Source organism: Lepidochelys kempii, chromosome 6 (assembly GCF_965140285.1).
Source record: "Lepidochelys kempii isolate rLepKem1 chromosome 6, rLepKem1.hap1, whole genome shotgun sequence".
Taxonomy (NCBI): domain Eukaryota; kingdom Metazoa; phylum Chordata; order Testudines; family Cheloniidae; genus Lepidochelys; species Lepidochelys kempii.
This window is the reverse complement of record NC_136385.1, coordinates 38,122,361-39,205,913: the sequence shown is the minus strand read 5'-3', so window position 1 is coordinate 39,205,913 and position 1,083,553 is coordinate 38,122,361. Positions and strand designations below refer to the sequence as shown.

General features: G+C 41.0%; 9 protein-coding genes, 2 long non-coding RNA genes and 1 pseudogene across 46 annotated transcripts; 3 read left to right on the top strand and 9 right to left on the bottom strand.

Annotated features, from left to right (window-relative positions):
- The first annotated feature begins 34,121 nt into the window (after positions 1-34,121).
- Positions 34,122-154,040, top strand: LOC140913835 (uncharacterized). 2 transcript variants are annotated; one of them, XR_012159669.2, is made up of 5 exons: positions 34,122-34,263; positions 35,523-35,566; positions 151,036-151,171; positions 152,867-152,989; positions 153,963-154,040. It is a non-coding gene; the product is annotated as an uncharacterized LOC140913835 (long non-coding RNA). The 2 variants fall into 2 exon arrangements; XR_012159670.2 differs by having other exon boundaries at positions 152,864-152,989.
- Positions 154,041-209,417: 55,377 nt separating this feature from the next.
- Positions 209,418-213,229, bottom strand: RASSF10 (Ras association domain family member 10). Its single transcript, XM_073350641.2, has one exon. The coding sequence runs from the start codon at positions 212,833-212,835 to the stop codon at positions 211,447-211,449; it is 1,389 nt and encodes a 462-aa protein (XP_073206742.2). The 5' UTR covers positions 212,836-213,229; the 3' UTR covers positions 209,418-211,446.
- A 23,228-nt stretch (positions 213,230-236,457) lies between these two features.
- LOC140913597 (alpha-1,3-mannosyl-glycoprotein 4-beta-N-acetylglucosaminyltransferase C) lies at positions 236,458-243,918 on the bottom strand. Its single transcript, XM_073350325.2, has 3 exons — positions 243,751-243,918; positions 240,099-240,246; positions 236,458-237,644 (listed from the first exon to the last, which is right to left on the bottom strand). Exons 1-3 carry the CDS (start codon positions 243,916-243,918, stop codon positions 236,500-236,502), a joined length of 1,461 nt encoding a protein of 486 aa, XP_073206426.1. The 3' UTR covers positions 236,458-236,499.
- A 40,447-nt stretch (positions 243,919-284,365) lies between these two features.
- TEAD1 (TEA domain transcription factor 1) lies at positions 284,366-489,787 on the bottom strand. 4 transcript variants are annotated; one of them, XM_078853225.1, is made up of 14 exons: positions 489,487-489,787; positions 488,673-488,804; positions 415,512-415,765; positions 346,442-346,506; positions 342,383-342,445; positions 342,231-342,293; positions 330,519-330,653; positions 330,266-330,312; positions 329,081-329,142; positions 326,819-326,943; positions 307,812-307,985; positions 289,079-289,219; positions 287,344-287,496; positions 284,366-286,542 (listed from the first exon to the last, which is right to left on the bottom strand). In XM_078853225.1, exons 3-14 carry the CDS (start codon positions 415,657-415,659, stop codon positions 286,429-286,431), a joined length of 1,290 nt encoding a protein of 429 aa, XP_078709351.1. In that variant the 5' UTR covers positions 415,660-415,765; positions 488,673-488,804; positions 489,487-489,787; the 3' UTR covers positions 284,366-286,428. The 4 variants fall into 4 exon arrangements, with proteins under 4 accessions (XP_078709351.1, XP_073203736.1, XP_073203737.1 ...); XM_073347635.2 differs by lacking the exon at positions 342,231-342,293; XM_073347636.2 differs by lacking the exon at positions 342,383-342,445.
- Positions 489,788-528,314: 38,527 nt separating this feature from the next.
- PARVA (parvin alpha) lies at positions 528,315-612,087 on the bottom strand. 4 transcript variants are annotated; one of them, XM_073347627.2, is made up of 14 exons: positions 611,605-611,750; positions 581,343-581,412; positions 555,278-555,367; positions 555,106-555,176; positions 553,838-553,940; positions 551,060-551,200; positions 548,927-549,042; positions 544,639-544,697; positions 543,539-543,558; positions 541,222-541,283; positions 540,232-540,300; positions 537,593-537,694; positions 536,658-536,730; positions 528,315-529,612 (listed from the first exon to the last, which is right to left on the bottom strand). In XM_073347627.2, the coding sequence occupies exons 1-14, from the start codon at positions 611,662-611,664 to the stop codon at positions 529,536-529,538; spliced, it is 1,113 nt and encodes a 370-aa protein (XP_073203728.1). In that variant the 5' UTR covers positions 611,665-611,750; the 3' UTR covers positions 528,315-529,535. The 4 variants fall into 4 exon arrangements, with proteins under 4 accessions (XP_073203728.1, XP_073203726.1, XP_073203729.1 ...); XM_073347625.2 differs by lacking the exon at positions 581,343-581,412 and having other exon boundaries at positions 611,605-612,084; XM_073347628.2 differs by lacking the exons at positions 581,343-581,412; positions 611,605-611,750 and adding an exon at positions 567,762-567,891.
- Positions 612,088-625,818: 13,731 nt separating this feature from the next.
- Positions 625,819-814,309, bottom strand: MICAL2 (microtubule associated monooxygenase, calponin and LIM domain containing 2). 22 transcript variants are annotated; one of them, XM_078853224.1, is made up of 35 exons: positions 814,165-814,309; positions 783,220-783,577; positions 753,946-754,153; positions 751,791-751,907; positions 749,748-749,849; positions 747,278-747,433; positions 746,132-746,232; positions 742,542-742,799; positions 740,692-740,807; positions 739,360-739,486; positions 739,058-739,148; positions 738,817-738,964; positions 735,906-736,105; positions 735,258-735,370; positions 728,704-728,769; positions 727,853-727,999; positions 726,922-727,026; positions 724,935-725,144; positions 724,610-724,711; positions 722,560-722,691; positions 715,612-715,719; positions 713,460-713,646; positions 711,640-711,728; positions 710,320-710,419; positions 678,653-678,845; positions 673,296-673,468; positions 668,722-668,796; positions 661,220-661,317; positions 657,998-659,363; positions 648,476-648,570; positions 643,057-643,149; positions 640,519-640,612; positions 632,263-632,362; positions 629,437-629,510; positions 625,819-629,342 (listed from the first exon to the last, which is right to left on the bottom strand). In XM_078853224.1, the coding sequence occupies exons 2-35, from the start codon at positions 783,481-783,483 to the stop codon at positions 629,158-629,160; spliced, it is 5,793 nt and encodes a 1,930-aa protein (XP_078709350.1). In that variant the 5' UTR covers positions 783,484-783,577; positions 814,165-814,309; the 3' UTR covers positions 625,819-629,157. The 22 variants fall into 22 exon arrangements, 19 of the variants coding, with proteins under 19 accessions (XP_078709350.1, XP_078709333.1, XP_078709336.1 ...); XM_078853207.1 differs by lacking the exon at positions 724,935-725,144 and having other exon boundaries at positions 713,460-713,649; XM_078853210.1 differs by lacking the exon at positions 724,935-725,144.
- On the bottom strand, positions 805,429-805,527 carry LOC140913965 (U6atac minor spliceosomal RNA; annotated as a pseudogene).
- Positions 814,310-836,294: 21,985 nt separating the features above from the next.
- On the bottom strand, positions 836,295-873,956 carry LOC140913833 (uncharacterized). The gene is made up of 3 exons (XR_012159668.1): positions 873,886-873,956; positions 837,336-837,444; positions 836,295-836,761 (listed from the first exon to the last, which is right to left on the bottom strand). It is a non-coding gene; the product is annotated as an uncharacterized LOC140913833 (long non-coding RNA).
- Positions 873,957-875,960: 2,004 nt separating this feature from the next.
- DKK3 (dickkopf Wnt signaling pathway inhibitor 3) lies at positions 875,961-920,363 on the top strand. The gene is made up of 8 exons (XM_073347609.1): positions 875,961-876,374; positions 876,549-876,793; positions 883,762-883,899; positions 884,410-884,493; positions 912,315-912,407; positions 913,492-913,636; positions 918,757-918,913; positions 919,571-920,363. Exons 1-8 carry the CDS (start codon positions 875,996-875,998, stop codon positions 919,821-919,823), a joined length of 1,494 nt encoding a protein of 497 aa, XP_073203710.1. The 5' UTR covers positions 875,961-875,995; the 3' UTR covers positions 919,824-920,363.
- A 4,438-nt stretch (positions 920,364-924,801) lies between these two features.
- On the bottom strand, positions 924,802-1,019,497 carry USP47 (ubiquitin specific peptidase 47). Of its 6 annotated transcripts, XM_073347600.2 has the most exons (29): positions 1,018,743-1,018,929; positions 997,673-997,732; positions 993,346-993,549; positions 992,519-992,632; positions 990,433-990,568; positions 988,168-988,264; positions 984,902-985,047; positions 983,690-983,769; positions 982,652-982,801; positions 975,865-975,960; positions 975,618-975,770; positions 973,618-973,785; positions 968,291-968,422; positions 964,014-964,090; positions 963,650-963,705; positions 954,309-954,421; positions 952,911-953,015; positions 951,028-951,238; positions 950,427-950,542; positions 949,031-949,150; positions 946,879-947,656; positions 941,921-942,096; positions 941,627-941,707; positions 940,370-940,485; positions 938,046-938,164; positions 931,907-932,037; positions 929,948-929,995; positions 929,717-929,847; positions 924,802-927,300 (listed from the first exon to the last, which is right to left on the bottom strand). In XM_073347600.2, the coding sequence occupies exons 1-29, from the start codon at positions 1,018,779-1,018,781 to the stop codon at positions 927,126-927,128; spliced, it is 4,128 nt and encodes a 1,375-aa protein (XP_073203701.1). In that variant the 5' UTR covers positions 1,018,782-1,018,929; the 3' UTR covers positions 924,802-927,125. The 6 variants fall into 6 exon arrangements, with proteins under 6 accessions (XP_073203701.1, XP_073203703.1, XP_073203705.1 ...); XM_073347602.2 differs by lacking the exons at positions 997,673-997,732; positions 1,018,743-1,018,929 and adding an exon at positions 1,019,476-1,019,497; XM_073347604.2 differs by lacking the exon at positions 949,031-949,150.
- LOC140912706 (uncharacterized) lies at positions 1,019,059-1,039,652 on the top strand. Of its 3 annotated transcripts, XR_012159354.2 has the most exons (4): positions 1,019,059-1,020,005; positions 1,033,588-1,033,703; positions 1,036,378-1,038,633; positions 1,038,666-1,039,652. XR_012159354.2 is itself a non-coding variant. In XM_073347607.2 (3 exons), exons 2-3 carry the CDS (start codon positions 1,033,611-1,033,613, stop codon positions 1,037,956-1,037,958), a joined length of 1,674 nt encoding a protein of 557 aa, XP_073203708.1. In that variant the 5' UTR covers positions 1,019,059-1,020,005; positions 1,033,588-1,033,610; the 3' UTR covers positions 1,037,959-1,039,651. The 3 variants fall into 3 exon arrangements, 2 of the variants coding, with proteins under 2 accessions (XP_073203708.1, XP_073203709.1); XM_073347607.2 differs by having other exon boundaries at positions 1,036,378-1,039,651; XM_073347608.2 differs by lacking the exon at positions 1,033,588-1,033,703 and having other exon boundaries at positions 1,036,378-1,039,651.
- A 35,282-nt stretch (positions 1,039,653-1,074,934) lies between these two features.
- Positions 1,074,935-1,076,283, bottom strand: LOC144930684 (uncharacterized). The gene is made up of 2 exons (XM_078853443.1): positions 1,075,855-1,076,283; positions 1,074,935-1,075,266 (listed from the first exon to the last, which is right to left on the bottom strand). Exons 1-2 carry the CDS (start codon positions 1,076,258-1,076,260, stop codon positions 1,074,935-1,074,937), a joined length of 738 nt encoding a protein of 245 aa, XP_078709569.1. The 5' UTR covers positions 1,076,261-1,076,283.
- Positions 1,076,284-1,083,553: the final 7,270 nt, after the last annotated feature.

The window sequence follows — 1,083,553 nt, the reverse complement described above, 5'->3', positions numbered from 1 at the left end:
GAATGTGCAGGGCTCGGGCTATCAGCTCCACGCAGCAGTGCTTCAGCTTCAGCCCTGGGCAGCGGCACTTGGGCTGTCAGCTTAAAAATTGTAACTATATCAATAAAACATTGTGTTCAACTGATACCTATATATCAAGGTATGGGAAATGAAAGTTCAGTGTTTCATTTAAATCAAGGGAAAATGCAAATTTTTATGGGTTTTTTTCATCAGATAATTTTGGGGGTTTTATCATGGAAAACTAGGATCCCTGGTCGTCATCTTGCACCACCAGAACGTGCTCAGGGTTACTTCCTTGGGCTTCTACATTATCCCCTTACGCTACAGCATCACTTCAGTACTACTGCCTCACACTTATCCTTATCCCATAGTGCCTTGCACAACATTGTCCTTGCAAGATTCCCACACAGGGTTCATAGAGTGTCACAGCAGTATACCCACAGCATCACCACCTCACTGCACCCCAGCTTTGCTACCAAATACTATACCATTTCACAATATGCTCATGTAGTGCCCAAAAAGTTGCTGCGTCTTAATGCAATATTGTTATACAGCTCTTAAAATGTGTTAGTCACTTTACAGAACATAGTAAAGCCACTCACTGGCCCAGTTTACAGTCTAAATTTAGACATGCTAAGAAGTGAGTAGGAAGAAACATGGACATCTCAGTACTTGTACACAGTAGGGATGTGTTGCGCCACTGCATAATCACAATGTTACATTCATATGCTGTACCACACCCAAACATTGCATTGTATTATCATTATACCAACTTCTAACACATTATCCCATTGCCTCAAAATCTCCTATGCTATCCTATCACGTCATCACATCAAAATTTCATCTCATGTTTATTAGCATCGCATTGCCTCAGAAGTTCACACTGCAATATTATTTTGTCATAACATTATCATTGTTACTTCAGCCCATCATCATAGAACATGATCTCATCTCATGGCAGCATCAAGGTCTGCTTGCTCTTAAATTGATTTGGGACTTGTGAAGATTGACCACAAGTGGCCCTTGCAGGATACAGAATCTCCCTATTCAAATCAGGAAGATCTTAAGTAGCAACCCTCCAGCGAGTCATGGTAAATAGCATATTATGTATTCAGCAAATGAAAATACACACCATATGGGAAAAAAGAGAAGGAGAAAATACATTGCTTAGTTGGGAAGTTTTAAAATATTTTTGAACACATACAGGTCATGCAGCTGGAGGAATTTCTCTGGCTTTTTCTTATCCATGAATTTTTGCAGTTTTCATCACTGTTTCCTTCCACCTTAAAGAAAGATTCTCCATACATGCATGTCCTATCATCTGGGTTAATGCACAGTAATTATTGGCCAGGGAATTATGCCAATTGCCAAGCATACTGATCTGCATCTATTCCTGTGGGGAAGTAGGCATACAGTAGGTCATATGTTGTGATTTCCCACCTATAGTCACTTTACATTGGATAGTTTTTGTTACTGTACTTTCTATTAATGAGGTATTAAAGAAAGTGACAACATCAGGTTAATCAAATCCTGGCTTTTGGTATCTGATGGCACATACCAACCATACATTATTCTTTATTTATATTTTTTAATTGTTAGATTAAGCTTAGATTGCAAGTTGCAGGAAACATCTTGCTTGCTGCAAGTTTATAAATAACTTTATAAGTAACTATTATATATTAAAACTGTTAAGGTTGCAAAGACAAGCAATAAAGAATTAGGAAGTGACAGATTTAAGATTGATGTGAGTTGGGTCTGCCATGTTTGAGACCTGGATTCTACTCCCATCTCTGCCAGAATTGACATTGTTTCACCTCTCAAGTACCATATTTGTAAAATGGGAGGTGGGGGGAAAGATATGAGAAGGTATTATACTTGTCTGCCTCTTAGGGTAGCAGCATCAGACTGTGGTCAATAATAAATATTTTGAAGTGTACAGAAATATTAACAGCAGTAGATAGAAGAGGAGACTTGAACTTATGGGCAGTGCACTTTCCCTTAGGCTAAAGGGTATTCTGATGGGGAGGTATCTCTCAAAATTCAGAACATACTGGGAAGTACAGCACTTCAGAGCACTTTGGGCAGAAGTCTTTACAGTACTGGTAATCTGTTAGTGGATCACAACACTATCAGTCATTGACATAATCATGCCACTCTACAGTTCCAAAACAAGGTCTAATAATGTTTTATTTTTAAAATTTCACACGTTGTTCTTCATATCATGCACTAGATCTCATTTCAGAGAAATAAGTTTTGTATATCTTAACCCTCATTTATTCTCTATCTGTGCACTAAAAAAAGCATTAAAAGACTTTTGAAACTTTGAGAGCAGCTGATATTTGGGAGTGCTATATTTCAGGAACCCCCTGTTCAAGTGGCCTAAATTTTTACCCAGTTACTCTATCCAGACCCCGCACCCGACTCAACAATTTTCAAGGCTGGTGTGGGTTTTAGAGAGGAAGCAAATTTTGGCTTTAAACAGAAATTTAGTTGCAACCTTAAGTGGTTGTTCCATAATAAATCAACTGAAGCCACTGCAGTGATTTTCTTTAATTAACATGAGAAATATAAGCGGATTAGTAGTTTTTAAAAGTTAATATTTGAAAAAAGGAGAGAAAAAGCTTTTACATGATGTTTATCTAGAAAGTTGATGATGAAGGGGACATTTATCATGAGAATGTTTAATCTATCTTTATTCTAGAGTATTCATTTTGACATTCATTTTGGGTTCAAAAAATTAAATAAATGTATGGAAGATAAGTCCTTCAATGGCTATTAGCTAAGATGGTCAGGGATGCGACCCCATGTTTAATTGTGTTTTTTCTGAAACATCATTCCTGGCCTCAGTTAAAGATACAGAGAGAGAGAGAGAGAGAGAGACAACTGTCACTTAAGGTCCTGTGGTACATTCAAAAGTCTGGAAGCATTACCCTACAGATTTTTTTAAATGTATTAATTCCAAGTTTATTAGCACCTAACTGTAGACTCACAATGTTTATTATTGCATCCAAACAATGTTTTTTGTATTAGTACTTTTTTGAAGAATATTTTTTCCAACTCTTTTTTCTTGCATTTTGAATTTAAGATATCTACATGGATGAAATCTATAACTCCTAGAACTGACAGAAAATTAGCAAGGGTGAATAAAATGCATTCATGGCTTGCTACTGTGCTTGTGTGTTTAAAAAACAACTCACAAATGTACCGAGACACATTTTACTCTCTGTTGCACTGCTGTAGCACCATATACTTCAAATGAGTTGTAGTGGCATAAGTAAGAGGAGAATTTGGCCCATTGACTACATTGGTTTCAAATAGTATCTGTAAGTTACTGTTTGAAATAAACCTGATCCTAAACAGGTTGCAGCTGATGTCATATTTACTATAACAGATTAATCATATACCATAGCTCCTGTCTTTCTTTAACAGAATCTAAAAAATGAACTCTATTACAGTCCTGTGTGTACTTTATAGTACCAATTTATCTCACTGAACTATTGCTTTCCCATTCTTCTCAGGTTCTTCATATCCTTGAGGCATTACAACATTTAAGATGGGTGAATACAAACTTTTCTACTTTTATTTACATAAATACCTATCATCTTGCTCCTGCTATGGTATTGCCAATCCCAAGCATGAAGTCAAAATCACGAGTCAAGCCCCAAAATATCATGAAATTGGCTTAAAAATTATAACTATTTGGTTCTTTTTGTTTGTCTTCTGTTTTCTGAGCTTTTTGGTATGTACTTTCTTCATGTTTACAAGGTTTTGTCTGCAGTCATGAGGGCCGGAAACTTACTTTTCTAATGAAAGATTAGATTCTTATACAATCTTTTGAGTCCCAGCAGCCTTAAGAAAAAAAAACGCTAAATATTGTGAGATTCGTGATAAAATCACAAGAGTTGGCAATCCTGCTGTCCTGTAGTGTGAAGAGAAAACAGGAAAATGAGGTTACAGTACATAGATCTAAGAAACTATAATCTTCCCTTCTCTCTAATATATGTTTATTTATCAGACAGAGACCCAAGACACAACATTTAAATCTGGATATGGATTCAAAACTTCTCAAAGTTTGGGGGTTTTGAGATTTGGTCCAGCCTATTATAGATTCGGAAAGTAACTGCAATGGTCGGATCTGGGTCTGAGCTGTCTCAGAGTTTGGGAGTGTCCAAGTTCAGGATAGCGCTGATTGAAATTTTCAAATGCAACATTTTTTAAATAGAAGAATGGCCCTTTTTAAAAAAAAAGTGAAAATTTCACAAAAAACGTGACTTTTAAAAACTATTTGCTTTTTACTAAACTTATCACAATTTATTGAAACACTCATCAAAACTTTTTATTTACTGAAAACTCTGGTTTCTGATAAATGAAAAATGTTAATAACCACTTTAATAATGCTTTTGATACCTCCCACTCTCATGTTCTTTTACTCTTAAACTTGATGCCGGAACCAGGATTGGTTAACTTTCTTTGCTACAAAACAACAACAAAAATCCAACAACATTTCTATAAGTAATTTTGCTATAACAGAAGATGGTCTATCTTGCAAAAAATCCCTCTTCTTTACCCTGGGATCTGGCAATGTCTCTTCACACCTGGAAGGGGGCACTACAGCTGGTTGGAATCTTAAGGAACCACTGCTTTCACTCTGGGATTAGCTACTCTTTGTGACACATGGGCAATTAGGAGCATCTTTTAGTAAGAGCTTGTCTACACAAACACTTAGTTTGCAGCAAGTCACAGCAAATCTACCCCTCACTAGCCTGCTGCTCAACGTGTGTCCACATAGATCTTGCTGCCATGCACTAAAAGATTCCTAATGCGCTTTAATCTATTACTGTTTCAAAGTGGGGTAGGTCAGAGCTCAATATGGAACTTTTAGTGCACGGCAGCAAGATCCACCTGAACACAGTGTATGGCAGGCCAATGCGGAGTAGACTTACACCCCAGTTTGCTGTGAACAGATGTTAATGTAGACAAGCTCTAAAACTAATCTGACTCCTCTTCAGCAAGTCTGAGGCCAACGTGTTTCTCTCTACTCTTTCTCCCCTGCAGACAAGTGGCAACTTCACAGGATATGAGAAAGGAAAATTCCCTTGGAAATGCAGCAAATATCTATCTGGTACGTGGTAATTACTGCATTCCTAGACAATTAGAACAGATGGCATATGATTACAATAGAGTAAAACTCCATTTATAACTGGAGTAAAGCTTCACTATAAGAGAAGCAAAATCCATTGAAGCAATAAGAGACTCTCACTCCACATGATTTCAAGCCATGTTTCACACTATAGGCAAGGGAAAGGAGATATATGTTCATCTATGATTTAAAATGAAGGCAAGGATCAATAGGATGGAGAATAGCATTAAGGCTTTTCCTGGGGTCAGGAGCTGAAGCAGAGAAGACTTTAACACCAATTGTGAATAGATTGTTTTAAGGGCTAAAGAGGAAGCCTGTGCTAGATAAAGAGAGTGAGCTAGAATCATAATATGTAACTAGCATTTTACATTTTCAAAGTACTATGTTAACTAATTAATTTTCACAACATCCTGTGAGTTAAGTATTATCCCCATTTCACAGACTGGGGGAACAGGCACAGAGTGTTATGGACCAAGATGTGGTCTGGCCTAGTAGTCAGAGCAAGAGTCAGGTCTAATAGGCAGAGCAGGCATCCTGGGTGGTGAATGAAGTCAAGGGTCAGCACCAGAGTCAACTGCCATTTACCAGAGCGAAGGGTCAAGCCATCTATCACTCCACCACAGTTCAGGAGACCCTGGCTGCAAATCCACCCGTTATGTCCTGCACATCACTGAGAATCACAGTCCTGCATAGAGGAGATGCTTAAAGGCCCCATATGCTTGCATGACAACAGCCCCTACAGTGGATCTTCCAACTCCAAAGTGATATCCCATTGATTGGTAGTAATCTGGCATTGCAAGTTTCCACAGTGCGATCGCCAGTCGCTTCTTCACTGTCAACACAGTTCTCTTTCTGTTGTCCCTATACTGGAGAGTGGGGGTGAGCTTGGCACATAGATCTGAAAGTTCTGCAGCCACTATTTGTCATCGCAAGTGCTATCCCACCAGTCAGTACTCATTTCTTGGGCCGAGAAGAGGTGCTCCACCATTTGCACTGCTCCATGAACTCCACTAACAATCTTGAATTGGTTCTCACTGTGTCCCACAGCAATCTGCCCTCCAGGAAATCAGCATGTTCCCTGCCACTCTTCTTTCGGCTCTGCACATACGGGAGGATTGTTCACCTTGTGCTTGCAACACTCCTGACAATAGTGCAGAGCTATGCAGGCTCCAGGCTTCTGTCAAAGAGGTGGACAGTGAAAAATCCTTATGGGTTCTTGGGGTTTTCAAAATAGGAGTGAAAATGATGGAATAAAGATGGCATTATGGGGTGAAGAAAGTGGCATGATGGGAATTTGACCCCAAAGTCCCAGTCACCCCTGCGCGCGACTCATTTTTTGCCCCACCATGCATTGCCAAAATTTCCCAAAAGACAGTGCTCTGGATAGTAGCGAGTTGCACGCTGGGATACCTACCCATGGTGCACTGCACTGTGCATCAAAATAAGCACTTCTGGTGAGTATAAGCAGCGCCAATGCAAGGAGCCAAGTATGCACATGCACAAGTGATATGCTAACTGCAGCAGCAAAAGTTTGTAATGTAGACATGTGCTTAGTCACTCACAGAGCCAAAATTAGAACTAGAGGTTTCCTTGCTGTCAGATGAGTGTACAGTCCACTGGGCTAGGAAACATCTGTGGCTATTATTTATTTATATGCAGCAGGGTCCAAATATGCTAGCCATTTTCCAAACACAGAAAGACATGATTCCTGGTCCTTGCATATTGGAACATGCCAGGAATTGCTTAAAAACTAGGGGTCAGATTCTGATCTCATATATAGAGATATAACTCTGTTGAAGGCAGTGGTGGTATTCTGGATTTACATTTGTGTAACTGAGATAAGGATTTGGCCTAAGGAAAAGGATTTTGTTTGTATTATATATTTTTAAAAAATGTAACAATTCAGTATTTACATATTTACTACTTTATTGGCAAGTCATAATCATAATACAGAACAGTTATTTGTGTATATTACAGTAATATCTAGAGGCCAGAGCTGAGATCAGGACTCCATGGTGCTAGGCACTGTATATACACATAATAATTTAGTCCTTGCCGCAAAGAGTTTACAACTTAATTAGACAAGAAAGGCAAAGGGTGAGAGAAAGGAAATATTATTCCCATTTTACAGATGGGGAACTGAGGCACAGAGAGATTGTGATTTGCCAGGGACAGGGTCACACAGGAAATATTTGTATTTGAACCCAGATTGCCTAAGTCCTAGCCTACTGCCTTAGCTACAATAACAGAGGAATTGTTTTTGCTGCCCACATGATCGCTAGCCATGGAGCGGCATTCCATGGTACACACACTTCAGAATTTGTTGTTCTTCCATTCTAATGATATGTCCATACCAAGAAAGCCACCGAAAACAATCCAGTGCTGATCTTGTCATGCCACATGATATGGAACAGCTGTCAGCAGCTGATGACAAGAATCAAAAATGTCAATCCAGCATTCTTCAGCCTTTCTCAGCACCCATGTTTCATTTCCATACAATACAGTTGGTATACTTGTGGTTTTGTAGATCTGCAATTTTGTAACAAACTTGATGTTACAATGTCCACACAAAGGACACTGAAGGGCTCAAAACATGGCAGCAGTTATTGCTATACAAGTGTTCACATCTTTCAAGCATCCTCTAGCACTGTGTGTGATGCTGCCCAGATATTGGAAAGTTGTCACCTGCTAAATGTCCTGTCCAGACAGGTTAATGCTGAGCTGGCCGTAATCTGGAGCTGGAGGCTGCTTATTTGTAATGGCCAGGGACTAAGTTTTAGCTGGATTAATAATCAGACTAATGTGCGCTGCTTCTTGCCCTATCTGACTGGCCAGCATGTGCCGTGACTCACTAAACTGAGCCAACAAGACAAGAACCTGAAGTTAGTTCAACGCCACCAACAGCTGCCTCCATATGCTTATCCATCAGTCAATCAATGCCAATATTGAGGCACAATGGTGATAGAACACAGCCCTTGCTGAACTCCTGTGGAGATAGGAAACCATGCAGTGTATCTGCCATTGACTGAAATTTGGCTTTCCATTCCATTACAGAGCTCTTCTTCTGTTAATGACACCATCTTCCCAGGGACACCGAGTTGTCACATCATATCCCTCAAATTTGCTTGATGCACTGAATAAGATGCACTGACAGAAGTCTATAATAAGTGCCACGGATAGCTTATTAAATTCAGCCATAGTTTATGTGGCAATAGTTATCACTTAAAAAATCAAACAAAAAAATCTACATGCTTCATGCTTTCATACAATGAAAGATGTTTTCCTTGCAATCTACAGACTAAAGAAGAACATTGTCTAATTGATTCATTTATTAATATTATTTGGATACTTGTTAATATTAAGCAAATGTATTTTATCTTTTACTAGAGTATATGTACAGTATTTGTAAGCAGAACAACATTAAGGATAAGCAACTTGAGATATTCTAAAATACACACTCAGGGATACAGATAATTCCATCCAATGGGTGTGCCTGGAAGCCGAAGAATGGGGAAAGTAGGTGTAAGTATACTATGGCCATCGTCACTTTATGTGAAAAGACAGGAAGTACTTAAGAAAGGGTTCCCTCTTGTTCCAAGAGAGTTCCAGGAAGGTTACTCAGCTGTACTAATGAATCAGATAGGAGACTAGAATGGAGTTTCCAAAAAGTTGATAATATAAACAAAGCAATTGAACTTGGCATCACAAGCAGCAGACACTTCTTGGAAAACTGGGAAGTTTGATGTGTTTGGTACATTTGTTCTGCTAGAAACAAGTTGAAATAGATTTGCCTGAAAAAACAAAATAATTGGATAATTCAGAGTCTTTATTATGAAAAAAAATGGACATTGAGAGACACTATCTTCCACGTCAATTGTTGCATTTTAAGATTTCTGCTCAGGGCAGGAACTGCCATTTACTATATATTTGGATAGTGGTTAACACAAAGGAGGCCTGATCTATCTGAGGTCTCTAGAAAATACCACAATATAAAGGATAAATAATAGTAATAAAATGTTGTGAAGTCTATTCTAATGTAACTGTATTCTGTTAGTTTTTATGTGCATCTTCTGTCCCTTTAATTTTTTTTTTAAATTTAGTCTTGTCTTTCAGTAACATCAGTTATAGTCCATGATAATTTTTTTATGATGTGAACAAATTACACATCTTAAGATATCCTTAATGCACACAGCACATACAATAAGATGCAGGAAAGAATGTGGCAAAATATAGAGTACACTGTCTAAAAGAGCAACAAAAGAAGACTCAATAATAATAAAAAAGATGGGAGAAATCTAATGAACAACACATATAACAGGAGAGCCATTGTGCATTTATCAATTATGTGAAAAGCCAGGCAGCATACGTGATTTAGCTCCATTTCGGAGATATTAATTTACATAAGTAGAAAATGGTTGCTAGGTTTCAACAAAGTTTAGATACTGCAATCTATTTGTATATACAAATAGCTTGTCCATTGCCATGATGTTCCAGGACTTTTCCCATCCAACCATTCATTTAAAAAGTCAGTAAAGTCCTTTTTCATCTGAAGCTACTAAATTCTTAGCCACCCCTAAAAGCTGTCTAAAAGCTGACCACAGAGGATAATGGTTCCTGAGGAGTGTAGAGGGAAGGGACAGGATATCTGAAGAAAGTGGAGGAATGTCATGTGGTTACTGAGATATCACATTGATGGACACAGTGCAAGAACCCAGATGGATTATTTGGCCATATTCTCAACAGAAAAATCTTAGGTAGGAAAGGCAATGAAATATAGGTATTTTAAATTATATATTGGAAAACTGGTTAATTTCATGCATGTTTTATTATTGTATACAGTAGAGATTGGCTGCATGCTGGTGGTTGTTTGTTTCATACTTCTAGCTGACCTCTGCTGGAAGAGGCAGGCCACTCCCTCCAATAACTTGAGTACCAGTGCCATACTGGTTGACAACACAAACAGCAATCCCTACTAGCAGGTTTCTCACCAGGAGTGCAGCCACTGCCAATTACCATGTCAGTGGCAGCACGAAGCTGACCAACTCCCAATTGGAGCAAAAAGCCAAACTTGGCAGTGTTCACTGTGTGTTTTTGTGAATCTGCCAATAGACTGATATTAAATTGGCAGTCAGTATTTCCAGTTCTACAGCAGGATCTTATCATGTTCAGTAATTTTGTATTTGAAGTCAGGGCTACCACATATGATAATAGGTCTCTCCCTCTCCACACCCATTTCACTGTGCTGCAGAGACTTGATTATTAGAGGTATGGATTTTACTGGGAGTGGCATATATCCTAAACATTATTGTATATTATACTTCTTTGAACTCCACCTGACATTTAGCTTTATATTTCCACACCTGATTGCAAACTTTAAGACAAATGTCTTTCTAGCGCTCTTAGTGCCATTGGAACTATTTCCCATGATTTTCAAGAGCAAATATTTTCCCTAGGCTCCTGAATACCTAGACAGAGTCCGTAGGCAGAGTGGCAACAAAAAGACTGAGTTCTGCCATACTGGAGGATCAGATTATGCACAGAGGGGACCTATCACACTATTTACCTCACCCAGACCCCACACTGGCCTCTCCACAGATCTGTGAATATGTGTTTGGGGACAAGCAGAGAGGAGTGGGGAGGGCCAGTAGCAGATCTGTGGAGGATGCATGTTCTTCCTCCAGCCCCTGGAGAGTCCCTGGAAAAGATGGGCTGTGGGTTCAGACACAGTCAGGGGGAGGCTCTGGTAGTGTGGCTTCAATGGAGTGTATATGTAGAGCTAACACTCTGTCAGTCACAGACAAAACTCCCTCACCTTGGAGGCAGGGGGTACCAGGATGTCTCAGAGTCCTGGGTACCCTGAGAATCATCACAGTCTCCTCTCTAATGTCTTTAGAAAATCAGTCATCTTCTCAGTGTGCACTTTCTTATGGCCATATATATATTTCATTATTTGATATTTTCATTAATGTACCTTCAAACTATTCAAACTACAAGTGAATCATAACTGGCAGCTTCAGGTAGACTATCATTTTGGATTTCTGCAGGCTTGCTATATCATCATTGTGCTGTATCACACATAATTACATTAATGGCATATAATGTGGGTTAGATACAGTGCAAACTTTTCTACAGAGTTCTTCTAGTTCTGTCCTACAAAATAGTATGCCCCTCAGGAGCAGGTCCTGCAAATGATGGCAAACAGGGCTAAGCGGTATAGTGTCATGATATGTGGGGTTCACATCTGCCATTATCTGAATAAACAAATACCATAAAACATTATTTAATCACAAGCATGATTTTACTTAAACACAGTTTAATTACTGTAAGTATAGATAGCTTCATCACAGTGGTTTTAGGAAGTATGCTGAAAACAAGGCTGCAAATGCTAGAAAACAATATTAGACTGCCAAATACATTTGACATATGACATGAATCAAATATGATATCTGACATTCAAGTGGAATGATCATGTGCTTTCTAGCCCACTTGACTAAGTATTAGAGTTGGTTAGAATTTTTGTCTTGTGGGCAAATTTGACATTTTTAAAATTAGTTTCCATTATGAATTGGAATGAAAAGTTGAAGTGTTGACATGTTTGTGGAACAAAAAATTCTGGAAAGTTTTGAACTGGAAATGTCAAAATGATTTTTATTTTACATTTTCAATTGAAATGAAACAATTTGGACATTTTTAAATAAAATCAACATTTCAAAACAAAAAAAATGTAATTTTGTTTAAAAATGTAGACTCAAAACAATGTTTTTTGGTTTAATTCTCCCAATTAAAAATTTGGAAAATTTTGTCTAAGTAGTTATTTTCTAGCAGAAAATTTAAATTTAAATGAAACCACATTTTCTAATAGAAAATTGTTCATGCTAAATGTTTGACCAGTTCCTGTAAATATGAACTAGTTACACCAAACTTATACCTGATGTCATTAATTTCAGTGGAGTTACATTTGGGATGGATAGCCTTGTTTGCTTTTATTATGCCTATTTTTCTATTCATCAAGAGAGAGAAGTAGAGGAAAACCCCACAGTGACTTCTGAAGAGATAGGCCTCAACTATTAAGTTCAAAACAGGATCTAAAATTTAGGAAAGCTCAGAGTATTTTAGATCTGGAGTTTTAATTCATCCTGTTATAGATATATGGACTAACTGCTAATTTCAACTCCAAATCTGAACTTTCCCACAGTTCAGAGATGCACAGTATCAGAGCTTTTGTTAGGATCCCATCTCTAATTCTACAATCAAGCTAAGAAGGTATGTAGTCAGTCATCTTTCCCTAATTGAATGTTAGTAAGCACCTCATGGAACTGTCTAATGGTACATACTCTTCCTTTTTTGGTTAATATTTAAGTCACCAAAGCAATATTTGTAGTTTTGTCTGATGATTGAAATACTTCTTTTCCATCCTTTACATAAATGAAAACTACAGCCCAAATGAATACAAATATAATCGCTGGGCCAAATTTTGAAGCTCTATACTCCTTTGTGCATCCATCTCTCTCAAACCATTCCAAATCATATAAACATAGCAAATCCTATGGATGCATAATGGAACCACTGCCTGTGTTCGTCTGGGGAACTGGATGCAAGCGCCTTTTAAATCAGTATTTGGTGTGAGACAGGGTTGTGTTTTGGCCCCTGCACTCTTTTGTCGGGCAATGGATTTCGTAATGCAGCATTCCATCAGGTCCGTAGTCATTGAGATTGGTGATCTCTCGCTCACAGACCTTGACTATGCTGATGGCATTGTTCTTTTAGTACAGAGCCCCGACAGGTTTCATGAGCACTCCAGCATATAGACATGAGAAACAGCAGAACTAAAATTCATTTGCAAATTTAAAACCATTAATTTGGGCTTGAATAGGGACTGGGAGTGGCTGGCTCATTACAAAAGCAGTTTTGCCTCTCCTGGAATTGACACCTCCTCATCTATTATTGGGAGTGGACTACATCCACCATAATCGAATTGGCCCTGTCAGCGCTGGTTCTCCACTTGTGAGGTAACTCCCTTCTCTTCATGTGTCAGTATATTTATGTCTGCATCTGTAATTTTCACTCCATGCATCTGAAGAAGTGGGGTATTTACCCACAAAAGCTTATGCTCAAATAAATCTGTTAGTCTTTAAAGTGCCACCGGACTCCTTGTTGTCCAGCATATAGAGGAGCAGTCAGCTAAGACTGGTCTCCATATTTCATTGTCAAAAACAAAACTACAAAATCTAGGATCAGGTCCACCTGCAACTCCAATCTCTTGAACAACGAAACCATCAAATCAGTTTCCAGCTTTTGCTATCTGGGTTCTATACTTATCAGCTCCTCCAGTTCTCACATGGACGTTCTCCATTGGGTTGACATTGCAGCATCTGCCACGGTCTGTTTACAACGGATATGGAATCAACATCATCTTAGCATGACAACTAAATTCAGGATTTATTTGAGCTGTATCCTTCCCATTCTGCGAAACATGGCCACTATGCCACTCAGACTGGACAAAGCTGGAGGCTTTCCACACAAAATGTCAACTTCGTATTTTGGGCATAAAGTGGAATGACTTCATCTGTAATGCAGATGTTTATGGTTGCTCGGGTCTACAGACTACTGGGGCCATTGTCCGCAGGCAGCGTCTTAACGCTTTTCGGACATGTGGCAAGGATGTCACAATACTTTCCAGTGAATGCCATTCTCTGGGTGGCTTGTAACATCCAGGGTGAAATTCCACCAACGGAGGGGTGGAGGTGGCCCAGAGGCAGACCCCCTATTACATGGGTTCATCAAGTCTGTTCTGATGTTGGACTCTCAGGCCATCAAGCCTTTGGGGTTGTGCAGGAATGGACTAAATGGCAAATGATCGTTATGGCCGACTGTCTGGCTAACACTGAAGAAGAAGAGAAGAAATCCTATGGCACTTCAAGAACCAGAGAAAAGGAAAAGAAAATATTTCATCCTCTCCTCATTTCTATGCACAACCTGAAGAAAGCTCTTGCAGGGAACAGCTCTTGACTAGATGATCTAAAGTACCCTTCTGGCCTTAAAATTCCTCTCCTTCCTGCTCTCAGTCCTTGTCACCTTGCTCAGCCTATCCCAGTCTTCCCCAATCCCAGATCAGAGTCTCAGTTTCCCTCTCCCTCCTGCCAGTATTCACTTCAAATTGTGTGTATCCCCTCCCTTCAGCATCCTTGACCCAATCTACTCCCCCTACTCCCACACAGGTCCAGTTCAGTGCATTTGAATCAGGCAGCTTCTTTCTCCACACTACCTGGGGGTCACTGAGAGCACAGGAGAAACAGACTCCCTTCTTTCAGTTCCAGTGCCCAGCCCTAAAATGGCCCAGAGCTGCAATTGCAGGTAAAGCCCCAGGCTAGAACATGCTCAGTGCTGACAGAAGTTTTGGAATTTTTAGTTGCAAACTGGTACCAAGTCCCTTCTGAACATGTGCAAACTGACATTTTTCAAAGGTTTATAGCTTGGCCAAATTTAGGCAGATTTTCATGGGGAAGGCAAAAGGCACATCCCTGACACAAAGGCCAATCCACTCCCATATTTTAAATCCCTACTCCAAAAGGGGGTGCTAGAGTTCTCGGTGAGAAAGTCACCAGAATTTTTTAAGATGGGCAAAAACAATGTTTTTTTCACAAGCTACATTCTCAAAATGACTGAACTGTTTTGGCTGAAATTTTTGTAATCAAATTCTGCCTGAGGCAGAAACCCAGTGTGGAAAATTTCAGCCCAAATAATTAAGGTTGGCAATGTTGTAAGGAACTGAAAATGGTCTTATAATGGAAAGTAGCAGGCAACCTTAATAATAGGTTAGCCCCGACATCAGCCCCGACAGTAATGAGGGCAGTATGCTCAGTAGTGTCACTGTACAAAGTGAACCACGGTTATCTTAACTTGAAAGACCAATAAACAGCTGTTTTATTCCAAGTCCTCTAAATGGCTTCTTTTCTGATTCTGAAAACATTCTTTGAGTTATTTTAAACAAAGGCCAGATCCTCATCTCTAACTCTGTAGACTTTGAGCCCCTTCTGTGGTGCAAAGGGGAAGGCAAGCTACCCAAATAGGCAGCTGTATGTCACGTGCTCCTGAGCCACTTGGCATAGAAAATGTATTGGAGGTTGTGACACTCTGTACCTCAGGGGAGCACCCAGCACCCCCATGTTCATCTTTGTAAAATGATTGTGTGGTATCCAATGCAAAGATTGTCATGTCGGGTGTCTTTGAAAGGCTCATGATGAACTGAGCATTGTTGTTACGGTAATGTTATAGTAATGTTATAGGTTATAATTTCATGTATGTAGTTATGAGGCTGAAAGTGTATCCTCATGGCTTAAAGCAAGCCCAGTCAAAAACTCTCAAAGAACAGAGAGGCAGTTCACACCTCATCAGGGCATGTATGGGACAAACCCAGCCCAGCCTCATAGGAACAAAGGATGCTGGCCCAGGCAGCAACGAAAGAATCTGTTAGACTCTCAAGGGAGTCACCCCTCTTCCTTTGGTCAGTTTGGAACTGCGATGAGGTAATGCTCACCTGACTCTGAAGGGGGGGGGCAAAGCCAAGAGTGAAGAAAGGACATGATAAAAGGGAGAGACATTTGCCATGCTCTCTCTCTCTCTCCCACCTACATCTACAGACACCACACCAAGCGACTGAAGTGCTGATCAAAGGGGAGAGCCTGGCTGAAGAGCAACCAGCCAGCCTGTGGTGAGAAGCATCTAAGTTTGTAAGGACATTGAAAGTGTTAAGATCAGCTTAGAATGCATTTTGCTTTTATTTCATTTGATCAAATCTGACTTTTTATGCTTTGACTTATAATCACTTAAAATCTATCTTTCATAGTTAATAAATTTGTTTGTTTATTCTACCAGAAGCAGTGCGTTTGGGATAACAAGCCTGGTACATATCAATTTCTTTGTTAAACTGATGAACTCATAAGCTTGCAGCATCCAGCAGGCATAACTGGACACTGCAAGACGGAGGTTCCTAGGGTTGTGTCTGGACTGGAGATGTTGGCTAGAGTCATTCGGTTGCACAATCCAAGGAGCAGCTTACATGCCATAGGCTGTGCGTGAACAGCCCCGGAGTGGGGGTTCTCACAGCAGAGCAGGGTAAGGCTGGCTCCCAGAGTCAAGGATTGGAGTGACCTAGCAGCTCACCAGTCCAGATAACACCAGAGAGGAACATCACAGAGGCATGTCAGAGATGAAAAGGGGCGTAAACAGGAGCACAGCCAGTGATCCTGGGCAAATGAAATGGATCCTAGAGGGCAATTCCAGCTAGCACAAGTTAATGCAGCCTTGAAGCAGCTCTAACTTGTGCCTGGTGCCAAACCAGTCCCAGGCAAATTTTAATATTGGGGAAAGAGGCCGAAGAGTTTTGGAAAGCCATGGATGCACCCCAACCAGGTCAGATGCAGCAGAGGACATACACCAAGATTTTTAGCTTAAAGGTCCTCTCAGTCTTTTTACAGGAAACGTGACATAAATTGTGTAGTTTTCAATGAAATTGGAAGTGAATTTCTTTGCAGCACAATTGGGCACTGACCTGTATTATGAATATATGTTTGTTGGCTGAAGGTTTTCAAATTTTGATGGGAAGCAGCAGAACAAAAGCCAAAAGTTGTTTCCTTGTGTGTCTGTGTAATGTTATCTGACTTACTGGATGCAGTGTACAGCATAGTTAGTAGTGTACTGCAGACACAGTATTTGCTTATAGCCATGGGTACCAGTAAATACTTGTTACCTTCAGGCTGTTCTCTCTAAGTTTACCTGAAAAAAAGATTCAGGTTACAAGCATTCAACCTGAAGTAGTTCAAGCACAGAAGGCTCCTACTTAGAAATAACATTAAAAACTTTGAAATTGTCTACTGTTACATTTTTAACTGTGCTTTTAGTAATGTAAATGTCAGAAAATGACATTTTATTTGAAATTATATTGCTGAAGCATCATGGCTATTATCTTAATTGCTTGAGGTGACTGAAGTTTTACATCTGAATTCAGCACTTGAAATGAACCCCTTTTTATCTACATTGTGAACTCTTCCTTTTATGTATGTTTACAATACTAGACATAATAGATATCTAACACTACACCAATAGGTTGCAGTTCTGTATTGATATGTATCAGCATAAACTATCAAATAAGGCCCCAATCCTGCAAACATCCACACATGGATTTATGGTGTAGTCCAACAAAAATGTAATATTGGGCGTATTGCTTTACTACTGTGAGTATTCCTGCTGTTTATGGGACTACTCATGGTAGTAAGCTCTATGCCTGATGGTAAGTATTTGCAGGAGCAGGGCCTTACATGGTTAGTACAGATATGCTTTTTGTTATAAAACATGTAGAAATCAAAGTAAAAAGGCTTCAGATTTCCTAGTTCTTTATTCCCTTTAGTGCTGCTGTCTCCACATCATTCTGATTACGGTATAGTGTACCTTAAGTATTATTTCAATACCATACTGTACACTAACCAAAATAATGCATTCTGTCTTCTAAGTGTTCAAAGTGATGCACAGGAACACACAGTTGTGTGACCACCCTTAACACCATAGAACTCTTTTATTTATTTATGTACAGCTTTATAGCTTCAAAATGCTTCACAAACTAACTAAATAGCTGTCCAAGGCATGCTTTATGCTGGCCATGTGGACCTGAGGTCAGAAGATCATCTAAAAAATCTATTTTGTTTTTCACTAACCATGTTTTTTTACTTTTCCCAGGGTTAGTTCAGAGTTACATATTTTGTTGAAAGGAGATAAGAGACACTGATAGTGATAATAAAAATGCTTAGTGGCTTTCCATTTACACATTCAGTTCACACATGGACACAGAGCTGGTCAAAGTGAAAAAAACTTGGCCATATTCTGCTCTTTGTTACACTTGTGCAACCCCATTAAAATCTACAGGATTACGGGATTATGTGTGTAAACGAGGGGAAAATCTGGTTCACTGTGTTCATTTCATATGCAAACAAATGTAATGTTAAAATGCATTTCTTATGATGGTGAGGGTTTTTTTGTGTGTGTGCTCTTCTCAGACTCTTTAGATGAATAATATAGCATTTAAATTGTGGATATGATGGTTCCCCAATTCAGAATTAATGCAAATCTAGTGATATTCATACAATATGATTCCATAAATTAGTTTGGATACTGGAAATTTGAAATGATTGGGCACGATCTCCCACTGCTCAACCTGCCTCCTTCCCTGATTTCAGTTAGATTTAGTCACTCTTTGGTTTTTTAGTTAATGGGGACACATATCACTGCTTGCCCATCTGCTACCTCTTGGTGAGGCTTCATGCAAACTCTAAAGACCATCTTCCCGCTGTCTTCCCCTTCTTGATTCACTGCTGCCTCTATTCTCAGTTCATAGCATATATTGAATTAACTGGTACCCAAGCAATAACAGTAAATTTATCACACCCAAAATGAAAACCGAAGGAGAAGCTAGATTCTCATGGGACACAATGGTCCACATTCTGTCTTAATTAACACCCCACGCAACTCCACTGAAGCCAATCCCAATTAGGACTGGGGTCCCGTGTGCTAGGTGCTGTAAAAGGACAAATGAAGATGGGGTTAGCATTTTTACAAGTGCCTAAATCCCCAAGAAACCTAAGTCCCATTTTCCAAAAGTGATTTGGGCACTGAGGGGCCTAAGTTTCATAGAAAGTCTATGTCAGTGGGAGCCAAATTTAAGTGAAGACACTTCTACAGCTAGGTCAACTCAAGGCAGCTTACGTTGACCCAGTGTAGTGTAGACCCAGCCTATGGGACTTAGCCTTCTGTATTCCTAAATCTCTTTTGAAAATTGGACGTAGGTGTTTCTGAAAAATTACCCAGGTTTGTTATCAAAAGAATTTACAATCTAAGAATCAAATTCAACTCAGCAACCCAGTTCCTCACACAGCTATGGAATGCTTGACAGAGCTCCTTGGGGTTGCAAAGATGGCAATAAGCCATCTAAGTACTCCCCTGGTGTGCACTGATTTCAATTTAAGAGCATCTGAAAGGCTCTTCTAAGTCTTACCAACTGCCAGCTGTAGCTGGGAATCATCAGCTGGCTGTACACCACTCACTCCTGCTTTCCTTGGTATATTGGTGGCATGCTTGAAGCGTAAAGGGGCACGGCTGCACTCCAGTAATCCCTGGCTGGCATACTAGCTCTCTGGGACCAGAGTCAGGTGGTATATGCACTATCCTGGGGATAGAGATGGGTTTATTTGTGACTTCCTACCTCAGCTGCACCTAACACTTAATGCATGCAGACGACCATTCAAACCTTCAACGTAATGTGAAGTTATCTTTGCTTTTATATAGTATAAAACTCCTTTTCAATTTCAAGCTGGGAGGAAGGCCAGGAAGACTTTTTTTATGTTCTTGAAATGAATATTTTAAAATACACAATATTTTTATTTATAAAAATACTGTATGTATATGTATTTAAAATAATTAAAAATAATTAGTATTTATTAAGTTCTTTTGATCTTAAAAGTATTTTATTAATATTATTATTTAAATAACCCGGATCACACACTGTGTGTTAAATAGGTATTAGTATACCCATTTTTCAGAGATAGAAAGTGAAAAGGAACGTGTAAATGACTTGTCTAGGGTGATAGAGAGGTCACAATCAGACTGGGATTAGAACTCAGGTGTAGAGCTGGTCAGGAATTTTTGATGAAATGTGTTTTGCTGGACAATAGTGATTTGTCAAACCTAAACCTTTTCCCAGAAACATGTATGTTTCAGCAAAGGTTTTGTCAGGAAGGGTTCTCAGGTCCAGAATGGAATTGGGGAGGAGGGGGAATGACCAACGTAAGTCATTAGGGCACTCACCTGTGATGGGGGAGTTCAAGACCTTGCTCTGCCTAATTCGGAGCAGGGTCTTAAACCCAAGACTATCCAGGGTGAGTACCCTGCACTAGAGAACCAGTCTCTTCCTCTCTGACCCAGTGAATATACAATTATTTAAACAAGATGTAACAGCTCCACCACAAGAAATTGACTGTTTAGCCTGGTTAGGGCATTCACCTAACTCACTAAGCACCTGGGAGACCCAAGTTTAAATCCCTGCTCCAAATCAGGCAGAGCAAGGACTTGAACCTTGCTCTCCCATCTCCCCCGGGGTGTGCCCTAACTATTCTGTTTTCATGAAAATGTTTGGAAGGTCTGAGTTTCATTTCAATACACAATGAAAACAAATATTGAAACCTTGAAATATTCTGCAAAATGGAATTCTTGTTTTCTGGCCAAACCTAAACAGGAGATCCTAATTTCCAATCCTGTGCTCAGACTATACCTCTATGTCACATATCGGGAATACAAATATATGCTTTTAATTTGCACAAATGATTCATCCTAAAACATTATACTCAAACTGTCATATTTACTTTCTACTGAAAATAATAATGATGGAATAAAGAGCTTATTTTTCCTTTTTGAATAATTATTTTAATGTTGCTGGGGTTCTGTTGTAATATTAATTATGCATCAGGGCACCTAGAGCTTTTTATAGGCATGAAATAGAAATAAAAATATCTTTCTCTATACTATATATATGTGTTATGTTCTGTGCATTCATTTACATTAACTGGAATCTTCTGTTTAAGATTCCCAGATATGCAGGAATGAAGTTTTAGATAATGAATATAACTTACCAGACTGATGTGCTCTAGTAAATAGGTTATGCTTGGAAGCACATGCTGAGCAGTTCTACAGCTGAAAAACATAATTTGCCTGGCATTTGCTAAAAGGATGTTGTCTAGACAGAGTCTTCTTTACTGATGGATCTAACTGGAATATAATTTACCAATTCAGATAAAACTTTAGAAGAAATTGTGGTAAATGAGGAAAAACATGAAACAGACATAAATTTAAGAAACAGGAAATACATGTTTAACCCAATTAGTGTAGGCACAAAAAGTCTTAGTAATTGTTTTTTGGAATACAATTAGTCCTTATTTTAATGTTTTGTGTTACAATGTTGTGCCTGAAATTCCTGACTTCTTATCTAAGGCTCCAGTGCTCTCCTTCCTTGAAAAAAAACTTGCAGGAAAGGAAAACTACTTTTAAAGCTCCATTAGGTTAACCTCCCATTACTTTCTTGGCCTTAGAAGTGGACAGGTGATGCACCCTGCAAGCTGTTTGGATCTGAAGGATCTATGCACGCAGAAAAGCTCTGTGACTCTGGCCATCCCTGAGGATGATCTTCACCTGGGATTCCCTCTCCACCTAGCTGTAAGGCTCTAAAGAACTTGATTCTGCTAGCTGTTACATCTGTGTGATACACTCTTCTCTAAAGTGGGGGAGAAGCTTAACTGTGGAGTTAATACTTTTTCTAGGAGTATTAACTTCCCTGTAGATTTCCATTTGGGAATCTACTGAGTGCATTGGGAGCATGCTGCAGAAACCAGCTGCTCCCTTATTCCCTGCTCTCCTTTCTGACACATGCTAGGTCTGCGGAGATGTTCCCTACAAGGAAATAGCATGTTGTGGTGCCCCTCTCCTTGTTCTCTATCCTAGCTGCAAAAACAACAATTTTTTCACTTTCATCCCTGCACAAAAAATGAGATTAATTGGTGCTCTGAAAACTTTCTTGCCAACAGAAAGATTCTGTGCCACCCAGAAGGCAATTTCCTCTTTGAGATCCTAGCGTTGGACAAATGTGCAGCTTTTCTTACTGCTGTTAGGCCTTATAATGGCTTAATGCATTCACATGACACAATTTATTAAATTATGTCCCAGGCTTCTGCGAGCTGGTAATGAGAGGTGTATCATCTCTATCTTGATAGCATAGACATCTGTGTCACAATGCCTTAGGATATTCAGGACTCCCTGCTGTGGGAGATGAAGGAGGAACATGTCTGGCAGGGAGTTCCCTTCTTGCCTCCCTTATTTTCTCCAGTAAGTCACAGATGCCTTGAAGCTGGCTGAAGTACTCATCTGTATTTCTCCGTCTTCCATGTTTCTGGAATCCGCAAGAAACAGGGCTCCACATGAATGTGCTGGAACTGGGAACTATTTCATAGAATATCATAAAATCATAGAATATCAGGGTTGGAAGGGACCTCAGGAGGTCATCTAGTCCAACCCCGTGCTCAAAAGCAGGACCAATCCCCAATTAAATCATCCCAGCCAGGGCTTTGTCATATTTGTGTGGCTTGCAATGATTTCATCAATTCCAAATCTATCCAAGTTTTGACAGACTACAATATGGTAATATTACACCAATTCCCAAGGAGGAATTTGATCTATCAGCTATGACATGTAATTATTTTGCTGTGGAAGTGCAGCATTCAGCATCAGATAACTCAAATGGGATCTTCATCTGCCAGGAAAGGACAATGTTTTGGCAGAGTCTTTGTAGTAAACTCAACAGCACAAAAGATCCCTTAGGCACTCAGTCCTCGTTATCTGTTCCATAAGTGGGGAAAGCCCCAAGAAGATCTCCTTGCCACCTTAGAGAGTGCCCATTACCTTCAGGAGCAGGTAGCACCAAGTGTTACCAAAAGACGTTTTTCTCCTGAAGTGAAATCAGGAGTTCCTCTATGCATTGCCTCCGATGCCACTGATCCAGAAGGCAGTTTGGGAAGTCACACAGGACAGTGCCAATATGCATGTTGACATAACCCTGGCCCATATTCACCAGCTTTGGTTCTCTAATCTTCTGCTCCTATTATCAAATATACAAGTCCTTCTTCCTAGTTTATTGGATCTCTTGTCTCAGGGCATGGACAAGATTCTCCATAGGGATCCAAAGTCTTTCCAGCCAGCAGCATGGCTGCTGGACTGCTGGGATAACTAGACTGAGATTGTTCAGCTGCAGTCTTGATTCTAGTAGAAAGCAGGAAGACTTCATCTAGATAAACCTACTCAGAAGACAAGAGATTCTCTGTCTATACTGCTTGAAAGGAAGTAGATCCATTTTATTGCTACATTTGATTTTATTCCATGGAACAATATCACAAACATCACTTATATTGTCCCCTGAATATCCACAATAATATGCTATATTTTTATAACAAAAATGTATATTTAATCAAACAATAATATATAATACTTTGTACACTTTTTATTTGATGATTTATTTATATGATGATCTCAAAGTGTTTTACAAACATTAATAAATTTAGACTCATGACACGCGAGAGGGGTAAATATTACTAATACCATTTTACTGCTGGAGAATTTGAAGCATGGCTTTCCCAAGATCATATAGCAAGGTGGTGGCAGAAACAGGAACAGGATCCAAGAGTCCTGAGTTTTGCAGGATCCTTTGCAAAGTAAAATGTGGAGGACACCCAGCTGCCGGGTTCTTGCCACCTCTGAATATCCACTCAGCTATATTATGCTAGTTTGTTACCTTCACCTCTAGCTGCTGTGGCTTCCCCTTCACCTGTTTGTGAAAAATGGTATCCTCTGCTGGCCTCCTTAAATTGAAATCACCACTAGCAGTTGATTAAGAAAGAGCATGAGAAAATGAAACAAATTCAAGAAGTTGAACATGAGGCAAGAATAGAAATGGTAGAGGGAATTAAGATGGGACTGGGATTAGTGGAGTTAGACAATAAATTCAATTTCTCACATGTGTGGAGAGGAGAGATGGGGCAGGGAGGTTAACAATGAATGCATCCGATGAAGTGAGCTGCAGCTCACGAAAGCTTATGCTCAAATAAATGTGTTAGTCTCTAAGGTGCCACAAGTATTCCTTTTCTTTTAACAATATCAGGGCAACAACTGGCAAGAAACTAGTCAGGACTGTCTGAACTCTGATGCAGGTAGTCCAGGCCCCACTAGGACATAATTCTTCATTCTGCTGATGCAGATGCCTCTGTGCCATTGATAAACCTGGCATACCAGCTGCCTAGTACGCTCCAACACCAGCAATCTTTATGCTTATGTCAGTCATGTACAAAGTCTGTTAGGGTATTCCAGCTGCTCAGCCTCCTAAGTAGGAAAGCTGGATAGGAATTCCCACTCTGGTACTGTCTCTGAACTGCAAACAGAGAAGAAAGACAAGGATCACTATAAGTTTGTCTAGTGATGCTAAGTTTGGTGCTGGTGGGGCAGGGTTCTATGCAACCATGTAGGGTAGGGCTAGTACTGATCAGGCTGATATATTTGCCTTTTTGAATCACTGTGCACTATAGGCCAGTGGGAGTGCAGAGCCGGTTTTCAGGGCAGGGGCAGCACGTGGAGCCCCATGACCCCCCGGCCTAGAAGCTGGACCCGCTGCTGGACACTTCTGGGGCACAGCGCGGTGTTGAAACAGGCACTAGCCTGCCTTAGCTGGGCAGCACCGCCAATGGGACTTTTAACGTCCCAGTCGGTGGTGCGGGCCAGAGTGACCCAGTGCCTGACATGCTGCGACCCAGTACTGTGTCACAACCCAAAGTTTGAAAAATGCTGTTCTAGTGCCCTTTCAAAGCAGATGTCATTTATGGGTATGCACTGCTGGAAAGGTTTTCCCTGTCAACAATCACAAGTTGCATACTAGAGCAGGGAATGCCTCTTTTTGCCAGTTCCCTACTCTTTGAGGATGTATGTCTTTGAGGACCATAATTGTGGTTGGGTAAGCAATGTCTGGGTTTGGACCATCACAAATACAGCAATCAAATACCCAGCATAATTATATGGCTCATAAGATGCTTAGTTAATGACATCATCAGCTGAGTGGTGGCTCTTCCTGATCTTTTCTGTGTCTATTAAATTGAGGACTCTTCAGCTGGTGAGCAATCAGTGGGATATCATTTGATATAGACTAACTAAGACGTTACTCATCATTAGCTATGTAAGCTCCATAACTCCAGTTCTATCCTTTGAGGGAAAACACTCCATCAGCTATGCCTTTTTATTCTTTTCTTGCACATTGAAAAGAATTAGTAACAAAGACAGTAGCCATTTTTATTTCATTTCTTTAAACCAGCTCAGATGTATTGTGTGCCTAATCCCAAGCCTTCGAAGGCATTTCCTGTGTTTTCAATGGGAAGCAATGACATATGCTGTATACCTAATACACTCCAAAGGCTTCCTGGACTTTTTTCTTTTTTTGTCCTTAATGTAATTGACAAAGAAGCAGTCAGCTTTTATGTGTGGAAAATTAGTCATATGTCTGTTTTATGCTTTTAAGCACTCCAGTGAGTTTGGTGTTGGTCTCTGATTAGCTATCTTTTCATTTCCATGGTTACTAGTAGTCACCAGAGTTTTGCTAACCCCAAAAGACATACTGATGATTCTTTTTTCCCCAAGAGTAGCACAAAAGTAAAAGATTACTTTTAAATGACAATTAGGCTTTCCAAATTGTCATATCGGTCATAGATTATTTCTATGTTGATTTTTCTCTAGAACAACAGCGGTAGTCAATAAGGTATTTTTTTCCACCTATCATACTCAGAATTATACTCTGAGTCAACTTCTTTGTAAAGTTGAATTTCTGTTCCATTACCCTTGAAGGTTATAACGGTTATTCCTGACTCTTATTTTTTAATGTGGAGTGAATTTTTAATGTGGAGCTATATTAGACGCCAGATGTAAAACAAACAATGTAGGTTCAGATCCATTCTATAACACATCTCTGTATTAAGCATTATTAAAAAATAGTAATAATAGTAAAACTGGCAAAAACCCTAACTTGCCAAAGACAATAGACAAGTAAATGAGAAAGTCAGGCTTAGAATTTAGGAGCTCCTGATTCCCTGTCCTGTGCTCAAAGCATTAGATCACTTTCTCATAAGAGACTGTCACAGGATGAGCAGGCCCTTAAGAGTTTCAAGTTTCATCTCTGACCAGTGCCTGCATTCCCCCCACACATATGACTGAGAGCCAGGCCTGCTAAGAGATTTAACTCGATAGGTGAAGGGAGTTGGTATGAGTAGACTGGTGCTGGGAAGTTTTCTGGAGACAAGGATTGAGGCAGGAGCTGGTATGGGACTCTACTAAAGGAGTAAGGGAATGAGTTATGTGGCAGCAGGCTCTTGGGATCACCCCCAGGTATAGGGTTGCCAAATTTCTACTTGCACAAAACCAGATACCCTTGACCTGCCTCTCCTCCGAGCCCCCACCTCCATTCCTAGGCCCCACCCCTCTCTCACTCCATCCTCCCTGCCCTGCATCGCTCACTCTCCCCTCCTTCATTCACTCCCTCATTTTCACCGGGCTGGCTCAGGGGGTTGGGGTGTGGGAGGGGCTGAGGGCTCTGTCTGGGGCTGCAGGCTCCGGGGTGGGTCTGGGGATGAGGTGTTTGGGGTGCAAGAGGGTGCTCTGGGCTGGCATCAAGGGGTTCGGAGGACAGGAGGGAGATCAGGGCTGGGGCAAGGGGTTGGGAGGGGGTTCCAGAGTGCAGGCCCTAGGTGGTGCTTACCACAGTCAGCTCCCGGAAACAGTGGCATGTCCCCTCTCCGGCTCCTATGTGGAGGTGCGGCCAGGAGGCTCTATGCGCCGCCCCATCTGCAGACACCAGCTAATGGTTTCCAGCCAATGGGAGCTGCAGCGCTGCGGCTTGGGACGGGGGCAGCACACAGAGACCCCTGGCTGACCCCATGCCTAGGAGCTGGAAGGGGGACATGCTGCTGGTTCCAGGAGCCGCGCGGAGCCATGGCAAGCAGGGAGTCTGCCTTAGTCCCCCTGAGCCACCAACCAGACTTTTAAAGGCCAGGTCAGTGGTGCTGACCAGAGCCGTCAGGGTCCCTTTTCGAGTGGGCGTTCCAGTTGAAAACCGGACACCTGGCAACCTACCCAGGTAAGGCGCTCGGGGGGGCCTTTGAGACAAGAGGAAGAAGCTAGGCCTCTGGCAGGACTTTCCAGTGCAGAAGAAGCTATGGCCTGAATAGAACCAGCAGGGAGTAGCCTGGGAAGGGCTGTATAGACAAAGAGGCCTTGAGACAGGCTATAGAAGGACTCTGGGGAGGGTTTCATGCATTCAGGAGCCAAAGGAGAAGGCATGACTGGTGATAGGCACTTTAGGAAGTGGCCATGGAAACCAGTGGAGCAAGGCCATCTTGGGTAGAGGGTAGATTACTGTTGCATAATTCAGTTGCTGGGGAGGGAGTTACCTATAAAATTGGTGAAACAAAACCTGCAGCGAAAGGGCGAAGATTGTTCTCCACAGGGAGAAAAAAAGAAAAGGAGTACTTGTGGCACCTTAGAGACTAACCAATCTATTTGAGCATAAGCTTTCGTGAGCTACAGCTCACTTCATCGGATGCATACTGTGGAAAGTGTAGAAGATCTTTTTATACACACAAAGCATGAAAAAATACCTCCTCCCACCCCACTCTCCTGCTGGTAATAGCTTATCTAAAGTGATCACTCTCCTTACAATGTGTATGATAATCAAGTTGGGCCATTTCCAGCACAAATCCAGGTTTTCTCACCCTTCCCCACATTCCTTGAGTTTCCGGTCTAGAATCCTATTTTCGATGTCTCCGACTCAAGGAATATTTCCAACATACCTCTGAACAACATACCAATCCACAGAGACCTCTTACCAACACTACAAAAAGAAGGATTCTAGGTGGACTCCTCCTGAAGGTTGAAACAGCAGACTGGACTTCTACATAGAGTGCTTCCGCCGACGTGCACGGGCTGAAATTGTGGAAAAGCAGCATCACTTGCCCCATAACCTCAGCCGTGCGGAACACAATGCCATCCACAGCCTCAGAAACAACTCTGACATCATAATCAAAAAGGCTGACAAAGGAGGTGCTGTTGTCATCATGAATAGGTCGGAATATGAACAAGAGGCTGCTCGGCAGCTCTCCAACACCACTTTCTACAAGCCATTACCCTCTGATCCCACTGAGAGTTACCAAAAGAAACTACAGTATTTGCTCAAGAAACTCCCTGAAAAAGCACAAGATCAAATCCGCACAGACACACCCCTGGAACTCCGACCTGGGATATTCTATCTACTACCCAAGATCCATAAACCTGGAAATCCTGGGCGCCCCATCATCTCAGGCATTGGCACCCTGACAGCAGGATTGTCTGGCTATGTAGACTCCCTCCTCAGGCCCTACGCTACCAGCACTCCCAGCTACCTTCGAGACACCACTGACTTCCTGAGGAAACTACAATCCATCGGTGATCTTCCTGATAAAACCATCCTGGCCACTATGGATGTAGAAGCCCTTTACACCAACATACCACACAAAGATGGACTACAAGCCGTCAAGAACACTATCCCCGATAATGTCACGGCTAACTTGGTGGCTGAACTTTGTGACTTTGTCCTTACCCATAACTATTTTACATTTGGGGACAATGTATACCTTCAGATCAGCGGCACTGCTATGGGTACCCGCATGGCCCCACAGTATGCCAACATTTTTATGGCTGACTTAGAACACCGCTTCCTCAGCTCTCGTCCCCTAACGCCCCTACTCTACTTGCACTATATTGATGACATCATCATCTGGACCCATGGAAAAGAAGCTCTTGAGGAATTCCAACATGATTTCAACAATTTCCATCCCACCATCAACCTCAGCCTGGTCCAGTCCACATAAGAGATCCACTTCCTGGACACTACAGTGCTAATAAACGATGGTCACATAAACACCACCCTATACCGGAAACCTACTGACCGCTATTCCTACCTACATGCCTCCAGCTTTCACCCTGACCACACCCCACAATCCATTGTCTACAGCCAAGCTCTGCGATACAACCGCATTTGCTCCAACCCCTCAGACAGAAACAAACACCTACAAGATCTCTATCAAGCATTCTTACAACTACAATACCCATCTGCGGAAGTGAAGAAATAGATTGATAGAGCCAGAAGAGTTCCCAGAAGTCACCTACTACAGGACAAGCCCAACAAAGAAAATAACAGAACGCCACTAGCCTTCACCTTCAGCCCCCAACTAAAACCCCTCCAACACATTATTAAGGATCTACAACCTATCCTGAAGGATGACCCAACACTCTCACAAATCTTGGGAGACAGGCCAGTCCTTGCCTACAGACAGCCCCCCAACCTGAAGCAAATACTCACCAGCAACCACATACGACACAACAGAACCACTAACCCAGGAACCTATCCTTGCAACAAAGCCCGTTGTCAACTGTGCCCACATATCTATTCAGGGGACACCATCACAGGGCCTAATAACATAAGCCACGCTATCAGAGGCTCGTTCAGGTGCACATCCACCAATGTGATATATGCCATCATGTGCCAGCAATGCCCCTCTGCCATGTACATTGGTCAAACTGGACAGTCTCTACGTAAAAGAATAAATGGACACAAATCAGATGTCAAGAATTATAACATTCATAAACCAGTCGGAGAACACTTCAATCTCTCTGGTCACGCGATTACAGACATGAAAGTTGCGATATTACAAAAAAAAAACTTCAAATCCAGACTCCAGGGAGAAACTGTTGAATTGGAATTCATTTGCAAATTGGATACAATTAACTTAGGCTTGAATAGAGACTGGGGGTGGCTAAGTCATTATGCAAGGTAACCTATTTCCCCTTGTTTTTTCCTACCCCCCCCAGACATTCTTGTTAAACCCTGGATTTGTGCTGGAAATGGCCTACCTTGATTATCATACACATTGTAAGGAGAGTGGTCACTTTAGATAAGCTATTACCAGCAGGAGAGTGGGGTGGGAGGAGGTATTTTTTCATGCTTTGTGTGTATAAAAAGATCTTCTGCACTTTCCACAGTATGCATCTGATGAAGTGAGCTGTAGCTCACAAAAGCTTATGCTCAAATAAATTGGTTAGTCTCTAAGGTGCCACAAGTACTCCTTTTCTTTTTGCGAATACACACTAACACGGCTATTACTCTGAAACAGGGAGAAAAAGACTTTCTCTTGTCCTTCCCTTCTGGGGGCTTTGCTCTTCCTGGAGGCACCAAAGCACTAAAATCACCCAATCACCAATAGCGTAAGAGCAAGTGGAGGCAGTGGATACATCGCTGCTGCTAAACAGACCATGTCAAAATACAAAAAGACAGCTTGTTGCAATAATTACCTATTAAAGGGGAAAAAATCCTCCAAAGAATGTGTTTTCTATCTAATTCCAAATGCAGGAATTCCTAATTACACTTCATGCTCAAAGTGTATTACAGATGTTAATGAATAAATCCTTACAATACATGTGTGAGGTACACAAGCACTTTGTTAACATGCTGACGTGCCTGTATGAAAACTGATAACTGTATAATATATGTAAGCCCTTCTAAATGTATATTTGAAAAAGGCATAGAACATAAGAATGGCCTTACTGGGTCGAACCAAAGGTCCACCCAGCCCAATATCCTCTCTACTGACAGTGGCCAATGCCAGGTGCCCCAGAGGGAGTGAACAGGTAATGATCAAGTGATCTCTCTCCTGCCATCCATCTCCATCTTCTGATAAACAGAGGCTAGGGATACCATTCCTTCCCATCCTAGCTAATAGCCATTGATGGACTTAACCTCCATGAATTTATCCAGTTCTCTTTTAAACCCTGTTATAGTCCTAGCCTTCACAACCTCCTCAGGCAAGGAGTTCCACAGGTTGACTGTGCACTGAGTGAAGAAGAACTTCCTTTTATTTGTTTTAAACCTGCTACCCAATAATTTCATTTGGTGGCCCCTAGTTCTTATATTATGAGAACAAGTAAATAACTTTTCTTTATTCACTTTCTCCACACCGCTCATGATTATATATACCTCTATCAGATCCCCCCGTAATCTCCTCTTTTACATGGTTGTTAAGCCACGGTGGCTCTTTTTTAGTTCTTTTACTGTGTTTTTTTATTTGGGGTATATATTTAAGCTGAGCCTCTATTATGGTGTCTTTGCAAAGTGTCCATGCAGCTTGCAGGGATTTCACTCTAGTCACTGTACCTTTTAATTTTTAACTAACCTCCTCATTTTTGCATAGTTCCCCTTTCTGAAATTAAATGCCACAGTATTGGGCTGTTGATGTATTCTTCCCACCACAGGAATGTTAAATGTTATTATAGTATGGTCACTATTTCCAAGCGGTCCTGTTATAGTTACCTCTTGGACCAGATCCTGGACTCCACTCTGGACTAGATCGAGAGTTGCCTCTCCCTTGTGGGTTCCTGTACCAGCTGCTCTAAGAAGCAGTCATTTAAAGTATTGAGGAATTTTGTCTCTGCATTTCGTCCCGAGGTGACATGTACCCAGTCAATATGGGGATAATTGAACTCCCCCACTGTTACTGAGTTTTTTATTTTGATAGCCTCTCTAATCTCCCTTAGCATTTCATCGTCACTATCACTGTCCTGGTCAGGTGGTCGATAATAGATCCCTACTGTTATATTCTTATTAGAGCATGGAATTACTATCCATAGAGAGTCTATGGAACATGTGGATTCATTTAAGATTTTTATTTCATTTGGTTCTACATTTTCTTTCACTTATAGTGCCACTCCCCCCCCCCACGACCTGTTCTGTCCCTCTGATACATTTTGTACCCCAGAATGATTGTGTCCCATTGATTGTCCTCACTCCACCAGGTTTCTGTGATGCCTATTATATCAATATCCTCCTTTAACACAAGGCACTCTAGTTCACCCATCTTATTATTTAGACTTCTAGCATTTGTGTACAAGCACTTAAAAACTTGTCACTCTTTATTTGTCTGCCCTTTTCTGATGTGTCAGATTTTTTATGTGAATGTTTCTCATCTGATCTGGCCCATACTTTATCCTTTTCCATCCTCTTCTCCTGACTAAAACCTAGAGAATCTCTATCAAAAGACTCTTCTCTAAGAGAAGTCTCTGTCCAATCCACGTACGCCTCTGTAACAATCGGCTTTCCCCCATGTCTTAGTTTAAAGACTGCTCTGCATCTTTTTTAATGTTAAGTGCCAGCAGTCTGGATCCACTTTGGTTTAGGTGGAGCTCATCCTTCCTGTATAGGCTCTCCCTATCCCAAAAGTTTCCCCAGTTCCTAATAAATCTAGAGCTAGTAAAAGACTATACTCCTTAATTATCAAAAGGTAAAACATTAGAACTTTAACCTATGACTTTTCTAGAATACAGTTAGATAATGTTTTTGCTATAGTATTGTACATTGGCTAAGAAAATTTGAGCTGCTGTACAATTTGGGTCAAATCCTGCTTTCTGTTCACAAGGAATTAGTAAATCAGGCTCTACACCTGAGCAAAGTAAGCAAGACTGGCCCTTTTACATTGGAATGGTGCTCTACGGAGCAGTCCCACCTTACTTAGGCAGTTGCTAGTGAGGTTAGACAAGTGAGAGTGAGAGTGAGAGAAGAATCTGGCTTTTTGTTTAATAGACAGTTCATTTTCAATAACAGGTAGCAGCTGTAGTCAAGAGGGCACCTTTCCATCTCTGCTTAGTTAGACAAATATAACCATTTATTTTTGAATGAAGACCTTGATGCAGTCAAACTGTCTACTGGTATTTTATTGTTTAACATTGCAATTAATTGCGATTAATTTTTTGAGTTAATCGCATGAGTTAACTGCGATTAATCGACAGCCCTAGTAATTAGCTAATTAGGGCCAAAGCAAATGGAAGTACAATTCACACTAGTTCATTTAAAACAACAAGTGGAATCCAATACATTAAAAACTCAGAAGACATTGAGTGCTTCTCACACCACCCTATCCATTAACCACAAACCATAAAAATTCCCTAACTACACCTTAAACCCTACAACCTTCCCCCCTCTCAAACTGCCTTAGAAAATAAATGGTCTTTGCATCATGCCCACAACAGGTTTTGGCCCTCATGGGTCAGGAGTGCCCTGAAAGCAGCTATCTCCTGAAGGAGTCCAGCTGAAGCACCTTTGTTAATCCCAACTATAACTGTAACTATGAGGAGCGAGACAGTCTGTCAGGTAGCCAGGTCCAAAATTACTTCTTACTTATTCCTGCCTTGAGTGCAGGGGACTGGACTAGATGACCTACTGAGGTCCCTTTCAATCCTACACTTCTATAATTCATGCGCTGTAGCAAGGGTGGGCAAACTATGGCCTGCGGGCCACATCTGGCCTGCCAACCGATTTAATCTGGCCCTTGAGTGCCAGCCGTAGAGCAGGATCTAGCGCTTGCCCCACTCCTGCGCTCCACCTGGGGAGCAGGCTTGGGGGCCACTCCATGCATGCATGCTGCAGCTCCGGCTCCTATGCACCCTGCTCCCGCCCCAAGTGCCACCCATGCAGCTCCCATTGGCTGGGAATCACGGTCAATGGGAGCTGTGGGGGCAGCACTTGCGGACGGGGCAGTGCACAGAGCTGCGCCTCTGTGTAGGAGTCAGAGGGGAGACATGCCGCTGCTCCCGGGAACTGCTTGAGATTAGCGCCGCCCAGAGCCTGCACCCCGACCCCCCCTTCCCCAACCCTGATCCCCCTCCAAACCCCTTGATCCGAGCCTGGAACACCCTCCTGCACCCCAAACGCCTCATCCCCAGCCCCACCCCAGAGCCCACTCCCCCAGCTGGAGCCCTCACCCCTTCCCTCCCGCCCCGGCCCCTCAACCCCACCTGCACCTCAACCCCCTGGCCCCAGCCCGGAACCCCCTTCCGCACCCTGAACTCCTCATTTCTGGCCCCACCCCAGAGCCTGCACCCCCAGCCCTCACCCCCTCCTGCACCTCAGTCCCAATTTTGTGAGCATTCATGGCCCGTCAAACCATTTCCATACCCAGATGTGGCCCTCTGGCCAAAAAGTTTGCCCACCCCGGCTCTGTAGGCAACAACCAAACCCTTGAAGCTCCCCCAGAAGCCAAAAACCAAATCAGTCGCAGGCGCCAGATCTCGGTGTGCAGCGTACCAAGGAACGAGCTGCCCCCCAACACACACGCCGGCTCTAACCAAGACCCCACCGGGCCCTGGCGGGGGGGGGGGCAGCAGGCACCGCAGGGTGCCCCGGCCCGGGGGCTCTGTGCGGGGCGAGCCGCCCCCTTGCCCGGGCAGTTCGGCGGGCTCCCCCTGGTGCTCAGAGCCTAGAACGCGCCCACTCGCCGGTGCCCGTCACATGGGCTCAGCGCCTGTCGTCGGGGGCGGCAGCGGGCTCGAATGGGGCTCGCGCCAGGTAACGGCCGCCCCGCCCCCGGGGGAGTTCGACGGATTCGGGGACGGCGGGGCGGCAGCCGCGCGCCCCCTCACTGCAGGTACCGCCCCGGCTGCCGGGCTCGCCCCGGCCGCCCTCGAGCCCCACTGGCGAGGGAGCCGCGGCCGGGGGGTCAGGGCGGAGCCGGCTCCCGGCGGCGGTGGGCGCCTCTGGCTCCTGCTCGGGCCGCTGTGAGGGGTGGGGCGCGGGCGGAGTGTGCGCCCGCCTCAGCATCGCCAGTCCCCGGCCCTCAGGAGACCCCAGCCGGGCTCTCGACAGGTCGCGACCGAGCGACTGCAGCGCGGCTGGGGGCCCGCTTCCTGTGTCTCGGGCAGCCTTTGGGGTGGCGCCGCCTCCTGGCGCCGCGGGTTTCGGCTCAGCTGCGGGAGGCTCCCCTGGAACCGCAGGCGCTGGAGGAAACCCCCAAAGAGCCCTGGAGCGGCGATGAGCTCACCCCCGGGTTAGGCAGGCCGCAGGCTGCTCCCTGCCAGTCGTGCAAAGCTTTTCCCCCATCTGGTTAGCGCACCGACCCAGCCCTTTAGCGACATACGTAATGTAGGGAGGAAATTTGTAATAAAGCTGCTTCATACAAATATCACGGTGTCCTCCAGGGAGGGAGGATAAATGGATAATGCCTTTGAGGCTGGCGCACTGATTCTCATGTCTACACTACAAACTTAAGTTGAGTTACAGCCACCACCGTAATTACTTTATAAAAAGTAACCTATTTCCTCTTGTTTATTCCCCCCCCCCCCTGTTCCTCAGACGTTCTTGTTAAACCCTGGATTTGTGCTGGAAATGGCCCACCCTGATTATCATACACATTGTAAGGAGAGTGATCACTTTAGATAAGCTATTACCAGCAGGAGAGTGGGGTGGGGGGAGAGAAAACATTTTGTAGTGATAAATACCCATTTTTTCATGGTCTCTGTGTATAAAAACATCTGTATTTTCCACAGTGTGCATCCGATGAAGTGAGCTGTAGCTCACGAAAGTTTATGCTCAAATAAATTGGTTAGTCTCTAAGGTGCCACAAGTACTCCTTTTCTTTTTGTGAATACAGACTAACACAGCTGTTACTCTGACACTGTAATTACTGCAGTTTTTCAGGTCCACACTGGCCTCCTGTCGGTGGAGCATGTCTCCACCAGGAGTATTTGTACCAACTTAACAGGGGCAGTGTGGCTTCTCACCTCCTGGTGGAGCTTCCCACTGGGAGCCTGGCTGCTGCCCAGGTTCCCTGCTGCCATCTTGCTCCTGGCTCTCAGGGTTGGGGGAGTTCAGAGCAGGGAGCCTATTAACCTTTCTTGTCATTTTCAGGGCTCCAGTGCAGAGCTGTGAAATTGACAAGAATGACAACCAATGTAAGTAACAAAGTGTCTATATGGAGGTTGCCTCCTCCTAACTACACATACCAGGGCTGGGCTTAGGGAAAATGGCACCCTGGGTGAACTTGTATTTTGCCCCCTCTCCTTCCCCCCCCACTCCTGGCTCCTACAGGCTCTCTGGCTCCTTCAGACACAACAGCAGCCGCCAACAACTCCGTCCCACTTTTGGTGAGCCCTGTCTACACATACACTCACACCCTGCTCTGCAGAGATGGGGTACATGGGCGGTGGGGGCAGGGGACACCCTGACATCAGTGGTGCCCCTACCCCAGCAGACTGGAAGCTCCTAGGAGCAAATGGCCAGGGGTGGCTCCAAGGCAGTGGGCAGGATTCTCAGGGCTGTAGATGGCAGCAGGGGGAGGGGCACCCCTGTTCCGGAGGCGTCCCATTTATAATGGCGCCCCCAGCCTCCACCCAGTTCGCCCCTGCTTAAGGCCAGCCCTGACACCTGCATAAGCCCTACACATCTTGTGCAGGTGGAGTTATTATGTCGGTGTAGTAAGGCACTTACATCAATGGGAGCAAGGCTATAGTATAGACACTGACATAATTAGATTGACATAAGCTGCCTTCCATCAACCTAACACTGTAGTGTAGACCAGGCCTCAGGCAGACTGAATTGGGGGTGAACATTCAAATTGAAAGGAAATATAAAGGGAAAGTTAATGTGTCACCCTCAGATTTGCAAATAAATGCTTTAACACCAGAGGCTAATTATGCTGAAAGGTGAATGAAAGGTAATGTGGCCAGGGAAAATTTTGTAATGAGTAAGAGGACTTTAAGGAGAGAGCAGGATGAAGAAAAGAAATCTCAGTGCTTGGAAAAGAGAGAAGGCGTTCCAGATAGGATGCCAAAATGGGAAAAGTGGCAGCTCAGAGGGATGCATTAGATAGCACAAATTACTTTGCCCCTTTTCTTTCAAAGTGTTGTTCTCCCCTATTGTGGAATAGTAGTAGTAGAACTCAGGAGACGTAGAGGAGTGAAGAAATAAGAAGGTGTGAGGTCATAAGTAGCGTGGCAATAGTCCACAAAAGGTTTTTGAAAACTAGGACGTGTCTACACTGCAACAGACACCCACAGCTGGCCCATGCTAGCTGACTCAGGCTAAGGAGCTCAGGCTAAGAGAGCTGTTTAATTGCAACGTAGATGTTCAGGATCGGGACCCTTGCACCACCACTACAACTATTCCATAAAAGGGCCATTTGGATTTGAATAAGAGATAATAAGTAGGGAGTCAGTGAAGGTGAGTGGGATGAGTATGGTCCTGCTTTTCGGAGAGAGAGTGAGTAATCTGGCTCTTGTATTTTCATCTGAAATTTAGAAAGTAACAGGCTTAAAATATCCACTCTTGCAATTATTTTTATTATTATTATGAAGTGATCAGTGCACGTGTAAAGATTTCAATAGAGGAAATGCTGAGATAAGGAAAACTTCAGACAGCAAGGCTGGAAATTTTGAGGCAGTGTTGGCTCCCTACTTGGAGTGCCTATCAATAGCTTGACCGTAGTATTCAGTGACACACAGATGAGGCACGTTAGCTTAAATAGGCATTTTGCACCGCTTTTGCTTTTATTGTTTATCTTTCCTTTCAAAGCCACTGCTTAGTAGTTGTTTAGATTAATTGAATCATCACATTCTAGACCTCTTAAACTACTTACTTCATATTTTTATATACCATATCACCTTCTTGTGCAGTGTAGAAAAACAAATATTAATTGTTTATTTCCACGTAACATGCTATACACAGGACCACATTTTGCTTTAAATCATCCTTGTAATTTTCAGCAGGGCCTCACTGTCTTTAAGGTATGATGTGTAGAGAGATGTGTTATCAAGTGGAAAATCACTTGTGAATGGGAAAGTAGTAAATAGGGTACTATAAAACAAAATGTAAAAAATGGATTTCCAGCCATTACCCAGTACTTTTATGTATCCCTTGTAATCAAATTATTTTTCCCAGTTATCCAAAAATCACTTTTTACAAACTGAAAATATAGTGCAAATTACTTGACAATTGGAATGAAGCTAATCCACATTTTATGAACAAGGTACCATCGTAACACTTGCTAAACTTGAAGTACAGTGAATTTATCAATCTTACTAGTACAAAGCAATTTATTATTGAAAAAAACCAAACCATTTGCCTTACTTGTTCCTTTCATTTATCGCAGCTATCTCTTGTCAAATAGATGTTTCCTGTCCTGAAGTGCTTACAATCTAATATTAAGAAAAGACACAAGTGGGTTTAACAAATAATAAGAAGCAGAAGGGGTGATGATAGTGATATGGTCATTCATGAACATGGGCTTGATTGGGCACAGCTTGTTGCTTCTGATTCAGTTAACAGTGTGTGTGTATAATGTGTGTATACACACACACACACACAGGGATTTGAAGCTACTTATGCCTTTAGTAAAAATGGCCACTACCTCACTGGGGAGGAAGAATGTCTTTAATAAAGATGACTGATTTTTCCTATTTCCAATGAGACTGAAACTTCCCTGTCTTCAGGGAAATCAGGGCCATCTTTTCTAAAGCCTTTACAACGCTTCTTAATCTTCAAATTTTCCAACATATGGCATGTTCCATATGCATGGGAGGAAAAATGACTGAAATGTAGAACATACGTATGTTGTGCGTTATACTATTATTTATAGATAATGTCTTTTCACTGTAAATATTCTTTTTAAGGATATTTTCTCATTGTCTGAAATTAAATCCATTTTTTTTAAAAGATAACCCCAAGAATTCATCTTTTTTCTACCATGTATAATAATAAATTCCTATATGGGTTATTTGAATGTTGGATCTTCTGTTCTCTAGTCCAGGTTGCTCTTAATTGAGCTGCATTAAGAACTCTTTGCAGCTATGTGGAGAAGCCACTTTGCCAGTTACAACTCCTTGCTGGACAGCAGTAGAATGCTGTGAATTGAGACTTTAGGGTTCTATTCTCAGCTTTGGGATGGTGAGTGTTGTCTAGTGATTAGATCAGTAGTAAGTGACACACCGATTTGACAGTTCTTTCTGACAAGAAGTATGGAGAACACTGGGATTTATTCTTGGTTTTGTTAGCCATGGCTTTCTGTGACCATTCAGTTACTTTCTTTGTAAAATGAGGTGGTTGATACTTGACTAGTTAAGATAGGGGCATGAAGAATTGCTCAATAATAAGATCTTAAGTGCTGTTTATATTTGTGCAGTGAATGGAATAGGTGAGATAGTACTGAACACTTGAATAGCAGTAGTTTCTCCTTGTTCCCCAATAGTTTACTTAAGTTTAAATAGGTTTTTTTCTATTACTACTGTTCAATTAGGCAAACTTTCTTTAATACGCTTAAAGTAGCTGGCCTATCTGTATTGCCAGTTGGCCTAGGCAATGCTCGTCACAGAACTCCAACAAAGAAATCTCTTCCTACCTCAGTTTGCTAGAGCCCAGTTCTGTTGACCTGCAGAGCATGAGACAAGACTTGCTGTTTTGCACAAGTTATTTTATGGGATGAGTAAGTGGGGAGAGGTTATGATGGAGGCCAGGAGGAAGACTTTGGCTGTGGAGGGGAAGTCTTTAATTTTTTTGGTAAGGTTTCTTACTTAGTGCTTCCCATATTACATTAAAATTTGTGCTTTTAGTGTATGTAATGCATCTAGAGTTTAATAAGGGGGTCTATGAAATCTAAATTAACACACCTTAAAGGAGAAGACCTGGGAAATGATCAATATAGTGCTGGGGTAAGCAAATGTTTCCATTGCACCAAGTGTAATGAGAATCCTGATCTTTTTCTTACCAAACAGTAGGAAAAAAATTGTTTAAGGGTCTAGAGCTTTGTTTGTGTTTTGTCTTATTACCTAAATAATCCTTGTGGTAACATAAAGAAAGTTAGACAATTAACAGTAAATAAGGCAGCATGTCTGTCACGGAAGTCACGGATTCTGTGACTTTCCATGACTTCTGTAGTGGCTGGTGCTGGCTTAGGGGCTGCCCGAGCCGGGTAGCCCCTAGGCCAGCAGCAGCGGTTTGGGTGTGTGGGGAGGGAGCTCAGGTGTGGGGCAGGAGTGCGTGGCGGCGCTTACCTGGGGGGGCTCTCTGGCTCTGACTGGCATGTCCCTGCAACTCCTAGGCGGAGTGCCTGAGGGCTCTGTGCACTGCCCACACCTGCTTGTGCTGCCCCTGCAGCTCCAATTGGCTGCAGTTCCTGGCCATTCAGGTCTGCGGTTCCTGGCCAATCAGAGCTGCGGAGCGGCACTTGTGGCGGGAGCAGCAAACGGAGCCTCCTGGCTGCCACTCCCCCTAGGAACTACAGGGACATGCCGGTCAGAGCCGGGTAGCGAGCCTGCCAGCTCCACCAACTGCAGCCCCCCAGCACCAGTGAAGGTCCTGGGCCACCGCCCCCAAGCACCCACGGTCCCCGGCCCAAGTTTTAGATAGGGGTATGTAGTAAAAGCCATGGATAGGTCATGGGCTGTGACTTTTTGTTTATTGCCCATGACCTGTCCAGGACTTTTACTAAAAATACCCATGACTAAAACGTAGCCTTAATAGTAAATAAGTAATTTCACAACTGTAAAATAAAACATCATTGAGGGGGTTTCTGTTAAAGGTGTGCTGCTAACAAAATAGAAAATAATAAATTTTTAGTGAGTTATAGTTTGCTTCTCATGCTTAAAGATATAATTCTATATTTCTCTTGCATTTAGAAAGACCCTTTCCTACCCTTCTTGGGTAAAAGGCCAGAGAAAGTCAGGCAAAGCTTTTGAGGGTCCTATCAGCATATGCAAAATACAATTCTCAAATAGATTACAGTCAACGTGAGTTGATTGTGGCTGCCTCACTATAACTACTTCGTCATTTATAATAATACTTGTAAATATGAGGCTTAGAAGGTATGAAAAAAGAAGTAGGATGGGCCTTAAACTCCTATGGAGGGATGCAGAGAACTTGGAGGTGAGTTGCGGAAGAAATCTTTATGACCTTTAACAGCAAGTCTATATGATATGTAAGCTAAGCTTACTACTTGCTCACCTTTCTTATAATAGGTTTCAGAGTAGCAGCCGTGTTAGTCTATATTCGCAAAAAGAAAAGGAGGACTTGTGGCACCTTAGAGACTAACCAATTTATTTGAGCATAAGCTTTCGTGAGCTACAGCTCACTTCATCGGTACTAAGTAGAACAGAAGGGGGCAGAGTTGTATAAGTATAATCACTCATGTGTGATTGTGTTTTAAACAGTAGGAACCTATATTAGGAAAGTAAGTGAAAAATTATTTGTGTAAAAGATTTGATAGTGAAAATGCAAGTTAATGTTCATTTAACTTTTTGGTTTTGCCACTTCTATTATTTGGCAACTGCTTATCTGTTCTTTTTATGTATATCCTACATTGTTGCGATGCTACTGATGAACATGTGTGAAGAAGATGCTTTCTGGGCCCTAGTAGCACCGCTAGAGAAAACTAAGTACTTAGATGGACTATTTAGTTATTCTCGTGATAAGATTGTCATTTTCACTAGTGAGTCTAATCTGTTGATTCAGTATGTTTGCATTTAAAATTTGACTTCTAGTTGCAATCCCTACATTCATTATACAACACTTCTATTTGGCACTTAATTTATTTTATTTATGTACTTAGATTTAATATAATAGACTCCTATTGAAGGCTCTAGGCACTCTAATACTAATACATCAGTAATTATGCAATAAAATACCAGCAATATTAAAGTAACTGTAAAACATGCATCAGAAGTCATATCCTTCATGAAAGATTTGCTGAAGTGAAGGTAACAGTTACTTATTACTTATGTAGGTCCTGATCCAAAGCCAACTGAAGTCAACGTGAGTCTTTGTTGACTTCAGTGATATTTGGATCTGCAGGGCTATAGATTTGCATAGCGCTTTCCAAAACAAAGACATAGTCTCTTCCCCAAACAGTTTAAAGTAACAGCAAGAAGGGATGACAGCGAATGACTGCTGGGTGAAAGACAAAGATGTAGACAATAAGTCTTGTGGTTGCTTGGAAGAATGTGCATGTCTTGACAACTGTAGCTTCCTGAAAAGGCAACAACACACACATTTGTAGTAGTTTTGGTATTTTTATTGAATGGAGAATAAATCCTGTGAGACCAATCTTCATGTCATTAGACATAAATTTTAGTAATTTATGAATGGTATTTGTAATTCAAGAGTAGTTATCAATTTATATTGACTAGCAATCCTTAGTCTCCCTAACACATAGTTTCTCAAACTGTGTGGTCCATGGACTTTATATTTGTCTGCAGAGAGCAAGTGAGTTACATGGTACTTCTCTTCCTTGTTTTCAGCTGCTTTTACAGGTTACATTCTTTATAATGAAGAGCCTGGACACTAGTAAGAGAACCCATTCTATTTGCCTCCACTAAGGGTGGAAGCTACAAGAGGAAGAGAAAATGAAGCAGGAGCTGCCTTCAGGAACAGGAGCCACAAGGCAGACAGCAGCTGCCTGAAGAGAAAAGGGGACCAGTCAGGAGACTAGAGGGAAAGAGAGTCTGGGTTCCATGTGTTGTGGTGAAGGGCACAGAGACAGGAAAAGGTATGAACAGATCAGATGGAAAGGGTGGGATATGAAATGAATATTTCCTTTCCCCTGAAAGGACACAACACTACATTAGAGATAGTTAATAATAGCTGGAAACATTACAAAAAACTTTCAGTATAGATAAGGTTCTAATACTTAATTATATACAGTTAAATACTATATTTCAACCCTCTGAGAAATGGGAGACTTCAAAAGACCACTTGCTTATTTAATTATTACTGAAAAGCTAATGAGTAATTCTAAAGGGTCCAAAGTTAACACTTTGAAACTATATTCTGAAACTCAAACTTGGTATAGAAGACAAATGTGAATAAAAGAGGAAAGGATTTAGATAAATTATTTTAGAGCACTGACCATTTATTTGGCATAAGATAATTTTCTCCTCCATATGTGTTTACAGTAAAAGAAATGTTTATTCGGTGGGTAGTGATACTCTCATTTAAGGAAAATCTACAAAGATGCATTGGTTGACAGCTGAATTGAATGTGGAATGAAAGATACTTTTATCCATATTTGGTTGAAATACTCCAGAGTACAGATATGTTGGTCAAGAATTTGAACTCTTATAATAGATAAAACAAAAATGAAATTACCAGTGGATCCTTTGATTGTGTTTTTGGGGCATTCAGAGAAAGAGAGATCCATTGGATAATACAAAATTCTGATAGCATCAAGGTGTATTCTTGCAGAATTTTAGAAAAAGAGGAAGCCCCTGATAACCTATTGTTTCAAAAGAGATTGATATATTCTTTTATGGAAAAAGTTTATAGGTGATCTGCAACAAGGGGCTAGTAGCCTTTCTCAGATTAAGCCGCCATTTCTGGAATATAAAAAAAGACAATACAAAATAAATAGACCTGGGAAATACAGACATTTTGTTTTACTGTAAAACACTTAATCTTTTTCTTCTGGTCTAGTATATAGACAGAATTATAATATGTAGAACTCATGTATGTTAAACTTCAGCTCTTACTACAAGATTTTTCAATATGGTAATGTAATTTGAAATGGAACAATGATTTTTCTTATATCTACTACATCTGAAAAACTATGAATAAGACCGTTAAAATATCTAAATATTTTGATATTACTCTTCCATGTAAGCAATTACTATATTAAAATTCAACACCCATCAAGTTATTTGTCTTCACACATGCATGTTCACAGGCTGTCTCATGCACTATGTAAGTGTAGGTTGCTATTTGTCATGCATACTCAGGTCACAATTCATGCGGCTTACGATTTTTTAATGCACATTCATGGATATCCCTGCACACAGCTGCACTCATGCAACCAGTTAAAATGCATGCATGAATCATGTGATATGCTCATCTTTACAAGACATCAAATCTTGAAATGGTACTAGCTGCTGTTTGTCTCTTACTGGCCACCTTTATAGTTTCTTATTAAAAATACAAAATGTAAGACACTATTTTTTTTTCCTGTTAAGGATTTGTCTGTTTAAGGTCAAGTACACTCAGAAGTACTGTTAAAATGCCTCTAATTTATACTTTTTTTTTCTTACTAGCATTCAGTTACATACTAAAATCTTTCAGCAACTAATTAAACATAGCATACCTAAATTATGGCAGCATCTTATAAGTATGACTTCAGTTAGTACTACGTACATATTTAATTATAAATGTTAAAACTTTTATGATTTAGACTAAAAATGTCTATGTGGGAGCTGATGTGTTCCTTTTGAATCCCTTGACCCCTCTCCAAACTATTCAACAGTGGGTATCTCCAATTTACTGATTTAGTATTTGGAAAAACCCACAAAGGTCTGATCTTTGAGGCTGGGCTGAATGGTAATAGATATATGAAGATGCATCCTAAATGTTTGTTAGCAGTAATGTTACTTCTAGAAAGCTGCTAGACCACCTGGAAGCACTGTTGATCAGTACCATTTTAAAAACAAATTAAACAGTTACTTGTTAAATATGCAAGAATGCTGATGTCTTTATTATTTGTTTTCATAACATACGGATAATCTAATAATTAATGCGTTAAAATACATGACAATTACAAAACCAGAACAGTAATGTCTGATTCTGCAACCTCGACTTACACATAAGTAGACTCACTGAATTCAGGGGGATTGCTGGCACAAGTACAACTTGTGAATAAAGGGTGTAGAACTGGGCTCTGCACTTACATCAAACATGACCATATTTTAAAAACATATACTGATTCTGATTTAAAAGGAATGATACTCTCTGTGTTTGTTAGTTTACTCAGGCTTGTGTACCATTTATATTGTTTAATAACTTATGTGCGTTCTATTGTTAATCAGCAAAACTTATCCTTGTTTATGAATAAATGTCTGCTTTGGGTTTCCTACTAGAAATGTTACAGGAGCCAAAGGAATGCTGCCATTCTATATCACATTAATATCTTTAAATAACTGTATTTGAAGGATTCTGTTGAATGATTATAGATAGTACAATTATTTGGTTTCTTTGTAAGGTTATAACTGAATCTATACTACTCTGCTGCCAGTCACTTCAATCCCAGAAAGAAAGAGAGGAGTTTCTAAGGGAAGCTTGTATAGAGCCGGTTTTGGGAAAGAACCCATGATTGATTGTTAATAAACATTATAGGTGTGGCAAATCAGGTGTGCCATTATTTGTAAGAGCTACAAGAGTAAAATTAAGCATTCATGTAAGTGTTTGCAGCATCAAGACCTATTTGTGGAACATTCAACTGTACTTACCTACTGTAATTCCATTTGTCTAAAGTGTGTATAGTTATGCTTAACTTGTGAAAGAATTTCTCATACTCAAATATCTGCTAGAAACCTGTTTGGAACCACCAGCTCTTAACTGGAGACTTAGTTCTCATGAGGTTTAAAACCGTCACCCAACTCCATTGTCACATTGCATTGGCTTTTAAAAAAAACAATACTACCTTTGTTGGATTTATAATGTAGACTTGCAGACAGATTGGTTTTCAAATATTGTGGAAAAAAGTGAGTCCTTTTAATGCTTGGTGACAGATATACCTTCAAAATACATTGATGTAATCATTCATTTCTAAAATATGTCTCAGATCTCTCTTCATCGCCAGCTGAACCTCACCTGTTGTCTGGGTTCCACTACGCTCTCTGCACTGAAGGCATGTCCACTTCTTAGGAACTCCCTTCTCCCTGACCATTAGAATGACACACCTCATCCTGGTCCCAAAATCTACTGGCCGGTATAAATTATGGTAGTGCTGCAGTTGCACTAAATATTTAGCATGTTCCACATGCTAGTTGCTTGGAGCTGTGGTAAGAATTTAAGACTATCTAGTGATTCGTATAGTGTGGTAAATCATACTTTTAACAGAAAGCTATAAACCTAACATGAAGTATTTTGAGCCTGTGCGACAATTTATATTTCCTCATTTGTGTGCAGGATTCCTGTATAGACTAGTGATTAATGTTCTTGAACTCCGTAGAGAAGGGTGGACTGCTTAGTAAGATTACCAAGTTGAAATGCCTTTAGGTTGAGCCACTTTTACCTCCAGCTTGAGTAGGAAGAGCTAGGCATTTTCTAAAGAGGTTCACTGACATTAAAACTCCATATGATGCCATACTATAGAAATATTACATCAGGAATTCAAAATAGTCAACAAAGGATCCCCTCTGTGGTTTAGTTTTTTTTAATTATTATTAAAATTGTGAACCAGAGAGATGAAATAACATCCTGGGACAGTAAGGGATGTGGACTTTAAGGGATCTGTATGAACCTTCAGCAAATGAGACACAAATTCTAACTAACAGAAACTCAGATATAAAACTGCTGTCAGTTCAGACACTTATATCTGTGGATAGTTGGCTGGTATTATGCACTTTTTGCAAGCAATTTCAACTACATCATCTCACCAAGCAATGCTACCTATATTACTAAGTCTGATTTCATACTGGTTTTACATTGTATAACTCCTCTGATTCTGTAGTTACTCTTCCTAAAATATTGCCCACTACTGTGTCTTACATCCTCTTAAAGGCAAAACTGGGTGGCTTCAGCTTTTTTCGAAATGGCTATTCAAATGGCAGGAGTTAATTGCATGTAAATTCAACAGGTGCAGAGTGGAAGAAAATATGACAGTCCTCACATACTAGAACAGAAACAAAACTAGTTTAGTTCAAATTGTTGTATAGAATGTAAAACAAAATGGAGACCTGTCACAAATGCTACGATAAGTACGCTATGTGTTCTGTTGTCACAGAATTCATTCTGCTGCAAAATTGAGCTTCAGAATCTATTTTTGTTGTTGTTCTTAACCTACCATTCATTTATGTGTTAATGCTGAACTATAAAGGTGACAATTTGCATGCCCACATTCTCACTTGAAATCATTTTTAGCAAAAACACCCCGCTATTATTTCAAATTGTCTCATCCCTCTGTTCTTTACCCACTTCCAAAATCTCCTGTCTCCCCTTTGACCATTTCTACAATTAACTTATATTGTCAATGCAAAAATTGCAGCATATTGAAAGCTGAACGTTGGTCATCATAAAATAAAATGGGGACTACTGTGCTGATTTTAGTGGTTTTAATAGGGAAATGAATGCAAACTTCAATTGTGAAGGTAAATAAAACTCCCACAGAATTACTAGTCTACTGTACCAGATTTTAGGGTCAGCACACCATGGAGTACATGAGGCCCTTGACCTTAATCCTGTGAAAGGTAGATATTCTGAGAGGTATTATCAGATAAATTAATTTTTACCAATTTTGTTGCTATTCTATAATTATACTTTGTTCAATGCTCTACTGCCTCTACTTCAGAGTCTGAGACTCCTTGAAAAGATTTGTGAGATGCAAAGGCTCCCTTGTTGACCATATACTGGCACCCGGTCTTATATCTTCTCAGTAGATGTGATCAATGTCATCATAGTCTCTGCAAGAGGTCAGTATCTGGATGAAGAACAGCTATCTCAAACTGAATCTAAACTAAAGTAGTACTGATGGGAAGGGAGACACACTTAGGAGCTTACATCAAAGTAACATAAAGTTTTTTGTCTTATTAGGATTTTCACTAGTCCTAGATAACCAGGTAGCAATAGTGATGGTAAATACCTTCTTCCACTTCCAGTTTACCAAGAAACTTGTGTTTTCATCTCAAATAAGGTTCTAGCTACAATAATGCACATGTTCATCACTTCCTGATTGGACTTTGGTAACTTTTCCACCTTCAACTCCATACATAACACAATCCTCCAACTTGTAGAGAATGCAGCACCCTTTTTCCTTAGGGGGGATGGCGCTCTTTGTCCTGTCCTGAGTCCCAGTTCACTTCTCATGCCAATTCAAGAACCTGGTCAAGGGATGGGGCCTGACTACATTAGAGACTGTCTCTCTATTCAGAATGCAGTGAGATAACTATGTTTATCTTGGGCACGGTATGTTTAACAGGTCCTGAGGTGAAGCCCTGAGCAGTTGGAGCTAAAGTGTGCTTAGTCAAGAGTTTCAGACTGTGAAAAGATTTATTGGAGGAGATTAGAAGGAGCCCATCCTTATAATTTTCAGACTGCTGCAAGGCTCATCTTTTTCTTACAGCCCTCATCTAAAGTGCCAAACACTGTTAAAACCCTGCAAATTTAAGTCTCTAAGGTGCCACAAGTACTCCTTTTTAAAAAAAGTTAACTAACCCAGGAGAGAGCCAGAGTGGAGTCCACTATGGACATCTCCATGCAACTCCTTAAATCTTGCAAATCCAAATTACTATATATGACACTAGGTGCTATATGATGTACTAGATGTTCCAAACAATCTTGTCCTGCACACACTTTTCCTCAGGTATTGGAGGAGGACTTGCAAGCAGTTGGTGCCTCTCCTTGCCATTGGTTTTGCTTAGGGTGACCATACATCCCGTTTTGGCAGGAACAGTCCCCTTTTCCAGCTCTGTCCTGGCCATCCCTACTTTTTTTGCCCAAACTGGGCATTTGCCCCGGCTGCAAGGCAGAGCGGAGAGCAGCAGCTGCTGCCCAGGATCAGTTGAAGGCAGTGCAGGGGAGCCGAGAAATTTTCTGCTGGCAGGCAGCACTGCCTTCAGAGCTGACTCCCTGGACAGCGTGGAGCTCGAGTGGTCAGCCCCAGCCCCTGCTGCAGGTGGCACGGGGCTCAGCAGGTCAGCCGCAGGCAGTATGGCAAGGGAAGCTCTGGTGAGCCCTGTGCATGGGGTTGGGGATAGGAGTGGGTGGGGAGGCTCGGGTGTGCCCTGGGCGATTCCATTTTTACTTTAAGAAATATGGTCACTCTCGTCTTATTTTATCTCTTGGCCACTGACTTCTGGAACTGCAATAACATAATGGATAATTAGAGCAATTCAGATGTAACTCCTTCAGCTTTGTCTAAAGTTCTAGAGTAGAGAACATGATCACAGATTATACAAATATGAATGTTATATAACAAATACATAGTAAAAGTTTTAACCTGTGCAGTTGAGTCTTGTCTATTCAGCTTCTTGTAGAAAAGTTCTGGTTCAAAGCGTTTGATGAGTCAATACAAATTCCTAAGGAATAGGAAGAGAAAATAATGTAATATATCTTTGTGTATCTTATAAAGCAATAAAAATCTACTCCTTGACCATTAAGTGACCTAGTAAATCTTTTCATGTGTAAAAGAAACCTAATTTTATGCATCCATGTTTCCTGAGAACAAGATTGTTGAATGCAAGATGATAGTTATATCTATCCTTCAGTGATAGTTGTTTGTATAGAGAGGATAACTGTGGCTCTCTACCTATCAGGGTACCATGTTAATAACTGTTCAGTGTACAGTAATGGTAAGGAGACTATGCTACCTATCAAATTTAGCCAGGTTGAGCCAGAATTTCACAGGTCTTTAGGTGCCTATTTTCATCTTTAGGTGCCTAAATACCTTTGAAAATCTGGCCTTTAGTTCTCTGCTTGCACAGGAATAAAATTGTGTGTATTTGCTTTCTAGCTAGCTAGAGAGAGAGAGAGAGATTGACATTTCACACATCATTATAGGAGATTATTTACAAATAACTAGAATTTTATAATACACAAAAACTTATAAATTTGTGATATTTAAAAATATTTTTCACATGTGGTTTTAAAATCTACTCCTGAACATCAAATTTAACTGCAACTTCTTCCAGCAATGTTTGTCCCAGAGTGCATTAAACCTCTTCCAGAGAGGGCATGAAAATTATAGGTATGCAACTGCATTTTCCATCAAAATTTTGAGTTAATATTTTATTATGAGAATCTTGTTTTCTGCACACATTATTGTTATATGGGGTTATTTATAAATCTAGAATTTCTACTATCTACTTTCCAGTTATCTGAGAGAGAGATATTGAAAGGTCTTGTAAGCACTTTAAGATGCTTCAGATTGCATTCTTGAAGTCACAGATAAAGATGGAAGAATCAGCAGCTTGTGCCTTGATTGAGCTAAAATTATACATTTCCCAACAGGAAATAACGGGGAATAGTAAAGAATCATGGATTTAATGGATATTTTTAGAGTTTTACTGTTTAAAATGGGAAGACTGAATTTCCTAAAAAAGGTAGATAGCATCTTACCTCTCCCAAGGTTGTCTAAGCGCATGAAGAATGCCTTATATTAAGTATAGGTAACTTGTTGAGAACAACCCTTATTTTGGTCTATACAGTAAAGCAAATATAATTGGTGGATTGTACAACTGCACCTTAACAGGATTGGGGGAATCTCTGTGTTTCTGTCCTGTACATTGTGAAGAAGTAAATTGGTATACTATTCAACTTATGTTCATGCTAGAGTACTTTATAGCCCATTTCTTGTTCTGAAAATTAACAAATTTAGTTATAAAACTGTCTGAAGCATTTGCTCACGTGTGAAATTGCTTGCATGCTCCTATGACTGGGCATTTCTTGGCGCTTATGAGTGTGCAGTCTCTCTTGTGTGAGTTTGCTCTTGCATCTACCTATGAGCATGCTGGGGCTCTGTATAGGAGTGTTCATTTGGATCAATAAAATGCCTAGTTAGCTAAATGAAAAGGCATAGTTTGCTGCACCATTAAGCCTTCTATTATACTAGTGATTTGTAGGTTAACGTGAATCTGTTATTTAGTTCATCAGCTTCTCCATTAGAGCAGTAACAACATTTATTAAGAGCCATGAGAGTGCTGAGCATTTTACAGTGTCTTCTCCAAGGAGTTGGAGAAGAGTTCTCTTCTAAACTGAAGTTGCATAACATGAAGTTACATATTTAATCTCTCTAGCATTCACTATTTCTACTGCTTAATCTGTCCTAGACTGCAGCAATTTTGCTCTGCAGGACATCAAGCTCAGTGTTAGTTATAGTTACACTAGATTTTACTTTTAGAATTTCCATTGATGCGTCTCAAGAAATTATTTCAGGAAATGAACAATAGACTGCTTTATAGTCCGGGCTTGGTCCTCTGTCATATGAAAGGTTTCAGAGTAGCAGCCATGTTAGTCTGTATTCGCAAAAAGAAAAGGAGTGCTTGTGGCACCTTAAAGACTAACCAGTTTATTTGAGCTTTCGTGAGCTACAGCTCGCTTCATCGGATGCATTCAGTGGAAAATACAGTGGGGAGATTTATATACACAGAGAATATGAAACAATGGGTGTTACCATACACACTGTAATGAGAGTGATCATTTAAGGTGAGCTATTACCAGCAGGGGATGGGGGGGGAGCCTTTTGTAGTGATAATCAAGGTGGGCCATTTCCAGCAGTTGACAAGAACATCTGAGGAAGGGGGGGGGGAATAAACATGGGGAAATAGTTTCATTTTGTGTAATGACCCATCCACTCCCAGTCTCTATTCAAGCCTAAGTTAATTGTATCCAGTTTGCAAATTAATTCCAATTCAGCAGACTCTCATTGGAGTCTGTTTTTGAAGTTTTTTTGTTGAAGAATTGCAACTTTTAGGTCTGTAATCGAGAGACCAAAGAGATTGAAGTGTTCTCCGACTGGTTTTTGAATGTTATAATTCTTGACATCTGATTTGTGTCCATTTATTCTTTTACGTAGAGACTGTCCAGTTTGACCAATGTACATGGCAGAGGGGCATTGCTGGCACATGATGCCATATATCACATTGGTAGATGTGCTGGTGAACGAGCCTCTGATCGTGTGGCTGATGTAATTAGGCCCTATGATGGTGTCCCCTGAATAGATATGTGGGCACAGCTGGCAATGGACTTGTCCCCCCCCGCTCTCCTGCTGGTATTAGCTCATCTTAAGTGATCACTCTCCTTACAGTGTGTATGGTAACACCCATTATCTAAACTTATGCTCAAATAAATTTGTTAGTCTCTAAGGTGCCACAAGTACTCTGTTTCTTTTTGTCATATGAAAGTTTCAATAATTTTCTGCTTTTAGATGCTGGTGTTTATATAATAAGCCATCATTCTTGTTCTTCCCCGGGCTTTTAATTTCTACACTCCTTTATTCTAGTGAGGATGATGATAAACAAAATCATTCCTATTGAGATAGCAAAAGAACTCCAGTTAATTGCTTCAGTGGGAAGAGTAAAATGCATGTAGGCAAAGCGCTTTAATATAATTTCCCATAATTTTTACCCTTTGAATTTCAGAGTTAAGTTAACTAGCTTTGCTTATACGCAAAGGCATAGTTTGACTTCCATATTTGGGGGGGCAACTCCAGTCAGGCCAAGGGGGCTGCGCATGGGGGCGGGCAAATTCCGTGCCTGCCTAAGGCAGTTTTTTTGCGGGGGGAATGCATCTCTACATCGCCCCGCCCCCCCATAAACCCCAGAAAACTTCATGATCTTATCTGCTTATATTTGAGAGATTACTGGTTTCTGGCCTCAAAGGAGTAGAGTTGTTTTTTCTCACTGGGCTAAGGACCTGAGTTTTAAATATGTGGTATTTAAATGTTTATTGAATTACTATACAACTCAGTTGCAAAATAAAAAAATAATTTGTTTTCAGGGTCTGGTCCAATGATGTCTCTATACTGCTGGGAGGAAAATAACAAGTTTATATGATTGCTGTAGTTATTTTATTTACTTTGCCTACTTTTTCTTTAAGTTATCTATACAGATATATATCACAGCCCCAATAAGAGTAACAAATACTACCATGGTATTAAAAGCATCTTGTCAGTTGTATATATAAAAGTGTTAAAGATTAAAAAGGGATTTCAAACACATATGTCCACTGCTTGTTTGACTGGATTAGTCTGAACCATGTTAGCATTCTATAGTTCTTCTCCAGAAGCTTAAGACGATGCTTTGCACATAAACCTGTGGAAACTCCTACAGAAAAACTTCCTGCAGGAAAAGTACTAAATGAGGTAGTGAGATTATAGAACAGCAACAAAATTGGTAAGAATTAATTTATCTGATAATACCTCTCAGAATATCTACCTTTCACAGGATTAAGGCCAAGGGCCTCATGTACTCCATGGTGTGCTGACCCTAAAATCTGATGTAGCAGATTAGAAATTCTGTGGCCGTTTTATTTACCTGAACTATTGAAGTCTGCATACTTTGAGACTAGATTTGCCTCATTGATTTTTTTTATCATCTTTCTTGAAAAAAGGGAGAGGTGGAAGAGCTTTCATATGGGATTTTGTTTGCAATACCTAACATTTTTAAAAGTGAGATGCCTCTTGAGGATTTTATTCTCAGATTTGGGAGGATACAATTTTTCAAAAGTGATTAAATGAATTAGCATCCTAAAGTCCAGTTAGGTGCTTTGGAAATTTTTGCCTGCAATCCTGTGTGCATGCTAATAAAGAAGGGAAAACTACCCTTTCTGTACTTTTGTGTCTTTGAAGTATCATATTGCAGGATTCCCAGTCACCACAGAGTCTTTTAGTTTGGGCTCAAGGGTGGTGTGTTGCATCCAACGTTGACTTTGCTTGCATCATTGGGATGGTCATGATGTGGTATGTTTATGAATATAAAATTTTGCAGAGTTTGCATTTTTTAGGGCAGCTCTTGTTTCCTGTACATTCAGGAGCTAAAAGAAGGTTATGAAGGGAGCTAAGGCTGTGGTATTTGGAATGAAATATAATGTCCAACTGTCAATGCCTTACTGGATGAAATAACTAAGGGCTATGGGAGTTCCCAACCTCTTTTGTACGAGGGACATGAAATCCAGAAATTGGACTCTCGTGTAATGATTAGGGCTGTCAATTAACCACAGTTAACTCACGCGATTAACTCAAAAAAATTAATCACGATTAATCGCAGTTTTAATCACACTGTTAAACAATAGAATACCAATTGAAATTTATTAAATATTTTTGGATGTTTTTCTACATTTTCAAATATATTGATTTACATTACAACACAGTGTACAGTGCTCACTTTATAGTATAATTTTTATTACAAATATTTGCACTATAAAAATGATAAACAAAAGAAATCATATTTTTCAATTGACCTCATACAAGTACCAGAATGCAAATCTCTTTTGTCGTGAAAGTGCAACTTACAAATGTAGATTTTTTTTGTTACATAACTGCACTCAAAAACAAAACAATGTAAAACTTTGGCGCCTATAAGTCCACTCAGTCCTACTTCTTATTCAGCCAATCCCTAACACAAACAAGTTTGTTTACATTTGCAGGAGATAATGCTGTCTGCTTCTTATTTACAATGTCACCTGAAAGTGAGAACAGGTGTTCGCATAGCACTTTTGTAGCCGGCATTGCAAGGTATTTACATGCCAGATTTGCTAAACGTTCATATGCCTTTGGCCACCATTCCAGAGGACATGCTTCCATGCTGGTGATGCTCGTTAAAAAAATAATGCGTTAATTAAATTTTGACTGAACTGCCTGCCAATTTGACTGAATTGCATGTCTCCTGCTCAGTTTAACCTTCATTTCTGCCATGTATTTCATATTTTAGCAGTCTCGGATGATGACATGTTGGTTTTAAGAACACTTTCACTGCAGATTTGACAAAATCCAAAGAAGGTACCATTATGAGATTTCTAAAGATAGCTACTGAACTCGACCCAAGGTTTAAGAATCTGAAGTGCCTTCCAAAATCTGAGAGGGATGAGGTGTGCAGCACGCTTTCAGAAATCTTAAAAGAGCAACACTCTGCTGTGGAAACTAAGGAACCTGAACCCCCCAAAAAGAAAATCAACCTTCTGCTGTTGGCATCTGACTCTGATGATGAGAGTGAATGTGTGTCGGTCTGCACTGCTTTGGATTGTTATCGAGCAGAACTTGTCATCAGCATGGACTCCTGTCCTCTGGAATGGCGGTTGAAGATGAAGGGACATGTGAATCTTTAGCACATCTGGCACATAAATATCTTGCGAAGCTGGCTACAACAGTGCCATGGAAACGTCCATTCTTGCTTTCAGGTGACATAGTAAACAAGAAGTGGGCAGCATTATCTCTTACAAATGTAAACAAACGTGTTCATCTGAGTGACTGGTTGAACAAAAAGTAGGACTGAATGGATTTGTAGGCGCTAAAGTTTTACATTGTTTTATTTTTTAATGCAGTTATATTTTTGTACATAATTCTACATTTGTAAGTTCAACTTTCATGTTAAAAAGATTGCACTACAGTACTTGTATTAGGTGAATTGAAAAATACTATTTCTTTTGTTTTTTACAGCACAAATATTTGTAAACAAAAATATAATGTGAGCACTGTACACTTTGTGTTCGTGTTGTAATTGAAATCAATATATTTTAAAATGTAGAAAACATCCAAAAATATTTAAATAAATGGTATTCTATTATTAACAATATGATTAATCACATGATTAATTGTGATTTAATTTTTTTATTGCGTGATTAATTGTGATTAATTTTTAATCACTTGATAGCCCTAGTAATAATATCTTCAAAGTAATAGAAATACAGGTAATATTCCTTTCCCCCTGTCTTAATCTTTGGTATAGAATTTTCCCCTTCCTGAGTTGTTAGCTATTTCCCTCACTCTGCACCCTCACACTTCGATTTCCTTCTGTCTTTTTCCTCTCTTTATTGCTCTCTCTCCTTCCATCCTCCCATCTTGTACTATTTTTCCACTCCTGGGGCAGCTCAAACAGAGTCTTCATTGTGTTGGGACTACAGCAAATGATGGTATGTTGAAGTAAAACTGGCCAACTCTGGTGAGTTTTATTTCCTAAAATTTCTGGTGAAACAAAGTGAAACTTACAAAAAGCAGATCAATTTTACTTTTACATCCTTTCCTCTGATGTCCATTCAGCACAATAGGGACATTGCTGGAAATGGAGGAATAGAATGGGTATTGGGAAGTGGAACTTTTTGTGAGATAAATGAAGGCTTATGGAGAAAGGCCTCGATGTGAGGGAAGGGGGGATTGGAGGACATGACTAAACTTGCTCTCTGTACCTTGAAAAAGATACTCCTTTTAAGCTCAGCGGTCTGGTTAATACACTTAATTTACAATAATTTCTAAACTACTGAAAATAAAAAATCAGTTGTAGTTTTATTTTGAAAAATTCCAACAAACTTTGAGTCATTCTGGTCTTTATAAGAAGCAGGTAGATGAGGGTTTTTGTGTGTGTGTGGTTAATCTAGCCTCATACAAAGAATGTTTATGCCACAGTTGTTTCACTGTCAGTACATTTATAACTTCTGGTCCTTTTCCACTTGAAAATGGATGATTATTATCAGCTTAAAACCCATAGTGCAGCAAAATTGAAAGCCATCTTTATAACTGGGAAGAGAACATCTTACTGCATGTTGCTGACTTTTGGTAGGGCTGTCAATTTCCCTAGGGCAGACTGAATTTATTTTTTCAGTATTTCTTACTAGTCATCTTTCATATTTATACAGTCAAATCCAATGGCTAACTTTCCGGTTTTTGCTTGTAAATGCAAGCTAGAACTTGGATTATCTTGGATTCTTTTTAACTTGCTTTCAATAGTCAGAAAATTTGCTGGAAACTGAATTTTTGTCCCACAGCTGTGTCTTAATGGCACATTACCCTTCCACTGTTTCAGATTCATAAAGGAAGCTGTAGCAAAAAGTAACCTTCTCCCTCAGCATTTCAGTTTGATACAGGAAACTGAGATTTTGTATCTTGGATACAAGAACCACAGCTACCCACAGCAACAGTAATGAGAATTTGAGAGATGGAGTCTTGCATATCTCCTCTCTTTAGGGTCAGCAGTCCAAGAGTGATGTTTCTGTATGTAAGCAGAGTCTGAATGAGATCTCCCCTGACATCTAGTGGTGAGCTGTGGAAAAAGACTTCAGAAGCTGATCTCGTTTTCATGGACACACCCACCGTGCCTAGGTGCACAGCACAATGGGATTGCTTGCCCAAATGATCATTTTGGCTGGTGTTGGATCCCCAGTCTCCTTGTTATTGGGGCAGGAGTAAAAAAGTGTTGCTATCCTTGTTTTGTGAACCGAGGGCAGCAGAACTGTACCTGGCATACCCCAATGGAGGGACTCGCCCTCAACAGAATGGCACTCGCTAGGTAGGGGACATGGATTCCAAACCCCAATGAGTTGAGAGATGGTGGGGAACAGGTACTTGTACCTGGTGATGTGGGCCTGGTTTAAGGGTCCTTGAAACCATTTGACCCTTTCTCTCTCCATGGTATAATAAAAGAGCTAATTTAGATTCGACTGAGAGTCTTGTTTCATGCAGCAGAGCTGAAATCACTGATACCTAGGGTCTAAGTAGTAAACCTACTTTGGGACAGTGTCTCTATTGCAAGAGACTGTCCAGTGTGCACCAGCAGTGAGGCTCCCCCACTAACAGCCGAAATCACTGAGAACTGTGTTAAGTGGGGGGGCCCTGAAGACATCGTGGTGCGTAGGCAGCTGGTGGAGAGGCGCATCAAACAGCCAGCAGGGTGACTGGAGGAGAGGTGTGGCAAGTGTCCAGCAGGGAGGTTGGCAGAGAGGCATGGCAAGCAGCTAGCAGGGTAGCTGGTGGAGAGGTGCAGCAAGTGGCTAGCAGGGCAGCTGGCGGAGAGGCGCGGCCAGCAGGGAGGCTGGTGGAGAGGTGCGGCAATTGGCCATTGGGGCAACGAGCGAGTGCCCTAGCCATGGAGCATGTAAGGTGCCTCCTTACCACCCCTCTCCACACAGGGTGGAAGGTGAACTATGTGGATGAATCTCTGAACTCTGGAGCTGCACTGGCCAAGGACAGCAACTTTGAGTGGGGTACAGAGAAGGGATGGGCACGTTAAAGGGTCTTTTGGGTTGCTGGACTTAAGACCCTGAGGAGAAAAGGACACTGTCCAACTTACTTGGGGGTGGGTCTTTTGCTCATGATTTGTGTTTATGAACGCTAGTTGTGGTGTTTTCCCAAATTAATGCTGAGTTACTTCCCTCGTTTTATTAAAAGCTTTTGCTACACTCAGACTCTGTGCTTGCGAGAGGGGAAGTATTGCCTCTTAGAGGCACCCAGGGGGTACTGTGTAATTGTCCCAGGTCACTGGGTAGGGGTTCGAGCCAGTTTTGTGTTGTATTGTTGAAAAGGAACCCCCAGATACTGAACCCGGCCCTTGTTGCTGCTGGCTCCGCCTGACAGAAGGGTTACATGTATGCTAAATGTATGCTCTTCTAGTGGTTTCTCATGTTGAAGCCCCACTCAGTTTTCCTTTTGTATATTTGTACATGACTAGTTTGAGATTTTTGTAAATATATTTTATTTATTCTTTCCTGCCTTGTTTCATTTTAAACAGTTTTGTTTTGAAAATCCCTCTCAGAAGCTGAAGGATGAATTAACTTTATCATAATTGCCTTCAAAGCACTCTAATCAACATTTTAAAAGGGAATAGTTGAGACAGCCCTTAGCCTTGGAAAATGTAGACTCTTAAAATGAGTAATCTGATAGTAGTGAAAATCTAATTTAATACTCCCTGTGTTGTTAAAATGAATCAAACTGCATTGTGTTGTTTGTTAGGTATTAAAGCTTGTCATAGCACTATTATCGCTGATGATGATAGAATCTTTTTTGGATGATGTAGATGCAAAGTCTGAAGGTACTGTTTAAGTCCCAGGAAACGTAAGTGAAACTTTAGTCTTGCTGAATTGTAGGATTCTGAATGCATGAGTACCTACCCTCTTGTTCCAATGTGAGTTCTAGATAAACTTCCTAAAAGTTCTCATAACTATGTGGGGGTTTTTCTGCATCCATCATAACTTATGTTGAGATAACATGTTAATCATGTTATCCTCTGATTAATAGTACGTCTAAAATAATTTAATTAATGAGCAGTAAGTGTTTATTAACTCTACAAATAGGAAATTGATTTTCTGAACGTACGTTTTTGAGAACATAAATCAGCCTCTGTATATCTTTATAGTTGTAGTGACTAGCTCTTTAAAATAAAAGTTTTCGAAGTATTTTAAACATTTGAATTGACACCTCTTTTGTAATACAGGTATAATGGTAATTTTTAGTACTGGTCTGTGTATCCCTGCAGCTTTTGGAATCCAAACTGCTGGGAATGTCTGATGTATTTCAGATTTTACCCATTCTACTACGGGCACCTGTTGAAATGTAAGATTGCAGCAGAACTATCTGCTATATTTCCATAGTTCTCACTACTTTTTGTTTTGGTTGTATTCTGGATTATTTATTAAGCATTAATTGAATGCCTTAGTGTCTGGATTGCATAACCTAGGCATTGTTTCTGCTGTGACTATTCAAACTACATTGTGTCAACTACAAAGACTAAGGTTTGTGATATTTACAACTTTGTGTGTTGTTATTTTTTAAAATTTTATGTTAAGGACCAATCATCTTTCTAGTCTGATTTTTAGAAGGAAGTTTTCAAGCAGTATTACAGTTCCTGAATTTATTGGAAATTGTATTTTCAGCTCGTTACTGATTTTTTTTTCAGTGCTTTATGATGTCGTGAGAATACTGAGGGGCTTATGTTTGCATGTAAAGCCTTTTTTATACTTCATTTGATCTGATGACATTTATGAACAACAGTTCATTGTTTGGGTGTGTGGAGTCAGAGAATTTAGAGTTGGCTTACACATTTGATATTATTGTTCATTTGGGTACTGTAATTCTGTTTATGAAAATAGTGTAAAACGTTTCTGGTTTGCTCTTAACCATCTAAAAGTGTGTATGTCATGCCTGTTGTGCTGCAGCTGTGAAATGCAGTGTATAGAATCAACAAGGGGAAATTGGCTAGAACATTTGAAAACTGGGACAGATAATAGTGATAAATATTTTTCAATAAAAATTTTGGAACTGTTTATCTGAGAGTTTTGAAAATTGCTTGAATAGATATTTATCAGTCAAAATAATTTTCACTGAAAACCAAAATCAGTAGTCATGATAAAACCAGCTATGTTGTTGGATAATACGTATTTATAGATCTTAGTATTCTACTTCTGAATAATTATGTTTTTAGCTATTATCAAACACTTTCCCTCTGAATTGGATAGAGAGGATCAATTACTAATATGATTGTTGAATTTTAGCTGTTTGCAGAGGCCAGAGCAGAATATCACACCTCTATAAATTAACATTGCAACTGGATTTTTTGTTTGTTTTAGCAAAAGCAAAAAGCATGAGAGACTTTTTGGTTTCATATTAGCTTACATATATGATGACTATGTATATGGGTATAAAGGGCAAGTCTTGCTTCTGAAGCTGGTGCAGTTCCCTGGTGTGGTTCTGCTGCACAAAAGAAGACAAGATTCCAGGAGGATCCTGTTAGAAGGTCAGCTCAGCCTGGGGCCCTTGTTGACCAGCACAGATGGTGAGGCAGACTTATCCCAAGGAGACTGAGGGCTGGAGAAGCCACTGCTACATGGATCAACCAATCTGTCTGTGTGGATGTGGCATACAATGATGCATGAGCCACTGTGTCGCAAGAGGGAGTCCTCATCCTACAATCAAGCTGCCCAGGATTTTTGCCTACAAGTACATTTTACTGTGAATGTCTTTGAGTATGGAATTGTTGAAAAACACTTTTCATATTATCAAGATATATACATATATAAGACAAAAAATGAAAAGCAATGCATGACTCTCACTTCTCCTTAAATTATGTCTTGTTACAATTGTTTTCCTCCATTGGGTTCTACTAGCCTGGAGCCCTGGGCCTCTGTGAAGTCCTGTAGAGTATAATGGATCGCCATATGAGCTTGAGCATCTGTGCTAGCAGATCCTGGGGCAAGTTTGGGTCTAGAACTGAATAAATATAAATATAGTATCAGTATGCTCTATACATGGAGGTACTTAGCAGTTCCACTCCTTGTTTTTGTCTTTAAGAACTGTATATTGTAACCATCTCAAACAATTTACAGAACATGTATGTAGCATAATGTTGCAAATGACATGTATCAAACTGGTTTATAACAAAGTAAAAGAACAAACAATTCTTTCAATTGAAGAGTTTTTATTTTAATAGCATCTAAAAATAAAAATATTTTAGAACATAATGTTTACCTGTTTTGGAAAAAACATAAAATATAAGATGTTGAAGTGTTATAAATTTAGTGATGCCAAGCATTTCTCTTACAAACAAAATGGTAATATCCACAGATGAAGTCAGACAGAAAATCTGCTCAGAGCCACAAGTCAAAGGGTTGTCTATTGTTGTGTCAAGTTGCTTTATAAGCTTGTGATTTTAGTTAGTAGGGTGGGAATGTCATTCTGGAAGCAGTGTTTATTCCCCAAAATACAGGCCTCTACCTTAGCCAAGCTTATAAAGCTATTTGTGAAATGGCCTCTTTGCTTTCGCTTACTAGGACCCTGTTCACCTTTCTGCTCTACTGAGCACAACTTCATGACTTCACAGCCCAAGAATTAAGCCCAGCACACAAAGCAGCTTTACTAGTAATTGTCTGCAGATTAAATTACACAACTTTCTTGTGCAATGTTTCCAAATTGTATTGGAACCCACTTCTCTGTTCACCATTTTTGTCTCTGTCAATAAGATGTGGCAACTGTGAAAGGTTCCAAATAAATGCAACATATCTTCACTTAAAATTGCTGCAAAATCTGGGACTTCTCTGTGTAAAACACTACTCAATGCTGCTTATGCTTTTATAGCTAGAAAATTAGTTTAGTCGTATAAAATAGCTTAATAGAGTTTTATTGATTTGACCTACTGCCTTCATTGTAGCATATTGTGGTAGCTTCAATTTAAGGTTGCAGCTTATGCTATAAATTCCTACTTTCATAAGTTCAGAACTTTCTCAAAAATATTCTTTTAGTCTACAACTTTACAAGCTTGGTGTTTTTTTAAAGTTGTGATATATAAGTAAAATCCAGCCACCAATTTTTAATTAGATGAACAAGGAAGAAAACATTTTCCTTGTCTGAATAACTCAAACAGATGTATTTAATACTTCACATTTTGTATGTGGCTAGTCCTCAGAAAAGAATATAAAACTGCTAATTTTGTCAGAAAATATTACTAAACTATCATTTAGGTAGCTAATTTGTTTTCAACCAGGTGCATTAACAAATTTCTGTTAGATTTTGAGTGTCATGATAGTTTTCTGTACTATGGAGTTGTGAAACTATTGCAAAACTCCTTAAGATGCTGCAGTAGCTTGTCTTCTACCTATCAGTTTTGCTTGTTGCAATATTTTTTAAAAACTAGAGGAGATTTTCAAAGACACACATGGGAGTTATATATCTAATTTCCCTTTGTGTTTTTAAAAATCTCCCTCTAATTCTTTTCATTTCTGTGCAATAATTAAAAAATTATGATATCTTGTTGTATGATATGCTGTAACTTGCACCTATGCTGACATCATATATAATCACAGTATCTCATTAATGAACTTTTTGTAAAAAAGTCTGGAGAACTGGAAAACATACCGTCATTGTCACAGGTGTCTTACTGGTTGTTGATTAATCAGGTTTCTTTAGTTTTATCCTATGACTTGTGGTTGAAGTAGAATGGTTTGTTTATTTGTATAAAATGTCAAAGATCACTACTTTCAGAGAAATGGTGTAATCTCTGATGATCAGGCAAGCCATTAATATGAGTTGTTTTTTGACATTGGGGTTATAATTCCTTTGAGGTTTAACAAATTCTTGTGAGGCATTTTAAATTGATGGGATTACCCGGAGCCATTTTGAGGGGTGAATCAAGAAAAAAGGTACTTTCGAATTGCCTACTGCTTTCTAGTTAAAAAAGAAGACAGTGCAGACATTTGAAAGCTAATTTTGTGTTAATTATAGCCTTTCTATCAGTCATTTAAGTTTTTAAAGCATTATAACTTTATAGTAATATTGGTAAAGTATGAAATTACGAAAAATATTTTAGTCTCTTAAAAATTGTTTAAAGTGACTTGTATGTATTCTGCAAGGAATCCTTTGTGATAATATTAGAGGGAAGTTTTGCAGAAAATAGGGGTATCCTAACTACCTCAGCACACAGATGTCCCTCCCTTTGTTTTGGTCAGCCCTTCTGGATATAGCTGCTGAAAAGGAAGGAAGGTGGGGTTGCCTTTCTAAAGGCTTCTACTCTAAATGTCTTGTTCATTCAGCTCAGTTTCTCTTCATTCCTGAGACATGGAGAGCCTTTACTAAGAATTTCTGAGGTAATAGGGTGTGCATATGTATTCTTTCCTGGACAACCTTCCTAGGGGATTTACTGGGTGAGCCACAGATACCAACATGACAATGTCAGCCTTTTAAAGCCATTATCAAAAATTGGAAGGACAAGATCACGTCACACAAACTCTGAGCCTGCAGTAACTTAGGTATAATAATAAATAGATTTGATCATCAAGGGAAGACATTTCTATCTCAAGAAAGAACTGAAGACATAGGAAACTATATGGGGTGGCTCAGCTGCTGTTGCCCACAATTCTGTCATACACCCTCAGACTCCATCTGAGGCTATGCTTGTGCAGGTTCAAGCTAGGGCACATACTAGCCACCATGGTACCAATGTCGACCTCAGTCATTGCTCCAGTACTGCAGGAGTTCCACTACTCAAGGCACCTATTTGTACTCTACTGTCTGGTTCTGCACATCTCTTGATGTCAAAGTCCTCTGGGTTACCAATGGCACCTCTTTCATCAAGACCCCCAGATTCACCAACTTCTACCATCCAGGGGTTACATTGATGGAGATTCTGACTCGCTGTTTGGGGATCTCCTGTTTATTCAATGAGAGGTTACTCTCCTCCACATATGGAGAGAAGAGGCAACCTGGACCTCTGACTTGGAGTGACTAACAGTGGCTACCTCCTTCCATGCCTTATGGTCCACTGTTGTGGCCTCATTGGGATCCATGGGCCTGATACAGTCAACAGTTCCCGAAGATTCTGAGTTCCCCCTGCAGGGAGTATAGGCATTTTCGCTCTCCCATACCTTCTCCTCCTCCTCCTCACCAGCCAGAACAGAGGGGAAAACAAGAGGCAAGGGCTGGTAAGGAAGTAAGACCTCATATAAATATTTTATTGTCATTGTTGGATGAGGCTATAATGCCTCGACCACCACCCATGGCAGATGATTTCAGGCAGTTCCAGGAATTGATTAAGCAAATCAGTGATTATGCTTCAGATTCCTCCTGAGGAAATTCAGGATTCCCATTAAAAACTTGGGCACATTTTATACATCTCAGCTTTCACGTGTGTTGCATTCCTGATTAATGAGACTCTTTTAGAGCCAGCCAGCACCATCTGGCTATGGCAACCCCGACCTGCAAATGTGCCAACAAGAAATACCATGTCCTAGCCAAGGATTTGGAATTTTTATTTTCATATCCATCTCCAAATTTCTTGCTTGTGTATGCAGTTAATGAGCATGGATGTCAACAAAACATAGAAGCTACTCCCTATAGTAAGAACTAGAAGCGCCTTGATCTTTCTATCACAAAAGCTATTTCTCTGCAACACTACAGTTCAGAATAGCAAATCATCAAGCACTCATGGCAAAGTATGACTACCTAAACTATATAAATTTAATGTCTTTATTGAACATTTGCCAGAAGACCATTGGGAACAATTCAAGGCTGTCATAAGTGAGGATCAGCTCTTGATGAAGACATCTCTGCATCTCTTCCCTGGATGCAGCTCATACTGCAGTCTGGTCCATATCCACTGAGATCATGATGCAATGTGCATCTTGGCTCCAGTTATCCAGTTTTCTGAGGGAAGTACAAACTACTGTAGAGGACATTCTCTTCAATTGTTTTCTGACTGACTTCACACGCTGAAGGATTCGAGAGCCACTCAGATTCCTAAGGATCTATATTCCTGCAAATAAGAAAAAATATAGCATGTCTCAAACAATGCAGAGTTCATGCCAGACCATTTTTCTGGTTTCTGTAGATCACCTGAGCCACTGGCTAAGAAACTGAGGTATTCAAAGAAGAAAACACCTAAATCTGCAACAACTTCATCATAGTCACCTGCATCGTTCAAACATTAGCTTTGATGGCTTGCCCAAGAGTCTAAACTACCTGCTTCACATGAATCTTCTGCTGCACTATTCAATACTCTTCCTTGCCCCTCCCCAAACCCCTTTGGATTCTGCCTCTCCCATTTTTCATCTGCTTGAGAGAGAATAAAATCAGACATGGGTTTTGGAGGTTGTAAAATCTGGTTATTCCATCCATTTCACCTCTGTCTATCTCACCCTTCCCTTTCCCTTTTCAGGGAGCCATCTCATGATTAGTTACTGAGTCAGGCCATTACCTCCCTACTACACTTAAGGGCCAGAGAACCAGTTCCACTTCAGCACAAGTGGAAAAGGTTCTATTCTAAGTACTGTATGTTCCCCAAAAAGATTAGATCTGAGACATCTGAACTACTACATGAAACAACAGAAATTCAGGATGGTGTTCCTGGAAGCTATAAGTCCCTCTCTAGATTCTGGGGATTTGTTTGCATCTCTTGATCTCCAAGACACACATTTCTGTGTTGCAATGGACTCTTCTCACAAAAGGTTTCTTTTGTATACAGTGAACCATAACCACTTTCAATACTGAGTGTTTCGTTTTGGCCTCTCCTCTGCCTGAAGGGTATTTTCAAAGGTCATGGCAGTTGTAGCTGCTCATCTAATTCATCTAGTCATAATTGTCTTCCCTTATCTTGATGACTGGCTACTCAGGAACTGATCTATCAGGAGGTCCTATCGGCAGTACAAATAAAGAGGGCCTTGTTTCACATCTTAGGCCTCCAGATCAATCTTGAAAAGTCTGTTTTGATCTCACTTCAACAGATAGATTTTGATGGGAGCCTCTCTAGATGATGTGATAGCCAGGCCTTACCCACCTGTAGACAGGTTTACTAATCTGCAGAATCTTATTGCAAAGATTCAGTTAAGCTTGAAAACTTCGGCAAAGAACTGTCTTTACCTGTTGGGCTACATGGCCAAGTGCATCCTTGTGGCCCAGCATGCCAGATTTCATCTCCAGTGTTTCCAGGGATGGCTCAAGACTGTCTACATACCAAACAAGCACAGTCTCAATGAACAGGTTTCTATTCCCCATCAGGTTCTGGACTTGCTCAGTTGGTGGAAGAATCCCTCCATAGTCTCTGCAGGAGTCCCCTTCTTTTAAGCCTCTTTTACTGCCATTGTCACCTCAGATGCATCCCTCTTGAAATGGGGAGCGCATCTTGGTCCTCACGCCATCCAGGGCAAATGGTCATCCCAAGAGAATCTACTACATGTCAACTTTCTAGTCTTGAGGGCAGTTTGCTCCCAATTCCTCCCAGTGATCAGAGCCAAGTCAAGATTACTACAGACAATGTGGCTTGCATGTTCTACATCTGTCATCAGAGCAGAGCATGCTCCCCCTCACTTTGTGCCAAAGCAATAAAAATCTGGAATTGCTGCAGTCATATCAGCTTCTTATTGACTGGGTATACAGAACACCACAGCCAATGACCTCAGCAGACACTTTTCCCAGAGTTATGACTAGTTTTCAATAGCATATTTCTAACTTGGGGAATTCCAGATGTGGACCTTTTTGCCAATGCAACCAATATGTGGAGCAAGAAGTTTTCCACAAGAGGGAAACTCAGTCCTCAATCACTTGAAGCTGCTACCTCATTGCATGGACAAAGGGCCCTCTTTACACTTATCCCCCAGTGCTGTTGCTCTTGAACATTCTCAACAAGATCAAACAGCACAAAGACAAGGTCATTTTGATTGCATCAACTTGGCAGAGACAAGTTTGGTATCCTTACCTCATTCACTTGCTTCATGCTCTCCATTGCAACTTCCACTTAGCTCCCATCTATTTTCTCAGGAGACAGGTCAGACGCTTCGCTGTAACCTGGAGATTCTGCAACTTCAGAATTTCCCCCCTTCCTGGGGTTTTGATCTATTGACAAAGAAACTTACAATTAGAGCTGGTCAGAAACTTTTGGTTGGAATGTTTTTCTGTTGGAAAATGCCAATTTGTCAAAAGCAAAATATTTAGCAGACATGGGTTTGATTTTGACAAAATCTAATTTTGAGAAAAAAATAAAAGCATTTTGAAAAGGTCAAAACATTTCCTTTAGACATTTTTGGAATGTTCCTCTTTTTTTATTTCACAATGACTTTGTTTGAAATATTATATTATAAAAAATTTAAACATTTTTTAAAAGTTAAAATGGAAACAAAACATGAAATACAACCTAGAATACCCAAGGAGCTGACTGAGGAGATATCTGAGCCATTAGCGATTATCTTTGAAAAGTCATGGAAGATGGGAGAGATTCCAGAGGACTGGAAAAGGGAAAATATAGTGCCAATCTATAAAAAGGCAAATAAGGACAACTCAGGGAATTACAGAGCAGTCAGCTTAACTTCAGTACCCAGAAAAATAATGGATCAAATAATTAAGCAATCAATTTGCAAACACTTAAAAGATAATAAGGTGATAAGTAACAGTCAGCATGGATTTGTCAAGAGGGGACGTGATAGATGTGGTATATCTTGATTTTAGTAACGCTTTTGATATTGCATCGCATGACCTTCTCATAAACAAACTAGGGAAATACAGTCTAGATGGAGCTACTGTGGGGTGTGTGCATAACTAGTTGGAAAACCATTCCCAGAGAGTAGTTATCAGTGGTTCACAGTCAAGCTGGAAGGACATATCAAGTGGGATCCGTAGGGATTAGTTCTGGTTCTATTCAATATCTTCATCAATGATTTAGATAATGGCATAGAGAGTACACTTATAAAGTTTGCGGCAACTCCAAGCTGAGAGGGGTTGAAATGTTTTGGAGGATAAGACTAAAATTCAAAATGATCTGCACAAACTGGAGAAATGGTCTGAAGTAAATAGGATGAATTCAATAAGGACAAATGCAAAGTACTCCACTTAAGAAGGAACGATCAGTTGCACACACACAAAATGGGAAATGGCTGCCTGGAGAGGAGTACTTCAGAAAGGGATCTTGGGGGTCACAGTGGGTCACAAGCTAAATATGAGTCAACAGTGTAACACTGTTGCAACCCCCCCCAGAGTATTAACAGGAGCGTTGTAAGCAAGACACGAGAAGTAATTCTTCCACTCCACTCCATGTTGATTAGACCTTAAGTGGAGTATTGTGTCCAGTTATGGGTGCCGCATTTCAGGAAAGATGTGGACAAATTGGAGAAAGTTCAGAGAAGAGCAACAAAAATGATTAAAGGTCTAGAAAACATGAGTGACTGAAAAAATTGGATTTGTTTAGTCTGGAGAAGAGAAGATCGGGAGGGGACATGATAACAGTTTTCAAGTACATAAAAGGTTGTTAAAAGGAGGAGGGACAAAAAATGTTCTCCTTAACCTCTGAGGATAGGACAAGAAGCAATGGGCTTAAATTGCAGCAAGGGAGGCTTAGGTTGCATATTAGGAAAAACATCCTAACTGTCAGGGTGGTTAAGCACTGGAATAAATTGCCTAGGAAGGTTGTGGCATCTCGGTCATTGGAGATTTTTAAGAGCAGGTTAGACAAACACCTGTCAGGGATGGTCAAGATAATTCTTAGTCCTGCCATGAGTGCAGGGGACTGGACTAGATGACCTCTCAAGGTCCCTTCTAGTCCTATGATTTTATGATTTCAGTTTGATTGAAACAAAACATTTTGATTGATCCAAAATATATTTTATTTATTTTCATTTTACTGGAAACTTTGATTGTTTTGGTCTCTTATTCTGTTTAAGAACAGACAAAGTTTCAAAATTGTGGAATTTACCACAAAAGAGAAAATCCAATTCCCATCCAGCTCTTATTACAATCAATTAAACTTTCTGCATGGATTTGATTTTTCCTGGAGTTCCTCCCTGTTTACACCAGACTCAAGACCATCACAGCTGCAGACCCATGATCCTTCCGTGAGGTCATCCCACATCTGATGCCTGATTCCTTCCTTGTTATTCCTTCCAGACTTGATGTTGCTGGCAGATTTGTTTTGTGTGTGTTTTGTTTTTGTTTTGGCAAGGGGATGGGACAAGACAAAGGAGTTTCAAACCAATTAAGCTCTTGACTTGGTACAATTTTGGGTTTGTCCCTTCCATCACAAGTATAAACTAGCTAGAGCTGAGATCCATCAGACTAGTCCTAACAAATTACAAACATCCTAAAAGACAAATGTGTTAGCCAGCACAGTTGCTATAATTAATATGACATATAAACTAACAGGGTATCATGAAATCATCAAGTCTTCTCATTGAAGCAATATAAATTTTAACATAGATGAAGGGGAACCTACTATCAGTAAGGACAACCAAACCATCTGGCCAACCAGAAAACAAATAGACTGGGAGAAATTAGTCTATATCCAAAGATGTTTATCCACATATCCAGGCTGAGTATAAATCTTTTTGCTGCTTCCTTCACTATATATTTAAGATCCAGCCTTTCCTATCCATTCACATAGCTAAAGCTGTCAAGGCCCTTATAGTCTTGTGTGTTGACTCTGCAACCTCCTCTTTTCTGGCTTTAACAAATGACATCTTGATGAATTTATAGCTATTTAAAATGTTGCTGTAAAGTCTGTTTTCTTGGCTTGTTGCCTTGACTTTCCTCTTTGCATTTGTCCCCTGGTTCCTCCTTTTGTAAATATAAACTACTTGTTTTAACTTTCAAGGCCTTTTGTGACCTATACTCACCATATCTATCGCCTCTCGTATGCTGTTGAGCTGTTGACTCCTGCCTCTGCGCCACCAATGATACCAACCTTTATTGCCAATATGTCAACCTTTCTAACAAGCATATTTTCATTTTCTCATATGCTATCTAAGGTATGACACTCCCTGTAAAAATCTGCAAAGTTATCATATTGTCGTCTTTCCAGTCCCTCCTTACAACTCACTTTTTCTGTGACGTCTACAAAATACTCTTTGATAGCTAAGATGCTGGTGTGCTGTGACAGCTGCTTATCATAGAGTGATAATAATCATCTCAATAAACAGATAACAGAGCCCCAATCCCTGATTGGGTCTCTAGATGCTACTGGGTACTAATATTTAATAATAATAATTTATGAAGATTATGGGAATACTGGGCTAGTACAAAGTGGAGCTATTTATTTTGGCAAAGAATCATAAGGCATAAACCAAACAGAAAGATCCTGCAGCAGTGGGAATTGATGTTCTTTTTCAGGCTTGGAGGTCAGAATTGCTCTATCCCTTTCCTTCCGATCCATAGTTCTTGTATCCAGAGTCCAAATTAAGAATGAAGAAAGACAAAGTAATCCTTACAGTTCTTCATCGGATCAGTATACCACGGTAGTCCATCTTGTTCTACATTTCCATCTGCATTCACAGATAGATTTCTTCCTCCAGGGGCCATAGCTACATCTGTATTCAGGGTATCTGAAATTGACAGCTGGGTGTTAAGTGACAGTATTTAAGAGGGGGGGAAACCCTGAGGAGTTGACGAGAAACCTTAATGGCCTTACACAGAAAATCAATTTAGTTACTGACTCAGAAATTTGGAAGAGATTAGCCAATTGGTGAAGGAAAGGAAAGATCAAAGCTCTTGTTAGCTGAAATAGCCTATTCTAGGGTCTGTGATAACTCAGCCTTTAAATTACACTAAAGGTTAACCTTACAAAAGGCCATATTAGTAGCAATAGACAGCAGTGGCTGGAGCCCCAGGCCCTTTAAATTGCCTCCAGAGCCCCACGGCTGGAGCCCAGGGGTAGCGGCGGCTGGGCTCTGGTGGCTATTTAAAGGGCCCGGCCCTTTAAATAGCTGCTGGAGCCCTGCCGCTGCTACTCCAGGGCTCTGGGGGCTATTTAAAGGGCCGTGGCAGTAGAAGCAGGGGAGCTGCAGGCCATTTAAATAGTCCCCAGAGCCCTGGGGTACCGGGGCTCCAGGGGCTATTTAAAGGGCTGGGGCTCCAGCTGCCTCTGCCACCCCGGTCACTTAAATAGCCACTGGAGCCCCGCTGATTCCCCAGGGCTCCGGCAGCTAATTAAAGGACCGGGGCAGTAGAAGCAAGGGAGCCCAGGGCCCTTTAAATGGCCCCTGGAGCCCCGGGCTGCTGCTGCTACCCGGCGGGAGGTGGGGGGGCAATTACCTTACAGGGTGGGTTGGGGCTGGCTCTGGCTCTGATAATATTATATAATGTCTTCTGCAGTTTCCACAGTATGCATCCGATGAAGCTGTAGCTGTAGCTCACGAAAGCTCATGCTCAAATAAATTGGTTAGTCTCTAAGGTGCCACAAGTACTCCTTTTCTTTTTGCGAATATAAGGGAAGAGTAACCACAGAATGAAGACTGTTAGATGGAACCATAATGAGAAAAGAAATTTAAAGATAAGAACAAATTTTCTATTAGCAATAAATGTATTAATCACCACAAAATAACAAAACATCAGATTATCAGGGATAAAGAACTTCAAGAAAAGAAATAAAACTGTGACCTCAATGTTGTCAAGGTTTGTTGAAGTTTTATTAGCTTCATTGCTGCACCTGGATTTGTAAATATTTGGATATGGGCCAGGAATGATTTTTTCATGTGTGGCTGTGCAAGAAATTGTTGCTCTGTTTTTTATTTACGGTCCTTAATATGTTATCCATGCCCTTGCCATCTCAAGATCTAGACTATTATCGTGCACTCTATCGGTATACAGCCGCCTCTCTTTTAGAGCACATTATACAGTAGTCTGCACTGGCTGCTAACTTGATTCTGGGTGCAATTCAAGGTAGTGTCTATTTTCTGCAAAATCCTATGGTGATCTAGGACCCAGTTGTCTTGAACTTCTCTCCTTATGTTCTGTCAGAGTAAATGTGATCTGCATGGCCATTTCTGCTGTCCCTTTCAAGGGTGAGATGCCTGTGGGCTGTTATCAGGTCATTCTTGGTCTAGGGGGTCATTAGCTTTGGCATTTACTCCCACTGGTAGTCTGTCAGACCAAAGTCACTCCCCTCACTATGGCATAATGACAGGGATAGAGCACATGTACCCTTTTGAGTAGCGGAATTATTTTAAATTTTAATTATGTGAATAGTGCTCTAATACAAATGATGATGGGCCTCTTTATAAATCCGTGTATTAAATATCTGCATTCTGGGGCCTGCAGAAGTTGTCACTGTCCCCATAGGCGCCGACTTCCGCTGTTCCCGATGGGTGCTCAACCCCCTTGGCCCCGTCCCTGCACCACCCTCACCCCACCCCCATTCCACCTCTTCCCCCAAATCCCCAGCCCTGCTCTGCCTCTTCTCCACCTCCCCTTAACACGTGCATCCCTGCTCCTCCCCCATCCCTCCTGGAAAGTCCTAAGCGCCACCAAACAGCTGTTTGGGGAGCTTGACTGCTGGTGGGTGCAGAGCACCCACTAATTTTTCCCCGTGGGTGCTCCAACCCAGGAGCACTCATGGAGTCAGCACCTATGACTGTCCCTGCAAATATTGTTAAATGATGTATAAAAATGTCCTAATGTATTTCTAGTTAAATACATAAAGTTTATATATTTAAACACAAATGCTTGAAAAACTTTTATTCATTTTTTATTGCACTGTTACAATTTTAAAAAGAGGAACAATTTTCCATCAGTGATGCATCCAAAATTGTTGAGACTTTAACTAATTTCAGAGGCTCTTCAAGGCAGGGAACACATCTCATTTCCTTTGAAGTTTGTGCTTTGATATAAATGATAATTACTACTAATAATCAGTCCTAAATGTTGTTAAAGATGCCATTGTTTCAATACAATAAATCTTAGCTTTCAGCTCAGAGTTAATTTTGAAGAATGAATTGTATTCAATCTCTCTTAAGTGATTTTGTGAAAATTTCAATATGGTCTGGGTAAGGTTGTCTTTTGAAGAAACATAAAATTATCTTAAAGATAGAATTTTATGGTTAGTTAATATAGTGAGATAATGAAACCAAAGTAGAATCTTTAAATTCACCAAAATATTTGACAGAAGACCATTTTAATGTGTTTAATGGATTTACAAATATGTACAACAGGATTACAGATAAATAGTCCCTGACAATATCTACTATTAGGAGAAGGAATGCAATTTTTTTTTGGCAAGGCACTATAACACCTCTTGTAATTTTATTGTAAAATGATCGAGATAGTCCCCATCAGTCATTGGGGGTATACAGCTTCATTATAGATCATATGACTAGTGCCTCTATGTACTTAAAATATGTATGGGAGAGAGACTTCAAATTTTAAAATGCAGATAGGTAAGAATTGGGATGGGATTATAAGAAAATTGGAAGTTTAATGAGTCCACAATAATATTAATTAAAAATACGTGAAATTCAAAATTGTCCATAAACAACACTAGTTCACAGTACTTATAGGTGTCAGACTACCATAAATCTTGATATGTGAATAGTCTCCAATCTTTTGAATGTGTTTTGAAATGCTTGGGTGACATTTAACATATCTATAGATACTTACATTAAGGAATATATTTCCCCCAAATCTGCTTTTGCTATACTAGATAACGTTTCAAAACTCAGAGCTCCCTCATGAAATAGTAAAATGGATCCCTATTAAGCTTGATGGTAGCAAAATACAAATCCAATTAAGGCACTGAAAAGATAAAGAAAGACCATCTGCGAAGGAGTTTGTCATAGATCTAATTGTGAAATTCCTCAAGGGCGTCTTTTCCATGGGTCCAGATGATGAAGATGTCATCAATGTAGCGCAAGTAGAGTAGTGTGTACCTGCATGGCCCCACAGTATGCCAACATTTTTATGGCTGACTTAGAACAGTGCTTTCTCAGCTCTCGTCCCCTAATGCCCCAACTCTACTTGCACTGCGTTGATGACATCTTCATCATCTGGACCCATGGAAAAGAAGCTCTTGAGGAATTCCACCATGATTTCAACAATTTCCATCCCACCATCAACCTCAGCCTGGACCAGTCCACATAAGAGATCCACGTCCTGGACACTACGGTGCTAATAAGCGATTGTCACATAAACACCACCCTATACCGGAAACCTACTGACCGCTATTCCTACCTACATGCCTCCAGCTTTCATCCAGACCACACCACACGATCCATTGTCTACAGCCAAGCTCTACGATACAACTGCATTTGCTCCAACCCCTCAGACAGAGACAAGATCTCTATCAAGCATTCTTACAACTACAATACCCACCTGCTGAAGTAAAGAAACAGATTGACAGAGCCAGAAGAGTACTCAGAAGTCACCTACTGCAGGACAGGCCCAACAAAGAAAATAACAGAACGCCACTAGCCATCACCTTCAGCCACCAACTAAAACCTCTCCAACGCATCATCAAGGATCTACAACCTATCCTGAAGGACGACCCATCACTCTCACAGATCTTGGGAGACAGGCCAGTCCTTGCCTACAGACAGCCCCCCCAACCTGAAGCAAATACTCACCAGCAACCACACACCACACAACAGAACCACTAATCCAGGAATCTATCCTTGTAACAAAGCCCATTGCCAACTGTGTCCACATATCTATTCAGGGGACACCATCATAGGGCCTAATCACATCAGCCACCCTATCAGAGGCTCGTTCACTTGCACATCTACCAATGTGATATATGCCATCATGTGCCAGCAACGCCCCTCTGCCATGTACATTGGTCAAACTGGACAGTCTCTATGTAAAAGAATAAACGGACACAAATCAGATGTCAAGAATTATAACATTCAAAAACCAGTCAGAGAACACTTCAATCTCTTTGGTCACTCGATTACAGACCTAAAAGTTGCAATTCTTCAACAAAAAAATTTCAAAAACAGACTCCAATGAGAGTCTGCTGAATTGGAATTAATTTGCAAACTGGATACAATTAACTTAGGCTTGAATAGAGACTGGGAGTGGATGGGTCATTACACAAAGTGAAATTATTTCCCCATGTTTATTCCGCCCCCGTCTTCCCCCCACTGTTTCTCAGACGTTCTTGTCAACTGCTGGAAATGGCCCACCTTGATTATCACTACAAAAGACTTTCCCCCCCACCCCCACCCCCGCTCTCCTGCTGGTAATAGCTCATCTTAAATGATCACTCTCGTTACAGTGTGTATGGTAACACCCATTGTTTCATGTTCTCTATGTATATAAATCTCCCCACTGTATTTTCCACTGAATGCATCTGATGAAGTGAGCTGGAGCTCACGAAAGCTCATGCTCAAATAAATTTGTTAGTCTCTAAGGTGCCACAAGTAGTACCCCTTTTCATAACCATAAGTAACAAAACAAAAGGGAATGGGTCTGGTTCTTCTAAGGTAAATAAAGAGGAGGGTATGAATGCACTTCTCTTTTATTTGATTGTAGCTGTATATTCCACCATATATATATGGTGGGAGTGCTTCGGCCAATGATGTGGGTGACATGTCTGTTGTGGTTTGTGAAAGCCAGCAGTGAGCGTATATGTGAAAGTTTGACTTTTCTCTAGTTTGTCAGAGAGATGATATTAGTGTGTGTAGCAGTGTGTTCTTCGAATAGTGTCCCTTGGGGTGCTCCACTTCAGGTAAGCCTGTGCATGTTGAGCTGTGGATTGGAGATTTTCAGTTAGCAGTGTGCATTCAGCCTGCATATGTGTCTTATGCTATCTTGTGCTGGATACTGAGGCAATATAGGGGTGGTGCGCAAACCGTCCTCAGTTCCTTCTCAAGTGCATGAAACAGAGGCCTTTTCTAATATTTCTAGAGTGGTTAAGATAGTTTGCATAGTTAGTTGGTAGTATAGTTTTAATGAGTTAGATAAGTAGTGAGAGGATTGTTGTTTACTCCTCTCTTTCCCCTTGGAGAGACTTTTTTTTTTTCCTGGCAGGGCATGCGTAGCTTGCCAGGTTTCAAACATTAACTCTCTTGCTGAGAGGCTATACCTGTGAGCTATGGCCACTCTAAGTGTGTCTGTTGCTTGTGGGAGTCTCACATCTCCCAAACATGCAACTTCTGCCTGGCCCTAAAGTCCAGAGCAAGGAAAAAATAGGGATATTAAGCTCAGACTGCTAATGATTTAATGCTCCCTTTGGCCAGCTTGGGTCAGGTCAGGTGAGGAGATCAACCCCCATATTTCTGTCTCCAAACAGATCCAGTGCCCCTTCTACCATGGCACAGGCTATCCCTAATAATGGGAAGACTTCGGAGCCTTCAGAAAAGGCTTCTGAGAAGAACAGCATGGACTCTCACCTTAAGGAACCAGAACTGAAAAAACCCAGGTCCCTAGAGAGATCTAATGTCTCCGAAGCTTTGACCTCTTGACTAGGGGCCATTAAGTCGAAGGACTCTTTCTTGGGTACTGGCAGGCAGTGCTTAATTTGTGCCAGGACTTGCCAGGGTTGAGCCCTGGCACCTCTAGGCTTGGCAATTCATAGCCCCAGCACCTCTGAGGTTGCTGCATCAGTTATGAATGTAAAAAAAATGGCTTGAGCCCTGGCATCTAATTGCTTGAGCCCCAGCACTTCTTTCATTACAAATTAAGCATTGTCAACAGAGCTATAAAGTCGTGGACCACAAAGGAGAGACACAGCTCTGATAGGCCTCGGTACCTTCTAACAGCAAGAAAGGCAAGCATAGACACTTGGGATTTGCACCATCGAGTTCAGCCAAGCCATCCGTACCAGTGCATACGGCACCCTTGGTACCGAGCAAGCAATAGTGCCAGAGACCATCGGCATCTACTTTGATATGCCCACCATTGGCAATACTGTTGGCTTTAGTGGTCATGGCCCCAGCTACTGTGTCGGTACTGAGCCGCTACTCTGTACCACAGGAGTTCAGTTATACAAAGGATCTCTCAATAGTGGATGAACCAGAGTATCTGCTTGGGTACCAAGGGTCTCTTGGTACCGAGACCCCAATTTTTCACCATTTTCTGTGTGTGTTCCTCCATTGGATGAGATGGAGAAGGATGAAGGAGATTTCCAGTCGGCCTGCTCTATTTCTTTTCAAGATTCTCCAACATACCCCTTCAGGAACCCAGTCTCTGAAAGTCATAGGGAGGATCAGGCTCATTATCAAGGATGGTGGGAACCAACCCTACATATCACCTCCACTTCCTTTTGGGGCCCCCCAATAGCCATACTGGGACCACAGGCTGCATATCAACAACAATTTGCCAGACCTTCTTATAGGGAGGTTAGAGATGTACATTTCTCTTTTTCTCAACCAGCCTACAAACAGGAGGACATGTTTGAGGAGCAGGAAGCTAGAGCAGATAAGAAGGCCACCCCTCAAACACCTATTTCATCCTTGTCTCTGTATGAGCGGGTTATGCCTCAGCTACCATCCAGAGTTGCTGGTTTTCAGTGATTTCAAGACCTCATAAAGAGGGTAGTTGACACTCTTCAAATTCCTCTCAAAGAGGTCAAAGATTCAGAACACTGTGTGTTGGATATCTTGCAGTCAACAACACCCTCCAGGGTGGTACAACCCATCAACCTGCACTACCTACCTGAAGAAATGGAAGAGATTCTTCCATTAGGGGTTGTGTCACTGCCTTCTGCCTGATTCAGTCACACTTTCAGTCATCCTCGGTTATCTGTCAAATCTAAAGAATTCAGGGTTACCAATTAGTTTGATTAAGGTCCATTTGGCCACAATATTAGCCTTTCATCCTGTGGTGGAAGGATTCTCCATATTTGCTCATCTGCTATTGTCTAGGTTTAGGGCAATTTCTATCCTCAGATTAGAAACCCTACCCTGATCTGGGATCTCAGACTGGTACTCAATTACCTTATGAAACCTCCATTCAAACCAACAGCAAGCTATTCTCTGTTGCGTTCATCTATGAAGGTGGACTTTCTAATAGCCATCACATTGGCCTGTAGGGTCAGAGAGATTGGAGCCTTGATGGCAGAGCCCCCCTCTTATGGTGTTCTTTAAGGACAAAGTTTCTTTACATCCACACCCTAAATTCTTAGCTAAGGTTCTGTTGGGGTTCCACCTTTAATCAATCCATTCATCTACCAGTGTTTTTTCAGACGCTACATTGTTCTCTACAGGAATCCTGTTTATATACCCTGGATGTCAAAAGGACATTGGATTTCTACGTAGATAGGACTAAGCAATTTAGAAAGTCACCTTGGCTCTTCATTTCCTTCATGGGTAGATCCATGGGGGTCCTTGATCTCCACTCAGAGACTATTGAGATGGATACCTGGATGTATCATCACTGGTTATGAAGCTATCCCGAGAATGAGATTGAACATTCAACCAGATTGCAGGCAACATCTACAGCATTACTGAAGAATGTATCAGTGTCTGAAATATGTAGGGCCACTACGTGGACTTCAATACATACATTTTCAAAACATTATGGTCCTGATCTATGCTGTCAGATCCAATTCAGCACTTAGTTCTGCAGTACTATCATCTGTTCTGGACTCTATTTCGAAGCTCCCTTCTCCATCTGCTTGGAAGTCACCTGAAGTGGAGCGCCCACAAGGACACTACTTGAAGAAGAGATTACTTGCTCTTTGCTTCTTCAAGATATGTCACCCAATGTGTGCTCCACTACCCACCCTCTTTCCCCTCTGTTTTGGACCATTCCTTAGGGGACATTTAGTTGGAGAAGGGACTGAGGGTGGATCGCCTGCTTGCCCCTAGAGAGCCTGAGTATCTGGCACGAGGAGGCATAGGGCACATGCCCGGGCCGAACAGATATTGCTAACTGAAAAGCTCCGATCAAGGGCACATGCACCTGAATTGGAGCACTCATGGGGACACATCTCAAAGAACTGCTGGTAAGTTTCCATGTGTGGTCCTTTTCTTTAGTATGTATGTGTAACTACTTGAATAACTGATTTAGGAGGCATGAGGTCCAATTAGTATGCTGATGATACCAGATCAGTATTAACATCTCAGTAGATCATGATGACCCTATTTTGATGCTGTTGTCACTGGTAACTTTCCTGAAGTACTATTTAGAGAGACCATTGCTAAAACCTATTTAGAGAAGATAGGTGCGTGGGAGGGCCATTTCCAGTGAGGGCTTATGACTCTGGAATTCTATGCTCCCTTTCCTCTCATTCTCCTGAGAGAGAGAGAGAGAGAGAGAGAGAGAGAGAGAGAGAGAGAGAGAACAGTATGTGCATGTTGGTCCTGAGGAATGCCCAAGACTTTAAAAAAATCTCAATTGTTTATGTAGGATTTCTATTTCTTGTGTGTAGTTTTGGTAGGTAGGAGCTGGAATGGGAGAATAAAGTTTATTGAGGATGTCTGCTTCTGATCTGGTAAAATGGCATATCCTCACTTATAATATTTTGGAAGTAAGACTCTGACTCAGGTTTCAGAGTAACAGCCGTGTTAGTCTGTATTCGCAAAAAGAAAAGGAGTACTTGTGGCACCTTAGAGACTAACCAATTTATTTGAGCATAAGCTTTCGTGAGCTTTTATGCATCTGATGAAGTGAGCTGTAGCTCACGAAAGCTTATGCTCAAATAAATTGGTTAGTCTCTAAGGTGCCACAAGTACTCCTTTTCTTTTTACTCTGACTTCATTGTGCATTTTATAAGAACCTTAGCTGCTCAACTTATATTAATATTATTGGTGTTTCATGGCCAAGACGTCACATAATGAAAATATATTTCCTAGATAGGGTAATATCACTTAAACAGCAAAGTAAAAGGACTATGTCTTGGGAAAAGAAATAGAAAATAGATTAGGTGATTTGTATGGGGAATATAAAGTCCTTAGGTAGTAAACACTGAAATGTATAGTATTGTTTTAGCTATATATATATATATATATACACATACACACTCACATTGCTGTATTCTTTGTATAATTTGGAATTTGTACATATAACAGTTCTTTCTGTTAGATTGCCATATAATGTAACGTATATCTTATCATTTCTGGTTAGCTAAAAAAGTCTCTACATATGTATGTAATTGAATAACCTTGGCTTGCATTTTCAACCTAAGTTTTTCATTTGCTCAAGTGTAAGTTTGCCATGATAGTTTGAATTATGCGTGCCATCTGGCATGACAAGATTCATAAATAATCCGATATTTGTTGGGCAGGTGAAAAAAATCTGCATTATTGTAAAGTAAGCTGATTAAGTACTTTGTCTCATCCATCTGCTCGTTTTTAAAAACAGGCACATCCAGGCGTATGGCTACTTTTGAACATGTCAGGTTTAGTGATTGTTGTTGTTTGACAATAGGGAAAATAGCAGACAAGTTGCATGAATAACTTCCATAGCTTGATTCAATTGGTCAGAGAAGCGTTAGAGGGGGTGAGGAGGTGAGGGAGCTTTTGTGCTGTTGCGTTTCTCTTACATTTTTGATCTCATAGCAGTAACACTAGCACCTGATCCTGCAACATTTATGTGAGGAGTCCCTACTTATGCAAGTACACCCACTGAATAGTTAATGGGTCTCTTTGAGAAAGAAGTATTCACACAAGTAAAGGCTGTAGGACTAGGCCCTAAGTTCAGTTGATTGGTTTTCTATATTTTTTTACTTCAAGCTACTTTAAGGTCTAAGGGTCTGATTCTGACCTTTGGAAACAAAAATGACCAAATTGAGAAATTAGGGGCCAAATTCCAGCCTCAGTTATATTTTTGCTGCCCTGCTGAGGAAACTGATTATAACACTTGTGTAATTAAGAGAAAAATTTGGCCTCTGATATTGCGGTATATTGAAATTGCAGCACAGTTTATACCATATACTGTTTTCTGTAGTTTGGCCTGTCTATCGGCCAGAGTAATAAAACTCACTTCAAATGAGTTATTCTGGGTATAAATCAGTGTAACTAAGATCAGAGTCTGGACCTGAAGTCCAAATCTGCACTGTGATCTGGGCTTCCCTGTCAGTGATGTTCATTATCTCATATACATGTCCATGTCTTTCTTAGTAATTTTTGCCTATCGTGTGCCTCTTTGGCTGTCCAGTCCAAAATGGGTTTCCTAGTAATTTCTTTACTATCCATAACATGGACTAGAATAGTAATTGTTACTAGCATTATGAAGAATAAACACTATTTGAATTAAACTATGCATGCACCAAACGGCGTAGATAATGTATGTGCAACCAAGAAATATATATAGTATGTACAATACTTGCTCCATTATTAATACCTTGTTTTTATTTCTGAAACAAATACAAAAGCCTCAGTCCAGCAAAGCACTTAAGGACATGGTTAACTTTAAGGAGGGCCGGCTCGAGACACCAGCTTTTTTTTTGCGGCTACAGACTAACACGGCTGCTACTCTGAAACAGGTGCTTGGGGCGGCATTCAGAATGGGGCAGCAGTCCGTGTCCTGCGGCGGCAATTCGGCAACTGTTGCAGTGAAGACAAACTCTCTATAGACCTTTAGTTTGGTCTGGCATGGTGATTCTCAAGTTTCTATTAATAACTAAGAAAACTGAACAGAAGATTGATTTCAGACTAACAAAGTTGCTACTCAGCAATGTGTCATTTATAAAGTAACAGTACAGAAAAGGAGGTACTTCTGTCAGAATTCCACCACTTCCTATATTTTTCACAGATACCAGCTAATATAAAGTATGTATATTCATAGAATATATTTTCATTGTTTTATGTTATCATGGACATACCAAATTATATTTTTGTTTGTGGTGATGTTATTGCCAATCAAGAGTCTAAGTGGTAACTATTAATTATCTGAGGCTGCATGTGATGTACCATATGTAATTTTGAGCAGAGGAGATCCCACTTTTGAATCTGGAGAAGGCAGAAAAAACTATTCACTTGAAAAGGGTCAATTTTCTTACTTCTAGAATACGTAACATTGTGCATAGCTATTAGATGGAGACATGCTTTTGAATTGCATAATCTTTATAATTAAGCAAGCTTACTTTTTAAGCATTTCCTGGGGACATTTTTAAGGATGGAAATTTCAAATATATACCATGTTTTATAAATTCATTTTCTTCATCTCAGACATTAACTTAGATTAATTACTGAACAAAATAAACATATTTTAAACAGAAAATAGCAGTGAGGTTTCAACCATTAGGATAGACCTTCTTAAGGAACTGTTTATAAAGAAAAAGGTAAAATCTCTTAGGAGGAATAGAAAGTCAGGACGCACTCTCCTTTATCTTTATTTACATACACCATGTGAGAAAGAACCTAGATAAAATCTGTGGCTATTTTTTATTTGCCTCTTGTAAATGTTGGTAAGCTTTCCTTTTTATGCATTCAAAACTAGTTTATTACTACTGAAAACAAGCTTCAGTAATAAAAGTATTTCATACAATGGTAGTACTAACAATATTCCATTACATGTTAGCATTTGAAATTGTTCAGGGTTAATGCAGTGTTGCAGTAGCTGTGTTGGTCCCAGGATATTAGAGACATATGGTGGGTGAGGTAATATCTTTTATTGGACCAACTTCTCATCAACAGAAGTTGGTCTAATAAAAGATATTGTCTCACCCACCTTGTCTCTCTGTTCAGGGTTAAGAACGTCTAGGAATAATAAAACTGTTCAGACCAATGCTTTTTAATGGAGTAATGGAGTTTGGCTATCCAGAGTTGGAAACGTTATGTTATCTCAGTGAGGATATCTTATTCAATTACTGCCAAGTGTATGATCATATTACAGTACCATAAAAGTGCTTTGAATTGAACCTTATTTAGAATAAAGTACCTTATTTAGAACTTTGCAATATAAGATGCCTAGTCACTAAATGAATGTATTCTTTCTTCATTTTTTGTAGTTTTAAAGTTTGTCTTGTTTTACAGTTCTTTATTTCTACCAGAGCTTTCATAGCAATGTTGAAGTCGTCAAACTAAAGCTAATTTGAAAATTGAAAGGGATCTTAGATAATCCAAAAAGAAAAAGAGTACTTGTGGCACCTTAGAGACTAACCAATTTATTTGAGCATAAGCTTTCGTGAGCTACAGCTCACTTCATCGGATGCATACTGTGGAAAGTTTAGAAGATCTTATATACACACAAAGCATGAAAAAATACCTCCTCCCACCCCACTCTCCTGCTGGTAATAGCTTATCTAAAGTGATCACTCTCCTTACAATGTGTATGATAATCAAGGTGGGCCATTTCCAACACAAATCCATGTTTTCTCACCCCCCCTCCCCCCGACACACACAAACTCACTCTCCTGCTGGTAATAGCTTATCCAAAGTGACCACTCTCCTTACATTGTGTATGATAATCAAGGTGGGCCATTTCCAGCACAAATCCAGGGTTTAACAAGAACGTCTGGGGGCGGGGGGGGAGGTAGGAAAAAACAAGGGGAAATAGGCTACCTTGCATAATGACTAAGCCATGACTAATGACTAATGCTGTAGTTGCTTTTGGTAACTCTCAGTGGGATCAGAGGGTAATGGCTTGTAGAAAATGGTGTTGGAGAGCTGCCGAGCAGCCTCTTGTTCATATTCCGACCTATTCATGATGACAACAGCACCTCCTTTGTCAGCCTTTTTGATTATGATGTCAGAGTTGTTTCTGAGGCTGTGGATGGCATTGTGTTCCGCACGGCTGAGGTTATGGGGCAAGTGATGCTGCTTTTCCACAATTTCAGCCCATGCACGTCGGCGGAAGCACTCTATGTAGAAGTCCAGTCTGCTGTTTCGACCTTCAGGAGGAGTCCACCTAGAATCCTTCTTTTTGTAGTGTTGGTAGGGAGGTCTCTGTGGATTAGTATGTTGTTCAGAGGTATGTTGGAAATATTCCTTGAGTCGGAGATGTCAAAAATAGGATTCCAGGTCACCACAGAACTGTATCATGTTCGTGGGGGTGGAGGGGCAGAAGGAGAGGCCCCGAGATAGGACAGCTGCTTCTGCTGGGCTGAGAGTATAGTTGGATAGGTTAACAATATTGCTGGGTGGGTTGAGGGAACCATTGCTGTAGCCCCTTGTGGCATGTAGTAGTTTAGAAAGTTTAGTGTCCTTTTTCTTTTGTAGAGAAGCAAAGTGTGTGTTGTAAATGGCTTGTCTAGTTTTAGTAAAGTCCAGCCATGAGGAAGTTTGTGTGGAAGGTTGGTTTTTTATGAGAGTATCCATTTTTGAGAGCTCATTCTTAATCTTTCCCTGTTTGCTGTAGAGGATGTTGATCAGGTGATTCCGCAGTTTCTTAGAGAGCGTGTGGCATGAGCTGTCAGCATAGTCTGTGTGGTATGTAGTTTGTAATGGATTTTTTACCTTCAGTCCTTTTGATACGATGTCCATCTGTTTGCATTTGGAAAGGAAGATGATGTCTGTCTGTATCTGTACAAGTTTTTTCATGCAGTTGATAGATTTCCACTCCATACGGCTAAATGCAGTGCCTTGCATAATGACAGGTTTCAGAGTAACAGCCGTGTTAGTCTGTATTCGCAAAAAGAAAAGGAGTACTTGTGGCACCTTAGAGACTAACCAATTTATTTGAGTTGGGCCATTTCCAGCACAAATCCAGGTTTTCTCACCCCCACTCCCCCATACACACAAACTCACTCTCCTGCTGGTAATAGCTTATCCAAAGTGACCACTCTCCTTACATTGTGTATGATAATCAAGGTGGGCCAGCAGGAGAGTGAGTTTTTGTGGGGGGGGGGTGAGAAAACCTGGATTTGTGCTGGAAATGGCCCAACTTGATTATCATACACATTGTAAGGAGAGTGATCACTTTAGATAAGCTATTACCAGCAGGAGAGTGGGGTGGGAGGAAGTATTTTTTCATGCTTTGTGTGTATATAAGATCTTCTAAACTTTCCACAGTATGCATCCGATGAAGTGAGCTGTAGCTCACGAAAGCTTATGCTCAAATAAATTGGTTAGTCTCTAAGGTGCCACAAGTACTCCTTTTCTTTTTGTGAATACAGACTAACAGGGCTGTTACTCTGAAACCTTAGATAATCCAGCTTTTCTTTAAATGTGAGATGTTTATTGGTAAAAAGCACTATCTTTTATAAGGAAAAGCCACTGATATTTTGTAGCTCAATTACTTTTCTTAATTTCTGCCTAATTTTGCTTCTGTACTGTAGAAAAATGTCACAAATGTTTGTAGCCTCACATTGCTTGATAGCTTATTCTTACTGCGATATCATCTATGTTACAAAAAGAGGGTGCTAGATAGTCTTTTTAAACGTGGGAATACTCCTCTCCTGCTGCCTTACCTCTGTTTTTGCATAAAAGTATATCCAAATTTATATGATTCACTAGACTCTCTCTGCCATTTCCTCTCTTCGTAAGACTGTTTATGTGGCTTTAAAATAATTTCAAATGATAGCCTAAAGAGAACAGCATTTCAATAGGTCTCATCTAGATGGCAAGGTTTACTACTTATACTGGTATAATGAAACCGACCTAGTTATATTGGTATAACCCTGTGACACAAAGCACCCCTGTATTCATGCCCTATACACTACTGTAATAATCTTTTTGTACAAAATATGCCTTGTGAGGTATCATTTGAAAACTATTAACTCACTGATCATTACCAATCTTGTGTGATATATGTAAGTGATAGGTATTAAGAGTTATGGACACCTGCTGGAATGATAACTAAAATGTGTCAGTGGAAGTTGGTAAACGGGCCTGCTTAGACAAAGGAATGTGTAATTGATTCTCTGACCAGCTCAATCTTCAGAAGCTGGATATGAGTCAACAGTGTGCCCTTGTTGCCAAGAAGGCCAATGGTATTTTGGGATGTATACGTAGGGGCACTGCCAGCAGATCGAGGGATGTGATCGTTCCCCTCTATTCGACATTGGTGAGGCCTCATCTGGAGTACTGTGTCCAGTTTTGGGCCCCATGCTACAAGAACGATGTGGAAAAATTGGAAAGAGTCCAGCGGAGGGCAACAAAAATGATTAGGGGACTGGAACACATGACTTATGAGGAGAGGCTGAGGGAACTGGGATTGTTTAGTCTGCAGAAGAGAAGAATGAGGGGGGATTTGATAGCTGCTTTCAACTACCTGAAAGGGGGTTCCAAAGAGGATGGATCTAGACTGTTCTCAGTGGTAGCTGATGACAGAACAAGGAGTAATGGTCTCAAGTTGCAGTGTGGGAGGTTTAGGTTGGATATTAGGAAAAACTTTTTCACTAGGAGGGTGGTGAAACACTGGAATGCGTTACCTAGGGAGGTGGTGGAATCTCCTTCCTTAGATATTTTTAAGGTCAGGCTTGACAAAGCCCTGGCTGGGATGATTTAATTGGGGATTGGTCCTGCTTTGAGCAGGGGGTTGGACTAGATGACCTCCTGAGGTCCCTTCCAACCCTGATATTCTATGATTCTATGATTCAGGCAAAGACAATGAAGGTCCATTTTTATATATTAGGTAAACGAATCTATTAAGCTAACAAGTGGGGGAAGAAAGAGCATGGAGCCTTCTTCACCACCAGCCTCCATGTTGTTTTGCTCACAGGTTGAATAAACTTTATTTTGAGGGGCTCCCCTCACAAAAATTCATTTCAAAGGTTTACTGGTCTACAAAGACAGGAGAGTGAACCTCAGGTGATAAGCAAATTAATCAACTGATTGTACACAATATACTATATTATAAAAGTGTGTAGAGTGAGGTCTTTTCTGAAAGCTAATGACACAGTGGTGATTACTATCATTGTGCAATGTATATATTAATACTAGGTAAGGAATTATGGATATTCATTGATATTACAGTCTGACCAGACCTGAGGGAATGTCTCAACTATATAACTGTCTCCTATGTAAATTAAGCATGATGGAATCAGAAACAATGGAAGCCTCATTTACATAGAAATCATACAGGGGAATGGGATGCCCACAGGAAGGGAAGAACAGCATGAGGTTATCCTGCCTCTTGAAACAAGTTCATTGAACTTTGGAAGATATAAGAAAAGACTGAAGCCATCTTTGGCATCCATCACTAGATAGATGCAAGAGGCCAGAGCTCTTGCAAGCTAAGAAAGGTAAGTCTTTTAACCAAGGGATGTCGCAGTCTCTGGAACAGAATATAGGTGAGAAACCTGCTTAGGTATCATTCACCTGAGAAGACAAGGGAAGCCAGCACCCTATATTTTTGTAGAAGGTCCTGACTGAGAGAAAGTCAGACATGGCTGGGAAGGAAAATGACTGAGAGAAAATATCTTGACCAAAGCCTGTATCTTGCAAGATTAAGTTTTAGACTTTTGGATGTGTGTTTTCACTTTTATTTGCTTGTAACCCTTTCTAACTTTATTCCTTTCACTTAGCAACACTTAACCTATGTCGTATTGTTAATACATTTGTTTTATTTTACTATAAACCAACTTAGTGCAGTGTTTAAAGGGAAGGGCCTATTCACTCCAGTTAAGTTAATAAATTGTGATGTATTTTTGTGTCTCTAGAAGAATAAATGAACAATATTGTTTCTCTGAACTATCCAGGAGAGGGCTGGACATTGCAGAGCACATGGTTTTGGGAAAATTTGGGAGTGGGAGTTTGTTGGAGTCACCTTGCAACTAGTAACCAAGGCTGGTGGAAGCCAGAGTGGGGCTGTAGACAGGCTGCTGGGGCCAGTTCTGCTGACCCAGGTCTGTCTAGCACACAGACACTCAGGGTGTGACCTGCATGCTCTAAGGCTCATTGTGAGAGGCCCAGGTTGGGAGCTACAACAGCAAAGCATTGTGAGCTTTCTCTCTTGATATCACCACTTTCAGCAATATTGGACTAGTTGCTAACCCTGAAACAATCTGGGCTTTCCATCAGCTTCATAAAAATCCATCTAATGACAATATCTGCATATCACCCTTGTATTCGGGGCCATGCTGTCTCTTCCTACCTACCCTACAGTGGAAGATTCCTTGAGGGCCTTACTCATGTTTTTCCCCTGGTTCAAGACCCCCTTTGGTCTTGGGACCTCCTTATAGTATTAGTCGGGTTGATGGGTCCTTTGAGCTCTTAGCAGCCTGTTGCCTATACCACCTATCAATTAAGTCTACGTTTTTAGGATTATCAGCTTGAAGGGAAGAGGAGATTCAGGCCTTCATGGCAGTCCCCCTTTATACAGTGTTGCATAAGGACTGGGTTACTCTCAGGCTTCATCCCAAGTTTCTGCCCAAAGTTGTGTCAGAATTCCATATAAACCAATCCATTCACCTCCTGGTCTTCTTTCCCAAGCCTTACCCAACCCTTGGGAAAGTTACACATCAAACACTTGATATAGTAATGGCTGTTGTTCTCCCCACACCTCAGGCACCTTACCACCGCCTGCCCTCATAGAGTGAAGCAGTCTGCTGTGGATCAACTCCCTGAAACCACCAGCCCCTGGTGGCACAAGCATTATGTTCCAGACCTCCACAGGGATTGTTCTCTCCGTGTGTACAGTTAGCAATAGGCACACAACAACCCCCAAGTCCGTGGAGTGTTCTCTATAGTGTCCAGCCCTCATCTACTGACCACTGACAGAATTACCAGTCCTATTGTTTCCAAAGGAATAGTGCACATCAGCTTGTAAAATTCAATTTAGGACCAGCACTTTGATATATTTATAGTGAAAACAAGAATAAGTTTATTATCAAATAATATTCAAGTAATAGGGAATAAGAATATGGTAAACAAATGGTTACATATAAACAATCTTAGCACGCTTTCTAGAGACTAACCTTAACTAACAAGTTATTTTCTTGTCTAAAAAAGCTTCTTGTGAGTGTTTTCAACCAGACTTAGTTGAGACCCCTTTTTCTTCTGTTTTCTTACTTCCTCGGTGAAGGATGCCTAGGTGTCTCCTTTGTCCCTCCAAATTTACTCAAGCAAATCTTTGATATGTGTCTCAGGATAAAGTTCTCTTCCCCCACTGTTTTATTCTTCCTGATAGCTTCTTATAGAATCATAGAATATCAGGGTTGGAAGGGACCTCAGGAGGTCATCTAGTCCAACCCCCTGCTCAAAGCAGGACCAATCCCCAACTAAATCATTCCAGCCAGGGCTTTGTCAAGCCTGACCTTAAAAATATCTAAGGAAGGAGATTCCACCACCTCCCTAGGTAACGCATTCCAGTGTTTCACCACCCTCCTAGTGAAAAAGTTTTTCCTAATATCCAACCTAAACCTCCCCCACTGCAACTTGAGACCATTACTCCTTGTTCTGTCATCAGCTACCACTGAGAACAGTCTAGATCCATCCTCTTTGGAACCCTCTTTCAGGTAGTTGAAAGCAGCTATCAAATCCCCCCTCATTCTTCTCTTCTGCAGACTAAATAATCCCAGTTCCCTCAGCCTCTCCTCATAAGTCATGTGTTCCAGTCCCCTAATAATTTTTGTTGCCCTCCGCTGGACTCTTTCCAATTTTTCCACATCATTCTTGTAGCGTGGGGCCCAAAACTGGACACAGTACTCCAGATGAGGCCTCACCAGTGTCGAATAGAGGGGAATGATCACGTCACTCAATCTGCTGGCAGTGCCCCTACGTATACATCCCAAAATACCATTGGCCTTCTTGGCAACAAGGGCACACTGTTGACTCCTATCCAGCTTCTCGTCCACTGTAACCCCAAGGTCCTTTTCTGCAGAACAGCTGCTGAGCCATTCGGTCCCTAGTCTGTAGCGGTGCATGGGGTTCTTCCGTCCTAAGTGCAGGACTCTGCACTTGTCCTTGTTGAACCTCATCAGATTTCTTTTGACCCAATCCTCTAATTTGTCTAGGTCCCTCTGTATCCTATCCCTACCCTCCAGTGTATCTACCTCTCCTCCCTGTTTAGTGTCATCTGCATACTTGCTGAGGGTGCAATCCACACCATCCTCCAGATCATTTATGAAGATATTGAACAAAACCGGCCTGAGGACCGACCCTTGGGGCACTCCACTTGATACCGGCTGCCAACTAGACATGGAGCCATTGATCACTACCCGTTGAGCCTGACAATCTAGCCAACTTTCTATCCATCTTATAGTCCATTCATCCAGCCCATACTTCTTTAACTTTCTGGCAAGAATACTGTGGGAGACCGTGTCAAAAGCTTTGCTAAAGTCAAGGAACAACACATCCACTGCTTTCCCCTCATCCACAGAGCCAGTTATCTCATCATAGAAGGCAATTAGATTAGTAAGGCATGACTTGCCCTTGGTGAATCCATGCTAACTGTTCGTGATCACTTTCCTCTCCTCTCCTCCATGTGCTTCAGAATTGATTCCTTGAGGACCTGCTCCATGTTTTTTCCAGGGACTGAGGTGAGGCTGACTGACCTGTAGTTCCCAGGATCCTCCTTCCATTTTTTAAAGATGGGCACTACATTAGCCTTTTTCCAGTCATCCGGGACTTCCCCGGATCGCCATGAGTTTTCAAAGATAATGGGCAATGGCTCTGCAATCACATCCGCCAACTCCTTTAGCACTCTCGGATGCAGCGCATCCGGCCCCATGGACTTGTGCTCGTCCAGCTTTTCTAAATAGTCCCGAACCACTTCTTTCTCCACAGAGGGCTGGTCACCTCCTCCCCATGCTGTGCTGCCCAGTGCAGTAGTCTGGGAGCTGACCTTGTTCGTGAAGACAGAGGCAAAAAAAAGCATTGAGTACATTAGCTTTTTCCACATCCTCTGTCACTAGGTTGCCTCCCTCATTCAGTAAGGGGCCCACACTTTCCTTGACTTTCTTCTTGTTGCTAACATACCTGAAGAAACCCTTCTTGTTACTCTTAACATCTCTTGCTAACCTCAATAAAGATTCTTTAAAATACAGCCAGCTCTCCTGGACTCCTTTCCCTCTCATGTTATTCTCCCAGGGGATCCTGCCCATCAGTTCCCTGAGGGAGTCAAAGTCTGCTTTTCTGAAGTCGAGGGTCCGTATTCTGCTGCTCTCCTTTCTTCCCTGTGTCAGGATCCTGAACTCAACCATCTCAACCATTTCTTTCTAAAGTCCTTACAATCCTTCATTTGCATGCAGTTCGGTCTAGTGAATGGGGACGCATTGTAAATGAGACAACACACAATTTACATGTAAACAGATAGATGGATAGACCTGCCTGTCAGAAAACAATTTTTCATCTGTGCAGACTACTAATACTTTGATACAGACTTTAAGAAAATATTTTCTATATATATATATATATATATACACACCTAACTTCTTATATAATAACTGTACATATATTTCACAATGCTATTGATCACCAGTATGACAATGGCTTTCATTTGAGACCTCACATGACATTCTTTGGTGAACTAGAATGTACATATCAGACTCAGGAGATTCCTGTAACCCCTCTTCACCCACTTGCCAGTTGACATTAAGAGGTTCTTGGATAACAAGGGCACTGTGCTTTTATATTGACAGAAAAATATCATTCAAGAACATGCCCAGACTATTCATAGTCTTTGATTAGAAATATAAGGGCTAATCCGTATGCTCACAGAGGTTATCTAAGTGGGTCTCCAACTGCAAAAGGACATGTTATGAATTAGCTAGATTAGCTAGAACTAGTCATATTAGAGCTCATTCCACAAGAGCTCAAGTAGTCTCTATTGCCTGTTTGAGGAATGTCCCGGTACTTGAAATTTTTAGGATAGTTACATGAAGCTTGAGCCACAGGAAAGATGTGGAAAAATTGGAGAAAGTCCAGAGAAGAGCAACAAAAATGACTGAAGGTCTAGAAAACGTGACCAGTGAGGGAAGACTGAAAAAAATGGGTTTGTTTAGTCTGGAGAAGAGAAGACTGAGAGGGGACATGATAACAGTTTTCAAGAACATAAAAGGTTGTTACAAAGAAAGAGGAGAAAATGGTTCTCCTTAACTTCTGAGGATAGGACAAGAAGCCATGGGCGTAAATTGCAGCAAGGGCGGTTTAGGTGGTTGGACATTAGGAAAAACTTCTTAATTGTCAGGATGGTTAAGCACTGGAATAATTATCTAAGGAGGTTGTAGCATCTCAGTCATTGGAGATTTTTAAGAGTAGGTTAGACAAACTTCTGTCAGAGATGGTCTAGATAATACTTAGTCCTGCCATGAGTGCAGGGAACTGGACTAGGCGACCTCTCACGGTCCCTTCTAGTCCAATGATTCTATGATTTTACAAGATGCTTGCAGATCAGATGTTCATTTGGTAGGGCAGTTCTGCAGTCATTATTTAAGTAGGACTCTGAATACCCACCTCCAAGCAAAGAGGCAGCTGCTTATTAGTCACCAAGAATGAAATCCAGGTGGACAATTACTCAAAGAATGGTTACTTACCATACAGTAATTGTGAATCTTTGAGACATGTTGCCTCCATGGATCCCCTGACCCACCCTCCTTTCCACTACTATGAAATCCTACTCCTCTGGGATTCTGTACTGATATGTGTGCACCAAGAGTGGGATCCATGTGGACATCACATCTTGAAGAACCATAGTTACTGCAGGGGTAAGTAATCATTCTTTCCAGGCTGACTACAGACTTGCAGAGACTTCTCTGCATTGATACATGTAGTTCACATTTCGGAGGTTTTCTTCACAAACATAACAGCTAGCAATTTAATGAAAGCTGAGATTCTGGAATACACTTCAGAGAATAACTTCAGAGATGCGCCAGGAGGCCTTGGAGGCTTTTTCCAAGACCAGGGAGACAGAAACTCTGTACCTTCATACCTAGAGCAGAATTACATGAGATTTCTTGGTGATTTATTTAGCTCAGGGCTTGTCTACCTGCACAAAATTGCACCACAGTTGTTTTGGTATAGCTATTCCCATCTGGGAAAGAGAATAATCTATACCGATATAACTGCATCTACCCAAGGAGGTTGAACCAATATAACCGTTTTGGTTAAAAAAAAATCACCCTTGTAATCAAATGAGTTATAATGGTACAAAACCTCTACAGGGTTACATCATAGAATTCCTTCCCCGCCCCAGTCCCAATTACATCTCCTCTTCTACCTTCTCCCACCTGACCCTGAGAAAAGCACCATAAAAAGTTGAAAAGTATAATTTTAAATCAATGTTTCTATTGTAAGGTATTTATGTATAAACCCAGGGAAGGAGTCTTTTTTTAAAAAATTAATAACTTGACAGTGACTCTTCTTAAAATGTTTATTTTCCTGAGCCATAGACCTAGGCAGCTATGTGTGAACACCCACTCTTTGTGTATTAAGCAAGATTAATTCATACAGAAAGCCTGTTCATGCACACACTGGCTTCACCAATCTGAAGAAATAAAAATTCAAATGTATTTTTTGGCAATTATAAAAGCTGTCATATCAATTAAAATGAGAGCCAGCAGTTCTACTACCAAACACCTCCTGGAATCTATGTCAAAAATTGGTCAAGTCAGTAGTGTAGCTTTTAAAATGCAAAATCTATTCTCTTAAGACAGAAAGTGAATGTATCATTTTAAATGGGGGGAAAAAGATATTTTTATGTCTTGAAGTTTTAAGGAATAATTAAAACAGTCTTTTAATAAGAAGCAATCAATAGATAGTATTTAAGCCCTTCCACTTTTAGGTTAATCCCTAGCTAATGTGTAACAAACATTGAACAAATACTGAGAATAAATAAAATCTTTTTTCATGTGCAATAGCAAACATTGTTGTAAATATTAATGTTCCTAACTCATCACTGATATCTCTCAAATATCAGATGACATAAGTACAAGAGGTGTCAGATTCTGACATATGGACCTATTGAAAATACTTTTTAAAAATGGGTTAACACTGGCAGTTAAACAGAATGCAAGCTTTGTACTGAAAACAAACCTTTATTTGAAACAACTGACTGCAGATTGGTTAGATAGGAACTACAATGGAGGTATGTCTAATTGAAAAGTATTTTTAAAGAATTCTGAGAATGACCATTTTTCAAAGCTGTGTGCCATCTTTGTTAGACTACAGTTCAGTTTTTGATATTCTAAAAATGGAGATTTTAGAAAGAATACCTAAATTTCTATTTGAATTCAGATCCTACTGAATAATGAAGGATGTTATTTCTTAAAAAAAAATAAAAAAAAAACAAACCCAAAAACTTGTGGCTGTATAATTCCTTAGTATTCTGAACTGTTCTGTTCTGCCCTTCCCCCTTGCCCTATTAAAAAGAGTTTGATTTAGTGATTAGAGTTCAGGCCTAGAATTAGGAGGCCTGGGTTTTAATTACAACTATGACTTTATGACTGTAAGCACTTTTGATGTGCTGCTCACCTTACTTTGGCATCTTCTGGCCTTCCCATCAGTTATTGGTCTGCTTACTTTTTTGTGCTTTTTTGGTACTCCCCAACAGCCATCTTTGGCTCGTGCTCTTATATCTTTCATCTTTGTCTCCTCCCTCCCACTAAAGACACTTAAGGTTTTGTCACTTTCTCACTTCCTTCCCGGAAGCCTCCCTTGCTCCCTTCCCCATCAAAGTCTTCCGTCTCACAGCCTTCACCCAATCTCTTCTTCTCTCCTTAAAATCCCCCATTTGCCCTGCTAAAATCCTTCAGTCTAGCTCTTCTTTCCTATTTCATCCTCCATTTTCTGTGCCTTACAAAATGTCCTTTCCCACCATGGACAAACAAGTTCTGCTGTTTCCTGTCATCTACCACCTAGCTTTCAGACTCTTGAAGGTGAGGAACTGTTGTTACCAGACTGCAGGCCTGTAGTTAAGGGAAGGTATAAGGAGGAACTGCCCTCCACAAAACTTCTTTGTCTGCCCTGTAGAAATATGATGTTTGTTCCAGATTTTTTTTGCCCTCCAGTTTCTCAGTCTGAGATTATCAGCTGTAATTCTGGTGACTCTACCTCACTAGACGGAGGTCAAGCTCCAAGTATGTAGCCTTGTACAATCTAGGAAAAGACAATGGTGGACCATTAAAATTAATGAGGATACGATAAAACAACTTGAAACTGAAAAGAAAACCCTAGTAATGGAAAATTAAGAAAGGAGGAAATTTCCCCACCCTGATTACTATGAATCACCATGTCAAGAGAAGGGAGAGGAAAAAATAAAACCTTTATAAACAGTATCTTCCACACATATAAACTTTAAATCCCTTATCTTCAAGAAAGCTCTAAAACTTGATATGGTAGATCCAGCATACAGAAAATTTACTAATTTTAGTATTTCAATTTATTCATTTGCTCAATAACATTACTGAATTATTAATTTGATTATGATATTTTATCATAACTTTCTTTTTTAGGCACTACAACTAGTGCTTTGGTATCATCCTCTCACATTGAATGAAATGGGTACTCTTTAAAAACCTTGGCATAAATTATCCAGTTTGCTGTGAGAAATCAAGATATCATAAATTTCAAAGACTTAGATCTTACTCTGAACAATTCATCAGGAATTTTCATGTATCGACTTAAGTATAGTGCAGGACAAGATCCAAAATTCAAGGATGCTTTGAAAAACATTCCGAAAAATGCAAAGTACACTTCTGCTGAAATTCAGAATGAAATCGTTGATATTATGAAGAAGATGGTTTTGAAAGATACTGTTGAAGATACTCAGAAAAATGGTGACATCAAACGCCTCTGCTAGAAATGTGACACTACAAGGGATGCTGCAAATGTTGAAAATTTGTCCACTGTTTTCACTTCTCTGTTGATGGCAAAGCCAAGAAGAGACTTATTGGAGTTCCCCAATTACATGGCCTCACTACCGAAGATATTACACAACAAATTTGAAAGACTTCCATGAACTGGGTTTTGACCCTCAAAATACTTTATGTTCTTGCTCTGAAGCTTCCCAAGTTTTATGTCAGGGTGCTAAGGAGACGTACAAATGCTTTTACAGGAGATGTTAAATAAGTAGACACCTTACATGCACTGCTTCACTCATCAGTTATGTCTGGTACTTACTCGTATGTGAGAAGAACTCAACAATGGCAAATATGCTCTCAAATTGTAACTCTCTATTCAGATTTTTTTGCAAGCATGAAGTAAGTGTGCTGTACAAAGGCCAGCACCTGCAAAGACTTACAGAAACAAGATAGACTGGTCACCTGAAAACCTTGGAAATACTCCTCAATAATTTTGAAGAGATTTTACGTTGGACGGTGCTTACATGTTAAGAGCTATTCTTTTATATTTCTGCATCTTTGAAGGTTTTGAATGCTTGAATTTTTCATATTGAACAGTCACAAAATTTGCATCTTATTCTCATTTAACAAAAATAAAGTTTAAAAAAGCGTTCTCACTGAGTCTGCTTTTTTCACTAATTACATGAGCTTCTGAAGGCAAGCACAACTGCCCTTCTTCTCATGCAGTCTGCCCCCCTTTGCGTCGATGACCTACCTACAGGCTACCTTACTATACTGAGTCACGCTCCTTTCCAAGCTCCTTAACTGCAACCTAACATACAGAATGCAAATCTGGAAGAGGATTTCAGGCGGGGAAAACAACAAATCTGCCTGATAGTATGAGTGCTGGAATCAAGTCGCTCTGTGGTCAGTGAGCTATGTGTCTGTAGAAAAATGTTTTTCTTTACCAAGGGTCTCAAGGAGGAGTTGTTCTTTTAAAATTCATCCTTCTCCTCACCTCATCATTCATAGTTTTGGTTATCCAGCTAACTTGTAACGTTCTTCTATAACACCAAAACATAAATTCTCTGAGTTGTCTCTGTTTCCTTTTTAAGTGTCCAGCTCTCATATCTATACAGAGGTGTTGACCATATGTAGAACTTCGGCATTTTAGTGCAGTTATGCAGTTTTAACTTTGGACAACACAGAGGTCTTTGGAAGTTTTTGAATACTTTTTTTTGCAAGTTCTATCAGTCTCTGGATTTCTTCATCACGTCTTCCAACTGTTGTTAGACTCCCTAGATAGGGGAAACTATTCACTTGTTCCACTACTTGTAACCTACTTTTTGTGTTAAAGTGTTTATTGTGTTTTATACTTTTTGTCTTCCTAACATAGATTTTCATTCCGTATTTCTTGCAAGCATTGTTTACAGCAATAATCATGTCCTGAAGTTCTTCCCTATTCAAAGCAATGAAAACTAGGTTGTTGGCATATCTTATGTTGTTGATGTATATGCCATTGATCTGTATGACCTGATTGGTATCTTCTAAGCTTTCCCTCATTATACCTTTTATCTATATGTTATATAATTGGCAAGATCGTATGAAACCTTGGTGGGCATGTTTCTTGATGCTGCAGTAGTTAGATAGTTCATAGTTCATTTGGATTGATGATCTCTGTTCCCAATACAGGGTTTCTATTAATTGTAGATCGTGGGGGTCAATATTACATTCTTCAAGAATATGTATTATCTCGTTATGTTGGATTTTATCACATGCTTTCTCAAAAGCTACAAAAGCACATATAAATTTACCTTTGCACTTCTATTGCATGCTCATGCATGCTCACATAAAATCCTAAAGGTAAGGACTGCATCCTCGTACCTGCTCCTGGGAAGAAACCAAACTGACTTCTGCTAATTCTTGTCTCAAAAATAAGCTGCATTAAAACTAAAGATGGCAGACTGTGCTCTGGAACCAACAGCACCCTGGAAAGATTGATGGAATATGGAAGGAACTTTCTGATGATCCTGAAGACATGTACATTGAAAAAGGAGAAGAAAAGGCACTGCATATTACAATGTGGGAACTAGAAAGAGTGTGAAACATTATAAAAGCAATGAAAAATAGCTGGGGCAGATGGTGTTGTGGCTGAAATGTTACAATACCTGAATGAAGATGGAAAAGCTTATCTTGGTAAAACTTTTCAATCACAGAAAAAAAAATTCCAGAGGACATTAAACATCGGTGTTCGTTCCTCTACCAAAGGTTCATAATGCTAGAGAATGTGAACAAGATTGAACTGTAAGACTGATAAGCCCCAAACTTAAAAGTTTTGCTGAATAATATTGGCACATAGATATATCAACATCTTCAGACAAGTCTCTGGTAGCAATGACCAATTCATAAAGTGGCTTTAAAAGTGGTCTTGGAGAAAGAGCTTCACTTTTTGGTAGTCAGCTCCTTTAGGGCAATGAAGAGCAGAGAACAAAAGAATATTGACCACCGCATGGTGTGACTACTTGAAGGTGGCCTACTGGGAGCCAATTTTTTTCTCCTGGAAAAATAATTAAACAAACAAAATTTGAACTTACCTTGATTACAAAATAGGCAGTTTCAGTAGAACTTCTGAATTCAGGATGCCTTTCTGGAAACTTTCTTGTAAAGGAATTTGAAATTAAGAAGAAAGAATATGTAGCAGATAAGCTATCACTTCATCTGTATTAAAACACACGGTGTTAAATATTGGAAACAGAGTTCAGGGTATTCTCACAAATGTAACTGCCAATATCATTCTGACTGCTATTACATCACTAATAATTTTCCCTGTAAAACTGACTCTTTGTGCAAGCTATTCTGGATCTGGTAGCAACTGAACAGTATCAAAGTGTGAATACCAAGACATATAATCTTTGGCTGTTGGCCTTAGTGTAACAGTTTGATCACAATTGGCTGACACAATATGGAACAAAATTTGCTCTAGTCTACATTGTGATCAGCATCATGTCTGCTAACTTGATTCAGACACAGTAAAATTCTCTAGTAAAGACAAGCCTTAGGAGAACCTCCCTTGCAGCCTCTGTACTCAAGTTTGGTACAGGATATGGCCCATGGTGAAGTTTTAACCTCTGACTACTGTACTAATCCTCTTGGAATGCAGCAATTATCATCACCTATCAGATATCCTATCAGATTATCATCCTATCAATTATATCCTATCAATTATAATAATTATAATCCTATCAATTATCATCACCTATCAGATATCATCACCTATCCCTGCTGCATTCAGAAAGGATTATCAGCTCTCCCTCCTCCTCTGCTTTGGTTGAATAGGGGAGGAGCAAAGAAACTGCCATTAGCTATTGAGAGGGAAGAATAAAGAGAAATCCCTGTGCTCCCTCCAGTAGCTTGAAACAGGAAGTGAAGAGAAGACAGTCTGCTTTTACTGCAGTTGCTGCTTCCAGGGAAAATGAAGACTTAAATTTTGGACAGCACACATGCACATTGCATTTACATAGCCCTGCAGTACCCCCTGCAACTGTAGGTAAAGAGAGACTGCCTCCACTCCTTTTCCTGAGTTGAAAGGAGGGGACAATTTTGAAGAGCTTTTTGTTTTGTTTTGCTGAACGGGGAGTGAAAATATACAAGAAGGTTCTACTACTGTACTTTTTTTAAGTCATGAAATATAACACAAAACTCAGGGTTTGTTGTATCCTTTGATAGCCTGTCTGTGAGTGATTTATAAAAACTTTTATGAAGTCACCACCATCTTTGATGCTTTGTTAGGAAGCCAAATCCCTCAGGTGGTTTAACCAGATGTTAGCACCTTGACAACGCCCTAGTTTGTATACTGTTTTAATAGATACTAATTACCTATTCAATGTCATTACTGTGTTTCAGTTTCTGGCACCAGAATTACAGAGCAAGTTTCAACAGTCATGTAAATAGATCATTATATTTTCTTCCAACAGTAGAAAGTAAGTTAAGAATTGTTAGGGGTACTTGGGAGGTAATGTGTGTACTTAGCTCCTAAAACTTATATTTATTTTAGATTTTCTACATTCTTTAACATTTGCTTTTCAGATGGAAACTGTGATCTGACCATTACTGGCTTTTTTTAAGGTCAGAAAATAAATCTACTTTGAAGCAGCAATAATTTTTTTTCAGTTCAGCATAAGTCAGCAAAAATAAAAAAAGAGGAACTTACTGTTCTTCTTCAGAACTTAGCCAAGATTTCCAGAAACTTACAGTACTGAATATTATTAGCCTAAATAAGAGGAAAACTAACAGCCTTTCACCCCCTGCCGAGGCCTATGTCAGCTTGGAATGGCTCTGAGCATTGTTTGGTTGGGGCTACATGATGCAGTATTAAAAAATCCAATGAAATTCCCTCACCTGTATTCCTTTGCTGAAAAAATACTTTCTGGCACATATCTGTGAGGAAGAGATGCTGCAGGAAATCCAATCTCTCCTGGCAAAAAGCAGGCAAGCCTGTGTTACAAAGAAGACAAAAGAAGAGTTTTTATTCTGGGTTTTTATGTGGACTAACCCTTCTGGACCCACGCACTTAATCTCCCACAATGTGACTTCAACCCTGATGAAGCTTGGAAAGTTGAGTGCAATACACAAGAAGTCACAAACAAACACCTTGTGAAAGACCAGATGGAGAATTTCCCTGGCTTCGATCTTCCACGAAGCTTATGGGCAACCCTAAACCACATCTGCACAAATCATGGCAGATGCGGATACTTGATGCACAAAAGGAAAATTAAAAACTCTTCAGTGTGCGTTTTTGGTCACCCAGAACAGACCATGGAACATATAACGACTCAATGCCTGATTCACAAATATGAAGGAGGCATCAAAGCATTACACTTCACTACTCCTGACGCAATTATCAGGTTTAACCAACTAAATGTAAAATTATAGTTGTTCTACATCTACATCAGAGATACAAAGAAGACCCATTCTGGAACTCAGGGGTACCAGAGTCAATACCCCAAAAGACTAGAGGGCTGAGACCCATTCTGGACCTCTGGGACTAAAGTCAATATCTAGTGAAAGAGATATTCAAGATAGTTATTGCAGAATTATCCTACAAACCATCATGCCTCTTCTAGAGGAAGGTGACAAACTCTCTGCTCTGGACCTTGCTGATGCTCATGTACACATAGGGATATGTCCTAAGCACTGGAAGCATATCAGATTTGTAATAAGGGGAACAGAATTACCAATTATTATCTCACTTGCCTTTTGGGCTAGCCCCATGTATCCATAAAATGCTTTGAAATAATCACGAGAGACAAGCTGGATGAGGTAATATCTTTTATTGGAACAACTTCTGTTTGTGGAAGACAGAAGCTTTTGAGCTTCTTCAGGTCTCAGTAATCATGAATAATCATGGCCTACCTATGGCAAGCTATTGTCATCTCATTTGGAATCTCATGGAGGTGAGCAAACTGTGATTTGCAGTCTGTTATTACATTGCTATTCAGTGTGTTTTGGAACTCCAAATTAGAAAAATTAATAAATTTTAGTCTTATAAGAATCCTGGTTGTCTTTTCTCTTTAATTCAAATAGATTTGCATCAACCCTAGATCATGGATGATCAGGAATCTCATATGGTTCCAGTCATTCTTTTGCATTTCTGTTCCTGTATTTACTGGAGATTTCACACTTGGATATCTTTTGGCATGATCCTCAGTTACACTAAGGCCACTTTGTCTGACAATCTCGCTGCATAAAGGTGTCTTAAAGAGAATATCTCTTGTACTGTGAGCCTCCACAACTAGTGTCGGTGTGGTGTAAAGGTTTTTCACCAATATTGCTCTCAACCCCTAGTGTAGGGGCATGGCCAGAGGGCACTGACCTATATGGGTAGTCTCTATTTCTTGTGGCACTATGTAAAGCAGAGTACAAGTTAGAGCAGCCCATAAGTGGCTCTAAATTACACATGGGGCTATGATAGGTCCTTGCGTGGCTCAGAATAAAGGGAGCACAAAGTTTGTACCTGCCCACATCTCTGTGCCAAGAGCAGGAATAGAATGACAGAGAATCCGAACCCTTATTTTCAAGGACCGCATTCATGTCTGGTGAGAATGGGACATCCCAGCTTCTGTTTTAACTATTTTCAGGACCTACATGGGCATACTGTGTATTAACCATAGCATTTCCAACCTCATGCTCATGGTATTATGAAACAATGTCCTTGATATAGAATCTCATGATATGGCAGCAATTTCATCTCTCCAGTCTCACTAAGTGTTTTTTTTTATACTTAGCAGTGCATAGGGGCCTGGGATTTTTTTGTTGGCAATCCATCTAGTGTTTTTTAAACTGTTATATGTTTGGGTCATTTCAGGTTTATTTGAACTAGTCCAATTTTGTATTGGAAATTAGTATTTTAAACTCTTCTTCCTGCAGCTGCTTTTGCTATTAGAAGGTTATCCGCAGCTCAAGAACATTTGTTTGTTTCTTGAGAGACCAAAGTCCCTTCCATGGTGGCAGGATGATATGGGTTGAACAAAGTTGATGGAAAATATTTTCTATTATTCAGATCCTGTGAGCTCAGGTTTCTTACATGGAAGCTGATTTTGCCGGTGACGGTAACTTCAGCTTCATGTTCCAGTGACCGTTCCACCTTTTAACCAGATTTTACAAGTTTAAGGTGATGCCAGAGACTGATCCAAAATTCCTTCTTATGATGGTGATGGATTTCAATTTTAATGAGCTAAACATCCTTCCTATGCCCATTCTGGTAAGGTGGTTCTTATCTATCAATATGTTTTAAAATGCTTGAGTATTTAATTGGAATAGAATCATAGAATATCAGGGTTGGAAGGGACCTCAGGAGGTCATCTAGTCCCAACCCCCTGCTCAGAGCAGGACCAATCCCCAAGCCTGACCTTAAAAACTTCTAAGGAAGGAGATTCCTCCAGCTCCCTAGGTAACGCATTCCAGTGTTTCACCACCCTCCTAGTGAAAAAGTTTTTCCTAATATCCTATAGATATTAAATACCTTAAAGTCTATGCAATTTTGTTAAACACCAGTTCTACTTATCTATCTTAGATTTTTCCACTGGCACTGCTCTCTGGAAAATGACAAAGTCTACATTGCTGCTCTCGTTTCACATGGTTCTCACTCATTCATTGCTAGGGGGCAGATTGGAAAAAAAACTGATTCTCTCCCAAGTTCCAGTCACACCCCAACCTACACCCATTTGTGACATCAAAAGGAGACATCTAAATGAGATTCCATTCACAATAAATTGCACAGAGCTTCATGATGCGACTGAGGGTAGGTCTACACTAGAAAATTTTGTTGGCATAACTAATGATTTTTTGTGGACATAGCTATGCCAGTAAACACCCTAGTGTACACGCAGTTATATTGATATAAAAATGATTATACTGGTATATCTTATGCCAGAATGTTTCCGTCAACCTATCTGTTCCTGTTGTTCCGGGAGGTGGTGGAAAAATCCCTTCCGTAGTTGTAGGCTGCATCTATACTATGGGGTTATACTGGCAGAGCATAGTTATGGCATTGGAGCTATAGTCCTCAGAATGCAGACATGGCCTAAGAGGGTGTTGCTAGTTAAATTACATCTGTATAATTAAATTGACAAAAATTTCTAGGGTAGACTATGGCATGATCCTCTCTTGTGTGATCATTATCAGCAGGGAAATAGTTAAGGTTGACAGTTAGGCTATGTCTACACTGCACTTTCATCCGTAAAACTTTTGTTGATTAGAGCTATGAAAAAAACACACCCCGACCGACAAAAGTTTTACCAATGAAAAGAGCCTGTGTGGATAGCGCTTTGTCGGTGGGAGACACTCTCCTGCCAACAAAGCTACCACCTTTCGTTGGGGATGGTTTTATTTTGTCTGCAGGAGAGCTCTCTCCTGCCAACCATGAGTGACTCCACTGCATACCTTTAGAGCAGCACTGCTGTTAGGTGCGCAGTGTAGACATAGCCTTAAACTGTAATGTAGTTTCCAGAGTTCACACTGAGATGAACAGGATAGTTCACACTTATCAGAGCTATTGTTTGGGCTGTCTGAAGGCAGACACAGGTTGCATCAGTCATCATCAATTTGCACTCAAGTCAGAATTCTGAACTTTCTCTTTGCACAATAAGGGCTAGAGATACAGGCTAGATCCTGACACGCTTGCTCTCATTACTTTACTCCTCATGTAATTTCTAAAGGAATAAGATATTGCTCAGTGTGAGTACAGATATCAGAAATTGGCCCATCATTTAAAAGTGAAAGCTTAGATTCTGGACCACAAGATGATAACTCAGTACTATTCCTTAGTGGCTGCCAACCCAGAACAACTTCGCTCAATTTAACCCCTCCCTTACTGACAGTTTACAAAGGGCTAAGGTAATGGCATGAGGTAAGAATTGAGGCATTTCATGCTAATTATCACTACCGATGTATCATGGTATATCTTCACTGCAGAGTTAATTTGGCTAAGTGGCATTCAGGTCTGAGTCAACCAGGTTAGCCTAGCCTGATTGTAGGGCTCACTGCTTCTGCACTCATCCATGTATGCTGTTAGGATTTCTGGGGGCATATTCCAGGGTCCTTTGTCCTGCAGTAAACTGAGCCACTCTGATTCTTTCCCAGTGAATTGTGGGAGAACTTGTCTGTCTTCTGGACATGCAAAGGGAATTGTGGGAAGGCATTGGAGGACTTTTAGCTCTCAAGTGATTTAGCCTGTGTTCTTACTGCCAAGTGGGCATTTTGCAGCCAGATTGAAAGCAGCACCCAGACTTTAACCTATACCCGCAGCTGGGCCAGCTAGCCAGGGTGTAAAGTACCACTAAACTTGGGTGAGATGCTTTAGGGTGTGGATGTGAGGGGGATTAGGGGCAAAACACAAGTAAGAGCCTGAGTTAACTGCAATGAAAGACATAACCTCAGAGGGGTCAAAAATCCAAGAACTAGGGATGTTCTGCCTAGTCTTTCTCTGAGAACATGAGACCCACCCACAGTGAGACTTCTGTAAGGTATCTGTTTTTAAATAAGAAGAATTATAGGTAGTGTTTCCTGTAGCAATAGGTGCACCTAAAATGTCTTGGGCACACCACAGAAGATTCATTTGAAATGTTATTCTGCTAAGGCTGCAAAATGTGTTCCTTCAAAACTACTTGCACGTCCCTTGAGATTACAAATGAACAGCATGCAAGTACAGAGTGCACCCATTTCACTCTGCTTTGAAAATGTGGCTCTAAAAGTCACCTGGGAGCCCTCAGAAAAAATTATGCCATTTTTTTAAAGGCTTAAGTTAAGGTAAACTGAGCAAGCATATTGTTTCCTCTTTGCAAGAATATCATCTTGTTTATGAATTAGCATTTATTGAAGACCAAAAATAAAACGGAAAACGTACATGAAACATGAATATACATAATATTTGTTGCAGGCCTGCTAAGGTGTTTACTAACTCTTTCTTGAGAAATGTGAAGAACCACTTTTGTTGGAATGAAGTAGCCTGCTTTTAATAAAGTTGTTTAATTTGCTCTTTGAAATTTAATAGTTGAACTTCAATAGTCATGTTTTTTATGACTCTCTTGCTCATGTAATGCCAAATTCTGTCCTTAGTTAAACCCAGGCAAACTTGCGAAGTCATTGCAATTGCATGGCTGTAACTGAGGGGGAAATATTTCATTTAAAATGTATTCTAGGCATATATCCTTGCAAATTATTCACCATCTTCTCTCCTGAGCAACCGTACAAACTTTCCGTTTCCTAAAACTGAAAAGTGGTATCTTCCAAAGGTGGCTTGATTTGGTCTGGGCTGCTGCTTTTTCCCATTTATAGTATTCTAAGCCACTCTTTCCACTGCGTTGATACTTTTATCTCTTCTTCCCCTTCCCACTTCCACATACTCGTAACAATGCCTACCTTCTACTGGCCTTTTGAGGGTGTGCCATTTGGTTCCTCTATCCTCATCTAGGGTGACCAGACAACATGTATGAAAAATTAAGATGGGTGTGGGAGGTAATAGGTTCTTATATAAGACAAATTCCTGAATAATGGGACTGTCCCTACAAAATCAGGACATCTGGTCACCCTACCCTCATCATTCTAGGGAAGAGGCAAGATGGTGCCTCTCCAGTTCCCCAATGCAAAGAGGAGCATGGGGCGGGGGTGGGGAATCTTCAATCATCTTGCAGAATGCAGAGTAGGTTACCTAGGTGGGTTTCATTCCTTCCTTCCTGGGCTCAGTACCTAGAGATAGGTTATTCTTTTCTCCCTTATCCTTAGACACGGGGGAAGGGAGCAGAAATGGATCGGTGGAAATAACTCTTTTTTTCTTCTTCTCCCCTGGTGGTGGGGGAGGTAGCAGAAAGAGATCTTGCTTGGATTGTGAGTGATAACCAGTAAGCCACAGCTCTGCAGGTGAAGCCTTGCATATGAGGGTGTTGTCGACAAAATACAGGTACCTTGGCAGCCAAGTGATATGTGGAAACCATTTGTCTGAAAGACATCTTGACTTACCTGCTTTATTTTGCTACATAACACAGACTTCATTTCACTGTGTCTTATGTTGAATTGGCATAAAAATAATTCAATATTTGATGTGATTAATAAATGTGTTGTTTTTCTGTTTCAACAATTAGGGATTGATCCTGTTAGTAAGTGTTGTTACTAGTTTTTGGATAAACTGCACATGTACAGAAGATGAAAGCATTATTTAGCTTATCAGAATGTTTAAATAGTGCTGCTAAGAGCATACTGCTCTGTTTTCCCATTCAATAGCAGGGAAAGTAAAGAAAGGCTCAAATACACTAAAGCAACAAAACTATAATACACAGATCCCTGAACTATGACACTTCCATGAGATCAAAAAGCTGATGTAAGATCTCACATCTTTCTTTTTTAATGAAATGACTCCTTTACAAAATAGCTAGAGGCAAAACTCTGTGTTGGCTATTGAAACTGTACCAAATCTAGCCAACAAAAATCCTTCTTTGGAACACACTTGACCTACAGTTAAGCACATAAGGGTTAACTTATGCTTTGAATATGTAGTTGAAATAATTGCCTTTAAAAAAAAAGCTTATAAAATAGACATATTAATCCTAACAACTAAAATTAATGTTTTATTTTAAAACATAAGCACCAATTAAATCACTAGAAAGCTATATTTCTAAGTATCTTGTCCAAAAATAGTTATGTCTAAAGCCACTTGTAATTATTATGTATGTTTATTACTGGACATATCTGCTATGCTTTACAGCTGCAATTCAACAAAGAATTTTTGGTTAAAAATACTTCCTTTCCTACAATTTCTTTACAAAGGATTACTCACAATTTCCCCCTACGTGTATACTTTTTGTTTTAAATTACATTAAAATGATTTAATTCATTTTATCTTGCTCTTTAATTTTTTTTAAATGTTGGCACATATCCCTCACATATGATCAGTTCTGATTTTAGCAGATAAAATACATTTTCTATACATTTAGTGAGAAATGTAACATCACTTGGATTTTTAGGAGTGTTTCTAGCGCTACAACCACATTTTTCTTGTAAAATGTAGGCACTACTAAAGAATATTGTGTAACTCTGATTATTATATAAGAAAGAAACAATTATGTTCTGCTTTTATTCAGGATTTTATTTACTCAAATTAATAGCACGTTTTAGGTTTTTCATTTTTAAAAAATCACACACATGGATAAAGGAAAAAAACCCAGCTGTATGGTATTGATACCTGTAAGTCACCCTCCACTGTTTTTGGATAAAGGTTGATTTTGAAATTACTTATGACTAGGGCGTGTAAGAATCGGTAGTGTTGGGATGGGTTTGGGGGATTTTTGTTTGGTATGTATACTAAAATCACTAATATAAAAACACTGAAGTCTCATTTTTGAAATTATATAATAGTTCTGGATTAAAAAAAAAATCCAAAAACTGGTGATAAAATATAGGCTGTTTTAGTAAAACAAGAATAGGTAAACCCATGAACATAAAAAAAATGCTAGGTTCACTAGCTGTTCATTACAATTTCAAACATACAAACTGTTCAATATCTTAATCATTATATCAAAGTAACAAAAATTTTGTGCAATGTGATAGAGACATTCCTTGGGTATGTCACAATATAGGGTGTTTTAGGTTGAAGAATGGGAGTTAGCTGCTATTATTTTATATTACTGTAGCATTTAGGAACCCCAGTCATGGCCAGCACTTCCCCGCCCCCCTGCATAATTCTGTTTGTACAGCACTTAGCACAAAAATGGAGGAAGAGTACAAAGAAACAATGATCCTCTCTCCGTAAAGAATACTTCCATTTGTCCAGGCAAAAATTTCATACCTGGCTATTTTATTTCTGCTTTATTGCTTATCAGTTCATGCTTCGCTAGGCTTTAACCGGTCAAATAAAAAAAAGTTTATTATATAATTTGTGCTCTCTTAAGGAATCTCATTCACAGATCCACACTTGCTCACCTGTCTCTTTTGTTCAGAGCTTGTTAAATAGGCATATTCCCAAGAAACTGAAAGCTTAACTTGCACCAGCATGCCTTCACCCTAATTAACTTTGAAACTTCAGTGGCTTCTGTGGTTGACAACTGGCACAAATAGATCATTTAAGAGTGTGGAGATATGGTGAAGATGCCTTCAGAGAATTCAAATTATAGGAAGGAAATCTGATTTTCATTAATAGTAATTGCTGTTGTATGAAGTAATCTACTGTAGCCACTGACTTCTCTTTCCTTATAATGTGAACTTCCAGTATTCCAAGAGAGAGACAAAGTTGATCTGTACAAAATTCTGGGTTGTCTTTTTTTTTTTTTGTATTTTGGTTAATTTGTATTTATTCTTTATGTATTAAATTAATTAAAACATTATGTTGTTAAACATTAACTAAAATAATATTTAAAATTAATGTTTGTGAGGTGCTCAGATACTGCAGTGCTGGATGCAATTGATTACTTAGATGGAAGATAAAATGCACTTTTCCAACAAAGTGTAAACAGCTTGTACCCACAGTGAAACTTTTACTTACCCTTGACCAAGTGGGGAAAAAATATGAGGTGTCAATCAGAAAAACTGTCTCTGAGGTTGTGTGGGGGAAAGGGATGAAACCTCAGTCCTATGATGGTGTTTATGCCACTCCCTACATCAGCTTTACCTGTTGTTTCAACTCTTCTCCCAATATGACGCTTCCCATAGGTACCCATGGTTTTGAGGCAACTCAATACCACCTGCCTGTAGCATGAGGAAGCTGTGCCTGATGGGTCAGTTCCCTGAAACAACCAGCCACAGGTAGAATAAGCACTCCCCTCTCAGCCCACAAAGATTCTGCTGTCCCTCTGCAAGTTAGCAATAGACACACTCCAAACCCTGAGTCCTGAGCATACCCCTGCACTATCCAGCCGTTATCCATGGGACACTCACAGAATTACCAGAAGAGTGGTTTCCAAAGGAACAGTACACGACAGCTTACCAGTTACACCTTGTACCACAGTTCTGCTTAACACACAACACTTAGGGTACATCTACAGTATGAAATTATTTCAAAATTATTCTATTCGAATTTTCGGAAGCTATTTTATACATTCGGTCTTCTGTGTCCCCATTAAAGCGTGTGAATTCGGCGGATTGCATCCACGGTACTGAGGCTAGCATCGAATGTCGGAGCGGTGCACTGTGAGTAGCTATCCCGCAGTCCCTGCCGCCCACTGGAATTCTGGGTTAAGCTCCCAGTGCATGATGGGGCAAAAACATTCTCACGGGTGTTTCTGGGTGTGTGTCATCAGAAAGCTACTGCAGACAATCGTTTCGCACCTTTTTGGCATGCAGATGCCATACTGCTTTCAGCAGACGGTGCACCGCTGCTCTCCTGCTACTATGAATCCACCTCTCATTTCCTCTCATCTTCCTATGTAATCTCTACTGTCTACTGTTTCTCTTCCTCATCGAATGCTTCCACTGCCAACTCTGCTCGGCCATCATGAACCGAACAGCACAGCTTCTGCCGCCAACTCTGCTCTCCTGCTATTGCCGTGCTTCTGAGCTTCTCCATGTTGTCTGTCCTGGGCTCCCACCTCCGTGAAAGCCACAGAAGACAGCCATTTTCCGCCTTTGTTCGGCTACTGTGAACCAAGCAGCACAGCTTCTGCTGCCACTCTGCTTTCCTACGTTTTGCGCCCTTTTTCCAGGATTACCCGTGCAGGTGCCATAGCCATGGAGCCTGATCAGATCTCCGCTGCAGTTTTGACCATTGTAAATACCTCACGCATTATCCAGCAGTATGTGCAGTACCTGCAAAACCGGGCGAGGAAGCGACGACAGCGCAATTACTATACTGATGAGGACATGGACACAGATGGCACGGCATGTGACGATAGGGAGATCATGGTGGTGTTGGGCTAGGTTCATGCCGTGGAACGCCGATTCTGGGCCCAGGAAACAAGCACAGACTGGTGGGACCGCATAGCATTGCAGGTATGGGATAATTCCCAGTGGCTGAGAAACTTTTGTATGCATAGGGCCACTTTCATGGAACTTTGTGACTTGCTGTCCCCTGCCCTGAAGTGCAAAGACACCAAAATAAGAGCAGCCCTCACAGTTGAGAAGCGAGTGGCCATAGCCCTGTGGAAGCTTGCAATGCCCGACAGCTACCGGTCAGTCGGGAATCAGTTTGGAGTGGGGAAATCTACTGTGGAGGCTGCTGTGCTGCAAGTAGCCAATGCAATCATTGACCAACTGCTATCAAGGGTAAGTGACTTCGGGAAATGTGCAGACCATTGTGGATGGCTTTAATGCACTGGGGTTCCCGAACTGCGGCGGGGTGATAGACGGAACGCATATCCCTATCTTGGCCCTGGAACACTGGGGCAGCCAGTACATAAACTGCAAGGGGTACTTTTCCATCGTGTTGCAAGCACTGGTGGATCACAAGGGACGTTTCACCGACATCAACGTGGAATGGCCGGGAAAGGTGCATGACACTTGCATCTTCAGGAACTCTGGTCTGTTTGAACAGCTGCAGGAAGGAACTTACTTCCCAGACCAGAAAATTACTGTTAGGGTTGTTGAAATGCCTATAGTTATCCTCAGGGACCCAGCCTACCCCTTAATGCCATGGCTTATGAAGCCGTACACAGGCACTCTGGACAGTAGTAAGGAGCAATTCAACTATAGGCTGAGCAAGTGCAGAATGGTGGTAGAATGTGCTTTTGGATGTTTGAAAGCGCGCTGGCACAGTTTACTGACTCAGTTAGATCTCAGCACAACCAATATTCCAATTGTAATTGCTGCTTGTTTTGTGCTCCACAGTATCTGTGAGAGTAAGGGGGAGACATTTATGGTGGGATGGGAGGTTGAGGCAATTCGCCTGGCTGCCAGTTTCGCACAGCCAGACAACAGGGCGATTAGAAGAGTGCAGCAGGGCACACTTCACATCAGAGAAGCTTTGAAAGCCAGTTTCATGACTGGCCAGGGTACGGTGTGAGAGTTTGTTTGTTTCTCTTAAAGTTATCCACCCCCTATATATATATATGAAAGGAAATAAAGTCACAATTGTTTAAAAACCATTCTTTATTATTTGTTGCACAAAACATTGAGAGAAATGAGAAGCTAGATGGGGAGGGGGTGTATTGGGTTAGGAGGGTGGAGGAGGAGGGAAGGACAAGTCCAGAAACCAAATCAAAATTTAGGATATGCCAGCTTTCTGCTACTTGTGTAATGCTCTGGGGTTGACTGTGTGGGTCCCCGTAGCCTCCTCCCCCCCCCCCGCCCCGTGTTCTTGGGCGTCTGGGTGAGGAGGCTATGGAACTTGGGGAGGAGGGAGGGTGGTTATTCAGGGGCTGCAGCGGCAGTCTGTGGTCTTGCTGCCTTTCCCGCATTAGATCCACCATACAGCAGAGCATGTCAGTTTGCTCCCCCATGAGCTTGACCATAGCATCCTGCCTGCTCTCATCGCACAAGTCCCTCCTCTCTTTGTATTCATGTAACGCTTTACGCAACTCTGCAATTGTTTGCCTCCAAGCATTCAACTGGACCCTATCAGTGTAGGAGGACTGCATGAGCTCGGCAAACATGTCATCCCGAGTTCATTTTTTCCGCCTTCTAATCTGGACCAGCCTCTGGGACGGAGTAGATAGGGGTCGCATTGAAACATTTGCACCTGCTGCGGGAGGAGAAAAAGGGAGGGTAGTATTTTAAAAGATACATTTTAGAGAACAAAGGGGACACTGTTTCTCAGTGAAACAGGCAATTCATAGTACACAGCACATGTTCTTTCTGTACAAGGTCTCATTTTGCCTCTTATACTGAAATGCCTGCCACTTTGGTGTGAGTAAGCCATCACATGCGTCCAGTCAACAGAATTCAGCTTGCAGGCAGCCTGCGGGCTCTCTGGGCTGATCGCTTCACACAACACCCTCCCCACACACACACCCCGCGGGACTCCAATGAGGCTCTGAGCAGGGATGAGCCCTTTAAACGCAAACACCCAGCGTGGCTCCGATGAGGCTCTGAGCAGGGACGAGCCCTTTAAACTAAACGCGAACAGCCCAGCGTTCCCCCCACACCTCGTGGCTCCGATCAAGCTCTCACTTACCAGAAGTGCCTTCTCCAGGGTCATGGTCCGGGAGCATGCTTTGGGAGTGGCGGGGAGGCTATTGGCTCCAGCGTTAAGAATAGTTCCTGCCTTGGGGGGGAAAACAGATTCCCCACTTGCCACCTGTGCACTGTCCTCCTCTTCGTCCTCCAAAAACTCATCCTCTTCGCTCCCCAATTTATTTATTTATTTATTATATAAATAAAATATTATTTATATAATATAAATATTATATATTTATTATTATAAATATATTTATTTATAATTATTATAATTATAATTTATAATTTATTACATTATATATTTATTATTATAAATATAATTATTTATTTATAATTTTTATAATTATAATAAATAATTTATTAAAATATGCCCCCAATTTATTGCAAAGCTTGATTTCCTTGACACTTTCACTAGTAATGCAATTTTCTTTGTAAAGCTTGACTCACAGTAGAGGAGCTTAGTCCCAAAACTTGGTCCCTCTACCCCTAATTAATAATTGTAATTAAAAACTGTTTGTTTCAGTTGTCACATTCCAGTTTTAAAGTTAAGGTCAAAGTTGATATTTAAATGACATTGTTTTGTTCAAGTCACATCACTGATTACTTGCTAAAAGTATGAAGTTAACATTGGTGTTTTGTTTTATTATCTAATGAAAAGAGAAGGGTTCTTTTTACCATTTTTGTGCAAAATATTTTATATACGTATGCAGCTAAAACTGTTCTTTGGGGTACTTTGTAAATCTCCAAATCTGTTTTTATAATTGTACACTGAGAGTGAATGAGAAATGTTTATTTGGATCTGCTGTTATTTAACTTGTTACTAAAGGAGAAGTTTGGTCTGGGCAGCCAGACCAGTTTCTTTTGTTTTATGTACAAGCCCAGAAAGAAGAAATAAGAATAAGCTCATTGACTTGTGAACAAAATAGTTAATGTTTGCAGGTATCTACATAGGTTTTAAAATGTGGCTTTGTTTTTATAATGAAATATATTTTTATTCCCAGACAAAAGTTATGTTAAAATGGAGTTCTTGTTGAGACTATATCAGTAATTTATGGTAAAATACATTATAAGAGGTTGTAATTATTCCTAAACCAAATGCTATAACTCCAAGAGTTAAGGTTAAACTTGAAAGAAATACAAACATGTTAGGGTAAGAAATATACAATTGGGGCACCTAAACAATCTTAACTCTTAATGACACTATGAGTAACCATTTGATTAAAGTGTTTAAATGTTTGTGGTCTCAGATTAGATTCAATTGGTTTTTAAAGACATGGTGATACCGAGAGGGGAAAAATAAAGTGTTCAGGGTGGTGATAGGTGCACGTCTTACTATTTCTGTGTTTGATCTTTTTTTACATTAAAAATACTGTCACCTACCTTCTATCGACAGTTAGTCCTCCTGTCTTTTTCCAGTAATTTTGTGAAGTTCAGAGGTCTTATCCTGACTCTGACACAGGTTATCTCTGTGGCCTTGGGCAAATTACTTGTCGCCCAATCCTTCTGCTAGTGAAGTCAGTGTCTAAACTGACCTCAGCAAAAGTATTGGGTCCATCACCTGTCTGCTTCAGTTTCCCTATCTTCTAGAACACGTAACACCTATTCTGGCTACGGGGTAATGAGTTTAGAGTGCTTTAAACTTAAAAAAACACTATTATTTGATAGGTTTCAGAGTAACAGCCATGTTAGTCTGTATTCGCAAAAAGAAAAGGAGTACTTGTGGCACCTTAGAAACTAACCAATTTATTTGAGCATGAGCTTTCGTGAGCTACAGCTCACTTCATCGGATGCATACCGTGGAAACTGCAGCAGACTTTATATATACACAGAGAATATGAAACAATACCTCCTCCCACCCCACTGTCCTGCTGGTAATAGCTTATCTAAAGTGATCATCAGGTGGGCCATTTCCAGCACAAATCCAGGTTTTCTCACCCTCCACCCCGCCACACAAATTCACTCTCCTGCTGGTGATAGCCCATCCAAAGTGACAACTCTTTACACAATGTGCATGATAATCAAGTCTGGCTATTTCCTGCACAAATCCAGGTTTTCTCACATCCCCCCCACCCCCATACACACACAAACTCACTCTCCTGCTGGTAATAGCTCATCCAAACTGACCACTCTCCAAGTTTAAATCCAAGTTAAACCAGAACATCTGGGGGGGGGTAGGAAAAAACAAGAGGAAACAGGCTACCTTGCATAATGACTTAGCCACTCCCAGTCTCTAGTTAAGCCTAAATTAATAGTATCCAATTTGCAAATGAATTCCAATTCAGCAGTTTCTCGCTGGAGTCTGGATTTGAAGTTTTTTTGTTTTAAGATGGCGACCTTCATGTCTGTGATTGCGTGACCAGAGAGATTGAAGTGTTCTCCGACTGGTTTATGAATGTTATAATTCTTGACATCTGATTTGTGTCCATTTATTCTTTTACGTAGAGACTGTCCAGTTTGACCAATGTACATGGCAGAGGGGCATTGCTGGCACATGATGGCATATATCACATTGGTGGATGTGCAGGTGAACGAGCCTCTGATAGTGTGGCTGATGTTTTAGGCCCTGTGATGGTGTCCCCTGAATAGATATGTGGGCACAATTGGCAACGGGCTTTGTTGCAAGGATAAGTTCCTGGGTTAGTGGTTCTGTTGTGTGGTATGTGGTTGTTGGTGAGTATTTGCTTCAGGTTGCGGGGCTGTCTGTAGGCAAGGACTGGCCTGTCTCCCAAGACTTGTGAGAGTGTTGGGTCATCCTTTAGGATAGGTTGTAGATCCTTAATAATGCGTTGGAGGGGTTTTAGTTGGGGGCTGAAGGTGACGGCTAGTGGCGTTCTGTTATTTTCTTTGTTAGGCCTGTCCTGTAGTAGGTAACTTCTGGGAACTCTTCTGGCTCTATCAATCTGTTTCTTTACTTCTGCAGGTGGGTATTGTAGTTGTAAGAAAGCTTGACAGAGATCTTGTAGGTGTTTGTCTCTGTCTGAGGGGTTGGAGCAAATGCGGTTGTATCGCAGAGCTTGGCCATAAAAATGTTGGCATACTGTGGGGCCATTCATGGAGGTGCTGTTGTCATCATGAATAGGTCGGAATATGAACAAGAGGCTGCTCGGCAGCTCTCCAACACAAGTTTCTACAAGCCATTACCCTATGATCCCACTGAGAGTTACCAAAAGCAACTACAGCATTTGCTCAAGAAACTTCCTGAAAAAGCACAAGATCAAATCCGCACAGACACACCTCTGGAACCCCGACCTGGGATATTCTATCTACTACCCAAGATCCATAAATCTGGAAATCCTGGGCGCCCCATCATCTCAGGCATTGGCACCCTGACAGCAGGATTTTCTGGCTATGTAGACTCCCTCCTCAGGCCCTACGCTACCAGCACTCCCAGCTACCTTCGAGACACCACTGACTTCCTGAGGAAACTTCAATCCATCGGTGATCTTCCTGATAACACCATCCTGGCCACTATGGATGTAGAAGCCCTCTACACCAACATTCCACACAAAGATGGACTACAAGCCGTCAAGAACACTATCCCCGATAATGTCACGGCTAACTTGGTGGCTGAACTTTGTGACTTTGTCCTTACCCATAACTATTTCACATTTGGGGACAATGTATACCTTCAGATCAGCGGCACTGCTATGGGTACCCGCATGGCCCCACAGTATGCCAACATTTTTATGGCTGATTTAGAACAACGCTTCCTCAGCTCTCGTCCCCTAAAGCCCCTACTCTACTCGCGCTATATTGATGACATCTTCATCATCTGGACCCATGGAAAAGAAGCCCTTGAGGAATTCCACCATGATTTCAACAATTTCCATCCCACCACCAACCTCAGCCTGGTCCAGTCCACACAAGAGATCCACTTCCTGGACACTACAGTGCTAATAAACAATAGTCACATAAACACCACCCTATACCAGAAACCTACTGACCGCTATTCCTACCTGCATGCCTCCATCTTTCACCCTGACCACACCACACGATCCATCGTCTACAGCCAAGCTCTGCGATACAACCGCATTTGCTCCAACCCCTCAGACAGAGACAAACACCTACAAGATCTCTGTCAAGCTTTCTTACAACTACAATACCCACCTGCAGAAGTAAAGAAACAGATTGATAGAGCCAGAAGAGTTCCCAGAAGTTACCTACTACAGGACAGGCCTAACAAAGAAAATAACAGAACGCCACTAGCCGTCACCTTCAGCCCCCAACTAAAACCCCTCCAACGCATTATTAAGGATCTACAACCTATCCTAAAGGATGACCCAACACTCTCACAAGTCTTGGGAGACAGGCCAGTCCTTGCCTACAGACAGCCCCGCAACCTGAAGCAAATACTCACCAACAACCACATACCACACAACAGAACCACTAACCCAGGAACTTATCCTTGCAACAAAGCCCGTTGCCAATTGTGCCCACATATCTATTCAGGGGACATCATCACAGGGCCTAATAACATCAGCCACACTATCAGAGGCTCGTTCACCTGCACATCCACCAATGTGATATATGCCATCATGTGCCAGCAATACCCCTCTGCCATGTACATTGGTCAAACTGGACAGTCTCTACGTAAAAGAATAAACGGACACAAATCAGATGTCAAGAATTATAACATTCATAAACCAGTCGGAGAACACTTCAATCTCTCTGGTCACGCAATCACAGTCATGAAGGTCGCTATCTTAAAACAAAAAAACTTCAAATCCAGACTCCAGCGAGAAACTGCTGAATTGGAATTCATTTGCAAATTGGATACTATTAATTTAGGCTTAACTAGAGACTGGGAGTGGCTAAGTCATTATGCAAGGTAGCCTGTTTCCTCTTGTTTTTTCCTACCCCCCCCCCAGATGTTCTGGTTTAACTTGGATTTAAACTTGGAGAGTGGTCAGTTTGGATGAGCTATTACCAGCAGGAGAGTGAGTTTGTGTGTGTATGGGGGTAGGGGGGATGTGAGAAAACCTGGATTTGTGCAGGAAATAGCCAGACTTGATTATCATGCACATTGTGTAAAGAGTTGTCACTTTGGATGGGCTATCACCAGCAGGAGAGTGAATTTGTGTGGGGGGGTGGAGGGTGAGAAAACCTGGATTTGTGCTGGAAATGGCCCACCTGATGATCACTTTAGATAAGCTATTACCAGCAGGACAGTGGGGTGGGAGGAGGTATTGTTTCATATTCTCTGTGTATATATAAAGTCTGCTGCAGTTTCCACGGTATGCATCCGATGAAGTGAGCTGTAGCTCATGAAAGCTCATGCTCAAATAAATTGGTTAGTCTCTAAGGTGCCACAAGTACTCCTTTACTATTATTTGAAAGGCAGATCTGACTCCCATTTGACATTACTGGAATTTCTATGAATTGAAAGGAGATGAGGAGTGATTGATCAGAGCTATAGTACCTGTTATACTCAGCAGATTTCAAGTTTAGGTTTTAATTTGTGTTTGTTAAGTTACTTGAACATTTCAAATTCTTTAATAGAAACATTTGGCATCCTTGATATTCACTTTAATCTAAAAAAAAATGTTCATTTTCATTGAGAAAATACCCATAAAATATTTTCCAGAATTTTAAATTTGAGCTTTTGATCTACATAAATTGCCATCTTGAATTGCATACTATATGTTGCCTGATGCTATATGAAATAATATCAAAAGAAGGAACATTGCGGATTTCTGTTGGAGTTAATCAGAATTAGGTTATTGTCATTTATGTAAAATGGGAAAAATCCCTCCTGGAGATAAAGTTTTTGCTTTTTTAAAGTTTACAAATCTAAAATGAGTTTAATCCATTGTTACTTATAAAATATTCCAGTTTGGCTTATCATTAAAAAAAAATACAGTTGTTTCTTTCCCTTCCAGCTATGGAATCCTATCCCAATTAAGAAAATTATTCAAAAATAAAATATTTTTCTCCTTTCCCTTTCCTCTCCTAGCTAAAGATCTGAACTCAATCTTTGCTTTTTCAGTGCGGGTAAGCACTATTTATTCATGTCTCAGGGACAACCAGAACCTTTAGATAATCAGTTTAATCAAAAATGAGTTTCAGTTACTATATACTTTTTGGATGGGGGTGGGGGGCAGATGACTGAAATTAATTCTGGATAACCAGGATTTAGATAGTGAGGATCTACTTATAATTCAAATAAAACCTCTGTTTTCATTACAGGAAGATTAAAAATAACTCAAATCAGGAGATTTCTATCTTTTGATTTAGCTGAAGAGAATTTTTAGATATTCAGTGTTTTACCTGTGCTTCCATTTAATCTGTTTCCTAACTATGCTCTGATAGCATAGATGTAAAAAAGTGCTCCTAAAAATGCTTTCCATCTAAAATTTTTAGCTCTGCAGACATCAGACACTCATGCTCTCTAACCACAGTACACAGTAAATTTGGGTTAGTATCTCCCCTCCCCTGTCACCACCTTCTGTGGATGCTTAATCCACATACCCCTCACTTCCACCCATATATAGCATATGGCCACTAGTAATAATATCAAGTGGACTCCTCTGAGCGTTTTGACCTTCTGGTGTGGGGAAGGGTGCTCTAAAAGGTAATACTCAACTAAAATAGCAACAGAGAGCTTTACAGTCAAACATTAATATATAGAAACCTAAAATTGGTGATCCATGTAAAGAAATAATCCATGACAGAAATCCATGTCTAAAAAAGAAAACAAAGGAAATTTGGGATTTTTTTCTAGATGGCTTCTGTAATTTTACTTAGCAAAGAATCAGAAGCTTCTGAAGCAATTAATTCAGATCAACACAGGATTAACTTTGAAGTTTAAAAATAGCCTCCATGCATGAGGAGAGACCAGTTTTAGGAACTCATGAATGAGGTAGATAGCTGATTTGTAGCAGAGGGACTAATTTATGTATTTGAAATCTGCTGCTGTTTGACTGTGCAGTCTGGATTGGTAAATCTTAATCTTTTTTTTCTTTAGATAGATAGGTAGACTGGTTGTGCAGTAAGGAATAATATTGATTGTTTTAGATTAGTAAAGACCCAAGTAATAGAAATGACTGAACTTGTTAATGCATTTATTTTCACCTGTATTACTGAGGGAACCATGAGTTTGAGAGAACTTGCTGGAAAGTGGAAGGAAAACACTATATATACAAGCAGCAAATCTGAAAAGCTGTTGGAAATCTCTAAAGCTCTTACATTTTTTTGCTTTACAGATTCATTTTTATTTTTTTTCTTGAAAAAATATTGAATTTTAAAAAATATATTTATATTATTGTGTAGTGAAGAGTAAACCCCCGTTTTAGAATAAACTTTGAAATCAAATTGTCAATTTCTAATAAGGATAGTGCTGTGTTGTTGTGTTCATGTGTTGGTTTTTGTAATAGTTTTAAAATTAATTTATCAAGCTTTCCTTTTTACTGGAAAATATTTAATTTCAATAGACTTTAAAAAATCAGCTCTTTAGAGAATTTGTTCATGTTATCACCTTAACCACACATTTTCAAATACATGGTTTATAATACACTATCATTTTTGTAACAATCTGTAAAAGAATCTAATAATTATTGAACACCTATTTCCCATAAGCAGTTTCTTTTGTTTAATGAATAAATTTCTCAGAGGTGGTTGATAATATGGCTTTAAAATATTTAGAGGTGTTGGTATTTTTAAAAATGTTGACTCAGGATTTTATACCCTTTTCTGGTAATTTGTTTTCTTTCTTTCTTTTTTTATTAAATTAACAAGAGAGTAGCATTTTATCTTGTGAAATTTATATTCATCAAACTAAGCCCTGATCTACACTAGGTGGGGGGATCGATCTAAGTTACGCAACTTCAGCTATGTGAATAACGTAGCTGAAGTCGACGTACTTAGATGGATTTACTGTGGTGTCTTCACCACTGTGAGTCAACTGCTGCTGCCCCCCCATCGGCTCTGCCTGCGCCTCTCGCGGCGCTGGACTACAGGAATTGACGGGAGAGCGCTCGGAGGGTCTATTTATCACGTCTAGACTACGCGCGATAAATTAATCCCCGCTGGATTGATTGCTGTCCTCCAATCCGGCGGGTAGTGAAGACATACCCTAAGTTACTCAAGGTGGAATAAGAGATACATTCAGCACATGCCAAAAAAGGTGGCGATTTCAAAAAACGGCATAGCCTTATAATCAGGGAAACAATGCCAATTCAGGAATGCAAATCTAAAAAAAAACAACTGAAAAACCTGGCACGTATCTCAGTCCATGGCTGGTTTAACGTATGCGGCAGATACCCAAAGCTGACACTATCTGATGGCATTACTGAAAAGTAACAGGATCTTGTTACTTTTTTACACTCTCTCTCTCTCTCTCTCTCTCTCTCTCTCTCTCACACACACACACACACACACACACACACACCACAGACATTTTTTTAAAACAATATTCTTCTACATTACATGATGATATACTGACTTGTAGGATTTAGCCACTCTCTGCACCACTTGGTTGGATCTGATATGAAATTAGATTTGCTCTTCTTGGCCACAGAGGATTTCAAAACTGTGTCTTAATCCATTGCCAGAACCTGCCAAAAAATAATAATAATAAAAAAAGCTAAAAAGCCATCACTAGCAGCAGACTGTGTTGGGGAAGATATTGTATCATGTCATAACGCTGTTAAGCCAAAACAAATCTTGGATGCTGTGTGCAGATAGAGGTGTATGTTGATGTGAAAAGTGTACCAAAGATTTGCACTACTGCCTTCTATAATGAAATATTAAATTTCCTTACACTCATGTTTGAAATGTATGTGTAAGTGCTATTTTCTGAAAACCCAGCCTTACTGTGAGCACCCACTCCAGCCTTGTTTTGTGTGAGTGTGAGTGTGTGCATGCTCAGAAATTGGCTACCCAGAATTTTACAGTAAAATACTAAGAGCCCAATGCTATAACCCTTAGTCATGCAGTACTCCTTTAACTTCTGTGTGAGTACTGATGAGTAGGGGTTGCATAATCAGGCCCTTGTATAAAGGGAGAGAAATGATAATGGATATTAATAACATACTGACATTCTCCTTTGAGAATGTGTCAGTGTAGATCCCACTGTAGGTGTGCATGTACCTCGTGTGTGAGAGAGAAGAAGGATTTTTTACTAGCAGTGTCCACTGGGGCACATGTACCCTGTGCCTTTTCAAACTCCCCTACAAGAGCATAAAGGGCGAGATGGTTGCAATCCTCCGTCCATTTCCCTTTTCCACCAGTGGCAGCCACAAAACTAGCAAGTGTCTGAATGGCTCGCTCTTAGCTTTGCCTAAGTCATCTACAAAACCTTGTACAGATTGTACAAACCCTCAGAAGCTTTCTGATTGTTCAGCATATGACTACTGTGCTCTGTATCAACCCATCTGAATTGAGTACTGATAGTTAGACCCCCTGTGCGTACACACATCTCCCTCCCCCACATAGACCCGTCCATATAGGATTATGCAACATTGTGGACTTGAAACCAGCAGGCTTCAAGCCCTGTCCATCCTGTGATGGGCTAATTCCCTGGATAGCTGGATACAGCAGGTGTCTCTTCCATTTAGGAGAGTGCACACATACTGGACAAGAGTGCCTATCAGTCTCTGCAAGAATGCATAAGTTGAAAGGTGCCTGGTTAAAGCTTCATCTCCTGGAGAGGGGGTATTGAGCAGCAGATCTATGTTTCTGTCTCCCCCATATCTTACGGATGCAAAAGTGGAACCTGGAAGAGGGACGTGAGTGGCTTCCATGGAGCAGGAAGGATTCCCTGACCCAGCCCAGTCCTGCCTTCCAGCCACTGCAGGTCCAAGCAGAAATACCTGGCCTGGGGGAGGGGCAGGTCTGTCTTCATCCTGAAACTGCACTCACTGCAGGGTTAAAAGATGCCGCATACTTTGTCCGTCTCCACAGCTTTTCTCCATTATCTTAACAGGACCAAATCTTTCAGGATTCCTCCCCAAATCTTTGTGGCTACATCTGACCCATCAAAAGGCCAAGCCATCTCATCGCAGATAACCACGAAATGGATCAGACAGTGCATTTCCTCCTACTGTCAGATGGCTGGAGAGCCTCTCCCTCCAGTTGTCATGGGTACAGGCAGCATCTTCTGTCTGCTTCAGAAACACTGCAGTCTCTGAGATCTTCAAAGCTTGCAACATGGAGCAAACCACTGACTTTTGTAAATTTTATACCTTTGGCAGCCAGGTCAAATGCCATGTCCGGGAGAGCAGCACTACAATCACCCTTTGACTAACACAGCTGAAATTACTCACTCCCATTGTCCAGGGAGAACACTGCTTGCTAGTCATCTACAGTGGGATTCACACTGACACATACCTGAAGAAGAAAGGTTACTTAAATTACAACAACTGTAGTTCTTTGAGATATAATCAATGTGGATGCCACTGTAGTTACATACAGCATGCACAGATGACCCCAACAGATACTGCTATTAAAAAAAATCTCTGGTCTTGTGTGCATGAGGTGCATATACATCTATAATGGAATCCATAATGGCTACAACATCTTGAATAACCACAATTACCATTATGATCGTCTAGTCTGACCTCCTGCACAATGCAGGCCACAGAATCTCACCCACCCACTCCTGTAACAAACCCCTAACGCATGTCTGAGTTATTGAAGTCCTCAAATCGTGGTTTAAAAACTTCCTTCCCGACCCCAAATATGGTGATCAGCTAAACCCTGAGCATGTGGGCAACTCACCAACCAGTAACTCTCCAGCCAGACACCCAGGAAAGAATTCTCTGTCATAACTCAGATCCCACCCCATCTAACATCCCATCACAGGCCATTGAGCATATCTACTGCTAACAGTTAAAGATCAGTTAATTGCCAAAATTAGGCTATCCCATCATATCATCCCTTCCATAAACTTATCAAGCTTAGTCTAGAAGCCAGATATGTCTTTTGCCCCCAGTGCTTCCCTTGGAAGGCTGTTCCAGAACTTCATTGCTCTGATGGTTAGAAACCTTCATCTAATTTCAAGACTAAACTTCCTGATGGCCAGTTTATATCCATTTGTTCTTGTGTTCATATTGGTACTGAGCTTAAATAATTCCTCTTCCTCCGTGGCATTTATCTCTCTGATATATTGACAGAGAGCAATCATATCTCCCCTCAGCCTTCTTTTGGTTAGGCTAAACAAGCCAAGCTCTTTGAGTCTCCTTTCATAAGACAGGTTTTCCATTCCTCAGATCATCCTAGTAGCCCTTCTCTGTACCTGTTCCAGTTTGAATTCATATTTCTTAAACATGGGAGACCAGAACTGCACACAATATTCCAGATGAGGTCTCACCAGTGCCTTGTATAATGGTACTAACACCTGCTTATATCTACTGGAAATACCTCGCCTGATGCATCCCAAGACCGCATTAGCTTTTTTCACGGCCATATCACATTGGCGGCTCATACTCATCCTGTGATCAACCAATATTCCGAGGTCCTTCTCCTCCTCTGTTACTTCCAAGTGATGTGTCCCCAGTTTATAACAAAAATTCTTGTTATTAATCCCTAAATTCATGATCTTGCACTTTTCACTATTAAATTTCATCCTATTACTATTACTCCAGTTTACAAGGTCATCCAGATCTTCCTGTATGATATCCCGGTCCTTCTCTGTATTGGCAATACCTCCCAGCTTTGTGTCATCCGCAAACTTTATTAGCACATTCCAGCTTTTTGTGCCAAGGTCAATAATAAAAAGATGAAATAAGATTGGTCCCAAAACCGATCCCTGAGGAACTCCACTAGTAACCTCCTTCCAGCCTGACAGTTCACCTTTCAGTGTGACCCGTTGTAGTCTCCCCTTTAACCAGTTCCTTATCCACCTTTCAATTTTCATATTGATCCCCATCTTTTCCAGTTTAGTTAATAAATTCCCCATGTGGAACCGTGTCAAATGCCTTACTGAAATCAAGGCAAATTAGATCCACTGCATTTCCTTTGTCTAAAAGATCTGTTACCTTCTCAAAGAAGGAAATCAGGTTGTTTTGACGAGATCTACCTTTTGTAAAACTGTGTTGTATTTTGTCTCAGTTACCATTGACCTCAATGTCCTTAACTATTTTCTCCTTCAAAAATTTTTCGAAGACCTTGCATACTACAGATGTCAAACTAACAGGCCTGCAGTTACCCGGATCACTTCTTTTTCCTTTCTTAAAAGTAGGAACTATGTTAGCAATTCTCCAGTCATACGGTACAACCCCTGAGTTTACAGATTCATTAAAAATTTTTGCTAATGGGCTTGCAAATTCATGTGCCAGTTCCTTTAATATTCTTGGATGAAGATTATCTGGGCCCCCGATTTAGTCCCATTAAGGTGTTCAAGTTTGGCTTCTACCTCGGCTGTGGTAATATCTACCTCCATATCCTCCTTCCCATTTGTCGTCCTACCATTATCCCTAAGCTCCTCATTAGCATCATTAAAGACTGAAGCAAAGTATTTGTTTAGATATTGGGCCATGCCTTGGTTATCCTTAACCTCCACTCCATCCTCAGTGTTTAGCAGTCCCACTTCTTCTTTCTTTGTTTTCTTCTTATGTATATGGTTATAGAACCTTCTACTGTTGGTTTTAATTCCCTTTGCAAGGTCCAACTCTACATGGCTTTTGGCCTTTCTCACTTTATCTTACATGTTATGATCCACTGTCAAGCACAATATGGAAGCTTTATACTTGGAAGCTGAGAACTCATCTTTAAAGGAAGGGAACACAAATAAATTAGTGGAAAAAACAGAGAATAAAGAGAATTCCTGGAATATTTAACCTTGAATCTGATACTGATAATACTCTGATTAGTCTGAGTTTCTTGAAACTTAGGTTATGATTGAGGTGTGTTTGTAATAGCACACCTAAACGTTAAACTAACTTAAAACTAGGCCTTGCTAATTGGTTTGCTACATTTTTATTCATTATGTATGCAGTTATTCACATATTAAATAAGAAAAAGGGTAAATTTTTCAAAAGTGCTTAGTTGACTCAGGAGCCTAAATCCCATTTTCAAAAATGACCTAGGCACTTACAACCCTTATTGAAAGTCAGTGTGACTTAGGGATCTAAGGGTACATCTACTCTGCATTTTAAAACCTTGCAGCAGCGAGTCTCAATGTCTGGGTGTGCATACTTGGGCTCATGCTACAGTACTAAAAACAGCAGTGTGGATGTTGCAGCTTGGCTGGAGCTTGGGCTCTGAAGCCCACCTCCCTCCCTAGACTTTAGATTCTGAGCCTGAACGTCTACACAGCTGTTTTAGTGCCATAGTGTGAGCTCAAGTCTGTAGACCCGCGCTGTGAGACTCGCTGTTGCTGCGGGTATATATACCCAAAGTGTTTAGGTTTTGAAAATATGATTTAGGTGCTTTCGAAAATGTCACCCATACTGTTCTATACTCAGGATACATAGAAAAGCCAAACAGTAGTAACTGTGCTCTTTCCCCTTCTTTCTCTCTTTCAGGATTGGCATACATATGCTGATATTAAAATATAGGCTACAGGATTACTAGTTAAACTGAAAAATATTGTGAAACATGTTAAGGCAATGCAGTGTTGCAAGGTTTACCAAAATCCTCGTGACTTGTTTCTGGCATGTTGCCTTTGCAGATCAAATAAAAAGATTGGGGGTGGAGAGGTGCGGCAAACATTTTGTAACATGAGATATGCCTCACACAAATTTACTTCGTTTCCCAAAAGTAAAGAAAGCTCTCAAAAGACAAACGATATGAATTTAAAATGTTTTTCTCCACAGAGCATTTCATAGTATTTTTTCACTCACATAGGGGCAGCTGGGCTTCAGGCAGATAAACTGCAAGAAAATGCTGTATTTCAGCATTTCAGTTTGTGGTATTGTGTATATAGTTATGGAATATGTAGGATAGGATAGGAGAAACAGTACAAAACCAGACGAATAATTGATAGTAATAGTGCCTGTTTGGAACGTTCCTCTTCTCAAAGAGAGATTTGCGTTTTGTATATATGTGTTAGGTGATTGAGTTATTTATCTTTTATCTTGGGAAATTTCTTGACTGATGAAAAAGAGCAGATCTTTTATGTCTCTCTCCTTCTTCTTTGGGAAACTAGCATAAATTAGAGTTCCCTCATAAGATGAGGCAAGAAGATGAGTAAGAAGAGAGAGAACACCACATTGGCAACATTTAGATCATAGTAACTACGAATAGTCAATAATCAACACCTATGCAAATAAATGGGAATACAATAAATGCATATTAATTTGATAATTTAATTTTCATGAGTTATCAAAATGAAACTAACTATGATTAAAATAAAATTATGAAGCCAGTAAGGAAAAGCTTGGAGTATACTGGCAACCATAAGAAGAAAGAATACATTTTAAACATTTGATTATTCTTTAAAATAGAACAGTTCTTTTTCCAGTGGGAAAAATCACCAGTTTATGCAATGCCCTGTTTGGTAGTGTTTGGTGTATGGTCAACTGAACACCAGTGTTTTTGGCTTGGGACCGGTAAAGTATCGCGTTTTTAAATAGTATAATTTATGAGTGCTGGTATTTGCTGAAGGTTGATAGGGTGGAAGATCATACTGGCATTCAGAAACTATGGAGGTAAGGATGTGAGAACAGGAAATGAATTTCTGCAGGGAAGTTGCAGGCTGGTTGCTATGCTAAGTCATACATGCTGTATCTGTTAGAAGGCAGTCTGTAGATATACAGAGAAGAAAATAATAAACGGGTGCTTGTTTTTAAGACTCTTTGTTCCTCTGTTCTTCTCCAGTAGCATCACAGTGAAAATTTTGTACAATTTTTAGATAGTCACTCTGAAATTAATGATTGTAAATCTTTTGATATTTATGAAATCAGGAGCATTTTCTATCCAAGAAATTAATGTTGAGTTGGGAAAAAATTGTCTGTGAATTTTCATTTGTTCAGTGAATTGCTTAGGACACCTGAAGAAAATTTGCTGGTCTAGATCTTTTGAGATACCTATATATAATTTGTGGTCCATTGTACATGAAGTCAAACCTAGTTGATGACAAGGAATTTAAGGCTACTTAAATTGTACAGGAATGTAAATACATAAATAAGTCTACTTATTGTACAGGGGAGGGTACAATAGCTTATTTAAACCATCTTCATTTGCTGCCTTCTTAATGTTTGATAAATTAATTCTTGAGTTTTTTCTGTAACAAATATTTTAATAAATATATAAGTCAATTCTCCAAACAGGCTTTACTAGAAAAATTGTCAAGTATAGTACCTTGAATAGCCTTATGAAAGAAATTAAACATTTCAGACCCAAATTAGAATAGTTTCTTAAATTATGGACCATTATGCATTGTAAAACTTCAAAGTAATACAAACAGGACTGATTTCAGAAATGAGAATTAGAGATGTAAATTTGTTTTACCTGACTACATAGTAAAGTTAGGTTAGAAAGAAACCTGGGAATCGAATTTTTTGGTTTTATTTCTAATTTTGCCACAGACTCACTGAGAGAACATTAGCAAGTGACTTAACCTCACTTAATTGGTTTACACATCTGTAAAATAAAATATAATAGTACTTACGTCACAGGGAAATTGAGGCTCCATTAAATTAATATGAAATCTTCATATAAAAGGTACTAATAGACAAAGCCCTGCTTACTCCTTAGCAAGCTGGTCCTGAATTCTCAGGTGAGGAATCTTGATATCTGGATTATCTGGAATTCAATTGAAACAGATTGGAAATTATCTGGTAGCTTGATGTATATAACAAAATTGAGAGTTTTAATGAGAAAAATATAAAAATGGATAACACAATCAATACAGTAATCCCTCTGTTATTTATTTTAAAATTTAAATTCAACTTATTTTGTGCTGTCCCCACATCTGGAGATTTTACTATGTCACAAATATTTGTATATCATTGCATATTTATTCAGCTGGAGGCTTTACAGCCAGATAGGGGACAGCCAGTGCTTTTGGCATGTGAGAAGGTATAGAAATATTTTTAGATTATGGGATAAGTGTATTAGCTAGATGTTTCTCTGGAAATGGTTAGCATCATTGATGTTAAATTGTCATCTTAAATTCATAGTTAACAACCCATTGAGATGAATAGTCTAGATCACACCTCTCAGAACTATTGTTTAAGAATTTCTGCAGATTTAGGAACACAACACTTCATCCATTTAAATTCAGTTTACATTTTCAAGGTGGACTTTACAGCCATAAAGGAAAGAAACATAATTTTGTGTAAATGAAAGTTTAGATTCTGGATTACAAATCTTCAAAAAGAGATGGATTCTTTGGCAAATTTAACACCTGTGGATTTGCAGAATACACAAGGCGACAGTAAGGGAAATGCAATGTATTCTTATTATTTTCATTAATGGCTGCTGGGTCAGCAGATACTTATAACAATGAAAATATTTACAATTTGTATATTGATGGTGATGACAAAAATAAGTGACGTGAAGAAGAGCTCAGTGTAAGCTTGAAAGCTTGTCTCTTCACCAACAGAAGTTGGTTCAATAAAATATATTATCTCACTTATCTTCTCTCTCTGCTTCCAACATGACTGACTTTGAAAGGTGTAGAATGAGGCTAAAGACAGGCTTCAAGCATTCTTTATCAATCTGCAAGATGAAAATTATTACAATTTAAAATTTCACATAGTTTTTATTGGAATCCATCCAGTTTTTTAAAATAAAATGTTCAATAACAAATTTTATAGATGCAATGTAGTAGGCAGAGAGTTTATACTGTTTTATGGCAATGTGCTAAATATAATATCTTTTGGGAGCAATTAAATAATATATTGTAGGATTGTGATGCATAGCCAGAAAGAGTTAAGCAGCTTGCAGGCTAATTGACCCAGAGTCAACCATTAGAGACACGTTAGAAAAATGTGTGAATGGTCATTAGGGCCACTCCAGGCTAGATAGGCTAGAACTTTGAAATGCAAACTTGTATTGTTAGATAATTGGAGGTGATACTAACTGTATGCGTGTACTTGTATCTTGTTAGATGTTAGCCATGTAAACAGACAGTTCCTGTCTGTCACTATAGCTATTGATTCAGAGATCAAAAGGACATATGAACATTTAGATGGACTGTAAACATAGTAACATCACTGTGTTCATTTCTCTTTGAAATGTATAGCAAATCACCTGAGAATGATGGAAAATGGGCAATTGCCTTATATTAATCTGTGTAGATAATTACTGGAGATGCTTAGGAAATGGGTCCACTTCAAAGACCTCATGAGTGCCTACTGTTCTCCTAAGGATTCTGAGCTCTCCCAAGAAGGCCTGAAAACTGTATAAAAGACCCTTGGGTCCTGATCCTGTCATCTCAGATCTGCTTAAGCTTCATCAGGGAAAGTTGGAGTCGCAAGACTGAGGTCTCCAGTCCTAATCTGGAACCACCCTGAATATAAATATTGGACTATAACCTGTGAATTAATTCTGAAAGAGCTCTTTGCAACTACAGAGATCATCATCTCTACTATGAATCTGAATCTCAAGAACTGTACTCATGTCTGAATGTATACTGATCTTTTAACCAATACTCTCTCTCTGATTTTTTAATAAATTTTAATTTAGTTAATAAGAATAGGCTGTAAGTGTGTATTTGAGTAAGATCTGGAATATTCATTAACCTGGGAGGTAATGTGTCCGATCCTTTGGGATTGGTAGAACTTTTTTATATGATGAATAAGATTCTCAGTAATCTTCATCATATTTGACTTGGGTGTCTGGGTGGAGGCCTAAGGCTGGGTTGCTTTAAGCGAACTGTGTTGTTGGCTTCTGGGTATCCAGTGAGATATTATAGAAGCTGTTTTGTGCTGGTTTGGTAAATGTAAGTATTGGAATATCCACCCACTTTGGGGATTGTCTGCCCCATTCTTTGCAGTTCACCTTAATTGAATGACCTCAGTTGGCTACCCTGGGACCCCGGTCACAAAGATATTCTGGCCCAGAATAAAAATGGACAAGATGATAAACAAGACAACTATACAAGCTAATAGGCTGGTTTCTTCTACCATATTTTCTCACTGGAAGATGAAACTGATAGTGCTGGTGGTACTCTCAAAGAATTTTCTCTCATATCTTCTGTATTGTTTTGAATTTCTATTATTTTTCTCAAGCTCTATTTTATTATTTATGTTAAAAAAAATCTCTTGTGAGCAGGAAATGCCTAGCACACTTGGTGCACTATTGCAATCTAAATAATACCATCCAATAAGAGTCAATATTTAAAAATAACTTGAAATTCAAGGCTATTGAAGACAAGAGTTAGATTTGCTCATTAGCAACCTTTCATTACAAGGTTAATTAATTTTAAACCATTTTTATTTTGACAGAATTGCTGCAACATTAATTGTCAAAAGAAAATTGATCTTTTCTCTTTTTCATCTTATTTTTGTAACTCCTTTCTAATTAAAATAAAATATAATATTTCAGTATCTGCAAGCTGTCACTTTTAAAAACAAGGTTTATTTGCATTCCTCCACATTTGCCTTCTATTCCTGTCTTCTAACCGTAACTAAAACATTGTTGTATTTTTCTGACAGCAAGCTGTGACCAGAGGAAATGCAATATGTTTAAAAGTCCAGAAGAGATTATGATTATTTTCGTGATGTTGTGAAAGGTGGTCACCTAGACCTTTGTGGAGAGCATGCAGGCATAATTAAATCATATTTTACTCAATACCAGTTTGATGTTATAGTAAGGAATTTCTTTATGCTCAAATAAGCATGTAGTATTTACCAGGTCTGCTGTGGAAAGCTTGAGTATTTCTAATAAACAGTGATTTGACCAAAAAAAAAAAAAAAGTGTGTTGCACGAATACAAGCTTAGAACCTGATCCAAAGCCCAGTGAAGTACACCTTAATAGAAATACACCTCATTAGCTGCAATGGGCTTTAGATCAGGCTCCTAGACCTCAATCCTACCTGTTGTGGTGGGTCTATTGGAAAGGGTTGAGTAGTCTTCATTCCCATCACAGACAATGGGAACTGGAAATACTCAATACTCCGAGGATTTCAGAACCTTAAACTGATAATCTGAATACTTAATATCTAGGATTGTCGATTAATCACAGTTAACTCACACGATTAACTCCAAAAAATTAATTGTGATTAATCACAGTTTTAATCGCACTGTAAATAGAATATCAATTGAAATTTATTAAATATTTTGGATGTTTTTCCACATTTGCAAATATATTGATTTCAGTTACAATACAGAATGCAAAGTGTACAGTGATCACTTTATATTATTTTATTACAAATATTTGCACTGTAAAAATGATAAAAGAAATTGTATTTTTCAGTTCACCTCAGACAAGTACCGTAGTGCAATCTCTTTATCATGAAAGTGCAACTTACAAATGTAGATTTTTTTGTTACATAACTGCACTCAAAAACAAAACAATGTAAAACTTTAGAGTCTATAAGTCCACTCAGTCTTACTTCGTGTGCAGCCAATCACTAAGAGAAACAAGTTTGTTTACATTTATGGGAGATAATGTTGCCCTCTTCTTATTTACAATATCACCTGAAAGTGAGAACAGACATTCGCACTTTACGTGCCAGATATTCAAAACATTCATATGTCCCTTCATGCTTTGGCCACCATTTCAGAGGACATGCTTCCATGCTGATGACGCTCATTAAAAAAATAATGCATTAATAAAATTTCTGACTGAACTCCTTGGGGAACAATCTCCTGCTCTGTGTTTTACTTGCATTCTGCCATATATTTCATGTTATTGCTGTCTGGGACCATGACCCAGCATGTTGTTCATTTTAAGACCACTTCCACTGCAGATTTGACAAAACACAAAGAAGGTACCAATATGAGATTTCTAAAGAAAGCTACAGCACTCAACCCAAGATTTCGGAATCTGAAGTGCCTTCCAAAATCTGAGAGGGATGGGGTGTGGTGCACACTTTCAGAAGTCTTAAAGAGCAACACTCTGATGCAGAAACTACAGAATCCAAACCACCAAAAAAGAAAATCAACCACCTGCTGGTGACATCTGACTCAGATGATGAAAATGAACATGCGTTGGTCTGAATTGCTTTGGATCATTACTGAGCAGAACCCATCATCAGCATGGGCGCATGTCTTCTGGAATGGTGGTTGAAGCGTGAAGGGACATATGAATCTTTAGCACATCTGACATGTAAATATCTTGTGACGTCGGCTACAACAGTGCCATTAAAACACTTGTTCTCAATTTCAGGTGGCGTGAACAAGAAGCGGGCAGCATTATCGCCTGCAAATGTAAACAAACTTGTTTGTCTGAGTGATTGGCTGAACAAGAAGTAGGACTAAGTGGACTTGTAGACTCTAAAGTTTTTCATTGTTTTGTTTTTGAGTGCAGTAATTTTTTGTACATAACTCTACATTTGTAAGTTCAACTTTTATGATAAAGAGATTGCACTACAGTACTTGTATCAAGTGAATTGAAAAATACTATTTATTTTATTTTACAGTGCAAATATTTATAATCAAAAATAAATATAAACTGAGCACTTTACACTTTGTATTCTTTATTGTAATTGAAATCAACATATTTGAAAATGTGGAAAACTTCCAAACATATTTATATAAATGGTATTCTATTATTGTTTAGCAGCGCGATTAATCGTGATTAATTTTTTTAATTGCTTGACAGCCCTAGTAATATCATTTGGAAAGCTTTAGCATCAACTAGTTGGACCTCAGTTGATGATAGCTTTTCAGTGGGCTAGACTCAGAGATAAATAGCAGATACGTTTGTTTTCTTTCAGTTCTGCTCTATAAGTAACCTTGAAATTGAATATATTTGAGAAGAAAAAGGGTTGAAAGGAGACAAAATGATGTGAGCAACTTTATATATTACTATTATTTGGAGAGGCTTTACTCTTATGTTTTATTAGATAATTTAGGACAAAAATTTCTGCAATGTAAAATTTTATTTCATGAAACTGATGGACAAATAGATGGGAGTGCTTTGATTTTTGTAATAAGGTTTTTACACCAGGTAAACATTTTGTTTGTGTTTATTTAAATAAACACTTTATCCAAATATTTGATGGCAGATATTTTAATATAGCACTTTCTGAGTAAAGCAACTTCTTGGCTCACCTAGTACAAACTCTACTCCCATAAAACTTTTGCTTTTCCTACATGTAAAAATATTCTCCATATAAAACAGGATCACATTTGTTTGTGTTTTCTGAATTAAATTTCTCTTTTATTAAATTTGTTGTTTACTAGCAACTCAGCTGAGATTGTGAAATATTACAATAAAGAGTTAAGGTTGTATGGCAGCCAAATTATTAAAGGTGAAAGTCTCTCTTTGCTCTCATACCAGTAATTAGAAAGCATTTTTTTCTCTTGCAGAAAGGTAGGGTGGGAAGGGAAGTGAGAGTTAATAAAATTCAGGTAATTGTGTCAACATTCTTTATTACACAGCTAAATATTTTTAGTAAAGTGAATGCCTTGTGTATAGCTTTTATTTGTTTTTGTTATGTTGTTTTCTTTGTTATTAAACACCCTAACACTGGTGAAAGGGGTTATAGAAATCATGGAAATATTTTAGATAATTTGGATATCACTTAAAGCAGTAATTTTCTTTTCTAGACACAGAGGAGGAAGTATTTTCAAGATAAATTTTCAGTGATTATGCTGTATTTCTAGTAAACTATTTAAAATCCTATTTAAACTCCTTCCTCCTTTGTGTTCTGTTGCTAGGTGATCTGTTTTGTTTGGTGTACCAGTCTGAATGGTGATACCTCAGTATGTGATTGGTCAGGCGATTACATTTGTTGACATCAAATACTGGCTTACATGGTGGTTGAAAAGAATATCAAGTATCTTTTGTTTCGAATGCTGGCTTCATTTTGTGTAGAGTGGGTGGTAATGTATATGTTTTAACAACGTGTTCAGTACTTCACTGGAAGAAAAACACCAGTGTACAGTAGTAGCCATCATTTAAGGCAGGGCACTTGGTATGCTGTGAGTACACTGAGAACAATGTGTCCATTTCTCAGGTGGTTTTCTTTGTCAGGAGAGATGTTTATACCTTGTCCTTGGAATCACAGAATCATAGAATATCAGGGTTGGAAGGGACCTCAGGAGGTCATCTAGTCCAACCCCCTGCTCAAAAGCAGGACCCATCCCCAATTAAATCATCCCAGCCAGGGCTTTGTCAAGCCTGACCTTAAAAACCTCTAAGGAAGGAGATTCTACCACCTCCCTAGGCAACGCATTCCAGTGTTTCACCACCCTCCTAGTGAAAAAGTTTTTCCTAATATCCAACCTAAACCTCCCCCACTGCAACTTGAGACCATTACTCCTTGTCCTGTCTTCTTCCACCACTGAGAATAGTCTAGAACCATCCTCTCTGGAACCACCTCTCAGGTAGTTGAAAGCAGCTATCAAATCCCCCCTCATTCTTCTCTTCCGCAGACTAAACAATCCCAGTTCCCTCAGCCTCTCCTCATAAGTCATGTGTTCCAGACCCCTAATCATTTTTGTTGCCCTTCGCTGGACTCTTTCCAATTTATCCACATCCTTCTTGTAGTGTGGGGCCCAAAACTGGACACAGTACTCCAGATGAGGCCTCACCAATTTCGAATAGAGGGGGACGATCACGCTCGCTATGCCCCTACTTATACATCCCAAAATGCCATTGGCCTTCTTGGCAACAAGGGCACACTGCTGACTCATATCCAGCTTCTCGTCCACTGTCACCCCTAGGTCCTTTTCCGCAGAACTGCTGCCTAGCCATTCGGTCCCTAGTCTGTAGCTGTGCATTGGGTTCTTCCGTCCTAAGTGCAGGACCCTGCACTTATCTTTATTGAATCTCATCAGATTTCTTTTGGCCCAATCCTCCAATTTGTCTAGGTCCCTCTGTATCCTATCCCTGCCCTCCACCGTGTCTACCAATCCTCCCAGTTTAGTATCATCCGCAAATTTTCTGAGAGTGCAATCCACACCATCCTCCAGATCATTTATGAAGATATTGAACAAAACCGGCCCCAGGACCGACCCCTGGGGCACTCCACTTGACACTGGCTGCCAACTAGACATGGAGCCATTGATGTCACATTGATGTCGGGTTCACTACCCGTTGAACCCGACAATCTAGCCAATGTTCTACCCACCTTATAGTGCATTCATCCAGCCCATACTTCTTTAACTTGCTGACAAGAATACTGTGGGAGACCGTGTCAAAAGCTTTGCTAAAGTCAAGATACAATACATCCACTGCTTTCCCTTCATCCACAGAACCAGTAATCTCATCATAGAAGGCAATTAGATTAGTCAGGCATGACCTTCCCTTGGTGAATCCATGCTGACTGTTCCTGATCACTTTCCTCTCATGTAAGTGCTTCAGGATTGATTCTTTGAGGACCTGCTCCATGATTTTTCTGGGGACTGAAGTGAGGCTGACTGTCCTGGAGTTCCCAGGATCCTCCTTCTTCCCTTTTTTAAAGATTGGCACTACATTAGCCTTTTTCCAGTCATCCGGGACTTCCCGCGTTCGCCACGAGTTTTCAAAGATAAAGGCCAATGGCTCTGCAATCACAGCCGCCAGTTCCTTTAGCACTGTCGGATGCAACTCATCCGGCCCCATGGACTTGTGCATGTCCAGCTTTTCTAAATAGTCCCTAACCACCTCTTTCTCCACAGAGGGCTGGCCATCTATTCCCCATGTTGTGATGCCCAGCGCAGCAGTCTGGGAGCTGACCTTGTTCGTGAAGACAGAGGCAAAAAAAGCATTGACTACATTAGCTTTTTCCACATCCTCTGTCACTAGGTTGCCTCCCTCATTCATTAAGGGGCCCACACTTTCCCTGGCTTTCTTCTTGTTGCCAACATACCTGAAGAAACCCTTCTTGTTACTCTTAACATCTCTCGCTAGCTGCAGCTCCAGGTGCGATTTGGCCTTCCTAATTTCATTTCTACATGCCTGACCAATATTTTTGTACTCTTCCCTGGTCATATGTCCAACCTTCCACTTCTTGTAAGCTTCTTTTTTATGCTTAAGATCCGCTAGGATTTCACCGTTAAGCCAAGCTGGTCGCCTGCCATATTTACTATTCTTTCGACACATCGGGATGGTTTGTCCCTGTAACCTCAACAGGGATTCCTTGAAATACAGCCAGCTCTCCTGGACTCCTTTCCCCTTCATGTTAGTCCCCCAGGGGATCCTACCCATCCGTTCCCTGAGGGAGTCGAAGTCTGCTTTCCTGAAGTCCAGGGTCCGTATCCTGCTGCTTACCTTTCTTCCCTGTGTCAGGATCCTGAACTCAACCAACTCATGGTCACTGCCTCCCAGATTCCCATCCACTTTTGCTTCCCCTACTAATTCTTCCCGGTTTGTGAGCAGCAGGTCAAGAAAAGCTCCTCCCCTAGCTGGCTCCTCTAGCACTTGCACCAGGAAATTGTCCCCTATGCTTTCCAAAAACTTCCTGGATTGTCTATGCACCACTGTATTGCTCTCCCAGCAGATATCAGGAAAATTAAAGTCACCCATGAGAACCAGGGCATGCGATCTAGTAGCTTCCGCGAGCTGCCGGAAGAAAGCCTCATCCACCTCATCCCCCTGGTCCGGTGGTCTATAGCAGACTCCCACCACTACATCACTCCTGTTGCTCACACTTCTAAACTTAGTCCAGAGACACTCAGGTTTTTCTGCAGTTTCGTACCGGAGCTTTGAGCAGTCATACTGCTCCCTTACATACAGTGCTACTCCCCCACCTTTTCTGCCCTGCCTGTCCTTCCTAAACAGTTTATAACCATCCATGAAAGTACTCCAGTCATGTGAGTTATCCCACCAAGTCTCTGTTATTCCAATCACATCATAGTTCCTTGACATCACCAGGACCTCCAGTTCTCCCTGCTTGTTTCCAAGGCTTTGTGCATTCGTATATAAGCACTTGAGATAACCTGCTGATCGCCCCTCATTCTCAGTATGAGGCAGGAGCCCTCCCCTCACAGACATTCCTGCCTGTGATTCCTCCCAGTATCCCGCTTTCCCACTTACCAAAGGGCTTTGGTCTCCTTCCCCCGGTGAACCTAGTTTAAAGCCCTCCTCACTAGGTTAGCCAGCCTGCTCGCAAAGATGCTCTTCCCTCTCTTCGTAAGGTGGAGCCCGTCTCTGCCCAGCACTCCTCCTTCATGGAACACCATCCCATGGACTTATTTCCTGGCCTTATTCTCCCCTCCAGGACTGAAAAGCAGCGTAATAACTGTTTGTAGACTAACTAAAGAACTTATCATCAAAAGCAAGAAATGCATGCAGCCCATTACAAGTTCAACCTAAACAAGTCCGGATACCTAGTTTGTCTCTGAAATTAAACGAATGTTTATGAAATGTGTAAAAGATCTATTTCAGAGATGTGTCTAAATAGGACCCTCCCCTAACAATGACTGCAATACAGAGGGTCAACATTTACATTGTTGTTTTTTCTTACCTTAGATAAGGTGATTCAACCCTCTCATTGTTCATGTAACATCCCCACACCTGAACAAGCTTCTCAGTAGGTTTCACTTCTTTTCACTGGTCTCTGCTTCAGTCTGTTTTCCCTAATGTCCTTTTCTAAATCCTTTTCCTATTGCCAATCATCACTCTTCCCTTGGCATTTTTATTCTTTCTCTCCATCTCTACTTTACCATTTCCCATGCTCTTCTCTACCAGCGCCTCATGCCAGTAGCTTTATTTAACACTTCTAGCATCATATGCCAGTAACATAACTAACACTAGATGCTGTCTCTCTCATTCAAACAAGAGACCAGGTTGTCCTGGATAATCTAAATGTTGTGATGTTTATTGAATGCAGAAAATCCCAAATCCCTAACTCTGTTTACCCTTCTTTCTCTCTGTCCCCCTGACTTTGTGTTCTTCTCTTTCTAGCTTTATATATTTAAAATGTTAATAAAGTTATTAATGATCTACTGATCACACAGAGTTCTGAGCTGTTCTAGGAGTAATTAAATGCCTCCATGTTTATTCAGGAAGTTGCATCCCTGAGTGTATCTAATAGTTTAAGTTTAAAATAATTCCCCAGAGTTTCACTTGTTCTTCACACTAGAATATGGTCCTGAACTACATAGTTTACCATTAGGCAGATTAGGCTATGCTTTTTCCAGATAGGAAGCTCCTAACAGAAGTATGCACACACAAACTAAAATACTGATTTTTAGGAATAGCTAGTTGACAAACATGGAAAAAATATTGTCCCATTTATCAATGCTTCTTTGAAGTAAGGGACATCAAATCCTGAGAAAAGTAATAAATTCTTTAAATATCAGGTGAGATCCTGAGTGGAGAGGCTGACTTGGTAGGTGTCATCAAGATGTCAGAGAAATTCTCAAGAAAATTAGAGTTAATTTCTATTGCCAGTGTCAGCCCTTAAATATATTCTTTCTTATACTAAAAATGAAACTTAGATCTTAAAAAATTCCCTATGAAAAGTGAAGAGATTTAAACTCAAATTTAAGGCATCTTGATGACTCAGAGGATTTAGGAATAGGCTATGGAGCTTTTCACCGCTAGGTCACTCTCTTGAATCTAGCCCAGTTTGGTAATAGTTAAGGGTTACGATTGTAAAATGCCTGTCAGTGGCTTATTTGTGGACCCTCTGTGTCCTTGTAGATAAGTGGCCACATCACAATTGGCGTTAATTTGTATAAATGACATAGCCAAGAGAACTAGGACCAAATGATCATGAAAATTTAACAACCTTTCACGCCAACACAGAGTCTCAGTATCATTAGTCACATAGTGTGGGGGAACTTGCAGTTCTATTACCTTTTCCATTCCTCTTGAGTGGCTAAATAGAAGAATTCCATTTTCAGGATTAACGGTCCAGTCCCTTTTTTCCTGAATTTGGAGTCTCTCTCTCCAATGAATCCCAGGATGCTGAAAACCTTTAACCACATATGTGGCATGTGACATATCAGGTATGTGGGAGGCATCATGTGATGGGGCATATGGGTACCTTTGAAACCATCCCCATGTGATATAATTTCACAGATACTGTTGTGGGATACAACAGTAAAAGGATTAATCTTTTTTGTGTATGTGCTGACAGTTGTAATATCTATTTTTGATTATACTGTAAATTGCCAATTACAGTTTTGATTATTTCATTGTTATTATTTGATTAGTAACTAATAGCTTCCTTTTGGTTCATGTAACTTCCTGGCAAATAACAAGTTTTCTGAACACTTGTCTTTGCAGGCACCAGTGCAATCCATATGTCTCCTGTGCAAATAACTAAACACAAAGGAAGAATAGGTCTGATGTACAAGGTGTTGAAAAGAATAGATAAAACTCAACTCTTAAAGGTACAGTGCAGTCTGAATTACTCGATTGGATGTATCTGCCCTGCCTTTAATCACAATTGTCCTAATTCAAAAATAAAGAAATAGAAAACTTATACATGCATGTCAGGAGTAAGCAATGGGCAACAGAAAGATTACACATTTAAAAAGAAAAAAGAAAAAAAGGAATGAGCCGTGAGAATGACACAGCCTCTTAAGGTGCCCCCATTTTGTTGACCTATAGGATACAGTGCAAAGCCACTCTCTTCACCCTATGTCATTGCTTGTTGATTCTGATATGCAGTCTAAAATTGACACTAATGAGGTTTTTTCAAGCGATTTTACTGACTTGCCCATTAGATTGTCTCAATGCATGTTACAAATTAAATAAGCCATAAAAATTAAGACTGATGTCCAAAATATAATATAAGGCCAGCCAAATTAGGACTCCCCCTCCATCCCATACTTTCAGCCCACCTTCTTAGTAGAAGAGAAAAGATAAGACTTGGAGAATAACTTGTCTATTAGGAAATCTATTGATATTTAAGTGAACCAATGGGGAAGTAAGAGGACTTTTCACTTAGAAGTCCCTGCCTTCAGCCCCTTTCTAAATATGACAGTGGGCTCTTTGCTCATCTACTCCAGTTGTAGCAAATCATATGTCTGAGAGAGAAGGTGGATTTGAGAGAGGCAGTCTTTGAGGTATTTTGATCTTTTTAGGAATTTAGAGGTTAAAAATAAAATCTTATGTTTTATCTGGAATGGACTGGAAGTCAGTGCAGGTCATTAAACATATGTGTAATATATTCACTGCAAGAAATCCTGCCAAATGAGTATTTTGGTTGCTATTGAGTAGAAATAATAAAGAGATCAAAATGACACATGTATGACATACATTAAGGATTTTGTTAAATGATTAAATCTTACCTCCTTTGTTCACTTATTGTATATTTGTACCATCCCAAGTACAATGGGATGCTGATTACTTGATGCGTCTTAGAGGCACTACTGTAATATAAATAATTAATCATATAAATTAAAAAGTGAAGAGACAGAAAAAGTACATAAAAACAAAATTAAAAAAGCATTTGAATATAACTGCTGTCTGTCTTTCTCAACTTTAGTCTACAAAACAAAGCCTTTCTGTATTTGAACTGAAGAGAACTCAGAACTAATTTCCTACTAAGTCTAAAGAATATATAATAAAATTCCATACTACAGCTTCCACACATTTCTTTCCTGCTTCATAAATGAAGAGCGCTATACAACTTGTGTTTAATGTTCCCTTTTGAGAACTGGTCACATGTTTGGTGTAGTTCATGAACATGTCAGGACAGGTCAAATGTGGAGATGTAGTGCTTAAGAAACTGCCAACTAAGGGGAAAAAATAAACTGGCTCAATTTCTGAATTGACCCAATCCCCTAAGGAAACGAGACAATAAGCCATACTCATGAATATATTGGCACAATTCTTATGGCAGATGAGCCTTTAAAATATTGACATTCAAACTAACTATTAACTAAAAACTGTTAAATTAATTAGACTCCTTTCAAAACATCACAGTTGCCACTTGTTAATAAATGTTAGGTAATGGTTCTGAACTTTATTAAAGAGAAAAGTAATTAAAATGAGTTAATTAAGCTTTTTAATAAACTATCTTACCATCGTTTCTCTTTACATGTTTTGCGGGTTTGGGGACTTGCCTTGTGTTTTCTCTTAAAATAAGTATATTTTCTGCCTCTGTAGCATACTGTTAGGGACTTCTTGTTCTTCATTTTCTATTATAGGGCTAATTCAGCATTATATTTGCTATCTATGTTGGTGAAGTCATTAAGGCATATCCAACTATTGATATCACTTATGTAAATATGGTGTCACACACACACAGAGTCTTTGTAGAGCTCCCCCCAACCAGCTGTACAATCCCCAGGCTGTTGTGTTTGGAGCCCACCTCACTGGGCTGTGTATGCTCTTTAAGCCTCCTGAGCATGAACAGAGTCCAGACACTCTCCCTGACTGGGGTCTGTAGGCACACTAGATTCTGTGCCTAGCACCACCTCCCCTCCACCCCCTTCTGAGATCTAGGTCCTCACAGTCCAACTTCCCATCCCCTGGGTCCAGTACTGACCCCTCAGACTGCCCTGTAGCTTAAATATACTCTCTCTAAGAACTCCAGCCATATGGGCACTCTGGAATTACAGTTTAACTCTGCAGGGGCATGTGACAATGAAAGAAAACAGGCACACAGACAGACTTTGCACAGGATTCTAAAACACTATTACTCTTTACTTAGTAGCACAAGAGATGCACAGATCTAGACAAAAGAATAAACACACCTATATGGATTTTCCCTGCCTCCGTTTCCTCACAACTCTGAAGAGTACTTAGGCTTAGGGAGAGTCCTCTGTGGAGTCCAAGATCCTTTTGCAGTTCTTGGCTTCTCTTCATAATTATGGAGCCTCTCTAGGTCAGCTAGTCTTCGCTAACGTTGGCTGGTCCCGCAGTTAAACCCCTCAGCCCCACTACCAAAGGATGCCTGTCGCTTCCCCTCTCCTACCCAAAGTTTCAACTCACCCCTTAACCGTCTGTTTGTTAAACTAAATGGATTGAGCTCTTTTGAGTCTATCACTATGAAGTATGTTTTCCAATCCTTCAGTTATTCTCATGGCTCTTTGCTAAACCCTCTCCAATTTATCAACATCTTTCTTGAATTGTGGATACCACAATTGGACACAGAATTCCAGCAGGAGTTGCACCAGTGCCAAATATAGAGGTAAAATAACCTCTCTCCTCCTACTTTAGATTCCCCTGTTTATGCATCCACAGCGTGTCATACTGGACACTGTGTTCAGCTGATTAATGACCATGACCCTGAAATCTTCTTCAGTGTCACTGCTTCCCAGGATAGAGTCCCCCATCCTGTATGTATGGCCTACATTCTTTGTTCTTGGATGTATACATTTACATTTAGCCATATTAAAATGTGTATTATTTGCTTGTGCCCAGCTTACGACGCATTTTAGATGGCTCTGAATCAGTGACCTGCTCTCTTTGTTATTTATCACTCCCCCAGCTTTCATCTGCAGACTTTATCAGTGATGATTTTTTTATTTTCTTCCAGGTCATTGATAAAAATGTTAAATAGTATAGGGCCAAGATCCAGTCCCTGTGGGACCTTGCTGGAAACACACCTGCTCAATGACAATTCCCTATTTACAATTACATTTTGAGATCTATCAGTTAGCCAGGTTTTAATCCATTTAATGTGTGCCATGTTAATTTTATATTCTAGTTTTTTTAATCAAAATGTATGGTACCAAGTCAAACACCTTAGAGATGTCTAAATATATTATGTCAACACCGTTACCTTCATCAACCAAACTAGTAATCTCATCAAAAAAAGATATCAAGTTAGTTTGACAGGATCTATTTTTAATAAACCTATGTTGATTTGCATTAATTTCCTTACCTTCCTTTAGTTCTTTATTAATTGAGTCCCATATCAGTTGCTCCATTATCTTACCTGGGATCAATGTCAGGTTGACAGGCTTATAATTACCTGAGTCATCCCGTTTTACCCTTTTTAAAACTGTCACAACATTAGCTTTCTCCCAGTCTTCTGAAACTTCTCCTGTGCTCCATTATTGAAAATCAGCATTAACACTCCAGCGAGCTCCCCAGCAAGATCTTTCAAAACTCTTGGTTGCAAGAGATCTGGACCTGCTGATGTTAAAATTTCTAAGTTAGTAGCTTCTATTTTACGTCTTCTAGAGACACTAGTGGAATGGAAAGAGTATTATCACCATATAATGAGACTATATCATCTGTTTTTCCCCAAATATAGAACAGAAATATTTATTGAACACTTTTATCTTTTCTGCATTATTATTGTTAATTCTACCATTTCCATCTAGTAAAGGACCATTGTCAGGATTCTTTTTGTTCCTAATATTTTTTTTTTAAACTCCTTATTGTTCTTAATTCTGCTGGCCATAGATTTCTCCTTGTGACCCTTTGCTTCCCTTATAAGTTTTCTACAGTTCCTAACTTCTGATTTATATTCATTATTATCAGCTTTCCCTTTGTTCCATTTATTAAATATTTAAAAAACATTATAGCTGACTTCAGTTCCCCTCCTCCTCCCAGGTCAGTTTTTTAACCAGGATGGCCTTCTTCCTCAGTTGTGGCTTTTTGTCCATCCAGTAAGGTAGTCTGAAATGATTCCCAATTATCATTTACATTTGTCTGATTAAGTTATTCCTTCCAGCTGATTTGGCTCATAAATGTTTTCATCTTTGTGAAATTGTCCCTATTAAAGCACCAAGTATATATATTTTAAGGGTCTGGACTTTATTCTGCTTGTACACTATAAGTGTGATCACTAACTCCCTGCAGAAAAACTTGGTCAAACTGGTTTCCCAGCTCAGGCAACCTTCTTAGCATACCCATAGTTTGGTGAGAGCACAGTTATTAAGGTTAACAACTCTCCATTGTCCCTGGTCTCTTAAGTAAGTATGACAGCCCCTGACAGCAGATGGTGGATTCTACATCCACACAGAGGCATTCCATGACACAACAATTTCATAATAACTTCATAACATAAACCAGAATGTATAAATTGTATAGAAAGATTCCCCCAAATTGTCTCAGGTCCTCTTTGCTTTGAATTGATTTTTATTTCTGGTATGAAGCTTTCCAATTACTCATTTTCCTTTGGAAGAATTACTTGGTTTGATCTGGTACTTACAGATTACTTAAACTGCCTTTCCTTTCTCATAAGAATTTAGCATGTAGACATCTTTCTGGTTTACAGATTGTACCATGGTTAGTTCAATGACTCTTCACAGACCAAATGCACTTTTGCAAAAGTCTCACAGTTGTTTTAAAGAAATATGTTGATTTTATGTTATTTATGAGATGTAGTGCTATGATGTATTTATAGTGGGGAGGTTACGCAAGTGGTACAAAATAAGGCCTTTATGAAGAGGTAGGATTTTTTCAGAAAAGATTTCCTGATCCTTTCAAGACCTGACAAGATTGCACTCCCCTGTGAAAGGCCTGCCTGTAGAAACTTGTTTCAAGTAAAGCATGTCAAAATGTCCATTGTGTAAATGTGGAGATACCTTGTCTGGAAGGGTTGTTAAAGAGAGAAAAAATGAGAAAGAAAAAAAATAAAAAGTGCATTCATACACTTATTCAAATGTTTTAGCGTCTCATGAGTTCTGAGTTTGTTTATATATTCTAGAGACTTCCTGATAGATTGAGTACTGAGTTAATTTCATATTAGTGACTGAATGTACTTTCTAAAAGTTATTTTTATTGATCCCTCTCCCTGATACCATAGACACAAATACTGTGTCTTCCTGAAAATGTTCATAAGAGGCATGATTGGAGTATAGAAAACATACATTTCAGCCTTCCATTTCCACCCCCAACGTATTGAGAAGATAGGGTGAAATCAACTTAAATGGGGGGATTTCACCCATGATCTCTTCTATGCTCCATGCCACTACAAAACTGTAGACATTAGAATCGTTTCAGCTCGTAGTTGGTTTATTGGCTATAGCTGTTAATTTTACAGATAACCTTTCTGCTATTGCAACTTTCCATGAGCTGAGTCAGGACACAAAAATGTTTTAATTCCCTGTACATCAGTGTTTTTTAAAAGATATGTTCCATCTTTACATCCTGGTAAAATTCTATTCCACCTATACAATCAAGGTCTGGTTTTAAACAAAATGATTTGAACCAATAATGGAGAATGTCTTCTTACAAGGCGTTTTTTGTGTGTGAATATCACATCAGTCTGAAGGGTAAGTTTCAGGAACTTATGTCCATTCCGACACTCTTGAATTTTCAAAAATATAATATATAGCAGTCTCCTTATGCCAGATTTATACCTGAAGTGGTTTCAGACCTCCCCTTAAACCAGTGTTTTTCAAAGTTTGGGTCACGACCCAGTACTGGGTCATGGCATGTAAGGCACTGGGTCGCCTTGCTCAGCACCCGGGGACCCTAGCAGCTCTGGTCAGCACCACCGACCAGGATGTTAAAAGTCCCATTGGCGGTGCTGCCCAGCTAAGGCAGGGTAGTGCCTACCTGTTCCAACACCGCGCTGCACTCCAGAAGCGGCCAGCAGCGGTTCCGGCTTCGGGGGCGGGGAGGCCCATGGGACTCCACGCACTGCCCCTGCCCCAAGCACTGGCTACTGGCCAATGGGAGCTTTGGGGGCTGGGTGTGGTGCCTGCAAACAAGAGCCACGTAGAGCTGCTTCTGGGCCTCCACCTAGGAGCTGGACCTGCTGCTGGCTGCAGGAAGCCTGCCTCTGCACTCTGTCTGCACTGCTGACTGGGAACTGCCAGAGGTAAGCCTGCGCCCCTGCCCCAGCCCTGAGGCCCCCCCAACCCAGGAGCCCTTTCTGCACCCCAAAACCCTCATCCCCAGCCCTACCCCAGAGCCTGCACCCCCAGCCCAAAGCCCTGACCCCCTCCCACACCCTGAACCCCTCATTCCTGGCCCCACCCCACAGCCCTCACCCCCGCACCTCAACCCTCTGCTCCAGCATTGAGCCCCTCCCACACCCCAAGCCCTTCATTCCCAGCTCCGTTGGGTCGCAGGCATCAACAATTTTCTTCAACTGGGTCCCCAGAAAAAAAGTTTGAAAACTACTGCCTTAAACCAATGTCTTTGCCAGTGTTTTTTCCCTTGTCCTCTTTTGTCCCCAGGCAAGTTAATCAGACATAAATTTGTTGAAAGCTCTCTCCTTATGTGATTAAGACTAAATTTTTTGGAATGAATTGATATTGTTTTTCCTTAGTGGGGAGCTAGAGATGATGTCTAAGTGGGAAATCTAGTATTAAGCAATGCTTTTTAAATCAATTTTGAATTCTATTCAAGCTTGTTATTAAGAAGCAGGAATTACTTGTTTTAAGATCTGTGTACTGAACCTACTGCAGAGGTGGAACCTCTGAGGCTTAGCCTTTAACATGTTCCCATTTTGGAAACATGTAGAATGATTACATGAAGTTCAGTCCATGCCTTTTGATAGCATTGTTTAGACACTGATGATTTAATGGATGCCATCTTTGGCAAAGTGGTTTTACAGTCTCCCTTTCATTGCTATCAGGGTGGATAAAAATCAATGATTTTTTTAAAAAAAAATTGGAATTTTTTTATTTAAATCGGATTTTTGATAGGTTTTTCTCAAAAATCATTTTATCTAAAGATAGTTTTAATTAAGATACATTATAGCTCAAAGATATCTCATTGTGGAATAGGGATTATAAATTCTAATTCTGTAGTATGAGACAATATATTCATGTAAAGTTTAAGAAAAGTTTTGTTAATGAGTTCCAGTAGTTCATGGATTAGGGACCCAATTTTATGGAGTTCCAGGGGCTTCTGTATAGATTATTTAGATTAATCTCTCTATCTACCCAATGGGACTCAGTGCTCAGTCTAGAACAGGGATCAGCAACCTTTGGCATGCAGCCCATCAGGGAAAGCCACTGGCGGGCTGGGGAGTTCACCGCTCCAGGCCAATGGGAGCTGCGGGAAACAGTGGCCAGCATATCCCTCGGCCCACGCCGCTTCCCGCAGCCCACATTGGCCTGGAGCAGCGAACCATGGCCAGTGGGAGCTGCGATCGGCTGAACATGTGGACGCTGCAGGTAAACAACCCGGCCTGGGACAGGCAACTGTCAGTGTGAACACACAACAGCAGTTTTCCTTGGGCACTCTCTGAGCGGCGCTGTAACTGCCGGTGCTGTAACTTTGCCAGTGTTAGACATGCCCCTAGTTGTTTGACTGCTTTGATTTGAGAAATGCAGCTCCAGTTGTGTAGAACTACAGATATAATATACTCTGAGAATTCTAGTTACAGGGAAGTAACCTTGTTTTTACAAAGCATAAGATCTTAAATATACTACACTACTTTACTCTGAGGAAAACTGAAACTGATATATCTGCACTTGCACTTTTAAGCTGTATATTTTGTAAAAAAACTCTGTAGACATTCTCTTGGGGATTTCTGTGTTTTGTCATTTGAACCATATGTAACAAGAACTACAGAAAAAAATCTGCTCAAAGAACATACAAAAGTACTTGGCATGATCCAGCTTTATCCTGGAGACCAGGGCAAAACATCTGAAAGTACAGAAGAACAGAGAATAGCTGCACACAGAGGCACAATTGTAAGCAGTCATTTGAGACATATGTCAACAGCTTCCCACTACAGAAGTCCAATGCTGGGAGGAAATATTGTTTTAATTTAATAATTATGTGGAAGGAAAATAGGTCTGTATTTTCTTTCAGAATTCTTTGAAAAATCAAAAAAATTTAAAATAGAGCAATTATAGAATTGTCACATAAAAAAGCAAATATAAAATTTAATATACAAAGGAATACTCTCTTTTCACTACTGTACTTACAGAATCTCATCATTTATATCCCACTGGGGAAAGTGCTTTTACTTGTTCATCACAATTAAATAACCTATTGATATAAAAATTAAAATGGTGTGCTGCTTATAAATAATAACAGCATAGTTCTTTGAGACAAATAATCCTGCTGTTCAATGAACCTGTCAAAAGCCAGAGAGATTTAAGAAAAGGAAGCAAGAAATAGCAAATGTATAAGGTTAATCATTTGTCAGATGATCCTGTTCCAGAACTGTTGCTTTGTGCCTAAACACTGAAAAAGTGAGTTGTCATATCAGAAGGAAGACAGTTTCTTACATCACTGAAAGGGCTTTTGTGCACAGGGCTGATGACTATATAAACATCATAAAAACATTTCAGTGAGGAGTATCTTTCTAATGGGTGAGTATTACCTGTGTCAATGGAGTGGTATGCCCGTTCAATCAGTCCTGGGGTGGCTGAGAATGTCGGCGCATAGCTAGCACACAGCTCCTTGATCTGCTGTTGCTGCATACACACAAGGGTCATGGAGAGGTTCACCTCTTCCAAGCCACCATCATTTTTTCCTTTGTAGTAGACACCTTCAGGCCACTCAGCGTCATCTCCTCCCTGGGCTGTAAACTGACAAACCTTTAATTCTCTGGAATAAAAGGGCTTTAGATGGTATGGTACACCTTATGTACATATGGTACACCTTAGGCTTTCGGTTTGAGGTGGGAAATGCTATGAGATAATTAACAGCTCCCAGGTGCTCTTGGACCATGAATGGCCCTTCCCACAACGCTTCCATTTTATGGGCCTGGAGCGCCTTTAAGACCATAACCTGGTCTTCTACTTTGAAGGACCACTCTCTGGCATGTTTATCATACCAGGCTTTTTGCTCTTTTTGAGCATCTTTTAGGTTTTCTTTAGCAAGAGCTAAAGAGGTTCAGAGCGTGGTTTGTAGGTTGGTTACAAAGTCCAGAATGTTAGTTCCTGGAGAAGGTGTAAACCTCTCCCATTGCTGCTTCACAAACTGTAATGGCCCCTTTACCTCACGGCCATATACAAGTTCAAATGGTGAAAACCCTAAACTGGGATGTGGTACAGCTCTGTATGCAAAGAGCAACTGCAGCAATACTAGGTCCCAATCATTGGAGTGCTCATTTATGAATTTACGTATCATGGCCCCCAAAGGTCCATTAAATTTCTCCACCAGGCCATTTGTTTGATGATGGTAAGGGGTGGCAACCAAGTGAGTCACCCCATGAGCTTCCCAAAGGCTTTCCATAGTTCCTGCCAGGAAATTAGTTCCTGCATCTGTAAGGATGTCGGAGGGCCAATCTACCCTAGCAAAAATATCTGTTAGTGCCTGGCACACACTTTTAGGCCTGGTGTTGCTTAGAGGTACTGCTTCCGGCCATTGGGTGGCAAAATCCATGAAAGTCATGCTTTTCTCTGGGTGTCTTTTTCAGAAAAGGACCCAGAATATCCACAGCTACTCACTGAAATGGAACTTCAATGATAGGGAATGGCTGAAGAGGGGCTTTGGCCTGGTCTTGGGGTTTTCCCACTCTTTGGTATACCTCACAAGATCAGACATAGGCAGAAACATCCTTGCCCATTCCCTCCCAGTGGAATGACCTCCCCAAACGGTCTTTGGTCCTGTTCACGCCAGCATGGCCACTAGGATGATCGTGGGCTAAGCTCAAGAGCTTTTCCCGGTACTTAGTTGGAACTACCGACTGTCTCTGAGGATGCCAGTTTTCCTGGTGCCCACCAGAAAGAGTTTCCTTATATAAAAGTCTTCTTTCTACAACAAACTGAGATCGATTAGAAGAGTTGAGAGGCAGTGGGTTGCTCCGTGCCTCCGTACAAGCTCTCTGGAGGCTTTCATCTGCTTCCTGTTTGGCCTGGAACAGTTCCCTTCATGCTGGAGGCATCAGTTCCTCACTGGATTGTGGACCTGGGCTTGGTCCCTCTGGAAGCGATGCCGGTGATGGGGCTGTTTCCGTTGATGGTGAACTGCTCTCCGCTGGTGCACTGTGGGGTATTTCAGGCTCTGGCTGAGCCTCTTGTGTAGGGTCATCTGCTGCTGCTGCCAGTGCAGGCTCGGTGGTGCCCTCTGGTGTTGGAGCTCTAGACAGGGTTGCAAGCACTGGACTCAATGCTGTTAATGGTTCTGGTGCTGGTTGCTTCACCAGTTTCTGTTCAGGGACTAGGGTCTCTGGGACTGGATCCACTATGGCCGTTGCAGTCATTGGCAGGGGATCTGGTTCCACCACCTCCATTTGGGTCTCTGGTAACACAGATGGGGCCCTGGTGGAAAGCTCAGGAACAGGGATAGGTGTGGAAGCTTGCTTAATCTGGCTGCGGGTGACCATTCCCACCCTCTTGGCCAGCTTTACCTGGTTGGCCAAGTCTTCCCCCAGCAGCATGGGAATGGGATAATCATCGTAGACTGCAAAAGTCCACATTCCTGACCAGCCCTTGTACTGGACGCGCAACTTGGCTGTAGGCAAATCAAACCGTTTGACACACTGGTGGGGGCAGAATTAGGCCAACAGTGAACATTTTTGAAAAATCCCACCTTATGTGTCAAGGAAACGGGCTTTATAAATGTATGAATTGGACTCCAGTTTGTAGCCTCACAAACTTCTGCCAGTAACATTTTGAAAGAAAGCTCTTGAAGCTGCCATGCCCATTGTGGAATGAACTCTGCAACTTTCTGGCACTAGGACCTGGGTTTCCTCAAAGCAGGCTGTGTTACAGATCTTAGTCCATTTTTGATCATTTCTGAGCAGGATCACTTCCTCATTACCCTTTTCTCTGACGGTCACAAATAGTCTTTCTAGGCAATTTCTTAAAAGCCTTAGTTCTTTTCAAATTGTAATATCAGACTCTCTAGACATCCAGAACATGCAACCTACTGTCTTAGTCATGATATGTGCCTAGGCGTTAGCGGGAAAAATTGGTAACAAAAATAGTTTTTCATGTGGAAATCTGAGACTAAAAGTGGACAAAGCACAATTTTGACTTTGTGAAAAAGACATAAGGCAAGTCTGCCATTAAGTCCTTGTAACTTACTTACCATCCTAACTTGAGTTACTATCAATTAAAATACTACTTTGAATGAGATAAGGGGTTAAGGATTAAAAGAAAGTTCAAAGGCTCAAAAGAAGATTCTTTGAGCCTGATGAGGAGAGGAAAACATCAGGGGAAGATGAATATAAGAATATACATGCAGCAGGCTTTTGGGAAGCTTTTCACAGTAGGATAAAAAAGCACTTACAAATTTGAACCTTGGCCAGTGCAATGATAGGCTATTATGGCAGCAAAATTCACTTTTACATTGCAAAACATAGATTAGACTCTATGATTTCCAAAAAGTAATCAAGGATATGAGAATCTAAACAAGACACTAGACATTTTCCTGGCACTTTAACATAAAGGACTTGTTCTAAAATTAAAAAGAAAGTCTGTGAAATTTTCTGAAGGTAAAGTTTATGAATCCTTAACATGATCCCTAAGAAGTATCTCTCTTTATAAGAATTGCAACCACTGTGTTTTGAATCAGATTAAAAGGAAAGTGCCAATCACATTGCACTAGTCCTCAGTGTACATTTCTGGCTTCAGAATTTCTCACTGCTTTGTCTTTTGTTTACCAGTCCCAGCTGTAAATGTATTTCCTGAACACAGTGCTTTGTAACTTGTTACATACTGGGGAATATCTTCTTTCCTGGTGTACTGATATAACAAATGACATTTCTGTGCATTTTCCAAATGCCTTGTAATGAAATTTGACACACTCAATAAAGGACCAGTATCAACTGTAACTATATAATATCCACTGAAGACCATGGGAGTTTTGTGTGCCACAGACTGCAATATCAAAACCGCTAGCAGTAACCGTTTTACAGGTAACTTCTACCTTCATGCACCACTAACTATTTTGTAATTATTTTTTCTAGCAAACAGTAAGGAAAAAACACAAAGTCAGCTTTAAGGAATCTAAAAATCAGTGAGGTTTTGGAGGAAGATATCCTGGTACAAGAAGTACAACTACACAGACACCAGCAGATTTCAATACTTGAATTCTGGGGAAAGGTATATTAATTTTGTTACAAGAATATGTATGTGTATGAATTTTTTATCAACGTTGTGTGACTATATAATTCAACTAGTATACCTTTGTGTTTACAATGGAACACTGTTGTTCCATGGGTTGAAAAATTAACCTCCAATGATAATATACATACATATACGAAAGACCCTATACATTTATATATTATGAACATGTTGGAAAATTAAAGAGAATGTAGTAGCTTTGTTTTTTTGTTTTTGTTTTTTTACAGTCATCATACAGTCTGGATCTAAGCATTAGTTACTTTTATCCTTTAATCCTACTGTCTGGGTTTGTTTATGTAAGATTTATTATATAGCAAGGGTGCACCAGTTACATAAAAAACAAAAATGACTCTGAGCCAGTGCAAGAATATATAGACAGATTAATTTTTATATGCAACTTTGAGGTATATTTTCCTTTCATTACACAAGGATTTAGGCGCAGTACATAATGTCCCTATGGTCCATGTATCAGGATGACACTGTACTCCAAATTCATTTTGAAATTGCTGCAGATCATTGCAGCCTATTGCACATAGCCTCCTAACTCCAGCATAAGAAAAAGTAACAGCAACTAACTCTATACAGATACCTAAACTACTATCCTAAAATAAAGAGTCATTTAATGTGGTTCATTTAATTACCTGAGTATCTTAAAACACTTCACAGTAATACAGTGTGTTTGCCTTTGTATTTTGTACAATGCCTAGCCCATTAGGGCCCAGTTCTGACTGGGCTCTTGAGCATTATAATGATAGAAAAAAATAAATAATGTGTTAGATATCAATAGTGTAGTGACTGTACAATCAAATGACAGCCATTTTGTTTTGAGTGCTCATATATAGCTTTGTACATTGAAACCAATTTTACTGAGAATAATTATGTTAGGAAAGATACCATAGTTAGTTAGAAGTGCCTTTTTTTCTAAAAGTTATATAGGAAGTTATAACTTCCACTTTGAAAATGTCCTATTAGGACACTCAGTAGTTAGAGGGTGGGTACGCAATATTTCCTGGTACTTTGCATCAGGTAGGTAAAGCACTTGTTTAGTAGATGAACACAAGTCCCAAATCCAGAGACTGGCTTCAAAGCTTTTTCCAGAAAGGCTGCTTCAACCAAATGCTAAAGTAGCCCATGTGTACCCTTAAAGCAACCCCACCACTGGAGGAGAACCAAATGATTCTTGCTACAGTGTGGCATCTGGCATGACACTACCTCCAGACCATGCATGTCCAGCCCTCATCAGAGGCACACAGGAATAGCTTACAGCTGTGTGGCCCCCTGGGATCTAGTCCACTCTCTTTTGCAGCAGACCTGCACTGGTGTGGGGGATCTCTGCAACCAGGAAGGGAGAGTCCAAATATACCTTAATCTGAAAGCAAGTTTTAGTTTAATTTTTCATAGATTTGATTTGGATGCTGCAGCATTAACTGTGAAATCAAGCTAAGATTTATTGTATAGTATCCACCTCATTAGAAAACAAATGTGGATCAACCTTGTGTTCATTGTTCTTTGTGACTTCACTATTTCTAGGGACATTGCAGTTTTACTGGAACATTCAAATGACATGTTATCATGCATAGGTGTACAGCTGGTTCAAAAAATATTTTGCAGTAGGTATATTGTTGCACATCTGTTACTGAGGCTGATTCTTATGTCTGTCCTTATTCCTAGCAGAGGAACAAGACAATCCCAGGAATAGGGGTGAGCTTTGGAGTCTAACCCAGAGAGTATTTCCAGTATTAAGAGCATGATGGTAACTCACCCCATGTACACCCTGAAAGAGTTTTTTCTAGAAAAGTAAGTAAATAGATTGATGGCTTATTTTTAATTGATTAATGGGGAAATTACAGAATAATAAATCCTACAATATTTACTTAGAAAAAATAGTTAGAGGCCAAATAAACTTGTTGCTGTTTTTACTGTTGTGGTCCAGATTTCTTTGAGCTTCTAAATCACAGCACAAAGACACTGTGTCAAGATGCAGATCTATGTGTTTAATGATTAACATCTGCACAGCCTGAAAATGCACACAGCACTGAATAAGCTTCCAAAATCCTGGTCAGAAACTGTAGGGGAACATTACAGGACAATAAATGCCTCCTTTGTTCCACTCCCTTCGGATGTACTCATTGAAACAATATAGTGTGGTTCCTTATTTGAGAACTGAACACTTTAACACTTTTGAAGTCTATGAAAAAACCTGTTATTCCAGTGAACCTGCATCACCTCCATGGGGTACCTCATGGGAAAATACATTTGCCTCCCTGTTTTCCCCTCATTCAGTTTTTCCCATACAATTCTTCACTCGTTTTTCTTTGCTTTTCTCCCTTTTTTAACCTAAAGAAAAAGGCCAATATAGTAAAATGTAAATTTCTGTTATGCCATTGTCTTTGAGAGGAGCACTTATGATGGCTGAATCAAGATTTTCTGGGTTGTTGTTTTTTTCAATGAATAGCCCCCTGACCAGTCTGCATCAGTGGACAGCTGGATTCCCTATTTGTCTTAGTAGTGCCTGGAGTAACAGAATTTTTCATCCTCTGAATAGACAGACACATCCGTAAACCTGTTGTGGCAGGCTCACCTTGATGTTGCTTTTAAGAGCTCTGGGTGAAATTCACCCTTGTTTAGAGGACCCACACAAGGTTTATGTACCACTTTAATCCCACTTAAACCCTATTTTGAGGTCATAGACCCTCTGCACATAGATGAAATTGACCTAAATTTGTGTGAGGTTATCCAACATTTATAGTAATATTTTGCCATTTTATAGGATCTTTCTTACTAGGATTTCAAAGCCATTGACAGACACTAATGAAACCTCACATAACATCCTAGTGATGTCCTTTGGGTAAGTATTATATCCATTATAATATATATATATATATATATATATATATATATATATATATATCCATTTTGTACAGAGAAACTGAGAAATAGAGAAGGTTAAGTGACTTGCCCATGGTGCTACAGTAAGTCATTAACAGAGCCTTCTATTTCTCCCTGTAGTTTTAAAATCATATATTGCTACTTTTAAAAAAATGCTTGTCTTCTCTATTGCTGTTTGTAAAAGACCCAGACAAGCACAAGGGGAAACTAATTAACTGACTACGGGTGTCACAGGCCTTATTGATTGAAAGGGAAGGCACCTGTGGCCACTTGTCTGTTGCTGATTGTGTGGAAAGAAAGGTGCCTGAGCTTCAGAAGACAGTCCAGAGGAGTAGGAGATAGGCTAAAGCTAGAGGAAGAGTTCCTGAGAGGGTGGAGAAGCAGCTGAGTCTGAGCTCCTGAGGGAAGCAGGTGGGGAAGCCCTCACAAACGAGCAGCCTGATCATCTGGACCCATGATGAGGGGTCTGAGTAACCCTACAGGACTTCAAGGTGGGAGACAGTATGGAGCAGCTGGGTAGGGCTGAAATCCTGTGTTTAGCTGGGGACAATTGAAGCCAGAGCTTAAACAAGAAAGATTGTGTTCAAAGTTACAAAATAGAACTCAAAAAGGAGGAACTGTGCCCAATGGGAGACTGGGTTGAAAGAGACTGTGTTTGAAGCTGTTGTATATGAAAAAACTAGTCCTCAGGAAGGGAAAGTGTTATGTGACTCAGGCCTTGGTGGGCACATTGAGGATTTCCTGGGTGAAGGAAAATTAAGGCTGGGTTCTGCAGAATCATCTGAGGCCAGAAGGGGATGCTGCAGAGTATGTGCAGCTGTGTTCAAGGGGAAACAATGATCCCGAATATACACAAAGTAATGCCATATGTATAAAGTAACCTTACGGGGAGGGGGAAGGAATTCTCCAATGCCTTCTTACATTAGTTTTAGGTTTTATAGGTGACTACACTATTAAACATTGAGAGAAGTGTGACTTTTAAGTCGTCAGTATCCTGTTAGAGGTGATAAATACAGATTGGGGATTCTGATAACAATAATGTGACCCTGAGATTAAAAATTGACTAGTGTCTGATTTTAATCTGAACCCTGAAATCTGCGTGTGTAGCTTTCAGTTTTCCTGGTCTGTGGTATCATTTGGCTATAGAAAACATAAGTTTAACAAGAAAAAATGTTTTTAATAAAATGTTCCTTGGCTCTGAATGTATATTTTTGTGGGCTAGGGAGCATGTGGCTAGAACAGGAGAGTATAAGTACTGTACAAACTCTTCTACCACGAGCTCTGCCATTGACTTACTGTATTATCTGGAGAAAAGCACTAAACCTCTGTTCTTCATTTTATCCACTAATACATGGTAAAGTGCTTGTTTCACAAGGGTGTTATGAAGCTTAGCTAATAAATATTTGAGTTTCTCAGGTGACAGATGGTATGGCATTAAAATATTTCCCACCTAAATTTAAGAGCATCTCTGATATAGCTGAAGGATAAAAGGTATTGTATTAATTTACTGTACCAAGAGTAACCCCTTTTAAAGGCCAGCATATGTGGGTGTAAAGGTTAAATTACACTGGTAAAAATTATTATTAAATCTCATTTGTTCATTGTATTATCACCATAAAGGACTACCTCTGTTTCCTTTTGGTCTGCTCACAATTGGTGTACTGTAAGGTAAGTATAAAATGAATTAATTGCTGTCACAAGCTCTTTAAGGTGTGGTATGAATGCACATTTTGCAGATTTCACTTAATTTCTCCCCTGAGGCAAAATATTTATTTATTTCATTAGATGTAATTATTTTCTATTATTGTGCTCCTCCTCCTTCTTTGAAGCACTTACAAAGAAAAGGAAAGCATAGGAGCTTGTCAAAGTTGCAGCGGGGGGAGAGGGAAAACCAACTTTTGGGGCTGGCAATGCCATTTCAGAGAGATTTGAGCTGCAGGACTTGAGACTGAGCATGTTGCGAAAGTGATGTGAATAGGCTTGTGGCACAAGGTGGGGGAGGATAATTGTAATACAACGGCAATAGGCCTCCTAAGAAAACTACTGTTTTCTATCCAAGCCGGGGTGGGAATGTCTAAGGAGGTGGGCTTCATTTTTCTTCTAGTAAATTCACTATCTGCTTAGGAAGAATGTGCTGCACCAAATGGCTACATTGACATTACTCACATCATGGAATAACTTCCTCTAGAAACCCTCAAGTCATGCATCAGTAGATGGATTTAATTTCTGTCCTACAGAATGTAAGTTTGGTCTTTGTTAAGTATAAGTAGTATGTGTGGGTAGGAGGAGGATGCTGATAGTGTTCAACGTTCGTTATACTTTGAAAAGTGACTAACAATATCTGAGTTTCAGAGTAACAGCCGTGTTAGTCTGTATTCTCAAAAAGAAAAGGAGTACTTGTGGCACCTTAGAGACTAACCAATTTATTTGAGCATAAGCTTTCGTGAGCTACAGCTCACTTCATCGGATGAGTTATTTTTTTCCCATTCTCAACAATTTCATACTAGTTTGCTCAGTTTATGACAGATGTCTTTTCTAACTGCCCCTCCTGCAAAATTAAGACCTAAAACTTTGAGATCAAGCCCCAAGCAGTTTGGAGGTAGTGTGGCCTAGTGGATAAAATACAGAACTGGGATTCTATTTCTGGCCTGCTAGGTTACCTCAGACAAGTCACTTCACTGGACCTCAGTTTCCCCATCTATATCAGGGAGATATTAGCCTCCTTTGTAAAGTGATTTGATATCTTCTCATAAATTTTAAGGCTAGCAGGAACCAACATAATCATCATCTGACCTCCTGCACATTGCAGGCCACAAAACCTCACCCGCCACCACCTGTATTAGACCCATAACCTCTGAGTTGAGTTACTTGAAATCCTCAAATCATGATTTAAAGACTTTGTTACAGAGAATCCACCATTTACACTAGTTAAAACCTGCAAGTGACCCATGCTGCAGAGGAAGGCAAAAAAACACCACAGTCTCTGCCAATTTGACCTGGGGGGAAATTATTGGCTGTTGGGGTTATTTGCAGTCACAGATTGGCTATGTGCCATTATAGGCAGTCTATCATACCATCCCCTCCATAAATTTATCAAGCTCAGGCCTGACTCTAGGCTCTTCATTCAGGCAAAAGTCCCACTGACTTCACTTAGTTTTCCTGACTGTCTTAATATTGGGACCCTGAATGTAAAACAGTATCTGGCCTGGATTATGCAAAGGATGTAATTGAACCAAGACTATCAGTAAAGATAGGATTAGCCAGAGCATAACAAAATGCATTATCAGATTAATTACGATGGCTGGCATGAATAAATTTGATTCACCATATCTATCAGCATTGACTAAATAGTTTGTGTCCATCAGCATGCGGCACGGGTCACTTGCAGGTTTTGAAAGGATAGTTCCAGTGCATTGCTTAATTGTGCAGAGTCCAAGGCACATTTTGATCTACAGTAGCAAATGCACAGTTATGTGAATGCAAGAAGGGTCCCAAACATTAAGTTCTATTGCAGTGGGGTCCAATCTGTGGCTTCTGAAGCTCTAAATTGTGCCTTCCACAGGCACCTAGTAAGAAGAAAATCTGTTTTGATTACAAATTGAACACGTGGAGGGCACAACTCTAGGAACAGTTTTTAACCTGAATTGTCTGGATCAGTCTGTCACCATGGAAAGACAGTGGGTCTTCCAAGCAGTCTCAGGTGTGAGTTCGGTGTGCTCTAAGCACCTGTTGTTCCTTCCCTACTGCAGCCACTCAGTAGCACCCCTAATGGGCAGCCTGCTGTATCACAAGGATGGGAGGGGAGAGTAGCTTTGACCATTCCCTTCCCTGAAAAGCTGTGGGACCCCCATAGGGAGAGCAGGACAGGAGCTTGATTCCTTCTATTTAAGCCTAGGGAAACTGACCTTTTTGAAATATTTTCAGTCTTAAAGCTGAAAAGCTAGGACACAACCCATGTATTGTACATGCTGGAAGGTAACTTGTTGCGGGGGAGGGGCAGGTTATAAGGGCTTGTCTAAACTAAGTTTTTTGTACCATTTTAACTATATCTGTGTAGAAACCAATACAGTTACATTGGTACATCTCATGCAGTTACATCCTATGGACCAGTACAACAGTGCTTTTATCGGTATAGCTTACTCCTATACACTTATGGGAAGCACTTTTTTTATCAGTATCACTGCATCCATACTGCAGGGGTTGTACCCGTGTAACTACTTCCTTATACAATCACATGCCTAACCGAAAGAGTTAAATAGGACTTACTTAGGACTCGGTCACAACCCCTGCTACATGCCTGCTCTGGGGAGTAACGGGGAGAAGGCACTCCCTTAGGCCTGGCCTACGCTTAAAAGTTACATCAACGTAGCTATGGCACTCAGGGGTAGCTCACACCACCTGAGCGCCATAGCTATGCCAACCTAACCCCCGGTGCAGATGCAACCAAGTTGATGGAAGAATTCTTCCACTGACCTAGCTACCACTGCTGAGAGGTGGATTACCGACAGCAGTGGAAAAACCCAGTCAGTCACTGCAGGAAGGGTCTACAGGAGCATAGCTGCAGCACCATAGCTGTGCTACTGCAGCGCCTATAGTGTAGACATGGCCTTTCTCGCCTGCACAGGCTTACCCTCTCTCTTTACTGAGCAGTGACTGCCAGGCTACTGCATCCTTTCTGCACAGATGGGGGAGGGGGAAAGGGTGGAGCCTTGAATCTCACTGTGCCTCTCCCCAATGGGCCCTGCCAGTGCAACAGAGCCAACACAATGGGGGAAGTGTTCTGTGCCAGTGAAACAGCTGGCATAGATTTATTCCCCCTGGGGCAAAGGGGAAGGAGGAATCAGATTCTGAGACTCCGAGCTACATGCTGCCTCTTACTTACCTTGGGTTTGTATGGGTTTAAGTCCAACCCTTAGTTTCTAATGACCTGATTCTGCAAACAGTTTCTCCTGACTGTAGTGCTTATTACTGCAAGTAATCTTTTGATTATGTGATTTGCTTTGAACTCTATCTTGACTTGCTGTTTACACTTGCTCCCTGTCTGCTCAAATTAGATATTGTGGACCAGATTCTCTTCTTGCCTACACCAGGTTTCACTGGTGGATGTAATTTCATTATTTCAAGGGAATTACATTGATTAAATCAAGATTAAGTGCAAGGAGGATTGGGCACTTCACATTTAATGAAGAACATTTTATATTAAATTTGTTTCTCTTCTCTATGAAACTCTTCCATAAGAAGATAAGTTACATGACCACAGGTCAGAGACTACTGTGTGTGATGTTGTAAAAAGCAGATTATTCATAAATTAAAAAGTTCTTTACTAAGCACAAATATAGGTATATTGAATGTTTGGGAGCAGTGTCACTTAAAGTAAAATATATATTAGAAGCAGCAAAGCAATATTGCTTTATTTTTTCACTAGGTACAAATTTTATAATTAACTACATATTATAATAAAAATTCAAAAGGTTTTAAATCCCCTATCAGTTTGTTTCTAAAATAGATGGGGATATCATTTTAACATGATGGAGATGTATGGTATTTAAACCTGTAGGTACATTTTAAGGAAACAATGTTTCAAAGACCTACTTATCCTTGGTAATTACCTGCAATCACTTTATGTATCAAGCTCTGCAAAAATGTGACTGAAAAGAAAGGCTTCTGTACTATTTTCATTCAGGTTAAATCTTGTTATGCCATGTCTTTTTAAAATATTAAATCGGTCAGTATGACACCACATCCCAGACTTCATATGATTAATTAGAAGCTCAGGTTAAACTATTAAATTGAATATGTGAACCAGTATGATCAGCTTTAGATTTGCTAACTGAAATTGTAATGATGTATTGAGTCAAACTTCCCATCTTTTTCAAAGCTCAAATAAATGGCTTGGGGTCTATGGCAGTTCAACTGGGAACAAGAGCAGGGAATAGAATTGCTTGTGTCCTGTTTAAGCTTGCTTTGCAAAGATTTTTAATATTTGGGCTTTTGCCCTTTTGTTGATGATATCTAAACTCCTGAAAGATTTTGTTAATTTTTTTTTAAAAGGAAGCAGAAAAAACAATATTAGAAATGTCAAGTCTCATCTTCCTGGGTATAGCTGCAGATCCTAGAGTGTATGTATTGTAAACAAATGCATATTTTCCCCAAAATGTTCATTAGACAGGTGAGTTAAATGGGTATTGCCAAAATTCTAAACAACCTAAAACTCCCTTCCCCAGTCATTTGAGCTTTCAAAGCATGAGCTCAGCTGTGCCAAGAAATAAGGAGGCAAAGGTGTCTCTAAACCCCCTTCCTTGATCCTGGGGCTAGCCAAGGACTCTGCTGTGTGTGAGTATGTTAGAACAGATTATAGGTCCTTTTAATGTGTTCTGGTTTATAGTGGCCCCATGGAATCTTTGGAGCCGGCCTGGATTGGCAGGAGGGGCTACACCATTTGAGGTTTCCTTCAACTGTCCATTTAGGGTTTAAGGCCCCTTTTCACAGGTTCTGTAGCACAAAGAGATTTCAGTGTGGTCAAGAATCAGCCTATTGTCACTTGTGATACCATAATTTCACTTATTCTCCTATTACACTCTAGTCTCTATAGAGTTGTAGGGACAGATCCTCGTGACTTCAGTGGAGCTCTGACAATTTACGCTATCTGAGGACTTGTCCCTTACAACATTGAGATGAATTATTTCTCATGTAAAGAACAATCATGAAAAAAACATTCAGACCTTCTTAAAGCACACAAGCCCAATTTCTTTTCCTGTGCAGCTCATCCTTAGTCCAGTCCAAAATGGACAAAAGGAACAAAGGCAAAGTTTGCGGGACCCAACATTTAACCTTTCTTTGCAGAGGCCATTGATTCTTTACCTGTGACTCTTCTAAAGAGATTATTTCACTGATCTTTTGACTAGTGAGAACCATGCCAGCATCCCCACCACTAGTGAGCAACCAACCAAAGTAGGATAACTTTTGTGCAAACAAGTGTGGTTATATCTGCATACATGCAGGCAATGAAGTGGGGGGTGAGAAACTGTAAGAAAACAGATTTTCATTATGAACAAGGGAAGTAAAATATTATTAGTTATGAAAATCACATGCTGGACTGCTATAGGTGTGACCTACCCCCCACTGTGGACATTGGCTTACACTGGGAGTGGACCCTGCACTACTAATAGCCCACTAACATAGGCACTACTTACAGGAGAGCGTGGGCTTCTCTGAGGCCCAATCTCTGGTGCTCTTGTTGGAATGAGGTGACTCTGCACCATCCCCTACTTTGGACTGTGGCATTAAAGACACAAATTGCCCATTGTGTGTGAAGTCGCTATGCTTTTAGGTGCTCAGGGCACCAAAACAACACATTTCTCACATAAAAAAGTGGAAGTGTTGGAAGAATTCTTCCAAAATAGTTGTCCAAAATTTCCATGCAACAAACAAAGCTGCTTTTTCTTATCTGGTATTTTAAGTGAAACACTACACGAACTGGGATCCGGCAGTAATCCCTGTAGCACTGAGGAAGAACAGTATGGCAGTTTGCTTCATCGGTAATGGTACTTTTTCAAACTACCTTCTTTTCTGTAGTCCAGGCAACAAGCCAAAATCTTTACAATTACAATTTTTTCAGTGTCCTAAAGGCTAATTTGAGATCAGACAGGTGTAATTCAAATGCAGCACTAAACTACACAAGAGTATTTGTTACCAAGCACAACATGTAGGTAGGAAAAACAGGTGGAAAGAAGTGTTTATTGCGTTGTTTCAGTGATTTATAAAGCAACATGGCAAAAAATCTACATTATGGAAGCAGTGGTGATTTGGCCATCAAGTAGATAATTCAGTTATTAATAGTGTTTTTCAAAAAGAGCAAATTAAGAAGTAATGTTTTAAATAATGCTGACCACTTACACAGCAGTTTTCAAATATGAAGGGCTTAATTAACAGTTAATTAATTAACTGTACTAATCTTAAATAATTCTTGCAATATCCCTGAAACATAAGTATAATTACCCCTGTTTTATAGATGGAGAAACTGAGGTAGAGAAGTTAATTGGCTTGCCAAATGCTACATAAGGCAATCCTTGTCAGAGCCAGGATTAAAACTCAAGGTTTCACGGGTCTTGTTTCTGTACTAAAACTATAGTTTTGATAAACGTTTTAAAACACTTTGATCGTGTCTGTACTGGCCAACCAAACTATGTTTGAAAACAGTTTAGTTAGAAATAGATTTATTTAAACCAAGTTTGGATTGGAATTGACTCATGGTAGAAAACATCTCTCATTTTTGGGGAAAGGTGTGTTAAGCAAAACTCTAATTGGTTCTACCACTGTAGAAACTCAACTATATAATTTTAGCTATTTTGTATTTTGTTTTTTTTTGTATTTTCCATACCAATCAGTTCAATAGACTTTAAACAAAATACCTTGTTCTATTAGGATAATTTTTGTAAAGTACATCGTTTGCCCTATTTCATTGGTGTTTATTATAATGCTCTGGTTACAATTACTATAATAGAACCAATTTGTTTGAAAAGTGTTTTCAAAATCCAACTGGCACGATAAATAGGCTCATCACAGAATTCATCTCCAGTTTATTTGCATTGTAAGTTGATTGCCTGCCTGCCTGCCTGCCCAGTATTGGAAGTATAAAGTAACTAGAGGGAACTACTGCTGGGATATGTCTTCCAAATTCTGTATTGTTCATATCGGAACCTGAAACTGGTGAGTATGTACTCAGCATGGCTCATCCATGCATCTGCTGCCACTAGCCATGCTACTGGGACTATACTGCTATTTATATTCATGCTAACTCAAGGAGAGCTGGAGCTGAGGATGTATATACAAGCCGGGGGAATCACACCTTAGATCCAGCAGGGTTTAACAAAAGTTCTGTTTCAGATGAGTCCAAATGCTCCTATTTTCTATATAAACACCGCCCAGCATTTAAAATAGGTTTGTTGTTTTTTTTAATTTAAATAATTCTTTAAAAGAGTCATTAAACTTAAATGGGCATTAAAGAAAGTATTGTCTTTTCTTAATAATCCTTGGAGAGATTATTCTTGACTTTCTGAGTTTGGTAAGGTAACTAATTTCTCATTGTCAGGTAACTAATTTCCCAGTTAATTTAAAAATATACTCAGATTTATTAGTAACCAGTTATAGCCAGGTCATTTGATTCCATATTAGGACACAAAACATCTCACTATTCATGTAACAATGATAATCAGGAAATTATTACATTACATGTTTGAATTTACTTCCAAAACATTTGCAACTGAACATCACAAAAAATTATACCATTTTAAGCATTTGAGGTATAAATAAAGGTTTTCACCTATAAATGGAAACATAAGGTTAGAAGTAAACAGGATATTTCCTAACTATACTTGTTTTCTGTAAATTTATAAGGATGAAGACTCTAGTGTACTTAGAAAATCAATTTCAATAAGAATTAGGGCTGTCAATTAATCGCAGTTAACTCATGAGATTAACTCAAAAAAAATTAATTGTGATTAATCGCACTGTTAAACAATAGAATACCAATTGAAATTTATTAAATATTTTGGATGGTTCTTCTACATTTTCAAATATGTTGATTTCAATTACAACACAGAATACAAAGTGTACAGTGCTCACTTTATATTATACTTTTATTACAAATATTTGCACTGTAAAAAAACAAGAAATAGTATTTTTCAGTTCACCTCATACAAGTACTGTACTGCAGTCTCTTTATCGTGGAAGTGTAACTTACAAATGTAGATTTTTGTTTTGTTTTCGTAACTGCACTCAAAAACAAAACAATGGAAAACTTTAGAGCCTACAAGTCCACTCAGTCCTACTTCTTGTTCAGCCAATCGCTAAGACAAACAAGTTTGTTTACATTTATGGGAGATACTGCTGCCTGCTTCTTGTTTACAATGGTGTTCCCATGGCACTTGTGTAGCTGGTGTTGCAAGGTATTTATGTGCCAGATATGCTAAACACTTGTATGCTCCCTCATGCTTCAGCCACCATTCCAGAGGACCAGCTTCCATGCTGATGATGCCTATTTAAAAAAATACTGTTAATTATTTTTTAATTAAAAATTAATTAAATTAACTAATTTGTGACTGAATACCTTGGGGGAGAACTGTTTGTTTCCTGTTCTGTTTTAGCTGCATTTTACCATATATTTCATGTTATAGCAGTCTCAGATGATGACCCAGAACATGTTTGTTTTAAGAACACTTTCACTACAGATTTGACAAAATGCAAAGAAGGTACCATTATGAGATTTCTAAAAATAGCTTCAGCACTTGACACAAGATTTAAGAATCTGTAGTGCTGTCCAAAATCTGAGAGGGACGAGGTGTAGAGGATGCTTTCAGAACTCTTAAAAGAGCAACACTCAGATGCAAAAACTACAGAACCCAAAGCACCAAAAAAAAAAAATCAACCTTCTGCTGATGGCATCTGACTCAGATAATGAAAAAGAACATGTCAGTCCGCACGACTTTGGTTCATTATCGAGCAGAACCCATCATCAGCATGGACGCATGTCCTCTGGAATGGTGGTTGAAGGTTGAAGGGACATATGAATCTTTAGCACATCTGGCACATAAATATCTATAATGCTAGCTACAACAGTGCTATGCAACCACCTGTTCTCACTCTCGGGTGACATTGTGAACACGAAGTGAGCAGCATTATCTCCTGCAAATTGTAACTGAACTTGTTTGTCTGAGCGATTGGCTGAAGTAGGACTGAGTGGACTTGTACGCTCTAAAGTTTTACACTGTTTTATTTTTGAATGCAGTTATTTTTTATACATAATTCTACATTTGTAAGGTCAGCTTTCATGATAAAGAGATTGCACTGCAGTACAGTATGATGTGAATTGAAAAATACTATTGTTTTTTACAGTACAAATATTTGTAATAAAAAATAAAGTGAGCACTGTACACTTTGTAGTCTGTGTTGTAATTGAAATCAATATATTTGAAAATGTAGAAAACATCCAAAAATATTTAAATAAATAGTATTCTATTATTGTTTATCAGCGCGATTAATTGAGATTAATTTTTTTAATCGCTTGACAGTCCTAATAAGAATATTTCCAGAATTGTGCGCATTTGGGGGTGGGGGGTGTTTAAAGCTACCATTTCTCTTTTTGAACAGAAAAGGGGTGATTAAAAAGGCTCTTGGTTTAGCTTTTCTGATTTTTAAATCACCAGGTGCTAGACATCACTTTTCTAGGAAAATCCTATTTTAAAAAAAAGAATACTCTCATTAAAGAATGCAAAGATAATGTATGCTCTTTCAGAAAACTCTCTCGTGTTGAATGTTTGCCTTTAACTAAACAGTTCCCAAGATTACAAACTACAGTAGCTTCACCCCAATTTGCAATTAAAGACTCCTACCAAAGACTCAATGCAAAAATCACAACATTTAGATGTCTCTTTCTAACATACTATGAAACTATATAGAATAGTAAAGCAAAATAAAAGTTTATAAAGCTGCATTCCAGAGTTTCTGCAGTCAGACATGGAGATAAGTACAGTTTTGTGGCCATGGAGGTATCATTCTCCTTGACTTTTTTTTTATTTCTGTCACTGGTGGACAGAAAGAATGCTGAATTTCTTTAGTTTGAACATTTGATAAAATCGCCAACAAAAACCATAAGCATGTGAACTATTGTTCTCCAAGCATCATGGACATGAAAGTAATTGTAAGTCTTTCCAACAGGTTTGTAATAGCCTAAAATTATAATGTTATAATTTATTAATAAATCATTTTTGCATCACTGAGTTTAGCCCCCACACCTGTTCGGAAACTGAATGATTTTGGGGAGAAATACCTACCTTGTACAGTATTACATGCTGGGGCCCTTTCAAATAACCATTCAGTTAAGGGGGTCTCTGTGCTCAAATACTAGTATGACAGAAGTATTTGAATTGCTTAATACACTTTTGCCTTTCTGTGTTTTTCCCCATCTTGAATTTTTTATTGGAGAAATGGTGTGTTTTTGGTGTGTTACTTGTGTTTGGTCTTCAAGACTGAAGATTATAAGATGCAAAACTTAATTTTAACAGACTTTTAAAATTTGGCTCTTAAACAGTTATTTAAAAGTGTGTATATATGGGAGGATCTCATAAACATAAATTCTGCCCCCTTGGCACTTTGGGGTTTTGCGAGTGCTGATTCAGGTTCCAAGGCTGCCTGGCTTGCCCTGGAGGGGCAGAGAGGCGAGACTTAGGGTTAGGATGGACAGTTTGGTTGAGGGGCACAACTGTGGAGGAGTTCACCCTTTCGGGGTTCTGTCTGAATATTAGGTCCATGTCAGATATTAAATATTTAAACTTTTTTAAAAGTGTTTCTATTTATTTTAATGGTAAAGAAAGCACAGATATATATTAGTAACTGAAATTCTGTGAATTCACTGTCTTTTACATACCGTCCCTCTCCTCGTTTCTTTTGGAGACTTTCATTCTGGATAGGTGGTAGGCAATTAAGAGCATGGCCCGTGTCTCCCTTAACTGCACCCTGACCCTGTAATTGCTGATGTTATACACAAGTTGTATAAAATCAAGGTGGTTATTCTGGGTCCACGTGGTTGAGTATGTCACTCTATAAAGAAAGTAACTTCAAGGAATTGGTACTGGTAACTAATCTAGTTTTTTCATTGGAATCCCTGGGAAGCTGTGATAAGCAAGAAGGTGGAATTACTGCATTGCTTTCCAACAAGCTTCAAGTAACAGTGACCAATAATAAAAGCTGATTGATAAATGTTTAATTTCACTTGAGTATATACACTTAAAAACTAACACAGAAAAGGGCCTATCAAGCACTGACTGTTCAGCTCTTAAAACCTGTTAGAACCATAAGTGGTGACATTTTAAAACTCTGATTCAGAAGAATATAAAAGCTCTGCGGGCAGTCACACAGTGGGATGTTGTTTTGTGCCCTCTGTTTCAGCAGTAGGCGCCTCCTTAAGAAATAGTGTCACTGGGCTTCTGCCCTTTTGAGTGTGCTGGTTTTGTTATCTTATTACATGATTTTTTTAAGGGAACAAAAGGGAAAAGAATGGCTGATGGCCTCTGGGGTGCATCTCTGATGACCTTTTCTAACTTCACAATATTGCAAGGACAGGCAGACAAAAGTTTCCACTCCTCCTATTGTGGCTAGGACCTGTAGGGGAGATTACTGGGCCTACCACAGTCTAATACTGATTGTGACTTGGAACTCCTGGGAGAACAGGGGGATCGGTAAGTTAAAACACTAGGGATTTTTGTTCTGAAAAAAAAAAGTCACCACCTACTGTGTGTGTTCAAAATACATATCTTGTAAGGAGATTCTTGTAAACTGGATTTTGTCTTCAAATTAGTTTCTTTTTTTAGTTAATTTTAAATTATTAATATAGTTTATAGTGACTTTGAGGGGTAGGGTAAGCTTGAAATTTAAGGTTTTTTGGTGAGTTTTTTTGGTTTTGTTTTAAATTTTACTAACCCATATGTTGCTAGAAGTGTTGCCAGAAAATTAAAACAAAACAAAAAAAAAACTGTTTGCAACTCAACATCATAGCTTTGAGCTAGTAAATGAGAACCAAGAAAGTTAAACTTCCTAGCTTATTGTCATTGTCCAAGCTGAGTGTAAAAAAGTAAATATCAGAGTGGAAAAATGATTTTAAACATTATTTTAGTTTAAGCTCAGGTTATTCATAAAGTAAATGAGGAATTATTTTTAAAATATACTGTAATATTATGAGCCTCCTCTGAATCCATTCACATGAGGAAGAAGTGATGTTTTGAATAAAGGATAAACATTATCCTTAATTTACCCTGAAGTGACTTAGACAATAGTCGCTCCTTTTTTTGGATGGCAAAATTAGGTTGTGAAGCTCTCAATCTTTAGAGTTCAGTGTAAATATCTTTGCTTTTGTGGGTTTAAGACCGGATAGTAACACTTAGCCAAATCATGCATTCCTGACTTAAACCTTAGTGCTATTTTGGCCTGAATTAAGACTGCCTGATTCTGATCACTGTTTAAAATGATACACTTCATGAACATCCCTTTCTCTTTTTAGTATAAGAATTACAGTCTAATGTATATGTGCATTTGGGTTTTTTTACAAAAATATTTTTAACATAGTTTTTGGGAAATGATTCAAACAATTTTAGAAAGTCCTTTAATATTAATTGAATATCTCCAGGTGTGAAGAACTTGTATAGCTCCTTCACACAAATGCTCTTCACAGTGACTGTCACCTTCAAGCTCAGTCTCTGAGCCTCTAATTATTTGCATTTTTTTTTCCTGGAGCTTTGAATTTCCTTAGTGTTCCAACTGAAGTTAGAGTTACTAGAGATAGAAAAGATGGTACTGTCATTTTACATAACAAATAATTATTTGATTGCACAGATTGAGTCAAATTTACTGAAGATGATATGATTAATTTTAGGTTTTTTAATAGTGATAAATCAGACAATAGGGTAGCCCTATTGGTAGAGAGTTAAAAACAAAAGCAGCAAAATTGCTAGAGTGCAGGAGGGATTTATTTATGAGGAAAGATTAACTAGGCTAAATATGTATAGACTAGATAAGTGGGGATTATGAAAATTGTCTACAAATATTTGAAGGATGTAACTGTCAAGGATAGAGAGGAATTATTTATTCAGGTGTGAAGGATGAATTAAAAAAAAAGAAAACAGACTGAATATTGGGAAATTCTTCTTGTCAGTGAAATGTATTAGCTGGGAAATGGGTGGAACCTAAATCACCTCTCGGGACTTCTAAAGTTAGATTGGAGAAACATTCCAATATATAGTTTTGGGAACAATCCTTCATTGTCATTGAGATTAACTGGGTGATCTAATATGCCTTTTAAAGCTCCAAGTGGTACAATTCAATGAAATATACCCTGGCTATCACAAGCAATTCTTTATAACTGAAGGTATCTTTGTGCCCATTCATTATAATGGTCCTCAGACAGAGACTTGCAGGAACTGTAATTCACTAAAAACGCCTGATCTCCCCAAAATTATAGAATGAATGATTAACCTCCTGGTTACCTGTAAAATGTAGAAAATGTATTTATTAGTCCCACCACCTGAACTACAGCCCTTTCAACTAATTTTGCTTATGGGTAATGCACTGTGATACCCTGTTCCTTTCTGCATGCAGAATCAACAAGAGCCTTCTACTACTGCTTGTTGAATCTTTGCAGTCCAACAACAAATGTGCTATTCATTCTCTGCAGTTATTATTGGAGAGCTCTACAGTGGAGGGCTTTCACTCATTTTCATATATCCATCCCTTGTATACAATGGTGCTCTAACAGCAGTAAACAGCAACAAATTCATAGTCTAGAAGCCACTAGCAAGCACTATTTTTAATGAGTATTAAATTTAAAATACAATACCTTATGCTGTTTTTATTCATTTTTAACCAGTTGGTCATTGAAGTTGCCAGGGTCAACATGTTGGACTCCTGGTCTCTGTCCACTGTGTTAAAGAACAGTCCCAGATTTTTAAAAATAGATATACAGTAAAACTGGTATACGGGTTCTTCATTTAGTTTAAATGAAACCCCTTTCCTTTTATTAGGGTCCTTAATTAAGAGTTTCCACTTTCACACTGGCTTGTTTAGACATAAGTCCCTTCATCAAGGGGCTTCAGACTTCAGAGAGTAATCTGATAACTGGATTAAAACCTCAAAAAACATAGTAATATAGACATTTAATAGTTATAGCCAGACTCCATTCATAGCTCATTGAAACTCAAACACTTCTAAGGGTTGTTTTATCACTTTCTACTATTATAAAGTGTAGATGCTGTTTTTAACTGCCATGTTGGATTTATTTCTTCACACATCTGTCAGTTATCTAAGAGAGTCCCAAGCTTTGCAAACCTTGAAGAAAACCGTTAAATATGACTCCTTTTTAATTATTTCTCTTGTCATATTTTCAGTTCCTGAAATGTTTGGTTGCAACTTTAATTTTCTAGATTGAGCCTTGGATCCTGTTACCATTTTCCAGCATCTCCTTGCTGTACAAATGAAAGATTGATTCTTCCTGCTTTCTATACTTGTTCCAATTCTAATAATATTGTCTATAGAACATGTCCTTTCTATGGGCTTATAGGCAAGATGCCTGGGAAGCAGCTTCTGAAAGCATCTCACAGCAATTAAAATTTGTTTTGGTCTAATTAAATTATTTCTTCATTTCACAGAATCACGACTTCTGTGACATATTGGACCAGACATCTCTATTGCTATCGCTCTTCAACCCTAAACCAAAAATATGGGACATTTGCCATAGCAGAATAGTTCAAGCAGACCTTGTTCTTTGGCTGCTACCTACCTGGATCAAATTTATTAGTGTCATGTTCCTTATACACCTAAAGGTGCTCCATTTAACAAAGATCTTTTATAGTTAGAGCAACAGAATGACAATATATGTAGTGTGGGATTGTTATGAACACCCTTTATACCAGACTATTACTTTGTACATCACACTATCCCCAAAGGGTTAAAAATACTTTTTTCAAATCGTTTCACAACTAGTTATCCATCTTTTTTTTTTTTCAGCCTGTTCTTTACATTCTCTCTTTTTATCTTTGTATTATTTCTTTGCTAATATATTTCTCTCAACTGCCAAAATTAACGGATCTGATACTTCAGAATTTGGATTCATAAGCAGGCTTTTTGTTTCTTTGGTTATCAGTTGACAGTGCTATAAATGGGTACAATCAGTGGATTCCATTCTGGTTCACGTATAGTTGACAGGTTGTTGACTAAGTCTGAGTCTTTTAAATGATCCAATATTTAATATTATGGAGATTCTGGTTTTGTCTGCCCAAAATAAAGCATGTTTTCAGTTGGTTTTAATTCTGAGCCAAGGTAAGTGCACTGAATCCATATGGCCCATTTTATCCTGCCCAATAATTTTCAGAACAAGTAGAAATTGGATGAAATGGGGGAAAAAAAACCCAGAATATTTAAAACAAAGGAATTACTTTAAACTCTCTTATAATATATTTTTCAGTTTTAAGCAAAAAATATGGTTTGCCTCATTGCAGTGGTTTAAACAGACAAAATACAGTTTAATTAATACAACACCTACTTTCTCCTAATTAGTCTGGGACAGGCGGAGCTCAGAATTAACTTGTTACCCTTATTTACACAACATATAAAGTTATGTCTATGCTATGAAATTAGGTCGAATTTATAGAAGTCGTTTTTTAGAAATCGTTTTTATATAGTCGATTGTGTGTATCCCCACACAAAATGCTCTAAGGGCATTAACTCAGCGGAGTGCTTCCACAGTATTGAGGCTAGTTTCTACTTCCGGAGTGTTGCACTGTGGGTAGCTATCCCACAGTTCCCGCAGTCTCTGCTGCCCATTGGAATTTTGGGTTGAGATCCTAATGCCTGATGGGCAAAAAACATTGTCGTGGGTGGTTCTGGGTACATGTCGTCAGGCCCTCCCTCCCTCCATGAAAGCAATGGCAGACAATCGTTTTGTGCCTTTTTTCCTGAGTAGACCTGTGCAGACGCCATACCATGGCAAGCATGGAGCCCGCTCAGCTCACTGTCACCGTATGTCTCCTGGGTGCTGGCAGACTGGGTACTGCATTGCTACACAGCAGCAGCAACCCATTGCTTTGTGGCAGCAGATGGTGCAATAGGCCTGAAAACCATTGTCATCATGTCCAAGGTGCTCCTGACCGCCTCGGTAAAGGCGGTCAGGAACGCCTGGGCAGACATGGGCGCAGGGACTAAATTAAGAGTGACTCAACCAGGTCATTCTCTTTAGTCCTGCAGGCAGTCCTATTCTACCATCTTATGGTGAGCAAGCAGGAGATGAGGATGGCTAGCAGTCCGATTGCACCATCTTCTTCCAGCCAAAGATGTAAAAGATAGATGGAGTGGATCAAAACAAGAAATAGACCAGATTTGTTTTGTATTCATTTGCTCCCCTCTCCCTCCCTCCCTCTGTGAAAGCAGTGGCCGACAATCATTTTGGTGAGGTCTGTCGGGGCACCTTGAAAACTTTAATGGAGATTCAGTCCTGCCTGAAATACCAGAGGGAGTGATAGCTTAGTGGGTTGAGCATTGGCCTGCTAAACCAAGGGTTTTGATTTCAAACCTTGAGGGGGCCATTCTGCGTGACAGTTGCTTTTGTTTCTCCTTGATGTAAAGCCACCCCCTTTGTTGATTTTAATTTCCTGTAAGCCAACTCTGTAAGCCATGTCGTCAGTCACCCCTCCCTCCGTCAAAGCAACGGCAGACAATCATTCCATGCCTTTTTCTGTGCAAACGCCATACCACAGCAAGCATGGAGCCCGCTCAGATCGCTTTGGCAATGAGGAGCACATTAAACACCATGCGCATTATCCAGCAGTATATGCAGCACCAGAACCTGGTAAAGCGAAACCGGGCAAGTAGGCAATGTCAGCGCAGTGATGAGAGCGATGAGGACATAGACTTCTCTCAAAGCACGGGCCCTGGCAATGTGGGCATCATGGTGCCAATGGGGCAGGTTCATGCAGTGGAACGCCGATTTTGGGCCTGGGAAACAAACACAGACTCGTGGGACCGCATAGTGTTGCAAGTCTGGGATGATTCCCAGTGGCTGTGAAACTTTTGCATGCATAAGGGCACTTTCATGGAACTTTGTGACTTGCTTTCCCCTGCCCTGAAGTGCAAGAATACCAAGATGAGAGCAGCCCTCACAGCTGAGAAGCAAGTGGCCATAGCCCTCTGGAAGCTTGCAATGCCAGACAGCTACCGATCAGTCGGGAATCAATTTGGAGTGGGCAAATCTACTGTGGGAGCTGCTGTGATCCAAGGAGCCAGTGCAATCACTGAGCTGCTGCTATCAAGGGTAGTGACTCTGGGAAATGTGCAAGTCATAGTGGATGGCTTTGCTGCAATGGGATTCCCTAACTGTGGTGGGGCCATAGATGGAACCCATATCCCTATCTTGGCACCGGAGCACCAAGCCGGTGAGTACATAAACTGCAAGGGGTACTTTTCAATAGTGCTGCAAGCACTGGTGGATCACAAGGGATGTTTCACCAACATCAACGTGGGATGGCCGGGAAAGATACATGATGCTTGCTTCTTCAGGAACTCTGGTCTGTTTGAACAGCTGCAGCAAGGGACTTACCTCCCAGACCAGGAAATAACCATTGGGGATGTTGAAATGCCTATAGTTATCCTTGGGGACCCAGCCTACCCCTTAATGCCATGGCTCATGAAGCCATACACAGGCAGCCTGGACAGTAGTCAGGAGCTGTTCAGCTACAGGCTGAGCAAGTTCAGAATGGTGGTAGAATGTGCATTTGGACATTTAAAAGCACACTGGTGCAGTTTACTGACTCAGTTAGACCTCAGTGAAATCAATATTCCCACTGTTATTACTGCTTGCTGTGCGCTCCACAATATCTGTGAGAGTAAGGGGGAGACGTTTGTGGTGGGGTGGGAGGTTGAGGCAAATCGCCTGGCCGCTGGTTACACACAGCCAGACACCAGGGCAGTTAGAAGAGCACAGGCGGTGCGCATCAGAGAAGCTTTGAAAACCAGTTTCATGACTGACCAGGCTACGGTGTGAAAGCTCTGTTTGTTTCTCCTTGATGAAGCCCCCCGTCCCCTGGTTCACTCTACTTCCCTATATGCTAACCACCCTCTCCTCCTCCCTTTGATCACCGCTTGCAGAGGCAATAAAGTCATTGTTGCTTCACATTCATGCATTCTTTATTAATTCATCACACAGATAAGGGGATAACTGCCAAGGTAGCCCAGGAGGGGTGGTAGAGGAGAGAAGCACTGGGAGGGGTGGTGGAGGAGGGAAGGACAAGGCCACACAGCACTTTAAAACTTATTGAATGCTAGTCTTCTGTTGCTTGGGCAATCCCCTGGGGTGAAGTGCCTGGGTGGCCGGAGGCCACCCCACCACGTTCTTGGGCGTCTGGGTGAGGAGGCTATGGAACTTGGGGAGGAGGGTAATTGGTTACACAGGGGCTGTAGAGGCAGTCTGTGCTCCAGCTGCCTTTCCTGCAGCTCACCCATACGCTGGAGCGTATTAGTTTGATCCTCCAGCAACCTCAGCATTGAATTCTGCCTCCTCTCATCACACTGCTGCCACCTTTCAGCTTCAGCCCTCTCCTCAGCCCGCTACCTCTCCTCCCGGTCATTTTGTGCTTTTCTGCACTCTGACATTGTCTGCCTCCATGCATTTGTCTGTGCTCTGTCAGTGTGGAGGACAGCATGAACTCAGAGAACATTTTATCACGAGTGCGGTTTTTTTCGCCTTCTAATCTTCACTAGCCTCTGGGAAGGAGAAGATCCTGTGATCCTTGAAACACATGCAGCTGGTGGAGAGAAAAAAAAAAGGGACAGTGGTATTTAAAAAGACACATTTTATAGAACAATGGGTACACACTTTCATGGTAAACCTTGCTGTTAATATTACATACATAGCACATGTGCTTTCGTTCCAAGGTCGCATTTTGCCTCCCCAGACCGCATGGCTAGCCCCTCCCCATGGCTAACAGCAGGGAACATTTCTGTTCAGCCACAGGCAAACAGCCCAGCAGGAACGGGCACCTCTGAGTGTCCCCTTAAGAAAACCACCCTATTTCAACCAGGTGACAATGAATGATATTACTCTCCTGAGGATAACACAGAGAGATAAAGAATGGATGTTGTTTGAATGCCAGCAAACATACACTGCAATGCTTTGTTCTACAATGATTTCTGACTACGTGCTACTGGCCTGGAGTGGTAAAGTGTCCTACCATGGTGGACGGAATAAGGCTGCCCTTCCCAGAAACCTCTTGCAAAGGCTTTGGGAGTACATCCAGGAGAGCTGCAAATGCCAGGGCAAATTAATCATTAAACATGCTTGCTTTTAAACCATGTATACTATTTTAAAAGGTACACTCACCAGAGGTCCCTTCTCCACCTGGCAGGTCCAGGAGGCAGCCTTGGGTGGGTTCGGAGGATACTGGCTCCAGGTCCAGGGTGAGAAACAGTTCCTGGCTGTCGGGAAAACCTGTTTCTCCGCTTGCTTGCTGTGAGCTATCTACAACTTCATCATCATCTTCCTCGTCCCCAAAATCTGATTCCGTGTTGCCTCCATCTCCATTGAAGGATGGAAACAACACGGCTGGGGTAGTGGTGGCTGAACCCCCTAAAATGGCATGCAGCTCATCATAGAAGCGGCATGTTTTGGGCTCTGACCTGGAGCGGCCGTTTGCCTCTCTGGTTTTCTGGTAGGCTTGCCTCAGCTCCTTAAGTTTCATGCGGCATTTCTTCAGGTCCCTGTTATGGCCTCTGTCCTTCAGGCCGTGGGAGATTTTGACAAATGTTTTGGCATTTCGAAAACTGGATTCCTCTCCCCATACAGCAATCAGATCCCGTACCTTCCGTTCGGTCCATGCTGGAGCTCTTTTGGGGACTCCATCATGGTCACCTCTGCTGATGAGCTCTGCACTCACCTGCAGCTTGCCACGCTGGCCAAACAGGAAATTGAAATTCAAAAGTTCACGGGCCTTTTCCTGTCTACCTGGCCAGTGCATCTGAGTTGAGAGAGCTGTCCAGAACGGTCACAACGGAGCACTCTGGGATAGCTCCCAGAGGCCAATACCATCTAATTCGTCTACAGTACCCCAAATTTGACCCAGTAAGGCTGATTTCAGCGCTAATACCCTTGTCGGGGGTGAAGTAAGGAAATCAATTTTTAAGAGCCCTTTAAGTCGGAAAAAAGGGCTTCATCGTGTGGACGGGTGCAGGGTTAAATCGATTTTAACGCTGCTAAATTCGACCTCAACTCCTAGTGTAGACTAGGGCTAAGGCTAGCAGAATGTAATCAAGCCTGTAGAATTCACTGCCATAGACGATACTCCCAGCAACCCCTAAGACCTAGTTCTCTCTTTCCGCCTGCAGGGGTTCCATTCTCTATGGCTTCACCCAATTGCAGGAGCATCCTGCCTTCTGGGCAAACTCTGTGTTTCCTAGCTGTAGCGTGCAGATGGAGCCCTTTAGGCCCCTTCTCACGGGGCTGACTGACTTCAGGTGTGGAGATGGGTTATGACGAACATTAAGGAGCTACTGTACCTTTTCAATCTATTGTCGGTACTTATAGAAATGTAGAGCTGGAAGTGATCTCAAGGGGTCATCAAATCCAGCCCTGTGATCTGAGGCAGGACCAAGTAAACCTAGACCATCCCTGGCAGGTTCTCACTGTTCTTAGAGGCCTCCAGTGAATGGGGATTCCACAACCTCCCTTGGAAGCCTGTTCCAGAGTTTTACTAACCTTACAGTTAGAAAGTTTTCCCTAGTATCTAACCTAAATCTCCCTTGGTGCATATTAAGCCCATTACTTCTTGTTCTACATTCAGCGGACGTGGAGAAAAATTGATGACAGTCCTCTTTGTAACAGTCCTTAACATATTTGAAGACTTATCAGCTTCCCGCTCAGTCTTCTTCTTTTAAGACTGAGCATGCCCAGTTTTTTTTAAAAAAACTTTTCCTCATAGGTCACGTTTTTTAAAACTTTTATCATTTTTTGTTGCTCCTCTGAGCTCTCTCCAGTTTGTCCACATCTTTCCTAAAGTGTGATGCCTAGAACTGGATGCTGTACTCCAGCTGAGGTCTCACCAGTGCAGGGTTGAGTGAGCTAATTATCTCCTGTGTCTTACGTATGATACTTCTGTTAATATACCCTAAAATATACGCCTCTTTTGCAACTGCATCACCGTACTGATTCCTATTCCATTTGTGATCTACGATAACCCCCAGATCCTTTTCAGCACTACTACCACCCAGCCAGTTATTTTTTAGTGGTGCATTTGATTTTTTTTTCCTTGCTGAGTGTAATACTTTGCATTTGTCTTTATTGAATTTCATCTTGTTGAATTCAGACCAATTCTCCAATTTATCAAAGTCGTTTTGTTTCTAATCCTATCCTTCAAAGTGCTTGCAGCCCTTCCCAGCTTGGTTTCATCTGGAGATTTTATAGGCATCCTCTCCACTCCAGTATAATAATTTCATTTCCCTAAGTTTCTAATGAGACTGTCATGTGGGACTGTGTCAAAAGCCTTACTAAAATCAAGATATATCATGTCTACTGCCCCCCCCCCCCCCGCCCAGCCAGTAGGTCAGTAGCTCTGTTAAGAAAGAAAATTGGCTTGGTATGGCATGAATTCATCTTAACAAATCCATGCTGGCTATTTCTTATAACCCTGTTATCCTCCAGGTGCTTATAAACTGATTGTTTAATAATTTGTTCCAGTATCTTTCCAGGTATGAAAGTTAGGTTGACTGGTCTATAATTCTCCAGGTTCTCTTTGTTCCCCCTTTTTAAAGATAAGTATTATATTTGTCCTTCTCTAGGCCTCTGGGACTTCACCCTTCCTCCATGAGTTCTCAAAGATAATTGGTAATGGTTCTGAGATTGCTTCAGCTAGTCCCTTAAGCACCCAGGATGAATTTCATCAGGCCCAGTGACTGAATACATCTAACTTATCTAAATATTCTTTAACCAGTTCTTTCTCTGTTGTTGCTTGCATTACTTCCCCTTTTGCTTAATATTAATTGTGTTGAGCATCTGGTCACTGTTAAACTGTTTTAGTGAAAAATGAAGCAAAATAGGCATTAAACACCCCAGCCTTCTTGCTGTCATCAGTTATTAGCTCTCCTTCTCTGCTAAGTAGAGGACCTACACATTCCTTCATCTTTCTTTTCCTTTACTGTGTTTAAAGAGTCTCGTCTTATTGCCTTTTATTTGTCTTGCTATATATAACTCATTTTGTGCCTTAGCGTTTTGGATTTTGTCCCTACATGCTTGTGCTGTTCTTTTGTACTCCTTAGCAATTTGTCCATGTTTCTACTTTTGCGGGAGTCCTTTTTAATTTTCAGGTCATTAAAGAACTCTTGATGTAGCCATACTTCCTCTTATCATTCTCTGGCTTTCCTCTGCGTCTGGGGTGGTTTGCAATTGTGTCTTTAATAGTATCTCTTAGGAAAATTGCCAGCTTTCCTGAACTCCTTTATCCCTTAGAATTGTCTTCCCATGGGACCTTACCTATCAGTTCTCTACATTTGTTAAAGTCTGCTTTTTTGAAGTCCATTGTGCCTATTTTGCTGCTCACTCCTTCCTTTTAATAGAAATCATGAAATCTATCTTTTCATGATCACTTTCACCCCAATTGCCTTCCACTTCCAGATTTGCAATCAATTCCTCCCTATTGCTCAGAATCAAGTCTAAAATGGTTTTCTCCCTGGTTACTTCCTCCATTTTCTGAAACAAATGTTGTCCCCAGAGTCCAGAGACTTTCAACTGGTTTATCTCTCACCTCCTTCTGGACCTCAGAGTAAGTATGTATTGTGACAGGGTTGGGCCGGATGGCTATAGGAGAGTAATAGAAGGCAGATATATTAGCCCCAGGTTAAGTAGGTCCCTTTTCTCTGGGTAAGGTAACAGGGAAGGTTTCCAGAACAATCAGGAACCTTCTGGAGACAAGAGAGACAGGCTGATTAGAACACCTGCAGCCAATCAAGAAGCTGCTAGAATCAATTAAAGCAGACTAATCAGGGCACCTGGGTTTTAAAAGGAGCTCACTTCAGTTTGTGGTGCACGTGTAAGGAGCAGGGAGCAAGAGGTGCTAGGAGCTAAGAGTGAGAATGCATACTCTTGGAGGACTGAGCAGTACAAGCATTATCAGACACCAGGAGGAAGGTCCTATGGTGAGGATAAAGAAGGTGTTGGGAGGAAGCCATGGGGAAGTAGCCCAGGGAGTTGTAGCTGTCGCGGAGCTGTTCCAGGAGGTACTCTAGACAGCTGAAACCCGGAATAGAGGGTGAGCCCGGGTTCCTCCCAAACCTTCCAACTCCTGGTCAGACACAGGAGGAGTTGATCTGGACTGTGGGTTCACGAAAACGGCCAAACTGAGGGCTGCCGTGAAGCTCCAAAGCGAGCAAATCTGCCAAGAAGCGCAAGACCCACCAAGGTAGAGGAGGAACTTTGTGACAGTATTCTTGATGCATAATACAACACCTCCTCCCTGCCCCCTCCCTTGCCTGTCCCTCCTGAACAAGCTATATACCCTTTTATACCAGTATTCCAGTCATGAGATTAATCCAACCAAGTCTGTGATGCCAATTAAGTCATAATTTAGCGTATGTACTAATATTTCCAGTTCTTCCTGTTTCCTCCCCCTACTCCTTATGTTCATGTTTCAACATTCTAAGATGTTGAGCATATTACCTCACGTTGCTCCTATGACCCTATTGTAATTTTCCATGACACCCCAACATCTAGTCCTCTATTAAGGTTACCTTTCTTATGCTTACCCATGGGTTTTTGTCATTTCCAAAGCATCTATGTGCCTCACAATCTTTAATGTGTTTATCCTCACAAAATCCCTGTGAGGTAGGAAAGTGCTGTTCTCCCCATTTCACAGATGGTGAACTGGTGGACAAAGACTAAGTGATTTGCAATGGGTCACACAGGATGTCTGTACTGGAGCAGGAATTGATCCCAGCTCTCCCAGGCCCTGGTCTAATACTCTAACCAGTAGACTGATGGGCTCAGGCTTCAGGGACAGGTTTTGGTCCTGAGCGTCTTCTTTGTTTTATCACAGCTTTACTTTTAAGATAGCACCCCAATCTTTTTGTGACTATTTAAAGCCACAAAAAAAAGTGAGCTGACGCATGTTTGGGAGTGTTTCTCTCAAACTGGCAAAGGAAATAGTTTCCTTGAAGATGGTATGTACAGTATTTAACATAAAACCTGACAAAAAGTTTGTGTCTAAAAGAACACGTGATGCTAATAGAGACACCGTAAAATCCACCATGTTTTTTATAGTAAAATGCCTCTTGAAAATCTAAAGATAACCTTTTTGCTCACTTTCTGTTGAAGAGACTAGATGAGCAGAGCACAGCTGTTAAGGTTTTTGATAGCTACCACAGCAACGTATACAGACAAATATTTCTAATATATAAGTTCAAGCATAAGTGCAACCCTTTAGATATTCTGTTCCACACACTTACGCTGAAAAAGTAGGTAACATGATTGTTCCAGAAGTGATGTTGCTTCTCATGAAGTAGAAATTATGCCATAAATGAAGTTCAGATATGTTCTATTACTATGGTTTTTTTGCAATAAAGAGTTAGAGCTTGGGTCAAATTTTCAAAAGTGCCTGAGTCTCTTTTTTTCTGAGATGACTTAGGAGCCTAAATCTCACTGAGTCAATAGAGTTTAGACTCCTAAGCAGACATGCCAAAGCCGCAAAAAAAACAACTCAGAAATTTGGGCTTGTTTTTTACTTAATTGGCTTACGAGTTGCTTGTTGGCTAGTTTTTGGCTTGTTGCTTCTTTTTTTTTATTGACTCCTGGCAAGCAAGGGCAAGGGGGTGAGAGAGTCGGGGTGCACAGTGGGCCCACCGCAGTCCCAGACTGCATGCTGGTGGGATCTAGTCACATAGAGTGTTGGGGTTCATGGAGACTGGCTTGTTTTGACCTTGTTTTGAAATGGGATTACCTTGGTTTTTTGGCTTATTATGAAAGTTGGGGTGCTTATTTATCGCGTGAAAGTTGGTAACTGTGTCCTAAGTCATTTTTGAAAAAGACTTACGCATTTTTGAAGATGCTACCCCTTATGTCCTTTTTCCTGCACTGGACTAATCCATTATGACAATACAACTTGACCTTCTTATAAGATTGTTATAATGGGCATAATTTTATACTTCTGTATTTTGGCTTTTACTTAAACTTATTAGAGAGACAAGGTGGGCAAGGTAACATCTTTATTGAATCAACTTTTGTTGGTGAGAGAGACAAGGTTATGAGCCACACAGAGCTCTTCAGGTTTGGGAAAGGTACTCTGAGCATCACAGCTAAATGAAAGATGGAACAGATAGTTTAGCATAAGTAGTTAGCTCATACTCTAAGAGACTGTTCAAGGTAGAGTGTCCCATTAACACTTCTGCAGTTGTATGACAAAAAGGGGGCTAGGGTTACAGAGTGTTGTAATAAGCTATAAATCCAGTGTGTCTATTCAGTCCATGATTTTTAGTGCCTAACAGAGAGTTATGAATTTAAGCTCCCAGGGTTGTCTTTTGAAAGTGTTGTGCAGGTTTCATTTGAAGATGAGGACTTATAGGTCAGATATAGAGTGATTGTTTTTTGAAAAGTGTTCACTCACAGGTGATAGGGTGTTTTTGTCTTTTATCATTTTCCTATGTGAGTTCATTTGAGTGTAGTGATTGTCTGTCTGGTTTCACCCACATAGTTTTTGTTGGGGCATTTAGTGCACTAGATGAGGTACACCACTTGTTGTGATAGGCATGTGTAGGATACATGGATCTTGAGAGGTGTTTGGGTGGGGGGAGTTGGAAATGGTCATCCCCCCCTTTCCCCCCCCCCCACGAGCCTACCCCAGGAACTTCTACATGCTTTCCAAGATACACAAACAAGGGAAGCTAGGCAGACCATCATATCTGGTCATGATACTCTTACTGAAGGAATACTGGGACTCATAGAAACCATCCTCAAATCACTTATCACACACAGGACCAGGTTCCTCCAGGACACAACCTGCTTCCTCCATAACATTAATAGCCTCCCTCAGAACACCATCCTTGCCACCCTGGATATCACTTCCCCATATACAAGCCTCCCTCACAATGATAGCATAGCTGCCTGCCTCAAATATTTACAAGACACTGGGCAACCCTCCATATCAACCCCAGACACACTGCCAAATTCATTCATTCATTTCATCCTCCCCCATGACAATGTTACATTCAACAACAAACATTTGGTCCAAACCATGGGAACTGCCATGGGTACTAGGATGGCTCCCCAATATGCCAACCTCTTCTTAGGCTACCTTGAAGAATTATTTCTGGACAAATGCACCATGACGACATCAATGATATACCTGAGATACATTTGGTGATATTTTCATCCTCTGGACAGATGGCTTAAACTCCCTCATAGATTTTCACCACAACTTCAACAACCAAACCATCTGTCCATTAACTCTCTCTGGAACACTCCCAAACTAACATCAATTTCCTGGACACCACAATCCATTTCAATAATGGAACCCTACAGACAACCATATACAAGAAACCCATAGATCACCACACCTACCTTCGTAGATCTGGTAACCCCTAAACACACCAAGAAATCTTTTCTCTACAGCCAGGCACTCCGATACCACAGAATATGCTCTGAGGAGAAGGTCCAGGATATACACCTTAACAGACTCAAAACTGCTTTACCAAACAAGGACATGCCACTAGAGAAGTAGATCCCATCATGGAACAGGCCACCCAAATACCCCAAGAGAACCTGCTGCAGTACAGAAATAAACCCCCTGCCAACTGCACACCTCTAGTTTTCATCTGCCATTCAACACTGGAACCCATACAGGGTATCAAACAACTACAACCTCCATAACATTAATAACTTATTGATGGTTAGTCTCTAAGGTGCCACAAGTACTCCTTTTCTATCCTGGATAGTGACCCAATCCTGAAAGAACTCTTTCCTGACATCCCCTCCACTTCCTGAGCCCAACCAACCTCTCCAAGCTCATCAGTATACATCTCCCCCTTATCCATTATTTTGGATATCTGTTGCTCATCAATAGGGGAATGTGTTCTGATTTACGTTGGTCCTGATCCATCATTTGCACAGATCAGGACCAATGTGAATTGGAACACATTCCCCATTGTACAGTACTGTACTTGTGTCTGCCAGGAGCCCACAGGGCCACCGACCAACTCCTCCCCTCCCTCCCAGCCTGCCACAATCAGCTGTTAAGTGGCATTCAGGTGAGGTGAGGGGGAGGAGTGGGGATGGGGTGCTCGGAGGAGAGGGCGGAACTGGGTGGGAAGGGGCGGGGCCTGTTAGAGTGGGTCTGTGTCTAAGGGCTTGTCTACACTTACCTCTGGAGCGATCGATCCAACAGGGGTCAATTATCGCGTCTAGTGAAGACGCGATAAATCGAGCACTCTCCCGTCGACTCCGGTACTCCACCGGAGCGAGAAGCGTACGCAAAGTGGACAGGGGAGCATCAGCAGTCGACCTACCGCAGTACAGGTATCGTGGTAAGTAGCTCTAAGAATGTTGACTTCAGCTATGCTATTTTCGTAGCTGAAGTTGCGTAACTTAGGCCTGGTCTACGCGGGGGTAGGCGAGCTAAGAGGCAACGAAAGAGTGTAACATTAGAAATGAAATTAGATGTTATAAAGCGTATTGGAAGAGGTGAGCATGCAGGCAACATTGCTCATATTCTTGGTTTGCCTCCTTAGATGGTAAGAGTGCTGATCAAATTCATGAAAGCACTAGAAGTGCTACGAAATTGTCATTAATGAAGATAATGAAACAGAGAAGCAGTAGAATGGAGAAGATGGAATGTTTTCTGGCTGATTGGATTGATGACCTCCATGAAAAGAAAATGCCTGTGAGTTTAAGCTTAATTCAGGAGAAGGCCAAAAGCCTATATAACAATTTAAAGGAAAGATAGGGAGAGAGCTCAACAGCAGAAAAGGAGACCTTCAATGCTAGTCGTGGGTGGTTCCACAGATTTCAGAAGGGTGCCAATCTACATAATGTAAAACTCACAAGAGAAGTGACTAGTGTGGATGAAGAAGCAGCTGAAATCTTTCCTATACAACTAAACACAATTGTTTTGGAGAGTAGCCACCTTCCGAAACAAGTTTTTAATGTCAATGAGATGGGCCTTTACTGGAAGAAGATGCCAACGAGGACTTATTTCTTGTCAGTAGAAGAAGACTGCTCCTGGATGAGAAGCCTGCTTCTGACGAGAAGACTGTTCCTGGATTCAAAGCCTCACAAGACGGCTTAACCCATTTGCCTGGGGGAAATACAGAAGGTGATTACAAGCTGAAGCCCTTGCTTGTCTACCACAGTGAAAACCCAAGAGCAATGAGGGGCAACGTCAAGTCTCGTCTCCCTGTAATTTGGAAGTTGAACAGAAAGACCTGGATGACATGCAATATTTTCCGTAAGTGGTTTGTAGACCATGCTGTCCCTGAATTTAAGGCTTACTGTCAGAAGGAAAATTTGGCCTTTAAGATTCTCCTTCTGTTGGATAACGCAAGTGCCCATGAACTGGACTACAAAACCCTCTGCCCGAATGTCAAGGTCCTATTTTTGCTACCGAACATCACATCATTGCTGCAGCCTATGGACCAGGGTGTAGTGGCCAAATTCAAGGTTGTTACCTACGGAGGACATTCTCCATGCTGATTAAGGAGATGGCAGGTGAAGGAAAGCCCAGTGTAAAGGAGTTTTGGAAGTCCTACAACATCTTGAATGGTGTGGAAAACATTGACGCATCATGGGAAGAGGTCATTTCGTAATGTATGAACTGCGTTTGGGGCCAGATGCTGTCCACAGCTTTGTGGGATTTGATGCTGTTCCTGCTCTTGAGCAAGAAATTGTCAGGTTGGTGAAATATGTCAGCTTCGAGGAGGTGGAGGATGATGATGTACAGGAGTTGGAATTTCATGCTGAGCAACTGACAAAAAGATTTGATTGAGCTGGACCAATAATGCATAGCCAAAGAAAGCAAGGATGATGATAACATAGGGCAGGAAGCCAGGAGTCTGATGACACAGAATCTCTCCCGTTTCTTTGGATTGCTGGATGAGGTGATTGAAATCCTATAGAGTGGTGGACTGTTCACAAAAAGGATAGCCAAAGTCTCCAGGGCTTTGAATGCAGTGGCTTGCTACAGGGAGATCTATCATTCAGAGATTCATGCATGAGAGCAGATGTCGATAAAATCCTTTTTTAAGACTTCTACAATGAAAAAGCCAGCTACGGAAAAGTCAGCCCAAGAAAATCCAGCCGCCGCCCCTACCTAAGTTTAGCGTAATTGACTCTGTTTTATACTGTATTACTGTTCTGTATTTACTGTATTAAAATGTTCTATGTGTTTGAACAGTGTTAGTATGGTTCTACATTATTTCATTCAATGTTTTATATGTAAAATGTTCGTGACGCCAATTTCTGTTAGCCGATGGCCAAGGATGTTTGGTGAGGTGCCAGCTATGCCCGTTTATACCATCCGTGACTTTAACCGCTAGGACGCACTGTCCCTTCGCGGCGGGCAGCCCGAGCTAGGCTGACGGATGCCCCAAGGTCCTAACCACCCGTGACTTTAACTGCTAGAGCTCAGAGCTCCTTCGCAGCGGGCAGCCAGGATTGACTGACAGGTGCCCCAAGAGTTTGCCCCGTGGAGGCGGCACAACTCAACGCTAGGCTCTTAGTACTCTCACCTAATGGCCAGGCTTTAGAGCCAAAACGGCTGAGGTTCTTTAATTGTGTTGGCTGCTTTACAGTAAACCAGAGAAAACAAGTCAGGCTTATGCACAAATGGTTACCAAAATTTATTAAGCTAGATTCTAATCATGTGGTTACAAAATTGCTAGTGCCTACTTATTTAAATGTAGAGATGTTACACACACAAACAAGTTACAAAACTGAAGCCACAATCGCAAAGAAAGAAAACAAAGTATAGAGCTCTATTTCAAAATATGTATACACTAAAGATAGGAGATCAGGTGTGGGTGCTTCTTACCCTCCTTGCATCTCTCGATTCCAGCGGTGCCAAGCCAGGATCGGTCACTCAATTCCGCGGAAATTGTTTCTTATTGTTTCTCTCCCTTGCAAGTGTAAACTACTCTTGCGAAAGCTGGCGTCACCCAGACAGACCAGCCTCAATTTGGCATAAGAAAGGAGAAAGAGAATAAAGGAGTACAGAGGTATAAGTAGGGGACCTACAGCACCATGATTTTTGAGTGCTTTTCACTATCCATCTGCTGGTCAGATAAGTGACAGCCTCCCAAGGCTTCTGCAGCTAAGAGGGTCCCTAAGCCTTGTCCCTTATTCGTCTTTCCGCGGAATTGAGTGACCGATCCTGGCTTGGCACCGCTGGAATCGAGAGATGCAAGGAGCATCCTACTGCAACATACTTACAAAAAAGACATTTGGATCAAATTCTGGACTTCTCCCATCCTATAGGGAACCTTGAACCTGAACTTGGATTCCTAACAATGCAGACAGTGCACTTCCAGAGGAGCAGACCATCTTCCTTTCAAGTAGCCTTTGGTAATATGTACAGGTATAATTACAGAGTAGCATATGTGCCTATGTCTGTTCTAGCAGCCAAAAGAGTTGGTGAAGGTTGAAAGCTGGGCCACACCCAACTACGTGTGGCAGGATCTCTTATTGATGAAACAGATTCATTGCTTGCAGAGAAAGCAGAAAGTTTGCCTTTCCCGTGACTATTAAAAAGCTCGACAATTAAAACCTATTTACAACCTCAATATATCTTGTGTGAGATATAGCAATGTATAATACTGTCTAGGAGTAGTGCTCAGGACACCAGTCAAAAAGGTATGATAATGGTTAGAAAACACCAACAGAGCTATATGGCACATCCTATACAAACACAAGACTGAATGCATATAACTCTCAAAAGTTCAGCATAGGATAAAATGAGGAATTATAGCATGATTTTAAGCTGCAACAGGTATAGAGGTCAATAGTGTACTAGAAAATATATTTGTACAGTAAATATTCATATAATTTTCTAATAGATGTGTTATAATGAAATGTAAAAACCTTGCATTTTGATTTGTAAAAAGAGTTATGCTCTGGTTGATGAGGATCTGGGACTTTATACCATGTGACATTGTAAGGTGAAATATGGGAAATGTAGTTTCATAAAATTTAGTAATGTTACCTGCCATTTTCTAACTAGTTGGAACCTTCACATTAATGAGAGCATATAGCATAGTTATATAAGCATCTTTTATTGGACTTTATTTATTCACATTCTGCTGTTACTTTGTAGTTAGTTCTTCCTTGAAACATTTTAGGTCAGCAGTAAAAGCACTTTTCATTGAAGTAATGGTACATGATCAGTTTATTAGATGATTCAATCCCCAAACCACTGCACAGTAAAATGTAGTGGTGTTCTTGAAACCAAACTAATACCACTACAAAGAATTGTGCAGAAAATTCATTTGCTTTTGTTTATATAACACTGGCCTGAGGCTCCACAAACTAAGTCTTCTGAACAACGTACCAAAGTGCAATATAACTTTCCAAGTTTTTTTTTTTTTAGTTTGTTAGACCCATGTAACTTGATTTTGAAATCTACAAGTGCTAGCAATCTTGTACCACTGGTGTTCTGCCTTCATACTTCTACTGATACAATAAATTGGCAAACTATGTTAGTTGATTGGGATTATGTGATGGAAGTAGGTGTTTTGGGGCCTGTCTTTTATCATTGTTTACTAGCTATCGATACAAGTCTGTTATAAAGAGATCTGAGTTGCTTGGTAAACTGGGTTCATTCAAACGTCATCCATGTAATACAGCTAAATACAAGGTTGTAGATCTATCAACAAAGAATGTAGGTCATCCTTACAGGATGGGGGGGGACTGTATCCTGGAAAGCAGTGATTCTGAAGAGAACTTAGGAGTCATGGTAGATAACTAACTGAGCATGAGGACCTAGCCCTAATAGGGCTAATATAATTCTTGGATGTATAAACAACAAGGGAATATTGAGTAGAGGCAGGGAAGTATTAGCTCTATATACAACATTGGTAAAACCATTATTGGAATGCTGTGTCCAGTTTTGGGGTCGTCATATCAAGAAGGATGTTGAAAAATTGAAAGGGTTCAGTCAAGAGCTACAAGAAGGATTTTCTATCTGGAAAACCTAACTTTTGGTGAAATACTTAAGAAGCTCAATCTATCCAGTTTATTCTGGAGATGGTTAAGAGGTGATTTCATCATAGACGACAAGGCCAAGATCCTCAAATGTATTTAGGTGCCTAATTCCCATTGAAAGAAATGAATGTTAGGCAGAGATCCTCAGATATATTTAGGTGCTTAAGTGCTTATGTGAGGGGAGGTTTCTGACAATATAGGGGGTCTCTAATCTAGCAGACAATTGCATAACAGATAGAAGTTATGGTAGTTGAAGCTAGACAAATTCAGATTAGAAATAATGTGCAGATTTCCTGATAGTGAAGTTATTAAACCATTGGAACAGTTGACTAAGGGAAATTGTGGATGTTCCAATACTTGCAATCTTTAAATCAAGGCTGAATGTCTTTCTAAAAAGTACTCTCTAGCTCAACTATAAGTTATATGTTCAATGCAAGAATTACTGGGTGAAAATTTATGGACGGTGTTCTGCAGGACTTCAGATTAATGATCAAAATGGTTCATTCCTGCTTTTAAAATCTCTGAAAATATGGTTGGTTGACATATGCTAGTTATAATGTCCCACCAAATCTCTGGCACATCCTGAGTCTTTCTGCTAGACATCTTTTTCTCCTAGGTTATTTTGGAAGCTCATTGCCCCAGGAGCCTCCTGGAGTGATCCCGAATAGTCAGTCCCCCTCTCCAGATGGTGAGAGACTTCATGACTCTTTACAAAAGTGGTGGTCAGATCAGGACAGAGGTTTAATTTACTATACCATTAATATCCACTCTTAGGCTGAAGATCAAGTACAGTATACATCCAGCTGAATAAGAATTTGATTGCCCTACTGGACACCAAATATTGCACTAGTGTATTTTGGCAGTCTGAGCCATATGAATAATGAAATATCACAGGACAATGAATCTTGGGGCTTCCATTGCCATACTTGACAAGTAGCTCCACTAAGAAGCCCTTGGAATATTGGAGTAGTTTGTAGGACTCCTATACCCTCCTTTATAAAGACATTTGCATATCATACAAACATGCTCAAGTTATTTTGAAGGAGTTACATATGGGTATCTGTGATGAGGCACCCACCCCACACTGGCTAGTAAGGAGTTAATAGAGCCTTGGGGAGGCTGCACAAAAAGCAGGAGGGGACTGCAAGGAGAGGGGTTCCAAGGAGCAGCTAATCAGGGCTGGACAGGCCCATATAAGAAGAGCTGCAGGGCAGAGCAGGTTCGGTTGCTCCCTGGAGTTTGAGGAGGGAGAACTGGTTGCTTTTCAGGAGGAGGAAAGATAGCATCTGGGACAGAGCAGTGCTGGGCAGGATCAGAGGAGTGAGAGCAAGCTCCTGGCTGACTGCTAAGACTGGAATGCTGAAGCCCTGAGATAAGGGCGGAGAAGATGCTGGGGCTGCGGGGAAGCGGCCCAGGGAAGTAGACTGAGATATTGGAGGGGACGCAGCATGCGGCTGCCATCTACAAGGTTCCTGGGCCAGGACCCCCTCCCGCACTCCCTTTTGCCACTGCAGAAGTGGCTGAACTGTTGGACTGCGGTACTGTCCCCCGGAAGGGAGGAGCCCAGAGTGTGGCCCAGTCAGAGGGCTGTGTCCTGAAGAGGACTCTGTGGTCCTTGGAGTGACACAAGTCTAGAAGCAGAAACAACAGCGGGCGAGACATCACCAAGAGTTGGCATACTGAACTGTTGAGCTGATCCGCAAGATGAGCGGCAGGAGGTGCTAGCATGGTGAGTCCCACCCTGTCACCGTATCTGAAAGCACAATTTGGTGCTAACACTATTTTTGTTTCCATTTTCCCATGTTCCTTCATTAGTCACTTTTCTTTACCTTTTTTTCTTTTCATCAGTCTTCTACATTTCCTATCTTGTCTAATTACAGCATTGATAGGGCACCCATCAATGTAATCCTCTTTCTTTCTCTGTGTGTTTTTTATCTCTCTCTCCTTCCACTCTTTTTTTCATCCCAATATGCTGTCACTTGCTCTTCCTTCTCTTAACATAAATCACCAGGGGGATATAACTCCTGATTAACTGATACCTTTTATAGTGGGGGTTGGCACATTCTCCCTCTTCCCTATGGAGGATAAGAGCAAGAATGGCAGATTTCCTTTCTTTGTCCCTTCACTTGATCCTTGCATGGGTTTTAGCAGACTTTCCATTTTCTCACCCTGCCATGTGTTCTGGTGGCTAGCTTGTGAATTCTTTCCCAAATACATGCTGGTCATATGCTTTTGTAGCAGGAGTAGTGGATCACTGTCTAAAACTAGACTGAGCTTGCAAAGTGACAATCCATGAGAAGCCTAATGAGCTCAGTGAGAAAGCGTTGCATGGGAACTGAAAACATACAAACTAGGAAAAGACTGTGAGGGTTTCCTTGCATATTAGCAACACAGCACCCTTGGGTCCTTTCAAGCAACTTCTTTGCATTGAGCAGAGCTTGACAAAACAAATGGAACTCTTATTTGTGGTTGCTTATTTCTCGCTAATTCTGAGGTTTTGGAAGGTGAAACTTTTGTTAGAAGGCATCTAGGCAAAGCCTTTGGAGTCTTGAAGTATTTGGCGCTTTATATGTATTCAGTTTTGATTTTCTTCTGTGTGCTCTGGATTTAAAATGCACTCCTTCAATCAGAGGCTAATTAAAGCTGGCATGCAAAGAGGAAAAAGTATCCAGGACTTTTCCTTATTGATTATAGAGTGAATGTTTTGCCTCCACATACAAGTTGAAATGTGCATTAATTTGGAAATGTTGAAATGTGCATTAATTTGGAAAAACATGAAGTTCAACTCAGTATTTATACATTATTATTATTACTGACATGCACTTATATAAAGTCTTTTATATGAGGATCTTAGACTACTGTACACCCAGTAATTATTTGAACTTTCAGGTTTACTGGCAAATTTTGGACGGAGGCTTTTTGTAATATAAATAAGTTATAAAGTGATTTTCTTTGAGAAGTCGTTCTGGTGGTGTATAAACACAGCACAACAGATACTTGTATACTGTACATATTGCAAGTGTAAGTATACAACAAAGATTTATAATTGGGATTTGGGTAAGCAGATGGTAAAGAGCTTTTTATTCCCATTTACAACTAGTAGTGAAAAGTTACCACTTAATTTTATAGTGCATTCTGGAATTTGTATTGACAAGAGTATGAAAAATGTGACACATGCATGAGGTCTATGGCCTGATCCTACTATTGTGCAATATGTCTACAAATACTTTAAATTTAAATTACTTTTGGATAGTGAATTCAGATTGTGACTGGTCCTTGCACAGATGACTACAGTTGGTGGGATTCAAGATTTCTGTCTTACACACACACCACATAATAGCCAGAGAAGTCTTCATCCCAGTGCTTGGGGGGGAAAGCAGGAACTGTTTGTTTCCTCCAGGCACCCCCCGTGGTGCACATAACCCAAAAAAGAAGTAGGGAGGGGCTGCTGTGTGCTTCACTGATCCTTACTCAGATCTGTACCATCTGAAACACTCTAGTCCCAAAAGTATTAAAAATGGATCTGAAATCTTCTCAAATGTATTAGGCCAAACCACTTTAAAGATCTTCCAACCCACTTAAACTCTTTTCCATTCCATACCCTTTTTACCTCTCCATCTCAGAATAGCCCAGAAAATGGACAAGTCTTGTAGCATGCTTTGCAGATCGTAAGATCTAGGATCTATCAGATAAAATTGCAGAAACCAAAGATGTCCTGGCATTTGCCCTTTTTTGTTTAAACCAGGCGACTGTTAGATCTAGTGCCACGGCTGATCACAACTGCCATAGCATTGCGTGAAGAAATGGTACTAAGTCAGAACCTAGAATCAATTTGGTAGTGCAAAACCAACACCTTAAAATTACCTGAAAATCAAGTAGTAACCAGTGTAGATCACAGTGCACTGATGTGATGTTTTCTGTGTGTGATGCCGTATTCTTTAGTAGCTGAAGTTTCAGGGTGGTTTTAAGGTGTACTGCCTGATAGTGTGTGTAGCAGAAATCCACCAGTAAGGTGACAAAGTTGTGGGTAAGCAAAGCCAGTTTCCAAAAGAATAGGTCACAAGGTAGTGCAAGTGCAAATGATAAAAAGTGTTCTTGACTACTGCCACTACGTGAACATCTAGAAGAAATTGGGGCTCCAACGAGACCCTAACCTTTCTTATCACCCTAGGTGGTATATCTGCGTAACAAATGCCAAGTAAACCCTCTGTCAAGGGAACTGATATATAATCTCCACCTTTTCTTATGGTTGCTTCCTCCACCCTTATATGAAATATTTTATGAGGATGACTCTCAACTAACTAGCCCTAATCCAAGTTTGTGGCTTTCAGGTGCATGGTAAATTGCTCACCTGCACAGTTCTATTCTCCAGTATAACAGTAACAAAGTGGTGTCAAATAATACTAATAGATAGGGAATAGTTTGGCAGACTGTTACCTGTTGTTGTTTTTCATCATATCACTTCATGAATATAGGACAGAAATCCCCTCAGGAGAGTTTCTACTTGTGAGAAAAGATGTTGGACCTGATCATCGCTATAGGATGCTGGCCTGCATTGCTGAACTGTACTGCTCCAGGGTCAGGGCTTCCTGAGAAACCTGGCATTAAGGAGGAGCACACCTACACCTCTAGCTGCATGTCAATTGCACCATCTCATGGTTTCACCCCTCTTTGAGGTGACTAGATCCTTTGGACTCAAATAATATTAACATATGTACCCCTCTTTGCTATATTGGAGAACACCAATAGATACTAGTAGCGCTGCAGTCCTGAGAATAGCGGAACTGCAGTTGTGACTGCTGTCAGTACAGAGGGAGTAAGGTTTGGAAAGACTCAAGGGCCAGGGATGGGTTGACTCGAAAGCAGGAAGAGAATAAGAGAAGCAGTAGAAAGAGAGAGAATGCAGGTGTGAGGGGAGTGCAGCTGTGTAAAGAGAAGAGGGGGCTGAGAGATGACTGCAGGTGTGGTCGCTGCTAAAATAGAGACTAAATGAATGGATTGAGACATTAAAGATAGATTATATCTTGTAGTAATTCCCATGGCTCCCAAAATATATAAATTGCCTGTACTGTAGAAGATGATTTATATAAAGTTTAATTTTTGTTTGTATAAAGGGAACCTTTGCCAAGACACCACAATTATGAGAGAAGAAATGATGCATTGAACATGTATCCAGAACCATTAGTCATAAAACAGCAAATGGTAAATTACATGAAAGCATGCATTGCTTTCATGACCTAGAATGACCTAAAGATGCTGGATGAAGAAACAATTCACCTTGTACTGGAAGATGTCATTAGAAAATACCATTTTTAACAGATGATTGTTCTAGCTTTTTTTTTAAAAAAAACACACACTTAGGACCTTTTTGAACAGACCATGCACACTTGTGTTTGGAACTGAAATGGGAAAGCTTTGGATTTTTCAATTTAATAGCCGCTTACTTCCAACTTATTTTTCCTGCCAGCTGTTCTATAAAAGTTTGTTCATAAGATGAAAGTATGTAGAATTTTATTGGGTTGGGTGGTGTTCATGTTAATAAAAACTGCTCCCATGGGTGGAAGTTGAGTGTTTGATGTAAGTGCTTGCACGTCTGCTTTAGTGTTTAACAATTAAGAACACGTTAAAAGGCAATAGATCAACAATGGTGCAATAGCCTCATACTGCACATCAGCATAAAAAGCTACATTCGGGAAGCTGCCAGTGGTTAGTTTTTTCAAGCAGTGGGCTTGGTTGGCTGACAAGATGTCCAATTATAAAGGAACAGCAGCAGATGGAGACTGTTGTCTTTCGATCCACTTTCTGATGTTGTAAATCCTGTTCTGTACCATTGCTGCTCCACTTTTCTGGCCCTTGCGCAAGGCTCCAGCTTCACCCTTCTGATGGAGGAGCCTGATAAAATCCTCCCACTCCTTCATTACCCCTTGATGGCTGCTGCTGGCAGTAGAGCTCAACTATGGCTACTCTTGATATTCAAGCCCTGTTCTTCCCCCAAACTCTCCTGGTTTGAATGCCCCCTTGCCACGAGCTCTCATTCAGACCAACAGGGCTTCCGCTTTTTCCCCAGGCAGCAGCAGCTCCATAAGCACGCCTTTCAACCAGGGGTGATGACTGTCTGCTTTGGATATGTTGACATTAGTGTTTACTTCTAGTTAGTTAATTGCTCTTTGCAAAGGCCAGTCTGAATGCTCCCTAAATGTTTGTTCCAGGTTACAAATATCTATGGTTTAGCCAGGAGATCAGGATTATATCTATGAATTTGATATATACGCTCCCTCTGTATATTGGATTGGATTTCCTCTATATCTATGCATTGAGATGTACGTGTCTCTGTTTATGGATGTGAAATTCTTGGTAGTTCTTTTTTCCCCTCCATGAATGTTTATTGCTGTAGGAGCTTCCTAAATTCCTATATATCAGTTTCAACTAGATTTCTAGCCTGTGTGTATTTCATAGTATGAGGTCTCTTGTATTTCCCTACAGGTGAGAAGACTCAGACTTTTCTCCATACATTCCTATTTACATATCTGTATAATTACAGGCCAGTCAACCTAACTTCAGAACCAGGCAAACTGGTTGAAACTACAGAAAAGACCAGAATTATCAGACACAGATGAACATAATATGTTAAGGAAGACTCAACATGGCTTTGTAAAGGGAATTTGTAAAGGGAAATCAGGCCTTACTACTCCATTAGAATGCTTTGAGGGAGTCAACAAGCATGTGGACGAGGGTGATCCAGTGGATATAGTGTACTGGACTTTCAGAAAGCCTTTGACAAGGTCCCTCACCAAAGGTTCTTAAGCAAATTAAACAGTCGGGGATAAGAGGGAAAGTCCTGTCATTGATCAGTAACTGGTTAAAAGACAGGAAACAAAGGGTAGGAATAAATGATCAGTTTTCAGAATGGAGAGAGGTAAATAGTGGTGTCCCCCAGGAATCTCTACTGGGACCAGTGCTGTTCAACATATTCATAAATCGTTTGGGAAAAGGGATAAACTTTGAAGTGGCAGAGTTTGCAGTTGATACAAAATTACTCAAGATAGTTATGTCCAAAGTTGACTGCAATCCATTATGAAGGGATCTCACAAAACTGTGTGCCTGGACAACAAAATGGCAGACGAAATTCAGCTCTGATAAATGCAAAGTAATACATATTGGAAACCATAATCCTAGCTAGACATACAAAATGATGAGATCTGTTACCACTGAAGAGAGAGAACTTGGAGTCACTGTGGATGGTTCTCTGAAAACATCTGCTCAATGTGCAGCAGCAGTCAAAAAGCTAACAGAATATTAGGAACTATTAGGAAAGGAATAGATATCAGAAAATATCAGTGTTGCTAGATAAATCCATGGTAAACCCATACCTTGGATATGGGGTGCAATTCTGGTTGCCCCATCTCAAAAAAATATTAGAATTAGGAAAAGTACAGAGAAGGGCAACAAAAATTATTAGGAGTGTGGAACAGCTTCTATACAAGGAGAGATTAAAAGGACTGATTGTTCATCTTAGAAAAGAGATGATTAAGGTAGGAGAATATGATAGAGGTCATCTATGAAAATCTGACGGGTGTGGAGAAAGTGTTATTTACCCCTTCACATAACACAAGAACTAAGGTCACCCCATTAGCTTAATAGACAGCAGGTTTAAAACAAACAAAAGAAAATTCTCTCTCTCTCACACCCACACATACTAACCAACAACCTGTGGAACTTGTTACCGGGGGACATTCTGAAGGCCAAAAGTATAACTGGGTTCAAAAAAGAATTAGATAAGTTCATTGAGGATAGGTCCAGCAATGGCTACTAGCCAAGATAGTCTGGGATATAACCCTGTGCTCTGGGTGTCCCTAAACTTCTGATTATCAGAAGCTGGGACTGAATGACAGGGGATGAGGATCATTCAATAACTACCCTATTTTGTTCATTTCCTGTGATGCATCTGGCACCGGCCACTGTCAGAAAACAGGATATTGGACTAGATGGACCATTGGTCTGACCCAGTATAGTCATTCTTATGTAAAGTGGCTTTCACCCCTCCACATTATTTTTACTGGCACAAGATTAAAGTTGCTGTCTCTCCTAATATATATATATATATACACACACACACGATTTAGGTTGATTTCTCCACTGTATTTAATTAGAATATTTAATGGCAATATTTACACAACATTTAATAATTCTCTCTCTGTACATGGGCCATTTTCTGTACATGCAGCCTGTTAACACCCCCTCCTTTGCTGGAGTCTGAAAGTGAAGAAGAAAGTGACAGAAAAGGGGGGGGGGAATACCTCCTGTAGTATCTAACATCCCCAAATCCAGGCATCCTACCAATTTGCTTTCTTATTTCCAAGGGGAACACTCCTGTCCTCTCAATCTCTAACTATTCAACCCCCTTGAAAATGCTGGAGATACAGGCATTGGATTTGTGGCCAGACTGATTTATAACACATGACATTACACAATAATTATTAATTCCCCTTAGCTTATGCTTGGGATAAGAACCCTAGGCTTCAGTTTGAAGTAGCTCATGCACCCAAACAGGTTACAGGTGTACTTGTAGATTAATTACATCCGCGGCAGCCTTAAGGTGCTCAGGACCATATTTGATCAGTTTGTGCTATTGGGAAGGCATAGGGCTGTGACAACTGAACAGCCGAAATTGGTCTGGAACATCATTAATAGTGGGTCATTACTCATGATGACCTCTTTTGAGGGCCCCCACTTCAAAATGCAGTATGGTCAGCAGGTCATTGCAGATGCCCCTGGATCTGCTAGCTCCAGTATCAGCCCCTGCTCAAACTCATCCAACTTCATCATCTTTCTGCTAACAGAATATGGATGTGGACAGGAAATGAAGCCAATCATTTGAGCTAAATGGAGCTGCCTACACTAAGGAGGCAATTCTGTCATCTGTGCTGGTATTGGGTGACCTGCTTTTACAGTAGGTGAGGCACAAACAGACTCGTGGTTGTTGCCTGATCAAAGACGTTGGTAGAATACAAGAGCTTTCTTCCCGCTGAGCCAGGGATTGGATGTTGAAGCAGGAGGGCATCACTTGCCAACTGCCTTTGACTATTGAATCCCATTGGTGTATACCTCCTTGATGCTGGGAGCTGATAAGGTCAGAATCTTGGTCATTGGTGAGGTAGGTCAGCTAAGCTTGAGACTAGTGGCATCTGTGTTGCTGATTAGATTAGGTTAGATTTCCTTTGGTGGAAATCAAACTGACATGGGGTGATTGGTGCTCCTGACCCCTGAGAGGGCAGGAGTTGGGGTGATCTTCCTTTTTCTGAGAATTTAGCATCAACACAGTTTCCTCAGACAAAGTGGTTAGTTGGGCACTTGTATGAGGCCTCGTGACTGCCTCATGCAGTGGCTCTGCATGGGGCTGGGGCCTTGGTCAGGCTTGGGACTAAAGTAGACCTTGTAAGCCCAGGACATGCTAGGGTGCTATGGATATAAGTGTTTAAAAATGGGATTTAGGCACTTTTGAAACTTTAACTCATAGCCCCACCCCCCACCAGGCCCCAATCCTGCAGTTTGAGGGTAGAGTCACTTTGGAATCTGACACTTGGTGCTGACATAATGGTTGGCTCAAGCAAATCCCTTGGTAGGACTGGGGCCACATTTAGACTCAACACTGCACATGGTGGGATATTGGCTGAGCATAAGGAAAGAGGTTTGAATGCAGTCACTTGGACCATTGTTCTGTAATATTCTAAAGTAGATTAATTCCTAACAAAGTAGGAGAACTCTGCTACTGTATGTCAGCTCAGAAGATATCAGTTTGAGGCATAGGTGTGGCTCAGTAAAGAGTGACAAATGAGCAGTAGACTTCTCATTAACATTTAGAATGTCTACAAATGTTTAAAGAATTCATGTATGGATAGATTCTGCAATCAGATATACATTGGTGACACTCAATGTCAGTGGAATTTTAACATGCATACCTTAGATTGGAATTTGGCCCTTATTGCTATTAGTGAAATTTACTGTGGATTGCTCATCTGCACTTTATACCCTTCAGGGGAAAAAACAATATATTTTTGCCAGTGATAATGTACTAAAAAGTTGCTTCTATTTGAATGCCAAAGGCATTTGGATTCTTTTAGATTTTTGTGTTTGCACATGTTTGGACTAGATTTACCAGAGAACATAATAGATGGCTTAATTAACAGAAGACTCTGATTACACATTGCTTACAAACATTCTGCACCAAAATTAACTTAATTTCTCCTTTTAGTAATTTTAATGTGTGTTTGTCCTTCATTGACATACTTTTTATTGTCTGATGTCTAAATAATATTCACACTTCATATAATGGGTCAGGAAGAGAGATTAATCTTTTTATTGAACCATAGTTAGCCTTTATTGGAGGTGCTTGTGATTAACTCTAATCACATAGACTACACTGATAGAATAATTTGTTGAGAATTGTAAAATAATTTGGAAGCCTGTTTCACCAATCTGACATGTACATTCACATGCAAAGAGAATCTTTACTTTTTCTAAAGAAGCCCTGAACATCTGCCAGGTTTAAAGAAAACATAGCAATAAAGCTTTGTTTCATGTGTATGAGCTCATCTACTCACAATTCTGAGCAGGATTTTAGTTATTTTGCTTCATGAATTAAGTAGTAAATAATATTTATCATTATGGCTGCTGCGCTCAATTAAATATTCAATGAATTTATCTACTTGTGTGCATGTTTACATGAAATAACTTTTTTTCAGGAAGATTTTACAAAAGCCCTAATTCTGTATTTTAGCTGGTTGTAAAAATTGCAATGACCACTTTCTTTTCTACAAGCTGTAGTCATAAATCAAATGCTTGGCTGTGAGGATTTTGCTCCTTCATAGTGTAGCACAGGGAAAAGAGAAGTTATTTTCCTCCAAAGGAAATATTCTTTTTCAGATAAATGTAATCTATTTTGCCTGGTATCCCTGCCTGCTGTGGGAAACAATCCAAAAGGGGCAAAGTAATAGGTTAGTTTAAACATGCCCTTTTCCTATGTCATAATAAAATAAGGTTAATATTAATATACAAATTCCATTTACATTACTCTTCTATGGCTCCTATTAGTTTTCCCCCTGCCCATAACATATAACTCTGGAGCATGCTCCTATAAGTGCTCACCACACAGGACTCAATATCTAAAAGTCTTGCAGGGTAAGATGCTATGTTTAGGTCCCTTTATTCATGTCTTTGATCATCAGAGGTTTAAATAAACTGAATTGTCTCAGGTTTGATGTATAACTGTGTAAGGAGGTCATGCTGTGTAAGTTATATATAAGATGTTGGGGCAGGGACCGTTGTTTTGTTCTGTGTTCGACATACTGTTCTTCAGAATGGGGTGGTGGTACAGGAGAGGGTCCTATGTGATAACACAATACATACAATAATTGTCAGGTTGTGTTACATAATAAATAGGATTGTATCACTCATCCTGATCAGAAGAGAAGTATTGAAAATAAGATTTGCTACCCTTGTGCCTTTTTCCCAAGAGCTATTTAAGATTATGTAAGTTGTTATTTGATATTTCTTCAAACATAAATTCATATGTATTTGTTGATCTACAAGAGACAAAGCTAATGCCCCTTTTTATACCTTTGTTGTTCCTGAACATCAAGCAAAGCTGGACTTTATATGCATTTCTCTCTTTTCAGGTAACTCTTCATGTTTTAAAAGTTCTCCACAATTAATCTCACACTATTCTTTGAATGAAGAATTTTAATAAGCAGAGTTAAGATACTGTGTGAATACATGAAGCTATTCACTGGTACACTAAGCAGTTGTCAGCCCCCTGACTTCAGTGGACTTGTACCTCTTGGGGGCCTGTAGTGCCTGCAATCTTTAGGAACCTCACTCTGTTGTTTGCATGGTTGTTCTTTCCTGGCACTGCACATGAGTGTAATCAAGCCTATTGTTTCAGTTACAATTCTCTGCAATGATGCTATTCATTTTAGCAGCATTAGGTTTAATATGATTAGGGCTCAGATCCTTAATTCAAGTAGGTAGGCTGGGGACTGTTTAACTGGAGGAAAGAATCCTCCTTCTGAGGCTGCACTGCCATTGGAACCCTAAACTGCCTCCACACACAGCCTCTGTTTCATGGTGGTGGTGCTTATATACATCAGCAAATGCTATCCACTGTGTTTTAGTATACCAAGAGTGGAGCTTTGTGCTGACAATGTTTCCCCCACACTGCCGCCCCTTCTCCAGCAGAACCACACCACAAAAGGGGGAGGATTTTCTCCTAAGGCCATGTCTACACTTGGAAACTTTACCAGAAACACTCTCCCCCACTCCCTGCATGCCACCACCCACCCACCTTTTTTTGGTAAAATTCTCTAGTAGGATGGGGCAGAGAAAGGTCTTTTCCTTTCATGGAAGATTCCAATATTTTTTAATTTGGAAACAAGACATTTCAAAATTCTCCATAAAAGGGAATGGAACCCGAGCCCTGGGATAGTCTACAGCACTGGCTGCCAGACCCTGAGAGCCGGGCTGCCAAAGAAATAGGCAGGTGAGCTGGCAGAAAACCAGGCCTGGCAGGCAGACTTTGAAATGTGCCTGGTTTCTGGAGAAGCTTTGCTGAAATTGAACCATCTCGACAAAACAGTTCCATTTCAACAAATTTCAGGAGAAGTAATGTTTCATCAGAATTTTTCCAATTGGCTGTAGTCTCTCATACAGACACAATATAATGCACAAAATGAATTCACTGCCCATGAAGGGGTTTTCCCTAGTGTAATGGTTTGGCTTGTGTGACAAAGCTCTGTCCTTGCCTCCGTGGGTCTCGCGTTTCCTGGGGGATTTCACTAGCCTCAGAGGCTTGCTGTGACCCTGCACATAACCCTTCTCTCTCTAGGGACAAGGGTCACAGTCTACTGAGCCATTTTCATCATAAGCCAGCGAGGGAGGTGAGAAGTTATCCTTCCTTGCACAGTCTCTGTTGTCTCCCAGTCTCAGTGATTAATCAGGGGGCAAAGGTGGGGGGGGGGAAGCCCAGGCCCACGCTTTACTCCAGGCTCCAGCCCAGGGACCCTAATAGTATCAGCTATGGTAGCTGACCTTTTAGAAACATGACATGTACAATTCCCTGGGCTACTTCCCCCACAGCAGCCCTCACTTCCTCAAGCTCCACTTCACCCTTACCTCAGGGCCTCCTTCCTTGTGCCTGATGTGGTGTGTACTACACAGCCTCTCCAACAGCACAACTTCCTCCCACAGCTCCTGACATGCACACCCACCTAACTGGGAGGCTTTTAACTAGTTTCAGCCAGCCTCTGATTGGCTTCAGGTGTCTCAATCAACCTAGCCTTCTCCCTGCTTTCTGGAAAGTTCTTAATTGGCCCCAGGTGTCTTAATTGACCTGGAGCAGCTGCCATTTCACTTATCCTGGTACCAGAGATTTGTTTAGCCTGGAATGAATATATCTATCTCCCACTACTTTTCTATAGCCATCTGGCCTTGCCCTGTCACACTTGCTTGTTAGTATTTTTTGTGCTCATTTGAGTTTCATTATCAGTATTCAGCCAAAGTCTGCTCTGTTTTCTGTGGAGTTTCTCAGGATTTATACTACTCTAATTAATCACAGAATTTTGCCTTTTGGTGTGTTCAGCAAACACTAGAGTAACGGTTGAGACCGGTGAGTTTCCACAGGTAGCAGTGCTCCATCAGGAACAAGATGAGCTTCTGATGCCCTGAATAAAATTTGATTACAATACTTCATATAGCACTTGTGGTGTTGCCATATGGCCAGTTGTTCATTGACCCTGGATCTGAATATGGAGTGAACAGATGTTTGAAAACATTTTATGTTCTCTCCTATAGATAGATATCCAAATTGTTGACAAGACCATGTAGCTAGCCAGGAAGTAGAGAACTAAAGAGGATTTACAGTAACAGCTGCTGATAATGGCACTACTATTCAGATGTATCAAATCTACCTTAAACTATAACTACTCATAGCACACAACTGTAGGTTTGGTACCATTATGAAATTTGAGAGTGTGGGCCAGTGAATAGGGAGGCAGGAGACCTGGCCTCTATTCCGTTTGCCACTCACTCACTGTATGACTGTGGGCAGGTCACTTCACATCTCTGTGCCTTTCCCTTCTTTCCCTCTTTCTGTCTTGTCTATTTATATTGTAAAATCTTGGAGCAGGAACTGTCTGTTGCTATGTGTTTGTCCAATGCTTAGCACAATGGGACCCCACTCTTTTTTGTACAGCCCCAAGGTGCTACCCTGGTAGAAATAAGAACAGAGCTGATCACTATTTGAAAATGGACCAATTCAGTCCTGGTGTAAGTGGGTGCAGCTCTGTTAAAGTCTATGGATTTGTGCCTGCTTCCACATGAACTATATTTGACCCCTTTTATGAAGGAGCTTAGATATCCTGGGCCAAATTGTGGCACTGTATTTATTTACACCAGCTGAGAATCTGGGCCCCAGTCTCTGGTTGCACATCTCTGGCACTCAAAGAAATGTGAAGGTATGCATGTTTCCCACGTCCATATATGAAAGAAAAAGCCCAAAATTCTAATGTTAGAAGGATTTCTCTGATGTGAACACCAGCCAACAGAACAGTGAGAAGTCACAAGTGAGCAGGGGCTGAGGGTGACTTCCAGACGCAGACTGGCAGCCTTACCCTTATATTGGTTTGACAGATGAAACATGTGGGAAGGATTGCAAAAAAAAAAAAATAGTTTGGGAAATTTTAAGGGGAAAAAACAGAAATTAAGTGAAATATGTATTCCACAAAGGTGCAAAAACAAAAAAAACCCTTCATCATTCTAAAACTATAGGAGTTAGTAATTAAGGGAGTGGTTGTTGAGGTAAAATGCAAAGAGGATTTAAGTGCAGATCTAATTAATATAATCAAAACATGGTAATTGTGACCATTAACCAGAGTAAGTGATTTAAAGGTGAATCACTTCAGTGACACACAATAGAAGACCTTAAACAACTAGAGTTGAAATCCAGCCTACTTGGCTCTCTTTACAGAAACTATTTTGCAAAACATACTTAGAGATTTCATCATGTATGTTTTACAAAATAATCTCTGTCAAATTAAGTAATTGGGCTGGATTTGCTTTTACCTTAATCTTTAATATTAAATTCAGAAAGATTATCAAAAAGCTAAATGTTCTGTTTAGTTTATTAAATGTCACTGTGCCTGGTACTGCATTTAGGCAGAAGGGTTAGGGTAGCATAACGTCATCAATGCAACTCTCAACACCCCAAGAAAGCAGCTATTTAGGGGAAAAAGCTAAGATACAAGTATATCATTTAGAGAAACACATTATTTAAAAACCCTCTATTTGTGTAAAATCAAGGATCTGAGCCAAATGCAAGAGAGCAAGGCAACTTAGAGTGATGATCCTTCCTTAGATTTTCCACTATGTTACCATATTGCAAAGCATCCCAATTACTGATTCATCTGGGTGGATGGCAACCCAAGCAAGGCCATGGGCCTGCAACGTTCCTGTTCCTGTTCACCTGGCTAGGGTATGAAGCTACTTAATATACCATTCCAGTACTTCAGGTTTGATGCCTGGCCCTGGAGTGCTATGTGATGTTTAGATGCATGGGAGCAGTTGAGCAACTATAGTTAACACAAACTTTGATCTTTATTGACATGTTGGTGTGCAGGAGTTAGTTACTTCATATGTAAACTTAAATATTTTCTCTCTGTTTGCTGCCTTTGTCCTCTAATTCCCACCCCCTCCAACTCCACATTTCTTTCCTTCCTTATTGCTTAAGTCATTTCCTCTTCCTTCCTCCCAGCCACTTCTCTTGTTTCTCACTCCTTGATTTCCCTTTTAGCCTGACACTGCTTTGGTCTCCTTGCCTCTAACATACCACACTCCTACCTCTTTTAGGGGGTGTTATAAATCAACTTAGTGTTGCTCCCTCTTCCCCACAAAAAAGAAACTAACAAGTCACGTGCCAAACATTGTCCTGACTAGGGGTTTTTTTGGTTTTTTTTTTTTGCATATTATAGTCCTTTCCTTCGCCCTTCATTTTTTGTCATCTTAGATTGTACATTCTCCAGGGTAGGGACTCTGAGTTCCTGTATGGCTGTAACACGTACAGCACATTTTGGGAGATACTGGGGTTTTTTTTAAAGCTACATTTTGCATTTGAAGCCAATAGTCCTACAAAAATAAACCATCATGTAGTCAGAATGTCTTATTGGCTTCACATCTAAATACCATATGCTCAGGAGCATTAGTTATCTCTGTAAGTTTTGTATCAGTTATACATAATACATTGACTTCAACTGCGCATGTTTCAGACCTTAGTACTGGAAGAACACATGCATCTCCACATCTGCTCACTTTAGCTGAAACCATACCATTTTGAGGACCAGATCAGCCATCCCAGGTGCAGAAGACCTGGAGGTCTGTGCTTTCAGAGGGTGGTGGAATCAGAGCAGATGGCAGCCCCTCTACTGCCTGCAGGGGTGAAAGTAACTTAAAGGACTTACCCGTACATTGGAGTCCTGAGCGGGGGCGGGGCCTCAACCGGAAGAGGTGGGGCCTTTAAAGATTTAAAGGCCCTAGGGCTGCAGCTGGGAGCCCCGGGGCCTTTAAATCAAGCCTGGAGCTCCCAGCTGCAGAGGCAGCTGGGAGCCTCGGGGCTCAGGAGCGATTTAAAGGGCCCTGGGCTCCAGCTACCGCTACCGCAGCAGAGCGCCGGGCCCTTTAAATCACTGCCCGAGCCCGGCTGCTGGAGCCCCGGGGTAGCAGTGGCAGGGCTCGGGTGGCACTTTAAAGGGCCCGGGGAAGCCGGTCTGGTAGGGTAGGCAAAGACTGTGCGGTGGCAGGATTAGATGATGCGGGCAGTTTCCGGTCTAAAACCCACTGACACACTTGTGATTTCCTGAGACATCCAGTCACTTAGAGAAGGAATTATGTAGTAGAACTATGTAGGAGCCTTATTCAATGTAGGGTGAGTGAAGAGAATCTGTGAAAGAGGGGAGAACATATAGCAGTGACCTTTCAACTGCAACTAGAAACAGAATAATCTATTTTGGTGGTAGAAACGCAGGACATTGAACATTTGTTACCTTGTGAAAAGTGTCATGTTTGTTCCCAATGTTACAAGTTAAAAGCATGTAGAAAAAAGTATGTATTTGAAACAGAGATGGGCCAGGGGCACAGACTTTTGATCTAGATTCAGACTTCCCCAAACTTAGCTTAGGTTTGTTTTTTGATTCAGGCCCACTTCCAGATTTAAGTTGTTAAAATGTTTGACATGACAAGTTTGTAAGATTACAGTGATTATTAAATACGTACCTGGTAGCCTGCTTACATGTACAAATTATGCTCTAAGAGATTAAAACAAAGGTATTATATCTTATCCAAATTTGAACACCAACTATTTTCCTTAAGGCTATTAACATGTATTCCAAAAACCTGCTTTGAAGCACAATTTAACTGACAAAAAGAGAGTTTCTTTTTCAAATAATAAGCTAAATAACCACATAGTTACGGCACGTTAACTCTGTAGTTAGTAAGTCAATGAACAGTAGGTTTTGGATATACAAGAGCTTGCTTCCTATGAGTCATAATTAAACAATAGGTATTCTCAATAAAGGCTAAACCCTCCAAAGGGCAATTAAGGCAAATACGATCTTGGCAATCACACTGCACAAATATTTAGCTGTTTATATACAGGCTTTTCATCCACAGATCTCAACGCACCCTACAAAGGAGGGTATTATCCCCATTTTACAGGTGGGAGAATTATTAATTTCTACTTTTTCTGTGCCTTATTTTCCCTTTCTATTGCAATAGCACCTGAATGCCACAACCGGGTTGGGTCCCGTTATGCTAGGTGCTGCACAAACATATAATAGATGACAGTTCCTGTCCCAAAGAGCTCAAACCTAACAGATGAGTTGCCCTAGATCACATAGGTCATTGGCAGAGCTAACAGACTAGGCAGCTCCTTATTCCGATCCATTGGGCCACACTGCCACCCAAGACTTTCTTTTGCCAGAGTATTTCCTCTAAAGAACGGCTGGCAGCATGTTCAGTGTGGCTACTTATTTCTATCGCATACCTATAGTTATGTTTAAACAGCTGCACAAGGGGAAAGGCAGTGGAGAAATCAGACACTGTATGAGCCAATGATATGGTATACATATGAAGGACATATACTTAATACTGCATTCAAAGATGTAATCATTCTGCTGTGACTCCATATTTATATAGCACCATAGGTGTATGCTATTTTACAGTGACAGAGACAAAAATGCCCCTGCCTCAAGTAGGTTACGCTCAAAGGTCCCAATCCTGCACGAGTAGTCCCATTGTTGGGTTGGATGGGACTATTCATATGAGTAGTCTGCAGGCTCAGAGGGTGATAAATCACAGTAAGTGGGAGCTGGGAATAGGGGAGGAGAGAGAGTAATACACAAGGGGAAGGAAATGCTGCTCAGAGTGGTGGTGTTGGATTTGTGGATCATTTTAGATCAGAGTTTCTCTCTTAAAACTTCCCAAGTGGTACAGCTGAAATAAATTGGCATTTAGATAATATCCTGAATAGTTGAAAAGGCTTTAATTTAGGACCAGACTCTGATACACTGAGCAGTACCTTGCTCCTTGAGAAATCAATGGGAGGAAGGCACTCCTCACTGTGAGGAAGGGTGTGAGAACCTGGCCATAAGGGCTGTGGAACATTTAAACAAGCAATGTAATAAGTTATCTGGTGAACGTTTCTAAGATCAGTCATTATTGTTTCTGGGTGATGTTTTGGTTATACTATATACTTACCCTGGTTTTGCTTTGGGTTTATTTAAATTCTCTCCCCCGACCCCCTTAGTTAAGCTTCTGAGTTCGTTTAGTAATAGTTCATATAACCGCAGGAACCCATCTGCAGACTCCCTGTGCTTTGTAATGCTTGTTTCTATCAACTTCATGTGCCTTCTGTGGAGCAATGATATGAAGTGACTTCAAAGGACAACTGCTTCATGAATTCACAAAGGCTTGTATTTTACTTGGTAACTGGCATAGCTCACCAGACCTGTTCTTTCATTTCACAGCCTGGGCTGCTGCTTTGGTGGACTGAATTATATTCCCAGCTCAGTTCAAATAAAGAAAAGAATACATACCTGAAGTACATACCTGGAAAGAACTTTTGCCTTATACCTCTCTCCAGACAATGGTACAGTTTGTTTTAAAAATGAATCATGAAAATACATTGTGCATGCAGCCAGTCTATGAACAAACATGCTTGCATTACTGTTACCCTATCCTGTTTCACTCCTACGCATTCAACCACCTCGTATGTCTTGTTTTAAACTAAGATTGCAAGTTATTTGGGATGGGAGCCTTACAGTAAGTCTATACATTGCCTAGCACAATGGGACTCTGTGGCTGGGACTTGTAAGTGCTACCGTAATACAAGGTGCAATAGTTAATAGGTTATTCATTTTGTATTAAGAATTATCTCTCTGCCATTAAGGCCTCAAAGAGAACTCTACAAAGCAGCTAGTTTACAGTATTCAAACTGACAGGTCCACAACATGAAATAACTGTTACCAATGTATTGCATTTGACATGAAGTTCTTGTTCATTTTCTGATGATGTTGATAGTAGTGGATTTCTGAAACTAGGTCAAGGTTAAAAGCCAAACTACTCAACTCAAATTTTATGTAAGGGAGTGCTATTTCATTCAAGTCAGTGGAGTGACACCAGCTAACCAGTGATCTAAATCAGGGCCTCTTATCTTCAAATTGATGACAGATTTGGGGCCTGATTCTGCAGTCTTCTCTCAGGCAATACTCCCATTGACTTCCAAAGACATTTTGCCTGAGAAAGGCCAGCTGGCCTTGGCCCCCGAACAGTTCTTTGGAGAAGCGTATAAGGCTTTTACTATTTGGAGCCATGCAGTGCTATAAACGGAGGTAGCTAAAGCAGGGTTCTTAATGGAGTTAGATTTTCATTTAATCTTGCTTCTGATGCTTCCATGTAAGATGAACATGGGAGGAAGAACACGGAAAATGGGATTCTAGAGAATGGTATACAAAAAACTAAAGTGATAAGTGTCAGAATCTAGAGCTTTCCGGTAGATTATGGAGTTTGGAGAGGTAAAAAACTATCACTTCTTTGTCAATATGTAGTAATAAATGCAGTTTTTCCTGCTGCTTACCAATAGGCTCTGTTCTCATAATGTAGGCAGCAAGTGGTAGAATGATACTCTTCTATATTACTGACACTTGATCAACATTCAGTGATCTGGCTGAGCACTTAGGGCCAAATTCCACTCAAATCCATACATCGTCATCATTTGTCTTTAGTAGCCAGTGAAGGATGCACAAGCACAAAAGAGGATGTGGAAGGGAAAAGCGCCCTGATCCAGCGCAAACAGTAATTTCCTCTTTCCTACTAACTTTTGAATAGTGTTCTAAGACAAAGAACTGCAAATACGCATAAATACAAATTGCAAATAGAGATAGAAACTGAAATCAATTCAACTGCATATACCATGATTTAAACACTATCAAGCAGATGTTTGTGGTCTTTTTTAGATGTAAGAACATTCCAATATATGCATGCATGGGCAAATCTCTACAGCTCCTACCGTAACTTCAGGACTGCAGTGCCATCTACAGCAATAACATCCCAGTCCCTACAGGGGAATCCAGACCCATCAGCCTTAAAGTTCCTCCAATGACCCCTGTGTGCTGAGATGCCTCTGGTGCAGATTGCACAGGCTTCTGGAATAGTATCCCCCTGTGCACTGAAACTGAAATAATTCTGCTGCAGAAAGGGCCCTCCAGATCCAGGAAAAATAGGCAGAATTTGCTCCTCAATGCACAACTTTGAATTTCCTGTCTTTGCTGCTTTGGCCTCCTGCTCACAACATACCTGAAGTGAGTATCAATAGCATAATAATTCAAGTCCTATTGCAACTTATTTCTATAATGTGGTTTCCTTTTTATTTGCTTGGTATGGCTAATGGGAGAACTTGCGTAAAGGTACTTGACACTCACTGGAGAAGTTTACTGCTTACATCAGCCACTCACTGGAGAGGCAGTCTATAGTCACTTGCTCAATTTCATCTGCAATGATAAAAACAATACAGCAAAATCACATAGTCCCTACTCTTGACTTGACCCCCACCTCCATTAAAATCCTCAGATCTAGTTTCATAAAAATTCTTTGAACTGAAAGTGGGCTAGATCCTTCATGTACATTTGTGAGCATTTCCAAACCTCTCCAAACTCAGTCTATTTATGTTAGACATGATGGGTCTGATTCCCCATTTCCTTTTACTTTGTAGAATTGTTTACTCCATACAGAATGAGGATAAAAATCTTACCACGCACTTTGCACTAGGATAAATGACTCCCAAGATGCAAGGCAATGGAGAATGTGATCAAATTGCAATCTGGGGACACTCACGAAAGCTTATGCTCAAATAAATTTGTTAGTCTCTAACAAGTACTCCTTTTCGTTTTTCTTATTTCATCTTCTAGTATTTTATTAGGCTTTAAACAGGTATGCAAATATTTTCCAAGCCCACCTAAAATACAAAAACCATAATTTTATAATCAGACTTCAAAAAATGTTATGAAGACCACTTATTTCAGTATAATTTATCAATAATAATGGCATTAATGGACATTTTAGAGCTTTTTTACTTACATCTATATTACTAGTTTATTTTTAAATTGATTTACTGCTGTATCTATTTTTCTGCTGTTCAGTATGATTCCCAATGGTAATACTGTTAAAGAGCAACACTTCTCTTTGGAAAACACCCTCCCCCCATATCAGCTGCTTGTAAATCAGTGTAGTTCTGCTGAGTTCATTGGACTACACAAACGTACACAGACTGAGGATCCTGGTCCATGACACATCTATCTTTGTACTTTCTTATAACTTACAAGCAAATGTTCATAGATAACCTGTTGTCAGAGTTTTTCTAAAATGTTGTGTTGTCAATCAGACCTTACTGAACATTCTCTGATCTTTTACCATTAAACAGATTATAGTGACACTTCTCTCATACACAAAACATTGTGTCTCAACACAAATAATACTCGTTATTGTAAAAGTATACCAGACATTGGTTAATCTGCAAAGGAAAATTTGGTGGTCCAGTTAACTGAAATACATGTTACACCTGATATTGTACCTTTTCACTGGAATAACAGATTAAATTATTTCACCCAGCTGCACTGTAGCAAGCTGAGTTATACCTTGGACATCAGATCTCCAGATTCTGAGCTAGCCTGAATTGAACTGCATATTAGAAATGGTAGTTTAAGCTGATGCAGTACTTTTTATCCATTACTAAACTCAGCAGACCATCAACTAACCTGATAAAGAAAATAAATTTGAAGAGACAGAGCTGTGTTAATTACTGTTTTAAATTAATCTAGTGAACATTGATATTTACAACTTCTCTTAAATTATCTGTCAACAAACGTGCTATTATCTATGCATGGGAACATGCATCATCCACAGCTGAGTGCTGATACTTCATGCTAATTTATATTTGTTTAGTTTGTTCAGTTCTTAGTTTAATTATTTATTATCACTTTTTATGGAAAAAAAATAGTACAATATATTTCAAAAGTTTATAGATTAGGACAAACTGGCATCCATGTCAAACATACTGACAGATGTCCTGTTTGCTAATTTTTCAATCACCCAGTTCTGAAAGTTCTGTACTTTCAATATTTTTTTTTTATTTTTGTCTAAGAGGAACCTACTGAATTCTTAAGTGGCAAATACTGTAGCATAACAGTTGGCTTGCAACACTGAGGAAATATAAAGGTGCTGAATTTTTGTTTCAACTAGAGAATATATGTTCCAGCATTCCATCAAAAAGACTATGCAAAGAAATCTATACTGGACTGTATTTGCTTTGGAGCAATATAGGATTAAGGGTTCCATTCAAGAACACCTTTGAGGTGAAATAAAAGGCAGGAATTTAGGAAAAAGGTAATTCCAATACTGAATGAAATGCAAACGTGTTTTTTTCTAAAAGATGAAAGTAGTGAGGAAACAGACTAAAAGGTGTCTGGTGACGACTAGTTTTAACAAGTTTAAACTTAAGCCACATAAATTTAGATTCAGTGTATTTCCTTTTTATGAGTGCATTTTACAGTGTAAGTTCCCCCCCCCCCCAACTCTTTCCTTACAGTACCTAGGACAACAAACCTCTTTTCCAACAGTCGCTAGGCAGCAAAATGTAGTTATAGTCTGTCTGTAGAATCAAAATTGTATGGTTTAATCCGTTTAATTCTTCAACTGTGTCGTTTACCATTAGCTTATGTTATCCCCAGATAACTGGTCATCAGTTTGAATAAATTACCATAAGATGGCACTAACTGGCATCTGGATTTTAAAGTGGTCCCCCTCCTCCCCCAAAAGGACAGACCACCCACAACAACAACAAAAAACCCCACACGTTTTTGTTCTAATGGAAATATATCACAGGAGTCCACTCTAGGATCTCTTCTGGCGGCTATGAAAACAGATAGTTGTATTCTAAGAGTGCTAAGGAGGAAGCACACGTTTGTATTTCCCGGTGGGTCCCTGAGCTTATTTTACTTAAGGAAGGAGGCAGCTATATTAGCGATTCACAGACTGGGACAGAGTCAGAGTCCTGGCTGTGCATGGAGCTGAGTCCTGTATCCGAGTCCTCATCGTTCTCCTCGCAGTCCTTGCACCGCCCCCTGGCCTGGCCCTCCCAGGCGTCTGAGCTGCCCACGGGAGCCCCCAGCCCAGCCTCGTGTAAGGCCGGGCCGCCGGGAGCGCGCTCCTCGGGGAGGGGGATCTGAGCTGCCGCCTGGGTGTCCGCGAAGTCCAGCGTGTTCAGCGTCTCGAGCAGGCGCTGCAGCTCCCGCTCCTTGTCCTCGCGGGCGCGCTGCGTGTAATCCAGGTCCGTTTTGATCGCCTCCAAGTCCGTGCTCAGCCGCAGCCCGATGTAGAGGCTGGTGCTCAGCTGGGTCTTCACGCGCTCCTGCTCCACGAGGAGCCCGCCGCCGCTCAGCTCCGCGGTGTTGCAGTCGGGCTCGGACAGGCTGGAGCTGGAGCCCTTGGCCGCGGCCAGCTCCTCCCGGCGCCGCTTCACCCAGCGCTCGTTCAGCTCCTCCTGGATCTCGCCGGCCAGGTGCTCCAGCAGCTCCTCCTGCCGCGCCCACTGCTCCTGCAGCTGCAGCAGCTCCTCGCACTTCCTGGCGTACTCCTCCAGCTGCCCGTCCGGCTCCGGCCCCGGCCCCGGCCCCAGCTCCCGGCCCGGCTCCAGCTCGCAGCCGCCGGCCCCCACCAAGTAGGTGTCCTGCACGTAGTTCACCCCGTGCCGCTTCATGCGGTCCAGGTGGACCTTAGCCTCGTACCTGTCGATCTCCCGGTCCAACTCCCGGAGCCGCTGGATCTGCTGGCGGATGGTGTGGTCCTGCGACAGCACCAGGTGCACCAGGGTCTCCATCCTCTCCGCCGAGGACGCCTCCTTGGCCAGCGGCTGCTGCCGCTTCTTGTTGATCTTGGCCAGTTTCCGGAAGGCTTTTCTCACTACCCGCCGCTGCTTCTCCTGCGTGAGCACCAGGCTGGCCCGGGCCGCCCCGAGGCCATGGCAGGGGCGCTCCTTGCTCAGCACCACCCTGGCCTCCGCGCTGCGGGGCCCCGTGTTGGGCAGGGACGCCTCGCTGCGGACCAGCACGAAGCGGACGTTCTCCTGCTCGTCCCCCCAGGCAGCCCAGAGCCTCAGGATCTTCGTCTTGTTGGGCAGGATCCTCTCGAAGCCCCTCCACTTCTCCACGATGCAGTAGGACTCGGGGGGCCCCGAGAGCATCCCCCCGCCGGACTCCTGCAGGGCGGCCAGCTGCTGCCGCTGGCTGTTGTCCTCCAGCAGCACCCGCACCACATCCGAGCAAGTGGTGCGTCTGGAGAGGCCCGAGATCAACTTCTCCTCCTGGCAGAGCCACACCGAGATCTTCCTCTCCTCCGGCTCCATCGGGGCCGGGGCCACCTGGCCACGGGGCTGCGCCTCCCAGCAGACGGGAAATCCCCCATAGGAGCCTTCACGGTAGGGTACGGAGCCAAGGTCCCGTCTGCATCGCCCCGCCGCCCAGCCTGGGCATGGCTGGAAAGGACTCCTCTCCCCCAGCTAGTCACCCCCCCGTCTCCACGCAGCGCCTCCCGCCTGCACCGGACGTGCGGCTAAACTGATGCAAAGTCTCCCCCGGAGAGAGGCTGATCTGAGCCTTCAGCTGCAGAGGAGGCAGCTCAGCGCCCAGCTCCCCGCCTCGGTGCGTTTGCTTCCCCGCGCCGTTGTAACCCGCCAGGAGGAGCCCAGGGAAACTGCCAACCTCAGCGCTCCAGCTCCTCCCGCTGCCTGCCGTGTCACCTCCTCGCGCTCTGCTACCGCCCTCCCCAGGCTGCCGGGTTTTCCTCCCCCACCACGTGACGGCCTCCTCCCTCCCCAGCTGCGGCGGGAGTGAGCCGCGCTACCTTTCCCTCGCCTTCGGAGCCCCCAGCATGCAGGTATTCCGGGCAGCGCGCTCGGAAACAAGCCGAGGCGGTAGCTTGCGGGAAGCTTTCTTTGTATGCCAAACGCTGCCGGTTCCAGGATCCCCTTACTGGGGGGGGGAAACAAAACAGCCATCCAGGGGTTAGTTAGACCTCGGGGGGAATCTTGGATTTCTGGGGGGCTAGTGTCATTTTAAAGCACAACAAAATACTGTCTATAAAGGATAGAGACTGTGTATGTGTTGGCCTTTCTGACAAAAGTTTGGGGCTCCTGGAAGATCATTTTAGGGGGGAACAAGTGGCCCCTTTGGCCCTGGGTCTTCCTCATCAATAGCTCCAGGCTTGAGTCTAAATGAACTGCTTTAAGGGATCTTTCTAGGACTGTCCTCCCACCTGCCCCCCACCCCGACACACTAGAGAGGTTGGGGCAAACACTGGGTCTTTAACATAAAAAGCCAGGGCCAGGATTTCTAGGATTTTAATAAACCTTCAGCCTATAATTAGGCAGAGTTTATGTTTGTAAAGCACTCTGCAGATGAAATGTGCAAAGGACAGTGAAATGTGCAGAGTGTTGTTAAAATGTGAGCTAGGCCAGAGTTTAATGGGAATTTGCCATTTACTCTGATGGGAACGGGAGCGGGCTGTAGTATGGAATGCAGTAAATGAGATTGAAGAAATGGTCATGAAATCTGTTTTTTCATGTTGTGATGTGTGTAACAATTTCTAGAATTGCCAAGTAATCAGGGAACGTTGCACTTCTCAATTATGTTTTAAATGACTAAAAAGTTAATTGTTAAATTGGGAAAATTCTCCTAACTTTGAAGATTGATGTGTGAATTTCCAGTGTTGGTAAAAATGTCATATGGGGAGCATTTTAAGTGGACCTGGTTCATATTTTGATGCAAAAGATTGTTTCTTTAATGTCAGTTAAATCATTATTATAAATAATATCTCTTCTAGTTTTGCCCAACCACCATGATCTCACAATTCTTACATTTTTAAAAAATAATGAATGTAGTGCTTGTGAAAGATGCTGGATTAACAGTCCTGGAGACTAACCTCTTCCATTTATCCAGCCAAGCCAAGCTAAGCACAGGCAGTGGCTGAGAAAGTTTCTCAGCAAATGTTCTTTCTAATCTGCTCTGGAGGGATTACCCTCACAGATGATGGTCTAGTTCAGTCTTCTTGCTGCTAAAACTCCAAAGGTTGCCAAGTATGATGGTGGTTCTTATGATGCAAACTGCTGTCCAAATGGGAAGTGGGCTGAGACCACTTTGTTCACTGTTTCCAACTTTGCTGGAGATGAGAATCACTCATTTTCTCACTTTATTTTTTTCCTCTAAACTGAGGAGACTGGTGGGTGTTGTAATAAGGCATAAAACACAGGAGCGATGGTAAAAGACGGTGTTTTCCTGGGCCCAGCCCCCTAACACAAATTTATATCCCTGTCATAATCTGCTGACTAATGATTACTGTTATCTTCATGTGACAGGGATACTAACGCTTTGGATTCCCCTTTTTAAAGGGGGATAGTGGCTGCCACAGAGAGGCTGTGTTTCCTTGCCATGTGCTATCCATGAGTTGAAGGGGTATATATCAACTCTCATGAAGTTCCAGACACAGTCTGATTACTCTAAGCACCGTTAGTGAATTTCAGCCTTAGGGCTAGATTAGCATCGGGGGTTAGGAAGGAGGATCCCAGCAGCAGAGAGTCTCCAGGCTGCCATGGCACAAAGTGGCAGCATCTCTGAGGCAGCTCTGGGATAACTAACTCTGCCCCAAAACTGGATGGTGCTGACCAAGGAGGGAATGTGGCCAAGAATTCTGCAGTTTCAGCTCCTCACCTCAAAGGCTCCTGCTGACACAGCATCTAAAGAGCTCTAAAGGGAGAGAGCTGCTCCCATCATCACCCTGCTGGAAAACTTGAGAGGGAATAGCAATGCCCTGCAGTCCCTTAGGGTGAATTTGCCACAGAGTTCTACACACCTAATTGGTACATGGAAGTGTAAATTACAGAGAAAGGATTAATTAGAGGCTGCTCTAACTTGAGTCTGGCTGTCTATGGCCTCATTCTGGCAGCCAGCTATAGCCTAAGCATTGCTTCACTCTTACTGTACCATCTTCCCCGGAATATGCCCCCAGCACTGAGTGTTGGCCCAGAGCTGTCATGTTGGCTCTGTGCCACTGGAGAGTCCCCTAAGCCAGCTTCTATCAGGAAGGAACTGAAGTTGTTTGTTTAGGGACAGCTGGGTTTTGGCACGTGGCAAAGTGTGGGGAAGGGCTTGAATTTGCAGGATGAGCCCATTTGATGGCTATTTAAATGATAAGTGAAGTAGTTGACATTAGAATTTGCACTATTAGATTTCAAAGTTAACACTCCAGAACCATTGTTTCAGGCTGACTGCAGATGTCACTGCATCAGTTATACTTGGAAAGTTGTTTTCTTCAAACCCATAAAATCTAGAGGCTTAATTTTTTTTAAATGAAAGTTAAAATTCTGCAGCACAGTTCTGCATCAACAGGTGGGCTCTGCAGCAGATTCTGTCTCCATGTAGTAGTGGAGTACGTGCAGCCTTATTGCACTTCAACCAAGGATTCCAACGCATTTTACAAAGGGGGTAGCATTATTATCTCAGTTTTACAGAAAGAGAAACTGGGACACAGAAAACTTAAGGGACTTGCCCAAGGTTATACAGCAAGATACTAGCTGGGATCAGAGACAAGGTCTCTTGTTTTCCAGTTATCTTTAATCACTAGACTGGACTGCCCCTCCTTCCTTCCTGATTTTGTCCTTCTCTCCTTCTGTCATCTCATGCCAAGAAAAAAAAATATTGCAAGGATGCACTGGCTTTAAAATAAAAGGTCCAGCTCAAATGAAGGTGCAAACTTAGTAAACAAAAGAATGTACAAGTAAGTCTTCTATATTCCAGTAGAGGGCAGAAGTACACAAGCTAGTTTGTGACATCCCCTTGGCAAAGAAACCTCCTTCATCTTACAGTCCAACACCTGCAGACTGCAGGTTGTCAGGCCTGAAGGGAGGTAACATGCTTATATGCAATGGGTAGGGAAGATAGTTCTCTCCCACACCAGCAGTAATGTCAAGTCCCCTATAAATCCTAAAAGAAGCATTCCATACTGTTTAACCTTCTTACTTTTGAAAGCTAACACACATACAGAATGTTCCCTAACCCAGGTAGCCATCAGATTACTTTGTATAAAACCATACCAATGCACATGTGACAGTAGACTCTGCTTTTGAACTGTAAAATTATGTCACTAAATGCCACCCATAGCACTGGAGGGGCCTTGTTTATTTTCACTGATTTTGCCTTATTAGCTGCTAGCATGGAAAGGCAATGGGAGTGGGTTGTCTAACTCCCTTAGGCTCCTTTGGAAATCTCAATCTAAAGACAAAGCTACAATTTAGCATGTGCAAAAGTGGTTGCTTTACTTTCCCCATAAGTATGACAAAGCAGGGCAACTGTGACAATATATTGGCCATAACCTGTCACTATATATAAATGTTCTCTCTCCTTTATATTTCAAGAGGGCATAAAATAACATACAAATACTCTTTTATGATAAGAACAGCCGATAGTGGTGTGACTTGTACTTTTATTTTAGGTGTTTCTGATAGTAAAATGTTGGTTTCTTTTTCCATTGAGGTTCCAGAAATTAATTGCAGCTCTGCTACTTTCAAGAAACAAAAAGCAAATGGTGTCAGCAGGAACTTACCTTAAATAATCAGAGCCAAAACCCTCAAATCCATTTACTGCCTGTCAGTTCATAAAGCAGAGTAGCTGGTGCGTGAATGTTTTAAGAACTAAATAAAGAATGTAACTTATTTACAAAGGTTTAAACTGTAAAATGAGATGTTTGGAGATGAAATCACACACCCTCCCCTCGCCCACAGGTAGAGTTGCTCTTAATATTCAGATAGGATTGTTTTGCTGTTGTTACTGAAAAAGAATATAGTATAAATTAGATAAGTGAAGGCAGGTTGCAACCAATATTCCATCAAGCCATAACGGCAGTGAAGTTAGTCTTTGTTGTGTTCTTGAACAGCAGCTATTTGCTCTGTTCCCCTCCCTGAATTCCTGTTAATCTTATTTTACAAGGTTTAGCGATAGGTCCCTTACACTTGTTTTGTGATTGTGAGACAAACATTAATGCAGTCCTATGACACAATTAGACTATTAATAAGATCTATTACAGATTCTTTGAGAGCTTGCCTGAGCTTATAGGTATATGAATAGTGAAGAGGCTACTTGAACTTACAAATTATTCTTTCACAGATGCTTCTCTCTTTCATACCTGTTTATTCCTGAAAGCATAAAACACAATAACCAAATCATGTAGTGCCATGAACATCTGCTACCCTAGTTAGAATGCATGTCATGAAAATCTTGAACAACCTCTCTCAACAGGAGTATATAGATTTTAGCTGAAACAATTTACAGACTGAGTTTTAGACTTGCCTTGGTAATGGTGAAATTGTTTCCAATCAGTTTCAAAATGAGAATATTAACTCATTACTTCTGTTGCAGCCATCCAAGGAACTTGCACTTTTGATAGATATTTCTACTTCTGTGTTTCCTTCAGTTTCCTTCATTCAATTTGTATATTAGTAAATTATAATTAACTGAGTTTACATATATGAAGGAAATAATCATTGCAATTCAATGTAATCAATCATTTTTATTCACTAATGTGATACCTTTTGGGAAGGCTGTGATGATCTCTGTATGAACAATGGGCACTGATGTTGGATTGGACCTCTTTGATGCCTTTATCCCAATTATTCTTCATTTAATGCATACCCCGTTCCACTCATACTACAAACAGTTATGCTGGGACAGAACTACCTTCCACTGAACTCAGTGGGGGCAGCATGGGTAAGTTCTTGTGCAACTCTTTGAAAATGCATGTATGTCTCTTTGTTGACTTCCATTAAGGGAAAATTATTAATATTTATATTGCAGTAGAGCCTGGAGGTTTCAATGTGCTAGGCACCATATACACACACTTAGTAAGAGACAGTCCCTGCCCTGAAGACTTGCCCAATTGTCACACACCAGGTTAGTCACAAAACAAAGACTAGAACCAAGCTCTACTGATTTCTAGACCACTGCCATAGCCACAAGACCAGGTCCTCAAAAACTCACTCATCCATCTTAGTTACATACTGTCACAAGGTAGCTGATCTCTGTGGTTAGATTGAGCCCAGAACCCCTGGACTGGAGCAGGTGAGCTTACCACAGCTAATTAAAGAGGCTGGGAGGAAGGACTGTGGCAGGCCAAGTCCTGGGAGGAAGGACTGAGACACGCTGAATCGCAATGGCCACAGATGGGTGGAGCTAACTCCTGTGGTGAGTCTCTGGAGCAAGGGGAGGCTCAGGGAAGCAAAGGGGGAGCAGAGCTGGCTGAGGTTAGGAAGCTGCCAGGAGCTGGAGTGTCAGAGGCCTCTGGGAGGAGTGGTCCTGAAGCCTGGGGGCCAGCTATTGACTTAAGACTTCATTCCGGTTGTTTATTCCTTTATGACAAAGATTAAACAAACCTCCTTTATTGAAACTGGACGTGGCACGGCATGTTTGGATCTAGGGTGCAGAGCAGCCATTTTGGTGGCCTGGGCCTTTAACAAATATTATGGAAAAATAAAAGCCCACTATCAAACTTACTTCACGTTTCCTTTCCTTTATGAAGCACTAACAAATCTATACTTACCAAGAGGTAAATACAGATATCTAATTAAACAAGTAAGCAAATGCCTTTCCCAATAATCTGCATGACAGATATACAGGGCTTTAGTCTCTTCACATTTACACATGTTAATCAGAAGTAACTGTCAGGAAGTCAGAGGTGTAAAACTGTTGAAAATAAGAATCATGCCCACATGATAACTATGTCATTTTCAAAGAATGAAACATTCAATCTACTGTACAACTACAGTACTAGTCAAAATAAATGTACATCAAAGATTCCTGGTACAGTTCCCCAACTTCCTACACATTCTGTCTTGCATCACTTTTCTTCACATTTAGTATTCCTCATTGTTCCAAAAAATGAGCCAAATACTGGGAAATAATGGCAGGCACATCTACAGGAGTCCTGCACTCTGCAAATATGTCTGTTTATTTAGCTCTTGTAGTCTATCAACTCTTATATTAAATGTGTCCCTAACCCTTAGGGAATTTGTCTCAAGCTCGTCTGGTGGTAGGTTTTCCATTGTTTAGGAATTTACCCAAACACAAATACATTGTTTCACCCAAATAGCTTATATCAGGAATATGTAACTACTTTAGGGCCAAAACACTGTCCAGATTTTTTTCAACTCAATTTCCATCTGATGATCCTGATCCCCTTCTAATTCATGAAGAAGAATTGTGGTCTCAGAAGGCCATTTGAGAGATGGAGGTGGAAACACGAGGAAACTGGCAGTGAATCAGTGGCACTATGAAAGAGAGTGTAGGGAGAAAAGAGAGTGACTTCCTGGCCTCAGCCCTAAGAGAATGCAGCTCGTGGCTGTTGCTAAACTCTCTCTTTGCACTGTGTGGGGGCCCTGTGAGATAATGCTATGACAGCATTTGTATTCATAAAATTTCTTCAGTTTCTGAGGATGACAAGGCAAATTTCAGGGGGAAAGGATGATGCTGATTTCATGCAAATGCCCTTGTGTGCAGGCCAATTTTACATTTGCAGAAGGGCGCTGATGATTTAGGCCTTAAGTTGGACAATGGACGCTGAATGGGAAAAAAGCAAAAACCCACCCCTTCAGTCCATTTCTGTCCACAGTACAGATAAAGGACCTGCTCCTGCTCCCACTTGAGTCACTGGCTTCACTGGGAGCCAGACTGAGCCCGAAGTGTTGATAGTTCGAAACATGTCAGTCTGACATAAAACTAAAAGTTGTGTTCATGTTGGCAACATAATGCAGCTACTGAACATCGCTGCTGCAGCAAAGAAGGAGGCCCAAGACCAACCTTGGCAAGGTTTTTGGCAAGTAGTTCCAACTCTCATGTGCTCACAGGTATATTGTATACAGTACATTTTTGTTATGCAGTTCTTCCAGGTACAAAGAGAACCTGATATTAATTATATATTGTCTAAGTAGGAGAAGTTAATGATATACATTTCTATCCATAGCGATGAGTTGTATCCTCTCATCATCCTATACTATTGCCACATTCATTTGGAAGTTCACATGAAACAAGACAATGTTTCAACATTTCACAGGTCTGAGCAATATTTTACTTTGTATAGTATACTATATGGGCATCTCTTTGGATTCAGTGATGTTCTTTTGTCCAATGAAACATATGTAACCCTTCTGCCCATCAGAGTTGGCAGCAACAAGGGCTGGGTTCAATATCTCGGTGATCCATTCCAATAACACAATGCAAAACCGGCTCAAGCCCCCACCCAATGACCTGGGACAAATATATACCATCCCCGCTGGGCCCCTCAAAGAGGCAATACTTCCCCTCTCGCAAGCACAGAGTCTGAGTGTGGCAAAAAGCCTTTTAATAACAGAGAGAAACAATGTGGCATTATGTTGGGGAAACACCACCAACAGGATTCATAACACAACCCATGAGCAAAAACCCACCCCAAGCAAATTGGGTCGTGTCCTTTCCCTTTGGTTCTTGAGTCCAGCAACCCGAAATCACCCAAAGTCCCAAAAGTCCAATGACACAAAAGTCTCTGTCCCTGGTCAGGGCAGCCCCAGAGTTCGAAAGTTTATCTGCAGAGTTTTACCTCCCAACCTGGCTGGAGATCAGGGGGGTTGGGGGGGGGGGGAAAGAGAGGTAAGGGGCGCCTTACATGATCTGAAGCTGACGGCCCCGCAGCTCCATAGGGCTCCGCTCCGCTCTACCAGCTCCGCGTCCCATAAGCAGCTCCCGCCGTCCTATGAACTGCTCCACCAGCCTGTCCACAAGGCACTCCAGCCGTCCCACAAACTGCTCCACAATATATCTTCAGGCTCCCCCACTACTTAACACAACGCTCAGTGATTTCAGCTCTTAGTCAGTTCAGCTCTTTAGTGACTTCAGTTTGTAGTAGGGGAACCTCCGTGCTGGTGCACCATTAGCCCAAAGTGAGCTCAGCAGCCTGTAACTAGACTCCTAATGGAATCAAAATTAGCTCTGATATTCCACAGTGGAGAGAGACGGAAGTACAATTAGCATGTAAGGCCCTCACCAAGGGGCCCATGCCACCAAGTATTAATACTTGTCCCCAGTCTCTCTCAATTCATAGAGTTTTGGAACCCACAACCCTTGCCTAGCGAGTGCTACTTAGTTGATGGTGAGTCCCTCCATCATAACAAAAGACCAAGTACGGTTCCAAGCACAGTTCCCATAATCAGGGTAATAACAATTTATTCTTCCTGCCCCAATAACAGAGACACTGGGGATCCCACAGCAGCCAAAGTGACCATTTGGGCAGCTATGGCCTTCATTCTAGGTGGGGTGGGTGTGCCTATGCAAATGAGATCGACCTCTGAAGTTCTTTTCCGCAACTTGCCACACCTCACTACCAGATGTCAAGGTGGAGCTCATCCTGACTCTGCTTACATCCTCCCCCTCAGCCGAGAATTTGTCATCCCGACAAATCACACTCCCTTTATACCAACTCATTGGTTTCCTCCAAAGGGCCTCAGGAAGCCCTCTTTAGCTTCCACAAGCCTGTGTGCTAAATGTATTGGCTCCTCACTAGTCACCCCAGGTGCATCATAAGTTAACCGTTTTACTGGTCTTATCACCCTGTCTCATCTATTGAGAATCTCTGTTGCTGAGGTAGGGGGAACATCCTCTTGAGTGACGGATGGAGAGACTTCCTTTGAGGGTCCCTAGGCTACTGGCGTAGGCCCCTGCACTCCTAGTTCTAATGCTGGAGGGTCCAAGTTGCCCAGGACATCCTCTACCTGTGTGTCTCCACTGTCCAATAACCTGTGTGTGTCATCATACGGGGGTCTCATCAGCGGCACAGGGGTGTCAGAAATGGGCCTAAATAATTCCGCCATGGGGTTTAGGGCGGAAGAGGGAAAACTCTCGTTTGGTTCAGCTGATCAAGACTGAAATCTTGTCTCCATCCCAGGATACACCAGGGTTGTGTCTTCCTCCTCAGACTCACTCTCAGATGTGCAGAATAGGGGTAAGTTAGCTTCAGGGGGCCCGCTGTCTGTGTTGGATGGCGGCTTTGGACTAGCACTTCTGTTCTGCCCGGCTGCCCTGTCGTGGCCCATCTCATAAGGGATGCTTACCAATTCCCCCACAGGGAGCAAAAGGTTTCTATGCACCGTCTTTATTTGCCCTGAACTATCTTCAGGTTTGATCTTGTAGACAAGCAGATTTCCCAGCTTTTCCATCACCAGGTAAGGTATTGCCTTCCATCTGTCAGCTATCTTGTGTTTGCCAGCAATACCCAAATTTCGCAGCAGGACTCTGTCCCCCGGCTGGAGCTCCTGCGAACGCACTCTAGCATCATATCGATGTTTGTTGCAGTCTGCATTCTTCCGAGCCGCAGTGGTAGCTAAGTGATAAGCATCCCGCAGCTTTTCTCTTAGTTGGGATACATATTGCTGATGAGTTTCATAGCTATCTCCATCCTCTGATACACCAAAGCACAAGTCTATGGGTAATCTTGGTTCTTGCCCAAACATCAAGAGATATGGGGTGACTCCCGTAGCATTGTTCTTTGTGGCATTGTAGACACGCACCAGAAACGCGACATGCTGGCTCCAGGTTGCCTTCTGCTCTGGTCGCAAAGTTCCCAACATATCTAATAGGGTTCAGTTGAACCTCTCTGGCTGAGGATCACCTTGGGGGTGATAAGGGGTTGTCCTAGACTTTTTAATTCCTGCTATCTTCAGCACCTCCTTCAGAAAGTGACTCTCAAAATCCCGCCCCGATCAGAGTGTATCCGAGCCAGAAATCCATAGACTGAGAAATATTTGTCCCATAATACTCAAGCGACGGTGGTGGCCCTCTGATCACGTGTGGGATATGCCTGTGCATACCGTGTAAAATGGTCAGTCACTACTAGAATGTTCCCAACAGTCCTCTTGTTTACCTCTACAGACAAGAAATCAATGCATACCAGTTCCAAATGTTTGGTGCTGGTGATGTTCTTGAGATATGCAGCCCTCGTGGGCACAGTTTTCCTTTGAACACATCGAGCACCAGTCTCACATTTCCTGCGAACATCTTCAGCCATTCGGGGCCAATAGAACCTACTACAAATAAGTTCCAGGGTGCTCTCCATCCCTAAATGCCCAAAGTCATCATGCAGGGCCCTCATGGTCAGGGCTCTGTACTCTTTTGGCAGTACTGGTTGTGCTCGTTGCTTTTGTAAAGGGTCGGTGGTCATTCGGTGTAGCACTCCCTGAATCAGTTTTAGTTTGGTCCATTCTCTCAATAGTAGTTTACCCTCCGGGTTAGGTGGGACAACCGCAGCTGAGCTTAGCCCCTCCCTTTTGGCAAGTAGTGTATCACGAATGTCAATATCTTGCCACTGGGCTTCTTTTCAGTCAGCCGCATTGAGCATGGGCAAGGGAGATTGGTCCAATGCAATATAGTTCACTGAAGCAGAAGGAATGCATTCAGGGGGCAGGCCCAAAGCTTCTGCAACACATCCCTGAAGGCTCTCACGGGCCTCTGGCTCTCGGCGACTCACATTGCAAATAGCTCTCACAGCAACTTCTGGACCCTGCGGACTCCTGGACAATGCATCTGCATCTATATTGCTTCTCCCTGATTGGTACTGAATGCTGAACTCATAGCTAGCCAAGGTGGCCACCCATCTCTGCCCTGTAGCATCCAGTTTAGCACTTGTTAACACATAAGTCAGTGGATTGTTGTCTGTTCACACCTGGAACTGAGCACCATACAAGTAGTCTCGAAATTTCTCAGTGATGGCCCATTTCAAGGCCAAGAATTCCAGCTTGTGGGTGGGATAGCGAGTTTCAGTACCAGACAGTCCTCGGCTGGCAAAGGCTATAGGTTTATGTTTGCCTTCCACTTCCTGGTACAGGACTGCTCCCAGACCCTCCAAACTGGCATCAGTATGCAGGATAAATGGTTTGCTTGGGTCAGCACAAACTAGGACTGGAGCATGAGTTAGGCAAGCAATGATTTCTCGAAAAGCCCTTTCACATCGCTCATCCCACGGTGGCCCAAATGGTTCAAAGGGGCCATAGTGTCTCTGCACAGGAGGCTTTGGGGACCTCCCCTTATTCTTGGTCTTAGATTTGTTCTTGATGGACTGATGTCCCCTGGTAAGATCATTCAGAGGCTTTACAATCGTAGCATAGTTTTTCACAAATCTGCGGTAGTAGCCACTAAATCCAAGAAAGGTCTTGAGTTCTCTGTAGTTACTTGGACGTGGCCAGGTAGTGAGTGCTTCTATTTTATCAGGATCAGTACTCACACCCTCTTGGGACACGATGTGACCCACATACTTCACTGAGGTTCTGCAGAACTGGCATTTGTCAATTGAAAGCTTCAGACCATAATCCTCCAACCTATCAAGCACTTTAAGAAGTCTTCCTTCATGCTCCTCTAAGGTTCTTCCAAACACAATCAGGTCATCCAAATAAACTAACACTTGCAGTAAATTCATGTCTCCCACAACTTTCTCCATGAGACGTTGAAAGGTAGCAGGTGCTCCAGAAATCCCTTGGGGCGTGCGTTCGAACTGATAAAACCCTAATGGGCTGATGAAGGCTGTCTTCTCCTTATCTTCTTCTCCCAGAGGGATTTGGTAGTATCCACTTCGAAGATCCAACACAGAGAACCACTGGCTTCCCAGCAAACAGTCTAAGGCATCTTGCACTCGAGGCATAGTGTAGTGGTCGACTACAGTAAGGCTGTTTAGGGTGCGGTAGTCAATACACATCCGAATTTTCCCATTCTTTTTATGGACTACCACAATGGGTGAGGCATATGGGCTGCGGGACTCTGTAATGATGCCATTCGCAGCCAGCTCCTGAAGATGATGTCGCACATCTTCCATCTCAGAGAGAGCAATCTTCCTAGATCTCTCCCTGAAAGGTCGAGAGTCATGTAGTCTGATATTGTGCTCTACTCCTTTTGCACATCCCACTCATGCAGTGAGAACACCTTGGACCTTTCACAAAGTTTCTTCCTCAGGCGATCTTTCCACTCCTTGGACACTGGTGAATCTCCAAAGTCAAACTTTGCTGGGTCTATTGTCGGAACTTGAGTTTCACACTGGGGTTTTACAATTGACTCAGGCTCAGAGAGGTCTGCTATCTTTTGTCCTTGCTTCACAACAACATCACGACTCGTTTCAATAGCAATCAGTATAGTCACCCTTTCCTGGGCTTCAGCAGGTAGGGTTATGACTCCACTGGGGACCAGCACTCCTTCAGGGAGCTCTCCTCCCATCGGCTGCTCTGTCATTGCTAACGTCCCTTTACTGCCTTTCAGCGAGGTACTCATGACAAGCACTTCTTGCTCCGTCCTTGCAGGCACTACTAAGGGGGTCGTGCCTGAGTACTTCAGTGCCCCAAGCGGTAACTCAGATGTGTCCCTTTTAGCACTCTCAATTTTCCTATAGGCTTCAGCACAAAGCGTATGGATCATCAGGGTATTCAGGTACTGGTCTCCAGCCCGCCTTCTGCAGTAATCTGTGAGTACCTTGAAGAGACTGGAGTTGGTCCCCAGCAGCGCAGACAGATCAGGGGTCCCTTTAGGGTCAGGGCATATTAAGGCAGCTGTGTCTACCTCTTCTCTTACCCCAGCAACCTCCTCTGGGAATTCTAGGTGCACTATGACATACCCTTGGTAGGGGTATTCATCCATGCTGAGGCCACACAGGCCAAGGCCAGTCAGTGGCTGTATAGGCAGGTGCCTAAGCATCTGTTGGTAGAATGACTGAAATATAATAGTCACTTGAGATCCAGCGTCAAGCACTGCTTTACACTCCACCCCTTCAATCCTCACCGTGACCTCTACTCGAGGCCCTATCAGTCCTGCGGGGATTCAAGCTGGACAGTCTTTTCTGGGGGAACCTTCAAATCCTGCAGACCTGGGGGGTCCCCGTCCCCAGACCCTCTGGCAGCTACCGGATCTCTCCCAACTGACCCTCAGCTTTCCATACACTAAGGAGGGGTTTTCTTCATTATGGCACTTGGCAGCACTGTTTCCATCCTGACCACATCGGTAGCAGAAGAATTGACCTTTCCTCCTTCGCCTGGGTGGGATGGTGGCTCTAAGTGTGGGCTTCTCAATCGCCACAGTTTGAGGCTTCTTATTCCTGGAAGTCTTAACTCGGTCAACGGTACTTTGCAGCTCAGCTATCCGTTCTGTCAGGACTTGCATTTGTTGGGCAAGTTCCTCTCTGGTGCTCACCATCAGTACACTGGCCATTTGCAGTGGTGTTGTGCTGGCTGGATCCGATGTTTGGACTTCCCAAAACTCACTGGCAACCTGCCTTTCTTCCTCCTCTCTGACCTCTTCAATCAGCTGGGAGTAACTTGGGGGATGTTCCTGTCGTTCTCTTAGCTGGAGATGAAGTAGAATCGGGTTCTGTTACTGAGTTCCTCTTATAATTTGAACCAGTCTGGTCTGATCCATCTGCTCAGCAGTCACTGCTCCCCTCATGACAGCTCTCTGAAGCAGTCTCTCCAGTCTCTGTATGTAGGCTGAAGCCTTCTCGTCCTTTTGCTGTCGGGAATTAAGGAATTTACAGTAGCTGTCTTCAGGGCCCTCTACGCTCCCAAAAGTGTGTTCAAGGGCCTCTAGGCAGTCCTTCACACTGACCCCAGGGTCAATGAGCTTCAGGGTGCGAATCACATCTAATGCTGGGCCGCCAAGGCTCTCTATGAGGCATCTTCGCTTTTCTGCATCTGGTACGGCCCACTCTTGCAGCATTTCAGTGGTATGCTCTAACCAGGGTTCAAACTCCTCCTCCCCAGCAAATAATCTTAACTTGCGACAAGAGTTTGACGCAGCATGGAACAGCACAACCTTTTCCAGTGTTTGCCCCAGAACTTTTGTCTAATCATCTAGCTTCTGAGCTAGAAGCTGCTGAGCTAGGGCCCAACAAACCTGACATATTAGCCATTATACAAACAGTAATTTCCTCAAAATATAAGCACAAACAAACAAAATATAAATTGTTTCCCAATGTAGTGGATCACTCAACAGGTGCTTGCGAGGGGTACTGACCCAGGGATCCCAGATGAGCCCCCAAAAATGTAACCCTTCTGCCCGCCAGAGTTGGCAGCAACAAGGGCTGGGTTCAATATCTCGGTGATCCATTCCAATAAAACAATGCAAAATGCGCTCGAGCCCCCACCCAGTGACCTGGGACAAATATATACCACCCCCGCTGGGCGCCTCAAAGAGGCAATACTTCCCCTCTCGCAAGCACAGAGTCTGAGTGTGGCAAAAAGCCTTTTAATAACAGAGAGAAACAATGTGGCATTATGTTGGGGAAACACCACCAACAGGATTCATAACACAACCCATGAGCAAAAAAAAACCACCCCAAGCAAATTGGGGCATGTCCTTTCCCTTTGGTTCTTGAGTCCAGCAACCCGAAATCACCCAAAGTCCCAAAAGTCCAATGACCCAAAAGTCTCTGCCCCAGAGTTCGAAAGTTTATCTGCAGAGCTTTACCTCCCAACCTGGCTGGAGATCGGGGGGTGGGGAGGGGAGGGACGAGAGGTAAGGGGCACCTTACATGATCTGAAGCTGACGGCCCCGCAGCTCCATAGGGCTCCGCTCCGCTCCACATCCCACAAGCAGCTCCCGCTGCCCCACGAACTGCTCCACCAGCCTGTCCACAAGGCACTCCAGCCGTCCCACAAACTGCTCCACAATATATCTTCAGGCTCCCCCACTACTTAACACAATGCTCAGCGATTTCAGCTTTTAGTCAGTTCAGCTCTTTGGTGACTTCAGCTTGTAGTAGGGGAGCCTCAGTGCTGGTGCACCATTAGCCCAAAGTGAGCTCAGCAGCATGTAACTAGACTCCAAATGAAATCAAAATTAGCTCTGATATTCCACAGTGGAGAGAGACGGAAGTACAATTAGCATGTAAGGTCCTCACCAAGGGGCCCATGCCACCAAGTATTAATACTTGTCCCCAGTCTCTCTCAATTCATAGAGTTTTGGAACCCACAACCCTTGCCTAGCGAGTGCTGCTTAGTTGATGGTGAGTCCCTCCATCATAACAAAAGACCAAGTACAGTTCCAAGCACAGATCCCATAATCAGGGTAATAACAATTTATTCTTCCTGCCCCAATAACAGAGACACTGGGGATCCCACAGCAGCCAAAGTGCCATTTGGGCAGCTATGGCCTCATTCTAGGTGGGGTGGGTGTGCCTATGCAAATGAGATCGACCCCTGCAGTTCTTTTCCGCAATTTGCCACACCTCACCACCAGATGTCAGGGTGGAGCTCATCCTGACTCTGCTTACACATATGGTATGGGAGCTGATGAAAAACCTAGAACACTCCCTCCCCAACAATTATGAGGTCTTGTTCTTGAAGTAATCAGGTTCAGCACATCAGTATGTGAACAAAGGAATATTCTGAATGCTGGAATGAGTAGAACACTCATTGTTTCTAAAATAAACCATGAAACCCTCTGATTATAAGAGTTCAAATGTCAGGACACAGTTTGCTTTTCCTATTCTGTTTCCAGGCCAATAGTTAATTTCAGCTTTCTTTGCATAGATTTGTATTCAAACATTGATGCAATGGGCATAGCTGTTAATACGTATGTAGGAAGTACAATTTACATTTCAAATGTAGTCAAACTGAATTAAAATGGCTTGTGAGATCACTAAATTCTTTTGCCACCTCTCCATTTTTGTTCCCATTACAGGGCTTGATCTTTCAAGGCATTTACATGCAGAATTCCCCAGAGCCTTACTATAAAACTTCTATATTAATTTGTCAATATTGGCATTTTTGGCTCTGTTTTAGATTTATTGTCATTCTTATTTTTGGTAGTTCATACATGAAATTGATTTTTTTATCTGGTCAAATATAATCTAACTTTTGGAAATAATTCCAGTGGGTCAGGTACATTCATAAATAGTACATAGTGAGGTCTGTAAATCCTAGAGACAACAGAAAAACAACACTAAAAGGTACCTAATGCTGGTGGAAATAAGAGGCCCAAACAAGTGTATTCATACTCCCAAGATCTCATTGACATCAAGGGGAGTTAGAGAAGGCCCAGGAGTAGCCCTTCCTTAAGCAAGTAAGCTGTAGTAGGGCAACTCATGTGATTAAAGAATAGTCATGTGATCAAGTTTGGGTTCCAGGATGGGGGAAGAAAATAAAATTAGATTCAACTTCAAACCTTGTGGGGCAAATAATTAGAAAGGCAGTAGGAGGGAGAAGTCTGGGAAGGAATGGTGCTGAGAGGCAAGGGGGTGACAGCAGATAGTAAACTAGCTAGGAATGTAATGCATATGGCAGGAAAACAGGCTAGTGTTATTCTGGGTTACATATGGACCCACTCCGTAATAGCTTCATCAGAGTAACTACAATGCAGGAATAATCCTCCCCTGGCAGGGGTACAAACTTAATCACCTAAAACATGTTTTCTATTTCTACAGGCTATGTCCCCTGTGACCAGTGTTCAGAGGATCTAGGTGCTTACAGCATCTTCTGGGTATCATATGCAAACTGTCAAGTGTTTCATTATTATTTTGTCTGTGCATCCTTATAATACTTGTGCTTTTTGCCTCAAAGACTTTTTTCAGGTTAGCTTGCACATTAACAGCTAGGTTTTACCCACATTATTCACTTGTCATTCAAGAAAGAATGATACGCCATCCATCATCAGCCCATTGCGCTTCAGTGGGCTCTTGTTATTTAAAAGAGTCCCTCATCTTCCCCTTTAAGTTACTTTGTAAACAATCCTCAAGGAGACTGCATGGGGTTTCTAGGATGGGTGTAGACTCACATTCTGCTTGCAGCTGATTATTCCAATGCCTTCCACAGACCCTTTACAGTATTTTTTTCCCGTTTTTGAAATTGTGTGGTAATGAATGTTAAATTGTCAAAAAATAGGCTAGTCAATTGGATAACTAACACCAGCATTTCACAGTGTTCTCTGCTTCTCTGGAAAAGATTAGTAATTAGCGTAAATGGTAACACAAATGTATGTTATGTTCTTGCTGACATTTGGGCCTCTGGTCTGTATTAAAAAAATCTCATACTGCACTCCTATGAGAATGATTCAGGCTAGATCCTCAGTGGGTATAAATCAGCATAGCTCCAGTGAATTCATGGAGCTATGCCAGTTTACACCAGCTGAAGATCTGGATCCATAAACCTATTTGCCCCTTTTTCTAAGATCTATTATTTAAAATTCCTTGTTTGTTTGAGAGGCAGCCTAATTTGAAATCTTTTATTATAATAAAATTGGCTTTAAAATCTAGGACTCTCTGGTTTAACTAATCACGCAGCCAGGTGACTGGCTAACGCTACCACACAGTATGGACCTTTGCTTCATGACAATCAAAATATGTATCAATAGCTTAAGACATTTCTTTTGTCAAATATACTTACAGATTTTTAAAGCATAGTGGAAAAGGTTCAAGAGGATCCTGCCCAACACGACCAAGCTGATTTTATCATAAAATCTATTGTCTCCAATCCCTTTTTGGATTTCTGGCTTTTTTTCCCCGTTCCAATTCAGGACGACTCCACCACATCTCCACATTAGCCACATGGTGATCATTAGTGCTTTCTGACAGTATTTGTCAACACTGGGCACCAGACTAGTCCAGAAAGGGAGTACACAGGGTAGAGAGGAGTAGCACCAGCATGGGTGGAAAAAGCTACATGATCCTAGTTCCACTTGCATCTCCACTGCAAATGAACTGCTGTTTGTAACACGGTGGGCATCCTCTTCAGATGTGCTGTTCCTAATGCACCTGACCACAAGTGCAGCTGCTGCATGGAGTGCCACAGTCTCACAAAGCAGCCCCACTGGCCCAAGCTTTGTGTGTCTGTGACAAGTCAGCTGTTGGTGCACATGGCCCAGCCACACAGAGTGTGTAAGGGAAGGGAGGCAACCAGGGGAGGGGAGCAAAACAATAGCCCTCCTTCCCCCGCAAAGGAAGGAAAATTGGACAAAAATCAGAAAGCAGGTGGAAAATAAAGTTAAAATAAGAGGCGCAGGAGAGAGAGCCCCTGGCAATCTAGCTTGAAAGAGGAACAAGCATAAGCTGTGTGGCATCTGAAGTAAAACAAAGCCCTTATTAAAAATATAGGAAAATGACCTTTTTGAAAGGCTTAATCCAAAGAAATTTGGGGCCCTTGCCATAGGTTTCAATGGGATCTGCAGAGCAGCTATATAAAGCTATACAGCAGAATCCTCAAGTCCTCCTACTCTAGGAGAAGTTCAAGTCTGATCATTCACTTATTCAGAAGAATGTGTAGTTATTCAGATTTCAGCCCACATTAGTTACATGAAGCCTTCTGGAAACAGGTTCTGTGATCAGGGGTGTTTGACAGTGATATTCTTATACACATTGGCCCACATAGCGAGAGGTGCAGTGTACCTTCAGCTTGGCACTTAAGTAGTAAAGTAATGGTCATTGTGTCAAAGCCTGATATAGATATCTACAGAACTCTCATTGCGTTCAATGGCAGTTCCAGGAGCTCTGCCTGATGCAGGATTTGGCTGACAAGTATATTAAGTGAAACCTTTTAAACCCAGGAAGCAGCTTGCTCTGGTCTTATATCAACTATTGTTAGTTACAATTATGTTGAGTAATGTAGCCAGACATTTTCTAAGATGTAGCATTTCCTATACAAAGGGAGCTGGGCTGAATGTGATTTACAAATGGAGGTGTTGGGGACTTGCAGGTAGCTCAAGTACTATTATAGTATTTTTATTTCAGAAGAGCCGAGAGGCCCAACCAAGATCAGGGTCCCATTGTGCTAAGCACTGTATAAACATGTAGCAAGGGACAGCTCCAGCCCAGAAGAGTTTAGTAACGAAACAAAAGGTAGGAGAAAGCTAGTATTATCCCATTTTACAGATGGGGAGATGAGGCACAGAAATTAAGGGGGAGATTTTCATAGGCACAGAGGGCATTTCAGCACTCAAATCAATTGGCATTAGGCTCTTAAATCTCATTTTTTTCCTTTAAAACCCTTCCCCCCCCCCAATGACCTGCCCAAGGTTGCACAAAACACAGATTGGCCTGAAACCCTGTCTAGTGCTTTAACCACAAGACCATCTTTTCTCTTTTGAGAAGATGGCTGCCACCTTGTTATTCCCCCTGGAGCATCATTCCCAGGATTGACAAGATAGCATCAGCCCATTGCTGATGAGGCAGTGATAGCTGTGATTATTCTTTCAAGGATTGCCATCTTTTAGTGGTTACATGTCCATGGGTGATGCTTCAGTGGGGTGGTCTTCAGTGTATGTTGGACGGTAGCTGTTCAGCAGGCAGCCCAGATGTGCTGAAACAATGGGCTGGCTCTGTTTGAAAGCAGAGTTTGTGTGATCAGGGCAGTGCTGCGTAAGCAGTATGCAGAATGAATAGAAATGTACAGTGGAACTAGGGAGTGACTCAAAATCCCATTAGCATTACTTTACTCTCTTTTCTTTCCTTTTGCAATCAGTACACAGGAAAATTCTTTTGAAGGGAAATAATTTTACAAGCCACCAAGTACAGGGTTTCCAGAGCCTCTGGAACTCAGCAAGAGACTCACATGCTTTTAATCTATATTAAAGGAAACATTTTCAAAGCTATGAGCAAGTTATGTGTACAATTTTGTTAACAAATAGGACATGGGTGAATATAGTGCTTTCCCCCTCAACAAACTAAGTTCAAAACCCTTCAAGAAGCAAAGCTGTCTCTTCTCATGGGAGCTGGAAATGCTTAAGGACAATCCACAGATAAAGCATCCACCTTCGTGTATTCTGCCTGTGTGATTACAGCATGTGGCTGTTTGTCAGTGAAAGGCTTGATCCTGTAAAGAGTAGAGTGCTACTGTAAGGAGTTGAGTGTTCGTGTGGATTTCACTGGGAGTTGACGGTGCTTGGCATCCTGCAGAATTGAGGCTCAGAAAGGGCTTTTGATAGGCAAGGGTCACTGTAAAAAGTGTAGCAATGTATGAGATCTGGATAAATACATTTAAATTGAAGTTTCCACCATCCATGGTTTAATTTTTTGTTAAGAAGAATGGCATCTGAATGAGGACCTATTCAAGACCTTCATCAGCTTTTGGCATCCTGATAACAGACACACTTGCAACCAGCAGAAATGATAAGGTAAATTTCTACTCCAGGGTAAAACAAGACAAGAAAAGTTCTAGCTGTGGCCATTGTCTCCTAGGGATGGTCCAGTCACTTTTTCTATACAGTTCCTCTTTTTCTCTCTTGAGCAGAGATGTACAGAGAGCGCCACGCAGGCCAAAGCCTCTATCTTGTTCAGTCCACACTGGCTATTGAGAAGTTGGTTTTCAAACCCCACTGAAATATCTCTATTCTAATCGGATTCTTGTACTGCTCTCATCACTAGTATCTCTCTCTCTCTCTCACCACCCGCCCCCACTCCCACCCCAAGCTATATATTTATATTGGAGAATGCAGGTCAAAAAGGAACCTTGCACTTGGAGCAGAAGGTGGTGAGATTTGTGACAGTCTGGGGAAGGAGAATGACCACCAACAGTACCACCTAGCAGTCAGGCAGGGTGTGTCAGGTCATCTCCCTACTGAAAATACAGTCCTGTATTTTCACCCCACCCCCACCCCACCACCAAGGGTTTCTCTTTAATACAGAGACTTTGGGGTCTGGGCCTGTGAACAGCCATTTTCCCCAGCAGGGTTTTCCTCCAGGGTGAAGGCTCCTGTTGTTATCACATTTTCTTGGAGCATGTAGGGGAGCCCAGGCCCACCCTCTCCACCAGTTTCCAGTCCAGGCCCCAGTGGTAGGTAGCTACACCCTGCACCGTGAGCTGGTAAGCAGCCACACACACACACCCCAGACCACTTTCTACTTAAGTCTCCTTCCCACAGAGTAAATCAAAGAACCTCAAATAAAGTCGCTCACCTGCACAGTCAGTCACCTGCCTCTTTGTATGTTTGCTCAAGTCTGCCTTGTCAGGCCTCAGGCAACAAGTTCTCCACCTCCAAGTGAACCACCTCAGTCTGCTCCCTTCCACTGTCTACCTCCATGTGAGTGGCTCTCCTTCCTCTTTTAAGCCCCGCCTCCTGCTTGTACAGGCTTTGCAGATGTGATTGGGTGGGATCCCCTGGGCCCAGAGCTGTGCCTTAGCCCCTTGCTCTTGTGTGATCCTTAGTTCCTGTGGGAATTCATTCCACAATCTTGGACCTGCCTCTCAGACAGCTGTTTCCTGCACAGACAAGCTTTACCCTTATGCTAGAAAGTTCCATTGTGCTAGAGGAGTAAAATTGCCAGCGATGGTCTTCTTTCAGGAGTGTTAGGTGATCTTTTAGGTATCTTGGGTCTATACTATTGAGCACCTTGAAGATAAGGAACTGTGAAACTACAGCGTTCACTTCATCCCAGGTGGTAAGTTGGATTGTTTCCTTCAGTTTCCAATTTGTGGGTGTGATGTTAACCATGAATTAAAGTTTTTGTATCCATCACACCTATGAGTCATGAGTTTACTCTGCTAGATTGTTATCAGTAGGAAAGTTGATGTATTATATATTTAATATACAGAGTATAAACATAACATCACCAGTGTTAACAGTAGCTACTTTATTAAGCAACTAGTGCTTAATTTCTTTTTTCCTGGGATTGATTTTACATGTATTTTAGGTAGAGTTTGTGCACGTATAATTAAATGGCATGCATGAAATTGTCAGCATCATCAGAAAAAAAGGTCAGTTTGTGAAGGCCAGCTAATGAAGCTTTGGTGCCCTCTACTGTACAAGCATAGTACACACACAAAAAAAGGAGTGTGGAAAAGTGTCACCACAATTCTGTTGCATTTCCATTGAGAGACATTCATATACACATATGTGTACACAGATTCATATACACATATATGTTAAGCATGCTCTTTTCTTCCTCCCAACACAAAAAGGGTATAGATATGGATAGAATGCAAGCTCTTTGGTGCAGGGTCTGTGACTTCCTATGCAGATGTGGTGTATGGAACATAGGCCATATTTGGATTTATGCTTGAGTAACTTTAGTTGGCCAAATGTTTAATAAAAAATTAGCATTTCTAAGGGATATTGAAAGCAGCTTTCTGGTTTGTAGGCGAAAGGCTATTAAGGTAAAGTTATCCACTTGTCCTAGACTCTGCTTCCACCTTTTAGCGATATTTTCCCAGTGTCACAATGACCTCATTGTTGTGAGGATGTGTGGGAATGAGTGGATGCATGAATGCTGATGAGTCAGTAATTACATTTAAACAATTAAGACATTTATGTTTTGGGACTAAGCAGAAGTTTGCCTCCTTATTTCATGGCGCCCTTATGTATCCTGTTTTTGAGAGACATCTACAGGGTTAGGCAACAGCTGAACAGAGAACCTAGATTTAGGCAGATATACACCTAAATATAACCCTAAGGTTATGGCTACACTAGAGTTTACAGCAGCGGAGCTGCAGTGATGCAGTTGTGGTGCTGTAAGCTCTCTAATGTAACCACTCGAAGCCAAATGGAGAGAGTTCTCCTGTCGGCTTAATTACTCCAGCCCTGCAAGCAACAATAGCTATGTTGACTGGAGAAGCTCTCCTACCAACATAGCACTGTCTACACCAGTGCTTAGGTTGGTGTAATTTATGTCGCTCAGGTGGGTGGCTTTTTCACACCCCTGAGTGACATAAGATACACCGCAGTAAGTGCTAGTGTAAACATAGCCTAAGTGTTCATGACCACCACATAGGTGATGAATCCTACTTAAAGAGTGGGCATACAAGTTTTATTACCAATGACCTTTCATAGACACAACTGCATTGTGGGAGAAAAAATTTAATGTATTGTATTAGAGTTTTATTTTGCTTATTTCAACTAGAAATGCCTCCCAAGTCATTTGTTTTTCATTAACCAATAACAAAGTTGCTTTTGTTACATAGTGAGTAGTACAAGGTGATGTGTAATATGGATTTCCTTCCCATTTTTAAACAGAAGGGGCAAAACAGAACCTGAGTTTTAACCCATTAAACCTTTTTGACCCAAATATTTATTTTCCTTATTATCAGCCATTCCTTTTGTGTGACAGTTACCTGTATTCGAAGGCAGTGAATCTGCTCCTCCATAACTTGACCAAAGTTGTCCAATTCAAATTTTCCATTGCGAAAATCTCCTGCTCTCCTGAAGATCTTGCATGTTGCATTATCATTTTCCTTTATTTTCACTGTGCCCAGTTCCACGTAACCAGAATACAGAATGTCCCGGTTGTATTCAGCTGATCCTGTATAAATCTGAAGCTTCTGGAGAATTATTGGTGTTTCAAAAACAATGGTAAAGGAGCTTCCTGTTGTTACATTCCTTCCCCAAAAGACACCTTTGCCAGGTGGACAAACTTCCTCAGGCACATAATCATCAAACACTGGTATGTCCGTGTAACAGGAGACAGCAGGGAAGTCTCCAAAATCTCCAAAATCTTCTTGGAACTCTGGATCTTTGAATATAGTTTCCATAGTGTGAAAAGATGAAATTCTGCCAATGTGCTGAAAAAGAGAAGGTCTGAAGGTAATGATTTCTTTCTGAGCTTTGGATTGGTGGAAAAGTTCTAAGAGCCAGTCACAGGGCATTATGTCATAGAACAGCAACAGGAATCGTGCCAGTTTGGGAAGATCTTCATTGTGATAGAGTTTCCCTATATAGCCCAATGTGGAAAAGGCTACTGTGGTCCAGGGTTCCATCCGTTCATGTATGAATTGTTGTATTATGGAAAGGAAACCATTGGCACAAACCACATCATCTTCCAACATCAGATAATAATGTGAGAGGCTGGCACAAAAATTAACTAAAAAAGCATAGTCCACATTCTGTTTTGATCTGTGCCAGACGCTTTCATCTTTATCCCAGAAGTTCCTTTGCAGACCTTGTAAAGAAGGATAACTGGCTAGAGAGCTGCATATAACAAGAAGAGTTCCTTCATCAATATATGAACTAAATCCATCTTTAATCTCCTTGGCTGTTTGCTTATTTAGAGTAGAATCATTGTTTGCTAGATAGACAACTAAGACTATCCCTTTTAACTCCTCTGGGCTGGACTGACTAAAAATGGACTCAATTGTTCTCATTAGATAGTATTTATTCTTCCGGTGGATGGAGGAAATCCCAATTGACAAATATCCTACAAAAGGTAAAAACAGAAATAATTTATAGGATCTCTTTTTTTCCTTCTATGAACTGTTCCTACTCTGGTGAACTAGAGGCAGAGTCATGTGAAATTATAGTTTTGCTGGTTTGGGCCTGTGTTTTCCCATAGTAGTTCCAATTGCTCAGTGAAATATGCAGGGCCAAATTTTAGGGCCCTGTGCACTATGGAAATTTCCCCTCGCCACACACACACACCTTCCTTAAACTAGCTAGAGCATGTGATATACAGTCCGTAAATATCAGAACATCTCCATTTATTATTTGTGTAACTGCATAATATGTAATCAGTGAGCTGAGCATTGTGCTAAGACTCTAGTGATTATAAATGTAAATGTGTATATCTAGAGCGAGAGATATATACATCTGAGAATCAGGGAGAAAGTACCCTGTATAACAGTCATTTCCCGCTTACACTGATTGATTTCAGTGTAAGACCCTAGATTCAGTGCCTAGTCTGGGAGTGGAAATTTGCAGCTCAGGGCACATGCATACAAGTTTGAACTCAGTTCCCTGGTACTAAAATGAATGCCTGTGCCAGCCAAGTACAAATAACATGGTAGAGCAGTGAGATTTGGTTGTTTCCTTTTACTGTTGACCAAAATGTAGCCTTCAGAACCCCAGGTCACCATAGGATTTAGCATTGTTTTTTTCACTGTACTGGACATCAGGAATAACAACTTATCCAACTTTCACCTTTCACAGATCTGCCACCAGGACTTTCTCAAAATCTCCAGATAAGATAATTATTCTAAACCATCAGGGAAAGTTCAGACAAAACTTTTTAAAAAATCTAATGTGAAATATGTTTAATATTAATATATCTAGAATATTTAGTTTACATATGCATGCCAATTAGATGCTTTAAAAAATCTAATACCCACACTCTCTTCTTTTGTTCTGGGAAATGTTTGCTAAGTAGGCTACATGCTTGGGTGTCTTTATGAAATGTGACTTACAAATGAACTTGACCATGTCCAGCTGGCTCTCCAGCTATGGGGGGGAGGGTTCCTGCCAAAAGCAGAACTTGTTGGAGACCGTAAAAATCAGAAAAGAGCCAGTACATTAGTACATTGGATACCTAAGCCAGAGATGCCTTGCTACCTTTTGAAAAACAGTCAGGACTAAGAGAGGAACTTTACCAGCTCCAAAGAAAAAGGGGCACCGAGTCTCAGCTGGCTCTGGACACAAGTTTGATCTGAATCAATACAAATAGGGGACTGTCTCTGAGGCACTGGGTGATTGGGCAGGCAAGTGAGCTGAAAGGAAAGCTGATTCTTTTCCCCATGGGAAGAAGGGTGGCCTTCGTGGCCAGCCACCAGTACTCCAAAGAGGACACTGTGGCTCTGATGGCTCATGACACTAGCAAGGAGGAAGAACAAGTCAAGGATGAGCTGAACCACAAAAAGTGACCTGAGAAACCTGACCTCTCCCAAAAGCCCTCCTCCTCTTACACCATGACCATCTGGTAGGCGTGTTGAGAAGAGGCCCAGCTGCCTAGGATGCCAAACCTGAGCAGTGCTGTGACCCCATGTGCCAGGCTGCAATGCCACTCACTTAAATTTGGCCCACACACAGGGGCACTAGGGCCAAACCTGGTCAGGGTCCAAATAAGGCTGCCACCTCCAAGAGGCAGAAAAACTGGCCATTGCCCCAGCCCACCACTAGCCTGACTCCATGGTGCATGAGCCCCTACACCCTGCTCTTCCCCAGCCTCAGTCCAGGGAGTGCTCCAACCATCCCCTCCCAGGAGTTCCTGCCATGTGGAGCTGCTTGCAAGATCAGCACCTTACTCTTGATTGTTCCAACACGCACTTACATGCAGTGGTACTGGATATCCATATGTACATTGTTTACTGGTAGTTTTAGGTGAAAAAGAGGAAAGTAACAAACATGGTGTACATGACACCCATTAAAAGATTAATTTCAGAAGCTGCTAGGAAGAATAGGCCAAATTCTGCTCTTATTTAAGGGGAAACTCCAGAACTTACATTATGTTTTTCCTCACGGATGAAAAACCAATGTTTCATTGGTCTGATATCATAGTGGCCCTGATTCAGTAAGATACTAAGCACATTCCTAACTTTAAGACTGTGAGTAGTCCCACTGAAATAAGTGAGATTACTCACATATTTAAAATGAAGCATGTGGTTAAGTACCTTGAATTGGGGCCAGTATTATTATGTTGCTATAGTGCTGGAGAGATTTGGTGGGCAGAGTTTCTTTGGACCAAAACAGAGATGGAATTCTCCCTCTTTTGTGGCTTGTGATGTTTCAGGGAAACCTGGGTGATTTCACCTCTCAGATCTCTTACTTTTTAAGGTCATTTGTTATTTTGATAATTTGCTTGCACCGCATGTTAATACTTTTGTTCTGAATATAACTGCAAGGGACTGGGCTGACCAGAGTCCATCTTGCAATCAACACTCACTTTTTTTAGTAGGATGAGAGCCTAAGAGATATTCATATGGAATCGGTAAAGGGTCTATCACACTTTCTTTTACAGTAAAATTTTGATTTTGTGGCATCTCACGAACAGGAGCTTCCAAGCCAGCCGTCGCCACCTGTCCAGCTGTGGCCTTAAAAACAAAATACTGTTACTTTATAATATGTGAGACTGATGCAAGCTACAGCATACAATATATAATATACATATTATAATATGTATTGTTCCTATACATTGGTCTGTTTTATACCTCTCAATCTGCCAATGCTCCAATACGTGAAGGACATTATTATTGCTATTTATGTATTTTTGTATTATAGCAAGGTACAGCAGTGGGAACCAGGGCACAGAAAAGTGCTGTTAGAATCCTTTTCCTCACAGATATTTATAGAGAGGGAATAATACGCATTAGCAAAAGCTTTATGCTCTCTATGATGAGCAGTTTTTTTTCTTCTTTACATTAAATGCAACTTCTCAAAAATCCCTAGCAGAATTCTTAACTTAGAGAACAAGTATCCCAGAATTCCAGGCTAATTAACAAATACAATATTAGCAAGTTAAACCTCACAAACTCCTCTGTGATGTATCTATTATTAGACCTGTTTTGCCTATAAGTAAACTGAGGGTCCAGAGAAGTTACATGACCTGTGCTAGGGCGGTGGTTATCAACCTGAGGTCCAGGGCCCCCAGGGGGCCCCAAGCAGGTTTCAGGGGGTCTGTCAAGCAGGACCAGCATTAGATTCACGTGAGGCTCAGGGCAGAAAGCCAAAGCCCCACCGCATGGGGCTGAAGCCTGAGGGCCTGAGCTCTGCCACCTGATGATGAAGCCGAGGCCTGAGTAATGTAGCTTTGTGCAGGCTCCTGTGGTGTGGGGCCCCTGGAAATTGCCCTGCTTGCTATTCCCTAATGCCGCCCTGCCTTTTAAATGCAAAAAAACAGTTATTGTGCACAGCTGAGCCATGGAGTTTTTATAGCATAGGGGGCGGGGGGAGGGGGGTTAGAAAGAAAACAGTTGAGAACCCCTGTGCTAGAGTGCATAGGGAGCTGTGACAGAACTGGGAATAAAACCCAGGAGACCTGTCTTCCAAACCTCTGCTGTAACTACTAGCAAAGACTACCCTGCACATGTAGACCAAATTTTCATTCAGAGTTTTTGCTGCTTTATACACTGTAATCTCATATCCAATTTGCTGTCCACAATCACCCCTACGGCTGTGCATTACTGCTTTTCAGGTTTCTCTCCACTGAACACCTGTGTTTTGGATTATTTTTCCTCAAGTGCATTAACTCACTTCTCCAAGATGACTCTCATTAGCTCACGAAAGCTCATGCTCAAATAAATTGGTTAGTCTCTAAAGTGCCACAAGTACTCCTTTTCTTTTTTCTCATTTTGGGGCAGGACATAAAACTTGCCAATGGACTCAGATAGTTAAATAAAATTTATAGGTAGCTCACCTCAGTATTTATATTATTTCTTATTGTGGATACAGGGAAATACAAGGAAATTATGCAGATACTGCGTACCAGTCATTTATATTTATTTTAGGTAAAATCCCACAAGATTGTCAACAACACAACAGTATATTCTTTCCTTTTACCAACCCTTTAACATTCTTTGGATTATTTCTCGCCTTGTAGCAACACTGCTGAATTTAATATATCTAGGAAGTTTAACAATTTGCTGTTTATTCCCTCTTTCAGGTTATCAACGAGATGTTAAATAAGACAGGGCATGACCTGTCCCAGCAGCACTCCATTAAACACTCTCCCCGACTCCAGTACGTTGCTGCCTATCATTAGCCTTTGTTTTCAGAACTTCTGTGACTTTCCATCCCATATGATAATGTTTATATCCAAGCCTATTTGAATTAATAAGGAGTAAGATTATGAAAGCAACTATGCTTTAATAAACTCCAAATGGATTATATCTATCTTATTCCCGTCACCCAGAATTTCATAATTCTGTTGAAATAAATGTGGGTTTGTCTGACAAGATTTGTTTTTTATAACTTCACGTTGTTTATTGCTCATGGGGTTCCATTCTCCTATAGGTGTTTTGTGAGTTTTGGCTCTAGATAGTAGTTCTGTTATTTCACTAGTGCTTAATGTTAAACTTACTAGCTAAGAGTTGCCAGGTTCCCTCATTTTTCTGCATTTGAAGACCAATACCATGTTCGCTTTTTTTCCTCCTCGGCACCCACTGCAACTCTGAAAATTTTCTCACTGAACAGTGTCACTGTGTCAGCCATAACACAGTGCACTATTTCACCCTGGTCTACGGGTGTGTGCTACAGGGTGAATAGACCACACACTGGTGAGGAGGGTGCCAGACAGGTCCTGGGGACAGGGCTATCCCCACTCCTCCGGACCTGTCAGTCATGTATGATTGGGAGGGAGCCTTTAAAAGGGAGGAAAATGAAGTAATCTAGGGGAATGGAGCAGGAGACTGCTGGAGGGTCTTCTGGAGCCACAGAAGGAACTTCCAGCTGGGAGCCCTTCATCTCAGCCCTATGGAAAGTGCAACAAACTCCCAGGGTAAACCAGAAAGACTTAAGATCTGCAAATGGCCAGGGCCCCTTGCAAATTGTAAAGAGCTGGGGCCTGACTGAACTGAAGACACCCAGTATAAATAACTGGGTGTGGTCAGGTTCCCTCACCATCTGGGCAAGAAGACTCAGGGGACTCTTTCATAGTGTGTACAAACCTGATCTTTGGGCACAGTTTTGACTTAGAAAGTTTCATATTTGGAATGTGGACCTGAATGCAAACCCCTCTTTAACATACCCATGGCCCTACCAGCACCTCTGATTCTGTGACAGATTAGAGTTGGCACTCTGATAAGTGTCTGTTGGTAGTGAACACTGCACAGTCAAACAGAAACAAGGTCAGATTAATAGTGAAACACAAGCAAGACAAGGTGGGCTGGGGTGGAAAGGACTGCTGTTATCCCATCAACTAGCAGGCAATCAAAGAACTTTAATTACTTAATAGTATTTAGCACTCATATAGTGCTTTTCATCTTCAAAGCGCTTTGCAGACATTAGCTAATTAATCCTCATTACTAGTTAAGTAACCTAATTTTTCCTCTATTCCCCACTCTTCCACAGACACACAGACACTCTCATGCACAGATAAGCTCCCAAGACACTGCAAAGCATCAGGGCTGGAGGATCCAAAATATATGAACCATGGTTTTGCAGACCTGATCAGCCTAAACAAACGTCAGACTTTTTTTTTTTAAATTCAAGGAATAATGGCGACAAAAGTCAGCCTGAGTTCTGTTATGACAAATTTCAAGGAGAGGAATCTACTTGGTCAGTACTGCCAAAGCTCTCTTCCCTATAGTGGAAAGGGCCTTTTTCAGCATGAGTATTGCAAGTCACTACTGCCATTAAAGGTCTACATATTTTTTTAACTGCTGAAAAATGTTTGCATCATTGGAAAACTTACAATGCAGTGTCTTGTCAAAGATTCAGAATTTTTCATTAAATAGATTTATATGCATTTTTTTTTCTGAAATAGCTGTTCAGAACCTCCTCCCCTTTTGGGAGATTTTATCAACTCATTGTATATATTCCACCAATAACAAATAACCTTATTCTAAATGAATTTGTGCCTCATTCCTTTTGTTACCTACGTGAAATGACGTTAATCCAGGCTTTCCCATTTTTAAGCAGTTACACTCTTCTTTGTTCTGGCTCCAAATAATGGCAAACAATGTGATGAAAAGCACTAAGAGAAAAAAAAATCTTGGAAAGATTCTCCAATACCAAGCTAGTACCTTTGGTATATTCCGGGTTTTCATTGTCGCTTTTCCTCCTTTTAATAAAAACAATGCATCAGGTAGGTAAGAAACCAAAATAAAATCTAGAACACAGTGAGATAGTATGTACTGAATAATATTATTCAGTGTATGCCTATATATTTTAGTACACAACATATATTTGATCACGCTGGATACATTCTGCTCTTGAAAGCAGAAACATATGAAATTCCAATTTTTTCCTCTTTGTACACAAAGCTATTACCTTTAACACTGCTAGATTTTGAAAATAAATTAAGGACCCAGTCCTGCTCTCACATATGTGACTGCAATTCCACGGAAGTCAATGGGTCATATTCAAATCTGGGGTTAGCAGGTGCCACTCCATTGAATCCATCAGGGCTGAATTTGTACCTTTGCACATAGGTAAAAAGAAAAGGAGTACTTGTGGCACCTTAGAGACTAACCAATTTATTTGAGCATGAGCTTTCGTGAGCTACAGCTCACTTCATCGGATATGAAGTGAGCTGTAGCTCACGAAAGCTCATGCTCAAATAAATTGGTTAGTCTCTAAGGTGCCACAAGTACTCCTTTTCTTTTTGCGAATACAGACTAACACGGCTGTTACTCTGAAATTTGCACATAGGTGTGGATTGTCCTCTCTGATTCTGAGCTCAGATGACCTTAGATCTGTCAGTTCACTCTGAGTGGGGCATGGAAGGGAAAGAGATGTAGATTTGTATCATTGTTCCTCCCACTGGGGCTCTGTGGAAGATCCTTTATAACAGTGGCTCTCAACCTTTCCAGACTACTGTACCCCTTTCAAGAGTCTGATTTGTCTTGTGTACCCCCAAGTTTCACCTCACTTAAAAACTACTTGCTTACAAAAAATCAGACATAAAAATACAAAAGTGTCATAGAACAGTATTACTGAAAAATTGCTTACTTTCTCATTTTTACCATATGAAATAAATCAACTGGAATATAAATATTGTACTTACGTTTCAGTGTATAGTATCTGGAGCAGTATAAATAAGTCATTGTCTGTATGAAATTTTAGTTTGTACTGACTTTGCTAGTGCTTTTTATGTAGCCTGTTGTAAAACTAGGCAAATATCTAGATGAGTTGCTGTACCCCCTGGAAGACCTCTGCGTACCCCCAGGGGTGCATGTACCCCGGGTTGAGAACCACTACTTTACAAGAATACAATTAGACTGTGCACCAATAGATTCCAGGGACATATGAGAGGGAAATGCTACTCACAGAGATAACTCCTTGCATTTAACAGACAGCACTGTCTGAGAACACTACTGAACCTTTCCACATCAGTTCTCATAGCGAATCTTTTTCTGTACTGCAATAGCCCTGATCTTGGGGAATGAGGTGTATGATTTTTCAGTGCTTGGGACTGGCAATACTGGAAAAGTCAATAAGGAGTTGGTCTGATTGAAAAATTTCTGTCAAAACTGTTTTTCAATAGAAAATTGCGGGGTGACAAAACAAAACTTTGTATGAAAAGTGCCTACTTGTGAAAATTTTTTATTTTTCATCACAAAAACAAACATCCAAAAACTGAAATAGCTCATCAGAAATGGTCTGCCACCAGACCTTATGGGTTTTTGAAGTTCATTTTCCTCACGTCCCTTTTCTTTTCTATGGGCTGGTCTCCTCAGCCAAATTTTATAGCTCCCATAATGCACCACAGCCAGGCACTCCTATGATGCAATTGACTGCCTTCAGAATGAGGTGAGACCATGGCACATCATAGGAAATGTAATCCAATCAGGTAGCCCAACTTATAGATGAGAATCAGAGCATGAGGCACCCAATATTCCATGAGGCACTATAATGGCATGTCCTGACCAAGTTATTTCAGTTTTTGACTTTTCGCTGTAAAATCAAAAAATTTTCCTTGGAAAAATTTAACATATTTATGCTTTTTCTCCCCATATTTCAATATTTTCCAGTCAGCACTACCTAAAACCCCTCTGAAAAATCCCAGCCTTATGTCCTGTTTGCACTATACGGGGAGAGGTCAGAAATCCACTGGGAGCACATAGTCTCCTGAATGTGAACTACCAGGGGCAAGTTACAGTCAGTGCCCTGAAGAGTGGTAGGCCACATTTAACTCTGGGTCAGGGTCCCCTGCAGCTGGCAATATGTTGAGCTAGTGTTTTATCAGCCTCTGCCTAACACACTGGATCGGCACTGGGACACATTTGTCACTTAGTCCCTTAGGACAGCAATGCCCAGACTAACTAACACTTTGCGGGCTGTGAAGTTAACCCTCTTGTTAAAAAAGCCAACATGGGCCAGGGGGTGGCTTTTCCACCTGAACGGGCTCCAGCCATGAGTACAGTCCCTGGGCTTTACGATTAGCCCTTAGGGCTAGTGCCGCTAGCCAGCTGCAAGGGCGGTGGGCACTGCCTGGGGAGCAGCAGCAGTCTGTGCCCTCTCTCCCCACACGCTGGGAGCTGCTCGGGGAGGCATTGTGCCTCCTGAGGAATAATGGCCCCCTGCACCACCTCCAAGGCAGGGTTGTGGCACCAGCAGCTTCAGTCGCTCCCTCATCTCCCTTTACCCTCGTCCCAGCTGTAGGTTTGAAGGCCCACATGGGGAAACAGCATCAGCAGGCGCTTACTGGGCTGTCCAGGTTCGAACACCAGCAGGACACTCTAGAGGTGACTCAGGCAGCCAGAGCGGCAGGACTAGGAAGGCACAGCACAGTGGTTAGGCGCAGTCCATTTTCCTGAAGCAGCTTCCTTCAAGGCGCCGTGGCATGGAGGCTCCCAACCGACAACATGGCTCTCCCCCAGACTAGCTGCCTCCCAACTGCCACGGAACCTCCCACCCCTGAGCCTGGACATGGCTCCCTGACACACATCCTGCTAGCCTCCTCTGCTAGGTGCCTCTCACACCGTCACCGCTCTGCCTCTGTCCCTCCCTTTCTCAGTTTCCTCCCATGACTTGCTCCCGAGTCTCATCTGCTGACAGACACTCAGGTTTTCATGGGAAAAGATTTCTCCTCCCCCTGAAAGATATCCAGCCTGCTAAAGACCCGGCCTTCTCAATGCACCTTCCTTTTCCACTCAGAGCTGCCAGACTCCTACCTTCTCGTTCAATAGGGGACCAGGATACAGGGAGAGAGCCAATTGACATATTCTGACAGAACCCAGGAGTAGGGGAAGCCTGCTGGTTGCATGAACAATATGGTGCTAATGGCCTCTGGGTGGCTACCCCCTCCCTAGAAGATGGGGAGCCTGTCACTTTCAGTAAGAGACATTGCTTGTGGAAAGGTGTTTCTAGCCTCTGACTTTGTTGGATTGGGGGATGCTTTCTCACTGAAGAGGAGACTGATGGAAAGATATTAATGGCTTGGAGTTTAACCAGGAAGAGCTCAGTGGTTTGGGCTGAGTTTGCAGATTGGTTCAAACCTGAAAAGGACAGTGGAACATCAGGGGCAAGGACCAATGCAAATCAAAGCAAAATCAAAGAAATGTTGAATGACCCAAAACTGCTGAGCTTCGCAAAAGTCCTGTGCTCCTGCCACTAACCATTACAGCATAGCACAGTGATAAAGAGGAGGGACACATACACCATGCCTGACTTCCTCAACAGCTGGCTTTTGGAAGCATTTCTTTATATGGCAGATCTCTCAATAAACAGAAGTCACAGTAATATCCAGTGACTCCCAGGCATCATTACACCACAGTATATGTAGCTTGTAAACCTGTTTGCTGTGCCAATATATTATGCCCTCTGTTTCATACCATTAGCTTGCACTGCCGCAGAAAAACACACTGCTATCACACCTGTTAACCAAAAATTCCTAATTACAAAAGCTTTACAATCACAACTAATTAGGGCTTTACATTGCCAATGGACTGTGCAACCATTAACACTAATTAATCCTTCCAGCACCCCTGTGAGATAGGCAAGAGTTATTTCCATTTTAGAAATAGGGACATTGCGGTAGGCTGTGATCTGTCCAAGGCACACAGTGTAACCACAGCATGCTGGGATTACAAACTGGGGTTATCCTCACGGTTTCCTACCCCTCTCCCCATTTGCGCAAGGGCTAGGAGCCATTTATCTATGAAGCTCCAATCCAGCAAAACACATAAGCATGTGAGAATCAATGGGATTTAAGCACATGCTTCAGTGCTTTGCTTAATGGGGGCCTGAATGTACAGTAGCCAGCTCTGCCCCAGCATCAGACATGACTGAACATATTACCAAGCAGAGCTGGCTTTAGGGTTTTTTGGTAAACCAGCCTTCCCCAACATAACTGAGTCCCCATGCACCATGATCACAACACTCTGGGCAAGGCTGACCTGAGGAGTTTGAAGAAGATTAGCAAGGTGATTGTTTGGGCTATCCCTCACACTTAGCCAGCTTGTTTTACATTAATAGCATGTGTACTTGGGTGTGAGGAATGATCGCTGCTCACCCATTCACAAGGCTCCTGCTGCAGCTGCTTATTCATTTCAGGCCTAGCACTCAATTCACAATACTTTCTTATTTTCAGCACAGAGAAAAGAGCTAGAAACTTTCTTCTTTATAATTACAACAACAACAACAACAACGCTAAGATCATCTGTGCTTTCAAGGACACATATTAGATCAACGCTCCCACTCATCAGTGTCAGCAATAAGGTTTTATGCAGGGTTTTTCAGATCATCTACTATATCAGAAATATAATGGGAAGAAGACGGATGGAAACTTCATGGTTTCTGGGTTTTGACTGAAGCTTCTCCAAAGCATTTCCAGAGGGTGACAGCTAATAAACCAAACTTTGATTCTAAATGCACAAATTTTCCACACAGCTCCTGCTGAGTTCAGCCTCTAGAATTTGGCATCACGGCCTGTGGCTCCCCAGGATTTTGACAGATGTAACACGTTGATTTAATGCTTAAAAAGGAACCCTGCTGTGGCTACCCCAGCTTGTTCCAGAGCTTTGGGCGTTAGGCAGTAACATACAAACAATTTTGTCTTATAAACAACATCCACTGTTTGGGAAATTGGGATTAAAATCAAAAAGTCTTCATGACTTTTGGCATCCCCTCCATCCTCCATCTGGAGACCATTTTCCCTCTCTCTCTAGACTCTTCCCTTTTTGTTCGTGCTTGTCTCGCTTCTTATTTTCTGTAACATTTTCCCTATAACTTCATCTCTTAATCTTTGTCTTTTGAAAACTCTTAGCTTTGCATTGTGTTTTCTAAATACACACTCGCCTTGGCAGAATTCTTGCTGCATTCTGTGAAGTAAACTAGCTGGTGAAACGTAGACTCCACTTGAAATTAATAGACATGGTTTATGGCCCCAATCCTATAATGTGCTTTGTGCAGAGAGACTAGGGCCTACAGTAAGATCATTTCAGGATTAGGGCCTATGATCTTGTTTGTATGTTTGTGGGTCGCACACTTCCAAGGCCCACTCAGTTTGCCTGCGTTAGGGGAGGAGGCTGAATCATAAAAGCTGGTAAAAATCTCTGGAAATATTTCAGCTAGCTAAAAGTAAATAGATTTGCCAAGCTCCCACTGTTTGCTTTCTACAGCTCTTGGAAGCACACGCACACCCTCAGTTGCAGGAATAACTAACTCTCCTTGCAGCTGTCTCTAAAACTGGGTTATTAGCATGATTTTTACTCAGACATCCCAAACTTTAATTTCATCCAGCTTCTTAGCTGCTTTTCCTTTGTGTCCTGCAGTCTCTGCCACACTTTCGTATTTCCTGCTACCAAGTCCAACCACTTTGTATGTTCATTATCCGTAGTAATACATAAAAACTGAATTCTCCTCTGTTTTTTTCAGGGGTTCTCAAACTGGGGGTCGGGATCACTCAGGGGGTCATGAGGTTATTATGAGGGGGTCGCGAGCTGTCAGCTTCCACCCCAAACCCCGCTTTGCTTCCAGCATTTATAATGGTGTTAAATATATTAAAAAGTGTTTTTAATTCATAAGGGGGTCGCACTCAGAAGCTTGCTATGTGAAAGTGGTCACCAGTACAAAAGTTTGAGAATCACTGGTTTAGAGGATCAAAATGCAGGCCTAAATTTTCAGAAGTGACTAGTGATTTTGAGCAGCCAACTTAAGACACCTTGAAGAGACCTGGTTTTCATAGAGTGCTGAGCACCAATCCTGTCAAAGTCAGGCCCACTTAAGGTGTTCAAGCTGACCTAGGGTTGCCAATTTTAGTTGGGCGTATTCATCACATGACAATATTTAATTAAAAATTAATCTTTAATTCCTGGAGACTCCAGGACAAGCCTAGAGGGTTGGCAACTCTAAAATGACTATCCAATAATTGCCCCCGCACCCTCCCCCAACTCTTCAAAAACTTTGGCTATCACCACTAGTTTAGTTTCTTTGTTGGATGTTAAATTTGATTTGTCTTTAACGACAGAAATGGTGTGTCACCTCCCTGTCTTTCCAATGTTAATTAATACTAATGGTGGATCAAAACAAGAACTTTGTCCTTTACTCTTCATAGTATATGAAGTATATGGCATGCAGAAGTATTTTATGTTAAACAAATTTGTAATGCTTCGAGATGCTGCACAGGAAATGCATCTGCAGAGATTAGATATACATTTTTGAAGGGTGATTTTTAAAAGTTAGGGAAATATTTTGGGGCAGTGAAGACTGAGCAATACTAGATGGAGATAAATGATTCTTCAGTTTTGGTTTGTCCATATCATCTATAGTTTATGAATTAGAAGACCAAGCTTTGGGTTCTGATGTAGTTATTGTTAGTAATAATTGTATTGCAATAGTGCCCTGAGGGCCAAGTCAGGTTGGTGGCTCATTTGTGCTATGTGCTGTACAAGACACACAGGCACAGTCTATGGTAGAATCATAGAATCATCAAACTGGAAGGGACCTCGAGAGGTGATCAAGTCCAGTACCCTGCACTCAAGGCAGGACTAAGTATTACCTAGACCATTCCTGACAGGTGTTTGTCTAACCTGCTCTTAAAAATCCCCAATGATGGAGATTCTACAACCTCCCTAGGCAATGTATTCCAGTGCTTAACCACCCCTACAGTTAGGATTGTTTTCCTAATGTCAAATCTAAACCTCCCTTGTTGCAATTTAAGCCCATTGCTTCTTGTCCTATCCTCAGAGGTTAAGAAAAACAATTCTTCTCCCTCCTCCTTGTAACAACCTTTTTATGTGCTTGAATGATGAATGCTTGTGTTCCAGATGTTTTAGTATTTGATTATCCTTGTTTGTTTTTCCTTAAATTTAACAGGATCTTAGATAACTGGAACTTTTGGGCAAGATTTTAAAAAAATAGTACTGAAATTTAGGCTTCTAAATCCATATGTAGGCCCCTAAATGAAAAGCCTGATTGTCAAATGCTTCCAACAGCTCCCATTGAAGTCAATGGGCCAAATGCAGCCTTGGTGTCACTCTCTTCACTCTTACTTCAGTGGAGTTAAACCAATGCTGCATCTGGCTTCCTGAGTTTTAAAGAGAGGCAAAGATAAATTAATAACATCAAATGAGGGAAAGTGAGGAAGTTCGAGGGGGGAAAAATAAAAAGAGATTGCTGCCCTTGGGCTATTTAACATTTTTAGCAATGATCTGGAAGAAAACATAAAATCATCTCTGATGAAGTTTGCAGATGACACAAAAATTGGGCTAGTTCAACAAAAACATAAGGAAAAATTACATGCAGACCAAAAGGAATTCCTTGAAAATGAAAGTATTGCAAAAAGGAAAAGAAAAGAATGATTTAGGAAGAGAAAAGAAGAAAGGAAAAAGTCAGAGTAGAAAAAACAACAAACTGTTATTTTAAAAGTACAACACGCCTCGTTAGAAAAAATTCTCCTATACCCCAAACCATTGCCAGATCACTGTTCAAACCTCAGTTTAGGAAAGCACTTAATCACATACTTAACTTTAAAGAGGGACGGATACACTCGTGTGCTTAAAGTTAAGTATGTGCTGCATTGGGGACTATAAATCAGCTCTTAAAAGGAATTTATTTTCCCCCTAAACCAATCTCTTAATACTGACAGATCCGGATTCTATTATCTCCATGGTAATATCATTTGCCTACCTGCAGTAGTATTGCTAAAGCTACCTTCTTAGTTGATTGTAATATCATCTGAATTTCATAGAAATCATCAGAGTATTAAGGAGCCAGACTGATTCTTCCCCCTACAAGAACCATAACACTTGTAATTTAGTCAAAACTTAACTTAATATTTTGAAATATTAATTATTTGGTATTGTTTAGAATAATGGTAGGTTGGGGAAGGAGCTGGTAGTCGAGCTACAAACCGGAGGCAATAATTGTTTTTCAGCCTAGTGAAATAAATGCTTGGAGTATTTAATATACTTTCCCATGAAGACTTCACCTTTTGGTAGGAATGGGAAGGCCAACAATTCTAATAGCTGCTTTGGACCACAAGCCAAAGATTTGCAGATGTGGTCCAAAGGAACAATTAAGCTTCTTGGTCCTCCCATGTTTTTGGCCATCTATCTATCTAGGGCCATGTCTACATGACCAAGAGCTTGGGAGGTCTAAGAAGCTTAATTTCTGTTTTGGACTATATTTGCACATATATATATAACACACATGCATGTAACATATATACATGCTGTGACATTATCTGATCAGAGTATGACCAGGCAAATCGTTGTTGCTACCCCTGTTATATAACTGCAAGAGATCTTATACAAAGTGTGACATATAGCCAGAAAGAGTTAAGCAGCTTGCAGGCTAAATGACCCAGAGCCAACCTTTAAAGTCGTGTTAGAAAAGTATGCAAATGGTAATTTGGGCCATTCCACGATAGATAGGCCAGAACTTTAAAATGCAAACCTATATTGTTAGAAATAAGAGGTGATGCTAATTGTATGTGTGTACTTATATCTTGTTAAATGTTAGCCATGTAAACAGACAGTTCCTGTCTGTCACTATAGCTATTGATTCAGAGATCAAAAGGGAATATTAACATTTAGAGGAATCTTTGGTGAAATAATGTTATTGTCTATATAACTCTTTAAAGTTTGTGATAGACTGCCTAATGGATAGATTGCGTTACGTTAATTTGTGTAGCTAATTACCGGTGATGCTTAGGAAATACATCTACTTCAAAATCCCCATAATTGCCTATCGTTTGCCTAAGGACTCTGACCTGTCAAAGAAGGCCTGAAAACTGTATAAAAGGCTCCGGAGACCTGATCCTTTCATCTCAAAGCTGCTTCATGCAGGGGATGCTTAAGCCACAAAGCTGAGATCTCCAGTCCTAACCTGGAATCACCCTGAATATAAACACTGGACTATAACCTCTGAACTAATTCTGAAAGAACTCTTTGCATCTACAAAGCTCAACATGTCTGCTACGAATCTGAATCGCAATAATTGTATTCATATCTGTATGTATACTGATCTTTTAACTAATACTCTCTCTCTTTTCTTTTTAAATAAATTTTAGTTTAGGTAATAAAAATAGGCTGTAAGCATGTATTTGGGTAAGATCCGGAATATTCATTAACCTGGGAGATAATGTGTCCAATCCTTTGGGATTGGTGGAACTTTTTTATAGGATGAATAAGAGTTTCAGTAATCCTCATCATATTTGACTTGGGTGTCTGGGTGGATGCCTATGGCTGGGTTACTTTAAGGGAACTGTGTTGTTGGCTTCTGGGTAACCAGTGAGGTATTATAAAAGCTGTTTTGGCTTTGGTAAATGTGTTTTGGCTTGGTAAATCTAAGTATTGAAATATCCGCCAGCTTTGGTGATTGTCTGCCCCATTCTTTGCAGTTCACCTTAATTGAGTGACCTCAGTTGGCTCCCCTGGGACTCTGCAGAGTCACAAATGCATATTATATGCATACACATATTTGAAGCTGAAAGATGCTACATCTGAAAATTTCCAATCTCACTCTGACCCCAATTCAGTAAATCCTGTAATCCAGTGAAGGATCAAATGAGGACTGGCTATATGGGATAGCAACAGGATTTTTTTCTCCAAACACACCAGGAATGGGGCTCTGAGTGCTCATAAATCCTCTTGGTTTGTTGTACCAATAAAATAAAAACCAGCAGGATCTTATTAAAGGGAAAAAGGCAAAATACCACATTTATTGTGAATACAGAAAGAATCATAGTAAGCAGTTAGTTATAGCTATAACATTCCATTCAATCTCATATTTATTCACACATTCATTCACACAAACACACACACACACACATACACACCCACACACACAGGTTCTGCAAGGTTGTTATCATAGTTACCAGCCTTAGAGTTGCTCATGCCAAGCCACTGGCCAGGTGGCCTGGACATGAGGAGGGAGCAGGGCCTTGTCAGATGCTCATCTGATGCTCCTGGAAGTTGGTTTGCAGAATCAGACCCCAAAGTTCTCACTTTTTAGAGTCTATTTTTATAGGAATTTCTTCCTATGCCAGTCTATGGGAATTGCTTCATCATGCTGTTGCTGAATCAATCAGCAGATAGCACATTCCTGACGGCTCCAAGATGTTATCTTGTTCTTTGGTTCTCCCATTCTTGAGGCTGTTGGGTGGATTCCAGTCTGCCCTCTGGGGGGTCCTCTGGTTATTTCCACTTGACGCCTTCTTCAGCCGATGGACACTGGATTCTTAGGCTGGCCCCTCCCTGATCATTCAGTTATTATCCACACCAAGCATCCATCCACATACATCCTCTATCTCTATTTTAATCACAATTGTTAATACAACAAAAGGGTGGGGAGTCTCTGGGTGCTGTTTCTGTTGTTAGAGTATTGCTTTGAGTCTCTTTCTCTGTGAATTGCTTTGAGCATAGACTCTGTCTTAGAATGTACTAACACAATTAGCAGCTTGCAAGTTTCACACATAGAGGGAGAGAAACAGTACCAAAAACCAAGAGACCTCTTAATTAGTAATACCCTGGAATTTAAACTCTGGGGAATCAAACTCATTTGTGATTTTAATACAGAACTTCTTTAATATGATCCAACAGGTTGGCCATTTCCAGAAATGGCCACTGTAGAGCAGGAAGTTCTTCTCCACAAAAGGACGCGAGCTGGAGAAGACTGTAAAATTGTATTAAACTGTTTGCTTTGCTTACATGCTTTCAGATGTCACCAGTCACTACTAGTTATTTCCCCAGCTCACTCCTGCTAGCTGCACACTGAAGGTGGACTCCCACAGCATGACATCTTCTGGGATGGTGTTACAGCTCACTGTAACCATGGTGGGATGACCAAATCGTCATCTGTGATATTTAGGTTAGGTTGCCAAACTCAGACAGGCCTAGTTTGATCTGCTTGGTATTTGGTTGCAAACCAAGGGCCAAATTCAGCTTGGACTCCAGGGATAAATTTCTCCTTATGGCTAGTCCTTGCTTCAACCTTATTCAGAGGGACCATCTTGAAAAGTGAAAAGGTAGTCTGTGCAATTTTTCATGTCACTGTTTTACTAATAAATGCTTTCTCAATGGGGAGGCACCGAAAAGGTGTCTTATATCCTTAGCCCACGAGCAATGTCAGCTGTTGAAGCATATATAAGAGAGGACCTACAAAAGGAATGAGGTATGTGGTTGTTAAGCCAATTTACAATGCTGGTAAATCCAGCAAATAAAGAGCTAAAGGTTGTGTTCAGGAAATAGTCTTTGGATTTTACCAACTGTAAGATTGTATTTCCTCAGGCAAAACAAACTATTCATGCAAGGAGATGATAGTTTCTTTCATGGAAGGAAGATTTTTCTTTAACTTGGTGCACCCTTTTCACTAGGAGGGCTCAGTGTGCACTGTGTATTCAGAACAAGGAAATTACTTTTTGTATAATTATTACACAGCTCAAGAGTTTCTGTATCTATCTATCCATCCATCCGTCCTCCAGAAATGGCTGTAGAGATAACCAGAAATGAAAATCTTCAAAAACAGAAAAACTAACTCACCTTGGCCCTACACATACATCTTCCCGGGGCCTTCTGGAAATACAATTAGTCACACAATTAAATACAATTGTTTTTCTTTTAAAAATATACCCTATTATTATTGATGATAAATAGTGAACATGTCGTTTCAGTTACTGCACTGACACTTCAGCTGTATTTTATATTTTACTTATGATCTCTTTGGGATGATGCTTTATGCTTGAAATGGGCATTCTCAGTGATTAGTGTGTGCATCTCAACATACTCCCTCACTGATCCAATAAAGCCTGAGTTTGCTGACCTTCAGGGCATGTTCCTGGGTTTATCTACTTAGCTGGACTTTCCACAGAAAGAGTAATGCCTAAACCAGGGTGAACGGAGAGAATCTCACTGTTGCCAACTCTCATGATTTTACAGGGAATTTCATTACATTTGACATTTAATTTAAAGCCCCAGTTCTTAGAAACAGGTGCTTCTTTCTCAGGAGGCATAGACCTTGTCTTTCTCTGTCTGCTATGCTCAGTGGCCACTAATGCTTCCAACAAACTGGGAGGCAGGTGAGAGACCAGATACTCTGACCCTTTCACAGGTATGGAACACCTCTTTTTAGCTCACTTGGATCCTGGTGGGAATCTGCCAAAGAATCCTGGCAGATTTGAGGATGCCATCATTAATCGGAAGTGCTGCTCTTCTCAGGCTCAAACTATGCAAGATGTCCAGCAGTTTGTGTGGTGGTTCTGGGACATCTTTGAAGGGGATTTGAAGTGACTCTGACACCCTCTTAAATAAGTTCAGAAAGGCTTTAGAATGTTCCAGGTGTGGTGGGAAAGCTGGAACCACTTCCTATTCTGAGGAAGACCAGTGTAGCATCCTGCTGTTCCTATTGCTCTTCGTCCTCATGTTGCTGAAGGTGTACCTCTTGAGGAGGCTGAGGAAGCTCCTCCTGTTCTCTGGGAGCCCTGAATCTCCTTGGGTCCCTTGCCTTATGAGGTGGGTATACTGGGCAATGGTCTCGTGGATCTTCTGGGGCCCAATACTGCCACTATGAGATTTCATCATACCACAGTGAGCAGGGCACCAGAGTGCTGGGTACCAGTGGGTATGAGGAGGTATTCTCTTGTAAGAGAGTAGTGAGATACTCTGGAGACTCACCATGTTCTATCTGGGCTCAATACCTTCAAGGGACTCTTTGGGTCATAGTTCGAGAGTGGGTGTCTGCCTTAACCCTCTCCTGACTTCAGAGATTTGGAGTCTGGATTCAGTGGGGGAGCCCTCCATATTGGAAGAGACAGGGATGACCTGCCTCTACTCTTTGATGGAACCAGGGACAGTCTGGCTTGACCACTACTCATAGGTGGGGACAGAGAGAGGTACTGCAGGAACATTGGTGTCAGCTGACGTATTGGTACTGGGCATAGATGGGGGAAGGGAGTGGGGACTCTGGTTCCAGAGCACTAAAAGATTATCCAGAGCCAAGTAGTGAGCTAGAGTCGAAAGAGTCATTTTTATAGCTCAGGTTGCTAATGTAGAGGGCATCTGATCTGGAGGTATTGATGTGGATTTCAGTGTCAAAGAAGCAGTCCTGGTACTGGAGACTGCTGCTGTTTTGCCCTTTGAGGAAATCCCAGTCTGATACTTCTTGGTGCCAGATGGTCCCATGCCAGAGCATGAAGTTGCAGATGACTTGGCATGGGATGGGATTTCTGCCTCTTTTTAGGGGGTTTCCCTCTTTTTCTTATGGGAGTGTTTATGATTCCCTTCTCCTTGTCTGCCATGGCTCTACTCGCCCAAATCTTTTGGAGCTAGAGGGGAGACAGAGGTCTTGGAGCGTGTGACGTTCCCCTCTGGATTGGTGATCTGCTAGGTCACTCCAATCCTTGCCTCTGGGAGCCAGCGTTACTCTACTCTGCTGTGAGAACCCCACTCCTGGGCTGTTCACGCATAGCCTCTGGCATGTAGCTGCTCCTTGGATTGTTCAACCGAATGACACAAGCCAATATCTCCGGTCCCAAACACAACCCTAGTAACCTCCGGCTTGCAGTATCCAGTTATGCCCACTGGATGCTGCAAGCTTATATGAGTTCATCGATTTAATAAAGAAATTGATATGCACCAGGCTTGTTATCCCAGGGGGAGTTCCTGACACACTTCAAACCAAACGCACTGCTTCAGGCAGAATAAACAAACAGATTTATTAATGATAAAGATAGATTTTAAGTGATTATAAGTCAAAACATAACAAGTCAGATTTTATCAAATGAAATAAAAGCAAAAGGCATTCTAAGCTGATCTTAACACTTTCAAAGTGCCCTTACAAACTTAGATGCTTCTCACCACAGGCTGGCTGGTTTCCCTTCAGCCAGGCTCTACTCTTTGATCAGTGCTTCAGTCGCTTGGTGGTAATGTCTGTAGATGGAGGTTGAAGAGAAAGGAAGAGCATGGTAAACGTCTCTCCCTTTTATCATGTTCTTTCTTCCCTCTTGGCTTTGCCTCCTCCCCCTTCAGAGTCAGTGAGCATTACCTCATTGCAGTCCCAAACTGACCAAAGGACGGGGGGTGACTCACTCAAGAGTCCAACAGATCCTTTGTTGTTGCCTAGGCCAGTGTCCTTTGTTCCTGTGAGGCTGAGCTGGGTTTGTCCCATACATGCCCTGATGAGATGTGAACTACTCCTCTGCTCTTGGGGAGTTTTTGCCTGGTCTTGCTTAAAGCCATGAGGACACATTTTCAGCCTCATAACTATATACATGAAATTACAACCGATAACATAACATTACTATAACAACAATGCTCAGGACATCATGCGCCTTCCAAAGACACCCGACATGACAAACTTTGCATTAGATACCACACAATCATATTATAAGGATGAACATAGGGGTGTAGGGTGTTCCCACAAGGTACAAAACATCACAGAGTGCTCGGGACTGAAAAAGAGGGACCACTCCTACCTATTTCAGGTTGATGTACAGGGGGAGTCTCCCAAGTTAGAAGTTGTTCTTGTCTTTAAGGTCGCCTCCATGAGGAACTTTTGGAGCTGAAACTCTCTGGACTGATTTGTCTTACTTGGGAACAATCTACACTGCACCCAGATGTGGCGTGCACTCCCCCAGGCAGTACAGGCAGATGGTGTCATGGAAGTCTGTGACCCATGACTTGAGGAATTTATTGCAAGTATCACAGCTTTTGAAGCTAGGGTCCTTGGTGTACTCCCCACAACTGTTGGAAGGCTGAGGCTTTCTGGGGTGTGTACAGAAATTGCTCCTCACGCCAGAGTGGGGTTCCAAAAACAGGAAACCAAAACTGTATCCTATCTCCTAACTGTGAAACTAGCTAGAAAATGTAAAGACTTTTAAAACCATTTGTCATCAGATATTTGGCTGCGTGTGTGTGTCTGTGTGTTCTCCCGGTATGTTGTCCCAGCTCTGTGCAGATAGCTGGCACAGAAGATCTTGAGCAAACCACCCAATGACCACAAAATCCGTTAAGGTGCAAAGGTGCTTGGTTAGGTTTATTGTCAGCAAAGCACAGTCCTAGCTCCCTGGACCAATGTTTACAGTTACACTAGCACGTGTATGCCCGTGACAATGGACTCAGCTCAGTCAGTGGCGAGATTTTCCACTGCCCCCTCGGCTGGACAAAGACACTCCCTCTGAGATACATCTTTATACACCAATACAAGTTACATATCACTCTTGACGTATTAGGGTGCCACCTATTGCCTTGTACCTGTAGGTTCGATCAAAACATCTATATTCATTATGCTGTCATCCTGACTTTATCCTTAAGATGGGTCAGCATGTTCCTGTTATCTTTGGATAATGTGTTTATCGGGGTGTTCTGGTACCACCTTTCTCGACTGTGCTTGCGTGAGTGATTGGTGCCTCGTATCTCTTAGGAATATGTGTTTTTGCAATATCAGCCCTATGCTTGCCAAATTCTGTGAGCAGGGCCTGCCTTTTGCTCACAACTTAACATTGCTTTATATCTGTGAGGTTTTGACTACTTTAGCTAAGGAGGAACTAAGATGGCGGCAGTCCAGCAGTGCCCCTTTATTCCCTCATTGCAGAGAATGGGGGGAAGGGGGGGCACATGAACAAATGACATGGACACTGATAGGGAACCTGAAGTGCACCACACATAGGTACAACCACTCAGAGCTGCTGCCTCAGTTTCCCCTCACTGAGGCTGGATCTTCTGATCTTCCAGCATGGTTTGGTTGCTGCCACGACCTGCTGCCATCACTTGGCTCTCTGGCCAAGTCATTTAAAGAAAAGAAGTCCAACCCTTCTGGGGTCTCCAAGTCCAATACAAACATACAAAAAATGTTCCGCTCCCAGTCTCCAGGTGTCCACACAACCCCTCCGTCCTAAGGGCCTGTCAGTCTGTCTTCCCCCCTTCAAACTTCAAACACTCTATAGCCTACCCTCTAGGCTCTGTTCTCCTCTCAGAGTCTCCCTGGCTCCTTTGAGTCTCTACCAAGAATCAACTCCCAGGGCTTCCTTCACAGGCTTCTGTCTTAACCTGCCTGTCATGAGGCTTTGCTCCTTTTCTCTACCTCAGGAGGTGAGCTAAGTCTAAGTGGCACAGGTAGGACTGGACCCATTTCCCCTTCAAGGCTCAATCACCCTGTGACAGCGTTATAATGAAACAGTAAAATGTAAAAAATATATAAAATGTTTTTAAAATGTAGAAGTATAAAAATGGAAAAACATCAAATAAAATTCAAAACAAAATTTCAACAATGTCCAAATAAAACATTTTCTGACATTAAATTATTTTTGTTTAGAATATTTTTCCTGCAGGAATTTTAATCAAAATCTGCACTTTTTTGGAAATGTTTCAATTTAGATGAAAATGGCGTTTTCCATTAAGGACACTTTGACAAATGTTTCTGATCAGCTGTACTGTGGGCCAATGAGAATATTTGAAAATATTGAGCCCTGGCAGAGCAGCAATGGGCCTCTCCCATCCCCCATGTTAGGCAGGTACCAAATCCTTCTGCCACAGCGGGAGATCACTAGAGACAGGAATAACTCGTCTTTTTCCAGGTTTCAGAGTAGCAGCCGTGTTAGTCTGTATTCGCAAAAAGAAAAGGAGTACTTGTGGCACCTTAGAGACTAACAAATTTATGAAGTTGATAGATTTCCACTTCATACGGCTAAATTCAGTGCCTTGCATAATGACAGAAGTTGTTAAATTTGTTAGTCTCTAAGGTGCCACAAGTACTCCTTTTCTTTCTTCTTTTTCCCTTTGCAAGACTTGGGGTAGCCCTGGGATCAGATTCTTTTATGGGATGAAATCCCATTCTAACCCTTGTAAAGGGGAAAATAAAGTCTTGGGAGCAGCATCCACTTTACTGATCAACTAAGCCAGAGGATCAAGGTTCTGTGTTTCCCCAGCTATAGCTTATGCCCAGACCTGAGGCAGGCTATCAGTGGTAGCAAAGGCAGCGTAGAGACCTCTGAACACAGGTCTTGGCTACCTGTCAATTCACCTTCAAATTCCACTAGATGTCATCCTAGCACCATAGAAATGTGCGATATAAACTTGGCTACACTTGCTCTTACAAACATACCACATAACCCCACTGACATGAGTGAGTCAGGTGCAACCATGGTGTAACTTCCTTGGAGTTACACCAGATATGAATTTGGCCCCATGAAACAAATTAAAACGTGCATAGTCATACTTATTTTGCCAAGTCACCTGTTCTGGTGCTGTTCTACAGTGAGACCAAATTCTGCTCTCAGTCAGCCCTGTGCAATCCCACTGAATTCAGAAATTGTCCTGCCAGATCCACATTATGAATAGTCTAGCTCAAATATAAAACAATTTGAATATGACCTTTTCAATTACTGGCGGCATTTTTTAAAAAAAATGGAACTTTCCATTACTACTTCTGACTTGCTATTCAGTGACAGCTATACGTGCAGCTTCATGATATCTGAGGGTGCGAGAAAAATGAACAAAACAAGCCAAACATTAAATTGCCAACAATAAAGACCACAAGCAATTCGCCATAATTATTGCACCCCTAGTCACAAACTAGTTTCCCTTACCCAGGCTGCTCAACTTCCCTGTTTAAACTGCTCTCATTTGGGCGATATCTCACTTTCATTTTTCAAACAGGGAAACCAAGGCATGTGGTGGTGAAGTGACTGCCTAGGGCCACCCAGCAAGCCACTGGCAAAGCCAGGACTAGAATCCAGCCTCCTGAGTCCTAGTCATAGGTGCTGGAACTAGAGATGCTGGGGGTGCTGCCGCACCTCCTGCCTTGAGGTTGTTTCTATTATATATGGGGTTTACAGTTTGGTTCAATGGCTCTCAGCCCCCCCACTATACAAATTGTTCCAGCACCTTTGGCCCTAGTGCAATGCCCTAGTCATGAGGCCAGACTGCCTCAAGGTGGTCACCCTGAAAAACTTGCCACTCTGTGGACAGTCTCAAGAGAGAGCGCGGCAGGGATGGAGGGACGGGACACGACAACTGAATTATCTTTTCACCCTTACAGATGTTCCCTCCAGGACAGAAGTTATAGTGAAAGGACTGAGGAACCTAGTACGGCTCCTGCCCAGTTTGTATCTGTTTTGTAGCCAAAAAGAGGCACGTGCCTTCCACTGTCTGCTGTCACAGGCACAAAATTCACTTTAAATTAAAATATGCAATTGGCTAACAAATATAGACTGTGTGGATTTCTGGAGAGTAACAGACAAATAAGTGGCTACTGGTAAATTAAATAATATAATCAATTATAGCAGTAACTAAGTGAGAAATTGTTTAAAATATTATTTGACCTCTTTAAAAATGCTGTAACAATCTTTGCTGTTGTTACAGTCTGAGCTATTATAGGTAGAAACCCAAACTGACCAACTGCATAGTGCATAAGGTGAAACAGGATCACAACCTCCCCACCTTTGTGAACCTAACAGATTTCTCAGCAATGACAATGCCAGTATTTGTAAGACTTTTTTTTGATGGAGGGGGACTGAGTGCTTTGCAACATGAAACTACAGCTAGAAATATTCCTGGCAATAGGAGTCAGTGTAGTCATGCAATCAAGTGAAAGTGTTTTAGCACAATCAAACTGCTCACCCACGAAAAGGGGAAAAGATATACTGGATCTTCACCAGGCACTAGATCAAAACAAAGGCTTTCAACATCTGTGACAGGAAGGTCACCAATTGCCATATGTCGCTCTGATATAGATATGCTAAGATGGACCCAACCAATCAAATGTCCGCAGATTCTTATGTGACCCATTGTCCTACACAATGAATGTCCTGTTGTCACCAGTGATAATGCTATGCAATCTGTTTTGCCATACTGCAGCAAGTAACCCAGCTCTAAGTAATGTAGCACATTTTGCCACAGAGTAACCCCGCTACCACCGGATGCCTTGCAATCTGCTGCTCCACAGAGTGGAAACCCTGCTGTCACATTTGATGCAGCCTGTTGGGCCACAAAGGAGTAGCCTTATTGTAATTAATGCTATGCATTCTGTTTTGTAGTCATGTTGTCAGCTGCTGTCTCGGAGCTATACAGTGGCAGTCCTATACCATCCGCCAACAGCTTTGGCTGTTCAGTATGAATAAAGCACATAGCAGAACAGACCTTGTCTGCATCAAACTTCCCAAATCCACTTCCCAAGAGCGATCATTCCCATCCTTCATCTTTTGAGTTCTGTTTTCTTCATATATAACAAGACTACCACAGATTCAGATAGCGCAGTCTGACTTGCACCATTGATTGAGGGGAAAATAGAGAAATAATAAGAGAAATAATCGATCACCTGCCTTTATGTGAGGCGCAGCGTCCCCTGCTGCATACAAGTCTGCTGTATGCAGACAGGAATCCAGCCTTACTCACACAAAAATCTTATTGGGAGCTTAGACTTGGTGAGGACTGCCGGAACAGGCCCTTATACCCAATAGTTCATTATAGCCATGGATGATAGCACCACCTATTATTAAGGCTTTCTGACACATCCCATTGTAAAATCCTGTTTTCAGTTGCTTATAACTTTGTCAAACTTCAACCATTTAGGCTGACACTTTACATGGCAGGCAACTGCCTCAGGCTGAATGATTTTTGGAAAATTTCAGTCAGACCAGACCAGCCATTTCTGAGAATGAGTGTAGGGAAAAAATTGTTTTGTGCATTGTAAACATTCTGGGCATTTTCTTCGAACAGCTCTAGCACCCCCATGCTTTGGCGCAGGGTCTTGAAATTTGGCCTTTATATCAGGGATGTGCCTTTTGCCCTCCCCAGGAAAACCTGCTCACATTTGTCGATGTTATAAGCCTTTGAAAAATTGCAGTTCATACCTGCTCAGTAGAGATTTTGATTTTAGCAGATAAAAATCTCCACACGTTCTGTCCTCACTGAGCATGCACCAGCCCCTCACAGTTCCTAGTGCTGCCAAGACTGTGCATGTTCCATTGCCACAGAGTGACTTAGCAGGCTTCCTCCAACCCAGAGCCACAGGGGTGAAGCCGTACTTTGTCTGTAATGGCTGCTTCCAAATGCTTTGGGCTGGGGTGGGGCTGGGCACCAGAACTGAGAGCAGGCAGCCTCTCTCCCCTGTGCTTTCAATGACCCCTCCCCCCATCTGTTAGTGTGGCGTTAGGATGGAGTTCATCTGATTCAAATTAGAGGGGCAAAAGCCAGAGTAGGGGGAGGGAAAGGAGTAGATTGGGACAAGGGGTCTGATGAGACTGGGAATGGAAGGGGTAGAAACTGGAACTGGGATCCAGGCAGGAGATTGGGACTGGGGGACAGTGAAGAAATGAAAAGTGGGACTAGGAGTTAGTTGGCTGGGGATCAAGGAAGGAACACTGAGCTCAGACAAGGAGCTGGAAGCAGGGTAGGAGAGTACGACTGGCTGGACAAGGAGATTGGGACTCAGAACCACAGAGGGGGACAACAAGGGAGGGGAAATAGTTCTGACAAGGAACTGGGGTGCAGGAGGGAAACCGAGACAGGCTGGACAGAGAGACTGGGACAAGAAACCAGAGAGTAGGGAGTCAGGAACTAGGCTGTGGGGGACACACTGAGACTGGATGAGGAGCCCGAGAAAGAAGACTAGGACTGGGTGCCAGTGGAGGAGAAGAGACCAATTGGACAAGGAGCAGAGGGGGGAACTGTGACTGGCTGGTCAAGATGATTCAACCTGGGTGTAGGTAGGAGGAGATTGGGACTTGGACAGTAAACCAGGAGCAGGGGACTAGGACTTGCTGGGCAAGGAGACTGGCACAAGGATGAGAAGTTTGATGAGGAAACTCTGGGACTGGGTAGCAAGGAGAATGGTAATGCAACAAGGTGACAGGTGGAGAAGAGACAAGACAGGGTTAGGTTGGAGTGGATGAGTCAGAAGGGGTCATACTTGGGAGGCATAGGCAGAAGAGTCTGGACCCACCAGAGCACATTCCCCTACAGAGCCTGTAATGGAGCCCAAGATTCCTGACTCTCACCATTCCTCTGCTGTCAGTTACTATCCATGAAACCAACTGGTAAATTATTTGTCTCATCTCCCACCCAGTGCTGGTGCACATAGAGATGACAACCCATTACTGCTGTCACGGACTCCAATTAGCTCAAGTGACAGAGGGCTGTGTGGTTCCAACTCTGCTTATGACGCATGTGGGTGTTAATCAGAAGCCACATGATGTTAAACAGAAGCCATTCCTCAGTTTGCTTCGTTAAGAACAGAGGAAATTACATAAAAAGAAGTACATTTAAAAAACGTTAAGGTTGCAAGGTCAAGCACTAAAAAGTTAGGAAATTCCAGAATTAGGGTTGCCCATGCAATTTAGCCAATGAAGCAGGGGAACCCTGTGGGAAAATATATGTGATCATGTAGTTAAAGGTTGTATTACAATGCAGTGGTTCTCAACCTGTGGTTTGCAGACTATGTCTAAGGGGTTTGTGAAAGACTTAGACTGAAAAGAATTCAACTATATATACAGATAATAGATTTCCAAAGAGGTCTGCACCACCATTCAACATTTTTTAGGGGTCCGCAAATGAAAAAAGGTTGCAAAGCATTGTTATAATGGATATGCACAACAGGGGATGCATTAAACTTGCACAGGACACCACAGTTCTGACAGTTTCCTGACTTTTGCGTGCTTGACTTTGCAACCTGAATAATGTTCTTTTAACATTGTATATCATTAGACACACAAAACTAGCTCCTGCAAACCATTTGGGCCTGCTGACATACCATTTTGCAGAAGATCCTTTTCTTGTCTTTTAGATAATTTGCATTTCAGGGTATGCCACATCCCTCAATATAAACAGACTCGTGAATGTTACACAGTTCTGTTAACTCAGGATTTGTGTTCCTATTTTATGCAAATTGTATGGCTAGTGCCCAGATCTGCCTGCATAGTTAAAATGGGCTGGAAAGACAGTGCTAGCAGCAGGACTGAAGATCAGAAAAACATTACCTCTTTTGGTGCAATTAGCTGAATTTGCTCAGGAAAGGCAGCGAGAGGGAAAAACGTTGATGCTGCAGGTCAGGGCTGAGGTGCCTGGGCAGAACCACTGGGAGAATTTCATACATGTGTCTGATTAAATGACTAACAATAGCTTGACCTCCTCCCCACTTCCTCCTCCTCCTCCCCACTTTGTTCTTCCCCCTCCAGCATGGCCCAGCAGCACTAGGCTTGGGTACCTTTCAGATTTCAGTTGCTATTAAAAAAAGCTAAATTGGGAGCTGTTTAATGAGAAGAACCCTGCCAGGAAGGCACTTGAGAGAAAAACACAAAATGCCATTTTATTCCTTGCTTTTAAGCATAGGACCCACAAAAGGTGCCATGTTAAGAAGGCTAGTGACCTGGAGGAAAAAGCTCTCTAGTCCTTTACCAAGCCCCAGACTGCAACCCCTTGAAGACAAAAAAATAATAATAAAACCAAATGCTCTTTTAAAACTGACTACACTAGGCTGGCCACTGCCACTTTGCACCCTATTTTTCCTCTAAATGTAGCGTGCTAAATTCTGCTGTCAGTTACTGGTGTAACTGCTGACTCACATTACTCCGCATTTTTACTGCACTGCAACTGACAGCAGAAGCTGGCCCAGTGTCTCTTGGAAAATGAAATGAAAAACATTAATAAGCTGTAAGCCCTTAGGTCTATCAAACCAGGAGGTGCGAATTACACAGACAATGGTTGTTTCTCATTGCTTAATTAAAACACACCTCAGGCAAGTGAAGGCATTGGGCTTGATTGTGTGCCTAAAGCATTTATTAATGGCTCCAGAATACATGCCCTGTCATGCCTTGTTATGAATTGTAAAGTATACCAGATACCTTTGTTACCTGTAGAGATGAAAGTAAGTGAGAGCCTGCTGTGCTGTAATTGTTTTAAATCCATCTTCCATCTGAGGGTCCACTGAGCATTAGGTGACACAAACAAGAGCATGCACAATGAAATAGATGTTGTTTTCATATGAACTGTTTTGCATTTCCCAATGTCCTACAGAAACAAAGCACACCGCATTAAGCAGGTGTTGCACTGCACTACATTCTGCACACAGGGGCTTAATATTGGTATTCAGCTGGGGGGAAAAGGGGAGGGGAGGCCATTTTGTGGAAGTCAGAGAGCATGCTATTGGATAACTGCAAAAGCCTGTTGAGTGAGAATTTATTTTTGGCTCGTTAGATAGCTGGATGCATCAATGCGCAGTGGCCACATTTCACCCTGAGCTGTTCAGGTCCATAGAAATGGCTGATTCAGTGAGAACTACTTCCCTGGGACAGTTAAAAAAAGATGTAATGATGGAGTAAGTCACTGAGTGTTTCTTACTTGATCAATACTTCGCAACACTCACTTTTGATCAGGGTCTCAGTGTTAGATGAGGCACCCCTATTTCTTTGTCAGTCAGAGAGGATGCTCTTCCAATGGACACTTAGGAGGCACATTAAAAAGCTGTTGTACACAGGCGCTGAATTCTAGTTTTCCCCGGGGGGTGCTCCACCCCCTGCTTGCCCTGAGCCCCTACCCCTACTCCACCTTCCCCCAAGGCCCTGCCCTCACTCTGACTCTTCCCACCCTCACTCCACCCCTTTCCTGAGGCTCCCGCCCACCACTCTCTGCCCTCCCCCCAACCACTCCCTGAGCTGCCAAACAGCTGTGGCTGGTGAGTGCTGAGCACCCGCCTTTTTTTCCCCCGCAGGTGCTCCAGCTCCGGAGCATCCATGGAGTTGGCGCCTATGCTATTGCATGTCAGGGATACACTACTCCTTCTTTTCTGTTGAATCTCTTTTGTGGCTGACCACAATGCCCCATTTTCTCAAGCCCGTTGCAACGAAAAGCCACCTGTGCTGCTCAAAATCCTAAATCTTTCATCCCAAAGATGCAATACTATGGCCCAGACATAATTTCCAGAGGCTGGGGTGCATTCAGCTTGCCCACTGTAATAGTGTTAAGCCCAGAAAACAAATTGTACTTTAAAATTATTAATATTTTTATACTAAAATAGGAGTACCTAGAGGCCTCAGTTAGGGATTGGGGATCCATTATTCTAGGTGCTGTTCTAGGTGACACAGGATGTCACCTGGTAACTGCTTAGGAAGAAGTTAGGCTCTGTGACCTCTAGCCAATAAACCATTGAATATAAGCTTTGCTGGACTTGCAGCTATCATAAAGAGGCGCAGTCATCCAAGTAAAAATGGTGTGAGCAATTATGGTTTTAAAAAACATGGTGCACCATTAACTCTGCTCGCTCTGTGAAAGGCAATAAAGCCAAACATGAACATAGCATGCATATTGGTACGGTAGTTACTTGAAGTCGAGAAGTAGTAGTTCATCTATTTTAGCTGATGTTTAAGGGCATTAAGCGCTGGCAATAAGGAGGAGGAGCCAGCTTTCTGCATGTATCAGGGTATGCTCTGAAAACCATGGTAAAGATGATGTACTATGTTCACCAGTACACTAGGTCCCATAAATGTAGGGAGGGATAGGTTAAGAAGGCTAATGTTAACTGATACATTAGCCAAACAGCAGTTTGAGAACCTTTGATCTAAACAGACCATAGCAAGGAAGGGGAAGAGCATGTGAGGAGGAAGACTGAGGATTTCTTTCGTAGCTGAACAACGGGTGAGCCAAATCTTTCAAATGTGCGTGTCTAAACAAATGGACCTCTGTCGAGAGACAGGTTCTTCAATATGAGCTCACTCAAACTTTGTAGCTACTGGGGACTGAGAAGAAAAGTCAAAAGGTTCCAGGCCAAATCCTGCTTGCCTTATGCCAACTGTCCTATTGAATACTTGGGTAAGTAAGGCGGGAGGGCTTTGGCCCAATGCTAGAGAGGAATCAGAAGGGGGCTGCTTTCCTTGTGACTGTTTGTAAAGGAATCTACAGCCTTCCTTTCTGGACGGGTACCCAGAGAGCAGAAGGGTGCAAGCCTTCAAGAAATGATAGGGTAGCAAAGAGGATTCACTGGCCACCCGGAAAACAGAAGAATAACATGAAAGGTAAGAAAATGTTCTCATTTATACAGGACAGATCAGTTACCAGCAACTTTTGTAACTCAATAGTCCTTTTCTTTTGCTTTAATTTCTAGCGGTTAGCAATATATGCACCTTTTCCATCAACTTCGACTCACTTAAACTCATATGTATGTGCATAAGACCATGGGGTGATAGGCTAAAGATAGCTCAGTTCTTCTCTCATTTGAGATCCTGGCAAAACTCCCATTGACTCAGTGGGATCAAGAGTGGGCCCAGAAAGATAAAAGAGGTGAAAACCTGTTGCATTCTTGAGAATTTCAGACTTGTTGACTCTAGGCATACAAATACACAGTATAGAAAATGTACTGTCCATGATTCATTTGCACTTCTTATATGTCTTGATTCCTATTTAAACACTATTTAAAATGGTTCCCTTTAAAAATTTCTCCATATTGATTTCTGCTGAGGCACAAACAAGAAGATACAATCACTTTCTGGGGCTTAACAAAGCTGTAATACAAGGAAGAAGAATGTGCTCTTCCCAGAAGGGAAAGTAGGAGCCTCGAGCCAAAGTCCAAAGGTTACATACTGGAGTAATGGGCTTGCCTAACCTGATTAAACCTAGTACTTCCAGCTAAACAGATTGAGACAAGTGACTCTAATGAAATGACTATAGCAAACCCTTATCAGATTTAGAGTCAGCCACTACTCTGTAGTAGAATGTATTTTCTGCAGCCGGCACCAGGTCAAACTATTATCACTGAGCCATATTCTCCTTGTGGTCACACCAGTGCACCCCTACTCATTTTAATGGGCATGTCTCAGAGGAGACTTTAGAACATGGGTGTGCACCAGTGCATGACCTTATGTTTGGATAAATTTGTGAGCAGCTCAGAACAAACTAAGATGTTCTGTGAAACTGCAATTGTTTTTACAAGAGTGTGGGCTCAACAGTGTGTCATTTGCATAAATCTTAGCCATTACAAAGTGAATATCAACTTCTTTAACTTACTGAGGCTAAAAGCAGAATTATTTTAGTTGGCTCTAATTAAAGGCATCTAGCTATGTACTGATCTTGTGGAAACTTTTTGATTTGTATTTTAATCAACCTTTCAAGACTATTTCTTCACTGGACAGCTGGGGAATCCAAGACCTCCCGAGTCTCCCGGAGACAGTGGTTGAAATCTCTAACACTTATCACTGGGCACCTCTTGGCTCTATAGTTTCTATTAATACAATCACATTTCTCAATCAATTTAGTTGTTATAAACTGGACACTCCAAGACCGCACCAGGCACAGAAGAGAGTGGTGAAAGATGGTTACCTAAACTAGTAAGTCAGCTAAGATACCTTTCATACTAGAGCCAATACTTCTGAGAAAAGAAAAGGAGGACTTGTGGCACCTTAGAGACTAACCAATTTATTTGAACGTAAGCTTTCATGCTCAAATAAATTGGTTAGTCTCTAAGGTGCCACAAGTCCTCCTTTTCTTTTTGCGAATACAGACTAACACGGCTGCTACTCTCAATACTTCTGAGACTTACTTTGCTTAGGAAAACTGTGCATTGATTTTGGTGCTGACTAGAGTGTTTTGCACAATTCTCATAGAATACTACAGTCCCGTAAGGGATGTTATTTATGGCTGAACCTATTATAGGGCAGTCAGTATCTTGAAATCAGCTGTTGCCTGCATGATCTGTTGTTTTGACAGTTACTGCATGTCTGGTATCCATCTATATATACACCTGACATTTCTTGTGCCAGCCAAGCCAGGCTAATACAGACTGAGCCCTGAGCACACAGTGTCAGCCTCTTCTGTCCCCCAGCATCTCAGACGACTACTTTTCCATCTGCTTTAAGGCTTAAACGGCTTGGAAAGCTCTTTGCAGGTTAACCATTAACCAGCTTGCTTAAATGGCATACAAACAATGACGCCCCATTTTTCTGACTGTTAAAACAAAGCATTTCAACACACATTACAGGAGGTAGGTTTTCGTCTCTGTCATTTGGTGCCCATGAGGGTAACAACCAATCACACTGTGCATAAACAATTGTGTATGTGTTATTAAACAGGCATCCCCGAATGAGCTCTAACTAATATAATTATATGTGACCATACATGGCTGTTTAGTTTCTTGTTTCCTCCTTCCCCTTCTTTCTGGAAACAAGAGCACTATGTTACAGTGTTACTATAGTACCAGTTAGGTTGACAGAACATTTCTTTATTGTCTTTTCTTCTTTATTGTCCTAGATGCTCTAATTCCATCTCCTTGCTCATCTCTGACATTCCAGCTGCCTCCTGTTACCATGAACCTGTGGTCATCCCTGACCATGAACTCTCCTTCCCCTCCCACATCTGTAAATCTGCCTACGGCTGCTTCCACAACATTTCTCATGTACACTAAGGCCTTGGACCCTCCCCCAAACTTCTGTTAAAACCCTTATCCATGCACTCAGCTCCTCTGGCTTTGGCAACTGCTGATCCCTGCCTCTCTTACTCCCAGCTTCCTGAATGTGCAAAGTGTTGCTCCTACTTCTTCATCCTGTGCCTACGTTAAAGCTGTACCACTGCACTTCTGTCCACTGGCATCTCGTTAATTTAATGTCACTGAGAAAAATTGCCTGCCATAGGCTTGCTCCAGCTTGGCTCATAGGCCTTCTCTTGCTTGCTCAGTCTGTTACTTTCAGCAGCTGTCTCCAGTTGATTAGCACAGGCCTTATCTCTGTTCCTCCATGCAATCTCACATTGATGATGCAATAGCCTTCTTCTCTGAAACTCTTGCAGTCTGGAATAGCTTCCTGTATCGCTCTGCTTCATCAGCTCTCTGTTTTCAAATCACATCTATCCCCCCCTTCCCCCCAGTCTTTTCTCCCTGGCTTTTAACTCTTAGGGCTAGCTTGGGGAAAGGTGACTCATCCTCTGATCCTGTGGTCTCCAGAAATCAAAATGTCTCCCACTGCTGAGCTGCTCTAAATTATGCCCGCTGGAGCAGTTCCATAAAGGCCACTTCAACAGCCAAGGGTCAGCTGGAATGCTGTCCACTCCATCCTTATTTTCCACACCATTCCCTACCCTGATACTACCCCTGAGTGGGGGCTAGAGGTGGTATAAAGCAGACCAAAGGGGCCTCAGGTAATATCTTGCTATTAAGATGTGACTGAATTAGGGCTGTCGATTAATTGCAGTTAACTCACGTGATTAACTCAAAAAATTAATCTCAATTAAAAAAATTAATTGCAATTAATCTCAGTTTTAATCGCATTGTTAAAAAATAGAATACCAATTGAAATTTATTGAATGTTTTTCTAAATTTTCAAATATATTGATTTCAATTACAACACAGAATACAAAGTGTACAGAGCTCACTTTATGTTATTTTTATTACAAATATTCGCACTGTAAAAATGATAAGCAAAAGAAACAGTATTTTTCAATTCACCTCATACAATTACTCTAGTGCAATCTCTTTATCATGAAAGTGCAACTTACAAATGTAGTGTTTTTTACATAACTGGACTCAAAAACAAAAGAATGTAAAACTTTATAGCCTAAAAGTCCACTCAGTCCTACTTCCTGTTCAGCCAGTTGCTGCCCACTTCTTATTTAAAGTGTCACCTGAAAGTGAGAACAGGCATTTGCATAGCACTGTTGTAGCTGGGGTTGCAAGCTATTTATGTGCCAGATGCGCAAAAGATTCATATGCTTCTTCATGGTTCGGCCATCGTTCCAGAGGACATGTTTCCATGCTTCCATGCTGATGAAGCTTGTTAAAAAATAATGCATTAATTACATTTGTGACTGAACTCCTTGGGGGAGAATTGTATGTCTCCTGGACTGTTTTAACTGCAGTCTGCCATATATTTCATGTTATAGCAGTCTTGGAACATGTTGTTAGTTTTAAGAACACTTTCACAGCAGATTTGACAAAACATAAAGAAGAATGTGAAATTTCTAAAGATAGCTACAGCACTCCACCCGAGGTTTAAGAATCAGAAGTGCATTCCAAAATCTGAGAGGGATGAGGTGTGGAGCATGCTTGCAGAAGTCTTAAAAGAGCAACACTCCTTATGCCGAAATTACAGAACCTGAACTACTGAAAAAGAAAATCAACCTTCTGCTGGTAGCATCTGACTCAGATGACGAAAATGAACATACGTCAGTCCGCACTGCTTTGGATCTTTATTGAGCAGAACCCATCATCAGCATGGATGCATGGCCTCTGGAATGGTGGTTGAAGCATGAAGGGACAAATAAATCTTTAGAGCATCTGGCACATAAATATCTTGCGATGCCAGCTGCAACAATATTTAAATAAATGATATTCTATTATTGTTCAATAGTGCAATTAATTTTTTAATCGTGCAATTAATTGTGATTAATTTTTTTAATCGCTTGACAGCCCTAGACTGAATATCTCAAGTTCAGTTGGGCTTAAAAGTAATTATATTATTGCAGCACCTAGATGCTTCCTCTGAGCTCAGGATCCTATTGTGCTAGCACTGTACAACTAGTGGTGATCATTGTCCTGACAAGCTACAATCTAAGTACACAGGCAGATACAGAATGGGAGGAAAAACTGAGGCACAGAGAGGTGAAGTGACTTGCCAAAGCAAGAGGTTGGTAGAAGAACTGCAAATGGAAACCATAGAGCCTGACTCTCAGTACAGTGGGCTATCCATTAGACCATGCTGCCTCTCTATAAGTGAGTGCTTTCATTCTTATAGCCAACTCTTTTCTATCATTTATCTGCAGGTTATTTACAGTCTTGACATTTTTAACTGGCAAGCATGGTGGGATAGAGTTTGTATGCGAAGCATGACAACAAACACAGTTGTTTTCTTTAATGGCCTTCTCCCATTCCACTATCTGTACCGCCATTGTTATCACTGTCTGGACTTCCTAAGTACTCAGGAAGGACCTTGCCACCCCTTAATCAGTCTGCATTATCTCATCCGCCTGTGGGTCAGCAAAATGTCTGCAAGAGTCAGCGCCATCAGTTAGTAGCATGATGTGCTTGTTCTTCATGGCACTTTTACGATTTTGTAACCACTCTAGCTGCCTGATCACCAGCTGTGCATATTAATCCAGCTGTTACATCATCAGGGTTCCAGTCTTATGGTAGCACAGCCTCTTCCCTCCATGCCCCTGCTCAGCCTACAACTGGAGAGGAGATAGTGGAGAGGGAGCCCTGTGGAGTCAGCAAGTGTAGTAAAGGGAGTAGGAAGGAATAAGGACAGGACCAGGGATTCATTAGGGTAGCAGCAGAGGGCTGGGTATGAAACAAAGCATGCAGCATTGACGAGTGAAGCCTGGATAATAATACTGTAATTAGCTATTTGCTTAGTGAGACCTTCCTGGTCAGGGAAGTAGTAGTGGAAAATACAGCCATTCATATCTAAGGCACCGGGGCAAGTCTTAATTCAGTTTCCACCTGACAGACCCATTACCACAACTGGGACCTCTGTTGCCAGGCTCAGCAGCTAAATAAATGGGCATGAGGCCTGAACTAGCCTCCCATGCCTGTAAGTGGTTCCTGTGGGGAAGCTTGCACATGCATTTATCTGTGCCATGCCTACTGTATTCTGGGGCTCTGACGACTTGGCTAGAGCCTATCACCTCAGAATCTCAAAGCACCTTCCAACATTAATGAAGGCTCGCAATACCACTGTAGACTAGGACTTGCAATTAGTGTTGTTAGAGCTGGGTAAACTGTGCACACGGAGGTTAGGTGACTTTCCTAAGGGCACCTAGCAAGTCCCAGACAGAGCTGGGACTCAAAGCAAGGCCACCTGCTTCCCGAAGTGTTGTAATCCCTGGAGCAAAGTGAACTTCAGCCTGCAGGTTTGTCAAATTGGCACCCTTCATGGGATGCATGTGATAAAGCTTAACTAGCACATGGCTAATCTCAGGAAAAAGTATGGTAGTGTGTAAGTCTCTAGGCATGCTACAGCTAATTGACTGGTGGCTACCCTTAATGAGCCATTCCCTACATCATTCTAGAAGACTGTGAGCTGCTATGCAAATCAGGCATGACACTTTGTTGCATAATCTGGAATGAGGAAGAATGTTATATGGGCATGCATGTTCATACTACTGGAAAGGGTAAGTATTAGAAAAATCATAGTAACCATTTTATTATTAGTTCACAACTCAATCAATAGGAAGCAACATCCGAGAAGAAACATTAACGTGCAGAACATTGTTCTTGTATGGTTTATTGAACAAGTGCACGTTATAAAACAGTCCAGTGGCTCAGGTGAAAACTGAATTGAAAATGAATTTGCTACAAATGCTTTAGAGAAAATATGATTTCAGTTGAAAAATTTAAAAAAAAAATCAGAAAAAATATTAACTATTTTGGTGACAGCCAAACAAGAGGAAAGAAACAAACATGCCTAGTAAATGTACATTTTTGTTTGTCAAAAGGCCAGCAAAGTGCAAACGGCCTCTCTTCTGAAACAAAGTCACATCCACATATAACTTGGCTTTTCATGCAAAGAAAAAAAAAATCTGCTGTAAGAATGGTGAGAGCCATTTTACTGGAGTGCCTTAAGCAAAGCGCTCGCATGGGATCGTGAGGTGTTTAGCTATAGCCTTTGCATCAGTTAGTTGGGAGCTACTCCAGTGTAAAACTGGTGTAAGTGGGAGAAGAGCAAGGGAATCATGTCACTGACCTTCACTCCCTTGGTGGCCTTGGGAAAGCCTCGTACCCTTTCTACCACCAGCTGTAAAATGGGATCACTGGAGACTAGCAGGAAGCCATCACACTCATGTTCATCTGCAGCTCAAACGAAGGAGAAGCGTGTCTAGCAGTCATGTTAAAGTGCTGCCTCCCCCCTTGATTTCTTAGTACAATATGGACACCCAGGTGTACTGTGTAGAGAAGACAGATATCAGGCCATTGCCCATTAGAGGCTGAATTATATTCTCTTGGAGAGAGGTGAGTATCATCCAGGGCAGCAACATGAGTGTTTGCCAAATGAGTGGGGAAAGAGGAAATACCTGATGGTGTTTGAAGACGGGGGAAGAATAGCAGAGGAGAAAAGCGCTATGAGGCAAAGGGCTCACAGACTGCCTGTACTGGGTATGTTCCCCAATGACTTTAATGGGTGGGTATAGGGCAAGAGCCGGCACAATGGACACTAGCATTTTGGCCCCGGCTTGTGGAACAATTCGTTGACTTCCTGTAACTAACTCCTGCCTCTTCTGTGCAGACCACAATGCACAGGGCCAGCTGTAGGACTGCTGGGGAAAACCAGCAAGATTATTTTTTGTACCTAGCAAATTAATTAAATCATTATGGGAAAGGGTGTGTGTGCATGGGGGGGGGAGGGATGGCACTCTGGGACTCTGTCCCTTGAATTTTAGCAACTGTATGGACCCTAGCAAAGTTGCTGGGCTCCAGCAACGGAGTACGATAGCAATGTCTCAAATAAATGGAAGATACGAAGCTGTTAACACTCTATCTGCCATAGGCTTGGGTGTTACATGCTGATGGATTTTAGGTCTTCTTCCCCCTTCATCTATTTAGAAACCAGTGCAGAAAAATAACAATGCAACAGCTGCCTAAAACACCCCTCCAATTTCTTTATCCCCACCTTACAGAGCGAGAGGCCGTTTCTGCAGGAAGTACAATAAAAGAGCATAAATTATGTTTATTAACTTAAAAGTTGTGTTTCTTTTCTCATCTTCCATTTCTTAGCTGCCCCTTTTTTTTCTTTTCTTTCTTTCCTTCCATTTTTGGCACATTCTCTCTTGCCCCACCATTTCTTTCTTTCCCCTCATTTCTTACTACTTTTCTCCCCCTCTCCTTTTTCTCTGCTGTCCCTCTTTCTTTGAAAAGCAACATCACCTTTATTCTTGTCCTCGCTGTCATTTCAACCCAGGTTTTGCTCACCACCATTTTGCTATGGTTTTCCTTTCCCGTTGTTCCAAGTCATCTCCGTCTCTTCCCCCCCTGTATTCCATTGTTTCTGAAATCCTCACCCATGTTTCTAATGCTCTTAAAATAGTTCTTAGTACTTCTATAGCACTTTACAACCACCAAACAATTGTCACACCCGCTCATGAGCTAGGTTAAGTTATGTATGCACAGTGCAAAGCTACCCCCAGTTGGTGTGACAGCTTGTGCCACTGTTTCTGCTCAAGCTGGCCCTCACACAATAACAGGAAGGTTGCAGAAGGTCAGGGTTGAGGTGAATGGACAGAGTTGTACGTGGAAGCCATCAGCATCTGCCAGCACCATGCTTTGCTCTGAACAGTCTTATGAGCAAGAAGTTTTCTGTATGATTTACATATGATCTATGAAATCTTTCCATAGACTGCTAGTGTATTGTAACCCCTATTTTCATATAGCTGTGTGTTGTAAGAACTTTTTCTTGCTTTCTAGTTCCTTGACAATGCAATCATATTCACACGGAGAGAACTGCACTTTGTCTAATTAACTAAGTGCCTTGATAAGAAGCCAACTCTTGCTCCTTAAGTACCATGGGCATAGTGACTGATGTGCTCAGAATACCAACACTTAAAATCTCAGGGAAAATTTTCAGAAATGTTGAAGACTGTATTTATTTGTTTTAAGTGGTGTTTTAATTCGGGATCAGGTTGGTTTTGAGGTAACTGCTTCCATTTTCAGATGCTGGAACCATACAACATGGTACAAAAAAGATGCAAGCTAGATAAAAGCAGGTCATGTCTCAGGCTACAGCTTCCCACACAACTCCTCCTCCTTCTTCCTGTTTAGAAGTGTGCTGTGGCAGTATCTGATAAGCAGTAATGGAACGTCTATGAGCCACAAAGAAGAGTGGGGGGCTGGTTTAGTGGGAAGCCAAGGTTCTACGTTTAAAGCTGCAGCAGTGCCGGTTTTTCTGTGCAGAAAGTGTGAGACTAAGGGAGAAATCCTGGTCCCATTGAAGTCACTGGGATTTCACCCTGAGTGTTGTACATGTACCGTAGTATAGGTTTCACATCATCATGGAGCCAGCGAAATCTTGTCTAGTCTCCCATCCTTCATCTCACCAGGTATTGCTACTAGTTTTTGGAAATCCCCATGAACAGTATGAAAAAAGAGGGTCCTAAAATATTACTGCATGTTTCTAGGAACTCACTTCAGCTCCTGGGAGAAGTAGCTCATCAACCCGTAGAAGAAACACCAAAATCTTGAGCTAACCAGCATGGCAGCATAAGCTGGTAAGGGAACATAATTATTTATTTCAGACACATTCATTACATTTGAATTTTGAACACATCACCATTCCTTTTGGGATTGGGGAGGCTTTTCCTTCATTGCCTAATGGCTTCAGTATTCTTTTCAAAAATTGCTCTGTTGCTTCAGGAAAACAGAATAGCTAAAGGGGGTTTCTTCTATTGCTATATCGCTAAAGTACTTGCCATTCCCTGCTGACTACTTTTTTCCAGAGGTGTCAGCAGGGAATGCTTCTGAAGCTGATTTTCTAAGTTCCCAGTATACAAAAGGTTGGCTAGATTTTGGACGAGGAATTACACAAAATACATTTCTTGAATGTTTTCAAGAAATTCAACAACTGCAATTTAAGTGATACAAGGATTAGACAATAGCAGGTTTCAGAGTAGCAGCCGTGTCAGTCTGTATTCGCAAAAAGAAAAGGAGGACTTGTGGCACCTTAGAGACTAACCAGTTTATTTGAGCATAAGCTTTCGTGAGCTACAGCTCACTTCATTGGATGCATCTGATGTAGCTCACGAAAGCTTATGCTCAAATAAATTGGTTAGTCTCTAAAGTGCCACAAGTACTCCTTTTCTTTAGACAGTAGCAGACATTCTCCAAGCTATCAGCTGGCAATCAGGAGATTTTAACTCTCTGCCCAAATACCTTAAGAGTTTTTACTTTTAATGGTTAGATGTTTAGTAGATCTATTGAGATTGGACCACTGCTCCGTTGAGATAAGCAAACTTGATTATCTTCTTTTTCTTATAGCCTCTTTTCAGTTTTTAGGTGCAAGAGGCCATTGCAAAACTGCATCTAATTCCTCGGTTGCACTGGATGCTTCACACAGGCAGGCTTTGTCCCTTTTTATTATGGCACACATTCATTTAGAACTGGGTCAAGCTGCTTCTCTGGTGCAGTAGAGCATGGCAGATTGTAGAACAAGGCAAGTTGGAATTTACCAAGGTTAGGCCATCAGTGGGTTACTAAGTATGTGTTAATGGAAAGCTGTTAACATCTGTTTTGGTTCAAAACAGCAGGCAGAACCCCCACCCCTGCCCCTGCCCCTCAGCACTTATGGCCTGCATATACTTTCAGTGTTTAAAAAAATGATCCATTCACCTGTGGCTGTGATCAGCGGATGAGTGTTGAAATGGAGGATATAAATGGATAGAGAACAGAGGAACTATCTATGATTAATTAATATGGATTAAATGTGTTTATCAGCTCTTAAAAGAAGTAGGAGACAGAAACTGAAATTCCTGATTAGATATCCTGTATTAGTACTGGCCAGCACCACATGCTTAAGAATAAAGTATTAACCCCACCCCCACGCAAACAAGCAAACACACACAGAGACTGGACACAAAGTGCAGCAACAGTGGTTGCCATTAAAACTTGATATTTGCAAAATATTGCTGCTGTGGAAAATGTAGACATTTGAATGGTAACCACGGATAGCCTTAATTAAGTTTTCAGTTAAAATGTACAAAAACAGAGAACTGATGGTGCCGGAAGAGACTGAACAAATATTTCATAATTGTAACCCTCAAAACTACAGATTAAGAAATAATCTCAATATTTGCACACACAATTTTGTGCTCCAATGAATTGCAAGTGCAAATATTAAGACATTTAACTACTCATTTGTATCCACACATCATTACTCATCTAACTGCTAAAAGTACATAGCCATTTATTTTCTATCTGCATAAAGGGAGGTCGGGTTGAGGCCTGGCTGAAAAGGAGGCTCAACGGGGCAGATTTTCAAAGGCTCAAACAAACATTAGGCGCCCAACTTCCACTGATTTTCAGCAGGCGTAAGGTGCCAAAGTGCCATTTGCACTTTTAAAATCTACTCCGAACGGCCAGATTTTCAAAGGCATTTATTTAAATAGGAGTTAGCCACCTAACCTGCTTTCCTTTTCCTAAATCGCACTAGATGTCTATTTGCATCTTTAGGCATGTAAATACCTTTCTAAATCTGGCCCTATCTTACTTTTGAAAATGGGGCTTAGGCACCTGGGCAATTTTACCTCAAATATGTAAGAAGAGTGATTTCCATGCAGCTGAAAATAATGCACCAAACACTTTCATTTTCTTTATTTTCAATCGATACTGTATGAATACAAAGTTTCTAGAAAGCTACAAAAATTCTACCACTTTATCAAGAAGGCATCAAAATGTGTCACGTTGCAAAGACATGAAAACACCTGCAGTAACCGACACAAAAATAGCATTTTTAGAGTGATGAAATAATTGCACTTAACTGTCATGGATATTAAAGTTATCACACATATGTACCGCAAAAGCTAGAATACATTTTTTTTTACAAAGCACTTTATAAAAAAATTCTCTGCACACAAAACCTATAATTTTCATATTACTATCATACTAAAGATAAAGTCACTTTAAAGCCAACACTTAAACATTTTTTAACAAAAAAGGTACCAGTACCTACACACAGACAATAACAAATACAAGATTACTGTACTGCCAAGAGGTTTGACCGAAACTCCTTTTGAAAGCTTCTGCAAATATGTTTAAAAAAACCCAAACATTTGAGCACATTCACTTTTCTCAGAGCTTTCCCTCCCTGTCTAATCAAGAGGTACTTTATCATCAAAAGGCAGGTTCTACATCAAAAGTTACCAGCAGCAGTACAATATTAAAGTAACCACTGACCATATATGAATATGCTTAAGTCACAAACCCAGTTTATACACATTACACAAATAAACATAAAGTGAGAATTCCATTAAGTCATTTACAAATGTGAACAAATGCACATGGCAAAAAAAAACAAAACTGTTTTACATAAAATGTACTGATATTGAAGAATTAAAGGCTATTCAGGTTTTTAATGTTATAAAATTCTTTTGTCTTTTTTTTTCAGGCACATATTGTATTTTTTGTCTGCAGTCAAGAGCCTGAAGCAAAGAGGCCCATAAAAAAACAAAAAACAAAAACACACACACACATTTTGTAAGGAGGTAAGAGGGACACATCTTTTCTTTGTCAGCTGAGTGCATTTAAGAGTTAATTTACACAGTAAAACTAATCACATGATCTCAGCAAGACTGACCTGAAAAGTTAGAGACCAAGATCTCCCAAGTATTTTTTGTACTTTGAATTACGCAGCCTCAATCTTTTCAGAGAGTTAAAAAAAAAATCTGAGAATAATGAAAGATAGGGGGGAAAAAATCATCCTGAGAAACTAGAATCTACTACCATGTATGTTGAGTGACTGGGTACTACATTAATTTTATTTAATGTGGGTCATGTTAGATATTACATCAAACATTCCTGGGTCTGAATGATCCAGTAAAACTTGATGGAAAGCAAGCATGTCTAGAAATTAAAATGGGAAAATAAATAGAAATGAATTAGCTTGTCAAATGTTATATCTGACATCTATTTGTCAGTTACTTGCATTTAATGTTAACAGATACCCTTTCGTTGTTTCATTAAGAGCATATAAAGCAGTGAGTTTGTTGAGTATGGAGCTTTTGCCAAACTGAATGGCTGTAGCTACAGTAGAACAGGAAAGTGGGGAAACAAGCATAAGATGTGTAACTTCTTTAAAATAGTGGTACAGTACCTAAATAAATCACTTTGGAATTCAAGTAAGTAAGACTACATTTGTTAGTAGTAATTCTTTGAACTGCCAAAAATGGTACCATTATCCTTATTTGAACTTTTGTACAATGAGACAGTAAATAATAGGATTAAATTGACTTTGCAATAAACTGTTGTTCATCACAATTGTTATCAAATGTTTCTCCCAGCAGTTATATTTCATAACTGTAAACACATGCTCTACGTCTGGGGTCAAATCCTCTTTACCTTATCCCAGCCTCATAAAGTTCAAGAGGGCTATTTGTGTGAGGAAGGTAAATGAGATTTAGACCTTGGGGGTGGGGGTGGGTGGGAAGTATTTTAGAGACAGGGAACCTGATTTATCACAATATTTACCATATAGTGTCACAATATTTATATATAAAAAGTTAATCTTAGTTTTCATCAAATATTTAAAAATCACGTTAAAATTGTATTCACAACTATATAATCCATTTGCCAGCTTTTAGTTTGGCTGATATTTGTTCTTTCTCTTCTTTTTTTTTTTTTAATCTTGCTCCTCTTCCTGTCAATTTCACTTCTAGTGTTCACTATGGCCCCAATTCACAGAATGTGTCAAAAGCAGACACATTATTTAAAGGAGCTGCCTTTCCTGCACTGAGACAGTGCTTGGAAAAAAAACAGAGTTGGGAATGGTGCTGCACACAGGTTTCCATACAGCACCTTCACCTAACAATGCTCATGCTTAACATTTGGATGCTAATAAGCACATGTCAAATTACATTTACTCCAATTAATTTTTGTTCTGCACTTTCATCTCAACTTTTATGCATCTGACTTTCAGAACACTTGACTTTGTAAACAAAATAAGTGCAAAATTAGGATACAGAAGAAACCTTTACAGATACTGAAATATTAATCAGAATAGAATAATAAAGTCACATTTATCCACTGTCTGAAATTCAGTCGTTTATATGGAAGTCACATTACTCAGATGCAAGACTGGATGAAAAGATGGAAAAGGTGAATCATTGATCATTTTTATATTATAAACAAATCAGTCACTGGGTTACAATGTTGCAAAACTATATCCAACAGTTACATGGCATATAGATTATTTCCCAGCATTATGCAATCTGGTGATTTGCAAAATGACATTAGTATAAATGATGCTCTTTCATGAATGGAGGCCTGTAGTTTTGACTTATTCCAATAAACCAAAGGCATTATGGTGATCACTTAATATTTTTGGTCTCTCTATAAATAGTCGTTATTATGGCAGCACTTTTCTAAGCTGGAATTTCAAACCAAAGGCACTTTCATGCTAGAGTGCAGAAGAGTCACAAATAGTTAAGTATTTGGTAATGAAATTTAAAAAGGCAGCATTATTAATACAATTCATTTTTCACAGAAAACTATGAAGTTGTAACCTTTCATTTTGGTATAGGCATTTAATTGTGTAGTAATGGGTCTGACTTATGCTGAAGGTTGGTTTAGACCAAGTAGTCAAAGAGCTTCTCTGTGGAAGGGGAAAAGATTTTTTTTTTTAAATAGAACCAATTAATAAAACAACATATAGAATCGATGTAAGAGGCTAAAGGTATTTCTAATACAACACTAAGGCACTGCATATTGTAATGCTTTGGCAGCTCTGAATTAAAAAGTTCCTAGAAAAAGTAACAGTAACAAGATAAATTCTTCCAGCTTACAAAAGAGCTCACAGTTTACAGGCAGCCTTTTGGACGACACACTCCACGATATACATTTGAAGGACTTAAGGCTTTTAAGAATGAACATGTGCAGGGTTTAGATCATTTACATAAGTGTAAAGTAAAGACAATGCAAATCTTTTTCCTAACGTTACAAATGTGAACACCAATAAACACTGTGACTTCTTATACCCCATAGTTATGACATATGTAATGTGCCCGAATGTATAAAAAATCTGTACCTGGTTTTGCAAATTGAATTCTATATTTTATACTCCTCAAAGAATTTGTTATAAAAAAATCCATCAAAACCACAATTCGAAAACCTAAATAAGAGACAATTTTAGAACAAAACAAAAGAAGTAGTTTTTGACTTGTAACACCAAGTGCTTAGAATAAAGGGCTACCGTTAGGCTGTTACAATGCAGTGCTTTTCCTGATGTGATTGTTAGTGTTATAAACGTATGAAGAGACCTCATGACATGGACATCACATTTTATGCTTCCCAGAATATAAACTAAAAGATTCATCAGCTCTAATATCCCCAAGTGGATAATATGACAGCTAGACATCACAGCAATCACCCACCTTTTATAGTTAGACAGATCAGAGGTTTTATAGCCTAAGGAATTTCAACCCCCCCCCCGCCCCCCCCCCGATGCTGGCCTCTTTCTCTAATGTAAATCCTAACAGTATTAAAGATTAACACAATGAAAGGCAAGCATACAACAACTGACAACTTGCTGCACATGACAAATACTGATTGCTCTTCCAGCTGGTATGCTGACTAAGACTATTCATCTATATTTATGTGGCTATAACTGAGGGCACGTTTTAGAATGACAGTGTCAAAAAAATTAAAACTGTAACCAATATATTATACCTGGGGGCAAATTCAAGCTTCTAATTACACATAGGCACATGCCTGAAAACTGCAGCTGAGAGGGGAACTGTTGAACAAATTTCTGTGCCCTACTCATGGCTCCCCAAGACTTACTGAGCCCCTGATACATATGATTATTGGAAGTTTGCAGCAGCCATGCATCTTATCTTGTAACCGATGTTTCATATGTCCTGTTAGGATTTGTGGTTTGCCCAATGGATTGCATTGTTTTAGCCTAGTTATTTCCCATTAAAACCCATTTCTCCTCCCAATACTTTTAATATTAACATTGAATGGGGCAGTGAAAAGGCAGTGGTTGAACGGATGGCAGAGGAGAGGCTGAGTAATACTAAGGACAGGCCGTGCCAATAAGAATCAGAGAACACAGGACACGTGTGTGTCTCCCAGAAAACTATTCACACCCATGACCACATTTTTAATCCTTATTAGTATTAAAATCTCTTCAATTCACTCTATAATAGAATCTTCTCTGAATTACCTACTTTTCAGTTTATTAATCAGAGGGATGAACACTGCACATCTGTGTATTCTGGATGTGAAAGGCACTCAAACCCTAAGTGGTACTGATGGGTGTGTCCCACATGCCCTGCCTACTAGTACTAAATGCACCATGTCCTGTTTGAGACTGGAGTCAGAACTGGGATAATATATGTGACGGAAAAACCTTAAGAATGAGAAGAGGAAGAACATAACCCTTCGAATCTGTTTTGCCTGATGATGGTTGTGATTTTCTAGCATCCCTACGACATTAAAGCTGATGAGGCTTTTACTGACCTACATATTCTTCTCTCAACTGCACTACTTTTTCTCGCTTGCAATTTACAGATTATTCACGAAGCAGTAATAATGTCAATTGTTTCCCCCTATGTTTGTTAATTTCGGTATTGCAAATTTTTCACTCAACAGAAAATATAGTTGTCCGTATAAAATATAACTGCACACACAAGACTACATACAATGTAAGTCTAAATTTTCAGTATTTACCTACTTATTGCAAAATGAGCCATCAGTTTTTCATTAAATAATCAAATTTCCATATTAGTACAACACAACTTTATATTTTTAAAAATACACTAGATACGTTAAGTATAAGGGATGACGTTCTCTTTCTCTGCAATACCTGTTGGAAAGTTTAATGAATTAGAAGATTAGTTTTAACATTGAGAAAAAAATACAAAATTTGCCTAATTTTAGGACCTGCTTGTTTCTATCAGGCATTTCTTAAGGCTATATTTATCATTTGGTTTCAAACAGAAAAAATGTTTCATTTTAAAAAATAATTTAGCGAATTACATTCGTCCGTATCTTCCACTCTAATTAGTTACAAAGATAATTCTATACAGATTATTAACTTTGTGTACTAATTTACAGTTATAGTTAAAGATTCATTTCCATTTCCCTTGCATTGTAAAATAAGTATTTTATTTTGGAAAAAAACAAAACAAAACCCTAAATAAATTCTTATAAATGCTGTTAAGTTTTCCCCATGGCAAATGCTCTGTCTTACATTTTTCTATCACAATTAAAAAGAGGCCTCCACAGACAAAGGCATTCAGCTCTTAAATACAGTCTTCCCAAAGAACTGTCGTTTACAAATTTGCAGAACACTTAGTTTTAGAAATAATTTTTTACAACTGTACCAGAATTTCACAGCTATAATTATATATGAACACATTAAAAATGACTTCACTAAAACAGGATTTAGAAAAATGCGGGTGAAAGCTGGGCCAGAGGCACTGCCATTTAGTGTTGAGGTTTACAGTCTGTGTTTTTGATAAAGAAAAGAAGTGTAATGAAGTGTATATATAAATAACTGCTCAGTCCTTTACAAGCCTGTAGATATGATGTTGTGCTCCATGTTCACTGTTCGAAACTTCAAATACACAAGCCATGCAGAGTAGGGTTTCTTGTGTATCCCTGTTTGTTACAACCTATTGGGAACGGGGAGGGGACGGGAGGGGAGGGAGAGAAAAGGTAGACAGTAGTGTTATAAACTTGGAAAAAAGGATTTGCACCAAAAGGTATGGTAGGCTTGAAAAGAGAAGAAAATATAATTGTAACTTGGTGTTTCTCAAACTTTAGAAAGCTGAGACCCACTTTAGACAAATGAAATTGACTATACCCTGTCCAGTCTCAAAATGTGTTGTTAAAAGCCTGCCCACATTTTAGATCTTCATACTGTGCTACTCCTCTCCTTTCTTACATGCTTTGATGAGTATTGAAATAGTTAACAATGTTGACCTTTAAAGTATCACCACTGGCAACTGAGTTAGCACCCACTGAAACGAAATGAAAACTTTACACCATAGAGCTTGTGTTTCAGGCTCTCTGCAAACTAAGGCAAACATCGCTGCACTGTTTATACCCGAGTTCTGTTTTGCGGGTTTTCTTTGCAATCATAACACTTACTTAAAAACATATGAAAAAAAGTAAGCTGAGACTCTGGAAAACAACTGAGAGGTTGTTCATGCTCTCACCCCAACAAGCCTTTTGTGTCCTCCCACAGGACTGAGACCTGCACTTTTGGGAAACAATGAGACTAGACTCTATCGCTCTTCCTCAGGTTGAAAAGGACCTAACACTGTGAATAGTTTTACTGAAGTCAATAGGACCACTTGGCCTTGTATAAGTAATGATTTCAGAGTCTGGTCCTTAATTTCCAAGTTAATTGATCCCTGCCAAAACAGAACATATATTTTAGACTCAGTCAGTAAAGAATAGTGAATGCTTACCAACAAAATTGTAAAATTTTCCAATACACTGTTCATCATATATTTCTCTGGTAAATGCTTGAGCTTGTGTATGAAGTTGATCATATATTCACACATTGGAGAGCGGTTTATTCTGTACACAAACCGGCCATTCTCAAACCTTGCATATTCCGTCTAAATAGAAAATGAAAAACATTTAAAGACTATTTACCAACAAACATATTTCTACAGTGATCAACAGCGGGAAGGCAAAATGTTGGGTTGGTTCTCTTTGTTAGTTTGGAAACAACAACATGTACAAAGTAGAGTTGTTGATCTGAAATGCTAGTCTTATCACACAAGTTTCCTTCCATAGCCTAATTTAGGAAATTATATATTGGGTATGTAATCTTGGTTTATATCCAAGTTTATAATTTTAAATCACAGAGGATGAGGACTGTATAAACTAACAAGTGAGTATAAATGCACTGAGAAAGAAACTTCCCAGGAAACTTGATCTTCAGTGATTTTAAAGCCGTTTAAAGATGACTGGGTACAAAGGAAGCAATTTTACCCAGATCTTGATGTTATATTTTAATTACTATATGACTCACTAAGCAGTTGTTTGCATCAGAGGAAGAGAGTCAACTGTGATGGAAGGAGGGAGAATAGACTAGTACCTGGCTCAACATATTCCACTAAGGGGATGGGTCTGTGATTCAGTGCTTTCCTGCCCTCCACCCCCCAACTCTCTGTTACCGTGATAAATAGTTCTTAATGGCTGGCTGGACTTCTTGGGCTGCTGACTTCAGCCGGGATCGGGATAGTGGAGGTGATGCCAGAAGTTGTTGTTCGATGGTGGTCACCGTTTATGGGGACCACACCAGCACAAGTAGGGCGTGCACAGCAGTTGCTGGCCTTGATAAATGCTTAAATTACAGCTTTAAACTGGAAGTCACTGAGCAACAACTACAATGTAGCTAACAAATATGGGGGGGAGGGGGCTTTTGCTACTTTAAACAAAAGATGCATCATTGTAACATCACAATATGACCCACCCCCCCATACCTAGCCAACTAAACTATACAGTGCTGTGCCTTTACCCCCCACCCACCCAAAAAAAGCAGCCATTGTACCCCAAAGGAAAAACAATGTTGCAAACTTATTTTTTACCCAAAGGCCAATGGTGTTTGTAGAAAGTGTGCATTTCACCAGGTTAAATGACTGTGGGCATGGAAGAAAGCCATCACACTACACATTTAAAACACCCAGAAATCTAGAGAGTGGGAGCTGCTTGCCATCTTAGTAGGGTTCCCAATATGTTACAGGTCTGGCCAAGTGTGAGTCTGAATCGTCATGAGAGTGATGTATCCAGTTGAAAATGGGAGCAAACTTATTTCTGCTTCATTGCTCTTTTGCTGGGAGATGCAGGAATCAGCATTGGCATCAGTTTCAGGCTCCCCAGCTGAAGGTACGTTGCTGTGTTGCCAGTGATTGCCAGGGGAAGGATGGAAGAGGTACTCTAAGTCAGTAAGTAACTGGGATTTTACTTTCGCTAGTGTCACCATAAGCACAGTAATTCAAACTAACCTAAGCACTGTCCGGAAAGAAAACATTCCTTCAAGAAAGATGGGAAGAGGGGAGGAAAGTGAGATAAGAGTAATAAGTAAAATAAATCAGAGTCAATTTTCCATTTTTTACTGCCATTACATTGGCAGAAATGTACTGTATAATATCATGAGTCAGCAGAGTAACATCATCCAGAAGGGCATCCTACCTCTACTTTTTCTACTACTTGCTTTCCAAATGAGCAGACTTTGGTGGAACAGGTGATTGTCATGTTTTCTGAGCTCTCATATTGGCTAGTTACTCCATAAAATGCTCCTGTATCATCTTGAATGTTGCAGTTTAAGTCAGCCTGCGGGGAAAAGTAACAGATGTTGAATAATATCTTTGTCATCTAGCAGGGCCATAGTAATGAGCAGTAATTAACTCCCAGCCTGCCCCCTTTTTACCAACCAAAAGTGGGGCAGGAAAGAGGCAAGTCTATAAACATAACTGCCACAGAGTTAAAGAGAGAGAGAAAAACTTCAGGTGTTCTTTTTTAATAAATAAAAATACATTTCTTTCATAGGTTTAAGTTCAGTGTAACAGTAAAAACCTTAGGGAAGTGATAATTTCTTCAACTATAAGAAGGAAAACAATTGCACACCTATTATTAAAAGACCCATTGTTCCTCTTAACTATAGGCCCATTAAGGTCTTGTCTACACTACAGGGAGATCGATCTAAGTTATGCAACTTCAGCTATGTGAATAATGTAGCTGAAGTCGACATACTTAGCTCTACTTACCGTGGGGTCCACACTACTCTATGTCGACGGGAGACGCTCTCCCGTCAACTCCCCTTGTGTGTCTCATTCAGGTGGAGTACAGGAATTGACAGGAGAGCAAGCTGTGGTCGACTTAGCGGGTCTAGTCCCACTAAATCGACCGCTGATGCATCAATCGCTGTGCATTGATCTCCCGGTAAGTGTAGACAAGCCCTAATTCTGCCCATGAATACAGACAATGAATTAACTGAAGTGAATGGAAGTGGCATATATCATGACCCATGGGCCTCAAGTCTGGGCCTGCAAGTTTTATGGGAAAAGCCACACTCCAAGCCTGCTGGCAGTAGCTTACCTGAGGCACAGGAAGCCCAGCCCACCTGCGAGCACCTGCCCCTTCAGTCCGATTGGCGGATTTCCAGAGCATCTGACTGGCCCACTGGTCCTACTTAAGCTAGCAGAAGGAACAGGAAGCTGGGTGAACAACTGGCTTTAGCCTGCTCTGGACAGTGTGCCTTGCGCTTCCTACTATTGGCTCCTGCTTCCCCCGCTTTATCTTCTGGCATTCTGACTCAGCTTGGCTCCTGGCATCTGACTTGTGATTCCTCGCCTCTGGTTTGTCCCCTGCTTCTGACCTTCCAGGATCTTGAGCCAGTCGACTCTTGACTCCTTTCCCATGACAGTGGATTCTGGCTCTGACTACTAGGTCTGGCTGCCCACAACTCAGCCATAGCAGCTTGTCTGGAACTCCTAACCCTGTGGGACGAAGCCCAGTGCAAGAAGGATGGACCCAGCAGCACATCTACAGCCACCAGAAGCACTGGACTTGCCCAAATGGGCCTCTTGCCGCTGGGTGGATGATCAAGCACTGCAGGTTCAAGTTGCACAGTTGACTTTGGACAACCAGCAGGTGCAGGAGCAAGTGAGGCAGGTCAGTGCCAAGAACACTGGTTTGCAAACACAGCCTACAGCATCTTACCTGAACAGGGGCCTATGATACCCTTGCTCAAACAGCTCGATGGGAACTGCTGATGGCTACAGGGATTCACGAACCAATGCCGCTGTCTGTTTCTGATAGGGCTCCAAATCTATTCCTCTGACTTGGCCAAGGTGGCCTTGTAATCAGCCTGCTGGCAGGAGACCTGTTACACTGGGCATCCCCCATGCTAAAAGGCCATAGCCCCATGCTGTCCAACTGGGCAGCCTTTCTCCAATTGATGTCAACTGTCTTCAGTTACCTGCACTGAGCCTGAATGGCTGAGGCCATCCTGAAGCAGGAGCAAGGGGCAGTAGCCTCCTGTGCAGTGCACTTTTACCACCTTGTGACAGATACAGAGTGGAACAAAAGTAGGTCACTTTCCCGTCAGACATTTGCAGACAGCATGGCCAGGGACCAGAGAACATTGCACCCAGACCCAAGAAAGCTCAAGCACCCACTGGGGCAGTGGCTCTCGACCTCTCCAGACTACTATACTCCTTTCAGGTGCCTGACTTGTCTTGTGTACCCCCAAGTTTGACCTCTGTTAAAATGTACTTGCTTGCAAAATCAGACGTAAAAATACAACAGTCACAGCACACTATTACTGCAACATTGCTTACTTTCTCATTTTTACCATATAATTATAAAATAAATCAATGGGCATAAAACTGTTATACTTACACTTCAGTGTACAGAGCAGTATAAACAAGTCATTGTATGGCGTTTTAGTTTGTACTGACTTCGCTAGTGCTGTTTACGTAGCCTGTTGTAAAATTAGGCAACTCTCTAGATGAGTTGCTGTACCCCCGGAAGACCTCTGCGTACCCCCATGGTACACGTACCCCTGGTTGAGAACCACTGCACTGAGTGAACTATGGAACTCTCCCCACAAATATCACAACTAGGCTGACGTCTCTGAGGCTAACAAGGCAGAAAACTTCCACCACATCAGGACTACAGCCATCACACAGAACTGTAGCGAGGGGCAAAGATAACATTTGGGCAGATATATGTAATGCCAGAAACCAAACTGTCAGCATGGCGAGAATGTTTCCAACAGAACCTGGTCTGGGGGTTCATCTGCAAATCAACTTCACTGGCCGGTGCCCCAGTCCTTTTCGTAAAAAGGAAGGACAGCAGCCTCCAACTCTGTTTCAGTTACTAAGGCCTAAATCAGATAATAATCTGGAACAGTTACCTGCTATCCTGTTCCCTGAGTTCTTGGACTGCATGGGAGCTGCCCACATATTCACTAAACTGGATCTTTAGGGAACTTACGACCTTATTTGTATTCACAAGGGGGATGAATGGAAGACTGCCTTATTGACTTGCTATGGCCACTTTGAATATTTAGTTATGCCATTTGGATTGACGAATGTCCAAGCGATGTTCTAGCACTTCATTAACAACGTGCTATGAGACCTACTGGACCAGTTTGTAGCAGTGTAATTAGATGATATATTGATCATCTCAGACGATCTGGACCAATACACCACTTATATCTGCACAATCCTGGAGAGACTACAAAACCATGGTTTCTATGCTAAACTTGAGAAGTGCACATTTGATCAGGCCCGAACTGAGTTCCTGGGGTTTCATCCTGTCCCTGGAAGGAATCAAGACGGATCTGTGCAAGGTCCAGGCTGTTTGTGACTGAGCACCCCCACCCTCTCTGCAATGTGCAATACATAAGAATTATTTTTAGGTATTGCGAACTTCTACCAGATATTCATTTTCAATTTTTCTGAAAAAGTCAGGCCCTTAAATGCCCAACTCTGGGAAAACACCCAGTTCCACTGGTCCCCCAAGGCCAAGCATGCATCCCAGCATGCACTCAAGCAGTTGAAGCTTGCCTTCTCCACTGCTCCAGTATTGGCCCACCCAGATGTGACACAAGCTCTTGTTGTGGAAGCCGATGACTCTAGTTTGGCAATCATGGCAGTCCTCTAATAAAGGCCTGGACCCAAGCAAATACTGCACCCCATTGCCTACTACTCAAGGAAGCTCAAGCGCAGGAGAAACTATGAGATCTTGACAAGGAGCTCCTGGCAATTAAGACCACCTTCAAAGGGTGGTGACGCTATTTGGAAGAGGCTCACCATCTAGTCCAAGTGTTTACCGACCATAAGATCCTGGAGTACCTGCGCAGAGCCAGGACCTAAACCAATGACAGCTGCGGTAGGCCCTATTCTTCTCCCAGATTAACTTTACCTTGACCTACCACCCTGGAACCAGAAATTGCAAGGCTGATGCCTCGTCCTGAAAAGACAGTTACCTTTTCCGTAACTGGTGTTCTTTGAGATGTGTTGCTCATATCCATTCAACTTAGGTGTGTGTGCTTGCCACATGCAACTGTGCCAGAAGTTTTTCCCTCAGAAGTATCTGTAGGGGATCAGCTCCAGTGCCCCATGGACTGGCACGCATATGCTGTGGTATACAGGACGCTGCCAATTTCCCCCACCCTCAGTTCCTTCTTGCGGGAAACTACAACAGTGGGGAAGGAGGATGGGTTGTGGAATGGACATGAGTAACACATCTCTAAGAACACCAGTTACGGAAAAGGTAACTGTCTTTTCTTCTTTGAGTGCTTGCTCATGTCCATTCAACTTAGGTGACGCCCAAGCAGTATCCTTTGGAGGTGGCTATGAGTTCACAGACATGTAGATCTCAAGGCAGCTCTGCTGAACCCAATGTCACCCCTGGCCTGCTGAGTGATAGCATAGTGGGCTGTGAACGTGTGCACCAAGGACCACGTCACAGCTCAACAGATGTCTTGGGTCGGGAAGTGTGCCAGGAAGGCCTCCGAAGATGCCTGCACTCTGGTCGAGTGGGCTCTTAATTATTGGTGGCGGAGGGACTCCCGCCAACAACATAGCAGGGCCAAATGCAAGAGGTGATCCATTTAGAAATCCTCTGCATGGACACCAGGAGGCCCTTCATCCTGTCAGCTGTAGAGATGAAAAGCTGAGTCGACTTACAGAAAGGCTTTGTCCAATCTAGGTAGAAAACCAGGGCCCTTCTTACATCCAAAGTGTGAAGGCGCATCTCTTCACTAGTCTCATGGGGCTTAGGGCAGAAGACTGGAAGGAAGATGTCTTGGCTCATGTGGAAAATAGACACCACCTTGGGGATGAAGGCCAGGTGGGGCCGGAGCTGGACCTTGTCCTTATAGAAGACCATGTATGGCGGTTCCGAGGTCAGGGCTCGCAGCTTGGAGACTTGCCTCGCTGACGTCACCGCCACCAGGAAAGCTACCTTCCACGATAGGTGAGACAGGGAGCATGAGGCCAAAGGCTCAAAGGGCAGACTTGTGAGCCTGGACCGAACCAAGTTGAGATCCCACTGAGGGGCTGGGGACTGAACTTGAGGAAAAAGTCTCTCTAGGCCTCTGAGGAACCTGACGGTCATGTCATGGGAGAACACCATCTGCCCCGGATTGGCGGATGAAAGGCAGAAATGGCTGCCAGATGTACCCCGATAGAGGAGTGTGCCAGGCCCTGGTTCCTCAAATGAAGCAGGTAGTCTAAGATCGACTGCACTGAAGAATGCGAAGGGGAGATGCCCCATTCAGCAGCACAGTGGGAGAACCAGCAGGTCCGGTCCGTTCGGCAGGGGCCACGGAGGGATCGCTGACAAGCTTGATAGTGTACCGAACCAGTGCTGGCAAGGCCACGCTGGGGCAATCATGATAACCTGAGCCTTGTCTCTCTTGATTTTTGCTAGGACCTTACTGATGAGTGGAACTGGAGGGAACGCATACATCAAGCTTTCTGCTCACAGCAGGAGGAAGGTGTCTGGAGCAAAACCTGTGGCACCTCCAGTTCTGCCTGGTGGTGAACAAATCCACTTGGGGAGTTCCCCACCTCTGGAAGATCATGCCGACTACCCACTCGTGGTGAGAGGAGAAGTCCCTGCTTAGGTGATCTGCTAGCGTGTTCTTGGCACCCAGAAGGTGACACGCTTCTAGGTGGATTCCCTGGCCAATGCAGAAGGCCTAGAGACAGAGTGCCTCTTGGCAGAAGGCTGAGGATCATGCTTCCCCTTGTCTCTTGATGTAGAACATCGAAGCTGTGTTGTCCGTCAGGACTCTGACCACGCTGCCCGACATGTGAGGAAGGAAGAATGTGCACACTCTGCGCACCACCCTGAGATTTTTGATGTTTATGTGTAGCGTCATTTCCTCTGGGGACCACATACATTGGGTCTGGAGGGTGCCGAGGCGTCCCCCCGCCCCCCGCAGCAGAGGTGCGAGATGTCTGAAACCAGCTCAACTGAGTGCAGAGTGCTGATGACCGGAACCCCTTCCAGGACTTTTCCGGGGTCAGTCCACCATCACAGCAAGGTAAGTACCGTTGAGGGGATGGTAACGAACTTTTCCAGGTGGTCCCTGGACTGGGAGTAGATCGTTGTCAGCCAGGTGGTCTCCTGATCTGGCCTAACTCTGGTTCCTGACTCTTCGTTCTGATCTCCAGTTTGTTTCCTGCTTCTGACCTCCTGGTATCCTTACCCAGCTGACTCTTGACTCCTGTTTCATGACTGAGGATTTTGGCTCTGACTACTAGATCTGGCCAGCCGCAACAGCATGCAAGTACTAAGGGCAGAGGCTGATCCATGTGTTGACTGCTGTGAAGAAAAGGAGTAGAACCATCTTTTCCTCTTCATGAATCCTGCCCTGAAAGGAGCTTGTCTGCACCGGAGGATCAGTACCATTGTATTTCTTTTTCCTTTCTGAAAGCAAGGACACCATCACCACAAAGGAAGATGTTTGAGATGATAGAAAAGAGGGGGTACCATAGAGAGAGGATTCCATCCCTGATAATAAGTAATATGGCTTTGATCCAGCAAGGTACTTAAATCCCCTTGACTTAGATGGGATTGCTCCCTTGCTTAAAGTTAGGCACATGCTTAAGCTCCCTACTGAAGTTGGGCCGACTGGAAGAAAACTGTTTTAAAAAATAATTATATTTCTTTCGCTATTTCTACACAGAGTGAACATCTATCCAGCCACTCACAGTCTCTATCACCACACTATCTTAGCATAGATTGAGGCTCACAGGTTAAAGAGAAAGAAGAGATCATGGTTCGGTTTGCCTCACTGCTACCTTTTCTTTACTTAAAGCCACATCCTAGTCCGTGCGCACAGCATGACTAAATATATTAGAAAGGGGCATCGTGGGTCAGAGGCGGAGTTCTCCCTCCCAATGCTTGCAGCAGGGAAGCAGCTAGCGAAGCTGCTCTGCCACTGTGCCACCTCATAATCTGGGAGCCATTCTTTAAGGTCTCCTCATAATCAGCCTTAAAACGGCTGATTCAGGGATTCAACACATCCATGGAAGTCCTCACAGCTAGATTTGTTCGTTCTAGCATTGACGCTGGCAACGGTCACATATTCTGTGCCTGTAGGGAATGGGCAGGATTTGCCCCATTATGTAGAAAGTTGTTTACTAAACCTCTCAGAAAATAATAAATTTCCAGGTGTCACAGCATATCTCTGGCCAACTACTGTAAAAGAATGCCCAAGAATCAGCTGAATCTTTGGTGGGAGTTTCAGTGGGCAAATGTACTTTCCACCAGTTTAGCTGTTTAACTCTTAATTCCAGTTTTGTTTTTATTGTTAACAGAGATTTAAGTAACTACTACAAAAATCTCTCCTGGTACTTTCTGAACATGTTCAGGAAGATCAGGGACATCTTCCTTTTTTTTATATGGTTACTTTTTAAAGCCCAGCTTACAAATATGTTTACGTATTCTAATAACTGCTTGTTAATCCACACTTCTGATCATATCAAGTCACTTGTGTTCACTATTTCATTTTTAACTAGGCAGCAATTCTTTAAGTTCTACTTAGAAGCTACATTCCATTTCTGTGGAACAACCATTTGCAGGCAATATGCCGATAATGGCACATATTGAAGTAATTAGTGGCGGGGAGAAGAAATAGGAAGTCTGATATTACTGCAAGCTTGCTTTGTAAATTAATCAGTGGAGATGCCACTTGAGAGTCACATACAGTAACACAAACAGTCCTATAGTCATGTACTAACCGAAGAGAATTCTATCTTTATTCCTCCTTGTTTCTTGCACGTTTTTCATTAGTTCACTGGTTAATGTTAATACAGTGTTCGTGGTGATCTGTAAGAAACTGTTCTGAACTAAAAGTGATAACCAGTTTGTCATCTTAGCTGGTCCGGAGTTATATTCGAACATGAAAAATAGTGACAGCCATTGAACCATGCCAGGGCTGCTCTACTGGAATATCTTAAGAACAGGTATTTCTTAAAAAATAGTTATCTCATGGTGGATGATAGTAATAATCTCTCAAAAATAGTCATTTCAACTGCCCCCACAGTTACAGTTTTATAATCAGAGCATTTCCTTTCTCCTTCACTTATGTCCAAAGTAAATAAGAAGTCATCTCTAAAATGCTCCTCACGTGTTCATATTGTCAAAAAGGTCAACCACATAGGCCTCACTTTTCAAGCCTAAATAACAAGTCTAGAGACACAGAAATAAGGCAGAGTAATTTAATATCTGCTGCTGTTTGGTCTTAAAATCAGCAAAAAAACCCCACAACCACCACCAAAAACTTTGATCATCATATTTATACAATGATCTTCTGCTTATAGTGTAAACGCTGCACTTTTGGATTTTAAATGTTAAGATCAATGAACTAAAAATATAACTTCACACATTTTCAAACTATTATTTTTAGGTTATATATAAAAAGGACAGTTATGCATTTCATGTTTGAGTTTTCTTTTATCACTGAACTGTAAAGCGCTGAATAAGTCTTAGGAGATGGATCTGCCCTGCTTATAAGCGCTTGTTCCTTTTGTACAGCAATGCGCATGCAATATAGCAGATTCACTCATCACTACAATGTATTTTGCCAGCATCTAGCACTGAAAACTTTGTATATCAACAATATCAAGTGTTTGACATGATGCATCACAGCACGTATGGAAACAGAACTGGCTTCAAACAAACAACAACTTTACATGGATCATTGCTCTGTCTCTACAGCAAGAAAGGGATAGGTTGCTTGTGTCATAATGGGTTCGGCTAACCAAAAGGCAGCATTGGCAACAACTGCGGGGAAAGACTCTAAATTCTCCCCGCCAAACAGAGAGAAAAAAGCACTTATTAGTAACATAGGGGTATTTGGGGAGCAACCAGCATAATTTACATGAACATTTAGTAGCTAAAATTAAATGTATAGTGATTTGTTAACAACCTATAGGTTTAACTCCTACTGACTGCAATGTGATGTCATTCATATGCTCACATTATATCTCTCCTCTTTCTCTCGGAACAGTGATCAAAGGCAGAGATTCCAAATTGTGAAGCAATGTTTTCCAATGGTAGCATCTGGGTCCTTGGCACAGAGTTACACTGCAGCTTTGGAATTGCTTCCAGGTCTGCCACATGGTTAGGCTTGTGACGGACAGGCCAAGCTGCTTCCTCCTCCCAGCTGCTCTTCCCTTTGGACTCATTATTGATTCTGAGCCACTAATGCCCTTGTATCAATTTGTGAAGAACTCCTGCAAAAGCACCACATGAGATCGCTGTGCAGAGTGGGCCCAGTTTTAAAAATAAAAGCAGGGGAGGAGGGGAGGAAAGGGAGGGGAACTGCTGCTTTCTTCCATGTCTAATGTCTTCTGAATACATCTGCATGCTGGTTGTAGACTAATCCACATCCCAGATTACATGTATGAACTGCAAATCATTTGCCAATCAGAAGTGGTGAGCGAGCAGAGGGGATTCCAAGTTTTACTTCGTTTGTGCACGCGCACACACACACAATCATATTTCAAAAAGAAAAAACAGTAGCAACAACTGTTTTTGTGATGGAAGAACACAAAGAATTTCTGTGTCCAGAAAGTCGGCTGCAAGCACAGGGAGAGGAACTGTGGGGGGTGATCATGCGTATGAGCCATTTTTGAACACTGACTACATGGGTAAATTGTTTGTTACAGCATATTGCAAAGAGAAGCAGAATTATTTTTCATGCCACAGCTGTTTTAAATAAGAATAGGAATAAACTCAACCATCCTGCTCATGTTACTTACCACTAATTATGGCATATATTTACATCTATAAAACAGTGATTCTTTTTTTTTGGGGGGGGGGGGGGGAAGAACATAATTTAATGTCCCTTTATTGTGCAGATTCCTTTATTTCCATTCCACATTTGAATTTCAAAAATGTTTAGGACTTCAAAGCATCTTTAAAAGCTTGCCCTAATTATAATATGTATTACTTTCTAATAACTGCTTGTTTGCATTGCAGATTCCTGCAAATGGAGGCATTCATTAAAAAAAATCAATTAATATCACCCAAACATCTTCAGATGAGTTTCATTCTCTATTTCACAGAGTTGCACTGACATATGACCAAGCTTTCATCAGTTTGTAACATAATGCAAACTATTGCAAGCATTTAAAATTAAGGTAGCTAATGTAGCAGAGTAAGAAAGCAATAAAGCCAGACATTAATTTATAATGATTGTTCTTTCCTACTGTGTGACTATCCAGAGACCAGTCTTTCACTCATTTTAGATATATTTAATCATAGGGGTTGTTCTTGTTCCTGCAGAAATTTATGGTCAAAATTAAAGCTGCTTTCCTTGGGCGCAAGATCTGGCCCATAATGCACAACCAAATTACTATTTTTTTTACTGCAGTAGCACCTCAGGATTCTCAACAAGGATCAAGACTCATTATACAGGCACTAAGCACTGTGCAAAGTAGTAACACAAAAAGAAAATCCTTGCCCCAAAGAACTCATAATCTAAGATCCAGCCAAACAAATAGATGAACAAGAGCAGGAAGGGAGTGAGGTTACAGCACAGACAGGTGTGCATGGATACATTAGTGATAACAGTGTGCTTACTAGTAATAAGCGCTTGCCAGCCAAAGTAGTGCTAAATGGTAGTGATTTGTAGGCAACAGAGTAAAGGTGGGAGGATAAAAAATAGGATAAGGTAACAGCTTTACAAATGTTGACATGGGGGTGGCCTGGGAAAAAGCACAGAGGTGTTTGTGGATAAAAGCAGTCATGCAGGCAAGTAAAGCCAGTTAGTCAGGAGGTTGTTATTACTAAAGCTATTACATTTGAAAAGGGTGGGGGGGGGGGGAGGGAGCAAAAGGACTAAATGGTGAATGGCATTAAAGGTGAGGTTAGGAAGCTTGTACATGATGTGGTAGTGAAGGGAGAGCCCCTTCACATAATGTACAAGCTTCTTAACCACACCTTTAATGCCATTTCCTTTTAGCCCCACCTTACCTTTCAGATCTAGTAACTTGATGGATACATGTACAGAGAAGGGAAAGGTGGTTAGCATAATGGGCCAGGCAGATGAGTCTAGCGATAGCATCTGCAACAGCTGTAGACATCAAGGGCAAAGAGGAGTAGATTATAATATTCAAGATGCAAGATAAGGGCCTGGGCAAGTGCTCTGAACAGACAGAAAGGGGTGGATATTTGAGACAAAGGAAGAGGCAGCAAGATTTAGACACAGATATGGAGGAGACCAAAAACCACACCATCCAGATTCTTCACCAAAATTGAGGCTGAGGGCTTGTTTACTTGTCGGTATCATGTTGTATGTCAGATTAAATGTAATTCATATGAAAGAACAAACCCCTGCAGAGAAATATGGTAATTTGCTTTGTAGTTGATACTTTGCAAAGCCAAATTCCACGATGGCCAAGTGTTTTTTATAGATCTCAACCCTTTTTTTTTTTTAGCAAGTCTTTATATCTGTCACAGAGAAAATTATAGAAAACCAATCTGCTGTAAAGCCCAAATCCTAACTGAAGAGGTAAGATAAAAGAAACATTCCTTTATGACTTCATGGCTAAGCCACTTGTCTATGTCCTGGTTATCTATCAACTTGGTCATTCCTCTCTAGTCTCCCTGCCTTGCACCCCACTGCCTTCCTCCTGATTCAAAATACTACCACAGCTAATACAAAATACTCTTCCTCACCCGCTGCTTGGACCATAAAACCCTCTCTTTGAATCCCTCCATTGGCTTCCCTTCACCTTCCACAACAAGTTCAAGTTTCTCCACTTCACCTCCTCAGGTGCTCACACCACCACCATTCCTGCCTGCCTATCTGCCTTAATGTTTTTCTACTTCCTCCCTCTTACTTTTTGCCCACACTCCCTTGTCTTCTTTTGCCTTCACTCCTCATCAGGCTTTCTTCCATACTGCCCTTAGAAAACTGGCTCCTGAGGCACAAACTGACCACCTTCTCTCGATTCAAATCCCTCTTTTAATTACGTGAATTCCACCAAGCCTAAAAATAGCAATGGAAATTGTCAGTGTGATTAGGCACCTGATCATTTAAAGTAGTGCAGTACTGACATCCGTCCCGTAGGTATCCCGAGTTGTATCTGTATTGTCTTGTTGGCCTGTTTTGATTGTTTACTCTCAATGGGCAAAGAACTAAATAATCCTCTGCATTTTGTACAGGGCTGAGCACACTGTGCTTTAACAGTACGGAGCAGGAGAGGGTGGGAGACAAAGAAATGATGGAAGGGGTACAGCTGCTAAGAAAGGGAGAGAATGCTAAGAATAAGCAGAAATACGCTGCATTAAGGGTACCTGTGAAGAGTTGTATTTCTTAAAGTAGAAATGGCTGATATTGACTCATACGTGTGTGTGTGTGTGTGTGTGTGTGTGTGTGTGTGTGTGTCTCTGTACACACATGCACATGTTGAAAAACAGGGAAAAAAAGAACAGGAGTATGGGAGAACTTTTTTTTTTTTTTTAAACATTCATGAACTTAAAATTCCACAAGTGTTCTGAGAAGTCAGGGTTGCTCAGCATTTACTGATGATAACCCAGACCTTGCCAGCATTTTAGTAGTAATACTTGTGAATGGGCCAACAGTTCTAGAGCAGCTTCTCTATGGCTCCCATTAAAAAAAAAAAAAAAAAAAGACATTAAAATATTTTTTTCTGTAGAATCATCATATCATGATCAAAATTAAGAAAAGAGAGCTGACAGTTTGCGATCTAATTCTCATGACTAATGACCTAGATGTGTATCGTTCGTTTTACATATATTTCTAGCCAAAAAGGACTGACACAAAGTCTATTCTTACAGGACCACGCATCACGGCTTTTGTTATACACAGAACACTGTTCTAAAACTGGCACATTCCCTTCTGCCTTAGCTAAACCCAGGAAAAAGTAAATCCTCCAACCTCATACAAGTTCATGATTCAAAAACAAATTCTCATCAATATTTTTAATATATAACAAACAAGAATGTTGGTATTACATGTTCTCTAATCTGTATATTATTACACACAAAAAACTATGTTAAAACACCATTAAGTTTGCTTAATTCAGCCCCCTTTTGCTTATGCAGTCTTTAATTATCTGATCACATATTTTTGCCACAGGTTCCTGCCTCCTCTTGTGCACAGTTAATGAGCAGCTATTCAACATTGAATGTGTCCCACTAGGCTTTATTTACTGCATACTATTCAAACCCTGTCTCAAAGACACAATTATTATTAATTTCTGCATGGGAAAAAATGGTGCTGTCATGGTACAGTCTTGGATCTTTACAAACATTAATTAATTTATTTTCCCAACACCAATGTGAGGTGAGGTGGTAATATTCCCATTTAGCAGATAGGGAACTGAGACCCAGAGAGATTAAAGCTAATTCACATGAGATGATTACAGTGGTCCCTTGACTGTTTAATCTATGAACCTATGAAAACTGCCCACTAATTTTGGGTGCCCAATCTGAGATGCCGAGGACCTGATTTTTCAGTGTATGTTACGTCATAGAACAGTTTATATGTTTAAAGCACAGCTCCCATTGACGTCAGCTGCAGCTGTGGGTGCTCAGTAACTGCTACTCAGATCAGATCCCAAATCAGTCATCCAAAAAATGAGGAACACACAATTCGTAAAAAGTCTGATTTAAGTGAGTTGCCCAGCATCACACAGGGACACTGTGGCACAGGCAGGAGTGCTGCAGTGCTCCAGGGCAGTAATCATTCGTTTTAATCATGAGACCATCCTTTATCCTTCTCCAGTTCCTAGCCTCATTCACTACACACATTCCAGCTTCCTCAAAAAATGAGTCTGGTGTCATACAGACAACAGCCTCATTCATTACACCACCCCGATTCATCCCGAGCGCAGGTTCATCCTGTGCAGTTAGTGAGGCATCAGTCCTGTAGAAAAATAGGATGTGATCATGTACTTAATGTCTGTATCATAATGCATATGCAAAAAGGGGCTGAATTAAGGTTGCATAGGTTCCTCCCACTGTGCTCAGCAGACAACCTTAATTCTGGCATTTACTAACTTTTGAGTGTTCAACTTTGCAACCATGAATTTCTTTTACCTGAGTTTTTTAAATGGAATTTTAGCATTAAAACAAAACGAACAAAAAACAAACCACCTAGAAATTTCATCATGTGGAACCATATTTTCACCTACAGGATTCATCATAGGTGCTGGATCCTCTAGATGCACAGCACAGACCTCTGCCACTTGAGCTAACAGAGAAATTGATAGTAGTAGTAGCAGGTTGTCATCCTCTTTGTGGACCAGCACCAGAGGGAGACGACAGACACATTTTGCCTGTAGGTTTCACAGATATCTTCTGACTGCAGTGGAATGTTGAGACTCGGGAATCTTGGGTTTCATTCTAGTTTCTGGAGGGGACTACACTGTAGGGGAGGTCACAGACTCTTCTGTCCCTATTCCTTCAAGCCTGATCCATGCCCCAGTCATGTCTCTACTCCTTCCATCTCTGGCTCCTTGTCCCAGTCACACAGGTAGTCCCAGTCAGTCTCCCCACCCCTCGGGCTCCTCATTCCAGTCCCAGTCTCCCTCCTCGGGCTCCTCATCCCAGTTCCCCCTCCATACTCCTCGACCAATTCTACTTGCCTGGCCATTCCCAGTCTCCCCATCCTGGCTTCTCCTCTGATTTCAGTTCCTCATCCACTCGCATTTCCCCACCCAGCTTCTGCTCTTGGTCTCTTTGCTAGTCAGCCCCTGTCTACTCATCACAACCTCCCTCCAACAGGCTCCATGTTCCAATCTACCACCCCCACCCCTCCAGGTTTGGCTCTTATCCCCTCTGCATGCTAGTCAGGCTGTCCTGGCAAGAGAGACAGTCTTCCTGCTCTCACTTCCTGCACCTGATGCCACAGCAAAAATCTCACCCTGAGGCAGACACCTGGCATGGACAATTTCAGCCTGAATAGTTAAAGTTTGGCAAAGATATTAGCAACTGAAAACAGGGTCTTTTAGTGGCAAATGTTGGGGAACCTTAACTATACGTGCACTACCATCTCCACTGTTAATGATTTCAACACCAACTTCTCCCCAACTGTAATTAGGCCTTTAAAATTAGCCCAGTTCCTCTTGGGGCTTTAAAGGTCCGTTCTGGAAAATGCCTATTAAAATATTTAAATTGCCAGTGGTTGGGATAATGGGTGTATACCTCATGTACCCATAAAACCCCACATGTGCGAGTACAGAAGTGTAATTGTAAGCACAAGGTCCAACCTGCATAAGTTGGGACTCTCTTGTACAAGCATGTGTTAGCACAAAGGTGGGGTCTGGTAAGTGAAATAGGGGTACCTATATTGTTGATGGACTGTAAGTTACACCCTCTTTTGAAAATTTTATCCTTAGAGACAATTACCCACTCAAAAAGGGGGCAGCAGAAGCAGAAGTGGTGCTGAGACCTAAGGTTTAGCTGAGTAATGCTTGAAATCCTGGTAATTAACACTGTGTTTTGAAGGTGCTGAATGGGTAGTTTGGTGTTTTATTGCCCATAAGTCCATCCTAGGAGGTACACACATTACTTAACATAAAAAACAACACTGGAATTAAATTGGAATTTAATACCAATTTTCAAGACAATAAAAATCCAACCCCTCTTCAGCAAACTCTGCCCAAAACATGGCTCCATTGAAGTCAACGAAAATTTTATCATTTGCTTTAATAAGACCAGGATTTCAGCCCTGATCTCTGCAAGCATTGGCATTAGCAAAGAGTAGGGCACATTTTGTTCAATGCATTTTCTGGGTAAATCTGCAATCTGAGGCATGAGTGCAGCTCGTGGAGCCATATACAGGCTAGTTTTATCCATACAGCATGGCTAAAAATAGCTGCATAGCTGGGATGGCATGGGCTTTATCATGGGTTGCGCAAGCACCCCGGAGACCCAGGGCACCTACTCTTGTTACTGAAGCCCAAGCTACCACATCTACAATGCTATTTTTAGCCAGGCCAAAGCTGGCATGGATGTGTCTATCCAAGCAACAATCACACCTTGGATTGCCAGGCAGACAATACCTTAAGTGAAATAGCTGGGTAAAGGCCAGAATGGTCCATCATTTGGCAGAGCAACACTCCCACTTGCATACAATGAAGTGAGCTGTAGCTCACGAAAGCTTATGCTCAAATAAATTTGTCTCTAAGGTGCCACAAGTCCTCCTTTTCTTTTTACTCCCACTTGGGGAGCAGGATGAAGTCTCAGGTAAGAGCAGCAGCAGCAAGAGCTATCAGGGAGAAAATAATCCCCCTCTCAGAGGGCTGTGACTAGAGACATTATTTCATGCACGTTTCGCTTCCCTTTACTTTACTTACATTCAATTAAGTTCTTAGCAAGTTCATTTTGAAGCTCAGGCTCTGCTTTAAGCGGGAACATTAATGAAAACCAAGCAGCCCTAATTTATATCTATGGGCATGTTCTTAAAAACTGACATTAAACACCACACTAGCTTTTCAGACCCTGTTGTGAGTGTAATAGTTCGATACAGAATTTCTGAAACTTACTACCGGATGATTTTCCAAATGCTTCCACAACTTTAGTGGTAGAAAACCTTATTTTTAAAACATTACATTTTAATTCTTAGAGCAACATGCACTTGTGAGGCAGCAGGAAATGTCTAACAGGTCAACGAGGGCCTAATGCTAGTCTGACAGACCACACAAGCCACCTTTGTTCATGGACAAACTTCACACGTTCTCATGATAGACCCACTTGATGACCTCACAGTATATTTATTTACATATGCAAACCACAATATAACCATGGCAATACAATTTTTATAGGACTGTAAGCTCCTAGTGGCAGGGCTCTTGTCTGCACATGCTTAACATGCTTTTGGTGCTAAGCCCACCACAAATGATCACAACAATTAATGTATGCCAAGTTTATACTTTCAGGGAGTATTTTCCTGGCTTAAAACATGGTTTTGTTTATGTCACTATCAAGAGAATGCTAGAGCAGAACACCTCTCCCCGCCCCAAACCCCCGGTCCTCCTGGTAGCAAAAGCTTCAACATAAATTATATAAAGCTAAAGCAACCCTTTTATTTCCTGGAATATGCAAATCTTGATATGAGGATTTCAGATTTTTGCACCTTTTTTTAACTGCTAAGAAAAAACGGGGAGCAATCTTCTTTACTTATACTTTTCAACACAGTAGTAGTAGTATTGAAAGGCAACACATTATGCTCCCGTAGAACCTCACTAATAGGCACTAATGAATGACTGGGAGTCCCATTGTGAATTACTAAATTTGACAAATCATCAGGGAAGTGGAACACATACAAACAAACCGAACCAAATGTTTTGCATCACAACATGCATTTTTAGAATTCATTTTGACAATTATTTTTTAGGATTTTTCACCCTTATAATAGTTCATAATGTTTAGTCTTGAGAAAAGAAGAGTGAGAAAAGAAGCCTTCAAATATGTGAAAGGATTTTACAAAGAGGACTGTGATCTGAAGTAGAAGTAATTGACTTAATCTACAGCCCTGAAGATTTAGGACAGATAGTAGGAAGAACTTTTTCATATAGGGTAATTAAGTACTGCAATAGGTTACCATGGAGGTTGTGGAGCCCCCATCACTGGAGGTTTTAAAGAACAGGTTGGACAGGGCTAGTCTAGATATATCTGGTCCTGTCTCAGGGCAGGGGCCTGCAATAGATGCCCTCTTGAGGTCCCATTCTTAGGTTGGATATTAGGAAAAACTTTTTCACTAGGAGGGTGGTGAAGCACTGGAATGCATTACGTAGGGAAGTGGTGGAATCTCCTTCCTTTGAGGTTTTTAAGGTCAGGCTTGACAAAGCCCTGGCTGGGATGATTTAGTTGGGGATCGGTCCTGCTTTGAGCAGGGGGTTGGACTAGATGACCTCCTGAGGTCCCTTCCAACCCTGATATTCTATGATTCAGCCCTACACTTACGATTCTAGGTATTAGTAAATGTTCTACAGTAGATACTGTAAAACAAATGGTGTCTTGCTAAAATGAGATATCATTATAATGGTCTGGTGTTAAATCTTTTAGAGAAGCTTGGAGGATTACTGCCATTTATGTGTGTGTCTCATAGAGTGTGTGATCGATTGAACTGTCCAGTGAAATCCAACCGTATATGTACAGCGATGTACATGGATAAAGTGACACCAATATTTTGGGTATTTTTCAACATTTCTGATATCTAGTTTTTATCTTTCCTTCATTCTAATCCTCTTTCAGCCCCTCCTCACAGCTGCTTTGGGCAGGTATAATTCCTCTGCAAACAGAATTCCATGTCACTGTCCCAAATGTACTTAGAGAAATTGAAGGCAGGTCTGCTTCAACAATGAAGCAGAAATTAAAGCAACCAAAACCATTATACAACAGCACTGGAAATATCACAAACTCTTAGATAATTTTTTAATACTAATTTTAAATATAAGTGTGTTGTGAAAACATTGGCTCATCTCAAGGCTAAAAACTATATTACCTGCCTTCAGCAGAGTCCAACATACAAAACACTCAAAAATACACAGAAGTCTCAGTTTAAGTTGCTTATATTGCTCTTCAATCAAACCACTAGATGGCAGTTCACCATTTATAAACAATGAAACTTATTACCTGTTTGTCAATGGCAAAGGATCGTGTATAACAAAGTGCTGGCAGGCACTACAATTACTACAGTTGTTTTCTAGGAACACAGACATGTTGTGGGAAACATCAATAGAAGTGGCTTTGTGCTAGTGTCCCACATGAAGGATATACACAAACGATGGAGACTCAGCTTCACGTTATTAAGTGGTGACAAAATAAATTCCTGTGTACGTGAACATTTAGAAAGAGTAGGGAAGCACATAATGTGAACACACAGTCAAAATTAACTTCCATGGTATGTCTTACTCACCCAGAACTTTACTAGGAAGAAGGCATTTTGGGGGCCCTTCCCAAACAGTTCCTTTAAACCACCTTTCTTTTCAGGGAATTTGTCATAAATCTGACGAATGTCCACTGATTCAAGCAACGGGTCACTGTAAGAATGGTTGGCATGTCCAATGTGCACAAAGAGGTGTTTATTGTACTGTAAGAAAAAAAGAAAAAGAAAAATCACTATTGTACAAGAAGAACAAAGGTTTATTTAAGATGAACAGTAAGTCTGTGTGTTCATGCTAAGATTAGGGTGCGTTGGTGGATTAGAAAAACCTGCCCTCGTCTACCTTTGGGACCACGGTTTATTTGCAACATGATTTCCATGAAGTTACTTAGGTGGTCTTGGTACAGTCCCTAGTGAACAAGAGTCAATATCATAAAACCAGTTCTCCAACTGTAAACCTGCTAAGCATGGTTAACTGCAGGTAGGTGTTTACCTAAAAGACCAGAACAGCCAGCAAAGTGTTGATCAGCCCATCCTGAGCACAGTAAGATCAAGAAATTTATTTGAGCATAAGCTTTCGTGAGCTACAGCTCACTTCATCGGATGCATCCGACGAAGTAAGCTGTAGCTCACGAAAGCTTATGCTCAAATAAATTTGTTAGTCTCTAAGATGCCACAAGTACTCCTTTTCTTTTTGCGAATACAGACTAACACGGCTGCTACTCTGAAACCAGTAAGTTCAAGGTCATTAGAAAGAGTGATGGTGTCTGCACCATGCAGTTTAATGTCTTATGTATAGAGATCTTTAGTTTCTGCTAGTGCAACAGCTCCCTTAAATCGTTACATTACAAACATTTCTGTCTTTAAAAAAAAGTGTGCTGTCAGTTGCCTAAAGGAGAGGGAGTAGATTTGTCTTTAATTCCTAGAATTACAGTAAAAAAAAGGAACTAATAGGTCAGCTAGTCCATCTCCCTGCCAGAGTAGGATTTTTCCCTTTGGTATATTCCCCAATGCTTTGTTGAATCCACTTTCAAATGACCCAAGCTTCTACCACTCACTGTGGGAGCTAGTTTCACAGTTTCGCTGCCAGAATGTGTTACTTGATGTTCAACCTAAATTTCCCCCTTTCTAGTTTCATTCCACTACAACTAGTTATAGCCACCACCGGTACCACCCTAAACAATTCCTCTCCCTTCTCAGAGTGAAATCCTGGCTCCAATGAAGTCTGTCATTAAACCCCATATTGACTTCAACGGGGCCAGGATTTTACTCATACTGTTTACACCCTGCATATTTGTCTGAGACTATAGCACATTGTAAAATCTGAAGTGAAAAAGAAGAGGACCTGATACTGTATGATGCTAAGTCCTTCCCAGAGGAGTGCTCCACACCTCATAAGACCAGATGAAAAGATGAAAGGAGCATGGTTGTTTTTTAACCACATAGATCACAAACAACATTTTGCTAACTCAGTTAAAGGGGAACCAATGTGCAGTCACTGAACAGCTGAAAACTTTGCAATATTTGATAGCTACTGGCTACAAGGTGGCAATTTCTAACAGGTAAGCATAAAATAATGTTGAAAATGCAGAGTGGACATTTGCCTGGCTATTTTGTTCACAATACATCTGCACACAAAACAGATTAAAATAACAGTTTCATACCTCAATAAACTGAACATCCAATCAAACCATGTAGCTGGCCTACCAAGCTAACCCATATTATCTCACAGTTTCTTTGTATTACCCTGTTTCCATCTCTTGTCACTTGTCTTACACTTTGATGGTAAGCTCTTTGGAGTGGGAACTGTCTTTTTGTTCTGTGTTTGTACAGCACCTAGCACAATGGGGTCCTGGTCCGTATCTAGGGCTCGCGATAAAAATAAATAATAATAATTGAATGCAACTTTCCCGAACAAATGTGCAAAACCAAGGAAAAGAAAGTAGACTGACTAGAGTTTTACCAACTGTACTTGGACAAGTAAACAAGTAAAACTAGTAAAATCATCCAGAGCAGCGAAATCTGAATTTAGAATACACTTATCTGTTATAATGAACAAATATAATTGGATACATTCCAGTCTCTTGCTGGTGTATTTTATTTAGTGGAGGTGGGGGGGATGGGGGGGAAGAGCTTAACACTTCAGGCTTTAATAAACCTAAGCTCAATTCGTAAGATGTGAACATCAGTTACACAGATTTTCCTTGGAGCACTCTTTCAAAATAGCCCCCTCCCTATTTCCTCAGTGTGCACGTGGAAAACTTTCCCAATCTTTGCTTATAGATGCAACAAGCCCCAAAGGGGGAGTGTAGTCAAAATAGGGTGTTTCTACTCTAAAGAGCAAAGCACATAGGTCAGAAAAATAAACAAGTGAATGGAAGGGGCTGAGTGCATGAATGAATGAATGCATGAATGAAAGTTTATCAGTAAGGCCTTACCATGAGCAGGTTTAAGTCACATACCAATCATTTACACAAGAATTACAGTAATTATCGTACTATTCGGTAACAATGAGGGATTATCATAACAATATCTTCAGAGTCGCTAGATTTGCCATTTTACTTGATAATTGAATGATAACTGCAGATGAAACATGCTTGCTATACACACAAAATACACACACACTACTTCACTTACATGTGATCTACATACAGTTACACATCATTGTATTATCTTGGAGCACCAAGCACATACAAAAATTAATATATGATATTGTTGGGAACCACTGCTGTTCTTGGTTTACCTTTTAAATGTCTGGTGATCAGGGAAAACAAGCAAGCAAGAACACTGGATTTTAGGTGGTGACTATAATTCAAGATAAATTCACACTGTGGGAAGATAACATATGAGAATTTGGGGCACGTAACTGTAGGCATAGATCTTGCCGGACATGAGTAAAATTTGAGCGCAAGGTTCAACTCTAAACAATGATTTGACAGGCTGTGTGCCGGAGACAGTGTTTCCAGGGCTAGTTGAGATAAGTGGGAACGCGCTGAACTGATTAACTTGAAATGCAGATAAAGGGAGGAAATAAGCAATCGGTCCTTACACAATCTCCAAAGTTATTGGTCCTTACATGATCTGCACAACGTCCAACCCAATTAGATCCAACAAGTAGAGATGTTAGTGGCAAGGAAAAATGTACATAAACTGTCTAGCATGTGACATGCTTGAACTGGAACTGGTATCACCCAGTACTTAAACCCCTGCACCTGGGTGGCCTCGTCCACGTGGTCATAGAGCTGTCACATGCCTAATAAAGTAACTTGAGTGATGAGCAGGAGTCAAATTGAGTTGTTTGGGATCCTGAGAATGGGATAAAGTGTTCTCTCAGAACTGGATGAGGTATTCTGGATAAGCCAAGTGCAAGAAGTCTTGGAAGGAATCCCAACATTATTGTCTTGCAAAATAATCTGGTAAAACATTTCTTCGGACATTATACATTTTTACGGTCTGGAAAATAATGTAGTAGAGTCCTCAGAATCCAAACTTAAATCAAAGAGACGTTATGTATATAGGACTACAGAGCAGATCACAGAGCCTTTATGCTGCTTAAATATAAAAGCAAAGTTAAAGACAGCTGTAAAGTTACTCTAATTGCCTGCAGATCTTGCCAAAGTACCAGATGCTGCTGTAGCAAAAATTCTGACAGGATATAGTGGCACAGATGGTATGACGTCACCTGAGAATATTCTTAGGATGTAAATGTTTATTTTGACATTGCATGTGTGATTATTTTCCGCTTATGTTGCTGTAATTCCTACATGAAATAGAATCATTACTAATCTAATTAGATAAGGCATATTTCTACAGGCTCATAAATGACACCACAATATTAGGCACAAGACAAATTTGTTATATGGGCGGTCTCCATGAAAAGTGTGTATATATGAAAGCGATGAGGTTAAGTTACATGGCTATATCTTCTGAGCCTATTAGTGTTTGAAAAGATCAAGAACATCTTCATTGTAAGCAAACTTCACTATTATTTCAGGCTGCGTATTCCAGAATTATTGAAGTACATTAGTACTGAGGAATTTGCCCATGCCACAGTATTTAAAGGATTTACATTTGACATATACATTATTATATACTTTAAATACTGTAAACCACAGTGGGTCAAATCCTGTGTTTTTTTTAAGCATAGCAACTACATCAAAGTTTACAGACTACATTCCTGAGCTATTTCATCTGCAGAGTCTGCATTACACTCCATGCCCTAGAGATGGCTGCCTTTTACTGAACTCCTTCCCTTAAAAAATTCTAAATATCTGAGGAATGCAGTAAAGCCATGAAAAATGACTGCTGTCAACTAATACCACGAGAAAAATTAGAATCCACTTAGGAATTTAAAGGAACCAAGACAAATCGCCAATGTCAGAGGATGCTAACGTACAAGCTGCAGCAGAACAAAGACAAATCACCTACATTTGTTTTACTGTTCCATACATATACTGGCTCTTGTGAAATTATGTCCTTGTGTTCTACGGTTTTGCTCTTACATTCCACAAAACTAGGAGATGTGAGCTGCTACAGCTCTCTCTGATGCATTCTTGTGCTCCACAGTACCGGGGAAGGGCTCCCTGAATCTCATGCAACACAAATACATGTCTATTAAGCAAAGTTCTTTCAATTTCAGTGTCAAGATGCAGGCTGCACTGTAATTTGACATACACATACTCTCAAAGCATGAAAGCATAGAGTTTCAACCTGCAGCCTTCTACCATAGAACCAGTTGTTCCAACTATATCTTACAAGGCTAGATTGTGCCAGTTAGGCACAGCCTAGAGAGAAAAGAAATGTGGAGGTAGCACTGTCCTAGAGGATGTACTGGAAAGCATTCTGCTTACCTGAATTCCCTGGTCACAGGTGAAGCACGCTCACTATGAAAGCCCTTTGTAGGATACAGCCTCACGTCAGAGCCATAGATCCACCTCCTCTATGCCCATTTGGAATACCATGCACCTTTGGAGGAACAGGGAGGACACAATCCCTGCATTTCCTTGAACTTAGGGTCTGCAGAAATGACTGATCCTTAAAGGGGCCACACAAAGAGATGGCTCCTTGCTCCTTCCTCCCACTCCATACCCACATAAAGGCCAGACAGGCCTCAACCATCAGTTGTGCAGAGGCAAGATCCCGTGATCTTGTCTCACCCAACCTGGGACAGTTAGAAATACCTCACAAGCCAGGCCACTCCATGAAATTGACAGGCTCTTGCAAGTTTGTTCCAGCTCCAGTGGCCCTGATGACAGTGAAGCTCCAAGTTTTCAGGCGGAAAGGTCATGCATGCAGCAATGAAACCAGGGAGATTGCCTATCATTTCAGCCACAGCAACAAGGCATTCGGTGAAACTGCCATCATCAGCAGTAAGGAAGGGAGAGAACTGGATTAACTGGTTCTGTGTCTTATGGATCAAAACAAAAACCCAACAAAGCAGCTCTCTCAAATGGCCCTGTGCTGCATGTCTTCTATCCCTGCTGAAACAAAAAGAGGCCCTCTCTGTTCACTTTGGGTTGAATGTACTCTACACCAGTGGTTCCCATTGGGGGCTCGCGAAATATATCAGGGGGGTCTCAGAAAAAAATTCTGTAATGGCGGACAGAGCCGTCCCTAAGGACCCTGGGTGCTGGGACTGGCAGCCCGAGCCCCGGGACCGTGACTTCCTGGCAGAACAAGTTTAAGCTTTGTTGTCGTCGTACACTGTTTGCCTGGACTGCTCAAGACCTGAATGCTTGTGGGAGGAACTCTTTAATTGAGTTGGCTTCTTAAATACCTTCATGCTGTTTCACATCTGTTACTCCTTGATGAAACATGTAGAAGGCTTAATCGAAGTGATATGAGCTACAAAAGTGAAATCTTGGAAGAGTGTTGCCGTTTTCATAATGTAATAAAATTAATAATGTAATGATAAATAATAATGTAATAATAAATGGTGTGTAATAACTGTGTCATAAAAAACCAAAATTATTTCCAAGATCACTGCTTCTATCATTTATGCTTAGGTAAGGGAGAAAATCCCTGGAAATATTCATTTTTAGGAGGGGGTTTGCGAGATTTGATATTTTTGTGAAAGGGGTTTGCAGGGTGCTAAAATTTAGGAACCACTGCTCTACACCAAAGTGAGCAATGGACTAAACTGGAAGCTCAGAAAGAAAGGGTGGGTGAAAGGCTCGTGGTCTCGCTTGGCTCTGCCCAAGACACTTGGGGTATGTCTACTCTGTGATAAAAGACCCACAGCACAACAGCAGGTGGTCTGGGTCAACTGGCTCAGGCTCGTTGGGCTTGGGCTGTGGGGCTATAAAATTGCAGTGTAGTTGTTCGGGCTTGGGCTGGAGCCTGAGCTCTGGGACCCATCCCACTCAAGGGGTCTCAGAGCCTGAGCTCCAGCTCAAATGTCTACACTGCAGGGGTTTTATTGCAGTGTAGACATACTCTTGATGAGGCAGCAAACAACCTTGCTCTAGTGGCTGGGGTTCTATAGATGTATCCTGTTTCGTGATCTGCTGTAGCTGAGATGTCTATCTACAAGGTACTACTGCTTGTGTCAGGTTAACAAACTGTACTATCGGAGGAAAAAGGAACAAAATGGGATAACTAAAAAATAATCGCCAAGACAAGAAGAGTCTGCATGCTACTGTAACCTGCATTGCCTTGGCTCTGAGGCATGGCCTTATCGGTAAATCTGACACCCTTTAATTTCCTGCTGATGTGAGAAAATAACTTACCCTGCCAAGAATTCCCTTTATTTCTAATAAAATTTTAGTGACTAAAATGTTCATTCCCACAGATTTAGCTTTCCACGGAAGGGGATCAGGACAGAGTTGGCCTAGCAATATTTTAACATAGCACGGGGGGCTGGTAGCACTGCCTATTGTTAAGGTTGCCTAGCACTTCCCATTCTAAGAACCTGGTTTCCATTGCTTATAACTTTTTCAGACTAACTATCTGGGCTGAAATTTTCGATGGTGGGTGTCTTGTCAGGATGAATTGTTCTGGAAAATTTCAGCCGAAACCTGTCAGCCATTGCTGACAATAGGGCTAAGGAAAAATACAGTGTTTTGCCCATGTTAAAAATATCCCCCCAAACTTCTTCGGAGAAGCTCTAGCACCCCCATGCTTTAAAGCAGGGACTTGAAATTTGGCAAGGGGTGGCCTTTGTGTTAAGCACATGCCCTTTGCCATCCCAGTGAAAATCTGCCCAAATTTGACCAAGTTACAAATCTCTGAAAAAATGCAGTTTGCACATGCTCAGTAGAGACTTCTTAGATTTTTAGCAGATGAGTAAGACTTTCCCTGACATTCCCGCTCTGGTCTGTTGCGGGCCATGCCAGGTCAGGGTCTGAGCACCTGAACTGAAAGCAGGGGGCCTGTCTCTCCTTTGCTGTCATTGGCTCCTCTCCTGGCAGGGGGGCGAGAACCAGATCTGCAGGGTGGGGCAGGAACAGGGGAACAGAGTGGGACAGGAAGCTTGGGGGTAGGACAGAAACTGGAAATGAGTGGGATAAAGAGTAGGAACCAGTTAGCTGGCTGGGAGGGCGGGGGGGTGAGAGGGGGAGGCCTGACTAGGAAACAGGGTAGAGGGGAGAACCAGGACTGGCTGGGGACAGGGACAAAGAAGCAGGCGGGCACTGAGATTAGATGAAGAGCCTGGGGAGGGAGATTGTGCCTGGGAGCTAGTGAAGACTGGAAATGACTGGAGGGGGAGTTGGGGTGTGACTGGAGGCCAGGGTAGGAGAGAGAGACAAACCGAATGAGGAACTGGGGAGTGGCAGAGAAATTTGGACTGGCTGGGCAAGGAGACTAAGAATGAAAAGCTGGGGGAAATGGAATGACTGTGCAAGGAGACTGGGACTGTGATGGGGAGTTAGGAGGGGTGAAACTAGATCTTGCTGGGCATGGAGATTGTGGAATGAAGACAACAACTGTCTGTATGAGGACAATGGGACTGGGGCCAGATACCAGGGTTAGAGAAGAGACAGGATAGGGAGCAGGTGGGGGACAGAAAGGGTCCTGTTTGGAGAAAACAGGTAGAAAAGAGTCTCTGCTCACTAGATCACATTCGCCTCCAGAGCCTGGAATGGACCCCAAGATCCCTGATCCACTATTCCTCTGCCCCCTCTAGTGCTGGGTCCACAAAAAAGATGACAAGCTACTATTGCTACCAATTACTCCGGTAGCTTAAATGACAGAGATCTGTGGGTTGAAAGGTTCCAAGCCCACTGAAGAACCATGGCATTAAGATGATGGCACTGGATGGAATTTCTGTTGTTTCAGGTTTGCCTTTTAAAAAAACTAGGGAATTACACACAAAAAGCCCCTCCTTTAATTACAAGAACATTATTAAATTTGCAAAGTCAAACAACTGCAATTTAAGAAACAAGCTAGATCCTACAGCTGTGTTTGGCAGGGTTAGCGCATGATACAGTGCTCCTGGCTAGCTACCAAGGTATAATTATTTGCATTTATCCCCACACTGATACACTTCCCAATTCACATCTTGACCATTAGTGAGAATCAACAAGGGTTCATTGTAATTTTACATCCCTAAAAACCCACTTCCATTATTTGCAATCCTCTCTTAGGAGTTTTTGAAATAAAATATCTCTGCTGATTCCACTTTCCACTTGTCAGCCGTGGTCCCCTATGCATCTAATGAAGTCAAAATTAATACGGTTATTTTTACTCCCTGGGTTTTGCACAAGCACCAATAACGATCTTGGCAGAGCTCTGGAAGCAGTGTTTGCTCACTAATTGTGACTGCAGAGCAAGCAGGGGGAGCCAACAAAATTGATTTTTTTTTTTGGGTAGGTTCTGCCAAAAAAAAAAAAATGGTGGTTATTATTTTATTTTGAAAATGTTTACTAAGAGTGACAGATTTTGAACAAGAATGATGTGGATGATCTTTCACACCTGGTCACACTAACTTTAAGGAAGGCCAACTTTGGAGAATTAGTTACTGCCATGTCTTTCTACTCATTCCCACCAATATTTGCATACTGGACAACGAAGTTTGGGCACCTATGGTCACAATCCTGCCACAGGTAGAGGTAGTCACAACTATGCAGGTAGATGCCCTACACTTGCACAGACCCCCTTGAAGCCAATGGGGCTCCATGCAGCCACAAGGGACTGCTATCAAATAGCCTGTTTCAGGATTATATCAATACTAAACCAATGGGAACTGTCCGTTCTGAGCACCTCTGAAAAAATCAGGGCACTTTAATTTAGATGTCTAAATACAGAGTATTTTGACAATTTACTTATCAAAGTAAAGTTTTAAAATTTTACAGAGTATGACATATGTTCATTTCACAGTGCAGACGCATACTCACTATACACGTCAACAGAAGTGAACTCCATATTTTTGTGTACTTAATTCAACTTTATATTAAAATAAACTTGAATCTAGAGTCCACCACACTAAATTAATTCTTTTTAAAAGATTGATCCATCTACATTTAAGTGTATTTGCTCTTCTTTTTATGTAAGAAGGAGGCTAGACAAAGAGTTTCATACAACCAAAAAGTTGACATCTTTGATATGCTGCCTATCAAGAGTACAAGAGGATAAACTTCAAACACAGCTTAAGATGTGTTGATAATATAACGTAAGTAAACTCCTGAGCCTCTGCAACATTTTACACAGTTAAAATGGAGAGAATTTTTAAAATGTCATTTTTTTTTGTCATCAGCTGAGGTGGTTTGGTTAACTTTTTGCATTTTATTGCATTTGCACAATGAGAACAGGTTAGCAGTTTCACTTTTATGATCCATTTCTAGTCAGCTTCACTTTGTGGCTCTCATTCACAATGCTCTCTGACTCACAATACTACAGGATAATGTTTAAATGCAAAAGCCTTGTTTAAAAAAAACAAACTCGGAAATAAAAAATAAGAGACATTTCCATTAAGATTATATCTCCCTACCACTGTTTCTTTTTAAAACAAATTCTGATTTTTGGACCTAATGCTATTACCCCACATTACGGGTAGGTGGGTTAATTTGGAAAATTTGCTCTTCATGCTATTCTTTGTAGCTGTAAGGAATTTTAGATGTAAAACTGTTTCAAGTGCTGGAAGTTGCTGTGAAAGCAGTCATCACAGTTGAATGCTCAGGAGAGAGGGAAGAAAAAAAAATTTTTTTGGAGGTAGACTGACTAATAGATACGTAATCAGATCAATTTGGGCTGCAACAGGAGACTCAGACAGGTAAAATATATTTAGGAGAAGGTCTATTGTATTGAAATTATAATAATTTAACTTTTTGAGTCTTTGCATGTTAGAAACACCTGTGAGGAAGACAATAGTTTAGGCTCTCTCTAATCTGCCTGAGGATTCAACTTCTGCTTGTTAGAGAACACATTTACTTGGTTTAACCATGAATAGAAATTTGTTCTGAACTTCCCAGGAACTCTTATAGTGAAACCACAAAGCACCTAAGTAAAGAGATCTTAGGCTGACAGTAACATACTGGTAAATATGATCATTTAATTTGGTGAGGTTCCAAATATACAGAGTTGGAATACAATTAAAGAAAAGTACTTTTTCTCTTACAAAGTGAGATTTCTCTGACAAGGTGAAATTCTATAGTTTGTTTGTAAGGACAAAGGACCACCAAACTAATAAACGACCAGAGAATTTGGAAGAAAAAGCAGAAGGAATTTGGCACGTGTATGTTTAGTTGTTTTTCACATTAAAGAGGGAGTCACTTTATTCATCCGGAGCTGCAGAATCAATATTCAGAGATGTTCCAAGTGTGGCATCCTACATCTTACCTTGCAATTTCCAAAAATACTGAAAGCTAAAGTAGGCTAATTATTTCCATTCTATAATTTTAGAAGGTTTTTGCTATTTAAAATTTCACCTTTAAATGGAATAATTCTGTGATTTGGAAAAAGAATCCTCCAAGGGACAGGAGTCTATGGAGCAGGTTTGAAATCTACTAGAATACTGACCCTGAATTCATAGAACTGCCTGATAGTTACAGGCTCTTGTACTTTTACATGTTCATTACCATTGGAAGGGCACCAGAAATCTTTAATGCCCCAGCCCTGCAATAAGTTCTGTGTGGATACACTTTTAAAACACACTGAAGTCAACAGGACACTGTCCAGGCAAATAAGGCCTAAAGTAAAAAATAGTACTTAATTCTATTTACTGTGAAATATTACTGGTAAAAAAGTACTGAAAGACTATTTCATGGGTGGCCAAACTACCCCACACCTCCCTACCACCATTCTCCACCTACTAGACTGGGGGTGGGAGGAGCTCAGGACCTCTGCTTGCAGCAGGGTGATAGGGTAGGGGCTTCTGCCCAGAGGGGAGGGAGGGTCTCGGGGCTTTAGCAGGAGCAGGGCTGAAACCCCAAGCCCCGCAGGTGCCTCCCCTGGGGCAGAAGCCTCGAACCCCAGCAGGCGTGCCCTGGCTCTCCAATTTCTGAAGATTGTCATATTCGGCACAGAGGGTCAGTAAGTTTGGCCACGCTTGGACTATTTCAAGGACGGAGTAAATTGTTACATGATTCTGGTTTAAAAGCTTCTGTAGATTCTTGTTTAAAAGCTTACATATATTCATTAGGTCAAAAGAGGAACAAAGCAGTACAACAACCTAAAACTTCATTGCTTAAAACGTACATAACTATTGTGCACTTCTTGTTTGTAAATTATTTCTATATTAGGAAAAAATTAACACTGATTTCCATACTAGCAGATTCCCATAGCAGAGATAAAGAGCCACAACTGCAGACACAATCAGAATGTTGTGAAGCAAAGCTAAATGAGGTCAGGGTGTAGGGCTGGCATTTCGTCTCCAGGGATGGCTTTGGAGTTTGTTGGAAAATTCTCTGTCACTAAAAAAAAAAAAAAAATCCGAAGTGCCCAAGATAAATCCAGACTAAGTTTTATCAGTTGTATTTCTTGCAAAATCCAAAGAGTTCTCGGGTCATTATGTTGCCAAGGCAGAGTGCTCCCTAAAATATATATTTTTAAGGCTTTGTTCATTCTCCTTTTCAATGTTCTGAGCAAGGAAGCTTCCACTTTTGCCCTTGGGAGACTGTTCCATAGTCTTTGGACTATTCTGCATGCAATTATTTACAGTAGGATCCAGATAATCAAACCATATTAATGGTAAACTATCAGCCACCCTCAAAACTGTAAGTAACGAAGTGGGAGCTCTCACGTTTTCCCCATGAGAAGAGGACAAATTAAGTGAAGCTGCCAGAGTGACACTTCAGGAACAGCTGGATGAGCAAAGAAGCACAGCACCAACCCCTTTTATTACACAGAGCCTGCCCTCCCTGGCTAGCTTTGCGGTTCCTCGCCAACCTCTTATGGATGGCTCGTCACCCTTCCCCTCTGCTGGTTAGAAGAGCTGCAACTCCTAACATTCTGCTGACAGGCCGATCAGCTAGCTGCAGCTTGTGCCCTGCTCTTCCCACACTGCTCCTGTCATTCTCCTACACAGCTTCTCCCAGGTTGTTTGATGCTCCCACTCTTCTCCCTTCAACCCACCTCTCTGGCTCCCTTCTATCTTCTCTCCTTTCAGCCTCCTACTATTACTCCACCTCAGAGATTTTTGTCCTATTATTCCTACCCACTTGCCTTCTGAACCCTCTCCCATTGCCACTGACTCGCTGCCCAACACACAAATGGTTGAGCATTCAAACTCTGGTATGAAGGGTTAACATTTGAATTGGGCAGAAATGGAAGGAAACTGCCACAGTGGGACTAAAGAATTATATGACTTTGGGTTTATAACTGACAATAAATTTACTTTTTTTGTGCCTTATTTTTGTAAAATACAAATACTGAAGCAGCTGGTATTTTTTTTTAAAAGAAAGATACAAGTAGTTTCATAATACTGGTACTCTAGTTAACCATTCAGGTAAATGTAGTGCATTGAAACCGTGGGAGCTCCTCGCAATGCACTCCCAATCAAAGGCAAATGCTTGCGGGGTTCTCACCCCTACATGGCAGGAACTCTACAAGATATTAGGCTACTCCAAAGAGGGCTTTGTGGTATTTATCCAGGCTTTCTTCACCACTATTTTTCAATTCAAGTCTCTAACTTTTCTCTGTAATACAAGTGTATGTGTTACATTTCCCAGAAAGTCTGCACCTGCCTGGAAAATGAGAGCTCAGAGGCCTCTGCTGAGCCTTAGTCTCACTTGTACTGTACTAGTGCAATGGGTTTCATGCTGAGCTACTGCACGTAAAAATAATACTTAGGACATGACTTTTTGATACCCACAGTTGCCAGAGCAGTATGTTTTGACCATCAGTAGTCGATTATGTTGCAAATCTATTCACTTCACTCAGCTGGTTTCATATTATTAATTCCAGTGGTGTGAGTGCAGTGCACATATAATCTGGCAAAAACCTATTTGGTTAAAGCCGTTCTATTCCTCAGAGGGAGGACAATGTTTACTTTGTCAGTGAACTGCTCTATTATTCATTTTTTGAAACTGTAAGATGGCCTAGAGATACAAATGTTGTATGCTGTATAAAACAGACATGTTTTCCAAACTTTGATACATATCTATTAAACTAAATGTTACATCTTAATGTAGAATAATAATAATTCCATTATGAAAATGATATAAAGAGGATGTTTCAATTACATGGTTTTAACCACTCAGAAGTTAGGAAAGAAAATTCATTTCTTTAACTTTGCCACCCTGTGCATGTGCATCATGATGCTGTTTTTAGTTACACAATCACATACTATTTTTCAAACATACATTTTCCCTACAACTTTGGAGACACATGTGCAACATCATCTATTCCTGTGTGGCATTCTGTGTATGCCAGAGCCCATAAATCACTAATATACTAGGTGTACAGTGAATAAGCCACGGACTTCTATGCTGTACATCTTACAAGGCTGCATGAAGACAAAACCTATATGATGATATACTTCTTTATTAGGAACTTCTTAAGAGGAGGCTTTCTTGAGAACCTCCATAAATACTTGCAGAAATGTAAAACAATTAGGTCAACAAGTGTCATATTCTGACCTTATTTTCTCAACACACTGGCTCACATTTCTGGGTAGAGTGTGGATGTGGGAGCGATAGATTTACCCTTCTGTCATGCACAGACCATCATCTCCTTTGATTTGCAATGACAGGGCAATGGAACTGGTTTGCTGGTGTGCCTTTGGAAATTGATGGAACTTAATGAGTTATCAGGCAATCCTGAGAGATAAGACTACTCTGACAGATCACTCTATGGGTTGGTAGCACTTAATGGTAAATTTTGGCCTCTGCTAGAGATACAGTAACCATGAGATTTTGTTGGTTCATTTGAAAACTCTAGAAAGGGTGGCTGGAGCTGCTCTGGAGTGGCCCTGCTCCTATCTCACTAAGAGCCCAAAGGACAGCTGTGAGCAATTGTCCTCTGTGCCAAAGGTTCTCTTGTGTGGGTGTTGCAGGGATCTACAACTGACACCTTTCCTGTATAGTGTGAATATGAAGCCCCTGGAAGGACAATGTCTGCGCTGCATTCAGTATGGCACCCAGCTCTATGACACCATCACATCTGAGCCAGCCAGAACATTTGAGCAAATTACCCATTTAGATGGAACTGGGGCTTGTATGAGAGTCTTCTCTCTGTGAGTCTGTCTACATGAGGCTGACAAAGTTGGTGGGTTGAGGGAAATGGCTGGAAATATTGGCTGCACTGCTGTCAGCACCCTTCATTGAGGAAGTGTGACTGTCATTTGTTCAAGTTGGGAGTGGTGTTGGATCTTGGATACCCAGGTAGCTCCTGCAGCCAAGAGAGTTGCAGAAGCTGAAGCTAGTACAGAATGCTGCATCCCACTTATACACTGGGAGCAGGAGCACTTTATAACCAGTGCTCTGTGATCTTACTGGGGCTCCCACTAAGTTTCCAGAGGGAATTCTCCATAAATTGGTTTTAATCTACAAAACCCTAGATGATTAGGGACCTTGTTACCTGAGAATCCACCTTTCTCCTCATGAAATACAGCCACCAATGAGACCAGCAAAGACACTTGGGTGGGCGCTCCCTTGATACAAAAGACAGAAAGCTGCTGACAGTACATTGTCTGAGAAGAGTTAATGACTTTGGAACTCATTCTCAGCCTTGGTATTCCAGAGTCTGGATTTGTGCATGCTGCCAGGGGCATCTCTTTCCCCAGGCTCTTGAGGAGGGGAGTAAGTTGTTATATTTATGGGCAGTCCTCTTGAATGTTTTTAAATTATGGTATAGGTGCTCAGAGCACAGGATGGGGGCCTATAGATATTGTATCTCTATACATTTAAGAAAAATAAAACATTCAGCATAAATTTACTGCAGGAGTAATTCCACTGAGTTCATAGTCTCTAAGGTCAGAAGGGACCACTGTGATAATCCACGCTAACCTCTTGTATAACACAGGCCCGAGCGATTCTCTGAAGTAATTCCTATTTGAACTAGAGCATCTTTTAGAAAAACATCCATTCTTGATTTTAAAACTGCCAATGATAGAAAATCCACCACAACCCTTAGTAAGTTGTTCTAATGGTTAATTATGCTCACTGTTAACAATTTACACCATATTTCTAGTGCAAATTTGTCTAGCTTCAGTTTCAGCCACTGGATCTTGTTATACCTCTGTCTGCTAGATGGAAGAGGCCATTGTAAAATATTTGTTCCCCATGTAGGCACTTATAAACTGTGATCAAGGCACCCCTCAACCTTCCTTTGTTAAGCTAAATAGATTGAGCTTCTTGAGTCTATCATTTTAAAGCATGGTTACTATTCCTTCAATCATTCTCACAGCTCTTCCCTGAACTCTCTCCAATGTATTAACATACTTCTTAAATTGTGGAGACCACAACTGAACACAGTACTCGAAGTGCAGCTGCACCAATGCTAAATACAGGACTCCTTGCTCCTACGCAAGATTCCCCAGCTGATACATCCAAGGATCGCACTATAGCCCTCCTGGTCACAGTGTCACACTGGGAGCTCACATAACCCCAGAATCTTTTTCAGAATCACGGTCTCCCAGGATAGAGTCCCCCATCCTGTAAGTACAGCCTACGTCATTTGTTCCCAGATTTATACAGTTTACCATTCCCTCTCAAGGAAATCACTCCTGATTTACACTGAGGTAAAGGAGCTCAGAGTCTGACCCCCAGAGTATATTAAAGCCACTGCATTAGGCAAGAACATAGAAACAAGGGTGCTACTTTTGATCCAAATGAATAATGGAATTGATGGAATGCATAACCAGGGGGATAAAAAAACAATAGTATAAATATACAAAAGTTAGTGGAGTTACTCTGGATACAGACCGGTGTAACAGAGTAGAACTGTCCCTCTCTCTAAATACAGACACTCCAGTTAAACCAGCATGCCAAAATATGACAGTTAGCAACCCAACATATGGTCATATATTTTAATATCTCACTGCTAAAATATATTGCACTTTTTAGTTTAATGTTTCTCTGTTTTAAGGATTCCTTTGATGTAAGGTTGCTGTACTATGTCTCTGATCTCTATTATGCAGTGTAAACACTCCCTTGATAACATCACCTAGCTATAGCCCATAAATTCTATGGTTTCCAGAACAGAATTATAAACACCATGTAACAGCTCCATGCTACTCCAAGCTACTGTATTTTACCAGCAATTTGAAGAAGAAAGGACTGTCTATACCACATGCTCATCAGAGTATTTGCTTTTCAGCAATAATCTCAATAAAAATTCACAGGTTCAACAACATGTTTTTCCACTGCAAACTGACACAAGCTCTTTTGATTCATGGTGTTTTGTGACATGCAGTAGGAGAGTTAAGCTGATAAGTTTTCATGGCAAAGACACAACACAGTGATTAATATTAGGAGCTATTTCATCAAATGAGCTCACTAATGGTTGGATTAAATAAGAAATATTACACTCAGCTCCATGGACTTGCCTGAGATTTTGCAGTGCAGAATCTAGATATTTTTTAAATATTGAATTTGGCACTGAGAAACGGACTGAAGTCAAAGCAAGCACCATATTTAGATCTCTAAACAGGTAAGCTTTACAAACTACTCAACTATTCTTGCTCTCTTCATCGGAGCAGAAATTTAAACAAGTTTAAAATCAAATTAGGTTAGGAAGGTTTACGCTCAGCATTTGTTTGAAGCAAAATAACTTCTTGTCCAAATGGCTGTTCCTTAAAAAATATAAACTAGGTGACTCAGTGGAATGATATGCTCCTGGAGACTCAAACTGAAAGCAACAGAAGTGATTATGCTCTTTTCTTGGTATCTAGAGAAATTTTTGCCCAAATCACAAAAGCCTGGGTTTAGCAAAGCACCTAAGGACATGCTAAATTGTAAGCATGTCCTTAAATTATATCCCTGTTCCAGAAACAACTTAAACACAAGCTTATCTCTAAGTATGTGCTTAAAACCCATTGATTTCAACAGGAATTAACCACATGCTTAAGTACACCTCTACCCCGATATAACGCTACCCTATATAACGCAGGTTCGCATACAATGCAGTAAAGTTCCAACACGCTGCTCTGAGCAGCATGTTAAGGGTGTTGGGCTGGGGCCGAGGGGCTGGATAAGGGGCAGAGAGTCTTGGGGGTGGTCGGGGCTCCCCCCCCAGGGTCTGGGAGGCAGGAGCTGTGGGGGGGGGCACTTTTGGGGGCCCTGCAGGCCCAGAGTGGCCCAGGGGATTAGCAGGGGGCCGGGAGCAGCCTGCTCCGCTTCCCTCGCCCCGGCCTCAGCCATGTCGCTCTGGGGAGGGGGCTTGAGGGAAGGGATCCCACCCGTAGGAGGCGGAGCAGCCTGGCCCCAGCCTGCTCCACTTCACCAGCTCCCAGCCGCAGCGCTCCGCTTCCCGCTGCAGGTGAGTGTGGGACCTTTCCCCAACCCCCCAGCGACATGGCTGGGGCTGGGGCAAGGAAAGCAGAGCAGGCTGGGGCCGCATTGCTCCACTTCTCGCCGCCGGTGAGTGCAGAGGACGTCCTTTCCCCAATCTCCCCGCACTCTCCAGTGGCGGGAAGCGGAGCAGTCTGGCCCCAGCCCGCTCCACTCCGCCAGCTCCCAGCCGCGGTGCTCTGCTTCCCACCACAGATGCATGCGGGACCTTTCCCCAACGCCCCAGCAACATGGCTGGGGCCAGTGCAAGGAAAGCAGAGAGGGCTGGGGGCGCGTCGCTCAGCTTCCCGCCGCTGGTGAGTGCGGGACCTTTCCCCAACGCCCCAGTGACATGGCTGGGGCCAGGGCCAGGAAAGCAGAGCAGGCTAGGGCTGCGTTGCTCCGCTTCCTGCCGCTGGTGAGTGCGGAGGATGTCCTTTCCCCAACCTCCCCGCACTCACCAGTGGCGGGAAGCGGAGCGCCGCGGCTGGGAGGTGGCGGAGTGGAGCAGGCTGGGGCCGTGTTGCTCCGCTTCCCGCCGCTGCTGGTGAGTGCCTGTTGGGGGGCGGGGGATGTGAATAGGGGTCGGAGCAGTCAGGGGACAGGGAGCAGAGGGGTTGGGTGGGGGTGGAGTCCTGGGGGTGATTAGGGATGGGGGGTCTCTGGAGCGGGTGGTCAGGGAACAAGGAACAGGGGGGCCAAAGCAAGTTCAATATAACGCGGTGAGATATTTTTGTCTCCTGAGGACCACGTTATATTGGGGTAGAGGTGTACTTTGCTGAACTGTGAACCAAATCACCATGCAATTTTGTATAACTGGAAGATTGGGTCAGCAAGCCATTAAGACTGGACAGCAATGAGGCACACTGACATAGCTATGTAGTGCAGCTTGCAGTGAAGCTGAAAGGAGGAAAACATGACACAGCCCCTCAATTTCATAAGCAATAGCTTCTATAAAAAAAAGTTGAACAGGGAAAAATTGTACTGTAATCGGAGTAATATTACAGTGCATTTATCGATATCTATCATAGCAGCCTTGAGAAATATGGCCTCAAAGTGACATCAGTGCCAACAGTGGAAAGCATGCAGGAAGAGGCTAGAAATGGGTAGGTATAACTAAGAAGAGCAGAGAACTATTTAAGTTTACTGGGCATTTCTTTGGATAACACCTACTGATTCTGGGTCTCTCTGTTGTTCAAGAAAAGCTGAGAATTCCACCAGTCTGAGTTTGGTGGTACCAATAGATCGACCCTGCCAAGCGGGAACTGAGGGTGCTGGAGCTGATGCAGGCTCAAACCCTGAAATACAAAGTATTATTGTTATGTACAAGTCAGTCAATTTCTCAACTTCCATTTTCTATATTAAATTTAACTAGGAGCCATAGGGATCTTCTTAATTCAGATTAAAAAAAAAATAAATCAACGTGGATTTATTGTTTGTTAAAGGTAAACAACATGGAAAGATGAGGATCCAACCTAGTGATCACAGTATCAATGTGGTTGGTCAATCTAAGGACAGTGTGAAACAAAAGTGGAGCTTCCTTGATTTATCTAGCTAGCGTGTCACTTTATAATCTTTGCTTAAACTATATTATTGTACACTTTACACAGCATTACAACTGACATTTCATTGGCAGCATGGTCATTCATAGGTAGCATGGTCTAATGGGAGTCAGGAGACCTGGGTTCTATTCCTGGCTCACCACTGACTTGCTGTGTGACCTTGGGCTTTCCTCTCCTGTTCCTCCTCCCACTCTTGCCTATTTACAGTGTAAGCTCTTCAAGGCAGGGCTCTTCTATGTGTTTGTGCAGAGCCTAGCACAGTGGGGCCTTTAAGCACTACTGCAATACAAATAATAATTCATGTAGGGAGATGAATCGTAACTTAAAGTGAGAATAAAGGGTCAGTGACTGGACCCATTATGAGGAAGCATGTCTACCATCAGAACTGATTCACCACAACTAAAACTGTAACTGTTCTCCTCCTTCAAATTGTGGAAAGTCACAAAAGGAGAAAGAATAAAGAAGGAGTGGAGCAACTGACCAGGGGAGATAGACAGACAAGACACCACAGAAGGTAGGGCAGAGCTAATCCCCTGAGATTTGAAAACCAAGAACGCATTTCTGAAGTGGGTTCAGAGAGATGGACAACAAGCCAGTGAAGGTGAAAGAGGAGTCAGGTAACACGTACTCCCTGGAATGGGAATCTGACTGTAATTCTTCTGCACCTCAAATCTAGATAGCGGAGATTTAGGAATCCTATATAAAAAGGGGAATTGCAACAGTCAAATGTGAATATGGATTTTAGTAATGCTGAAAATTCTGGCAGTGTTCTAGCAGTGGCAAGAAACAGATTCCAAAAGGAGATGTGAAAAACTAAAAGTTGAAGATGACTCATAATTTCTGGCATCGGGAGCAACATTACGTAATTTAGGAAAAATGAGACAAGAGTGAGATATGCAAAACTACAAAGGAAAGTTTTTACTTGGAAAGATGGCTAGCATCTTTCAAGTAATCTGTAGTAGGAAATTATAATGTAGAGAAGAATGGATAGAATCGAGAACAGCCAATAAATGACAAATAAAGGGATGAGGAAGTTTCCTGAGGGACACAGTTTGTTGACATTTGCATAGAAATAATGCCCATTATTGAAACTTAGAATGAAATGTACATGAGATGACAAATTAGGGGAAAGATCACAGGCATAGTTTTGGGCAATCATAGCCTTTTTTGCTTTGAGATATAAGGCTTCTACCAGACTAAGGAATAGCTAGCAGAGGAGAGTTCTAGTGGCACTGGCTTCTAGGGTGACCAGACAGCAAGTGTGAAAAATCGGGACGACGGTGGGGGGGGGGTAATAGGAACCTATAAAAGAAAAAGACCCAAAAATCGGGACTGTCCCTATAAAACTGGGACATCTGGTCACCCTACTGGCTTCTAACCTGAGATGCTCAGGAAGGAGAGAAAGATCAATAGTGTTTATATCGGCAGTGACATGTTTTATGCCTTGGGGGACTGAATATAAATTATTTTGGTACAATTTTAGTTCTGATTTTAAGTAAATGCAATTTACTTTCCATGAGTGAGGGAAGCAATATTTAGCCCTTAAATTGCAATATGCAGCCCATTACCCAGTATCTTCTTCATAAGTCATTTTCTTGCATCACATAAAATACCACCAGGTGATATACTTTAGTGCCACAGGAACTGCTGGCATGTATGGCAGTGCTTGGACTAGGAGTCCCTTTTTCCTACCTAAGCAGTGATTTTTCTTCATAATTTATCAATTGCTTGTCCATTGATGTCTGGAAGGGACATATGAGACTCTGGACACAGATTAGTGGGCTCTGTGGGGCTCACAAATTAACACAACACGCTCATTACTTTTCCTTATGCAATTCAGCTCTGTTTAAAGGAAGCTAAAAAATGAAGTTACCTGAAATGGGAGCTGTGACTGTTGGCTGAATAGGATACGCCTGCTGAACGAATGGCTTCACACTGGAAAAAATAGTTACACAAAATCACATACTATACAATTCACAGTTCATTCAGTTAGTTATATAGCACAAGGAAATACATTGTTAATAATATTTATACACCCAGATGTCTCTTTCCTAATAGGCATATTTAAAAGATAGTCAACAAACAGGTTATGAAGCAAGGAGGGGTCACCCCAAATGTAAAACAGAGCCTGATTCACAAGTTACTGGGCTTGACAGTGTTCACTTTAGTCAGTGGTTCTCAATCTATTTGCCATTGTGCGCCGCAGATGCAGCTCTCTGTGTGTTATGAGGACTGCATCCACATAATATATATACTACCTGTATGGCCCTGAGGATGTCACATGGGCTGCAATTGTGTGCTGACTGGACTGCAAGAGAGTTGAGAACCACTGACTCAGGTAGTAGGGAAGAATAATTCCCTCCACTGCAGGAATTACTGGATAACAGTAACAGAGGTCACACTAGATGATCATAATGGTTGCTTCTGGCCTTCTGTGAATCCAAATCCCACTGAATCCAAGAGAAAGACTCCCACTGATTTCAACGAGCTTTGGATAAGGCCTATAAAGAGAGCTGGGAGGAGGTATTCCACAGATCACGCTTTCCTGTAGGGCTGGGGCTGAATAGTCAGGTTTACAAGTCTCTTCTCTACATGAAGTTGCTGTTACCAAGGGGCCATGCAGCTTCAAACCCCACTGAACAGGGCCAGGCCTTTCATCTAGTTGTGGCTCACATGAAATGGTCATTCCCTGCCCTACAGAAAAATAGATGTCTGAGCTATCTTCCTCTACATCTCCCCCCATGTCCTGTATATAAAATGAGTGAGGTAAGATTTGTGTTGGAAACACACATATACATACACACAATTTATAGTGCAAATCTATACCATGGGGTGATTATTGTCCACAGTTAATATTCAGCTTCTGTCTTACAGAGTGTTATCACTTGTAATGTTTTAACAGGAGCGATAGGAGCTTTGTAACTGAAAAGGTTAATATAATAGTCTAATCTTCTATTTTAATCTTGCTAAGTATTTGCCTGAATAATATCCTCTGGCAATGAATTCCACTGACGAGTTACATACTGAATATAAAAGCATTCTTATTTTTCAGACTTACTCTTGTGAGGATCCCGGCTGCCCTGTTTGTATCATTCCTGGCCAAAACTAGACAGGGGGTGGGGGGGAGAAAAACAACTTTGTAATTGCCTTCTTTGTAGACTAATTTAATATATTTATACACAAAATTACTTATTAATTTTGCAAACACAGATGTAAGTACAATTTGCGCATAAATCCATTGATCTAGCCTTTATTTCCTACTGATCGTTGTTAGGAAATAAACTTTTTATTGGCATCAGTTAACAACTTACCCCGGGTGCACCAGGAAATGTAGGACGGGGAATTCCTGGCAGGCCCAACTTGTTGTGTATAGCAGTAGCTGATACTATCTGAGCGGATGACATTGCTGCCATGTGCTGGAGTGCCTTGTCCTTTGCAGTCTGATCCTTTAACATGACAATTACATGGATTCGTAAAACATTTGGCACAGCAAATCCTGTTAAATAAGTGCAGCTACAAGCACATAAGCCAAACTTAAAAGGCCACAGAAATCAAAAAATAGAAAACCATGCAGAAAAATATAGCATGAAGGCTAAAATACACTCAAATTTCCTCAAAGCAAAAATCTTCTCTCAGAGATGCATGGCAGAGCTGAATTCTCTCAGTCTGCTCTCCTGACATGCAGAGAACTCTGGAAGAGCAAATTGTTCCCCAAGTTCTGCAAATCAGATCCACATAGGCAGATCCCTTTGCAAATGCAGTGCTTCACTGACTTCATCTAAGCTTTGTCTTCAGTAGAGGTCTCCATGTATGGCTCTGATTGCAGTACTGGGACCTATGAGAGTTGAGCTCAATCATGCGGATCTGAGAGAATTTGCCCTTAATGAAAACTTTTAAGGAGAACATAGAATTACAGTCACTTGAAACAGGGCATTATTTCTCTTCATGTTTATACACAGACAAACATTTCAAATTCTGATATCCTATATATATATATTTTTTTTTTTTAAAAAATCATCACAAAAACAAGGAAATATTTGGTAACTTCCAATTTGAGAAATTTCCATTAATAATTTGCAGTGCTTCCAAAACAACAACAAAACCTGCTTTCAAGCACAGAGACCTGGCTTTTTAAAAAAAATTGTTTGAGTATAGATTTAGGAAAGTGGATGTATTAGGACAGTAAAAATAGGCACACAGTAAATTTTGTTACTCAATGGCCAGATCACATTCCTCGTTTGTAAATACTGTATTAATAAATGCTAATGTTTAGGTCCATGACTTACAGTGAAGGAACACAAGCAATAATAGGCAAGTTCATTTTTACAAGCAAAGTAGCAAGCATGCTGGCAAGGGATGCATGCTTTTATATATGGTACATGAATGTGCATATATGTTCCCTCTAAAGCTTATATGTAGTGGTATTATAGGTGAGCAGTTTCTTCCTTTGAACAGCTCCTTTAGAAACAGCACAGGCTGAGAATACAGTAAAAGCTAGCCAAAAAATCTGCCAAGCACAGCTAACGTATATAATACTTGGTTTAGTTAAAATACTTACCATGCTTGTTACCTGGATACAACAACAAACAGGTTGTTAAAATGCTTGTGTATAACAGAAGATTTTAGTAAAGTACTTCACAGCGTAATAAGAGACAAAGGAAGAGCGGTTTGCCAAATATTACATATAAGGTATAACCAAATAAATAATTTTCACCGAGGGACTGATTCATTAAAAGATAAAAAAGTAAAAACACTTGGGGAACTATGCTCTTCTCCACTGCAGAGAGCAGCAGATCTTGGGTGGTGGGTACTGGCCCTTCAGCATGTTTCCATGGCCTTGGTGTGATCCTATGGAAGCGCCTCTGTTGGATGGAGCTTTGTATATTTTGGCCTCTGCTGGTTTATAAGGGACCTGACGGCAGGTGGAGCAGGGGAGTAGCTACTCTCAGCAGCATTCTCCCTTGCACAACCTGCAGGTTTATAGGCAGAAATCCAATCAAATGTTAATGCTTCTTGAAGCAGCATTAACACCTGTGGACCCATCCATAACTGCTCCTGCACAGCCACAGGGGAAGCAGCTGAGAGCAACACGGTTCCCGTAAAAACCAGGCTGTCAGGGAGAAAAGGACAGTGGAGGGGACACTGGGACTCTGAGGCTCCTGAGGTCTCAGGAGATCTGCTATTGAAAAGGCTGACTCCACTAACAGTCCTGCACAGTGAGAAGGAATCTTCTGACTGAAAACTCTAGTAAAAATATAATATGGCCCTCAGACAATGTGTGTGGTGTCCTTGATTTCTGACTTGGTGAATATAGATTTAGGGGCTAATCCTGCAGCCTTTACTCAGGCAAAACCCGCACTGAAATTTTGAAATTAGTTGGTTTGAAAGAACCAACAATTACCTGCACAGCCTCCTCTCTAGGTATGATATATCCAGTGCCTTCACATAAACAGTGCAGCCAATTCATGGGCTTCTTTTTGAATTCCCAAATATACATTGCTCTGCTGTTATATGGAATTTGCTCCTCTGTGAATCTAAACTCTACTGGGGGTTAAATATTCAAATGCTCTGTTTGGGATATAAATGCCTAACTGGGCATTGCTCAAGCCCACAATGAATTATGCTCTTACAGACAATCAAAAAAAAGAAAAAAAAAAGAAAAAAGCTTTTCAAGATTTCTATTTTCCTACAGGAGTCGCACTTCAGAGGAGCAAGTCCAGAAATAGCACGTGTCATTTACCCTTTACTAGTGATACGTCTGACACTCATGAGTTGCAGGAGCTGTCATAGGGGCTGTGCAATGAAGAGAAAATTTGTGTAAGTTATCGTGGGGGACGAGAACGGGTAATTTAAAAAAAAATCTGATTGTGAAGAGCTAAGTGTATGTGTGTGTGTATATATACGAATAATAGAATGTACTGTTGCTATGTGCATTTAAACACCCTGCATTTCATCCCAGAGGTGCATGCCTTTCTGTAGTAGCAATGCATTTCAGTCTCTTTGACTAGTTACATTTTGAATTCTGCTAGGCTGGAAGAAGACAAGATCAGCACTGGCAATGCAAGAATAGCCCTGAGGGCAAATGTCTCACAGAGTTATAGAAGTCTATATAAGTTCTTCAACTGGTTTCAATGGAGCCACACCAATAAACATCAGCTGGGAGTCTGACCCTAGTTTAGGATTCTGAGTCTCTGGTCTGGCATAGTTTTTTAGCTGGTTAGAAAGGAAGTTTTTTCCGAGTTAAAAAGTTGCCTGGCTTAACTTCTCTTTCATTTCAAAATCAAATACTGTACAAGTAGACAAGAGGCTCTGATTTCCATTGGTCCTGAGCACACATAACTCTAGCGGAAGTCAATGAGAGCTACAGCTGATTGACACCTGTAAAATAGAGCCCAAGACACTCGTCTTTCAAAAAATCTCCATTTTAAGGTTCATTTTTTACTTGGATCAGAAAATGAAGCACTAGCCACATTTACCTTAGCTCACCTAAAAATAAACAAAACTAAATAAAAAATTGCAACAGAATGTATAGCCACATCAATTCTGCATAACCAATACAAAAGCGATCACATTGTCACTAATGAAATGCAGACACTTCTGGGGTGAAATACAATAACTAATTAATAATACATAGCAATACTCAGAACAGTTTAGGCAGAAAGTGAAGAATACTATATCCAATTAAAATAGCAGGGGGAATTTAGGCAGGCAGATTATAGTAATTACCCAAATTGGAATTTGGCCAGGACACATGGCCTACTCTAACAGAGAATGCCATGGGATCTTTAATGACCACAAGGCGTCAGGACCTTGATTTTACATCTTATCAAAGACAGAGTGCCTCAGTTATCCAGTGTATAAATTTGGAATAGCCCTACTGAAGTCAATGAAGTTACAAATATTTATACTGGGGTAAATGAGAGTAGGATTTGGACCAGAATATTCAGGAGCACAGATATTGGTTCAACATAGACTCAGAAGAAGAGGTTCCCTACAGCATTATTAACATTAATTCCTGCAGCAGCTTAAGGTATTTCTTGGATGAGTCCCATCTGGTACTGACCTGCCCTTACCCTACTTAATTTATGAGCTCTGATGGGATTACTGGTGCCCGAGAATGACACTGAAGTAAATCATGGATTTCACTTTTAAAAATCCTCTCTTCTTTTTCTCCCATTACCAAATTCTTGTATTTTGTGATATACAGTTAGAAGAACTAGACTAGATTTAGAGCTCAGTCATACCAGTAAAAATCCGGAATTCTATTGAAATCACTAGATTTTCCATTGAGCTCAGAATTTGTCTTGCAATTTTTAGCTGTCTCCAACTTGAAGTTATAAGCCTTTTGAAAGATTTTGTGTGTGTGTGCGCGCGCACGTGTGCACACGTGGACAAGGGGTAAATTGTCAGAATCTAACAAATGGATTACACAACTTTTAATGAACCAGACCCCTAGCGTTTATGTTACACACATTATTTTGGAATGTGGATCACTGTCACATTAACAGAGGACAATTCTCCAGAATCATCCACTTTACATCCAAATTACAAATTTAAATACATTAAAAGAAACATAGGGTAAAACAAGTTTTACGTAACCAGCACATTAGGATTTGTGCTTGACTTTCTTTTAATCCAACATAAACAACAGAATAATCAATCAGTTTACTGTAGTTCTACTAAAAGAAAAAGGATCTGTTATCCTAGAATGATAAATGGGGCTTTCAATACCACATTGACTAGATGGATTTTGAAAAAATATCTAAGACATAAGAAAATTAAGGGTAACAAAAGATCATGTGAATTCAAAACGCCCTAAAACCTATTGAATGATTTTTTAAGACAAAACTTTTCTTGTAGGAGAAAAACATGATGTGGTGAAGAAGAAACAGCAATTTTGCTCACAAAATGGATTTTACAGTGTAGCATAAGACACTGACATAAAATAGTTTCCTAATAAGTAATTTTGCAGATGTTATTTCTGCTCATATATTATATTGATTCAAATAACCTTTGCAATTATTAGCTGTAGCTCAAAAAAGATAAACAAATCGTGAAACTATACAATTTTTCTGGACAAAAGAGAGAGAGCACTTGAATGTTTCTAGCCCTGCTCTCCAATTTGCTTATTATTAGAGAAGACAGTAGTAAATACAAAAGCTGGCTATTTCAGCCAGGCAATAGCTAATGCCAAGAAGAGAATGCGCATTCAAAGCTGTCCCAACTTGCTGCCTAATGAGTAGCAATTAATCCATTTTATTGTATTTCAAAATGCTGAAGACTCCATTCACATCAAAGGGAATTTTTCAAGGCTTTTATCATTGTTCATTTAAAACGTATAGAGCTATCTTTAGCATTCTATCATTGTCAACAATAATATTTTTTTATCCCTCAGTGTGGAATGTAGAATAATGGATTTTAAAACATGTAATACGTATGAACTGTAGGCATTTTAATGTTTCTTTTTTGCTTCTCTTTTAATTAATCTTATACGATGAAAGAATATCTAAAATCAAAGTCAAAGATAGGAGTGGATTCTGGTGTATGGACTTTTACTTGAATTCTGTATCCTTGCTCTTTATTTAGGCAAAACTCCCACTGGCTTCAATAGTAGTTTTTCTTGAATGCGGCGTGAGGATTCAGTTCACCATTAGCATGGAGAAGGGAAAGTAGAATTTTTATCTGATAAAGCTGTTTCTGCATCTCAGATATACCAGTTCAGAAAGATGGGTTGCAGCATTTCCTGTCTGAGTGACAGTAACCATCACCAAGAGGAACTGCCTCTGAGTTTTGTCTCCAAGAACATCACTCTCCCACCCTCTCTTGCCTCTTTCTCCAGGAGGCTTCCATAACCTTAGAAACTGTTTAAAGATGCGGGTGGGGAGGCTAAGATCCCTAAAAAAAACCTACAATATTTGAAATCCTGGCCTAAAGGAAATAGGATGCATTCCCCTCCCTGGCGAGATCTGTGGGACACTTCAGATTGGTGTATTTGAGATGCAGTAACAACGATTACAGGTAAAAATTTTCCTGCATGCTAAGATTCACCAATCCAGAGTGATTGTTGGCGTAGTGCCAGGTAAATTATTACAAGGACAACCATACTGCACCCTCAAAAATACTTTCCGTCGAGACTTTCCTCTCACTATTCAGGAAGAGGATGCTGGCAAACAGCCTTTACAAGGAGTGGGTAAGAAATATTATCTGTCAGGTAAGCTTCAACAATATGCCAGCCAATTCCTAGAGTAACCATAGCTTTGCAATCTTTACATCCAGTCCTAGGATACTGGCAGAGGACGAACAGCTAATTGGATGCCTTAAATTCCTTAGCAGGAGTGCCAAGTACTCTATCACTGGCTGGATCTTCAGGCAAAGGCTAGGTAGGTAGAATGATCTCTTGATTTAAATTAAATCCTGAAGGCATCTTGGGAACAAAAATTATTTACTGCCTACTTTACAACACTAAAAAAAACAGGAACTAAGGTCACTGGGACTGCTCCCAGAAGTCCAACCCAATAGTTATATGGAAAGAAAATTATTAGCCGTGAGTGGGCCACAGCCAAGGCCAGTGGATCCACCACTACAGAGTTCTATAGGTCTGAAGCTCTGGATCCTAGATGTCTACTACAGACCACCAAATTAGGAGGAGGAGGTGTATGAGATACTTCTAGAACAAACAACAGAAATATCCAAAACACGAGACCTGGTAATAATGGGGGACTTAACTAATAATATGGCAAAACAGAACTTTTTGTTCCGGAAAGCGGATAAAGTAACAAGGGGGACAGTTACTTTAGACTTGTTTCTGACCAACAGGGACGAATTGGTAGCGAATCTGAAGGTGGAATGCAATTTAAGTGAAAGTTATTATGAAACAACAGATTTCATGATTTTAAGGAAAGGAAGGAGTGAGAGCAGTAGGATAAGGACAATGGACTTTAAAAAGCAGACTTTAACAAACTCAATGTACTGGTCGGTAAGGTCCCATGGGAAGAAAATCAAAGGGAAAAAGAGGTTCAGGAGAACTGGCCATTTCTCAAGGAGCCAGTATTAAAGGCACAACTACAAACTATACCAGTGCGAAGGAAAGATAGGAAGATAGTCAAAGGTCAAAATGGCTCCATCTGAAGCTCATTAATGACCTGAAAATCAAAAAGGATTCCTACAAAAAGTGGATACATGGACAAATTGCTATGGAGGAGTACAGAAGAATAGCACAAGCATGTAGGAACAAAATCGGAAAAGCTAAGGCACTAAATGAGCAAGGGACATAAAAGGGAATAAGAATATATTAGGAGCAAGAGAAATAGGAAGGAAAGTAAAAAGAAAAGGAGGACTTGTGGCACCTTAGAGACTAACAAATTTATTTGAGCATAAGCTTTCGTGAGCTACAGCTCACTTCATCGGATGCATTCAGCTGGAAGTTTAGATCCTCTGCTTAGTGGGGAAGGAAAGCTAATAACTGATGACATCAAGAAAGCTGAGGTCTTCAATGTCTATTTTGCTTCAGTCCTCACTAAAAAGATTAATGATGACCAGATACACAACACAATTAATATTAACAAATAAGGGAAAGGAATGCAAGCTAAAATAGGGAAAGAACAGGTTAAAGAATATTTATATATAAGTTGGATGTAGTCAAGTCAGCAGAGCCTGCTGAAATTCATTCTAAGGTACCTAAGGATTTAGCAGAAACAATCTTGGAACAGTTAGCGATTATCTCTGAGAACTCCTGGAGGAGGAGTGAGGTCCAGAAGACTGAAGAACGGCAAACCTGGTACCTATTTTTAGAAAGGGGAACAATGAGAACCTGGGGAATTATAGACCTGTCAGCTAACTTTGATACCTGGAAAGATACTGGAACAAATATTAAACCATCAGTTTGTAAGCATCTGGAAGACAATAGGGTTATGAGGAATAGCCAGCATGGATTTGCCAACAAATAATCATGCAAAACCAATCTGTTTTCTTTCTTTTACAGGGTTACTGGCCTAAAGAATGACATGGGGGCAGGGGGAAGCTATGGAGATGATATGTCTTTATTTTATGGATTTGATATATCTTGACACAGTCCCACATGACAGTCTCATAAGCAAACTAGGAAAATGTGGTCTAGATAAAATTACTAAAAGGTGAGTACATAACTGGTTGAAAGCCCGTATTTAAAGAGTAGTTATTCATGGTTTGCTGTCAGACCAGGAGGGCATATCTTGTGCGGTCCCACAGGGGTCAATCCTGGGTCTGAAATACTATTCAATATTTTCATTAATGACTTGGATAATGGAGTATAGAGTATGCCTATAAAATCTGCAGATGACACCAAGCTGGGAAGGGTTACAAGCACTTTGGAGGACAGGATTAGAATTCAAAATGATCTTGACAAATTGGAGATTGATCCGAATTCATCAAGATGAAATTCAATAAAGACAAGTGCAAAGTACTGGGATGCTCTAGTTTACTGGGTCCTGCCACAACACAGAAGGCTGGACTTGACAACTGGAAAACAGAATCATAGAAATGTAGGGCTGGAAGGGATGTCAAGTAGTCATCATTTCAGCCCAAAATGCCTATAGGAATAGCAACAAAGCAACTGCACAGCTGCTTCTCAACATGCTACCAGATTTTTGCAAGAGAATTTTGTTAGTGGAAGCATATTTAGGGAATAATCTTGTGGCAAGGCAGGAGAAAAGGAGACCTAGGAGACTAAGGCCATCAGGCATCTCTGGCTGAACTGGTAATTATGGACAGACAGAAGGGATATTTGGATTCTTTCCAAAAGCAAGAAGATTCTCCCCTCACACTATAGTTGAGAAATGTGATGCTCAGATACAGGTTGTCTTAAATGTCTGTTGGTCTCCTGAACACTACCCATAGCACATTATATAAAAGTTATCTTTGGCCTTTGGTCAGTGCTGGACCGCTTGATTCACCGATAGGACAACTGGATAATACAAGTATGAGATACAGGATAACTGCATTCCCTTGTTATCCCAGATACTCTGACACTGGCTGTTTTTCATGTGCTGGCTAATACTAACCCAAAAGATGATTTTACACGGGATGATCTGGTTATAGCAAAATACAAGTAACTGGTCTTTACTGTAGCATGGACAATGGAATGTAAAATCAGGGATGCCAAGAAGTATCCAATCCTTCTTCCACCCCAAACAAATGACATTTCCCTAAGGTAATTTTCAGCATATGTTGGGAAGCATGGGTGGTTAGATATAGAAATTTTAGTTGTTCCATAAATCAGGTAATTCCACTAATACAAAATCTCTGGAGGAGTGAGGTTTCTTCTAAGGTCCAAAACAATCGGTTTCTTCCTCTTTCTGAGTGAGTTGTTTCAGCTACATGAGGAGGTAGAGCGGTAGATGTGTTCCTCACCAAGATTAGAGTATTTGTATCATCATCTTCTTCCTCAAAATTTCAGCTCCTCCTTTTTTGTGTGTGTGTGGGAGGGGAAGTGGCAGCTCTAATTTGTTTGAAGATGATTGTGCAGGTAGAGCAGGAGCCATGTTATAGACACAGAAATGTCAAGTGCAACCAGATGGCAGTGAGGGGCCATCTGCTTGGGCAGAGTCTTGGCTTCGCCCCTCCCCCTCCTCTTTCCCTTCAAGGTGCTGGACACTCTTCTGAACAAGGAACTTGAAGAGAGGTGTCAAATTGTGTCACTTCCTCCTAAAAGCCAGTCATATAAGGACGGTATTCTGAGTACAGTATAAATACTTCCCTTGAGGCAGTTAGGTGGGGAATAGGCAGAGTCTTGGCTTTGCTCCTTCCCCTCAATGTGCTGGCAAGCATACCTGAGCTTGCATGTGTTAGTAGGAGGGGGCTGGTCATAATTTGCTGCTGCTATCGGTTAATTTCTCCACTATGGAGCAAACAGAGAGTGGAGGGAACTGTGCCTCTCAGGGATACATTTCCTTCCTTTTGCCGCCCCTTTCACAGGGTTTGTTGTGAAAATTGAAATTGCCCTTTTAAAAAATTAATTTCTCCAACCTTGCTGTGTAATTGTTACACAGACTTGAAGTGAATGTCTTCTGTAGAGCAGCAGGGATAGTGAGACCTGAGTGTGAAGGGAATTCTTAGCACCAGAAGGGTGAAATAATTTTCACTAGCCCGTTGCTTGCTACTCAGCTCAGGTAGAGCTGCAATCCATCAATCTGCACTGATGGATCTGAGAGTGTGGGAATTAAAGAAACCATTACACAATAAGTTGTTGTACTAACAGACTGTTCATTCTTTACACAGCTCCTTAAAACCAACAGCCTTAGCAGGATACTTTTCTGAGCTCAATTTACGGTAAGTGTCTAAAGAAAGTCAACTAGAAAAGGAGACTTTTAAGTATCACTGGAGTTTAGTTTTTTGCCTTGCTCTGTGAAAAGCTTCAGTAGGAATCGTACAGCAGGTGCAGTAATAAAGAATATTTTTGTTTTAAAAATAGTGTCTTTTCATATTTGATGGTATTTTAGGGTCTGGACAATTTTTTTTTTTTTCAAGTTTTCCAAACACGATGGCCAATTTTTTAGTTAGGTTCCTAGCTCTATATTTAGGTATTTCAATACGTTTTCTGATTTTCAAAGTGCTGAGCACTCACAGCTCCTATCTATGTCAAGGAGAGCTTCAGGTGCTCAGCACCTCTGAAAATTAGGCCACTTATTTAGATGCTTAAATATGGATTTAGGTACCTAACTTTAAGCACTCAGTTTTGATAATTTTGGCCTAAATTGCTACATCTCTCTGTATTATTGCACCTTTGGTTAAAAAGCAGTATGTTTAAGTTGCCTTAGTTCTTCATCAACCCCAACTGCTTAGCCAGTGCAGCTAAAAAGCCAGCCACCACAGCCATACAAGCTTGCCAGCATGCTGCCCACTACACACTGAAGACCAAATGCTTCTATCACGTAGGCCTGTTATAAAGCCAGTCTGTTATTTACATATTGCAGTTCCAAGATCGTGGTAAGCTTCCCCAGCACTCACCACTTTGTATTGTGAAATTATTTTCTGAAATATTTTGCTTTTCAGCTAGAACAAAAACATGATTTGTTCTCATTCATAGCCGGGGTGGAGGTGGAGGTGGGGGGGGGGAGGGAAGACAACCCATAACAACTCAGAAAAAAGAAAGGGGGGGAATAAAAGATTTATAAGTTGCTTTGCTTTTTGTAAACAAAAAAAAATTAAAAAACTCTAAAACCTCCTTGCATTTCTAAGTAATGTGAGGTAACTTTAAAAATGTAACACAAGATCTCCCTTGGAAAATATGCAAAGACCCTTATTAAGCATTTCCAAGAGGTTCCTTTTAGGTTTGGTAGATCTTTCACGGAAAAATGGGGACATGTACAATTCATCAAGTCAGATTAAACAAACATATTTATATTCCCCCAACATGATGCTGATTGAAAATCTCCAAAGATTAACTAAGATAAATAAAAATATTTTACTTTGAAAGGAATATATCTTCAGGGAATCATGTACAGTAGTTAATTTAAAGTTATATTAGACTGTACTGTGGAAATTTCAGCCTGCAGTTTCTAAAGCAATCTTAATAACTATACTGTCTGGCTCTTAAAGTAAATAATCTATTTTTAAGTATTTTTGAAAGCATTTCAAAAGCACAGATTAAAAGCATTTTGGAACAGAAAAGAAGCATCACAATCCCAATTACCGCTGTGGAAATGATTTTTGTGTACAAGCGCACAAAAAAAACCAATCCCTCCTTTTATTTAAATACACTAACAATCTAGCACTAAGCTGTTAAAAAAATAACGGGTTAAAAACAATCATGTTTATGTGCTGAGTAGTTACAAAGAGTAGCTCACTTTGTATCTAGAGAGTGTTAAAATTTTTAATATGGATGCTAGTGCAGAAATCAGAGATTAAACACAAAGAAATGTAAACAGCTACCACATGCAAGAAAACTAGGTTACAAGAATCACAGCACCAGGCATTCACCAATCACCATGGAAAACAGGAAATGAAATGCATAGCAACCACAAGCCCAAAAGCAGAAAAGCGCATACCTTCAGCTTGGAATGAAAATCACGAGATTTCCTTCTGGCAAGAACCTGAATGTGACTAGACACCTGCAGGGTAGGGGAAGGGAGGAAAACAAAGGAAAAGCCTGTAACCATGGAGATGAAAAGCCCCCTACAACTGGGCAAGCCAAACGTACCTTAATGGCGGCTTGAATTTCTCGAACTTTCTTTCTTGCTAAGACCTGTATGTGACTAGACACCTACATTGTTCAGATTTATAAAAAAAAAAGAGAGAGAAGAAAAGAAAAAAGAAAAAGAAAAACAAAAAGGAAATCAAATTTAAAATATCTTTTTAAATTACTTTTTTTTGTGGGGGGAAGTTATTTACATCTTCAGTAAGCTCTGCTGTTAAAGATACCACGTTCCCAGCCAGATGCCTAGCTCTTAGCACCAAGGCTTAACAACACAGGCCATCATTGCAGTGACGTGACTAAGGAGAAAAAAGTTTAATCAATCAAGTTATATAGTCTTTTACAGGAGAGAACCAATGACACTGTTCAGAATTAGGTGTGGACCACCTGCTCTTTTGTTACAAGTCATACAACCCCTACAGACAGCCAAAGAGTCTTTGCTCATGCAAAGAGTCACTCCTTGCAAGAATAAGGACTAGCCATATTTATAGGGTTTGCAGAATCAGGCCCTTGTAGCATTCAGCATTGAATGAGAGACTCTATTTGACATAGCATCAAGAAATATTACCAATAATTTATCGCGTTCTATGACTTCAAATGATTACACTAAGGCTGTGTTTTGAGCGCATTAATAGTGCTACATTTGTTAACAACTGATAAAATATTGACACACTATAGGTCTTAAGGAACCATGAAATAATGCTACATTTCTTTGTAATATGAATATCAGTCATGTTTCTAAAACATTGATAATAAGTGCAGGCAACTCCTTTGAAGTCAATTTATACCAGGTCTGAATTTGGCCCACTGTCTTTACATGCACGACATCAGTGAAAAATATGTGCAAGCATGAGACCCAGTCCCGCACTGGATCAATTGTACTGGAAGTTTTGCCTGACTGATGAGTGAGAGATTGGGGGCCATGTTTTGCATTCATATTTTCTCAAGTATGTGTTAAAATCTGTTGTGATGATAATGGATTAAATCATAAGAACATAAGAATGGCCAGTCTGAGTCAGGCCAATGATCCATCCTGCTCGGTATCCTGTTTCCCAACAGTGGCCAGTGCCAGATGCTTCAGAGGGAATGAACAGAACAGGGCAATTACCGAGCGATCCATCCCCTGTCATCCAGTCCCTGTTTCTGGCAGTCAGAAGTTTAGGGACACCCAGAGAATGGGGATGACCATCTCGGCTAATAGCTATTGCTGGACCTATCCTCCATGAACTTTTCTAATTATTTTTTGAACCCAGTTATACTTTTAAATCCTGCCAAGTTGCTGAGCAACCAATCTAAACAGAAGCTGAGGGCACTTAGAACAGAGATGGGCAACCTACAGCCCACGGCCCTTGAGCTCCTATCCGGGGAGGCTAGCCCCCGGCCCCTCCCCTGCTGTCCCCGCTCCCCCCGCAGCCTCGGCTCAACATGCCACTAGCGCTCTGGGCGGTGGGGCTGTGAGCTCCTGCCAGGCAGCGCAGCAGGGTGGCTGGCTCCAGCCGGCCGGCACAGCTGCCAGTCCTGGTGCTCTGAGAGGCACAGTAAGGGGGCGGGGAGCGCGGGAGGAGGCAGGTTGAATAAAGGGTAGGGAGTCCCAGGGGACAGTGAGGGGCAGGGAGCCGGGGAGGTTCATAGATCATAGAATATCAGGGTTGGAAGGGACCTCAGGAGGTCATCTAGTCCAACCCCCTGCTCAAAGCAGGACCAATCCCCAATTTTTGCCCCAGATGGCCCCTTCAAGGATTGAACTCACAACCCTGGGTTTAGCAGGCCAATGCTCAAACCACTGAGCTATCCCTCCCGCAATAGGTGTTGGATAGGTGTGGGAGTCCCAGGGGGCCTGTTGGAGATGGGGTGTGGATAGAGATTGGGGCAGTCAGGGGACAGGGAGCAGGTGGGGTTGGATGGGGGTGGGGTCCTGGTGGGGCAGTTGGGGCATAGGGTCCCGGGAGGGGGCAGTCAGGGGACAAGGAGCAGCGGGGGTTGGATGTGTCGGGGATTCTGAGGGGGGCAGTCGGGGGTAGGAAGTGGGAGGGGGTGGATAGGGGGTGGGGGCCAGGCTATTTGGAGAGGCACAGCCTTCCCTACCCGACCCTCTGTACAGTTTTGGAACCCCGATGCGGCCCTCAGGCCAAAATGTTTGTCCACCCCTTACTTAGAACCTCCAGGAGTTGCTCAGCCCCCTGCAGGGCCCAATAACAAAAATTGCTAGAGAAACTTCTCTACCACCATATTATTTGTATTACAGTAGCACCTAGAGACCTGAACTAAGATCAGGAACCCAATGTGCTGGGTGCTGTACATACACATAGCAAGAGACAGCTCCTACCCTTGAACAGGTTTGAATCTAAAAAGACCTGATAGATAAAAGGAGGGAGAAATGAAATATTACTAACGTCACTTAGAAAAATCCTTTTGTTGTGGTACCTTAAAGCAACTCATGTTTGTTAGGGAAAAAATGTATTGTAATATGTAAACAAATTCTGATCCCTGAGGGCCAACTTTACTAGGTTTCTTAATGAAGCAGCCCAGGAACGAGAGTCTGTAGTTATTCAGACTAGTAAGCAGGTTGATAATTCAACATACATACATAATTTTCACACGTGGTAATTTTTGTTTTCAGTTTCACAGGATAATGGTGTGAAAGGTTACACGGTACGCCCAATTCTGCAATTTCAATTTTTTTAATTTTAATTTGTTGAGAAATTCTCAAAATTCTCAGTTTGGTGAAACTCAAACTGTGTCAAAATATTCATGATGTATTCATGTATTTTATTTATATATATGGGGAGGGGAGGCAGAACCTCTGGTGTGTAAATCAACATATCTCTACTGATTTAAATGGAGCTAGGCTGATTTACCCTGGCTGAGGATTTGGCCATGTGCTTGAAGCCATTGAGTTGTACTGTACTCTTAGCTGCACCTGTGCAACCTCAAGTTCATGGGGGTTGCCCAGGTATAACAGAAGAGAACTTGGAGCTTTAGTCCTCTGCTATGGATTTCTTTGTCAATGTGTTGTTTGTTCCCTCTCTATGAATTGCAGTTTCTCTCCTTCCTCATGGCTTTTTTTCATCCCTTGTACTTTATACTGCTTCCTAATTGACAAAGAACATCACCAGGGGGAAAATGTCACCCAATTCAACGTGCTTTAAATACAAGCATTGGCAGCAGGCCACCTTCGTTTGTGCTGACTCAGCATTACTTTTCACCACAGTACAAAACACGCATTGCAAGTCTGCATAAAAGCCTCCCCCCCTCCCCCATAACACACAAGGAGACCTGGAAGCTCCTGCTCAAAGTTAAAGAAGGAAAGGGACAGTGTAATTTGCAAACTTTTTACACTAGTGAACCAGTTTAGTAACTTCAGCACAAACTACACAAAGGTTATGTGTGCATTTGTGAGATGGCTAACCACTGTGAATATAATAATTAAAGGATCTAGTCATATGTGATAACTTAACTGATATGTGATAATCTTCTGAAAAAGATTAAAGACTGGTTAGAGGTTTATGCTGACTTATTTATGAACAAATCTTATTGTGGTTACAGAACAACAGCACCCCTAGCTCTTATTTAAACTACTCTATTTCACCCTATAGCAACCACGGACCATGAATAGGGAGCATGAGTAGAATGAGTCCACTGAATGCTCATTATTTATTTATTTTCCATATCCACAGCTAGTAACTTTCTTGTTTAGGTGAAGTGAGCGGACATTTAATTTTCCATTATTCACTATATGAAAACAATTGTTAAATTCTATATTTTCTTTATATGCAAATGGTGCAAGAATTAATATGGCTTATGTTAGTTTGACTTCTGAAATGTTCTTTTCATTATGAGGTAATAGCTACATATGTAGAGAGATTAATATGGAATGTGCCCAATAAATGGTCACTGAAATGATGAACAGATCAAACAATGGATTTTTAAAAAGCACATACTTAATCATAACAGTGAAATCAATGCATTATCTCAATAGAGCTGAATCACCATCAGCCATTGCAGCCAAAAATGCCATGTTTTGTCATTCGCTGACATGCACGCTTTCCAATTGGGTTGTTTTACCTGTTTCCTGGTCCGTGTCTTCCCCGTTCTAAGTTTGATGTATCTGGCTATCAATTCATTCCTACCTGAAATGAAGAAGAATTTACAATGAGGGCCAAACAGCCACAATTCTGTAAATGGAGCTATCAAACTGCATGATTTAAAAATATAAGCTCTACAAATATGAGGATAATCTGATTTTTATATAATCTGATTTTCATTTATAGAAGTGGCATTCATCAATATTTTTACCATTTACTTTTCTTTCCCTAATACAGTACATTACAGACAAGATATGTGTATATAAATAAAATATAATCCTACTTGAGTCCTGCAAACACATTAATGGAAACCCCAGCTAGACAGTGAAAATTTGAAGACACATGTCCCAGTGACTGTGCAGCTCCCTAGTGGCTGTAATCCTCGATCCCCCCTGTGTTAGGAAAGGGTTCCCGCTTGCTGTGAATTTCTCAAGTTCTGCTCTGTGACTTTAGACAGTCACACAGGCGAAAATTTTCAAATGTGAGTTTATAAACTTGGACATCTAAAGGAGCAGATGATTTCCAGAGGATCTAATGCCTCTACAAATTCTAAGCTGAAAATCTGGTCTCTTCTTTAGGTCTCCTACTTTTGGAATTCAGGTGCGAGCATTTTGGCCTTAACTACTCTGTGTCTGTTTCCCATGTTTAAAATGAGGCTCAGAAAATATATCCACCTTACCGAGGTTTTGAGATGATTAGATAATTACTTTGTAAAAGTGCTTTGAGATCCTCCAATGAAAGAAGCTACGATCCTGATTCAGCAAGGTACTTGGGCACACACTTAACTTTACGCAAACAAGTTCTTGCATTTACCTGCTTAATTGAGGACTGTCAGCACTTACTTATTATTTTAAAACTCTAGTTTGGTTTGAAACATACTCTTTGAACACAGGATTTCAAAGTCTAAAGTTGGTCTGCTTTCTCAGCCAGAGAGCAGGGTGTTTAATGAAAGTAAAATTTTCTTTAAAAATCTCCCTCCTAAACATTACTGACATCAAGGTTAATGAAGTTTCTATGATGGCCTATTCATTTTCACTTTATATTATATAATCTCTATTTTACTTCTCATCATGTTGAACAAATGTTATGCTAACTTAGAATCATATTTCTGTTAAACACAAGGTAAAGTAAGCAAGGTACCAGTGACAATGAGAGGACTTAAATTAAGAGGTTTTTTTTAATTGCAGGTTGAAGACTATGGTATTAGAGACCTTAAATCTCACCACCTTCTGGGTCACTTTGAAGTTAACTAGGAGGGTCTCTGACTAGAAGGTGCAGGTAGGTGTTATGCCCATATCAGACAAGTATCCAAATTTGTATTGGTTTGCTGTTGTGGGGGCAGATACAGACATTTTTAAATAAGGAACCTGCATTGGAAGGGGCACCTGTTAAATGGAGCATGTAACTAGGGCCACACACAAGTTTTTGGGGCCAGGGTAAAATTTAAAACTAAATCAACCAACCCAAAAAATTATCAGTGCAAAAACACTGAGGGAAGGCTGGAAAGGGGGAGCATGTCGGAAAGAGAGCCTGCCTCACACTAAGCTACTGGCCTGCGGGGCTGGGCCTGGCTCCACATAGGTGTTGCAACCTGGCACATGGGATCAAAGCACCACGCATGATGGGCGGTTGGCAGCCAGACCAAACTTGAGTGAGAGATATGTGACTCGGTGCACAGGGTTCCGGTTGAGCCAAATTTGAATGGTGCTGTGACCCTGTGCTCCAGGTCATGAGCCCATTTACTCAAATTCCATGGGCTTGGGGGCCCTCGCAAACAGTGAGTCCAGGGGAAACTACTCCTTTTGCCCACCCTCTCTGGGAGGTCCTACACATAACACAATTATTTAACTAGCCAGGAAGGGGAAATGGGCCACTATGGTCTAGTTTTGCTCTGAAGCACCAGTTCATGGAGAAAACAGCACTAAAGTGGAAAAACAATTAAAAGATCATCCAGAAGTAAAAGGTGGGTGAGTGGTCAAGAGACTGAGGCCTGAGCAATGGGAAAGAGCAGAGAAAACACAAATAAAATAATAGTTCCAACACACTATATTGCAGATGCACCAGGTCAGCAGCTTAAAGCAACCTTCCTGCAATGGTTTGGTACCCTTACACATCCATATTGTCCCTATATTATGTATTAGGGTAATACAGTGAGTGAAAACTGCTGCGAAATGAAACGAGAACAAGGAGGGTGAAGGATTATCACTGCCTTTAATTAGGGAACATGAACAGTGCAAAGGCTCTGGAACCTGGCAAACTTCAGGTTGCAGTGTATGGTTTATCTGCTTGGCCAGGACTTAACAGAGCTAATGTGTCCCTCAGCGTGACAAGCTGTGAGGAAATTTTACTTGATTTAAGTGCACCTTTTGTTTAAACTAGGGGAGGTGCCCTGCTGTGGAAGCAATGGGGGCCACGTATATATCTTTCAATAAACACATGAATAAAATACTCAGGCCCAGTTCTTCAATGCAACAAGGTAGAAAAAGTTGCCCTAGAGGGACAGCTGGTGATTCCCATCATGTAAGAAAATCCTTAGTGTAAAAACAGTGTCACCAGCTCTACAGCCCCACATTCTGCATTCCTGACAGGCTTGGTGTGGGGGTAAGAGTGCTCTCATCAATCCTCAGCCAATGAAGTAGTCTTCATGAGATCATGGCAGTTGGCCTAAGTCACACTTGAGGAAGGGGCTGTTAAACAACTTCAAAAGATATATTTGTACCACTGTGTGTAAATATATTTAAAACATGGCCCTTTACTTATCTAGAGTGAGTTTTTATACTAGGATTAGGCATTGCCTTGAAAATGGAGTTTAGAATGAAAATGGTGCTGGTATCTAGGGGTTGAAAATTTTACCCAACACACAACAGCTCAAGAATTAAATCTAGTCACCTGGCCTAAACTCACCAGCACCCCAAGTCATTCCCCCATTCTAAACTATCACCAATGGGAAAGCCACATTTTCCTTGATCAGAGTCAGGGTAAAGGCAACAGAAAGATGGCTTAGAGCCATTGAGCATGAACTGAGCAGAGCTGATTGAGCCCTAGCTGCCACCTGCCCTTAGGAAAATTTCACTAATCAATAAGCATGAACAATAACACTACTTAATACACACAAATTACACATTCACTGCATATCTAGAATTGCAACCCCTCAATATTAACCAAATTGTTGAAGCTGAGATGCAGTAGTTCACCTGAAAGAAATTTTAGCCATTTCTATTATTTCATTTAAACACTGTTATAATCTGTACATAATTCTCCTCTGATCTAATATTGCCACACCCAAGTATTAAAACATAAGATTTTTTAAAAATTGTCATGATTTTTAAGTCAAAGTTGGTTTGAGCATTTAGTGGTCATGTTTTCAAGCTTTTCTCCTCAACCCTGAGGGCTAAAAACTTTTCTTTTTAAATGAAATTTGTCATATAATCACCTGGCAGGAGCTGAAGCTTTTCAAAAAAATCCACCAAATATTGCAAGGTTAATACTCAAACGCTGCCCCTAATCTGACTCCCATCTGCACACAAGCTAGCTGGCCCATCCCAGGGCCTTCACAGTTTGGTTGTTCTGTCTCATGTTAGGATAGCTTGATTCTTGCATGAGTGTCATTATTTGAATGTAGTAATTTGAGCTAACAGTTGTATGTAGTGAGACAAGCCCTAAGAGACAAAGCATACAAGATGACCAAGACCTTACAAATCTTCTAATGGCCATAGTTTTCCTCCAGGGGAGAAATGATCCCCAAGTCTAATCAGGGAAAAAGATACTTCAGCCTTAGAAGTCTCAGTAACATACCAATATCAGTCTAGCCAGTGTTATCTGAGAAGCCTTAACTAACTAAGCCTTTCTTAGACTCCACCTGTAAAATAAACATTACCTAACACATGAAAGGAACTAGGATTCTCCAAATAAAAGTTTAGGGACTTTGTGTTATCTGCCAAGCAACACATTCTCTCTTTTTCTAAAATCAGACTGGGTCAGAAACTGACCAAAGAAAAACGCTTCTCTCTTGACTGACATGGAAATGGAGAGAATTTTAAGGAAGCAAAGGCAGGACAGGATCCTAAAACACACCCTGTCTTTGTGAAGTAGCAAGAGACCGAAACAAAATGGGACTCAAGGAACCACCTACATCAGACATTAGAAATCTTAGGAGTTGCAAAGTGTCCCTGATTAGATATGAATGTGCTTCTCCAAGAAGAGTACGTTTGTGGTACTGTTTTCTCCACCCTTCTCCTAAAGGTGAAAAATAATATATATGGAGATTGCCAAGTGGAAAAGAAACCTCACGCTCATGAACTGGAAATCTTCTATTCCTTCTTGTCTTCTGTTATGAGCCAGTCTCCTCCTTGGAATTTTTTGGTTCAGGTATCAGACAGTCTTGGGAAGGTGCCCAGTGAGATGAAGCACATCTCCAGAGCAGAGGAATCTTACTGAACCTATTCCAAGGGATATGAAGAACGGGAGGAAAAGCCTCCCTTCCTCAGAAAGGACCAGGACTGTGGGGGATTAAATTTAATTTTTTTTAAAAGAATGTTTGATGTGGGTTTGTTTAAAAAAGAAAATCCAAGCTCATAGGCTTCTTCCATAGTCATCTGTAAAATAAGCTCAATTTAAAAAAAAAATTACAAATTGTCCATTGGTTGATACAGTGGAAGATACATTTTAAAACTAGAGCAATATTTTGTACTCATTCTAGAAACTACTTGGAAAATGGTAGCATATCAAACTTTTCTGCCTGCAGAGTTAGGAAGACATCAATGCATTAGTTATATTTGGAACAAATTTGAAATATTTCTTTCACAGCCATGAGGGTTAGTGACTTTTTTTTATTTAAATGAAAGATTAAATTACATGAAAGTTGACAGCACTCAATCTGAAGAGATTCCTATTCTCCATGGGAAACCAGAATTTTCAAATCCTTCTGATATAAGCATGCTTTACAATGCAAAGAAAACTCTTAATAATTGTGGCACCAAGCAGACACTGATATTATGCAGCATATATTGACACACAAAATGAATGGAGCAACATTCTGTTTTCAAAATATTTTTATATTAAAATAGTTGTAAAAATAGTATTTTCCATAATTCACACTTCAGCTGAAAGTCACACACTCACACTGAAACTATGGATGCTCAGCTGCAGATGCTCAGCTGGGGTAAATTGCCACAGAGCTATGACAATTTGTACCAGCAGTGGATCTGCCCCATAAACTGGCAGGCCAAGTTTCATTCCACTCTCTAGGCATGATCTATCATTCCAGTATTATGTTAAAATCCCGTCGAGTTACACCAGCGTAAAACTGGAAGCAACACAGGGATAAACTGTGCCCTCTAGCTTTATAGCTGCAGGGCAGTGTGGAGTTTTGCAATTCCTTTATTTGGAAAGTTAATGACACAAATTAAAACACTGCACCCAAAGCCCACAATAATAGCTGCCTTCAAAATGTGTGTACTAATAATAAATAATATATTAAGTACAGAAAATTAAACCATTTAATAACTTGAAAACGGGTAGTGAATTAAAAAAAGTTCTCCTATTCAGTAGCAAAATACAAGTAGCTAGAAGGAAAAAATATGCAAACTTGAGATTCCTCTTTTTATGTGACTATATATTGTTAATTTCCCCAAATAACAAACGGTATTTCAGATACATGCATGGGTATTGCTCTGTGTTTAAAACCTCATTACAAACATTTATCTACAAAGATTTCATACCCAAAATGGTATTCTCACCATGGCCAGGATTTTCAAAAGTATTTCGTGGTTTTTGGGTACCTGAATTTTTGACTGCCCAAACAGAAGCACCTACGGAGGCCTGAATTTTAGAAGTGCTGAGCACCCAGCCTTAGACCAAATCTTGTTGTCAATGGGAATTTTCCTTGACTGAGGACGCAGTGCCAAATCCTGATCACCTTATGCTAGACCTCTTACAAACTTCACTTGGACAATTCATGTGAATAAAGGAAGCAGGATTTGGCCTCTTTGTTTTGTCGTGCAGGAGGGCCTGCTCCAGATACCACCAAAGTTAATGAGAGTTTTTTCACTTACTCCAGTGGGAGGTGGATTGGGCTCTATTTGTGGTTTTGCTCTACGAGAGCTTGATTCTGAGTACACCTCATTGATGTCAGTGGGAGTTGAGGGTGCTCAACACCTCACATGAGTAGTCAGCACTTTGCAGGATTGAGCCCTGAACTTTTCCACTCCATTTTGCAAGCACAAAATGAAGCTCTTGGAGCATTTGCCCAAAAGTTTATGTGATGTTTTCTAAAGACATTGTAAAGCTAAATTAACTAACAAAAAGTGTCTTGGAGATAAAAGAGCTGTAAAAGTCAATGACTGGTTAAACAGTTTAAATGCGTAAGTAAGACATCCTCTATTTAAAAGTTATGGGCAAATCTATTTTAAGCTTTTAAAAATACTAAGGGCAGGTGTTTAAGTCATCCACATACTGAGTTTTAAGAAGGCTTAGAGTAGGGGGTTGGGCTCTGCTTCCTATGCAGGCAGCATTTTGTTCAGACAAGCTTACTGCAGAAGGTCATGTGACATAGGCCAAATAAACAGCATCTGGGGATTTTCAATTACAGACCTTCACCCAGCATGCCTGCACTGTAATCTCTACCAGATGAGGCTCAGGCCTCACTATTTTCAATAATTCACACACTGTGTACACATAACATGACAATAAGGGCATTCATGCAACCGCCTGATTCGCACATCAAAGCTCCCAAATGGCCAGCTGTAAGCATGCTTACTGCTGAATAATTCATTCTTTTCACAGGCTTGAAAAAACGCTCAGCAGGAGTTGGCAAGCTTGTGTTCTTTCCTGTGTGGTATGCTAAACTCAAATTTTGAAAGAGGTACAGGCCCACTAAAAAGAGTCAGAGATCCAACCATTTGAATATACATTTGTGAGCATTCAGATGGCCGATTTAAAAAAGCAATCAACTAAACAAGCTAAATTTCCAAGTGGAGGAGAGGGAGATAAGATGAAAAAGCATACACATTTCTGGGGCAGGTGTTTATTAAAAATAAAACAGCTCTTCTAATGTAAGATTTCTGTATTGCATAAATCATACGAACATGAATATCTCAGGCTCATCAGATGCTTAACAGTTTACAAATTCAACGAACTTAACATTTCCATATATCTAGCATAGTTTTTTTTACTGTATTACAACATGGGTTTTATTTCACTCGTACATAAAACACGAAATATGCAAAATCACGGAAGCCAACCTTGAAAGTCCTGAGTAGGGTTCTCATACAACTGGACATAAATAAGTCCTTTCTCTGTTTGAATTTTTAACAACTTATTTGGAATTTTGCAGCTATATATTTCTAAGCATTCAGCTCACTATGTCTTTTGATAATACTGACAAAATAGTGCACAAAATTTTGCAGATTCTAATTACTTTTTGCTGTTACTTTTATATATACTAAAGCACTATTTCGTAAAGAAATAGCCTGCTCCATAATATTAAGTTTTCTTATCTGTCAATCAACTCCAGCACCAGCAGGATCAGCTAGTCATGACCTCCCCTCATAGCAAACACATGCTGCTTACCAGCTGTGGACTGTGTATTTTTACACCCTTTTCTCTATCATTCAGAATGGTTTCCTCTTAATCACAATAATCCCAAAAGTGCTAAAACATATCAATCGTCCTTTAAGCCCTGCCTACAAAAGGCCAGCCGTCCTGCCTTTATAGGCTTGTCCGACAGCAGCTGATACTTCATTCAACTACAAATCCAATTTAGCAGTTAACAAGAGGTTTAGCATCACTGGAAAAATATTGGTGTTGATCCTGTGCTCTTAAGTCAGCAAATATTCCTCTGCCATATTGTTTTGCTTTTTCTGTCATATTTGCATTTCAGATGAATTTCCCAAAGGGACTCCAACAGAATGTAACCTCTGAGCTGACAATATTTATAGCCAATCAAATAGAGATTTTTCAAATTCATTTACAAGTTACAGAAATATAAAGCTATTAATATTCCAAGTGTTTACCAGTTGTAACATAATTATTCTCTCAAAACCATACATCACATTTCATATAGATTAACTGTACAAAAATTATTTGCTATATTCCTGTGGTGAAGTAATCTTTCACTTTTATATGGAAGATAATTTAAATTTCCAAATTATCTGATGAACACAATAATTTAAATTCACTGCTTTTGTTTGTTATTTAAAGAGCACCAGAAATACACACAGTACTTCACAAAACAAAGACAGAGTCCGTGTCCAGGGAGTTTACAATTAAAGGGCCAGATTCTGAAATGCCATTCTGCAAATCAACAGGATCACATGCTTAGGTCTAGATTAGCACTTCACAATGCGAGTTGGGGCAGCGCATAGTTGTGCTGCCCTAGAAACAGAATAGGGACCCGTTTTCCCCTGGTTCCACAGGGAAAGTAATCTGCACCATACCAATACCTGGCAGAGAATATTCATTCCTCTGTGCTCACTCATCATTGCAAGGCTGAAACCAACGTTATGTCCATGTCTCTACCTGTGTCCTCTCTTGTGCAGACGGGGCACAGTGGACTAATGGCTGCTTTCTCCTCTATGTTGCAACCTGTGTAGTCTGCCAACATAGGGAAGTAATGGGATGTCTTACATACCCTTATTCCCTCCATAGACACAAGCCAGCTCATGAGTGAACCCACAAGGATGTGCAGAATGTGGCCCTAAATTTATACAGGAACAACAGGAGGAAGAGATAGACATAGGAAGGAGTTGTGAGAACACTATGATCATGGGGTACTTAAGGTGGTTGCCATTTGTGTCATGAGAGTCATCTAGTTAGTTTTTATATTAAAAAAAAAAAAGATTACAATAAGCCTTTAAAGTTTAATTATATGAAATGAACTGCTAGGAAAGTGTACTGTAAAAATGGGTACCCCAGCAAGACAGAAAAAGGACAAGGCACAGGAAATAGAATAATAAAATAATTCTCCTGGGTGTTAATGGACTAATATCCATAACGTAATGAAGTTCTAATACAATTATGTTCCTAAAGAAAAGAGCCTTTTGTGATTTTTGGTTATTTAAAAAAATACCAAAACCCAATAATCTCAGATTTAAGCAGAAACACAAAATAATTTACAAAGCAAAAGGGAAATGACCTACCAGGAACATGGAAAAATTATCCTTTTAATATTAGGCCTTGCACTCAATAGCTTGTTATTTATCCCAGCTTCAGTTTTAAAGACTTAAAAAAAAAATAACCACAAACACATCTGGTTCAAAAAGGTCTTCAGTGACACAAATGAGATTCATTGGACTCTGCTTGGCATGTTTTCAAATCATGGAATATTCCATAGAAGCAATGTTTATTTCATGTGGGTTTCAAATTTTATTCTTTTCTTTTGGGTCTTTAAAGCACACCCAGAATAAATATTTCAAAGACAGCAAAGAATGGTATAGGGATTTTGAGTTTGTTTAAATTCCAATTCATTAGATTAATATTTTTTCAGTGTCCCAACAAAAGAAGCATTTATAATTTGCCTGGCTTAATTAAAATACAAACATGACAACAAAGCTATATTGAATTTCATTTGCCACCTTGTAATTATATAGTTTGCTACATACTATAAACTGTATTTTATTACATCCATAAAAATGCATTTAAAACAAATGGAAAATTTATAGGTTTCAGAATATACAATGAAAGAGAAAGAAATCCCCAAACCTGCCCTTTGCACCTATCTGAATCTGCTAAACGATGTTTAACAGATTATATAAAACATAAATGTCCTTAATCTGACATATTCAAGAAAAGAGCTATTATTGTTTTTGTTACTATGATAGGAAATCTTAGCAACCTAGTTGTGAGCAGCTTACGTGATATTCATGTTACCTTAGTGTACGTAGAATTATTGTATTGCTTTCTGTAGCAGTGCTGATATTGCATGGCACAAACAGGTTCAAAAACAAGATGACTTTTGACCAAAGCTACTAGTAAAAAGTCTGATTTCAACAGAAATCTTTCAAATGTACAGACAATAGACTGGCTGACCTGTCATGCATGATGGATGAGTTAAAAGGATTAAAAACCACTATTTGCATCACAATAGATAAAAATTAGCAAAATAGAATTTCTCAGTAGGTGGTTTCAGTTCCGTTTGTTCCTTGAGGAAAGAGAAGGTCCATTTTTAGAGGAATTACAGTTGATTTAAATAATATTAATTTGCAGAGGTTAACTTTTAGGTGCGGCTTTTTCGTCTGTGGGTAGTCCTTAAGAATGATGAAGTAAATGTCACACTAACAGTTAAAAAAGCAACATTTTTAGCGCCATATGAAATATTTAAATTCTGGGGTTTTTTTAACATGACAAAATGTTTTAAGATTATATTTAAATTGTATATGTTGGTTTTTGAAATTTGCTCTTTAATTTTTGCACATACACAAACTGCATATGCAAGAAAGTATTAAATACCAAGGAATGTAAACTGACCATAATGCAAATATATTCATTTAAGAAACACTCATTCAGTTATTGTAAAGTTTGCACATAGTGTTTCCTTGAGTTCCAAATCCATGATTATGACTCAGCAGCTGAAAAAGGTGAGATGTTCAAAATAATGCATATGTATTTCTTTCACCTAGATTTATAGCACATGGTGGTAGCTTCTAGAGATTTGAAAGCTCACAGCACAAAACAGCATAATGAAAGGCTTGCTTTTCACTGTAACTTCAAGAATTAACATTAACAAAAGAGAAAATATATATGACTAAGATAACAATGAAAATGCATATGGTATGGAAGTGCTAAAAGTGTTGATACAACAACAGAACACACCCACTAGGGTGAAGCGAAGACTCCTACTGAGGCCACTCCTGCAGAAGGGAATAAAACAGAGGAACTCAGGCCTGTACTAAGGTGGTTGTGAGAAATCTGGCCTTCCCCCAAGACTGGTCAGTTAAATACGAGCACACATAGTTTCAAAAGTAATGGAGCATGGATGACGCATACAAAGGTTTAGCAGCCAGTGAGCAGCAGGTTTGAAAAATAATGTCATTGCACAGCCAAATCTGTCCTTGCACATATGTTTACACTCCCAATGGTGATCCATGGTCACTCTAATTGGTAACACATTCTGCTGTATATTACAGTGACATTAATGCAGAACAGAGTCATGGCATTATGGAGGTAGATTTCTTCCAAGGACGATATTACAAATGGAAAAAACTGTGACATGACTTTTCAGTTCAGCATTTACTATAATGAGATTGTAAGAGAGCTGGTCACTTCCCTTGTTTAGCGATTCCAAGTCTGACCAAATGCAATAGCTCTTTAAACAAGGCAAATATCAGATGCCTCAGCTAAGGACTGTTATGTCTATCTTATTGCTGGGGGGAGGAGTGGGTGTTAATTTACATAAGATTGATGACAGTGTGAGTTGCCTTCATTTCCAGCTCCTCAGATTCTATAGTCCTGGCTGTTGCTCACAGTTGTTTGCAAAAGCTGTTTATTTAGCTTATGAATTATTTGGTGTAGTGAAGATGTTTTGTGTTCACAACAGGTGCAAAGAGATATTTAAACATACCTTATGTCAAGTGTTTTGGACTCCGTTTACATGTGATGACAGGTTCTGACAGCATATGGGCCAAGTTGAGAAACATTTGACCAAGGTATGAAAGATACTGGGAATTATCCAACCCTTGGTTTTCTAGTTATTTCACAGGCAAAAGTAACATCTTGTGGAGATTTTATAGCTAGAAACATAGTTCGAGCTTCAAGTATAAAAAATATTTGCTCCTATTTATGAACCTACATGAGAGATTCACAAACATACTTAAACTAGGGAATATTTCATCTCTTTTATCCTAAAGAGAAAAAGGTTAGACTTTGTCTCTACTTCCATGTACAATATGAGCCTTTCCAGGATAATTCTCTATGTCTGCTTCCTTAATACCAGCCCTACACCATTAACCCCATCCTGTGCCATCCGATATAAAATAAGCAGCTGCAAGGCATCCCTGGACGTACTGCAGGATTCCATCCTGAAGGGAGAGGATTGATCCTTTTGTTACTTAGGTAAGGAAACTTAATGTGCTGTTGCAAAACTCAAGATGCTACTCCTTACTGTAAAGTGTGGCTGTGAGAGTTAGCACTGCAGAGCTAAGTAACTAATATTAAAGAATTAATATTGCATTGGAATGTATTTTGGCAAGGACTGAAAATGTTTCTCTATACCTATTAGCTACGTTGAAAAATACCTGCATTTCCACACCCCTTTTCTCAAAGCCAAACTACCGATAGCCACACCTCTTGTAATTTAAAATAATACACGAAGAATGTAATTGTTTCCAAATAATGTATTAGAATCCCCTAGTTTGTGGCTTTCCCACAGAGACCTACTCAGTAAAACAGCAACATGAAAGATCAATGCTATTTCCCACATGATATATCTCCCTTCCACTTGCGTTCCTTTCAGCATGGTTATCACACTAAATGGTTTTAGCAAACAGTAACTAAAAATCCTGACAGCAACAACTGATGTTTCAAGATGAGCGGAAGGATTCCATTTAATAGTTTATATGTGCCTTACTGGGGATGGGGTAGCGGTTGAATCAGATCAAGGACAGGTGATGGACTGTTCCAGTATAATCACCCTTGTTAAGATCACCAGAACTATAGTAGTTACGCTGGCAGGAGCTGCAAACATGGTAACCTTATTTAACAACATCATCAACAATAAAGAGGAATTTAAGTATAAATGCAGAGCTTTGGAATGGCATTATACATCTATATAGATTGGTCAGTTACAGATCTTTTGTCCCTCTCAGTTTGCTCCTGTAATCTTACTTTTTACTTACTTCGTCAAATAATATAGTGACTTGCAGCCTTATTGCATACGGTGATGGGGTTTTGTTTGTTTTTTAAACCTGTGGTTTGTAAGTTTTCTAGGTATTTTTCCTCTTGGAATTTGACACTTTTTAACCTCAAAACCAGTTAGTAAGCAAACAATCTAGAACAGAAAAATTAATCCTTCCACCTCCTTCCCTGCTCCCCACTTGCTCCTGCGTGGTAGTAATCTGCTACTTGTTCCTCTATCACACACTGATTCAGCTGTGCAGAATTTTGGCTCCACCCATTCTCTTCCCCTCTCTCCACCCCCTTGCTCACCTTTATACACCACACCCAGTGAGGTTGTTTGGGGCCTGAGAGGGTGTGTGTTAGTTCCACTTATGCCCCTGCATGGCTGCACAGGCCAGGGCACAGTCTAGCTCCTTAATCAGAATCTTACACATTTTAGTACTAAAACAGAAGGTCAGATTGACAATGATTCTAGTTACACTAGTGTAAATCCAGAGTAGCTCCACTGACTACAGCAGAGTTACTCTGGATTCACAAGGAGATTGGAATCTGCTTCATACATACCAGATTAGTATGCAAGTCTGCAAATATAGAAATAAAGATCAAGCTACCTTGCCGTGTCCTAGCATACAAACCAATGCATATACTTATTTTTTAAGATTAAAGTATGCACTTAGCTTTGCAAAAATATTTGTTTTATAAACATCTATACACTTTATCATATTACATTTCAATCTTTATTACTGTGGTATGTACATGGGTCATAAACAGAGCTGCTCTTTACATTTCTCCACAGATTCCATAAGAATTTTACTAGTGTGTCCATTCTCTTCTGCCTGGAAACAGAAATCTATCCTTTAAATATAGTGTGTTATCTGGCAGAAAGAGCAACTGATAAAACAATAGATCTATCGTCTACAGCTTAAGAACGTATTGTGCCAGCCACCACTTGTACCTAAGCCACTGATGTACAATTCCTAACATGACATTTTAGAACACACTAGGTTTTCTATATTGGGAGATTTTAATAAATAAATATTTCTATCCATAGTTCTCCCAAGGCATCCGACATGATGATGGGTAGAACTATCATAGTATACACATATAAGGGGGCTGAATTAAGGTTGCACAGACAACCTTAATTTTGGCATTTCCCTACATTAGAAGGCTTAACTTTACAATATTAACATTCTTTTAACACTGCATGTGTGTACACACGTACACACACAAGTTTGAACCATGGTTTGATTCTCTTTAGGACATAAAAATGACTGAAATAAAAACATGTTTAGTTACCTTAAAGGCTCACAGAAGCTTATATAAAGGCACTAAAAACAAGAAATTTAAAACAATATATTTATTAAGAGCAAAATGAAAGATTGTTTCTGGTGCTGTTGATACAATGATGTGTTTTCTGTTGGGAAAATTTATAGTTACGTTATTCCTGTCAAGCAGGGTAGTGAGCCACAAGGATTTCCAGATGCCATGTGTGAAGTTTCTCATTTCCCCAACTATAGCGAAGTACGCTGTCACACTAATGCAAACAAGCCTTTAAAAAGTACCTATCATTAAAACATGTGTGGCTCAGTTGCCTGGACTTCAGAAGAACCATGGCTTTCTTTAGAAAAAGTCCTCTGGGGGACTGTGCCGCAGTGCTCTCGTAGGGCCTAATCCTGATCTCATTGCTGCAATACTTCAGGATGTGTCATGTCCCTTAATGCATGCTTAACAGCACTGGTGGGGAAAGTTTGTCCTAGTGACTGGATTTAACTAGGGTACCTCTGGCTTTCAGAAAGTCAATCAAAAGGATGGAAGGACTGAAAAAATAATTCATAGAATAAACTGCAAATATGATAATGTGAGTTTAAAAGGGACCAGCCAAAGATATGCTGAAAACTGTTCTAAAAATCCCTTCAGACCTCAGCTTTCAAGTCTCTTGTCATGTGTGATTACAGTTTGCCACCCAAGAACAGAACTACCTGGCACTTCCCTGAATCACAGAGATATTGTAACTCCAGTGTACAAGAGACTGAACTAAACGCAGAGGAAAACAAACAAGTAATGAGTCAGCGGAAACAACAGGCCCACAAGAAATGGATGTTCAAAGGCGAAGACTATCGCCTCCTCACGAGGAAAGAGACACCCAAGGAAAGTGACTTATGACTATTTGGGACAGCTACACTATCAGACATGGAGCTCACAAATGAGCGAAGTAGCTACAGGATCACTGTAATCAATGATCTTTCCAAGAGCAGATGAGATTTTGCCTTCCAAAGCCTTTAACATGAATGTCAGAAAGTCTAGGACAAAGTATAACATTTTATAGTTTCCCCACATTTTAAAAATATATTAGTTTCATGTATTTAAATGTCTAACACAACATTTCTAAAGGGGAGGGACTGATGAAGGGCCACAGAGGAATGAGGCCAAATTTCAGTGCTGGTGCTTATTAATGAAGAGTGATAGTCATGTCCTCGAAGCAAGTTTAAAACTATGTTGAATTGAACATCTGGCGAAAAAGGAAAGTTAAAATGGGAGGAGTAGTTCAAAACTGGAGCTATCCATTGTGACTCCCATCTAGGAAGCCAGCAGCAGTCAGAGATTGAATGAGGGCACAAAAACCTGGCCTGGGAATTTTACTGTGACTTTTCTTCCTCACTGAGTTAATTGTCAGAGGGTCAGAGAAACCTAATATGAAGGGGTTTTCATGGCAAACCAAGGTTAGGAAGAGTTCTGCACAGACAGACAAGCACTACCTGGAGAAGTGACTTGAAGTAACTCACTGTTATTGTAATAAATCCTGTTCAGCTTCCCAAGCGTTTCTGCACCTGCTAATTCTTACCAACACTCCTTCCATTCAGAGTGCAACATAAACCTCAGCTACCAAAAGGACATGAACACTCCTCAGAGCATTATAATAACTGGATGCAAAGTAAATCCCGTAAATGATGTTTTCTTAATCATATCTCCTATCAGATGCATTGGTTGCTGTTGGTATATAGATGTTTCTAAATGAAATATCTATATAGTAAGTAATAAGAAAAAAAATCTCAAGAAGTTCCCCATTTCAGATTAATGCTTCAAAAGAAGGGGACTGATTCCTTCCCTGTGTGTGCAGGCACAACTGAGAACAGTAGAGGCGTTCATGGTGTTTTCCTTTAACTATGTCTGTGGGACCATGTACAGTGTCCGTATCTTATAAAAAAAGAAGTATTGCCAATTGCAAATGGTTCCACGCACCGAAACAAAGGACCACTCTGTGTGGTGAAACACCTTTTTACTATGCAGATAGTGCATATTGTTGCCTTGTTCTGGCATTATCGATCAGCATAACTAGCCCTATTGAGTACCCAGCGCATTCTCCTACCTAGCAAAGAAAATTCTGCTTGATTAGGTTCAAGTGCTGCCTTGTCAGTACCTGTTAAACTGGTTATGCTGACAAGCTGACCTAATAGGTTGAAAATAAAAGTATACCATCATCAGGCTTTGACCATAACTGTTTTGGCTTCTCTTTTCTTGTTTCAGGTGTACTTCAATTTCCACGGGATTTATTAAATATATTGATCAAAATTTAGGTCAGTTTATCAAAGTTTTTTTATATATGTAAAAATAAAATTAGATTTTTTCCATTTAATATTGTTTCTGCTTTATTAACTCCCACTATTATGAGTAGTCCTCTTGTTTGCTCCAGCTCTAATCTGGGCAGATGGGTCTTTTTATTCTCCGAGAGAAAACTTTAAATGCAGAATATTTACATCTGCAGAACTGAGATCACTGAACGAAGAAAACCACATCAATCTCTTCATTCCTAAATTCTTTCTGATTGCCTGAAACATGAGTATGTTTCCCAAGGGTGGGCCCCCTTATTATCTATACGAACAATGCCACTTTCAACTCGGAGTTTCCTTGATATTTTTCCCTTGGGGTTTGAGTTTGCCCACCCAGCCACGGTTCCCAAACCCAATATGGCTTTGACAAGAGCTGTGTTACTTGGGCCTCTCTTAAATACCCTCTGAGTGAGAGGGTCCATAATACAGAGACTAAGTGTGCAAATTTCCTCTAGCTCTGTATGGAACAATTTGAACTGCTTTGCCTGGTAGGTTGAGAAGAAGAGTATCATGAGGATCCTGACTCCCCGCACACTAGCCCATCATCTTCACAGCCAAGACCCATAGGACAGGTGCTCCTCTCTGCTTAAAGGAAGAGAGAGAATTGTGAGGGCCTAAATATCCAGATATTTAAAAGACATACAAAAGTATGCTTAAAAATTTAGACCAGCATATCCAGGACCATAAGCAAAAATCTCCTGTTCACCAGTCATTTTGTTTAAATATCTTATGAGCACCCTACTAGAGAGGCATAAGAGAATGTTATCACAGGATCAATGTCTTCTACTTAAAAATAATAAGTCTCCAAAAATGTCTCCATTTGGTCTCTGCATTTAGCTAGTAGCAGAAGACTAATATTTTGTGCCAACATTCCATCCCATTAACATTATCTCTTAATTTAACACTGATTTGTCACATTTTCTATGGCTGAATTGTACTTGTATCATAGCTGATAGTAGGTTTTAAGAAATATTCCTAAGTTTTTAATGAGCTATGGTGCTCAAAGGTAACAAACCAATATCACAGGTCATAGACATACATGTACAATTCCCCATATAGATCTGCCAATGTGTCTCATATGGATCTCTTCCAATTCTGTGAAATTCCTCTGCAGAAACTTCTGTCAAATTGTGGGCTGGTCCGAAATTATTGACAAACGTTCAGTCAGCACCAATTCAAGACAACCAATCCCTTATCACAGAGCTCAGATCAAATTTGAACATAAGACCCAAATGTTTAAAATATGTATGCTTGAGTCAGAGCTATGGATGAGTTGGGTTTATGTGTGTGCACCCCAGCTAAGCCCATCCTGACTTGTAGCTGCTTCTCTTTTCCTTGTTGTACAAAGAAGAATAAATGTAGTCCTGCTCACAGATTATGGTCTTTTATATGATGGCTATAGATGCTGCAGAGACCTCTCTTACTATGGTTTGGTATAAATGGTATAAAATATTTGGGGAGTGGAAAATATGAATCATTTGTACTTAATATCAAAATGCTTATGGATAAGATTAAGATAATGAAATTGTTGGCCTTAACTCACTCAATAAAAGGTTATCTAACTTAGATGGGTAGGGAAGAAGAGACAGAAAGACACATACACTCAGCAGAAAGTAGCATTAAATTAACCATCATACTATATTTTAATCTAAAAATCAGTGCAAATTATACAGAATAAGGATTCAATTAATCCTACAATTATAACATTTGGGCCAAATCCTGCATTTCTTGTGAATTTACAAGTCCCACTACAATTGAAGTCAGCGGCATTTTTGGTTGTGTAGAAAATACAGACTTGCACTTCAAGAGAGCACGTTTTACAAAAATCACTTCCATGAAAGAAAAAACATCTGGCAAATAACAGTTTCTTTTTTATACTGAGTGAGACATTCTTTATCTCATGTTATTGACTTTCTGCTATGACATATAGAAACATAAGCCATATTAACATGACTACTGTTGTCAATGTGGAGAAGAAAAACTATCTAAACACTGGTTATTGGAGATTCAGAATATGTCAGTAAATAATCACTGGTATGCAAGTCCACCAGTGCAATTTACAACACAGAATCCACCAGGTCCACTAACATATTATGATAACCTTGACCTTACCACTAGGCAGACCTCCTTATTCAGGAATAACATCCTATTGCAAAAACAAGTTACTGTAGAGAACCAGATGGTAATGTAACATAAGGAAATGTAACAGCTGTTGTATTCCAAGGAATATCCCAACTTAAGCAACCTCTCATATGCACATCCAAATGCGGCGGAAACTGACACTGATCAAAATAGGAATAGCACCCCAAAAGTATGATCACCCAATATTCTCTTCAGTATAAGAGGGGAGTGTTGACTTCTTGGTCTAGTAATAAAGTCTGATCCAAACATGGGGCAGTTTGTAACGCTTTCTAATAAAACAGACATAGAATCATAGACTATTGTTAGGGGGCTTATTCCTTCACCCGCTTACTTCCCTGGTCCTTCTCACATGAACAGAGAGCAACAATACCCAAAGTCCAAAGGTGCAAACAATTCGATATTTATTGCGGTGAAATTCCAGCAAGCATGATTCCGGTTTCCTTCCTTAGTGTCCCCCTTCCCAGCTCTGACACCACAGAGCCTTACCTGTATCCCTGTTCCCATTCCCCACCTTAGCAAAACTTGATTCCAATTTCCCCACCTCCGTTCCCTGTTCCCATTCCCCCCCTTAGCAAAACATTATTCCAGTTCCCCACCCCCATTCCCTGTTCCCATTTCTCCCCCCTTACTTCCTGATTGACTGCAGACTGTATAGTAAAACTTGAGTTCTGCTTAGCTAAACCGTAACCAATCATTTTACTGAAATTTAACTAACCAATCCTAACATATTGTAACATGATTATTTAACCAATTACATCCTACCACCTTAATTAGTTTACACCCAGCAAAATTAATTATACAGCAGACAGAAACAATCACAGAACCAGACAGAGAGCATGCAAATAAACAATAGCAAAGTGGGAACTATAATGACAAAACAATACAGAAGTAAGGATTTCACAGCTACATCTATAAAGACATAAGGGTTTCCCAGCTGTGTCTATTGATAAGTGAGTTCTTACCAGACAGAAAACTATCAAACTAAATTTCCTTTTACATCTTCTAGGCTCTTCCCTTTCTCTGGAGGTGATAGGCACTATCAGGACAGGACTGTATTCCTAACAGCCCAATAGCACCTTATTTCAATGCCACTAGTTTGGAATGTAAGGATGTGAACATTTGATTCCCAGCTTCTGGGAAGATCTTAGCCTAAGAACAGGGCCTCAGAATGTCACAGTGAGAAAAGGCCTTATACAGTCAGACAGTGATTTTGATTCTCTCTTTTATACCTCTATAACTACCTAAGTGATAAGAATACACCTAAATTAGAGTATAGGCCTTTACAGACAGGCCTGAATATCTATATCCTAACAACTATAAGGGTTGGAAGGGACCTCAGCAGGTCATCTAGTTCATCCCCCTGCTCAAAGCAGGGCCAATCCCCAACTAAATCACCCCAGCCAGGGCTTTGTCAAACCTGACCTTAAAAACCTCTAAGGAAGGAGATTCCACCACTTCCCAAGGTAACGCATTCCAGTGCTTCACCACCCTCCCAGTGAAAAAGTTTTTCCTAATATCCAACCTAAACCTCCCCTACTGCAACTTGAGACCATTACTCCTTGATCTGTCCTCTGGTACCACTGAGAACAGTCTAGATCCATCCTCTTTGGAACCCCCTTTCAGGTAGTTGAAAGCAGCTATCAAATACCCCCTCATTCTTCTCTTCTGGAGACTAAATAATCCAAGTTCCCTCACGCTCTCCTAATAAATCTTGTGGTCCAGCCCCCTAACCATTTTTGTTGCCCTCTGCTAGACTCTTTCCAATTTTTCCACATCCTTGTTGTAGTGTGGGGCCCAAAACTGGACACAGTACTCCAGATGAGGCCTCACCAATGCCGAATAGAGGGGAATGATCACGTTCCGCGATCTGCTGGCAATACTCCTACTTATACAGCCCAAAATGCCATTAGCCTTCTTGGCAACAAGGGCACACTGTTGACTCATATCCAGCTTCTCGTCCACTGTAACCCCTAGGTCCTTTTCTGCAGAACTGCTGCCTAGCCATTTGGTCCCTAGTCTGTAGCAGTGCATGGGATTCTCCCAACCTAAATGCAGGACTCTGCACTTGTCCTTGTTGAACCTCATTAGATTTCTTTTGGCCCAATCCTCCAATTTTTCTAGGTCCCTCTGTATCCTATCCCTACTCTCCAGCGGATCTACCACTCCTCCCAGTTTAGTGACATCTGCAAACTTCCTGAGGGTGCAATCCACATCATCCTCCAGATCATTAATGAAGATATTGAACAAAACCGGCCCCAGGACTGACCTTTGGGGCGCTCTGCTTGATACTGGCTGCCAACTAGACATGGAGCCATTGATCACTATCCGTTGAGCCCAACAATCTAACCAGCTTTTTATCCACCTTATAGTCCATTCATCCAGCCCATACCTCTTTAACTTGCTGGCAAGAATACTGTGGAAGACTGTACCAAAAGCTTTGCTAAAGTCAACGTCCAATGCTTTACCCTCATCCACAGAGCCAGTTATCTTGTCATAGAAGGCAATTATGTTAGTCAGGCCGATTTGCCCTTGGTGAATCCATGCTGACTGTTCCTGATCACTTTCCTCTCCTCTCCTCTGTGTGCTTCAGAATTGATTCCTTGAGGACTTGCTCCATGATTTTTCCCAGAGACTGAGGTGAGGCTTGACAGGCCTGTATTTTCAACCTTCCAAAATGCCCTCTTTAGACAAAAACTAGCTTCTTCTAGCTATACAGCTCTAGTGGGGCTGCACCAGGCATACTGGGTTCAGTACCAAAAAATATGGACACTTTGGAGACAACTGGTAGAAGAATAGTAAAATTATTAGTGGGTTCTGAAGAAAGATTAAAAGTCATCTGGAGCATGTAAAACTAGACTGGATAAAACAATATAAAATGTACTGTAGGGAGCAATCCTTTACTAGCAGGGGGATGGGCCCCAATGTCCTACGAAAGTCTTTTCCAGCTGCAATTTAAAAAAAAAATTGTATAAATTCCTCCCTGTATGGTTGTTGGTATATCAGTTTTGGTCCAGGCTGTGGTATATTCAAATCATGGTATCACAGCTGTCCTCTGGAGAATCCAAAACAGGAGATAAATGCCTCTAACACAATCCTTGATGAGAATCCCACATAAACAGTGCAACCCCTCTGTAATATATCAAACAACAACAACATCAAATTCCAGCATACTCCATTAGTCTGAAGAGTTCACCCTCTATATTGTTGATAATTCTACAGCTTCTCCAAGAGAGGGGTGAGTACGATGACATTTTCTGGAGGAAGTCCTGCTATACCAGTTCTGCCATTCACTTTTTAATCCTTTCCAATCACACGCCTCTTACTCTGCCAAACCCTGGCTAAGGCCCACATCATAGAGAAGTTCCTCCCCTCTTTTATTTCAGGCTTTATTCAATGAAAATGTTTGCCACACACAAAGAGCAGAGGGAGAGTAGGAGATACTAAGGGACTTTCTTTCTAAGTCCCTTCCAGAAAGCAATAGTGCAAGTCAGTATTATACCAACAATACATTCATTGCTTTTTTCACATGTCCTGACAAGTCTGCTTTTTTATTTGGATACATATTCTGCTGTCCTTACTCATTTTGAGTGATATCTTACTCCACAATAAATCCCATTGGTTTAATGGGACTATTGATGGAATATGGTACTGCAGGGGGGTATCTGAGTAAGGGACGTCGAATCTGTTGTCTTTTCATCCTTTGTTATCTTTTTAAACAAGTTTAACTTTATAACGATTGATGCCAGATTTAAAATGCTCTATGTAAAAGGCCTGGAAGCAAAAACATCAGCAGTCCTTTCATCTGCTTTACTTTACACATTAAACCACGATCAACCAAGTCCATTAAGGCATCTAAATGTGACTTTCCACGGGTGTTAATTGGAAAGAAAAAAAAACCCACCCAAACTTTGAATGTGGACGTTGATGTATTTCCATTACTTAGACCCTACTGATGCCACAATCTCCCACTCTTATAGTTTATAAATGTTTGATTTAAAATATAGCCATTTTATCATTTGTACCACATTTACCTCATCTTACCACTATTCTGACTGGATGAGAAGCTAATGTAGCCTACACCGTCTGGTCAATTATTGCATGGACACGAGGGACCAATTAATGCCATCCATAAAAGCCTGAATCATTCTGTCAATTAACTAGAACTAACTATGTCATCAGATATATTACTGGTGAGCAAGTCTATTTGGTTGCAATATATCTTGAAGGAGAGCAGTATCAAATGAATCACAATTGACTTGGACAACTGCTAGCATAATTTCAGAAGATGAAAAGACAAATGTGGTAGTTATTAGTGGTCCCCTGAGGAATTACAGCCAAGCAATTGTAATGTGCTAAGACTGTACTAGCAGGTGCCCACAGCACAAATCAGGCAGAGGGTTAAATCAATATTTTCAATTTCTTAGGATCAATCCAGTGTTTGAACGAGATGGAAACTTGTTAACAATTGGCAGAATGTGTAAATGAAAAGTCAAACTTCGTATTATTTGTTAAAAAGGAATCAGTGCACTGCATCATGCCCTTGGCACAAGGTAATGCTTTCATGATCCAGTTGCTTGGGCATTCACTGAAAATCAAGCAGTTCTTAAATTTTAATAGAGTGCAAAAGGTTAGTTTTAATATACGCTGAACATTCAAGATCTTTAAAAATGATTGAAGTGTCAATAGAAAAGTTTCTGAGCTGTGACAACAGTATAGTTATTAATGATTAGTGCAAGAAGGAGGGAAAAAAACCTTGATCGCTTAGGAAAAAAGTCCCACCAGGAATGCAGCTTGACATCTTATTGACATTTATTCTGTTTCATATGGAAGAGTCCTAGGATCACTAAGTGGTTCTTTTGACAATTAAACATTAAAGGAAAAAGAAACTTTATATAAATTGATTCCATTAAGCACTGCTGAGTTTAAAGTCTCGTATACAAAGAATCAAAGACTTTGCATCAGATTCTTTAATTTTAACACCAAGATATACAACTGATTCTATACTCTATTATTGTTTCACAAAGGAAAGTCTAAAATTACTCTGACAGTCAGGTGGGATTTAGATGAACTTTTTTTTTTTTTTTTTTTTGGTAAAGAAGTGTTTGGGGAAACATTCCTTCACGCCTACCCTCTGTCCATGCACACACTGAACATATGGAATTTTAATGCCGATCTTTGTTAAAATCAGTACTAGTGAATGACATTATTACTTTCACCACAAAATCCTAAAAATAGATACATACCTTAACCCTTTGTGCCCACAACTTTTTTCAGATGAAAAACATGAGTCTTCAGTTTGTAAAACCAAAACTGTTTTAGTCAAAACATTGAAAAAAACTATGGTAATTAAAAAAATGGAAATTTACCAAACTACAGTTTTAAAATGTGTTACCCAAATTTCAAATAGATGTATTTGAAGCATTTGATATTTATATCAAAATTTATTTGATATGCTTCCCTACATATTTGGCTGGCAGTGGGAATTCCCTGAAGTTTGAATACTCTCAGTGCTGTACCAGATGCAACAGTAACAATTGTTTTCACGAAGAGTTGAGTTGGAAGGGCATGTCTGCCACAACACCCTCATAACACCTCTACACTGACACAGCCTGGGTTGAATTACCATTCACATGGGCTCCCCAGCACAACAGAGACAGTCCTTTTAAGGGTTGGAGGAGTTGTGATGCAGCCTTAGTAGGGCAGTTTCATTGATGCAGCCATGCCAGGAAGTGAAAGGGGGGTATCTGAGGCCTTGGAGACAGTATAGAGATATGATCTGCGGGGTGCCCATTCCAATGGGGGGTGGAAGATAGACAACCCTTCCCCCATCTGTGGAATGATTATGGGGAAACTATACAGGAAAACTCTTGCGGAACTGTCTGCAGCAGTGTGATCTAGCCCATATCCAGTGACCTTTGAAATGAATGGGAGCTTTTCCACTGATTTCAGTGGACATTGTGATCGGGCTCAGAGTGTCTTGAAAATAATCTCTAGTCACCTAACTGAGAATGCCCTGGATTATTAAAATGAACAGACTTGACAAAGTTATTTGTTCCTTACCAAGTGTCCTGAACTCATCGCGGCCAATGAAAAGAGATGGGTCAGGAAAGTCAGTTGTCACTTTTTGATTCTCAGACCTTAGGTCGATGCTTTTGTGTTTGAGTTGCAGCAGACATTGTAAGATAGTGTGGACATTTAAAAAAATACTCATTAAATTAAAACCAAGATGGAAACATCAATAAAATATTAATTATAATACAAGCAGAACTGGACATTTATAGAATGCCTTTCATCTCCAAGTCTCCCAGAGGACATTCAGAACCAGTGAAGGGAAATACTTCTTCACACAGCACATGGCCAATCTGCGGAATTTGGTGCTATGGGTTTTGTTAAAAGTCAATAAAAAACTAGCAAGAAATTAAGTGCATATTACTTTTAAATGAAAAAAAAAAGGAAGATTTGATTACATCACAACTTGGCTCACTAAACATTATATATTCAGCCCAGTTTTATTCAGAGCATAATGCTTTATGCATGAGAAATGTTACCTAACTTTACACCACACAGATTAAGAACAACAGAGAGTGTATACATTGCCTTGTTTTGGACGCAGTGAAATCAGAGAACCGGCACCTTTAAGTTCAGCTAACAAACACAATCATTTGAAACCATGGTTCAGCAAAAAGGAGCCAATAAAAATGGTGTAACCTGAAACCAACCCACGCACTGCCCAAGAGAAATCTACTGCTTGTCTCACTCTCTGACACACCCCTGTAGCTCTTCTAGAAAAGCAGTGCCCTGTTCACAAGACAAGAAGCTAATTGATTCATTCCTCTTCTGTACGAGCAGCTATAAAATAAGTACATAAAGAACAATATGAACATACAGTTCAGTTGACTACATGAAAAGACTAACAAACAATGTACTGATCATAGAACAAGAGCACCGATTGTTTAAACCAGATGCCAGAGTATGAAGAATGCATAATTTAGGAACTTGTGAATCATACATCCAAGAGTAAAATGTATCTGTTGTGGAACAGCAAGCAGGCTTTATGTTCAGTTATCATTAACATTGTCACTAGAAATCTAAGGAGTTGTGCAGAGAATATAAAGACTGGCTAGTCTATACGCCTCCACCTCATAAACAACCTTCTGCTACCCCACAATCCCCCTGGCTTCATACTACAAATGAACAGATTTTGATCTTTAATAAAAGTATACCTTTTTGTTCTACCTAGAAATTTAATTTCTGCAAGTTCGTCTGTACCAATCATCTGCAACTAAGGAGTTTACTCAACGCTGCCAACAACAGGTGAAAACAGAATAAATCTTGTTGGACTGAAGTTAATATAGTACTTGCTGGTGCCTTTTCCTCAGTTTGATTTATTTCAGAGCTGGACAAACCCTTCTGGTTCTGACCAAATTACTCACCAGACCTAATGGAAAACATCGCCATGACCGAAAGCAGTCACCAAGGTTCTATGCAAGAATTCGCAGAGGCCTACAGGGGTGGAATACATACTACATAAACATAGGAGAACATACCCTTTCTACACTGTGCCATCTACCAACCCAAGGCTAGAGGACTAAAGAATGCATAATGTAAGTACTTGGGAATTGTACATCCACCAATAAAATGTGATGAAGTGGGGTAGGAAATTTACTATCCATTACATGTAAGACTTATCTTTCAACAAAGAAGATCTTCTTAAACTGTATGAGGAAAGAAGAGAAATTTGATTATTTGGTTTTTGCATCTCTTAGAAGGGAGCTCACTCTGACACCTCTGAATCCTAAGGCTGTTCTACAGACTACACGCTGACTGTTGAGAAAAAAAGGTTTATTTTCATCTTGCATAGGGAAGCCACCTAATACCTAAGAATGGGCTGCGCTGTACATGGACACTCAGTATCCTAAACTCAAACCTGTATGTTATTGTTAAAGTTTTATGTTTTTTCCAGAGAAAACAACATTAAAACTACGTAGAATACATATTTTTGAAAAACTCTACTTGAGGCTCCAAAATTAGAGGAGTAATACATGGCAGCAAAGAGATTCTGAACAAATTTCTGAAAGATCATTGAGCCTAACTCTCCTCTCACTTATGCTGGTGTGAATCAGGAGTAATTCCATTCAAGCCAATGGACTCACGGTGACGTAAAATTGGCATATGTGGGAAGAGAATCAGGTCCAGCATCTTTATCAGACTTCACAAATATAAGGGCATGTAACTCAGATTCCGCATAATTAAATTTAGCAGAAACCAGGGGTTCTTTATCAGGTACTCAGAGAGTTAACATTTTGATCAAATCTGAAAAACAAGTACATAAACAAACAAACAAACTTACTTTCACAGAGACACCTACAAGTCTGACCCTTGGACAGATCAATTTAGCAACTCAGAAAGATGAAGACAAAAGAGAGTGATCCCATGAACTTTACTATTGGATTTGTCAAAATCACTTAAATACCAAGGGTGAAATATTGGCCCCAATGAACTCTCCGGGACATCAGTGGATCCAGGATATCACCCCAAAGTCTCAATTCTCCCGTCACAGGAATTTTGTGGAGTGGAAGGAAATCAGTCCCAAATATTTTTACATTGATGGATCTTTGGGTCAAATTCAGCCTGGAAAAAGTGAGTACAACTCATCGAAGTCAAATTAGATACAGAGAAATATATTACACCTTGTACCTGGTTCTGATCCCACACTGGTGTAACTCCATTGAAATCAGCTTGGCACAATGCAAGTGATATCAGAATCAGATCCTGGATCTTTTATTCTCCCTATCTACTCTAGCTAAAAACTCTGTGCCACAGATGGCTATGGCATGCACAGTTGGCCATGTGGGATCTAACAAGACTTTGAATTTTAACCGTTACTAATTCTCTGCACCTTAAACCTGGGTTTGGGTTCAGGACATTAATCTTTAATACACCTCAGGTCTGATTTTCTCCCACACAAATTTTACATCAGCATCACTTTACATCAATTGACTTTTAGTTTTGTTGCTGATTTACATCTTTCCATGTGAACAGAGAATCAGGCCCTTGAAGCTGTCTTCCAAGACGCTGTATTCTATTTGGGGGGGAAATGTTTATGTCCCCCAACAGGCTACCAGCTTGGAATACCGGACTGAAGAAAGAGAAAGAAAACAGAATGATCAGAGCTTCACAATCATTCCTTCTTTCAAACTGATGACTGTGACCAAGTGTCCTCACCACACTCCTATTTCCTTTTCAATCAGTCTTGACAATCGACTTCTTCTGGTCTTCATTGGCTTCAGCGTGATCTGTCTTGATCTTTCTACATCAAGTTACTATGGTGCTTATATCATCACAAGTTCAGGGGGAGATAAATATAGGAAACAGAAATCCCTTTTTTGAGAAAGACGTATGGTATATAGTGCAATTCCCAGTATTTTAAAACAAGCACCGTGCAGCCATATCATAAGCTGAGAGTTCACATGGTTCAAACAAAATACCCAACTGACACATCTCCATATGAATAAAACAAGAAATATTTGAAAATAAAGTCAGACAAATTTGAAATTCTTGAATCTATTGCTAGCAGCAACCACATTGTTGAATACTGTCACAATCTATTATTTGCCACTTATTATTTGTGCTCCTCACCAATATTTTTACATAAGATAAAAAGAGAATTAAAATCTATTTTTCCAGAACGAAATGCTTAGAAAAGCATAGCCATAGCTCCACAGAATCTCTTTCCCTACCATCATATTAGTGTCACGTTTAAGTTATTTTGCCATGTTGCAGCTGTCATTTTGGTTTTACATGGTGCTATAACAACATTTTTAATTAAAATGAAATATAGCAACACTTCTGAATGCTAAATACTACACAAAGGACATGAGTACCCAATGAGGTTTTAGCAAAGATTTCCTGCCTTGTTTATTGTATAAAAAATTTCAAAAGTACCATAACTAATATCAGTACTAAATTAACTATGATCTTTTCATGGCAAGTTTAATGCCCTACATTCAATTAGGGCAGCCTTCAAAATGTCTTTGTAATTTAGCAAAATGAAAAGGAGTACTTGTGGCACCTTAGACACTAACAAATTTATTTTAGCGTAAGCTTTCGCGCTCACAAAAGCTTACGCTCAAATAAATTTGTTAGTCTCTAAGGTGCCACAAGTACTCCTTTTCTTTTTGCGAATACAGACTAACACGGCTGCTACTCTGAAATTTGTAATTTAGATACAGTTTGTGTCCAGCATTCAAGATTAAAACGTAGCTTTATATATTCTGAATCCCATTTAGGAGTGGGGGAACTGTAAGGAGCCTGTGGCTAGACAGGCTCTAAATTTTTATGTCAACTTAGAAGATTTTCATATTCCTACACAACTGGTCCTGAAAATTGCTCTGTCCTGACTCCTGGTCATATAATGTGCTGAACTAATTGAGTGAATATACACATGCCAGTCAAATATCGATTTTGTCTGTAAGGCAATGTAAACTTTCAAAAATTCACATTGCAGATTGCTATATGTTGTCGATGAAGATGCTCTGTATGACAGCTGTAGCATACAAAGCATGATCCAGGACATAGCATGATAAATATCAATTTAAATGGAATATTAGAGTAAACCAGTAAAATCCATTATAAACAGATATCAGTGAGAGATGTCATCTCCTGATGCTCCTTCACAGAAAGAAGTAAGCTCAGCAGCTTACAGTTGGGGTCTCATGCAATCTGTACATTTAAACTAGACGTCACCTTTTCTGTATAAACTGAACTTTGAACAAGTATACTCCAGGGGAAGTCCATATATTATTGGTGGAATAGAAGATGCTGAAGAACAGAGCTTTTCAAATTTAAATAGAAACCCTAAATACACAAAGCATACACTTAGCTAATCGGATCAATTGCAACTCACCAGCGAAGCACATTCTCATTATCAAGAACGATGAAATTTTGTCACCTCTCAGTAGTGTGAGACCCAGCTTCAGGTGAAAAGTAAAGGATGGATGTCAGTGAAGGATGTCTTCCAGACACCACACGGCAACAAGTTTTTGTGTTTTTATTTTACAGAGATATCCCCTGTGGATTTTGATTTGCTAAAGCTGGTTTCATCTTACCGATTCTCTCTCAAAAGACATCCACTCTTTCAATGATGGCAATCCTTTTTAGAAAGGGTCTCACTGTCCATGCACCAGCAAGGCAGAGGCTCAGTTCTTCAGAGCCTCAAACAACCTGGCAAGACTTTAATGCATTTTAGTGGGGGGAACCAGACTCTCTCATAAAGAACTATATGGATAAATCTCAAAATAGCCTTTTTTTAATTTTACTCTTAAGCAACGATTTGCTGGTTTTGCTATAGAACACTGGTAAAGAGACAGAGGTAAATCTTTTTCTTTAAAGAGACATACAGATAACATTATTTATCAACAATGTTCATTTCAAAACCATGCTTAGGGAACTCAGACATAGAGCTGGGCCAATAACTCCGATGTGCGTACCAAGCGGGAGGACACACTTACAGTTTATGAAACTGAGCATTTACAGTCTGTTAGAGGAGTCATACTTAAAGATCAGAGGACATTGGTTCTCATCCTGGCGGTTGTGGACTCCCAGGGAGGGGGCATGGGAGATCACAAACAGGTCCACAGTGGTCATGTCAACCCTCCCTTCCTTTATGGCAAGACGGAAGGTGGGTCCCAAAATGATGTTTGTTACATGGGATGAAGTATGGAAAAGGCTGAAAATCACGTTTATAGCAGGAGACCATACTCCATATTGTAATCTGTGTAGGTATATTAACATACCTATAATCTTACTTCTGCCCTCATTTATACCACACCAGTCACATGACGGACTGTTGTTCTCTGTGTAACTAAGGCAGAGCTGAGCCCAAAATATCTAGTTTGAAACTGTTAAATTACGTACAGCAACTGATCTACTGTATATGTAGAAATTAGCACATACAGTAATTGCCAGATAATTACATGATTGAATTTCTTTTTATTGTAAACATTATCATAAAAGCTGTGGATGACTCAGCAGTCATATTCTGAATTGCTTTCACAGTGTAACATTTATGCAGTCCACACAACATATAATCACGGCTTGCTCTCTGGCCTACATAAATGCACTCTGAAAGGAATCAATTAAATGGTACCACACGACAATTACATAGCTCTCTGCGTCCTGTGAACCATGGGGTAACCAATATTTGGATAGGTTTTATCAGTTTTGGCACCTGTGGGAACAGAAGAAGGGCTCTAGCATTGAAGACCACTCAAAAGGATGACATGATTGTTAGCACAAGAGGGCAGCGTGAAACTTGTCTCAGTGCCAACAACCATACAAGGCTTCTGTGCCACTGAAATCCTACTGGAGCCTAGGCTCTGGAGATACAGAGTATCCTTACCAACTAACTAAGATGGGAAGTACGTCGGGTGCGAGAAGGGAAGCAGCATAGGGAACATGAGCTAAAACAAACAACAGAGGGGTCAGGAGAGTACACCATAAAGTGAACCATAAGGAATACACAAAGTGAAAAAAAACAGATAGGTAGAGTGTTCTTACCGAAGCAGCTGAACCCATGTATAGTGATCTGGGGTTGGGATCAGACAAGCTATACTCAGACTGTCTGCTATGGGACAATTAAGTACTCAGGCATTTTCTGTTTATGTTCAGACAAACTCAGATATTCATTTACCATTGAAATTTACCATTTACCATCATTTACCATTCATTTACCAAATTGAAACGACCACAGCCATGCAAAAGGGTGGCCCAAGTGTTGCATTGGGGTAAAGGGAGAGATGAAAATATACCTTCTACGATGCTTCTTGCTAACTATCAATACTAACAAAAATCCAAGAAAAAAACAGGTAGAATATGTTCAAAACAGCATGAGAAATACTGTGCCTGTATCAAAGTTTGGAACAGCTTTACAAAACTGTCAGTAAAGTTCACTAAAGCAAAACTAAAACACAAGCAGCCATGGGATAGTAGCTCATATGATAGTAGCTGTATCTAAAGTGCAGTGTAACAAATCTGAGTGAGGGAGTTCAGTTCACTATGAGAGATCATGTAAGAAACGGTGTTATTGAAGACTTGAGCTAGGTGGTGCAGACGGAGCATTCTCTAATGGGCATTAGTTGAATCTCTGTGGCTTATCCATGGAAATGAAATTATTGGACACAGGACACAACCACTCAATATACCCAAGCAGATACCCAACTGACTACTACTAACCAGACTTGCCTAATTTTGGAGATCAGGTACTTGATAGACTCTAACTGCAACAATATCCCCAGTTAACTGAACATTTTATATTTGATTGAACTGAGGAGAACTAAAGTTTCAGCTTCAACAATTTGTAAGTTTCCACAGTGCTCAACAAGATATGACCACAATGAGTTAGGAGAAAAGTGGAGTGCTGACCTGCACTGTAATATCCATACTAGAAGTGGGAAACAGATATGCAGTTATCAGTACTTTGGTTATAACGCTTAAGCTGATTCAACAAAAAAGATATACAATTCACTGGACTCCATCAAGGGTGGAAAAAGTTAACATGTTTTAAGATGATAAATGCTGGAATTCTGGCAAAGACAGAGATTAGGTCCATATGTTGTGGGAATGTAAGCAGGTTAACAGATCCTAGAAATTAGGAGTGTAGAGACTAAATATGATACTTAAAACCAACATACCTAAATATTAAAAAATATTTCTTTTAGTTGATTTAGACTTGTTAGTAGATCTAAGGAAGACACAAAGAAAGGTTTATTACTGAGGAAGGCCAGCGGCAAGAAACCCTATTACCTCTAAAATGGAAGAATATGTAATATCTTAGCATTTTAAATTGTGTGATATCCTAGAGATATGGGTATTGCTACACTGGTTTGACCAGTGGTTCATTTAGTCCAATATCCTGTCTCTACTAGTTGCCAGTACTAGATGCTCCAAAGGAATGTTCAACAAACCTTGTGATGGAATAAATTGCCCACAGGGGAAGTTTCTTCCAGCCCTCATCATTTTATGCCCTGAAGCATATAGGTCTATATCCTTTATAAAATGCTTATCTTATGTAACTGGATGCTCCCATTATCCGTGTAAATGTCTAAACCCTTTTTGATTCCCACTTAGTAGTGAAAAAAGGTTCATTGGTCCATAAATCTCAGGGCAATCGCAGGCTCCCTTTTTATAGATAAACCTGCTACCTTCCAGCCCTCTTGGCTAGGGTGATCATCAATACCTAATGGAGCAGGACAATCATGAAATGTACATTTCAAGACTCAGTCCTGGTCTGAATGACTCTGGGACAGCATCTGTCCTGGACTCCCTGTGACCCTGCTCAAAGCTCAAGGGTGGTGGCAGCCTTAGCCCCCCTCACCCTCAGCATGATGCCCTGACCTGCTTCTCCTATTCCCCCTGAGGCCCTGCCCCTGGCCAGGCCAGAAGCTGGACTCTGGCAGTAGTAAGAGTACTTAGTGCGCCCCAGGGAGCAGGGACCCGGGCCAGGGAGCTGTTCTTGGGACCCCCCTGCCATCCAGGGCAGGTTGAGGGTCCGGGTCTCCCCACAGCGGCCGGGGCTCCCTGGGTGGCTCTGACTATTGCCTGGCTCTGACTTCTGGCCTGACCAGGTGATGGGGCTCCTGCACGTGTCCCGTTTTTGCATTTTGAAAAGGTGGTTACCCTACCTCTGGCACAGTAGCTAAAGTTTAAAAAGAGATTGCACAGTTTTGTTAAGAGCTAAGCCACTTCATTTTCCAGTTGCTTCAGAACTCTTGCATGTAGACCTATCCAGTTGTGGTGATTTGCTGCTACTTCAAGTCAAATTCTGCAAACATTTATGCACTGGATTAACTTTATCCATTAAAATCAATGGGATGACTCGTGTGTGTAAAGCTAAATGGCCATCTGAAAGTTTCCAGGACCGGGGCCTAATTGATTGATTTGTTCCAGGGCTCCCCCTCCTTTTTTGATATTTCATTTTCTAACAGTTCCTCATCTTTATCATCTCACTAACCTATGGCCAGAATGTGGCCTAAGCTGCATACCGGTGCAAGAGAGTAAGTGGGTGTAAGGAGCCTCTTATTCCCTTGTGCTGTACTGATGCTTCCTGTACGAAGAGGGTACCAGATCTTGCAGAGCCACTTATGCCACCTCCCCTCCCCAGCACACACACACACAGGTGAGTGGGAAGAGTGAGAAGAGGTGAAGCCTTGAGTTCATCCCCATAGCATACTCCATCCCTGGGGCAATTGGGAGACTGGGGGGGAAAATGTCATAATCAGCCCTGCCCCACCCCCAGCTGTTTCAGGGGCAACTGTGCTCCCTCGGAGTAGCCCCAAGATGAGTTCAGGGTGGCTCATCCAAAATTCCTCCTGGACCTCTCACTGCATGATGGTCCCACTGCTCAAATGTGCTTTCAAGGCACCACCTAGCCCTTTATGACGATCTAATGTAAGTTCAGCTGTCAGCATTTTCTACGTTTACCAGGAGAGATCTGTACTCAGAATATAAAAACCTTCATATTCTAAACTCCTTGATCACTACTAGCTGCAGCTACAATATACAACAGGTTTAGGTCCAATATGGAGGCAGTAGAAATACTTTGGGAACCAATCCGACCCAATGAACTATATATGTTTAAAGTAAGGTAGAAGCAAAAAATGGGTGTTTAGTGTACTACGCACTAGCTTTTCAGGCATGAGACAGGTTTATGTTGAACATTAATTCTGAATGGAATGAGGTTGCAGTTACAGCTGTCTTTAATAGTCTACACTATAAAAGCACCACAGATTATATGCCCTAATAGTGATTTCTGATCAAGAGAAGCCAAGAAGTAACTCTGATGCATTTATTGAGGGGGGTGGGAACTAAACTACCTTAGGAGGTGGTAAAAACAAACAAATCAACAGAGTGGTCCAGGAGTGTCAAGAGAACACAGTGGCAAAGCGCAATTTAAATGGTTATGATGACATACTCAAATCAGTGACAGGGAGTTTGCCATACATCTTCCTTTGAAGTTAGTGACAAAATTCCCAGCACTGCTCTGGAAAGCTCAAACTTAGAATTTTCACGGTGTACACATCTTTTATTGCTGCTTAGCAACAGTGACACCCTCACCTCCACTCCAGAAGAGTAAAAATATTCAAGGGTCAGATAAATTATTACTCTTTAATCTGCCTGGTGCGAAAAGCTGTTAGAACGAGCAGTTGAATTAATATTAAAATCAGTTCAGTTAAGAAAGTTTACACTTCAAAATTAGGATACCTTATTACTATTCATTTGTGAAGCACACGCCATGTGCTCATTGCTGCACTAGGGCCTGATCTCATATGGACTGAAGTCAATGGCAGTCCTTCCACTGATTTTTATGGGGTTTAGATCAGGCCCCCAGACACAAATTTCAGATAATCCTAGCTCCAAATATCTTAAAAGCTAAACAAGGCAAACACAAGGGACCCACTGGGAAGCCCAGAGGAATGAATGACAAGAAATTTTTTTAAATTTATTATTAGTATTATTGTTGGTGGCACATTGAGGCCTCTGTGTCCAAGTGACCTTCTGGAGATAGTTTCTTATCAGCTACCTGGGTAGGTAGATGCAGAAGGGATTAATCCTATAAAGTTTGGGTTTGAATACTATAGGGCTTTTGAACAGTCACAAGGCTTTATAATCACAGTGGCCTAAATTGTTACCAGCTTTTTGTGGCCACACAAATGAAAACAAAGGAAGACAAGGTGCCCTTTACTACCTTGCATGGGATACCTGTACCACAGGTGGCAGCATGGCTAGGGAGCAGACTCTGCCGTGTTGCTACTTCCCCTTACCAGCACAGGTGGGTGGGATTGAGTGCTACAGGGTGCCCAGGCTCCATCCCCCAATGCACACGAGGTATAGGGTATAGGCCTGGCCCAAGTTACTTCCTCACCGGAGGAGGGGGAAGCCAGGTACCAAGTCACAATCTGCATCCCAGGGTAGTGCAACTAAGCTCTCCCTTGCTCAGGACAGACTGTAGCTAAAAGAGCCACTTTGGGTACATCCAATTTACAGCTGGGAGTGAGCCTCCTCTCCTGGATACGCAGCTTTCTGCTAGCGGGGCTCGAACTAGCTCCCTAAAAATAGCAACATGAATTCTGTCTCAGGCTGATGATTGGGCTTTCAAGCCTATCAGGTCGGGTTGACAGCCTGAGTTCCCTCCCCCGCTGGAATGTCCACACGGCTATTTTCAGTGCACTAGGTCAAGCCCCGATAGCACGTGTCTATATGCCTGAGCTAGGAGACTTGCTTCCAGACATATCTTTAAGCGCTTGCGGTATGTTGTTGTGCAAATTATTGCCCCAACGGTGCAGCTGCAGCTTTTAGTCTTGTGCTGACAATGCAACTCAGATATTATGCCAGCATACCCCTACAACATACCCCTGTATTGGAATCTCACTGTAAAGTAGTTGTAAATGTTTATCTTTGTTATGTCATGCCAGCATGTTCATTTGCAAGATATTGAGATCAGTATATCACTAAGGCTTAGTGTACACTTAAATGTTTTGCTGGCATAGCTATATCGGTTAGACGTTTGAAAGAAAAATCACACCGCAAACCAACAGCTGTGCTGGCAAAAGCGCTAGTGGAGATGCAGCTATACCAGCAAAAAAAAGTCCTTTTGATGATATAGCTGATTTTGTTTAGGGAATTGATATAAGCAACACTGGCAAGAGAACACTGGTATGGGCTGTGTCTCCATTAGGAAGGTTTGCCTGTATAGCTGTACAAGTATAACCACACTAGCAGTCCCTTTCTAGTGTACACAAGGTGTAACAGTAACAAGGATATACTTCCATCCCAGATCTCAAAAAGCACATTTATTCCCTTTCAGGGGTGACTTAATACTTAAAGTTTAGTTGAAAAATGGAGGAAAAGTAGGGATTTTGAATTTGTAAGAAAACAAAACATTTGCTCCCCAGTATAAGCAGGTGCAGAATGAGAGGTGCAGAAAGGATCAACCCAATTAATTTAATGTACCATTTTTTTGAAATGGTACAGTTACTGTAGTAGACCAGCTGGGAATCTGGTAAGACTTGTTAATGCAGTTTGCAACTCACTAATGCTAATAAGAACATAATCAGTAATTTACACATCTGTCCAAATAGCACAGATACATTCAAGTATGCAGGAAACAACACTCATATTGCTAGCACTTTAAAGGGTCCAAGGGCTACTAAACAACTGTTAACACATGGGGCCTCATTGCCCACTTCCTTGAATCTTGTGAAGCAGTACACCTGTGCAAAGTGGGTATAAAATGCTACAGTTCTGAATTGCTAAGCAACAGAGAATCAGGACCACGGCATACTATACAATAGTAATCAAGATCAGCCCCATCTCCTACTCTTGACCTTGACTTGAACTTCAGTGACTGGGAAGCCAAAACCACCAAATAAATCAAGAATTCTTAAGTCTCTACATCTGGCCACCACTTTTTAAACCAGGCTTATCTAGAAAGCCTCTTGAATCCACAGGAAATGCTGGCAGAAGAATCAAGCAGTGTATGTTAAACTAGGATGCAGTCAGGATGGCCTGAAAAAGATATGACTTAGGAAATTTCACGTGTTGCTGAAAGATCCAAAAAGCATCATCTCTTCTCTCTTCACTCTGCTACAGTCTAATATGTGGCTAAACTTTTGAGAGCAAGCTGTGGCTGCAGTTTAAAACAGGAAAGATTTTCTCCCTCACCAACTTTCTACGCCTAGCACAAGTAATTGAAATGCATATCTGTTTTTAATATCCTTTGGTGAACCGTAAAATCAGTGAGGACACAGAAATAATCCTTTCTTTGGTCAACTGTCTGTGATTTTACTGAACCTGAAGTTATCTCCTAAAAAGCAACTTGTCCTGGCAGCAGTTGATGATTAAAGGCCACAGTCACCCCTGGATGTCAATGGCCCCTCACTTTTTGATGCCAAAATCCATAACATTCTATCATTTTTTGAGCCAATCAGGAGTGCACAATTCCCAGACTTCACCAAAAAGACATGGTCCCATGGCGAGCCACTGCATGAGGCAACCAGCAGGCCTCAAAACCCATATCTTGTGTAACTCAGATATGTAACATCCAGCACCTATGCTCCCTTGTGCACATCATCCTTATGCTACTGGAGCTGTGGCAGGCCACATTTTTATTGGCCTCCCAACACATAGTTGAGATAGCTGAGTCAGCTATGACCAGAAGTGTGCACAAGCAGAAAATATGGTCTGCAGGAAGACAGCTACCTTATACAGAATGGGGGAAGAGTTGGAGAAGAGCTACCTCACACAAAATGTTCACTCTTTTAAACTGATGTAACTAAGCTAGAAAATTCTGTATACATTCTGTAAACTCCACTGGCATGCTATGGGGAGGAGGGTCACCACAAGCCACCATGGCATGGAAAATAACTGTGCTTCCAGTGTTGATAAAGACTGCGTGATCTTGTGCGTGTGTGCAAGGGAGCTCAGAGGTGGCTGAGCAACACAGCTTAGTCCAGTCATTCCAGGGAGACTGAGACACTGTGAATTTGACAACATTCAACCATGCCCCTTATGTACCATCAAGAATTCACTGCTACTGATGAGAGAATATGGAAGCTCCAGAATAATCAGGCAGAGCACAGATCAGTCCAACTCATTGCTTACCTTCATTTTACCCTGTATCAATACTAGTGTTGTTATTTCTATTATGGTGGTACCCTAGGATCATGGATCAGGATCTCACTAGGCTAGGCACTAAACAAATACAGAAGAGAGACATGAACCCTTCCCAAAAGAGCTTACACAGAAGCATTGGGTGAAAAATCTCATTATTGACAGATTAATGACAACCTGGCACAGTGACCACTCATATTCATGTGGTATTGTGCAGAATGGGAGCATATAAGCCCTTGTAATTAGCCTGGAATAGCTAATATATTGTTAAAATTACAAAGGTAAAACTGTGGATTTACCTATACTGTAGTATTATATAAAAGCATACTGCGTATGAAATGAATATTTAAACACATTTAAACTTTGCACCTCCTAGAATAAATTTTACCCTAGGATGTGCAGACAATTCCCACAGAAGCCATTAGCAGCCCTCTATATGCATTTTCTGCAATTTACAGTCAAACTATCAAGAGTTTTCATTCTCAGACCAGGCCTTTTAAATAACATCTATAGGTGTATTTTTTCTTTTGAAGCCAGGATTACAGATCCAATTTAGTTTCATATTAATACAAAAAAAACCAACAACCCACATTGCTAGGTTACAGGACTTTCCTTAGCTCAATAGCAATATTTATTTTATATATTAATGACTAAAATAAGATTTTCCTCAAATTAGTGCTTCTGTTTGACCGTCTATAATTTAATCATTAAGTGTTGGTCACACACAGTTCTAAACTGAGTCACATAACTTTTATAATTGCCACAGGTTCGTATGATAACGGTAATAAGTATTTTACGATGCATGAATAAATTACATTTGCACGCGTAGCTTTTAACTGCGTAAAGACAATCTCACACTATTGTAGTTCAATGTCTCCCAGAGGCCATCCAAGCTTGAGAAGCCTATTGCTATTCAGTACAATCTTTTGGATAGTGCAGGCACTCACATGATCTCTATGTACAAGTCAAGAAATAAAACTAGAAAGGGCTATGAAAAAAAAGGATTATGAGCCAGATACTCAAGTGGTATAAATAAGCATGGTTCCATTGAAGCCAACAGGAGCCACAGTAAGTTGATTTACACCAGGGTGAGGATCTGGCCCTATACATTTTATCTAGTGATTTTGATTATAAGCGTGCAGAAGTTCTTTTAATTGTTGTCTACGCTGGCTGCTGTGCCTTCAATACCCCTGGTTAATGATCTAAAGTGCTACTTTGTATGCTCCATTAGAATATCGCTCATGTGCAGTTTCATATTCTTTAGTTTTCTTGTTTGAATTTTTACATATTGTGAACAGCCTTACTTTTAACTAGATCCTTACCACTGCCAGACTGCATATTGATCTCTTTAGATCTAATCCTACATTCTTTATTCAAAGAAAAGTCCATTCACTGAATAAGGAAAACAGGATTGATCCCTTTACTGGATTTCTGTAAAGTATGTCTAAATTCAAATTTCACAGAAGCAGGAAAAACTTTGGACTGATTTTTTTAAAGTATTTTCATTAGGTTAATAAAAACAAGGTAACCTCAGATGATCAATAGCGTACAATGTACTAAAAAGGCTTTGAAAAGAAGAAAAATTAGTCTTACAATAAGTGTTACAGGTTGAAACTACTGCAGCAGGTGTTTAAGAATTCCATTTATGGTATATGCACTCAAATGAAACAGCCATAAAAATAAAAGGAAACTGTCTCCAGTTTTCATATAGTTACTGTATTTTACCAGTTACTCTCGATTTTTTATTTGCATTGACATACACAGGTATACATCATGTCACTACAGCAAATGGCAGCTTTGTTTGCATCTAATAACTACAATGTGTGGGTAAAAAAACAGCTCCCGCAAAAATCCCTAGGGGCAAATTTCATTGTGAGCATTAAATAATCGTTACAATGTGAAATTGGTCAGAGTTTTGTCATTTAATATCTCTTTTTTACTTCAAAAAAAGAAGATTCTTTTCAAAAAAGGTTTCAAAAAAACCCTATCGGCTTACTAGGCTTTGATGAGGATTATGTTCTTCAAAAAATGGCCAATGTGAGGCATTTCACTATTTTGTGATTGTTAAAGGGACACCATCAACTTCAATTTTGTTTTTAAATCCTTTTTAACATTGTTATACGGTATTTCTTCTCCTTTGTTTAAATTCACTCTTTTTCTGTAAAGGAAAATCTGACTCTATGGGAGAAAACAGAGCAACTTCTGATTATACACTAAAAAGTGTCAAATTAACAAACTTGGGGAAAAAAGAAGTAGAATGCTCTTTTGCTAAACTCTTTTCCTAATCTAAAGTCATTTCTGATTCCTACGTAATAGTAGGTACCACATTTTCAAATGGATACAAATGGAATCTTCAAATTAATGGTGTACTTTTAAATAATGCTTACTATTTAAAGGCTGTTCTCTTATTTTGTTAAAAGAAACCTGCAACCAGCTAAGGAATATTCATGTATCCTTGAAGCTACAAAAACATCCATTAATAAAAGTGCTGCCACAGATAAGTCATCGATGTAACTGTATTATTAATTATTATTATTTGTATTCCAGTAGCGCCTAGAGGGCCCAATCAGGGATCAGAGCCTCTTTGTTCTAGAAGATAAATAAATAAATTGCAGCAGGGTCACAAAAAGCAAGGCCATGAGGGCTAATTGCTGCCAACTATAGCCTTGGCTAGCACCAAGTAGGAAACATCGTGTGGACGACTTTCTTGTTTGACTTGCCTCCCACAGCCTGCACCCAACGGTTTTCCCCTCCTGCAAACGGGTCCTCAGCTGTTGGAGAGGCAGCCGCATTCTCTGCACTTCGCTTCACAGAGCATATGCAGATCCAAACTGACGACAGCTGAAATGTGTGTCATTATAATGCATTCTGTCATAACTGTGCAAAACACAGTAATGTTAGAAAGCATTTATCAAAGATATGACAGGACTTTCAAATTATGCTGCTGCCTTTCAAACCACTGCTTAATAAAAATGTGTGAAGTGATGGAACACTCTATTTAGTCTACACCACAAGCTGCAGTGGACTTGTTTTCTTTGGGAGCAGTTTTTCAAAAATTAACTTTTGACTGGAGTTCAGATTTATAATTACAGAAACTACAGCTGATGGATTTTCAAAATGATGCAACAATATAAATATATGAATCTATTATTCTTAAACAATTGTTGTCACTTGCTTTCCTTTCCCAAGAGAGGCTAAAATTCCTTTGTCCACTCACTCTTTCCATTCAGATTGAAGCTAATGGGAGTCAGGACTGCAGGAATGGACTCTCAGTGCAAAATACTGTCATTGTTAAAATATTGTTATTGTTCCAGGGACAACTCACCTATGTATTTACTTAGACTGCAAACTCTTTAGGATAAAGGCAATCTTTGTTTTGTGTTTATACAGCACCTAGCACAACGGGTCCATGACTGGGGCTCCTAGATGTTGTCCTCATACAAATAATAAATAATAATAAAAATAATTTATGCTTTTGAGGCCTGATCTAAAACGCACTGAAATCAACTGATTGTTGTGGGCTTTGGAACAAACCCTTGAGGCTGGACTCTAATCCTAGTGAATTTGGTGGCAAATTCCCACTGATCTCAGTGATAATGGGATTAAGCCTACTGATCTTGCTGTTGTCCTAGTACTCAATCTAGGCCTCAGTTCAGCAAGGAACTTAAGCACGTGCCTAACTTTTTAAGTGTCCTTTTAACTAAAATCTATCTATAAAAGCTAAATTATCTGTAACGTGTCAGTCACTGAGATAAAACGATACTGAATGTAAAACAAAACAAAACCAAAAAAGTACATTTTGCAGTTAGATTAACTATGAAGGACTCCACTATTTACCAATGTGTTTACATGTCCTTAGTTAGAATTCAGTGGATTTTTGTGTGTTCTGTTTTGTTTCCTTTTTGTTGTTGTTGTTTCTTATGAACTGTCCGCTCATTTTCCCGTCTGTACTGTATACTGCCTCATCAGAGTTATGAATATATTGTTTACATTTTGGTTCCACTGATTAATCCCCATGTGGTTTAAAGTTCCCATATATTTGGTACCCTATTCCATATTTTCTCTTTACACGAAACGAATAAAGCCAAAAGTCAAACATACCTTAACTTCTGAAGTTTCTTCCCCAGCTCTCCAATTATTTATTTCATTCCCATATTCTGCTCTGGGTACATGTGGTTTCAGATTTCACAACCAACCTTGATATATGAAACCCCTTTCAGAGCACTTTAGAAAATCCTGTGACATATGCACTGCCACTACTGACTTTCCCTATACTCTCTTCAAAATGCATGTAGGATCACAGATGTCTGTCACTTTTTAACCTAGACTGTCACTTTAAAATGCTGGCGCCTAAACTCTTAGTTTTTCCTCTTTCTATTGCTTATATTGTTCCTCATCATATATAAAGCAACAATGGACTTTTACCAGCTACTAAGTATTCTGTATGCAGCAACAGTCTAAACCAATTGTGAATTTGTTACAATGATCACAGGGTTAAACTCACCCAACATCCACCAGCAGTGATGCTGCAGCAATGGAAAGAGACAACTTCCCTTTTGCTCTGGGATCTGAAGGAACCAGGACAATCAAAAAAATATTTCCCCAGGAGGTGGTCTGACCAGAACATCATGGAATATGCTGATTTAGCACATTCCTCACTGCAGCTTCTACTTGCAGGGCTCTAGGCAGATTTTACAGCTGCCTCCCCGGTAGAACCCCTCGCATGGGCAGGAGGGAAGCCTGGAAATGGGCCCATTATCTGGTACTTACTCATGGTGTAGATAAGTTCATAGTCATTGTAGGGTACGAGGGGAACAGAACTTGCAGCTAAAGCAGAGGAATAAGAGTTGCTGGGAGAAGCCAGTGCTCAGCACCTGTAAAAGCCTTGTGATTGTCATTTAGTAACCTAAATATGGATTTAGGCGCCTAACTTTAGACACTCAGGTTTGAAAATTTTGGCCGTTGGTTCTATGTCTAAGTTCTACCATAGATTTCCTTTGTATCTTTGGCATGAAGTTACTTCACATGTGTGTTTGTGTTATATGTATCTTATGCGATAGGGGTTGCATTCTGGCTCCATAGGGGAGATAAAGAGTTTCCTCCTGGAACTTAAATCACCGGGAAGGGGGAGTGGGGGGAGAGATTAATACAACTCCCTAGGCAGGTAAAAAGTCTGGAGAAGCCTCACCCCCCTTGGGGGAATTGCATAGACTGGTTTAACCTGGATCCACAGGCATGCAGGGAGATGGCTCACCTTCACCCGAACTAATAACTGACATGAGACTGTGACCCAGACGGACAGGCCCTGCAAGAGGGCCTGAAGCACTTTGGTCTGCATGTGGAAGATGGGTGACACCTGGTGAGCCAGGCATATGCTATTTATTGCTTTTAGGGTATATTTTTTTCTGAATAGACACTACTTTGCTTTATGGCTGGTCCCTGATTACGCCTGTCACTGCACCTGAGAGAACAGGGCTGCAGGTGCTGAACCAGGTCAGACTTGCTGAGGTGATCGCAGAGAACTGCAGGAAAAATTACAGCCTGAATCCCTGGTCTTAAAGGAGAAAGTCATGGGACTCTGCTCTGAGAAAGATGACGGCTAGAGGCCTGAAACCCAAATGGGATGTCTTCAAAGAGGCCACAAAGTGACCAAAGGTATAGTTACCTCAGAAATTGTGACCCCTCAGTTACCCCATTTGTAAAATGGGAATAATGATTAATTCTCCTCACCCGGCTGTAGCGCAGCTGAATTTATAAATGTCTCTAACATGCTTTTAGATGCTAACAAAGAAAAGCCTACACACTACTTCAGCCCTAGAAGTTAGTGAGTCTGTCCATATCAGAGTACGTACACCATTACTAATATCTCCAATATAGACCTGCGCTAATTAGTGCACAGTCTGTGTTCTGCCTCTCTGCAGAGGCTTGAATTTCACCCTAAGTGAGGCCTTAGCAAGCATAGAGGCAGAAAGCCCAGAAGGAAGCAAATATATCAGACTCTTTTCCTGTGGTTTTTAGTGACTAATTGGTCTCATCAGACTAGTCACTTTTTAGTGACTAATTGGTCTCATTTTGCCTTACCTTGGTACCTATATTTCCAGATAAGGGCTTGTCTACATGGGGACCCTCAGGAAAGTTAAGTCGAATTAACTTTTAAAGAGGATTAGTTAAACCGCATCAAACCCTTGTGAGGCTGCTCTTATTCAGAATTGAAGTGACTTTAATTCAGTTTAGCTTAATTCACTTCAAAATTAACTAAATTAATGTCACTTTAATTCTGAATAAGAGTGTCCACACAGGGTTTAATGCATTTTAACTACAGTACATTCCTGTTTATCTGAAACCCTATTATCTGAACCTCTACATTATCTGAATCCCTTCTTTGTCCCTCAGCATGAGATAAATGCCCTCTGCAGAAGCATGTATCTCATGCTGGGGGAACAAGGAAGGGATTCGGATAATGCGGAGGTTTGGATAATAGAGCAGAAACCCCTATCCAGAATGTGAGGAGGAGCTCCCAGCTGCACGAGAGGCCACCCAGCTGAATGGCTCTTATGGAGTGAGTGAGCAGAGATGTGACAGCGGAACTGAAGAGGGCTTCCTGTACTGCTGCGGGGTCGTGACACCAGATCCCTGCAGGCACAAGAAACAGGGAAAGCTCCAGTCCTGGCAGGGTGAAGCAGGGCACAGTCATGGCCAGGGGTCTCTGCTCTGTCCTGCCAAGACCTCAGCTAGCCTCCCTCCCGCACCTTGCACCTGCAGGGATTCGGTGTCACCAGCCCTCTGGCAGCGCAGAGTGAGTGGGCAGAGCAGAGACCCCCCCCCGGCTAGGACTGCGAGGAGGAGGATGACAACAAGCTCCAAGTTGCAGAGGAGACCACCCAGCTGCTGAATGGATCCTGCCTTCTTGATTATCTGAACTCGCGATTATTCAAATAAAATCCGTGTCCTCCATGCTATTCAAGTAATCAGAAGTATACTGTAAATCCCCTTTAAATGTACAGTAACTCCTCACCTAACGTTGTAGTTATGTTCCTGAAAAATGCGACTTTAAGTGAAACGATGTTAAGCGAATCCAATTTCCCCATGAGAATTAATGTAAATGGGGGGGTTAGGTTCCAGCGAAATTTTTTTTTTGCCAGACAAAAGGCATTATATACATTTTAAACAATTTTAAACAAACAATTTAATACAGGTATAAGTTTTAAACAATTTTAAACAAGCAATTTAATACAGGTATAAGTTTTAAACAGAGGAGGTGCCCCTGCCTTACCCTACACAGGCACAGCCCACTGGCACTGGAGCCAATGAGTCAGGCAAGGAGGCTGAAGGTGGTGTAGGCTAGGAGATGCACATTGCGCAGCAGAGGCAGCTTCCCCTACTCTGCAAGCACCAGGGGCGGGGGGCCTCAACCCTCAGCCCGCCCACTCCCTCCCTTCCCCCAAAGCCCCATCCTTGACCTGCCTCTTCTCCCCCCACACCTCCTCCCTCTTTACTTCACATGCTCCGTCCTTGCTCCTCCCCCCTCCCTCCCCTCCCTTCTAAACGCCGCAAGCCAGCTGATTGCCGCGGGCAGGAGGCGGGAGAGGAGGGGGAAGGTGCTGATCCGCGGGGTCTGCTGGCAGGCGCTATGGGAAGGAGGGGCCGGAGGCATAGGGAGGCTGCCAGCTGTGGAGAAAGCAGGCAGCCAAACAACATAAGAGTGGAGCATTGTACAACTTTAAACGAGCATGTTCCCTAATTGATCAGCAACGTTAACAACTTTAACCGGGATGACTTTAAGTGAGGAGTTACTGTACACCTTTAATTAATTTGGATTAACTTTCCTGAGTGCCTCTCTGTAGACAAGCCTTAAATATCAGGGCTTGACTATACAGATGCTTAGGGCTTGTCTACACAGTCAGGTAATGCGCACTATGGGAGAGTGATTTCTAAATCGCACTAATCTATTGCAAATTAGTCTGTGTAGGCTCTCCTGCTGCACACTAAAGGTTTCCTAGTACACTTTAACATAGTACTATTTCAAACTGCTCTACATTAAAGCTCACTAGAGAAAATTTAGTGCACCAGCAGGGTCTACATGGACCAATTAATGAGCAACACATCAGTGCCCTTGAGAAATCACATCCCCATAGTATGCATTATGCCCCCATGTAGACAAGCCTTTAGTTTGTGGCAAGCTGGGTTGTAAATTTACCTCACACTAGCGTGCTGTGAACTAACTGTCTGTGTGGACCCTGCTGCCACACACTAAAAGTTCTCCAGTGCACTTTAATCTACTCCCATTTCAAAGCAGGGTAAATTAATCCACACGAGGGAATTTTTAGTGCACAGCAGACAGGTTCACACAGATAGAATCATAGAATATCAGGGTTGGAAGGGACCTCAGGAGGTCATCTAGTCCAACCCCCTACTCAAAGCAGGACCAATCTCCCATTTTTGTCCCAGATCCCTAAATGGCCCCCTCAAGGATTGAACTCACAACCCTGGGTTTAGCAGGCCAATGCTCAAACCACTGAGCTATCCCTCCAACAGATTTACACCCCAGCTTGCTCAAACTAAGTGTTCGTCTACACGAGCCCCCAATCAATGTCATTTATTGTTCTTTCTGCTCCTTCACAGACGGTCATCTTGGATTTTGTCTCAAGATGGCAATGCTGTGAATAAAATCAGTTGCAGCACCTGTTTTCCTTATTGTCTTCTCCCGTGCCCCCAAATAAAATCAATTAGAGTTAACCCCCCCAGATAAATATATAGACAGAGAGAGAAATAAATAAATTATGATATTGATGACTTGTACTAAATCAGAACAAAGCTATAAAATAAATTTCAAAATTAAAATACTTAACTAGCCTTTGGCTGCCCCCAGGATTCAGAGTCTAGCAGGGAAAGTAGTGTTACAGTATGACTTTCCCCACACCATCATTTGTGTGCTGAGCAGAGCTGTGGCATACCTGAGGATGTAGCCCCTTCTGGGGGAAATTATTTAGGACAAAATTTTCAAGAGGCCACTGAATTTGTATGCCTCACTTTTGTATGCTCAGATTGAGACAGCTTGAGCCTGATAGGTGATGACTAAGGCTAAGATTTTGTCATGGGTATTTTTAGTAAGTGTCACGGACAGGTCGCAGGCATTAAACAATAATCATGGAAGGGCAGGCCCCGTGATGTGGAGCTGGAGCCGAAGCTCTGCAGCACAGTGCGGGGCTGACAGCCTGAGCCCGACCGCCCTGGCCTGATGTTGCGGAGGTCAAGTAAAAATCAGGGAATCCATGACCTCCATGACCAACTCGGAGCATTCGTGATGACGACCAGCAGCTATTTCAGTGAGAGTAGTGGTTGCCCAGACAACAGGGCTGATACAGTGACCTGTGGGAAGAATGTTGGGTTTGTCACACATAACATTACATTTTGGGACACACGACAATACACCCAGAATTCATTTCGGGGGGGGAAATACCATTAAAAATGAACCAAAAAATGGTTGGCCTCAGCTTAACCTTCCAATATTTTGTCATAAAGTGGCCTCTTGCATACCTAGATGCAATAAAATAAAAATAAGCAGCTGGCAAAATTTCACAGAAAAGCTAAAATCTAGAACTGGGAACTCTCCCAAAATGCAACAGCAAGACTATAGGCAAAAAAAATGTCATCACTTTCACACAACATAAGAACACCCTTACTGAGTCAGACCAATGGTCCATCTAGCTCAGTGTTCTCTCCTACGACAGTGCATGTGCCAGATGCTTCAGACAGAACAAACCGAACAGGGCAATTACTGGGCATTCCCTGTCGTACAGCCCCAGCTTCTGGCAATTGGAGGTTTAGGGACACCCAGAGCACAGGGTTGCATTCATGACCATCTTGGCTACTAGCCATTGAGGGACCTGTCCTCCACAAACTTATCTAATTCTGGTTTGAACCCAGTTATACTTTTGGCAACTTCAGAGGCAGTGGATTAGATGTCTCATTATGTAATTTCCAAAAGGAGATGGTTCTCAGGACAAAAATCTCACCCTAACTTGCACTGTTGAAACTCCATTGGTTTCAATGGCGCTGCACTGCTATAACACAGAGGACAAGCTGGCCTTTTCTGTGCAACCTGGTATAACATTTTTGTCCAGTCAATTTTGCTCAGCATTTTAGCTTCATTTTTTTTTAACAACTGGCAAGACAATTTTCTACACAGAAAACTCTGTTAAGATTTATATCCACTTACTTCAGGTTATCTTTTGAAGTTTAATCTAAACAAGCTTTGAAATCAAGGTTTGCCTGTAATAGCCAGCCCACCACTTCATTCGATTGTCTGGTACAACTTTCAATTCTCACAGGCAATTTCACAATTGCAGAGTATTTCACACTATATGTTTTAAAGTTTAGTGCTATAAAAACTCTGAGACCTGCATTACAGCATATAATTCCAACTCCACTTGTTTAACCATGAATTTTCAGGTAATTTAGATGTTTGGATAACAGGAATTCTTTAAGGTAACCTGTCTTGTTATTCTTGTCACAAAAATGTCAGAAGCACTGCATCTAGCTAGCATACATTCAGACTCATGTAAACACTCTACATATTTTTTTCTAATTCCCTAGTACTGTAGTCAGAAAAGGTACCATACAAGGGCTGATTCTGCTCTCATTGACTTCACTGGAATAACTCATGATTTATTATACCAGGTGTGAGAGGCGAATCAGGCACCCAGAGCTTCATTATAGCTCCTGTAAGTCTGAATCATGTTAGAGGACAGGGAGGAGGTTACCAGCCCAAGCAACAGTGTATGGCGGCATTATATCTTTAAAAGCATAAAGTGCATCCAATACAACACCTGCGGCTGGCCTGGGTCAACTGACTTGGGCTCTCCGGGCTCAGGCTGCAGGGCTATAAATTTCCAGTGTAGACATTTGGGCTCAGGCTGGAGTCCAGGACCTGGGACACTGTAGGTCCAGCCTGAGCCTAGACACCTACACTGCAATTTTAATGGCCAGCCGCGAATGTTTTACTGCAGTGTAGACATACCCTTGGGTGCTTGTGTAGGGAGGTACTCCCAGATTTGTAAAAAGAGCGCTTCCCCTGAACACTGCTCTGACAGCACACTGAGCGGCAGGGCTATGGTCCAACCTTCCTGGCCAAGCCACCCTCACAATGAGAATGCTAGCACTGCCATCAACACTAGCTAGGCCTTTTTCCTTACTCACTAGTCCTGTAGCCATTGGCCTAATTATTGCACACACACACACGCATGCAAGCACACACACAAACCTCTGAGCTGGAGTGGGCATAATTTTACCCTAAAAATGCAACATCAAAACCAACAGCGTGAACAGACTTAAAAGTGCAATCTTTACTAATATTCTTAGCCCCCCTTACTGCTTTATTTAAAATTTAAAGCTGTACTTCATATTGTTTTTATTTGTGTGGTTAATCCATAGCTTGGAACGAGTATATGTAAAAACCTTATGATTTGCTACAGCATGCCGTTAATCTGCAATCTCTTCTTTGTTTATACATATGCTCTACTTCAAAGAAAAATATGCAGAGACAGAAAAGCCAGTTTGAAAGCAGATTTTAAACATTACTTGCTTTTAGCAAGTTTGATTAATTTCTGATTCTGATCAATTTTATCTATAAGAAAGGACTAATGAAGCCACCGTGCTGATATACCTAGCAAGATAAGTGAGCTGCCAACTTTGTAATTCAAGACTTTGTTCTTTTCTTTCTCATAAAAAACAAGCAAACAAACAAACATTAAACAGTTAATGCAACAGCTCTGAAATAGATGGTAACTTTTTATATTAAAAAGGATTTCCAGTGGACAAGATTTAGGTGGGACCACAGGCTTTCAATCAAAGCTTCCTTTATTTCTAAGAAGCTGTGTACCGTAGGAGGTTAAGGTTATCACATAATAGGTGACTCTGCACAGCTTTAGAAATAGACAATATATGTCTTATTTTCAAAAATGTGTAACTTAGAAAAGCTAGAGTACAGAAAGTTTTAATCCTGTTAGCTCTGCAGACTCAATACAGCTCTGGCAAAGGGAGTTGGATTCTTTTTCTGTGTCACACATCAACACCCAATGGTTGTTAACCATTCACTTGAAATCCAGTCAGCTTAAAAAAAAAAAGAATTAAAAGTAGTTTCAGGCACTATACCTGCCCTTGAATCCCCCTGTAACCATTTGTATCCGTTTTCAAAAGTTTCTCTCTGCCCTTATAATGAACAAAAGCCGGTTTTGTGTCAGTGGTACTACACAAATTTACACCAGCTGAGGATGGCATTTATTTTTTAAAACAGAGACCCTTCCCACAGTTTTGCCACCTGTCAAGGTCCATTTTAGTGGTGTGTGCTAATGGAATAATGATGAGTTTTAGCAGATTTTTCTTCCAGGTTATTAGAGACTTCTACTTCTAGATATTGTACTTCAGATACCCAGGAAGTCTCTTTAGGAAACTGAGTCATGGTTTCTGAGCTTCTGCCAAAACAAAGTAACTTGCTAAAATTCAGACCACATCCTCTAAATTCACTGTCACTTTCAGTGGTTCCAGACCAGGGTAAGGTCTGTGAAAGTGACTAGTAGGGTCTTGCACATTTAGAATTACTTCATCTTTGAGGTTGTCATCACATATCCCTTTATTAGTGTTTCTGATTATTCCCACTAAAAGTCTGATTACCAAGTCAAATAGCATGCTAAAGAGGGGACAGCCTCATGTGGTGCCCCATGACAGAGTGAAGGTAGTAGACAGTTTGTCATTGTTTACCAATGAGGCTCTTTATCATTTTAAATTGGTCCCCGCTTCAGCAACTCCAAGGCCAACCTTGCTCACTCATTCGTCCAGTTCTCGCACAAGTGCCATTGTTCTTTTCTCCATCCTATCCCTGAAGCATGGACAACACTCCCTGGATTACGCTAAAAAGACACTGAACTGTCCTCCTTCATATGCCTTCTTGACACCCTCTTCTACTGACATACCTACAGTGAAATGCCTGCTGCTAATGCAGCAGGGATTACTGACAGCAAAATTTATTTTAATTTATATTCTATAAATAAAAATGTTGAATGTCTCAAAGCCACCGTAATGTACACAATCTATGTAACCATGGGTTTCTATAACTATTACCCTCATCCCTCCTACCTGCTTTTTGTGATACACCCACTTATGCAACTTGCTTTAAAGCTGTAAACTGTTGGAGCAGGGACTGTTTCGAACTCTGTGTCTATAACAGTCCCTAGCACAATGGGGCCCTTATCCTGACTGTATTCTTCTGGCACTGCTATAATGCAAATATTACTGCTACTACTACTACTACTAATAATAATTAATAATTAACCTGAAATATCATTAATGTAACAGTGATATATCAATGTGGCTGAAGAATAACTTTATGTCAACTTTTCTTGAGAGGCTGTACAAAAACCGCTGAATAAATAATTAATATCAGCTTGCATTTACATAGTCTCTTTCATCTCAAAGGATCCCCAAACACTTTACAAACTCAATTGAAGGATCACTTCACCCACCACATCTAGGATGAAATGCAACAGCTGCTTATCAGTGTATAACAACAGTACACAACAGTTAAGGCAGGAAGTGAAGAATATAATAGCCAATTGAAACTGCAGGGGGAATAGGGTAGCCAGAATGCAATTGTAGGAACAGGAATTTGTCCACCACACGTTACAACTTCTACAACAAACTGGCTCACATTCTGTGAATGTCAAGATGTGAAATACCCCAATTTAAATTGGCATCTCCTCCATCACAAATACTATATGCTCAGAAAAAAAAACCCAACAATCCACAAATAGATGTCCAGTACTAACTTTACTATACAGTTTCCAATGCTATTAGCCTTTTGAATACATTCCAGATTAAAATGATAGATCAGTATTCCATTAAGCTGTAACTAGCCTTTAAATAACATAATTTCACTTTTTCCAATTAAACCTTTTGTGTGTATAAACTAACAACTTGATAGCCAGTCTGGGTCACTTAAAATACTTAAAAAACACATTAGCACCAAACTGAAATTGGTTTATAACAGCTGGGTCATATAAATATATTTCCATATCTTTTTACCTCTATTTTAATGGTTAATATAAATATCCAAGTCAGCCTTCAGTCTCCCTAGTAATCAGCTATACACAGCTGAGATATGGATTGTCTGGTTTTTAATTTACTATATAGAACCAACACATAGACTTTCTTCTTAGTTATGCTAAAATAAAAGAAAACAAAGAAGCGTATAATGTTCAAGGAGCAGCAGACTAATATATGGTCATACCCTCTCAATGAACAAGCTACGGTCTTTTGAAGTGGTATGACTCTAAAGGAAGTGAAGTCTCCTTAGACAGTATGGAAGGTGCTGTAATTATAAAGCACCTTTGGCTGGGAGATTACTAATGAGAGTGTACTATGAAAAGGGGAACATTAAATAGGTTAGACTACATACTGTAGAAAAGGTTCATGAATAAGGCTGTATCTGAGAATGCAGACTATTCCTGGCAGGTCATATGCTTTAAAATTAAATTAAAATTATGGTAAACGTCAACTTTTGTTTCCACAGAACTTTTTAAATGTTTTTGGTTTCACACAACAGGGCCCTGTTCAGCATCTTGCTGCCATGGTGTTTTTCTATCTTGACAATTCACTTCCGTGAACAGGCATGCAGCCAACTCAAATGAGACTCAATGCAGTGAAAAGCCCTTCAGGTAAACAGTGTGATAAGCTAAACTGCAAAAACTAGACAATGTTTTTGGACTATGAGGCAGTTGCTATGGAGACAGTTGCTAATTAACTGCATTCAGCCAAGAGAACAAAAGGTTTAAGGGCAGACAGGACTCTGTATCTTAGAGTGAGCAATGCATAACATCTTACGCAATCTGCACATCTCTCATAGCTCGAATACCTGAGGCCTTTGCTTAGGTTGCAAAATACCTTACGAAATGACAAGTGTGTTTTATTCATTTTAATCTGAATTAATTCTGCAATAGCCACGACCTATCAGAACTTAAAAAACAAAACGAGAATCCATACATAAAAGTTATGGATATCACAAATCAAAATGTATAAAGTCAGAACTATATTGAACATTTACACTTTTTAGGTTCATTCAAAGTTACTTCTTTCACATCTAATAAAAAAGGTAAATGAAAATCACTTCTAAGACAGCATAATGCACATGATTTATTACTCTCTGTTATGTGCTAAGAATGATTAAGTTTCAAGTTTAGTGCTCAAAATAATGAATCCTTCATCTCCTCCCCAAACTAAACTGTCAGAAACATGCTGGTTGGAAGGGAAGTTCCCTTGCCTCCACTTGATCTAAGCATATACGTACTCTGAACTAAATGGCTTATATGTTGGGATGGGTATTTCTTGTGATTTATTATTTCTACATTTCCAGTTAGGCCTATATGGCACTTTACAGACAAAGGACAACATTTTCAGAAGTGCCAAAGTGACTTAGGAGTATATGCCCCATTTTCGAAAGTGACTTGGGCTCCTACATGCCTAATTCACTTTTTTTAATTGCCGTTAGGTACTTTTGAAAATTTTACCCAGATGCAGTAAGACAAAATTTCAGCTCCAAAGACTTTACAATCTAAGGACCTGATTCTGATCTCACAATAAATCAATGACTTCAGTAGAGTGACACCAGTGTAAAACTGGGTCGAGTGAGATGAAATTCAGACCCTAAGTTACACAATGTGTATAGGGTCAAAGTTGTTGGGTAAACGTCCTTTAAGCCTACAATTTCAGTTTCTTCCATGGACGGAAGACCTGGTACATTGTAAAGAAAAGGCTCAATCAGCTGTTAGTAAGACTAATAGATTCTTCACAATAGATAACTTGGAAAATATATCCTTTACTGATTCATTCTCCCCAGAAATATTCTTAATTTTAAGATCTAGACATTTGGACTGACGGGTCAACAATACACTGCTGCAACACACTGCTGTCTCATTTTCATCAGACCCAAACATGGTAGCATCTTTGCTTTCCCATTGTCTGGTTGAGATTGGTACTTGTCTGAAAGTGAGCAGACTGAAGCTTTCCCAATTAGAGGGAGGTGGTGCTGATGTGGTGGAAAATGATCTTGAGATTCACAATTTAGGGAAGCTTTTGGGTCTTTAATAATTTTCCATTCTCTCTTCCTGGATGTTTGTAAGCATTCCTCTTTGATCTGCATCTTGCCACTATTATCTATGCTTTTGTGCACTCCAGACTGGATTATTCTAATGAGCTCTATGTAAGGCTACTTTGGAAGGCTACTCAAAAACTTCAGTTAGTGTAACATACATTTTGCCTGATTTAGTGGTGTTGTCTTAGTAAAGAATGCCCTACAGCAATTGTGCATCACCCACACAGCCTTTGCATTTGCTTACAAGTGCAACTCAAGATGTTGAGTCTGATTTATGATGTCCTATATAGTTTTCAACCTGCATTTCAGAGGAACCATCCCTCTTCTCATGCAGCCCCATGACAGCTGAGATCCCCTTATTAACAGTCCGTAGATGGTTGGCTATTTTCAGGGGAGGGCCTCCCAAAGCGGAAATTATTTTTCCCTACCTCCATTTTGAAACAGCCTGAGATATTTTTCATTTAAGGCATGATGCAAGGCCTATTCCCCTCCCCCCGCCTTTGCTTGGGGGTTGCAGATTAGAGTAGTTGGGAAGGTAATTGTAGTAGGCAAATCTCATTTTTACTTGATATACTGGGCTTTAGAAGCCATGTTATGCTGAATGAACATGCAACCAGAGATTTATTTAATAGGAGCATTTTATATATCTCTATATAATTATAATTCAGTGTAAATCCTTCAAGGCAAGGATTGTCCCAGCACAATGGAGCTCTAATCCCAACTGGAGCCTTTGGGCACTATCATAAATAAAAATGGTTTACTATTACTCCTCCTCCTCCTAAGGAGAGAAATACATTGTTTACTTCCTTTGATCTTTAACAAGTCTTTTAAATGACAATTTATACACACGCATAATATTATCTGCGATTACACTACACCTGCTTCCATATGTTTTGTTTTAATTTACTGAGCTAGCACTGTTGTCTTGTGTGCGGGTACCGAGGGGATACAAACGGAGTTGTGTTTTTAGCACAACTCTTGTAATTGAAATCTGAAACTATACCCGACTGTTCCCTGTGATACCTAGTTCCAGTGATATCTATCCTAAGTGACGGCTCAAGAGACCAACAAAGATCGATGAAGGTGACTTTCTAATAAAGGTGGAACCTAAATGTACTTTATATATATATATATATATATATGCGCGTGTGCTCTCTCTCTCTCTCTAAATATAAATATAAATGTACTATATATATATATATATATATATATATAGGGATACTATGGGATGGTTTCTTAAAGTCTGAGTAAAAGTAGCATGTTTCACAGTTTTCATTTTTATGACATTTCAGGAACCCACAATAGGCATTTTTATGATTTGTGTCCTAATGTTAGGATTTGAAGTTGACTCCTTCTTAAGAGGCATGGAATAAGTTCACACCTCATTTGACGCTATTACTTTAGCCAGTCTCGTTGTTTTCTGCACACTGAACAAGTAAGCAATGCACTAATTTAGTACATGAGGGCTTAAAACTTTTTTTTAAATGACATTTTAAATTATGGGGCGCCTGCAAACAGATCCTAAATCTGCATGGCACATGGATTTTCAACACCAGCCAATTTAGATTGCCCCTCTACATCCCTTGCACCATTAATCACTAGCCCACATTACTGTACTTCATATTTCTTTTACATAAACAGAGGTCTGCAAGATTTTTAAACTCCTGCCTAGCAGGTAGAAATTATTAGTTATTATACGGCAAACTGAATTTTAAACATAGGGACCCAATTCTGTTCTCAGTTACACTGTCATAAATCTGGAACAACTCCATTAGATTTACAACAGTGTAACTGAGGGGGAAATTGAGACCAACATATTTTCTAAACCAGTAATTAAAGATCAGAAGTTTAGCCTGGCACATGCCATAAGGACTTAAATGCACCATGCAAAAAGAAAGTAAACTATTTTCACTGCTGCAATGAAAGTTATAAGGAAAAAATATACACTCCTCTTCCAAATATTGCAGGATACTTTAACACCAGGAGAAATTTTTTTTTAAAGGAGACTGAAATTACCCTATTTTCAGTCCATATAGTAAACAAAAGAAGGTTGCTTAAGGCAGTGGTTCTCAAAGCCGGTCCGCCGCTTGTTCAGGGAAAGCCCCTGGCGGGCCAGACCGGTTTTTTCACCTGCCGCGCCCGCAGGTTTGACCCATTGTGGCTCCCACTGGCCGCGGTTCACCACTCCAGGCCAATGGGGACTGTGGGAAGCGGCGCGGGCCAAGGGACGTGCTGGCTGCCCTTCCCGCAGCCCCCATTGGCCTGGAGCAGCAAACCGCGGCCAGAGGGAGGCACGATCAGCCGAACCTGCAGACGCGGCAGGTAAACAAACCGGTCCAGCCCTCCAGGGGCTTTTCCTGAACAAGCAGCGGACCGGCTTTGAGAACCACTGGGTTAAGGCACTGGACTAGGACAAGTCAATCTCTCTGTGCTTTGCTTCCCTATTTGTAAAAAGAGTACAAAAGGGTATAATAAACCTTCCTTAGTCTCTCTCGTCTGCTTAGACTGCAAGCTCTTCGAGGTAGAATCTCTTTTTCCCCCATGCATAGCACCTGGCAAAATGCTGCCCAGATTTGGCTGGGACCTCTAAATACTACCATACTACGAATTATAGATAATAATAAAGCACACAACACATTCCTTGCATGTCATTTTAAAAATTGCTCATATTAAAATACTGTTAACAAATAAAAAAAACCTGATACGACAGAAGTATACCATGAATAGAGAGTCACAGAAATTAACAACTGAAGAGACTTATTAATCTACCCATCCCCACCTTAAGAACATAAGAACATAAGAATGGCCTTACTGGGTCAGACCAAAGGTCCATCCAGCCCAGTATCCTGTCTACCGACAGTGTCCAATGTCAGGTGTCCCAGAGGGAGTGAACCTAACAGGTAAAAATCTAGTGATCTCTCTCCTGCCATCCATCTCCACCCTCTAACAAACAGAAGCTAGGGACACCATTCCTTACCCATCCTGGCTAATAGCCATTAATGGACTTAACCTCCTTGAATTTATCCAGTTCTCTTTTAAACCCTGTTATAGTCCTGGCCTTCACAACCTCCTCAAGCAAGGAGTTCCACAGGTTGAAGAACTTCCTTTTATTTGTTTTAAACCTGCTTACCCATTAATTTCATTTGGTGGCCCCTAGTTCTTATATTATGGGAACAAATAACTTTTCCTTATTCACTTTCTCCACACCACTTATGATTTTATATACCTTTTATGATTTTATATATTTCATATCCCCCCTTAGTCTCCTCTTTTCCAAGCTGAAAAGTCTTAGCCTCTTTAATCTCTCCTCATATGGGACCCATTCCAAACCCCTAATCATTTTAGTTGCCCTTTTCTGAACCTTTTCTGATGCCACTATATCTTTTTTGAGATGAGAGGACCACATCCGTACGCAGTATTCAGGATGTGGGCATACCATGGATTTATATAAGGGCAATAAGATATTCTCCATCTTATTCTCTATCCCTTTTTTAATGATTCCTAACATCCCATTTGTTTTTTTGACTGCTGCTGCACACTGTGTGGACGTCTTCAGAGAACTATCCACGATGATGCCAAGATCTTTCTCCTTATTAGTTGTAGCTAAATTAGCCCCCATCATATTGTATGTATAGTTAGGGTTATTTTTTCCAATGTGCATTACTTTACATTTATCCACATTAAATTTCATTTGCCACTTTGTTGACCAATCACTTAGTTTTGTGAGATCTTTTTGAAGTTCTTCACAGTCTGCTTTGGTCTTAACTATCTTGAACAGTTTAGTATCATCTGCAAACTTTGCCACCTCACTGTTTACCCCTTTCTCCAGATCATTTATGAATAAGTTGAATAGGATTGGTCCTAGGACTGACCCTTGGAGAACACCATTAGCTACCCCTCTCCATTCTGAAAATTTACCATTTATTCCTACCCTTTGTTCCCTGTCTTTTAACCAGTTCTCAATCCGTGAAAGGATCTTCCCTCTTATCCCATGACAACTTAATTTACATTAGAGCCTTTGGTGAGGGACCTTGTCAAATTTCTGGAAATCTAAGTACACTATGATCCCTGGATCCCCCTTGTCCACATGTTTGTTGATCCCCTCAAAGAACTCTAATAGATTAGTAAGACATGATCTCCCTTTACAGAAACCATGTTGACTTTTGCACAACAATTCATGTTCTTCTATGTGTCTGACAATTTTATTCTTTACTATTGTTTCAACTAATTTGCCCAGTACTGACGTTAGACTTACCAGTCTATAATTGCCAGGATCACCTCTAGAGACCTTCTTAAATATTGGCTTTACATTACCTATCTTCCAGGCATTGGGTACAGTAGCTGATTTAAAGGACAGTTTACAAACCATAGTAAATACTTCTACAATTTCACATTTCAGTTCTTTCAGAACTCTTGGGTGAATGCCATCTGGTCCCGGTGACTCGTTACTGTCAAGTTTCTCAATTAATTCCAAAACGTCCTCTAGTGATACTTCAATCTGTGACAATTCCTCAGATTTGTCACCTACAAAAGACAGCTCAGGTTTGGGAATCTCCCTAACATCCTCAGCCGTGAAGACTGAAGCAAAGAATTCATTTAGTTTCTCTGCAATGACTTTATCATCTTTAAGTGCTCCTTTTGTATCTCGATCCTCCAGGGACCCCACTGGTTGTTTAGCAGGCTTCCTGCTTCTGATGTACTTAAAAACATTTTGTTATTACCTTGTGAGTTTTTGGCTGGCTGTTCTTCAAACTCCTTTTTGCCTTTTCTTATTACATTTTTACATTAATTTGGTAGTGTTTATACTCCTTTCTATTGTTACCTTGTTACAGATTGTTTCCTTCTATATATTCCCCAGGTCTTTGACAAAATTAGTTTTTAAAATTACTCAAAACAATGGTGAGTCCCTCACAAGATTATTCAACATTCTAATAGATAGAGCCCTGTGAATTTTTTTAAGGGGAGAGGGGACGAGTGGGTTGCACTCTGCCATGGCTCCCACTGCCATCTTGGCCGGGGTGATCCAGGCTGAGGTCCCTTCTCCCTGCCTGCCCAGGGACCTGTTATCAGGTACCAGGCTGGACTGTCTGTGGGGAGCCGTGGGCTGGGATGGGGGCTCAGGCTACCAGGATGAACCCAGTGACTAGCTCCTGTGGGCAGAGCAATGGTGTCTCCACTGAGGTGCTGGGGCCTCCATTCCTCCGCTGTGGTGGGATGGGATACTCTGCCAACACCCTGGGCTCACTCAATGTCACCCTGCGGCTGGATGGGGCATACCTAAGCACTGCGGGCAACAGAACTTTCTTCTCCTCAGCTCTCTATTTCCACCCCACTTCTTCAGCTGGATGTCCAACTTCTGGGTCGTGCACACACAACCCTGGAAGCAAGGGGCAGAAGTGACTTGTCTCCCTTTCACCACGGAGACACAGTGGATAGAGCAGATCCAGGGTGCTATCGCTGCTCTATCACAGTTGCTGCCCAGATGTCAGCAGCAATGGGCAGCTGTGGTTGTGGAGGCCAGCACGGTGGGCTGTGAGCACTGTATTTAGTTTTTTCCATTGTTTTTTGTTTTATTTTGTGTTATTTTGCATTTGTGAAAAACACAGGCCTCCACTAGATAACACTCAGTAAATTCTCTCTTATATTTAACCTAATTTTATCTTTACTTAACACCACCCAATCACTCCTACCTCTATTTTCTCTTTCCCATTACTATGCTCTTTCACAATATCCATTCTGCTAACTTCATTAGTCAGATTCCACCTGGTCTATGCTGGGCTACCACCCGTGTCAACCTAGCCGAGGTCACTGGCAGTTTACAGCTATGGAAAGTGGCTACAATGTTCCCTCTGGAAGGTGGACTGGAAGAGGCCAACCCAGCCCCAAAAGTGTCCAAGAAATCTACTAAATCAGCTCATCTCCTAATCAAGCTTCACTGGCAACCTTACTATGGAGCTTCAACCATAACTTGCCACTCCTTCCTACAGAGGAAAATCCTGAGCGAGGGCACCTTCACCTTCTCTCCAGGAAGGTGAATTTCCCTGGGGAGCAGTGAGATGCAATTCCCTCTACCTATATTTCTACACAAGCGGCGGAACAAGTTTGGGAACCACTGAATTAGAGACATGAGTAGTCTATAAGGAGGCCACCATAAAATACAAACACTGACTATACCCAGGAGACTCCTCAAAGGCTTGACCTATATAGTGGTGGTTGTGGGAATGTGCTAATTGCTACAGGAGCATCGCTGAGCCTTCTGAATAGAGGATTCAAGTGTTGACTGGAGTCCGCTCTATGTAAAATCCCGACAGACTGTTTTACTGCCACCCTTAGATGCTGCAGAGAATAGAAGGAAAATTCACTATTCTCTGGGGGTTTCTATTTCCTTGTGAATTCAGGGGCCATCTTTCTTTACAATCAACTTCATTGGCAAAGCCTGAGCCAAGACAGTAACATCAGTACCCTACATTTTAAAAGTGTATTCAGTTTGGCACCAGCATATTTATGTTCACTCTTCCCCCTCCCCCACTCTCCAAGATTATTTTTCTAACAAAATATAGCCTTTGCTTTAACTGGTATAATAATTTTAGAGTGCCCAGGGCTAGAAGAGGCTTTGGGGGCTACTTGTTCCATTTGAACATGCTCCAAATTGTTTGGATCAAAAAAATGTTTAACCCCTTAATTTAAAACATACTTTCAGAGTAAAATCAACTGATGATGTCCACTCTTCAGTGTTGCATTCTACTATTCAAGACTGACTGTGCTGCATTATATTATGTGTGTGATATTAAAAAATTCACACAATAGTATGAATACGGCTGCTCTGAGGGCCTCTCAAAAATCGTGTGTGTAAAATCATGAGGCAATCCCTGTAAGTAACATTTAAAAATAAATATTAGTTCTGCGTAACATGGCCTCAGGAGCCAATGCAAAACCATCTGACCACTGTGGCATTTGCTCTGGGAAAGTTTTCTAGAGCTCTCTATCAGATGCTGTGGGGTAAGATGTGGGGTGGTGTAGATCAGGGGAAAATCCCATTTCTCTGAGAGACTGCACTTCCCACAAAGATCAGCGATTCGGTGAATGCTCTTCACTTTTCCATTTCCCCTTTTGACCCGTAATTCTATTTGTGGCCAGCCCAGCATCAGGCAGGTCCAGTGGAAAAAGCTTTCAGGTGGAGTTCTCCCATCCACAAGGTTCCGGTGCCTGTGTTTTGACCAATCATCTCGATCGGTCCAAGTTCTGTGTTACATGAAAGGCTGGCAGTGAGTCTATTTCCAGAGTGCCCCCTTGATTACGGATGTCAGCCATAGCAGTGGTGTTGTCAGGCTAGTTTCTGACTGGTTTACCTTTCAGTCAGTCCTGAAAGCACAACAGTGCTCTCTTTGCTGTTCATGTCTCTCTCTTGTTGAAAGACTGAGTCAGGCTCTCCCACCGCTACCCCCACTTTAACATGGCCCTCTTCCTTGAGACACTCATTAGAAAGCATGTGCCCCTAAACTGGGACATTCGTGTCTACTGCAAAACCCAATCACTCTACACATTCTAGTGGTAACACCTAACCCAAAGAAAGTGGTTATTGTAGCCAGGTCTGAATTTTGCGAGACAGGTTTGACCAATATTTGAATCTGGGAGGATGCCAGTGTCAGCTGATATGAAAGGAGAAATCTCCACAGCAGTTTCATACAGAGGTTATCAAAGAGATCCTCATCCAGGTTATCTGTTACAATCCTTAAAAGCCTGTGGGGCTCAGACTGTGGCACCGTTGTTCCTGAATGGTCTTCTTCTGGACTGGAAAAGAGTTCTGACCTGTAGCGTTTTTAAGAGGGACCCCACTTATTGCAACATAAGATCTCAAAAGGAAGAGTGCTTTTTCTACTACAATCACTATCCCTCTGGGTTTTTGCACGTATCCATTCGCTCTCATGATCTTTTCGATACTAGGCTACTGATTCCCCCTGGTACAGCAGACCTACCTATTTTAGCTATCCAACACATGCCCTCCCCAATGTTACAAACTAATTTCTTAAGAATAGCTTGTTGCAAACAGCTATCTGCAGTTACAGGATCTCAGGTTAAAGTAGTAACATCAACCTTGGAGGAAAAAGGGACTGAACTTGTATAAATCACACTCAACAATCTTTTAACAAATGTCCTGGATATTCAAGTGAGCTCATATTATTTTAGATACATTCCACTAAGCCAAAAAGGAACTCCTCCCATTCGCAAAATGTGCACATTTAGGTCAACACATTTTTAATATTTACATTTTCATAAAGAGAAAAATTGCTCTGATCGCCATTCTGCATCACTAGGAATGGATGTTGAGTGATGCTAGCCTCTCAGATTCCTGAGATGAACAAGCCACCTTATCATGCAGAAAGTTAGTCTCTGCTTGGTGCAGAGTGAGAGAGAATTCAGATGAAAACTCTGCTCTACAGATGGGTACCAAACATTGCAAAACCTGTTGAGAGATTGCACAGAGTTGGCCTGACATTCTACTTCACAATACAAGGTTTATATAGGACTTTCAGCATCTGCTTTGCATAACTAAGTAGAGAGGGAATAATATGTCAAAAAGGGATAAGACTTCTAAAATGAACTCCCAAATATTATCCTGCACTTGCTTGGTGCACAATTCAGTAGCAGCTCTCCTTTGGAGTATGTTATTCCACATTCCTGGTTCGACATAGCCAGTGGAGGCCCTCAGTATTTATGTCATGTATGATTCTTCAACCCACAGATTAATTTCTTCCTCTGTCTTCTCCCACCTGCTTCATAGGTAGGAGCCCTTATCTTTTAAGGCAGTGCTCTTCAGGCACTGCTCACACTGTCATTGAAGGTGGAAGCTGGCAGCAAAGAGGAAAAAAAAACTTCTCTAGATCATTGAGTTCTACCTCTCTGTCCCAATTCCTGGTTAGAGAAACATTTAATCCAGAGAGACCAAGGTACAAAAACTAAACTGGTCTCCCATGTGGCCAGAACAAAGCACTACTACTACCGAGGTCACACAGTCAGCTCCACTTTCTTCTTTAAGAACAGAAATTATATTATGTAACCTGCCTTCCTGAATAGGCAGTATGATGATGCAATACAATGAACAATCACAGGATTGCAAGAATGTTTCTAGACAGATTTGTTTACAATGTAAGTAACCTAAATAGTAACTTTCATAATAGGTGTCCTATCTCTGGTGCATTTTGTGTATGTTGCTGTGAGACAGAAAATACAAGAGCACATCTTTGCACAACGATTGCAATAACAGATGAATAAACATGCAACCTGACACCCCACATCTGCTATTTCATCATTCCAAATACCTTATGCACATTCAAATATATTTAATGGAGTGGAAACTTTATAAGGTAGTAATATCTTTGTAGAAGCAGTAACTGGTATGGAAACTTTCAAATTAAAAGCAAAACTAAAAAATAATTGTTAACAAGTTAGTATTGTTTCATTAAGCTATTCACCTAATAGTTTCCTGATAAATACCTAGACAGAGGAAGGGAAGGGTATTGACCTACAGTGTCACATTAGCCTTACAGAATAGGGCTTTTTGCTGGTGTATTAGTTGTGAGAAGTTCCATTAATATTAGTGTGGTGCTTTGGAGATGAAAAGTGCTGTTATAAATCTTGCAATATTCTATTTGCCTAGGCAAAATATTTTTATTTGATGAGTGAATAAAATACCATTAGTTTTTTCATTACCATCTTGGTAAGGACAGACCCATAGCTTTTGTGCCTGGACTACTAAATTTATATAACAGTTTTTCAAAGTTGCAATATACTCTTACAACTTTACATTGGGCTTATTCATCTTCGTAGAATATGTAAACAGCTTGATTACATTTTTCATAAAACTATTAATAAATTCGTCCAGTAGTTTTGTTTCCTACACAGATACATTTGCTTCATCACTCAAGATTTTTTTACAGGATACACTGATTTTTTTTAATTTAAAAAATTAAATATCATTTTCCCTATTATATACAACAGCCATCTTTGCTATCTTGAGGATAAGTTAATAATATTGTTAGTAAAGTATTTGCATGTCTACAGGAATTATCACACTTAATGACTATTCTGAATTACGTTTATATCATCCCCAAAGTGCTACCAAAGATATATCTTAATATAGCTACATTTTAGCTGAATGAAAACAAACACTCTGGATCAAATTAATTCCCGCTGTAACACCACTGACTTCAGGGTTGTTACACCAGGGATGAATTAGAGTTGCATTTCACTGCAGAATCTCTGCAGCCTTCATTCTTCTAATCTTTCCATAACAGTCTTTGCAGGAACAGAGACAAGTGCAGGCAAGTATCCTGCCAATAAGTGAGTTAACAGGAATCGCTACAAGTAACTAAACTATCAACTGGTGAAGACCAACAATTTGAACTAAGTACTAACACAGCTAGTGTTCTGTAATGGATTATGGGTTTTACAGAGTTTTAGAACATAAAGGTACAAATTCATGACTGTTTATTTGTGGGAGGGGAAATAAGTCCTGCAATATCACACTTCCTATTAACAAACAGTATTTGTATTTTGTCAACACTTTTCTTAATGCAATGAAAGACAAAAACAAAAAATTCCTCACACACTGAAGGCCATGCATAGCAAATATGAGTAAGGTGGGTATAAGAGTAGCCGATTTCTTCCTCACTTATTTCTTCAAAAAGTGAGCAGCAGATGTTCAGCAAATATGAGTAAGGTGGGTATAAGAGTAGCCGATTTCTTCCTCACTTATTTCTTCAAAAAGTGAGCAGCAGATGTTCAGCAATTTTCAGTATGAGGTCCTCCATTCTGGATCAAACTTTCATATTCACCTCCATTTTCCAACCATAGTCACTTCTTTATTAGTAACAATAGAACCATCACTGAGGAAAAAAAGATGGAACTTATGGGTGGTACTCTTCTGCAGAAACCATTTTCTCTATTTGTTTGGCCATTACTGGCCACTCTCTTTCTTTTAGGAATTTCCTAACCAATATTCCTGGCATGAATACTAACCTAAAATAGGTAAGTATCTTTAAGTTTTACCCGATTATTTCCCTGAGTCAAAGTTCAGGAGTTTCCGAATGCTGTATGGTTTCCATGATGGAGTGGGGGGGCCATAAAGCAGCTAAGCCCTAGTCTACATTGGAGCGGGGGATGGGGGGGAAGGAATCGATCTAAGTTACACAACTTCAGCTACGTGAATAATGTAGCTGAAGTCGACGTACTTAGATCGACTTACCGTGATGTCTTCACTGTGGTGAGTCGACTGCTGCTGCTCCCCCGTCAACTCTGCCTGCACCTCTCAAGGAGCTGGAGTACAGGAGTCGATGGGAAAGCACTTGGGGGTCAATTTATCGCGTCTAGACTAGACGCGATAAATCGACCCCCGCTGGATCAATCGCTGCCTGCCGATCCAGCAGGTAGTCTAGACATACCCTAAGAGAAGGCCAAGGCACAACAGAAGACATCACTGTTTCCTAGCATCTCACATTTCTTTTCTCCATGGATCCTCTGGATCTGCAGTAGTGAGAGGACAAATCTTCCTCCCAACCCAAACCACATAATCCTTAAATCCTTCTTCTCTGTGGGGTGCAATACCCAGAAAAGTTCTATGATCGTCTTGATACAGTCTCATGGGTTACTTTTCATGGAAGGGCTGGAGTAGAGGGAGAATGACCTGGACCAAAGAGAAAATGAAATGGCTTTGATCCACTACTTCAAAAAATCATCACAAAAGTGTGGAAGAACAGCTGAAGAAAACCAAGTCACATTCACAAGACACAGAAGCCAGGGATATCCCTCAATGCCAGAGGTAGAATTGACACAGCAGCCCACATTTCCTTCTTCAGAGAGGACAACCCACACACACCTTTCACTGCACAGATGGGATTTACAAAAACCCCAGTAGTGCCTACATACCCCTGAAGTCAAAAGTAGTAAGTAAGTAACGAACTCACACCCAACCAAATTCATGAGCTCCACTCCTAAGGACTGCTCAAGATAATCACAAAAAGAGTCGTGAAGGAATTCTGCCTTCTGCTGAAACTAAAATATCTTATTAAATCTACAGCAGAAATTGTTTAAAAACCTTTCACGAGAACAGATTCCTCCCTTCTTCAAAACATCCCTTGTTTGAAAAGGAAAATCACAACTGCCCTAACTTGAGCCCATCACAGAGAGATCATTACATTTGTCTTTATAGAAAATCATATGTATTATAGTGTCTACATTTAAAGGTAATTTCCGTTGGAAAATGAAATGGTGCTTTCTTGATCTTTTGTCTTGCATGGTTCATGGATTACAGACACATTACAAAATGCCCCAACCCTGCAGAAGCTTTGAAATATTGTAATGTCTTTCTCGTAAGAGAAATAAACTTGGTATGCCACTAAAAGGTATTAAATTATTTTCATTTTGCCACACAGAAACTAAAACACTTATGCTGTTTTGATTTCAAAATCCTTGGAGAACAATTATGCTCTTAGGACCATAAGACTCTATTATAAAGTCCTCAGAAACCTAGCATGACTTCAATAAATCCTCAAAACACGACAAAGCAGTTACTCAGCTTGAAGAATGAAAACATGAGTTCATCCACAAAAAAGTCAGGATGTAAATAATTCTGCATTTCCTAACATACTTCTTCTTCAAAATTATGGCAACATTTTAAATCAAAGTAGCTATACTGTATATGTACTTAATGTTCATATCAAATTAATAGTAAAATATTTTATTTAGGGTATGTAATTATATTTAAAAAAACAGTTCTGTATTTTATATAATGACAAATAGATGTGGCAGATATGGTTTCAGGCATTTATTGTTAATTAACTACACATATTTACTGCCATCATTTTCTATATATATATATATATATATATATATATATATATATATATATATATATATATATATATTTAGGATTCAGTACAATTGTCTTCTTAAACCTACAGTGGGAGATTGTTAAAAAGTAAACTCCTTACATGTACAAATGTGTGAGTTTTCATTAAAACACAAAAATTCACATTACAAATACATTACTTCCTGTAGAAGGGGATCTAAAAAGAAAAAATACATTTCAGAAGTCATTACTGTAAATTACCTATGGATTATGGGACTCTGATTTAAAAAACTGAGTCAACATTATTTTTGGCAGACAAGAGTGTCCATGTATAAGTACAGTCTTTCACTATAAATATATAATAAACATGTTTGCAAGTATATCTCTAACTCATTCCAGAAAAAAAGCAAACTATTAATTAAACGAATTTTTCATCCTTTTTTAAAGAGTAACAACAAAAACGTTTCATTCAAAATAGAAAGAAATCACAGGGGAAGGGGGAACAACGAGAGGAAAAAACCCTATATTCTCAGCTTAAAAAAATCAATCCAGCAGGAAAACAGGGCCTAGAAACTTTCTGCCAACAGCAGCTGAGATGCTTCATCACAAGTCTATTTTTCCAGACATTATGTTTCATTTGGCAGCAAGGGTCACATGACAGCTGCAAACTAACGCCTTAAGGTTTGTTTCTGCCTCGCTGTGACACTGACAGGCTGTGAGAGACTCCCAACGCCACAGAAAGACATTTTTTTCCTTGTTTCCATTACATCATCCAACCAGTACTGGGGGAGGGGGCACAGCTGGTGGCAGCTGCAGTACCATCTGCTTTCTCCTTACAGTGCCTGCTAGTTTGCTCTGTAGGTTCCTACTGATATTGACGGAGAAGGCACTGTGTTAAAGACACAACATGCCATTATGTGACATATATTTACAATTATTTAGGAACAAATTACTCTAAAGATCAGGAAAGCTGCATCAATGCATCAGGTAGACTCCTGATCATTTTTAACCATAACAGTACAAACCCACAAACACCAAAACACTCCATGATTAATAGAATCAAAGTGCACAGGAACAACCCACCATCTGCCTTTTACCACATGAACAGCCAAAACTAAAACTCTACACTCAGCAATATTTGCAGAAGTTAAAAAAAAAAAAAGAAAGAAAAAAAAAAAAGAAGCTAACCTAAGTCTCCAAAATCAGAGATTAGCTGGAGTAAACTGGAAAGACAAAACTAAACAACACTGGGATAATATGCCTAGGTGTCTGTATTCTTAAATGGACTATATTTAAGAAACACTATCAGAACATCATATAATTTAGCAGTTCACAAAGAGAAAAAAACCTTATGTCACTCATTGAGCGGACTGTGGAAGTGAGAAGAAGTTTATCGCTTCTTTATTAAAGTGCTATACATTTTATTGTGCAATCACTGTATTTCCAGATAATGGTTCAAGTTTTTATTTTACTGCACCATTTATTGAAAAATGAAGAGTGCTTACATATTCTTTATGCACAAGGAGTCACACTTCTAAAAACCTCCTTTTAAGAATTCTTATTCAGCCACATTGTAGATACAGCTGCAGAACTGTAAATTTAATGATTGTATCTTTTCTACCAATCACAAACTGAGGTCTGGAAAGATTGGTAACTGAATGCTCTGGAACTCCCTTAACTTCATCAGAGTTCTATCTGATTTACACTGGTGTATCTGGAGATAAGAATCTAGTCTTTTGTCTTGATACAAGTTTGGCTGTGTACATCTCATGGGACAATTATTTCAAAAGGTTAAATTTGCACTACTTACCATACATTTTGCCTTCATCTGATAAGATGATTTTCCTCCTCCCACATGGTGGATAGATAGCTAGAGCCTCCTGAAAGCTCTGTTCAATGTCAGGGCTCCAGACACCTTCTGCATCATTGTCAATAGGTTTATCTGCAGAATCACTCATTCTTTCAATGTCTTCGGCAGGGCTTTCGCTGCCGCTCCAGCTGCTGGGCTCAATGATGGTGGCTGGGGTCTCCAAGCCTAAGCCTGGAGTCTTAAAGAAAATAAACCTAGAAAACAAACAAACAAAAGATATTAAAGATATGGAACTTAACATGAACATTCCTTGGCTACTCCCAACTCTAAAGTAACTTGCACAGAACTTGCCATCAATGGGCACAATGTGAAAGTGCTATTGTGATTAATGAGTTTGTAAAAACCCAATAAAAAGTAAAATACAAACACAATTCCATCCCGAAACATCTGTAGAATGAGTGTCTTGAAACAAAAGCCATTAGCCACACTTCACTTTTTCTGCACCACTACATGTAGGAATAGGGTATCAAGTTACTTTTTAAGCATAGTGTAACGTGGTGAATACATAACACTAGAAAAAAAATCAGTTGAATGTAATATATTCAATTTTGATTTTCATTGGAAGCCTTAAAATAATGGGGCAGATCTTCAGCCGGCACAAATTCGTGTCGCTCCACCAACTTCAGTGGAAGTACATTTGTTTACCCCAGCGAGGATCCAGCCCATTGAATCTAAAAAGAAACATGTTAAATAAAATAAAACAACAAATTTCTCTCCGATGTCAATGGAGTTAGTAGAACTGCACCAGGGATTAAATCAGTCCAGTATGGTTAACAGAGAAATACTGAGATGTTTAGATCTTACCAAATGAATAACACAGAGTCTGAACTATACATAAGGGGAAATCTTTAAAATGATAATACCAGAGAAAGGAATAACTACAGAAGATATTACACATTTAATCTATTTTTTAAAAGTCTCTGCCATGGAACTACATCAGAACAAAAATTACAAGCTTCAAGTTACTGAATCAATTTAATAAGAAATAATTCAATATAGCAGCACCTGCTAACACCACTACAGCTACAGATCTGTCAGTGTTCCTTTGATATTTTTGAGAGAAATACAACTCTGCTATAAAGGTTTGCTTCAGGCTAAAATCTGCAATACCTGACCAAATTCATTGCTGGTGTAACTCTTTGGAAGGCACTTATGCAACACTAGGAATGAATTTGGCTCAACATGTCTAGGCATACCACATTTTTATTAAGGAAAAAAAAAAAGACACTTGGTGACTTTCGTTATATACACAGGAAGGGAATTTAAAAAAAACGAAATTAAATGAAACCAAACCTCTCTTAACTTCCAAACTCATTTATTTGATTTATTTTGAAACGAAGGACCATGATGTGCAAGTGGAGAGAAGGGAAATCAGACACCTCTACAGTACAATCCTAGTTCCCACAAACCCTTCTGCAGGCTAATCACAGATGAGGGGTATGGCAGGCTAAGCAACATTCATCTTCCTGCCTGCATCCCACAAAAACAGCAGGGGAAGGTCACTATAACCAGAGGCTGTAGCAGCTTTCCTGAGGCCATCCCTCCATTTTGAGGAACTCCCTTACAGAGGCACTACTGATAGCAGCACTGTTTGGGGAGTGTCAGTCTGTAGGACCCAATCCAGGCAGAGGTGGATGATGCCTTGGGAAAATGTGGAATCAAAACTAGAGGTGGTCACTCTATCCCACATTCAATGGCTTGATTTTCAAAGGTACTGAGCATTTGCAACTTCCTCTGATTCCAGTGAGAACTGAGGTTGCTCAGGACACCTCTAAGGATCAAGCCGAAAGAAAAAAATTTCACATCCATGTTCTTTTCTACCTGAAGGCCTTATTTAGCCCCATATTGGTTTTAAAAATTTCATCACAACATCAAACATGTTTGTGACTGCCTACCATTAATATCAGGATTAATCTATGCCTAGAAAACCTTTTAATAAAGCAGTATTACAGGCAGAGCAGGCAGCAACGCAGAGGTTAGTAGCCAACTGAAAAATGGTATACAGCACAGCAGTGTGAGAGCACAAACTTCGGCCAACATCAGGGCAAAAACCTACTCTCAGAAAAAGTACTATGGGATCTCTGTCATCCACAGAAAGCAGATGGTGCCTTGATTTTTATATAACATCCAAAAAAGAAAGAAACAGAAACACCACAAAAGGTTGAGGGGCTGGTTTTACCCCGACAAGACTCACACTTTGTGCTCAAATCACCGACCTATTCCCTATATCAGCAACATCTACACAAAAGTGTTGGGCGAGAACTGAAGAATAACTAACCATACCCAGCTGGAATGCCTACTACGTGGGGAATTGTAGGTAAGTGAGAGTAATCATATTCTAATTAGGGTAATGACATTCTACTAAGGACAAGAGTTTTATTAACACTTGTCATAAATATAAAGGGAAGACTAACCACCTTTCTGTATACAGTGCTATAAAATCCTTCCTGGCCAGAGACAACATCCTTTTACCTGTAAAGGGTTAAGAAGCTCAGCTAACCTGGCTGGCACCTGACCCAAAGGACCAATAAGGGGACAAGATAGTTTCAAATCTTGGCAGGGGAGGGCTTTTGTTTGTGCTCTTTGTTTACATGGTTGTTCTCTCTTGGGACTGAGAGAGGCCAGACAGAAATCCATCTTCTCCAACCTACCCTAATCCAAGTCTCCAATATTGCAACCAGTATAGGTAAACCAGGCAAGGCAGATTAGTGCATCTTTTGTTTTATGTGAATTTTCCCTGTGTTAAGAGGGAGGTTTATTCCTGTTTTCTGTAACTTTAAGGTTTTGCCCAGAGGAGGATCCTCTGTGTTTTGAATCTGAATACCCTGTATTCAGGTAAACGTATTTTCCATCCTGATTTTACAGAGATGATTTTTACTTTTTTTTTTTTTTTTTATAAAATCCTTCTTTTAAAGAACCTGACTGATTTTTCCATTGTTCCAAGATCCAGGGGTTTGGGTCTTTGATGATTTTTTAACAAATTCATTAGGATATTACTCTCAAACCTCCCCAGGAAAGAGGTTGTGTAGGGCTTGGGGGGATATTTTGGGGGAAGACGTCTCCAAGTGGTCTCTTTCCCTGTTCTTTGTTTAAAACGCTTGGTGGTGGCAGCATACTGTTCAAGGACAAGGCAAAGTTTGTACCTTGGGGAAGTTTTAACCTAAGCCGTTAAGAATAAGCTTAGGGGGTCTTTTATGCGGGTCTCCACATCTGTATTCTAGAGTTCAGAGTGGGGAAGGAACCCTGACAACGCTGCTCTTGCAATAAATGAATAAATAAATAATAAATCGCATCAGATCCTTGATGGCCTCTAGCTATCAACACCTCAGGTTTCTATTTCATCTGAAGAAGTGAGCATCTCCAGCTGCACAGCCCTAATGACATACCGGGGCATTTCTTCACTATAGACTAAGAGGGGACACATGTCAACTACTAGATCACCAGTGCCATTTCCTGAAGCATGCAGGTGAGCCACATAGGTCTCCCATTCTAGTTCAACTGTGTTCCGCTTATAAACTCTGCCAGGCACATAACCCAAAATCTTGACCACTCCCATAGAAAAATTATTCTGAAGAAATATCTAGGAAAACATTAAGTAGGCTCCAAAGTAATTAATGTTACTTGATATTCATGTTGGACCTCTCATTGCGTCTAATGATGATGTTTCAAGTGACCTTCGGTCTCCCTTTCCCATCCCTTCCTACCTACTCGGGTCATCTTCAAGCAAAACTACAGCTTCTACAAATCAATGTTTAGCAGCCTCTAAAGCGTAGGACAAGCATGTGTTTCTTGTCAAATGTCAGTATGGTGGGGGAGGGGAGCAATCTGTTGGAAATAAGCTCTCATGTACTGAAGGAAGCTTTTAGTGAATTCCATTTTTGTGAATGCTGACACAGCAGATCAAGCCAGCAGACACAGAAGGGAAAAAACAACTTGTATCCCAACTAGTAAATGATTCCCTCTTATTTCAGGAGAATAATGAACTACTCAGTTAAGTCACTTCCATCTCTACACCATGTATCAAAAGGCCATTTTACTTCATATTATACTTTGAATTCTAAGGCCTAAACCACGACGAAATAATTCAGTGTCAATGTTCCAGAGTTCAAAGTGACTATGTGAGGGATCACAATTTATTTGCCGTTAGAAAAGTGATTCTACACTCGTATTAGGTGCAGTAAAACTAATTTTAAAAATTGGGAATTTTGTGCCAATTCCTGGAAAAACATATTCCATTCATGCACTTCTTTGATATGTGTAAATTTCAAAGCTCAAAGTAACACCTTTCTATGCAAGAGGATTTAATTAACTGGAAACAGCAAGAAAAAAAGAAGAAGCTATATACATGTACACTCACGCACACTCTTAAACCAGGATGAATGGCTCCACCATCGTTCTCTAACACATCACAACTCATCTACCTTACCCTTTAAATAATACCCATCACTTTCATGTGCCTCACTCCCTGCCAAACAAAACAAAAATTTAAACCCTCAACACTGATCCCCAAATCCAGACAAATATGTTCTTTCAATTCTCCTTTTTGTAGCTCCTGGTGTTGTTTTAGATGCCTCTTTTCAGATTTCCCTTTCAGTTGCTGTGTCCCGTTCCCTGCACCTTTTTTTCTGTATTTCTGCTTCATTCCCATTGTGCAGATAACCTTTTAGCTGCAGGCCACAGTAACCTCTGCCTGACCATATCTTTCCTACATTTGCTCTCCCCTAGGTTTGTCTGCTTCTTCCTCTCACCTGTCAGTCAAACCTAACCATATTGATGTCTTCATGTAGTTACGCTCTTCCTGCATGAGAGCTGAAATATCAGCAAGGCTGTATATTTGGTACCCCACTCCCCATCCCAGAAGGAGTACCATTTTTCATTAAACAAAATAGAAAATCTCAGAGGGCCACATTGAATTGAATTTTATAAACATATTTTAATGGCCATTATCAACCCAGCAAAGCTTCATAAAGACATAAGAAATGGTTTTAGTATATAGCTAAATGTAATGTACATCCACTCATGTTTAGCTTGTTGGAGCTTTACTTAGAAAAATTCCAAGAAATGAGGGATAACTTGTATAATACCTCGTCAAAAACAATCAGTCAACTTACATTCTGGAATTTCTCACTGGAAGAAAGGTTTTGATCAGCTGAGTACAGGAAATCAGATTCAAACTCTCCGTTTTTATGCCCCTGCTTTTATCACTGAGCAGTGCAAACACAGGCCTGGTCTTGGAAGCTGCCATTCACAGGTAGACAACTAAAGTCAATAGAGCTCCATAAAGGAGCAGAACGACTTGCAGGATTGGGGCTACAATGTGCAAAAGATCTTTCAGCATTTCCACAGTAGATTGGCACAAAAAGAAGTCTAAAATGCAGGGTTTGTCAGAGTTGGATAATCTTTTACACTAGCCTGGCAAAATTCAATTGTGATTTTTTTCATTCAGTCGAGCTGATGTGAATTACCAGCATATAGATTCTAAATTGTGCTTTTTCACTGGCATATTGTAGCCAAAACCTGCTTTATTGAAATAGGGCTGATCCTCTCCAAGTACCAGAATGGGGAATCTGGAAGGAGTAAAAACTTGAATTACTTCAGAGAACTGTATAACTAAGCTGATAAATATGATTATACTGCTCCATGTAGTCCTTCTAAAAACTCTCATCTCTACCCACCTAGGATGTTTGATAGAATCTTTTTGACGCAACCTACAATGGTGTCTTCACAGACTTTTAACATGAGAAAGGATCATTATGATCAGCTAGTCTGACCTCCAGAATAATGTGAGACATAGAATTTTACCCAGTAATTCCTTCATCTAGTCCAATATCAGCCCATGTCAAGCTGCCCCTTTTGGATACTTGGGCTGCTGTGCTGAGGTCTCACCACAGGCCTGTGTGCTCTTAAGCTTCCCTTGGTCTGAGTAAGCTGCAGTGCTGTCTCCTTTTCTGGTCTCTTCCCAGGCACAGACTACCTGTTAATCCTTCATGGAAGTCAGACCTCATGATCCAGCTGCCCTAGGACCAGTGCTGACCTCCCAGGACACTCCAATTGCATAAGCACACCCTCCGCAGAGCTTCAACTTTGTGGGCTCTCTGGTTTACAGTTCATCTGTCCACAGACAAGATATTATGTGTTATGTGCTGCAACTCCTTGCAAAATCTTACAAAGCCAATCACTTTACGTTAGACAGCAAAAGAAACATACAGATCTAGACAAAGCAACAAACAACGATATTCCATTCCTTGTTTCGCCACTCTAGCATGTTCTTCAGGAATGGGTTACTGTCCTTTCAAAATTCCGAATCCCCTCTGCTGCAACTCTCTCCTTATGAGTTCGCCCCTGGAACATGGAGTCTGTTCTCTCTCCCCTCTAACCAGCTGGTCCTGCAGTCAAAAAAAGTCCCATCTGTCAGGTGCCCACTTGGATCAGCCTTGTCAGGTGATTGTGACGTTCCCCTGGTGTTATCTGGACCAGAGATCTGCTAGGTCACTCCAATCTTTGACTCTGGGAGCCAGCCTTATTCTGCTCTGCTGTGAGAGCCCCTACCCCTTGGCTGTTCGCACACAGCTTCTGGCTGCTTAGATTGTGCAATTGAATGACACTTGCCAATATCTCCTGTCTCAGACACAACCATAGGAACCTTCCTCTCGCAGTGTCCAGTTATGCCCACTGGATGCTGCAAGCTTATATGAGTTCGTCAATTTAACAAAGGAATTGATATGCACCAGGCTTGTTAACCCAAGGGGAGTCTCTGACATAGTTCAAACCGAACGCATTGCTTCAGGTAGAAAAAAACAAACAAATTTATTAACTACAAAGATTGACTTATAATCACTTAAAATCTAAGCACAGCAAGTCAGATTTGGCCAAATGAAATAAAAGCAAAATGCATTCTTAGCTGACCTTAACACTTTCAATGCCCTTACAAACTTAGATGCTTCCCACCAGAGGCTGGCTGGTTGCCCTTCAGCCAGGCTCTCCCCTTTGATCAGTGCTTCAGTCGCTTGGTGGTGTTGTCTATAGATGGAGGTGGAAGACAGAGAGAATGGAAAATGTCTCTCCCTTTTATCATGTTCTTTCTTCCCTCTTGGCTTTGTCCCCTTCCCCCTCCCTCCCCCCCCCCCCCGTCTTCAGAGTCAGGTGAGTATTACCTCATTGCAGTCCCAAACTGACCAAAGGAAGGGGGGTGACTCACTTGAGAGTCCAACAGATCCTTTGTTGCTGCCTAGGCCAGTGTCCTTTGTTCTTGTGAGGCTGGGTTCGGTTTGTCCCACATGCCCTCATGAGGTGTGAACTGCCCCTCTGCTCTTGGAGAGTTTTGCCTGGGCCTGTTTTAAGCCATGAGGACACACTTTTCAGCCTCATAACTATATACATGGAATTACAACCTATAACATTACTATAACAACAATGCTCAGTGCATCATGAGCCTTCCAAAGACACCCAGCATGACAAATTTTGCATTGGATACCACACAATCATTTTATAAGGATGAACATGGGGGTGCAGGGTGTTCCCCTGAGGTACAGAACATCCCAGTGATAAAAGTTCCACATCATATGATGCATTGATCAGTTCCCAGCCCAACTGGCCAGAACCAGTTTTCTTGGTTTGGCCACCTTTAGCATACACATTGCATTGCCCTGGAAGACCTATTCAGATGTCAGAGTCTTGACAGTCCTGTCACCAATCCAGATGTGCAGGCACCACTCCCATGTCTCCTTAGCACAAGGGGTATGACACCTGAACACAGTACAGATAATCATAAGGACCTAAGCACACATACTTGAATTTTTTTCCTCAGGCCATTTCTGAGTTGGTCAGTCCTCTGCAGCGCACTGAAATAAGTATTCTGCCCCGCAGCAAAAGGTCAGTTTAATGTTTTCAGTGACACTCGATGACAGTGAAAATAATGCAGCCTCAGTTATCAGTACAAAGTGTACCTCTTTGGTGGGTCAGTGCATCATAGCTTACTACTTAATGAGTAGTAGAACAGAATACTGACAACTCCCACGAGATACAGAGAACCCTGAGTGATTCTCTCAAGCTCTGAGCCTCATGTACAACACTTGGGCAGGGAAGGATGCTCTAACAGAGTGGTTTTCAACCTGTGGTCCGCAAACCCCTGGGGGTCCACAGACTATGTCTAAGGGACCCGTGGTTATTACCACAGAACAGTGGTTTTCAACCTGTGGGCTATGTTCCAAAGGGGTCCACACCTCCATTTGAAATGTTTTAATGGTCTGCAAATGAAAAAAAAAAAAAGTTGAAAACTAATGCTCTAACAACCCAATGCTTGCCTCCCAAAGTCGGGGTAATGTCTAAACTGTGCTTCTGGTAGGCCTGATTATTAAAACCATGTACACAATGAGGTACAGACTTAGAAGAAATAAGCCAGTGTTTATACATCATCATTAAAAATGCCTTTACAATCGACCAGGTGGGATTGACACAAGATTTAAACACCAGAAACACAGGCCTTTTTTTAATACTCTATTTTGCTTTAAAATGGGAAAAAATAATGCTTACAGCAGGTTTTGTGCCTCTATAAGTACAAGTGGACTTTTCCTACTCTTTGAAGCAGTCACATGGCATTGCTTTTAGGAAAATACTAGATACTCCAATAATAAATGTCTAACTGATTATACATAATTTATCTTTATGAGGAAACGTTATAATGATGAAGCAACAATAAAGATGTAAATCATTTACAGAGCTTCCAAGGGTGAAATCATTACATTAAAATGACTGTATTGTATTTCTGTTACCGGGTCCATTTATCAGCAATAATTCCTTCCAAGGAGAAAGAACACCGGGAGAGAGTAAAAGCCTGTCTCCAACACAAAATATTCATTTAAAACCCAGCCAGACAAATTCAGCAGTTCACATAATGTTTGCCATTAAAATGAAATACAAAAGTTCTTCCTTGAATGTTCAAAAGCTGTAGAGACAGCAGATGAATTCATCTGGGGGTCTAGAGCTTACACCTACTTGGTTTAGACTGTCAGGATGTTTCTGGGGCTTATCTACACTCAAAAACTGCATCACGGTACCAACGGAATAAACAGGATGTTAAGCACGAATCAGCACCCAATGTAAAAAAAGATTTTGCATATTGAACATCATCTTAGTAGGCCATGGTTAATAGCTGATATGATACTCAACACAACAGTCCCCGTCCACACTCAGGTGAAATTCTGGCTTCACTGATGTCAATGGCAGTTATGTCACTGATGTCAAAGGAGACAGGATTTTATCCTGAACCTTAATCATGTAAATTACCACATGTTCAAACACCATGTCATTTTCCAGTGTAAGCGAATGCATGGGGAGTAGTCCTTTCCTCTGGAATGCCCTGGTACCCACCACCCAGGCACACTGGGTACCCCAAACTCCCCCTGAAACTCAAGGAATGCAACGAGTGCAAGGAATAGAGTCAGGCCCAGTAGGTCAACATCTGCCCTTTGGAAATTTTAAATGAATTAATTAATTAAATAAATCAGCAGAAGGACAAAATGCTTCTTTATGAGTCAATTGCAACATACTTTTAGGCTGCAGAGCGAAGGATAAGATTTGGAATTGCTAGAATATATTGTGACTTGAATATTTTACACACCTTTCAAATAAAAACAAAAACTGAAAGCTAAGCCCAGCAGCTGCTCACTCTTTCTAGCTGATGCAATCTTGGGTGGCCTCTCCGAAAATGGCAGCACAAACAATGGCTGCAGGACACAGGCTCAGAGCCCTATATCTAAAGTGTTCAGTTGGGTGTCATCTGCAGAGATGCTTGACTGCCTCTTGCAAATACTGTCCCTTCATCCACACCACTGTTCCTGTCCTAGCTTGCATGGCAAATCAATGGGAATGACAATATTTAATTTGTCATTCGTTCTAGTATTTCTTTGGAGTTGGAATAAAAGTAAGATTTAAAAAAAAAAAAATTCTCCTAGCCTCCTTCTAGGAAGCACTAGCACTAAGAGAAGAGCAGCAAAATATAGCACTGCAAAAAGGCAATCACATAGGTCACATGACTGAGACTAAATCCAGCCTTTGGCTGACTGCAGTGCTCTCTGACCTCTCGCTCTCTTCTGGCTCCTGCCCTCCTGTGCACCCAGCCGCCGAACGTTTTCCAGTGGACATTCACACGTAGCCAGCAATCCAAATAAGGGATGATTTTAGCGCAGTTCAGCCAATTTATTTGATTTTCGAGTCCTTGCTGATAATTACGCTGCAAGAGAAACCATTCCTCCTGCAACTCGGTGAGGTAACCTGAGGGCAAGGCTCAACTGAGCTGCTGCCCTTTGCAGCGGAAGCAGACCGTGCACATGTGCCATCCATTGAAAGCTTTGGCTTGTGAACAGCAATGGCAATACCCATTACAAATGTAATACCATGACATGTCGGCCCCAGCTGTAGTCCCTTTTTTTAAAAAAAGCAAACAGTGCTACACAGTGGAGCTAGGATTATTTTTATAAATATTTCTACCTTTTAATAATCTCCCCATTTTTAGAAGAATATACAGTTTGCAAAAATCTACTTTCAGTCCTTCAGGGTCATGTCTTCGTTTGCTTGCTCCCGATGTCGGACTAATTGGCCCTTCACTCTGTGACCAGCTTTTTTCTTTTTCCCCATTAGCTTGTTTTTAGGTGGAAAAGTGTTTTCAGCAATAGCTGTAACAGATGTGTGCCTATTGTGAGTGATGCTGTGCGTGTGTCGGTGGGGAGGGACCTGCTTGAGCAACTTTATGTAAGATCAGTCATAAAAGGAGGAAGAAATCGCTATTTGAAGGGGGGTCCAATCATGCAACATAAAACCCTAGTCTATATAAAACATTTTATATATTAAATATTCTGTAAAAAAAAAAAGAGTGACAGAAGAGGCACAGTGAAGTAAAAGGCCTATACAATTTACCCACGTGCCTTTTTTTTTTAAATAGGACATTGACACAGGATTAACTCTTCTCTGAAATTTTTCATGGCTAGCGACCTGGTTTTATAAAACAATCAAGCTGTGAGTTTTGATACCAACTCCTACATCACTGAATGGGCCAAATTCACCACTGAAAATTGGAGAGAGAGATGGGCATACTTTTATTCCTGGTGTGGATATGACCCCTGCTTTCCAGATGTTACCACCAATCACCCTTTTTTTTTTTAGAAAGGTAAATTGTAGATGAAAACCATAATTGGCCACATCAGTGCAAAAACTTAAAAAGACTTAAGGTTGCATAAAGAAGAAACATGCTAAAGAAATGGAAACAAAAATCTACATAAATCAAATAAAAAAGCAACAGGATAATAACAACTTGATCTAAATTGTCATACACCTAAATGTGTCTCAGCAGGTCATTTTTCCTCAACATCTCTTAACCAGAAAATATACCTGAGCAGGCTAATTATTTGTAACAAAAGCAATGTAACCTAATAAAACTTTATAATGGGTATGCTGTCCACCACAGCTAAAGCCCTATCCAGTCAAACATGTTGGAGAAAGCTAGAATTTCTTATGTCCCATCATTCTTCCTGCTTTCGTCTGTTTCTCCAAGCCAGAGATTTAGCAGGTTCAGCCACTGAAAAGAGTTCAAGGTAGTTTTTTGTGTGGGGCCACAACTAGATTTGGCAGTTGGGACACCAGTGGAAGGGGGGTGGGGGGGATGTATAGCTGGTGATGAGATTCCAGCAACTGTCAGGGGCAGGTGCAGTCTGGATTGGCAGCTGGGGAGGGGGTCAGGTCATGCTTGGGAGGAGTGGGGAGTTCAGTCTGACAGCTAGAGGGGAAACTTGGTCAGGCCATCTTGTGAATATGTTGTGGGTGGATGGGGAAGAGAGTCTGGGATCACTCATTAGTGCTGTGCATATGAACAATGTAATAGTTTAATGACTCTTAGCTAATCACAGCTGTAGCATCAACATAAAATACAGTATCATTGAGTTTTGCTTTCTTCATCATCAAAATTCTAGCTCTAATTTTTGGACAACCTTTTGTTTATTTCCCCAAAAGTGTGATTTTATTAGACATATTTGACATTGACAGGACCCTACACTCCATAATCTTGACATGAAACATAAAGACAATAAATACTAGGAGAATGGTTATCTGCAATTGTGCTGCTAGCCTGCATAGATGTTAAAGCAAGTTTTAATGTTAAATAAAGAATATTAACATACAAAAATTACTCTGCAATTAAACATTAAGGGCTTCTTCAGTCTTCTCTCACACCAATTTCACGTAGGGTATAAGATAACTACACTCACTTGTATTTGCACAGGGGTTCTTGATCTTTTTCTTTCTGAAGCCCCCTCAACATGCTATAAAAACTCCCCGGCCCACCTGTGCCACAACAAATTTTTTCTACATATGAAATCCAGGGCCGGCATTAGGGTGTAGCAATCAGGGCAATTGCCTGGGGCCTCACGCCACGGGGGCCCCATGAAGCTAAGTTCCACAGGCTTCGGCTTCAGCCCTGGATGGTGGGGCTCAGGGCCCCATACTTCTGCCCCACATGGTGGGACTTCGGCTTTCCGCCCTGGACCCCAGAGAGTCTAACGCTGGCCCTACTTGGTGGACCCCTGAAACCTGCTCATGGCCCCCCAGAGGGCCCCGGAACCCTGTTTGAGAGCTGCTGATTTAGTGGATAGGCTTCTGAATTGGGACTCAAGAAATTGAGTTCTGTTCCTGGTTCTGCCACTGGGTTGACAGTTATCCTTGAGAACATTGCTTTACTTCTCCTTGTGTCAGTTGCCACATTTATAAAATGTGGATAACACTATTTCCTGCTTTTGTGAAATACTTTGAGAGCAATGGATGAGCTAAGTATTATTAATTATTATTACAATTACTGACCTCTGTGGAGTGACTTTTAATGTACATTGCAGTGAGAGGAGAATCAAGGCTTAACACTAAAAATTAACAGAAATTTAGGGAGAAGGCTAATGCTGTTTTAACTTAACATGAACAGACCTAAAACTCCTACAAAACTGATCACAACTTGGTATCTTAAGGATATGTGAGCTCTAATGTGAATTTCCTTGCTTATCAATACACATCTCCAATGAATGAGTCAGTGCAGCAAGTGGAAAGGGGAAAAGGCAGCACATTTATTCAATAAACAATTAGCAACTATACATGAACAGGTAGCCCATGCAGCACCATAACTTTATTCAGCCCTTGAGGACATAACCTCCTAGTAAGCATTGGACAAGCTGGATGTGTTGTCCCCAGCTGTCTACAAATCCCACGCCACTTTCTGCTCATGGGTGAGGAAATCATTCCAGCAGCAGGTGCAGAAAGATTTCAGGGCCCGCTCCTGCACTGGATGGCTATATAACTCTTCTGGCAGTCTGCCAACCACCATCCATAAGGCCTACCATCCTTTAAACCAACCGCCTGATCTAGCCTCTCAAATAGGCCATTGTAACTGTCTCATACCCATTTGAACCAGCTTATAGGATAATATGCAGAACACCAGAAGGGCACATGTCCCTTTTTTGTGGGTTTTTGCTATTGCCTGAGTTACAACCCAACACGTATGCATATGAGTAATTTTACATGTATGAGTAATCCCCTGAGTTTAATGGGACTGCTCACATTTAGGTTTTTGCAGGATTGAGACCTTAAATATTTCCTTATGGAGAAGTTTGGGGGGAAATATTAGAAACAATTCTGCCTAGAGGTTGATATTGGAGAAGAGTGTGGTTTAGTGGTTAAAACACAAGACTGTGAGACAAAAGTGCAAGGGGCGAAATCTTGGCTCCACTGAGGTCAATGGCAAAACCTTCAGTAGAGCCAGGATTTCTATTACCTACTCTGCCACTAACTCTACATAGAAACATAGGAACTGGCATAGGATCAGACCAGGGGTCCATCTAGACCAGTATCCTGTCTCTGTCACTGGCCAGTACCAGGTGCTTCAACTCATGTTAAGTCTAAAAAACACACTGTAACTAACTATAGTGTGTGCACAAGTGTAGTAGTCACTTATCAAATGGAACAATATCAGCTGGTTTTGTTTTCCTACTGCTAAACAGAACTAGGCAGTGTTAGGGCTAATTACCTGCCAATTTTTAAGTCTGAGTTGTTTAGTTGTACAGTGCAAAGTAAGCCTCCTACACCAAGAAACAACATTAAAAACTCACTGCTTTTGCATTCCAAGCTGTGCTCTTACCCTTTAGTCATGTCACCCTTTCACTATGCACCCACCACCCATTCTACATGCAGGGAATATTGTGGCATCATCTTGACTCCATTAATCCATTACCTGATGTTAAAAATGATGTATCAATATATTCTGTTCTTCCCTAATACAGGTCAATTCATCTCTGACCTCTTAGGGTGCATTTCATCTGGGAAACAAAAGAAGAAATTACTCACCTTGTGTAGTAGCTGCAGTTCTTCAAGATGTGTGTCCCTATGGGTGCTCCACTTCAGGTGCAAGTGACTGGAGATTTTTCCAGTGCCAGTTGCCTCCTTGTGCCAAACACTGAGGCTACAGAGGGATGCGCGGTCAAACCACCCTCATTTCCTTCTCCACCCAAATGTCTCCACAGAGGACAGTTCGAAGCAGAGGAGAAGGAGGAGCAGGTTGCAGAACACCCATAAGGACACACAACTTGAAGAACTGCAGTTACTGTACAAGGTGAGGAACCTGTTCTTCGAGTAGTGTCCCTATGGGTGCTCCGCTTCAGGTGGCTTCTGAGCACTGTCCCCAGAGGGAGGAAGGAGCTTTGGAACTGAGTCCAGAACTGAAGATAATACTGCAATACCTAGTGCCACATCAGATCTGACACCATGGATTCAAGTGTAGTGCTTCAAAAACATATGTACTGAAGCGCATGTGGCAGCCTCACATATCTCAGATAGCAGTATGTTCTTACACAGTGCTGTGGATGTTGCTTGAGACTTGACAGAATGTGCTAGCACCCTTTGAGGAGGTGGTCCTCAGCCCCCGTGTTCTCATAACAAGTGAGAATACATCCAGAGATCCATTTTGATAGTCTCTGAGCAGAAACTGTGGATCCCTTGGATCTATCCGCGAAGGAGAGAAACAGCCTGGGTGACCTTTGAAATCGCTTGGTCCCATCCACGTAGAAGGCCAGAGCCCTTCTAACATCCGGGTTATGAAAATAGGACTCCTGCAGAGTTATGTGGCTTCAGGAAAAACACTGGTAGATGAATAGACTGGTTAAGGTGGAGCTTGGAGACCCTTATGTAAGAATTTAGGATGTGAGCATAAAGAAACCTTAACCTTGAAGAATACGGTTAAGGTGGGGGATCTCCCATCAAGGCACCACTCTCCCCAATTCTATGGGCCGATGTGATGGCTACTAAAAAGATGGTACCCACAGATAAGTGGAGTAGAGAAAAGGTTGCCATTGGTTCGAATGGATGTTTCATAAGATAACTGAGTACCAGGTTGATGTCCCAGGTCAGGGTGAGGTCTCTATTTTGTGGGTAGCAATTCCCCTAACTTATCATAAACCTAGATGATACAGGATGAGCAAATATGGAAAACCACTCTATAGTTAGATGAAAGGCTGATATTGTGGCCAAATGGACCTTAATTGACCTAACTGATAACCCCATTCTCTTCAAATCCATCAGATAATCCAGGATGACTGAAAGAGGCACAGATCCAGGTAGGAAGCAGTGATGTCAGCACCAATGGGAGAATCTCCTTCATATCTGCAGGTAAGTAATACAGGTTAACTTCTTCCTACTATTCAGTAACACCTGTTGCACTTCCTCAGAGCAGGAGGATTCTAATCCCATGAACCATCGAGGAACTACACCTAGAGGCAGAGAACCCCTAGACTGGAGTGAAGCATGCGACCCACATCCTGTGAGAGGAGATAAGGAGTGATTGGGAGCTTGAGAAGTGGATGGATGCATAGATGAAGCAGGTAAGGGTACCATGCCTCTCTCAGCCAAGTTGGTACTATAGTGATAACCCTGGCCCTGTGCTGTATGATTTTATTCATCACCCTCAGTATCAGTGGAGCTGGAGGAAATGCATGAAGCAGATCCTTCTTCCAGTTCCAGCCAACCCCATATTTGGAATATGCTGTGGGACTGAGCCTGATGGTACTGAACCAGGGTGCTTACACTGGCCCGCTTTGTCCCTGTCCCTGTCAGAGCCACGTCTCTCCCTCAAGCTCCGGGGCTTTCCGGATTTGCAGGTACTGGAGGAGTCCTTTGATTCCATGGCACTGAGCCGAGAAATTGAGGCTTTGGAGACCACAGATCTCAACAGGCTTTTTCAGATGAGAGTCCATACTTCTTTTTGGGGAGCTCTCTCAGATGCCTTCAACGGGGTAGCCTAATGCAAGGTGGAAGGGGAGCTAGATCTGTCCAGAGACAAATGTATGCAGGGGAGGGAAAGGTGGGCCTTCTAACCAGACTCCGATGCTGGTCGAAGTAGGCATTCTGTCATTAACAGTTGAGCTTAATCTCTCTCTTCTTCCTGGCCCTCAGTTTGAGGGCTATGCAGAAATTGCTCTTCTGGGAAACAATGGACACGTTTAGAATTGCCATTGCTCACAGGTATAGCTTCGCGGGATGAGAGGAGTGTTCGAAGCTTGGTGAGCCAGGCAGGCCCTGCCAGGAAGGCAAAGCTCCCCAGGAAGAAAAGGAGGAAGGAAAAACAACAACCCTATCCTCTTACTACAAACACTTACCAACTATAACTACTACTAACAATTAACAATACTAACAAATCTTCACAAACTACTATACGAATACAAAATAGCCAAAACAGTACACTCCAGACAGGCACACTACAGCTTCATCTCAAGCAGTGGTGGTAGAGAAGGAACTGAGGGCAGTTCGCCCATGCATCCCTATATAACCTCAGTATCCAGCATGAGGAGGCTTAGGGCGCGTGTGTGGGCTGAACAGACACTGCTAATTAAAAATCTGCGATCTAGGGCTTGAGAGGTGCATGCGTATCTGAAGTGGGTCACCCAAAGGGACTCTAATCGAAGAAATGTCTGTTGTTCATCAGGACTTGGGCCTCGTACATGGAAGTGGAAAACACTGTCTTGCTGAGATACCAAAACTATCCCATGCTGTGGCCATCTTTAATTACTAAACATTTTAAATAAATGCTACAATGACCAACTATGGCATTTCCATAACCCAGTATAACAGTTATGTAGTTAGTCTGCACTTCTCCTGCTGTAATTGCTTGCTGGTGAAGCAATTGCTGTCTCAAGCACTGACTTATGTTTCCCATCTATTTCATCTCCCTGTTGCCTGTGTAGTTTTGTCCTGCTTCTGAGGTGTCAATTTACCATAAAAATAACTCTGCTGGCATCCACGAGGACTGTGAATTCACTGGACCCTGGAATTAAAGGAGATGGCACGAAGTAGGGAAGACATAAATTTGCATGTGAAGAGCCGCACTTTTTTGGGGGGAGGAGAGCAGGGGGAAATTAAAAAATAGTTCTGAATTCTTCATGGCACATCTGAGACACCAGATTACAGTAGCCTTGTAGGTGGGTGAAGCCACATACACATCTAAACTAAGAGGATCCATTCCTTATCTGGGATGCCACTGTACGTAGCTGCTGCACCTGGAGCTAGTTCCTGAAAAGGAAGTGGTAGACTGTTCCTTACCTGAGAGGGTTAACCATGCTGGGGATTCTCAGTTCTGGCTGTGGGGTGGGTCTGTTCATTCACCACTGGAACTAGCCTATAACTCTGGCTGGGCTTCCCCTAGATGTTACAGGGACAAGGCTATCTGAAAGAATGAAAGAGTCCGAGGGCAAATAAGCTTTGTGGCCCCTTGTTGTCCTCTGCCTGGCCTTCCAGCTCCATTGTGTGTTGGCTGTCCTCCTTCTGGATAGAAATCCTCAGGCTCAACCGGTAGTGATCAACGGCTCGGTGTCTAGCTGGCAGCCAGTAAGCGGAGTGCCCCAGCGGTCGGTCTTGGGACCGGTTTTGTTTAACATCTTCATTAATGAGCTGGATGATAGGATGGATTGCACCCTCAGCAAGTTCACAGATGACACTAAGCTGGGGTAAGAGGTAGATATGCTGGAGGGTAGGGATAGGGTCCAGAGTGACCTATGCAAATTGGAGGATTGGGCCAAAAGAAATCTGATGAGGTTCAGTAACGACAAGTGCAGAGTCCTGTACTTAGGATGGAAGAATCCCATGCACTACTACAGGCTGGGGCCCTACTGGCTAAGCAGCAGTTCTGCAGAAAAGGACCTGGGGATTACAGTGCACGCGAGGTTTATAAGGCCCGGCTTGAGAAAGCCCTGGCTGGGATGATTTAGTTGGGGTTGGTCCTGCTTTGAGCAGGGGGTTGGACTAGATGACCTCCTGAGGTCTCTTCCAACCCCAATCTTCTATGATTCTCTGGCCTTGCGGACAAAGGGGTGAACTAGATGAGTGTGCTCTGGAGCACAATATGCCTTTGATGTAGTTAGCACAGGCACCACTTATTTGGGCACTATATGATGTTTTGACCACATTTGCTTTGCTCCTCTTTCCACCCCACATTTCTCTGCTGGGGATATATGTCAGTCCTTGGTCCCCGCTCTGCTCTCTGACCCCATCAAGTGAGGCCTACGTGCTCCCTGCTGTCTGGAGCTGACACTTCGCTGAAGGCCCAGGCTTCTTTTATCAGAATAGGCTCATCTCTTCATCTAAGCACCTGTTATCATAGAATCACAGAATACCAGGGTTGGACGGGACTTCAGGAGGTCTTCTAGTCCAACCCCCTGCTCATAGTAGGACCAATCCCAATTTTTGCCCCAGATCCCTAAATGGCCCCCTCAAGGATTGAACTCACAACCCTGGGTTTAGCAGGCCAATGCTCAAACCACTGAGCTATCCCTCCCCCCAATCTGGTAGCATAGTTACAATTGTAGGGTGGAAAGGAAGCTTTTAATGGAAACTTCTTTTAATAAAACTCTAAAGAACTGAGATTAAAAAGTGTGTAGGTTTAGAAAAATGAAAGGTAATATTTACAAACTGCGCTCTAAAGGGAAATATTTTTTGGCAAGCTTAGTAGAAGAGAAATAGTCTCTGATTACTAGCATTTCTGAATTATCTTAAATTGCACAACAATTTGTTGTTGAAAATTACGTCTGTTTTTCATAATGTCCTCATTTACACAAAGCTTCCATTAATGCAATGGAAGCTTTTATCATTAGGGAACTGAACTCTTTCAGTATGGCTTTTATAATATGTTTTAAATTATAGACTATGGGTGGTTTCATGTTGATAGCTGAGATTTTTAACTTTTCAATTTAATTCACTACCACAAAACACTATTAACTGTCTCACCTACCACTTTAAAATTCAAAGTCTCAGTCCTTTAAGCCCTTGAAGTGCAGGTCTTCCACTGAAGCTAATGAAATTTCTGGGTTTGTACGACCAGTCAGCTTGGCAACTCTCAGGAACACTTAACTACCAATCCTGCTATGTACCAATGAGGACTGGGAATAGGGTCTCCTGGATTCTATTTTTTGCTCTGCCACTGACTTGTTCTGTGATCTCTGGCAAGTTATTTAACCTCTCTATGCCTCTGTTTACTTATATATGAAAAACCACAATATCGACAACTTTCTGAGTTCCTGGGAAGTTCAAGGCCCAATCCTTTGTCCTTGAAGCCAAATAGGAGTTTTGCTACTGACTTAAATGGAAGGGACCCTTAATGTTTTGAAATCCCTGGATGAAAAGCACTGTGGAAGTGCACATTATTTATTTTTATCATTATTCATTAGTGTTAAGAATGGGAAGTGGATGACCCCAGGGAAAAAGAAAAAAGAAAGAAAAAAGTCTGATTTTCTTAATCAAATTAGCATTTCTGCAGCTGACATTTTTTAATTTCATCTGACTAGATGAAAAATATTCACTGGTGGTGAACATTAAAGTAGAAGCAAACTTGGCTGCTGGTAGAGAAGTATTATGATCTAGAGCCAAGAAGGACATTTTCTTTTTCACATTTTTATTGTTTTTTAAGATTGTATGGCTTAGTTGTCAGTCAAAAAACATAACTGCCAAAGACAGATGGGAGGGTGGATCTGAGCACAGGATTTTAGATCAACAGGTATGTTTCTTTTATGTAGATGTAATGAATAAGTAAATTTGCAGTCTGAGCTCAAAAGCGGTAGATTTCCACAATGTCTACAAGATGTATTATACATGTGTCCAACAGAATGCTTGAGTTCAACATTTAAACAGAAGAAATATTAATAAATTTGATAAATTCTCAGGTCAAATTACATATTCACTCATAACCATTTTGTACCAGTAGCCCTGCTTGCCCTGCATTTATGGTCCCCTCTATTAATACAGTCAAACAAAACCCTGCCCTCTTCATCATGTACATTATTTATAACCCACCTGCTGTAATAAGTGCTTTAATTACACAAGTTTAATTGCCAACCCCAAAAATACTCTGCCAAAAAACTAAAACGGCCACTACCATAACTGGCACCAGAAAACCTTAATAATACAAATGTTATCCAAGATACAACACAACGCAAATTAATAACCAAAACCAGATCAAAACAAAGCAGAGAACAAACAGTAAAAAAAAGTTAAACCAAAATAATCAGCAAAATGCTAGACAAATGTAATGAGCCTTTCATTTGCGCTGTTACAAACATGCTCTAGATCTGTATATAGGTAAAGAAGGGCTTGTCTACCCTTACAGCTCCACTGTAGCACTGAGTGAAGACGCGACCTCCCTGAGAGGCTGTAGCTGTGGAGATGGGAGAAGCCCGCCCGTGGACATAGCACTCTCCACACCAGGGATTAGGTTGGTATAACTAAATCGCTCAGGGATGTGGAAAATACACACACCCCACAGCAGATGTAGTTATGCCAACATATGTTGGTATTGAAGACCAAGCCTAGTTCCTAGCTTTTTAAGGACCATTAAAGCTAGTTCTTGTGTGCAGCAAATGGCTTCCTCTGTATAGCTCTTTACAACACCCATCAAAGTCAGACTCTGGCACACCAGCAAGGGGACCACATTCCAAGAAAAGGGACTCTCAAATAACAACATCCAGCTACTGGCCATGGAGAGATAGATGGTGATTATACTTTCAAAATGCCTACTAGTTTGAATGTTTTTATACGTTCTTCTATTATTGTTCATTATGAATGTTGTTGGAGCCCCATCTGAGATCAGGCCCCCCTTTACTAGGAGACAGTCCCTGGTCTGATGGGTTTACAATCTAATCATGCAAGACAGACAATGGGAGGGAGAAAGGAATCATTATTAGCTCTTCTGTTACTGTTGAGCATTTCCAAACTGACAGAAACAATTTAAGTGCAAACTGTGTACCATAGGGACGGGTTGCAAGAGTATCCTGGACAATCTTAATTCCGGTATTGGTGATTGGGCCCCTGCAGGAGGTTTCTCCCTGCCCACCTGTCACCCTTGTCCTCCAGAACTTGTCATTGGGCTCCTGCCCTGTGAGCCTCCCCAGGCACCCCCAACATGATACCTGAGCCAGCTGCATGACTTCAGTCAGTCTGCCTCTGAACTGTGCCCAGAGAACACCTGTACACACTCGTGCTTCATACCATCCACTTCCTGGCCCTCATGTCCTGCCCTGACACCAAGTAATGGGACCTGTTGCCACCTGAGGAGGGCAAGGAACCCCAGTGGGCCAGTCTGTACTCCGCCCTGGTTCCACGGCCTGCCAGGGATATTAGTTGGCAGCTCCTCCATGGAGCCATGAGCATAGATGTGTACCTAGTGCAGTTCACAAACTCTGACACCTGTTCCTTTTGCAATTAGAGGGAGACCCTGATGCACATCTATGTGAAGCATGTCAAGTTGCAGCCCTTCTTCCAGTTCCTCCAGAACCTCTTACTGAGGTTCAGGCTGCACTTTTCCCCACACCTCCTGATCTATGCACACCCCACAAAGCCACAGGACTGCCTTGTCAACCTCCTCCTGGTGCTGGCTAAGGCAGCCATCCATCATACCAGGAGGAGGAAGCTGGAAGGGGGATGGTACTCTGAAAGGTGGGGCCTATTTCCATTCCTTTCATTCAATCATGTTTCCAGGTAGAGTTCCTCTGGGCAGTATCCACTGGCTCCTTAAGACATCTTTGAGGAGCAATGGGCGCTGTCTGGGGTTTTTTTGCTCAGTGTATCTCTCTGGCTCCCTCATTTTTAACCTTTGACCTCACTCCCATTCCTGTTTTCTCCTTCATTGTACCAAGTACCCAACTGCAGCCTCGGCTTATTGGTTCCTCCCCATTACTTGCGGGGGTGGGCCTTTAGTTTTGGGCAGTCCTAGATCCACCTGTCCCAGTCCTGCAAATAGCATAGGTGATCGGGTCTCAGGTAACCAAACCACAAACGGTTCAGTGCTTTCAAGGTAATAACCAATACATCCATGAATTTGAGTGAATAGGGAGTTAGATCCTGCTTCAGCAAATCACTTAAGCATGTGCTTAAATCCATCCTTATTTATCAATATGTAAGTACGTACTTAAATGCTTTGCTGTCTGAGACTTGGAGCACCTGTGTTGTGACCAGCCCATAAAGAGCCTGGCAGCATTTTGTTGCAGCTCAAATTTCTAGGTGGAATTCAATGGTAACCCTACATAGACTGTCCACTTTGCCTGATGTACATCCAGTCTGGAGGTGAGAAAGGTGTCACGAACTGTTTCAAGGTCTGCATGAGAAAGGAGGCTGAAGCTTTACTTAAAGTTGCCCCAGTGCAGGGAGCATACTGGAGGTGGGGCTGGGGCTGGAAGGGACATGTTGGGGCAGGGCTGCAGTGGATCCAAGGACCACAGGCAACCAGGACAACCTGCTGTAACTTAGTCAGGCCCCCAGGACAGAATCTAAGCTACACCTAGGTCCCAGAGGAGATCAGGAACAGAAGTGCAAAGGTGGCTTAAAGCCCTGCCTCCTTTCTCTGGGCTGCAGAAAAGAATCACTTCTCTACTCTCTACTACATGAGGATCACTGGATCAAGATGCATATGTACTCTCTGCAGCCTACGCCTCCATAGCAAAGAGTATTGCAGACCTCTGAACTTCACTTTTAGCACCTTTGCTTTAAAGCATTCAATAACATGTTAACTGAGACTTAATCTGCTGTATTTCATATTGTCTTGCCGGTAAGAGTTAGGCCCTGATCACACAAGCTGTTCTGCATGAACAGACCCCTGCCCAGAGCCCTAGTGGGGCCCCACATGGGCACACAGACCTGCCTGCACAGAGCAGCTTGCAGCATTAGGGCCTCTATTTGCCCATTTTTGCAATTATTAAAATCAATCTGAAAAGAAACTTCTCTTCCAATGTCTCCTTAACAGAAGTATTTTCCTGGTAAATGGATATTTCCTTCTACAACAGTATATCATATAACTGGTTCAAAGTGTGAAACTACACAGGCCACATAAAGCCATTTGTTTTCTTGGAAAAATGACATTAGGCTACAATTTAATAATTTGACTTACTAAGCGTTTGGTAATTTCTTAACTCAAATTGTTGTGCAGTGCACCAGTCCCCACATGATTCTGATATGTTTGCGCAGCACCACTACTAGTTAGCATCATGACCCACAAGTCTCAAACCTAGGTCTGCAGGGATCCTGGGGGGGTCATCACATTCCAAGCCTCCACCCAACACCTTACAGGTGTGAGCTAGAACTGGGACTCCTTGGAGTCCTGCTCAGACAGAAGGCTCCACCCCCTTGACTCTGATGGGTGGAACACCAAAGCACTTGCTTGGCCCGCTCTTCCTACTTAAACTGGAAGGAGGCATAGAAAATCATCTGTACAACTGGGCTTCACCCTGCTTTGGGCCCTTTACCCCATGCTATCTACTCTTGACTCTGCCTTATTCCTGGTATCTGACTTGTGGTTCCTGATCTCCAGCTTGTCTCCTGACCTCCTGGTTTCTTAACTCTGCCTGACCTCTGGTATGTGACTCTCAGTTCCTGACCTCCTGGGTCAGAACCCTGACTAGTGTGCAGGTCTGGCCCTTGCCCTATGCTAACCACTAGACCCGGATGCCTATGTACCTACTGTCTTAGGAAGTCTGCAGAGCACCAGCAATGTCCTCACTGTTATGATCCACTGAAGTTCATGTATGTGAGTTACTATTTCTTGTATCCAAGTGAGGGGATGACTGCCTGAGCCCAGAACTCTTTGGTTTAAGCATCACTTTCTTCTCATTGCTGAACTAATCAGCAACCCCTTCCTCCAATGGAAGAAATATTTAAAGCCATTCTAACTGATGATAGCTTCCCCACAACTGTACATGGCCTGCCCTGCCACTCAGAATAGCCACAGTGCAAAGCATTAAGGCCCCTTCCATCTCCAGCTCACCCCTCCCCATATCAGCATGCCTTTATGTCAGGGGCCGCAAGAGGGATGCAGCACCCTGTGCCAGGAGAATTCTCCATGGGGCCACTGCAGTTCCTTTACACTTTGACGGCTAGCTGCTGCCTCAAGGGCTTGCAGGGACCAGAATCAGAGAGAAGGATTCTAGAAACCACTTGGATAGGAGGATTAATTTTTAACTCTGATTCTTGTTTGTTTTCACATGAATATAGTCACACAGACATACACACCCCTGAAGATCCCTGGGAGCTACTGATCACCCCTAGAAAAACAGGTATTCCATGTTTCCAAACTGACCCTATTCTATGGAAGTGGAGAGGGGGTCAATAACTACGCTGCGTCTGTAATCTAGGGACTCAAAATGTAAACAGCCATTGTTTCAGTGTAATCACATGGGTTGTAGAGATACAGTTTGCAAGAACAAAGCAGTCAGAAATCCATTTTGCTATTAGAAATGTCTCAGATGTTAATTTAGTCAGGATGATTAAAAACTGGCTTACAGGGAGCTAGACAATTAATCACTTAGGACTCAATCCAACGTCTCTCCCTGCTGTCCTGCAGAGGTTCTGTAAATCTCCTTTGCTCCACCACCACAGAATTAAATTACAGGTCAGTGAAAAACACTTCAATGGAACCCACAATTAGCCATTTCTGGCTACCCCCGTTCTTCCCAATGGCAGAGTCTTTGGTAGGACTGCCATCATAGTGAGGCTCCTGAGAACAATATCAGGGAATATTATGGAGTACGGCTAAGATTTTGTCATGGATATTTTTAGTAAAAGTCACGGACAGGTCACGGGCAATAAAGAAAAATTCACGGAAGCCCATGACCTGTCCCTGACTTTTACTAAAAAAATCCATGCTAAAATGTGAAGGGGCTGGGCAGCTGCGGTGTGGCTGGGAGCTCCAGGGACCCCCCCATTCATGGGGGCTCAGAGCTCCAGGGTCTCCCTGTCCATTCCTCCCCCTGCCCTCCCATGGTGGCTGGGGAGCTGCTGGGGAATCCTGCTGCCCTGCCACAGCGGGTGGGAAGTTGTGGGGTACCCCCACTGCCCATAGCAGCTCCAAGCTTGGGGGCCCCTTGCCTCAGGCAGCAGGGGTACCCCACAGCTCTCTGTAGCTCCCAGCTGCCGGGGCTGAAGTCACGGAGGTCTTTGGAAGTCACAGATCTGTGACAAAATCATAGCCTTAATTATGAGCTCATAGTCTCCACCTAACAGACTGGTTATTTCTCAGAGAAACCAGGAAGGGTCAGATGCAGAAGAAATTTAAAATTCAGCCATGCCCTCCTCAAGATTACTCTTCCCTAGGTATTGAGTGGATTTCTGAAGTCAGCCAGGGTGAAGTTTCTAATGGCCATGAGACTTTACTGCTCTCTTTGGAAGCCAATGATTAATATTTGAATTAAGTGTCTCTCTCATTAAATTTCGGACAGACAGCTCAGTCAGGAAAGAGCAATACGAGGCCCACGTACGGCTTAAAGATATACTGAAGGGGAGAAAATGTCTCAGCACTGAGTCAAAGAATTAAAGCCCTGATTGTGACATTTCCTGTGGTTTGTCCACAGGCGAAGAAGTGGGGGACAATTGATGGTAATCAGTGAGGATCATACGGGCTGTTCCTCTACATTGGTTCACCCACAGGCTAAGCAGATGTTTTGTAGGAGGAGGAAAAAGTGACTTTGCAGACAGGGAGAGGATTAGGCTTAGTCCCATGGTCATCCTCCTCCTCCTCCTCCCCCCAAGGGCAATAGGGAGAATATATTGGCCCAAATCATTTGCAGCTATCTAGTTTATTGAGATTAAGGAATTTTAAGAGCTTGTCTACAGGCTGGGGTAATGCGCACTATGGGGGGTGTAATACAACACCATCGTCACCCCGAGTGCCAGGGGCATGCTGGAGAGGACCCTGAAGGCAGCCACCCACTCACTGTACATTGAAACCCTGGAGAGTAAGCCGGACCAGAGTAAAGCCTTCGAACTGACCAGCAAGTGGGACACCAGCAACCACTTCCTCGCCGGGGGCGGCTTCACCCGTTTCGCCGACTGGTGGTTCATCCACCGCGCCCGGCTCAGCTGCGTCCCGCTCAACGGAGCCGTCCGCCACGGGAACCGAGACAAGTGTTGCAGGAAGTGCGGCTACTCCAACGAGACCCTGCCCCACGTCCTGGGCAGCTGAAAGCCCCGCTCCAGAGCCTGGCAGCTGCGCCACAACGCCATCCAGAACCACCTAGTGAAAGCCATCGCACCGCGCCTGGGGGAGGTCGCCGTGAACTGCGCCATCCCCGGTACTGACAGCCAGTTGCAACCTGACGTGGTAGTCACCGACGAGGCCCAGAAAAAGATCATCCTCATCGACGTCACGGTCTCCTTTGAGAACAGGACCCCGGCCTTGCGCGAAGCCCGAGCTCATAAGCTGGAAAAATACACCCCCCTGGCCGACACTCTGAGAGCGAAGGGCTACGAGGTGCAGATGGATGCCCTGATCATCGGAGCCCTGAGCGCTTGGGACCCCTGCAAAGAGCATGTGCTGCGGACCTGTGGGATCGGTCAACGCTACGCACGGCTCATGAGTCGCCTCATGGTCTCGGACACCATCCAATGGTCCAGGGACATCTACATCAAACACATCACCGGCCACCGACGGTACCAGGAAGCGTGAGCCGGTACGACATCGTGCATCAACTATGGGAAAGGGTCTGAGAGACTTTTTCCATTGGACCATATGAACTGGAACCATAAACTCACTGAACATTAAATCCCACCAAATGAGGGTAGATCCATCCTCATCTCGTATCCACTCATTATACTGAACATACCCATTATATGGACAAATACCCCTCTATCTCAATGTCTGTACTTTGACCCATTAAACTTTTACCCCCAATCGGGGAGATTGCAGATTATGTATTCCTTACGCCACCCACTCCTAAACTAAATTTCGCACCCCTTGATAATCTGTACCTTGATAACCAGAAACTTCTATGCTTAAACTCCGTACCATTTTCTTTTTACTTCAACATTATCTTAATAAAATTATTAAATCTAAAGCACACTAACATGCTGCACATTAACTTGGCTGAGCGCAGGCTCCTGGTGTGCTCTCTATGTTCCCTAATGTACTTTTACATAGTGCTGTTTCACTAGTATTTGTCTTTAATTTAAAAATATTTTAGACTGTGCAAGGAGCGAGAAGGGTCCTGTCCCCTCTCCTACTGAGTAATGATATTCTGCTCAGTCTTGTGCTATTCCAACTGCATTACAAAAAAAAAAAAAATGCATCTCTCTGGTACCATTCGAAACAAAGCCTCCAGGTTGCTGAAACTTAGGGCTTTGGTAATCCCTCCCTCTTCTCTTTACTCTGCCTCCAGGCTTCAGCTTCTTGCCTGTTACATGTTGTTTATTCTGTCTTGTTCTTATGAGTTTGGACAGATTCAGACTGAACTATAGTCTTAACACTCAGCAATGTGGACCGTTTTGTTCGCAATCTTATCCAGTCCAGTAATGAAACTGAGACTACAGACAATGTTATTTGTGATAAAAAGATTTATCTTGCATCATTTAAAGCTGTCCACATCCCCCATTTCAGAACTGTGTCTGAGGTAGTGTCCCCGCACTGGGCTTTCAGGAGGTATGTTGTGGTTTTATATTTTTGCAATTTCTTGTTCAGGTCCTCTGTAGACAGCAATATTCCCACTTCAACTTAGTAGGGCTGATCCTGTTGCTATTAGCATTTATAGCAGAACTCTTGATTGACTTCAGTGCTCCTGGATGGGGCTCCAGGTGGGATTCTGCTCTGAAAAGCATCTGTGAAAATGCCAATGTGGGGGTCCCATGTTTGTTGGCTCTCAGTGACTTGCATATCAGACCCGATTAGTTTACTAGTAAAACACTGGTTTCCACCAATAACTAGTACAATAGGCTTAGAAAAGGATGAGTTCTAGATCCCCAATCAGCAGCAATAAATATGTAACCTGAATTTACTGGATAGTTAGCAATTCGGTAGCTACACAAGCTACAACAGATTCCAGTTTCCTCTGCCGTAACCTGGTTGGCTCCGGATGACATAAAAATGGATTATTGTTACTAAAGAAGGTAGAGCTCTGAAAACACACAGAACAGATAGTGCCAGTCTGCTTTACAAACAAGACTTGTAGCCATTTCTAGAGTTGCAACTTTACTTTCATATTTTCATCCCACTAAGGGATCTTATAACAAGTGTTAATTACAAGCTGAACATAGGGGTTGAGTGGCATAGGATCAGGAAGCTACAACTGGTTCCCTGCACTCTCCACTGCATCCAAACAGAGCTAGGACAGGGTAGAAAATCCTTTCCTCTCTTTCCTTTATTAATCTCTCAGCAAATTCCATGCTGAGCCAGGGTCAGGGCAACTTGTCTTGGCACATCTCATGCCTTGCCTGCTCCCTCCCCATATATGGATCACAGAGCTAGCATAAGGCTCTCAGCAGAGTTCAGAATCAGGAGTGAGTGGTGCTGCAAGGACAGGGCTTGCTACCATACAGGCAGAGGGAGATGTGTGCATGAGGTTCCCTTCCGCCTGGGATGATCTGGTTCTCTTTTATCTTATTGTACTTCCCCCATACCCAGAATCATAACTTGTAACAAATCTTCCCTGATTTTGTAACACACGTAAACACAATCACAGGGTTTGGGGTTTGTTTGTTTGTTTGGGATTGTTGTTTTTTGGAGGATGGGGGTCAGCTATTATTAACTTTACATTTTTGAAGAGCTAATCCAAGTCTCCCCCAATCATTTATACTTTGAGTGCTTGAACATAATTTAACATAGATCACCTGGGCTGGCATGTGCCACCTTTAGTCATGCTGAGTAGCGCATGCACATGCAAGCGGTCCCACTGAAGTGCTACTCAACATGCGTAATCGTGAAAGACTCAGACCCTAAGTGATTAACAGAGGTGCTGATCATGTATAGCTCCTATTAGCTTCAGCTGCTCACCACCTCTAAAAATCAGGTCCAAGACTAAAATGATATCCTGTACTAGTGGCTCCAGTATTTCAGACAAATCACAACCCTGCTTAACCACAGCTTTACAATGAAAATGCTTGCTTAGTCTCATTCAGCTGGCAAGGCATGAATATATATATTGTTTAGGATATGTATCACTTCAGCAGGGATACAGAATATAATGGAAAAGTATAGTGTACATTCAAGGGGACAGCTGGTGGTAGAAGCTTGTTTTAATTCCTCAAACTAAAGAGCTTTTTCAAACTTTGTCAGTGATTTTTGTTTCCACTGTGGACCACGAACATTTAATCTCTGCATCTTATTCCAATAACGCTGCTCTGATTTTCAGGGAGCTTGGCTTCTACAGTGGGCCTAACATGGTTATGAATTATTTGCATCAGGCACTTTTCCAGGCATGCTTTAAAAAGCTCACTTAAGCCTCTGAAATTTTGCCAGTCTTTTCTGTCTCTTACTAAAACATTAGATTTCTTTCCCAGTCACTTGGAACAACCTGCTCAGTAAGTATTTTGTTATTAAGTGAGAATCTCTTCTATAAAATCCATTCCAACATTTGAGTAGGTAGATCTCAAATCACACAAAGTTTAAGCTGCATCTTTTCCCTTTCTCGTCAAACAGTGTCTTTCTTCCTGGAATTTTAGTATTATAAGTTCTGCAAGCAACTATTCTTGGAGCTAAAATTAGGAAATGTCCTTTCCAGGCATTTAGCACTGCATCTCTAACTGTGAGCCACTGGCAGTTTCAGATAAGTTCCAGTTGTTTTTCTATTCCATTCCTTTTTCCATTCTTGAAGCTGGTTGTTCAGGATTTTATTTTAGTTTTTACTTGTTTCTGCTATATAAATTACTCATTCTAATCTGATACTCTCTTTCTTGAGCTCCCTCTGTAAGGTTTGCCTGTTCTAGGGGAAGCAAATTTCAGATCTTCAAGTAAATGTTTTCTTGGGCTATTCTTTCAATTGTCTATATAATTAAAAAGAGATGAGAGTCAGAATAAAAGGGATATTAACATGCTGATAATAATTGTGTCTCTCTCTAGATATATCGTATCTATGGCCATTGCAACCAACAGGGCATCATCAATTTATACCATCTCAAACTGTCAGATTCTATTTAAGATTTACCCTGGGTCCTCACTTTAGAACCTCTGCTGTTAGTTTCACTCTTGAAAACAGAAGTGATGGATGTTGTAATGTCTAACTTTTCTTTTTTTAAATAAGCGAACATTAGGTAATGGCGTCAGCAGAATTCTAAGGATGTTTTTGTTTCCCATGGAAAGAGAAGACTGTGATGGACATGATAACACAACATGCTCAGAATTTTACAAATAGCTCAGAAGCAAAATCCACAAGTGATTATTTAAACCCAAAAAGAATCTAATTTCTGAGTATGGATGACTATGTTGGCCTGCCTGGCTTCTATTCTGCTCTATCTGCTATCATTTTTGTTGCCTCATCCTACTTGGACTCTTATCCAAATATCTTAACAAATGTTTTTCAGCTACGTTGTTCAAAAACATGTGATTAGTTGATACTGTTCTATTTTTCATGGAGAAGCTGCTAGTTCTGATTAGACTGTGTCCTATTCTAAGTTTCTACAGTAAGTACAGTATGTTACACTATTGGTTGGGTAATAAGGTTGTGCTTTTATTAGCCAACTACCTTACTACTTGTGCTGAATTTGGGGGTCTGGTTTACCTCTCATGCTGATGCAAGTCAGGAGTAACTCCATCTCAGTCAGTTCCATCAGCCTAAAAACTGTAACGGTGGTGAATCGGGCCCTTAGGTTCTCATCAGATTCTGAAGCAGCGCAGCATTGTTTTGTAGACCGCGCTTACCCAATAGTTTATCTGGAGCAGCAAAGTGAATAGACCAGGATTTACACCAAACTCACCCTACTGTGACTGCTAGAGAAACACTGCAGGCCTAATCTACTGCTTTGGACCTCATGTAGTCATTAACACCCGGGCAATGAGAGTTGAAAGTGAGCACTGGGACATCAATGTCAGTGAATGAAGGATTCTAATCTGAATTCTAATTCTGCATCCAGTTTGCACAAGAGTAAATTATTACTGAAGGTGCAAACCAGTGGAGAATCAGACCCCTTTGTACAGGAGCAGTGACCCAGGCATGATCTTGGGAGAACTACTGTCATGACAAAAATTTTTTTTTATGGTGAAAAGGATATGCTCATTCAGAATGCAAATCTATCTTCAAAAAAATAAATATATAAATAAAAAAAAGCCTAGGGTTAACCTGCTCTCAAAAAAGTTTTTAAAAGATCAACACCTCTAATACTATTCAGTGATAGTTTATGGTGAGGGGCAAAAAGAGAGAAATGAGTAACTGGTTATTAGCATCCTAACTGATCCAAACCCCATTAACTGATGTTTTTCATGGAAATTCTGGCTAGATCAATTTTGGCAAAGGATGTTAGACTATTTTTGGAAGCTTTAAAAAACACGCACTGCCTCTGCTTTTATCCTTAAACAATACAGTTCTTTCTATTTATGAAATAAAGCAAAAGGGATCTGCTTAATTCCAACTAGCTTTAACGTTACAAAGGCCAGTGTAAAAGCAGCCAGGCAGGAACCCTGTTTAAATCCAACACCAAGAAAACCTTTCCAACATCTTACATCAGTTAGGATAATCCGAGTCTTTTGATGTTAAATCCCCAAGAATCATATGGAAATCATAAAAAAGCACAGCATTTAAAACAGAAAGAAAATGCTGATAAAATCATTTTTCTTTCTTGATACTTCTAATCGGGGTTGGTTGCACCAGGAGTTAACCAAATTCTCTGCAATGATTGCGTCACTTGTAATACAAACAGTTTTCACTTTTGTCTGGTAGGGAGAGGGAGTGGACTGTCTTAAAAGTAACCTATCTCCAGAAGAACTGCTGGACTGAAAACTTAGGTACTGCAAGGGTTCACACGATACACACTGACACTACGGTCAGTACTTAAGGCAGCATTTAAGGCAGACTATAGAACCTTCCACTCCAACACAGGACTCTTAACTGAGCAAAAGGAGAATCTCCATTAGATACACCTAGAACACATCAACTGTAGGCTGACCTCCAGATTTTAAGAATCGCATATGCTTGAGCAACTCTGGATGGTACAAAGGGGCTCCAGACATGTGACCCACCCATTAATGGGAGTTACACACATTAAAAAGAAAACACCTCCAGAGCTGCAACATTGTAAACCGGCATTCGCCCTCCAGTTTGACCTGTTTCTGAAAACATTCAAGATTTTCTTCAAAATGTTTCACCTCTGGGAAGTTAGAGCAAAAAAATAGGTAACTATCTTTGATGTCCCTGAAAACACAAGGCAGCTTTTCATGATGCATTTAGACGTTCAACCACATTACTTTCCCCAGTGAAGTCTCTTGTAAGTCCCGATTGCCTAGTCTGTATGATCAAGAGGTCCAGGGCAACCATTTTTACTTGATATCACAGTGGGAAAAGGTTGCACTCCAAGAGCTAATTAAACAAGAGACTACTCTGCCCCCAATCCAATCCTTTGTCTGTCAGACTAGAACAAGCTAAGGCATACTAGCTTGTACATTCTCCACTTAGAGAGAACTGATAACCCACCACAGAGGAGGGCCTTGATTGTGAACTCACACCAGTGTAAGTTAGGAGCACTTTTACACACATATAACTCCATTGATTTCTGTGAAGCTGCTGCAAGAGAAGAATGGGGCCTCATTTATGATGCAAACATGTGTCTTTGCTGTCCCTAGACTGGTAGTACTAGAATCTAGAATTCCTTCCACTTTTACTGAATGGGGAATGCTTATTAATGGAACAGTATTTGAGATTCCCTGGTCTCAGAGTAGTGCTCAAATAAATTTGTTAGTCTCTAAGGCGCCACAAGTCCTCCTTTTCTTTTTTCAGAGTAGTGTAGTTTCAGAAAGGGGTGGTCTTCAAGAAAGAGTTTAGTTATTGCATCACACATGGGTCTAATCTCTCTGGGTCAAATCCTCAGCTAGTGTAAATAAGCACAGCTCCTCTGAAATCAATGATTTACACCAAATGGAGGAAGCCCTCTATGGGTATGTGTACACTGCAGTAAGACACCACCTCCCAGGTCAGCTGACTCAAGATTGGGCTGTAGGACTAGGAAACTTCAGTGTAGACGTTTGGACTCAGGCTGGAGCCTGAGTTCTCGGACACCGTAAGGGGGAGGTCCCAGAGCTCAGTCTCCAGCCCGAGTCTGAACATCTACACTGTAATATTATAGCCCCAGAACCAAAGAGAGCCAAGTCAGCTGACACGGGCAAGTCTTGGGTGTTTTATTGCAGTGTACACATACCCTCACTGTTCCTGACAATGGCCTACACTATCATTAGATGCTAGCTCTACTATCTGAAACTCCTCACCTAGGAACTGATTATTTGATCATTTTCATGAATATCTCATGAGTTTTAACATCAGTAAAACTGTAAGCTCTCTGGGCCAGGGACTGTCTTCTTGTTCTGTTTACACAGTGCCTAGCACAATGGGGTTCTGGTCCACGACTAGGGCTCCTAGGCTCTATGATAATGATTATAAATAGCAATAATAATCTTCAGAAAATGTAGACTGTCTAGTGTTAGCACTGGAAACAGAGGTGGTCCTACATCTGGTGCGGGAGCATGGAAGGATCCTGCAAGACTAGTCTCATGAGAAGGCTGGCGCATCAACCTATGGCTGAACATGGGGAAGGGTCTGCACAGCTTCATCAGCATTAGCCATTTCCCAACAATGCTGCAAACCTCAGAAAACAGCTGCTTGAAATTTTATCTTGAATGTTTCCAAGCTACCGGGACTTAGTAACAATTGGCTGGGCAAAGTCCAAGCCATTTCACCAACAGTCTGCTATAAAAAATGAAATGGCAAAAACTTTTGCACAAAATTTCATGGACAAATTTTTGCTATGTTCTCCCAGCCCTACATATACCACTTTGTGTAGCAGAACAATGCAATGAAAAGGCTAATGCAATTTCTCTTGCATTGAGTAACACCAATAGAAGCCCTTAAGGGAACTGGTTCTACTCTTACCACTTGTGCATAAGGTGCTGTATCAAGGAAATGAAGAGGAAGAAAAGAAATCAGACAAAAATTAGCTTTAGAACCTTGTACTGTCATTTTAATAAACTGAAAAGTAAGCAAAACTGTTCATGTTTATACAAGCAACTTGACTGCACTGTAACAGAAGACAAGGGTATGAAACTATGTCCTTATAAAGTAAAGCTCATCTTTTACTTATCTAACAAAGAGAAACATAGAGAGTCAGAGGCTGCTGAAGGGGTGGGGGGAAGCCAATATTAATGCCAGCAAAATGGAAAACAAAGTTTTACAAAGATAAGAATATTTGCAGACTGGATAGCACCAAACTAACCACTGCTTATTCTTCTGTAAGAAACAAGAGCACATACTGAATACGAGTCATTCTTAATGTTACACACAGTATACATCGGAGGGAAGCCAATGAACTTGTCAGTATGAAAATGGTTTAAGTGATATTAAATGAGGATGAATGTTTCTGGCCTTGAACATTCCAGTAATGTAAATTCAGTATTTACACCTCAATCTGGTTTTCACATTTTTTGCTTCACTATCAAGTACTTTACAGAAGTTCCTGTAATGGCTTGAGGTTCTTAGTGTAAAATAGTAATTAATGAATTATTAGTTAATTATAGCTTCCTGAATTTCAAAAGGTCAAAACTTCTAGATATCCTTATTTTTGTGAAACAAATCCTGTAGTTCTAAGTGCAAGAAAATTCAAAGACAATTCCTTATTAGTTTTGCTGATGAAGAATGTTCAGTCTGTTATAGAATCCACAGAGGACTTTAAAGAAGACTTGAGCACACACACACACAAAACACAACCGAAAGCTAAAAGTAAACCTACAGCAAACTTCTGGATCAGTATTGACATCACCCACTCAATGAAATCAGACACCAACCAATCAGGCACCATTAGACTGGCAGTACAAAACAAACAAAAGCTGCTCCACAATGAGGGAGGGAAGTGGAAGAGACTATTGTTCCAAAGGCTTTTAAATGGTGATGCTTTAAATATTTCTTTTGACAATGCCTGGTGCAAAGCCTTTTAAAGGAACAGGACCCTCCCCCACGCATAGTCTGTTAAAGGAGAGTTGGGGTTGTTCTCATTGCTTTCAGTTTTCATTACTTTTTTAACAATGTATTTATTGCAAAACCTTTAAAGAGAATAGTACCTTCCCTGCACAGCATGTGTTAGAGGCAGCATTCTTTGCAGGATTTCCAGAAGGGCTCAGCACCAGCAGTCAGAGCCAGTTTTTCACAACAGTTTAGCATGTTGGGTGCTGAACTCTTTGGAAAATCTGGCCTTTATATAGGCACCTTCATGGGAGCGGAGGTCATCAGAAAATCTGGCTCCAATTGTGGTTGTTGAGCACTTGAAAATCTTCCTCAAGGACTGTTCTGCAGTGAAACCACATTTTTTTACACACATATATATATACACACACACACACACTTTATGATAGTTTAAAAGTCTATTAAATAGCAGATCCTCTGCCTCTCCAGCTGAAAAGCGTCAGCTCGGTTTTTTGCTTTGCACTGTTGAACCTGCAGGTGTTAAAATTCCAATGCAAAATCCTTTTCGCTTTATTCATACAAATAGTTCCATACTTAGATAATTATGGTGAGTAGGACTGGATCCACTGTGTGACATCACTGCTGAACCTGATATATGGCCCAGTGCTCCTTGGACACGCCAAACTTCCACTGAACTCAAAAGAGTTCGGATCAGGCATATACTTCACCAAACCATGTGTGCTTTTATTTTTAAAAGGTTCAGCTCAATTGTGTATGAAACTAGTTGGATGACTTCAACGCTCCCAGTATTTCCCTGAAGAAAAAAATGCAACATGTGTCTACACGCTACAGTTTGGACTGGACCTAGTTGTGGCTTTTCCACTGCCAACTATGCTGTACAGTGAAGGGCACTGAGACAGGTAAAACATTCCACCAGAAGCAATGAATAATTTCATGGACCCTGGCATTCTATAAGTAAGGAACATTAGTCAGTTACATGTCTTAAACAAAATCGGAATTTTTCTACCCTTGCTGTAAGAACTGGTCCTAAAGTGCATGCAAATAATGAAATATTGTGTAATAGATTATTATAAATGCCACGGAACTCTCAACTCTGGGCCAAATTTTTAAATATTTTGCATGTGCCATAGTTTATGGTTTGCTACAAAACTCCTGTCAAGCTACCCACACAGTACACCATATACTGTTTAGTTTTGACACATGGTTATAAATTTTCTTTTTGCAAGTGTTGCATTCCAGAAATAGTTTCTCCTCTTATAGAACGTTACTGGAATTCTGCATTAAAAACAGTCATGAAAAAAGCAGATCTTGTCTCAGAAGAGAGAACCAAACCAGACATCTACATTCATTTGATTTTTTTTTTAATTTTTGTAACTGTTCATCACTTACAAGTCAAACATCCATTTTAAATATTTTACAGATGTCAGATATTCTGCGAATTCACACACTGGGAAGTTTGCTTATTTACCTCCACTGCAAGAGCAACTTGCAGGGTTCAGTATCAGTTTCTCTCTGAAGTTGGATTTGCTATTTCAATACCTAACTGCTATTTCAGTGCTTAAAATTTTTACTCAAGAGGCCTAATTCTTGAATCCCTGCTCAGAGCCCACATAAGCAAGCCTTGTGTAGGAGATCTCTGCATGGTCAGCAGGCAGAATCATGCCAAACCTTAAAATGTAGAGCACCGGTGTATGCTACATACACTATATGGAGTGCAGTAGTACCATCTGTGTCCCCTCCCTCCGATACATGGGGGTCTGAGTCAGTGAATCCACATAGTTGTGGAGCTGCTGACCATTCCCCCAACTACACTCACTAACATACTTCTTTGTTGGTATTGTTACCCACTGCAAAACACTACTCTGTCACACATACTTCTGTAGCATCTGCACTGTCTGCCTCCCACCCTCTTTGTGCAGGTGAACTGTTGGGGACAAGTATGAAGGCTGGAATGATAAGGTAGAGTTTTCTTGCTCAACATACTATTTTATTCTGGGCTTTTATGGCTCCTTAATTCTACACACTATAGAAATAGGCTCCATATAAAAACCCAGTATACATAGAACAGCTGCAACTCTACTGCATTTAGGGTCTTCTTTATCCATAAAGTTAAGGTTGGAAGGGACATTAGGAGTTTTACAAATCCCCTTCTTTTTTTTTTTTTTTTTAAATATAGACACAAAATATCAGACCTAAAAATTATTCCAATACCAAATACAAATCCTGAAAAATAAAACATCTCTCTTAGCAAATACAGAAAAAAGGAAATCTGCTCTGATTGACTTCCCAGGTATGTGGACTAAGTTTTCATCGAAGTTTAAAAGATGACAGGTTTGAGAGGGGTAGCCATGTTAGTCTGTATCCAAAAACAACAAGGAGTCCTTCTGGCACTTTAGAGACTAATAAATGTATTTGGGCATAAGCTTTCGTGGGCTATAACCTACTTCATCAGATGCATGGAGTGAAAAAAAGAAGGCAGGTATAAATATACAGCACATGAAAGGATGGGAGTTGCCTTATCAAGTGGGGGGTCAGTGCTAAAGAAGCCAATTTAATTAGGACGCATGTGGCCCATTCCCAACAGTTGACAACAAGGTGTGAGTATCAACAGAGGGAAAATTATTTTTTGTAGTGACCCAGCCACTCCCAGTCTTTATTCAGGCCTAATTTGATGGTGTCAAGTTTGCAAATTAATTCCAATTCTGCAGTTTCTCATTGAAGTCTGGTTTTGAAGTATTTTTGTTGAAGAATGGCCACTTTTAAGTCTGTTATTGCATGTTCAGGGAGATTGAAGTGCTCTCTGTGAGAGTGAGGGATTGTCCTTCAGGATAGAAGGATCCTTGATGATGCGCTGGAGAGGTTTTAGTTGGGGGCTGTAGGTGATGGCTAGTGGTGTTCTGTTACTTTCTTTGTTGCGCCTGTCCTGTAGTAGGTGACTTCTGGGTACCCATCTGGCTCTGTCAATCTGTTTCTTCACTTCCCCAGGTGGATATTGTAGTTTTAAGAGCGCTTGATAGAGATCCTGTATGTGTTTGTCTCTGTCTGAGGGACTGGAGCAAATGCAGATGTATCTTTGGGCTTGGCTGTAGACAAAGGATCGTGTGATGTGGTCTGGATGAAAGCTGGAGGCATGTAGGTAAGTATAGCGGTCAGTAGGTTTCCGGTATAGGGTGGTGTTTATGTGACCATCGCTTGTTTGCACTGTAGTGTCCAGGAAGTGGATCTCTAGTGTGGACTGGTCCAGGCTGAGGTTGATGGTGGGGTGGATTGTTGAAATCCTAGTGGAATTCCTCAAGGGCTTCCTTCCCTTGGGTCCAGATGATGAAGATGTCATCAATGTAGCACAAGTAGAACAGGGGCACCAGGGGACAAGAGCTGAGGAAGCTTGTTCTAAGTCAGCCTTAAAAATGTGGGGCCATGCGGGTACCCATAGCCGTGCTGCTGACTTGAAGGTATAAATCATCCCCAAATCTGAAATAGTTGTGGGTGAGGACAGTTACAAAGCTCAGTCACCAGGTTTGCCGTAACATTATCAGGGATACTGTTCCTGTTGGCTTGTAGTCCATCTTTGTGTGGAATGCTGGTGTAGAGAGCTTCTACATCCAAAGTAATGTTCCCTCTGTTGATATTCACACCTTCTTGTCAACTGTTGGGAATGGGCCACATCCACCCTAACTGAATTGGCTTTGTTAGCACTGACCCCCCACTTGGTAAGGCAACTCCAATCTTTTCATGTGCTGAATATTTATACCTGCCTAATTTTTTTCACTCCATGCATCTGATGAAGTGGGTTATACCCCATGAAAGCTTATACCCAAATAAATTTGTTAGTCTCTAAGCTGTCACATAGATTCCTCGTTTTTTTTAAAAGACGAGATGCCAAAGAATTGTCAATCCCTGGAGATGTTCTCCAAAGTATAAACACAACTGGAGCTTTAGACAATTCAGAATTGATTTAATCTACTTTCTACCTACATATTAGACACCTCCTAGTTATAGTTATTCTACAATTAAAGTAACTCTACAAGTGGGGAAGAAATAATTAGAAGAAACAGATGGTGGCCTAAACCAACTAAACTCCTATCATTTCTGTACAATTTCTTTGTTAATAAATGCTTGCCAGCATAATCCCCAAATTCTACATCCTGGATTCAAGATTTTAACATTCCCCTCAAGGAAAATCAATGGTAGAGAGCACTTAAATACCCCTTTGGAGCATATGCTATAGACTTTCCAGTTGGTTTTCAGTTTTCACAGATCTACATTTACAATGATCTAAAATGTGATCATCAGTCACCTTCACTCATACATCATGTACAGAGCTGTCACTATATATGCCAACTATGACCCACCAATTCATACATTCCAAGCTGACAACTGACATTGTTTAACCCTTTAATCTACACTGTGTGAACCCGCCCACAGAACCAACTTTCTGGCACTAACTATACGGAACACAATTCTATAGTGGGCAAAGTGCTCAAAAATCTACTGACTGTGCCCCTTTCATATGTGGCAAGGTAAAGTCTGAACCCATTTTAAATAAACACCAGATCAGCAGAATTGGTAAAATCATCTATAAACCATGGGGCACGTATATAACCACCCTTTACCAAATGGTAACTACTGATTACCTCAGCTAGTGTAAATTGTCATAGCTCAACTGAAGCCAATACCAGTGATGGTCAAGTCAAACTGTTGCCCAAAATGCAATTAATATGTAAAATAAAAATTAGATGTGAGAGAAAGTTTAGCACCAAGAATTCTTAATTACTAAGAGACAGAAGGAGATTATATACATCTCCTTGTATATATCGGGAAGCATGTCCCTGCAATGCCCCAGGAGCAGCTCAGAAAAGAAACTGTGACTCAGACAGAAAGAGGGGATGAGTGGGTTTGTTAACTGGCACCCTCACTTGCCCAGATCCCCCAGCCTCCACCCTATAGGGCTGAGATAAGTATGTGCGTAGGAGGGAGGAGGGGGGATGCATGGGTTTACAAGGGCATGTGCATACATAAAGGCCTGTATAGGAAAACTGAGGTGAAGTGCTATTTTTATTTCAATAAAAATAATATTTTGATCCTCAAAATGTAGAGAAAAAATACTCCAAAAAGAAAAAAAGAGGAGGACTTGTGGCGACTTAGAGACTAACAAATTTATTTGAGCATAAGCTTCATGAGCTACAGCTCACTTTATCGATGATCAAATAAATTGGTTAGTCTCTAAGGTGCCACAAGTACTCCTTTTCTTTTTGCGGATACAGACTAACACGGCTGCTACTCTGAAACCTGTCATATACTCCAGTCATTCTTGTTTATTTTCATGGAATATGCTCCTCAAACAGCCATTCCATGTCGCTTCATAAAAATTCCATTCCAGTGCTTTCTCCCATAACCTACCTACATAACTGACATTATCATAGGCTAATGTCTCCCTTAAATGGAAAACAGCATTTAATTTCATACTAAGTGTGCATCAAATTCTGCATCTGGACACTCCCACAACTTCCACCAACTCAAATATTCTACTTACCTTGCTATCTAAAAGGGCCACCTAAATGCCCAGGAGTTGAGAAACCCACATAAAAAGAGTGGGTCACATGTCTGTGCTCTAACTTATTGCCCAGAGGAAAAATACTTCCACTGGACTAGATATCAAATGCATTGCCAACAAATCACAGGTGTACAAAAGGCTAATGCAGGTGAAAATACAACTGCATGAGCTACAGAGGCTGATAACATTATCCCCAGCATACTAACTCCAATTGCACTGCAATATCTATTATTTATAAGGTTCTGCCTCCTCCCACACCTACTACTGTTTTAGATATTTTCAACAGAGGACCATTTACACCTAAAATAAATCTACGTCACTATGTCTCACTTCCTTTCCCTCCACAGCTTGCTTATAAGGTGTATGAACTATTCCAGAATGGTTTTCCCCTTTTTAATAGGAGCTAGTTTTCTTTTTGATTTTACAAGAAAGAATTTTACAGTCCAGAGAGGATGAGTCATCAGTTAATCTTTGTCTAGTTGCCAAAAACCTGCCCCTCTTCATTATGAATATAAAGATAAAAGCTCTTACACTACATTAGCTGGCATACGCCCACACAGACAGTACAAATAAATTAATTGTGCCTGGCCTCAAACATCCAAAGAGGTGTAGTAGCAACTCACTCCATCTTGTTTCATTAACAAATTAAACTGAAATGGAGCTTCAACAGTTCTCTTATGTACGTAAACTTGGCTGTTACACAAAACATTTTTGTGTACAAATACAGATACAATATTTTATATAAATACAATGATTCTTCTAATATTTCTTATTTGGAAAAGCAAATTATATGAATGCCAACAAAAATCTTCAGAAAATGCTGAAGAGCCTCTAAATGTCAGGTTGAACCCTTTGGACATTCCTACAGAACTACTCAGAAACTTCTAAAGAACTATATCCAGTGCTGGGGGTTACTTAGGTGCTTTTGAGAGATGTATGTACAAGTCACTATTTTTATTTTAATAATTCAGCTCTACAAAATTTCTAATCACCCAGTTGCACCTGCCAAGTAAAGTATCAGTCATAAGGGTAACGGTGAGTAAACACATTTTGTGTCTGAACTGATACATTTTCAAAATACTTTGGCAAAGTTGCATTACTTAAGAACATCAGGGCTAGTTTACTTTTTCTCCAAACATATATTTAAAAAAAAAAATCCAAAGAGAATGCAGACTAAAAATCACTGTATAATATAACTATAGCTGAACTACGGACCAGTATTACTGGAATAGGTCAACATTTTTCATCATCAAACCATGCTGCAGACAAACTGTGCTCCTTCTGGAATGCTCACAATCTTTAGCATGAGAAAGTTATACAAGAACAACCTGAAAAACAAGTTTAACACTACTTAGCCACAAGCTAGGATTATACCCTCAAACACACCTTCTAAGATATCTTAGGAGAGCTTTGCTTGTGCAATCCAGTTAAATGCAATTTGTTAAAATTGCTCTGTGATTTTCTTTATCCTTATACTGTATAATTTAAGTAACCTGCATTTTATAAGTTCAAAGAATCTGCTTTTGGTAATTACATACTTTTGTCTGTCTTTATGTCCTGAAAAATGAAAACAGTACCGGTGGAGGAGGTGCTGGGTGGGGAGGGACAAAATTGCTTAAAAGCCCACTGCATGTTTATTATTTTACGTAAATTGCTCATAGTTTGTCCCTAAAGCACCAATGAGAATAAATTTAAAAAAAAAAACCCACCAAGGCCAATAAGTGATCTTTGATATTTCACTGTTACTGCTACTGCTGTAGCTTCTTGGGCTCCGATTTCAGGGTTGGAGCCAGGAGGAAAAAGAGGGCAATGGTGTTCTTATCAGACCAGCACAGAGCTGATCCCATGTACCAGCAACTCCCAGCAGGCAAAACTCTCAATGACTTCCATAGGGTCAGGATTTCACCCTCTGTATTTTGGATGAGACCTAAAGCAGAGGTTCTGATCACTTGTGGTCATTAAAGATCGCCTGGCATTTTTCATAAGAGCAACAGGGTACTACTGTCGCTTTGATATTCTGGCTAAATTGAATCTGGATAACTACATTCTACTTACCCCAATTCCTCTCGAAGTTTCAATTCTTATCCCAAATTAAAGACAATATTTCGCTTCACTTCCTGTCCTGAAGTGGTGTTGCTATAATGCTGCGCAACAGCTGCCAAATTCCACTCCACACAGAGCTGCTTGTCAGAAGCAGCTGAAGAGGTTCCAGTGTATTCATTATGGGCCAAATTCTTCCCTCAGATGTGCAGATGCAGCTTCACTGACAAATGGGGTGTGTATGTATCTGTGTGTATGTATGTATCTGTGTGCAAAAGCTGACCCCTAACTGTCAATGCATACATATTTTCAACTACAGAATAGTTGTAATAAGCTGCTGGTACAGGGGTGCCTTATTGGCAATCGCATATGAAGTCTTCTAAAAAACAACGCAGGTTTAGCAGCTCGCAGTGTGGACAGCTTATCCCCAGGAGAATGGCAACACGTGTCAGATAAAGTAATACTAACCCGCTTCTCCGAACGGTACTTCAATCAATAAACAACTTTCTTACAAGCCTGCTGTATGAACGATTGCTTTTATTTAGGCTTGCCAAAAGGGCTATATAAATCACCTTGTCAACCTGTGGCCCACAGGCCAAATCCGGCTAGCCACTGAGTGGGTGTCAGCTGCACGGGCTGCCAGGGCTTCCCAACTGAGGTGCCAGCCACTGCAGTCAGAAGGGAGAAGTGCCCCCTCAACAATGGATGTGGCTCTGAGGCTACTCAGCTCCTTCCTCCATCGTCAGAGGCAGTCTCTTTCCCTGCTGCCACTTGGCAGTGGAGTCGTGGGGAGGAATTTTAGGAGACTTGGGAGCAGAGGGGGAATTATTCTCTGTGTAGCGGGGACAGGGTATTCTCAGCAGAGCAACAGATGGTACAGGAACCAAGTGGCTTGGAGACTGGATCCTTTCTTCTGTGGGCAGAGGCCAAACACTGGCTGCCAGAATTTAAGAGAAACTGCTCCATGTTTCCTTCCACGCCATGCTCCTCCGTGGGTGGGTATGTTCTGGTCCACAATTTTCATAAGCCTTAAGCCATCTTTTTATGATACAAACCCAACTCTTTCCTTATCACCAAATTACAAGGGCAGATATACAGTATTGTGGATTAGCCACTCTGTCTGGTCATACAAATATATTAAACACAGTGGTCCCTTTTGTTAGTAAAATAAATCCAATTTTAAGTTGTGCAGCCACCAACCTCTCGCTGTAATGAGGCACCATCCTCAACAAGACTCAGCCGCAGCCCATTACATGCAGACATGCAATGTTTGATGTGTAACTACCAATCTCCTTTCCTTTATGAGGTTAACACTTGCCCTAGGGGGTAACTGTACAGGACTTCAGATGAGTGACTCCCTTTAAAGGCAGTAAGAGTCACCCAGCCAAAACCACACATAACTCAGACAATTTACCCCTTTGCATTATTTAACTGCAGCCTGTAATGCGAAAGCATCAGTTTAAAGGCACAATACTGCAAAGTTACACTTTTTAGTCACCATGTGCTGCATAGATACACATTTATTCTTTGAACTAATCCTGTATCGTAATCAGATCTTGCCAGTGCTCTAGGCTAGGCTGGACCAGCACATCTCTGGTGGTCAAATCAGTTTTTGCAGAATTGAGGTTTGCATTTGTTTTTTAAAAAAACCTTCTTGGTCTCTTGGTTGATTGAAATGTGACCTAAGGCAGCATAATCTTGCTGAGGCTACACAGGGAAGTGATGGGCTGAATTCTCCACTGTAGTCAGTGGAGTTAAACTCTAGTAAATCTGGTCTAGCGTAATTAAGGTCAGAATTTGGCTCAGTACCTCCAAGACAGGTGTAGAATGCCCCCATTTATCTTAACCAGGTGTTGACTCTGGAGTCTAATGATAACACTGTTGATGTTTAAATTGCTGACTGCTGATATTTGGAGGAAACAGGGGTGGGGGGCAGATCTTAGGTAGACCACTAATCCCCTCCACTTCCGTGCCCCCAGAAAAATTTGACTTCACACTCCTCTCACTTAGGAGTAGCCCCACTGAAGTTAAAGGAGTTACATCAGTGTAGAACACACATAAGTACACAGAGAATCAAGCCCATTGTTCTGAGCCAGCCAATCACAGGCATTTCCAGCTCTGCCTTTCCATTTTAAGAGAATAAGAATATAAAATTCTCAATTCTGCTCTCTTCAGAGTCCAACCACCTCAAAGAAAGTTGGGGAGGTTACAGTTACAAGAATTAACTACGTTTAATTATTGTACTATTGTAGGGAAAGATGTTTCATAAGAGATTTTTGTTTTTATTTTCAAAAATATGCAAAAATAAAGAAATAAAATAGTGAAGTAGAAATCAAATCACGTAGTACATAGAGATTTCCTTTCTGGCTGAAACATGACAAGTAATGACATTTAAACCTAATAATTGGGCTTAGTGTATCCACAGAACAGTAATTTCTCCTTTCACCACAGGCTACAAGTGTAAACTTGTTTTCTGGTCAAGGAGAAATTTGTGCTGGGGGAAAAGTAATTCCACTGTCCATTCAATCCTGGAGTGTCTCATTTCCATAACGCATGGACTCTTTGTCAGTTAGGTTAGGTTACCTAGGAGTGAAAGTTATGTCTCATAATCCTAATTCAATTGCATGCTACACACCATCTGGTGACAAAATCAAAGCTAATCTGATTTTTCTGTTTTAAAAAAATGTATAGTCATATTGTACCCCGTATACAGAACGACAGAGGAATCACTTATTCAAATCTGATTATTTTTATATAGTTTACAAATCAATAGGAACTCTCAATTTGTTAACCTGGACGAGGTTTTTGAGCATATGTTTTATCACAAGGTCAAATCCACTGATGGGGTTTTCCATTAATGGTTACCACTAGAATGGCACATTTAATCCAAATAACGTCCACCTTTTTGACCCTCTTCTTCTAATTTCCATGAACAGTGAAATGAATAGCATGACAACTAAAATAAGCTAATGCAGTTGCATGCCCCAGATTTAATGCCCTTCTACTACAAGTGGCTTTATAAGGAAAAGTCTGCTAGGATTTGGTTGAAAGTTCTCAAACATTTCCTTAGAGCATAGGGGTCTGGTCCATGTAGCGCTCACTGCAGGATTAGGACCAGATACTGCAGTTTCAGGGTTTCCAGTAGATTTGCTTTGGTCTTTTCATTTTCAGTCTTAAAATAATAATCAAAATAGCTTCACAGGGTTGCCAAAAACCATATCCTTGCAAGATAGGTTAAAACAAGAATCAGATCTGCTGGTCAAAGCCAAAGCTTTAATACGAAGTACATATACAATGAACCTGATGTAAGAACAGAGATCAGTCTCCTATACACTCAATCTTTGCCAGACTATTTTAGTGGGTCTAACTTCTCCATTAACACAAATTTGAGAAACCTCAGCCTATCTGTACACATAAGACATACCAAAAACATTATCAAAAGGGGTGAGGAGAACAAATTACGATTTCTGCAAAAGTCAGATTTTTCTGGAAAGTCACATATTACCAAAAGAGTATAATACACACATAAATGCATAGTACTTCAACACGTTCACATACTCATGCTCGCAGCTAAATAGCATTTTTTCCCTCCATCCATGTTTCTATTTTATCTACCCAGAATGACTAACAACTTTTAAGATTTTCTAACTTGGAAGGGGCAAGGTTTTTTAGCACTTTCCCAGCTCTTCACCATGAATTTTAAATATTTCCCCATTTGTCTTGCAAAACCAATTTTAAAATCAGTCTTCTTACTCCAACGTCAGTTAGAAGGGTGTTGGATTTACACTGAGGGCCAAACTGTCCCCAGAGGATCACAGAAGGTCCCCTAACACATAGACTCATAGAATATCAGGGTTGGAAGGGACCTCAGGAGGTCATCTAGTCGAACCCCCTGCTCAAAGCAGGACCAATCCCCAATTAAATCATCCCAGCCAAGGCTTTGTCAAGCCTGACCTTAAAAACTTCTAAGGAAGGAGATTCCACCACCTCCCTAGGTAATGCATTCCAGTGTTTCACCACCCTCCTAGTGAAGAAGTTTTTCCTAATATCCAACCTAAACCTCCCCCACTGCAACTTGAGACCATTACTCCTTGTCCTGTTCTCTTCTACCACTGAGAATAGTCTAGAGCCATCCTCTCTGGAACCACCTCTCAGGTAGTTGAAAGCAGCTATCAAATCCCCTCTCATTCTTCTCTTCTGCAGACTAAACAATCCCAGTTCTCTCAGCCTCTCCTCATAAGTCATGTGTTCCAGACCCCTAATCATTTTTGTTGCCCTTCACTGGACTCTCTCCAATTTATCCACATCCTTCTGGTAGTGCGGGGCCCAAAACTGGACACAGTACTCCAGATGAGGCCTCACCAATGTCGAATAGAGGGGAACGATCACGTCCCTCGATCTGCTCGCTATGCCCCTACTTATACATCCCAAAATGCCATTGGGCTTCTTGGCAACAAGGGCACACTGCTGACTCATATCCAGCTTCTAGTCCACTGTCACCCCTAGGTCCTTTTCCGCAGAACTGCTGCCTAGCCATTCGGTCCCTAGTCTGTAGCTGTGCATTGGGTTCTTCCGTCCTAAGTGCAGGACCCTGCACTTATCCTTATTGAACCTCATCAGATTTCTTTTGGCCCAATCCTCCAATTTGTCTAGGTCCCTCTGTATCCTATCCCTGCCCTCCAGCGTATCAACCACTCCTCCCAGTTTAGTATCATCCGCAAATTTGCTGAGAGAGCAATCCACACCATCCTACATTTATGAAGATATTGAAAAAAACCGGCCTGAGAACCGACCCCTGGGGCACTCCACTTGACACCAGCTGCCAACTATACATGGAGCCATTGATCACTACCCGTTGAGCCCGACAATCTAGCCAACTTTCTACCCACCTTATAGTGCATTCATCCAGCCCATACTTCTTTAACTTGCTGACAAGAATACTGTGGGAGACCGTGTCAAAAGCTTTGCTAAAGTCAAGAAACAATACATCCACTGCTTTCCCTTCATCCACAGAACCTGTAATCTCATCATAGAAGGCGATTAGATTAGTCAGGCATGACCTTCCCTTGGTGAATCCATGCTGACTGTTCCTGATCACTTTCCTCTCATGTAAGTGCTTCAGGATTGATTCCTTGAGGACCTGCTCCATGATTTTTCCGGGGACTGAGGTGAGGCTGACTGGCCTGTAGTTCCCAGGATCCTCCTTCTTCCCTTTTTTAAAGATTGGCACTACATTAGCCTTTTTCCAGTCATCTGGGACTTCCCCCGTTCGCCATGAGTTTTCAAAGATAATGGCCAATGGCTCTGCAATCACATCCGCCAACTCCTTTAGCACTCTCGGATGCAACTCGTCCGGCCCCATGGACTTGTGCAAGTCCAGCTTTTCTAAATAGTCCCTAACCACCTCTTTCTCCACAGAGGGCTGGCCATCTACTCCCCATGCTGTGATGCCCAGCGCAGCAGTCTGGGAGCTGACCTTGTTAGTGAAGACAGAGGCAAAAAAAGCATTGAGCACATTAGCTTTTTCCACATCCTCTGTCACTAGGTTGCCTCCCTCATTCAGTAAGGGAGGGAGGGAAAAGAGAAGGAACCGGTGAGGGTTCAACATGCCCTGTCCACCCTTAGCAATCTTCTTTTTTGCTTTGATAAATTTCATTTCCACCATAATCTCTCGTCAGGACAATGACAGGGTTTCTTCCTACAGCAGCTCAATGTTGATAACACCCCACAAATAAAACAAGAGAGGTTTGTAAAGGCTCAGTTAAGCCTCTAAGGGACAATCCGAGGTTTGAGGTGGGGAGAAGCTGCATACAGTGTACAGTGGCAGTTTACGTGGTCCTATATGCCTTCACAGGATGCAGCACACACACACCCCAAGCAATCGGCCAGGTCAAACACTGTGTTGCAGGGGCTTAGGAAAGCAGCAATCCACAAACTTCAGAGAGCACAAGGATTGAAGCTGTTCCCCACCTCTGCAAGGGAGAGGAAAGTTGGGGGAGCTGTACATCCTGCCCGTCCCTCCTTGCACTCCTGTGGAGCAGCAGGGCACAATCTGACCCTAGATAAACAAGATACCACTTCACAGAGTGGGAGGAGGTTTTCAAGTGTGGGCTCTATCTTCACAACCTAAGAACTATTTCTCCTCAACCGAGTCTGCCATGTGGCGGCTGGCTGTGCTGTCCACTACATGCTATTACTAGATTGGCTTTGGATAAAGTATTTAAATATCTGGCAAGCTTTTTCTTCAATGAAGACAATGCATGAACTAGGCAATTGTATTTTCAACTGAATTGCCTGCCAGAAAAGTACACAGCTTCCGATAACAAGAAAAAAAAAGAAGTGAGGTCATCTCGGCCAATTACCAAAACCCACACACTTCTTTTTGTTCTGTATGCTGCACCTCCATGCTTTGTCCATTGTGTACTCTGAACTCTGAGTGGGCGGTGCATCCTTATCCCGACAACATTTAAACCAGTGGACACTGTTAAAAATGAGGGTAAAAGGGTTGGGGAACAAAACAAAGTGTCCCTGAGTTTCATTGTATTTTGGACCTTATAATTAATTGGAGTCCAATATCCTCTTTACAGTAAGAAGCCAGACCTTATCATGGTATTTTAGGTACTTAGCACTCCTTGGTAAATTAGATTTACGAGAGTAAGGATGCTCTTGCAGGCCTCAGGAAATCTGAGTTCAAATCTTGATTTTCCCACAGGCTTCCTGCGTGACCTTGAGCAAGACACTTAATCTCTGCGTGCCCGAGTTGTGTTCCTGAGTTCTCAACCTTCTGCTTATATATTCTATCCCTTCCTATCACCGTTGCTTGTCTTGTCTATTTAAAAGGTAAGCTCTGAAGAGCTGACAATGTCTCTTAACTACGGTTTTATACCAACCCTAGCACACGGGGCCCAATCTTCACTCTGGATGCTACTGTAGTACAAATAAAATGCTGATAGTAATTGTAATGATCTCCCACTCACTGTTCTTAAATCAAGAATCTGGAAAAATAGTGTTAGAAGTTTCTCATTGTAGCAACAACCCTTTTCATGTGCCTCAATTGACAAATAGCTCATCTGATTAACTTCAATTTGGTTTTGGTTTTGGTTTTTTAATTTTCTACTGAGAAGCCTCCCTAGTGACTCACGTGTACTGGCCTAGCTCTGTACAGAAAAGCGCCTGAGATCTGTTCTCCTCTAATGAAATTTCAGGTCACCAGCACTCACTGGACCCCTATTTTAGGCTCTTTAGAACCAAAGGTGCATCGCAACTTTCCTATTTAAAATGTTAATGACTTTTCCAATGTAATTGCAATCAAGTAAACCTTGATCCTGCGTACTAGATTTCAGCTAGGGAAAGTCTGAACTCCTCAATTCACATGATGTCAAAATTTATGATTCACTTCAAGTTCAGTAGAAAATTTCTACCTTGACCTCAGGTCTAACCTACCAGTTTTGTGGCTGACATGACTTTTTTTTTTTTGGGGGGGGTGGGGGGGAGGGAGGGGGTGATTTATAATGGGACCAAAATAAACTGGCTTATAACAGGGACTCCATTACATCTTTACTTTGGAGCAGCTGCCACTGCTTCACAATAAGCAACAGTTCACTCTAAACCTGTACTAAGAGCATCACAGAAGGAACACTGTGTTTATCCTGCTTATGTTATAGCAATTTAAGAGCAGCGAAGGCTCTGCAGAGTACACAAGGGGTGCTCTTTACTTCTCGCTTTTTGAGTCAATTGCAACTTTACCCACTGCTGTAGATTGGCTCTAAACGTAACTGGCCCACTCTCAGATGACATCAACCTTCACTGTTTAACAGTTGAGGCCAGCAAGCCAGCTCACTTTCTTTCCTCCTCAGGAGGCTTAGTTGGCCGATGTACTTTATTGAAGACAGAAAGCTTATAAGCATGAATAATGTACCACTCTCTTGGTAAATCCAGTCCACCAGCCCTCACTGGAAAAGGCAGTGAGAGAGTAAGAATATTACATTCCACCACCAAACTTTAACATACAGTTCACTTACACACAATACTTACATTTACACTAACCGAATCGCTATCAATAGTGCGACAGCTGCAGGAGGCATATTCTGAAGTAACTTTCCTGTATCCATTATTTATTATTCAGAATTAATTCTGAGCGTCACTCATTGAAGTTAACGGGCAAACACACCATCTCCTCGCTTAATGTAGGCGACGACAAGAGTGACGGGAGTTACAAAACGAACAGTTTTACAGTCGTCTGACCAGTTCCTCGACTTACCTTTCATGGAACACCTCCACTAGTAATGATATCACAGACCACTCATGAGCAAACTTCATTCACAGCCCTCTTGGTAGTACAGATGGACTGGCCTCCCTCCACTCAAGAATGTGGTTTCTTGAACAAATGAAAGGCCGATTACTCAAGTCATCTTCTGTTCCTTTTGGGCCTGCCCCTGCTCTAACCTGAATCTTTGCAATTTTGCCAAGGCTGGTACATTACAATGAAAGGGCTAATGCAAGTACAATCTAGGCACCAGTTTGGATTATTTCTCATTTTCAGTTGCTCAATCGCTACAAAATTGAATGGTTCACTAAAGAGCTTTGCATCCTGCAAGCTTGGATAAGATTAACAGTTTTTCTCTGTTCTTCTATGGTGCATTCAAAACTGTTTCCCTGATGCCACTGTCCTGGCTGAAAACTTTATAGCTCTTCCCCAGGATGTCCATTGCACTCCAACTCTTTATCCCTCCGCTTGTCCTTACAGGTGGCATCACACCGTGAGAAGCGGTGCATAGGAAAATGCAGAGGAATGAAGGGAGGCCTGCACAGCTGTATTGGAGACTTCCAAAAAATATTTCCTTAACTGGTTTAGAAACCTTCATTTGCGCTGATCTTTGTAGGGGGTGGGGAGCAGGCAGAAGGAATTGTATAACTTCAATATACCTTTAAAGAGAAGAAGTTAATAAGCCGAAAGCTGGGTTCCTCATGCCAACAGGGAGGCTGTAATCAACTGCCTCACTTTATCACCAAAGACCTCTCTCCCAGTGACATACTGCTACCGCTGCAGGCAGCAGGGGCACTAAAGTGAGAGTACCTTCATAAATGGTTCGGGTTGGGACTTTGTTACTTGAGAGACCACCTCTTTTCTCAGGTCATGTGGCCCCAGCTGAGATCAGCAGACGTGCTCCAGCTCCTTCACTATGAGTGAGAGCGCACTGCCGGCAAGGTGTTCTCTCTGGAAGGAGTCGTTCATTTTTGAACTCACTCTCCACTTTGTTCCACCAAAGTCCAGATTTGTTAACCTTTTAGACACACTGCACAGCCCACCTTTTCGCCATAAAGGAGGGTGTAAGCTATCTGAGCAGTTTATATTGTGCTGTTTAATGGATGGGATAGGTGGACACCTATACTTGGATTTTAGAAGGAGAGAGAGAAAGGGCATTCTTAATAAAGGCCATGGGGCTCTGAAACATTGGCCTGAAATTAACTCCAACTTGATGGTCTTCTATGTACACAACAAAAGCCTCACAGACAGTGATTTAGCTGTGATTTATGGCTGCCTGAGCCAATTCATTATTTGTATATAATTACTTTTCTGCTGGTGTGTCATCAGTTGTGATTGTAAGTTTAATTAATTGTTAGGGATCTTAGAGCTTTATTGTATGGATGTTTTTTATTGTTTAAATCTAAAGAAATAAAATAAATATATTTTATTTAAATCTTTGGAATAGGAAGCACGCAGATGATTCTATGAATAGCCTTTGATAGGGACACTAGGGTATCTTCCCTTTGATGCAGTCCTGACTGGCAGTTTCTGTTTGCTCTTTCTGAAGACTATCAACCCGTCTGTGAGAACTAGAAGCCAGCCTTTAGCTCCAGAAGGACTATTAGTTTCGTCCTCTAAGAATGGGTCTTCACTCAAAATAATAATTAGCATTTACAAAATTTTTATAATTAAATAATTAAGTCTCACTACATTTGTGATACAGCTCAGTAAGTATTACTTAGTCCCATTTCACAGATGTAGGAAACTGAGGCAGAAAGAACAAATGACTTCCCATGGTCAGAGCTGGGATTAGAATTCAGGAGTTCCTGGCTTTCTACTCTGCACTCAGATACACTCTCATTAATCAGAGCTCTTTGGTTCACAAGACCAAAAGAATCATGGAAATATTGTGTCGGGGAAAAAAAAAAGGGGGGGGAGGGATTTTAGGAAATTTCCATTCCAGAAACATTTATCCATTTTCCATCTGGGAATATCAAAAGACTTCACAAATATTAATGAATTCAACTTAACAACATTGCTGTGAGATGGGTAATACTGTCCCTAGACACACACAGGTACCGTAACTTGCTCAAGGTCACGTACATCTGTTAAGAGAAATCAGAGCAGGATTAAGGTCTCTTTACTCCCAGGTCAGTGCCCTACCCATATGGTCATTATTCTTCCAAGGAGCAGTAAAGAGAGATGTGTTCACTATCAATCATAGAAAAGTGAGACCATGAGACCAAGATGATGTGTTATCTAGTAAATTTAAAAACTCAACTGACAAGAACTGGCAGGTAGACCCTGAAATTTTTCTTTAAACTCCACTTTTTCTGCATCTAAAGAATTTTATTAACTTAAATGTTTATTTTTAGTTCTCTTGCCTTAACATGGGAACGGTAAGTACTCCAATGCGCCAATTAAAGAGTATTGTTCCACTGAAGCTTCTGTGAACACCTCTGTATCCTCTGCTGCAATGTTATTTAATTATTTCCCTCAGTAATTCTGCTCAGAGAATCAGAACACACATTTCCACGCCTTTGACAACAACAGTACATCATAGACAACAGTTCTCCTTCCCCCTTCCAAACCACAGGTATGTCTACACTACGAAATTAGATCGCATTTATAGAAGTCGATTTTTTAGAAAGCCATTTTATACAGTCGATTGTGTGTGTCCCCACTAAGTGCATTAAGGCAGCAGAGTGCGTCCACTTTCGGAGCGTTGCACTGTGGGTAGCTATCCCACAGTTCCTGGAGTCTCTGCCGCCCATTGGAATTCTGGGTTAAGCTCCCAATGCCTGATGGGGCAAAAACATTGTCGCAGGTGGTTTTGGATACATGTTTTCAGTCACCCCTCCCTCCATGAAAGCAACGGCAGACAATTGTTTTGCACCTTTTTTCCATCAGGCACCATACTGCTTTCAGCAGACGGTGCAGTAGGACTGCTAACCGTTGTCATCAAACGACCGCTTCCACTGCCACTCTGCTCTCCTGATGCTATGAATCCACCTCGCAGGTCCTCTATATGATCGTCATCATCCACCGCTTCCACTGCCACTCTGCTCTCCTGGTGGTCTCGCAGGGCCTCTTCCGCTGCAACTCTGCTCGGCTGCTCGTCTTGCCATACCACGGCAAGCGTGCAGCTCGCTCAGCTGTTGTGTCCTGGCAGCAGACGGTGCAGTAGGTCTGCAAAACTCATCATCCAACCACCGCTTCCCCTGCAACTCTGCTCTCCTGCAGAGGCCATACCATGGCAAGAATGGAAACCACTCAGATCACCGTGGCAGTTATGAGCATTGTAAACACCTCACGCATTATCATGCAGTATATGCAGAACCAGAACCTTCAAAAGCAGGCGAGGAGGCAATGGCAGCGCGGTGACTAGAGTGATGAGGACATAGACACAGACTTCTCTCAAACCATGAGCCCCAGAAATTTGGCCATCCTGGTGGCAATGGAGCAGGCTCATGCCATGGAACGCCAATTCTGGGCTCGGGAAACAAGCACAGACTGGTGGGACCGCATAGTGTTGCGGGTCTGGGATGATTCACAATGGCTGCAAAACTTTCTCATTTGTAAGGCACTTCCATAAAACTTTGTGACTTGCTTTCCCCTGCCCTGAAGTGCAAGAATACCAAGATGAGAGCAGCCCTCATAGTTCACAAGCGAGTGCCAATAGCCCTCTGGAAGCTTGCAATACTAGACAGCTACATGTCAATCGGGAATCAGTTTGGAGTGGGCAAATCTACTGTGGGGGCTGCTGTGATCCAAGTAGCCAACGCAATCTCTGAGCTGCTGCTATCAAGGGTAGTGACTCTGGGAAACGTGCAGGTCATAGTGGATGGCTTTGCTGCAATGGGATTCCTGAACTGTGGTGGGACAATAGACGGAACCCATATCCCTATCTTGGGATCGGAGCACCATGGCAGCCAGTACATAAACCGCAAGGGGTACTTTTCAATGGTGCTGCAAGCACTGCTGGATCACAAGGGACGTTTCACCAACATCAACGTGGGATGGCCAGGAAAACTACAGAACCCTCGCATCTTCAGGAACCCTGGTCTGTTTGAACAGCTGCAGCAAGGGACTTACCTCCCAGACCAGAAAATAACCATTGGGGATGTTGAAATGCCTATAGTTATCCTTGGGGACCTAGCCTACCCCTTAATGCCATGGCTCATGAAGCCATACACAAGCACCCTGGACAGCAGTCAGGAGCTGTTCAACTATAGGCTGAGCAAGTGCAGAATGGTGGTAGAATGTGCATTTGGATGTTTAAAAGCACGCTGGCGCAGTTTTCTGACTCAGTCAGACCTCAGCGAAACCAATATTCCCATTGTTATTACTGCTTGCTTCACAGGATCTGTGAGAGTAAGGTGGGAATGTTTATGGCCGGGTGGGAAGTTGAGGCAAATCGCCTGGCCGCTGATTACGGGCAGCCAGACACCAGGGCAGTTAGATGTGTGCTGCGCCTCAGAGAAGCATTGAAATCCAGTTTCATGGCTGACCAGGCTATGGTGTGACAGTTCTGTTTGTTTCTCCTTGATGAAAACCCACCCCCTTGGTTCACTCTACTTCCCTGTAAGCCAACCGCCCTCCCCTCCCACTTCGATCACCGCTTTACTGCAGAGGCAATAAAGTCATTGTTGTTTCAAATTCATGCATTCTTTATTAATTCGTCACACAAATAGGGGGATAACTGCCAAGGTAGCCCAGGAGGGGTGGTGGAGGAGGGAAGCACCGGGTGGGGTGGGAGAGGAGGGGAGGAGGGAAGGACAAGGCCACACTGCACTTCAAAACTTATTGAATGCCAGCCTTCTGTTGCTTGGGCAGTCCTCTGGGGTGGAGTGGTTGGGTGCCCAGAGTGCCCCATCCACCCCCGCGTTCTTGGGCATCTGGGTGAGGAGGTTATGGAACTTGCGGAGGAGGGCGGTTGGTTACACAGGGGTTGCAGTGGCGGTCTGTGCCTTTCCTGCACCTCAACCATACGCCGGAGGATATCAGTTTGATCCTCCAGTAGCCTCAGCATTGCATCCTGCCTCCTTTCATCATGCTGCTGCCACCTTTCCTCTTGATCCCGCCACCTCTCCTGTTGCTCCCGCCACTTGTCCTCGCGTTCATTTTGTGCTTTCCTGGACTCTGCCATTGTCTGTCTCCACGCATTCTGCTGGGCTCTTTCAGTTTGGGTGGACTGCATGAGCTCAAGGAACATTTCATCGCGAGTGCGTTTTTTTTCACCTTCTTACCTGCGCTAGCCTCTGGGACAGAGATGCTAGTCGCAGCGTTGAAACATTTGCAGCTGCGGGAGGAAAAAAAGGGAGATTAAAATTGAAAAAGACACATTGGCCAAGTAAAAGGAGGGGCTGATGTTTTTGGGTTAACCAGCAGCACAAACCCAAATAAACCCCCCCCACACACACACCCAATTCTCTGGGATGATCACTGCACCCCTCCCCCCACCGCGTGGCTAGCAGCAGGGATGATTTCTTTTCAGCCACAAGCAAACAGCCCAGCAGGAAGGGCCACCTATGAATGTCCCCTTAATAAAATTCCCCTATTTCAACCAGGGGATGAAGGATAACACAGAGTGATAAAGAACGGCTGTTGCTTGAATGCCAGCAAACACCGGGACCACACGCTGCCATGCTTTCTTATGCAATGATTCTGGACTACGTGCTACTGGCCTGCCGTGGTAAAGTGTCCTACCATGGAGAACGCAGTAAGGCTGCCCTCCCCAGAAACCTTTCGCAAAGGCTTTGGGAGTACCTCCAGCACAGCTTCACTGAGATGTCCCTGGAGGACTTCCACTCCATCCCCAGACACATTAACAGACTTTCCAGTAGCTGTACTGGCCGCGAATGCATCTCAAGTCTTCAGGGCAAATTAAACATTAAACATGCTTGCTTTTAAACCGTGTGTTATATTTACAAAGGTACACTCACCAGAGGTGCCTTCTCTGCCTTCAAGGTCCTGGAGCCTGGGTTGGGAGGGTACTGTCTCCAGGGTAATAAACAGTTCCTGGCTGTCAGGAAGAACTGTTTCTCCGCTTGCCTGGTGTGCGCTAGCATCTTCCTCGTCCCCAAATTCCTCATCCCTGTTGCGTGAGACTCCCTTGCAAGAGTCCACGTACAGGTGTGGGTTAGTTATGGGGCACCCCCTAAAATTGCATGAAGCTCATCATAGAAGCAGCATGTCTGGGGCTCTGACCCTCAGCGAGCGTTTGCCTCTTGGGTTTTTTGGTAGGCTTGCCTGAGCTCCTTAAGTTTCACGCGGCACTGCTGCGGGTCCCTGTGATTGTCTCTGTCCTTCATGCCCTTGGAGATTTTTTCAAATATTTTGGCATTTTGTCTTTTGGAACAGAGTTCTAATAGCACGGATTCGTCTCCCCATACAGTGATCAGATCCAGTACCTCCCGTTCGGTCTATGCTGGAGCTCTTTTGCTATTCTGGGACTCCATGGTCACCTCTGCTGATGAGATCTGCACAGTCACCAGTCACGCTGGCCAAACAGGAAATGATATATTTCCAATATATAAACCTTGACATAGACTATTAAGGCATCAGTACACATTTAATGTGGTATTACTAAACTATATGTTATGACCAGTATTTATAAAAAAAAAAATAGGGTATTTTCTACACTTTTTATAATAGACCCTTAGCTTAATTACTACATGTAGTGTCAAGGGCAAGAACACTTCCTACACAGCACCTGTCACCAGTCCACCAGATAATTACATACCACTGACCTTCATATACAGCACCGTGGAAATTTTGTTACTAGAAACTGAATTGCATTTCATACAATACTGCACTATAACTATGACTTATTATAAAATGTATGCTTACAACAGGAATAATTGAACCAACTGAACTATTTATAATTTTTAGGACAACTAAGAACCATTTCACAATGTTTGCAACACACACACACACCTTTGCTGCCTTGATAGAAGACAAATGTTACTAAGATTCACAGTAGAATTGAAAACACTCCCTGAAGTCATAATGGCAGGGTTATGCAGTATGCCATTTAAAAGCTATTCACCAACAATGTCCTCTTCCTTTTCGCCAGAATCCTACTGTATAAATTCAACTGAAGAAAGTCCATTCATTGAAATTGTGGTTCTCAGTAGCCTAGAACTGGAAAATGTAAAATGAAATAACTGAAGGACACGTCGGTGCACTTTTTATTTGCTAGTAAATGCTAGAACAGGAGACAGAGTCAGGCCTTCACAGTGCTGCACCATTCTGTGCCAATGACTTTCCACGGAGCGTGGGAAAAAGCAGGCTGGTTTACCACCACAATTGAACATACGTGCCCCACCACTCAACTCCACGGCAGCTCTGTACATTCTCTCTCTTTCGCTTCTTCTCTTTTTAAATCTACAAGAAAAGGCTGCAGCCTGGTATAGCCCACCCCACCCCCTATTCCCTCCCAGTCCTTTTCAACAGGGAGAGCCTGAGAATCACCCAGCTCCTTTCCAAGCCATAGAGGTCTCATAAAGAGTAGTCATATGCATGTATTGTGTGGGTTTCCATTTTCAAAGCAGTGTACAAACAACAGCTAATTTATCATTCTCCCAGGAGCAAATTAGCCACCTTTTTACAGATGGAAAAACGTGGAGGTTTATATGATTTGGCCAAAGTGAAACAGCAAATCAAAATGCTGGTTTCCAGACCCAGGCCTAACCCGGCGAACCACAGTGTGATCTCTGTCTTTAGTTTTCCCATGGCAACCCCACTCCAAACTGACCCTCAAGCCTCAGGCCAGAAACTCAGGAGGAGAAAAAGGAGCTGGTCAGCCACACAGCTGAGAGATTATATGCCCGATGTGGTTTTTGGAAATTGCACACGGTCACCGAGGAATCCTGCCAGTTGTTGTCACTATCCTCTCCAACCCTTTACTGCTTTTTCCTATCTTCCCACTAAATTGACCCAACAGCTGTCAGTGGGTGGACATGTCCCCAGGACCATTGTAAAAGGAATTATCTTTCCTCTCACATCTCCACAAGTCAAATAATGGGAATAGCAGCAAACATCAAGAGCTAGCTATCCATTACCAGTAAGGATTCTGGGCCAGGCACTCTGGCGAGGTAGATCAGTCAGTAAGTGGGACACTAATGAAGAAATAAAATCTCCCAAACAACTTTTGTGATTTTCCTCAAAACAATAAAGAGCCATTCTACCCTGGTAAAAGATCAAAGTTGTATTATTTCAGGCAGACAGGCTTCATTTTGGCAACGAGTGATCAAAGTTGGGTTTACGGTGGAGATATAGTTTCAGAATTAACCACAAAAAGGCTAGTACCTCTCCGTAATGCAAATGACAAGGAAGCCATGTGACAGCACTCACTAGCGCCATTTGGTTTTAAAGAATCACTAGAGGAATAATTTCCATGAACTACTTCCAAGTTACATGGAGTTATTGCTTTAAAAAAAGACGTGTCATATAAAACTCAGCTGGCATCAACAATTGATTCCTATCTATTAGAACAGACATAAAAGAGCTCCAATCCATCTGGTGGGAAAGAGACTTTGGGGGAAATCCTGGCACCACTGAAGTCAATAGGAGTTCTGCCATTGTTGTCAACAGGGTCATGATTTCACCCCTTAACTTCAAAGGCACAACGGGGATAAATTAAGGAGAAAAGTTATAAAGCGAACAGATGCAACACTGAAGCAAGAGCAGTTTAAACTCTTGCATGTCAGAGCAGCATGAAGGGTAAGCTAGACTGGAGAGAACAGACACAGGTGGCATTGCTGAGAAGTTCCCTGTAAATCGTCACATTCTGGTCACAGTGCCATCCCAAATGAAGTCAATGGCAAAACTCCCACTGATCTCAATGTCAGCTGAGTTGGGCATTCTTGAGACTCCATCACAGGAAATAAGAATCTATCAGAGTACACCGCTGCCCGGAAGGATGGCCTCGAAATGTGGTGGAAAATCATTGAATATTTTAAAAGTGAGGGTTTTGCCAAAAGTTGTTGATTTAATTTAAAACGAAAGAAAAGTTGGGTCCTCCTACTAATAAGGGAGACTTTTGTTGCTATCGTGACACCACTTTCACTGTTGCCACTGTTTCTCTCAGTCCACGTTGCACCTCCAGCCTGCAAAGCATCTTCCCTAGACCGGACTGCTGAGCAGGCAGATCATGGATTAACTGTCATTCGATGTTCTTTCTGACATTTTGTTTTGTTGTTATTTTTAAAAACAAAAACAGAAAAGAAAAACATGGGCATGTTTTCCTTTGCTCTGGAAGAGCCTCTGCAGGAATTTTAAAGACCAGACTTTGTCAGAAGCTACGTGATATTTAAAGTGTCCTTGCGGGCATGAATACACACACGAGCACACATACGCACACAGGTTAAGATTAAAGGCAAGTCTTTTGGAGGAGACTCACTAAAAATAAAAATTCTTCAACAGGAAGAGTCTGTTTAATGTAGGATTTAAGCAAGGCTCTTTCATTTGCATAGATCACTTAGGGCAGCAGCAATTCATGAAATTCTCCCATAAAATCATGTTACATTTTGTCTAAAGTGACACATTCCTCACAGATCACACTGCCTTTTCTATGCTGTTAATAAGATAATCTGTTACATGAGGCTTACAAATCCATTTAAATTGATTTTAATTAATGAATCAATCACTGGCCAGTGACGACTTGGTCTACAGACAGTAAGCAATTCAAAGCCCCAGGCCTCTAATCCCAAGCTGAAATTCACATTAGAGTTGCTTCTCAGATCGTTACTTCACACATAAAATGTTAGATTTAAAACACATATAAAGTGTGGGCAAAAAAGTAACCTGCAAGCTTATGTATTAAAATTCAGGTATGCAAAACCTTTAAAATAGGAAAACGATACTAAAACATCCTAATTTCCTTAGAACTGAAATAATTAAAGACAAACAAGTCATGTAACACATGACTAACTTGCTTCTAAACTTTTCCATCATAATAGGAACATGATCCTTATTCCATTTTAAGGGCTTTTTAAATTATTGTTATTATTTTTTAAACAATCAGTTGTTTAACACTGGATGATAGAGAAAAAAATTGCCCATTATGTGGTCACCAACACGAAGGCTTTTCATGTGCTCTTTGATCCTGTACTGTGCAAATGCACTGTTCATCAGTGCTGCTAAAACACGCAATTTTAAACGAAAAATACCCCAAATCAACATTCACTAGTGGAACAGTGAGCATGTTTCCTAGCACACTGCATAGCTTTACAGTAAGTTAAATCCAAGGTCCAAGTGACTTGACAGCATTACCTTAATTGTCATCGGATAAACTGTCTTCGGTACATCCGTAGCAACAGAGCTGTTTGGTTGGGATGTTCTCTGCAACTGTGGAAGTTCCCATAAATCACTGGCAGGAACCCATGCCTACAGCAATCCAACCGCCCACCGAAAGCTAGAACTGGAGAAACCACAGTAGCACTGCACCTCCCTGGGGATGATGCCAGGTTCCTTCTGGGTTTCAATCAGATGGGAAAACTGAATGGACTACACTGGCCTACAGAGTAGAGCTGTTAACCTTGCAAAGCATTGTGCCTTTCAGGGCAAAGAAACTTACCTGCCATGAGAGAGACTGCTATACCTCATGACCTCTCACCATCCCTCAAAATTATTTATGTCTGGGAAAACCCCTATGACACAGCTCCTCCTCATTCACTGGGGCTGCTGTAACCCTCAGCAGAGAAACTGCCCCACAGAATGCTTTACAAAATAAGTGGTTTATTCACACATTACTTAAAGCAAAAAATAAATAAATAAATAAATAGGTTAATTCTTGAATAATCATGATGCCTAATTAAATGAAGAGCTCAATATTTCTTAAGCTGTTGAAAACTCTAAATTGTTTTTAAAAGATTACTTCAAAAGACAAATACTTGCTTTGTAGGATTCTTTTTTTTTTAACAAATTACAGTACTTTAACTTTTACTTGTTTTTAATTAGTGCTGTATTTGATCATTTCTTTATATTCCAAGTAACCATGAGGACCATTCCTATTCTCCAGACCTGCATTATATGTTTGTTATGGCAGGGCAATTTTTTGGAGATAAGAACAAAGAAGAAGAATGAAAGATAGGTAGATGCTGGGTTTTTTGGGATGCTAATTATTTCCCTTACAGCGTTGACGACTGAAAGCCAAAATGTAAAGATACCAAGCTATCTTTCAGAATATTTAAGAAAAATATAATAGGCCAATTCTTTCCTTATCTAAATGCATTCAGATCTGAATTGCAAGGCTGAATTTCACCCATTCAGTCCGGGCAGGTAAAAATTACTTTCACCTGAACAGATGTTGAAGTATCTGTGGTAGTGTAGACACTTCATATTCAAAGAGCTGGATTCTGTAGCCAACATGGCTGTAGCGAGATAGAGATAATCAATGTGTCCTTGGTTATGAGGAGACAAACAGTTTTCACAGCAAAAAGACAGACCAAAAAACAAATCATGTGTTTTTGTTTTACAAGTTCCAAGTTTGTTTGGCTGGGGTTTTTTTAAAGTTCCCTTGGAACACTGAAGCAGCATAAAATAGTTTGTTACAAAAGAATAAAGATAAAATAACTTAAATAAACATTTCAAATGCACTCTTAAAAGTTCAGCCTTTCTGCATTGCTGTTTGTTATTCTTCTGATAGCACTAAAAATCTCCGCAACATCAAAGATTTTTGAAAAACTGGTAGAAGGGTTTTGTCAAAGAATTTTGCCCACTGCATTTTACATTCTGAATTTTACTGCTGAAAAAAAAGAGAGAGATTGCTGCACATAATCTAGTATATGCCAATATATCCAGACATCCAAATCAAGACCACAAATTATAAACAGTTTCAGCAAATTGACTTGAGTGCCTTTGTTCCTCAGACGTACATCTTCCGATTGCTTACAAGAGCAGCATATACTAACCACTAATACCGCCATAGCCAGTACTGGGAAAGGAAGTTATTGAAGCCTGGATTTCCTGCATTCAGTTGTAGCCAAGAACTGTGTGGCTTGTATAGTGGTTTCAGGAACTGACTCATCTAATGATTCATGGATAAGATACTGGTTTTAATATGTTTTTGATCATAAAACTCATGAATTCAAAAACCAGTCTGAATGATGCTTAATTTCTATTTTAAAGGAAGAAAAATATTTTAGAGGAAAAATATTACCTAAACAATTACAAATGTTTTTCACTATACACCCATTTTTACTTTCCTAACAGTGACTCAAAATACATCTACAAAAAATGCCTCCCAAATTAGGGGCAAAAATGTGACCACCTTCCAAGAGAATGCTGACAAGGAATTCAAAAGCCACAATCCAAACCTAGTATCTTTGCTGCGATCCTGACCCATCTAAACTTCCCAGAAGTGGAGGACAGGTGGGATATCAGATGTATTTTTAGATATCATCCCCCCACGTACAAAAATATCTACAGCCACATTTTAATCAACAAACTCTAGTGTTGCTATTGTTGATACATGATTTATGTAACCATGTATAATCGGGGACCAGCTGGTGACAGTAAATTGGGGAAAGTTCCATTTTCATAGCACTGCAATGATCAATCTGAAAGTAATGGCTACAGTGCTAGTCAACTGGATCTTAAGCTCCTGAAATCGTTTGTGCAAATACAGAATTTGCAGCCAGTCATCTTTTTATTTTATTATTTATTCCATAGAGGAAAGCATGTTTGCTAAACTATCAAAAACATTTTTGCTTGCAACAGAAATCTCATCAGTTCGCTGTAACCTGAACTGCCAGCCTCTTACCTAAGAAACAGCTTGAGAGGGAAGCTTAATTCTGCTCTCATCATGTATGGAAAAGTACTGGATTACTTTTTATTTCTGAATGGCAACTGTAGCTACACACATGCGGACGTAGAGTGTCGGAGGGGGTGTTCCTTTGCCTTTGTACACATTCAACATGCACAGGACTCGCACAGAAAAAGAAAACAAAATGCAAGTTGCTTTAAAAAAAAAAAAGCAGTTAAAACAGTTGACAAGAAAAGGCCAAAGTGCGCTCAGTGGCTGGCAGTCATTTTATGGCTATAGTCCTACAGCAGATTTACTTAGATGACGTCAGTGGCTCCAATCCAGCTTTTTCTTTAGTAGCATTTACCACTTGCCTCTTGAAGCCTCCACTATGCTACAGAGCAGTAGACCATAATCAAAATTCCCTTTGTGAAATAGAGTTTACCTCAGGGCACAGAGGCCTTGCTAGCTGAATTGCAGGCTCTTCACCCCGTGCTGCATGCCCAGAAATAAATAACCTTCAATACTGTACTTTCCTTAATAGAGAAGAACCATTAAAAGCAGCCTGTTACCTAAAAAAAAAGAGGATTATTTAATTTGTTTCCAAAATCTCACAGGCCAGGACATTAGTTAATTTTCCAAACATACCATGATTTATAATAATTCTGTTACTCTTCAGTCCTTTTCTGTATTGTTTCTAGAGGTTTTGCAAGACTGAGTTATGTGGCATTGTTTTGCTAACAAAACATATAACTGATACTGCAACCTAATAAATAGGAACTGGATATGTAAAGTTGCATATTTTAAACCTTGCCTTTACAATATGCCCTTTCAAATCCATATTTTGTAACTGAATAATGGGCATGCACTAAACATTCCAAGAAGTGATGAAAGAAATTACTATACATAAATAATAGTAAATTTACTGAATGAAATAGATTTTATTTGGCACTACGGATTTGCTATTGCACAACAAAAACTGTATCCAAGCAAGGGTTGGGAAAACCCACTTAAGTAGATACCAAATTAACTCAAACTTCCTGGGTTCTAAAATTTAACCACGAAAATCAAACCATGTAAAGACTTGTCTTACTTGTTAAGAAAATACAGATGTTACATTTTAATTGTCCCATCAGTCCAACATGGGAGATGACAAGATGGGTCAGTGGACTGAAGACTGAATAGCAAGCCGTTCATCTGTAAGCACTTAGATACAAAGGGTGATTCGGGCATTGCAAAACCCAGTGTTGCAATTCCTAACTTTTAGGGGCCCTGCCACCTCACAGAATCCATAGCCTGAATTAGGCACCCAGGCTCCCTGTACAATCAATGGGGAGAGTTAGGAACAAAAGGGAATTCACAAAAGCCAGCAAGCTGAGTGGGAGCCACCTAAGCTAGCCAGTAGGAAACACTGAAGAGGTGGGGGTATCCTAATCCCTGCCCCCAAGGGGAGCTAGGAACCTAGCTCCACTTGGGATTCACAGCCATGAACCTCCTCCTGGAGTTAGGTGCCTAAGCCAGGTAAACCCTTTCTCAAGGGAAACTGAGGCGATCCACTCCCCCCTTATGCCCTGGTAGTTAGAATACTCAACCAGGATGTGGGAGAGCTGGGTTCAAATCCTCACTATATCCTATAGATCAGAGGTTAGGGCACTCACCTGGGAGATATGGGTTTAAGTCTCTAAATTATTTAGAGGAGGGATTTGGACCAAGGTCTTCCACATTCACTTGTCATTTGGTATAAGCAAACCTCTGAAAATCTGCCCTACATACATCAGATCAAGTGAGGGATTACTGATCAAATCTGTACCAGGTTGGAAGTTCTCAAAAGTTGTTACTAGCTCAGCAGAGAGGCCAAAGGCAGGGAATTATGCTTTTACTACTAAAGGTGTCCCATCAAGTTAGTACTCAGGCCATTGTGATGGGGATCAGTCAAGGGTCGCTGACTGATCTATACTTGGTCTGTAAATATTGTCCTGCTTCCTGCATTGTCAATCTACCACATTCCCTGAGAACTATTTTAATTTAGAATTGGTTTTACAATTACATTGTTTTTAAACTGCGATTACAATACAGGAAGCAAGATAGTGTATCCCTTCTCTTTGACCCCTTCTAGTCACTGAAGGGCAGAATCAGTGAATTGGTTTAAATGTAGGGTATAAGTTCCTCTGGGCAAGAACCTTATCCTCTTACTGCTCAGTAACATGTCATGAGCACCAAAGGCACTATAAACAAAGTAATGCATGCTTAGAAATAATCAGTATTCGAAAATAACTGTTGTGATCAGGACTGGCTAAAGAGACCAGATGGAGAAAGCATGAAAGTAACTGGAGAAGAGAACTGGGGTGGGCAGAGGAGAGAGGAAGGGAGTGGTGAGACTGACAGAACAGGAAAAATGGCATCTCACAGAGAGAGTGCCTAATAAAGAGAAGCCCAAGAGCAAAGAAATGTATGTAGAAAGAGAGAAGGGGAGCCAAGAAACAGAAGACAGAGACATGGTGCCCTTTAAGCAAAAAGAGAGATGAAGCCATAGAGGCAGAAGCAGGAGAGGAATGTGTGACAAGGTCAGAAGCAATGCAGAAAGATCCAACCCTGAGGACATCCACCCAGCTTTGAATGGATGACTCTGTTAGAATTGTTATTTTCCTGCTGCAAGAGGCAAGCTGATTAGAAAAAACTGAGAATGAAGGAGTTTCCACAGAGCCTTGCAGAAGGTTTTCAGTCGATCTTGAAAGCAATATTCAAAAGATCTAGTCAGTGCCTTGGTATTAACCAACAAATTTTGCCAGGCTGATTTGTTTTAAGAATAAAGATGGAATCAGGGATGTGGGAAATGAAATGATTTTCAGATGTTTACAGAATACTTTAAAACTGCAAGTTAGTTGCAGGACACAGTTTTTGTTTTTTTAGAAAGGAAATTGTTCATAATAAAAGAACACCGTATTTCCTTTCCATCATTACTAAATGCAAACCTACACACACTATTTTTTAAATGGGGGGCGCACTCTCCATGCTACTGTGTGAATTTACTTCCTGTTTTCTTTTAGTCTGCTCTGACATTTTCTCATGTCAAGACTAAAGCAGCATTCCCAAATTATAATCTCATGACTGAAAGCAAAGACAACAATGTAAAGAATGCCCTGGCTAATTCCAAAAACAAGCATTATTGTTCAACAGCATCACTGAGATTCCACCAAGGGAATAATTGTGATGCCTATAAGGTTAAGGAATAATCTGGCACCAAAAATACCCAAAGCCCATAGTGGTTGGTGATTCAAACATGAAGCATATCAAAACGCTATTGGTAAACTAAATTAAAGATAGCTTATCTGAAGCATATACTAGCCATATGGTGCCACAACTTCTGTTGCCTGTTGCTGGCATAACAATAGGCTACTGCAGATTTAGACTGGAAGCACTATTTGACAAACTGTCAACAGCATTTTTTTAAGAGCTCTAGGGCAATGGCTTGCTCGTCTATTTGCATTTTTTTTAAACAGGTGAACAAAGAGTAAACCAGATGTCAACTTTAGAAATCGAGTTGCCTGGTTTGGGAGATTTAACAGAGGCAGACATACTGCTACAGCTCAAATCTAGACAATGAGCTTTTCTAAAAAACACTCTGGCCTAGGGGAGTGGCTATTTAAAACACTTAGCTTCTTTTATTTCAGCACTATGGAAGTGAATTCTGCTCTTAAGTGCCAGCTCAAATGAAGTCATTTTGTTTCACTGGGGTTTTCTTTGCATTTTAGCAACGTAGCACGTACTGTAGTAAAAAGGGTAAGACGTGATCTTTTTTTTTTTTTCAGACTTGTCTTTTCCTTTTTAAGCTTGAAACTTGATAAACAGACAAACCTAATGCTGTGGTCCTTACAAAACAAACAAGCAAAAAACGCACGTGAAAGGATCATTCAAGTTTAAGTTAAATGTAAGTTATTTTCCCCTCATTTAAGAACTTTTAAAGAGGTTTGAAAGAACTGGAATTTTTACAACCCTGTCAAATGCCATAAAGGCAAGGTGTGAATAGTGATAGATAAGGATGATTTACAGTGGAGCCACAGCAGAAGTGACAGATTCACATCTGCTTTACACTGAAGAATCATGAGGATCTCGTACTCTTCCTTTTTTTTTTTAATGCTGCAGTTATATTTCTTACCTCTGCACTGTTTCAGAAAGTGTCTTTTTAACAATATGGTTATCCACTTACTTCATTTATCATTTCAAGAAATGTGACAAAATAAAAAATACCGTTTATCAATAGGAGGTAGAACCACCTAAGGTATCCAATTATGAAAATGTGTTTTGAGTTGTGTGTGTATGTGTGAGAGTGAGATAATGAGATACATAGATAACTATCTGTTCTAATAATCTTATTTACTTTGGTAGCCAGTTATAGGAATACATGTATTTTTTTACTCATACTCAGCTAAGTATATAGCATTTTTAGATTATCTTTTCAAGTTGTTCTTGAACATTCCAGTTTAAAAAAAAAAATAAAAAATCTCCTTTCATGTTAAGTTGCGACTGCACTTGAACTCCTTCCAAAAGCCAGAGCTGTACTGAATTATGATAATTAGAAAGCTGTGTGCATAAAAGGCAGCACAGTTGATGCATTTAAAAAAGTTCATGCCAGAGAATATACGTTCAATATGTTCTCACATAATTAACATTTCCCATCATTAGCAGCAGTTTTCAGTTTATGTATCTGTAAAAACAGCAGCATTTGTCATTTTTTTAGATTCTCGGTCAATAGCATTTTAATCGTTTTACCCAAGATCCTGAATTTTTCCCCCCTCCACATACACTGAGGTTCCAAATTCTGTCTTTTGAAACCAGAGATGTGCTAGCAAACAAACTTTCATTTTGGGTTTATATGCTTCTGCTACAACCTACAGTGCACCTCAGACTAAAATGTCTAATGAAGACCTAATAAGAGCTAAAAATCTAAGAAAGCCACTTGGACCCATACGACAGGATGCAGAAGTGATAATCATGTTGTTCCAGTAAATGGAGGCTAAAATTCAAAGAACAAGAAGTTGTAGACCTTTTATTGGACTAGCTCCAAAATAAAATGGGCTGCTTTTGGGGAACCTTCATATAATTTGGAGGCGCTGAGAAGGAAGATCTGCATCTCCGCAATGAGTATGAAAGTTCCCCTGAACATTTCAAACTTTAAATGGATTTTCATAATGTTCTTGATGAGTCTACAAAAATGCATGCAACAAATAAATGCATACAGTACAAGATTAGTGGCTCAGTGTCCGTGGAGCAAACATACTCTCCCTGTGTAAGACAGCTAGTCAAATAAATTGTTATGGATTAGACTGTGGCAAAGACTTGTAAACAAACAGACAGTTCTGCTTCACAAAGATGACATGGTGGCCTTTTGTCTTTGACAATATATGTTTTTTAAAGTTGCCTAACCTGTTTTCCACAAAAGGTGAAATCCTGGCCCTACTGAAGCCAGTGGCAAAACTCCCATTTGACTTCAGTGGGATCAGGATTTCACACAAAGACCTGTATGCATCAGAAGAATTAAATCAGCAGAGTTCTGTCTGTATTTCTAAGTGATTGATTTGGGTGCTGGAATTTGGAACTGGTGTTTCAGTGCACTGAATTAGGCGCTTTTTATGTTTTGGAAATGAGCAATCATAAAATTCAAACACAAAATTACGCAAGGAAATAATATTCCTTCCTCGTTCCACTTACAGAAGTCAAAGGGAGTTTTGTGCAAAAACTGAAGTAAAGGATAAGGCCCTACGTGGACGATTTATTACAGATTTTTTTTTTTACTTTGCAAAACATGTCATTAGTTGTGGCCTAGAATCAGTTGGCTTTACAAGAAATAATGTAATTGATTCATTCAGGTGGCACAGGCTATCATTTAAATAGTACAGTATTTGTGTAAACTGCAACAGAACCTCTAATAGCACTCTGCAGCTTCCCCTTAGCCAGCTGATTGACTTCTCAAGTCTGGCGCTGGACTAAAAGTTTGTCAAGCATAACTAAGCTTTACAATAGTAAATGATTGTAGTTTAGCAATATACAACCTTCATACTCAAGGCAACTAATAATAATTTCCTTGCAAATTACTACAAAGTGACGAAATGGTAATTAAATCCCAAACCCTGTACATTTAGATCCTCAAATAAGTTATTATTTACTCGTATAAATAAAGGCCCCTTGCACAGTTGGTGCTTTCAGTGTTATGTTTGGATCTAACAAAGTTGGTGGAGTTACTGTGAACTTGCATCACTGTAAAAAAGTCAAACTTTGCCTAGAATCTGCATTTTCTGTCAAAACAGTACTGACAGGACTGATTTGACTCACTGTGACTAGAAATGCATCCTGTACATTTTATAACTAGGTTATCAGATGCGGGTACCCTGCTTAAGTCACTGCTGATTAATAAAGATGTAAAAACATAACTATTACTTTTTGATTTTCCATTTAGACATCAAATATCATACTATGCCAAAGGACATAAAGCATATGCTGTAAATATCTTAGCATTTGATACTTGTGTGAGTCGTCCCATTGACTTTAATGTAAGAGAGGGCCTGATTGTACAAACCTTTAAATTCTAAAATAAGGGAATAGCTTTCAAAAGATAGTGTCTGTGTTCTACCATCTTATATGTAATATTAGACATAAAATAACAATGTCAAAAAGAGGGCTGGATTATAAAAATGGTATATATCACAAAAGGTACATTCAGTTATATTTTTGAAGGACACAAATTTTAAGGCAACACTCTCTCCGTAAATAAATACACTGAAAACTGCATAAAGAAATTTAATATTTTTGGAATAATTCCATGTGATCCTTAAAAAAAAAAGTTATTTCTACTGAAACTAATCTGACTGCATAGTCATTTTGACATTTGGGTTTATTAATGACAATTATACTATATTACAAAAAATGAAGTTATTAACCACCTTCATCTTTTCATTAAGTAAAAGAGGTCTCTCTTACACTTTTGCTTCTCTGAAGCATTAAGGGTCTATAATAAACTATTTTTAATGTTCTGAGTCTTGAGGGACACTTTATAGTTTTGCTATAATCATTACTTTAAAAAAAGAAATTTAGGGTTCTTGCTTCCTCCTAATTGAGCTTGACTTTTATCAGTCAAAGACCACCAAAGCCTACGAACCACTCTAATACCATCCAAAACCAGTACATTGTCCTGGCACACACAGAGAGAGAGAGAAACAAGTTGCAAATTATACCATACATGTTGCTCACAAACACATACCACAATATAAACAAACAATCTCAACTGGAAATTCACTGAGGGCCCAGTTCCCACTTACATTTAGATTGTTCCTTTCCACTCTAAATTAAACTTCATTAAGCAGAAGCTGTCCTTACTAAAGCTCACATGAAATCAAAATTTCTCCCTGCTTTACTCCTTGTGTACATTCTATTTTAGCCACATTCTGCGCTCTGACTGAGAAAGAAGTGTGCATAATGTCAAGCCATATTCCAAATTTGAAGTGATGTTGTGGTTTGCTTTTTGTGGTGTGAAAATATAAATATTTCAGCTAAATAGACCATTTGAAATTGTAGTTCAAAATATATTTTGTGTGCGTTTAATAAGAAAGTACTATTATAAAGAAAAACTATGAAGTACATCACTTACAACCAAAATATCTTTGCTTGATCAGCTGGTTTATATCAGCATCAGATAAAACACAGAACTACCCCTACTGCTTTAAAAAAATACATTAGGACCTCATTCAAAACCAGCACAGTAGAAAATATACATTTAATGAGCAATAATGAAAAAGAAACAGATCTGATAAAAAAAACTGGAAGTTTAAACATAATTCTTTCAAAAAGGGAACATTCTTTAAGCAGCTATAAATTAAAAATGTGTCCCCATACACAAAATCTCTAGTTTCCCTTTTTAAAGAATGTTTACTGCATTAATAATTCTGGCATTTCTATTTGAAATCCATATATATCATCCTCAAAAAATAAAGTAATGTAATCCTGGTGTCTGTATCATTTTTAATAGTTTTAGTGTGTACCACCACCACAGTCTAATGCCCCTGTAATGGTATTCCCCAACTATTTATAGAGATAGCAATACACTATATACTGCATTCCAAATTTAGGATTCTATGAAAAATCCTGTATTTGGGATTAAATCCCAAAGCAATTATAATCACTAACTGTGTTATATTGCATTGTATATAATACTCCATGTTGTTTAGCTGAATTTTTCCACAGGATGCATTAAGTTAATAGATGTACATACCAAGATGGACTGTAGTAGCTGAACTTTCAGTAAAAGAATAGTGTTTTAAAATGATATAGCTGCTGTGTGTGACAATCTAGACAGGAAAAGCAAGTATCACTATACAAGCTAGTAATAAGCAACATTGTTTCCAAACTTAATCAATACAGAGGGAAAGGAATTTATTCTTCCCAGGACAGGAATACAGCTGTATAGCTACTTTTTTCGGGTGCTGTACCATCTCAGTTTGGATTTCATATCTATAACATTTTACATCAGAAAATGTCAGTGACTTCTGACATGCTTCCTGGCCCTGACTTTGTTAGATGGTGTTCGGTAAGGAAGTTTTAAAAAATCGGGAACCATTTACATTCAGAAAATGTAAAGCACAACTGCTCCCTAATATTCCAGCACTTATTGAGGTCACTTTTCAGTTCTTCAAATCAAAGGCAGGCACTTGTTTCTAATAAATTAACAACTCTCCTGAGAAACAGGGGTGGCTGGTATTTCATTGTTTCATAAATATTTTTATACAGTGATTCCATTCAATTTAAAACAGATTTCAAGAGAGGAGGGGGGAAACCATGAATGGGATTAACACAGGTAGGAGCTTGAACTTTTCTGATGGATGAAAACAGAAATCTCTTTCTCTTTCTTTTTGTTTTAATTTTGTTACAAAGGCTGTAATATAACTTTTCCCCTCCCCCTTAAAAGTGTACTTCCTTTGCAAATTTTACTTCTGTGAACAAAGGCTGCCTTTGGATCAGCACCGTGGGCATCTGCAGAACAGATCTCTTTAAAAGGTTACGGATAAATAAATAACCCTATGGTTCCTACCGAAAGGAAGTTTTCCAGGCACAATCTCTTCAGTTTTGTTGTAACCGCGACTTTGTCTTTTTTGGATACAATATTTCTGCTGACTCCCGAAAATTTTCCACTTGAATGTGCAATTAACCAGCAGCAGCAGCTCTGGAGAAGGAGAAGAAGCAGCAAAAAAGAACATTCCTTCTTTCATCTTTTAGAGGAAAAGAAAAGGGGGGAAGGAAAACAAAACTCGAGGCACGAAACCCAAGAGCTCTCTCGATTCAGAGCGAGTCACTTTTGCAGGGCACAACGCTGGGAGAGTTTGGATTATTATGAGGATTTTATTTTGCAAGCCACGGGCCGCTCCTAACTTCTTCCTTCTTCATGAAAAATGTGAAAAATGTCAAAGATTTGTGTGTGTGTGTGAGTGTGTGAGCGAGCGCCAGGCTGCAAAGCAGTGACTCAGGCAACTAAGTGAAAGCAGCAGCAAGGAGCAGAGAGAGAGAGAGAGAGGGAGAGGGAGAGAGAGAGAGAGGAACAGGAGCAGCCGCCTGTTGCAGCTCTGGCTACAACCCCAAAGCAGCAAAAACTCCATTGGAAACAACTTCTTCCCCCCCTCCCCAAGTCCCTTTCCTTACCCTCCTCCCCAGATCACCTGCAGGGATTGGAGGTGGGGGTTGGGAGGAGAAAGAGGGGGGCCATAGTTGCCTATGTAGCTCTCCAAGCAAATAAAAGGAGACCCCCCCCGCTCCCAGCCACACAAAGCAAAGGGAGAGAGATGAGCATAGCAGCAGCTCCCTCCGAGCAGCAGCGACCACATACTCGTACATACACACACAAAACTTACCTCCACTCCACTCCACTCCCCACCTTTGCAACCACCACCAGCTCTTTGCAATGCAATTGCAAACTTCGTCCAGCTCCCCCTGGGCTTGGGTTGCTATTTATAGCCCCGTGTTTATTTTTAATCTGCAGTTTCTCTATTTATATCTAGGCTATAGCTGGCTGTTTGCAGGATTATTGAATCCCTTCAAGTGATTAGTTACTGCCCAAGCCGGTGGCGGGGCGGGCTGGGCTTTCGGATGGGCTTGTGCGGCGCGAGCGATGCTAAGAATGTTCGGAATGAGAGAGGAATGAAATGAACGCGAGGAGCGGACTCGCTACAGGGAGGTGGAGTCTGGGCCCGCATCATGCAGGGGATGCAGGGGGGAGGAGCCAGGGAGCAGCTGGTGACCTCATAGGAAAGTCCAGGCGGGGAGGGGGGTTAAGGAGGGAGGAGCCATGGGGAGGGGAGAGATCACATGGGGAGGGGACTGAGGGGGAGTCACAGGAAAAGCCACCTGACGCTGCAATGGGATATCGCACCCATGCCGAGGCATTTGCAGCCAGCCTCGAGAGCTCGGGGCTATGCACCGAGGAGCACAGAGTTGGAGTTGGTTTGCAGGGCGGAGGACTGCGCCGAAAGGGGGGGTTCATTGCAGCCTGGATTGGCTTTGCTCTAGCTGGGAGGGTCCAGGCACTTTTAAGAAGAGTCCCTGCAAACTTTCTCTGGTTTGTTTCTGCAGGTTTGCACAGTTTTGCCTACAGCAGAGCTCAGATACGTACCGAGTGAAATCAGAGCCTGAAAAAGTTTGCAGGAAGATCCCCTTCAAATCGAAACCCACGTGAATGATTTCAAAGTTACAGGGGAAAACTCAGCCCAGCGTTTGGGGCATTGCCGGAGTTTGGGGTCAAACCCACTGGCTTTTTTTTTTTCTTTTTTCAGAGTTGATCTGAAATAATAAAATGGTCCCCGTTTCTGGGTTTTTTTAGGAAAGTTTTGCACAGCTTTAGTTTTGAGGCCAAATGCTACGTAGGTGTCTTTATCTTTCTCATATTAATGCAATCCATTCCTCCAAAATACATTCCCTGGAGCATTACTGTAATACATATCTTTCATAGTTAACAATCCGAGTTCCTTATGGAAATAGTTGCTGAGTGCAGGCTAAGCTGTTGTGCTTGTGAAAACTTGTATATGCAAAAATAAAATGGGTAACTGGATGCTTCAGTGACCCTTTGTGAAAGAAATTGCTTCTTTTATATGTGCAAATGCCATTTTTATCCACCTTTGAAGCTGCCCAGCAGGGCTGCTACTTTCTGAGAATAGCCAGGATGAGTAAGAAAAATTGCATTAGGACGTCAGAAACATTGCAATGTGGCATCATTGTGCAGCACTAACATGTTCACATCGCAGTACAACATCCTGGTGCGCTGGTCTGCTGGTGGGTGGAGTTCACCGTCTAAATTCCATCTGTTATATTTTAATGCAGCTGCCCTGTAAAATTCAGAATGGATGATGAGTTGTTTCTCTCTATATACACACAATGTGTCTTTTTTTTTTTCTTTAAATCATTCCATATTCCTAACCACTGACACTCCAGGAGAGCCACGCTGTTCTGGCAGGCGCCGTTTTAGCCATCATTCGCTCATGGCTGAACCAGGGACTTCCAGAGCTAAAGGCATAAGGCGCTATCACTCGAGCCAGGCTCTCAGGGCGAGAGCTGTGACTGGTTCATATCCTCTGTGGATCAGGCACAAAGGGATGCAGAACAAGTACGGACCTGTGGGTTACATTGGCAATACCAGCTCTAACCTATTAGAACTCCACCACACTGAAAATCAGTCTTGTAACTAATAGCAAGTCCCCAAAAAGAACTGGTTGGACATTTCTGAACTTTTTGAGATATTGGCAAAAAATGGGGAGGGGGAGGAAATTGCACAATTTGGGGAGGGGGGTGTTCAATTTTTAACCAACTGCTGGAAAATTTCACTTAAAAAGAAAAAGAAAATTATGTTGACATTTTCCTTTTCTCCCCATTTTCAATCAGTTCTATCATCATGTTACTTAGCTGGTTAGGCCCAGATCCACAAAGGTAGTTAGGCCCTTAACTTCTATTGATTTAGGAGCCTAAATACCTTTGTGCATCAGAGCCTTAGTACCTATGCAAATTTAATGATTCATAATTGCAGGGTGACTAAGCTAAAAGTCTCTGCCTAGGCCCTAAGTTTATTTTACTAGCTGTGTCCTGAAGCCTGAGTCAGTCAGAGTAGAGTGCTAACTCCTAACATAAATATGGTAATGTGTTACCCTTTCTCCCCTAACAAACCTGACTCAAGAGTTCTTTACTGAATATTACCTGGTTATAGAAGTTACCTCAAACCAGAGATGAAACAATTTCTTCCTCCATGTCCACTGGATTTCCAAGGATACTTCTCAGAAATATGGCACCAGTTCAGTGAGATGTGACATTTATCTCATAGCATGGGGCTTACAGATAAAACACCTTAAGTATTGCTCATGTGCTCCTCCATGTGCAGGCCCCAGAAGAGCATTGTAGGTACACATGAAAGGGAGATGGAGAGGATTTGGATCCTGGATTATCAGAGCTTGAAAACTCCACGCACCTCTAGAAGTTCTCCTGGGGGAGCGCAATCAGCTTCTGCAGAATCTAAACTCTCATCGGGGGTGGATACAAGGCAGGGGGGTAGTTTCTTACCCTTATGGTTGTGGACCAAATATAGACCAATGCACTGTCATTGGCCTGAGCCTGCAGACAGACCACCCCAAAACCTCAGCTGCCATTCAGAGCCTTCTCAAGCAGCAGTAGAATGAAACTGACCTCATCATTCCTGTCAATTTCTCTGCTGACCAATAGATGCAGTGAAAGTTGGCAGGATACTGGTTAGCTTTCAACCTTCTTCAACTTGGCACTCAAGTTCTTCGCAGGAAAGGAGGGCTCTAAAATCAGAGACTGGGGAAAGTCTAGAGATCCTACCATCCCTACCCCACACTAGCAGTAGCCAGGCGGCTGTAGATGATAATGGGATGACCAGAGAGAGAGAGAGAGAGACAGAGAGGATGCTTCTTTTCAAAAGCCTCATAGAGTTGAGGTAGAGAGAGCTTGATGTTTGACACTTAACAGATAATGACCGATATGGTATATGGAATCACTTCCAAAAAGCATACATCCCAGATCCTGAAGTCCCAGTAGAGTTGGGATAACCAGATTTTTCAGAGTAAAAAAATGAGGACACTTGTCCTTTGTGGGGTTGGGTAGGGTCAGGCATGTGTTCACAGTAGGGCTTTGTCAGCTGAAGAAGAGCAGAGAAAGAAAATAGCAGCAGCTCCTATTCTCCAACCTCAGCCAAGTAACACTGCTGTCATGTGAGGGTAGACTCGCTTGGACGCTTACGGGGGCTGAGGTCAGGTAACAACGTGGTGTGGAGGTGATCTAGCAGGCACATTTGTGCTCAGCAAGCCTGCTCCCACAATCTGTGCTCAGTGATGAATGGCTTCTTCAGGCGTGCAGGGAATTATGAAAACTAAGACTCAGGGACATTGGGAGAAACCTGAAAATACGGACGTTTCTAGTTTCCAGAGACACATGCTCATCCTAAATAGGGCAGAGATGTGAAAGAATGTAGAGATACCGACTAGGGAGTGGGAGATATAGCATGGGGGGAGGGAGAGAGAGAGAGATTTATGGGGGAAGATAGTACAAAGAGAGAGAGATGGCTAAAAAGATAGAGGCATAAACATACTCTAAGGGGGAGGGAGACAAGGAGAGAGAGACTAGGGAAAAGGAGGGGAAAATGTATGAGTGAGGAAGGGAAGGGAGGGGTAAGGAAGAGAGAGTAAGAGCAGGACGTGGAGGACTTGAGAAAGGAAAGAAATGGGAGCATCTCGGGAAGAGGGAGAAAAAGAGCAATTGGAAAAAATATTATGAAGGCAAGAGAGAAAGCAATAGTAAAAAAAGAAAAGGACGAAGAGGCACAAAAATAAAAATTGGAGCTGGAAGGAGAGAAAGAGGAATAAGGAAAAGGAAGGAATAAGGAAAAGGGAGGAGAAAGAATAAGCAAAAGTTCACACAACTTTAAGTTTAGAAAATGTTTATTTTGTTTACTGTCATTCTTCCCCTGGCAAAAAAGGAGTTGTGGACTTTAAGTCCTATTGGGAATGCAAGGAGGGTGTGTGTGTGTGTGTGGCCAAACCACCTCTTTCTTCTTCAGTCTGAACACTGGTAGTAAGCATAGGAGAAATTGTCAAACAATATTGTTCAAACACACTGTGCTCTTAAGAGTTTCTAGGAGGCAGAATCCAAAGTGTGCCGAAGGACAGAGGGTTCAACCCTAAGATAGGTCAGTGAGAGATAATACAATGAAATAGACTCACATGGCAAACTTTGGAAGCCGAGCCAGATTTGGAATGCCCCAAAGTTCAGTGGTGTTTGGATCCAATGTTTTGGTTTGGCCCCCTAGAAAGACAGGCTCCATTTGAAAAAATTGAATCTGAATTCTGATTAGAAAGACCCCTAAACTCTGAGGATGTTTAAAGCTAAGGTTTTGACGCAGGTCAATCTCTAAAAAGCAACAAATGAAGCCTCAGAATCAATGTGTTGTTGAACAAGGCGCCCGTGAAAATACTACAGGGCAGCTGTAATATGACGGAACAGCTTTCTACATATTATAAATCCTGCTGCTGAGCTCTGTAAAAGCAGCAGACAGTGCAAGGAGTGAGAACAAATAACAGTTCCGTAGTGAACTATAACAAATGAGTCTAGAGGCAATCAGAACCCGGACCAAGGATTCAAGGTCCCATTGAGTTCAAATAGTGCGGACTGGAAATATATAATTTGAGATGATTCCACTTGCTCATTTCTAAAGGTGAACTGATAAGCTTTTAGAATTGCCATGACCTGAGTTCAGGGTTGTGTGCTTCTCCATGGATCGAATCACTAACACTGCAACAGTGCAGCCCCTATGCTGCGTTAGTGGAAACAATGTTAGAGGAGCATCTCACTCCCTCTGTCCTCTAATTCTTTCAAAAAGGAAACATTCTTTAAGCATTTATCAATTAAAAATATGGACCCATACACAAAATCTCTAATTTCACTTTTCAAAGAATGTTTACTGCATTAATAATTCTGGCATTTCTATTTGAAATCCATATATATCATCCTCAAAAAATAAGGGAATTTAATCCTGGGCTCTGTATCATTTTTAATAGTTTTAGTGTGTCCCATGAGCACAATCTCCTCCTATCCTCTAATACTAATCCAATAGAGGAGCTGGTTGAAAAATGTTTGCAGAATTGTTTTTTCTATTTTGCATCATAAATTTTGAAATGTTGCACAATTATGTAACTGGTTGCGGGGGGGGGGGGTGTGACAGGATACTAACTAACATTAAATGTTGCAGAATTTCCTTTCTAATTTTCTTTGAAATTTTGAACTTTTCAACATTTCCCAGCTCTATTATTAAGCATTTATATAGTATGGCACATCTTCTGTGCACTTTAGGCCACATTTTTACAGGTATTGTGGCCCCTGAAGATGCAGATAGGCAACTTGTGGAATTTTCAAAGCACCTAAGCTTTCAGTGGGAGTTAGGCACTTTTGAAAATCCCATTAGGCACATAGCTGCATATTTAGGTGCCTAAATACCTTTAAAAATCTGGCCCTTCACTAATTTATCCCATGCTGTTTTAGGGCCTCATCTTGGAATCTGGCATGTAAACTGAGTGGCCAACTTGGAAGTATTTCTTGTCCTGCTCTAGCGTTCCCCATTTTCCAACCTCCCATGCTCTGAGACACAAGGTCCCCAAATCCTTCAAATGATATTAATAGGTGTCAGGTTTAATACAAATAAGAAAAAACAATGAGTACTTGTGGCACCTCATAGACTAGCACATTTATTTATTAAATTTACTAACAAATAAGAAGTACTTTTTTGCACAACATACAATTAACCTGTGGAACTCATTGCCATGAGATTTTGTGATCACCAAAGTATAACTGAGTTAAAAAAATAATTAGATAAATTCACAGAGGATAGGTCCATCAATGGCTATTAGCCAAGATGGTCAGGGATGCAATGCCATGCTTGGGGTGACCCTAAATCTTTGACTGCCTGAAGCCAGGAAGAGATGACAGGAGTGGATCTCTCTAAAATTTCCTTGTTCTATACATACCCCCTGAAGCTCTGGTACTGGTCACTTTTGGAGACAAGATATTGGGTGAGATGGACTGTTGGTCTGACCTAGTATGGGAGCTCTTATGTTCCTCCTTCTCCCAGCAGAATCATTTATGGAGGATGGGATAGGATTTGGTCTTTAAGTGTTAGTGATCACAATAAGCCAAATCCAGCCAAGTCCCTACTTGGTCACTACTCCATTGACTAGGCCTTATTGGCCAAGTAAGGATTGCTAGATTTAGCCCTTTATTTGTAAGCACAGAGACACTTTGCACAGGATTCTAACACACAATTTCTCTTTACATAAGCATGAGAAATACACAGAGTACACATCGTATAGAAGAAAACAAACACCCTGAATGCAATGGCCCCCACTCTAGCTTAGCCTTCTTTTGGGGGTCCATGGGGGACCATCTGTGATCAGGTAGGCAGAGTCCCCCCTACCTCATTAAGCTCCTTCACCAACTTCCTTCATCTTGAGCTGGTAAAAATGGCTGAAAATGCCAAATAGATCTGCCCTTAACCTTTATAACCTTCTTGTCCCTCTCTCAGGTAACTCCTGGATCTGCCTTCCTAGGTGACTTCATTGCCAGGCAACTTCTTCTCAGACAAACCAGTTCTCCTGGTGGAGTCTAATATCCCGGATGTTTGCATGTGAACAGAAGACCATCCTGGGTTAACAACCCTTTTTTCGCAGCCCTGTATCACTACACCTTGGAACTTCAGTACAACATGTAGGCAAAGAGACCACAGAAAAGACAACTAGCCCCCATATTCAAAATGGAGTTTGCAGTCTGGTAAAGATACATACTGAGAGTTCATAACCTCACATGGAATTCATATATTAAACAGACAGATTCCCAAATCATCACACCATGAGGCTGAATGTCAGTCTTGAGGTTCTGATTGTTAGTATGGGGTTAATTCTACTTGGAAGGTGGTGCAGGCAGGGTCTGAATGATGTCCTAATTTATTTGTATTACAGGAGACTGTGACTAAGAGAATGATTCTCTGCCAGAGAAGTCTGGCACTCAGTAGAGTCCTATTGTTAGCCCCCGCTGAGGATAGAATTGCTAGCATTGGGTTTGGCACTGCAGATGGGAACTGTTTACCCACCTCCACCCAGTATTTCCTTATGTTGGTCTATCCTACTCATCCCATCATCTGGTGTTCTCTCTATTCAGTGGGCACAGACAGTCACCCTGACTAAGGTTACTTCCCTAGAATGACAATTTCCACCCCCATTCCTACACCCAGGGAACATCCAAAGTGACCTCAGCAGTTGGATCTGTTGTCTGGAAACACTTCCAGGTGAGCGCACATCTGGCCAAATCATCCCTCCAGGTGAGTTCTGCAGCAAGAGAAAGAAAAAAGTTTAGTTGTTCAAAACAGGTAATCATTTCTTCTTATGCCTCTTTTTCAAACATTCAAAGTGAAATGTGAAAAAAAATTGTTCCTGGTTTATGAATTGCGGGGTGACATTTTTCATGCTATTTGATTAGCATACCACAGAGGTAATGCCGGCAGCCTTTTTACCATCTGTGTCTGGCTAAGATGCAACCTTTCCTTGCCGGGGTGGACCATGTCATTATAAAAAAGACGGGGTGGCAAACAGGGGGTTCTTTAGAACTTGCTCCTCCAAATGTGATGACCTTCAGGGAACACAGCAAAAGACATCTGTTGGAGGGAGCGGAGGGCATCCCACAATGATGGACTGAGGACGAGCTTTTTTGTAGGTGGCTCACTGGCAGAATTCCTTTTTGAATGGTTTTGTTAATGCTGATAGGATTTTGTTGTAGTAATTATTATATGTTAGGGCACCTAGAGCTTTGTACAGGTATCTTTTTATTATTATTTAAATTGACAGAAATAATTAAATGGTCTAACCAGACAGCTTTACCCCTGCCAAATTTCAAAGGCCTGTTGCAAATAATGGAGGTGTTACACATTTCAGAAAAAGGTTGCAAGAATCGGAAAGTGTTGGGTAACCTACGTATAAATGTCACAACCAGCTCCCTCTTTACTGAACCAAATTCTGCACTCGCAATTGACTTCAGAGAGATCACATGGGGCATAAAGTAGTGCAGAATTTGGGCCTATTCATTTATACCCTACTTAGTTTGGATGCGTGCATTCAGTGTAATACGAGTGTGGCACAGAAATGCTGGTAAAGAATTGAACTTTATTTCCAGCTGCTACTTATCTGACCTAGGTCAGAATTCCAAAGGTTAATTCCCCTATCACAAGGCTGAGGTCAGTATATATTGACTCGAATGGTTCCTGTTACACCCAGCTCCCATAAAGTCACGTGCTGATGGCAGAACTTACCCAAGTATTGAGAAAGGCTACCCAAAACTACTGACCCAAGGAAGTCAGCATCCATGGAGACAAGTATTCTGTGTTCTGCAGAACCAGTTGACTGGAAAATAAAAACCAAAGAAGGAAAGATTTTTAATCCTGTTCCATGCAGAGGTAAAAGTTAAAATAGACATCTATCAGAGTAATAGCCACGTTAGTCTGTATTTGCAAAAAGAAAAGGAGTACTTGTGGCACCTTAGAGACTAACCAATTTATTTGAGCATAAGCTTTCGTGAGCTACAGCTCACGTCATCGGATGCATACTGTGGAAAGTACAGAAGACGTTTTTATACACACAAACCATGAAAAAATGGGTGATCATCACTACAAAAGGTTTTCTCTCCCCCCACCCCACTCTCCTGTTGGTAATAGCTTATCTAAAGTGATCACTCTCCTTACAATGTGTATGATAATCAAGGTGGGCCATTTCCAGCACAAATGCAGGTTTTCTCCCCAACCCCACCCCCAACACACACACAAACCCACTCTCCTGTTGGTAATAGCTTATCTAAAGTGATGACTCTCCTTACAATGTGTATGATAATCAAGGTGGGCCATTTCCAGCACAAATCCAGGGTTTAACTAGAACGTCTGAGGAAGGGGTCGGGGGGGGGGGGTTGGAAAAAACAAGGGGAAATAGGTTACCTTGCATAATGACTTAGCCACTCCCAGTCTCTATTCAAGCCTAAGTTAATTGTTTCCAATTTGCAAATGAATTCCAATTCAGCAGTCTCTCGCTGGAGTCTAGATTTTTTCTGTTGTAATATCGCAACTTTCATGTCTGTAATCGCGTGACTAGAGAGATTGAAGTGTTCTCCGACTGGTTTATGAATGTTATAATTCTTGACATCTGATTTGTGTCCATTTATTCTTTTACGTAGAGACTGTCCAGTTTGACCAATGTACATGGCAGAGGGGCATTGCTGGCACATGATGGCATATATCACTTTGGTGGATGTGCAGGTGAATGAGCCTCTGATAGTGTGGCTGATGTTATTAGGCCCTGTGATGGTGTCCCCTGAATAGATATGTGGGCACAGTTGGCAACGGGCTTTGTTGCAAGGATAGGTTCCTGGGTTAGTGGTTCTGTTGTGTGGTATGTGGTTGCTGGTGAGTATTCGCTTCAGGTTGGGGGGCTGTCTGTAGGCAAGGACTGGCCTGTCTCCCAAGATTTGTGAGAGTGATGGGTCGTCCTTCAGGATAGGTTGTAGATCCTTGATAATGTGTTGGAGGGGTTTTAGTTGGGGGCTCAAGGTGACGGCTAGTGGCGTTCTGTTATTTTCTTTGTTAGGCCTGTCCTGTAGTAGGTGACATCTAGATACACACACAAAAAACTTACTGTGTATATGAAATTATATCAAACACATGACAGAGGCAGATAGAACAAACTGAACACTGAGGCCTAGCTAGAATATGATCTGTATTATTTTGCTTTTATTTATAACATTCTCCATTCACAGCACAGCAACCCCACATAGTAAATAAAGTTGGGAGAAACCAGAAGTAAGAATGTTGAAGGACACATCAACAGAAAAGTGAAAAGTCAGGGAGGATATGTTCTCTCGTCACCTCTTTCCCTTAAAAGACTCAGACAATGATGTCTACTAACAAGTAGCGAGGCTCTGCTGGCCATCATTTTTCAGAGGATGTTAGCTGTTTGTAGTACTATACATTAATTTGTTCCAGGCACCTGAAAAGTTTAGGTTCTGACCCTGTGAGGTGCTGAGCTTTCATGACGTGGTCCCTGATCCTTTACATGGGCTTAAAGGAATATAGTGCCACTGCTTAATAAGCCAGATTTCACAGATAGTTCTGATCTGATCTGTGTTTCGAAAGGAAGTCTGTAAAATCAAAGCTTGAAAGATTCTGGAGGCACTGTGGGCCAGATTCTGATGAGTTATTCCAGATTTAGAAAAAGGGAGCTGATCAGAATCTGGGCTCCACTGTTCATTTTAACATGAGGGTCTCTTCTACTACTGGTTTTCTCCTCTGATCACAGAGTAACAAACTACATTTGAATTTACACCATCACTCATTTGTCTTTAAAACAATTTGTTTAGTCTATGGGGCCTCTTTTAAACAAAAACTCAGAATTATGTGGCTCTGCAAGCTCCAGTGAATGGACTGGCCGCCAAGAAGCCTCCTCCAATTGCAAACTGGCTTTTTTGCTCATGTGCCTATGATTCATTATATCCTGTATATATACAGGTCAAGATACAAGTCTCCTCCATGCCGGAGCATGAAGTGGCTCGCACAGATGACGAACCAGTGATCCTAACAGATATGCATCAAGAAAAGCAATGTTGCCAAGAGACGGGGAGAAGCAAACTCACCAATTTCCTTTAATAGCAGTACAGGCTTTACTAAGAGGCTGTGCCAGAAGATGGATGCAACTTGAACTACTGGATAATTTTTATCCTTTGCAGGAGTATAGCATGGTGCCACATTTTCTACCATCTGGGCAGCTTCCAATGCTCCATGTAATCATGACACCTGTGAAGAGAAGAATCTCAAGCTTCTAAACAACCATGTAGGTCTGTATCAAATAGCATGGTGGTTTGTGATCTAGTAGTGGACAAATGTCTACCTTAGACTGGGAGACCTCATTTCACTTGTGACCAAAGGCAAAATTTCAACCGAGTGAACTCAGTCACTCAATCACATACATAGCCTCATATGTTAATTGTTTTTCTCTTAATCCGAGAGAAATTAATTAATTAATATGTAATTGTTTTACTACCAGTCCATGATATTGAAATTTGTCAACAGGCCTTGATTGATGTAGTAATACTTAACATTTCTGAGGGATTTTCTTTGCTCAAAGAACAACATGCATTAACCAATGAATCCTGTGAGGTAAGGATTATCATCTCCATTTTATGGGCCTGGGGATTGATGCAGAAAGGTGAAGTGATCTTCCAGGGCCTCACAGTAAATCAGTAGCAGAGACAGGATTAGAGCTCAGCACTGACTTCCAGCTCTGGGCTTATTTCTCCAGGCCACCCTGCCTTCCTACGAGCATCCCACCTACCACACTACCATACCCATAGGCCCTTTTTGTCTTATTTGTATTTAAACACAAATATATACAGCACTTCACACAGTTGTTGTCATTTCTTGTCACTTTGAAGTTTCCGGCCAGGCCTCAAGACAACTTCTACTTGTGTGAGTGCAGTTTTTTGCCCATATATCATTGCATCCACAGTGAACTGCAAACATAATTGGGAGCCTTAAACATCTAGCTACCTATTAATTTATTCACCTAAGTCCTGTTCATTCATTCACGTCAGTTCATTGTTGTGCAGAATTGCAGGCTCAATTCATTAGCGGTCATCACTGAAAATCAGGTCCTAAGTGAGCCTTAAGTCTATGGTGATAAGCGCAATATGAGAACCTGAACAGTATAGAATAAAATGGATGCATTTTTATTGTAATTAATTGCCTAGTGGAACAGAATCATTTCAGAATTCACACCTCTGACTGTTGGAAAGAATTGTAACCTAGAATGATTGTACGGTTAGCTACAATAGAGCACTCATCAGCATGAACATTATTCCAAGTACATATAATAGGCAGTAGTTTGATTTATTAACAATAATTGTCTCATACACGCAGTCATAGATAAGTGAAGGCTTTCAAGTCACTTTTAACTGCCAAAGGCAAGCGAAAGAAGAAACACCTGATTGTAGTTAGACAAAGTTAGAAACCAGTAACCTGTATTCCCTAGGCAGCGTTTCTTCATCTAGTCTTGGCTACATTGGCAAATGGATGAGCTATGGCACAGCACCAACCCCTGCTAAATACCATTTTAAACTATGGATTTGTGAATATTCCAGTGAAGCCCCTGGTCTGTCAGAGCTTAGAACTCAGGTGCAAAGATTTACCTTGGTAAAAACTCAGGCATAAAGTTTCCTCTGAGAAGGGTGCTCCCCCCACCCTCCCTTTTCCCCTATATTTTACACAAAGTGGTTTAGCTGATCCCAGCGTTAACACTGTTAATAATTAAAAAAAAAAAATCCAGGACATACTATATGTGCTGGGAATGTAGGCTGGTGAAAAGTCACGCCAATGTGGAGAGTCCAAGCAGTGTACTTACTGGCAAAGCAGCTCTGTGGGAATCTGCAGAGCAGCAGAAGGCATCTCCATGCTGGTACTTCTTGGAGGGCAGTGATGGGTGAGAGCCAAGGGAAAGGCCTTGAGAATCCATAATTATGTGGTTCCAATGTCACTAACACCCAACACGAGCAACACAGAGGAGCTGCAACTGTTGTTTCTTTCCATAGGCAGCCATTGGATGGGGAAATCCACTACTAGTATGACAGCCAAGCACACTTCACTCACATGAAGTCACTTTAGTTGTATCTGGGGAGAAATCAATATGAGAGTAATAGTTTCTCAAGCACCTAAGTGACTTAGAAGCCTAAGTACCATTTTCAGAAGTGATGTAGGCCTTTATGAGCCTCAGTTTCATCAACTTTCAGTGAGATTTAGGCTCCTAAAGCTGTGATTTTCAATGGAAGTTAAGAGTTATGTGCTCAGCTCCTTGAGCAGCTAGACTTTTTTAGGTTTCTTTGAAAATCCCAGCCTAAGTGTCTCAGATACTTTTGAAAATAAGACTTAGAATCTTAGGTCACTTAGGTGCTTTTGAAAATGTCACCCAATATTTTCTTAATTCACCCTTGCTCTTATTCTTAATATAGATTTGCAATATGTTTTAGCAGTGTATCAGTTGGTGTCAGTTTTTTTCCTTAGGAGTGAAGAGAACTATGGTAATGGTCCTTTTTCCAGTCTGCACATATCTAATATCTCTTTTTCAGCAGTACAGTTCTCTGTTGGATGTCTGCAGATATTGTGCCACAGGAGTTATGGTGACATAAATATGAATTCTACATATGGAATATGGATAGGCATCCAGAGTGCAACGCACACAAGAGAGTTTTGCCCTTCATTACACACCTTTCAACATCCAAACCTGCCAATGTGTGACATAAGCCATCAAAATGTGTAGCAAATGAATGAACAGTGTGACATATGTGTCTACTTTGCACCATAATTGACAAATTATGATTTATTATTAACCTAAAATCATGTTTTAAGGATGTTTTCTTATGGTAAGATTCAAGTAAACTGGTTTTGCAGTCTGTAACTGTGAGGGGGTTGGGCAGGACAGGGCCTGTAGCAGATTGCAGAACTGGTTTATTTAATGCACAGTGACAGAAAACAGTCTTAAAAGTAGGTTATAGTTAAAAAAAACAGGCTGCCAATTTGGCAACAAAATATAAGTGCTGCATATTTTGGCCAGTTGTGGCCCAAATGGGATTTTGGTGAATGGATCTCTCCCCAGACTAGTTTCAAAGTCAACTCATCCACTCCCCCTCCCTACAGATGCATTCTACCTACCCACATTAACCTTACCCTTCACTTCCTGCAGTTGGAAGAAAAATTCAAAAGGGACTTTTTTGCTCCCTCATTGACACTGCTTGAGTGTCCATCAATGAAAGGTTTGGGCAAATGAAGCACCATGTAAAGATCGGGGGGATTATATGACCTTAGTAAGCTGCCAGGAGACAGGAAAACACTCTTGAACAATTGTACGGACCTTCACCGGATGCTGACACATGGGGAATGTTTGGATGTCAATGATAAAACCTCTATGTCGAATTGGACAACATCCAGCACATTTTGCAACACGGAAAGCACTCTCCACTCCAAGTTCTGCAATTCATTCATGATGCAGAGCTGAAGGACACTTTTCCTAATGTGTGGATAGTGTTGAGGATTCTGCTTATGCTGCTGGTCACAGTCGTGAGTGGTGAGAGCAGTTTTTGGAAGCTCAGGCTCATTAAAATATATCTTTGATCGATGATGGCCAATGAGAGACTGACATCGCTTGCTATTTTATCACTTGAAAATGCACATTGGCCAGTCTTTGGATCTCTCTGACACCATGCTTCAGTTCATGCGGGCAAAGCGACCTTTTGAACTAAAGGACTAGGATTAACATTCTAAGGCTGTCACCTACTGTAACACGATTTAATAGTAGCCCACCCAATGGTGGTAACATATCAATTTCTTGATGTTAGTACCTTTCAGTTATTCTTAAAATTAAAAAGTTTCTATAAGCTTAGAGAAAACATTTTTTTTATTTGCTTATATATGACATGAATAAATATAGATTTACAGATCCTAGCATGCAAATTTATCAACTTCTGTGACAGGGATAAATCATGCATGAAAATCGTGCATCAAAGTTGCAAAATGGGCTACATACGCAATGAAAAATAAGGTATTCAAAAGTTTAACAAGTGGAGCAGGGAGGCGTCAAAGACACTCCTTGCCTGGGGCGCCACTTGGTCTAGGGCTAGGCCTGGCCATGGCTGTCAATCCAGAACTTTTCACCATCACTCAATTCTCTAAACAAACATATCTTTTTTATAATGTTATTGTTACTGCAGTTACTGTAAAGAAAAGCAATACAATTCTATGTCGTAAAAAATATAGTTTACATTGTTTAGCTAAAGTGTAAGCAGTTATCCATGGGGAGAAGGCCTTTTTCATATAGGAGGTACTTAAACAAAACATAATGAAGAACATAAACTCCTGTCATGAATATAGGGGGAAGGGTAGCAACTTTTATGTATGCTTGGCAGCTGTACTGGATTGCCTTAGCGGTAAAGGGTTAAGCAGTTCAGATAACCTATTTGGCACCTGAAAGAAGATATTTTCAACTCTTGCAGGGGAAGGATTTGTTTTGTTGTTCTGTGGGTTGTTGTCCTGTTCCCAGACAGAGGGAAAAGCCAGCAGGTACACAATCTCCCAAAAACCATACCTGAAATAGTTCAACTAAAACCACAGAAACTGTAAGTAGGGCAAGAAAATAGTTAGCTTATTTTTTGTTTTGGCTTGTGAATTTTTCTGTGCTAAAGAGGTAGTTTCATTCCTGTTTTGTAATTGTGAAGCTGAGCCCAGAGGGGAATCCTCTGTGTTTTAAATCTTTTTATTACCCTGCAAAAGTTATCTTCCATCCTGCTATTGCAGGTGTGATTCTTTTACTTTTTTCTTTTTAAATAAAGTTCTTCTTTTAAGAACCTGATTGATTTCAGTGTCCTGAAGACAAAGGGTCTGGTCTGTGCTCACATTGCTAAGGCAACTGGTTGGTATTTTATTCTCAAACCTCCCCAGGAAAGGGGATGAAGGAGTTTGGGGGGATATTTTGCGGGGGTAGGGATTCCAAGTGACCCTGAATATTTTGTGTAAATCACTTGGTAGTGACAGCAATATCAGTTGAAGGAATTAGTGCCTTAGAGAAGTTTTAACCTAAGCTGGTAGAATATAAGCTTAGGGGGTCTTTCATGCGGGTTCCCACATCTGTACCCAGAGTTCAGAGTGTGTGGGGGGAATCCTGACAACTCCTTAGGTAAAATTTGGTTTATTTTAATTTTTATATGACTCATCTGGATGGCAGGACAGTTGTACTGACTGTACAGGGTTTATTTTAAAAAGTCAGAAGTACATGGTCATGTGGCTTTTAGCTCAATACACATTTTCAGTGTGCATCCGATGAAGTGAGCTGTAGCTCACGAAAGCTCATGCTCAAATAAATTGGTTAGTCTCTAAGGTGCCACAAGTACTCCTTTTCTATTTTCAGTGTGTGTTTCAAGTCTGGATTTAGAAACGACCATCTCTAAGACATAAGGCAATGGCAGACATCCTCACTTGCACCATGCTCACCGTTGGAGAACTATTTTATTGTTATGACACCCATCACAGTGATGTCTAAATACAGTGAACTTGGCTTAGATTGAGTGCTTAATTAAAAGAACAGGAACACTGTGCTTCCCAGTGAGAAGAATAATCAAACTGAGAATAATCAGCTGAAAGCCTTGCAACTCTTTCTAAATGTGGTCAGGTTTGTACATGAACATAACGCCAGCAGGGGTAAGATATCATGGAGCCGTCCCTTCAGCTTCCATGAGTGTCACACTTGGACAGCCAGGTCCAGAGGAGCGGAGGCTGTTCAATGGGTTGGAGAAGGAGAGATGGTCTTTTAGGTAACTTGGGCCTACACGGGTTTGGGCTATAGGGAGAACTAAAGCTACTGAAATGAAATTGTCCATGCTGCATAGTTTTTGGCCGAGCTATTGAATTACACTCCTGGTGCGCTGCTAACGCAGGAGTCGGACAGTGACTGATATAAGCAGTCTTATGGTAGGTAGTGACTAGCACTTTGAATTTCACCTGCGAGTCTACTGGCAGCTAGTGCCCTAGGCTTGCGTGCGGTCGATAGTAGCAAATTAGTTTAACAACAAAAGGTGGGGAGCCTGTCCTAAAAAAAAGTCTGAACATTCTGATTCTCTTGCTTCTCTGCATGGTGCTGCTCTTGCTGCCACTACACAATTACTTGCAGTAGAACAAGGGCAGCACTGTAGAGCTTCCCTTGCCAAGAGGATGAAAATGTCCTTGTGTGACAGATGGTGCTGCTGGCCCAGAGGGTCACTAACACCCTCATGTGCTCTTTGCACTTAAAGAAACATGGGGTTTTGTGGGGGGGAGGAGGGAAGGTGGGGAACATTTTACTCCATTATCATCCTGGATACTTAGAAGGGGAATGAAGAAGTTCAAACATTAAAGAATGGTGGGGTTTTCCTAAGATTACTTAGAGCAAATACATTAGATTTCCTTGACAAAAATTTTGAGAAAATATAAGCCATGAATACTAGATATGGAATGACATTATGGCCCAGAACCATGGGCCTGTTCCAGCAGCTCTGTGCCAACTTTGCAGCCATAGAACTAGGAGATCTAGCTCCCCTTTGAGCAGGGGAATCCATGGGTGATGCAGAGCCACTGTAGTGGTTCCCTGTGCCATCCCCCATATACTGGGGCACATCCCTATTCTCAGGAATCCACTGGCTGCTGGAGGGGCCTGCTGGGGCTGCTCTAATTTATGCTGGAGACCAGACCAGCATCTGTCAGTCTCTAGGATCCAGGCAGCATAAAGTTGGCTTAAATCTTTTCACCACCCCTCTCCAGTCTTGCTCTCAACCAGATCAGAGGATATGTACCCTGTGATTGTGGCTAGTGTATTGCACAAACTGTGCAGGAAGAGTTACGAAAATATTACAAGCATCTGAGAGTGATTTATAACTTGATTTCTCTGTGCATCTTTTGCAGAAACTAAGCAAGCTGTAAGTTATTCACCGAAAAAGCCCTAAGTTATGAATGAACTGCCAGCTGCTGTGCCAAATAGCTTGTACCAGACATTTTTCATAATTGCATTTAGCTAAGAACAAATTTGGACTCTTTCATGTGCTGTACTGTATGTATCTGGAGCTCAGAAACAATTATACAAAATACTAATTCCCATAAACTTGCATGCTTACATAGAGAACCTCTGATGTTCTGTGATTCCAACTGCTGCAGAACTGTGTTTCAGAATCTCAGCTTTCATTAAAAAATAAATAAATCTAGTGTTCATGGTTGTGGAAAACCCCCCTCAAAAACAGAACTCGATATAAACTGAAGCAATGTCATCCTCCTGAGTCTGCAGACAGCTTGAAACAATGGTTCTAAGTGTGAACTGCTCCTTTCATCTCATTTCTGGTCCCCATGGCCTTGGAGTCCTGGATTTAACCATTTTTCAAAGTGCCACAGAATTTACCTTTTTTTCTGCGGACCTTGCCATTTCGCTACTGCTAGGCACCTAACATTTTGTCTCTCTGCCCTTCTGGGACCTATCTGCAACTGCCTCTTATTCTGCAGTTTTCCTCAGAAGGGGGATTTAGCTAAATTACAGAGCATATTCCCTGCACTCTCCATTCATTTGAGCAACCTACATAATTCACTTGTGGAATTGCCCTTAGAATAATGTGGCCATACTAAAATTATTCTATTAAAATTGGCATACCTTGCCATACCTTCATGTCTTCTCTATGTACATCACATATCTATTGCTGATACCATGTGATAAATTGCCAGACCATGTGATAAATTGCATATCCAAGGGATAAATGGCATTTTTCAAGCACCTTCAACCACCATGGCTATTTTTAACATTCTCTGAGCAGCTTCAAACATTAAATACACAAGCCCTAAGCTGCCTAAAAATGTACCTTCCAAATGAGGAAATTGGAAACTTCCCCTCCCCCCCATAATTACATTGTTCTAAGGTGCAAACTGAGCAATATTCAGCCCTAGCTCAGTGATAGACTTAAGCTTTTATATCTCATGATCTATGAGGAATAGAAAGAGGAGCTTCATCCCACTGGAAAGACAAGATTCCCAACTTTGTGTCTGTCATTGTTGGGTCTCAGTCCCAGATTGTTTCCCATATCTGAGCCTTGGTTTGTTGAGAGTCATGTCAAGAAGGAACAAATGAACACCCATCCCGAGTTCTCCTAGCTCAAAACCTGGCAACTGGCAAAATATCTCATTACATATTTGAACAAGGGCTTCCAAAATATGATTAAAATATTATAAGCTATTTTTATGAGAGATGCAATTATATAAGAAGATTTATATTCAGCTATTGCAACTTTCATGTCAACTGTACTATGCTCAAGGCTACTGTATCTGCTTTCAAAATTTTCTGAGACAGCTAAAGACACAGGCCCCGAGAAACAACAAGAAGGACAAGTGCCCGTCATTGTATATGGAAAATGAATCCTTCTGTCAACTCCAGACCAAGCTCAGATTAATATGGATTTACAATGAACATCACCAGTGATTCAAGCAGGGTTGTAATTGTTTTGCAGCTAATCCAAAACTTTCTTCTACACAGACATAACCTAATTCTAACTTAGCAAGACAGAACAGCTTGACACATTTGTTATCTAAAGACCACTTCAGCCAAAGAACATAATGAAAAAGCATGGGAACTTGACTCAGGAGCAAAGACTCTTCTTTAATACTTGTTCCAAAAAGAAAAAGAAAAAGGGGCCTCTATTCCCTCCTCCCCCTGGCTGCTTCTTATTCTTGAGGCTGTAATTTTGCCCCAAGGACTGCTTCAAAAAAACCCAAAAAACAAAAACAAACAAAAAAAAAAACCAACCCACATTTTCTTTTATGGGATTGGCTAACACATCTCAGCCTAGTGGAAATACAGCCTGCTGGGGAAAGGGACACACTTCTTATTCTTTTCTTGCTCAATTAGTGATAATGACTTCTCGCAACCTTAGTAGACAGTAACACTCGCCTTGTCTTAGTGTGGTTATTAATAGCTAGACTGTGTCTTTGCTCAGTGTTCTGAGTAGGGAGTCGCATGTAGGTGCACTATTGCATGAGCTTCCCCTGGGAGGAATTGTGGGTGAAATCCTGACCCTATTGAAATCAATGACAAAACTCCTGTTGAGTTCAGTGGAGCCAGGATTTGACCCTGTTACTCTTGCTCCTGGTTAGGTGGGGGTATTATTTGCTATTCTATTCTATTCCAATCCATATCAGCTCTTTCATCACCCTCATCACCATAGTGACTGTCCGAGCACCTGCTATACACCTTTGCCAAGTGTAGCATGTTCCCCCATCTGTCTCACTGGTGTGCATGAGGAGCCTCAGCCAAGACCCTGCCCACTCCCTGCTTCTCTCCACCTTGGGGCAGAGCAGTACCAAACATGGAGCCCCTGCTCTCCCTAATCCCTGCCTAGTGTAGCTCTGCAGGGGTTATGGAGATGGATTTTTTACCCCCTTCCCTCCCTGTATTAAGGCCAGGCACAATCTGTCTTTCTATTGCTAAGAATTACTTAGATAATCATTCATAAGAGTTATCATTATAAACTTCTTTATTTAAACTATAAAAACCATTAGTGAGTAAACAGGTATGGATACTCCTGTTGTATCATAACAAATACATTTAAGAGTCCCCTCCTTAATATGAGCTGATTTCAAAGAAGTCAAAAGTTAAAATCAAAGAACAAAGCCTCGCGTCCTTCAAGGTTTTCCTTATGCACTGCATTATGAATCCACTGTGTGCTTCTGTGACTCTTTGAACAATGCAAAGTCAGGTCAGTTTCCCTGAATCAAGAGAACTGCTTGAATCTACAATCCTTATCAATGCAAAACCAGTATTGCTGACCCACAGGATACAAAAATACTAAGCCAGGCCCCCCAAAATCATGAGCTTGGCTTAAAACTCATGATTTTTAAAATAATAGTCAATGTGAGGTTCTTTTTCTTTGCCTTCTGGTTTCTGAGCCTTTAGGATGCACTTGCTTCGGGTTTCCAAGCTTTTCTCTGAAACCATGAGGGCTAGAAATGTACTTTTTAAAACAACTGAAAGCTGAGATTCCCAAGCAATCTTTAGATTCCAGCAGCTGGGCATTTAACAAACAAACAAAGTGAGACATGCAATAATATAATGAGAGTTGGCAACACTGCAAAACTTCCCTTGAACTCAATGGGGATTGCCCCCGGAGTTTGTGTCCAGTACAGTATAGGAGCAGCTGTGGTTTAGTGATACATGTGGGAGCCTTGCATTCAGACCAAGGGTAGAGAATATGGTCTGATGAATATTCTTCCAATTCTTGATTTGCTTTGCGGTATTTGGAGCAAAGCTGTTTAAGAGACTCAGGATTTCAATTTAAAAAATAACAACAGACTTTATGAAGAGCAAGGGATTAATCAGACTAAGTTACACAGAAACTAAAGAGGGAGTTCTGTGGTTCCCAGGATTTCAGCCCACCAGCAAAGCTCTTCAGCAGCGTATCAAATTACAAACTCATCATCAGAACAACTAGCTCATTGGCTGATCCCTGAGGTCATGACATTGTGAAAGCAGTAGCCATACGCATGCTAAGAGCCAGGTACAAATACATTAGCAGAATTGCTAGGAGTAGCAAGTCCAATGAACCTACCAGCTCATGTATTTGTTGTATCACGCTCCAACCCTGCACACTTACCGTGAATTTCAGCACAATGTTTTAGAGGGAATTGGAGAACATGAAACATACACTCAGGTGCAGCAAGAAGTTTTAAGTTGGTGCTGATGAAGGAAGCTATTGCTTCATTATGTATTCCTGCCTTCTGATGATGGTGAAAGATTCATTTCCTTCTTTAGCCAAGGGTCTAAACCTCGGTGACAAACACTAAAAGAGGATTTCACCATGTCAAAATGTATATACTCTTTTCAGTGCTGTCAGGGTATCTGTTATTGAAATTGTGGTTTCCCTCTGGGCAGCTCAAGGCTTTCACTTGATGTCACAGTTATACTGATATAAAGAATTAACAATATAGCTCTTAGATTAGGGGCAAAGTTTTCACTCAGATGAAAGCAGATGGATCAAGTCCAACTGCAGTTAATGAAAACCAGTTGTCTGAGAACAAAATTAGGCCTTCATTGTTCATTTGTATTGTTCACAACTCCTTAAGAAACTTGTTACATCATTTTAAATGTCTTCCCCACCCATGGAAATGCTCCAGACCACTTGCAGAGGTACCCATACTGAAGCAGAACTCTGCAAAACTCCCTGCAGTTCTCTCACAGGATGACATGTTGCCATTTTCACTAGCTGCAATGATTGTTTTCACATGGTTATAACTCTGAGGCTTGTGAAGAGACTGACAAAACCTTGGGGATTATGTAGGCCTCTCTGGCACTTCAAGGGAGATACTCCACATCCCAATTTCAACCTACGGACCAATCTCTTTAAGCCATGTACAATAGCAGTGGAGCAGAAAGCCATCTTCAGCTTCCAGGGAATTTGTAGGCTTCATGGTGATTCAGATCCAGATCCTATTTAGACGTTCTGAGTTGGTCAGAGTGGAGCTCATGGGAAGTGGGTGGCCAGGAGTCACTACCTCTAACGCTTGTCTGAAGATCAGCCATGAATCAGCAGGGCAGACATTTAGACTAGCGAAGCTCACAGGATCAGGGTTAGCTTATTAGCTATGCCCATGGTCTACTCAATACAGCCAGTTGCAGCTTCCTGATTCTGGGCCTGATTCTATGCTACCTCTGGTCCTGATGTACTTAGATCAGCCTTAGGACTGCTCTAAAACATGCTAGATAGCTCTGTGCATACACCCCTCCACTATGCTGTCTACACTGTGAGAATAACTGGAATGAAGCAGTGTTCCCTACATGCTAGGTCCAGAAGCACTGGGTGGAATAAGAGGATAAGAGCCAGATGTGCTTGCTGTAGCCCAGATAAGACAAAGAGAACTCTCTCATACTAGTAAAGGGCCCAGATTTTCCAAGAGTATTAAAATATATGGTGCCTGATTCCCCACTGCCTGGGCATCTTGTGTCGTCATTTACACCTGTATAAAATAAGTGCAAGTGAGTGTAAAAAGCTACCATCAGGGAGTGGAGAATTCTGATAAGGTAGCATTTTACACTTACTATACACTCAGTGGTCTCAATCTGCTGGGCACAGCTGGGTTTGTTTTCTGTATTTTGTACAATACTAATCGCACTTTGGGTACCCAAATAATAGTAATAATATATAATGAACAAAAATAAATAATAATGTGCTAACCCAAATTGCTGAGAAATGAAGGCAATGTATGAACATTCAGATTACCCTGTGTATGCAATTAACTGACAAATGGCAATCTGTCCCAAAGTGATGTATCAAAAAGAAGCAGGCATTATGTGTAAGAGACATATAGCAACTGAAAGAAAACACTCAGCATTTTAATCTGAAAAATCCACTTATGTTCTCATTTTACATTAATATGCTTCTTGTTACCAAGTCACCAGGACTGATAGCATCAGATAAAGCAATTTATGGGATACAGAAAATGTTATCGGCCAAAAAGGCATATATACTTTAAAGTTACCTAGTCAATTAAACATTTATTAAAATAAACAAGGAAATAAAACCTGTATCAAGTCTGACTCAATTTAAAAACAGTATGAAACTGGGGGGTTTGGCAGCTGAGCCAAGCTATGTAACTTTATCCAGTCTTGACCAAAAGAAGGAAAAAATATCACTTGAGACCATGAAGAAACTAACAAAAAATACAATTGCCAGAATCGTTACTGCACAGAAAATAAAGTATGAGTCCATCTTCTCCTTCTTTCATATAATAGCAATGAGCATATAGATAACTTTTCATCTTCAAAACATGTTACAAACATTATCTAATTAGTCCTCACTATACCCCAAAAAGCAGGGAAATAAATGTTACAATCTCCATTGCATAGAATCATCCAAGGCTACAGAGGTTGTCCTTGGCAAATTTAGGATTGAAACTCAAGACTTCCTGATTTCGAATCCTATGGTCCCCCCCATTAGTTGCCATGAAATTGGTGGTTGTGGAAGTTGCCTCATTGACAGTTGTGGACATTTATGTCCATAAGAACTGGTGAGTGATTGAATAAGCTTCCGCACATTGCCCAGCCTACGTGCCTCAGCCCTGACCCAGTGGGACCACATGTAGGTGTGCAAAAGTAGCTTTGTTTCCAAGTCCATACAGTCCTAATCAATTAGCAATTGTGATGGCATTTGTGTATTGTGGGTCAGATGGTTGCCATTAAATGTCAACCTTTGTCAAGTTACCACATAATGGTATATGGAAAAATCATGTTTCGTGACACCTTTATGTAGTAACTGTTGGGAAATATGACTTTTAATGGAAACTACTCTGCCTTCAACACAAAAATCTGTCTAAGATACTTATTATATACAATGATAATGTCCTCACAGCATCCCTCTGAGGTAGGGAAATATCCCCATTTATCACTATTTTACAGATGGAAGATTGAAATCAATGGAAGTTAGCAAACTAACTCCTTTTGAGCATTCAGCCCTAAGTGACATGCCCAAAGTCACAGAAGAAGTCTATGGCAGAGCAGGGAATTGCATTTACTTACCAGAGTCCCAGGCTAGTGCTCTAACCACTGCTCCATCCTTCCTCTCTAAAACTACCATCCATCACAACGACTGGACTTAACCAACTATTGGATTTAACCAACCAAACTTACTTCAAAACATTTCAGTGATTTAAACGGACTTGACTTCTTAATTCTGAAACCAGGAACAAACCTGAATGAGACAAATATCTGAGCTGATTGACACTATAAAATAAGATTGGTGCTGTAATTAAATATGGAGAAGGATGTGGATAAATTGGAAAGAGTCCAGCGAAGGGCAACAAAAATGATTAGGGGTCTGGAACACATGACTTATGAGGAGAGGCTGAGGGAACTGGGATTGTTTAGTCTGCAGAAGAGAAGAATGAGGGGGGATTTGATAGCTACTTTCAACTACCTGAGAGGTGGTTCCAGAGAGGATGGTTCTAGACTATTCTCAGTGGTAGACGAGGACAGGACAAGGAGTAATGGTCTCAAGTTGCAGTGGGGGAGGTTTAGGTTGGATATTAGGAAAAACTTTTTCACTAGGAGGGTGGTGAAACACTGGAATGCGTTGCCTAGGGAGGTGGTGGAATCTCCTTCCTTAGAAGTTTTTAAGGTCAGGCTTGACAAAGCCCTGGCTGGGATGATTTAATTGGGGATTGGTCCTGCTTTTGAGCAGGGGGTTGGACTTGATGACCTCCTGAGGTCCCTTCCAACCCTGATATTCTATGATTTTATGATTCTATGATTCACAGTCTAATGATGCAGTTTTGGTTAATTAGTCTTGCTAGTTTTAATAGTCTGGGTAGGAGGGAGTAGAACTTTGTAAAGGCGAGTGTCTTGTGTATGTTGAGTTTCTGATGCACAGGTTTGTCTCAGTAACAGAAAACCCTGTAGGTGGTCCAGATCACAAATGCTTCCTGCCTGAAAAATATGAACAAGAGAAGACAAGTGTTCCATGCGGATACATGGGGCAAGAGTGACCATGTCAAGGATTTTTCTTAAACTAAGCCATTTGTGTCTGTGAATACCTGCACATCTATATACACACTGATAAAGGGCTGCACTGGTAACCTTGAAGTTTGAATGGTCTCCAGGGTATCTCACAGCAAAAGAGTATAACCTGCATTACAACACGTTGTCATGCCTTAGCAAATATACTAGAGTATAGGCTGCAGAAAAGCCTGCTGTCAAATGGTCACCACAAGATGCCATGTCACCAAGTAACTTGCTTCTAATGTTCCATCTGTTTAAAGGCCTATCCACATGTATCTGTTCTCCCTAGACATGTGTGTAAAGTTTTATTTTCCTCCTGCTTCTTTCCTCCTGTTATTCTTAACCTTACCTTTTTAGGGCACACTGCCCAGAACGAGTCTGCTGCAGGCTCAGACTGCGGAGTCCCATTTCAGCTGATGTTTTGACTCACCCTGGAAAGATTACTCTGTTCCCCTTCTCATTCAGTAGCATGTGCTCCTTTTTAATTTTATTTTGTGATCCAAAACCCTGGAGCCAAATCCATCCCTAGTGAAGTCCACAGAATGACATCAGGGGTTGATTTGTCCCTTGAATTTAATATAATTGAAGTCCCTTATCCTGTATGAAATAGTAAACTTCATAGATATTATTGTTGTTAAATGTGCCACCCATCACTGAGAAGTATTGATTCGTCTTATTCTCCATATTTGTACATCTAAATCTATATATTGCCTTTATATTATGCAAAGAAAGAAAATGCATTCTACTAGTCAAGATAGCTCTCTACTGAGACAGCTATCAACATGCTGTATAGTATTGCTAATCTCCTGGTTTAATGAGATATCCAAATTTATAAAAACATTCACCTCTTAAATGATTTACTAAACATTCCAAAATACAAGTAACTACCATGTACTATTGCCATCTAGTGGAAAGGTAAGTAAGAACACAGGTTTCCTTTAATTTAATGAATAAAACTTATCATCCATGATTGTCAATGGTGATTATTTTAGATAATTTAGAACACCTTGAAAGACATACTTTAAAATTAATAAATCTCCTTATGGTTACCTTGCTCTTTTCTAATGGAAATCAATAGTCCCAAGTCTATTTCTCAGTATGGTTATAGGAAAAGTGTTTTTTGGAAACTAACTGATATGCAGTTTGTCACCTCAACTTGCAGAAACTTAGCTTGCCCTCCTCTCTTTGATTAAATATAGCAGTCATTAATCCACTGATCTAAATTTAAATACAGAATGTTAGTGGAAGCACATAGTCTCATGGATGTATTTCAAAAACACAACTACTGCAAACAGAAATCACAGTGTACCTGTGCAGTTTCTCACTGGTTAGTTAAAAAGAATAAAAACAGTGTAATTGTATGGAATTAAAAGCATACGCAGGATTTGGGAAGGGTGGTGGATTAAGCCCTGATAGGGAGTTCTTGCACAGCAGAAAGGGGGACTGCTGCACAAACTACAATATCCTAGCCTGCTTGTCAGGCTAAGATATTGTAGTTTGTTGCAGCAGTTCCTTTAATGAAGTTGCATCTGCTGTAACTTTCAAAGAAGCCAGCAGAACTCAATAACTTAATAGCTGTTCTTTAAAAACAATCACTGCGGATGCAAACTGCCATTTCATCACAGATTTTAGATAAAAAGATGAGCATGTTACAGATACACTGTATACTATATTTTTACTAGATTCTTGATCATTTACAGTTCACCCTAAAACTCCCACACATTTGTTTCTTAATGTCCATCGTGATCCGTTAAACCTCACTGCAGCAATGTTCCCATAGGAATGTGGCCTTTTGCCAGCCTCTCTCATGAACATTTCATTAATCTTCTTGGCTCTCATATGAACTACAAAACATTATTGGTTAGCAGTTTAACTGTTTTGCTTCCACATGTGCCAAAAATGTGAGAGTCACCAGGCTTTCATTTTTTTAAAAGTGAAGCAACCTACATAGTAACTAAACTGGGATTTTACTGTCAACATGACAGTCTCAAAAAAGGTAAAATAGGTACAGAGATATCTTGTTGTTGAGCTGAATGTGCGTGTCACACTTTAAAAAAACAGGCTGAAAATGCCTGCAATTTCCCCAAGTATTCAGATCACTATCAAATGTGAAGATCTACAGTCTTACAATTGCAAAAATATGTTTTAACTATAGTTTTATTTTACCATGTTATGCTATTCTCTCTGACTTCTTTAATACTATAGGCCATATCCCCTACCCACCTCAGAGGAGCACTTTTTATAAAATGTCCAACACTTCTGGATTTTTTAAGTTCTACTGCATACTATCCTCTGGGCCTTATCCAAAACCTACTGAAGTCAGTGGAAAGACTCCATTGACTTCAGTACACATTGGATCAGGCTCCTTGTGAAGAAGGGCCAGCTGGGAAGGGGACATGGCTGACCAAGCAGGCAGAAGAGCTGGGTTCATCAAAGGGGTCAATTCTAACTCCAGATACTTATGCTAAATCCCTATTGAGTCCTAAACACACAGACCCGCTGCAACCCACACCATAATTGGACTGGCTGGTTAAACTGACGGTTTGCTAAAATTGCACTCTGATTAATTTACAGATTTTTTATTTCCAAATGGGCAAAGCCCTCTTTACTGTAATTCACAGAGCCTCACCCTGAGAATCATGGCATAACAAGAAAGTGTCTCAGGCAGCCACTACTATCCCCAAAGCTAGAAGTTATAAATAAATATACAACAGGACTCTGCCAGAGTGAAAGCCAAGATCAAGGCCGAGTGTCAGAATACTCCCTGAAAAGAATGATGGTATGCAGTACATCCTGCATATTCCATCAATAGCGGCGCTATATTCAAGGTAACAGGATACCATGTACTGGGTATGCTAGTGCAGGCATGTTACTGAATCCTAGGACAATCTAATACAATGTCATGTTAATTAGAAAATGCTGAGTAATACTGGACTGATAGAGAAAGGTAAGTGCTATGAAATGACAATGTGGCAAAAGATTAATAAAAGAGAAGCTGTGTTTGAAATAACAGGGATGTCTCTATTCCCTGGGACAAATCTCAGGAGGTCATCTAGTCCAATCCCCTGCTCAAAGCAGGACCAACCCCAAGTAAACCATCCCAGCCAGGGCTTTGTCAAGCCGGGCCTTAAAAGCCCCTAAGGATGGAGATTCCACCACCTCCCGAGGTAACACATGCGTTAGTCGAGCTGTGTGAATAACTGATTTTTCAGTTCACTAGCTATTCCAAAAAAAGAAACTATTTTTGGCTGACCCAAAAATGAATTTTTTCAAAATTTTTGGCAAATCGAGAAGTAAAAAATAAATAAATGAATAAATACAAATAAAATTGTTTCAGGTCAAGAAAAATGTTTTGTTTGACACAAAATGATTTTTGGTGACTCAAGAAGTAAAAATAAAAATTGTTTCGGGTCAAGCAAAATGTTTAGTGTGACACAAAATGTTTTGTTTTGTTTTTTGGTTTGCCAAAACTTTTGAAAAAAATTGCATTTGGGTTAACCCAAAATTAACCATTCCATTTAGGATTTGAGTGAGTTGTTTATGTTTTGTATAGAAAATGTCAAAAGGCAACATTTTGACTTTTCCAGATTTTTTTAAAATATGAATAAATTTGGCAATACCAACATGAATTTGTGAAATGTTTTGATGTTACCAAATCTGCATTTTTCATTGAAAAAAAAAATTCAACTGGAAAATGCTGCCAAGCTTTATTCCTGAGCTCTTCGGGGCTACACCAATCTAAATCCCTCTTAAAACTTGACTCTCTTTCTTTGGTGCCACTCATCATAATACAATTAAGACATGAAACCTGCCCAAGTGGAAGACTTTTTTTGTTATTGTTCACAAGATAGCTACCTGTAAACATGAAGTAGTTCTAGCTAATTGATCTGTCTAGGTTCTTTTCTGGTGGATGAGCCCACCTTCACTGTGGTATATGAGCATGTCACTGATTATAAAGCATACACACAGAGATATATTTCTCTCTCTTTTCCCTGGACTATGTTTATTTTAAATGTTTTTGGGATTGATCTAAATATTTTTCTTTACAGATGTGCTATTGTGGGAAACCTCAGTCAAGTATCTGTGGGCCTGGTTCTCATTTATAGCGAGGCCTGCTCTGGGAGTAGAAATATAACTTATGACTACTTTAGGGCCCCTTTACACTGATAGAGTGGCATAAAAGGGATATAGAGTAAAAGGGTTCAGGCCTTGGGTTTTGCAATTTGCTCCAAAAGTGCTAAGGTCTGTGAGGTAGTTAATTGTCCGTTGTTAGAAATGACCTCCCTAATTCTCTTAGTCTTAATTCTGTTCTGACAAATTAAGGTCAGTTATTTTAGATTTCCATCTTCACATTTGATGAGTTTGCTTGGGTTTCAGATGGTGGTGGTACAGTACTGTCTTTTTAGGAGAGTGCATTCTCACCCAATTCAATGCCACCATAGAGATTTATTTTAGCAACATCCTGTCAGAGAATCATAAAATATCAGGGTTGGAAGGGACCTCAGGAGGTCATCTAGTCCAACCCCCTGCTCAAAGTAGGACCAATCCCCAGTTTTTGCCCCAGATCCCTAAATGGCCCCCTCAAGGATTGAACTCACAAACTTGGGTTTAGCAGGCCAATTCTCAAAACACTGAGCTATCCCTCTCTCCTCTTAAATCTTTTCAGCCCATCTTTAAAAAGACGGATATAGCTATTTATGAAAGCAGCCTAAATTCCAGAGCAACATTATTATAAGAAGTGTGATGATAATCGTTACCTGGCTAAAATGGTGGTTTTTGCTTTTTGACTCCTCTATGGAAATGTCACTCCTAAGGACCTTTTTTCCCATATGCCAACAATGTTTAGGTTCCTTTAAAAGACACTGCAGGAACTTCCAGGCTAAGAAGCATCTGGAGTAATAATATTGGTTCTTTCAAGGGATGCTAGGTGAAAAGCAATTCTGCATATCTGACATAGACTTTGTATTTTTTTGCAACAGGTATACTATATTTTAGAGGATGGGGATTTCCTTAGGATTTTCTACTTTTGTTCTCTATAAATATAAGATGTTGTACTAAAAACTAAAATTCTAATAAGCCAAATTCTGCAGTCCACACTCTGTCAAAAATCCCCTGGGTTTCAACAGGAATTTTTCCTGAGTCAAGACCGTAAGACTCGGTCCAATGTACTGAAATTATGCAGAGAAAATGCATTTCTTTATTTGATTAATATTATCTCACCCCTGCTTTTGTTTTGCAAACATAGAAAATGAGAATTAATTACAGTGGTTTAACTCAAACTCACTGACACATAAGGACAATCAATTCAGAAGGCAAACTGTTGCAGCTCTCTCCGCCGTCCCCTCCCAGTCTTTCTGGGAATCAGTTATTGTTACATGATCTCATAAAAATGTATTGTAGGCTATAACTGATATACTATATTTCACTTGTGAAGAGCATTGATGTGGAGGCCAAGTAACTTAAAACCAGAATGGTAATGTGGTAGACTCTGATTTACAATAATGCATATGCAAATAAGGGGTTAATTTGTCTTGATAATGAAGTAAAGCTGCTACTGTGGAGGAAAAAATGAAGCTAGACATTATGACACTGTCTGAACTGAGCACTTGCTCCTGACACAGTAGTTTGCTATTATGTAATTAAGAGTCCACAGCTGCTTTAATATTGTCCTTTCTCGGTCCTCAAGTGCCATTGAAAACACCGGTTCAGAAGTATCTGGAGGTTTAGAAGGCTTGAGACACCAGAAGTTAATAACTTAATAGCTTTAATATGCTTTTTAAAAAGATATTATTAAATTGTTTTGATCTCTTAGACATTCATGCATGTAGGTGCAGTTCCAGCACAAAACTGAATAGAACCCACCAGGGCATCATCACGAGTGCAGTGGCAATATTAGACATCCCCCAATCTGCTACAATACACCCCAGCCTCTTTCCCATGCAAGTATGGAACCCCACAGTGATCTCCACATTGCTGGGGATTCCCTCTGAGCCAGCTGCATGGCACCTCCTCTGTCTTCTATAGGTAGCATTGACACTCCCCCTATCCCAAAGCAACCTGGTCATCTGGGTGCACATCTGCATCGCTGGCTGGATGCATTGTACCCCCAGTTCCTTATCCTTGACAGCATAGAGTACCAATGAGAACTCCAGGGACGTTCCCACAAGTCAGCAGCATTGCCAACCCTCTGTTATTCTATGGGGACTAGAATTTCACAGGAACATTGGTATTTTCCTCTCTCCGGTTTCCCATTTTGCACTGATGTATCCACCACAGCACAGGGAGGTCCAATGGATATTGCACTGGACTAGGCCTCTGGAGATTCTATTCCCAGCTCTTCCACTGACCTGCTGGGTGATGTTAGGGAAGTTACTTTGCTTCTTTTCTCCTCCCACACCTTGTTTAAGATTATAAGCCCTTCAAGGAAGGAACTGTCTCTATGTTCGTGGAGTGGCTAACACAATGGGGCCTCTAGGCACAAGCATAAAACAAATATTAATAAGCACACACCAAACAAACAACTCACCAGCCAACCATACAGAGTGAGTCATATCTGCCTAAAACTTAATATTAAAGTTGAAGGTGCGTGCCAACATTCTGTTACCATGCAGATAATTTGCTCTCTTGATCACTAAAGCCTAGATCCTAAATAGGATTTAGGCACCTAAATATCTTTGAGAATCTGGATCAAAGAGCCTCACACACAGAAAGCATCCTTTGCCCTGTTTCTTCAGCCAGCATGCAGACAAAACTCCTAATCACTTCAAATCACTTCCCCTGAATGGCTTCAGGGTTGGGTAAAAATAATATAGATGGTATGTATCCCTGTGAGCTAATTTATGAAATAACTTTAGAGGATTCTTTGAAGGAAGCAAGTCTTAAAGGTAACCCAGTATGTATGGTGCTGTGATAGCCACATTAGGACCTTAAATCCTATATATAAGATGAAAATCCACATACCACATCTCTTTCCAACATACATATTTCTGTGTAACATGGGATCTTATTTATACAGGGCTCAATCCTGCAAATAAATCAAAGGAACTACTCAAGTGTTTAAAGTTAAGCATGTGCTGACATGCTTTCCTGGACTGGGGTGAGAATGCTCAGCATCTTGCAAGATTGAGCCCATACACAAAATTTTCTGCTATTCTCTTGTACCAGATGAATTGTGTTTGTATCTGATGGAAAAAAACAATGAGGGTTGTTTTTAGAAAAAATATTGCATGAACACCTTAGTCACAGGGTTTTTTCCTTATGTAATTTAATAGACTAATATGTTCACCTAATGTAATACTTAAAAATTTGGCACAGATCCAATTGATGAATAATTCAACAAAATGACTATAATCCATGCAGTTAGTTATTCTAAGCATCAGAAATTCTGAGCAGTGACTTGTGTTTATTAGTGACAGCTGAAAACTTCTGAGTCTCAACATGTAATAAAATAGTATATATTTTTTTAAAAAAATTGTGATAGCACCCAATAGTGTAGTACTAATTTTCACCAAATTTGAATGGTGCAAGTATCAAAGATAGAAGACATCAGGTATTCAGTATGAAATCAATTGAATCAGGTAAAAATTAGACTGAATATCAGGACATTTCTAACCTGAGGTCTGTTAGAATGTGGCATAGTCTCATAAGGGAGGTAGTAGAAGCCCATTGTTCAATTCCTTTAACATTGGTTTGTAAATAGAATGGAGGGACCAATCCTGTACTGACTGGTGGACGGAATAAGTGACTTTATAAGTCTTTCCCACCACCAGTTTCTTTGCAAAGACTTCAGAAAAAGAGGATACAGATTTCTGATTTTGTTAATATCACTTTGTATTTCACCCTTGTGGCTAAAACCACAGTCCTGCAGTCCTTTCACAAACACTTCTAAGTCATGCAATTCAGATACAGTTTAAATGCTTGACTGTGGTACAGATGTGTTAGCATTAAAATGACCTACTTTACTGAGAAAGCAATTTAATATAACAGCATGCAAACGGTAAGCAATGCTGCATTAAAACTACTGTGTATATATAAGTATCACAACAAAGTTTCATGACAAAAATTTGGTCCCCAAAGATTTCTTGGCACCTTAGAGACTAACCAATTTATTTGAGCATAAGCTTTCGTGAGCTACAGCTCACTTGTTTAAATTTAGTCTCTAAGGTGCCACAAGTACTCCTTTTCTTTTTGCGAATACAGACTAACACGGCTGTTACTCTGAAAGATTTCTTAACAATGCTGAAGAAGAGCTCTGTGTAAGCTCAAAAGCTTGTCTCACTCACCACCAGAAGTTGTTCCAATAAAAGGTATTACCTCACCCACCTTGTCTGGCTAATACCCTGGGACCAATCCAGCTACAACAACACTGCATTAACCAACTCCAGTTACTTTATGTACTGGAAAGGTTTAATTGCAATAGGTTACATACCTTACTGAGACATGATTGAATAACACAACTGAAATATTTCACAAAATATGATATAATACTTTACTGTGAAAGTGTCTAATATGCCAACAATAACCAGGACAGGCAGGGTGTGCTTTGCCTACACTATTTTGAGTCAGGTACAACCTTTTCTGTACCCGCTGCTGCTAATAGGCTCAAGCATATATGTTTACATGTCTGTTTTGTCAACCCATTTTCAGCTGTCACCAACCTTCACAGACAATAATAATAAACACCAAGCACACCCGCAATGAGATAATTGGGAGTGGGGGAAATGCACGCAGAGGGCTTGGAGTTCCAGGAATATAAAACCACATAACCTTGCTACTTTTTGCTACATAAATCATCTTTATCACAGACAGTAACATGCAATTTTGATTTTCAGGTGTGATTTTTATTGTGTTTCTTAACAGATCTTTCAGAAGAAGCACAAGAAATATTGGTAATGTAGTGTCTCTCTTATTTACAGAGTACATAAAATACATGTTTACAAAAGCCATTAAATCTGCAGTTGAAGGCATGTGGGTTAATTTTTATAAACCAAAACAATTAGATATATATTTTATGAAGCAAGAATTGCAACTTTTTTTGCGCGTGTGTTGCACATTTAACTATTTAACATTTAACTATTGTGATCTTAAATTTTATAACCAAACAATGAAATGGGACTAATAATACCGGAAAGCATAGAATTATTAAAACTATTAGACGGCAGACAGATAGAATATGACAAAGTTGTTTTTAGCTAATAGAGTCAGGGCAAACAAGCACAGATTTAGACTCAGATTCAAAGAATTTAGCCCTCACAAATGTTAAATGATCAGAGGGCTTTAGAAAGTAGAACATTTGTGATTCTGATATATTTATTATTTTGGCTCCAATATCTACTTACAATAGACTATTTTGCATGTGAACACATTTTTTAAAAATCTTATTCTAACCTAATTTTCACTTTGTATGAAACATTTAATCTGTGACTGCATTAACTTTAGAAAAATGCAACAATAGTTCTCACGATAAGATGATAAAAGACCACTAGGTAATGCTGAAGAGAAGTCTACAAGTATTATTCAAGGCACTATTCTACTCTGGGATGTTCAGCACATTCAGAAGTTTTGAGTGAAGACAACATTATGAGAGGAGATCAAGGGAATAACAAAAATAAACAAATAAAAAAGGTCTAAAGCTAATATGTACTATATCTAATATTCATACATATTTCTGCCTAATGAAATAAAACCCATCACTTTTAAAAGTCATTCAGCTTCACAAAATTAGTGGCTTGGAGTAGTATCTGCTAAGTGAATCTGAAATATGAATTTAAAAACATGTCCCCTGCAAAATCAATAGACAATGCAAAGATCAGTCACACTGATCAAGCATCATTTGTCTTAATTAATACAGCTTATGTGAACATAACAAATACCCAAACCCTATCTTGAGACCCTGCTGTAAAACAGAAGGGACCAATGCTCTGCTGGTACAACTCCAATGACTGCAGCGAGAATTTGTTCCAAAGAGTAAATATAAGTAGATTTTACTTAGAATGTTAGGGCCGTAATCACCAGTTGCTGGTCCACAGAAGTTCCATCAGCTTTCCTGAGCTATGCAGATGCACAGGCTGCTGCTCTCTCTTGAGAGAGAAGAACCTAGCCACTAAGGAATGCTGAGGATTAGGCATTCTGGGAGCACCCCTTTTCCTGGACAGTCCATGACTCCATCAGCCCACTTGCAATATACAGCAACCCAGCCCTATGGATGAGATATTTGGGAAACAGGCGAATTCACTCAGCAATTCCCCTGACATCCTTTCACAGGCTCATTCTTCTCTGGATAACTGAATGTCAGTCAGATGGAAAAAAATTTGGAGGTGCCATCGCCTCAAGATCTTAGAACCTCGGCGGGTGACAACTCCATTTTGGAGGTCTCCTTCTGAGAAGTAGAGACTACTTGGCCTAGACACTTGCCCTTCCTCATTGTCAGACAAACAGTAACTGGGGAGGGGAGGATCCACCAGGACTCTGCCTATTGCAGAGGGCTCCCCGCTACAAACAACCCAATGGTCATTATGGGGATGGGGAAGACCCACACAGCACCGCTGCAGGGCTGTGATGGGAGATAGATGAATTAAGAATTGGGAAGCAGAGCACTCTCTGCTCTCTTGGCATTTGTTAACACCCATGGTAAAGATTTTTCTTTCTTTCTTTTCTGATCCCTCATGGCATATCAATATTCTCTCAGCCTTCTGTGGTCCTAGAAACCTGTGGGCCTTCATGTCACAGAAAGCCAGAGACTATTTTGCTAGATTGGGCTCACTGAATTTCAATGTAATCTTAAAACATTGTCCTTTTAAATTGCTACCATTGATGTGGAAATATTTAATCATTTACGAGAATTATAAATAAAGCCATAATTGACCTAAAACTTAAATCACCTCTAAGCCAATGGGACAAATTCAAGTTCAGTTACACTGCTGTAAATCAAGAGTAACTGCACTGTAACCGAGAGCAAAATTTGACCCAATTAGCTTCACAAAAGGAAGGTGCAGGCCAAATAATACTTGATAAAGAGAAAACTGACTACAGTATTCTATTTTTTCTATATTAAAAGCAATAAATATTAGATATCTATAGATTAGATTTCATATTCATTTTATAAGCTATTTAAATCTATATAATCAGAAATATAAGCAGTGATCCACTGGCCTGTAATGTGTGTATATGTGTGTGTATATATGTGCGTGTGTGTGTGTGTAAACTATTATACTGTTCTACGTTTATAATAATTGTGTTCTCAGATAGTTATATAAAATTTTAGTTTACAAAATTTCTTCCTATAAAACGGAAGTTCATATAAAAGTTTAAATTTTGTTTTGAAAAACAGTATGAGATTTTATAGTCTCAAGTGTCCAACAATTACTGTACTGTAAGTATGTCACAATTCTGTCCATTGATTTGTTTTAGATGGAATTTACTGACACAAAAAATTTGCCAAAAACATCATTAGCAGAGCAACCCATAATAAGAATTAGGATGAATGCACAAATGCAGGAAACAACTAGTTTTGCTGTTCGTAATTTTCCTTCTATGCGACTGTTGTCGCTAAAAAAGCACTCTCCTGAAAACAAAGGAAGTTAAAAATATATGCTTTGCTCATATAATATGTTCAATGTGTGTGAGAGTGCCATGCCTTTCCAGCTGAATAAAATCTGTAAAAACAAAATTTTTATAGAGTTGTTAAAGAACTGAGCCATGGCATTCTAGCAGTTACTAGCACATAGACTTATATATGGACAAAACACATGCCAAATAACCAAAGGAGGGAAATCCGCAACTTCCTGGCAACGTATTAAAACATACTGTAACTATGGGTTTGTACAGGAGAACATTTCTGGCTCATGACTGGCTTTCAAAAAACCCCACCACAGGATGAATTCCTATTGTTTATCTCCTCAAAAGGTCAATAATACTGAGATCTAGAATGACATCAACTAATCAGATAACATATACAAATTAGAGCTTTCTGACTGGGAGCAAAAAGTCCAATTATTTGCCTCTTAAAAAAAAAAAGAAAATAATTTTTCTTTTCTAAACCTCTAACTTCATAAGTCCTTTAGAAACTCCATTTAAAAGGAAAAGCTGCCATGAATTTGAAAACCATTACTAAAATGCAGGGATATCGAGATAGTCTCTGGACATTCAGAAAGTAAGTAACAATACAGATATTGAATACTTGGTTCAGTGAACATCCTGGTTTATTGTTCCTTGAATTAAATATTGACATTATCTTTGCCTCAGTCAATATTTACCTCTAAGAGTAATGAATCTCAATAAGCACCTCAACCAAAGTTAATATCAGCTTATTATTTATCACTTATCATGGAAGAACATCATTGCTTGATTTAACACTAATGACTGCACTGAAAAACAAATAAGCAAAAACTGCAAAATCAAATATTTCGCGTTTTAGATAATGAGTAACATAAGCCTGTTATGAATAATTCTTACCAGCATTGCATTCCTTCAGATAAACTGATTCAAGAGACCACAGGCATGGTTCTCCTTTCACCTACACTAATTTTACACTGGTGTAATTCATAGAGTTTGAAGCCAGAAGGGACCACTATGGCCATCTAGTCTGACCTGCAGCATAATACAGGCCAAAATTTTACCTGGTAACTCCGTCCCTAAAAGAATTTTTTTTTTCTTTCCAACTGTGTAACTGAACACTATTGAGCCCGATAACTTGTGGCTGAGTTGGAGCATCTCTCTTAGAAAGACATCTAAATCTTGATTTTAAAACTCTAAGTAATGATTAATTTACTACTCTCCATGGTAACCACTGGTTTCAATGGCACTGTTTCTGATTTAGACTCATGCAATGTGATCTACTAGCATGGACACCTATGCCTATCCAATTGAGGCCTGATAGAGGTGCGAGAGGAGAAGCAGGCCCCATGTCTCCTGCGTGTCTTACAACTGAAAATGTAAAATCATCACAGCTCATATGTGGCAAAATAATTCTGAATGCATCCGATGAAGTGAGCTGTAGCTCACGAAAGCTGATACTCAAATAAATTGGTTAGTCTCTAAGGTGCCACAAGTACTCCTGTTCTTTTTGCGAATACAGACTAACACGGCTGCTACTCTGAAAATAATTCTTGTTCATCTAAAACTTCCACAGACTCTTGTATTGTAACAACCTCAGCAAGTCTGAGTTAATGCCAAACAATGCATTAGAATGTGAAGGGTGGACGACTGTTTCCAGAAAATAACAATCATACTTTTGCATGATGTACATTGTACAACAAAACAATTCAATCATGAACTAACCAAGGGGATAGACACTGCCTCCCTTTATGTAATAAATCTAAAGTAGCAACACACTAGGCCTGCAGCTCAATGTATAAAACAGACTATAGGCACTATTTTAGTTTCTATTAAATTTATATAATTTCTTTCTAAAATAAAGTAAAAAAACATCAGTGTAAAAAAAAAGTTGTTTATCCTGTATTATTTAGGCTACAGTATTTAAGTGCTATCCCATCTAATAGTTTTACAAATATTACATATTACAGTATGACACACTACAAATTTTACTTTTCTTGATTATTCTTTACCACTTTTATTAAAATGTGTATGCTCAAACACTCAATAACTACTCTTACACTACATGGCTTTTGGCCTAATTTTTCAAAAGTGATAGTGATCTTGTGTGCGTCCATTTTTGGGTGCCTAACTTGAAGCACCCTAAAGAGGTCTGATTTTCAGTATTGAGCACCCACTTTCTGAAAATCAGGCTTCTTTAAGGTCTTTAATTGGGAATCCACTTTTTTTTTTAACGTAGGCTTTAATTATTAATTCCTTGTGCCCTTCCAACATCCTGCATAATTTATACCAATTATATTTTTCTAAACTGTTCATTTGAAGTAAAAACACTTCCTTTACTTCAGTTTCTACTATCCCTGGGTGTCCTTGTAGGACAGATCCTATACTTATGAAGAGGCTTTTTTATAAGGTTTTGACACTGTACTGAATTTTGTACTTTGTAGTAAAGGTCTTTTTATGGCACAACATCAAGCAGACAAGCTTTAAAGAGTGCTGTTCCGATTGATCGACAATGTACATTTAAATCAGATCATCACATCATTATGAGTCTGAAGGAGTAAGTATCAGTCAGTACCCAGAAAATTCAAGCCTTGATTTATACAACAGCAAAAAAAGTAACCAGATTTAGTGCCTTTTACAGATCTCTTCTTCTTAGCTCCAATGTGAACCATCACATCATACTTATCCTTCCATACACATTTAGTAAGTTAGCAGGAGCTCCTGATGCATCCATCTTATTATGGATAGAAAATATTGTCCTCTCTCAGATTAGAAAAAATAACTGGTTTTTTTTTTCAAATTAATATTTAATACACAACTGAAGACAACCTCCTACAATTTGTTCCAAAGTCCAGTCTAATTAAAGCTATCAAGTCTATTGCTTGTTGTTCTGAATATTTTAAAACAGAGTAGAGAAATATTAATCAGAGATGGATTTCCCCAAAAGGTGCCTAGTTATCGTCCTTCAGACTTTTTACTTCATCATTTCACTCGGTTTAACGTAGCCCTAATTTTAAGCATATGGTATAATAAGTGTAGCAAGAATAATCAGTTCAAAAAACTTCTGAGAAATTATTCAGTTCCTTTAAAAAATACAAATGCAAATGAATGACCGTGAAGCATATAATTGTTTGTTGTGGTGGGTTGCTTTGTTAACAGCCGTTCATCTGTCCCAAATAAATTCCTCACTCCACATTCCGGTATTTGGTAAACAAATTGTACAGGACTCTCAGTGTGGACTTCAGGTCACAATTTACAATATCTAGAAAAAGGAGGGAAAAAAGGTAAAATCAGCTCTTTTCATGACATCCAGGAAGCACCCAGAAAAAATGCCTATCCTTCTTACATGCAAGTACATTCTACTCTTCTCAGTCTCTTCCCCAAATACACAACCACAAACGTAGGAAGCACGGGTATGGAAACTGGACAAATATAAGGACAATTTTTGACCAAGCCATCAACCCAGCCATCAATTTTGAAGCCACAATTAATTGTAGGTGCAGATGAATATAGAACACACAACTTCCTGATTTGCAAATACTGTCAGCTAGTCAGATGTCTACATGCAAAAAATTAGCACCCATGATTATTTGTACCTACCAAATTGCACCCACATTTGATTGTGGGTGAAAAATTGAAGGTACAAACCTGGAAGCAGTTTTTTTTAAATTGACACGTAGGGTCTAATCCTCCAGTGGGACTCTTCAGATATGGGGGGGCTGCAGGATTGAGTCCATACTGAATAAAACATATTCTGTTAGGTTTCTATTTAGCAAGGAAATTAAAGCACTTGGATGTTCTTAAGGTGAGATTTTTCTAAAGCACCTTGGGAGTTCGGTGTACAAATGCCTCTGAAAGTTGATGCTGAAGATCCCACGTCCCCAGTGCTTAAAAAGTTAGGAACATGGTCAAGTAGATGGCTGAATCAGGGCCTCAAACGATATATATCTAAGTTTAAAAAAACCCCACCTTTGCGAAACAAGAGGGCTAACGAATGTCCACTCTGTTTCCAAGAGAGGTTGTTGAGAAAGTCAATGTTATTGCGACAGAATATGTATCAAATTAAATGACCTGAATCACTGCTCTGGTCTGTGTAAACAAGTCATCTTCAAAGCACGCAGGCAGTCCTAGCAAATTATGCAATTATCAAAATAATATTGCCATTCTAGTACTTATATTGCAGTCTTTTATGTGATTCTGAAGATTACACAAGAAACGTCTATACAGTAACTCCTCACTTAAAGTCGTCCCGGTTAACATTGTTTCGTTGTTGATCAATAAGGGAACATGCTCGTTTAAAGTTGCAAAATGCTCCCTTCTAACGTTTGGCAGCCGCCTGCTTTGTCCACTGCTTGCAGGAAGAGCAGCCTGTTGCAGCTAGCTGGTGGGAACTTGGAACCAGGGTGGGCTGGCAGCCCCCCAGCAGCTCCCCGTTCCCCTAAGTTCCCTGTGCGGCAGCCACCCAGCAGGCTATCAATTGCCGGCAGTTCAGCTGTCCCTCCCCGCACTGCCATGTGCTGCTCCTGCACCCCACTTACCCCATCCCCACAGAGCGGGTGGGAGGGGGGAACACGACAGGGCTCAGGACGGAGCTGGGCAGCAGCTGCTGTCTCAACTTGCTGATCTACCTAAAAAGTCAATGTACTTAGAGTGGGGTCAGTGTACTTAAAGGGGCAATGTGCATCTCTCTCAGAGGCAGTGTGTGTCTCTGTCTGCCATGCTCTCTCCCCTCCCTCCATTCATGCTGCCTTGTAGAGTGTGAGGCGACATTAACAACATGTTAACCCTTGAGGGCTCAGCCAAGTGCTAGTTCATCATTTAGCAGTAAGGTATTCCCTGGGAAATATCCCACCCTCTTCTACCCTCTGACTCCATCACCTCAACCAAGCTTCACAATCATCATCACTGTGTACCAGTATTAAATTGTTTGTTTGAAACTTATACTGTGTGTGTGTGTGTGTGTGTGTGTGTGTGTGTATATATATAATATAGTCTTTTGTCTGGTGAAAAAAATTTCCCTGGAACCTAACCCCCGCACTATTTACATTAATTCTTATGGGGAAATTGGAATAGTTTAACATCGTTTTGCTTAAAGTCGCATTTTTCAGGAACTACAACGTTAAGAGAAGAGTTACTGTACTCTAATTGTCCACTCCAGCCAAACCCATGCATGGTTTTCCAAGCTATGCAAGCTGTAGGGGGCTGTGGACATGGCTACATGGCAAGCCAGCTGCAGAAGCCATACAAAAAAGCTTCATTTCCAGAGTTGAGTAATTATGGAGCCTCCTGCATTTCATGAAGGGACTATGCCACTCAATGGAATTAATGAATCTCCAGACCCCTTCACTTTGTGGCCCTTGGAAGACACAGACAGGTTCCAGGAGCTCATAGGCAAGGCTATAAAATGTGAAAAGTCCCAAAGCTGCTGGGAATCGAGGAAAGGACATTTCTTCCACACAGCTCAGATTGCTACAGTTATGGTCTGCCTTACTACCTCTAAAAAGGGGAGCTTCCCCCATCAAGCCTGGAGCTGGGAATCTTGGAGTCACATGACCCCCCCTTTATTCTCTTATAGAGGAGTCCTACAGAATTTAAAGACAATTTTATTTAAACAAATATTTTAAAACCACCCCATAAAATGTATCCGAAAATTTCATCATCTCTATAGAATTCTACAGGATTACTCCTGAGAGCATTCTGCGCCAAAAATTTAAAAATTCTGTGCACAATATTTTAAAATTCTGCAAGTTTTATTTGTCAATAAATAAATGCAGAGGCTCCAACAGGGCAGTGGGGAGCACAGGCCACTGGCTGCACGAAGATGGGAGATCACCCTGCAGACCTCCCACCCCCGGAACACGGACTCAGCGGTGAGGCTGTACCCTACCCTGATGCAGCAAAAGGCCTTGGTCTGCCCCACAAACACCCTGGGGCCCTACCCTTCTGCACCAGGCACACCAGATGTGGAGCAGGCAGGCTCAACCAGTCAGGATCCAGGTGTGGAGGGTCTCAGTGTTGGGGGATCCAGATGTGGGGTGAGAGGATTCCGTGTGGGACAGTCTGGGTGCAGGCAGCTCAGTGCGGGGTCTACGTGTGGGGAGATCTGGATGCACAGAGGCTCATTGGGGGTGGAGGGGTTCCAGGTGCAGGGGCAATGGGACTCTGCACGGGCTTCCAGGTGAAGGTGGTTGGGTCTCAGCAGAGGGGTCTGGTTGCTGGGGGAGTGGGGCTTGTTGGGGTGGGGGTCTGGGTGCATCTAGTTGGGTGTCTGAATGGGGGGGACTCAGGGTTGTGCAGGGGGTGGGGCATCAGGGTGGGGATTTGAGTGGAGGGAGCTCAGTGGGTGGTGGTCTGGGTGCAGTGATGGGGATCTGGAGGCGGGGGGGGTCTTCAGATGCAGGGGTTCAGGTTCAGTGGGGTGGGGTTCAGGTATGGAGGGCTAGAGGAGTTCTGGATGTACACGGTGAGGCTTGGCAGGGGTGTCTGGGTATGGGAGGTCTGGATGCATGGGGGATAGGGTGGATGGGGGAGCGGCTCCCGGTACCGTGACCCCTCCCACCACAGTTGAGGAGCAATGGGGGCAGGAAGGAGGGGAGGATCCTGAGCATCCTGCAGCTGGTGGAGGTTTCTGGGGGTGAGCCTGTTGCAGCCCCAGACACTCCTTGCAGGGGAAGAGGAAGTCCTGTCCTCTCCTGCCTCCAGCCCCGCCGGGACTAGCAGCTGATCCTGGCTCAGGTTAGGAGCCACTGGCTCGAGCGTCCCTAGCCCCACGGTGATTTGCCTCTCCACCAGCTGCTCCAGGTGTGTGAAATGATGTACTTGCTCTGCTAGAGAGTGGTGCTTGACTGCTCTTGCAGCTTCCCTTTGCTCCCCTTTTAAAAAGTCATTTTTCTGTGGGAAAGCAAAGAAAGCTGTGGGGGACATGAATTTTGCACATGCGCAGTGGTGCAGAATTCCCCCAGGAGTACAGGATGGTTAAAAAAAAATCCTCTAGAAAGATTAATCATTTCTATTCAATTCCATAATACTGAATTCTATTCATTTTCTATAGAACCCTATTACATTTGTATAGAAACATAATTTTATCAGATTATTCTCATAATAGCTCATTTCCATGGCTGGCCTCTAAAATGGAGTGTCACCCAGAAGGAGCTTGCACTCGACAATGCTTGAAAATTCTTCTTCACTCAGTCAAGGATGAGGGGACACAGGCTGAGTGCAAAGATTCCTATGAGTCCTAGCAGAACTGATGGAAATCCACCCAGGATCTGGACTATCAGCCATGGAGTCTATCTTCTGCCCTAGTGTGCCCCTTAAATATTAGAGTTGGATGGCCTGAAAAGCTGGCTGCATTCTGGAGACCACAATTTAATTGTGTTTGTGTTCACTGTTTTAAATTACACCGACACCAAGTGTCTGCCTGAATTTGTGCTGTAACCCAGCACCAACAGCCTTGCACCATGCAAGAACTGGCAAGATCGAGGCTTTCATTAAGGACTGATGAACAGAGTTTATGGAATCACTTCTGCTGTATGCAAGTTGGGGCCATTTTGGAAAGAAAATCATAATGACTAGTAAAGAAAACAATGATGGCCAAAACTGGGAACCTAAATTTTGGCTCTTCAGTCCATATTCACTTCAATGCAAGTTGTGCTCCTAAATCATTTAGGTGCTTTTGAAAATCCCATTCTTAGGCACCTAAACATGGACTTCAGAGTCTAACTTTAGGCTTCTCTGTCTGAAAATGTTGGCTGATGATATTTAGCATTATATCTGTAGATGTCTCTTGAATACAAAGTAGTTGTAAAAGATAAAATTAAGGTGGCAGGACTTTTAAAGCCCTTTCATTGTATATATTGCAAATAATATATTGCAAATAACAAAAAATAAATTGTTGACCCTGAAAAAGTAAATATCATGCAGATATGCCAATTTATTTACCATATTCACTATTTTTTTTGACATATGCTTTTTCATATTCTGCAGCATTTATTTCATCAGAAATTTCATAGAAGCTGTGTAGGAATTTTAAGACTATTTAGTATACACATTTATAGTAAGATCTTTTCCAATGCTTTTTTGCTCTCTGGAAATTTTAGGCACGGGCATTGTGCCCAATGCAACAACACATAAAACAGATGCATTTTTCCATTCACATTGGGCAGGAAGTTTCATATTAAGCATTTCAATAATTGCACAAGAAATGGCATATATATACTGAAATGTCCCGATGGCTTGATTTATACTGGAAAATTAGCTGTCCCCTAGAGCAATAAATACCTGAAAATTTAAAAGGCCATAAGAATTTTAAACCTCCACAGGGAGTGGGAGATCACGGCTGTTTTACTTGAAACCCTAGATTTCACTATTTCCACCACCTTACTTTGATTGCCCAAACATAAGGCCTTGTGATATAGTCACCATCAATTTAGCTAAAGCAGGCCTGCACACAATAGTCCCAGCCATCACAAGAAGTGAAAAACTAGGATCTATATTGCCAGATTAAGGCATAGGCACTAAAGGTCTGTGCCTGCAACCCCAGCTCCTAAGGCCTATGATTATGTCAGAATTTCAGCTTGTTTGTTTGTTTTCTAAAGTAAGGGCTTGTCTACACTTGAAATGCTACTGCAGCACATCTGAAGCTGTTCCAGTGTAGCACTTCAGGGTAGACAGTACCTATGCCAACAGGAGGGTTTCCACCATCAGCGTAGGCAATCCACTTCCCTGAGAGATGGTAGCTAGGTTAATGGAAGATTTCTTCTGTAAACCTAACACTATCTACAGTGGGAGTTAGACTGGCTTAACTAGGGTAGTCAGGGGTGTGCATTTTTTACACCCCTGAGTGATGTAGCTGGGTTGACCTAACTTTTTAGTGTAGACTAGAACTAAGTCTCTAGCTGTTATCACGGCAAAGAAATAGTTGAAAAGGTGACCATAGCATAGATGATCCAGTGATGTCAGCCTTCGTCTGCAGACAACCTGCAATGATAGGTGTGAAAAGTCTGAACTGTCCCATTCATTTCTATGGGGTGTTACTTCCACACCATACTGTGCTGGAAATGTCCAGCCAACACCACCCAGAAAAGGACTGCATGTGTGGCAGCAGAGTGCAGTGAGCCCAGCAAACAGATACCCCAACAGCCTGAGTGTAAGTACTGGGGCAGGGCCCTGCTGCCATTCCTGCCTTTTTGAGGGACCCGTGCTCTCCCAAGGGAAGCATGTATGTATATAAGGAGTGGGGGGTGGGAAGGGGGAGAAAGGGGCTGCCACTCCTGAGAGGATAAGAGGGGCCCAAGTTGCTGTCCCTGTTTCTCTGAGAAGGGAGAGGAAGTCCCTGCCACCACTACTCAAACTGGGAGATGGAACCAGGGCTGAGGCGGGGCTCTAGGAGTGATGCCACAGAGGCACTCCATATCATATCATGGGGTGCCTCAGGCTCTGGATTGCCTCAATCCAGCCTTGAGAGTGAGACTTAAACCCATGTCTTTCATATGAGAGTGCAAGGGTGAAATTCTGGTTCTACTAAAATCAATGGGGAAACTCTCATGGTCTTCAGTGGGGCTCAGCTTTTCCCCCAAGTCTCAACCTCTTGCCTATAAATTTAGCAGCAGAAATACATAAGATGCAAGTCTGAAAATTCACCAGTATAAAAAGTCATCTCATGAAGACAAGGGAACATTGGATCAGATAAGTGCAAAATATTTTGAATTTTCACAATTGGCTACTGTGTTCAAAGGCAATTCAATGAATGTTTGATATTTGTCTTTTCCTACCACAATGAATAAGTCTTCAAACACAACCATTGTGAATTATGTTGCACATTTTGGAGGGTTTAGTAGGCAAAGGCGGAATGGGAGGGAGTAGGGTTATCCAGATGTGTGGGCAATACAATTCACAAATCATTTTTTATTACAATATCATCATCTGTTCAGTACAGGTATTCACGATGGATAAGTCTTGCCATGGCCAGAGCAGAATTATCACCCATTGAGTCCTTTGCAGAAGCACTTTTACTGGCAAGGGCAGAAATTGTCAAGGAGGGGCTGAGGAATACATGCTGAAATGACTATGCTGGTCCTCTGAGGATCAGCATGCACCCCCATGTAGCATTTGCTGCTGATTGAAAGACAGCTAGGCACATACCCTAACCACAGATTGCCTGAGCACTACAGACGGACTTGCCTCTCTACTTTTGTGGATTAAGAGGTTCCTTGTACCCTCATCCTACCCTACTGCAACACCACCGCACAGGATAGGATTTCATCCTTCAACTGATAAAAAGATTAATAATAAATAAAGTACGATACCTTCTGGCCTCGGTTTTGGTTTTTCCAACCCTCCATCTTGCATTAGCTCAAATGAAAAGGACACATTAATGACCTGGTAATATAATGAACACATTCATTATTGTACATTATTTCCTGCCCAGTGTACATGGTCAGCATAGGCTGCGTTTAAGGCTACAGAGCCAAATCCTCAGCTGGTGTAAGTTGTCAAGGCTCCTTACATCAGAGGATCGGGTCCATAGAAACTAGGGAACTAATCATTACTCAAAGTATTTTTTGGTCAGAAATCCAAATATTTGCAAATGGGATTGTCCTGATCAGAATAGGATTTGGGCTCAACTGTCCATTGAGAGACAAGTTAGCTTGGTAAACTCCTTAAAAATTAACAAAAATAAAATAGTAAAAAATTGAACACTATATAGTCCAGGTACTTTCCTTGACTCAAATATATAGCTGAATTGCCTTGGGTGTCAATAGAGATTGTGTGTGAAGACTAAGGGCAGTGTTTGGTCTTAAAATTGTATATTGTGCAGAGAAGGGAATATGCCTTCATATCTTTAAACTATGTGAAATCTTGCAAATGTTCATAATTTTTATTGTTCATAATTTGATTCCGCCAGCACTCAGGCACAGACGTCTTATTTAAGTCAATGGTAATACTGAGTATAGCTCAATGGCAGCATTGCAGTGGCTGCCAACAAACAGTTAATATTTCCTAGATACCAGACAGTTAACAGAATTTCCTCCTCTACTCAGATGAGGCAATAACCACAGTATCTCAAATACTACTGTGTAATAAATGCTGGCAAATGCTGAATTTTTAATGGTGACCACTGTATTCCCTTTTTTTTTAACCTAGGTAGAGTACATCAGTCTTGCGTAAAAAGGTTTGTACTGTGTGTTACAGTAAGTGGTTTTTTTTTATATAAAAATATAAAATCCAACAACAGAATTACCTTTTGTTCAAAACTATCAGGAGTCAAGAAAAAGCTGTGCAGAGGCACAAAATAGCCCTCCAGGAGACCCATTAGCAGCACTAGATATACACCGTCTGCAAACTGTAAGAGACCATGATATGTCAGAGTATATATTCTAAACCTGGATAATTATTTTGCCTGATAAGCAAGATACCCTTTGCCTAATACAGCATGCTCACGACACTACTAACCTAAACGTTTTCAACTGCATCAAAAGATTTATTCTACGTGACTTCTTATGCTTATATCAGGTATTACACTGTGTTATGCCTTCATGGATAAACTGACCCGAGACTGACATAAACAAGTGGGCATATAAGCACCCTGGAAAGAGGCTGTGGCCAGAAGAGACCTGTAGTTATGGGCATCTTGTCACTGGCGGTTGAGTAGATTTGGTAACTGGGAAGTGGATTCAGCACTGGAGGAACAGGGGGTTGTGAGCCCATTTCTGTAGTGTGGAAGCCTCGGGACGGCTGATCTATGGAACACACCTTCAATTCAGATTCTGCTGGCCCTGTGGCAGAGGCACAACCATCTCTTCCGAACTGTTTGTGACATAGCACATAGCCCCAGAGCAGAAGAAAGTAGAAATGAATGTGTCATCTAATGATTGCACAAGAAATCTTAATATAGTGGAAAAAGAGGAGGGGAATAAAGAAACCGAAGTCCAGAGTTCAGCAAAGTCCATATTAACCTATTTTTCAGTGTACACAATTATAGGTAGACGGCATCCATCTAACTGCTATGGTGCATCCTTATTTCATTATGAACTATAACTACACACATTATGCACATGGTTTTCATACACGTTACTAATTTTAAAACATTTTTCTCAAAAATTTCAGAACACGATCACATTCGTCATAAAGAACAATAAGCATGTCAAGCTTTTTAAAAACATGGTTTTGAGTTCCTTGAGATGACACAAATTCTGTATTTTTAAAAAGAGAAATGTATTCTTTTCACACTTGTGTAACACAAAAGCAGATTAATGGATTTTATCTGAACCTGGGCTGAGACCAGACATGAGCAAATTTTTGCCCAAAGGCAACATTTCAGAGAAAGTTATGAATGACTGTGAAGAGAGGTTTAGAATAGAATGGCCATCTCAATCTTATCTATATATCATGACTATCAATGCTAGAACATAGCCTCACTTAATCAAATTCTGTTTATCCAATTCCCCAGATTATCTGAAGCAGCTCAGTGTCTCCCTGAAGCTGCTCATCATCTCTCTGCTGTTGGAAATACAATCTACCTCTCAGCTTAGCGAAATCCAGTTTCAATGAACTTTTTAGGGATCTCTACGGACATTTGATTAATGAGGGTTCTTCAGTGAGATAACAATGGAATATACACACACACTTAAAAACAAAGCCATATTTCTGAAAGAAAGCCTTTATATGTCTCCTCCCATCTAGTTCTTAATTTTACCTGTGCAAAATCCATACCTATTAGAGACTTGTAGTCAGTTATACGAGGGGTTCTGAGACTTTTTTGTAAGAAGGATCACGTCTTAAAGGAAAAAATGCTCTATGGACACCTCCCCTCTCACTGGTGATCATGCAGACCACCTTCCTTCCAATCTCATCATGCAACTTCCTTGTGGCAACTGCAGCAATTGTTTATATAGAAAAAAAAACACTAGGAAAGTATTTAATGTATTTTTAGCTTCTTTCAATGCATTCTAGCAACTGGAAACAAGGAGGAGGAGCCAGCACAATGTCACACTGTGCAGCGTAGAACCCAGTGATGCAACTGCTTATACACTCAGTAACTTTACGTGTGTAAGCAGTCCCAGTGAGAAGTGTCACAGCAGTCCCATGAGATTATTCATTTGAGTAAAGTAAAGATAGCTGGAATGCAATTGCCCAACTTGGAATTTGATCAGAATACCTGGGCCAAGATTCTCACTGCAAAAACTGCTATGGCGTCTCTAATGACCAAAATTGTTCTGGACCCTCCTTATATAGTGTACAGCTAACATTAATTAATATTAATGGTAAAGGAAGTATAAATCTTTTGAGGGAATGTGCTCCAGAAATTCAGTTACTACTAGAATAGTTCCTTGTCTTTGCAGTATAGTTTTTATCTTCACATGAAAGACCTATATAAAATTAAGCAATCCAGAGGGGTTTCTGGGTGAAATAACCACTTCTTTAAAGAAAAGGAGGACTTGTGGCACTTTAGAGACTAACAAATTTATTTGATCATAAGCTTTCGTGATCCACTGAATGCATCCAATGAAGTGAGCTGTAGCTCACAAAAGCTTATGCTCAAATAAATTTGTTAGTCTCTAAGGTGCCACAAGTACTCCTTTTGTTTTTGCGAATACAGACTAACACGGCTGCTACTCTGAAACCTGTCATTTCTTTAAAGGTTTCAGAGTAACAGCCGTGTTAGTCTGTATCCACAAAAAGAACAGGAGTACTTGTGGCGCCTTAGAGACTAACAAATTTATTAGAGCATAAGCTTTTGTGGGCTACAGCCCACTTCATACAGCCCATTTCTTTAAAGATGGCTTAATAAGACTCTAGTGAAACCTTTGAGCATGTTATGATACGTGTATAGTATGGTGCAATTGTCCTCCCCCACCAACCATGGCTATGGAATCTTACCTGGGTTTCCAGTTCTGTAACCTCCAAATTCAGTTTATTCAGGTGCTTGTTCACAAAAGTGATGAGGGTCTGAAAAATGAAAACATGTTGATCAAGGCACACTTTTTAGAGCAGCAGTTTCAACTTTTCCCATAAGTTAGACCTGCACGTGCAGTGTTTAGATCTGATTTCTAAATGTTTTAAAGTTACAAACAGAAACCTGCAATTTTTAAAGTATTTTACTCCTAGATTGATTGGTTTTCTGAGAGCGGAACAGAACTGACATGAACACTAATCAGATAATTAAAATACATTGTTATAATGTAATTCTTCTTCAGGAAGCTAAAAAAAAAAAAAAGATTTGTAGCAGTCTAGAGAGTTGTGTTATTAGACGAGGCTTCAATTTGATAGCAGCTGAAATACATGGGGGCAGATAATCCGCTGATGTAAATTGGCATTTCTCAATTGGCTTTAGTGGAGCTATGTGAATTTATACCAGCTAAGGATCAACCTGTTGAGTTTTCTTTTACATTACATACAGGGTACGTTTACACTACAATTAAAAACCCATGGCTGACCCAGCTCAGGGTAAGGGACTGTTTAATTGCAGTGAAGATATTCGGGCTCGGCCTGGAGCCCAGGCTGTAGGACCCTGCAAGGTAGGAGGGTCCCAAAGCTCGGGCTGCAGCCCAAACCTGAATGTCTACACAACAATTAAACAGTCTTTTAGTCATGAGCTCAAGTTAGCTGGCACTGGCCAGCTTCAGGTCTCTAACTGCAGTGTAGACATACCCACAGTTACATGACAAAGTACTTTACAATAGAGACTTCTATATATCTCTCCTGTTCTATCTTCTGAAGCAAAATTAATGTTGATGAAAGCAATAAATATAACACAATTTGTAATCACAGGATTATGACTTTCATTTTCAGTGTAAAGTTTAAGTTTTATTACATTAAATATGTTAATGTGCTACTTAATTGTATTTCAGAAATAAAACACTTTCCAACCTTTTTTACAACATTGAGCTTGTCCGGAGCATGGTCAAATAAAGTGTCAAATGCATCCCGTTCTGAAAAATAGTCAAACCTGTTAACATAGCAAGCAACAGCTATCCAACTGCATAATAAACACTAATTAAAGAGCATGAATGATGAGAACAGCAGCATCAGCAGAATCTTTAATGTAGTTTCTTTGTACTTCAGTTACTGTATATTCTGATTGTTCATTTCGTTCTATAATCTGCTAGAAACTATTATTGTCTTTTGCCAGGTTTCAGAGTAGCAGCCGTGTTAGTCTGTATCCGCAAAAAGAAAAGGAGGACTTGTGACACCTTACAGACCAACAAATTTATTTGATCATAAGCTTTTGTGAGCTACAGCTCACTTCATCGGATGCATTCAGTGGAAAATACAGTGGGGAGATTTATATACACAGAGAACATGACCAGTAACATAGATTTTTGCTGGGATTTGGGCTGCTTATGAAGTGATCTGAACAATGAACTGTAACTTTCTCCCTGAGAATTAACAACAATCAATATCTACCCATATAAAAACCTACAAAACTGGGCATAGGTAGGTAGTGAGCCAAATGAATTCATGAACAATGTGAACTTGCACTTTCAGTCACTGAGAGTGCAACGTTTGTAACAAAGTGCATAAAATGCCCACATTGCATTATGATCTTGGTTCATTACCACATTATAACAAGTCCTCACGTCACAGCTGTAATATGATGCTTGGTACAGATGATTTTGTGCCACCCTGAAATGCGTCCTGTGACATTTTAATATCCCAGGTTGCAGGACAACCTCATTGAAATTAGAGCAATCTCTTAAAGACCATGACAGATAGCCAACCTACCAGAGGTGGGAGCACTGATGTAACAGTGCATTCACCTTCTAAAAAGAAAGAGAGAGCTCGAATCATCTCCAGGTTACTCCATTTTGGCCAGTAATTGGTGTGACACAAAATGACTCCACAGAGAGCTGCTTTTGCCCTTCCTAAATAGAAAGAGCTAGAATGATAACTTTACTCAGTCCCATTTACTTCAGTGGTGATTTCACATGGAGTAAGGTGCTACTCAATATGAGTAAGAGTATCACAGTCTGACCCAAAAAGCACCTCCATGACCAGAGTTTTTGAACTCAGCTGTGAATAAACTATGTAAACCAGATTAACATTGCTCATGGTTTTAGTCTCAGTGACATTAAAGGTGCAATCTCAGGATAAAAACATAACAACTCTTTCAACTACAAGGGACTAAGCCTCTCCACTGCAAGCAAAGAAGAGCATAGCATCCAATTCTCTAAAAGGAATGGCAGTTGTATTATGAAAAGGAGTACTTGTGGCACCTTAGAGACTCTCCAATTTATTTGAGCATGAGCTTTCGTGAGCTACAGCTCACTTCATCGGATGCATACCATGGAAACTGCAGAAGACATTATATACACACAGAGACCATGAAACAATACCTCCTCCCACCTTGATTATCATGCACATTGTAGGGAGAGTGGTCACTTTGGATAAGCTATTACCAGCAGGAGAGTGAGTTTGTGTGTGTGGTTTTTGGAGGGGGGTGAGGGAGTGAGAGAACCTGGATTTGTGCAGGAAATGGCCCACCTTGATTATCACACACATTGTGAAGAGAGTGGTCACTTTGGATGGGCTATTACCAGCAGGAGAGTGAGTTTGTGGGGGGCGGGGGGGCGGAGGGTGAGAAAACCTGGATTTGTGCTGGAAATGGCCCAACTTGATGATCACTTTAGATAAGCTATTACCAGCAGGACAGTGGGATGGGAGGAGGTATTGTTTCATGGTCTCTGTGTGTATATAATGTCTTCTGCAGTTTCCATGGTATGCATCCGATGAAGTGAGCTGTAGCTCACGAAAGCTCATGCTCAAATAAATTGGTTAGTCTCTAAGGTGCCACAAGTACTCCTTTTCTTTTTGCGAAGACAGACTAACACGGCTGTTACTCTGAAAGTTGTATTATGGAACATCATCTTTCATTCATGTTGGGAACCTCTAATCATTAATGCTTTTATATTGAAGTTCTGGGGTGAAATCACCAATCATCTCTAAAATAGCATTTGCTGAAAGGCATAAGAAATCGTTTGTTTTAAAAATGGCTATGCTGACATCAAAGTTTCTCTTATTTGTTAACTGCCATCCCAATCTGCAACACGTTTATTTATATATTTACCAAGGAAGCTGCAAATCCTGGCCTTACTTATGGTTTGAATGAACGGATCAGCTGCAGGACAATTAATTAATGTACACTTTGGTAGCCTCAAGAAAATGATAATAATCAAATGAAACTTACCATACCTTCCGGATAATGCCCTATAGTAAAAAGCAAAACAAAATTATTATGTATCTCATTTACTTTACTTCATGCTTTTCGTTAAGATGGACAAGAAAACTGCATATATGACCAGATCCTTAGCTCTGTGTAAACTGGAGTAGGTTAATAGAGTTCAATGGTGTGCCACTAATTTACCCACTAGAGACTCTGGCTCATAGCATCAACTAACATAATCTTGTTGGCTTCAATAAACGTTCAAATTGATACCAAATAGTACACTTCCTACTGCTAAGCCCAATCAACATGCCTTCTCTTGTGGAGAAGGTTTTTGCTATGTTTATTTCATGAACTCTTTTCCCTTTGCCCCAAATATCCAGTTGTCACGGCCACTACAATAAAGTGCTAGCCAAAACAACGCCTGGACTAGGTTCTTAAGTATTTAAGGAGTTTTGTTTCATTTGATCCTTCACATAAATATCACACTTGTAATAAACCCATAAGGATTAATAATGAGTCATTAGCCTGAACACTCCTCACTCTATTAGAAAGTAGGATGTTCTGCTGTTGCTTCTTGCTGGTTTTGAATAATATTTCCACTGCACACTGCACTGTGAGATCACATGTAAATGTTTTACCACGGTCACTTATGCTTCTTCAGAGCCTAATGGTGAATGAAATACTTGGGAACAGTTTTTTCTTTTCTGAGATAATTTAGCACTTCATCAACTAAACTGTGAAAGGTAAAAGCATAAGACCTACCCCTCTTCTTATCTGTCTGAAAACTTATTCAGACACTTTTGAATGTACAGTATTTGAAACAGGATGCAATATAGATTTCTTCAAATGCACAAATTTCATACATATTTACTCTACCTTTCCTTTGGTCTCAGTCTTTTGGAGATTTGCAAGTACTTTGTCATTAGTAATTCCAACTCGGTAATGTTACATTTTGAGAGGCATATTTGAAAGCCTTGTAAAGACTAAACTATAATCACTAGCTGAAGCATGATCCCTCCTGGAACCCCAATAATGAAATCTAAATATCACCAAATGGTTGAATTTTTGAGACACATCTGTGTTCAATTACTGAACTGCTGGCAAGAGTGGTGTTGACATACTCAGTGTTACCAGTTATTTCCTCTTGGATTTGTCGGGACTGGAGGATTCCTTCTCGTTTCTGGAAAAAAAGAATTGTTTTTTGTTTAGTTTATTACAGTTTAATGTTTAGTGTAATATAAAAAATATCTATGATCTACAAATGTCATCAGATAAACATAAAAATAAAAAACTTCATTTTTTTTTCAGACTTGACTGTATTATTTTATTTCCATTTGTATGTATTCCACAGAATTTAGTCCAGATAACTTACTTGTTAACATAAAAATTTAAGAATGGCCACCAATGGTATAATACTAGGAGACCTGAAATGTCACCTCGTGTAACAGAGAACCTAAGGACTAAACAATCGTTTCTTCCCCTTTCTCCATTCCCCCCTCTCCCTCCACTTTTCTACCTAAGGTTTCAGAGTAACAGCCGTGTTAGTCTGTATTCGCAAAAAGAAAAGGAGGACTTGTGGCACCTTAGAGACTAACCAATTTATTAGAGCATGAGCTTTCGTGAGCTACAGCTCACTTCCTCAGATGCATATCGTGGAAACTGCAGCAGGCTTTATTTCTACCTAAGGCTCCAGTTCAGCAAAGCACATGAAACAGCTTAAGCACACACACACAGAAGGTTTGCTGAAGAGAGACCGTGTGCTGAACTGCAGCCTATGTTTGAAAAACCAGCCCAGGCAAAGGGTGCCCACGCAGTACCAGCTTTTGCAATCCTTTACTCCCATTCTAGCTGTCCTTTCTTTCCCTGTTCCCTTTCTTCATCCTCCTCATTATTTTTATTTCAAACTTGCCATTTTTCACTACTCTCTGCATTAGAGATTGTGTTTGTTTGGGAAGAAACTCCAAAATGGAGGACAATCTACGCAGGACCTGATCCAAATCCCAAGACAGTTTTAGTTTTACTTCAATGTTTTATGGATCAGGCCCATACACAGGAAGACCCTTGCATGTGCTAATTAGTGGTCAGTGCTATACACTGACTCAGGAGCTGACTGACTGTCAGAATGTATGAGTTAGTTGGCAAAGGAAGCAGCCTCAGTCTCCTCAGTTCCTTCCCTTATATTGATCACTGCCATTTTTTCGCCTTGGAGTACACATTTCATGTATGTATTGCCTCTCTCCGTGTTCTCTTCGTTAACTTTAATCAATGGCGGTCATCAAAGTATGCAGTGTTTTCCTTACTATGGCCCAAGGCTGCAGTGCATACTCAGACAAAACTCCCACTAAGTCAATAGGAGCCTATGCAATAACTACAGGATTAGGCCCCGTAAATTTAACTTGGTGATTATTGCTCTGATAATCTGCCCCATGACACTGAAGTATGGAACCATTCTGCAACCTCAGAGAATGAATATATCTTTGGAAGTGCTCTTGGGTCCAAGTAATTCTGCCCCATAATCATTTGAATATTAGACAGAGTAAAGAAATGCAAAATTAAGGCATGATCCAGCTCTTCCTGAAGACTCCCACTCGCTTCAGTGGAAATTTAACAGTACTCTTACTGCATGTAAAAAAAAAAAGATACCCATACTGTCAATAGAAAAATCTAAAGGAGAGAAAGGAGAATAATATACAGAAATGAACCAGGGAAGATCCAAGTGCATCATTTTTCAAAAACCGGCTTATAACCTAGATTTTTAATTACTCTAATTGCCAACAGCTTTTGTGCAAAACAATGGCAGCAAATCTAGGTTAAAATTACTTTTTCATAAGCACTGTCCTGATTACCTATTGGGTTTTATCATGTTATTTATGTCAGAAACAAATTTGTGTTTTAGTAAACTATCCCCAGCCAACACTGCAACCTTCATATCTTGTGTGTATAAAACTGATAACAAAAACCTGAAACACATTCAGGTTTTTTTGGTTTTTTTATGTATTTTACTCCAATTCCCCCTTCCGCCTCCACTCACACACATTCCCTCTATCTTTATCAAATTGCAAACAGTGGCATTTAAAAAACAGGCCTCTTATAGCCTATTGAGCTTTCTTTGCCATGACCTTATTTTACAGAATATATCAGGGTTTGAAGCTACTGGGCTTTCTAATGTAAACAGTGAAAAAAGGCCGAAGGCTGCATTTATTGTTCCTTGAAACTTCCATTTCACTCAAATGGGCATTGCAGGTCCACAAGGTATTTAGAATCAGGCCCACTGTGTACAAAATAACCACACGGATAAAAAAACAAAGATGAACTATTCTAAAAATACTAGGCCAGATCCTAAGCTGCTGTAAATCGATGCAGCTGCATTGACTTCAGTGGAATTACATTGATTTATATCGGTTGAGGATCTGGCTCAGTGGGGCTAAATCTCTTCCTACACTGCACTGATTCTATCCCAGTGAAACTCCACTGGTTCCAGTGCACTTACCCCTGATTTACAGCGGTGTAGGAGAAGAGAAACATGTACATTGACCCAGTCCTGCTTGGTCCGTGCTGGAGCAAAACCTGGTTCTCATTCTGCCCCCTACTTACAATGCTTTTCAGGGTATGTCTCTAGTGCAGTCACAGGGTATGATTACAGCTTGTGTAGGCAAGCTATCTTTGAACTATCTGGGTCAGGTACCAAAGCAGTGAAGCCACAGTGGCACGTACTTCAGCACAAGCTAGCTCCCCGAGTAATTACCCAGGGTTCTATGCAGGCTTATACCTGAAGCCCCTGTTGCTTCTGCTGCTTGACTGCTCTGGGATCCAAGCTAGGTAGATTAAAGCTAGCATGCACACATACATGTATTAGGTTTGTTTTTCAAGAAACTCATCAATCAATTTCAAAAACATTTCCTGGAGTAAAGTTACGTTTATCTTTAACTGGACAACAACTTGAATGGACACATTGTCTGGGAGTCTGATTGGTGTTCGAAAATATTATGAATGCAACCAAAAGAGATGAAGTATTGCTACGAGACGTTTTGCATAAATGAGCTGTGATTACAGAAAAGACATACCCTTATACTCATGTAGCTCCACTGACTTGAGTAGAATTACTCCTGATTTACACCATTGTACTACATAAGAGGAGAATCAAGCCCATTGACTTCAATGGGAGTTTTGTCAGAATAAAGAAGAGCGCAAGATCTGGCTCCTTATGGATATATTTTTCACATTTTTTCCCTCTCCCCATTTGGCCCTTTTCCTAAGGATGACCTGATAGGTACATTCTTGGCTTTTTGGATGGTTGTTATTAGCACTTTGGGATAAACTGATCTTTTTTGATATTCGTATAACATCTAAATCAGGAAGGCAAAGTGTTTGATTGAAAGTAATTTCCCTTTGAAGACTTACACTCATCAGTGCAGTCTCACAATGGGTCACTTTGATCATATTTGGAGAAAGCCCACCAACTGTCATTTTAAAGCCAACGAGCAGGATTTCAGCCTTCAGCGATATATCTGCCAGAAGCTCCCCTTGAGCTTTCTTTACTAGTAAATTACCAAATTCAAAAACTTTTCTGACATGTGAATGGTGGAAATAAGAGCTGTTAATTTTTTAGATTTGCCTAATAGATCTTCAAGTCATGCATATTTGAAGAGAGCCTAAATAATGCCTCCTTGCAAAGAGATACTGCAAAAGAGCCCCAGGAAAACAACATAAACAAAAAAGGTAAAGGCTACTAAGCTGTGAAAAATAAAGGCAAAACTGATTTGTAGACAAGGGAAAGCAGATTAAATGGCAAGAAGCAGAACAAAATATAGCAAGCACAAATAGAATTGAGTTTAGTAGGAAAAAAATAAACAGAAAAACCTGGAAAGTTTAGGCAGATGGGGCTCTAATATGGAGTGTGATTGGCACAGAAAAATCCAATTGATGGTCTCTTTATGAAAGAGCCAAAACTTGTAATCAGACTAGATTAGTGTATATAAAGCTGAAAAAGAATATTTATTCACCTAACATGGATTTGGATTTAATAAATGGTGACAATTCATCACTCAGTGCAAGGGCTGATTTAAATATCTGCACTAGGAAGGGGCAGTGAGAAGACCGTCAGAAATGAGATAAATATTAACTCTAGAGATCATACTGCGTGATAAATAGACAGATACATTCCAACAATAATATTTAATACATCTTAATGTCATAGTCTGGCCACTTTGCAATCAAAATAAGATATTCTGAGGCATGGCTCAATCTGGGAAAACACTCGTTCTTTTGCCTTTTGCTTGAAGCATTGTCAGCCAGCAAAATACATGTGTGCACACACACATGCACTTGCATATACGTGTATTAGATTCATTCTTCAACAAACTCACCAATCAATTTCAAAATAATTTCCAGGAGCTATGTTTTTCTTACCTGGACAACAACAACCTGAATGGACACATGGTCTGGGAGTCTGATTGGTGCCCGAAAATATTGCGACAACGCAACCAAAAGACGAAGTATTGCTACAAGACTTTTTGCATGAACAGCTGAAATAGATATTAAAAACACAAGTTACATAAGGAAAAGTAACTAAGGCAAATATTTATTTTTGCTTGCAGGAACACCAAGGAATATGGGATACTTTTTCCCTTGGCATCTGGACTCACTGGAGGCTGCTATCAGGGTACCTTTTCTTCAACTGCCTTCCTGCTTTCCATAAATCAGCTGGTAGTAGAAATAAAGTGCAAAAAAAAAATAATAAAAAATTAGCTTTTGCAATATGTCTGGATGCCATTGGCCTGGGAAGGTGGAAATCTAAACCTGATCCAAAAGCCAGATTTTATGTACGGCTGCTTAAACAGCCATCTATGTTGGTCCTTTATCCTCTTTATTTCAATATGGATTAGATATTTTTGTATTCATAACATGCACTTTATTCATTTTTAAGTGTCACAATGTCTGCAGGATGATAAATGAGCCTATTTTGGCTGAAGCCTTGAGCAATAACTTACTAAACTCAGTGACTCAAACATTCCTCATGAACTTGTTATAGTGCTTCTTGTTATTTTAGCTTTTTCTCAGCAGGTTTCATATGGGTAGTTAACACTAGCAAGAATTACAAGATATCCAAGGACTTACTGTAGGTAAGCTGTAATCAAGTATCAACCCACTGACATCAAAGGGGAATCTATTTCTAACTTTAATACTTTCTTTCTTATTATTTTTGCTTGTGTCCAGATTTGCACTGCATTTTTAGGCTTCCTTAGGGCAACACTCTAAAATGATGGTTGACAGCTACAAAACAATGCTGCCTATTTTCCATACACAACTTAGTAGTTATTGGTCAGTTTATTACACAAGTAAAATGGTAAGAGAGTCAACGAAATGTTCTCCTCCGTCATTTCTAATCTAAGTCACAAACATGTGCCAGAGATTTCTCTGAAAAAACATCACATGATTTGGCACAGTTGGCAAACTTTGCTGGGGATACTACAGGTCAGGAATGAGGTGCTTTGGCAAAGCTGGATAAGGAAGACTGACCTGCACCTACTCGTACTACAATTGGCCTGAGCCACTGCTGTCAATCTCCTACTTTAGCACTAAAACTCACAAACACAGGTAACACATTAAAACAAAGACAAGTCAATCACAGGGCTGCCCTTCCCCCACCCCTTACGTCCTGCAGTATAGGAGCCAGGAGGGAATGGAAGAAAACTTTAGGGCAAAAAGTATGATAGGATGAGAGGGAGAGGCAGCTATGCTTAATGTTCACCCTGGCTCCTCACACCTACCTCTTCCCTCCATAGATTTATGCTGACAATGGGACTCTGGGGATGAAAGGGAACGTGGCTCAGGGTGGGGAAGAAAAATAGTGCTATAAACCTACTGGCCAAGATTTTTAAGAATGACCTTGTGATTCTGGGTGCCCACCTTGAGACACCTTAAAGGGGCCTGGTTTTCAAAAAGAGCTGAGCACCCACCTTCTGAAATAAAGGCCCCTTTAAAGGGTCCCAGGGTGGGCAAAATTATGACCACTGTGGGCCCCCTCCTGCATTGCTAGCTGTTAATATCGCTCTTTTTTTTAATACATTAAAGGCTAGGGAAATCCTAACCCCACTAACATCAACAGAAGTTTTGCAATTGACTTCAGTAGAGCCAAATTTCCACCCTAAAGATATTCAGTTGGCTTTGATTCAATCTAGCAAGCACATTACATGCACATAACATGCAAAAGGATATCTGAGTGCCTAAATACTACAGTTATGCATGCTGTAACACCTTTGCACACATACATATGGTAAATGCAGCTGCAAACATGTATGCAGGCACATTTCAGTGCACAGATGTCATGTTTTGAAAATCTGGTCCTGAAAGGTTGAGCATCAGCTGAGAATGAAGAGAGAAGTTGCTGCATTCACTCTCACCCTCCCCTTACTGTGCAGCTACTACCAGGAAGGGCAGGAATTGGTGGAATTACTATTCTATGTTCATGAATTGCACCTGGGAACTATAGTATCTATACTATCAACAAACGAGCATTCCATTGTGAAACATGCAACTCACAGTCAACAGTCCACTTGATACTCCTTGGAGGAAGTTTGAGGGTTTCATTGATCTTCTCAAGAACTGTCTGTAACTTCTGCTTCTGAGCAATTTCAGACTGTGTGACTTCAGCAACATTCAGTTTTTCACTCTCAAGTTTCTCTGAAGTGATAATGGAAGGAAAAAAAAAAAACAACAACCAGCCAGTCAACTCCTTAACCCTAGGTACCATGAGTAATATATGTGAAGACATTCTGTTACAATGGATTTTTGGAAGATATCAGGCATCATAGTTTTAAAATTAACCCTTGATTTCTCAGCCTGCTCAGCGAAGAATGCTCTTTTTCCCTTAAAGGGATTTCCAGTCTCATTTTGCAATCCTAACAATATCACCCACATTTTTCCCTTATTACCCCTAACCTTTTAGTCTAAAGTAGTGAAGGGTTAGATGCAACTCCTTCTAGAGCACATCTAAGGGGTCTAACATGCTGACGCTGCCTCCACAGCTCTACCACCAGGGATCTTCTGCACAGAAGTGAATTGAGCTACAGAGCAACAAGCCTGATAGAGACAAATATCATGCTTTAAAAGGTTTGATTCGTCCACTCCAGACCAACAGCTTCTCTCTCAGTGAATTACTGCCTTAAGCAACATGAATAAAGGCCAGGTGTGAACCAATGGAAGTGAGTCCATAAAGGGATTTGCAGCGGTTTAAGTAAATCAATTTTTAAAACTAGTTTTGGAAACTATTGCTAGTTGTGTATATAGACAAGGACTTTAATTAATTTAATTCACAGTAGGTCTGTGAAATGAGAAAATGGCACAAACATATTTTCAAGGTAGAGCAAAAAAGTGAAAAAAGCAAGTGTAGTGATGATTAAAGATATTTTATCAACCCAATTTTAACAAAATGTATTGGTTAATTTAAATAGTGTTCTTTCATCCATAATTTTGTGAAATTATCTAATAATTTGGATGTGCATAAGGTCTTAGATGACTGTATGATTTCCGTCCATAAATATAATTTCCAATCCTGGAATATCTGAATGCAAAATTTTTACTAGCAGAAATTTGTCAGAAGCATTTGTTATTTAAAAAAAGATAAATATTGCTATTAATAATATTTATCACTCCTATGCAGTAGTTCTTTTCATTTGCAAATTGCTTTATCAACATTAATTGATTAATTCTCACAACAGTCCTGTGAAGTAGGCAAGTATAAGTATCCACATTTTACAGTTTTAGAAACTAATACAGTGGAATTAAGTACAGAGAAGATAAGTGGCTTGCCCGAGAGCAAAAATTATAACCCAGGAGCTTCTGACTCCCAGTCATTGCTCTGAATGTTTCATCCTAAATGCTCACATTATATTATCAATGGAGACGTAATTTCAAAACAAACTTATTGAAGGTGCTTTCAATATTGATAGTAAGCAAAGGGAACAAATCCAATGGGCGCAACTGTCCTAATTCAGGAATAACTGTACTGATGTCAGTGGAATTGCACAGGTGTCAGTGAGACCAGAATCAGGCTCCATTATCATTATTAGCAAAGACAATGCTTGATAACTTTTTGTTAAACTGCCAGGCTCCTCCCAACCACTGATTAACACGTAAGGATAATTTAGCAATAAAACCTCCCTGATACCACCACCACCACAAATAAAACAGTTAATCACCCATCAGTTTAATTTCACAAAAGAAATAGTCAGCTTGTGAGTTTATCTTGCGTCAGTGGCAAATCTTGCAATGGGAGAAGAAATGGAGCCTAACAGCCCACTCCTGCAAGGATCCAAATGAAGTCAAAGGGCCTCTTGCATGAGCAGCAGGAAATCCGGGCCTTAAATCTTCAGGTCTGATCCAAAGCCTGTTAAGTTGGTGGAAGGATTGCTATCGACTTCAACAGGCTCTGGATCAGGCCCAAGTAAGTGAAATATTAATATCTACAGCAAATTAATTAGATTATGTCTGTTGTATGTTTTTGGGTTGCACAGAAGTCAGTGGGGCTCTGCCCACATGAATCCAATACAGGAACAGAGCTATATTAATTGAATCACAATGTGTTCAATTTCTTAATCATTCATAGAGGCACAATCTCTTTATGGACCTGATCTGCATGACCATTACTAGAACTGCTCATAGAATGTTTCAAGATTAGTTTCAGATACTGGATTTTACTGTAATCACCAAGAAAGTGGCTTCCAAGCCAACAGTTAAGTTACATGCCAGCTCTGCTTTCATAGTCTTTTCTTTCTCTCTTTTTCAGTTGAAGCTGTTTGCAGCCCACTGGGTATCATTACCTCGCTAACATTAAATCAGACCTCAAATCAGACAGAAACTTCAACTTTCCAGAGGGACTTTGAGATTTGAATAAACTAAACTATGGAACCAGCACAGATTAAAAACATCCACCATTGTAATGGAAATCCCCTCGCTTTCAGACTTGGTTTCCACTTGTCACATAGCTGAGTTTCTACAGCACACATGCAGAAAATACATTTAATTGGAGAGAGATTTACTGCCACGACTAGAACCCTGCCTCCAGCACCCCTGGTATGCATTATAATCTTTTTATCAACGACAGCGTAACACATAGTACAATGTAGTTGATAAAACTGCTTCCTTTATACTACAGGATACAGCCTATTGTTCAAGGGTCTTAGAACACTGCGCTATTTTTATATCATTTTAGTGCAACAAATGTAAAATGATACCAAGCCTCTTCTAACTAGGAATGAGTGGCCCACTTACTGAAAGTGCTCCAACAGAATGCATATATATACATATATAGTTCCTTACCAAATAATTTCTGTAATACTTGTCCATCATACATGTCTTCAGCAAGGTCTTTCACAATGATCCGTTCTCCTACCAGTACATCATTAATCCAGTCAATTAATACCTATAGGAGGAACACAAAATTTGTCAGGGTTATGCACTGTGTATTTACAACGTAAAACATATGTCGTTTTATACAATGATAGCAAACACTCAGCAAAGAGAGCACCAGTGCTAAAATGGCAAGTGGTGTGGCATTCCAAAAGGAACAAATGGGACAGACTCAGGCATAGAAGGGGATAAGAAATTTTTGCTGGTTACACCAATGGTGACTGAGTGCATGACACAGAGGAGATATCGATCTAACCTGTCTTGGAAGGAAGGATCAGGGTAGCATACAGCTCTGGATATGGGACTGATGCAAACCCTTTTAGGCCAATGCCTTTTCATTGATTTCAATGGGTTTTGTACCAGGCCCTTAGTGAGAGGACAAAGTTACTGAAGTCAGCCTCTAAAGAAGCTACCTACTGATGCTCCTGGTATAAGATAGAGAAAGGAGCTACAGAGGAAATCACAGTAGTCTTATGATTAGAGGGGGATTGGGATTCAGGACTCCTGGGTTCTATCCTAGACTCTGTCACTAGCTTTGTACTGTTGGGTAAATCACTTAACTACTTTGTACCTCATCTAAAAATTGATACTTTACCTACTTAGTTAGAACATGTGCTGTCACATTTTGAGTTTCAACCCAAACCAGCAGGAACTTGTGTCACCACCTCCCCTGTAACTCTGGGTGCCTTAAATGCTGTGTTGCTGTGGCTCACAGCACAGACACCAACAGCCAGCAGACAAGTGGGCTCCACTTCCCTGAGTGTCTGTGTACTGTGAAGTCCTGGTTTAGTGCTTTGACCTCAGCAACCTGCCTACAACAAAGCAGTCCCACCCTGGCTTCTAACAACCTCGGTTACTACTTGCAGGGTGGCTCCAACACACTCCCAGTCCCAAATTTCCCCAGAACTGCCTGCTTGGTCTCCTGCATTTGTCTACCGGCTGTGGGTGTCAGGGCTGTAAGCTACAGCAGCAAAGCATTTAAGCACCCAGAGATACAGGGCAGGAGGTGATACAAGCCCTCACTGGTCTGGATTGAACCCCAGAATATCACATGTGCGCTGTTAATTGCTCGTACAGTATTTTGAAGTGTTCAGATGAAAGAAGTCAGGTAAAAGGAAAAAGTAGTTTAGCTTTCTTTTTACAGTGAAATCTGAAAGCGTGTGCATGCTTTCCATTACCTTTATTAGCTCTTGTAATTTGGGGTCACTTCTTGAATTTGGATCAATCATTGTTCGGACTTCATTTTCCTCTATGAGTTTAAAAAAAAAAGATATTACAAAAATTATACATTTATAACATTATAGTTTACATCAGGTGCTTATGTTAAGATGTAAAATTTTTGTGAATTACCCAGCATCATGTCCTCAGGGTCTAGTTCAAATGGAATTGGACTGAGAGGTAAATTAATGGCATTTATTCCTTCTTCCTGTAGTTCAGACACTAGAAAATGAAAAAGAAAGCGTGGTCAAATTTCAGTCCACTTTTACTTATTATTTCTCCCCTGTTAACAGCTACTTTAATTATATTCATTTATTTGTAAGAACATGAACCCATTGCCTAAGCCTCGGGGCAACAAAAATCAGAGGCACAATCCAACAAAACCTTACTCATATGAGTAGTTCTGACATGAGTAATTACACTGAGGTCAGTGTGACTACCAAGAAGAGTTTGCAGGATCAGGTTCACTCACAGTCTAGAGGTCCTGAATTCTACTCCCAGCCCTGCACTGGGTCTGTGGCCTTGGGCAAATAATTTCACCTCTCTGCCTCAACTTCCTGGGTACAATGGGGCTAATAATACTTACCTACTGACTTCACAGGGAGATTGTGAGCATGGATTTGAAAACATTTACAAAGTGCAAGTATTATTATTGCTCTATCATCTGGCAATGTTTTGGGGCCCTTTGGAGGAATGGTTCTATATGCACAGGATGATACTATTAAGGCCATAGCAATGACGACTGTTGCAATGCTTGTTACTCTAAAGCACACAAAAGCAACTCAGAAGAAACAAACATCTTTAATATTAAAATAGTAACTTTACTCCATACTCTTACCCTGCTTGTGTGTGTGTGTGTTATATTTTACACAAATATAGAGTGGCTCTGAGTGGCTATTTTAACAGTAAGATAATGCTGACAATAATAGTTCCTTGGATTATTGGATATTGTCTGAAACTGAAGGCTGAGAGCAATGGACCAATCTAATTTGTCATGTGACTCCAGTGAATTTAGAGGAATTGCACCGAGGCTGATTTTGACACAGCATGCACAATCTCAGTAATTGTTTACACATAAAGGGAATTGTTTTTTTAACTGCTCATGTCCCCCTAGAGACAATCACTATTGGTTTTATTATTCCATTTGATTTTTACGTTCTAAGGTCTTTATGGGCATAAAAACTTCAGTGAATAAAAGACTTCCACACAGAGACTTCTATGTACTGAAATCTTTATGCCCATGAAGGATTTCAGCACACAGGTTTCTAGGTAGAAAACTTTATTCACATACATTTTGATAAGGGAGTATAGTGAATAAAATCTGCTACAGCCAGCTGGCTCCTCTAATCCCTGGCTGCACCCTCCAGAGGAGCTGGTTGACTAGCAGGGTCAGACCAACCAACCAGCCCTACTTGGGCAGGACATACGAGAGGAAACAGCTAGTTTTTCTTCCTAGCAGGGGACAGACAGGGAAACAGTCAAGCAGTCCTCTCCCCATCAAGAGCCATTGGCAAAACTGGCTGATTCCTCATCCAGGAGATTGGGTACCCTAGTGCCATATGAGGCAGACTTTTTAACATCTATATGTCCAGTGTTGCACTGCAATATGGTATCAAAGTCTCAGGAAGGTAAGAGCAACCCCCACTCAAACAAACAAAAAACCCAGCTAATTTTAGTCATATGTCTAACCAATTTAATTATGAATAAAATCTGTATGTTTTGGTAATTAACTTCAATGAAGACAGGATTTCACTGATAGGCACTGATCCTGCATATGAAAGTGAGTAATCCCATTGAACTCAATGACACTATTCACATGCTAAAATTACTCAGATATGTTGTAAGTCTGCAATCTTGAGGCTATAGTGTATACCCGCTCATGAAATGTGACTCTTCTCTCACGTGTATTGGTTATACACAAGTGTAATTCCAATGACAATGAAGTATCAGAGGGGTAGCCATGTTACTCTGGATCTGAAAAAGCAGCAAAGAATCCTGTGGCACCTTATAGACTAACAGACATATTGGAGCATAAGCTTTCGTGGGTGAATACCCACTTTGTCGGAACGACAATTAAGTTACTCCTTATTTTGTGTGCGCGCACACACACAAATATATAATATTGAAATGACCATTCAAAAAAGTATATATCATGTCAGGTTGTGTGTGCTGAGAGCGAAATGTATTGCATAATATAGCAATGGGATTTCTAAGAATTTCCGTCATAGACCACTACTATATGTTTAGAAGTTTATAGCTCAACACAAGAATTCAATTTAGGTTATAGCTTTGCATACTACATAACGTTTCAGCAGAGTAGTCCATTTTAAAATCGTATTTTATTAATTTATGTGTTTTAATGAATTTATATAAAGAATCACTAAAATAGCTCTAGTACTTTAATAAAAACAGAGGTACACAGGTTTGAGGGAACTTTCGTGATTTAACAGTGACATTTCACAAATGAACAAGACATAAAATAGCCCAATGTCCTGTAGTATTGTGAGGAAGAAATTAAACCAGAGGAGACATTGGGGTTTAGAAATGAGATGCTGCTTATGAACAGTGAGGTTTTTGGGTTTTTTAAAGTATAAAGATTTTTATTACATTCTTAAATACACAGACCTGATTCTCTGACACAAAACAGTGGAGTTATGCCACCCTAGTGGTGCAACACTGCTCTAAAGCCACTGGATCTGACTACTGGAAAATTTCTGCACCCACTCCACCCAGTCCCATGGCAAAGCAGGCCTGGCTGAAGAAAAGAGGACATAGCTAAGGCACCCTGCGCTGCAGCAATCCCCAGCTGCCAGAATGGCCCATAGGGATCTTTGACAGTTGGGCTAAAGTAGAACATCCACCAGGCTCTGCTATTTTACATTGGAGACTGGCTGAGATCAGATCAGATCTGATCCAATTAGATCAGAATTAGGGCATGAGTGCAAAATGTACATCTACAACGCTGTCTCCTCTGAGGTGATTGCTGCCCAACTGCAGCCAAGGATCTAGGCAATCATGGGCTAATTCTCCTCTCAGTTACATTAATGTAAAATCAGGAGTAACTCTACTGACTGCAATGGATTTATGCCAGTTTTATGTTTGTGTAACTAGGAGGAGATTCAGTCTCTCTATTCACAAAGTTGCTTATATGGTTATTGTGCTGGGTGGAGGTCAGGGTTGAATTTACCCCTGCTGTGAGATCACTGAAGTCAGGGGAGTTACACTTGGCCCAGAGAAATCTCTTCTCATACTGACAGTTGCAATTCCCAGTTAAAACTCCTGCTGAGGAAGGGATAGTTTCCTCCTCAGACTTACGATTATCCCCCATCTGCCAAATTCATTGCTAGAGTAAGTAGCCATTGCTCTACAGGTATCAGTGGTCAATCAGTTGCCTCCAATTATGCCCACCATGATTTTGGCCCCAGAGCTGTGGAGCCCAAGGGTGTATATCAACAGCAGCCATAGCAGCTATTTACAGCTGGATAGAGTTCTTAACAGTTTAGAAAATCTAGCATTAGAAGGTCATAAACCTATGTTAACAAATCCACGTGAGTGCTATGAGCCAAATTTTACCTTTTGATGCATGTATCCAACTGCTATTGAAATCAGTGGAAGCTGATGAGCACATATGAAAGTTGAATACTCCCCGCACAGTTTAAATTGGCTTAATTCCTCTAATACATGCACCCTGTTGCTCCACACAACATTTATTAGACAGTTTCATTTGGAGTTTTATGTATTTATTTTCTCTGTCGAAAGCATTACACTGTTCTGTTTAGTATGAAGGGTTTTATGGCATTCAGACTTGAAGTAAAACTTCTCTTACAATATAATATAACTGAGCTCAGAAATGCGATGTCATCTGATATGCTCTCTGTGGTTTGATATACAATACATGCTACAAAAGAATCACACAAAAAATATGCCATAAGGTAGCATTAAAAGTGTTCTCCTCTGTATGCTGCAGCTCTTTCTTTCCACAGTGTTACTGATTCTGCACTTACAAAATTAAATCAAGTGTCACAAGAACAAAGGCTGGGTTCTGGGAGCGTGCCACTGACTTTGCTGGGAGTAGGTTTGGACTCTAATGTTTGAAGAGCTAATGTTGGAAGGGTTAGTACAACATTGCCAATCTCAAGTGTTCAAAATCATAGGTCAGGTCCCAAACAGTCATGAGGGTGGGGTTTTCTTGTTTTTGTTTTTTTAGATAAATAAATTTGGGGTTCTTTTTATTTCCTTTCCTAGGATTTGAGCTTTTAGTGTTCACATTTTCAAGCTTCCCTCTGTAATTATGAGGGCTAGAAATATACTTTTATTTCCTTGACGAAAGCTGAGATTCGGCTGCCTTTACATGATTCCAGGATCTGGAGCTTTACAAAAAAATACCCCAGTAGTAATCGTGGGAGTTGGCAACACTGTCAGAGTTCTTTCATACTCAGGATGGTCACGGGCCTCATATGCAGCATGCCTATCTCAAATTATTCTTGCTTGTTGTAGGACTAATTCAAAAACAGTTAGCTGCACAGTTGCCACTGCCAGACTCGGGGCTGCATACACACCCACATACCAAACACGTATGTACCAAATATACACCCTGTGCCCTAAGCTCCTTCCTTAAACTAGAGATGGCCAGAAAAGCAGTCAAGTCATTTCAGCTTTCCATGGGAAAGATCTAAATAAATCAAAATGAAAATGTTAGTTTCATTTCCACTGAAAATGTCATTTTGCTTTGGTTTTTGGAAATAAAAAACATTTTGTTTTCCATTTTTAGAGTTTCCTCCTTATCCCCTTTTCCTCTCTTTTTTTGTTGGGAAAAAAGTAAGAAAGTAGGAGAAAATGGGAGGGAATCCTATTTTCTCACTGTTTTCTGATTTTTTTTTCCAGTTGGAAAACAGTAAAAGTAAAAACATTGGTTTTCCCCCACTTTCTCATAGTTTCTCTTTTAAAAACCTTCTCCACTCTTAAATTAACAAAGGGAGAGAAGGGTGAGAAAACCACCCCCGGAAAATCCCCAAAGTTTGCAGGAAGAAGAAAAGGAGGACTTGTGGCACCTTAGAGACTAACCAATTTATTAGAGCATAAGCTTTCGTGAGCTACAGCAGCCAAAATTAGATGGCTCACTTTGCCCTCACATTCTCCCTGCTGATGTGCAGGTTTTCTGTGGAGCATCTATGGCCCTAGGGGTTCAATCCTGTAAACACCTGTGAATGGGAACAGCTTTGCTCATCTGAGCCATTCCATTGACTTCAAAGTCTTTGCTGGATCAGGCACTAAGAATGCAGTTTTAATGTTTTTTGTTGAAAACTAACAAGTGATAAACAGTCTGGGTCTGATCCTCATCTGGTGTAAATCAACATAGATCCACTGAAGAGTACACCATGAGAGTACACCGATTTACATCAGGTGAGGGCCTAGCCCGACAGAGGCCTAATTTTCCTCTCACATATTCTAGTTTTACTCTGATGTAATTCTACTGAAGAGCTACCCCGGACTTACACTGGTGTGAGAGAAGATCTAGACTCACTAGTGGGGTAGAAGAGAGAGAGATGGCATATTTTCAAAGTGCCAAAATGAATATTTACAAATGATACCATTTGTTCAAGCAAACTGGTATAACTTGTTTGTCGATCATTCAAAACATTACATCCTATCAGTACAGGGACCCGTTATCAACCCACACAGGGAAAAGAAAAGAACAATCTAAAATGTTAGCACCTAAATTTCTTGCATGGATAATTCACTTGATATATATTTTGGCAGCTCAACCTTAATTTGGAGACAAAAGAAACCCACACAAAAGACAGTATGTGTACAATGAAAGCGAATATGTAGATGTCTACAAGTTAGCGGAGTATGACATGGCATCCACCAGAAATTTGATATTCACAGCACAAAACAGCAGAAACATACACATAGGGCCTTTTTATATGGGGATCATTGTCAAAAGTGTTTTCAGAACATAAACCTTAAGTTGTAAATGTTACTCCCCATTCATTCTCAAAGACATAACAAATGAGGGAAGAAAAGCAGAGATATATTTGCAGTTGAAAATATTTTTCAGGAAATGATCTGCCCAGGAATATCATTCTCATTCCATTAACTGCTGACTCCAAGCCAACCATTTGTAAAAGTAAATATGCAAACTGGGCTACAACAACGTGTCTCACTTTAATGTTCCTGCATTAATAACCACTCTCTCTAAAAGGGTCCATTTTTTTTGGATGTTTAATTTCTCCATTAAACAAAACCTAGCAGAAAAGATGTGTGGGTGGTGGGGGAGGGAATCCTACAATTTAATTCTCTTGTATATAGTACAAATTAATCGAACTTTTCTTAGATGTCTAAAGCTATTCAGTGGTACTTAGATACTTTTTTTGCTGGTATCTGACTTCCCCCATGCAATAAATAGAAAAAACACAGATTACACATCATGAATAAGAGAATTTATGAAAGATCAAAGGACTCCTTACAAAACCACTTGTACTGCTCCTTAACCCCAAGACACTCAGCCCCACTAAACTTTGTATGCTTCCAAATTCCTGTTTGGGATAAAGGACCCTTCTCAGCATTCCCCTGTGATTTATAACAGGTAAGAAATGGTCCAGTGTCAATCTAATGTAGGTGCCAATGATTCCATTCATTCCTTTGGATTCTCTCAACACAGCTATTAAAACATGTCATCTCATGTACGGGTTTTCAATATGCTTGAAAAAACCATGAGGTGGGGTAGGGAAGACAGGTAGATAAGAATCCAAAATTACTTTTTTAATTCCCCCCACCCCAGAAGGACAAATAGTACCAATCAGAAATTTTATGACTTCTCCAAAACATACCATGACTAATAAAGTGTCTGGTCTAGATGGAAGCTCCTGGAAATAGCCTCAATTTTTAACGCCTTGTTGGCTCTTATGCAATTCAGCAGTGGCAGGGGACAGCGGTAAGTTATTATTTGGTCTGCAAGTGATACCACTGCACAAAAAATTAATATCATCATGGTGACAAACTTATTGCCAAGTCGGACTTATAGTTCTCACTATGCTGCATGCCAAATCCACTCAGAACTTCATGGTGACAGCAACGATAGAACTCAGATCCTCGCCCCAAAAGCACAGGCTTCTACCACTTGAGCTGAAAGAAAATCTCAGGTAGCCGCCTGCAGTATAGAGTCATAAACAAAGACAGGAGCAGTCCTGATTCCCAGCCAACAGAAGGCAGCCAGTTCATTACACTATTTGGTTTCCAAAAATTGAGTTAAGTTGGGGTGGGGGGTATTTTATGGGATTGATTTTCCCCTAATGTTCTGTGAATTACCAAGCAACTTATCCAACATCAACAAGAAGCGTTCATGCAGAAAAGACAAAACCAAAGATTTGTTCCGAGAAGTCTTTTCCAGTTCAAAAAGTTCTGTCTATTCCTCAGAGAAATCGCAAAAATAGTTCTCAGGAATGCAAGGGCACACATTTGTTCTACTAGTAGCGGGACAATGGTTTGCTGAATCTCTTGCTCATTTCTCCTTGTGGCCACCAGCCTTATTTTCTGAGGGAGAAAAGGTAATGCTAGCCCCACTGCATTCCCACGATCTGCCTCGCATTTTTTTTCAAGTGGATTTAGGGAAACGATTGCACATATGTTATATTCACAAGGGAACTAAAGTTCCTTTTCCAGGACAAATATGTAGTGTACGCACAAAACAGGACTGCAGTTCTGAAATTGCAGCTCCTGGAGCTGCTTCTATCATAATGGACAAACATCTGTTCGTCTTCAAGAAATGTCTTCTTCACAGAAGACCAGGAGTTATGTAGAACTTCCAGATATTTTTACAACCAAGAGGAACAAAACAAACAAACTTTTCTGCCATGAGGGTCTTCAAGTCCTTCTCCTTTGTCATTCAACATGCCCTATGAATAAGATTTCTTTGGTGTAAAGTTAACCATGATAAAACATGTGGATGATACCAAACCGGAAGAGTCTCAAACACAAAGGAAGACAGGATCAATGTGACCTGGAGAGATTAGAACAGAGAAGAATACAGCAGACAGGTGTGATTTATTATTAGTAGCCTGCTGCACATGCTCATATCCTTCACTTGTCCTTCATCTAGTTGAACATCTAACTGGGGTCTCATGTTTCAGCAATATGATCACCTTAAATGGGCACACCATTAGTGGACTTACGTTGTGCATCCAGTTTTAAAAATCACTTTACATGCATTTAATTTTTGTAAAATGTAATATTTTTGTGTAATCTCCTGTGACCTGCCTGCTCTCTACAATTCTCTGGAGAGTCAGGACCTACAGTTTGGGAATCATGATCTCAGACAAGCCACTATGTTTTAAGATACTGAATTAACTGCCGTGCGCTGATGGGAAGAATGTATGTATTGGTCTCTCCCTCCTCATCCTTCTCAGGGTAATTCAATATGCGATCCTGCCTAACAAGTTAGTTCTTGTTTCAAGATTCTTAGTTCAGGCAACTGGTGACTTTTCTTCCACCTCACTGCCACTTATTGTTATTTACATAGCATAAGTGCTTAAGGAATTCCCAATTTGATTTTTTATTTTCTTACAGCCAGCAGGTTCTATAACCTATTGACAGTTTCTGAATCAACTAGACTTCAGGATTCTGTTTTGTAATTTACTGCTTCAAGAAAAGTACATGTCTACATGTTTTAATGTGAGAGAGATAACATGTAGTGTCTATCAAAGTATGTTCATTTTAAGGCCCAGAAACCTTGACAGCGACCTTTTAGATAGGAAAGCCATTGGAAGCCTGTATGTTGATGAACCAAAGGCAGATTATAAGCATTTATAACTGTAGCTTCATTGTTGAGAGGCCACGCTGCCTAGTGGTTAGAGCAGTGTACAGGGAGTCAGTTCTTGGGCTCTATTCTTCTTTGCAGCATTGGACAACTTTACTCTTCCACAGGAGAGGCATAACACTACTTACCTTTGGCACAGTGGTGTCATGAGGCTCAGTTAATGTGTGTATAGTTAGAGAATTCAGTTCCTCTAATGAATGGTGCTGCATTACTGCAAGATGTTGTTAAGAGTAGTGTATAGAAAATATGTAACTTAAAATGTAAAAAAAAGTTGGGGCATGTGTTAAAAGATGATGACACAGAAATACCTCCACTAAGGACTTGACTGTTTTATACACCTGACAAGGCCAAGAATGCCTCATTTTCAGCTGCCTTTTTGGTACACTTTGTGAAGAAATCCAAAGTTTGTAAAAACTCATAAGAGAAAGCAGCATGTCAGAACCAAGCTAGAATCTCATTAGCTGGGAATTTCCCTGGCACAGATGAGCCCTCATCCAGCATAGCTCCCACCCTTATTGTCCACAAGCTAAGGAGCATTTGAGGGATTTTTGAGGGATTGGAAGGGCATGGCTGCAGCACATTAGGGCTCTGGCAATTCCTGGCTAGTGGAAAGCCCCTTGAGGGCCCTAGTCATATGACATAGATTAGAATAGCCCAGATGCTCTCTAATCTATGCCCCAGCTATAGAACCAGCTCCAGAAATCAGGGAGCTGCAGCTAAATCTTTTGTGTCCCCCTCCTTCACAGCTATACCTAATGCGTACTAGCCACAGCTGAGACTCTGGGCCAGCGGCTGTCAACCCCCGGGCCACATGCGGCACAATTAGCACACAGCTGCGACCCAGCTCAGCTGTGTGCTCAAGGCCAGCCCGCATGCTAGGGTTCGCCAGGTTCCCGGCTGCCTGGCGCAGCACAATCAGGGGCCCGGAGTCCAGGCCAGCCAGCCTGCCTGGCAGGGTCAGGGACCAAGGGTCAGGGCAGCCGGCCCACCCTGCAGGGGCAGAGACCCAGGGTCATGGTAGCTGGCCCTCTCCACGGGGTCTGGGGCTCCCAGCCAGACCCGCAGGGTCTGGGGCAGCTGCGTGGCAGGGGTCCAGGGCGGGCAGCCAGCTGCCCTCACATGGCACGGGTCTGGGGTCAGGGTCCAGGTTACTGCTGCCCTGCAGCCCAGGTAACACATTGTGTAATAAGTTGAGAACCACTGCTCTGGGCCATTGCTACTCTTTTCAATCAGTAATAAGGTTTTTATGCTTTGCTTTGAAAATTAAACTGAAAATTTAAAAAGAAGATGATCTCAGAAAACTGGGAGGCAGAGTAAGGTCTCAGAGGCATGGCTGGGAAACCAATACAAGAGTCCAGGATCCTAGCCTGGGGAAACTGAGTTACTCTTCAGTTAATACAGGGAATGAGCCAGCACTTTCCATTTTAACCTCTCAACACACTTTACCGAAGTTAATTAATTTAGAATCACAGAATCATAGAATATCAGGGTTGGAAGGGACCTCAGGAGGTCATCTAGTCCAACCCCCTGCTCAAAGCAGGACCAATCCCCAACTAAATCATCCCAGCCAGGGCTTTGTCAAGCCTGAACAAGCCTTTGAAAACCTCTAAGGAAGGAGATTCCACCACCTCCCTAGGTAATCCATTCCAGTGCTTCACCACCCTCCTAGTGAAAAAGTTTTTCCTAACATCCAACCTAAACCACTGCAACTTGAGACCACTACTCCTTGTTCGGTCATCTGGTACCACTGAGAACACTCTAGATCCATCCTCTTTGGAACCCCCTTTCAGGTAGTTGAAAGCAGCTATCAAATCCCTCCTCATTCTTCTCTTTTGCAGACTAAATAATTCCAGTTCCCTCAGCCTCTCCTCATAAGTCATGTGCTCCAGTCCCCTAATCATTTTTGTTGCTCTCCACTAGACTCTTTCCAATTTTTCCACATCCTTCTTGTAGTGTGGGGCCCAAAATTGGACACAGTACTACAGATGAGGCCTCACCAATGTCGAATAGAGGGGAATGATCACGTCCTTGATCTGCTGGCAATACTCCTACTTATACAGCCCAAAATGCCGTTAGCCTTTTTGGCAACAAGGGCACACTGTTGACTCATATCCAGCTTCTTGTTCACTGTAACCCCTAGGTCCTTTTCTGCAGAACTGCTGCCTAGCCACTTGGTCCCTAGACTGTAGCTGTGCATTGGATTCTTCCGTCCTAAGTGCAGGACTCTGCACTTGTCCTTGTTGAACCTCATCAGATTTCTTTTGGCCCAATCCTCTAATTTGTCTAGGTCCCTCTGTATCCTATCCCTACCCTCCAGCTTCAACATCCCAGAGAAGTAGGAAATTATTACTATGCCCTTTTTACAGATGGGAAAAAGTGATGCACAAATTGATTAAGGGATACATTTTGAGTTGGGTCAAGACTCAGCCTCCCTGTCTGTGTAGATAATCTGTACCTGTAGAAGGGAAGCTGGGTGTTTAAAAATCTATCCCTAGTGACTTGCTAGCAGTCATACAGGAATAGCACCCAAACCTCTTGATTCCCCGTTCTATGCCATAATCACAAGACCATCCTAGCTCCTACATCTCAGCTCTGGGAATTTTCATCATGCCCTATGAATCGCTCTTCACGAACCCTTCATAAATCCTCTTGTGCATTCCCAATCTGCAGTAATTTCTTTCTAAACCCAATCACCTGCTCTAGCCTCCGGTTGCCTCTTCCCAGGGAAGTGGTGTACTGGTGTTATTTGTTGGAGTACAGTATTACCACGTTGTTAAATTAGAAAACAAGTGGTACACAATATCAGCAACAGCATTATAGGAATAAACTGTATTGTGAACTGCACATACTTTGCTGTTGTTCTTTCCAAGATACTTTGAACAAGAAGTAGCTCATACAATCATTTGCTAGCTCCCATCAAGCAGGGCTATAGCACTAGAAATAGCTACCTACAACATACTGCCTGTTAAGTGTACTTCACTCACACTCCTCAATATCTAGCTTCTTTTTTCAACATCCAGAATATTGAGACTAATAGTAATTCTAGTCCAGATTCAAAGTTTTGCCACTTTGTATTGGACGAATGCTAGAATCTGAGTAAATAATCTTAAACGGATTTTCCATAGCATTAACACAAATTCAGAGGTCTCCAAACATAATTTTCAACGTGCAGATGTTAAAGTCATAAATATTGATTTAATTTCAATAGCATCTTATTTAAACTGCTTTATGTACCAAAAGGGCTTGTGGATTGAAAACAACAATTACTTACAGCTATTCGTATTAAGAAATATTTAGTGAAGTGAAAATAATATGAAAAACTAAAGTACTCTCTGTCACACAAACCCATCTGAAACATGCTTTTGAATAAACTAAGCAATTTATCCCTATGTAGAAATTCAGACTCTGAAGTTTATTTCATATAATTTTCACATTGGTTCAGATATTACTAAGAGTCTGATCCTGCACTCACTGAAGTTAACAGTAACACTTGCATTGACCTTCAGTGGGTCTAGAATCACACCCTAGTTAATATCTCATATTGTAGAAATATTTGAGACCCAGAATAACATTTGAAATGAACAAACTACAATGTTGTCTTCCACTGTTAACTGGTGGGAGCTTCACAATGCAAAGTCTGACCAAGGCAACAGGACAATAACCACCTGCCCTCAATTTTAAAATATTAGAAAACAAAAATTAACACCCCTTACAAAAATGTAAGTGCAGAAAGTAATACTCAGACACCATAGAAATTGAAACATGAAAAACACTGATGAGTAGTGTAGGATCTCTTACCTTTAGGGCAAAAGGCTCCACAGCCCATTGTACACTATCCAAGTCACCCTCATTTTATCTGCACAAGGAGCTGTCTGTAAGGTATTTCAAGGCCCCCTTTTTGTTGCTGTTCTGTGAAGCTGTATTCGTAGCTGTTGAGCTTGTTTTCCAACAGAACGCTCCTGATATATCTCTCAGCTCAGTGCATCACTTCAGAACAAATGACTGACTGCCTATATAATTTAATATGATGCCACATGAGACTCACAGACCATCTGCAAAACAAACAAAATCTGCCTTTCGCAGCTTGGCAGGTTGTTGTCTGGAGAGCGAAGATGCAGCTTTGACTATATCTTTACCTGTCATATGATCGAATGAAAAACTCGAATGGCGTCTGTAAGGCATGTAATTTCATGCAATCTCAGAGTCCAGTTCTAATGATGAATAACTGGTATTTTCCCCCTTACAATTTGGGATAGAACCATAGTTATCCTAAAAGGATGGGGCAGGGCAGAATGGAGACATGGCAACAGGAAGTAGAACACCTGGATTTTTGCCTGCATTGGTTTTGAAAAAAATCAGAGGTGCAGAATGATAAAAAAATCTAAAAGTGGTTGAAGAGTGAAAATCAACATAAGCCTCCAAATAATTAAAATATATTTCCAGAATTGAGATGCAAGTGTAATATGGTACAAGGGAAGTTCAAATTCCACTCCTACCCACTGTGCCTCTTCTCCATCTATAGGTCCTACTCCCACTAAAATAGATGACAAAACTCCAACAGAAGGAGGATCAGGCCCTAAAATGGAAACAATCACATACAGAAAGTTGGAGGGCAAGGAGTGAAAATGCATGAGACACCACAGGACAGTAAAACACCTGGGAAAGGAAAATATATAATCCTCTTCCCCTCTAGAGTGATTGTGGCTTAGTAGAGGACCAGATGAAATAATAATCAGTTTTGACTTGGTGTCAAAACTGAATTGCTATGAAGATATTAAAAAAGGAGCTGTAAAAGTTCCTGAACGCCCGTTTCCACTTGGAGCACAAGGAGGAAATGACACATGACTGGCTCCATCCTGAGCAGCAGAAAGTGGTTACCTATCTAGTTTCCATTTAAACTTCATTGGAATTACCACTGCCAAAGTCATAAATGGACACTGTGGGGTGGTCAGAGTTATTCATCTGTGCTACAAACCACCACTCACCCTTGCTCCTGGTTCTGAAGTGACCCATCATAGAAAAGATACAATGTACTCTACAAAAGGCTCTTGCATTGCACCAATCACGGTGTAGCTATGGGGGAGCTTTAGGTGGGGCACTTAACTCACATATGTTCCTTAATGAAAAACATTGTGGTTGATGGGCTGTTCACTGAGCTCCAGCCTCTCTCCTGGATGTTCTGCTGAGTAGCCCTCTACAATAATGAGGGCTATCCACCTGGCATACTGCATCAGCACCCGCTTCCTCTCAGAGCAGGAAGGTGAGAGTGCTGCCATTTGAATAACACCAGTTAACTGTGGAAAAAATGAGATGAAATACCGAAAGTTTTCTCGGTCTTTCCTCTGATTTCCTCTTTAAAACACTGCTTGTACCTACCATAGTTCCAGGAGGACCCTGTCTAATTAAACTAATGTACCTGGGTGTAGTTACAGTAGTATTCAGTGGGCAAGAATGGGAGCTTTGTAATAACCAGAGTGGGGTTGTTTTCTGAGGGATAACATTTGCAGGAGTCTGTTTAGTTAGGAAGTTTAGAATTCAGGTCTGAAGCACATGCTTGGGGTTGGGGAGCAAAGTTTTGTAAGTACACACTCCTGTCAATCCATTTTCGCTTCCCACAAACAACCTCAAACAGGATTTCACTTCTACTTCCTGTAATCTAGAAGAAATTAATCATTTTATTAGTCTCATATTCAGAAAATGTGCTTCCCTTTGCCCTAAGCAGAAATCATTGCAGAAAAGAACAGCATATTGGTGAGATGCTTTGGGCCTAGGCTTCCCAAACTGTCATAAAGGGTTGATTTTCAGCCCCACAATTTTCAGCTTCATTAAAATAGGAAGTTTAGCAAAGGGAGGAGGGAAATCTTTTTCAAGTGGTTTTGGCCATCAATATAGGAAACAATTTAAAGTCAACATGATACTGATAGCTTAATTTGTGAAAATGGATAAATACCATATCTGCCACATAGCACATTAACCCATGTAACAAAGAAATACAGAAATAGCACTGCAATGCTTGGTTAAAAGGTTTTGGTTCAGAGAGGAGGAAATTTAATTAAAGCATGTAATGTCAATTACTGTCATTTGTAATTGTATTATGCCTCCCTAGAAATAATGCAGACACAGAATTCTAAAGTTACCTGCATGTTTGATGTAAATGAGATAAAATTATCTAGGTCCTGAGAAAATCCAGATAGTAGTAGAAAAAATGCACTCTGCCTAACCTCATATGTCATAAAAATTAATGATTTATGGACCATCTTTAAACTGTTGATTATATGAGAAGTGATGTGCCTCCAGTTTAAACAGATAAGCCAACAAACACAGCATTTGGCTTGAGAAATTTGTGTTTAAAAAACTTGATGTTATGCCAGGATATTTTTAAAAATACTAAGCCAAATTCTGTTACATCAGTTTGCACCAGTAAATAATTTGGCTTTCTGTTTATATTAATAAAATCTATCAAAAAATTACAGGGCCTGATCCTGGATGCTACTCTTTCTTTTTTGCTCTACCCTGTACAAAAGGGACAGTGAGCTAGTTGTGTGCAGGGACATCCCCAGGTGGCAAAGCCAGAGTAGTCAGCTCTGCATCACCGCCTCTCCCCGCACACTACGCATAAGAGGCATCAGCATCTATCTATACCTAGCTGTTATAAAGCACTTGTTCATCCATAGATCTCAAAGGAAGTCAAAGTACCAATATTTCCATTTTACAGATGGGGAGACTGAGACACAGAGTGGTGAAAGGACTTGCCCAAGGCCACCCAAAACACCACTGGTATAGGCAAGAACTGAACCCCAGGCCATTGCCCTCTCCACTAAGCCACACTATCTGTCTCACTATTTCATAGAAGTTACTGCAAGTGAAGGTTAAGAAGCCTTGAGGTTTCTCTAATTTTTATTAGGAGCCCTGCAACTTGCCACTAGGACTGAAGGGTGAAAAACTGTTGGAAAGTCCCCCATACTCTACCACACCCAGGCATGCCTACTGCTGCACCCTGGAGGATGATACTTTTCTTAACAATATAGTGTTACAGAGTGTGGTAATTAAAATGCAGCAAAATAATGTAAGAGAAGCTGTTGTTGTTTTTAAAGTAAAAGCCAGTCAGGCTATTTCTTATAGTCTCTAAGTCCCACACATGTATTGTGTCTGTCAAACTCCCCTTGAGGCATTTTAAGGGTGCGTAGATCACAGAAGGATGCAGATTCACTTAAAAATATGAATCTAATCTACTTGAATGGAAAAAGACAGGAATCTTGTCAGGGAAAAAAAGAATACACATTGTATGAATAAGGAGAAGCAAAATTACTGTGATATAAGAACCCAGAGAGAGAGAGATAATGGGCCAGAACTCATGCTCAGTGTAACTATGGTGAGGGCTCTACACCACTGCCCTGCCTCCCCCAATCCTGAGGTTGACAGAGGCTAAAATGACCCTTTCATAAAGAAAGCTGCCTCAGTGGTCTCCTAGACCCTGCTCTGCTGACCGCAGAGTGCTGTGCCCTCCAGCTCCACACCCTGGAATATCTCTTCTTGCAGCTAACACATCCTCTCTCCCAGGGAGAGTGGCGGAGCAAATGGTGTAAAACCTGCCATGGTGGTTTTATGCGTTCCAGTAGGGTTGCTTTAAAGTCATTTTGCACCACACTAGCAGTCAGTGCAAAGGGCCCTTAACCACGGTCAAGAATCTGGCCTAGAAAACACAATGCGCTAGATATTCAAAATTCTCTTAGCAATAGCTAAGAGTGAAAGTATAGGGTGGCATTTTCAAAAGCTCTCAACAAAACTCAGATTTCAATGGGAGAAAAATCAGGCCAACACTGAGGACTTTGGAAAAACTCATTTTCACCGGGAACCTTAACAAAGGGTAAAATCCACACATGAATCATACTGAAACAGATTAGCATTTTGCAAAAAGGAGTGGACAATTGTCAGGGTTGTATTTTTAGAAGTGCAAATATAATAATTCTTCAAAGAAAATGTAGGGCAAGTGACAAGTGTTACATTGGCAAGTATCATTCAAGCTCAGCAATTCTAGAGGACTGAAGCTCAGGACAGCAAAACATTAAGAACAGAATGGCCATACCAGATCAGACCAGATCCTCCATGAACTTACCTAACAATTTTTTGAACCCACTTATACTTTTGGCCTTCTCAACATCCCCTGCCAACAAGTTCCGCAGGTTGACGGTGCACTCTTGCAGGAGTAATTTCTTGTGTGTTGTGCTGTTTTTTGGGTTTTTTTTACATCTGCTGCCTGTTCATTTCATTGGGTGACCCCCTTCATTCTTGTGTTATGGGAAGGAGTAAATAACACTTCTTTATTCACTTTCTCCACATCGGTCATGGTTTTATAGACCTTTATCATTTCTCCCTTTATTCATCTCTTTTCTAAGATGAACAGTCCCAGTCTTTTTAATCTCTCCTCATAGGGAAGCTGTTCCATACCCCTATTCATTTTTGTTGCCCTTCTCTGTATGTATTTCCAATTCTAATATATCTTTTTAGGGATGGGGCAATCAGAACTCCATTCAAGGTGTGGCCATACCATGGATTTATACAGTGGCATTACGATATTTTGTGCTTTATTATCTATCCCTTTCTTAATGGTTCCTAACATTGTTAGCTTTTTTGACTGCTGCTGCTCACTGAGCAGATGTTTTCAGAGAACTATCCACAATGACTCCTAGATCTCTTTCTTGAGTGGTACAAGTTGATTTTGTATGTATAGTTGGAATTATGTTTTCCACTTTATATTTATCAACATTGAATTTCATCTGCCATTTTGTTGTCCAGTCACACAGTGAGCTCCCTTTGTAACACTCTGCAGTCAGCTTTGGACTTAACTATCTTGACTAATTTTGTATCATCTGCAAACTTAGCCACCTTACTGTTTACCTCTTTTTAAGATCATTTATGAATATGTTGAACAGCACTGGTTCTAGCACAAAGCCTTGGGGGATCCTGCTATTTACCTCTCTCCCATATGAAAACTGACCAATTATTCCTACCCTTTGTTTCCTATCTTGGAACCAATGACTGATCCATGACAGGACCTTCCGTCTTATCCCAGGATTGCTTACTGTGCTTAAGAGCCTTTGGTGAGAGACCTTGTCAAAGGCTTTCCGAAAAAGTCCAAGTACACTATATCCACTGGATCACTCTTGTCTACATGTTTGTTGATCCTCTCAAAGAATTCTAATAGTTTGGTGATGCATGATTTCCCTTTACAAAAGCTGTGTTGACTCTTCCCCGACACAGCATGTTCATCTATGTGTCTGATAATTCTGTTCTTTACTGTAGTTTCAACCAATTTTCTTGGTACTGAAGTTAGACTTAACAGCCGGTAGCTGCCAGGATCATCTCTGGAGCCTTTTAAAAAAACTGGCATTACATGAGCTATCCACCACTCATCTGGTACAGAGGCTGATTTAAGCAACAGGTTACATACCAAAGTTAGTAGTTCTCATATTTGAGTTCCTTCAGAACACTTGGGTGAATACCATCTGGTTCTGGTGACTTTTTACTGTTTAATTTATCATTATATTATCTACTAAAATAAATTACCACTAACACAACATGATTCACTCATATAAAAAATGACTTCAGATTAAGAGACAGACTCTCAGTAGGTTGACAAATCCACAGCTATGCAGTTGTTATTTGTTGTGCCTCTTGCAAAAGGTCCAAGTGTGAATAAATATATGACAAGACCACCAACTTTCATCTTGCAAACAGCTTGGGGAGTCGCAACACACAGGATGAAAGAATCACATTTGTTATTATATTTATATTCACGTCTCTAGGTGACTTACATCCATAGAGATACTCCCAGTCCTTACGAAAAAAAATCCATTCATAAGCTTTTCAACTTGAAATGCTCAACAATATAACTCCCCCCTCCAAACCAGTAACTCCCATTGCCCACTATTAAATCAGGCTATGTGCTGGTCTAAAGCTTGACTAACCAGATATACTTATATTGAGTAATGAAGTAGTGTAGAATGATCACTGTTTCATAGGTAAGGAAACTGAGGCACAAAGGGCTTGACTCTGCCCTTACTAATGCCAGTAGAAAGGGAGAGAAAGTACACTTAAGTCAACAGAGTTCCAGTGATGTAAAACTAGTACGGAGATCAGAATCAGTCCTAAAGAGATTAACTGCCAGATACTGCCACCCTTACTCGTATTAGTAGTATCTTCCTCCAGTGTTATAGTTTCTATTGATTTCAATAGGGCCACTTGCGAAGTAAGGTACTATTCAGTGAGAGTATATCTAGCAGAATCTAGCACTAGGTAATTTGCTCAGTGTTACAGATTACGATCTCACTTCCACAGGTGAAAAATTGCAGTGATTACTCCTGATTTACACCGGTGTAAGTGAGGTCATAATCAGGCCCAAGGTCCGTGTGACACTGCCAGGAATAGAGCCTAAGCCTCTTGACCCTCTGACTTGTATTTGAACAAGACCATCTTTCGTTTCTTGTCCCTTTCTTGTTACTTTCTCTCTGTCTTCCCTTTGTCTCTTTCTTACTTATCTTGGACTCCAATTTCCGTCATCTCAGGATCCTATCTGCTAAACTGCATTATATACTCCACTTCTTTTTTGTTCTCTCTCACTCTCTCTCTAGAATATTACCTAGCTGGCAATAAGTTTCCTGTGAGAGACTACTTTCCTGTCACACATTAAGCAATTTACTGACAACCACTGTTCCCATACAGTTATGCACCTAGACAGTGAATTGGTTAGCAGTTCCATATGTCAGAATTGCTACAGTTTTCTGGAAAATTGTATTACTTTGGGTAAATAAAAAAAGCTAACAGCAGCAGGAAAAAAATCATAAAAATGTAGCCAAATTTGTTTCATCCTGCCTGCATCAGCAAATTTGGTCAATGACCTCTCTATATGAGTCATGCAAGAGCTTTAAAACTTGCAGTGATTTATATATTCAGGATAGGAAGTTCAAGGCTTACATTTTTATTCCCTAACCATACATTATTTCTCTCTACACACAATTTCTTGAGAATTACCTCTGCCCTGAAATATATAGGCATAATTTTTTCTGCTTCATGATGCATATTAACCAAAACCACTCATCTCAATAACAGTCTCTATGTTTTTGGCTGATTGCAGCAGATGTGTAGGTTATTCCTGGAACCCTAGCTGGTAGATGGCTTTCATTATAGTCTTAGCCATGAAAACAGGCTTCTACCAATAGTGGCATAGTTTGTGAAAAGGTAATTCTGAAAGGAAAAAAAAATCTTTTCATTTTTACAGGATACCAAAAATACAAAAGATCTCTTTCCTATATTCTACAATATTTTTAAAATAAAATAATTCCACCACATAGCTCTTATCATCATCAAATCTCAAAGCACTTTACAAAGGAAGGTAAATATTATTATCCCCATTTTACAGATAGGAAAATTGACTAAGCAGTGAAGTACCCTGCCCAAGATTACCCAGCAGGCGAGTGGCAGAGATAGAAATAGAACCCAGGTCTCCTTTTGAGTTCCAGTCAAGTGCATTAGCCATGAGCCCACAGTGCCTCTCCAGGAGGGCTTGCATTCCCAAGTTTAAATTTAGAGTCGCAGAACTTTTGAAGAAAAAACACCAGAATACAAGATAGAAACTAGTAAAACAAAGTTTCTCTCTTGAGTCATGTGCAGAGAGAATATTTTGTTACCAGTTTGAGTAAAAATAAGCACAAGTGGCTTTTTAGATTATGTGGTAAATATATATAATGCTGCTTTCCTTTCTACCAGACCTAGCACTTAACTCTCACTAAGGCAACTCTGAATCAAGAATTACCTTGACTTTTGGAGAGTTGTATAGATGCTTTATGAAGCCAGTTTGGCTGTTTTCATAAGTTTATCATGCTTTATAACCGATGTCGTGTACATTTGGGATTAGGAAGCTAGAAGGATGACCCTATGACACACAGTATAAAACGTAAAAAGAAAAGGAGTACTTGTGGCACCTTAGAGACTTACAAATTTGTTAGTCTCTACAGTGCCACAAGTACTCCTTTTTTATTAGTCTCTAAGGTGCCACAAGACCTCCTTTTCTTTTTGCGAATACAGACTAACATGGCTGCTACTCTGAAACCTGTCAGTATAAAACGGATACTTTTTGTAGGTATTTGAATATTGAACTCTAAGCCCAAAAAGTTTTATGCCAGGGTTCAGAGCACAGATCTTTTTAAAGATCAATAGGTACATTTAGTTTATTGAAAAAGTGAATGATTCAGTTCTGGAACCTCAAGGCCAAAAAGAACATATTTTGTAGAGAGCTGAGCTAAGAAAGTTCTTTTTTTTCTAAAGCTTACAAGCTGGGATTTGATTTTGTAAAACCAGGGGCAGATTCAGATCTATTTCCATTTGGTCCGAACCACCACGTTCAGGGAGGAGGAGGTTAGGAATTCAAAAAAAGTATAAAGCGTTGACCTATCACCCATAATAAGCAAAGCAGGTACTCTTTGTTTTGGAAAGCCTCATTCATAGGTTTTGCCAGACCTGGTACGGTTCAGCTCCTGAGTTCTATTTTATCTAAACCATCAAAGTCTAGTACAAGAGTTTCGAGAAACGTTACCAGTTTGGGCCCATCTCTAGTTTTAACATCATTCCCCTTCCTTTGTGGACTAGGCATGAGGGAAGCAGGATGCCACAGAACAAGGAAAAAAATTAAGCAATTTCCTTTACTATGACTCTGCTGTGCAGGTTATTATCTTTCTAACCCTCCAATTGAACAATTCTCTAGAGACAGAGTAAGTAAGTACTGTGTTGCTCTTCAGTTGTAACTGACGAAGCCATCATACTGAGATACTATCTTTCCCCTTTCTTTTCTGCCAGTCCTAGTAAATTAAAATCCTTTCAACTGAGCTGTGTGATGATACTTATTGTGAACCCACCAGATGCTAGTGTCTACATGACCTAGAACAGAGGTGGGCAAACTCCGGCCTGCGGGCCACATCCGGCCCGCAGGACCCTCCTGCCTGGCCCAGGAGGCTAGCCCATGGCCCTCTCCCTTTCTGTTCCCTCTCCCACACAGCCTCAGCGTGCTGTGCCGCCGACGCAATGCTCTGGGCGGCCGGGCAGCACAGTTGCGGAGCCCCAGCCTGAACCGGTGCTCTGGGTGGCGCAGCCAGCCATTGGTGCCCCAGGCAGCACAGTAAGAGGGCAGGGGAGTTTGGGGTGGTGGTCAGGGGGCAGGGGTGTGGATAGTGGTCGGGGCGGTCAGAGGGCGGGGAGCAGGAGGGTTGGATGGGGCAGGGGCCCCGGGGGGAGGGAATCGGGAATGAGGGGGGGTTGGATGGGGTGGCAGGGGGCAGTCAGGGGTGGGGAGTCCGGGGGTGGTCAGGGAACAAGGGGTGGTGGATGGGGCATGGGTCCTGGGGGGGCCATCAGAGGACAGGAAACAGGGGAGTTAGCTGGGGCAGGATTCCCGGGGGAGCCATCAGGGGGCAAGAAGCAGGGGGGGTCGGATAGGAGGCAGGGGCTGAGACACAGCCTCCCCTAACCGGCCCTCCATACAATTTTGGAAACCCGATGTGGCCCTCAGGCCAAAACGTTTGCCTGCCCCTGGCCTAGAAGCTAACATGCCTTCAGCACTTGCCCCTGAGCTTGTTGTATACCTGACATGCTACCAAATATCTGAGAAAGTTTGGTGTACGTAGCAATGGCTCCATAAGGCGGTGCTAACTACAGTTATTCTCTGTTCATCCTCTCACCTGTCAGCTCTAGATAACAAAAGGTGGTTTATTTTCTTAGGTCTGCAGTCCACTAAAACTTTCCTATACTCAATGGACCAGCAGGAGACTCCTATGGGCTAGTTGTAAAAGAAAATTTCTCTCCTGCTGCCATCCTTCTGGAGCTACATGATTTAAAAAAAAATAATTAATTACCTACCAGGAATCCAGATTAAATTACAGGAACTTTGTGCCAAACCTTGCAAAACCCTGCATTAAAATTCACTACACTTCCAGGTCTAAGAAATTAAAACCAGAACACCCAAAACCCTGGACTGATTCCAATCTTTTCTGACAACACTAGTTTGAATGAGTTAAAAAGCAGGAGAAAGATATCAGCCTTGCACAACTGTCATGAAGAATACCCAGTCCAAGCACAAAATCCAGTTGTCTGTACTTTTCTCTGGTAATTACGACAATATGGACAGATCTGGGGTTTTGTTTTGAAACCATCTCTGCTTATCAGATTTTACAATGTACTACTGCGAAAGGTTGCACAAATATTAACTAGCTGATTTTAATTTTTTTAATGGCCAGCTCTCCAAACTCAACCAGGGATCACTAAAATTAGCTGTTTTCATTCTGGCTTGTCCATCTTTAGGAGTAATAAAGAATCTGCCAGCCATATCCTGCCCTCAATTTCACTTCAGCAATCCTATTGGTTTCAAAGGGGTTTCACAGATAACAGAGGGTAGAATTTTGCCCTGCAGTATTAAGTTAGTAAAGAAGTCGGTTGATGATATATTAGCCAGAATTGCATCAAACTCCCTCTCCCATAGCTGTGGTGGTTCTGCAGTGCTAGCAGGAGTAGAAAACTAAATCATCATTTTTGTCACTGAAGTAAGCAGATACGAATTTGAGTATGCTCGGGGAGCAGCAGATCTGTTGTGTATGGAAACACCACTTTTAAAAGTATCAGAGGGGTAGCCGTGTTAGTCTGGATCTGTAAAAGCGACAAAGATACCTGCACGAGGAAATAAGGAACAGATCAACAGAGCCAGACATGTACCCAGAAGCCTCCTGCTGCAAGACAAGCCCAAGAAAGAAACCAACAGAACTCCACTGGCCATCACATACAGTCCTTAGCTAAAACCTCTCAAACGCACCATCAGTGATCTACAACCCATCTTGGACAACGATCCCTCACTTTCACAGGCCTTGGGAGGCAGGCCAGTCCTCACCCACAGACAACCCACCAACCTGAAGCATATTCTCACCAGCAACGACACACCGCACCGTAGTAACTCTAGCTCAGGAACCAATCCATGCAACAAACCCCGATGCCAACTCTACCAACATATCTACACCAGCGATACCATCACAGGACCTAACCAGATCAACCCCACCATCACTGGTTCATTCACCTGCACATCCACCAATGTAATATACACCATCACATGCCAGCAATGCCCCTCTGCTATGTACATCGGCCAAACTGGACAGTCCCTACGTAAAAGGATAAATGGACACAAATCAGATATTAGGAATGGCAATATACAAAAACCTGTAGGAGAACACCTCAATCTCCCTGGACACACAATAGCAGATTTAAAGGTAGCCATTCTGCAGCTAAAAAACTTCAGGACCAGACTTCAAAGAGAAACTGCTGAGCTTCAGTTCATTTGCAAATTTGACACCATCAGCTCAGGATTAAACAAGGACTGTGACTGGCTAGCCAACTACAAAAGCAGTTTCTCCTCCCTTGGTGTTCACACCTCAACTGCTAGAAGAGGGCCTCATCGTCCCTGATTGAACTAACCTCATTATCCCTAGCCTGATTCCTGCTTGCATATTTATACCTGCCTCTGGAAATTTCCACTACATGCATCTGAAGAAGTGGGTATTCACCCATGAAAGCTTATGCTCCAATACATCTGTTAGTCTATAAGGTGCCACAGGTCTCTTTGCCACTTTTACAAGGTCACTTTTCATAGTAGAACTACAATCTAAGTCTCACAATATCACTTTGATGCAGGGATTTGTCACAACACCCATTTTACAGATGAGAACAACAGACAAAGAGAGGATTTTCCCAGTACCCCACATGAGAGAAGGATTAGAATTTAGGAGTTCCTGGCTCCCAGACCCATGCTTTAGTCCATTAAACCATGCTGCCATTCAAGTCTAAAACTTATTTTTACTTGTGATCTACAAGAACTTACAAGAACTTTACTTGTGATCTACAAGTATTAGAGACGGGCATACTAACTCTCTATAGTGTGCAATTTAGCAGCATTTTAAAAAGGGATTCATTGCTGTATTTTCCATCTGAAAGGTAAAAGCCTATTTTCTTCTCCATAGGGAAAATTGCTAACTCTCTTGTTTTTATGTTAGTAACTTATATTGCAGAGTTTGGAGTTTAATCTCAAACTTCCTGATATTTCTTCAGTATAATGGATATTTCTCCCGAAGAACAATTTTTAATTACAATTTGTATTAATTATATATGTGGCAATTTCACAGTGTTAGAGCTATGGGGCCAAGTTCCACGATCGGCTACTCCACGCATCTGGAAGTCATTGAAGTTTCACTTATGTAACAAAGGCTCAATGTGTTCTCAGAATGAAGATCAAAAGCACTGACTGAGATAGGAAACACTTCTAATATCTTTTATTTAAGTCTAGGTGTAATAAAGGAGAGTGTTGCTGTCAACAAGGTCAAAGAAAGCTGCCATCTTGTTTTCAACCATAGGCTAAAGGGATACAAGCCAAGACATTTAATTTATAAAAACAAATTGGAGTTTTTCAGTTTCTGGGTCTACAAGTGATGAATGGGTTTATGGCCCTCTCTGGTCCCAGGGGGCATGCGGCAAGAGGGGCTACACTCTATTGCAGTAGCACCTGCATGCAAATGCAGTGGTGTCAGCTTTAGAGCTCCGAAGGGAACCACTTGCCAGAAGTAAATGCCGTTTGACAGCAGCTCCTAATAAGAGGAAGGAAATGAGGGAGAGAGAGAAAAGTGATAGGAAATAAAAGGACTTTATAAAACAGGGTTTATTGCTTTCATTTGTGGCGATTTTCCTTTGTTCTGTTTAAGCACTGTACCTTCCAATTCCAGATACAGCACAAAAGAGATACTTGTCTAAAAAAAGTTTATTTCTATCTGGGACTGCCTTTCAAGACACGGCACAAACTCAGTCATACATTATTAGGAGTAACAATGGACTAGCTCTAATTAACTTGGCACAGCCTTTGCTTATGATACCAATCAAATCAATATTAAGGGGGATTGCACACTCTCTCATTACAGCACAAAATGGGCGCCAATCTCTTCAGGAAGATTTTTGGGTCAGAAACTGTGTTTGAGGTCAGCGTATTTGGCTTCTCCTCCTCCCTTTTTAAACAGGATGGAAAAAAATATTTAATTATGTGCTATTTAGTACCTGGATAAAATATACATTCAGGCTGCCTACATTGTATGACTGAAACTAATCCAATATGAAGACGTCTCAGTTTAAAAAAAATAAAGATTTTAGTAGCTCACAGAGCTCAAATTAAATACTTAAATAGGTAACACTAGATGTTTCTCATGCTGCCTCACATTTCTCTATTTATTTTTATCTGCAGGATCAGGCGTGTTAGAGAGGGAGGCCTGGTAAGAATTGCCTCAGACATCATTCTTGGTTACTTACATCTGTGGTCAATTTTCCACACTTTCTTCCATAAAAGGTAAACGAGGCACTGTACTTGCAACAGGATAATCTAAACAATATGAACAATGTTACTGTTAAAGACCATCTGGTTCATCAAGCACAGCTCCAGACTGTTAACTCCTTGAGTAAAATGGGGAATCATGTAGCATGCATTTGTCTATACACAATTCATTTTTAAACTGATAAATGTTAGAGCTCCTGAGACACAACAGATTCAGCGTGCAGGGAAAATGAGTCTCTCTTTTTATACTCCGTAGATCTGGGCTAGCTAGCAACATTTATATGTAACATTTTCTACAAAAAGTCTCTAGGCTCTTCTGAAGTTTCGATCAATCAGTTCTACATTTGGTTTTTGGGGTGGTTTTGTTTTTTTCTGATCTCATAATCCACTTAAAAACTAAGGACCTGATCCTGGAAAGGTTTAAAGACACAGCTTTTACCCATGTGAGTAAAATTATATGCTTCAGTCGATAAAGAAACAGGCCTTGAAAAACTAAATGATTTAAAAAAAAATTAATTTCAGAAGTCAAAGTAGGGTCACAAGAAAGCAAAAAAAAGTAACAAATCCCAGCCCAGTCTTTTGTTGTGGTTTCTACAATTCCTTACCTTTTCAAAATCCATCAGCTCTTTATTCTTTTGGCATTAGATGGATATGCACGTAAACAAGAAAAGCGCCCCACAGGAAAATGAGCAAAGCAAGAATTAAAATTACTTGGGAGAACAGAATGGAGAAAGAAGGTAAGAAAAGGGGAGAGAGAGATAGTACTTTAAATATTCAAGAGGCAGTGTAATCTAGCATACTGAACACAGGACTGAGGGTATGCCTACATTGAAACTGTGATTACACTACGTGTAGGAATGCCCTTAGCTAGCTCTGATCAAGTTAGCTCTCTAAAAATAGCTATGAAGCCGTGGGCAGCAGGACTGACGAGCAGTCTGAGTACATACCTGCCTGGGACCCAGGGTATGTACTTAGAGCAGCTAGCCGATGCCACTGCCTGTGCTGCTGCAGCTTCGCTGCTATTTTTAGCGAGCCAGCTTGATCAAAGCTGGCTCAGGAATGCCAACATCTGCCACCACACCGACCGCGTAGAGACATACTCTGCGGTAGAAACACCTGAGCTCTAGGGCTGGCTCTTTCATAGACTTAAGCGGTGTCCCAAGAAACAGGTCATTGTGTTTCAGATTCCCCACATGTAAAATGGGAATAATACTTATACACATCACAAAGGTATTTGTCAGAAATAATTAAAAGTCTGTACCTTGAAGATGTAAGACCCAAGGCTATGCCAGCCAACACTGACTTCAGTGGAAGTCTACTGAACATTAGCTTCAGAGTAGAACAGGCACAACCCAGAGTCATGTGAGAGTTAAACGGTATTATATATGGTCAGTTTACATGGTTAAATGTGCCCATTTGCCTTCTGCAAACAATACAACAGATGCTGTGTGTGTTACATCAAAGCCAAAAGACACTTTTGTAAACAGACACTCACCAGTATGCAGTGGCTGCTTTTCACAAGGCATACTTTATAGTAACTGTGCATGGAGTGGGTTAAATATTGGTCTCTGTTACAGCTGTGCAATCCCATGTTGCCTGACTGTAACTGAGAACAGGATTTGGCTCCATAGGTTCCTCCCCCACCCCTCAAATTTTAATGACAGGGTGAAAAAAATTTATTGAACTAGAAAATTGAAATACTTCTTTTTCAGTCTTTTTTATTTCATTCTAAAAATATTTTTGGAAGGAGAAAAGATTAAGCAAAAAAGACTAAGCAGAGCTGGAGTTTTTCTTTGAGAGTAAACAACAGGGGATTTTCATATTCATTTGGTTTTTGGTTTTAATTCCATGAGCACTTTAAACAGAAGCACTGCTATATCTAATTTCTAGGTAGAGCACACACATTTCCAAACCCATTGCTCCAACAAATTCTTCCACCCCCACAATTCAGCATGTGTTGATAAACTCCTTTTAAACGCTACTACAGTCTGAGAGTCTCATTTTCATTGATGCCATTATATAAAAGACCATTGGAACATGATAGATTTTTAGTTTCCAAAAAACTGTTAGAAGGAGGAAGTATTGGGTTTTATTTATTTATTTTTCCCTTTAGAAATCACTTAGCATATGCTCATGACTCACCATAGGGGGAAAAAATAGGAGTTACTGTACACAAGCTATCTCAGACAATTTTATGATTAATAGGGTTAAAAAGTTAGATTCACATTTAAAACTTATATTGATCACATTGAAACAATTAAGGCTAGCTGGTAAGCATCAATTATAAAACTATTTACAGGCCCAGCAAAATTTAAGAGATTTACAGTATAAACAATATTGCATTACAAAACAATCATTGTAAGTCACTCACCAAAAGGATAAAATTCCTCCTACGGAACATAAGATTTACCGGGATGAACTTTTTCAGAGTTATTCTAGTTTTGAAGTACAAAATGTTACAGTATAACAGTATACTTATTATGCCTTTCTTGATAACACAATGAAGGCATTCTAATTGCTTGTTGTACCTAATTTGAACCCCTCCTCACAACTCATAACTAACATTGATTTTGGGGAATGAAGAGTAGACCTCATTCTCTCTAAAACAGCACGGAGTCTCTTACAACATCTCCTGGTGGAATAGCATCATGTACATAGCAGAAGTTCAAAAACCTACTAATAATTCTGTATCTCTGAGAGAAAGAATTGTTTAAAACTTATTTTCTAGTTATCTGCCTTCATTCTCTGGAAGGTAAAATTCACTGATAGAAACCATTACATATATGTCAGACAACTGCTGAATTTTAGTTAAGACCATTCTACTGTAATAATGCAAACACACGCTGAATGACAAGTTCATACACTCTAACATCATTCTACAAAGCCTTAACTTACATACTCAAACTCTTTAGACTTAAATCCTGGCAGACACTAACACTGGGTGTTAAGGTTACCATTTTCAATTTGGCCCAAAACAAAATTCCTGGATTACAAAGCATTTCTTGAGCTACGTCCACTCTTTAATCCTAGAACAATACTCTTACAATAATATTTAGCATTTTTCATCTGTAGAGCCAAAAGTGCTTCACAAAGGTGAATACACATTCTCATTCCCATATTATATATCTGGAAACTGAGGCACAGACTAGTTAAGTGCCCACAATTATACGTCAATTTAGTAGCAGAGCCAAAAGTAGGATGCAGAACCTCATTCCAGGTCTGGTGTTCTCTAAGCTGAACCTATGTCCTCCTCACTACCCCATGACCTCTAACTATCTGAAATCAGAAAGATACTCACTGCTCTAAAGATTAATTTAATACCAAGAAATGTAAATCATAGTGTAATTTGACTAATTAGATACTGTATGGCACAAAAGGAATGTTATATATTAACTTTTATATATAAAAAGTTTAAAGTGTATGTCAATGAGTTTAACCCTCAATTGTTACATACTGTAAAAATTCAAGTGACAAACAAAATAGATTTGATACCCAAATTGTGCTGCTGGTGAAAGACTTCAATGAAAACTGGCGGCTGTTAGAAGAACGATTGACTTAAACTGAATTGTGAGCATGTGACCAGCCTTCTTACTTTAGAGACAGAAATGAGTATTCTCTTCTGTGAAAATATTCCAAACAGGACAATAATTCCCATTAACAATTATTGCTCTCCATGAGTGCTGTTGCTTATTATGAAAAGAATCTTCTGACAAAAGTAGCCAGTTGGCCCAATTCAAGGTCCCAATTCTATGTCTGATGGCCGAAAGATGGCTGGAGGGGAAAGTGTCACAAGCCTCCAGCAAACCCCTACCCTGACTCTGTCTGGAGCTTGCTGACACACCCCACAAAGTGGGCAGGGCCAGAGCAACTGAGAGATGTATTTATTCAATTACTCTTTCAAGGGCACTTCTGCCAATGAGACTCCTATGGAGCCTTGGCTAGAATTGAAGGCTGCCTTCTCAAGTGGAATTTGCAGGGGGGATGCTTCCCCTGTCAGCACAGGAGGTTGCCATTTGCATCCATGGGAGTGAATCTGTCCCAGTATGTAGTTAGTTAGCAGGGTATATAAAATGGGCTCATATTTTTAGAAATATAGGTTGGGATTTTGAAATCCAAGTCCCATTAAAATTAATGTGGCTAAACCCCCTAGCTGGCTTTGAAAATGTGAAAAGTGTTTTCATACAATAAAATAAATAAATAAAGCTTCTTCCCCCTGAGGATCTCAAATCCAGGGCTGGCTGCTCTCTATTTAAGCAAGCTTTGAACTGCTCTTTTAAATTAAATTAAGATTATTCAATCCAAATCTCACATAAAGCTATGGCCAACTTCACAAGAACACAACCCTGCAGTGTACACAAGATTTGCTTAGAGCTTCATGAACTCACTCACAGCATAGCCAGAAGTAGCTTCAAAGTTGTGGGTCTCCTCTCTCTCGCTCTCTCTCACACACACACATGCATCAAGCCCTGCTCCTTGTATTACTCCTGGGGGAATTCTGCGCCACTCCACGTGCGCAGAATTAATGTCTCCCACAGATTTCTTTGCTTCCTGGCAGAAAAATGGCTTTCTGACTGGGAAGCAAAGGGAAGCTGCAAGAGCAGTCAAGCACCACTCCCTAGCTGTGCAGGTACATCGTTTCAGGCACCCGGAGCAGCCAGTGGAGAGGTAAATCACTGCAGGGTTGGGGACACCACCAGTCAGTGGCTCCTACCCTGAGCTGGGATCAGCTGCTAGTCCTGGGTGGGCTGGAGGCAGGAGAGGACGGGACTTCCTCTTCCCCTGCAAGGAGTGGCTGGGGCTGTGTCAGACTCACCCCTAGAAACCTCCCCCAGATGCAGGAAGTTCAGCATCCTCCCCTGCTTCCTGCCCTCATCGCTCCTCAGCTGCAGACGAAGTGGTCTCTGTACAGGGAGCTGTTCCCCCATCTGCCCAACACCCATGCTTCTGAACCTCCCATACCCAGACACCCCCCGCCAAGCCTCATCCCGTATATCCAGAATCCCCCTAGCCCTCCATACCCAAACCCCAGCCCACTGAACCTCAACCCCTGCACCTGGAGCCCTCCTGCACCCAGACCCCTTGCCTCCAGACCCTCACCCCTGCACCCAGACCACCCTCTACTGAGCTCCCTTCACTCAAATCCCCACCCTGATGAGCCCCACCCCCCTGCACAACCCTGAGCCCCTGCATGCAGACCGCCATGCTACTGACCCCCAATTAGCTGCACCCAGACTCCCACCCCACCAAGCCCCACTCTGCAGCACCCAGACCTCTCTGCTGAGTCCCAACCACTTTCAGCTGGAAGCCCCTGCAGAGTCCCATTGTCCCTGCACCTGGAAACCCTCCCCCCACAAGAAGCCTCTGTGCATCCAGATCCCCCACACACCTAGACCCCCAACTGAGCTGCTTGGATCCAGATTGTCCCACACAGAATCCTCTCACCCCACACCTGGATCCCCCCACACTGAGCCCCTCCATACTTGGATCCTGCCTGGTTGAGCCTGCCTGCCCCACACCTGGTGCACCTGGCACAGAGAGGCAGGGCCTCAAGGTGTTTCTGGGGCACGCCCAGGTCTTGTATTGTGTCAGGGTCGGGTGCAGCCTCACCACTGAGTCCGTGTCCTGGGGAGTGGGGAGGCTACAGAGTGATCTCCCACCTTCGTACAGCCAGTGGCCTGTGCGCCCCACTGCCATGCTGGAGCCTCTGCATTTATTTACTGACAAATAAAACGTGCAGAATTTTTAAATATTGTGCGCAGAATTTTTAATTTTTTGCCACAGAATGTCTCCAGGAGTATGGTATGTATGATCTTGGAAGCATCAAGGGCCTAATCTTTTGAACATGTACTGTTATATCAGGTTGAAAAATGCCACAGGAGGCCCCAATACAGATATAAGAAGTAGCTTGACTAGGAACCCTAAATAATTAAGTCCTTTTTCATTTCAGGAAATGCAGGTCTGTTCAAGGACTGGCCAGGGAGGAATATAAGAGGATAATACAAGCAGCCACCTTTTCTTCCTCTCCTTCCCTGGAGACTGAGATTATCACCTTCACACAGTGCTCAAAAGCCTCTTTCCAAATCTCTGTCTTGTCTATGACAATACAAAGCATTATTCACAAGGCCATGGAACCACTCTGTACACCAAGTGAATAATCAGCATTAAAAGGATATAAAAAAGTGTGTTTATATAAAAGCCCATTTTCTCTCTAGTTTCTATCAAGAGTTAGATTAACATAATACACCACTAAAAGTGTTCGTTTCGTAAACCTGAATACCAGAACAAATGTAGAAACTTTTACAAATAGGAACTATTCAGAGTTGGTATAAATGCACCATTCTCATTGGTTGCTTTGTAATTCAGCAATTATGTCATGATCTTTGTACATGCCTGGAAATAAATGACCTGTGCCCTTTCAGAATTAAGTGTGAAGCTAAAGCAGATTACTTATTTATTCCTGTCCTTTTATGGAGACAGATATTACAAAAATTGGTGGCAAGTTCCTGTAAAAGAACGCCCTGGAGGCAAAAATTGCACATGCTGACCTGCACTCTGTGATAATTGGCACTAAAGCAATATATAGAATGTTGTTTTTTTCTCCAAAGGTTACAATGATCTATGTTTACACTCCTAGTGCTTGGTGAAGTAAAAGGGACAGAGGACTCCCCTAAAGAGAATGGCATGGACTGAATGGAAGACACAATCAAAGAAGGGAAAACTGTTGCAGCTGACTGTTTTGTCTCTAGGTCTTGGCATTCATTATTTAAGTTAAATGGAAACTGTTTAGCCTTGAAGTAGACTGACTCATCCTCTCTAACTTCTAATTTCCTGTAAACGATACATTAGTTTTTGGCAAGGTTCACGTTGCATCAAAAAGGCAGTTCTCAAACTCTTATGTTTTTAACAATGCTTTTTGTGGCACAACTTTGATCAGGATAGAATTTATAGATACTGATCCAATTTATGCTCTTAGATTCCTCCATGGAACTCTCACTGAATTTGTCCTATGTATCATTACCCAGGGCAGAATCTGTCTCATTCGGTCTTAAATATTCTCCTCAAATGAATTTGTAGGCTAAATCCTACTGCAGCTCACCCCTAAACAATCCTACTGCCCTGGCAAGAGCATAGCAGAAGGCAGAATTTGGTCCCTAATATGCAGCATAAGTTTTATTCAACTGTAAAAATGTGAAATTATTTACACTTCTCAATAAACCATATTATATAGATTTAGACTTTCCTGGTTTCAGATTGGCTGAAAATAGTCATGTGATAAGTAAAGATTACCGTTTTTCACTTGCAGCAGTTTCTATTTGTTAACTTCCAGTTTCCTGTGAATGTTTGCCCAGAGTTACCACAGAGTGGTATCTGACATATGCTAGTATTTCCCTATATTCAAATTAGAAAATAACTGTGGCATCTCCAATACCACTGTATGGTAACTGTGCGTAAATGCTGACTTTTTAATGGTGACCACTACAATTCCGCTTCTACCATCCACAAGACAAAGTTATTTAACAATAAGAAAACAATGTTTTTGTGTAAGCATCAGCAGCTATATGTATTCAGTGTACACAAAGCTTTTACAATAAAAGAACTTTCTAAAGTCCTGGGGTGACTTCATAAACATTTATGCCCTGATGCCAGCTGGCACAATCAAAAGAGTTTTTCCTTTAAATTATTTTATTGAATGTGTGTGCCTTGTAATGTGCCAGAATAGCAGCTATGGAGACTGAAGTCCTCCGTTTATCCACAATCTAGGAATAGCATGGAGAGCAACAGAAAAAGTTCCCTTATCTTAATATGCTGCAACCTTGACCTTCAAGTAGGTCAGATAGGATGAGGTTTCCATGCTCATTCAGACCAGGGGGCCAATTACTGAAGATTATTAAAGTTATATGATGTATCTAATAGGGGCTAACCCAATACCACCATACTAATTTAATACAAACAAAAAATACAGACCTCAGATGGTTTTGGTTACTATGGCCAGGTTAGAACTGGCAACTATAGGCACAATGCGCCATTACATAGCACTTAGTGAAAATGTTTTTTTTACAGTAAATAAAGCCCAATGCTGCTTTAAAGAGTCTTATTGTAATAAATAAAATGATACCATTTTCTAGGTGGAGTGGAAGAAATATATTTGATATCATCACTTATAATATCTTGAGTTACTAAGCTTTGATGTTAAACAGTGTGAACATTAGTAGTAAACATTAATTTCTGCTGGCTTCGTATTTTGAATGAAATTATGGCAAAATCCACATTACTATTAATTATTTTCTGTAATAAATGTGAATTCAAATATTGATTTGGATTCTCAGTCACTACCAGATATAATATCTCTGAAAGAAAATAGACCTCATCTTATCTAATACTGATTTCTATGGTGAGTTAACCTTAAAACAATAAGTGAAAAAATAATTTTCAAATAATAATTCATTAGATTACTTTATTTTACCAAAGAATGTAATTTCATCAGGAATTAGGGCCTGATTCTGCCATCCTCACTCATGTTCAGTAAATCAAAATCAGAGTTACTAAGAAGTAATCCTATTGGCTTCATGGGATATTTAAAAAGTGTTCTGAACAAAAAGGTAGAATTGAGTTTTTATGTTATTTAATATTACTTGACTTTTTTTTTACATCTATGGATTGTTTGTAATCAGTTCTCTGCAAGTATTTTACAATCAGGCTATGTTGTTTAGTTATGATTGGCCTAATAAGTCATATAGTATGCCCTTTTCTGTTTCTTGATCAAATGGGTATGCAAGTACTTCAGGTGAAGTTTAAAATCCATGCCGTCTATATCCATGCATGTGACTTAGAAATTTTCTATTTTCAGGAGTTTATGCCAGTAAAACCTGTTTACAGAGAGTGAGAGCATAACTAAAGCAAGTTATTTTAAAGTTTGAGAGAATAACTTTCAGAACATTTGCTCAACTCTATTGAATATTAATCACACCAAAAATCTTCCTGGGACCCATTTCTCCCACCATTACTCATTTAAAGTAGTACCTTATCATAAGCCTGATCCAAAACCCACTGAAGTTAACAGGATCCTTTTCACTGATTTCAGAGCATCCGGATTTGGAGTAGGCCTGGTGCAAGTAATTCCACAGAAATCAATCAATGCATGTAAGGATGGCAGAATCAGGCCCTTAAAAAGAATTCATAGCTTCATTAGAGCACAACATTCTTTGCTGCTAAAACAATGCGGACTATAAGTTTCATGGCAGTGCTGTGTTTTGGCTAATTTCTTGTTCATCAAATTGTTCTTCAGCAGTTCAGAAAGGACTCATTCATGCACCACTGAAATCAATGGGAGTTTTGCCACTGATTTGAGTGAGTATAGGAAGCAGCCCCAAGAGTAACTGAACACTCAGGGAGAAATCAGAGCCATGACCTACATCTTTCCTTAATTCTCATTACAATGATTTTTATTTATACTTTAATTTCCTCTCTTTTTAAACATGTGTAATGTCTTGCTGCAATGCCTACTACTCTACTCCTCTTACTACATTCTCATGCTCTAACATGGTGCATATTTATGGCTCAGTCCTGAAAGTGCTGAGAATGCTGGATCAGGCCAGAGAAGTACTTAAGCACATGAATAGTTCCATTGATTTGCCTACTCACATGCTTATTATTAAGCACGGAATTAAGTGCTTTGCTGAATTGAGCCAGGGTGCTTAGCATTTACAGGACTGAGTCATTTCTCAGCTATGTAGGGAATTCTCTCTGTTTTCCTTCCCCCTAAGCACAAACTTCCCAGAAGTGACCCCACTTGCTTATACAAGACCGAAATTCAGAAATCCTTATCTACTTGGGATTTATGACTCAAACAGGGGTGCTAGGACTTGAATTGTAGGATCAAATGAAGCAGAGCCTGTATACTAGGCATCTAGGGGTTAAGTTAATTTGCTAGTGCCCTTGCTGTTTCTTGCTGTCAGACACTATGCATCCATGCTTTAAATTCTGAAAAGAACACCGACCTTTAATCTGTGGTATTAGTTCCTTTGACAAAATGGAAGATTATGTCTTTTTCCCACAAGCCTTCATTCAAAGCTTAGCCACCTTCCATCTGGTCTGGCTAATTAAATGTAAGTTAACATTAAGTTAAGAGCCAGTTTCAACCCACAGACCTTCTATTTTGCAACCGCAGATCTATTAATTGGCCAAACGATCAAAGTATTTAATCCCAATTTTTGATTACTTCTATTTTCTTCACTCTCTCATGAAAACAGTGAAATGTTTTTGAATACATATTTGCATATTTTCAGTTCCTGAGCACAAAACACTAAGACATGCTAATAAGAATTTAAGCGACCAAAAAAAGGCCAGATTTTTCAAATCTGACAAATTAATATTAATAAAAGTTCCATTACAGTATTCTGAAGGTTTTACTTACCATCCACAAGATATTTAGTTCCAGTTAACTCAATAGAGCTGTGCCTACCTACACCACATGATGATCTGACCCTGTACATATTTTAATGTTAGTGGACCACTTCTTCCAATTTTTATTCACACAAAACTCCTTCTGAAGTCAATGGGAGTTCCGTCTGAGCAAGACAGGATTAAGCCCCTTATTTCAGATTCATGGGTTATTGCTTTAACCTCAAAAGTTAACTTTTGATAAAATGAACAACAAAATGTATCTGCAAAGAATATTGAAAGTATAAGTGGTGCACGTGCTTTTGGTTTTTAGCCTCAATTTCTGATATTTCTTTTTCTTTCTTATGCATATGTCTTTATAATAGATTTTCAAGGTGAACAAATATGAACTGTTTCACGTTTCTAAAATAAACAAAGACATAAATAAATGATTAAACTAGTTTCATCAATTTTTTTAAAAACCACCATCATCAACAAAAGAATCCCCTTTTAAATTTCAGGATCTTCACTAAATAAGTCATCTCAAAATTTGTATTTTGATTCTCCTTTGTGATGCTGTGCAAGGCAAACAGCATCTTAACAAAGAAACACTCTTTAGTTATTATTTTTTCTTATTTAGCACAATGCCTGTCACAAAGCAGTAATCCAACCTACATTTTTTTCTTTCTGACTGAGTCACACAAGGAAATGGAATGCCAGAAAAAAAATAGCAGCCCAGTTCTTATTCAAAAAATAAACAATTCAGGAATAAACATAGTTAAATTCAGTTTCCTGTATAGATACAAACTCCAGCAAGTGGAAGAAATAAAACAGATAATTGAAAAAATGAAAACAGTGAAAGTGACAGGCAGTATTAACTAGAAGCCAGGTGGGAGTCAGGAGACTTGAGTTCTATTCCCAGCTATCCCACTGCCTGAGGTTAGACAGGAAGCCAGGTCACTGCACCTCTTTTGCCCAGTTTCTTCATTTGTAAAATGGAAATAACACTTACCACCCCACTACCCATTTTAAAGTGTTTTGAGATGCCTAGAATAAAATAGAGATGACAGGATATTAGTTCATCTCTCAAAGACATAGAAAACAAAATACTGTAGATATTTTGGCTTGCTGGACCAATAATACTGAGATGATACTTTTGGCTAAATGTGCTCATACTAAGCCATTCTATTTTCTCACTCAACCCGTTTTATTCTATTTTTACAAAGTCTGAACTTTTGGAAGAAAAGCAAGATTGAACCCTCACAGAATAACATTCATCTAAACAGAACTATAGTCTGCCCTAATCCTCTTCACAATTGTTTGTATCGGAGCTTTACCCACTTATCAAATTCAATCTACACTCCTGCTCTAATTCTGTAGAGTTCTGTTCTGTAGTTTCTACAGTATCCACCGGGATTCTATTCTTTACATTTAGCAATCACCTTTTATTCAGAAGAACTAGATCAGCTCATAATATTTTATGGAACACAGGAATCATGCCCTTAGCAATGAAATATGAGGCTCCCTGGGATGAAACTCAGTGCAAATGTACCAGCTCCACTCTCTCTCTAGGAATTGGTATACTGCACTTCCAAAAAAACCTGTTAAAATCAAATCCAAATTAAAAAATACCGTATCAGCATTAGAAAGAAATGCAGTCCTCTGTTCAGACACATTCTTGGTCAATATCTATGAACTCATTCCTCCAACTTATTCCAATTCATCCCAGCCTTCCTTGTGATCTGGCTACTGGAGCCACCTTGTGCCCTACTGAGCACCTGCATCCTGCAATCCTTTTAGGGAATTTGTTCATAAAGCCCAGTATACATTCCAGTACGATATGCATCAAAAACAATCTCTGTGAAGACATTTATTCAGATTCTAAACAATAAGTTATTTCATTTATGTTTAACATTTTTAAAGCTGCTTAAGAAAAGAGAGAGAAGATACAAAAAAAAAATGAGTCATTTTGATTTTATTTTTTTCCCAAGCCAATCCATAAATGTGATGAATTGTAGGAAAGTGTCCCAGAAAAAGATAACTTGAGAGAGTTTGGGCCAGAACCCTAGCTGCTGTAAGTTGCCATAGCTTCACTGATTTCCAGTTCACACTCACTTGGGATCTTAGTATTCAAAACTAGAACAAAACAGTGGTAGGACTTTGAAACTATAAGCTACATTACTGCATAACAAACATGTAGCACTGTGCTAAACATTCCTCATCCAACACACGAAAGACTCCTTCCTGAATCCATAGCGTCTAACCTGACTCTGATGGACAGCACGGAGCCTTAAAATGGTTACATTTTATGTACTACTGCTTAGTCCAAACTTCAGATCTAGATTTCAGAGTGTTGCGATTTTAGTTTGGCTCATTATAAAATATGGGTCATATGCAGAAAAAGGATCTGACCTAATCTCCAGGGGTGTTGGGATCCGAAGTTTTGGTTCTGAGACACCTCTACCATACTTATGTTTCCTTTATTTTATTTTAACTGGATCTTTTGAAGTAGCAATTGTATTTTTTGTCTGAACTACTTTAAATTTCCCTCCCTTCCCATTGCAAGGATCATACTTTCTATTCCTACTGGCATCAAAAAGGAGAAATAGTCACTCCCGCTGGTAAAATTCATATGGGATTATTCAAATGCATGATACCTGACACACTTTCTAAAGCAGGAGTGGGCAAACTTTTTGGCCCAAGTGCCACATCTGGGTACGGAAATTGTATGGCGGGCCATGTATGCTCACAAAATTGGGGGTTGGGGTGTGGGAGGGGGTGAGCGCTCTGGCTGGGGAAGTGGGCTCTGGGGTGGGGCTGGGGATGAGGGGTTGGTGTGCAGGAGGGTGCTCCGGGCTGGAACCAAAGGGTTCAGAGGGCAGGAGGGGGATCAGGGCTCCAGGCTCCGGGCAATGCTTACCTCAAGCAGCTCACGGAAGCAGCAGCAGCATGTCCCCGCTCCGGCTCCTATGTAGAGGCGTGGCCAGGTGGCTCTGTGCGCTGCTCTGTCCACAGGTGTTGCCCCTGCAGCTCCCATTGGCTGTGGTTCCTAGCCAATGGGAGCTGCAGGGGCATTGCTTGGGGGAGAGGCAGTATGCGGAGCCCCTTGGCTGCCCCTACGCATAGGAGCCAGAGGCGGGACATGCTGCTGCTTCTGGGAGCCACACAGAGCCATGGCATGCACAGAGTGGGGCAAGCCCCCGACCCTGTTCCCCGGCTGGAGCGGGACAAGCCCTGGACCCTGCTCCCCAGTGGGAGCTCGAGGGCCGGATTAAAATGTCTGAAGGGCCGGATGTGGCCCCTGGGCCATAGTATGCCCACCCCTATTCTAAAGCATGTGTTGTCAGAGAAGCCTAAAGAAGTAGAGACCATAAAAATAGAGCTACTTGCAACAAAACATTCCCTGGCCACCTAATTTGTCATATTCATGCAGTCTGATAACAGATTGGACAAATCATTATTTGAATCCAATGCTGAAATATATTATACTGCATTTATCCTGGCACTCAGACATTATCATTTTTTTTGCCTGATAGCAACTGTAGCTCCTGTAATGTCATTATTTTAATTAATAACACTCTGAAGCATTGACAGCATTGACACATTTGCTCCAGAGTCTAGCATCTCCTGTATATTAGCTCTTTTACATCTATATTCCACTATTAATATTTGCTGACTTAGGTCCAGAAAAAACATTATGAGGCTTAAGCATAACTCTAGAGCTGGACAAGAAACCTAAGAAAAAGCACTCTGAACAAAAAGTACTCTGACAAAATGTTATACTTTTCTTACATACACATAAACCCATGGAAAAATAGACTCTCACCCTGCCAACCTATTTAGCCCATTAGCCAAAATAAGCTTCCACACCTGGATAACTCCGAAGAGGCCACCTGCAGAGATACAAAAGAGAAATATCTATCCCTCTCCACACTACATGTACCCAAGGTGCTTCTATGCCCAATTCAATGAAGCACCACACATTCTCTTTCATTAATCCAGCTCAGAGCTGGATTAGCAATGGCAGAGAAATTTAGACATTTCTGTGTGAGAAATTCTGACTTTAATATTCACACTTGATGCACATACATGGTCTCTTGGCTGCCTACACTCATGTCCATCTATTTTCATGGCTAACCAAGGCAGTGGGGCTTTTGGACATGAGCGATGAGCTAGCACTGGGTTATCTAGACAAGCTACATAACTCTGTAGAAATAGCCAAGGGTAAAAGAAGCACAGAAGATACGACTGCTTCAGTTTTTCCGCTGACATAATTAGACCGATACAGTGACTTGCAAACATCAGCAACTTGCCAGGCAATGGGAAGGAACCTGCATGTTTCCCCTAAGATGTATGGGCTTCTGGAGTGTGAAGTCCTACATCCAAGAGCCCACAGGTCAATATCTGTATTCTATTCTATTCTATGTTGAGTCCATTCAATGTCTCTGGTGTGCACTGCTATTTTTTCCTACAGATGACGTATGGGAAAATACTACTTGCTCATAAGCAGTCAAGAAAAGTGCTGAAATGCAGGGTCTCAGACTTCCAAGAGCAATACAGAAAAATAGTCTCTGCAATTTAGATGACACTGATTCCCCCTTTCCATGTTTCTAATGCAGGCGGCATGCACATAAATCTGTTTTGTATACGTCTTTGTGCATTGACACAATCACTGATGTCATCAAGATGGATTTCAGAATAGTACTCAAAAGGTCTCTCTCACTGTAGAGGCAGCAGAGGGAGGCTTATATTGTTTGTATATGAATGCCAGTAGCAATGTACTTTTCTCATTTTACATGCATTTTCCATTTAAAAAAAAATCTGTTAAGAGAACTTTTCAGTTGCATGTTTAAATACTTAAAAAGGCAGGAAATTATAATGTTACGGTTGTATGTGTAACCTTAACTCGCTCCCCTTGTTTGTATGCATGACAATACAAGCTTTAATTATGTGATCACATGCTGTTTCTAGCACAGTATAACATTCTCTTTGTAAAACCTTATATGTGCCTGGACAACACTATATAATTTTTTGCCATTCTTGTATAAGTTACTTGCACTGTTCATTGTCATAATTATCCAGTATCTCTCTATTGACAGATATTTATCAGATTTTAATAATGTAGTTAGACACATGTATTATTAATTTCATTTTCAGCCAACACCACAGCCTTCCCTAGTGGAAGTCAGGGATTAAGGACATTCACAATGAAATTGACTTGGCTAAAAATAATTTTTATAATGGCAAATGTTCACTATTATTTTGTGTTGTTATGCTTAATCTGTAGCACATTATGTAAAAACAGTTTACTATGTGCTTTTTATATGGATGGCTTTCACATGCTCTGTTTTGTCAAGGCACTTCACCTCAATGAGAGCTATTTTCATAACAAATTTCAATGTTATTTATACTAACACTTTTAGCATTAAAGTTATTTATACATGATGAAGAGAGAGAACTTATCAACAGTCTCTTTATTCTTAAAAATGTTTGAGCTGATTGTCAGCCTTTCCAGATAAATTTACTTTTTGGCAGAGTTTTATAGTTTTAGGCCAGAAGGGATCACCAGATCATCTAGGCTTACCTCCTATATATCATAGGCCACCAACACTAGCCAACACCCACACAGTAAACCCAAAAACTGACATGAGGCCAAAGTATTACAGCCCACAGAAGACTAGACTATGATGTGCCACAGGCAGAGAAAATAGGAGGACTGAGGGAAGAAAAAAGGAGGGACCAAGGACTGAAAAAAGTTCAGAAAGACGAATGTTTCAGAAAGTTTTAAGTCACTGAAAACACATGTATGTAGTGTTGTTTTAGCTATGTTGTTACCAGGATATTAGAGAGAGAAGGCGGGTGTGGTAATATCTTTTGTAAGCAGGATGAGTTCTCCCCTGACAGCTAGCTGGGAGTGGGAGAGACTTCAGGAACAAACTGTATTTACATGAACACACCTACTCTGCCAAGATATCCAGCAGATAGAGCTGTGTTGCTCAAAGTGATCAACTTTGGCCGGTGTTGGGTTACAAAACACTTTAGTTCTGAATGCAGGAGTGGTGAAATGTTATCAAGGTTCTTTTTATTGCATGAATAAAAGGGTGCAGAACTGAGCTTAACCTGTCCCAAATGAGGGAGTCACCCTCAGTTTAAAGGACCTCATTAAGCTAGGGGCTCGAATGTCAGACCCCTGTGAATGTAAGAGAGATGGGGACAGGTGTCCCAGACAGGAGGTGTGGACTCTCCCTCAAGGTCCCTGGTCTGGTTTAACCTGTTCCTCACCACTGTTCAAAGGTAAAGCTAAATAGGCTCCATTAGGAGCCTTTGTTATTTAAATGCTTAAATAAGAGCTGAAACCACTTGTGGTGGGACAGCGTTTCTGCCTGGCCAGCAGAGAGGAGCAGTTGGCCTGCGGGAGCAGGCAGCCAGAGCAAGCAAGTGCTCAGATGGCAGAACAAGCCGGGTGGGAGGTGAACTCACACAGATGCACCTTTGAACCCTGGGTGCTCACTGACCAAGGACAACCACTGTGAGTGGGGTGTGGTGAGGGAGCAGAAAGGGGCACAAGAACAGGAGGCAGAAGGCACTGCCCCACGCCCACAGCTTTACGATTATGAATCCTGCTTGTGGCATTTTCCCTAATTAACGTCAGGTGACTTCCCTCCTTTCATTAAAAGTTTCTTTTTTACACTCGGACTCTGTGCTTGCGAGTGGGGAAGTATTGCCTCTCGGAGGCACCCAAGGGTGGTGTGTAATTTTCCCAGGTTACTGCGTGGGGGCTCAGGCCGGTTCTGTGCTGTGCTGTACTGTTGAAAGGAAACCCCAAAATTTTGAACCTGGTCCTCGTTACTGCCGGCTCCACTGGCAGAAGGGTTACACTTTTATTGGACCAATTTCTGTTTTTGAGAGAGACAAGCTTTTGCGCTTACATAGAGCTCTTTTTCAGGTGGTCAGAATGGAACCTGTTATGCAGTTTTAACCACAGTTCTCTCTACAACAACCACTATGATATAGAATCCAGAAGATATTCTTTATGCCCACAATAAAGCGCCGTACATAAAATTTCTGCCCAAAGCTGCACTATTAGATCAAATCCATTTAAACAATACCAGATTGGCTCTTCCACATTGAAGAGGTTCTAACAGTTTCTGACAATCCTGCAGCCACCTCACCTGATCATCATAAAGCAGAATATTGAAACTGAATCACTGTTTTTTTAATTACCTGCTCCTGCTCCGCTTGCTGGTACTGACAATAGCTAACTCTGCACGTATACCCTGCAGAAAGAAGTTGTAGTAGGAAGTCTCTATGCGTTCCTCCCTAATTGTTCCTTTGTGAGGGACAGGGATCCCCCCTCACCTGGGAACAGGTCATGGGGCATGTCACAAACTGCCTGGTTCTGGGAAGGGTGGGGATCAGAAGGCAGCCACAGTCTTCTAAGCACAGACTGTGCCTCCACAGGATTGCTGACTGCACCTTGCCCACCTCCCTGCCGGAACAGTTCCAACAGAACCATGTTACCGCCTGGGAGTTCTATAAAAAGAGATATTACAGCATCAGATTGTATTCTTCTCTAATAAATCCCCACAGGATTGAAATATGTATAGCTACTCCCCCAGCCCACCCTGTACCTAATGTCCCAGGGAGGGAAATGGCGCCTTTGAAGTGGCTAACATGACCCCCGCACCTTTACCAAACACTTATTTCCCTGTGAGAGGGAATAAAGTTGCCTTAATAGATAGATCCGGGAGAGTTAATCCTACCCAGTGGAACTACTTGCATTCAATGCAAGCAGAAAATGGCAGAGTTGGGCCTATGTAAGCAGACATCAGATAAATCACTAGGGCTTAATTCGGCTTAAAAATGCCAAAAATTATTCACATAAATGTCATGGTATTAGAATCACAGGTGTTCCATTTTTCTTCCTAAAAACAATTATCTAACAACTCTGAAAAGAGGGGATGTTTGACTGCCATTGAAACACTATAAAACACCTACTGTGAACATTAATAAGAAGTCTAAAAAGGAGAAATCAAATATCAGAGCTAAACAATATCACTGCTCATGACAAATGTGTTTTCTTAAATTTCACATTTAAGATCAATGTTTCATGAGCACATACACAATTATTTCACAATGTTATTTCCTAAATATAGTTAATAGAACTACATAAGTAACAGGAGAGCAGAACATTTAGGACATTGAAGTGTCTTATTTAACCCAATTTTGGCCTTACAGCTCCTTGTCTAATTTTTATTTAATATTTTGAGTTAATTTAGCAGTTGTCTGAGCTGAAACACAGCCTAGAATCAGGTGCAGGAATAATGCAAGAAGAGGCTGTGTAATCTTCCCAACACAGCTTTCCAAATACAACCCACTCTTGACCTACAGCATCCTTGTTTTTCTGCTCCTATGATTCCCCTGGCCTGAGCACAGGTTGCCAACCATGTGCAACTGTGCCAAGTTGTGAAGTGGACTAGGGACTTGCTTAAGACCACTGATCATATTTGGCTTACAGTCCAACTCACATTTCAGTCAGTCAAGGTGAGTTAATTCTCTCTTACCTACCCCCTCCCTCCTCCCATCTCAACCGAGATAAGGACACTAAATCAAGTAACACAATCCACTAAGAAGTATTGGTTGAGACATTAAATAGAAAAGGTTGTACTTTATTCATTAGGGGCTAGTCAGTTTCCCCCTTTACACATAGTGGCAAAGGAGCGAGGAACCTCTGCTATCTTATACAGACACATAAATTACAGCCCTTGCATTCAAGGGAGCACAGGGATGGCTCTGAGTTGGGAAACGGGACAGAGAGTAGGCAGAAAGGAGGCCAAAAAGCTTCCCCTCTCCAACTAAATTCAGACCAGGAGCATCTGTAAGGTGGGAAGCTCTGGGAAGTATTTGCCTCCTCGTTTTCATCCTGCTACAGAATGGTACCATACTGCTTCCAGTGCGGAGCTGCAGCAAAATCCATGATTTAGCCCTAAATAGTTCCAGTTAGTGTGGGCGTTTTTGGTTCCTGGCTCCACTAAGGGAAGAAACTAAGCTTAACAGTGTAGCCTTATCTCAATGGGTATGTCTATTCTGCAATTTAACAACCCAGCTGGCCCATGTCAGCTGACTCAGGCTTGTGGGGCTCCAGGAGGGTCCCAGAACCCAGGCTCCAACATGCCAGAACAAATGAAATAATAAATAAAATGTTTGTCTATCTAAACTTCAGGCAACTCCGCCATCCATTGGTGAGAAATTTAGAAGGCCTGACACTAATTAAACTGTTTTGCTGGGGGCGGGGTGAGGAAAGGTGGTTAACTTGCATGGTATTACATTGTCTTCAAAGTCATCAAACAAAGTAAAGGACCACAAAAAAAATAAGCAGCCTCTCAGGGCTCCTGGCCTAGTGGGACTCTCAAAACTTTAGACTAGTAGTCTTGGGAGGATGGGGAGTTTCTTGAGGATTTAGGGCCTCCCAATGTATTACTTATTCATTCTACAGCCCTGGAGACATTTTCCATTGATAAGGATGAAGATGAGAAAACCTCAAGGATTCCTCACCTTCAAGACAGATTCCTGAAACTATAAGAAAACTGTCAAGGTATTTTCTTTCGCTTTGAATCTAAAATTAAAGGTTATCCTGATTACAGGGGCTCATTGTATTGAGGAAAGACTGTAATGAAACAAAGATAATTTTCTATTTATTATGTTGGGGTGGTTTTATTCAGCTAGATTTACATTAATCTTCGAGGTCCAGATGCGTATCTTTTGTCAAATAGTTCTGGGATAGCAAACACTGCTAAATCCAAAGGAATGAACGAAAACTCACACTGAAATAAAAACACAAGAGTCTGAGCTGTTTTTTGGCTGTTCCTTTCCTTCCGATTATTGCTTTTACTTTTAATTTTGAAACATCAATGGTAATTGTAAACTGTTGGAGGCTGTTCCCCCATTTGATTAATGATGATGTTAAACAACACTTTAGGCTAATCCTTTCTACCTTTCATCTGAATAATTGCTATGTATCTAGTTCCTTTCACCTGGGACTGAGGTGAAATGACAGGCTATTGAGTTGGAGTGATCAGGAAGTGTGCCCTTTGTCATATCTGGCCACAGCCTATGGCCTGATCTATTTTCATTGTTGATCACAGTGCCTTCCCTCTTCTGAGATGTTTGTATCTTCAGACATAGGGCTCAGGCCTGCCAATGCATACAACACAACGTTGCTATTTCCATGGCACTACGACCGGCAGCATTTGCAAGATCAAATCTATAATTTGTGGACAGCTGTTGTTTAAATAATAATTATTTATTATTTGTATTACTGTAGCACCTAGAACCCCTAGTCATGGAGCAGGCCCCCATTATGCTAGGTGCTAGAAAACTCAGAACAAAAAGACAGTCCCAGCCCTTGAAGGTAGTATCTGGCACAAGATGCTCCCAACAATGCTGAATCCTTCTTAACTCAGGCTTTCACAATATAGAATGCTTTTAAAAACTGTGTATTTACACTTCCTTTAATCTACTCTATGGAAATATCTGTTTTATTCTGTTTTAGCACCAATAAGAACAGACGATGAAGAAATTATTCCAGCATAAAAAAAAAAGTGGGAAAAGGAAATTTTTTGCAGCAAGCAAATTGCCCAGTTAACCTGGGACTGACTCAGTTCCAAAAGGAATTTAGTGGCTCTGAGCCTGCATGCCAATTTTCATAGAAAATACAAGCACAAAGATTCAAGGAACTCTTTTCCACAAAAGAGACTTATTGAGACGTCAAGAGGGATTAAATCGGGCCTTATGCAAAAACAGTTCAATGCCTGAAAAAGACCCTGAATCAAAAGGTAAATCAGACAAAAAAATAAATAAATACAAACGTGGCATGGCGAAATCACAACCTGTGCGAAAAGGCAGCTAACATATCCCACAAGCACATATACCACAATAGGAAGCTCCATGCATGTATCAAATTCCTGATGCTTCCCTTACAAGAAGAATGTACTGTACCTGGGTTGGGTGATTCTCCCTAAGTAGGACACATGGGGATACTTTGATGATGAGTGGAAATGGGCAAGGAAGTAAGTGAAGTGTTCTGGTCTGTGGCTTTCCAAATGTGTTGTTTTCAAATTGCACTGGTAGTATTTGCTCCTTAAGATCCAGAGACATCTGACCAGGGAGTGGTCTAAACACAACCCTCAGAGGGACTCCCTGCACCCAGAATTAGACCCTTACCCACACCCATCACATTGGTGGCAGTTGTCCCCTTGAACTTAGGGGGGACTATGGACTACAGCATGCAAATTGTGGGTGTAGGACAACTAGATGGTAAGATCTCAAAGAACATGAGGAGGGTGTTTCTCCACTAGTGATTTCATGTATAATTTGCTGGTTTTGTACTAACCTTTCCTCATCAGTTTCAAGTCTCTGGCATCCAGCAGATGCTGCTTCACTGGCTGCCTTAGTAAGGACATAGCAAGGAAAAGATGTCTGCTTATTTCATAGGGCAGCACCTCTCACGTATGAGCTCTAGGGGACTGTCCCAATTCCTAACCTTTTTTTACTTTTGTTTCTTCACATGCTGTCTCTTTTTTATAGGGTTAGACAACAACTAAAAACAACTTGAGGGAAAGAATCAGGATTCTGAAAGTTAAATAATGTTACTGAGTTTTTGGTGGTGTTTTTTTTTTAAATAGTAAGCAAATACTTTTAAAAGACTTCAGTCCTGTCAACACCAACTGATCAAAAATCATAAGCCAGGTGCAAAAAACTATGAGATTATTTTTAAATGCCATGATTTTTAAGGGTTCTTTTTATTGGCCTTCTGGCTTCTGAACATCTAGGGTGCACTTTCAGGTCACGCTTTCAAGCTTTTGTCTGCAATCATCGGAGCTAGAAATATACTTTAAAAAAATGAAAGCTCAGATTCTCTTATAACCACATGACTCCAGGAGCTGAGGCTGCAAGAGAACACCAAACATTGCTAGATTCACAATAAACATTTGAAGAGTTGGCAATACTGAGATTAAAAGGTGCTGAAAGGTCAGAAATATTCCAATTTAAATTTTACAAAGCCTCAGAGAGGAGAGTAAAAGATAGAAAAATATTTAAATACTTAGAAGACAATGTTGAAGAACCTTAGATTGTAAATTCTTTGGGGCAGGGACTGTATTCACTGTGTACGTGTGTTTACAGTGCTTAGCACAAATACAAATGATAATGTGTTTTTTAAACATTTTTTTAAATAATTAAAAATAGAAGTTCTATTTAACAGTGTCCTGTTTATTGCTGAGAGCAGTACTAGTGCAAACAGGGCAGGAAGTGAAGGCAGAGCAGAAAACATCCAAATACCACTTTAGCTGCTCTTGGAAATACCTGCAACTAGTGGGAAAGAGCTTGGCGGGAGACAGAGCCAGTATTCCAAACTGTCAGAGTTGTCACCGAAGGTGGGCAGGAGCACTGTGAAACTGCACTGGAAGGGCAAGTGGCACCATTGCAGGTGCTATGCTTGTACTTCCTGTCCACACTGGCACAAAATAATTACCTCTGCGGTTTTGTGGTCTTGTGCTGAACAATTGCTTCAATGCAAGCAGCACATACCTGGTACTCCCTGTCATTAAAAGTATAGTGGTGGCTGTCACTTGTAAACAGTTGATACATATTTTCTGAGACAAACTCACAGACTAAAGTCTTTATCTGGGTAGAATTTATTTTCCTTATAAATACTGTAGATATGCTCAGAAAGGTCTATTGGAGTGAAGAGACAACAAATAAAAGTGATTTAACTCTTAGGGGTGAAGCAATCAGGATTCTCCTCTTTCACTATTCTTCTCATCATTTCTTTCCTCCTTATTGTCAGTTGTTCCTGCTACTTAATCAACTCACTGTATTTTCCATTTCTCAGTGCCTGCTCCAACCCATTTCATTTTTCAGAGGTGATACTAATTGGATTTCACCTGACACCCAGGACCACATCTGGCTGTACATAAGGAAGAAGAGAACATGCATAAATGTAGTACACCAGGGAGGGGAAGGTTATAATCACATACTACACTTCAAATGCTATGCATTAACTTCAATATCCTGAGGAAATATACCATGTCAGACCTCTGAAACACAAGCATAGTGCAATTCTAATGAGATAATAAGGCCTAGAGACAAAATACTGCTGTTTCATTCATAAACTTTACCTACTTTCCCATATAGAATAAGAAGGTCTTGATACGTACCTATTCCTCTTCCCAGTGTGTATCCCATTTCAAATCTAACATTAGCCAAGAGTAGAAGTAAATACCCATTTAAACTTGCTTAGAATCCCTACTTAGTCCCTCAAATGAAGCACAAGTAGAGATGAACAAACCCCAAGCCCATATTTCTGTAGAATTTACAACACTGGGCTCAGATTCTGCAACCCTTGCTCCTGCTAAATAGTACCTAGTCATGCAAATAGGGCCACTAACTACACTAAGACCGCTTGCATGAGTACTAAATGTGTATTTAACTTGAAGAGGGATTGCAGAATTGGGTTAATAAAAAGTAGTACTCAGGTCTCAAAAAGAAACAGAAAATTCTTTGTACTCTAAAGAACAAATTTATTTCATGATGGGACATATATATCAAGAGCAGAGCATTCCTTTGTCCTTCAATCAGCCATCTGACACAGCATTTTAGTTACTGACTTTTTAATAAAGGTATACATTTCAGATAATTTAAAATATTAATTTTAAACATTAAACATTAAACCGCATGCTTATAGTCAATTTTATTTTTTTATTTCTAACTACATTACACTCAGGAATACAACCTGATATCAGCTTAAAGGCTGAGAATTTTGGGGATGTTAACAAGAAATAGGAAAATCTAAAACAAATACTCTAATATCTTAACTTCCCTTAGAACTCAGTAGAAATCAAAGCTCCTCTGACCCCTAGCACCAAAGTGAAAACAAAATAAAAAATATGGAAAAATGTGGGAGATAATGTCATAAAAGTGGAAGCTGCAGGAAAATTCATTCCAACTCTTGCACCATCAGCACCAAATAACTAGATAGAAGAGAGGCCAAATTAGTTTAAATTGATGCCATATCAACTGGAAGTCTGACTGAGTCCATACATTGAACCGTAATTGCTCTCCATCCAATTTATGGGTCCAAACTGTCTGTTTTGCATCTGCTCCTATACCAATTTAAGCAATTTTGAACTTTGCTCTGCCTTGCTGAATGTATCACAGATTTATTAGTGTGTCATGGTCCAATTTTTAAGATTCTCCACTAAGCGAGGCTATTATAGGGTGTGAAATTTTTATGTCCATCAGCCCAGGCCAGGAACATTCAGGAAGAACAACCACATGTGACCTTGCTGAACCCACCATGAATACTCAAAAGAAAATAATGGAATACACCAGAAAATAAAAAAGGAAGAGATCATTTTGTTCTCTTCTTTCACTACCTTAAAGATTTGCTAGAAAGTGGTCTTGAACACTATGAAGAGCTTACAAGAGTGTTTCTAATTGGTAAAAAGCATTACTGCTAGTAAAATGGGCTTGATAGGCCAGCTAAGGTATTTATCCCTCTGTTATATGATTGAACCTGCTCCAGTTTCTTATATAGGATGAATGAAACTTTTAAATATTTATTTAAGGGATTGATCCTGCTCCAATTAACATAAACTGGACAGGATGACACTATTTCTTGTATTAAGTGAAAATTAGTTATTTCACCTGTAAGCATGTATTAAAATATTATCCTTATGCTACAAGGACAATTTTATAATACATTTTACACACATTTAGGCATCTGATTTTTGTCACTGGATACAACAGTTAACAGAAAGTATAACCTTTTTATTACAAAAGTTTTTATCTTATCAGAGAAGCAGTCTTTTTAGCCTCAACATTAAGAGTTTAGTTATCCATCCTTAAACTACACCAATGGCCGATGAAAAATTTCCAGTAAAATACAGTATAAGAGCCCATATGATAGGAAATGATGTTAACACACTGTATAAAGCAAACTACATTTCTCATCTGCAAAATTTAGGTGTCATAAAATTGTTTTTAAAATTATTTCTGTGAAAATATATTTTACATATAAACATTTCCTTATTGTGGCACTAACATCTTTTCAGACCATAGCTGAAATCAGCTTTATTAGGTAGAAGCATCTCAGGTTATTCTCTTGATTTTGATCCTGGCATGGCACTTTATAGTCTGTCAAGTATTTCTTTATTTTGAATAATGTGTATTATTCCTTGCTCTACCACTGAACTTGCAGTGTAGCTTTGAAGAAGTCTCTTAATTTGTTTAGATCATTCAGTTTCCTCATCTGTAAAATAGAGGTAATACCAACCTTTGCAAAGAGCTTTTGGGTCCTCCAAGGAAAGGTTCACTAAATGCAAAATATTCATATAAAGGAATTTTACATTGATAGTCTAAACAAATTATTTTGCTGCATTTGGAACGATGTTGGTTTTATTATTGCTTTCACAAGCAGATTTTTTAGTTTATTTTTTCATAACTCTTCACCATACAGACATTTTAAATGCCAAGTGGACTTTGATTTGGCAGAGTATTTGGGCACTGCCTTTATTGTTATAATTTGTAAAAGGGTTCAATATTGTCCTGACTGTGTCAAAGCACTTTTTGATGACACAATTGTGAAGTCACATTTAGATATGTATGATGTATTATTTACAATTGTTATCTAAACACTTAATACAAAAAATCGTAATATGTAACAGCCTATCATAATACCTACAATAGGTAAAATATCTTTTCTTAAATTATTCAGAACTACTGCTATTTTTTAGTCTTTATTGTGAAGAGCCAGGGGAAATAATTTAAAATCTCGCCCTAGATGTAACAGTATGATGTACACAAAGATATAAACATAGTATGTAACAAGAAAGATAAAGGATGGGATTTTCAAAAGCACGTATGTGAGCAGAAGTCCCATATACACTTAAAGAGAATGAACTATTTAACTGCCTATATCCCAGTGCTAGAAACCTGGATAATAAAGTGGAAGAACTGTTAAATCATGAGAATAAACTGACACGGTTGATATTACTGAAATCTGGTGAGAGAATTTGCATGACTGGAATGTTAAAATCACTCTTTAGAATGGGTAAAAGGGGAGATGGGTGGCACTCTTCAGCAAAGATACCATTACTTGTTTTAGATGGTTGACATCTTGGAATCACAGGATCTTGAATGTTTATGGATCAATGTTTTAAATGATAACGTACAAAATGAGATATTGGTAGGTGTCTGACAGACCACCAAATCAGACTAGAGAACAGAACAAATAGCTTCTTAAGAATCTACTTTAAATGTGTAGAAAGTAAAAGCATGTAATCAAAGGGAACTTCAACTTAGGGGATGTATGCTGGAGGTCTCATGCTGCCAGTAGTAAAAAAAAATCATTGGATTTTCTATAAATTAAAGATAATTTTCTAACACAAGAAGTATTGCACCCAACAAAGGGTATTTCAATATTACACCTCATTTTGACTGACAAAGATGACTTGATCAAGTAAATAAAAGTGATGGCTTAGGTGCAAGTGATTGTAACCTGATTACATTTGTTTTGTGCAAACAGAATACAGTCCCAGCCAGTAATATAAATACTTGGAGGTTTAAAGGGGTTCAATTACTAAAACTATATATAATTATGAGCAGAATTGATTGAGATAAAAAATCTCAACAGAAAAGTAGGATTGAAAATTAGCAGTTGTTTAAAAACACTTACAAATCAATATATAACGAATGGGGGGAAAAAGTTATGGTTAATGGCAAGTAACAAGTCAGAAAGTAAGACGTGGGGGCAATATATAAGGGAAGCTAAATGTAACAACTAAACATCTATGGCCATTAGGATTACTAAAAATAAGGAATTATAAAAAAAAAAAAATCAGGAAAAAGGGGAGTCTTAACTGTACAGATGCAGATGGCAAAATTGTCCATAATGGTGAGAGAAAATGCAGTACATATTTCGAATATGTATTTGGAACAAAGCTGGATATCGTATTCATGTCATATATTGAGGGTGAAATATTTCCTATTCCAACATTAACTAATGGAAAGAAAACTTGAGAATGACTCTACAGCCTGGTGGTTAGGGCCCTTAGGTGGAAGGCCCAGAGTCCAGTTCCCCTACTCCAATTACTATTTAATTATTTAGCAAAAGTGGAACAGCTTCAATAGGAGAAACAGAGAGATCTGCATCAGAATATCTCTCATGAGAGGTGGGAGGCCCCTGTTTAAATCCTTTCTCCCCATCAGGCAAAGGGAAAAATTGAACTTGTTTCCCACATCCCAGGTTCACAGCCAAGCAGGGGATTTTGAGGACCTCACTGGAACCTAAATTTTGGGCTTAGGCTCCCAAGTGGGGAGGTAGGTACCTGAGTCCTTTTGTGGATCTGGGCTAAAGTGACTCATCAGTAAAGTCAGAAATAGAACCCAAAACTCCCAGTCCCCTACTTTAATCACTACACCAGGCTCATACAAAATGTGACAGGGGAAAAGGTGGTCTCTTCTTTCAATATTCTAGACTTTTTTAAAAACAGTCTAATCATGAGTTACTTTGAGAGAGGTTCACAGACTACAAGAAAACTTTAAAGAGAGAAAAATATTTTACTTTGTTTTGAGATCAATATCATCAAATATGTTTAGTAAAATGTGCGCTATGTCAAATGAAATCATTTGTAAAGCTGTAAACAGTGAAAAATATGATTCAGACTAAAACGTCCCCACTGTTGTAAGAATCATTCACGTGTAAAAATATAGACCACAAATATAAGTATGTCCTTTAATCTCATGCATTTCTATAAAGAATTTTTCTTTAATAAATGAGAAAAATAAAGAAAATTAACTATATAATTTTGTTGACATAAAGCAACAGAAACAAAGAAATTCTAAGTTAAGTATAACACTGTTCATTCCTCCTGTTATACTTTGATACTCCACCAACCTCTCAGATCAACATGCAACTGTACATAAAGTAATCTGTGCTGCCACAGCTTGCCATGACAGGACAAGTCAAGGAAGGTACCATCATCCTCAGTGTTGAACTTGCTTTTTTCAGTTAGTGTTACAACCTACATATGAAATATACTGGTCCAGATTCTGGTTTGTGGCTGATTTGCACAGAGCACAGTTCTGGGCACAGGTGCTCAAAACTGACCTTTGCACTATTCCTGCTGAGGTCCTGCAAAAAGTTAGAGATGCCTAAGGTCTGCACCAGCTTATGTCAGATTGCTAAAAGGGAACAAAACCACAAGCAGAGGTTTTGTGTGGCCCAGGGGCAACCTGCCAATGGACCTTTTCCTCCAGCAAAATTAATTCTAAGCCACGGGAGGATCACCCTTATACCATAAATCTCCCCACTGTATTTTCCACTGAATGCATCTGATGAAGTGAGCTGTAGCTCACAAAAGCTTATTCTCAAATAAATTTGTTAGTCTCTAAGGTGCCACAAGTCCTCCTTTTCTTTTTGTGAATACAGACTAACATGGCTGCTACTCTGAAACCTTATACCAGAGTAGATACAAGAACTACAGTGAGAAGAGTTGTATAAACTGGATAGTTGCATAAACAGGACACATCTGCATAGGAAGTTATCCTCCATGCACTAGTTAAGCCAGCTTTAGGGCCATTTCACACTGGTGGCATAGCAGAATGTGGCCAAATAGCTGATTCAGACCCATTATGTTTATGTTATTTTTATTTTGGCACTTCATCTCTTTTAGTGAAATGGCATAAATTCCTAAGTGTTCATCCAACATCTCCCCTTGCTCTACCTAAATCTGGTCCTACATTCCTGGAACACCCCCCCCACCTCCAGTCTTTAATTTGTGCATCTCCCAATCAGCCACTTACGAATCATTTCATTAGAATATTAGTAATAAAGCTCAGTGAGAATTCCATCTCATGAATTTTACTTCTCTAGGAAACTGGTTATTCAGCCCAAATACATTATTACCCCCACACAATCCCCTCTGGCTCCTTATTCTTTCGTAATTGTAATCGCTAGATTCTCCAGCCAATCAGCTCTGAAATGAAGATAAAAATGAAGCTTAAGGTACATTTCAAAAACTCCACAAATTCCACTCCCCGAACGCCGCAAGCAGCTCCAGCATGTAAACACACAGATCGCCCTCCAGGCTTGTCTTGTCCAGCTGCCAACTGCACATTTTCCCAGGGAACATAAATTGAGATGCACACACGCACACTCGCTGCTTTATACCCATTCTGGGAAGAAATTCCTCCCAGCACAGCACCACCGAGGAGCGTGCACAGAGGCCCTGTCACTCCAGGGTCTGCATTAAAGACAACCCTTGTCTTATTCGCCAGGGCACGGCTTGCCAGCCTCCGCTAAACCAGACAGCCCCGGCCCCAGCGCCTTAGGGCGTGCGAAGCAAGCCAGAGGCTCCGCATAGCTAAGGAGTCGGTGATGCGCTCGGGGGTGCAGAAAGCAGGAGCAGAGAGGGGGGCACTGGGAGCGCGCTCAGGTGGGGGGGGGGGGGGACGATGAGCCGACCCCCCCGCTTAGGGCTCCAGCATTTTTCTGGGGCGTGACGCGTTCCACAGGGAAAAACAGAGCGAGCCGCAGCCCGGGCGCGCCCAGCCCTTCAGCCCCCTGGCCCGGCCGCAGCCTCCCGCCCTGCCCCGCCCCGAGCGCCACGGTCCCGTCCGCCCCGCTCCTGCTCCTGCTCCGAGGGGGAGCGCAGGGCAAAGCGCGGGGCGGGGGCGCCGCCACTCCCTCCAGCTTCTCCTCCACACGCCGCCGCAGCGAGCCCTCCGGAGTCAGCCCCTCTCCCCAGAGCCGCCCAGCCGAGGGCGCTGCCAGGAGCCGGGCCATCCTGGCCCTTTTACCTTCTTTGGCTTTTTTCCTCCGGGCCAGGGTCCCTCCAAGTTTGCCCAAGAAGGAGTCATCTTTCTTCCGCGACGGGGGCGACTTGGGGGTGGTGGGGGACTTGGGGGCCGAGGGGGATTTCGGGGGAGAGGCTGCCATGCCGCGCCCGCGTTCAGGGCTGAGGGGAGGCAGGTTTGAAACCCAGCTGGAGCGGGAGGCTGCTCCCTGCTCCAAACGGAAGCGGAATTATTTCAAGCATTTCAAGCAGCTCCTGCTCTCTGCTTCCCTCCCGCCCTGCGCCACGGAAGGCCGCTCTGTGCGCTCCCCGCTCCCTCAGCCCCTGCTGCACCGCCGTGTACTCCGCTTTCCAGCCCACCCTTCCTGCCCAGTCCTGGGGGCAGCGGGCCGGGCCGGGCCGTTGGCTGCCTCACTGGAGGGGGGATTCCTGGCTCTGCACTAGGAGCTTAGCGTTCAGAAAAGGGGAAGATCTACCACCCACCCTCTCTTCCAGGCAGGTGCATCCTACCCAAGATGTACCCAGCTGCTGTTAAGAGCATGAACTGTGCCCTCAGCCGGGGAGGGGAGGTACCTTTGCTTCTCTAAAGATTTTGACCCTATAAATAATAAATTTGTGACAATCCCAGGCCGGTGAGATTCTGATCTTTCCAAGCAAGATCAAGCCAAGTTGCTCTAATTTAAAACTAGGGCCCTTACCCACATGGACCCAAGGCTGGTGGGCACAAAGAGTTAGCTCAAAGCCACCTTGACACACCCTTCTTTCCCACTCAAAGGTGTACCAAGTGCTCCTCAGCTACAGCTCAGGCTTCTCTTCCATCCGATTTAGATTTATACACTGGGCTCATCCCATAGGGATTTGGGCCACAAACAGGCCCTTATCCTTCAACCATATACACATGCTTAACTTTACACATGACAAGAGATTAGTCCCATCTAAACCTGAAGAACTACTCAGCTTGAAGTGTTTGCAGGGCCATGGCCCAAATTACTTAAATGCTGCTACCAGGATTCCTAAATTCTGGAAGTGGGTGGAAAGGAGTACAGGTTAAGGTGAATGTTTCCATGTTGTCTGACCAATTCTCACTAGGAAAGACAACAAGCTAATAAGAAAACACTAGCAAGCTTTCTGCAAGTTAATACTCAATTTTCAAAATGGGCTTTAATCTCACACTATATTTCTCCCTCCACTCCCCTCTGTTGCATCCATCATCATAGTATGTGGGTACAATATAATGCACTGATAAGAAAGAAACAAAACTGCAACATATATTACATATACAGTAAGAAAAAGAACAAAAGAAAGAACGGTCAGTACTATGACAAATATATGTAAATGAAAAAGAAATACCATTTTCTAGTATATTTCCCATTAAGGAGAAGTACTGTGTCCCTGTTTTCTTAATTGATTTGTAAACGAGTAGCCTGGAAGAAAAGAATAATAAAAAACACAGAGTTTACCATGATTGGCAGTCTGTTCAGGAGAGGCCCAGGAGTGGGACAGCATTAGTGTCATCTGGATGTGCTACTTTCACTTACCACTTAATCACTTGATTAACAATTTAGGCAAAAAGCCACACACACTTCATGCAAATATCTGGCTATCCATTAGGCATAATAAGTGAAATGAAATTATCATGAGGATATTTCTAAATCAGTTAATAATTGTTGTGTTTACAAGTCAGTAACGGTGAGTGTCTGATGAGAGGCAGACATAAATGACAGACATAAATAAATACAGACATACTGTATACTGTTTGCACATGCCCTAGAGAACAACATTCTACAGCCATACAGTGCCATTCTTCTAAACGTGGCATTGGCTTGAGGGTTGGTAGGATATCACATTTCCTTCTGTTTGCTCTCTCTGACTCATAACATTTATTGTATTTTTGAACAGTTATCTGCATATTCTACAGTGTTTCACATGCTACTAAAATCAACTCTATTTTTCAGAAGTACCTAGAAGGACCTAGACAAATTGGAGGATTGGGCCAAAAGAAATCTGATGAGGTTCAATAAGGATAAGTGCAGGGTCCTGCACTTAGGACGGAAGAATCCAATGCACCGCTACAGACTAGGGGCCGAATGGCTAGGCAGCAGTTCTGCGGAAAAGGACCTAGGGGTGACAGTGGATGAGAAGCTGGATATGAGTCAGCAGTGTGCCCTTGTTGCCAAGAAGGCCAATGGCATTTTGGGATGTATAAGTGGGGGCATAGCGAGCAGATCGAGGGACGTGATCGTTCCCCTCTATTCGACATTGGTGAGGCCTCATCTGGAGTACTGTGTCCCGTTTTGGGCCCCACACTACAAGAAGGATGTGGATAAATTGGAGAGAGTCCAGCGAAGGGCAACAAAAATGATTAGGGGTCTAGAACACATGACTTATGAGGAGAGGCTGAGGGAGCTGGGATTGTTTAGTCTGCAGAAGAGAAGAATGAGGGGGGATTTGATAGCTGCTTTCAACTACCTGAAAGGGGGTTCCAAAGAGGATGGCTCTAGACTGTTCTCAATGGTAGCAGATGACAGAACGAGGAGTAATGGTCTCAAGTTGCAGTGGGGGAGGTTTAGATTGGATATTAGGAAAAACTTTTTCACTAGGAGGGTGGTGAAACACTGGAATGCGTTACCTAGGGAGGTGGTAGAATCTCCTTCCTTAGAGGTTTTTAAGGTCAGGCTTGACAAAGCCCTGGCTGGGATGATTTAACTGGGAATTGGTCCTGCTTCGAGCAGGGGGTTGAACTATATGACCTTCTGGGGTCCCTTCCAACCCTGATATTCTATGATTCTATGATTCTAAGTTTTGTTTACTCAGACACTGTGGATCAGGTCAGCAGGTGCTTTAATTTTTTTTTTTTTAAGGATGTAGTTAGAGACTTTTCTAAAAGAGGAGAGAGAAATAAATATAGCCTCAAGACCTTCATATGAGCACATGGAGGCCTACATATTTACACATAATTACACAGCTAGATCCCCATTTATACCTAATTTATTCATGTAAATACGTACTTATGGATGTAAATCTTATGGGCACAGGAGATTAAAAAGATTTTTTTTCAAGTGAAGGTCTGGCTGCCTTTCTGCCACCAGATTCCATCTTAATGACAGAAAGGACAAATCAGATATTTTGCCGGCTACAATGCACACTGGGGCACGTAGCCTTATAGCATGCAAAATCTGAACTAAATGTTCAATTGCTACGTTACTTGTTCGACTAAAAAACCCCGGTACCTTTTTTTTCCCCCTACCTGGTCTTCCTCTTTATTTTCAAAATATGGACATTCAATTCAGAAAAATATATTATGCAACATCCTTTATGGGAGAGATTTTGCTGCCAGGAGGTGGGAAAAAATGAAAAAAAAAAAAAGAATGTGTCTTTAAAATCAGTTTAATCTAATTTGAGACCACAAATATTAAATTGCCTTAACAACAATTGTTATTTCCTGGGGACACTATAGTGGCAGAGTTATGGTTGTTGGGGTGCCTTAACTGTGTATTTACCTTAACGTATTTGGAATTCTTTTAAGTATAACTTTAACTCTGAATTTCCTGGTTTGAAATTCTTAGTACTGGAATAACGACAACATCACTGTAAAGTTCTTTACCGTTAATTTACATGCTACATACCCTCCATCTTAACTTAGTGTTTCTGTCTGGGATCATATATAGAACATTGAATTAAAACTACATACAATAATACAAAGACTACATACATATGTATAAGGGGGAAGTTATGGTTGATGTAGAAAACAACTTTAAATTTCTCAGTTTTTATTTGTGTAAACTCTCAACCTTATATAAAGTTGCAGTAATATAGGTCTACTGGGTTTGTGGGGGGAAAGGTTGTTTTGGTTTTATAAAATTCAATATCCCAAGGGCTCACACACAAAAAACATAACTACACAGCCATATGCTCCTCCTTGTACAGCCCTTCATACCTGTTTTTTTTTAGTTTACCACAGGGTCATATCACTCAGAGTGACATACAACTGCAGTGAAGGAAGGATTTTATCCAAACTAATTTTCTCAATAAGCTGAGAGGGATAGACCATATTAATATACTCATTATGGTCTAGGCCAGAAGTTCTCAAACTGTGGTCCATGAACCACCAGTGGTCTGTGAGCTCCATTCAGGTGGTCCACAAATAATTCCCTCTAAGATGCATGTGACATTGTACTCCATAATGTTTTGTGGAAATATGCTTATGAGTGTAAATATGCTATAACTGGAATATGCTTCATGCAAAAGGTCTCTTGTACAGTATCATTACAAAGTTTGCGATCTTGTCACCTGAACTGGAATCCATCTTAAACCTGGTGCTTTGCCATTTAGGAGGAGGAGTGGGGACCCAGAGAGACAAAAAATTCCCACCTTGTGCTAAAGCTATAAAAGGAGGTGGAACAGAACATGTCCCAGTCATGAGAAAGCCCCAGCTTTTCACCTAAGATGCCTGCTGGAATTAACAAGAGGGAAAGGATTGGGCCCAAACTAGGAAGGAGTCTAGTCTGTGAAAGAAGCTTATTGAAACATCTCTGAGGGTGAGATTTACCTGTATTCAGTTTCTTAATGTATTTGGGTTAGACTTGTGTGTGTTGTTTTATTTTGCTTGGTAACTTACCTAGTCCTATCTGTTATTATTTGAAACCAATTAAATCCTACTTTTAATACTTAATAAAATCACTTTGGTTTATTAATTAACCCAAAGTAAGTGATTAATATCTGGGGGAGCAAACACCTGTGCATATCTCTCTATCAGTAAAAAGAAAAGGAGTACTTGTGGCATCTTAGAGACTAACCAATTTATTTGAGCATGAGCTTTCATGAGCTACAGCTCACTTCATTGGATGCATACTGTGGAACCTGCAGAAGACATTATATACACTGGAAACTGCAGAAGACATTATATACACAGAGACCATGAAACAATACCTCCTCCCACCCCACTCTCCTGCTGGTAATAGCTTATCTAAAGTGATCATCAAGTTGGGCCATTTCCAGCACAAATCCAGGTTTTCTCACCCTCTGCCCCCCCACTCACTCTCCTGCTGGTAATAGCCCATCCAAAGTGACCACTCTCTTTAAAATGTGTATGATAATCAAGGTGGGCCATTTCCAGCACAAATCCAGGTTTTCTCACCCCCCCACCCCCTCCAAAAACCACACACACAAACTCACTCTCCTGCTGGTAATAGCTTATCCAAAGTGACCACTCTCCTCACAATGTGTATGAAAATCAAGGTGGGCCATTTCCAGCACAAATACAGGTTTTCTCACCCCCCCACCCCCTTGTTTCAAAAAAAACACACACACAAAAACTCACTCTGCTGCTGGTAATAGCTCATCCAAAGTGACCACTCTCCCTACAATGTGCATGATAATCAAGGTGGGCCATTTCCAGCACAAATCCAGGTTTTCTCATCCCCCCCCACCCCCAACACACACACAAACTCACTCTCCTGTTGGCAATAGCTCATCCAAGCTGACCACTCTCCTTACAATGTGCATGATAATCAAGGTGGGCCATTTACAACATAAATCCAAGTTTAACTAGAATGTCGGGGGGAGGGGGCTAGAAAAAAACAAGGGGAAATAGGCTACCTTGCATAATGACTTAGCCACTCCCAGTCTCTATTTAAGCCTAAATTAATAGTATCCAATTTGCAAATGAATTCCAATTCAGCAGTTTCTCGCTGGAGTCCGGATTTGAAGTTTTTTTGTTGTAAGATAGCGACCTTCATGTCTGTGATTGCGTGACCAGAGGGATTGAAGTGTTCTCCGACTGGTTTATGAATGTTATAATTCTTGACATCTGATTTGTGTCCATTTATTCTTTTACATAGAGACTGTCCAGTTTGACCAATGTACATGGCAGAGGGGCATTGCTGGCACATGATGGCATATATCACATTGGTGGATGTGCAGGTGAACGAGCCTCTGATAGTGTGGCTGATGTTATTAGGCCCTTTGATGGTGTCCCCTGAATAGATATGTGGGCACAGTTGGCAACGGGCTTTGTTGCAAGGATAGATTCCTGGGTTAGTGGTTCTGTTGTGTGGTATGTGGTTGTTGGTGAGTATTTGCTTCAGGTTGGGGGGCTGTCTGTAGGCAAGGACTGGCCTGTCTCCCAAGATTTGTGAGAGTGTTGGGTCATCTTTCAGGATAGGTTGTAGATCCTTAATAATGCGTTGGAGGGGTTTTAGTTGGGGGCTGAAGGTGACGGCTAGTGGCGTTCTGTTATTTTCTTTGTTAGGCCTGTCCTGTAGTAGGTGACTAACACCTACAAGAAAATAGAGACTGGGAGTGGCTAAGTCATTATGCAAGGTAGCCTATTTCCCCTTGTTTTTTTCTACCCCCCCCCCCGATGTTCTGGTTAAACTTGGATTTATGCTGGAAATGGCCCACCTTGATTATCATACACATTGTGAAGAGAGTGGTCACTTTGGATGGGCTATTACCAGCAGGAGAGTGAGTTGGGGGGGGGGGGGGGCGGAGGGTGAGAAAACCTGGATTTGTGCTGGAAATGGCCCAACTTGATGATCACTTTAGATAAGCTATTACCAGCAGGAGAGTGGGAGGAGGTATTGTTTCATGGTCTCTGTGTATATAATGTCTTCTGCAGTTTCCACAGTATGCATCCGATGAAGTGAGCTGTAGCTCACGAAAGCTCATGCTCAAATAAATTGGTTAGTCTCTAAGGTGCCACAAGTACTCCTTTTCTTTTTGCGAATACAGACTAACACGGCTGTTACTCTGAAACCTCTCTATCAGTGTTATAGAGGGCAGACAATTTATGAGTTTACCCTGTATAAGCTTTATACAGAGTAAAATGGATTTATTTGGGGTTTGGATCCCATTGGGAGCTCGGTGTCCGGGTGCTGGAGGCAGGTGACCTGCTGAGCAGTTTTTGGTTAAAGTCTGCAGCTTTGTGGGCATGGACCAAACCTCGGTCTGTGTTGCAGCAGGCTAGTGTGTCTGGCTCAACAAGGCAAAGTTCTGGAGTCCCAAGCTGGCAGGGAAAACGGGCTCAAAGGCAATTCCAGCACATCAAGTGACAGTCTCTATGACCAAACCCGTCACCGTGCATGCCTGGGCGGCCGCACACAAGAGAATGAAGTGCCACTCCACTAATTAGGTGCCTGGACCCTGGAGAAGATGCACATGTAAGGTGAGGTGGTGGTCTTGGGGGGAATAGGGCAGGTGAGTGGGCAGTGGGTTGAGAAGAGGGGGTGGGAGGAATTTGGGACATGCAGGGCTGCAGCAGCCAGAGAACGAGGTGACTTTCCCCAGCTCTAGGGCTGTGGCTACTGGGGAGAGATGGCCTTCCTTCCCAGCCCCAGCTCGGGGGCTTCCGCGGCAGGGGAGAGGGCACATCCATCACATTAGAAAGGTAAGACTACTGATATTAAAATATGAGTTGTGTGCTTTTATTTGTAGAACAAAAAATGTTAATAATTAAGTTTTTTTTTAATTTAGGGGTTTTATCCAAAGCACTTTACAATAGTTAGCTAATTAAGTGGTCCGCCAAGACCCTCAGCAATTTTCAGTGGTCCATGAAAAAAAAAGTTTGAGAACCACTGGGTTAGGCAAATAGGAAGGAGAGCTTGATTAGCGGAAAGAATACCACAGTTTAGATTTATATGTGTGGCCTCAGATAACTGATTCACAGGAGAAAGCTCAGCTTTGATGTCATATCTCGTTTTCACTACATTTCTGCTATTTAACACACGGTTCAAGCTGGGCTGACTAAAACAAAGTCACACAGTAAATTAGATTGGATTGTAGCTCAACATGTTTCTTTTAACTACACTTTTTCTCTAACCTTTAGACCACATGATCGTCAGACACTGAGTGGAATTTCAAGATCACTCAGTGCTGGCATACTGATGCTCTCATTGTAGTCAGTTGTGACATTCCAATTGGCTTTAGTGAGAGCAGAATTAGGCCAGTTCTGAATGCTTTTGAAAATCCCACCCTAAATATTTTTCTGAATGTTTGCAATCAACCATCTGCTAAAGCCTTGACCTGCCAACTCTATGCAGCTAATTGCTAAGCATTCATCTCATCATTAATTATTTCTGTAAGCTTGTTAATAGCTAACAGCAAATTAAGAGAGGATACTAAGGTGACAGTGCATATCCACCTAAACAATGAGGAGTCCGGTGACACCTTAAAGACACAGATTTATTTGGGCATAAGCTTTTATGGGTAAAAAACCCATTTCTTCAGATGCATAGTGTGAAAATTACAGATACAGGCATAAATATATATATTGGCACATGAAGAGAAGGGAGTTACCTTACAAGTGGAGAAGCAATGTTGAAGGCCAATTCAGTCAGGGTGAATGTTGTCCACTCCCAACAACTGATGAGGAGGTGTCAATACCAAAAGAGGGGAAAATTGCTTTTGTAGTGAGCCAACCTCTCCAGTCCCTATTCAAGCCCAAATTGATGGTGTTAAGTTTGCAAATGAATTGTAGCTCTGCAGTTTCTCTTTGAAGTCTGTTTCTGAAGGTTTTTTGTTGAAGGATGGCTACTTTTAAATCTGTTATTGAATGTCCAGGGAGATTGAAGGGTTCTCCTACTGGCTTTTGTATGTTACCATTCCTGATGTGTGTCCATTTATCCTTTTGCTTAGAGACTGTCCGGTTTGGCCAATGTACATGGCAGAGGGGCATTGCTGGCACATGATGGCATATATCACATTGGTAGATGTGTCGGTGAATGAGCCCCTGATGGTGTGGTTGGGTCCTATGGTGGTGTTGCTAGAGTAGATATGGGGGCAGAGAAGGCAACGGGGTTTGTTACAGGGTTGGTTCCTGGGTTAGTGTTTCTGTGGTGTGTAGTGTTTCTGTGGTGTTTTCTGTAGTTGCTGGTGAGTATTTGCTTCAGGTTGGCGGTGTGGGGGAGACTGTTTACAAGCGAGGATTGGCCTGCATCCCAAGGCCTGTGATAGTGGGGGATCGTCCTTCAGGGTAGGTTGTAGATCATTGATGATACGCTGGAGAGGTTTTAGCTGGGGGTTGTACAAGATGGCCAGTGGTGCTCTGTTATTTTCCTTGTTGGGCCTGTCCTGGAGTAGGTGACTTCTGGGTACCCATCTTGCACTGTCAATCTGTTTCCAGGTGGGTATTGTAGTTTTAAGAATGCTTGATAGAGATCTTGTAGGTTTTTGTCTCTGTCTGAAGGATTAGAGCAAATGTGGTTGTATCTCAGGGCTTGGCTGTAGACAATGGATCGTGTAATGTGTCCTGGATGGAAGCTGGAGGAATGTAGGTAAGTATAGCGGTCAGTAGGTTTCCAGTATAGGGTGGTATTTATGTGACCATCGCTTATTTGCACTGTAGTGTCCAGGAAGTGGATCTCTTGTGTGGACTGGACCAGGCTGAGGTTGATGGTGGGGTGGAAATTGTTGAAATCCAGGTGGAATTCTTCAAGGGCCTACTTCCCGTGGGTCCATATGATGAAGATGTCATCAATGTAGCGTCAGTAGAGGAGGGGCGCTAGGGCATGAGAGCTGAGGAAACATTGTTCTAAGTCAGCCAGCAGTGCTGGTGCTGTCCCCAAATCTGAAATGGATGTGGGTGAGGACAAAGTCACAAAGGTCAGCCACCAGGTGTCCCAGGGCCTCCTCAGGGATACTGTTCCTGACAGCTTGTAGTCCATCCTCATATGGAATATTGGTGTAAAGAGCTACATCCATCGTGGCTAGGATGGTGTTTTCAGGAAGATCACCAATGCATTGTAGTTTCCTCAGAAAGTCGGTGATGTTTCGAAAATAGCTAGGAGTGCTGGTAGCTTAGGGTCTGAGGAGAGAGTCCAAATAGCCAAATAATCCTGCTGTAAGAGTGCCAATGCCTGAGATGATGGGGCATCCAGGATTTCCAGGTTTATGGATCTTGGGTAGCAGATAGAATACCCCTGGTCGGGGCTCTAGGGGTATGTCTGCGTAGATTTGTTCCCATGCTGTAGCAGGGAGTTTCTTGAGCAGATGGTGTAGTTGGAGAGTTGCTTGGTAGCCTCCTGTTCATAATCTGACCTGTTCATGATGACTACAGGACTCCTTTGTCAGCCCCTTTGATTATAATGTCAGAGTTGTTTCTGAGACTGTGGGTGGCATTGCGTTCTATACAGCTGAGGTTATAGGGGCAAGTGATGCTGTTTGTTTACAATTTCAGCCTGTGCACGTCTGCAGAAGCACTCTATGTAGAAGACCAGTCTGTCATTTCGACCATCAGAAGGAGTCTACTCAGAATTCTTCTTCTTGTAGTGTTGGTAGGAGGTTTCCTGTGGGTCAGTGATCTGTTCAGTGGTGTGTTGAAAATATTCCTTGAGTCATAGATGGCAAAAGTAGCCTTCCAGATCACCAACAGAACTGTATCGTGTGTGTGGGGGTGGTGGGGCAGAAAGAGAGTCCCTGAGATTGTAGATAGGACAGATCTACAACCTACTACCTATCCTGAAGGACGATCCTCCACTCTCACAGGTCTTGGGGAGGCAGGCCAATCCTTGCTTACAGACAGCCCCCCAACCTGAAGCAAATACCAGCAACTACACACCGCACCACAGAAACATTAACCCAGGAATCAATCCCTGTAACAAACCCCATTGCCATCTCTGTCCCCATATCTACTCTAGCAACACCATCATAGGACCCAACCACGCCATCAGGGGCTCATTCACTTGCACATCTATTAATGTTGTATATGCCCTCATGTGCCAGCAATGCCCCTCTGCCATGTACATTGGCCAAACCGGGCAGTCTCTACGCAAAAGGATAAATGGACACAAATCAGACATCAGGAATGGTAACATACAAAAGCCAGTAGGAGAACCCTTCAATCTCCCTGGACATTCAATAACAGATTTAAAAGTAGCCATCCTTCAACAAAAAAACCTTCAAAAACAGACTTCAAAGAGAAACTGCAGAGCTACAATTCATTTGCAAACTTAACACCATCAATTTGGGCTTGAAAAGGGACTGGAGTGGCTGGCTCACTACAAAAGCAATTTTCCCCTCTCTTGGTATTGACACCTCCTCATCAATTGTTTGGAGTGGAAAACATCCACCCCGACCGAACTGGCCTTCAACATTGCTTCTCCACTTGTAAGGTAACTCCCTTCTCTTCATGTGCCAATATATATATATTTATGCCTGCATCTGTAATTTTAACTCCATGCACCTGAAGAAGTGAGTTTTTACCCACGAAATCTTATGCCCAAATAAATCTGTGTCTTTAAGGTGCCACCGGACTCCTCATTGTTTCTGTGGATACAGACTAACACGGCTACCCCTCTGATACTTCATATCCGCCTAAGTTTTACTTGTTTCTCTCTCTCGGCTAATCAAACAAATGGAGACCAAATACCCATAAAATAACTTGACACCATTAAATAAAAGTTTTTGGCAACTCTCTCTTCTTTTCCCCCATTCCTCTAAGGAGCCCCCTACACCTCAACAAAAAAACATAGAACTAACAAGATTCATGCTTAGCTTCACCATTGAATCACATCCGCATTCATTTGTTTGTACTTTTTCTGGTTAGCTTGTAAGCCCTTTGGGACAAGGATCTTGTCTTTATACCTTTCTAACATGCCCAGCAGTGTGGGCACTATAGAAATAAAAACAACCATTATCATATAAATTTCAAGAAAACAGTTGATCTTCAAGTAGCTCATTCATAAATATGTTGTGCGCTCATCTTATATGTTAGGACCTCTAAGAACTAGCCCAACACTTAATAAATAAAAACTGTAGGTGAAAAAGAAGAGCTACTATATACAATGAAAAAAATGACCTAATTGGCAAGTTTTAATACAGAGAAAGCACCATTATAAATAAGCTCACGTGGCTTTTAATGATATATATATCACTATTTACAGTCAACTATAAACAATAGGCCAGAGTGACACATGTCTAGAATCAGGCCCATACCATATTTATTTAAATCTGAACTCTCTGGGACAGCCTCACTTCACAAAAATCTTTCAGTGGTATTTATTTAATAGTCTTCTGTATTTACAAATCCATATGCAGCATCTGTGTCCCAAGCCTCTTATGCCACATTTCTATGAATATTCCAGCAAGTGAATATTCCGGGCAAGAATAGCCACCAAGTGTCTGCTGCAAAGCTCATTGAAATCCATGGACGGACTCCTCACAGGGGACTTCAGATTGGGGTTCCAAAGGGCAATATTTTAAATGCATATTTGTGCAACGTGAGTTCCTAATTTGTAGTTGAGATATTCACACTAGAAACCTGACTGTAAGAGGCACCCTCATCCTGTCAGTGAATGGAAACATAGCACATGATCTGTGTCTCCAATCAAAAATGTCTGACCTTCAAATATTGAATACCTGCCACCAACTGCTCCCAACCAGCTATGGACTTAGAATTATTTGCAAGAATTATTGGGTGAATAATTGTGAATAACTAATACATTTGAGGAGACCACACAATCTGTTCATGCACAATATGCAAACTAAAGTTGTGGTGAATTCCACTGAATAATTTAGTCATTACAAGTTATTTGCTAAATTCTAGCTATATGAGATTTGGTTGTCATGAAGGCGATAGGGATAGTAGTCACTCTATAATAGTGTAAATATACTACCATACAAACAAGTTCCAGGCATAGTCTAAAATGCAATGGTCACAGTTCTAAAGCTTTTTAATAGTGGGAAGGCTCACTAAGGTATAAAATGGTGCCCGTTTTTAATAGAACAAGCAGCTTAATCCAGCTTTTTGGAAGTGCCTTTTGCCAAAGCCTGCCTCCCAGCATCAGTTTGGGGTCCAGCATAGGATGCATTTGCAGTCTACTTTGGATATAAGTGAACAAAAATGCTGATGCCTCATTATGCAATGTGGTAAACTACTATTGTCACTTTTGCTCAGAGACACCCAGCCAGCTACATCAAAGCAATTACAATGATATGCCCTGTGTTCATAAAAAAAGAAGTGCAAACCCAAAGAGCTATTCAGACTGTATATTGTAACAATATATATCATTTCAAGCTCTGCAATATCGCTAGATATGCCAACCTAGACAAGAGAAAACAGGAGAAAATTAGAGTTTATTCATTTAACAGCAAGCAATGCTGCAGGTCTCAATATCTCCCATCACAAAAATACATAGTAAGCCCGAATACATCCCCTACCTCCTCCCACACACATTGCAGCAAGCTTGAATGGCTGCCATATTTTCAAGCTTCCTCTTTGCTTCCAAGCTGGAGAAGCACAAGATGTTTGGAGGTGAGGGGGTGGGAGAAGATAACCTCCTCTAAAGGTTCAAGGAACTGAGCAACATTTAGCCACGTGGAACCAAATCCTGCCTTCATTTACACCAATGCAACCCCACTGACTTCAGTGTGCTTGGCAGCCATTTACTGAAGTTAGTCAATTGCCTGGGCATAAATGAGGACAGAATTTGACCCACAATTTCCAGTAAAGCTAGAGGGTGGATAAATTCTATGGAAATCTGAGAATTTAGGAGTCACAATATCAGGAACACCACGGCTCTGAGTGTCTGTCTCTGAGGCAGATCAGAGAGAATGAAAATGGCACCACAGCAGAAGGAAAGTGAGAGCTCAAACCTGCCAAAAACTCTCCTGACCTTTTAGAGGCAGCTTCTGTCCATCTGTCATCTGAGGAGACGGGACCATCCATCAGTTCAGAACTGAAGAAGCGAAGGTGGAGCGGAGAGAAGACGAGGTGCTGCCTAAGCCAGCTCTCCCCACCTCGCTTACATTCAGGGTTCAGATTCCATGCGTTAGTACCACTGCGGTCAGTACAACTACTTGCAGAAGAAGATACAATCAAATGAACAGGTGGCAGAGTTAGATCATTAGTAACTACAGATTTGGGTCACTACACTTTTAAAGAAACCATATTCCTTATCAAGAGAGAGAACCCTTTTCTATCAAGCTTGAAGGGAGTTGTTCTAGTTTATGTCTCACGTTCACAGAATTTGGGGCATGCACTGGGATGGAAAATTTAACACCATATAACTCAGGTGTGCTTTTTTTAACAATAAAACATATAAGTGCAAGCTAAGGGGAATTTAAATTGCAGTGTGTTTTTTTTTTAATGTACCTGTGATTACCAGTATATGGAGTGAGATACTGATATACTTTCCTCTCCTCATGAAAGATTTTTCTAAACACTTATTTCACCCAGAACATGGGGAGGGTGAGAGATTATTACAGAAATGACACAGGGGCGTTAAAGAGTGAAACCATTTTAATTTTTCAAATACAAACCTCCTCACATGTAGTAAATTTAGACATAGACATATGGTCCACCACATCACATTTTACTCAGCAATAAGAGTGCCAAAGATTTAAAGTCAACAAATCCCTTATAAGCTAGTAAGCCAATTTACAGGAAAGGCAGAGTGATGGCAAAGAACATTCATAATTAAACATGAACCTTTGTGTTTAAATGTATTTCTGGAGTTTGAGCTAAACATAGCATGTTGGCCTATGATCAGTGCATGTGGATTCTCTTTCCTCCCAACCCCTACACTTCTGTGAAGACTGTTTATACGCTTCACTCGTTACTTTTTCCTAAAACATCTCCAGGGAATATGTTAGAGCTGATCTTGTGAGGTACTCAGGTTCAGTGGGGGAATAGCACCAGGTAGGAGCATTCCCTCTGACATTTGAGGGATTACAATTAATCACAGGAGACCAGCTATTTTGTGCACCATTCATATTACAACTAAGTCAGCATACAGAAAAATGCTGACTATCCCTTTTATGGCCTTACCCTGTAAGGTGCCAAGTGCCCTCAAGTCCTGTTGTCTCAAATACCCTCAAACCCTAGTTGTTCAGAGCTAAAAGGAAAGTGTAGCACCTGGTACATTTCTAGCCCTGTGCGTTGTACTTTCCAACAGCAGAACAGGCATCTGCTGTAAACTGAAGTTCCAAGATCAGTGTATAAATTAGCACTGACCTGATTACTTGTAATTCAGGCATCCTACTTTGGATGAGGAAGTTATGCTTTGTGAAAGGAGGATTGCAACGTCCTCATCACAACAAGACATATATATATTTCTACACTCATCCCTTTTCTACACACTCCTTTTCGCTGTGGCAGTAACACAAATTAAAATGAATGGTCTCTTTTAATTGTAAAGGTGAACTGCAAAACAAAACCAAAGATTGATGTAATTCTGGATTTTGGGGATGAATTCCTTGTCTATGCAAGGCACTGAGCTAAGTAATATGCTATAACTTTTTAAAATTCCTTTGAAGTTATGGGCACCTCCTGGTATGCTACAAATTTCACAGAATGCATCATTCTGTGACTTCACTGGGTTGCATAAAACTTCTGGTATCAGTGATGCCAGAAGGAAAAAAAAATCTAGGAAATCCCTTGGCAAAGCAGGAAGTGCCAGTGGATTTCAAAGGAGAAAATTTAACTTTAAAAATGTTTATTTCTGTGCTTAATTCCCCGCCGCCCCCAGCATTCAAAACACAGATAAGTCTGCACTGAAAACTGGGATTTATTTAATTTTGGTCTTCGCTATATATGTGATTCATCTTCAATAGTAAATACCATGAGTCCATCTTAAACAAGAGAGACAACTTAAGAAGATGACTCACAAAGATCAGGGTTACAAGCATATAACAGATAAAAAATGCTAGAGGATAGATTCTGAACGTATGCAGGGATTCTGCTATTCCTCTCCCACTGACTAATGGAAGTAATGTAACTAAATTCCTGTGCAGCATGTTAGAAATGTATCCCTATGTGTAATATCTTCAGATATTGTTTATGTCTTACTTTATATTTTGTTCCTATTGTATACCTTAATGATATAATCCTCTGCTCTACTATGCATGGCTTTACCAGTGTGTTGTTATTGTAGATCTCATAGCTGCCATCCAAAGCAGAGACAGAATTCATCAAACTATGTAAATTATTATTAGATATTGGTATTTCCTGTAAACAGATACATATACAAATAAATATAAATAGATAAATACTGTAGAACAATAGTATTCTTATCTCACCCCTACAGAGGTATATTGATAATCCATGGATGATGATAAAATCTGGATTTTATCTTTAAAAAGATGTATTATATGAAATTTCAGTGTAACAGAAGAACTAAGGTAGATCATAAATTATTTTTAACAAAATCCAGTGTGAAGTGGGATTTTATTAGCCTAAAGCTTTTACACTTACATTTAGAAGTGTTTCCTTTGCCTCTGCTGAACTGTAGGCAGAAACAGCATTTAAGCACCTTTCATTTAGTAATGAGAAAGTAAACCCTTCCAGTCAGAACATGAGGTAAAACAATATTCAAAAACAGTCCTCCAGTTTCTCCACGTCTTTCATACTGACTTTTCAGACTATCCTACATACAACTGGGAGAAACAATCAATTGTAAATTACAAAATCATCTCAGATTTAGAAGACTGCTCACAGTAAATTGAAAACATAGCCTTAGAAAATCTTTTGCACAACTGCTGAGTCTGTGCGTGTGTGTGTGCGTGAGAAAAGCTAGAAAGCACTTTTCTATGTTTTTTTAAAGTAAAAAATGCATTCAACAGATAGCTCTGACAGTCTTATTTATGCATTCATCTTAGCAGCAGTTTAAATGTGGTTGATATACAAGCAGAGATTTTCTATCAACTCTCAGCATAAAAATGCAGAAAATAATTTTGCCACAGTTTTTGTTATTCTGTGCCAAGTCTCTAACGAGTGATAACTTTGAGATACAGTACATGCTTTTGTGAAGAATGCATCTTGCAAAACCTACCATGTACCTCTTAATCAATTTTTTAAAATGTTCTTCAAGCATATTTCAGTGATTACTTTGGTCAGCTACAGACAAAAGGTCTTCTGACTCTACAACATTTTGTTAAGAATTGTAATCCCTTTGGTATTAAGTTACAGTTTTACATAATGTCAGGTTTTAATATGGCATTAAGTCCTCATTCAATACATACAGTGCACTCAAGCTTGCACATACACCTGATAATTAAATTTGCCTGACCTTGCATTTACACATATTATTTACAACGTGTGTACTCAGTAGTCTAAAGACTCTTCCCCTTCTCCTTTAGAAATACATTTTAAACACTAACCTAATGCTTATTTGACACTTGAATACAGTTCATTGTGGCTCAACCATGCCAAAACAGAAACAAAAATACACACAGATTCAGACAAATGAATGGAAAATGTTGCTGTTTCAAAAGTACCAGATCATGTAGTTATGTCTCTAGGAACTCTCTTCTCAGAATTAAAATAAAATTACAAAGAAAAGGAAAACAATGGACAGCTCCAGTGTAATTTTCACACACTGTCCATCACACAGGTGAATTCAGTTCTTTTCCATCTCACAAAATGACTAGCCCTTTTTGTTGACAATAAGATTGCAATGTTTCTTCCTGTAATTATCTGTGTGGAACTAAGAGACACTGCTGTGCAAGCAAAAAGCCTGTTTAAAAGTGTTTGATGCTAAAATGATATGATTCCTTCAGTTTCAGCCAAAGGACTGTCTCCATGTTGGTTAATATAGCTGAAGTTCCATACATTTTCATGTGGCTAAGTCCTGCTGAGTTGGTAACCCTTAGATAATATAAAGCTTTCAAAGTGCTGATCTTCTGCCTTTTCCTTCACTCTCTGCTCTTCTATGGAAGACACAAGTTTGTCCCTTTCTTCAATCACTTTCATCATCTCAGTAAAAATTTCATGCTCCTCGTTCAGTTCTTGTTCGTTTTTTAGGCTATCTAGGAGATTGCAAAACAAGCAGTTAAAATACGATTGTAAATTGGGACTATTACTGCAGACCAAAACATATAATTAACTTCCCAGCTTATTTACCATCAATGGCCATTTTCTCTCTCAGTTTCTGCTCCAATCTTCTTTGGTGATCCTCCAGTTCCAGTTCCTGGGCTCTAGATACAAAAATAAGAATGGCAAAGAATCAGCTGACATAGATTTCCTAAGGATTTTAGAATTCAGAAAGTAACAATCAACCTTCAGCAGACCCGTTAAAAAGATTGATATACTGGCTCCCATGTATCTGGCCTTTTTAATAAAATTATTTTATGCTCATTTCATTGTCAATACTGCTGTCCTTTTATTATGTTTCTGCTTCTTAGATCAAGGTCTAGTGGTTGGAGGTTTCCCCAACACAGTAGTATGTGCCAGCTAAACAATGTTGGCAGTCCATCACTGATGACGATATTGTTGCAATCCTCATCTATGGCTACCCCTACCCTGAAGTCCAAACCCTGATGCACAGAGTCAGCTGCACTGAGCATGGGAAGACTGTATCTATCATGTTGAATGATGCTGCTACATAGCACCTTTCACTGAGGATTGGAGATGATTTCGTCAATCCTGCTCAAACCTGTTACATCCTGATCTTGTCAGAGACCGCCAGTGAGTCCTGTTCTGAGCCATTTGATCAAGTTCTTTGGAGACTGCTCTTCAGGTTACCTGTGAACTGCTTATACTTCTTTCTTCTGTCCTTTGTGGCATGGTTGGAGACACAAGCAAAGAACAAGTTGAACAGCACTGGGACAAATATGCAGCTTTGCTTCGCTCCATTCGAGATTTCAAATACATTGGAAGAGTCACCGTTGAAGAGCACCTGCACTGTCATGTGATCATGGAATAGACAGATGATTTGTATGAACCTTCTTGGGCAGACCTGTTTATGTAGAATAGCCAATAGATCCACTCTGCTGACTGTATCAAAAGCTTCGGTCAAGTCAATGAAGACTGCATACAGGTCCATGTTCTGCTTGAAACATTTTTCCTGGACCAGCCTTATGACAAAAATCATGTCCATAGTACTACGACGTGGTCTGAAACCTCATTACGGCTTCTGGCAGATTCTCCTCAGATATGTTTGCAATGAGTCTGTTCAGAAGGATGTGAGCTAGTATTTTCCTTGCTGTTCAAAGGAAGGAAATGCTTCTGTAGTTTTCAGTCAGATTTGCTCCCTTTGATTTTGAACAGGGATACAATAATATCTTTCAAGTCTTGTGGCATTTCATCTTCCTCCCAAATGCTACTCAAGGTATCGTGAAACATCTCGAGAGCCTTTGGACCTGCTACTTTCTACACTTTGGAATACCATCCTTTCCAGAGCCTTGCCAGAGTTCAATTGTTTGATGGCATTCATGATCTCTTCAACTGTTGGAGGGAGGTCGAGATCATCTGATGGATTTCTTGGGTAATTGGTCAAGGACATGCTGATCAATATGGATGGTCTATTGAGTAGACTATTGAAGTGTTCAGCCCATCTCTGCATGATTCCTTTCTTGTCTTCGATGAGGGTCGTGCCACCTGCCGACTTCAAGAGAGCTGTGCCAGATTTAGATGGTCCATAGACTGCTTTGAGAGAGTCAAAGAACATCTTTATATTGTTTGTATCTGTGTAATGCTGAACTTATTCAGGTTTCCTCTCCCACCATTCATCATCCATTCTTCTCACTTCAAACTGAGCCTTGCTCTGTAAGTATTTAAATCTATCTTTCTTTGAGATGGAAGTGAGATCGTTCTGCCATTCAAACAAATGCTTTCTGCTGGTCACTTAGGAGTTTGGAAATGTCTTCATTGTTCTCACTGAACCAGGCCTGGCGTTTGTGACCAGCTGCACAATATGCAACTGATAAATGCCAACCATCGACCTGCTCCCAGAGCAGAACCCAGGGATTAAGAGATGCCATCTAGACCTACAGTGCACCACCCACCTAGCCCAAGCAGTAGGGAGTCACTTGACTCTGACTTGACAGGCATATATGGTACAAACATTTGTGTGAGCAAAGGTGCACATTTTTAGGACAATGACCAAAGTATTGATGGATTCATACTCAGTTTTAACCCACCCCAGATTTTGACACCACTCACTCTGCCTCTGTATTCGACTCCTAAATAGAGCAGAATAAATAACTGAATTTTTAGTTTGGTGGCCAAACCAAAATATCTGGAAAAAAAATTAATTTCAGGTCAACCCAAAATGGAAATGGTTCAGCTTTTTCAGAATTTTTTTTCCCTAATGGAAACTATTTACCAGATTTTGCCAAAATTCAGAAGTAGTTTTGTTTGACCTGAAACTGTGTTTTCTGATGAGTAAACTATTCATCCAAAACATTTCACCCAGCTCTACTCCTAAATCTTTCCCAAATGAGTTTCATCTTTCCTCTCATTTCCTCGTGTTGCCCAGGAAAAGCTGATATACTGTAGGTTAGAAATCTCTCTCCACTCCCCACCCATTTGGTTCCTTGACCAATTTGTTTTCCAGTGGATTAAATGCCTGGGAGGTCATTAGGCCCTCATTACATGAGAGCAGAGCATCCACAAATAATAGTGCTATGTAATAGACCTATAGGATCAAAACCACTGTACCACTGGGGAGTTCAAGTGCATATCTGTGTTTGGAATAGAATGTAGCTTTGGGTGTATTTATTCTAACACACTTCCAACTCCAGGAAACAGTAGAGTAAGCAGGAGAAGCGTGGACTCTCTCTGTGTGTTAATGGCGATATGCTATGCAAGACACAAAGTGGCAATTTAGCTCAATAATGAGAGCAACATGTATCAAGAGGAAAATCCTGTGCCTGGGACCTAAAATGAGTCCACTTCCCCACCCCCCACATCTTTACTACTGATGGCAAACTGTGAGTTCTTACTTACATGGTCAAGAGCTCAGACTCATAACACACTAATTTATTCTTCTCCAGGACCAGCTCAAACCATTCATGTAACAGCTGAGTTTCATCCTGTGTGCCTGAATCTGATTGAGATATAAAAAATAAATGTGTTATATTGGATTTCCCTCGCCATGATCAAACTGCTTTGAAGCCACTTTAAATGATCCTTGTTTGTAAGGCTAGATGTGTACCATATAGAACCTTTGTGATGTGATATTTATGTCAGTAGTTCTCCAGGGTACCAGATATATAACACACCTGTTTATATTTTGGTGAATAGTTTACTATAGTTAAGGATATACTGAATTTTAGGCTGGAATAAATACAAGAAAAGAATCCCGCTTCCATCTTGAAAATTAGCAGGTGTTTTTTGTTTTTTTTCAAATATTTGTCTACTCCTTTTTGAAATGGTCGGTATTAATTGCTCCTTATTCTGGCATAAATAATTAATTTTTTTAATGTTAACACTAAGTTCCAGCACCTGATTTATCTATTTTAGGTGGATACCTCCATCAGAAACTTAAGGGTGGGCAAGGCTGGCATATGTCAACTGGTCCCTCCTCCTGGTGGGCCCCTCACTCTTAATCAAAGTCCCTACCAAAAGGGCCCCCAGCTCATTTCCCATCTGACCTTTGTCTTTAAATCTGCATCTGTGAAATAAATGTTTTGACGGATTAGAAAAGCTGCACTATAGACAGTCCGTTATTATTGTTAATATTATTTGTATTGTAGTAGTGTCTCCAGTCCAGGATGCCATTGTGCTCGGTGCTGTATAGTCATATAACAAAGAGATGGCCCCTGTCCCCAAAGAACTCACAATCTGGGTGTAAGACTATAAACAACTAGTGGATACAACTATTCTATAAAGAATAGATTCCCAAAAATGAAAGCATTTCTTCACTGAGTGCCAATATTGCCCCACAAGAAGAGATGGCAATAGAAAACTGGCCTTTTCAAGCTGTCGTTCAGAGTATATTGGTGGACCTTTGTTTTAAGACCTGAAATGGCCCATCATCATAGAAACATAGGGCTGAAAGGGATTTGAGGGGTCATCTAGTCCAGCCCCCAGTGCTGAGTTAGGACCAAGTATATTGAGACCATTCCTGACAGGTGTTTGTCTAACCTGTTCTTAAAAACCTCCAATGGCAGGGATTCCGCAACCCCTTTGGACACCTATTCCAGTGCTTAACTATCCTTATAGTGAAAAAAGTTTTCCCTAATATCTAATCTACATCTCCCTTGCTGCAGATTAAACTAATTACTCCTTGTCCTACCTTCAGTGGATTTGGATAACAATTGATCATGGTCCTCTTTATTGCAGCCTTAAATACAGTTGAAGCCTGTTTTCAGATCCCCGTCCCACAACCCAGTTATCTTTTCTCAAGATTCAACATGCCCAGCTTTTTTAACCTTTCCTCATAGGTCAGATTTTCTAAATTTTATATCATTTTTGTTGCTCATCTCTGGACTCCAATTTGTCCATATCTTTCTTAAAGTGTGGCGCCCAGAACTGGACACAGTACCTCAGCGGAAACGTCACCAGTCCTGAGTAGAGTGGGACAATTACCTCCTATGTTTTCCATCGAACACACTTGTTAACATACTCCAGAATGATATTAGCTTTTTTCTCCACTGCATCATACTGGTGACTCGTATTCAATTTGTGATCCACTACAACCCCCGGATCTTTTTCAGCAGTACGACTGCCTAGACAGTTATTTTCCATTTTGTAGTTGTGCATATGATATTTTCTTCCTAAATGTAGTAGTTTGCACTTGTCCTTATTAAACTGAATCTGGTTGATTTCAGACAAATTCTCCATTTTATCAAGATAATTTTGAATTCTTATCCTGTCCTCCAAAGTGTTTGCAACCCCTCCCAACTTGGTGTCATCTGCAAATTTTTCAAGCACCCTTTCCACTTCATTATCCAAGTAATTAATGAAAATAATGAACAGTACTGGCCTAAGGACAGACCCTTATAGGAGCCAACTAGATATGTCCTGCCAGTTTGACACCGAACCACTGATAACTACTCTACTCATAATCATCTACCCTTTCAATGTTCTGTTAGAAGTAGGTACTCCTCACATCAGTAGGATCCCACAGGTCATTAATACATATGGCTAACTTTTCAAAAGAGGATGCAATGCACTGAGGAAGCCCCCTACATGTATGAATCTAAAATGGATGCTTGTGTACCCTACCCAGCTACCCCTTGGTGCAGGTTGTTTGTACCCTTGAAAATCTGGCTACAAAGTTAACAAACTCATCCCTTAACCTGATTCTTTGGTATTTTACCAACCATTTCCCAGCCAGACCTGCCAAAAAAAACTCTAGGCCCAAGAGGCTTTCAAAAGATCTGAGCCCCCATAATCTATACATATCTCTTTTCCCCTTCTAGCTTGCTCTTCAGCCCAGTTTTCCAGTTTCTTCTTTGCTAAATAAAAGAACCCCATAAAGAGTTATCCATCCTAAGATGACTTTTTTGGGGGGGAGGTGGGGAGGGAGCTTCTTTTAGATTTTAAATATTTAGGGACAGTTAAATACTCTGTAATATGGCTCCCACTGTTACTAACTACAGTAGTACCAAGGAAGCTGGAAATGTGTCTCCATGACATCAGTCACGTCCATACTGCAGTGCACTTCCCTCTCAGCTTGTACAGTGAAACATAATTATAATAATAATAGGTAGGATGTAGATGTCTTAATTTACTTCAGGATTGTCCCAACTTTGAGGGACAATTCCAATGTCCAGCCAGTTCCACCAATGTCAGGATTCTGTCAGCATTTCAATAGACTCCCAGGACATCTGATCACTCTGGCTACTGTCAACACAGTGGTATCACTGTGTTGAAATCCTCCAGAGCAGTGCCTTCATCAGTCATGAGGCAGCAACGCCTCCTCTCCCGCAGTACACTATGCATTTCAGCTCGCTCTCTCAGCTCTTCACCCCGGAGCAAGATGTAACCACTCACATCATGCTGAACTGCTCAGAGGTGCAAAGACATGAGCTGTCCACGAGTTCAGCAGCTCCCAGCCCAGAGAATGGTAGCTGGCTCTTCAATCTGCTGCTTCCCTGGGAGGGCAGTACGAAAAGAATAGAACTGGAAAGGAGTATGGGACAGAAAAAGTGTGTGTGTGTGTGGCGGGGGGAGGAGGGGGTCAGAAAGAGAGAAAGAGAAAGTCAGCCGTAAAGGAATGCAGCTATGACTTCCAAAAAATCTTTTAGGTTAGGCCACTACCTCTTTGTTTGCTATTATAAACACATGCTAACATGGGGTGGCTTTTTGTCCCCTTCTAGTGACTGGACTGCTACTGCCCCTAACTAATGGACTTGGGCCTTTAGTTCAAGCAATTAGGGATACATGTTTTTAGAGGTCCCTGGATCAGACCTCATACAGGCGACCTGTCGAGGGGTGTCATTACACTGGGTTAGAAATTGAGGCAAGGAGTAGAGAACAACCTGAGAAAAGGAATAAGTATAGACAATTTAGAAGGAGAAAGACAGAGGTAGCACACCTAATGGGCCAGGAGCAGCAGCACAAGAGATAAAGGCATTGTCTCCTGCTTTTTCAATTTGAAAATATGATGAAGCTAAATTTGTGTACTTATAGAAATTTGTCATCTTGGTTAGGCATTATCATTCCCAAAAGCCAAAGCTGTCTAACTGGAATAGCAAGGTACAGGTATATGAGGTCTAGAGCTGTGTGGAGAAAGGTAATTCAGTTTCCTGGAGGATTTTGATATTTTGAAATATGGATTCATTCTAGTTTGGAATGGAACCAAATAATTCAAAATTCTCCACAAAAGGGAATGGAGTCCTGGTTCTGGGGCAGTCTGCCTGGTGGGCTGCCCTAGTGTCATGGACTCTGACAGCCCTTGGGGTTCCCAACTCTGAGACAGTCTGACAGGCAGGATACGGAGATGCTGAGCAGATGAGCTGGCACAAAACGAGGCAGAATTCCAGTTCAGCCATTCCTGGGTTCCATCAGAACTTTGTCAAAGTCAATAGATTTTGATGAATCAGTACATTCAGACAAAAAACATTTTGTTAGAATTTTTCCAACCAGCTCTGATGGGGATATGTCTAGTTTAAATGCCTGTATGTAGCAGCATTTGTGTGTGTGTGTGTGTGTGGTACACACACTAAAAGCAGAAAGGCAGCCAGAATTTAAACCAGACAACACACTTACCCCCATACAGTTCTTATAAATGAAATTTTAATAGAGCATTTATTTTATTGCTAACAAGAGAATCTATTTTCATGGATGTGCATATGTACTGAACTTGTGCAAACACTCTGTCCTTCCTCCATCTCCTTCCCAATTTTTGCTATATTCTTGTTTTGGAAAAATATTGCTTTTTAAATATTTCCATGCTTATAGAATAAAATATCAGTTTCTCCCTCTAATAAAAGATTTGAGTTGTATTTCAACTGAAGTAAGCAAACAGCAATGTGGTTTGCCAAAATGCCTCTTATTCTAACAAAAACACCTACTGGAGCTGTAACAACAGTAGCTTTTTGTTTTTTCTTTCTCTGTTCTACAGAGTGCCCTCTAGTATCCTGAAGGCTGCACTGCATTTACTCACTGAACTTCTCTATTGATTTATCATTAATAATAATACCAATAGTTACTTAACTTACATGATTTATATCTTCCAAGTACAATACAACAAACTAAGTAATCTCCACAACACCCAAATGAGATAGGGAAGTTGTTCGGGTCAACTGGATGCCAGTTCCTGTGTTTATTTATTGAGACATGTTTTTGCAAAAAGGTGGCTTTTTATTTATCCAAATCCCTTTCATTTGAGGCTCCATTAGAAATTAAGAAGTCCTTTTCTTTTTATTACAGTAACAACTTTAAGATGGCCTATTTAAAAACCAGCGTTTACTAAACATGGCTCTGAAACTTTCAATTTCCTGCCACCTTAGCATCTTTCTGCAGACAAAAGATTGGAGAATAAGCAGGCTCTTCCTTCAACTTCTTCCACTTGTTCTTTTTGGAAAAAGGTATAAAACTCACATTCCTGTCCACACACACTTTCAAAGGGTCTAATATTTCTGACTCTGTTTACAGTTTTAAATACTTCCCTTTTCCAAAAGGCAGTGCAAACAAACCCTGAGTACACTATCTATAAAAGCATAAGCCTACAGAAAGCTATTCACTGATGTACTGAAATATGGGGAGACTAATCGTGCTTCCTCGGCACGGATTTTTTTTCTTTACTAGTAACCTTCAAAACTTGTTTAATTAACTTTTGAGTTATACAAATTTCAGTTGAAAATGTGGTTCAAAACCTATATTACTGCATTTCGTTGTAGGCAAAAGATCCCTATAAACCCACACAAATGTCACTAGAAAACAAAGCAGCAGTACATTAATGATTTATTATTTGGTATTTAGCACAGAATAAAGTAAATGAAGGGGGAAAACCACCAAAAATTATTCATAGGATTGATTATTTCTAATTTTTCTTTAAATGCATGAATTGTTGTCACTACAATTACGAGATCATCAAAGCCTCATTTTGTTCATCAGTCTTCATGGCAGTTTGTTTCACACCCACGCATGTTCTCTTCTAATTCAGTTCAGTAGCTAATGAATAACTCCCACTAACAAAAGAGCCTTTCATTCCATGCTCACATAATTATTAGAGGAGAGTTGCATAAATGTCACTGAAGACTAGTGTTTGCAGGCCTGTCTCTAAATTCGGTTATTCACAACCTTTGCAGCTCAATATTATTGCTTAACTGTGATCATTTTCTAATTACCTTAATAATACCTATTAAATCACTTGAGCTATATAAGCACAGGCCTACTTAAATACAACTTAACCTAATAAGCACTGGTCATTCATTAAACAATAATGCACATTTTTAAAAGGATGAATGGAATATTATCTGACTAAATCCTGCACTATTACATAAATGTTATTACAAGCAACAAAGCATTAACATTTTGATGTCTAGTTTGGAGAATTTCAGCTTGAAATTTTACACAATATGAGGTATTCAAACAGAATAGTCCTCACCCCTTTTCCTATCTGCCTGCATCTATAGCTGGCCACCCACATGAAAACAATCAACAGGGAGAAAAAAATAGCACTCTAATCTTAATGAAAGGAATTAAATTACTAAGGATGAAAAGGGAATGAGGAGCATCAATCTCTTAGCAGATGAGCCTTCTTTAGAAAATGTGATTGTCAAAATAATGGGAACAAGGGGTGGCTCTGGGCCATCCATTCTGGTATTCTGCATATATCCCTATTTCCCAGTAGTTAGAAGGGTTTTGATCTTCCATATTTTCAGAGACCTAGAGAAGAGCACAACTTTTTTTGTTCTATAACTAAGGGTACGTCTACACTACAGCTGTTACAGTGGCACAGCGACGGCACTGTAGCAAGCAGTGCCTCTCTAGCGCCATAGCGCAGACACTTCATACATTGGCAGGAGGGTATTTTCCCCGTTGATGTAGCTAATCCACCTCTCCGAGAGGAGGTAGCAAAGTTGACGGAAGAATTCTTCCATCAACTTAGCCACATCTACACGGGGGTGGAGGGGAGGGGTAGGTCTGCCCAACTAGGCCGCACAGGGGGCAAAAATTTTCACAACCCTGCATGACATGGCTAAGATGATCTACTTTTTGAGTCTAGACCAGGCCTAACACTAACAACCCTTTGGGGATTCTCCTTTCAAAAAGACAGTAAGATGGGTGCCATCTTAGAAATCTTTATTTTTTAACTTAACAGATAATTGATGTTAGCTTTTTAAAAACATTTGAAATAGATTAGTTCGCTCAGTTATATGGTATTTGTTTTATAAACCAGTGGGGTAAATCCTGAAGAACTTACACCTTTTACTTGGGCAAACATCTACTGGAGCCAATTCTTTACTTCAGTGTGTGTGTACTACAGTGATGGATGCTATAAACAGTACTAAAAAAAATACATGGAGACTTTACCATTCTATGCAGCTAAGCATAAAAACAACATTTTCCAAGTGTTGGATGTTGCATCAAAAAACATCTAATTCCCTCGCACAAAATCACACTAGTGATTTAGGAGAGTTGGCTCGTAACCAGGAAGAATATAAAAAGCAGATTTGCAATATGACTGCCAGCTTTCAGACAATCTTTTAAATCTAAAATAGCTTTCAAACCTCCTCAGAAGGTAGATTGCATTGGACAGCCGTTTACGTTCATATTTTATTTAACAAGAAAAAAAAACCCTTAAGGTAAAATTGGGTCTTGAAATTTCATCCCTTAGAAAAGGGTGGCGTCAAACTGTGCTGACCACAGGAGGAGTGTCTCAGAGAGGCACAGTCCCTCTTGTTCTCCTTGCTCTGTGGGGAAGTCGTGTCACCCTTTTCTGAGGTGTAGCTTGCTTCCTCCCTTGCACCTGGCCAGTTCTGCAGGCTGTCACACTGGGGAGGGCAGCATTATGGCTCTACTGGCTCTACTAACTCTCCACTCCTCCCTTACACTGTCCACTTTCCCCTCCTCCTCCCGTCCAATAGTTCATGTGGCAGAAGGGAAAGACATCACGTTAGGCATGGTCAGGGAAATCAAACTAAATGATCTAATGTTCCCTCTGGTCTTAAAAATCTATGAATCTGCGCCTCATCCTTCTGTGCATGAACTGTAATGTGAATAGTCCTTATGTAGACATGTAGGGGGACCTTATATCCTCTAACTCCCCTCCACTGCTGGGTCAGGACTAACTAAAACTTAACCTTTCACTGGAGCAGGGAAAAATCCCTATTATCTCCTGTCCATAAGAAAACAGCATTTCATAGTTCAGGTCTGTCTCACTATGCATTGCCCTTTTACATAGTTTGAGTTCTTTCCATGGTTCAGTCACTGACTGCTATCATATTATTGATACTCAGAGAGAAGCTGTTAAGGACCTTGTTACGAAGCATAGGCTGCTGGCTTGGTAACTGAGTTACTGCACATAAAAACATCCCTGATTCTGTAGTGTAGATGAAATCAGGCTCAGGATTTTAAACAAGGTGAGGGAAGTAGATTCAGCTTCAAGTTCCAATAGCTACAAATTCACAACTGATAACACCTAAAGCTGCTTGGCAAATGGAAAAAAAAAAAAAACAGGCGATTTTTTTCTCATTTATTGTTTCAGGGAAAATTTTCCAACCACCTATACTTTTAAAACAGTTGTAAAACTTGCTCTGCTTTTAAAGAGGCACCAAATAATCACAAATTTCTTGCCCCATTTACCTGATTCTCCTCGCAGTTCCCTCTCCAGTTTAACACCATTTATCTCGAGGGCCCTCTGTCTTTCCTCCACTTCTTCCAGTTGGCGCTGTATAGCCTGCAGAATAATAATGATTACAAAAGATAAAAATACAGCTTTAAAATATAGAGAGGAAGGATGGTCCAGTCGTTTGGGCACTAGCCTGGGACTTGGTCCAGGTAAAGGTAAAGGGACGTTCAGGTCCCTTTACTGTTAAAGTTTTCCAGTGTCATCTTGGGTAAGTCACTGAGGGCCCGATTTGCCATCAATATTTAGACGCCTCGTGGGATTTTTGAAAGCACTTTTGAAAAATCCCGCTAGGCGTCTATCTGCATCTTTAAGTGCTTAGGTTTCAGAGTAACAGCCGTGTTAGTCTGCATTCGCAAAAAGAAAAGGAGTACTTGTGGCATCTTAGACACTAACCAATTTAGTAGCTCACGAAAGCTTATGCTCAAATAAATTGGTTAGTCTCTAAGGTGCCACAAGTACTCCTTTTCTTTTTAAGTGCTTAAATACCTTTAAAAATCTGGCCCTTTGTCTTGCTTTGCCTCAGTTCCCCATCTGTAAAATGGGGATAACAGCAGCTCCCTACTTCCCAGGGCTGCTGTGAAGATAACTATATTAAAGATTATGAGGCACTCAGACACTATGCTAATGGGAGCCATATTGGTACCTAAAATAGCTTCAAGGTTTTGTCTACTATTCTGAATTGAGTGGGATAGTTCAGCTATTTTTTCTTCTCATATAACCTTCTGATATGGAAAAGAAAAGGGTATATAGCTCCATAATTCCTATTAATTGGCACTGAACAGGTAACCCTGAGATGAACTGAGCTGACCATACTCTCTAAACATGTCTATGTCGTAGGCCAAGTATTTTCAAAAGCATCCATTGATTTTAGGTGCCCGATCTGTGACACCTTTAAAGGGCCACATTTTTGAAAGGGTAGGTGCCTAGTATTTCCTTAAATTCAGGCCCTGTGAAGGTGTCCAAAGCTGGGCGCCCAAAATCACTGGGCACTTTCTGAAAATGTTTATTACCATATCGCCATAAAATAAGGGAAGACGCTTACAAATGTGTTCCCCCGCCACCAGAAATTTTGTTTACTTGTTTCATTTTTGCTATTTCAGTTTTACAAAAAAATACATTAAGCACATGTCGATTTTTTTCTTTTTTAGTTGCTTCTATTTTGTCATTGATTTCTCAGTAATGATTAGTCAAATATTTTCTAAAATATCAAGAAAATGTAGAGAAAAATGCAGTAGGTTCAAGCGTAAAATATCTATTCATTTAAAGTACAATAAATCAGTAGAGGAGACCCATTTAAAAATTCCAGAGATTTCAATTTCACTTCTCATTATATAGTGTATATATGTTTATATTAATATAATATTTTATATATATATATATATATATATATATACATATACACACACTAATTTATATATATATATACATATTTTCTCTTTGTATGACAGTAACACCTAGAGCCCCAATTGAAACTGGGACTGTACAAACACATAGTGAGAGACGGTCCCTGCCTCAAAGAAAGGTATATCAGAACAGGCAAAAGTGGCCTTCAATGCTCCACATAAATTTGTAAGGCCAGATTTTGCAAAGAGAATTCAGCACCCAGCAGATCCCATTGAGAACTTCATTTAGGAGCCAAAATGGGAGCTGAGCACTTTCGAAAATCTAGCCTGTACTACCTGAACAATGCAAATTCAGACAGAGAATGCAACTCGTGTATAGGTGTGAAGGGAGTTAACTATGACCTGTGATTTTGGCACATTAGAATCAGACACCATTTGAGATCAGCTCATTGAGAAGTGTGCTCACAAAACATTGCATGACAGATACTTGCAATAGGAGGGTTCAAGTGCAGAACTGCATGAGTCACCATGGGCAGAATCTAGAGTTCCTTCTGCTTTGTCTGGAGAAAAGAGCCTTTAAAAAGGGCCATCTTATCCTATTGCACAATTAACAAAGGAATAACTATTATTCCCATTGTACAGGTGGGGGAACTGAGGCACGGGGAAAAAAATCATGTGTTTTTCCTAATCCTCTCTGGTGTGTAGTAATAGGGTAGTATCCCTTTTTATCCTTTCTAAATTAGCAGTTCACTTGCAGGCCCTATTTGTTTAAATTTCACTGATCTTTGCAGTCACTTTCTATTCCACTGTATTCCTGAGTTAGGTGCTCATCCTCATCACCAGTTGTTCCATCTTTTGCTTTTTATATGACAATAAAAATAGTATGAAGAAGCTACATGGGCACAGTTGGGTTCCAAATAAATCATCTTTACTAACTATAGATAAACATGCAAAGCTAGCTGCATACATCCTGCTGCTCTGACTGCTTTCCAAGCACTTCTGCAACATAAAACACAGTAAGCATCACTAGAGGGCTTGCAAATTATTTAAAGGGACTAATATCCACACACTACACCCCCATCACCCTCTTTTCTCCCCCACCCACAAAATACCCTTAAGTGTGTCACGACCTCAGTTTTATTTTGTCACCTGGGCTTTATGGAGTCTTTTCAGCTCCTCTTGTTTAACCAATTGCTTTGTTTCCTTTTCTAGTTTTCTCCTTCTTCTAAGGGTCCTTTTTGCCTATAAGAGTAAGGGGAGAAAAGAAGGTAATCAATACCCTGTACTTAGTCATCTTAGATTTTCATAGACTTTTGCCTGCTGCAAATGTTAAGTAGTTTTTGATTCACTCAGCTAGGTTTATTCTCAGCCATTAAGACATTATCAGTAAGACCCTCACTGCATCCCTAGCTAAGCATTCGCTATTTCTGTCAATGAAGGGAAAATTGAATCCATAGAGCTACACAACTATGACCACACATCTCACAATAGCTTCTGTGAACATCATGGTTACCAGAGAACAGAAAGTACCAGCTTCCTATGAAAAACATGACCTATTTTTTACTGTACCCGACAGTCACTAAATACTCAGTTTCTTTGTGTAAATAATCACTTCTTTGTTTGTTAAAATTTTATATTATATGTAAAAATATGCTTTCCAAAAATGACTGGACTTGATCCCTAGCTGATGTGGCTCCACTGAACTCCATGAAGCTATACCAATTTACACCAGAAGAGGATCTGGCCCTTTGTTTATTAATCAGCTCTGATGCAATTCTGAAGTCAGTCATATTCTACAACAGCAGTTCAATTTGGGCAGCTTGTAATGTAATAAGATTGATGTAGTATGAAGCAGTGTAACAATCACGTTAGCATCTGAAACCAGATAATGTTTGTCTTCTCCAAAAACAGCTTTATTATTGCCATTAAAGAGCATCCTTTTCTTTTCTTTTTTGTCCCCTCTCTTCCTGGTGATAATCAACACTCTTCATTTTTCAAGTTACAAGGTATGTTGCAATGGGAACATTTTTATGGGCACAAATCACTGACCACTGCAATGCCCTCCAAGAAGTACAACAAAGCAATTGTTAAAGGGTTGATAGGGAGTGGCATGCACTGTTTACTCTTGTTCCTCACTTATACTATCTGAAAATGTTTCAAGACTAGTCATGATTTCCCACTCAAGGAAAAAGAAAGACAGGAAATAAGAGAATAATAGACAAGAAAATAGAAGTCTAGAAGCCAGAATTCTCTCAGAATGCTACATTTCAATTTCTCTTCAGTTTTGTCAATGGAGAATGTAAGATACCTGTAAGATACCAGGCAAAACTGGTATGTAAACTTGCACTGGGAGCCAACTGAGATGAATCGATACATTTAATAGTGGATGTGACTCAAAATAGGGCAAGCAACGCCAGGCCTGAGTCACTGCCACTGGTTTGTGTTATAGTTTGTCATTTACATCATATTCCACCTGACATTTTGTTAGTGCTAGTTTTTGCTCATTACGGTATGTCCATTTGTGCCTTCCAGCTGTTTGAATTCATGAAACTCATCCCTGTTCAGTTCATGCCTGTTTTCTTTGTTCTTTTTCACCTATATGTTTTCTGTATTTCATTTAATCCACCATTATTATTTTTTTCTATTTCAGTTTCTTTTTCTGGTTCTTTCTCTTCACACTGTGTTTTTTGCCTTTTTTTTTTTTTTTTTTTTTTTTTTAAAGAGCTTTATTCTTTGAAGCTTCTGGTGTTTGAGTTTAACAAGATCTGTGTCTCAACTAACACTTACTCATTTTTCTTTTACAAACAACTGATGTCTTCAGCACAGAATATCCAGGAAAACTTTGAAACACTGTGATAGCTAATAATTGGTAAAAAAATAAAAAGATAAAAAAATAAAAAGAATTACATAATATTGCTGGTAGCCTCAAACATCAAAGTGAGGGGGAAGCATTTGCTGCATCTCCATTGCACATAGGTGAGCCAGTGCATGTGGATGGACATATGGGAGAGCCTCTGCCTCCCTGGAAATGTCTCCTAAACTCTCTGAGACATGTTTGTTGGTGAATTGTAGGTAAGAGGAGTGGGAGGAGAAGCAGTTAAAAGACAAATGTAGCTTGAGAACTGAAAAAAGGGGCTACCCTTTCTACTTCTCCAGCCCTTCCCTCTAAGCCAAGTTTTTGCAAAGATCAAATTGATATTTCCTGCACATCTTTTGATGAGTTTGGGAGGGGAAGCTTGGGGTCAAATGGAACAGATCAGCTTACCCTTCATTGCACTGGTTTGGAGAGTCCTTCAAAATATTAATCTGCGCCTTTGAAAAATACACTAGTGGGTTTGCTGCCTTGCTTCCTCAATGCACCTTTGCCCTTTTAGACACAGACACACACGAGCAGGTATATTACCTCTGTGTCTGACCACCTTCTCAATATTTCACGGAAGGGGGTCGTGGGTGGTTTCTGCCAAAAGCTAAGAATTAGTTGATTGTCATGGTTACTGTGAGATGTTTGCATGGGAAATGGTTTAAGCGATATGCAAAATGTAGCATATTAAGTTGCAAAACTGTTGAAGTGAAATTTGTCATCTGAGGTGAGGCAGGGTCTCATTGCTAACTCAATCAATACTGAGAACAATGGGCATCCATGGAGACAACACTTGGTCTGCTGCCTGGATCAGTTGAAGACTTGAGCTGAAGGAAACCTAGGAGAGCTGTCTGAAGAGTGGGCCCCCTGGGCTAAGAGACAATAGCCTGTAACTGCATAACAGCAGAAGAAATGGCAACAAGTTGTTATCCATTACAGAGGAGAAACTCTGCCTGTTGGTGGCTTTCATGAAAGGATCCCAATTTTCTGAACTTGGCAAGTGCTGCAAGGACTAACCATTGGGTGAGAAATACCTTATTAGATAGGAAAGTAATGTTTTAATAAGTACTGTATAGGCTATAGATTGCGTTTTAGGATTTTCTTTTATATGTAACCTTATGTCTCCAAACTGTTATACTTGCTGGTTTTTGAATTCGTATCTCATGCTCTGCTAAATAAACTTCAATTTGATTTCACTATAGACAAGTCTAAGTGCCTTGTGCTAAGGAGAGTGTCAGATTGAGGTCAAACCAGTGAATTGGGCTACACTGCTTCCACAGAGGCAGCAGATATAGGAGTACATTGTGGGTGTCCAGAAGATAGGGGACTGGGCACTCCAGTGTAACAAAGTGAGGTGTGTAAACTGCTAGCCTGCAGAAAGAAAATGCAGGTCTTGTGGAGCCTAGAGCAGGGGGCCAATGTTGTCAGCAGCTAGTTGTTGGGGAGTGTTCCCCTGGTTGGCAGAGAAAGGGCTCCCTTCTGCTGTGGGCTAGTGGTTGGGATACACCCTAGACACCTCAGGTAAGCCTGAAAAGCATCATACCCTTACATTTCAAAATGTGATTCCTGTGGAAATAGGTTATCGGATTTTGGGCCCTTCAGGTTTTGGTCATGCCAAGCCTGATTTAACCTCAGTTCATCCTTCTGGGTTGTGCTACTGTAACGCTGACAGACCCCAGTCGTCGACGGGCAGGATCAAACAAGGTTCAACAAGGACAAGTGCAGAGTCCTGCACTTAGGACAGAAGAATCCCATGCACTGCTACAGACTAGGGACCAAGTGGCTAGGCAGCAGTTCTGCAGGAAAGAACCCAGGGGTTACAGTGGACGAGAAGCTGGATATGAGTCAACAGCATGCCCTTGTTGCCAAGAAGGCTAACGGCATTTTGGGCTGTATAAGTAGGAGCATTGCCAGCAGATCGAGGGACGTGATCATTCCCTGCTATTCGGCATTGGTGAGGCCTCACCTGGAGTACTGTGTCCAGTTTTGGGCCCTACACTACAAGAAGGATGTCGAAAAATTGGAAAAGGTCCAGCAGAGGGCAACAAAAATGATTAGGGGGCTGGAATACATGACTTATGAGGAGAGGTTGAGGGAACTTGGATTATTTAGTCTGCAGAAGAGAAGAATGAGGGGGGATTTGATAGTTGCTTTCAAGTACCTGGAAGGGGGTTCCAAAGAGGATGGATCTAGACTGTTCTCAGTGGTAGCAGATGACAGAACAAGGAGTAATGGTCTCAAGGTGCAGTGGGGGAGGTTTAGGTTGGATATTAGGGAAAACTTTTTCACTAGGAGGGTGCTGAAGCACTGGAATCGGTTACCTAGGGAGGTGGTCGAATCTCCTTCCTTAGAGGTTTTTAAGGTCAGGCTTGACAAAGTCCTGGCTGGGATGATTTAGTTGGGGATTAGTTCTGCTTTGAGCAGGGGGTTGGACTAGATGACCTCCTGAAGTCTCTTCCAACTCTGATATTCTATGATTCTATGACCTCTGAAGCTTAGTACATGAGCCTCTACAGCATAAGCTAAAAGCCAGCTGGCTATTAGCTAAGGCTATAGAGCAGACTAATTTCATCTCTCTCTCTCTCTGTGGTCTCAGTGCTGCTAGATGGCACAGAACACACACCCAGAAGGTGTGTGGGTTACATACTTCCCCTAGCTGAGGAAGTGTGTCCCGAGCTTCAAAGACTTCCCAGCTGAAATGCCGGACGAACCCCCACTTGTAACACTGACAGACCCCACTTGTTGGCGGGCGGGATCGAACTAGGGACCTCTGGAGCTTAGTACATGAGCCTCTACAGCATGAGCTAAAAGCCAACTGGTTATTAGCTCAGGCTGTAGAGCAGACTCATTTAACTCTCTCTCTTTAAGTGGTCTCGGTGCCACTAGATGGGACAGAACACCACACCCAGAAGGTGTGTGGGTTGCACTACAAACATTAACTTGTCTAATTAAAAAAAACAAAACAACTCACAATGCCACCTCCTAATCCAAGCAACCTTTCTGGTTAGGCCATCTACTGATGCTACTTACTGATGCCCCTCCACTTTCAGAGAAAGGGTAAACAAGTCTCTGATGAGCCATTCAGCCTACAGAATCTCTCTCTCTTCAAGTAAGAGTTGAAGATCAAAATCTCATTGGTATTTTAGCTCTCTTATTTCCTATTAGATACCGAAACACAGCTAGACCTAGCTGAGCCCAGTATACAGTAGGCATTTTGGGGGTATAATTTCATGATGGGACTGCATGGCTCATTTAATATTTCTGATTAGAATAAATATAACATTTTCCATGCAATCTGCCTGTAGTTCTTTTTAAATGAAGTGGTGTTTTCCCAAGAGAAATCTGCATCTGTTCGTTTTAATTTTTTCAATGGTTTGTTTGTTGGGCTACATATTAAAACCACTTAAGAAATGCAGCTTCAAAGTGGTTTATGTTAAGCACGTCTGTTATTCAAATTAAATCCATCTCTGTCAAAGTTCTTATAACCTGTGGGGGGTGGGGGGGGCAGTTCTGACAGGTACAAGAAATTCTGGTACCTGTTTTTTGGAAAGAGACCTGATGTGGTTCAATCCGTTATATATTACAATGCTAGGTTTGCATGTCAACCCCCCCCCTGCCCCAAACTGTTCCATTTTAAAATCAAAATCACACAAATTTTAAATATAATTCAACAGTGAAAGTTACTTTTTGTTTCTAAGTAAAGGTTACCTTGAGTGCTATTGAAGGCTTGTGTTCAAATTCACCATCAGAGGAAGAAGAATAAGATGCAGTCACTTGTTTTTTGACAGATAGGTGTTCAGAGCCTAAAATGTAGGAACAAAGTGAAGCAGGAAGTATTCTCGCTTGAGACATATGGACATTCACCCTAGCCACTTGCATAGTGCACCTGCCCTGAGCTTTATTAGGTTGCACCTAAAGGCAATTTGGAAATTTGGCTGATCGTGTTAATTAAATTTTTGGCCAGTGTCCAAGGCCTTTGCTGCTTGTTATTTGGAATTCTTTTTTAAACATAGCAGTATTATGTATCAATCAATTAATTCCTTAAACACCATCTATGTAGCATGATGCTCAAAATGCATTCAGAAATGAAATTTATTATTAAAAAGCATATCTGAAGTTAGCCATATTACTTAAATGATTGTGTAAGGCTCACCATGCAGTGTAATTGAATGCAAAAAGTCTGAGCCAGCTCTTAAACAAATTACCCTTGTGGCTTCTAGCATCTGGCACCCATTTTTACTACATGACATCTGCTCAGTGTAAAATGGCTGGCGTCAGAATGTCTGGTCATATAAAAAAATCACAAATGTAATCAGAAGCAAATGGACTAAGAGAACAAGGCTTTATCACATAGTCTCATGCAATATAAATATTTCATTAATTATGTCTAAACAAATGTCACTTGTATTTTTCTTTCTTAAGAATATTATCACATCATTGAACTGTTGATTAAAATGCCATAATAAGTCAGGAAAATCCATACATCACAACAATATACTCTATGAGGGAAATTCAAATGATATCATTGGGAAAAACATGCATTCAGGAATACAAATTAATGTATATTTAACTACAACAATTTTATTATACCCATTTCACCAGAGTCTTGTTCTACCTGGCTGTTTTGTTCTTCTCAATTTATTTGTCTAATTCCTATCTTTATTCTCTTTGTTTAAGAAAATAAAACTGCTCCAGGAACATCTGTCTCCACACTTCAACCTGCTGCAGGGTTAATGATTAACATCTGGACTGGACTGCATCTTGGGAGTACACACAATGTAAAGTGATCAATGACTTCTTGCTTAGCGTTTGCCAGGTAACTGTTGATTTGCTATAATCCAGTATATGAATGCAAGTTTTATTTGGAATATGATCACTTCCCATTCCCCTCACTGTAAGTTTCCTTCCTTTTCTCATTTGTTTCACTGTGAATCCAAACCCTGCAAAAGCAGAATTAATTTAGTCTCAAAAAAGACTAAAAATTGGAGTCACCGAAACATGTTCATTCCAGAAAAGTAACTAAATGGTAGCAAGCACAACAATAGAAGGCCAAATTCTGCTCTCAGTAAGGCCATGTGTACACTACTACTTAGGTCGGCAAAACTTATGTCTCTCAGGGTGTGGAAAAAACAGAGCAGCTACACAAGAGATCTTACAGGGGCGCAGCTACATCGGTACAGTCGTATTGCTGTAAGCTCTCTAGTGTAGACATAGCCTCAATTACATCAACTTAATCATGGAATAACTCTGTTGACTTCACACCAAACCACTGACCTTCATGAAGTTGCAGGCTTAGAAGGGTCTAATTGAGAGCAGAATTGGTTCTCATAAGATTTCTAGGAGCTACACAGGTCAAGAAAAACAGTTACTCATAAAAAAAGGAGCTGTCTAGACTCAAGAAGCCACTTCAGTCAGCATTCTGAAAGACACAGGGCCAGATCCCCAAGTGTGCCTGACCTATACATATGGGAACAATGTGGAGCTTTCCACTCCCGACCCCGTCTTTAGAGCAGAGGACAGGGTGCAAGTCAGAGTGGCTCTAACTTGCACCTGCTGGAATAGCCCTTTTGGGGGCTGATCAGCTGATCACAATTGTCGGTGTACAGAAAGGTCACCACTACCTCAGCATGTCTGCAACACTGTAGGGCCAGCAGCAGATGATGTACAGCCAGTTATGCTAGCTTTCTGTTATCCAGGGAAATTCTCTAAGACAGCCTTTACGCTGTCAGAATGGGTAAAAAGGAATTAATTAGGGGCTGGGTTCTGGCTCACAGTCATGTTTCTTTTGGTTTAACTCATTCAAATATCATCTCTCTTGATTTTGTTTTTCTCTGTTTTTTACCAAATACCTCCAGTATCTGTCTTCTGATCACATTGTCATTGAAATAAAATTCCATAAAATGCAAATTTTTAAGCTTTACATAATTTTCTGGTGGGATTGGTAACACAATCAACTACATGTTCCCTTTTGTCTTTCTTCAGTGGGAATAAATTATTGCCTTGCTCTGTCCTCCTCTCTGAGTTACATCAATAATTAAAAAGTGTTACCAGGTGTAGAGGATAAGCAGCCTTCTCTGATACAAGAGCACCTGTCTCCTTCTCAAGGGACTGGGGAGTTGTTTGCCTTTTTGGAACAGAGGCAGAGTCATTCACTTCCCTAAGGGTTTAGGGCAAGGGCCATCACAAGAGGGTGAAGAAGTCAGTGTCCTCACGTAAAATGGATTAATAGTATAGTCCCAACAGTGTCTGTCACCTTATGTATTCTGGAATGTCAGGCATCTGTCTCTTATTCTGCTTCAGAAACCAATTTAGTGGTCTGTAAAAAGTCCAGTCTTTTGAGGGACATTGTATAAGCATTGTTAGGAGACACCAGGCAACTAATTGATAACTAGCAATGCCCTTCATGGAAAAGTGCTTGATCAGGGCTTCTGAAGGCAGAAAGTATTTAGGTCAAATAAAAATACTCAGTCACAATTAGCGGTGATAATGTGTTTAATATGTCATCCTGTGCACAATGAAAAATATTGAGCATTTCTATAGTTTTTTTCCCCATAGATCTTAATGCACTTTATGGTATTTATGAATATCCCCATTTTACAGATGGAGAAATGGAGGCATGTAGAATGACTTGCCCAGGTGTGATGGGGTATGTGAAGCCCACATTGGGGAGCAAGGGGTTAAAGAACAGCTCTGGGCCCAGGTGGCCCTGCCCAGCCACACCTGCATAGCCTGCACAAACTGGAAGCACAAAAAGGGAGCAGAACAGTTCAGAGGCAGGCAGCAGAAGGGAGCAGGTGGCTGCTCTGACGGGAAAGTACTGCCCAGGAGCTCGTTGGCTAAGACCTGACAACACAGATCTATGCAAACCCACCAAATAGAGGTACGTGACTGAGAGTGTGGGTCAGAACCTTGATTGAAATGATTTACTCTGGGAAGCAGAAGGAGACTGTAGTAAAAAGTGGTCTAGGATATTGGGGGCAGCAGCTTAGCACCCCATGGTGTTGGGTGTAGCTGCCCACCATTGGGCCCTAGAACGGCCTCTGATGGAGACGCTGGGACCACTCTCCCCTACCCACTCCAAGAGGTTGTTACGACACCAGGAGTCTTCACTTAGGTGAGAGACCAGCTTGAGTGGGGAGAACTTGCCAGCATACCTGATTTACAACGGCCAAATCCAAGAGGTTCAGTAGCAGTTTGTGTTGTGTGAATTTGACACTATCACAAAAGATGCTTTATGATATGATTATTGTGAGAAAACATCCGTTTTTAATGCTGAAGACTCAATATCCCAATGCAGCCACTTGTGCGATAACATCATGTACAAGATAAACTACACAGAGATGATTTCTTCTTCACTGGCCAGTTCCCCACACACTGGTAATGCTATAAGTAAGATTTTTTCAATAGCACTCAGCATTGACCAACTCTGTTTCCACTGAAGTCAATGGGAGCAGCTGGATCAAAGCAGAGTGCCTTTGAAAATCTCACCCATAATATTTAGGTATAGGGAAGTGATTCCCCTCAGGAAATCAGAAATCTTCCGTGCAAATAAGGAAAGTTGGCATATGCTCAACTTCAAAATGTGGTGGGATGGGGTTGGATGGGAAGTTTGGGAGGGGAACACTACACGCAGATTACCCGGCATGTGGCTGCTCATCTCAGCCTCTCCTAAGGATGTGCAGTTATCACTGTAATGACAGCAGTATAGACATAGAGCGCAGGGACTAAATATCTTACAGAAAAGAGTGCCATATCAATACATTAGCTTTCTGAAGGAGTGTCTGCTACTGCATATTTTAGAAGGCTGCTGCAGCTAATCAGTACCACTTTTTTTCAGAGAAACCTATGTAATCCATCACCTAACATACAAGTCACAGGGCGCCAAATCAACAAAACCAATCAGGGATTGGAACTGAGCAGTAGGTGATGAAAAAGAAGGACGACAGAAGGGAAGGATGGTCCAGTGGTTACTGTGCTAACGTGGGACTTTTATATTCAGATCCAAATTCCTGCTCTGCCAAAGGCTTCCTGTGTGATCTTGGGCAAGTCATTTGGTCTCTGAGCCTTAGTTCCCCATCTGTAGAAAATGGGGATAATAGCATTGTCCTACCCGACACAAGTGTTGTGAGGATAAATAAATTAACACGTGCTCAGATGTGACACACTGACTGGGGCCATGTAAGTATCTCAAACAGAAAGGTATAAAATCCTGGTAATTTAACACACAAATCAGTAAGTAACACACCGTGATTGCTTGTCAAGTGAATTGTTACATCCTGTTTAGTGACAAGCCGTATAATTCAAGTCCTGAGAGACCTTCTCCTTTCTAAAGTCCTAAACTTATTGTCTGTCAATTAGTTACTTGAGAACCATTATTCACAGTACATCTCATTATAGATTTTTCTGCTACTGTTGTTAGAGCGCCAAAAGTTTCAGCCCTATATTGTAATAACAGTTCTCTGATAGAACAGTCAGCAGTCACTGAGACTAAGTAATTCCTCTCACTTATCCCACGCTGAACCTAATGCTAAAGTATTCCCCAGTTCTTCATGGCTATCAAGAAGTGAACACCGAGTCTCAAGAATGCACCTTTTAATTGAAAGTAGACCTTTTAATTCTCGACACTGCTTTGGTACATATCTCAGAGTCAAAATATCACACACACACACACACACACTATAGTATGAGCAAAAAGGGTAACTTTGGACTGACCATGGTTCATTCCCACCACCAAGGCTTTCTCAGCTCCTCATTCTAGATATAAACGGGTGCTCCCCAATAAAACTCAAGACCTGCTTGTATTTTAATACTGTGATTTCTTCATAAAGCTGGAATGTCTGTCACATCCAGGTGGAGCGGTCTGTGACACCTCAACTTGTTGAAAAATAATGTTTGCGCTTGATTCTCTTGAATCCCACTGTGACGGGGTATACCAGATCCTCTGAGGCCCCCTGATGGAATCCTTGTGGCCCTGCCACACCCCACCCCCAAAAATGGGCAGTGGAGAGGGTCCTCCAAGCTGCCTAGAGTGGCTGTGGGGGGACACAGCCAATCAGGGCCCAGCAGCCAAGTAGATGAAGAGCTGCTGGGTCAGAGGGAGTTCAGCTCCCTGCTGGAGCTGTAGGAATGTGGATGGTGTGGCTAGCTGACAGAACTACAGAACTCTGGACAGGGAAGTGGTGCCAGACGCTGGGGAGAGCGAGAAGGAGCCCTGACCTGGTTGCTGGGACTCCATTAGGACAAGGCCCTGAGGTAAGGTTGAAGATGGCGCGGGGCCATGGGGAAGTGGCCTAGGGAATTAGTTAAAAGGATACAGCAGATGGCTATGATCTACAGGGTCCCTGGGCTGGGACCCGAAGTAGTGGGCAGGCCCAGGTCCCCTCCCCACCTCCCATTAGCCACGGGGAGATATGGCCTGGACAGTGAGGCACCCCAAAGGGGGAACTGAACTACAGAGCTGTAGCCAGGAAGCCCCAAGAGGGTGAAGACATTGTCTCCAGGGAGGGAGTCCTGGGGCGCTGCTTTATCCCAGAGGAAGGACAATCAGAGAGTGTGCATATCTGCAGACATATGCACTCAGCCGTAGGGGCGCTCACAAGAGGTGAGTGCACTCCGTTACACCCATGAATACCCTTTGCTATCTTAGGGACTTACAAATGAGGCCTGTGTGTGGTAAACATGTCTTGTTTCAGTGTAACAGTTGCAGTGAGTAGGACAGAATCTGACAAAAAGCTTTCTTGCATCAGGGGTCTGTTAAGTAGATCTGCTTACAATAAGGACTGTCCCTGCTGCATGGAATGTTCCAATAGTCATCCCAATGGCTAGTATGCATAGAAAGAATTCTAAGTGTTTACACTAAGGACTTGATTGTGAGAGGGGCAGACAAACAATTCCCATACTGGTTACCTGATGTGTAAAAGCTATGAAGTTCAAAAGTGATTAACTGGTGTAGCACTGGAGATAAGATTTCCAAAGAATACTGGGATACTTAGTATATTCATTTGTATGCAAGGACCCAGACTGCTCTTTCAACTGCATCACTATTGTCAGAATACACAAAAAGAAAAGGAGTATTTGTGGCACCTTAGAGACTAACCAATTTATTTGAGCAGTAGTGCTGGAGCACTGAGAACATACTGAAAGATTTCAGTGCTCGAGAGCCCACTAAGGGTGAAATTCACTGCTAAGCAGAGGGCAAGTACAAAGCCTCTGAACCACCTGACTCTCTCTTAAGCTTTATTTTAGAAATTAAAGGGATCTTCAGTGGTCACCAGGCTTAGGGTGAAACTGATTCTGCACAGGGGAGCCACCCCAAGCATAAAGTTGTTTTCTTCTTGTATTTTAAAAGGGGAATATTTGGGAGGGTTTTTCCTTACTTCTAGCCTTGGTTCTTACTTTCCATGAGTAGGAGATGATCTAAGACCAAATCCTGACTTCAATGTGATTCAAGAATTTAGCCCTGTCAGAATTTAGCCCTTTGCTGAAACTATTTAAATATTGGATCAGTTTTAACAAAATAAAGCAGGTTTGGATCAAAATGAATTTTATGGATTCAGTTGGTTTACATTTCAAACTTAGTTAAATCATGATGTACTTCCAAGGAGAACACATGAAATGCAAAGAGAATTTTAATGTGCTAAAAGCAAAGCTGTCTTTCAAAAAGGGTCAACTCCCAATATTTATTGCTATGTGGAGACCACATCTAGTCAATACATAGTACTGTAGCTATAGTCTCTCTCTCTCTCTCTCGTCCTAGTTTTAAAGAAACTTCATATCACTTCTGAGGCCATAACTGGAATGTTTACATTGCTGTAGTCTTGTACATTTTGGAAAACTCAGTCGTCTTGTAAAATTTTTATTTTAGACTCAGTGCGTTAAGGCAGGGGATAACATGTGGACAAGAACCATAATAAAAGAGAACTGAGAAAAGTTGGGGTTGTTTATATTGCAAGTTTCCCTTAAACAGGCACTCAAGATCATGCTCTTGGTGCAATAATGTCAGAACTTTGCCATATCCTTCCCTCATGCTATTACTTCTCCCAGTTGAAATGGTGTCTGCTCAGTCATTTTGCTTCTAAATAAGCACAGCGGGAAGAGGGCGGAAGCTTAACTAAAACTAACAACGTAAGTGAATGTGCTCCAGTAGCCTGAGAGCAATGCAGCTAACCCAGCTTCCAAAATACTATCATCATCAAGTTCCCAAGCTGCTCAACTTTCCTTAGTGACAACAGATTCAAACCTACAGCTGAACTTTTGTCTCTTTGAACAGCAGTGAAATGCAATGTTACCATCAAGTTTCTGGATCCTAATGAGGCCATTATTGCAAGCACAATTAATTTTAAATAAAACATTGATTTGTTTAACTGTACTTCCATTTTTCGCACCAGTTCCTCTGATCCACGCATGTAAGTTCAGAGTCATTTCTCATACTGGATATGGTTAAATCAGTGATAACAGCATGTTTAAATGATGTAACATTTCAGCATTCACAGATTTGTTCCTACTCAAAGGGTCACAGGCATTAAAGCATCAATTTCCCTTCACTTCATTGATCCATGCAAGAATGTACTTGCTACTGTTCTCCTAAGCAGTGGGTTATATGTTTAGTAATGTAAGGACTCAGTTCTGTAGGGTGATGAATGCTCTCTAGTCTATCATCTTCCACAGGAGCAATGGGGGCTCAGCAACTCATGAGATCAGGGCCTAGAGCATCCAAACTTTCACAGACTCCGTTCACGTTAATCTCTCTCTGCCACTAATATGTATTCCAATTTCCTTGTTAGCATTTACTTTGATTGTGAGGGTTCCTTGCAGCAGCAGAGTAACTAAGTCGCTTCCCAAAAAAGAATGGCTGTTCATAATTAAGGCTAAGATTTTGTCATGGATATTTTTAGTAAGAGTCAGGGACAGGTCACGGGCAATAAAGAAAAATTCAGGGAGGCCCGTGATCTGTCCCTGACTTTTACTTTAAATATATCCATGATAAAATGGGAAGGGACTGCGCAGTTGTGGAGCGGCTGGGGGCTCTAGGGCCTCCACCACTGGTGGGGGCTCAGAGCTCCAGAGTTCCCTTGCCCCAGGGCAGGGAGTGGCCGGTATTCCCCTGTCTGTCACAACGGCCAGGAGCTGCAGGGTACCCCCACTGCCGATGGTGGCTGAGAGCTTGGGGGCCTGCTGCCTCAAGCCGGGCGAGGTGAGTACCTCACACCTCCCTGCCACTGCAGGAGGCAGTGGGACCCTGCAGCTCCCAGCCGCCAGGGCTGAAGTCATGGAGGTCCTTTGAAGTCATGCATTCCATGACCTCCCAAAACCATAGCCTTATTCATAATCAGTGACTAGAGTAGCAAAATAATGAATGGTGTAAAGACTGTGAATCAGGTGCTAATGTTTACCTTCTCTCATACCACAAGAACAGAGGGACATTTAATAACATTGAAAAGCAAAAACTTTAACACTAATAAGAGCCAGTGCTTTTTACACAACATATAATATACTCATGGAACTCAAGCTTTCATTCTTCAGGGCAAAAGACAACATTCAAATGAGGTTGAGGATTAGAAAAAAGCTTCCCCTATAGGCAGATAACTTCATAATTACCCACTGTGGATTTCTTACATCTTTTCCTGAAGTGTCTGGTGCCAGCCACTGTCATAGACAGGATACTGGACTAAACAGACCCTAAGACTGTTCCAGTATGGAAATCCCTATGTTCTTAACTAGGTTGATATCATTCAATACCAGTATCAGTCAGGCCATGGGTTCACATAAATAACTGGGGTATTTTCCCCCTTTACCACAGTGGAATCTTCTGCTCTCCTCTCCTAGGCTTTTAACTTTGCCTACTTTATCCGTCCTCCATCAGAACATTTAACATCATGGCAACCATTACTCCTCAGGTAGGCTCTACAGAATTTTCCATCCCATTTGTCTTTCTATCTCAGTATTTACACTGCGCTTATCACAGTCATGTCTGAACCCAAAGAGAACCAGACTTCAGCCTGGACCTCTGATCCCTGCTTAGCAGTACATTTTTCTCCTATTAAATGCTTCAATCATCTTCCAAGTTTTAATCAATATTCTTAATTAAAATTAAAGTTACTTAAATTTTACTTAAGTAGCATAACTTCAAAATAAACACACACAAAATAAAAGGCAAAGAAATTGTTTACAATTAATGCATATGTATATTAAACTTAAATTGTATTATTTAAAGTGAATAATCCTATTTACCTGAGTCCTCATCAGTGGAAGTATTATTTAGCACTTTTTCTGGGGAAAAGTTGTTAATGAAGGTCATAGATGACTTTAAGGAATCGTTCTTTTCCCTTTCATTGACTTTATTCCTCAAGTTACTAAAGAGCGAGCAGATATCATTCATTAGTTCAGGATCTCCAAGGATGTCCTCAGAAGTTTTGTTCTTGAGCCTTAGAGATGAAAAAAGAAGGTTCTTCTGGTTACAAATACATAAGTCATCAGTGGAAGACCTCAGTGAAGTCTCTTTAAGAGTAAACTTTTCTAGGAGTCTGGGTACATCCTCCATCTTCGCACCAGATGAATGTTCAGGCTTAACAGCAGCTTTGAAAGGACCTGTGTGCAAACCGGAAACCGGAAATACGACCGCTGTGGAATCACTTGAAGATTTCTCTTCAAGACTGCAGGAAAGACTAGGTGGGTTTATGACGGAGCTTCTAGTTTCCAGTACATTAGATTCTTGTGGCTGTCGGTCATGTTCTCTATTACCGTTATTGTTCCTTAAACATACAGAGTGGTCAAAAGTATTAGGGGGACTGAAAAAGGTGTGTTCTGAAGTAGGGTTGGCTTTACTGTCTGGGCTCTTTTTTATGCTTTCTGGATGAGAGACAAGAGGTTCTAGAATGGATCTCTTTATTGCACTGGCAATTAGTTTCAATGGTGATTTCGGTTGGCTAGACAGATGTTCTTCTACAAAAGTGTCTGGATTCTTTGGAATATCTTTTGTGTCTGATGAAGTTGGCAAAGCATCATTTGCAAGTGGAAGAGGCACAGAAAGACTAGATTGGTTGAATAGGTTTTTTCTCCTTTTACCATCAACATCTTTCCATTCTGAAATTTCCAGCATTCCTTGGCTTTGTTCTGGTTTTGTTCCACCTAGATCTGCCTTCTTCAAATCAAGTAATTTGGATTGCTGCTCTGTACCAAGCATTAATTTGTTCCTTATCCGTTTTTTTATTTCATTTATTTCTAGGTCAGGCTGTTCTTTCAGCTGTCTCGGATTTCTTTCATCTTTTTTTTCTGTGTCTAGATAGGACAAATCTATAATTTTTCTGTTGAAGGCCCCTGTTCTGGTGGTACATTCTTCACTCTCATACAAGTTACTTACATTATATTCCTCATTGTTATCATTTTCATCTTTATGCTTATATACATTAGCAACTGAAGTAACATTTCCAGAATGCATCAATGGATATCCAGTAGTACTGTTCTGAAGTGGGTGATGGGGCACATATAGACGGATTTCTTCAGGTGTCTCTTTGGCTTTTGGCTTTCTTTGAAACACTGGGATGTAGTGTTTGAAAAGTCCTCTTGCAATTTCAGGTGGTTTGCTGAGAGATGTCAACTGTATGGAATGTATGAAATGGTTATTTAAGTGGTAGAAAATATAGCTAATCATTTTTATTTATGCAGAATTTTAAAATAAATCATGCCAAAATATACTGTCCCAAATAAAGCTGAATATGTACAGGTACACGTGCGCGTGCACACATACAAAAACATCCCGTAAGAAGAAATACCTGTCTTCTATTTTCCCTTTCCCAAGTGCTACATTTTTGTAATCTAGGATTGAGAACAGCATTGTAAATTGGTACTCTACATTGGCCTAAAGTTAACCTATACTGAGAATGGATGCTATCTTTACTCTCAAGTAGTCCTTCCTTCAGTATTTTTCTTGGAAAGAATCTCTCCAGATTACAGGACTATAAACAAAAGATGACCTACCCTCCTCTTCTGTATATTTCAGCTGCACAGTTTAAAGCAAATACAGAACACGGTGACGCAGCTTATCTAGCTAATTCAGAAATATTGCACTGTTTTTTGTGTAGTGCAGCCAGGAATGACTGAAGCAATCCAGCAACAAATGGGAAATGCAAGATGATAGATTGACACACTATTAAATGGACGTATAAATTGTGTCAGAGTTACAGTTCTGGATACTGAAACCTTCAGTGTACCTGCAATTCAGACGGTACCATTGCAAGATTTCTACATTGTCCAGCCAATGTGCTCAAACCCTAACCTGAAGGTTTTCTTTTAGAAGTGAAGAATGTCATTCTCCATGCTTTGAGGATGAAAGATGTTCCTTGTGGTTAAGGCACAGGACCGGATAGTCAGGAGATCTGGGTTTCTATTCCCAGCTCAGTCCCATGTGAGTTTGGGCAAGTCATTAACCTTTCCTGTGCCTCATTTTCCCATCTGTAAAATGGGAGCAATAATTATTATTACCGGACTCACAGTAGTGTTTTGAAGGCTAAATTAACATCTGTGAGGACCTCAGATATTACAGTGACTGCCATAGAAATGCCAATAAATAAATATGCCCATTCAATCCACTCTGCTCAGACTTTTAACAGGAATGACCGTTAGTACCGGTTATGGCAGTAGAGGTTTATAATGTGGAGACGTTTCTGCTGTTATCTGAAATAAGATCACCAAGAGCATTTTACTGATCAGCCCCCAGGCAATGCTCAGTCCCTGTTCCGGATTGGGTTTGAACTAGTGCCATAGATATGGAAGGCTCTAAATCTTACGACAAAACCTTGAGGTAAACTATTGTTCTAAGTCATGCTTAACTAATAGTCCAGTGGTTAGGACACTAACCTAGGACTTGGGAGACATGAGTTCAAGACGCTACTGTACTACAGACTACCTGTATGACCTTGGGCAAGTTGCATATGGTAAATTTTTCATAAGTCACTAAGTAATCTAGGTGCCCAAGACCCACTGAAAGACAATAGGACTTAAGAGCTCAAGTCACTTAGGTTTCATCTACACACCATTTTGGAGTGAGCCTCCCAGCCCAGATCAATAGACTCAGACACTGACCCCAAGCTCCAGCCCAAGCTACTACTTCAAATCACTTTCTACACAGCTGTTTTTGGAGCATTTGCTCAAGCCCTGATAGACCGAGTCTATCGACCCAGGCTGGGAGGCTCAATCCAAAATGCTGTGTAGACATCCTCTCAGGTGCTTTTGAAAAAAAATTTACCCTTAGCCTCTGTGCCTCAGTTTACCATCTGTAAAATGGGGGTAACAGTACTTCCCTACCTCGCAGGGGTGCTCAGAGAAAAAGAGTGTTTAAAAGATAGCTCAGATAGCACAGTAATGGGAGCCATAGAAGTATCGTAGAGAGAGAGAGAGAGACAGACATAACTATTTTGTTGCCTCTATTTTACTAACAAGAGTTTTCCTTCATACCTGTGATTGGGATACATCTTCTTCAAGAGCACTCTGAGATCTGGCAGAGCTCTCCTGTGAATAAAGCCCAGCTCTCTTGCTGTACAGTAGAGGGAAATCTGTCAAAGGAAAACAAGATTGTATATTTTACTCAAACTACTTTGACCTAAATAAAACTTGCAATTAAAGAAGTGCAGTAAGATGAAGTCCAAGATTCTCCAAAGATTTCATCTAAATGGCAACGTTTATATACCCACGCTGTGTGCACATGCATGTAGGAGCAGAGGTGCATATACACTCTATCAAAATTTTCAAAAAGTGGCCCTCAGTTCTTCATTGCTCAACTTAAAACATCTTAAAGGCTCAGCATTTCTGAAAAAAATCAGCACTTTTTTGACATCTTGAAGCACCCTAAAAATTGAGGTATAACAATCACTAGTCACTTTTGAACACGCAGGACAAGAGCTCTCTGAGGTGGAGGAAAATGCATGCCTTAAACGAGGCACGTCCATTGTAACAAGGAAGAATTGAGAAGTATAGTTGGAAGGTAGGGCTAAAAACAATCCCAGTCCCTATTATCAGCCAGTCAATAGTACTACACACTGAAGGGCTACTCTGGAGCCATAGAAGTCGATTGTTTAAGACCCTGAATCAGCAAGCATGGGCAAATTAGACGTGGTGAAAGTCATTTGTGCCTGCATGCAATCAATTGCAGGATAGCCATCTTACTGTGCACTTTAATATTTACAAATGTACAAAATGCAGCCTAATAAACCTATTTTTGGCAAAAAAGAATATATTATGCACATGCATGCGCACCCTCCGCCCCCAAGAAATGACATGCCAAGTTTTGGAAAGTATTTTTATAGCTGGATAAAATAAAAGTATAATGCAAATGCTGATGCAGTCTTAAACATAGTGGCACTACTGGGAGCCGCTAGAACACTGTATAAGGGCAAAGCTTCCAAATAAGGGATGTATAATGTGGGTCAGGATAATCCATCAGTTTTCCATTAAGGTCATCACATCAAACATAAGCTACTTGTCTTTACTTTCAAGGCCCTTTCCAACCTATCCCCACCCTATGTATTCTCTCTCATTGACTTTCGAGGTATCCACTCTCGCCTCCAATCAGCCCATAATGCTAGCCTCTTGCTCACTTTTGAAATGTTCAAACTATCACTTTTGTTCTTTCTTCCAGTGTTCCCCTCACAACATACTCCCTGTAATCCTCTGCAAAATGCATTATCCTCCATCAGAACAAATAATAAATGATAATAATAATCTCCCTGGGGCATGGGCTTCCTTTTACTGTTCATACACATGAGCCTTAGATCTAATTGTGGCGTCTAGGCATTACTTTAATACAAATAATTCCTATTTCCTCTTTTGTTTTAGTTCATCACAGCTGCATACATATTGATCCTGTGTCTGATGTTGCTGATAAAGTTTCTGAAACACTTATATCCAATGCTGTTGCTCTTGTTTATCCTTTAGAAAATGACTGTCATGATTCTGATACTTTGAAAGTACCCTTCTGGTGGTGTCAGGTTCCTTTGGTACAACTACATAAACTCATACCTGCCAACAGCAAGGAACACAATTACAGGATAGTAGATGACTGGGGAGAATGTTTTGTTGGGTAGAAGAGGAGATTTAGAATGCCCATTTTCCCTCCAAGACTCAATGGGACACTTAAACAAGTCCCGCTGCTATTTCTCACTGAGCCTCTGATTCTGTTCAGTCGAATCCAGGAGCAGCTCTTCTCCTCCTTGACAGAGGATGAGCGTTGCTTCTGGAGGTGCCAATTAATCACAGCAGGGGACAGAGGCAGCAGCTGTCAGAGGGCCTTTTATTTAGTGTGTAATGAGGGGAAATGTTTTTGTTCTCTACAACCCAAGAGATGTTGTTTATTGAAATAGGCATCCTCAGATCACAGAAGTCGAACAGCAGAATATGAAATTAGGTTTGCCAACAGACTTGTGAATGAAGAACATTCATGTCTGTACAGCTTAGAGTACATGGGGGCATTTATTAACATAAGTAAGTATTACATCTCAGTGCACTGGAGGAAATCCAGTTCCTACATGAGGGTCTACTATAATGCAGAGTACAGGTCATAGGCTTAGACCCTAAGGCCCTGGATCCTACACAGCTACACCCCACTGTAAGGTTACTCCCAGCTGGATTCCCCCAGTATTCAGTGAATTCAGTGTGACTATAACTATATTCAAGTAGCCGTCAAACTAGGACGCTTTAGCCCTTAGGATATAGCCAGATTCTTCAGGTGGTAAAAATGAAATCTGTTTTAGACATCACACGTTAAAAGTGTGGAAATCCACACTGCTGAAAGACCAAAGTCTTAAGATTTAGAAGAGCAATTCCCTGCATTGGATCTTTGAAGCCATCTGAAATAGGCTTTTTAGACCATATATTTTAAGGTTTCAGAGTAGCAGCCGTGTTAGTCTGTATTCGCCAAAAGAAAAGGAGTACTTGTGGCACCTTAGAGACTAACAGATTTATTTTGTTAGTCTCTAAGGTGCCACAAGTACTCCTTTTCTTTTTGCATATATTTTAAGTAATTTATGAGCAATGTATGGTTAGGGAACAAGTCTGAAAAGGAGACTGATAGTTTTCTGAGATGAGTGACATTCTTGTAACCAGGTAGGAAATTATAAAAGGAAATGAAGTCACACACTGTTCCTAGAGACGGACAAATGCCTTTATTTTGTGCTCAGGGTATGCTGACAATATGTTGCTACTCAATGGAGCAGCACGCTTCAGGTTTTGACAAATTCATAAATTACACTGCTTCCTTTCAAAAGACTTTTAGCTCCCTCTAGAGACTCCTTCCAGAGGAACACAGGAGGGTTTAATAAAGCAAAAGCAAAATTAATAGGCAAAAATTTAATTAAGCAGGTAATGCGCTTATTGAGAACAAGCTGAAAATGAGCTGGAATTAAGAAATGCCCCCTGGCTTTTTTCCCTTTTCTTTCTTTCTTTCTTTCTTTCTTTTTAACCCTAGATTAAGCATTTTTCTTTTGTGATTTTTAAACCAAAGATCAACTGAGGCCAGTTTTTGTTTTAAGTCTTTTTTTGTCAACTATGGTGCAGAACATGAATAAATCCAAAAAGTTCTTTGTGGATGCTTTCAAAGACAGTCCCAAGTCTTAAGGTAGCCAGGACTTATGTGGGAAGTATTATGAAGGGAGTAGGTCTCTGATAGCCTCCAGCAGTTTATAACCATGGCTTTATATATCTAAATTTAAATTATGGCAACCCTCGCTCTGATGTTGCCAGAGTTCCTCCTGCCCCAGTCCACACTACCCGTAAGTTGGACCCAACTTTCTTGTCAGCATGGGACAAGGAAGCTTTTTCCTACCTCAGCTACCTCTGTCACTTCTCAGCAGCTGTCACAAGCTTGTGAATCCCTCACAATAACAGGACTTAGTATTTCTAGTTAGTGTAGGTAGCTAAGGTATCTGTCCAGATGGAAGGCTGGGCTAGGATGTGAACTGAAAGGTCTATTGAAGATTTGATTGTTGCCTTGTTGAATTTCCCCCAGGAGGGGCTGGTGATTCATTTGTCATGAATCTTTCTTTGGAGGACTGGAATATGTTTCAATTTGTTAACCTCCCCTGTTTGGTGGGATTATCCTATCAGAACCATGAAATATCTTGACAGTTTATTCTCCTGGGATATGCAAGCTATTCCATGGGTTGAGAACCAGATTCCTCTACATCTGGCAGGTTATGAATGAGGGTCAGCTGTTCCCACTTGTTCACTTTCCAGTGACTACCAGGTTAATTACTATTTTTTATTCAGGTTTTTTCAACACTCCCATATTTACATATCTGGAGCTCTCTAACTGGAACTATAATCTGAGGCTGGGGTACATGGGAGACGACATGCAGTCTGGCTGGTAAATGTGTGAAGTAAGAATCATAAGATTATTTCTAGGAAAGCTTTTTACTAATTTTCTAAAGCATATTTCTGACCCCAAGCCAAGTATTCTGGTTTGCCAGTGAGGTGTGAGGCTACCTGGATACTGACTTCTATGGGGAAACAGGGATTGTACTTGTTTTATAACTAGTTTTTATGAATTCTCTGAAGGCAACAGGCATTTGAGTACTAATGGGAGGGGCAGCACCTACCTCCACATCTAGGAAGCTCAGCTAAAAGCAGACAAAGTGCTACCATCATTACACACTGAAGCTAGGCCCTTTCTGACGGCTGGATAAAGCTTTGAAACTTAAGCAGAAGTTGGTCTCACCAACAGAAGTCGGTCCAATAAAACACATTACCTCACCCACCTTGTCTCTCTAAAATCCAGGTCTAACTGATTTCCTGCCTGTAGCATGAATGTCTCCTTCAGTAGTTTGGGAAGGTAGGTGGACTCAAGCTGATTTACCATTATTGCTAAAGCTCAGACATCATGCCTCTCATAAATAGACCAAAACTCCAGTGCCAAAATGATTGATCTAGGGAGATAACTAAAGACGCCTCACACACTGCAGACTAGTTGCAGAAAAGGGGAAGCTAACTAACTGATAGGATATGAAGAATCATTTGTTCAGAACTGGATCCTGGAAGAATTACTCTACTATTAACCCTCTTGCCACCAGTGCTGCTTGGGATCTAACCCAGGCCTGAGCCAACCTCCACTGAAGTCAGTGGAAAGACTCCCATTGACATGAATAGAGCTGGATCAGACTTCCTGAAATGAAATTATTTTGGGGGAAGACCAGGTAGTACCCTTCTCCCTTGCTCCTCTGCTGGTGCAGTATTCCTTCTTTTGGTTACATTAACTAGCTATCAAAAGGATATTCTGTAAAATATGCAAAGCTTCCCATCTAACTGGGAATGCTCCACCTGTGTGCATGGGGATATTTTCACCAGGTGGTGCTCAAAAGCATAGAACCTACTGGGAGTCTAAACAAGAGCACAGAAATCATTAGGTAGCCATGGAGCCACTGCCATCTAGTTGAGTGCACCATTGTATTTGAAGCATAGAGCAAATTTGTACCCCTAAAAAGTGTAGGGGGAGGGATCTTCTTGTTTGGAGAATTACAAGTTATTGTAAATAGTTGTCTTGTAATGCTTTCCAACAAGTCACTGTACTCGGTGATATAACTGAGAACATATCTGCAACATGTTTGCACTAATACTTTTTATAATTTCCTTTGTATTATAGAGAGTTAATAAGTCAAACCACAAAACCCCACAACTAACTGCCATAAAATACTTATAACAAAGAAACAAAAGCAAGGGATGAAATCATCAGAATGATGGAGCATAGAATAATACAGAACAATGTAAACCATCACTGGATGATTACCTGTTCCATGCATTCCCTCTGAAGCACCTGGCATTGGCCACTGTCAGAAGACAAGATACTGAACTAGATGGACCTTTGGTGTGATCCAGTATGGCTGTTCTTATCCCTTAAAATTGGTTTAACAGAACCCCTTGTCCCTGTTTCACTCACTAAATACCTTCCAGTTTGAGTGAAATTCTCTCCTGTGCAAAGGGTCAGCACAATGGGCATATGTGTCACTTACTCAAAATCATACTCATTGAGACTCGAGTATTGCACAGACCTTGTGCTGGCACTCTGCACAGGGGTGAGTTTAACTGGGAGCTAAAGGCTCTCAGCTCTTCCAGGAGATGCTCAGCTCCTGGCAGGATTGGGCTCTAACATTTGTTTCATTTCACTCCATGTGTTACTGATTCACTTGCCATAAAACAATGTGACAAGAGCAAATACATTTACACTTGTGCATACTCCTGATCCCAAACACAATCATCCTACCTCATCATCTCTTTCTTCTGTATGTCTGCCTTATGGCTATCTCTGGGTTATAGTTAGAACTTACTCTCATCTACCTTCACCCTGTCTATGCTGAAATCCTTCTTCAAACCCCTCTTCCATGGTTTTCCTAATCCTCTGATCAGAGAGCTGCAGCCATGCCATAGGAACATATCACCACCGCCCTCCATCACCTCCAGGGGTTTCCTATCCATTTCCAATGCTCTGCTCACGCCACACTTCCAAATCTCAGCTGTATGTATGTCGACTCATCACAGCCTTCCCTAGTTTGAGATGATGGTGTTCAGCCATGTCTCACCAAACTGCTTCTGAGCCAGAAGCCTTAAAACCTCTTACCTTAAAACCTTCTTTTTCTATTTCATCAGTATAAATCATGAGAGGCTGTGGACTAAGGAGACCAACACACACAAAACACAGCCTTAAATCATAACTATGTAACTTCAAAGGGGATTGTACAATGATCACTGAGCTTTCCTCATCAAGCATTTAGACCAGAGGTGGGCAAACTACAGCCCGCAGGCCACATCCAGCCCACGGGAGCCTCCTGCCCGGCCCTGAGCTCCTGACCCGGGAGGCTAGCCCCTGGCCCCTCCCCTACTGTTCCCCCTCCCCGCAGCCTCACTGTGCCACCAGCACAATGCTCTGGGTGGCGGGCCTGCAAGCTCTTGCCAGCAACGCAACTGCAGAGCTGCTGCCTGACCCGGTGCTCTGTGCTGTGCGGTGCCATGGCTGGCTCCGGCCGGGCGGCACGGCTGCCTGTCCTGGTGCTCTGGGTGGCGCAGCTGCAGCACCACCAGCCACCGGTTCTCCAGGCAGTGCAGTAAGGGGACAGGGAGCGGGGGTGGAGGGCGGGAGTTGGATAGAGGGCAGGTGAGTTTGGGGTGGTGGTCGGAGCAGGGGTGTGGATAGGGGTCGGGGCGGTCAGAGGACAGGGAATAGGGGGGTTGAATGGAAGCAGGGGTCCTGGGGGGGCAGTCAGGAAGGGGGGGTGGATAGGGCAGCGGGGGGCAGTTAGGGGTAGGGGTTCCGGGGGCGAGCAGTGAGAAGAGGTGGTTAGATGGGGCAGGAGTGCTGGGGGGGGGTCAGGAGAGCAGTCAGGAATGAGGGGGGTTGGATGGGGGACGGTCAGGGGACAGGGAGGGGTGGATGGGGCAGGAGTCCTGGGGAGGCTGTCAGGGGGCGAGAAGCAGCGGGGGGTGTTGGATAGAGGGTGGGGGCCGGACCACACCTGGCTGTTTGGGGAGGCACAGCCTCTCCTAACCAACCCTCCATACAATTTCGGAAACCCGATGTGGCCCTCAGGCCAAAAAGTTTGCCCGCCCCCGATTTAGACTATATATACAGCTAAAGGCTGCCCAGAGTCCAGCACCATATAAGTTTAATGACTGATCCTTTGAGTACCGGAATTGCAAAAGAATGAGTCATAATACATACTAGATATCATAACAGTACATGGTTCAGTAGAATAATCCACTATGTAGGAAACAATCACACAAGATGGGAGTCTGTTTTATATTTTTGGGGGTTTTAAAATCTCCATTTCCTCTTTTATTATTAGGAAAGACTCAAATACATACAACTTTAACCCAGTTCCTACCATAAAAGGTAATTAACCAAGCCTCTCAGTAAGAGGAATACAACCAAAGGCCACTGTACAAATAGGAAATTCAATTGATTCTCAGGCTTTACTTACTAGACTGAATTTTTCTCCTCCAATTCTGGTATTTATTCAGCGTAGAGGAGTGGAAACTATTGGCTCTTTGTAGTGCTTCAGAGAAATAGGAAAGAGACATTGTTAACAAACTAAGCAAATATAAAGAGTTATTACAAAACTAGACTTTGTATAAAACTAGTTTAAACATGGTAAAAGTCATAATACCAGTACAGAACATTGTAATTATTTTATTCTGAAAGAAGCAGACAGAGTGCACAGTGCATATTCCCTCTTCTCTGGAGCCCTGCTGCTTCTGCCCCCCCAAGTCATCTGCACCTGCTGTTTTTGGTGAAGTAAAATCCTACCCCAGGCACAGACCTTGGTGCAAATTAAACTGAGAAGCAGTTACTGTCTCAGCCGTTTCTCCTTCCCTCCCATGGGGACTGATGTATTCCTACTGGCTCATGTACTGTGTCAGATGTGCCTACATCAGAGTGTCCTAATGCTGAACCACTGAGAAAATAATTCTCGCTATTGGAAGGTAACGGGACTGGCTACAGCGCATTTTTTGTCCTGTAAAATCATTAGAATGGATTTTTAACCAGTTGCTCTGAGCAGCTGGTGTGCAAGCAGCTCCTTTAAAAAACTACAGACTTTTGCCAATAGAGGGCAACACTCACCAACAAGTGCTAACCACAAAGCCGATCCTTAAAACTATTTTATTTGCATTCTCCTTTACACGTTAGTTAACTTTTACCAGATTGTTTACATCACAGAAGCCCATTTGTATTGCACAGTTCATATCTAGTGTGGTCACTGTTTCTCTTACTCATTTGCTGGTACATTCACCACCAAAGAAAAAAACCCAGAGTCCAAACAGTGGCTTTTTTTTAAAAAGTATTTAACCTTTGCATAGGGATACACAAAATGCAGTAAACTTAATTTCGGACGGCTTATCCCAGAAAGAATGTTGGCTCCACCTCATAGCTACACAGAGAAAGAGAGGTCAGGAACATAACCTCATGCATACTGGGGAAGAAGGGGACAAAGGGAAAGAGAAAATTGGGGTGACAGAGGGCAAAGATGCAGGTGGGGGATGACAGTATGTAGTACCTTGTATGTGAGGACCATTCATGGTAGAGTGGCCTGTTAATCCCTCTGCAGTCATAGGATAAAAAGAGGGGGTTTGTGGGTTACAGGTTGTTCTAATAAGTCATAAATCCAGTGTCTCTATTCAGTCCCTGATTCTTAGTGTCAAGCAGAGTTATGAGTTTAAGCTCCCAGGCTCGTCTTTTGAAAGTGTTGTGCAGGTTTCCTCTGAACATGAAGACAGATGGTTTAGACATAGACTAGAGAGGGACGACAGAGGAAGATGATTTTAGAAGCAGTAGTTTGGACAGAATGGAGTGGGAGAGAGGACTGCCCTCATTATATTACATGTGGACATGTTCTGGTAGCATGCATTGTGATTCATTGTTGTATTAAACAAGGAACTCTTTATTAAAACAGCTAGTTAGATATGCAAGATCCTTTGCCTTTTGTATTAAGCATGTTTTTAATAAAAAACAACAAAAAAACCCCCACCAAATTACTTCCCTGAGAGTTCACTGCCACGATATCACATGCTGGCAGAGTCCCTTTCACATGAAGGAATAGTGGGAGGAGTTAATGCTACATTGTATTCCTCTCAGCAACCTCCCATTAAAGGCAGCAGAAGCTTGGAACACAGTGAAGGTGGGGCAGGGGAAGGCAAATTAAAGAACCCAGCCAATACTGTACAGTGTTCTTATTTAAAAGTAAAATCTGTTAAGAATTCCATGAATACTGTTGTGTTTAACGTATCCACATATTTTAAATATACAAATTAAGTTGAAACAACATTATGACATCCAGGAGCATTAGCAGATTTTATCCTCTTCTAACTTTAGAAACTGAACACACATTAAAACACAGACTAGGCCTAAAGTAAAAGCAGCTTCATAAATCTGGTTACAACACAGTCTGCACAGAGGCCGGACAGTGTTAAATCTGGTCAAAATAGCAAAAACAAAACAAAACTAGGCCTTTGCACTAGTAAATATTTAGTCCACACATTAATGGGGCTAGTTCAGCAGTGTCTGGGATTATGCCTGGGATCCTTGGTAGAAAGGTGTTCTCAGGGGAGAGACAGGATAGGAGGTTAGAGCTCAGGGGGAAACAGCAAAAGCTTCCTGACATTTTGGCACTCACTCTTTCATTCCTGTTTTGTGCTCTGGTTCGTTTAATACCATCCTTCTTTCCTACCTCCTTTAATCTTAACGATGGCTTTCTTTTCTTATTCCCTCTAACAATTTATCTACCTATTCAACATCTTCTGACAACTTTTTTTTTTTTTTTGCTAAGCCCAACAGAAAAATTTCACTAATCCCAAATCCATCCTGATTACTATCCAGCCACTGCAGCTAAACAAGTTATTGGTTGCTGCCTGCATTGTCTAATTGGCAACTGAAAACACCTGCTGGATCAGTTTCTTGCTCCGTCTCCTCTGGATCCCATACTTACACTGCAGTCAAAGGTTCTATGTCATTAATTGCAGATATTTCAGGCTGAGACAAGGTGGGTGAGGTAATATCTTTTATTGGACTTCTGCTGGTGAGAGAGAGAGAGACAAGCTATCAAGCTACACAGAGCCTGTTCCTGAAGTCTGGCAAAGGGACTTCAAGCAACACCGCAAAATGCAAGGTGGAACAGATTGTTTAGCACATATTGTAAGGGATCATTCCAGGTTAGGTTAACCCGTTAACCCCTCTGAAGTCATAGGACAAAAAAGAGGGGATTAGTGGATTAGAGATAGTTGTAATAAGCCATAAATACAGTGTCTGTTTCAGTCCATGATTTTAGTGTCTAGCAGAGTAATGAATTTAAGCTCCCAAGCTCATCTTTTGGAAATTTGTGCAGGTTTCCTTGGATGATGAGACCTGATAGAGCGATCGCTCTATATCTGACCTATGAAAAGAGTTCACCCACAGGTGTTTTTCTCTTATTTTCTTGTGAGAGTTCATTCCACAATGTAGCAATTGACTGATTTCACCTGTTGTGGCATTTAGTGCACTGGAGGAAGTACGCCACATGTTGTGATAGGCACGTGTAGGATCCATGGATCTTGAAAGGTGTGTGGTGGAGGGTGTTGATCATCGTAACAGTGGAGATATGTCTGTAGGTTTTGCATCTGTTGTTCTGGCAGGGCCTGGTGCCGCTTTGAGTTGGTGGGTCCTGGTCTGTGGGGAGCTTGCTTCTGATAATGAGCTTGGAGAAGTTGGGGGGTTACACATTTCAGACTGGCTGCACTTGACCTCTTTGTGTTAAGAGTAGGGGGATGGGGCTTCAACTTCCCTTTAAAAGCAGGACAGTATTTCTCTTCCAAGACTTGCTGGAGGCTGCTCTGGTTCTTTTACTATTGCCGGTAGGTGGAAATGGCTCAGCAATGGAGATTTAATCTACCTCTGTTCTTTTTCTGCCACAAGTTCTTGACAAGAGCCCTGCAGATTCTAGTGTTAACCCTTCCAGATTGCAAAAACAGATCAAAACCCTGGCCAAGCCCCTTCTGCCATGACCCACAGACGATTCTTCAAGGCCTCAGGTTGTTATGATTCAACCACACAACATGATATAACCTCTGCTAGTTGGCAATAGCTTTTCAGAGACAGTTGTGTTTTTTTAATTATTAAACAAGTTCCAGTTCTGAATTTCTCCTTTGAACTCTGGCTCCAGATAGAATTGCTGATCTACACAGCTCCTGAGTGTCTAATCACCTTCACTCTGGTTACAACCTTTCCCTCATTATATTTTCAATGGAGAAAAACTCCTAAATCAGTCACAGATCTAGAAATAAATTAAATTGAGCACCCTCAGTGCTTCCCATGAGGACTCTGACTCAGCCCTGCTATGCCTAGGCAACACAGCATGTATTGTATGGGCCTCTAGCGGAGTGTCCTGACATTGTGTCACAAGGAAAGGATTCATCTCATCAGTATGAGTTAAGCATGGGGACAGAACTGCTCTAGGTACCCTGATACCAAGGCTTTGTTGTCTGTTTCCGTAGAGTCCTCTAGGGTAGATAATATCACTCCTATTGTTGTTAATGTTGCCAACCGTCCAGGATTGTTCTGGAGTCTCCAGGTATTAAAGATAAATCTTTAATTAAAGATGATATGTGATGAAACCTCTAGGAATACGTCCAACCAAAACTGGCAACCCTAACTGTTGTGCAAACTCTCACGATACTATTCAGAATTAAGAGCAGAATTAAGAATTCTTCAGTGCCCTGGACTGAACAGTTCCTTCATTACATTCACACTGTTGGTTCAGAGGAGTTTAGTTATTTGATTTAAACAATATGTAAAGAGGGAAGACAGGATTTTGTTGGATCCTGTTACAGTATCTAGAGGCAGTGAACCATCACAAGAAGTCTTCCAAAGAATTAAGATAGTATTTATAGGTTATAAACTTACTGCATCACTGATTATACCAACAAGATCCTATCTGCTTTGACAACACTCTCAGAAACAGCAAACAGGCTGAGTAGCTGGAGCATGACTGGCTTGGGTTAGTTTATTTACAGTGGATTCACTTGCCATCAGCAGCTTTGGACTTTTCACGGCACTCCTCTTCCTTCACAGAACTTGTGGTCAGCAATGCATGCTCTCTTATGGGGTTTGTATAGGACACAGGCTCAGGCAATGAGATCTGTCCTTCACTAATTTCAGAATTCGATGAGTCACCATAAAAATCAGATTCCAGCTCTGAACTAAAAGTATAAAATAAAACAAGTGTCAAACATTTTAGAAAACACATGCTATGGATTTAATTATAAGTATCACCTTTAATGCAATAAATCCTGACAGCAAAGTGTGTGATATAATATGACTTTACAGCTGGCCTCCAGCCTCACATTTATTTTTTGCTCTTGGAATGTAATTTGCTGACAATACTATGTGCCGAAAACTGCAATAGTCCTAATTGTTTTATAACTCTGATTAAGACCATAATAGCCATGGACAATTATATTCAAAGCCTGAAATCTGCTGCTGAGAGTCAGAGTCTCCTTCTGAATTATAGTGAGTCTCCTTTGACCTGAACAAGTTAAGTATGTCTTCCTACAAGTCTGCTGTTAAACGAAGAGGAGGAAATACCTGAATGTCTAATGCCCATCACGCTAGCAATAAGATACAATGCTAACATGTGGCACCTTAGAAACTAACCAATTTATTTGAGCTGTAGCTCACGAAAGCTTATGCTCAAATAAATTGGTTAGTCTCTAAGGTGCCACAAGTACTCCTTTTCTTTTTGCGAATACAGACTAACACGGCTGTTACTCTGAAACCAATGCTAACATGAATATACATTTCTGGCTTTTTCCTCTATTTAAAATTTTTAAGTAAAATAAAATCACAAAGTAAAAATAATTAATATTTTAAGGGTACATGCTCAATACAGCACAATGATAAATGCAATTAGACATTAGGCCAGTGTTTCACATTTGGGTTGAGCATGAATACACCCAGAACTGGGGGTTTAACCTGACATTTTCAGGATACTAATAGCTGGTTCAATTTTTGTATTTGGTTCAGAAAAAGTGGTTTAGCATAAACATAAAGATGAAGTTGGGTAGAAAGGCAGGTTTTCACCATGTCTGCTTGTCCAAACAGATGAACGAAGGCAGAGTAATGTCACTAAGAAGCTTTCCCAAGTGGGGCTAACCTATGGGCCACTGCCACCCAAACTCCTCCGTAGAGTTCACTGGGGCTATGCCAGGGACCCCCCCGCCTTTTATGACAAGAACCACTGCTGCACAGAACCCTGGCAAATCCAGCCAGAGTTAGGCCCTCCCAGGTTGTTTATTCCAATTCCCCAGGCAGCCCCAGGTCAGGCTTTAGATATGAATGAAGTTGGTGGTTGTTGAAGTCTGTCTCATGACCACTTGGTAACTGGCATGAACATCCTATTCGTGCAGCTAACAGCCCTGGGCTGACATAAGCCTGGTGGATTGTTATTTGTTAGTAGACAGGGTGCTCAGGGAACCCTTGTCCTGAGGAGTGGATGGTTCATGGTTGTAGCACAGATTCTATGGGAAGAAGATCAGAAGGGGGTAGGTGAGGTAGAGAAAATTTGAAGGCGCAGAAGGCTACAACCCCACCTCACTACCCTTAAAGTCTAAAATCTATTCCAGCTTCTCCTGGGAATGGAAGGTTTTGGGGGGACTCCCCTCCCCAAGAACTGCATACTTGCCAATCATCTGGTTTAGGCTGGGACAATCCTGATTCTTCTCTGTCTTAGGTAGCTCGACCTAACTGTTGCCTCAGGTGTTCAGGCAGCTAGGACAGAGGAATGTATTTACTGCCTGTCCTCCTTATATCCCAAAGGGGGCCGCTTTTATGGTTGCCTTGTGGCTGCTGAGCCTCTTTTTTCCTCCTCCCCTGCTGCATATCTTGCTTTTTCCACATGCAGTCTAGAGCCAGATAAGGCAGCAGCTGCTTCTGAGGGGGAAAGCCGATAAAGAGAAAGCTCCATACATGGCAAGGCACTGCACGGGGGAGAGAGGTGGAAAGGAGCAGCAGATGGAGGCTATTAGGCTTCCATCCCTTCTGCAAGACAACAGGTCTTCATAAGGACGTTGGTTTGAATGGGATCCCAATCAGGCCCTTTGGGGTTCGCCCACTATTACATTTCTGTGTACTTATGCCATGCGGACAGTGGGGTTTTCCAGGCTCATATGTGTCTATACAACATTGTGGCAAAGTCTTCTGATGTATCAAGGCCACATTGTAATCCAACATATGGAATGGGGCAGAAGGCACAAAGTTTGTTTATTTTTGCCCCTTTGGTCTGGTAAAGCGGCTCTTCAAGAACAGCCTGAAAATGATCAGGAGTGAGGCCCTAATAATTAAGGGTAAGACTACATTTCTTACTCGCCAGTACTCCACATGTAGCCCAGCTGACTTTGCTGGTGATGTAAAATACTAGGCAACATAGAGTAAGGGCATTGGAATCTGGCCATAAGACGCTAATGTAAAAATAAACCTCAAAATCCCTGAAACGCAGATACGAGCCTCCAGCCACCTGGAAGTCTTCTTGCAAATAGTTTACAGAGGAAATGTGTTTTGGGGGTGTGGAGCTAAAGTGGGTGATCCACTCATTCTGACCCAGGAACAGGCTCAGAAGATCTGAAATTAATACTTTCACTATAGGTGGCTGAAAGTCAAAGCTTTTCAACGGAGGAAAAAAAGGAACCATTTTTATTTTAATTTAATTTTAAAGAACACTGCCAATTTTTCAGTCAGCTCAAAAAATTCACTTAGTCTTGCATGGCCATGAGCACTCATACTATTAGCCCTAGACACTTCAGCAGGATTGTGAGTAACTGTTCCCCCGGCCCCCTTGAGGAAGGGTGGGGCTTGTCTACACTGGCAATTAACAGAGCTGCAACTTTCTCTCTCGGGTGGGTGAAAAAACACCCCCCCCGAGTGCAGCAAGTTGCAGTGCTGCAAAGCGCCAGTCTAAACAGTGCCTCAGCGCTGGGGCCAGTCAAGGCACGTTAAAGTGCTCCCGCAGCAGCGCTTTAATGTTGCCAGTGTAGACTAGCCCTCAGGCTATGAGCCCTCAGCCCTCTTAGGCTATGACTACACAGTGCACCTTACAGTTCTCCCGGCGATAAAACAAACCCACCCCAAATGAGGGGCAGTAGCTCCTACTGAAGCCACATACTTAAGTCTTCACCGGATAATGTTGGTACACTGTTTTGAAAAGCGTTAACTGTTTGTTATTATACTGGCCTTTGGACACAGCCCTATTACACCCAAGAGGCAGTGAGCGCAGGTACCTTTAAATCAATCATTTGGAATTCACCACTGAGATTCAAACACAGATCCTCCTTGTCCCTTGCCACCAACTTGTGCTTTTTAGGGCTATGTAGTTTGAATATCGCAGCTTCTGAATTTTGCCCCACCCCCGCCACACACACACACACACACACACACACACACACAGGCAATGATGCTTACTTAACTCTAGTATTGAAACAGTGAAGACCAATAGCTGACGGATTCCTCTTACAGCATCAGATTTGATTTCTAGTAAATGAACAGAGCCTGAAAACTATTTTTATTTAAACCCTGTTTAAGTCTTTGATGGTCAAGATAATTAATGGAGACTGATATACCACTGTGATTGGGACCTGTGCCATAAGAAAAGAAAATGGAAATGCCACTAGTTTTGAGAGATATATTTTTGTTTAAAAGGACAGTCTCCCCCTCTGAAGTATTTATTTTCCTTGGCTCGCAAAACTATAAATACCACAGCATGAGATTTGTCCTCTGATCTGCACTCATTAGGTGGCCATTATTCATAAGTGTCTCAAGCTAGTACTAAGAAGCAGCAGCCTTTGTGATGCAAGTAATATTTTATCTAGCTTTTCATTTGCACCTTCCCCCTGAGAATCCCATGGGCAGAATGCACCCTTAAATCATGGAATGTCATTTGTCACTTGCCGTTTCATTTTGCCTCCCTTTTTAGGCAAGTGTAGTACCTACTGACTGAAGTACCCTCTCTAGCATGTCAGGCAAATGATTACAGCTTTAGTGTAATACCAGGAAAGCGATATCAGCAGAGCTGGCACAAGCCATTTTGATGACAGATGTAACGCCATCCTAGGCTGAGTTTCCTGCTGGGACTAAACCAAAGACCTCTGGATCTGAGAGCATAAGTCTCTGTGCCTGAGCAAAAGGACCGGATACATTAGGTCAGAGGCTGTAGCAGATTCAAACATCTGTATGTGGTCCAGCCACCAGAGAGGACAGAACAGCCACTCTGTATTATTGTATGCAGTGTTGTTGTAGCCATGTCAGTCCTAGACTATTAGAGCTTACACAGCTGTAGAAGAACTTGTCTCTCTCACCAACAGCAGTCAGTCCAATTTAAAAAAAAATTACCTCACCCACCTTGTCCCTCACACTGTATTAGGGTTGGTTCCAAACATATAATGCACTGTAAGCCTCCATACTAAAAGGTGTTTTATCAGGCAGGTAGAAAACTCTGAATCTCTTCCTCCCCTGAGCTATGTTTACCCTTGTGGCTGTAACAGATGAATTCGGGAATGGATTTTTTCCTCCCTGTCTGAAATACATGTTAACTGATATAGCCAGACATGTGACACAGTGCAGAGTTATGCAAGACATTCGTAGGAGATAAGTTATTTTCTGAGACCACATTATCCAGTTTCAGCAAACACGAAAAGATTGTTAATGGCTATTTTAAAGGATTTCTATAATTTTAATAAAGCTCCTTATTAACCAAAGATTTTTGCATTTGCAACAGATTTTTTATTTTAGGTTGGCAGAATTGCTCTCACTGAAAAATACAGATCTAGCCTTTATTGTAGAGGTGTAAGTTGACTCCTACACGACTCTGTCAAGAGTTGAGCACAGAAGTCTAAGATGTTCTCTCCATTTTTATATAAGACTTGGGCTTCCTTACAAAAGTCTCAAAGGATGATCAGATTTCTAATTCTATAAGGATGGAAAGTTCCATCATATGACTAGAAGAAGAAATGAGGCAGGGAAGCCTCTCTGAGAGGTAGGAGGCATGTCATGTGACACACTTTTGCCATGATTGTACTCCCACTGTTCTAACTGATATACTGTCACTTCTGGAAAATGAATAGCTGAACTTGGTTAGATCAGGGATATGTGACTCAAGCCCTTAGGTGGGATGTGAACATCTGAAAATTCCCTGGTAAGTGAGTCATATGTTTAGGGGAGGTTAACAGCCGCAGGAAAGACTACACTGATTTCTCTGTTGGGTTTCTTTTGCACCATTTTCAATTGTTTTATGAGCACAGTCTGATGAAAACCCAGACACTGTATTCTGTGGTTAACTTGTTCCTGGGAGACACAGACCCAGCTTTGTGGTGGCTTTTTTGTTATAGGTTATATACCTGCTCCCATCACTTGTTACCATGACTCGAATGGCCAGAAGGTTGTGCTCTGTCATTTCTTCCTCTGGGATGATTCTCACAGAAGTCCAATCAGAGGAAAAGGCCGAACACCTGCTCTCTAAATCATAGTGCTCAGGGGCATTCTTAGGCTTCTTAGGAGAGGTAGGTTCATCTGCTATATTGAGGTAGTAGTCTAAAAAAAGCAAAGGACATGAAAACATACTTCATGATATCATAGGCAATGAAAAGCGATGGATTCAGTGGAGGAGATTCAGATCCAAAATACTTGTGGTCATTTAGTCACTGGCTTCCGAAAATAATTATTACATTGCTTAAGACACGGTAACACTCTATTCAGGTACCATAGATTCAGCCAGCCATAGAATGATGTTCTCCATTTAGCCACACAACACGTATGTAACAGCATGAGCAGCAGCAGCACAAGCTTTCCCATATAGTCTCACCAGTCTTCACCAACCCAGACCTGAAGGGAGCAAGTCTAAAGATGAGGGGTAGTTCATCTTTGATCCTTGCTGTCTTTGCCAACAAGTTGGCTGGTTAATGCCAATTGCCACTCCAAACTCATTTCACATGGGCCACACGCAGTCATTTTCAATCAGTAGTGATAAAAGGCTCCATGGCCTCTTACCAGTCCCCTGGGCCATCCAGTGGCTCATAAATCACTCCCCAAACCGGGAGTTGGGTTGGGAGGGGACAGACAAGTGGGCGTGAGTGGCATCTAGTAGTGGGCTAGGGAATCAGTGGTGCCAGAGCTGGAGTGTGGAAATGTGGAGGAGCATAAAAGATGGCTGCTGCTGATGGTTGGAGAGATATGTATGAAAGAAGCAGGAAAAGGGTCAAACATTGGGAAGGGAGCCAGGTGGTGGTGGGGGTAAGGGGGAAGCAGCATTACTCCCTTTGCCTGTAGCCTGGAAGAATTTATGTTCTCTCTTCCCACAACTTGTGTGGTCTCTTTAGAGTAGCTTGAAGAAAAAGAATGGATCAGGCCAAGACCTCCTTTTTGCCTGCTAGACGCATTTCCTATATGGTTTGAAGGCCCCACATACACACAAACTACGCATCTGAGTAATTAAATGTGAAGAAGTATCTAGGGGAACCCAAGCCCTTTATGTGCAAGTATTTTGCATAGTTTTTGGTGAACCAGGACTGCTGGGCAGAGAAAAATGGGTCGGTCTTTTCAGAACATGATTTTTCTCTTGTAGAGCTAAGTATGAACACTGAGTCTGGGGAAGATAAACTTCTACTGGCAATCAGCTGACATGATCCATAGGTTTCCAATGCATGCAGAAGGAATGAAGACTCAAAATTAGCGCTCTTTCCTTTACAGGTGAGATTTTTCAGAAGTGCCTAAAGGAGATAGGTGCCCATCACCCTCTGAAACTCCCAACTCCCTTAGGAGATGCATCATACAGCTATAACACACCTTGCAATAGTGCAATGAAAATTTACCAGCAACATCTAGTTACCCACCTATTACCACAAGGACTGGAGATAACAAAAAAACCAAAAAAAAAAAAAACCAAAATTTTTTGTTTGCCTGCTAAAGCCCCAGGGCTCTCCCTTGCAATATTCTACTTGCCCACTTTGCAAGAGACTGACCCATACACTAGTCTGATTCTCCTCTCACTTATACTAGCTTTACTCCAACTTACTCCTGGTTTACTCCAGTTTAAATGAAAGGTGAATCGGACCAAATGTCTAGATCGACTGTTCTCTCATGTATGAAATAAATCCATCTTAAGTTGCATCAGCACAGCTTTTTGATACCTGACATGAGTTCATTCATCACTCCTGCCTATTATAACTAATAGCTATAACTCAAACACTAAGTACTTGTCCAGTTTAAACATGGAAAACAACCAGCTGAGGGCATAAGTGTTACAACCAAAAGGCTGCCACAGAAATATTATAATGCAGCTCAAGTGTTGGCCTGTAGGACAGTTTTGAGCAGCTGTTCCATGCCTATAATTACCATAGCTTTCCCCTTGCCTTCTCAAACTGCAATCTTACACATCTTCTAGACTGTACACAAAAGGCACTCTCAGAAAAGCTCTCCCACTGTGGCTGGGAATGTATACTGCAGTATCATATATGCATATTCTAACCAGGATTGAGATGTAGCCTGGCAATCTGTATATTGTTTTTCCTTCCATCCTTCTCCCCTCCCCTCCCTCATCCGTTATACTGAAGCACAGGGTACAATCACAAAGAGGCTGTGGTACAACTTCCATGTCATTATTTTCCATGACCTCAAGCAGCTTCCTTGTTATAGTTACAGAACCTTTCAGTAGCTCACTGAAGATCAAAACTGATTCTTGTGGCTTGAACATTTGTATTTTGCCCCTTTAGCTAAATCCAGATGAACTCTGAAAGAAATAATAATAAAATCCAGTCCCCAATGGCAGGAGCGATGGCAGTACAGTTGTACCTTTTTGTTCCAGTCTGATTAAGGGTCATTACTCAGTCTATTGCAGACTCTGAGCAATAGAATAAGTGATTTTGTAGTCGTTTTATGGACTCCCTGGGCTCCGAAGAATCTAGGAGCACAGCATGTAATCTTAAAAAGGACATAGTCAAGCTCTTTAAATCTAATTTTGCACATACCTTAAAATAAATACACTTTCACAGAGGGCTCTGCAGTTTTCGTTACTATAGTCCTGCTGCTCCCATTCTTTACAATAAATGAAAGGGGGAAAAATATCACTAAATACAGCCTCTATTCATAGAATATGATCTTCTCTTTGGCTCTTCCCATGAAAATGGAAGTGGCCGTCTTCCGAGTTCTTCAATACATCAGCCTCCATCACAGCCAGAGGGGGATCATTTGAAACTAATCCAAGGTATGTGGCCCAGGGCCAGAACACACAGAACAATGAGGGCTCTGCACAACTTAATAGCAATGACTAGTACCGAGAGCTAAATTTAGACCTCCATTGCCTCCAACTTATAAAACCATGGTAAACAAACAAAAAAATCGAAGACGCCATCTATCTTCAGACAATGAGGACTGACAAACATCTGGCACACCCCAGCAACAGAAGCTATGACTCATCTAAAAAAAATCTGAAGCGTGATGTGATTGCCAATAACTGATCACATGACCTGTTCCTGGGAAGGGTATTATCTTTGTAGGGTCCTTCCTTGGACTATACTGTAGTCACGGTGAGAAACGCCCACATGCTTAAAAGACAATGGAAAGGGTAGAGGTAGGAAAGGATAATATGGGGGGGGGGGGGGAAGGGGAGAAAAAACAGACAACAGATTTTGGTTACTTCTGTCTTATCGGCCTACTGTGGACTTCCCAACATGATCTATTGTGCTTAGTTAAGAAACTAAAAAAGCAACCCCAAGTACCTGAGAGGTAAAGAACTCAAACTAAGAGGGACTTAATGGCTGTGCGTCTTTGGTCCAGAGCTCTGACCTGCAGCCCACAAGCCTCACCCTGGCTTTGCCCAACCTGGTTACTCCTCTCAAGCTGACGTTAGAACCCTTCCAGCTCCGAATTCGCCCCCAATTCGTCCTACTTCAGGGATCAGTCTCTCTGTGAGGGTCCAGTGAGAGGAAGTGTTTGGTTCACGGCCTTTAGAGTACAACACTCCAACCTGCTGGCATTCTAGAAGCACAGACTTTACTGAACTTACACAGCACTGAAGATTTATGATGAAAGTAAAACAAGTTTATTAACAAAAGAGCAGGGATTGAGTGATACCAAGTAAAAGAGCTAAAGGTAGAGATGGTTACAAGCATGTAGAAGTGAAAGCATGCATCTAAAAGTCTAAAACTTAATCCAGAAATACAGCCTCCATTCTCTCACCCACAGTCTCCTTTCCAGCCTTTTCCTGCCCAGGATCCATCATAGGGATCAAATCACTTGATTTCTTTGTCTCCTAAGGTGAAGGATGAAGATGGAGTCATGCTCTGTTCTTTATATCGCTAAGGCATATCTTTGTCTTAGAAGTCAAGAAGGCTGCTTTGGGGATTAAATCTCATGTCTCTCTCTGGGATGCGGAAACCAGGTTAATTCTCTCTCTCTCAAGTTCAGGATAACCCATGCTGGGTTAGCTTGATGGCTTTGTTTACTGCTAATATGTAAATTGAGGTAAACCCACATTCCTCTGTCTAGGACAGACCTGTTTATCACCTGTACCTAGGCTAGACTATCTTGTCTTCAACATGTTCTAGTAACATCCCACATAGGGAATCCATAACTTCACATATAAGGTTAACACATGCATTTTACAATGATATTAATAACCAGTGTGTGTTAGATTTCATATGGAACCTCACAAGACCTGTTTTGTACAATATTATTGCAGTTGTGTGTAAGCTGTGAATACAGGGGTGCCTAGCTCAGCTGTGCTTTGCACAGGGCCCAAGGGCTTTCAAAGGAGGTTTTATGCTACGTCTGCACCTTACCAATCTTGGGGCCAGCCAGAGGGACTAATTTGGCCCCCAGTGCAAATCAGAGCAGCCACTAGTCTGCTCCAACTTATTCCTGGCTGTAATGACCCCCAAGAGGCTGTCCTAAGAGCTGGGGAGGACAGAGCTGCTACAATTCTCCCAAACACCCCCTTTTCCTAGTCCAAAGTTCAACACTATGCTGGCTCTACACCATCTATGGTTCTCGTATGGCAGAGGAATAAAGTTTAAGATGGCTTTCTGCCTCTTATATTGCTTGAGTGGCCCACAGCAGGTGGATCAAAGACCAGGATCTAGCCCACTGTCTTCACCCAGATGTTGAATGCGACATTAAAAGTCCACTTTGCGTAAGCACTAGCCAGTTATCAAGTTAACAACTATACACTCACACTGGTCTGTTTCAATTTGAGAAAGAGAGAAGAGTAAGAGAATGTTTTTAAAACCCTCAGTCCTGATACTAAAGCTTTCTGCATGCTGGCCTTTTTTTTTTTTTTTATGGGTTAAAAAAACCTTTGGCCACATCCTCAGTTGGTAGAACTCGGGTGAATCTAGCTCCTGATGTTTATGTGATTGCTAACATCCATATATAGTCATGCGCCCCATGACTGCAGAGATTTCATTTAATTTGTAAGGAAATTCACACCTCTCAATTTTTGTGCCTCTCTTCTGTGTTGGGAGCCAGCTCATCTTTTTCAAAGTTGCTCATCCATCCAGGTAACAAGTCCCCCTGCATTCAGGTTGGTACTAGTACAACCCTTGTCTTCTTAGTTTACAAGCTGAATGGAACCCAACATAGGTCCAGCCATGGTGACTCACAACAGAAGTTCCTGTTTAAGGGAAAAGCAGATCTTGGACAGGAAAGATTGAGCAAATTGTATCTGCATGGGAATGAACCTCTCTTCCCCTGCACACACAGCCTAGAGTTATATCAGAGCCTGGCATTCCATTAGTCCGATCCAAATGGAAAATCAAGTGGAAAAGCCTATTTTGCTAAAACATGCTTTGTTTAGCATAACATAAACAAACCTTTAAAGCTACACTTCATTAAAAAATACCCACCACATTCTGCCTGAAAATTGTGTTCCTACTATTGTAATGACTACCACCTGAAATTACTACAACTGAGAGATAAGAGAGAAGCAATTTTTCTCTGTTATTTTGGTGTGTTTAGTTTGGCATTTGACCGCACTTTGTGTACAGTCAGATTTTCTGTTTCTTCTGTACACAGACAGTTCCTCCCAAGTTTGTGTGTTTTTTCTACATAGCAACAAGGAAGAGAAAAAACTTTTTAAAACATAGGAAAATGTGAACGTTAAATCACAAAAATGGACATGGATATTTAGGGACAGATGCAGTATGTGAAACTCTTTCTAACTCCTTTTTTGAAACTGACTTGATTTCAAGTTGGAGTTCCTTTAAAATAGCCCTAACACACACAATTTAAGTACCTGGAGGTATTGCTTTATAGACAACTGTGCTTTTTAAGTCCATTTAGGGCTGGCTCTCTCTTCTAAACAATCATGTGAAAATTGATTTCAGTTCCTATTCTTTTATGTAGTTGGCCCAACTTTGTAATGGGTAAATTACCACTACTAATTTTACAGATCAGGCTTGAGATGAGTACTTCATTTTCCTCACACTTCAAAGAACAGAGTCATTCCCCAACAGGATCTGGGGAAAGCCCATTACTAACAAGACACCTCTCTGCCACAATCAGTCACAAACGTCTTTGAACAGCAATCTTTTAAAGTTTCTATGTAACAATTCCATCATATTCCCACCTCATCCCAAAGTAGAAAGAAATTAGTCTAGGTATCTGTGCTACATTTAGGTGCATATTGTAACCAAATATTTGGTTACAAATGTTACAAGACATTTAAAAATATTAATTTGTAATTACTGCTGTTTCTCATAAAGAAAGGTTAGGAATTTCTTTAATGCCCTCAACCATGCAACGACTTTCACACCCGTTGAACTTTCTGAACTGTGAACACTCCCAATGAAGTCAAGGGGACTACCCTGAGTGTGAGTTTTCCAAAGACAAAACTGGCAAAACTGCCATTAAATTCAGTGGGACCAGCATTTCTCCCACAATGCAGGAAGTTAAAACACACGTAAGGTTTTGCAGGATGAGGGCCTAGATATATTGAGTAATTTGAATGTTCTCTGCTTAAACCTGGTTCTCAGTCACACTGAGATTACATAACAGCACCTTGATTTCAGTGACATTTTACAGAGTAAGGTACTGCTCACTGGGATTAAAGGTGGTGGAATCAGGCCCGTTATGCATTTACCCAAGGAATGTTTCAATCCCTCTGAAAAAGAAATGGTATGAACCTAGTACAAAAAGCAGTGCCAAGCTGTTGGTAGGCTCATGTAAACACCACAGATGAAGAGCTTTGCCAGTTCAAACAAAAGACTGGATACTATACAGATTTGCAATCCTTTTGTTATTTATTACCTACGCTTTCATAGGAATGAAAACAAATCGAATCAGCTGTCAACTGGACAATGGCTGAGTTCTCCTTAGAAGCCCCATGGAAGAGGAGACAAATATTGAAAAGAAAAAAGACAGGATTTAAATGCACTGATTTAGAGAAAGAATTGTAAATAAAACTAGAAGTGATGAGACCTTCTTCTGCAAAAGAAAATAAAAAAGGGATGCCTGAAGTAAACTTCCTGATCCAGCAAAGCACTGAAGCCTGTGTATAATTTTAAAGCACGTTAAGTGTCATGCTTGATCTGTGCCCATGTGTGGAGTCATCCTCCTGTTTGAGGAATTGAGGGCGCTCTGCACCTCAGTTTTCTATCTATGTTTATAGTACTTCTATGGCTCCGTTACCATAGTATCTGAAAGCCTCACAATCTTTAATCCTTTTATCCTCACAACACCCCTTTGAGGTAGGGAAGAACCATTATTCCCATTTTACGGAGGTGGAACTGAGGCAGGCAGGCAGGCTAGACCTGTAACCACAGGCTCATCCTTCCTCTCTAGGACTGGGCCCTCCTTTTGTAAGGTTTTCCTACTATAAACTCACAGGCTGAATATGACTGTTTGAACCTTAAATGATCAACATATGCAATGACATAAAAGTCACTGAAATGTCCACTCTCGGAATGGACAGATACACAAAACCTAATTTTCTGCTAGTGTCAGCTGATGTCTCTCCATGGAACTCGATCAAGCAGCACCAGATTATACCGACAGAGGACACAGCCCATAGGAAATAGCCACTTGAAATAACCTATTGCATGCATGTAAGAATTTTCTTCTTTTCCACTACAGGCTATTACTGAATTTTCCTTGTGTCTTCTATGCTAATGAGCTCTAGCTGTAAGCATACATTCTCTGGGGCTAGTTTGGACTGAAGTTCATATTAATCTCTTACCAAAATGTTTAAATAAATTTATCCTTGAGGGTATAGACATGCTGTGCAGCTGCAAGGTGTTAATCCTAATGGTAGCACTTACTCAGCCAAATCTGAAGTTAAATCGCAGCCAGTGGGTCGATAGCACGCTCCAAGTATCTACTGACAGACTCTGAGCCAATTAAAATGGAAATGTCCTAATGACAATCGACTACTTTTGTCAGTGTATGCTAAATGTACAACAGCATCTGTCATAAATATAAAGGGAAGGGTAAACCCCTTTGAAATCCCTCCTGGCCAGGGGAAAGCTCCTCTCACCTGTAAAGGGTTAAGAAGCTAAAGGTAACCTCGCTGGCACCTGACCAAAATGACCAATGAGGAGACAAGATACTTTCAAAAGCTGGGAGGAGGGAGAGAAACAAAGGGTTTGTGTGTCTGTCTGTAGTCGTCTTGGCCAGGGACAGAACAGGAATGGAGCCTTAGAACTTTTAGTAAGTAATCTAGCTAGGTATGTGTTAGATTATGATTTCTTTAAATGGCTGAGAAAAGAATTGTGCTGAATAGAATAACTATTTCTGTCTGTGTATCTTTTTTGTAACTTAAGGTTTTGCCTAGAGGGGTTCTCTATGTTTTTGAATCTAATTACCCTGTAAGATATCTACCATCCTGATTTTACAGGGGGGATTTCTTTATTTCTATTTACTTCTATTTTTTATTAAAAGTCTTCTTGTAAAACACTGAATGCTTTTTCATTGTTCTCAGATCCAAGGGTTTGGGTCTGTGGTCACCTATGCAAATTGGTGAGGCTTTTTATCCAACATTTCCCAGGAAAGGGGGAGTGCAAGTGTTGGGAGGATTGTTCATTGTTCTTAAGATCCAAGGGTCTGGGTCTGTAGTCACCTAGGCGAATTGGTGAGGCTTTTTACCAAACCTTGTCCAGGAAGTAGGGTGCAAGGTTTTGGGAAGTATTTTGGGGGGAAGGACGCGTCCAAACAGCTCTTCCCCAGTAACCAGTATTAGTTTGGTGGTGGTAGCGGCCATTCCAAGGATAACGGGGGTAATATTTTGTACCTTGGGGAAGTTTTGACCTAAGCTGGTAAAGATAAGCTTAGGAGGTTTTTCATGCAGGTCCCCACATCTGTACCCTAGAGTTCAGAGTGGGGGAGGAACCTTGACATGGTGGCACAGTGGTGGGATTAACCTGAAATCATTTTGAGATCCAGTTGAGATTTTTTGAACTAGAAATACAGATTTTAAAAAGGAATTTTTAGGAAGTCCAGAAGGCAGCTTTGAAACTGAAAGCAGCTTGGTTTCTCTCTGCTTTGTGGCCAAGCAGAGACAAAAGGGGATTATCTTGTGAATTGCAGGTTTCATTTGCCTGGAGGCAGGGTACTTAACTCCTGCAGGGAAATTCACAGTCTTCCAACCCAGAGGTTTGTGTTTTTTTTTTTCTTTTCTTCCTAAAAGTAAATAGGGGGTGTGTGCTCTACCCATTTGCCTGGAGACAAAAGTGGCAGGGTTTTTTTTTTAGGATTTTGATTTTTTTTTTTGTTTTACAAGGAGCACAGGTTTGAAAAGAATTTTTTTTTTTTTCTTCGTTGGGCTGGGTAAGCAGGTTTCCAAGTAGTTGGAGGTTTTTTGCTTTAATTTGGGCCCAGAGCAGAGACAAGGGAATTGTCTTTTTCTGTAGGCTGACAATCACTATCAGAGAATAGGTATTCTATTCCAGCACAGCAAAATTTTACAGCCAAGTTTTGTTTGTTTATTTCTAAACCTCAGGTGTAAAGTTAGTTAAAAACAGAGAGGTTAGAATGACCAAATCCTCAGCTCGACTACAGCTGGAATTAGCCAAATTTCAGGCTGAGGAAAAACAAAGGGAACATGAAAGACAGATAGAACTCATGCGGCTGGAGAAGGAGGTACAGGAGGCTGCCCACAAGAGGGAAATGGAGGCAAGGAAGCATGTGGAGGAGATGGAGAGGATAAAGGCCCAGCAGAATATACCAACAAACCCTAGCAATCCTTCTCCAGGTACCACTTCCCATCCCAGAAAGTTCCCCACCTACAAGGCAGGTGATGATACTGAGGCCTTCTTAGAAAACTTCGAAAGGGCCTGCCTTGGGTACAACATCTCTACTGACCAATACATGGTAGAGCTGAGGCCGCAGCTCAGTGGACCCTTAGCTGAGGTGGCAGCTGAAATGCCTAAAGAACACATGAACAAGTATGAACTGTTTAAATCCAAGGCGAGAGTCAGAATGGGGATAACACCCGAGCAGTCTCGTCGGAGGTTCAGAGCCCTAAGGTGGAAACCAGACATGTCATTTACCCGACATGCCTACCACATTGTGAAACATTGGGATGCCTGGATATCAGGAGCAAGTGTTGAATCTCCAGTAAATTTGCCCTTCCTAATGCAAATGGAACAATTCTTAGAGGGTGTTCCTGAGGAAATAGAAAGATACATCCTAGATGGGAAACCCAAAACTGTAATCGAGGCAGGAGAGATTGGAGCCAGATGGGTGGAGGTGGCAGAGAAGAAGAAAACTGGTCGCAGTTGGAGCGGAGACCAGAAGGGACCACCCCAGACCACACCCTATTACCGGGGGCCGCCCAAAGCCCCACCTACCTCCCAAAGAACCCTCCAGACCCCTTATCGTCCCACCACCCCGTTCTCCAGCAACCCTCCTCGTCCCAGTGACCCGTCAGCTGGACGATGTTTTAAGTGTAACGAGCTGGGGCATGTAAAGGCCAACTGCCCCAAGAACCCCAACAGATTACAGTTCATTGCACCGGAATCACACCAGAGGTCCACAGGCCCAGATACCTCCCAGATACCCTTGGAGCGGAGGGAAACTGTGAGTGTGGGCGGGAAGAAGGTCACCGCGTGGAGGGACACCGGAGCACAAGTGTCAGCTATCCATGCTTCCTTAGTGGACCCCAATTTAATCAACCCAGAGATCCAAGTGACGATTCAACCCTTCAAGTCCAACTCTTTCAATTTGCCTACAGCCAAGTTGCCTGTCCAGTAGAAGGGCTGGTCAGGAATGTGGACTTTTGCAGTCTATGATGATTATCCCATCCCCATGCTGTTGGGGGAAGACTTGGCCAATCATGTGAAGCAGGCCAAGAGGGTGGGAATGGTCACCCGCAACCAGGCTAAACAAGCCGTGAGGCCTAGCTCTGTTCCGGAAACTTCTATCAGGACCCAGTCAGAGGTGATGGACCTGGACCCCAGGCCAATGTCTGCAATAGCAGTAGTGGATCCAGTCCCAGAGACCCAGACGGAACCAGTCCCAGAACCGGAACCAGCCGAACAACCAACACCAGACCCCGTGTCAGCACTGAATCCAGTACTTGCAACCTCAACACCAGAGGGCCCCACCGAACCTGAACTGGCAGCAGCCGATAACCCTACACAAGAGGCTCAGCCGGAGCCTGAATCCCAACATAGTGCACCAGCGGAGAGCGGTTCACAGTCAACAGAAACAGCTCCATCCCCTATATCGCTTCCAGAGGGACCAAGCCTAGGTCCACAATCCCATGAGGAACTGATGTCTCCAGCATCAAGGGAACAGTTCCAGACCGAACAGGAAGCAGATGAAAGCCTCCAGAGAGCTTGGACGGCGGCACGGAGCAACCCACCGCCTCTCAGCTCTTCTAATCGATCCAGGTTTGTTGTAGAAAGAGGACTTTTATACAAGGAAACTCTTTCTGGGGGACACCAGGAAGACTGGCATCCTCAGAGACAGTTGGTAGTTCCAACTAAATACCGGGCCAAGCTCTTGAGCTTAGCCCATGATCACCCTAGTGGCCATGCTGGGGTGAACAGGACCAAAGACCGTTTGGGGGGGTCATTCCACTGGGAGGGAATGGGCAAGGATGTTTCTACCTATGTCCAGTCTTGTGAGGTGTGCCAAAGAGTGGGAAAACCCCAAGACCAGGTCAAAGCTCCTCTCCAGCCACTCCCCATCATTGAAGTTCCATTTCAGCGAGTAGCTGTGGATATTCTGGGTCCTTTTCCGAAAAAGACACCCAGAGGAAAGCAGTACATACTGACTTTCATGGATTTTGCCACCCGATGGCCGGAAGCAGTAGCTCTAAGCAACACCAGGGCTAAAAGTGTGTGCCAGGCACTAGCAGACATTTTTGCCAGGGTAGGTTGGCCCTCCGACATCCTCACAGATGCAGGGACTAATTTCCTGGCAGGAACTATGAAAAACCTTTGGGAAGCTCATGGGGTAAATCACTTGGTTGCCACTCCTTACCATCATCAAACAAATGGCATGGTGGAGAAGTTTAATGGAACTTTGGGGGCCATGATACGTAAATTCGTAAATGAGCACTCCAATGATTGGGACCTAGTATTGCAGCAGTTGCTCTTTGCCTACAGAGCTGTACCACATCCCAGTTTAGGGTTTTCCCCATTTGAACTTGTATATGGCCGTGAGGTTAAGGGGCCATTGCAGTTGGTGAAGCAGCAATGGGAGGGATTTACACCTTCTCCAGGAACTAACATTCTGGACTTTGTAACCAACCTACAAAACACCCTCCGAACCTCTTTAGCCCTTGCTAGAGAAAACTTACAGGATGCTCAAAAAGAGCAAAAAGCCTGGTATGATAAACATGCCAGAGAGCGTTCCTTCAAAGTAGGAGACCAGGTCATGGTCTTAAAGGCGCTCCAGGCCCATAAAATGGAAGCATCGTGGGAAGGGCCATTCGTGGTCCAGGAGCGCCTGGGAGCTGTTAATTATCTCATAGCATTCCCCACCTCCAACCGAAAGCCTAAGGTGTACCATATTAATTCTCTAAAGCCCTTTTATTCCAGAGAATTAAAGGTTTGTCAGTTTACAGCCCAGGGAGGAGACGACGCTGAGTGGCCTGAAGGTGTTTACTACGAAGGGAAATGTGCTGGTGGTGTGGAAGAGGTGAACCTCTCCATGACCCTTGGGCGTATGCAGCGACAGCAGATCCAGGAGCTGTGCACTAGCTACGCGCCAACGTTCTCAGCCACCCCAGGACTGACTGAACGGGCATACCACTCCATTGACACAGGTAATGCTCACCCAATTAGGGTCCACCCTTACCGGGTGTCTCCTCAAGCTAAAACTGCTATAGAACGGGAGATCCAGGATATGTTACAGATGGGTGTAATCCGCCCCTCTGAAAGTGCATGGGCATCTCCAGTGGTTCTAGTTCCCAAACCAGATGGGGAAATACGTTTTTGCGTGGACTACCGTAAGCTAAATGCTGTAACTCGCCCAGACAACTATCCCATGCCACGCACAGATGAACTATTAGAGAAACTGGGAAGGGCCCAGTTCATCTCTACCTTGGACTTAACCAAGGGGTACTGGCAGGTACCGCTAGATGAATCTGCCAAGGAAAGGTCAGCCTTCATCACACATCTCGGGCTGTATGAATTTAATGTACTCCCTTTCGGGCTGCGAAATGCACCCGCCACTTTCCAAAGACTTGTAGATGGTCTCCTAGCGGGATTAGGAGAATATGCAGTCGCCTACCTTGACGATGTGGCCATATTTTCGGATTCCTGGGCAGACCACCTGGAACATCTACAAAAAGTCCTTGAGCGCATAAGGGAGGCAGGACTAACTGTTAAGGCTAAGAAGTGTCAAATAGGCCTAAACAGAGTGACTTACCTTGGACACCAGGTGGGTCAAGGAACTATCAGCCCCCTACAGGCCAAAGTGGATGCTATCCAAAAGTGGCCTGTCCCAAAGTCAAAGAAACAGGTTCAATCCTTCTTAGGCTTGGCCGGTTATTACAGACGATTTGTACCGCACTACAGCCAAATCGCTGCCCCACTGACAGACCTAACCAAAAAGAAACAGCCAAATGCTGTTCAGTGGACCGGAAGGTGTCAGAAGGCCTTTAACAAGCTGAAAGCGACACTCATGTCTGACCCTGTACTAAGGGCCCCAGACTTTGACAAACCGTTCCTAGTAACCACAGATGCATCCGAGCGTGGTGTGGGAGCAGTTTTAATGCAGAAAGGACCTGATCAAGAATTCCACCCTGTAGTGTTTCTCAGCAAAAAACTGTCTGAGAGGGAAAGCAACTGGTCAGTCACTGAAAAAGAATGTTATGCCATTGTCTACGCTCTGGAAAAGCTACGCCCATATGTTTGGGGACGGCGTTTCCACCTGCAAACCGACCATGCTGCACTAAAGTGGCTTCACACCATCAAAGAAACTAACAGAAAACTTCTTCGGTGGAGTTTAGCTCTCCAAGATTTTGATTTCGACATCCAACACATCTCAGGAGCTTCTAACAAAGTGGCTGATGCACTCTCCCGTGAAAGTTTCCCAGAATCAACTGGTTAAAATCGTCCTTGAGATGTGGAAAATATTGTTAGTCTTTATGTACTTGGTAGTATATTTAGAGATGCATGTGTCTTATTAACTCTGTTTTCCTAGAGCTCCAGGAAGAAATCCCAGCCAGTGTTTCACCCTAGCTGAGATTTGGGGGGCGTGTCATAAATATAAAGGGAAGGGTAAACCCCTTTGAAATCCCTCCTGGCCAGGGGAAAGCTCCTCTCACCTGTAAAGGGTTAAGAAGCTAAAGGTAACCTCGCTGGCACCTGACCAAAATGACCAATGAGGAGACAAGATACTTTCAAAAGCTGGGAGGAGGGAGAGAAACAAAGGGTTTGTGTGTCTGTCTGTAGTCGTCTTGGCCAGGGACAGAACAGGAATGGAGCCTTAGAACTTTTAGTAAGTAATCTAGCTAGGTATGTGTTAGATTATGATTTCTTTAAATGGCTGAGAAAAGAATTGTGCTGAATAGAATAACTATTTCTGTCTGTGTATCTTTTTTGTAACTTAAGGTTTTGCCTAGAGGGGTTCTCTATGTTTTTGAATCTAATTACCCTGTAAGATATCTACCATCCTGATTTTACAGGGGGGATTTCTTTATTTCTATTTACTTCTATTTTTTATTAAAAGTCTTCTTGTAAAACACTGAATGCTTTTTCATTGTTCTCAGATCCAAGGGTTTGGGTCTGTGGTCACCTATGCAAATTGGTGAGGCTTTTTATCCAACATTTCCCAGGAAAGGGGGAGTGCAAGTGTTGGGAGGATTGTTCATTGTTCTTAAGATCCAAGGGTCTGGGTCTGTAGTCACCTAGGCGAATTGGTGAGGCTTTTTACCAAACCTTGTCCAGGAAGTAGGGTGCAAGGTTTTGGGAAGTATTTTGGGGGGAAGGACGCGTCCAAACAGCTCTTCCCCAGTAACCAGTATTAGTTTGGTGGTGGTAGCGGCCATTCCAAGGATAACGGGGGTAATATTTTGTACCTTGGGGAAGTTTTGACCTAAGCTGGTAAAGATAAGCTTAGGAGGTTTTTCATGCAGGTCCCCACATCTGTACCCTAGAGTTCAGAGTGGGGGAGGAACCTTGACAGCATCTATTGCTTCAGAAAATTCTAAATCAGTCAGCATCATTACAATACAGTATGAAAGATTCAAGGAGCTAATATGTTAGGTCAAAACCTTTCTAGTCCTCTGATGCTTTACTGTATACAGAACCAGGAAAAAGTTAGTGAGCAAATATGATATTGTTGGCTGTACCTATTAATGGCCAGCAGAGACCCTGGTAAAAGTCCCTCTATAACATCAATAATGAGTGCTTACTTTGTCTACTGTGCATGGGCTACACTTACATAAAGATAATATGCTGTTATTGGAAATTGATAAGTCTTAAGAGACCTATAAAGACTATAGCCTTCCCACAAATCAGTGTTTGCCTCGTCTTTAATACACAATGTAGATGCTCAGGGTCTGTCTTATTACACTGAAGCACAACACTATGAAATTTTTCCTAGCTCATCTTTTTTCTGGTAAACAATGTGGCGTTACTGTCGGTCATGAATGAAGAAATGACGTAACACATCACTACGCTACTGAGATGTAGTACTTGGAACATATGTGAGATTGTGAGATTATTATTGTGCAACTAAAAGAAAGTACGGCGAATACTACAAGTTGGCACTTTTACTATTGAGTTTATGATGACAACTGTCTTTGAAGGCATGTGCCCACAGCCCATGCTAAAGCCACTGGGAACACCCACTAAAGAACCTGAGTACAGAGTTCTACAGGACAAAAGGGACGAAGGATGGACTTTCTATTAACTCAGGTGATCTGGTTCAATTTCCTCTATTACAGACTTCCTGTATGATCTTGAGCGAGTCACTTCAGGTGGGATTTTCTAAGCAACCTAAGAAATTTGGGCACCAATTCCCACTAAGTTAAGGAAAATCCTAATTTTAAACACTCTGTCTTATTTTCCCATTTACAAAATGAAGATGGTATTTCCCCCACCTTGCAAGGGTACGGAGGACGAATTTATTGGCAAAGCACCCAAATACGATGGTGTGAGGAGTGCCTAAAAGAGCCTGCACAGAAATAAAGATGTTGTATTTTATCCAACATTGTGAAACACCCTACATTTTAGGTTTCCCCAAATTAAGGATATATTAAATGCATTAGTGCAATATTTTAGAAATTTGAAATGTTCATCTTTCAAACGCCACTGACAAGCTTCTGATCATACAAATTGCCAAGCTGGTTCCAAAGGTTTCATTTACTGGAATTGATTCTATTTGTTATTCAACCTAAATTTTCAGATTAGTTTCTTCAGTGTAAGTGTCTTCATTACTCTAGCATTTCCTACTGCAGTCCCAGATTGAAAATATTCATCTTTTTACAGGAAGAGTACATATGAAATCTTTTCCTCTCTCCTTTATAGGTGACAGAATCTGTTTTCAATTAAATTTAAAATTGGCACCATCTTCAATGATCTAAATGAGGCCATTCTGTCTTCATCCCACCCGCCCACTCAAACACAGATGAAACCTTGGGTAAACAATTCTTTTGTCTATACTTTTAGCTAACTCATTCCAGATAGACACACTGGGAGAGCAACTGTTTTCCTTGGAATCAAAGTATTTAGCTAAATGTGCAGTGATGTGTGGAAAAGCGACCTTAAAAATTAAAGAATGGCCTGACTTGTGAAGCTCACATCTATATCAGAACTCACTCAAAGTTTAAATTAACCCATAAAGCGCTGAGCTACAAAAGTCCAGCAATGGATCCTTGCTTATCCCCAAGTCTAGATTTTCATTCAGGTCCATCTCTAATAGTAACAGCACCTTTATGTTTCACATTTATTCCTAACAACTACGATGTTAAATTTGCTTGGTTCCTTCTTTTTCTCACAATTGGCAGTGCTAATTCATCTTTGAATCCGAAAAGCAGTCTGGGATAACCTTGCACTCTCACCACCAGCCACAGATTCTAGAATGAACTGACAGTGTGGCCAATGATGAGTGAAGCGGAGAGAACACACCATGCTCTTCAGAAGTTACATTGGCTCTGCGGTGGTAGCACAGTAATAAGCACTCATCTGTTTGGTCACTAAATTGTTGAGTTATGACTGGGGAACAGAAAATCCCAACAGAATCAATTTTCTGAGCACCAAACTCAAAACCAACATTTGAAAATGAGCAATGATGTTTCGACAAGATTTTCCTTTGGGAGAAGAACCAAAGAGGGGGAAAGAAATGAACAGCAGAATCCATATATAACTATGACCAAAGTGTTCAGACTTGGGAGCCTGAAGTTCCCAAGTCTGTATTCAGTGGCCTAGTGACCAAAAGCACCCAGCAGCTCCTACTCAAGAAAGCTATTGGTTTGTAACCAATACAGGTGAACACAGGAGGACATGGCAAGACAGTGCATTTCACTGTTAGAAATAATTATTACAAGGAGGGATCCTTTCATAGCTACAGAGTACATTCACATGCTTTCAAAAATAGATACATTTAACTGACTTACAGTCAGATAATTATCACTTAACCCCAACGTTTGAGACTAAACCCTGCATTTTCAGGAGATGGACTTAATATACCTCTCTAATGTACAAGAAGAATGAGGTGGGGCTCACTTATAGATCATCCTTTGATATTTTGGTCCTACCCTTAGACAATTAGGCAGTCAGGCATTTTAGTTTTGCTGCATTTCTAATTCTTATTTACGTGTGTGGATGAACTGTAGTTAGTATACTACCTGACATAAGAGCAACTCAGTAAAAGATATTACCTCACCCACCTTGCGTCTCTAATACCCTGGGACCAACATGGATACAAACAACAATTTAAGTTCAGTCATTTGTCTCTAAGGCTTGATGTACACTGCAGAGTTTGGCTGACGTAACGCAGCTTATGTCGACCTATGTCAGTGTCTATGCTACAGCCTTGTTCCTGTTGATATAAGTGCCCTACTACACCGATATAATAACTCTGCCTCCACAAGAGGCTTATGTCAGGGTACTTAGGTAAAGGCAGTGTCCCTGTAGATACTGCCTTCCTTACATCAGCTGTTGGCTAAAATTCTTGTCTATTTCAGGGCTGCCTGCCAGAGCTGTGAAATTGACAAGAAAGGCTGGTAAGTTTCCTACTGTGAATCCTGTGCCTGGCGCACAGTTCAGGCCATCACCCAAGGGTGGGTGGGTGTGGGAGCTCTAGCTAAAGCCCAGCTGCCCTCCTCCCCAACCCCCAGACTTCTGGCTACACACTCCCAGCAGGCTGCTGCTTGGGCTCCCCTCTCGCCACTGGGAGTCCCGCTGCCCCGCAGGTTCCGGCTCCCAGGTAGGCTGCTGCCTGGGCTCCCTGCTCCCCCTAGCTTCCAGCTTCCTGCTGGGGTGCTGGCCGGACTTCCCACTCAATTTCAATTTTCTCAATGTCAACTTCACTGCTGGTAGGCTCTGTTGTGAAATTGAGCCAGCGCGGGGCTCACAGAAGGGGCTGTCACCCCACCTTGCCCCACTTCAGTCAGTGCAAGCGCTCCTGGTGAGGACATGCTCCACTGGCACCAACAGCCGATTGAATTACTGAAGTGGCCTAGGTGGACCTAAATTAAGTCAACCTAATTTTGCAATGTAGACAAGCCTTAAGATCCCAGTTCGTGCCACTTTGGTGACTCCAATGTAGTAGAAGTTATTACATAGCTTTCCTCTCCTTTCTCTGGAGGCCTTGTTTTTGGCTTGATCCCTTTTAAGCCCCCCAGAAAGTATACAGACTAAAAGTAGCTTATATTAACAAAAAAGCCCACACAAATTAAATTGTTTTTCTGCTCATTGAAATTATGTCAGTAATTATGCTTCTGTGGATGACAAGTTTAAGAGTCAAGAAGCATACAAAAGATTCCCCTATCCAGCAAGTCTGGAGCCATGACCTCAAATGACTTTTTTTATTTTGGCAACACCACATGTGGAATGTTTATAGAGCAAGCACTATCCCCTCTGGCAGAAGTCCTTGCGGAGACAGGACAGGACTATGGAAAGAGGCAGGGCAGTAGAACACAATGATGCACACGCCTCCCCCATCTATTTTGGGTGCAACCCCTGAAGAAGGCAGACTAAAGGGACCATTGGAAGCAGATGACTATCCCTACAGTGTTGAGTGTGTTCTGGATACATAAGCTGAAGCTGAGAAATGAGGGTGTAGCGTTGGAACAGAGAACCTGAGACCAAATATATTTGCAGATGCTCTCATTGGCCCTCTACACATGCGGTGCATTAAGACAATGGTGACAGCCATGTTCAGGAGCCTCCTGAACATGTCCATATACGAGAAACTTGATGTGGCAGTACTATGCACAAGTGCTTAAAGCAGCAACTGCTTGCAATTGTTAAGAATATTAAAATGGCCATACTGAGTCAGACCAATGGTTTATCTAGCCCAGTATCTTGTCTTCAGACAATGGCTGGTCCAGATACTTGTTTTCTTTAGTTATGAACTCCACAGCTTTTGGGGGTTGTATACATGAAAAGGGTGTAGTCATGACTCCATATCTGTCCTCTTGATTTGCATCCTCAAGACAGCACATTACTTAGGCAGCACCCTCCTGCACAGTGAAGGAGCAGAAGGGAGCTTACAGGTTTTGGAATTTCTGAATCAGGTCAATAAGAGAGATCAAGCTCAGATTTCACAAGGTCAGCTTCATTTGTGAGCTGTTTACTAATCCTTCATGACTAATAAAAACAAATCAAAAGTCAAAGAGCAACTTATCTTATTGAACATGGGAGATAAAAGGCCCAATAAAATTTAATACATGGCATGTCTTTCTACTAATTGTTACTAAACCTTGACCTATTACATTGAGAACAACCTCCTCTTCCTTTTCCAGGACATTTTTTCAGACATCTCTTTTATTTTTATTTAGTTAGTAAGGTAAAAATGCTGAGTTACGTAATGGTGACACATGGATATGGTGCATATCTGACACTAAGTGGTAAGGTGTTGAAATACTGGACACGATAAAATAGGAATTCTGATATTGCTTGGTTTTATGCCAGGCTAATGCCACATTTATAAGGTATCTACCAAACGGAAAGTAGGCATGAAGACACAATACACTGTACAAATAGGTAGTAAACATGGATCACCCGACAGCCCATTCCCTACCTTGCTTCTCAATTCATAACTTTCCATGTTTGAGTAGGGAGTTTATTTTAAACAGATGCTTGTTTCAATTCATCCTAAAGGTCTCCACATTAGAGTTGTGGTGAGCTGAGAGTAGGCATGAGTTCCAAGCACTATTCCAATGCCCTCTGGGACAATGCTCTGCCTCTCCCCAAGTTAAATTACAGGGAAGGACAGTAAGAGCATTCCAGTCGACTAGCCTGGGCATAGGGGAGAAGCAGTCTCCAAAACATCTGAGTCTTAGCCCATCTAGGGCTTTACAGACAATTATCAACTTTTTCTAAAAATCTTGTAATAGTAATAACTAAGGTGCTCATCACCACAGCACCTGGGTGCACCTGGAAGCACACAGGGAGCCAATGAAGAGCCCAAAAAAAGATGTCATACAATCACATGGGCGAGCCCTATTTAACCAGGGGGCTGCAGTGCTCTGCACTAACAGATGCTTCTGAGTCGTCTGCCAAGTTAGCTTCAAGCAAAGCACATTACTGTAATCTGGCATGAAGGTGACAAATGCTCAGGGACTGGCTAACTTTATATCAAATAACAAGAACCCCAGCCTCTAGGTCAGTTGAAGATGACAAAAGGCATTTCATGCTACTCTCAGAGTGATAGCAGTGGGTCCACTAAACTATTAAACACTGTGCACCATCCAGACCAGGAGAGTCTTTTTCCATTGATAAAGGGAGCAGTTGTAACAACTGTCAGCTCTTCCACATACTTCCCCCCTTACTTACCAACATTAGCTCTGTTTTATCAGGCTTGATCTTCAGACACTTATGACAGCCTTCAGTCATGATCCTACATTGGCGAGAATGGCTAACAATCACTCCCGTCACTTCAGGAGAAAATTAAAGACTGAGTGTGCCATGCACAATGAGCCTGTTTAACTCATTGCCACAAGCACATGGAGACCAAGACGGATTCAAAGAAAGATTGGACGTTTATGTGGACAAAAAGTAAAATATCCAGAATTGTAACAGCAAGAATAAAAAACAAAAACAAACCCCGAACAAAAAAGAGTTGTGGAAACCCTCATTCCTCAGGGAATAAGCCAACATGACTGGGGTTAGGAAGAAACTTTCCATGGGGACAGGTTATTCCATCACTCCCTGCTGCAGGATTTCTTGAACCTTCCTCTGAAAGTAGCTGGTTACTGGCCACTGTCAGACACAGGATCCTGGACTAGATGGACCACTAATCGATGCAGTACGACAAGCCCTGTGCTCCTCACATAGATGTTAAACTAGAGGGCTGACAAGAAGGACACCCCGGTGCCCCATCAGCAAAGAGAAGAAATTATTCACAACTATCCCCATGATAATCCTCGAAATGAACAAATGTACTCATCTTTGCATACTCCTGTTCACTCCCACCAGGACTTGCAAGCAAAGCAACATCACCTAGTGTGCTCTGCTGTCAGAGACTGGCGAAAGTTCTAACAAGAGCAGCATAGACATCTCGTCTTAATTCCCCATCATCAGGAGGAGATCAGCTACCAAAGACTCCAAGCTACATGCCAAGGATCAAAAATTCAGGTGATGCTGGTGTTGGCCAGCAGCTACCAGCTTGATAACTACTCTGAGTAAGAGGGCAGGTTGAAGACTGTATAAAAGCTTGTGATACCAACAGAAGATCTTGGTCGTGTGACACCTCTTAATCACCCTGGCAAGCCACAAGTGGTGCTGAACAGCCCAACCTAGGCAAAAAGAAGATTTGCTTTCCACAGACTGGCCCCAGGAAGATAAAAAGTATACTAGCCAAACATTTTCACAAGCCAAAGAAGCCCTGAGTGGCTAACTGAGCCTCATGCTCTGGTCTGTATTGGTGGTCTTCCAGCAACTGAATGGCAAGCATCAGACAGAAGCTGTATTTTCACTATTCTTTTTCTTCATCTCTTTGTGGGTGCTTGTCTGGTCTTGTTTTAGGTCTGGACTTTAACAAAGTTTGAGAAGACACCTAAAATTAGCTACAAGGAGTCCTGTGGCACCTTAAAGACTAACAGATTTATTTCGGCATAAGCTTTCGTGGGTAAAAATCCACTTTCTTCAGATGCAGTGGTTCTTCAGATGCAGTGGTTTTTTACCCACGAAAGCTTATGCCCAAATAAATCTGTTAGTCTTTAAGGTGCCACTGGACTCCTTGTTGTTTTTGTGGATACAGATGAACACGGCTGCCCCGATACTTGACACTAAAATTAGCCAACTACTGTCTCTGTTCCTTCTCCATCCTCCCGCAACAAGGACGTTTCAGACCATCTGAAACAATGTTTGGCAAGGAATTTTCCCTTTGAAAGTCTGTAACCTTATGATCTGCCTTGAGTAAGGGATGGCACATACCACCACCGGAACAGACCTTGCTCTGAAGAGGAAAGTAAATTACTTCACCCTTTTTGTGGAGCAGCTCACTCTTACCTATGACCCTGATTAGGTCTCTGACTGGCAAGTAGGAGGGGTGGAACCAGCCAGCGCTCTTCCCACCCCCACCCCCACCTCCCTGCCCATTAACTCGCAGTGGGGTTTGGCAGCTCATACTCTAGGGCTAGAGTTGCAATCTAAACAGGGCCACACAGAAGAGTAAATTCTGGGACATTACTCCGTTTAGCAGGCGCAAAAGAGGGACTAAAGGCTGTGACAATCTAGCCCTTTATGCCTCACCTAAAGCTCCCCAGTTGTAAGCTGACGAGCTAACCTAGTGTCAAAAGGATCTTTTGTCCAGCTCTAGCGTGCATGCGTACACACATATACAAGTTCTTCTCTAGCAAGTTACTTTAACAAAAACATTTTAAAAATCCCTTACCTACTGGGTGCACAAACACTTCGAAATTCAGCCTTATAACATAACCAGACAGTTCTGACTAGGAAAGCAACACAGGATTTAAAGCAGGCAATTTCGGAATGCATCTCAGGACAACATTAACACGCTACAACGAAATAAGCAAAACTTAGCAACCTGCTAAAGTAAAAGCGATTGACTGAAAAGGTATTAGAAACAAAGGCAGGAGGTGAAGAAGATGGCAAAAGGTTTCTTGCATAGGAGTCATTAGCACACTACAGCTTTCATTTTAGAACAAACCGTTACATAAAACATTGGAGCAATTTGTGTTAGTCTGGTATATTAATGCATGTAATCACAACAGATTCAGCATGGAGCAGCAATATTTTAAGCCATTAGAGTAATAAACATTAGTTTAATGCCGGTCAAACAGTGATTTTTACAATATGCTAAAAGCAGTAAAATAATAAAACGAAAACATGAACCAATATGTGCAGAGAAATGTCAAATCAGCAAGTTCAAGGGTACTTCACCATAGTAACATGCAAATTCCTTAATAATTTCACATTTCAAAAGAATACATGAGAAATTCCAGCCATTTGAAATGAGTTCGGAGACCACCACCTGAGGAGATGAGATCAAAGCCTTTGTCCTTATTCTTATGTTTGTAGTTCATGAAGAAAAGGAAAGTGGCAGAGAGAAATATTTACATTGCTAATTTGTATATTTGGACCAAGCATGAATGCATTTTGTCTTTTGAGCTTCTACAACTTTATCTTCCATACACAATCAAGTGCTTCATAAACATGTCATGCTTTCAAAATAATAAATATTAAGGATTAAATTCAATATATTTCTAAATTCATCACTTTAACTGGAATGTGAGGAATGTATGGATAGCAAGTGGAGGAAAGTCAACTAAGATAACCTTATCTGTACTGCACATTGTGGGGACAATGCAGACCTGTGACCTAATATTTGAGGTAGGAGCTCAAAGTATTATCTTGCTCATATTTTTATTGCTGTTGTATAATCCAGAAGGAAGAGGAAAGGCTGTTTCACAGTGGCTTTTATGAATCAAAAACATCTGAATTTATACAGGAATTACTAACCTGGTGACTGGCAATTTCAAGCTGTTTTTGTTTGTTTGAAAAATCAAACTTACTTCTCAGATGCTTAAAAAAATTTCAGGTCTTCTTTGGATCCTAAAGTACTAGCATGAAAGTAAAGGAAGTCTACCTTTTAGAACAACATTAAAAATTATGGTTTCATTAACAGATTCTTAGGCAAGTAATCCTGTATTGAATTAATTACTATGTGACCCAAGCATAAGCAGCTTGACTTTTCAAAAGTGCAGACCAATGTGATTCTAATACCTGTATAGTAATTATATTCGAAACAGTTTGAACCAAATTAAAAAAACAAAACAAAAAAACCCATGAGTTGACATGGCTGAGATGCTTTATATCTCTGTAACTACTGAACACTAATGAGGTCTGCAGCATAGATGTAGCTTGTGTTCCTTAAAAAAAAAAAAATAGAAGAACACAAAGAATGAAATGATTTAGAGAGGCATTACCAGCATCAGCTCCAAACCCGTGTTTGTTGGAAGGGCTCTGTTAAGCAAGTGCTTCAAGACTGGAGTGGCGGTAGATTTGCTTCCCCCGCCCTTCTTCTTAAGCAAACAAATGCCATTGTTAATACAAAGCATAGAAAAGAAAAAGGCATCATTGTTGTGGGTATGTGTTTTAAATGGCATGTGCTACAGGTGGAGATTTATAGAGCAGGAGGCTTTTGGAAATGGCTCAACTGTAGGCAAGAAAAAAGGCATTCACAGTCTTCTCATCTACAGTGTGGCCTGTTCACATAGTCAGAGCACAGAGAACTCATGAGGGATCGGAGTCCTGAATTACAGCTGTTTAACATCTGTATGAGTTTATGTACTATCTTCTTCTTCTAGCAGTACTATTAAGGAATAAACAGAGGGCATTTAATCTTATAAAAGCTTTATTTCACAACAATTTTGACTGAAGCATGGAACTAACATGACATTCACATTGATCATTCTGCTTATATGTTACATTCCTTTCCCACGTCTGTATGGTCAATTTAGATTGTATGCTATTTGAGGTAGGGGCTGCGTACTATGCTGTATTTATTCAGCACCTGGGGCCCCAATGTTGGTTGGTCCCTGGGTACAGGATAAACATGATTAATAAGAATCAATTCTCATTGACTGGTTCATTTTTTCACACTAAAGCACACACGCGCCAATTGCAAAACAGTACTTAGGAACGTCATTACTCCTAATGCAAAAGAGGATTTAGACTATTGATATATTATAATGCAGGGTGTCAACAATTAATGTGTCTTGTCAAACGGATCCAACAATGGGGCCAGGGTGGAAACAGCACAATGATCTCTCAAAAGTATTTCAATTCCATTGCTTCTATCCAAAACCAGAAAGCACGAAGACAGGCAAAACTTACAGCCCCCAAGCAAGATCAGTTTGCCTGAAGGGTCAATTTAATGCTTATTGGAGGTGCTTTGACCATTCTTATTAAAATACTGCCCAACATTCATTCTTTTACATAAAAGTCACTGGTCCCTATTTTGATTTGTACATCTCTTAGCCAGGCAAACTTTCCATTCCTGATAGGATTTGGGTTTTGGGGAGTGTGTGTCTTGCCTTTTTTAAATCAGAGCTGGTAGAATAATTCATTGAAAACAACGTCTGTTGTTCCTTTTGGCAGTTCTTCATCTAACAATTCTTTGAGAATGTTTTTTATTTCCACTATTCAAGGAGCTCATACAGGTGCAGTAATACTAATTGCTAACACATTCTGTAATAAAATAATTATTTGCAAGCCAATTTCTCCATTATTTTACCAGCCATATTTTTTGCTGAGAGAAGCAAGGAAAGAGGTGAAAGAACTGCAGTGATAGGAGGAGGAGGAGGAGAAGGAGAAAATAGGGTAACCAAAAAGATAACCAAACACGATTAACTGGGCAGTGGGGGGGGAATAATCACAATGTTACCATACAACAAGTTATTGTGAACCGCAGCCAAGAGTCCAATAGATTTCTGGAGCTTACAAATTGGAGTAGCAACATCCTTCTGTAAAGAGCTGAAGATAACAGAAGGATAAAGCTTATCAACAAACATTACCTGGGTTCCCTAGAATGCAATATAGTCCTTGAAAAGAACACATAGCATGTACTACAGCGTGACCTTCGTAATGCTATAAATATTTGGAAAAAAAAAACCATGGGAGAGGCAGGTGAAGTTAAAGAAGTTAAGAAGCTATATTTTCATCTGTGTGTGCAGTTCTGTCAATCCATGAGCTCAGAGCTATTGTTCCCACGGAGAGTAAATCCCATCACCAAACTCCTATTCATCTTAAGTAGATGTGACAACTTGTGGGGCAACATTAATGGTTATGGGCCTGAGTCAAAGTTATGAAATGAGTGGAAAGGCTCCTATTAAATTCAGTGGGCTATGGATCAGACCAGAAAAGAGCTATAATATTACAGCGTCCAACAGAAGCAGAACATGTAGAATCAATTTGGGTATCTGCTATTCAGTTTGCAAAAGCTGTTCTGTAGATAATCCGAATAAGATTATAGCAAAATATATTGTGTTTTCCTTTTCTATATGTAAAAGGTTCCTCAGTAAAAGGCTGACTAGAACCTATTTTAGCTGATCTCTGGGAATAAACTAACATGCATGCCCCAAATATAAATTATGCCTTGTATTAAGAAATTCCAGGTATGGAGTAAAGTCTGCATATAAATGTACTGGTAAAATATGTTCAATCAGCATAATTAATTCCATATTTCCCCACATTCTAGATTTGGACAACTGTTCAATAAAGCGCATTAGAATGCAACAGTACTTTTTACATAAGCGTCACAAGCAAATTGCTTTATGGATTTTAATCTGAACACATTTTAATTTCTACTGCTGGCAGTTATGCAGCTATACAGCGAGATACACAACAGGTGCCAATTTCTAGTGGGAATTTGATCACCAGACTCCTAAGATAGTATCTTTAGAAAAGAATTTTTTTAAAAGGAAGAGAGGAAACAGTGAGCTTTAAAAAGAACTACGTTTATTTTTGTTTACAGCAAATGCCATAAATAAAGCTAAACAACTCTCACAGTGTGCAAAATACAGAATTTCCATGTGACAATTTAAATACAGAATTTAATAAAAAATTTGCTCAGTTAAGATCATGAAGCAAAAAGAAAGCAAAAGATTTAGGAGGAGAGGGACAGAATCCTTGATGGCATTCTTTAAAGAAATGAAGACTCTGCAACAGAAGGTAAAGAAACATAGCAATAGCAAGTGATTTGAAATGAGAGACCATTCCTTCATAAACCTTATCTTAATGAAGCATGCAGCGTTTAAGTAAAAAAACCAAACCACTGAAATTATAAAAATCCATTCTTGTGTCCTAGCCTTGTGGTGCAGGAAATGATGGGTTAATGCCATGCAGCGAGCTGGGGCTTTTTGTTTTTAGTTTTAAAAAGGGATTTATAATTCTTGTAAAAAGAGTTTAATGATACCAGCACGCTCAATTATTTTAGCACTATATACACACAGGTCAGCAAGATAACCTGATCCTATAGTCCTTCCTCATTCTACAGTATGGCATGCAGGATGAATCCTTCACCAGGGGATGTTTACAAACTCCATAACGTTTTGTTCAGAGAGTTTCAGATTAATTCACTAAGATCCTGCATGTGCAATTGCATTCACAACATGGACCATTGTCCCAGTGATTTCAATTAGAATATGCAAGAGTGCAGGGTTCCATGCTAATGGATCCATTTGCAGGATTGGTACATAGGTTCTCATTTGTAGCACTCTCTCTTTTTAGATTATTTTATTCAAATATGCTTGGCATTTTAAAAAAATCCCACAAGCCCTTCATAGGAAATAAAAGTAACTTCTCATGCACCAAGACAAATCAATTATCAGTTAATAAAACAAACTCCAAAGTTGCTAATGGGGCATAGTTAAAACTGTTATTAGTTAAAACAATTGGAATCAAACAAACATTCTAATCACACAACCCTGATAGTTTAATATTAGAAACCGAATTGCCTTAAAAATAAAAGAGCACCTCCATTATTATTAAACTGCCTATGGATCTCTGGGTTTTTTTTCCCTCTTGCATAGGAATTTTTATTGCTCTGAATGTGGATTTTTGTTTTATCAGAAACTTCAACTTTTTTCCTCCCTGAATTTTGAGGAAAAATGGTTCACATTTATACAGCACGGCTTCATCCAGATAGCTCAAAAGTGCTTTATGAAACTGGTAAGCATTACTATCTCCACTTAAACAAGACACAGAAGACCATCTGTAAGATTCTTCATGCTCTAGTTCTGAATTAGTGCAGATATAATACTTGGAAGGAAGTAGGGTTTTATTTAATTAGTGTTTGAGAAACAATGGAGTTGCTTAACATTTAAAAAATGAGAAGAGATGTACATGCAGGGGAGGAAAAAAAGAAATGTCCTTTATAGAAAAATAAGAAATGATCTTTTCTTGTATTGTGCGCTGTGCAATTGGTTAAAAAAAATATTATCATGCCAAAGCTTTCATCCATTAATATACCAGACACACACAGTTTGCTCCAAAATGGTTTTAAACAAAAAACATGTAATGTTGTCAAACGATATTAAGGGTTAGTTACAATAGTCTGAAACTGGCAAGCAGAACAATCACCTTACAACAGAAATGTTTCAGCCAATGAGAGGATGTAGAACTGGAATGTTGAAATGAACTAAAAGCAACACAGGATATCGGAAAAAAGAAAGAAAGAAAGAGAAGAAAAGAAAAGAAAAGGAACCTTAGTTTGGCTATAGGTGTTATTCACAGATTATTAGGCCAAAAAAGTAGAAAAATCAACCAAAATTAAACTGCCTTATTAATTTATGAGTGATGGGTTTCTTCATTAATTTATAAAGAGGAATAGTTATGAACCTTACTGGTAGAATTCTAAGGCTAAGGATAAAACATAAATGGATTAATTATATAGATACCAGTGTGACATTTTCAGCAATACTAACAATTTTGAAATGCCAGCAAATATATAATTTCATGTTCTTTTATGAATATTATAAACTTTATAATCATGAATATGCCCTGAAATTTGTTGTGTTTTTTTAATTAATCTATATACCCACCTACGCTTAACTTCTTTGTCTCACTTTCTACTAATAAGGTTCATTTTCTTAAAATTCATGGTACATCATAGATTTTCAAGCTTCTTACTACACAGTTATTCACTTAGACTACCATTATGCTCAGGCTGCTAAAATTCAGAACAAGTGACAAACATTAGTGGAGAAATCTTAGGGGAGAAGTATTCTGTTGGACTGTTTGAGTGTCTGACAGTCCAACACTCTGAATCAAAACTCATGTTAAAAAAAAAAAAATCAGAAAATGCATTTCTTAACATTCTTTAGGATTGCTGGAGTAACATAGTAAACAACATTATAGGCTTCTTTATTTTTAAATTAAATTTTTACTAAAGAGGAGTCCAGTATTCAAAATACTCAAGTAGCACAAAAACATTTCTCTACATCTCTATACTTGCTTACCATATTACTGTTATGGTCACTATCTCCTGTCAAAAGTCTAGCAAATTTTCACTGGAGTATGTTTGAGCATTAGTGGCAAGTTGCTTCAAATGACATGCTGTACTTGAAAACCATACAAGTTCTTTGTAAAAGCCTTTGCAAATATCCTCCTCATCCCCCTGAAAAAATCCCGAAATGCCTTCTCATTGAAAACTGTACATGGTTTCATTTTCTGTATTTTTTAAAATAAAGATAAAATTATCTAGAGAAAAATCTGTTTCTATTAAAACACCAAGCTAGTTTTGTTTTTGACAACATACATTCTTTTTACTGCCAAACAAACATGGAAGCTTCCATTTGGTCTTTTGCAATATATATATTCAAATCAACCCATATAATGTCATTGGCAGGTGACCACTCCTGTTTGTTTTCTACCAACTGCTGGCAACATGTTTTCTGTGGCTTAAATTAATACCTTTTTACCAGAAAAAAATGCTACAGATGCTTTTAATTTTTTGGAGATCTGTCCATGTTTCTCCATCAAATACAGCTTTAAGCACTGAGATAGGGAATGTATGTATAATTAGCTAAAGGAGTCTAGACAATAGTTAGAGTTTGGGGAATTGTTAAAGACCAATTGTCATCAGGTAGCACTATACATTCTAGAGAAGCTTTTGGGGTAAGGTACCTCATACTGAGATCCACCACAAAAAACCTTTTTCTTCAGAGATGATGCAACTTTATAACTATTTTGATTTTTCTCCCATTAGCATCTTACACTGAAATAATAAAACATCTAACTGAAAATCATCAGTTTAAAAAAACCACATTATTTCTAAGTACTTCTATTTTACTCAAATATGGCTTTTTAGATATCTGAGTGCAATATATTGCAAACTAAGGGCTCAATCCAAAGTCATTTTCAGCACCTACAACTACAGCTGACTTCAGCTAGATCTGTGGGTATTCAACTCCCCTTTGGATCAGCCCCCAAGTGAGAAAAACCTCTTAATTTTGGGAATAAATAGCAGCTATCTACACTATGTTTCTTAGATCTGACCATTTCAATTAATCGTCCACTCATCTAAGATTTGCACTTCAAATTTATTTCAGGTTTAAATAAACTAGTATTACAGAAAATACCTAGTATTAACAAAGGATACCATGAGTAATAAATTTAAAAAGGCATGGCTAGAAGTGGGTGCCTTAAGTACAGCTTTTTTTTTTTTTTTCCTTCAAAACATCTCCATGCAAGTAGTAAACCTTGTACCCAGAGCAAAAGATGAAAGCAAGAGAAAAGGGATGTGCCATATTCAGGTTTCAAAACCCAGTCACTTGTCACTATTATCCTGAAATGTCTGAAAGAACATGTTCTTTCTTGGTCTTTAAAGCAAGAATTATAAAATGTAAACCCAGAAACATGGTTGTTCACAGCCAGGAACCCACCCCTGCTCAAATGTTTATAAAATATCCTTCATTTAGTCCCCATGCTCTGGAAATGCATCTGGACACTGAACTTCATGATACCTTTCTTGTACAGTACATGTTTTAAATTCATAGTGTGTTTTGATTGCACTTAGTCTATCAAAGTAAGCTCTTTGTTCACTTAAAGCACATATTAAATTGAAATGTATATAAACATATTGCAAGGCTGTTAATTTTGGAAATCTGAAAGGCACAAATTAGCAAGACACTTAAGAATTTAAACTCTAAAGAACTTTTTCACCCATTCAAGCATGTTTTCAAGTGATAGCTCTGCTTCCCGGTACATATGAGTAAGTACCTCTAGCAGCGCACACAGGAATGGCACACCAAGGCTCAAGAGTTCATACAAATAGGTATAGTTGTATGCATTGGCCCTCAAATGAAGATTGATAGCGTGCAGAAAACCATGCATCCAGTTAGAAAGGCGTCTTGGAATGTCAAGCAGATCCCTCGTCACCCTAAGGGGCCAGCTTAGAGTTTTCCTAAAGAAGGAAGTCATGATACCTGGGGGCCTGTCTTCTGGACCGCTAACAGTAGTAGAAGTACTTTCTGTGGTGGTTTCTGGGTGCTTGGGTTCCTCTTGCATCCACATTTCTGTTTCGAGCTTAAAAAAGGAAAATTAAAAATTAAAATAAGTGCACACGGGCTGAAATATAAATATCTTTACAAGGATTAATAGATTCCATGGCCAGAAAGGACCATCTAGTCCAGTGGTTCTCAAGCAGGGGTACATGTACCCAGGGGTATGCAGAGGTCTTCCAGGGGGTAATCAACTTATTAAGATATTTGCCTAGTTTTACAACAGACTACATAAAAAGCACTAGTAAAGTCAGTACAAACTAAAATTTCATACAATGACTTGTTTATACTGCTCTACATACTACACACAGAAATGTATATTTGTATTCCAATTGATTTATTTTAGAATTATAGGGTAAATGAGAAAGTAAGCAATGTTGCAGTACTAGTGTGCTGTGACACTTTTGTATTTTTATGTTTGATTTCGTAAGCAAGTCGTTTTTAAGTGAGGGGTAAGTGGGGAGTACACAAAACAAATCAGACTCCTGAAAGGGGTACAGTAATCTGGAAAGGTTGAGAACCACTGATCTAGTCTATGATCATCTAGTCTGACCTCCTGTATAACACAGGCCATAGAACTTTCCGCAAATAATTGCTAGAACATATCTTTTAGAAAATGCATCCAATCTTGATTTAAAAATCACCAGTAATGGTAAATTGTTCCTAGTGGCTATTTACTCTCACTGTTGGCACAATACTGTATATTCTTGGGTCTGACACCTACAGGTGAATTATGTAATGTAGCGCCACAAATTCCCACGGTCTCTATCTAAATACACAAACATGCAGTCCAAGACTGAAATATTTTATCTTCATAATTTTTAAAGTGGCTCCTCCATACAACTTTTGTTTTTATTTGTATTATCTTATTTGTAGAATATAATTTGTTCTGCAGTTTGCTTTAGGCTATGACAATGACACACAAAGCATTGGATGGTAGCACAGACAAGTATTTGTAAGAGTGACTAAGTTTCTGTTATCACTGAGAGAATCATTAATTAAAGTTCCACTTCCGATTGATGTCAACTACAGCCTTACCTTATCGAGTCAGAGCTCACTTTCACAATGTTAGCTTATAGCTATTGATTCTCAAACCATAAATATGCCAAATACAAAAGAATAAAAGGTTAGCATTACTTCAGGATACTTTCCCCCATTTTCCGGGGGAGGAGGGGGGAGAGAAGCAACCAAACACCACAAAACTGCCTCAACATTTATTGCGTTAGAAGTATAACAGATACGTACTTTCTCTTGCGTCTTTAATGTAGATCGTCTTTTCCTGTGCTTATTGCTGGTTTTACAGTGTGTAAAATGAGATTTGCAGTAAAATTTACCTGGAATAAAGAAATGACATATTTAGCCTGTAGGTCCAAGGACTGAAAACAAGCCAACGTATCTGTAAGATGATGGAAGCAGCAAGTCTAGTGGTTAGAGGACAGCAAGAGGAATTGGGCTTCTGTTCTATTCCCAGCTTTGCTACTGACACACTGAATGACGCTGAACAAATCACTTCCTGCGTACTGGTTCACACAGGTGGCATTACCCCATGTCACATATCTATCACACAGAGCTTTAAGGTTTAATTAACATCAGCAAAATGCTTTGGGATCCTAGAAGTACAACCCAATTTCAGATGCTAACCAGTTAACCTACTGAACCTGTTCCACTGTGTATAAAGAAACAGTCATTGAACAGAGAACTGGAACCTATGTCTACCCTCTTCCTTACTGAGTGCCCTAGCCCCTGGGCTATAGAGTCATCTCACTCTGACTCTGGCCCGGTGAATATTTAGAGTGGAGTAGCTTTAACAGGAGAGATTGGGGTATTTTGGGGCCTGGCTCTTTCAAAGGCTGGTAGTTAGGACACTTTCCTGAGAGATGAGAGACCCAAGTTCAAATCCCTTCTCCATATCAGGTAGAGAGGTATCGAACCTGGGTCTCCCACATTCTGGGTGAGTTCCCTACAGAAGACTTGAAAGTGGGATATTACTATCTGCCCTTCAGGTGTTGGCTTGTGTGGGGCTCAATCCAGTACGCAGCTTCTGAGAATGCCCACTGGATCAGGCCCTGCAAGTGAGATAGGCAGGTAACGCCTAATGTCAGTATCCCCTTGGGGTTTAGGTGTGAGCTAGGCACGTAGACTGAGTTGGCTGAGTCCACACACCAAAGCAGCAGGAACTCAGGTACCATGGGGACTTTAATGATAGAAATTTAGGTGCTCAGGAACTTTAGGTGCCTACAGGGTTAAGGCAGCAGCTGAGTAGGGGTTTTGAGGCTCAGTGGTGCATAAATGTTGGGCTTAGGTGCCTAACTGCCACTTTAGGTGCCTGAGTTCTTTTGTGACTCTAGTCTAAGTCTCTTTGTATACGGTGATGCACACAATAGGGTCTGATCTTTGGTGGCTGTACCAGTGCATTTTGGGAAGAAAAGGGGACAGTCTCGTATTTTAACATATCCCTTCTAGAAACAAGGGTCAGCCACAGAGGATCCCAACATCCTTATAGTTTGGAGAGTACTAGAATACATTGTACCAGCAGTTTGCTAAAGTCGCTGCTTCCAACTTCTGACTTCCAGCCTCTTTTTTTTTTTTTGGAGGGCGGGGGGTCCACATTTTTCTGTCTGTTTCAAATCTGCCATTAATTCGACCTCATTCTCACAGTGTATGTTGAATAAGAGAAACGTTTTTATAAACTGGGATGATCAGGAGGCTGGAGTGTTACTTTGGCAAGTGAAGGTCAATGCAAGAAACCACCACTTTTTGTCTTTACTTCAACCCACAATCAGAGAAGTGACACGTGTTTGATCTCTCAACCAAACATAGGCAAAACATATCTTCATTTAAACAGAAGTACTATGAGGTCAGTCATAATTAGGCTTCACTGAAAGGGCTGGGACTGCAGTTGCAGTGGGACTGCAGATTGTGAAAGATCAGCACGGGCAGAACTCATCAATGGATGATGCACATCTTCTGACTGAACTACCTGGCCTCTACTTTTTTCTGCTCTGTACAAGCTTAAAGATGCATATATTTTTTAAAAATTCTTAAATAAGTAGTTACTATATTACCTTGTTCTACATCAAAAGCATAGATTGCTAGGCGGAGCGTTGTAGAACATACATCACACTTAAAGCATTCCCTATGAAAGAAGTGGCCCTCTGCACTCAGCCGCTCCATGACATATACCCGTTTCTTGCAGAAGTAACAGATGTCACTGCCACCTATAGTCTGAGGAAATTCTTTTCGCAGAGATCCCTGCTAAAGACAAGTAAAAGATTAAAACGTAGGTAAAGTATTGTGTTGCTAATCAACTACAGTACATGCATATACTTCATCTAGTACATTGCTGCTTTATTAAATATCCCATCACATTTGCAGTTTTTACACACGTACTTAAGATGAGCAGCTGCTGTCAACTTTTCTGCGGTTTCCCTCTTTGTACTCATTTAATAGGATACTTTATGTTTATACAACACTCGAAAATTCTCACTTTACTAAGACTTTTGAGGGACAAAGTTTCAGCTGGCCCTGCACCCAGCCTTCACACAAGATTGTATGCGCACAGTTGCATGTGCGCACACATACACACACACACACACTTTTGTACTTGCACAGGTACAAGGTAATATTCACCCCCCGACACCCATTTGTTAAACTACAGCTTGCTGGTTCAAATGCTAACATTTGCATGAGTATAAGCATTAGAAATTAGGCAGATGTTTGCACCTGCAAAGCACAGACATATGTACTGGGGGCTTAGGAGCTGAAAGTGTACATGCTAAAAGTAAAAATCAACTCAACCCAAGAGACACTTCTGAGCCTCATGCTGTAAGTCCCACTGAAGAAAACTGCCACGGTTATAAATGCCAGAGTATGAAATGCTCTGCTAGTATTTGAAAATATATTTATTTATACCTAATTGTTTTGAGGTTGGATTTTTTTGTCCCTAGATTGCCTGTACAGGTTTTTACATTGCTTCTTCTCAAGGTATATTTAGAATATGTTAATTGTGGTTTTAAAATATGGTATTAACTACTAACATTTAAAAAAATATTTCAATGACATTCTTTATTTCCACAAGGTTTATTACTGATGGATCCTGGTGTCTGCAAGGCTCATCAAGAACCAAACAGACCAAATTTGATCATGCTTCAGTTTTCCCACGTATGACAAGGCTGCAAAACCAACCTCTGTTGTGTACCTTTATTCTACCTAGCTATGGGCCCATGCAGAACTGTCCCCTATGTGTTACATGAGAAGTAATAATCTGCATGGAGAGGAGGTAGCTGGGGCTTTGACAAGATACATATGGGCAACATGCAGACTATACCACATAACCTCCAGATCCCCACAGATACCATTGTTTTGTGGTACCCCACTTTTTGGTGTTATCCACAATCAGGGCACAATACACTTCTGTCTTACACTTCCCTTCCAGCTGAGCATTGTGTGTGTGCTCATAAGTGCAAGTGCCAGTCAACATTTGCTCCCTCCATCCCACTTGCCAAAACAGATTTCTTAACACAACATTTCCAAAATATACAAGTGAAAAAGCAAGTCACAAATACTATGTTAATGGAGTATTGACAGTGATGAACTATCACTAAGCTGAAACAACTGCATATTAGTACTTGCTCATAACTGAGCACCACCTCACTTTGCCTTTCAATGCCTGACGACTCTGAACAGTAGAAGTGCAAGTCGGAGAAGTAGAATAGGAAGTGGGGAAAGATGTAGCTGTGTCCAATGACTGGTTCTGAATTCAACACAATATTATCATAGTTTAGAACTGCTTTCTTCAAAAGGAAACATGAATTATTCAACATACATATGTGGAGTGTAACTGTACAAACATGCACGTTAATAAACTTTCTTCAGAAACCACCTCTGATTAACAACTGTCTTTACTTACTGGTTGCATTAGCAATTATATTTAATAGAAGCTCCCAAGATTTTAAGATACAGAGGCAAGTAATAAAACATAACCGAAGCCCTGGTTTCTGACATTTACAGAATATACCCATGCATGCATATCTTTTGCTAATAAGCACCTAGTTCTTGGAGAAGAGTTAAAAGACAGAAAGACAAAGACAGAAAAGAAATTCCAGAATGCTTAAGGACCAGAATTGTCCCAATTCTAGAATCTTAAATTGGGACAATAATCCTGGAAATTTTACTCTTAAAATGAAGTTATTTGATTCTTTGTGGGTTTAGCCTTACCAGTTCTGGGGAGGAAAACTGTGGCTTGGACCTGTGGTCATTCACATAGAGATTGACAAGGACTTCAGCCACAACACCTATTCCACGCGACACCTTCCCTACAGTCGTCTAACCAGCAAAGGGAGAAGATGAAGAACAGAAGAAAGAACTTTCATTATTTCTGAGAAAAGGATTGTATGAGAAAAGGACACAACTTATTTGAAAACACACACACAAATGCAAGCAGTGATAAAAACAGGCTAGAAATGAGAAAGAAGAAAGTCTAGCACAGTGTGGGTATTGCCATGCATTATCTACAAACAAAAGGAATGTGCTATATTTTAAGTAAAATATTTTTCTCCTTAATATGATGCTCATTTTCTAAAATGTAAATATTCCAAAGAGGATGAGAGGAATGGAAACTACAATTTCACAGTGAAGATTCACCAATCTCAGAGCTTCGTAAAACATTCCACAAAAGTTCAAAGGAAGCTTTGAAAGAAAACGTTCAGTTAAAATTGACAAACTATTCATTATTTTCCTACCTAACCACTCTTATCTTACGATTTTGATATTAGAAACAATTTGAGAGGCTTGGAACCAACTGCTTAATATAAATTTAACAACCCTCCCCCTCCCCCCCAAAAAAAACCCACAACCACCACCCTGAAGGTGATGCCAAAACAGAACACTGCAGCAAAAGCATAAAATCATATGAACAATATGAATTTATGGATTAACACGAGATAACAAAAACTAAGTGAGGAAATGTAGGTTAGAAAAACTAGTAATGGCAGATTATACCTTGTCTGCTCCTAACAGTTTTTAGTTATGACAAAATATTTCTAAGCATATTGCATCAGTTATGAATGGCCTATTTAATTAAAATAAAATGCACAGAACTAACACTCCCATATATTAGAAACACAAGGCAGGTCAGGTAACATCTCTTGTTGGACCAGCTACAGAAGTTGGTCCAATAAAAGATATTACCTCACCTACCTTCTCTCATATATCCTGGGACCCACATGGCTACAACAACATCGCAAAGAACTTGCATCTATTGGTATTTTATGAGGATACATTAAATAATGATTAGAAAGGAAACAGGCTGGCATCAATCTGCTTAATTCTACCATTTGCACCATGGTGGTTAGGTTATTCTTAATTACATTTGTAAAATGAGCAGGACTGCAAGAATCACCCAGTCCCACGCTTACATCAGACAGCCTTTGTTTGCCACTCTGTAGTTCTTCAGAACAATATTCTCAAGGCAAAAAAAAAAAAAAAAAATGCATAGCATCTGCCCTAAACTCATTATTATTATAGAATTTCCAGTCTCTGCTTAAACCAACAACATTCAGTTGAGCCTGAGCTGGGGCAGATATTGAGAGATAACCACAGAAGCAGCTATGGCTTAAGGAAGAAGCTACTCTGTTCTGGTAATAATGTATCAGCTGCTTGAGCTTTATTTCCTCTTGGTTCCTTACCCTGAAAACTTTTTGCCTAGTGAATTACAATTCCCCAGGGATCAGCCTATATGTATTTTCCTGTGCTCTCATATTTATTTATTTTTTAATTTAGACTGAGTCTCCATGAATGCACAATTTACAGTGGAGCACTTATGGAAAAATTCAGTACTTCACAGGAGGACAAAGGAACTGAAGAAATTAAGCATGAGGAAAACATATCATGAGGAAGACATACAACAAAGAGCATGACATTTGATTCAGAAAGTGCTTGACCCTGCAAAGTACAGAGCACTCTGGATCTGTTCCAGACAGCAATAAATGTGCTTAACTCAAACCATGTGAGCATTGACTTTGATGCAACTACTCGCGTGTTTAAACTTAGTGACTAGGGCTAATGAATCGTCAGAATAAAGGGTATGTAAAATCAGTCTGGTTGTGAAAAAAAGGCAATGGTCACAAACTGATAATTTAAAACACTGAAAGTCATGTATTGCATTATCTTAAACCGAAATAGCTAGTATTTCGCAATGAAAGCTATTTAAATACTCAAATGCTTTTAAATATCGACCCATAAGCATTTATCCCACTGACTGATGGTCCAGCCTCTCTGCAGCAGTAAGATAGAAGGGTGGGAGGAAGAGAATTACTACTGCTTTCTAGTCTCAGGGCATGTCTACTCATACAGTACGTCAGCTCTCCCATGGGCATTATAAAATTACCTCCGTGAACGGCAGAAGCCACGTCGGCGGCAGGCGCTCATGATTTCTTATGTCAGCATAAATTATATTGCACAAGGGGGTAGTTTATTCACCCCTGAGTGACATAAGTTATGCAGACATAAGCTGTAGTGTAGACATAACCTAAGCTTCTACAAGGCTGCAGTAACAGGATGGGAGCAGTGAGTCTCTTAACCTACTACTGAAGCTAGGACTTTTTCCACCCTAATTAGAGAAGGCATAGAATCCATTCCACAACCTGAAACTACTAGCATCAGGAACGAGCATTTCTGCTCCCTGTTAATCCCCCATGCAGCTCAGGTTTCAACAAAACAGCTCCCAAGGTTCTTGGTGAAAAGTAATCAGTCGTTCCCATCACATCCACTCTCTCAAATGGGAAAGCCCCAAAACGATATTTAAAAGAAACCAAAAAGGTGAACATCATCATCCATGGAATCCATGACAATTGTTACAAACACAACTTTCCCCCCAAAACTCTACATTTGTGCAATTTTTAAGCAGCAATTTACTTATTGCACTATGGCTTCCTGAATAAAGAGGTAAAGAGCTCATTGAGACATCAGCTGAAGCTGGAAGTTTCAGCTTCATCTTTTTAAACAGTCATGTAATAATTTAAACAAACAACAAAGCTACACATAACTAGGTGACTATTTGAAGGAGGGGCAAAATACTATTGAAGCTAACCTACATTCCTGGTTTGGTTTCTCTTCTCCACCCATTAAAACAATCAGTGCTGATATTAAAACAACCAAAACAAGAGCTACCAAAATTGCATACCTACACCTATTATTAAATGCATATTAAAAGCAAATGACAGGTTTCAGAGTAGCAGCCATCTTAGTCTGTATCTGCAAAAAGAAAAGGAGTACTTGTGGCACCTTAGAGACTAACAAATTTATTTGAGCATAAGCTTTTTATGCTCAAATAAATTTGTTCGTCTCTAAGGTGCCACAAGTACTCCTTTTTTAAAAGCAAATGTATTCATTATGAAAACAAATGCAAATTCAGTGTAAAACAAAAAGTGACTTCAATCCAGGTTGGTAGTGACCAAATGATCCTCTCCATAAGCATTCCCATCCTCAAATCATAGGGTAACATTTCCATCTGATGGCTGTTCAGTGGTCTATATAAAATTAACTTGATTGTCTAATATCCCATGAACACATGCCCACAACACAGAAACCACAAATACAAAGGACACTAAACATTAATCTTGTCCGAAGTCTCAGCAGGTAGAGTAAGAACTGAATGGGCTTGAAGACTGAACTAAATCTTATTCCAGAAAGATGGTCCCTTCAGTGTACTGGTACTATCCATGCTGTACATCTACTGCAGATGAATAAAAAAAGGTCAGTCTGCAAATACTTCAATATTGCACCCTCCATAAACAATGACTTCAGACAATTTTTTTTAAAAATAGCAAAATAGGAGAAAACATTACTCTCAAATTGTTAGGTTTCAGAGTAACAGCCGTGTTAGTCTGTATTCGCAAAAAGAAAAGGAGTACTTGTGGCACCTTAGAGACTAACCAATTTATTTGAGCATAAGCTTTCGTGAAGTGAGCTGTAGCTCACGAAAGCTTATGCTCAAATAAATTGGTTAGTCTCTAAGGTGCCACAAGTCCTCCTTTTCTTTTTTCTCAAATTGTTGATCCCAGACCTAGTTAAATGAATACAGAAGAAATTATGTAGCCAACAGTGTTGTAACTACATTTAAGGGTAACCAACTGAACTCTTCCTCAGAGCTACTGCATTGATAACAGGTTTTTAAAAAGCAGTTACTAGGCCATCCCATCCTTTGTCTCTTTTTCCTTCCAAATCTGACATCAATGACCAATAGTTCTTAGCAATTTTCCAACTCTGAGCAGATTCGGTGATGATGGTAATCATGGTAATCAAGTTTAAATGTATCATGACTACAAACTCAAAATACAATACAAAATGGGATTGGTTATGCACAGATAGCAAGGCAGCACAAACAGATTCAGTCTCCAAGTAGGTTAGCTGAACAGCACAGTTTAGACTATCAAATAAAGTCTGGCCCCTCAAGCCCCTCAAAAGGGCCAGATTCTGGCTTCAACTGGTCAGCAGTAAATTCCCTTGGTGTAGGAAAACTCCCTCTTGGTGTAAAAAGATGCCACAGCAAGCTACTGTGCCAGCTGTCTGTCCCCCTCCCCATCCAATACAGTGTGTGTGTCAACTGAGGGAGCATAGGTGTTTGGGGAGAGAGGAGCTGCCGGGCAGAGTCATGCTGTGTTATACCTATCTTCCCTGATGTAGTGTTCATTTAGGGCTCTAGGCCAGTGTCATAACTTAGAGCAGCTCCTTTGCTGCTTTAAACCTCATTGGGTTTGAAGTCAGCACAGGCAGCCCCTCAGAAATAGGGAGCTGTAATCAGTTCCACAATGTCCCCCCTCCACTTTCCTTTGCTGAGCAGATCTCAGCTACAGGAGCGAATCTGGCCCCACATCTGTATACCAGAAAGATGATCTGCCAGCTTTCTCACAGCTTAAATTAGTTACACTGCTATGCTGCACCTTGCTTGCCTGCTACTGATCATTTACTCTGAACCTACAAACACTTAAGCATAACTTGGCTCATGCACGTAATCCCCTTGTGACTACCGATAAAGTCCCAAACATGCTTAAATTGTTGAATAATCATGGCCATAGTTATTGCTCTACATGACATACTCCTGCACATGATTTAAATATGTCTACACAGGGCTGGCCCTACATCAAATGGTGCCCCAAGCGAGCAATGTCTTTGGTGCCCCCCCATCCATTTGTTAAACTTTTGAATACCTTATCTTGTATTGCATTTATAGCCCATTTCATGACTTTGCTTCACAATTTGAATGCATGACTTATCCCTGTCAAACATTCTATTTTCCCTTTTGTTGCTTACAACAAAAACAGCACCCTAAACCTGGCACCTCAGGTCACCTGCCCTAAATCCAGCCCTGCGTCTACAGTAGTGGTGGTGGGTACCTAGGTTTCCTAAAAAGGGTTCCTTATGTTGTTCACACGGCAACATGCAAAGTGGCACTAAGCAAATATCTAAAAAAGCAAATAAAAATTCAGAAGAACAATTATGTTGAATCATATGATTGGAATTACCAGCTGAAAATAAGGGTTGGGTGTTTCCTACTCAGATAAATTTACTACTTAGATATTGTTTATGCCAGGGCAGTCAGTCAAAAAAAATTTAAAGAATAAACAAGTGCTTGTTAATGGTACATTGCCAAAGCTCTACAGCAGGTTTATCTGATTGGTTAACTGCTTCAATATTAATTCATAAGCTAAGTAGTTTTGGGGAGAAGCCTGGGTTCCATAATTTTGAATAATATTATTTATATTGCCACAGTAATCAGAAATCAGATGTGCTAGTAGTTTTAAAATACAAAGGAAAACACGAAAACTGCCCCAAAGAGCATACAGTCTTTATCCCTCTTTGTTCGAGTTCCTTTGTCTCCTTTCCTTTAAGCTATAGCCACTGTCTTTCAATACAATGCTAAATTCACCAAAATACTTATTTTAACATTAAAATAGCAGTTAGAGCACCTTTAATTAAAACAACTGCTCATTGGGAGGTGTTTAATAGAGAACCAAAAAAAAAAAAACCCCCAAAAACCCAACCAACCAGTAAAATTATTGCTCATGAAAGTTTAAGCACCTGGCCTCTGATCTGAAGTACCACCTTCTAGGATTGCAAGCACAGGTCAGACCTTTCAGTCATTGCCCATTCTGCTGAGGCTGCAAGCCAAAGTTCTAACCAGTGTCCATTGTAAGATGGGTACAAATCCACCAGGAATTTGACTGAAACAACTAATTTATACTCTTGAATATCTTTACATTCAGCTATTAATTATCTGGGCTGGATTTTGACCATGCTTATGGTAATTTATGACATGGGTGTTTTTTTAAAAGAATGATTGTTTTCATAGTGAGCAGAGACTTAAGTTGAGGAAGGATGGGTTGAAAGGTTTGAGCAGACAATCTCTTACCCTCCAAAACACATGGCAAACCATTTTAGGTTTTGATAAACAATCCTTCCCCAACTCCCGCTTCTTAAACGTGGTGGCAGAACCTACTGGTTCCAGACACCTCAGTGTTTGTTCCCACAACTGCTCTAACTTTATGGCTTCCCCACTTATTCTTACTCCAAACCTGTTCAATATGCTTACTTGTTCCAAGGCTTGAAAGACAACCTGTGCTGCTGTTGCCATAACCACTGGAGGAAAGAAAGGACACGTCGGTCCTTCCCAAAGATCTGGCCTACAAAGGAGATGGCTGAAAATACCCCAATTAAAATAAATTTCTACATGTAGGGGAGAAGGAAGCTGAACCTTTTTAAGCTTATCCAAATCAAAGCTTTTGTTGCTTCATCATTAATGGGAACTCTACATTTGTTGCTTTTATGGAGCAAATGCGTGCTCAAGCATTTAACTCTCAAAAGAGAGTTTGTGGTATTAAAAGGAAAAAAAACATTTAAAATTAGCTACTGCTAAGCTTAAAATTCTCAAAAATGTATGGTCTACTTCTTAGCTTTTAATCTGAATTACTTTTTGTTATGATATTTTACTTTTATAAACATGCAGAAGTAAACAAAAAAAAGCGAGCGGTTTAAACCTCTGAGTCCAATGTGAAACATAGTACGCACAGATTCTCCATGCAAAGCCAAGACCTTCAATCTGAGCCAATTCTTCTGCAGTTTTTAGAGCAAGAATGGATTTTACATGAAAATCTGTTAATTGAATACCTTGCTAGACTGAACAGCAGGGGAAGCTGAGTGAATAGATGATGAAGATGAAGAAGCAGCCGAATCATGAGTTGGAAGGCAAGAGGGAGTTGGGGGCTGATAATAGGATAGGCCTTTAATAGGTAGTTTATTCTGTATAGAGCAGAAATAGAGGAAACATCATCAGAGAGGATAGTCACATTAACAAATGTTAAGATGACGGAATTGCACAACCATGCACAAGAAAAGGTTAGAAACGTAGTAAGGGTACAGTTATTTCAAAACTGAAACTATGCTACTCTGGTCAAATAAACATGACTTGGCTCTTTGTTAAGATACACATTATTAAAAAAAAAAAAAGAGTACAGTGAAGAGTGACAGAACACAACAATACGCAGCCTCCAGAGAACAGTATCTGCTGCAACTCTTACAAGGGAATGAACCAGTCTAGTAGATTAACCTCTTCAGAGGGTGTGTTTTGCAATTACTTAGGTTTCTCATTACTATGGAGTGTTTTACAGAATTCAGTCCACTATTTTAATATATTAGGAAATAGTGTCATTTCAGAAAATAGATGTATGATCTTATGCATGTACAAAACTTTGTAGTACACATTTTCACTTAACACATAAGCAATAAAGCTTATTATGATTAATGGAATATGCACTCATAATTTGGTGTGTACCACATGGAAAATACATTTAAGTGGGAAATATGAATGGATGGGATAACGAGATAATTATTAATTTTCACCGTATGAATTTAACATTTAATAACATCTATAAGTGCTGAACAATTGAAGTCAGTACAAGTGATTGGTTACAATTTGAAAGTAATTCAACAACTATTAAATAAATAGAAATTACTTTTCTATCGGGTCACAATTGGCTGAAAAGTCACAAGAGGAGGTAGTAAATTTGATCTCAGAGGTAAATGCAAAAGTTTGGAACAACATTAGCCAAACAGAATATATCCTCAAATAAGTGTATTCCAACTTGCTACAGTTAAGTGAAATCTGCTGAGCCAATTAGATAGCATCTCTCTGCTTCTTGGTGGATTAGAGGTGCAGTCAATTTTTTCTGAATCACTAACTTCCATCTCCTCTGTACCACTTAATTCCATGTATCTATATCAGAAATATTGGAAACTTTCTCCAATATGTTCATGAATTCCAATGTAACACTTTTTCCTTTTAAATTCATGAACATATTGGAGAAAGTTTCCAATATTTCCGATAGAGATTTATGGAATTACACATATACTGACTTCTTATTTTGGAGAATATCTATATTGCTCCTCAAGAGAAAATATTGCCTGTTTCATATCAGTCAACAAAAGCCTAACAAGAATTTCTCCCTCTCCCAATTCCCTAGTTGTACTCTATTAGGCCACTAAGTCAGCTCCTTTTCTGTTCAGCGCAGTGAAGGGTCATTAGTAGTTTCCAAATAAAATTCATTCACCGCAGTGGTTCAGAGAAAGGGTAAGAGAGATTCAGTAGAATCTGGGATACTGGTCTGCAACAGGATAACATACCCCAGGCCTATCTGTACATCTGACAGTGAGGAGTCACGGAAATCGTCACTGCAAAACCTCCACTTCAACCAATATCCTGACTGCACCTGGCCATTCAATCAGAAACCATACCCATGAGAAGCAACAGAAGAAGTGGAATAGTTTTTAAGATAAAACAAACCTATACAGTGAACACACTGATCAGCTGATTCAATATTCAACTTGTCAAGTCATTTCTATTTCTAAAGCTACCAGCATTTGAATTCTCAAGCCACTATTATAATGAGCTGTTTTCTAGTATGTTCCAGGCATGCTTAAATATTCTCAGACTTTAAATATCTGGTTATTCCATGTTTTCACTAAAAATAAGGTAATTATGTTATGTATATTAATAACACAAGTCATTCTGCATAATGTACTGGAATCTGAACTCCTGACTGTTTTAGGTTCACCCAAGATGAAAAGAAGAAGTGAAAATACAAAGTTGCTGCAAATGTCTAACTTACATCTGGTCTCTTCTAGACTATTGTTTTTGCATCTGCAAAACCTAAATATTCACCTTTGGTAAGTCCATGTATCCAAACATTGAGGCAAGATGAGCTGCTTTCTCTTTAATGTTCTTTTTATGAAATTCCCTATTTGCTACGGACTGAGCTTTCTTCTGTAGTAAAAGCCAAGGAAGGGAAACAGAACAGAGAGACAGATTTTAGTTAGCAGTCATACAAGAAAAGGCAGAAATTCAATATGTACAGGGAAAAGGCAATTTATGTCTTAACTATGTAACAGAAGTATGTAAAGTAGAGCATATACAGTGTGCATAGAAGAATTAACCAGAATAAATACAGTTAAGAGAGACAGAAGTTAAAAATGAAATAGCTTGTCACCTGATTAATTTTTTCCTCCACATGCTGAAGGCGTTTAAGCACTCCAGAAATCACAAATGCAGCAGGACAGGTAGATGCAAGAGTTTCTGAAAGCCTGGACTGCATGTCTGTTTTTTCTATAATTCTCGATCCCCTGGCCACACGATCAGAACTATGCAAAGATTGCTTTGGCTCTCTGACCACATGTTCAGTTCTAGCTACTGCCTGAAACTGGGAAATACTTCAAATTAAAAAAGTTGTTCTCGGACTAACATGCAACTCATGCATGTTCTAAGATAGCATACACAACAGTGTATCATAGCCATGCACTTATGTAAGCATTTCATATAATGCAGTATTCTTCCATGTTTTAAAACACTGCACTACTATAAAACTCATGCATTTCCATGCACTGGAGTATATTTGGACCATACAACACATGCAGGTCTTCACATCCTGTAGTCTAGCTATCACTCAGTCTCCATGTGTAACTCTAAATAGTGCGATTAGAGGGGGAATTCAACACATTCTCCTGTGATGTCCTACTGTGTTGTGCATTATTACCACAGAAAACATGCATGAAACTGTGAACTACTGAAGTGTAAAAATATCTCTGAGGAATACAACTTACTTCACATAATTCGAGATCTACTCTATTCTGAGCCTAAGCATAATAAATTTCAGGTCCAAAGGTTTGGGGGTTTTGATGAAGTAAGAGGTGGCTCCAAAAATCAGACTACAAATGGAAATGGTCTTTGAACCATAACTATGGTTTCATATTGTAATTAAAAATGATCCTCCCATAGGTATTTTCATGAAATCAGGCCTTCTATTTTATAATGGTTGACCAATTACACGAAATTAGCAAAAAAACCAAAACAAAACAAAAAAAATAAACCAAACTATATTTCACAAAAACACAAACACCTGTCAGCCTGCAAATTGTTAATAATGGTACACTATATACAAGGATCTCTTTCTTTAAACAATGATTCTCAACCCTTTCATGCAAACCAATTCACTTTCATTGTCTGAATTCTTGGCTGATCTACCCTTGCACCCATTAGATAGAGGGAAGGAGTATGGAACAAGAAGCTCACATTCTACAGCAGGCCATTCTGATTTTTCTGGCATGCCAAGAATGGTCTTCCGCAAAATGGAAACAAGGCAGCAACCTGAACCGCATAAGAAAATATTCAGCCTTTTTAAAATTAAGTATCAGCACAGTTTGATATGAGATTTTTATTTATTTATTTTTAAAGAAGCGTAATTTATTCAGTGTTTCATTCTGTGCTATAATGAGGTTCCTAGCATAGATGTTTACCACAAAATATCTGGGGCTCCACCCAAAAGGACTGGAAAGTTGGATAAGCATCTAAGAGCTAAACAGTTATCTAAACTGAATCCCATCCCTAAACTGAATCCCATCCCTTTGTTGAGCACCGAGTCATGGCTCATACGGACTTGTTTCATAGGGTCAAACGGAGCAAAATTCCCTTTGCCTTAGCATTCTATCAGACTACACAGATTATTGTACATGCATATATCAACACATTGAATATATTGCAGTATTTTTCTAGCATACAAAATTTATATATACACAACAACATATATACACAACTTCTCCACTGATGTCAATGGGAGTTTGCTGGATTTAACACACAGAACTTGACCCATACACATTTACGGTGCTTTGCATGCAAACGCTCATTCTTCAATCAGCTTTCTGATCTTGTCTGAAGAGTGTAATGTAACTTTAACATTATGAGGTGCCTCTTATCATTCACCTATTTTTTCTGTATTATTTTGGGTATTTGCACACTAAATTCAAGAACCCTGCTTTAAGATGTCCTGGCATGCAACAGCTAAACACACCTGACACTTACGTGCTCAAATTCAGACATTAATTATGAGTGTTCTGGAGTCATTTGAAGACATTGAATGCTGCGGTACTAAGTGAAAATAGTATGTTAATTATTTATAGAACTGTCTCCTTATGAATTCCTACCTGACTCTTTGGTGGAGGTGAAGGACTTGGCTCCTTAGGCTTAGTAAAGCGAGGATTAGCAGGAAGATCAGAGGAAGATAGCAGGGCTGGTTTATCTACTAGCTCCTTGTATAACATTTTGAGTCAAAACAAAACATAAGAGTGGAAAATCTTAGGAGAAGGTAAATAGAACAAGATATTTCGAGACAGACAGAAAAAGAAGGAAAAACTGCTTAAGGGATCCCTAAAAGGACTTTATCCAGATGTTCTACACAGCCCTTTTGGAGTCTACCCAAATTAATGGTCTGCTCTCCCACTACAGCTTTACTTGGAAGTGCGCATGTGGAATACTAAATATTTTAAACAGAGACTATGGTTAACTTTAAACATGAGCAGTCCTACTGAAGCCACTCGTGATAAACTGCAAAACATGCACAGTATATTCTGTTCATTTAATGACAATGCATGCATCAAAAGATTAGACCCACTGTCTTGTATTTTCTATGTATTCTTTCCTAGACAAGAATTACAGTAAAAAGAAAATATTCCACTGGATCTTTTTGTTTTCAAAGTGACTCCATCCTTTACTAATATTCACAAAACATGAAAACTGAAGAGCTTTTACAAAACCTTAGCCAGCAGACTGATGACAACTTATTGTTACAAAGCTCCACTATAAAGCCATAACTTCAGAGATACGTTTACAGTATCTTTCAAACCAACACAGTTACATTATGTATTACTATGCAATGGACACCTACATAGTCAATTAGTTTCTCCCTAAATGCAATGAAAAGGATATTTTCTATACAAATTTTAGAAGACAAACCCTAAAAAAAAAAAAAGCTTCTTCAAACTCACTACAGATGCAATTTTTATCTGAGAACTACCGTTTTGTTCATGAGGAGAGATCACTTGAATTTCAAAGGTGAATTTTACATTTGTCACTCACCTGTCTCCGGAGAGATGTGTTTGGGGCATTTTCTTCAAACTTTGCCAACAGCTGCGTTGCCATTGACTTGACTTTATTTTGATTCATTCCTTCTCTGTTGCCCTGATCTTTCCTAGAAATTGTCGCCCGACTAGAAAAACTTGAAGCCTGTAAAAAACAAAAACAAAAAAACAAAACAAACAAACAAAAAAAAACCACCGGAGAATTTTTCTTCAAGTCTGAAATTGAGACTTACACAATGATATTACACCAGACACACTCAGCCTGAGAAGAATGAGGTCATTTTGTGATACATCTGCTTATTTCAAAAAGTAACTCAGTTTTACAGGACAGTAAAAAAAAAAAAAAATCACTTATATAAACAAATAGATTGTTCTCTTTGGTGATCCATCCCTCAAGTGAGAAAAAGAGAACAGGATTTACAGAGACTGAACTGACACTGCTGATCATAGAGCAAAAAGCCATAACAAAACAAACAATCAGGAAGGGAATGGGAATCTTGCCAGAAGGAAATGCTGTTAGGAAGTTATAAAACGAAAGTTAAATAACTGAGCTGGGACAAGAAAAGTAGCTATATTTCCTAAACCAGAACAGGAATTTTAAAAATGAAGGTCTCTCACTTTTCCTTTATAAATAACTTGAAAAAAATAATTTAGCTTCATTACTGTGTACAAGATAAATAAAAGACTGTAAGCTCCTCGGGACTGGGGGAAGAGGAGGGTGTATGTCTTAATCAGCACAGAGCACAAAAGTTCAGATTTTGGGCCCCTGTTAAGTCTGCTTCCTGCTACTTCATTAATTCTCTTCATGAAGAAGATGGGGTTAACATAGCAACAAGACTTAACACCCACCTCTTCAAAGCCACCAAGGCCCTTTCGACGCCTTTTGTTCATATCATTTTCTTCTCTCCTTTCAACCTGCAACAATAAAGCCAAACCAGGTATGACGACCACAACTATATTTACGCAGAATTTATCAATCAGTATGTTAAAAATATTAAACTTAGCAACAGGAAAGTGGGGCCCGGGGTAGTTTGCAGAGTGGGACTGGGCTCAGGACTTTTGGATACTTACCCCACCTCTACCACTGATTACAGCCCTGACTCAGCAAAGGAGTTAAGCACATGCCTAACTAAGCACACAAATAGTCTCATTGACTTCAGTGGGAATACTGACATGCTTAAAACGAGGTATGTGCGCAAGTACCTTGCTGAACTGAGACTTATTACTGGACTTCAATGGGACTAATGGATATGATTAAATTCTTGGGCCCTTAACCTCCTGGTCTCAGTTTCCCTGTATGAAATCTCAAAGGAGTGCTTCAGGAATTAAGGATTTAGGGGATGATTTTTAAACGTATTTAGTGCTCATAAAGCACTTTTGACATTCTTGGATGAAAGGTATTAAATACAAATTATGTTATAATTAAACTGTAATGGATTTCAGGTAAAGTTAAAAAACAAATACACATACGCACATCCCCTCCTCTCTCCTCTCCTCCCCTCCCCCCTCTGACCACCCACCCTATCAGGTAGATTCTCAAGAGCAAACAGCTTTCCTCCCCCTCAGAGAAACGGTCTGCTTTATTCACAAGTTCTATCAAACTAATTATGGTCTTGATTCAGTAAGGTATTTAAGCACATCCATAACTTGAAATCAATTGGGACTTCTCACATTCTTAAAGTTATGCATGTGTTTAAGAAATTTACTGAATCAGAGCCTACTTGAATAGACAGACAAGCGATATTACCCTGTCAAATGACTTAGTGATTTAAATTAACATCGGCTCTCAGTAAAATTCAGTCCTGGAACTCTGGTTCAACTTACACAAACAGGTAAATTGTAGGAAAAGGCAATTATAACATCGACAATCTTTCTGCCTGGTAAACATGTCAGCCTATCAGAGTAGCAGCCGTGTTAGTCTGTATCCGCAAAAAGAACAGGAGTACTTGTGGCACCTTAGAGACTAACAAATGTATTTGAGCATAAGCTTTCATGGGCTAAAACCCACTTCATCGGATGCATGCAGTGGAAAATACATATTTCCACTACATAAAATACAAGTAGGAAGATTATATATATATACACATACATACATACATACATACACACACACACACAGAACATGAAACAATGGGTGTTATCAATCATACTAGAACAAGAGTGATCAGTTACGGTGAGCAGGAGAGGGGGAAAATATATATATAAATATAAATAAATAACCTTTTGTAGCGATAATCACAATGGGCCATTTCCAGCAAATTTCCAACAAAGAAAGTAACAGAACACCATAAGTCGTCACCTTCAGCCCCCAACTAAAACCTCTCCAGAGCATCATCACGGATCTACAACCTATCCTGAAGGACGACCCATCACCCTCTCAGATCTTGGGAGACAGGCCAGTCCTTGCTTACAGCCCCCCAACCTGAAGCAAATACTCACCAGCAACCATACGCCACACAACAAAACCACTAACCCAGGAACCTATCCTTGCAACAAAGCCCGTTGCCAACTGTGTCCACATATCTATTCAGGGGACACCATCATAGGGCCTAATCACATCAGCCACACTATCAGAGGCTCGTTCACCTGCACATCTACCAATGTGATATATGCCATCATGTGCCAGCAATGCCCCTCTGCCATGTACATTGACCAAACTAGACAGTTTCTACATAAAAGAATAAATGGACACAAATCAGACGTCAAGAATTAGAACATTCAAAAACCAGTCAGAGAACACTTCAATCTCTTTAGTCACTCGATTACAGACCTAAAAGTTGCAATATTACAACAAAAAAACTTCAAAAACAGACTCCAGCGAGAGGCTGCTGAATTGGAATTAATTTGCAAACTGGACACCATTAAATTAGGCTTGAATAAAGACTGGGAGTGGATGTGTCATTACACAAAGTAAAACTATTTCCCCATGTTTATTTTTCCCCCCTACTGTTCCTCACACGTTCTTGTCAAGTGCTGGAAATGGCCCATCGTGATTATCACTACAAAATGTTTTTGTTTTTTTTCCCTCTCCTGCTGTTAATAGCTCACCTTAACTGATCACTCTCGTTATAGTGTGTATAACAACACCCATTGTTTCGTGTGTGTGTGTGTTTGTATCTATCTTCCTACTGTATTTTCCACTGCAGGCATCCAATGAAGTGGGTTTTAGCCCACGAAAGCTTATGCTCAAATACATTTGTTAGTCTCTAAGGTGCTACAAGTACTCCTCTTCGTTATGTCAGCCTATGTTGTTTCTGTGTAACAGTCAATAAAAAACACAGTTCAGTCATTTGTATGAGATGCAAATGAATAACCTTCCATATCTGTAATAAAAAGAAAGGGGGAATGGGAGAGGAGGGGGAGAGGGGGAAAAATCAGTGAATACCAACTTCCTTTTAATATTTTCCACAGCTTAACATATATCATTTAGAGTGAATTGAAGTTAAGTTATCTCAACCTTAACTTCTGGGAAAATACCAAAAGAAATAGATGATGGTATTCTGAATACTGTGTCTTTCAAGCATAAAACTACATTAACTCAGTAATCTAGTTTCCCTTCCTATGTAAGCATCAGTCTGCCCAGCGCAATCGCACTATGTGTTCTGCAGAGTAGTTTGTACATAAAAGCAGAGACCACACATGAGAATGAAGGGCACAATATCACATTAACTTTCAAAATTTTATACAATGGGGTGTGATTACATTTTTTAAAGACTTAGACTACAAAGCAATTAATTGAGCAGCGACTCCATGCCTGCAGACTGTGCTCATCATCATGTAAACACCTAAAACTCATTCTATAGTCTGGAGAAGCGCAGGAAACCTCAGTTCCTCTGGAGCACTGCAGACACTTTAATAGGAAAATGAAAAACATTATCCAGCCCAGCACATATTGGCAAACAAACTGCAGCCACATTAACCTCAGCCTGCAATTTCCTAATCTCTCTCACACTAGGCAGGGTTAGAGGTCTCCCACCCAACTAATGATCAGCTCTAAGGAAAAGCCAGACAGTGAAGGAAGCAGTGCTGGCAATTCAGTAGGTGGCATTCTCCCCGTGCAGTCAGTGCTGAATCAATGCCAAATAATATGGTAAGGGCACACCATCATATTTGAAGTGTCATCTCTCTGACAAGACAACACTAAACACCTGACTATTTGTACTTGTTAATGGGCCCTATATCAATTTTTGCAGGAGAACAGATTTAAAGCTAAGTTTGTGGCCAAATTCTAACTTGGGAAGCTACTTTCTGCCTTGCTACATTTCCACTGCCTCTTCAGATAGCTATAGTTTGCATAATTTCCTGTCCCAAACTGAGAATATGCCCACGCAGCAGCTGGGAGGTGTAATTCCCAGCTCTGGTAGATGTAAACATGCTAGCTCTCCTGGAGCTAGTGCGCTAAAATTAGCAGCATAGCTGCAGCTACCCTGGTACACACTCAGGTGGCTAGCCCAAGATGCTGCTTTTTAGGTGCTCTTGAGGACAACATGTAGGTCTACCCCAGCTGAAGATTCACCTTCCAGTTGCTGTGTAAATGCACACTACAAGGTAACATTTTTGGAACATGGAAGCTACACATCTCGGAGGAGGCTGTGAAGGTCTATGGAGCTTCCTGCAAAAGAAGTGACCTCAACATTCTTGCTCCCTGAGTCATTTATAGATGGACAACATTGCAAACAGACTACATTGGATCTGGGGGTGGAGATGAAAGGTGACTGAAGGGAAAGCATTACTTCTCCTTTCCACGGAGCATGTGCCAACAGGAGGCCACAAAGCAAATTCCCTCTCATTGTTTATCTCATCTGTAAACTTTTGGGGGGAAGGGAAACAGTTATTGTTTTATCAAATGCTGTGTACATGTGCAGCTGTACTCCAAGATTTAATGTAAAGAACTCCCAAAAGCTGCTGCTCTCATTGGACAATGCAGAGTGCTGAACTATTGAATTAATTCCTATCTCTGCTGCTTGCAGAGGTCAAGAAGTATCTCTTTTGTCTACCAGCTAATGAGAGAGGACTAAACACTTTAGTAGTGGGGAAAGATTTCTACTACTGAAAGTCTGTTTATTTTTGTGGGTAACTAAGGAAAAAACAACATGGCAATAAGAAGAGCTCCTCTCCAAAGGAAACCATCTGTTTTAAGAGAGCACAATGTTTATTTTTGCCTATTTGGCTTGCCTCTAGTTTGGCTGGTTGGTAAGTGTGTCACTGTGGTTTTGTTTGTGGGTGTTTGGTGGGTAAAAACTGTTACCTAATAAGGATATATGAGATAACTGGTGAGTGGCTCACTGGTCACACGCTTTAAAAATGTGTTTATAAGCAACATGTAAAACTCAAGTAAACCTAGGAAATATCTGTAGGCTCTGAAGCACTTTCTGGGGTAGAAAAAAAATCTTGTTTTAGGTAGCTGGTTTACACCAGAATTGAAAAGACAAGGTGGAAGCAGATTTATAACCAATAAGGAAAACTATGAATATTTTACACACACACAGAGGGGCAGTACTGTTAAGCTCTTTGGACTAGGAAGGAAGGAGTGGGAGAGCTGCCTTCTGTTACTTTTGCAAGTTAACATGTGAGGCAATGAAAAACAAAGTAAAAACAATCTGAAGTGCTTGCATTGGCATATACTTTTTCTTTTACTATGCAACAGATTAAAGTTACAATAGAATAGCAAGTTAGGTCTGTTACAAACATGGCTTCTTTGCAACAGTTGGAATTATTGAAGAAAAAAAGGTTACAGAATGGTGCAGGAAACACAAAACCTCACACAAGTTTGCATTGGATTGTATTTTCAGGAAACACCCATGGAGGTTAACGAACTATGCTGTTATCACAGCTTTACAGAGCAGCAGCCACATTCTGGTGTGGGTTAGTTAGCACTTTATAGCAATTAGATCTGAACAATCACAGAGGGATATTGTTGACTTTGAGCCAGACTGTGCAGGCTCAGTTTTAAAAAGTGAGGGTGGGATTGGGGGTGAAAGACAAACACCCTCTCCAAGTTCCTGTCAACTTTTCATTTAGTGATAGGATTGCATCTGGGATGGGGAGAAGGATAAACATGTAGGATATCAAAGTTATTTAACAAGAAAATATTGCAACTGAATGTATCTCCAAAGTCATTGTCTTGGAAGAGCTTCTATTCACTTAAGGAAAAATAAAAACACTCTCACCAAACCCAATCCTGCATCAGGCTCTGCTTGCACAGATCCCTGTACCCTGCACACTTTCACTGACTTCAACAGGCACATGGTGCTTTATGAAGCACAGGGAATTGTGTGCTTACTAGCAATTCTGCATTACTCAGTGGAATTTACGATAAAGTAGGAGAGAGAAAAAATAAGGGGACACATATGAATGGATTATTGCCTAGGGGCCAGATCCTCCAAACACTTACAACAGTAAACGTTACGCTTGGTAGTGAGCTTTCCCATTGACTTCAAGGTCGTACGCATTATATTTTTGTAAGTTTGGAGGATTGGCCTCAAAAATGTTTTGGAGAATGGAACATGAAAATGTGATATCAGTAGTAGTATCCTCAACTATGGCTTTTCCAGGTCATTAATTTCATTGCTATAAATAAAAGATATTTAATACATGAAAAATACTCCCAGAATCACAACTATTATTTGAGTGTTCATGTAGTAGGGCAATACAGATTTCACTCTTTTATATGAAGTACTGTAAGACCTCAGTACAACTTTGAGAAAAGGCATGGTTAACAGATGCAGGGGAAAATACAAGATTTTCTCCAGTCTTTTTGCAAGTCTATAAAACTTTATAAAATATTTTTCATTATATGTTAACAGTGGAAAAACTGGCCAGAAATATCAAAAAGTTCTTTAAATGATTTGCAAATGGCTATCTTTTTATGTTGCTCACAGATGAACAATCTGGAACTGAATAAATCTAAAGTAGAAAATGTTTTAAGATAGGACACTGGCAAGTTGAAAAATCTTATATCTTTCTTAAAAAAAAGATTATTTATTTACCTATGTCAAATAAAACCACAATAGTCTGGACAGTTAAAGTAAACTAGTTAGATACTTTTTGCTTAGATTGTCTACTCTTTCATTGCTTGCACATTCAAAACTCCCTTTGAACATTAACAGGAGTTTTGGATTTGCAAGGACTGCATTATAAGAACTACAGTAGTTAGTTTCTAGATAATTTCATTGATGACTAGCATAATGCTGCAATGTTAGAGTTACAAACATCATAACAAATATTTTTGTTTAAGACAACACATCCCTGTCTGCATTGGAATTATTTTCATATAATCATGAATATATTCTACTGGTTTACATTATGTAGAAGTATGATATTACAAAACCTAAATTTGGGCCTGATAGTATATCTTTAGCCTGCTAATATCAGGTGAAGTAGTAGAGGGCAAAGAACCTTACTTTTGGTACTCGCTTCCTTGGGAACGTTAAATTGATGTAGTTATTAAAGATGAAGTTTGATGATTTTGCTGAGCAAAGGTCATTATTTTCTCCATTTTGCTTATCCACAGCATCTGTTAAAATGAAGATATTGTACTCAAGATGTTGTATTCACATGAAAATCACTTTTCAAAGCATTTTCTCTGTAGAAACAATATTTTTGCAATCTACTAGTAGTAGCATTTCTACATGAGTGTGTTGGAGCCCACTCTCCCTGCAGAACAAATGAAGAAATAAATAAAATCCAGGTATGTTTTTTAAAAATTGGAATAGAATCCCATATGAATAAATATGGTGAGGACAACATCCTTACCAAGTTACTATAATGTTTGACATTATTATCTTAATGATAGTGGCAGTTACTCAGCGCTCTCCTGCTTTCTGAAACCACTAAGGAATTGAAAGCCTTGATCCAAATCAAATATTTTTTCCCTTTCCGTTTTAAGCATGAGATAACTACTGCAGACAGCAAAAAGAGTCAAACATTCCAGAGCGATTGTACTGTAGCTGTGAGAAACGGACTTTGGCCCAACATCAGGGGTAATTAGGCAGCTTGGGTGAAATGATAGTTCCAATTTCTGTAAAAATGAAGAACAATGGTTTGCTTACCAACTGCTCTCAGAGGGGTTCCTCTAAATAGCTCATAGAATTTTGAGAGGTACATGACCAAGCTAAGTTTATCAGGCTCTCCAGCAGACGCCATCTCTTTCCCAGTGGTGACTGGAGGAATTCCAAACTCTCGTTCAGCAATGTCAAATACCAGCTGGTTGTTTTCAACAACATTTTCTTCATTCAAAGAGTCAAAGTCACTGAGGAACAAAGCATTAATAACGGGTGGGTTTGGGGGAGAGCTGCCTTCTGCCAGTTTCACAAACAAAACAATAAAAGCACTCGTTTGCCTCATTTGGGACTGTCATGACTGAAGTCATGATTCAAGACTGCCTGCATGTTTCACAGAGTTGCCTTTATGAACTGTATCCAAATTTACAGAAAAGGAATATGACCAAAAGTACTTCCCTACAATATTTGAGGTTCACTTTTCAAATTAAATTTTAAAAATGTCACTGAACTTAATTTTTCAAAACTATTATTTGAGCTAGTCTTAGAGAAAGAATTAACTGATCTACCATGTGAAAAATGTAACCATACCACAAACAGTGCAAAAAACCCTTCCAGAATACAGATGCAGTGCTACATGTTGCAACTGCTGCAAGTGATGCACTTTGCCTTTAAACACTGGAATAATCCCAATTCATTTAGAATGAAAGTCATCAAATTCATGACTACAGACTAGTGAATTGTGAGCTCAGACTAGCACCACATTCTCTTATAAAAAAGCATCTCTCTCTCTCACACTCTCTTTCTCTCTCACACACACACACTCTGCAATTGTCGTCATTGTGATAAATTGGACAGTCGTGATAAATGTATCATACACTTTTGACCGCATTACCTACCCCCAATCCATTTTCTCTGGGACTCATTAAAATTGCAATCCCAAGTAGTTTCAAACAGACATTAAAAAAAATAATAAAGCTGCTAGCAAAGAAGTTTCCCCCACCTCACGGCAAATGTAAAAATCTGTGACCCAAAAGAGTGATCCCTTCCTCATGCCCAGGATGGCTGAAATTCAGTCATGGGCCAGCACTGCTTTTATGGATCCAAAAGCATCAATTTTAAAATCTGATGGTAGAAGTCTGTATAGTGCTCTGGTTCTCATTACTGTGTTTAGTGCTTCAGCTTCATGCCCTCCAGCCAACAAGACTGGCAGTATTTGGGGCCTTGCCAGGTTGTTTCCTTTAGAAGGAGAAATTGATGCTGGAGTCAGGTATTTCTTTGGTGGAATCCTCTTTAGTTACAAAGAATGCATGCAAAGTATTGTTTCCCTAAACACAGTAGAAACAAAACAGCAGGGAGTTTTCTTGCTCAGGAATTCGAATTTGCCTTTCCAGCAAGTACTGTGCCCAAAAGAAGGACTCCATACTCCTTTTCATTCTATATTCATGACAGATTCTCTCGCTTTCTGCCTGTCTCATGCCTAAGGCTAAGATTATGTTACGGAATCCTTGACTTTCTGAGACCTCTGTGACATTTTCTGCTTCAGCCCTGGTGCAGCTCTCAGCTGGTGTTGGTGGCAGTGCATGTCAACACAGCTTGTCAAACCATCCCTTGGCTGCTGCGTTTTCAGTCAGTCCCAGGGAAACTCCTCTTATTCTCCTGAGTTACGCCTTGCCATGTGGCGCACCTTGCATGGTGGCTTCTACAGTTTCCAGTTTCACAAGGTAAAAGGGGCCCAACTGCCCCTTCCATTTAGCTGAATAATTAGCATTTAGCACACCCATCAGCTTTTACCATATCGGAAACCATTCACTCTTCCATTTACACTAGTTCTTGTTTTGGAGCACGTGCCATTTCCCCCCACCCCCACCCATTCTGGAGTTTCCAGTCAGGTCTTCTTTTCAAATTTCTCACACAGTATCATTGTGGATTTCAAGTCTGTGGGGCTTGGGTAGCCCAGCATGCCTGTGCGCACTTTCCAGTGCCAGAGAGTCTGAGAGAATACATGAGTCACTTCCACCAAATATTTCATCAGAGATGACCATTAAAGATTGATTACAGCTTCTCTGGATGTAGGAAGATCACAGGTCTCAATAAGTAGCTGGGGCAGAGGACACACACTAAGGGTATGTCTACACTGCAACTAGACACCCACGGCTGGCTCATGCCAGCTGACTCAGGCTCACAGGACTCGGACTAAGGGGCTGTTTAACTGCAGTGGAGACTTCCAAACTTGGGTTGCAGCCTGAGCTCTGGGGCCCTGCCACCTTGCAGAGTCCTGGAGCCTGGAAGTTTACGCTGCAATTGAACAGCCCTGCAGCCTTAGCCCCGCAAACCTGAGTCAGCTGGTGCGGGCCACCCGCCGGTGTCTAGTTGCAGTGTAGACATACCCTAAAAGTTTCTGTGTAATTAATTAGGTCCAGTGGGATATGGTGTGGTTAGGGATCCCAGTATTACAGTCAGAAAAAGAGGGGTTATGGCAGAAGAGGGAGTTAATTTGCAAGGACTACCTCGGGCATCTGTTCCTCGATGTTTGGTGTTCATGATGCAGCTAATATGAAAGGGTGTTGTCCAGAACAATACAGATCACATACAGAAACAGTCTAAAGCTACAAAATTCCCTTGAACTTGCCTCTCCTTTCTAAGAATGTGCCTCCAGGAACACATGGCCATAAACCCTCACATTAAAAAAAGGCATGTGATTTCCACTAAAGTCAACAAGAATCACACAGCTAAAAGCCACGCAGCTCTTTGAAAATGTATACCTTCAGTTTTAAATGCTGGACCAAGGACATCTGGGAAAAAACCAGACTCAGCAATGGCATGCACCCGGTTGCAAAAACAAATGTTAAAAGGGGACTCTAAACCACCAGCATTGTTTTGGTTGGCCTTACACTAGTCTATACTTTTATAAACAACTTAGCGTATCCTACAATTAGCAAACTCTACCCACATAACTTACATGAGGTCAGGTCTGAAGCGGTGCATAATTGCACACAGCGCAAGGCCACTCCTCCAAGAAGTAGTGAGATCAGTGACATTAATGTTCCTGTAGCCTTCTGTCTGTTTCTGACACCAGGTTAAAAGCTTATTAGGTCGAATATCGGATTCTGCAGGTGTAATATAGGGAGAACATTTCAGTCACTTACATATTCTGAACATGAAATGTAAAAGAATCATACCAGGCAGAAAATTTCACATACCATGCCTTGAGACATTCACTGATCTTCTAATAGAGCTGACCCTTTCAAGAGGGCATTGTTGTAGCTCATTTGTAACATACAAATGTCTAACCTAAAGCAAAAACAATTTGAACGTAAGTACATGACCACTGCAAATTATTTTAATATACTATTTTCTTTTCACGTGAACTTTATCAGGTAACTTGACCTCATCCAGAGAATCTCATGAAAGTTTTGTTTATGCAGCATTTCCACTGCAGCCATATGACTCCTGGGACAAAAATGAATTGTGATCTTGTAAAGTGAGCCTTTAAAGAACTGACCTGATGAGGTCGAACACAGCTGGAGTTCAAGTTTGGATAGCGTGTTCCTGGGTCAATGGTATACTGGTCAAAGTTCTTGTTGATATTTTCGGGTGTAGTCTGGGGCAACAGTCGATAAATGCTCTCTCTGACAGACAATAATAAAGAAGTGTCAGCTGAAGACAGCGTACAACCATTTTTTCTACATTGCTTTTGTAATTGCCCTCACCTTTAATTAGAATATGTCAATGATTAGTACCCTGCACTAAACCTGAATCTGCACCAACTGCCAATAATGTCTCAGCATGAGAAATTTTCCATCTCAAACCTGAGACAGACACTTACGTGATGCCTGTATCTTCCTGAGGCAGGAAGAGAGCAAGAAAGTGGTAAGATTACGTCATGCAAAGCCATCTGGTTTTGCTTTAATCTCCACCCAAGGGGTAACTTCTCCTTTTACCACAAAACAGCATTGGATCTAGTCATCCTGCAATTCACCCAACCACTAGGCCCTTCTTTTGTTACTCCATTCAATTTTCCATTTGGGATTGCTCTGTGTTTCTGAGTCATCCACAAACTTCTCATTCCTCAGACAGCACTGCACTTATAGTCCTGATCCCATAATTACTACAAACAATACTGCTCCCAAACAGCTACCATGCATCAGTTTCTAAAACATCCTGACGAGCTGTAACAGTATCAAATCTTTGCCAGTGGAACCACTAAACAAGGTCAGCAAATTCAGGCCATCATCATGCAAAAATCTTTTTGTTGGTGCCTTTAATAACAGGTTTTAGGAGAGTGAATAATAGATTATAGAAAAGAACTTATGATTAAAACCTATGCAGATTCTTGCTTGCTGCACATTTAGCAGAGTCAATAGAAGTCACATCACAGTCCCAGCATGAACTAAAAGGCTCAGCTAAAAAAACAGAAGAAGTGGCAATTCTGAAAACTACTGCTGTTAAAACATTGTGTGTTCTTTGACTAAAAGTAGATTATTTCACAACAAGTGCTTGGGGACCAGAAGATTTGTGGGGCTGGTCATTTGATACCAAGCCTTACACCTCTTCCTCAAAGTTTCAGCCTGGTTCAGGTCAATAGTCACTTAGGCCCTAATCATTCAGATTACTCCATATCAGTGGACCCTTGCACCAGCAGAGCGTAACTTGCAGGACGAGGCCTAGAAGTCACTGCCATCTGAAAACTGTTCAGTAGCCTAAATGAACTGATTGCCACTGCAGGTAAGCAGAATACTTCTGTTACTTGCACTGTTCCTTGAACATCTTCTGCCACCACCGTATTCCCTTAAAATTTGCTTAAATGAGGGGAAGGAAGGAAGGAAGAGTTTACCGTTCAGCAAGGATCTCTAGTGGGGGTTTTCCTTGATCCCAGCTCTTCACCATCCATGCTGTATCAAAAGCAGCTAGGAAGCCTCTTGCACAGCCAGTACCCATCGGCCAGAAGGGCTGTAAAGAGTATTTTACAGTTTAGCCATATTTATCCCTCATCTTTGTTAAAAGACGACTTATCACTAAAGCAGTTGCCAGGTGGGCTTGCGGCCTAGGTTTTCACACATTCTGAGACGCTAGGCCAGAGAATGTTCTAGTATATAGTATTGCCAGCTCTCAGGATATTTGGTGTTTTTTCTCAAAGCCTCAGCTCCTGGAGTCATGAGAATCTCAGCTTTCATTTTTTATTTGTATATTCATTGTTCAAAGAAAATGTCAAGCTCTTATGCAGAGAACAGCTGGAAAACATGAACCCTAAAACATTCAAAAACCAGAAGGGAAGTAGAAAGATCCAACATTTCTTATTTAAAAAAAAAAAACACTCCTGATTTTTAAGCCAATCTCACGATGTTTTGGGGATCTGACAGATGATTTCTGAACATCGGGGGTTGACAATACTGAGTACACTGCTTGTTCACTCTAATGTATACTTCTAGCATCAAAAGTACAAAGCAGGACAGTCTGACTGACTGGGACTGCAGTCAAGGGAGCTATGCCATTTACACCAGCAGAGGACCTGGCTCCCTGTTTTCAGCTGTGAAACACAACTTGTGTTACATACAAGTGGAATCCGCATCAGAGATCATTAGCCAGGCATTTGTTACTGACAAGTTATAGTATGAAAATGAGAGAAAATTCCAGTGTAAAGAAAAAAGCACCAACGTTTCACAACATTTATTGTAAGACAAAGTAAAGAGGGTCCACCGATATTCTTAGACCATCTCTAATGGCAATGCGAGTGTATATGTCAGCCAAGTAATCAACATGTACTCCATTTTGTGCGAGACATCCTGAAGAAAGCCCATAATGCCACACCACTCTGATACAGACATGTACAAGCATGAATAATAATGAGTAACTTAAACATTTACACACACAAGCAACTCCTTTGAAGATTTCCCTGGAATTACTCATGTAGGTAAACTTACACATATGAGCAAGTGTCTGTAGTATCGGGCCCACAGTTAGTACAGCTGACATGACCAATAAGGAGTCACTTCCCTTCCAACTTTAGAGGGTTTTTTTTTCTTTTTTTAAAAGCTAAGTTGTCTGTCAAAGTGTTGGACCTAATCACACTGTAGTTTAAAGTGGCACCTAAAGGTTATTAATTGAGGAAGTCCGCACGTAACAAAATTTTTCTCTGGATTTTTTGTTTCTTTATACTTTATGCATTTGCCAGTGTTTTATGCAGAAGCAGTCTCACGGTTTTCCCCTTATTTCCTGTTTCTCCTTAAAGAACCTTATAAGGATGGAAGAAAAAAAATTAAATCCAGCCATTCTAGTTAATGGTATTCTGTGAGAAATTGCAGCTTTTAAAAAATGAGTCATTTAAAAAGTTCAAAACTTGTCAGTTTCCCTTTAAACAAATAGAAATTATGAACAAGCTGAAAAATTAAGTAAAAAAGCTGTCTGTTACTAGATATTATTAAATATGTGGCCAGCTCAGCTGGTTTCTGAATCTTCCTAATTTTATTCTTTTCAGGAAAGATTTATGCTTATGCCAGCTACCAGATAAAATTCACATTGCCACCTCCTGGTTATTATATTGTCAAAATAAGCAACCTGAATGCATTTACCAAAGTACTTGAACCTGCGGTTTAACAAAACCAAACCAAACTCCTCTTACAGCATAAAAACATATTTTTACTTTAAGGAATTAAAAATGCTTTTTGTTGTTGCTATTTGGTATACCTCAAGTAAACTATCTCCAACAAGGGCAACTAAGAGCTGATGTCTGTTCCTTTCTCTTATTAGTGCAGCATTTTCAGAGGCATACATGGAAGTAAAATCAAACATAGCCACGTCTGGCTGCCCATAGTGATTAATCGCAAAATCCAAGGAAGGCAGCTGGTAATTGGTTGCAAAGTCTGCAGCTTCCCTTGCATACGACAACAGATTGTCCTGGTTTACATTTTCCCCACAGAGAAGCATCTCAGTATCAATATAGTCCTGAAGAGACAAAAACACATGCAGTATGAGAGATTTTAAAATATTCTAATGCAGGGACAGAAAATAGAATAGCACACAGCAGATGGCAACATCGCATCTTGTGGCAAAGTACTGAGAGAAATTTGACTGCTACTTAAATATTTAGAAAACTTGTTAATATGTAAACACACAGCTTAATATTTTAAACTATATACTGAGCCCAATCCAGAAATAGTAACTCTCTATGCAGCAAGCCAAATAAGCATTATTACTTGCAATGGAAAATAGTGTTTTCTTCACCCTCCTCCCTTTAGCTACACGTTATTTTGATAAATTTACTACCCTCCTATTGAGAAGGTATCATCACCACTACTTATCAATATGCAATGCATTCTGTCTTTCATGTCCCATCACTACTGAAAATATTGCACTTTAGGACTTAGGTCACCCTATTGAGTGACAAGTGATCTGGCATATATGACCGGATACTGATGAGGCTATGGTTTAGAACTGTATATACATGGACACTGGGTAAGACATAATAGACTATCTACAAATTGGGCAAGGAAAGAATTTGTTAGAGGCAAACTGCTCAACTTCGCAGGGACCCTTTCTTTATGGGTCATGCTGCTTACCATCAGTGACTGATAAGGTGATTTCTATTTCCAGCTTAATCATGGATGAGACCCCTGACCTGGCACATCCTAGATGGATGATGCTGCAGAACCGATATTAGCCCAGTTATCTCTAGACAGGTTGTGTTTAGCACGAGACATAAATGGATCAAAGAAATGGTGTGGATGTGCCAATTGCCTGTGACCTTGGTTAAGTGGCTCCAGCTCCACAACAGGATTTTTTTTGAGTGTGTACATATTGTGAGAGAGCCCTGAAAATAGGATTAAGTTGAGAAAAGCAATGGTGAATGCTGTGCAAATGTCCTCACCACAGCTGCATGCAGTGTTGCCACTGTAAGGGGATCCCTCTGCAACTGATGGCAGAGGGGGAGGAAGGGGAAAATTTACCTGGATGGAGCAGTTTTAACAGGAAATGGCTGGATCAGGTGGGGAGGAAGGGCGATTACCCTTCCAGGTGACCAGAGAAGGGGATGTTCCAGAGAAACCCACTTCATCTGGACATATTTTATTGGGCGCCCAACTTCAGGGAGAATGGGGTACACCCATCTGAATGGGAAGCAAATAGTGTTTTCCTAACGTTAGATAAAAGTATCAGCAAATATCTGGAAACCCAGCTAGGAAAGCAGTGAGGCAGCCAACCTAGTGTCTCTTTGTGGCAGATGTCCAGTGCAGATACTTGGTATGGAACGGATACAGTTATTGGATAAAATGGATTGGAAGGGGATTTAGAGGAAAGCAGCGCTTAAGAAAGCTAAGTAGAGGGTTCAGGGCTTGTAATGTCTGGCTCTTCCCTTTTCAGGCCCCTTAACTCTTATACAATGGGAGGGAAGCAAGGTCCCAGCAATGGGCTGGCTTGGACCAGGATGGGAAGAGGGAGGGCTGACGGTACCTCTCCCACAGAGGTGAAATTTAATGATATCCTGCACTGCACAATTTATTGCCAGATACTCCCAGATATTTTAAGTGAATCAAGTTGTAGCCTGCTCAAACCACATCCATTGCCTCCTGTTTTCCTTCCTGCAGGGCCAGACAATGGGACAGTGCTTTTAGAATAGAATTCCTTTAAAGATACTGTGTTAGTTTTGTGGCAATATAAAAGGAACAGAAATTTATATCTGTGGCTCTGTTGATAGGAATTTGGTTTTGCTTGTTGTACATCAACCACCACCCACAAAATTAAAAAAAAAAAAAAAAAAAGTGTCTTGAAATCCAAGACAATTTCAGGCACTATTTCCAATGGAGAACAATCTGCTTGTCAGTCTCTAAAATAGTACTAAATGTTCTTGTTGGGGAGATTAGTAACTATCAGGTTTTATTGTTGAAGTCTGATCCCATCTATAGGGAATAGAAAAAAGATTAGCTAAAGTTTGGGAAATGCAGCTTCTGTCTCTTGGTTGCAGTATAATTGCTGGAAAGCCACAGTCACAGCACATGACAAACGATCCAGTTATCCATTCCAGTATCACAGCTTTACCCTCCTAGGTAGGGAAAGGGGTTTGGTTAGATTGTTCTGTTGTCCTCTAGCCAGTCCATGAAAGGCATTTAAACAAAAACTAACCAGCCCAACCCTGAAGTCAGGCTGCACACCATTGCTTTTTAGTTCAAAAGTGGTCATGGCAAAGCATTGCAAAGTTAGATTTGTCCTGGTGACTAAGATGGACTCTTTAGACAAAATGAAAACCAGGAAAGAGGAGTCTTAGATTCACAACACAGGAGTCATCCGGATCACTATCCTGGAGACAGTGATGTCATTTTGTTCCATCAACTGGTCCGTTCTGAACATCTTTCAGGATTGGGGGGATGGGGAGGTCCACTGGTGTGATGGTAAGTCCCAGAGTCCCAACCTGTAGCAAGTCACGAAGGGGAGGCTACTCAAAGTGGGACTGTGGTGACAATGGTGAGAATACTCCAATCTCCCTGCCTCGCTGAACACTATTCTACACTCTAAGCTGAAAATAGTTACCAAGGACTCATCAGAGAAGCAGTTTCCAAAAAGGGTGACGACTTTGTCTCATCAATAGTACCCACAAGCCAAACAAGATTCTGATAGCCCACATACAGGTACTTCCTTTCCTCCTAGGAAGATTCTAATCTGTTATGACTATTCTGGCATGGTTACAAAATGACAAGTGATTTTTTGGTGCCTAACAGGAGACATCTTGAAGGGGTCTGATTTTCCGAAAGTGCTGAGCACTCAGTTTCTGAAAATTAAGGCCCTTTAACCATCTCAGTTTGGACACCCAAGAATTACTAGGTACTTTGAAACTTGTTTATAAAGGCCAACTTGTTTAAAAGTGACCTTCCTGTTGCATTTCATCCATTTGGGACAATTTAACATTTCAATGTTGGACTCTATCCGAGGCTCTCTCAGTTTGCTGCCTGAACATACACAGTTTCCCCTAATTTGATTTTTGAGTCACTGAGGTTTACTGTCTACAGTGATATCAATGCCTGTGTAGCCAATGACTCTTTCAGGGTGACTCAAGATCATATTACAACCAGTTTCTGAACTGATACATTTAAGCAGTACCATTTTCAGTTCTCTGAGTTTTGTGTTCTCACTGTAAAAATTAACCAAACACAGGTAAACCACCATCTAAGTAATTCAGACTCTAATCATAAAATGATCAAATGAGTCAATTAAAACCTTCTGTTCAGCCACCCTCATGTAGTCTCAGTCAAATAAAATAGAGGGCTTTGCCCTGCATCTATACGTACATTGATAATCACTCCTTTGTCCAGAAGAGACTGCTTTTTTGCTGTCATTACAAAATAGTGAGTGCTATCTTTGTAGTAAACAATATTCTCCAGGTCAATTCCTGCAAAGATGACAAGACATTTGTGAAGAAAACCTAACTTAAATGAATTTTTTCATTAGTTTAGCCATTTGCCATCAATAATGGATATAGTCCCCACAAGAATCTTTCATTTAAGTTTAGTTCAGGCACCTCCTGAATATAAATACTTGGAGTCCCCAACTGAGATTGCAGAGTGCATAGAACAAAGGGGCCCCAAATACAGAATACAAGAAAGTCCTTGACCAGCTGTAAAATATTTTTTGCTATTACTAGCATTCTAAATAATCTTCTAAAAAAGGGAAAATGTGATCCATATTTGACACAAAATATGTAGGTTGCCATACGCCTAGCTACGGCTCCAATAAAATGCTCATTGATTTAAATTGGAGTAGGATCAAGCGCATGGTGCCCAAAACGTTAATTTAAAATACAGGCTGCAACGTGGGAATCCCCCTGAAACCAGGGAATGGAAGTATATACTCGTACTATACTTCTAGTGGATGTTGCCCTATTCTGGGCTCCTTTTTCACACACCCAAGGATGAAGGTTTAACGCAAGATACAATTGATTTAAAGCCATTCACTGTAAATTATATAAACTATTTATATTTTATTTTAAAGTGATATAAAAGCCTATTGACAGCAAACCAACATGTACTTTAAAAAGTACTCTCTTAACAAATAGACAATGACACTAATACAAAGTGAAGTAATACAAAGAAATCAAAGCATGCTCTCCTTAAGGGAAATCTCTAGGTATTGAGAATGTTCTTTCACAAAAAGTTATAGTTTGTATCAAAAATATTTTTTAAAGTTGAGAAAAATGAAAATGCCAAAAGATCCAAGTTGTGGTAACACCCATGATAAAAAAATTCCATTGTATGAACACCTCCTTCCCTAAGGCTTTAAAATCAGCAGAATTTTATTGCTTTGTTATTTAATACATTATAAACTATTTTTGAAGCGGTGGTAGGTGGGTGGCCCTGAATATATCGAGTTGCCCTACCACATATTTTGTTTGGTCACCCCCCCAAAAAAAGAAAAAAAAAAAGAGAATAAGGACCTACCCGTTTCCTCTTTAAGATCCTGGAAGAATTTTTGATTGAAGATGAAAGCGACACCACTAATTTCTTCCACCTTGGCTTCTGCAGTTGTGTTTCTGTTGATAAAGTTGGCTGTGATAGCTATAGCCAGCTTTCCACGAAACTCCTTCCTTCTAAAACCTGGAGAACAAGGAAAAGAATTAACACTACAGCGACACTAAGGTTCATTTGTTGAGGCTGGCCCATATATCTTGAAAAGTTTAAGCTGCCAATTTCAAACTCTCTGAAATACTGTATTACTTATCAGCTTTTGCAGCCTTATTAAACAAAGTTGGGTTACATCCCTCCAACATTTTAGTGCCCTTCAGTGACAATGAAGACTGGCAATCCAGAGAGAAGTTCTTGTAACCCTGGGTGGTGTGTAAAACCAGCCAAAGTTTTTACAACCATGCTCTGGGATGGGGGAACCTTCAAGGCAGCTCTCTCTTTCGCAAACAAATACCAATCCAGCCCCCAGCTTATGGCCAGTGGATTCCTTCTTTTTTCCAAAATCCCACACATTTCCTTTCAAGTGTCTGCATATCCCTATCCCCAAAAGACCTGCAGATACACGTGTGGTACTGTAATAAAGATATACAACATTAAGTTGAAGGTTGGATTTTTGTTTGGTTGTTTATTTTTTATTCTGGGGTGGGTGGGAGGGAGGAAGCGGGAAGCATGGAGCAAAAACAAACCCATGTATTCATTACTTGAAAATTTTAAAACAATGTGAATCAAAATAATGAGGGAGAATATTTGTAAAAGCTACTTAGGAAAGAGCCAGAGTTTTGGTAGCACTTACTATATAGTTAGTCTTAACTTGCTTTTTTTTTTTTTGGGTCAACAATTAAGAGGAGGAACACAGAAAATCTGAAAAATATTTGGCTCCTACAACTATGAGAAAGATAGAAAAAGTGTGTGAGAGTGAGATAGGTCATGATCTAGCAAATATGCATCTGCTTATGTTTATGCATTTGAGCAGTCCATTGATACCTTGCATGTGTAAACTTAAGCAGATGCATATTTGCAGGATCAGGATCGTATGGAGTAGTTTAAACCAACTGTGAAAATTATGACTTTCAGCTAGTGTATTTCATAGTCAGTATCAGGGAAAATTAAGAAATTCACAGTATATAGTGATTTGTCTGTAGGTGTGTGTTTCTGTTCTAGTTTCGACCTCATCCTTTGCTTGGTATGAGTATCCTGTGCAAATTATCACTATTTTATGAATGTCTTTAGTCTGATAAACTATGGTGGGCATTAAATACTCTCTCTTGGCCCAATGATTTCTTTAAAGGGGCCGCCAAGATTTTTGCTAGTATCTGCAATCCCCAACACATAACACTGGCGGTAATTTTGTTTTGCTGATGTGTGAATCCTGCAACAGACTTTCTGCAAAGACACCTAAGGAAGCATGTCCGAAATTTTCCAACTTTAAAAAGTTACAGAGGGGGGAAAAAAAAAAAATCTATAAGCACTGTATTGCATTTGGCAGATGGGAGAAAAAGCTGACATTTGGAGCAAACTAAGACAAATAAAAAGGGAAATCAGGAGCTTGATGAGTTGAAACTAATATGAGTATAATTAAAGCTATCAGAACAACATGTAATTAAGTAACAGGTTTGTTCATGTGATGCCAGAGCTGCTTAGCTAATGTCTCACTCACAAAGGCAACTCAGGCGGTTGGAATTCTGTTTGATGACTGTAAGAGATGTAACAACAGGACCTTCCTTTCCTGCCAGTTATTATCTCTTACATGTGTTACTGAAATGACTGCTTCTGATATAAATCACAACCATCCAAGAACAACTCCTCTGATGTGTTCATTAAAATACCTGGCAGTCACTATATGATCATTATTTCAAGTATATTCAGCTGACTTATGACACAATGACATGAAGAATGTGCAGTTCAATACATTTTTGTCAAATCACCATAAAATTAAACCAGCATGTTATTTGTTAACCTTGCAGTAGGGACTTATGGTACTAACCACCACAATATGATCCCTACAAACTGGCAGAGATGGCCCTAAGAATCGGTAATGAATTAGATGTCTCACTTGTTGGGGTACAGCTGAACACACCATAATAAAGGCAGGAGACAAGCCATAAAGGAATTTCCACTGTCATATACGCAAACACTTATGGAGGGAGGGAGAGATAACCCATTCCCTTCTAGAAAAAAGAAAAGGAGTACTTGTGGCACCTTAGAGACTAACCAATTTATCTGAGCATGAGCTTTCGAGAGCTACAGCTCACTTCAGTAGCTGTAGCTCTCGAAAGCTCATGCTCAGATAAATTGGTTAGTCTCTAAGATGCCACAAGTACTCCTTTTCTTTTTGCGAATACAGACTAACACGGCTGTTACTCTGAAACCATTCCCTTCTGTTCTTCTTAGCCTTTCCACTGTACTTTAAGACCGTTATTGATCTTAAGAATATCTTTTTACCTACCTTCTAACGTGTTCCTGCGACCATCTGCACCAATAACAACATCAAATTCAAACTCTGACAGAGGGTGATCCATTGGGAGAAATTCAGCCCGCCAACCTATCTCTAAAGAAACAAGTAATAAAACTTATTCAAATATTGCATTGTTACAGAAGAAGCATTGTTAGAATGTGAAGGAAAGCAATTAGGATAAAAGAATCTATTTTCCAATCAAACTGAACCAAATTCTGCTCTCAGACATCTGCATACAACTTACACACAGCTTTGACGTCAGTGGAACTCCCACTAATGATAATGAGGACTAAGCTTACAAGCTGATGGCAGAAAGGAACGCCTTCATTTGGATCATATAAAACATTATGTTGACTATGGGCCCAATCTTGTGAATACATACACAAGTGATTTTACTCACGTGAGTAGTCCCAGCTTGAACTCAACGCGACAACTCACTCAAAAGTGTTTGCAGAATTAGACCCCAATAGTTTTATTTTAAAAACTGTTAAGCAAATTCCAATTAATCTAACACAAAGAGAGGGGGAAAATAAAATCTAGCCAAAATGCTACAACCTTTTAAAGAAAGATGCATCACTTTCATTAACCTAAAACATAATCTGAAAATGTTTGAATTACCTGTACTTATATTAATGACAAATATTCTAAATACAAATACTCACAATCATAACTAGTATCCCTTTATCTCATTTCATCTACCCACAGTCAATTAAAAACAGCACAGAAGTAGTACTAGCAACCAAGATATAAAATGGAAAACTTGTTCAGTCTATATTAAATTTTGCACCACATCTTATAAACTAAGGCTATGTTTTAGTCACAGGTATTTTTAGTAAAAGTCATGGACAGGTCATGGGCAGTAAACAAAAATTCATGGCCCGTGACCTGTCCATGACTTTTACTATATACACCCCTGATTAAATCTTGGGGTGGGGGTGGGGGGGTGGGAGGAGCAGCCGAGGACCCCCGCTGGTGCTGGGTGAAGAGGGTGGCGGTGCACGGGCAAGGACCCCCCGCTGGTGCTAGTGGGGAGGAGTTGGCAGGGCTGGCAGGCTCCCTACCCGGCTTCTTGCAGCTCTCTGGAAGTGAGGACATGTCCCTCCCTCAGCTCCTAGCTCCACACACTACCCGCTCCCCCCACCCCAAGAGCTGGCTCTGAAGCTCCCATTAGCTTGGGGGGAGCTGCGAGGCAGTCCCTGCAGGCGATGTCTGCAGGCAAGGCAGTGCACAGAGCTAGGAGCTGAGGGAGGGTGGGTCATGTCTCCCCTTTTCCAGAGAGCTCCCCAAGGAAAGCGTTGCCCAGAGCCCCCTCACTCCCTCCCACGCTCCAACCCCCAGTCCTGAGCCCCTTCCCACATCCAAACTCCTCCTGCTGCTGCTGTGGGGAAGGCGGTGGCCCGAGACTGCTCCAGCAGTGGCTACTGCGGCTGGCCCAGGGGCTGGCTGAACTGGTCAGGTGGCCCCCTGACCAGTCACACCAAATGCTGCAGAAGTCCCGGAAAGTCATGGAATCCATGACATCTGTGACAGACTTGCAGCCTTTTTTATATATACTGGTAAATACCATTAAATGAGAATGGTTAACTTCTGATAGGGTACTAACTGTCAATAGGAGTCACACAGGATGGAAGAAAGAGCAACAAATTTGGCTCATGGGGCTTAAAGACATCCTCAGAATTCATATTTATCAATCTAAAATTCTCATGCCAAGAAGACAGCAGAAGACCATACTAGCCTCCCTACAAAAACTCAAGCACACACCAGCAGGCATAGTGAGAAACCTCTACTTCTCTGGCAGGGGATATTTTTAAATGGATCAGTGTATTGACACCATGACAGTTATCATGCTTGCGATTCCATACACCGTTTCATAAGAAAGACACAAGTTTCTTTAAGAGGAAGTGTGCTACCTTGGCTTGATTAGAAATTATTTCATAAACGATAATACAGTTATTTCATACAATGAGAATAATTCAATAGGACAAAGTTACTGGTTTCTTAATTTTGTTATTTGAAGTCACAAGTCAGTCATACTTTGGTTTTCCTGATCTTCAGGAGGTTCCAGAACTTTCACAAACTCTACATTCACGTGGATTTCAATTCCCAGCATAAGTGCAACTTTGAAGAGGATAAGCTGAAGCTGTCGAATACCTATGAACAGTGATAACACATTTGTCATTTTAAACTATGTAATAGCATTTCCTTTATTAAATTAATATTGTGGTAGCACCTGGGGCCCTCATATTGAGCTAGGCACTGTACAGATACATAACATCTTTTCAGTTTCTCTGCTGGAGTCCGTAGAGATTAGGCAAGTCACTTGAGCCTAACTTTTCACAGGTGGTCATTAACTGCGTGTTCCTCATTTTCTGGGTGCCTCACTTGAGACCCTAAGACCTGATCTGCAGAAGTGTTGAGCGCTCACAACTGAAGACAGTGGGAACTGTGTTTTGAAGCTATCAAGTATTAAAATAATGTTAAGCACTCTGAAAAATCAGGTCCTTGGCATGTCAAATTGGGTATCCAAAATTAGTGGATACTTCTGACCTTAGTCTTTGTCTCAGTTCCCCATTTGTAAAATGGGGCCCAGGGTCTCAAGACAGACACCCAGAAAATGAGGCACATACAAAATTATGACTCCCTGTGAAAAGTTTAGTTTAAGTGACTTGCCAAGCATCACTCTGTGGCCGGGCAGGGATAGAATTTACTTCCCAGGGCAGCATTCCACTGCCTGAACCACAAGATAATCCTTTGTCTTCCTGCAATCCCCTGCCTCATTCACTACATGCCTTTCAACTTCTGCAACTGAAGTAGCAGTTCTACTCTCCTTTACTACACAACTCGGATTCATCACACAACAGGTCCAGCCTATACACTGAATGAGGAAAGAATCCTGCGGAAAAAATAGAATATTACGCAGTTAAAGACTGTACCATAACGCATATGCCCAAGGCAGCTCAATTAAGATTGCATAGGCAACCTTAATATTTCCTAACTTTACTGAGTGCTTGATTCTACAACCTTGATCATGTTCTTTTAACATAGTTTTGATCCACCACACAGTCCTCTGCCATGTGAGCTAATGGAGTAAATGACAGCTGTAGTAAGTTGTTATCCTCTGTGGGGACTAGCAGTAGAGGGGATGAGACACAGACACAGGATTTCACAGGTATTTGCGGAAAGCAGAGGAATTTTCAGTTCCACTTCAAGTTCTGGAGGGGACAGAATTATTTTCCAAATAAAATTCATCTGGACACAGACACTTGACATGGAAAATTTCAGCCCAAAGAGCTAAAATTTGGTAAAGTTATAAGCAACTGAAAACAGGGCCTTAAAAAGGGACGTGTCAAGTGACAAAATTCCCATTGACTTCTGTGGGGCCAGGCTTTCAACCTTCATGTACAAGGACATTTGTTTACCAACCCACTATCTAACTCAAATCAGACATCAAACATACATCTAAATTGCATCTAGTCATACCGTGATGAATACACATTCAAATTAAAACAGATAGCCACACAGTCAGATGCCATTCTCCTCCATCCCAATTTCTTTATAAGAAAAAGCAGATAGGCCCCCTAAGGTGATCAAAACTTATTTCCATGTTTTTTAACAAGACATTTGGTTTACTATTTTTGGTACCATTTTCTCTAGAAGTTCTCCTCCTCAATAATATCTGCAAACAATCCAACACGCAAGATGCTGTCCAGGAGGTTTGTTTTGGTCCAAGTTAGGTTAAAATCCCGGTTGGGTAGGCACCATCCCTTTTTCTATATTTTGTAAGGCACGTAGTACAATTAAGGCATTACCTATAAAGCAGCAGTATCATTCATACAACTGTAAAACCTTTTATTTTTAGAGTACACTTTTAAAGACGCCCTACAATGAAGTCTGTTAAACTGATTGTGGACAGCAATTAAAAAAACATCCACACAAGGTTTCTCTTAAAGCTTTGATGAGGAGCATAGGTTATTGTTCAAATAAGATTATGCAATTTTGGCAAATCAGAAGTGCTTGACTTTGGGGATTTTTCTCTGTGTGTGTATTCAGAATGTGTCATTACTATCTTGGTAAAGAAACGCTACCCAGCAAGTCCAGAAAAGATCTCTATTAATATTTCTGAAGCAAGTTTTCTGCATAGCAAGCATTCAACAAAACTGTACATTTCCATGTAGTCACTGGTACTTACTGATATGGTCAATAGATCCTCCGCAGAATTTTCCATAAAACTTTTTCGCTCCCAAACCCCGGAGATCATGAATTGTAAAAGGCCAGAGATGCAGCACATTGTTTCTTGAAAAAGTGTCCCGCTTCTCCACAACCACAACCTTGGCTCCCAGAAAGGCAAGTTCTATGGCAGTCCGCAAACCACATGGACCACCTCCAATAATCAAACACTGAGGGAGGAAAGAAGAAGTTTGTTAATGCAAATGGAAGTCAATATAAAATTGCCAAGTCACCTCAAGGGTGTAAACTGTCAACTGAAGTAATAAGAAAAGGAGTACTTGTGGCACCTTAGAGACTAACCAATTTATTTGAGCATGAGCTTTCGTGAGCTACAGCTCACTTCATCGGATGCATACCGTGGAAACTGCAGCAGACTTTATATACACACAGAGATCATGAAACAATACCTCCTCCCACCCCACTGTCCTGCTGGTAATAGCTTATCTAAAGTGATCATCAAGTTGGGCCATTTCCAGCACAAATCCAGGTTTTCTCACCCTCCACCCCCCACACACACACACTCTCCTGCTGGTAATAGCCCATCCAAAGTGACAACTCTCTACACAATGTGCATGACAATCAAAGTGGGCCATTTCCTGCACAAATCCAGGTTCTTTCACCCCCTCACCCCCCTCCAAAAACCACACACACAAACTCACTCTCCTGCTGGTAATAGCTCATCCAAAGTGACCACACTCAGCAGGAGAGTGAGTTTGTGTGTGTGTGTGTGTCCCCGGGTGAAAGAAAAAAAAAAAGTGGGTGGGGTGAGAAAGCCTGGATTTGTGCTGGACATGGCCCACCTTGATCACCATGCACATTGTAGGGAGAGTGGTCACTTTGGATGAGCTATTACCAGCAGGAGATTGAATTTGTGTGTGTATGGGGGTGGGGGGGTGAGAAAACCTGGATTTGTGCTGGAAATGGCCCACCTTGATTATCATGCACATTGTAGGGAGAGTGGTCACTTTGGATGAGCTATTACCAGCAGGAGAGTGAGTTTGTGTGTGTGGTTTTTGGAGGGGGGTGAGAGAACCTGGATTTGTGCAGGAATTGGCCCACCTTGATTATCATGCACATTGTGTAGAGAGTTGTCACTTTGGATGGGCTATTACCAGCAGGAGAGTGAGTTTGTGTGTGGGGGGGTGGAGGGTGAGAAAACCTGGATTTGTGCTGGAAATGGCCCAACTTGATGATCACTTTAGATAAGCTATTACCAGCAGGACAGTGGGGTGGGAGGAGGTATTGTTTCATGATCTCTGTGTGTATATAAAGTCTGCTGCAGTTTCCACGGTATGCATCCGATGAAGTGAGCTGTAGCTCACGAAAGCTCATGCTCAAATAAATTGGTTAGTCTCTAAGGTGCCACAAGTACTCCTTTTCTTTTTGCGAATACAGACTAACACGACTGTTACTCTGAAAACTGAAGTAATGCTACTGTATCAAGAGCTGATCATATAACTCCAGAAATATTCAAGTACACTGTTGACAAAATGAAGCAGTAAAATACTCAAATATTTTACTTAATGGAGTGTGTCTCATACACAGACATCAAAGTAAGTATCCATTGAAAAATATGGTAAAAATTATTCAAATATTGCTTTCATCCAGCTCTAAGTAGACAAATAAATTTGAAGGATATACCAGTTATTTCAAAATTACTTGCAACAGACAACAGGAGAGACTTGGAAATGAAGAATAAATGGTCTCAAAGCAGATTTTGTTTTGTTTTGTTTAGAGGCACATCAATGCGCTATTGCAATCTTCAGATTAGATCAGAGTCCATTGATTAAAAGTAATCCCCAAATATTCCTATACTAGTTTAGCATAAGACTATCTCCACAATGCATGTTACTTAGTTATATTTTCCTGTAGCCTAGCCAGTGTTCTGAATAAAATGGATGAGATCGTCAGTTAGCCTAACTCAACATAGCTCCAGTGAAGTCATTAGACCTACCCTGATTTACAGTACTTGTGAATTGGGCCTATTCTACTTTGTTTTAACACTGACCAACATATTCAAAATAGGATCTTAAAATTAGGCTCTTATGTCCACATTTAGGCACCTTAGGGTGGGATTTTCGAAGTGCCTAAGCACAAATCTCACCTATATATGGATTTCAATTTTAGCCTGCAGCTTTAAGTTTCTACAAGCCAGAAAGCTGTGATTTCTGGAAAATTGCACGTGCATCAGATGTTTACATTTTCTGACTTGGTTACCAGAAATTATTTGATTAGAAACAGCCCCTCTTGATTAAAAAAAAATCACCTCAAATTATTAGAGAAGCAAATCAGTTCAGGTAACAAATTAAGCCTGCTAACCACTGAGGTGTGCATGACCTAATTCAGAAAGTTCTGGCTATGAGGTAGATGTTGTCCTATGCTATAAGTACAAGTGCATTATCTCACAATCAAAACATGCTCCTTTGGTTCTCTCACACATAGCCAGACAGTGATTACAGTTTCAAAAGCAAGAACTTACTGTAAACTAAGCCTAGTTGAATGTAAGTCTGGTTCTAATTACATTTCTTTTTCATAACAGTAGGGTTATTTATTTATTTTGGTCTGTCCATTTGTTTTAAAGTTTTACATCTCAGATAAAAGTTATTTGGCACAGGCTTTAATGAAACCAATGATGAGAACAGCTACAACTATCTTTTTTTAAAGTAAAATATTCTAAAAATTCAATAATAGTGGAATTTTCAGAATGAACAGGTACTGTAGATTTTTTTAAAAAATGCTACAGGTATTAAAGTATTATTAATTAAAGCTAATCAGTTCCATCAGCCATTTCCTAGGCTTGCTTACTCCTAAAATACATTTTTAGCTTTATGTACTTTCAGAGTAACATAGCACACTGTATGCTAAACACTAAGAAAACATCAATGGATCTAATTATGTAAAGGAAGAAAATCCAGCGCAGATGTCACCAGGCAGGATCAGAGAGTGGGATTATTGGCAGAGGCTTGGTCAGTTCCTCTCTGCACAAACTTGTTATGATTAACATGGGAACTCTGAGTTCTGACAAGTAAGTGAATGCATTTACAGCTATGCAGTTTTCCAGTAAAGTTGAGCAAGCAGCTAGCAGCACTTTGCAAATACAGACCATACATGGATTGATCAGAATTTTTCTGGCGGACAAGAAATATTATATATAAATACATGCAATTTTTTTTAAAAGTAGTCTTTTGAGATTTAGTCATAGTGGCTCTTGCCAACTGATAAAACCCCCCACACTGACATTTCCTCATGATGCTGTAGGATAGAATGTATTCAAATTTGAGTGAGAGAGAGAAAATGAGAATTTCCCCGACCCCCACCATTAACAAGGTATCTTCTAACTTGCTTGGGGGCACTGTGAAAAGTAATTGTATTTTTGCCACCATCTATGGTTACCATCTATAAACATTTTGTCTGCATGTCTTAGAGTCATTTGTTCTTTGATTTATCAGGAGAGCTTTTCCAGTGATGTATAGCTCACTCCTCCTGACAATTTATCATCCATTTTGGAAACTTTTGGAGCCAAGAACAGCAAGAATCTATTGCAAAGATTTTTTTGCAGTTTTGAGGCTTCTACCTTTATTAACTAGTGAAAGAGACAACACATGGAAAAAAACAAGCTCTTTGTTTATATGCAAAAACAGAAACAGTACTGCAACCATTCTAGCAAAACCCATGAAACCCTTCGCTCTATATTTTTTCGGCTAATCAACCAGTCTTTTGGCTCATTATTGGCCATATTGAGACGGTAATGAATTTATCACTGCTTTCACACAGTTAGGTGAAGCCATTTCTTCCATGGTGAGTGACTACTGACATACAAACAAGTCTAGTGAAACTGACCTCTGAGCTTTAGCGACTAGCATTGTGGAAATCAGGGGAGTCTTGGCACAAAGCTACTCATGGCTGAAAGCCTTTGTTCTGCTCCCATTCAAGCCAAAGGAAAAAACTCCCTTTACTTTTATGATCGAGGATCATTTTGCTCTTCAAAAGCCCGCTATCAGGTGAGGGAAACCACAGTAATTAAAGATAACTTTGGAGAAGAATTATAGCATCGTAGAACTGGAAGGGACCTCCAGAAGCATCTAGTCCAGTCACCTGTGCTCACGGCAGGACTAAGGCTATGTTTACATTACACAGCTTTTAGCGACACGGCTGTATTGCTACAGCTGTGCCACTAAAAGTCATGCAGTGTAGCCACTGTCTTTCGGATCTCCTGCTGACAAAAAACTTCCACCCCCAATAAGCGACTCTCCTGCCGACAACATGCTGTTCACACTGGCACTTGTCACGGCAAAACTTGTGTCTTTCGGGGTGGTGGGGTTAACTCTTCTAAAAGACTAAAGTTATATCTTTCAATTGCCAGTGTAGACATAGCAAGCGATTCGCTGCTCCAGGCCAATGGGAGCTGCTGGAAGCAGCAGCCAGTATGTCCCTCTGTCCGCACTGCTTCCAGCAGCTCCCATTGGCCTGGAGCAGCGAACCGCGGCCACTGGGAGCCGCGATCGGCCGAACCCCGCGGACGCAGCAGGTAAACAAACCGGCCCGGCCCGCCAGAGGCTTTCCCTGCACAAGTGACGGAACAAGTTTGGGAACCACTGTCCTAGACCATATCTGACAAGTGTTGTCTAACCTGCTCTTAAAAATCTCCAATGATGCAGATCCCACAACCTCCCAAGGCAATTTATTCTAGTGCTTAACAACCCTGACGGTTAGAAAGTTTTTCCTAATATCCAACCAAAACTGCCCTTGCTGCAATTTAAGCCCATTGCTTCTTGTCCTATCCTCAGAGGTTAAGAACAATATTTTTTCTCCCTCCTCCTTTTAACAAGCTTTTATGTACTTGAAAACTGCTATGTCCCCTCTCAGTCTTCTCTTCTCCAGACTAAACAAACCCAATTTTTTCAAGCTTCCCTGGTAGGTCATGTTGTCTAGACCTTTCATCATTTTTGTTGTTCTTCTCTGGACTTTCTCCAATTTGTCCACATTCTCCCTGAAATGTGGCACCTGAAACTGGACACAGTACTCAGGTTGAGGCTTAATCAGTGTGGAGTAGAGCAAAAGAATATTTCTCGTGTCTTGCTTACAACATTCCTGCTAATACATCCAAGAATGGTGTGTGCTTTCTTTGCAACAGTCTTATACTATGGACTCATATTTAGCTTGTAATCTACTATGACCCCCATATTGTCCATATTTCTCTTGCAAGTGGAGGAAGTGACTGTATTTGGTTAGGAAAGCAAGGGGCTACATAGAAGACTAAAGAGTAGCAGTAGGATAATGGCTACATTTCTGTGAAGTCCACAACAAAGAATGAACACTACAGCCTTATTCTCCTCTAGCTAAGGTGATACACTTTTTTATTACCCTACTTACATAGGGCCTTATATGGTGTATGGTGTTTCATAACTCAGATAAAAACAGATCTTCTCTAAGGAATTTACAGTCTAGAGGTCTGATCCTGCAAACACTTACACACGTGAGTAGTCTCTAAAATGAGAACAGAATAGAAGACAAGAATACAGGGAGGAAAAGTGAACAAGGAAGAGAATAATATGGTTATCTGTCACTTTGCAAGCCAATGTACAGGTTTTGAAAATGACAAAAAAGATTAATTTATTACAATTACACTATTTTAAAAGTGTATTTTATAGGTATAAGAAGCTATAATTAAGACCTGCTTTAATTAAGACCTGCTTACAATTAGGGCTTTGTCCTTTCTTAAAATAAGTAATACTTTATATGATGAACCTTTCATCAACGGATCTAAATGCACTTTAAGTATTATATAAGTATTGTACAGATGGAGAAACTGAAGTACTGTGAGGCTTAATGACTTGATCAGAGCCAGAGTGCCTGTGGCCTTGCCATGAATAGAATTCTGAGCTCCTGATTCCCATTTGTCAGCTTTAACCACTAGGTTTCACTGCTCCCCACACCACACTGTAGGAAAAAAGTGACAAGTTTTTATTACAAGATTCTCATGAAGACTGTAAATACTGATTAAACACACACAAATTTTAAATTCCAAAGGCGAATTCATCTTCATGCAAAGAGGACTGATCACCTAGTCTATAATGGGAATTACAAGGATCAAATCACATATTTGTTTGCCAGTTGTACAGTCAGGGTTGCTAAAGTAATTGATTTACCATAAACAGATTTGTAACCAGATTTACTAAAGTAATCATCAAGGTACCATTACTTTTCATAATAATTTAATCCAGATTACTTTCAATTACTTGTCTTGCCATTTTTGTCCTGAACATGAATGACACCATTCTGGTTATTAGTAAAGCAGGCCTTTCATTGTGATATCTGATACTCATGACACAAAATCATTAATAAGAAGTGGATTTACTCAACTGATTTACTTTTTAAAGTAATTTTAACATTCCTAGTTATATACATCTTGCTGAAGCATTCTTTCCTATACAGGGCACATTAAACTGCAGTATGGTTTTAAATTTGTCATCAGGTCATTTTTTTCTTCTCATAAAATTTAACTATCCTATGTAATCGTTATTTTACATTTTAAACAATATTAATAAAATCATGCATATCTTATCAACCTTAGGTACTTCAGATATTAATTTAGCAAATACGGTGTTTTTATGGTACCTGTAGAGAGTACCACATTGTTTCTGAAGTATAAATCTGTTTCCATTAAAACCTTACCGCAGACAGTAACATGCCAAGCTCCATTTCCGTTTGAAGTTGGAGAAAGCAGTGGGCACTGGCGTCACTTTAACGGTTTTGAACTAAAATTAATATATATACGAAAGCTTTGTTTCCCCAATATGCTCTGTGTGTCTGTAGTTTAGTGAAGATATAGTACAACCTGAAGCGTAAACCGGACCAGGGTAAAGCCTTCGAACTGACCAGCAAGTGGGACGCCAGCAACCACTTCCTCGCCGGGGGCGGCTTCACTCATTTCGGCGACTGGCGGTTCATCCACCGTGCCTGGCTCAACTGCGTCCCGCTCAACAGAGCCGTCTGCCACAGGAACCGAGACAAGTGTTGCAGGAAGTGCGGCTACTCCAACGAGACCCTGCCCCATGTCCTGTGCAGTGCAAGCCCCACTCCAGAGCCTGGCAGCTGCGCCACAATGCCATCCAGAACTGCCTGGTGAAAGCCATCGCACCGCGCCTGGGGGAGGTCACCGTGAGCTGCACCATCCCCGGTACTGACAGCCAGTTGCGACCTGACGTGGTAGTCACCGACGAGGCCCAGAAAAAGGATCATCCTCATCGACGTCACAGTCTCCTTTGAGAACAGGACCCTGGCCTTCCGCGAAGCCCGAGCTCATAAGCTGGAAAAATACACCCCCCTGGCCGACACTCTGAGAGCGAAGGGCTACGAGGTGCAGATGGATGCCCCGATCGTCAGAGCCCAGGGCACTTGGGACCCCTGCAACGAGCGTGTGCTGCGGACCTGTGGGATCGGTCAACGCTACGCACGGCTCATGAGTCGCCTCATGGTCTCAGACACCATCCGATGGTCCAGGGACATCTACATCGAACACATCACCGCCACCGACGGTGCCAGGAAGCATGAGCCGGTACGACATCGTGCATCAACTATGGGAAAGGGACTGAGAGACTTTTTCCATTGGACCATATGAACTGGAACTATAAACTCAATGAACATTAAATCCCACCAAATGAGGGTAAATCCATCCTCATCATTGTATCCACTCATCATACTCCACACCTGAACATAGCCATTATATGAACAACATACCCCCATATCTCAATGTCTGTACTTTGACCGGTTAAACTTTTACCCCCAATTGGGGAGATTGCAGATTATGTATTCCTTATGCCACCTGCTCCCAAACCGAATTTCACACCCCGTGATAATCTGTACCTTATTCCCTGATCACCAGAAACTTCTATGCTTAAACTCTGTACCGTTTTCTTTTTACTTCAACATCATCTTAATAAAATTATTAAATTTGTTACCTTCAAAATGGGCCCCACTCAAAGATAGTCAAACTATTGAATTCTCACCAACCATGCATTTGAGAAATGTAGCACCTAGATAAACCCCTTTGTGTGTTTCTATATCATTGGTAGGATATAACTGGCATCAGTTTACTGAGCCAATAAGAGCACAAGTTAATTCTGCAAAGCCAGAATTATTTTGTGCCTCTCCTTTCTGGACATGGATTTTCAACAGTCCCTGAGCAGATTCCTCCTGCTGGGAGGCAGAAACTGTGGAGAGGACAGATGGCAACAGGCCTGGGCTCAAGTAACTGCTGAGGAGCCGGCACACCAGGAATCCACAACACTTGTACCCTACCCTGGAAAAGCCTAATGTGGCTTAATGTGCTGTAGATCTGCAGATGACTAATTCCATCAGTTTGGGGGGTGCTGGAGTTAGGGTTTAAAGTATTTGAGAGATCAAACACAAAGAGGACTATATAATTATCAGCAAGTTAAAAGAAGAAAACTATCTGATCTGGTGACAAAAATCCTGTTTGCTCACTTTACTTACAGGAATAACAATCTACTCATTTACCTTGCAAATACAGAACATCCACCCTTTACACTCCGGAACTCAAGGAATCTACTCCTTGAAAATAGGGTAAAAAACAAAACAAAAAACTCTTTCTGTAATTAAAAACAAACAAAAAGCCTACAACTCAGCAAGTTAAAATATAATAATAATAATTTTCTTATTAAGTGCAATGCCATTCTCTTACCTAAGAGATCCAGGCATTATACAAAAGAATACTGGAAAATATAAAAATATTTTAAAAATACAACAAAAAATACTGTTCTGCAACATTAAAACTGAAAATTAAAAAGGTTCCAACACTGAGAAAAACAACAACGGAAATGAAAGATACATAGACTTTTTGGCAGTGGTAGGTCTCAGGCACTGATCCAGCAATCAGACCAATCATGGCCAAGCCTGGCTTGTATAGGGGTGCTCCACCCAGGAACAAGAATCCACCCATGGATCCAATATGTGGGTCAGGACATTTCCATTTATACTTGAAGAGGAGTAAGAGCTGAGAGAACATTAGTGCAGCACCCATTTGTGACAGTTAAATGAGAGGAACTCAGCCCAGAGGGGGACTCCTGCCTGAAAGATACAACCCTAAACCCAGCCACAAAGAACAATATTTCCAAACACATATGTGCTTAAAAGGACTCCAGATAAGGTTGTCTTCAGAAATGAAATAAATCTCCTTCATCAAACCCCGATTCTGAAAACAGAGCTTTGCCTACAGGAATGACTGTGGCATTAAGGAGGTGGAACATTAGCCTCATGCACCCCACGCCCGCTAAAAGTCATGTCTGTCTCATAGGAGGACTATCGCATATGCATGCCATTGCACCCTTCTCCCCAAGGGTCATTTATCTTAGCAGATGGATCCATTGGCACTATTCTTGGCCCATAATGATGCCCTTCCAACTTCACTGAGGTGAGAAGTGGATACCTGGTGTATTCCTTCATGGGATGCAGGAAATAACGGAGTCCCTACTGCTTTGCCTTCACCACTCCCCCCCCCAGCTGACTCTCTTCTTTAAGTTAAGGACACTATTAAAGGCTACACAGTGGGCTAGATTAATCCTTGGTGTAACTCCACTGTCTGCAATAGAATCATACCCGGCATGAAACTGGGCCAATGTTTACTTGCAATATAACTAAACACGATGCCATGAATGATAACCATAACATATAATAAATTTTCTGGATCAGTAATGACTATTTCCCTGGAACAGTTTCAAGGAAAAACAGCTGCATGAGCATCTAAAGCACACAGCTAACAGAAGCATCGACGGAAAGATCTCCCCGGCACTGTTCTCCTTATTTTATCTCTAAAAGTAAAAATTGAAGCATTTCTGCCAGGTGCATGGGTGCTGTGTAGGAGATTCATGACAATTTCTGGCTGCTTTATTTGCCAGTTTCAATTTTAGCACATAAGCTCGTTGTCAATCATAGGATGTAAAAGTGCAGTCAGATGAGAAATGTGTCCCTGAATCAACAGACCAGAATAACCAATATAGATTAAATAGTATAATGTGACAGAAAATGGTAATATCCAATTTTTAAAAAGACAGAATCCTGCATGTAGGATTCTGTCAAAAATAAGATATGCACACTCAAACCTTTCCTTTAAAAAAACAAGCTAATAAGTGTGACAAAAAACTAGCAATATGTAATAATAATATACAATATTATGAGTCACGCCCTGGCTAGCCTATGGCCCCAGTCTAACATGCATAGTCCCATTGGATTTAAGCGCTCTGCTAGATCAGGGCCTACATATGAGAAAGACTTGGCTCCCTGGGAACCACCATGTCAGTCAAGGAGATGTCATCACGAGTCCCTAGGGCTACACACCAGAGAAATGGAAGGCAGAGCATCCTTGGGGACAGCCCTTGACACTGTAATTCACTCTCTCATGGAGCATAGTGTACTCCCTAGGCATGGCCTTACACCCACCCTTATGTGAAAGAGTACCTTACTACACAAGAAGTCCAATTAAAAGGTGACAAAATAAGACACCAAGCACCGGTCTACCTACAAACTTCTCAGTATAACTATGTTACTCAGAGGTGTGGAAAATCCACACATCTGAGCAAAGCAGTTATACCGACTGAACTCCCAGTGTAGACAACACTATGTCGATGGGAGGTCTTCTCCCATCAACATAGCTACTGCCTCTCAGGGAGGTAGAGTACCTACACCAATGGGAGAAGCTCTCCCGTTGGAGCAGGTAGCGTCTTCACTAAGCACTACAGTGGCTGCAGCGCTGCAAGTGTAGACAAACCTTTAGGCTTTTGCTTGATGGAGGTGGCAGTAAGTTTAGGAAGGGTATGATGGAAGGTATTGTGGAAGGTCAATATTAAAAAGAATCACTGCCAACCTGAAACCAAGTTAAAAAGATGTTTCAGATACTAGATCTGCCTCCAAATGCCCCTGACAATTTTTGTGGGTGTTCTGTTCTAGGCCTGAGAGGCCTGGCAGGGATGCTCTGAAAAAGCGAGGCTCGAATGTGGCAAAGCGGCGAATTATTGGCTTTATTGAAGGTAAGTGACACACCCGCAACGGGGACTCCAAGCGTTGCTGTCACGGAGGCGGAGAGCCCAGCGCACTGGAGCAATGCCTGGGATGGAGTCCAACGAAGGGGCGGATAGCAGGCATTAATAAACACTTCACAGTAACAGCTCATGTATATTTAATAAGGGGTTGTGCTCCTTTACTGGCAAGAGGCCACATGAGGCAGTCACGGCCGGTTGAGGACTGGTTTCGACCGGTTCCTCATGCCCGGCACTGACCAATAGTAACTGTCTGCACGAGAAAGCGTTCTTCCCTAGTTATGCCGTGTGAATTTTCAGTTAACTGTGTCTCTTTAATGAGACATGATCCAATCTTACAAAGACTTGTGTGTGCTTAACTTTACACATTGAAAGTCATTCCATACATTACTCCACTTCATATTGTCTCAAATGTTTGTAAACTTACTTACAGCTTGTTGGATGTGCATTTTTAAAATCAAGGAGTACAGAAATAAAATGTTGGTGAAGTTTAAACAACAGAAGAGGTAAATATGTAAGCTTACGTATCTTTAATCACTATATGTGGCAAAAGACACTGAGCTTTGAATACATTTTTCACAGACTTTCAATTATGTGAAGTTGTGTGCTGTATTGTCATGTAGGCAACTGACCACAGGAGAGTAGTGTGTTGTCACCAAAACTGACTTTTGCTTACACCTGAGCATCTTTTGACTATAGGTCTCCAAGGATAAAAGGCTAATGAACCAGCCAACTTCGCTAGTTTCTGATTTCAAAGCTCTTGGAGATAGGTGACAAAGACACAAACTCTCATACTGGCTTTTAAAAAGGCACGTACCAAGGATTTAAAGTTTACAAATTTGGCCTAATTCCAAATCTGGCATTCCTTCAGCTGTTGTATTCCAACCAATTTGAAAATCCTTCAGCTGTTGTATCCACAGCTGAACTCTCCAGCTACTTGCCAGTGGAATCCATCCAAGAATCTATAGAGTGCTTATGTGAAAATAATTTCTTAACAAAGAGTACTTATCTTTATTGTCTTTTTTTTTTTGGCACATATGGTCAGAGGTGAAACATGTGCATTAATGCATTGAATCAGTTGGCCCTTCTTTATCAGGATTTTTTAAGTGAGCGGACAGATATTCTAAATCAGGACATTGTCCCTTCTTGTTGGAAAAATGCAGATACTTTTCATATTTAAAAAAATAATAATTCCAAATATCCACATATTTAGGTCTCTCGGATTTATGTATTAGCATAAGGTTCACATACAAGGGTTTGTCATACAACTCAAAATTAAAAAAACAACATGTCATATGCAAGAAATCCAGAATTTATGCTCCATTATCCAACAAATGCGTGTTTCCACTTACACATTGAAACAGTAAATTTATAGGGATTTTGAGATACACTGGTACCTTCATTTTTAAAACTGGAGAACTGAACCATGCCAAGCTATATCATTTACTTTGGATTTTAGCTTTTTAGTACAATACAGCTCTCTCATTAGCTTTTTGTCATATTTAAGTTTGTCAGCTTCCAAAGAGCTTTAAGAGCTTATAGCTTTTAAAAAGATAATTGTAAATTGGTCGACAACACACAGAATCTACACAAGTGTCTCTAGAAACTTTGAATTCTTCATTGTCACACTTGTGAGCCAAAAATGGCTGAAAAGGTAGAAAGCTAAATCCCTAGGGAGGAGAGAGTTCCTCACCCATTTCAAGTGTAACCTGCTTGTCTGTATATATCTATGGTACTTATATACCCCCCTCAGCATAGTAACTGAGCATCTCACAATTTTTGAGTACTGATCCTCCCAGCATCCCTGGGAGATACAAGTACTGTAGTCTCTCCCTGACCCCAGCCTGCCCAAGTACCTACACACAAAGATGCGGAACTGAGGCACAGAGAAGCTAAAATACTTACCCAAGATCACAGAGGAATTACATGGCAGAGTATGGACTTGAACCCAAGTCTCCTAAGTCCTAATGCTGGTGCCCTAACCACACTTCAGATCCAGACTGAAGCCCCAAATGTGGGTTATGTGAGTAACTTTACTCTTGGAAAAGTAACCTCATTAAAGTCAATGGGACTAGTTACATGAGAAAGGTTACTGTGTGATTACAGGATCAGGGCCGTAACAAGCAAGGCTAATAGATTCTGAAGGGAGTCTGTTCTGGCTTGAGGAATGGAAGTCACACTATGTGCCTCCTTAAATGAAAGTGTGTGTGTGTGTGGGGGGGGGGAATATGGGATTACAGGGCAGCTCTGGCAAGCTGGTCAACAGCCACAGTCTTTTTCGAGGAGGGGAGGAGGAATTGGTAATATACAGTAAGAATATTACTATTGTACACAGCCATATCTGTTTGCAGAGACAGCATATTACACTGTAACAATGCTTGCTTATCCAGGTGTCCTTAGAGTCTTGTAATAAAAATCATGCCATAGGTCTTTTAATTGTATCAGTTGTGACAGGGTCGGGCCAGATGGCTACAGGAGAGTGATAGACGGCAGATATATTAGCCCCAGGTTGAATAGGTCCCTTTTCCCTGGGTAAGGCAACAGGGAAGGTTCCAGAACAATCAGGAATTTTCTGGAAACAATTAAGACAGACAGGCTGATTAGAACACCTGCAGCCAATCAAGAAGCTGCTAGAATCAATTAAGGCTGGCTAATCAGGGCACCTGAGTTTAAAAAGGAACTCACTTCAGTTTGTGGTGTGTGTGTGAGGAGCTGGGAGCAAGAGGCACTAGGAGCTGAGAGTGAGAACGTGTACCTGCTGGAAAACTGAGGAGTACAAGCATTATCAGACACCAGGAGGAAGATCCTATGGTGAGGATAAAGAAGGTGTTGGGAGCAGGCCATGGGGAAGTAGCCCAGGGAGTTGTAGCTGTCACACAGCTGTTCCAGGAGGCACTCTAGACAGCTGCATTCCACAGGGCCCTGGGCTGGAACCCGGAGTAGAGGGCGGGCCCGGGTTCCCCCCAAACCTTCCAACTCCTGGTCAGACACAGGAGTTGACCTGGACTGTAGGTTCACGAAAACGGCCAAACTGAGGGCTGTTGTGAATCTCTGAGGCGAGCAAATCCGCCAATAAGCACAAGACCCACCAAGGTACAGGAGGAACTTTGTCACACAGTATAACTAAGAACATACAGTACAATCAACATTTCCAAGAAGAGAAACAGTATTCTTGTTTTAGATATTTAAAATAAATACAGTAACTGTATACTGCTCATGCATGCGAAGACAAGGTTAAAATGAAGCTCCCTGGGCTAACACTTTACAGAGAAAAAAGAAAAGGAGTACTTGTTGCACCTTAGTGGAAAATATCCACTGCATGCATCCGATGAAGTGAGCTGTAGCTCATGAAAGCTTATGCTCCAATAAATTTGCTAGTCTAGGGTTCCACAAGTACTCTTTTTCACTTTACAGAGAGCACAGCAGATGCAGCAAATCCACTCAGTATTAGCAGGTAAAAATATATGTTTAGAACAAGAAGTTTACAGGATTTAAAAAAAAAAAATCACATGGTATGTTTAAGTCAAGTCACTGTCTCAGGACATTTCACAGAATAGTTTAATTTGCAGTTTTAATTAAATATTGGTTATTCTATGGCAGGCAAATTCCAAGCGATTTGATTCTTTAGAAGCTAACCTATGACGACTGAGCTCACGTAGTAACAAAACAATCACATTTGAAGTGGAATCCAGGTTTGTAAAGGAGCTGACAATTTACTCTCATCAAGTCTAATCATCATAAGCATAGTGACTGCATAACAAGTGGCAGTTATAGTTAAATGTGGGATGCAATACTTCATAAGTAATAACTCTAGGTTCCTGAGGTCATTTCCCTTCCAGTCCATCCCTCCCATATTTCAAAAGAAAAAAAAAACCTGCCTCTGATCAAGGATGCATTTTGCTCTTCAGTACCATCATCAACTCCCATCTTAACTAGCAATGTTGAAGGTCACTCCCTAGAGTGGGAAGCTGAGGTTTTCCAAGGCAATCACACTTGTACATTCAAGATCATCGATCTCTAAATAAAAACTTATTTCCTGAATTTTGCGATTCTAGATACAATGTACAGACTGGCCATTCAGCATTGTACATGCCATTGTTTTCTAGTGTCAACAGGCAGAGAAACCCAGAACAGTTATAAATTCTAACCAGAATTAGAGCGTGTACCTTTACTCTAACAATTATTGGGAATATTTCCAATAATACAGTGTGTTAACATAACACTCCCTCACAAAGCCAGCATACTAGTCTGGTGATAGTTTAAGACACTGTAGGGAATTTGAGTTCAGGGACCTCCGTTGTCCTGGACAAAAAAGGGTTGCAGAAATATTAACAGGCTGTGGGGTCAAGAGGCAGCTAGAGCCTTTGTTGCCAGAAGGAAGGCCTTTGGAAAAGGAAAGAAAAAATTAAGTGTGCATGTACAAGGCAGGGAGAATTCGGAGGAAACAGCATTCAGCAGTGGAAAGAAGAACACAAGCTATATGAAGCACCAATTTATGTCAATGTACAAGACAATAGAAAGGAAAGGAAACATGGCATTTCTATATATAAGTTTATATGTATGTGGCTTTGTAATTACAACTGTTTTCACATTCCAAACACATGCAATTCTGATACAAGGATCAATGCTTGTGATTGTTCTGTCACCGTGATCTCTAGATCCAGACTGACAAACAATGAACTTCCTAAACTAGATAAATTCACAGAAGCAAACTGTGGGCGTTGTGAGGACAGAGCAAGTTCTACGAGACATGCGCCAAGGCAGGTCAGTCAGGTTATAACTGGATAAGACTGGCACTCCTACAAGTTGTGCCATTCTTTACTTGCAGGCAAATTCCACACCTTAAATCAGAAATTACTTCCAGTTTTCTTCTTACAACTGAAGACTTACTGATGGGCATAAATTATTATTAAATTATTTGGGAGCAGACAGTGCTTTCCAGGACATTGAACTGACATCCCTTGCAACATTTCTTTGATCTGGATTGTAAATTGCCCCAGGGATTGTCTCTCATCTAAACTGTACAGTTTGTTAGGGATGACAAATAGTAAAAGGTTGTGAGGAAGCAGCAAGCGACAGAGAGCCAATGATTACACCAGTGAAAGATTAAGAGAAGCATTTATTGTAACAAGCACTTTTTAATCCCTCTTATTTATTTAAATGTGGTAGTGCAAATTAGTGATGGAAGTGTAGGCAAAGCCACCTGCATCCAATAATTAGCATCTTTGGTTCATGCACCTAAACAATCACTACAAGCAACATCCACTAAAAGTGAAATTTTCCTGTATGTAAAGAAGTCCATCATCTGATAGGAGAAGATAGTTACAAGGGACATGACAGCTCAAATGAATGGATTCAGAAGCTCTTACCTCTAACAGTATGTCTATACTGCAGTTAAACACTTATCTGACACAGGTCAGCCAGGACTCGGGATCTCAGAGCTCAGGCTGTGAGGCTGGAAAGTTGCAGTGTAAACATTTGGGCTCAGGCAGAGCCCAGGCTCTGGGACCCTCCCCATCGCATAGTGTCCCAAAGTTCAGGCTCCAGCAGAAGGGTGTCCATCTACACCAGGGGGTCAGTAAACTGTGGCACGCGGCCCATCAGGGAAATCTGAAGGTGCGCCGCAAGACATTTTGTTTACATTGACTGTCTGCTGGCAAGGCCCCCCCGCGATTCACAAATCCCCCAGTGGCTGCAGTTTGCGGAGGCCGACCACTTCCCGCAGCTCCTATTGGCCAGGTGTCTGCGAATGGTCAATGTAAACAAAAATGTCTTGTGGCCCGCCTTCGGATTACCTGACGGGCCACGTGCCGAAGGTTACCGACCCCTCATCCACACAACAGGCCTGTAGCCCAAGCTGTGAGTGTTTAATTGCAGTGTGGACATACCCTAAGGGGCCATGTGAATACAGTCCAGGTTGAAAGTACGTATCACCTGAAAGGCATTTGGTAGCCTTGTTTCAACTTTCATTATTCAAGTGTCCATCATCATCACTACTACTGACAATAATGAGCACCCTTGTTGGCTGTCTCAGAGTGTGTTCAAGGACAGAATAGACAATGGAGATTGACTGAATTCATCTTTCATTCCTAGAGTGTGTGTCCCCCGCTTGCAATGTAAGGACACTGGTAGAGTAGCTGGGGGAGGTGGCACAGCTGCAGTACTTTCTTCTGTAAAAAGGAGACATCTAAAAGTTGGATTAAAAACTGGTTGGGGAACATCAGCCATTTTCAAGGCAGAATTACAAATTCTGGATACAATTAGCTTATAAGGAAAACTCTTAGGTGGCAGTGCTGGTGTTCATGATATCTTTTACGCACACGCACACCCTTATAAGCAGAAAAAACCTACTACTGCAAATGATTTTTTTGCAAACAAAATGTTTCCCAATTCTTAATTACTCATAAGCAGTAAGTAGAAGAGACAGTAAGTTCCTACAGTACAGATCTTTTACTCAGTAAAAGGCTGCATCCTCCTTTTCTCCCATCTGCCCCCGACTCCTAACTGGTTCATCAGTGGTGAAAATTAGAGGTCCAGAGCACTTATTGATTTCCAGATGTAATTGCCATTAACTGAGGTGATTTTACAGCCTATCTGTGAAAAAGGAGAGTAAGGCATTCCTCTTCAGATAGCAGAAGGTGATGCAAAGTTTGCCCTTCCATTTGCCATATCTCAGAACATTAAAAAAAAAACCTCATCAGAAGTCCTGCCAGCACAGACATATTCTGGTGCTAATAGACTACTTGCCAGTTCAGAGACAGAGAGCGGAAACTGCAGCGTTGCGAGCCACCAGAAACATACGCCTTAGGTTATGGTTTCCTGTCTACAGCACTTCTCGTTTTGAAGATCTGTTCAGAAATACAGCTTGCACCAACTGTAACATCCCAGAGATAATAAAGGGAGGTCCAGGAAAAAATGACAGGAAACCTTTTTACATAAACTGTCTCTCCAAGGGCAGAAGGAACCACCAGATCGTCTAGTCTGACCTCTTGTATATCACAGGCCACAAATACAATCAGCACCCACACGCTAAACCCAATAAACTGAAATGAGACCAAAGTATTGTGAGTTCACAGGCGTGTAGACCATTATGTGTCAGAAGCGGAGGTGCACGAGCCTCCTGCAACACCAAGGAAACAATGTCTTACCTTTTAACACAAATAGTTTAGAACACAGTTATCTATGGGAGCTGTTACTTTGGTCACAAAATCAAAAGAAAATAATCATCAAATGTACTGACCTCTGATGAAGAGGGTTTGTTAGGTTCCAGAGTAACAGCCATGTTAGTCTGTGTTCACAAAAAGAAAAGGAGTACTTGTGGCACCTTAAAGACTAACCAATTTATTTGAGCATAAGCTTTCGTGAGCTATAGCTCACTTTGTAGGGTGCATACTGTGGGTTTGTTCAGTTTTTTAACACTAAAAGCCCACTGCTAATTACAAGAGATCTGAGGCTGTTTATTCCAGTGCTTCATCATGTGGTGACTGCATCCTCCTACTGCTTGTTCAGCCAGACCAAGGGGAACCACAAAAGCAGAAAGCCATTTAATCAAAATATACCCACACGTGGAGAATGACATTGCAAAAACATCTGGAAGGGGTCAATCCTTTTGGGGAGCTCAGCTCTAATAATTAGTTATTCTTCCTTATTTACTTTTGTGTCAAAAAAAGATGTTTGGCCAGTTGATTTTGATGGTTTGCTTTTAAACAGTCTCTCCATTTGAAATGAACTCAGTTATACAAACCCATATCCAATTTGTTTACAGCTGTTAAACCTAAATATGTTTAAAATGTCATCCTCATCAATATTTTATTGAGAGAAAGTTACCAAAAGATGTAGTTAAATAGAAACAGTGAATAATAATCCAGTTTAATTTTCTCTGTTAAGGTTTTTCTTCTACCACAAAAACAACAACATTTTACACTACAGATTAAGAACATAAAAACCTGCATAACACATCTGAATGCCAGGGAGTTAAGATTACACTTTAAATAGCCCAGAAATGGGAAAGCACAGTAATATGTGGTTATCATAAGGAATCCTGAACCACTATAACTCTTCTCATATATTCCCACCATCTTGTGAGCCTTTCGATTTATACGATTTATATCGTAGCTAAGGACATGTCAAAACCAGGTTAATTTGCTAGTTTGGCCAAGAACCTGGATACTTATGTGTACTATGTATTTTGGTGTTTTGGGCATATGTAAACACATTAATATATATCAGTCTCCCACTCTAGAGCCAAGTCTTCTATTACTCTCTGCATCTGAAGTGTATAGAAGAAAGGTTCTAAAGTATTGTGGGAGAGGGAGACAAGTATCATTTCTCCCAACTTTCAAACTATTCACTGCATTAAACACACACACTCTCTCCAGTGAGTTATCTTTGCCTATGCCACAACTAATTACAGTTATTAAAACTGTTGGGGGGGGGGCGCGGAAATCAGGGTTTTGTATATTCCAAAAAAGGTGACAAAATGTATCCATGAGCTACAGTGCCTCTTGTACATACAGAAAAACTACAGAATGTGTGTCTTAATAAACTTTGACACAAACACGCATCATGCTTTTTCTTGATAAAATGCATGCTTCTCAAAACAGCAAAGTAACATGCCTTATGTTATGTCAACAGAAAAAAAACTAGCTGGTTCTCCAAATAGGCATGGGAACTTAAATAAGAGAGGCACCTGTTCTACAAGAAACAGCCTTACATCTGGAACCTATTCTGTTCTCAGCCAAATGCATAATCCTTTCTTGGTACCAAAATTACGTATTTCCTCACTTATCTGTACAAAAATTAAAAAAATAGAAGCTTGTAATGTAACAAACAATAAAGCTGTATCAGAGCTCAGTTTGGCTCTCTGTTCCCTAGACAGAAACAAAGATCTGACCCCAAACCATCAACAAAGGAAAGCAATTGTCTGGCAGGCCTGTACTCCTGAGGCTGCATTGGAGAACTCTGTTTCCTTTGGTTTGGCACACATTAGGACCACCACCCTGTAATTTGGATGGATATGTGTCCTTACTATTTTCACATAGTCATAAATCCAATCCACCAAAATGTCATAATAAAGTAAGGTATCTCACTTAAGATTATCAGGAGATTACAGTGAGTCCAATTTAATTAAACCGTGAGATAGCAACAATATCAGTGATTTGTGTAAAAGCAAGCTTGAGTGTAGACATCTAGGTTAGTGGAAATCTCTACAAAAAAAGGAATATCTTGGAAATCAGTGAAATAGGAGAGGTTTCAGAGTAGCAGCCGTGTTAGTCTGTATCCGTAAAAAGAAAAGGAGGACTTGTGGCACCTTAGAGACTAACGAATTTATTTGAGCATAAGCTTTCGTGAACTACAGCTCATTTCATCGGATGCATTCTGATGAAGTGAGCTGTAGATCACGAAAGCTTATGCTCAAATAAATTCGTTAGTCTCTAAGGTGCCACAAGTCCTCCTTTTCTTTTTGTGAAATAGGAGAAGTTCCTTTCCATAGATACCTTAAGACTTCCAAACATCTTTAACATTTTTGTAAACTTTTCGTCAGGCATTCTGATTAGGTTCTCCTGGCTGTAGATTACTGTTTCTCATGAATGATAAAAAATGGAAAGTTGGTGACTGACAAAACATGTGTAGTATAATGTATACAAGTTCTAATAAAAATAAAATGATTTCATTATCGAATCAAATACCGAAACTTTGCCTTTGGTGATGTAATTTGGCCTGCTTTGAAAACAGAGTGATTCAGAGAGTCAGATACTTAGCAGATATCATTCTCTCAAAACAAAACCACATCCTTTCACCACCCTGACTCTTTTCAGAGACAAAAAAATATTTCTTGAAGAAACAGTAAAAATAGTCTGAACCCATCATCAACAATTAAAGGACTCTGCTGTAACATGTTGTCCCTATCCACGCATTTTCTCCTTTCCCCCAGTAGAAATCTACAATTTCATAGATAATCCCACAGCCTTCCCTGATCTCAAAGCACTCTATACATTTTATTTATATAGATTTATAAAAGAATTAAAAGAGGACCCTCTCCAAGACTCTAGGCACCCATGCCATAAATTACAAAAATAAAGTAACCTGGCCACTTAAGTAAGTGACGTGATTTTTAAGTGCGCTAAACACTCACAGCTGCCATTTAAGTCAGTGGAATATGTTGCCAATACCACCAGCAGCTTCACAACTTCAGGACCAGTAGTTCAGCCTAAATTGAAGGGCTGAAGAGAAGTGTTTTTTGCCCGCTTTTGTTTAAATAAAGAAGTTGATATCAAAATGTATTTTTGTGCAGTTTGCTCATCAGAACTTACTATAATTATGGCACTTAATTTCTACTATGATATTTAATGACCTGTTGATGAATATACAGAGACCAACCTGCTTGCTACAATATGCCACAGAGATTGTCTTTAGTAAAACAGTAATTAGATGCAGTTTTGCACATCTTTTATATTATCTATATCTTCAGAGGCATAAAGGACAATGATTAGTGCAATTTCCTAACTGTGGCTTCCAGTGTTGCAAAACAGGTTTTAGAACTTATGGTAACACTTCACATTAGATGGAGTTTAATCCAACATCATCATGGAAAGATTGTGTGATTCTATGTTACATCTGCTGTACTGTAAAACCAAAAGAATTAATGGTGATTTAAAAAAAAAATCACAAAAATTAAAAAAAAAAAATACCCAATGGATTAGATAATGATCCATTAATTTAATGTTACTGAACATATGAATGCCATTTTGGTCATCAAATATAAAAAAATACAATGGTCAGCTGTGTCATTTTGCTCTGTTATCCAAGTAGAGTTATCAGTGCTATTTTAGATAAAATAGATGGGGTTTTCATTATAAAGCTTGATTATTAAAAAAAACTTTAAAATCTCAGCCATTTCAAACCTGGTTTTCAAGAGGTTAACCTCTATTTTGGCTAAAGTGACTCAATCACTTGGGTTCTAATTAAGAGCAAAATTAGGAGATTTTAAATCTTCCATCTGTAGTGAACGTTCTGAAATATTTTAAAGTAAATAGAATGCAGAGTAAGGCGTCTCTGGAAGCATTAGGTGGACCACAAGTGACAGTACTGGGGGCGGGAGGGGGCAGGGGGAAGATAAATCTGCCAGTGTTTCAGTTAAAACATACTGGAGGATTGGTTTAATTATGAGAAGCTTTTGTTCAGAACCTTCAAGAAAACAGGACTTCCAGAAAACAAATATATTGTCCACTGTGTACTTACAATGCTCCAACTTTCTGCTTGCAAGTCACAAGTTTTTGTCCAAACTAAAGACCAATGAGAATGGCAGATATTTTGTACATGGCTAAGATGCAAGAGTGCCAATATGAGTCATCTGCCCAGTTTAGCGTCTTTGGACCATATACATGGTAGCACACAGCATGGGTTGGCAATAAATCTGCCATCCTCAACTCTTTGTTAAAAATAGATTTGCTTAATCTACAGTGCATTCAGTAGATGTTTTTTAGAGATGAAAAAAATCCACTCATGTACATGAGGGAAAAGAGTTATTCAATGGCATACACTGTGGAAAGGAAGAAACAAGGGCCTGGCAGATAAAATTGCCCTATTTTATAATTAATGAATGAAAGTGGCTATATTATGAAGACACAGCTAGATGTTGGTATTCTGGTTAAGTCACAAGCCACTCCAACTTTACTTATGATTTCTGAGATCAGACCCTCTCAACTGATTCATATCCTGGTCCTATTAATAATCCTGCATACACGCACAATGTTCTGCATATATCAAATTTGAAGTCAAGCACTGTAATAATAAGCTGAGTGTTTACTGTACCTACTTAACCAAAAGAACTGACAAGTGTGAGAATTCACTTGTTTCTATATTTTTTACACCACCAGCAGCAGCAACTTCCACATAGTGATAGCATATTAAATTACACGGTTTCTATACAAAAAGAATATGCAAACCTAGGAAAAAGTAGTCATTAACACAAGGAAATGGTTCAAAACAGTTTAATTTTCTAGTGTAAATAGTTAATGAGAAAATGTGAAATAAGCTCTGGCGAGTACCTAGTACTGATATGTAGGCAGCACTGTTCTCTCGAAGGAAATTTTTAGTAGTAATAGTTTGTTTTTTTAAGTATCCCTTATCTTTTAAGCAGTCAGATCATGCTTATATGACTGACTGGGAGGATACGTCTGTGTCAGTTTATGAGTTCCATTCGGGCTTTCTGAACACCATGTTCTATGTCAACCTTCATTTTTAATGAACACTTAAGTGAGGCTTTGAGCATTTATTTGGTAGCAGGAACTTGGCACCTAGTACAGAGACTATGGGCATGTCTACACTGCTGTTCGGGGATGTGAATATCAGTGCGAATGGAGTGCTGAGCTGGAACTCTCCCATGTGGGTGTGCGAACTAAAAGGTTCCTACCTCATATGGAGGACTATTTTAACAGGAATTTGGAGCCTTTTAGTTCATGCTTGCAGTGTCCACCTAGGGGAGTTACAAATTAGCACCTTGGTGCTCAATATTGTTCAGACCCCTATTGTCCTAACTGTGGGACAGCGTAGGCACACCCGGATTCTGGGAAGCTCTGACTGGATCAAGGGCCATCATCACTGAATAGTTCCACTCTAGTGAAACAATAGGCTTGCTATTAGCAGAGCCATTGACTGAACTACTCTCTGCCCAGAAGCTGAGGGAGCTAACTTTGGAGTGTGGATATTTCCCAGTGAAAGAGGGGGTTGAGGGGTGGGAGGGGGGGAGGGGAGGAGAACAGAAAAGGTAGCAGAGGCTATTTTAAAAAAATAGAGGAACAAGCTCTAAGCAAGAGAACACTGCAAGTGTTGCCTGGCCTATGGATTCACTCCGATGAAGTGAACTGTAGCTCACGAAAGCTTATGCTCAAATAAATGTTAGTCTTTAAGGTGCCACAAGTACTCCTTTTCTTTTGGTGGATACAGACTAACACGGCTGCTACTCTGAAACTAGGGGTAGAGAAGACACTAAAAGGCAGTGGGAAAAAATAAAAAAAAGGAGGAGTACTTGTAGCACCTTAGAGACTAACAAATTTATTTGGGCATAAGTTTTTGTGGGCTAAAACCCACTTCTTATGCCCAAATAAATTTGTTAGTCTCTAAGGTGCCACAAGTACTCCTTAGATTTTTTTGCTGATACAGACTAACATGGCTACCACTCTGAAACCTGAAAGGACGTGGTATCAGGAGTGTGTGTGTGAGTGTGAGTGTGAGTTTGAGTGTATTACTATGCTTTCCTATATTGTCCTATGTTTTCGATGCTGAAAACAAAATTTGTATTTTTGTAATTCAGGTGGATTATGTACGACAGGAGAGTCAGGGTAGTAACTCCATAGTTAATGCACTCATTATAACATTACACATCTGGGAAGGAGAGAGAGAAGCAGTTTTTTATTTTATTAAATAAACATGCAGTATTTCTAGCATCTGAGAAAGGTTCTAGCCTGAAATGTTGTGTATGGTGTTTTCTTAGAGTAGAGTTTTTTTATTTTGATTTCTTTTGCAAAGTTTAAGGTTAAATGACTATGTCGTTTTTGAGATAGGGGACTGAAAAAGTGGTTTTTAAAGTGTGAAGAGTTTTCAAGTCCTCCCAACTTTTGAAGTCCTTCCTTTTACTTTAAAAACTTCAAAATAGAATTTGACATGATTCTTAAATGACAACTAATGCACAGGATTATTACTACTTAATTGGAGTGGAACTTTCTTTAGGAAATAAGAGCTCATATTTTTTATATTTTTCCATGTATATTAGTACACTACACAATATAGAGGAAATTACAAGTCACTTAAGTGTGTCGAAAAGGTTTGTGCAGCAAACGGACCTTGTAAGCACTGTGAAAGTGATGACAAGACATTAGGTAAAGTGGCCAGTTTTGATTTGGTAAAACAAGGATCAAAGGTAGTTTAGACCCTGGTTTTATCTCAGCCACCAAGGACTGCAGAAGATTTTGGGTAGTTGGATAGGTTATAAAGCAAAATGTAAAAGGAATCTCAAACTATGATATTGGTCATTGTGTTCACCAAGGTTACAAGTTCAGTTAACATAACCAGCAAAGCTGCTCGGGGCCTCTACTTAAAAATACACCCTAAGGATGTTCCCAAACCCACAGAAAAAACCTCTAAGGTAAATATAAGTAGAAGCTCACCCACCCCCCGCCCCCATCTTTAAAAAACATATTACAAATTAAATAGCATTCCTTAAATTCTAAATTTCCTTTCAGTCAAATATTAGTTCTTACACCTAACTTAATGTTGGCATCCTTTTGTCTGCAAGAGATGGTGGGAATTGCAGCCTATGATGTAGATGGTTTGCAACATCCCATGTGACTGAATAGTCCAGACCAAGATTTGCATGATCTTTGGCAGTTATTGCAAACATAGGTGTCTCGGTTGGGAACTGCTTGCTTCCTGCAGGCTCTTTACATTCTTCAAATGGGCAAATTTACCAAGTGTGACAGCCCTGCTCAAGCAAGTACGACTGCGCTGGCTGGGCCATCTGAGTAGGTTAGAAGACGGACGCATACCCAAGGATATGCTATACGGGGAGCTATCAGAGGGAAAAGAACAACAGGATGTCCCAAGCCTCGCCATAAAGACCTTGAGCTCTCAAACAAAATTGTATTTGCAAACAGCCACTTGTCTAACTTTTGGGGTCTGATGAAATATGAAACCATTAAGATTTTCATTCCAACTGATCCATTGCAACCAACACTTTTCCATATACAACTGTAAGTGGGAAGTTTGGGCCACATTCTACGCTGTGCAATACACAGAAGCTTACAGTGTTGCATGAGATGTAAGAAGAGAAAGGTGAATTTGGACCACCAAGCTTAAAATGTACAAAAAACTCCAGAGCCATTATTCAACTACAAATTCAGAGCATAGGTGAAAGTCACAGGTGTTTGATGATGGCAATTTGTTGGTAGCATCAACAAAGCTAACAACATACTAGTAAAAAGAAAAGGAGTACTTGTGGCACCTTAGAGACTAACCAATTTATTTGAGCATAAGCTTTCGTGAGCTACAGCTCATTTCATCGGAGTGAGCTGTAGCTCACGAAAGCTTATGCTCAAATAAATTGGTTAGTCTCTAAGGTGCCACAAGTACTCCTTTTCTTTTTGCAAATACAGACTAACACGGCTGTTACTCTGAAACATACTAGTAATGAGTCAGTATATTTAACCATTAACCTTCTCTATTGTGCGATAGTATTTTTATTGGATATTAAGTATTTCTGAAAATGGCTTATCTATACTTTATCATGATCTGTAAATAGGACTGTCAGATTGCATCAAGGAAATGATCAGAGAGTCTGCCCTCTTGTCTGAATGTGTTTCCTACCATTCATGTGGCACAGATATGCTTTCACAAGAGACTATGATTCATATGTAAGGAATGTTTGCTAGATATCCACACTAAGCCTGAAGACCACAGTTAACATTTTCATTTGCTGCAACCTCCAGATTCATTCTTCTCACATGCAGTCAGCTCACTTTGATGAGAGTGAATTATAGGTCTTGTTATGGTAGATAATATAAAACAAATGCAGATATATCTTCCTCCTAAACACACCCTTTTGTCTATGATGAGTTATCCTACATTTATCCATAACATTAATACACCCAAGTCCATTAGTTTATACAAATATTTATGCCCCATAAGTACAAATAAATCCTTATTCCAAAGCACAGAACTAATACCACAGGAGGCAGATTAGACTCTTCGGTCACAATCCTGCAAAGTTTTACACAGGTGCTTAATTGTTACAAATTGAGAGTGCCATTGACTTCAGTTTGACTTCACACAGCGTGTGCCATTAAGCAAATGCTTAAGGCTTTGCACGACCAGGGCCTTGCACTGTATGTATGGGCACACTTCAGAGACCGGAGCCATGCTCTCCCTACGCTTTACACATGCAGTCAACACTACCTATTTTCTGCTGCTACTATCTCCTCAGGCTGACATCAGAAACTGGGGGTGAGGGAATGGGGAAGGGCAGGGAGGGAGAATAATAGAGTATAGTACGGGACAATTATTAACTGCCAGATGCTTTTCCCCCCACACAGCCCCCCGCCCCCCACTCCTTCCCTTTCCTGACTATACATTCACCATGAAGTTGCTCACTGACATATATTCAAGAACTCTTTCAAAAGAACAAAGAGAGGAAGGATAGGAGAAAATGGAAGTGACAGGGGAGGAAGGGAGGAAAAAAGCAAACAGAGGAAGAAGTGGAAGGCAGATAGGAAAGTGATGAGGAAGTTTTAGTGGTCCAAAATCTCTTGGTTCTTCATTTCCCAGAGAGGCCTGCAGCAGAGATATTTCAAAACTTTTTTTTTTTTTTTAAAAGAGCTTATCCAAAAGATAAGTTTTACAAACAAAAACAGGAGCCCTTACATGCATTCCAAGTGATTTCAGAGCCTTTTCTCCCAGATGCTTTTGAAAAGCCCCTGTTCTTTAAGGAGAGTGAAGGGGGTAAAAAAAGCCACACTGCCCCTTTGCAGAGATTACAACTATGAAATTCATGATGATTTCAATTTATGAAACCCTTCATGGTTTGGAGTCCTGTGTATATTTTATACCCTGTTTCTCCCCTGTATTCTACTTACACAAGTGTCAATAACCCCAGGATTTGTCCATCTGAGGGCTGAGAATTCTCAATAGATGACCAATCTGGATTTCATATAATTTATAGCTGTAACTCAGCAATAAAACTGGGAGCCATATTTATACAGTCGCAAGTGAGCTACTCTAAAATGAAATATAATCGCCAGATAGACAGAGTGGCATAAACTGGTTAAAAATAAATCTTTAATATAAAACTTTTATACCAGCATTTATACTCACTGGAATCCAATGGTTTCCAACAGGTCTTCACTATATCTTACTAGAAACAGAACATCAACATGCTGTTCACAATCACACAGACTGCCTCCTCTTCTACTCACAATTAGGAATGTAAAATATTCAACCATTAATCAATAAGTATTAGTCTTACTGTTAATATATTGCAGTTAATCTTTAAAACAGATGGGTAAAATAATTTCATGACATTTCACATCCCTACTTGTGCTGTCATTCCCTCAAGTTGGCTGCACTCCCTGCCGCCACGTCTGAGCACACTGTGTGCATTAACAAATCCGCCTCTTCCCTATCTGCATCCCACTCCCCAGCAGCACCCAGGGCAGAACAAGCCAAACTGCCCTTGCATGGTGATGGTTCTGGAGCCCGGGGCAATCAGAACACGTTGTGCTCTCAGGCCATCAATACCGGCTACCAGGGCTGGGTGCCTCGCTCCCCACCAGGAGCCAGTACAAGGACCCCAACCGGGCACATCCCCTCCCCCACAAGCATGGGCCCCCTGCCTGGGGAGCAGCCACTGCCCCCCCTCCGCTGTCCCGATCCCCCCATGAGACTCTGCTGAGCCCCAGTCACCATCCAGACTCCTGCCATGTGTGCAGCCGCTCAGAACCCAGGCCTCCGCTGGCTGCTTCCACTGGATGTGACTGGCTGAGGGGGTGGGCGGCACTGGGCACTCGCCACCTCCTGGCCCATGGTACGGACAGGGAGCTGGGCAGCAAGGGGCACGTGACCAGAACTATCCAAAGTCCCACGACACACTGAGGGAGACCAGGTCATGTGACGGTGGAGACTGATGTCACCATGACACCTCCTGGTCACATGACAGGTTCTCCCTGCCACCATAACACTCCTGGATCATGGAATGGTCTCTCCCATTTCCCACCCCCACCTCCCATCACCAGGACAGTGCGCAGGAAGGGATGGTGACAGGGTACCAACTAGGGATGTAAAATGGTTAACTGATATCATTTTAATAGTTTAAATGGGTACTTTTTAAAATGATTTTTACATCCCTACTCGCAATCATGTAACATCAGTGGGAAAACGACTAGAATTGTTTGTATGCAAAAGCAACAATAAGAAGGTATTTAAATATTGATGTTTACTATCGTTTAATAGCTAGAAACAAGGAGAGTCACTGCCACATGACAAGCCAGATCTCCAAGTTCCAGTAAGTGCTTTGCAAATAACCACCACTCCTTTGCTATGTAAGAAAATAGTTTATACTATGCAGAACTGTTTATCTTTAGCGGCAAAATTTGTTCTAAACTATAAATTAGAAATTGAAGTTCTCAGCTTACCTTAGTGTTCATACAAGATCTTCCTCGCTTATATTCTTTATGACTTACTCTTTTATCAAGCTTGTTCCACAAAGCTTTGGCCTTCCAGCTGGTTACCTTTGACTTCAATTTAGTATAGAAATTTCTGTAGTCCAATGGATCTAGTTCAAATTGACGGGTGAGGATATTAAAGGCCTGAATGGTACCTTTGCATGTTGATGCTTGTACAAAATTTTCAAATATCTGGCCACCTTGGCTGTGCTTTTCATCATCGTTTTCCCCCATGTTCTGAGCAGTATGTGTAGAAAGGACTAAACTTGAACTGTGGTGCTCTGATACAGGTGACCGATATTATCAAGTACTTCCAAGAATATTATACCTAGAAAAGAAAGTCAAATTAACATATTTTCAACATAATGAAGATCAAAAACCTACAAATCATATTTAAAACCAGCTAGATACAAGCATGCAGAAATGAAAGGCTCTCTAAATGAGCCAAAGTGCAAGATAAAGTTAGTAATGGCATCAAATATACCAACTGCAGAAATTATAAATAAAATTATGCCACCTCTGCAATGAGGATGTTGTGAAGGCCAAGACTATAAAGGGTTCAAAAAAAGAACTAGATAAATTCATGGAGGAGAGGTCCATCGATGGCTACTTGCCAGGATAGGCAAGAATGCAAAACCATGCTCTGAAGTGTCCCTAACCTCCGTTTGCCAGAAGCTGGGAACGGATCACTTGATTATTACCTGTTCTGTCATTCCCTCTGAAACACCTGGCATTGGCCGCTGTCAGAAGACAGGATACTAAGTGAGGAGGACCATTGGTCTGATCCAGTATGGCCATTTTTATGTTCTTAATGCTAAGCATCAGTTTATTTCATAATGACCCTTACAAACATCCTTAAACACTCTAATGCACTGGTTTCAAGGACAACTCATTCTCCCTAAAACGCTATCACATTTGTCTAATGACAATCATTTTTGGCCTTACTCTACTAGCTAGCAATTGATACCTTTCTGAAGGCTTCACACACAGTAATTCCTCAGAAGCATCCCTCAACCATAACTGTAGTCAGAGCCTTGTATCTCTGGGAATTGGCCATAAGTCAACACTACATTATTTTAAAGAAAGATGTCCAATTACAGCTAGGGCATTAGTATACAACTAATCCAAAACAACCTAGATTCAGCATGAGGAGCCTGTTCATCTTGTCATCAGTTGCATGTAGAAAACATTTAGGATGACTGGAGCATCACGTCTTGTTACTCCAAAACTGAAATTCCAGTAAAAAGGGACCTACTCCACTCTTCCAACCCCCATATGAACCAAGCCCAAATGAAAAAGAATCTAGTACTCTCCAGTATAAGGGAGGTAATTGTTATTTAAAATGCACATTGTTATTTAAAATGATTACATTCACGTAATGAGTAATTAGTGTTTCTCATGGTCAAACCACATGCAGTATTTAGGACAACTACTATTGAGCTGTGAGAAGAGAAAGCTACTCTAATTAGTGTACATTTTAAAGTACTAAAATAACTTTGTAGGGCCACTCCCAGAGCCTACTTTAACCCCTCATTCTGAATTTCAGACACTCCCCGCTAAAGTCATCCCAGGTCAAAAGATTTAGATTCCCAAGTTCTTATTTTTCCCCAAGAGAATTAAGATGGATTATTTAGCTGCTTACAATTGGCGAGAGCTTACCTGGACTCAAATCCAGAGTTTTAAGTGGGGCCAGTCATATTCCGTTTTTCCTGCTATTAAGGAATTACCTACCATTCCAAACACAATACCAAACTGAGGCTTGTTTAATCTCCCACATAATTTGTTATTTTACTTGGACCCCCATCAGTTGGCTTTTAGCTTTAAAATAAATTGTTAGAAGGGCCTTTCCAGATACACTTTTAATTTAACATTGTTCACAAACCATTCATTCTCTACCCACGTTTGGTTCAAACGGAAAGGGAAGCCAAAATAATCAATGTATTTAAATTAAGAGGAGACCCATCACATAAATCTTGCATTCTTTCAACATGAATGAATATAGGCAACCTATAAAAGCCTCCTGTGGGAAGAAACAGAGAAGCATTTGGAATGCTTACATTTTGTGGCCATGCTTAAAATAAATAACCTTTACTTTTACATCATTCTGTTGCCATTTTAGGGTATAATAAATTTCCAGTGTTGAGAGTTTGTACCTTTTCTTGGACCTAGTGCCATGATTAAATACTTATTGCCAAGAATACATTAGGCAATTTTGTTTTCCAGTCTGAGTTCCTCATTTGTGGTATGTTCCCTGTTAGTTTGTGAAGGGCTTCATGAAGCAAAAAAACAACCTTTCCCTTGCTTCGTCTCTCAGGGGCTCTAATCTTGCCCGGATTGAGTGCTTCCATTCCCATTCAGCACCTTTGAAGGTTCAAGCCCAAGGTGACTAACTGTTAACTTCTCAAAATACATCCTCGATATATGAAAGTCAGCATAAGGAAACGAGTGAAAAGTAAAGGAGGAGTGATATAGCTATAGCCACCCACTTAGGGTACGTCTGTACTTGCCATTTAAAGTGGAAAAAGTCCCCTTTTGCGCAAAAACCATGGGAGCATCTACACTTGCCAATGACTTTTTGTGGTGAAACTCAGAAGTTTCACTGCAAAAAAGAAAGCCACCTCCACGAGAAGCGTACAGCTCTTACCGATGATGCTTTTGCGGTGAGGTGCAAGTGAAGACACATTCTTCCTCTTTACAGAGCTTTTAGTCTCTGCAGTATATCCCACAGTGCCTAGGTGACCACTCTGGCCAGCAGCTCTGCTGCTCTGACGCCAGGTAAACAGACATCCACCCCCCATAAAGCCCCAGAAACTTTAAAACTCCGCTTCCTGTTTTCTTGGCAAGTGCTCATTTATCTGGCAAGGTGACAATGCCTGCTCTACAGAGAAAATGATCCCCTGCTTCGAGCAATGCTTGGAGCTGATCAATGTTTGGGGAGAAGGCGGCTGTGCAGGGTCCTAGGATGCCCTGCGATCACCCCTGGCCTCCCTTCCCACAAGGCCTATCATCAAAATGGAGAAAGCTGCACTGTGGGATAGCTGCCCTCAGTGCGCTGCTCTCATCAAGGCTAGACATGCTGCAAATGTAAACATTCTCTGACGCCTGTGGAAGTAAGTGAGTACACAAACCAGTGCTTTTCTTTCACCAGTTCACTATCACCGTTGACAGCGCAAAAATTCTGCAAGTGTAGACATAGCCTTAGTTTCATTCAAAGGCAACTTTAAATTTGCTGGCCTCTGCCAGAGTTACAGTTTCCTGCAGCAAAAACTTGATAACTTCAGGAAAAAGTCTGTCACTGGGGAACGGTCAATGTGCCAGCATAACCACCAATAACTCCTTGTCCGAGCCAGGATATCTGGAAGAAGCCCTTCCACAAGTCAATACATCACACCACCCACCAACACTTTCATACAGCACTTCAGAGCACCTAAGCCATTAGTGCTTTTTGATTTTCTAGAGGGCTCCAATTAATCAAAAGGAAAGAGGCACTTTCCTGCCTTCCACTGACTCTTGGCTCCTAGCAAGTAGAAGACATCAGACTCTAAGAGATATACAATAAAAGAAAACAGAAGTTTGGTGCGAGGCCCATCTAGAGAGCTTCCTTGAATTGGGGGAGCCTCTTATAGCCAAGAGAGTCCCAACCAAGTTTTGATTCCATCTGACGTTTTTAGGGTTGAGGAGGATCTTCCTAGTTCCTCCTCCTTTTATGCACTCATGGGCTCTTTGTCACAGTAACACTCACTCCAGCTGAAAGGGGCAGGATTCTAGTCTAGTCTTCAAGCGCCAATCCATGGTATTGCACACACTGGCTGAGTTGGAATGTCAGAGGGTTTTAACGTGGAGGAGGGGAAGGCAGCAGTGGCAGCGGTGGGGGGGGGGGACCGGGGTTTGTTGCCAGTCTTGAGTGGTATTTAAGCATCCTTCATCCAAACACCATGTGACTACAGCATGGCTAGGGATCTTCAGGAGGAAAAAGAGGGGAAGGAACTCTGGCAGATGGGACTAGTCATTCTATGCAGCATGCCTCCTTCTTAATAACCACTTGGAAAACTCCCCTCTAAAAATGCCATCAGATAAGCTAACAACATTTACGTACCCTCTATGCTTTCTACCCTCATTTTGCAAAGGAAAGGGGAAGAGGAGGAGTGTAAGGCATTGGCAGGGTAGTGGGAGCCAGTGGCAACGTGACTCAAAAAGAAACCATGCTGTTGAGGAGGAGATAGGATATCAGAAGCAGTACAAATAGGCAGCCTCTTTATGCAGACAGAAGGACTCCTGTTCCTTCACATAGCCTTGAGTGGAAATCGGGAACTCCGTAAGGTGAGGCTTGCCCATTTTCCCGACTAACTCCCTCCACCCCCTTTCTGTGGGGCCGTTTCATAGAAGGAGAGCCTTTAGGCTAGTCAGTTTCCAAAATAATCCTAAAACTATTTAATATGGACAAAGTGAAATCTCAGCAGAGACATTTGCTCACTGGCTGAATTTTTTTAATTGTGTCAGAGGTCAAGTTCTTCACAAAAGCCACGATTTGTGGTTTGACAGACATGAGGCGCAGGAGACTCTGGTTACTGTGAATTCCAGATTGCTACTGAAAAAACCATGGCTCTATTTTTGGCATAAGCATTATGTTGACCAATGACAATGATGGAGAATACACAGAAGAGGAAATGCTGATGCTCTCCAGACAGATTGTTCTGAACATTCACTGCTATTTCACTGGGACACTGCACATGTTGAGCTCACCAGAAATGATTCAATGAAGTCTTCAGAGTAACAGCCGTGTTAGTCTGTATTTGCAAAAAGAAAAGGAGTACTTGTGGCACCTTAGAGACTAACCAATTTATTTGAGCATGAGCTTTCGTGCTGTAGCTCATGAAAGCTTATGCTCAAATAAATTGGTTAGTCTCTAAAGTGATTCTGGAAACATTAAAGCAGATAATTGTGTCTTTACCTAGAATAATATAAGTGAATTTAAAGGCTTACCTAAATATCATGCCCCCAAAAGATAAATGTGGGGGCACGGTAATATTTGGGAATGAAAGTTTGGGGTTTTGTCTGCTGTTTGAGGGTCAGAACCTCCACTGAACTGCATAAAAATATAGGAGAAATCCACACCAGAACTACTTTTATATTGCTCTGTAAAAATTAAATAGTACTTTAGTTTTATAAAGATAGTGTGTTCAGAGTTTAAAACTTATCTTGCTACTTAATTTTTCATTGGGGGGAATAAAAATAATTCAAAAGCTGTCTGTTTAACATGAAAAATTATTTCTTAGTCAGACACATTATGTTGCTCTCTTTTTAATATTTGAGAACATACTTCTTGAGTGGATTGTAAAAAGATTAAATTCCAAGTATTTCAATACCATTAATCCTGATTCCAGTTTCAATAAAGCCCTAATTCTTCCATGCTTACTGAGAGTAAAGTTCTATACTGAGACTTTAGTTAGGCACACAGAATACAATGAACTTATTGTTTTTAACCTTAAGCAAACATTATCAGAAGCAAAGGAATAGATTCTGCAACATTTGTAGTAAGCATTTACTTTGGCCTTTCTCCACTTCTACTTTTTTACAGGACGAGCCACTTCATTTCTGCTCTAACTGGGCCTGTTATATACTGTGATAAGCATAGGACCAGGGACAATCAGCAACTGCTCTGAAAAGCAATCTCTCTTGCCTGGCTCATGAAAGTCTGAAAGCTTAGTACCATTACAATTAGATTTGCAAGTGAAACTGGCAGCACTACAGGGTTTCTAGGCTTTCCACATTAGTTTCTACTTATGAGACATTTTGTTTTTATAGCCACTGTTTTAAATAGAAATATTTATATTTAGAGGAAAACAATGATTCCACCGCGGGGGGCTCCCCCCCCCCACGAACCGTCATAATAGAAAGGTTTTTTTTAAAAAAGAGTTATTCTGGCAATAACAAAGCAAAATCTTTCTTCACTTCACTTAGAAAGCTAATTAAAATACATAATCCAAACTGCTTGAAATATTGTTTACTCACGGCTCTGAATCTGTGCACAAGCCTAAAATTCAACAATAACTAAAAAGGTTTCTGAACAAAGCCTCAAAGTTTTCTTCCTTTATTAACAATTGAATCAGTTGGTTCATTTCTTTTTTTGGTTGGTTAGGTTCGGATTTTTGTTTTGTTTTGTTTTTTCATTTTTACAAAAAGCTGACTTACACAAAACTCCTGCAAAATAATTTTTGTGGTCAAGTATGGAATTCAAAACAATTCCTACCAGGACACTCTGTGCTTATGAACTTACAAGGTTACCGAACATGCTATCAGCTTGCTTTGTTGGAGTTATGTGAGACATTTTAAACACAGACCTTCCAACAAGTGCTGCTCTGCCCAGTTAACCTGCTCCATCTGGAATCAACAATAATAAAATATAGCTAGAAGCATGTGCATGAGTGTCTACGCACCCATCAATGCTTTTCAGTGTACACTTGCATACCTTCATGGGAAAGACCTCTTCAGTCTACTAAAATTCTGCAGATTTATTAGAAGTAGCATTTTCATTTATTTTTATCTACAAACGTAGGCACATTTCACATATTTGATATCCAGCTTACACTTAGTGCACACCAATTTATTTCTTCACACTATCAAACCAGTGCTTCCAGTTTTATTATGAGAATATGGAACCATACACGTAACCCATGCCACCACAACGTGGCTCTTTGTCCCCTCTAGTGGCTAGGTCACATAAGGATGTTGGAGTCTGCTATTGCATCCAAAATATTGGATCCTGCCCAGTTAGCTCAGTCAAAGCCGGGTACTTTATGGCTTGAGCATAAAAAGGACTAGGTCTATAAGCTCAGAGGCAGAAGCGAACTCAGAAACCTCTATACATGGTTTAGCCACCTGAGGGAGACAAAGCCACATAGCATTAGCATGATTATACATGGATACATTCTTGAAATCTGAACAACAATCAAAAAGAACCTGAACTTGCAAACCATCATTCATGCAAGTAGTGCTGACCTGCACAAGAAATCCTATCATCCTCTGATGCAGGCCCAAATATTGCATGAATAAGGATTTGCAGATGCAGACCCAAATATTGCAAGTGAATCCAAATGACAAAGTACAATTTTCCCATACCTCCTACACAAAAGTAAAACTTAATAAGTATTCAAGTTGCTGTATATTTCAGAGCAAGCGAATGTGACACTTCATTGATCCTATTGTATTTCTGGAAAGTTTAAGCTCTGTTAGCTTTAAGTTCAAACATTTGTACAACTAAGTTCTTCAGTTTTGTGATGTCAGCACTACAGAAATAGTTGCCTCTGATGCAGATCTGGTCTAGTCCTTTTTATGTTGGAAGCCAAGCTTTGTTTTATGCTTTATCCAAGACACTCAGCAAAGACAACTGAAGTTAATGGTTACTGTAGCAGTAAAACTAATAAAAAAAAAGATTAAAAATAGCCTGCATGTTAAAATAAAGCTAACCACCACCCTTTGTGAAATTTTGCCCAATTTTATTTGTCTGGTATTATGGAGTCATATGGTGAGCACTTTCGAGATGAATAGTCACTCTATAGTCATTCTTTCAAATTCGCCCTAAATTAAAATTGTTCCCAAGTGTAATCCTCAGACAGAGTCATAGAAACATAATGCTGGAAGGGACCTGTAGAAGTCATCAAGTCCTAGCCCCTGCTCTCTGGCAGGACCCGGTAAAACTAGACCGTCCCTGGCAGGTGTCTGTCCAACCCTTTTTTTAAAAGCCTCCATTGACTGGAGATCCCACAACCTCCTTGGAAGTCTATTCCAGATCTTAAACTACGCTTATAGTTTAAAAATTAATCCGAATACCTAACCTCAGCCCCCCTTGCTGCAGATTAAGCCCATTACTTCTTGTCCTACCTTGAGAGGACATGCAGAACAAATGAGCACCAGTCTCTTTATAGCAGCCGTTAACATATTTGAAGACTTATCAGGTTCCCCCTCAGACTTTTTTTCTTAAGATTAAACATGCCCAGTTGTTTTTTTTTAAAAAAAAAAACTTTTCCTCATATGTCAGATTTTCTAAACCTTTCATCATTTTTTGTAGCTCTCCTCTGGACTCTCCAATTTGTCCACATCTTTTCTAAAATGTGGCACGCAGAACTGGACATCACTCCTGCTGAGGCCTCCCCAGTGACGAGTAGAGTGGGACAATTACCTCCTGTGTCTTACATACGACACTCCTATTAATTTACACTGCAGAATATTTGCTTTTTTCCACAACTGCCTCACGTTGTTGATTCATGTGAAATTTGTGATCTACTATAATCCCCAGATCCTTTTCAGCAGTACTATCACCCAGCCAGTAATTCCCCTTTTGTAGTTATGCATTTGACTTTTCCTTTCTACATGGAGTTTGTCTTTATTGAATTTAATCTTATCAAATTCAGACCAATTATCCAATTTGTCAAGGTTGTTTTGAATTCTGATCCTGTCCTCCAAAATGCTTGCACCCGCTTCCCAGCTTCGTGTCATCTGGACATTTTGTAAACAATTCTCCATTCCATTATCCAAGTCATTAAACAAACTACTGAACGAATATCACACCCAGAACTGACCCTGGGGAACCCCATTAGATACACCCTCCCACTTTGACAGTGAACCATAACTACACTATGAGTAAGGTCTTGCAACCAGATGTGCACCCACTTTACAGCAATTTCATCTAGATCACATTTCTCTAGTTCATTTACGAGAATGTCCTGTGGGACTATATCAAATGCCTTACTAAAATAAAGATATATTACATCTACTGCTTCTCCCCTCCCTCATCCACTAGGCCAGTAACCCTAAAGAAGCAAATGAGATTGGTTCTACATGATTTGTTCTTGACAAATCCATGCTGCCTATTCCTTATAACCCTATTATCCTCCAGGTGCTTAAAATTTGATTGTTTAATAATTTGTTCCAGTATCTTTTCAAGTTTTGAAATTAGGCCGACTGGCCTGTAATTCCCTGCGTCCCCTTTCTTTCCCTTTTTAAAGACAGGTACCCAGGGGAAGAAGGGGACTGGGCCCAACTTGGCAGAATAGCAGGAATAGATTATAGGAGTTGCTACGATGGAGAAATCCATACGTCAGCTGCACAACAAGTTGGGTACATTCAGGGAAGTCTGGAACTATTTTCTAGAAAAGAGAAACTTAGCACAGGTGGATATCCTATATTAGAGATTTTCAGGCATCTCTCTCTTGTAAACACCACGAAGAACTCACCAGTGAAAGAGCTGTTCAACTGAAGAGAACTAACACTATTCAAAAACCTCACATACATGTAAAGTACACACACACTTGTACAATCAAGCAGCCTTGATTAGAAGCAATTAGTAACAATTAAAATATATACATATAAATGTCAGCTTCTCTCCAGGGAGCTCCAGAAACAGCACAAGCACATACAAGCCTGTGTAACCATGTATACCAGACTAACTTTGTCTACTAGTAATGTAATTGAGTAATAACACTAATGTATATCATGGCCTACTCTATATAAGTTTTCTGGTAACCCAGTGAAATGCAACTAAAATCTTAAGATTTGGTTTTCACAATTAATAACTTCACAATATTAAAACATTCCCTTTATGTTTCTAATATGTGTGTACACATTTTTAAGTTAAATTTTCCAAGATTTTATATATATATATATATATATATATATATATATATATATATATACACATATACACATATATATATATACACACACACATATATATATTTATTGTCTTATTAAAAAGAATCAGTAAATGAAATAAGAATCTGTACAATTTTGAAAGCCTGAATACAAAAGCATTATCAAACCATGATCAATAATTTCAAGAGTTATTGATTTTTAAAATGTATATACAAAAATATATTAAACTTGAATGTTGTTTAGACTTGTTATAAAAGAATGAAAGTTAACATGTTTTAGCGCTGCTGTAGTGGCACAAAAATGAGATAAACACTAAGAAGTTTATGTTGCTGTTTTTCTAGGTTAAAAACAAATGGGAGGAGGGAAATTGCAAAAAATATATTAAGGACCTATATTAAAGGCACAGGAAGCAATTTAATAAAAAAGTGTCCAACAAGCAAATGTACATCTTCTAGCACAATATTCCTGTTATTCAATGTACATTATATTATAAATATATTGTCACTGAAAACAATTAAATGGGACAAACTTAAAATCTAGTGAGAATCCTGGCTTGTTTTCCCCTCATAAAGTATGTAATCGGTTTTAAAGATTCAAACTCAAACATACAAACCATCAGAATGGGCTGTTTTTACAGAACATGGCTTTTGCAGTTTCCTTGCTGCTCTGTTGAGGGGTGATATGTCTCAGAAAGGATTCAGACAACTGTAGAGATCACTCAGAATTTCTCACACCCATCACTAAAGCAACTGGAAACCTATCATCATTAACAAACAGCAGCTGCCAGCTCCTAACACTCCTAACACTATGGTATCTCACACCATACTAGAGTGCACCCAGAGGAGCAAAGGGAGAGCTGGAGTTCAGAAAGTGGGAGGTAGCTTGCACTGCCTGGTGGCTGTCACTCAAGTCTGACCCCACCCACAAGCAGCTAGCTGCTCAGTGGATTCCATGCTTCTACCACTCCCTTTCTATGTCTAAGGTAGGAGTTCTCAAACTGGGGGTCGGGACCACTCAGGGGGTCACAAGGTTATTATATGGGGGGGTTCACGGACTGTCAGCCTCCACCCCAAACCCCGCTTTGCCTCCAGCATTTATAATTGTGTTACATATATTAAAAAGTGTTCTTAATTTATAGGTGGGGGGGTCGCACTGAGAGGCTTATTATGTAAAAGGGGTCACCAGTACAAAAGTTTGAGAACCACTGGTCTAAGGGCATAAAAATAAGGCCAAGGGGAGGGAGATGAAGTTGTGAGCACAGTGAACATCTGACCTACTGGGGAAGAGAAGACTCATCCAATCCAGAAGCTTAATATCCACTCTTACTTTGGCATCAAGAGACAGGGCAGCAGGGGATTTGGGGGAACAAAGGTACATAAGATACAGCAAATGCTGGTCTTTCAACCCCTGGGGGTAGATTTAGGATCCAATGAACCCATGAAGATTAGATCCAAAGATCTAACAAGGGTCCCCCACAACCTGAGTAAGTTACCCTTGGCAACTGGGGAGCAAAAAAGAGCATTGGGGAGGATTAGGCCAGTAGCACTGCTCTTCTCTGTGCCTGTTGCTCCCTACAGCCATAGAGGAGCAGCTGCCAGCCATCTGGCTACCACCAGTGTAGACTAGGGGGAGGCATAAGCTGGAAAGAGATGATCTAAAATGCGGCAGTGAGTGTTAGAGGTAAGCAACCCAAGAGTCGGTTGTGGTGACCAAATGAGGAAGAGCCTTCAGTGCCTGAATGAGCAAGGTTCAGGACAAGAAGCGAAACATTGACAAGTTTCTCATTTGTTTCCTGTGGGGGGTTTGAAGAAGTCGTCACTACTGGATTTTTAAAAAAGCATATGGAGTGAAATCCTGGCTCCACTGAAGTCAGTGAAACATCTCCCTACATGGGTGTGTTTTTTTGGGGGGGGCAGGGGGGGTCGATTCTTTTCCCCACATAACACATGTATGACAAGAGCAGTGGTTGCTCAGCACCTCTGGAAGTCAGACCATTTTTAGTTAGACACACATACATGGATTAATTGCTTACATTTCAAAATCAAGGTCTGAAAACTTTGGCCTCGGTTTAACCTATTCAAACTTTATAGAAGTTAGTTATCAGTATAAAAAGAACTTACACCAGAGAGAAAGAAAAATCAAACATGACACTTGGGACTGAAATTCCACCCTCTTTCTCAACTATGCAACCAAATGAAGTTACTGAGGACAGAACTGGGGTCTTGAATTTCCAAGATTTTCACTGAACTGTCCAGAGTACCTAAATGAAGATTTAAGAGATAACCAGATCATGTATTTGGTTTTTAAAACATTTCTGGATTATCTAATTCAAGTGTCCCCAATTCACTAGACAGATTTCAATAATTCGACTGATAACTTTGGTATCACAGTATCTTAAAATATATTTTCCCCTTTGATTAACTTTTTAGATTTAAATTAACATGTGAACTTTTGGTTACTATCTTATGTTACGACAATTACTGTTAAGCCCTCCTCCCCCAAAGGGAGATGCTCCAACAGAAACAGAGTTTATAATGGCCTTTCCAGGGAAAGGAAACTGGATAGGATAAATCCAAAGAGAACTCTTTCATGGCTCTGAACTTCACTTCTTAGACTTTGTATGTTGTGCCCCATGGTGGCTGCGTGCAATATACCGAGAAATTTGTCCAGAATTTTTGAAAATAAAACTTTAAAATGAACATTGTTTTAGTGTTTATATATTCACTAATCAATCCATTTCCCTACAGTCAGTCAGACTTGAAAGTTTATCTGAATCAGAGAAATGCACGGGAGTCTCAAGCATACAGGAAATGGGGAGGCTCTGAGTTGTTATTCTCTTTTTTTTTTTTTTCTTTTTTGGAGGAAGTGTGTCTTTGGTTCAGTTACATCCAGGTCCCATTTCATGTCAACCCACCACTGACTCCTAGCCAGAAAATGCCACGGGGGGCACAGATGCGGGGCCAGTCAGAAGACTGCTAGGGAGTTTTCAGGTGGTGAACTGCACCACAATTTTTGATGAGGGCCTCTTTTGTAAGCTGGAAGGACAGAAATGTCACCCACCTGCATCAACCAGTGGGTGGGGGAACTTGATGGAGCCCATGTCCCCTCCCCACCAATCGACAGAAAGCTGAGGCACAAAACAAAAAGTCTCTAAAAAAAAGTTATGATGAAATATGACAACATTTCTCTGGAAGTAAAAGAACTAAACTATAACAAAATGCTAGTCTACTGACATTATCGCTTTCATGGGGCAGGTTGACAGTCAGATTTAATCAAGTCCCCATGCATCTTCTACAACATGGAAGATCGTATAAGAAAAACATTCCAAAATGCAGACAGAACTATTAATAAATCTTGCTCATAACTGTTTATCATCACACATTCTAAACCCTGATTGTACGAGTTTGTTAAGATCGGTTAAATTTGCTGTGCTAAAAATATTAAAGCCAACAAGAAAAGTAGTTTCCAAGATTTTTCAACAACTGTCTTAAGTGCTCTTTTGCAAAAAATCACAGGCACTTGTTTCCAATTATCCAACAGACCTAACAAAATGTCTTTGAAGGAAACTCACAAGAGGTTATCTTCAGATCTTAATAGAAAATAAACCATGGGTCTGTTTGTTAGCAAATTCTTTTTCCACTGATTTCTGAACAACTTTAGCTTTTATTTCCCTGAGTTTATGAAGGTACACCCACACTAGCCCTGCCTGCATTCCTGAAGTACACATATAACAAGGTGGTATGTAAACAACTTTTAAAGGAGATGCTACTTTTTCCACTGTCTTTTATACCTAACATTCGCTTTAGTGCAGAGTAGATTTGATTTAAAACGAAATATCTGGCTGGGAAAACCTGATTTGTAGGCTGCCAATGTCAAAATATGCATAAATTCCCAGAAAAGCCTACGTTAAACTAGCATTAAGGCTGAGTAAATATCAGTAATTCAGGGCAAAAAATCAAAACAAGCATTAAAAACCCAGGAAGTTTGGAGCTAAGGATACCACTTAAAAGAAATGTAAACATGTTCATGTATAGAAACACTCAGTTAAAGTAGTTTGGGGGCCTTAACTCTGCCTACTAGTGATGCCATGCAATAATGATGTAATTGTAATGATTACACAATAGTGTTTGCTTATTTTTAAAATCCATACAATTTGTTCTTGTTTTTTCCCCTCATGGGTCACTGTGGGCAGAGGTAAGCTTGTTTGGATGCCTTAATTGGATTTCCATACCTTACTATGTTTCAATTTCTTTTGAAAATACATGAAGATCTTTGGGGCAGGGACCATCTTTTGTTCAGTGTTTGTACAGCACCTAGCACAAAGGAGCCCCAGCCATGGACCAGGACCCCAAGGCATGCCAGCACAAATAAGCAAATAATCGTCTTGGCAATCTGCACTTCTGCTGTTTGGCAAACATTTGTCAATTATGCATTGCAGCAGAATATACCTTCTTTATCCTTGAATAGGGGACGTTCTCTCTCAGGCCTGGTCTACACTGGGGGGGGGGGGGGGGGAGGAAATCGCTCTAAGTTACGCAACTTCAGCTATGTGAATAACGTAGCTGAAGTCAACGTAATTAGATCTACTTACCGTGGCGTCTTCAGTGTGGTAAGTCGACGGCTGACGCTCCCCCGTCGACTCCACTTCCGCTTCTCGCTCCGATGCAATACCGGAGTAGACGGGAGAGTGCTCGGCGGTCGATTTATCGCATCTAGACGCGATAAATCGACCCCCGCTGGATCGATCGCTGCCCGTTGATCCAGCAGGTAATGTAGACAAGCCCTCACTGTCTCACCAAAGCCACGCTGTCACTAAGCCTCTACTTTATATTGTAGATCTCTACTTCTTCCATATACACATCCCACAATTTTAAAGTGCGCCTCAGACTTTTACAGGCCACACATACCTGGCTCTAGCCCAATGGTTCTCAACCTTTCCAGACTACTGTAACCCTTTAAGCAGTCTGATTTGTCTTGTGTACTCCCAGGTTTCACCTCACCAAGGTGGGGGTGCGCTGGAAAACAGAGATGGGCTGAGAGGGGAAGGGGAGGGGAAAAAAAAAAAGAGGCCTCTTGGGATAAGCCTGTGAAAACATTAGAAGCCACATTCAAAGTAGCCCAGATTCCTTCATCACATCCTCAGGGAAGAATAGTACACACTGCTTAAAGATGCTTGCATTACTCTGTCACAAAAACAACCCAGAATGGCAATAAGACTACCTGGAAGTGTTTAAAGATGACTGGTTATTAATTTCTCCACTTTTTCAATATTATGGAAGCCAGACTTCAGACATGACACAGGATATTACTGAATTGATCTTTCCAAATGGGATTTTTGTTTTAAATATGTGAAATATTTCAATTCCAACAGTATAATGCTATTGCTACCGGCACTGTTGCAAGCTTTACTGAAGAGAAATCACAATTGATGGGTAGCACAGTGCAATAGGAAAGCAGTGTTGCCTTCCAGCACAGAAGTTGCATCATGAGATGAATGAAATTACAAGATTGGTCTCCTACTTTTTAACTGCAGTTAAAAGCTGTTTGTTTCAGTGCTCACCTCATTGTTTCACCCCCCCCCCCCCCCCACACACACACACGAGTGCTGTTCACCTGCATGTTGACAAACTAACTTCAAGGAACCAGAAGTATTTTTCCTCAGTGTTTACTCAGCCTGATAATTGAACACTAGCAGTCAATATTCAAACATGTGAATGTAAAAGATCTGAGAAGGAATAGGGAACAAGTTTAACGGGAAACTTCACAAGCTTTGAAAGCATTCAAAATAACTGTCTCTTTTGCATGTAGCATCAAACTACTGATCAAACCATTCTTAGAGCATCAAAATTCTACGTAGTATTACTGAGCGCCCAGGACAATAAGCAAAGCAAGAATAAATAAATAAAATAGTGCACTAACACAGAGAAAGTGTGAGTAAGTGGCAAAATTTCTGTAGTGCACTCCTCAATTGGGTACCCTGGAAATGGATCCAGAAGTTTTGATGCTTGCAGAATTCAGATGTTTATTTGCTCCAGGGGGTATAATAGAGGGAGTATGTAAACCTGCCCTCAGTGACCTACACTAGCTGATATGAAAAAGGATACAATTCCAGGCCTTTGCACTGGTATACCAAACTCTTGATAAAATAGCTTCCCAAGTACTTGAGCAACAGTTTCTCTATCAATGATCCTGATTAATTGTCATGGCTGACCAGGGTGGGTTTGATTTTGGGCCCAAGGTTCAGATCAGGACTGAGCTGAATACATACATATATATATATTTTAGTTGAGGATATTCAATGACAAAAACTCTTCTAAAGAAGGCTCATCAGAGCCCTTGCTGGCTGCCTTTAGGATATGCCACAAGTCCCATTTTTTTTCTTTTAAACTAATTGGGAATCATATTTTGCTCCCCCACTCATTTCTGCATCTTATACATCTTCCATTTCCCCCTCTCCAACCATATGTATTAGTTGGGATATGATCCCTTTTGTAGAGGAGGTAGTTTGTCAGAGAGATCTTGGCTCTTCCCCAGCACCTAGAATTATCAGACGAGACATCATAATTTGATATCTTTAATATTTGCTAGTTTTTATTCTGTAGTAGTAAGATGGCTTGTGATAAGTGCCCTTTAAAGTACACTGACAAAACTGAATGCATCCGATGAAGTGAGCTGTAGCTCACAAAAAAAAAAAAAGCTTATGCTCAAATAAATTTGTTAGTCTCCAAGGTGTCACAAGTACTCCTTTTCTTTTTGCGAATACAGACGAACATGGCTGCTACTCTGAAACCTGAAAAAACAAACTGGTTAAACAATGAAAGTGTTATATTGGATTAAGGCGACTAGACATAGTAGCAGTTAATAACCACATCACGGAAAGGGATTTATTTCTACTTTTCTAAGATTAACATAATGGCATAACATACAGATAATGAGTTTGTTGTTTTCAATTAGTAACAAACAGAAGATGCCAAGTCTAAAAAAGTGGGGAGAGTGGGGGAAGAAATCAAATTCTAAGCTTTAGTCACAAGTTGCCACTACAATCTCTTCTAGTGTTGCCCTATAAAATTAGTGTGCTACTTTGAACAGGTCAGAGGACACAAAAATTGGGAGAGTGGCAAATAATGAAAAGGACAAGTCTGAACTGAGCGTGAGCAAACAATATGCATTTCAATATGGCTAAATGCAAATGCGTACGTATTGGAACAAAGAATGTAGGCCATACTTACAGGATGGGGGACTCTATCCTGTGAAGCAGTGATTCTGAAAAAGTTTTGGGGGTCATGGTAGATAATCAGACTACGATGGGCTCCCAGTGCAACGCTGTGTCCAAAAGAGCTAATGCGATCCTGGAATGCATCAAAAGGAGAATCTCAACTAGGAGTAAAGAGGTTATTTTACCTCTGTATTTGGCATTGGTCCAACCGCTCCTGGAATACTGTGTCCAGTTCTGGTGCCCACAATTGAAGAAGATTATTGATAAATTGTAGAGGTTCAAAGAAGAACCCTCAAAAATGACTAAAAGATTAGAAAACATGCCTTAAAACGATTGATCTCTTTGAGTCTATTTAACTTAGAGAGAAAGTTAAGGAGTGACTTGATTAGTCTGTAAGTACTACATTGGTTCTTTAATCTAGCAGAGAAAAGTAGAATACAATCCAATGTCTGGAAGTTGAAGTTAGACAAATTCAGATTGGAAAGAAGGTGTAATTTTTAACAGTGAGCATAATTAACCATTGGAACAAGGTTTACCAAGGGTTATGGTGGATTCTCCATCACTGACAATTTTTAAAATCAAGATTGGATGATTTTCCTAAAAAGTATGCACTAGGGATTATTTTGGAAAAGTTCTATGGACTGTGATATAGAAGAGGTCAGACTAGATCATCATAATGGTCCCTTTTGGCCGTATAGCCTATGAACTGTTTGCACAAGAAAAAAAAAAGATGTGTAGATTTTATTCAATATAGATTCCTGGCTTCTGATATTTCTCATGAAAAATTTAGATCTCCAAAAGGAAAGGTGAATGTAGCTCCGCTTCCTTTGTCAATTGGTCTTTATCTGAATGCTGTTCTGTGAAGGGACTGTCACTTTTTAAAAACTTTGCCTTTACTTGCTTAATCAAATCCAGTAGAGAAAAATATGTTTACATTGTCAATGTTAGTTTCTATTGAAAATACATTGTTTCAGCTGCAGTACATCAGTAAACTCCTTGGATTATGTAGAAGACAGGGAAGCTCCCCCTTATGGAGAGTTTCAAAAATGCTCCTTCTTAGAATCCTGATGGAATCATCAGAAGGAAAAAAACACACAGCTTTCCTTCCCCTCCATTGAAATCAAGAATGGATTACATTATTGCAGGCCCTAAGCTGACAGTTTCACAACAAAATATCAGACAACAGGCCAAGCCCATGTGGGAAGGAGAATGGTTGGATTCAAAGCATGGGATGTGTCTTAGCATGTGACAAGAGGTATAATTTGCTCATTACAGAAACAGTGTAATTAAAAACTAAATTGTAATGAAGGCTTTCGTGAACTATCCTGTGTTGTCATCTCAAAAAGACAATTTGAAAAAAGGGTCAGCTACATATTGTATGCCACAGGTCTAGTCTAAAGTACTGGTCAAAACTGACACATCAGTTGACATCTGGTAGACAGACCAGGTAAATGAAACAGTGAAGGTAAAAACTTATCCAGAAAGTTTTTATTTTCTCCAAGAGCAGCAATATTTTTCTCTCTCTTACACACGTGCGTATAAAGTTCAAGGGTAGGAGGCTAGTGCACTGGCTGCAGTGCAGCTGATCAGTCAGACCTTAAGTTTTAGCATTGTTTGTATACTACACTAAAACAAAAACAAAAAAAAGCTTGTGGCCTCTTCATCAGAGTAGTTTTAGTAACTATACTAGTATGTGCATCTGAATGAAATCTTAGATGCCAGCTTCAAATACACTGCCTGCTATTATGTGCCTTTGTTTACCTTAGGAGTCAATAGTGTTTCATGAACTAAGCAAGGAGATTCTTAAAATGCTTGTATAGTTGCGTAACAGTCAAGCATATATAGATTAAAAACTTCAAAAGCTCCAAAGTGATTTAGGAGCCTATATCCCACTGGAAGTCTCTTTGAGTTAGGCTTCTTTGAGAAGTTTACCTAGTATGTCACAAGACAGAACTGTGCTTGAATGGATGAAAGAAAATTGAAAATGGAAATGTGTTTCATGTTGATATTGCATTCTGGAATTACCTGTTTCGTCCATTTGTACATTAAAACAATATTCCATTGGAAAAAGCTGACTCAAGAAATATTCTGTTAAACACATGCTTCGGTCACATATTTTAGTTAATATCAAGTTGCACCCTGAACCCAGCTTTATGAAAGTGTGCTGTAACACACACAAAAAGAGAGTCTCCACTTATCTAAAACAGATCTGTCGTTCTTTTTGTTCAGTATTAATGCATGATGAGTGCTCTCTAAATGGGAGATGTAAATTCTCTCCCACTACCCCAGCTGAAGTTGTTCCTTTAAGTATATACATTAATCATTTGCTACTCAAATTAAAAACAAATAATGATGGGTGGTGGTGGAAATCAATGCATTAATTAAATCAAACACAAGCTAGCTACATGAATGCATAGTGCCATGTGTTTAAATTCAAAGTGAATGAAAGCCTTCAGAAATTACTGACTGCTGGATTTTTAGAAAAAAGGCATTTCATATATTTGAGATATAAACACATCTTTTCACCTACAAATCCTGTACCTCTTTCAGTCAAAAGTAGTAAAAACTCCTCTCACGGATCTTAGTGGTACAACTTTAGCCCGAGCAAGTGTAGATCAAGCTTTTTGGGGATCATCCCCTCCCATGGAAATACATGCAGGATCCCCATTCTTGTGTTTCTCTCCCCATCATTCTACCAGGACATGGGGATGATCACAAGTGGAAGTTTGCTCTCCCAGGGAACAGCCAGTACTTGTTTTGCCCCAATCCTGCATATTCCCCAATCCCCATGACAGTTCCCAACACAAGGAATGGTTTTCCCCAATACAGCAAGGGCTGCAGAATAGTCATGACAGCGCCAGCTCTTCCACAAGTTTTGAAGGGTGGCCCAGGCTATGTATACTGTCCCACTCCAGGTCTATATCCCCTGAGCCCATCTCTTGGGGCAGGAGAGGAATTGTCAGCTGCTTCCAAAGCACCAATTGCTTAACTTGTCCTAGCTGGTCCTCTGTATCACAGCTATTTCATATTTATCTAACTAACTTACAGTTAAAATTAATGCACAGAGCATATAATGAAGGCAATATCTATTAACATGCATAACATGGGTAAGCCTGTTGCGCATTAACCTATTTTCCTGTCCAAATATATAAGGCTCAAAGGTTCAAAATACAAAACTAGATAGGCCTAACCTGCAACCTTGGTTGTCATTCACACCACACACAGCAGCCCACGGTACAACTAAGTAAAGAGAGTATTAAGTTACCTAGCCATTATAACATGTCTCTACTTAAAATTTCAGCTCAAATACCTGTTCCCAAATTTATACCAGGTACCAAAGCCACAACACAATGTCTTATTAAATGTTTGGCATGTTGCATCAAGTTACCATTGGTATGTGGTTATATGTCATGGCACATTGTGAGCCCATGTAGCAAGGGAGCATCACATAATACAGCATGCCAAGAATGCTGACAAGAAATTTAAAATAACCCCCACTTTCAGAGCACTTTTAATAGAAAGTATGTCACAAACTGTCCAACCCTGTGTATAGTCATTTTCCATATGAAAAATCCGTTAAAACAATGCACTGGATGTTTAAGTATTCACTTTAGCAGGTTTACTATTAAACACAACATGCTTTAGTTCAGCACACAGAACTTGTGCTCTTCTAATGTTTTAGTTGGTACACCTCGAGACATTATTTATTAACGCAATTAAACTGAAAAACAATCACTTAAGACTCCACTGTACTCCTTCACTGGGTCTGGCACAAAGACAATATCTCAAAGACTAATTATACCAACAGGTATTCAGCTAGGTGAGTTCCACTAAATTTTGAATCATGCACCAATAGTTCACATCTGTGGAACTTGTTTCCAGTCCTTAAACATGTGCACATTTCTGATACCTATTCAACCACACTAATGTTCTAAACACAAATACTGTATGTAGAAGTGACAGCTGGTTATTTATAAAATTGTGTATATAGAAACGCAAACCAAATTGCTGAGAGTCTCAGTGGACCACTTAATGATCTTTCCAAATGTTGTTTGTACCGTTAGTTAACTATTGTAAAATGCTTTGGATAAAAGCGCTACATTAAAAAAAAACAACTTAATAGTAATTAACTTTTTTGTTCTACAAATAAAAGCACATAACTCATTTTAATAACTAATATTTTAATACCTTTCTAATGTGCCCTCTCTCCCCTGCTGCGGCAGCCCCTAAGCTGGGGCTGGGAAGGAGGGCCGTCTCTCCCTGGCAGCCGCAGCCCTTGAGCTGGGGAAGGAGGGCCTTCTTTCTCTGGCCACCGCAGGCCTGCATGTCCCAAATTCCCCCCACCCGCCTTCTGACCCCTCCCACCTACCCCCCTAGGCCACCACTTCATCTTACATGTGCGTCTTCTCCAGGGTCCAGGCACCTAATTAGTGGAGCCATGTTCCTTTAGTGGGAACTATCTGCGGACCACCTGAATGGAGCTCACAGACCACAGTTTGAGAACCTCTGCTCTGTCATGCCATTGGGCCAAATCTTTGTACTTCCCATTGCCAGACCCTGAATCTTACCCTGTTCTCTTCAGAATGGCACCACATGCAGAAAATACACGAGAAACAGCTGGACAGTAGCCAAATGGGACCCACAAGTCCACACAAGGGGGTTGATACCCTCAGCTCCCAGTGAAGCCAAAGGACACTCAAAACATAAGAACCATACTGGGTCACACCAAAGGTCCATCCAGCCCAGTATCCTGTCTGCCAACAGTGGCCAACACCAGGTGCCCCAGAGGGAGTGAACCTAACAGGTAATGATCAAGTGATCTCTCTCCTGCCATCCATCTCCACCCTCTGACAAATAGAGGCTAGGGACACCATTCCTTACCCATCCTGGCTAATAGCCATCAATGGACTTAACCTCCATGAATTTATCCAGTGCTCTTTTAAACCCTGTTATAGTCCTAACCTTGCAACTTCCTCAGGCTTTGAACCTCTCTCGTAATGAGTTTGATTCTACAATAACTGAAAAGATTTGTTCAGTTGGAAAAAAATATAGCAAAGTTATTGGAATATGCAAAAATTAGAAAGCTAGACTTGGTAAAATGGGGACAAAATGTCCTGTTTTTAATGTTAAGGCTGCATTTCACATGGACATAATATAGCAGCATCCCCTGTACCAGAATTTGATTATTTGTGGTCCGTAAGAATTATTGTTTTGCATATTACAGTTTCTTCTCTGCTTTTTAATATCTCTGTGCTTCCACAGTCTTCCATTTACCCCTCCCTAGTCTACTGTGTTGCTCCATTTGTGTGGGGGGTTAGATGCCACGAAGTAAGTGACAATGCCTTAACCATCTACGTGTTGTAAAGGCCACTGGGACCTCATCCATCCTTATCAAGGGGAGTGCTAACCTTTGTTAGGGAGGCACATTACCTCTAACAACAGTAACAGATGGACTCACCTCAGCCAGTTATCAGGATAGTTATTGTGATATGTTCCCAGCCAATTGTATAAACATGAAAATACAAACACAGGTCTCCCCAAAGAGAAACAGTCTTCCTCAGTCTCTGCATTAACAATCCTCTTCCCCCCACATCCCAACACCTATTTCAAAGGTTTATATTAGAAACCATTCTCTGAATCTTTACACAGAGATTTGTTTAAAAAGCCTTTCAAGTGACCACTCTGGGTGTGAAAACTACAAAATATATACAATATATTCTGTATGGTAGAGTAATTGAAGGTGCATTCAGCCTTTAAAAGACAGCACTTTGGGGGCCAATTATTGCACATTATGTGGCTTAATATTTTAAGAAGAAATGTTTGGAACAACCACAATAAAACATTTTAAATGGGTTACTGAAAACATGAAGAACAGTTCTGCATAAGCTCAAAAGCTTGTTTCTCTCAAAAACAGAAGCTAGTCCAATAAAAGATTATCTCACCCACCTTCTCTCTCTCCAATATCCTGGAATCCACACAGCTAAAACACCACTGCGTAAACCCCCACTGAAAAATGTACATGATTTTTATACATTCTAATTTACTGCTCATTTATGTCACTCGTACACAAAGGAGTAAACTGGAACGGCTCTTTGGGTGTTGCAACAGCATGTCCAGTCAATAATCTGCAAGCTTAAAAAGTCTGAGAAGGGTTTATCGCGGACTAAGATCCAAAGAACTTGCTTTTTAAAACACTAACAAACTCCATAATCACATATTTGCAATGCCAGACCAGTCATTTCAAAATTTCAGTTTAATATTAACTTGATAGCATGCAGCCAATAAGAAAATTACTGGTGTATTTTCTAAATGTATGTGGGTGAAAATAGGATGTGGGAGGCAGCGGGAAAAAAAAAAATAAAAAGAGATAAAACATGAGCCTGATCCTGTATTCATGACACTAAAGCCCATGGGACTTTTGCTGTATACATAGAGCATTTGGAATCAGATTCACAAAAATTCAAAGATTCTGTACAGTGACTGAATGATGCTGGCTGGCCTATGTCAATTTTAATAAAATTATTTCCCCTTCATAGTCTCAATCTTGCAACATACAAGAGGAAAGGGAAAGGGGGCATAGACAGCACTCGAATTACAGGGGGATCTGGGGAGGGCCAAGCCCCCTTACTACTTTTAGGGTCTACCTGTCGTACGGAACCCTGACTTCTTACTACTGTTTAAATTAAAGCAAGCCACTTGACATTCTCAACTCCCATACTTTTTTCCCCATAATTTGAGCACTGGCTACGGAGGGGCAAGAAAAGGAAATTCTACTCTATCAGTGTAACAAAGAAATGGACTTGTATACAGAAGAGACCACTACTACTACTGATTATTAGTAATTTGTATTGTGTTAGCACATAGCTCTCTCATTTAGTTCCCTCCCCACCCCTGTGTTAGGCATGGTATACAACATACCAGCACAAAACAAAATGGTCCCCAGCCTCAAAGAGCATAGGTACTACTAGGTAAAAAGATAAATATGCTGTAAGAATCTCCATGTGTTGCCTTAAATAGAGTTTCCTTCCTTTTATGGAAGTAAGAAAAAGACAGGCCCCAATGTGACTAAACTCCAGTTTTGAGGGAAGCAGAGTAAAATTCTACTTACTTGCAAGGCTAAATGTACTGGTCTGGAGACAAAAGAGTTATAGTATTACTCAACTCCTCCATGTCAAAAATAAAGTGAGCAAACTCCAACTCTGGAATTTGTCACTATGCAGCATTAACTGTGCAAATGCACAATTAATCTGAAAAGTAATAGACCTATCTCAAGTCTTTGAATCAGTTGACAGCTCAGCTAGCATCCTTAGTCTAGAAATGAACATGTGTTCTCTGGAAGCAATGTAATACACTGAAATACTAAGAATTACTAACACTGCTGGTGAAAGAGTCAGTCTAGTGTAAATACCTCCATAGCCAGTCTTAAAGAGCTGCAGACCATACAGTTAAAGGTGGAGCTCAACTGTAGTGAAAATGTTCGGACCAGGAGCAGTGACAATATTTTTCAAACTAAGTAGTAAGAAAACCAAGGATCTACAGAAAACAGATGATGAAAGGATAAGTGGGTCTGAAGAAACACTGTGTTCCACACACAACAAAATATGTATTATTTTTTGCATTGCTTCTAAAAATGTGACTCGTTGGTTTTGCGTTCTACAACTTCTTAAATTTAAATTAGGCACACATGTTGCTAACTTAAAAAAAAAAGTCTTCCAACAACATAGGCTTCTATTTAAAGTGACCTGACAATCTGTTTTGCAACTTGTTAATTTCTAAGGTGCCACACCATACAGTGCCTCTTAGGACCAAGTCCTGCTTCCACTGAAATCAACCAGAGTTTTGTCACTGACTTCAGTCATTCAAGATATGAGCACAAAAGCCAAAGTGAGGTGTATAGATTACCAGCAGCTCACAAAAAATTCTGAAGCTGTGTGGTATTTCACGATAATTTACAATTGAAAACTCACATTATCTGAGAGTTTCCCCTAACGTTTTGTTTCAAGTTACTATTTTTGAAGTAACAGCACTGTAATACATGTGCGGTAGATCCAAGATTTATGCCACAAGACTGAAATATTTCAAGTTTACTCACCATAAAGAATCACAGAAGTGACCCTGTTGTCCTGCATACACAGACCACCACCACCACCCAACAATTAGCTTGCTCACATCTCCGGTCATGAGACCGGGCACGAAAAAGAAATATTCTGCAGCAGAACTTTTTAAGAGAACAAACAAAAACAACATCAGACAGTACAGCATGTTTTACTCAAGATGGTTCATGATTCTAGGACAGTCCCCTGCAAATCTGGAGTTCTAATTACTTTAACGCAAAGTCAGTCAGGTACCCAAGAACATGTCCTATTGCTGCATGTCTTAGGGCCACAGTAAGAATTAGAATACTTAGCACATACAGAGCTTTACATTTTCAAAGCACTATATAAATGTTAATGAACCCTCAACAAACCTGTGAAGTAGGTAAGTGTAAGTATTACCCCATTTTATAGATGAGAGACAAAGGTGAAGTTACTTTGTTACACAGAAAGAAAAGGAGTACTTGTGGCACCTTAGAGACTAACCAATTTATTTGAGCATGAGCTTTCGTGAGCTACAGCTCACTTCTGAGCTGTAGCTCACGAAAGCTCATGCTCAAATAAATTGGTTAGTCTCTAAGGTGCCACAAGTACTCCTTTTCTTTTTGCGAATACAGACTAACACGGCTGTTACTCTGAAATTTGTTACACAGAGAGACTCTAGCAGAAATTAGATTAGAATTTAGGATTTTCCAGTTTTCAATTTGGTTCTCATTTCTCTAGCCCATGCCATAAACTTTGTTGCTTTACAATTTTTTCAACTTTGCAGGAAGGGCATGGTCATGTCCTTCAGGTGTCAAAACTTGAGGTGTCAGCTAACCTGGGGAAAGGTGGATTACTGAGCCAGAAGGGATAGCAAATATGTTTTGCAGCAACGAACTTGGAAGGTCCATCTGAATAAAGTGTCAGAAACATATATAAGGGGATGTAGTAACAGTTAAATTAATCAGGTTAGTCATAAAATGTTTTAAGATTGATATGCCAACACATAACCACATAATACAGAGAAAGCCAAGGCTCAGACTTAGAAACGCTAGGGCAGCACAGTTGTGCTATGCTGCTGTAGCGTAAACAGTTACGACAGTGATGGAATGGGTTCTTCCATTGCTGTAGTAAATCCACCTCTCAAGAGCCAGTAGCTAGATCAATGGAAAAAATTTTCTGTCAACCTAGCAGTATCTACACCAGGGCTTAGACCTGCTTAATTCCACTGCACAGGGCATGAAATTTTTCACAACTCTGAGCAACATATTTAAACTGACCTAACTCTATAGTGTAGACAAGCTCTTAATCTACACTTAAAAGTTGTATTGGCATAGCTACCTTGGTCAGAAGTGTGAAAACAGCCACACCCCTGACCAACATAGCTATGCCAAAAACAATGAAGACGCAGCTTTGATGATGGAAGAGTGCTTCTGTCAATTAGCTAACATCCTTCAGAGAGATGGTGTTCCTATACCGACAAAGATCCCAGTTGGCTTATGCTGCGGCTACAGTATAGGGCTATGCCATCATAGGCTGTGTGTACATTATAAAGCCTAAGAAAAAGGATTGAGGCTTTTCAGTCTCAAGTATGAAAATAAAAAGGTGTCATACATGTGTCATAATAAAGTGTTCCAGAGTAGCAGCCGTGTTAGTCTGTATTCGCAAAAAGAAAAAGGAGAACTTGTGGCACCTTAGAGACTAACAAATTTATTTGAGCATAAGCTTTCGTGAGCTACAGCTCACTTCATCGGATGCTCATTAAAGCTTATGCTCAAATAAATTTGTTAGTCTCTAAGCTGCCACAAGTACTCCTTTTCTTTTTATAATAAAGTGTATCCACTTATAGTGAACAATAACTCCATATGACAGCCAGTGTACTTTTGGAAGAAGCTGTTTGTCACTCCATTATGCCTGCCTGAAACCACCACCACTCTGCTATCCAAAGAGTGGGATCAAGAGATATGAAAGAAGAGGACTGGGGGAAATAGGGAGTGGAATCAAGGTCAAAAGCATAAATATGATTTGGGGCTTTACTCCAATGGAAAAAACAATTACAGGATCAAGGAAGCAATTGTTCTATAAAAGAAATCCCCAAATGTCAAAGCAAAGGCTTTTAAATTATTAGTATGTGTACAGTAGAGAGAAAACATAAGATTTTCTCAAGTAAGAGTAGGCCAGGAGTGAAGTGGTCAGTAATTCTGTGCATCTTTGTTTTAGTTCATAAACATGATCACTAATTCCATTATGCATGAGAGAAGTCTTATAATAGGTTTAAAGTTAACATCAAAAACTAGTTGAAGTGTCCACTCTACAATGCCCTTTATTTCTAGAATACAGTGAATTGTCATGCAGGAAGAAGAAAGTGTATCTAGCATATAAAGTGATATCCCTTTAAAAATTATTTAGACTGAAATATACTTATATAGCCTCTTTTATCCAAGATCAAGGTATTTTACAGACATTTATTGTTAACATCCCTGGGAGATAAATGTTGCAAGTCTCACTACCCCCATTTTACAGATGAGGAAACGGAGTCACAGTGAGGTTAAAAGTCTTGCCCAAGGTCCATTGCAAGACTGTGGAGGTGGTAGGATTAAAACCCAGGTGTCCCAATACCCATCCCTCTGCACTATGTTCTAGCAATATTGTTTCTCTGATGAAAAAAAGTTTGCAATACATGCCTAACAAAAAAGTCAACTTGAAACAAAACAGAGGCTCTTATATAAAATTTCCTAGCCCTGCCAACATATTTCAACTCTGACCTGCAGGGATCATCTCTATATGCAAGAATGTAATTCCATTTCTTTGCTCGAATTCCTTCTTGGCTGAGATTACAGCAAGGATGCCAGTTGTGAACAGAATTTTAAAATTGACTGAGGCATCCAATCTTTTCGCGCTGGCCACCGAACAGATATCAGAAAGTCACTAGCTTTCACTTATCAACAGTTGGCAGATTCTGTCCAGAGACTTTCAGGCAAGAGAATCTATATCTCATCATCAGTCTTCTGAGCCCCTCCAGTCGCTCACGCTGCCAGCATTTTGTTTAAACTCAGATTTTCAACCCATACCTAAAGTGTAATGGTTTAATAAAACAATTACTACTGTAGATTAAGCCACACTTCAAAGCCCTGAATAAAAATAGTTGTCACATCCAATTAGGCCCAATCTGTGAGCAGGAAAGGATGTTGTGCTGGTTAATGCGCACAGAGAGCCAGTCACTTAACACCACAGAGGAGTGTTGTAGCTAGAATACACAGAAAGCGTTTCTCATATTATTTCAGGAAGTTTACAGAGAGATGCTAGCTGAAAGTTAGTATGCTGTCAAATATTTGTGCTTATTTCCATACATTCTTCTACCCAAAAACTAGTTAGGAAGAGAGAGTGTCCAAAGGAAATATAAATAAAAAAGTAGTAAAAGTTATTTCAGGGCTCAAAAGCTCTAAGCTTGTCAATAAAAGATCTATCTTTAGATCAGACTAGGATTAAATGTCACTATATCCAAGACCAATCAAGGTGGCAGATTTGATTATAAAAATAATCTAACCAAGCAACTGCAGTTAACCTTCTTCAGTAGCAAAAAGCCAGTCAGCAGATCCTATTTAAGTGACAGATGTACATCAGGGGGACAACACATACCATATGTGTTTGTGTGAATTAAAACCTTTTCCAATAATTATACACTCTTTAGTCTGCAAAATTCAAACAGGAAAGCAATATTAGCATTCAGTGAGATAATATAATTAAAAAATACAAGTTGATAAAACATTCACCCATTCAATACACATCCTATTCCAAGAGAGGCTTACATTCTTAACAGATGTAACAATTGTAATCCAGTATGGACAGTGTGGATGAAGTCAGACCCCAGGCAGTGAGCAGTTAGCAAATTTTGAGTCTATACACACTTATTGGCTGATCTATTGACCATTGCAGCATATCCATAATCTCTCTCAATAGCTATGCCATTCCATATAGTATTACATACAAATGCAGATGAAACTGGAGAGATGTGTGTGTTGTTAAAAAGTTTTATGATAAGCAAATCACAACAGTTAGTATGATAAGAAATGCTGTTCACAGGGGTGGTGTGAGGATTGATTAGTTAATGTTTGTAGAGGACTTCTCAAGTGCTGTGTGAAAGCTAAGCACTAATTACATATTATGGTATACACAAAAGCTCATGCTCAAATAAATTGGTTAGTCTCTAAGGTGCCACAAGTACTCCTTTTCTTCATATCACACACTCACTATCATCATTCTAAGGCCATAGCAAGGCTTACGCCCAGTCTTTCCCAGTCTGGCCTCAGTAGAGTTTTTTCATATCTGTAGCCAAAAAGTGTTCAGACAGTTCACCTTCACCCATTACCAGGAAGAACATGTTCATATCTGTCTGTAAACAACCTCAGACTTCCCCTTCCCACCTCATCCAGCTCTTATATATTGCACATATGGTGCACCTCACTTCTGCCCCGGTTCTATTAGTAATCTCTCTTTACAATTAGCTGTCTCACTTCAGGGAGGAAGTGTGAGCAGTTAACACAGGGGTGGGCAAACTAGGGGACTATCCTGCCCCGCGCCTGAGCTCCGGACTGGGAGGCTCGCCCCCGGCCCCTCCCCAGCTGTCCCCCCTCCCCCGCAGGCACGCCGCTGCACAGGGAGCGCAGCTTGCGCCCACTCACCTCCTAGGCTTTCAAATAAGCCTGTCCTGCCGCTCTGAGCAGCATGGTAAGGGGGAGGGGGCGGTTGGATAAGGGGCAGGAGGTCCTGGCAGTCAGGAGACGGGGTGGGGGGATTGGATAGGGGGTAAGGGAGCAGGGGGATTGGATAGAGGATGGGGTCCTGGGGGGCAGTCAGGGACAGGGGTCCTGGGGCAGTCAGGGGACGGGAGGGTTAGATAGGCATGGGAGTCCCGGGGGGTGGTTCGGGGAAGGGGGTCCTGGCAGGGGGTGGTCAGGGGACAAGGAGCTGGGGGGGGGGGGGTTGGATAGGTCAGGGGTTCTGCAGGGGACAGGCGGGGGGGGCAGGCTGTTTGGGGAGGCACAGCCTTCCCTACCCGGCCCTCCATACTGTTTTGCAACCCCAACGTGGCCCTCGGGACAAAAAGTTTGCCCACCCCTGAGTTAACATGTGCTACTTTCAGCTTCAGGAAATGGTTTCTGTTAGAGGGAACAGGGATGGTACTTACAAAAAGAGAACTAGACCCTCTCCCCACCGCCAAAACAAAGTCCCACCCCCTCAAAAAGCCAAAACAGCCGGCTTGCCTGTTTCCTTGGCTGTCATTGACCAAACCAAACGCTGCTGCAATATCAAGCCGAGCCAAAAGAAAAACTGGCACAACCTGTCAGACTCCTCTTCCTATTTAAAACGTCAGGTTTGAAGCGGCTGCTAGTCATGGGTGGGCAGTGAAAGTCCCTATCAATCCACCTGTGCCAGAGAAACCTGAAATCGCTAGTTTCGAAAGCGTCTCAATTCCTGACGCGAGCCCGTTTTGTACAACAGTTAAGTTAGAGCCAGCACAGCTGAGCACAGACAGACAGACAGACAGACAGACACAGACAGACAGACGGACACGGAGTCTCTTTTCACGCGCTGGCATCGCACTTGTGGTTATATCACGTCCTGTTTCTTTTCAAAGCCACCCCAGCCCATGAAGCGGTAGCACTACAGCCCCGGCGAGGAGCGGGGAAACGGCCCAAAGGGCGGGTAAGGGAGGCCGAGCTGAGCAGGGGTCGGGGAGGACCCGGGCTGCGGGACAGCCGCGGCCAGGTGAATTATTCACCAGCGCTCCCGCCTCTCAGCTGACAGCACCTGCGCAACCCCAGCCGGGCAGCCAGGAGCCCGGGCAGCCGCAACACAGGCACGTTGGACACAATCCTGTTACACAAGCCCCAGACCGTCCCCGTCCTCCCGCCCCGGAGCCGCTCGCCCGGCGGGGAGCGGGGGCCGGGGGCCGCCCCGGCCGCGACTTACCGGGCACCCGGCTCAGCATGTTGGGCGGGGGGGACCAGCCGGGCTCACCGCGGGGCAGGAAGGTGGGACGCGGGCACCAGCTGGGGCGCAGCCCAGCGACTCTGCCCCGGCCGCCGGCCCGGGCGGAGAGCAGTAGAGCTGGGCGTGGCCCCGGCCGAGCCCCGGGCCAATCAGCGGGCGGCAGGGGGCAGAAGGCTCCTGCCCCGGCCCGGCCCGGCCCGCTGTCACCGCGCCTTGCACGTGGGCAGCCGGGCCTGGGCAGCGAGTCTGCCCCGGAGCCCTGGGGCAGGAAGCCGCCGGGGGGAGGGGGACGCGCGGGTAGCGTAGGGTGTGCGGAGCGGGCCGGCCTCTCCTCGGGGGGCGAGGGCTGGTCAGGTCCCCCCGGCACGGCGCTGAGGGCGCCTGGGAGGGGCCAGGCCGAGGCGTTGGGGTTGTGGGGCCAGGCAGAGCCTGTGGGGCAGGCTGAGGGCGGGGGACGAGGTGCTGGGGCTGGAGGGAGGCCGAGCCGTGCGGTGAAGAGGAATCAGACTCAGGGAAGGGAAGGACGCGAGAAGTTGGTTGGGGTAGATGGGGTAGGACGAGGGGCGTAGAGGCCCAGGGCGGGGTTGGGGAGGGAAGGAGGGCAGAGTCTTTGGGCAGATGCAAGGTCGAAAGGATTTTAAAGGGGGGATTTGGAAAACGGGCGTTTGAGGAGAAGAGTCTGGGAGAGGGGTGTTCAGGGAGGGCAGCCAGGGGTGAATAGAGAGGAGAGAGGGTGAAGGGATGTTCGGGAGAAGGACGGGATGAGGAGAGTTGTGGGAAGAAGCTAGAGAGACTAGGGAAGACAGAGGAGAAAGTGGGCATTTGCAATGGGAGGAGAAGAGGCTTGGGGAGGAATGAGCTACTTGAGGAGGAGAGAGTCTGGAAACTAGGGAGAGGAAAGAGGAATGGGTGCAAGAGGAGGAGGAAGGTCCATAGGATGTGGGGATTTGGGGAAGAGAGACTTTGGAAGTTTGGCCAGATTGGAGAGCAGAGAGAGGAGTGAGGAATGAGGAGAGAGTGGGGGGAAAGAGGCAGTGGCTTTGGAAAGGGAGGAGAGGAAGTGAAGAGATTGTGCGAGGGGAAGGAGGGCAGCATTATAAATAAGGTTTTGGCCCTAGGCAGCAAAAAGGGTAAAGAATGGAGACAAACAGGGAGGAAAGAGACTTGGGCCTTGTTCTTTTCAGAGGTGCTAAGCAGCTTCATTTGAAGTGAATGGGAGCTTTGGGTGTTCATTACCCACCCGCTAAAGACTGCTGCTGGTGAAGCCTGAAAGGGCATTGGAAGGGGTCTGGCTTAAGACTTATACTTCACACAGGATGCATTTTCTCCCTTGAATGTGCCTATCTGTACACAGAAATGGTACTGCAGCCTCCAAGAGTCACCTTTACACCAAGATCCAGCTGGTTTCTGACCCCTTTGTGCAAGGAGAGTAGTGTGAAGGGCCTGGAATAGGAAGCCAGAATTGGAGCACGTGCATGCTCTGATGCTTTCTAATCTACCTATAGTGCCTGTATGACCCCTGTGATTGCAGTATCTGTGTGCCTCACAATCTTTAATTTTTTATCCTCACAACACCCCTCTCGGGTAGGAAAGTACTGTTATCCCGATTTTACAGGCAGGGAGCTGAAGCATTAAGGCCCAGGTCCTTAAAGATATTTAGGCCCTTAACCCCCATTGAAATCAATAGGTGTCAATAGGTCATTTTGAGGACCTGTGCTTAAGTGACTTACGCAGAGTCACACAAGAAATCTGTGGTAGAGGTTAGGAATGGAACTCCAGTTTTTCAAGTTCAAGATTATTTGACCCCATACTGGCCTACTCTGAACCAAATTTAAAACCAGCCTGTATAACATGAGTTAACTAATGTAGACGGGGCCTAATTTGTGACTATGAATGTGCACAGCTAAGTAATATAATATACAATGAGCTAAATATTTAAACAGTTGTCTGAGGCAAGAAGTAAACTTCAAGGTGAACGTGCCTCATGGAGTATACCTCCTGTTTGGTTTCAAAATCTTACTGTTGCTTGTTCCTTGCATTGTTTTACTAGAGCAATCTGCTGAATCTGAGCATTTCATTCTATTAACTTTTTGCGGAGATGAAGGAAGAAGGAGGCACACCTTGGGGCCCTAATTGACCCCGAGGTGTTCCTACTCCCAACACAGATGTAAAGAGGTTAAGTGGTGTCCATATAAAATAAGTAAGAACTACTAATTATTCCTCAAGAAAGGCTTTTAATTCATTTTGAACAGCATAAACAAAACAGAAAAAGGAAAACCAAAGACCAGCACTGAATAAGAATTACTCTACATATGCTGGTCCTGGCAAGTCATAATAAAAGCCCCAAAGACAAGCATAAGTAAGGCTCTTATTCACCAGCTTTATATTCCTGGTGACAAACTATTTCAAAGGCAACATAAAGCTGATGAACGACAGCACCACATGCATCCGCTTGGACTACTTAAAAGACAAGCACAAATACATGCAAAGCTATTATGCATCAGCTATCTACTATCGACTTTGTACTACAGTATTGATACGACTATGATCAATTCGGCTCGAGCGACCAGACTTACCCTGCATTCGTCCGAAAAGTAAATTACCCTTCAGTTGGCCGCTTTCCACACTGGCCAGGTACAGACAGTCGAGAAGTGCACGTCCCTTTGGTTCAGGGGTTGTGGGTCAGGTATGACCCAAAACACACACACACACTCACTCCTGTGCCTTCGTCCTTTTTATCTGGTCTGACAGCAGTGTTTTAGAACAGACCAACCAATCAGGGTGGGCCACATTGTTTATGTGGTTGCCCTAATTGTATAATCGATGCGTATTTAATTTTTATGTCCAATTGTTAGTTGTTTGTATAATTGAGGCCTATTTATTTTCTGTAGCCAATTAGATCTTGATTGTGGGTAATTTGGGGTTGATAAGTACACAGGAGTCAGCAGATATTGCTATCTGGTAGCAGCATGGCCTGACCACAAGCCACAAGGTTAAGCTTTATTTTTGCAAGGCTTACATTTTGAAGTATATGGAAGTTTGAGGCCTAACATTTGCAATTTTTTTATTTCGTTCAAGCTTGACAAGACAGTTCAATTTATTCACACTTTTGAGCTATGATGCTTTCCTGTATTTAGCTTTTGAAGATGAAACCTACTTACTTTTGAAAGTTATAAATACTATATAAACAAAGCTGTAACAGTGCATGTTGTTTCTACCTGAAAAGTGTGTCTGCATCAGCAGGTTTAAGGAGTGAAATAGAAGATGCTTTTATATTATCATGAAGGAAGAACAAAAAGAAAAACACTTCTGGAATACCAGTAAATGGAGGAAAAGGGGCTGGCCTCAGTATGATTTGGAGCATAGTCTACCTAGCACGGCAGACCAGGCACACCACAAAACATAAGAATAGAAATACAGAATGAAAAATATTGCAGCCTCATCATCTAGTAAAGACACACTAACTCATTGCTGCAGGATGCTCATCCTCTCATGGGATCATACAATATGTGCCTTCTTCTCCTAACTTACGTAAGCAGATCTTTAAAATTCATATAAATGTAATATTACCTCCATGCTTGGCCTTAGTATTCTTGTTAGACAGATTTTAGGTCTTTTTAAAGTTAGCAAAACTTTTATATGGAGAGGAAAGTATGGTCCAGTGGCAAGAGCATGAGCCTGGGACTTGGAAGGCAGCGTTCAATTTCCTGCTTCACCACTTCGGGTAAGTCACTTACCCCGTGTCCTCATTAGTTAAATGAAAATAATAGCACTTTCTACTCAGAGGTGTTGTGAGGCTAAATACATTCAAGACTATGGGGTGCTCTATATTATAATAATGGTGGCCATGTATTAAGTACCATAGGTATTTGCCCAATGTTAGGTTCTAGTCCATTGCTGAAGTAATGCATGGTTGCCATGTTGCAGTATAAACAAATAATTTGTCAATTGCATAATTTGCCATGTCCTTTTTATCCACTTTGTCTCCAAAAGACAGTTCTTTTTCAGCCATATAGCTATACTTGCTAAGATCTCACAGACTCTTAAGTCACTGGAGTGGTTTATCTAAAGGAATTTTGCAGTTTAGATCCAGTATAATAAAAATATCTCTGGTAGGGAGTTAATTTCTGGATGTGGGAATATACTATTTTCAGAAGCCTAGAATATCTTGATATTCCCATCACACAGGCAGGAAGGAGTCTTTCCTAAAACACACTGCACAGAATGTGTCAGCTAATCTATTCAGTATATTGGTAAGACACATTCTAAGCAATATTTTTATTTGACCCCCTTAAATGCACTGGCACATTCATGCATGTATGTCAAAGAAGAGCATAGTACGCTTGTGGGTCCTTGGTAAATAGCGAATATTCTCATCCTTCATTTCATTTTTAAATGAACTCTCTAGCACACCTTTGCCCCAGAGGTTTTCTTGTTCATTCATTGCAGAAATTTGAGGAAATGTCCTTTATTAGTAGTAGTAATGTGTATTACTGCACTGCCAAGGGACACTTGTTACAGGCCAGGATTCCACTGTGCTAGGTACTATACAAACAGAACAAAAAGAAGGTCCGTGCCTCATGCAGCTTACAATCTAAGTATAAAACAGGGGTCAGCAACCTTTCAGAAGTGGTGTGCTGAGTCTTCATTTATTCACTCTAATTTAAGGTTTCACTTGCCAGTAATACATTTTAACATTTTTTGAAGGTCTCTTTCTATAAGTCTATAATATATAACTAAACTATTGTTGTATGTAAAGTAAATAAGGTTTGAGAAGCTTCATTTAAAAATTAAATTAAAATGCAGAGCCCCCCGGACTAGTGGCCAGGACCCGGGCAGCATGAGTGCCACTGAAAATCAGATCACGTGCCATAGGTTGTCTACCCCGGTATAAAACAAGAAACAGACACATATACACAGACAGAGGAGCACAAGTAAACAGTGAAACAATATTGGTCAGCATGGTTGGCAGTGGTCTCTGCACATTAGCAACCTAACCATTGTCAAGTTTTTTGCCCTTTGCTATACTAGCTTTCACTTTTTCCCATATGTTTATCGCTTCTGCTGCAAATAGTAGTGATCAGTGTTTGCCACTATCCTCTGTTGTCCCATTTGCCAGAATGCTGCTTCCATCCTTTTCAAAAGGGCACCCTCAGCTAAGATATCCCAGTAGTCTATGCTACATGGTTCAGTGCACATGCCTAGTGGCATATCCCTGATCTGGAATGCCAGTTTCCCCACTCTCTTCAGTTCCAATCACTGGCTCCCAGTCTAACCAGAGTTGTTTTTTCCTTGAAGCATATTAATATTTTTCAACATTTTGAAAAATGTATCAGGGAGTTTGATCGGGAGAAGCGATGCCACATATAAAAATCTAGGACATTTTACTATTTGGATCATATCCATTAGTTGGTTAAGACTTCCTGATATGTGGTTTTTTGTTTGTTTGTTTTGAAAGGATTATGATGATATTTCTGTTACAAAGATCTACCAATTTCGGGGCCCACAACGATTCCTAGTTATATCATTCAGTATTTATTTAACTGACTAATTCCTTAAGTCCCTATGCTATTTCTGTAAACTAGAGTTCCTTTCAATGTCATCTAGCGACTCTCTATCCAGTATGGCCTCCTCAAAGTCTGCAGTTTGTGAATCCAAAAATTTCTCTCAGCAAAGTTATGGGAAATGTATTTAACAGCTTTGGAGAGGACTCTCATTTTAGCAGTGTATATACTTATCACCTCTGCATTTATTCTAAAAAAAAAAAAAAAAAAAATTTAAACTTGATTTTAGAGTGATATTTCACCTGCATCTAGGCACCATCAGCAATAGTTGGGACAAGAGCAATTCTCTTGTTTTTAGTCAAGAAAAAGTGTTTGGTTCTGGAAAGCAATAGCTAGGATCCTCTTCCTTGAGAGTCACAATTGCTGTGTATTTCACAGGTACTGACCTCTGAACATCTGCTTAGGTATATTTGAAAATAAAAGGGTATTTGACATCTTGTCAGTGAGATGCTAATATACATTCAGATTAAGGAATTTAAGTAAACAGCTGTAATTCTTCCTCCGTTAAATCTACTATTCTTAGTTTACATCTTTTCATGCTGTTGTTCAAAGTTTTAGCCTTCCAACTGTTTGTAGCTACATGTTTTTCTTAGTGAGATGGTAATTAATACATTAAGATCCTCTAGTTTACCACTGTTTACTACCGATGAAGCATCAGTGCCTTTGGGATTTTCTTCCACGGAGATTTTATTTTCCACTTCTGTCATTTAGATTTGTGAACCTTTTTGTTCTGCTGTGATTTGCAGCAAGCTCCACTTTGAGAAGTAAATATGTAGGGATAATATCAAGGCCCAGGTCCCTATTAAGTAAATGGTATAGTCCCACTGGCTTCTGAATTTACCGCTTAGTGTCTTTGCATTTACTTCAATGGGCTTTTGGTCCACTCCTTGCAGCAGTGTTACATTAATATCCACCAACAAATGACTTACTGTAAACCAAACAAGCAATCTCTGCTGTGCTGGTAGGTTTAATTCCTGTATTGATGTTCTTACTCCTCCTCTAAAAACTACAGTCTAAAAATATGAAATAAAAGCAATATTACTTTCTACTGATAGTCAAACCCTGGATGTTAATGAGAGAAAAAAAAAGTTCAGTTTGTACTAGTCACAATGAATACTGTGTGGCAAAGTACCTTGTTTGCCTCAGCAGGCTCAGTTCTTTTTAACCTTGGAGACACAGGTTTGGGCAAGAAAGTCCTTCTAGGTGGCACACAGTCAGGATATACCTTTCTTCAGTCAGTCCCTTGTGCCTGTTTTCCTTTCCCTTCTGGGGAGGGAATGCAGCCTCCCTTCCTGAAAAGGTTCAGTGTCTTGCTGCACCCAGCCTACTAACAGTTTCCCTGCTTCTCTCCCCCCCTACCCCCACTAAGGGTTTAAAAAGGTCTCAAGCAGTTGGAGTCAGCTGAACCTAATTGGTTCTCTAGCAACCCCTTTTCAGCTGAACCTTATTAACCTGTGGTTACCTCTCCTCAGTGGATAGGGAGGGGCCTTTTAACCTTCTGGGACTGATTACAACCCCCCCCCCCCCGCCCCTTTGTAGCTGTTTGTCCTGGGTTTCCCACAACTGTTAATACAATCTTAGTTAACTTCAGAATAAGACTTTGCATGGCAAAAAGAAAACTCCAGTTAAATAAACTGGTAAAGAAACTTAAGCCCAATTCCACTCATAATTTTTCAAATCAGAGGAATCCAGAATCAGTACAGCTGGTAAATCAGATTGCACTTTAGTCAGTAATCCTAGACAAAGTCAACTGTACAACTCAGTATATATGAACCAGTTCAATTGTATTGCATTATAAAATAACCAGCCACATTGTTTCACATTATGTCAACACAAGAAATAAAATAGTAGTTCAAAGGTGTTTAGAAAAATAAAAATTGAGTATGAAGAATCTTAGGTATGCAGCATATACACACTTTTGAATGTAGTTACGAGAATATGATTGTAAACTGTAAATATACGGAATCTTCATTTAATTTACATTAAGTATTCTCTTTGTATTGCTATTAGATAACATAACTTTGTTTGGAACCTGCTGTCAAAGACAAGTATCAGTTTACAGTAGCTTTGATGTTAGTGTACCAAATCTGAGCTGAGCCTTTATTTAGCTACGAATTATTTATGTCTTATGTTGAAGAAAGTCTCTGTGGAGTCTCTTTATAGTTATTGGTGTTACCAGACAGGATAACACAATTCCAGATAGCTGGAGAATATTGTGATAAGCCTGCTGAGTTTAGAGAGAATTTCCAGTGACACTCTAGGAAAGTTCCTATCTATTTCTCGCTACACAACTGAGTTTCCAGTTCTCAGACATGGTTGCCTAGTTCTAAGATGAAACCTCAAAAATTCTTATTTCAGTAGTTCTAACTTCATACACAAATTCTCTCTTTATCCTCCCTCCTGCCCCATGCTGAATCTTTAAACTTAAACACTTAAATATCCTGTGTTACTTGTAATATATTTCTGTGTTAATGAGAGATTGAATGTATAAACATGTCAATGTTACAAGTTAATGGTAAATCTCTTTTTTCTAGTTCACAGTCTGCATATAAGTAATTCTAAATGTTACTAAAGAATAATAGAAAGTATTGTACAAACTGAACTTTACTGTACAAGGGAAGGGATGGCCTTGCTTCTCATGCTCAGAAATGGCCAGTAAGCATTTTCAGGCCATTTATTAAGAGTTGTATTAAACACAAATGTTGCTAATCTATCTCTAGGAAGATAATATAAAAACATTCAGCAAAATACTCGGGTATTAGTAATAATGTCGCCTATTATACAGCACTGTCTACCTTGACAACACTAAATAAATAAATACACACTTTAAATAATACACACGTTGTTTCAAAAATCATTTAAGGTAGCCAAGCAACAACAATGTACTCACCTTTCATATCATTTACAAAACCCAGGCACTTGAAAACAAGGAAATGCATAAGTGCTTCACAAATATTACATTGTAATCATAATAAACACTTATTCTTATTAAGTATAAAGAACATGCATATTTAATTGCAACACAACAATTCTAATTCTGACCAATAGATTGTTGTGAGTTTTTTAAATATTTTTTTTAGGGCTGTCAATTAATCAGTTAACTCACGCGATTAACTCAAAAAAATTAATCGCAATTAGAAAAATTAATCACGATTAATCACAGGTTTAACCGCACTGTTAAACAATAGAATACAAATTTAAATTTATTAAATATTTTTAATGTTTTTCTACATTTTCATATATATTTCTGTGTTGTAATTGAAATCAAGATGTATATTTTTTATTACAAATATTTGCACTGTAAAAATGATAAAGATATAGTATTTTTCAATTCACTTCATACAAGTTCTGTAGTGCAATCTCTGTCATAAAAATGCAATTTACAAATGTAGATTCTTTTTTGTTACATATCTGCACTCAAAAAACAAAACAATGTAAAACTTCAGAGCCTACAAGTCATAGATTCATAGATATTAAGGTCAGAAGGGACCATTATGATCATCTAGTCTGATCTCCTGCACAGCGCAGGCCACAGAATTTCACCACTACTCCTGCAAAAAAAACCTCTCACCTATGCCTGTGCTATTGAAGTCCTCAAATCATGGTTTAAAGACTTCAAGGAGCAGAGAATCCTCCAGCAAGTGACCCGTGCCCCATGCTACAGAGGGGGGCAAAAAACCTCCAGGGCCTCTTCCAATCTGCCCTGGAGGAAAATTCCTTCCCGACCCCAAATATGGCGATCAGCTAAACCCTGAGCATATGGGCAAGATTCATCAGCCAGATACTACAGAAAATTCTTTCCTGGGTAACTCAGATCCCACCGGTTTCAGAGTAGCAGCTGTGTCAGTCTGTATTCGCAAAAAGAAAAGGAGTACTTGTGGCACCTTAGAGACTAACCAATTTATTTGAGCATACGCTTTCGTGAGCTCCCACCCTATCAATATCCCATTGGGCCTATTTACCATGAATATTTAATTACCAAAACCATATTATCCCATCATACCATCTCCTCCATAAACTTATCGAGTTTAATCTTAAAGCCAGATAGATCTTTTGCCCCCACTGCTTCCCTTGGAAGGCTGTTCCAAAACTTCACTCCTCTGATGGTTAGAAACCTTAGTCTAATTTCTAGTTCTAAATTTCCTGGTGGCCAGTTTATAACTATTTGTTCTTGTGTCCACATTGGTACTGAGCTTAAATAATTCCTCTCCCTCTCCGGTATTTATCCCTCTGATATATTTATAGAGGGCAATCATATCTCCCCTCAACCTTCTTTTAGTTAGGCTAAACAAGCCGAACTCCTTGAGTCTCCTTTCATAAGACAAGTTTTCCATTCCTTGGATCATCCTAGTAGCCCTTCTCTGTACCTGTTCCAGTTTGAATTCATCCTTCTTAAACATGGCCATTCAGTCCTACTTCTTGTTCAGCCAATCCCTAAGACCAGTGGTGGGCATCCTGCAGCCCGTGGGCTGCCAGACCGTTTATTTACATTTGCACAGCCGTCCACAGCTCCCAGTGGCCGCGGTTCACCATTTCTGGCCAATGGGAGCTGCGGGACGTGGTGTGGGCTTGGCCCTCGCTTCCCACAGCTCCCATTGGCTGGGAACGGTGAACCGCAGACACTGGGAACTGTGGCAGCTATGCAAATATAAATAAATGGTCTTGTGGCCCACCAGCGGATTACCCTGATGGACCACGTGTGGCATGCGGGCTGCAGGTTGCCCACCACTGCCTAAGACAAACAAGTTTGTTCACATTTACAGGAGCTAATGCTGCCCTCTTCTTATTTACAGTGTCACCAGAAAGTGAGAACAGGCATTTGCATGGTACTTTTGTAGCCAGCATTGCAAGATATTTATGTGCCAGATATGCTAAACATTTGTATGCCCTTCCATGCTTTGGACACCATTCCAGAAAACATGCTTCCATGCTGATGACGCTCGTTAAAAAAATAATGTGTTAAATTAAATTTGTGACTGAACTCCTTGGGGGAGAATTGTATATCCTCTGCTCTGTTTTATCCACATTCTGCCATATATTTCATGTTATAACAGTCTCAGATGATGACCCAGCACATGTTGTTCCTTTTAAGAACACTTTCACTGTAGATTTCACAAAACGCAAAGAAGGTATCAATGTGAGATTTCTAGAGATAGCTACCTCACTCAACCCAAGGTTTAAGAATCTGAAGTGCCTTCCAAAATCTGAGAGGGATGAGGTGTGGAGCATGCTTTCAGAAGTCTTAAAAGAGCAACACTCCGATGCAGAAACTACAGAACCCGAACCATCAAGAAAGAAAATCAACCTTCTGCTGGTGGCATCTATCTCAGATAATGAAAATGAACATGCATCAGTCCGCACTGCTTCGGATGGTTATTGAGCAGAACCCGTCATCAGCATGGACGCATGTCCACTGGAATGGTGGTTGAAGCATGAAGGGACATATGAATTTTAGCACATCTGGCACATAAATATATTGTGACGCTGGCTACAACAGCGCCATGAGAACACCTGTTCTCACTTTCAGGTGACATTGTAAACAAGAAGCGGGCAGCATTATCTCCTGCAAATGTAAATAAACTTGTTTGTCTGAGCAATTGTCTGAACAAGAAGTAGGACTGAGTGGACTTGCAGGCTCTAAAATTTTACATTGTTTTATATTTGAATGCAGGGTTTTTTTGTGTGCATGATTCTACATTTGTAAGTTGCATTTCCATGATAAAGAGATTGCACTATAGTACTTGTATTAGATGAATTGAAAAATACTATTTCTTTTGTCTTTTTACAGTGCAAGTACTTGTAATCAAAAATAAATATAAAGTGAGCACTGTATACTTTGTGTTGTGTTGAAATTGAAATAAATATATTTGAAAATGTAGAAAACATCAAATTATGATTTGAGATTTTTTTAATAAATAACACTATTTTAGGGGAAAGCAAAGTTAAATAGTCTATGTTGCGATGAAATATACATTTCTGCATTGCAATAAGCCACATCAGTTGTCCTTCCTCCACAGGGCATTGAAGTCAATGGCAAAACTCCCACTGACTTTAATGGGGCAAGATCTGGGCGACAGTGAAGAGTGCTGCATTGTATGGTGGAAAGAAGAAAAAAAGATTGATCAGGACCTCTCTCAGATGGAGGGATCTTGCAGACTGCACCGGTGGCCAATGGCAGCATAGCAGAATGACTCCTGTAACAGATGTTCATGGTATGATAAGACAGCCACACTACATACATGAAAAAGGAATTTTGTCCTAAATTTATAGTCTTCCTAACTATACCTGTGTGTGAGTGACCGCCTGAACCTTAGGAGATCTACCTTTAAAGAAAAATTGGACTTCTTCTGTCCGTAGATAGCAAGTGTAATGATGTATTGGAGTGTTCTGTTTTTTACTCTGACTGTGGCTAAAATACATAACCTTGAAAGTTTTTAAAAAGTATAATTGTTTTCTTTAAAGCATTTATTGCAATTGAGTTTTTCTATTCTGCATCCAGCCACAACAGCTTTAAAGATTTTGCTTTTCTATCTGATCACAGACCAAAGTAGCTTACTCTTATTTTCACCACTTCATCCCTAGTTTCTTAAAATGGGGCCCTAAGGCATTTACTCTGGCTATAATTAGGTTGTTCAAGCTTAGTCAGCTTCAGTTTTCCCCAATTAAAACTGGCTCCATTCCAAGATGGTCAGTTTTCCATAAACATATAAAAGAGATCTTGAGTTATATTATGCCTCATTTCCTAAAGGGACTAAATCACAGTGCTTTACAAACTTAAATTGATATATAAATGATACACAGAGATCACCACCACTAAAATGAAGCTACTTCTAAACTGAAACACAGCAAAGATTTAATACTGCATGGCAGACGTGCACAATAATTTAGAACTGAATGTGAAGAGCAATGCTATATTCACCTGAAACATCAAGATAAGTTATACAAGTAAGTAGGCATAATGCGATGACCAGACTTGGAATTTGGGCAAAACACATCAAGGTTGATACTCCTCTTCTTATGAAGACAACTTTGGTAAGTTTAAAGACTGTAAGTGGTTCAGGACCTGTCTAAAGATGGCACATCCAGCAGCAAAGGGCTCCACAACACTGTCCTGGGGCATTAATTTAGAACTCAGAGGAACTAGTGCCTTTTACGGAATTACCATCACCTCTGACTGCAACGCCAAGGTTTCTTAGGAGGTCTTTAGTTCACAGTTTGGCGCTTCTTAGTTTATATGAGCTGACAGGATCATAGTACAAGAAATGTGGTTCCCGAATATTGGTAGAATATTCCTATAGATTCTATAATTTATTATTTAAATGTGTCACTGAAGCAGTTTAAGCAAAGGAATGTAGCTCAACAATGAGCTTGTCAGTCTCACAGTCTGTGAGAGTATTCCAGACTCGGTGCCAGCATTAAAAAAAGTGGCCTCTCTTAATTAAAAACAAACAAGAACCCTACATCTGTAAATTTGTCAACAGAGTAGTTGGCATCCCTCTTTCATTCTTGCCTTTTCATGCTCAGAAGCTGAAATCTCAGATTTCAACAAGGACAATTTCATTGCAAACTATAGTCCCCAGCACAGGGGTGGCAAAACCACTTTGAACTCCCTGGGATGGTAATAACAGTTATCTATGGAGAAACAAAGAATGGGCACAACTGCATTTTCGTAACAGCTGAAATAAAGCCATCTAACAACTGCCACATTGCTACATTCCTAGAGGAAATCTTGTTGAGCCAGAACTTAGGACATTAGCTTGTTGCATTATCACTCCATATTACTTTGTTTAAAATGCCCTTCCGGGGTTATTTCAAATTCAGCTGTAAGACTGATCTGTTAAATATAAGAAGAGACAAGGTTTGTGGGATAGTATCTTTTATTGGACCAACTTCTGTTGGTGAGAGTGAGACAGGCTTTCAAGCTTACACAGAGCTTGTCTCTCACACCAACAGAAGTTGGCCCAATAAAAGATATTACCTCACCCACTTTGCCTTTCTAATATCCTAGGACCAACAATACTGTTAAACTTAACACATTTAAGGACCTGAACTTATTCTTCTCTTCACTTGGAGCTTCACCTTTTTAAAATGAAATATTTTTCTACATGTGTGGTATTTTCCTGTAGCTATTCAGTAGCTCTGATTTGTACTAACTATACGGCTCACTGGGGTTTGCATTTGGCCATGGCCCATTGAGCACCACTGTTTAACAAATCCTAGAAGCCAAAGACTGTAAGCCAGATCCTGCTTTCTGTAAAAGAGGGTCAATTTGGAGTAACTTCACTGGCTTCAAATAGATACTCTGAATTTTTGGTGGTGTTACAGAGAGCAGTATCAAGCCCATTGATAGCCAAACATTTGCCATGGACCCCTTAACATAACTTTTTATATCCATGGGTAATTTAAATTAAATCCTGATACACTGCAAATCACACTTACTCCCTCAGTCAGCTGTGTAGGAGAACTATTTATTGTCTGAAACTTTTAAAACAAAACTTCCTGGATTTTTAAAAAAAATCAGATTTCAGATAAACTTTCTCATTTAATTAATTGAATTAAGGAAGTGTTTTCCTTCATGATCCCTATTGCCACTCTTATCATTTACACTGGACACTGATAGAGTTGGAATTTCTTAAATGTATGATAGTATACTTCAAGCCAATGTGTACATTTCATTTTACACTCATGGAGAGAAAGTTTATGTGGACTGTATTCTATTTTATTTTATTTTTGCACAATAAGACCAGTTTCTGGAAACCTGCCCAGTCTTGCCTTCTGCTTTACTTACTCAGTTAATAGCTTTAAACCAAATAAATGTTTATGGTTCATTACTTTTAAATATGTAGATTTTGCCTGGAACCAACAGAATCCTTATGTAACCCTTCTGCCCATCAGAATTGCCAGCAACAAGGGCCAGGTTCAGTATCCAGGGGTTCCGTTCCAATAACACAATGCAAAACCGACTCGAGCCCCCACCCAGTGACCTGGCACAAATATATACCACCACCCCCAGGCACCTCTAAGAGGCAATACTTCCCCCCTCGCAAGCACAGAGTCTGAGTGTAGCAAAAGCCTTTTAATAACAGAGAGAAACAATGTGGTATTATGTTGGGGAAACACCACCAACAGGATTCATAACACAACCCATGAGCAAAAACCCACCCCAAGCAAATTGGGCCTTTCCCTTTGGTTCTTGAGTCCAGCAACCCAAAAGTCACCCAAAGTCCAACAACCCAAAAGTCTCTGTCCCAGCGCAGCCCCAGACTTTGAAAGTTTATCTGCACAGTTTTACCTCCCCGCCTGGGTAGAAATGGGGGGGGGGGTGACGGGGCACCTTACATGGTCCAAAGCTGACTGCCCCACCTCTCTGTGGGGCTCCACTTTGCTCTGCTCCACCAGCCGTCCTACAAATCGCTCTGCTCTGCCAGCCGCTCCACTCCACCAGTCGGCCCCGTGAGCCACTCCAGCCGTCCCGCAAACCACTCCGCTCCACCAGCTGTCCCGCGAACTGCTCCACTCTGCCAGCCATCCTGTGAGCCGCTCTGCAATATATCTTCAGCCCCCCCCTACTTAACACAGCACTCAGTAATTTCAGCTCTTTAGTAATTTCAGCTTTTAGTAGGGGAGCCTCAGTGCTAACGCACCATTGACCCGAAGTGAATTCAGTTCAGCAGCCTGTAACTAGATTCCTAATGGAATCAAAACTAGCTCTGATATTCTACGGAGAGGAGAGGATGCATTTAGGGCCCTGACCAGGAGCCCATACCACCAGATATTAAACCTATCCCCCAACCTCTCAACCCAATTCACTGTGTTTTGGAACCCATGACCCTTGCCTAGCAAGTCCTGCTTAGTTGATGGTGAGTCCCTCCATCATAACAAAAGGCCAAGTACAGTTCCACTATCCTTGTGTCACATAATCAGGATAATAACAGTTTATTCTTCCTGCCCCAATAACAGAGAAACGGCCTCCTACAGCAGCCAAAGTGACTATCTAAGTGGGGTGGGTGTGCCTATGCAAATGAGATCAGCCCCTGAAATTCTTTTCCACAAACCACCACAACTCGCCACCAGATATCAGGGTAGAGCTATTCCTACCTGCATGCCTCCAGCTTTCACCCTGACCACACCACACGATCCATCGTCTACAGCCAAGCTCTGCGATACAACCGCATTTGCTCCAACCCCTCAGACAGAGACAAACACCTACAAGATCTCTGTCAAGCTTTCTTACAACTACAATACCCACCTGCAGAAGTAAAGAAACAGATTGATAGAGCCAGAAGAGTTCCCAGAAGTTACCTACTACAGGACAGGCCTAACAAAGAAAATAACAGAACGCCACTAGCCGTCACCTTCAGCCCCCAACTAAAACCCCTCCAACGCATTATTAAGGATCTACAACCTATCCTAAAGGATGACCCAACACTCTCACAAATCTTGGGAGACAGGCCAGTCCTTGCCTACAGACAGCCCCGCAACCTGAAGCAAATACTCACCAACAACCACATACCACACAACAGAACCACTAACCCAGGAACTTATCCTTGCAACAAAGCCCGTTGCCAACTGTGCCCACATATCTATTCAGGGGACACCATCACAGGGCCTAATAACATCAGCCACACTATCAGAGGCTCGTTCACCTGCACATCCACCAATGTGATCTATGCCATCATGTGCCAGCAATGCCCCTCTGCCATGTACATTGGTCAAACTGGACAGTCTCTACGTAAAAGAATAAATGGACACAAATCAGATGTCAAGAATTATAACATTCATAAACCAGTCGGAGAACACTTCAATCTCTCTGGTCACGCAATCACAGACATGAAGGTCGCTATCTTAAAACAAAAAAACTTCAAATCCAGACTCCAGCGAGAAACTGCTGAATTGGAATTAATTTGCAAATTGGATACTATTAATTTAGGCTTAAATAGAGACTGGGAGTGGCTAAGTCATTATGCAAGGTAGCCTATTTCCTCTTGTTTTTTCCTACCCCCCCCCCCCGATGTTCTGGTTTAACTTGGATTTAAACTTGGAGAGTGGTCAGTTTGGATGAGCTATTACCAGCAGGAGAGTGAGTTTGTGTGTGTATGGGGGTGGGGGGATGTGAGAAAACCTGGATTTGTGCAGGAAATGGCCCAACTTGATTATCATGCACATTGTGTAAAGAGTTGTCACTTTGGATGGGCTATCACCAGCAGGAGAGTGAATTTGTGGGGGCGGGGTGGAGGGTGAGAAAACCTGGATTTGTGCTGGAAATGGCCCAACCTGATGATCACTTTAGATAAGCTATTACCAGCAGGACAGTGGGGTGGGAGGAGGTATTGTTTCATATTCTCTGTGTATATATAAAGTCTGCTGCAGTTTCCACGGTATGCATCCGATGAAGTGAGCTGTAGCTCACGAAAGCTCATGCTCAAATAAATTGGTTAGTCTCTAAGGTGCCACAAGTACTCCTTTTCTTTTTACTTAATATTCAGGGATTTTACTGGGTTTCTTTTTTGGAGGAGTTTTCCCAGAGCACTTCTCTTTCCCTTACACTTTATTTCACTAGTATTGTCACCACCTGGAGCATTCTGCATAACAACTCTTACTCAAGGTGTTCTAAGGTGGTCTACACTATGGGGTTAGGTTGAATTTAGCCACGTTAGATCCATTTAAAAATGACTGCATCCACACAACCAACCCCGTTCCGTCGACCTAAAGGGCTCTTAAAATCGACTTCTGTACTCCTCCCCAACGACGGGAGTAGCACTAAAATTGACCTTGCTGGGTTGAATTTGGGGTAGTGAGGATGCAAATCAACGGTATTGGCCTCCAGGAGCTGTCCCAGAGTGCTCCATTGTGATCACTCTGGACAGCACTTTGAACTCTGATGCACTAGCCAGGTACACAGGAAAAGCCCCGGGAACTTTTGAAATTCATTTCCTGTTTGGTCAGCGTGGCGAACTCAGCAGCACAGGTGACCATGCAGTCCCCCCAGAATCGTAGCGCATAGAATGTTTCTATGCTTCCCCTATTATCTCCGTCCCTGAGATTATCGCAGATTAGAGGGCAAAAAAACCCGCACTCGCGATGACATGTTTTCCGAGCTCATGCAGTCCTCCCGCACTGATAGGGCACAGCTTAATGCATGGAGGCATTCAGTGGCAGAGGCCAGGAAATAATTAAGTAAGCGCGAAGAGTGGAGACAGGACACAATTCTGAGGCTAATGCGGGAGCAAATGGCCATGATGAAGCATCTGTTGGAGCTGCAGGAAAGCCAACAAGGGCACAGACCCCGCTGCATCCACCGTATAACCGCCTACCCTCCTCCCCATGTTCCATAGCCTCCTCACCCGGATGCCCAAGAATGCAGGGGGGGAGAGGCTCTGGGCACCCAGCCACTCCACTCCAGAGGATGGCCCAAGCAACAGAAGGCTGTCAAACAGTTTGATTTTTAGTGTGGCTACAATAAGCAGTGTGGTCTTGTCCTTCCCTCCTCCCCAACCGCACCCGGGCTACCTTGTCCATTGTCTCAATTTTTTAAATTAATAAAGAAAGAATGCATGGTTTCAGAACAATAGTTACTTTATTTTGAAGCGGGGAGAGTGGCTGGCTTAAAGGGAATTAAAATCAACAAAGGGGGCAGGTTTGCATCAAGGAAACACACACAACTGTCACACCAAAGCCTGGCCAGTCATGAAACTGGTTTTCAAAGCCTCTCTGATGTGCAGTGCGCCTTGCTGTGCTCTTCTAATCACCCTAGTGTCTGGCTGCTCAAAATTGGATGCCAGGCGATTTGCCTCAACCTCCCACCCCACTATAATTGTCTCCCCCTTACTCTCACAGATATTATGGAGCACACATCAAGCAGCAATAACAATGGGAATGTTGGTTGCGCTGAGGTCTGACCTAGTCAGCAAACAGCACCAGCGAGCTTTTAAACATCCAAAGACACATTCTACCACCATTCTGCACTTGTTCAGCCTATAGTTGAACTGCTCCTTACTACTGTCCATGCTTCATGAGCCATGGGAGCAAGGGGTAAGCTGGGGTAGGTGCAACCGCACGGTGCTGCCAGCTGGGAGAGCAGCCTGAGGCAGAAGCCTCCAGCTCACATGATATTCCAGGCAGGACTGAATCTCCATGAGATGAAACTTAAAGAAGAGAATCACCTGGAGTCTCTGGCTCCCATTCGGTGCTGTAAGAGGAGGATAGCCATGTCTGTCCAGGCGCCCCGATCGACCTCACCGAGGTCTTCAAGGAGCACCCAGGAGATGTACAATAGCTATCAGTCCTACTGCCGTCTGCCGTGAAGGCAAGGAGCTGCTGCTGTGTAGCAATGCAGTACTGCATCTGCCAGCAGCACCCAGGAGATGTAGAGTGACAGTGAGCTGAGCGGGCTCCATGCTTGACATGGTATAGCATCTGCATGGGTAACCCAGGAGAAAAGGTGCAAAATGATTGTCTGCCGTTGCTTTCACGGATGGAGGGAGGGAGGGAGGGGGGCCTGACGGTACCCAAAACCACCCACAACAATGTTTTTGCCCCATCAGGGATTGGGAGCTTAACCCAGAATTCCAATGGGCAGTGGAGACTGCAGGATAGCTACCCACAGTGCACCTTTCTGTAAGTCGATACTAGCCATGGTAGTAAGGATGCACTCCGCCGACTTAATGCGCTTAGTGTGGACATACACAATCAACTGTATAAAATCGGTTTCTAAAAATCGACTTCTATAAAATCGACCTAATTTTGTAGTGCAGACAAGGCCTAAGTGATGGCCAGAGGGAGGTCAGTTGAGAACAAAGCAAGTAGATTGACTTACAGAGGCTGAATATGTTACACCTTCAGCTCCCTTATCTCTTAGTAACCATGAGCCTGATCCAAAGCCCACTGAAGTCAATGGAAAGATTCCATTGACATTGATGAGCTCTGGATCAAGCTCCAGAGCAACAAAGTTCTGAGCTTCATCTCAAACACTAATCACTCATGTTGTAGTAAAATATATTTCCACTAGGCCACCACACTTTTTTCTGTGTTAACAAAATAACTTCACCCCAAAACAATACATTTATTCTTTTCAGTCAAATCACCAGTGTGGCAGTAGCCTATGCTCCAACAGAACCAGATAAGATGATTGATAAACTGCTGAATAGGATCCATGTGGGTGCTAAGGAGGATTTTCAATTGAGTTAAACTAACTCCATTTTTAAAAAAATCAATTGGATTTAGACTGTAGACAGGGCCAAAGAACTACTCATAAACTTCAGGCAAGGAACATGCTTAAGTGCCTAGCTGAATTGGGCCTCAGTTTGTTAAAATACCTTTGCTGATGAGCCAAACTAAAAACAAATGACTGTACTAGGGAAACTGAGGTCAAGGTAACATGAATGGTCAGTTTAATGACAGAGCCTATATTAAAATTCAGGATTTCCTAGCTTCCACTCCCATCTTCCATGCTGTACTACATACTATGAGAAAGCACATATGACCCAGTTTGTTTGCAGTGGAATACACAGTAAGTCAGGCTTTTAATATTTTGTAATTTAGCAGATATATTTCAAAAATATATTCCTGAACTCCTTAAAGTAAGCCTGAAAAGGTTAGCTGCCAAGGCAGGTTATTTTAAAGCTTAACAATCATTATGCTGTCCCTGGACATTTAGATTAATATGCTAAAAGCTCAAAAATATGAGCATTATTAAGATTTCTTAAACTAATATATTTTTCCGTTTTTAAAATCAAAAGCCAATTTTTCACAGAAAATTCTGGCCTCATGTAATAAATCCTGTCCATGTACACTGTTGGTCTTGACAAGATCAATAGAATTTGCTTTTTTGATACTGTTTTTTTTCTCAGAACATGTTCTATTTATAACCCTCTTTAAACTTTTTGCAATATGTTTCCTGTTCAGACACACCACTCAGTCACCAGAAAGTATCTCAGGCAATTTATCCACTTCCTGAACTCTTCACAAAGGATTCCAAACTCATATAAAAATTATGAGCATACTGCAAAGATCTTGAGGCTTGCATGTACAAATTGGTTCTTTACACACCAGAAATATATGAGAAGCTGGACAATTTAGTCATTAGATGTACTGGGGCACTAGTTCAACAAGAAGAGCATGTTTGACTTTAGAAATCTGGAAACCAATTCAAAGTAGTTATTACTATTATTTTTACCCACTCAGTCATTTAATTGCTTTTCATTTATTTCAACGCCATGTAAGGATATTATATTTCACCACAAACAAATACTTATACTTAGCCCCTGCAAATCTGTCATCTCTCATATAGATCTCAGAGATCTCCTGTATGTTTTCTGGGCACACATAACTCAGTAGAAGCTGTTTAAATACATAGATGTTACTCAGTAAATTATTTAGCAAGGAGGATTTAAAAGTGGAATGATATACAGAATGTCAGCAAACCTCGTTCCCCTGAAAAAAGCAGGAACATCGACCTATAGTTAAGGATGGATCTATAGTCTAAAAATTCTGTGTATTAGCTACCATCTGCATGATTCATCACAGAAATATAACCACAGAATTTCCTTACATCCCACAGTAAAAGAAGAGAAGCTGAAATATTTCCTTTCACTCCAGCAGCAGAAGGAACACACTGTTGTCAGACTGACTGTTCAGCATGAAGACTTTGCCCTATCTGTATTCATGGCAATTAGCCTTGTATTTATCTTGCATTATCTGTGCAGACCACTACAATAGCAAAGATGTTCCTGTCAGATTGGGACCACTTGGGAGATACCTTAAATAAAAAAAAATCTCTAATTTTGTAGCAATACTTAACCAAAAATAATAATAGTTAGAGTTTACATAGTGATTTTTCATTGTGAGGTCTCTCAGTGCTTTACCAATACATTATCCCTATTTTACAGACTGGGGAGTTGAGGCACAAAGAGGCTAAGTAACGTGCCCAAGGTCATACAGTGAGCCAGTGGCCAAGCTAGGAGTATGACTCATGCTTTCTTACACCCATTTCCAATTTTAACATTTTATTCTATCCACCAAACCACTTATCTGCATAAACTCCAGGTAAAAAAATGATGGAATGAAGAAAACTATGTGAAATTATATTTAAGTAAGATCTATTTCTATCCTATCTTAGAGATACTACTTTCTTTTCTGGTAAATACTTTCCTATCCAGAGGTAGGAAGGAGTAAATCATGAAGCTATAATAATGTACAGTCTGTAGACTCAGGGCTTATCTATATTTACAGCACTGCACCAGTGCAGCTGTGCCGCTGTAGCGCTTAGTGAAGATGTTCCTATGCAGACAGGAGAGCTTCTCCCATCAGCGTAGGTACTCCACCTCCCCAAGAGGTTGTAGCTATGTTAACAGGAGGAGCTCTTCCGAAGACATAGTGCTGTCTACACCAGGGTTTAGATCAGAATAACTAAGTCACTCGGGGTGTGGAGAATCCACACCCCTGAGCAATGTAATTTTACCAACATAAGTTGGTAATGTAGACCGAACCTCCGAGTCTTGTCAGCAAAGGAGTATTTGTAATGCATGGCATGAAAATTTGCCTTGTTCTATTTTCATTTCAAACTTATTTGTTACTAAATATTCCTTTCCTCTCTAATCCCAGTGGTTCCTATTGTCAAACAAATACAAAAAGGAGGGGGTAGAGATTATTTAATACACAGTAGATATATAAGGCCTGTGAATTAGATAATTTTATCATTTAATTCAAGAGACACCATTGTACCCGGAAGAATCTGAGAATCCTAAAAACAGAATATTGCACTGTACGGCAACAGATCCTAACTTTCCTGAAGTGACCTGATTAAATGCCACAGGTTGTTGGAATAATAAGAATGCCTCATTGTCTGACAGACAATATCAAAGAGATAAATGCCTACCCTGGTGGTCACATTCCAGTACTATCATTGTTGGCCTTTCACTGAGAGAAGTTATTATCCTGCTTTCTCAGCCAGCAGTACTGTAGAGTGCCTTGAAAGCAGCTGAAAGACACGGGGAGGAGAAACAGCAAAGAACCTTTAGGAAAAACAAAACAATGAAATATTATTGGACATAAATGTGTAAAATACACATTTTACAATTTCCTTATATTCAGTTTTGTAATTTATCCTTCTGTCTGTCAGCTGTGGGTTCCATATGGAGAGTGGATTAAGATGAAATAACCACTGAAGCATTTTTCCCAGTCTTGACTAGAACCTGAACGCTGCACTACCTGTTGTGAAAGCCTTACGTGGATATCCACATGATGCCATAATTTCTTCTCTGTCTGGGAAGGAGCTTTATTTAGCAATTTTTGTTTTCAGCAGGATATTTCCTTCCAACATTGCAGTCCCCCCAACAATGCACACTAACCTCCACCAAGAAAAGAGATCAAACCATTTCTGAAGCAGAGTCTTCAAGATGACAGCGCAGCACTCTACTAATATCACACACCTAGGGACAGATCTTTGTGTGAAGGAGAGGAGACGGGGCAGACCAGGACAGACACACATGGTTGCCCATCCAGTCACATGAAGAATCTCTAGAAAATACAGCCCTCTGAGGTCCAGAGGGAACACATAACCTAAGTGAGTCTAAAAGCAATACTCACCCTGAGACTTCTACTCTCCAATTCGCTTGAGAACAGATATGTCATCAGTTCAGAGCCTCCTTCAGGTGTACTCAAAATAAACAGGTTTCAGAGTAGCAGCCGTGTTGGTCTGTATTCGCAAAAAGAAAAGGAGGACTTGTGGCACCTTAGAGACTAACAAATTTATTTGAGCATAAGCTTTCGTGAGCTACAGCTCACTTCATCGGATGCATTCATGCATTTCCTCAAAATAAACAGTTTCATAAGGCAATAAAGGTGGAAAGCCTGAGCTAGGTACAAATTTACTTTTTCTCATCTTGTTTGTCTCATACAGAAAGGCAATAATCATCAATTCCAGGTCTTTTAATTTTTAACAGCAACTGTCTGTTGTGCTGCTTCAGTTTCTGCATTTCTTTGCCTCTGGTGTTGAACAGCTTGTACTTCCATCATGTTAATAATGCATCTGCTTATTGGTGTAGCAAAGAGTAGATGTGCTTCTGTTTATGTCTTTTCTATGAACTGAGGTGAAACCCTAAAGACTTTGGGACAGATCCTTAGTTGGTGTAAATTGTCATAGACCCAAAGCCAAGGATTGGCCCCTTTTTATCTTGTTATTGAAAAACCCGGCAAAATTTTTTTCCACTTGAGCTTACATGTGACACTGTAATCTAGATCTCTCTGGGAAAATCAGAATCTCTATGGCTGTTTGTCTTGTCTGTGTTCTGGGGGAGAGGAAGGATGAGATGGGGTTTCCATTATCAACACAAGTTCTCTTGCTGACCCAGGGTTAGTAGTTATGACCATAGCCCAACAGTTGAAAGAAGTTTTGATCAAAAATGCTATTTTAAAATAGACTTGGACAACAGCCTAAGTTTGAATGCCTGGGGCTTTGCTCTAGAAAGAAAAGAAAGAAAGAAAGAAAGAAAGAAAGAAAGAAAGAAAGAAAGAAAGAAAGAAAGAAAGAAAGAAAGAAAGAAAGAAAGAAAGAAAGAAAGAGGGTTAAAAAGCAAACCTGAATGATAAACACAAGGGGAAATACTTAAAACAAAAATTGGCAATCATTAGCTTATTGTAAAATTGTTAGGAAATAAGAATTTCAAAAGGTAAGTGATTCAACCAGGTTATAATTAAACACTTTAATTATACAACTTTTTATTCAACATAAAAGGCATTATGTTTCTGATGACAAATACCATTTTCAGATTGCATGGACTGAATTCAGGCATATTGTGACTAAGCTCTGTCCTTGCCTCCGTGGGTCCCACGTTTCCTGGCGGATTTCGCTAGCCTCAGAGGCTCACTGTGACCCTCCACGTAACCTTTCTTTCTCTAGAGGTCACAGTCTACTGAGCCATTTTCATAATAAGCCAGCGAGGGAGGTGAGGAGAAGTTGTCCTTCCTTGCACAGTTTCTGTTGTCTCCCAGTCTCAGTGATTAATCAGGGGGCAAAAGGGGGGGGGAGGGCAGGAGCCCAGGCCCACCCTCTACTGCGGGCTCCAGCCCAGGGACCCTAATAGTATCAGCTATGGTAGCTGACCTTTTAGAAACATCACATGTACAATTCCCTGGGCTACTTCCCCTACAGCAGCCCTCACTTCCTCAAGCTCCACTTCACCCTTACCTCAGGGCCTCCTTCCTTGTCCCTGATATGGTGTGTACTACTCAGTCTCTCCAACAGCACAACTTCCTCCCACAGCTCCTGACATGCACACCCACCTGACTGACGGGGAGGCTTTTAACTAGTTTCAGCCAGCACCTGACTGGCTTCAGGTGTCCCAATCAACCTAGCATTCTTCATGTCTTCTGGAAAGTTCTTAATTGGCCCCAGGTGTCTTAATTGACCTGGAGCAGCTGCCATTTCACTTATCCTGGTACCAGGGATTTGTTTAGCCTGGAGCAAATATATCGATCTCCCACTACTTTTCTATAGCCATCTGGCCTTGTCCCGTCACAATATACAGAGCATAAAGAAATAGGAAATTAATATAAAGTACTGACTTTGCTTACTAAATTCCCTTTTGAATGATAATGTCGCAGTTTTGAATATGCGCCCATTCACTGTTATATAAATGATAGAGAATTTCTACTCAAAATATACTTTCAATAGAAAACTCTTGCCCTTCTGGGAGAAAAACTACCAGAAGGATTTGTGGTATTGAGCATTACTGCCAGGTAAGAAAACTCTAGTGGCTGGGCCCCATTCTGCAAGCAGGAGCAGAATTTGGCTCACTATCTGTAATTTAAAAAATGTACTAGCTTAAGCTTCCATTCCATGTCACTTGAAGTTACTACTAGCCAGCATGTTTAAAATAAAATAAAAAAAAAGACCTGCATAAGGAAGAAGCCTGGAAAGAATGCTGAAAGAACAGAATGCTGGCATGATGTGATTCCTACAAGAAAGCAAACCTACTGTGGGAGAGCCCAGAAATATGGGACCAGTTCCCTGAGGCCCATTCATGATGTTTTCTTTGTGAGAGAGAAAAGGAAATGGCTACAGGATGATACATTTAATGGGACAACTGAATACTGGAAGCAGTATGAAATTAACTTTGCCGTGTATAATAATAGACTTCCCAGCAAACCAGAAAAGAAAGGTGATGTCTTCAGTTTTAATCCAAAGACTTAAAGGAACACCATCAGTTTAAACATCACACTTCAGTATCAACAGTTTTTACTTGCTGTAGCTACAAAAAAAACCTAACTGGAAAAAAATAATGAAAAAAATACATTTTTCTATATTTTTTCATTTTAATTACTTTGCTCATTACATGAACTTATGCCCAGATCCTCAGAGGTATTTAGGTGCCTCACTCCCACTGAATTTACCTTCCTTTGGTTTCCAATCATTGGATCTCATTCTGCATTTTTCTGCTAGATTAAAGAGCCGTCAGCTATCAGAAATCTCTTCCCCGTGCAGGTACTTGTAGTCAATGATCAAGTCACCTCATAACTTTCCACTGGATAAACTAAATAGATTGAGCTTCTTTGGTCTCTCACTGTAAGGCTGCAAGGCAGGTTTTCCAAACTTTGAGTTATTCTTGTAGCTCTTTTCTGAATCCCTTCCAAGTTTTCAACATCTTTTTAGATGTGTGTCCCTCAGAACTGGACACAATATTGCAGTAATTATCTCACTAATGCCATATACGGAGGTTATAACACTTTCTTACCCCGACTTGATTATACATCCAGGGATCATACTCACCCTCTGAACTAGTTGAAAATGAACTCCCAGTGCTACGGTGTAGCTATCTACCATGATGCCTATGCCCTTTTCAGAGTCATTGCTTTCCAGAGTACATTGCCCCATTTTATGCATGACCAATACACTTTGTTCCTATATATATGAACATACATATATATACATTTGGCTTACATTTGGCTATGTTGAAAAGCACATTGTTCAAATGAGCCTACCTTACCAAGTGATTCAGGTCAGCCTGTATCACTGACCTGTTTTAGCACTACACCGATTTTTGCATCATCTGCAAATTTGACCAGCAATGATTTATATTTTCTTTCAGATCACTAATAAAGATATTGAATAGCATTGGCCCAACCTGTACCCCATTAAAATATCTCCACTGACAATTCCCCCATTTACAATTACTTTCTGCTATCTATCACTTAACCAGTTTTTAATTCACTTAATGTGGATTGTACTAACTTTTTATAGTGCTAGGGTTGTTTTTTTTTAATCAAAATGTCATGTGAGATTAAATCAAATCCCTTACAGAAGTCTAATTGTATATTATGTCAATACAAGTACCTTTATCAACCAGATTTGTGATATGATCGAAAAACAAAACTTTGTTTGACAAGACCTATTTTCCATAAAACCATGTTGATTGTCATAAGTTATGCTACCATCTTTTAATTCTTTATTGACTGGATCCCATATCAGCCTTTCCATGTTTTGGAATCAATGTCAGGCTAACTGACCGCAAGTTGCCTGGGTCATCCCATTTACCCTTTTTAAATATTGGCACATTGCCTTTTTCCCAAGTGTTTCAAGATTTGTTAAAAATCAATATTAGTAGTTCAGAGAACTCCTCAGCCAGTTCTTTTAATACTCTTGAGTGCAAGCTGTCCTCAGAGTTATTTGCTCTTTAACGTCCTTCCTGAATATGGATGAAATAGAAGGTATTTCATTATGAAATATGAAATAGGAATACATCATTCTGCTTCTTTCCCCAAAACAGAACAGAAATTTTCATTGAATACTCCAGCCTTTCCTGCACTGTGATTGATAATTTTACTAGCCTTGTCTAGTGATCTCTACCATTGCTAGGATTTCATTCGTTCCCAATATTGTTAAAGAATTTCCTCTTATTGTCCTTAACCCTACTAGCCATATATTTTTCACTGATAGGGAACAAGCAAGGATATATATATTGTAACAAACTAAAAAGAAAGAACTTAAAATCAAGAGGGGCATAAACCAGCAGACAATACAAATATTTCAATAATAGAGTAATGCAACTAGAATATTTAGAAAGGTGATAAAACTCTAGGGTAGTATTTTGTATCTAATTAAATCTTTTAATAGATGTGTCTGGATGACCAGTTATGAAGGAATTGCAGTAATCCAGCCTACTGTCAATATAAGTGTTGGCAAGTGTCAAAAGATCTGGGGCAAGGTCCAATGCTATTCCACAAATGGTAAAAAGAAAATGTTGAAACATTTGAAATATGGTTCTCAAACGACAGATGACAAGAAGCATTCTAAACCAGACAGGATACAGTAGCTGTAAATAATTCCACATAAAGAAAGAATAAAATCAGTACATTTAGCAAGGGTATATTTAGAAACTTTTACTTCCGGTTCTTTTTTCCCCATAAGGAATGCTAGCCAAGCCTCCTTCAGGCAAATAGGATTGAACAGGCTGCTTCTAGCTCATGAGAAACCAACACAAATACAGTTGTGTACCATCTGCAGTAGAAAGTGAAAAGCTGCATATGATTTTGAATGACATCTCAGACAGCAAGGGGGAAGTCAAAACTGGTCTTGTGGAACACCAGCAGAGAAACGTAAATCATGCATATGCAACAGATTCTCTTCTCAGTTACACTGTTATCACTCCATTGACTTCAGCATGGCTACTCCTGATTTACAGTGACGTGAGAGGTGATTCAAGTCCATGGATCCACCGGGAGATAAAACAATTACAACCAGAAAATGAATTGCCATGAAGATCCTATTGTCACTGAGAAAGTCATTGCAATTGTCAGGAGGGCATCCTTCAGGGGATGGTGAGGGGTATCCCAAAACCTCTGATTGCACAACAGGGAAGGCCAGAGTTAACCCCCAGGACAAACACCACATTGAGCAATAGGACAATACTTTTATCTGAAGGGAGCAAGCCCCAGTCACTACCAGGTAAAATCCCAGGGGCAGACCCTCATGTGAGTTACAGCAAACCCAACTCAGTCTCAGACCCCAGTAATCTGATGCACCAAGTACTGCATGCCTAGTTAGACAAATCAAAGCTCTCTAGTCTGAATCAACTCCCCAGTCCAGCTTCCACCCTCCCACTTCCCACCTGCACGGCTATCCTCTCTATCCTCAGCTGGACTCTCTCCCCATCTCCAGCCTTTGTGCTGGTGCTGCTCCTGCTTCCCCAGCTGAAAATTCCACTTGGAGCAAGGGCTTCCTCCCAGTGACCTAAGGCAGCCAGAGAGCTCCCATGTGGCCAGGCATACTCATTGGAGTGGGAGCAGCCGTCTGTGGGGAAAGGATAGCTGCTTTCCTCTGCCCTGATATAGTCTTGGGGGGAAGTGCCTGAGGAGAAAGGGAGGTTGTCCGCTCCTTCATTGACTTGGTCTCAGAGGTCCCTGCTGAAACTCCCCAAATCTTGTTTGTGATGCCACTTGTTGGGTGGAGGTGGCCATAGGTTGGCAAATCCCAGATCTCCAATCTCTGACTGCACACAATCTCTGACTGCACCCTTCTGAATAATTTCAGTTACACTCCCAGTGCCAGTTATGACAATCAGCTTTCAGAATGTGCAGTGGCCTTGTCCTCTTTGATGGATTCCGATTCTGAACCTTTACTTGTGCAAACAGATTTGCCTCGATGGATTAAAAGTCAATAGAACTACTCACATGAAACAAGCCTACCCCGTTCAAGTAAGGGTTAAGAGGATCAAGTTAGGGAGCACTTACGCAGAGATGGCAGAATTTTCTCATTGACCACCTCAAACACGGCAGACAAATTCATCAGTATCAGTCTGCCAGACCTGATTCCAACATGGCACTGGGCACTCTGAGCAAGGCGTTTTCACAACTATAATTGGGCCTCTAGTCTGATGGAAATCATTCATTAAAAAACCCCCAAAGACGCAAACCAACTGATCCACCCAAGGTCAAATTTTTAGAGGCATTAGGTTTCATATACATTAAAAATGCCTATATCTCAATATTTTATTATACCTTTAAAAATTTTTTTGCCCCACATGTACTACAGCTTCCTTTAGAAGGACAGAAAGATGCCTTAGGCGAGAGCAGGATTCCTGGGTTCTAGCCTGGGCTCTGTCATTGACTGACTCACTGTGTATATTTGGGCAAACGGCTTCCCGCCCTTCTGGGTCTCATTTTGACCAGTTCTGTTTAGAAATATTTTACCTTTATAGGGAGAGGTTTACCTGGGTGAGACTGGGTTGGGAAGCTTAATTAATGTTTGTTAAGCATGTTGAAATCCTCAGATGAAAGATGCTATGTAACAGTGATTATTATAAACAATAAAAGTAAATACTGGTTTGTACATTTCAATAGCATGGTTATACCACATAACCCGGAAGGAAAGATAGTCTTGTGGTAAGCACAAGACTAAATCAAGAAAACCTAGGCTGTATTCTGACTGCAACAGATTTGCTGTGTGACATGGGCAAGTCAGTCAACATCACTGTCTCTCAGTTACTTCATTTGTAAAACGGGGATAATAATACTTACCTCTATGACACTGGATTGTGAGGCAAAGTTAATCAAAGTTTGTGAAGTGTGCTGAGATCCTTGGATGGAAGGTGCTATACAATGCATGTCACATGATTACCGTCACATAAAAGGCAACAGTATATTTCTGCACCCATGGAATAAAACTGCAAATCACAGACAAAAATTCAGCTTATTTTGCACTTGGGGGCTTCTAACCTCCACTTGTCCACTATAACTCCAACAGACCTGCTTCTACTATTCCTGTCCAGTTAGCACATTTCACACAGCAAAAGGCAAGGATCCACCACAAAAATAAATTATTTTCCTTGTCTAAGATAACATGGATACAGCTTTAGGAGTGTTTCATAGTTGGGAAAGAAGCCCCACACAGGTCATTAAATCCTGCCAGCTAGCCAATGAATGAGCACCAAGTCACTCCCTGCTTCCTCACTCCAGTCCTGTTTGCTACCTGTGGCATGGGTGGAGTTAGTATTTCTTGATGGGGGAAGAGAGAGAAGCAAAGCAAAAGGATGCACATGAAGAGCAAGGCATCAACCAAGAGAGAGTGTTGGTTGGGAAAAGAACTTCCCAGCATTTGTCTCCCCTTGTTTTTAATACATAACCTAATGCACAAAAAACTTCTAGAGAGTTTTAAATTGTATTAATCCTACTTCTCCAGTGCCTCCATTTGTAGAATCAGGTTGGTCATGAAGGGCCTGATGCTGCAGTGAGCTCTGTACAGTTACGGAATGCAGTGGTGTGCCTTGATGTTTTTATTGGCACTTGTTTGTGATGACCTGCCTGACTCATTTGTGTCTCTGCCTCTTGTAATACAGTCATCTCAGACAGATGCCAATAAAAACTTTACAATGCACCACACCTTACCAGCCCACATTGTGTAAGTAAATATGTGTCTGTGTATAATATAATATTTATATTGCTGGGCATCTGGATTGTGAATACACATGTAAAATGAAGGCTACTGCAGCCATTGTAAACTATCAGAGGCTAGTGTATTAGCTACACTATTAAGCTAGTGTAAGTACAGTGAGTAATAACACAAAAGGTGCACAATTATTGTGCTTTGGTTGTGTTGGGAATATTGAATCATGCTTTTGTGAAGTATTTTTCTTACATCTTTTCTAAGTACTGGCAGCAGCTCAGTTTATGCAGTGGGAAGTTTGATACAAGGGGCCGTTCAAGCCTATGGGAGACTGTCCACTGATTTCAACAGGTGGTGGATCAGACTCTAATAACCATTTAAACTTTGATCCCGCAAAGACTTACATTTGTAAGTCACTTTATTCATGTGAGTAGTTCAATGGGTCTTCACAGGACCAGGGCCACAGTCAGAAGATTCCAACTTCCATTACATCTATCAAAGGTGTACCATAAACAAGAGCAGAGCTCATGTGAATTGTGATATCACCAAGCTCCCTCCATGAATTTGCGAAGACTTACACACATGCTCAACATTACGCACTGCATGTTGTCCCACTGACGTCAAAGGGTTCTTTTTCACAGTGTGTAATGTTAAGCATATGCAGGGTATTTGCAAGCTCATGGCATGGGTCAGAGTTTTCCTATTTCTGAGGCAAATGTTCTCCTCTGATCTGTTGCCCAATGTTGCGCCCCATTGCTTTTTCTCACCTATTTCTAGGCCTCCTTTCTTCCGGCCCTTACCCACTCAGAACTACCAGGCAAATTACTCATTTTTGCTCTGCAAATCCAAACTGGCTACTCCTGGCTGCATATTTTTATGGCATTGACCTATTATAGCAACTTTGGGAATTTTTTTCTTAAAACCTACCATTTATTCTAAAAGTTAAATTGTGAGTGTTTATAGCTCTCGGGTGAGTTATTTTGTCATAAAATGCGGCTATGGGTTTGGCCTTTGCAGCCTGCCAGCAGTCAGCTCGGCTCAGTTAAAAATTAAGTTCTATTTCTTTAACACAAAAGGACAAAGAGATGGACAAGCAAAATATATTATGAAACAGAAATATCATGCTTGTTATAAATACTCTGTGGCCACTACCAAGTTGGATTTTAAATTTTAAAAACTGACATTTCAAGTTCTAATTTGCAGTTGGGATATTGCAACTCTGGATCTGCTATAGCCCTGTGTTGTGTCAGTGTTGCATAATTATAAAGCCTCTGCTTTCTTTATTGCAGCTTAGCTCCTTTTATTGAGATAATAGTTAATATCTTACAATTTTTCCTTTAGGTAAAGTGGAAATTGATTTTTAAAGGAGTAACAGCAAGGGAATAACTGCTTGGGACCTGGGTCACTCATTTGTCCTTCAAAGTCTATATATGCTGAGTGAATGATTATTATTACTTTTATTTTTAATGTTTTTATTGTGGAGAAGGTGGTTGTATCTTAGAAAAAGAACAATGAAAATGGCTGTGAATAATTATTATTAATAATCAAATTATGATAGTGTTTAGGGATTAACCAAGTGCAAGGCCCCATTGTGCTAGGTACCATAAAAACACAAAGTGTGAATGACATATTTTAAAACCCCATAACTGTGAGTTATTGATAACCAGTATCCATATATCAAACAGCACAAATATTATAGTATATAACAAAAATCCTGGGAATACATTATAAGCACCCTAGATTATGCTAGCATTCACTTATATTATAAGTCATACACAATGAATACATTCAATAGAAAGTACAGGGATGTTCATTTCAATAGTTTCTGTAGTTTATTCCAAAAAGTCATCATATTCTATTACCTTCCATAGTCAACTCTTAACTGTTGCATAACAACTCAACCCCTTTTTATAGGCTGCAATGACATGGAGCCCGTAAATCTTGGGTTATGAAATGCAAACTATTTCACAGCAGCATGTGCCTGCTATTAGAAAGTGGCTCCAGCAGCAAATTCACATCTAAAAATGTCTTCAGAACTTTTATATTGATTTCAGTGCTACTAAAGAGCAAAAGTTCCCCTATCACTAGGAAGTATCTGTTTTTAAATGCTAGGTTTTGAACTAAATTTGACTTTAAGTCATGCTCTGTGAAAATACAACATTAATATTATTAACAATCTAGGCTTGAGAAACTGCATTTTTCAGAAATAAAGAACAAGTGGTTAACTGTAACAAACAATATAATTCCCATCACATTTCTAAATTCTTCTCTACATGGTGCATTTAGGAACTCTGGCCCCAATTCAGCAAAGTCCTTAAGCACTTGTAAAAAAGAACAGGAGTACTTGTGGCACCTTAGAGACGAACAAATTTATTTGAGCATAAACTTTCATGGGCTACAAAGTAGCTGAGCAGTCCCAATGAATTCCATGTTTCAGAGTAGCAGCCGTGTTAGTCTGTATTCGCAAAAAGAAAAGGAGTACTTGTGGCACCTTAGAGACTAACCAATTTATTTGAGCATAAGCTTTCTCAAATAAATTGGTTAGTCTCTAAGGTGCCACAAGTACTCCTTTTCTTTTAATGAATTCCATGCGGCTACTCATATGCATAAAGTTATGCATAAAGTTACACATGTGCTTACATCTTTGTGGGATCAGGACCTAAAATATTCCCTTCTAACTATTTTAAGTAAGTCCCTAAAACTTAATTGAAGCATAAAATCAAGGCTTCAACACTTCAAATGTCCTTCCACATTTCACTATTGAGGAACCAAAGGGAGATGCTAAGGTAATTTGCCATGTAAATACAGAATTAGTTGGCTTATTACATGAAATATATGTCCAGTGTAATTTACCAGCTTCAAATAAGGACAAAATAGTATCATGATAGTGCCCTCCTTCCAAGGCATACAATAGTCTGTGCTAAAGAAAAACAAAGCAAAGTGAATATATATTTTAATAGTAATATGCAATTTCACATTAAAACCATTTTACAAATCTTTAACATAAACTAGTTTTTTCCTTATTATTCCTTAAAATATACCACTCAACATACCACATTCCCAAAGATCAAAGCTCAGAACCCATAATTATACACCCATAATACACAAAAACCTGCAATCTGGAGATTGTCAGGGCAGTCCATAAAAATACATTTGATAATAACAGCTAAACGGTAGATGGGGTGAATAATTAGACATACACATGTTGTAGTGGGGTGGTCACCGGCTCCGACCCTGACAGGGCTGAAAAGCCAGCCCTTGGAGAGGGCTGGGGCTGTGGACCAGAAGCTGGGCTGATTGGGGAAGTAGCTGCAGCTGAGCCACGTCCCATTCAGAGCCCAGCTGGCCTGTATAAGAAGGCCAGGGCAGCCAGGAGTACACTCTCTCTCTGCCTTTAGAGTAAGAAGGGCCTGGCTGCTGGGGAACTTGAGAGTACCTGAGGTGGAGCAGGGCTAGGGGAAGGCCAGAGGGGCTGGGGAGCTCTGGCCTGGAAACCCTGCAGGCCTAGAGTAAGGCTAAATAGGTACTGAGGTTGCAGGGGGCAGCCCCTCGGTAGGCAGAGGCAGCAGGTCGAAATCCCTTCACCTGTGATGAGTGGCTGATACACTGCAGTTCCTACAATATTTGTAGTTAAGATTTAAGATACAAAGATTACAAGTTAACCAAGGGTCAACTATTGTTCATGAAAGTAAAGATCATTAGCCAAATTCTGCTCTTAGAGCCTAGCATAGACATTCTTTACATTTTCTTGAAGTTAAAAAAAAAAATGAATTGGATATACCTAAGAGCAGAATTTGGCCCCATATATCTTCCACTACTGCTGCCTATACCACTCCTGCAAGAAAGATTTGATATGTTGTTTCTAGAATTACAATGCTTAAAATTCCTTAGTGCAGATTTTAAATAGCCTACGCATTTCTCCCAAGAAATGATGCAACAGTGATCAGTAACTGGTTACACAGTGCAATTGCAGTACTGTCAGTTCTGCATGCATATGCAAAACTTCCATTAATGGCCCTGTAGTTGCACATGAGTAACTGAGGGGAAAATGTGGCCATCGTGTTTTTAAATGCTTACAAAATGATTAGACCTAATACCTTGTAAAGGATTTAATTTTCCTGAAGAGCTTCTGGAAATCATTAGTCTTCATCATCCCCAAAGGAAACTTCAGGCTGTATCATGATACATATCTCAGCAGAGTAAAACTCTTATCAACAAAAACATATTTACTGTGCACAAAGTCTGAGCAGATGTGGCCCATATCTTCCTAACATGTTAAGACACTGCATGATACACATTCTTAAAATGCCACACGCCTACAGTAATGATTTTGCCTTGGTAAAGGCTGTATTTTAGTAATCTCTTTACCTGCAGGGCTGAATAAGGAGTACTACTTGTATCAACCAAGTGCCAATGCTCTGCATTATAAAAAATCAATGTGCATATTAAGGGTCTGATCCCAGAAGGTGTTGAGTGCCCTCATCATCGAAACCAAAGTCAGGTGTTATTTTGGTAAGCACAAAATGTTTTTCTGATGAAGCAGGCGTCCCTGTGACTGGCTCCTGTTTACTGTTCGTGATATACTTTATATTTACTTGTTTGACCTGAAGGGTCAGTGTTGTTGCCTACAAAGTGCTGAGTCCAGCTCTGGAAAATGTCTGTCACTGTGCATTGAAGTGACTCCGTTGGTCATGATTCTGCATTACCTGAATCCCAGAAAACAATGGAAATCAGAGTTAACAGTGCCATTCCCACCACTGGCTCTACCTTCTGTCTGACACTTCCCCCATTCCCATCCCCAGGTAATCACACTGTTCCATCTGACCTGCACTGTCACAGCAGGAGCACGGTATTGTGTAACATGCATTGTGTTGTAATCTTATTGTGGGAAATGTGAAGTCGGTGCGAGCCAAGGGCAATCACCAGGATAGGGACCAAAGGATCTTTATAAAATGAGGATACCTGTGACCCAGTGCAATGTGAAAGACAAAGAGGCAGCATTCATGTAAACAGCCAGACTGATCTGACCCCCTGTCACCAGCAGAAAACTTAGCCCCTCTATGTCAGCACTGACTTTACTGGCAGATAGCCATAGGAAAGTAAGCACTTTAATTTAGCATTCTCATTCCTGCTTTAACCTTTACAATCAAATATCAAAAAGAATTAAAACAAATTGTGGCTGTAAGCACTCACTGGTGCATTACATTTTCTGTTCTCGCCAGCACATTTTTAGGTCACTGCTAAGCCAATAAAACATAACACTAGATCCCTTCCCTTCTTTTTTTTTAAAAAAATGTTAAAACAGAGATATTTCCCGAAGTAAATAGTTTTGACAACTGAACTTTGCAGAAACCAATGTCACAAGCTGACACCTTGGCAGCCATAATAAATGTGTTTAAGACCCCACGCAGCACATCAGATGGGATAAATAAATGACATGAATGCCAGGTACAGATACAGCCATGACCTAAAAGGGCAGGTGTGTATGTTTTCACATTTCCTTGATGATTTATGAAGTAACAAACACATTTATTTTATGGAAAATATATTGGGCTTGATGCTGCACTGCTTGATCTTTGTGTAGCCATTTACACCTTCTGCAAAATGGGTGTTAAATGATACCAAATCAGAATGATAGTGGTCTACAATTGTTTCCACAAGGTGTACATAATTATACAAGGTGCGAGACAGTGGAGTATCAGGCCCATTGCGTTAATTGAAGCATGACTGGGAAAATTGCTAGAAGAATTGTGGTTGAGAAATCACAGGAAAAAGTGTCACAAAACAGAACCGTTCCTACAATATTTGTAGTTAAGATTTAAGATACAAAAATGTACCTTTACAGTTACTATTTGGCACCACCAGCTGGACACTTTGAAGAATTAAATATCTAGAATTTAACTACTTAAAACTGGAAATGTAAGCAAAGTTGTCCTTTCATGTTTTACAGTGCTGTCTGTTGGTATCCTACAGTGGTAGCATTGACGTGTCAGCTGTAAACACCAGGCAGCCCTGCAAAATGTAAGATTACACTGCCACATATCATTCATTGTGCTGAACACTGTAGTCAAGTGAAATCTTGGAAATCCACATCTGTACCTTGACAGGTTTCAGAGTAGCAGCCGTGTTAGTCTGTATCCGCAAAAAGAAAAGGAGTACTTGTGGCACCTTAGAGACTAACCAATTTATTTGAGCATAAGCTTTCGTGAGCTACAGCTCACTTCATCGGATGCATGCAGTGGAAAATACAGTGGGGAGATTTATATACACAGAGAACATGAAACAATGGGTGTTACCATACACACTGTAACAAGAGTGATCACTTAAGGTGAGCTATTACCAGCAGGAGGGGGCGGGGGCAGGGGGGGAACCTTTTGTAGTGATAATCAAGGTGGGCCATTTCCAGCAGTTGACATGAACCTCTGAGGAACAGTGGGAGGATGAGGGGGGAATAAACATGGGGAAATAGTTTTACTTTGTGTAATGACCCATCCACTCCCAGTCTTTATTCAAGCCTAATTTAATTGTATCCAGTTTGCACATTAATTCCAATTCAGCAGTCTCTCGTTGGAGTCTGTTTTTGAAGTTTTTTGTTGAAGAATTGCAACTTTTAGGTCTGTAATCGAGTGACCAAAGAGATTGAAGTGTTCTCCGACTGGTTTTTGAATGTTATAATTCTTGACATCTGATTTGTGTCCATTTATTCTTTTACAGAGAGACTGTCCAGTTTGACCAATGTACATGGCAGAGGGGCATCGCTGGCACATGATGGCATATATCACATTGGTAGATGTGCAGGTGAATGAGCCTCTGACAGTGTGGCTGATGTGATTAGGCCCTATGATGGTGTTCCCTGAATAGATATGTGGACACAGTTGGCAACAGGCTTTGTTACAAGGATAGGTTCCTGGGTTAGTGGTTCTGTTATGTGGTGTGTGTTTGCTGGTGAGTATTTGCTTCAGGTTGGGGGCTGTCTGTAAGCAAGGACTGGCCTGTCTCCCAAGATCTGTGAGAGTGATGGGTCGTCCTTCAGGATAGGTTGTAGATCCTTGATGATGCGTTGGAGAGGTTTTTGTTGGGGGTTGAAGGTGATGACTAGTGGCGTTCTGTTATTTTCTTTGTTGGGCCTGTCCTGTAGTAGGTGACTTCTGGGTACTCTTCTGGCTCTGAGTTAGAATGAAACTTGAGATCCTGTTGGGAACACACGAAGTAAAACTATTTCCCCATGTTTATTCCCCCCTCTCTCCCCCGCCCCCCCCACTGTTCCTCACATGTTCTTGTCAACTGCTGGAAATGGCCCACCTTGATTATCACTACAAAAGGTTTCTGTGTATGGTGACACCCATTGTTTCATGTTCTCTATGTATATAAATCTCCCCACTGTATTTTCCACTGAATGCATCCGATGAAGTGAGCTGTAGCTAACGAAAGCTTATGCTCAAATAAATTTGTTAGGCTCTAAGGTGCCACAGGTCCTCCTTTTCAATAGATACAGTGTTTCCTCCATTTATCAACCACAAGTTGAAAGAATAAGGGACACATAAAGCTTAAGGACTGTACAGAATGTGACTCTACAACCTTGTCTGTACTCGCAAATGTAGTGCTCCTTTTTTTTTTTTTTTTGCTAGCAAAGCTCCGAGTCCTAGTGTAGAAAGAACCCAGGCCTTTCCACTACCATGTCCTGAAATTCTGCTCTGGTGAGCCAGAAAGTCCTGAGCATGATCTACACTACTAGCACTTTCAGCATTGAAACACAGGTTCCAGAGTAGCAGCCGTGTTAGTCTGTATTCGCAAAAAGAAAAGGAGTACTTGTGGCACCTTAGAGACTAACCAATTTATCTGAGCATAAGCTTTCGTTTGCTAGCGCAGTGAAGTGATGGTACCAGATGTTTTCTAAGGTGGTGCCACCTGGGCTAATGCAGAATGTTAAATGAAATTATCTGAAAAAAGTTCAGGGGTCAAACTGTTACTTACAATGATTTTTAGTTAGCCAGTCTGGTCCAGCTGACGTCAATGGCAGAACATGCACACAGGGATACAGATTTGGCCTATGTTCCATACTATTTATAGCACAGTATGTGTACTACGAATATAACCCCAAATCATATTTTATGTACTAGCAGCCAAATCCTGCAAAGGATTAAGCTCTGTGTAACGGAGAGTGTACTGGAATGACGTGTCTGAAATGACGCAGAAGTACTGTTTATTGGGGCAGAATAGGAACAGTATATCCAGTGCTTGACAGAGTCTTTCCATCTTTTTTCCTCTCTTCCAGGGTTCATACATGACATATTGGAGATTAAAGAGGACCTGGCACAGGCTAGGAGTAATTGTGGCTGTGGGTAGTTCTGTTTACTCCTGATCCTGGAGGCAACATTTGCAGTCATTTTGCCTAAAACTAGATATTCTTCTATACTTGAAAGAGTGAAGTATTTCTCCGGCAAGCACAGGTGCATAAATTGCTTGGGGTAAGACGCTCTCTTCCCTTGAGGTCACGACATCATTCCGTCCCCCACCAAATTTTGGTGCAGGATCTGGCTCTAAAGATTTATTATACAAAGGACCATTCAAATTTCTCATAGTAAGATTACTACACAATGAATAACACACAGTGTATAGTTCAGCTATGATGAAGCAGGTCAAATGGAACACAGTGCCTGTAATTAATACTGAGGATGGGAAAAGAGTTAGAAAGAGGCTGCACTATTAACTCCAATTTCCTTTGCTTTTGAAATTCAGATCATGTAGAACCCGTGACAAGCGGAATTACTTCACTGCACAATAACAGTCCCCAAAGCTGGGCGCTGCACTTTACAGCAGCGACGGTGCAGGTCAGGCAAGCACAAGAAAAGCACAGGCTGAAAAGTAAGCGAAAAGCAGTCACGGTGACTTCTGCTAAAATAGGAACATTTATACATATCAAAAAAGCACCACAACATTTGGCACAAGAGGGAACAAGGATTAGAATAGTAGGAATGTTGCTGATCAAGACTGAGACGTATTGGCAGAGCTATGTATATATATATGCACAGCACCTGTCCCTGCTATGCCTGTCTCTAGCTACTGACATTAATCTCTCACTTTCATAGCCACGACATTCACACACATTTTGAAAACAGCATCTTGTAAATGCGTTGCAGAATATTTTGAAGGAAGCTTCAGTGAGAAAGACACGCCCATAATACGAGAGATTTAGGTCATCTGAAGAGGAAGACAGCAAAACAAAAAACAAGTCACCCAATATATTCCGTCATCTGAGTAACAATGAGCACTTGTTTTATAAATGATAAAAAAGGAACAGTTTAAGAATCTGTGAGCTACCCAACAGCTCCTGTGAGGTACTGGACATCCTCAAATCCCATTCAGTTCAATTCCCATTTCATTCATTGGGAGCTGGGGGTGTCCAGAACCTCATGGGCAGTACTCACCACTCGACATGATTTAAATCTAAAAATATTTAATAAAGAGATCTTTGACTTGATGAAATGCACAAGATTCTGTAGACTAGTGTAATAAGTCAAACTGAGATATCAGCTATAGGCAGCTGAGAAAATCACAGATGTCATCATGTTATTCTACCACCCTTAAATAACCAGTAAACTATTTTAGCCACAAAGCCTTTTCTGAGAAAGAGGAGTGATAAAAATGGCTTGAATTAGATGAATATTTCAAGATGACTGGACTTTTCCCATGGCTGGAAATACTGTAGTATTTAGTCATGCTGTGTTCCTTCTGTAAATATCCTGGATGAAATGCTGGCTCCATTTAAGTCAATGGCAAAACTCCTATTGACTTCAATGGAATCAGGATTTTATCCCCCATCTCTGTCAACTAATTAGACTATTTGTTTCCAAAAGTTAGGATAGCTGATGGATATGTGATGTGTGTTTGCCTCAAGCAAGGCTATTATTGTGTTTTCACATTGTGCTTTATATCTACTGCCTAATAGAGGAAAATGAATTTTTTATAAATGCATAGATTTTAATCTCATCCTGAATAAAGTTACTCTTTTCACTCAATGCAGAGACATGGGATAAGTAGGAAGAACTTTGAATATTGATAATTGGAAAGGTAGGTCAACTCTGAAGCCTTTTCAGTACTTTTCATTTCACTTTCAAGATTAGTGCAGTAAATCCAAGACTAGGCCATCAGAGAGGGTTCGCCTCAAAAACAAAGGAGCTTACTGTTGGGTGATGGTGTCCACAATGCTCTGAAGTCTGGAAGGGAACACAGTGCAACACTAGAAAGAGAAATCCCCATATTAAATAAATCTATTTTAGGTATTTCTATAGTGCCTAATAATGTAGAATCTGAGTTAATCCCACAACTGCCTGGAGCTTCCTACTTACATTATTTCCCTCCAGATAAACTTTCAGGCATACAACCTCTTCAACTGAAAACAAGAACATCAGGTTGTATTCTGGTAAACAGGAAGTGAGTGATAAAGTTCAAATGATATCAGATTCAGTAGATCCCAGTGCCCACTAGATGGTGCTATTATCACTATACATTCCTAAACTGGGAGTGGCCTGTTTTGTTCGATCAATTATAGCGATGACTGAGAGCACAACTCTACTGAAGACTTATTAAAAAGAAAAGGAGGACTTGTGGCACCTTAGACACTAACAAATTTATTTGAGCATAAGCTTTGAAGTGAGCTGTAGCTCATGAAAGCTTATGCTCAAATAAATTGGTTAGTCTCTAAGGTGCCACAAGTACTCCTTTTCTTTTTGCGAATACAGACTAACCCAGCTGCTACTCTGAAGGCTTATTAGTGTTTCAATTTTAAACCCCAGTTTTTGAGAAAGGATTGGGGAGCTAGCTTGTTATGAACATTCATTCAGAGCATTGACACAGTATTTGTCTCAGTCCAGAGAAATTTTTGTTTTTTGAAATTTGAATTGATTTGATCAATATATGAGCCAGGGGAGATAAATGCATACACACAGGAATGGGATTTTCAAGATCCTAAGTGCTGTATAAATGCCATTAACTCTCAGTGGGACTTATGCTATTCACTCCCCTAGGAGTTTTTGAAAATCCCATCCTATACAACAGTTGGGCAATTTTGAATTCTTAGCAATATAAGACTTTATTTAAAAATGAAATGTTTAAAGTTGCATAGTCTTTGATATCGATTAGGCGCATTTGGGATTTATAAAGGAAAACTTAAAACTGCCAAGTTTGTCTGAAAATCAGCTATTGCAAGTCTCTCTCTCTCTCTCTCTCTAAAAGAATGAACATAAAGACAAGTCAGGAAAATGAGATGCATGAAAGGGTGTCAAACATAATGGAGAAGACAACAGAATACATTACTACTGGCCTGCTATCTCCCTCCTGCAATTTAGCACAAAATGAGTTCTCAGGAGTATTGCAGCAATAGATGACATTGGGTAATTCCTCCTGCCAGTTCCATACGCCACATTTTCTCCTTTCAGTTTGTTGACTGGGTGAGCACATCTCCAATGATTCTATCCAGATCCAGTTGTTGTTATTTATATAACATAAGTGTGCATATTTTACAGCATGTAAACGCTCCTCAAAACATCTGCCAGCTTGTAATAGGAACACTTTTATAGACACCAGTAAAATAATATATTGAAATATCCTCCAAAAGCAGGAAAAGAAAATCTTTATTGATGGCTGAAAAACTCATGCAACATTTTAACTTTGTGTTAGGAAGTGTGGGTGCACTGACCCACAGCTCATACATAAGGACCGACAGTATATATAGATACAGACTCACTCAGTCTATTACACTGATAAAGGAGAAAGTGGATCAGGCCTGAGCAACATATAGGGCATGGCTACACTTGCAGATGTAGAGCACCGTGAGTTAAACCAGCCCTCGGAGACCACAGCAGGGAAAGTGCTGCCGTGTGTTCACACTGTCAGCTGCAAGCGTACTGGTGTGGCCACATTTGTGGCACTTGCAATGGCATTGGGAGCAGTGCATTATGGGTAGCTATCCCACAGAGCACCTCTTCCCATTCTGGCACTGTGGCTTATGGGAAGGGGGCGGGGACGTGCGGGGCATTCTGGTTCCTGTCCCAATGCCCCGTGATGCATTGCTTCGCATCCCAGCAATTCCTGTGCTTCTGTCCACATTTGGCGCCATATTTCAACTTTTTTTGTACTGCACGCTCTGTCTTCCCTTTTGGTCTGCAGGAATGGATCCTGAAGTGCTGAGAAATATACTGATGGGTCTCGCCAGCACGTCATGAATGGCAGTCGAGTTACTCCTTAAGCTACATACTGACAGCGAGGAGTCCGATGAGGATGTCAACTTGCATAATGCTTACAACATGAGATGGCTTGTGGCATTCACAGACATGCTCACCACAGTGGAACGCTGCTTTTGGGCTCAGGAAACAAGCACTGAGTGGTGGGATCTCATCGTCATGCAAGTGTGGGATGACGAGCAGTGCCTGCAGAACTTTCGGATGAGAAAAGCCACTTTCATAGGACTGTGTGAGGAGCTCGTCTGCACCCTGCAGCGCAAGGACACGAGATTGAGAGCTGCCCTGACAGTGGAGAAGCGGGTGGCTATTGCAATCTGGAAGCTGGCAACTCCAGACAGCTGCCGATCGGTCGCTAACCAGTTTGGAGTGGGAAAGTCAACCGTTGGAATCGTGTTGATGCAACTCTGCAGGGCCATGAATCGCATCCTGCTCAGAAGAATCATGACTCTGGGCAACGTGCGTGACATTGTGGCTGGCTTTGCACAAATGGGTTTCCCTAACTGTGGAGGGGCGATAGATGGGACGCATATTCCAATACTGGCACCAGACCACCTAGCCTCCGAGTACATAAATCGGAAGGGGTATTTCTCTATGGTTCTCCAGGCGCTTGTGGATCACCATGGGCATTTCATAGACATTAACACAGGCTGGTCCGGAAAGGTGCATGATGCACACATTTTTTGGAACACAGGCCTGTTCAGGAAGCTGCAAGCTGGGACCTTCTTCCCAGACCAGAAGATCACCGCAGGGGAAGTTGAAATGCCCATTGTGATCCTTGGAGACCCCACTTACCCTTTAATGCTGTGGCTCATGAAACCCTACACAGGGAGCCTTGACAGCAGCAAGGAATGGTTCAACAACAGGCTGAGTTGGTGCAGAATGACTGTGGAGTGTGCTTTTGGCCGTTTAAAGGGCCACTGGTGCTGTCTGTATGGGAAGCTGGACCTGGCCGATGACAACATCCCCACTGTTATCCGCGTGCTGTGACATCTGTGAAGGGAAGGGTGAAAGATTCACACAGGCATGGACCTCGGAGGTTCAACACCTAGAAGCTGAATTTGAACAGCCAGAGAGCAGGGCTATTGGGGGGCCCAGTGTGGGGCTGTGAGGATTAGGGATGCCTTGAGGAAGTGATTTGAGGCTGAAAGCCACCAGTAATGATTGGTGTCCTGCACGAGAGTGAAGTGCAATGGTTCCAATGCTAGGAGGAATCTGTGTTTGCTACGTATGATGCACTGACTTGCAGTGCCTGTTGCTTTCCTGGGCTACGGTATCTTTTACTTAATGCAATAATAAAGAATGTTTTAAAAGCCAAAAAATTCATTTATTAAAAAGAAACACAGCTGCTTGGGAAACAGAAAGGGCATGACACATCTGTGCTGTGCGGGATGAGGGAAGGGGGTGGGGTGGGGAATGGGTCAATCACAGATTTGCGTATGTCCTGTTATCATACTCAGCCTTCCTGTCTGGAGTGCCGTGCAATGAGTGCTGCATTTCAGGCTGGCTAAAATGCATGGTGATGGAGGTTGAGTGCACAGGGTAAGGGTCGTAGTTTGCAGGGCTGGGTGGTGAAGCTACAGGTGTTGGAGGCAGCTGGTGGCGGTAAGAATCCGGATATTGGGGAAAGTGGGTTGGCGGGACATGGGGACACATGGGAAAGAGTTTTGGGACAAGGGCTGCAGGGAGGGTGCGGGCACGGAAGTGCTCCACCTGCATTGCTACAAGAGCCTGTATCGAGTCCGCTTGGCGCTCCATGATGCTTAGCAGCCGCTCCATGCTTTGATGCCAGCGATCCGCATTCTGCTGGCGGACCCTCCTTTCGCTTTCCTGCCACTCCTGCACTTTTAGATTCTCATTATGACTTCATGCAGCATGTCCTCTTTGGTTCTTTGTGGACGCTTCCTGATTCTTTGCAGTCTTTCGGCCATTGATAACAAGGACGGCTGGGATCTCAAGGTTGCATCTGTAAAGCCAAAATGCAACACTTAAGAGAGGCAGCATTGTTCACACCAGACAGAGCAATGATTCGGCCGTACTTAAAGACAAGCACAGTGTACACAACAGCAGAAATTGCCTGTCCCAAAGCGAGCGCACATAACCCACAGGAGCCCCAAAATGGTGAGTAAGCACAGGGGCAAGCGGGACTGATTGTTTCAGGGCTGTACTGTCCTCTGGGGTTCTGTGCCTTGGGAAGAGCCAACAGCTGCAGGGGTCCCTATACTGAAACTGTCCTCACATTTTCCACAGGATGAGTTCATCCTGGAAGATATCTCACTGCTGAGGGTGACCTGGGAAGCAAGGGAGGGTCTTCTACTACAATGCAGCTTCCGCCCTGGCCCATATGCAGCTTGCCTGTGTGGAGCAGTGGTCCCCCCGCACGTCACGGCACAGTGGTGCAGACATGTTAGCTTGACTGGGACAAGGAGCACAGTAGCTCTGCCAAGGAACCTGCACAAGCAGATTGCCCAGCTTCTGCACGAGACCTTTGAAGAGATCACTGAGGCCGATTACCGTGATGTGAGAGAGCACATCAAGGCCCTATTCCGCATGTAGGCATGCATGCAGCCCTAACCCTCCTTGCCCCAAGAGCCGGCACCGAACAACTTCCTTCCCAAAATAAAAGCCGCTTACCGGGCACCTCCTCTGGTGTTTGTTCTTCCCCAAGCACCGTCCGCTGTGACTGGCTACCTTCCTTCTGGCTTGAAAACTGCTCCTGGCTGCATGCATCTAGGGATGCTGGGCTGTCCCACTCCTCCTCAGCACCCTCACTCCCGCTTTCCTCCTCCTCCTGTCTTGTTGAACTGGCCTGTGAAGTGTTCATGATGATCCTCAGAGTGGAGGTGGGGTCGTGCCCAAGTATCGTGTACAGCTCTTTGTAGAAACGGCAGGTCACAGGGGCAGCATCGGAGCAGCGGTTTGCCTCCCGCGCTTTGCGGTACACATTCCGCAGCTCCTTCACTTTAACCCTGCACTGCCGTGAATACTGGTCATGGCCCCTTTCCATCATGTCCCTTGATATCTGCCCAAATGTATCGTAATTCCTACGGCTGGAGTGCAGATGGGACTGGACAGCTTCCTCCCCCCAAACACTGAGGAGGTCCAGCACCTCAGCATTGCTCCATATTGGGGATCGCCTGGCGCGTGGGGCGTGGTCACCTGGAAAGATGCGCTGAGAGCACTCCACGCCTGGCTGAGCAAACAAGAAGGGGATTTTCAAAATTCCCAGAGAATGTAAAGGGTGGGTCTGACGGTTGGTCATCTGAGGGCAGGGCAGTAGAGTTCAAAGTGATGACCAGAGTGGCTAGAACAGGCATTGTGGGACACTTCTGGAGGTGGATCAGAGCACACTAACAGACCAGGGTGTCCACACTGGCGCCGCAGCACTCCAGCCGGGGTGCAGCAAGTTTTATGCTTCTCGTGGAGGTGGATTACCAGGAGCGCTCCAGTCGCAGAGTCCAGGTGCTCTACGTGCCTTGCCACTGTGGACGTGTCGTGAGTTAGGGCGCCCAGGGCTGCTTTAATGTGCTCTAACTCGCAAGTGTAGCCAAGCCCATAGATTTCTATTGTCACCCTCTTGTAAGATGCTTCTCAAGAGGCAAAGTCATCATTTAAGGGGGGCAAACGACTCAGTGACAAGATTTCTGTTCCTGGCATTGCCCCTAATTTGTTGTGTAAGCCTGGGCAAGTCATTCCACCTTTCTGTGCCACAGTTTCACCATTAGTAAAATGGAGAGAATAATATTTATCTCCCTTACAGAGGTGGTGTGAGAATCAGTGCATGAAAGATGCCATGCAAGTGCTTGTTATTGACATTTTAGTAGTTTTTAAGAACCCCATCACAATCATGCACATTTGATTAGCTCCTAGAAACGGTGTCCAACTTTTCAAATCTTGTTTGCCTCCATTTCACTGTGAGTGTCTTCAGAGAAAATATGAAGACAGCCCTGACCGACCACAACAGCATCCTTGCCCAATAAATAAGCCAGCCAAGCAGTCCCTAATGTAGGTGCCAACACAAACAATCAATACTTAACTATAATGACATAAACAGCTTCAAGAAGGCTGTTTATATTCAATACTCCTGGTTCTTTCAAAAACACAGTCTCCTCTCAGCAAAACGCTTTGCATCCAAGTTTCCCCACTCCATGCTCACAAATGGTACATGTGTACATCAGGCTAATTTTTCTACCTTTTGCTGGAATCTGATGCTTTTTCCTTCTAAAACCCTGGTTTATTTCTCATATATAACAGGGCCCACCGCTGCAAGGGATTATAGAAATATTATACTTGAAGAGGTTCTATTTTATCTTTGGCTTTTAACTCCAAAACAGATAGATTTTTATTTCCATCCAAATACTGCGTAGCACAGGTTATAAGAATCTTGTGGCTTTGTTAGACTTTAAGCACATATGACCCCGTGTAAAGCCTGAGCAAATAAGATGGGTTTGAAAGATCACTTTGTTCTTCTCTCAGCCTTTCAGCTTTCTTGCAACCTCTCAGCCACCCTGTATCTCCTGTATACCATATCCAACATGGCTGGAGAGAAAGTTGTTCAGGTTTAGTGGAGCAAATGGCAGTGAAATGGCATTTCAGTGAGCCACAGAAAAAACATGGGTTCTGTAGAAACCTGGATCACACCGAAACTACATAGTGCATAGCAGATTTATGAACAAGCCATCAAGTCATCACATGTACCAAAAGAACTAATTCACTATGTAACTGTTATCCTTCCTAACCATTTCTACTTTCACCTGAGATTCCAGATCCATATGAGCTGGAGAACATACTTTATTATCAATATTGCTAGTCTGTTCTTTCATTTGTCTTACCTATTTTCCACTGCGCTGATCAGAGTGGATTTTAGCCAGCTACATGTAATTCTTGGCTGGCTTTTGAGAAACAACCCATCTAATGGTTAGTGAAGGTAGATTTTCTTTAAGTTTTAATTGCTAATATTTTAAATTATCTAAAACAGCATTTGTTGATGCTGAAGTATTTAAAATGGCAAATCAGAAGTATGTATTAGGGTATAATATATAATGTACAGAAGAGAAAAACTTAGGGCCCTATTCCTATCCTATACATGAATAAGCACTACTTGAGTGAGGATTTTCAATTTGTTCCTGATTTGCAGTTTTCCTTCAACAAACTATTCCTAAATAGTGCAGTATGTTTAATTCATTCCTAGGCAACATTCTGGTGCCAGGAACAGAACTACCAAAAACAAGTTATCCTGGTTAAGTCATTTTACTAAATACAGCAAATTTTAATTGCTAGACAGGAAACATGTTTCTTATAAAAACATATTTATAAATAAAACTTCAGTACAGCTCTTTAGTAGATCTTTAGTAGAAACGGATGCTTTCGGTGTCAATCTAGCTCCCATTTAATTCAATAAATCAATTACAACACTTCCATTGACTTCACTAGGAGCATGAGTGGTCGCTATGGCTAATATTTTCAAAAGTGTGCTCTGATTTTGGGAAACATCTTGTGTGTCAAAGTTGATCATCCAAAATTTGAGGCAAGCAAAAATTAGAGGCTTTTTTTGTTGTTGTTTAAATGTTGCCCTTGGTATTTGTATGGTGATATATGTCCTTTAAAGAATGTGTAGATGCACTTCATATTGTGGGGACTTTTGCAAGATTCTAATTTTTTTTTTAATGTGTAGGGTAAAAAAACCCCTCCAAAATAAGAACAGTCACTAGAAAATGTTTTCCTAGCTGGGAAGAATATTAGATATAAACTACACTGTGCACTGTATACTTTCAAACTTAACATGAAAAGCAAGTCCCACCTAGCTGGGATCCTGCCAGAAGCCGACTCTTGTTTAGCAATATAGGAAAAGTAGGATGGTTGGGATCCCCTGACACCTATTTGCAGCACTTATATTGAGAACCTCTGTCATACGATAAATCCCAAAGGGCATAGAGCTGGCAGAACTCCCAGACATGGCATAATAAGGTATGTATTATACTGGCCAGACAGTTACAAACTCCAGCTATCCCCAGGTGTGTCTCTCATTCCCTATACACCTGCACTGAGTGAGAGCTGCTCCTTGCAACTGAGGATCTAAACAAAACTACTTCATTACTACAGTGTAAAAGAGCAATATCAAGTAAAATAAACCTTTACTGAATCTTTAAACTCGCCCTGCCATTTACAATATAATATTACTGATGGAAAGTATTTTTCTCTAACAACTTTGGTGTTTGTATTTGGCAGACATGGGTTATTTGTATCTGTTTAAAACTGTTAACAGATCTAGTTCAACAACAACTATAACTTATGTAATTCCTTATCACATCAATACATCTTTACTTGCACCTCGGCATCATTCATGATTGGGCATGTTTTTAGCCACACTCAAGAAGAGTCTGGTTTTAATGCCATTCAGAAGCACCACATTCTGTTATTATTATGATTTCTTTTTGAAGATGTGGTGGTATTCTTTCTTTCTTTTCACTACATATTTAGGACCTGATTTTCCTCACTGATATTGGGGAAAATCAGCAGTTACTCCACTGAAGTCACTGGAATTACACGGATATAAAATCAGTGTAAATAAGAGGAAAATCCAGCAATCTGACTCCAGAGATCTTTTTCAAATCAAAACATTTCAGTTTCCAATTTTTTGCTGAAAAGTCAAAATTTTCCACAGAGGAGAAAAATAATTCCAACAAACTCTATACCCAGTAGGTAGTTATGATTTTAGTGCCCAAAACTTTGCTTCTAGAAAAATCCTATTAAAAGATCAAACAAATTCAGAATAAATTGTTAAACAAATTTTGCGTTCATACACTTGGGGCAACTTGAATTCAGAGGGCTCATTCATACACACATCCAATTGCCCAAACAGAGAAGCAGTGGGAGTTAACAGGTGAGTTGGCCAACCTGATTTAGAGCTTGTGTTCTTTTTTAAAAAAGTGAATGTACTGAAAGGGGCTGGACAGAACAACAAAGATTGAAGTTTTTTATCCATAAACAGATACAGCAGGAGCAGCAGCAGTGCAAGCTTCCCTACACTGCCCCCTGGCTCATATGATTCAATCTTGATGTGGAGTGATCACTTCTAAGGGTGAGAGGGTAGCTTAATGCCCGTGCCTATTCCAGTCCTCATTTCTCCTAAACCTTTCAACAAAGGTCCACTAGAAACTGAATGGGGACCACTGGCTGATTTTACACAGGTCATGGCACAGCTTTCAGCATTACCTGAGCTGGATTATGCCCAATATGTGACGTATTTGTTAAGGGCTCTGTAACTCACCACCAATTACCTCTGTCAATCAGTCTTAACACTTGAAATGCTATTATTTGGACATGGTGTTGATGGAACCATTTTGTGAGTATGGATTATTGATTTTAAAAAATAGCTATTCTGCAATAACAACCACACCACTCTTTGCACTCATCAATCAACATACGCACCTCTTAGACGTGCTGGAATATTGAGATGTGTTGAGGCTAGGAGTGTTAAATGTTACAAAGTGTTTGTGTGAGTGTATACAGACAGTCTCTTGTGCACCAGCTAATTACACAAACTACCATCCCTGGCCACAGGCTCATGAACCACGAATAGCAACAAATGCTGCCTTACAATTTTTAGAACCATAGTGCTACAGCTCACTTTTAAAGTGGGGGCAGTGGCTTTGAACGGCATATATAACATGACTGGCTGTGTTTTGGGGAAATTACAGCCCTTTGCTGAGGCACAATGATTATACTTGTGGTTGTTCAAAAGCTGATGCTCCCAAATTTCTTCACATTGGGAAAGAGTTTTTACCTATCCTCAGAGTTTAAGTCAAAGCAAATGCGATATGCCAGGTTTCCAAGGTGTGGCAGGCAGAAGCAGTGCAGAGGTTTCATGTGTTTTCCTGAAGTTAGGCACATAGACCTTGCAATACATAATAGGTGACTCACTGCTCTGTCCATTTTGTTCATGTCTAGCAGACAGAGACAGGACATGATGTAAAAATAATCTTTGTTACTATGTCAAGTGTTGGCCATTTAACATACAAAAGAACTTAAAGCAGACCATTGCCCTATGAGCTGTGAAAGAATGAGATCCAGGCACATTCATATTTCATGTATGTAGCAGAGATATCTTGCTAAATATTGTGCAATCACAGGGAAAAAAACTTTGTATTCTACATAACTATATTTTTGTGAGTTAATTATATGATACTATATCAATAATATGCTTGAACAGACAAGTGCCAGATCATCATTTCACAAATCTAACTCCTAGATAATTCTGTGATCATCTTTGAGGAGTGGCTAGTATCAAATAGAATTACAGCCTAAATTCTAGGAATGCAAGGAGTAAGCTATGGATAGTCTTTCTCCTTTTTTTTAACCTATGTCCCATACTAAATCTCTCTAATCTGTCAAATCAGTAAAAAGTCCTTTTCTCAAAGAAATCTGTGTGTCAACAAGATTGACTCTAACTTTAAAATATTGGTAACTAATCAATTATTCCTACAATTGCAAATAGGGTTCTCCCAAAATAAGACACACATTGAGTGCTGAGCATCCTCAACTTCCATTGACTGCAGTGAGAATGGAGGTTGCTCAGCACCATAAAGGATTGAGCTCTAAATGCTGGGAAACTCTTAATGTACTTACAGGAAATTCTCTCTACTGTAGATTCTCCTAAGCTTCACAATAAGCTTAAAAGTTTAGTAAATCTTCTGTCGGATTACGTATTTCCCTAGTCACGTGCAAGCTATATAGCTATTACTACATTCTGTGGCAGTGCAGGAGTCACTTATATCTGACACAGTTACTGTCAATATGCCAAATAATATAATTCAAGCTTTTAGTATTAATATATAAATATATATATAATCAGGCCTTTTAAATCCTAAGTACTTGATCAATCACCTGTTGTTATTCCATGTTCCTGCCTGCAGTTGACTGGAACTGTTAGTCTCTAAGGTCCCACAAGTACTCCTTTTCTTTTTGCGGATACAGACTAACACGGCTGCTACTCTGAAACCTGCTTGTACTTAGATTCAGTAACAACTGGTCTGAAGAGGGACTTTCACAGTCAAAGGTCATCCTGGAGGAGGCTTGCCAGGATGCTTTGTTGATTGCCTTTATGGAGCACTGAAAGTCCCATTTGTTTTGGCTGTCTCATTCTTGGGGGTCCCCCTCCGTGCAAGTTTTTTGTCTCTTCAGTCTGCTCTCCCTTTCACATGTGGCATCCCTTCAGATGCTGTGGCGCTTGCCTGCTGGCTGCCATGTTTGCCTTTGTGCCAGAGTTGTTTGATGTTGGCTGGCTGCCTACATGGGTAGACTGGCTATTTGTAGCCAGACAGCCAGCCCCCACCCCCCCCCTTCAGACCAGCATTGCTGGAAACACAGGAGGAAGCAGGAACAGGGCACTTAACATATATTCCAGCACAGCCGTTGAAGCTGTGAAAGCACAGGTGTGCTGCTACAATGTGCCTCTGGGAGCAGATACGACGATTAAGCTCACAGCAGGCAGAGGCCCTGTGACAGACATGGCTCTTAGCCCCTACTAAATAGTGTGATGCACACACACCAACATCCTAGGTGGGAAAATATTTACCCTGATAAAAGAAATGTCCAGTAGTCGAAACTTATTGTTTCTCTCCTTTGCAAGTGTAAACTACTCTTGCGAAAGCTGGCGTCGCCCAGACAGACCAGCCTCAATTTGGCATAAGAAAGGAGAAAGAGAATAAAGGAGTAGAGGTATAAGTAGGGGACCTACAGCACCATGATTTTTGAGTGCTTTTCACTATCTATCTGCTGGTCAGATAAGTGACAGACTCCCAAGGCTTCTGCAGCTAAGAGGGTCCCTACGCCTTGTCCCTTATTCGTCTTTCCGCGGAATTGAGTGACCGATCCTGGCTTGGCACCGCTGGAATTGAGAGATGCAAGGAGGGTAAGAAGCACCCACACCTGAGCTCCTATCTTTAGTGTACACATATTTTGAAATAGAGCTCTATACTTTGTTTTCTTTCTTTGGGATTGTGGCTTCAGTTTTGTAACTTGTTTGTGTGTGTAACATCTCTACATTTAAATAAGTAGGCACTAGCAATTTTGTAACCACATGATTAGAATCTAGCTTAATAAATTTTGGTAACCATTTATGCATAAGCCTGACTTGTTTTCTCTGGTTTACTGTAAAGCAGCCAACACAATTAAAGAACCTCAGCTGTTTTGGCTCTAAAGCCTGGCCATTAGGTGAGAGTACTAAGAGCCTAGCGTTGAGTTGTGCCGCCTCCACGGGGCAAACTCTTGGGGCACCTGTCAGTCAATCCTGGCTGCCCGCTGCGAAGGAGCTCTGAGCTCTAGCAGTTAAAGTCACGGGTGTGGAGAAGCTCTTAGTGCTGCCATTGGGGCACCTGTCAGTCAGTATTGACTGCCCGCTGCGAAGGAGCTCTGAGCTCTAGCAGTTAAAGTCACGGGTGGTTAGGACCTTGGGGCATCCGTCAGCCTAGCCCGGGCTGCCCGCCGCGAAGGGACAGTGCGTCCTAGCGGTTAAAGTCACGGATGGTATAAACGGGCATAGCTGGCACCTCACCAAACATCCTTGGCCGTCGGCTAACACTATTCTTTAAGATAAGATTTATACTGTGTTTTTTCTATATTGGGTAAGATATCTTGCTATTCTTATATTATCAATTAACCGACTGATTAAACAAACAAACACGGTATGCTGGTGGGAAGAGGAAGAGAAATTTAATTGTTAGTAACAATTCAATGTTAAAATGAACTGGCAAAACTATGACTGGCATTGTTTTCTAAGGAAACTCAGCATGGTATCTTATAAAATAGTGACAACCAGGATGGGGTATCCTGACATCTGAAGGAAAAAACAAGGAGTGAGGGCAAGCAAAGCAAATACTCATAGCCCCCACTTTCCTGAATGCATGCACACACACTTCTCCCTTTCTTTGAAATAATCAAGTGCAGCCACCCAACCAGCAATGTTTTCTACTCACTAGACCAGTGGTTCTCAAGCTTATTTGATTGTGCCCCCCTTCTTTGTGTCTGTAGTAGTTTATACCACCCCCGCTCCCGCCACACGGCCACCCAGTTCTAAAGGCAGAGTGGAGAGCAGTGACTGCTGGCTGGGCGCCCAGCTCTGAAGGCAGAGCGGCTTTCCACCCCAGAATACATTCCATGCCTTCCAGGGGGGCGCATCCCCCAGTTTGAGAACTTCTACATTAGATGTTGTCTAACTTTGATGAGGGTGCCTCAGGTGCACAGAAGACATTTTAAACAATTTGTAACTTAATGTTCAAGAATGAGTTATATTTTGGTACAGAAAGTTGTTGTGTCGTGGCTCCTTTACACCAGTATGTGTCTCTTTGCCTCATTCGCCTTTCAGCACTGCTGAGCTTTACTCAAGCCTACATTCAGAAATAGGTCATGTTTTAAAATATATTAGCTAACATGTTCCAACTAACATGATTTTAGAAAGGATTTTGCACCCTGTGTAGCAAGTCTCATTTCAAAATGTGGTAGCTGTTTATGGTTAACTTAATCCTGAACTTCCGCCTACACCATGTTTTACAACACAACTTATTTTCCTAGTCTAGACATGGCCTCAGCCTTCTTACTGTCCTAAAAATGCAACAGGGACACTCTTGGAAGGGTTAACTTACAAGTTTTCTAAATTCACATTAAAAACATGTTTTTTATGTCTTTTAGCACAATCGGGCTTTTGATACTTTCACTTATGCAGAGACAGGTAAAAAGCTGGGTCCCTGAATGGAAAAGCGATCCTCCTATAATATCTTCACTTCAGGGCCTCATCAGTTCTGTTAGGAACTACTTCAATTCCCACTGAAGTTAATGGAAGTCTTTCCATTGACTTCAATGTGAGTTAGATTGAGGTAACATTTTCAGAAGCACCTAACCGACTTAGGAGCCTAATGCCTTGTCTACTCAGGAAAGTTTACCAGTTATACAGATATAGTAATACTGGTAAAACAACAACAACACATGGACACTCTTATTCCAGTATAAGTGACTTTTTTGATTTAGCTTGTTTAACCCCTTCTCAGGAGACATAAGCTAAATCAAAAGAGACGTTCTTATACTGGAGGAGTGCTTAAGTCACTTTTGAAAATTTTACCCAAGATACTTTTTCATTATTATTTATTTTGTTTAGATTTACAGATCCACTGAAATGGCACACTTATCCCTGGCTGTTTTTTTAAACAGTTAATCAAATATACAAATATAAATTAATTCTATAAACTTCTACACTCCCCATTCAATATATTAGCAACAGCCAACAATAACTCAGCAGCAAAAACATATCTCCTACCAAAGTCTTCCCTTAGTCCCCAAATCCATGAGAATTAAGCTTTCAAATTATGAAACTATTATGAAAGAGATGTGAATTAGCGCCCTGGCACCCGTACATCACCAAATAACACTACTACCAAGATGACTGACCACAATGTATTAACTCAGAATCAGAATGAACCATAGAAGTTAGAGATGGAAAAGATCATTAAATCATTTAACACATCTCCCTTCCAATACAAAATTGTTTCCTATGCTATATTTTCTTGATTTGGATGGAACATATTTAATACATTAACTCATTCCAGTCATCATTCCTAACCTTCTTTATTACTCTCAATGTGAAGTGTAAGAAACTCAGTTTAAAAAAACAACAATAAATGATGGCACTAATAAACTAAGATTTATGGTGTTTTCACTAGTAGACTTCCATGCCATTGAACAAAAATATAAAGTACTCCAGCTGAGAGAATAAGGCAAGAGAAAATATATAATTGGAATTAATATTGGAAATTAGGTTGATAATTGTTAAAAAGGGCAGTGTCAAGATTTAAATGTTTTTCTCAAATGTATTGTTTCTTCAGAAATCATTACAAGCTTAGGCCCCACTCCTTCAACTTGCTCTGTGTGAACTGATCTCTCTCTATGCCCTTGTGGGACTGCATTGACTTGAACAGAGTTCAGTGGAGTCAGAGATTCACCACATGGAGGAGCTTGTAGGAACAGGACCAGAGATGCTGATCCTGCAAAAGTAGCCATAGACTTACTCTCATGCAGAGGGATTAATTTCATATAGTTTAATTTATTTATTTAACAATTGATGGAATTAATAATTAGGGCTGTCAAGCAATTAAAAAAATTAATCGCGCTGTTAAACGATAATAGAATACCATTTATTTAAATATTTTTGGACGTTTTCTACATTTTCAAATATATTGATTTCAATTACAACACAGAATACAAAGTGTACAGTGCTCACTTTATTTTTGATTACAAATATTTGCACTGTAAAAACAAATAAATAGTATTTTTCAATTCACCTAATACAAGTACTGTAGTGCAATCTCTTTATCATGAAAGTTGAACTTACAAATGTAGAATTATGTACAAAAAAAACCTGTATTCAAAAATAAAACAATGTAAAACTTTAGAGCCTACAAGTCCAATCAGTCCTACTTCTTGTTCAGCCAATCACTCAAACAAGTAGCAGGGGATAGCCATGTTAGTCTGTATCCACCAAAACAACAGGGAGTCCGGTGGCACCCTAAAGACTAACAGATTTGTTTGGCCATAAGCTTTTGTGGGTTAAAAACTCTTCTTCAAGGTGCTCCCTGTTGTTTTTCAGACAAACAATTTTGTTTACATTTTCAGAAGATAATGCTGCCTGCTTCTTGTTTACAGTGTTACCTGAAAGTGATAAAAGGCATTTGCATGGCACTGTTGTAGCTAGTGTCGCAAGATATTTACATGCTAGATACACTAAAGATTCATATGTCCCTTCATGCTTCAACCACCATTCCAGGGGACATGAGTCCATGCTGATGATGGGTTCTTCTTGAGAACCATCCAAAGCAGTGTAGACCGACGCATGTTCATTTTCATCAACATGAGTCAGATGCCACCAGCAGAAGATTGATTTTCTTTTTTGGTGGCTCGGGTTCTGTAGTTTCCACATCAGAGTGTTGCTCTTTTAAGACTTCTGAAAGCATACTCCACACCTCATCCCTCTCAGATTTTGGAAGGCACTTCAGATTCTTAAATCTTGGGTTGACTGCTGTACCTATCTTTAGAAATTTCACATTGGAATCTTCTTTGCATTTTGTCAAATTTGCAGTGAAAGTGTTCTTAAAACAAATAACATGTGCTGGGTCATCTTCCAAGACTGCTAAAACACGAAATATATGGCAGAATGTGGGTAAAACAGAACAGGAGACACACAATTCTCCCCCAAGGACTTCAGTCACAAATTTAATTTATGCATTATTTTTTTAACAAGCGTCCTCAGCATGAAAGTATGTCCTCTGGAACGATGGCCGTAGCATGAAGAGGCATATGAATCTTTAGCACATCTGGCACGTAAATATCTTGCAATGCCAGCTACAACAGTGCCATTTGAATGCCCTGTTCTCACTTTCAGGTGACATTGTAATTAAGAAGTGGGAAGCATTATCTCCCGTAAATGTAAACAAACTTATTTCTCTTAGCGATTGGCTGAACAAGAAGTAGGACTGAGTGGACTTGCAGGCTCTAAAGTTTTACATTGTTTTTTTTTTGAGTGTACAAAAAACCCTACATTTGTAATTTTTACTTTCATGATAAAGAGATTGCACTAGAGTACTTGTATGAGGTGAACTGAAAAATATTATTTCTTTTGTTTATCATTTTTACAGTGCAAATATTTGTAAGAAAAAATAATATCAAGTGAGCACTATACACTTTGTATTCCGTGTTGTAATTGAAATAGATATATGTAGAAAAACATCCAAAATATTTAATAAATTTCAGTTGGTACTCTATTGTTTAACAGTGCGATTAATCGCGATTAATTTTTTTGTGTTAATTGCGTGAGTTAACTGTGATTAATCGACAGCCCTATTAATAATACAATACAGGTAATGTTCAATAGAACTGTTTCAAAAGATAAATAGCTGGAATTATAAAATCATCACTTACAAAGCTCAAGTATCAGAGGGGTAGCCGTGTTAGTCTGGATCTGTAAAAGCGGCAAAGAGTCCTGTGGCACCTTATAGACTAACAGACATATTGGAGCATAAGCTTTGGTGGGTGAAATCTGACGAAGTGGGTATTCACCCAGGAAAGCTCATGCTCCAATACGTCACTTACAAAGCTGTTTATCAATTAAATACCTGCTACAAAAAGACACTAGCTCAAGAAAAATTAATCTGCTAGAGATTTTATCAGAGATTTGATCATTTGTATATGTTATGTTTGTTACTAACAACACCCTGAAAAAGTGAAACTAGATTTTGGATCCCCTATTACAGAATAACTTTTATAGCAAAATTGCTTTTCTCCATTTACACTAATTGTTAATCTGTAGTATGCGAAAATGAGGCAGCTGATAGTGACATTCTAATTCCTGTGCCTGATTGTAGTTGCATCAGTTGCACTGCTTCGGAAATCTACCATATATGCATCATTTTTCTTCCAATCCCTTGAATAAGGTCTCTTTTCAGAGCTATAAATGTTAACTTGTAAGTGTCTCTGTTCCTGCCTAATGCACCAGCCAGCTATTTCTCTCTCATCCCCTAACCTAAACACCTCTACCTTCTCCCTAACCTAGTTTATAATTACAGATGGACCAAACCCCCTTGAACAGAAGTTCAGATCCGAATTTCATGGATAGGACTTACCTCTGTTTATTTCTAGGGGTGCTGCTCCCAGCCCATCTTATGTACAGTACACCAATATGCCCTCTTACTTTCCAGAAAATGTTTACATCTCCTTTTTCTGATTTAATCCTTGCCTTCCCTACCCTAACAGTTTATCTCCTACTCCTCCGGAACATCTAGAATGAGCCCCTCCCCACCACTGACCCAAATATCATTGCCTGTCTACGTGTTGGGACAATGCGCTCTATGGGCATGTGATTTCTAAAGCACACTAAAGTGTTGCACGTTAATTGGTCAGTGTGGTCCCTGCTGGTGCGTTTTAACATAGTGCTGTTTGAAACAATACTACAATAAAGTGAACTAGGGCAGGGGTTCTCCACCTTTTTCTTTCTGAGCGCCCCCACCCCAACATGCTATAAAAACTCAACAATAATTGATTTCCTGCATATAAAAGTTAGGGTTGGGATTAGGGGGCAGCAAGCCAGGCAATTGCCTGGGTCCCCATGCCACACAGGGGCCCCAGTGAAACTACATTCTTCAGGCTTCAGCTTCTGGGCTTCATGCAGTGGGGCTTCAGCTTTCTATCCTGGGCCCCAGCAAGTCTAATGCTGGCCCTGCTTGGCAGCCCCGCTGAAACCTGCTTGTGGCCCCACAGGGGTCCCCGAACACCTGGTAGAGAACCACTGAACTAGGGAACTTTTAGTATACACCACCAGGGTCTATGGACCAATTAATACACAACACATTAGTGTGCTTTAGAAATCACACCCTCCTAGAGTGCGTTACTCTACTATGTAGACAAGCCCTTAGTCTCAATGCCCTGATTTACCTTCTACTGCTTACCCCCGCAAATAAAATATTTTAAGGGAACTCACCAGTCCATTTTTCCATTAGAACAGTATCATCTGCAAGTGGTCCGCTTCCTGCAAACTCTCTGATGAATTTCTAAGGTGGGGAGCAGAGAGGAAAAGATGCTGTATCTCATGGGAAAGATGCAAGTAATAATTAATAATACATGACACTATGTCTTGGGAGGAAAGGAAAGTTTAAAAGAAAGGGAAGGCCGAAGAGAAGGCAGAGGCAGAAACTCCTTCTTACAGAAAGCAGTCTCTCTTGTCAGCCACAAACAAGAAATATTGATGACCAAAAGGCCAGTTAATTCTTGGAATTGGCAGAAATTATAGGGAAGCATGATTCACCTGACCTAGGACAGAAAATTAGAAAGAGAAATGTATAAAGGAGACAAACTGCAGCTGCCACGATCCCCATGGCATTAAAAATGTTACCAAATTGCATCATTTTTTCTAATATTTACCAGAGAATCCTCATCCCTGTCAATATCGGGTTTGAAATTTATACTGAGCTCTTTTCCTGCTATCTTTTCTTCTTTTCTTCCTTCATCAGTTCCCATTTGGAAGGGTAGAGAGAGTTCTAATTCTTTCCCCAGCATTTTAGTCAGCATATACCGTCAATTCTGAGGCTGTCCCATGCCAGCAATAGGAATGTCTGTAAATGTCTGAATGGGGAGCAAAATCTGCCTATACTTTGGTGCTGTTTGACACAGGCCAGCACTAAACCTTTCTGCTTATGCCTTCTATTTCCTGTCATTGATGCAAACGTATATTCTAGCAGCCTTAGGACGCGGGGTTATCCTTATGCGCTTAGCATATAACACTTTAGGCCAGAGGTGACTAAAGTGCAGCCATGAGTCAAATGAAGCCCATGGTGTTCTATAATGTGCCCCACTGCTGCACTCATCTTTGAATATGGAAGTGAGAGTAAAGGTTAAAGTAAGTGAGAGTGAAAAGGGGGCACAGCAAATAAGTCTTTGCTAAAGACAGCAGAAGAGCTCCTCCCACAGTCCTTCTCCCCAGCCACAGGGAATGCCTCTCCTCAAATCCTTTTCCTCTCCACTGCCACCGTAAAGCAACCCCTTGCACCTGTGAGGCACTGACATCACCAGGCAAGAGGACAAATAAAAGAGTAGCTGCCACATGATACCTTCCCATCCCTCACTTACTGTTGCGCTCCATTTCCCAGTCTATACTGTACAATTGAGAGAAAATGGTCCATTTGCTCAGAGCTCTTCCTGAGGCTCCTTTTTCAGGGGGCCCCATTTCCCATGGTCAGAAGAGAGTGATGAAGACAGCTCAGCCGAAGCTCATGCCAGCAGTCCATACACTGATTCAAAAATCTCACCCCTAGTTGGACACACCTACCAATATTTTGTTAATTCTCCTTCCTTCACTAACTTATCTGAACCACTGGGTGAGATTTCCTACATTGATACAAACAAAGGCCCTTTGGATCATTTTAAAAAGAAAAGTTCACTTCTCCAGCTCTCATAAACTGGGAATTTATGACAAATGAGGATGATAATCCTTTAAATGATTCTTTCCTCTGGGTCTCCCAGCACATCCTGTTTTTTAGGCCTCAAACTTGCAAAGACTTACACACGTGCTTAACTGTAAGCACTGAAGTCAGGGTGTGTAAAGCTAAGCAGGAGTTAACTGTTTAGGGCTGGGATTGGCTTGAATTTTCTCTCGTGTACAGCTCCACACACATTGCCAATGGTAAGCAGAGAGTAATAATTTAGTGCATTGCAGGGTGGGAGCTGTGATGGCTCTCTACTCTAAACTTTAAAGACAGGGTGTGGTCAATGGATATCATAGGCCCTAATATAATATGCTCCATTTTGATGCAAAGGGCCACTGCTTGTAGGGTGACCAAATAGCAAGTGTGAAAAATCGGGACAGGGGTGGGGGGTAATTGGCACCTGTATAAGAAAAAGCCCCAAATATCGGGACTGTCCCTATAAAATCGGGACATCTGGTCACCCTAACTGCATGGAGTAGGATGGAGTTTGCACATTTAAGCGCTCCTCGGGTGTCTGCAGCCAACCTCTCCTCTCACGAGGGGTCTGTGGTGCAGCTGTCCCTCACTCACACTCAACGCGGCCCTGCAGGAGCTTCAGGCAAGCTGCCTATGAGGGACTGGGCTGAGCAAAGCCTGGGCAGCCTCCCGGCCGTGTTCACACTGAACGAGCTGGGGAGCTCGCCAGGCCCGGTCAGGAGGCTGGCACCGAGCCCCCACACCCCCCCGCACTCTGCTCCCAGAGCGGGCAGGCACCTGGTCCCTCCCACACCCCGCACTCACCCCGGGCTTTCTCCGGCTGCTGCAGCCAATAGCAACCGAGGAGGCGGCGGCTGCAGCAACGAGTCTCTGGGGCGCGGAGCGGAGCAGCGCTGCCGGCCCGAGGCGTCCCAGCTTGCAGCTCCGCTCGCATCTCGCCGCCTGGCCCCGGCTCGCCAGGGCGGGACCCAGGGCGCAGGCAGGGCTGCTAGGGAGGCGGCGGCGGACACAGGTCAGGGGGGCGCTTCTGCGCTGGGAGAGGGCGGTGGGGGGCAGGCACGGGAGCCGGGGGCCGCAGAGGGTAGCGACGGGGACCCAGCGGCAGGGCCGGGCCGGCTGCCGGGCTCTCCTCGGGCCCGCTGCGGCCGGCTCAGCGCGGGGCGCTTTTGTCTCCCTTCCTTCCCAGGCGGCCGCTGCGGCTGGGCTTCGGCGGCCGCGCAGGGCAGCCGGAGGATGCTGCCGCTCCTGGTCCTGCTCTTGCTGCTGGGGGCGGCTTGCGCAGCTCCGGCGGCGGATGGGGGAGCCGAGCTGCCGCCCGGGGAGCCGGAGCCGAGCTTCCCTCGGGAGGAGGCCAGTCTGAACGAAATGTTCCGCGAGGTGGAGGAGCTGATGGAGGACACGCAGTACAAGCTGCGGAACGCCGTCAAGGAGGTGAGACCCCCCCTCCCCACACACACACACGTACGTCTCACTCACTCACACCTCTCCCAGATCCCATCCCGCCTGGGGAGGGGACAGTGCCTGGGGCTTACCCGCGGTGGCTGGGATAGTTCTTCGGCCTAAGGTGTGGGGGGGAGGGAGGGGGCTGTGCAGGATGTTTGTGTGTTCGCCTGTGGGGCTGGGGAGGCGAGTGGGGCGTGTGGCTATGCGGCGTCTGTATAGCGCGTGTGTGTCTTGGTGTGGCCCTTTGGTGCTGTTGGAAACAGCTCCCCACCCTTTGGTGCCTTCTCGTCTCCTGTATTTGAAGAGGGAGTTTCCCATGGAGCAGTTAGATCATTAACTCTGTGGAAACGCTAATTTATTTCTTCATCCTGGGGTCAGAGCGCCTGCCAGTATCTGAGAATCCTCCTAATGCCCATCAAAGATGATACTAAACTGGGAGGAGTGGTAGATACGCTGGAGGGGAGGGATAGGATACAGAGGGACCTAGACCAATTGGAAGATTGGGCCAAAAGGAATCTGATGAGGTTCAATAAGGATAAGTGCAGGGTCCTGCACTTAGGACGGAAGAACCCAATGCACAGCTACAGACTAGGGACCGAATGGCTAGGCAGCAGTTCTGTGGAAAAGGACCTAGGGGTGACAGTGGACGAGAAGCTGGATATGAGTCAGCAGTGTGCCCTTGTTGCCAAGAAGGCCAATGGCATTTTGGGATGTATAAGTAGGGGCATAGCGAGCAGATCGAGGGACGTGATCGTTCCCCTCTATTCGACATTGGTGAGGCCTCATCTGGAGTACTGTGTCCAGTTTTGGGCCCCACACTTCAAGAAGGATGTGGATAAATTGGAGAGAGTCCAGCGAAGGGCAACAAAAATGATTAGGGGACTGGAACACATGAGTTATGAGGAGAGGCTGAGGGAGCTGGGATTGTTTAGCCTGCAGAAGAGAAGAATGAGGGGGGATTTGATAGCTGCTTTCAACTACCTGAAAGGGGGTTCCAAAGAGGATGGCTCTAGACTGTTCTCAATGGTAGCAGATGACAGAACGAGGAGTAATGGTCTCAAGTTGCAGTGGGGGAGGTTTAGATTGGATATTAGGAAAAACTTTTTCACTAAGAGGGTGGTGAAACACTGGAATGCGTTACCTAGGGAGGTGGTAGAATCTCCTTCCTTAGAGGTTTTTAAGGTCAGGCTTGACAAAGCCCTGGCTGGGATGATTTAACTGGGAATTGGTCCTGCTTTGAGCAGGGGGTTGGACTAGATGACCTTCTGGGGTCCCTTCCAACCCTGATATTCTATGATTCTATGAAAGGTAAAAGCAGCAGAATCCAAAACTAATATAGCTAAAAGACTGATGGGTGTTTTCTTGCTTCAGCATCCCTCAAAACCCTGGAGGCATCTCTTCTGCTGGAAAGCCTTTCAGTCCTGTGCATGTGGTGCAATAGTGGGTTTGCATTAGGCCCTTAGATTTATCTTGCTCTGTTTTTGTTAAAAATTCCAAAAGGTTTTTGATTGCCCTCAAAAATGTTACTCGTCAATCTCCCTGAATCCCATTTAAGGTGAGAGATTCAGCGCGTTCTTTCCTGTGAAATGCTCATTCACTTGCTGCACCAGGCACTTAAAGTTGAGTGTTTGGGTCTTGATTCTACACTTCTGTGGATGGAAGTGTCACTCAAGTCTCAGTGAGAGTTTTGCCTGTATCTCCCCCCTGTAACAAAATAAGGCATTTTAAATAACTCTTGGGGCTCAGTTGTGCCTTTAGTTATTGTACTGAGTAGCCACCGGAGACATGGACTATTTCACTTATATTTCAGAGCCATCCCCCTCCTCCCCTGCCCATCCCTCCTTTTGCTCCAGGGGGCTAGTAAGTTGTTGCTGGCTTATACCAATAGAGAATTGACTGTGCAGAAAACAAGGTATTTTTCTTTTAAACTTCCCTCTTCTGGGTATTTTTTTTTAACTGATTACAAATGCTTATTTCCTATTACTAAGACAATTGCAGTTTAAGCCACTCAGCAACTTCTAGGAACGGCCTAAATTTGGATCCAAAATGAATTATTTTAAAGAAGTTTTGAAACCTTAAAACTGTCCAGTTAACTCCCTCTTTCCCCCCAGCATTTCTTAGGGCCAAATTCTAACCTTGGCAATCTGTGGGCAACTTCAGATGAAGTTACTGAGAGCAGTGGACAAAATGTGAGGGCAGAATTTACCATTTTTAAAATAGCAAAAAGTATATATTTTTAAAGGACTGTATTAACTGTTGAGCTGATACCCTTCAGTCAGCCCATAGTGAATTTTACTGCCTAACTTCAAATCCCTAAATGTTTAATACAAGACTGTCAGCATTTTCATTATAGAATGTTGACATGGTACTGATGGAGAAATGGAATGCGGTGTATTTTTTGTTTAGATGGTTGCATCATATGTCTGTGTGGAAATTTCTTAATATTGCAGATGTTTCAGCTGCATCAAGCTGTCAGTTTCCCTGAATGGCAGAGAAAATAGAGTCTCTTAGTTGCACTTTCAGTCACACAGAACGAACTAAAAGTTCAAGTAACTTGTGCTCAGGTGCTCCTGTTTCCTCATAGTTCACTCCATATTTTTCCACTGGCATGCAGCTTCTCTCCGAAGCCCAACAGATTCCCACAGGCTGTTCTCCAGAGGCACAGGGTCAGCTGTGGGGGGGGGGGCCTTGTGGCCCCAGACTGCCTCTCTCTGTAGCTCTGTTTTGGTTTCTTATCAGCACTCTTTTGTCACAGGGTTTCCCCTGCAGGCATTTGTCCCGAAAGCTCTCTCAGAGGCTTAAAGATACTGCTGAAAAAATCTAGTAACTTTGGAGCAGATTCCTCCAAATCTGTCTTTTTACAGATGGAAATAAGGGATCTGTGGGCCTAGTCTATTCTTGATGTATGAGTAAACTCACACTTTTCTACGCAGTAGAACAGAATGAGCCCTAAAATGGAATACAGACTTGGTTTACTCATTTATTACATTATACCTTTGCAGTCTGCATCCAGATCCATTAAAATCCACCTAAAAATCTTTTATGATGTGCAAATTCTTATTCTGTGGAAAACAGCCTTATCCGATGCTTCAGGCACAACTATCCTTAAGAATGTGTCAGAATTTCCATTAGTAGTTGTTGTTTTCAGTGGTTAATAGCACTATAAAATTTTGTTCTTGACTGAAACATTCTCAGTCTGTGAGCAGTTTTTTTAAAAACACAACTCTATGTTGTAACAGGAGGAGAAAATTTCAAATGGCTTATGATATTCTACAACTAGATGAACTTTGTTAGGTCATTAAATTATTTTGTGAATGAGGGCCCACATTTTAAATCTTTAGGCAGCGAATTCAAGATTTAGCCACAAACAAACATGCCAGATTTTCAAAGAAGTTTAGCATACACCGTTCTCAATTATTTTAAGTACTCATGGTCAAAGATTTTGGATTGGACTTTTTAAAAGAAGTCCAAAATAGCCAGATAACTAAGATCTTAAAATGTTACATTTGTGATTTGTCTATTAATATTGGACTTTTCTGCAGCTATCGGGTGCCTCCTTCTCACTGAACTTGCTCTACTCTTTTGATCCTCAGCTCTACTTACCCTTTATATCTGCTTCCTCTGCTCCTGTTTCCATGCTACGGAGTGCCTGAAATCCAGGCATCATACAGCCTGCCTTTTCTGCACATTTGTTCTTACCTCCTTGAGTATGACCATTTTCCTGGCAAAACAGCACCCCTTTAGATCGGGGTGGCCAACCTGTGGCTCCGGAGCCACATGCGACTCTTCAGAAGTTAATATGCGGCTCCTTGTATAGTAGGCACCGCCTCCGGGGCTGGAGCTATAGGCACCAACTTTCCAATGTTCCCGGGGGGTTCTCACTGCACAACCCCCTGCTCTGCCCCAAATCCTGCCCCCACTCCAAGCCCCCCCCCCCCCCGAGCCTGCAATGCCCTCCCCCCCCCCCCCGGCTCCTTCTCAGGCTTAGGTTGGCCACCCCTGCTTTAGATCAACTCCAGCACCTTCAACCTTTCCGACTCTTATCTATATCTGTCTCCTGATACCCCTGTCTCTCTCCTTTCAATCAGAGCAGGATCCCACTAATTTCTTCAAGGATAAAATTGATTCCGTGCAGCAGAATTTTCACACCTTTCACTCTGTGCTCTACCTCTATCCTATACACGCTCTCCCTGCTCAACATTTTTTCCTTCCATTTTTTCCTCTATATAATCTCTTAATGTTCTTCACCTCTCCTTCGACCGTAACCCTTGTTCATGCTTTAGTCATCTCCTTTCCATTCTCTTGCCTCACTCTCCTCCAGCCTATCCACAATATGAAGTATTGTGGGGGAGGGAAGCCATTCAGATACTGTGGTGATGAGCACATCATATAAACAGAGAGCCAAAATGCTGCCGCTGCTGCAGAAACAATCTTCCTTTCCCACCATTTGGATGTTCTGCTCCTATTCACATTTCTCACCCTCCCTTCCAGCTGTGTACACGACCTCACTTCTGCTTATCTTTGCTATCATTCCCTCCTAGCACCCTTCACTAACACAGGCCTTCCTTCTGTTTGTTTGTATTAGAGTAGCACCTCAGGACTTCAAGTGAGATCAGTCCCCTATTTTGCTAGGAACTGTACCAACATATAGTAAGAGGGAGGCCCTGACTTGAAGTGCTTATAGTGTAAATAAACTAGACAGAGTGGGAGAAAGAGCATGTTACTGTCATTTTACAGCTGGGGCACTGAGATGCAAAGAGACTAAGTGAATTGCCCAAGATCACACAGGAAAGGAAAAAGAAAAGGAGTACTTGTGGCACCTTAGAGACTAACAATGGAAAGGAAAGATCACTAAGCCAGAAACTGAACCTATGAGTCCTAGTTCACAAAAAACATCCTCTGCATTCCTCTCCATTCTCTGCTAGGAGCCCTTTTCTATGCTGCCCCTTACAAATCTTCCTTTTTGTACTGTGCCACAAACCAACCCTTTTCTCTTTAAATCCCTTCTCAAAAATCAGTTATTCCAAGAAGCCTTTCTGTGATAAGCCACCTGAGAAACAAATCTTTAAAAATATTTAATTAAAATTACTACATCTGAACTTTTGATCTTCATCTGCACAACTGGTGTATTATGCATATGTCCTCTATTGTGTGTTCAATTTAGATTGTATCAGAGGGATAGCCGTGTTAGTCTGGATCTGTAAAAGCGGCAAAGATTTTGGCACCTTATAGATTATCAGATGTATTGGAGTATAAGCTTTCATGGGTGAATACTCCATTGGGGCTTACATCCGACGAAGTGCGTAGAGACCATGTCTTTATTGTATAATGCCAAATGTGGTTTGTCAGTGCTTAAGATTAGCTATGGTCCAACTATGCTGAATCTAGCCACATCCTTTTTTTATTTTATATTAACATAAGGATGGGTACAGAGAACTCAGGTATTGTAAATATTACACGCTTTTAAAAATGGCCACAGAAAAAATGGTTAGAAAAAAGACAGACACTCAAAAGAAAACCCATCACCAGTGGGAGATGTGCCCCTAGGAAAAATTCAACCTGGTGAACTTTACAGTATTTTAGATCGAATACAGAGGTCTCAAGTAAATAACTAGTTTATTTGGAACTCAATTAAAGTTAATGTTCTCAGGAGTTTCTCTTGTTCACAAAGATTCCTTTCCTAGTTTTATGCACTTTAAAATTCTGTTCCTTTTTTTACTCTTCTTTAATTCAAAGAGCGATCTCATCTCCTTCCCACTGTGATCAGAGCACTGGGAATTCATGGGGCAGAATTAAGGCTGTGGTTGCACTCCAATACAATGGGAATTTTGCCTGTTAAGGAATGCAAGATTAAGCATGCAGATCCTGATCCAAAGCCAATGAAAGTCCTTTGCTTGACTTCAGTGGCTTTGGATGAGGCTCTTTGCCCTTACAGAACCTTTTCCTGCTCTTCCTCAGGTGTGAGAATCTATCTCAAGAGTAGTGTTTATCAAGAAAAAGTAGATAGGCCAGCTGATGATTAAATGTTAATTCAGGGTTTCAGCCCATGGTGTTACGAATTATACCCGATAGGTCACGCACAGGAACTGCTGCGAATTATACCCAATAAGTCACGCACAGTTCGAGTCTAGGCTGAGGCACACGAACCAAGTCCACAACTGCAGAGTTCCCAAAGAGACTAAGTTTATTATGCTCGAGCGTGGTGCCCCCCTGCTAATCAGGAGGGGACCCCGAATGCAGGTTATACAGATATTATATACCTTTTAGCAAAGCATGTTGCCCTTGTGCATCAGAAACCTTAGCCAAAAGACAAATCATTCCCTTATCTATCACCTATCCCTGCTAGGTACATTCCCCATGCTAAACCATTACTTCAACTACACAACATGGTCCTAAAGCAATGCACCAGTAGCCTTTCTTATCAGGATGGGAGACTCACATCAAGGCCAGGAGACAGGGAGTTAAGAACAGACAAAGAACAGAAACCAGGAGTTGAGACAGGCTGGAAACAAGGGGGAGGGTTTTCACAGGAATGCAGTATCTAAGGAACACTCCTCCTGGTGCATGATGTGCTTGCTTTTAGACAATGGTGGGCCCCAAACCAAAATGGAGTCACATATGCTAACTTTTCCTTAACAGTGGTTAAGAAGTTTTGCAGCACCCACTTATCCTCCTGATGCTCAAGTCCATAGAAAGGCTGACTTGTTCTCATACTCTAAATAGTCTATAGCTGAAGAGTTTGGTGCTCCAGTATCATGACATGGCATTCTCTGTTGCATTAAAAAAGCTGGCATGCTCATTTTTGAGATAGCTCAGGAAGCATTTTCATACAACAGAAATCAATACTAATAAATGTGACACTGTTTAGAGTAGGACAAAAAGTGTTGCTTGCTCTATTTTATTGTTTTTGCTTAAGGTTACAAATGTATTGCTCAGTAGTTTCTTGCATTTGTTAGATGGAGGCTGAGGAAGAAGGGGCAAAAAACCCATCAGAAGTTGACTTTGAAAACTTACCTCCCAGCTACCATAATGAATCCAACACAGACACCAAAATTGGTAATAAAACCATTCATACCCACCAGGAAATTGACAAGGTAAGAAACAATGCATATAACGATTTACCTTTTCTGTATACTGGCCTTGCAGAGTAAAAGAGCATGTCACATGTTGAAAAATTTTAGAGAATGTAGAGTTGAATTCATAAACTTCTTGTACTGTATATGATTTGCTTGTATAATTAGCAGTTAAGTGGGGAAGTGGAAAATGGTTAATGTGGCAAAATGCTTTGTTTTGTTTCATTGCTGTAGTGTCTTTTCACATTGCATAGTAATGCCTGGAAAATATGGAATACAGACATGATACATAATGTGGAATGTAAAAGTGATCACTGCTCGAGGCTTGATTGATTAGCTTCTTTACCAAGACATTTCAAAAAAGAATAGTGGGATTCATTATCCAATTTTACCAGCTGCAGTCACTATTGCAGTGCAGGAAATGAAAAATAAATAGAATTAACATTAGAGTAATACTGGACTAAACAGTAACAGAGGACTAAAATGGCATTCATATTCATCTAATTTTTTGTTCCTGTTTTGCCATATTAGGTTACAGATAACAAAACTGGATCAGCAATCTATTCTGAGACCGTTATTACATCTATAAAAGATGGAGAAAGCAAGAGGAATCATGTGAGTGAAGACTTCCTTTTTTTCTTTTAAAAATGAAACAAAAACATTGGCTTTATCATCTAGAATAAACCAGTACAGTTTAGAGCTCAGCCCAGCATAACTGTTAAATATTAAAAACAAACCACTTAGCTTTACACAAAATAATATTTTAAAACCCCTTTTAACTACCAGGAATTGCCAGTGTCAGGCTGACTTTTTTTTTGGTATAGTTTTTCTTATTGAAGGATCCCAGAGAACCTTAGAAACTAACTTGCTATCTTCATTTATGCAAAACTCATACTGAAGTCTTATGGGAGTTTTGCCTGAGAAAGCACAAAAGCAGTACTTAATTTGTGCCAGGGCTTGCCAGGGGTGAGCCTTGGCAGTTCATAACTATGGCACTGCTGGGCTTGCTGCATCAGTTATGAATGTAAAAAAAAAATTGCTTGAGTCCCAGCACCTCTTTTATAGCAAATTAAGTACTGCCCAAAAGAATCTGACATATACATTCTTCAGAGCTGAAATTCAGCCATCTATGGGGTACAGAGAACATCAGAGTAGGTGGTTTCTTCACTGTGTTCTTTGGCTGCTGCCTGATGTCATTCAGCCGAGCAGCACTATCAGGCAGGCCAATGACTAAGGAAACTAAATTGGAGTCCACCGCCTGAACTCCAGTATAAACTCCCAGTATCTTCTGGTACCTAACACCACAAGGTTTGAATTGTAGCATAATGTGGAAGAATTATTCTGATTTTGTGGGTAAGCATAGTGGTGGGTATAAAGGTTTTGTTGGCATGAGCTGGGATGGGGCACTTTTTCAGAAATGCCCCATAAATAGAGGTTTAATAGTTAATATAAAATCCAAACAAAACAAAACTCCAGGCTTTTCTCCAGGCTATTGCTCATTCTGCGCTTCAAGCTAGTGTAATACCAAAGATTGGGAAAATGGAATTTCTATATTTTGTGGAGAAATAATTTTGTGGCTTTATTTTTTAAAAAGGTGGCTGTTTGAAGCTGGTCAGTGGGGTGAAACATAAAGAATAAACCTGGTAGAGCGCAATCAGGACTCATTCCTTCAATCACATGTTTATTTTTGCTACCATAGGAATCCTATAGGATTTAATGGCTAGAGTGCAGGTGAGACAGTCCGTGGTACAAGTTAAGTAATTTATCACACGGTTCCAAAATTTTACCTTGAGAATTTGAAGTTTTAGATCAGAGAAGTACTTTGTCAGGTAATCAAAGAATGCTAATGATAGTCAAACACTGAAATGGTTGCAGAGCTAAAAATTTACCTTACTTTTCGTAAATCTTCCACTTACTGTGCTTAGGTTACATGACAGCTTTCTGGCTTCTGGTATTGTTGCGATTTGTCTCTTCTCCCCCTTCCTGCCGCCTTCTGGTACCACATCATTCACGTTTATTGTGGTTCTTTCTTGGAACAAGCTGCTAGTTCAATCCTGCTCAGGGAGCCTGTGTGGAGGAATAATACTCCTTTGTGGTTTACTGCCCTTTATCCTATTATTGAACTCTAATTAAACTTGTTCTGTTAGCATCAGCATGAAAATTTCTCCACCAACTTTATTAAAATGGAAACGGAAGGGGATTTCTCGATAGCCATGTATGTTTAATTGAGAAGTCTTGCTGCTAGCAAAGTAAAATATTATTGAAATATTAATAACTTTCTTGCATGAATATTTACAATTTATCCAGGACACTGATAACTGTATAAAGTATCTTCTGTTTGTAGTTTAGAACGTTTAGTCTGGTCTGTGTTGGTATGATTGAAAAATAACTTTTGCCTGGCAGCTCTTTGGTGTTCTAGCCAAAATGATTTGGTTGTCTCAGTCCAGTCCCTAGGAGGGGGTGTTTACATTGCATAGCTCACCCTCAGAACTGGAATCAGTTTAAACCCTAGAGACAAACACCAGGGACACATTGAGCATGGGGCAGTGTGGACTGGAACAACAGTGCACTGCTACTGCTTTGCTGTCAGTAACTAGTTTCTTTTTTGGGGGCTGCCATCTTTTGTGGGGAGAACCCTTTTTTTAGTCAGTGCTACAGCTGCTTGCAGGCAAACCAACGCTTCCTTGGGTCTCTGGCTTATAAGTCTATCCTCCATTCCACACTGGAAGATCACCCCACTGGTTCTTGATGTACTGCTAAGGGAGATATAACAAAGCGCCATACTTGCACAGCCCAATTTGCAGTCCTGCAGCACTGTAAAGCACTGGCTTGAAGGTTTCTACGCCAGGCTTCTTGGTGGTGGTTGTAGCGAAGTCAGACTTACCGGCCCAGCAACTCCTGCTGGTGATCCTGGGAATTAGCTCGATTCCAAGCCCAGAGCACCCTCTGCAGGCCAGTGGTTCACCTGCTGCTGGCCCCCTATCCCTCCCAGATCCCAGTGTCCCTTTACCTTGGGGTTCTGCCCAAACAGTACCTCCATACTCTGGCTCTCCCCTCCCTGGAGAACCCCCAACCCTCTACATCCACCTTGCCTCAGTGGCTACTGCCAGTCATCATCTTGCCCCCGCTCACTGGGGTAGACTGCAGTTTGTAATGGCCACTCATCATTGGCAAAGGGGGTTTGGACCTACTGCCTTCGCCTAACCCCAGGCTGTTCCTCCCAACCCCTGTACCTGCATAGGCCTCTGTCAAGGCCTGCAGCTTGGGAGTTGCCAGGATGGACCTTCCCAACTCCTCCTCTCTTTCCCCAGCATTGCTCTGTCTCAAGTACCCTTCTCTCCCAGGCAGCCAGATCCAGAGAGAGACAGATGCTCAACTGCTGGTTCACAGCCCTTTTATAGGGCCAGCTGTCTCCTCATTGGGTGTGGCCCCAGCTGTCGCTGCCTTCCCAGTCTTCTTATTGGCTCTCAGCCCAGCCCTCTCCAAGGGCTGGCTTTTAACCCTTTCTGAGCTGGGGGACCGCCTCGCTACAGTGGTGTTATGGCTGAGGGGATGGAGGGAAAACAAGCCTGAATACCTTAGAGCTGGGAGAGCAATGATGCTGAAAATTGTATGAGGAAATAAGTCAGGGTGAAAATTGTAATGGGGGTTAATGAAATGAGGCTGAAGATAACATTGAAGGGCTCAAGGCAGCAGAGAAGACCCAAGGCCTGACATCACTAAGGTAAGGAGGAGACTAGAAAGAAGTAACTGAGGGAAAGAGAAGGAAAGTGCCTGCAGTGATTGAAAGTTGGCAGAGGGAGAAACTGAGTGTGGGTGCAAGGAACACGGGAATTCTTGGAAGGGCTTATGTTTATGGGCCCTTTGTGCTAACCCACTCACTTGCAGATCTCAAGTGACTACTGCTGGTAAACAAAAAAGGCATAATATTCTAATGCTGAATAGTATCTGACTAGAGATTAGGGCCAGATCCAACCCCACTGATTTAAGGCTCTAAACACTGTATTATCTAGGAATGAGGTAGATTTGTTTTTTTTAAATGAGGAACACAGTTATGTACTTGTAGCAGTGAAGAGGTTAATGTGTATCTCTTATGTGCAGTATAGTACTTGGGAATGAAACTAATTTTGTAATCTAACTTTCTGGCAAGCTGTGTATCAAAGTAGAATGACAGCTGTTAGGATATAGATATTCAGGCCTGTCTGTAAAGGTCTATACTCTAAGAATGTAGGTATATGTTTATCATTTAGCTAATAATAGAGGTATACAAGAAAGAATCTGTGTAAGGGCCTTCTCTCACTGTGACAGTCTGAGACCCTGTTCTTAGGCCAATGCCTTTGGCTAAGCAGCAGAGCCAGCCATAAGCTGGGAAGCGTACGGTCACATCCTCACATTCCAAACTAGTCAATATGGGGCTGTTAGGAAGGTGATCCGATCTATCACCTTCAGAGAAAGGGAAGAGCCTAGAAGATGTAAAAGGAAATTTAGGTTGATAGTTTTCTGTCTGGTAAGAACTCACCTATCAATAGACACAGCTGGGAAACCCTTATGTCTTTATAGATGTAGTTGTGAAATCCTCACTTCTGTATTGTTTTGTCATTATAGTTCCCACTTTGCTATTGTTTATTGACATGGTCTCTGGTTCTGTGATTGTTTGTCTGCTGTATAATTAATTTTGCTGGGTGTAAACTAATTAAGGTGGTGGGATATAATTGGTTAGCTAATCATGTTACAATATGTTAGGATTGGTTAGTTAAATTTCAGTAGAATGATTGGTTAAGTTATAGCTAAGAATATTACTATATAAATTAGGGGCAAATAGGAAGTAAGTTAGGATTCGAAAATAAGGAAAAAGGAACTTGGATTTAAGCTTGCTGGAAGTTTACCCCAATAAACATCAAATTGTTTGCACCTTCAGACTTTGGGTATTGTTGCTCTCTGTTCATGCGAGAAGGACCAGGGAAGTGGGAGAGTGAAGGAATAAGCTCTCTAACAACAGCCAGATTGTAAATCATGCAGCATTCCTGCTAATAAGGACACGTGTCAGTGTGGAGTATTTCTTGGAACTACTACTAGATTTTCTCCAGCAAGTTCACACCATAAACTTGAACTTCTTTCATTTGCTCTTCCTAGTACAGAGCTTGCTAGACATTTGTTTAAAGTTGCTGGCTTTATTAGAACTATTCGTAGTGTAATATATATTTAAAGCCCCAAAGCTGAAAACTGCAAAGATACATTGTTTCCCTTATGTTAATGACTCCTTCCCCCAATTAAGTCTCTCTCAGAGAAGAAGCTTTTTAGAGTCACCATATGGCATATATAAGGGGAACATAAGTGGTGGTAGTGTCTTAAATTTTCAAAATTGTTTTCAGATAATTTGTTTTATCAGAATAACCAAATTTTCTTTCTTCCAGTTCATATTTTGGAATTTTCTTATTTGGGTGAGGATAGTCATAACTACAATTAAGTTGTCTAACACTTCGTATGTTACATTTTCTTGCAATTTTTTAACTATATATTTTGACAAAGGAAATATTGGGGTTACTGTTACTTATGCAACACCATAAATGCTTGATGCTGTAAGTCTATATGTACACAAAAAGTTACTGTAAATATCTTAATTTAGAATGTGTTATGCAGTCTCTCACAGCACCATGTCTATAACACATCCAAACTCTGGGAAGAATTGAATTCTAGAGTCATGGAGGTCGTCTTAGAGAATACATGCACTCACATTTTGTGCCCATAGCCCTCCCCCAAATAAACTGCAGATACAAATCTGCAGTATTGCTAACCTTAAACATTCAAAAACCATGAGTCATGCCCCAAAAAATCATGACTAGCTTATAGTTGTTTTTTAAACAATAAATATTTGGATTATTTTTACTTGCCTCTTGGTTTGCGAGTATTTAGCATACACTTCCTTCACATTTTCAAGCTTTTTCTCTGCAATAATGAGGGATAGAAACTTACTTTTAAAAAAAACGAAAGCTGATGTTCTCATGCAAATGCCTGATTCCAGCAGATGGGACTTTAAGAATGAGTCTCAAGATAAAATTGTGAGAATTGATTACACTGAGTCTAATTGCTTGCACTGTTAACTGTCCAGTTTTTGCTCGCAATTTAATAATGGGTGCAAAATGCAGGCATTTTCCGCCGCTGCCGCCCCACCACTACCTTCCCTCACTCTCACACTTTGATTTGTCATTGCACTAAACACTTTCATCCCCCATAAAGTGTGGATCATTAAAAATGTGGACAGTTTACAACTGTGAAGAAAAGGCAATGCTTTTGAAAATTTGGCCTTTAGGCAGACATTGCTTAATTGATACCATTGCATGCCCAGTGCCCTGATTTTTAAACTTGTATTTAGTGGTCTTTAGACATTTCTGCCACAATACATTGGCACATTTCTTCTCTCCATTCTCCTACTCAGAGAAGCCTTTTCAAATAGGAACTGCTGAGGAGGTCAGTGCAAAAGAGCTCCAAGTTTCTGGGAAATATTTAAATGACAGTATGGATTTTTAAAAAAACCTATGGTTACCTTTTTGTGCTGTTTGTTTTTTTTAAAGCCAAATGCTGGAGAGGATGTAGAAATAAGGACCTTTCTGCGCATATGGTGGGAACATTCTTCAATAATAGAATTTTGAAGGAATATAGTAACATTTAAGGTAACCCATGGTGATTCTGTTAGGTTATAGTCCAAAGCAGGACATTGATTCAGCAAAGGACCCATTCATCACATTTTGGAAGAGGACAGGTTACTCCAGCATTAGTGGAATGGAGAAACAAGGTATGGGAAATCACTGCAATGGGGGGGAAATGAATAGCCTTACAGCAGGAACAAGCAGATTTCACAATGTACAGTTACCATTTTGGGAGTGTGAACAAAATATTTACACAGAACCATATAATGTTAACCAAATAAATGGACTTTTTAAAGGTGACTGATGCAGAGAAAGCAGAAGGATAGCAGGGCAGATGATTTCTGTGGATGCATATAACAGCTGGTTGTGATTTATAGAGGGTGAAAAGAGAAGAAGGGAACAATTTCTGAAAAATCTCAGGCATGGAAGTTGGAGCATCAGTTCACATTTTAACAACTGTGTGTTGTAGGCTAGACTTTCTAAAGTTGTCACTCCTTAGATCTGTGAGTCCTTCTTGGTTCTTTGCAGATTAAATAAAGTGGAATTAGTGGGAGAAAGATGAGTTATGATTGATAAGATTTCATACTTGTGTAGAAATCTGAATTTATTAGATTAAGGTTAATAAGTGTATAGACATCTGTATGTTTGATTGTTTTCAGTTTATTGATGAAGAAAGTTTTAAGCAGTGTTGCCCTCTTGTAACCACAGACAGATTCACTTCAAAACTGTGACCAACCAATATTAAAATACAGTAGCTCCAGGACATGAAATATATTTCATTGCATAATATCAGCAACTAGGAGACCATAAAAAAGCTTAAAATGCCTTTTATTGTAATTCTTCATTTCCATTTCTGTAATGTCCAAAGTTACTATGGCAGCAGAAGTCCCTGTTTAAAATAAATAAGAGGTTGTGGCACAGTTTAAAATTGTGTGCAATTTTATACGATGCTCTCGACAATTAATTTTGCACTTTTACCACTTCGCCTGTACTCTGTCCACTAGTCCATCAGCTACTGGATTACTTCTGATATTCCAGATCCCAGAACAGCTTTTACATCCTTTCTGCTTGTCTAGTTATTTTTGTTGTGCCCATCATATGGGATATGAGCACTGAAGAGAAGCCATTTTTAATAATAAAAGCCCCAAAAATATTTCCTCCTTACATCCAAAAGAGGAATTCTGTTTCAAAATTACTCTGAAGAGAAGGACAGGAGAGAGTAGTCATGTTATACCAATAAAATAAAAACCAGCAGGATCTTATTAAAGGGGATAAAAAGGTCACATTTATTGTGAATACAAAAAGAATCATAGTAGGCAGTCAGTTATAGCTACAACATCTCTCTCACTCTCTCTGACACACACACACACGTTCTGCAGCTGCTGTATAGTTACCAGTCCGGAACGTAGCTTGAGTTCATGGCTTGGTCCGGTGCAAGGATGTTTCGCGCTCTAGGTGAAACTTGCGCCCTCCCCGCCGCCCCCTCTCTCCCTCCCTCCCCTTGGCCCGGGGAGCCGTGCGGCACCTCCCCGCCCCAGCTCACCTCTGCTCTGCCTCCTCCCAGAGCACGCCGCCGCTTCTCCCGCCTCTCAGACTTGTGGCGCCAATCAGCTGTTTGGCGCACAAGCCTGGGAGGGAGAGAAGCAGAGCGGGGCAGCGTGCTCAGGGGAAGAGGCGGAGCAGAGGTGAGCTGGGGCAGGGAGCGGTTCTCCTGTGCATGAATCCCCCTTCTCCTCTTCTGCTGAGATATCAATGTTAAAGCTGTGATATGATTTATAGAAAAGTTATTTTGGATCATACTTGGAAGTTTCTAAGATTAATTTCTTATAATTTGTCTCCTTCAGAGGCCCACACAGTTACCAATAAGATCATAAATGCTGACAGCCAGGATGTAAAGGAAGAGGGATATTAAAAACCCATAGAATGTGTACACACTCTTGAGTGTCTTTTTTTTTTTTTTATTCTGACTTTGTGCAGCATCTAGCACAGTGGGTTTCTGCTCCAAGGAGAGGGCTCACAGATGCTATGGTATTACAAATAATAAACGTGGGGATTTTAGACTAATTGAAAAATGTTATTTTCTTATTTGTTAGTATTGCAACTCTCAGAATATCCCTGTAGATGATAGGGCTTGGGGAGGGAGTGCTAGCATCAAATGATGAACACACAGTGCTCTTCTCTTCTTCTTGTTTTTTCACCCTACTAACCTTTCTCCCTTCCCCCAAAACATTAATAGATTCAAAGGCCAGAAGGGACCATTATGATCTAGTCTGACCTCCTGTATAACACAGGCCATAGAACTTTCCCAAAATTAATTTCTAGAGCAGATCTTTTAGAAAAATATCTGATCTTGATTTTAAAATGGTCAATGATGGAGAATTCCCCACAACTTTTGGTAAGATGATCCAATGGTTAATTAGTTTGACCATTAAAATTGTATGTGTTATTTCCAGTCTGAATTTGTCTCGCTTCAACTTCCAGCCATTGGATCATGTTATAACTTTCTCTGCTAGATTGACAAGCTCATTATTAAATACTTGTTCACCATGTAGATATTTATAGACTCTAACCAAGTCACCCCTTCATCTTCTCTTTTGCCCTTCTCTTATCTAAGTTGTATAGATTCAAAGAGCACAATCACAATTTTTTCTAATCCCCTAATCATTCTCGTGGCTCTTCACTGAACCTCTCCAAATTATCAACGTCTTCCTTGAATTGTGGGCACCAGAACTGGACTCAGTATTCCAGCAGCGGTTGCAACAGTGCCAAATATAGAGGTAAAATAACCTCTCATTCTTATCTGAGATTTCCCTGTGTATGTGTCCCAGGATCACATTAGCTCTTTGGGCCACAGTGTTGCACTGAAAGCTCATGTTCAGCTGATTATCCACCATGGCCCCCAGTTCGTTTTTAAGAGTCACTGCTTCCCAGGATAGTCCCCCATCCTGTAAGTATTGATGGTGTCCTTACTTCTGTATAAAGAGAACACTAGAGAGGACTGTAAGCTGCTTAGGGCAGGGACATTGTCTTGTTTTACACCTGTTAAGCACCATACACACTTGGCACACTATAATCTATATTAGAACAAAAGAGAAATTCTTTCACCTCTGACTGTGCGTTGGTTTGGCTCTGCATCACAAAAAGCATCAAACTACTCTGTGACAGAATATCTCAGTTGATATTATTCTCACATGGAGGCCATCAGATTATCTGACTGTTTCAAGTCCCTAGAACAGGAACTGGGCTCCTTGCCAGTTCTGGCACTGAACTCCAGTTCTTGGGAGGTGCTGTGTGGGTGAGAGGCGCCATTTAAATTCCCAGGCTAACATTCCCTTTCTCAGATTTCAGCTAGGATTGATAGATGCCAGGCTTGGATCCAAGGAGCTTGCATCCCTTTGAGGGGCCAAATTCAGGCCTGGTGTAAGTGGGTGCATGGTCAGTGAAGTCATTGTTTTTTTGCATCCACTTATACCAAGTCTGACTGAGGTCAAAACATCGTATAATTTATTTTTCCTGGACACAGTGTTTAGTATGTAAGTTTGGAAAAACAAAAGCTCATGTACAGGAAACAATTTGAGTCACGAGGACTCTGCTGGTACCGTATCAGGGTCAAAACATTACCCCTTTCTGCTTGCTTGCTTGTCCTTTGTTTAGCTGTAGTAAACTAGACTAAGTGATGCATAAATAATTAAAAACAGAATTTGCTCTGCTGAGACGTTCATTACGTGGAGATTAGCTGTGAAACTCTCATACTCTCTAAGTTACATTAATTTAATATCCTTCCTTTCTAGTGCTAGTTTTTTGCATGTGTGGTCATTTCACCAAAAATGTTTTTAGCAAGCACGTTTTTAAACCACATTTTTTTTTTTATAAAGCATGCATCTTGGTACTGCAAGTCCACTTAATTCAAATAGAGTAGAACGGTGGCCAGTCTCTCAGCGGGGATGTGTGAGAGAGCTTCAGGAGCATAAGAACTTTCTTTTTCAGTGCAGTTGGCTGGAAAATATTCCTCTCCTCCTGTCTTCCCATATCTCATTAGTAGACACTCTGTTGAGAACGACTGTATGTCCTCGGTAGATGTTACGGGTCATTACTTCTGTCTGGGGAGGTTAAGGAGAGCTCTCTTCAAAGTAGTACTGGGAGTCTTGTTCTTGGCATTTTTCTTTGTACTTTTGTCAGCAAAGGGGTTTCCTTGCTTCTTCAGGTATGGCATCTGGTTGCCAAATACTTACTGTTGTGAAGGTTCTTTTCTAGTGCCTGCTCTTTATTTCTGTGGCTGGAAAGTTTGCTATCTGGACACATGAGTTATGGAGAGATGGAGTCAGAGGGTGCAGTAAGAGAATTTTTTCAGCTCAGGTCCACCAATCCAGAACTTCCTACCTATTGAGTTACATAGCAGTTTCATATTAAACATGCCAAGTTTCAGCCTTCGAAAGTAATTTGGTTGATTGAAACTGAGTATGCATCTAACCTTGTGTTCTTATTCGAGTGTTCGGAAACTTTGTCTGGAGAATCATAGTTCAGTAGTCCAGAAGGTTTTAAAAAATTGCATTCTTATTAATTACTGCTGTCAGACAATCTTGAAAAAGGGTGTTCAAGTTGCAAAAAGAAAAGGAGTACTTGTGGCACCTTAGAGACTAACCAATTTATTAGAGCATAAGCTTTCGTGAGCTACAGCTCAGCTGTTACTCTGAAACCGGTGTTCAAGTTGTCACCTCCAGACTAGTGAACTCAAGATGCAGGAAATACCGGTAACAGGTAAAAATTCTTCACTGTGGTTCTGTTCACCCCATTATACTAGAAAGCAGAATTTTATAGAGCAGTGATTCCCAATTAGATCTACCCATGGGACTATTTGAGAATTTAATGACAAAAGGTGAGCCATTTGTGTAGAAGGCTGGGGGGGAGGGAGGGGCTTTCAGCTGCCATTAAAGAAAGACATGGATTGCAATATAAATATCAGTGTTTCTATCCTTTAGCAAAGTTTATAAATCAACATTATTACCTGTGTGTGTGGCAATCTCTAATTGGAGAGGTGACATTGACGGCCTCTGGCAAGCTTTGTGAAGAATGGTTTGTAGGAGGTCAGTGGTAAAAATGCTCATCTGTCAGGCGATTGCGGTGATGGTTTTTTATAATATTCATAGTAGAAAACACAGATTTGCAGAGGTACGTTGATCCGAACATCATTAAAAGATTGCTAGACTCTGGCTATTCTGAATCTTGTCAGCATATTGAGTCCAGAAATCACGAAGTCCCCCTTCTCTGAATTTTGCCTTCAAGACATCTGAGCTCTGCAGCCTTACAGTTTCTAATTGAAAGGCACCTTCACCAATTGAATCAAGAATGTTCTTAGCTTCAGAAGGGCAAGGTCCATCAGCGGAGACAACAAATGAATCACGAACAAATAAAAGCAAATCTTTTGGAATTTTAAAAATCTCAAATTGCATTTTAAAATCTTCCATCAGATTGTTTAGGATTTCTTGCATCGTTTTCATTGAAGTTTCATCTGTAGCAACAACACGAAATGTGGGAAAGTGCAACATCTTTCTGGTTAAGTCTATCTGAAAGATTTGAAGATGCCTCTGAAAGGTACACACTTTCAAAGAGATTCTTGACACCGTTTGCATGACGTTGGAGCTGCAAGTTGAGGGAATTCAAATGTCCAGTAATATCACATAGAAAAACTATCTGACATAGAGGGTCATCATAAATTGCAGGAAATCGCAAGCCTTTGTCTTGTGCTTTGAAAGATTCTATTTCTTTTTGAAGTGCACAAAACCTCTTTAGCATGTGCCCCCTACTTAATCAGCGAACGTTGTGCTGCAACAGGTCACTGTATTTGACTGAAACGTCTTGTAAAAAAGCTTTAAAATAAGATGTTGAAAGCTAAAAGTTGAGCATATGTAGCTTACTAATTTCATCACAATACCCATTGTTTTTGTTTTCAAGTCCCCAGACAATTTACCAGACAGGACAGTCTGGTGAATGACACAGTGAAATGTATTTAACAAAGGGTGTATTACTGCCAAAATTTAAGCAAAGCTCTTCTCTTTCCCTGTCATGAAGTTTAAAGATCGAAACCAGATCGGTGAAATTTTCAAGGAAGAATTTTTGTGCTTAATATCATTATAGAAACCTACGCCACAGAAGATCTAAACCTGCGGATGGTCAGTGTAAACAAACGGTCTCGTGGCCCGCCAGCAGATTATCCTGACAGGCCACAGGTTGCCCACCACTGATTCAAAGAATATCTTCCATGCTAACTGATACCAATGCACTTTACAAAAACTGTTTCTAGAAATTCTGTCACTTCTGAGGTATAGCCATATTTGGGGTGCAATACAGTAGCAGTTTACACTGCTAGTTACACCATTTTAGGAAATGAAGACTCCTTCACCCTATCGAAAGTGTAGAATATTTGTGGGGGGCCGAAAGTAATGACCAGAGATTAGCTTTAGCCCAGTACCCTGGGGTTATACAATGTACCTTAATCTTACAATAAGTACTATGTGCTCTAATTACCACAAGTAGTCAATAGGACTGCATTTTTTAACGTTTCCTGAAATACAGTACCTCTAAAACTGTACATGGGCATTGCTTAAGACAGAAGAATGCTATCCTGAGTTGCCAATACCTCTTCCTTCTACACATGATCCTTTGCAGGCTCCCATCCAAATACTGGGCCATTCCAGTACTGTTTTTGCTCGTGAGATTTGTCAGGATCACAGCACAAGGTGGTATGGATTACTTGACCTAGCTCTCTCTGCGAGCATGGGACACAAGGATGTCAGTAGCATCAGGAATAGTTTGGGTTAAACGTTTATTCAGGTTTCCCAAACAAGCCATACAGCAGAAGGAAAAGATTCATTTCACCCAAATATCCAGTCTACACACAACACCCTTCCAAACCCAGCATGTAAAACACCACCAGCAAAACAGATAATGCAATAAGAAAGTGAAATGGTAAGTAACAAACACATTGTTATAACTCTACAGAGTGTAAGATAAAGATTAAGAGGACAAATCATTTTCCCTGTTGATGGCTGTGGATGAGCCTGGACACAGAAAAACTGGTGAGGTTCTGCTTTGTCAAGATAGGGAGAAGTCTGGCATTCCATAAAGGGGGGATTATTCTGTCTACATGCCATGAAACTATCTTGCTTTTGGTGGGTAAGCTAGAGGACTGCTCTAGTGGTGCAGATTCACAGAGTAGGCTCTCCAAGTTATTACTTATTACTCTAGTCAATATTCTGCAAACTCCCTCCCTGCCTGACTTTCATCCAAGTTCTTGCAAACTAGGAAAAAAAAGTTTTACTATTTACTTCTAAAATGCCTAAAGCACAGTCTGATAGCTGGTGTGTTCCGTAGGGGGGAAATCCTAACCATAACTAGCAGTGTCTGAATCACTATGAAATTTCAAACACTTTGAATCGGAAGGAGAACAAAGCGGGTTTCATTTAACTTGCATACATTTCTCACACAAATACAGAACTTTCTTCCCACCTCTGCCACATCCCAGCTGAGGTGGGAAGAAAGGTAAACATTGGGCTCAATTCTCCATTGTCCGGGCACCTTGTGTAGTTTTACACCAATCCATAATGGGTACAGAACACAAGGTGTAAATTATTACACAAGGTGCTGAGCAATAGTGAATCTGATCCGTAGGATCTAATTCTCCACTTACACTGGTTTTACATCAGTGCATGTAACTCTGGTGATTTCAGTGGAGCTACTCTTCATATATGCCAGCATAAATCAGAAGAGAATCTGGCCTACCGTATCTGGAATAAAGGAGAGGTTACCAGATCCAATCCTCAGCTGTTGTGAATCTGTGTAGTTACACTGAAGTCAATGCCATTACAACAATTTAGCTCACCTGTACAAATAACACAAATACAATCAGGGAAGTAGCTGAATGGGATGTTTACACAATGCCTCCTCCCAGCGGGGAAAAAAATTGCAAACAAGCTGGGAGCTGTTAATTTCTCAATTGATCAGAATCCTGTAAATTTTAAAAGTGGTGTATAGGATTTACCAACACAATTCTGATTTAATGCTGAAATTAGTCAGCTCACTCCCTCCCAGGGACTGTTTTCTTTTCGGCTGTCATTTGGGAATACCTCTGTTGATTTGATGCTACATTGTGGTGTAACTGATACGGGAATCTAGCTCAATATAAACATTAACGATGCAAACACTTCTGCATGTGAATAACTACTTGTTAGTTTTGGCGGTATTGGAGTCATTTATGCCAAGCAAATCTTTCTAAATATTTAGAAGTTTAGTTAAAGGATTACTGTCCAGGTAAAAATCATGGCTCTTTGTCGGGTGTAAATTTACTTCACAGGGAGGGAATATTTTTACTGCAATGGAGCTACACCAGTGTATGCCAGCTGAGGATCTGGCCCACATTTTAAAAAGAATTCCAACCACAGTTATCATATGCTTAAATTCTGGAAGTTTAAGCTTTTTCACTAGTACAATACAGTTGTGTCTGGGTTTCCAACTACATGGTGGAAGATTTACATTACACTAAGAGGATAAAAGCTATCTGAAGAAAAAACATCAAAGCATTGACACTTCCTGTTAAATTTCATCTCTGAATTCTGTTCTTGTTTACATTGGCATAAAGTATCTGTAACTTTATTTAAATAGTTATTTCAGATTTACACTGGCTCAAATTAAGAGCTCTTGACAAATCTGTATCTTTTTTTAATTGGCAATATCCCTATTGCTGCTACATCCATTTTCCATGAAATCTGAAGACTGTTGTTCAAGGAAAGAAAATGTGATAATGAGCTGTGGTCTTTGACCTTTGGTTGCTAGGTTTCCAGCCAAAGCAGGATAAGGACTGCCGTAGCTCTCAGTAAAAGGCACCATGCTTCGTTTTACCATGCCAGCTTTCTCTTTGACAGGCTCAAGCAGCTGCGGGTTTCAACACTGTTTACATTTGCTTGCTTGTTTTGGGCAGTAGTGAGCTATGAGTCCATGGAAACTGCAGTCTCACTTTTCCCCACATCATTTCCATCATATCATTAAGACACTACTGAAGTCAACGGCTTTAGACACATACCCACACCATCCACTCACAATGCTTCAGTGTAGACCATAACTTTTTTAGATGGAATCAACATTCTGACAGCACAGCATGCATGAAATAGGTCTGATTCAGAATGGCATAAGAGTAGTAGATAACTTTGTGTACACTTGTGTCTCAGATGGGGATTACACCATTTTCAAAGGGTGACTCCCCATACTCTTTGGAGAAGCTGATTCACACACAATCAAAGGCAAAGCTCATAACTTACCTTCTTGATGTAAAGTCTTCCCGGCACTCATAATGGCGAATGTTCACTTTTTTTTAATACTTGCCACGTTTTGTTTTGGTTTTGTTGGGATTTTTTTTGCTGCAATACAGTTAATGGCAGCTGACTGATGAAACATTTGGGTGTTCTGATACTCCATGATTTGCAAAAATTCAGCCTGTTACAAATGAGCTAAACTTCGTAATAGCTTGTGCATTCCCAAGAGATGCTTGTCACGTATGAACTTTTCAGATTCATAGATTCCAAGGCCCAAAGTAATGACTGTGATCATCTAGTCTGATGTCCTGTATCACACATGCCACAGAACTTCCCCCAAACAATTCCTAGAGCATAGCTTTTAGAAAAACATGTGGACCCTTCCTTCCGTGTCATTTAATTGATTAGCACAAGGATACTGAAAAACTACAACTGCTGTTCCTTCCGTTGGCACTAATGCAACCTTGAGTAGGCCAAGAAGTTCTCTAAATACTCAGGGGCAGATTCTGTCCTTGCAGTCCTGTGAGATTGGTGCAAGATAAGAACAAGGCTGTGTCTACACCAGGAATGCTTTACCGGTATACCACACACAACTATGCCGGCAAAGCCGTGATTTTAAAGTGGTATAGCGAAACCAGCCCCTGCCCACACTAAACAAGCAATACTGATACCAGTTCAGCTTTGCCAGTATAATTGTGCCTATGGTAGGGGTTTCAGCCAGCACAGCTGTCAGTCAGGGATCATACCTAGCAGAATTCTGTAGTGTAGACACAGCCAAAGGCCTATCAGCGGCTTGTATTTATAAGCATGGGTAACTGGCATCAGTTGTGCTTGGTCTGGTAACTGTACACAGTGCTCAAAGGCTGTAATTTAACACTGCTTAAAAATGGGTGGTTTTACCAGGACTTTGGTTTTTAGAGGCTCCACTTTTTATGTCAGGTTTCAGAGGAACAGCCGTGTTAGTCTGTATTCGCAAAAAGAAAAGGAGGACTTGTGGCACCTTAGAGACTAACCAATTTATTTGAGCATGAGCTTTCGTGAGCTACAGCTCACTTTATGTGTGTCTTTATTTTCACATTATGGCCTCGATTGAGTCTTTGTGCCTAGCCCTGAGTATAAGGAAGTGTGAATCTGTGCTGCCCAGGAGGAGCCGTGAGAAGGAGCTGGGACTCACAATTTCCATCTTGCTCTCTCTTGCCCTGCACTGTCTCTGCCACTGTCACACCTGTTGGCAGTAGGGAAAGTACACAGCCCCTGCTCTGTCTTCTCCACTCCCTTTCGTGCCCAAGCCAAGATGCATGCAGAAAAGTGGCAAGTAAAGCTGTGCTAGTAACTGGCTTTTAAGTAAGTGGCAAATTCAACAGATATTTGTGATGTGTTGGGCCTCTACATTTTTGGGGGGGAAAAAAAGAAAAGAAAAGCCAGAAACTTTTCCCAGCTCTATTGGCAAATCTTAGCTACCCTTCACATGCATATTAGGGCTAGGCACAATCTGGTGATATACGTCTGTTGCTGTTGAATCTTTAACCTTTCGTTTTGAATTTTTTTTTTTTTTGGTGTTGGTGGCGTTAATGCCTTTGGCTAACACCCAGGGAAACGCAAGCAAGCACATGAAGAAAGAAGGCTACAGAAAATGTGAGCTGCATAGGGATGAAGTGTATAAGATTTTGGTTTAAATAGGTTCTATAAGGAAATGGAGAGGAAGTCAATGTCTTTTTGCAAGAACTGGGAGTTTGAACCAATTCCCATATCCTTTCAATCTCATTGTGTTACATTCACTTCAGTGATTACAATGATCAGGGAATTTTAGCCAGGTGAATTTACTTAGACCAAGTCGAGAAACACTCTCAAAAGTAATTTTTTTTCACAGCTGCATCACATCCCTGCTGTATAAGGTTACTTTGAATCTTTTTTGATGTGGTTTCAAAATCACCACTGGTCAATGATGAATCATGGAAATTTTGTATGAAGTCTGCAACAACAGAGAAACCAAACTTGCCTTAAAATTTAGTTCATGCTTGGCAAAACAGTTGCAGAAGGGTGATGCTGTCCATGGACATGGAATCTATAATTCCAAGTATTCACATTTTTGTCACTTTACAGCTTTATAAGAAAGGACCTTGGAAATTTTTTCCACAAAAGTTTGTATAAAGAGTTAGTGTTAATACTTCTGCAGATATTTAGATCTTTTTAGACCAAAGGTTGTGGGCATGTCACTTCTGAATAAAAAAACAAAAACCCACTCTTTTGTTCTTCTCCTATTAGTAGACCAACAGTTAGTCCAATTTTCCATTCTTTTGTAGTATTTTATAGTATTTTCTTTATAAATGTGAATGCATCAATATTGCTCCCCCTACTTCTCTTACAATTAAAAATAAGTGATAGTTAAGTGTAGGCAAAGAGAATGTAAGAGAGCTTTCTGAATATGTTTACCCCTAAAGTAAAACACTAATCACCCAAGCTACCAATTCTGGCTTGCAAATCTATTGATTAAAAAATTCCTTGTTGCAAATTTGCTTGCCACAGAGACTCCAGTCGTCTGCAACAAATCTTTTCAGGCTCATGACCCCAAAAGTTCTGTGGCACTGGCCCAGGGCTTGTGTTAGGATTATCAGAGCAGCCAAAGGGAAGAGTTTCTTGTCTGACTTCCCACTACCCCTCTCCTCCCAAATATAACTCCCCCCCCCCCAAAAAAAAATGGTAAGAACCTTCAGGCTACCACCTGTTCCTCCTCCTGCAGAATTACATTCCTGCTGATTGTTCTGGTGTCAAAGCATGCATAGTGGCCTACATTTGGAACTGTGTACAGTGGGATCTCCTAAGATGTGTGAGAGTTGTGTGCATCTTTTATAAAGCAGGATGTCCATTCCCTTATTCTTTGTCTAGTCACTGGCTTTCTCCCCAGATTAGGGAATTACCAGCTCTTGGTTCTGGGCTCCATTTATTGTCCAAATCACGGCAAACTCACAACAGGAAACAAAACTTCAGGGTGGGGCTTTCTACCTAGCCATGACACCCAGGCTTAGCATCAGGAGTCTTCCTTCCTCAAGGACTACTGTAGGAGACAGCCTGTTTCTGCAGCTTCTCCCTGGAATTCCCTCACCTGAGCCACTTGCTGGATTTTATAATCACTTACTAGTTACTTTCTCAACTGGATCTGATAATTGAGCAGGGCTAGCTGGCCCCAGGCCTCACGCCAGTTTGTCTTCTTTGTTTGCTTTGTTTGGTGTGGGAATAAATTAGACTTGCACCCCTTGAATCTATGCATTTAATGGCAGAGGAATGGAAGATCCTGCCACAACCCACATCAAAATACATTCTCTGTGACCAGCTATTTGCTTACAGTGTAGTTTCCTTCTTGATTCCCATTTTTATCTGTCCTTTTTGCTCACCTTCTCTTTCATTGTCATTAGGGATCTTCTTCGTAGTGACACACCTTCTCCTTGTTCTTTCAGAAACCTTTCTTCTTAGACCTTGTCTACATGATGGGGTTTTTTTGTTTTTTTGAAAATTAGGTGCACTAACAATTGGGGAATAACTATTCTGAAATAATTGTACCCACACAGCCAGCTTTTGCCTACTTCCCTTGAATCAAGGCATACACATGGCACTAATTCGTTTCAGAAAGCATTCTGGGCAGGCATCCCATGGTGCTTTGTCCTACTGCTGTGCTCTGTGCATTCTGGGATTTTTCTGAGGGTACACTGTGGGATACCTACTGGAAATCTGGGGCTTGGGGGTCACATAAGTGAATTTCCATGGTTCTGCTGCTCGCATTCTATGATGCAGCTGTCTTCTGAAAGTCAGTACCGCGTGCAAGTCAGCACCAACTGGCTGCTGTCCGTTGGCAGGGAGTGAACGAAGTGGTGCACCGCAGTCCAAGCACTGTTGTACCTGGAATCAAGCCTCCAGTTTACTTTAGGAGCCAGCTGCCACACTGCTGAGCCATTTCAGTAAAGCGGGAGGAGGCTAAAATTGAACTACTGATTGTAGATAAAATTTGCCTGGAGCAGCTTAACTCTATGGAGGGCTTGAGAAACCAGCCCTGATCGATGGGAAAGGATGACCAGAAGTGAGGCAGAATTTCAGGATATCAAAGGGCATTTTCCTAGAGATCTGTGTGGAGCTACCGTCAGTTTCAACTTCTCCATTGAGCTCCTTTCAGGAGTATCATTAATGCCATGCAAAAAAGATAAAATTGGGGAAGACAGCAGACCACGTCCTCCTCTTCTAGTGGCATGACTTGACCTACTCTGTACATCTCTGATCTTTCCTCTTCCTAAGAGTTATGATGAATATCCCAAAGAAATTAAATACTTAATTTCAAAATTATGTTCCAAATGGTCTGTCTATACCAACATCAGGAGCATACACCGAAGATTTATTGTGGCCAAGCTCAGAATATGTGGGGGTTTTTTCCTTCTTTGTTTTAGCTCATGGAGTCCTTTTGGTTGCATGAGAATCTCAGATTTATTCATTTTAAGTGTTTGTATTTCTTGGGGTTCTGAAGAAACTTTTGGAACCATGACCTAAATGTACTTTAAAAATCTCAGAAACCAGAAGGCAAATAAAAATAACCTAAAAGTGTAAACTTTTTTTTTTAAATCATGTTTTAAGCCAATTTCGTACCTTAAGGATCTTGAACACTTGAGGTTGCTGGTATTGTATACTAGGTGTTACACGTTCAAACATGCTCACTCTTACGCACACTAGGTACTGTTATTTTACTGTCTTTCAATAGACACAGGAAGTAGCCACTATACTGATTCACGTTCAGAATGGTTTATACACATTAAGTGCTAGCAAACATAATGTTTCCCCAGTGAAAATTTAAGTTCTGTTACAAGGAAATAAAAGAATGGTACTAAAACGTCAGAGGCAAAACAACCCCAAAGAGTAAGATACATTCTCTCATTTATTTCCTTTTGATTAAGTGAGGCTGATTTCAGAACTTGAAATCCTATTGCCACGTTGTAAAACATCCGCAAATGTGTCTGTACAGCACCAGTTCATCGGCTGTGCCGCAGTCTGCAGCATATTTAGCAATGTCAGATCTCAAAGATAATGTGTGACTTTCACACTAGCCCAGTTCCAGTCCCTTGCTTTTACGATAGTGGTATGTGCTTGGCAGTGAAGTGCCGACAAGCTTTGCCCTGCTGGAAACTATTACAAGGGCCCTGAGTTTCTTCCAGCCGGATTAATTTATATCTCCTCATTAACAATATATGTGCTCACAGAAAAAGAAAAGTTACTGTCTAGACAACCAAGAGCTCAGGAACTGGAAAATTACTACAGTGCAAGGTATGGTAGTAATTTCCCTTTAAAACAACATTCCTCCCAGTGTAATTCTGTCATTTTGTAATTTTAGTATTAATGTACACATAGTATATAAAAGTTTTATGGCTTTTTCCTCACTACCCAGCAGCGTTTACCACCTGCCCCAGTAATAGAAAAGCGTTTAAACCCAGCTCTTTGTGCAGTGGTTTATGTTGATTTTAAAAAATGAATTGTAAATATTGGTATGAATAAAAAAATTAATATTAACACTTTAAAGTATTCATTGCTAGTAAATTGCAATTGAATGTGAACTAACAAGCCGTTTGGCTTGGGCACATCAGCCATGGCTGGCATGATTAGCAGCTTGCCACAAACATTCTTTAGTTTAGTGTGTCCTGGAATTGGTTGGAAGGGATCCATAAACTGTCACTAGGTTTTATTCATAGTTCACAAATTTTGAAAAGTAATTTTCTTCATATCAGGACTCTTAAGTGTGCAGGGAGGTACATCTGTGTAGTAGCATTTTTAGACCTTTTGGAAGCTGTAGTAGACACTGGACATTTCCAGTGCTGTTGCTGCAGGGAATCAGTGCTACATTTTCTATGATTTGCGCAGATTTTTTTCATACATAGAGCAGGGGTGTATTCGTCCCAGCAAAAGTCTGACTGATTTCAACAGAGACAGCATTCCATCCTCTATTGTATGACTTTTCAGTCCTAAATTCATGGAAAACCAGGAGTGATCACTTCAGATCAGCTGGATGAAGCTTTGAATAATGTTTTGTCATTGTGATCGATGCCTGGATAGTCAATCCTAATATTAAACAAAATACATTGCTGTCCTGTGGTGGCTGCTGAGAATTTCAAAAGATGCTCAGTTGAATTGATTATGTAACCCGTGGTATTCCTTTTAAATAGGGAGAAAAAAAAGAGACGCAGACTTGGGTCCCGATTGTGCTCCAAGTCATCTCAATAGCAGAGCACTTACAGACTTCATGGGGAGCAAGAACAGGCCCTAGGCTTCATTCCATCACAGCTGAATATTTTGATGGCCTCCCATACTGGAGGTTTTTCTGTTCCATGCTGCCACATTTTTTCTTGTGGCTCTTCCCATGGGTACGCAGATCTTTGAGGCACCCCACTGCCACCTACCCTTAATGTGAGACAGCCTTGTCTGTGCTTGCCAGGGTTCAACCCCCCCAGCTCCACTGGCCATGGGCCACATAAATGCTCCCCATTAGGCCTTGCAGGCCCCATTGTCACTCTTTAAGCACATCCCAACTGTCAAGGCCTCTGAGCAGCTCCCTGGAGTCTCCAGTCGCTGGTCCATTTGCAGTATTCACAGATTTGCTGCTTCCAGAGAAGCAGTACACCCCAGCATACCAGTTACACATCAGATCACGGCTTTGCTTAACACACACAACTTAGATATAGGTATCGTGAAATCAAGTATAAGGTTATTTAACAAAGCACAGAGATTCGAGGAGTAGCAAATAGAAGTATTGGAAACAAATGGTAACATATAAAAGCAAAATCATAACACACATTTTAGTGCCTAGACTTAATTAACAAGATACTCTTGTGTCTTGTAAAATGTTACTTACCTCAAGTCCTTGCAGCATGTACAGTCAGGCTGGCTATGACCGTAAGACATAAGACAGACATGCTCTTAGCTTGGTCCTTGGTGAAGGATGCCCTGTGTTGCCCAACATCTAGTAGTCTTATCTTTTGTCTCCATTCATAAACAGTACACCGCATGCTGTTTTGTTTCTTCCCGTAGATTTTTTTTTTCTTTTAGATTTTGCAATCTTTCAACTGGCCTCTGGCATTGTATGCAGATAGGTATCCATTGTGAGACATACACTGCACATGTGGCCAGACGGGGAGATGAACGTCTGTTACCTCCTCCCTGAAAGGAATATGTCCAAGGTACGTCACCTTCTGGTGACCTGCCTTAACTTCTAGACCGTAAGAACATAATTTTTCATATAGTTATGGCTCCTTAAATATTATCCGCACACACATGGCGCAGTTATTATGCTGACAGTGGGCTATTGGCTCTCGGTAGAGATCTCCTGTGCCACCCTTCAGTGAACTATTATGCATCTATCTAACCCAGGGGATCCCTGTAAAACCCTGGATGCCTCCCCCCCGTGTCCTCTCCCATTGGCCCCAAGGGGTCTGTGGGTCAAAACATTCCAATAAATGTTAGTCCGATGGAAATCTTATCAACCCCTCTCCCTTTCTCTTTGCATCCTTGTCTTCTGAGCCAAGGAGCTTTACTTAACAAGTCAAAGAAAACCCTTTACCAACGTCTGTCTCAAGCTAATGAATATTTGCTGAAGATTTATTTGAGTAGCAACAATTTAGTTATACTAAGCGTTCATCTTTTAGGAACTAGCTTTCAGAACTTTACCACTCTGTGTGGTTTTTTTGACGGTGATGGTCTAAAGTTGCTAAATTTCCTTCCCTGGGATTACTGGCTAGAGCAGCTGATAACAGCCAAAGCCATGTAAAATATTTTCCAGTCTAATCTAGTGAGGACTAGTGGGTTGGTTTGTTTGCTTGTTTTTTAAGATACAGATAATTTAAAAGAAAATATGCAACGCAAAGATAAGCATGGCATCACAATACTATAACATATCACTAATGTAAGAGTATGTTAAAAGCACTTACATATTGAGATACCAAAAACAAGATGAAGAATTCGAGTTAAAATATATTTCCATAAGAGAATAGATTAGCTGTAGTGACATACAGTTCTCCTTTGTATTCCAGTTAGAGAAATTCTCTTTAATTCTCCCTCTCAAACTTATTGTGTAATGTTGTTAGCCCAGAACAGTGATGTGTTCCCTGCCTGAAATGGCTGCCCCATAGTATATCAGTGTGTGCATCCGGTTTGTAAAACATCTTGGGAACCTTCTATAAAAAGATATGATTATTGGGTGTAAGGTAAAGACTGTATTGTTATATTTGAAGAAAAATGTGGAAGAGAAGCAGAATTAACATTCTCAAACCTATCACACCTGTCTTTAAGTTTTCATTTCCTACAAAGTCTCATCCATAAGAGTGACTATTCCATTTCTTTCTCTGTCATACACGTTTTAGATCTCCCTATCACGAGGAATAATAAAAATGGTTAATCTTTGAATTTAAATATAAAATGTTAGGCCAACAAGGCAGTAGCTTTGTTTAAATCTGCTGCTCAGGAGAATTGGCATTCCAGGCAGCATCTCCATCTTAAGGGCCTGAAATCCAAATCAGAGTGAAGTCAGTGGAAGAAGTGCCGTTGTTTTCAGTGGGCTTTGGGCCAGGTCCTAACTCACTAATTTTCATAGATTTTAGTTGTTTCTTGGCATGGCAGTAGACTACACAGGGTATAACTTTATGCACTAGAGCCCTCAGGGGAAGTGCTCAGCGCCTTCCACCCTCCATGGCACTGGCTTCAAAGGGTATGAGGGTGTTGTGCAACCTGCAAGATTACAGGCACCATTAGTGTGCCACAATACATCTGCACCCTGCTCTGTACTCTGCATTTTTTCCTTGGGTAGCTGTAAATCATACTATTGAGATGAGTGTGTGTCTTGTTGCTGCATTTATCTATTTTTTTTAAATAGTAGCAGTCGTAGTAATGGGCTTCAAAAAGACCTGCAGCTTTAAATACCTCAGCTGCAAAGAAGCTGTGCCGGATGCTGGAGGCTATTTCCACGCCCCCCATGGATTCCCTGACAGAAAACAGAAATTTCCCCAAAACATTAGCTGAGCAAGTTTCCCTAAAGAAAGTAGATGCTTTTTTAGAATTCAGCCCCGTGTGTGAAAACAGCTGCTTGTGCTGGAGTTTAGAAGGGTTTTGTATCCCAAGTTGTTGCGGGTGTTGTCCTAAGAAAACAAACTGTTCTGTATTTATACATGTATGTATCTGTGGTGCAGGGTTTTGCATTAAGGGCAATTATAAGACTTGGGGGGAAGAGTGGTGGTGTGGAGTACGGCGCCAGCAATGAATTAGTGGTAAGAGTGAATGAAGTGAATGGAATGAGAGACTTGACTTGAGAACTGTACTTGGTTCAAGGGGCAGTCACAGGATTCCAGTCCCTGTGGGAGTTCTCTTCTCCCCTTACACACCTCTCCATGAAAAAATGGCTACCTGCAGACCATGTCGCTGGCCATGTGCTCAGTTGCTGCATTGTCATGGTGTAGCACCCACAGAAATGGTTGGGAGGGAAGCCTCTCCACATGATGGGGAAGCTGCTAGATTGGTTTCCATCCCATAGAGAGGCTTCAGTAGGTGCAGATGCAGGCCAGGGGGAAACAGAAGAACTGATGGTGGTAATGAAACGAAAGTGCTGTGTTCAGAAACCAGAATAACTCTCCTTCATGAACATAAGATAAGCGAGAGTAGTTGGAAAAATACACAGATTAAGGGGGGAGAAGAAAACAGGGTGGTGGGTTTTTTTTGTTTTTGTTTTTTGTTATGAGTGGAAGGAAAATTCCCATAATGAGTGGAAATTTAAAAGAAGAAACTAATGGATGACAGCAAGAATGAAAAAATGTCAGTGGGGTCATTACATTAAAGAAATGGAGATAGTAAGATAGGTGGAGAGTTGTGATTTTAAATCTAGGAAGAAGCTGCTGCAAAGCTGAATGAAGTTATTCCGTAATCTTAAAACAATTGTGGCAAGGTTTCCACTCTCTGGGAGATGACTGGTCAGATTATCTGCCCGAGAACCTAAGGGCTATGGCTGAAAGGATATATTATTCTGTGGCTTAGCCACAAGCTCACTTGTGGAAGCTGCAGACAAAGCCAAGGTAGGAAACTGGCTAGAGAGCACAACGCTGTGCTGCTGTGTGGCTGGTGAGGAGGAGAAGCTGCTGCTAACTGGGGAAGCTGCAAAACCTCAACCAATCCATAAATGTTTTGATTTCAACCCTCCCCATTATGTGGAGGCACAGATTAAAAAAAAAAAAAGCCGGGGGACAACTGACATAACGGAAAAATGAAGCTGTAAAGGCATCCATGGTTATGCATAGCAGTCCAGATTTGAAACAGTTTTTTTTTTTTTTTTTTTTTGAGAAAACTTAAGACCTCCAGTTAACTACAACCCCTGGGCTAAATTCTATCCTGCTGTTACATCATTGACTTTAAAATCAGTTGTGCCCTGGGCTGTATTTTGCTCTTGGGCTGTATCCTGTGGATACTGGAGTTACCAAACTATTTGAAAGCCATCTCATATTGCTGAGATGGATAGTTGAATGGGCAACATTACTTGCCATGCCACTCAGCCTATTTGATACACTGCAGCGTGGTGGCTGTTACCAGGAATGCAGTGGAGCCTGTGACCATAATGCTTAGTTAGCCATGGTTATTTCACAGTACAATCACTCTCCCAAATAATTATGGCTGATCTGGATGACAGCATCTTGCTGCACTAATTGGATTAGTGTTAGAGCCCATATGCATCCACAGATTATGCCACCATTTAAGTGCATCACTCTGCTTGTGAGAGGGGTGCAACAGAGAGACTGTGGAGAGAAAGCATCTGAACTAATTCAGAAGAAACGTTAAGTAGCAGCTAGGAATGAAAGCTGCATCTGACAGCCTGCCTACTCCAGATTCAACTTCATCCAGTAACAATCAATCTCCTGGGAGAACATAGGGGTCTCTGGACAGATATCTGCTTTGACACTGATAAATAACAAATGAGACTCTTGCTATTAGAGTTTAAGTACCAAATGATATAGGACAGATTACATTGTAGAGGAGTTGTGCTACCTTTTAATCTTCAGTTGTCCATGTTGCTGCCAGCCTGGAGGAAGCTAGTTTTATAAAACAAGATTTACCATTTGATTTGAAAGATGAAAAACTTTGTCAGTTGTAATTAAATACAAGACTCTCCTCCACCACATGAGCCAGACGCTCCTGGAAAACAAGAGCAGATGCACCTACCCAGTGTATTCTGCCCCTCCCCGTCCCCCATTAGACCAAGCTGGACTGGAGATTCTGAAGTCGAGTTGTCAGAATTTTCCATGGGAAGTGGTGTGGATTTCTGACCAGCTGTTTTACCTCTTTCTAGGCTGAATGAGCCTAATCTTAAGCATGTGACTATTCCTGCTGACCTCAGGGGGACTGCTTATCTGTGTACATTTACTCACATCCTTGAGCACTGAGCATCCCATGATCCCAAGGAAAGGAAGGCAAGCATGCGGTTATTAACAGGGAAGAAAACTGTGCCATTCTTCTCTGTGATACAAGCTTAGTTTAGTGCTGCTAAATGCTTCCATCATTTTTAAGATTGCCAGTACTATAAAGAATGCTGTACTTTGGCAGCGTAGACATGCTTTTCTGATAGAAACACTAACATAATGCAGGAGAGCTTGGCTGAGGTCATAGTTGTGCGACAGCATATTCAAGAGAGAGGTTGTGCCTGGCCCTGCACAAGGGGAGGGAGAAGGCAAAAAGAGCCTTCTCTCCCCCTTCAAGCCCCACTGTCGCATGCCTGCAGGGGCCAGGTACAGTTCTATGGGGGATTAGAAACCAGCAGCATTAACCTACCAAATGGGGCCATGGGGAGGCAGTGTGGAGCTGGTGGCTGGCCTGGAGTTGAGTGTGTGCTGCATCCTTTTACAGGACTAGGAAGCTGCTACAGCACTGTCTCCCACACACAGTCCTCAAACATTGCTCCTAGGGCTGCTGCTGTGGTGTGGCCTCGCTTCCATCTGTCTCCACCTCCATTCACCGTTGGGCCCTGAATCTGTTCCCTCATATTGAGGAAAATGTCTTCAGTTTTCTTTACCTGGAATGCCCAGAAGAGCAGAACAAGAAATGAATTAATGTTACTAGGTGCAGTGATATTAATCCTTTTATAAGAAGCTGAGACACCCGCCCCCTCCCCATCTTCCCTGCCAGTACTTTGAGGGAGAAGAGCTAGTTGAGCCTGTCTGAAAGCTTCTCTTTTGCATAGTTTTCAACAATGTATAAATATGCCAGGGTAACACAGTGTTCTCCTGTTACAGCATGCTAGCCATCTGGAGTGGAGGATGGTTTCCAGTTAACCAATGCAAATGTGGGTGTCAGTCCTTGTATAAGAGAGATGAAAGCATTTCTAGGTTTCTAAGACCTTCTAGTATTTTACAAAGAAGTGGTGATGTCTGTTAAACAGCAGTAGCAAGTCCAATTATTTAATCAAGTGGTTTTCAATTCCTTTCTCTAGGAGTGCATCATTGATGAGGATTGTGAGACAGGGAAATATTGCCAGTTCTCCAGTTTCGAATACCTATGTCAGCTTTGTAAAACCCAACATGCAGTAAGTGTACCAAATTCTTGTGTGGTCTTCAAAAACTGTCTCACCACATAAAGAACCATTGTTAATGGCCATAGACCAAAACTGATATAGATCTATTGGTTAAGTTCTGTTGGGGGGGTCACATCAGCAAACACTGAATATGCATACACAGAATGCTTTTTCTTGCTCTGCATATTCTTGTGTCTGTTATAAGGATTCTATTCACTGGTGGTTTAGGATTCAATCCAACTCCTGTTCACTTCAGCTAGAGTTTAGACACTTATAGAAAAGAATTATTGTGACTTTGCTGCCTAACATGATAAAAATGACAAGTTGCACATTGCGCCCATACACCTACATGAACATGCTCAATTATTTCTTTGTGTAACTCCCTCCCACATGGGTCATTACGTGTTTGAATCTGGGAACTTCAGAGCAAACCTCTGCCATTTGAGCTAAAGGATTAACTCCCTCAGCTGGTAGCAATAGTAGGTTATCTTCTAGCATTGACAGCCCTGCGAGGAGGTAGTGCTCCTTGTGCTTAAAAATCGGCTAAGAGTCAAATAGAGTCTTTTCATTAATGTTTTTAATCTCCATATCCAGACGTATTTTTCATTCATATTCCTTTACTACAAGGAACCTGTGAGTAATCAAATAATATATCAATATAAAAGATACACGGTGCATATAGGGTTGTCTTCCGAGGTATGTACCATTAGTTCCTAGGACAACAGCTTTCCCAATGTACTATCTTTCTCCAGAGACTTTGCTTCTCTCTTCCCTCCTTTGGGTGGAAGTTGGTCCTTTCTTTTAAACCACTTGATTACCAGCGAGAGGGTGCAGCTCTGCTTTAAAGTGATTCAGATCTCTCTGGGATCTAGTTTCCCCTTTGCAGTTAAGGTTAAACACATGAGTAGTCCTGTTTCAACCAGTGGGATTAGTCACATACTTAAAGTTGAAAACACACGGAGAGCTGCTTGCAGGATCTGGGCCCTACCTCTGTGCTTATCCTTACCAGTGGTTGCTGTGTGCGTCAGTGCTGAGTTCAATGCTGGTGCTAAAAAGATAATTTTGTTGCAGTGATTTTTTCCCCCCTTCTTCTAAGCCTTGTTCCCGAGACATTGAATGCTGTGGAGACCAGCTTTGTGTCTGGGGTGAATGTGTGGAAGCTGCTTCAAAAGGCAAGACTGGCACAATTTGTGAAAATCAACATGACTGTAATCCTGGGACATGCTGTGCTTTTCAGAAAGGTAAACTGCTTTTGCTTTTTTATTCTATTCATTTTATAGCGCAGGAGAATCTTCAACTCAGCTGAAGTAGCTAAATCTCTGTGTAAATTAATGGGTAATTCTCTCCTTTGCTCTGTGTTACTGTGGAGTGTGTTGTGATAAAGCCTTTAGAATGCAGTTAGAGTTGGGAAGGAGAAGGCGCTTTCTACAGGACTGCATTACTGTGAAAGTGACATATACTTCAAACATTCTAGATCGGAATGGTGTGAGCAAATAGAAGAGCGCAGGGTAGAGTGTGTTTGTAATGGGCAGCTACAGTCATTTGAAGGCAACAACAGCCTGGCCCAATTTTCATACCAAAGGAGAAACCTAGTGTGTGTTACTTTTTGCCTTGTAGAGTGGAAAATATTTGAGATTCTCAGTTTGCTCTGTCAAAAAACACTTTTGCTTCCCCTGAACAGCCCTTCCCCCATTAGAGAGAGGGAGACCACCAGTACAGGCGATTGCATAAATGTGAGGTTCTAGCGTGAACAGCTGTTGGGTATTACAATGCACTCCAGTACACAACAGTGTCCTGCGTAGGACATGAACTAGAAGGGCACTACAGAACACCCCATTAGCCACAAGAGAGTCTGAGGCTTACAGAAGTGAAGCTTGACATAGTGAAGGACAAATGAGAAATTTGTTCAGGCCTGGGCCTTGCTCTTTCCACCCAGTCAACCCTAAGCCTTTGTCTGCTTATCCACGACAGTCTCGTGTGTCGCCCTCATGCCCCTCCTCCCTTTTGCCGGACGAGTGCCCAACCTCAACTTTTCCTCTAGGCCGGGGAGACCCTTTTTCTATGTTACTACCTATAATGGCCTCTCCCATGACCAGGAAGCCGCCTCACATCTTTGGACTTCAGATGACTTCTGCTGCCTAGAACCATTGTAGCAGAGTGCTGGGAATGTCATGTGGAATAGGAAAGCGGCCCATTTCAGGCACTGTCCAAGTTGAGTCAGTTGGGTGTATGCAGTTTTGCCTTGTTAACTCTAAACACAAAGCACTATAAAGGAGACTTTCAGCTTTGCAGAGAACAGTTTTATATTATTTCCTTGTTCATCAGGATTTTCTTTATTTTAAAATACCTACAGAATTTGGTGAGCTTCAACAGGGACTCCTCTCTAAACCCCTCCCCTAAGAAGAAACAGGAGCAAAGGCGTAACTTCGGCAAGTCTTCTGACTGCTAATATCACTTCCCCAAGTGGGACTCTTATCTTGCTCCTGATCTCATAGAAGCCAGTGGCAAAACATCAACTGGTTTCACTAGTGTAGGGCTGGACATACAGTGAGGGGAACACACGTTCCCTGAACCCCAGTTTCCTCTGTGATATGAGCCAACAATAATTGCATCTGAAGCAGTACAATTCCAGTATCGTGCTGAAGATGATTTCAGCAATACAAACCCTTCACGGCAAATTTGACTCAAGTCAAAGTTAGATCCTGACTTGATAAAAAATGCTTAGATAAAAAATCCTGTAGCTGTAGGGGGAAAAACTAAAGTTGATGAAAGAGGTGATTATTTTCCTCCACAGAACAAAGGTACTAAAGCTTTAATGAAGGTACTGTTTAAATACCACCACCACCTAACTTTTATGTAGCTTTTTTTTTTTTTTTTTTTTTTTTTTAAATCGGTAGGTCTCAAAGTGCTTTACAGAGGTCAGTATCATTATCCCCATTTTACAGATGAGGAAACTGAGGGAAAATGATTTGCCCAAGGTCACCCAGCAGGCCAGGAATAGAGCTCCTGCGTCCTAGTCAAGTGCCCACTCCACTAAGCCCCGCAGCCAGAACAAAGGGGCACTAGTGTAAATGAGAATCGGGCTTAATATATTATGTTGTAAATTCAGATTTACAGAAAATCTTACAAAATACACCAATCTCAGTCCTCGAGTAATTGCAGAAGATTTGTTGCAGGTTTCATTCTTTTAATCATTTTGGTTAATTGTGATCTTAATGGTAAAAGTCTGTTGTATAATCTTAGAAAAAACAACCTGCTCTTTCATGAAGACTTCTGTTGTCTTTTTACATCACTTGCTACTGTGAGAATGATAAATGAGGCCTGGCAAAGGATAGGCCGTGACAGGTCAATAATTCAGTTTTCCCAAATATTTCTAAGGTAAGCCCCAACAGCTGTAGGAAGTTAACTTTCTTCTTTGAGTAGCAACCCTGTGGGTGATCCACATCTGCCTCAATATGGAAAAAAAAAATCTATCCTCATACCCACTCCATGCAGAGACTTCATCAGGGCTACTCTAGACACCTCCATAGCCAGGCAAACTTGCCCAAGGACAGATTTACCCCAGTGTCTAGTTTTGTTTCAAAGATACAAAAAAGCCTGCAAACCACAGCATGGACTTGTCTACGACTTGCGGGCTATATGGCAGCCTGTACTTTTGTGATACTCTTAGTAAGGCTACACTCTGTCTTCAGCCTGCCTAATAATCATCTATAACCCAAGGAAACAGTCTATGTGAATGGGTGTCAGTACCTCGGAGGGTTCTCTACTCTCTCCGTTGGTGGAAAAATCTACGAAAGGTGTGAGAGTTCTGTTCCTGCAGCATCCTCCCGCAAGGACCGCCACTACATACTGCTTTCTGAGGGGCACTGCCAGAACCTCAGCTTCACACTCAAGGAAGATACCCTCCTGAGGAGTCTATCCTCCATATCAATACACTGGAGCACTGAGAAGTTTGTTACAGAGGCAAGCACTTCCTATCCCACATCAAGGGCCATGCAATCAGCATAATGCTGGACAACAGAGTAGCAGTGTGTATTAGATCAGTTGTCAAGGAGGTGCAAGATCCCAGGCCTTGTGTGCTGAATCTATAAAACTATGGCTCTATCACACTGCATAAAGCGCTGAGATCTGTATCTACGAGGACTACAGAACACAATGGCGGATTCCCTCAGCAGACATTTCAGCACCGACCACAAGCGGGAGCTGAACAATGAGGTATTCTGAGAGACCCTAGAGAAGCCTTACTTGGGGCTATTCAGACAGGTTTCTCTGCAACTCCATTCCTTGGCTCTGTGTACTGCTTTATACGTCATCTGGCTCCATTGTTGCTGAAAGTCCTGAACAAATTGAAACAAAAAAAATTAGTTGACATCCTCAGAGTACCATCTTGGCCAAGGCAGACGTGGTCCCCAGAACTGATCCACCTCAGCCAGGAATTGGAATCAAACGCTCATCTGAATCTGTCAGCACTTGACTTCAAGGCTACTAGATGGCTCTCAGATATAGAGCAAGATTGCTCCCCAGATGTACAAATCCACCATGAGACCTCAGCTTAGTCCTCAAGATGCTGACAAAAACTCCCGTTTCCTTCTTCATCAGTCCCTTAAGACCATGTTCCTCATAACCATCACCTCAGCCAAGAGAGATGGGGAGCTTGGAGCCTTGATGGTGGACTCCCTGTACAGTGTTCTGTCAAGACAAGGTGACGCCATGTTCACACCCTCGCTTCCTTACCAAGGTTTCCTCAGAATTTCACATCAACCTGGAGATTCACCTTCCTGTGTTTTATCCCAAGCCTCGCTCTTCAAGAGAAGAGTTAAACCTTCAGCACACTGGATGTAAGAGCCCGTGTCTTCTGCCTAGGGAATACTAAACCCTTTAGGGCTTTTTAGTTACAGAAAGGACAGGTGATTTCCAACCAAAAGACTATCCAGATAGGTTACAGGGTGCTCCTTAACCTGTTATGAAGCCTCAGAGGTTCAACCCCCTCCAAGTCATTACTCATTCCACCAGAGCTCAATCTACCTCAGTAGCCCTGCTGAAAAAACACCTGGTGAGGCTGAACTGGTGAGGCTGTTCCACGATCTGCCTCCTCAGCAGCCCCCTCCTCTCATGATGGGGATGCTGCTCTGGAGTCTCCTGAAGTGGCGCACCCATGGGGACACTATTCAAAGGAGGTGGCGAGGACACACTGTACAGTAACTGGAGTTCTTAAAGATGTATCCTCCTATGGGTCGTTCAATACCCACCCTTCTTCCCCTCTGTTTTGGAGTCTCTCCTTGGACTTCCATGCTTCAGAAAACTGGAGTGGTGGTGAATCCACATCTCCCATTATAGCCTTGTATCGGGGCATGAGGGTGTCCATGGCACAGGCACGCACTCATAGTTGACAAAAATCTTTGATCAAGAGTGCACAGGTGTGCACATCCGGATGTGGAGCACCTCTAGGAACACACATCTTGAAGACCCCCCACTTACTGTACAAGCTAAGTAACTTATCTTTTCCATTTGCCTCTCTTTTTTTTTAAAAAAATGGCAATGCAAGGGCTTTTGTTAATTAAAAAGTCACCGTCAGGGAGCGGGCTCTGTGTGTGTGTTTTTGTCAGGACCTGATATTCCTGAAACTCCTGTACTTCCAGAGTTTCTATGTATGTATATTGGAGTGCTTTCCTTTTCTGGTTCTTTGTTTTCTGTGTCAAGAGTCCCAAACTGCACAGCATTCTGGTAAATAACTCCTCTCTCTAAAGGGTGAATTTCACCCCTGTGCAGAGGGTCAGCATAAGGCCTCTCCAACCTAAGTCCCACTTGAGTCCATTTTGATTTTTTTGATCTGTCACTATAGTTTGGTTTTGGTGTAGACTTTTTTTTATAGCAGGGAGTTTCCTAGATTGATTGATACATTTGTTTGTGGTGACTTCTTGTAATCATGCCTATTTTTTTTAATAACTGCAGTTCACATTTAACCCTTTCAAAGAAATAAAAAAAAAGTAAATTGGAAAACAAGATACATGCTCTTGCATCCAGATCGAGAACCAAAAGATCCTGGTAGTTTTAACAATTTCTGTTCACTGCTGCCTGCTCTGCAGAGTGGCCTGGGCACGGTCACCCATTGTTGTAAAATGCCTCACTCACTCTTCAGGTGAAGGGCATTACAGAAATGCAAAGTTATCCATTTATTGCTAAATTGTTGCTGGCCTTTTGATGAAGAGGATGGGGATTGTCAGAGCCTGAACATGAGGCAAAGCCACAATATAAATTATTTGAAATCCTACTCCTAGCTCACTGTGAATCTTTCCTATGCAAAACTGAAAGTTACACTGTGGATCAAAAATTGTCACAGGTTTATCATTTTTGCATGCAGATCTTCTGTTTCCTGTGTGTACTCCATTACCTGCAGAAGGAGAACCTTGCCATGATCCTTTAAACAAACTCCTGAACCTGATCACGTGGGAACTGGAACCAGATGGAGTGCTTGAGCGCTGCCCATGTGCAAGTGGCTTGATATGCCAGACTCACAGGTAAAGCCTGGGAAGGATCAAAAGCTTTTTTCAATGGAGACTCTTTGAACCCTTTCAAGGTTTGTTTGTGTGAAATTTCCCCACTCTGCACTGAGTTGCAAGCTGCTCAGTGTTGTGAGGTCTGAAAATCTTGAATGCTTTCTTCACCACTAACGCTGGAAAAAAATCCTCACGGTTATAAAAATGTCTAAAGCCTTTTGCATTGTCCTAACACACACTGCTATTCCTGCCAGTCAGGAAGCGTCTACTGGTATTTGTGTAGTCATTATCAAGGGGGTAGTGGATTGTCATTGCAGGTGGTGTTTGATACAGTAACACCTGAACCACACTTTAGAAGGCACAGTGTATTCCTAACTTTTGTCCAGTATTATTTGATCTGATTGTAATTGAGACTGCTGCATCTGAGAAATACTTAAGGGGAGAGGAATCCATCTAATCTGTTAGAGAGTTGTGGGTTTTCTTTAAAAATTCAAGTCTTCAGCTTTCCTGAGCTGTGAATCACTTGCTATAATCAGATGTCTTACCTATTCAAGTAAATGGATTTGCAAGTTTTGTTCTTCCCTTTCACCGGGAAGAGGGGTGTGGGCGGGGTTGTAGTTTTCCACTTCAATAAAGAACTCAACACTAACAGGCAGGATGTGTTTGTTTTCTCAACAGCCACAGCACTGTGCCTGTATGTGAAGTGTCTTTTAATGACACCAGAAGTAACGAAAAGGAAGACGCTTTGCTCATGGATGAAATATCGTTTCTTGGTTTGATACCCAGAGATGTGCTTGGTGATTATGAAGACAGCAGCATCATTCAGGCAGTGCGGAAGGAATTAGAAAACCTGGAAGGAAATACTTCCCAACAGACAGATTTAAAGGAGCCTGACTTGGCTCATGATCTGCTCTTTGGAGATGAGATTTAAATTAAACACAGGGCAGATTTGTCACTGACACAATAAGAATTACATTTCTAGAAGTGTCTAGTATTTTGCTTGTATAAATCCTGAAAACACACACACTGCTGGATAGAAGTGCAATAAATGATATTTTAAAGGGGTTTCTTCCTATTCCCTTCCCCCAAACCTGGACAGACTTTTTTTTAATCCATTCAGAAGGTTGGACGAAACTAAATCAAAGGGCAAGTGAGGGCCTAACTGTTATGGTTTTCTTTGGACTAGTTACTCAGTCCTGGGTGCCAAAATAAACTTACTAGTTTGGTATTAAGAGGAAAAGAGCATGTGTCAAAGTGTTAATGTTTCATACATAATCTCATTTAAATTATTGGTGACCCTAAAGTGAAAGTTTTGAGCATTGCATTTTCTGTACATATGTTTGGAATAATGGTTATTGTTCTGGGGTGAGGAAGAACCCACTTCTTGGTTTAGATTATTTTCAGGCATTAGTCTTCAGCCATGTATGTGTTTCTTTTCAAAAATATATAATCACAGTGAAGTTGCAATAAATATAGCTTCTGCTCAGTTATTTGAAGCCTGGGGCAGGTTGGGAAGGAGGAGAGCTTTCTCCTTCGGTTCAGAGAAAGCACAGAGGGCCAAACGTCACTTTCAACTGGTTACAGAGGTGGCAGCAAAGGATCTCAAACTCACGTAGCACCACTAGCTGTAAAGGTTTCGGGGGACTGGGCTGGCACCTTAAACCAGCATCCCTACTACACAGCATTTGCCAATGTCAACTCCATGAACGTTAATATTACTCCTTGCAGCATTAACGATCCTTCACAGTTGTTACCTTCAGGAAGGCATGAATTCCTCCCCCCCACTCTCTATTGTACTTTGTTCAAAATTCCAAACCTATATAAAAGAAAACATCCCATTTAACAGCATCTGAAAAACAAACAAAATGGGATTGGGACAAATGCACATTCATTAGGGTGATATGTACTCCGTAGATGAAGCTTGCCCCTGTTCCTGTTGAAAAACTCTCCACCACTCTTCCTTTTAATCAGGATGTCAAATATCAAGCTATTGATAAGCATGTTTCAGACTTACTGTACCAGAGGATTGTCCCTGCACACAAGACAGGGACAATCTTTTTCTCCTTCCCTTTCCCAACAGGCCAGCTTTATGGTTATAAACTGCCCTGCTTTGAAGTGATTGCCTATTATAAAAAAGCCCAGATCCACCACTCTCCTGTAAATAGTCCCGTATTTAACCTTTCAAGGAAGTGCTCTTCTCAAAGTATTACCCTTGCTTACTATCCCAGTAATACTGCCAGAGTCTTCTGTGTTCATGGATAGTACTTCCTGGCATAAGGCTATTTAATAAGGCTCTGGAGCCCCAGTTATAGGTAGGTCATATACTCCAGTAAAAAGCATGCACAGGTTTTACATCGGGGGTAGGACCAGAGTTCGTATAGAACATTACAGAAAGATCAGGCAACATCACAGATTCAGCAGCCCTTTCAAAGAGCTATATTTGGCCCATATAAATCGTGTGCTAGAGCAGTAGGAGAGGGTTTTTTCCAGAGACGTGACAGATTATTGTGAGGAGAAGTTGGACCTTAGATCCAACTATGAAAAGGATGAAAAAAAATGGACTGTGTGTTAGTTTGCCATGTTCCTTAAGGGAAGAAAAGGTCTTGAAACGGTCTATGGAGTCTCAAAGCAAATGATTCTCTTCGTACTCTTCAAGTTTGAGGTTAGGAGCATGAAGGACACAGTCATTCCTGTGGAAGGAACCTCTTTCATAAGGACTCCAACAGAAGACAAGCTACCGTCGTTAGCATCTCTCTGCAATTTTGACAACCCCACTTCACCAGAGCCTTGTCATGCAATAACCTGAAAAGCCTCAATCCTCAGCAGCACAATGAGTTTAAGCCACAGCTGAAACTCCTGTTGCTGGCTATAGCAATCAGTGAATAGCTCCACAGCACTGGCATTAACCTACTTACCACACCTGCGGCCAGTGCCTGCTTCCTAACATTTTGGGAGTGGCAGGACATCATCTTCCCTGAGGACAGCCTGGCTTTGGGAACAACAGGAGGCAGTGAAAACCTTTGTCATAGGCAGCCTCAGCTTCCACCTGCCCAGGCAGTAGAGAAATAGCTGTTAACTGAGGTCAATATATGGCCTCAGTCCCACAGAGGACTGTGGGCAATAGTGGCCGTTTTGGAAGGGCAAAACAATTTCTGTGAAGGAAAGACTATTCGCCAGCCTCTGCTGGTACATGAACTTTCAGTTACTGAAGAACAGGAAAGAACTTTAAAATATTAGTTTAAAAATGGGGAAAAAAAGTGGCCTAAACTCAGAATCTTATGAGTGCATGGAAAGCGGGGTGGGGAGGGGGGATTAAACAGCAGGAGCCAGTGCCGTTTAGCTAGGGGGTACAAATGAGTGAGAAGGTAGAATTTCTTAGAATTTGCCTTTTAAACCAACAGATCTGCTTAAAATTTCCCTTCTTTCCTATGGAAGCACCCTAGGGTACCTTTTACATATACACAGTGAACACGATCAAGGTCAGAAAAACTCCAGCGCCTGAGCTATAAGCATTTTCCAGACTGGCTATTCAAGACTCTCCGTAGCACCTGATGAAAATATTACCTGGTTCATTCAGACAACTTAACTGTGGAAGAAAAACTGACAAGGGGCAGTCAAAATTCACATCTGCAAACCTAAGTAATACAGGTTCTTCTGGCAGATGTGGCGCCCAGCCTACACAAGGGTGATCCAAGTAACAATTCTGAACACACACACCGGCACAGCAGGCAACTTGGAGTAGTGCTTTACAGAAGAGGGCAAGCGTCCTCCTTTCCCTTTGAGAGATCGGTCAAGTCCTTCATTTTCCGTTATTTTATTTCATTTCCCCTGGGAATTTATCAGTGTTTATTACCTTAACAACAAAAACCAGTGAAAATCACTGCAAAAAACTATTCATAATTTTTCTGGGTAAATACCAGAATTATTTTGGTGGACAGAAAGATGGGAAAAAGGTACTCAACAGATTAACACTTTGAATTCTGTTCATCAATGTGGTCTGCTGCAGAACTAAAACAGAACTCTGCCATCTCTGAGTTTAAGAAAACAATACATCTCTAAACCCAGATAAAACTTTTCATTTGAACAAGCAGTGTATTGGTGTAGACTTAGGACTATTAGCCTATAAATATTTACATTTAGTAATTGGGCCACACCATTTGCAGTGCAGACATGCAACTTCATCCTTTTCTCCTGTTTTTGTTTTTTTAAAAACTTTGAATGCTTGTGTTCTGAAACTTATTGGATGCAGATTTTCGTTTTCTTCCCATTTTAGTGTGTCAAATTTTTAAACTGTTATCAGCCAACAGCTTGAAATGTGTAGGTGGTGGGCATGAGATTCATCAGTATATTCAGATGTGCATGGACTTCAGAGCTTGCATGTGTACCTGTTTATTGGGTCTTCAAGACTATTACATAGCCTTACTTCAAGAGGCAGCTTTGCATATACACAGACCAATGTACTACATATATCTCATGCAATGTATTTTCCTAATAAAACAAGATTTTTATATATTTATATTTGAATGATACAAAAGTAGGGTGAAAATCAGAAAAAAAAAGTTTGTTAAACTGAGGATTTTTTCAGTAAATATTGGTTTAAACGGAAAATGAAGGGGCTTAGAGATGGAAACTCAGCCACAGTAAGATTATGTGACTTGCCTGAATAGGTCAGCAGCAAAAATTAGGAATAGAATCCAGGTCTCCTGACTCATGCTAGCATCTGATCCACTGGACCAAAGATCACTGGTAACATTCTGACTCAGATAATAAAAGGCCTGCTGCACACCACCTCCTCCTCTTCTACTAGAAAGACTGATGGAGTCAGGTGGCGGCAGCAGGGAGGAAGCGGTAGTCATTGTCACCACCCATAATTAAGGAAGGTTATGGAGCCAGTAGAGGTCTCCGCTCCATCTTTCCAGTAAGCAGCATATCATAAGGTCCACTCCTTGTATCTCAATCCAGGCTGAATCTGATAGCTTGACAATTGAGCAGCAAGAATCAATAAAATTTTCCTACAAGTGCCATTATATCATGATCAATGCCAGAAAAACAGCCCTTTCATCTCCTGAAAAAGACCTAGACTTGGACCAAAGAATTACTGTCATTGCATCTCCTCTCTTGGTGCTAAATAATGTTATAAAAACACAAACTCATCCAAGCCTCTGGTAGATTACCAATAGTATTGACGTTCCTTATGGCAACATATCAATCCAAAAAGACAGATCTATCTTCTCTACCGCAGATGCATCCACAGTGCTACAAGTACTTAGACCCATTTAATTTGAATGGAAGGTATTTAATCCCTATGCTTCCTTTCCCTAAAACATGTTCCCTGTTCGCAATTCTTTCAGTTTAGAGTCTACAAAGTCTCTGCTCTTAGGAAGCATGGAGTCTTACTGAATAGTTCAGAAAGGCAAGATTTCTCCCCTACATACATCATGTATTATTGTTTCACTTCTCCTGAGAGCTCAACACCTGAAAGAGTATAGCAGACGGTGGATGAAAAGAACTGCAGATTTAGCTTAGCTGAATTAACATGTTTAGGAAAACGTCAATCCCTTTTTGTTTCTTCTCACATTAAGTGCCCAGATCTGAAAGATTCTAAACCTAAATTCTGTTTTACCAATGCCTACACAGCTGCTCGAATACTAGTCCCACAAGCAATCAGAACCCACTTCTACTGCAGTATCCTGTGCCAAAAGGGCATCAGTCACCAGAAAGGAAATCTCTAAAGTTGTCTTGTGGTCATCCATCAAGACTTCTATTAAGCTCTCCAGGCTTAAACTTTCCTCTGAAGCATCTTCCGAGCATGAAGGTGCTCCAAACAGTTGTATTTAAGATTTCCCCCTTCCCTAAAAACTAGTCTAACTAAAATCTTTCTTCTTTTATCCTACTTTTTCCTCTCTCCCACTCCTAGTTTTCCCTTAGCAACTGCTATGCCCCAAGTGCCTAACAGCATAAAGGAAATGTCATGATCCAGAATAAAAAAATGTACCTAACAATTTCCTTTACTGGAACAACTTGTATCATAGTCCTCCCAACCATAAGGCCTTCAGTGCTTCTGTGACAGCCTCAGAGTATGTCTACACTGCAACTAAACACCCGTGGCTGGGCCATATCAACTGACTTGGGCTTGTGCTGCTCTGGCTGTAAAATTGCAGTGCACTTTGTGGGGTCCCAGACCTCAGGCTCCATCCTAAGCCCAAACATTTACACCATGATTTTACAGCCCTGCAGCCTCTGTCAGCTGACATGGGCCAGCCACAGGTGTTTAACTGCAGTGTAGACATACCCCTGCATGTCTACATATATAGAGCTGATACATTATAATAAAGTCATTCCAGCAGCCAAAGATGTCAGCACGCTAAGGTATTCTGACAACGCTCCCTTTCTTCCCACACCCATGCCACCTAAGTTATGGACTGTAGGGCATGAAGCCATAATGAACGCTCTATACCATGCAGGTATTCCCCACCCCATAGGGTGAATCCTCAGGGGGCTACAGTTCTACTGACTTTGTCTATTTTGTGTCACTGGACAGATCTGAGCCCTTAGTATCCCTATACATTTTTGGAAGTACTCACCTGCAAGTCAAGGTGGAAAGAAATAGCCAAACTCCACAGCCCACAAGACAAGTCTGTGCTGCTTCTGGTATGTGCAGGAGGGAAGGAGTCACAACCTAAAATTCTGCACTGGGGAAAGAATTCATTTCCAGAAAGGAAGTTATTAGTTAACAAATCTTCTATTATGAACATAAGTACATTAGACCAGAATACCCTGTATGAACACTCTCCTTGATACTATGTATTTGTACCTTAAAATTCAGAGACTGCCTTTGAAAAGTGATTCTATAGGTTTACATGAAGCAATTCTATAATTTCTTTCCAGGTTTAAAAAAAACCCAAAGAAGTTTAAATGATTAAAAGAACACAACAGAATGAACAAATGTTTTATTGGCATGTTCATTGTTGTAAACAGCATCAGGCATGAAAAAGTTTACCAAAACCTTTTATTGATTGTTATAAATTAGTTAATATTTCCAATTCTACACAGTTTTTGTTCTCAATTGATCTTTATATAGCGAAGCAAAAACCTGCTGTTTCTAGGATTTGCAATGAAATCATGTTGACTGCATCAGTCTGCACCACAAACTGAACTACCAGCAAGTTTATACTGTGAGGTGTTAGACGTTGCCCAAACTACAGAGAACTATGAATCAACTCCAGGAAAAATTAAAGTGTGACTTGCAATGGGACTAGAAAATGCAAACCTGTAATAAAGTCTTCAAAAACAAAATGTACAAAAATAAGTAGCAGAACAAAAAAACAACCAAAAAACCTCATCAACAAAGGGAAATGCAACCCTAAAGTACCCAGCATTGCCAAACATAAAATGAATACAAATTTAAATAGGCAGCTATACTTTCAAATGTACACAACAAATATTGATATGTGAAAAGAAATACTATGGTAAGTAGCTGAACTATAGTTCTGCCAACTGGATAGGGAAGATTTTATTTACACATTGAATGCAATATGGTAAAGTTGCTCTTCTGCTTCCATAAGCTATTTCAAGCGTTACCTTACAATACTTGAGCAAAATGAGCCAAGACCTCCTGGTAACTAACTTTAGAAAGGTACCTGTTTTAGACCATCTGTGTTAAGGAAGAATAATCCAAGGATTCTTCTAAAAACTTTACACAACAACTTTTAGAGCTGGCTTTTGAAAATGCCATTACATCTTCACCCCATTTTTGCTGCTTTCCAAAAGCCAGTGTGTTACATTTACTTCCAAACCTTCAATGAGGTAATGTGTGTATCATTGAAACAAACAAAAGAATTCATTCATGGCCTTTGCACAGCTTTTATTATTAAGCTATGAGTATCCTGTTTGATGCTAGTTTTACTAGCTATTATGTGCACATTGTCCTCAATCATTTCCACTCATTTCCCTCTCCCTCCCCATTTTTTCTATTCAATTTTTTTTTTTATTTGCACATCCCTTTAGCTTTACAGTACATTTGACGATAGTGCACAACATGATTCAAAGTCAAACAGTGGCCCGACTGGGCACTGAGCTTCTGATTGGTAAACTGCAGCCCAATCAGTGCTGGTGTCATTGCTTTACACCTAATGAGTGTCCTGCCATAATGGCACTACACAGTAGTAGTGATTTTTTTTTTAATTATTATTTAAAACAAAAAAATTCCCCAAGGGAAATGTTATAGTAAATGTCAGTCTTGAGTCGACTCTTTATTTGGGGCGCCGTCCAGATAAATTTTTAGTGCTTTTTCTTTACGAGGGGAGTAGGTTATGCGGTGTCCAGTTTTCTGGAGTCTGCTGCTTTCTTTTTTCATTAGTTCATTTCTCTGTTCATCTGTCAATTCAATTAATTCTTCAGTTTTATCCCTAAAATATAAATAAAACTGTAGATTAAAAATCAGCTATAGTAAAATTATGAAGTTATACAAGTGAGGGGGTCTCATTGGATCAAAAGAGCCTGCTAGACTTTTCATACCATATAGCATCAGAAGGTATCTCACAAAACGCAGGTTCTTTCTCAGGTCTTTAACCTTTCTCCATTTTAAGTCTCTTCTGTGCAAAGCATAGTGTTTTCTGAGACACTCAGAATTAAACATAACAGAGCCAACATAAGGAAACAAGAGAAAGAACCAAAGAACAAGACACAAATTCTCCAAAATTTTGCTAAATTGGCTACAAAAAGAAATACTGAAGTAGTAAATTGAGAAGGGAAGGTGGGAATATAATTTGCCAAGAGGTATCTGGGCTTTCAAGTCAAGGAGTGGTTCTACAGCTATCGAAGGAGACAATTAAATTTTAATTCAATGAACCTTTTAGTTTCAATGTGCCACTTTAGCAGTGTGGAGCGATCAGAGAGCCTTGGCATTCCTAGAAAGTTGAAACATGAAGCACGTCTACACTACAGTCTTAAATCAACTTATGTTAGTTTGCCTTACAGTCATTGCAGTAATTACTGCGGTGGCTGATGTCCACACTACCCTCCTTCTGTTAGTGGTGCATGTCCTCACCAGGAGCACTTCCACTGACTGAAGAGGGACTGAGGGGGCAGGGGCTGAGATCCCATGCTCTCAGTGCCATGCAGCTCCCTGCTGGGAACCCAGCTGCTCCCCAGGCTTCTCATCTTCCCACTCCCAGCTGGGAGCAGAAGGAAGCCACCTGGGGCTTCTTGCCTTCAGTGGGGAGATCTGCACCTCGAGTCCTATATACAGACACTACGTCACCCTCACTACACCAACATAAGCCCTATGACTCTCATGGAGGAAGAGTTATGTTGGTGTAGTAGGGCAGGTATATCGGCTAGGAGCAAGGCTGTAAAGTAGACACTGAGAGTTAGGTCAACATAAGCTGCCTCATGTCAACCTACGTAGTGTTGACCAAGCCTTATACTAAGCCAGCTTTCTGAGTTCACTTCAAAGCTCCTCTTCATCAAGCCTCACACTGCCTCTTCACTCTTAGTTAGCCCCACTCCACCCGTGCCTGGCAACACAGGTTCCTCCTATTCAGCTGCCACTCTACTCTTTAGCCAATCAGCACAGCAGCAGCTTTTGACACAAACCCCTTTTATTTTCGGCTCTTCCTCAAGTCCACCACACTATCCACCTCCCTCTTTTCTTCTGCTATCCCCAGATCCCAAATTGATGAAAAAATTTAGCAGTGGGCTGAAGTCCCATGTTCCAAATCTAATTTGTTCAGGATAAAATATATCCAATTAGGAACTTGTTTACTGTTCTGTATAATAGCGCAGCCTTCATATTATCCCTTAATTCAAAAACTTTGTTCAAGTAACTTCAGACTACAGAATAAACGGAAGATTTTATGAGGTAACAACTGCATTCTGAACTAACCAAACTACAAGACCAAAAGAACACCCTCAAATTATTTTAGTACTGTTTGTCTAACAGATTTTTTTCCCCTTTTGTCAGGCAGATGAAAAAGCGGGCAATATTTTAGATGACCACCTGAATGGCGCACACTGCAGAGAGTAACTAGAAACAGACAAACAATTGGAATCGCTGTAGCCTAGCGGCTTAGGAATTAGTTGTAGAACCCATTTCTGAGGCTTTCAGTGCTGCTTATGCCTTGTGCTGGCCCCCTGCACAGAAGTCAGTTTCACCTTATATGGAAAACAATTTCACAGAAAATATAATTCAGTTTTAAGATATGGATGTGTTGTGCACAAAAAGCATTTACGCTGGCCAGACAGGTTGCAATGGCCCTGAATAAGTAGTTAGGTCAATATTTTTCAAACTAGTACTACTAGGGAAGAAAAGCTTCCCTTATTACATGATCTCTTAGAATGGCTTCCAATTTCACAGGTTTATCATAGTGTCAACATATATTACATAGTAAGGTCAATTCAATAATATCATGGCAAAAATGCCTTAAAACAAGAAGATATTATCTACTTTATTTTCGTAACAGCTTAATGTAAAATATTAAGCAAATGCTACATAATTCAACACAAAGGGTGAAATCCTGGCTACAATGAAGTCAATGCCAAAACTTCTGAAATCCACACTTATTTCCAAGCATAATGCTTACTATTTATTTAGCACATATTAGTAAAATAGAAATTAAGGTCTAACACGAATTTATAACTGAAATGCCTCAAAAAAAATCAGTTATGCTTGATTTTCTATTTTTAGCTCCCATTGTGGACATTTTTCTTCTTCAAAACAGCAGCAGAATTTTCAGCATGAACTGTTTTTCAGGATTCTGTTGGTTGTTAGAACCTTATTTATACATAGAGTATTTGTTGATTATACTACAATAAAATATATACCTATAAAATATTACTGCGCCATCATCACAAATGTAGAGAGGCCAGACATTCAACGTAGACACTTTAGGATTCCAGTCCAAGTCCTGGTGGATCTCTAGTACTGAAATATCACAAGGAAATGTGCCTCTCCCCTGGAAAGAAGTAATTATTTAGTGAATAAATCATCCAAACGGCATAATGATATATGCACCCCCAAATCAATATCTACAATTTAGACATCACACTACTTACCTTAGCAAATTCTATATATTCCAAGGGTATTCCACTTATTTCACTAAGCTGTAAAACAAAAACATTTTCAATGTATTAATTTCTTTCAGTGAGATAAAGAGTTTCATGCAAATATATCATACAGTGAAGCATATGAACATCAGTAAGTCTTCGTTAAATTGTAAAGGCCAGTAAGAAATTCAGACGCATCAATGACAAAAATGAATTAAAAAAATATCACATATTTCGCAATTCTTCTTTAAGCAGTGGCTATCCCAAGGAAATAGCTGATGCTTTTTAGTGCAATTAAGTTGGTACATGACAGAGGAGTCACAAATGACACTTCTGTGAGACCCTTATACAATATCAAATTTCCAACAGCATGGTGGAGAGAGAAAAAATTAGATAGAAACATAGTTAATGTGAGGTCCAAGATGTAAAGTGATTGCAGGCCTCATATTACATCTTTGGCTCCAGAGTTGGTTCTCAATATTACAAATCATTTTATTTATACAACTATGTGTGTATCAATACAAATAAAAAACAAAAAAACCTGACAAAAGCTAAACGACTGATGAATCATATCATCCCCACCATCCACCAATTAACTTCTGCTAAAATAAAAGAAGTGACTGAAAAGCTGTCTTGTACCACATTTTAAATGTCAAATTCAAGATTTTGCATAGTGCAGATGGGAACAAGTTCAAGAGATGAGGCCATAAAAACCATGGGGCCAACTGCTCCCTAGAGATTAACTCTGAAGGCATGCAGCAAGAGCAGCCAACCACAGATTTTGTGACGCTACGTGAAAAAGTAGTCTTGGAGATGGTAGGATCCATTGCCATTAGAGGATTCATTATCATTAGTAACTTGATTTACACCTGAAAGCAAGCCTTCAGGAAGCAACAGGAAGACAGTATATAGCTTGGCATATAAGCATTAAAAGCTCATGACCGACTACCACACTTAACAAGGAGGCCAATGCATTCTGTGTTAGAAGAAGACAATTTGTGTTCAGTTATGAGAAAACTGAACTTCTGATGCGACAAAGAGGGGATTTTCCCTTGTTATGTTGTATGTGAGCCTATGTGAGTTTTACTCTTTTGTATGAATACTGTGTGTGCCTCAGTTTCCCTGTGTGCTGCACCAATACCTCAGTGGTGGGAATAGGGGTGTGTGACTTTGGCTGAGACCTCTGGGGCAGGTGAGGCTGCTCCAGCTGTCTGCACGTATGCTATGACCAGTGCCCTTCGTAACCGGAGATCCAGAAGGGGGATGCAACCAGGTGACAACCACATGACTCTTTGCCTGGGAAGTGAGACAAACAGAAGGAGGAGCAGCAACAAGCTGGCAGTTTGCTTTGGGGGATTGAAGGAGTGGGAGTCTAGGGCTTCTGGCCCAGGACTACCCAAGATGGACTTGGATGAAAGTCACTGATTTCTCTGCCAACAAGTTTTGTTCTACGCTGTGTTCCTGTCGAATAAGCAGCCTTCTGTTTTACTGGCTGACTGCGGAGTCGGGGTGCAGAGCCCTCTGGCTTCCTCAGGAGCCCCACCTGGGCAAACGCACTGCAAGACATGCACTGCATTGGAAGAGCATGCTGAATGCTCCAAGGTCAGATTCAGGAAGGTTGCCCCGGCGACAGTATGCTCAAAGAGAGGAGATATGCTCCCCCAGAGTCTTGACTGGCTTCATATGGAGTAGAAGCCGAGGATTACCTGGTAACTCTGACACTCAACATCAAGGAGTTATATATGGTAAGAAATCCTAACCCTTAGCTACTACTAGGATCTCAACTGGTATCCACATGCAAGATAGTCTTTTGCCACTTGCAGCTGACCAGGGATTTGTAACTAAGATGCAATCACTGCAATTAAACTGCATCAAATCCCTGTGTTCATGCCGTTACTCAGAATTAATGTGGCCTTAATTTACTTTAAAATTATGCTTGAATACATTTTACTACTAAAATCAATTCACCTTCTCTTTTAATTCATCAACACTGCTGCTTTCTAGAACTACTTCCTGGAAGGAATCAAGCTTCATCTCTGATGGCCTCCATCGTCTTGATAGAACAGCAAGCTGTGACATAGATTTCATCTTTTCTGCCTCTGCAAAAAGAGATGGAATATTCTGAGATCTTCATAGATTTTTATTCCATCTACAATGAGGAATTTAACATATATTATATGCACACACAAACATGGGAGCATGCTGAGTGTATTATAGCTATATATATTACATACAAAAAGGTTAAAACCATCAAAGGTTGCAAAGTGAAGCACTTAAGTCAGGAAATTGCAATGTTAATATGCCTGGATAATCTTCTCTGAACCCCTTTGTATATATACACACACACACACAAAATGATAAATACATTGCACAGTGACTTTCACAGGATTCCAACCTCGTTTAGTGCTCAAGATGGATAGTGGTCATTGAACTAGACAGCAGTTCTGTATTTCCTTTTCTAGCTACAGTATGTGACCCGATGCCTCATTCTCTGCATACCATCCAAGCCTTTCACTAACATTTTCTCTGTATAGGCTTTTCTACAGCACTAATCAATAGAATACGTAAGTGTCTCAAAAAAACATTAATGAATTTTTTCTCAAAACATCATGAAGTACGACACTCATTTTAACAGATATTGAACAAAGAGACAGAGTAAGTGACTTAACATGGTCAAACACTAAGGCTACATCTACACTACAGTCTGGATTGACGGTCTGAGATTGATCCACCAGCTGTCGATTTAGCGGGTCTACTGAAGACCCGCCAAAATCGACAGCAGAGCGCTCTCCAGTCGACCCTTGTACTTTACCCCCGATGATAAGAGTAAAGTAAGTTGATGGAGAGTTTCTCCCATCGACCGCCCGCAGTGTAGACCCCACGGTAACTCCACCTAAGGTACGTTGACTCCAGCTACGTTATTCAGACCAACAGATTAATTCACGACAAAATTCTGTCTCATTCTGTTTCCAAACACCTAAACTCAATAAAGCAATGGAATGGAGGGGAAAAAAAGAGTATGTAATCATATAATAAAAGTAGGGCTGTCAAGCGATTAAACAAATTGCGATTAAACTAATCGCACTGTTAAATAATAATACAATACCATTTATTTAAATATTTTTGGAGGTTTTCTACATTTTCAAATATATTATTTCAATTGTAACAAAAATTGTACAGTGCTCACTTTATTTTGGATTACAAATATTTGCACTGTAAAAAACAAAAAAAATAGTATTTTTCAATTCACCTAATACAAGTACTGTAGTGCAATCTCTATCATGAATGTTGAACTTACAAACCTAGAATTCCGTACAAAAAAACCTGCATTCAAAAATAAAACAATGTAAAACTTTGGAGCCTACAATCCACTCAGTCCTATTTCTAGTTCAGACAATTGCTCAGACAAACAAGTTTGTTTACATTTGCAGGAGATAATGCTGCCTGCGTCTTCTTTACAATGTCATCTGAAAGTGACAACAGGCGTTTGCATGGCACTGTTGTAGCCGGCGTCGCAAGATATTTAAGTGCGAGATGCCCTAAAGATTCATATGTCCCTTCATGCTTCAACCACCATTCCAGAGGACATGCATCCATACGGATGTCAGGTTCTGCTCAATAACAATCCAAAGCACTGCGGACCGACGCATGTTCATTTTCATCCTCTGAGTCCAATGCCACCAGCAGAAGGTTAATTTTCTTTTTTGGTGGTTTAGGTTCTGTAGTTTCGGAGTGTTGCTCTTTTAAGACTTCTGAAAGCATGCTCCACACGTAGTCCCCCTCAGATTTTGGAAGGCACTTCAGATTTTTAAACCTTGGGTTGAGTGCCGTAACTATCCTTAGAAATCTCATATTGGTGCCTTCTTTGCGTTTTGTCAAAGCTGCAGTGAAAGTGTTCTTAAAACAAACATGTGCTGAGTCATCATCTGAGACTGCTATAACATGAAATATATGGCAGAATGCAGGTAAAACAGAACCAGAGACATACAATGCTTCCCCAAGGAGTTCAGTCACAAATTTAATTAAGGCTTTCTTTTTTTTTTTTTAAACGAGCATCGTCAGCATGGAAGCATATCCTCTAGAATGGTGGCCGAAGTATGAAGGGGCATATTAATATTTAGCATATCTGGCGTGTAAATACCTTGCAATGCTGACTACAAAAGTCCCATGTTCTCACTTTCTGGTGCAAATATTTGCAATAAAAAATAATATAAAGTGAGCGGTGTACACTTTGTAGTCTATACTGAAATTGGAATCAATACATTTGAAAATGTAGAAAAACATCCAAAATATTTAATAAATTTCAATTGGTGGTCTATTGTTTAACAGTGCGATTAAAATGGCAATTAATTTTTTTAATTGCGATTAATTTTTTTGAGTTAATCACGTGAGTTAACTGCGATAATCAACAGCCCTAAATCAAAGGCAATTGGGGAAGCACACACACACGGACATTAAGTTCAGATTGCACTGGCACCTTGACTCCTGAGTGCTTCAGTATAGAAATCCTTTTTGTATGGAATTTCACAACATTTTAAAAAAAAGAACATGAAAAAAATAAGAAAAATTCCACTGTGTCCGAGGTAGGAGCCATTGACTCATTCATTTAACTCTTTGGGGCAGTTCACAGACTGATGCTTTTCTTGAAGGCTGCAATATTGTGCTCTAGAAGTTTAAACTAAGCCTCTACCTCTTACAGTCGTGAAGAAAACTTTAAAAATGTGATGCAAATATCCATTAGCGCTTGTAGACATCCTAAAATACTGTGAGAGATGTGAACTTTCCCTTTTCATTTCAAAGCGTTACTAATTCTGAAGTCAAAATTATAACACTGTAAATAAAAACATTAAGTATTTCACCACTGATCAAAACATACAAGAAAAGAATGGAATGATCTTAATATTATGATCCATTATGATGTCTTGTTCTGATGCAAATAGAAACTAGTTTGAGAGTGAATGTCTACATCATATGAAAGGCATCACAATATTTTTGGAGTCCATACTCCTTCCTAAGGCAATGATAGATATCTCAGAAAACAGCACTGTCTACTCGCCTTCCTAAACAGATTGTATATAGAACCAATACTGGCAGGCCATTAAGTGGTTGCATTACAAAATCCAACATGCATGCACATTTTTAAAAGCTCTGTAACTCTGACAAAGTAACTTTCACCAGATCCCAAAAAGGCACATTTGCAACTATCCGCTTGCCAAATTTCAAGTTTCCACCATTGACATCCCAGAGCTGTTCAAAAAGTCAGTATTTTATAATGACTAAAGAGTGGGAATTTTTTTCCATTCTTAGATCTGAAAATGGTTAAACAGTTTTGGCTCAACCTATCAAAAATTTGCTCCCTAACTGGAAAAAAATTTGACTAAAATTTGTAAAGATTGGAAAAAATATAAACTGAAAATTTGCAGAGGAGGGAGTTTGTTGCCATCATTTCACTTTATATTCCTCCGCTTCTCTAGCGAGTTCCTTGTTTCCTCCGAGATTCTTCCCTTGGCTCTTTTCAGTTTCTCTTTCTCAGCTAATTTTACACATTGCCTGAAAGCTGATAAGATGACTAAATGGAAGACTTCGAGAAATACCGAAATGAAAGGCTCTTAAAGACAGCTGAAGATCGCAGAAACCTAAAAAAATGCAAATGGAAACTGATGCTATACACGTCAATAATGGCGCTGAACAAGAAGGATTGAAAAGCAATAATTGACAGAACAGGCAGGGATGGAAGCAGTCTGCAAAGATTGCTAACCGAACTGTTCACACCTCAAATAAACGTCCCACTGTGAACACTTCAACAGACCAATGAGCACACACTCCGGTCCTCGTCAGCCAAGTTTGACATGCAGTTTACCAAATGAAGGAACGAAAAGCTCCAGGAAAAGACAGACTGACAATCAAAGTAAGAGCGGAGGCCAAGACCTCTGGAAAACCCTTGCTCAGAGGTTTTGCTGCTACTTAGAAATGCAGAATATACCATCCAGCTGGAAGGAGTCCAATGCCATTTTGTTGTACAAGAAGGGCGATCGTGAAGAGCTAAAGAACTATTGTCCAATTGACTACTCTCACATGTCTACAAGCTATTCACCAAAACAACAACAAACTGATTCTCACAGAGTCTGAACGAGCAGCATCCAAGAAAGCAGGCAAGTATTTAAAGGAATTTCAGCACATTGGACTATATCTTCTCAAAAACCATCTACTGGAGTGCTTAAGGAAACATTTCCTTTATGCATTGCCTTCGTTGACTATGAAAAAGCGTTTGACAGCGTAGCAATCTATGTAGCACTGAAAGCTCTTGCAGAACAGGGCACCAAACTATTAAAGGAAACAAACTCTCACTGCACTATGGATATAACTCTGTTCAACACTCCCCTTTGCATCCCAGTCAAAAAAGGTGTGAAGCAAGGAGACGTAGTTTCACCAAAACCTTTCACAGCCTGCCTCAAAATTGTAATGAGGCGGATGAGGTGGAATCAGTGTCAATGAAGAGCTGCTAAACCACTTCAGATTCACGGATGATATCATGTTGATTGCCGAAAACACTATCAAACTACAGAAAATGCTGCAAGAACTCGACACAGAAAGCAACCAAGTTGGACTGAAAATGAACCTCTCTAAAACAAAATGTATGCAGCCTAATGCCTTGCCAAAAGCCCAAATAATAGTCAAGGGAGAATAAATAGAAGAAATTTAACAATATGTCTATTTGGGCCAAAAAATTAACATGCACCACGATCAGGAAGGCAAACTCATGCGAAGAAAGCAAGCTGGCTGGCGCGCACATTCAAGTCTATCGAGGATATTCTCCAAGGAAAAATCAACAAGGCAATATGCGCCAATCTCTTCAAATCAACAGTATTGCTAGCAATGTTGTACGGCAGCAAACCACGGGCACTGAAGAAGATAGAGGAGCAACAACTCTCACAGAGAGAGCGATGGAAAGAATAATTCTGGGGATCTCAATCCGCGACCGAGTCCCCAGTGAAGTGATCAGATAGAGAGGAGCGCAGGACATCATTGAAGGCAGGAATAGTAAAATGCAATAGGCTGGGAATTAGCTAGGCTGACTGACAATTGATGAACTACTGCTGTTGCCGAGTGGTACCCAAGGGAACTGAAAACGGCTGACCTCTAAAAAAAGATGGGAAGATTTTATCATGAAAAGTCATGGATGCACCCAAAAGGAAGGCCAGGAAAAGAGAAGAATGGAAGACATGTTGTGACTGGTGCAATCTATATGAGAGCAATGAAGGTGATCAAGATGAACTGAAAGTTACCACTTAGAATGGAAACGGTTCTGCAACCTCAAGTGTAGACACTGCTGCATTCCCAGCATCTGATACGAAGAGCCATAGATCCATATAGGTGTAATGATTGTAATTATACCTCACACACCCAAGTTTGCAAAGAAACTAGGAGCAAAACTACTCCAGTATTTTTCAAAACTAAAGCCAGAGGACTGTGTACATGTGAGGTTTCATCACATAGCTCCACAGAGAACTACAAAAAAAAAAGCAGGCACTGCATCATGGCTAACTTAAACAAAAATTTCCCTCTACCTTACCCCCTTTTGCAGTTTATATTATCCCATTTTGATCACACTAGCACCACTGGTCTGAATAAATAATCTGAATCCCCTTATCTACTTCCCCACACTTGAAAAATTCTACTCCTTTGCTCTCTTGGGCAAGTAAATTTTTGAAAAAATCGACTAAAGTAGTATAATTGTTTTAATCATCATTGTATGCGCAGGCAAGGAACACTTTGTGCCTGGGCTGGTAAGTTTCTGTGTGCAATTCAGAAGGCTGCATTTAGCTTACATTTGAGTCCTCAGGTTTAGAAAATATACTACAACTAAATGGAAAAAGAATCTTGAAGTGCAGTTTTAATTATCTTCAGGAAAGTATAGAATGCAGAATACAGTGAACCTAAAATAATTCAATAAACCAACATTCAACAAAAATATATATTTAACATGCTGTTATTAGCTGAAGGATTCTATTCCACTGACATACAAAAAATGTATATATTCACAGAAGATAGAATTCATTTTGAAACAAAATGTTAGGGCTCTAACTTTTTCTCAATGTATTATTACCGTCAAGTATTTCTAAGAAGACCTCCCAGTTGCTTGAAATATTAATATCTTCCTCATAGACATGATAATCCAGAAATACAGTGCCTGGATTCTTCCAGGTTTTCTTTCGTAGGCGAAACCTATAAATAAATTTAAGAAAACAATAAGTTTTTGTTCACTGATACCAACGTACATTGGCAATGGATTCTATGACAATTTTTTTTTTTGAGCTCTGGAGAAAGGTGTCACAAAATCATGACACTTAGTTTACACTGCAATTGGGAGGCATGACTGCAACATACCCAAGCTAGCTTTGAAAGAGCTAGTTTGCTAAAAAGGTAAGCGAAGACACAGCAGAACAGACTAACTGCCTAAGTATGTACCCAGGGACCCTGCGTATCTACTTGTGTGGCTAGTCTGTGACGTTATCTGTGCTTCTGTGGCTTCACTGCTATTTGTGATCAAGATAGTGAGGGTATGTCTATGCTGCAATCACATTTCCTGACTGCAATACAGATGTACTTTTAACACACAGAGGTTTCACAAACCACCCCTACTCTGCTCCCAGCCACACACAGGGTCTTCACTCCTGCAAGAGGCCCAAGATTTTCAACTATGACCAAACTTTCTCTCTCTTTATTGGTAAATATGACTTTTCTTGCTTCTAAAAATTCCAATCTGGAGATTTTATAAAATTAACAGTATACCATCACTCCCTCACATGGCTGCATGGAAATCTGGACCCTTAAGCACATCAATGTTGTCATTCATGGCCACTGGAGTTGGTTGCTAGAGAGCAGTCTCTCCTTCACTTAAGAGCTTAAGAATTTTCCTCTACAGCATACCCAATATGGCAGCCCTGGACTTCAGTCTTCAGCTATTAGATTTCTGAGAGGACCCTGAAATTGCTGGCTTGGGGACCAATGATCTATGTAGAACATAATTCTACTTTTAGCCAGCAAGCTGGTCTTAGAGAAAACTGTTTATTTTATGGCTAAATTTAAGCTGCTTGATGTATGCCCTCCAGCTATCAGACATGTGAAGCGCTCAGCAGAACTACAGGGTATCTACCGTATACTCTAACAGCAGTTTAAATGTTGTATAACTGGTGCTCTACTATGAATTGCAAGATTCTTAGAAAGGGGAAATAGCAGCAAGTTTATTAAGTACATAATCAAATACACTGTGAAATCTCATGTAGATATGAAATAGTGGAGTATACTTTGTATGTTATTTAGGTCTCTTAATGCATGATTCTTGTGTGTGAATAAGTGAGCCTAAATTAAACCAGACATACCAAAGAATTCTGAGATGACTCATCATACTTCTATTTTCTGACAATATTGAAATGTTACTCTCTCTCATCTGTAGGTGGGTTACTCAGAGAGGTTTCAATTATGGCTTTTGAAACCTAGTGCTGATAAGGAGATGTTGCAAAGCTGCCATATACCAGGGAGCTCTAGGAAGGATTGTGCTTGTTAGTAGGAGTACACATGCGCAGAAGAATATGGGACGACGACTGTATCTGGCCAATCCATGGGGTGCATAAGGAGAGGGACAATGGGAAGGAAGAATGGCTTCTTAAGCAGGAATGGGAAAAAAAATTAGTGGTGTTATTCTCCCCCCAAGCTCTACCGACAGCTTTTCCTCACTAAACACATTTTTTCTTCTTAAGAAAAAAAAAAAAATAGGAGAGATACTTAGAGGGTGGATGTCTGACTCACGTGGCTCATCTTGCAGATCTCCTCCAGCCCTGAGGCAAGAGGTTAAAGTGTATGGAAAAATCAGAAGAGGCAACATGTCAGAGCAATGCCACAGAGCAGCATTTGTTCTACTTCTACATAGAAATGCTTGGACTGTATCTCTCAGAGACTAGTCTTTTTATTGTGAAGTGTTTTTCTTTTCTTCCCTTTTCTGCTTTTAGAGAAGCACTGTAACCTTTAACATAGCCAACAGGCAATACCATTGTGACAGAAAAGAAGTGCAAACAGATCTGAACTTATAGATGGCAGTGGTAAGCCATTTCAAACAAAGGCATTTCCATTTAAACAGCACTCCCTCAATCTTTCCAGATGGAATGAAGGCGAGAAATTTACCACAAATTAATCTTTTATATTCACAGTTTGGCTCAGACAACACCATAACTGATCACCTTTCAACCACCTCCAAAAAAATCACTAAAAACTAGCTGGGACTGATTATATTAATACTTTCTCCCATAAAGGAGAAACAAAATTTCCTCCTAATATTTATAGCAGATCCTCTTGGCTTCTGAGGAACAGAAACAGAAGAACTCTTAGTTCTATTTAAACCAGCAGTTTTAATCTTGACTGTATGTTCTTTACCTGTCAATAGTCAGATCTAATCCACATTGCTCCCTGAGTTGAGGAAGTAGCTCCTCTTTTGACTGACGCACAGTCATTCCTTTAGCAAAAACAGCATCTAAAAGAAACTTGCATGGCTGTGAACACAACAAATATACATTTATTAGTGCTAGAATTGTTTCTTTACAAAAAGAGTAAGGAAATCAGTATCTCTCATTCGTGCTGTAGTCTTGCTCAATCTCCATCACACTAGAAAATGACAGCTGAGAACTTTGTGTGAGCAAGATATTCAATTAAACTGATTCAAAACAGGCTGCTCTCATTAGTGCATTAGTAGCTCTTTGCAGCTTATTTCCAGTTTATTTACAAACCGGAAACTTCACTGAAATAAAGGCACAGTAGTTAAGAATTAGATTGTGTACATTATTAAAACTTCAGAAACATTATAAAACATGATGGTGGCATTTGCCTTTTTCCCTAATAGAATAGATATATGGGCATTAAAATTATTTGGAAAGCTATTTTTCAATTAAATAAGTCCTGTCACCACACTGGTGCCATCCTTCTTTATTTTTAATGTGCAATTTACTGGCTCCATAGTACAGGACTTCTTCCTCTGTTGAAGAAAGCTGTTCGCATTTGGAAATTGATTTTTAATCAAAACATTGTCTGATCTTAAGTTAGTGATCAATTTCATTTCATGCATTATTCAATCAACTGTTCTTTTCTGCTTACACATCATACTAGTAACTGATGAAACTGCAGTGTATTTATTACACGTGTAAATAAAGCACAACTTGAGTGCACTTGTAAACAATGCAATTTTTATGTGGAAATTGAGACAAAACATGGACTCTACAAAGTTATTTTTACAGTCACTTAATTGTACTTTAAGTATCAAATGGGTACTTAACATGTAATCAACTATTACAAGACAGTCACTTGTTTCTAGCACTACTACAAGACTAGTCTAGTGCAAACAATTGTATCACCATATTCAATTACTGAATCTTTCTGACAGGTGTTGCTTTGCAGTATCTGATGGCAGTAAATATTCTAGCACTACATTATTGGAAAACATGACACCTATCAGAGAGTTCTTTCAATGTACACTGTCTAGTTAGGGAGGCTTTCGGGAAAGAGAATGCATGGAGTGAAAAGTGAAAATTTAGTGGGAATTTTACCCTTAAGGTTTTTTTGGGGAAAATTAAGACTAATGCATATTTCAGTGTCTTCATACATGACTTTTAGAAGATTTTAAAATATAAAATTACTTACTTCTGGCTCATTTATCAAGAGCTGGTACACTTTGACTCTGTATTCCCCCTTCTTAAGTGCTCTTCCAAGTCTAATAGTTATCTATTAATTGAAAAGAACAGTCATCAGAACTGATATTAAAAGTCAAAAGTTAGTTCTCTTCTAACATTGCATTAACACTACCAATGTAGCAAGGATGCCATGAAGTAGGGTAGTGAATTACATCCAATTAGTCTGCAAAAGTTGCCTAATCAGCCAACTAAATTTGGTTCTATTGTATAAGTTTTTAATTATTCAAAAGCTCATTTGATTAACCTTATTGTCATCAGAAAATGATGAAAGTGTCTCATTCAGCCGAACACTCTCAAACTCTTGATTGCTGGCATAGACTCGAAAGACCTTGAAGTGAGAGGAGAGAACTCCAACAAAGGGCTCCAAGTTTTGCTTGAAGGCAGACAGCGTAATTCTTTTATCAACATTCACTAGCAACCCTAAAAAACAAAAATAAAAACCCAACCTTGTGTTACAAAGTGCCCATTTAATTTGTGAAACCAGGTTTCCATACACTTGTTCACGGTTATTTGTATGGTAGCAATGCCTAAGAGTGCCAGTCATGGACCAGGTCCCTATTCACATTTTATCTATATTTGAACCTAAATGGCTTACCCACTGTCAAACAGGAAGTCTCTGGCAGAGCAGGGAACTAAACTTGGGTCTCTAGTGTCCCAGGCTAATGATCTAACCACGAGATCATTCTTCTTCTTCTTGGAATTTTACAAGTTTGAAAACTACAAAAGATTGTAACTAAATCAATTTATTCTATCTAAAAATCCATGTTTTAAAGCCCTATGGGAATTATTCTAGAATATCCTAATAATTTCTATAGGTGGACAGAATGCATCGCAGACATGTGGCAATAGGAAGGTTCCTTTGCTCAGTGTTCAACTTTACATTTAAATCCATCAGGAAATAAGCGCTTCGATTTACTGTTATATTTCAGTCTGCTTCTGTTTTGATTTCTATGTAGTTTCGTATTAGAGTTGGGAAAAGTAATAGTAATAGTAGTAATAATGTTTTCCAAATAAAGTCTTAGTATTTGGTATCATAAAGACAACATATAATATATTGCTTTTACCAACAGCAGCTTTGTGAAACTCAGTGTTGAACATAATTACACCGTAAGAAAAACAGACTTCAGGAGACTAACTGAAAGCTAGAGATCTGGTCCCCAAATTGTGGGACACACCCCATGGGGGTGCAGAGGAATGTTCGGGGGGCACGGCAGGGAGTGCCACCCAGTCCTGTTCTACCCCCAGCTCTACTTTGGCTCCCAGCCCTGTCCTGGCGTGGGGATGGGGTGGGGAGAGCAGACAGATTACATTATGGGTAAGGGTGGGGGGGAAGATATGACATCTAAATGCCTATCACTATTTATCTGGATCTAGAGCCATGGTCTAGATGTTTCTATCCCATTACCAACACTATATGCCATCCAGCTTTTATATAAGTCTCTAGCTAGCAGATGTGAATTTGAAATCCTACCCATTACCCTGCCATTGGAAGAAAGGAGCATGCTTTCCCTTCTCTTCAGCCCACCCAGGAGCCTCTTAGCTACTTCACTGTGTATGTGGGGGATGCCAAAATTCTACTCTACCGAGGATGGATGTGTTTGCTATTTCTGTACCCACCTCGCCCTGGCTGCTACAGCTCCATCAGTTGCTACTCACAGCTTTCCCAATCAGCAGATTAACTTCCCAGATTATTCTCACTTGAACTGCTGCCCACAACATTTTGAAAAGCTGTGATGAGGCCCTACAGCACTCTGTTTACAAGTTCAGAAAGGCATCACTACATTGATTCTTGTTTGAAAGGTTGCCTCTGCAACCATTAAAAACTATTAAAATAATTTTAAAGAGAAAGATCAGACACGATGATTTAGGTCCTTCAACTCTCCAGAGAAATTTTCCTATTGGCAACTAGCTTTTCAAGACCTTTTTGTATCTTCAATCTCAGTATATTATTTGTATATCAAGCTATTCAATATATTTATTGTGCTATAATTCAGTTATTTTTATACTCAACAGTAAATCTCAAAGCTTTAATGTACTAGTCCATAATGAAGAGTAACAAGAAAACCTGCTTGCTTAGAATATTTTTATTTTGTCATGTATGCAATTTGGACTAATTTAAGAATTACAATCAACTGGAGCCTACACTATTTAGACCTATTCACATTAGGCAGTATTATTCCAAGAACACTTATTTAGAGCCAAATACAACATGATGGAACACCTGTCCTACTGAAATCAATGGAACTATACAAGTAAGGCAAGCAGGATTGGTCCCTTATTTCCAGACAGGAAGAATTCTTTCAAGGGCAGATCCTCAGCTTATACAAATTGTCATAGTTCATGGACTTCAATGAAGCTATGAAAATTTACACAATTTGAGGATCTGCCCGTCTGCCAGTAACTAGCCTTTATCATTGCTCATGAGAAAGGATACAAAGAATGATGCAATTTATGGAGCTTATTTGTAATATAACATTACAAACCAAATTAAACTATTTTAAACAAGCATTTTAAACTATACTATGTAACAGTGGGAATGTGCTGCTTTTTCTAGGTTTAATCTAAAGTAACAAAAAGTACAGTGAAAGGGCCTTATGACAAATGATTGCTAAAACAGGAGAAAATACATAGATACATTAAGTGATTTATGGATGCTCTCCAACTGAGTTATTTTCTGAAGAGAAATCTAAGTATAACTCCAAACTTAACACACTTCAAAACTGTTCATGCTGCTGTACAAAATATATTTCAGCAATTTTTCCTCAATATACCACCAATTCATACAATGCAATAAGAAAGCATAAAAATTAACCTAAGAAACTAATACTTTTGTTTACCTATTTCTGTAAAATTGATCAGTATTTGCAGCGGTTCAAAACCAGATTAGGAAGAAAGTCTTTTCAAGTTTTAAAGGTAGATTTTTACAATTTTTATTCTGACTTCTGCAGTATCCATTGTGACAGCAGGCCAGATGGCTATAGAAAAGTAGTGGGAGACAGATATATTAGCTCCAGGCTAAACAAATCCCTGGTACCACGTTAAGTGAAATGGAAACTGCTCCAGGTCAATTAAGACACCTGGGGCCAATTAAAAACTTTCCAGAAGGCAGGAAGAATGCTAGGTTGATTGGGACACCTGAAGCCAATCAGGGGCTGGCTGAAACTAGTTATAAGCCTCCCCATCAGTCAGGTGGGTGTGCATGTCAGGAGCTGTGGGAGGAAGTTGTGCTGTTGGAGAGACTGAGTAGTACACACCATATCAGGCACAAGGAAGGAGGCCCTGAGGTAAGAGTGAAGTGGAGCTTGAGGAAGTGAGGGCTGCTGTGGGGGAAGTAGCCCAGGGAATTGTACATGTCATGTTTCTAAAAGGTCAGCTACCATAGCTGATACTATTAGGGTCCCTGGGCTGGAGCCCAGAGTAGAGGGTGGGCCCGGGCTCCCCCCCCACCTTTGCCCCCTGATTAATCACTGAGACTGGGAGACAACAGAGACAGTGCAAGAAAGGATAACTTCTCCTCACCTCCCTCACTGGCGTATGATGAAAATGGCTCAGTAGACTGTGACCCTTGTCTCTAGAGAAAGAAGGGTTACGTGGAGGGTCATAGTGAGCCTCTGAGGCTAGTGAAATCCGCCAGGAAACGCGGGACCCACGGAGGCAAGGACAGAGCTTTGTCACACTATGATTCTCTAATTGCGGTTTTATAATAAAAATAAATGTTCAGTAAATGCTGTGTATCAAAACCATAGCTACAGGTTACAAAGGAAGTTTATTTACTCTATTCTTACTACTTCAAAATGTCTGGTTTCATAAAAATCCTTCAGTTCACAAAAAAAGTCCATTACCACCCACATTTTCACTTGGTTATCTCTTTTAACATCCTAATGTAAATTTATACTACTTTAGATATCTTATATTTTTCTTACTTCCCAAACTTCTCTTCACTTTAATTGCTGCTATTAATTTCATGCCAATCTCTTCATTATATACCACCTACAAATAATCTAATATGGCTTTGTTCTTCTTTTCTATATACATACGTTTAAAAAAATAGTATAAAATATATGTTCAGGATCAACAGCAATAGGACTCATTTGTGTTAGACTCTTCAAATTTGGTATATCATTTTATTTGGGACCAGATATTCCCCTGTACTTAACCTACTGTCCTGAGGTTAGTGAAGCTCCACGTGCTCTAGAAACCTAAAGGATCAATAGCTGTGGAAACAAAATGCATTTTGTTCCACAGGAATTCAAGTCTCTTTACAATAAAAATATCTAAACAAAAATGATAGTATCAAAATTGTTAGGGTAAGTTATCACTACTATTTGCTCTTTGTCCTACAATGTGTTTGCTTGTAGCTCATTGTATGAAGTCAGACAAGCTATATTGCATCTACCCTCTAGCCATTTTTTTCAATAAATATATACAAGGTGCTATTTCCACGAAAATGAAGAATTATGACGGTCATTCTGTTGTTCACTGGGAAACTTCACCACTTTTCTTACAAGAGCGAAAGTATTGTAACATGGCTTAGCAAGAGAACATGAAAATATATTGTTGCCACATTGCTAAGCATTTTGAAAAAATGCGTTAAAACTGAGTGCTTCAATGGTCTAGTTCAGCAGTTCTCAAAAACTTTAGCAATCCAAGGATCCCCATTTTGATTTAAAATTTTTCGAGGATCCCCAAGTCCCCCTCTCAGCCTTAGGCCCCACCCCCCACTCTACTCCTTCCCCCAAGGTCCCACCCCGTCCCACCTCTTCCTGCCCCCAGCTCACTCCATCCCCCTCCATCGCCCATTCTTCCCCACCCTCACTCACTTTCACGAGGCTGGGGCGCAGGAGTGTGGGATGCAGGCTCTGGAAGGAAGTTTGGGTGCAGGAGTTCCAGGAGCAGCACAGAGTCACGGCAGGCAGGGAGCCTGCCTTAGCCCTGCTGCACTGCCAGACTTTTAGCACCTAAAATCTCCCAGTTTGGCTTCAGTAGCCTCTGGGAGCTGGAGCTAGAGCCTGATTCTGGGAGGCGCTGGGAGGGGAAGGAATTGATCAGCGTGGCCCGGGGACCCCCAGGGGTCTGCAGACCCCAGTTTGAGAAACCCTGGTCTAGTTACATTTTAACAGCCTGTAAAAAAACAAAAAAGTGTCTCCATGTTAAAAGATAGATGGATTAAAAGGTATTTAATAAAATAGAATAAATACATACATTTCTGTCCTTCTCCTGAACCTTCATCTGCAGCATATGGCTCTGCTTTGAAGTACATGTATTGTGCTTCTCCCATACTCTTGCCACTTTCGTCATATTCACTGTCAGTTCCAGAATCTTCTTCTGCTGTGTCCCAGGTTTCTTTTTTTCCTTCATTTGCTTTAGATCTCCTACTACTTGTGATGCTATGAGAGTCAAGTCCATTAGCCAAGGGGATCGGGGCATTGTCCACATTGCACAAAGTGTCACTGCTGTGACTGGAACTAAGAATATCACTGTCCACTGAACTTGTGCTTCTGTCATTATTCACATCAGAATCTGACCGCTCCTCTGACTGGAAATTTTCTGGATCAGAAATCTGAGTTTGGTTTTCAAGTTCTCTGTTTTCTGCTGATGCTAAAGAGTCTACCTCATTCAAAGGTGATTCAATGTTTTCAAAGTCACTTGTTTCTGTGCTCTTGCTACTGTCTCCATTATCCCCCTCCTGCTCTTGCTGTAATGACAAGCTTTTGAGTTTTTCAGTGCTCTCTTCCAGGATAGCCTCTACAGATATCATATTACCCAGAGATCCTTTCACTCTTGCACAGGCTTCATCCAAATTGCCCGAATCTCCACTCGCTTTTTGATTGACTGTCCTTTTAAATTGAGACCCAGGAGAGTGTTCTGGCAATGAAACATATAGCCTGATTGTGTTTGCATGACGATCCAAAAGTTTCCACAAATGGGAGTCCGTATATACCATCTGGCGATCCAAAGACTCTGAACTTTCAACGAATACCTAAATATAAAATCATACAATTATTCTAAATAACTACATTACTAAGTAGTATAGGCAACAACATACAATATATACTAGTATTCAGAATGCATTGGAAAGATGACAGTATAAAAAATTACTCTGTTTTTAAATCCTAGTTTTAGAGGAGATTTAATAAAGGATACCTAGCCTATTAATCATTTTGAGAGCTAAATAATTTAGTTTTGCATATATTAAATAATCATACTAGGCAGATTACAAATAAGTTGTAAATAGGTGGATAGGGCTCCTACCAGCACTATTTCATAACTAAAATATTGTAGGCCAAATTATTAAAAACACTTTCCTACATCTAGAAGGGTAATATGCATACAGAGTAAGCTGCACCTGTGCACTTGTATTTTTATGATGGAGTCAAGGTTAAGACCCTTTTGGAAGAGGGACCTTAAGTCTCTTATTTGATTTTATGATATTGTTTAAGAAAGTGCAAGCCCTTAAATATATGCATGGTTGATGCAAAACCATAGGTTATTTGCATCTTAAGATTCAAAGGGCTGTTTTGGTGGGAGGTGAATTCCTGTTTCCCTTCCTCAAAGGTTTCCATGCTTTATTGAGATTTCCTCAGATGAAAAGGTTTTGATGCAAGCTCATTATGGAGTCGATCAATACTGTTATTTTGCTCAGCTACAGAACAATACAAAGCCCTCACAAACCCCTGCTGATCCAGATGCAATATTCCTGTGTAGCAACATGTTCTGATACCAACAAACCATTCTTGACCCCAAGCCTCAAAGCCAGAAGATAATTAATGGAAGAAATGTCCCCTGTGACCAGTTAAACCACCACAACAGTAGACACCAAGACAAAGCTCCATATGCCAAAATACAAAATTATTCAAGTTCTCACCTGCACTAAGAAGCTACTGTTGGAAATATTTACTATAAATACTCTGATCAAAGCTACCAGATTGTAAGAACAGGTTTTTTGTTTGTGTTTAAGTTCTGAAGGAACTCCCTTTCCAGGAACAGATATAATGGTCCAGGGTCTTGAAATACAAATTATACCAGTCTGTGAGCAATAGACTGCCCCAGCTGCCTTCATAAGATCCAAGCACTAATGCTGTTGAACATCAAAGATCAGTCAGATTGCAGAACGCTGGAAACAGCTCAACCTTGTCTTATCCATCTGGTTTCAGATAACTCTCTTACCCTAGCTCTCCTAACAGTACAAAATTTGTGAGGTTCTCAAACTGAGAGGGGATTTTGGTCTGAAGAAAAAAAATGAAGTAAATTATATATCCAGTTCTACATAGATTTTTCTAACTTTTACAATACTTAAGTAATGGTTATAAATATATTAGAAAAGAATGATTTAAAAAACAAACAGAGATCTTACCTTATTACTTCGAAAAAAACCTTCAGCTTTCAGTGTTTTGTTGCCCACACTGAGAAGACGCAAGTCATTGTAGCAACGTTCCAGTACTACCCGCATCGTTTCAGCAGGCAGACGTACAGCCTACAACACCATAATGCAGTTTAAGAAAAACAGAATATCCTTTCATAAATATTTTTACTTGATTTCTAAAAGCTACCACATGGGAGGAAAAACTTGGGTTATTATTAGAATATGTAAAATAAAGAGATTAAATCAGCCTGATTAAACTGTTTAAAAAGTTTGAAGGGAACAGTACAAACCATTCAGTCTCACTGTTTTCACCTTGTCATACAGGATGAGAACAAGGGTACCTTAATGAAATTAGAAGGCAATAAATTCAGAACTTTTGAAATTCACTTCTGCAGGAGGTCAGTAACAAACAAATGTTTTTAAGAGGGTTGGTTAAATTTTTAAATGGCTAGATATTTGTAGCTGTGCAAGTTAAGACGACTGGATTCTTTGCACTCTCTCATTCTTCAGGACATAATCTGACTGACTATCTTCTGAAACATCAAGTATTCCCCACTGGTCAGCCATTTTCTATAAGGAGTTTTGATAAAATAAGTTGAGTAAAATTTTATTTTTGAAAGCAAACACAAAAACAGGATCGGTTTCAAACCCTGTGAAATAGAAACAACTGCAAAATTTTGAATTTTGCAGGAGATTTTTTCCTTCTTTTTCCCGTGATATTTCATATTAGGAAAAGTTATATGGGAAGTTACATAAGGACTGACTAAGCTCAGTTTTATTCCACTATAATTCTAATAGCGACAGTGGAGTTACTGTAGTCTTATACCACTACAATGATGGTGAATCAGCCCCCAAATGAAGGCATCCTAATGCCATATAAAGTGGTCAAAAGTGTGAACCTGCAAGAGCAGTAAAACGCAGTAATCCCATAATAAAACAAATTCTACCTCACCTATTTAGAAGCTGAAATTCAGATTTCAGGATTACGCTGGAATTTGAGCCATATATATTCATTCATATTAACGCTGATTGTGAGATTCCCTGTTGAGCCTCTGAGGGGCAGCACAGAACTTTCAGCTCTGGGGATGAAGGGATTTATCCTAATTCTTCGCTGTTCTCAGGGAAGGAGAGGACAGCAGCACTACATATTATTACCCTACCACTAGCATGCTGCCTACACCAGGGGCTTGTGAGGGAGTCTTTGCATGCAACTGTACACGTCTTTTTCTGTGTCTGTGTCACAGGAATCTTCCCCTGGCTGGATATGGGGCTGTCGGATCCCTTTTATGTAGTCTGAAGGCATGGGAGCAACATGAGGTTCTCACCCATGGTATTTAAATCATACTATGTTTTCATATTTAGATTGAATTAAAAAACTATAAATTACCTTTGAAATGAGTTCCTTGAATTCTGTAACTGTCTGATTCAAATAAGCTCGCACACTGATAGAAGGAGCAACAGATTCAGTCTTTAGGTCTACTACATGAACCTTCACCATAACCTCTGTAGCAAAGAGAAAATATGGTACAAGACATGATTCAGTTAAAAAAAATAGAAGTGTGATGTTTACAGTATACCGTTTAAAGACCATCATTAAATACACGTGTTTTAACTCACTCCACTAGCAGTCACAATCACAGCATTCTACTTTCAGGCAGTAAGATAAGCAACTGATTTAATGCCAACTAGATAAAAATGTTATTCAGTGTATTGTCTAATTATTGCAAAGCTTTCTAGCACTGCTTTAATTAGACTGTCAGCATCTGCTACATAAAAATGTAACAATTAAAACAGTTAACACTTCTGAATGCTGCAGGTTTTACTAGAATCTAATTCAAGAAAAAGATCTCATCCATTCACACTCTTAAGCATTTTTGTTTCACATTGCAGAGTTTGTATTTATCATCATCATCATCATCATCACCACCACCACACCATACATTATAAACTTTAAGCTGATTTTGGATTTACAGAACTATATTTCTTACCTCCAGGTTTATAACACTGGAAAATCTGGTCAGGTCTTCTTGTTTCCAAAAGTAAATCAAACATGTATGTTGATTTGACTCCTCCAAGTAAGAGTCCCATTGGTATATCCTCCTCCTCCTCCTCAAATGATCGCTCCAAATAATCATGGAACTCATCATATTTAACAAGACGACAGCAGTCCAAAGGAACTGCTTCTTCTATATCCATTATCTAGAATGTAAATGCAGAAGTGAAATTAAATACTATTTCACAATAATGTATATATATTTTTTCTTTAACAATGCATTTCTTTCCACTCCCACAATAGCCCTTTGAGAATCCTGGCATGGTTCTTCCTGGCTGCATTAACTTCTCACATGAATCCTGACCTAGCTAAGGTCCTACTACCACTACCCTTTCTCCCACACATCTCTTGGCACACACAGTATTTAACTGGTAATGCCACTTGGATTATGACTTTGCAGGTCAAACAATCCCAAATAAAAGTGAAAGAGCTGCTGTGCTCAGAACCTTATGCTACTACTTTTATCAGGCCAACAGAAGAACGTTTGAGGTTTGTTTTTCAAACTAGACAGAGTGGTTGAAGACAAATTTGTCCTGCTCAAAGCAACTATGACGAGAGAGAAGAATACAAGTGAAACCCAGCGTAGTTGGAGAGGATTGTGGAAACAGGGACCTTGAGCACCTGAAGACACAATCTAAGAAAAATGTCTGGACAACAACGAAGGTTACATATTGGCTATAAGCGGTGACTTCAGGGCCATGGCATAAGTACTGTAAAGCCCCAATTAATAGAGTCATGTGATCACGTCACAATGTGAACTTTCAGTTTAAAAAACTAAGCTCCTATTCCACGATTGCAAAGAAAAGCTTGAAAATATGATGTAAGAGTACCTGACGGAGCAGCATCTGCACATAGAGCTATTGTTTCAGGCTAAGAGGAATGAATTGCCCCATGCATCTCAAATGGGGTATTCACTCCAAGACCCCCTGCTCTGGAGGGCCATGCTAACACCACTCTGGCAGATAACATGGTGAGAGGCAGGAATGAAAGAACACAGCAGGTCCAATCCATCCACCAAAGCAGATACACCCCAGCTGCTGGGGTTAGCACTGAAGGGCCCACATGCTACCACTACTTTTGTGTTGGTGGTGGTGGGAGGGGGTTTCCGGAGGTGAGGGTGGCAAGCAGAGACTGACCTTGCTGCCTCTTGTAGGAAGGAGATGGAACCCCACTGTGGCTGCCCCCCGGCAACCCTGTCACCACTAGATTACACAGGAGTTGTGGTATGCCTAGGGTCCTGGATTTCCTTAATCCGTCCCTGGCCTGGTTGTCCTTTATAGTTGGATGTCTTTTGAAATCTGAGCATCTACAACACATGCTTCTTTTAGTCTATCTGAAAAGTCTCATCCATTGGCCCTCTAGAATTAGGAATAATGTCACTGGATCAAGTGTTCAGAAGCCTTCATGACAATTATCTTTTGCTTATATTTATTTTCACGCTATTACTGCGATCCTACTATAAACTGTCATACTTCCTCAAAGTATGGAGATTAGAGTTAAATCACTGATAGAAGAAAAAAAATCACTTGTGATAAACCAACCACGAAGATGGCATTGAGGTTTCAGAATATGGTATGTAAAGTCAAACTGGTTTTTAAAAGGAAGTGTTGGTGCCACACCAATTATACAAAAACCTCATAGCTATCAACGGAATAGCTGTCAGTAGTATCAAAATAGAATGCCTTGTGCTGCTTTTCTATATAAAAGAGCAGTCAAAGATGGTAATATGAACATTCAAAAATATACTATGGACAAATATTATGCATCCGTCAAATTACATCAGCCAGTTTTGCTACATTGCCAGGCCTGATGCTGTACCTTGTAAGCTATTTCTACAGCTTCCTTCAGTGTCTTGTCCTTATGAACTTCTAATTTATTCTCCATCATTATTTGTTTCACAGGATGCATGCAGAACAATTTTATCTGTAAAAACATCAATAAAATTAATAAACTTAGTCTGTCACAAACGTATTTGCAAATACAGTACACTGTCATTTATTCAAAATCCTATTACCAGAAAATCTGATCCCAGTGTGACCCCAATTAGCCTTACAATAATCATCTGCTAATAAGTTGTCAGTGAGCCTTTTAGCACCTATTAATGCTAACCAACAGCTTTGCTCTTTTAATGCTTTACATTCTGTACTTTAATAAAGAGTTAGTTATTGAATTTATTTTCAATAGCATTATTTTTAATTCTTTAACAACGTACTAAGTGTTAAGCATTAACACCACAAAGCTATTGATTAGCTCCAACAGGTGCTAAGAGGCTAACTGAGAACCTATTAGCAGGTGATTCACTAACATAGGGCTACATGCGTGAAACTGCAGCTCAAAATACAACTTTCTTTTATCCAAATGCCTGGATATCTGAAAGTTTGGGGTGTCTTCCTGGCCATTTGGATAAATGGACCATACTGTAATGTCTTTTAGTGTAAAACCATGTTTGAATGGACAGCGATATCTTGAACCAACCAAACAAAACACACCTGGAGCAGTTCTTCAGCTTTTGCCTTATTTCAACTGATTGAAAACATTTTAAAAGGCAACACTGGGGTGAAGGTGGAAGAGAAACTGAATAGTAGTATTTGCTGAACAAAAGGTTTAAAATTACAAGTCATAAAGTGCCAGATCCAGAACTATAGAGATTGTCTACTATTTGGTCAATGTTCAATATAAAGAAATAAATTTCCTCTCTCAAAATCTACCAACAAGGGATGTGAAAGTACAGTTTCATGTTAATATAATTTTTAAGGCTGTACAGTGCTGTCACTGCAAAATAGCATCTGCTCTTAAGGCAGACTGATTGAAATTCACCCTAAGAACTGCATGATCACAGCTCCCATACTTTTTCTTGTTATATATTTTCAACCAGAAATTTAAATTTAAAAACCAGACAAGGAATCTCATTTCTGAAGGAAACTTCTAGGGGCCACACTGGTATACAGAAAGATTTTGAGTGTCAAAGACTGCTAAAATATGGCACTTTTGTTTACTTAGTGATTTAAAATTCTGTAATCTAGCTGACTACAGATGATAGCCCTCCACTTTGTATGGCATTCAGATATGTAGCGCCTTAGTTTTTATTGAGTTACCTATGTAAATACTTCACACACTCACTGTAAGACTCATGGTATTGTAGTAATCATTTACAGCATATTTCAACTGTTCTTAACAGAAGTGTAGAGTCAATGTTAAGCAACCTGGAATTCTAACCTTGCAAGTATTGCGCTCAATTTCACGTTGCTTCTTTTCTTGCTCTTCTAACTCTTTTTCTTTCTGTACCAATTGCTTAATATGCTCTGGATATTCATTCACTTCAAGAAATTCTATAAATAAAAACAAATTAAATGGTGATTAAAAGGAAGCCTACTTTTTAAATGGCACTTTTTTGTAGAATTCTTCACTGTTTGCAATATCCTCTCAGCAACCTGACTAATTCCTCCCTTCCTACTTTACTCTTTTCAGTTAAACTACTGACTGTTTTCGCCTGTGTTTTAAGGCGAGGTGAAGTCAACTTGATGTTATTTCTTCATTTGTACTCCAGCATTATCAAAGAGGTTAGAATTCCACTGAAGATAGTTTTCAGAGTAGCAGCCATGTTAGTCTGTATTCACAAAAAGAAAAGGAGTACTTGTGGCACCTTAGAGACTAACAAATTTATTTGAGCATAAGCTTTCATGAGCATCCGATGAAGCGAGCTGTAGCTCACGAAAGCTTATGCTCAAATAAATTTGTTAGTCTCTAAGGTGCCACAAGTACTCCTTTTCTTTTTACTAAGGATAGCGTTAGATAATAATGCAGAGTCAGCAAGGAGTTTTGCTGTTTATCAAGGGAGTCAAGACTGAAGACTATGTTCTAAAGAAGAAGTTTATTACAATCAGCTCACTCACCATCCTGGAATAGGAGAATATTACAACTTATATCATCGATATCATGATAAAATGAATGTGTTCTTTTTAACATAGAGCAGTGCACTAAGTAAGATTCTGTCTACAAAGGGAGAAATGTAGAATCTGTGACATTTCTCAAAAAGTTTAAGGAGGAACAAGTTAACACCTGCAAATGAAGCTGTCTTTTGGCCTACAAGTGTCACGCCCTGTGGAACTGGACACAATCCTAAAAAGTAGTTTAGGATGTCACCTCCTTTGTAGAAGATGTGGGCTGGCCATAGTTAGGCATTGGACAATATGAAAATCATAAAGGTTAGACACGGATGATGCTGAAAATTGAGAATCCTCACAATTTTTGTTTCCTGAGAAAATACTATCCAGTGTATCTTTGTGAAAACGTGCTCAGCAGTTGATTAAAATTACAGGTTTTGTGGCACTTCGGAGTAAATAGCATATGGAAATTAATGGTTCTTGCTGGAAATGACCAATATTTCAGTCATTCAAATTTTGCATCACGTCTATGTTCTCTTCTCTTAGATATTCTATTTTAGCCATATATTTTGTAAAAATCCTTGGGCTGACAGCATTCTATCACCAAGTAACTCAACCTATTGCAAGCTGGAGGATTGTTTAATGGTCTCTAATTCGTATCTTTGTTTCCACTAAAGGATATGATATTTCTTTATAGCTATTTTATACTTAAAGCAACCCAACTTCTCAGAAATCATTGGAACCTGGTACTAAGCCTATAGTTGTTCTCTTGTAATTTTATTCCCTGTTACACACAAAATGTTGTATTTCCTTCGAAGCTAGAAGTATACCATTATTCATTGCATGGAGAAAAATACTGGCATGGGACAGGGATAAGGAAGTTACTTGCCTTATGGTAACTGGAGGTTCTTCAAGATGCACATTCTCTATCTGTATTCCACTGTGGAACAAACATGTGCTCCATGTGCCCCAAGTCAGACTACTTTGGAAGCAGTGTCCGTTGGCATGCACCTGGTGCCCTTACCCTCGGGCCTCCAAATGAGGAATTAAAGGGCATTTCGGCCAACCGCCTTTCTAGTTCCTTCTTTACCACAAATCCAAGTGAGGTCTGAAGCACAGGGACCACACATCACAAATAACCTCCAGTTACTACCAGAAATCTCCTCCTCCTCTTTGAGCCCTGATCCCTATGTGTATTCTACTGAGTGACTGACGAGCAATACTCAAGAAGGAGGAAAGGGCAAGGTTGCAGGCAGCAGAGCAGCTTGAAGGACTGCTGTCCCAAAGGATCCTTCAGCAGCAGAGTACTGTACTTGAGCATAATATCTCGCAAAATATGTATGGGAGTCCATGTCACTGCTTTACAAATGTCAACCAGATATACTTCCTGAAGAAATGCTGTAGATGTTGCTTTTGCTCTTGTGTAGAATGAGCCCTCAGACCCTTGTGATGGAGGAAGGTGAGAAAATTGACAGTAAGATACAACCAGAAATCCACTTCATGATCCTCAGAGGAGACAGTTTGACCTCGGACTTTTTCCTCCATAGAGAAAAAGAGTAGGAGATTTTCTAAATCAATTGTGTCTTTTGTACATAGAAGGTTGGGATCAACAGGGCTCCCAATTGACCTACCTTCCTGGCTGAGGTGATAGCCACAAGGAATGCAACTTTCATAAATAAATGAGAAGTGGAACATGTAGCTAATGGGTTGAAGGGAAGCTTTGACAGAGCTTACAGCACAAGGTTCAAATGAGGGGCAGGCTTCCTTTCTGGTGGAAAGGTTCTAATTAGGTCCTTTAAGAATCTGATAGTCAAGGGGTGAGTGAAAACCAAGTAACCATCAGATGGCACATACTGCCTGCTGCCAGGTGGACTCGTACAAAACTCATGGAAATGCCATCCATTTTGAGAAAAAGACGACAGTCCAAAATTGAGGGAATATCCTCTTACTTGGGCTTCTGACATGCCCTGATGGAGAAACGCTTCCATTTGGCTGAACAGGATTTCCTACTGAAGCTTTCTGCTGTTAAGGACCGTTTGTAGGGATTCCAAACAGGAAAGTTCTAGGTGTTGATGGCCATCCAAAAACCAAGCTGTAGGCTGAAGCATATTGGGGTTGGGATGCTTGATTCTGCCCCTCTCCTGGGTCAAGAGATCAGAAAATGATTGGATGCCAGCAGGATAACAGCCACTGGAAGTACGGGAACCAAAACTGTCTGGGCCAATGAGGATGACTCTTGCCGTGTCTTGATGAATTTTCTAAGGTAGGATCAGTAAAGAAGGAAAGGTGTAGCTCAGATGACCCAATGATAAAAGAAGGAGAGCATCACCCTGAGAGCGTAGACCTAGAGCACCTCTGGAGCAACGCACGTTGCATTTCTTCTTCGTTTGGGAGCTGAACAGAACTGAGTGAAAATGTCATCTACTACTGACTTGTGCAATTCCCATTCGTGATAGATGGCAAAACGCCTGAAAGTAACATAAGCAGAGTCTGGCAAAAGGGATAACGTAAATGCATGAAGCCGTTTTTTCGTCTTAGCGTGCCTGCTCGTGTCGATTCCATTCTAGGTGACTCACAAACATGAACACTATGGTAACAATTCCTTCCAGAGTAACAGCTTCTCTAACATGCTCTGTCTTGCTTGATTTTCACAATACTCTGTGGATTAACGGCTCCGTAGAGAAGGCATACATCAGAGCCCCCGACCATGGGAGCAGGAAAGCATCTGAAAGGGACCCTCTGTCGGCCCCCTGAATTGAACAGGCACTTTCTGTTTTGCCTGGATGCAAACAAGTTCACCTGACTACCTCTGGATGGAGTGACCACTTGTGGTGATAAGGTCCTGCTGAGGCGATCTGGTTGCTAAAGTGTTTCTGGTTGCTAAACACAGAAGTTCCAGAGCCTGAGGGCTTCTTGGCAAAGGATGAAGACCGGGCTCCACCTTGCCTGTTGATGTAGAACACAGCAGTGGTATGGTTAGTCAGGACCTGAACCACTCTGCCTTTTATATGAGGCAGGAAAGCTTGACGGGCCAATCGTACCACTCTGAGCACCCTGAAATTTATGCGTAAGGAGCAATTGCAACTTGACCAACAACTTTGCATACAGAGATTGCCCAGCTCGGCTCCCCATCCCAGAGCCGAAGCATCAGAGACCAGGTTGATTGATGGGGACATGGCTGCGAAGGGGACTCTCTCCAGCCCCAATGTGGGGTCCAATCACAAAGTGAGCAACGACAGTATGTGGTCCGGAATCTTGACTACCTGGTTTATGTTGTGTCTGTTGGCAACGTAGACTGGCGCCAGCCACATCTGGAAGGGACTCAGATGGAGCTGTGCATGCTGGACTACGTAAGTGCAGGCTGCCATGTGGCCCAACAGCCTCAAGCACGTGTGAGCATTGGAGAGAGGGTGGGCTTGCATATGTGAAATTAGGTCTGAAATAGCACAGAATCAGGCTTTGGGGAGGATGGCTCTGGCCAGAGTAGAGTTGAGGACCGCTCCTACAAACTCCAAGTGCTGCACCAGAATTAACATTGATTTCTTCTCATTTATCAATAGACCTAGATCGCGATACTGGAGCAATCAGACTGATGTGCCCCCGCACCTGATGCCGAGACCAGTGCTTGATCAGCCAGTCATTGAGGTCTGGGTAAATCTGAACGTCCCGACACCTCAGGTAAGCGGCCACTGGTGCCATGCATTTTGTAAACACTCTCAGGGCTGATGAGAGACCAAAGGGCAGCGCCGTGAATTGAAAATGGTGCTAGCCCAACACAAAGCAGAGGACACATCTGTGTCCTGGGAAAATGGAAAATCTGAAGGTGGCATATCAGTCTCCCAGATCCAGGGAAGGGATGGAGGAGGCCAGGGAGACCATGCTAAACTTCAACTTCTCGAGATGCCTGTTGAGGCTAAACAGGTCCACGTCTTAAGCCCCATTTTGCTTTCGGGATTAGGAGATATCGGAAGTAGAATCCTTTCCCCTTCATATTCCAAGGGACCTCCTTCATCACTCCTAGCTGCAGGAGGTTTTCTACCTCCTGCGCAAGCAGCTGCTCATGAGAAAGGCCCATGAAGAGGAACTGGCGAAGGGGGGTGGGAGGCAGGGACAGTCGAGAACTATAGGGTGTAGCCCAAGGACATTGCGTTGCGCACCCAATGGTCAGATGTCGCTCACAACCCTGCCGACTGGAAGGGGCATAGGCAGGTGAGGAAAAAACAGGAGGATGGAGCCAGGTACTTGACTGGGGTGCCGTCCCCTATCGCACCTTCAAAATGCTCATCTTTCGCCCCTGTGGTGTTTTGAAGGGCTGGGTTGAGCAGGCAATCGCGAGGACGAAGGGCAGTGTCACTTATTCTCCTGTAGGTCCACTGCCGGGAAGACCCCCAGGACTGAGGTGGAGGAGGCAGAGGAGGAGGCCAGAACTGCTTTCTGGCCTGCTGTGAAGTGTGGAGGCCCGGTGACCGCAGGGTGGCCCAGGAGTCTTTAATGCCATGCAACCTTGCGTCAGTGAACTCAGAGAAGAGCCCCACGCCCTCATACAGGAGGTCCTGGATGGTGGCCTACTTCTCTTGGGATAGCCCCAAAGATTATGACCAAGAACAGCACCTCATGGCCCCTGCCTAGGCAACCACCCTGGCAGCCAAGTCTGTAGCTTCCCACGACAATGAGGGTGCCCTTTGCCACCACTTAGCTCTCCTCCAGGATCAGTGCAAACTCAAGTGCCAGGTCCTATGGAAAGGCCTCCCTGCACTTGATAAGGGAGTCCCATAAATTAAAATTGTACCTGCCCAACAGGGGTTGGTGGTTGGATACCCAGAATTGTAGGCTGGCTGTCGAATAAATATTTCTGCCTAAGAGGTCTAGGTGTTTGGGGTCTTCATTTTTTGGTGTGCCGCTCATTTGTCTCTCGTTAACTGTGGACACGACCAGCATCCCCACTGATGGATGTGTATAGAGATATTCAAACCCCTTTGTGGGGACGAAATACTTCTTTAGGACCCCGGGTGGACAGGTAGTGCAAGGCAGGCCAGGGTGGAGGATGATACGAGATTGAACAAGCTGTCTGATTGCTCCTCCGACTCCTCAATTTTGAGGTTTAAGTTGGTAGCCATCCTTTTAAGGAGAGCTTGGTGCTCCTAAAAGTCGTCGGGGGGACAGCTAATCCCGGAGGGCATGGCCACCGCTTCAGCTGGTGACAAAGACGATGAGGGCATCACCAGGGGAGGGGCGAGTTCCCCTTCCCTTTCTGGAGATGGCTCCTTGGGTGTTGGTGCCCATTAAGTTGTCCCCGTGGTGGAAGTATGGGACCGGCATCCCACAAGGGTTCCAACATGGCCACTGACCAGGCCACTGTCCCTGTTGCCATGCCACTGATGCTGTGCTGGTCTCACTGGCCAACAGGGATTTGTACCCCCTTGGCAATGGGCTGAACCCTGGCTCCAACTCGGAGCAGTCCCCTTCTGGTGCCCACGGAGGGGCTGTGGAGGCCTGCGTGTGCTGGCTAACTCTCATTGGAGACTGGTGTTTAGAGGGCAGGGATCGCCACCTGTCCCTCAAGCAGTACCGAGGCAGCAGAGATCAGTGCTGCAATGGTGAGCGGTCCTGCACCAGCGAGGACCAGTGCCTAGCAGGCTGCCTGGGTGATAAAGATCTGCACGAAGGTGATCTTGGGAGGCTGGTTGGTATCCAGGAGCATGGGTCTTGGTGCTTCAGTTCCAGCAATCTGTGCCTCGTGGAAGAAGAGCTCGGCACTGGGGACCTGGGCCTTCTAGCCAGCGACCAGGGTTGCAGGACCAGTGTTCTAGGCCATGGACAAACATCTGTGATCCGGGGACCGATGGTGCTCCCCTGCCCTTTGGGGAGGTCCCATGACTGGCTTGCCTTGGGGCTGCAGGGCCTTAGCCACTTCTGGCACCTGGCATAAAATCTGCAGTGCCCGTAGGCCCACCACTCCTTTGGCTGCACGGGTCATCTCGGATAACGAAGGTCCCTGTAGAAGCCGGGATCCCCTACCACTCCCAGGAGTTGGAGGCGAATCCCTGGCTGGGCTAGGAGGGTCCAACCTTAGCAGTACTCCCCTGTAGCTCCAGAGTGGGCATGTGTCCTGAACTAGCTCCTTTGCCCAGAGCCCCCTTCTCCTCCTTGGAAGGTGCTGGGGAGCCCTTTTTCTTCTGACAGTTCTTGGGCACTGGCAAGGGGGAACGGTGCTGGGAGAATCCCAGTGCTGGTGGGGCACTCTGCACCGATGTTGAGGTGCCAGGAGCGGAATCCCATCGGGAGGGCTCCGATGCTGGGCATAGCGCAGCCTCCATCAGGAAGGCTCTCTAGCAGAAGTCCATCTCCTTTTGGGTTCTGGGACAAAAGTTTTTGCAAATCCTGCACTTATCCTTTATATGGTATTCCTTCAACAGCTGCTGTGAGGGTCACTGATAGGCACTGGCCTGTTGCATGACAAACATGGCTTAAAGCCCAGGGAACGGGGCATGCCCCAGTCCAGGGCAAAGTTCCAGCTGGACTCTAACCTCTAAACTAACAACTAACACTTACTTAAAATGCAGTCATTGAAACAATGGTATTGAAGTAGCTAGACTAATAAGCAAGCAAGGAATAGTACAATTCTGAAGTTGCAAAATGGCCTTTTTTGTCTAAAAATATGACCGAGCTCAAAATTCACTATACAAGTCCAAAATATATCTAAAACCATCAATGTAAGTTCTTTTAATTAAATTCCAAGGGGTCAATTCAAACTGATATTTTGCGGTTCTCTTCACTATGTTTGCTGCTAATTTCCTTGACTGCGTAATCTTGCTCATAGCTGTTCTAATTGATTGACTTTCTGGTCAATTTTATGCAGTCTAAAATTTCACCCAGCAGGAAAGGATTAAGGGAAACTGATGATTGTCTAGCTTTCCTTCTAATACAGTTACAATGGCAGAATGTTATTACATAGGCCAGATTTTCAATCCGTTCCCCACATACATATGCTCAACTTTGCATGCACACACAACTGAGTACTGAATGCTCTATCACCCGTACATGAGGTGATGGAATTCATCAACTGCATATGCAGGTGACAGCCATGCATCTACAAATAGATGGGACTGCCACCTGTAACATAGATGCACACGTTAAGATATACTGGCCCGCTTCTCAACCACGTAGCAAGTACAGCCAAGAACACTTTTTCAACCTGCACCTGGAGAGAAAAATGCAACTTCTTCTCTTTGATGAAGACCGTCATGCAGTTATTCATGTTGCCATTGACGCCATTAAGAAACTGAAGCTGAAGACCATTACACCAGTGCTTTGGAATCTGTATTGACTGCCAAATAAGTTTCTTGGTGGAATTCACAGTGCTGATTTTAACAAAGACCTAAATGGTTTGTGACATGTTTCCCACAAGACCACCTCTCTCCCAATGCCATACTGCTCCTGTTGAGATCAGAGACACTTAAGATAAAGCTCCCTTGTTACTGGGTCTGACCCTTCATTATATACCGTGCAAACAATCCCTAGTGGGGCACCTAAGTGCTAGCACAAATAAATGGAAGTAGGCAATTGAGAGCACTCTCCCCATAAGGGATCACTGCTTCTGGATTTTACTTACTCTGGTTCACCAGAGTCCAAATCTGTCAACCAGCAGGCCCATCTTATCCCCTAGGTATTTATGGCAGGGAGGGTGTTGAGAATTGCAGAGATCTATGTGAGGTGGAAAGGTTTCTAATCTGTTGGTACTGGAAAAGCAATCCATTATGCTTGTGGGGGGAGAGGGCGCTAAATTAAATTATTTCAGGAGATCTAAAGTCCTGGTAGACACCTATTTTTTATATCAATATAAAAATAAATGAATATTCGGTATGGCTAAATTTAGTTCTAATACCAGCTGTCAGAATCTTTAAACAATTTTGAATGTTTTCCAGCACAGAAACTGATCTATCTTCCCTTTGTGGCAATGGACTGGGGTTACACTAGATCTTTACTTTCTTTAAAAATATAGCTTTGAAATCACAAGCCAATTTAATCTCTGCAGTAATTTCACCGATTCTTATTCTAAAAAAAAACCTCTATTCTGACTGATTAGGTGGTAGTATATTTTGTGTAGCTATTACTGCTGTTTTGGGTACATTTCCACAATGGACCATATCTCCCTGGATTTTAAAAGGAAAGGAAAAAACATGGACTAATCTTCATATGTTGGTTCTTCCCACAATTTGATATTTTAAAAACAAGCTTCTACTTTACAGAGCTTTCAGACACTGTCGCACCCCCTTTTCCCCCTCCCCGGTGTTCTGGTGCTGAATGGAATCTCCTTGTTTAAAGTATTTGAAAAATATCTACACATAGAAGAGAAAGAGCTTCTGAAGGCCTATGGGTTCTGGTTATACCAACAAGTCAAAGAACAAACCTTTCAGTGAAACCTATCAAACAGACACTCCTGTCCTGATACCATGAAATATCACACTGGCAAGTGAGAAAATTTTAAAAGGATAAAGAGTAACTACAAAAGTAAATTGCACTTCTACTTTGCCTCATGTTTAAAAATTACTTAAGCTCATAATAAAAAAATCAGGTCTAACAAACATAGCAATTAGAACCCCATATACACTCTAAAAAGCCTTCCTACTCTGAAATTAACATTTTTAGTCAAAAAAAACCACACACACTTACTTGCATTTCTTGTCGGATCCTTCAGTCTATATATAAGCATATATGCATTTGTGGAGCTAGTAGGGAAAATATTTTTAAGAATATCAGTATCTGACTTGGAAGCCAAAATAAAATACTTTTATTAAATTTATTAATACCATAAATAGCCGTATATGGCAACTGTAATACTGTGTATTAATTCAGTAATCACAAATATTGTTTTTAAACATGAAATTCATACTATTGCTAGAAATTCTCAAATTGTCATCAATTATTAGAATTATTTTATATAAACATATTATACCATTTTTGCCATAATGTGGCATGCAAAAGGTTTGGCTGGTTTATATCAATATTAAAAAAGAAGTACTAGAGAGATACTAACCTAGCAAAAGCACTGGAATAATAGCCTCTGCTTCCAGAGGCCCCACCATATGTTTTCTTAATATCTTCTTGGGTTATCTAGTAGCAAAAACATTTTTTTAAAAAAAAAAAGTTCATTCTTTGTCAAGTAACAATAGTCAGTGAGCATTTATTGGAAGAACTGACAATCATACTAAACTCATAACTATTTTACATTTGTTTCTTTTTATTTTCTAAATGAGCAAGAAAATAAAAGTTGTGTGTCTAAAAGTGATTAGGTCTCCCTTTTAGGTGGAAAATAAAGATCCTTAAACTTTTTTGAAGTGTGAGTTTCTTGAACAAATTTTAATATGCATTATAAGAAACATGACAGCAAATACAGTCTCTTTCAACTTCCATACACTTCTATAGCATGATTTAAAAATTCATATGAAAATTCAAGTAAATATATTCAATGTAGAAAATCCCAGAAGGCACATTTCCTAGTAGATAAGAGTTCAAAGAAGGTCATACTTCAAAGAATCAGTCCCAAGTGGAAAAATGTGTGTAGACAAAAAGCAAGTTGAAAGCTCTCTTAAAACATGTTGGGTCAGCTACCAAAAAAACCCTAATAACTACAAGTGATGGATTTGCCTGATTTAAAATGGTAAGGTAACAGGATGGCTTTGCTTAAGCTACACCTCAAATTCAATATTGTATGTGTGTGTACACATACATCCCCCATAGACTTGGTCGGTTCTGAGAGCATCCACAAGCATCACCATCATAACTTTTGTAAGTGTTTTGGTCGTAAGGCTACTAAATTCTTTTTAGGGACAGAAATCTAGGATAAAATCCTTACTCAATGGGAATTCCGCCATTGACTTCAAGTGGAGCTCTTGTCAGTCAAACAATAATGGAGATTTATAGTTACATTTAGCATAGAAACACAGGACTGGAAGGGACTTCGAGAGGTCATCTAGTCCAGTCCCCTGCACTCATGGCAGGATTAAGTATTATCTAGACCATCCCTGACAGGTGTGTGTAACATGCTCTTAAAAATCTCTGATGCTGGAGACTCCACAACCTCCTAGGCAATTTATTCCAGTGCTTAGCCACCCTGACAGTTAGGAAGTTTTCCTAACGTCCAACCTAAAGCTCCCTTGCTGCAATTTACACCCATTGCTTCTTAGAATCATAGAAGAATAATAGAAGATTAGGGTTGGAAGGGACCTCAGGAGGTCATCTAGTCCAACCCCCTGTTCAAAGCAGGACCAACACCAACTAAATCATCCCAGCCAGGGCCTTAAACTTCTACGGATGGAGATTCCACCACCTCCCTAGGTAACCCATTCCACTGCTTCACCACCCTCCTAGAGAAATAGTTTTTCCTAATTGCCAACCTAGACCTTCCCCACTGCAACTTGAGACCATTGCTCCTTGTTCTGTCATCTGCCACCACTGAAAACAGCCTAGCTCCATCCTCTCTGAACATCCCCCCACCCCTTTCAGGTAGTTGAAGGCTGCTATCACATCCCCCCTCGCTCTTCTCTTCTGCAGACTAAATAAGCCCAGTTCCCTCAGCCTCTTCTCATAAGTCCACAGCCCCCTAACCATTTTCACTGCCTTCCATTGGACTCTCTCCAATTTGTCCACATCCTTTCTGTAGTGGGGGGCCCAAAACTGGATGCAATACTCCAGATGTGGCCTCACCACTGCCGAATAGAGGGGAATAATCACTTCCCTCTATCTGCTGGCAACATTCCTACTAAAGCAGCCCAATATGCCATTAGCTTTCTTGACAACAAGGGCACACTGTTGACTCATATCCAGCTTCTCATCCATTAATTCCTAGGTCCTTTTCTGCAGAACTGCCGCTTAGCCAGTCGGTCCCCAGGCTGTAGCAATGCATGGGATTCTTCCCTCCTAAGCGCAGGACTCTGCACTTATCCTTGTTGAACCTCAGATTTCTTTTGGCCCAATCCTCCAATTTGTCTAGGTCACTCTGAATCCTATCCCTAGCCTTCAGCATATCTACCTCTCACCCCAGTTTAGTGTCATCTGCGAACTTGCTGAGGGTGCAATCCATTCCATCATCCAGATCATTAATGAAGATGTTGAACAAAACCAGCACCAGGATGGACCCCTGGGGCACTCCACTTGATACTGGCTGCCAGCTACGCATCGAGCCATTGATCAATACCAGTTGAGCCCACCGATCTAACCAGCTTTCTATCCATCTTATAGACCTATTCTTGTCTTATCCTCAGAGATTAAGAAGAACAATTCTCTCTCCTCCTTGTAACAACCTTTTATGTACTTGAAAACTTATGTCCCCTCTCAGTCTTTTGTTTTCCAGACTAAACATAAGTCATATTTTCTAGACCTTTAATAATTTTTGTTGCTCTTCTCTGCACTTTCTGAAATGTGGCGCCCAGAACTGCACTCAATACTCCAGCTGAGGCCTAATCAGCGCAGAGTAGAGTGGAAGAATTACGTCTCATGTCTTGCTTACAACATTCTTGCTAATACATCCCAGAATGATGTTCGCTTTTTTCCGCATCATGGTTACACTGTCAACTCATATTTAGTTTGTTGTCCACTATGACCCCCAGATCCTTCTCCGCAGTACTCCTTCCTAGGCAGTCATTTCCCATTTTGTGTGTGTGCAACTGATTGTTCTTTCCTAGGTGGAGTACTTTGCCTTTGTTTGTATTGAATTTCATCCTATTTACTTCGGACCATTTCTCCAGTTGGTCCAGATCATTTTGAATTTTAACCCTATCCTGCAAAGCACTTGCAACCCCTCCCATTTTGGTATCGTCCACAAACTTTATAAGTGTACTCTTTATGCCATTATCTAAATCACTGATGAAGATACTGAACAGAACCGACCCCTGCGGGACCCCACTTGTTATGCCCTTTCCAGCATCACTGTGAACTACTCATAACTACTCTCTGGGAACGGTTTTCCAACCAGTTTTGCACCCATCTTATAGTAGCGCCATCTAGGTTGCATTTCCCTAGTTTATGAGATGGTCATGGACACTATATCAAAAGCTTTACTTAGGTCAAGACATATGAAGCTTTGGAGCAGGATAGGATTAACACCACTACCTTTGAATTATGGCAGAACTATCATTAACTTTTTGAGCAAGCAAGAAGTTGCCCTTGTCTATTTTAAAGGGGAAGGCATAAAACTAAAGCTGCCAAGGCTTTCACATTTAATAGGAGACTTCCATTCCTACAAGACTTTCCCTCCCTTAATCATCTGGACACCTTATGGAAGTTCACCAGAACCATCCTCAAAGTCTTTACAGGAAGACAGTGCAAGGACCATGCACTTTTCTCCCAGGGTCAGGGAACAGTTCCTTAAGAGAAGAGAGATGGGAATGTTAGACTTCTCAAAATCTTTAGCCAGAAAGAATATGTTCTATTTTCTTTTGTATAGAGGTGGTATGGAAGAAGGGGGACAGTAAATAAAAAGAGAGCAAAATTAGCCTAAAAAACTGAAGATTTCTATTAAACAGGATAAAGCAGCATGGAGAAGCCATAACATGTCCTGATCAGCTGAAGCAGGTAGCCTTGCCTCTTCCCATATCCGGAAATCTCTCATATTGCTTGAGAATTAATAACAGCACCCAATGAACTTCCTATATTGCACAGACAGTGACTGACAGACCTTGTTGCAGGCAGAAGACCTGCTCAGAGGAGCAAACAAACTGCCAATGGGGTGGGGGCACCATGATAGCAAGTACTGTAGAATGAGCCTACAATGAAGACTTGTAGAGTGCTACCACAAAGAATGCACCATTATTTCCTAGCTATTTGGTTTGCATTGCTACCTCCATTTCTTGATCCAATAGTGAAACAACAGGCAAAGAAGGGGAGGGAGGGGAAAGGGATTTAAAAAAAAAAAAAAACCACACACATTTAGAAGGCATTCTTCCCTCAAAGAGAAATATCTTAGGTCCTCACAGATCCAGACAGGCTAAATCATGCAGTCTGCACTGATGGTGGCTGGAAATATGAGAAGACTTAATATATGAAAAATTAAAATAATCACATGTATCATTCTTCATATGAAAAGATTTTGCAAAAGCACTTAACATTCAAATTAAGTAATGAATTATACACACGAACAAGTTGAGGCTAGATGATGAGAAGCTGAAAAAGCGATATAAACTAAATTCAAAGTCTATGCACTGTAACTTCACAAATATGCACATTACTTCAAATACTACAAGTGAGAGTCATGAACAATAATAAAATCTCATTGTTTCATTTATGGGGAAAACAAAGCAGCAAATATTACTTTACCTTGCTGACATGTTGATCATTGAAGCTATACCACTGCTCATCATTAAAAGATTTTATGCAGGCATAGTAATGGCCACCAGCAGCACTTCCTGAATGGACCATTACAGAAAAGAGTTCATACAGTAAAGAATTCTAGAGAAGAAAAATAGATAAATCAAAGTAAGGAACAGAGAACTTGTAATAAGTCATTCTGACAAACTGCACCTGCGTTATTTAAAAAAAGTTTCTCAATTGTGTATAGTTACATGAAAAATAACTATGGAAACAATTGTGCATAGACCTCTCCACAAGTACTATTCTGCATTATTAGTAGAATTACAATAGCGCCCAGAGGCCCCAACCAAGATCAGAGCCCCATTGTGCTAGGCGCTGTGAGAAAAAGCATAATAAGAGACAATAAACTCTTTGAGGGTGGGGACCATCTAAAAAACAGGAAAGACAAAGGAAGTATTATCTTCATTTTACTAATGTGGAAGAGAGAAACGGAAAGAGGAGTGACTTGTCCAAGGTCACAGAGACAGGTCTAAGTCCTAGTCAACTGCCTTAAAACCACAGGACCACCCTTCCTTCCTATACAGATGCTGAATATGAACGCAGATACAAAATATAAAATTTTATCCCTACCTTACTTACAATATATTCTCCTTATCCAAAAAAAACAGAGGGAGTATGAACCTGGCATTAAAAATTAATAAAAATAATTTTCAGAGAAAAAACTAATCTGATGTTAAGGATGGGAAAGTTTCACTAACTCAAAAGAAAAAATAATACGGTACAGTTTAAAAAATGTGAATAGTGCCAACCCAGGAAATTAAGCCCAAATTAAATTTATAAACTCCACAAACATCTGAACGTACAGACTTTCACAGTTAAGTTGACTCAACAACTTTAACTCTGCGCAGGCTTATTTCACCTTAACTATGGAAGCAACTGCTTTCTTTCTAATATTTAGCATAGACAAGGCACTTATCTTCAATGTAATTTACAAACTTTAATCCTCATAATACTTGTGAGGCATTACTGTTAAAAACAATTTTCTTATGTCAGACAGTTAACATCCACACTTTACACATGGGGAAATTGAGACAAATAGGTACAGTGACTTGCCTACAGTCACAAACCATGTCAGAGCATGGATTAAAGTATTGACGATTAGACCATTACACTACCTTTCTTCTCTGTACACTTTCAATCAATGTGTAATGAAGGCCAAAAAGTAGTTTCCTTTTTTTGGGGGGGGGGGTATCTTTAAAACTTAATTCTGTGTTATAAAATTTGGACTGGGGCATGGCGGGAAAAGAGTGGGGACCTCTATAGAACCAGAAACAAAAGTATGTGATTTCCTTCATCATTAGTCCGAAGGCTCAAGAGTCTGAAATAGTAAGAACTTATGTAGCATTTTCCATTGAAGGCTTTTCTTTTCACAAACATGAATTTATTAATCCCCAACTTCCTGCTGAGGTAGGGTAAACCTCTCCATTTTACACATGGAAACACAGAAGCACAGAAAGATGAAATTACTTGGCCAAAATGCAGAGTCATTGTCAAATCTAGGATTAAGTTATGGGTATTATGACTTTCACTCCCTGCATTAATCAAGTGACTGTTAACTAGCTCCTACTTCTCAACAGAGATTTACAGGAGTCCCAATACCACATTTATCAAGACTGAAACTGAACACTAGCACCCCAATGTCTAATTTATTAGAGGGCCAGAATGTAGATATTACACTATTAAAAACAGTCTTTAAAGGGTTTATAAAGGTTCAGTTCTAACCAATCCACGGCTTCCTAATGGGTCTAGACTGATACAAGCTACAGGCCATCTAAGTTCCCTCTAAGATGCACTTCCGCGGAGCAGGCTATAAAGGGCCACACAGGTGCACTGCCACAAGCACCTGGAGAGGAGAGAGGTGGGGGATGGAGCAAGTTGGGGCGTGCAGAGCTGCCTCGGCCCCAGCCCCGGGGCAAGCTCCGAGGGGGAGAGGCGCCTTGGCCCTGCTACCAGTGGGGAGAGGGCTGAGGGGGGGCAGTCCTCTGGCCCCAGCCCTGGGGCAGCCTGCAGTCCAAACCCCTCATCCCTGGCTCCCCACCCCCGCACGCACTCCAACCCTCTGCCCCAGTCTTGAGTCCCCTCCCACACTCTGAACCCCTCGGCCCCACCCCCACCACACATCACTTTCATACTGGTGCACATAAAATTCATTCCGCACATTGATATAAAAAATTAGAGGGAACGTTGCAAGCCATGTTTCAGATTAGTTCACTGAATAAGGTCAGTGAAGCCTATCCTACAATTAAGTATTAGTAACAACTTTTCCAAAGATTTCAGAGAAGATTTGTACCAGTAAAAGTTTTCCATCTTAGAGTCCTTGGTAATCACTAAACAACAGAATGGGGGCACTGCTATCATGGAATGAGTTGCCATTGTGAAATGTATTTTGTGACTATTAATTCAAGATATTTAATAGCATATTAAAATGCTCCTAATACCCTCTTCTCTTCTACATGATCATTTCTGTAGGCCAACAAACAGATAGCTGTTTTCAGAGATCTGTACTATTACTGTATTTTCCTAACTTTTTCCACTCTTAGCAACTCAAAAAAACAGGACTTTCATCCCAAATTTGTGAGCCTGATAAAAGAAAAAAGTTAAGCAATCATACTGCAATGAAAATTTATTTAAGACAAAAAACAATCTTTTCCAATTTCTCTATGGTGAAATCTCATACTACTCAGACAAGATAGAGATATCTAATACTTGTAGATCACGGTTTCACCTACAAGAATGAAGGGGAGTTGAACTTTCATCTTTATCTGTCACCTTTCCCCAAGTAAGTTTTACAACTTCATGGTGGTACTCTAGTACTTCTAGAAAAAGAGATTGTAGTGGTGGCCTATAATGCTCTCTTTCAAGTACATTGAAATTATGGCTGACCAAAAGACTGACTTTTCCTTTCAGATGTAGCTGTCACGAATGTCAATATCTGCATCACCAACACACTTTCTACCATAATGTACCAGTCATGGAATGGCCTTCAATAAGATTCTAGCCCTAACCATCTCATATCTTGACTACTACAACTTGGCCTTGACAAATGCAATCTTGGCTCCCTCAAGTCTATTCAAAACTCTGCTGCTAAGATCATCATCTTGACTTGTTGCTATGACATGAACCCCTTCTTCACATGCCTCCTCTCACTTCCCCTTCACTGCATAAAATACATGCTACTTGTCTTTATCTCTGCTCTGCCAGATATATCAGTCTTCCTTGTCCATTAGCTGAATGTTTTTCTCAAGCACATTCTTGCTTCAACCCCCTCCCACAAAATGGGTAGGAAGAGCTCAAAAATATGTAAAGCACTACATCACCCTCATTCAAACACCTCCTTAAATTCACCTTTGCTTGGATAACTACAAAAAGGGGTGAGAGAACCTGGATTTGTGCAGGAAATGGCCCAACTTTATTATCATGCACATTGTGTAAAGAGTTGTCACTTTGGATGGGCTATCACCAGCAGGAGAGTGAATTTGTGTGGGGGGGTGGAGGGTGAGAAAACCTGGATTTGTGCTGGAAATGGCCCACCTGATGATCACTTTAGATAAGCTATTACCAGCAGGACAGTGGGGTGGGAGGAGGTATTTTTTCATATTCTCTGTGTATAAATAAAGTCTGCTGCAGTTTCCACGGCATGCATCCGATGAAGTGAGCTGTAGCTCACGAAAGCTCATGCTCAAATAAATTGGTTAGTCTCTAAGGTGCCACAAGTACTCCTTTTCTTTTTGCGAATACAGACTAACACGGCTGTTACTCTGAAACCTACAAAAACATTAGAGAACAGCTAGATTAGCAGCTAATAAAGCAGCAAGACTGTTAGCTAGTGTGGTGTAATTACTGCTCATTATACAAAAGTGATAATTTTATTTGTCTTGTTCTTCCCATTTCCTGTTGATCCAGCTGCTATCTATCACATTCTAATACTGTGAGCTCTTTAGACTTTATTACATATATGTAAAATCCCTAGGCACAAAGGCTCCAGTCTTTAATTGGATCATGTAGTGCTACCTTTATATTTTTAATAAAATAACTGAAGCATCCTGCATTCTCCAGCGACCTAGACAGACTGTGGTGGTTTGCTAGGAGCACATTAACACTTGTACAGGCTTATTAGTTGGTTCTGGGAACAATTCAAGATGCAAGTGACAAAACAGAAGGCTTATAATTAGGTCAAGTCCACGTAAATCCAAGTTTCATACATACATCACGTTGCATGTGTGCAAAGTAGGAATAGCTGCATGCAGACAAATGAGCAAACTTACACTGTGATTGTGCATCCTGGAAGGCACTCAATATCTCCTAGGAGATATGGAAGCTCCTGATAAGATCAAGCCCTTAATGGGCCTGACTCACCTATCTTAGCTGGTTTGACACAAGATCTCAATTTCCTCAAATTCATGTCACAGATTAAAGAAAGTCATAATAAAGCTATTAATTCAGAGACATATTGACCCTCCACACTCTGTCTTGGTCTAACATCCTAATGGATCACAAAACATCACAAAGGCCAGCGTTTTCCACTATTATGCTTTTGATACCAGACAAAGCATCTCTGATTCCCTTCCAGTCAAACTCAATATTAATGGTACTTCCCTAGATATAAGAGTCCATGTAGCTCCACAAGATAATGCTGTGAACAAAGGGCAAGCCTGGGGAAAACTAGTATTTTAGTAGCTCTTTGTTTTAATGATACTTTATTAAAACAAGCCTCCATGAGAAACATGTTTACAGTCAGGTGAAAACTAGACAGCCATTTTAGGCTATTCATATAGGTGGCTGCTCCAAGCTCCTATATGCTACAGGTGGAAGACAGCCTCTTCAAGAATTTATTCTCCCAGGATACGACAACATATTTTATGCTGAAATATATGGGACAGAACAAAATAGCTAAAATCATTTTCTGCTCCAACAGTATGAAGGTGCTGACTTGCACAGAGTGGAACCTGCCAAAGACTGATCAAAACTCTCTAGCCCTTTGTTTTTAAATTGCAAGACATTTGCATAGTGTGAAGGGATTTGACAATCCACCTCATCATGGAAGTGCTTCCCAGAAATAAAAACTTTCTGCCAGAACGAAGCAGGAAATCCATAGGCTCTGGCCAGGTGAGCATTCCCTCAGAATGGGGAAATTCCCCATGCCTTTTGTGTTTTTTGCAACGCTGCAGGCTTAAATATTAGAACAAGAGCAAAGAAATATGACTGTTTTTAAAACACCATTTATCTGGACAACATACTAAAGCTGTACCCACATGTTTGTGTTTTAAGAGTACCTTTTCAATGCCAATTTTTGAAATCCTTTCAGCACCACTACTGCTTTCAAGGCAGATTCCTTCATCAACACCATCATCATTAGAAAAATCATTGCTCATCTGATCACTGTGACAGCTGCCTTCATTCTCTGCTCCACTATCAGTGCAACTCTCAGTTTGGGGAGACTTCTTAAAAATAAACCATAAATGTTAATTTTATAAAGTAGATAAAAATGATAATACATATACATGTAACAAGAAACAATGAATTATCAAAATAAATAAGACTGTGCAATTCTATAGAAGACTGTACCTTCCACCTGCAAATTTCAAAGCGTTTTACAAATAATCCTCTGTGAAGAAGGATATAGCATTATCTATATTTTGCATATGGCAAATCTGAGGAAGATGTTAAGTTTTGAAGACAAACACTTTTTATGATTATCCTGACTGCTAACTAAGTTATGTTGATGAAGGGTACCAACAATGTTCCAATAGATTTCAGGAGAAAGTCTCCCAAAATGTATTTGTCTTTTGATATTAAAATTAAATTAGCTAGATATCACTGGCACGTCTATTTTAGGATTACATCCATGGAGCTACTTTTTCTTGAACAGAAGTCAAAGATACAGTATGTAGGTTCTTGAGAGTTCTGTAATACTTAAAATTTAAAAAAAATACATAGATGGAAAGTTTGTCTTGCTTGTTTTTCCAGTGAAGCATGCCTACGAATCCTCAAAAAGGGAACGTAATTAAAAGTGATAACAGTAATAAAAACCGGCAGTGACTTCAATACCACCTAAACCCATATCTCCAAAAGAAAATATACCCAGATATGCAAGCAGGAACAATCTGCTTTTAAATTTTCTGAGCGCTCAGCCTTTCACTGAAGGACCCTCTTCTGAAAGTTTGCATCTAGAGAAGGCAAGTCCAATTCGTAGAATTTAGCAAGTCTTTAGCTATTCCCCATATGTTACCAGCTGACAGCAACAGTCTTTTGATCTCAAAGTCATTGTTCTCACAAAGCAATCCTAGTTTTGCATTTCAGGATTCCAATGTGCAACATTTTATCCTTTTTATTTGAGAAAATTAAGGCTGGATGTCCTTCACAGTGGGTGCAATGAAACAGATTACAACTCTATCCTCTTTTAAAGTTTACTTTAAGCACCTTATATCCAGCTTAAAAATATGGGTGAAGTGAGAAGAGAACGGATATTATGAGAAACATCAACGATACATAGTAGTCACATGCCCATAAAAGTGCCACTGAAGAGGCCCTTTGCTGTACATTTCTCCCAGCCCAAAGGCCATGTATCAAAGCCACCATCTTTCTAGGTAAGGAGGAGGTGGCTTTCATAACCACCAAACCAAATTCTTATTGTTTAGAAATACACCATGCACTTTCCAGAGAATGAATTACACTCAATGTGAGTGCACTGTTCCCAGCATCTAACAAGATGGAGGAAGAAATATATCAGCACTGGAAATTAAACCCAGGCACCTTACATAACACTGTAGAGCACTGCCAGAAGCCCCCTTTTGTAAATTAATTTAAAACTCCAAACCTGAACAGAAACAAAGAAACGTGGAATGAGATTTTTAACACTAAGTTCCTAAATCCTGATTAAAGTACCCAAAACAGTGGTCTGATTTTCAGAAGTGTTGACCAGTCAGTAATTTCCACTGAAGTCAAGGCGAGCTGTTGGTATTCAGCACTTCTGAAAAATCAGGCAACTTTTTTCTGATGCCTTACTGAGCATTTAGGAAGCCTGACAGGCATACGTTTTCAAAATGCTGGCCGTGATGTTTTCCCTAATGCAGTGGTTTTCAACCCTTTTTCATTTGTAGACCCCTAAACATTTTTGAATGGAAGTGCAGACCTCTGGAAATCTTAGACATTGTCTGAGAACACCTCGGGGTCCACGAACCACAGGCTGAAAACCACTGCGCTAACGACACTAGATTTTAAGAGATGCTAGAGAAAGATGGTTCTCAGAAAGAGACTGTACACTGGTCTTTACCTCATCTTCAACATCAATGAACGTGCTCATGTCTAGCTCCTCAGGAAAAGTCATGCGATCATTAAGTTTAATCCTGTGCATAGTGGTGTAATCAAAGTCAAACCTCTTCAACTGTAAAGTCAGCAGATATGGAAAATGCAAAAAACGCAGGCCCTAAACAAAAACACAATATCCAATGGGCAAGATTATGTTACATATATAGATAAACACTAACCAATGAAATGTTACACAAATGGTATGTATTTACCTTCCTTGCATCACATTTCTTCTTGCAGCGTTCGCAGAAATACTGATTAGGGCCATCAAGGATCTCCGGCTGAATGAACGCATGCAACGCTTCTTCCTAATAAAACAAGATGTTATCTGCTTTTTAAGAACGTTTACTTTTATGTATGTGATTTAGAACATTATATTTATGCCTAGATTGCAAATACAGAATACAATGGTTGCAATATGAAGTATTCACACATTCAAGAGCAATATGAATTATAGAAGTCTAGAAGGACGATACAAAAAACACAAACAAAGGTCAGAAGAAACACCAAGTGAAGGCCAACCTTTCTGCCCTGCCCCAGGGTAAGCAGTCAAATCATGAATGACAATACATTACTATTAATTATATTTCATTCAGCCATTTGAGGAGTCCATCAAGTCCTGGTTTTGCATACAATCTAAAATGAAATATATCCCTGTTATCTTGCACATCACATGTAGTCACTTCTGTTCAATCAGTTGTTGCATAATTGATCTTATTCCTTGCTTTGCTTTGGTTAGCCATCAGCCCCACATCCTTATCTTCACAATTTACAAATGGCTCTTTCCCTTCAGGGACAATACTTTCTCCCATCACATGTCACATTATTCCAAGCACAAACAGAAGAAAGGGACCAATTATCTAACTCCTCAATGTCCGTTTTGTAGATGACTGTCTCTCAATCTGCCAGGGGACCCTAATGCTGCTTTAGAGTACGTCAATCATTTTTTCTCCCATCTAAAATAAACACTGAATCTCTACTCCCAGTGCAATGAGAAACAACTGCCATCTTCCAGGGATACAATCTACTTATTAGCACATAAACATATGTGGTTGTAAACCAAAAATAGTCAGGAGTCACCTCCAATAGCTACAAGGGAAATGTTTCTAATCCTCCTTTAAATACAAGTTATAGTGATTTCCATTTAGCTTCTCAGTATAGCTGGGAAGTTAAAAAACAATTAGCTGATAATTTTTCTCCTCTTTTCAACAAATGTTAAAGAGTGTATAACTGATGCATACCAGAAAATAAATCTGTCAGAACAAAATCTGCTTTAAAAAAAATTTATTAATTTTAAAGCAGTTCAATGAAGAATCTTATCCAGAGTTATTAAAGGTTAAAATCTTTACCCAGTTAGCATGAAAGCTGAGAGACTGGGTTTATGAACTACAGATGATACTCCGGAGCGATCTGCTCACCTGCAGATAGCTGCAATCAAACAGAAATACCATTGGCATGCTGATGGTGTTTACTTTAAAGAGAAGAGGATCAAATAAAAATCATAATGATGCCCTGAAAATCATTGTCTCATGATGCAACATAGTTGTTCCCTGAAGTCCGAATAAATAAGAGTGGGCTTAGTTGGGCAGAATAGACTCACCAATTGCAAAATGGCTGGTACAGAGCTTATAAGATTACTATCTAAATCATGTTGTTTGATGGATCCCATTTTGGGAGGAGATCAAGGATATGGGAAGGTCTTCAAAAAGCCTCCAATTCATCCCTTCTCCCTCCATTTCTTTTCTGAGAACTCAGGGAAGCACTAAGAACAAATAACAAAACAAAGGTTTATAGCCCTGCTTTTTCCATATGAACAAAAGTTTTGTTATTATTGTAACAGAAGAGACTCTTTACAAAAGGACTGTTCTCCAGACCACGTCTCACAAATGAGATGTGCCAAATTTCACAAAGAGATTGCACAGAGAAAGTTAGTTATCACCATCCTTCACTGTTTTTGTACCCAAACAGAAAAAGGAAAAAAACTAAACAATCCTAATAGAATCACAACTCTGAAGCAGGAAGGCTCTTCAGACATGTCAACTTTTCAGTGAGCCTGAAGTAAACTGTCTATATATTTACTTTCTAAATACTGCAGAATGCCTTTAATCTAAAGGCAACAAAATGTTAAATTGGGAGATTTACTCAATGCAGGAAGTTATATTAAAAATATAGCAGATAAAAATAAGTAGGCGGTAAATAAACTGTAAGTCCAAAAGGGATTGCTGTGTTTTGACAGTGGGGTTTTTGGACTGGCTAACAATTCAGAACAAATTAAATCAAAGCAAAACAAGTCAACAGCCAGCATGTTGAATACCAAACTTAGAAGACAACAAAAACATGGCCTATGGAGGTACTGCTTATGGAATAAATGCCAGCCAGGAATCTTACCAAATCTTTCCATAAGCTACTACAAATCTTTCTGTGGTACTAATTATTTTATTCCAATAATTGCTGTTTGTTACATAGAAGACAAGCAACAGTCTCTATAAAAATATATTCACAATATAAAAAAAAATGTTGCAATTCATTCAACAACAAACATATGATGTGTGAATGATGGACATAAGTGGTTATGTAAAGTTTATGTAGACTCGGTATGATGTGCAAGTCAACAAGGAACCATACTAGAATATATTTATGTTATGGAGAAAACAGGTGATGCTCCTATGGACCTCCAAAAGTTGAATGAAATATCATGAACGGTAATGTATTCTTGTTAATGATTTCATTGCTTACCACAGGAATAAACAGTGAGATGCACTTTGACCTACGGTTTATTGAAATCATTGAATAACTTCAATATTATTATATCATGTTTCCAACTTGTATCATATGTAAGCACTATTGATGTACTGTATGTATAATATACTAAGGTTTTCCATCTCTCCTCCAATTTTCCACTATGTAGTCTTTATATCAAAATTACCTCTGATGTTTAATATAAATATTCTCTACTCCAATTATTATTGTATTGACCAGTCTCCTCTCTTATGCAGGTTTCAGAGTAGCAGCCGTGTTAGTCTGTATTCGCAAAAAGGAGTACTTGTGGCACCTTAGAGACTAACCAATTTATTTGAGCATAAGCTTTCGTGAGCTACATGTATCCGATGAAGTGAGCTGCAGCTCACGAAAGCTTATGCTCAAATAAACTGGTTAGTCTCTAAGGTGCCACAAGTACTCCTCCTCTCTTATGCAGTTATAATTCACTTACTCAACAAAATTTACTATTGGTACAATGTTGGTTCTGTGTGGTTCACCACGTGAGTGGCATCATATGACCCCTATTTTCAGTAACTATACTTTTTAGAGTAAGACAATTTATCCATGAGGAAATATTATCTAGCCTGATAGCTATTACACATTTTAAACATTAAAAAAATTGATACCATATACACCGTAAGTTAATACATCAAGAAAACCAAAATATTTTAAAGTTTTCAAGTAGTCTATTTTATCCCAAGCTATCACTGTTTGTTCTTTTATGGTGCTGAATATCATAGTACTTCACACATTAACATATTGTAATAAATAGTCCAATCTCATCATTGCCTGAAATAGAAAGGAAAGCAAACTGGAAAGCTCAGAGGATGGGTATTGGGATACTTATCCTTTTATTTACAGATCATTGCTTAAAATCCAAGCCAGGTCAGTAATGGCAACGTCATTAAAACTGGATAGCTGTTTACGTTTATATAAAATGAGATGGTCTGAATGCATCTTCTTTAGACAGATGCCAACTTCACAACATACTTGTTTGCAGTCTCTGAAGAGCAGTCAAGATCCAAGAGTGCTCAACACCTACAACTCCCACTAAAATCAAAGGATGCTCAATACTTATCAGGACTAGGTCTGCTGGGAAAGCAGTATGGAGAATCTTTATCTAATGCCCTACTCCAAGTGTGCCACCGCTAGGGCGGAGACAATAGTTCAGCCTCAATAACAAATCATCTTTTGGCTCCTCTATACCAGTGTTTCTCAACCTTTTTGTACTGGCAACCCCCTTTAGACTTAAAACAAGTGCGACACACACCCCCATTACAAAAAATTCTGACCCCCTACTTTAAGCAGGAGGCTTCAGGGCTGAAACATGTAAATTAGCTTGCGGGGGACTCCTATGGCATGGGGCCCCAGGCAACTGCCCTGCTTCCTATCCCTTAACGCCAGCCCTGCTTGTGACCCCCCCCTAAACCCATCCTGCAACCCCCAGGTTGAGAAACACAGTTCTATACTGTTCTACAGATAGCCAGATAAATTCACTATCTGGTGCTGTTGTCCATATAGTCATTTGCATCAACAGAAAATACACTTCTAAACTTGAATATTCTAATATAGGTGACTTTATGTTTTCCATTGTCAGTCTAATTTTCTGTAGGATCTAAATCACAAGCCAGATAACCATCAGGCCTATAGTGCAACACAACTAGTTACTGAGGTCTCTGATCTATGTAAATTCCTTATAAATTATATGTATATGCTTTTTCTAAAATTAAGCCCTTGAACAAAGCAAAGTTATTAACCTGATTTACATAGCCTTGGAGCGTATGCTAACAAAACCCTAGTCTCCTGGACACGCATTAATAATGTAAAGCTATACTACATGAAATGAATCAAAGAAAAAATAAAATCAGAAAAGTAAATAAGGTTTCTTCAAACTGCAAACCTTAAAACAATATCAAATTGAATATAGTTTTAAATTCTATTTTGATTAGAAAAGAAGGCAAAAAGGAAGTGTAATTATTTGCAATTCTTGGAAGTTCTCCAATATTCTATTTCACAAAAATTTAACACACGAAATTTCCCGTTTAAACCTTTTATGCAGTATACTATAGCAAACAGTGGCATAATAAACTTTACTTGACATACTATATAATAACTTTATTTATATCTTGTACATCCATTGTCTCTCTTTCAAAAGTAATGGAAAATCACTTACCTCTAACTAGAGTTCTTTGAAGGTAGTATCCTCCTTAGATCCCCTATCTTGGGTAGTGTCGCCTGCTGCAAGTTCCCTCAGGAGCTGACTAGCAAGGTCTAAAAAGTTTTACATTCCCTTCCACAAGCCCTATTAGCGCATGTGTGAACCTTTCTCTCTCTCTCATTGCCTTTTACCTAAACCTACTGAACCATCATCATCTGTGGATCAATGGAGGATACTACCTTCAGAGAATTCCATTTAGAAACAGGCGATTTTTCCTTTCTCCAAAAGCCAGTATCCTCCATATCTCCCCACTGTTGAAGACTACAAAGCTAAAACATCTGCTACAGACAAGACAAATACAGGGTGGAGAATCAACTGCATAGTCAAAAGTACGCATAATTATAAAATAGCTCAAATAAATGGAGCGTAAACACAAACTGCAACCATGTAACTACCTCAACACAAAAGCTTAAAACTAGTTTGTCTCATAGCATAATTGATACTGATATTCAGCAAATGCTGTGAAATATCAACTGTAATTTAAACTAATCTGAATATTTATCATTAAGTACTTAAGTGTTGAAGCTTCCTGTATACTTGTTTTTTTATACATATATTTAGTATTCTGTAGCAGACTTCTTCCCTATCAAAGAAAATAATTCCAGAATAATTTGAGACATCAGCACACCACTCAAAAGAGTAGTCAGTGATTAATGGAATTATTAAAAATTGTGTATACACAAAAATATAAATATATAAACACACAAGGACTTAGACTTTCTAAATAGAATATACGCAAAAAGAATATGTATATATGAAGAATATGTATATAGAAAGTCTCTATTCACTATATCAATAAAAAAAGCAAAAAAAGCAAACTTCCTTGTTTGTTGTATTATTGAAATTTTCCTGAAATACAGTTTGAAAACAATGAAAGAGAAACCCATTTAGCACACCAATGTCTGCAACAGCTTGAAACTGCAATTTCAAATGAACCTCCAGTTGGTGTAAGAAGTTCCATAAAATTTGGAAAAATGCTGAGAGGCACTCTAAAAAAAGGGTGGGAGTAAAGAAAATTTTCTAAGTTATATGATGAATGTCTCTTATCCTTGTTATTACCTTGAAGATTGGTATCCAAAGCTTTAAAATATCAAGTGCCCTATGTAACTGAAGCTATGTAACTGTAGCTAACCTGGAGATAAAATAATTCTTTCAATTTCTTAACAAAAGAACTGCTAACGTTTTACAACAGTGCCAACTCACTAAATACAACGGAGAACATTAACATTTAAAAAGAAATTTAATAAATAATAAAATATAAAGCAGTTTATAACCCCAATATTTGCCTTGCTTTAAAATATTTAATTCTGAATTCTTTGACTTATCTCCCATTATTTTTAATAATTCCATCAAGTATTTATTTTTAAAACCACAACAGTGGTATGAAACAGTATGCAAATTACTTTTCTTGTGGAAAGCAGGTCATTAAAAATTATTCCCTACATTTTATACATTTGCCAACATCACTAATGCTGGTGCAAAGGTATTAAGAAAATAGAGTCATAATGGAATTTTTATCATTAGAATTACAGAATCCTTGCCAAATGAATAAAGGATGTGTTATTTTTAAACTCTTAAATTATAAAAACCAACACAGAGACATTAAACTAGAAACCAAAATTCACTAGGTAGCTGCCCTGTTCTTTCACTAAACCTTCCAACAGAGCTAACAAAATCTAACAGAAGTGCTAATAAAAAAACCCAGCCAATCAAAAGAACGTCAGTGATTTCACAAGAGATACCTAGGGCAAACACTTAAAAGTCTATCAGAAAGAAAATGAATTATTGTAACCTCAAGGCAGAATAGTTGCATTTCCCCTCCCCTTATACATGCACCAGTAGGACTCATTGAAGGGTTAAAAAAATCTTCTAGAACTTGCTAGCTGGTTCACTGCACAAAGACGAACACCCCAAGATGGAGTATCTAGGATGATACTTACCATGTAAGAAATTATACCACTGTCGCATTATGTATTCTATGTGTGTATGGATGTACTAGCTGTCAGCATAAGAGTACACACCACGCTAGCAAATGCCTGGTTGGAGCCATAAGGTCTGATGACCAATGGAATATCCAGGTAAGTGTCAATTCTCCAGCCCTCATAGCCACATTCTAGACATCTTACATAGTCCTTCAGTTTGCCTTGATACAGTTGATTTATGAGATCAGCCTAAAACAAATGGAGAGATTTATTTTGGCATAGTCTGAAACATCTAAAAAAGGTTAAAACAAAGTATTTCCTTTCTTTAGTTTTACACTGACATCCCTTTTTCCTTACACTTAATTGAAGAGGGAGAGATTGCAGTTATATATTAAACATGTGAAAAATATACATTTTATAATCACAAATGCTACTGGGCAATAAAATGTCCTGATAGTTCCCCTTTTCTACTTTATGTTTACTTTAGAGCACTCTTATCATGGTGGTTCCTGCTTTCTACATATAATGCTGTGCTCTAAAGTAAACATTTTATAACATTATTTCTTATTACTTAATCACGATTATATTATTTCAGTCCTTATCTGTGTTCAAAAAATGCTGTTGGCTGGTCAGGGGAAGGTACTACAAAGGAATCATTTGCAATTCCCTACTGATGATTGCCTTGAAGGGACGAGTACACCATTGGATATCCATAGTATGCAGCAGTGCTCTGACCATGGCCATTCCAGTTTTATCTAGAGCAGGGAAAGGGAAGCTGCATAGAGCCATCTATGCTGGCTAAGGGATACCTAGGAATTTCCTCCATGGTGGGGAAACCCTCAATTGGCCAGTTATGCTGGCCTTCTGCAGTGCACATCAACACTGAGGATCCAGCTCACTGTGACCAGGACTTAGACCTTTACACACACAACTTTAATTAAAAGAATAAAATCTGTAAATCAATCTAAAAAAATAAATCACACAAGCATCCTGTAAGTCAACCACTGCCTCAGACAAAAGACAGTGGCAGCTTTTCAATTGTCTTGCAAAACAGTTAACACGTGACTACATTTAGAAGACAGTTAAACATTCCTCCAACATTCTTTCCCTGAAAGATGAAGTTTTATGGTAGATTACCTGCTCTGTTTGCTTCCACTTCTGTTCCAAAGCATCAAACATGACTCTACAAAGCTCCTGTACATCATGCTGCTGCCATGCTAGTATAAAGTAAAATTAATCTCATTCAGTGAAAACAAGAAAAAAGAAGTCACAGCCCTCTAATATTTTCAATAGCACAGTTATAGATTATATATATTAAAATAAATCATTTAGTTTTGAGGGTACTGTCAAAGTTCTATGCCTAAAATATGATTACTGTAAAAACTTCCCCTGTAGGGCTTAAGTTATTCTAAAATCATAAAATGAGGAAAATTAGCATACATCTTGTGTAAGTTTTGAGCATATGCTCATACAAGTATGAATATACATGTAAACAATATGGAGGTGCTTGTCTGCACAGTTACAGTTTAAGATAGTCTTCCATTATAAACCTGATTCTGACACACCTCACCCACACTTCCCCAAAACTAAAACAAATCCACCTAGGTTTTTCCCCCAGAAAGTTTAAGGCATATAAAGTCTCATATCATGGCAGGGCAAGTGCAAAGTGCAAAGGATCAGCAGGGCATAGGGCAAAATTACATTGTCCAAGTGACCAACTGTGCATCCCCAAATTTAATGTCTTTGGAATTTTCTGTATTATTTTCTGTTTAAGTTTAACCTTTGCATTTCTAGGTTGATTTTTGTTTTCTGAGACAGCTACATCATCTTTTATAGGGGTTTTCCTTTAAACAACTGATATTTACAACTTTAATTCCAGCTTAAAGATTTTTGCCAGAAATAGATACTTAACGTTACAGTTTTGCTTAGAAGCTTCTCATTTTTCATTTTTATGTAGTTTTAAGTTTGATTCCCCCCCCCAATCTTTTTTTTTAAAGCAGCTAGAAATTATCTTTCCAATGATCTCAAATACTTATTTAAAAAGTTTGAATTCACTCTGTGGATTCTGACCATAAAAATTCAAGAAATCTAAGATGAATTTTCATTCATTGGCCTCACACTACAAAACAAAAAGCAGTTTTAGAATCGAAGTGTCCATTTAAACTACTCTATTGGAACTTGGTTTTAGGTTCTTCTTTAAAATTGTATGAACAGATGTCTTTTTACACCACCACCATCAGTTTAGTGCCCTTATGTGTGTCCTTGGAATAAGCACTAGCCAGAAAACAACAGCTATTAAAATTATTCTAAATTTTTTTCCACATAATAAAATCCAGCATCAAACATTACCCTCACTACTATCCCATCCAAAGCTCCGTGTAACATCTGTTGTTTCAATTGCTCTCTTTTTGCTGGTCTGCAATAAAACAAACAGTCTTTGAAGCTGGTAAGGGATGCTCATCACTGCATCTTCTTCAGATTCTTCAAATTCCCATCTATTAACAAATAAAATATTTGAGTAATACTTCTAAAGCAATTTATTTCACAAAATAGCATTTAAGTTTGGAGAAATTATATTGCCCTTAAATGTTTGCTAAATTGTAGGAGTTAACTCTGTTTGACTTAGCTTAATGAGAATCAAAATTTTCTCCAGGTTTCATAAATCACACTCAGCAGTCAAAAAACCTAACCACAGTTTACAACTGTGCCAAAATAGTGTCAATCACTTCAGAATCTCTGATTTAATTGCTGCTATTATGGACACAAGCAACACTTAGGCGTACAACTTTTATAGATAATATTCAACATAAGGGTTGGGTGGTTGTTTTTTTAAAAAGCTAGATGATTACAATCGATCTGTAAGCACCTAGATGATAACAGGGCGATAAAGTAATAGCCAACATGGATTTTCAAGAACAAATTATGAAAAAACAACATAATTTCCTCCTTTGACAGGGTTACTGGCCTAGATGGGGGAAGCAGTAGATATGATTTATCTTCATTTTAGTAAAGTTTTTGACAGTCCCACATGATCTTCTTGAAAGCAAACCATGAAAGTGTAGTCAAAAGGAAATTATGAAGTGGGTGGACAACTGGATGAAAAACCATACTCAAAGAGTAGTTATTAGCGGATTGCTGTCAGACTAGGAGGATATATCTAGTGGGTCCTGCACAGGTCTATAACTATGCACTTGGACATTAGAGTGACGAGTATGCTTATAAAATCTGCAGATAACACCAAGTTGGGAGGTGTTGCAAGCACTCTGGAGGACAGGATTAGAATTCAAAATGACCTTGATTAATTGGAGAACTGACCTGAAATCTACATAATGAAATTAATTAAAAACAAGTGCAATACATTCAGGAAGGAAAAAATCAAATGCACAAATAAAAAATGGGGAATAACTGGTTGGGCAATAGTAGTGCAGAAATGGATATGTTAAGGGCTGTAATAAAAAGGATGGTGATTGTTTGCTCTCAATGTCAACTGAAGGTAGGAAAGGAAGTAATAGGCCTAATTTGCAGCAAGACAGATGTTAGATATTGGACAAATTTTTGAACTATAAGGATAGTTAAGTACTTAAACAGATTACTAAGGGAGGTTGTAAAATCAATGACTGTGGAGGCTTTTAAGACAGGTTAGACAAACACCATCAGGGTGGTCTAGGTATACTTGATCCTGCCTCAGCACAGGGGGATGGACTGATGACCTCAATGGATTTGAGGTGGGTGGGGGAGGGGAGTGGAATGGAATGGACCTTGATGACTTTCCAGTCCTGCATTTCTAGGATTCTTTGGATGTGTCAGCTTTGTTGGAAATCTTTGCCACACAGTTCGTAAGCAATGCACCTCGATATTCATAGGTCAAAAGCTATAGTTCTATCTTAGTTTAAACTTGCAAAGCTCATCAGATATAGCATATACTCAAATTATAACGTGCATATCTCTGCTTTACAACAACTTCTGCACATTTGCTGAATAATCTCTCCTCTGTGACAACACTATCATGATTGTTTTTTAATACTAAACTAAATATGGCTGCAGTTACTTTTGATCTGAAATGTGCAAGGGACATGCACTAGTCCATCTTTTACATATTTATTCTTTTTAAATGTACAAGTGTTTCAGTTTTTGAAACTGTTTCAAGCCAAATGAAGTGCAGATTTAACTTTATGGTACTCAGGCCATTTTTTAAAAAGCCTCCATTATGAATAACGATTGTAAAATGTTTATACATTCTTTTTAAAAGATTTTAACATTCACTATTAGGCATTTGGATGTTATAAAATATTGATAATTTCAATGTTTTAAAAATATTTCAAAATAAATGAAGATATATACAGGATTAGAAGAAAGCTAAAAACCCATTTTGCAAAGAGCAGATGAATGACAACTTTATCATCTTAATCCTATGTACTTTTATGCTTATACTCATCTACCCTACAGGAAAAACTAGACAGACTTAAGCATGCCTGATTTGGCTATAGGTGTACTAGACCTTTAGACAAGGTCTACCATTGTTATCTAACAGGTTTTTCCCCATCTACATTTGGGGAAATTGTATTGTACCACTGATGTCCATTAACCACAGCAGAGAACCATCCTAGCCCATGGCTCACCTTGTGGTACATAATGTGCCAGAGAAGATCAAATAATCCCATGCAAAGAAACCATTCATTCCATTTAGGAGGGAAAGCATGATCATAAAACAAATTTTACTGTGTCACAGATGGATGCTTACATCAAAATTACCCATGACAAAGAAACATCTTAAGTGTCCTTTAATGGCAAAAATGTTTAAGCATTATCTATATAGGATCTTATACTGCAGCCATCATCGTGGTATTCAAACACTTTACAAATTAAAGTGACAAGAAGATCCCTGTGTTGCCCTCATTTCCTCAGAATTTTAGGGCTTATTGGGTTTGATTGGGGTGTTTGTTCTTATTGGGTTTGATTGGGGTGTTTGTTCTTGATTTGGGGTGAATGTGATTTTGCTCAAGTTATTGGAGGGAAGCTGAAGACTTTTTATTTTAATTTTGACTTGAAGATGTAGAGGTTCTTGGTCACTCCGATTTCTTCTTGAGCCATGTTCCACAGTTATAGGCCAGTTGCCAAGAAAGATTCCTCCTGGGCACACAAAAGTCACTACTTAAAAGAGCAAGGGGTTTTATTTGGAAATAAGGTGATCGTAGATGCAACTTAAAAAAATGTGTTGTTGGCTTTACGTGCATAGGGAGAGTACAACAAGTGCCAACAGAGAACAGCTGTAGGTTCACCTCATGGTTAAAACTCTAGGTAGCCAAGTAACTGAACCTGATCTAGAATACAAAAAAAAAAGGAGAAAAGTTTGTTCTTGAGGCAAGTTCCTTCCTTGTTCTCCTCACAACCCCTGTTCCTTATGTCTACCCACCTTGGAAACAACTGCACTGCCTGCACACCCAAAATAGCCACTGCAGTTTAGATGCATTTGCATTTCCATACAGGAGAGATAACATGAAAGAAATTAACATGCCATGCCTGCATATCTATGGCGGGATAGAAGTCTATTACATTAGTTTTCTAAGATGTCAATATTAATGATACTATCTTGTTTATATAAAACAAATACTTACTTGTATAATGCATTTCTAAATTCAGGAGTCATGAAAAGTGTTTGCAATAGGCTGTTCAAATAGCAAGTCATTGCTTGATTTACTAATCCCACATAGCCTAAAAAATATATAAATAAGAGTTTGGGTTGGAAACACAGAACAGTTTCCACACCTGTCAGAAGAAAACTAATATGTAACTGACAAGAAAGAATGATTATAAAAGCAACATTACCACCACCACATGCAGGTACAGTCATTAAACACCACATTTTTCACCATTAAAAAGTGAAGACATGACAAGAACTGTTGTGCTAATTATTGCTCAATCTGGGACAGTATTAAAGATGTACAGTAAAAAAATCATTTGGCATTCAACTTCTCAAATTTTCCTTGAACCACATGAGTATATTTTAGTAATATTGTAAAAGATCATTCATTAATATTAAAACTAAATGTTCAAGGTTTACTAGGTACTACTTACGTGGGCACACGTGACGCTATAACCTAATATTTTTTTTAAATGATTTCCATCAAGAAGGTAATTTACACTGGAGACTGAAAACAGTCCACAATTTGGTGTAATTAAAAGCAAAATAGCAACTTTAACTGTAGTAATCACTCCCTAAGCTAGGGGTGGCCAACCTGCGCCTGAGAAGGAGCCAGAATTTACCAATGTACATTGCCAAAGAGTCACAGTAATATGTCAGCAGCCCACATCAGCTCCCCGCTGACACCTGCTGGCAGCCCAACTGATCAGCACCTCCTACTCCCTCCCCGTGCCTCCCACAGTGTGCAGGAGGTTCTGAGGGGGAGTGGGAGGAGCAAGGGTATGGCAGACTCGAGGGAGGGGGCGGGAAGGGACAGGGCCTTGGAGGAAGGGGCGAAGTGGGGGCAGGGCCCATGGCAGAGCCAGGGGTTGAGCAGCGAGCATCCCCCCCAGCACACTAGAAAGTTGCCTGTGGCTCCGGCCCCCAAGTTGGTGCCTATACAAGGAGCCGCATATTAACCTCTGGAGGGCTGCATGTGGCTCCAGAGCCAAAGGTTGGCCACCCCTGCCCTAAGCCATCATCTGAAAAGCACTTTGTGCTGATTAATAACAAATCAATAGCCTTTACTGCCTCTCCCTAAGATGTTAAAAGTTACTCGTCTCCTCTCTCTCCCACCGCATAAAAAATAGCTACAAACTACTACTAAATTCAGTAACAAGTTTAATTAGTTTCAAGGGAGATGGGGAGTGAAACATTTACCTAAATTAAAAACCATCTGAAGTGGCATTAAGGCCAGTTCTGTCCAAACCATGCAACATATATGGGACAAAGTAAAAATTCAATATATTGCTACATACAGTGACATAGAAATGAATTTGGACATTTGCTTTTGTGACATTTAATTCTGTATTCTGCAGCTTTAAGTGAAAAAGAATACTCGGGTACAGTTCCCTTCTCATAATACAAAAGGCAACCACCCTTTGCAACGAACAGGAGTTTGTGTGAAAGGAGTTCAAAATTGGGATATATGTTTTATATTGTATTTGTTCTCTTACTGTAGATTTAGCTACCACAACTGTATTTGGATAAAGAGACATCTGACATCAGTTAGCACATGAATGTTTACATCCTATCAGTGTTATTCAACACCAGAGGTCAACAACAGTCCTAAATTCCAACTACTAATGAGAAAAGAAGGTCTGTTTACTGCAACTTTTCTCACACCACTGATCTCAGTGAAGTCACAAGTCAAGAAAAGTTTCAAATATAGCCTACAAAAGGACAACATATGATTACCATTTGCATTTACAGCATGATTTACACTACCAGCTGAACACACAAATGCATGAGAAAGAGGGAACAGATGTACTATAATCCCACAAACAGTACTGTCAAAACCAAATTATAAATTGGGGTCTAGGGAAGGTGGAGTGTTGGGAACAACAAGAAATTCAAGAGTAGTTGTGGATTAAAACTTTAAAAGCACACTGGCACCAAGCAATCCCCTCCCCAACCACCCACTAAAAAAACCTGCTTTTGAAGGAACATTTCTTCACACACATTGCAATCCTACTATAGACCAAGAAGGGGATACTTTTGTCCCTTTCCCAAAGACAGTTCCGGTAAGAACTATCAACAGTAGATAAAAAAAATATTCTAACATTTTAATGCGTTTAAAATAAATGGCTCTTCTTCAAAATAAATTAAGATCCTGCTTACTTAAGAAGAGTTAATATTATTTTAAAATAATTAACACTTTATTAAACAGGTTAAAACGAAGTGGGACAAAACACCATACCTGTCTCTGATTTACTCAGGATAGAAGAGTATGAGTAGTTTTGACAGACATAATCATTGGTACAACCAACAGAGCCTTCTCTTGGTAGAGGGCCTATAAACCTCTCTTGATTACCATCATCTGTCATACCTGATTCCTAAAATATGAATACATTGATTTTTATGTAAAAATTCATTTACTTAACCCAATTAACTTTTACAAAATAAGTTAAAACTCCACTAATATATATCTCATACAAAAGAGCCTATGTTAAAAGATCAGTTAGGTTGTAAAGTCAAACACTCAAACTTTATGAAATGCCTGATTTACAGTTGCCCTTGTAACCTTAGTTCTGTCCCCTTGTGAGTCCATCCTGTACACTGACTGATGCAAGTGTCCTGTGGAAACAACAGTATACGACTTTGTAATTAAAGATTATTGTAAAGCATACGCATACAAGGGGGAAAAAATTAAGGTTGCACAGGCAATCATAAATCAGGCATTTCCTAACATTCAAGTATTTGATTTTGCCAACTAGAGTAGTTTTTCAAAACAAAAGAAGTGTTACTACATTTCTGAATGCAATTGCCAGGGTTAGATATGCGGATTTTGTTATTTTGGTTTTTTTTTTAGGGAAGAGCTAAAACAAATTCTATTATGCACAACTGTAACAATCCCCTTATCATACATACATCATTTGAACCCTGAACCAGTAGTACCGTAGCAAACACTTCTACCCTGGGAGCTTTGAGACTGGCTCCTGTTCCATGTGTGGAGCCCCCAGACTAGAGTTAAGTTTTTTTATTCTAACATACTGCCAGAAACTTTCCTGATGAACACAAATGACAGTAGGGAAATAGTTACTTATAACAATTTGTCTCAACAAAAACAAAACTAAATTTTATGTGAAAAAAGTCCCTAGCCAGAGGTCTTTCCCCTTGCTGAATTTCAAAAGCTAGTTAGAAACAACTGAGACATCAGAGTTTCTGAAAAAATAGGTCTGCAAGAATCGTGTGTAGTAGACAGCATCAGGCAACGTAAATATAGGTGTTTGCTACCAGTTCTCCCTATTCAGAGATTCCCCGCCATAACATAGGCTCAAGGTGGAATAAGGATGACAATTCCAGTAAGAGCTCTTAACTGTCTGTGTGGTGGTGATTTAAGTCACATTTCATTTCTGTGGTTTAACTGTTAAACTCAAATCAATGGAAGTTATTATATGTAGCTGTTGGTAACCCTTTAGTTTAATCAAATCTTCATACAGTTTTTATTCCTGTTTTTTAAATGCACCAATCCAACGTTTTGGGCACATGTATACTTAAACACAAAAACAATTTAAGAGCCAGCAGTAATTTGCTGGACACTCCACCATCCCATTTCCCTCCAAAACGGAAACTGTCCAGTCTGGATTCAAATTCTGACTTTGGTCACAAAAGAGTGAGCTTGAGGGTCGTATCCTGACCATATCTGTTCATACTATAAAACCAATTTGGCATAAAAGACATTTTGCTCAAGAAAGCCTCAGCAGGTCAGGATGAGGAAATGCTGACAGAGCAGCATATTAAATCTTTTGTGTAGCTAGCCTACCCAATGCCTGGCTCACATAAACCATTGCTATTTTCACTTCCTTGAATTCTAAAATTCACTCAGCAGGAACTTTCAAATATTTTTGTGGCAGTCCACAATTTATTGTAAAAACCTTTATTGTGTTTGATCTGATTTTTTAAAAATAAATAAATAAAAATGCAAGCCTACAAAACTGACGTAGCTACACCTTTGCTGCTAAAGATCCTATGTAGTATGCAGAACTATCTTACACTTGGGTGGGATACTATTAAGTCCATTCTGTTAAGAACCGTCTTTATATAAACAAAGCTTATCAAGCAGTAACAGAAAATAACTAATACTATTTTTTCATCACTGGTATTTTTACTTCTAATACACAAACAGGTAATACAAGTTTTTTTTGAGAGAGACTTAGTATGACATACAGGACTAGAAAAAGAACTATAATGTAATACTGTCATAAGGGTAAGGCAGACACATTTTCTCTCTGGTAAAGCTTGAAAGGAATATAAACGTGGTGAATATATCTATTTTGGCTTACCGACACTATATGAGGCTGTTCACCATCTTTATCTGTCAAATGTAGAAAATTTTTCTTCCCTACTTCAAAACCAGCATCAAGAATAGATTTATCACTGGTTTGATCCAAAGGAGTCTGTAAGAATAAAACATCAGACACATTTATATGTAATCAAAGATTTTGTGAACTAGTTCAGTAAGTTTTCTTCTATATATATATTGCTTCAAATAATCTATCATACTACAGTGAAAAAGAAAATAGCCTTGCCATCTATGAAATAAGCAGCTTTTAGTATCAAACTTAGGAGTTCAGAAAGAACTACCCTCAGGAGAAACCAGTGCATAAATCAAATCCTAATCAAAACAGTTAATAAATATTTGCAAATTGGTCAGTTTATTCAGGAGCTGAACCATTAATCTATAGGACTGATTCAGAAATACAATGGATCAAATACAATCATTTTTATACACCTGGTGGCAGTAGTTCCAAGTGTGCTATAACTTGCATGCATCTACTGAAATACAAGCAATTCTAGCATGTAGAATCAATATTAAGAACTTGTCAATTAGTTGTTCAGTAACTGTTCATTCTAGAATACACTTGACAGTACAAAATAGTCAATCTAAATCAACACACAAAGAAATTCAGATTTAAGTCTAGTAACATCATTAATTTGCTTGGCTGTGATTAATTACAAATTTTCCCAGGTCTTAGATCACTATAGGAACTAGATGCAAGGGAAATATTTGAAAACATTGTACAACTATTGTTCTACAAAACAAACTTTTACAAAGGTTCATTTTATCACCTAATATTTTTCCTTAAAAAAAAATTGTTTTTGCCATTACCATATCCGCAACATTGATTCCATTTCCCCAAACTAAATCAAAAGTTCCATTAACATAGCCCACTTTGGAGGCCACATCCTCAAACAGCCTTCTCAGTGGAGTGGAAGCTGGCAGGTTTAAAGTGATACGTTCATTCACCGTCTTAGAATTGGTAATATCTTGTATTATACACAGCACTCTGGGTTCATCAGCAGCGCTTTCTATCTGAAATCAGAGCAGGCAACTTATTCAGTAGGTTACAAGGAGAGATTTTTTTAAAAAACGATTCCTGTATCTCTAAAGTAACAACACTAACTATAACAAGTAAAATTTTGCTACACTTTGCAAATTTAAATCTAAAATTTTTATTTTAGAAGCATGGAAATTATAAAGTCAATGTTAAATGCCATGGCACGTGCTATGTTCTTCTGTAATTTCTGTTCTCATGCTAGCTAAATTATGGTAGAGCTTTTATGTTGTAGAAACTCCTAAAGATATCTTAACTAGTCTTTTCACATTTATGCATGTATGTTTTTACATATTTTAGAAAATCAATCAGAAACACACACAAAAATCAGAGTTCTAAAGTACTAGAAATTAAATGTTACAAGAAAAATTACTGAATTTTACGAGAAAGCAAACAATAAAAGAAAGGAGACTGAATCAAGTGTACTCTGCTCATTTAATCAGTGTAGGTTTAACCTTACAGCATAGTAATTTTACATAGTATGCTTTGTAAAAATAAAGGAATATGAGAACTCAACAGTTCTACTAAACCTTCGTTGAAAAATGTATGTAAATTACCAGATGTATTCAGTAGCAAAATGAAAGTTATCAAGGTTGTAGTTCAGGTACATTTGTCCCTGCATAATTAAGTTCTGCAACTTACAAAGCACATTCTGACATGTTTGTTATTATTAAAATAAAATAAAACAGGGCACGCAACACTAAGAAAAATTGGGACTCAACCATCATAGACAAACTTGTATCTGCAGCGGCCTTGCTCTTTCATTTTTAAAATTAAAAAACCTATATATTATATATATAAAAACATACACACTTAACAGTTTAGTAGTAAATGATCCACATAATTGGCTTCACAATTCTGCTTTATTTCTTTCTTATAATACTAAAGCTGCTTTAGGAAATCTATATAGCAGAAATCCTGTTAACAGGGAATGAGAAGGCTTTGTGTTTGTTTTTGGGGAGTCAGGGGGTAGAGAAATAATTGCCTAAGACAGCCATCCCGAAGTTCCAGCCATGAGACAAGAGACCAAAAAAACAAATCAAGGAAAGTGGCTCACCACCTTATTGGTTCTTAAGACAGTAAGACACAAGATCTGCAACCTACAACAATCTTGGGGGCTGGCTTTAAAACTTCTGAACCTTCAAGAAAATCATTCTTTTGCAAAACTCACTGTAAAATGAGTTAGGACAGGAATTATATGCTGAATGACTTGAAATGAGTAAATCATCTTTGCTAAAAAGCTACTAGTACATATTGCTCTATGCACCATTTTATCTCTGGAAAAAAATATTGGAATATCTGATTCTATCTCAAATAAATCAGGAGAAAAACAATCGAACTAGAGAAGAGCAAGAAAACTCCATAGAGAAGGGGGTCACAAAGTCCCCGAAACGCAAAGGAAAGGACTTTTTCCAATGTTGTGTTTCAATAACAGTTACTGTATAAGAATTGGAAAGCCAAAGATCCACTGACACACTAAAATTAATCCTCAAAAATTATTTCTAGGTTTTGGACTTCCAGATTACTAAGGAACAAATCATATTTAAAAAACAGACCATACCAGAGTGAGGGGTGTGTAGAGAGGATAAGAAGTCTCCATTGTAACCAGTCTTCTGAATTTTGTAATGTGGAAAGCACAAGATCTTGCCTCCTGCAAATTCATGTCAAGAAGCCCAGATGTCTGCCCATTACAGAACAAGCACATTATTCTCAAAGGCAAACAGGTTCATGCTGAGATATTGCCAATTTTTGGTGGATGAAGACATCGCAGGTAAACAAGAATTATACTCAGGCTGAAAATGTAACCTATGACTTAAAATCATCTCCTAGAGAATGGTCCTTTCCTGCTAGAAGGAGAGCTACAGGTAAGACCTTATAATTAATTCTATTTCCACACAAACGGCACTGTAATACATGAAAGTGAGAGACACGCAAGCAACTGAAGTAACAGCTTCACAGCTGTACTCTCTGTGGAGAGGGTCTATACCATTGAGCCTTATATGAGGGACGGAGGCTTGTAGCAACAGCCAGAGTACCTGAAATCACACAATGCCAATATGGATACTAGAGACCTTAAATGCTGAAGTGATTTTTATAGCCTTCTCCAAATAATGCTTGAGGCATCTATCTAAATCATCACTAATAAAGCACTACAATACAAAGTGTCAAAGAATAAGCAATACTTCTACATTAAGTGGGCTGACTTTCCATTGTGAATTTTCTCAGACTGGGAAGCTTGATTTCTATAGTCTGTAGGTATGCTGGACGCATTCTTCAATGCGGAACACTTAACATGAAAACATGCTTTTCACAGGTAGAAGGCATATTTTCCAGCAAATCTGCAACACTTCATTCATTTCATCCTTTCTGGAGAGTCTTATGGTCTGAACTCTCTGAGGAGGAGAAAGCATACTGCAATTGTGCAGGAATGTAAACTACACACAACAGAGAGTAAAGGAGTTCAGCAGAATACCAGCTTTTCATAGATTGTGGGAGATAAAGCAAGATCAGGAGAACAGCACATAGAATAGGATTGCTATTCTGGAGGACAATCCTGCTCCAACTGATTTATGCTACTCTGATACCCAGCTCTTTTCACTTCATCAGCTAGTCCACATTCATCTAACTGGCAGGCTCAGTGTGGTTTGAGGCATCAGGGATCATGTGGCTTCACCTGCCTAGCTATCATCCCAAAGGGATAGTGACAGGCCACCATGTACCATAGAGCACCATGGGACCAAACTGTATAGCAGCACTGATTTATTCTAAACCCATGAAAAAAAACCCTCACCGTCCATTCCTCCTCCTCCCTCCAAGGTTCACAGTTGAAAACAATGACTTCAAATTTAATGATTTTCAGTACGGATTGTTTTTAGGATGGGTTTTATCCACTATGTTCTCTAAGTAGTCAGCACCATACTCTGAACCTTGACTGCCACAATGTCCAACCTGGCAGTTACAGAACTCTCTCTCACTGTGCGCCATGGAGGACAGCAGACTTGCAGCCTGCTTCAGTGGCTCATCTCCCTGACTTCCTTGGCCGATTTTCTACAAGCAGCCCAGCCAACACTTATGAGTTCTGACTCCATGGAATAGGACAGGGAGCGTACACGGTAATCCAATTAACTCCCGCTTGTAGGAAAAGCTGAAGACCAAGAGCCAGCTAGTGGTATTAATAGTGTTAAACACCTAGAAAAATGTAGGCTAACAAACTGAGCTCCAATAATTTCTGTGTTAGCATCTCTGAGGGTGTTGGAACACATGGTTAAAAGTGATCACCAATCACAGGCAGAGTGTCAGGAGTAGAGCTACTAATTCCACTTTACAGTTTGCCAGCTGAGAGTCCTCGACTTGTCCTTCCCATCTGTGCCCCCCTCAATAACCCGCAGGACAGTCTGTTGGCCGTTCTCCAACCCACAATCTCCCCCTTACTGTACTATCTATCTCTAAGGCATCACACTTGGTTCATTGGAAGACTGAAAGTTGCAACGAGCAAAGCACAGTTGGTTCTCCTGCAGAAGACCTGAGTCAGAGGGCACTAGTGGTGGCTGAGGGAGTTCAGAGTGCAACACATCAATCCCAAACTGGTGTTTGAAGGTGCATAAAAAATAAATTTTATTTTATTCAGGATGACAAGTACTTATTACTTTATGCTGTAAGCTTTTAGACAGCTGAGTTGAGCAAACAGTATAGTTCGCCTTCAAGTTTGTGGACAAGTTATAACGCATACACTGTAAAGGCAACACTTAGGAGCCACAAGTCTCTAATTTATTGTGATAGATATAGGATTCTATGTGATTGAGTCAGTATTTACAACCCATGCTTTTAAATTTTAATCAACAATTAAACAATCCAAACAATTAAACAGGTCCAAACGATCAGAGCCATGCTAGATGCTTGTAAGGGACAATATACAATTAAACAGTGAAACTAAATATATCAAAGCTTCTATTGTTAGGACTGCATGTAATGAATTTTTTTAAATCCATAAAACATGCAAAGAATTTAAGTAATTCATGCTAATGTTAAACAAAAGCTAGAGTATCATGCTGTTATTATGTATCTTGGTTATCACTCTAAATAGTTGACTTCAGTTGTCACCTGTGAAAATTTCTTCTTCATTTCATCAAAGAGATTTTGTCTGCAACTCCAAAACATATCCTATAAAAAAAATTAATATCATAATGTTTTAAAAAAGTATAGATGTTTTGTTTGCAGAGAGAAAGTTTATTCTGTATGCAAAGTGGATATGACTGATTATCAGCTTCTTATACCTTTTTTAAAGTTTATTTAAAAAAATTAAATCTTCCAGATCAACTGAAATTTACAGGGCAAACTCTGCTAGAGAATTTGGTTCTACATTTAAGGTGTGTAACTTCATAGAGTAAAAGAATAAACAGGATTAAGAAACATGTTGGTAAGTGATTATATGCTATTTATACATAGTAAAAAAAAATTAATGAGCACAAAAATATCAGTTTAAAATAAATTTAAATTAAATTAATGTAATTCTACTTGTTATTTTTCCTTTTTACAATAAGTATTTATCTAATATAGGGACACTGCTAAACAACTTTGCTGGACTGGTTCAAGTAACCAGATCAGAGTATAGGCTTTTAATTCAGAGTTTATTACTCCATTTATAAATTATTATATTAGTCAATTTAACATGGGTTCATATCAGATTAGAATATTTTCTTTAGCAGTAGAGTAATTTCAGTTAATGTGAACCGGTTGGCAAAAATTCTAAAACACAACTTGTGTAAGAAAAGATACTGTATGCTACCAGATTTGAAAACATAGCATAAGTAATTGAACAAATAGATGACAAGTTTTTCTAAATCATACTGATAAATGTATATTATAAACCTACATCAGGTTATGCTGGTAGTTTAAGCCTTTTTTTGGTGAAATGTTTCAGTTTAACAGCAAACCAATTCCTTACACTGGTAATCTGAGCAGAGTAAATTATATGTGGACCGCTTCAAATTCTTATAGCATTGAAAACTGAAGGAATTCTAATAGTTTAAATTATTAAATAGTCCAAAACAGATACCAAATTGTTGTATTTCTTAATCTATGCCCCACTGTATTGAAATATTTAGCTGAAGTTAATATTGTAGAAGTCTTGGTGTTACCTTTCATAACATTGCCAAAATACTAAGGAAGCGATCTGCAAAATCCCATTATGTTTCTCTCTACAGAAAAATTCAACAATAAATACAAAATAACCAATTTTTGTGGAGATGCATGCCAAGTGTTGACAAATTTAAAATTAACATTTTACCCTTTGAATCTCTGACTAATGGGACAATATATCTGAAAGTACAGTAGTGTGGTGTTTAGCCTGAGGGGGACAAACGTAATAAAATAAATTAAATTTGGAAAAGACCTATGATGTTTTGTAGGTATGTGCCTTCTGCTGTCTCAATTGCATGCTCAATACTGGTCTATATTATTGCATTACATAACATATGAATGTGAGCTTTAGAAGTGAATGCAGTACATCAACTGAACTATAAAAAACCCACCAAAATAAGATTGATATATTAATCTGGCGGATAATTGGTAAAACATATTTTGTATCTTTTGCAGGGCAAGAAGTTCTTTTGATTACTTTTGAAGCTGTCAATAGTTTCAAGAATAGTAATTATGTCTAGCAATCCATAAACATGAACTGATAAGAACCAATAGGTTTAGCAGCAGTTTAAAAATTAAACAAAAAATCCCACATGTTTTTGCTCCCTATTTTTTGGATTACCTGCTCTCAATAAATCTTTACAAGCATTTTGTTAAATTGACTTTAAAAGGTTTGTATTGTTTACTTTAAATTCATAGCTGAATTGTAGGTTTGCCACAAGCCCCACATAATGAGCAGCCTACAAAACATAATTTAGGAATTACTGAAGCTTTACATGCTACTATGAAAATCACTGTTACATTCACCAGACTGTTAAGATCTTCAAGTCTCAGGGCTTGTCCTGCCAGTGGACAAGTCAGAAAAGTTCTAAATGACTTCACTGCAACAGGTTCTGGTTGGGAGCAGACTGGATGTTCAAAAATTGTTCTGCTGCTATCTCCAAGGAGAGACCAAGTTATTTTACAGTGAAATGAAGAAAGGGAGTGTACTAGAGGTATGCCTGTAATCCTGAAAGGAGGCAAACCATTGACAGATTTTCTAAATTGCTGAATCCCTGGATTATCCATAACCCACTGTGCATCAAAGTGGGAAGCAGCTGAGCCACTAGCTGAAGGACTGACAGAAGAGTCACAGAATCCCACTGGAGGAAATACCTTTCCTGCTATGAGAATACGCTCCAAGAATTGCTGTCCATTCTGACATGCAGAATTCCTGGAAAAGATAATTGAAAAGTCTCCTTCGCTAAAGGATGTCTCTCAGAGAACATAAAAAACATCTCTTCCTCATGGAGGCAGAGACACCACAGAGTGAATAATCAGTCCAGCAAATGCACCGGCAGATGGAGCGTTCAATTCTAGCCTCACACCTGCAAATAAAAGAAACCTCAGCTCTGCTGGGTGCACAGAAAGATCTATAAGTTATTGCTGTGAAGAGCAGAGGATCCAACCCTGGAGAAAGTGTCTTTATAATGAACTACTGTAAGATTTCTCAAGAGTTTTTATTGCTTTATAAATTCACTTTATCTGGCAAGCTTTGAGTTTCACTCATTAATTTTGTGAGGTATTTAACATTTTGAACCTATCCAGGAATTAACTTGAAAAGTAAGTATATACCAAAAAAAAAAAAAAAAGTTGAAGCTTTAGGAATTGTAACAGGATAAGTAGTGACAGAGAACATGTATATCTAGTCTAACCTAGTTTCCTCATTCTGTTTCCAATCCTTAGTAATTACTTCATTGTTATTGAGAAACTGACCCCTTTTCTTGATACAACAGACATGGAAATCTGCCACTTGGGTCTTATGATCCAGATCATGGTATTAACTACACTATTGAGAGATGGACTGCTGCTGAAGTAGACAGTCGAACTTAAAAGAATTCCTTATATTTCCTAAATACAATACATTTCTGTGATTAAAGTCACTCAGTCTTAATACCACACACTTACTTTCTTAACTGCACTGATTTGAGACATATTACACAGCTATTTCCTAGCAGCTGAAAGTTTATATTTTTCAAATACTGCAGTATGAATTAAACTGCATGCATTCTATTCTGCATCTGAGAGAAAAGCTATCTTTGATATCCCAGTATCAATTCTAAACTAACATTGAAAAGAGATAAGGCTGTACTGTACATGAAAACTCCTAAACGTATTTACCTATATTTTAGAAATTATAAAGTTACACCTCACTAACACTTAATGGGTTACATAATATGTTTTGTAAAGTACAACAGGAGAGCTACTCTCCCCAGCATGAGGACTGGAGAATGCCCACTAATTTGTGCATGTTTTCCTGCACAAATTCAGCCTGGATACCAAACACTGAGGTCAACTTTCTAAGGTCTTGATGTGCCCGGAAATCCCCCGGCACTGGAAAGAAAACGTCTGGTGCCATGGCATCATCCAGTGACAAGGAGGATGAAGAGTAGCTGGCTGCTCTTGATTCAGTACTATACCCTGTCCAATTAAGTCAGGCTGTACCTGCTCAGAAGTAGCATCCTCCAGCTGATTATGCAGCATGGGTGGCTGTGCCACAGGTTTGTTTGGTGATCTTACCCTAGAGTGGGTTGAAGATTGGGACCTAAAGGAATGGAGAGTGTCCCATGGATTCCATGGCATCGGTGGCCAATAAGTAGCAGGCTAAGCGCCCCTATATCTACTGTGTGATCAGTACCGATCCTGGTACTGATCAGTACCAGACATATCCCCGGATCAAACCATAGACCAGGATCTAGGGGATGAAGGGAAAGTGAAAGAAGATCTCAAACTCGACCCTGATGAATCCCCAGAGTCATCCAGAAGCAATGGAAATAGGTAATTTCTAGCAGAGCCAACCACAGTCCAGCCTCATCTGAGATCCAATATGTTGACTGCATCGGCTCAACGTTAGTAGAGAAGTTGATGCACAAAGGGTTGCTCAAGGCAACACGTTCTCACTTGGTACCAACCCTGAATGAAAATTACCAGTTCTGGCACTAGTCTCATTAGGGTAGCCAGGCTCAAGTGCAGTACCGAGGACGGTGTCGGTGCCGTAACTACTGATGAAGTCATGACTGCTAAGTGTTCCTGAGTGATTGTAGAACCTGGGATCGAGAGGGAAAATAGGTCTGACATTGCCCAGTTGGCTAGGGACATGGTCATCACTGGTACCAAAGTCATCAATAATGGATTCATGCATGGTGCCAGGAGTAGACGGTACAGCCTTGTGATATTGTCTTGGTACTAGGGAATGGGTCAACAGCCCAGCTTTCTCACAGGTACCCAAGGAGCCATAGTGCTGGTCAGCACAGATTACCGACAGCTCTCTTAAAGATCTGGAGCGGCTGTGGTCCGATTTATGGGTCCTTTTTCTTGGTGGATTCAAGGAAAGGGAATGATCTCCCCTCCTGTTAGAGGCAGGCTCTGCCAAGGAACATCAGCATGCTGTGGCTTCAACGGTGGCTGAGGAGCTTGCAGCGTCTTTGGTGACTATATAGGCCTCATAGCTCACTCCATCAGTGCTGCTTGAGTCTCAAATCCCTTGCCAGCAGTGTCCTTTTCTTAAAGGATGTACAGAAGGAGCACATGTCCTTAATATTCCCCTCTCACAGGCACAAAAAACATGCGTGGGTATCACTATTCACAACTGCCCATCGTATGTGTTTGTGGTGCTATGTTTAAATCCTGGTGAAGGAATTCCACCAGGGAAACTACAGCTAAATAACCTAACTAGCCAACCTAAGGTACTACTAATAAACAACTAACTAAACTATTTACAAGAAGTTCTCAGAGACAGAAAAAAGGGGCAGTGTGAAGAAACACCATTAAGAGTGTTTCAACTATAGCAGCAGGCAGTGAGAAGGAACTGAAGCGGACAGGGTGCTGCTGCCCTTATATAGCCTGAGGAGGGGCTATGAGGCAAATGGCACAGCACCACTCCTACAGGTATTGCGAGGCAAATTTCTCCAGCTTTGGTACACTGTGCACGCGCACCTGAGTGGAATATATTTTTTCTTTTTAGCCAAAGTATAAACAGAGTTAAACCAGACACCTCTAACACACTTACTGTGTACTTATCTTCTGCAAAATACTCTAATTAAAATAGAGAGGGCTCCACTTGACCTCGGATTTCTAAAAGTAAATATAAACAAAGAGGGTGCATTCATGCAGGCACTGGACATGTTTGGTAAAGCAGAGAAGATCAGTATGTATGTGAACAGCAGCATATTTGGAGACCAGATTACAAAGTAATGGGAAAACTAGGTTAGAAGGATCATCTGATAAAGCTGCAAAATGAAAGTTTCCAATCCACAGACAGTTTTTACTGAATGAAAAAAGGCACTTTCAAATATAACTTGAAGAATGCTCTTTTAAAGTATAACAGGTCTTACAATTTGTTTTATCTAAAATTTCTCTTAATGCTGTAATCCTCAGTACAGCATATATTTTGTAAACATTATTTAATGTTTACTCTGTAATGCAGCAAAAGTGTTTTCCAACTACTTATCTAACTAAATTTGAAGGGAAATTTCTGTTCAATACTGCAATCAGAATCTCAAACACCCCAGGTAAAATTAACAGCAATTTTGCGTATGTGAGTATACAGAATTGAGCCCCTAGGACATGTTAAACATTTTAAATGTTTTCCAAAAGCCTAATATTTCTATTTTTTTAAAATAGACTTAAAAAACTTAATGTAAACATTCCCACATATTTGCAACTCGGAATACTACAGCCACATGCTAGTACATAAGCACCAGAAGTGGGAAAAGGGGAAACTGTTCAACCACAATGAAGGAAATCCAAAGCTGATTTTCAGAGCAGACCAATAAGAACAATAGTTATTGCCAAATAATGCAACAAGGAAGGAATTATTTAAATTGCTGTTCTGTTTCTCTTAAGATATCTTGAAGAATTCTCATTTCTGGTCTGAGAAACTTAACAGAAACCAGGTGGCAATATCTAAGCCCTTCAGGTTTTATAGCCCCTACAGGCAAGAGTAACAGCAGAGGAGTGAGCCGCCACCACTCATCAGAAGTGGCTCACTTAAACATGGCTTTTTTAGTGATTACCCTACACAGCAAATTGTCTTTAAATAAAACAAAGATTGGATAGACTTCAAGAGTGTTAGTCTCCTTAAAGTAACATTTCAAAGACCTCTTAAGCCAGAGAAAGGCCTTTCTACACCCACATGTCTACCCAGGTGAGAACACAGATAGTAGGCTTATTAAGTAGAACTGTCACTGCACTGGATAAGAATCTCAGATATGAGACCATAGCACCACTTTATCCTTGTCAAACTTGGTATTGGTGGATCAGTCACAAGAGAACTTAAACTTCTGTCACTCTTTATGAGCTGGTCATTTCCACCAGCAAAATGACCTGGCTAAAAAGGCATTTTTGTAAGTTTTGTCAAGACAATATTAATATGGGCCTTTTTGATCCAAATTTTGAAAGCATCAAGCTTCCCAAGAAACTGATGACAAGGGGTTGCAGAGGGTTGTGTCTTTATTTCATGACTAATTGAAAGATGTCAAATGAACCCAGCTGAAATTCGGTTTTTTGTTTTAACACTCAAGCAAGGTATTTTGGGGTGGGACAAATAAAGGGACCTGTTTGCACCACACATGTCCACATCATCATGCACTACTTTGACTTTTTAGTATTTATCCTTGGAAAAGGTCTCAAAAGAAGAGTTTGAGTGATTCTTTGGCCATGAAAGCCTATTACTCCACAAACTGAACGTTTGCTGCCGCAAAATAGTATACCCTTAATCCAAATAAATCATGGCACAAATATAGTTTTGGGTTCTGGAATAAAAGACTGTTTGCCCATTCTTTCCTCTAGTCATCACTGCCTTGATCACCATACTGGATGTGTGAAACAGACAGGTATCCTCAGAGGGGAATACTTTCTTGACCACGTTAAAGGCAGAGGCAATTATGTAAGGTGTTTGCCACACCATTGCTAGACAACAGGAAAACAGAGTTCAAGTTCACAGAAACTATATTTTGAAGAAAAGGATTACTTGTGGCACCTTAGAGACTAACCAATTTATTCGGATGCATCCGATGAAGTGAGCTGTAGCTCACGAAAGCTTATGCTCAAATAAATTGGTTAGTCTCTAAGGTGCCACAAGTCCTCCTTTTCTTTTTGCGAATACAGACTAACACAGCTGTTACTGTGACCATGAGTTGGTTGAGTTCAGGATCCTGACGCAGGGAACAAAGGTAAGCAGCAGGATACGGACCCTGGACTTCAGGAAAGCAGACTTCGACTCCCTCAGGGAACGGATGGCCAGGATCCCCTGGGGGACTAACTTGAAGGGGAAAGGAGTCCAGGAGAGCTGGCTGTATTTCAAGGAATCCCTGTTGAGGTTACAGGGACAAACCATCCCGATGAGTCGAAAGAATAGTAAATATGGCAGGCGACCAACTTGGCTTAATGGTGAAATCCTAGCGGATCTTAAACATAAAAAAGAAGCTTACAAGAAGTGGAAGGTTGGACATATGACCAGGGAAGAGTATAAAAATATTGCTCGGGCATGTAGGAATGTTATCAGGAGGGCCAAATCGCACCTGGAGCTGCAGCTAGCCAGAGATGTCAAGAGTAACAAGAAGGGTTTCTTCAGGTATGTTGGCAACAAGAAGAAAGCCAAGGAATGTGTGGGCCCCTTACTGAATGAGGGAGGCAACCTAGTGACAGAGGATGTGGAAAAAGCTAATGTACTCAATGCTTTTTTTGCCTCTGTTTTCACTAACAAGGTCAGCTCCCAGACTGCTGCGCTGGGCATCACAAAATGCGGAAGAGATGGCCAGCCCTCTGTGGAGATAGAGGCGGTTAGGGACTATTTAGAAAAGCTGGACGTGCACAAGTCCCTGGGGCCGGACGAGTTGCATCCGAGAGTGCTGAAGGAATTGGCGGCTGTGATTGCAGAGCCACTGGCCATTATCTTTGAAAACTCGTGGCGAACCGGGGAAGTCCCGGATGACTGGAAAAAGGCTAATGTAGTGCCAATCTTTAAAAAAGGGAAGAAGGAAGATCCTGGGAACTACAGGCCAGTCAGCCTCACCTCAGTCCCTGGAAAAATCATGGAGCAGGTCCTCAAAGAATCAATCCTGAAGCACTTGCATGAGAGGAAAGTGATCAGGAACAGCCAGCATGGATTCACCAAGGGAAGGTCATGCCTGACTAATCTAATCGCCTTTTATGATGAGATTACTGGTTCTGTGGATGAAGGGAAAGCAGTGGATGTATTGTTTCTTGACTTTAGCAAAGCTTTTGACACGGTCTCCCATAGTATTCTTGTCAGCAAGTTAAGTATGGGCTGGATGAATGCACTATAAGGTGGGTAGAAAGCTGGCTAAATTGTCGGGCTCAACGGGTAGTGATCAATGGCTCCATGTCTAGTTGGCAGCCGGTATCAAGTGGAGTGCCCCAAGGGTCGGTCCTGGGGCCGGTTTTATTCAATATCTTCATAAATGATCTGGAAGATGGTGTGGATTGCACTCTCAGCAAATTTGCGGATGATACTAAACTGGGAGGAGTGGTAGATACGCTGGAGGGGAGGGATAGGATACAGAAGGACCTAGACCAATTGGAAGATTGGGCCAAAAGGAATCTGATGAGGTTCAATAAGGATAAGTGCAGGGTCCTGCACTTAGGACGGAAGAACCCAATGCACAGCTACAGACTAGGGACCGAATGGCTAGGCAGCAGTTCTGCAGAAAAGGACCTAGGGGTGACAGTGGACGAGAAGCTGGATATGAGTCAGCAGTGTGCCCTTGTTGCCAAGAAGGCCAATGGCATTTTGGGATGTATAAGTCGGGGCATAGCGAGCAGATCGAGGGACGTGATCGTTCCCCTCTATTCGACATTGGTGAGGCCTCATCTGGAGTACTGTGTCCAGTTTTGGGCCCCACACTTCAAGAAGGATGTGGATAAATTGGAGAGAGTCCAGCGAAGGGCAACAAAAATGATTAGGGGACTGGAACACATGAGTTATGAGGAGAGGCTGAGGGAGCTGGGATTGTTTAGCCTGCAGAAGAGAAGAATGAGGGGGGATTTGATAGCTGCTTTCAACTACCTGAAAGGGGGTTCCAAAGAGGATGGCTCTAGACTGTTCTCAATGGTAGCAGATGACAGAACGAGGAGTAATGGTCTCAAGTTGCAGTGGGGGAGGTTTAGATTGGATATTAGGAAAAACTTTTTCACTAAGAGGGTGGTGAAACACTGGAATGCGTTACCTAGGGAGGTGGTAGAATCTCCTTCCTTAGAGGTTTTTAAGGTCAGGCTTGACAAAGCCCTGGCTGGGATGATTTAACTGGGAATTGGTCCTGCTTTGAGCAGGGGGTTGGACTAGATGACCTTCTGGGGTCCCTTCCAACCCTGATATTCTATGATTCTATGATTCTACTCTGAAACCTATATTGAATGAAGACTTCTGACCTAGAGGTCTCTTGATTTTGGCCCTGGTACATTCACAAATGGGTACCATCTAAAAGCCATAGTACCACAGCTGGCCTCAAAGGCCAACCAAGCAAAGTCCCAGAGTACAGGTTTTGATCTTGGGGCAAAACACTCCAACTGTATAGACATCACCAGTAGGTTTCAAAACAAGGCCTGAAGTAAGCAAAGACAATACTGCAGCCTCTGAGATGACTAAGATGGACATGGCAAGGTCTGTGAACATATATGCTACCACAAAGTCTCCCAAGATCAATCTCATTATCCTGAATGTAGAGTGGTGACACTGGGCACTTTCATGTGGTTACTTTGCCAGTAGCAGGCTCAGCATTGATGCTTCTTACAATGAAACAATGCCTCATCAGCCTAGCTGCAGTAAAAAGGGGTGCTGGAAGGGTACAACCAAAAACATTTCAGTGATTAAGGTACCCCACTGGCCTAGAGGGAAGTTGTGCCAATGTGGGCAGCACCAGAGTGTCCTAGCATTCAGTGATCAAAGGTGACTCAGCCTTATAATTCACAGATTTCTCATCTGGCACGAGGCTGCACTAAAATGTAAAAGACTTAGTTGAGTCTCTAAGCTTGCCTCAACATGGAAATGGAAGCATTTCCCTGACTGAACTGCACTTATGGTGATGCCTACAAGTAAGAGATCACCCTCACACCATGTGCCCACGTTCCAGCTACAGATGCAGTGAACATGCTCATCTATTATCTTTCTGCCATTTCTCAAATGTGTAGTCTCTCTTCCTCCTGAAGAGTCAGGAAACGGACATATTTGGGGGGGGGGGGGGGGGGGAAGAGAAGGAGCATGAAAACTATGCAAATCAAGAAACCTTGGAAATTAATAGGAATAGAGGCCCTGAAACAGATGAAGCAAGAGTGTGTTGAATCACTGACTGAAAAATACAAATACGTGAAGACTGACCATGGAACCAAAGTTTTTCCAAGGTTCCTGGAGGCTGGCAATTCATCAGTGCTTCTGCTCTAGCAGCCACAGAAAGGAAAAAACAAAAACAAAAAAACAAAAAAAACCAGACCTGACTAGAAGGCAGGGAAAGCTACCAAAACAAAAAACAAAAACACCCTATGCTGGCTGGGCAGGATAAAGACAAGCTGGAGTTGCCAGCTGCAGTTGTGCTGTTCCTGCATGGAGGTTCATTGATGACAGCAGTCAAGAAGGTACTGACTGGAATGTTCAAACAGCAGCAGCTAAGCACAATATTGTGAAGAGAAGATGCAGCTTGTGCTCATGCTACTAGAACCCTTAGAGGCAAAATGCCCTTAAACCCTGGTACCCAGAAGTGAAAATCCTGCACAGATGGTATTTTTAAGGAAGAACACTTACGGGGAAATATTTCAAAATTCTACAGAGTATTACTAAAATAGTTCTGGATTATAGACCAGGAAATTTTTAAAATAATTTTTGATAATGCAGTTGCTATTTCATCTTTCATTTTAATTAGATTTAGCTTTGTCACCGTTCTCTTAAAAAAAAAATCTCAGCACAACCAAAAAACAACCCAAACTATTTCTGCTATTAATTTAGCTAGTACAGAATCCCCCACGTTTTTGTTTTTAACCTATCATGCTATTTAACTCATCCGCTGCTTTGAAACACATTTCTAAGTGACACAAAGATAAATAAAATGCTAAATGTGCACATGCATACAGTGTAAACCTTCTCCCTCACCCTCACTAGAGGGCTCCTGTTGACAAGTAGTGACTCAGCCAGTGACACAGAGGTGGTGTTTAAATGTTCAGGATGTGCAATTACAATTAAAAGAACCTCTAACTTGGATGAACTATTGCACATCTACCAGTCCCAAGTGTTTTAACAGGCCCGTCAATCTGAGATCATTGGCAAAATTTTCCAAAGCACTTAAGTAACTAGTAGCACTTTTTCAAAGTGACTTAAGTGCCTAACTCACTTAAGTGTTTTGAAAATTTTACTCAGTCAGTTCAGAAATAATTTTAGTGTAGCTTCAGGTAGACCCCTGACAATTTTTTATTATTTTACCATAATTCTTCCTATGTTTAAAAATGAGTTTTTCTCCCCCGTTGCTATGCAAGACCACCCATTCAAATGGGATAGCAGTGAAAGTAGCTATATACTAAATGTAATTAAAATACGCAAAAAGTAAATAAAGAAAATATTACTTCTCCAATCTGTTACTGTAGTTGACAGCTGAAAAAGTCAGATTGTTACACCTGCAATATTTTCATTTTGAGCCACACATTCAGATGTGTTCAATAAGAAAAATTCTCAGAAGAGCAGCAAGACAAACAGAAAAAGGTTTTTTAGCTCTTTGTTACCCTCCCCCCCCCACTAAATTAGTAAACGATAGCAAACATTATGTATTTGATTAAGCCCGGAGACACATCTGCACCAGGAATTTCAAGCTGGTTTCTTAGAATTTGGGACATTTTAACAACTGATAAACATGAACGGATAGCACAAACATTTAACTTTTGATGAAACAGCAACCTTAAATTTAATTTTCTATATAATGGTGATCTATTTCAGAATGTAAAAGGGCCTGGAGTCTGTGTCTGTATACTTAAGTAAGATTTTTAAAGCCAGCAGCATACTAATTCAAAATTATTGAAAAAAAGATTAGAGTCAAGCCTTGAAGAAACAAAGGTCTTAATTGTGCTATCGCTAGCTCAGATAAGTAATCTTTACAAAAATAAAATCTCCTTAAGGCCAAAGGAAGGACCATTTGAGAAAGGGATTTGACCCTATGTTAATAATGCAAATAAATTCTATCAGCAGAACCAGCTTTTGGGGAAAGGGGGCATAGATCTACTTAAAATGTTTTTTTTAAATAAACATTCCCACTTTATACACATAACTGAATAGTCATTGGGCCTGAGAGACAGACTGAAAATGCATGTATAGCCTTGTGGTTAGGACAATTATATGGGAGGTGGGTCCAGTCTCCTTATTCCAATCACTCATGATTTATCCAAAGTGGAACAGCTTTGGAATCTATGGGACTGAGCTCTCATGTGCTCCTTTTTACCCTTATTACACCCAAAACCTTTGGGTGTGAACTTGAAATCTAATCCTCCCACTCCAGTTTCTAGGAAATGTGTGTGGTTTACCTTTCTCCTTCAAGGGACTGGCTGCCCCAGCAATGGGTTGAGCTTCCCCACACACCCTGGAAATATTACAAGCACCAATTCTTCCGAGCAAAAAGGGAGAAATAGGGTAGGGCTGCCTCCATGTGAGGCATCTCTGACAGCTTTTAACAGCGGAGGAGTCAAGCAAGGGAGATTCTTCAGCTCTTTCCCCATAGCCAAATTCCTTTTTCTGCCCCACACTCTTGGAGTTCAGGGCCCAGTGACTCCAGTGCCCTAACCTCAGCTTCTCTAAGGGAGGAGTATTAACCCCCCACACATACTCCACTGGGATGGCCTTTTGCTCCCCACATAGTAACTCCTTCTCCTGCCTGGCTCAAGGTTCTTTACATCTACACAGACCATCAGGCAGTCCCAGGCTGCCAAGGCCAAGGGAGCAAGATTACTGCCTACCATCACTGGGGAAAATGAGTCAGTGCTGAGTGGCCAAGAATGCTGCTAGGAGTGGTGAGACACCAGTACAGAGAGGAAATGCTGGGGGCCAGAACTCCACTGTGAGTAAGGACACAGAGGCGCAGCTAACAGGTGCTATGATTCAAGACTCTGCAGTGAAAGGGAACATGAGGCACAGCCAAAGGTGATGTGTGTCAGAGCTCCCCTGGAATGAGGGAGACAGTGGGTAGTTAAGAGTGCTGCCAAATTCATGATACATGGCAGAGTGGGAAAAGCCCCAAATGGAGGGAGTGTAACTGTTAAGGATGGGAAGTGGTGCCCCTTACTCTATGGTTTCAGGATGGTTTGCTGAAAAGTAACTAAACCTGAGGGAGAATGGGGAGGACACATTAACCTCTCCTTTAAGGGATGTAAACATGGTAACTTACCTACAATGTTGTCATTAAACTGTATTTTGGTATGATAATTGGAATTGTTTACTGACAATCTAGGAAATCAAGTGAATAAGTAGTAAAGCAGATGCTCTGTCTAGAAGTGGGATTCCAGAACATACCTAGAGTACCTATTATATACCCCTACTCTCTCTCTCTTTTTTTTTTTTTTTTTTAAATAAAGGGGGAGAAATGTGATGTATTGGTGGTTTTTTCCTGTACCACTTCTGAATTTTGGATGATTTTATGAAACTATATCATGAAATTACTGTGTCATGGAAAGCCTATATGTATATGAGTCCCCCATGAGCTAGCCAGACTGTGTCATGTCTCTGTCAGGCCACAGACAGTGCTGAGCAATCAGACTCAATTATAATATATTCAGAGTAAAACACCTTGGGACAATATGTTTGCTCTGCATGGAAAAAAACACTTTCTCCTCTTGTCTGAAGGGAGGTGGGTTTGGGTGTAATGGAAAATTACCAAAAGGCAGAACAAAAGAAGCAGGAGACCTCAGCAGGATTCTATAAATCGACTCACGGGGAAAGTGGCAGACGAATCATTTTGTACCAGACTAAGATGAGTGAGACTGTTGCAGATGCAGGGTAGGCAAGGAGGTATATAGATTCCCCCCACCAAAGGACTCATAAGGGAAGGGTGGGCTAGTGAGTGACATTGTGTTTCAGATGTTCTATTGTTTAGTATGATTTGTACTCTCCTGTACGTAATCTGTTAAGTAAAGAGCATAAAAGTGATAGTCTGAACAAACTGTGTGTCTTGTCAACTGCTTCACATCTCAGAGGTACTTAAACTGTAAACCAGAAGTTTCACATCTTTTGGGGTGGAGTTCCAGGAGAGAGGTGTGTTTAAGATGCGGGGAGTCTGCAGGGGCATTGCTTGCACCCAGAGGGGCTATGCAAATTTTAAATATTGGAAACTGCTGTGCAAATGGGTGCCAGACAAGAGATCTGAGCCCCGAAATTGGGGCAATGGCTTGACCCCATTTAGGCCCCATCATCTTAAAACATCCTGGGGAATCCATAGGACTGAGGTTTGAATTTCCCCACACATCAATCCTAGCAGGTGACCATGAAGGGGTGCTTGCTAGGATCTGTGACACCCGGTATACACCATGTAAAGAAAATTAATAGTGTAAAATTGGTACTGTGGAGAGACCTAGTTTCAGTGGCAAATAAATAATTATCTAGCTCTTATATATCACTTTTCCTCAATAGATCTCAAAACGCTTTACAAGAGGAGATCAGAATCATGATGTCCATTTTACAGATAGGGAACCAGAGGAAGTGACTTGCCAAAGGTCACCCAACAGGACAATGGCAGATCTAGAGTCCTATGCCAGCACTCTATTATGTTGCGTAGCCCAGTGAATATTGCTCAGATCACTGTCATGGAAAACTCTTATAGCTGTTACAATGAAAGAGCTAACAGTATACAGTAGCAAAAACAGCCTAATTTGTTTCGGTTTTAACTGGACCTCCGATCATCCACTTTAATAATGGGGTACGAAGTTTCCCTACTTGTTTGTCACACCTATATAAGTTAGCATTCTGGATTAGAACACAACAGAAATGGAGGAGGGAATAAAGTTGTAAGATTTTACAGAAGCAACATTAACTAAGTTTTAATATATTTTAATTATTTCCTCTTTAAAAATATTATAAAAATGCTTTTGGTCTCATAAGCACATTGAAGTTGATAAAACTCTGTTGGTTTTAACATATACATAGTTCAGAAATCCTATTTATCCAGATGGGTAATTTTCTCAAGAACCGATCAGACATCAGGGTGACCTCCCCATCAAGAACGTCATTTGTTTGCTCAAGGGACAATAGAAATGAACATTTTAAAAAAAACTGAAAAAACTGTGTTGAATTATTAGTTTCTACATAGCAAACATTCAGGAAAGCCTAATAGAAAGAACTCAGAAAAAGAAACTCTTCCATGCATTTATTTCCATTTCCAAGTAATTTCAAAATCCTCTATTCTGAAACCTTTAAAATAACTAAAAGTACAATTATAAAGAATAAAATCAGAAGCTTTCCTGAAACAAGAAAACAGAAGGAGGTTACACCTTCACAATATCTCAATTGCCATTGCCAGCAATTTGCATTACCAGCCCTTGCTCCCATCTCCAATTCCAATCCAACCACTGAATCAAGAGTGTGGCCAGCTTTATGAGCTGAACTAGCATCCGCCTCAAGTGGCCATGAGATCTTCCAACCATCCCAAAAGAATCACCACCAACATGGACATTGAAAGTTCCACACGCTCAGTCACAGTGCCTCCAATGCCACTACAGTGAGGAAATACAATAGCTCACATATGCCCTTTGCAGTGCAGAGAAGCCATCTACGTATCAACAACTGTTCCACCTTGAAACACAGGTTCATCTACAAGATGGAAATATTGTATTTAATCGAGTTTTGGACTGGAAGGATTCACTTCAGGTGGTTGTAAGGCAACACAGTCTCACACACTCCCACCATTGATCTAATGACAGCAAGTATAAAGTACACATACTTTACACTGACAAGTGTGCTTTGGACAATTCAAGTTTTCACATATTCGTTCTCCTCCCCCACCAATTGCAAATTAAATGACACCTTGTAGCAGCTACAGAAATTGCTTACGTGGGAAAGAAACATTAGGATGTAATAATGCATTTTAATTGCAATTTAGCAGGTGAAAAATAAGCAACCAACATCATATGACCAAACTCCTCCCTGGGCAAACTGCTCCATAGATCAGAATGTGGCAACTATAGCTCTATAAGAAGTCCCAAAGTTAATGGTATATCACTGAATCCTTGCTAAATTTTATGTGATCAATATCAAAAAGCTATAAGTAGCTTGTTTGCAGCATAGTAACATATGTTACAGTATACAGCTACACTTGAACATAACCACTGACTCATACAGTGTACAGGGTTAAGTAGCTTCCAGTCTCCTCAGATATAGGCTGTATCACTCACTCCTTAACAGCTGGAACAAAACAGTGTTTAAAAGTCAGCCCTTTCAACAACTAAATTTGGTCCTCACACTATTAACTCATGCAGATCATTTAGAACTTGGAAGAACAAAAAAACCCAATTAAAAAACACCACAGCTTCTATAAGCTTTGGGGTAGTTAGAATGCCTTATCATACTTATTAGCTAAAGGAGATCCTGAACTCAAAGCCCAGTACCAGCACTGCAAATAGCTAGTAGATAGTAAAGCAAGAAGAGGCAGATAAAAGGAAAACCTTACAGCACATTTATTTTAGATACGTAAGTTGTACCTATCAGATGCTCTACACAAAAGAGAAACAGTTTTATGAAACAGTCAACAAATTCAGATATGATTAACATCAATAAAACCCTCTGAGCCCACAGGACTAACAACTTTCCCACACATACAAATGCCAAACCCACATTCCCCTAAACAAAAGCCTCTGAAAACCAATAACCATTGTATAGTGTGCTTTCCCCCGCCACCAGACTGTTTAATGTCACACACTTGGAACACATGGCCTTTGAGCACTGCATCTGAGGGCTTGTCTACATTACCCACTGGATCGGCAGGCAGCGATCGATCGGGGGTGTGTGTCAATTTATCGTGTCTAGTCTAGACGCGATAAATAGACCGCCGAGCGCTCTCCCGTCGACTACAGTACTCCACCAGAGCAAGAGGCGCAGGCAGAGTTGACGGGGGAGCATCAGTCATCAACTTACCGCAGCGAAGACACTACGTTATTCATGTAGCTGAAGTTACATAACTTAGATCGAAACCCACCCTCCTCCCCCAGTGTAGACCAGGCCTGACATAGATAATGCTACGGATGCAATAACTGGACGAACCAGCGGGCTGGGGAGAGCCCTGGCCAAGCTTCAGACATACCACTGCAAGCCAAACTTCTGGTTGTGCAGCTCACTCTGAGGCCTGAGGCAACAGAGCTCATCTGGTGTCGGAGGAACCCAGCGGTCAGCGTGGAATACAGTCTCCCACACCTTCCACCCAGAAACATCTTTCATGATTTTGGCCTCCTCCTCGAGATTCCCCCGTAAGAGCCACAGGGTCCTTCGATCTGATTCTGTTTGCAGGATGGGAAACAGGTGTCTATATCCTCAATCTGCAGGCACCTCCTCTCTCTGTTCCCCTTGACCAGGTTGTAGTAACCCAGGAGCAGGCTGCCAATGCAAAACAAGCTATAACCCAAGAGACTCCAGCTGGGCAGGTGCTGCTTGTAGTCAGTGGGACTGCAGCCCAGAAAAAAGGCATTCCAGAATTGAGGACCATCAACTGAAAATACTTTGCCATTAACCGCTTCCCACTTAAAGCAAGAATCAGTTAAAATCCAAACACGCCAGACCACCTTAACTACCATGGTCTCACATAAGGAAAGCGGCATCTCCAATCTCGTAGCTGTGACCCATACCATTTAGGGCTTTTACATCCACGCCTTCAGCCGACTAGTCAAGGAAACTGACATTTTAAATATCATCTTGCCATTTCTGTCCCAAGCAAACAAAAGTGGTATTAAGTAAAACAACATGGTTCTGTATTGTCTTTCAAGAGACCCTGGTTCAAATCCCACTCTAATTTCCTGAAGCAGCAGAGGCAGAGAGCATGTGCTGCAAAAAAAAAAAAAAAAAAAAGTGTCACTCAGCCCTTTGGGAGGTGGTAAGAAAACAGTGACTCCTTCTCCACCTAATAAGCAGCAGAACTGAAACTTCAAAAAGGCTCACACCATCTTCTACTTGTGGAAGTACAGTAATGCAGGAATCTCACAGCAAGATCAAGGAAGGATCTTTTGAGTTTCAACAGAGACCCCGGAAGACACAGCTCACCCACACCTCTCTCAAAATAGTGTTCCCCTAATGACACTATTATTGAATCTAACAGGTGTAGCTCATGAATGCTGCAATAAGAGATTTGTTAATCTTCCACACACCCTAATTGAAGAAGGGCACACTGAAAAGTACAACATAAAATGCCAATATCATGTGTGTTATCTGTAACAGAAGTAGGGATCTTGAAGGGTTTTAAGATACCCCCCCAATCTGTTTCTCTCTCATCAAAACAACTATTTTGTAGGTCTCATATTTGCATTATAAAAAAAACTGAATTCGGTTTACAAAAAAGTCACGGAACAGTTTACTTCGTTACAAAGTAAATTGTCAATGCTTACACCATTCATAGTGGTGTTCCACTGTGATTACTTACAAAAAGTAGTGAAGTGTAACTTAGAAGACAATCTGAGAAGAATCACAACCAAATATGTAACTTACAAGGGGATTATCGCTATACATCATTTACAAATGTCATGAAGTTTTCTTTAAGATATCCAAACCCATGACAACTCTACAGGACATCACACCATTAATTATTTTAAAACAGTTATCTTCCTCTCTCTATTCCCTTTACTTCTTTCATACCAAAGGAAAAAAAATCTTAATCTAAAGCACACATATTCTGAATACATTTTAAACCCGTTGAGTTTAAAGTGTATATACACGAACATACACATACAAAAAAAACCTAAAAAGGAGTAAAAACTAAAGAAATGGCCACAGCTAGATTCTTCTGTTAATCATCCCTATCTAGTCAAGTAACCCACCACAAGTGCCACAGGCTTTTTCTGTCAATCTCCTTTATGTCCCAGTTTTCATCCACCTACACTGGCTATATCCCCTCCTGCCTTGTGGTATGTTTGTTTGGTTTTTTTCAACCAAACATTTTATTTTTACATTTTAGAAATATTTGCCTCTGAAGTACAGCTTTCCATTACCTTATTTCCTTCAATTATACAGTACTGTCACACACACTCTCTCGTATCTTACATTTCTATGAAATTCAGGATTATTTGTACTATAAAGTTCTCAGGAATCAAGGTCTCAAAATGCCAGGCACTGTACAAACCAGTAATAAGGAGACAGACCTTGCCCTAGAGAGCTTACAATCTAGATATACGACAAGACAGAACAGATGGAGAAAATAAGCAAATTTGGGTGGGAGGACAAAGTAACAATAAGAGTTAGAACAATTTAATAGGAATGTAAAATCATTTTTAAAAATTAACTGAGCCTATTAATTTACCTGTCAGATCCACACACAGTTCTCAAAAGAAAATTTGTTGAATACCTTGCATATTATTAATGGTCTTAACAGATAATTACATATCACTTTGTCCATCACTTAAAATCTACTCTCCCAATCCTGAACAGTATTTTTTGGACATATGTGATTTACATGAGAAGCATCAGCACAAAAGGATAGGGGCTTCGTTCTCTTCCACTTTGCTGTTTGTAAGAGACTAGGGATAAGGGGGAGACCACCTCCCTCCTTCCCCATTGCTGCAGAGAGACAGCAGCCTTTTCCAGCAAACAGGAACACAATCAGCTGCTAAATCAATTCTCTTATCACACCCCCAGCCTACCACAAACATTCTTGCCCTTCTCCACCACCCTCAAAGAACCACACAGGGAAGATTATACCTTTTCTTCTCCAAACTCCACCCATGAGCCCAGCCTCTCCAAACCTCATAGACAGAGGCCCTCCCTCCTGTCTCCACCCCTTCTTCACTCAGAGGGCTTTCCCCGCCCCAAAACTCTCAGATTGAATCCCACCCTGGTGCCCTCCCACAAACCCACCTACTTCAACCAACACCGACTCCGGCCTGATTTCCCCCCACGTGTCATATGGACAATTTCTCTTCCTTAAACCCCAGATACGGGTCCCCAGTTAACTTCACATAGGCATGGAGCTTCTCCTACCTGCCCATCCAACACCCCAGGCTCCCTGGAACCACACAGACAGGGTTATCCTGTAACCTCTCTTTATTCCCGCACATGAGCCCTGGGTCACACAAGGGATCTCGCTACTCAAGCTTCACCTCTTCCTCCTTTACATACACCTCAAGACAACCAATTTCCCCCTCAGACCTCTCATATGGATACGCGCTCCCCTCAACCTTAGAAAAACCAAGGCCTCCCCATATTCATGCTACAAGTGCCTCCCCCCGACTCACGCTGACAACGACACACAGTATGGCCTTCTTCTTCCCACATAAAGTGAAGAAGTGGGTTTTTTACCCACGAAAGTTTATGCCCAAATAAATCTTTTCGTCTTTAAGGTGCCACCAGACTCCTCCTTGTTTTTCCACGTGGATACAGACTAACAGGCTACCCCTCTGATACTTGCCACACGCAGTGACACTGACAGGTGCCTTTCACTACCCTCCCCGCCCCCCAAGCGGGCCTTGCACCTACACTGCAAAGACACAGCCTCAACCCCACACGCCCGTCCCCCTCAGAGGGACCCACACATGCACTCCCGGCGCACTCGGACAGGGGTTTCCTTCCTGCCGCCACTCACAAAGAGAGGGGCCACCGCACACACACACACACACCCCGGGCCCGACCCGCAGCGGGGCCTCCCCACCGCACGCACTCCCAGGCCCGAGCCGGAGCGGGGCCACCCCGCCGCACCCTCCCGCCAGGGCCGCGCCGGAGCGGGGCCACCCTGGGCCCGCCGCCCCCGGCCGCGCACCTCCCCCCCCCCCCGCCCGAGGCCTCCCTGGCAGGAGCCCCCACCCGACCCCGCCGCACGGGCCCCACCTCTTTGGGGACGAGCTGGTTCTCCTCGCTGGGCACCATGGCCGGTGGCGCGGCGCTGGGCCCGCAGCAGGCTGGGCCGAGGAGTCGTCAGCAGCGGCCGGAGAAGGCCGAGGGACGCGGGCGGCTCATCCTCTCCCCCCTCCACACACCCACGCACCCCACCCCGCGAGGGCAGCGCCGCGGCCCCCACCCCCTCCGCCAGCGCCAGCCAATGGGAAAATGGCCGACGAGAAGCCTCGCGAGACAGGCCGGCCTCGCGCCCCCCCCCAGCCACCGCCGGGCTGCGGGGCGGGCACGCACCCGTCCGCCTCCGCCGCGCCCCTGCCTGCGTCTTCTCTACGTCATCGGGCAGGGCGTCCAGCCGGCCCTGGGCCCCGCTCTCAGCCCGTCCGGCGGGCCGGGCCGGGCCGGGCCGGGGTGGGAAGCGGCGCGTTTGGTCAAATAACCTCGCGGCGAGTCCCCGCGTCCCTGACGCGCCGCGCTCGCGGGCAGGGCTTGGAGGGGCGGCTTTTTACACAGCCAGATGATGTCACTGTCGAAAGTTTTCAGAGGCAAACGGCCCCAGCTGGGAGGAACGCAGCGGCGGGGAGCAGCGGGGGTTTGCCGGCGGCCTCCGGGCCCCAGCGCTTTGGATGAGAGATGCTGGGGGGGGCGTGTCCTGACCGCGCGGACAGCGCTGCCCGAAAGGCCGCGTTGGGGTCCCCACCCTGCAAAGCCTGAGGCACTCGCTTACCTTTAGGCGCCTGGATAGTCTCCTGGAACTCACTGTGTCATGAAAATGAAGCGTGTGCATAAGTGCTGGCAGGAGACCTGCCACTACTTGTTGTATTTTACATCTATGTGCTTTTTTAAATCGCGATTAATTTTTTTTTTTTTAGCCGCTTGACAGCAACCATTAAAAAGAAATTAATTCTCTCCCTGGAAAGGTAGCTATAAACTGGCCACCTCAACATTTTTAAGCAGTCTTTAAAAATAGTACTGTACTTGGTGAGGAAGGAACTTTCTGGTTTTTTGATTCGTTGAATTAGTTTGTTGTTGGTCTTTTTTTTTTTTTTTTAAAAAAATCTAGGATCATAGTTTTAGTTGGTGCCCAGTCCTGAATTATTTGTGCACCGAAAACTCCATCAACTTCTACTCCATTGACTTTGGTAGTGATTTTAGGAACTCAGGGCAAACAAGATCAGAACCTTTTGTCTGCAAATGGTAGCAGTGGGATACACTGAAGAGTTGAAGGGGCTTGCAAACCTGCATAACTTTTTGTAGGTGAGTAGTTCCACTAATTTTGATGGGATGATTCCCGTTTAAAGGATCTGAGCTATAAAATGCAAAGTAAAATACGTTTTTAAAAATTGTCAACATATATAAAGTAAATATCCTTAAAATAGAGTTCACAAGCAGCATTTTTCTTAGGTTTGTCTCTCTCTAATTTTCAGTTCTACATGGAAATATATTTTCCTCACTTTGTGTCGGTATGGTGAAATTGGCATTTACTGATAAAAATCTAATACTTCCAAGCCAAAAATAAGAGAAAGAAGAGCAAACAAGGCCCTAATCCTACAAACCATTGTGCATTTGCTTAACTTTACGTATAGGAGCTATCTCTTTGAAATCAAAGGGGCTAAATGCAATGTGTAAAGTTAAGCACATGCGTAAGTCTTGGTATATTCAGGACCAATGTATGTAAAACCACAAGTGAAGTATAGGTTATTTGTTCAGTTACAGTACCTTAAACAGTTTGGCAAGATTATTTTTATTTGGAGATTTTGTCCAAAAAAAATTGTGTATCGCAACTTTTTTTGTACAAGAGCAAATATAATTTGAATAAAATATTAGTCTTCAAATTTGCTGAAATACACACAGGAAAAGTAGTTATAATTAACTTGTACTTATACCAAAAAAAGGCTTTTTTTTTTAACACAGAAAATGTTTTGTGTGTATATCTCCGTTGTGAGAATGAAATACAATATATGAAACCTATATATTTTCATAGAAATATTTTTCTCGTTATTTTAGTGTTGTGTGGTGGAAAGGAGCAAAATTAAACAGAATTGAGGTTACCTTCCTGTACCCAGAAACAAATTTAGTCCAATGCCTATCATATCCACTGCACACAGGGATACTAAGAGTTTGGAGTGAAGATCTCTGCAAGATATTGCTTTAGGGTTCACCCAAACTGAACTGATTCATTTTATATTAAAAGTGGGGAGATGGTAGTTCTTCAGGCTATTTCCATCCACATAAAGAGAAGTAGGGGTCAATTGGTTGTTCAGGGATCAGTGCATAATTGTGAATATTTTAAAAGGTTTTAAGGGACATTTGTCCATGTAACAAAACCTTAGATAGTCTTGTTTTTCATCCTCATTTGTCAGATGGAATAAATCAGGCAACTTGTTTTGAAATTTTATCCTTAGCTCTCTGCTTTAAATTAGGCACCTAAATGCACACTTAGACACTTAAATGAAACTGAATTCATATTCCAAGAAGCCGCTGATGTGAAAATTTGGGGCTAAATAACTTGACTAGGGCCACAGCAAGAGTCAGTAAGCTCCTTGGGTTAGGTACGTCTCTTACTATGTGTTTGTACAGGACTACCACAATGGGGCCCCACCCCGGTTGAGGCATTTGAGCGCTACTGCAATGCAAACAGCTGTCAGTGGCACGATAAGAACACAGAAGTCCCTTGCTCTTAATGCCACTTTCAGTTTACTAGAAACTAGATCATATTAAGAAGAAAAGGAGGACTTGTGGCACCTTAGAGACTAACAAATTAATTTGAGCATAAGCTTTCGAGAGCTACAGCTCACTTCATCGGATGCATTCAGTAGAAAATACAGTGGGGAGATTTATATACACAGAGAACATGAAACAATGGGTGTTACCATACACACTGTAACAAGAGTGATCAGGTAAGGTGAGCTATTACCAGCAGGAGAATGAGGGCTGTGGCGGGGGAGGGGGGCGGGGGGAGCCTTTTGTAGTGATAATCAAGGTGGGCCACTTCCAGCAGTTGATAAGAACGTCTGAGGAATGGTGGGGGTAATAAACATGGGGAAATAGTTTTACTTTGTGTAATGACCCATCCACTCCCAGTCTCTATTCAAGCCTAAGTTAATTGTATCCAGTTTGCAAATTAATTCCAATTCAGCAGTCTCTCGCTGGAGTCTGTTTTTGAAGGTTTTTTGTTGAAGAATTGCCACTGTTAGGTCTGTAATGGAGTGACCAAAGAGATTGAAGTGTTCTCTGACTGGTTTTTGAATGTTATAATTCTTGATGTCGGATTTGTGTCCATTTATTCTTTTACATAGAGACTGTCCAGTTTGACCAATGTACATGGCAGAGGGGCATTGCTGGCACATGATGGCATATATCACATTGGTAGATGCGCAGGTGAACGAGCCTCTGACAGTGTGGCTTATGTGATTAGGCCCTATGATTGTGTCTCCTGAACAGATATGTGGACACAGTTGGCAACGGGCTTTGTTGCAAGGATAGGTTCCTGGGTTAGTGGTTCTGTTGTGTGGTGTGTGGTTGCTGGTGAGTATTTGCTTCAGGTTGGGGGGCTGTCTGTAAGCAAGGACTGGCCTGTCTCCCAAGATCTGTGAGAGTGATGGGTCACACTTCAGGATAGGTTGTAGATCCTCGATGATGCGTTGGAGAGGTTTTAGTTGGGGGCTGAAGGTGATGGCCAGTGGCATTCTGTCCTGTAGTAGGTAACTCCTGGGTACTCTTCTGGCTCTGTCAATCTGTTTCTTCACTTCAGCAGGTGGATACTGTAGTTGTAAGAACGCTTGATAGTGATCTTGTAGGTGTTTGCCTCTGTCTGAGGGGTTGGAGCAAATGCGGTTGTATCGTAGAACTTGGCTGTAGACAATGGATTGTGTGATGTGGTGGTAGGCATGTAGGTAGGCATAGCAGTGAGTAGGTTTCCGATATAGGGTAGTGTTTATGTGACTATCGCTTATTAGCACCGTAGTGTCCAGGAAGTGGATCTCTTGTGTGGACTGGTCCAGGCTGAGGTTGATGGTGAGATGGAAATTGTTGAAATCATGGTGGAATTCCTCAAGGGCGTCTTTTCCATGGGTCCAGATGATGAAGATGTCATCATTGTAGCACAAGTAGAATAGGGGCATTAGAGTATGAGAGCCGAGGAAGTGTTGTTCTAAGTCAGCCATAAAAATGTTGGCATACTGTGGGGCCATGCGGGTACCCATAGCAGTGCCGCTGATTTGAAGGTATACATCAATAAGGATGTATCAGGGAGTGGATGTGTCATTACACAAAGTAAAACTATTTCCCCGTGTGTATTCTCCCTCCCCCCCCCCCCCCCCCCCCGCTGTTCCTCAGATGTTCTTGTCAACTGCTGGAAATGGCCCACCTTGATTTCCACTACAAAAGGTTCCCCCCGCCACCCTCCCCGGCTCTCCTGCTGGTAATAGCTCACCTTACCTGATCACTCTCGTTACAGTGTGTATGGTAACACTCATTGTTTCATGTTCTCTGTGTATATAAATCTCCCCACTGTATTTTCCACTGAATGCATCCGATGAAGTGAGCTGTAGCTCACGAAAGCTTATGCTCAAATAAATTGGTTAGTCTCTAAGGTGCCACAAGTCCTCCTTTTCTTTTTGCGGATACAGACTAACACGCTGCTACTCTGAAAATAGATCATACTGTTGAGCTAACCCTCCTTGCAGCCAGAGGTCACAGTAGCTCTCAACAGAGAAGCCTGTTTGCATGCAGTTTGCTGAAGCCTTAGTTACATCAGGTATATACCGCCCTTCGTAAACACAAAAACTGATCTGGAATTATTTTAAATATCTGTGGATTTAGGATGGGGACCATATGGAACTGATGGGATTTGAGGGGAGAAAGACCTGTATGGAATTATGGATTCTTTTGTTGTTGTTGTTTTGGGGAGAGAATATTTTATCCAGGGAATGTCAGATATGTCATTGACTGAAACAGAAATTTTTCAGGGAGCCCTTGACATTTTGTCTGAAGCAAAAAAGTACTGAGGCACAGTCACAGAAATAAATAGTGCAAGAAAGGCACCAAATCTCTCAGTACTAAACAGGAAGTCTTGGGTCATGGAACCAAGATTTCTTCAGGGTTTGTGGAAATTGGCATCTTAATGGTGTTTCTGGACCAGTGGCTAAAGAGTCACAGGGTTATTAAAATAAAAAACAAGGACTAGCCTAGATTGGAAGCAGGCCAGAGAGAGACAGAGAGAATAGCAAGAGCAGGATAGACGTTGATTGGATTGAAGAGTCAGAACACAGTGACAGAAGCTCCTGATAGGAAAATAATACAATCAAGAAAGAACCGCCTGGAAGTTTCCAAGGGTGGCATGTCACCACCATCATTTGACTGGTGCTCCTGGAGTTACTGTTTCCTTTGGGACCAAACCTTCTGGAGCTTGGGGAATTCTTCCTGTTATGAATTAGGGAACTGAGACCCAAGAATGAGAATCTTGTACAGATGGTACTTATGGCGCCATTCGGCACAGTAAAACATATTGTGAAATAATATATTTTAATATCTGGACAAAAAAGCTAGCATAAATCTGCTGCCATTAGATTATCAGTAATCCTTTTGAAAAATATTCTATCAGTTAGCCCCATTTATCAGCAGAAATAACTGTATGAACATCTAGTGATAGCCTTTGTATGTGAAACTCCTCTAGCAGAATTAATATAATTGACTCCAGCATTTGTTCTGATCTAAACAGGAATTTGTAGCCTGCTCTTTGAGACTCTCGTATATAGCAATTAAATGTTTTCTAGTTCCATCTTGAGGTTAAAGGACTTTTCATGACTCACTGTCCATTAAGTGAGTCATGGTTCTATATAGCATAAGAATCCTGATTCAGAACAGCACATGCTTAACTTGTCCTGTATAAGGAAGCTTTCCTGGATCAGGACTAAATTAGTATTCTCAGACAAGAAAAAAGTTAGAGTTAAGGTTTTAAATGAACATGTCAGACTGCAGGTGGTTGAACACTGCCTCAGAGATCTATTTATGACTAACAACAATGTTGTCGCATCTGTCAGTCTTCAGACAGTGACACTTCCTACTAGTTTTAATTCAGTCCTGGGCTCACTTAGTGTTTGGAAAAGCTTTTCTGACCAGCCAAAGTAAAAACAAACTAACAAATCCCAAACACCTCTCTGAATTCTATTGGCATTCAGGGGAAATCTAATTGAGTCCTGTCATAAGCAAGGTGCAGCTCCTATTTAAGGAGTTCTAGGTTGTTTCTTTTTACCCCAGAAATTTTAAAAATGTCAAAATCATTTAACAGAAACTATGTCACATCTTAACTGTGCTTGGCTCTACTTGTAAAAAAGGACAACAATTTAGGATGAGATTTTAAAAGGTTCCTAAGGTGGTTAGATGCCTAATTCCCATTGAAATTTGATGAGACTAGGACACCTCTGTCTTTAGAGACCTGTCAGAATCCCAGCCTCAGGCTCATTTCTCCAGCAATAAGCCCTATGGCGCTTTCAAAGCTGAGGCTTGAACTATTAATAAAACACTACATTGTGAAAGCCTAAATATCCATAGAGCACGGTTATATATAACCCACATAGAAATTATGTTAAAAGACCAGTAAAGTTATAAAGTCAAGCACTCCAAAGTTAGGAAAGAGCAGAGTCTATTAAGGTTGCCATGCTCATGGCATTATTATCCCCATTTACAGAGGCTGTGCTGAGGCACAGATAGATTAAGGTCAAAAGTGCTTATTCATTTTGGGTGCCCAATTTGAGATGCCCAGGGCCTGGTTTTCCAGAGTACTATTCTACCCCTACCCCTAGGCCTGCTCTTGTCCCCTCTGTATTTTATTCAGGCTCCATTCTCCTCCTCTTCTTCCATGCTGCTGGTGGTCGCCAGTAAGAGATAGTCTTTCTGCTCTCTGCTCCTCTGCCCAGTGGCCTGCAGCACTTGGGAGCAGTAATTGCAGGGGAAATCCTGCTCAGCCCTTGCAGCTCTGCACTGGACCATGCTCACTACATATGAAATCATTACAGAATTTAGCTGTCAAGCTAACAAGTCACTCCTGAGCATTTGCAGTCAAAGATTTTTCTTATAACGTGGCCAAATTTGGGCAGTTTTGCAAGTAGACAACAAAAGACCCAGTGCTGACACAAACGCCACCCCTTTGCTAAATGTTAATTCCTTGTTTGAAAGCATGGAGGTACTAAAACGTATCAGTTAAACAGTTGTAAGATTTATTTAAAAAACATGGGCAAAACAATGTATTTTTCCCTAATGTAATTCTTGGAACGGGCTGAACTAGTTTTGCTTACATTAAAAAGAATTAGCTTAAGCAGACACCAGCTATAGAAACAAAATATCACCGTTGATCATTGTCTATACCAGGACATTTAACTGCAATGGGGTTCAAACTCGCTTGTTCTAAAAGTGGGTCCATCTTCATTTGTAGTTAAACCGTTTTCAGCACAAGTTCAGCTGCCCCCATTGCTGACTGTTATCAGTAATGTATAATGAGAGTGCTCTTGAAGGACTGAGGGCCAGACTGTTAAAGTTATGGAGGTATTTAACAGGGTGTGCTGAGTCATGAGCTGGCTCAGCACCCTTTCACTCAAAGCCCCCCAGTGTACATTAATTGGGACCTGACTGAAAGACAGATAGTTGTCAGAGGGTGCCAACTAACTGAGTAGAGATACAGCTGAAAGGCTAATTGGGTGGAAGTATAATCCCCAGCATCTGGGTCTATATAAGCGAACAGGAAGATGTGACTAGAGCAGAGGTGGGCAAACTACATATCTGGCCCATGGGACTGTCCTGCCCGGCCCCTGAGCTCCTGGCCCAGGAGGCTCACCTCCAGCCCCTCCCCCACTGTTCCCCCTCCCATGCGGGCAGCGGGGCTGTGAGCTCCTGCCACTCGGGGCGGCGACAGTGGCGCACACGGCGGTGGAGGAGTTGGTCCGGGGGGGGGCAGACAAGGGGTGGTTAGGGGTGGGGGGAATCCTGGGGGGCAGTCAGGGCACAGGGAGCAGGGGGCGGTTGGATGAGGCGGAGGTTCTGGGGCGGTCAGGGAATGGTGGGGTTGGATAGGGCGTGGGAGTCCCGGGAGGCCTGTCAGGGGGTGGGGGTGTGGATAGCTCAGGGCAGTCAGGGGACAGGGAGGGTTGGATGGGTCAGGAGTTCTGAGGGGGACAGTCAGGGGGCGGGAAGTGGGAGGGGGCAAATTGGGGCAGGGACCAGGCTGTTTGGGGCACAGCCTTCCCTACCCGGCCCTCCATACAGTTTCGCACCCTGATGTGGCCCTTGGGCCAAAAAGTTTGCCCACCCTGGTCTAGAGCGAAGAGTAGGCAGCCTGAAGGGAGGCAGGAATAGGTAGAACTGATTACTGCTAATGTTGTACCCTTCCACGGAAACAAGTGGGGGAAACTGGTTACTGACTGTAAATAGTATGTAAATAACTCTCTAGGCTGCTGAACGGATATAGTGAAGTATGGTGTGGTCACTTACTGTGGCTGAAAAAGACTCTCAGGGAGCATCCTGTGACATGCCAGAAGATGCAGATAGGTGCTTTTTAAAATCCTACCAGGTGCTTAAGTGCATTAGGCACCTAACCTGGTTAGGCATTTTTTAAAATTCCATTAGATGCCTATCTGCATCTTTAGGTGCCTAAATATCTTTGATAATCTGGCCCTGAGTCCTGCCAGGTATTTTATGCCAAGCCAGGTCAATATTAGACTCCAATTGAGATTCCTCCATCCTGTAACATTCTTTATTTGCAGCTGAGTTGCATTCAGGAAAGTTTAGAATTATTTTCTTTGTTTTCAAAGGAATTTCAATCTGATCCTTACAACTGAAAACCCAACTAACTAGGGTAAGGGAAAGCAAACAAGCTAGCACAGATAAGATAAGGGTTTTAGAAAGCAATTTTTTATCTGAATAGTTACAGGATGGTAGAATCTCAACTGGAGTCTAATATTGACCTGGCTTGCCATAAAATGTCAATATCTCTTAAATCATATTAAACTGTAATCCTATAGTTACACTACAGAGTCCAATGTCCTAGAAACTGTAAAGTAAGCACTGAGCAATGGAGATAAGGATGATAAGAAAATAAAATGTAGCTTATTCACTGATGACAGGAGAAAACTGTAAACAAAAACACATGCAAAAACATTTTAAAGAAAAGATTAACAAATAGAATGGACATTCTAAATGGAATATCTAGTGACACCTGTACAAACTATATTTGCAGAGATAAAGGAAATAAAAATAAAAAAGCAAGACCTTTTTGAAAACATGGACTTCTCCTGAATCACCAAGGATTAGGCCTTGGATTTTATGGCATAACCAGTTTGCCTTCTCTGAGAGCATCATAGTCTTGGAGATCGGGGTTGTACCACAGCTGGGTAAAACCACATGATAGTTGTCTGTGGTTAGAAAGATGGCCAAAGATTTTTTTTTTTTAATACAACACCTGTTACATAAGCTGAAGGGACAATCATAGCCAAATTTACAATAGCAGCCTCTAAATTTGTGTGCACAGAACTAAGCATGCAAATCAGAAGGATACCTAATGACCCAATTTGGGTTGGGTGCAGAAATCAGTTCAGGAATATTCAAACAGTTGGAAGTGCAGTCCTGGGTGCACACATTTAGAGGCTGAGTTAAGGCCACTTTTCTTCCTAGGTTTTTCAATACCATAGGCACAGCACATACAATAAAATATATAGCCTCAGAGAAAAGCAACTAAGTTGTGATAGAAAGTCTCATTGTATATATGTAATGGTGATTCACATTACCAAAGGCATGTGGAGAATTGTTAGGCCTGTTTGTCATTTGTAAGTCCTGAACTTTTTGTTTTATTCTTTTCTAACACAAAAAATTACCAAATTTAAGGGGAAAACAGCTTGTGCTAAGAATATATATATCAAAATATTGTTACATATAGGACTAGTGGCCCTGACATTTGGTAAAGAGACAAAATGTTAATCTTCGAGGTACCATTAAAATCTGTGTAAGATTAGTTGTGATGGAGTTATTACCATTTGGTGATCTTTTTATCGAGAGCATCAGCATAGCAATGGACATTTTCCTCAGTGCTACTCTCCCAGAAACCTTCGCAGAGTTCCTAAATCTTAGCAAATCACTAATAAATAACATCCAATGCATTGTTGCCAGCACTGTAAAAAATTTGCTAGGGATGGTGTTGCTTGCTCTTCTGAGCCAGCAGCAGAGGATGCAGCCATCCCTTCTCTCCTGTGTTCTGCCAGCATACAGACTTGCCCCCTACTGGTGAAAGCTTGTGTTGCAATTTTTTAGAAAATTCATGAAGCAGCTTTCACAATCCACCAAATTTTGGTCAGTACTGAAAACACCCAAGACTGGTTTACAAATCCAGGGATAATTCTATCTAAAATTACACTGTTGGCAGTTCTGCCAATCTTCTCTAAACTAGTTCTATGCACTAGTTCTCATTCTCTTAGGTACTTATGTAGCTCCTGTAGTATTTTACAGATGAGCAAGATTGGTTTCAAGATAAACCTTTATTAAGAATGTACAGAAATAAGGTAACAAACTTCCTACTACTCTGTAGCTGTAGCCTGTGACTGCCCTGTGTGCCGCCTTTGTTTCCCCTCTGAAATTTAGAACAGGGAAGAGTGGAGGCAAAATCAAACTCTTATTGGTTCTCAAAGCTTTACTATGGAGAAACTACTCTCTCCCCCAATATGCAGCACCTCATGGAAAAATAGATTGCATAAAGAATGTAGAGGAAGTATGGCATCTCTACAATTCCTGGAGGATGTACTGTATGTAACATTGCACTCCATATCCCCAGATCTCCAAAATCTCAGGCAAGTACCTTACCCACTGGAGCATCCTTCCTCCCCTTCAATAAAACAAATATGAAGTTTCTAGGCCAGGTGATTTTTTTATTTATTATTATTATTATTATTTTTGGTTATGCAATGTCAAAAAGTATTGGAAGAATTTTCACAAAGTGAAGAAGGAATAATTACTCACCTATAATGCTGCATTTCTGGAGATATTTAACTGGCTTTCAACTTGAGGGTCTCAGCTCTCTAACATGAGTCAGGCCACTCATGTTAAGAGCTAAGAGCCAAGAGTAAATTCCTTCTGAATGATATCTATAGAGAAGGAAAAATTACTTACATGTAATTCTGCTTCTCTGAAGGTATAATTTCAAAGGGATTCTCATTCTTGAGCCTTAGCTCCTTATTGGTTTGTTTCAGAGTAACAGCCGTGTTAGTCTGTATTCGCAAAAAGAAAAGGAGTACTTGTGGCTCACGAAAGCTTATGCTCTAATAAATTGGTTAGTCTCTAAGGTGCCACAAGTACTCCTTTTCTTATTGGTTTGTCTCACTCTACTGAGCTGAGACCCAAGAGTTGGAATATAAATATCTATAATAGTATAATTAAAGTACACCTATATTTTGCTAAGTTCCATAACTGAGAAATGGGTTGTCTGATTCCTCTTAACATTTCCTCTTAAAATTTTCATTGGCTGAAGATCTGCATGCAAAATTTGAGGCACAAAAAATTATTTGTGAGAGATTTAGAACAGGGTAGAGTGGTGGCAAAATCAAGCTCTAAATGAAAAGCTGGTTGTAGCCTTTACTAAGGAGAAACTATTGTCTATAATATAAAGCTAAAGGAAGGACAATTAAGAATATGACAAAGGCATGTGTAAAGAAATTACACCTTTGTGATTAATCTTGTACTAACAAAAGAATGGGAGTTTCTTATAAAAGGAACTAAACTTTCCAGGATATTAAAAAAAAAACAACGGTGGTTTTGTAAAGTAAGCAGTACTTATCGTACTTTTAAATATTGGTTTCCGGCATATTTTTAGTGAGTTTGTAAATCCTTTCCTTTTCTTCTCAGCTACATAGCCTTTGGCATTCCAGCCAATCCTGGAGTGGTTTTAATTAATTATTAATCAATACTTCACCATCAGCAAATTAACAGTTTAGGATATATCAAAGTTAAGAAGGACTCTTGTTTTGCTTACATTATCATTTCATGTTGGTTTCAGAACACTGGCCATCATATTGGCTGATGAGGTTAATTTTCTGTTCCATGAAACCATTAACTTCGTCTATAAACTCCCTATGGGAGTATAACTAAATTCCAAATTCTTGTGGGAAATAAAATTTCTCATGAGGATTTGTAGGACTGCACATTTCTTTATTAACATCGTATCATATTGCCATCTTATTTTTGTCCCAAATATCATGTACTCAAAACTACAATGCAGTTTCTGATGCTAGCAATCTAAACAAAACACATTTTGAGCTGTATTGACTTCTTAATGCACTTGTGGAAATCCCATTTGTGTTAATGAGAGTAGTTTATGCACCTTGAAAGGTCAAATTCTACCTTCCATGCTACTGGCAGGGAGAGGGGGAAGAGAAATACAGGTTGGTATTAGGATCCTGGTAAAATTCTCACAGACTTAGATGAATTTAGGATCAGAGCCAATTTGCAATAGGGAACAGAGTGCAGCTCTTCCAAATAGGAGTGTGCAATGGGAGCAGCACTTCCCGACTCTTACTTGTCACTGCCTCCAAAAGTACAAGCTAGCAAACTGGTGTTTGGACAGGCTGCTCACACCCTTCATTTTTGGAGCACGGTTTAGCATGTCAGCCGACCTCTCCTAGCAGTCTGCAGAGGAGAGGCATGGTGAGGGAAGCTAACTCATTGGCACAAACACAAGAGCAGAATGCCTTAAGTTTGTGGGAGAGCCGAGGTAAAGGAGAAAGAAATGAGTCACTTAAGTGCATGCCATGATGGTAACGATCGAAAAGATTCACCGACATGGAAGCGTGCAGTGATATAACAGGTATATTGCAACACAATGAACTCACGCCTGTGCATAAAGAGGTAGCTCGGGGGGGGCGGTCACTATGAGAGAGCAAAGGCAGGGCCATATCAGACTCTCTGTAAAGTGAAAAATTATAGCTCTAAATGGGGCTGCTGGAGATCAGATCGAAGACCACAAACTGCATCCATCACCCACTGCAATCATTAATAGCGGCCCCAGGGCCAGGAGTGCTTCTACAGGTAAGGCTGCATTGCAGACCCTCCAGCAGGAGCTCAGAGCTACGGAGCTTGACTGTCGAATAGCAAGTGTTAATTAAGCCAGCCACCGCTCCTTTGACCCACGCGGGAGGATGGGATAGCTGGCGGGCACCAGTGGCGCGTGCTGGCCGCTTCCCGGGACGCGGGTCCCCCCCCGCCCGCTGCTCCGGACGCGCTATGAATGGTTTCTCTGTCACGTGACAGCGCCCAGTGGCTCGGTCTCAGCCCCCCTCCCCGCGGAGAGGGGGCGGGGCCCGCAGAGCGCGGGCGGGGCCCTGGGCCGGTGGCGGGCGCCGTTCAAACGCGGCAGCGGCTGGGCGGGAGGCGCCGTCGGGCGAGCCGGAGCCTTTGCAAGGAGGCACCGAAACCCCGGCCCTGCAGGAGGGACAGGAGCGCGCTGTGTCCCTTCCAGGGGGTAGGAAGCTGCAGCCCCTGCCGCTGGGGGCAGGAGTGGGGTTTAATGCCCCCGTTGTTGTCGTGTAACCCAGTCGGCTGGGGGTTTAACCCCCCCCTTTAATATGTAACCCCTCCTGGGTTGGAGGAGGAAGGGGTTTAACCCCCTCCCACCCCCACATTACTGTGTAATTCTCCTCCATTGGGGCAAGCAGAGGGTTTATATCCTCCCCTCCCACCCCAATGTGTAGCACTCTCCACTGGGGCAGGGAGAGGGTTTAATCCCTCCCCCTTACTGTGTAACCCCCTGGTGTGGGGGAAGAAGGGGGGTTAATTACCACCACCCCTCTTACTGTGTAACTCCCTCCACTGGGGCAGGGAGAGGGTTTAATATCCTACCCCAGTATTGGGGATGGGGGGAGGAGTGACCCCCTGCGATTCAAATTCTTGCAGACTTCACAGTGGTTCAACTCCAGATCTGAACTGTGTAGTGTGGGCTCATCTCTCAACACTTACATGCTGATTACAGTTTGATGGAAAGTTTGGGCTGAAGCTCTTCCTGCAACTGGTAACTGTAACCCAGGCCTGATCTGGAGTTTTTACTGGCTCTGTACCCACGATAAGCTGTTTCTTGAAAGCCTGCAGTACCCTTTGTTCTTTAAGACCTTATCTACAACTGATTTTTTTTTCTTACACTACATTAATACAGCTCGACCTATGGTAGCAACAGGGGGCGCTGCTTGATGTGACAGTGTTTAAAATGCCCCCATCCAGTAGCAGATGCTACAAGTGAAGCTGAGAAATGGCAAAATAAAGAACCCCTTGTGTAGACATAGACTGACTCACTCCTCATCTGCAGCATTTTCCAAAACATTTTAAGAGGCTGACAAAATAGTGTGGTTGAAAGCTTCCAGTTGTAGTGTTTTGTGCCCTATTGATTTGACTCAGAAGACTTAAGGCTCCTGTCTCTTATGTTACAGTACAAGCAGTATGTAGTTTAAGGGGCTCTTCAAAACTCGCTCCCAGATTTCTGCTACTTTTTCCTGTAATTCAACATTTTTATGCTAAGTGCCCCATCTTGCAATCCTTACTCTGCCAGCACACCTACTGGAGTCATTGGTCATTTTGCTGGATTAAGGATTGCAAGTTGATGTACTAAATGATGCATCCGATGAAGTGAGCTGTAGCTCACGAAAGCTTATGCTCAAATAAATTTGTTAGTCTCTAAGGTGCCACAAGTACTCCTTTTCTTTTTTTTTAAATGATGTAAGTGTTTTGGAATCATGTTTCTAGTAAAAGGCATATTTGTTTACATAAATATAAAACCTGAATAATTTTTTCTAAAAGCAACTTTAAAAATTTCTAGAATACATCTGTTGGATGAACTAAATGGCTCCAAAAGGCAAAATAAAAAAAAAGAAATACAAGTGCTGCCCTTGTTTGTCATCACCATCTTTGCAGGAAGATGCCGCTGGAGAGCAGGTATGGTGTTAGCATTTTTATCTGAGGACTGGAGAAAGGGAATTGACTTTGTAATGTGCAGGAAGTTTATCCTTGGTGGCTATTTTAATTGACACATTTTATCCCGTGTTATTAGCTCTTCTTGCTACATTTCCCCTAACACACCTTGTAGTGTTAAATTATGCTCATACGCACTTACACATCACCTCTGATTTTGTCTCCATCTTTTAATCTGGCCCTTTAAGTGCAGACATACCTTTGAGTCTCTTACCTGGTTGGAGAAGACTCCCAGCAGTGGATTCAGACTCTTATTTCCATTAAGGACTTCCTCTAAATTGTGGTTTCAAAGGAACAGCTCCATTCAGAATGTATCCTGAAGAACAAGAGGGAAGTTCATTGGTGTCCTGCAGCCCCTTTGTATTGGCTAACTGCAGGGGGTATTTTTGTTTGCAGCAGAGGCATGACTGTGGTCTGAGGTTCCCAGGTGAGGATTTCCTTTATGCCCCAGCTGTCATAGGATTTGTCAACACTGCAATATAAGCCCAGGGCATGTAGAACTTGAGTTATCAGAATCTGGGTTCGTTAATCTAGGGCTTGAGTGTCTATACTTATTTGTAATACCAGATTAGGAATTTGTTGGAGCCTGAGGCTCCAGTGTTTCCACTGCATTATGCAGGCCTGAGTACAGCCACCCAAATCCCAGACTTCTGAGTGCCATCCCAAAATGTGGCTGCTCTGGCCCTTTGTTCATGGTGCAGTGTGGAAAAACTTGACTGTCCACCAAACTTGATTGTCCAGAGGACAAAGAAAGTTGGCTGTGGGATTGTGAAATACTTTTGGCAGTCTCCCAGAGTACAAGTCCTGTGGGGTTGTGTACACACTGCAAAGCAACAGGGCTTGAACCCTGAATCCCAACTTGACTCAGGCTCAACCCTTCCACCCCCCACTGAGATCAAGCCTAGGACCCAAGGTCAGTGTGAGTTGCTTGTAGATGGAAGAGGGGTTAGACTTGAGAGTGAGTTTACATTGCAGTGTAGTCATACCCACAATGTCCGTAGGGGGCCATGGCAGCTTAAACAGGCTGAGTTCTGCTTTAACTTGACCTGCTGTCAGAAACTTGCACTGGGCCCCATGAGAGGGGGAGTGAAAACTATTTCATACCCCAGACTCTGTAAGGGCACAGGGATGAGTCTAGTCTTTCGTAGCTCTGAAACTTCTCAGAATGGATCTCTGCAGCCATCCCTTGCCTAGGCAACTCCCCTTTCCTTCTTTCTCCTTATTTTCTGGCAGACTCTGAGCTTTACTTGTATACTTTCTGATATAAGAAGTGAAAGAGGCCACGATCCTTCCCCTTTTTGATATTTTGAGGCTTTCTACCGTATGCAGGAAAAAGCTTACATATACTATTTATCCAGATCTTAATAATAAAAAAAGCTGTGGGAGGAATTCCCAAAGGGAGAGAGTGCCAATCTCCAGAACATCAGACAGAGATCCCGCACCAAAAATCATGAGATTAAAATATATGAGCTTTATGAAGATAAAGTTCCTGATTATTTTTTGTTTGGTTTGTCTGTCTTCTAGCTGTGCTTAACTCTGGGGAGAAGGGAAAGTCTCAGGTTCCCTGTTATACACGTTACAGGCAGGAAACTTAGATGCTGTACCTGACTATCCTTCCATTCCATCCAGTCATCCCCATTTCTTTATTATTCCCAAGGTTGCCCCAAAATCCAGGCTGTAGCTGCAGCCTCCCGGTTTCTACTTAAAGTGACCCTGGTTTCTGCTGTTCCCCTAACTCCAGATCCCCCTCCACACACCTTTATTTATGCCTACATCTGCCTAATTCCAAACAGCACCAATTTGAGGCAAAATATTTTTGGAATAAGGACGTTAACAAGCCTTATCTACTGCATAAAAACACTGGAGTTTTTGACAACCTCTCCAGAATAGATAGTGCTGCAGTTACAAACAAAGACTATTATCCACTTAGGTTGATATATTTCCACAAAGGCAAACTAGACTAAACTTATGGTTCTAACAAGAAGGTTAACTTAGCCATTTTTCTCCTCCTGTGTATTTTATTGTATACGTCTTATGAAAAGAGTCTCCTAGTGTAGGTAGAATAATCCAGTCCTCAGGTGTCTTGAAATAACTGTAGCAATGCCCATCCCTAGAAGAAAATGTCAATCTTCTAGCCAAATGCAGATTTCAAGGAAGTGATGTTTTCCACTACTGCAACCTTGACATTCTTGGTTATATCATTAAAATAAAAGAATGCTCCTATCTAATATTTTCTGAGTAAATTACTATATTACTGATTTTTCCTGACTGTAGCATCAGTGCCTATGTGCCAAAAACTACCTAAACCAGAGCCAATTCAAGATGTTCAATGTGAACAAATTAACACTGCATTAATGTAGCTTCTTCAAATTTAATATATTATACATGCTTGTCAAAGAACATATGAAAAATATATATTTTGTGTCACGCTGCAGATGTGGGAGCAGCATGTCAGATTGGATTTTTCCCATGGCTGTTGTAGGTTTGTAGCACTTATTATACACGTGATGTTACATGTTTGGATTATGGGAGCAGAGAATAGCTAGTATGTACTATTGTATTAACACTGTTTCATAGGTTACTGTATATTGGATACATTAGTTACATTACTTATATACTTTATATCTTTGCTTTTTAGCTTACACAGTTTGAACCAGATGAAGAAATTAAACTTTTATATCAGTTTGGAAGCTATCTTGATTACATAGAAACTCCCCAAAAAGGTCATGGCAAAATGAAAGGCAAATCCAAAAAGCATGGAAGAGAATGGAAGATACAGGAAACCGAAAGGAAAAATAAGCCTGATCTTTGTAACGGAAAGGAAAATGTGGTTTTGTGTGAAGAAAACACTGCCAATGACACTGATCTTAAAAAGAATAAACATCTTAAAAAGAACAAACATGATACTAAAGCAAAAAGTCATTTGGATTCAACAAAAAAAGACTTTTGCTATAAGCAAAACTCCTTTGTCCCCTGGCCATTTGTTGAAAAGAAAGCAAAGAAAATAAAGCTACTTCAAGATAACAAAGTAATTGATGGTAATGAAGAGAGCTCCAGAGAAGTAAATCACAAACAATATTATAAAAATTCTAGAACAGTACAGAAGGGTAATACTCAAGGAAAACAAAAACGTCTCTGCCTTCCCTCATCACATAATTCTTTTGTAACTGAGAATGGTAAACATAATGAATTAAGTTGTAGAAATAGTTCTTGGTCTCAGACAACTTGCAAACGTCATGGTCTTGATTCTACTGTGCATTATTTTAGTGGTGGAATCATAGCAGGTTTTAAAAAGCGCAGGAAATTGGATAAGGAAGTCCCTGTAGGCTCCAACACTACTGAAATAAACAGCTGCACTAGTAGTACAGAGCCTCTTTTGTCATCTAGTCCAGCAGCTCTGCAGATTAAAACTTATGACTCAGAAGATGAATTCAATGTGGAAACCCTGAGAGATAAGGCAGCTTCTCATATGAACTCAAAAACTGAAGAAATATGCAGCAGCGTTGATCTTAGTCAAGAGCTTTTTATAACCCAGAAGTCTTTTTTACCAGTGCAGATTCCCAATAATAGCAGTACTTGCTTATCCCTCTACAGTCAAAACCATGCTAAAGATGCAAGTGTAGAAAGAAGGTTTAAACAAAAAAACTCTACAGATACTTTGGAGTTTTCTCAGATGTCTTCAAATAGAGAAACATGTGATGAACACAGTCAGTTTTCTCAGTACGGTTTGACACCAAGTAGGGGTAGAAAGTCAGCTACAAGAGAGTGTGCAATTCAGACAGAAGACTTTTTCAGCTCTCCAGTATTTGCTTCCTCCTTAAGAATGAGAGAGAGATTTACAGATTGCCATGAACAACCACTGGACCTCAGTTTGCCTTACAGAATTCGGTCGAATGCTGAGAATACAGGAAGACTGTCCTTGGGTGGTGCCGGTGATGGTGTTCATGTATCTTCCAAACACAGATTAGAGCCTGTGTGTCATATAGAAAATCATCCTGCCGGTCCAGTGTTGGAGGCGGAAAAAGAAAATCATGTGTTCACTCAATCTCAAAAATCAGATCAAGTGAAATACATTCAGATGCTGCTTAATTCATCCTATTTCTTTAAAGTGAAAGGTGATTCAGATAATATAGTTTCTAGAACACAGTTAGTGAAGCCAAAGTTAGGAAACAAAAAAAAAAGAATAGTTGTAGACAGTACAAGACAGGAGAAATCCTAGCCGAGAAGTGTATTAGTCTGAATAATAGTCTGCATATAGACACATACTTTATATATATTTTTCAAAGTGATTTTTAATTTCAAAGACTGCTTTATTCATTATTTCAGAACAGCAGAAGATAGCAGGTAGGCTGGAAAGAAGTACACTTGAAATTTATAACAGGTAAAGTTTAATTTACTTTACTGAATTCAACCTTCACACTGGGCCTTTTCCCCACAGTAACTTGCATATACACCATCTGTGGTGCTTATCTATTTTCACCTATCACCTGTTAAACTACACTCGTGTTGTAGCTTTAACTTTGGACCAAGTAATCCTGTGTATTATGTATGTTGTGAGAACATATCTTCTCATAAAACTTTTAAGTGAATAGTTTAATGAGATCGTCAAATGAATCATATGCTACTTAGTTACTATGTTGTTCTATGTTAGGGTTAGCTGTAGTCTAATTCTGTAATTTAAAAGTAAGTTGTTTTATTTCCCCAAAATTTATACTACATAATTCAAATAAATAGGGAAGGTGTTTAATCAAACATTACAAAGAAAAAAATCTGGATGATGTCTTTTTTTTTTTTTTAATTGGTGCACCTAAAGCAGCACCTGTAATGGTGAGCAAGGAGGTGTCATGAAAAAGACACAACTATGTATCTTCTGGTGAAAGAATGACACCTTCAGGTCCTGACCTACTCTATTGTGGAGTAGGTCAGGTAATATTTTTTTGTTTCCCTTTTCTAGACACACCTGGCAAGCTTACATTTATCTAGAAATGTGCAAAATACTGGTTGTTCTGGGTTGCCTCAGTCAAATACAGTACCGTTCAGATTTTTTTGGTGTCTACTTGACTTCGGATTTTTTGTTTTTATTCTTACACTTAAACCTCCAGGTCTCAGAGCATGAGAAATAAACATTGTTTTAAAAATTAAAACTTATGTAATAGTCTTCCAGATGACAAAGGTATTAAGAAAAATAGTTCACTGTGTTAATTATTCATACTTATGTGGTAGATTATATATTCGGCATACATATGTTCTAAAAGTTAATTATAACAATTTTATAGCATTTTGAAATTAAATATTGCCTTTTATTAAACAAAACTCTTCTTTACTGTGACTGTAGAAGATGGTATTTTTGAAGGTGACAGAAAGCGCTATACATTTTAAAATTCAGAACTTAATTTATATACAGGGAACATTCTTCATTATCCTTTGCCCAGCAACCTGAACCATTTGATGTCTCTTTTCCTTTCTAGCTGCAAATGTGAACCTGCTTAAATACTTCAGAGAGTTTCAGTAGAACTTTGCTAAGCTCCTTTATTCTTGCACTTCATTTTAAACACAAAAATGGTTCTTCCCTAATTCTCAACAAAAATGTAACGGTGCAATAGGTCTCATGCTATGAAGGCTTCATTATTTACATAAAATGTGATATATACATTTCCTAGAATACATTGACTTCTTAAAAATAATTGAGTTAAGCTACAGTTTTCAAAAGAAGTGAACAAAGTATGTTTAATTCATTATATTTGCGTGTGTGTTTACTTGCTAATTTGTAAAATACAGTAATTTAGAAGAGATTTCTTACTCATTTGTGAGACTCAATCAGAAACTATGAAAACAGAACTGATGCTCCTGTGCCTACATCATTCATTAAGAATGGGTTTGAGAGTGACACATGGGACCAGATCAGTAGCAATAGCGAGGGATATAGTTTCACATCCTTAATGTTGAAAACTAACAGTTTTTATAGGACCATTCCAGTTATAGTGTATTGACTGCACATTGAGGCAAGTGAGGGACCAATCCTGTAATCAGCCCATTCTCTAAACCCTCATTGACTGCAGACTCTCTCCCTGCATCCTCCAATGAGGCTGCTTTCAGTACTCATGTGAATTGCAGGATCAATCCCCATTTTCCTATACAGATTTTATTATTTATTGTTAGCTCTCTCAAGCAAATACAGTTAAAGGTATTGGGTATCAGTTAAAAATGGAGCACTTCCTAAGTGTCTATTCAAGATAGATTCTCTTTTATGTCCCCATGTTAGCATAAATGTGCGCCTGCCCACTGATGGCGGTTTGCCTGATAAAAGCCACTTAAACCAGAATAAAGATCAGGGGGCTCCAGAATCCCCCACCTTTGCAGAAAATTAGGTAAAGAAAGAGGGGGTGGATTTCAGGTGCAGAAAACTGACTGCCAACGAGTAAAACACAGGCACAATGTGCCTCTGAACTTTTGCTAGGCCTGTCAACAAACACCATCTAAGTTTTGCTAAACAAACTGTATTTAGCTGTGTGTCCCTTAAAACTGGGAATGTTTTCAAGGCCTGTAACTTTCAGTTTTACAGAAAACAGTGGGTCAGATCCTAGTCAATGCAAAGTCTGTCTTATCCCACCTTCGCTTCCATCCTTTGGTCTTGTACCTAAGTAAGAACATAGCTGGATCCAAGGACTTGAGACCTCAATTGGGACCCTGCGTACCTGTAAATGTGTTAGGAGTTGATTCACCATTTTATGTTCCTACATTCCTGATACTGGCAAATGCCTCCTTACTCTTGTCTAAAATTTGTAACTGCAGTCTTTACTCCACACTACTGGAAAAAAAGGTAAATTTGTATGGTTGCAGAGAGTACTACTGTGTAAGCTGTACATTGGGATCTTACATTCAGTGCAGTCTTTGGAAAGATCAATAATTTGCTTCTAAACTGAATTTTTACCTCAAAGGATAGTCTTTCAAAATGTCTAGAGGCTATCCAATGGCTACACATGCTTCTCTGATTTTAGAACAAGTCCCTTGGTGAAAGGGGTTGGACAGGAGATTCACAATATGGTCTCTTTCAGACTCAAGTGACTTTTCATGTTCTCCACTCCTAAATCTTCCTCTTCCAGATAAGATCTGTAAACAGAACCCTAACCTTTCAAAATCTCTCCCCTGTTAAAAGTAGTGTGAGATACCAGAGGAGCAAAGAAAAGGATTTACCTTCTTTCCAGTTAGTTCAGTGTATGTATTGAAAATATTTATTCACTGCTGGGGCATATTTACTTCAGCTAGAAGCGTAACCAAAGAAAAATGACTAAATAAAGGGAAAATCATTTAAAGATGTAGCCTGGATCTAAAATTTGGAGGTCAGGGCAGCAAATTAAGACAACATACTCCAGGTATTAGAGCTGCTGAAGAGACTCAAGTGGACAAAGGTAAATAATTAATTGTCTCCTTTCTTCCCTTTTCATCTTTTCTTATCTTTTTATTTCTGTTATCCTCTGTTACTTTCATCTTTCATGTGTCCTCATTTTGGAAAAAGCATTTTTTTAATTTGAGTAAAAAGTGTGTGAAAGCAGTTCTGTTCACTTTGAGGTAGTTTTGCAAAATCCTCTGAAGTTCTCACCTCAGATGGATAGATATCTTTTGTATTCCTTGTACTTTCCCCCTCTACCATCCTTTTCAGTTCTTGTTAAGTCTTCTGCTATTTTTAGACTGGACAATGTCCATTTAGCTATTTGCTTGAAATATGCTTGTTTGAGCATGTGTTATGTGTCCAATGATGTCATACCTCTTGAATTTCATAAACTTAGCCTTGGAACTTTTTATATTTTGCATGAGGCATTAGTGCATTGATGTTTCCTTTTAGATCAAAGCTATCTTTAACCTGTACTCTCAAACGGGGCTCTTATATAAGTGAAAGTTCAATACTCCTCTCCTTCTCAGGACTTGATTAAAGATCAGGCACATCTTGTATACATACTTTACAGCATAATCATGTTCTAATATCAGTTGTACTTGAAATCTCATGAATTACAAAAGGATCCTAGGAAAATGTTACAATTTAGGATTAAGTCAAATGATTGAATAATCAAGTGAATGGTTAACCCATAAAAGTCCTTTTTAGAGAATTTTAAAAAAAAGTATAAAAATATAATATAGAAACTATGATGGGTTGTCATCCCCACAGCGAAGCCTGGAAGCTGTTGGAACTACTGTGTCCCCTGACACTTCAGCTAGGTTGGCCTCTCTGCCTCCTCTGCTGGTGACTCAGCCAGCCCCTCCAGGCCCTGTTATCACCCAACACGACAGCAGGTGCTGCCATACACCTAACTGATTTCAGAGTAGCAGCCGTTAGTCTGTATTCGCAAAAAGAAAAGGAGTACTTGTGGCACCTTAGAGACTAACAAATTTAATAAATTTATTAGTCTCTAAGGTGCCACAAGTACTCCTTTTCTTTTTACACCTAACTGAATTACCTGAGTGTTTTACCTAAACCACTCATGAATCTGCAGTGGAAGCACTAGCTAATTTCCCAACTCCCCAACCTTGTTCCCCTACTGGAATATAAACCCAGAATTATGCAGTCTTTCACTGCACAGGAATCTGTATGGTCCAAGCTCATTAATTAATCTGCTCCCCCTTTGATGTGGGGAAGATATGCACCAAGCCCTTGATGACTGAGCTGAGATTTTCCCAAACACTTCACTCAAAAACACACTGGTTAAGATAAAACAAGTTTATTAACTACAGAAATATAGATTTTAAGTGATTATAAATGATAGCCAATGGAGCAAAGCAGATTTCCTAGTAAATAAAAATACAATCTAAGCCTATTATACTAGATAGGATTTGAATCAGCAATAGCTCACCCTGACTGATGATACAAGCAGGCTTTCAGATCCTTGAGGCACAGGCTGCATTTGCTGTGCAGACTGTTTACCACTCCCCCATTCCGAGTCCTTTGTCTTCCAGAGGTTCTTTCAGGTATTGAGTTGTGGGGGAGTGAAGACAAATCATGGTGTCACTCCCCATCTTTTATAGATTCTTCCAGCTTGTTGGAAAGTTCATGCATGTTACGTGGCGGGTCCACCCCCATTGGCTAAACATTCTCCATTGCCTATCTGCTCCCTCCGAGGAAACTTCCTTATACAGAGTTCCTGTGCTGGAGAATTTTTACTTTGATGGGTGTAGATGACAGCAAGTAACACTATCTGGCTACTCCTTTGTTGTATCTGAAAGGCTAGTTGTGGGTGTTTCCAACATCTTTCAGTAACATATACATAGCAGAACTTCATAACTTCACATACAATGATAACACATAAAATCCAACAAAGTATTAATGTTTAACGGATTAAGACTTTTAGAATGATACCTCACAAGGCATACTTTGTACAAAACTTATAATTATATGACAGTGGTGAATATGGGGATACTAGGGTGTTGCTTTGAGGCACAGAGTGTCACTGTAACTTTTTTATATTTTAAGAGTCCTGTCTTGCTGTTTTGGAAAAAAATAAGTTTATGCAAAATAAGCTGTCAAGATTTGTATAAGGTTACCCACCAGCATGGTCTCTCAGGACAAATGATAGAATTTTTAAACACAGGTGTTCAAAAGTGCAAAATACATGTACATGCAACTTTGTGCAGGGAGGTATAAAGGTTGCTGAGAGGCATAGCTAAAAGTTTGTCATTTAAAGGCTAATCTTATTTAAAGCTCAGAGTGGTGGCTAGGGTTTTTCTTACACACCCAGTTTCTTTACACACTACAGACATTTCTTTGTATACTATTAGCACTAGTAGCTGGTGAAATACAGGGTGCATGTGTGGCTCTAATGGGCATGGCTGGCCAAAAGGTTCTCGACTTGCATGTATGAGGTGCGCACACACACCATGAGTGGGATTCGCATCCTCAGTTAGTCTAACTAGTAACCATTCTTTATTATGGATTTGCTACATGCCAAAGTAGAAAAACCTCTCTTGGCTTTTTAATACCTTCTCTTTAGGAAATAAGTGGGCTCAGATATGTTCTCAATATAATAATGCCATTAGCTCTGTAAGGACCTGATTCAGGAAAGAATCACTATTCAGAAAATCACTTAAGCTCCTACTTAACTCCGAGCACACATTTAAATCCCATCGAAGTCAAAAGGACTTGAGCACCTTACTTTAAAATGAATCATGTGCTTTCCTGCATCAGGGCCTACATTATTTGCAATACCTTTTGTTTTCTTTAAAACTTCCTATAAATGGAGTGTCACCAAGCACTAGCATTTGAGGATAGGAATTTTAAATAGACGTAGTACACCACTCCCAAAATCACAGTCCTAGCCGTTTACAGTTTCACCAGAGGCTGAACTGGCAGAACAGGGGTCTTGAGTCTTCTGTTGCTACAAAAAGATTCTTTTCCTGTCTGATATAAGCAAAGTGGCTTTGTCCTAGTCAGCCTTTCTCAAACGGGGGTCCGCGAGGGAACTCCAGGGGTTCTGCAGGCCCCACTGATCAACTCCTTCCCCTCCCTCAATTCCTTCCCCTCCTTCCAAGCGCCTCCTGCATGCAGGGGAACTACTGGAGGCACTGGGAGAGGAGGGGGGACAGGGACACTCGGGGGCGGAAAGAGGCGGGGAAGAGGAGGGGCACGGGTAAAGCAGGGGTGGGAAGAGGTGGGTGGGGATGGGGCTTTGGGGGAAGCGGTGGAGTGGGAGTGGGGCCTGGGGCTGAGTGGGGGTGGGGGGGATCCTGGGGTCCATGGCAAAATTTTAAACAAAATGGGTATCCTTGGGTTACTAAAGTTTGAGAACAGCTGTCCTCATTTATATCCATGAGTTTTGCTCTTGTTACTACTGAAAGATGCTCCAAACACAAACTATTAACAAACAATCTGCAGGCAAGCATGCATCCCATCACAGAAAGCAATATTTTTGCTGGGATGCTGACAATGGGAAAGTCTTGCTGAGGTAGACAAAAGATGAGATAAATATGGTGCTTCATTGCATGACTAGGAGACTGATGGTAACTACTTTTGATTTCAGAGATGTTTGATTGTATGCTGCCTATAATAATTTTTTCAGAACTCCCCTCCCTCCACCCAAGCAGGGTGTGTCACTTTGCTGTGTATTTTTGTCACTTCTTGGTTCTCGATAAAAAAATGTTCACTCGTTTTTTAGGTAGTAATTACGACAGCATTCAATAGCATTCGAGGTATCTTAGCAATCACAGTTCCCATCGAGATAAACTGGAGTTGTGGATGTTCGGTAATTCTGAAATTTCAGACAGAGACTAGACTTGTTGCATCCTAAGTCCTGGCCTACACTACGAGTTTAGGTCGAATTTAGCAGCGTTAGATCGATTTAACCCTGCACCCTTCCACACAATGAAGCCTTTTTTGTCGACTTAATGGGCTCTTAAAATCGATTTCTGTAGTCCTCCCCGACGAGGTGATTAGCGCTGAAATTGACATCGCCGGGTCGAATTTGGGTTAGTGTGGAGGCAATTTGACAGTATTGGCCTCCGGGAGCAATCCCACAGTGCTCCATTGTGACCGCTCTGGTCAGCACTCTCAATTTGGATGCAATGGCCAGGTAGACAGGAAAAGCCCCACAAACTTTTGAATTTCATTTCCTGTTTGGCCACCATGGCGTGACCACGCAGAGCTCATCAGCAGAGATGACAACGGAGTCCCAGAATCACAAAAGAGCTCCAGCATGAACCAAACGGGAGGTACTGGATCTGATCACTATATGGGGAGACAAATCCGTGCTATCAGAACTCCGTTCCAAAAGACAAAATGCCAAAATATTTGAAAAAATCTCCAAGGGCATGAAGGACAGAGACAATCACAGGGACTCGCAGCAGTGCCGCATGAAACTTAAGGAGTTCAGGCAAGCCTACCAAAAAACCCAAGAGGCAAACGCTCGCCCAGGGTCAGAGCCCCAGATATGCTGCTTCTATGATGAGCTGCATGCAATTCTAGGGGGTGCCCCTATAACTACCCCACACCTGTACGTGGACTCCTGCAAGGGAGTCTCATGCAACAGGGATGAGGATTTTGGGGATGAGGAAGATGATGAGGAGGGGAAGGTGGAAAATAGCGCACACCAGGCAAGCGGAGAAACAGTTCTCCCTGACAGCCAGGAACTGTTTATCACCCTGGAGACAGTACCCTCCCAACCCAGGCTCCCGGACCTTGAAGGCGGAGAAGGCACCTCTGGTGAGTGTACCTTAGTAAATATAATGCACAGTTTAAAAGCAAGCATGTTTCATGATTAATTTGCCCTGAAGACTTGGGATGCATTCGCAGCCAGTACAGCTACTGGAAAAGTCTGTTAACGTGTCTGGAGATGGAGCTGAAATCCTCCAGGGACATCTCAGTGAAGCCGTCCTGGAGGTACTCCCAAAGCCTCTGCAAAAGGTTTCTGGGGAGGGCAGCCTTATTGCGTCCTCCATGATAGGACACTTTACCATGGCATGCCAGTAGCACGTAGTCTGGAATCATTGCATAAGAAAGCATGGCAGCGTGTGGTCCCGGTGTTTACTGGCATTCAAGCAACATCCGTTCTTTATCTCTTTGCGTTATCCTCAGGAGAGTGATACCATTCATGGTCACCTGGTCGAAATAGGGGAATTTTATTAAGGGGACATTCATAGGTGGCCGTTCCTGCTGGGCTGTTTGCCTGGGGCTGAAAAGAAATCATCCCCGCTGTTAGCCATGCGGTGGGGGGAGGGGTGAAGTGATCATCCCAGAGAATTGGGTGTGTGTGGGGGGGGTTAGTTGGGTTTGTGCTGCACATTAACCCGGAAACATCAACCCCTCCTTTTAAATGGCCAATGTGTCTTTTTCAATTTTAATCTCCCTTTTTATGCTCCCGCAGGTGCAAATGTTTCAACGCTGCGACTAGCATCTCTGTCCCAGAGGGTAGAGCAGGTAAAAAGGTGAAAAAAAAGCACTTGCGATGAAATGTTCTTTGAGCTCATCCAGTCCACCCAAATTGAAAGAGCCCAGCAGAATGTGTGGAGGCAGACAATGGCAGAGTCCAGGAAAGCACAAAATGAACGCGAGGACAAGTGGCGGGAGCAACAGGAGAGGTGGCGGGATCAAGAGGAAAGGTGGCAGCAGCATGATGAAAGGAGGCAGGATGCAATGCTGAGGCTACTGGAGGATCAAACTGATATGCTCCTGCATATGGTTGAGGTGCAAGAAAGGCACAGACCGCCTGTGTAACCAACCGCCCTCCTCCCCAAGTCCATAGCCTCCTCACCCAGATGCCCAAGAACGCGGGGCGGGGGGGGTGTTGTGCTCCGGGCACCCAACCACTCCACCCCAGAGGACTGCCCAAGCACCAGAAGGCTGGCATTCAATAAGTATGGCCTTGTCCTTCCCTCCTCCCCCACCCCACCCCACCTGATGCTTCCCTCCTCCCCCACCCCTCCCGGGCTACCTTGGCAGTTATCCCCCAGTTTGTATGATGAATTAATAAAGAATGCATGAATTTGAAACAACAATGACTTTATTGCCTCTGCAAGCGGTGATCGAAGGAAAGAGGGGAGGGCGGCTGGCTTACAGGGAAGTAGAGTGAACCAAGGGGGCGGGTTTTCATCAAGGAGAAACAAACAGAACTGTCACACCATAGCCTGGTCAGCCATGAAACTGGTTTTCAAAGCTTCTCTGATGCGTAGCACACCCTCCTGTACTCTTCTAATCACCCTGGTGTCTGGCTGCATGTAATCAGTGGCCAGGCGATTTGCCTCAACTTCCCACCCCGCCATAAACGTCTCCCCCTTACTCTCACAGATATTGTGGAGTGCACAGCAAGCAGCAATAACAGTGGGAATATTGGTTTTGCTGAGTTCTAACCGAGTCAGTAAACAGTGCCAGAGTCAGTAAACAGTCCAAATGCACATTCTACCACCATTCTGCACTTGCTCAGCCTGTAGTTGAACAGCTCCTGACTACTGTCCAGGCTGCCTGTGTACGGCTTAATGAACCATGGCATTAAGGGGTAGGCTGGGTCCCCAAGGAAAGCTATAGGCATTTCAACATCCCCAACGGTTATTTTCTGGTCTGGGAAGTAAGTCCCTTGCTGCAGCTGTTCATACAGACCAGAGTTCCTGAAGATGCGAGTGTCATGTACCTTTCCTAGCTCTCCCACGTTGATGTTGGTGAAACGTCCCTTGTGATCCACCAGTGCTTGCAGCACCATTGAAAAGTACCCCTTTCAGTTTATGTACTGGCTGCCTTGGTGATCCGGTCCCAAGATAGGGATATGGGTTCCATCTATCACCCCACCACAGTTAGGGAACCCCATTGCAGCAAAGCCATCCACTATGACCTGCACATTTCCCAGAGCCACTACCCTTGATAGCAGCAGCTCAGTGATTGCGTTGGCTACTTGGATCACAGCAGCTCCCACAGTAGATTTGCCCACTCCAAATTGATTCCCAACTGACCGGTAGCTGTCTGGCATTGCAAGCTTCCACAGGGCTATCGCCACTCGCTTCTCAACTGTGAGGGCTGCTCTCATCTTGGTATTCATGCACTTCAGGGCAGGGGAAAGCAAGTCACAAAGTTCCATGAAAGTGCCCTTACGCATGTGAAAGTTTCGCAGCCACTGGGAATCATCCCAGACCTGCAACACTATGCGGTCCCACCAGTCTGTGCTTGTTTCCCGGGCCAAGAATCAGTGTTCCATGGCATGAGCTTGCCCCATTCCCACTAGGATGGCCCGTGCTTTGAGAGAAGTCTGTATCCATATCCTCATCACTCTCGTCACTGCACTGCCATTGCCTCCTTGCCTGCTTTTCCCCAATTAAATCATCCCAGCCAGGGCTTTGTCAAGCCTGACCTTAAAAACTTCTAAGGAAGGAGATTCTACCAGCTCCCTAGGTAACGCATTCCAGTGTTTCACCACCCTCCTAGTGAAAAAGTTTTTCCTAATATCCAACCTATATTCAATGACAATGGTTTGCGGACCTACTTCACCATCTGCTGCCAGGATACAACAGCTGAGCGGGCTGCATGCTTGCTGTTGTATGGTGAGACAAGAGCAGCCAAGCAGAGTTACAGCAGAAGCGGCCCTGCAAGACCACCAGGAGAGCAGGAGAACAGAGTGGCAGTGGAAGCGGTGGTTGACGACAGTCATATAGTGGACCTGCGAGGTGGATTTATAGCATCCGGAGAGCAGAGTTGCAGCGGAAGTGGTGGTTTGATGACGATGGTTAGCAGTCCTACTGGGCCGACTGCTGATGACATGTACCCAAAACCACCCTCGACATTGTTTTTGCCCCATCAGGCATTGGGTGATTAACCCAGAATTCCAATGGGTGGCAGAGACTGCGGGAACTGTGGGATAGCTACCCACAGTGCAACGCTCCAAAAGTCGATGCTAGCCTTGGTACTGTGGACGCACTCTGCCGACATAATGCACTTAGTGGGGACACACACAACTGACTGTATAAAATTGGTTTCTAAAAAATCGACTTCTATAAATTCGACCTAATTTTGTAGTGTAGACATACCCTTAGAGGAGTCCAGGTGGAAAGTCCACTTCATCTGTAAGGAGCTCAGTGGCTCAAGGCTTCCATTACTCCTATTGGTGCCAGTTCACCCTCTGGTGAAACTTAGAGCAGATTCAGGAGTGAACTAAAGTACAGCAGTTTGTAGGGGCCTTCAAGGAGCCATTACATCAGAGCACAGCAGTGCTCTGGTAAGGCCTCTTCTTCTCCTCATCCCCAACTATGACCCCAACATGCCCCATATGCCAGAAGCTGCAAGGGGAATTGCATACAGCCAGTTATACTGCTTGTAATCAATTGGAATTCTCCAATGCTGGGGGAATTCTTATCTGGCCATTTTGGCCAACCTTATGGCTCCTTTTCACTATCAGAATGGTGCAAAGAGGCTGTAACAGTGACCAGGTTCTGACCTGTTATATCTGTGAAGGTATTCTGCAAAGCTCATATACCTTTTGTTTTGACAATTACCATAATTTGTGCATAAATATTTTTTTTTTAGAAAAACACTCCCCACTCTACTCCAAAAAAGACCCCATGAGTATTGGGGTGGGGTATAAGAACATAAGTATGGCCATACTGGGTCAGACCAAAGGTCCATCTAGCCCACTATCCTGTCTTCTGACAGTGGCCAATGCCAGGTGCCCCAGAGGGAATGAACAGAATAGGTAATCATCAAGTGATCCACCCCCTGTCGCCCATTCCCAGCTTCTGGCAAACAGAGGCTAGGGACAGCATCCCTGCCCATCCTGGCAAATAGCCACTGATGGACCTATCCTCCATGAACTTATCTAGTTCTTTTTTTAACCCTGTTATAGTCTTGGCCTTCACAACATTCTCTGGCAAGGAGTTTCACAGGTTGACTGTGCATTGTATGAAAAAATACTTACTCTTGTTTGTTTTAAATCTTCTGCCTATTAATTTCATTTGGTGGACCCCTCCCCCCAGTTCTTGTGTTATGAGAAGGAATAAATAATACTTCCTTATTTACTTTCTCCATGCCAGTCATAATTTTATAGACCTCTATCATTTCCACGCAGTCATCTCTTTTCCAAGCTGAAAAGTCTCAGTCTTATTAATCTCTCCTCGTATGGCAGCCGTTCCATACCCCTAATAATTTTTGTTGCCCCTTTTTGAACCTTTTCCAATTCCAATATATCTTGTTTGAGATGCGGCAATCACATCTGCACGCAATATTCAAGATGTGGACATACCACGGATTTATATAGAGGCAATATATTTTCTGTCTTATTATCTATCCCTTTCTTAATGATTCCCAACATATAGATCCTTATGTATCAGGTCATAAACCAGCAACTAACTAATGTGGGGTTAGGAGGAAACTTTCTCTCTGGGCTTATTTCATAATTTCCTACTACAGTATTTGTTGTACCTTCCTCTGAAGCAGTGGGTTTTGGGCACTGTCAAAGGCAGCATCCTGGAGTAGATGGATCATTGGTTTACTCAGATATGGCAGTTTCTTTGCAACCTTCCAAACATCCTATGCTTTATATACTGTTTTCTTGAGTATATTGAGGTTTGCGGCCCATCCAATATCCACTGTACTGTCCACTTTCAGCAGTTCTGATTTTAATCAATCTCGGAAAGTGAGACAAGTTTGAGTCATAGAGTTTAAGACCAGAAGGAACCACTACATCACCTAGTCTGACCTCCTGGATATCACAGGCTATCGACACCACCCAGTACCTGCACACTAACCCCAACAATAGACAAACGAAGAGATGAATAGACAAGACTCATACGTTATGCTCAGCTTTCATTTTTAAAGGGACATTTTCAAGGTTGACAGCATCAGCCTTCCCTACAAATGAAATACTGTATCTCCTGAGTCTAAAAAAATCATAAGTCTCAACACAAAGGCTTCAACAGCAATACAAATTTCAACTTCTCAGCTGAATAATTTACCACTAGGAAACCTAATTGTGCTGGTTTTGTTTAAGAATGTGGGTGAATGCATGCATGTCACATGACCCTCTGCCTGCCTGCTCCATTTTTATGAGCCAGAGATGTTTACATTTACAAGAATTAAAGTGATGATGCAGAGCATCATGGATTTGAAGACAATCATCACCAGATCCAAAGCATTTTGCAGAGAGCGAGTTAAAAATCCATTCTAATTTCTTTTTAAATGCTGACTTGTTCTAGGCAGTGAATTGATTGAATAACTGCACTGAGTGCAAAAGACTTTAGGGACACCAGACACTTTCAGTGTGCTGAATCTTAAAAAATTGAAGGCACTGTTGTAATGAGTAGAATGCATTGTGTTTTAAGGGGAAGTGGATAGAGGCAGTCTCTCTCCGTACAACATGCTTTGAAAGAGGAATATCAATAGGAATTGGAGATAGTCACTGCTAATAATACAAACAGTGTAAAACTCTGTAATTATATAGGGCCAGATTCACTGTCTTAGGATATAAAGTGGCCCTAAACCAGCCAGTTTCCCAGCAGAGAATTTCCAGGGGAATTCTCTGCTGATATACAGCTGGTAGAGACCATAGCTCCACATTTTCAGCATAAGGGGAAAAAGTGGGAATGTTGGGACAGACTCAGGATGTACCAGGCATGTAGTGGAGCTGAACGCTGTTACATCCATTCTTCTGCTGGTGTAAGGGATCTTATGCCAGAAGCATAATTGGAGTGAGAGGGACCCTCCTGGGGTGAGTGGGCTGTGAATCAGAGACCTGCATCCAGCTCCAAACCACTACCTCTCTCTACTGCCGCTCTGTGGACATAATAGAGAATTGGGGCTATAAAGCCTTCCCATTCAAGGATCTCAGAAGTACTTTACAAATACTAATTATGTAACTCAAACATACATAAAGGGATTGTGATTCTGAGCCAGCAAGGCTGGGTACCTAAAAACAACCCTTAAGGACATATTAGAAGAATATTGAAATGGTAAACAGGGTCATTCCTTGTAGATTGTTATCAAAGCCATGTTAAATAGGCTAGACTCCTTGATATGTAGGCTTGTATTGTTAGCGGATCAAAAATAGATACTAATTGTATTTGTCTGTTTACCTATATCTAGTTAGAAGTTTAACAATGAGCTCTAATTAGCTTGTAGATGCTAAACTTCTTTTCCTGTCTATAATGATTCATTATGGTATTCAATTGATTCAGAGGTCAAAAGGGGATAGTATCATTTAGATGAGACTTGTGGTGTAATAATATTAGTCTTTATTTCTCTTTGAAATTTGTGACTCCACGTAATAAAATGATCTGTGAACTGTTTGAATAGTTAATTGCCCTATGCTAATGAATAAAACTAGTTACCGGTGTATGCCTAGGAAACAGATTAACTTCAAAGCAGCAATGTACATTACCTATTCTTCATCCAAGGAAGGTCTGATGTGATCATTTGCTGTCAAGAGGCTTATCTGCTGAACTTCAGATAGGAAGTTTCGGGTCTGATCCTTGCTATCTCAGATCTGCTTAAACATTGACAGAGAAATCTAAGACCAAATATTGAAGTCTCCATGTCTACTCTGGATTAGCCCAGCAATTCTCATAGAAGAATTTGAATACACTTTGCACATGGACTGCCTATTGGTGTACCGGGTTGGCTACCCTGCTCCTAAAATAGAAGGGGTGAAAAGCAGCTCTGGAGAGGGCTGTGGCTGGGGATGGCTGATTGGGGAAGCAGCTGCAGCTGGGCCTGTCTATAAAGGCTGTGAGCCAGAGGCCCAAGGAGTTTCTCTCTAGGCTAGGAGAGAGCAGGGCCTTGCTGGGCTGGGGGTGCTTTCAGGCTGGCAACTCCCCAAGCTGTAAGACCTGGTCCAAGGCCCATAGAGGTACTGTGAAGCAGAGGAAGGCAGCAGGTCTGAACCCCCTTGCCTATGATGAGTGGCCTTTACATTGCATTTTGCCCCAGGGAGCAGGGGATTGGTGATGACTGGCAGTAGCCCAGATGGAGGCAAGGTGGGGATAGTGGGTTGGGGGTTCCCCAGGAAGGGGAGACCCAGAGGCAGAATGTGGGGGTACTGCCAGGGAGAAGAACCCTACAGAAAGGGGCACTGGGGTCTGTGAGGGACACGGGGGCCAGAGCTGTGGTGGATTACTGGCCTGCAGAGGGTGCTCTGGTGGCTGGACAAGCTAATTCCTGATGACTACCAGCAGGAGGTGCCGCAGGGGTGAGTCTATTTACAATCGGACTATAACCTTTGACATTGATTCCAGAAAACTTTTTACAAATCAGCAACCTCACCATCTGTCATGAAACTGACCTAAGAACTTTATTCATATCAGTATGTATAATCTTTAACATAGCAACTCTCTTTATTTTTTTTATTAATACATTTTAGAGTTAGTTATTAAGGATTGGCTGTAGGCATGTATTTGGGTGAGATCTGAAATATTCATTGACCTGGTGGCCAATGTGTCTGGTCTCTTGGGATTGGTAGAACTTTATATATGGTGAATAAGGTTTTTAGTAACCGTCACTATATTAGACTTAGCTGTCTGGGTGGGAGCCAAATGCTGGATTGCTTAAAGGGGGCTATAGTTTGGCTTCTTGGTAACCAGTAAAGTATTACAGAAGCTGTTTGGTTACTGGCTGAGTGAAATCTAATTATATAATAAACCACCAGTTTTGGGGATCATCTGTCCTATTCTTTGTAGTTTGAAAAAGCATTCTCAATGTGGCCTCTCCGGATGCCACAGGAATATTGTATTATCATATCTTACTAAGGGGTAGACTGAGCTAGAATCCTAGAAATGTAGGCCTGGAAGGGACCTTGATAGGTCATCTAGTCCAGTGCCCTGTACTGAGGCAAGACTAATATTATCTAGACCATCCCGAACAGGTGTTTGTCTAACCTGTTCTTAAAAACCTCCAATAATAGAGATTTCACAACCTCCCTAGTTAATTTGTTCCAGTGCTTAATCGTCCTTATGGTTAGGAAGCTTTTCCTAATGTCAAATTTCCCTTAAACTTGTTTTATAACTGCCTGATTAATCTTAATACATTTATAAGAGACACACTGAACTGGTTTGTTTCCCTAATCTTCATAGAATATCAGAGTTGGAAGGGACCTCAGAAGGTCATCTAATCCAACCCCCTGCTCAAAGCAGGACCAATCCCCAACTAAATCATCCCAGCCAGGGCTTTGTCAAGCCTGACCTTAAAAATTCCTAAGGAAAGGAGATTCCACCACCTCCCTAGGTAACCCATTCCAGTGTTTCACCACCCTCCTAGTGATACAGTTTTTCGTAACATCCAACCTAAATCTACCCCACTGCAACTTGAGACCATTACTCCTTGTCCTGTCATCTGCTACCACTGAGAATAGTCTAGATCCATCCTCTTTGGAACCCCCTTTCAGGTAGTTGAAAGCAGCTATCAAATCCCCCCCCCCCATTCTTCTCTTCCGCAGAGTAAACAATCCCAGTTCCCTCAGCCTCTCCGCATAAGTCGTATTAAGTGACTTATCATGAGGACCTTTGAGCATAGGCTGCGGTTGCCATAGCATTCAATGTGAGGCGATACTGAATGCAGCGTTTCATGTTTCTTAAACCCATGAATCTGAAAATCTTACGTTTTCTACTTAACTATCTTCTCCACAAGATGGCACCATTATTACAGGGAATAAAACTGCCTGGGAGCTCTGGGATGCCTTTTAGTCTTTGATACTCCTGTTGTGTGTATCGTTTTAGGTGAAATTGTGATTGCAATCTCTTTGGCAGGCGTGTTCATTTTATAGCTGATGCTTATTCATGTAACAAAATATATCACAAGATTGGATGGCTCTCATGTTTGTAGCCTATGTGTGAAAATAATTTATCAGAGGACTGTAATGCCTTATGTGAATTATAGACACATGGTAGTATCTTTTTATTGGACCAAGCTCAGCTGGTGAGAGACAAGCTTTTGAGCTTACACAGAGCTCTTCCTCAGGTTTGGGAAAGGTACTCTGTGTCAGAGCTAAATACAAGGTAGAACAGATTACGTAGCGTAAGTAGTTAACATGCATTTCAAGGGACCATTCAAGGAGAAGCAGCCCATTAACACCCCTTAGTCATAGGGTATGTCTACACTACGAAATTAGGTCGAATTTATAGAAGTTGGTTTTTTAGAAATCAGTTTTATATATTCGAGTGTGTGTGTCCCCACAGAAAATGCTCTAAGTGCATTAACTCGGCGGAGTGCTTCCACAGTACCGAGGCAAGCGTCGACTTCTGGAGTGTTGCACTGTGGGTAGCTATCCCACAGTTCCTGCAGTCTCCGCTGCCCATTGGAATTCTGGGTTGAGATCCCAATGCCTGATGGGGCTAAAACATTGTCGCGAGTGGTTCTGGGTACATATCGTCAGGCCCCCGTTCCCTCCCTCCCTCCATGAAAGCAGCAGCAGACAATCGTTTTGCACCTTTTTTCTTGAGTTACGTGTGCAGACGCCATACCACGGCAAGCATGGAGCTCGCTCAGGTAACCATCACCGTATGTCTCCTGGGTGCTGGCAGACGTGGTACTGCATTGCTACACAGCAGCATCAACCCATTTCCTTGTGGCAGCAGACGGTACAGTACGACTGGTAGCCATCATCGTCATGTCCGAGGTGCTCCTGGCCACGTCGGCCAGGAGTGCCTGGGCAGACATGGGCGCAGGGACTAAATTTGGAGTGACTTGACCAGGTCATTCTCTTTAGTCTTGCAGTCAGTCCTATTGAACCATCTTATGGTGAGTAGGCAGGCGATACGGATTGCTAGCAGTCCTACTATACCATCTTCTGCCAGGCAGCCATGAAATGTGGATGGCTTGCAGTCCTTCTGCACCATCTGCTGCCAGCCAAAGATCTAAAAGATAGATGGAGTGGATCAAAACAAGAAATAGACCAGATTTGTTTTGTACTCATTTGCTTCCCCCCCTCCCCCCCCGTCTAGGACTCATTCCTCTAGGTCACGCTGCAATCACTCACAGAGAAGGTGCAGTGAGGTAAATCTAGCCATGTATCAATCAGAGGCCAGACCAACCTGCTTGTTCCAATAAGAACAATTACTTAGGTGCACCATTTCTTATTGGAACCCTCCGAGAAGTCCTACCTGAAATACTCATTGATGTAAAGCACCCCCTTTGTTGATTTTAATTCCCTGTAAGCCAACCCTGTAAGCTATGTCGTCAGTTGCCCCTCCCTCCGTCAGAGCAACGGCAGACAATCGTTCTGCGCCTTTTTTTCTGTGCGGACGCCATACCAAGGCAAGCATGGAGGCTGCTCAGCTCACTTTGGCAATTAGGAGCACATTAAACACCACACGCATTATCCAGCAGTATATGCAGTACCAGAACTTGGCAGAGTGATACTGGGCAAGGAGGCGACATCAGCGCAGTCACGTGAGTGATCAGGACATGGACACAGATTTCTCTGAAAGCACGGGCCCGGCCAATGCATGCATCATGGCCCTAATGGGGCAGGTTCATGCTGTGGAACGCCGATTCTGGGCTCGGGGGAAACAAGCACAGACTGGTGGGACCGCACAGTGTTGCAGGTCTGGGACGATTCCCAGTGGCTGCAAAACTTTCGCATGCATAAGAGCACTTTCATGGAACTTTGTTGGCTTTGCTGCAATGGGATTCCCTAACTGTGGGGCCATAGTGGAACCCATATCCCTATCTTGGCACTGGAGCACCAAGCCGGTGAGTACATAAACCGCAAGGGGTACTTTTCAATAGTGCTGCAAGCTCTGGTGGATCACAAGACGTTTCACCCACATCAATGTGGGATGGCCGGGAAAGGCAGGCACCAGGGCAGTTAGAAGAGCACAGGAGGGCGCGGTACACATCAGAGAAGCTTTGAAAACCAGTTTCATGACTGGCCAGGCTACGTGTGAAAGTTCTGTTTGTTTCTCCTTGATGAAACCCCCTGCCCCTTGGTTCATTCTACTTCCCTGTAAGCTAACCACCCTCCCCTCCTCCCTTCGATTACTGCTTGCAGAGGCAATAAAGTCATTGTTGCTTCAGACTCATGCATTCTTTATTCATTCAACACACATAGGGGGATGACTACCAAGGTAGCCCAGGAGGGGTGGTTGAAGGAGGGAAGGAAAATGCCACACAGCACTTCAAAAGTTTACAACTTTATAATCTATTGAATGCCAGCCTTCTGTTTTTTGGGCAATCCTCTGTGGTGGAGTGGCTGGTTGGCCGGAGGCCCCCCCACCGCGTTCTTGGGCGTCTGGGTGTGGAGGCTATGGAACCTGGGGAGGAGGGCGGTTGGTTAAGGGGCTGCACAGGGGCTGCAGTGGTAGTCTGTGCTCCAGCTGCCTTTGCTGCAGCTCAACCATACATTGGAGCGTACTGGTTTGATCCTCCAGCAGCCTCAGCATTGAATCCTGCCTCCTCTCATCACACTGCCGCCACATTTGAACTTCAGCCCTGTCTTCAGCCCACCACTTCTCCTCCCGGTCATTTTGTGCTTTCCTGCACTCTGACATTATTTGCCTCCACGCATTCGTCTGTGCTCTGTCAGTGTGGGAAGACAGCATGAGCTCAGAGAACATTTCATCGCGAGTGCGTTTTTTTTTCTTTCTAAGCTTCACTAGCCTCTGGGAAGGAGAAGATCCTGTGATCATTGAAACACATGCAGCTGGTGGAGAAAAAAAAAGGGACAGCGGTATTTAAAAAGACACATTTTATAAAACAGTGGCTACACTCTTTCAGGGTAAACCTTGCTGTTAACATTACATACATAGCACATGTGCTTTCATTACAAGGTTGCATTTGCCTCCCCCCACCACGTGGCTACCCCCTCCGCCCTCCCCATGGCTAACAGTGGGGAACATTTCTGTTCAGCCACAGGCAAACAGCCCAGCAGGAATGGGCACCTCTGAGTGTCCCCTGAAGAAAAGCACCCTATTTCAACCAGGTGACCATGAATGATATCTCACTCTCCTGAGGATAACACAGAGATAAAGAAGGGATGTTGTTTGAACGCCAGCAAACGTATACTGCAATGCTTTGTTGTACAATGATTCCCAAGTACGTGGTGTTGGCCTGGAGTGGTAAAGTGTCGTACCATGGAGGATGCAATAAGGCTACACTCCCCAGAAACCTTTTGCAAAGGCTTTGGGAGTATATCCAGGAGAGCTGCGAATGCCAGGGCAAATTAATCCTTTCACATGCTTGCTTTTAAACAGGTATAGTATTTTAAAAGGTACACTCACCAGAGGTCCCTTCTCTGCCTGCCGGGTCCAGGAGGCAGCCTTGGGTGGGTTCGGGGCGTACTGGCTCCAGGTCCAGGGTGAGAAACAGTTCCTGGCTGTCGGGAAAACCAGTGTCTCCACTTGCTTGCTGTGAGCTATCTACTTCATCATCATCATCTTCCTCATCCCCAAAACCTGCTTCCGTGTTGCCTCCATCTCCATTGAAGGAGTCAAACACTACGGCTGGGGTAGTGGTGGCTGAACCCCCTAAAATGGCATGCAGCTCATCATAGAAGCGGCATGTTTGGGGCTCTGACCCGGAGCGGCCGTTCGCCTCTCTGGTTTTCTGGTAGGCTTGCCTCAGCTCCTTCAGTTTCATGCGGCACTGCTTCGGGTCCCCGTTATGGCCTCTGTCCTTCATGCCCTGGGAGATTTTGACAAAGGTTTTGGCATTTCGAAAACTGGAACGGAGTTCTGATGGCACGGATTCCTCTTCCCCAAACAGCGATCAGATCCCATGCCTCCCGTTCAGTCCATGCTGGAGCTCTTTTGCAATTCTGGGACTCCATCATAGTCATCTCTGCTGATGAGCTCTGCATGGTCACCTGCAGCTTGCCAAGCTGGCCAAACAGGAAATGAGATTCAAAAGTTCGCGGTTCTTTTCCTGTCTACCTGGCCAGTGCATCTGAGTTGAGAGCGCTGTCCAGAGCGGTCACAATAGAGCACTCTGGGATAGCTCCCGGAGGCCAATAACATTGAATTGTATCCATAGTACCCCAAATTCGACCCGGCAAGGCCGATTTAAGCGCTAATCCACTTGTCAGGGTGGAGTAAGGAAATTGATTTTAAGAGCCCTTTAAGTCAAAATAAAGGGCTTCATCATGTGGATGGGTGCAGGTTTACATCGATTTAACGCTGCTAAATTTGACCTAAAGTCCTAGTGTAACCAGGGCATAGAGGGGAAAGGAAGTGAGGGAGGAAAGCACCTGGGGGGTGAGGCGGGGGAGTTGTCGTTGTAATAAGCCATAAATCCGGTATCTCTATTCAGTCCATGATTTTTAGTGTCTTGCAAAGTTGTGAATTTAAGCTTCCAGGCTTGTCTTAAAGGTGTTGTACGGATTTCTTTTGTGAATGAGGACCGAGAGGTCAGACAAGGAGTGGTAATTTTGTGAAAAGTATTCGACCACAGGTGATATGGTGTTTCTCATCATTTTTCTGTATGAGCTCATTTGAGAGTGTAGCCAGACAGCCAGCCCCCCCTCAGACCAGCATTGCTGGGAACACAAGGGAGCCAAAACAGGGCACTTAACATCAATTCCAGCACAGCCTTTGAAGCTGTGAGAAGCCCAGGTGTGCTGCTCCAATGTGCCTCTGGGAACATATACAGAGATTAGGCTCACAGCAGACAGAGAAGCTGTGACAGACATGGCCCTTAGCCCCTACTAAATAGCGTGATGCACACACCCCAACATCCTGGGTGGGAAAATATTTACCCTGATAAAAGGAATGTCCAGTAGTCGACACTTATTGTTTCTCTCCCTTGCAAGTGTAAACTACTCTTGCGAGAGCTGGCGTCACCCAGACAGACCAGCCCCAATTTGACATAAGAAAGGAGAAAGAGAATAAAGGAGTACAGAGGTATAAGTAGGGGACCTACAGCACCATGATTTTTGGAGTGCTTTTTACTATCTGCTGGTCAGATAAGTGACAGCCTCCCAAGGCTTCTGCAGCTAAGAGTCCCTAAGCCTTGTCCCTTATTCGTCTTTCCGCGGAATTGAGTGACCGATCCTGGCTTGGCACCGCTGGAATCGAGAGATGCAAGGAGGGTAAGAAGCACCCACACCTGATCTCCTATCTTTAGTGTACACATATTTTGAAATAGAGCTCTATACTTTGTTTTCTTTCTTTGGGATTGTGGCTTCAGTTTTGTAACTTGTTTGTGTGTGTAACATCTCTACATTTAAATAAGTAGGCACTAGCAATTTTGTAACCACATGATTAGAATCTAGTTTAATAAATTTTGGTAACCATTTGTACATAAGCCTGACTTGTTTCTCTGGCTTACTGTAAAGCAGCCAACACAATTAAAGAACCTCAGCCGTTTTGGCTATAAAGCCTGGCCATTAGGTGAGAGTACTAAGAGCCTAGCGTTGAGTTGTGCCACCTCCACTGGGCAAACTCTTGGGGCACCTGTCAGTCAATCCTGACTGCCCACTGCGAAGGAGCTCTGAGCTCTAGCAGTTAAAGTCACGGGTGTTTAGGACCTTGGGGCATCCGTCAGCCTAGCCCGGGCTGCCCGCCACGAAGGGACAGTGCGTCCTAGCGGTTAAAGTCACGGATGGTATAAAACGGGTATAGCTGACACCTCACCAAACATCCTTGGCCATCAGCTAACAGAGAGCATACTGATTGTGGATGGAACCAGACATTGTGATAAGCTTGTGTAGGACCCATGGATCTTGAAAGGTGAGTTGCAGGGGGATATTGAATTACATTAGTTCTGTGGCACCAGTCCAGTGACTCTGTAGTTATGCTTCTAGTTGCATTTCCACCTTAAACTTGTAGTTCAACAGCTTTAAATCATACCAAGCAGAAACGTCTTATACAAACTCTCAACCTGTGTTCACTTCTTTTTCCTTTAAATCCTATATCTCTTTTAGGCCCTGATCCTACTCCCATTAACTCCAGTGGTGAGGTGTCAGGCTCTTAAACAGGTATGAATAGCAAATAAGTTAATGTAGGAAAAATTGGGTCTTGCTCCCTGGGTGACCATAATCTGGAGTACTGATGAGGCAGCTGCTCACTTAAGCTTTAGAGGGAAAGGACTACTTAGTGTCACTTCACAGCAGTCCCTCTGTCTCAAGGGTTTTCATCCTTTTTCATTTGTGGACCCCAAAATTTCAAATAGAGTGTGGACATCTTTGGAAATCTTAGACACAGTCTGTGAACTCCCAGGAGTCTGCGGACTACAGGTTGAAAACCACTGCTCTTTCTGATTGCAAGGCAGCACTGATTGGCTCCTAAAGGAGTTAGATCTAGTTATTCCTGGCCACAAAAATAGTGGCAGTGATATTACATTGCATGGGTGTAGTGGAGTTCAAAGCTGGAATATATGGGAGATCCTCAGTACTTTGTCATGGATGCTAAGATCTCCATGGAGGGAAGGCAATACAGATTTTTGTACTTTCTCTGGTCTGATTTCACAGCATGAATCACAACCATTGGCTGCAAGCTGAAGGATAATATTTTCTAATTCTTAAGACCACTTAATGCCTCTCTTCAGATTCTCTGCTTGGGAATGATCCTAATAAGATCATGGTGCATAGTTAAAGCAAGACCGCATTTTCCAAGATTGCCTGGAGAAATATATCCCTTTTCTACTTAGAGAACTGAAAGAAATTTACTCTCGAATCCTAAAAAGCAAAAACTATCATGGCTAGGAGATATCAAATGCTTTAAATACTGTCTGCTAATGTGGGAGCAAGTTTTTTAGAGTTTGAGATCATCCCTCTTGTATTTTCTTTAAGACCCTATTTTAAGGGCAGGGCACCATCTTTCTTCCTCTTCTATCTTTTAAAGTAATCATTTTCAGATATTATTCTTCCATTTGGAAGAGCAGGCTACATAACTTGTTCTCAAGCTGAGCTCGTTCAGTGAGTAAATCCTGCTATACCCTCCCTTGGGACCCCAAGCATTTCAGCTTGAGTTTTCATAAGTGACACTCCTCTCCTTGTACTCTGTCCTGCAGTTTGTGAGCTAGTTCAGTCTTTCTTCCACATACCTATATGCTTTCATATTTGGAACACTTCCTTTCCTCTCCAGTGAGTCACCCAGAATAGCATCGCAAACATTACCTAAATTTTAGTGTAACTGAAAATTGCTCCTCTGAGCTGGTCAGCATTTTCTGAAAGTGCAGAGGGACAGAGTTAAGGAGCTATAAAAGGCATTAGATGAAAGTTGGGGCATTAGCGGTCAAGAAGGACTACATGCTGCTCTTTCCTCCCGACCCCACCACAAAGTCTAAGTAAATGGATGTAGTGCAGGAGATGTAAGTGAGGCTTGGCAGCTCTGGCATTAAGATGCAGTAATGGTTGGGGGTCTGCATGGTAATGGGTGGGGGTGGGAGGAGTAGGCTCCTGGGCCTGCATAATGGTAGATGTACGGGCTCTGCTCAAGCATAACCCCATCATACTCCCAACACCCACTATGTGACTATGAAGGGAGGCATCATAGAATAGAGATCCTTAGTGTGAAAACATTGTGCAGAAAGTCCTCCTGCAGGAACCCTCTGCAGCCAAGGGAGCTGGAACCTTTGTAGAAGTGTGGGGACAACCAGTGCCAGAACTGGAGGGATCAGGGGGCTATGCCCCTTATTTTTAACATGGGCATGGGTTGGGGGTAGGGACGGCATTGCCCCCTCCAAACTGTGAGCCTTGGGCAGGCACCAAATGGTGTTGGCAGGGGCAGCACTTCATTGATCAGCTCCCTGCTTTGAAATGCAGCCCCTGCTGGCGCTGCTCCACACCTGCCCGAGGCTTGCAGTTTGGGGCGGGGGCAATGCTGCCTCCTGCCCCTCAACCTATGCCCATGTTAAAAAGTGGAGGCACCATGGCCCCTGGTCTTGGTACCATTGTCTGCAGCTTGCTCCTTGTATTCAACCTGGCATGTATGACCTATGCCTTCAAACAGGTTGAGCAACATGCAGCCCTAAATAGGAAACTTCAAGCTGATCTGTGGCAAATATAATTTTAAACAATTATGTTTAAAGGGCTCTAAAAAGCTCAGGGGATGGGCCATGAAATACAGGATGGAACACAAGTTCAAATCTAGCCCAGATTGCTAGAAAGTTGAAAGCCCCCTTGTGGCCTAGGGGCAGCCCTGTACATGGCCCCTCACCTTAATTTCCCTTTTGGATACCCAGTAACTCCATACAAGCATGTCTTAAAGTCCATTAACAAAACATAGTGCAAAAGTCCCATCCATTTGACTACAGTGCATTTTTTTAAAAAAAAAATCCAGCTTTATTCTCACCATACCCCAGTGTCTTCTGCCACAACTGTCCCTCTGCCAGAGCTGCCACCTCAGCCATTCCTTCTGAGCTACAAACCCCCTCTTCCAAGTGGGAACTCCCACAGCTACTCTGCTGGGAGCACCTTGCCAGGAGAGCATCCCTCACTCCTGTGGCCCTCTCGCACTACCTCTAGGTCCAGCTCTCTGGCCCTGGAGATGTCAGCAGATAAGCTCCTCTTCTCATCCCTGCCTTCAGTCCTCTCTGGCCCTTGTTTCCAGCTCAGAGCAGTTCCCTCTGCTGTTCCTCCCACTTTCAGCCCCCTGGCCCTAGCTCAGGAACATGAGCCACAAAATCCCTCTTGCTGATTTCCTGCCTTCAGCCTTCCCCCAGGAGCCACTTGGAAGCTACCCTCTCCTGGCCCCTTCCCTTGTCAGACTCTAGCCTGACTCAGTCTGCTCTGACTTTCCCAGTCTTGTTCTCACCAGGTCTCTTATGTTCCCACATGGCTGCTCTGGCCTCTTAATTGGTCCAACTAGGAGCACCTGGACTGGAACAGGAGCACTGAATGCAGTTGCAGTTAATGGGACATCTACCTGTGATGTAATTGACTTTGTTGCAACCAAGGTCCTGTAGTGACCCCAAATCTTGTATAAAGGGGGTCAAATAAGGTGTCTAAGATGGGGTTATGGTTTGCTGGCTATGATTGTTATCAGTTTGCATGTATCATTTTTGTATTTAAAGATATAAGTATTGGCTCTATACTGTCTTATGCTTATACTTATACTTCAAATTTATGCTATGCTTCTGGGTGACACCCCAGACAACTTGGTGTTAGCTCTGCCTAGCCTGCTGGATGGCCCATTAAGGACCATCAGCTATACAATTGACCCATTGAGAGAAGGCAGACACGCCTTGCGGCTCAGCAAAGTGTGCAGGGACTTGCCTATGGACAGAACTCAGGTTTTTCCAGGTCATGTGATGGACAGCTTGTCTTTGGGACAAAGAAGGAAAGACCACATAGCAAGAGAATATAAAAAGCTGCTGCAGCTTTTCCACCTTGTCTTCAATCCTGCTTCTTACCTTTGGAGGAACTTTGCTACACTGAAGCTTTGAACGAAGGACTGAATGACCCATCCAGCTGTGGATGTTCTCCAGAGACTTGATTTGAACCTGCAGTTTATTCTATCACTGCTGCAAGCCTGAACCAAGAACTTTGCCATTACTGTATGTCATTGACTCCATTTAACCAATCATAGCTCTCATCTATATCTTTTTCCTTTTATGAATAAACCTTTAGATTTTAGGTTCTAAAGGATTGGCAACAGTGTGATTTGTGGGTAAGATCTGATTTGTATATTGGCCTGGATCTGGAGCTTGGCCCTTTGGGATCGGGAGAACCTTTTTTTCTTTTACTGGGGTATTGGTTTTCATAACCATTTGTCCCCATAATGAGGGGCACGGGTAGTGATACTGGGGAAACTGGAGTGTCTAAGGGAATTGCTTGTGTGACTTGTGGTTAGCCAGTGGGGTAAAAGCAAAGTCTTCTCAGTTTGGTTTGCCTTGGTGTGCATAGAAACCCCAGCCTTGAGCTGTAACTGCCCTGCTCTAAGCAATTTGTCTTGAATTGACACTCAGTTGAGTCCCGCCAGAACCAGCATTGTTACACTACCCTATTGCAGTGACTATGTAAAATTAGTTCTTCAGTTTCTAGTGGATGGGTGACAACGTCACTTATGGTGATAACTGGCCTTTTTTAGCAGTATCTCTAAAGAGGCCAAGGACATTGGCCCTGATTCAAGAAAGTACTTAATGTACTTATTTCCATTCCTTTTTAGGAAAGCACTTAAGCATGTGCTTAACTTTAAGCATGTCTTTAAATGCTTTCCTGAATACAGGTGTCTGTCTGGTGGGTCTTGCCCACAACCTCAGGGTCTAATTGACTGACTGCCATATTTGGGGTTTGGAAAGAATTTTCTCCTGGGTCAGATTGGCAGAGACCCTGGGGGTTTTTCACCCTTTCTCTGCAGCATAGGGCACAGGTCACTTGCAGGTTTAAATTGGTGTAAATGGTGGATTCTCTGACTTGAAGTCGTTTTTTTTTTTTTTTTTTAAACTATGATTTGAGGAAATCAGTAACTCAGCCAGAGGTTAGGGATCTATTACAGCAATGGGTGAGGTGAGGTTCTATGGCCTGCAATGTGTAGTGGGTCAGACTAGTTGATCATGATGGTCCCTTCTGACCTTTAAAGTCTATGAGAATCGGGGGGGGAGGGAGGCTGAATGAGTAAGTAAATGAACTATCCTGTCACCTTCATAATAGCCCCCATAGAGCAAGACACTTGTGGGGAAGCTTGAACAAAAGATGTCAGTTGTATAGCAGGTGCTTATCTCTAATCTATGGACACATTTTTTTTCATTAATTCTTCAGGACTCTCAGCCCAGCACTTTCATGAACACTTAATTCACTTTAAGAACAAGGAAAAATAGATGACTTTGTCGTCAGGAATTCTTCAAAGCATGTCACTGAAGGAAAGGCATTACAAAGGTGATATTCCTCTCAAATAGATTATTGAATGGCTGCCAATTAGTTTTGTTCTCACTTTCACTATGGACTATTTATTATAGTAGCAGAATAAAATTCATCAAAGTTTAAATTATGATCCATTATATGTAATCTTCCAGGCACAGTTTTGTACCTGTTTGTGCTCTTCAATTATATTGAAAGTCATGTTTCTTTGACTGGAAAATCCTAAACATAAAATAGGAAGCATTTGGAAGTGTTGTGTTTTTCTTCAATATCTTATTTCAATCATGAAAAGTTGGTGTAATGCCAGACTACCAAAAATACCTTTTCCCACTCAACAGTGTACACATTAAAATATACTGCTTTATTTTTTGCATCATGTTTTTCTTCTTCATTATTTAAGGGCTTAAGTTGATATTACAAAGCATGTTCTTCTAATATTTGCTGCAGAGATTGGCTCATACTCTGGCAGAGGTGCACTATTAGAAAATAGGTTCAGTGAAAGCATGCATTATGGCCATAAGAGGTCAGCTAAGGTTAATGAAAATGTATTTCAGTAACTTGGTACAGCTCAAACTCCCCAGATGGATCTATATTTGGCTCTGTAGTGTAAAGAACATGTAATAAAGCCCCCAAATTCCATTTAATGTTCCTGACCATTATATTAAAGTGTTTCTTAAAAAGAAATCAAAACAAGCAGATAAACAAGAAAATGCCAAAAGTTAACATTTTTAGATTAGAAACTAAATTAGAGGATTTTCTGTTCTATAAAACATTCCTTCCCCCCCATTCAAGGACAAGATGTACTAGAGTCAGGAGTCACTGGGCCAGATTCTGTGCTTCCTTATGCCAGTATAAATCTGGAGTAATCCCAACACACATAAATAAGAGGAAATGAACTACTGATTGTCAGTAAAATAAACACTGGTGTAACAGATCACAATTGATGCCATACTTGTGAAGTTTTACACATGATAATGAGCATGTTAAATATAACACATACTGTCCAGCCCCATGTATTGTCGTCTTGTATATATTGGCTATGCTGTGCATTAGCATAACAAATCATTTTTTATGTTCTCAATGGCATTATATGCAACTCTGACGGTGAACTTCCAACAAGAAAGGAATAAAATCCATTTGATTGTATAAAATAAAATGTTCAAAGATGGAATGTTGAAATAGTGTTTAATAATTTTTTATGATTAAATATAATCTGTTTTATTCAAGCCAAAATGTTGCTTCGGATTCTCCCAGACAGTGAAACTGGTAGTTATCTTTGCAAGCAATCTGCTTGGAATTTGTCTGGGGTACAATCCAGTTTCAAAGCCCTTCTCTCAAACAAGACACTTTCAAAGGAAGAAAACAAAACTTGCTTTGGGAAAGAATATTGATGCTTTAATTAAAAACAGCCAATACAAAATAAATGCTCTTCAAGAGATCCTCGAATCTCTGGGCTCTCAAGGGTCCCAACAAAATAAGCAAAACTAAAGTACATAAAATGCATATGCTTTTGAGCTATTCTTCATAGAGCAGCAGTAACGCTTTCTAGTAGACTGGCATCTGTCTTGCCCTGTTCCAGATGCTTTAAGCTTGTGACTAGTTCCATTGACTTCAATGGATCTACTCATGTTCTTAAAATCACCCACATGCTTAATTTTCTTCTGCATCAGGGCTTATGCTTATATGCCTGGAAACTGGATAGAAGTGTCCTGTATTCTTCCCTTCAGCTCCTCCGGGAACTTCTCCCAAGCATATGCTGCCACTTTTGTTAGCAAAGCTAGAATATGGAAGAACCATTACAAAGACCCCCCCCCCCCGCATTATGGCTCTCTCCTACCAGACATATTGTCAGATGAATGGTATAGGAAATCCAGATATGCAGTTGAAATGGGTGCAGAAGGTGGATCCTTGAAGTGGAAAAGACAAGGGGACAAAATGGAACCACTGGGGAGTCACACAGGAGCAATGTGAGAGCCTGAAGAAGAAATTTGAAAGTGTGAATAGGAAGGAAACAGAAGTGGAAACAGTGAGGGAGTTCACAAACTACAGTGGATTTCGGAGAACGAAGAGGCCAGAGGCAGGGTGAAGCCAGAGGTGTCTCCACAGCAGAAGAGTGGAGAGACCATCTGGGAGTCTATGAATAGAAAAGAATTGTCTTTGAGGGCATGCAGAAGCTGTCAGGGAGCCTGAGCAGAGGAGAGACCTCCTCTCGAGGGATCCTCTGACCTGGTACACAGGACTCATCCTGGTGCAAGTGAAGGAGGTTACTCTATGCTTCATGCCCCCCAAAAGGTATCACTCCTGAAAGAGCTTTAAGGTTCATCTGCTGGAGCAGTCAATCAAGCCAGCTACCCACAGTAAGAAGAGCCACTCCACTGAATCTCCTGCTGGGAGATGTTCACCTTCCCTGGTGCCACAGAGGAAGAGAGTGGAAACCAATGCTTCAAAGGAGCCACCGAAAGTGGCAGCAGACAAACTGGCTTAGAGAAGGAGCATGGTACTGAAAGGGCTTACTTCAACCCTCAGTACCAAGCAGCGCTTCTCCCCCAGCAGCTGTCTGGCATGTGGTGATGCTCCCCTCAACGTCTTCCCAGGCACCCAGCAGGAATTACTTGCCTTTCAACCATCCTCTCCTGCTTCACCTTGCGTTAAGGCTTACTCACAAAAAGACTGCTATAAGGATGCTGCCTTTAGGGCTCCTTCCCAGGAGGCATCATTACCTCCTTGGGGTCAATTACCTTGGTCTGTGCCAGACCAAATTTGTTCCAGCCTTGGCTATATTGGCACCTCTTGCCTCAACACTCAAGATTCCCAAGTCACTATTCAATTTCCACTAGGGGAGCTGGTAGTGAGCCATTAAGACTTAGCCCACTCACTGGAACCTCATCCTATGTCAGAACTGAATATAATTCAGAGAAGGAGGGAGAAATACAAGAACTTTCTCTGCACTACAGCCAGAAGAAACTTCTATTAGATGATTTTAAGGCATACCAAGACCTTCTGAAAGGAAAAAAAAAATACTCTGGAAGTTCCTTTGGAATTAGTTCAGGAAAACATGTATTTGGCATTCTGCAACCTATTACACAGGCAGAATAGCCCTTCCTATTCATGTGAATTCTTGAACCTTCAAAGGAGTCATGGAATACTCCAGTTTTGGTCACAGCAACCTCAAAGAAGGATAAATGAAAATACCAAGTCCCCTCTAAGGGCTTTGAATATCTTTACTCTCCCCCACCACCATCCTCTTCGGTAATCACTGCAGTGAATCAAAGATCTAATCAGGTTTACAAATTTGCCCCCCCGAAAGAGAACCAAAGAAATGGAACAAAGGTATGGATTTCTCAAGTAAGTTTCCTCTAGACCTAACTGAGAAATTTTAAGATTTGCAGAGGGTCAACTCCTTTTAAAAACAATTCAAGCAAGCCTGGACTCCATACACGTGGTCTAGATCTGTGGCAACCAGAAACTCCATTAGAAAAGAATCATAGTTGTCAGCAGCAGGTCCTCCTTCCTAAAGAGGCTTAAAGTATAGTACAAGACTTGTCTTTTCCTATTTAATGAAAAGGTCTATTTAACTCCAAAACAGAAGAGCCATTACATTCCTTGACAGATTCTCTTGCCAGACTGTTACTAGGCCTATATACCTTAACTTTTAGAAAGGAGCAATATAAATCCAAGTTCTGGTCAAGATAGAGATCTCGACCTTCTACTATTTCAAACTCTTACCACAGATGGCTGGATCAGTTAAAGAAGAGGCGGAAATGCCATAAGAGAACGAACTTCCTCATCCACTGCTCAACCACCTTGTTCACAGCAATAGTAATTTTGAGGTTTAGATGAAGGATGGTGTACCAGTCTACGTGGATGTATACATTTTTCTTCGCTCTTTTGGTTCCCATCTTTCCTTTTTCAAGGAGGCATGAGCTTCAGTAGCATCAGACCATTGGGTATTAAGTCATCCAAGAAGGGTACTGTCGTGAGGTGGTTCTCTTGAGTCTCTTCCAGCCTTGTAACAACCACAACTCCAGGTGTTCTTCACCACCACCATGTTTTATTCTCTTCAGCAGGCTACAGCCTGGAGTGTTGTGTTGTATACATACTATTTACAGTAAGTAGCCAGCTTCCCCCACTTCTTTTTGAGGAAGGGTACAGTATTGGCAGTAGCTAGTCCTACTATACTAAGGAACAGAAGAATCTGGGAAGGACCTGGACTGTGGGTAAGGCCCAACCCCCCTTTCTCTGCCTTCCTCCTGGCAAGCAGAAAATCATTAGGGCTTCCCAGCTCCCTTCAGTGTCTAACTATCTCAATCCCTGAGACTGCTTGAACAATCCTCCATGAGGAAGAAAGCAGATGGCTATGACAGCGTCCCAAACTGAAGAGAGCACAGAGGCTGGGGGCTAGGAAGTGGCCCAGGGGAGGCTAGTCTGGGGCATCAGCTAGAGGGGATGGAAACTACTCCCAGGCCTCTTCCCTAGGGCCTTGGGCTGGGACTTGGTAGAGACAGAGAGCCTGGGTCCCCTACACTTCCCTCTACCCCTAGTCTAACCAGCCAGGAGAAGGACAGACTGTAATTTAGCTACCAAGCACCTAGATTGCCTGACAAGCCCCTCTTTTTCCCCACTCCCCCAGCCTGCCAGCAGGACTTTGAAGGCTGTGCCCTGCCTACTGGCCCTTAAGTGAACACTGCTACAAATGGGCTACCCCAACCAGCTACACTCCTTGTCTCTGCCCTCCAGCCCCCTCAAAGTTGACCACAATTACTCCATTACACTTCCCCTCCCAGGCCCAGCTATGATTGCCTGGAGCTCTCCACAATCCCATCATAACCACGTGGCACCTTTAAAATTTTTTCATATGGAAAAGTACTATGAGAAAGTATCTGATGTATTCTGAACTTCTTTTAATGAAGCTTAGCAGTGGGAAGTGAGGTGAGTCCACAGCATCTACAAAACCACTAGTCCATCTACCACTGAGAGCCTTTTGGGCAGGCCTGAGAGCTACAACACTAAATATGCTCATACACATCCTCCTGTTATCTGCATGTTTTATTGTAAGCAAGTTTAGCATGGAAGGCTTCTGTGTCTTCCTATCCAAGAGACAGGATTTGACTCCAGTCGCAGAGAGCTTTGTTACTTTAGCTACCAACCCAAAAGGGAGAAGTATTGCTGAATCCAGTTTGTGGGCATCTGTGCTCCATAAGCTTGATATTATGCAATATGGACAGCAGGATAGCATTGCCAACACAATCGGATTAGAAAAGTGACTTATGAGGAGAGGCTGAGGGAACTGGGATTATTTAGTCTGCAGAAGAGAAGGATGAGGGGGGATCTGAAAGCTGCTTTCAACTACCTGAGAGGTGGTTCCAGAGACGATGGTTCGAGACTATTCTCAGTGGTAGAAGACAGGACAAGGAGTAATGGTCTCAAGTTGCAGTGGGGGAGGTTTAGGTTGGATATTAGGAAAAACTTTTTCACTAGGAGGGTGGTGAAACACTGGAATGCATTACCTAGGGAGGTGGTAAAATCTCCTTCCTTAGAAGTTTTTAAGGTCAGGCTTGACAAAGCCCTGGCTGGGATGATTTAGTTGGGGATTGGTCCTGCTTTGAGCAGGGGGTTGGATTAGATGACCTTCTGAGGTCCCTTCCAACCCTGATAATCTATGATTCTATGAAGCTGGTTCAGTGAAGAATAGCTAGATTGTTCTCCTAAGCTTACTTTAAAGCTAGACAGGAAACCCTTACAGTACTTTAATACAACAAATCTCTGCGTCTCTTACATGAGCACAATTGTTAGAAAAAGAGCAGTTAATTATATTTTTCTTAAACATTTTGCTGATTTGCATTCTATTATACTGCAGGCTGTCAATATTTATAAATTATTCTAATAGGACCATTTATGATGAGATCAGAGCATCAGTACTCAGGTAATTTAACTTTTACATTCAATGAAAACTTCCCCCAAATTGTAGAGTAGCTGAAGTAACTTGTATGGTATTACAATACAGGTTGGGTAAATCTTCTGCCTTTCATTTGGATGTTATAGTTTGAACCCAATATGTAGCTCTATGGTAATGAGGGAAAACTGTACAAAAATATCAAGCGTGTACAACAGAGGATCATATCAAGCAGTTTAGCACACTGACCCCTCTTGTCAGAATGACTTGATGCTTGAGGAGAGAATTGCAGTACCTTTCAATAGTACCTTTTTTAAAAAAATGGGTGACCTGTGGAGGTGAAAGTTAAGTTTGACACACGGAGTAGTGAAAGATAACTCCAATGCTTCTTGCAACATTACTTGTGTGTAGATACGCTGAATTTCTGTTTTAATGCTGACATTAACTATTAAGAGGCTGCCATACAAATATCAGGTTAATTATCTTTTTTTTTTTTAAAAAAAAAAAGTTAAATGTTACTGTGGACAAGCTGAGTTCTTTCTGGCTCTTTCATCATCATCAGTAAAGATTCTGCAGACTGTAATCTGCCTGTACAGCCTCATTGTCCTTTAATTCTGGGTATGTCTACACTACGAAATTAGGTCGAATTTATAGAAGTCGGTTTTTTTGAAATTGGTTTTATATATTCGAGTGTGTGTGTGTCCCCACAGAAAATGCTCTAAGTGCATTAAGTGCATTAACTCGGCGGAGCGCTTCCACAGTACCGAGGCTGGAGTCGACTTCCGGAGCGTTGCACTGTGGATAGCTATCCCACAGTTCCCACGGTCTCCGCTGCCCATTGGAATTCTGGGTTGATATCCCAATGCCTGATGGGGCTAAAACATTGTCGCGGGTGGTTCTGGGTACATATCGTCAGGACCCCGTTCCCACCCTCCCTCCCCCCGTGAAAGCAAGGGCAGACAATCATTTCGCGCCTTTTTTGTCTGCTGCCAGCCAAAGATGTAAAGGATAGATGGAGTGGGTCAGAACAAGAAATAGACCAGATTTGTTTTGTACTCATTTTCCTCCTCCCCTGTCTAGATCACACTGCAGTCAGTCACAGAGAAGGCGCAGCGAGGTTAATCTAGCCATGTATCAATCAGAGGCCAGGCTAACCTCCTTGTTCCAATAACAACGATAACTTTGGTGCACCATTTCTTATTGGAACCCTCCGTGCAGTCCTGCCTGAAATACTCCTTGATGTACAGGCACACCCTTTGTTGATTTTAGCTCCCGGAAGCCAACCCTGTAAGCCGTGTCGTCAGTCGCCCCTCCCTCCGTCAGAGCAACGGCAGACAATCGTTCCGCGCCTTTTTTCTGTGCGGACGCCATACCAAGGCAAGCATGGAGGCCGCTGAGCTCATTTTGGCAATTAGGAGCACATCAACCACCACACACATTATCCAGCAGTATATGCAGCACCAGAACATGGCAACGCGATACCGAGCGAGGAGGCGACGTCAGCGCGGTCCCGTGAGTGATCAGGACATGGACACAGATTTCTCTGAAAGCATGGGCCCTGCCAATGCATGCATCATGGTGCTAATGGGGCAGGCTCATGCTGTGGAACGCCGATTCTGGGCTCGGGAAACAAGCACAGACTGGTGGGACCGCATAGTGTTGCAGGTCTGGGACGATTCCCAGTGGCTGCGAAACTTTCGCATGCGTAAGGGCACTTTCATGGAACTTTGTGACTTGCTTTCCCTTGCCCTGAAGCGCATGAATACCAGGATGAGAGCAGCCCTCACAGTTGAGAAGCGAGTGGCGATAGCCCTGTGGAAGCTTGCAACGCCAGACAGCTACCGGTCAGTTGGGAATCAATTTGGAGTGGGCAAATCTACTGTGGGGGCTGCTGTGAAGCAAGTAGCCCACGCAATCAAAGATCTGCTGATATCAAGGGTAGTGACCCTGGGAAATGTGCAGGTCATAGTGGATGACTTTGCTGCAATGGGATTCCCTAACTGTGGTGGGGCTATAGACGGAACCCATATCCCTATCTTGGCACCAGAGCACCAAGCCGGCGAGTACATAAACCGCAAGGGGTACTTTTCGATAGTGCTGCAAGCTCTGGTGGATCACAAGGGACGTTTCACCAACATCAACGTGGGATGGCCGGGAAAGGTGCATGATGCTCGCATCTTCAGGAACTCTGGTCTGTTTCAAAAGCTGCAGGAAGGGACTTTCTTCCCAGACCAGAAAATAACTGTTGGGGATGTTGAAATGCCTATATGTATCCTTGGGGACCCAGCCTACCCCTTAATGCCATGGCTCATTAAGCCGTACAGAGGCAGCCTGGACAGTGGTCAGGAGCTGTTCAACTACTGGCTGAGCAAGTGCAGAATGGTGGTAGAATGTGCATTTGGACGTTTAAAGGCGCGCTGGCGCAGTTTACTGACTCGCTTAGACCTCAGCGAAAACAATATTCCCACTGTTACTACTGCTTGCTGTGTGCTCCACAATATCTGTGAGAGTAAGGGGGAGACGTTTATGGCGGGGTGGGAGGCTGAGGCAAATCGCCTAGCTGCTGGTTACGCGCAGCCAGACACCAGGGCGGTTAGAAGAGCTCAGGAGGGCGCGGTACGCATCAGAGAAGCTTTGAAAACCAGTTTCATGACTGGCCAGGCTACAGTGTGAAAGTTCTGTTTGTTTCTCCTTGATGAAACCCCCCGCCCCTTGGTTCACTCTACTTCCCTGTAAGCTAACCACCCTCCCCTCCTCCCTTTAATCACCGCTTGCAGAGGCAATAAAGTCATTGCTGCTTCACAGTCATGCATTCGTTATTCATTCATCACACAAATAGGGAGATGACTACCAAGGTATCCCAGGAGGGGTGGTGGAGGAGGGAAGGAAAATGCCACACAGCACTTTAAGCACAGCACTTTAAAAGTTTACAACTTTAAAATTTATTGAATGACAGCCTTCTTTTTTTTGGGCAATCCTCTGTTGTGGGGTGGCTGGTTGGCCAGAAGCCCCCCCACCGCGTTCTTGGGCGTCTGGGTGTGGAGGCTATGGAACGTGGGGAGGAGGGCGGTTGGTTACAGAGGGGCAGCAGTGGCAGTCTGTGCTCCAGCTGCCTTTGCTGCAGCTCAACCATACACTGGAGCATTCTGGTTTGGTCCTGCAGCAGCCTCAGCATTTGAATCCTGCCTCCTCTCATCACGCTGCCGCCACATTTGAGCTTCAGCCCTGTCTTCAGCCCGCCACTTACTCTCTTCAGCCCGCCACCTCTCCTCCCGGTCATTTTGTGCTTTCCTGCACTCTGACATTATTTGCCTCCACGCATTCGTCTGTGCTCTGTCAGTGTGGGAGGACAGCATGAGCTCGGAGAACATTTCATCGCGAGTGCGTTTTTTTTTCTTTCTAAGCTTCACTAGCTTCTGGGAAGGAGAAGATCCTGTGATCATTGAAACACATGCAGCTGGTGGAGAAAAAAAAAGGGACAGCGGTATTTAAAAAGACACATTTGATAAAACAGTCGCTACACTCTTTCAGGGTAAACCTTGCTGTTAACATTACATACATAGCACATGTGCTTTCGTTACAAGGTCGCATTTTGCCTCCTCCCACCGCGTGACTACCCCCTCAACCTTCCCCCCTCCCTGTGGCTAACAGCGGGGAACATTTCTGTTCAGCCACAGGCAAACAGCCCAGCAGGAATGGGCTATACTGAGTGTCCCTGAAGAAAAGCACCCTATTTCAACCAGGTGACCATGAATTATATCTCACTCTCCTGAGGATAACACAGAGAGAGAGAGAACGGATTTTGGTTGAATGCCAGCAAACATACACTGCAATGCTTTGTTCTACAGTGATTCCCGAGTATGTGTTACTGGCCTGGAGTGATAAAAGTGTCCTACCATGAAGGACGAAATAAGGCTGCCCTCCCCAGAAACCTTTTGCAAAGGCTTTAGGACTACATCTAGGAGAACCGCAAATGCCAGGGCAAAGTAATCCTTTCACATGCTTGCTTTTAAACCATGTATAGCATTTTAAAAGGTACACTCACCAGAGGTCCCTTCTCCGCCTGCTGGGTCCAGGAGGCAGCCTTGGGTGGGTTCGGGGGGTACTGGCTCCAGGTCTAGGGTGAGAAACAGTTCCTGGCTGTCGGGAAAACCGGTTTCTCCGCTTGCTTGCTGTGAGCTATCTACAACCTCCTCCTCCTCATCATCTTCTTCGTCCCCAAAACCTGCTTCCGTATTGCCTCCATCTCCATTGAAGGAGTCAAACAACACGGCTGGGGTAGTGGTGGCTGAACCCCCTAAAATGGCATGCAGCTCATCATAGAAGCGGCATGTTTGGGGCTCTGACCCAGAGCGGCTGTTCGCCTCTCTGGTTTTCTGGTAGGCTTGCCTCAGCTCCTTCAGTTTCACGCGGCACTGCTTCGGGTCCCTGTTATGGCCTCTGTCCTTCATGCCCTGGGAGATTTTGACAAAGGTTTTGACATTTCAAAAACTGGAACGGAGTTCTGATAGCACGGATTCTTCTCCCCAAACAGCGATCAGATCCCGTACCTCCCGTTCGGTCCATGCTGGAGCTCTTTTGCGATTCTGGGACTCCATCATGGTCACCTGTGCTGATGAGCTCTGCATGGTCACCTGCAGCTTGCCACACTGGCCAAACAGGAAATGAGATTCAAAAGTTCGCGGTTCTTTTCCTGTCTACCTGGCCAGTGCATCTGAGTTGAGAGTGCTGTCCAGAGCGGTCAGAATGGAGCACTCTGGGATAGCTCCCGGAGGCCAATACCATCGAATTGTGTCCACAGTACCCCAAATTCGAGCTGGGAACGTCGATTTAAGCACTAATCCACTTGTCAGGGGTGGAGTAAGGAAATCGATTTTAAGAGCCCTTTAAGTCGAAATAAAGGGCTTCACTCTGTGGACGGGTGCAGGTTTAAATCGATTTAACGTTGCTAAATTCGACCTAAAGTCCTAGTGTAGACCAGGGCTCTGTCTCTACTATGGCTGTAGACGTGTAACTATGGAAGTAATCTGGACTGCATTTAGAACTTCATTAACAATTATGTTGATGATCAAGCTAACTATAGAACCCAGCTAGCTCTTAGGTGTGCCAGCTCTGCACGGCTAATAGGAGTATAAAATATTTTTGTCACTAAAGTAAGCAGATAAGACTCTGAATACACACTAGCCTGAATCTTGTCTCGAGCCTGGTATAAATCAGGAGCAAATCCATTGATCTCAGGGGAAAACCATGCTGTGTTGTGCGGTGCTGAAAGATTTTTCATAATAGTACTGTATTTTAAAAATGTCTAAAAGTAAAAAATGGGATGATGTATTTTATGTCTTATGGTAACAGCTTATCTATTTTTTCCAAGGGACAGAATCTCACTATTTTGCATTTGGAATTAAGATATCAAAGTGTTTAATATAACCAAGAAGATATTCATTAGGAAAAGGGGCACTAAAGACAGACTGAAAGTTCTACTTCAGCAGTTTATGACTGATGATAAAGGCATATATTTAATCTGGTATCATCTAATGTTGTTTACAATAGTTAATGAAATAAGGAGAAGTAAAATTGGCAACTCACCCACTCACTCATGCTGTATTGGAAGATGAAATATGTTTGGAGGAGGGTGGTTTGGGGCCAAAGAGTCTGATGCTAAAACATATAAATCACACATTGACATTAGACCATCTTGTTAATTTAATTATGCTAAAGCCTCACAGTCACAATCCCAATTAGAGGGATACTTTCACTGATTTTTCAGAACCACAATTTTAAACTTTCTTATTATGCATATCTATGGGATTTTTGTTGAATATACTGATAACATGTCTATTCACATTTTAAATAATAACTGAGATACATCTGTCCCAAAATAGGTATTTGAATATGCAAAAGAATGTAAATGATCACACACGAGAGGCCTCTTTTTAGGGTCTGAATCTATCAATTTAGCAAAAAATAAACTGTCAATTTAAATATATAATGCCCTTTAAAATAATCTGGCAGAAGTTCATTAGTTTACATACGAGCCTGAGCCATTAATCCAAACAATACATTTTTATAGCAACAGAAAGTAGAGACAGAGCAGACTGACATGCACAGAATTCCACATTCTGAACAGCAGTTAATATGATCAATAGGATTTGAGCTCTAACAGTTTAATTTGATTAATGACAGGAGATTAAAATTGTTTGACACCCTCAGTTACTAAACTTATATACCATGTGCCATTTCATATATTCACTGTATAGGGTGACATTAGTCATTCCAGAGAAAAACACTATGCAAAATAGTCTATTGCCTCTGTCCTGCTTGATTATTTGTTGAGAAATAAGCTAGAATGCTCTTAATAACTTGATCATAATCTTCACTAGGAGTACAAAATCCATATGTCTATGTCCCACTAGAGATGGCCATAGGTCCTGACATTTGAATCCTTAAGCAGGAGCCTGGCATCTAGACTTTTTGTTTTATATTTCAGACAATAGCATGATTTTTTTTAAAAATAGCATAAAAGGAGTGTTAGATAGGTATGTACCTATACCTAGACTTGGGCACCCTGGTCCCAGTTTTGGCTTCCCTGTGATCCATAAAAATCTCAATGAACCTTCTAGGCCCCTAAACTCACCCCCTGCCTAAGCTTCTGCCTTTGGACATGTGCACGGCTGCTTCACACTTGGCATCAGGATGCCTGTGCTCTGCTTAAGCCCTAAGATGATTCACAAACCAGGGACTACAGACTCAGTCTTGCTCTCCTGGGACCAACGACTGTTCCATTTTGGATACTTAAACAGTCATTGGCTCAGAGAGAGAGTGACTCTATAGCCTAGGGATTAGGGCACCCACCTGGAAGGTGGAAGACCCTGATTCCACTCTCCCTGCTCCAACCCTTGAGGGAGACTTTGTTTTATCTCACTGTGGAACATTTACAGCAGAAGGGATTGAGGAGTCCTACATCACAATATCCAGTGGCTCAGTGGTTAAAGCACTCTGAGAGGTGCAAGACCCCAGGTTGGCAGAGAAGGAGGGGGAATTCCACCCGGGTGTCCCATAGCCCAGGGGTTATTCACAGGCGATGCACCTCGAGGCATATGGGGCAAAGTGCCCCTCCAGCAGCCAGCCTGGGCGGGGAGCGGAAGGGGTGGGATTAGAGCCCCTTCCAGCCACTGGGATGCTGTCCAGCGCAGCAGCTGCCTGGGAGATTGCCTGGCAGTGGCAGGCTGCCCCCTACCCGGACTTGACTTCCAGGGACAGTGGCTGAGCAAGCTGGAGCTCCCGCACCTCCCAGCATGCTCGGCCCCTGTCCCCAAAAGCTGAGCCCGGGCAGGAAGCGGGCTGGCACTGCTGCAGCTCTCCAGCCAGAAGTCTCCCAGGCAGCTGGCTATGCCGCACAGAGCAGCGACTGGGAGCGGCTCTGTCCCGCTTCCTACCTGGGCCTGGCTGCCAAGGAGAGCAGTTGAACATGTTAGGTGGGAGCAGGGGCAGAGGGAGAACAGGTAACGTGGGGCAAGAGGCCCAGGCTGGGCGTGGGGCAGGGAGGAGACATGTGGGGCAGTCATGTATCCTCCCCTTTAGCTTGTGCCCCCCTAATATGGGGAGGCACCAGGTTTCGATGGTTAGACTAATCACTTGGGATAAAGTTAGTGTGCACCTCCTCCTCTGGCTGTTTTTGCATGGAGTACCTAACTTATTCCTGCAGGAAACTACTTAAGTGGCTGGGCCTCCTGACTCCAGGTGGTGGGTTCCCATTTGTGGATGGCTAAGCAGAGCTAGGCACCTGCCTGCAGCTCAGACTAAGGTGTCTGTCTTGGAGGGTTTTATTTAGCACAGACCCCATTCCTCCGTATCTCCCACTGGCTAGCTTAGGTGGCTCCCTGCCTAGGGTTCTGGATTTTGTGGATTGCATTCCTAGAACCCTATCTCTCCCCATTTATTGTAGAGGGAGCTTAGGCGCCTAACTCAGCTTGGGGGATCAACTGGTGTTCTGTTATGATCTAGGGGCCTAAAAGTTAGGCACCATGACACTCAGCATTGCAATACCTAAATCCCTTTGTGGATCCCACACCAGCATTTTTTGGGATATAGTACTACAGCCTAGTTTCACAAATGAAAATAGCAAAATCCACACAGATATAGGAAAACAGAGGCCACAGAGGGTTTAACAAGGCACAGCTACTTTCTTTAGTCAATGACGGGCACAAAGGGAGGGGAAGTCGGGTGTGTTCTTACCAGAGCCCAGGCAGAAAGAGGGTCTTGTATTTCCAGTATTAATGATCTCGCTTTAGAAGGAGAAATTGAGTGAAAGTGGATCTCCGGCTGGCTTGTTCAATATGAGATTTTGCTAAGGTTCACTTGTTTTTATTTTGAATTTGATTGGCATCCAGAACAGGTAGGTTCAGGGCTTTTTATTTTGTTTCTTGTCTACGGACAGGCTACATAAACATGACCCAGGAAGGGAACGTTTCAGTTAGAAACTAATATGAACTGGATTTTTATTGTTCTGGGAAGAGCTTTTGGCTACCTACAGGCTTATTGCTAGACTTCTAGAATCTTAGCCACATTTCTGTAGGATCTCACCCAAAGCCCACAATACTTTGGCTCTGAAACAGAGTTCTGAATATCACAATAATGCCATGTGTTGTTCATTATTGTGCACATCCCTATATCACACCTCAAAGACTTCAAGCCTAGGATAGGGGCATAAGTATGAGCTGATCTGAACATTTAGCTACTCCTGCTAATTCAGGTCTGGGGTTTAGCAAAGCTGAAGAAATGGCTAGCCAACAAGCTTGCAAACTCCATATCTAGCTAGTCAGATCTGTGTAGGAGCTGAGGGAAGGGAATTTTTTTTTTTTTTTCAACCAAAACTGAGAAATACCAGCCACGCCTGAACATAGCAGCCATCCTAAACTCAAAAGGTCTGATTTATCAAATGTGGTACAAAATGGTACTGCTATGTAGAGCAGACAACAGGGATATCTGCCTTCAAACGTACGCTTGTTTTTATTTTATCCTTCATAGGTAGAGGGGAATATAATTGTTTCTTTTAAAATGTCTTTTCTGAACAATGTAAGAATTTTCAGGCCTATTTTTGCCATGTCTAATCACTGTGCCAGTTCCAAGTTAACAGCAAATGAAACTGGATATTTTAAAGATAATTGTTAAAACTTGAAAGACATAAAATACTCCATCACTGAAAAGGATTTAATGCTACTTTAGATATTTACTTAGCAGCATAAGTGAAAACCACTTGCTAAACACCTTCCAACTAGCATAATTCCACCTCAGATTCTTTGAGCTTGCATTAACAAAGGCTATCCTAGAATTGTTTCATTTTCACATGAGGTGCATATTTTAAAAAAAACAACTTTTCTTCCCCCAAAACCCCCAAATAAAAATGTTTATAATTAGCAACACCCCCATCTCAATCCGATGATACTCTGACCATACCATACCTTTCTGTACTTCATCTCTTCAAACCAGTCAAACAGATGACCAAAAAATAAAAAATTGAGCAATTAATTTTTCAGTGCTCTGTTCAGTGAGTTGGGGCTGATCCAAAGGCCACTGTAGTCAAGGGAGAGATTCCCACTGATTTTAGTGGCCTTTGGATAAAACCCTACGGTGAGATTTGCACCCTCACTTGGGCTCTCTTATGCCAAGTAAAGAGCTGAAGTGGCATAATGGGGCTCTAAAATATCTGTCTAGGGGAGAATTCTTCAGGCACAGGAACTGAAGAAAACAACCACAGGTGGTTCTCTGCGGTTCCCTTTGCACGCTTGTGTATGGGTGCAGCATGTAGGGCAGGTGGCTATAACTTAAACAGTCCCTCAATGGATTTTTATTATTTATTCACAGTGGAACAGGAGAGATTGAGGGAGACCCACCTCAGAATATCTTAAACCTCAGTGGTTGGAGCACTCTCTTGACAGGTGGGAGACCACTGTTCAAATCTTTTCTCTCCCTCTGTCCAAGGAGGTTCAGTGCTCTAATTCCAGGACTAAAAGCTATACGGTGGGCCTCACCAGCCCTACCACATCCTCTTGTGTTTTGTATGGAGTGAGGCCAGAGCTTAACTTATTCCTGCAGAAAACTACTGAGGTGCCCAAGCTGACTCCCAGCAGTGGGTTCCCATTGATGGATAAACAGAGCTAAACACCTCCCAGCAGCCTGAATTTAGGCACCTATCTCCACGAGAAGGGTGGGACTTAGGACCCCTTCCTTAGGTATCTCCCATTGGCTTCCTAGCATGCTGGCTTTTGTGGATCCCATTCTAAAGTGCCTATCTCGCCCATTCATTGTATAGGGAGTCTAGGTGCCTAACTCAGCTTTTGGATCGCAGTGTTGTTCCTGTGAATTTTCTAGGTACCTAAAAGTTAGGCATTACAATTCTAAGCATAACTGCACCCAAGTCCCTGTTTTAGGCATCACTGCTATCCACAGCCTTCCCCATTCCCTGCCCCCATCCCTGATAGGCTGCTGTCTAATCCTGTGGGCACCTAAACTCATGCGGTGCCTACATTTTCTCTGCGTCATTCGAGGTGCCCAGACACCTATCTTACACCTAAGTCCCAGTGCAATCAACTACCAGGGGACTTAGCAAAATCATTCCCCCACCTATCTCACCTGCAGGGCTTGATCCAGTAGGCGTGCTCAGAGGCTGCCTACTGGATCAGGCACTATTCAAAACCTGTTCAGAACAGGATGAAGTGGAGGTGCCTCCCTTATAAATTTTAACACACTGATTAGAACTAGAGAGTGACTCTAATTTTGTGGTTTAGAACTTGCAGGTGGGAGACGCAGGGTCCAGTCTATGCCCCTTTGTAGATCTGGGCCTATGCTACTACCTACATTAAACCTCAGTGTAAACCCAGTGCACCATAGAGCCACAATTTTCAAACCTCCATGCCTATGGCTGGGCTCCTAAATTGATAGTTAGGCACCTAAATGGAAGTGGCCTGATGTTCAGAAGTTCAACCAAGCATTCTTCAGAGTAGAACTGCAATGTACAGCCAAATTTTCATAGAGCTACTGAAAATGTGCCTGTAAAATTGACATAGAATCTGTTTGTATTTACACATTATCTGAAACTGTGTATACATATAATTACCAGTGTTGCATGTAGTTATATACTTGCACTTGCAAATGCAGGTTGGAGTAGTGCAAATAGGGGAGTGTGCAAATTTTGTGATAACTTTTTTTTTTTTGCAGTTCCTTTAAAAATGTCATCTCAGCTGGTATTAAAAGACACGTCACCCACTATTTGGAAACCATGCATGACCCCTCTATTGTAACGAAATGCCCCATTGTTACAACTATAAGTTAGTTATTTTTTTTTACAATGACAATAATTAAGTTTCCAATATTTTGTGCTGTTGAATGATTTTAAATTAATCCATACAAAGTGGTTAAAGAGCTGTAATTTTTGTGCATTTTGTGTCAATATTTGTTTTTCTCACTAGAAAATGTCTGACATACTCCCAGAAGGAGCAAAATCAAGTCTGTGATCAGTAAAATATGAATTCTGTTGGAGTCTGGTGTCTTATAGCACCCTTCTGTACTATGCAATGCTCTAGCCCATTCTACCTTAATCTCTGATTTATATGATTGCATCAGTAATAAAATTACACTGTTTAAAGACAGATTTCTTGGGAAAGGAACCAGAACTCCAGGGAGAGAACATTTGAAGATTGGTGATCTTAAAACTATTTCCTTACAACCTTAAAAATCTAATAATG

Coding starts and splice junctions, on each gene's coding strand:
- RASSF10 (XM_073350641.2), bottom strand. CDS start 212,835: ATGGAGCCGGAGGAGAGGAAGATCTCGGTGTGGCTCTGCCAGGAGGAG.
- LOC140913597 (XM_073350325.2), bottom strand. CDS start 243,918: ATGAAAACCCGGAATATACCAAAGGTACTAGCTTGGTATTGGAGAATC. Junction 240,247..243,750: donor CTGGATTAACGTCATTTCAC/GTAGGTAACAAA, acceptor TTTGTTTTTAAG/GCCACAGCTGGACAGGTGGC. Junction 237,645..240,098: donor CTCTCATCCTACTAAAAAAA/GTGAGTGTTGAT, acceptor TACCTTTTGTAG/GATATTTGTCAATTGGGATT.
- TEAD1 (XM_078853225.1), bottom strand. CDS start 415,659: ATGAGTGATTCTGCAGATAAACCTATTGACAATGATGCAGAAGGTGTC. Junction 330,313..330,518: donor CATTTCCTGGTGCACCCGGG/GTAAGTTGTTAA, acceptor CCCCCTGTCTAG/TTTTGGCCAGGAATGATACA. Junction 286,543..287,343: donor AAAATTTTACAATTTTGTTG/GTAAGCATTCAC, acceptor CGTTCCCAATAG/GTTGTAACAAACAGGGATAC.
- PARVA (XM_073347625.2), bottom strand. CDS start 611,743: ATGGCAGCCTCTCCCCCGAAATCCCCCTCGGCCCCCAAGTCCCCCACC. Junction 544,698..548,926: donor TTCAGGTTGTTGTTGTCCAG/GTAAGAAAAACA, acceptor CTTTTTTTCCAG/AAACGAGAAGGAATCCTCCA. Junction 543,559..544,638: donor GAAATAACTGGTAACACTGA/GTATGTCAACAC, acceptor TTTTTACTATAG/GGCATTATCCGGAAGGTATG.
- MICAL2 (XM_078853224.1), bottom strand. CDS start 783,483: ATGGGGGAAAACGATGATGAAAAGCACAGCCAAGGTGGCCAGATATTT. Junction 739,487..740,691: donor CTAGAGATCCTTGCTGAACG/GTAAACTCTTCC, acceptor ATTGTCTGTCAG/AGAGAGCATTTATCGACTGT. Junction 722,692..724,609: donor GATACATGGACTTACCAAAG/GTGAATATTTAG, acceptor TGCTCTATACAG/AATAAACTACCTATTAAAGG.
- DKK3 (XM_073347609.1), top strand. CDS start 875,996: ATGAGGGACTGGGCTGAGCAAAGCCTGGGCAGCCTCCCGGCCGTGTTC. Junction 876,375..876,548: donor GGAGGCGGCGGCGGACACAG/GTCAGGGGGGCG, acceptor CTTCCTTCCCAG/GCGGCCGCTGCGGCTGGGCT. Junction 884,494..912,314: donor GAGAAAGCAAGAGGAATCAT/GTGAGTGAAGAC, acceptor TCCTTTCTCTAG/GAGTGCATCATTGATGAGGA.
- USP47 (XM_073347600.2), bottom strand. CDS start 1,018,781: ATGGTGCCCAGCGAGGAGAACCAGCTCGTCCCCAAAGAG. Junction 988,265..990,432: donor CCTGAGTAAATCAGAGACAG/GTATGGTGTTTT, acceptor TATATTTTTTAG/GCTATGTGGGATTAGTAAAT. Junction 942,097..946,878: donor TTCAGGAGAAGGACAGAAAT/GTATGTATTTAT, acceptor TTTGTTTTTTAG/GGTTGCTAGTGAATGTTGAT.
- LOC140912706 (XM_073347607.2), top strand. CDS start 1,033,611: ATGGCTCCAAAAGGCAAAATAAAAAAAAAGAAATACAAGTGCTGCCCT. Junction 1,033,704..1,036,377: donor AAGATGCCGCTGGAGAGCAG/GTATGGTGTTAG, acceptor TTTGCTTTTTAG/CTTACACAGTTTGAACCAGA.
- LOC144930684 (XM_078853443.1), bottom strand. CDS start 1,076,260: ATGAAGGACAGAGGCCATAACAGGGACCCGAAGCAGTGCCGCGTGAAA. Junction 1,075,267..1,075,854: donor AGGCGGAGAAGGGACCTCTG/GTGAGTGTACCT, acceptor TTTCTCCACCAG/CTGCATGTGTTTCAATGATC.